Here is a 1153433-nt window from a genome sequence, read left to right as displayed (position 1 = left end):
CAGGGAATCCATTTCATGGTCCAAGTAATGCTAGTGATGATGAATATGTTTGTCATTACGCAAAGGTTCCAAGTCATCTACCATCCTCGATCCAGTGGGCTTGGAGAGAGAATGAATCACACCCTGAAAGGTCACCAAACAACTCAACCTGGAACTTGTCCACATGCTCATAAAAAACTCACCTGACTGTTCAACTGGATTCACCCTGACGTTCTAATTACTGGACACCCCACAAGAGGTATTGAACCCTTAATGGGACTGGACTTGACAGAGTCTGAGGTCAAAGCCCTCTGCCACAAGAAAACTGTGAAAATTCTATTCAAAAAAAGGCTGCACACAAAGCAACAGCCATAGACCAGCAAAAAGGAGAAAGCTGAGTAAGGTGTACCTCAATAGGAAAGTAAACCGGTAGAGTTTGAGGTAGGACAGCAGATAATGTTACAAATTTTCCAGCCATATTTGCTATAAATTCTGTGTCTTGCAACCTTATACTGCACACCCACCTGATGAAGGAGCAACACTCCGAAAGCTAGTGTGCTTCCAAACAAACCTGTTAGACTATAATCTGATGCTGTGTGATTCTTAACTTTGTACACCCCAGTCCAACACTAGCACCTCCACATCATGATTTCCAGCCAGGAACATTCCTGCCCCCACTCAGTGATAGACAAGGCCAGTCCGTCCATATACAAAACTTTTCTAAATACAGGAGAGACTGAGTGATAACATGCTCATCAATTAAAGGCTTATGGAGCACAAAGCAACACCCTTCAACTCCATGTGCTTCCAGGGGAACTGGGGGAAGCGGCCCCTAAACCGATCCTCCTTCAGACCCAGATTAGTCATTGACCCTGAAGGTGGATACCAATGGGAACATCCTCCACCCACCCTCCAGCTTGGTGATTGGAGGGAGCAGAGATTACCTGATGTATGCAGGGCAGTCTAGAGTGCACTGAGCCTAAAGGAGGGCAGGGCATATGGCAGAGGACTGTAAAGGAACTACAAACAGGAGGGTCACCTGACCAAGGATTACAAGGAGTCCAAAAGATTCAACCTATGTGAGGAAGCAAGAGACATGTACAAGGGCCACCCAAAATTGGGGAGGGGGGCACTTATACTCAGATGGCCAGAGGTGGCAACATGAGCCAAACTTTGGGAAAGGCTCACAGAGGTGTTTTTAATAAGGAATATTTTGTTAATAAGATTGAATTAAACCACAAACCGAATTCTGTGTCCCTTTGTCCTTCTCACCAACAACAGCTCTTGTGTGAAGTGTTTTTAATAGATAAACTGGTTGATGTCCTAGACATGGACAACGATTATGATTACTTGGCCTTGTCATTTAGAAGGTGTGATTTCATAGGGGTTTCATGAAACACGTTTTACTTTTATTTCTTAAGATGCTTCCTGTCATTTTCCAAATGCTTTGATATGGAGCTGTTTCATGCCTAAGAATTTTCAATGCAGGAATTCTTGAATCTTTGCATTGTGATCAGCTGATAATATGCTTGCGTGTGAGAAGGGAATATTGTAAAGTGGTTCTTAAACAGTACTGGGAGTGGCATGTGAGCAGAGTCGAAGAGTGTGATGCTAGAAAAGCACAGCAGGTCAGGCAACATCCAAGCAGCAGGAGAGTCGACGTTTCAGGCATGAGCCCTTCATCAGGAATGAGGCTTGTTGGCCAAGGGGGCTGAGAGATAAATGGGAGGAGGCTGGGGCTGGCGGGGGGAAGGTAGCTGGGAATGCAGGAGGTGGATGAAGATGGGGGTGAAAGTGATAGATTGGAGAGCAGGGTGGAGCAGATAGGTGGGAAGGAAGATAAACAGGTAGAACCGTTCAAGAGGGCAGTGCCGAGTTGGAAGGTTGGAACTGGGATAAGATGGGGGGAGGGGAAATGGGGAAACTGGTGAAATCCACATTGATCCCATGTGGTTAGAGGGTCCCAAGGTGGAAGATGAGGTGTTCTTCCTCCAGGTGTGGGTGGTTAGGGTTTGGTAATGGAGAAGGTCCAGGACCTGCATGTCCTTGGCAGAATGGGAGGGGGAGTTAAAGTGTTCAGCCATGGGGCAGTGGGGTTGGTCAGTGTGAGTGTCCCAGAGATGTTCTCTGAAACCATTTGCAAGTTGGTGTCCTGTCTCCCCAATGTAAAGGAGACCACATTGGGTGCAACAGATACAGTAGATGAAGTGTGTTGAAGCACAGGTAAATTTCTGTTGGATGTGGAAGGATCCTTTGAGGCCTTGGACAGGGGTGAGGGGGGAGGTGTAGGCGCAGGTTTTGCACTTCTTGCAATGGCAGGGGAAGGTGCGAGAAGGGGAGAGTGTGTTAGTGGGAGGCATGGATCTAACAAGTGAATCACAGAGGGAATGGTCTCTCTGAAATGCAGATAGGGGTGGGAAGGGAAATATATCTCTGGTGGTGGGGTCTGTTTGTAGGTGGTGGAAATGGTGAATGATGATGCAGTGTCTCTGGAGGTTGGTGTGGTGGAAGGCGAGGACCAGGGCGCTTCTGTCCTTGTTGCAATTGGAGAGGTCGGGTTCAAGGACGGAAGTGCGGGAAGTGGAGGAGCTGTGTTGAAGGGCATTTTCAACAACATGGGAAGGGAAATTACGGTCTTTGAAGAAGGAGGTCTTCTGGAATGTTCCAGGGTTGAATTGGTCCTCCTGGGAGCACATGCGGTGGAGGTAGAGGAATTTTACAGGAGGCAGGGTGGGAAGAGGTGCAGTCCAGGTAGCTGTGGGAGTCAGTAGGTTTGTACTGCATGTCTGTGTTGAGTCAGTCGCTGGAAATGGAGATGGAGAGGTCCAGGTAGGAGAAGGAAGTGTCTGAGATGGTCCAGGTGAACTTGAGGTCAGAATGGAAGGTGTTGGTGAAGTTGATGAACTATTCAAACTCCTCGTGGGAGCATGGGGTAGTGCCCATACAGTCATCGGTGTAACGGAGGAAAAGCTGTGGAATGGTGCTGGTGTAGCTGTGGAAGATGGGCTGTTCCATGTACCCAACCAAAAGGCAGGTGTAGCTGGGTCGCATGCAGATGCCCACGGCTACGTCTTTGGTGTGGAGGAAGTTTCTCTGAGTAGCATGTGAACAGCCAACTTTCCAAATCATGATTGTGGAACTAAGGAAGGTATAAACTGTGAACAAAGAAACAGAATATTCAGTTGCTTAGACCAGATTTGGAATATTGCTTTCAATTTTAGGACCAGGACCCCAGGAAGTATTTATTTTATCTTGGATAAAATGTGTATATTCACCAGAATTATACTGGGGTTAAGAGGATTAAAGTGTGATGGTAGAAAATATAAAGTTGGCATACATTCCAATGAAAGGAGACGATGGAGGGGTAATCTTATTCAAGAATTTGAAATGTGAGAAGTATTTGAGAAGGTAAACAAAGAAAGAAAAGGAAATTAGAATCCCTACAGTGTGGAAGCAGGCCATTCAGCCCATTGAGTCTATACCAACCCTCTAAAGAGCATCCGACTCAGACCCACACCCCTATAATCCTACATTTCCCATGGCTAATCCACCTAACCTGCACATCCCTGGACACTATGGGCAATTTAGCATGGCCAATCCATTTAGTGTGCACGTGTTTGGACTGTATGTGGAAACTGGAGCATTCAGAGGAAACCCACACAAGCACAGGGAGAATGTACAAACTCCACCCAAGGGTGGAATCGAAGCCAGTTCCTGGGGTCCTCCCTACAGGTTCAGTGTGTCCCTCCTTTCTGGGCATCGATAGAGTATCACATAGAGGGGGCAATCGTTGACCACAACCATAAAGGGACCATCATGCACCATAAAACTCTTCTCCGCTCCACCAACTGATTGAAAGGGTTTACTTGCCACATACTAGCAACTCAACTAACTGCTTTCAAGGGTGCTCGGACGTGAAGGTATCCTATCCTGGAGATAGTAACCTCAGCTGTGGCTACCATTGGTGCTACAGGAAGTATTCAATTAGTCAATCAGCGTCTGTGGAGACAGAAGCAGAGTTAAGTTAGATAGAGGAAAAAGAGAGATAAATTCTGTTCTCTACACAGGTTGAGAATTTCCTTTTACTCTTTTACCTTTTTCCATGGTTGAAACAATCTAAAGAATTGTAAACTGCCATTTTCCTGCAGCCATGCCAACTTGAGTGATTACTGGGAGGATACAAAAGAATGTTTGATAGTTAGGAATTCATACTATGGGAAATTAACCTATGGGTAGGGAAGGTTTTCTCATTCTAATATAAATCAGGTGGACAGCCAAAAAGGCATGTGCTGCTTGGCTTGAAGAAGTCAGTACTTATGGAAGCCATACCATTGTCGTGGAGGGACTTCACTCAGTGAGCAGCCAATGCCTATCAATCGTATGTCAGCATGAAGTTGGAGAACCAAGCAGGGTGGTCAATTTTAAAGCTGTAGGTGCTGTAAGTGAAGGAAGCAGAAGTTGTGAGGAACATAAGAAAAAACTTTGCAGTACCTATAACAAAGACATTCATTGTAAAAATCTGTAAGCAGCAAACCCACAATGAGCTGCAGAACAAAAAGCAGGAAGATGAAAACAGTGCTGGGGGTCACAGTTATGCCATCTGACTCCAATTAACATTTATCCATGAGTTCTCATTTGCCTCCAGTGAGCACTCCAGCTGTCCAGATTGAAGTGTGTCTGAAAATCAGAATGGGAAGAGGATGTTGGGTGGGGGGTTGGGAGAAGTTGAAGAAAGGAGGATACCATGGTTGGAATCTAGTCATGAATCATGACTCCTGTGTTCCTGTTTTTCAGTGCAATAAAGGCCGTAAGGACAGGGAATTCGTCGTTATGTATATATAAGCTGGAAGGCTCATGTTTCAACTTCACAGAACATTTTAAGTTAATTTTTTGTTCAGAAATTCAAATTGAAGAAAAGATTCTAATCGCAGGCTATCTAACCCGTAGCATTTTGTTGCATCAGTCTATATGATTAGCTCCATATGTTCTTCCTAAACATTAGGTAGAGAACTGTTTCCAGATGAGTTTTCCAGTCCTTTCCCCCAAATTCTTCATATTCTAATCTTAAATTAAAAACCATTCATTTGTGTTGCTCATCAGGGAGTGTCAATCTCTAAGTGCATGCGCAACTAAAGAGTAGATAGAAAAGCTTATTTTTTGCAACAGTTCTACTATGAAGACAAGGAACTTCCAGATGAGAAAGAAAAATAAAAACAAAAACTCAGAGTTTCAAGTTTGTTCCCACATGTAAACTACCAACAATGTTCTAAATGTTTCTAATCATTTTTCTTCATGAGGCAATGGATATTTGAAAATTGTATGTTCTTGCCCCCTGCTGATCAGACTTGGATAAGACTATAAAATACATATTGGAAGACATTATAATCTGACTGAGATCAGTAGTGCTTTTCTAGCTGGTAAACTGCATTAGGTCTATAAAAGTGTAAAGATGCAACAGTCTAATCAGTTGCAGGCATTAAACTCCCATGTAACTGGAAGCTGTGGCAAATTCTTCATGAATGTGAAGCATTATAATCAAACAGAGCAAATGATATGAAGCATTAATGTTGTCACTTACATAAACTCAAGAATGCTTGGCGTTTGCTAATACAAGTGGCTATTCAATTTAAAGGATGGATTTCCCTGTTGCTTCATTGGGAAAGGAACCATGCACTTACTCATTCTGACAGAAAATTCCAGCTTTGATTCCTGAGTTATGTTGACTTAACTAATCTTAGCTAAGGCTGTAGTTTCAATGTTACACTGCCAGTGCACTAAAGAAAAGAATTGAAGCAGCAACAGATTGTGATGCTAGTTAAAATTCAGCAAACACTAATGGAATATGTGGACTGGACTAAATCATAATTAGTTCATTCGTGAAGGAAAGCCATTGAGGCAGGTTATCTGTGAAAATGTACCCATGCCAGATGTTAATAAAGTGGCTTGAGGAGTAAGTGCATTTGCAAAAAAGGATTATTAACACAGCTTGAACAGTTGGGGGGAAAAGAACTTTAAAAATGAATAGCTAAAAGATAGACACATTCAGTCTTACTATTGCAGACATGGTCAAGTCTGTATTGAAACAAATTAATAAAATTAATTAAGTTTCACCCTTAAATCTGTGATGGCATTCAGCTGGTCCAACTTGCTTTTAAAGCATAGAATGCAGACTAAACAATATAGACAGATCTAAATTATTTAACCTTAAGATTCTCTCCTTTTCTGACATTTTAACAATTATTTATTTTTACCTTAACTTTGGCAGAAAAAAGTGTCTGTGGTCTCTGTTTACTATGGGTCTACTTGCAATACAGATTACTCATAGTTCCTGAAATAACAGAGTATAAAACAGGCATTTTGGTTTTGATTTTTTTTTCATAATTATATAAAAGCATGTTCAAACAAGACTGAGGAAATACATTCATTTGACAACTCTTCATCTTAGGATGTGGGTACACACATTCCCACACCCAGTTTCCTCTGAAATTTTCCTCTACAATTTTATGGCTCACAAATTCCAAAATGTTCCAAATATTTTTAAATGTCTCAATGATTTTCTGATTTCCAACACTTTTGAGAAGAATTCATAAAGTATAACAAATCATAACAGACTGTTTATGTTCAGTCAGAGCTAATTTTAATAAAGCAGAGAAAGGGATTGCTGTTGAAATTGTGTAGGCTTCGGCTATGATCAGAACTTCTGCAAAGAGGTGAAGGGCGACATATGGCAAAGAGCTTCACTGACAAATAAAATGCTTGTCTATAGTACCACGCACTTTAAGAAGTAGCATCAAGAAGCATATAGTTCCAAGTCAGGATGTTGTATGACTTAGACGGTAACTTGCAGTTTATGATTTCCCATGAAATGTTGGAGGTCATGAGGCTGGAAAGTACATATTGCCACCACTATGGCAGGAAGAGTGAATTATTAATGTAGTAAAGTAACATCAGTACATTTAATTTGTGTTTGTGTCAATGTGAAATATTCAATCATTATCAAAATAAGTTGAAGTAAATATGAACACCAGCAATTTGTTGCTTCTTCTATTAGTCCTAGTTGCCTGTAGGGCACCCAGCCATGTAAGGGATCATTGCCAAGAATGATTCTTATCTGCATGACTCATGCAGAAGTTGGAATGGGGGGGGTTGGGGGGTTAAATTTAATTAATAAGATCTAGAATCAAAGCCAGTCTTGGTAATGGTGACCATGAAACTATTTGTGATTGATCCTACTTCACTGTAACTGTACACAGAGAGAAACTTGTTTTCTGTATAAGTAGCATTTACGTATTCCTGATTATGGTAGACCTGAAACGAAAGCAGGGCAAAATGGCACTGTGGTTCAGATTGTTTGCTTTTGACTCCCAGAGATTATATTTGTTCTGGTAAGATTCTGGTAAGTGGTAAGCATGTAGGACTTGTTGAATGCTAAATGCGACTGTTGGAGAAAATGTTAAGTGACTCATAAGTGTTCCAGACATTTAAAAGATTGTTGTTCTGTAAGTAGATTGGGAAGGAGAGAAGCTGGGTTTTGAATACACAGGGACCACAGTGGCTAAGGATAAAGCAAAGTCATAAATAAGTTCCAGATAACATAACCTAAAGTAGACCCAGGTTCAATTGTGTGTGTGTGTGTGTGTGTGTGTGTGTGTGTGTGTGTGTGTGTGTGTGTGTGTGTGTGTGTGTGTGTGTCTCCCACAGTCCAAACATGTGCAGGTTAGGTGGACTGGCCATGGTAAATTGTCCATAGTGTCCAGGATTGTGCAGGCTAAGTGGATTAGTCATAGGAAATGCATGGTTATAGGGATGGGGGGGGGGGGGGGGGGCAGAAGTCCTGAGATACCTTGATCCAGCATTTTCCTTTCATTTGTGGGATGTGCACATTGCTGATAAAGCTAGCATTTTTTTTTGTCAAACTACTTGCCTTTGAAACAGCAGAGGTTACAATATTCTTGATCTTGTGCTGCTAAAGAATATTTTTGTGCTGCTCAAGCATATTTACAGCAGTCCTTCTCACACTTGCCTCTAGCAAGAAGATCCTTGGTATATCTAGGCCTTCCAGACACAAGTGCCCCCAGGATCATCCAATTAAACCATCAGGGATTATTGGCTTTGTTGTTCCCTCCACCCCAACTGTGGAACCAGGGACTATACTAAGAGGGTAAGTATTGGGGGGGGGCAGGAGGAACAAACTCATCGAGTGCACTTTGGTATGAGTAACCCTGCACTGTATGTTGTTTGGTATGTTTTATAAATTTACTATTTTGACCATATATACAGTTGTTTGCATTTCTGTGAAGCCCTGAATGTCATGATGCCGACTTTCATAGGCAGCCAGGATGCACCATGGACTGATTTTTGTGCTGAGAGCCCGCTGCAGCATCTGTAAGTTAGATGAACAAGGTGTCAACATGGCAGTGGTTCTGATGATGGTATTTTAGCTAATCCAACATTTATGGGTGGCACGGTGGCACAGTGGTTAGCACTGCTGCCTCACAGCGCCTGAGACCCGGGTTCAATTCCCGACTCAGGCGACTGACTGTGTGGAGTTTGCACGTTCTCCCCGTGTCTGCGTGGGTTTCCTCCGGGTGCTCCGGTTTCCTCCCACAGTCTAAAGATGTGCAGGTCAGGTGAATTGGCCATGCTAAATTGCCCGTAGTGTTAGGTAAGGGGTAAATGTAGGGGTATGGGTGGGTTGCGCTTCGGCGGGTCGGTGTGGACTTGTTGGGCCGAAGGGCCTGTTTCCACACTGTAAGTAATCTAAGTAATCTAATCTAATCTAATCTAATCTAATCCAACAGCATGCCTTGTATTTCCTGTCCTGTCCTCTCTGAGCGATATTAGAGTCATAGAGTCATAGAGATGTACAGCTTGTAAACAGACCCTTCGGTCCAACCCGTCCATGCCGACCAGATATCCCAACCCAATCTAGTCCCACCTGCCAGCACTTGGCCCATATCTCTCCAAATCCTTCCTATTCATATACCCATCCAAATGCCTCTAAAATGTTGCAGTTGTACCAGCCTCCACCACATCCTCTGGCAGCTCATTCCATACACGTACCATCCTCTGCATGAAAATGTTGCTCCTTAGGTCTCTTTTATATCTTTCCCTTCTCACCCTAAACCCATGCCCTTTAGTTCTGGACCCCCCCCCCCCCATTCCCAGGGAAAAGACTTTGTCTATTTACACTATCCAAGCACCTCATAATTTTGTAAACCTCTATAAGGTCACCCCTCAGCCTCCGACACTCCAGAGAAAACAGCCCCAGCCTGTTCAGCCTCTCCCTGTAGCTCAATCCACTAACCCTGGCAACATCCTTGTAAATCCTTCCAAGTTTCACAACATCTTTCCGATAGGAAGAAGACCAGAATTGCATGCAAAATTCCAACAGTGGCCTGATCAATGTCCTGACAGCTGCAACATGACCTCCCAACTCCTATACTCAATACTCTGATCAATAAAGGAAAGCATAGCAAACGCATTCTTCACTAAACTATCTACCTGCAAATCCACTTTCAAGGAGCTATGAACCTGCACTCCAAGGTCTTTTTGTTCTGCAACGCTCCCTAGGACCTTACCATTAAGTGTATAAGTCCTGCTAGATTTGCTTTCCCAAAATGCAGCACCTCACATTTATCTGAATTAAACTCCATCTGCCACTTCTCAGCCCATTGGCCCATCTGGTCCAGATCCTGTTGTAATCTGAGGTAATCCCCTTCTCTGTCCACTACACCTCCAATTTTATTGTCATCTGCAAACTTACTAACTGTACCTCTTATGCTCGCATCCAAATAATTTATGTAAATGACAAAATGTAGAGGGCCCAGCAACGATCCTTGTGGCTCCACTGGTCACAGGCCTCCAGTCTGAAAAACAACCCTCCACCACCACCCTCTTTCTTCTACCTTTGAGCCAGTTCTGTATCCAAATGACTAGTTCTCTCTGTATTCCATGAGATCTAACCTTGCTAATCAGTTTCCTATGGGGAACCCTGTCGAACGTCTTTCTGAAGTCCATATAGATCACATCTACTGCTCTGCCCTCATCAATCTTCTTTGTTATTTCTTCAAAAAACTCAATCAAGTTTATGAGATATGATTTCCCACGCACAAAGCCATGTTGACTATCCCAAATCAGTCCTTGCCTTTCCAAATACATGTACATTCTGTCCCTCAGGATTCCCTCCAACAACTTGCCCACCACCGAGGTCAGGCTCACCGGTCTATGGTTTCCTGGCTTGTCTTTACCGCCCTTCTTAAACAGTGGCACCACGTTAGCCAACCTCCAGTCTTCTGGCACCTCACCTGTGACTATCAATGATACAAATATCTCAGCAAGAGGCCCAGCAATCACTTCTCTAGCTTCCCACAGAGTTCTCGGGTACACCTGATCAGGTGCTGGGGATTTAGATTAGATTAGATTAGATTAGACTTACAGTGTGGAAACAGGCCCTTCGGCCCAACAAGTCCACACCGACCCGCCGAAGCGCAACCCACCCATACCCCTACATTTACCTCTTACCTAACACTACGGGCAATTTAGCTTGGCCAATTCACCTGACCCGCACATCTTTGGACTGTGGGAGGAAACCGGAGCACCCGGAGGAAACCCACGCAGACACGGGGAGAACGTGCAAACTCCACACAGTCAGTCGCCTGAGTCGGGAATTGAACCCGGGTCTACAGGCGCTGTGAGGCAGCAGTGCTAACCACTGTGCCACCGTGCTGCCCACACACTTTTAACCGTTTCGAGACATCCAGCACTTTCCTCCTCTGTAATCTGGACATTTTGCAAGATGTCACCATCTATTTCCCTACAGTCTATGTCTTCCATATCCTTTTCCACAGTAAATACTGATGCAAAATATTCATTTAGTATCTCCCCCATTTTCTGTGGCTCCATACAAAGGCCCCCTTGCTAATCTTTGAGGGGCCTTATTCTCTCCCTAGTTATCCTTTTGTCCTTAACATATTTGTAAAAACCCTTTGGATTCTCCTTAATTCCATTTGCCAAAGCTATCTCATGTCCCCGTTTTGCCTTCCTGATCTCCCTCTTAAGTATACTCCTACTTTCTTTATATTCTTTTAAGGATTCACTTGATCTATCCTGTCTATACCTGACATATGCTTCCTTCTTTTTCTTAACCAAACCCTCAATTTCTTTAGTTAGCCAGCATTCCCTTTACCTACCAGCCTTCCCTTTCACCCTGACAGGAATATACTTTCTCTGGATTCTTGTTATCTAATTTCTGAAGTCTTCCATTTTCCAGCCATCCCTTTACCTGTGAACATCTGCCTCCAATCAGCTTTCGAAAGTTCTTGCCTAATACTGTCAAAATTGGCCTTTCTCCAATTTAGAACTTCAACTTTTAGTTCTGATCTATCCCTTTCCATCACTATTTTAAAAACGATAGAATTATAGCCGCTGGACCCAAAGTGCTCCCCCACTGACACCTCAGTCACCTGCCCTGCCTTATTTCCCAAGAGTAGGTCAAGTTTTGCACCTTCTCTAGTAGGTACATCCACATACTGAATCAGAAAATTGTCTTGTACACACTTAAGAAATTCCTCTCCATCTAAACCTTTAACACTATGGCAGTCCCAGTCGATGTTTGGAAAGTTAAAATCCCCTACCATAACTACCCTATTATTCTTACAGATAGCTGAGATCTCCTTACAAGTTTGTTTCTCAATTTCCCTCTGACTATTGGAGGGTCTATAATGCAATCCCAATAAGGTGATCATCCCTTTCTTATTTCTCAGTTCTACCCAAATAACTTCCCTGGATGTATTTCCAGGAATATCCTCCCTCAGCACAGCTGTAATGCTATCCCTTATCAAAAATGCCACTCCCCCTCCTCTCTTGCCCCCCTTTGTATCCTTCCTGTAGCATCTGTATCCTGGAACATTAAGCTGCCAGTCCTGCCCATCCCTGAGCCATGTTTCCGTAATTGCTATGATATCCCAGTCCCATGTTCCTAACCATGCCCTGAGTTCACCTGCCTTCCTTTTTAGGCTCCTTGCATTGAAATAGATGCAGTTTAATTTATTAGTCCTACCTTGTCCCTGCTTGCCCTGACTGCTTGACTCACTTCTGTTCTCAGCTCTACCCATCTCAGATCGATCTCTTTCCTCACTATCTCCCTGGGTCCCACCGCAACTCCACCCCCCCTCCCCCCACCACCACCACCTTATTAGTTTAAATCCTCCCAAGCACTTCTTGATGCAAATGACGTGGTCAGCAATGTTTGGGGCAGGGAATTTCATAGCAAACAGAGATCAATGCATTAAGATGGCCAGTGTTTAGGGACTCCATAGGTCTGAGTCAAATGGACAGTTGACGGAGCTTTATGTAATATTGTTTCCCTTAAAGGGCTTCACATCGGATGATCTTGCAGCCCCTTTGCTCTCAGGTTGATTTACTTACCCCTCCCACTCTATGTGGTTACAGACATTTCCTTTTCCAAGTCCATTTTTGATATCTAGCAGGATAGAAGACCACAGTGAGAGCATTTTGACTAGTGGCTTCTCATCTCCCTCTACATGTTGGTGACCCTGAACATCTAGACCCCCTTCCTGATAACCCTTCCCTTGAAACCTATAGGCTTCACACCTCCCAAGGTCCCCATCCAACCCATCTACATGAGCATGCATTTCCCATCTTTCCCCTCAGCTTGTGGCAAAAGAAGTGCCCATGCTAATGTTGGTCATATCCTGTTCAGCCCTTGCCATCCATGCCTTACTGTACCCCCATCCCTTGCAGATACTGTTGTTCCCTTTCACAACTGTCATCCCCCATTCCCCAGCATGCAACTCCCAACATGGTCCAGTCTCTGGACTTTATGGGCTTGAACCTCTGACTGAGAATACCTTGGCTGGATGCCTCACTGTGACAAAATGCCTGGACTGGTATCAGAAGCTATCTTTTACTTACTGTGCCACGGCCCCCTGACTGATGGGTTCCTTCATATACTTTGTGATGACTACTTCAGTAAGACCTTGAGATGTAGCTGCTTGTTTGCTGCACATGTAAAGTATCTGCCATAAATATGATCGTGACTGAGGATTACTGGAATGCAAGGTAAGCTGAGCAAGAAAAGATTTACGAGGATGTTGTCAGGGTTTGAGGGTTTGAGCTATAGGGAGAGGCTAAATAGGCTGGGACAGTTTTCCCTGCAGTGTTCAAGACTGAGGGTTCACCTTAGAAAGGCTTATAAAATCATGAGGGGCATGGATGGGGAAAATAGATAAGGTCTTTTCCCTGGGTTTGGAAAGTCCAGAATGAGAGGGCATAGGTTCAAGGTGAGAGAGGAAAGATTTTAAAAGAACCTACGGGGCAATTTTTCACACTGAGGGTGGTGTGTGTATGGAATGAGCTGCCAGAGAAAGTGATGGAGGCTGGTACAATTACAGCATTTAAAAGGCACCTGGATGGGTATATGAATAGGAAGGGTTTAGAGGGATATGGGCCAAGTGCTGGCAAAAAGGACTAGATTAATTTAGGATATCTGTTCCACATGGATGAGTTGGACCGAAGAATCTGTTTCCGTGCTATATGTCTCTATGACTTTGTGACTAGCTGTGTGATTGCATGAATTGGCAAACCAAGACAGGGCAAGACAGGGTGCCTGAGCGTCAATATAAAGTATCCTTGCAGCAGCTGTTCAATGCTAGTTTCTGGTGTGTTTTACAAAACAAGTCTGCTTCATGAGCACCATGCAAGTGCATCAGCGATGTGAGGTTGTGAAGTACTGCCAAATCCCAGAACCAATGCCCATGAATAAATGGTGCATGAGCATGGAGCCCATGGTTTGTGCCATGACATGTTATTCGGTCCTGAGCAACATGTTGGCTCTTCACAGTGAGTGGTGAGCTGAGTTCAGCAGGTACTAGCTCTGATTTCCATGTGAGATTCCTGGACATCTAACTCACACAGCATATGGCATAATGAGAAGCTGATTGTTTATGAGGTGGGTTGGGCCATTAATACAGCAGCTATCAATTAATGGCAATTTTCCACAGCCTAGTGAGAAACTCGCCTTGACACCCCAGAAGAGCACGAAAGATAGAGTGAATGTTCTCGATGTCAAGATGGGCCTAGCCAGATTACTTGTCCAATTCTGCCACAATCTTTGCCACATTGCTCAGACCTCTATGAGATTCCGCCAATTGAAACGTTTGATAATAAATAGGTCATGACTTGGACTGAAAATATTAATGCTTGGTTTTCAAAATAAAATACATTTGTTTAAGGCAAAAATTATGATCATTTTTCAAGTTCTGCTAACTCTGCAATGGCACCTGCAGATTTTCAAGATGGTGATGGAGTAGCAGGGCTGCTTGTGGGCTCTTGTGTGGGGCTTATACACTCCCATCTGCTTTGTGTTTTTTTTGCTTCTACTCTTATCCTCTTGCTTTTATTCTCTTTTATTCTCTCTTCCGTGGCAGATTGGGGATGGCACGGTGGCACAGAGGTTAGCACTGCTGCCTCATGGCGCCAGAGACCCAGGTTCAATTCCCACCTTGGGCAACTGTCTGTGTGGAGTTTGCACATTCTCCCCGTGTCTGTAAGGGTTTCCTCCAGGTGCTCCGGTTTCCTCCCACAGTCCAAAGATGTGCAGGTTAGGTGAATTGGCCATGCTAAATTGCCCGTAGTGTTAGGTGAAGGGGGTAAATGTAGGGGAATGGATCTGGGTGGGTTGCTCTTCGGAGTGTCGGTGTGGACTTGTTGGACCAAAGGACCTGTTTCCACACTGTAAGTAATCTAAGTAATTGGTCGGTAGCATCGGTGCGGCTTTTCCTGGTGATTGGAGGCAGTGGCAGCAGAAGAAAGATGTCGTCCTAGTGTTTGGGGCCAATGGCAGTAGCAACAAAGCTCCTCCAGAAATCGGGGGCAAGGGCAGTGGCGCTGGCAGTACCAGTAGCAGGGGACTTTTCAATATGGTGGCACCAGCAAGGCACCAACTGCAGTCGAAACAGGATTTTTGACACAGCAGTGGGCCTGGCCTGGTAGAAGAGCCTGGGACTCCTGAGTACTGTGGATCCAGAGCAGGGACTCCCACTGCTGGTGTGGCAGCTTGGCAGTGTGTCATGCTTGGAGGGGGGAAATCTCGTGGCATATTCGAGGCAGCAGTGGAACCAGGGACACTTGGTTGCAGGGCAAGTGTGAGTTCAGCGGCATCAGCAAAGTGGGCCCAGCAGTGAAGATATGGCATGTAAAGTGTGGTGCCTCCGATGTTGGTGGGTGTGGTGCAGGCAGTGGCGAGGCAATGGAGATCTCTCTTTCAGTCACTGGAGACTGGGTGCCGGCATGGACTGGGTTGAAAAGACTGTTATTCTGAACTTTTTATTTCTTGATTTTTAAAACTTATTCCTATGGCCTGCAATGGGCTTTTTATTTCCTCACTTTTCTAAGTTTTCTCCCTAAGAATTTGTTCTTCAGAATCTGTTCGTAGGTACCTTCATACCAAAGATGGCTCTATAATGTGGTGACTTGTAAACTTTTCACCGCACTTATTTGAGTTGGTGACAATAAAGTTAATTCAATTCAATTCAAATCAAATCAATTCAGATTGGAATGTCATAAATGTAACCCCACTCTTTAAGAAAGGAGGGAGAGGGAAATCAGAGAGCCCTGTGTCAGATGTGGGGAATGGACGTGGATGTATTTTAAAAGATGTGACTACTAAATACTATCTATTTAGAAAATAATTGCACGACTGGGCAGGGTCATCATGGAGTTGTGAAAGGGAAATGATGTTTGCTGAACCTGATTGATTTTTTTTGAGATTGTTACGAGCAGAGTGAATAATGATGAAACAGTGTATTTGGATTTTCAAGAAAATCATAGTTCTAGAACTCGTGGATACAGCCCAGAATGAAAGGCACGCCATTTGGGACAAAAATCGGGGGGAACTCTTCACTCAGAGGGTGGTAAATCCTTCGAGTGTTCTACTGAAGACGTCTTTGGGAGCTTAATTGTGAAATACGTTCATGACAGAGATTGATAGATTTCTATTCACTAATGACATCAAGAGAAATGAAAATAGCTCAAGAATATGGTGTTGAGATTGATCATCATGATCTAGAATGGCAGAGCTGGCTTAAGGAGCTGGATGGCCTATTCCTATCCCTTTATTCTTCAGAGAAATCCAACAAATTGGTTAAACATGTTTTCCCTTTTACAAATCCATGTTGACTTGAAATGTTATAAGTACTCTGGGTATAATATCTTTAATAATAACTGCATTATCTGCCCTGCAATAAATATGAAGCTAACTGATTTCTCGTTTCCTTTTTTCTGTCTCCTGCCCTGCATAAAAAAAAACATTCACTATTTTCTAATTTAGTAGAACCTTCACTGAATCTAGGGAATTTTGGATAGAATCAACGTATCAGCTATTTCACTGGCCATTTCTTTTCAGACACTATAATGAGGTCTATCAGAACTTTCAGATTTGTCAGAATGTAACTCCAAACATGTGGCCAATCCCACTTCCCTGGGAACTGAAGTTTTTTTAAACTCCTCTCTCCTTTCCATTCCCTGATTTACAACTATTTCAGGTATGTTATTTATATCACTACAGTGAAAATTAATACAAAAAAATCTGTTCAATTTATCCGCTGGGGTGTCTCTATATTTTCCATTATTAATTCCCCAGATTTATTTTCTCCAGGACCAAACTTCTTTTGCTTTTAAAATATCCATAGAAATTCTTCATATTTTTATATTTCTAGCCAGCTTTCATTAAACTCCACCCTCTATTAATCTTTTAATCAATCTTTACTATTTGTGATATTCTGTCAAATTATCTGACCTGTCACCCATCTGTGTGCAATTTTATGTTTTTTTCTTTCAGTTTGATATTACAGTCATAGTCGCAGAGTCATTCAGAAACAGACCCTTTGGTCCAACAAGTCCATATTGAGCCTAATCCCAATCTAAATTTGTCCCACCTGCTCCTTACAAACCTTTCCTACTCATGTATTTATCTGTGTCTTTTAAACATTATAACTGTACCCACATCCATCAATTCCTCAGGAAGTTCATTCCACACGCGAACCACCCTTTGTGTAAACAATTTGCTTCTCATTTCTTTTTTAAATCTCTCTCCTCTCCCTTTAAAATATGTTTCCCCGGTCTTGAAATATTATCTTTAACTTTTAGAGTTAACCATGAATGATGGCTCCTCTTCTTGGAATTTTGTATTTCTCATTGGAATGTATCTACTTCATGTATTCTGAAATATTCCAATAACAGTCTGCTTATTTTGCCAAATCACTTCAGCTATCTTTGCTTTCATGCCCGATTATTTACCTTTTTTTAAGATTAAAAACTTGTACCGATGCCTCACTCAATCATTACATAGAACATAGAACAGCACAGGACAGACTCTTCCACCCTCAAAGTTGAGCCAACCTTTTATCCTACTTTAAGATCAAATGACCGACACACCCTTCATTTTACTATCATCCATGTGTCTATCCAAGTGTTACTTAAAGGTCCCTATGTATCTGATTGGATTACCTCGCTGGCATTGCATTCCACACACCCACCACTCTGTATAAAGAACCCTACCTCTGACATCCCCCTAAACCTTGCCCCAATCATGCCCCCTGTGATAGCCATTTCCACCCTGGGAAAAAGTCTCTAGCTATCCATTCTGTCTATGCCTCTGATCATCTTGTACATCTCTATCAAGTCACATCTCATTCTTCTTCATTCCAATGAGAAAAACCATTGTTTCCTCAACCTTTCTTCATATGACCTGCCTGTCAGTCCAGGCAGCATCCTGGTAAATCTCTTTTGCACCCTCTCTAAAGCTTCTACATCCTTCCTGTAATGAGGCAGCCAGAACTGAATATAATTTTCCAAGTGTGATGTGGTCCAACCAGGGCTTGATAGAGCTGCAGCATAACCTCACAGCTTTTAAACTCAATCTCCCTGCTAATGAAAGCCAACACACCATACGTCTTCTTAACCCTATCAGCTTGGGTAGCAGCTTTGAGGGATCTATGGATGCAGATTAAGTATTAATCCTATTGGGCAGTGCACAGTTGCTGGCCTGTTTTTGGCAGTCAGCCACCAAGGAGGGATGTAGATTTCTGTTCCCAAGGTCCTTAACTAAGATATATTGTTCTTGATCTCTTTATTTAATTCATTGTTTTAGGCTGTAAACAGCTAAGGCCCCTATCGTGATCCGTGCAGCACTCCACTCATAACAGTCTGGCAAATTTAAGATATTCCATTTATATTTAAGCTTTACTTCCTGTTCGTTAATCAACCTTCTAAGAACTCCATGCATCCTTATCTTCCATCTTTTACTATTTAGGACTCTAAATGCACCACATCCAATGGTTTCCCTTTGGCATTACATTGCCAAAAGCTCAAATAAATTTATCAAACATGAGGTTCCTTTTATAAAACCATGTAATCTTTAGAATCATGGAGTCATAAAGTTTTTACAGCATGGGAAAAAAGCCCTTTGGCCTATTGTGTCTGTGCTTGTCATCCAGCATCTATCCATTCTAATCCCATTTCCCAGCACTTGGCCCCTAGCCTTGAATGCTTTGGTGTTCCAATTGCTCATCTAAATGCTGAATGTCTTAAGGGCATCATGATATGATTTTCTATGCACATTAAGACTTCCATAAATAATATATTCCAGAACTATCCTGACATTAATGTCAGCCTAGTAGGTCTGTAAATAAAAGTATTCTTTCATACACTCATAAACTGATAGACATTCACATGAAACAGGCTATTCAGCTCATCATGTCTACACAGGTCAACAAAGACCATTTTCCAGCTTATAGCCAAAAGCCTTGGAGGCCAAGGCAACATCAATAAATATCTAAATACTGTTTAAATGATGCAACCAACATTTCAGGAAGTGAGTTCCAGACTCCCATTGCCCTCCGAGTGGAAAACATTCTCCTCAACTCTCCTGTTAACGTTCTGTGTCTTACTTTAAATCTATGCTCCCTGGCTTATGACCCCTCTATTAATGGAAAAAAGCAATGCTTTCTTATCCTCCCTATCTGTTCTCCTCATACTCTTATACGTCTTCTATCAGGTCTCTTCTCAACTTTTACTGGTCTAAAGAAAACAATCCCAACATTCAAATCTTTCCTTGTAGGTCAGACCCTCTATCCCAGGCAATTCTCCTCTGGACCCTTTCTTGTGGAATGACATTCTTCCTGTAATATGGTGACCAGAATTGCACACAATACTTCAGTCATGGCCTAATCTGCAGTTTATACTGTTCCAGCATAACCTTCTAGCTCTGTATTCTATGCCTTAGTTTATCAAAGCTAGTATCCCATATGCCTTCTTAACCACCTTATCTAGCTGCCCCATTACCTTTAGGAATCTTTGGATATGGACACCAAGCTCCCTCTAACTTTCAATACTTGCATTCATAGTATAATCCCTTGCCTTGTTATCCCTCCAGATATTACCTCACATTTTTTAGGTTGACTTCTATCTATCACTGTTCCACTCTGCCCACCAGTCTGTTGGTAGTCTCCTGCAGTTTATGGCAATCCTCCTCACCCTCCCAACTTTCATGTCACCTGTGAACTTCTTGATCTTACCTCTTACAGTCAAATCATTAACATACACCCCACAAATAGTAATTACCCTAACACCAAGCCCCACACAACCCGATTAGAAATAGACTTTTATTTACAAAACATCCCTCTATCATCATCCTCTAAGTTCTGCCTCTGAGCTAATTTTGGATCCAATGTGCCACTTTGCCTTGGATCCCACAGACTCTTCCTTGACCAGTCTGCCATGAGGGATGTTATCAAAACCCTTGCTAAAGTCCATGTAGTCCATGTTAAATACATTACCTTTCAACATTCCTGGTTACCTACCTTATAAAATGTATCAAATTTGTCAAACACAACTTTCCTTTAACAAATCCACCCCGGATTAAATCATATCTTTCCATTTGTAGATAATATTCTATCCTTCAGAATTTTTTCCAATAACATCCCCATCATTGACATTAGACTGACTGGCCTATAAATTTCTGGTCAATATTTTCTTACTTTTTTTCAATAATAGGGTACGGTTAGTAGTCCTCCAGTCCTTTGGCACCTCACTGTGGAGAGACAAGGTTGTTGCCAGGGTCCCTGATTATCTCCTCCCTTACTTCCCTCAACGGCCTGAGACACATCTCATCTGGGCCAGTGAACTATCTCTTTTTAAGGCTGATAATTCTGCTAGTACTTCCTTTCCATCTATTTTAATTTATTCTAATATTTCACAAACCCTCACCTTTCCCTTCTTGAAAAATGCTAAATTTTTGAAGAATCCTAGGTTGTAGGTCATTACGTACTTCTTGTTTGTCAAATTTTACCCCCCTAGGTTTTTCTATCTGTTCTCTGCTGATGTTAGCTAGCTTAATTCTCACATTCCTTTTAGCTCTGAGATGATTCTTGGTTTTGAACTGTAACTTGGGTCTTCTAAGATGAAGAAAGACACAAAACATTTGCTCAAAATCTTTGCCACTTCCTCATTCCCAAATAATTTTTCCTGTTGCTTCCAATGGAACAATGTTTACATCAGCAACTTTTTTTAATATACTTACAATTACAATTGTATTGTATTTATTTAGATTATTCTTATTTCCATTTTTTCTCTCTTAATCAAGTTTGATGGTTGTTATGAAACTCTTTCCAAAATGAAACTAAACAAACCTAAATCCCATAATAAGCCACAGGTTAATCTTTATTGCTGAGTTTTTAATCTCCCAATGGAGTATACTTGTATTGAATACCTTGAGTGGTTTCTTCAAATGTTTACCACTATTTATTTACCTCCATACTTTTAGTCTGTTTTCCGAAACAACTTCAGCCAGTTCTCCCCTCACACCTATGTTATCAGCTTTGTTATACTTCAGTTTAGTAAGTCTCAGGATGTTAATGGGGGATTTTGGCATGATGATGCTGCTGAAATGTCAAGCAGACTTGGTTAAATTATTTCTGGATGGAGATGGTCATTGTCTGATACTTGTGTGGTACAAACATTACGTACCACTATCAACTTAAGCCTGAATGTTATCGAAATCTTGTTTCAGGATGGACAGTTTTACCATAAGAAGAGTTATGAGTAATTCCATTCCTTCTATAAATCTGGATCCATTAAGAATTGCCTCGCAAACATGCGTTTAGCATTTACCAACTGTCCTCTAATCATTTTATATATACTATCTACAATATATATACACACCTGGCTGGTTAAAGCCCTACATAAAAATAACTTTTCTGTTTTCATGTATCCTCAAGAACTACAGTATAACATTTCATGTTACAGATGTCTAGAGCATTATGTAATGCTCTAGCTCACATGCAATCAGTTTTAAAAAAATGTTTCTACAGTCCTTCACCAATGGGTTTGTTGACTTTTTCTGCCACCATTAAGATCTCTGTTTCTGTTTTTTTCTCGACATATCATCCAATTGATCATAGAATCCCTACAGTGTGGAAACAGGTCATTTGGCCCTCTGAGTCCTCATGGACCCTCCAAAGAGCATTCCAGCCTGACCCATCCCCCTACCCTGTCCCATAACCATCCACTCCCCATGGCCAATCCACCTAATCTGCACATCTTTGGCCTGTGGGAGGAAACCAGAGTACCATGAGGAAACCCACACAAACACAGGGAGAATGTGCAAACTCCACACAGACTGTTGCCCAAGGGTGAAATTGAATCCAGGTCCGTGGTACTGCAAAGCAGCAGTGCCAATCACTGAGCTGCCCATAGTTCTTTAACCTATGGTCCGCTGACAAATTTGGCTCTTATTTGATCCCCAATGTTTGCTGATAAGCTGGTTATCTGACTTCTACCTATTTCATTGAGTTATCGTGTTCAGACCTGCTTTTTCTCTATCTTATATTCAACAATCAGTGATCTTTCAAATTTAGTTTATTCTAGCCTCTGCCTTTCTTTTAATTATCTTGGTTAAATAATTATTTATAGATGTTCTTATTTACTATTGTTCAATTCTAATTTCTTTGTTTTTCATTCTTCTCCTCTTTCCTCCCTTTCAAAACACTGAGTCATGTTGGACTGTTTTCCAAAGATCTTGACATTCTTCCATGATCTCACTCTAAGAAGCTGTGAACTGAAAAAAATGTGTGAATATTGAATGTCAGCAGGCTGTTCAACTGCAGGGACCTGCGAAACTAAATCCATCCTTTCTCCCATTTAACATCCACACAGAGGTGTGTTCCAACAGAGGTCATTCAAGAGAAATCGGGAAGGGAGATTTTGTTTCCTTTCTCAACTATGAGGCTAACTACCTTCACGACTGTGGGATGAGATCAGCTAAATATGTTACTATATTAGAATACAAATCAATCAGAAATAATTCACTATGGTGCACATAATGATGTGGAACCTATTTCCCATTCTTCTCTCGAACACCTCCCCCCACCACCTTGCCAACTCCAATTTCTTGCCAGTCCTGGCTAAGTGTCAAGAGTTGCCACAAGTGGCTGTACAAAACTTTCTGTGGTTACTAGGTCACTTTAGGATGTACCCTTTTGAAAGGAAAAACTGATGAATTGAAATTGTGATTTGCACAAAATGGAGTGATGACACAAGAGTTCTTACACTTACATCCAGACTGGGAACAATGATGTTATAAATTTTTTCCAAAAGCAATTTTATTTGCTCATAAACTCTAAGCAGTCTATTGCCAAAACCGACATCTGGGGAAAAAAAAACGAGGAAAATTGGCTTCCCTGAAAGGCATTGTTCCCTGTTGTATTCAGCAGCTACTGTTCTCCAAATATCTCTGACGACATAATAAACTGAACCATGTAAACAAAACAGCCTTTGATATTCAGCTTAGAATAGGGAGCACCATAGAATTAGCTTAGCTTTGTTTCAACTAACAAAATGTTGTTTACAAAATATGTAAGAAAAAGAATATTCAAATTAAATTGCAATCGATTTCATCTCCTCAAAAATAAAGGCAATGGTTTTTAACAGGTTGGCCTAGAATTTCCTTTTGTCCTGCTCTGATCCTATTGAATACAGTGAGGTAGAATTGTTCAACCACCATTATTTGTGCTGTGACCCTACAAACTTCACTGTATCTACAATTTTATAAGAAGTACCTTCATACAAAGAAACAACATTGTTTGCTTTCTGAATCATTTGGATGTAGGAAAGACAACTACAAACTTTGGGGGTAAAAAACATGCAAGTGTAAAACAGGGAAGTTGCCATAACTAACTGAGTTGGGATTTGAAATTTCACATTTAATGCTGGGTTCAAATTTAGAGGTTTAATCAACAGTGTGTTTGTGGCAAATCAGTCCTCAAGCTGTCCTGTGGGAAGTTCCTAACTAGTAATACATTTACATATCACAAATATTCATTATAATTACATTCTATCTTCATTATTAATTCAGCCAAGAATCTCGTCGCACCTGATTCATATTTGCTAAAAAAAAATGTGCAACAGTTGGTTTTGTGTATCTGTGTCAGAAGTCAGCAATTTTGAGTTTGCATTGAGTCTCAGGACTGGCAGAAGAAAACCAGGTGTGATAGGGGTGTGTGGAGTGAGGTTGACGGTATGGAAGAGTGGAAGAGAGGTTCAAGAGTGGAAGAGAGGTTCTCAGGCACGCCAAGCTATTTGATTCTGGATTAAATTCAGTACATACCTTTTTGGAATAATCTCATAGCCCAAGAATTTACTATTAAATCCAAAATCTGGTGGTTCACCAGTACCTTAGCTGATCCATTAAAATATTGTTGGTATTACTGAAGAGTCATGTGAAGGAGTATCAATGGTGGGAATTTTAACCATGGATTGCCATTCTAATGGAAGAACAGAAAGTAGGTTCTAGTCCACTTTCTTGTTTCTTATTGGTTCCCATGCAATTCAGAAGAACATAAGAACTCGGAGCTGGAGGAGACCCTCTGGCCCTTGGAGCCTGCTCCGCCACTCAATAAGATCATGGCTGATCTTTTCACGGACTCAGCTCCACTTACCCACGCTGTCATCATATCCCTTAATTTCTTCATTGTTTAAAAAAAATCTATCTTAGCTTTAAAAATATTTACTGAAGTAGCATCAACCACTTCATTGAACAAGGAATTCATTGATTTACAATTCTCTGAGTGAAGAAGTTCCTTCTCAATTCAGTCCTAAAACTGCTCCCCCTCATTTTGAGGCTATTCCCTCTTGTCCCAGTTTCACCTGCCAGTGGAAACATCCTCTCTGCTTCTATCTTATTTATTTCCTTCATAATTTTATATGTTTCTATAAGATCCCCCCTCATTCTTCAAAATTTCAATAAATATAACCCCAGTCTGCTCAGTCTCTCCTCATTAGCCAACCCCCTCAACTCCAGAATCAACCTAGTGAACTTCCTGCACCCCCTCTAGTGCCAGTACATCCTTTCTCAAGTAACGAGACCAAACTGCACACAGTACTCCAAGTGTGGCCTCACCATCACCCTATACAGCTGCAACATAACCTTCCTGCTTTTAAACTTAATCCCTTTAGCAATGAAGGATGAAATTCCATTTGCCTTCCTAATTACCTATTGCCTCTGCAGACCAGAATTTTGTGATTCATGCACAAGGACACCCAGGTCCCTCTGCACAGCAGCATGCTACAACTTATTACCATCCAAGTAATAATCCTTTTTACTATTACTCCTACCAAAATGGATGACATCACATTTATAAATTTCAAATAACATTGTAAGTGCTGACTGTTTGCAAAGGAGAGAGATAGTGAGAAACCATTGTTGCAACACAGCAGATTTGGATGAGTTATTGAAGAGCCTTATGCCAAAAGGATGGCTTTCCATCATGATCACAACTTTTCTACTCAACTCCATTGTGAATAACATATGACTTATTGAGAGCACAGGCGTTTTTCAAATTCAAATTTCCTTTGTAAGTATTTCAAATTACATTGGTTACACTTTATTCACATGTGCCTCATCAGTATTTGTCAGAGCTTAGTCAGAGAGCTAAATGTACTCATACCTCATTGTTGACACACATTGGTGGTTACAGGAGAGTTAAGGGTTACAGGAGAATAAAGGATAACATTTGAGACCACTCTGAAGTGAGATGAGTGAACTCAAGCCCTATAAAGGCTCTTCCAGACCCTAAAGACTCTGAGATGGGCTTACATTAGGACAGTACTGATATCATCCTTTAGGCCCCTAATTTTCTCACCTTGATTGACTCTCCCCACATTCAAAATATCAAGTCCACTTCAATCTGCTCACACTGATCATAATCCCAAACTCAGCTAGGTCATTACAACATCCCTATAACAATATCTTTGTTAATAGTTTCTAACATTCCCCCTTTAACAGATATTAAGCTAACTGGTTGAGAGTTTATTGCTTTCTGCCTCCCTCACTTTTAGAATAAAAAGTTACTTGCACTATTTTCCATTCTAACGGAACCTTCCCTGAATCTAGAAAACTTTAGAAAATTATAACCAATGCATCAACTATCTCTCTCGTCAGTTTTTTTAATGATACTACAATGAAGTTCGTCAAGAAATTGGAATTTGTTAGCATGTAACTTTAACAATTTACCTCACTTCTCTGGTGATTGTAATTTTCTTTAGTTCCTCCCTTTCTTCTATTTTCTGATTTACAGTTATTTGTGTCCACTACAAAGAATCCTGATGCAAAATATCTGTTCAGTCATCTGCCATTTCTTTACTTTCTGTTATTAATTCCTTAGACTCACTTTTTTTATATGACCATACAACAATATAGATGTAGTTATTGCATGATAACAGGCACATTGGTATTTTGAAATTGTTCTTAAGACTGAGGGAGATCGAGATAGAACATAGAACATAGAAGGATACAGCGCAGTACAGGCCCTTCGGCCCTCGATGTTGCGCCGACCGAATCCTACCTAACCTATACTAGCCCAATAACTTCCAAATGCCTATCCAATGCCCGCTTAAATGACCATAAAGAAGGAGAGTTCACCACTGATACGGGCAGGGCATTCCATGAACTCACAACCCGCTGTGTGAAGAATCTACCCCTAACATCTGTCCTATACCTACCACCCCTTAATTTAAAGCTATGTCCCCTAGTAACACCTGACTCCATTAGCGGTAAAAGGTTCTTAGTATCTACCCTATCTAAACCCCTAATCATCTTATACACTTCTATCAGATCTCCCCTAAACCTTCTCTTCTCCAATGAGAACAGCCCCAAGTGCCTCAGCCTTTCCTCATAAGATTTTCCTACCATTCCAGGCAACATCCTGGTAAACCTCCTCTGCACTCGTTCTAAAGCTTCCACATCCTTCCTATAGTATGGCGACCAAAACTGCACACAATACTCCAGATGAGGCCTCACCAGAGTCTTATACAACTGCAACATGACCTCAGGACTCCGGAACTCAATTCCTCTGCCAATAAAGCCCAGTACACCATATGCCTTCCTCACAGCACTATTTACCTGGGTGGCAACTTTCAGAGATCTGTGTACATAGACACCAAGATCCCTCTGCTCATCCACACTACCAAGTAGCCTACCATTAGCCCAGTAATCCATCATCTTGTTATTCCTACCAAGATGTTAGATTTTACTCCTTCGAGGTTTAAGGTTGTTCTCCCTTCTGAGTTTACATATCTTCATCTTTACTTCACTGTTCCCACAGACTGGTGGGGAAAAATAGTAGACTCACATTACTTCGGCTTGTGAAAACCACAAAAACATGATTTCTCAAAAAGTTTCAATCTCTGTTGAAATCCCCAGTGACCATAGTCAAACTAGATTCTGGCTTTTCACTCAGTGATCCATAAGTGTTCCTGCTGACTCTTGTCTTGTCCTGCAGTGAATCTGGAACACCCAGCCTTTCACTATACATCAATAGGTCATCTATGACTGGGAAATGCTGTTGCTGCCCAAAATAGGTTTCATGCCCAACCCTCTGAGACTTTGGTCTGTCCAATCTGCAGCACAATACTGACAAACAATGAAGCATTCTTGGTCTGTCTTCCATTCCTGTCGTATTTACAGGACGTTATTTTGGCTCATTGGCCACTGTGCCAACATCATTTTATCTGGTAATGCTGTTAACTGCCACACAGGAGAGTGCATCATATTTAGTCTCCCTAGTACATTTCATAGTTAAATTTGAGTTGAAATTCTTTTAACTGTAGAGGCGTACTTTCCAAAGTTTTGCATTCAGTAGAGAGACTAGTGGTTTGTGGTCTGTCCCTGAGTACTTTCAGGACAAGAAAGTAGTCTATAAATGTTTTTCAAGCCCATATATCTGAAAGAACGTCCTCCTCTGTGACTGCACATTGTGTCCCTGAGAATGTTCGTGAAGCATTGTACAGTCGGTTCTATTATAATGTGCATTTCCTTAACGTGAATTGGCTATAATGCCATTGAAGAATTTAGGTCATTATTTGTAGAACACAAAATTTCCTTACCTGTGTTGGCTATAATGTGATTCCGGTCCCATTGGTTTAAATGGTGCTGCTATTATACGATTTTCTTATGATGCAGGGTCACATGGGAACAGGACTATTGTGTTGCTCCTGGCAAAACAAAGATCTGAAGCTTATAGCTGAAACATCAACAGCTATTTTGGGTGGAGAACATGGAAATTAGTGAGCCACAATATTCAAGGAAGTCAGCATGATCTCAATGTTTTGGAAAATCATCCTCAGGATTATCCTTATGTCTCCGTAATGCCTTGTCACAAGGGTCTTATTCAGCAAATGTTTTGCCAATTGGTTTACCTGAAAAACCTTAGCAGGTCATGAATTGATTTTAGAGTGGGAAGTTTTTTCATGGCTTTTGTTTTCTGTGGCTCTGTCATTATCCTATCATTGTTGACACTGTGTCCCAATAAGTGAATAGATTCTTTGGAGAATTCACACTTTCCATTAAGGATAACATTTAGCCTGACAGTGCTTTAAGACTGCATGCAGCTCTGATCTTGTTTAGCATCTGGTTTGTCATGTATTACTATGTCATCTTTGTGGCATATGATGCCAGTAGAATGTTGGACATAGTCTGATGAAAATCTTTGGGACTGAAGAGTTTCTAAATTGGAGTACATTGAAGCCAATCTCCCAAACGGAGTTATAAATACAATTGGAATGTTGAATCTTGCCCAATGGAACCTGCCAGAACCTATTATTCATGTCCAGCATAGTGAAATCTTTACTTTTGGATAATTTGGCTAAACTCTCATTAACCAGAGAAATAAGGTTGCTTTCTTTGCCTTGTTGACCTGTGTAAGGTCAACTCCAAATTTGAATGGACAATGGGTACAGTATCTATACAAACATCACTTGTTACCAGGAAAATTCATCCCATTCTAGTCAAATCTCCTCAAGCTTTTCATTAAAGATTGTAGAATATTTCTGGGTGTAAAAGATGATGGCTTTGTATCATTCTGCACTGTGATGCTGAATTCAGTACTGATCTTCTCTCATCCTTTAAACAATTAAACTTTCTTCTGTTAAAAACAGAAACTCTTAATTTTACTGTTTAACCACTTTGACCTTTCAAAGAAGATTGAGCTCAAGTCATGCACTCCTAGTCAAGATGCGGAAGTGCCGGTATTGGAGTGGGGTGGACAAAGTCAAAAATCACACAACACCAGGTTATAGTCCAACAGGTTTACAGGTCGTTCTGGTATAACACATGTTTCATCAGCACGAATTGGCTATAACACAATTTATGAATTGTGGACACTGTTTGCATAACACAAACTTTCTGCTGAACAAGTATAATGATTTTCTACAGTAACTTTTTACAGTGTGATTTTCATAGCATGATTTTCTATAGCGTGACAATGCAGAGGAACATAACAGTCACGTTATACCAGAACATCCTTTATTTGAAATCACAGGCTTTTGGAGTGACATTCCTTCATCAGGTGCAGTGAGAGAGGGCACTCTGACACAGAGTTTATAGTAAAGATATCAAAGGATCACTAAATTGGTGTAAGTGCAGTGAACAAACCTAAAATGGCTGATGGAGAACTCTGTTAGAAAGGAGATGCATGTTTTGATTGATTAAGATGCAAATTCAGAATCATTTTGAAGTCACTTCCCCAAGATAGAGTCATAGAGTCATGGAATCCAACAGAATGAAGACAGACCCTTCAGCCCAAACTGATCCATGCTGACCAAAATGTCCATCAATGCTAACCTCATTTCCCTGCATTTGGCCCATATCCTTCTAAACTTTTCCTATCCATGTATTTGTCCAAGTGCCTTTTAAATATTGTTAATATATTTGCCTCAACCACTTTCCCTAGCAGCTCATTCCATATGTGTACCACCCTCTGTGTAAAAGAGTTGCCCCCAGGTTCCCTTTTATTCTTTCCCCTCTAACCTTAAATTGATGCCCTCGAGTCCTTGATTCCCCAACCCTGAGGAAAAGACTGAATGTATTCACCCTATCCATGCCTCTCATGATCTTATATATTTCTATAAGGTACCCTCTCAGTCTCCTACACTCTGAAGAAAAAAGTCCTAGCTTGCCTAATCTGTCCCTATAACTCAAACCATTGAGTCCTGGCAACATCCTTGTTAATTTATTCTGCACTCTTTCCAGTTTGATAATATCCTTCCTATACAAAGTGACCAAGCTGAAGACAAAGATCCTCTTTGGATTCACCCTAATCTTCTCAGACATGGCTATCTTGTGCCCCCTCTTTGTCCTCCTGATTTCCTTCTTTAGTAAACCCCTATATCCCCTGTACACCTTCAGGGATTCCCTTGATCCCAGCTGCCTGCACTGAGTCATACCTCCACCGTTCTTCTGGTCAAAGCCTCGTGTCATCCAGGGTTTTACATTATATTACTTATAGTGTGGAAACAGGCCCTTCGGCCTAACAAGTCCACACTGACCCGCCGAAGCGCACCCAACCAGACCCATTCCCCTACATTTAGCCCTGCACCTAGCACTACAGGCAATTTAGCATGGTCAATTCACCTAACCTGCACATTTTTGGACTGTGGGAGGAAACCGGAGCACCTGGAGGAAACCCAAGCAGACACGGGGAGAATGTGCAAACTCCACACGGTCAGTCGTCTGAGGCAGGAATTGAACCTGGGTCTCTGGCGCTGTGAGGCAGCAGTGCTAGCCACTGTGCCACCCACAATTCTCTATTCCTGTCTGCCTTGCCTTTCACCCTCACAGGAACATATGGACGTTGAACTCTAGCTATCTCGCTTTTAAAGGCCTCCCACTTGCTGGGAGTCCCTTTGCCTGAAAACAAACTACTCCAATCAACCCCTGCAAGCACCTGTCTGATTCCATCAAAATTCACCTTGCCCCAATTTAGCACTTGAACCGGTGGACCAGTTTTGTTCCCCTTCATAACAATTTGAAAATTAATAGCACTATGGTCATTGGTCCCCAAGTGCTCCCCTACTGTCACCTCCACACCTGTCCTGCCCTATTTTCCGAGAATAGGTTGAGTTTTGCCCCTTCCCGAGTAGGATCCTCTATATACTGCTTGACGAAACTTTCCTGAACGCACTTAATAAATTCCATCCATCTAAGCTCTTAACGTTCTGGCAGTCCCAGTCAATGTTAGGAAAATTAAAATCCCCTATTATGACAACCTTATTGCTCCTGCATGTTTCCCTAGTCTCCCTACATATTTGTTCCTCTAATTCCTATTGACTATTTGGGGGCCTACAGTACAACCCCAATAATGTCATCATTCCCTTCTTATTTCTTAGCACTATCCACAAATCCTCATTGGATGATCCTTCAGTTATTTTATCTCTGACTACTGCTGTAATACTCACCTTTATCAAAAATGCAACTCCCCCTCCTCTCCTTCCCCCACCTCGGTCCTGCTTAAAGCACCTGTATCCTGGTACATTAAGCGAATAAATTTTTATCAATGTCAGTCTAACTTTCCAAACTTCAATCAGGCAGAGATACAAAAGTGGCACCTCAGTTCAGACACTGGATTGTAGGTGTGGGCCTTGTTTTAAATCAGGCTGGTGTTGTTCTGAAAGCAGGAGTTTCTATGTTGCCACATTGACTGAGTGTGATTACAAATTGTGTGCTTTTGGAACAAAATAGAACATATCTGCAAATAAAGAAACATCTTGGATAAAATGATTCTCCTTTTAGGGTGTGTGTGTGTGTGTGTGAAAGAATGTGAGAGAGGGTTTGTGTGTGAGAGTGGGTTTGTGTGGATGTGTGAGTGTGATTTTTGACTTGGTCCTTTCCTAGTCAAGAGTGAGAATTCTTACTTGTGAAGCACATATAAGTTGTGTGAAGTCTGACAGCTCTTGTGTTGCTGAGTTGGTTATAGCATACTTCTAATCTAAAGATCGACGTCTCATGGACCATGTAGTTCCACTGCTGTAGGTTATAAACTGCATTTCTTCAACCATTGTACACTATCTGATAACATCATGACACTCTCCATATCAAACTTAAAATTGTTGGCATGTCTATTGGCACAAATATCTTCTTACCACAAAGCTTTTTTAATTGTTCACTCCCAGGATGTGGGTGTCACTGGCTGGCCAGCATCTTTTGCTCATCCTAAGTTACCATTGAGAAGATAATAGTGCGCTACCTTCTTGAACCTCTACAATCCATGTGCTGTAGATTGGCCCACAATGCCCTCACGGAGGGAATTCTAGGATTTTACCCCAGTGACAGTGAAGGAATGGTGACATATTTCCAAGTCAGGATGGTGCATGACTTGGAAGGGAACCTGCAGGTAGTGCTGTTCTCTTGTATCTGTTGCCCTTGTCTTTCTATTCGAAGTGATTACGGGTTTGGAAGGTGCTGTCTCAGGATCTTTGACGATGGTATCTTGTAGATGGTAAACATTGCTGTTTCTGAGCATCGTTGGTGAAGGGAATGGATGCTTGTTAATCTGGTGGCAATCAAGTGGGTTTCTTTGTCCTGGATGGTGTCAAACCTCTTGAGCTAGTTGGAGATGCATCCATCTAGGGAAGTAGGGAGTATTCCATCACATTCCGGGCATGTGCATTTAGATAGTGGACAGGCTTTGGGGAGTCAGAAGGTGAGTTACTCGCCACAGTTTTTCCAGCCTCTGACCTATTCTCATAGCTAGTATTCATGTAGCGAGATCAGGTAGTTTCTGGTCAATGCTAACCCCCAGGATGTTAATAGTTGGGGATTCAGTGATAGTACCACAATTGAATGTCAAGGACCAGTGGTTAAACTGTCTCTTCTTGAAGATGGACATTGCCTTGCATTTGTATGGTGTGAATGGTACTTCCCACTTGTCAACCCAAACCTGGATATTTTCCAGGACTTGTGATATTTGAGCATGGACTACTGAGTCACAAATGGTATTAAAAACTGTGCAATCATTGGTGAATATCCATGTTTCTGATCTTATGCTGGAAGGAAGGTCACTGCTGAAGTAGCCAAAATGGTTGGGCCTGGAGACACAACCTTGAGGAACTCCTGCAGAGATGATCTGGAGGTGAGATGACTGACCTCCAACAGGGTTCCTTGATGCCACACTTGGTCAAACGTGGCCTTGATAGCAAGAGCTATCACTCTCACCTCTTCTCTGGAATTCAGCTCTTTTGTCCATGTTTGAACCAAGACTACAATGAGCTCAGGAGCTGTGTGCCCCTACTGGAACCCAAACTTTGCATCATTGTGCAGGGTTATTTTAAAAAAGTTCAGCTTGATAGTACAGTTGATGACACCTCCCATCATTCTACTGATGATCGAGAGTAGACTGATGAGATAATTGGCTAGGTTGCATTTGTCCTGCTTTTTGTGAATAGGGTATACCTGGGCAATTTTCCACTCTTTTGGGTAAATATCAGTGTTGTAACTATACTGGAAGAGCTTGACTATGGGAGTGGCAAATTCTGGAGCATAGGTCTTCAGTAGTATTGACAACGTGTTGTCAGGGCCCATAGTCTGTGCAATATCCAGTACCTCTAACTGTTTCTTGATATCATGCAGAATGAATTGGGTGCAGACTGCCATCTGTGATGTTGGGGACCACTGGAGGAGGGTGGCATGGATCATTCACTTGACACTTCTAGCTAAAGATTGCTGCAAATGCTTCAACCCTAACATTGGCACTGATGTGTTTGTCTCTCCCATTATTGAGGATGGGGATATTTGTGGAGCAGCCTCCTCCAGTGAGTTGTGTAATTGTTCACCACCATTCAGAACCAGATCTGGAAGGACTGCAGAGCTTGGATCTGATCTGTCGGTTGTGGGATTGCATAACTCTGTTCACTTCTTGCTGCTTATGCTGTTTGGTATGCAAGTAGTCCTGTTTGATGGCTTCATCAAGTTGACACCTCATCTTCAGGTATGCCTGATGCTGCTCCTGGCATGCCCTCTTGCACTCTCCATTGAACCAGGGTTGATCCCCTGGCGTGATGGTAATGGTTGAGTGGGGGATATGCTGGGTCATGAGGTTACCGATTGTGCTGGAGTACAATTCTGCTGCTGTTGATGACCCACAGCACCTCATTAATGCCCAGTCTTGAGCTGCTGAAAGCTAGTTCTGGATAGCCTCTGTCTTTTTGGAATGCCTTTGGGTTTTCTTCTATTATCGGTTTTTCCAATCATTCATTTCTTTCTGTCAGCAGTTATTTGTCTTCTTTCTGTTCTGTGACTGGATACTACTTTGGTATATCTTCTGGAAGTGACCTAGTGGTTTACAGTTAAAACATTTTATTTTAGTAGCTAGATACTGCTTATGTCTGTATGGTTTCTTCTCCATTGCACTGACACTGACCTTTCTAGTGTCTGTCCTACATTGATGTACATGACTTCAGAAAATGTGTACATTATTGACTGAATGGATGTTACTCATCTCCTGTAATAAGTTTGATCTTCTCCATTTGGGATTGATTTGTTTTGTTTGCAGATTACTGCATCATCTGAACAACTTTTCTTTGAGTCAAACGTTCCTTTGATTCATGAATCTGAAAAGTTCTATAAGCAATTCCAACAACAATTCTAGATCTTATGAATTCTGATTTTAATGCTTCATAATCACATTTACCACTAATCTTGTTAATTAAAATATCTATGGATTCTCTGGAAGGTGAATTCTTCTTTTAAATCTAGTTGTGAAAATTGAAACAATTACATTTTTATGTCACAATACTTTACTAAAATGCCATTTGGTAATACCCTGTTAGTGTCACTCACTTTTAAATTACTTTTGTTAGCTCAATTACATTTAGCATGTCAATTTAGAGTTATGGTTAGGGTCAATGCAAAAAATGCTAAATGTGATGACAATGACATTTTTAAATTGTGTGAAGAGTGTCTCCTGTGTTTTCCCTGATTTACCTCATCATTTTCAACAATCTGAGTCCTACCAACTCAATGATCGTCTGTTGTAAACATTATTTAAGTCCTTTAGCTCAGACTTTTGGAAATGTACATTTCCAGTAGGACTCTCTTCTAGAATAACTCAGGCAAAGTTGTAGTCAGTATCTCAACCATCACTTCATTCACCATGAGAAAACTTGCTTTTTCATTTTAATCAGCCCTACATTTTCTTTAATTTTTTCATGTGTATTTGTAAAATCTTTACTATTTCCTTTCATGTTACCTTCCTGTGTCTTCATAACACGTCTTCACCTTCCTAATTTGTTTTGTTTTTCCTTATAGCTTCTACATTCAACTTTTTTTTTGCATTAGTATATCTGGATACTTACATTTTCTTAACAATATAATTGTAATTTCTTGACTTGTCCAAGTAAAATAGCTTTTGCAGTTTTACTTACTGTAGGGAATATTTTGTCTGTAACTTAATTGTTAATGCAAGGAGTAGTCAGTCGAGTGAAATGACGTTTGTGCTTTTTTTTCCAAAGTATTAGTGTCAAGTATAATAAAATACATTACAGCTGGGGTTAGCCCTAAGCCTAGGAAAGTGAGTGTGGTGTATGGCAATAGGATGGGGTTAACCATAAGCCTAGGAATGGTAAGTGTGGTGTAATGGTGATACGGGTCTTCTGGCCTTTGCTCCTCTTTTAATAAACATTTTCAAAATATGAAAATGTAGGAAATTCAGTACAGATTAAGACATCAATATTATCCAACATCAGTTGCCAAATTTTACACATCTGAGTTAATTAAAACTTTTTTAAAATTTTAAAATGGAGTTTAAGTCAAGCATATTATTCCGGTGCTAAGAAGGGTTTCGTGACTTCAGTTATGTAATGTCTATTTGTATATGTGACTCTGCCTTGAGAATGTTCCACACAGCAACAGTGTCTGGCCATATGCTTCGTGGTTAACACAGGAAGTTCACTACCACAAGTAGGCCAATGAGCCAAATCCTGGCAAATCAATAGTCAATGAAAATAGTTACTATATGATGAAGATGGAAGACAAAGAATCTCCTTAACCCAACTGGGCAAGCTACTACAGGAAAATTAAGTCTGATGGCCAAAGCAAACTAGTTGAAAAGGGAGGGAAAAACTCCAAAGACAGAAGATTCAAACACACAGCAGTCATTCTGGATTTATAAAGCGTAGTTGTATTTGGGGTGTCATGCTAATTCTATAAGAAAAGTGGCAGAAGTCCAAACTCAAACATGTTCCCACTAACTTGTACCTCCCCACTAACTCACACACCCATCCCTAGTCCCTTTCACAAAATCCCCAGTCACCAGGCACCATGCACAGTCCCACACGCCACCTCAATTCACTCACTACACGATCTCCATATTCACACTCACTCATTCACTCACCAGCCCTCAGCATCCTTTATTTTATTTTATTTTATTGCCCTCCCCCATTAGTAGCTTGCCTCTCATTCAGAAGGTGTGTGAGAGAGAGCACGCACAACGTACATTCTCACTGAGTTTATATTGTGAGCAAGCTTGAATAAATTACTCTCCGTTTCTTCATCTAAGTCATTCATCTGTAAAAGGTAAAATCATCATAATCTTACCAGGTCAGAAGGCAGCTCTCCTGTTGGAGAGAGAGAGATAATTGGTGGTGGTCTCATCTGATGGCCACCATATCTCAGGCGAGTGGAGATGCTGACTAGGAAAGTATTTCATGGTAACCTCAGCTGAATCCATTCTCTTGGTTCATTCTGCAGCACTAACCAGTTTTGATTTGATTTGATTTATTATTGTCACATATACCTGGGTACAATGAATACTTTTGTTTTGCACGCAGTACAGGCAGATCATACTATACTTAAAGCAAAAGGATAATAGAACAGAGTGAAGAATACAATGGTACAGCTGCTGAGAAAGTGTACAAATAGCGATAAAAATCACACAACATCAGGTTATAATCCAACAGATTTAATTGGAAGCACACTAGCTTTCGGAGCGCCGCTCCTTCATCAGGTGATAGTGGAGGACACCATTCTAAGGCACAGAATTTATAGCAAAAATTTACAGTGCGATGTAACTGAAATTATACTTGGAAAAATACCTTGATTGTCTCTTGAGTCTTTCATCTGTTTGAATATCAGGATAGTTTCACTTCTTTCATGTGTAAATCACAAAGTCCTTTTTTAAAAAAGTTGCATTCTCAAGATAGCTGTAACAATGAGTGTTAGCTAGGCAATATGTTGAAGGTGTTAGCCCCCTGTGTTCTCTGTCTATGCCATGATGTTTAGATTAATTCTAATCTGAAAAGTGAGATAACAGAGTTTTACATGAATTCATGCAGTTTTTGAGCAAAGTACAATGTAACTCTGCAAATAGAAATTCACCCCACAAAATATATGTGTGCATGTGGGTCTTTGTCTGTTTGTATGTGTGTGTGACTGCCTGGGTTGGGGGTTGTGATTGTGAGAGAGATTGTATATGTGTGTGTAGTGAGTGTAGAGTGTTTTAAGTCTGTGAGGGTACACAAAGCCAACACACCAGGACGTCCCACTGTATCGGACAATGGGACCCTGTGTGAGAATCTCTCTGGCTACGTTGAAGGCATCTTGAAACCTATTGTACTGGGGATCCCCAGCTTCGGTCGCGACACTATGGATTTCTTCCAGAAACTCAGCACCCACAGACCAGTCAAAAGAGGAACATTCCTCATCACAATGGATGTGTCAGCACTCTACACCAACATCCCCCACAATGATGGCATTTTAGCAACAGCCTCAGTACTCAACATCAACAACTGCCAGTCTCCAAACACCATCCTACTACTCATCAGCTTTATCCTCGCTCACAACATCTTCACCTTTGACAACCAGTTCTTCATCCAGACACATGGAACAGCCATGGGACCAAATTTGTACCCCAATATGCCAACATTTTTATGCACAGGCTCGAACAAGACTTCTTCTCTATGCAGGATCTCCAATCAACATTATACACCGGGTACATTGACGACACTTTCTTCCTTTGGACTCATGGTGAGGAGTCACTGATAAAACTACACAGTGCCATCAACAAGTTTCATCCCACTATCAAACTCACCATGGACTACTCTTGACTACCTGTCTCATTCTTGGACACATGCATCTCCATCAAGGATGGACACCTCAGCACCACACTCCACAGACAACCTCACAATGCTACACTTCTCCAGATTCCACCCAAAACATATTAAAACAGCCATCCCCTATGGACAAGCCCTATGCATACACTGAATCTATCTGACGTAACGGGTACCTGGAAGTACTCAAGGATGGCTTCGTTGTTCAGTACTTCCCAGGAGCTGAAAAACCACGCCATATTCTTCGTGACCTGCAACACATTATCAATGAGGATGAGCACCTCGCCAAGACCTTCCCCTCACCTCCACTACTTGCTTTTAAACAACCACCAAACCTCAAACAAATCATTGCTCGTAGCAAGCTTCCCAGCTCTCAGGACAACTCCATACAACCCTGCACAGTAGGGGCTGCAAGACATGTCAGAGTGTGTACATAAATACCACCATTACACGTGGGGACACCTCCCACCTGGTACGTGGCAGGTACTCATGTGACTCAGCCAACGTTGTCTATCTAATATGTTGCAGGCAAGGATGCCCAGAGGCATGGTACATTGGGGAAACCAAGCAAAGGCTACGACAATGGAAGAATGGGCACCACACAACAATCAACAGACAGGAGTGTTCCCTCCCAGTTGGGGAACACTTCAGTGGTCCAGGACATTCTGTCTCAGACCTTTGGGTGACCATCCTCCAAGGCGGACTTTGGGACAGGCAGCAGCGAAAAGTGACCGAGCAGAGACTGATAGCTGAGGAGGGCCTCAACCGGAACCTTTGGTTCATGTCACATTACATATGACCACCATTGCACTATACACACACACAGACACTCTTACACATACACATAGGGGCACTCCTGTACACACACATACACACGGACACATATGTACACAGACACACACACAGACACTCACGCACACCATTACAGTCACACACACTCCCATACTCACACAGGCATCCTCTCAAAGACTTAGACCACTCTAGACTAATGCACACACACATATACAGTCTCTTTCACAGACACTCACAACCTCCCACCCCAGACATGCACACATACTCCCACACTCACACATGCACCCCCTCACAGACTTAAGACACTCTACACTCACTACACACACGTATACACTCTCTCTCACACTCACAACCTCCAACCCAGACAGAAAGACACACACACACACACACGCACATTTGTACTTGCAGAGTTACATTGTACTTTGCTCAAAAACTGCATGAATTAATGTAAAATTCTGTTATCTCGCTTTTCAGATTAGAATCAATCTAAACATCATGGTGTAGACAGAGAACACACGGGGCTAACACCTTCAACATATTGTCTAGCTAACACTCATTGTTACAGCTAACCTGAGAATGCAATTTTTTAAAAAAAGGGCATTGTGATTTACACATGAAAGAAGTGAAACTATCATGGTATTCAAACAGATGAAAGACTCAAGAGACAATCAAGGTATTTTTCCAAGTATAATTTCAGTTACATCACACTGTAAATCTTTGCTATAAATTCTGTGCCTTAGAATTGTGTCCTCCACAATCGCCTGATGGAGGAGTGGCGCTCCGAAAGTTAGTGTGCTTCCAATTAAACCTGTTGGAATATAACCTGATGTTGTGTGATTTTTAACTTTGTACACCCCAGTCCAACACCAGCATCTCCAAATCACAAATAGTGGGATCAACATTAAATTTAAAATTTGAGAGGTCCATTCAGAAGTCTAATAATGGTTGTCCAGCCAGCTGAGTTAACTCATTCAGATAGATTGTAAGCAATTGAGGCCACAGCGGTGATCCTTGTAACACTCCTTGAGTTGCAGCTTGCTGATTTGAAAATGCTCCATTTATCCATATACTTTGCTTTCTGTTTGTTAAACAAGCCTCTATGTGGCCAATGTATTACTTTGAATTCCATGAGCCCTTATCTTGCATTTTAACTTTTTTATCTGGTACATTATTTCAATAACCTTTGGAAATCCATTCATTTTGTCTGATACAGATTGGATCACTGCTTTGAAAAACACCTCCACTCCATCCATTAGAATGACCTTGACCTGTACTGACTTGCCATTTCAATAAATTCTCTTGGTCTCATGATAACATTTCCATGGAACTGCTGCAGTGCTCCAACAAAATTCAATGTAAGCTGGAGGAGGAACACCTTCTGCTTGGGCAGTTTACCGGCTCAGGACTCAATATTGAGTTCAACAACTTCAGTGCATGAATACAATCCTTCATCTTGATTAAACAAACACCTCCACCATGGCTTGTTGGCTTTGTTTCCAGCAGAGGTAACTTTTTTTTTCATTTTTGCAGGTATGATTTACATTAACTTTATTTCTCTACCTCTCCTTTATAACCATAAGCACTCCTTTTGTCTTTTAATCTGGGCATCCTCACCATCTGTTCCACATAATCCATCTCTGTCAATAACTAAGACATCTCCTTTCAGTTCTGGAGAAGGCATATCGGACTGGATAGGTTAACTTTGTTTTTGATTCTCCACGGATGCTGCCAGACCTGCTAGGTTTCTCTAGCATTTTCTATTTTGATTTCAGATTTTTATCATTGACAACTTTTATTTACTTTAACTACTTCTCTCCCTTTTGTGTACTTCCATAAGTTCTTACAATCTATTTTTATTCCTGGTTAGTTTACTTTCATGTACTACTTCATTTTTGTCAACTTTTTCATCACCCTGATTTCTAAAACATCCTAAACCTTTGACTCATTCCTAATCTTTGGAATATTATAAACCTCTTCTTTTAAACTGATACTTTTCTTAACTTCCCTAGTAACCCAGCCTTTGCTGGGTTAATAAAACAAAGAAATGTGGATGCTGGAAATCTGAAACAAAAACAGAAATACCTAGAGAAGCTAAGCTGGTCTGGTGTTGAGTCTCTGGAGACAATGCAGTTCTGAATAAAATTCATTGGACCCACAATGTTAACTCTGTTTTCTTTCCTTGCTGAGTATTTTTTTTCTCAATGAAATGTAGTTTTGTTGAAAAATTTGTATAATTTATGTAAATATTTACCATTGTACATTTTAACATATTTAACCAAACAAGCTCAGTTTACTCTCCTCTCATATCGACGTAATTAGATTATTTTAGTTTGTTTTAGTTTAAGATACTTGTTGTGAACTTGAGTATAAGAGTGTCCAACAGGAGTGATTCTTCGATGGACAGAAAGAGTTAGTGTGCTTCCTGCTTTTTCTGTGTTTGTCTACTTCTTATGTTCAAACATTGAGCATGCTAATTCCATCATACGCTCAAGCCTACTAAACCAGCTACATTCACTGGATAGATGGTGATCATAAACCCAAAAACACACAATGTTGAGTTGTACTGTAAAGAAAAGATAGTCACTGAGGAATATCTTTGTCTGGACATCATTGAATGCCTGCTTGCTATGAAGTAGCTGTATAGCAAACTAACAGTGGAGATTAGCAAAGTCATTGATTCTCTTATTACTTGCAAAGCTCACATTAATGATGTCAGAACACCTGAACTTATCTAGCACAGGAAACCAGACCTACTGAAGGATTTGCACTAACTGCTCTGTCTGTTCTGGAGGAAGGGACTGTGTCTCAGTACATACATAATGCGATGATTTTGATCTTGTATTGGATCAAGGTTGACCTGAGCAAATCAATAATTATTGGAGTATCCTTTGTGGAATCTCCCTGCTGTCTGCCACAGGGAAGATCATTGTAAAGATCCTCCACGCTCAATACTCCCAGTGAGCGAATAGCTCCTTTCAGAGTCACAGTGTGGTTTCTGCCTCACAGAAACATTTGGTTCAGTCAACTGTGAAGGCTAATAGAGTGTCCTTCTCAAATTTTATTGCATTCAGAAACTTGGTTCCATCTCCCGCCTATTCCATGATGATATGTAAACCAAGATCCTCATCAATGGAACCAACAGAGACTCTATTGTAGTTATACTGTTGACAAACAAGACTGTATCATTGTACTAATGCCAATTCTATCTTTCTTATTGCAATACAGGTCATTCTGCGATAACATGATTGAAGAATTGAGGATGCTATTTCTAAAGCACAAATTTTTAAAACATGTGTTGGCTGTTATGTGATTACATAGCCAACACTTTAAGCATTGTTTCTAAAGCGCTGTTTTCTATAATGCAGGGTTGCACAAGAACAATTACTTTCAGAGTTCAGAGGTACTGAAGTCAAGGCTGGTAACAGTGACTACCACACTCTAATTTCAACTCCAGATGCATTATTCATTGCTCATGTACTAGGAATTCACCCCAAAATAACAACAGCAGTCTCGCAAACAGTTGCAAATTGTCCAGACAATGTTTCCACTGTGGTAGTGCTTACCCACACCAGACAGAGTGTCCTGCTTCTAGTAAACAGTACGAGGCTTGTGGGAAGCCCAATCATTTTGCTTGTATTTTTCACTCACCAACAAAACCATCCAAGACTAAGGTCCAAGCAGGAGGCTGAAAGCACACAGGCAGCATCAGGTGGTAGAGAAGTCAATGTTTTGGGTGTAATCCTTCTTCAGTACCCGTGTACAGAAGGGCCCATCTACATGTATCACAGGAAAAGGGTAAAAGTAGAGGCAGATGCTCTCTTTTAAACAAGGCAAACAGTCACATGTGACAGTGACCTTTTGGCTGTTTGGACATAGATGTTTTTATGATGCAACACATCTGTCACTGTCATGGGAGACAATGTACAAGAAACTCCAGGATTGCCCTGTTCCCTGCAAACAAGGAAATGTGTAGTTTTCATTTTACAATGATAAGCCATTGAAAATTCATAGGATGTTTGAATCATCAATCTTATTCAAGGACACCTGAAGGCTGCACATCAGGAGAATGTGACATGTTTATCAGTTTACACACATCTCCAGATCAGCACATGATTTTCATCACATATGTCATTCCTATGCATAAACAACATTCCCACATTGCATGCTCATTGTTTCATTGGTCTGGGCAAACTGAAAGATGGTATGTTTGCATTATGTTTAGATATCAATGTACTCCCATTACTGCATCAGAGATGGCAAATACTAGTTGCCATGTCAGGAAACAGAATGAAAAGGAACTCCAGTGTGCAATTGAGCTTGACATTATTGAAAATTTGGGATAAGCCTACCTTTTGTCTTACTGATACAAGTTTGTCAAGAATCCCAAAAGTGATAGACAGTTTAGAATTTGCATTGATATGTGGTCCACAAACCAAGTCATATAATGAGAAAGACAGGTGGCCCTGACAATTAAAGATATCAGAGAGAAAGTGCACGGTGCTAAACATTTTGCTAAACTTGACCTCAATACAGGATACCATCAAATCAAGCCCACAGAAGTATCAAGGTATCTTATAGTATCCCATGTTCACACTTGACCTCTTCAGTACAACAAACTTAACTCTTGAGTCAATTCACCAGGTGAGGTATTTCAGCATAAGATTCAACCTGCGCTTTAAGGATACAAAAGTTTACCGAACATCAGTGATGATGGCCTCATCTACCATGCAGTCAAATCGAATTCAAGATCCATTTACTTGCATCTCTATGACGTCTTGAAGAATTTGAAGTCAAGCGCTGTTCAATAAAAGCAGAATTTTTTGGTCACATGTTCAGTGGTGAAGGAACATCACCTGATCCATGGAAAGTTGAAGCCATTACAAATGTTGTGGACCCTACAAACATGTAGAAAGCCAGAATCTGTAAGAAATCATAATGTACTGCAATGGGATTTCTGACCCCACCACGCTTTATTTTCCTATACCTGATATGACAGCAGTGACCACTAAATGGGAGTGGACTACATCATGTAAAGAGGTGTATACCAGATCAAACAATGGTTGCCAGCGAGTTGCATTAATACACATTTTGACCCTGAGAAAAACATATAGGCGGGCTTGGATGCAGTTGCCTTAGGTGTTGTTCTCATACAAAAAGAAACTTAGCAATTATGATGGCAAGCAAATCACAAACATTGTTAGAGCAAAGTAATTCACATAGAAACACTCTCAATCATGTCAGATTTATAGACCATTAGCAAGCATGTTCAACATCCCCATAGAAAATTATTAACTTAAATAGAGTGTTTGATACTCAAATAACTAGAGTATGAGTTCCATGTCAAGTATCAGTAAGGCAGGCTCAACCTAACTGACCATCTTTTGTAATATCCTTTGTCAATAGTCTGTGCTATTTGCCATGTGAAACAGTTGTTAATCCACATCTTACAACATCATAAGCCAAATAATGTGCCAAAGTCACCAAATTAGCTGACTTCAAAACAAGGGTTACAAACACATGTGAGGACTATTGAATCATGAAACTAGAAAGACAGGATCGAACAGCATCATTAAAAAAATTGCTCACTTTGCAAAATTTGTCACAATATTTGACATGAGGATCCCGTTTCAACTGCATCTGATTTCATGTGATGAAACAATGGCATCATTGTTCCACAGTCATTTGAGGAAATGTGTTTTGATTTAGCCAAAATAAAGCAATTCCATAGGTTAAAGTATGGTTCGCAGGAATTGATCATATTGTTGAACATAAAATCAGTCAATGGCTCTCAAGTGACCACAACATCAAATCTTTGTGAGGCCCTCAAAATGTCCAAACTATGTTCAGGCCTACAGATTGAGGTTATCATTGATTTCACAGATTTGCCTCCCAGTGAACACCTACTTATCACTGATAATTACAGCAGGTTCCCAGTTGTGGAAATAGTTATATTAACTTCAACAAAAGTATTCATCCTAAAGCTTGACCAAATATTTGCTTTGTTTGAATCCCTCAAACAGCGAGAAATGATAATGGAACCCCATGGTAAACAATTATGAACTGTCAGCATATTACTCAACAAATTAAACTTTAATCCTCTTTCTAAACATCCCTTTATACACACACACACAGATTGGGAAAGGAATTTAGTGACATAAGAGTAGCAGAGATTATCTTAAAATTCTTGTGCTTGTCAGAACCCTGCTTCTCAGTAATCCTTCTCCAGATGTTTACACTGGTTTGCAAGAGGCACAGAGTGGCTGATTTATTTATAAAATGTCTCTGATTTCTTAATTAAAAGTTACAGTTTGCAGCAACTGCTGAAGGTTAAATAAACTAGTTTTCTTCAGGCTTAAAGTAACTTTCACTGCAGACAACATAGAGATCAGCTAAGCTGGTTGGACGTTTGATGTCTTTTCATTATCTTGTTCAGGCCCAAGCTGTTCAGTTACCTCAGAACAATCACATAGATGTTGACAAGTTGTCATTCAAAACTCATTACTAGTCCACAGACCAATCAGCTATTTGTACCAACCAAAGCACTATCTGTCCATAATCCCTTGGCTCTAGTTCATCTGGAACCACACCTTAATCACTACCTGAACAAGCAGCTGTGAAACTGGTGCTTACAATGAGTGCCAGCTTACTTGCTTTCAAAACAGTATCTTTCTCATTTCAGGCCACAATTAAAAATGATCTTTACAATTTCAACAACAGGAATGGGTTCTGTTTCATACCTGGGTAGATTATATGCAATTGACAGAGAAAGTTTCAAATGCTTTGATATATACTGTTGTGATCTACATAGCAACTAACCGCTCTGAAAACAAGATTAATTTTCCAACAACTCATGGAAATAACCAAAGAATAAGATTTTATGTCTTAAGATTTTCACTGTATCAAACTAATTTAAATATTGATCAAACATTCCTTTGTAGGAAATTAGCACATCATGTTAAAGAAATGATGCTTCCATGTTCGATAACTAACACACTTGGCATAGGTTTCACAACTTCTTTCACTGTATTGTGTACTTCTGGCAGATGCACAGAATAACAAGAACAAATTACTTTCTCACTTTAGGTCAAAATATCCAGAGCTCTTTGAAAATTGTTCCATTCAACCAAAGTATTCCAGATCTAACTTTCACCAGGAAAACCCATTTTGATGATTCCCTGTTCTGTATATTTCCAAAAGCTCCATTAGCTCTGTGTCCTTAATTTTGACCAGTGATCTATACTTACAGTTATTCTGCTTGGTTATTAACACCAAACATTATTTACTCTGCTCCTACAACACTGGGCTCTATCTCATTCTCTGAGTCTTGAAAAACAGGTGTTCACTTATTGTAGGTTAGTGTATCGAGGGGTTAGAACTGTCACTTAATTACAATATATTTCTGTTTAAGTTTCTTCCCCTTGGAAATCAGTCACATGAGCCTCTGCCCAAGTGGGCCTTTTTGGTATGATCTCGCCATTTCCTTTCTTTCACCTTCAGTTATAACAGGCATTTTTAAAACACAATTGCCTTATAACATTTAGCGTTCATAGCACTGTTATAAAAATCTGAAACATGAAAGTGCTTTCAAGACAAGATACCAATTTTCTCAACAGTCAATCACCGAAGTGAAACTTGCAGTTTATGTTGGTGTATCTTTTAAAATTAAATACTCTATGATTTTAATGGGTTTGTTACCCTCTCTTTATTTTTAATCATTCGTTTATTAATAATATTTGCACAATAGTAATAGTTCTAACTCATTTGATCTTTGGGTTCAGAAAACAATTATATATTCCAGAAGTTTATACTATCATGTAAATCTTGACATAGAATAGCTGCTTATGTTCAATCCTTGATACACATTATCCTACGGATTCTCATGAGTATGTGCAGCAAGACTGAGCTGATTTATTCTTGGACAACAAAACTTCTTCAAAACTTGAACTATTTTACAGCACTTATATATGAATTGCATTTTCTCAGTCTTGTAATGTAATAAATACCTCCAAACAAATATACCATATCTGCTCGAGCAAAATTAGACAGTCAAACATTGTGTTACCCTGCAAGGTTGCTTCGAACTCATGTTAGCTTTGATTTAGCACCCCCTTCTGTCAAAATTTAGTATTAAATGATAAATACTCAAGAAAGTGAAATGTACATCAATGCATAAAAATATGAAACATAACTTCAAACAAAATTGCACAAATCTTTCCATTCTTTCAGATTTTATAGATTGGTGGGGGTGGGGTGGGATCCTCAAAAGCAGGGAGGAAAGTGCGAGGCTTGAATGATAAATAGTAATCAGAAATAACAAGTTAAAGAGACAGGTCAGGCTGGAACACAACAGGGAGCAAGGAATACCTGTTGGATTAAACTACATTTAGATTAGACTTACAGTGTGGAAACAGGCCCTTCGGCCCAACAAGTCCACACCGACCCGCAACCCACCCATACATTTTACCCCTTACCTAACACTACGGGCAATTTGGCTTGGCCAATTCACCTGACCCGCACATCTTTGTGACTGTGGGAGGAAACCGGAGCACCCGGAGGAAATCCACACAGACACGGGGAGAACGTGCAAACTCCACACAGTCAGTCGCCTGAGTCGGGAATTGAACCTGGGTCTACAGGCGCTGTGAGGCAGCAGTGCTAACCACTGTGCCACCGTGCCACCCTATAATTATTTATTTCAATGCAAAAGGGCTGACAGGTAAGATCGATGAACTCAGTATGTGGTTAGGTATGTGGAACTGGGATATTATAGCCATTACAGAAACATGTCTAAGGGAGAGACAGGACAGCCAGTTTAATGTGTCAAGATACAATTGCTTTAGGCAGGACAGAAGTGGTGGTAGGAGAGGAGGAGAGTTGCATTTTTGGTGAAGGCGAGTATTACAGTAGTAGTCAGAGATGAAATAACAGGAAGATCATCCAGTGAGGTTTTGTGGGTGGAGCTAAGAAATAAGAAGGGGATGGTGATGTTATTAGGGTTGTACTGTAGGCCCTCAAATAGTCAACAGAAATTAGAGGAATAAATATACTGGGAGATTGGGGAGACTTGCAGGAGTAATAGGGTTGTCATAGCAGGGGATTTTAATTTTCCTAACGTGGACTGGGACTGCTAGAATATTAAGGGCTTAGATGGGGTAGAATTTGTTAACTGGTTCAGGAGAGTTTCCTCAAGCAGTATATAGAGGATCCTACTCGGGAAGGGGCAAAACTCAACCTATAGAGCAGGACAAGTGACAGAGGTGACAGTAGAGGAGCACTTTGGGACCAGTGACTATGGTTCTATTAATTTTTAAATTGTAATGGAGAGGGACAGAAATGGTCCACTGGTTCAAGTTCTAAATTGGGGCAAGGTGAATTTTGATGGAATTAAACAGGAGCTTGCAGGGGTTGATTGGAGTAGTTTGTTTGCAGGCAAAGGGGCCTCCAGCAAGTGGGAAGCCTTTAATAGTGAGATAGCTAGAGTTCAACGTCCATATGTTTCTGTGACGATGAAAGGCAAGGCAGACAGGAATAGGGAACCCTGGATGACATGAGGCTTTGACCAGAAGAAAGGTGGAGGTATGGCTCAGGTACAGGCAGCTGGGATCAAGGGAATCCCTGAAAGTGTACAGGGGATACAGGAGCTTACTGAAAAAGGAAATCAGGAGGGTGAAATGGAGTCATGAGATAGACATGGCTGAGAAGATTAGGGTGAATCTAAAGAGGTGTTTTAAATTTATTAAAGGAAAAAGAATAACTAGAGAGACCAAAGTGGATATGTATGTGTAGAGCCACAGGAGATGGGCGAGGTACTCAGTGAATATTTCTCCTCTGTGTTTACTGTGGAGAAAGACTTGAAGACTTGGAAACCTTGGAAAGTTGGTAATCATATCTTGGGGCCAGTCCATATCACAGTAGAGGAGGTGTTGGATGTATTAGAATGTATGAAGGTGGATTAAGGCGCCTCGGACCTTTGGGTGACCATCCTCCAAGGTGGACTTCGGGACAGGCAGCAGAGAAAAGTGGCTGAGCAGAGGCTGATAGCTAAGTTCAGTACCCATAGGGAGGGCTTCAACCGGGACCTTGGCTTCATGTCACATTACAGGTGACCACCATTGCACTACACACACACACAGATACTCCTACACACACACTCTCACACACACACAGGCACTCCTATACACACATACACACAGACACACATACACACAGACGCGCACACAGACACCCACACACACCCTTACAGACACCCACACTCACACATGCACCCCCTCACAGACTTAAGACACTCTGCACTCACTACACACTCACATACGCTTTGTCACACTCACAATCCCCAACCCAGACATACAGACACACACAGACAAAGACCCACATGCACATGTATATTTTGTGGGGTGAATTTGTACTTGTAGGGTTACATTGCACTTTGCTGAAAAACTGCATGCATTCATGTAGAACTCTGAGCTCAAAAACTGCATGAATTTATGTAAATCTCCGTTATCTCACTTTTTAGATTCGAATCAATCTAAACATCATGGCATGTTTAGGGGGCCAACACTTTCAACATATTGTCTAGCTATCACCATTGTTAACAGCTAACCCGAGAATGCCACTTTTTAAAAAAAAGGTTTTGTGATTTACACATGAAAGAAGTGAAACTGTCACTGTATTCTAGTCTTAACAGATAATTAATTTTTCAATGTATAATTTCAGTTACATCACACTGTAAATTTTTGCTGTAAATTCTGTGTGTTAGGATTAAGCCCTCCACTATCACCTGATGAAGGAGTGTTGCTCCAAAAGCTAGTGTACTTCCAATTAAACTTGTTGGACTATAACCTGGTGTTGTGTGATTTTTAACTTTGTACACCCCAGTCCAACACCAGCATCTCCAAATCATGAGTAATCTGGTACTGACCAGAAAAATCCAAGAACACTGCAAGAAGCTAGAGAAGAAATTGTGGGGGCCCTGGTTGATATTTTTGTATCAATATTAGCAATGGGTGAGATCCTGAAAAACTGGAGGTAGCACATATTGCGCCATTATTCAAGAAAGGTCGCAAATAAAATTATGGGAACTATAAATCAGTAAACTTAACATCTTTGGTGGGTAAGTGTCACAATGTTGGTCTTTATACAAGGTTACTATGCCCTTGAGTTTTTTTTCCAGAGAGGGGCTCCAACTAGGCTGGGTTTGAAAAATTTATTGGAGCTTCTTTTGTTTACCTGTAACAGGTAGTGCATCCGGCCTATGGCTTTTATGTCTTTAAAATGTAGTCAGTATAATCAAAGGGGAGTGGCCAGCTAGCTGTGTAGCTAGCCTTCATTTAAATTAGAGTTTTTGATTCAACTCAGCAGCAGTGTGTGTGAAGAAAGGCTGCAGGGACAAGTCCAGCCGAGTACTCTTTCTCTCTAACCGCAAGCCTGTAAGCTCTGGTTTATTTCACTTTTACTGTTGGTGCTAAGGGATGTATTTATTGGGACTGTTGCATGTATTTTCAGAACATCATCATTAAATTGGGATAGTCTGTCGGATGTTTGGATAGGATAAGTTATCCGATATTCTATTTGCTGTTCTTCATATTTCATTCCTTAGTTTTGTAAATAAATTCTGTTTGTTTAAAACTTGGCAGTCAGATCAGCTAATTCACTTCGGGAATATCCATGGTATACTAACTAAAACAAATAGCAAGGTTACAGTCTGGGCTACCTGCTTAAAAATGTTTTAAGGTGTCGTGCCTGGTCCATGACAGGCTGGGGGCTCTTTGCGAGATTTAAACTGTGAGTGGTAGGTGTTAGTGTCTTTTACTTCAGATGTTGACTTGGTTGTATTAAACAGCGCTCGGAAAGCAATTGCACTTTCAGTCACCAAGAAGGTTCTGAGGGTTGAAGAAGTGACCTTGGGTGTTTTACAAAAGATAAATAAGACCAACTTGTGGGAATTAATAGACAAGCTTGAGTTGAATTTACCTCCTAATGTAAGGAAAGATGAGATGATTGAAGCAGTGGCTCCGCATTTAAATTTGCTGGAAACCTCCTCAGGATCTGTAGAGATAGCTAAACTTCAATTGCAAATGAAGAAGCTTCAGTAAGAAACAGAAATGAAAAAAGTTTGAGTTACATTTAAAAGCAGAAGAGAAAGAAAAAGAGAGAGTTTGAACTTCAGAAAATGACACTTAGAAAGGAAAGTCAGCTTGAAAGGATGGAGATGAAGGCTGAGGGTAGGTTTAGTGAGGGAGGGAGTGAGAATGAGCAAGCCCCTGCTAGTCAAAGGTCTGGTGAGAAACTGTTTAAGTATGTTCAAGCATTGCTGAAATTTGATGAGAAGGATGTGGAAGCCTTTTCCATCTCATTTGAAAAAGTGGCTAAACAAATGCAGTGGCCAGTGACCATGTAGGTTTTGTTGATTCAAACCACAATTGTAGGTAGGGCTAGTGAAGTATTTGCCTCACTATCAGAGGAGGTACCTGGGGAGTATGAGGAGGTGAAAAAAGCCATCTTAAGTGCAAATGAGCTTGTACTTATAGATAATGTTTCAAGAATCTAAGGCGGGACCCTGCTCAAATCTATATTGAGTTTGAAAGGATCAAACAAAGTAACTTTGATAGATGGACAAGAGCTTTAAAAATATAGCAAACTTACGATGCTCTTAGACAATTATTTTGGAGGAGTTCAAAAATCCATTGCAAACTCATGTGGAAGAGCAAACAGTTAAAACAGCAATGTTAGCAGCTGAAGTGGCAGATGATTATGAGATTAGATTAGATTACTTACAGTGTGGAAACAGGCCCTTCGGCCCAACAAGTCTACACCGACCCGCCAAAGCGCAACCCACCCATACCCTTATATTTACCCCTTACCTAACACTACGGGCAATTTAGCATGGCCAATTCACCTAACCTGCATATTTTTGGACTGTGGGAGGAAACCGGAGCACCCGGAGGAAACCCACGCAGACACGGGGAGAACGTGCAAACTCCACACAGTCAGTCGCCTGAGTCGGGAATTGAACCCGGGTCTCAGGCGCTGTGAGGCAGAACTTTTTCTGGTACATATAACATGGTTTGGTTTCCAGAATCAATTTCAGTCCATGAAGGATAGAAGTTGGGGCAAAGAGAAATCCTCACGTGCAATGGGAAAGGTAGATCTCAGTGAAGATCATAAGGAGAACTCACCACAGGGTGAAAAGGAAATCCTTGAAGGGAATAAAGAGGTAAAAAGTTCTGGTGTTTTCATTGAAATAAAGAGGCCAAATGAAATCACAGTGTTGGTGGGCTAGGAAAAAACCTGATGTAGGAAAATAGGACAAGTCTGGGAATTTTGTTTGAATCGTAGCAGAAAGCACAGTGGAAGATAGAAAACTGCTTCAGAGTCCACAAGCTGATCGAAGGTTGGTTAAGGAGGAAGTGCTAGATCTGCTTGGTAAATATACCAGCAAAGGTAAAGTTTATTCATACAGGCAGGAGTAACAGGTAAAGAGATTGCAATATTAAGGGATACAGGATCCTCTCTGTCTGTGATGCTGAAGGATGAGGAGATATGTACTCCTGAAGGACTATTACCAGAAAAAGTACTGGTAATGGGAATTCATGGTGAGACAAAAAGTGCTCAACTATGTAAAGTGAGGCTAGAGAGCCCAGAGGAGAGTGGATAATTTGTTATAGGAGCATTGAAAAAACTCTCAGCTCCAGGAATACAATTTGTCCTTGTAAACGATATAGCTGATTCACCGGTAGGCGTGCTGCCTTTTGTGGTTGAAAAGCTAGTGGAGACTCAGGCAACTGAAGCAATACAGGATTTTTACCTGGGAATCTTCCCTGATCGTGTAGTAACAAGATCACAGAGTCACCAGTTGAAACAGGAGAGATTAAAATGTACAGATAAGGAAGCTGAAGTGGCATTAGCAGAGACTGTGCTCGATCAGGTAGTTGAAACAAAACAGGAGCAAATAGGTAATCATGCTAATATCTTTAGCTCTACAAAACTTATCGAGTTACAGCGGAAGGATGAAAATTTAAAGCAGTTGTACCAAAAGGCATATAGAGAGAAGGAATCTGAATGGGTGTTATTACCTGAAAAATTATGTCTTAGTGAGGAAATGGAGACTATCACATTTTCAAATAGATGAGAAATAGGCAGAAATTCATCAAATTGTCTTGCTAGTGCAGTACAGAAGGGAGATGTTGTGAGTGGTGGATGATCTACCACTTGGAGGTCATTTAGGAGTGAGGAAAACACAGGCTAAATTTCAAAGACATTTCTACTGGCCTGGACTGCACAAGGATATGGTTGAATTTTGTCGGATGTGCCATTGGAAAACCACAGGCGGTAATAAAACCTGCACCTGTGTGTGTGAAGAAAGGCTGCTAGGATAAGTCCAGCCGGGTACTGTCTCTCTCTCTCTCTCTCTCTCTAACTGCAAGCCAGTAAGCCCTGGTTTGTTTTATTTTAACTCTTTGTGCTAAGGGATGTGTTTATTTGGACTGTTGCAAGTATTTTTGGAACAGCATCATTAAGTCTGGATAGTCTGTTGGGTCTTTGGATAGGATAAGTTATCTGGTATTTTATTTTCTGTTCTTTGTGTTTCATTCTGTAATTTTGTGAATAAATTCTGTTTGTTTAAAACTTGGCAGTCAGATGAGCTAATTCACTCCAGGAATATCCACAGTACACTTACCTAAAGCACATAGCAAATTTACGGTCTGGGCTACCTACATAAAAATATTTTGAAGGGTTGGGCCTGGTCCAGTACATAAGTTACTTGAGAAGATTCTGACGGATAAGATATACACATGCATTTGAAAAGACAGGGTTTGATTGGGAGTAGTGTCAAGATTAGAGTGGTGCTGGAAAAGCACAGCAGGTCAGGCACCATTCAAGGAGCAGGAATATCAACATTTTGGGCTAAAGTCCTTTATCAGGAATCCTCACTTTTGCCTTTGACTGGGAGATCATGCCTCAAACATTTGCTTCACAAAATGTTATTTGATGAGGAGACCAGGAAGGTTGATGAGGGCAGGGCAATAGATATAGCCAAAGTGAGGACTGCAGATACTGGAAATCAGAGTCTAAATTAGAATAGTGCTGGAAAAGCACAGCAGGTCAGGCAGCATCCAAGGAGCAGGAAAATCGACGTTTCAGGCAAAAGCCCTTCATCAGGACTGGTAGGCCTTGAAAAAGGACTTTGATAAGGTTCCACATGGTAAGCTGCTCTGGGTGGATGGGAAATTGCGGTCTCTGAAGAAAGAGGCCATCTGGTGTGTTCTGTGGTGGAACTGGCCAACCTTCGCATAGGTGCTCACCTTCCATCCTACCAACCTTCGCATAAACCAAATCATCCGACAACATTTCCGCCACCTATCACCTCCATCCCCACCCCCATTCACCCATTGTACTCTTTGCTACCTTCCCCCCATCTCCTCTCTGACCTATCACCTTCAACCACCCCCCCCCCCCCCCCATTCACCCAATGTACTCTTTGCTACCTTCCTCCAATCTCTTCTCTGACCTATCACCTCCATCCCCACCCCCATTCACCCACTGTACTCTTTGGTACCCTTCCCCACCCACACCCTCCTCTTATTTATCTCTCCACCCTGCAAGCACTCTGCCTCTATTCCTGATGAAGGGCTTTTGCCCGAAAGTCGATTTTCCTGCTCCTCGGATGCTGCCTGAACTGCTGTGCTTTTCTAGCACCACTCTAATCCAGAACTTAATTTACTGTGCCTGGTGCTCCCAATATGGTCTTCTCTACATCGGGGACACCAAATGTAAACTCAGGGCAGATTTTGCTGCACATCTCAGCCGGGCACGCAGTGACCAACCTGACCTCCCATTTTAGTTCTCCTTCCCACTCTCTTTCCAACATAACCATCCTCGACCTCCTCCATTGCCACAACGAATCAGACCGCAAGTTGGAGGAACAACACCTCATCTTCCACCTAGGCAGCATTGAGTTCTCCAATTTCAAATAACCTCCCTCAAAGTTTGTGAGAAGATTTGTAGCTCGGGTGCTCTGTTCGCTGAGCTGGGAATTTTTGTTGCAAACGTTTCGTCTCCTTTCTAGGTGACATCTTCAGTGCTTGGGAGCCTCCTGTGAAGCACTTCTGTGCTGATTCCTCCGGCATTTATACTGGTTTGAATCTGCCACTTCCGGTTGTCAGTTGCTGTCCGCTGCAGTGGCCGGTATATAGGGTCTAGGTCGATGTGTCTGTTGATAGAATTTGTGGATGAGTGCCATGCCTCTAGGAATTCCCTGGCTGTTCTCTGTTTGGCCTGCCCTATAATAGTGGTGTTGTCCCAATCGAATTCATGTTGTTTGACATCTGAGTGAATGGCTACTAGGGATAGCTGGTCGTGTCGTTGCGTGGCTAGTTGGTGTTCATGGATGCGGGTTGTTAGCTGTCTTCCTGTTTGTCCTATGTAGTGTTTTGTGCAGTCCTTGCATGGGATTTTGTACACTACATTGGTTTTGCTCATGCTGGGTATCGGGTCCTTTGTCCTGGTGAGTTGTTGTCTGAGGGTGGCTGTTGGTTTGTGTGCTGTTATGAGTCCTAGTGGTCACAGCAGTCTGGCTGTCAGTTCAGAAATGCTCCTGATGTGTGGGAGTGTGGCCAATCCTTTGGGTTGTGGCATGTCCTCATTTCGTTTTCTTTTCCTAAGGCATCTGTTTATGAAATTGCGCGGGTATCTGTTCTTGGTGAATACCTTGTATAGGTGTTCTTCTTCCTCTTTTTGTAGTTCAGGTGTGCTGCAGTGTGTTGTGGCCCTTTTGAATAATGTCCTGATGCAACTTCGTTTGTGTGTGTTGGGGTGGTTGCCTTCATAGTTCAGGACTTGGTCTGTATGTGTGGCTTTTCTGTATACCTTCGTGGTGAATTCTCCATTCGGTGTTCTTTGTACCATCACGTCTAGGAATGGGAGCTCGTTGTCCTTTTCTTCCTCTCGCGTGAATCAGATTCCTCTGAGTGTGGCATTGATGATCCGGTGTGTGTTCTCTATTTCTGTGTTTTTAATGATTACAAAGGTGTTGTCCATGTATCTGACCCAGAGTTTGGGTTGTAATTGCGTTAGAACTGTTTTTTCTAACCTTTGCATTACTGCTTCTGCTATGAGTCCAGAGATCGGTGAGCCCATGGGTGTTCTGTTGATTTGTTCATATATCTGGTTGTTGAATGTGAAGTGTGTTGTGAGGCATAGGTCCAGTAGTTTAAGTGTGCTGTCTTTGTTAATAGGTTCAGCGTCTTGTTGTCTGTTGTGTATGTCCAGCAGGTTGGATATTGTTTCTCTGGCTAGGGTTTTGTCAATAGAAGTGAACAGTGCCATTACATCAAATGAGACCATGGTTTCTTCCTTGTCTATGTGTATATTTCTGATGATGTCCAGGAATTCTTGTGTTGACTGTATAGAGTGCCTGGATCCGCTGATCAGGTGTTTCAGTTTCTGTTGTAGCTCTTTAGCCAGTTTGTGTGATGGTGTCCCTGGTAGTGATACTATGGGTCTGAGTGGGATGTCTGGTTTGTGTACTTTAGGTAGTCCATAGAATCTGGGGGTGTTGTTGCTTTCCGGTTTCATTCTTTGTAGGTCAGTCCTGGTTATCTGTCCGTTTTTTTGTAGATTTCTCAGTGTGTTGTTTATCCTATTGGTGAGCTGTGGAGTGGGGTCAAACTCCCTCTTTTGGTAGGTGTTGGTGTCTGCAAGTAGCATTTCTGAACTGACAGCCAGACTGCTGCGACCACTAGGACTCATAACAGCACACAAACCAACAGCCACCCTCAGACAACAACTCACCAGGACAAAGGACCCGATACCCAGCATGAGCAAAACCAATGTAGTGTACAAAATCCCATGCAAGGACTGCACAAAAAACTGCAGAGGACAAACAGGAAGACAGCTAACAACCTGCATCCATGAACACCAACTAGCCACGAAATGACACGACCAGCTATCCCTAGTAGCCATTCACTCAGATGACAAACAACACAAATTCGATTGGGACAACACCACTATTATAGGGCAGGCCAAACAGAGAACAGCCAGGGAATTCCTGGAGGCATGGCACTCATCCACAAATTCTATCAACAGACACATCGACCTAGACCCTATATACTGGCCACTGCAGCGGACAGCAACTGACAACCGGAAGTGGCAGATTCAAACCAGTATAAATGCCGGAGGAATCAGCACAGAAGCGCATCACAGGAGGCTCCCAAGCACTAAAGATGTCACCTAGAAAGGGGACGAAACGTTTGCAACAAAAACTCCCAGCTCGGCGAACAGAACCACAACAAATAACCTCCCTTCCCATCCCCTGACTTTCTTCCCAACCCTTCTTCCATTCCTCTGATTGATCCTTCCTTCCAGCGACCAACCGGATTCATTCCTCCCATCAACCTACCAGGTCATACCCTCTACCTGTGTTCACCTATCACTACCTCCCCACCCTGCAACCCCACACTCCCCCACCCCCGTATCTGCAGCTTGAGAAGATTGAGAAGAGACTTAATATGGGTGTTCAAAAGTTTATGCAGTATAGGCAGTGAGAAGCTATTCCCACTGAAGAAAGAACTGAGAACAAGAGCGTGCAGATGTAAGTAATTCAGACAAGAAGCTATGATTGACACGAGAAAAAAACATTTCTATGCAGTCGGAGAGTGGGTAAATTGACACTTCCAAATTTGGGTCATCACCTGAAAATGAAGAATTTCTAGACCTGAAAAGATGGAGGCAGTGTCAATCAGTGAATTTATCCTTTAGGGGTTGGAAGGGATGTTGGTCTCTGAAATGGTGCTGAATCAGATCATTCTTGAATTCTAAAGATGGTCATGCTCCGAGAGTTCTTACCTAGAGTGAAATTTGGGATCTTATTGTTGTGGTTCTGTTCGCCAAGCTGGAAGTTTTTGTTGCAAACGTTTTGTCCCCTGGCTAGGCGACATCATCAGTACTCTGGAGCCTCCTGCGAAGCGCTTCTTTGATGTTTCTTCCGGTATTTATAGTGGTCTGTCCTTGCGGCTTCCGGGTGTCAGTTTCAGCTGTCCGCTGTAGTGGTTGGTATATTGGGTCCAGGTCGATGTGTTTGTTGATGGCGTTTGTGGATGAATGCCATGCCTCTAGGAATTCCCTGGCTGTTCTCTGTCTGGCTTGCCCTATGATAGTAGTGTTTTCCCAGTCGAATTCATGTTGCTTGTTGTCTGCGTGTGTGGCTACTAGGGATAGCTGGTCGTGTCGTTTCATGGCTAGTTGATGTTCATGTATGCGGATTGTTAGCTGTCTTCCTGTTTGTCCTATATAGTGTTTTGTGCAACAAATCTTCGCACAAACCTTGAACATTTGGGATCTTAGTTATGTTCTAAAACCACAATTTCCATTTTAAATATAGTTCCTGCCTGAAATAACTTGGCACTGACAGCCCAGAGGTTTTAAAATGGCACTGACTGCACGTGTTAACAAGATGGATAGAGATTGACATCTGTATCTTCTTTGCAGGTTCAATGTCAATTTTTAGATTTTTCAATTTTAAATACTTTAGAATGTTTTCCCACATTATTTGAGGAACATTAATGATATTAGTAACAAGGGATGTAAAGTACTTCATATTAGCAAAGAAATACTGGAGAAATGAATGGACTAAAGCCCAACAAATCTCGACCTGATGGCCGATATCTAAGGGTTTAGAAAAGATGGCTCAGAGATAATATATGAACACATTGTGATCATCCAAAAATCTGTAGGTTATGGCATGGTCCCAAGTTTGTTAATATTACCGAGCTATGTGGGTACTCACGCTGTGTGGAGGAATAAAAAGTCTATGTGTGATTGAACAAAAAAGTGACAGCTGGAGTATAATTTTGTAAAATGTGATTACTTTGGTAGGAAAAATATAATTAAAACAAAAGCTTTTTTTTTCCAAAGAAAACTATTATGTCTTTACGTTCAGGCAGATTTGGGTGTGCGTGGACAAGAAGCACATGTAGGAATGGCAACCAATTAGAAAGGTGAATCTTTATTTTACAATAGGCTGAAGTACAAAAGTATAGAAGTCTTGATGTTCTTGTGCAACACTTTGATAAATCACCATTGGGTCTCTGTGCTGGATAAAAGATCAAATAGAATGTATCATTAAAATTTAGAAGGATGACTGGTGGTCTAACTGAAAGATATAAGATTCTGATAGAGTCTGACAGAGTAGATGCTATGACATGATTCCCTCCAGTTGGAGAGTCGAGAACTCAAGGGACATATGCTCAGGATAGCCATTGGGAATAAGAAGAAATTTCTTCATTCTGAGGTTTACAAATCTCTGGAATTCTCAAGTTCTGGATTTTAAAAGATCCAAGGATTAGGCAGAAAGTTAGACGTCATAGATCAGGTACAGTTTTATTGTTCAGCTTAACAGAGTAGAAAGTCAGCATAACCTACTCTTGGGTTTTGTTTGTCTGAAAAAGATGCTTATATAAGTTAAAATGATTGTAAACAGTGTATTGTACTCATTGATAAGATAGATATACAAGTAGCATTCTGAACATTTTAACATTGGAATTCTGTGTGTGCCCAACAAAAAAGTAAATATTTTAGGTTAGTGATGTAATTTAGTTTGATAGTTCTTAATCACAGAAACCAAAGACCTATGGCTCAGTAGTTAGTACTCCTGCCTCACAGCACCAGAGACCAGGAGTCAATCCCACCCTTGGGTGACTGTGTGGAGTTTGCACATTTTCCTGATCTCTGTGTGGCTTCTACCGGGTATTTCAGTTTCCTCCCACAGTCCAAAACATGTGCAGGTTAGGCGCATTAACCATGGGAAGTGTAGGGTTTCAGGGACAGGGTAGGGGAATGGATTGTTGTGGACCCATTGGACTGAATGGCCTGTTTCCATATTGTATTGACTCCATGACTTGCCTATCACAATTTGGTACCAAAGAGCTTATTTACAATTATCAATCCAAAGCAATTATAAGAAAAATATTATATTCTTTCACATAACATATTCATTTTCCAATTATATGACAGCTTGTACATTGTGGAAAAGTGAGCTTTCATACATAAAATGGCATTTTCGCATCCAAATTTATTATTCCATTTAGAATTAGGAAGTGAACTAATCATTTTCAAAAGTCAGAATAAAATGTCAGCTTGTGATCATCTGGACTTGTAAATAAATCAGTTGAATAAAATAAGTTTACTTAATGTTCATTATTTTATTTTTTAAAAAACTCAAATCTTACAAGGTTTGGTTTTCTGAGTTTGCATCTTCTAAATGATGGAGTAAATCACTTAATAATGTACTATCTACTTCCTTTAAGGAAACTCCATCAAAAGAACATTCAAATGTTTGGCCAGAATCCTCTGCACATTGAAGATAATAAAAGGTCAGGTACATTTCTGGGAGCTGATCCCACTTCAGTGAGATGTATGCTAACTTGAAGAGTTTTCCAGGAGATAGCTAATTAAGGGGAAACCACTGCCATCCAATTCAGGGTTTCAGATGAAGATCAGAGGCTGGAGCACATGATATCTTGGCAGCTACAATCCCCTCACACTACAGAACCCACTGCTATTGTGAAGACAGTAGAGGCATTTCTGTTAGTAAGGGCCAGATACATGGAGCAATAGGGATGTATGGCAGCAACCATCAGTGCTCATGAAGCAAATTGAAGCTTGGCTGCATATGGCAATTGGAGACATCCATTTCAACAATTTTATTTGTCAGTGGCAAGGTTGCGATTTGAACAAATGTCTGCTATTTGGTGCCAGTGAGCTCCCTAGTAGGAGCATGGGATTCTGATCTTTGAAGCCATCTCCTCGCTCGACAGGAACTGACACAATTAGAGATAGCGGTATTTTTGATTGTCATAACTGGAGTATCCTCGTAGTCCACCTCCAGCAAATATGCACAGGGTTACTCAATCTGACTTGTAACTGTATAGATTACTGCACAGCCTGCACAACTTTATAATCCAGTCACCAAAGGAGCGGGAAGATTCTGATCTATGTGTGATACTTACTACTATAATGGCTAACATTAATATTTTCTAATCAACTTATTTAGAGATGTTATTACACACTCTGCTGTGGGTGGAACTTGAACCTGAGCCTCTTGAGACATTTGCACTTATTGGTTAGTACAACATACTTTGCAAAATAAATTCCAGCTGTCTATATTTTATTGTACCAATTTGCTAATTTGTGTTCTATAACAAGAAATAGAAGTAGCGGCAATCCAACAAGTAAACCTTTTTTCAGTAAATTTAGAAGGTCCAAAACCTCCTGTAATGGGCTGAGTACCTCTGGTGGCAGCTTAAATATCTTGCTGTCCACATTCACGACTAGATTAAACTTTCAATCTGTACACATATGCGTGTCTTCTTTTGTTTTAAGCTTATCTCTTCTAGCACCCATGTGGTGTGCGTGCAGTGAAGAACGAGTGCAGAAACCTTTATGCTTGACTTCTATTTTGGAAACTGCATACTTGCTGATCTTGTTATTCATGCTATAGGAATGTTCCCTCTCTTATTTGGTCTTCACTAACTGTACAGGCTTTAGCGTTGGTGCCAGTGATAATTTCAGCATCTGCCCGCAGTACCAGTAGCACTAGATTCAAAGCCCTTCGCCAAGCTTCTAGCTTAACTGTTACATTGTCATAGACTTCATAATCAAAGCAGTCATCACTCAGACTGCTACAGGAACTTCTACATGGTATACCGACTTTCACATGTTGCTCCGATAACTCTGAAATGATAGGAAATGTTCCATCACTATCGTGAAGGCACTTTTGCACTTCTGACAAAGCATCTAGTGGTGTTTCATACATGCCAGTATTAAACATAGCAGTCACTAGATACTCAGTCAAGCCACCAGCCAAGGCTTGCAAGACCTGTGATTTAAACAATACTGCAGTTTCTGCAAACCCTGAAGAACGATGCGTTCCACTGCAACTCATTTCATTAATTCCAAGGGTGCAAGGAGAGTTTTTAAGTATTTGCTGCTTTAGATGGCATAGGCAGGCAAGTTCAGTGGCCCCTGCACCAGGAAAGATGCGTCTTTCACTAAGGGCATGTTTTAGACGGTATGCACAAGTCCAGAATTGGTCCACTAATGTCTGCAGCTTACACCTTAAGGGGCTACAAAGCACTACTGTGATCACAGCAGTTTTATATGTATTTATCTGAACAGCAAATCTTTCTCCTGAATTTGGTATATTTCCATGTCCCATTTTCCATAAACATAGATGTGCTCCAGTTCCAATGCAATTCTCTTTTACTTGCGTAATATAAGTTACATGGATACCTTCCATAGCCTTTGTTAATCTTTGAAATACAGGTTCTTTAACTTCTTGAATAACTAAAATCTTTTCTTGCAGACATTTATTCATTAAATATGGAGAGGTTAGTCCTTTCACCAGAATCAAATTAATATGAAATTTATGAAGTACATCCATTGTTCTACATAACCATTCTTCTTCTAAATTTTTGGAAATGTCCTCAACAGTCTGAGTGACCACTTTTATATCTGAAATTCTGTTGAATCCTGGATGACGGTACTTATCAGTCAAATCTCCACTTATAAATATAGTATGAAGAGGCAAAGTTGCCAAATCCTGGACAATTTTAGACTGATCTTCTGAAATTAATGTGACAAAACCAGGACTAACACAGGACTCATACTCAGGTGGCCCTGGTAAGAAATACGTAACCAATTTATCAATGTTAAATTCTGGGAGAGTTCTTTTCTTAATAGTTTCTTGCAAAATACTTTGAGTCTGAATTTTGTAAGCCTCTATTGCTAATTTCATCATCCTATGGTTTCCGTGGCTCAATGATAAAGCCAGGGCAGCAAAGCGAGTAGAATCAGCTGAAGTGGAAAAGGAATCCTGTTGAAAACTGTTTGACAAATCTGGCAACGCTTCTTCTTGTCTGTTTATATTTGAATTCACAAAGTGTCGGCTCATGTTTATTCTTGCTTTTGCTTGTTTGCGTGTATAACTTGGGTGACCTTGGTCAGGAGGGGGATGAGTAATTATATTACTTGAAATAGACAACATAGAGGAGCCATTCTCATTGCTAATGCTGTAGTTGTTTCTGGAATTCATTTTTATTGATATATTTGACTGAAAGTGAGCATGTTCCTTTACAACTGATTGCATTTCATTTGTTGGATGGGTGGGAAAGCTAGTTAAAGTACATGATAATCTCTCAGCTTTAATTGTTTGCGACCTTTGTTTACACTGTGAGTTTTCCAAAATGCTGTCTATGGATATCTGACGTGATATTAGTACTTCAAAGCAAAGTTCTAGCCCTCCATACATCTCAGATACTATGATCGGAATGGGAACCCCTTGGTTTAAACAATTTAAAACTGCTTTACTCCATGCTCCTGCAAGGAATAGGAGAGTGGATGTTCCAGTTTTGTATTGTTTGTGGTGTGCTTGTATTGCTTCATTCAATAACTGTCCTACTGGACAATCCAACTGCAGATTCTCCAGAAGTCTGAAGGCAGAGCAGATCACGATAGTTTCACTAGTGTCATCATCTACAATGAACTTGTACTTTTTTGAGCCAAGCAATGAACTTCCTGATGCAGCCACTGCAGAAATCTGCTCCAGGCCTAGGTGAGATTTCCGGTTTAGTAAGCTGCACTGTATTCCAACATACTGTAAAGAGAAGAGGAAACCAGAAGTACAATTAGACAGTCAGAATTTTGTAAATTTAACCCTTTTCCTCACCCTTGGTTCAATGAAATGGTGGTAACCTGCATCATGGGTATTTGTTGTTGTGATATCAATATATTGTAAGAATGATCACAGTACAATGTCTTGGAGATGCAAATTGTGGGCAATGATAGATGAAGTTGCCTTTACAGCAAAGTACAAAGCATTCAAAACAAAGTTGGGGAAACTGAAGCAAGGAATTTTTAGCGAAGACCTAAAAAAAGTATGGTTAACCAAAACACGACGAAATAAAGAACGAGACATATGTAAATAAAGTCAAGGAACTAAACATATCGATTAAAGATTGATATGGGAGGAATGGGTTTCAGTGCATAGAGATTGTCACTGAGTACTGCGATAGAAGGGAGCTGTTCCAGGCAGACAGGCTTCATGGGAACCATGCAGGTACCAGTGTCCTGCTTAATTAAATAACTAGAGCTGTGGACAGGGCTTTAACCTGATTGGAAGGGGCAGGAGAGGACTAGGGTGGAAGAAGGATACACAGAATCATAGAACCTGCCCCTATCCAGCTTTGCTTGTTCTTGCCTCCCTGACCACATAGGTGTTTTTCATGGTGGTGGAAATATTGAATAAAATTATTTGCACAATGGTGTTTTCACTGAGTCCTTGCACTTAAACACAAAAACACCCTAAGGGATTCAGAATCCCTTCAGTTCAGGGGACACAACCAGTAAAGAAAAGAAAAATAGAATCATAGAACCCTTACAGTGTAGAGGGACGTCATTTGGCCCATTGAGTCTCCACCAATCCCTCGAACAACATCTCACCCAGACCCAGCACCGTACCATATCCCATAACCCTGCATTTTCCATGGCTAATCCACACAGCCTGCGCATCCCTAGACACTGTGGGCAATTTAGCATGGCATATCCATCAAACCTGCACATCTTTGGACTGTAGGAGGAAACCAGAGCACCCAGAGGAAACCCATGCAGACACAGGGAGAACATGCAAACTCCACACAGTCACCCAAGGGTGGAATTGAACCTGTGTCCCTGGTATTGTAAGGCAGTGTTAACCAGTGAGCTACTGTGCTGCCCTAACAACACAGAAACAGATGAAAAGGCAGGTAGAGAGGATGACACAACAAATTTACAGAGGGATATGAACGGACTAAGTGAATGAGCAAAAACTAGGCAGATGGAATATAATGTGGAAAATGTACAGTAAGCACATGGCAGGAAGGATAGAAAACCAAAATCTGAACATTATTTAAATTGAGAAAGGCTGTAGAAACAAAGCTGAAAAATGTGTTGCTGGAAAAGCGCAGCAGGACAGGCAACATCCAAAGAGCACGAAAATCGACGTTTCGGGCATAAGCCTTTCTTCAGGAATGAGGAGGGTGTGCCAAGCAGGCTAAGATAAAAGGTAGGGAGGAGGGACTTGGGGGAGGGGCGTTGGAAATGCGATTGGTGGAAGGAGGTTAAGGTGAGGGTGATAGGCTGGAGAGGTTGGGAAGAAGATTGCAGGTCAAGAAGGCAGTGCTGAGTCTGAGGGTTGGGACTGAGAAAAGGTTGGGGGGAGGGGAAATGAGGAAGCTGGAGAAATTTGCATTCATCCCTTGTGGTTGGAGGGTTCCTAGATGGAAGATGAGGCGCTCTTCCTCCAGGCGTCGTGTTGCAATGGTCTGATGATGGAGGAGGCCAGGACCTGAATGTCCTTGGCACAGTGGGAGGGGGAGTTAAAGTGTTGAGCCACGGGGTGGTTGAGTTGGTTGGTGCGGGTGTCCCAGAGGTGTTCTCTGAAACGTTCCGCAAGTAGGCGGCCTGTCTCCCCAACGTAGAGGAGGCCACATTGCATGCAGCGGATGCAGTAAATGATGTGTGTGGAGGTGCAGGTGAATTTGTGACGGATATGGAAGGATCCCTTGGGACCTTGGAGGGAAGTGAGGGGGGAGGTGTGGGCGCAAGTTTTGCATCTCTTGCGGTTGCAGGGGAAGGTGCTGGGAGTGGAGGGTGGGTTGATGGGGGGGTGTGGACCTGATGAGGGAGTCGCAGAGGGAGTGGTCTTTCCGAAATGCTGATAGGGGAGGGGAGGGAAATATATCCTTGGTGGGGGGGGGTCTGTTTGGAGGTGATGGAAATGACGAAGGATGATATGATGTATCTGGAGGTTGGTGGGGTGGTAGGTGAGGACCAGTTGGGTTCTGTCCTGCTGGCGATTGGAGGGGCGGGGTTCAAGGGCGGAGGAGCAGGAAGTAGAGGAGATGCAGTGGAGCGCATCATCAACCACGTCTGAGGGGAAATTGCAGTCTTTGAAGGAGGCGGCCATCTGGGTTGTTCAGTATTGGAATTGGTTTTTCTGGGAGCAGATGTCAGTGGGGGCGAAGGAATTGGAAATATGGAATGGAGTTTTTACAGGGGCAGGGTGGGAGGAGGTGTAACCTAGGTAGTTGTGGGAGTCCGTCTGTTTATAGTAAATGTCTGTGTTGAGTCGGTCGCCCGAGATAGAAATGGAAAGGTCTAGGAAGGGGAGGGAGGAGTCTTGAGACGGCCCAGGTAAATTTGAGGTCAGGGTGGAAGGTGTTAGTAAAGTGGATGAACTGTTCAACCTCTTTGTGGGAGCACGAGGTAGCGCCAATAGAGTCATCGATGTAGCGGAGGAAAAGGTGGGGGGTGGTGCCAGTGTAGCTGTGGAAGATGGACTATTCCACATATCCGACGAAGACGCAGGCACAGCTGGGGCCCATGCGTGTGCCCAGGGCTACTCCTCTGTTTTGGAGGAAATGGAAGGATTGGAAAGAGAAGTTGTTCAGAGTGAGGACCAGTTCAGTCAGTCGAAGGAGGGTGTCAGTGGAAGGGTACTGGTTGGTTCAGCGGGAAAGGAAGAAGCTGAGGGCTTTGAGGCTTTCGTGATGGGGGATGGAGGTGTATAGGGACTGGATGTCCATGGTGAAGATAAGGCGTTGGGGGCCGAGGAAGTGAAAATCATGGAGGAGGTGGAGGGCATGGGTGGTGTCCCGAACGTAGGTGGGGAGTTCTTGGACTAAGGCGGACAGGACCGTGTCGAGGTATGCAGAGATGAGTTCGGTAGGGCAGGAGCAGGCTGAGACAATGGGTCAGCCGAGGCAGTCAGGTTTGTGGATTTTGGGCAGGAGGTAGAAACGGGCGGTGCGGGGTTGTGGGACTATGAGGTTGGAGGCGGTGGATGGGAGATCCCCAGAGGTGATGAGGTTATGGATGGTCTGGGAGATGATGGTTTGGTGGTGGGACGTGGGGTTATGGTCAAGGGGGCAGTAGGAGGAGGTGTTCACGAGCTGGCGTTTAGCCTCAGCAATGTAAAGATCGGTGCGCCAAACTACCACCGCGCCTCCCTTACCTAAGATAAGGTGTTGGGGACCGGGGAAGCGAAAATCATGGAGGAGGTGGAGGGCGTGGGTGGTGTCCCGAATGTAGGTGGAGAGTTCTTGGACTAAGGGGGACAGAACCGTGCCGAGGTATGCGGAGATGAGTTCGGTGGGAACTCAGATTTCTCCAGTTTCCTCATTTCCCCTCCCCCAACCTTGTCTCAGTCGATTCCCTCGAACTCAGCACCGCCCTCCTAACCTGCAATCTTCTTCCTGACCTCTCCGCCCCCACCCAATTCCAGCCTATCACCCTCACCTTGACCTCCTTCTACCTATCTCCATCGCCCCTCCCCCAAGTCCCTCCTCTCTACCTTTTATCTTAGCCTGCTGAACACACTTTCCTCATTCCTGTTGAAGGGCTTATGCCCGAAACATCGAATTTCCTGTTCCTTGGATGCAGCCTGACCTGCTGCGCTTTTCCAGCAACACATTTTCAGCTCTGATCTCCAGCATCTGCAGACCTCACTTTCTCCTCAAGAGGGATATGGGCCAAATGTTGACAAATGGGACTCGATTAATTTAGGATATATGGTCGACCTGGATTATCTGAACCAAAAGGTGTGTTTTCCTGCTGTAAATCTCTGTGATCTAAGTGGTCCAATGTCCACTCTTGCCTCTCTCTTATCTTTTATATATTTGAAAGAAATATTTTATATTACTAGCTAGTTTACCATCATATTTCAACTTCTTCCCCTCTTATTGCTTTTTTAAAGTTGTCCTCTGCTGGTTTTTAAAGGTTTCCCAATCGTTTGGCTTCCCACTAATCTTCACTACATTATACCCTTTTTGTCTTGCTTTAATGCTGTCTCTGTCTTTCCTCATCTACCATGGTTGTCTCATCCTTTTTTAGGATGTTTCTTTTTCCTTGGGATGAATTGCTGCCGTGCCCTCTGATTTATCCCCAGAAACTCCTATCAATGTTGACCAACTATCTTCCTTTCAGTTGTGAGGAAGGGTCACTGGACCCGAAACATTAACTCTGATTTCTGATCACAGATACTGCCAGATCTCCTGAGCTTTTCCAGCTACATTATTTTTGTTCCACCATCTTCCTTGCTCAGCTCCCCTTCCAATCAACTCCGGTTAGGTGTCCTCATGTCTTTGTAGTTAACTTTACTCAATTGTCATACTTTTAGATCTAATTTCAGCTTCTTCCTCTCAAACTACAGGGTAAATTTGATAATGCTATGGTTACTGCTCCCTAGGAGCTCTTTTGTCTTAAGCTTTCCAATCAAGTTTGCCTCATTACTCTCCTCATAAGATAAGCCCTCCAGTCCAGGCAGCATCCTGGTAAACCTCCTCTGAACCCTCTCTATAGCATCCACATCTTTCTTATAATAGGGCGACCAGAACTGGATGGACAACATCGTGGGCTGAAGGGCCTGTTTTGTGCTGTACTGTTCTATGTTCTATTACACATGACCAAATTCAGAATTGCCTGTTCTCTAGTAGATTCTATCACAAGGTGATCCAAACAAAAAAATTTGTACACGTTCCACAATTGTTTTTGGGATCTGCTACTAACCTCATTTTCCTAGTTTACCCACATATTGAAGTCCCCATGATTATTGTAATAGCACCTTTCTTACATGCCTTCATTTATCTCCTGATTAATTTTCTGCTTCAAATCCTGACTATTGCTAAGAGGGCTGTACATACACCATTCAGGGTCTTTTCTCCTTTGTGGTTCCTCAATTTTACACTTAGATTCTATGCCTTTTGACCCTATATTGTTCTTTGTCGATTTAATTTAACTTATGATTGACAAGGCAACCATCTCCCCCGCAACTATTGTGCATCTGCCTCTCCCCTCAAGATCCCAACCCTGATCCCCTTGTAGCCATGTCTCTGTGGTGCCCACATTGTACCAGCCAATTTCAATCTGTGCTAGAAGTTTGTTTACCTTTCTTTGTTTACTGTAAGCATTTAAGTACAACATCCTCTGTCCGCTATTGACTATCGCCCTTCTTATTGTCCCTTTCACTTGTCCCCTATCTGCTACACCTGAAGTTAAATTCCTTACCCCTTGCAAATGCTCTGTCCTTTTATTTGTTCTGGACACTTTTATAACCTCTCCTGAGTCTAAACAATTAGGAATGCAAATGATAGTCCTCTGTTCTCAATCATCACAAAATAAATTGTCATCCTGCAAAGATGATGACCATTGCTTGGGAGGTGTACCCGCGGACAGCAGTTCACAAAATCCTGCTGGTGTCATCAAAAGGTCCGTGTAAGCAATTAGAGATGAGGAACTTCAGGAGTGTGGCAACCTTGAGGTCCACTGGCATTGCATGTCCACCTTGCCAACTGGGAACAAGATCTTGCTCCAAAAGGATGCCGATGTCAGCAGTGAGCTGCTCAGAAGGCTTGAACCTTCTGTTGCTCTTTTCAATTAGAGTAAACCAATATGCTATCTATGAAGTAAATGAGGGGAGCAAAGCTTCCTTTAAGGTGAAATTATGCCAATCTCCTTGTCTTATGAGGTGGAACATGTTTGAGAATCATAAGAAAGAGCAGGAGTAGGCAATTTGACCTCCCAAACTGCCTTCCCATTCTATCAAGGTTGACCCCATTTGTTTGACAGCACCTCATAAATATCGATTTCGCAGTAAATCTAAGTCAGCCTTGAATACAACGACAAAGCTTCTGCTGCTCTTTGGACAACTGAATTTTAAAAGAAATAAATACTCTGACAGAAGAAATTTCTCCTCATCTGGGTCTTAAATGGAAGTCTTCTTATTTTGACTCCTCTTTATAGATTCCCTCAAAAGGGGAAATATCTTCGCAGCATCTACCCTCTTATTCAAGACATTATCTCTTGTACAAGCTCAATATCCTTAACCTTTCCTCATAAAATAATCCCTTCATCACAGAAGTCTGCCTATTGAATTTTCTGAGCCTAAGCACGACTTACTCACTTTTATCTTAAGCTCTGTTGCAATAAAGGCCAATCACTTTTCTACTTATTTACTGTATCTCCATCTCATGCATAAGGTCACCCAGATACCTTTTCAGCATTTTGCAGTGAACCTCCACTAAATGCTCTGTTGGCTTAGCTAAAGTGTACAGCCTAACATTTTTCCACATTTCACCTCTACATTTGCCATTTTATCTCTAACTCATTAATCCTACTTACATATTCCTTTGCAGACTCTTTGCACCAGTTTGTAGAGCTGTAGCTTAGAACCTTTGAAACAAGAATGGCAGTAGTAGTAGACAATATCACCAGTTGCACAGAAGCAAATTGTATCAAAACAATTTCAGATAACAGAGTTGAATGCATGCTTAGAATAAATAGATTTCATTCCTGGGACTCTGGCACCAGTACTGGAGAAAGAGAGAGCTCTGCCATTTGGTCAGTTTTCATCTGAATCACTGGCAAATTGTATAACTGAGACTGTAGAAAAGACTTTCAACCTTCCATGAGGGGAAGGTTTGAGAAGATAAACAGAAAGAACAAGACAAGTGTCTTGATTGCATGATGGGAATACATCAACGATAACCAGAGTGTGGCAGGAAAGAATGAGTGTACAAACATAAGAATGCACCAGCAAATAAGGTCAATTGGTATAAGCTGTAAAGAGACAGAAGTAAAGGCTCTTTAGCATAAATAAAAATAAATCATTATGATACAGCACAACTGTAGCAACCATTCATTTGGTTTCCTCATTCAAATCATTGGTTTAGATTGAGACCTTAGCACTCTGAGGATGTAAAAGCAGAAAAGGGAAGTCAGTATTTGATTTTCTAAAAGGCATTTAATCGGGCTGCCATCCATAGGATTATTACTAGATAAGAGCTTATGGTGTTGGGGGTATTTGGCTAACCAACGGAAAACAGAATAAGGATATATGAGTCAATTTGAACTTGGCAAACTAATTGATGAATGATCGCTCTAGGACATATACTGTCTCCAGCAATCATCAATGCCACTGTACTATTTGCTGAACGCCTGTTTTCAGGAATACTTGGTATCCAGTCACGTCCTTTTCATAGCCAGATCTCTGGTTCATATTCTCCCTCAGCTATGCCCGTCTGAAACTCCCCAACATTCTTCACCACACTGCGTGTCTAAGCTACATGCACAGTAAACCTGATTTAGATCTATTGCATCCTCTCTCTGTATGACCCATTTGGTACCTTACTATGTATTACTCTAGTACACGGTGAGTCTTCCAATTCATTGACCACCTTGTTTCCATTCCATAGAACGTAGCTTAAACTTTCCCCAGTTGTCCTTACAATGCACCTTGCAAGGAAATTGATCTGTTCAGGTACAGCCCATCTGGCCTGTATAGACTGCACTTATCCAAATCAGTCCAGAAAGTTCAACTTCCTGCACATTTTCGCCAGTCATGCACTCACCTGCTCTATCTTCCTTTTATCTCAAAGAAATACCACTCACATGCCTACATATCTCACACCCAACCAAGATGGTAGCAGAGTAGCAGGGCTGTATGTGGGGTCTTGCCTAGACCTCATCCACTCTCAATCTGCTTTCTGTCTTTTTCTTTTGTTTTTCTTTTCTTTGATGGGTTAATTGGCTGCATTGGCGCAGAGCGAAAGTGGGCTGTGCACAAATGGCAGCAATCTCCCAGCAGTCAGAATGGCGGTAGTTGATGCGACTCCTCCCATTATTTTGAAGTTGTGGCAGTAGCAGTAAGGACATCCTCCCAGCAGCCAGAGCTGGCAGCAACCTCTTCAAAATGGAGACACCAATAAGACGATATCTTGGATAGGGGTGCCTGGAACTAGACTCTTAGCATGGTGGCAGCCTGGCCTGGCCAGACAATGAAATCAGGGACCCCTGTTTGCAGTAGGCCCAGAGACGGGATCTCCTGGCGCTAAGAAAGTGGCAGCTGCAACATGGTAAGCCTGGAGTGGGGTCTCCTAATGTTGGCAAGGTGGCAGCATCATGGTATGCCCAGAGCAGGGACTTATGGTATAATCGAGGCAGTAGAGCCAGGGACTCCTGATTGCAGCCAGTGTAGGCCGGGTTATCAGCTAGGCGGTGGCAGCCAAGGACTCCTGGTTGTAGGGCAAGTGTGGATTCAGTATGGGACTCTGCCTTGGCGAGGTGGTCCCAGCGGCAAAGAGATGGCACCGAAAGAGTTGCGACTCATACATTCGTGGGTCCTGCACAGCTGGCAGTGAAGCAGTCGAGTAGAGTGGCAGCACTGGTGTTGCTGGTGAACTGGCTCAGAATTCATGGTGCAGGTGCCAGAATGGAGATACACTCTCTTTCAGATATATATTTTTAAAAGCCTATTCAAAATGATGCCAGATTGTGGCAACGCTTGAAGCTTTTCACTGTATTCTAAAATATTACTCACTGTAAAATACAAGTGACAAAGAAACCACTCAATTCAATTAAGTTCCAAAATTTTAGCCCCCAGTTCTAACCTTTGGTTATCTATTGCAGAAAGATGAGGTAAACCTTTTTAAATAGGTTTACTTTGAGAACCATTTGTAAGTCTGGGATGAATATAGAGTAATTCACCTGGTGGGCTAACTGCCTCTCTATCATTTGTCAGTGCTCATGTGACCCAAAAGAGGGAAAGTATGAAATAAAAACAGAAAATACAAGAAATACTCAGCAGTTCTAGCAGTATCAATGACAAGGAAACAGACTTAAGAGGCTTGATTTTCAATATTTGACTGAGGGTAGAATGCTGGAATGGTTAGCTCAATTGACTGGATAGCTCATTTGCAATATAAAAGGATGCCAATAATATAGGTTCAATTCTGGCATTAACTGAATTCTTCTCAACCTCTCCTGTTGCCTGAGGCATGATGGCCCTCAGGGTAAATAACCACCAGTCACCTTTTGCTATGGTCTGGCATAACTGTGGCAAATTTACCTTTTATTTGTGGGGTAAGAGGTTGGATGTTGGCATGCTTTGAAAAAGTGCTCCCAGACAGAGTTTTAAATTTTCAATGCCCCTTCAAAGTGGTTTCTTTATAGAGATTTTAGGGTGCAGGTTGAGGGATAACACTGAAGAGCATGTTGATGAACTGAAAGGACTGGTGAGTTGAATAACAATATTACCAACATGGTATGCTTTAAGCAGTTTGCCCCTACAACTCATCACTTTCCACATGCTCCTTCCTCCACACCCCACCAGCCAAACAACTGACCCAACTCTCCCCTCAGGCAGTCAATCGGCTTTATTCTCTCACCAACTGTGCCATTTCCACTCATTCAATCCTCTTTTGTACTTTCCCACAGTGCGAGATTCTCCAATCTACACAGTCCAGATTTGGTACCACTTCTTTCCCCCAACCCACTCAACCAAGTACCAAACAAGGTAGCTTTGAGAATTTGACTTTCTCGGAGACTCAGGTGCAGACCATAGCCAACAGTCCTACTGCTGAGGAGTCAGTATGTATGGATGCTATATGCTTGCATGAACATCAAAGATATAAGCATAGTGGAAAATGGAAAGTCCCAAGCAATATCCCAGCAGTTGCTCGAAATGGTGAACAAAGTTAAAAATCTCACAACGCCAAGTTATAGTCCAACAGATTTAATTGGAAGCACACTAGCTTTCGCAGCGTCGCTCCTTCATTAGGTGGTAGTGGCTAGTGTGCTTCCAATTAAACCTGTTGAACCAGAAACCTGGTGTTGTGTGATTTTTAACTTTGTACACCTCACTCCAACACGAACATCTCCAAATCTCAAAATGGTGATCCGAGAGGTCAACGTACAATTATAGTAAAATTATAGTATGCTCCCTAGGCCAGATGGCGTTCTTGCAATCCCGATCAAAGAGTAAACTCAACATTTCTGCTCTAAGACTTTCACCAGAACACAATAATGAGCATATTAACATGGCCAGGTTTGGTAAACTTTCATCGATCGCAATTAGATTTTCTATTGGGGTATGATCGGATTGGTGACTCCTCACGAAGTGACTTGCAGGTGGAGTTTCTTTCTCATGATGATGCGTCAACTTTCATAGGTCAATTAATACAAAGCGGACCCACAGCTTCGGGCACCGGGCTGAAGGTCGGTCATTACCTGTGAATAGCCGGCCACCTGCTCCATTCGCCGCGCAGCCGCCTCCTGATCCCAGCTAGTTATCGGGCCAAAATCTCCGTACTAAACAACGGAAATGACACATCTAGTTTTTAACCCTCCAGTTAACCACCCAAGTGTCGGTCAAAAAACATATAAATCATTGAACAAAAACCGCCACTAAGACCTGTACAGTTATTGATGTTTGGTAACCGTCCGCGCGCCTGCGGCCTGTTTGAGTGGGTTGCTGCGATACCAAGCGCGCGCCTTCCCCGCCAAAATTGACGTGAGTGGTTACGCCCACTCCCGGAGATCATTGGTTCGTTAATTGCGTCATCACGCAGTCGGCCTGACGCCAGTTTGTTAATGGTCAGCCGGGGTGCCGGTTAAGGTGACGTCAGCTCGCTCGCCTCGATTGTTGACGATTGAGTGTCCGTGTGTCTGGGAAACGAAGTGAGGTGTTCGAGAGTTTGTTTACGTTGGAAAGATAAAACGGTCGGCGCAAGATATCAGCTTCGGGTTTTGTTTTATATAGTTTAACTGCTTGCTTCGGACAATGGTAAGGTTGGGTTGATTATTTATTCAGTAATTTACTGAATGATTAGTTTTCACTTTCCTCCACTTTATATAACGTGTCAGAGGTGCTCACTGAAAGCTCCTGCACCAGTTAACTATTCTTTACCCAGAAGGATTTATTGATTTCAATAAGTGGACCCTTGTTTCTTGGTGTGTAATTCTTATTAAATCTACTACGGCAAGTTTCGGCTAAGTCAGTTCAAATCAAATTTAGCCTATGTTGTTAATAGGCTTTAAAACTGAATTTTACTTTACAGGAAAATAAGTTATACTTTCAGTTAAATATTTGTAGATCCAAAATATTGATTATGATTCACTTGATCAAATGGGCATGGCAAATTTCAGTCTCTCGAATGATCCCTTTTCTGAAAGTTGAGGCCAAAGCAACCATGTCACATAAGTCCCAGCTTTAAACTTTCAAACGCCTTAATGTGCAGATTGTCATTTTATACGAAACAGCTCTACTTACAACTTCAGAAAAACGGCTGTTTTTTTTTGGACAACAGTTGGTATAAGGTGTTCTGCTGGATTATAAACTTTTGGCCTAGTAACATGGAGAATGTGGTAGTTTGAGAAATTTGTAGTTATTATGTAATTTGAAGATTTGGAAATAAATTGCTTGTTTGTAAGAACATAACTAGTTCATTAATATGGTTTTGGGGAAAAAAAACCTGCCCTCCCTGTAAGGCCTATATGTCTTTTGAAGCTGTTGTGTTTGGTGTCCATCAGCTTCTGGAATTTTAAAAAAATTGACCAAATTCCAAAGTAAAGATGGATTTGTATCTAACCAGAACAATGTACTGTATACATGATTTGGATTCTTCAGGAAACCTTAAATCAAATGCAGAGTAAATGAGACAAAGCTACCCCAAGGAGTATCCCTGCAAATCACTCAGTCGCTTCAGTTGCAAAGCAAAATAAGCGCCAAACCAAACTTGACATGAACTCAGAACATTCCAAAGGCATACCTAGCCAGTTAATTTTTAAAAAATTGCCCGCAGTAACATCTGGGGACTGGTGCCAGAGTTGGGAGACTACTCTCATAGATTAGTCACGCATTCACAGAACAGCCTGATTATGATAACCACCAGAAATTTGTGTACAGTAGCTAGTACTCATTGACATCCTCAACTTAACTCCATAAGTCTGTGGTGTTGAACCAAGTTTGGGCAAGGAAACATTGTGCTGATTTGCACTCACTGCCTTCCCATAGCTCATAAATCAATATGTTAAACACATTGAAGTGCTGTCTCCAAGATCCTCCTCAGCCAATTCTTGGCATTTCCATCCCATCACACAATAGATACTGATATTTATTCAAGAGTGCGGTGCTCGAAAAGCATAGCAGGTCAGGCAGCATCTGAGAAGCAAGAGAATCAAAGTTTCGTTTGATTCAAAATGCAGAACTAGGCCAGTTAGTGCCTGAAGCATGTTTCTCATGTAGTTAGATCATGATTTGAGATAAACAAGCTGCAGATGTTGGAATCCAAAGTAGACAAGCAGAAGGCTGGAAGAACACAGCAAGCCAGGCAGCATCAGGAAGTGGAGAAGTCAACATTTTGGGTATAACTCTTCAGGAATGGAGGTGGGGATAGGAGGAGCTGCAGATAAAGTGCTTTGGGATGGGTAGAGGGGTGGAATGGTGGCTTAGAGATAGGTGAACACAGGTAGTGCATATGACCTGGTTGGTCAATGGGAGGAATGAATCCAGTTAGTAGCTGGAAGGAAGGGTTGGTACATGGAATGGAAGGGAGGAGGCAGGGCTCCTAATGATCCCCCAACTCTCTTCCCAGTGCCCTCTTTCAAACATACTCCAGAAATTCATTACCTTGTTTGTCCATCTTTTCAAATCATATTAAAGGTAAAATCCTCCATTAATAATATCGGATACAGCTGAGAACAGAAGTGAGTCAAAGCGTCAGGGCAGACAGGGTAGGACTAATAAACTAACCTGCATTTATTTCAATGCAAGGGACCTAACAGGGAAGGCAGATGAACTCAGAGCATGGTTAGCAACATGGGACTGGGATATCATAGCAATTACGGAAACATGGCTCAGGGATGAGCAGGACTGGCAGCTTAATGTTCCAGGATACAGATGCTACAGGAAGGATACAAAGGGGGGCAAGAGAGGAGGGGGAGTAGCATTTTTGATAAGGGATAGCATTACAGCTGTGCTGAGGGAGGATATTCCTGGCATTTCCATCCCATCACACAATAGATACTGATATTTATTCAAGAGTGCGGTGCTCAAAAAGCATAGCAGGATGAGAACATCCAGAGAAGTTATTTGGGTGGAACTGAGAAATAAGAAAGGGATGATCACCTTATTGGGATTGTATTATAGACCCCCCCACCCCAATAGTCAGAGGGAAATTGAGAAACAAACTTGCAAGGAAATCTCAGCTATCTGTAAGAATAATAGGGTAGTTATGGTCAGGGATTTTAACTTACCAAACATAGACTGGGACTGCCATAGTGTTAAAGGTTTAGGTGGAGAGGAATTTCTTAAGTGTATACAAGACAATTTTCTGATTCAGTATATGGATGTACCTACTGGAGAAGTTGCAAAACTAGACCTACTCTTGGGAAATAAGGCAGGGCAGATGACTGAGGTGTCAGTGGGGGAGCACTTTGGGGCCAGCGACCATAATTCTATTCTTTTTAAAATAGTGATGGAAAAGGATAGACCAGATCTAAAAGTTCTAAATTGGAGAAAGGCCAATTTTGATGGTATTAGGCAAGAGCTTTGAAAAGCTGATTGGGGGCAGATGTTCACAGGTAAAGGGACGGCTGGAAAATAGGAAGCCTTTAGGAATAAGATAATGAGAATCCAGAGAAAGTATATTCCTGTCAGGGTGAAAGGGAAGGCTGGTAGGTATAGGAAATGCTGGATGACTAAAGAAATTGAGGGTTTGGTTAAGAAAAAGAAGGAAACATATGTCAGGTATAGACAGAATAGATTGAGTGAATCCTTAAAAGAGTATAAAGAAAGTAGGAATATACTTAAGAGGGAAATCAGGAGGGCAAAACGGGGACATGAGATAGCTTTGGCAAATATAATTAAGGAGAATCCAAAGGGTTTTTACAAATATATTAAGGACAAAAGGGTAACCAGGTAGAGAATAGGCCCTCTCAAAGATCAGCAAGGCAACCTTTGTGTGATTAGATTAGACTTAGTGTGGAAACACGCCCTTCGACCCAACAAGTCCACACCGACCCGCCGAAGTGCAACCCACCCATACCCCTACATTTATCCCTTACCTAACACTACGGGTAATTTAGTATAGCCAATTCACCTGGCCCGCACATCTTTGGACTGTGGGAGGAAACCGGAGCACCCGGAGGAAACCCACGCAGACATGGGGAGAACGTGCAAACTCCACACAGTCAGTCGCCTGAGTCGGGAAATGAACCCGGGTCTCAGGCGCTGTGAGGCAGCAGTGCTAACCACTGTGCCACTGTGCCGACCACGGTGTGGTGCTACAGAAAATGGGGGAGATACTAAATGAATATTTTGCATCAGTATTTACTGTGGAAAAGGAAATGGAAGACATAGACTGTAGAGAAATAGATGGTGACATCTTGCAAAATGTCCAGATTACAGAGGAGGAAGTGCTGGATATCTTGAAATGGTTAAAAGTGGATAAATCCCCAGCACCTGATCAGGTGTACCCGAGAACTCTGTTGGAAGCTAGAGAAGTGATTGCTGGGCCTCTTGCTGAGATATTTGTATCATCGATAGTCACAGGTGAGGTGTCTGAAGACTGGAGGTTGGCAAACATGGTGCCACTGTTTAAGAAGGGCGGTAAAGACAAGCCAGGGAACTATAGACCAATGAGCCTGAGCTTGGTGGTGGGCAAGTTGTTGGAGGGAATCCTGAGGGACAGGATGTACATGTATTTGGAAAGGCAAGGACTGATTCGGAATAGTAAACATGACTTTGTGCGTGGGAAATCATGTCTCGCAAAGTCGATTGAGTTTTTTGAAGAAGTAACAAAGAAGATTGATGAGGGCAGAGCAGTGGATGTGATCTATATGGACTTCAGTAAGGCGTTCGACAAGAGTTCCCCCTTGATTAGCAAGGTTAGATCTAATGGAATACAGGGAGAACTAGCCATTTGGATACAGAACTGGCTCAAAGGTAGAAGACAGAATGTGGTGGTGGAGAGTTGTTTTTCAGACTGGAGACCTGTGACCAGTGGAGTGCCACAAGGATTGTTGCTGGACCCTCTACTTTTTGTCATTTACATAAATGATTTGGATGCGAGCATAAGGGGTACAGTTAGTAAGTTTGCAGATGACACCAAAATTGGAGGTGTAGTGGACAGTGAAGAAGGTTACCTCAGATTACAACAGGATTTGGACCAGATGGGCCAATGGACTGAGAAGTGGCAGATGGAGTTTAATTTGGATAAATGCGTGGTGCTGTATTTTGGGAAAGCAAATCTTAGCAGGACTTATACACTTTATGGTAAGGTCCTAGGGAGTGTTGCTGAACAAAGAGACCTTGGAGTGCAGGTTCATAGCTCCTTGAAAGTGGAGTCGCAGGTAGATAGGATAGTGAAGAAAGTGTTTGGTATGCTTTCCTTTATTGGTCAGAGCATTGAGTACAGGAGTTGGGAGGTCATGTTGCTGCTGTACAGGTCATTGGTTAGGCCACTGTTGGAATATTGCGTGCAATTCTGGTCTCCTTCCTATCGGAAATATGTTACGAAACTTGAAAGGGTTCAGAAAAGATTTACAAGGATGTTGCTAGGGTTGGAGGATTTGAGCTATAGGGAGAGGCTAAGCAGGCTGGGGCTGTTCTCCCTGGAGCGTCGGAGGCTGAGGGGTGACCTTTTGGAGGTTTACAAAATTATGAGGGGCATGGATAGGGTAAATAGGCAGAGTCTTTTCCCTGGTGTCAGGGAAAACTAGAGAGCATAGGTTTAGGATGAGAGGGGAAAGATATGAAAGAGACCTAAGAGGCAACATTTTCGTGCAGAGGGTGATATGTGTATGGAATGAGCTGCCAGAGGATGTGGTGGAGGCTGGTACAATTGCAACATTTAAAGGGCATTTGGATGGCTATATGAATAGGAAGGGTTTGGAGGGATATGGGCTGGGTGCTGGCAGGTGAGACTAGATTGGGTTGGGATATCTGGTCGGCATGGACGGGTTGGACGGAAGGGTCTGTTTCCATGCTGTACATCTCTATGACTCTAAAATTACTCTGACGTTGCTACACACTTGCCGAATTACTGAAATTATACAATATAGCATTTCAGAGCTGCTTCATAATACCTATTCCAGTTTAAAATCCTTTATTGTTCCTCAGTGCCGTCCATATGATCTCCACTGAATGCTGTGCCTTCGTTAGATCCTCCCTCTTCATTTGAAATAAGTCCATGCGAATTCTGTCTGATCCTGTTTCTGCATTCTGCTTTGCTATTAAATCTTTTTATAATGAACATTTTCCCTGTGACCAATGTCATGCTAAGTGGCCTATAATTCCCTATTTTTCTCTATTTTAAACAGTGGGGTTACATGAGCTTTCCTACAATCCAAAGGAACTGTTTCAGAGTTCATAGAGTCTTGAAAAATGATCAATATGCATCCAGTATTTCTAGGGCCACTTCCTTAAGTACTCTAAGTAGATTAAGTACTCCTTAAGTATATTGTCAGACTATCGGGATTAGTCAGCCTCTCATCCCATCAATTTCAGCAACACCAAATTCTTAATAAAATGGAATTCCTACTGATGCTGTGTCTCACTGGACCATTGATTGTAAATCACTCGAGACTACCATTAATTCAGCTACTTATTAAGAAATCTCAAAGACAAGCAAGTACTGAAACAGTGGTTTAAACTTTATTACATGTAACAACCAAAATTTGACATGTTAAGCAGGTTAGGTCTCAACTCAATTTGGATATTGCCCGCTTAATAGTGGAATTTAGCTACGATTCAACCAACAGTGTCCATTTCTGGAACTGTCCAGAGTTCAATCCTTGTGCAGTGTCGTTCTTCGGAGTTCGGCTGCTGAATTGTTCTGGCGTTAGACTCTTATAGAATTTTCTTGCTTTCAAGTTTGTGGTGTGACATTAGTGAAAATGCTTTCATCCCCAATGTTGTTTATACTTTTGGAGACCTCAAGTCTGTAGCTAACCGCCTTATGAGAAATAGCTTCCCTGTTCCTTGTTACATTCAGGGTTTTGAGTCCATTTGTTACTGCCTGTCCTGCAATTAACCCTTTACTTCAGAGCATTCCTTCTTACAGACGGTCTTAAAAGCCAGGCGCCAACTCAAAGACACTTCTCCTAGCGGCCCTTTGACCAGGATTCCACCCCCCATCACCAAACCATCATCTCCCAGACCATACACAACCTCATCACCTTAGGAGAGCCCCCACCCACAGCTTCCAACCTCCTAGTCCAGGAACCCCGCACTGCCCGATTCTATCTCCTTCCCAAGATCCACAAGCCTTACCACCCCAGCCGACCCATTGTCTCAGCCTGCTCCTGCCCCATCAAACACATCTCTACCTTCCTCAATACTGTCCTATCCCCCTTGTCCAGGAACTCCTCACATATGTTCAGGACACCACCCACGCCCTCCACCCCCTCCAAGACTTCTGTTTCCCTGGCCCCCAAAGCCTCATCTTCACCATGAACATCGAATCCCTCCAAACGTCCATCCGCCATCACCAGGGCCTCCAAGTCCTCCATTTCTTCCTGTCCCAACCAGTACCCTTCCACTGACACTCTCATTCGTTTGGCTGAACTGGTCCTCACCATTAATAGTTTCTCCTTTGAATCCTCTCACTTCCTCCAGACAAAAGGGGTAACCATGGGCACCCGCATGGGCCCCAGCTATGCTTGTCTCTTTGTTGGCTACATAGAACAGTCATCTTACTTAGTTACACCAGCACTACTCCCCACTCTTCCTCCGCTACATTGATGACTGCATTGGCGCCGCCTCTTGCTCCCGCGAGGAGGTTGAGCAGTTCAACAACTTTACCAGGCCATTATACATCCAGATAGCATGCTTTGTATGGTGCATCTGTAAAAGTTGATAAAGATCCTTATGGGCATGCCAAATTTCCTGAGCCACCTGTGCTGTATGTCTCCTTGGCTATATTAAAAGAGTGCAAGTAGGTTCTGTTTGTGCAAATCATCGGCATTTAAAAACACATATCAATCACAATTTTTTTTTCAAAAATTGTCTTTAGGCATCAAGTTTTAGGAAAACTGGCATTGGATCATCACAACGCAAAAGGCCTGGGCCAAGACCTGATCTAACAGAGGAACAAAAGCAAGAAATTCGTGAGGCTTTTGATTTGTTTGATACTGATGGTTCTGGAACTATTGATGTAAAGGAAATCAAGGTACTTTCAAATAATACAATCATCATTGTTATGCAATATTTAGTAATCATTTGAAAACACACAACGCATATGACATTAAAAATGGCAGAGCAGGTGGAGCAAACAGTTAATAAAACATATGGTGTCTATTAATATGGACAAGTCAGATTCCGGAATGAAATATGCCAGCATAGATTATATGTTAACCCGACGGTTATTTGGCAAGCTTTGAGAAGATTTATAGCTCAGTTGAGGCTCTCAATGTAGGTATGCTCACTGAGCTAGAAGGTTTGTTTTCAGATGTTTCATCACCATACAAGGTAACATCTTCAGTGAGCTTCAGGATGAAGCACTGGTGGTATAGCCTTCTTTCTATTTATGTGTTTGGGTTTCCTTGGGTTGGTGATGTCACTTCCTATGGTGATGTCATTTCCTGTTCTTTTTCTCAGGGATTAGTAAATGCATGGTATTCCAATCAGAACTCTATTAACAAACACATTGACAAGGATCCCATTTACCACTTCCTGTGAAAAAGAACAGGCAATGACATCACCATAGGAAATGACATCACCAACCCAAGGAAACCCAAACACATAAATAGTAAATGAACTATACCACCAGTGCTTCATCTGGGGGCTCACTGAAGATGTTACCTAGTATGGTGATGAAATGTCTGAAAACAAACCTTCCAGCTCAGCTGCCAAACTTACATCCAGTGGTCATTTGTTGAAACATAGTCGGAGTTTATTGAGTCACAGAACAGATATTTATTCCACAAACGATGAAAAACAAATAATCTAGACACAGTTTGAAATATTTTATATGAAACACAATAAAACAAACTCTCGTGTATTCTCCAAAATCATCAACTTAGTGTGATTCAAATCGAGATAAATTACACCTCTATATGTTTAGTGTTTAAGTTTGAAATCGCTGATTGTCTTCTAGCTCTTTGCTATGAACTGTAAACTCTTCTTACATGAACACTCTTAAACTGAAAGCTTAGACTTTCTCAGCTTTTTAATAGACTGTAGATTTCTAACCAAACACTCCAGGTCTGGAAGCATTCTCCTGTCCAAAGGCAGCAGTACCAACTTTGCTAATCTAACTTCATAACTGAAGGTTCTCATCCCTGGAGCCATTCTTGCAAACCTCTTCTGTCTCTGGTGTGTTCACATTCTTCATGAAGAACTGTACATAATATTCACCTGAACATATTAAAATCATTCTTAGATTTTGAATTTTAGAATAGTATCATATGGGGTTGACTACTTGCCTGACTGGTGATTTCTTTTAAAAAGAAACTATGAGACAGTCCTCGCGGAGCAGTGATCTAGTCCAATATATTTTAGAGAGCAGGGGCTCCTGAGTGTTGATGGGAGATTTGTTTTTACTATGGTGGTTTATAGCCAGTAGGATAAATATTCAGAGCCATTAGGTTGTTTTGGGTTTAGGATAATCAAGGATTGACTTTAAGTTAGAAAGCCCAGAGATTAAAAGATTTTGGGAAGCTCACAGGAGATTTGACTATAAACAGAAGCAAATATAATTGTTGTCCTAAAGAAGGAGTACAGAACAGTTCAGGGAAAACACAGCTACTTCAGTAGAAAGGTTTTGTTTGTGCAAACTATACAAGAACAATGATGTTTGCTTCTGAGTTGACTTTATGATGCATCTTATTGCATCTTAAGATGAAATGGGATTTTTAAGATCTATTATTATCTTAATGTTTGAATAGCATTTTGATAATGCAGCCTCTCAATATTATACTATAATGTAAATTGAAATTATATGCTCAACTTTGAGGTTAGTTTTGTGCCCAACATTTCCTTGAACCTCACTAGTACCTGCGTACGATTATAGTACTTTTTAAATTAAATGATTTTGATCATTTTTTAAAATAAAATTTGACAACTTTTAGTTAAATGTAATTATTGACAGTTATTTGACCTTCATGGTAATGCATCATGTTGATGCTGCCAATGTAACTAATTCATCACTGCAATCTATACATTTAGTACAAAAAAAAGACTTGGAGTGTGATTTTTCTTAAAAATTGACATTATGTGCTGGATGGTACTGGTGAAGAAAGGTACTCAGCATGCATAGTCAATGCTGAAGCTTAAAATATCTCCTTGCACCTAAATGTTTTCACTGATCTTCTCTCACAGTGAAGATTGAACAATCATTGCTCCTTAAACTATGCTAGTTACTATGGTTCAAAAGCATGTCATGGTATGTAAAATGCGTTTGGACTTCTGGAGATTCTGAAAAGAGCTGTATAAACTCAAAACTGGTTACTGAGCCAAAATACTAGATTGGGTGTCTCCTGTTTAACATTCAAAATTGTAAAGTAGGATTAACAACATCATTCCTGGATTAGATAAAAACCAGAATGCCTTTCAGTTGGTTTCTAGAACGTGGAATATTACAGCGCAGTTCAGGCCCTTCAGCCCTCTATGTTATGCCGATCTGTGAAACCAATCTGAAGCCCATCTAACCTACACTTTTCCATTATCATCCATATGTTTATCCAATGACCATGTAAATGCCCTTTACGCTGGCGAGTCTACTACTCTTGCAGGCAGGGCATTCCACGCTCTAACTACTCTTTTTGAGTAAAGAATCTTACCTCTGTCCTATATCTGTCACCCCTCAATTTAAAGCTATGTCCCTTCTTGCTAGTCATCACCATCAAAGGAAAAAGGCTCTCACTGTCCACCCTATCAATCCTCTGATCATGTTGTATGACTTGATTATGTCACCTCTTAATCTTCTTCTCTCTAACAAAAACAGCCTCCAGTCTCTCAGCCTTTCCTCATAAGACCTTCCCTCTATACCAGGCAACATCTTGGTAAATCTTCTTTGCACCCTTTCCAATGCTTCCATATCCTTCCTATAATGCAGCGACCAGAACTGTATGCAGTAGGGCTGCACCAGAGTTTTGTTCAGCTGCAGCGTGACTACATGGCTCCGAAACTCAATGCCTCAACCAAAAAAAACACACCGTATATCATGTTAAAAAACCTATCATCCTGGATGGCAGCTTTTAGGGATCTATGCACGTGCACATGGACACCAAGATCTCTCTGCTCATCCACACTACCAAGAATCTTGCCATTAGCCCAGCAGTCTATTCCTGTTACTCCTCCCTAAGTGAATCACCTCACACTTCTTGGCATTAAACTCCATCTGCCACATCTTAGCCCAGCTCTGTAGCTTATCTATGTCTCTCTGTAACCTGCAACATCATCCGCGCTGTCCATAGCTCCACCAACGCTTGTGTCATGTGCAAATTTTCTGTGCCCTCATCCATGACATTTATAAAAATGACAAATAGTGGCCCCAAAACAGATCCTTGCTGTACACCACTAGTCACTGGACTCTAGGATGAATATTTCACATCAACCACCATGCTCTGTCATCTTACAACTGGCCAATTTCTGATCAAAACTGCTAAACCACCCTCAAACCCAAGCCTCTGTATTTTCTGCAATAGCCTACCATGACGAACTAATCAAATGCTTTACTGAAATCCATATATACCACAACCACCACATTACCCTCATCTATCTGTTTGGTCACCTTCTCAAAGAACGCAACATGGTTTGTGAGGCATGACCTATCCCTAATCAACTTAGTCCTTTCTATATTATTATAAATTCTATCTCTTATAACGTTTTCCAACACTTTACCCACAACCGAAGGAAGGCTCACTGGTCTACATTTACCATGGTTGTCTCTACTTAACTTCTTGAACAAGGGGACAACACTTGCTTTTCTTCAGTCTTCTGGCACTACTTCTGTAGACAGTGACGACATAAAAATACAAAGCCAAAGGCTTTGCAGTCTCCTCCCTGGATTTCCAGAGAATTCTAGGATAAATCCCATCCGGCCCAGGAAACCTACCTATTTTCACACTTTCCAGAATTGCTTACACCTCCTTTATAAACCTCAATCCCAGTTCATTTAACAGTCTGTACCTCAGTATTCTCCTCGACAACATTGACTTTTTCTTGTGTGAATACTGATTGAAAAATATTCATTTAGCGCCTTGCCTATCTCTTCAGACTCCACGCAGAACTTCCCACTGCTGTTCTTGACTGGCCCTAACCTTACTCTCGGCATTCTTTTATTCCTGACACACCTGTAGAAAGGTTTAGAGTTTTCCTTGATCCTACCTGCCAACAATTTCTCATGTCCCCAACATCCCCCACCCAGGATATTGGTACCCCTCTAGTTCAGGTGTAGACCATCCTGTTTGTACAGTTCCCACCTACCCTTGAACGACCCCCAATTATCCAGGTATCTGAATCCATCTCTTCTGCACCAACCCTGTAGCCATATGTTCAATTGCTCTTTCTCCCTATTCCTCACTTTGCTAACACGTAGCATGGGTAACAAACCAGAGATAACAACTGTTTGTGTTAGCTCTAAGCTTCTACCTTAGCTCCTTGAATTTTTGCCTTACATCCCCATCGCTATGTTATGTCGTTAGTGTCTATGCGGACCATAACTTGGGGTTGCTCCCCATCCCCCTTAACGATCCCAGTCACAGAATCCGAGACACCACGAATCCTGGCACCTGGGAAGCTACACACCAACCATGAGTCTCTTGTTGGCACAGAATCTCCTTTCTGTCCCCCTAATATGGAATCCCCAATGACTAATGTTCTATTCTGCTCCCCCGTTCCCTTCTGAGCAACAGGGACAGATTCTGTGCCAGTATCCCATGGCTTGCGTCTAGTATGTCATTCTCCCTCTTCCCCAACAGTATCCAAAACTGTATACTTGCTATTGAGGGGAACAGCCACAAGGGATCTCTGTCTGTTCCCTTTCCGTCTCCTGACTATAACCAAGCTACCTTTCTTCTGTACCTGAGGTGTGACTACCTCCCTGTAACACCTCTCAATTATCTCCTCAGCCTCCCAAATGATCTGAAGTTCATCCTGCTCCAGCTCCAGTTCCCTAACGTGGTCTCCAAGGAGCTGGAGTTAGGTGCATTTACCACCAATGAAGTCAGTAGGAATACTAGTGGTGACCCTTACCTCCCACATTCTACAGGCAACTGCCCTAACATCCATTCCCACTGCTCTGAATTCCCAGAGAGACTATTGGAAAAAAAAGCTAGTAACCTTACCAAATTGGCGCACGGCACCTTTTACTGATTAGAGGAGGAGGATGGGTGGGAGACACTACTGAAGTAGTGTTTCGTGTAAAGCAACTGCTTAAATATTGTGGGCGGCACGGTGGCACAGTGGTTAGCACTGCTGCCTCACAGCGCCTGAAGACCCGGGTTCAATTCCCGACTCAGGCGACTGACTGTGTGGAGTTTGCACGTTCTCCCCGTGTCTGCGTGGGTTTCCTCCGGGTGCTCCGGTTTCCTCCCACAGTCCAAAGATGTGCGGGTCAGGTGAATTGGCCATGCTAAATTGCCCGTAGTGTTAGGTAAGGGGTAATGTAGGGGTATGGGTGGGTTTCGCTTCGGCGGGTCGGTGTGGACTTGTTGGGCCGAAGGGCCTGTTTCCACACTGTAAGTCTAATCTAAAAAAAATAATATACTACCTCACTTACTCAGCCGTCCCGTATCCACTCCTGCTCAGCGCATGTCCCACCTATTCACGAGCTAAGTTTTTAAAGGATTAATTTACCTTCCCAGCAGTCTCTTGTCCTCACTCTCACCACTCCCAACTGTTGAGGCATGAAATGCTTCAATCATATTGCACTTTGCCGTTTAAAACATACTTGTGCCACCTTCACCTGAATTCCACAAATTTGGGTCAGAAGGTCTGGCCAATTGCATCAGTATTATAAAGTTGAATGATAACTTGTGATAATTTTTGATAACTTTATTTTTAGGTTGCCATGCGTGCATTGGGATTTGAACCTAAAAAAGAAGAAATAAGAAAGATGATTTCAGATATTGACAAAGAAGGATCTGGTAGCATTGATTTCAACGACTTCTTAGCTATGATGACTCAGAAAATGGTGAGGTGTTATATACGTTTATATACAATCAGAATTATTGTTCAGATCTTACTAGTAATGAGAGGTTAATCAAGAATCTGATTAAACTAGTTTATCACTTCATTTATCTCAGAGTGAGAAAGATTCCAAAGAAGAGATTTTGAAAGCATTTCGGTTGTTTGATGATGATGGCACTGGCAAAATATCATTCAAGAATCTTAAGAGAGTTGCGAAAGAATTAGGTGAAAATCTAACTGATGAGGAATTGCAGGTAATTTTAAAAAATATTTTATCTGGGTAGTAAGCTATTACTTGTATTAGCCACATGGATGTAGTATTTAAGACATTATCAAGGCTCAAAATTCAGTCTTAAATTTTTATTCACTTGCAGCACATACTGGCTGACGATTACTTGGCTGGAAGAATGGCCAACTGACTTATAAATTAAGAGATGTAGCAAATGCGTGAACCAAAATATGTCACTGCTTTACTTTTCACAGTCAGTGTCATATTAAAAATCCTGCTGTTCAATCTGGAGTGGCCCTGCACAGTTGCTAACTTTTTCCCTGGACATGCCAGAAGGGAACTTGCTTTGCAGACAGGGTCCTGGACTGGTATAGGTGTTTAAGTGCGATTTCCTTCATCTCAGGACCAGCAGTAGGACACCAGTCTGCTTGCTTGGTCCAAGATGCCACACTGGTTAAAGTAGTTTCAGTGTGGGCGGTACGGTGGCACAGTGGTTAGCATTGCTGCCTCACAGCGCCAGAGACCAGGGTTCAATTCCCGTCTCAGGCAACTGACTGTGTGGAGTTTGCACGTTCTCCCCGTGTCTGTGTGGGTTTCCTCTGGGTGCTCCGGTTTCCTCCCACAGTCCAAAGATGTGCGGGTCAGGTGAATTGGCCATGCTAAATTGCCCGTAGTGTTAGGTAAGAGATGTGGGGATGGGTGCGTTGCGCTTCGGCGGGTCGGTGTGGACTTGTTGGGCTGAAGGGCCTGTTTCCACAATGTAAGTAATCTAATTTAATAGCTCTGTGAGAAGAAGAGCAAGTCCTCCTCTATTCCATTGGGGTAAGGTTTACCATCTCTCCGACCAAAGTTCATGCTCTATAACTGTCACTATTTTCTGCTACATCTTCCCTGATCACTCTCACCCAACCAATCCCCGTCAGCACTCACCCTGCATGCCTCTATACACTGGCTCGGGATCTCTCTCCACCTGCACAGAAAATAAGTGCTGTGCCACTCGATCTCATCATCTGTAATACCTGCCTCTTTCATTCCAGAAGTAAAACTGTCCATAACAGAGCACAATAGTCTGAATTGTAGTTTGCTGCCAGTCGTTTGGTTTGCTCTTTATGAGGAGAGGATCCAGGCTGACTGCCCAGAGCAGAGTCTGCTGTCCTTGATATTGTGTTGAGACTCCCTATGTGAATAAGGCAAAACACTAAACATATGAAGTTGTTATCTGAGGGAGTAAAGCACAAAAAGGCAAGGAAATTCAAGGCAGGGAAGTTTTGGGATCAAGGTGGTCTCAGTGTGAATAAGTGCGATGACAGCAAGGGAGGGGCCTGGAAATGCAGCCTGGTCCAGTCCATTAGCTGGGTGCATATAACCAAGCTTGGAGTGTCCTTGTTGCAGTATTATGATGATAGCTGCCAGGGCATCCTGTGATTATAGCATTGAAGTGCAAAAGGTGCTTGTAAGTGAATTGGATATCTGCCATGAGGTTCTTCAAGACTGGGCTATGTCAGATGATGGTTAGTTGTCGTGGTGTATTTATGGCTGCTGCCTATGGATCGTGCCTGGTTGCCAATGTGAAAGTTATTTAGAGCAAGCAGTGAGCTGTATCCATCAGCTACATTTCCTTGACGACTGTCCTGACTTCTTGCTGTTTGTTGAATTTGCTAAGTGGGTATCTGCACATTAAATGATTTAAGTTGTGGTATTTTTAAGGTGTTTAACAAGTAGTAATGACCATCAGTAGGTATGTTACTGTTGCTAAGCAAGAATGTTGCCACACTGCTTGTGAAAAGCATAAAAGATGGAGCAAAATGATCTTGACATCAAGCTGGACCTTGCTCTCCTTGTTGCCTGATATGCTGCACATCTCACCAATGGTCATGTTAATCAGACCACTAAAGGATTCTGCCCGTGTTTGATGTATCATTGTTTCCCAATTTGTACTTTGCTTATTCTTATGAAACATTTTTCTTTTTGTCACACTTCTTTCCTTACACCATATGTTCTTTCCATTTGTTTCTTCGTACCTTAATATCTTAGACGTTTTCACTCTTACTGCTTGATTTTGCTGATTATTCTAATTTATTTTACAGTCACTCTTTCTTTGTTACACACTAACAACGTTGTGAAGGGCAAGCATTGAGTTTTCTGGAGCAAATTTCTCTTCGTGTGAGTGCCTCCTACACCACTAGCTTTTACAATTGCAGGCGTCATTGTTAGATGGTGACGTTTACTTTCTTTTAATTTCCTGCTCCACCCTCCCTGCTCCCCAATCATGATTTGGTTAGTTAGCTACTGGTAATCTAAAGTTCATAATTTGGGGAATTGTGGTTGATAACCCACATCCTGCCGTTTTATGCTGAGTGCACCTACAGGCTGCACTATAATTCTATTTTAGCTTCATGTTTTGTATTCACTCTTTCAAAGTTGGTGTCATCATGAAATCATAGAACAGTGCAGTACAGAATAAGTCCATTTGGTCTTTTGTGCTAGTTCTTTTGTAGAACCATCCCGTTAATGCAATTTCCCTGCTTTCTCTTTCCCCATGTCTCTGCAGCAATTTCTTTCCTTCAGGTGTGTATCCGATTCCTTCTTGAGGCTACGATTGAATACGTAACCACCATCCTATTAACAGCACGTTCCAAATCCTAACCCCTCTTCTAAATAAGACTTTTCCTTGTGAAGCCTTTGATTTTTTTGCTAACTACCTTAAAATTTTATGCCTTCTTGTTATTAATGCATTAGCTATTAGAAAACCATCCTTTGCTTATTCTGTAAACTCTTCTCATTTCTAAAGTCTTTAACTCTTTGTGCTCTAAAGAGAGCAAGTCCAAATTTTCCAACCTATCCACCCAATTGCAGTCCCTTGTATATTATACTAAATAATTTCTGTAGTGTCTCTAAATCTATCACATCCTTCCTAGAATGTGATGGACACATTTAAATAGTAGTCAAAAAGTGTGGTGCTGGAAAAGCACAGCCAGTCAGGCAGCATCTGAGGAGCAGGAGAGTTAACATTTCAAGCATAAACTCTTCATCAAGAATGATGAAGAGCTTATGCTCTAAACATCGACTCTCCTGCTCCTTGGATGCTGCCTAACCGGCTGTGCTTTTCCACACCACACTTCTTGATTCTGATCTCCAGCATCTGCAGTCCTCCCTTTCTCCCAGATTTAAACAGTATTATAGCTGAGTCCAAACTAGCATTTTCCTTGCTGTTGTACTTAGGACTTTGGGCTACATGAGGAGACATATCTGTTTTAATAGTTCTTTGTCCATCTGTCCATCTTCAAAGATTCATGCAAATCCTTAAATTTCTTGTCCTGCACCTTTGATGTGTATCTACTGGGAACTACTTATGTGTGAGGCTGAAGGATTCCTTGAATATGTTTCCAGGAGGTAGGCTGAGTGAACAATTGAGAAAAATAACTCAATTTGTGTAATCTGGAGGTAATATAGAGATCCCTTGAGAATGTTGAACTGACAGTTAAGTAGGAGTTCTGAATGATTGCATAAGTTGTGATCATTTGAAGGAAATGAGCAATGAGCAATGCCTGCACACCATAGTATTCATAGTTGTTAATACAAGCAGCAGGTATGAAATACCATGACATTAGCAATTGAGGATTCCATAGTGAGCGTCACAGACAAATAATTGTTTTGCAGAATGTCCTTTAGGGTTGAGATCTCCAAGTCGCATGTAAGTACTGTAATTGAGCAAATTATTTTGAGAAAGAAAAGTAAAATAGCAAGACATTCATGGTTGTAGTGAAGCCAGCTGGGGTCCTGGAATTAGGAGATAAAATTAAAAAACCTCAGGATGAGTGATCTCAGGATTTCTTCCGAGTTTCCTTTATTAATAAGTTGAAGAATAATTGTGTGATTGGTAAATGTAAAAAGGAAAAGTTCAAATTTCTGGGTATTGGGACTGTTTCTCTGACCAACGGAGCAGTGTTCAGAATAGATATGCTTCACCTGAACAGTGTTACCAACTCTGGAGGTCTGATCATGTGATGTCTCAATGTTATGATGTTTGTCTACTTAAGATCAGCTCCTCTGCATTTAAGAAAAAAATAAGGAATTGCAGATACTGGAAATCAGAGACAAAATTAGAAATTGCTGGAAAAATTCAGCAGGTAAGGCAGCATCTGTGGAGAGAAAGCAGAGATAATGGTCTGCATCCAGTAACCCTCCTTCAGAGCACTGTATCTTTGTACCTTACTGTGTACCTGTGGCTGTTTTATATAGAATTTTAAGCAATAGGAAATCACTCTACAGCAAGGGTGGCACGGTCGCTCAGTGGTTAGCACTGCTGCCTCACAGTGTCAAGGACCTGGGTTCAATTCCTACCTTGGGCAACTGTCTGTGTGGAGTTTGCACATTCTCCCCATGTCTGCGTAGGTTTCCTCCAGGTGCTCCGGTTTCCTCCCACAGTCCAAAGATGTGCAGGTTAGGTGAATTGGCCATGCTAAATTGCACATAGTGGGAGGTGTATTAGTCAAGGGTGAAGTAGGGGAATGGGTCTGGGCGGGTTGCTCTCCTGAGGGTCGGTGTGGACTTGTTGGGCCAAAGGGCCTGTTTCCACACTGTAGGGAATCTAATATAATCTAATTTAAGTGAGAAAAAAACCCAAAAATGACAGAAAGGCAATTACTTTAAGAACTCGGAGAAATTTGTGATGTGGAGATGAATCAGAGATGCAGGAACTTTGATTTCCTCAGTAACTCTCTTAAATTCACTGATAACCAATAATGGGTTCTTCTCAATAGTGTAATCATACAATAGTTCACTATAAAACACTGGGATTTACCAGATATTGTGAAAAATTTCCAAACTTTATTTTGTCTACAAACAAGTAACACAAATGTATCTGGCGAATCACCATCTCATTTGGTAATACATTTGGAATTAAAATTGGGTCTTAGGTAGAGTCATAGGCTCCCTACAGTGCAGAAAGAGGCTATCCAGCCATTGAATCTACATTGACTCTCTGAAGAAAATCCCACCCCATCACCACAGCCTCTCATTTGGTTTTTACCATAGCTAACCCACTTAACCTGCACAACCCTAGGCACTAGGGGTCAATTGTTTTTAAGCGTGGCACATCTACTTAGAGTCATAGAGATGTACAGTACAGAAGAAGACCCTTTGGTCCAACATGTTCATGCTGTCCAGATATCCTAACCTAATCTAGTCCCATTTGCCAGCAGTTGGCCCATATCCCTCTGAGCCATTCCTATTCATATAACCTATCCAGATGCCTTGTAAATATAGAAATTATACCAGCCTCCACCCCTTCCTCTGCCAGTTCATTTCATACATGAATCATTCTCTGTCTGAAAAAGTTGCCCCTTGGGTCCCTTTTAAAATTATCCCCCTCTCAACCTAAACTTATGCCCTCCAATTCTGGACTGCCCGACCCCAGATAAAAGACCTTTGTCTATTTACCCTTACCATGCCCCTCATGCTTTTATAAACGTCTATAAGGTCACCCCTCAACCTGTGATGCTCCACAGGGAAAACAGCCCCAGCCTTTTCAGCCTCTCCCTATAGCTCGGATCCTCCAACCCTGGAAACATGCTTGTAAATCTTCTCTGAACCCTTTCAAGTTTCACAGCATCCTTTGAATAGGAAGGAGAGCAGGATTGCACACAATATTCCATAAGTGGCCTAACCAATGTCTTGTGCAGCTGCAACAACCTCCCAACTCCTATATTTAATGCTCTGACCAATAAAGGAAAGCATATCAAATGATTTCTTCACTATCCTATCTACCTGTAACTTCACTTTCATGGAACTGTGAACCTGCACTCCAAGGTCTTTGTTCAGCAACACTCTGCAGAACCGTACCATTAAATGTAAAAGTCCTGCTCTGTTTTACCATGCCAAAATGCAGCATTTCACATTGATTTATATTAAACTCCATCTGTCACTCCTCAGGCCATTGGCCCAAGATCCCATTGTACTCTGAGGTAATCTTCTTCGTTCTTCACTACATCTCCAATTTTGATGTCATCTGTAAGCTTACTAACTACACCTCCTATGTTCACATCCAAGTCATTTATATGAATGACGAAAAGCAGTGGACCCAGCACTTATCCTTGTGGCACTCCACTGGTCACAGACCTCCAGTCTGAAAGGAAACCCTCACCACCACCCTCTGTCTCCTACCTTTGAGCCAGTTCTGTATTCAAATGGCTAATTCTGCCTGTATTCCATGATGTCTAACTTTGTTAACCAAAGCTGCGCTTTTCCAGCAACACATTTTTCAGCTCTGATCTCCAGCATCTGCAGTCCTCACTTTCTCCTAACTTTGTTAACCAGTCTACCATGAGGAACCTTGTTGAATGCCTTACTAAAGTCCATATAGATCACGTCCACCACTCTTTCCTTCTCGATCCTCTTTGTTATTTCTTCAAAAAACTCAATCAAATTGGTCAGACATGATTTCCCACGCACAAAGCCATGTCGACTATCCCTAATCAGTCCTTGCCTTTCCAGATACATGTAAATCCTGTCCCTCAGGATTTCCTCCAACACCGATGTCAGGCTCACCGGTCTATAGTTCCCTGGCTTTTCCTTACCACCTTTCTTAAATAGTGACACCACTTTAGCCAATTTCCAGTCTTTCGGCACCTCACCCGTGACTATAGATGATACAAGTATCTAAGCATGGGGCCCAGTAATCACTTCCCTAGCTTCCCACAGACTTCTAAGTGCACCTGATCAGGTACTGGATACACCTTTATGCATTTTAAGTTATCCAGCACCACTTTCTCTGTAATATGGACATTTTTCAAGATGTCACCATCTATTTCCCCATATTCTATATCTTCCATGTCGTTTTCCACAGTAAATACTGATGCAAAATATTTATTTAGTGTCTCCCCCATTTCATGCAGTTCCACACATTGGCTGTCTTCCTGATCTTTGAGGGGCCTATTCTCTCCCTAGTTATAATATTGAAGGTGCAGCAGGGGGACATTGCATAAACAGCATTTTGATAATAATTGGATAATCTTATTTTTAGGAGTCAGTAGAGATTGGTCAAACCAAATGGACAATTACTGTGCTGTTTACATTCACCCACAACAGCCTTGTTTTATTGTCTCATCGGACAATAAGAAGAATGACACTGAAAGAATGGTGCACTGTACTCGCATATTGGTTTAAATTCTGTGTCTCCAAGTTCCTGGAGTGAAACTGGAACACACAACCTTTTTGTTCAGAGTCAAAAGAGACACCACGATACAGAGGATTTAATGGCAATGAAGACAGAAATAAAACAAAATGAGGGAGCACAAAGTAAAATAAAAATAGAAAAGCTAAAAAAGAAAAATTACTGGAAAGTCCAGAAAATAGAGTATGGTTGCCAAATGGACAGCAGCAGGTTTATATCTGAAGCATTGAAGTTTTAAAATAGAACTGATTAGTTGATGCCAAAAATTGCAATGGGCATATGGCATTAAGAAACATGGCATACAATAAGGTTAGAATAGAAAATGAACATTATTATTCCTTTTCAATATTTTGTAAATAGGATAGGAGAAAACAGGTCATCAGTGTTAATCAAAAATTCTATTGCAGCAGCAGAATGTAAGGGTTAGAGGTAATACTAAACCAGACTGGATATATTTGGTTAGAAGTTTGTGCGAAGATTTGTAGCTCGGGTGCTTGTTGTAGTGGTTCTGTTCGCCGAGCTGGAAGTTTTAGTTGCAAACGTTTCGTCCCCTGGCTAGGAGACATCATATTTGGTTAGAGATTTGGGAATAAGATAGAACAGTTAGGCTATTGGTAGTTTATTGTAGACTATCAAACAATATTACTATTTATTGTCTATTATTGAACTCATGAAGGAAATATAAGACATTTATGGAAATATATGAAAACGAATTTAGAAATAAGAAAACTGAAAAATGCATCAATAATTATCCAAAGATATATGGGGCCGAAAGTAGGAAAAGTGTTGAGATATCACTACGATGATGTAAGTTTTGCAAGAGCAGTAGCAGGGCCACTGACTATATATTCAATATTCATTGAATGTTGGTGAAGTCTGAGTGGCTGTACATTAATCAAAAGTTTATCACTGTTTCTGGGTTTGCTTCCTAGATCTTTAATTTTGTCCAGTAGTAGAAAAGAGACTGTTGAATCTAATTCTAGATAATGAAATGGGGCAAGTACATAATTACATTGCATTTTCAGTACAAAACACTATTTGGCCCAATAAGTCTACACCAATGTTTATGCTCAATACAAATGTCCTCCCTCCTTTATTTCATTTTACTCTATTAAACAATAAAGGGTAAAGTTGCTGAAGTCACAGAAAACAATAGGGCTTCTCTCCCATTAGAGTTTAATTATGCATCAGCCTATCTAATAGCTGCTTTTTAAATATGGTATATGTCAATTAAAATTGAACCCAACATTATTATGTGCAAATAGATGAGTATATTCAGGGGATTAAGAAATGCACTGTGAGTTGCAAATTTCTGGAGTTTTCTAATTAACTAACATCTCTCCATCATTTGCTTTGCACACAAGCAAACTTGCTCTTGCTGTCCCTGTTTTTAAGATCTTGCTGGGTTTGCACAATGATTTCCAATCAAACTTCTCACAAAAGTTAAGAATGAAATTTATCAGCAATTACATTTTTAACAATGGCATTGCAATATCAACTATCACAATCAAATTCTCAGATCCATAAAGGAAACAATTAAGATTATTCAGTATATTTCTCCTGCAGACAGACTATTGTTCGAGATTTTTTTAAAAATTCTTGATTTTCCTTTTGTTTTCTCTCAATCCAGTTGCTTAAATTCCTCTCCTAATCCAATTTGTTGTGTTCCAATTAAATTTTACTTTTGGTTCTTCATTTGATTTCAATTAACCCAATTTAGTTTTCCTTCCTTCTCCCTTATTTCCATGTTTCTTTCTTAATCCATAAATCTCATTGTCTAGTCAGAAATATTTATAACTACTGTTCATTCAGGTCCCAAATCTCTCATTGGCCTTGCAATGTCTTTACGAGCTTGTATTTTCAACAAGTGACATAAAGCACATAAACAGTTTGAACTGAGGGATGCAGGAAAAAGTCTGAACAGCGTATGTCACAGGAAACCAAAGACCTGGCCCACCGTGTTATCTCCCATAAAGCAATGAGTCTCCATGTTCATTGTAAAAAGTGACACTGGTGATCTGCAAGTACGTTAGTCAAATTGGAAGAAATGCTACTTTAAATAATGTTTTAAAAATTTGTTTCAATTCATAAACAGGAAATGATTGATGAAGCTGACCGTGATGGTGATGGTGAGATAAATGAACAAGAATTTTTGCGGATCATGAAAAAAACAAGCCTCTATTGATTTTATATTGTTCTACAGTCCTAGAGTAGTACTATTTGTGACTTGTTTTTATTTAAGTAATAAAGAATGAAGAAAAGCTGTTGAGTTTTGGTATATTTGAATTCGTAATCAGTTATTTAATTTTAATGCAGGAAATGCAAATTTTAACAACTAATACACATTTCACTATTATTGATCGTTTACTCATTTTCATAGAAGAGGTCTAAAAATTACATTCTGCTCATTTTTTAAACTCTCTGTTGCTCCACGATGTATTGCACAATTCAGTTTCTGTAGTATTCTGAAATAGCAGTTAATAATGACCTTTTCATTTCTGATCATTACATTCCACTTTATAAAAACAAGTGTCTTCAAGTGTCACAGAAGTGCAAATGTCACAATTAAAATTTCTGGCAGTGCACAGTCAACGGGTCATGTAATTTAAAAAATGTAAGCATTCTGATAAAACTGTGTGATGCTCTTAAGTGAAATATTAACGCTATGTTTTGTAACTATATAAAGGATATTCTTGCCAGTGGTGTTGTTCAAACCACTTCTGTTTATCGGTTGTTTTTAAAACAAGTTATTGGAAATGGTCAGGATTTGTCTAATTGTTATTCAGATAACATTAATTTAACAGTTCATCTGGTGGAATCAGTGGATAATGGGGAACTATGGTTTGAAGTAAGTGTATTAAGTGTAGTAGGATTTTTAAAACAATTATTCTCATTTTATACATTTTGAATTCTGAAAAATAATAAACATTATTTTTATAAAATCAAAATGATTTGAATGGTGGAAGTCTAAAATAAGAACGGAAGAAGCTGTAAAACCACAAGATCTTTGGACAAAAAAAGATTCTAAACAACTTCTATTTAAATTCCACTCACTTTCCACAGATAAACTAAGTTGCACGAGGTACCTACATGGGTCACTGTTATGCCTGCCTTTGTTGCCTATGTCAAACATTAATTATTCTAGTCCTACTCTGGCCCTCAACTCATCTCTTCTTTTTTCCAATACATTGATGACCAATGCTACCTCTTACACTTGCCATGAATTGGAAAATTCCCTGGATAATTCAATCCTGTAAGTAGAATGGACTGAATCTGAGGACGTGTTCCTTCAATTGCAGACTTGTTTTCCTTCATTGTTGTTGATAGGATTATCTATCACTGGCAGCTGTGGGAAAGAAGCAGCCTGTGACTGGAGGAGCAGCAAGAACATATGAGCAAATATATAAGTTAGGAGTCAACCATTCAGTCCCTGAAGCCTACACCATCATTTAATAAGATTGTGGCTGATCACTACACAACATTAACTTCCCATTTCACCTCTTTCACCATTCACCATTCCATTGCCCGTTGAGGAAAGGTGTTCCAAAGTGTCATGACTGTCTAAAAGAGAGATTGAATCCTCTTTACTATTGCTTAAAGTAAACAGTCATCTATTTAAGACAATAACCCCTAGTTCCTGTACTCAATACTCTGACCAGTAAAGGAAAGCATACCAAACGCCTTCTTCACTATCCTATCTACCTGCGACTCCACTTTCAAAGAGCTATGAACCTACACTCCAAGGTCTCTTTGTTCAGCAACACTCCCTATGACCTTACCATTAAGTGTACAAGTCCTGCTAAGATTTGCTTTCCCAAAATGCAACACCTCGCATTTATCCAAATTAAACTTCATCTGCCACTTCTCAGCCGATTGACCCATCTGGTCCAGATCCTGTTGTAATCTGAGGTAACCTTCTTTGCTGTCTCTATACCTCCAATTTTGGTGTCATCTGCAAACTTACGTCCAAATCATTGATATAAATGATGAAAAGTAGTGGACCCAGCACCGATCCTTGTGGCACTCCCAGAAAAGGAAACATACTTTCCACATCCAATCAGTCAAACCTCTTCACAATCTTACTTGTTTTGCTGGCAGTCAGTAAGACTGCTGAGGCTGGGGTGTGTGGACAGCTTGGGATGGTGGGGAACGAGATGCAACACTTACCAGACCAAAGCCTGGAGATCAAGTGCTGGGACTTTGGGTGTAAACATTTATGATGTCTCATCTCAAAATGTCTCACATAACATGAATTACTTAAGCTGTATTTGACTGTGTTAGAGAGATGAAAATTTAGCTTTGAAAGTATGTTCTTGGTCATAGCTTTTGAGTGTAGAAGTGTGTGTCAGTTTTTTTTAAACTTCTGCTGTTGATGTATGATTTCCAATTTAAGTACTATAATGTCTGGGAAATTAATACTTCCCTTGCATGCTCTGATTTGAAATATAATGTAGCAGTGATGATTGTTGAGGATTTGGCTGAATTTTTCTAAACCTACTTCTGTTTCAGTCCACATACTAAAATATTAATGCATATGCAGAAAATGATGTTGCTACTGAATTCATAATCCATTAAAGGAGTTAGTGAGTGTTTAAAAAAGAGGCACAAAAACCAAAATATAACCCCTGAAAATGAGAAAGGTAGCTGGCGAGAAAGCGTCATGTTGCAGCTGTACAGGACATTGGTTAGGCCACTGTTGGAATATTGTCTGCACTTCTGGTCTCCTTCCCATCGGAAAGATGTTGTGAAACTTGAAAGGGTTCAGAAAAGATTTACAAGGATGTTGCCAGGGTTGGAGGATCTGAGCTACAGAGAGAGGCTGAACAGGCTGGGGCTGTTTTCTCTAGAGCGTTGGAGGCTGAGGGGTGACCTGATGGAGGTTTACAAAATTATGAGGGGCATGGATAGGATAAATAGGCAGTCTTTTCTCTGGTGTTGGGGAGTCCAGAACTAGAGGGCATAGGTTTAGGGTGAGAGGGGAAAGATGTAAAAGAGACCTAAGGGGCAACTTTTTCATGCAGAGAGTGGTATGTGTATGGAATGAGCTGCCAGAGGAAGTGGTGGAGGCTGGTATGCAACATTTAAAGGGCATTTGGATGGGTATATGAATAGGAAGGGTTTGGAGGGATATGAGCCGGGTGCTGGCAGGTGGGACTAGATTGGGTTGGGATATCTGGTCGGCATGGATGGGTTGGACCGAAGGGTCTGTCTCCACGTTGTACATCTCTATGGCTCTTAAGTGGCCTCAAATTTGTTGCGTCATATTATATATGATGCAATGTTTTAGTGTACAGGGTAAAAAATGGGAAAGCATTCCATTTCAAATATCTAAAATCTTTGCAGAAAGAAGACAGTTATTACACAGGCAAATATATTCCTGTTATTCCTTGTTGTAACTAAATGAAAACAGAAAATACTTTTCGCACTCAGCAGGTGGATAAAGGCTGTCCAGCAAGTACAAGACTAAAATCAGGAATACCTGAATGAGTGTAGCTGTAACGTAACTCAAGAAGTTTGACACCATCAAAGACAAAGAAGCCTGTTTGGAACATAGAATATAACATTTTACATTCACTCTGATGCAGAGTGGCATCAGTATGTGCCATCCACAACACTGCAACAACTCACCAAAGGCGTCCTTCGACAGCACCTTCCAAACCTTCAACTTTCACTACCTAAAGGAAAAGGGCAGCAGATACATGAGAAAACCACCAACTATGAGTTTTCCTTCAAGCCCATGAACCATCCTGGCTTGGAACTATATCGCCATTCCTTCAATGTTGCTGGTACAAAATCCTGGAACTCCCTCCCCAGTAGGACTGTGGTAGCATCTGAGAGAGAAGAAATGAGATTAACATTTCACTCTTCATCAGTACTGTAGAAATGTACCGACTTTTAAGCAAGGCAGGGAAAGGTGGGAGGAGAAGAATTAAAAAACTATGATGGAAAGGAATGCAGGGGAAAGGTGAAACAAAGTTAAAAGGGCAAGAAACAAAGGATCTCTGCAGAGAGATCACCCAATTATTGATTTGCCTTCCCAGCATAGAGGAAGTTAGATTGTGAGCAGCAAATAAAGTACACCCAACTGAAAAGTACAAGTTAATCGCTATTGTTCCTGGAATGACTTTGTGAAAATGGAAGAAGTAAAAGGAGATGTCCTGTGCTTCTGTCAGAAAGGAAGTGGGTGTTGGGGATGATAGAAGAATGGACCACTCTGAAGAAGGGTTGTTAGACTTGAAATGTTAACTACATTTCTCTCTGCACAAATGCTGCTAGATATGCTGAATTTCTCCAGCAATTTCTGTTTTTGTTAGTGGACCACAATATTGTGACAGACCTTTTGAAATGCAGGAAAGGGACGTAAGGTAGGAATGACAGAGGGTGGTGTTTTGAATGTGGATGTTGTTGGGTTGGAAGATGCAAACCAGGGAAACCTATCATTGTACTGCGACTGTAACGGGAGTGGAAGCAGATGTTCAGGAAATGGAACAGACATTGTTGAGAGCCGTGCCAAGAAAGGTTGATACAATATTACTGGTATGAAGGATTTCATTGTTAGAACTGATGAATCTGAAGAATGAAATAGAGTCTCTTCCAAGAAATAGGGATGTGAGGTAGTCTAGTTAAGGTAGCTAACTGCGTTGATGAGCTTATTGTGAATATTGAGAGGCAATCCATCCTTGTAAGTGGGAACCGAAAAATCATGTGAGGTGGTAGAAATGGAATATGAGGAAATCGTCACTAAAATATCTTGTTCAAATTGAGATCTAGGACGTCATCAATAAATTCATCAAAGTACTTACAAGAGGAAAGGAAGAGGTCCTATGCGGTTGATACATTCTACATACTTCAGTTTTATGCAGGAGCTCATACTCATCAGGATCTCACTTAGATTCACCTTACAAAGCTTTTAAACTGAGGTGACGAGACTGAAAAGATAATGGACTTAGTGCCACCCTGTTGACAATAAATGATCTTGAATGATTTACACAGTCTTCTGTTGTTACCACGTGTTTTATTTGCTTTCTTCCTTAAATTAGAAATGCATTTTTGGTGGTCTGGATAGTGGTTGCGATATTAAGCCATACTGATGAGATTCAGTCTTTGAGTTAGCTGTTCTCAACGAGTAGCAAAGGCTTCAAAATCTCCCTCAGGATTCCTAGGATATGTGGCGAAAAAATGCTCAAGTTATGTGTTCCAGCAATTAACAGTAGCACGTATAGATGTATATAGAATAGATACGAACTCCAGGTAAGCATAGCTTCATTATGTCGTTTCTCCCTCCCCAATGCTTAAGTTCATCATTGCTTAAACTTGTTTAAGCTTGAACACTTTTGGAAAAAAAAATGTTTGGATGAGGTATGGGGATTTGCCAGAACTCATGGGAATTCACCCAACTGTTGAGTCAGTGCCTTCAGGGGAATGAGAAAAAGGAATCACCTATGATGAAAAGGTAAGTCTCATTAATGATATGGATGGAACTTTCCCTTACTTTATAGTGGTGGGGAAAAAGTCTGTATCTTGGAAGTTCAAATCATTGTCTGTATTGAACTAATTGCCAAAGGAGGAAACTGGTTTACTAAATCTAAAGTAGTTTCAGGTATGAAATCTTTGAAGATATCATCTCATTTACACTTCTTAATGTTTCATGTCAGTTATCTAAAGGGAAGACCTTAAAAAGTGCTCAGTATAACTCTCAAGATTGTAAAATGGCAATGCAAATTTTTAACCATAACATGAACCCTGAACTAATCATTTGATTGCTTCTTAATCCAGCGAAGTGGAGAATAGTGACATTTGCAGACTGATACTTTTTGTTTTGTGTCACAGGAGACAATAAAATGCTTAAATTGTATTTGCCACAGGTCTGTTCACAGCTTCTTATTGAATTTTGTGTGGGTGGATGGTTGGGTTTTTTTTTGCGGTCAGGTTTTTTTTTGAGTTGAAATGCTTTGTATTATTAAGAACAGTAGATAAAGAGGTTTCACAAATGAAGTTGCATCAGAGAAAATAGCATTTGCCCAGCTGATTGCCCCAGTTCTAGGAAACCTGCGCAGAATTGCTTTTAGGTTGAGAAACTCACTGCTAAAATAGTGCTTTCTACACTGCGGTTCTGACCATCACTATGTACTGAAGCTGACTTTCAAACATTGATTGGGTAGTGCCTACCTTTGATAATATGGAAAAGTGGGCGGCACGGTGGCACAGTGGTTAGCACTGCTGTCTCACAGCGCCTGAGACCCGGGTTCAATTCCCGACTCAGGCGACTGACTGTGTGGAGTTTGCACGTTCTCCCCATGTCTGCGTGGGTTTCCTCAGGGTGCTCCGGTTTCCTCCCACAGTCCAAAGATGTGCGGGTCAGGTGAATTGGCCATGCTAAATTGCCCGTAGTGTTAGGCAAGGGGTAAATGTAGGGGTATGGGTGGGTTGCGGGTCGGTGTGGACTTGTTGGGCCGAAGGGCCTGTTTCCACACTGTAGTAATCTAATCTAAATTAAAGCCTTACCAATTGGAGTAAATTATGTAAACTCAACAAGTAATTTCTAGTTAACATCTGCCTGATCTCAGACGGGTTGCTGCTCAGTATGGGGAGCATCGCAGCCGGATTCATGGTAAGTGCTGGACTTCGAGACTCAAGTGGCCAAGTGTAGAACCCCAAAGCCTCCAGAGAAATAACAAGAGCTAAGCAGGACAAAAGCAAAGTCGAACACTGTCGGGCCTTGACTTATGTTAAGCACAGGCTGAGAAGAAGGGGAGCACACTACACCAACAGTTCTTTCTGTGGCCAAAAAAAGGTAGCAACCTTAGAACTTTGGGTTTAGTTGTAAGATCTACATTGATTATAATTATAGTCTGAGACAGTCATTTGCAATACAAATGTAACTATGCTGGTAATCCAGCTAATTTTCTGAATATGAGTTCAAACTCCACCAAGGTACTTGGTGAAATTTAAATTCAATAAAAATCTGGAATTAAAAATTCATCAAATGGGTGACAACTATCAGTTGTCATAAAAGCCCATTTGGTTCACAGATGTCTTTTTACCTGCTCTGGCCTATATTTTATTCCAGACACATAGCAATGTGGTTGATTCTTAACTACCCTTCCAGCAATAAATGCTGGCTAACCTTTGATGCCTACATCCCATGACTGAGTCACACAAAACATCTGAAAGTTTGCTATTCTTGACTAGTTACACGACCCAATCCAGGTAAGAATATGTTTTCACAAAATTTTACAAAACGTATAAAGTTTATCACAGTAATCTTTTTCTTTAGTACTTGTAATCAAAGCAGTGGTTTTACAGTCTATCCACTTTAGTATACCAGTTCACAATACTGACTGGGTACAGGTCTCCTGTACTGTTCTATTGACTGAATTTCATCTTCAGTTATTGATCTTTCATCTTGTGTAATGAAACACTAAAACTCAGGGCTTTTTATCTCTTACTGGCCAATATCCGTGTGCATGATCAGAGCTATAATGAACTCTGATTGGTTTAATCGTGTATCATCAATCTAAGATTTGCTGAACAAAAATGCCCAATTCCTGATTAGAGTCAGAGATGTACAGCATGGAAACAGACCCTTCAGTCAACTCATTCATGCTGACCAGATATCTTAATCTAATCTAGTCCCATATGCCAACACTTGGCCCATATCCCTGTAAACCCTTCCTATTCATATACCCGTCAAGATGCCTTTTAAATGTTGTAATTGTACCAGCCTCCACCACTTCCTTTGGCAGCTCATTCCACACATGCACCAACTTCTGTTTGAAAATGTTGCCCTTTCGGTCCCTTTTAAGTTTTTCCCCTCTGACCTTAGACCTATGCCTTCTAGACCCCCTCCCTCCAGGAAATGACCGTGTCTATTTACCCTATCCATGCCCCTCATGATTTTCTAAATCTCTAAGGTCACCCCTCATCCTCCAGTGCTCCAGGGAAAACAGCCCCAGCCTATTCAGCCACTCCCTGTAGCTCAAATCCTCTAATTTTGGCAACGTCCTCGTAAATCTTTTCTGAACCCTCTCAAGTTGCACAACATCCTTCCGATCAGAGAAAGACCAGAATTGCACACAATATTCCAAAAGTGTTTTTTTAATGTAATTTGTTCAAGACTCCACCGCCTCTGGCAATATTCCAAAAATGGCCTGACCAATGTTCTGTACAGCCGCAATGTGACCCTCCCAACTCCTGTACTCAATACTCTTGTCCAATAAAGGAAAGCATACCAAACACCACCTTCATTATCCTATTTACCTGTGACTCTACTTGCAAGGAATTATGAACCTGCACTCCTAGGTCTCTTTGTTCAGCAATACACTCCCTAGGACCTCACCATTAAGTCCTGCTCTGATTTGCCTTTCCAAAATGCAGCACATTTATCTAAATTAAACTCTATCTGCCACTCCTCAGCCCATTGGCCCATCTGATCAAGATCTCTGTGTTCTGAGGTAACCTTTTTCGCAGTTCATTACACCTCCAATTTTGGTGTATCTGCAAACTTACTAACTATACTTCCAATGTTCATAGCCAAATTATTTATATAAGTGATGAAAAGCACCTAGCACCTTGGTGTTCACATGTTAATCATTTTGTAAGTTTACGTTTTCTCTGACAGCTTCTCTATCTTACTTTATCAACTCCATTACCAAGATATGCAACACATATGTGCCAACACAGAGAATTTAGTGTCACCACTTTGTATTAACTATCATCCCAAATATTACTGAAAAGTTCTAAACAACAAGATTACAAAGCTCACTATAGTAGTTACTTCCAAAGTAATAAACAGACACAAATATCCATACCCATATTCCTTGGTTTCCTGAGAGAAAAAAACATCTGTTTAACTTAACCTTAAATATATTAATATACTCAACGATGAAGCATCAACAACCATCTGGGGTACACAGTTTCAAAGATTCACAATTCTTTGAGCAAAGAAATTTTGTATCACAATCCTAAATGATCATCCCCTGCCCCTTGTGTTCTAGATTCCCCAGCTGGAAGAACAGAATTCTGTGTTTAATTTGTTTACCTGGTTCTTCAGAAACTTAAAAAAACCAGATCTGCTATTCTTCCTGAACTGTTACTTCCCCTCCAGAATCATGTAGGTCTTGTTGAGATCAATTCCCCCCACCCCACACGTCTCTTGCAAAATTCAGAGACAGTAAGCCCAACTTGGTCAGTCTGTTATCATAGGATAACCTAATTTCCCAAGAATTATTCTATTGAATATTTGAATTAAAAATCCAACGTTAGTATATCTTTATTTAGATATGGGGCCCTGGGAATGGAATTTGACTATTCAATGAAGGTGCAAATCGAGTCACAAAACACAACTATGGAAAAAGAAAACTTTCTCTGCCTTTCTGACACCATGCTGTTACATTTGGCCTTTTCATGAGTTGAGAAAGCCTTTGTTCAAAGCACACATGCATGTCTGAACTACCATCAACAGATATCAATTTTAGCTCCAGACTCTTAAGGTGTCAGGTTCCCCTTCATTTTGTTCATCTTTATTTTGACACAGGTGCAACACCAGGCTCCCTTCAGGACATAGAGGCAAAGATGCAGTAGCCTGAAATACTTTGTTTGTCTCACACCCAGGGATAGGGCAGGAGCTATTACAGCACTCCCATAACTAGTGATATTCTGATACAATTCTGCTTCCGGGAGTCCAGAACTAGAGGGCATAGGTTTAGGGTGAGAGGGGAAAGATATAAAAGAGACCTAAGGGGCAACTTTTTCACACGGGTGGTACGAGGAGGGAATGAGCTGCCAGAGGAAGTGGTGGAGGCTGGTGTAATTGCAACATTTAAGAGGCATTTGGATGGGTATATGAATAGGAAGGGTTTGGAGGGATATGGAACGGGTGCTGGCAGGTAGGACTAGATTGGTCGGCATGGATGGGTTGGACCGAAGAGTCTGTTTCCATGCTGTGCATCTCTATGACTCTGTGAACCTTCCATGAGTGTAAAGGTTAAACTGAAAGCCAGAAGAAGGTGTTGAGATGCCAAGGGCAGGGCATTGAAGGCATCCTGCAAACAAAGGCTGTTGAGGATTGCTACAATAACTACATATTAGCAGCATGAAATATTTCATTTCGCTAGGTTGGTTTAAAAAAAACCTTCCCTTTCCAGGGTAATGGGCACTGGAACTAAGGTAAATTAATTTACTGAGGTAACCGGTGCTCTGCTCAGAGCTGAGTTTTGGCTGTAGGAGCTTTCATCAGTTTTCATGACATTTAACAAGTGATGATTTGATCAGGGTATCTGTCATCGTGCAGAATAGTTTTCATATACTTTATCTCAGCATGAAGTCAGAAGATGGCTACTTTCCTCTACTTGCCTTCTTCAGTTGAGTTTTTTCAATAGCTGAATACTTTCATGTCTGGGAATTGCTTCTAGCAATGTTTATATCCCTGGGTGGGAAATAAACCAAAGGTTGTGTACCTTTAACAAAGTGTACTTAGAAGAAGCAGTAAAGATATGATGTTGTACAGGCTATCTTATGCTCATTGCTGCTCAACTCACATCTGTATAAAATAGTTTTTTTTTAACTTGTTCAAAAGATTGGACTTTGCTGCAGGCCAAGCATTTATTGTGTATCCCTAACTGCCTTAAGATGTTGGCGGTGAGCTGCCTCCTTGAACTGATGCAGTGCATTTGCTATAGATTAACCCACGATGTTGTTAGGGCAGAAGTTCCAAATGGCGGTCCATCTTAAACTTCGATTTTAGTATTAAATTGTTTAACTATTTAAATAAAAGGTATACCTAAAAATGAGGTGTCAACCTGGTAAAACTATCAACCAGGACTATGTGTGCCAAACAGTATAAGCGGCAAGTGAGAGATATGGCTAAGTGATCTCCCATTCCTGAAGGAGGGCTTATGCCCGAAACATCGATTCTCCTGCTCCTTGGATGCTGCCTGACCTGCTGCACTTTTCCAGCAACACATTTTTCAGCTCTGATCTCCAGCATCTGCAGTCCTCACTTTCTCCTAAGCGATCTCCCAACCATTAGATTAGATTTAAGCTCTGCAGTCCTGCCACATACAGTTCTGAATGGTGGTAAACAATTAGATAGCTCACTGGAGGAGAAGGCTCCACACTCAATTATGGAAGAGACCAACATATCAGTGCAAAGCATTAGGCTAAAGCATCTGAACAATCTTCAGGCAGAAGTGCCAAGTGGAGGTTCACCTCGGCCTCCTTACAGATATCAGTTTTCAGCCAATTCAATTCATTCTACATAATATCAAAAAAACAGCTTGGAGGCACTTATACTGCAAAGGCTATGGGCCCTGGCAACATTCTGGCAATAGTACTGAAGACGGGCTCCAAAGCTTGCTGATCTCCAATCCAATCTTTTCCAGTGCAGTTATACAGTACAGCAGCATCTATCTGACAATGTGGAAAGTTACCCAGATGTGTCCTGTACATAAGAAGCAGGACAAATCTAATCTGGCCAATTACTACCCCATCAGTCTGCTCTCAATCATAAGTAAAGTGATAGAAAGTGTCATCAAAGTATGATCATGCAGCATCTGCTTAGTGACAACATACTCACTGATTCTCAATTTGGGTTCTGCCAGGGCCTCTCTACTCCTGACTTACAGCCTTTGTTCAAATATGGACAAAATTGTTGAATTCCAAAGGTGAGCTGAGAGTGACAACCCTTGACATCAAGGCTGCATTCAAATGAGTATGGCATCAAGGAGCCTGAGCAAAACTGGAATCATTGCAAATTGTGGAGCAAATTCTCTGCTGGTTGGAGTTATATTTGGCACATAGGAAGATGGTTGTGATTGTTGGAGGTCAGTCATCCCAGCTCCAGGACACCTCCGCAGGAGTTCCTGAGGGCAAGATCCGAGGCCCAGTCATCTCCACCTGCTTCATCAATGATCTTCTCTCCACTATAAGGTCAGAAATGGGGATGTAGACTGACAAATGCACAATATTCAATGCCATTTGACTCCTCGGGTAGTGAAGCAGTCTACTTGATTGGAATTACATCAGCAAACATCCATTCCCTCTACCACTGACATTCAGCAGCAACAGTGTGTACTATCTACAAGATGCATACAGGCATTCACCAAAACCCCTTATACCCATGACCACTTAGATCTCGAAGGACAAGGGCAGCAAACACTTGGAAGCATAACCACCTGCAAGTTCCCCTCCAAGTCATTCATCATCCTGACTTGGAAATATATTGCTGTTCCTCTAGTGTTGCTGGGTCAAAATCCTGGAATTCTTTCCCTTAACAGTATTATGGTATACAAATTATGAAGAAAATAGATTTTGGTCAGTTTTTTTTTGTCTAGTAATGGTGAAATTAAAGCCATTCTGCTTTTCCTGGTTGTGATGATCACGTAAGTTCAACACTGCATGACTGAAGAGTTTATTTGCATTGCACATACTCTGCAATTCACTCAACTTCTCAATGACACATGAAGCAATTTTAGAACCCAACTGGATTGCAATATCACCTTCTGCTTGTTTTTTTAAAATAAATTATTTCCTTAGCTTTTGTGTTTATCTCTCTTGCTGTCACTATTTTCACATGCTATTCTATTTCTCTTCCTGACTTTTAAGTCTAATTTACTCAATTTATTTGTAAGTCATTTGCTCCAGTTTGATTTCTTTCTTTGTTTAATTTGTTTGAGGAAATAGAGCATAGGATAGAATTATTCATGAATTCTCAAATGCAATCTGGATATCGTAGTATTTGGTTTGCATTCCTAGCAATGTGTAGCACGAAATTATTTCTCAGGCCCCCTGGAGGCAGAGTTTCATGGCTGGGGTATAAATACGGATGCAGAATGACTCCCTGACACTTTCCCATCCTTTTAAGTGTTAATGAGATGTGGATTTCATTGGCTAGGTTGGTATTTATTGCCCATCTCTAATTGCCAGGAGGCAGTGATGAGTCAAACACATTGTTGTTGGTCTGGAGTTACATGTAGTAGGAATAGCAGAACTCCTTCCAGAAAGGAAATTATGAGCCAGGTAATTTATCACCCTATATCGAAGTGTGTGTTGAATACATGTCCTTAGAACATTAGCCTGAGTTTTTGGCTTACTTGCCCGCTGACATTGCCATCGCACCACCACCATCACCTCACCAACTGCAGGGGAATGTCCAAAGGACAGGTGAGGGGAAAAAGTTGGTACTCCAAAGAGATAGTTGGCCAATTATGTCACCTAAGAGGCTATTTAAGGGTCATTTTCCTACAGCGAGGTGATATTCCTGACTTTGGATTGGTTCACCCGCCTGGTGAAAGCAAACCCTGCAGGCTCTCCAGCAGCAGGCTACAGGTCCTGGTGAGTTCTTTAAATCCAAACCACTCCCAGACCAGCAGAGGCTAGATGACCACCACCTCTGCCAGGAGACTGCCTATGATAGGTAGGGTCTCCCATTGAAAAAAAGATTTTTAACCAGCCGGTTTGGCCATGTTTTGACATACCTCTGGGGCAGGTAGGACTTGATGCCTGAGGAGGGGGCACTACAAGTGCACCACAAGGCTCTCCTCCCCTAATTTAGCAATGAATGTCCACGTCTTTTGATAGAACCCCTGTTATCTGCAATCTAGTTAGTTTGGGCTCTCACAGGAGACCTATTAGAGTCATAGAGATGTACAGCATGGAAACAGACCCTTTGGTCCAACTCGTCTATGCCAACCAGATATTCTAACCTAATCTAATTCCATTTGCCAGCACTTAGCCCATATATCTCTCAACCCTTCCATTCATATACCCATGCAGATATCTTTTAATGTTGTAATTGTACTATCCTGCAGAACTTCCTCTGACAGCTGATTCCATACATGCACCACCCTCTGCGTGAAAAAGTTGCCCCTTAGGTCCCTTTTAAATTTTTCCCCTCTCACCCTAAACCTATGCATTTTAGTTCTGGACTCCCCTACCTCAGGAAAAAGACCTTGTCTATTTACCCTATCCGTGCCCCTCATGATTTTATAAACCTCTACAAGGTCATCCCTCAGCCTTCAACGCTCCAGGGAAAACAGCCCCAGCCTATTCAGCCCCTCTCTATTGCTCAAATCCTCCAACCTTGGCAACATGCTTGTAAATCTTCTTTGAACCCTTTCAAATTTCACAGGATCCTTCTGATAAAAAGGAGACCAGAATTGCATGCAATATTCCAAAAGTGGCCTAACCAATGTCCTATACAGCTGCAACATGATCTCCCAACTCTTCGACTTAATGCTCTGACCAAGGAAGGAAAGCATACCAAACGCTGCCTTCACTGTCCTATCTACTTGCAATTCCACTTTCAAGGAACTGATTGATTACCTCAAGGAAGAGAGTGCAGATGCGTGGTGTTAATATTGTTTAGGTCTGAAGTTGAGATTAAGAATTCTGTGAGAAGTACTCTTTTGGTAACTTTTGAGATGGCATGATCAGTTTGGCTGTCATAATCCTTACTTCTGAATGACTGGAAGATCCGAATTTTAATGATTAAGGCAGATACAACAGTATAGTGTAAGCTTTGTTCATGGACAAAGCTACTGTGTTGCTTTATGATACTAAAAGGAATTGGGTAAAAGAAGAATTGCACATTTTCATTAAAATAAATTGAAATGTAAGTTTGTTTATTAATTAGAAACACAAGGAAGAAGAAAGTAGTTACAATAGTCATTGGACAATGTCTACGTGTTTAGAGTCATAGAGATGTACAGCATGGAAACAGACCCTTCGGTCCAACCCGTCCATCTGACCAGATATCCCAACCCAATCTAGTCCCACCTGCCAGCACCTGGCCCATATCCCTCCAAATCCTTCCTATTCATATACCCATCCAAATACCTCTTAAATGTTGCAATTGTACCAGCCTCCACCACATCCTCTGGCAGCTCATTCCATTCGCATACCACTCTCTGCGTGAAAAAGTTGCCCCTTAGGTCTCTTTTATATCTTTCCCCTCTCACCCTAAACTTATGCCCTCTAGTTCTGGACTCCCCAACCCCAGGGAAAAGACTTTGCCTATTTATCCTATCCATGCCCTTCATAATTTTATAAACCTCTATAAGGTCACCCCTCAGCCTCCGACGCTCCAGGGAAAACAGCCCCAGCCTGTTCAGCCTCTCTCTGTAACTCAGATCCTCCAACCCTGGCAACATCCTTGTAAATCTTTTCTGAGCCTTTTCAAGTTTCACAACATCTTTCCGATGGGAAGGAGACCAGAATTTTATGCAATATTCCAACAGTGGTCTAACCAATGTCCTGTACAGCAGCAGCATGACCTCCCAACTCCTGTACTCAATACTCTGACCAATAAAGGAAAGCATACCAAACGCCTTCTTCACTATCCTATCTATCTGCGACTCCACTTTCAAGGAGCTATGAACCTGCACTCCAAGGTTTGTGGGTTTGGGGATGGTGAGATAGTTAGTGACAGATCCTTAGAGAAGTACAGTCACAGCACTTATGCAAGATTGTGCACTGGTTCAATTACTTACATTTTGGTGAATTCAGGGAAGCTGATGATTGGGTTTTCACTTGGTCACTCCCATTTCACAAAGTGATCAAGAGAAGTTTCAGTGATGCTGAGATAAAAGGAGAGTTCATGACAGGTAGTGTAATCCACTCCAAATTCTGCTTAGCCTGCCACCAGGGGGCTGGAAATAAAAAGAGGAGCCATTAAAGTAACAGCTGAATGCAATATTTTGGCAAACCTCCCAAGCAGTCTCAGCTTGACTACAGAGAAAATGTAGAAATTGGCCTCGACAATGAGTTGTTTTGTGTAATAGGCTGATAAGCTGAAATGTTTCCTTTGGCCAGCAACATCAAACACCAGATATTCCAATCAAATGAAACCTAACCAACATCGGGCCATCTCAGGAAGCCAGTGTGTCTGTCACCTTAAATAGGTTGGCTACAAAACTGCAACTATCTAGACTAAAGTGTTTCCAATTCAACAGTAGGAGTGAAGTACAATTGTGCTACATGAGGGAGAGTAGCTACTGGGTATGATAATGAGTGCTCCATGTGCACTTCTTACTTCAGACTCGTGCCTTGTGCCACGGTCTATAACTGACTTCCTAAAGATATAAATATTCTCACCAACTGATAGTGGTCCATGGAACGCAATGAGAGATTTCAGTGCAGCATTATAGGTGATGTCAAGATGTTGGAGAGAATGCATAAACCTCCAAGCATCTCGTTTGCTTGACCATTCAAGAACTACCTGCCCTCAAGTGACAGCAAGTGCAGATGCCCATGTGTCTGCAGCTGATGCTACACAGTTTCCGAGAAAAGCCAGCTGAAGCCACATGCTCACTATAATGAATATCATCTCACGTCAGTTAATACCATCACTGGCTTGGACAAGCTATCAGCCAACCCCTTGTTTTATGTGGACCGAAGGGTCTGTTTCCATGCTGTACATCTCTATGACTCTATGTACACGCATACCACAAACTGGACAATTTTGGATATACCAAATGTGCAAATCACTGGAAGAATCCAGTCAAAAAGGTTAAAGATGGTGACTTTGATAGTCCTGGGTAATGCATAAGCATCAGATCCATAGGGAGAATTTCTTCTTTCAAAGATATGCAGATGCCTGCAACCACTTGACACAATTCGATATCTCCTGACTCCTGAGACACTGCTTGAACAGACTGTTTGACAGAAATGTTTCCTGTGAATGGCACGACTCAGCTGGCTCCATTCCTGATGCAGCTTTCTGAGATGGACAGTTACATTTGTGTGGCTAGCAGGCTGCTTTGTCATGTTGCTCCTCAACTGAGGTCTGGACTGTAGGCTGTAGGAAGACTATAACGTTTATCATTTTGTTTTATTTATTTATTTTCCTAATTTAGAACTTTTAGGTATTTTTCTTTATCTCTCTATTTTTGTAACTAAGATTTGTAAAAGTCTAGAACGAGTTTCCAAAGTATTGAATAAACTTCCAAAGTGTAGAAAGTTGCCACAGCAAAAATGAAACCAGTTGACAAATGGCAAGTAACATTTCTGCCACACAATGACCACAAATATTCACCAACAAGTGAAAGATTAAATACTCCCAGGCATCAATGGTATCACCATCATTGAATCCCACACAGTCAAAACCCTGAGGGCTGCCTCTGACCAGATGTATAACTCATAAAAATTCTGTGGTTATAAGAGAGAGGCAATATATCCTGCAGCAAGTAACTCTCATCCTGACTCAACAAAGCCTTTCTACCATCTGCAAGACAGAAGTCAGAAGTGTGATCAAAATGCTGTTCACTTACCTGGATGATTGCAGTTTAAGAAATTCAAAGCAACCCACTTGATCAACACGGCAAACACGAGCTTAAACCTTCACTCCCTGAGAGATTGGAGTGAAACTATTCACCCAAGGATATTCAAATTCCTTTTTTGAAAAAGTCATATTAGACTGAGTTATAACAGCTCTGATAACTTCTGCTTCTTTTTATCCATTTTTTCTTTCCTGGGAGACAAACTAACTGGCCAAGCCATTGGATTGAATTTATTTTTATTGCAGATGGATAACAAGCCAAACAGGGAGGGGGGTCTTCAAATATTATAGCATTAACTTTGTTAATAACCACATTATTCTTTGAATTACATTTATCTATTGACCGCAGTTTTTCTGGTTCTGAGTAGAAGAATTCAAACTTTCTAAGTTTGGAGAGGTTTGATGTTGTTTTGCATAGGCAAATCTAGAAAGGGTAAGCACCTGTACTCAGCTTTATAAAACTTTAGTTCAGGCCACAGAGAATTCAAGAGCTGAAGGAAATAGTGAATTATTTGTATTCTCATTTCTTGTTCAGTAAATCCAGGTGTCTGATCAGAGAAAATAGAATGATCCAGACTAACGCATATTTGCAGAAACTGTTTCTGTCATTTCCTCGCTATCATAGTGATAAGCAATTAATTTACAAAAGTTAAGAATGGTTATGTATGTCATTTCCTTTTTTCCTGTTCTAATGAAAGTCAAACCTCTCCAAATGTTTAAGATTATTTACCTCTACTCTGAAAAGATGCAATATGATTAATGAAAATGTACTTAGGAGATTAACAATTAATTTTGCTCTGTGACATTGATGGCAAATAAAATTTTAAAGAAAAAATCATTTTGCATAATGTATCTTTTATTTATATAATTTACCGTTACAGTTTAAACTCGTTGTTGGTGCCTTCACATAATGGCAATATATTGTATATGTAACAAGTCAATATATATTAGTAGATATGATTGAATTTAGTTTCTATACATGAAGGCCAACTTATGAGTTATGCACAAATAGAAATTGCTAGAAAAGTTCAGCAGGTCTGACAGCATCTGTGAACTGAAATCTGAATTAACCTTTCGGGTTGAAATCAGAACTTTGTTTCTGATTTACAGCATCCACAGTTCTTTTAGTTTTTATTTATGATTTATACAATTTGCCTTTGCCAGGGAGGGGATAATTTCCCCTTCTCGATTTCTGAAAAGATAAGGAAATTTTTCAGAATTATTCTTTTCCTCCTATCTTACTTTATAAATCTATCAGAAATATTATTCAGGATGCATTTCCAATAAAAACATTGAAATGTTTAGATTTATGAATGAAATACTGAATAAGATAACTAAACTGCTATGCTGCACAATGAACACTAGAGATCTCTATTACTGTGTTAGTAAAGAACACATCACTCATAAGCACACTTTAGAATTGGAATCAAATGTATTCAAAGAAATGATGAAACACTGGAAAAGCTCAACAGCTCTGGCAGCATCTGAGGAGAGAGAAACCGAGTTAACATTTTGTGTTCAATATGATTTATCTTTAGTTCTGACTTTGTCTTGAAACATTAGCTCTGTTTCTCTCTTTGCAGATGCTTTCAGATCTATTCAGTTTCTCCAGGAATTTCTGTTTTTATTTCAGATTTCCAGCATCTGCTGCACATCAGCTTCTATTCAAGGAAGGCTTGCCACATGAAACTGGCTGCAGATGAAGTCTGAACATAGAGGGAGTCATATTTTAACATGTAACGGACTTATTCAAGGCATCAATTATCATTTTTCACAAATTTCTTTATTTTCACAGGATTTTAATTCTTTTATCAAATTTATTTTTGTTGAGTGCTTGCTGCATATCACATTTTAATGGTAAAAGATTTGGATAGGTGCTGTTTTGTAAATTTAGAGTTACTTAAAAAACACAGTGGAACACCTACAGTTATCCGTCACAGATCAGCTGACTATTTTCTAGTTATTAATATGGTCATTGGTTTCTGTGGGTGAAAGTAGGTCTCCCAGCTCCACTCATACCTGTACAAGACTGAATAAAGCTGGATCAACCAGTGAAACCTTTCTCTTGACATTTAGTCAAAATGGCAGTACTTCTGCTACTTTCATATTTATCCATATACTGTATCTCTCTATACACCTTCATGAATCATAGAATTTTACAGCATAGAAAAAAGTGATTCATTGAGGTTAGTCTGCTCTCTGAAATAGATACTCACTATGTTGCATACTCTTTTCTTTTTCACTTGTACCATTTCATTTTTATCTCTTTCAAAAGTTTTAATGGATTCAAATCAGTCATTTTGTTGGGACATTTCATATCTAAATGGTCCATTGCATAAATAGATTGTTTTTCTTTATTTTTCCATAGAGTCTGGTATCTGTTACCTTTATAAATGTCCTTCAACCTATTGGCTTACTAAGCAATTTCAGAGAACATTTGACATTCATTCATAGCTGTGGATATGGAGGCAGGGCATGGCCAGACTGGGTAAAGGCAGCAGATTTCCTTCCATGCAGGACATGAGTGAACCAGACTGGGGTCTTTACAAGAAATTACCAAGGCTAGCTTTTTGTTCCAGATTTTCATTCATTTAAATCTAAATACCACTAGTTGCTGTTGTGGGACTTGAACCCATGTCCTCAAATTAGCCAAAACTCTGAACTACTGGCCTAGTCATGTTCCCTGTATGGTATTACTGCCTATTAGCTAGAATTTTAGGCATTCATGAACCTAAACACCTGCTGTATTGAGCACCTGCTGTACTTACTTTAAAGTTTTAATTTTCCACAAACGCACCACCTTTTATTTATTTGCAGTGCAGCAGATATATTTGCATAATTTTTGAATCTGCATGTCTCATATTTTGACAATAGGTTCAAACACTGAGGTTTAAAACAATAACAAAAGTAGATAATGCTGAAATACTCAGCAGGAAAGAGCAACGTTATGGAGACTGAAACAGAGTTAACATTTCAGGTCAAAGACCTTTCATATGAGCTAGAAAAAGTTCAGTTTTTGAGCAAGAATCATAGAATCTCTATAGTATGGAAGCAGGCCATTTAGCCCATCAAGTCTGCACCCACCTTCCGAAGAGCCTCCCACCAAGACCGATGACCACCTCCCCATTCTCAAATTTCCCATGGTTAATCCATGAGCCAGTACATCCCTGGACACCTTAGCATAGCCAATCCACCCAACCTGCACTTCGTTAGACTGTGGAAGGAGCCGGAGCACCCAGAGGAAACCTACGCAGATACAGGGAGAACATGCAAACTCCACACAGATAGTCACTTGAAGGTGGAATTGAACCCAGGTCCCCAGCCCTGTGAGGCAGCAGTACTAAGTGACTGTGCCACTCTAAGAGGTGGACCAAAGTCAAAAGGGCGGTCTGTGATAGTGTGGAAAATAGGAGAGATTGAGTGACAGAAAGGTTAGCTTGATCAGGCAAGAAAAGAAATAAATATACCTAGAGCAGATGTGCTATTATCTGGACGCAAAAATAAGAGAAAAGAAGCAAAAAATGGAAACACAGAAAGAAAAGGAAACAATGTTGTATTAATGTCTGAACCTAAATTAATCTCAGTGTTAAATCTGGAATGTATAAAGTGTCTAATCGAAAGATGAGGGTTCTGTTCTTCAAGCTTCTACAGAGCTTCAGCCTCCTATTACATTTCCCAGTTCATACAAAAAAAGTCTTTGATCTCAGCCATTAACTTTGCTTCAAAATCCTGGAACTCCCTCTCGAACAGCTTTGTGACTGTTCCTACACCAAGTGGGCTGCAGCAGTTCAAGAAGACAACTCATTGCCACTTTCTCATGGACAACTAGGGCTGGGCAATAACTTCTAGCTCAGTCAACAAATCTTACACCCTTGAGTAAATAAAGAGTAGGAAATTGCTGTCAAATCAATTGTTACTGATATTGATAGATTTTTGTTAACCAAAGGTATTGTGGGATGTGGGACAAAGACAGGCATGTGGGTTGAGATTGCTGATCAGTCGTCATTTTATTGGATCCACTTGAGGGGCTGTATGATCTGTTTCTATTCCTATGTCCCTAACGTTGTGACTCAAAAAGCAGTGTCATGCATCCATGTGTATAACCTCATGGGAAGATGGAAATAATGGGGCTTGTCATTCACTGCAGCAGTATTTTAAATTTACACAGTGAGTTAAATTACCGTCACTTAAATAAAAATGTAACTTTATAGGTGAAGATCTTACATAAGATATCAAAATGCTATCAAAGTTTTTAAAAGGTTTTTAAAGTTAGCATAAATCAGTAATTGGGGGCTGAATCTTAATTTGTTTTAGCTAAGCGTGATTTATGCTATGAGTTAGGCTCAGAGCAAGTAAGCAGTATGACAGCAAATGAGCAAAGACATAGTCTTTTCCAGTTCATGAACTGGATACATATTCCTGTGTCCTTACAGCAACATTGTGATGATTGTTGCTAGTGCAGCATTAAAATGTAGAAGTGGGTCATAGAGTCGCCATGAAGATTTTTGGAATCTGGCACATGTTGGATGCTAGTGTCTATGGAAATGGTGCCCATGGGGTATGCTGTAAGATGTCGGTGCCTGGTGTCCAACATGAAGGTACTTTGGAGCATGGTGTAAGCTGACGTCACCAAGGGCCCGCTCCAAAATGTCAAGAATTCTCAACGTCTTGTTTGCTTGGCTTATTTGGCAGGATAGGAAGCTAAATAGTAATAAACATTGTTCTGCTATTAATAAGACAATTAACAAGCTATAATCCCCCTGAATCGGCAAGTCACTGCTGCGTAGAAAGGAAGTCACTTTTCCACTTGGCAAAAGTGTAAAAAGTGCTACGGATTGCTCCAGACATTGACAAAGGCCTGTTGGAATTCCTACGTGATTCTTCCAACAATCTCATCATAGGCCACAGCATTCAGGCCTTATAAGATCCTGCTATGCGAGTCAGATCTTAATCTGGAGTGAATTTTAATGTGATTTCTTGGGAAGTTTTATTCCAACTAATTTGAGTCAGATTAGTCCCATCTTTAGATTTCCAGGCCAGTTCCTTATGTTACAACATAATGGAATACTGGTTCATGCAAATACCACAAATGCGGCAATGGAGCAATGACTACAATATAACTACATGTCTTAGATATGAGTTGATAACTTGTAGCTGTACAGAGCATAAAGCAGAGTATACAATTAATTCCTCATCTGCCCTGATATTTCAGTATTGCTGTCTTGTCGCTTATTGTCTTCTACGGCTTCTACTGTTCTTCCCTTCTGCTTCTCTACTTAATGCCTGGAGTTTCCTAGAAAAATTCCCCAGCAAAACGACACATCTCTGACTTCGAGTCTGTTTTCCAGACTAAAAGTTACAGAAAACGTTTGGCCCAATTAGTGTTGCCATGATTCATGTTGTGCCACAACGTCTTGAAAATATAAAAACACCAATGGTGTGATGAAAGGCAGTTTATCATAACTCATCCATGTTTAAGTTAATTTTGATCACGTTTAAGCTGGATCTATTGTAAAGTTGTTACTGCAGCCACTTGTACTGAAAGATCATCACAGAGATGCTATCAATGTAGTTTAAATGATTCCCACATAATCCTCAGTCTCAATGGAGCAAAAAAGCCTCATTACTGCAGTTTGAAATCATTTGAATTGACTGTTATTTAAAGTAATGAAATTAACTTGAAATGTCACCACAAAACAATTATCATATGCAATCTGAAGTAGATCTCTCAGAGTTAACGCAAAATTATTTAAGCAACTTTATTGATCTGCATGTATTTATTTACATACTCATGTTAAGGGAACCATTTTAAATAAAATCTCAGTTTATGATACATTGTTAAGCTAAAACCCATTAAAATATTTGTTTTGTCTGTATGTTTTAGGCAGAGTATATATTGTCTTGACTCTCAACTTTTATTTAGCTTGGTCTTAGTCCTGTATTTCCCTCCCTAAATTTCTTCATCACAGTCGCGCTCACTGCTTCTTTAAGACACCAAGTTATTTCTTTAGCCACCTGTCCTAATATATCTTTATGCATTTTGGTGGCAAATTTTGTTTGATAATCTTTCCTGTGAAGCACCTTTATGACATTTTATCACAGTCAGGGTACAATATTGAAATTGGTGTGTGTGTGTGTGTGTGTGTGTGTGTGTGTGTGTGTGTGTGTGTGTGTGTGTGTGTGTGTGTGTGTGTGTGTGTAGCAATTGGCAGAACTGGGGCGCCTAAATTAAGAAGAGATGTTCTCAGGAAAATGTGTAACAGAAATGTGGAAGTTGTTTAGGGAGCAGTTGGTGATAGTGCAAGACAGGTTTGTCCCACTGAGGCAATGAACGGATGGTTGGGTGGAGGAACCTTGGGTGACAAGAGATGCATCTAGTCAAGAGGAAAAAGGAATCTTACTTAAGGTTGAGGAGGCAAGGATCAGAAAGGGCTCTCGAGGGTTATTAGGTAGCCAGGAAGGAACTGAAGAGTGGACATAGGAGAGCTCGAAGGAGGCATGAAAAAGCTTTAGCAAGTAGGATTAAGGAAAACACTAAGGCATTCTACACTTATGTGAGCAACAAGCAGATGGCCAGACTGAGGGTAGGGTTAATCAGGGACGGTTGAGGGAACTTGTGCATGGAGTCAGAGGAGGTAGGAGAAGTTCTTAATGAATACTTTGCTTCAGTACTCACTACTGAGAGGGAACTTGTCATTTGTGAGGACAGTGTGAAACAGACTGATATACTCGAACAGGTTGATGTTAAGAAGAAGGATGTGCTGAAAAGTTTGAAAAACATAAAGATAGATAAATCCTCTGGGCCAGATGGAATATATCCTAGGTTACTACAGCAAGTGAAGGAAAAGACAACTGTGATTGGAGGGTGACAAATGTTATTCCCTTGTTCAAGAAAGGGAATAGGGATAATCCTAGGAATTACAGACCAGTCACTCATATATCTGTGGTGGGCAAATTATTGGAGAGGACTCTGAGAGACAGGGTTTATGATTACTTGGAAAGCCATAGTTTGATAAGAGATATCAGCATGATAGGATAAATAGACAAAGTCTTTTCCCTGGGGTCGGGGAGTCCAGAACTAGAGGGCATAGGTTTAGGGTGAGAGGGGAAAGATATAAAAGAGACCTAAGGGGCAACTTTTTCACGCAGAAGGTGGTATGTGTATGGAATGAGCTGCCAGAGGATGTGGTGGAGGCTGGTACAATTGCAACATTTAAAAGGCATTTGGATGCGTATATGAATAGGAAGGGTTTGGAGAGATATGGGCCGGGTGCTGGCAGGTTGGACTAGATTGGATTGGGATATCTGGTCGGCAAGGACGGGTTGGACCAAAGCAAAGAGTCTGTTTCCATGCTATACATCTCTATGACTCTATCCAGCCTCTTCTTATAACTCAAACCCTCGATTCCCAGCAACATCTTGGTAAATCTATTCTGAACCATCTCCAGTTTAATAGTAACCTTTCTGTAACAGGCCACTAGAACTGGGCACAATACTCCAGAAGAGACCTTGCCAATGCACTGTATAACCTCAACATAACAGCCCAACTCCTATATTCAGAGGTCTGAACAATGAAGGCAAGCATGCTAAATGCCTTCTTATCTACCTTATCTATATATGATAAGGTAAACTTCAAAAACTTCAAAGAATGTACTTGATCTCCTAGGTCTCTCAGTTTTATAACATCATCCAAGGTCCTATTTTTAATTGTATAAATTCAAATATGATATGATATGATTCGTAAAGTAAATCAAAAATTTACTGATTCTAAAAGTGGTGTAATTTATAGTATATGACATCTGTTATGCCTTTCAAGTAATTCTGGGGTTTACCTTCATTCCTTTTGGTGGGTGGAATTTGGTGTGATGGCTCATTATGGTAAGGAAAGAAGCCATCCGTAGATGGAGGCTGAATTTTGGGTGTGGGAAAATATGGCTTTTGGTGATTCTGCTCCCTATTCACTATTTGTATGTCCCGATCCCAATCTGTTTACCTTTCCATTATCCACTGTCCTTTGTACGAGGCTCTCACACTCACCTATTACTCTGTCTTATTCCCATCATCCAAAAGACAAACAAGAAGCCCGTGGTTAACAAACTTAGATCAGCATCCATGTTTCCCTCCCTCTTTTCTTCTGCTCCCCCTGTATAATCATTGCTTTAAAACTCAATAAAATCAAACAATAACAAAAAGTAAAGGACCTGTGTGCCTTTCTATTTGTAGGAGGAGAAATTACTTTGTGTCACTTCCATTTCTTGGAAATTTAATAGCAGTTGGGAGCACTAATTGCTGGGCATTATTGCCAGGACTCACAGTTCTCTGGGTGAGAAACCGTAGACACTGGAACACTCACGACTAATTTCTCGACAACTTGAAGTTATCGAAATACACCTTGAGCAAAAGTGCTACACATGCTTCCCTCAGTTTTCTAGATTTGGAGATGCTGGTGTTGGACTGGGGTGTACAAAGTTAAAAATCACACAATACCAAGTTATAGTCCAAAAGGTTTAATTGGAAGCACACAAGCTTTCAATTTCAGTTTTCTAGGACTTTTATAGTCTAACCAGTTGGCTTTATAGGACTTACAGGATATCAGTGATTGCTAGCTTTTGCTTGTTAGGATTATTCAGAGTTCTGGAACCAAGATGGAATTGAGAGACAGAGTGGCCAATATCTGATTGAATAGTGGAACAATCTGAGGAACTTCTCCTGTTCCTGTCAGTTATTCAGCAAAGTCATTAACATCCAAAGACAGAAAAAAACACATTCATGTTTGGGATAGAGAGCTGCATTCAAACCTTGCCAAAGCAGCACAAGCTGCTCTATATTACATATTACACAAGAGAGTCTATTTACTTATTGAAAGACTCAATTTAATATTAACATTGAACAACTCTTTTTTTAAATGTTATCATCCCAGTAGGCGGCATAGTCTTATTCTGAACATTTGGTTCGATTTAGTAATGTGGCCCTCAGTATTTGTGCAAACCTGATAGTATCAATACCTGATTTACAACCTAAAACTTGATTTCAAGTTGAAAAACATGATCGGATGGAAGAATGCGGTTATTATTCATAACACGGAATTAGTAATAGACAAGTCAAACCTGTTCATGCCTCAAATGTCAAGATCGTGCATCAGGATATGAGCATGTCACTGTAGACACATTTTTAGTGTTTATTTTATTTTTCCATTGTAAATGTGGGTATAATGGCAAAAAAGTTTGAAAACTCAAAAGATAATGGAATGAGAACAGAGGAAACTTAAGGTATATCATCAGTTTATGACAAGCTATCCTTTGTGACATAGTCAATGTTGATGCATAGGAAAGGATTTTCTTTCTGATTATGAACAGCCAGGGCTGACTTTTCAGTACAGAGATGGGAAAAAGGAATCAGGTTTGTTCACAGGTCAGAAATCCAGCCCAGATGGGAACCTGATTAAAATTCAGATCTTTGTACGGGTAATCACTTACTCCTAATGGAGCATGTTTTCTTGTGAACTTATGATATGGTTAATGTAATTTCTGCAGTTTCATGCATACACACACACACACACACACACAAAACACACAACACACACACACACACCTCACACATAACCCACACACATACACACACCTACACACACACTCACTCACACACATACACTCACTCACACACACACACACACATACACACACACACACACACACACACTCACTCACACACCTACACACACACTCACTGTACTAAAACTGAGGTTTAATGAATAAAAGCTAAATTATGAAACTAATGATCGACTAGGCCATAATGAAGCATGAACTAGAAGTCACCTCTGTTATGCCAGGAACATGGTAACCTTGGGCAAGAAACCAGGGAATGCTTCAGTTAGACACAGAGGGCAAAATACAATGAAAGCTCTTTTCATGACATCAATAAATGTTATAACTAGTAGCAGAAATTGTAAAATAATATAACATTTTAATTAAAGAAATTGGCAGAGAAAAGCGTGAAATGCTTTAACCAATGGAATTGTCATTAATGATTTTTAATGTAAGAAAAATCCATAGCGTGAGATGTTTAAACCAATGAAATTATCACCAATGTATTTGAATGGAAAAATAATGTATCAGTATTAGTGCTGTAAAATCTCCCGTTGCGATTTCCGAAGTCCTTTTTGGAACTTCCCCAATCTTCGAAGATTGAATAAACATCTGTTGCTCCGTTTGTGTGTGTCTCGCAGTATTTCGATTTGCCACGGGAAAAGTGACAGCCGGTGGGGATAAGGGCTGATACCAGTCAACTTGGAGTTCGCCTTTTTGAACTTAACCTTGCGGACAGTCTCCCTTGACACAAGGGTTAAAGGACAGTCCGCGGTTGGCAGAGTTTGGAGGCAGGACCCGGTTGTTCTGAATCAGATCCCTAGAGTTAGAATAGTTAGCCAAGTGTCAGGAACTATTCTCCGGAGATTCAGAAAGCCTAGACAGAAATCACTTATAACAAATTTGGGGGCTCGTGTCCGGGATCCTAAACAGAACTCTCACGGGAGGCTCTGAATGATTCTGGGACACTGTGACACACACAGGTGTTTGAGCAAACGATGAAAATAGGTGGCGCTTGCAATAAAGTAAAAAGGTTGAAGCTTCGAAAAGTAAAAAGGTGATTTTTTACTTTGAGTCGGACAACTCCGTGCACAGGATCAAGGTAAGAACCTTCTCTGGTATTTTGGGGCTTTCACAGTTGAGAAGGGTACACTGCCTTGTCGACTCGGTGGTTGTGACAGGTAACCGGGGTTAATTGAGTAACCAGAGTGTAGGTTAGCCTGAAGACCAACCATGGGTGGCTGAGGTTCCAGGTCTAAAAAGGAACGGGAAAACGAAACCCCGCAGATTCCCCTTAATAGTCCGCTGGGACGAAAATTGGGGAATTGGAGTCCCTACGAAAGTCGGGGCTTAAAGAAAAAGGAAATGATAAAATACTGTTGTTTTGTTTGGGTAAAAGAACCCATCCGTCCGCCATCAGTGATCTGGCCAAAATTTGGATCGGACGAGGTTTGTCAAATTTTAAATGATTATGTAAAGAATAAACAGTATCCAGGTTTAAAAGAGAGCGAGTATGCTGCATGTTGGGTAGGGAACCTGACAGCAACTGCTCCAACCCCAGTACCCTTATATCCTTTAACCCCACTGAATGAGAGTAAGTGGGCCCACTGAATGAGAGTAAGTGGGAAGTGTTAGAGAACTTACCCCCGCCTGTGGCACCCCCGCCATATGCTCTTCAGGAGGAACAACGGCAGCGGCCGTTGGAGAATCGGGAGCGGGATCCAGGGGATCTGGCGAAGGGGACGTGGAAGCCACAGCAGCAGGGGCTGAGGGGGTAAGGAGATCTGCACGACTAAAGGAGAGAGAGATGAGGGGAAAAGGTGATAAAGAAGTAGTGAGACTGTGTCCCCTACGGGAGGTCCCGTCTGGGGAACGGACCACAGGATTTGTTGTAGCCCCATTAAACTCAAATTATATAAGACAACTGAAGTTTATTTTTTACCAGCAGCTTGCAGTAAGACCGACAGAGAGAGAGAGAGTGCGAGAACTGCTCGCAAAACATTTAACCCTCTGTGATTCGGTTTGAATGCACATTGGTTTGTTGGTGATTGAATGAGGAAGTTTTATTCACTGGAGCTTGAGTTCCAGGATTGTTTTAAATGTGATCTTTATGTAAACTTAACATGATTTATTTTCAATATGTGAAGGACAGTTGTAGTTTCAGTTCAACAGTAGACTGTCGGGAAAAAAAAGACGATAACTTCCATGGTTATTATCTGAGACCTTGGATTCGGCCATTAGAATTTTTTTTTAAACATGAATTGACAAATTATTGTAAGACAGCTCTGATTATTATACGATCTAAAGTATTGTAATTGAGAAATAATTGGTCAGGAGTACATAAGAAAACTAATTTTGGATCTAAATTAGAGTACTAAATCTGGGTGATTACAGTGGATTTCAAAATTGGGAACTGTATGCATTTTACATTTTAAATATTAAATACTGAATAAATGGACGCAAATATATAAATATGTTTACAAGTTAGGAACAGGCTTTAAAGTTAGCCAAGCATGAATTAATAAATTGTTGTTTGAGGATATGAGAAGCTAGGAACATTGCAATATTTCTTAAAAAAAGGAAGAACGTATCGACTAAAGTGCCGATAGGGGACAAGGAGATTGGGTTTGTGTGTGACCCCCTCACCAGTGGGGAGGTCGGAACATTTAAAAGGAAATGACGGTCCTGGATGAGAATCCGATAGGATTGTCAGAACAAATTAATTTTTGAGGCCCAGTCTGTATATGTGGGCTGAGTTAATGTCTATTTTTGAATATACTATTTACTGGGGGAGAAAGGAGACTTATATGGGGATACTGGATAGGGAAAGTGTTAATTGAGATTAAAAAAACTAGTAGCAGTGCCGGTATTAAGCTTGCCGGACAATTTGGCATGAGAGGGGGATGGTTAGGGGTGAAGACAAATATCCCCTTCAGAACCCTAACTGGGACCACCACAATATAGAAGGGTGGAATAATATGTTAGACATGCAAAATTTGATAATCCAAGGGATACAAACTTGCATCCCCAAACAACAAAATTTAGCCAAGGTTTTCGACCTGAGGCAGGGAAAGGACGAGTCTCCCTGTGCATTCTTACACAGATTAAGGGAGTCGGTTAGGAAATGTTCGGGTATAGACCCAGATGGGGAAATAGGATGACGGATGGTAAAGGTTCACTTCGTGAAGGGAGGACTGTATGAAAGACAAAAGGAGTCGGATAAATAAGGTGGTTATCTAAATCTGAATATTTATATCTTTGTGGGCCGGCCCCCGATAGGAATTTTGTGTTGGTGAAGATTTATGTGTGTCTTTGTGTGTGTAAATTTGATTGTAAAAAGTCTCTGTGGATGTGAGAATTTGTGTTTGTGTATGGATTTTTTAAAAAAAGGCTTCTCAGCTAACAAGCAGTTTAACACTTTGTGCTCTGGCTTGAATTCATCTGTTTGTTAATGGTTTTATGTGTGAAACTTGTTGTTTGTCATTTGATTCAGTGTGCTATTTTTGATTGTAATTTTATGAATGCTCAACGTTATTTTTTTTCTCATGATATGATTTTATTAGAACTTAAGGAGGACCCTGATACTGGGAGAAAACAGCAGTATAGGTGGACTGTCTTAGCTGAAGGTTTTACCGAGTCACCAAACTTGTTTGGACAGATCCTAGAACAAGTTCTTGAGGGCTTGACTTTAAGACCAACTTTAAAGTTAATTCAGTATATGGACGACCTCCTGTTGTCCGGTCCCACCCAAATTGACACACAGCAGGGAACCAATGATTTATTAAACTACCTTGCAGTGAAGGGATTGCGAGTTAGTCAGAACAAACTACAGTATGTGGAACGGGAAGTAAGATATTTAGGGCATTTGATCAGTCAAGGGCAGAAGAGAATAAGCCCTGAAAGAGTAAAGGGAATTGTAGAATTAGGACTACCCCGAACTAAGAGGGAACTCCGAAAGTTCCTGGGTTTGCTGGGTTATTGCAGACTCTGGATAGATGACTATGCTATTCTTACAAAAAAAGCTATATCTACAGCTAACAGAAGAAGCTCCGGACAGGGTTAAATGGGACCCAGAAGGAAAAATGCTGATTGAAACTTTAAAAGAAAAATTAGTTACAGCACCCGTTTTGAGCTTGCCAAATTTTAATAAAGATTTTAGACTATTTGTTAATGCCAAAAGCGGGACAGCTTTTGGGGTCTTAACTCAAGAATGGGGGGGGGCATAGAAAACCTGTAGCTTTCCTCTCCAAAATTCTAGACCCTGTCTCACGGGGTTGGCCTGAATGCATTCAAGCAGTAGCAGCCACTGCTAAGCTAGTGGAAGAAAGCCAGAAACTGACGTTTGGAGCACCACTGACTGTGGTTACTCCTCACCAAGTCCGCACTATTCTGAATCAAAAAGCGGGACGATGGCTCACAGACTCCCGAATCCTGAAATATGAGGCAGTGCTCTTAGATAGAGAGGACCTTAAGATAGAGGTGGGAGCATGTTCAAATCCGGCTGACTTCTTATGGAAAGGAGGACCATTCATGAGATTGAGTGCAAAGTAGTAATAAGTTAGAACAATTCCAAATTCACACGACATGAGGGGTGGTATCCACCTTCAGGAAAATGAGGCAGGGGAGCAGTGGCTCCGGAACAGATGTACAAAGAAAAAGGCTGCTGATAAGGCAGGGGGGAACAGAAACTCTGAGGGTAGATGCGAATTAATATGGGTAACTTGAGAGTGAGTTTCAGGACGTTGAGACAGTAAGTAGACTGTATTGCGCTGAGATTGTTCGTGGGGGCTATACGGCGCGTAGGGCCGCATTGAAAAACGGTAGGTAGGGAGCGGGAGCTCCGGGGGCGGATGCGCCCAGACACAAGGAAAACATTACATTTGACAACTGCGATGTGCTTGAAAGAATTAAAATGTTACTGACAACCGACCCTGAACAGTTCCATATGTAGAGCAGTGACCTCCGGGAAAAAGGGGGGGAAGATCTGCCACATGGGGACTGCCCAGCAGTACTGGAGACTGCGAGTGGAGATAGTTGGGGAAAAGAATTAGCACTTGAAGACCTGGTGGTCGAGGGGAGGTCGCTATGAGCTCCGATGCGCAGACACAGGAGACAGTGACAGGCAGACATAGACAGAGAGACCAACACCGTATGAGAGAGAGAGAGAGAGAGAGAGAGAACGGAAGCTATTACATTTTGTTGTGTTTCTGGCTGAAAGTCATCTGTTCGTTAGTGCATGAATGTTTGAGTGTTTATCACCTAGAGCTTGAGTCACGAGATATGTGTATCTGTAAATATGTTGAGACCCTGGGCTTCGCTGTTTCTCGTTTACTTCACCAGGGACTCCTGACTCAGACACCACCTCTGGATTTCGCTGTGCACACTATTGAACCCGGTGAAGGGGTTTTGATCAAACATTGACAACAGTTAACTCTCGAACTTGTGTGGGACGGCCCGTTCCTAGTACTCCTCACCACTGAACGGTGGAGAAAGGCTGGCAAATGGCCAGTCACCTCTCCAGTTAAGAAAGGAGTCTGGACAGCCGAATCAACACGTGACCCACTATAACTCAGACTGAACAGACTTTGATTAACTGACTATACTATGGCGACGTGAGTGCGGGGACTGTTTCTTCAGAATTGTATGTTAATCTTGTTTTGTGCTTTGATATATTGTTTAAGTTCTTAGCACTAGTCAGAATTATGCTGCTATTCCTGTTACTTCTGAGTTTTGCTCATATATCTTTTTCAGATGTTGTGTTAATGATTTCTGTTTCGGAATTTCCACAAGTTGTAAAAATTGATGCTTGCAGCCTAAGTAGAATGCCCAGATGTAGAGTTTCAAAGGGAATATCTTTCCTCCAAGATATTTCTTCACACCCTACCGAACCGCAAAAGCCACCGCCTAGCATCACTATCCATAGAGCCCCCTTTAGCCCAGCCCTAAACTGTTTTGACAGGAAGTTCTAAACTGCAACCTTTAACCCCTTACGCTGATCCAAAGTCACTGCAGGTTATAGAGGTTAAAGACCTGAGACAGACTCTTGAAATAGAAACAGGATATGGAGAAACAAATGCCTGGATTGAATGGGTTAAATATACTGTAAAAAGTCTGAACAAAAGCAATTGCTATGCATGTGCCTCCGGTAGGACAGTGTCTCAGATAGTTCCCTTTCCGCTCGGGTGGGAGCGAAACAAACTGGGCATGGAATGCATGATAGCCCTATATCAAGATGAGACTGCATGGAAAAATCCGAATTGTGCTTCTTTGTCTTTGATGTTCTCTTCCTTAAAAGGACATAAGAGGCAAGCTCCCCCTGTGTTTTCTGCCGCTGTTGGGAATCACACATCGTGTGTTTATAGACAGGGTGGATCTATTGATTTGGGAGAGCTGAGATTGTGTTCGGTGATTAAAAACGTTACTGAAGCAGTGGAAGGAAGAAATTACTCATCTTTAAACGTTCCCCGAGCGGATCTGTGGTGGTATTGTGGAGGAAAACTACTGAGACCCACCCTGCCCCCTGATTGGAAGGGGATATGTGCAATTGTACAATTGGCAATACCATTCACCTTGGCATTTGAAAGAGAACAATTAGTTGGGAGAAAATGAAGAGATAAGAGATCACTGCTACCCACTTCTGTTGATGAAAGGATTTATCTTGATTCAATAGGGGTCCCTAGGGGGGGTGCCTGATGAGTTCAAAGCTCGTAACCAGACTTCAGCAGGCTTTGAATCATCCCTATTCTGGTGGGTTACTATTAATAAGAATGTGGATTGGATAAACTACATTTATTATAACCAAGCACGGTTTATTAACCATACTAGAGATGCAGTAAAGGGTTTGGCCGAATAACTGGATGCCACCAGTCGTATGGCTTGGGAAAATAGACTGGCCTTGGACATGCTCTTAGCTGAAAAGGGGGGCGTTTGTGTCATGATAGGCTCTCAATGTTGTACTTTTATTTCCAACAATACGGCCCCTGATGGCTCGGTGACCCGTGCCCTGGAAGGTCTCCAGGCACTGGCTGATGAGATAGCTGAGAATTCAGGTGTAAATACTAATTGGACTGGCTGGCTAGAGCGGTGGTTCGGTAAATGGAAGGGGGTGATGGTCTCAGTGGTGATTACACTTCTGTTGGTAATCGGGATTTTAGTTGCTTTGGGCTGTTGTATAATTCCATGTCTGCGTGGTCTAATTACCCGCCTTATTGAGACTACTTTGATTAAGAGTGACCCGCATACAGTTGTGGGCATTCACCTTCAAGCTGATGCAAATGATCCTGAGGCTGCTTGGAATAGACAGGCCATGAGAATGTTGCAGAAATTACAGACTGTATAAAAAGACAGGGGGGATTGATATGGTTAATGTAATTTCTGCAGTTTCATGCATACACACACACACACACACACACACAACACACACACACACACACACACCTCACACATAACCCACACACATACACACACCTACACACACACTCACTCACACACATACACTCACTCACACACACACACATACACACACACACACACACACACATACACACACACCCACACACACACTCACTCACACACCTACACACACACTCACTGTACTAAAACTGAGGTTTAATGAATAAAAGCTAAATTATGAAACTAATGATCGACTAGGCCATAATGAAGCATGAACTAGAAGTCACCTCTGTTATGCCAGGAACATGGTAACCTTGGGCAAGAAACCAGGGAATGCTTCAGTTAGACACAGAGGGCAAAATACAATGAAAGCTCTTTTCATGACATCAATAAATGTTATAACTAGTAGCAGAAATTGTAAAATAATATAACATTTTAATTAAAGAAATTGGCAGAGAAAAGCGTGAAATGCTTTAACCAATGGAATTGTCATTAATGATTTTTAATGTAAGAAAAATCCATAGCGTGAGATGTTTAAACCAATGAAATTATCACCAATGTATTTGAATGGAAAAATAATGTATCAGTATTAGTGCTGTAAAATCTCCCGTTGCGATTTCCGAAGTCCTTTTGGAACTCGCCCAATCTTCGAAGATTGAATAAACATCTGTTGCTCCGTTTGTGTGTGTCTCGCAGTATTTCGATTTGCCACGGGAAAAGTGACAGCCGGTGGGGATAAGGGCTGATACCAGTCAACTTGGAGTTCGCCTTTTTGAACTTAACCTTGCGGACAGTCTCCCTTGACACAAGGGTTAAAGGACAGTCCGCGGTTGGCAGAATTCGGAGGCAGGACCCGGTTGTTCTGAATCAGATCCCTAGAGTTAGAATAGTTAGCCAAGTGTCAGGAACTATTCTCCAGAGATTCAGAAAGCCTAGACAGAAATCACTTATAACACTTAGAGTCAGTAGAAGCAGGGACAGAGGTGGTCGGACAAAGTGTGAGGCTCATTTGGATTGCCCATGGCAGCCATCGCTGGTTTTTTTTTTGATTAGATTAGATTAGACTTACAGTGTGGAAACAGGCCCTTCGGCCCAACAGGTCCACACCGACCCGCCGAAGCGCAACCCACCCATACCCCTACATTTACCCCTTACCTAACACTACGGGCAATTTAGCATGGCCAATTCACCTGACGCGCACATCTTTGTGACTGTGGGAGGAAACCGGAGCACCCGGAGGAAACCCACGCAGACACGGGGAGAATGTGCAAACTCCACACAGTCAGTCGCCTGAGTCGGGAATTGAACCCAGGTCTACAGGCGCTGTGAGGCAGCAGTGCTAACCACTGTGCCACCGTGCCGCCCATAACTGCTGCTGGTTGTCCTGAGCAACAGTTCTCTTGTTTGAACAAAGGCTAACCATGACACGAGAGGAGTGTGATAAGTCACAAAGGAAGACTGAAGGCTTAGCTCATGACATTGGCCACCCAATCTTATCTCACTACTTTCCAAACTTTATTTACAGGATAAACTCTTGCTTAATTGATGCAAAAGTGGCCAAAATGCTGGTGGTTATGTAGGAGAGGAGGGAGATTCCCTTGTTCGCTGATATCTCCCTCTGCCTCCTCTTCTTCTTTCTCACTTACCTTCAATCCCCAGTTCTCTGCTGACTATCCATCTCCTTCCAGGGCTTCACCATTCTCAAGTTCAAGGTCAGAGTGACTTTGGCATCTGATAGAATGTGGTAGCAAATGTTGCAAGGCATAAGGTTCTCAGTGACAAGCACATGGAGGTTTTGTGGCCATTTACCTGGAGAGTCACAGTCTGCTTTGACACAGGGTCTCAGTCATCCTATAGTGAGAGTACAAGTTCTGTTGACTTTCCATCCCCTTTTCTTTCTCTGATCTTTCTGCTCCTCAGAGCTCCACTTTTCCTGCAGTGATTCATTGTGCAAAATCTAACCGTCATGTCTCAATGGCCATCTGCAGCCTTTCCTCAAACTATATTGCTACCCAGTTGTGATTAGCAGCCTTTCCCTGTCCTTTTTTGTCTCTATGACATTCATGGTACTAATTCAATTCAATGTCTAGATGTTGAGTTTGCCTACATGCTGGTACCTGCACAGTAACAAGCGAACTATCTTATCAAATTTCCAGTTCCCATTGCCCAGCAGGTAAGGCATCACTGATTAACTTCCATTTCTAACTCAGCTGATTGAAACTAACAACTCCTAAACCCTTTGCATCCTTTCAAATATTTGTCTACCCCCTCCAAGTATTTTTTTATATCAACTTTTATGGATATGTGATGACACACCTCCATGATCAGCAAAACCTGAAGTATGACATTATCGTGGACCTTCTGGTCTAGATATAAAGACACAATATTGTGCCACAAAATCAACTCAGTAGAAGTGCCATAAACTGTATTCTGTAACTGACAAGAGACCAATATTGGCATTTCCAGGCCACCAAGCCTATGTTCCCAAATTCAGAATCCCCAGTGTTAGTCTCAAGCACTCTCAGGTCAGCTGTAGAGATTGGAAATTCTGTCAAACTCCCTATACACCAGCTAGGAGACAAGAGTTTCTTTGGTTTGCTATTGGTCATAAATTTATAAACAGAGATATAACTCATCTCACTGCACTATTAATATAATGTTTTTCTACTTACAGTCAATCTATCATCTTTGTGGTCACTTTGAGTCATATAACTTATTCCCTGCAGATGTCAATGTAGACTTGCGTGAGCAATGCTCACTTGAAAGTTTATTCAAAATGCTTGTAATTATTATGGGTATAGACTTTGCATCCAGAAAGAAAGAGGAAATTCAATTGTATAAGTGTGGGTAAAATGCAAATCCAGGGACATAAGCTTCAAGTCCAATATTGACACAGAGTTTAAGTTACTGATGAAGGGCTTTTGCCCGAAACATCGATTTCACTGCTCGTTGGATGCTGCCTGAACTGCTGTGCTCTTCCAGCACCACTGATCCAGAACAGAGTTTAAGTTAGCAGATGTCAAGACCTCGGAACCCCCAAGAATATGAAAGCCTTCTGTTGCTGGTGTTTAACTTGCTAAAACCATGCAGCTAAGCAGGACAAAGCTTCCCACTGAACCAAGTAGAGAATGCCAGAGAAACTCAGCAGGTCTGGCAGCATCTGTGGAGAAGGAAACAGAGATAACATTTCAAGTCTGGTATGACTCTTCTTCCCACTGCTTAATCTTCTAGCTCGATGGCCTGGGGTTAAGGGGGATGAATTCCAAACCCTCAGTAACAGGTCTAGCCATCCAGAAGTTGTTAATCAGCCTGACATGTGAGCCCAAGTATAGTCAACTACTGGCATCAATGGATGCTTACGTGATAAGGCATCAGATTTCAGAGTCTGTTACAGAAGATAGATTCAGTTCCAGTCTTAAAATGTCGGAGATGCCTTGTCTCCAAAGTGATTTGTTTTAATGTAAGTAAAATGCAATTCTAGGGAATGGTAGCACAGTGATTTAAAATAGACAATGCTGGAAATACCCAGCAACTGCAAAAAGAAACCAAATTAACACTGCAGATTGGTGACCTTTCTTTAGAGTCTGAAAAAAGTTAGAGATGTTACAGGGTAAAAGCAATTACCGAGGCAGGGAGTAGGGCAGAGGAAGGTACGAACAAAAACAAACTCCATGAAAATGTGGAAGATAAAAGAGATTAAATGGCATAGGAGGTGATGGTGCAGACTAATGGGGCAAGTAAAAAAACTAAAGCTGTGTCTAGAGCCATCCAAAAGTAAAAAAAAGAGGGAGCAATTGTTATGATCTGAAGTTGTTGTACTGAATGCTGAGTCTGGAAGGCAGTGAACAGCTTAATTGAAGGTCAGGGTGTTGATCTGAGTTTCACTGGAGCAATGTAGGAGGCTGAAGATATTGAGGTCAGAGTGGAGTGGAGAATTAAGGTGAAAGCACACCTGACGGAGGTGTTCTGCAAAGCTGGCACTCTAAACCAACACTTAATCTCCCTAGTGGAGAGAAGCCTCTTTCTGAGCAGCAAATAGAGAGTATTAAATTGAAAGAAGTAAAACATTGCTTCGACTAGATAGTTTTGGAACTTTGATGGTGAGAAGGGCAGGAATAAAAGGGCTGGTGTAGCACCTCCTCTGATTGTTTGGGAAAGGAAGGAGAGGATCCAGGTATCTTAGAAGGAATGATCCTTTTGGAAGGCTGAAAAGGGAAGGAAGAGAAAGATGCTCTTGGTTTAAAACTACTCCTTGAAATGGCCAGCAGGCCACTCAGTTAAGGGCAAGTAGGAATGAACAATCATTACTGCCCTCGATGCCCAGATCCTGTGAATGAACAGAAAACTATAAAATTGTTTTACTAATTCACTGATTTACTCTGAAGCTGCTGGCAACATTTAGAATCTTAGGACAGGGTAAGGTATAAGGGTAATGCATTTGGAGTCCTTACTACCTGATTTTCCTCATTTCCGTCCATACTATTCACTTTAGAGTGGATAGCATAATGATTGCACATTCTTTGCAATCCATAAAAGCTTCCCCTGTGAAGAATAATCAACTTCACAAATCACACAAACAAAATCAGATACTGACTTCTAGCAACGCACAAATAAGTGCTCCATATACTCATTCTAACCAATTGGCATTGTTGGTTGGGAGTGGAACAGTTTTTAATTAAATAGGTCATCTCCTATCATTTAGTGTGGAGGAACTTCGATAAAAATATTGAGTGCCTTACCTGTAACTGACGTAATGGCTAATTTCATTTTCTAAGACTTAATAAGATCCACAACAAGAAGTATTTAAATCCAAGAGTGTCACTTTTCACTCAGTAGTTACTTTGATCTACTACCACTGATAATGAGACATAGTGCAGACAAAGGAGGACTGGTGGCAGCACACTACGTCAACAATCCCTACTCTGTGCCTCATACTGGCAACAAAAGTGGCAGTTCGTATGAAGGCCAGCAGTGGCAACCAAATACCCTGAAAACAACATGTTAAATGTGACATTTTCTGTATTATTGTAACAGGGGTTAGAATAGCAAGTTCTAAAGGGGAGGAACAGAGCACATGACCAGAAAACAATTGCAATGAATGTAAAAAGTGAGCATAGCTCATCCATGGCCTCCTTACTGAAGTGAAGGTTCAAACATTGTTACTTCAAGAAGTTAATGTAAGACAAGTGCTTACAGAATATTACTGTGCATATGGAGTGCTGTTCTCCACCTATCATTGGATGTGTTGTACCTTGCCCTGGCACCTGTCTATCTGCTCCAGCCAAATGCAACATCCCAGGATTTGAGAGAGTAGCCCTTGTCACTGACCAAACAAAAGGGTACCTGTGACTGTTCCAGAATGTAGGAGTTGTGACAGCTCCTTGATAAGTATGTGTAGACCTGCATAATCTGGCTGGTGTGGTCACAGATGACCTGCATATTCATGGAGTGTAAGCCTGTACTATTTGCCAGCAATGCTGTTTGCTGATAGGGTGCTCTCATGGCTACATGGCTATAATTGATTATACCCTGCACTAGCAGATATCCTGCAGTGCCAAAAACCAACACTGCCCAAGCTGCCTGATCCATAACTTCCAACAAGGAAATCAATAAATAAGCTAACCTCAGTAAACAGAGCATCACTGACCACACAGATCTATTCATGAATGAATGCTTGTGGGACTGTGCAGAGGTACCTAGTGGAGCCCTGAATTAGATTACTTACAGTGTGGAAACAGGCCCTTCGGCCCAACAAGTCCACACCGACCCGCCGAAGCGTAACTCACCCAGACCCATTCTCCTACATTTACCCCTTCACCTAACACTACGGGTAATTTAGCATGGACAAATCACTTAACCTGCACATTTTTGGATTGTGGGAGGAAACCGTAGCACCCGGAGGAAACCCACGCAGACACGGGGAGAATGTGCAAACTCCACACAGAGAGTCACCTGAGGCAGGAATTGAACCCGGGTCTCTGGCGCTGTGAAGCAGCAGTGCTAGCCGCTGTGCCACCGTGCCGCCCACTCACACAGAAATTGAGGATCACTGTTACCTTCAAGGCAACTGGAATGAGATCTCCTCCTACTCTGAGAACAACAATGCTTATCCAGCAGCTAACAGATGGAGGTGACGGCTTCCCAAAAAAGCATAAGATATTGTTGACACTAATTATTTGTCTTTTGTAGATACAGTCAGTTCTGCTGTAATGCAGTCGTTCCATTCTCGTACAATCCCATGTTAAAAGAAAATCTTGTAATAGCAGCACCATTTCATCCACTAGAGCCAGAATTGTGTAATAACCAATACACACTTTAAAAGGTCGCACTATAGAAACATTGTCCCCAATTCGTCAATCTTGTTATAGAGAATTTGTATTAACAAAATACACCTTATAGCAGAACGTCCTGTACCTGCATCACACCCTGCTTCATTCAACTGTCCCCATTTGTCTGACCCTTCTTTCTCTTTCACCAGTCCCCAGACTGAGCCCCAGACATTAGCTGAGTGCATTATTGATTATGTCCTGGACAGACCCTTTAGCAGCTCGGACTGACTACAGGCCCACAACAGCCAGATATACTGCAGCACACCCCGAGACTGACTGAAACAAATCCCCTGGCCTGATTGGAGGACACATTGGACAAGGCAACTCCCTCTTCATTGCTTTTGTGATTCCCGTGGTTCAGCCATAAGCAGCCCCTATTTGCAGTGTGGTGTGTTAAAGCAGGCCCTTTGATTTGATTTGATTTGATTTGAACATAAACCATTACAGCGCAGTACAGGCCCTTCGGTCCTTGATGTTGTGCCGACCTGTCATACCAATCTGAAGCCCATCTAAGCTACACTATTCCATGTACATCCATATGCTTGTCCAATGACAACTTAAATGTACTTAAAGTTGGCAAATCTACTACCATTGCAGGCAAAGCATTCCATACCCATACTACTCTCTGAGTAAAGAAACTACCTCTGATGTCTGTACTATATCCAACATCTATATCCTATATCCAATTTAATGCTATGCCCCCTCGTGCTTGCCATCACCATACTTGGAAAAAGGCTCTCCCTGTCCACCCTATCTAACCCTCTGATTATCTTATATGTCAATATTAAGTCACCTCTCAACCTTCTTCTCAATAGCTTCAAGTCCCTCAGCCTTTCCTCGTAAGACCTTCCCTTCATACCAGGCAACATCCTAGTAAATCTCTTCTGCACCCTTTCCAAAGCTTCCACGTCCTTCCTATAATGTGGTGACCAGAACTGTACACAATACTCCAAGTGTGGCCGCACCAGAGTTTTGTACAGCTGCAGCATAACCTCATGGTTCCGGAACTCGATCCCTCTATTAATAAAAGCTAAAACACTGTATGCCTTCTTAACAACCCTGTCAACCTGGGTGGCAACTTTCAAGGATCTGTGTACATGGACACCGAGATCTCTCTGCTCATCTACACTACCAAGAATCTTACCATTAGCCCAGTACTTTGCATTCCAGTTACTCCAACCAAAGTGAATCACCGCACACTTGTCCGCATTAAACTCCATTTTCCACCTCTCAGCTCAGCTCTGCAGCTTATCAATGTCTCTCTGTAACCTACAACATCCTTCGTCATTATCCACAACTCCAACGACCTTAGTGTTGTCTGCAAATTTACTAACCCACCCTTCTACGCCCTCATCCAGGTCATTTATAAAAATGACAAATGTCGAACAACACCGACCCTTGCAGTACACCACTAGTAATTGGACTCCAGGATGAACATTTTCCATCAACCACCACCCTCTGTCTTCTTTCAGCAAGCCAATTACTGATCCAAGCTGCTATATCTCCCACAATCCCATTCCTCCGCATTTTGTACAATAGCCTACTGTGGGGAACCTTATCGAATGCCTTGCTGAAATCCATGTACACCGCATCAACTGGTTTACTCTCATCTACCTGTTTGGTCACCTTCTCAAAGAATTCAGTAAAGTTTGTGAGGCACCGACCTACTCTTCACAAAACCGTGCTGACTATCCCTAATCAAATTATTATTTTCTAGATGATTATAAATCCTATCTCTTATAACCTTTTCCAACACTTTACCAACAACTGAAGTAAAGCTCACTGGTCTATAATTACTAAGGTTGTCTCTACTCCCCTTCTTGATCAGGGGAACCACCTTTGCTATTCTCCAGTCTTCTGGCACTATTCCTGTAGACAATGACGATTTAAGGATCAATGCCAAAGGCTCGGCAATCTCTTCCCTGGCTTCCCAGAGGATCCTAGGATAAATCCCGTCAGGCCCAGGGGACTTACCTATTTTCACACTCTGCAGGGTTTCTAATACCCCTTCCTTGTGAACCTCAATCCCATCTAGTCTAGTAGCCTGTATCTCAGTATTCTCCTTGACAACAATGTCATTTTTTAGAGTGAATACTGTCAAAAAATATTCATTTAATGCTTCCCCTATCTCTTCTGACTCCACACATAACTTCCCACTACTATGCTTGATTGTGCTAATCTTACTCTCATCATTCTTTTATTCCTTAAATACCTATAGAAAGCCTTGGAGTTTACCCTGATCCTATCTGCCAACAACTTCTCATGTCTCCTCCTGGCTCTTCTGAGCTCTCTCTTTAGATCTTTCCTGGCTACCTTGTAACCCTCAGGCGCCCTAACTGAGCCTTCACATCTCATCCTAACATAAGCCTTTTTCTTCCTCTTGACCAGAGATTCCACTTCCTTCGTAAACCACAGCTCCCGCACTCTACAGTTTCCTCCCTGCCTGACAGGTACATACTTATCTAGGACACACAGGAGCTTTTCCTTGAATAAGCTCCACATTTCTAATGCGCCCATCCCCTGCAGCTTCTTTCCCGATCCTATGCTTCTTAAATCTTGCCTAATCTCATCGTAATTGCCTTTCCCCCAGCTGTAACTCTTGCCCAGAGGTATACACCTATCCCTTTCTATCATTAAAGTAAACATAACAGAACTGTGATCGCTATCACCAAAGTGCTCACCTACTTCCAAGTCTAACACCTGGCCGGGCTCATTACCCAGTACAAAATCTAATGTGGCTTCGCCCTTGTTGGCATGTCTACATTCAATGTCAGGACACGCTCCTGCACACACTGGACAAAAACTGACCCATCTGTAGTACTTGTACTATAGTGTTCCCAGTCAATATTTGGAAAGTTGAAGTCTCCCATGACAACTGCCCTGTCTCTCTCACTCCTATCGAGAATCATCTTTGCTATCCTTTCCTCTACATCTCTGGAACTATTCAGAGGCCTATAGAAACCTCCCAACAGGGTGACCTCTCCTTTCCTGTTTCTAACCTCAGCCCATACTACCTCAGTTGACGAGTCCCCAAACATCCTTTCTGCAACTGTAATACTGTTCTTGACCTACAATGCCACACCTCCCCCTCTTTTACCATCTTCTCTGTCCTTACTGAAACATCTAAAACCTGGAACCTGCAACAGCCATTCCTGTCCCAGCTCTATCCAGGTCTCATTATTTATTTATTGTAGTCACATTACCTAAATTCAGTGAAAACCTTTGTTTTGCGAGAAATAAACAAATAGATCATAGTACTCAAGAGCACATAGATCATAGGATGCTTAGAGCGAGGCATACAAAGTTATAGCTGTGCAGGAGCTATAAGGTTCCCCCGTTTGCTGATTTGCCATGTGCCAGTTGGGCTTGGGAATGGCCCAGGAAGTCAGCATGCCTGAGACGTCTTAAATGCTTCTCGATTGGTGAGGAGTTCATCGGGAAGGCCAATTAATTCTGCTGAATTATAGTATTAATAAGATGCAAATATGTGCAGTTAGGGTTTTGCCATCTGCTGGTGACATAATCAACTGTCACTCAAAGGACAAGAACTTAATTGCTGAAGTTTATCTCTACAGTGAGTATTTGTTTTTTTTTTAAAATGATCATGGCTGATCATCCAGCTCAGTGCCCTGTTTTCACGGTTCTCCCCATATCCTTTGGTTCCCTTTAGCCTTAAGAACTATATCTAACTCCTTCTTAAAAACATTCAACAAACTGGCTTCAGTTGCTTTCTGTGGCAGAGAATTCCACAGGCTCACTATTCTCTGGGTGAAGAGATTTCTCCTCATCTCAGTCCTAAATGGCCAACTCTGTATCTTTAAACTGTGACCCCTGGTTTAGGAGACCCCTGCCATTGGGAATATCTTTTACCCTATCTAGTCCAGTTAGAATTCTCTGAGAGGTTTCTAAGAAATTCCCTTCATATTTCTAAACTCTAATGAATATAATACTAAATGTATTCCTCTCTGAGTGAAAAAGTTACGCCTTAGGTCTCTTTTATATTTTTCGCCCTAAACCTATGCCCTCTAGTTCTGGACTCCCCACTCCAGGAAAAAGACTTTGTCTATTTATCCTATCCATTCCCCTCATGATTTTATAAACCTTTATAAGGTCACCCCTCAGCCTCCGACACTCCAGGGAAAACAGCCCCTAGCCTATTCAATAGCTCTCCCTATAGCTCAAATCCTCCAACCCTGGCAACATCCTTGTAAATCTTTTCTGAACCCTTTCAAGTTTCACAACATCTTTCCGATAGGAAGGAGATCAGAATTGCATGCAATATTCCAACAGTGGCCTAACCAATGTCCTGTACAGCCACAACATGAGCTCCCAACTCCTGTATCAATACTCTGACCAATAAAGGAAAGCATACCAAACACCTTCTTCACTATCCTATCTACCTGTGACTCCACTCTCAAGGAGCTATGAACCTGCACTTTGTTCAGCAACACGCCCTAGGACCTTACCATGAAGTGTATAAGTCCTGCTAAGATTTGCTTTCCCAAAATGCAGCACCTTGCATTTGTCTAAATTAAACTCCATCTGCCACTCCTCAGCACACTGGCCCATCTGATCAAGATCCATCTTCGTACATCAATCCTGTTGCCCCAAGAATCAGTCTGGTAAACTTTTGTTCCACTCCGTCCAAATCCTGAACATCTTTCTTCAGATAAAGAAGCCAAAAGTGCACACAATTGCATATGCAGTCTCATCAAGGCCCTATACACTTGCAGCAAGACATACCTTCTATGCTCAAATTCTCACTATAAAGGCTGTTACGACAGAGCATTTGTCTTCTTTGCTTCCTGCTGTACCAGCATGCTTACTTCCAGTGACTGGTGTACAAGAACACTCAGGTCTTGTTACATTTACCCCGATTACAACTCAGATAATAGTTTGCCTTCCTGTTCTTGCTACCAAAGTGAGTAATCTCATATTTGTCCGTATTAAACTTCACCTCCTATACGTTTGCCCATTCACTCAACTTGTTTAAATTATATTGAAGTATCTCTGCTCACAGCTTACCCTCTCACCCAGCTTTGTATTACCTGAAAACTTGGAAAAATTACATTTAGTTCCCTCATTAGCATTTATTATGAACAGTTGGGGCCCAAGAACTGAACCTTACGATATCCACTAATCACTGCCTGCCATTTGAAAAAAAAATGTTTATTACTACTCAGATAATGGGCTCCCCGCATTCCTAATGAAGAGCTTGTGGACCTTGATGATGTAATTGAAGGCTAATCTGCCTATTTCAAGGGTGACCTGTCCAGTTTCTGACATGTGCTATTGTTGCCTGCTGTGAAGAACAGGTTAAAATCATAACTTGAAGAAGATAGCAGGACCTCAATGGTTCTATTCTGCCAAGCCAGTCAGGTTAAAATCATTGCTTCAGGCTCTTGATCACCAGATCTCTTAGATTTACTGTTCTTCCAATTCTCAGTCCTGCAACTATTGGAAACTGTTTCCTTTTATCCACTAAGTTCCATAATTCTGTCAGTTAAAATACCTCAATTTCTCGGAGAACAGTTGAGAAACTGAAGCAGCATCAAATGTGAATCATGCTAACCAAGTAATGCTATGAATGTGTACATAAACTCAACATGTTTAATGACAAATACAGGGATTGAAAGGGAAGCTGACAGTTGTAAACTGTTCTCCCTTTGTCCACCGAGGTGTGAAGACTGTTAACATGTTGACATTTTAACTGTTTCAAAACGGTGGTTTTATATCAAAAGTGTTCCACAGATAAATACGTTTGATTAATACACTTCTGTTGTCCTTAATCTTTGGTAAAAGTATGCATTAGATATTCTGCAAGTCATTTCTCAAGGTGGAAAATTGTGGACTGTGCAGTTGGGAAAGACTCAACTGATTCTGACAGCGTTTTATTTCAAGAAAGTGTAAAATAACTGCCCTCTGAAAATATTATCTTAACTCCTTGAGCTTGAGATGTATTTAAGTTTATTTGGTCTTAAATAAAACCGGAATAGCTGTTTAAAATCTTGGGAATTAAATTGCCTTGCTCCTGAAAGTGGTGCAGGGACTGCAATATTTGATTAATATGTGGCCATTGCTTTCTGTACAGGCAACATATCAACTTCATATTGCTTGCAAAACTCTATGCCTGCTACTCTATCACAGGATCAACATATGGTGAGTTGCTGCATGCCTAGTTAGGGGAGTCCATGTTTGTTCAAAATCAGCACCATTAATCCCAGCCTTCACTTTGTTGAGAAGAGCTAACATTCTGACTGAAGCAGATGGTCCTTTATGGAAGAGAGTCTGAGCTGGAAGAAGAGTGAATTATGATACTATGAGGAGATAGGCCTTTTTCATAGTGCACTGAATACTCTGGTGGAGAAGACCATCAGGTGGAAAGAAGAATACCCAAAGATGCCCAGGCATGCCTCCAATTGAACTTCATGAAGGTAATGGGAAAGGTTACTGTAGCTCTCAATTTGAGGAGTCAGGTCCCGATAATCCAGTTATGTTGTCATAAGAAGATCATTGAACCACACAACTGATCAAAGTAAGTGAATGTATCCTAAGATGCCATGTACCATCAACTGCACTACTAACCTCTCACATTGCTTGATGCACTAACACTTCATCACTCACCTACCAACAATTTATATTGATCACACCTCCAAATGAGGTTTCCGTAAGACTATAAGATGCAAGAACAGAATTAAGTTATTCGACCCATCGAGTCTGCCATTCAATCATGGCTGATGTGTTTCTCAATCCCATTCTCCTGCCATCTCCCCATAGCCCTTGATCCCCTTACTCATCAAGACCCTCTCTATCTTTGTCTTAAATACACTCAGGTCTCAGATACTCTGTCTTAAACAGACCCAGGTCAGAGTTATTGATGCTCATAAATGTGTTTACTGTACTTGGATTTCCAGAAAACATCTGATAAGGTGCTACATCAAAAGTTCATGGCATATGGGGTAGCATGTTGGTTCAAGTAGAAGATCTGACTAGCTAACAGGAGATAGAGAGTAGGCTCATATAGGACACAATATCTATCTATCTCTGTCTTAACTGCACTCAACGACTTGGTCTCCACACCCTCTAGTGGATCATACCTGAGGCCTCCTCCAGAGATGCTTTGCATCAAAGATGCCAGCCTTCAACCAATTCAATTCTGCTATGAGATATCAAGAGACAGCTGGGGGTTACTGGATACTGCAAAGGTGATGGGCACTGACTAATATTGAAGATACGTATTCCAAATTTAACCTTACCCCGAGCCAAGCTGTCCCAGTACAGATACAATATGGACATCTATCAGGTGATGGAGAAAGTTGCCCAGATTGCCCTTTCCACAAAACCCAAGAGAGATCACTCCGTAGTCTAGTTTCGATCATCAACAAAGAAATGAAAGGGAAAATGAACTAAAGAGCTTAACTCCTGATAGTGAGGTGAGAATTTTGCCTTTGTTGTCAAGGCAGCATTAGACAAAGTGTGGCATCAAGGAGTTTCAATCAGATTCAGGAGAAAAATCACAGCTGGTTGGTGTTGTACCTGGCATACAGGACGATGGATGTTGCAGATTAATCATCAAGTCTGAGGATGTCGCTGTAGGAGTTCCTCAGGGTAGTAACTTACATTCAACCATCTTCAGCCGCTTGATTGATGATGTTCACTCCACTATAAAGTCAGGGGTGGAAATTTCATTAGTGCTTCAACCATGTTCAGCACCATTTGCGTCTCCTCAGATACTGAAGCAGTCAGTTTTCATAGGCAGCAATACCTGGGCAATAGCCAAGCGAGGGCTGATAAGTAGCAAGTAACATCTGTGCCTCACAAGTGCCAAGTAATAACTCCAACAAAAGATAATCTAGCATTACCCCTTGATATTCAATAACATTGAATTAACCTATCAACATCCTACTGGTTACCATTGACCAGAAACTGAAATGGTGCTACAAAGAGACAGTGGGTGGATGGGAATTCTGAAACAAGTAAATTTGCCTCCTGTCTTCCAAATACCTGTTTGTTATTTAAAAGTACAAGTGAGGAGTATGATGGAATACTCTCTACTTGCCTGCATGGTGCAGCTTCAACAGCACTCAAGCCATTTGACACTATTCACGACCTTGGGGGGAAAAAACGTTCCATTGGTTGGAATATATCAAGCAGAAAGAAGATAGTTGTGGTTGTTGGAAGTCAATTATCTCAGTCACAGGACATGCCTAGCACCTTTCTCAATTCTGGCTATTAAAGCAGTATGTATCCATGTGCAACAAGACTTGGACTGCAACCAGGCTTTGGTATATAGCACAAATATTAATTGTCTTTGATGGGATAGGAAATGACAATCTCCAACAACAGAGAATCTAACCATTTCTCCTTGTCATTGATCAGAGGGAAGTAACATTGATACATTAAGTGGATGGCAAAACTGTGGCAAATGCAGTTCAATGGATGGAAATATGAGGTAGCCAAAGAACTGGGGATACTGGAAATCAGAAACAATCTCAGAAATTTCTGGAAAAACTCAACAGATACTGATTACAATAAACCAGATTGAGTGAAATACAGATAAATCTCCATTTTACCTGGAAGGTGTGTCTGAGGCCTTGGATAGTGAAGGGGAAGAAAGTAAACAGGCAGGTGTGACATCTTCTGTGATTGCAGGGGAAGGTGCCATGGGGCTAAGGGGTGGTGTTGGGAATGGAGGAAGAGTGGACTAAAGTGTCCCAGAAGGATTGTTCTGTGCAAACAGCTGACGAGGGAAGGAGAATATGTGTCCAGTGCTGGCATTCTGCTGGAGTTGGAGTTGGCAGAAATGGTAGCTAGTGATCTTCTGGATGTGGATGCTGGTGGGATGGTAGATGAGGAAGAGGATGACCCCATTGCTGTTGTGGGTAGGGAGTGAGGGCTGAGGTGCTGGAGATGACTTGGGCACTGGCTGAGGGCCCTGTCAATCACAGTGTTGGGAAACCTTGTTGAGGAAGGAGGTGAATATTTGGGAGGCCCCTTTGTCAAAATTAGCATCATTGAAACACATATGATAGAGACAGAGGAACTTAGAGAATGGAATAGATTGCAGGAAGCAAGATGGCACAATGGCTCAGTGATTAGCATTGCTGCCTCACATTGTGAGGGGCCAAGGTTCAATGTCAACTCTCTCCCCTTATCTGCATGGGTTCCTGTGAGTGCTCTAGTTTCCTGCCACAGTCCAAAGATGTGCAGGTTAGGTGGATTGGCCATGCGATGTAGGATTGGGGGGAGGTGGTGGGTCAGGGTGGGATGCTCTTCAGAGGGTCAGTATGGACTTGGTACGCTGAATGGTCTGCATCCACACTGTAGGGATTCTACGATTCTACCCTATTCTATTCTAGAGTGTGAGAAAGTACAGTTGAGGTAACTGTGGGAGTCAGTGGGTTTGTAGTGAATATTGGTGGCTAGCCTATCCCCAGAAATGGAAACAGAGATGTCGAGGAAGGGAAGGGAGGAGACAGAGATAGACCAGGAGAAGGTGAGAGTAGGATCGAAATTGGAAATTCAACAGTTTATTCTACTTTATTCACTACTCACAACTGTTTAAAAATTCATTCATGGGATGTCATCACTGGCTAGGTCAGCATTTAGTAAGAGTCAACCACATTGCTGTGAATCTGGAGTCACATGTAGGTCAGACCAGGTAAAGATGGCAGTTTTCTTTCGTAAAGGATGTTAGTGAATGAGATAGGTTTTTCCTGATAATTGACAACAGTTTCATGGTCATCATTAGATTTTAAATTTAAGATTTTTATTGAATTCAAACTTTGCAATCTGTCATAGTAGGATTTGAACTTGGTTCCCCAGAGTATTATCTGGATCGCTGGATTCACAATCTAGTGATAATGCCACTAGGCTGCCTGCCTTCCTCTACAGTGGGGAGATGAAGTGCATGTTGAGTGACCACTTTGCAGTTAACCTACATTTTGTCTGTAAAAATGACCCTGAGCTTCCGGTTGTCTGCCACTTCAGCACACCAATGTGTTCCCTGACCAACGTCCCTGTCTCAGGCTTGCTACAGGCTGGAAGAGCAACATATCATTTGCCACTTGGGGAGCCTGCAGCCTTCGGGACTCAAGATCAACTTCAATAATTTTAGAGCCTGAGACCTCCCATGTCCTTACCCCAACCCCCACCAGGACATGTGCTGCTCCCACAAACAACACCTTGTAAATCACTAAGGATCCCCACTGGCAGCTATTGATTCTCCCACACTGACCTTTACCCACTCCTTTGTCTGCTTAACTGTCTCTCTCTTTCTCTGTCTGGGCTCCATTTCCACCCATCATTTACACTTGCCTCCACCCACCACCCCTTCTCTAATATATCTGAAGGACTCAGGGGAGAGTATTTCATTCAGTTAATCGAATGTCAGATAACATAGTTTTGCCAAGTATCAGGCCTTGCGATCTTGACAAATAATCCGATGTTCGGATAATCGAATGCCGGATGATCAAGGTTCCTCTGTATACCAACCTTTCTGAGCTACAATCAGTTCTGAAGGAGGACCCAAAACGCTAACTCTGCTTTCTCTGCACAGATGCTGCCAGGGTTTTTCCAGCAGTTTCTGATTTTGTTGTTGTTGACTTTGAACTGCAGATGGACTAATCTGGTGACAAACCAGTAACTCAATGCCAAGAACAAAAGATTTCAAGATGGAAGTAAAGAAATTATGAAAGCGAGTGGATAGATAGAAAAGAAATTAAAGAAGCCAATGAAAAGTTGACCTTCAACACAAACAGGCTGGAATACAAATGATAGACCTTATGCCACTGTGCTTTAAAGCTCTGATTAAACTCTGTGCAGAGATTCTGAGCACTTTACCTCAGGAAAGGTGTAATGGTCACATGATATTGTCACCAGAATGACAATGGGGTCAAAATGATTAAATCAGAACCAAGCTTCTTCAACTAGGCCTGTATTTCTTTGAGTATAGAAGATTAAAATCTGATTGAGTTAAGCTGTTTAAGGAGTTGAAGATAGGGAGAAATGACTTCCTCTGGTGGGGGAACCCTAAGGACAAGAAGCATAACCTTTAAGCCATTCAGAAATGAAGTGAAGAAATTTTGAGTCACCCAAATAAAGTATAATGGAAATCATGAACTCTTGTTGTTAAATCATTGTGGATTCTGTGTAAACTGAAGCTTTCAAGATTAAGATTGTCAGATTTTTATTAGTTAAGGATATAAATCCATCTTATAGGCATCATAAACTGTGAGGAGGACAACATAGAACTTCAAAAGGACATAGACAAGAGAGGGTATATAAGTGACAGATGAAGTTCAATACAAGGATGTGTGAGGTGATGTGTTTTGGTAGGAAGAACATGGATAGACAATCTAAAATGAGGGTACAATTCTAAAAGTAGTGCAGAAGAAGATGGCAGGACAGGTGGAAAAAACAGTTAACAAAGCAAACAGTAGGCTTTATTAATAGAGTACAAACACAAGGGGCTGATGTCGAATTTATATAAGGTGGGTGTTCAACCTCCACTGGAATATTGAATACAGTTCTGGGTGCCACACTATAGGAATGCATTGGAGAGAGTGTAGATGAGATTTACAAGAATTGTTCCAGGGATAAAAAAATTCAATTATGAGGGTAGATTGGAAAAGTTGGTACTGTTATCCGTGTAGAGAAGAAGGAAAGAGGAGATCTGATAGAAGATTTCAAATTCATGTGGGATCTGGATAGATAAATTAGGGATAAATTTTTCCATATGTAGAAGGATATGGCACAAATTTGACAAGAGAAACTTTGACAGGAGTGGTTCAGGTCTAGAATAGACTATCTGGAAGTGTGGTAGAGATAAATTCAATTGAGGCATTCAAGAGGGCATTGGATAATTATTTAAATCAAAACAATATGTAAGGATATGGAGAAAAGGCAGGAAATGGCACCAAGTCATGATGCTTATTTGCACAGCCAGTTGTAGACACGATGGGCTGAATGGCCTCCTTCTCTGCTGTAACCCTTTCGTGATTCTGTAATTGTGGTGCCAGGGCACGTAAATGGATATGGTTTTCAATCATGACCTGACTGAGGGGTGAAACAGGATTGTGGGGCTAGATATTTTATTCTTGTTCCAATCTTTCTGCATTTTGAATGCTTAGATCAAATATTCTCTTAGCCTTCAGTGTGCTAAGAGAATGACCCCAGCTTCTCAAAGTTCTCCAGTCTTCATACTTGGTATCATTCATGCAATTTCCTTCTACAGGCATCTCCAAGACATAAAGTGTGGTTCTCAGAATTTATCATAATCTTTTGGCAAGGCCTAACCAATATTTTAGAAAGGTTTTGTGTAAATTTATTGCTTTTGTATTCTATTCCAAAATCTAAGAATTCATTTTTTCTTAACAGCCTAGTCAACATGTGCTGCAACCTTCAAGGATTTGAGTACAGTACATAAATCCCCAAGACTCTCTGTTCCTGTACATCCTTTAAATGTGTCCTATTGTGGATAGTAAAAGCAAACAGACTCAACCAGTTTTGTCCTACTAGCCTTTTGACCACAACAGAATTGTTTTAATTTTTTGAAAGGTCAAAAATTCATTCATGAGTATCTCTGGCTAGGCCAGCATTTATTGCCTATTATTGATGAGTCATCAATATTTAATCATTATTGCCTTATCCTGAATATAGAAGGTCAATTACTAAAATGATTCACTGCAGATTCCCTTTAAGGTTTAGTTATTTATTGTCATATTCAATCCGCAGAGTGGTTGTACGTGACTTCACACACTCACACACATGCACACTAAAGAGATTAAGTTCAAAACAGGGGCTTCAATTCTAAGAATATTAAAAAGAAAATAGCATAAATATCAAGTCAATTGAATATGAGAGTTCACATGGCACAAAGTTTCTTTAGAGACACATCAGCAGTTTCTGGCAATGTTTGCAATCAGTCTACCAATTGCTTTTTTTTCAGTAAAATTTTTTCCTTCTAGAAAGCAGAATTCAAGGAAGTTTCTAACTTTACAAGTCTTAGTTGTTAACCTGAAGTTTTCTGTTGCTTCAATTGGCTGGTGTTAACAGCCACATTAATTCAAAAGTTTGGAATGTATGTTTAAAATTTTTGAGGATTTCAAAGAAATTTCAATCACAAGACAATGAGTGAACCAGCCAAACATGTCCCTCTTCAATGTCCTGATAGAAACTTCCAGAAATGTAATTAACTGGCATGTTGGCCAAGAATAGCCATCTTAAAGAATCAAGCAAAGTTAAAGCAATTTGAAATAATAATTTGTAATATTCTTTATGTTCCTATGGAAATTATATTTCTCAACCCCTCTAGAAAATAAAGAATTATATTTCTTTGTTTAAACACAATCTCTTAGCCTTGAAAGCTAGTTGGACTACACCTGGTGTTGAGTGATTTTTACCTTTACCTGGAAGGAGGAGAGCATCCTGGGAGAGCTCCAAGGCACCATGGTTGTGTGTATTTTCATAAAAGGGAACAAGTTCAACTGTGGTAACTCCAGGGGAAATTCCATGCTGTTGAGTGTTGGAAAAGTCATCACCAAAGTCCTCGTCAACTGTCTCCTCTCTGGGGCTGAGGAGCTCCTTCCAGAATCACTGTGTGGCTTTCGGCCTTGGACGGGCACAACTGACATGATTTTCACCAGGAGAAATGCAGAGGAAAGAACCTACCCACCCACCCCCCTCCTCCCCCCAACCCCCATACATGGCTTTCTTCACACTTACAAAGGTCTTTGACACCGTCAGTCAGGAAGCATTATGAAGCTTCCTTCTCTGCTTTGCCTACACCTTGACTTTTGCCACCTGCTCCATGATGATACGCATGGTAATGACAAATGGCTCCATCACAGACCCATTCCCCATTTGGATTGGTGTCAAGCAGGGCTGCATCATCACCCCAACACTGTTTTACATCTACCTTGCTGTAATGCTTCATCTCACCAGTGACATCTCCCTGTTGGAGTGGAACTAACTTACAGAACATATGGGAAATTATTCAACCTCTGCTGCCTTCAAACCATAATCAAAATCACTCCAACCAGTGTCATCAAGTTGCAATGTGCAGGTGATGCTTGCGTATGTACAATCTCAGAGGATGTATTCCAATCATCATTAGCACCTTTACGGAGGCACACGAGAGCTTGGGTCTCACCCTGAACATCCACAGGACAAAGATCCTCCACCAACCTGGCCTATCATTGTGGAGTGAAACCACGATCATCAAGGTCCAGAGAATGTCGACCACTTCCAATACCTCGGGACTGTCTTGTTGACCAAAGCTGTTATTGATGAAGAAATCCAGCACTGCTTCCTGAGTGCTAGGCCAGCCTTTGGCAGCCTGAGGAAAGGGGTGTTCGAGAACAACAACATCATATCCCACTCCAAGATCATTGTTTGCAGAACTGCCTTCCTATATGGCTCTGAGGTGTGGACTATCTACAGCAGACACCTCAAGGCACTGGAGCAATGCCACCAATTGCTGCTTGTGCAAGATCCTGCAAATCTTCTGGAAAGAAGGATGCACCAACACCAGTGTCCTCGACCAGGCAAACATCCCCAGCATCGAGGCACTGACTACCTTCGATCGGCTATGATGGGTTGGGCACATTATCCACATGACAAACACAAGACTCCCCAAGCAGTTACTCCACTCAAAATAGCAAGCGAGCCCCACTTGGATAGAGGAAGGGCTTAAGAGGTACCCTGAAGGCCTCGCTGGTGAAGTGCAGCATTCCCACAGACACCTGGGAATTACTGGCTCAAGACCATCCAAAGCGGAGGAAGAGCATCCGATAAGGGTTTAAGCACCTCGAGAACTGCTGTCAGGGAAAAGTGGAAGTCAAGCCAAAGCAGCATAAGGAGCATGCTGCTACGCCAATGCCTGACCCATCCCTTCCCGTGACCACCTTCTGCCCCATGTGTAATAGAGCCTGCGATAGCCTTACTGGTCTGTACAGCCATGTAATAGATTCACCTTGAGAGTGGAAGAGTCAACCTCATGTGCAAGGGACCGCCAATAACAATGATATATTTGACTCTTTCACATACAAAACTGACAGGTAAACTTCTGTCTCATTTCACCTCACACTGTTTCAGTGACTATTCTTGATATTAAGCAGCTTCACCTGAATATGGCATCAGGGTGCTGGCAAAACTTGAGTTACTGTGAACCAGAGGGAAATCTCTTTGCTGGTTGGAGTCAGATCCAGTAGGGAGGAATGATTGGAGGCTAGTCATCCCAGCTCCAGGATATCACTGCAAGAGTTCTACTGAGTAGATATGTTCAAAGCAACTTGTTCAGAGATGTTATGACTCACATCTAGAACAGTTGGACTTGAACCCAACTCAGAGATAGGGACAACACTGTGCTACAAAAGCCTTCAGTTCCAAAGGGTAATGTTTTAGGCCCAATCATCTTCAGTTGCTTCATCAATGATATTCCTTCCATCATGAGGTCAGAAGTGAGGATGTTTGCTGATGTCTGCTGGTGCTGATGCATCCCATGTCCAAATCCAGCAACATCTGGACAATATCCAGGTTTGGGATAACCAGAGGCAAGTCACATTTCGGCCACATAGATATGAAGGATAGATCATCTTCAACAAGAGAGAATCTCATTGTTGCCCTTGGAATTTAATGGCCTTACCATTCACTATCAAAATCCTGGGGGTTACCATTGACTAAAACTGAATGGGACTGGTCATATAATTACTGTGCTACAAGAGGAGATCAGAGGCTAGAAATCCCACACTGAGTAACTCACCTCCCGACTCCTCAAAGCCTGTCCACCATCTGTGAGATATAAGCTGGGAATAAGATGGAATAATGTTCACTTTCCTGGATGAGCGCAGCTCCAACAATGCTCAAGAGGCTTGATATCATTCAGGACAAAATAGCCTATTTGATTAGCACTACATCTACAAACATTTCTTCCATCCACCTACAATGTACAGTTTCACCAGTGCATACTATCAACAAGATACAATTCAGAAATTCACCAAGGCTCCTTAGATAGCACCTTCTAATCCCACAAACACTATCATCTAGAAGGAACAAGGCAGCATGGGAACATCCCCCATCTCGAAGCTCAACTCATTCACCATTCACCATTCTGAAATGAAAATATATTACCATTGCTTCAGAATCATTGAGTCAAAGTCCAGGAATACTCTTCTTAATAGCATTGTGGGTTTATTTACAATAAGTATTCAGTGGTTCAAGGAGGCAACTCACCACAAACTTTTCTAGGCAAGGACAATAAATGGCAACTCAGAAAGGACAATAAATTTAATCTAGCCAGCAAAGCCCACATCCTCAAATGAATTAATGAGGTTAATGTTATCAAGTAGATCATCTCTGCTGACAGTGCACAAAGGCACAGATTAGAAACATTTTCAGTCACCAAATTTTTAAAGTAGTTACCACTGGAAGGAAATTTAAAATTCACATTGGGTCCTAGAGATAACTTATGTTTTACTGAGCAGTCATGGATATGAGATTCTCTTGATCGGCATTTTGGAGAGAGGAGTTTTACTCCTTTTTAGATTACTTACAGTGTGGAAACTGGAAACAGGCCCTTTGGCCCAACAAGCCCACACCGACCTGCCAAAGCACGACATTTACCCCTTCACCTAAAACTACAGACAATTTAGCACAACCAAGTCAACTAACCTGCACGTTTCTGGACTGTGGGAGGAAACCCACGCAGACAATGTGCAAACTCCACACAGTTAGTCACCTGAGGCAGGAATTGAACCCATTGTCTCTAGGCACTGTGAGGCAGCAGTGCTGACCACTGTTCCACCGTGCCACCCTTGTGTGACTGTATTCAAAATCCAGGAGCTTTTTGACAGATCACTGAAGACTTGAATCTCTAGGATAATGGAATGGACAATCTAAGTTCCAGACCCTTGGGAGGTGGTGTTCTGGATTAAGGGGTAATGATATTATTAGTTCAGTTGTTATGGAATCAGCTGGACCTCAATCAGTTTCATGTCTTTTGGACCATCCACGCTCACTGGTGGCTGGCTAGCTTACAGATTCATGGAATCATAGAATTGTACGGTATGGAAACAGACTTTTCAGTACAACTCATCCATGCTGAGCAGATACCTTAAATTAATTTGGTCCCATTTGCTAGTACTCATTTGCATATCCCTATGATTTTGGATTAGTGGTGCTGGAAGAGCACAGCAGTTCAGGCAGCAAAATTGACATTTCGGGCAAAAGCCCTTCCTGATGAAGGGCTTTTGCCCGAAACATCAATTCCTGATGAAGGGCTTTTGCCCGAAACGTCGATTTTGCTGCTCCTCGGATGCTGCCTGAACGGCTGTGCTCTTCCAGCACCACTAATCCAAAATCTGGTTTCCAGCATCTGCAGTCATTGTTTTTACCCTTCCCTCTGAACCCTTCCTATTTATATACCCATCCAGATGCCTTTTAAATGTTGTAATTGTACCAGTCTTCACCACTTCCTTTGACAGCTCATTCTGTACGCACACCACCCTCTGCATGAAAAACTTGCCCCTTAGGTCTCTTATAAAACTTTCTCCTCTCACCTTAAACCTATACACTTAATGGTAAGGTCCTGGGGAGTGTTGCTGAAGAAAAAGACCTTAGAGTGCAGGTTCATAGTTCCTTGAAAGTGGAGTCACAGGTAGATTGGATAGTGAAGAAGGCATTTGGTATGCTTTTCTTTATTGGTCAGAGCAGGTCATGTTGCAGCTGTATGGGACATTGGTTAGGCCACTTTTGGAATATTGCATGCAATTCTGGTCTCCCTGCTATAGGAAGGATGTTGTGAAACTTGAAAAAGTCCAGAAAAGATTTACAAGGGTGTTGCCATGGTTGCAGGATTTAAGTTATCGAGAGAAGAGGAACAGGCTGGGGCTGTTTTCCCTGGAGCGTCGGAGGCTGACCTTATAGAGGTTTTTAAAATCATGTAGGACTTGGATAGGGTAAATAGACAAGGTCTTTTCCCTGGGATGGGGGGCTCCAGAACTAGAGGGCATAGGTTTAGGGTGAGAGGGGAAATATTTAAAACGGGCTTAAGGGGCAACATTTTCACACAGAGGGTGGTGCATGTATGGAATGAGTTGCCAGAGGAAGTGATGGAGGTTGGTATAATTACAACATTTAAAATGTAACTGGATGGGTATATGAATAGGAAGGGTTTAGATGGTTATGGGCCAAGTCCTTGCAAATGGGACTAGATTAGGTTAGGACAAGTTGGACTGAAGAGTCTCTATGACTATGACTCTATGTCCTCTAGTTTTAGACTTTCTGACCTTGGAAAAATGATCCTGGCTATTCTCCCCATCCGTGCCCCTCACGATTTTGCAAGCTTCTATAAAGTCACTCCTCAGCCTCCGACACTCCAGGGAAAATAACCAAAGCCTATTCACACTCTCCCTATAGCTTAAACCCTCCAACCCCGGCAACATCCTTGTAAATCTTTTCTGCACCCTTTCAAGTTTAACAACGTAATTCCCATAACAGGGAGACCAGCATTGAATACAGCATTCCAAATGTAACCTAACCAATGTCCTGTACAGCTGCAGAATGCCATCCCAACCCCACCAAGGGGAATACGGACCACAATTACTTAATGTAGGCGGTCAACCACTTGTAAAGATTTTCTAGTTTATTAATTTGTTAAGCGGCAGTACCCTCGAAATGTTACATTCGTTAATTAGACAGAAAACTATGTAATCTGTAACAACGAAACTGAAAGCCTTCCCTCTTGGTCCATCTTCTATCTAAATGTGGCAGCTGTTGAATGAACACTGACCCTCTGAAGAGCACTGATCTCTAATAGAATCTTAGAATCCTTACAGGTGACATGATCGAATTTGTTAATATACCCAGTTTCTAGGGCTGGTAGATTATGTTATGTTAATCATCAATTTGAATCCTTGGAGCCAATGGACACAGGACAATTTCTAAATCCATCAGGAAAACTGCTGCTCCTTTGTCCACCTTCATCAAAAGATTCTTTTTAAATTTTTTCTGGGAAAAAAAACTTTAATTTTCCTAAACACTATATGATAGCCGGGTACATATGGCAGCAGATAGTACTTTGACGTCAGCTTATGGAACATTGTGGCCTTGATGACCTTTATTATCACCTTATTTCTGTCTTTGCTTTTTTTGTGTGTTTTGAGAAAGAGGACAGCACTGTAGCAGCAATTAGATGAGATCTCATTCTGTACAGGAAATACTAGAAAACTTCAGTTTCAGTAGGATCCCAATTTCTAACACTTCTCAAAAGTAGTTTTAAAAAAATGAATGCATTTGAGATAGTTAAGGGCTTCAGACGTTGTTTCTAGTTAGGGAAATGTATATGATTACAGTCAGATTTTCCTTAGCAACTACAAGTATATGATCTCCCCATACATGCCTGAACAATATTTGGAGCTGGGAAGCCTTTCTTTTCTCTCGAGCTTCCCTCACTTTTTCCCTTTTTCTTTCCCACTTTTGGGTTTCTTGTTCCTCACTTTTTTTCTGAAACTCTAGCTCTATTCTCAGCTATTCCAGCTGGATTTTAACAAGGGCTGGCCAATCTGTTGGGGTCCTAACTTATGTACTACCCTTTCTGGGTTTGCATTGAGGTCAAAATCATTGACCAGCATCATGAGTAATTCAGATCACTTTGTCTCATTGGTTACTTTTATCTGTTTTACCTTAAAGGCCACTTTCAATCATTCTATGTTTCAGCATGCTAATGAATTGCATTTTTAAAAATTCATTCATGTGTTGAGAGTTTGATTTATTGCCCATTGCAGAGAGCAGTTAGGAGTTAATCACATTGATGTGTCTGGATTTACATGTAGTCCAGACCAAGTAAGCATTGCAGTTTCCTTCCCAAAAGGACATTAGTAAACCAGATGGGTTTTTTTTTTCTGACAATCAGCAAACAGTTTCATGGTCATTATGAGACTCTGAATTGCAGATTTTTAATTGAATTCAAATTCCATCATCTGCCATGCTAGGATTCAAATTCAAATCCCAGAACATGACCTGGGTCTCTGGATTAATATACCAGCAATAATAATACTAGGTCATCACCTCTTCAGTTCGCTTCTTCCGAACACATCTTTGCATTGTAGTCTGCTATTTTATTTGAGTGTCAGTATAAGAAAATCTACTGCTTTTAATGTCAGATTCAACTCATTCTTCAAAAAATTATAATAAATTGCTTAACCATGATTTCCCTTTCACAAAATCATCTTGACTCTGTCTGATTGCCTTAAAGTTCTCTGAAGTGCCTTGCTATAATTTCTTTAATGCCAGCTTCTAAAATCTTCTCTTTGACAGATGTTAAGCTATCTGGCCTGTAATTTCCTCCTTACTGTCTCCCTCCTTTCCTGAATAAAAGAGTTACATTTACAATTTTCCAATCTAATGGAGGCTTCTCCAGATCCAGTGATTTTCGGAAAATTAGAAACAATGCATCAACCAGTTAAACAAAACAAAGAACTGAGGATGCTGGAAATCTAGAACAAAAACAGGAATTGTTAAGAGAAACTCAAATGGTCTGGCAGCATCATTGGAGGGAAATCAAAGTTAACGTTAGGATCCAGTGACCCTTCTTCAGAGGACTACTAGACTTTCTGAGTTTCTCCAGGAATTTTTGTTTTTGCATCAATTGGTGCCTTCTTTTAAAACTTTGTTATGAAGTTTATCAGGACCTGGTGACTCATCATCACACAACTCCAGCAATTTACTCAGTCCCGTTTTCCTGAGGATTGTAATTTTCTTTTTGCCTTTATTTTGTCCATTTGCCATTTGTTTCCTGACACTTCTTTCTTCGATCTCTCTTAACCTTTAACTGACTTGCCCTTCTGTTCCACGTGCCCCTCCCCACTGTTCAGAGTATAAAACCAATGACTTTTCCATATCTCTTCAGTTCCACGGAAGAGTAATTAGACCTGAAACATAAACTCTGTCTCCCCACAGTTTCTGCTAGACCAGCTGAGTTTCTTCAGTGCTTTCTGTTTTTATTTCAAATCGACAGCACTTTCATTTTAGTTCATCATAGAACGCTCAGTTCAATTGAATATTTAGAGTTAAAGTGGTTAGAATTCAGAGTTGTAAAGATTATAAAGTTGGATGGATAGCTGGTGGTGTTTGTAGATAGACAGTTGGCTCTTTGGGGTGACTTCAAGTTCTTTCAGAAGTAGGTTGGCCAACATTTTTAACTTTAGACAGGCCTGGTTATTAACCTTGAGCCCATGGGTACTTATATTAGCTGGTGTAAACAAATTGGAACATATATTTAAAATATTCCAGATTTCCAAAGGAGTTTCAATCATAATACACTGGGTATCATCAGACAATATGTGAACAGTTCAGCCATGTTCCTTTGCACTTTACTAATAGAAGCTTCCAGAACTTTGGCCAACTTGTACATCAATTGATCCAGACAGATATCTTATAACAATTGTTATTTTAAAACACAAATAAAGATAGCTACTTGTAATGTCCTCCCTGTCCCCATGGATATGACATCACCAATTAATTCGCACCTCTGCTCCCTTGTGCTTCAATGTGCAACCCTCACACTTAATGGGTGGCACGGTGGCACAGTGGTTAACACTGCTGCCTCACAGTGCCAAGAGACCTGGGTTCAATTCCTACCTCAGTTGACTGACTGTGTGGAGTTTGCACGTTCTCCCTGTGTCTGTGTGGGTTTCCTCCGGGTGCTCTGGTTTCCTCCCACAGTCCAAAGATGTGTGGGTCAGGTGAATTGGCCATGCTAAATTGCCCATAGTGTTAGGTAAGGGGTATGGGTGGGTTGCGCTTTGGTGGGTCGGTGTGGACTTGTTGGCCCAAAGGGCCTGTTTTCACACTGTCAGTAATCTAATCTTAATCTGCATTAAATTTCACTTGTCAGATGGATTTGACTCAGTCTGTCTTTGACCTCCTGATTCTGTTACTATGGTCCTCTTTGATTGCTACATTTCTGAGGTTATGCCCTGTTTATCCAAGTCAAGGTCACTAGTTCATATTCAAACAAGTATTGGGCCTAATATCCTGTTCCTTGGGGAATATCAAAAATAAAAACCCATGCTGTGAATCAGAAACAAAAACAGAAGTTGCTGAAAAAGCTCAGCAGGTCTGGCAGCATCTGTGAAGAGAAATCAAAGTTGACTTTTTGGGTCCAGTGACCCTTCCTCAGAATCAATATACATTTCCCTCTAGTTGAAAAAAAAACTGATTAACCATATTATTTTGTTTTCTTCCTTGGCCAATTTATATTTATACTGCCATTGTTCTTTTAACTTCATGGAATTAAATTTTGCTAATAAGTCTATCTACTTTGTCAAATGCCTGTTGAAAGTTCATATATGATTCCTCAGGAACCTTCTTTGTCACTTTATCAAAGAATTTGGTGAAGTCAGTCATGTGCAATTTGCCTTTTAACAAATCCAGACTGACTTCCATTTATTAGCCCATATCTTTTCAAATGCCAAAAAAAGTTATTCCAGGTTTATTGTCTTTAAAAGGTTCACCACTATTGACACTACGTTGACTACAGCCTGTTGTTGCTAAACACGCAATATACCCCTCTTGTTATTTTTTATACAGAGCTGCAACTTTTGCAATCCTGCCAGCATGTGAGGTGGCATGGTGGCTGATTGGTTACCACTGCTGCCTCACAGCGCTGGGGACCCGGGTTTGAGTCCAGCCTCAGGCGACTGCCTGTGTGGGGTTTGCACCCTCTCCCCATGTTTGTGTGGGATTCCTCCGGGTGCTCCAGTTTCCTCACACTATCCAAAGAGGTGCAGGTTAGGTGAATTGGCCATGCTAAATTGCCCAAAGTGTCCAGGGATGTGTAGATTAAGTACATTAGTCAGGGGACACATAGAGTAACAGGGTAAGAGAATGGGTTACTCTTTGGAGAGTCAGTGTGGACATGTTAGGCCAAATGGCCTGTTTCCACATTGTAGGGAATCTATGAAACCCAGTTTGTCATCAGAGCCTCTGCAATTTCCCTATTTCCCTCAGTAAAATAGGATATGCCCCATTCAGATTTTTCTACTTGAGGACTCAAACCTTTTTAATAACAGATGGCCTGTAACCAAAAAACAGATCATAAAATTATGGAATAGTACCACATAGATAATGATCCTTTCATCTCAGGTGACTGGCATAGAACTGAAGGGAAGAGAGTGAGTTGTTTTGGTCTAGAATCCAAAGCCTTTAGGAATGGGAGAACAAATTCAGCAGCAGTACCATTCAAAGCTGCAAAAATACTTGAAGGGAAGACAAATTACTGATCTATCAAACAGGAAAAAGGTGAATTTTTTTTGTTTTTATCAAAGACCATACTTGTGTCAGCTGGCTTCCTTGTTGTACTGTATCAATCTACATTTTCATAAAAACAATTACAAATGCTCTCAAATTTTAACAAGTTGAAAACCCCTCTGCTCAGCAACAGCCACTGAAATAACTATTCCCAGCTTAGAATGCTAAGATGGAGCCAAAGAAAAGTTGACACAACTTTTGCCCACATTTGGCCCAGTTCACGAAGACGCAATAAAAATTGCATTTCTGCAAACAATGATTTTTTTCTGACCTTGGAACACAAATAGAAAGCATTGGCTCCACATAAGGTGCTCTTCTTTTAGCCTTTTCCCCTTCCACGCATGGAAATGTGAATTAATACTAGTTCATGATTCCTCAACTCTTCATCCTGTAATCACATGAAACACACCAGAGTGAGCATGTGACTCCTATGTGTTTTCATTGAGAGTTTATTACTGCAACCAAAAGATGGAGAGAATAGAGATTGGAGTGGAGCAGGAGCTGTGAAAGTAGAGAATGAGTGAGCAGGCTGTGTGAGTATGGGGAGCCAGGATAGTGTTTATGAGAGTGGGGAATTGGTGTTCAATTGAGAGTGGGAAGTTGTGCAGTCAGGGAAGGACGCTGTGGCGGATGGGGTTGGGGACATGGAATCATGATGGTGGTGGGGAGTTGGGTGGTGCAGGGTTGTGAGTCTGGCTATTTTAGGGGATGCGCTGTGACAGTTGGCATTTGGGCAGGGGACAGGGATGTGGTGAGGAGCTAAAAATCTTTTTAAAAACACAGATAAGACAATGAATATAACACTGAAAAGGATGACGAAAAATTAGTATTAGTCCATGCTGAAAAGTTTTGAAAACTACTGGTGCCAGATTTCTGACAAACGAAATGACGAGTCTCATGGCTATCTCCAGTAGAAATTTAGATCCAATGAGATAAAACCAGAATATGCCAGTAATCTTATTCAGTTTCACATGGGCTTTATACTAGTCTATCAGGGTTTATTACACTGGGCTGGAGGAATAATAGATCAAAAGAGCTTTATCTGAGAATCGCTTTTACCTGAGAAAAGATTTGCCTAAAAGCAGCTTTTCCTGACTGTGGCTTTACATAATACTAACTTTACCAAAAAGCAACTTCACCAAAGAGTTCTTTTATGTAAGAGTGGCTTTATGTGAGACTGGATTCACCTGAGAACGACTTTACCTAAGAATGCCTTTATCTAGGAGTGGCTTTACCTAACCGCAACTTTACCTAAATGTGGCTTTAACTAAGAGTGACTTTACCTAAGAGTGACTTTATCTAAGAGCAGCTCTACCTGACTGCAACTTTAGCTTAAAGCAGCTTTATTCCAACTTTACCTTGAAGGAGCTTTACCCAAGAGCAGTTTTACCTAAGAGAGACTTTACCTTTTTATATTTACTCACAGGATGTGGGATTTGCATAGTTGGGCCAGCAGTCATTAATTTATCATTAGTTGTCCTCGAGAAGGTGGTGGTGAACTGCCTTCTTGAACTGTTTGAGGCCATGTGCTGTATTCGCATCCACAAAGCCATTAGGGAGGAATTGTGATCCAATGACATTAAAGGAATGGCAATCTCCTTGTCAGGATGATGAATTTTTGGAGTGGTGCTTGCCAGGCATTGGTATTCCCAGGTAACTGCTGCCCTTAGAACATAGAACATAGAAGGATACAGCGCAGTACAGGCCCTTCGGCCCTCGATGTTGCGCCGACCGAATCCTACCTAACCTATACTAGCCCAATAACTTCCAAATGCCTATCCAATGCCCGCTTAAATGACCATAAAGAAGGAGAGTTCACCACTGATACGGGCAGGGCATTCCATGAACTCACAACCCGCTGTGTGAAGAATCTACCCCTAACATCTGTCCTATACCTACCACCCCTTAATTTAAAGCTATGTCCCCTAGTAACACCTGACTCCATTAGCGGTAAAGGGTTCTTAGTATCTACCCTATCTAAACCCCTAATCATCTTATACACTTCTATCAGATCTCCCCTAAACCTTCTCTTCTCCAATGAGAACAGCCCCAAGTGCCTCAGCCTTTCCTCATAAGATTTTCCTACCATTCCAGGCAACATCCTGGTAAACCTCCTCTGCACTCGTTCTAAAGCTTCCACATCCTTCCTATAGTATGGCGACCAAAACTGCACACAATACTCCAGATGAGGCCGCACCAGAGTCTTATACAACTGCAACATGACCTCAGGACTCCGGAACTCAATTCCTCTGCCAATAAAGCCCAGTACACCATATGCCTTCCTCACAGCACTATTTACCTGGGTGGCAACTTTCAGAGATCTGTGTACATGGACACCAAGATCCCTCTGCTCATCCACACTACCAAGTAGCCTACCATTAGCCCAGTAATCCATCATCTTGTTATTCCTACCAAAGTGAACGACTTCGCACTTAGCTACATTGAATTCCATTTGCCACATTTCCGCCCAGCTCTGCAACTTATCTATATCCCGCTGTAACCTACCACTTCCTTCCTCACTATCCACAACTCCACCGACTTTTGTGTCATCCGCAAACTTGCTTACCCAGCTTTCAAGTCCTTCCTCTAGATCATTTATAAAGATAACAAAAAGCAATGGTCCCAAAACAGATCCTTGTGGTACACCGCTAGTAACTGCGCTCCAAGATGAACATAATCCATCAACTACTACCCTCTGTCTCCTTCCAGCCAGCCAATTCCTAATCCAAACCTCTAATGTATCCTCAATGCCATACCTCCGAAGTTTTAGCATTAGCCTACCATGGGGAACCTTATCGAACGCCTTACTAAAATCCATATACACAACATCTACTGCTTTACCCTCATCCACTTCCTTGGTCACCTTCTCAAAGAACTCAATAAGGTTTGTGAGGCACGACCTGCCCTTCACAAAACCATGCTGGCTATCCCTGATCACGTTATTCCTACCCAGATGTTCATAAATCTTATCCCTTACCATTCTCTCTAAGACTTTGCCCACCACTGAAGTCAGACTCACTGGCCTATAGTTACTAGGGCTATCCCTACTCCCTTTCTTGAACAATGGGACCACATTCGCTATCCTCCAGTCCTCTGGTACTATTCCCGTTGACAACGACGACATAAAAATCCAGGCCAATGGCTCTGCTATCTCCTCCCTAGCTTCCCATAGGATCCTGGGGTAAATGCCATCAGGCCCAGGAGACTTATCTATATTCATCCTTTCCAATATTCCCAAAACCTCTTCCCTGCATATTTCCAGGGCATCCATTCTAATTATTTGTGATTCCATATTCACATCAGCAACAGTGTCCTGTTCCTGAGTGAATACTGATGAAAAGTACTGATTTAATGTCTCTCCAATCTCCTCCGCCTCCACACACAACTTCCCACTACTATCCTTGACTGGACCGATACCTACCCTAGTCATCCTTTTATTCTTGACATACCTATAGAAAGCCTTTGGGTTTTCCCTAATCCTACCAGCTAAAGACTTTTCATGTCCCCTTCTCGCTTCTCTTAGCTCCCTCTTTAGCTCCTTCCTGGCTACCTTATAACTCTCAATCGCCCCTACTGAACCTTCACGCCTCATCTTTACATATGCCGCCTTCTTCCCTTTCACAAGGGACTCCAATTCCTTACTAAACCACGGCTGCCTCACAAGGCCCTTTACACCATGCCTGACTGGTACATACCTATCGAGGACACGCAGTAGCTGCTCCTTGAACACTCCCCACATCTCATTAGTGTTCTTCTCTTGAAGCCTGTTTTTCCCATCCACACATCCTAAGTCATGCCTCACTGCATCATAATTTCCCTGCCCCCAGCTATAGCTCTTGCCCTGCGGCGCACGATTATCCCTCTCCATCACTAAAGTAAAAGTCACCGAGTTGTGGTCACTGTCCCCGAAGTGCTCACCTACCTCCAAGTCTAACACCTGGCCTGGTTCATTACCTAGAACCAAATCCAATATAGCCTCCCCTCTTGTTGGCCTGTCGACATATTGTGTCAGGAAACCATCCTGCACACATTGTACAAACACCGACCCATCTAATGAACTCGAGCTATAGCTCTCCCAGTCAATATCTGGGAAGTTAAAGTCCCCCATAACAACCACCCTGCTACCTTCACTCTTTTCCTGAATCATCCTCGCAATATTATCCTCTACTTCTCTAGGACTATTAGGAGGCCTGTAGAAAACACCTAACAGGGTGACCTCACCTTTCCTATTTCTAACCTCAGCCCAAACTACCTCAGATGGCAAGTCCTCTTCCATCGTCCATTCCACTGCTGTGATACTGTCTTTGACAAGTAATGCCACGCCTTATCTTTCCATATTAGCGTGGTCATCAGTTTATTGGTTAAGAAACCTGAGTACATTTCTGTTAGGCTTCGTGCAGATGGTACATGCTGCATTACGTGTTTGAATGTCAATGGTAGATGGACTGAATGTTTTTGGATGTGGTGCAAATCAAGTGGGCTGCTTTGTCCTGGATGGTGTCAAGCTATTTGAGTATTGTTGGAACTGCACCCATCCAGCCGAATGGAGAGGATTCCCACACACTGCTGACTTGTGCCTCATTAATTCAATGATGCACAAGGGCAGAACTTATCCAGTTAATGGTAGGCCCCTGGTGAGTGTTGTCAAACAGGCAGACCTAGGCATTCAGATACATAGTTCTTTGAACATTACGTCACAGGTGGACAGGCTGGTAAAGAAGGCATTTAGCATGATTGCCTTTATTTCTCAGACCATTGAGTGTAAGGGTTGGGACTTCATATTGTGGTTGTACACAATGTTGATGTGGTCACTTTTGGAGAACTGTATACAGTTCTGGCCATCCTGCTTTCGGAAGGATATTATTAAATTGAGGAGGGTGCAGAAAGGATTTACAAGGGTTTTACCAGGCCTGGATTGTTTGAGTTATAAGGAGAGGGTTGCTTGGCTGGGACTTTTTTCACTGCAGCATAGGAGGCTGAGCAGTGACCTTATAGAACTTTATAAAATCATGAGGGGCCTAGATACCGTAAATAGCAAAGGTCTTTACCCTAGGGCAGGGAATTCAAAGCTAGGGAACATACTTTTAAGGTTCGAGGAGAAAGATTTAGAATGGAACAGAGGGAAATGGTTTTCATACAGTGGGTGGTTTTTCTGTGCAATGAACTGCCAGATGAAGTAGTAGATACAGATACAATTACAGCATTTAAAAGATATTTGGACAGGTATAAGAATATTAAAGCTTTGGACGGATATGGGCCAAAGAAGGGCAAATGGGATTCGTTTAGTTTGGGAAACTTGGTTGACATGTACGAGTTGGATCGAAGGGTCTGTTTCCATGCTCTATCACTCTATGACTCTTGTAGCCTATTTGTTTTAGCTACAGATTCTCTGTATTGGTTATAAGCACTTTGTAATCTCTCTGCACAATAAAATATAGCTAGATGTTTTTCTTTGGCAACCACTGTCAATATTATTCCCTGTTCATGATAAGTTACCACAATACATTTATTAATGTTAGCGAGTTTTGAGAAGATTTGTAGCTCAGGTTGAGGTTCTGGATGTAAGTTCACTCGCTGAGCTGCAAGGTTTGTTTTCAGATGTTTCATCTCCATACCAGGTAACATTATCAGTGAGCCTCCGGTAAAGCACTGGTGGTATGACCTGCTTTTTATTTATGTGTTTAGTTTCCTTGGGTTGGTGATATCATTTCCGGTGGTAATGTCATTTCCTGTGGTTATGTCATTTCCAGTTCTTTTTCTCTGGGGGTGGTAAATGGGATCCAAATCAATGTGTTTGTTGGTAGCGTTCCGGTTGGAATGCCATGCATGTCTCTGTGTGGCTTGTCCTAGGCTGGATGTATTGTCCCAGGCGAAGTGGTGTCCTTCCTCATCTGTATGTAAAGATCCTAGTGAGAGAGAGGTCATGTCTTTTTGTTGAGGTTCTTAAAGTTCTTACAACAGCATGCAAAACTAATGTCATTTATGAAATACCTTGCAAGAGCTGTAACAAACACTACAGTGGGCAAACTGGCAAAAAACTAGCCGCCAGGATACATGAATATCAACTAGCCACAAAAAGACAAACCTCCTTTCACTAGTATCTTTACATACAGATGAAGAAGGACACTACTTCGACTGGGATAACACATCCATCTTAGGACAAGCCAAACAGAGACAGGAAATGATGTCACCAACCCAATGAAACCTAAACACACACATAAAAAGCAGGCCATACCACAAGTGCTTTGCTGGAGGCTCACTGATGATATTACCTAGCATGGTAACAAGATTTCTGAAAACAAACCTTCCTGCTCAGTGAGCAAACGTACATCCATTTATCTAGGTTTTTACCATTTTATGGCTTATTCTCCAAGGATTGCACCCTACATATCCCAAAATGGGTGCAAATAATTTTCTGAATATCTATTGCAGCAATACAACATATTGCTTTGTAAGATTATATTATATTAACAGTATTTTGCATCCTTACATTCTCTACTATTGAGAAGGATCAGGGTAACTTATCTGCAGCAAAGCCATCATCTCCAAGTTCCTTCCAAATATGTTCCATCCTGACATTAACTCACTTTTCATTGTTACTGGATCAATACTTTGAAATTTCCTACAGACCACCTTCCTAAGACATTACCACCGGAAATGATGTCACCAACCCAAGGAAACCTAAACACATAAATAAAAAACAGGTCATACCACCAGTGCTTCACCGGAGACTCACTGATGATGTTACCTGGAATGGAGATGAAACACCTGAAAACAAACCTTTCAGCTGAGCAAGTGAACTTACATCCAGAACAAAGGTATCGCACTGCTACCTTCTTAGGGCAACTAGAAATTCATCACATGTTTGAAGCCTTGCCTTATCATGGAACAAAACAATATTATCTGATCATTTTTATTTTCCTGAAGTATTTTACACATATTAGGATGTTACCCTTTATTGATTAAATTAGTTGTTGTGTTTTCTGTTTATTTAGATGAAATAAGGAAATCTGTTATGTTATTTAGCATATCCTGGATCTAAGCCTTATCTTGTTTTGAGTAGCTGTTTCTTCAGTTGGAGAGTTTACCAAAGGTCAATGCTGTGGTGAGTAACAGGATAACAGGGAAACAGATCAATGAACTCTGTCTAAATTGAAGTATTAAAGTTCCTCTTTAGTGTGCAGATCAGTACTACTCTTCATAGCTTGTCACTTTGATAATCCCATTTCATGGATTCTGCGTTCTACTTTGTAATACAGTATTCATGCTTTTATATTTTCAATATAAATATGTACATCTTATATTAATGCTACATAATTTCGCAGAAGTAAATTTTTCATTGTCAATCAAATTCTATTTTGAAGCATAGAATTTTTGTCACAGTAACATGTTAATGAAAGGACAGATAAACACTTTCAAAGAGAATTTTCCTGTGGAATATTAAGAGCTTTTAATAGCAGCTATTTATTTGTAGTATTCTTCTTCTTGTATCGGGAGAGGAAATATCTGCCCCCTCACAAAAAAAAATGCCATTTATTAAAACACAACATGTTACACTGCAGAATGATTACGTGTGATCTTCAACAGAATATCTGCTTCCGCCCAACACTCTCATTTTTACATCCTGGTTGCTCACTAACATTTGTAGTCCTTTCTATGACTGGCATCTAAGACAAAGCTATCACAAACACTAGTGGGTGGACTAATGTACAGGTGCAGATCTGGAAGGATGAAGTAGAGAGAATGCGCTTACAAAAGCAAAATTAGCAAATATTGTGTGGTACTACTATATTTGCAAGTACCACTTAGTACATCTGTGGTAAATGGCCTACTACATTTGTAGGCAGTTTTCATTAAGTGTGCGGTTAATTCATGTGCAGTTCTACTTTGTTTTCGCGGTTACAAATGCCTATCATGTCTGCAGTCAATGGATGCTAACTGCTATTTATATGTTAAGTACTTAAGATTAATTTCTTTGCACATGCACTTAAAATGATTTGCATTTACAGTGATTACCTACAATGATAAACTTGATTTCCATTTTAAACACAAATTACAATGACAATGAATGTTGACATTTTGTACCTTATGTGGCTAATAGACAGTCCCAGTATTTTAGGTTAGCTGGCAGCATTTCACATCCGATATATGAGCTGATAAAACCCGGTGCAGTATATGAATAGAGTCGGCTACTTCAAAAGTTCTATAGGAAGCAAAATTCTTCATTTTATGTTCATAAAACTGAAATCTTAAAAATACGCACTGTTGCTGTATGACTCTGTAGTTTGCAGCAATGAGCATCAATGGAATTGATCTGTCAAATTTCTCATAATGTTTTATCTGGTGTCCTGCCTCTTTCTCTCTTTCTAAAACATCCACCTCTCACTCTCATAGTTTTTTCTCTGTTATTTGCTCTCTCTCTCTCTGGCTGTGTTTTATTTGGTGTTTGTCTCTCAATCGCATTGTTTTGGCGCCTGCCCTCTCTCACCATGTTTTATTTGCTGTCTGTTCTGTCTCACAATGTTTTATTTAGGGCTGCTCTTTTTCTCAGTCACATTGTTTTATCTAGTATCCATTCTCTTTCTCACTGTCTCTTGCAGTGGATGCATATACTCTTCTCAAACTATTTCGTACTTTGAATATGGTAAACAATCATGGTATGACTGCTAAGGAAATAAAGCTTCATAGACCTGCAGAGCAGTCTGTTAACATGACTTTCCTTCACTATGCTGGTACAATTAGGGCAAACCCAAACTTAGTCCAAGAGGGTCCACAGTACAAAAGAGACAAAAATGAACAGAAAATTGGTCAACTCAATTGGAGATGGTGATCCCAAATGTTTAAGCATTCTAGAAACCCGAAAAGGTACTGAGGTACTTAATTCAAGGTCGATTAACAACCTAGATGTACTAAGTTTTTTTTCCATTTCCACTTTTCTAATTAGCTTTTTTTAGAATATTAAAGGCAGGTTGCAAGCATTGTGAAAGGTATTTGCATTTCATGATCACTCATTGAAAGGCCAGCTCACCAGTTGCCTTCCCAGTTTGTGAGAAATACTTGTTGGACTTTAGAATATGTAACTGCTACTTAGGTATCTTTGGGAAACATTCTTCTCTGCCATTCCATGGTGGAGTGTGAGTGAAATTAATCACAGGGAATGGAGGATGACCAAAGGAGTGAGGCTGAATGGTGTCAGTTTCCTTGTGTGTAGTTGGAGCTAGACTCATCCAGGCAAGGGAACAGCATTCCAATACAATCCTGACTGCCCTTATTGACAATAAAGTGAGTTACCTCTGCAAATACTAAGCCTCTGATCTGCTGTTGTAGCCACAGTACATATATGGCTAGTCCATTTCCGTTTTAGTTGAATGGTAACCACAGGATTATGGTAGGTAGTGATAATGCCTCTACATATAAAGAGAAGATGGTTAGATTGTCTGTTTTTGGAAATGGTTATTGCTTGGTACTTGTGTGAGTGAACATTTCACTGGAATGTAGGAGGTTGGAAGGTGACCCTTATAGAGGTTTCATGCCATTTATCAGCTCAAGGGTTCAGAGGGATATGGGCCATGTACTAGCAAATGGGACCAAATTAATTTAAGGTATCTGCTCAGCATGGATGAGTTGTACTGAAAAGTCTGTTTCCATACCGTACAATTCTATGACTCCATGAATCTGTAAGCTAGCCAGCCACCAGTGGGCGTGGATGATCCAAAAGACATGAAACTGATTGGTGTCCAGCTGATCCCATAACAACTGAACTAATAATATCATTACCCCTTAATCCAGAACACCACCTCCCAAGGGTCTGGAACTTAGATTGCCCATTCCATTATCCTAGAGATTCAAGTCTTCAGTGATCTGTCAAAAAGCTCCTGGATTTTGAATACAGTCACACAAGGGCGGCACAGTGGCACAGTGGTTAGCACTGCTGCCTCACAGCGCCAGAGACCCGGGTTCAATTCCTGCCTCAGATGACTGACTGTGTGGAGTTTGCACATTCTCCCCGTGTCTGCGTGGATTTCCTCCGGGTGCTCTGGTTTCCTCCCACAGTCCAAAAATGTGCAGGTTAGGTGAATTGGCTATGCTAAATTGCCCGTAGTGTTAGGTAAAGGGGTAAATGTAGGTCTGGGTGGGTTGCTCTTCAGAGGGTTAGTGTGGACTTGTTGGGCCAAAGGGCCTGTTTCCACTCTGTAAGTAATCTAATCTTATTCAAGCCTTGGTGCATTTGAAGATGATCATCTTTAGTATCAGAGCTGCCACTAATTGTGCCATTATCAAGTTCCAATCTTATGACATTATACTGTAACCGACCTTATGCAGTGAAGATCTGGAGCTAAGATGATTAAACTCCAAGAACCATAACCATCTTTGTTTGAGCTAGGTATGTTTCCAAGAGAATTTTCCTCCTGATTCCCATTGACTCCAATTTTGATTGGAGTCTTTGAGACCATAGTCAGTCAAACACTGCTTTGATGTTGAAGGCAGTCCTCTCACCCCATGTCTGGAGTTCAGCTCTTTTTTCCATATTTAGTCCACATAGTGAGGTCAATAACTCAAATAACTCAAACCGAGTATCAGTAAGTAGGTTATTCCTTTGCAAGTCTGCTTCCTAGCAGTTGATGAACCCTTCCGTCACTCTCCTGATAGAGTCATACAGCATGGAAGTAGACCCTTTGGTCCAACCAGTCCATGCCAAACATAATCCAAACTAAACTAGTCCCAATTGCCTGTTCCTGGCCTATATCCCGCCAAACCTTTCCTATTCATGTACGTATCTAGGTGTCTTTTAAATGTTGTAACTGTGCCTGCATCCACCACTCCCTCAAGATGTTCATTCCACATGTGAACCACCCCCTGTGTAAAATATTTGCCCTTCATTTGTTTTTTAAATCTCTCTCATCTCACCTTAAAAATATATGCTCCATAGTCTTGAAATTCCCCCCCTAGGGAAAAGACACCTACTATTAATCCTATCTATATCCCTCATGATTTTACAAAACTCTGTGAGGGCCACCTTCCAACCTCCTACACTCCAGTGAAAGAATTCCCAGCCTATGCAGTCTTTCGTTATTTGCAAACGTTCCGGCAACATCCTGGTAAATCTCTTCTGTACCCTCTTTAGCTTAATAATATCCTTCCTATAACAGGAAGACCAGAATTGGACACAATATTCCAGAAGAGGTCTCACCAATGTCCTGTACAACCTCAACATAACTTACCAATGCCTATACTTAAAGGACTGAACAATGAAGGCAAGCATGCTAAATGCTTTTTCGGCCACTCTGTCTATATGTGATGCAAACTTCAAAGCATTATGTACCTGAACCTTTCCGTCCCTACCATTAATTTGATCAAGATGATAATACCTCAGTAATTTTCCATGAGGTCAGGTAAATACTAGTGTTATAGTTTAACTGGAACAACTTAGCTAGAGGCATGGCTAGTTCTAGGACTATTGTCAGAATGTTGTCAGGGCCCATAGCCTTTGTGGTACCCTTTGCTTTCATGTGTTCCTTCATATCATAGATTCATAGAATTTCCAGTGTGGAAAGAGGCTATTCAGCCCATCAAGTCTGCGCTGACCCTCTGAAGTACATCCTCCCAGATCCCTCCATGCCACATATCACCTTGATTTGGAAATGTATTGCTGTTCCTTCACTGTCATCATGTCAAAATCTTTGAGCTCCCTCCCTAACAGGTCCCTGGGTGTCCAACAACTCAAGGATGACAATAGATAAAATGGCAGCCCACCTTCTTTCGGGCAATTAGGGATGTAAATAAACACTGGTCTAATCAACATCACCCACATCTCATGACTGAATTTTAAAAAATCAACTGGACTCAGTATTGTACAAATTCAGTTCAATCTCTTTGAGTTGAACAAAAGATTGTCCTTTGAACTTCACTGTTCGTACCACACTATGTTTCTATTTACCATTGTTAGTGAGAAGTACAGTACTGCATAATAATGTTCAATAGAGATTAACTTTGAGCGCATTTATATTTTAACTGTAGTTCTGAGAGGTGGCAGATGGCGTTCAACCTGGATAAATGCAAGGTGATGCATTTTGGAAGGTCGAATTTGAAAGCTGAGTACAGGATTAAGGATAGGATTCTTGGCAGTGTGGAGGAACAGAGGGATCTTGGGTGTGCAGGTACATAGATCCCTTAAAATGGCCACCCAAGTGGACAGGGTTGTTAAGAAAGCATATGGTGTTTTGGCTTTCATTAACAGGGGGGATTGAGTTTAAGAGTCGTGAAATCTTGTTGCAGCTCTATAAAACTTTGGTTAGACCGCACTTGAAATATTGCGTCCAGTTCTGGTCGCCCTATTATAGCAGAGATGTGGATGCTTTGGAGAGGGTTCAGAGGAGGTTTAGCAGGATGCTGCCTGGACTAGAGGGCTTATCTTATGAGGAGAGGTTGACTGAGCTCGGACCTTTTTCATTGAAGAAAAGGAGAGGAGAGGGGACCTAATTGAGGTATACAAGATAATGAGAGGCATAGATAGAGTCGATAGCCAGAGACTATTTCCCAGGGCAGAAATGACTAACACGAGGGGTCATAGTTTTAAACTGGTTGGAGGCAAATATAGAAGGGATGTCAGAGGCGGGTTCTTTACACAGAGAGTTGTGAGAGCATGGAATGCGTTGCCAGCAGCAGTTGTGGAGGCAGGGCCATTGGGGACATTTAAGAGACTCCTGGACATGCATATGGTCACAGAAATTTGAGGGTGCATACATGAGGATCAGTGGTCGGCACAGCATTGTGGGCTGAAGGGCCTGTTCTGTGCTGTACTGTTCTATGTTCTATGTTCTGTGCAGTTACTGTAAATGCAGTCTGAAGTGTTAAATATAGTTCTTAGGCTAAAGATATCAAAGGGTATGAGGAGAAAATGGAAACAGGATACTGAGTTGGATCATCAGCTGTGATTATGTTGAAGGCTGGAGCAAGCTTGAAGAGCCAAATAGCCTAGCCCTGCTCCTATTCTCTATGTTTCTATTTTAGGGTGCACTCTTACACTGCAGTGAAAGCAATAACATTCACTGCTTGAGGTAATCTTCAGCTATGTTTTACAGCCAGCACACATCTTGACCCCTAACCCCCATTTGAAAACTTAACTTTTTGTTGCACCAACAAAGCTTCACACCACACCATCCTTTAATTTTGAAAGCATCACATGTAGAATCTTGTGTTTATTTTACTTTCAGTGGAAGATTGAGTCAATTACAAGTTGGGAGAGCAGATTTGAAAGGGCATTCCAGTTTAGACTGGTTACTAACCATACAGGTACAATGGTGTTTTCAGTGTTTCACAGACTTTGAATTTTCCATGAGTAAGTCCAGAAATGTGATACTTATCAAAAGATAATCGTAAGCAGTCAAATTCATGGTGAAAATCTTCAGTTGACTTGGCTCATCTCTTATCAAGTCAATCTTCTGTCTTCTTTTCTTGATGATGCACATTTACCACTTTACAAATCCTTACTTTGTACATTACCACCATTTGGTCTTTGTGCGTATTAAGTAAAACTCTGTTTCTGATTGGTCAGTCATGACCTAACTGCCCTTTGCTGATAGTACTTCGAGCCTGGTTTAGGTCATCGTCATTGTCAATTCATGAGGGCTCCAAATTTAAACTTCCTTGTTGTTTCTTCATTAACCATGGCCACCTTAATGTGATTATTATGCACTTGTCTTAATTCACAGCAATCTGGCAAAACATGTTTACAATCAGTGCTAGCCAAAAGGCTAACATCTTCCCTGAGATTGTCCACATTCTATTGACTTTTGAATAAATAATTTGAATTGAACCTTTCCGTTGCCTCTTAAAATGTCATGACTTGCAAGAACTTTAACTAAGATTCAACGAGCTGATCCATCTAGTTTTGTGGCCATGTTACATACAAAATACAAATTGAACTAATGTACTTAAGGATATGACAACTAAGTTCCAACATTACTATAATAAAATAACTTTTTCTGACAGTATCCCCACCTTGAGGATGAACAAATTGTATCCCTAATAACAAGGCTTGAACGGTTTCCTTAATACATTGCATTCTTCTAACTGCAGTTGAATTTTCCTATCACTGATTGCACTAATTTTCCAATTTTTTTGTAGTTTCAATGACGTTCATTCTCCTTCTCAGGTTCATCATCATACCTCTTTGTATACCTGAGGCTGATCATCAATACCACTAAAAAAAAACTCATTGAATACATGCTTGCAGATGTGATGTTAATCCTGTCTGAGAGGGCACATAAATGTTTGAACCTATGTCCCACAAACTCCTATCATCAAAAGTGCTGTTAGTTCCTTCTCCATTGCTTGATTATATTGTCTCAAACTTAGCATCGCTAGGACAAAAGGATTATTCTTGGGACATAATTGTCAGGACCACCATGGAACTTTCAGAAGGGCAAGTGAGGTGATTTAATTGGGAGGGAGGCAAAGGTTTTGTCTCTGGACAGTGGATTAAACTTTTGGAATGAAGTTCTCAGAATCTTTCAGACTGCTCAGCAGTTGGGAACCTGTTTTGCATTCATTAACATGTTATAAATACTCATTAACACACCAGCCCATCAGAATTGTGTTCATAGAGGCAAATGTGTTAGTTGAAAATGAGAAGCAATTGTGTCCTTAAACTGAATTATGTCTACAAGGCATGGTAGACATCTTCCTTCAAACTCTGGTCAATAAAGCGTTAATCTGTAACTTTACTCTTTCAGAAACAATGTATTTCATTATATAAGTTATTTCAGTGTTAAAGAAGACTCTGCATGTTAACCAACTCATGAATAGGCAGTCTTAGAAACCCCACAGTATGAAAACAGGCATCGAGTCCATACCAACCCTCCAACAGCATCCCATCCAGACATATCCCCCTAACCAAATCTTTGTAACCCTGCACATCCCACAGCTATCCAGCCAGCCTACACGTCCCTGCACACTACAGGGCAATTTTGCATGGCAGAGACATCTAACCTGCACATCTTTGAAGTGTGGGAGGAAACCCATGCAGACACAGGGCAAATGTGCAAACTCTACACAGACAGTTGCCCATGGCTGGAATCAGAGTTGAAAAATGTGATGCTGGAAAAACACAGCAGGCCAGGCAGCATCCGAGGAGCAGTAAAATCGATGTTTCAGGCATAAGCCCTTCTTCAGGAATCCTTGTAGAGGGAGGAGGAGAGCTTTTTCAAGGTAGGCGTCCTTGCAAGAGGATTCGCAATAGGTTAAGATCAACTAGGGGAGAGTGAGGACTGCAGATGCTGGAGACCAGAGTTGAAAAATGTGATGCTGGAAAAACACAGCAGCTCAGGCAGCATCTGAGGAGCAGGAGAACCGAAGTTTCAGGCATAAGCCCTTCTTCAGGTTTCACTAAAGCTTATGCCCAAAACATCAATTCTCCTGCTCCTCGGATGCTGCCTGGCCTACTGTGTTTTTCCAGCATCACATTTTTCAGCTCTGGTCTCCAGCATCTGCAGTCCTCACTTTCCCCATGGCTGGAATCAAACATGGTCCCCGGTGCTGTGAGGCAGCAGTACTAACCACTGAGCCATGATGCTGTCTATGCAATGCCTCTTGCATTTAAACATTTCCATTTTGAGGAATGAATGCTGACTGGGTCCACTACTCTGTTTAATCAAGACAGCCACTCTAGCTCACTAAAGCAAACTTAATCAACATAAATGGGATCTAAATGGGGCTACAAGTTAAAATGGGTACCAACAAGAAAAAAGTTGACAAAAAGGCAACTCAGTGCAAAGAAAGAAAGTGTTTGGAACTTAAAGGGCACTGAAGGGATCCTAAGGAATAGAAGCAGCAAACAAAGTTGTCAAGGTGAGAGTCAATGTAAAAGACGCTACAGGACAATGAAAGGTGGGAGCTGGACATTAAGGGTGGGGTAAGTTGGTAACTGAGGGAGTAGTAAAATAGTAAAAAGGCTGACAGTAACAAGGGGAGATTGAAGAAGGACAGAGAGGAAATCTAGGAAAGGATGAAGCATTAACAATAATAAGGAGGAATATATACTCAAAATGGAGAGGATTAAAGGGTGGAAGAAGCAAAGAAAAGTTCTTCACCTCTCTCAATGTATTTTCCCCAAATGACGTTTTGGAAAATGCACAGTGCAGGATGATGGGGCACAGTTCTGTTTGCACATGTTTAAGGACAGTAATTTCAAAGCCAAAAGAAGCTTTCACAACAGAACCTAGTTAAAGCTAGTGCATGAACTCTCCATCAATCACATTCAAGATGAATAAGGTGCAACATCTACAAATAGTTACTTCCCAACAATGTCTGATCAGTTATTAATCTTCCAAATGAACGGCACTGAAGATTCATGAGCTGATGGTGATTGAGGGTGTGGCAAGGATATTGAAGTTGAAGGACTATTCACAGGCCACAAGGTAGTGACATGGGAATAAATGAATGAATGAATAAATAAATAAATAAATAGACTTTCCAAAGTGTAAGGACTGCATCATGGGGAATACACATATTGTGTTATTTGCCGGGTAAGCTTCTGCACAGCATAGAAAGCACAAGTGTCTCGGACATAACAGTGGATACAGAAATAATTGCTAACTGTAAAGTGGAGGCTCCCAGCCCTTGAAGGCATGCTTGCTTTAAAACTGTATGTTCAGCAAACAGTCTACATTACTTTGATCCCTTTGTACCGATAAACTCCTGTTCAGCCAGAGCATATGAAATTCTGCAGTTTGTATAACACAAATCTTACTTTAAAAGGGGAGTTCATCTATCATAGAGAAGTAGAGAGGCTCCACTCTGCTCAATGATTCCCAAAACCCAATAGCTGACTTATGGTCCCACTTCCCAAAGTTATGAATCTCCCAGATGACAGCCTCAGAGCTCTTTGCAGTGTTTCACCTGGAGCAGAGATGAGCATTTAGAAACATCATTTGCTCTTCAAGGTAGTCTATAAGGAAACAATAACATTTAGAAATCTCAATAAATTGAATGAGAACCCAGATATGGAGATAAAAGTGCTGCTGTGTTTTCCAGTGTAGTTCCAAACAGAAGATTGAGCCCTATACATTCAAAACTATTTCAATATTCATTAATCTCTCTCTTCCAAACATTACATCTTGATGTCACTTCAGCAGCTTCAGCTAACGCTGCTGTCTACTTGCTACAGGTAACATGGAGGCATTTGGGTTCCTGGCAAAGGGGAGATGGTGAGGCAGGGCTCCTCTGGAGTGTTCAGAAAGAATGGTATCCAGCTGCCTACCTGTTGCTCCCCATTCTAGTCACTGTCCAAAGTATATCCCTCAACCTTTGAGGGAATGGGGCACCTGGAGGGACATCATAGACCCCTCTCACTGAAACACTGAATGAATGTAGCCATGAGTCGACCAATGAAATGAAGGCCTGAGTACATACTCATCAGGTACTAAATATCCTGCTGGAGCTGGCTCATCGCCCATTCCATAAAAACAGACTTGAACTCCTGTTGTGAAGCCACATCATCAGATAGAACTTGTGCACACTCTTCAGCCTTTTGCTCCAGTCTTCACATGATCTCTGGCACCTCTGCCAGATGCTCCACTCTGCATCTCCAGCAGCTCAGTTCAGGCCAGCTCTAGAGGCTCCTCATTTCTACTGCACTTTCCAATAGAGTCCCGTTGTCCAGAGTCCTCTGAGTGTCAGAAATTGTAGTTAGCTACTCCTTCTCTGACTATGGGCCCATACCAACTCTGTGCTCACTAGCATATGACCCGAAGCATACTCTAGATATAATCCTCACCGAGGTGGATGAAGAGCATGGTGGAATGGTGCTTCCTCTGTGGGTCCCAGCTTTTGTTCCTTTGAAATATGCACCGTGCATCTGGGAGAGATGGTCCTGAGAGGGTTTGTATCTGTGATCTTGAGGCTGCAGAAAAAAATACATATAAAGTTTTGTTAGTGTAGAGACACCAAGCTTACCCATGATTTCATTAAGATATTGCTGCTGGAAGGGTAAACGCGAGTAGCTGCTTGGAGACTTGAAAGCTGAACATGTCTGATCTCCCCTTCAGCACATGCATGCTCTCCATTCTTGCCTTGGACTTTGCTGCCTCACAACTGATGAGGACTCTTGATTAGATTTGATTCCCTACAGTGTGGAAACAGGCCCTTCGGCCCAACCAGTCCACACCAATCCTCCCAGACCCATTTCCATTTGACTAATGCACCTAACACAACAGGCAATTTAGCAAAGTCAATTCACCTGGCCTGTGGGAGGAAACCAGAGCACGCAGAGGAAACCCAGGCAGACACAGGGAGAATGTGCAAACTTCACACAGACAGTCACCTGAGGCTGGAATTGAACCTGGGACCCTGGTGCCATGAGGCAGCAGTGCTAACCACTGAGCCACTGTGCCACCTCTTATTTCAGGCATTCCCACCACCATCAACTCCCCCCCCACCACCACTCCCAACCTGCTATCTAAAGATATCTGCACTGGCTGTGCACGTTCTTCTCTTGTAGAAGGGGAACAGCATAAAGAGGCAGGAAGCAGTGCTGGCCCCTGTTAGGCCTCTCCAACTTCAATTTTTCAGGTGCCATATTTAAAAAGCATCCCAGCAGCACTTTAATCTCTGCATTGGACCTCAATTCATCACCAGACTTACCCTTGGAGATGTTGGAAAGAAGAATGACCTATTTTTTAGCAATGCATCCTCAGGAATGCTTCTGCAAGGTGCCTGCAAAAGAAGGGAAGCATTGTTTCCCAGGGTGGCGCAGTGGATCAGTGGGTTAGCACTGCTGCCTCAGCACCAGGGACCTGGGTTTGATTCCACTCTCGCGTGATTGGCTGTATGGAGTTTGCACATTCTCCTTGTATCTGCATGGGTTTCCTCCAAGTGTTCTGGTTTCCTCCCACAGTCCAAAGATGTGCAGGTTAGGTGGATTAGCCATGGGAGATGCAGGATTACTGAGGTGGGAGTGATTTGGGGGGTGGGGGGATGCTTTTTGAAGGGGCGGTGTGGATCCAATGGGCTGAATGGCCTGCTGCCGCACTGCGGTACTATGATTCTATAATAGGCCATCTCAAATCAACAAGGCAGCCAGGACTGCAGTGGTGAGCCCCTTAGTAACCAGGGGCAAAACTGGATATAAGAAAGTGAATGATCTTTAGAGTGCTACCAGGCAGGGTAAATATCAAAGTGTGTTCATTGCTTCGTGGCCCTATGAGTGTGACATAGCATTGTAAAATTGGCACTGCACGGGACTTTTGCACACAAGCGCATTTTGTTCTGGTTAACTTTATCTTCTATCATAGTGAACCCCAGAATTGTGATCCTAGCTAATGGTCATAACTCCAGATAATTTATTTTTCAAAGTAATTGAAAACATTTGTTTAAATAATTGAAAAAAACGTATTTAAATTACATTTATTTTTTCACTCCAGTTCTCAATTATCATTAAAGTGCTAAGAAAAGCAAAATCACAATTTGGGGAGGTAGACATATGTTATGTGCACATTTTCTTTCGACTGGAATCTTTCCACATCTGCAGCAGAATTCAGCCAGCAACCATCCATAACCCTGGGGGAGAAAAGATTGTCAAAGTGACAAAGCATGGATTGTCTCTGTCCTAGACTATCATTATTCGTTATCCCTCATGTGAAGCCTTTTCTTCCCTTTCTTTTAATCAACACAAATACGTCAATTTTTAACACTCCTGCCATAACTGTTATCCTAGCTTAGTTTTCTCACTCTCACCAATTTAAAACTCAATCATATGCATCTGTTAAACAAACAACTATTTTAAGCTGACATGCAGATACCATAGAAGGGTAACCGACTCATTCCAGACATTTTCTGTCTTTATTCATTCATAGGATGAGGATTTCACTGATGAGACAGCATCTCTTGCCCACCCCTAATTGCTCAGAGTCAACCACATTGATGTGTATCTGGAGTCACATGTAGGCCAGACCAGCTAAGGATGATAGTTTCCTTCCTTAAAGGACATTAGTGAACTTTGGGTTTTTCATGACAATGGATTCATGGTCATCACTAGACTTCTCATTCCAGATATTTTTATTGAATTTAAATTCCACCATCTGCTGTGACAGGATTCAAACCTAGATACTCGGACATTATCTGGGTCTCTGGGTTGACAGTCTCATGAAAATGCCACAATGCAATTTCCTCCCCGATTAAATAAAAAGTGAGTCTGGATTGGTTTTGGTCTGATAAATGCAAATATCCCCATGTGGGTCAGTCATTTTGTAGATATAAAATGAGATCAAGCATGAAACCTCAGTAAGATATGCAAACAGAAACTGTCATAGCAGAAGCTGGTCCTGATGATGGATCAGTTGGGGGTGGTGTAGGAGGGTCAGAGTAAGAGGAGGGCATTGAAGTGGGGAGTGGGGTAGGTTACAAATTATACTGAGGAGACGCTAGGATGTGGGAAGGAGTAGGGCATGAAATGCAAGGGCTGGCTTTGGGGTTGGAGGAGTGGAAACATAGGGGACTGCATCGATGCAAAATTGGGTGAAAGGAAGAATACATAGGTAACTGGAAGCAAGCAGCAGGTGGGGAACATGATCCAGGGGGTTGCAGGAGTAGATGGGAAGTATGGAATGGCTGCAATGCGATATCGGTATTAATAGTAAGGGACAGGATGAAGATTAAAGAAGTACACACTTCTGAAGATATTAACTTCATTGCAGTATTACCAATAACTTCAATTTTATGGAAGGAAGCATGTTCCCCTATAAGAAATATCTTATTTTACATGTCACCAAAAATATTTCAAGGCAACAAATTACTTGAGAAATACATTAACTCCTGTTATGTAGCAAACATAGCACCCAGTTGTGGACAGAACGATCTCACAAAAAAACAAATGAGATGATTGTCCAGTAAATCTATTTTTAATATTTGTTGAGGGAAGAATGTTTAATAAAATCATGTCTGCACTTAGGTAATTAAACATAAGCAGGCATTATTCAACCTTACACTGCAGAAATAGAGAGGGTAGGAGAGGGCATGTCTGAGACACTACAATCATGGGTTGGAAGGTACTGTCAAAGGACGCTGGGCGAGGTGCTGCACTGTACTTGTGCATGGTGTACACAACTCCAACTGTGTATCAGTAGTGGTAGATCGAGTGCCTATCAAATAGCTGCTTTATTCTGGATGTGTCAAACCTCTTGAATGTTATTGGAGTTGCATTCATTGGGACAAGTGAAGAGTATTCTATCACCCGCTTGACTTGAGCCTTATTGATTTAGACAGGTTTCGGGGAGGTGGGCTACCCACTACAAAAATCTTTATGTTTCATCTATTCTTGAAACTACTTCATTTATCTGGTTGGTCTAGTTATAGTTCCACTGAATGGTAACACTAAAGATGCTGATGAAGGTGAATTTAGCAATGGCAATGCCATTGAATATCAAAGGGTAGATGCTGTCTTATTGGAGGTAGTAATCACCTGATACCTGCATTGTGCTAATGTTACTTACCTTCTTATCAGTTCAAGTTTGAAGTTTGTTCAGGTCTTGCTGCATGGAGATATTGGCTGCTGCAGATTCTATGGAATTACAAATGATTCTGAACACTGTACAATCATTAGCAAACTTTCCACTTTGACTCTGATGGAGGAAATGTCATTGAGAAGCACCTCAAGATGGTTCGGTCCAAACATCTTATGCTTCTAATATATCATCCAGCAACCATGGGATTTTCAGCTTCCTGAACTTTCAGTGGCCCAGCTATTATTTTAATGCTAATACCCTGAGAGGAATGCAGCCGCTTTATGCAAAACAGCAGCCCATTTCAAGGTATTGGTCATTGTTGAGGTCTGAACCATGAGGGAGATGATCATTATTTTTAGAATCCATTTTATAGCCTTTACACACATATTTGTGGTTAACTTAGAAAATCTGTCATTTGCCAAGCACATTTAAAATCATCAACATAACAGTAACTTATCAGGGTAGGATATCATCAAAAGCATTAATCACTCTTTTTTGACATTTCCTAGTAATTTTCATTTTTAATTTTAGTGGCTTTCTTTCTGCTCCTGAATAAATAAAATATTGCAGTTCACACTAACCTGTGATTATTCTTGTTGGTTACTGTCCCATAAACTTTGAAATTAAGCTTGCTAGACTAGGTTTCCAGTATATTTACAACCCTTGCCCAGACTAGAACAGGCTGGAAGAAATAGCAGGAGACTCTGTTAATATTCTTTGATTTAGGTCAGACATTGTCATGGAAGATTCTTGCCAAAATAGTTAAGAGTTTTACTATAATGACATCCTATAAGAATCTGCCAGTTTGGATTCTAATTATGAACTTAGTCTTGTGGAGTCTAAGCTTGACTCAGTGCTTGTCAGCAGATCTGTAAGACACTAACTGAAAGGGATTTTCCACGCATTTTCCGCTCAATGGTAACGTCAAGGATATTGATGAAGGTGAATTCAGTGAGTAAGTAAACTGGAGAATAATGAATGAAAGTCATGTTTGGAACTAGCCATGACCTAAGGAGAGACCACAGATCTCACGTTCCTTCATTCAATCATTTGCCTCCAAGTTCACAATCTATAAGATTTTCTCTTCATCAGAGATCAAAAATCTTACCCCAACTGTGCTGATACCATTTGAGAGTTACTGCCAAATGTTCCTTACGATTGAGGAAGTGAAATGATAGGAGACGTGTTGTGGATTAATGAAGATAAGAATATGTTTACCACCCACTTGTACAGCTAACTTCTGCATTCTGTAATTCTCTAAAGGTGTAGCTAAAGTTGCCCATGAACTTCTGCTATACTTTGTCACAAATCACATGTCAAGGACAGTAATAATGACATGGCTATAATAAAAACAAGAAGCAGCAACATTACATTTAACAATTAGTGAACACACACTTCTGTGATACTGCATCTATCTTATAAAGTATAATCACAGAATTTCACTGTAAGGCAACAGTGTGATATTTGGACAACTGTGAAGACATTCACCTTGACAAACTTTCAGACATGTGGGAATATCTTGTGCCCTTGCTTCCAACCCTTGAGTGAGTATGATATGGGTGTTCCACCATCTTCAACTGTAATGTACTTGTGCTTCTTTTCACAGCATTGACACCATCTGACAACATATTTTCTTTATAACCTTCAAAGCTGCATCTTGAAGCTGGTACTGTTTTATCATTACTTGTGTTTGTTCCTCTCCTCAGTATTAGTATAGCTTTCAAAGAACTAACAGTCCCTTGATGATTTCAGCTAATCATGAACAAGGATCCTAGAACACCAAAACAGAATGTTAATAAAGTAATCTCACCCTTATGGCAGGGATTTTAACTCCCCCTGGGACCAGGAAGATAGGTGGGGAGTGTAAAATCAGGTAACCTGACTGATGGTAGCACACTCAACCTTCACTGGCAATTATTGGCCACCTATAAACCTTGTCCTACTGCTGCTAGTATTTCAACAATGCACGGGTATGCATACCATGTCACAGGCTCATCATGTAAATCTTGATAATATGGCTGCATCTGGAAGGTAGAAGTGGCCCATACTGGCATTCTCTACCCAGTGGAGGTATCTCCCAACAATGATTCTCCATCTCCATGTGTAGCCTTTCTCCCTGGCCACTTGGTCGTGGGTCTCCTCCCCAACCACAGTCCCCAACATCCTGCATTCCTGTAGCTTGTCTGACTTAATCAGGTAAAACTGACCTAGTTATCTCTGTGTCCAGACTCCATTATTTGTAAGGTGCACATCTCAGAAGTGAGAGTTAGAGACATAGAGGCATAGAGATGTACAGCATGGACACAGACCCTTCCATCCAACTCGTCCATGTCGACCAAATATCCTAAATTAATCTAGTCACATTTGCCAGCACTTCACCTATATCCCTCTAAACACTTTCTATTCATGTCCCCATCCAGATGTCTTTTAAATATTGTAATTGTACCAGCCTCCACCACTTCCTCTGGCAGCTCATTCTATGCCCGCACCAGCCTTTGCATGAAATAGTTGCCTCTTAGGTCCGTTATAACTCTTCTCCCCTCTTACCCTAAGGTTATGCCCTCTAGTTCTGGACTACCCCAACTCAGGGAAAAGCACTTGTCTATTTACCCTTTCCATGCTCCTCATAATTTTATAAACCTCTACAAGGTCACCCCTCAGCCTCCAATGCTCCAGGGAAAACAGCCTCTGCCTATTCAGCCTCTCCCTATAGCTCAAACCCTCCAACCCTGGCAACATCCTTGTAAATCTTTTCTGAACCCTTTCAACTTTCACAACATCCTTCCTTTAAGAGGGAGACCAAAATTGCACAAAATATTCCAAAAGTGATCTAACCAGTGTCTTGTACAGCTGCAAAATGACCTCCCAACTCCTGTACTCGATACTCTGACTAATCAAGGAAAACATAACAAATGCCTTTTTCACTATCTTATGACTCCACTTTCAAGGAACTGTGAACCTGCATTCCAAGGCCTCTTTGTTCAGCAACACTCCCCAGGACCTTACCATCCTGCCCTGATTTGCCTTTCCAAGATGCAGCACTTCATATTTATCTAAAGTAAATGGCGCCTGCCACGTCTCAGGCCATTTACACCTCTGATCAAGATTCAGTTGTACTCCAAGGTAACCTTCTTCATTGTCCACTGCGCATCCAATTTTAGTGCCATCTGCAAACTTACTAACTACACCTCCTATGTTCACATCCAAATCATTTATGTAAATGACGAAAAGCAGTGGACCTATCACTGATCCTTGTGGCACTCCACTGGTCACAGGCCTCCAGTCTGAAAGGCAACCCTCACCACTACCCTCTGTCTTCTACCTTTGAACCAGATTTGTATCCAAACTTTGTTAGATAGTTCTCCCTGTATTCCATAAGATCTAATCTTGCTAGCCAATGAGAAACATTGCCGAATGCAATGAAGTCCATATAGATCATGTCCACCACTCTTCCCTCCTCGATCCTCTTTGTTATTTCTTCAAAAAACTCAATCAAATTTGTCAGACATGATTTCCCACGCACAAAGCCATGTCGACTATCCCTAATCAGTCCTTGCCTTTCCAGATACATGTAAATCCTGTCCCTTAGGATTCCCTCCAACACCGATGTCAGGCTCACCGGTCTATAGTTCCCTGGCTTTTTCTTACCACCTTTCTTAAATAGTGACACCACTTTAGCCAATTTCCAGTCTTTCGGCACCTCACCCGTGACTATAGATGATATAAGTATCTAAGCATGGAGCCCAGTAATCACTTCCCTAGCTTCCCACAGACTTCTAAGTACACCTGATCAGGTACTGGATACACCTTTATGCATTTTAAGTTATCCAGCACCACTTTCTCTGTAATATGGACATTTTTCAAGATGTCACCATCTATCTCCCCACATTCTATATCTTCCATGTCGTTTTCCACAGTAAATACTGATGCAAAATATTTATTTAGTGTCTCCCCCATTTCATGCAGTTCCACATATTGGCTGTCTTGCTGATCTTTGAGGGGCCTATTCTCTCCCTAGTTATAATATTGAAGGTGCAGCAGGGGGACATTTATATAAACCGCATTTTGATAATAATTGGATAATCTTATTTTTAGGAGTCAGTAGAGATTGGTCAAACCAAATGGACAATTACTGTGCTGTTTACATTCACCCACAACAGCCTTGTTTTATTGTCTCATCGGACTAAAAGAATGGTGCACTGTACTCGCATATTGGTTTAAATTCTGTGTCTCCAAGTTCCTGGAGTGAAACTGGAACACACAACCTTTTTGTTCAGAGTCAAAAGAGACACCACGATACAGAGGATTTAATGGCAATGAAGACAGAAATAAAACAAAATGAGGGAGCAGAAAGTAAAATAAAAATAGAAAAGCTAAAAAAGAAAAAAATTACTGGAAAGTCCCGAAAATAGAGTATGGTTGCCAAATGGACAGCAGCCGGGTTATATCCGAAGCATTGAAGTTTTAAAATAGAACTGATTAGTTGATGCCAAAAATTGCTTCATCAATTCTATTTGTTACTTTTTCAAAAAACTCAACCAAGTTCGTGAGATATGATTTCCCACACACAAAGCAATGTTGACTATCCCTAATCAATTCTTGCCTTTCCAAATACATATAAATCCTATCCGTCAGGATTCCCTCCAATGACCTGTTTACTGGTGAGGGCTGAAGCCATGATTGAAGCCAATTAACAATTCAGTGGTTGATAAATCAGGGAGGGGGTTCTCAGAAAAAACACAAAGAGCTGTGGACACTAGAAATCAGAAGCAAGAACAAAACTTGCCAGAGAAACTCAGCAGGTCTGGCAACATCTGTGGAGAGAAAGCAGAGTTAATGTTTCTGGTCCAATGACCCTTCTTCAGAACTGATTGCAGCTAGGACAAGGTTTGTATATATACTGAAGATTGGGGTGGGGGCAGGGAGAACCCAGAGAGAGAGAGAGAGAGAGAGAGGACAATAGTTGGTCAGACAAGGGAGTGGATTAGGGTCAGCCTGGGAGAATGAATATCTGCTTATTGAGATCATTAGTGGCTGACAATGGATTGTTTATGGTAGCAGCCCATGTGATGACAAGGCCTGGTATGTGAGGGTTGGGGTACAGACCTGGGAGGAAGTGCTGAACTCAATATTGAGTCCAGAAGGCTGCAGAGACCCTAAGCCGAAAATGAGATACTGTCCTTCCAGCTTGTGCTGAGCTTCGCTGGAACACTGCAGCAGGCCTGAGGCAGAGATGCTGGCCAGGGAACATGGTGATGTGTTCAAATGATAGGAATCTCAGGGTCATTTTTGTAATCAGAATGTAGGTGTTCTGCAAAGCGGTCACTTTGTCTGCACTTTGTTTTCCTAGTTTAGAACAGACCATTGTGAACAGTGACTACAACAGACTAGGTTGATTGAAATGCAAGTACACCACTGCTTCACTTTTGTGTTTGGGGTCTTGGATAGTGAGGAGGGAGGAGGTAAATGGGCAAGTGATTGCATGGGAAGGTGCTGTGGTAGTGTAGGCAGTTGTTGAGAGTGGAGGAGGAATAGATCAAGTTGTCCCTGAAGGAACTGTCCCTACGGAAGGTTGATGAGGAAGGGGAGAGGAATATGTGTTTAGTGATGGCATCCAGTTGGAGGCAGTAAACAGGGCCGCTTATGATCCCTTGGATGTGGATGCTGATGGAGTGGTAAGTAAAGATGAGGGGATCCTATCGCTTTTGAGAGAGGGAAGAGAAGGGGTGGGGGAAAAAGTGCAGGAGGTGGGTCAGACATGGCTGAGGACTCTGTCAACCATGGGGTTGGGGAGTCCTTGGTTGAGAAAGAAGGACAGATGTTAGGGGTAGATTCTTTACTCAGCGGGTTGTGAGTTCATGGAATGCACTGCCAGTATCAGTGGTGGACTCTCCCTCTTTATGGTCATTCAAGCAGGCATTGGATAAGCATATGGAGGTTATTGGGCTAGTATGAGGAAAGGCTGAGGCACTTGGGGCTGTTCTTATTGGAGAAAAGAAGGTTTAGGGGAGATTTGATAGAGGTGTAAAAGATGATTAGGGGTTTAGATAGGGTTGACAGTGAGAACCTTTTTCCGCGTATGGAGTCAGCTGTTACTAGGGGACACAACTTTAAATTAAGGGGGGGGTTGGTATAGGACAGATGTTAGGGGTAGATTCTTTACTCAGCGGGTTGTGAGTTCATGGAATGCACTGCCAGTATCAGTGGTGGACTCTCCCTCTTTATGGTCATTCAAGCGGGCATTGGATAAGCATATGGAGGTTATTGGGCTAGTGTAGGTTAGGTAGGCTTTGGTCGGCGCAACATCAAGGGCCGAAGGGTCTGTACTGCGCTGTATTTTTCTATGTTCTATATTCTATGTTCTATTTGGGGACCCCCTTGTCAAAGTTGGCATCGTCAGAACAGATGTGAGAGAGACAGGGAAACAATGATTTTTTACAGGAAGCAGGCTATGAGGATGCAAACTAAAGGTAACTGTGGGATTCGGTGGGCTTTTGATGGATATTGGTGGCCAGCATATCCCTAGAAATGGAAACAGTCAAGGGACATAAGGGAAGGGTCAGAGATGGACCTAGTGAAAATGAGAGGGAAGTGGAAAGTGGGAGTGAAAATGATAATTTTTTCCAATTCGAGACGAGAGAGGAATGCAGCATTGATGAGGTCACCGATGTTTCAAGAAAAGAGTCATGGAAAGGGACCTAAGTAGAAATACAATAAGGAATAGCAGGGGGAAAGACTATTATGATGTGATGAGGCAAGATTTAGGATGCAGAGGATGGGGAAGGAAAATGCAGAGGACGGGCACTACTGAAATGTGGAGCTTATTCAATGACCAGCTACTGCTGGTCAGGCAGGGAGGAAGTTATCAAGCGTGGGAACCATGGTTTACTAAGGAAGTTGAATCTCTTGTCAAGAGGAAGAAGAAGGCTTATGTTAGGATGAGATGCGATGGCTCAGTTCAAGCGCTGGAGAATCACAAGTTCGCCAAGAAAGACCTAGAGAGGGATTTAAGACGAGCCAGAAGGGGACATAGGAAGCTGTTGATGGATAGGATCAAGGAAAATCCTCAAGCTTTCTACAGTCACATCAGGAATAAAAAATGACTAGAGTAAGCTTAAAGCCAATCAAGGATAGTAGTGGAAAGTTAAGCATGGAGTCAGAAGAGATAGGGGAAGGGCTAAATGAACATGTTTCGTCAGTATTCACACTAGAAAAAGACAGCGTGGTTGAGAATACTAAGATACAGGTTACTAGACTAGATGGGATTGATGTTCATAAGGAGGAAGTGCTAGCAATTCTGGAAAGTGTAAAAATATATAAGTCCCCTGGACCGGGTGGGATTTATCCTCGGATTCTCTGGGAAATCAGGGAGGAGATTACAGAACCTTTGGTTTTGATCTTTATGTCATCATTGTCTACAGGAATAGTGCCAGAAGACTGAAGAATAGCAAATGTTGTCCCCTTGTGCAAGAAGAGGAATAGAGACAACCTTGGAAATTATAGACCTGCGAGCCTTACTTCAGTTGTTGGTAAAATGTTGGAAAGGGCGAAAAGAGAGAGGATTTATAATCATCTACAAAGAAATAAGTTGATTAGGGATAGTCAACACGGTTTTGTGAAGGGTAGGTCATGCCTCACAAACCTTATTGAGTTCTTTGAGAAGGTGACCAAACAGTGGATGAGGGTAAAGCGGTTGATGTGGTGTATATGGATTTCAGTAAGGTGTTTGATAAGGTTCCCCATGGTAGGCTATTGTACAAAATACAGAGGCATGGGCTTGAGGGTGATTTAGCAGTTTGGATCAGAAACTGACTAACTGAAAGAAGACAGAGGGTGGTGGTTGATGGGAAATATTCATCCTGGAGTTCAGTTACTAGTGGGGTACCACAAGGATCTGTTTTGGGTCCACTGTTGTTTGTCATTTTTATAAGTGACCTGGGTGAGGGCATAGAAGGCTGGGTTAGTAAATTTGCGAATGATACTAAGGTCAGTAGAGTTGTGAATAGTGCTGAAGGATGTTATAGGTTACAAAGGGATATAGATAAGCTGCAGAGCTGAGGCTGAGAAGTGGCAAACAGAGTTTAAAGCGGAAAAGTGTGAAGTGATTCACTTTGGAAGGAGTAACAGGAATGCAGAATACTGATAAAATTCTTGGTAGTGTAGGTGGACAGAGAGATCTCAGTGTCCAGGTACATAAATCCTTGAAAGTTGCCACTCAGATTGATAGGGTTGTTAAGAAGGCATACAGTATGTTAGCTCTTATTGGTAGAAAATGAGTTTTGGAGCCATGAGATCATGCTACAGCTGTACAAAACTCTGGTATGGCCACACTTGGAGTATTGCGTACAGTTCTGGCCAGCATATTATATGAAGGATGTGGAAGCTTTGGAAAGGGTTCAGAGGACATTTACTAGAATGTTGCCTGGTATGGAGGGAAGGTCTTATGAAGAAAGACTGGGGGACTTGAGGCTGTTTTTATTCGAGAGGAAAAGGTTGAGAGGTGACTTAATTGAGATATATAAGATAATCAGAGGGTTAGATAGGGTGGACAGTGAGAGCCTTTTTCCTCAGATGGTGATGGTTAGCAAGAGGAGGCATAGTTTTAAGTTGAGAGGTGATAGATATCAGAGGTAGTTTCTTTACTCAGAGAGTAGCAGGGACGTGGAACGCACTGCCTGAAACAGTAGTAGACTCGCCAACTTTAAGGGCATTTAAATGGTCATTGGATAGGCATATGGATGAGAATGGAAGAGGATAGGTTAGATGGACTTCAGGTTGGTTTCATAGGTCAGCACAACATCGAGGGCTGAAGGGTCTGTACTGCGCTGTAATGTTCTATGTTCTATGAATATTCCATGTATTCCACAGGCATAACTACTGGGGCCAATGTTGGTATCCGTGGCCATGACCTGAAGAACATGACCGGAGTTAAAGAAGAAGTTGTTCAAAGGGGGACTTCAGTCCTGAAGACATGGACTTACCCTGATATACCAACCAGTCAGTTGGAGACAGAAACTGCATGAAAACTAAGGCCAGTTCAGTAAGCACCATGCAGGTGCAGTGTTCAAGGAATAGGGAAATAAGCAACACTAATGAATATAAAAATTGGAGTGACCATTGAACCCCTGAGCACGCTTCACCATTCAATGGCTGATCAGTGACATCATTCCAGATACTTACTTCGGATAACTTAAATTTATCAATCTGAGATCTAAAGCAAACTTTGATTTAGTATCAAATGCCATTTGCAGAAGAAAGTTATAAACTTTTACAATCCTTTTCATCCCTATAAAGCCTGGCCCTAATTTTTAGACAATGAATCTCATTTCCACTCCCCAACCTTTCTATTTATTCTAATTGTTCTTCTTCTTACTATCTTGAATATCGCAAACAAATCAGCCTTGTCTAAAATCTATCAAATATAACCCACATTTGTGCAATCTGTTTACATAAGTTAAACATTGAAAGCTGGGTATCATTATGGCTCACTAATTCTGCATTCCCTCCAAGACCAAGGTTGGAGTGGCCTTCACCATTTGAATAGGACTCTCCAGTGCTCTCCCTGTCTCCAATACCTCTTGCTCTTGCTCACTTGTGATGTGTGGCTCAACATGTGATAATACGACCCGCTGTCTTGGAGGCCTTAGCAAGCTGCGTGGATCTCCTCTGTCATTTCCTCAGCCTGCTCCTACGCCAGCTCCTGTGTGTTACATGACAGATCTCTAGCTGCTGATTAATTTAGCATGGTCAATTTTCTGTCAGGCCTGATTTCTCCAGTGGGTTGGTGATGAGGCTCCTAAATGAGGCTCCATTAATCATTCAACAAAAGGGCACCCACTTAATACCTCCCCCACAGGTTGGTGGCCGACATGTCAGTGGCAGGAAGGCCATACACTGAACTTTGCATCCCCCCACCTTCAAACACACCAGCAGAGGATTCTAGCTCCAAATGTCTGCGAGACCATTCTGCTAATCTCCATTATCTCTTGTTCCTCCATGAGTCAGGGTAATGATTGCCAAAAGTCACCCCTTCCCTCTCCTTAGCAGAGAAAGCAGAGAATTATGAGCATGAGAAATAGAATCTTTCAAGGGGATTGAAGGACAGCATTAGAGGAAAGTGATTATGAGGGACAGGTGCCTGGTAGCAGTAAGATGGGGGTATTGGCTGCTCAGAGGAGGCTGTGAGAAAATGCACAGAGAGAAGGAGTAGTTGAAGCTGCAAGCTTCATTTATCCTGAGGAAGAAGAGGCTCAGAAGGTCAGACTAAGAGGTTTGATACTTTAATCTGTGATGCCATTCACCTTTCTGAAGCTGATGAGATAATTGAACCTCTTTTGCTGTCTTCACCTCAGTGACTTTGAGCCACACCACTTGGGCTCAGAGATTGGCTTTCATCTTGCTCGCTGGAAAAAATGTTTCATTGTGAATGTGTACAGCATTAACTACAAGTTTACCTTTAAGAACCATAATGCACAGCTTTCCCAAGTTGACATTCCATCAGTCCATGCTGCCTTGGTCCTGACAATTATAGAGTAGATCCATTCTGACCCCTTCAAATCCCCTCTGAGTATTAAACTGTTAATGTTGGTTGAAAGCACATCTTCCTGCTCTGATTGACCAGGAAAGCTGTGAGCAGAATGCTATAATACTGTGACTGGATAGGACAAATAGACAAGGTCTTTTCTCTGAGTTGGGGGAGTCCAGAATGAGAGGGCATAGGTTTAGAATGAGCGGGGAAAGATTTAAAAAGGATCTAAAGGGCAATTTTTTTTTATACAGAGGGATATGGGCCATGTGCTGGCAAATGGGACGAGATTAATTTATGATATTTGGTTGGCATGGGCAAGTTGGATGGAAGGGTTTGTTTCCGTGCTGTGCATCTCTATGACTCTATGACTGAGTTAAAACTTCACAACAAATTTCACTCCATACTTATTTATGTTCCCAAGCCACAGCGTTGCAAAGGTTAAAGTTGTCTTCAAAAATTTCTGCCACTGACTTTACCTAACTGACTCATAGTTTCCAGGTTTACACTGAGAATAAAGTGCAACAAGATGAGCCTATTCAGCCTGAACTAACTCCATAACATCCCCTCACCAACATCCTGTACAACCTCAACATAATGTCCCACCTCCAATACCCAAAGATCTGAGCAATGAAGGCAAGCGTGCTAAACACCTTCCTCAACATCCAATCTATATGTGATGCAAACTTCAAAGAATTATATACTTGAATCCCTCGGTCTCCCTGTTCTACAACACTACCCAAGGCCTTACTTTTAACTGTATAAGTCTTGCCTTTGTTTGTTTCACCATAATGCATTTTGACGTAATGTTCCTTATCTAAATGCATCAATTCTTGAAAGGATTTCATATCATATGGCTCAGAGAAAGTAAGGCCCCAAATGATAGAAAGAGCTGCAGTTCCTCAGACTCTCCGGAGAATTGCTCCTTGTCTTTCATCTGTCACCATGTCATTTTCCCAGAAAATAATAATGCATTCTTTCCAATTTTGGGTCCAGTCTTCAATGGCAGACTCAATCAAGGCAAGCTTCCCAAATAATGGCTTATCCCAACTCAAAAATGGATATTGTGAGCAAGTTTCTTCAGGAATGTGCTTTACTCACGTCGCCACTGAAATAACTGCACTGAGGCTGGTATCCTGTCACCAGGTCACCCTTTATTTACACATGAACGGTCCTTGACATTAGTACTGCCTCTTCATAGTCAGCTATCGGAGTGCCAAAATTTCTGGCACGCCTCTTTTTATCCGTCAGCCAGGGCTCCCTGATTGAACCAGATTAACAGCCCCAATCAGGAAACTCATACTTTATAAGATTCAGCTGGCTGACCTTGTTACAATCACTACACAGCTCATTGAACCTATGACACCATGCAATAAGATTATGTTTATGGCCATAACAACACTGTCTTGTCTGCTTCCCCAATGCATGAATCTATTGTCAGTCAAAAATTTGTCGAAATTCAAAAGATGTCATCTTATGCAACAGTCTGCACAGCTGTAACAAGTTGTTCTTACCTTTGTACTCCTTTGCAATAAAGAGCAGCATTCTATTGGCCTTTTGAATTACCTTCTATGTGGACATTAATCTTTTGTGATTCACGTTCAAAGACATCCAGATACATAATTCTGCATAAATAAGAACAAATATCTGCGGATCTGAAACAAACTCAAAATACTGGAGAAATTCAGCAGGTCTGGTACCTATTTGGAGAGAGAGAAAAACAATGAATGTTTCGAGTTTGTCATGAATTGAAAGTGATAAACCACGAAATAGAGATGTAAAATATGTATAATACTTTTTTTTCCACCCCAATTAGCATTCCTTTGTCTTTTGTACTGGGCCTCCACACCATTTGTTCCTCTTACCCCTGGTCCTACCTCTGCCATTTTCCAACTCCTTACATTTCTGAAAAAGTCATATTGGATTTGAACCATTAACTCTGTTTCTCTCTCTCTGAAGATGCTTCCTGATCTGCTGAGTTTCTCCAATGTTTTCTGTGTTTGTTCTAGATTTTCCTGCAGTTTCTTTCCAGTTAAATGATCTGTTTGTCCATCCTTCCCTGACCAAATGATCAACCTGACATTTTCTCATATTTGACTCCATCTGCCAAATTTTTGTTCACTTTCTTGTCCCTTTCAAGACTCTTTGTAATCTCCTCACAACTTGTTTGTCTTTCCAATTTTGTATCATCTTTAAACTTGCCTATAATATAGTCAGTTTCTTCGCCCAAGTCATTAATGTGAATGTTTAATGGTGGAGACCCCAGCACTTAGCCCTAGAGTATTCCACTAGATACATTGGTCAATGCAAAAATAACCCATTTATCCTGGCTATCATTTTCTTGTTAGCGAGCCAATCTCTGTTCATCTTACGGTTTTGAAGCAGTCTATGACCATACGCAACAAGAACTAGATGACTTTTAGGCTTGGGCTGTTAAGTGACAAAGTAACATTGTGTCTCAGAATAGCAAGTCAATGACCATCTTCAGCAAAAGAGAATTTAACAATCTCCCCTTGTCATTCAATGGCATCGCCATCATTGAATCCTCCACCATCAACACTCAGGCTGTTATCACTGAAAAGAAATTTAGCTAAACCATTTATATAAATACTATGGCTGCAACAGCAGATCAGTAGTTGAGAATTCTGTGATGAGTAATTTATTTGCTGACTCCCCAAAGCCTGCTTACCGCCTACAAGCCATGAGTTCAGAGCATGACAGAATAATATCCACTCTCCTGAATGTGTACATCTCCACCAACACTCAAGAGGCTTGACATCATCTAAGACAAAGCAGCTTGTTAATTGACTGTCCCCCTTCAATGTCACTAGGTCAGAGTCTTAGACTTCCCTTGCTAGCAGCATTGTGGACACACAAATCTGAGGTGATTCAAGAAGGTGGCTGACTAACATCTTCTCCAGATTAGCAATAAAAGCTGAACTTGCCATTGATGGTCACATCTCAAAAATGAATTTGAAAGAAATCTTAACATCCAAGGAGGATCAAAATATTTTCTCCAGATCTTTACAATTTCTACCTTTCCTCAGTATTTTAGGATGCATTGCATCTGTACTGAATGACATTTTCTACTTTAATGATTGCCAACTTTCTGAGCCTCACCTTGTTATCCACTTTGATCCTCTCCAATATTGTACCTTAATATCCAAACATCCAGCTGAGGTACAAAATGACGAGATCACATTAGATTTCGGTGCAGGAAAAGATTTTGCCAACATATTAGTAAAGGAGGAAATGGTGGAGATATTGGATAAGATAAAGAGTGATACATAGAAAGTTGACAATCATTAAAATAGGAAAGTCTCCCAAACAGAAAGAATTATATATCTTTTTGATTCATAATTGCTACTATCCTTCTTTTGACTCAACCTTTACTATTTATGTATTTGTAAAGTACTTTTGGATTAATATAAACTATTAATTTATTCTCATACTCTTCATTGTTCCTCTTATTCTCTATTTTAAATCTTCTCAATCTATATAGAAGTTCACACTTTACTTTTTAATAAACCTTAAAATTGAGATAAGCCTCTTTTATTAGTCCCATTTCATACACAATTATTTGTTAATCAGGACAGTATAGTATTGCATGTCTTTCCCTTCTCTTTCTATACTTGAACCATCTCTTCTTTGAAGTTCTCACATTATTGAAGTACAGTGGTTTGTCTATGGTTTTTGATTTCAATCTACCTAGACCAGATTTTTTTTTAACTGATTGAAGTTATCTCTCATCTAGTTATCCACTTGATTGTAACTTGTCCTTTTATATAATAACCTTGGTCATATTGTGATCACTGTTTCCCAAATGCTCTTCCACTGAAACATGCTCCATTGTGGCTCTCCAGTCCCCAGAATCATAACTTCCTTTGAAGGGTTTGCAAGTAAAGATTTTTGTCTGGCCATATGTACATAATTTAATCCCCTTGTTGTAGATCAGTTAGTCCTGGCTTTGGAGAGATTAGTAAATCAATGATACGTTCAAACATTTCATATTAAGGAACTATATCCACTTTGTATAAATATGTCTTACTCTGCATTAGCCATGAACATTCTGCCTTCAAATGTCTCTATGTGTTTTCTTAAATCATCGATATGGGATGTGCTATTCACACAATCAGAGTTATTAACCTTTACATCCCCAATATTAAATTCTGTCTTTGCCCATATCTTAAATATTAACGTACCACATCTAACCACACATCTCTGACATCACATATTAAGTATATAAAGAGTCCTCAAAACTCTCCCTGATTGTGTTTTTTACAGACTTCAACAATAAATCAGCCATTCAAGTCTGCTCCAACCTTCATGCGATCTCAATAATTTTCAACTTCACTTTCCTGCATTTGGCCCATGAACTTTGATTTCCTTACTGATTAAAAATCTTCTGAATGGACTACGGAAGTTCATGAGGCACGTTGACTTCTCATCCAAAGATGCTTGCCAAAAGCAACATGGTACTTATGAACAACTCACCAACCTTTGGACATTGGATGAATTCTCAGCCTTGAATATACTTAATGGTCTAGTCTCCACAAAAGAATTCCAAACATTTATTATCCTCCCAGAGAAGAGATTCATCCTCATCTCTATCTTAATATGTGATCCCTTATTCTGAGATATGCCCTCTCATTCTAGATTCTCCCACAAGAGGAAGCAAGCTCTCTGCATTACCTTTGTCATGTCCCCTGAGAATATTATATGCTTCAAAAAGCTTGCCTCTCATTATACTATATTCCAACAACTATAAGCCCAAACTGCTCAACCTCTCTTCATCAGACAATCCCTCCATTCCTGGTATCAGGCAGGTGAACCTTTTTAGATTAGACTTACAGTGTGGAAACAGGCCCTTCGGCCCAACAAGTCCACACCGACCCGCCGAAGCGCAACCCACCCATACCTAACACTACAGGCAATTTAGCATGACCAATTCACCTAACCTGCACATCTTTGGACTGTGGGAGGAAACCGGAGCACCCGGAGGAAACCCACGCAGACACGGGGAGAACGTGCAAACTCCACACAGTCAGTCGCCTGAGTCGGGAATTGAACCCGGGTCTACAGGCGCTGTGAGGCAGCAGTGCTAACCACTGTGCCACCGTGCCGTGACTGCCTCCAATATCAGTATAGTTTTCTTTAGATAAGAGACTCAAAGGTTTTCACAGTATTCCAGCTGTGGTCTGATTAATGTTTTATATAGTTTTAGCAAAACCTCCCAATTGTTATACTCCATACCCTTTGGAATTAAGGTCAACATTCAATTGCCTTCCCTTTGGCCTGGATATTATTTGGATGGTAGCATTTTGTGATTTATGCACAAGGACTCCCAAATCTCTTTTTACTGTTTCTTCCTGCAGTTTTTCTCCATTTAAATAATATTCTACTCTGTTGTTCTTCCTCTCAAAGTGCATGAATTAAAATTTTTGCACATAATAATCTATCTATCAAGTCTTTGCCCATTTACTTAACCCATCTGTATCCCTCTGCAAACTCTTGTATCATCCTCACTATCTGCCTTCTCACTTACTTTTGAGTCTTCCACAAACTTGGCTACAGTACTTGCATTTTCTTCATCCAAGTCATTAATATACATTGTAAATAATTGTGGCCCCATCACTGATCCCTGTGACAATCTACTCATTACAGGCTGAAAATTCAACCCCACTCCAACCTTATATCAAATGTCATAGAATCCCTATAGTGTGGAAACAGACCATTTGGCCCAACAAGTCCACACCGACTCTCCAAAGAGCAACCCACCAAGACCCATTCCCCTACCCTTCTATTTTACATTTACCCCTGGCTAATGCATCTAACCTACACATCCCTGAATACTAGGGGCAATTTAGTATGGCCAATTCACCTAACTTGCACATCTTTGGACTGTCAGAGGAAACTGGAGCAGCCGAAGGAAACCCACACAGACACAGGGAGAATGTGCAGACTCCACACAGACAGTCACCTGAGGCTGGAATCGCACCCAGGTCCCTGCTGCTGAGACAGCAGTGCTAACCACTGAGTCACCATACTGCCCATTTCTTTCCTATTAGTTAGCGAATCTTCTATCTATACCAGCATACTACCTCCAATACCATAGGCTCATATTGAATAGCTTAATGTTTGGTACCTTATCAAATGACTTCTGAAAATCCCAATATGTTTCATCCATTTTTTTTTCCTTGATCAATTCTACTTGTTATTTCCTCAAAGAATTGTAGTAAGTTTATCAGGTATTATTTATCCTCCATAAAGCAATGCTGGCCCTGTTAGATCATATTATAGATCTATATAATAGACCTTTATAATAGACTCCAACATTTTCCCAATAATTGCTGTAGATAACTGGCCTGTAACTTGATTTATCTCCTTGCTGTTTTCGACTAAAGGTATTATATTGTCAGTTTTCCAAACCTTTGGAACTTTTCCAGAACTTAAGGATTCCTGGAAGATCACTGCCAGTGTGTCAATTCTCTCCATAGCTACTTACTTTAGTGTTCTAGGATGCACTCCGACAGGTCCAGGGGACTTAGTGGCCATTAGTCCCAATAGTTTTCCTAACACCTTTAGTCTAGTGATGGTTATTTTATGTATTTCCTCTCCTTTTCCTCCTTGATTATTTAGTAATTTTGCAATGGTATTTGCATCTTCTATGGTGAAGATTGACACAAAGCATTTATTCAATTCATCTGCAATTTCTTGGTTCCCCATTATTATTTCCTGAGCCACTTTCTCTAAGGGGCTAATGTTCACCTTGGCTTCTGCCTTTATTTTTTGATAAGAAATAACTTGTTTTTGTTCAATCGTGGGACATGCATGTCGGTGACTGGCCAGTATTTATCGCCTGTACCCAGCGACAACTTGCTCAGTGATCATCAGCTTCAATTCCTCTAAGGCCACTCAGCTCCTGACCTTGCTACAGCCTTGGTTTAAACATGGACAAAAGAGCTGAACTCCAGAAGTGAGATGAGTCAACACCTTGACATCAAGCGATGCCATTCAACTAAACATGGTATCAAGGAGCCGAGCAATACTGGAATCAATGGGAATCAGTGAAAAAGATTTCCGTTGGTTGGAGTCATACTGACACATAGGAAGATGGTCACAGTAGTTGGAGGTTAGTTATCTCAGCTCCAGGATATCTCTGCAGGAGTTCCTCAGGGTAGTGTCCTTGCCCTTAAGAAGGTGGTGATTAGCTGCTTCCTTGAACTGCTGTAGGTTGACCCACAATGCCCTTAGGGAGACAACTCCATGATTTTGACCCACAAGAAGGAAGGTGCAGCAATGTATTTCCAAGTCTGGATGATGAGTAGCTTGGAGGAGGGCTTGCAGTTGGTGGTGTTCCTGTTTATCTACTGCCCTTGACCTTCTGTGACTTTCACCTTGGTTATGGAGAGAGATAGGTGCGCACAACAGGGTAGATTTTACAATTGGGGGAAGGGAAATTACGATGCTGTAAGACAGGATTTGAGGAGCATAAGTTGGGAGCATAGGCTGCCAGGGAAGGGTGTGATGGAAATGTGGAACTTTTTCAAGGAACAGATACGACGTGTCCTTGATATGTATGTACCTATCAGGCAGGAAAGAAATGGTCGTGTGAGGGAGCCTTGGTTGACAAGGGAAGTTGAATGTCTAGTAAAGAGGAAGAAGGAGGCTTACATAAGGTTGAGGAAACAGGGTTCAGACAGAGCAGTGGTGGGATACAGGATAGCCAGAAGGGACCTGAAGAAAGGGATTAGGAGAGCTAAGAGAGGGCATGAAAAATCCTTGGCGGATAAGATCAAGGATTTTATGCGTATGTGAGAAACATGAGAATGACGAGAGCGAGGGTAGGTCCGATCAAGGACAGTAGTGGGAGATTGTGTATTGAGTTGAAAGAGATAGGAGAGGTCTTGAATGAGTACTTTTCTTCAGTATTTATGAACGAGAGGGACCGTATTGTTGAAGAGGAGAGTGTGAAATGGACTGGTAACCTAGAAGAGATACTTGTTAGGAAGGAAGATGTGTTGGACATTTTGAACAACGTGAGGATAAGTCCCTCGGGCCTGACGGGATATATCCTAGGATTATGTGGGAAGCAAGAAAGGAAATTGCAGTACCGTTGGCAATGATCTTTTCGTCTTCACTGTCAACGGGGGTGGTACCAGGGGACTGGAGAGTGGCAAATGTTGTGCCCCTGTTCAAAAAAGGGAATAGGGATAACCCCGGGAATTACAGGCCAGTTAGTCTTACTTCTGTGGTAGGCAAAGTAATGGAAAGGGTACTGAGGGATAGGATTTATGAGTATCTGGAAAGACACTGCTTGATTAGGGACAGCCAGCATGGATTTGTGAAGGGTAGGTCTTGCCTTACAAGTCTTATTGAATTCTTTGAGGAGGTGACCAAGCATGTGGATGAGGGTAGAGCAGTGGATGTAGTGTACATGGATTTTAGTAAGGCATGTGATAAGGTTCCCCATGGTAGGCTTATGCGGAAAGTCAGGAGGCATGGGATAGAGGGAAATTTGGCCAATTGGATAGAAAACTGGCTAACCGGTCGAAGTCAGAGAGTGGTGGTAGATGGTAAATATTCAGCCTGGAGCCCAGTTACAAGTGGAGTTCCGCAGGGATCAGTTCTGGGTCCTCTGCTGTTTGTAATTTTTATTAATGACTTGGATGAGGGAGTCGAAGGGTGGGTCAGTAAATTTGCAGATGATACGAAGATTGGTGGAGTTGTGGACAGTGAGGAGGGCTGTTGTCGGCTGCAAAGGGACTTAGATATGATGCAGAGCAGGGCTGAGGAGTGGCAGATGGAGTTCAACCCTGCCAAGTGTGAGGTTGTCCATTTTGGAAGAACAAATAAGAATGCGGAATACAGGGTTAACGGTAGGGTTCTTAGTCAGGTGGAGGAACAGAGGGATCTTGGGGTCTATGTACATAGATCTTTGAAAATTGCCACTCAGGTGGATAGAGCTTGTAAGAAGGCCTATGGTGTATTAGCGTTCATTAGCAGAGGGATTGAATTCAAGAGTCATGAAGTGATGCTGCAGCTGTACAGGACTTTGGTTAGGCTACATTTGGAGTACTGTGTGCAGTTCTGGTCGCCTCACTTTAGGAAAGATGTGGAAGCTTTGGAGAGGGTGCAGAGAAGATTTACCAGGATGCTGCCTGGAATGGAGAATAGGTCGTACAAGGATAGGTTGAGAGTTCTTTGCCTTTTCTCGTTGGAACGGCGAAGGATGAGGGGTGACTTGATAGAGGTTTATAAGATGATCAGAGGAATAGATAGAGTAGACAGTCAGAAACTTTTTCCCCGGGTACAACAGAGTGTTACAAGGGGACATAAATTTAAGGTGAAGGGTGGAAGGTATAGGGGAGATGTCAGGGGTGGGTTCTTTACCCAGAGAGTGGTGGGGGCATGGAATGCGCTGCCTGTGGGAGTGGTAGAGTCAGAATCATTGGCGACCTTTAAGCGGCAATTGGTAGATACATGGATGGGTGCTTAATCTAGGATAGATGTTCGGCACAACATCGTGGGCCGAAAGGCCTGTTCTGTGTTGTATTGTTCTATGTTCTATGTTCTATATAAATATTCATGGGTTTGGAAGGTGTTGTCTAAGGATCTTTGGTGAATTTTTGCTATGCATGCTATCTAGATTATAAACTGTTCACACTGATGCTGTAGAGAGTCAGTGGTGGAGAAACAGGATGAGTGTGGATGTGGTGCCAATCAGGGGGGCTGCTTTGTCATGAATGGTGTCAAGATTTTTGAGTGCTTTTGGAGCTGTACCCATCCAGGCAAGTAGAGAATATTCCATCATACTCCTAACTTGTGCCTTGTGGGTGGTAGACAGGTTTTGGGGCATCGGGAGGTGAGTTACTACAGTATTCCTAGTTTCTATCCTGCTGCTGTAGCCGGTGTATTTATTTGGTGAGTCCAGTTGAGCTTCTGGTCAACGATTTCCCCAAGGATGTTGATAGTGGGGGATTCAATGATGGTAACGCCATTGAATATCAAGTGTTGGTGGTTAGACTGTCTCTTACTGGGGATAGTCTTTACTTAGCATTTGTGTTGCATAAATGCTACTTGCTACTCCCTAATGACCCAGTGCCTGGAAGAAGAATGCTTCATTTCCCGCCTCAGGACCTTCCAACCCCATGGCATCAATGTGGATTTCACCAATTTCCTCATTTCCCCTCCCCTCACCTTATCCTAGTTCCAACCTTCCAACTTGGCACCGCCCTCATGAACTGTCCCACCTGTCCATCTTCCTTCCCACCTACCCGCTCCACCCTCCACTCTGACCTATCACCATTATCCCACCTTTGTCTATCTTACTCTTCCCCCCAGGCCCACCTCCCTCCCATTAATCTTACCACCTCCTCGGCTCACAGCCTCATTCCTGATGAAGGGCTTTTGCCCACACTGTCGATTCTCCTGTTCCTCAGATGCTGCATGACCTGCTGTGCTTTTCCAGCACCACACTCTTGACTCTGATCTCCAGCATCTGCAGTCCTCAATTGCGCCTGTTACTTCCTACTTGTTAGCCCCAAGCCTGGATATTGTCCAGGTCTTATTGCTTTTGAACATGGACTGCTTTAGTATTTGAGGAGTCGAAAGTAGCGGTGGACATTGTGCAATCATCGGTGAACTCCCCCACCCCCGACTTCTGAACGAAAATGGAAGGAAGATCATTGATGAAGCAACTGAAGATGTTTGGGCCAAGGACACTACCCTGAGGAACTCCTGCAGAGACATCCTGGAGCTGAGATAACTAATCTCCAACAATTGTAACCATCTTTTTCACTGATTCCCATTGATTCCAGTTTTGCTCGGCTCCTTGATGCCATGTTGAGTTGAATGAGGTCTTGATGTCAAGGTGTTGACCTATCTCACTTCTGGAGTTCAGCTCTTTTGTCCATGTTTAAACCAAGGCTGTAACAAGGTCAGGAGCTGAGAGGCCTTAGAGGAATTGAAGCTGATAGTCACTGAGCAAGTTGTTGCTGAGCAGGTGCTGCTTGATACCATCATTGACAACACCTTCCATCACTTTACTGATGATTGATAATAGACTACTGAGGTAGTAATTGGCCAGGTTGGCTTTTTGTGTACAAGATGTACCTGGACTATTTTTCATATTGTAGGGTAGATGCCAGTGTTGTAACCAGCGGGTTTTGAGAAGATTTGTTGCTCAGGTTGAGGTTCTGGATGTAGGTTTGCTCACTGACCTGGAAGGTTCATTTTCAGACGTTTTGTCACCACACTAGGTAACATCTTCAGTGAGCCTCCGGCCTGGTGACAAAACGTCTGAAAATGAACCTTCCAGCTCAGCGAGTAACTGCACTGGAAGAGTTTGCCAAGGAGACCTGCAAGTTCTGGAGCTCAAGATTTCATTTCTTTAACACCAGCATTTTACAGCATTGCTGCACATTTTGAAAAGAAAGTAACCTGACACTGAGATCAGGCATCATTTGTATAGAGGCTTGAGCAAACAATAATTGATTAATTTGCAGCCAAAGGATTGTCAGATGGGGCATTGGTTGGCAATATGAAATGGATTGGTCTATGCACTAATGATCAGTTATCAATGATAAAGATTGGTTCTCACGTAACTGAACAGCTGGGGCTGAATCAAAATACAGAGAAGTGATCAAAATTCCATCAGCTCAGGAGCTTTGTCTCTGTTGTCTGCAGCCAAACTATTTTAAATCTGAAGAAAATCAGGTTATCTTTACTTCAGCACTTGATGTGTGCTGTGACTTTTAATTGATAAGTCACAAACTTATAAGTTTACCAGCCACCCTGTTTCTCTTGCAAACTTTAGTCGAATCATAGAATTCTTACAGTATGTAGAAGCAGGTCATTCAGCCTATCGAGTCCACATAGTCCCTTCGAAAAGCATCCCACCTTGACCAATTCTCCTGACCTATCCCTGTAACCCTGCATTTCCCATAGGTAATCCACCTAACCCACACATCCTTGGACTCCAAGGACAATTTCGCATGGTCAACCCACCTAACTAGCACATCGTTGGACTGTGGGAGGAAACCGGGGCACCAGGAGGAAACCCACATAAGACACGGGAGAATGTGTAAACTCCACACAGTCACCCGACGTGAAATCAAACCTGGGTCCCTGGTGCTGTGAGGCAGCTGAGTCACTGTGCTGCCCTAAACCTGTGGAAGCATTTGGAAAAGGAAAGCTGAGAATAAACTTTTTGATCATTAAGAACCAATTCAAAAAGGTAACCATGATCTCACATGATGATTCTAATGCATCAAATGTATACAGTGAGAAAATGGTTCAGGGCCTGTTTATGAGATCTCTTGTAAGGCCAATCTTAAATTGCATAGAACACAACATGTATACTGACCAGTGAACCGAGGGTTTGTGGTGGACAGCAATAGAGAACACTCTGGCTGATCTCTCAACTGGGACGTTGAGGAAAGGGAGTTCATTTCATTGTTCCATTTCAAAATTGGTGGTACAAAGCGTGGTGGTAAAATAATTCAAGATAGGCCACATTACTGAGTTGAATTAGCTTTATTGTCACATGTACTCAAATGTGTACAATGAAAGGTTCACCAGTCACCACTTATGGTGCCATCTTATGTATAAAGGTACCTCGATACAGGTTCTACAGTACAAGTTCTGAGGAGAAAAAATTAGAAAAACAAAGAAATAAAAGGTCCGACATTGCAGATTGTAGGAATAAATTAGAAAATAGAGAAATAAAAAGTTCACAACACCCTTCCAACCCAGTCCATGCTGTCACCCAGCTTCCTTGACTCCAGACTGAGCTGGGCTTCACCTCGCAGTTTCAAGTCTAGGAGAGAACTTGAGACTGCAAATCCATACTGAGGCTATGCTGGATCACTGAAAGACCACCACGCTGGGTTGAGTAGACACCATGCTAGGCCAGGAGGCTGCCATGCCAGGCCAGGAGGCTGCCATACCAGACTGAGAGGACACCTCGCAGCTCTGTGCTGAGTCCGGGAGTCTCAGGTCAAAAGAAAGAATAGAGAAGAAAAACAAACACAAAATAGAAAAAAAGATGAAGTGGACGGAGGGACAAGCTACTCAGCTGCCATCTTAGATATGAAGCTTATCGATCTGTCTAATGTACCAGTGATCAATGATTAATTTATTTCCTTAGTCCTCATCATATTTTTCTATGATTACCTATTGTCAAAAACTCAGTTATGCATCAAAGTGTCTCCTTGAACACATGAAAAAAACCACAATCTGCTAGTCTTCAAGGATACCTTACTTCTCATTATCAATACAAGGTGTGCCTGTGTTGAACAAAAGCAAATTCTTTAACATTGCCTTCTGCCCGGTGGCTCAGTGGTTAGCACTGCTGCCTTACAGCACAGGGTCCCAGGTTTGATTCCAGCCTTGGGCAACTGTCTGTGTGGAGTTTGCACATTCTCCCTGTGCCTGCGTGGGTGTCCTCCCACAGTCCAAAGATGTGCAGGTCAGGTGAATTGGCCATGCTAAATTGCTCATAATGTTAGGTGCATTAGTCAGAGGGAAATGGGACTGGGTAGGTTACTCTTTGGAGGGTCGGTGTTAACTTGTTGGGCCGAAAGGCCTGTTTCCATGCTGTAGGGAATCTAATCTAAAAAAAGGTGAATTAACGAGGTTTCCAACGATCTCCCTTTGTGATCAATTGAAGCAATCTCCAAAGAAATCTGTTCTCAAATTTAGTTCCGACATTTTAAAAGCTGCTTGGAAATAATATTTTTCTCTATTTAGCATATTGGTCTCATTGAACAGTGAATAATAGAGCATATCTTCTCAAAATTCCAATTTTGCAGGAAGCAGCAACAAGAAACTTCCCATAAGAGACATTCCATTTTTATGGCAGTAGCTGCCTTATTTATGTAAGTAAACCCCATTTGAAGGTCCCAAAGGCTATTTTAGAAACTGTGAAGTTAAGTGTGTAAGGTGACCGTATAAAGGGGTAGAGTGGCAGATAGGTGAGGAGAAACATTGGCAGTTGGGCAAGGGGTAGGGTGGCGAGTGGATGATTAGACACTACAAGTGGCAATGGAAGGCAAGGGAAGCCAGGTTGGTGTGTAAGCAGGTTGTAGAGTTGAGTCAGGTCTAGTTGGTGATCTGTAGGTAGGCATATTGGTTTGATCGGGGCGGAGGTGAGTGGTGGTTCAGGAATTCAGGAATAGAAGTTTGGCATTGAGTTGGCAAGGCTTTTGGTTGGGGATCAAGAAGGTAATTGGGTCAGGGAAGTTGGTTCATGGTATGGGAATGTCAAATCAGGAGATTGGGGGCTTGATAGAGATATCCTGAGGGGGCTGTTGTCAGTTTTATAGTTACCCAAGTTTGAACTTTTTTCATCAGTTATTAGTTCCTCGGCAACTATCCAATATCGCTGACTCTAACTCAGAGTTGGAGACTTTTTTTTAAAGGGATTGTATGTAGGGTTGGATTTTTAAACTGTCTAGGTATTTCTCTTGTAGTCAGTGCATCAGGATTTCTGAGGGGTTATGACATGTATTTTTAGGGGTATGTCTGGACTACGAGTTTCCAGACACCGGAAGATCTGGGTCATTGTGTGTTTGAAATGTGATCTGAAATCACTGGGCAATTAAGTCTAGCTCTAACTCCGGCTAGTTCAAGAAACAAAAAACCCTACCAGAAAATCTTTCATCAGAATTTAAAATTCTGCTGAATTCTTGTTTTAACCACTTGGAAAAACAAACCACACAAAACATATTTAAATGGAACAAAACTGAAGAAACTTGTCAGTTGAACCGAAGAGGAACTATTTCCTATAAATAAAAAAAACTGCATTTTTGTAAATGCTTTTAACTGCAAACTTTCAGGTTTCAAAGAGGCTTTAGATAAGAATCTGTTGTAGTTCATTGAGTAATAAAACGTCCTTCACTGCATTTTGTCTGACTCATCAAGTTAAGATGTAGCCACTGAAAGTCATCAGGTATGGAGTTTTCAATTCCTCTATTAGATTGTGTAGGTGTGCTTATTACCAGAAATGACCACCCCATGCAAATCAGCTTTTGACTAAAGAACTGCAGAAATGACTGAACAAGTAAGATGAAAGTGTTCAAAGAGTCTGAATCAACAAAAGCTCACCTTACTTACTAGTTAACAAATAACACACAGCTTTTTAAGTCAACCTTAAAGAACATTGAATCAGATTTTCATTTCTCTAGTGTGGTTTTTAGATAAATGCACCCATCTAACACCATTAACAACTTTGGAGTTCTCATGTATAAAATGCATCATATAATAAGTACGTATTTAACTTTATAATTTCAAAAGGAAACATTTGACCACATTCTCTCCCCCAGTTTTCCTTGTAAGCCTCCCAATATTGTCTTTTTCTTCTGGGGAGTGGGAGGCAGTGAAAGTAATCTTTACTCTGGTGTTGTCAACATCTGTTTGACAGGATGTATATCTAACAGTCTAAAGAGATGAAGCATCTTGGCAATGAAGCATCTTATCAATAGAATTTGACTGATGCACTTGAGTAATGGGATGTTGTTCCAAACCAAAGCAAACAACTTTTACTTCCAACTGTTAACAATGTTTTGCACAAGTTAATTGCAATACAGGCAGCATTGCCTGCACATCAAGGAACACATATCTATTTCTTTACTAAATTGGACTCTCTTTTCTTCAGGATGCACTTCCAGATATTCCAGGATTAATGCTTGCTGCAAATAAATATTTTAATTACAATCAAATCCTAGCCCATTTTCAAAGTAGATCCAAAAGTTCTAAACTTTTGTGAAATCTGTTGCTTTTAATGTGAATTTGTCATGAGTTGCTGATATTTCCACTAGAATTTCAGAAAGGCATTGTAGAAATTCCCAATTCTGAGTTTTCAGAAGGGTCATCAGCAGTTACATTTTTTTGCATTATGTCAATACATAGACAACACTTAATTAATTTCAAGTTAAAGTAGTTCATATTTGGCATGCCTCTCCCCTTACTTTCTGAAGATAGATTCACACAGAATTCTGATAACTCCAAACCTGAATTTTTGCACTGAAATATCCTCAAGAAAATAGATTTATGCCTACCATTAGAACAGGTGGAGCCAGGGGATCAGTAGCAGAACTGATAGCAAGTTGAATACAAGCCAAAAAGCAGAGAAATAGCATGAAAGGGAGTGGCCTCAGAAGCCTGAAAGTAGAAAATGAAATTTCAAATGGATCAGTGCTGGACTATTGTTGATTGCAATTGACATAAATAATTTGGCTTGCAAATTAGACACCTGGATTCACAGTTTCTGGAGGGTAAGAAATTATAATACTGAGGAGGACTGATGCAGATTCACAATCATGAAAAGTAGCAATTCGGGTTAACAGTCAGAATAAAAACAAAGCTTTTGCAGTTCATTCTAGAAGAGTAGAATTGCAAAGAAGAAAAGTTTTGCTAAAATTGTATAGAATTTTGGTTAGACCACATTTGTGCACATCTCTAGCTTCTGTATTTCAAAAAGCATATAGTGTCTGATCTCGATTTTATCCTGCTCTGGTTGTGAAATTTTCAGTGAATAGTCCTTTGCAGTTTTTGTTGAAAGGATGTTTACATTGTGAATGTAAGTGTTTGAAAGTATTTTACAACTGCCTTCAATGTTCTTCCTACCCACGTTCAGTTTCTTTCAGCTGGAGCAGTTAGTGGAGCCTTCCGTCAAAAACATGCTGTGAACAGCTGAGAAGTGGTTCAGCTTCAGGTTTAAGTTCCACGAACATACGTTAAACACTTTATCGATCTTAGGAATAACAAGTTTCTACTGATTATATACAGCATATTTTGGATTAATCCAAACTAAACTTTGAAAATTATACTCTCCCCAAATTAGTCTTCTTTACACAATACACTCTTAATTTATCATTGATCTGCAGAGGGAACTAAAATACAAATTAGTTTGTCTAACAATTGAAAATTAACTTACTTTTCATGACTCCAAATGATAGACCCATATATCAGACCTACTCCACAAAATCCCTCAAATCAAATGCAGCTAAAGCAATAAATGAAAAATGTATTTATTTATGAGTTATACCTGAGAACCCATTGTCGACAAATAAAGACATAATGAATTGCGTTAGGTTCGATGCAAAAAACTGATACTGTCAGTAATAGAAATACGAGACATCTTTTTTAAAATAAAGCACAAGATGCATCAAAGAAAAGCAAGAAAAACAACAAAGAAAAAGCACCTTTCGTAATTCAATGGCCATAAGACTAAAAATATAGGAACAAAATTAAGCCATTCAACCCATCGAGTCGGCTCCGCCATTCGTTAATGGCTGATATGCTTTTCAACCCCATTTTCCTGCCTTCCCCCTGTAAATCTTGATCCCCTTAATAATCAAGAATCAATCTACCTCAGTCTTAAATATACTTAATGGCTTTGCCTCCGCAGCCCTCTTTGGCAATAACTTACACAGATTTCCACTACTCTTTTGCTGAAGAAATTCCTCCTCATCTCAGTTCTAAAGGGTCATCACTTCACTCTGAGGCTGTGCCTTCAGGTCCTCGTCTCTCCTATTAGTGGAAACAACTTCTCCACATGCAGTCTATCCAGGCCTCTGTCAGTAAGATCCTCCCATCCTTCTAAATTCCATTGAGAACAGGCCCATAGTTGTCAGCCACTCCTCAAATGACAAGAACCTAATTCCCGGGAATCATTCTTGTCGACCTCCTCTGGACCACCTCCAAGGCTAGCACACCCATCCTTAATATGGGCCCAAAATTGATCATGGTGTAGTCTGACCAGAGCCTTGTACAGCCTCGGCATTACATTTTTGCTCTTGGAGAGGCTGAACAGGCTGGGCCTGTTATCCCTGGAGCATCGGAGGCTGAGGGGTGACCTTATAGAAGTCTACAAAATTATGAGGGGCATGCATAGGGTAAATAGGCAAAATCTTTTCCCTGGGGTCAGGGAGTCCAGAACTAGAGGGCATAGGTTTAGGGTGAGAGGGGAAAGATATAAAAGAGACCTAAGGGGCAACGTTTTCACAGAGGATGGTACGTGTATGGAATGAGCTGCCAGAGGAAGTGGTGGAGGCTGGTACAATTGCAACATTTAAGAGGCATTTGGATGGGTATATGAATAGGAAGGGTTTGGAGGGATATGGGCTGGATGCTGGCAGGTGGGACTATCTCGGATTGGGATATCTGGTCTGCATGGATAGGTTGGTCCAAAGGGTCTGTTTCCATGCTGTACATCTCTATTATTCTATGACTCTTTTGAAATGAATGCTGATAGTGCACTTTCCTGTCTAACTGACAACTGAACTGTCACGTTAACCTGACAAGAATCCTGAACCTAAGTTCCTTTGTGCTCAAAGGCTGAAGAGTCAATCAATTACCTTTTGAAAAAAACCAGTTTCATGTAGAGATAACTGGAAAGATCAGCTAACGCAGAAGAGTGGAGTTGAGCCATGATCTGTCAAATGGTGGAGCAGGCTTGAGGGGCTGAATTACCTACTTCTGCTCCTAGTTCTTCTGTTATTATGTTTTTAACTTGCACTTAGTTCTCACAAACAGTGTTTGGAATCACCATTGAAACTGAGGGCACCAGGAACTCCTTGCTTTTCTTGGTAGCATTTTTTTAAAATTTCAGATAAGGGATCAATTTAACTTCAAATCCAAAAGACACCAATGTGTCCAATAGCCTGCTTTAAAGAGTCTACCCAGATTTTGCAATCATCTCTAAAGTGGAGCTTGAAACTACAAGCTTAGACTCAAAGGCAAGATTGCATTTCATTGAATTTATTTAGTGTTTACGACATTTGAAATGCTATGATCATTTGTACAACATAGTCATTCCTTTATCAGGTTTTAGCAACAGAAATTAGAGACATTATTAAAAACATTCATTGCTATCATTGGTAAACACTCTCTAACAGTTGCGATTGTCCATCTGTTATGAACTGAATTATAAAAGCTGTTCTCTGAAATGGGAATAAACTAGTGAAGTTGAAACACATTAATTGCAGGACACCCCACAGTAATTCCCCATGCTGTTTCAGACAGCAACGTCTTCAGGGCCTTGCAGAGTGGATCCTGAAAAGGGCTACTCAGTCGTGGAGAAAGCTGCCAAAACACTTTCTATTCCTATTCCCAGAGTGAAATGACTGAGCCCACCACCTACATTTAGTTCCAAAGTTGTGAACTTTTAGATCTTACAATTCTGTCCCCCTTCCCTCCTGCAATCACATCGGGGCTTATGTTGTATGTGTGGGGCTTTGAATTCCTCTAGGCATACACCTTATGTGGGACACCTTTTAATATGGGAAGGCTTTTGTACATCAGCAGAGACACCGTCCTCAACGGAAGGTGGATCCAGTTTCAGTGGTAAGAAAACCTCTATGATTTGGGATTTCCTTAGTGCTGCAGGCTTTACCTGCCGTCTCAGCCATTGATGTCTTCTGTCCAGTTTGCCATTGACGACTTGCTTTGGACTGTGCTTTGTCTGGTTCCTCCCTTCCAACCTTACTGCCTTGAATGGCCCTGCCAGGAGTTGAGAACTCCCAATGGCATTGCTCTTAGGATCAACGGAACACTCAAGCCTCTCCTCCACAGCAAAGTGGCAACCCACGGAATGGTAGAAACCTTTGATATCGATATTATTGTGTTATACTGTGCTGACTTACTTTTACTATTGACACAAAATAAATCTCAGTCCTTCTCCTGTGACATATTGATCAAACTGTTCACCAAACTCCATCCTTAAATTGTTTTCTGAATAATAAATCCTGAACTAAAGACAACGGATCTACTTGCAGCAGTAGCAGTATATAATTTTGAATGTCTCAGCTTGTGGTCACATCAACTTCAGCGTTAAAATGCCAAAATTATCCAGCAACATAAAGTGATCGGAATTTGTATCCTGGTGTCATGGAATGGTTGAAAGACTAGATGTGTATCCCTGTTGACCTTGTCCAAACATCCATTGCAGGAGAAAGGTTGGATGCATTAAGTACATCACTGTAATTAAATTCCATATCTGTGCCATTTGAAATATTTTGCTTAGGAAGTAAATACATGTGCAGAATGGACCATCTAGAGAGAAGTAAGAAAAATACAGCAGAAAACTTTAATGGGGAATTGGATAAATTTTAAAAAATGTATTCTTTCATGCTATTGTTAACAGGAGAGGTAATTGCTGTTCAACCTTAATTGTCCATGATGTAAATGTGTTGGTAAGCATTTCAGAAGGCAGCTATGAATTAGTCACATTACTGTGGGTCTGGAGTCACATGTAGGTCAGACAAAGTAAGAATGTCAGATTTCTTTTCTAAAGGTCATTATTGAAAAAGATGGGTTAATATCATCAGGAGTGAGTGATTGAAAGCTGTTCTTTGTCATGACAAATCTAATATATTACAAGTTATTATTAATTATTCCCTATGTCCCTGTAGGTTCAGCTTTGCTTATACTACAAAAAGCTTTCCCAAAATAGGACAAAACTTAGAAAACGTTTACTTTACAGCTAGACACACTCATTTGTCAGAGACAAATGGAAAGTTTCCAGTGTCTGTATCTGCCAATGGGCAGAGATTGGTTATGTTAGTCAATCAGGGACTATTGAGGTCTTTCACAGGGGTTGTGGAATCAATTACTAAAATGAAAATATTAGAAATAGAAATTTATTGTCAGATGTACTTTTACATGAAAATTACAGTGAAAAGTTTTGTAAGTTGCCTCACCACAGTGCTTACATTAATGACAGAGGTCATACATAGTAATAAAAAGAAAGTAAAATTAAGACAAGGTTCATCACAGTTCTGTCCACAGCTCCTGGGCTCAGGGAGAGCTGACTGAGGAAGGATGGAATACCTTGAAGAAGCAGCCAAGCCGAGACCACCATGCTGGGCCACTGGATTCTACACCTGAAGCCTCCGCTGATAAAGAATGCCATGCCTGGGCCGAGACTGCCTACTATACCTACATGGATGCAGATGAAGAAGACCTCCGCAGGGGGACGAGACCTCCATGATGGGGCAAGACTGCCACACAGGGAGACCACCACACAGGGAGACCGCCTCACCAGGCCGAAAGCGCCTTTCTCCTCCTTCAGGTGCCTGGGCCGAGCTGTGGACCTGGAGCTTCAGACTAATCTGCATGTCTGCTCTGTGGAGTCAGCCAGCACCTGTTCCTTACTCACCAGGAGACCTGGACCTAAGATGGAGCCGTTTCTGGCTTGACCTGGTATTGCTGCTGCTGTTGTCGCTGGAAGCTTCCTCCTTTACCTGCCAATTTCCAGGCTTAAAAGAAAAGAAAACAAAGAAAAAATAAAAAGAGCTGAAGTAAAATGAAAAAAAATAAAGGGAAAGAAAACTGACAGGAAAGGATCAGCCCCAGGGTCAGCTCCCCTACTCCACAGCCATCTTGAAAAGACCATGCTACATTTTCCATGTACCCACCATTTGTTTAATATCAAATTCTGATGGGGAGTGAGAGAGGATAAGGGTTCTGCTACATCATGCAGCAGCACACAGTAACCTAACACTCATCTTTTCATACAAGTCTTTCCAATCGTTAGATAAACAGCAGTTTCAAGAAAATCTGATTGGCATTTATTTCTGATAGGGGAATCTCCTATGCCAAGGTGAATAACAACACCTACTGGTCTGGCTGATACCAGGTCACATATACTCATCCAACAAAACAACCCAGCGCCCACAGGAAAGATTGCGTAGTTTGGACGTTATAATAAATCACAAGCCGCAGCTAAGTCTGTCTTTCTTTTTTTGTCATACCTGAATCTGTTCCCATTATGTAATATTTTATCGTACACTTGATCAAAATTAAACATAACCCAAGCAAAAATGCTGATATATACAAAGTTAGTTTTCCCATGGTGTGCATGTTTATCCAGTGAGTAACTTAGTTGTACAGATATTCAATATACCAAATTTAATTTCTGGTACTGTCAGTGGATCTGAGCTAGGTGTACTATCTCTCACTGTGGTATTGCTGGGTTTGGGAGGGAACATTGACTAACATTCCTTGTGATTGCTATCCAATATTTTCATTTCTTGTCATTCTACAACAGAGTACAATTATGTTAAGATATGATGGGTAAGTAAATAGCCTGCCACCATTCATTGTCAAGCCACATTGGGGCGGACAGTGGCTCAGTGGATAACACTGCTGCCTCACAGTGTCAGGGACCTGGGTTTGATTCCAGCCTCAGGTGACTATCTGTGTCAAGTTTGCACGTTCTCCCTGTGTCTATGTAGATTTCCTCTGGGTGCTCGGGTTTCCTTCTACAATCCTAAAGATGCGCAGGTTGGATGAATTAGCTATGCTAAATTACCCATCGTGTTCAGGGATGTTTAGGTTGGTACATTAGTTAGGAGTAAATATAGGATGATAGGTGGGGAAATGGGTCTGGGTGGGTTACTCTTCAGTGGCTTATTGGGCCGAAGAGCCTATTTCCACATTGTAAGGATTCTATGATTCTACATATCTGGGTGTCATAAGAACTGAATATTGCCATGCAAGCTCTTGTATAAGCAATCATGCCACTACGTTACTAAAACTTGCCTTTCCAGTTTACTGTTTCATCTTGGTTCTCATTCAATGCATCTGTATTAAAAATGTTAATCCTTATGAGGGTCAGTTTGTGTTTATTGGAGTACATGACTGTTGTTGCTTTACCATATTTACTTCAAAGATTAAACTTATGAATATGTGGATGGATCAGGGATTTGTAAAAAAATTAGTTTCTGAAGGAGCTGAGATAATCTTATTTCCAACATACAGAATTTCAGTCTCATTATAGAAACATGGGAAAATAGGAGCAGGAGTAGGCCATTTGGCCATTCGAACCTGCATCACCTTTCAATATGGTCATGGCTGATCATGCAATTTAATGTTAATTTATTATCAAGGCTGGATCTTTACTCAGTAAAACATATTGCAATAAATAAAAAAAGCACCATAACTTAATACTTAATGCTGTTTAAGTCAATGCAACGTGTTGCGAAGTGAGTAAGGCCATAACTGATCATTCCACTAAGTTCTAAGCAACTGTTTCCTCAACAATTTCACTTTTGCTTATTTCTTAATATCCTTCATATTTCTTGATATCATGTTCTTAAAGACAACCTTCACCATCCAAAATAAAGAAAAGCTTCCAAATATCACAGTAGCATAGTGGTTAGCACTAGCTACCTCATAATACCAGGGCCCTTGGGTGACAGTGTGGGTCACCAAACTTGGGTGACAGTGTGGAGTTTGCATGTGTGACAATGCTCCTCTCTTAACAAGGTTATGTTATCCTTGGCTTCTTTAAAAAGGAGTTGTAAAAAGCAGAGGTTCCGAATTGACTGGGATTAGGCCACTTTGATGATGGAGAACAGATACTGCCTCAGGCAACAATCAGTTGTACAATGAGAGGGGAGTGGCCAATTCTCCCCGTTCATAGGTGTTTCTAGTTTGGTTTAATTTTTAGCTGGGGACTTGGAAAAACAGCTACAATGAAAAGAGATTCCATGCTGATTCTCTCTCTGACATCTCTCTTGAAAGAACCTGTGTTTGAATTTACCTTTTTGCCAAGGGATATGTTTATGGGAATGTTGCAGGAAATTGGATCAGCGTCATTAAGTTGTGATAGAGTCAGTTGCATTTTCATATAGGTTAAGCTATTCTATATTCTGTTCTCTTTTGTTCGTGTTTCATTCGGTAATCTGAAAATAAATCCTGTTTTGTTTAAAGCTGAGCGGTTTGACCAATTGCATCACTCCTGGAATATCCACATTACATTTGCTTAAAACAACCAGAAAAGTTAGGGTCTGGCCTAACTTCTTGAAATGTTTTGAGGGGGTCTGGGCTGATCCATAACACATGTTCTCCCTGTGTCTGTGTGGGCTTCCATTGGAAGCTCTGGTTTCTGCTCAAAGTCCGAAGGTGTACAACTTAGGTGGATTGGCCATGCTAGTTTTCCATAGGCTATACGATTGCAACGTTTAAAAGGCATCTGAATGGGTATACGAATAGGAAGGGTTTGGAGGGACATGGGCCAGGTACTGGCAGGTGGGACTAGATTGGGTTGGGATATCTGGTCGGCATAGACGTGTTGGACCGAAGGGTCTGTTTCCGTGCTGTACATCTCTATGACTCTATGTCCAGGGATGTGTCGACTATGTTGGTTAGCCATAGTTAATGTCGGGACAGGGTGGGGGACCGGGTTTGAGTGTGCTGCTCTTCACAGAGTCAGTGCAGAATTATTCTACATCGTAGGGACTCCATGACTCCTTAACACCCAGCTAATTGGCCAATTGATTTTGGTGCCTCAGGTAATATCTCATTCTCTGTCCGTTTCCTTAAGACTTTGTGAAACAAATAGGAAACTCTTTCAGCATTCAAGTATGATATGAATGTATATTGTAGCACCTGCAAACACAGTTCAGTATGCACACCTCTTTATTTCTGAACTGAGATTTTAACTAATTCAAAACCCAATCAATGATGCCGTTAAAATCAGACCCAAAATTACTTTAAGTTCAATGATAGTAATTCATATTTCTCTAAAAATATTTAATGCGAACTTGTTACATTGGATTAATATTTTGTCTTCATCAGGTGCTTCGTTGAATGAAGCAGCAAGTGGCTTTTGCGTCATCTGCTCAAACAGGTCAGGTGATCTTCACTCTTTATAAAATGAGGATCAAGCCTGCTTCCTGAACATCCCAGGGACTATTTTTCACTTCTGCTTTAAACAGATAGAAGGTTGGTGCCTATGTCCATTCTAATTTGTCACTTATTAAGACTCTTTTGAAATAAATGTTCGTTTTTGAGGAACCATTTTTTTTAATGCATGAACAAATGAATTCTAATTACATGATGCCTGACAGCCAAATATCCCCGACAGACTTACATCTTGGTCCACACTTTTGTTTGGATTTGGAAAGTTATAGTGTTTACAGCATAACCCTTGACATCAAGGCCTTGACAATGTCTTGGCTTCGGATGACACATTACAAGTGATATTCATTCCTCACAATGACCATCTCCAACAAGAGGGAATCTAACAATTACCCTTGACATCCTTTTTTATTTGTTCAAAGGATTTAGGCAACACTGGCTAAGCCAACATTCATTTACCATCCCTAATGACTCAGAGGGCAGTTGAGAGTCAACCACATTGCTGTGAGTCTGGGGTCATATGTAGGCCAGACCAGGTAAGGATAGACAAGCAGGAGGCTGAAAGAGCACAGCAAGCCAGGCAGCATCAGGAGCTGGAGAAATCAATGTTTCAAATGCAACCCTTCTTCAGGAAGGGTTACACCTGAAATGTTGACTTCACCACCTCCTGATGCTGCCTGGCTTGCTGCGTTCTTCCAGCCTCCTGCTTGTCTATCTTGGATTCCAACATCTGCAGTTTCTTTGTCTCTGACCAGGTAAGGAGGGCAGATTTCCTTCCCTGAAGGTCATTAATGGACCAAAAGTGTTTTTATAATTATTCATGGTCATTAACAGATTCTTAATTCAAGCTTTATTTCATGGAGTTCAAAGTCCAACATCTGCTTTGGTAGAATTTCAATTTGAGTTGCCAGAACATTAGCTGAGTTTCTGAATCAATAGTCAAAAGGTGTGGCACTGGAAAAGCACAGAAGGTCAGGCAGCATCCGAGGAGCAGGAGAACCATTGTTTCAGGCATAAGCCCTTCATCAGGAATGTGGGGGTGAGGAAGGGGTCTGGGAGATAAATAGGATGTTGGGGGTGGGGGTGGGATAGCTGAGAAGGCGATAGGAAAATGAAGGTGGGAGGTGATGATGATAGGTCGGAGGAGAGAGTGGAGCGGATTGGTGGGAAGGAAGATGTTCAGGTGGGGCAGTTCAAGGGAGCAGTGTCGAGTTGGAGGGTTGGATCTGGGATGAGGTGAGGGAAGGGGAGATGAGGAAACTGGTGACATTGGCATTGATGCCCAGTAGTTGGAGGGTCCCAAGTCAGAAGATGAGGCATTCTTCCTCCAGGTGTCAGATGGCTAGAATTTGGCGATGGAGGAGGCCCAGGACTTGCATGTCCTTGGGGGAATGGGAGGGGGACTTGAAATGTTCAGCCACAGGGTGGTGGGGTTGTTTGGTGCGGGTGTCCCAGAGATGTTCCCTGAAACATTTCACGAGTTGGCGTCTGGCCTCCCCAGTGTAGAGGCGACCACATCATGAGCAATGGACACAGACGAGGTGTTTAGATGTGCAGGAAAGTATCAGCCAGATGTATCAGCCTTTTGGTACCTTGGATGGAGGTGAGGGCGCAGGTTTTACATCACTTGCAGTGACAGGGGAAGGTGTGGGTGTGGAGAATAGGTTGGTGGGGGGCATGGACCTAATGAGGGAGTTGTGGAGAGAATATTCTCTGCAGAATGCCGATTGGGATGGGGTGGGGAATATATCTTTGGTGGTGGGGTCTGATTGTAGATGGCAGAAATAGCGGAGGATAATGTGCTATATCTGGAGATTAGTGGGGTGGAAGGTGAGGATTGGGGGGCTCTATCCTTCTTGTGGTGGGAGGGGTGGGATTCAAGGGCGGAGGTGCGGGAAGTGGAGGAGATGTACCGGAGGGCATTGTTGATCACGTGTGAAGGGAAATTGCGGTCTTGAGGGGAGGGGGGGCAGCATGGTGGCTCAGTGGTTAGCATCGCTGCCTCATAGCACCATGGTCCCAAGTTCAATTCCAGCCTTGGGAGACTGTGTGGAGATTGCACATTCTCCCCGTGTCTGTGTGGATTTCCTCCGGGTGCTCCAATTTCCTCCCACAGCCCAAATATGTGCAGGTCAGGTGAATTGGCCATGTTAAATTGCCCATAGTGTTAGGTGCATTAGTCAGATTGTGGGTTACTCTTCAGAGGGTCAGTGTGGACTGGTTTGGCCGAAGGGCCTGTTTCCACACTGTATGGAATCTAATCTAATCTAACCTTTGAAGTAGGAGACCATCTGGGATATCCAGGAGTGGAATTGCTCCTCCTGGGAGCAGATGCGGCAGAGGAGTTGGGACTAAGGGATCGTGTTTTTACAAGGGGGTGGGTGGGAGGAGATGCAGTCCAGGTAGCTGTGGGAGTTGGGGGGTATGAAATTGTTGTCCATGTTGAGTAGATCACTGCAGATGGAGATGAAGAAGTGGAGGGAGGTGCCGAGATGGTCTATGTGAACTTGAGGTTAGAGTTGAAGGTGTTTGTGAAATTGATGCACTGTTCAATCTCCTTGTAACTGCAGAAGATGGAATGTTCCATGCATCTGATGAAGAGGCAAGCATCACTGGGGCCCATGCGGGTGCCCAGGAACCTCTGGTCTGAAAGAAATGGGAGGATTCAAAGGAGAAGTTGTTGAGGGTGATCATCTCCCCCGGCTTAACACCATCAGGCCCCACCTGCATCTACCTATCGCCTTCCCAGCTACCTCATCCCCACCCCACCCTCCTATTTATCTCCCAGCCTCCTTTCCCACCCCCACTTTCCTGATGAAGGGCTTATGTCTGAAACGTCAATTCTCCTGCTCCTCAGATGCTGCTTGACCTGCTGCGCTTTTCCAGTGCCACACTCTTTCACTCTAATCTCCAGTATCTGCAGCCCTCACTTTCTCCTTTCTGGATTAATAGTCCAGTGATAATCCCTTTAAGCCTTTGCCTCCCCTAAATTATTCAATAACTTCACCATTTCTGAATTTCCCACTATCAACATATTGAAGATCATCATTGACTACAAATGGTACTGGACTACCCATACAAATACTATCACTACAATAACCAGTCAGAGACTAGGAATGCTGCAGTGAGTAATTCTCCTCCTAACTCCCCAAAGCTTGCCCACCATCTACAAGGTTCTAGTTGGAAATTTGATAGAATACTTCCTAGTTTCCTGGATGATAGCAATTTCGATAGCACTCATGATGCTTGACACCATGCAGAATAAAATAGTCTACTTAACTGGCACCACATCCCCAAACATGCACTTCCTCCATCGCTGATGCACACTGATATCGCTGATATACGATCTATGAAATGCCCTGCCGAAGTTCATCAAGGGTCCTTCAACAAGCATGTTTCAAATACCCAATCGCTATCATTTAGACAGACAAGGCCAGTAGGTATATGGGACCACTACCACCTAAATATTCCTCTCAATCACTATCCTGACATGGAAATGTATCGCCATTCCTTCAGTATCCCTGGATCAAAAGCCTGGAATTCCCTTCCTAAGGGGATTGTGGGTGAGCCTATAGCATGTGGACTGAAGTGGTTCAAGAAGGCAGCTCATCACTGCCTTCTGAAGGGCAATTAGGGACGGGCAATAAATGCTGGCCAGCCAGCAACTTCGAAATCCCAAGTGAATAAAAAAAGACCTTAAATTGATGTAATACTGCATATTACTTTTTAACAGCAAAAACCGATACAAGTTTTTCAATTGTGCTTTCCCCTCCTAGGAAGAAGTTCTTTCAGTAGCTACTTACATGCTGTGGAAATTCTTCATAAATGCTCTGCATTTTGTTCACTTCTGGTTGACTAAATAGTATTTCAGGGAAAAACAATCTCTGATCCGTTGTCTCGTGAAGGAAATCATGTGAACATATTCATAAGACAATACCTTACTAACTGCTCAATTTTCCTCTTAATGGGAGTTCTATGTTAAAGTCATAATTCCTTGGTGATACTGCCAACTTTTGATTATTATTTAAGCAACTAAACTGTATTCACAAGGCTAAAATCTTCAGAAGCTAAAAGACAACGTTTGGTCCTCTGTATCACTTGCATTCGGTAGTGCCTTTCATAATCACTGATGTGTCAAGGTGCTTTACTGACACTGCTGATAAAGTCACTGTTGTAGTATAGAAAATGCAGCAGTTAATTTAGATGCATTAGGCTCCTAAAATAGCCATGTGATAATGGACAATTTGTTGTTGTGATGGCAACTGAGGGATAAAAACCAGGATATCAGGAATAATTCCCCAACAGATCTTTGCTCCTAGGTATATAAAATAATGAGAGGAATGGATGAGGTGGATGATCAGAGTTTTTTTCCCAGGACAGAAATGTCAAACACTAGGGGGCACAGGTTTCAGGTGAGACAGGGCAAGTTTAAAGATTATGTTCGAGGCACATTATTTACACAAAGGCGCTTTGAACACACGGCCAGGGGAGATGGTAGAAGCAGATATGATAGCAACATTTAAGAGGCATTTAGACAGACCCATAAACAGGCAGGGAATAGAAGGATTTGGGTCGTGTGCAGGCAGATAAGATTAGTTTAGAATGGCATCATGGTTGGCACAGACTTGGTGGTCTGAAGAGCCTGTTCCTGTGCTGTTTTGTTCTACATTCTATAATACTTCTTCTGGGGCTCAACTAATAATTTATACAGATTTAGCACAATTTCCTGTCTTTTCTGCTCTGTGCTTCTATCTTTAAAGCTCAGAATCTGAAATGATTTATTAATTGTTTCATTAACCTTCCCTGTCACCTTTTAAGATATATGCTGAACCACTTCCAGGGCTCGCTCTCTTCTTGAAGACCTTTTTAAAGATGGACCATTTAGCATGTATCACCTCTCTTAGGGCGGCACGGTGGCACAGTCGTTAGCACTGCTGCCTCACAGCGCCAGGGACCTGGGTTCAATTCCCACCTCAGGCGACTGACTGTGTGGAGTTTGCACGTTCTCCCCGTGTCTGCGTGGGTTTCCTCCGGGTGCTCCGGTTTCCTCCCACAATCCAAAGATGTGCGGGTCAGGTGAATTGGCCATGCTAAATTGCCCATAGTGTTAGGTAAGGGGTATATGTAGGGGTAGGGGTGGGTGGCGGGTCGGTGTGGACTTGTTGGGCCGAAGGGCCTGTTTCCACACTGTAAGTAATCTAATCATCATTTTTCCGATAAAAAAACCACATCTCATGTGGGCGGCACGGTGGCACAGTGGTTAGCACTGCTGTCTCACAGCACTTGAGACCCGGGTTCAATTCCCGCCTCAGGCGACTGACTGTGTGGAGTTTGCACGTTCTTCCCGTGTCTGCGTGGGTCTCCTCCAGGGGGCTCCGGTTTCCTCCCACAGTCCAAAGATGTGCGGGTCAGGTGAATTGGCCATGCTAAATTGCCCATAGTGTTAGGTAAGGGGTAAATGTAAGGGTATGGGTGGGTTGCGCTTCGGCGGGTCGGTGTGGACTTATTGGGCCGAAGGGCCTGTTTCTACACTGTAAGTAATCTAATCTAATCTAAAAAGCCATTTCACAACGAATTCCATCTGCTACTCGACAACCCATTCCACTGGCCTATTTCTTCTGAAGTCTTCTCCACACATTACTCAATTTAGAAGTACCATGTCAACTGTAAAGTTCAAAATAGTGCCCAAACTCCCCAACTTTAGTCATTCATGTCTATCAACAACAGTAGTCCCAGTGTTGAACTCTGAGACATTATGGTATACTTTCCTCCAGTCAAATAAACTGAATGGCATAGCCAATGCTGAAGAAGGTGGGAAAACACGACAAGAATTTAAAAATGCACTTCTTGACATGAAGAAGTCTGATTTTCTTTTAATATTTTAACAGATAGTTGAGAATCTCACTCATGTGAGGTGAAGTGTCTATTTGTGTGCATTAGCATCTCATTATTGTCTCATCTCAGCTTGTTTATTTGCTGGTTGTTATTTTCCCAAGTAGTGGACAGAAAGTAGATGCCACCAATTCCTAACTCGAAAGTTAGCTCGGTAATCTGCTCTAATCATCTTCTTCTCCATTGTCAGCATTTTCCAACACCTCAGGACATGCTTCATTTGCAGTAACTGCCTGCGCATTCCACCCATGGAGGTTGACATCATCAAAGCGCCAGGCTTACCACATTGTCTTGGCACATCTCGGACTAACTTATAGTAACTTCAGCAGCTCAGTACTGCAGATTGGAACTCCCACAATGCTGCTGGTAGACTATATAGGTTATGCTATTTCCTATTCCCAAATCCCTCCGCTTCCACCTTATCTGCTCCCAGGAGGAATAGTTCCACCACAGAACACACCAGATGGCCTCCTTCTTTAAAAACTGCAACATTATACCCCACCCAACCACCCTGCCAACATGCTTGAAGATGGTCCAATGCATCTTATTCATGTCCTGCACCTCTGCCCTCAAAACCCACCCTTCCAACCGCAACAAGAACAGAACCCTCCCTGGTCCTCACCTCCCACCCCACCAACCTCTGTAAACATCACATCATCTGCCGACATTTCCACCACCTACAAACAGACCTCACCACCAGGGATATATTTCCCTCCCCATCCCTATCTGCTTTGCGCAAAGACCGCTCCCTCCGCGACTACCTGGTCAAGTCCACGCCCTCTAACAGCCCAACCTCCCCTCCCAGCAACTTCCCCTGCCACCGCAGGAATTGCCAAACCTGCGCCCACACCTCCCCCCTCACCTCTGTGCAAGGCCCCAAAGGAGCCTTCCACATCCATCAAAGTTCCATCTGCACTTCCACACATGTCATTTACTGTATCCATTGCTCCCAGTGCAGTCTCCCTTATATTGGGGAGACCAGATGCCTACTCACAGAGCACTTCAGAGACCATCTCAGAGAAACCGCACAAATCAACCCCACCACCCCATGGCCCAACATTTCAACTTGCCCTCCAACTCTGCTGAGGACATGCAGGTCCTGGGCCTCCTCCATCGCCACTCCTTTACCACCTGATGCCTGGAGGAAGAATGCCTCATCTTCTGCCTCCAGACCCTTCAACCCCAGGGCATCAATGTGGATTTCACCAGTTTCCTCATTTCCCCTTCCCCCACCTTACCCCAATTCCAACCTTCCAGCTCAGCACTGCCCTCATGACCTGTCCCACCTGTCCATCTTCCTTCCCACCTATCCGCTCCAACCTCCTGTCCGACCTATCACCTTTACCCCACCTGCATGCAACTATTGCACTCTCAGCTGCCTTCTCCCCAGCCCCACCCCTCTCCCATTTATCTCTCCATCCCTAGGGCTCCCAGCCTCATTCCTGATGAAGGACTTTTGCCCGAAACATTGATTTTTCTGCTCCTCAGATGCTGCCTGACCTGCTGTGCTTTTCCAGCACTACTCTAATCTTGACTCTAATCTCCACCATCTGCAGTACCCACTTTCATCTATAAGTTATAAGGGTAGAATTAGGTTAACAATCACACAGCACCAGGTTATAGTCCAACAGGTTTAATTGGAAGTACTAATGTTTGGAGTGTTGCTCCTTTATGAGGTGGTTGTGGACACAATCATCTGATCAGGGAGAAATTAGTGCTTCCAATTAAACCTGTTGGACTATAACCTGGTGTTGTGTGATTGTTAACTTTGTACACCCCAGTCCAACACCGGCATCTCCAAATCAAGCAGAATTAGGCCATTCAGCCCATTGAGTCTGCTCTGCCATTCGATCATGGTTGATATGCTTCTTAACCCCATTCTCCTGCTTTCTCCCTATTAATCTTGATCCCTTTGCTAAGCAGGAACCTATCTATCTCTGTCTTAAATACATTCAATAACTTGTCCTCCACTGCCCTCTGTGGCAATGATTAACCACCCACTGGTTGAAGAAATGCTTTCTCATCTCAGTCCTAAAGGGACACCGCGTCACTCTGAGACTGCCCTTGAGTCCTAGTCTCTCATATATGTGGAAACACCTTCTCCACATCCACTTTATATAGGTTTCTCAGTATTCTATAAGTTTCACTCAGATCCCCCTATACCACCTTGTACACTATCAACTAGAGACCCAATGTTACTTTGCAAGTAGGAAACAGCCACAATCTTATGCATTGGAACAGGGTGCATCTCAGGGCTGTTATTTTTTTCTCTGAGCTCTCACTCTCTTTGTGCTTACCTGGATGCCTACATAATATCTGTCCAGCTTCTCCTGCTAGTGTACTACCCACTCCATTATGAAGTGACAGGCTGATAGTAGTACCATTTTGCCCTGACCATTACCATGTACAGAAAATCAGGCAGTTTGTCACGTTTGCCAGCAATGATTAGACAAGAGAGTGAGCATGCTGGTGTATGGTCTGTGCTATATCAATATCACACCTACAGCATACAGCATCAGCTAATATGCATGTGCTTCAGCCAAGTGTGTACCATCTACAAGATGCACTTCGGAAATTCACCAAAAATCTGTAGACAGAAACTTACAAACCCACAATTACTACAATCTAGAAGGACAAGGGCAGCAGACACATAGGAGAACCACCTGCAAATTCCCCTCCAAGCTACTCACCATCCTGATTTGAAAATAGATCGCCATTTCTTCTCAAAATCCTGAATTCCCTCCCTAAAATTGTGGAATTAACTATAGTAAGTGGGCTTCAATCAGATTAGATTCCCTACAGTGTGGAAACACGCCCTTCAGCCCAACCTGACCCTTTGAAGAGTAACTCACCCAGGCCCATTTCCCTCTGACTAGCATCTAGCACTACGGGCAATTTAGCATGTCTAATTCACCTAACCTGCACATTTTTGGACTGTGGGAGGAAACTGGAGCACCTGGAGGAAACCCACACAGACACGGGGAGAATGTGCAAACTCCACACAGGCAGTCTCCTGAGGTGGGAGTTGAACCCAGGTCTCTGGCGCTGTGAGGCAGCAGTGCTAACCACTGTACCGCCCATGAAAGGGTGTTTAGATGGAATGTAGCTAAGGACATAGTGCTTAAACAGCAACTGGCGTGACATAATATGGTTGCATGGGAGAGGGAGTGTTCACTATGCTAGCTATGTGCTGTGGGCAATGCGACATTGTGGCTGCTGTGCTGTTGTCAGTGAAGAACAACACTGGATTATCTATGCTAGTCTTGGTGCATAATGGCCTTGCAAAGATAGCATGGGTACAAGGGATGGCAGAACTTTTGGCAGATATCCAGAGGGGCAAATTATTCTAGGAACAATGCTTGGTAAGATGTAAACAGAATCAGATGTAAGAGGAATGAATGGGTACTAAATGAAACAATTTGGTAATATATGGCAAAAAGCCTTGAAGCAAGAAACCCTCCAAAAACTCGAAGTAACTTGGGGGGAGAAAAGGTTAAATCCTGTGTATTTTTAAAATAGTAATTATTAAATGGTCATGTTCAGAGGTATCTGAATGTACTTATTTATTAAGACACAGGTACAGAAAGAAATTAGGAGAGCAAATGGTTGCTTGCAAGAGGGTTGGATATAAGAGAAAGGAAGTCTTGTTGGAGTTGGAAACGCCTTCAGTCAAACGGCAGATGAGACACTGTGAACAATTTTAGTCTCTAAACCGACGGAAGGATATGTTTGTCTCAGAGGAGTGTAAAGAGCTTCACATTGATCTTGGGAATAGAGATTGTCTCATAAGGACAGATTGTGTAGAATGTGCCTTAGCTTTACAGAGTTCAGAAAAATGAAACTTGAAACACATAAAATTCTGACGTAGCATGACAGGGAAGATGAAAAGAGGCTGTTTCCTCGGCTGCCGAGTCTACAATTGGATTCATAGTCTCAGGTTAAGCAATCAGCCATTTAGGAATGAAATAGGACAAATAACTACACTCGCAAGTATGAATTTATGGAGTTCTCTAGCTCAAACGACTATGGATGTTTAGTCATTGAGTAAGTTCAAGATTCAGATCAAATATTTTGGGATTCCAAGGTGGGAATTGACTGGAAAGTTGGAGTTGAGGTTACCTGATCATATTGGATATGATCTAAATAAGGGGCTTGGTGACATCAAGACAACATTCAACTGAGTTTGACATCATGGAGCCCTAGTAGAATCAATAGGCAGAAAATTATGGGAGAGGGGGCAAATTCTTCCCAAACATCCACCACCCTTGAAAGGACAGCTGGTGATAAGCTGATGTAGCATGTAGCAGACGTGCTACATCACCAAATCGTGTGACTGCCAACTCTCATTTGGGGAGAAATCCAGGCTTACAAAGCCACTGGTCAAACAGGGTTGGTCAACAGCACCATCACTCCCACCGGTACCAGGGCTCAGTGTTTGGATGTACTAGGCCTGCAGGAAGAGATCTGCCCCAAGAAGGTAACTCCTGGAGTTTTGGGATGGGAGGGAGATCCTACTGGCTTGTGATGAGGGAGAGGGGTGACAGGAGGCAAAGTTATGTAGAACAGACAGTGTAAAAAAGAAGGTGGTGTGGCATCTGAGGGAGAGGAACCCCCGATGCTTGCAACATTTCATGTTAAATCATCTCTTCCGTGACATTGTGATGTTCCTTTGCGGTTAAAAGGTGTTCATAAAATCTACCTGTGGAATATGGTAATTCCTTCAAAAATTGATGATCAGCATGCAGGTTACCAATGACAAAATATTGTTACAAGTATTATAATAATTGACAGCAATTGATTAAAATGCTACTGTACAAATTTTGTCTGAGTGGTATGTACTAAATACTGTACAACATTTCCCCAAATTCTGTAGATTCATGGAGGTAGAAATAGTAGCCTGAATTAGTCTTTAATCTCACCAAGTTCAATTCTGGAACCTAGAAACTTAATAATATTATGGACTGAAAGCTGTAAAGATCATCTGTTCCCAAACAATTGAATCAATTAGCTCCATTTAGCAACATATTCTACTCAAATGTTTAAACAATAACTCCGCTAAATGAGATCCACTGGATTCTTCTGCATTGTGTTTCAGTCTAGGACTCATATGGGGGAAGTCAGTGGTGTTATGATGTCATTATTGGACGAGTAATCCAGGGGAGCAGGCTCATGAACCGGGGGCGTGGGATTGTGAAACTTGCATTTATTAAAATCTGAGAGCTACAGTGATAGGTGAAATGACACATTTGAGCAAAGCTTTTGAAGGTTGCACAATGAAAGTGTTTTTTTACATTCTTGAACATAGATTTACCTGTTGGGCATATGCTTGATTACACATGAAGCAGTCCGGAGATCATAGCTGCCTAATTTATACTGAATTAACTCCATCCATTCCAAACAGTTTTACAGCAATTTAAGATGACATAGCTGGTTTTTTTTCACATTGAAACACAGTTTTTTCTTTCTTTTAAAAAAAACAGTTGCTGGGGATTTCCAGAATATGTGTCTTTTCATTGACCACTGTAACTTCAATATAAACCATAGAAAGATGTGTAAGTAAACCATCCACTGAAGACTGAAAGATCACCAAGAAAATTCCGGTCGAACTTTGAGGAGTGCAGCAGGCCACAGAACAACCTGTTTCTCTAATTAGTCCAAAGGTATCACCATGGAGAAAGGGAAAGAGGGAATTTGGCTCCTTTACAACGTCAAACATCTCAAGATCTCAAGAGAGACCTAATTGAAACGTGATGACTATCATTATGAATGCTGCCTCCTCCATTCTGTATAGCTAACAGCTATGCAAGTGAACACTCATTTTATCAAGTCAGTCAATATGGAAGAACACATTGTCTGGTCTCAGAACTAGCATTTCTGTAATATCCAAGATAGATCTTCATTTGGTCTTTTTACATTTTTCTCAGGGATTGTCCTCATAACCCTACTATTTTAAATAATAACCATAGTGCAAAAGATTGAAGTTTGTCTACACAGTGTGTAAGAAGGTTATTGAGTCATAGAATCATAGAGTCATACAGCACAGGAATAGACCTTTCGGTCCAACTTGACCATGCCGACCAAGTTTCTTAAACTAATCTAGTCTCACTTGCCTGCATATGACTGTAAACCTTTCCAAATGTCTTTTAATTGTTGTAACTATACCTGTATGTACCACTTCCTCTGGCAGTTCATTCCATATACATACCACGCTCTGTGAAAAACTTTCCCCTCAGATCCCTTTTAAATCTTTCTCCTCCCAACTTAAAAGTATGCCCCCTAGGTTTGAACTCACCCATTTGAGGGAAAAGACCCTTGATATTCACCTTATCAATACCTCTCATGATTTTATAAACCTCTATGAAATCACCCCTCAACCTCCTTTGCTCTAGTGAATAAAGACCCAGCCTATCCTTATAACACAAACCCAGCAACATCCTAGTAAATATTTTCTGAACCTTCTCCAATTTAATAATATCCTTCCTATAGGAGGTTGACCAGAACTACACATGGTACTCAAAAAGTGGTTTCACCAATGTCTTTTACAACTTCAACATGATGTTCCAATTCCTATACTCAATGGTCTGAGCAATGAAGGCAAGCGTGCTAACTGCCTTTTTAAACATCCTGTCAACCTATGATGCAACTTTCAAATAAATATGTACCTGAACACCTTGGTCTCTCTGTTCTACAACACTACCCAGGGCCCTACCATTAACTGTATAAGACCTGCCCTTGTTTGTTTTCCCAAAATGCAATACCTCGCATTTATCCAAATTAAACTTCATCTGCCACTTCTCAGCCCATGGCCCAGTTGATCAAGATTCTTTTGTAATCTTTGATGCCCTTCTTTACTATCAACTATACAAACAATTTTGGTGTCATCTGCAAATTTATTAACCATGCCTCCTAAATTCTCATCTGAATCCTTTATATAAATGACAAACAAAAGTGGAACCAGCACCGATCCCTGCTGAATATTGCTGGTCACAGACCTCCAGCCAGAAAAACAACTCTCCACCACCACCCTCTGTCTCCTACCATCAAGCCAATTTTGTATCTAATTGGCAAGCTCTTCCTGAATCCCATGTGATCCAACTTTACGAATTAATCTACCATACAGAAGCCTGTTAAAGGCTTTACCAAAATCCATGTCGACAATGTTCACATCAATCTTTTATGGTTATGTCCTCAAAAGACTGATTTCCCACGCACAAAGCCCTGCTGACTATCCTAATCTGTCCTTGCCTGTCCAAATGTATGCAAAGGAGAAAGTGAGGACTGCAGATGCTGGAGATCAGAGCTGAGAATGTGTTGCTGGAAAAGCGCAGCAGGTCAGGTAGCATCCAAGGAACAGGAGAATCGACGTTTCGGGCATGATCCCTTCTTCAGGAATGACTGAAGAAGGGCTCATGCCTGAAACGTCGATTCTCCTGCTCCTTGGATGCTGCCTGACCTGCTGTGCTTTTCCAGCAACACATTTTCAGCAAATGTATGCAAATCCTATCTCACAAAATCCTCTCTCACAATTTATTCACCACTGATGTCAGACTCATGGGTCTATAGTTCCCAGGCTACTCCTTTTAGCCTTTCTTAAATGAAATTAGCCTACCGCCAGTCATCTGGCACCTCACCCTCGGATGTGGATGATAAATATATATCTGTAAGGGCCCCACAATTTCTTCCCTAACTTCCTAAGATATACTATTTTTAATTATAGAATCCCTACACTGTGAAAACAGGCCATTTGACCCAATAAGTCTACACCAACCCTCCAAAGAGTAACCCACCCTGACCCATTTCCCTATTACTCTGCACTTTACCTCTAACTGAACACTATGGGCACTTTTAACGTAGCCAATTCACCCAGCACCTCTTTGGGTTGTGACTGGAAACCAGAGCACCCATGGGAAGCCCAGACAGTCACCCAAGGCTGGAATTAAACCCAGGTCCCTGGCACCGTGAGGTAGCAGTGTTAACCACTGTGCCACCATGCTGCCCTTGATCAGGTCCTGGAGATTTATCCACCTTAATGCTTTTTTAAGGCCTCCAGCTCTTCCTATTCTGTAATGTGGACTATTTTCAAGACATAAACATTTATTTCCCCCGAGTTCCCAGCCTCCATTTTTTCTTTCACAGTAAAATCTGATGCAAAATATTCATTTCATCTTCTCCCATACCCTGTGGTTCCATAAATTGATGACCTCATTGATCCTTAAGGGGCCCTATTCTCTCCTTAGTTGTCCTTTTGCTCTTAATATACTAGTGGAATCTCTTTGGATTATCCTTAAGCTTATCCTCCAAAGCTATCTCATTTTGCTTTTTGCCCTCCTGATTTCCCTCTAAAGAATGCCCCTACAGCTTTTATACTCTTCAAGAGATTGACATGATCCTAATTATCTATACTTTATATATGACACCTTCTTATTCTTGACTGAAGCCTCAATAATCTTATCCATCCATTGTTCTCCACTGGGAATGCAATGTCTCTGAACTCTCATTATCTCACTTTTGAAAACCTCCCACTTGCCTGATGTCCGTATACCTGCAAACAGTCTTGAAAGTATCTGTCTCACACCTTCAAAATTTGCCTTCCTCCAATTTAAGTGTTTCAGCCCAGTCGCCCCACAGACAAAATACTTCAATGACTCATCGGTGCAGAGCCCACTGCTGAGTTGTACAGGTCACGAGGCTTTTACATCAGTTTGTTGTTTGTGTGGAACTCAATGTTTTTGACAAGAATCATGAGGAGCGTTGACCTCAATGACCCTTGATCACATTGAACCTCCTGGCACGCTGGGCACTGAAGTGTCATCCCTGGATCAGACAACCATTTCTCATGAGTTTACCAAGCGTAAGGTAATATGATGATGCAATATTCCCACCTCTGTGTTTATAACTGCATTGAGGTGATTCATTGGACCTGGATATGCTGAAGTAGATCTGAAGTAGATGTGTGCCAGTGGAGGCTGGGAATAACAGAGAGATGGGGTGGGTGGCTGCAGACAAGAGCGGAAGTTGGTTCCTCATGTGAGAACTGAAGGTTGGGAAGGTGACAAATGGGGAGGTGTGGGATGAAAAGAAACAAAGAACTTGAGGTTATCCTCAAAAGATCAATATGTGAGGACGGTATTGGTGTGTGGGTGGAAGATGGTCTATTCTGAATGAATTGTCGGCTGTTGTAAGAATCAGGTTGTGTATCAATACTGGGAAAGTGAGGACTGCAGATGCTGAAGATTAGAGGCGAGAGTGTGGTACTGGAAAAGCACAGCATCCGAGGAGCAGGAAAATCGGCGTTTTGGGCAAAATACATCCTTTGTTTAGAAACCTTTCCTGGACACGCCTTGCAAGCATGGTGAGGAGTGTTCAGGATTTCTCCAAAGCTTGTATTGTAGTGTACTTAATAAAATATTGCTTGTTCACAAAACTTGGTGAGTTGCAGTCGTATCAGGTGTGTAAGAACCTCAGAAAAAAAACCAAACTTAACAGAGGGAGATTTTGAGATGGGGGTATATTTTTTAAGGTAAGGGGAGAGAGGTCTAAAAAAAGACAGAAGAAGCATCCTTTTTACACAGAAGGTGGTTAATGTGTGGAATGAACCTTCTAATGAAGTGGAGGGTGCAGGCACAGTTACAACGTTTAAAAGACACTTGGATAAGTACTTGAATAGGAAAGATTTGGAGGGATATGGGCCACAGGCAGGCAGGTGGGACTAGTTTAGTTTGGGATTATGTTCAGCATGGACTCTGGTTGGACTGGAGGGACTATTTCTGTGCTGTATGACTCTATGACTGTGACTAATTAAGGCCATAAGACGTAGGAGCAGAAATTAAGCCATTTTGCCCATCGAGTTCGTTCTGTCATTCAATCATGGCAGATAAGTTTCACAACTCCCATTCTCCTGCCTTCTCACTGTAATCTTTGATCCCCTTAATAATCAAGAATATATCTATCTCTGTCTTAAACATACTCAATGACCTGATCTCCACAGCCGTCTGTGGCAATGAATTCCATGGATATACCACTTTCTGGCTGAAGAAGTTTCTTCTCATCTCCATTCTAAAGGGTCTTCTCTTTACTCTGAGGCGGTGCCCTTGCCTCCTAGTCTCTCCTGCTAATGGAAACATCTTCCCAATGTCCGCTGTACCCAGGCCTTTAAGTATTCTATGAGTTTCAATTAGATCCCTCCTCATCCTTCCAAATTCGATCGAGTAAAGACCCAGAGCCTTCAAACTCATACAGTAAACCTTCTCATGAACATCCTCCTGACCCACTCGAGAGCCAGTACATTCTTCCTGAGAAATGGGGCCCAAAATTGCTCACAATATTCTAAATGTGGTCTGACTAGAGTCTTATAAAGCCTCAGAAGTACATCACTGCTTTTATATTCTAGTCCTCTCAAAATAAACACCAACATTGTATTTGTCTCCGTAAGTACTGATTCAACCTGCAAGGTAAGAGAATTCAGGACTAGGACTCCTAAATTCCTTTGCACTTCAACTGTCTAAATTTTCTCCCCATTTAGAAAATAATCTATGCCTGTATTCTTCCTACCATGACTTCACACTGTCTAAATCTTTCTGCAACCTCCTACCTCCTCAATACTACTTGTCCCTCCACCTATCTTTGTATCATCTGCAAACCTGGCCAGAATGCTCTCAGTTCCTTCATCTAGATCATCAATGTATAAAGTGTAAAATTGTGGTCCCAATACCGAACTCTTACGGAATACCACTAGTCATTGGCTACTATTCTGAGAAGGATCCATTAATCCCCACTCTCTGCCTCCTGCCAGACAGCCAATCTCCTGTCTATGCTAGTACCTTGCCTCCATCACCAGAACCATAAAAACACAGATGATAGTGCAGGAGGAGGCCATGTGGCCCTTTGACCCTGCTCCACCATTTATCACAATCATGGCTGATCATCCAACTCAATAGCCCAATCTTACTTTCTCCCCATAACTTTTGATCCCATTTCGCCCTCCCCTCCCCCCCCCCACCTCCCTCCCAAGTGCTATATCTAGCTGCCTCTTGAATACATTCAATGTTTTGGCAACAACTCAACAACTGCTTCCTGTGGTAACGAATCCACAGGCTCACCACTCTTGGAGAGAAGAAATGTATCCTCACCTCTGTTCTAAATGGTCTACTCCGAATCCTCAGACTTTAACCCCTGGTTCTGGACACACCCACCATTGGGAGCATCCTCCCCACATCTACCTTGTCTAGTCCAGTTAGAATTTTACAAGTCTCTGTGAGATCCCTCGTCATTTGTCTGAACTCCAGGGAAACAATTCTAGCCTAGTCAATCTCTCCACATACATCCGCTGAGATCGTGAGTTACTTGCAAATTTGATGCAGAGTGGACAACAACACTACAGTCGTCAGCAACCTTGAATTGAATTGAATTTGTCGTCACGTGTACCGAGACACAGTGAAAGCTTTGTTTTGCAATCAATACAGGGAGATCACAGAGTTAAGTAGCATAGATAGTAAATAATAGGTAAACAGAGGCAAAAACAAAAACACAGGTACAGGCGAATGTTAAGAATTTGTGAGTCCATTCGGTATTCTAACAACAGTAAGGGGGAAACTGTTACAAAACCAGCTGGTGCGTGTGTTCAGGCTTTTGTACCTTCTCCCCGATGGTAGAGGTTGTAGAAAAATATTGCCAGGGTGGGATGGATCTTTGAGAATGCTGGCAGCCTTTCCTTGACAGTGGGCCTGCTAGATGAATTCTATAGATGGGAGGTTGGCTTTTGTGATTGTCTGGGCTGAGTTCACCACTTTCTGTAACTGTTTCTGATCTAGAATGGTACAGTTGCCATACCAGGTAGTGATACATCCAGACAGAATGCTCTTGATGACGCACCTATAAAAGTTGGCAAGGGAATTTGCCATCATGCCAAATTTCCTCAGCTGTCTGAGGAAGAAGAGACATTGTTGGGCCTTTGTAACCAGTGCGTCCACATGAAGAGTCCAAGAAAGGTTGTTGCGGATGACCACTCCCAGGAGATTGACACTCTCCACTTGTTCCACCTATTAATGTGTAGGGGGGCATGAGTAACAGCCTGTTGAAAGTCATTATGAGTTCCTTGATTTTGCCATCATTGAGAGCTAGGTTGTTCTCAGTGCACCATTTTTCCAGGTCTTCCACCTCCCATCTGCAGTCTATTTTGTTGCCATCTGAGATTTGACTGACTGTGGTGGTGTCATCAGCGAATTTGTAAATTTCATTAGTCTGGTATTTGGTGATACAGTCATTGGTACACACTGAGTACAGCAGGGGGCTGAGTACGCACCCCTGGGGAGCCCCAGTGTTGAGTGTTAGTGAGGGTGAAACATTGTCCTCAATCTTCACTGATTGTGGTCTGTGGGTCAGGAAACTGTGGATCCAGTTGCAGGTTACTAAGTTTAGTAATCAGTCTTAAGGGGATAATAGTGTTGAAGGCTGATCTGTAGTCAATGAGTAGGATTCTTACGTTGCTGTTCTTGGTGCCAAGATGTTATAGGAAGGAGTGCAGGGCAAGTAATATGGCATCTGATGTGGTTCTGTTGGTCAGATAAGCAAACTGGAGTGAGTCAAGAGTAGTGGAGAGGCTGGGGTTGATTAATGCCATGACCAGCCTTTCAAAGCACTTCGTGACCACTGACATTAGGGCCACAGGGTAGTAGTCATTGAGACATACTGCATGAGCCTTGTTACACACAGGGATGATGTTGGCCTTCTTGAAACAGTCAGGGACAGTGGTCAGCTGCAGGGAGAGGTTGAAGATGTCCGAGAAGACTTCTACCAGTTGATCTGCGCATGCCCCGAGTGCACGGCCTGGTACTCCGTCTGGTCCCATCATTTTCCTTGGATTCACATGAAGGAAAACTGATCTGACCTCTGATGTTGTGGCTGTTGGGATAGGTTCATCAGGACTTGTCGGAATAGGTGTAACCTCTCTGCCGAAATTCTGCTCAAAGTGAGCATAGAAGGTGTCGAGACGATGGGAGGGATGTGTCATCGTCTGCTATCTTGCACTGTCTCTTTTTAGAGCTTGTGATGTGATTCAGTTACTGTCATAGTCACCAGGTGTCTGTTTGGGTTTCTAATTTGGATCGGTATTGGTCCTTGGCTGTCTTAATGGCTCTGCGAAAGTCATACTTGGAAGCCTTATATTTGAGTGAGGCCTGATCTGAAGGCCTGACGCCTGGTTTTTAGCAGGTTCTGTACGTCCTGAGTCATCCATGTTGGGGAATATCCGGATTGACTTCCTCAGAATGCTTCCACACACTTGCTGATAAAGTCTGTGATGGTGGTGGCGTACTCGTCCAAGGTACCTGTGGACTGCTTGATCCTGTGGATCATGTTTGGCTAGAGCTAAACAGGCTGAAGAGTTTTCCATCCAGACAATATTTAATGCTCATACCAGAGGGTGGTTTATCTTTGATGAGGTGAATAAATACTATCAGATAGATTGTAAATAGTGTAGGAAGGGGCATCATGCAACTTGCTGGACATCAGCTAGGATTTTGGAAATTTATGTTTCAGATCTCCCATTCAAGACAATTGCAGTCATATCAACATGAAATTGCAGGGTTATGGTGAAGTTTCTTGTACCTCTTAAATATAATCCACAGAGTTTCAATATTTACCGAATCAAATGTTTTGATCTTGTCAATGAATGCATTGGAGAGTTCCTCGTATTGTTTTCTTGGAATTTTTCTTGGATTTGTCTCCAAAACAAAGTATATGTGACGTAAGGTCAGATGATGTAGAATCTGTGTGGGTAGCGTTGAGGAACTGCAAAGATGCAAAAAACCATAATGGGACATATATACAGGCCTCCAAACAGTAATCAAGATGTGGGGCACAAGATACACCAGGAGATAGAGAAGGCATATAAGAAAGGCAAGGTTACAGTGATCAATATGCAGGTGGGCTGGGAAAATCAGGTTGGTAGGGGATCGCAAGAAAAGGAATTTGTGGAATGTCTAAGAGATGGCTTTTTGGAACAGCTTGTGGTGAGGCCCACCAGGGAACAGGCAATACTGGATTTATTATTGTGCAATGAGGCAGACTTGATAAAGGTGCTTAAGGTGAAGGAACCCTTCAGAGGCAGTGATCATAAGATGATTGAATTTATTCTGCAGTTTGAGAGGGAGAAGCTGGAATCAGATGTAATGGTATTGTAGTTGGATAAAGGCAACTACACAGGCATAAGGGAGGAGCTGGGTAAAATTGACTGGGAGAGGACCCTAGCAGGAAAGACAGTGGAACAGCAAAGGCAGGAATTTCTGGGAATAATTTGAGAGACACAGCAGAAATTCATCCCGAGGAAAAAGAAGCAAACTGAAAGGAGGATGAGGCAAGCATGGCTGACAAGGGAAGTCAGGGACAGCATAAAAACAAAAGATGAGCTGCATAAAGTCCCATGGCAGCCACAGCAATGCATGCAAATTCATAAGAAATCCAGGACGCTACAAAAAATAGATTACCTGATTCAATCAGAAAAGTATTGCCTGGTCCAGAAATCCAGCATGTTATAAAGGAAGTGAGTGTTTCCACAGAGGAGCTGGTTTCGATGATAGACATTCACAGATTAAAGGTCCACCAGGTGATGTCATGGGGCAATGGAGTGAGGATACAGGGAAGAGCTCCTCTGTGATGGGGTTTCAGGACAGTTTAAAATCTGATTGAAGATTTGTAGCTCGGGTATCCGTTGTTGTGGTTCTGCTCGCCGAGCTGGAAGTTTTTGCTGCAAACGTTTCGTTCCCTGGCTAGGGAACATCATCAGTGCTGTTGGAGCCTCGTGTGAAGCGCTGCTTTGATGTTTGATACCGGAAGAAACATCAAAGCAGCGCTTCACACGAGGCTCCAACAGCACTGATGATGTTCCCTAGCCAGGGAACGAAACGTTTGCAGCAAAAACTTCCATTTCAGGACAGTGTTGCTTGTCCCAGTGGAGAAACGTTCTGCAGATCAGAAACAGTAGCAATAATCCTCAAGCAGAAGACTTAACATTCTTCCAGGTTTAAAGAGAGTGTGTTCTGAAAAAAAGTGTAAAACTCCAGACCACCCACATTTCTGAAGTTAAGAGATTTAGAAGGAGTTGGGATATGGGAAAATGTAGCATAGCTATGAATATAAAAGTATAATGGTTAACTGTGCAGAAATGGGGTGAAAGCAATAGCTCCACCTAATCTGATGATTTTAGACCGGGGTGGGCAATTAATTTTCCAAGGGGTCACATGAGAAACCTAAATTGTGTAGGAGGGCTGAACCAACAATAAGTTGAATATAATTCTGCTCAGTATTAATTTTCTCCCATTGTAAAAAGTACTAAATTATATAGTTTTGCACTGAAACTTATATTCAAAAGAATAAGGATATTCTGTTACAATAAAGATATGAAATTGTGGAGAAGGTCAAATATAGAAGAAATATACCGTAAAAACAATAATTTCAGTATTTCATTTTATTTTTAATATGTTAATCTCACAAACCAATAATGAAAAGTTGTTTCATTATTGTGCAGTATTACAAACAGCAAACAACTCTATACAAAAAGCAATAAGTGCTTTTGATGTTTTTCAGCACATTTTACTTGCTTAGGTGAGAAAAATATAGTCTGTTTTGGGCTTGAACAAGTACCCTGAAATCTGGTTGAATGTCTGAGATGGATATGTGAAGCTTAGCTGAGAGGTGATCATCAGTGATAGAGGATCTATATTTGGATTTGTTGAACCTCATCACTGAGAATGTCTGTTCGCATATATAGGTAGATCTAAAGAGGACTAGAATCTTCTGAGCATGCCTCCTCATGTGTGGAAAGTTCTCCTCTTTGAGGGAAGAGTAAAAATCAAGCAGTGAGACTGACCTAAAGTACTCTGCCAGAAGTGTGTCAGACTGCAGGTCAATGAGTTCAAGCTGAACATCATTAGGTGCATTTTCCACATTGCATGTAAATGGGGAAAAAATCATGTGCATTTCATTCTCAACCATTTTAAAGTCTTGAAATCACCTTGAATATTCACCATGCAGTACTTCTAACATAGATGAGTACCTGTGGAGGTGATCAACTGAAGGTGTTGGCAAGTGGGTGAGAATGTTGTCCTCCATTTGGCTTGAGAGAAGCTGCAACTTTCTCATCAAAGTCTTCATCAAGTTGTACATTTCGTGCACAAAAAGGCCCTTGCACTGCAGTTTCACATTTAGTTCATTCATAAGTGCAGTCACATCAACAGCAAAACCAAGGTCTGTAATCCAGTCTGCATCTGAAAGCTGTGGAATGCCATTCCTTTTCTTCACCCAGAAATCTTGGATCTTTTCTCCCAGGTCCCATACACCTTTCAGTATTTTGCTCAGGCTGAGCCACCTGACAGCTATGTGGTAGCCTATGTCACGATGTTCAGTCTCATTTTCCTCCAAAAGTGCAACAAACTGCCTGTGATTCAAAGCTCTTGCCCTGAAGTTAACTATTTTAGTTACAACATCAACCACATGGTTAATTTTTAACCCTGACTTACACAACACTTCCTGATGTATAATACAATGCACAAATACCAACTTCTGTTCAAGGTCAATTCCTGTCACTTTATCCTGCATTCTCTTTAAGAGTCCAACACGTTTTCCTGTCAGATTTGGACAACCATCCATTGTCACACCCAGCTTGTCCATTTTTGTCCCAAAGTGTCCAAACATGCATTTACCTCCGTGAACAAATCATTACCAGTTGTTGTTCCTTTTATTGACTGCATGGCTGCCAGCTCCTCCGTGATTTTAAAGTCCGTAGTTATCCCACATACGAAGATGAGTAGCTGGGCTGTGTCACATACATCGCAGCTCTCATCCAAAGCCAAGGAAAAAAAGTCAAAGTTGACCATTCTGTGCTGCAGCTGAAGCTCCAGATTTCTCACGATGTCCCCAATCCTTCTTGTTACAGTGCACCAGGAGAGGGGCACATTTTCAAATGCCTCCTTTTTCTCCGGGCATATTGGTTCTGCAGAGTCCAACAAGCACTCCTTAATAAACTCTCCATCAGAAAACAGTTTACTGTTTCTGGCGATTTTGTGGGATATGGCATAACTTGTCTTGGCGTGAGCTGACATGTTGAGGACTAGCCAGCAAGCATCACTTTTAGCTCTTCACGCATGCACACACACAAATATACGCGCATGTGCATCCATACGTAAATAAAAAAAACATCCTTTTCAAAAAACAAAAGCAACACAGCTGTATTGCGTGCATGGTGTAAATACTTTTTCATTTATGTTCTAATTTAAGATTGACCTCATGCGGGCCGGACAGGAACGATCAAAGGGCCGGATATGGCCCGCGGGCTGTAAAATGTCCAGGTCTGTTTTAGACAGCTTTTGAATGGAGTAAAAAGTGAGGTCTGCAGATGCTGGAGATCAGAGCTGAAAATGTGTTGCTGGTTAAAGCACAGCAGGTCAGGCAGCATCCAAGGAACAGGAAATTCGACGTTTCAGGCCAGAGCCCTTCATCAGGAATGAGGAGAATGTGCCAGGCAGGCTAAGATAAAAGGTAGGGAGGAGGGACTTGGGGGATTGCCAGGCAAGCTCCCTACCTTTTATCTTAGCCTGCCTGGCAATCCCCCAAGTCCCTCCTCCCTACCTTTTATCTTAGCCTGCCTGGCACATTCTCCTCATTCCTGATGAAGGGCTTTGGCCCGAAACATCGAATTTCCTGTTCCTTGGATGCTGCCTGACCTGCTGTGCTTTAACCAGCAACACATTTTCAGCTTTTGAATGGAGGCAGTTCAGTTCAACCCAAATACCTGCATAGAGCAAATGTATCTGGTATTGCACCAGAGAGTCCTTAGTAATGATGTCCAACTGGTTATGTAAACTGGAATTATTACTACATGCAATAAACCATTTTGTTAACTAAGACATGTACTTCTTCTGTTTAGATTCTTCAGTGCTCTATCTTTTACCACTGATAACTAGATAGGCCCAAGGCACTATGTAGAGAACTCTCAAACAACCACTAGCTCAGTACCACGTATCGGCAGTAATGGTAAATACCAAAGTTACCTGCACCAAATCATTTCTGAATTTTATCTTCACCAAGAAAAACAGTCCTAACCTCTCAAATGTATCCACATAAAATTTTATTCTTTCATGGGATGTGGGTATCAGTGGCAGGGACAGCATTAGTTAACCATCTTTAATTTCCCTAGAACTGGATAAGCTGTTGGGTCATATCAGATGTTAACTACCTTACTGTGAATTTGGAGTCATATAAAGTCACTGAAATTTCTTGTTGCTGGAAACATGTCAATGTGTTCTGACTCTAAATTGTGTTGAAAACTATGGATAATTTCAAAGAGTTACATGATAGTTGTTTAGTAAATGTTAGACAACTTAAAACTTACTTTATCTTCTACGTCACTTCACAACTTACCCCTAAATCAACACTCTCTGACAACAGCCCTCTAATTTTTTTTCCCCTGCATCATCTCTAATGTCTTTCTTAAAATGTGTCAGTTAGTACTAGAATCAATATTCCAGCTGAGGTTGAACCAGTGTTCTATGCAAGTTGACCATAAGTTATTTGCTATTGTATCCAATTAATAAAGACAAGGATTCAGGGTGCTTTATTAATGGCTCACTCAACTTGTCCTGCTACATTCAGTGCTTGATGCGCATATAGACCCAACTTTCTCTGCTCTTGTACCTCATTTGAGAGTTGTATGCTTAATAACAGCAAATTCTGGATCCTTGGACCTATGTGGGAATTACCTGTAGTGTTTATACTTCTGATGGGCAATTCCCCTGCTTCCTGGACCCCTGTGAACCGTTCTGACTCTAAATTGTGTTGAAAACTATGGATAATTTCAAAGAGTTACATGATAGTTGTTTAGTAAATGTTAGACAACTTAAAACTTACTTTATCTTCTACGTCACTTCACAACTTACCCCTAAATCAACACTCTCTGACAACAGCCCTCTAATTTTGCCCCCAGTCTAACCCAATCACCCTGACCCAACTATTCCTTGACAACCAGACTATGTCTCCAAGCCAACCTGACTTCTCCAATCCACTCAAATACACCCCTGTCCTAACCTGACTAAGCTCTGTCCACTCATCTAGCATCTTAACCCACCACAATTACTCGCCTGACTACCTCCAAACAGTACTCCCTGACTTGTCCACCCCAGAATCTGACCCAATCACCCTCCCAACCTGACTGCTACCCTCGAATCTCCCTCTTTCATCTGCCTTACTCAACCTACCCAGCTAAGCACCCTACCTACCCAGCCTGCATAGCCACCTCAACCACTCACCTACCTTACTCATTCAATCATTTAGCCATTCATCGACAGTCCCAAGTCTGAACATTTAAACTTATCACATGATACCTATATGGAGGGGCCTCTTTCCTTTAGTCCGCACTCAGGCCGGTGTCTGGGTTTACTGATTACTGTGGTAGTCTCTCTCCAGTAGGCTCTGAAACTTCAAAGACCCGAAATGCCGCACTAGGCAACTCTGCTGGAGAGAGAGTGTTGAACCAAACTTACTGTTTATAGCCTGACCAGTAAGTCAGAACTTATCACCACACAGTAATCGTGACTGCCACCAATGTCTGGGCGATTCCCTCTCTTGTTGGTAGGACAACAGCCATCTGGTACCTCCTCACTCAGGCAGTACCCGAAAAAGAGAGATCACACTGCTTATCCTGGGCAGCAATCCCCCTTGAGTAAACAGTTCAAATCACCCAGCTCACCCTTGGGTCTGACTTTCAATTAGATTGGAATGGTTTCTACAGTGTGGAAACAGGCCCTTCAGCCCAACAAGTCCACACCAACTCTCTGAAGAGTAACCCACCCAGACCCATTTCCCTCTGAATGATGCACCAAACACTATGGACAATTCGCCTGGCCTGCACATCTTTGGACTGTGGGAGGAAACCCACACAGACATGGGGAGAATGTGCAAACTCCACACAGACAGTCATCTGAGGCTGGAATCGAACCTGGGCCCCTGGTGCTGTGGGGAAGCAACACTTACCACTGAGCCACCGTGCCGCACCTTGACACTGGAATTACAGTCTGGAATCTGCTGGGAACTCAACCAGAATTAATGTACCCAGAAGGAACACAGATGGACTCTAATATGAGTTCAAAATTACCAGTGAACTCTATGACAGAAAAAAAAATTCAACTTGCCCAATCCATACAATACTTCGATGAAACATATACCCTATACTATGATATAAAATATAAGGAAACTGGAGCAGACGCAATGTAAATCTTTAACCTTACACAAGTTACAGGGCACTTACACATTAAAACTTAGACAACCACCCTCCCCCCATGCCTAACCAACTACTCCAGAGTGCGAGTGTCCCAGGCCTGAAAACGGTTCTAACGGTCTCAGCGGGACTTGTTGCTTGTCCAGTGGGGCTCCCTCTCTGCCTCGGGTGTTATTGCAGACTTCCAAAGTCTGAGGTCGCAGAGACAGGATCGATGCCTTCAGCCCCAAAGGGTTGGTGCCCAGAGACGCAGCGAGCTCAGAGCGAGGAGAGTGAAAAGGAGACGAGCCCCGATAGCTGGTCCCGCTGCCCCCTTTACCCGTGTGATTCCAAAGGGCCGGTCGGCTCCGCCCCTCAGGCAATTCCATTTCACAAAACATCTCATCATTCAGGGAAACAAAAGGGTCGATACCGTCACAAATTTACTTCACTGAAATTTCGATGACTTCATGGAGCCTCACAAACTGTTTTCAGATTAGAGTAAATCGTTGTCCCATTAACTAGATATGTTCCATTGTTCGCATTTTGGGGTTCATTACTGTTTCTATGCCTGTCCCTTGATATGATGTCTGGCGGGTGCCATTTTGTTGGTCCAAGTTGTCCTTAACTCTGAGGATCCCTGTCCCCAGGAACAGGTGTGTCCTTATTCTGACAGGCCTGCTGGGAAATCCTACCCGCACAAATGCCAGGTTGACCAGTTTTTCACAAAAGGCCATTTTCTTTTCGTCTTTCCTTTTAAAAATGGGGATTGCCCTGCAACTGCTACACCTAGTGTGACGTAAAGAGGGTGTATTCTGTGCTGATCCTTGTTTAAGTCTCTGCTCGGATGCACTGAGGGAGCTCTTTAGGATTATGCAAAAAATGTCTGACACTAAAACTAAATAGATATGTGCATGGCTTTCTGATTAATCATGGTGGGACTCAATGCCTCTGGTGCTGCTCACAAGGTTTGTGCTATTGTCTCCTCATTCTTCTCTTCCAATCCATTTGAAGTAGGCTTCTGCACTTCCATACCGCAATGGGCGGCACGGTGGCACAGTGGTTAGCACTGCTGCCTCACAGCGCCTGAGACCCAGGTTCAATTCCCGACTCAGGCGACTGACTGTGTGGAGTTTGCACGTTCTCCCCGTGTCTGCGTGGGTTTCCTCCGGGTACTCCGGTTTCCTCCCACAGTCCAAAGATGTGCGGGTCAGGTGATTGGCCATGCTAAATTGCCCGTAGTGTTAGGTAAGGGATAAATGTAAGGGTGTGGGTGGGTTGCGCTTCGGCGGGTCGGTGTGGACTTGTTGGGCCGAAGGGCCTGTTTCCACACTGTAAGTAATCTAATCTAATCTAATTCGGTGTGCAATAATACCAATTACTGCAGTGCTGCTGCAAGGAAACTGTGGACAGGCACCCAGCTCACAGATGGACCAGGCAGCATCTCAAGGCAGCTCATTCACCTCTCTTAGCATTTGCTTATTTTGAGCCTGTTTGAGCCTTTCCATGCCATTTTGCTTTTTATCGCAGACAGAAAGCCAGCCAGCCAGCCAATTGTCATGGTGGTCAGCAGTTATCAGGTTAGGGGTGTGGACATAGTGCACTCTGCCCTGTCAATCTCACACCTGCATCATGTGTCAATGGTTTATGCAGCAAACACATTAAATGGCCAGGTCTCAATATCTAAAGAGAATAGTTCTCAGTCAAATCATGGAGGACCCCTTCAGTCAGGGGGCACAGTAACTCAAGGGCAGGCTCCAGGAGCAGTCTGAGTTTACGAGCACAGTCAGTCAGCCACATGGGTGGTCACAGTCAGGATCTGCTCCTTGTATGGGGTGAGAAACGTCATCTTCGGACTTGGCTGATTGTGCCTATCCTGGTCAGTTTTCCTCCTTGAAAATAGGAGAAAGGGAGGGATGAAGTGGGATGAAAGTAAGTGGCACAGCTGTCAGTGTTGGTCTCTCTCTCTCTCTCTCTCTCACTCACACACACACACACACACACACACGCACACACATGCACACACACATGCACACATACACACACACATACACCACACACACACATACACGCATATACTCACATGCGCACACTCACACACACATATACACACACACATGCACACACACTCTCACACACACACACTCACATATACACACTCTCACACACACATACACAAATACACATACTCACACACACACACTCTCGCACATACATAAGCGCACTCATTCACACACTCACTCACATATACACACACACACACATACACACACACACATACATGCACACACACATGCACACATACACACACTCACACATACACACACACACACATACACATACTCACACATACACACACACCACACACATACACGCACATACTCACATGCACACACTCACACACACATATACACACACATGCACACACACTCTCACACACACTCACACACACACCCACACATACACACACACACACTCTCACATATACACACTCTCACACACACATACACAAATACACATACTCACACACACACACTCTCGCACACGCATACGCGCACTCATTCACACACTCACTCACATATACACACTCACACATACATACACACACACACATTCTCATACACACACATATCACACATCATACACATACATACACACACACACACACACGACATGATATGTCTCTTTCTTTCCCCACTTTCTACACATTATGTCCCAACGAACTCCCTCCTCCTGGTATAATATCAGCAAAAGGATGTAGCTGTCCCAGTAGAAAACAGCAAAAAATCATTGATCTCTTTTTCCTTTTTTGCCTACTTTATCTATGATTGCCTTTGCAAGATATGAATTGGCCAAATTGTTGAGCAAACTGCTGGAACCAGTTTTAAGCAAGTTTTCCCACTTATACTGTAGCCAATTCCTTCACTTTTGTGAAGATCGTGTAATATCTACATATCAATAGCCATTTGTTCTTTCAACATTGCAAGTCTGTTCACTAACATGAAGATACTGACACTTCCATTTGGTCACAATGTCACGGCAATCGAAATATGTCATTGATCTCTGAAACTATTTTCAATGAACTCTTAACCTTAGCAGTGCATGCAGTCATATGCAGTATCAATGACATCACGTATGCCCAATTCAGTGACGACATTGTTCTTGTTTGCATTTTTATTGGTTTTCCTGAGAACGTCTTCAATGGAAGGCCCACTAACCTCCAGTCCCTGAGAAATAAATGACCCATGTTTGCTATTTTAGAATCAGTAGCTGTTCATAAGCAACTTATTATAGCTATTCATAGACTGAGTCCTTTGAATGGAACAGTAAATCAGCATTCTTTCCTCGATGACTAAGTTGAGACATTTGCCAATGGAATTTCTCGTATCATCTTGCTGAACAAAATATTGATCCCAGAGATGAGGGGTTTGTCATATGAAGAGAGATTAAACAGTTTAGGCCTATACTCTCTGGAATTTAGAAGAATAAGGAGGGATCAAATTGAGGTATTTAAGATGATAAAAGATGTGGATAAAAGATGTGGAGCAGATGCTTCCTCTTACGGGGCATTCTGGGATGAGTGGTCATAGTCTTAGGATAAAAGGTAGCAAATTTAAAACAAAATTGAGGAGGAACCATCGCTCCTAAAAGTTTGTGAATCTGTGGAATTCACTCCCCCAAAGTGCAGTGATGCTGGGACAGTGAGTAAATTTAAAGAGGAGTTAGACAGATGTTTAATTGGTAGTGGGTTAAAGGGATATGGAGAGAAGGCAGGAAAATGGGGGTGAGGAGCATATCAGCCACGATCAAATAGCACAGCAGACTCAATGGGCCAAATAGCCTAATTCTGCTCCTATATCATGAACTGCTGAACTTATAAAACACCAGCAAGGGGAATTTTGCAGTTCCACACAATAAATCTACAACCTTATCAACAATCACATGAGTAAGGCCCAAGCCACCTGTCCATTATGTAAGCTTAATGCTGAGCTGAGGCATATCAAAACCATCCTCACAATAATTGATACCCTAATTGCATCATAGCCTGTTATGTATTGCAGTAACTTGTGCAAGGGTCTAGTATCAGTGCATTTGGTCCTTTCTGTCATTTTTAGCAGCTTAACTTTAAACAACTATGCAAAGCAACGTAGACCAAGAGAATCGAAACAACAGCTAAGTGATAAAAAAAGATTTGCGTATATATAATGTTTTTCAGCCAATGAAGCATTTTTGAAATATGGTCATTGGTTAATGTGGGTAATGCAAAAGGTAATTCATGCATGACAAATTCTCATAAATAGCAAAGTGACAATGACAATTACATTATGATGTTGACTGAGGGAAAGAAAAAGATCTGTTCTTAGTCCCATGGAATCTTTTGAATCCTGTGTTTAATGTCTCATCCAAAAGACAGCACATGCAATTACACAGCACTCAACTCTCAGTCTTGTTTCTTTTTCTCAAGTCAATTTAAATCTGGTCCCTTCTGACTCAGAGGTGAGGTTACTCTTTCCACTGCTCAAAATTAAGGAAGCAGCTGTCAGGAAACTTAAGTGGTATTTGGTTTTGTCTACGATATGCCAGGATCCAGGAACTCTACTTCCCAGGGAGCTAGTGCAGTGACATCAGCAGGAGCTTATTCTGCACCTCTAAAAAGGACATTTTAGAAGTGCAGAATACCATTTTGCAACCTGCAGACATTTCTGAGCTTCAAGTATCCTCATGAGAAACTAACAAGGTTGGGGGGGGGTTTCGAGTGAAGGTTCAGGTAGAAAAGTCCTTAAGGGATCTGCAAGTTTGACAAATTTTTCATTTTGTTTCTTAATTTACGAACACTGAACCCTGGTTACTATTTTTACTGACAGTTAGGTGAAACAAGCTTATTTGAATTGAGGCAGTGGGCAGTTTCACCTTTAGAGATTAACTGGAGACCAATCTGCAAAACAGTCCTGATTTTGGAGGGAAGTGGTGTGAAACTCCTATTTATGCCAGGCCTGTCCTGACAGTCTGTTCAGCATGAGAATTGGCTGATTCCAAGTCCGATCACAAATTTTACGGAGAGCTGTCATAGAGTGCCCAATACTTTGCCAAGTTCAAACCAGTTTGGACTAGAAGACAAGAATTACTTCACATCACCTCTAGTCATTGATAACCTGATTTGGGCACTGCCTCTTCTTCATCAATTCAGGTGAAAAATGGAGAATATTTTAACATTGTGAGAGATGTCAACTTAAGATTTAACATTCATAAAGGTTGGATTTCATTTGATGATTACAACTATACTTTTTGCCTCTGCCACATCTTTCAGCTTTTGCATGTTAAGCAATTTTGACAAAAAATATACCCTAATCTTTCTCTGTCAAGTATTAACTGCATTTCACATTATTTCTGTGGTAAATAGTCTATTTTTATCAGTTGAACTCTTTCCACTTTAGCTGCAATTTTTTTTGTGACTAGATCACAATAAACATCCCTGCAAAGGACAGCAGCCTTTTCTCATGGCTTCGACCAAAGTAAATGGCAGAGGGTGACAACTGATTGCCATACATAAAGATGTTATTACAGATATAAAGTTCCACCACAATGACATCCTGGAATAGTAACATAATTTTGTAAAGACAATTTTGACAGATTTAGCGCATTTTCAAATGAAAAACATATGACAGACTTAGACTTGTGGATCTCTAACTGGTGTGGGGTGCTCAGATCAGCAGCAAAGGGGCACTCCAGTAGGATAGAGACAATGAGCAGAGTGACATTGAGTAGTACTACCTGCTGGGAGGTAGCACTTCTTTGGCTGAGACAGTCCCTTAATCCTGAGGATGAATTACCTCGAGATGTTCTTGTTGTTTGAGCTTGGCTTCTGCCTGGATTAGTCAGAGTTTGGCACCTTTACGGTTGATTCTTTACCAGTTTGTGCAATCTTGGGCAAGCTATACCTCCAGATTGCTGAGAATGTTGCATCTTTCAGGCGTCCTTGAAATATTTTCTATGTCCTTCAAGTACCCACTCGCTGTGACAGAGCTCAGAGTAATGGGCTTGTTTTGAGAGTCAGTGTCATCATGCAGATGAGGGGAAAGTGAGGACTGCAGGTGCTGGAGGTCTGAGTCGAAAAGTGTGGCACTGGAAAAGCACAGCAGGTCAGGCAGCATCCGAGGAGCAGGAAAATCAATGTATTGGGCATTGGTCTTTCATCAGGAATGTGCTGGGGGGGGGGGGCTGAGAGATAAATAGGAAGGGGGGTGGGGCTGGGGAGAAGGTAGCTAGGAAGACGATAGGTGGATGCAGGTGGGGGTGGTGATGGTGATAGGTCGGAATGGAGGGTGGAGCAGATAGGTAGGAATCAAGATGGATAGGTGGGACAGTTCAAGAGGGTGATACTGAGTTGGAGGGCTAGATGTGGGATGAGATGGTGGAGGGGAGATGAGGGAACTGGTGAAATCGACATTGACGTCGTATGGTTGGAGGGTCCCGAGGCGGAAGATGAGGTGTTCTTCCTCCAGGTGTTGAGTGGCTAGGATTTGGTGGTGGAGGAAGCCCAGGACTTGCATGTCCTTGGCAGAGTGGAAGGGGGGTGATGAAGTGGTCGGCCACAGGGCATTGGGGGTGTTTGGTGCGTGTGTCCCAGAAATGTTCCCTGAAACATTCCACGAGTTGGCGTCTTGTCCCCCCAATCTAGAAGAGACCACATCGAGAGCAACGGACACAGTAGATGAGGTGGTACAAAAAAGGAGATTGAGGGGGAACCTGATTAAGGTCTACAAAATCATAAAGGGTATAGACAGGGTAGATGGAGATAAGTTTTTTCACAGGGTGAGGGATTCAATAATGAGAGGTCACGCATTCAAGATGAAAGATGAAAGGTTTAAGGAGGTTACACACGGAAAGTACTTTTCACAGAGGGTGGTAGGTGCCTGGAACGCATTGCCAGCCGAGGTAGTAGAGGCAGACGCATTAGATTCATTTAAGGTATGTCTCGACAAATGCATGAGTAGGTGGGAAGCAGAGTGATACAGATGCTTAGGAATTGGGCGACAGGTTTAGACAGTGGATTGAATCAGCTTAGGCTTGGTAGGCCGAACAGCCTGTTCCTGGGCTGTACATTGTTCTTTGTTTGGATGTGCAGGAAAATCTCCACCAGATGCCCCCAGTCGCAACAAGGACAGAAACCTCACCAATTTCCAGACACAGCACATCATGGGGTAGCATGGTGGCACAGTGGTTAGCACTGCTGCCTCACAGTACCAGGGACCTGGGTTCAATTCCTGCCTTGGGCAACTGTCTGAGTTTGCACATTCTCCCCATTTCCTCCCACAATCCAAAAATATACAGGTCAGGTGAATTGGCCATGCTAAATTTCCCATAGTGTTCGGTGAAGGGGTAAATGTAGGGGAATGGGTCTGGGTAGGTTGCTCTCCAGAGGGTCGGTGTGGACTTGTTGGGATGAAGGGCTAGTTTCCACACTGTAAGTAATCTAATTATCCTTCCCATTTCTGCCACCTACAAACAGACCCCACCATCAGAGGTATATTTCCTTCCCCTTCCCTATCAGCATTCCGCAGAGACCATTCCCATCACAAATCCCTCATTAGGCCCATGCTCCCCCTTCACTAAGCCATCCTCCAAGCCTAGCACCTTCCTTTGCCACCGCAGGAGGTATAAAACCTGTGTCCATACCTCCCTTCACCTCCATCCATGGCCCCTTCCACATCCAGCAGGGCTTTTCCTGCACTTGCAAACACCTCATCTACTGTGTGCTTTGCTCTTAATATGGTCTCCTCTACACTGGGGAGAAAGAGACGCCAACTCATGGAACATTTCAGAGAACATCTCTGGGACACACACACCAAACAACCGCCCTGTGGCCCACCATTTCTACTCCCCCTCCCACTCTACCCAGGACTTGCAAGTCCTGGGCCTCCTCCACCACCAAATCCTAGCCACCCGATGCCTGGAGGAAGGACACCTCCTGTTCCACCTTGGGACCCTCCAACCACATGGCATCAACGTTAATTTCACCAGTTTCCTCATCTCCTGTCTCCCCACCTCATCCCAGATCCAACCCTCCAACCTGGCACCACCCTCTTGAACTGTCCCACTTGTCTATCTTTCTTCCCACCTATCTGCTCCACCACCTGCTCTTACCTATCACCATCACCCCCCACCTGCATCCACCTATCGCCTTCCCAGCTACCTTGCTCCAGCTCCTCCCCCCTCTTATTTATCTCTCAGCCCCCTCCCACATTCCTGATGAAGGGCTAATGCCCGAAATGTTGATTCTCCTGCTCCTTGGATGCTGCCTGGTCTGCTGTGCTTTTCCAGCATCACCACACGTTTCGACTCATCATTCAGATGATGTGACTAACCCAAAAGATCTGATTGACAGCAAGCAGTGTTTAGATGTGGGAATTCTGATTTGGGAGATGAAACTTAAAAAGGAATGCCTCTTCTGCCAGTGGATTGGCAGGAATTGGCAGAGGGCATCACTGGTGATCCTTTTTTTCCAGTCCTTTATGGAATGTAAGTGTCGTTGACAAGGCCAACATTTGTAGCCCATTCTATGTCCTGCCAAAAGGCCCAACTGGGAAAAGTAAGGTAATGTTAAAGTAAGATACATAGAGTAAAACATGAGGTCTGCAGATGCTGGAGATCACAGCTGCAAATGTGTTGCTGGTCAAAGCACAGCAGGTCAGGCAGCATCTCAGGAATAGAGAATTCGACGTTTCGAGCATAAGCCCTAAGATACATAGAGCCAGACTATGTCAGATTGCAATGAGATAGTGTGAGTGTATGACAATTTATTTCAACGTGATAGTTCAGTCCATGGAGGAAAGATGTGCTTTAAATGTGGTTTATTGCAAAAAATTAAGTTTGCTGAGTGGAAAGTTTAGTGAAGGTATGTAGAATGTGTTCCTTTATAAGTAGTTTCTGTTAGGGACTTGGTTTCAAAGTCATGAAATTTTGAAAATTATACCAACCTGGCACAAGACAAATAAGTTTATATTAAATAGTAAGTTTAAGGTATGACAGAATAGCTCAGCCACGTGAAATGGTCTTTTGATGGCATGGGGAAAGTCTCAGACACACTTCATGTCTCTTATATGAGGACACATGCTGGAAATTTTACCAGGATGACAAGCCTCAGCTGTGAATTTCAGAACTCCAGTGACTGGAGTCACTCTGGTGCATCCATAGGGTAGAGAGATACATAGCTTGCACTTGTGGTGATGTTGTCACACAGGTAGGTTCACACAAGCAGATTTGGAATGGGTGACTCCAATGCAATGGAAGGGAGAAATGGTAATGCAGTTGGTCCTGCTAACTAATTGGTTTCTTGTTCCAGATACTGATGAATGTGACGGTTCCACAAGACAGATGCAGTGAGGGTTAAGCCCAAAAGACTATAGGTAGCGCAGCTACACAACAGGGAAGGAAGTTGAGTGAGAAAGCAGGAGGCAGAGATGACTCATTGGTTAGGGGAGCAGACACATATTTCTGTGATTGTCCCCAAGGTGTCAGAGTCAAAGGTATCACAGAGCAGCTGCAGGGTATTCTTGAGGAGGAATGTGAATGGTCAGGGGTCATAGTCCACATTGATACCAGTGACATAGGTAGCAAGGGTGAGGCGATCCTGCAGTAGGAATATAAGCAGCTTTGTGGAAAATGAGCAAGCAGGTCCTCAAATGCAGTATTCCCCAGATTAAACCGAGTGCCATGTACAAGTGAGTACAGAAATAGTTTGATAAATGGCTGAATGTGTAGCTGGAAAAATGGTGCAGGAGAGAGGTCCTTAAATTCCTGAGATAACAAAACTGGCTCTGTGTCGCAATGGCACCTGTAGAAACCCATATACAGGGTGCACCTGAACAGAGTCTGGACCAATACTCCCTTTAATTTATTTCCTGGTCAGTGACTGGTATGCAGAGAATCTTTGAGGTATCTCTGAATAGCAGCTTAGAGGGAATACTGGTCAGGCCTAATTGCCTTGTGGGGTATGATGTTAAAAGGGGTTTAAACTAACATGGTGGAGATGTGGGAACCAAGAGAGTATATCAGACAGTAATACCAGGGTAGCATCAGAATGGGGAATAGTAAATTAATAGGAGCTGATGCGGCAAGGAAGAAAGAAATGAAGACCAATCAGGCTTACACTGAATGAACATGAATGCACAGAGTATAGTCAATCAGAATGTGGAAGTTTGTTTGTTTAAGTCACATCTAGCCGACTCATAATGAAATGCCAAGTCTAATTTATGTTAGACCTTTTTGGGGAGGTGGGTTGGGTGGGGTAACTGTGAAAAGAGTTTACAGTTGTCTCTGTAGGATGGTGTTTCCAACACTTTAGTGTAAACTCAAGTGGCTCAGTGATGTACTGCTGATTTCCTGCAGTGTTGATTGATCATAGGTGTCAGCCTGGTGAAGCTACTAAACAGGATTACTTGCATCCCAAACAGCATAAGCAAAATGTGATTGATGGAGCTAATCCATCCCACAAATAAAAGATCAGATCTAAGCTCTGCAGTACTGCCAAACCTGGTCATGTTTACATGGACAATTCAACAACTTGCTGAAGGAGGGATCTCCACGAATATCCCCATCCTCAGTGATAGAAGAACACAACACATGAGTGCAAAAGATAAGACTGAAGCATTTGCAACAATCTTCAGCCAGAGGTGCTGAGTGAATGATCCATCTCGGCCTCCTCCAGTGGTCCTCAAAAACACAGATGCTAGTCTTTAGCCAATTTGATTCACTCCATGTGTAATCAGTTGAAGGATTGCATACTACAAAGGCTATAGGTCCTGACAATATTCTTGCATTAGTACTGAAGACTTGTGCTCTAGAACTCATTGCATCCCTTAGACAAGCTCAGTTCTTTGAGAAGGTGACTAAGAAAGTGGATGAGGGTAAAGCAGTAGATGTTGTGTATATGGATTTTAGTAAGGCGTTCGATAAGGTTCCCCATGGTAGGCTAATGCTAAAACTTCAGAGGTATGGCATTGAGGATACATTAGAGGTTTGGATTAGGAATTGGCTGGCTGGAAGGAGACAGAAGGTAGTAGTTGATGGATTATGTTCATCTTGGAGCGCAGTTACTAGCGGTGTACCACAAGGATCTGTTTTGGGACCATTGCTTTTTGTTATCTTTATAAATGATCTAGAGGAAGGACTTGAAAGCTGGGTAAGCAAGTTTGCGGATGACACGAAAGTCGGTGGAGTTGTGGATAGTGAGGAAGGAAGTGGTAGGTTACAGCGGGATATAGATAAGTTGCAGAGCTGGGCGGAAATGTGGCAAATGGAATTCAATGTAGCTAAGTGCGAAGTCGTTCACTTTGGTAGGAATAACAAGATGATGGATTACTGGGCTAATGGTAGGCTACTTGGTAGTGTGGATGAGCAGAGGGATCTTGGTGTCTATGTACACAGATCTCTGAAAGTTGCCACCCAGGTAAATAGTGCTGTGAGGAAGGCATATGGTGTACTGGGCTTTATTGGCAGAGGAATAATGGATTGTGGGCGGCACGGTGGCACAGTGGTTAGCACTGCTGCCTCACAGCACCTGTAGACCCGGGTTCAATTCCCGACTCAGGTGACTGACTGTGTGGAGTTTGCACGTTCTCCCCGTGTCTGCGTGGGTTTCCTCCGGGTGCTCCGGTTTCCTCCCACAGTCCAAAGATGTGCAGGTCAGGTGAATTGGCCAAGCTAAATTGCCCGTAGTGTTAGGTAAGGGGTAAATGTAGGGGTATGGGTGGGTTGCGCTTCGGCGGGTTGGTGTGGACTTGTTGGGCCGAAGGGCCTGTTTCCACACTGTAAGTCTAATCTAAGTCTAATCAAAGTCTAATCTAAATCTAAGGAATTGAGTTCCGGAGTCCTGAGGTCATGTTGCAGTTGTATAAGACTCTGGTGAGGCCTCATTTGGAGTATTGTGTGCAGTTTTGGTCGCCATACTATAGGAAGGATGTGGAAGCTTTAGAACGAGTGCAGAGGAGGTTTACCAGGATGTTGCCTGGAATGGTAGGAAGATCGTATGAGGAAAGGCTGAGGCACTTGGGGCTGTTCTCATTGGAGAAGAGAAGGTTTAGGGGAGATCTGATAGAAGTGTATAAGATGATTAGGGGTTTAGATAGGGTAGATACTAAGAACCTTTTACCGCTAATGGAGTCAGGTGTTACTAGGGGACATAGCTTTAAATTAAGGGGTGGTAGGTATAGGACAGATGTTAGGGGTAGATTCTTCACACAGCGGGTTGTGAGTTCATGGAATGCCCTGCCCGTATCAGTGGTGAACTCTCCTTCTTTATGTTCATTTAAGCGGGCATTGGATAGGCATTTGGAAGTTATTGGGCTAGTATAGGTTAGGTAGGACTCGGTCGGCGCAACATCGAGGGCCGAAGGGCCTGTACTGCGCTGTATCCTTCTATGTTCTATGTTCTATAAGCTGTTCCAGCACAGCCATAACACTGGTAGTAATGTGGACAGTTGCCCAGGTATGTCCTGTACACAAAAAGCAGGATAAATCTAACCTGGCCAATTAGTGTGAAGAGAAGGGGTGAGGGCGGAGGTGCAGGAAATGTGTTGAACATGACTGAGGGCCCTGTCAACCATGTATTGGAGAATCTGCAGTTGAGGATAAAGGTGGACATTTCTGAGGCCCTCTTGGAGGAGATGGCACATTCAGAACAGATGTGAGAGAGATGGAGTAACTGGAAAAATGGAATGGAATATTTATGGGAGGCAGATAACTGTGGGAGTTCTCTTCCCTCTCACAACACCGATAACGTCCACCCGATCCTCACATTCCACCTCACCAACATCTGCATCCAAAGGATCATAAACCACTATTTCCGCCACCTCCAGTGGATGCCACCACCAGACACATATTCCCCTTTCCTTCCTTCCACAGGGACCATTCCCTCTGGGATGCACTCATCCACTCCTCCTCCACTCCCAACACCTCCCTCCACCCCCATGGCATCTTCCCATGCAATCCCAATGGATGTAACACCGGCCTGTTTACCTTCCTCTCCTCACGATCCACAAGTTCCAGGTGAAGCAACGATTTACCTGCACTTCACTCAATCTAGTCTACTGTTTTCACTGTTCAAAATATTATCGCCCCTACTTTGGGGAGATGAAATACAGACAGGGCGACTGTTTTATGGAACGCCTACGTTCTATCTACAAAAAAATTTTCCTGAGCTTCCCACTTCAACACTCCACCATGTTTTCTGTCCAGGCTTGCTGCATATGGTTAGGAATTTGATCGCCTTACACTACACTCGTTTTATTGTTTTGTGATATTCTTAGTTTGGTTAAATTTATTTTTGAATGTTTGTTCTTGTGAAGGTTGTTGTCGTAGCAGTAACATTGAAAGGTGTTGAAGTTTCAGCTGTTTCAAATGTTGTTTTCAAACCAGTGAAATAATAGAGATTTTACTAACTTCACCATTAAGGTTCTATGATTTTTAGATGGTTAGATGAGTTACAAGGAATAATTTAAATTAATATGGGAGAGATGAAGAGGACAGAGTGGGGGTGCAGTGAAGTTGAGATGAAGTGTGGGAGTGTTATCCAATTGGCAATTTGGAGTGTGGGTCAAAGAGGCTGCAAGATGTTATGCCGGGCAGGGTAGTATTCTGAAGATGTGAAATCCAAATATTTACTTGTCATGACATCGACTGGACCCACATTAACATGGACCTTGAATTTCTGAAAAGGACACTTTGCAAGGGCAGGCCATTGGCTACAATAGTAGCAATGTTACATCTACAAGGAACAAGGTGCAGATGGAGACACTCAGTCTGCAAGTCCTTTAGAGAGACATCATAAAGTGCAGTTGGGGAGGAATAAGGCTATTACATTTTGAACCCAAGATGGACAAACGGAAATTAAGATAACTTGCCTGAGGATCAAGATCCCTTTCCACACTCTCTCTCTCACACTTTCTATGGAGCTCCTCTTAACAGATGTGTGAGCTGAAAATCTATCGTTAAGTCATCACTTGCTGTAGATTCTTTAAGTGGATTTCAGAATCTGTCTCACCATCTCCAGCAAAGAAAGGTCTGCCAGCCACAAGTGTTCCAGCACGCCACCATGCCACTTTGTAAGCAGTGGTTAGCACTGCTGCCTCACAGCGCCAGGGACCCGGGTACAATCCCAGCCTCAGGTGACTGTGCGGAGTTTGCACATTCTCCCTGTGTCTGCATGGGTTTCCTCCCACATTCCAAAGATGTGCAGGTCAGGTGAATTGGGCTATTCTAAATTGCCCCTGGAGTTAGGGGAAAGGGTCTGGGTGGGTCACTCTTTTGAGGGTCGGTGTGGACTAGTTGGGCCGAAGGGCCTGTTTCCACGCTGTAGGGAATGTAATCTAATCCAAATACCTTGTGTCTGTGTAAAGCATCTTCCACTATGGAAGACCATTAGGTACAATCTATACTTAATCATCTTCTCCTGAGTTTATCTGTCATTTGGCCAAACAACGTTTTGATCTATTACTCAGCAGAGTTTTTATATTCATGTTTCCTATGATTTGTGTGTGTGTGCCAGCTTTCCAGAATTATAGCTGTAAATGTTTGCACAGGCTCTTAATAATCTTTGTTGAGTCATTTTCATTTGTGATAAACTAGCTACTGTTTGTTAACTAAAGAAATCTGGATGACTTGCTTCTAATAGTAAACTAGATACAGCCTGCAACATATATAATTGGGCATATCACCAACTGATTTACGTTATGACCAGTGGAGGAGTGAGTTTAGGAAAGGAAGGCAGTTCACCACCCCCCCAACATCAGTCTTAACAATAGCAAGGAATCAGAACGGTGGAAAGTGAGGAAGAGAATAAATTTCCAATCTGAAGGAATTCATATTGTAACTGACAAGAGTTATGTTCGGTCTGCTGTTATTTGACACATAAAGGAGTGATCTCGAGTTTAGGATTGAGAACCTTATCAATATTTGTTGAATGACTATCTGTAGTGATTGTAATGAGGTCAAAGCAGGAGGACCTCATAGAATAAGAGTTTCCTGATTGGGGCTGATAATCTGGTCCAATCAGAGAGCTCTGGCTGACAGATTAAAAAGGGGAGTGTCTGGGACTCGCCTGAGGCCCCTTCCCACAACCTCTACCACTGGTGTGACCTGAGGCCCACCTCCACCGCCGCTGCCTGGGACTTGCCTGGGAGTCCCTCCCCAACAGGTCTGCCTGCACCGCCGAGACCGAGGGCCTGCCTGGGACTCGACAGAGGCCTGCCTCAACTGCTGCTGCCGCCTGAGGCCTGCCTCCACCACCACTGCCTGGGACTTGCCTGGGAGTCCCTCCCAGAAGAAAAAATCAAATACCTGGAAGTTTTTCAGGAAGGTCTAGGGACTATCAAAGGAGCCAAGGTTACCTTGCATGTTGACCAGGAAGCAATTCCAGGATTCTGTAAGGCCCACCCAGTGCCATTTGCCTTACAGGTGAAAGTAGAGGCAGAAATCAGGAGGCTAGAAAGTGAAGGAATCATCAAACTAGTGCAGATTGCAGAACTGGCAGCACCAGTTGGACCAATTGTGAAGCCTGATGGGTCCTTTTGTGGGGATTTTAAACAAATGGTAAGCAGCTTCTCATAGCTGGATAAATATCCAATCCCTTGCAAAGAGTTCATTAGTTCATAAGGCTTAGGAACAGAATTAGGCCATTTAGCCCATCGAGTCTGCTCCGCCATTTGATCATGGCTGACATGCTCCTTACCCCCATTTTCCTGCCTTCTCCTCATTACCCTTCAACTCAGTCCAATTAAAAATCTGTCTACTCCTCCTAAATTTACTCCCTCAGAGGACTTATACACAAAGCTGACAGAGGGTCTGTCCTTCACAAAGTTGCACTGAAGTCATGCATACCTGCAATGGCAGTTAGATGAGGATTCCCAGAAGTATATTACAATTAATACCCAGAAGAGTTTGTCACAATGTATGGGATTGCTATTTGGGGTATCATAAGAAAAAAAAGAAAATAAAAAGGGGAGTGTCAGAGGTTCTGTTCATGCTGAGAGCTGGCTCTGGTAGACTCTATGTGTAAATAAAGGGTGATTGGTGTTGGGATACCGGCTTGCTTGGAGTGATTGCACTATCAAACTGGACAGTCTCGTAAATTGTGCAATATCATAAACAATGGTTGCTTGAAAAAAGGACTGGCAATGTATGCAATGACAAGTTTGATGGGCTGAATGGTTTATTGCCATGCTATTATAGTTCCTGATTTGAAGTAAATGAGCAAAACCAGGAGACGATGCAGTGGATGGAATTGAATCCACCAGTAGAGGAATAATCATGACTGTGCAGTTCTGATGTTACAGGATTTTAAGAAATAACTGTCAAACAATCTTTCTTCAAAATCTGTAACATGTAAAGCAAATATGTAAGCTTTAAAAGCCCTTTCAAGATGTATGTCACAACATCTGTTACACTGGGCTAGTTCAAAGCCAAGAGCACTGTGTTATCTCAGCAACAATCACAAAAGGAGACGTTTGCATTTTTGATTAACACAGCGGGTCCTTCCAAAGGTGCAAGAATTCACAGCTTCTGGGAGAGAAAAACACAGCGAAGGACTTCAACATGAGTAACTGCTTTGTGTGATGGAACAATGTCACATTTGAAACTAGCCTAGTTGTCAGTTTATTTTGATTGTGATAAAGACAAATTGCAAAAGGCATTCTGTGCAGAGGCCAAGAGAGAAACCTCTTGTTTCTCAAGAGGGACAAAGGGAAGGTATCTGACGTACTGAACCAGGTTATTGAGAGCAAGGAAAAGAGACCCTTCACTCAGTCCCAGGAATTGTTCTACTTGGTAAACTTGCGAAAACAATGCCCAACTCTTCAACTGCAGAAGCCATCACAACAGCAGAATCTGACTTCACATTTTGGTCCCTTCAATTTAAAAAGCAAAGCTTCAATCGAAACAGGTCTGCAGCGATAATAGAGACTGATCTCATTTTAATCTTCATGTGTATCCTTATTCTTAATTTAAATCTTAACTCTAATGACTTTACCACTTTTTAATTAAATAACTTTCAGCAATATTTGTGTAATACATAAAACTTTTATCATTGTTGACACATAAAGCTGCGCCGCATATCAGATTTAAAGTAAAACATTCAAAAAGCTACAAACAAACTTTTAGTTCGCATTCTGAGGACTGGTCTGGCGTTGATATGAGAACTATCCTAATGACAGGTTGTGACAGAATTATAAGAAGGATATAAGAAATTGAGGCAGAAATAGGTCATTCGGTCCTTAAGAGCACAATGCTATTCAATAAAATCATTGATGAATTGTTACATCAACTTCATTGATTGAACTACCCCATATTCCTTGATTCCCTGAATATCCTGCTGTGATGACTTCTGTAGTCAAATAGTTGGGCATTATTCTCACAGGTTTACCAAGTGTAAGGACTGAGTGAAGACTCTCTTTTCCTTGTTTTTAGGGCATAGCAGGTTGTGGATCTCGGTAACCTGGTTCAGTCCACCAGGCTTCCCCCGTGTCCCTCTTGAGAAACAGTGATCACTTCAAGACGTTTCTCTCTTGGTCTCTGCACAGAATGCCTTTTGCAATATATTCATTGACTAAGCCTTCACAGCTATCTAGGGTGGAGATTCCCAATGATTCTCACCCTGTGAGTGGAAGCATTTACTCTCCTCTCAGTCACAATTGGCACTCTTTGATCTGAGGCTGGCATTTAATACTAGTCAAGGAAAACATTCTCACAGCATCTACGCTACCAAAAACCCACAAAATGTTGTGTTTCAATGAATAACTCCTCCTTATTCTAAACTGCTAGTCAACTCAACTTTTCCTTGTCAGTAATCTCCTTATTCCAGGAATAAGTCCAGTGAACCTCCATTGTAAAAGGTAAAGTTGCCATTTTCATAATGGACCATAGGGCTGCACTCAGGTTACAAAGAGATGACTGATGGTGGTTTAACCAGGAGGTCACCTCAGATGAGGGGAGATATAACCTCATCTGGTGGGGAATGGAATCCACACTGTTGACAAATTGGCTGAGCTAACTGATTCCCACCTACATAGTGCTCTCTACAAGGCAAGTATATTCGGGCTCACCCTGACTCAGTGGTTAGCACTGCTGCCTCACTGCACCAGAGAACCAGGTTTGATTCCAGTCCTGGGTGATTGTCTGTGTGGAGTTTCCTCTGAGTGCTCTGGTTTCCTCCCACAGTCCAAAGATGTGCAGGTTAGGTGACTTGGCCATGTTAAATTGCCTATAGTGTCCAGTGATGTGCAGACTAGGTGTATTAGCAATGGGAAATGCAGGATTACAGGGATAGGGTAGGGACATTAGTCTGGCGGGATGCTCTTCAGAGGGTCAGTACACATTCAATGGACCAAATGGCCGGCTTCCACACTGTAGGGAGTCTATGATACCCTCCCTCATACTTTCTCATCAACCTTTTCAGAGATGTCATTACACACCTCTAGACCAGGTGGGACATGTATGATATGTGTCTCAGATGGTAGCACTCATGCCCCTAAACCAAAATTCAAGTGCAATTCCTGTATTTGAGCATAACAATTTAGGATGATACTTCAGTGCAGTATTGGGGAAGTACAGTTGCTACCTCTCAGATAAGATGCTGTCTTTCTTACCTGGAACATGACACATAACCACATTACTCATAAAGCCTCCTGTGCATGGTTCAGATTGATTTTCAGTTTTAAAAAATGAGAACCTGAATTCAGCAGTTGTCTACAAACATAAGCTAGGTATTTTATTGCAATCACAACAAAACAAATTTGACACATAAGCAAAATATTGCAGTTGCTGGAAATCTGAAATAAGAAAACACAAAGTACAGGAAATATTTAGCTGATCAGGCAGCATCTGAAACGAGAGAAACACTTAACATTGCAGGTCAGTGAGCTTTCAACAAAATTGCAAACGAGTTAGAGATCTCACAGGATTTGAACAAAAACAAACACAGGCAAGTGGGGAGGGCCCCAAAAACAAAGGCAAAACTCTGCTAAACAGTGAAATGGAGGAAGATTAAATGAGAATGGGGATGATGGTGCACATGACAGAAACAAACGTCACATCTAGAGCATTTGTAAATTCGCCAACAACTACAAAATATGTGGCCATGTGTTATTGTTGAACTCAAAGTCGAATCTGAAAGATTAGAGGGTAGAACTGAAAGATGGGTTGCTGTTCCTCAAACATTTATTGGACTTCATTAGAAAGCAGAGGCAGAAGTGTTCCGCAAAACAATCAACCAATCACCATTTGGTCTCCTCAATTACGTGAGAGTACATCATGAGCAGTGCATGCAATCATTAAATTGAGAGGAGTGTGTGTAAATCATTGTATTTTCCTCAAAGGAGTGTTTAGAGCTGTAAACAACAGGGAGTGTGGAAGTTCAAATGTGCAGGTGGAGTATCTGCTTTTGCATATGAAGCTGTTGAGGGAAGAGAAGTGATGTTGGGTGTGTTAACCCTGGGCTCTTCTCACCATTTACATTCTAACTGTTCTTTCCCCATAGCAACTGATAGTAAATCTCACTACAAACTCAAAGATCTTTTATCAGTAATTATTGTGTTGGCCTTTAATTTGTCATTAATTTGTAATAAATTATAAGCAATTGGAATGTAAATAACTTGATGTAATGCAATAACATTAATATATTTTTAATTATAGGCCAAAAGATGAGGTAGTGATTTTAGACTAGCATCAACAGGAACATAAGATCGAATCCCACTGCAGCATCTTACAGAAATTCAATTCAATTCTTTGAGTGCAGCTATAGTTATCAAACTGTGGATAAACTCTGGGTTGGCAAACATCAAGGCTTGGATTTTAGTCATGGTTGGAAAACCTCTCCATCCTTGCGAAAGTGGTGGAAGAGGCTGTAAATCAAAGAAGGTTTACTGGAATGAGGTGAATTGCCTCAGAAGGAAAGGCGAGACCTGCATTCTGTGGAGTTCAGAAGAGTCAGAGGTGACTTTATTGAAACCTGTAAGATCCTGAGGGGACTTGATCAGATGGATGTTAAAACGAACATTCCTCTTGTGGGAGAATCCAGAACTACAGGCCATGGTTTAAAAAAGGTGGAAAGCATTTAAAACAGAAACAAGGAAACATTTTTTTTCCTCAGAGGGTTGTAAATCTTTGGAATTCTTTTCCTCAAAAAGCAGTGGGTTCAGCATCTTTAAATATCTTTAAGGAAGACTTCAATACTTTCTTGATTACCATGATCTTACTGCTATTTGTAACTCACATCCCAAGCATTGTCTATTCCACTTTCACAGGGTGGGATTGGGCCAGGTTACATTTTGCTCATGCACATTCAGCCCATCAGGTCCACACCAATCCTCCAAAGAGGACCTTACCCTATCCCTGTAACCCAATATTTCCCATTGCTAATCCACCTAGCCTGCACATCTCTGGACACTATGGGCAATTTAGCATGGCCAATCCACCTAACCTGCACATCTTTGGACTGTGGGAGGAAACTGAAGCACTCGGAGGAAACCCACGCAGACATGGGGAGAATGTACAAACTCCAAACAGTCACCCAAGGCTGGAATCGAATCTGGGTCCCTAGCACTGTGAGGCAGCAGTGCTAACCACTGAGCCAAGCCCTCCATGCTAACCACAAAGGATCCAGGAATTGAACCCACGCTGTTGGCTTCATTTTGCATCACACAACTGCTGTCCAACTAACTGAGTTAACCCTCTTCCCCTTGACTGACTGTGATTATGGTTGACATAATAGGTGTAAAGACTGACTGACTGTTGCAGACTGGCACATCCCAACACCAGGCCTACATGCTTAGGGTCACACTAAAGTTTGGGATAGTTGCTGCAAAAGGGGAACCTACCATCAAAGACTTCCCAGCCAAAGTACATTGAGGGGTTGAAAACCCTTGTTTGTAAATCTTGTAAATATGTTCCTTTTTTTGGAAATCGAGGGTGGCATCATTCCTCTGGGGGAGGGGTTTCTGCTGTGGCTGAATCATCCAATCCTGAAGCCACAGACTCTGCCTGTAAAATATTTTGTTCAGACACTTTGACCAGTTTATTACTCATGATCCATGTTTACCCAGTGTATGAGATAAACAAAGGACTGTGGTTCAAACTTAATTTTATTAAAACGCTCACAAGCTATAGAAACAACTCTTACACAAAATTTAACTTTTCCCCAAACTAGGCTAGCTGCCTGGAAAGTACATACACTACCCACTCTGGTGAACTTAATTGAGCTGCTGGATTCAATTCATTGAGCACCATCGATGGGGGCACTCAGGGTCTTCTCAATAAAAGGTGAGTGAGTCTCACTTGGAGTTCTCACCAGCTGAGGCTTCACTGAGGGAATGCCCACCAGGGTCACTTCTAAACCTCCTTTCTGAGCCCCCCACCTTTGAAATTTCTCTGATTTCAGCCATGAAATAGGGTGCCTTGGCAGAAGTCACAGCGGCCAATGAGGTGAGGCCAGGTTTTCCGAGGTGTACTCATCCCCTTTCCAAGATATGATGAATCCATGGTGTCAAGGGGTCTGGTCAAAACTGTGGAATACACAAACATAATTTCTGTCCCAATTGCTCTGGCTGAGTACTTCTTAATCTATTAAGAAGTTCAATATCCAAGACAGATCTGGAGTGGTCCTTGTTTGCTTTTGACTTGTGGTAAACTTGGCCTCTCTGCATTCATCAGACCTTGCTTACAGAAATTAATTAATTTTATGTTGGGCCTCTTTGTTAAGGCAGTTGGCCACTTGGCCACAGCCGGGTGTGTGGGACGCTCTGGATTTGAAGGGCTCTTTCTATCTGCTTGCACTTGGCCTCCAAATGTCCTACTCATGATGCTCAAAGTTGGTTGAAGTGGGCAAAGTAGGTGTCTTTGTAGAGGCTTCTTCTCCAGGTTAGTTGTTCTAGTGCAAATGATATTCATGTTAGCAGGGATGTTGTACTTACTTAGGGAGGTTTTCACGGTCTCCTTGTAGCATTTCCTCTGCCTTTCTTTTGATCATTTAGTATTATGGAGCTCAGGAGTAGAACACTTGATTAAGGAGTCTTGTGTAAGGAATATGGTCAATGTGGTCCAACCAGTACAAAGCCTTGGTAGTGGGGATATTGGCCTGGGAGAGGATGCTCATGTTAGTACACTTATCCTGCCAATGGATTTGTATGATTTTGTAAAGATGGCACTGGTGAGAACTGTGCAGGGATTTTAGCTATCTGCTGTACATGGTGCATGTTTATGATACATACAGGAAGGTGGGGACCATGCCTGCTCTGTAGACCATGAACTTGGTGCTGGATTTGTGGTCTTGGACTTCAAATGCTCTGTTCCCCAAATGTCCAAAGGATTTATATTGGAGTAGATGTTGGGTTCCATCATCAATATCTTCTCACACTGAGGAGGGTCTCAAGGTATGGAAAATGAGCTGCATTGGTCCAATGGCTCAGTGTGGATTTTCATGATTGGGGTAGTGTTGTTTCACAGGAGCAGGATGATAGACAACTTTGTGTTCTGGATGCTTAGTCTGAGGCCCATTCTCTCAAATGCCTCAGTGAATGGGCTGAAATGATTTTAGCTGGGCCTCTGAATATGTGTTGATACAGGTAGATGGGGCGGTCCTGGTTCTGCCCTGGAGGTGTCGAAGGTTGAAGAGTTTCTCACTTGCCCTACAGGTAAGCTCCACTTTGGCGGGGAGCTTCATTGGGACGAGATGGAATGTTGAGCGAAGAAGATGAAGAAGCACATTGGTGCAATGATGCAGGCCTGCTTGACCCCACTTTGAACTCATATTGGATCAATGGTGGATCTATTGGTGAGGATTACAATTTGCAAGTCACCGTGCAGCAGGCAGAGAATGGTGATGAATTTCTGTGGGTAGCCAAATTTGGGGAAGTTATTCCACAATCCCTCATGCTTGACAAAGTCAAAGGTCGTTGAGATCCAAGAAGGTGATATACAGAGATTAGTGCTGTTCCCCACACTTTCCATGGATTTGTTGTGGACTGAAAATTATGTCCATTGTGCTCCTTGACCGAAGGAAGTGGAGAGCAGCTCTTCAGCTTCCAGGAGGCAGCAGTGAGAGAATAGTATCGTGATGAACTTTCCAATTTCTTGGACCTTGAACTTGTAAATATTAACTATATTTGTAAATGTAAGTGTTGGAAGAAGTTGATTTGGTTTGAACAGTCATTGAGCATGCTCTTGCAAATTTTTTTGAACAAGGAATGTTTTTGGAAAATAAAATAGTAGTTCAGTTGATGAATCTGAATTGAAAACTAGCTTTAGTATGGCTGTGAATCTACCCCCAATTGTTGTAAAAACCCATCTGGTTTACTCATGTTTTTCAGGGAAGTAAACCTTTTATCCTTTGCTCAAAGTCCAAAAAGAATAGAACACGGTTGAACTCGACAACAAATGCTGGACTTGCCAGTGAGACACATATCCCATGAAAGAATAAAGAAAGCATTTAAAATAACTGTATTTGCTTCATCTTGTGTTTAAAATAAAATTTGCACTTACTTTCATTCTCCAATCAATATTAAGGAATTTATATCTGAGTCTGGAAATCCAAGAGGGTTTTGAGGTGACGGTAGCAGTAAACTTTAAGACACAACTGTGACGCACTGAAACTTACTATAGCCGCAAACCGCCCTAGTATCTTTTGTTCATCCACACTGTACAAAGCTGCAAAAATGCTTGGAAGTCATTCACACAAATAAATTGGTGTGAAGATAAATATTCAATTGCACTGAGATGGTTTTGATAAAAATAGTGTAAGCACATTTTCTGACATTGATTGTTATAAATTAAATCTAACATTGTCGAAACAGTATAAACAGGAAATTTGCTTGGGAACAAACCACAGTGAATATCTTCCTTAGCATCTGTGATATTTTATCAATTTTACACATATATTATAATAAATTAATTTATAATTATACTTTATAACCACAATTATTTTCGACAGTTGAATTGCACTTATTCATTCAAGGGATTATTGTACTTAAAAGAATGAATATTCATTTAACAGCAGTCCAATTTTTGCATTGTTTACAAGTTTTGAAGAGTTCACATTGAAAATCACTCTATTCTCACAGTAAGTGACAAAACAAAAAATATATATCAATCGAAACTCACAGTAGCAATGCAGATTCGGGCTACCACATTATTAAGCAGGTTGATCAATTTTAAACAATAAAACTTATGTCAAGAAAATGAATTTGTTGTTTTATTCTTTCATTGGATGCTGGCTAGCTCAGCATTTATTGCCATACTTAACAGTTGGTTGGCACTGCTGCCTCACAGCGCAAGGGACCCGGGTTTGATTCCAGCCTTGGGTGACTGTCTGTGTGGAGTTTACACATTCTCCCTGTGTCTGCGTGGGCTTCCTCCGGGGGCTCCGGTTTCCTCCCACAATCCAGAGATGTGCAGGTTAGGTGAATTAGCCATGCTAAATTGTCCATAGTGTTCAGGGACATGTAGGTTGAGTGCATTAGTCAGGGGTTAAATGTAAGGGAATGGGTCTGGGTGGGTCTCTCTTCGGAGGTTCGGTGTGGACTTGATGGGCTGAAGGACCTGCTTCCCCACTGTAGGGATTCTGTGATTAACCGTCTCCTGGAGAGGATAGTGAGCCTCCTTTGTGAACTGCTGCAGTTCATGTGGTGCAGATACATCCACCATATAGATAGGAAGGGAGCTCCTGGCTTTGGACCACTTGTGGTGAAGTAATGGTGATACAGTTCCAAGATAGGATGGTAACTGTTATGAAGCAGAACTTGCAGTTGATGGTGTTGTCATGTATCTTCAACCTTTATTTTTCTAGGTGTTAAGAGATCAGAGATTTAGAAGGTACTGTCAATGAAGCCTTGGTGAGTTGCTGTAGTGCATCTTGAAGGTGGCACATACTGCTACAACTGTGCATCAACGGTAGAGGGAGAGAATATTTTAGCCAGTGGATGGAGTGTTAATCAAGTGGTCTGCATTGCCCTTGATGGTGGCAAGCTTCTTGAGTGTTAATGGAACTGTACTCACCCAGGAAAGTGTACCACTCCTGATTTGTGCCTTGTAGATGGTGGGCAGGCTTTAAGGAGACAGGAGGTAAATTTCTGACCACAATATTCCTAGCTTCTGACCTACTCTGGAAGCCACAGTATTTATATGTCCTCTTACGTTCTGGACGACCCCCCTCAGGATGTTGATAGTGAGGGATTCAGTTATATTAATGCCATTGAATGTCACAGAGAAATTGTTAAACTCTCAGTTGTCAAAAATAGTCATTGCCCAGCACTTGGGTGGTACAAATGTTACTAAACACTTGTCCATCCAAACCTGAAGTGTACAATCATCAGTAAACAATGATGAAAGGAAGGTCATGATTGAATTAGCTGAAGGTAGGTCCTGATGAAGAGCTTTTGCCCGAAACGTCGATTTTACTGCTCCTCGGATGCTGTCTGAACTGCTGTGCTTTTCCAGCACCACTAATCCAGAAATTGAATTAGCTGAAGACAAATGGGCTGAGGACATTATCCGAAATAACTCCCGCAGCGATGTCCCAGGAAAGAAAGGATTAACTCCAACTAGCCAAGCCACCTTTCTTTGTGTTGGATATATGACACCAAATAGAGGAGACCTTTCCCTATGATTTCCATTGACTCCATTTCTGCTTGGGCTCCTTGTTGCCAAACTAGATCAAATGCTGCCTTGATTACAGCCTCACCTAATCTCTTCAATTGAACACTTTTGTCTGTACTTGATCCATTAATGTGGCTTGCTAGCCCAATTCAAAGTCATTTAAGGGTCAACCACACTGCTATGGGTCTGAAGTCACATGTAGGCTAGACCAGATAAGCAAAGCTGCTATCTTTCTGTGAAGGAAATTAGTGAACAAGTTGGGCTTTTACATCCATTATCACAGGTAGACAGGTAAAGGAGGTGTTGGTCATGCTTGCCTTCATTGCTCAAACCATTGAGTATTGGAGCTGGGACATGATGTTGCAGTTGGTGAGGTCTTTTCTGGAGTACTGTTCTGCTTGCCCTTCTATAGGAAGGATATTATTAAATTGGGGAGGGTGCAGAAAGATTTATAAGGGCTTTACTGAGACTGGAGGGTTTGAGTTCAAAATAGAGGATGGATATGCTTCGACATCTTTCCCTAAAGTGCATAAATTTGAGGGGGGATCTTATAATGATTTATAAAATAATGAGGGACATAGATAAGGTGAATAGCAAAGGTCTTTTTCCTAAAGTTGGTGATTTCAAAACTAGGGAGCATAAGTTTAAGGTGAGAGGAGGAAGATTTAAAAGGGACCTGAGAGGCAACTTTTTTACCCAGAGGGTGGTTCACATGTGGAGTGAACCGCAGGTACAGTTACATCATTAAAAAGACATTTGGATAGGTACATGAATAGGAAAGGTTTAGAGAGATATGGGCCAATCGCAGGCAAGTGCGACCAGTTTAGCTTGGGAAACTTGGTCAGCGTGGATTCTAATTATTTCATGGTCACTAATACTGATACTAGCTTTAATTTTAAATTTATTAATTGAATTCGATTCTAACAGCTGCCACAGTGGGATTCATACTCATGACCCTGGCGTATTCATATTCATGACCCCGGCCTATTCAAACTCATGACCCTGTCCTATTAAATTGAGCCCCGGCCTTTGGATTACTAGCACAGTGACATTATCCCTAATCATGATTCCAAAAGGCACCCTTTTTAATCTCCCCAAAGTGATTGATTAGTAAATTACTTCCCCAACATATTTATAATAGTATTGCACGAAGATGAATTCTTTATGATTAACATAATTACACAAAACCACACAGAAAACACAAACTGCCAACATCGACACTGGCTAGTATTGGCACAAAAAATGCAAAACTTTAAAAGAAGGACTTGGTTTTAAAATTGTAATCAAATCTCTCTGTGGTCACAGCATTACTTATCCTGGTAATCTCCTCCAGCTCTGCACCTCTCCAAGTTTTCTGTCTGCTCCTCCAATTCTGGTGTCCTGTGAGTCCCTGATTTCCTTCACTAAACAACAAGCAGTTCTTTCGATTCTAGTCCTAGGATACCACCTAAATATCTCTGTTTCTCTTTCATAGTTCATGTTTCTCATTAAATCCAATCTCTTTGACAGATCCTTTAGTTACTGGTTTTAATATTTCTTTACAGTGCTCTGTGTTAAATCTTGTCTGATAACATTCTTATGAGTGCTGGGTTAGCAGCATTATGGTAATATTCTGAACTGCTCATCTTGTGTTCTTCCAGCCTTCTGCCTGTTTACTTTGGATTCCAGCATCTGCAGTTTTTTTGCCTCCATCCAGGGGCCCAAGCTAGTGCTCAGGGCACTGAGATTCTATTCCTGTCTGCTGGTAGAATTTGAATTCAGTTAATGCAAACTTTTAGATTAAAAAGCCAGCATCAGTGACGTGGACCACAACACTGTCATCAATTCTTGTAAAAACCTCACTGTTTCACTAGTGTGATTTAGGGAAGGAAATTTGGTGTATTAATCTGGCCCCTTTATGACTCTAGAACCACAGCAATGTGATTGACTCTTAACTGCCTTCTGAAATAGCCTAGAATGGTGGCAACATGTTTTTATTTAACTTATGAAAATGATATCCTCAATTGTGTTTGATCCAACAAGGTACAAATCATAGAAACACAGCAGTATGGAAACAGGCCACTTGACTGACCCTCTGAAGAGTAACCCACCCAGACCCATTCCCTTACCCTACAACTCCACATTTACCCCTGACTAATGCACCTAACCTACACATCCCTGAACACTACGGGAAATTTAGCATGACCAATTCACTTAACCTGTGCATCTTTGGATTGTGGGAGGAGTCTGGGGCACCTTACGAAAACCCACACAGACACGGGGAGAATGTGCAAACTCCACACAAGCAGTCACCCGAGGCTGGAATTGAACCCAGGTCCCTGGCGCTGTGAGGCAGCAGTGCTAACCACTGAGCACTGTGCTGTCTTAAATGATGAGCATTTATGAATCGAGCAGAATTTCCTAAACACAACAAAAGGCAATGAAGACAACTCGAGAGTTTTACATATTGCAAGACTCAGGATTCCTTGGCTGTTGCCATCTCAAGTAATGCCTTTCTTCTTCTGTTTCTGAAGTGATGTTTCATTGAACTGGGTGTTATCATCATACCCTGAGCAAGATTCCCCAATTTGTGATGGCGTTGAGGGATGCATCATGGTTTGGTATGGCAACTCCTCTGCCCAGGACCATAAAAAACTACAGGAAGTTGTGAACAGACCATCATGCAAGCCAACCTTCCATCGACTGACTCAATTTACACATCTCACTTCCTTGCAAAGGCAGCCATCATCATCAAAGACCGTTATAATCTCTGACACCTTCTTCCTTTCGGTAGAAGATACACATACCAACAGATTCAAGAATAGCTTCTTCCCTACTGTTATTAGATTTCTGAATGGACTTCTCAAAGTTTAAATTTAATGTTGATCTCACTCTTTGTGTACTTTCTCTGCAGCCATTACATTGTATTCTTTGCTCTGTTCTATTACCCTAATGAACTTTGTATGTTATGATCTGTCTATACTGCACTAAAACTAAACTTTTCACTGTATATGTGACAATAATAAATCAAATCAAATCACATTGTCAACTTCTCAGGAGAGGAAGGATAAACTGTCTCCCCTTCTTTACTCACCTGTCACGTTGGCTGGTTACAAAAATGTTAAATGAAGAAGGATTCCTTCCCTTGCAAATGCCTTTCTCTCAGGCCAAATTAATGCTTTTTTTTAATAAGGAGTCAATCTAACAAGGTTTTCACAAGTTTGTAAAAGAGTGAGTTTATTAGTTTACCAAACACAACAAGAAATAACCATGTAACAAATTTATACAAGGTTAGAAAAGGGAGGGGAGTCCAAAAAACATAAAAGTTAAAGAAGATATCCGGATCAATCTCTGAGTTCCTTAGGCAATGGGACGTTATGGCTCTTATGTAGATTGTTAGCTGTAGCAATGATGTTGGCAGGCAGACAGTTGATTTCAAGATGCTTGGTTGTGCAGGTCAGCTGAAAGGCCTTTGTCCTGTTTCCTTTCAAATACTTGTTTTCTACCTTCAAGAAAGAGAGATAGAGAGAGAGACTTCCTTTTTTTTAATCAGCAATGCATGGGTGAAGAGGAGTTTTCTCAGCTCTGACGCTCACAGCACACTTTGTCCACAAGCACACACAGACCAGGAGCTGTAGTTGGTTCTTTTAAACCTCTGTTTTGTACCTTCCTGGTAACTTGGTTTTTGACTCATGTCCCCAGTCTGTAACATAACCCACAGGGTTTTTTTTTCCTGGTAAGTAGATTTCCTTACAAGTCTTGCTCTTTGAAGCTTTCTTACCACCTCTACAAAATGTGACTTTCCAGACGTTCACAGAGTGAATCTTGTAGCACTCAGTGCACCCCATGTTCAGAAGTTACATTATCACGCAGAAATGACTTGTAGTCTTTGTTCAAAAACACTTATGTCTTCTCCAATTGTTTGAAATGTCTATAAGTATTTCAGGGTTCTAATCTGTCATGATACCATGTCACAGAAGAACTATACCACAAAATCAATTGCAAAACTGTGCCAAATAACACTCTTGAGTTTTCAACTTTTATTCCTAAACCTGAGAGTTTTGTCTTTTTTAGAAATGGTCTGCTTGAGCCCCTTTCATTGACTTCAGACAAGGGTCATCTGTAACTACAGCCTAAAATTAATGTTGATCTCTTTTTTCTCTTAGGTCCCAAAAGTTACATTCAATTGTGGTACAGAATGACAAATCCGGAAAGATAGAGAGTGGTTGTAAAAGCAATGCTACATTTTTCTTTTGATTACGTAAATTATCTTTAAAGATTCATCCAAATATTCCCACAAGGCAGCCAAGATCACATGTTTCCAGCAGAGTAACAGGAAATAGTGGGCTGAATTTTCCCATTTTTTGGCAAAGTGTTTTTCGAGTGAGATGCAAGATCGCTGGTCCATCGTGGCCCATTTCATCTCATTAATTCTGCAACTGGTATCTGTGGCAAAAATGGCACAAGTGCTTGTCATTGCAGTGACCGGCGATCTTCATACAGCTGGTATGGTATTTAAACCCAGATCCACACCACTTCAAAGACTGCAAGGCAGGAATTGCACTACACACTGCAGTGGGCCGTCATTATTACCAACGGCATGGTCCAGAAATGGGAGACTGCATCCCAGATAGGGACCTGTGAGCTCTTTAGGATGTAGCAGCTTCAAGGATATCTGGGAAATACCTCCAAAGTCCAGGGTCAATGGTCACAAATAAGTTGGAGATTGATAGAATCAAAGCCTTTACTATTAATAAATTCTACAGGTCAATGATAAGGCACGCTCAAAGCATTGTGGATACAGACTATTGCCCCCTGGATCTGGGGAAGCTCAGCAATGTTCGAGAATCCCATTATTTGGGTTGCTCGACCCTCCTCATCATGGGAGAGCATTATAAGCTGGTATAATGCGGAGAAAATATCAGTAATGATATCCTGCATGCACTTGTGGTCTGAGGATTGGGAAATAACATACCGATGCTTAGTTGCAACCTGAAATGAACTTTTGGCATAAAAATTCAAGAGGTGGTCTTGCCACCCATGCCTTTTGAATGCAGGTCTGCACTAACAGAGGACACAGTTTGGTGATGATTGTCATGCACATCCTTGGTCTGCACCTGCACTGTGTTTCCCAGAACTGTCAAACGTGATGGCGAAGCCAGTGGGTGTGGTCTGGTCATTCTCCTGTGCCTCCCTGGAGGCTGTTTAACTACCGTTTCCCCTCTGGGAGGCTGAACAACAGCAGCAGCTGCTGTAGGGTATTGTCATTGCTGGGTTTGGCGTGTTGTAATAGCTCTCTCCCTCAGCATTGCATTTGCCTGAGAAGCAACGCTACAAAGAATTCACCAACTGTCATGCCCATATTAGATGCATGAACCAGTAATTTATATGCAATGTTGGTTATAGAACAGTATTTCAGTAACTAGATTCCTAAGCCTTCACATCAATCACGATGATGTTACACTTTGACACTGTGCTATGGAGTGTTCACAAAGAAGCAAATGTTGTGTCTTAATAAGGAGCTCCAAGATATGTAACTTTTGACCTTATGTATATTACAAAATGGATGAAATTACAGATGATAATGGAATAATGTAGGTTAGATAGGCTTCAAATTGATTTCACAGGTCGGTGCAACATCAAGGGCCAAAGGGCCTGTACTGTGCTGTAATGTTCTATGTTCTAAAATACTAATGTTCCAATAGGGGTTTGAAATTCTGCTCCCCAAAAGATCCAACCTTGAACATCACGATTTCTTGCATACTTAGTTCAGTTTGCGAATATAATTGCTCTGAAGCATTGTTTTCCAATATTGGGTTTGATTTTGGAGTAGTGCATATATAATACCAGATGTCTCCATATCTCTATTTTGAGGATGCTGTTCAAATTTGTTTGTGTATGCTGTGACTGCTGAATGATCACACTACTGAATAGCTGCTTTGTTTCTGATACTGTCCATATAGGCTTATTAGAACTGTTGACAATTGATCCAGTCACAGAAACTGATTTTGTCTCTGTGGCAACTGCATAACAGCATCCAAATGAATAAATGAATGAGCAGCAAATAAAACTGGAATGCCTTTAAGCAGAAGTGGAGAATCCACCTAAATGTACAGCTTCCAGCCAAAATTGTCCTCATGTTGTGGCGAAAATGGACAGTGGCTTGTTGTCTTCCATGAAACGCTGTGCTGATGAGAAAGGGAGGCACTGCTTAGAGTTGGTGGTCAGAATGCCATGCTATGTTGCCCAGCATTTCTGTAATGTGACATTCTTTTCCACTTGGGCCAATGAGAGCCATGAGATATCTCCTCCATATCAGGTTCCACGCTGGTCATGTCTGGGGACTTCATTGCTGTACTGTACAGTCAAAGAGCATGTTTAATCTGTGGATGCTTTCTTCCCGACAACTGAAAGATGAAGCAAAGTCATGTGATGGACAATAAAGATTCACAAGAACTATGGCATTGTGCTGAGCATGAAATTAATATGTGCTTTAAAAGAAACAGTACCTTCAGCATCATACAGCACAGTAGTGCTGGTCAAAGCAATACAAAGGGACCACTTTGAATGGAACTGAATTGCATAGAATCATCTTTCATTGATTGTAAATGTTTTGATGCTTCTGAAGCCACCATCCCCTGTCTATTTCCAATCTGTGATTGCAGATTACCAGTCTGATTTTTTTCAAAAAACTTTTTCCGTTGTTATTTTTCAAAACTGATGGAATCCTTCAGAACATCTGATGCTCCTTAAATTAATGTGTCATGCTGGTTTGGGAGCTATGGAAAGACTAGTTATCACTCAGACAAAGTTAGGACATCAGATACTCAAGATGGTTGCCTCTGTACATTCATTCTTGTAAAGTGCAGCAAAAATGACAGTGTTCAGAGAGCTGATCATAAGATGTGTACATATGTTTACAAATCTGGTAATGTATTTACAATGAAGTATCAACTGTGTTACCTATATGCCCTCATAAGGTTTTCTTTTGCTTTTTCCTGCCTTAATAGGGGTGAAGGGAACCTGCCCTGTAGTGGAGCCTGTTGGCTATGGAGTTTTGGACATATGATCCAGGTGGCCTAGAAGGCCTGGATAAGCTGAGAGTGTCCTTCCCAGATGCAGTTTCACCTCCCCAGCTTGAACTCAGTCAGAGAGTGAGAAAGCATGGAAACAGACCCTTCTATCCAACTTGGCTGCGCTGACTAGAGATCCCAATCTGACCTAGTTCTTTTGCTAGCATTTGGCTCATATTCCTCGTAAACCCTTCCTATTCATATATCCATGCAGATGGGTTTGGAGATTGCAGGCAGAGTGGGGTGGAGTGGCCAGGCCACTAGGGAGTCTCCAGAGATCTTTGTCATTCCTCTTATGGGTGGGTCCAACTGTCACTACCCTGTCTCCTTGGGAGTAAGAGGAACTCAGAATGAAGTCAAGATCCCACATTCCTCAATCATCTTGCTGTCGAAACTCCAGGGGCATACATAATGAAATGAGCAGTGTATAATTTAATGAGATAACTCACTGAAGTTCATTGTGAGAATTTCTGCATGAAACTCCTTGAAATTGACTCTTGGCTGATCATAAGACCATAAGACATAGGAGTGGAAGTAAGGCCATTCAGCCCATCGAGTCCACTCCGCCATTCAACCATGGCTTGATGGGCATTTCAACTCCACTTACCAGCATTCTCCCCGTAGCCCTTAATTCCTCGTGACTTCAAGAATCTATCAATCTCTACCTTGAAGACATTTAGCGTCCCGGCCTCCACTGCACTCTGCGGCAATGAATTCCACAGGCCCACCACTCTCTGGCTGAAGAAATGTCTCCGCATTTCTGTTCTGAATTGACCCCCTCTAATTCCAAGGCTGTGTCCACGGGTCCTAGTCTCCTCGCCTAATGGAAACAATTTCCTAGCGTCCACCCTTTCCAAGCCATGTATTATCTTGTAAGTTTCTATTAAGTCTCCCCTTAATCTTCTAAACTCTAATGAATACAATCCCAGGATCCTCAGCCGTTCCTCATATATTATCCTCGGTAAGATATCATATTCGATCAAATAACCAAGTTTTTGAACTATGATGACTAATAAAAATGAAGAAAATGCTACAACCTTTCAGAAAGCATCAGGTAGTCTTCATCATTACAATGTGGCTTTTTTGGAGGAGACAGACTGACACCTATACTGCTCCTGGGATATTTGCCAGCTTACTTTAAACTGATCAATAGCTCACTAGCAAATGGAAATTCAGATTAGAATGCTCAAAAAGATTGCAAAGTAAAATTTGAACATTACATCCAATTAATATAGAGTCCTAAAAATGAACAGCATTGTCAAAATCTTACAAACACTACCACCTGTAAGTTTCCCTCCATGTCATTCACCATTCTGACTTGGAAATATATTGCTGTTCGTTATTGTCATTGGGTCAAATCCTGGAATTCCCTCACTAATGGTATTGTGGGTCTACCTACAGCACATGGACTGCTGTGGTTCAAGAAGCCAGTTCACCGCCACCTTCTCAAAAGAAATTAGGGACGGGCAATAAATGCTGGCCAGTCAATAATGCCCACATCTCATGAGTGAATAAAAAATAAAAAATAGTAGAAACATTTGCCAAATATGTCCAAAGGGAAAGAATTTTAAAAGGCATGTGGTCACTGAAATGGGCACTCAATAACCCAATTGTTATTGAGTCATTGAGTCATAGGGTTATACAGCATGGAAATAGATCCTTCAGTCCAACTCATCCATGCCAACTAGATATCCTAAATTAATCTAGACACATTTGCTAGTATTTGGATCATATCCCTCATGTGCACATCCAGATGTCTTTTAAATGCTGTTCCACACCAGCTTCCATCAATTCCTCTGGCAGCTCATTCCATACCTTCTGAGTGAAAAAGTTGCCCCTTAGATCCCTTTTAAATCTTGCCCCTCACACCCTAAATGCACGCTCACTTTTATTTAAAAAGGGCAGGAGACAAACAAAAGATAACAAAAGGCGAGTTAGCTTAATGTTTGCTATTGAGAACACGTCAGAGTTTATTATATTATAAAGGATGAAATAGCAGAGCACTTAGAATTAAAAATATCAAGCAGAGTCAGCATGGCTTCAGGAAGGGGAATTCATGCCTGACAAATTTCCTTTAATTCTTTGAGGAGGTAATGAGCAAGAGAGATAAAGGGGAAGCAGCAGATCTAACAAATTTAGATTTTCAGAAGACATTTGATAAGATACCAATTAGGCTACTTAATAGGATAAGACCTACTGGTGTTGGAAGTGGTATATTAGCATGGATAAAGGATTGAATAACTATTAGAAGACAAAGAATTGGGATAAGGTAGACATTTTCAGGATGTCGACCTGTAACTCAGAGAGCTCCACTGGATTCAATGCAGAGTCCACAATTATTTGCAACCTATATTAAAAACTTGGATAACAAAGATTAATATTTGTGGATGGCACAAAAATAGATGGCAAGACAAACAATGAGGATGACACAAAAAGTCTTCAGAGAATTATAGACAGGTTAAGAGTGTAGGCAAAAATTTGGCAGATGAGAAGTAACATGAGGAAATGAGGTTATCCAATTTGGTCAGGAGCTGAATATTATTTAAATGGAGAAAGACAACAGAAAACAACAGAATAAGGGGATTTGGGAATCCTTGAACATGAATCACATAATACTTGCATCCAAGTTCAGGGGTAATAGAGATGTTAAATGACCTTTATATCAAATGGAGTTTAAAAGTAGGGGAGGCTTGCTAAAACTATACAGGGCACTGGTCAGATTACAGATCGAATACAGTGAACAGTGCTGTGTCTCTTATCTAGAGGAAAATATACAGGCTGTAGAGGTAGTCGAGTCAAGGTTCACAAAGTTGATACTGGGAATGGAGGAACTGTCCTATGCAGACAAGTTGAGTCAGTTGAATGGGCCTGTATTCATTGGAATGTAGAAGAATGAGAGGCGATTTTATGAAAAGTACAATATTCTTAGTGGATTTGACAGTGTGGTTGCTGAAACGTTGTTTCCAATTCTGTTGAAGCCCAGGACCAGAGGGCATAATCTCAGAACAAGGGGTTACATATTGAAGACAGAGATGAGGAGGAATTTTCTTCTCTCAGATGGTAGTGAAACTGTTGAATTCTTTACCACAAAGGGCTGTTAAAGCTGGGTCACTCAAGGCTCAGAAAGATAGATTTTTAATCAGTAAGGGAATCAAGGGTAATGGGAAAAAAGCAGGAAAGTAGAGTTGAGGATTATCAAATCAACCACAATCTCATTGAATGGCTAACATTTTCAATGGGCTGAATGGTCTATTTCTGCTCTTATATCTTATTGTCTTATAATTTGATTTTGTAATTAAGAGAATGAGAAGAAAAGTTAAGACAAAATTCTGTGGAAGCATGGAATGTTTTCCCATTTATTTGAGCAGTTCCTACTTTCGAGAGGAAATTGACAATATTTTGAAGCAGAACAAGTTTGGAAGGCTATGGACTTTCGAGATATATTTTTTAATTGTTCAGGTAAAGAGCTAGCACACACACAAATAGCCTCCCTGCATACTGTAAACCACCATGATTTTATGAATGATGTGAGTTTTTCTGCTGCATCATACTTTACCTTCTGATTCCACTTTAATCAGACCACTGCCTTGGAATAATTCCTGTATTCCTAATTCACTATAATTTGCACCGATGCTATTGGATGTGACACAGTAAGTACAGTCAGTACATCAAAGTATTGTTACACTGAACACCACAAACTTCAATGATGCTCAGTTCTTTTAACACTAAGTGAAGGCACACACCCAGGAGCTAAACGCATAAGGATTGGAGACTGGGTCACATTGTCACAATAACATCCCTACCATAGTCCCTAACCGGTTAAATCCCCTTAGGAGGCAAAGTTGCAGAGTTATCTCTGCTGAATGTCCTTTGCCATTTTCGTAATAAGTATTTTCAATTCCTAAACATTTTCGTCAACCGCAGAGTTAAAGAAACAAACTTTAAACAAGCACAGTTGGTGCATGACTTTAAGTCATGAAAAATTAAATAAAAACATTACTGAAAAGTCACATTTTTAATACCATAATTGACAAGAATGACAACGCTCATTTCCAGACAATCGCCCACTCACAAAACTCTTTTCTAATCACTTACAGTCAATTGTCAGCTCTCCAAACAGGCTAGCTTACCATATCATTTAGTTGTCCTAATTTCACTGATTTCTGAGCATATCCAGTCTCATGTTGCTAGGGGACATGTTTTATTTTCAGGTTTCTACAACAATTACACTGGATGGAATATTGCATTTAAAGGATGGGGAAAGATATATTTGTGTTTTAAATAAAATTAATATTCCTCATCTTTTTAATTTTCCAACTATCATTCTCAAAAATCGCTATCATGCCTTAATTAATTGTGAAGCAATCAACAAATCCTTGATGCTTGCTTTCCTTTATAATTTTAAATACATTTCTGAATGTTCATTGTACTTTGCCGCCTTCATGTATTTCCATTTGCATGGAAATCCACTGTTGGAACCAGAGGCAGGGCTACGGTATAATTCTCCAGTAAAACATTTTCCTTGCTGTAAACATGAGTACCTACCTACAAATCCCATTGCATCACTATACGTTGAGTCTGACTTACATACGGAAGTCAGGACAACCCCACCTCAATATACAGGAAGTCTGTGCAACAAAGTGTAGAAAGTTCAAAAATATTATTTGCATGAGTCATGAGCTTAATTTACTAATTTCCAACTTTGAGAGTAGGATATGAGATATTTAAGGGAAGTTTTTATTCCTCCATTTCGTTATAATCTATGACTTTTCAGTCTTGGAGTCATAGCAGCTCAATTCCAATTGCTGCTCTAAATAAACAAAAATACAGGCCAAAATGTTAAATTTGGAAGGATAGTTACAGTTAAAGTCCATTTTTCTCCATTATAATCTTTTGAAATGGTTAATTCAGATTACTCAAAATGACTTTTTAATTTCTCTGCTTTGTAGTTAAAGCTAAGACTGTTGGGACAAGGTTTTTGCAATGTTGACTGACCTTTGTTAACCCCAACCAACTCATTGACTTGATAATCAAAAGTAATTGTTTGCAAGGAAGTAATTGTTGGTAATGAAAGGACTTTAGGACTTAGAAATAAAATGTATTTTATACATTACAATTAAATGTAATAGCAGTAAAGTAATAAACGAAAGTAATGCTCAAGTTCAGCAACTTTGCACCAGCTTATCAATGACATAAAAATCATTTGCTTTTTATATATATATATATATATATATATATAGTACATAACTGCAGTGGATAGCAACTCTGGGGCTGCGACCAATGACAAGACAGTAGAACAAATTCTGTAGTAGTTAGCAATTTGATATGGTACTTTTCTGACAATTTCTAAAATGTTGCTGAGGAGGATGGGTCAGTACAAGTCTTGCCCCACAACGCATGCAAATATTCATGAGCTAGTTACTTGGTTAACCTTCAATTACCTTTTATGAAGACTTTCCAAAGGATTGGAAGAATTAAATTTGCTGTACTCATGAGTACAAAATTTTGAAAAGTTAAACTGCACTGGTTGTCAGGGAAATGATGACGTTACTGAACCACATGGTCAGAGTGAGGGAGACCTCACTGGAGTGAGTGTGAGACAGTGGGAAACTGGGAATTTAGATCAAAGCAGGAATTCGGCATAGAGGGGAGGAAGAGACAATTTAATTATGTTGATAACAACAGTGAGAGGTGAGAGGAAAATGAAATAAGGCATGGATCAAGAGGCCTACCTATACTGAGGCCAACAGCATATGATGTCATAAGTACAAGAAAAGCTCCTGATGGTGAGTTGGTTTGATCAGAATTTTCAGTCTTTAAAGTGAAGGTTGAGTTTATGTTTGTAGACTTTTTTTATCCTTTTGTTTAGAAATAGCTTGTTATGTTTTCAGAGCTGAAAATGTGTTGCTGGTTAAAGCACAGCAGGTCAGGCAGCATCCAAGGAATAGGAAATTCGACGTTTCGGGCATAAGCCCTTCATCAGGAATGAGGAGAGTGTGCCAAGCAGGCTAAGATAAAAGGTAGGGAGGAGGGACTTGGGGGAGGGGCGATGGAGATGTGATAGGTGGAAGGAGGTCAAGGTGAGGGTGATAGGCCGGAGTGGGGTGGTGGCGGAGAGGTCAGGAAGAAGATTGCAGGTTAGGAGGGCGGTGCTGAGTTGAGGGAACCGACTGAGACAAGGTGGGGGGAGGGGAAATGAGGAAACTGGAGAAATCTGAGTTCATTCCTTGTGGTTGGAGGGTTCCCAGGCGGAAGATGAGGCGCTCCTCCTCCAGCCGTCGTGTTGTTATATTCTGCCGGTGGAGGAGTCCAAGGACCTGCATGTCCTCGGTGGAGTGGGAGGGAGAGTTAAAGTGTTGAGCCACGGGGTGGTTGGGTTAGTTGGTCCGGGCGTCCCTGAGGTGTTCTCTGAAGTGTTCCGCAAGTAAGCGGCCTGTCTCCCCAATATAGAGGAGGCCACACCGGGTGCAACGGATGCAATAGATGATGTGTGTGGAGGTACAGGTGAACTTGTGGCGGATATGGAAGCATCCCTTGGGGCCTTGGAGGGAAGTGAGGGAGGAGGTGTGGGCGCAAGTTTTACATTTCCTGCGGTTGCAGGGGAAGGTGCCGGGAGCGGAGGTTGGGTTGGTGGGGGGTGTGGACCTGACGAGGGAGTCACGAAGGGAGTGGTCTTTGCGGAACGCTGATAGGGGAGGGGAGGGAAATATATCCCTGGTGGTGGGGTCCGTTTGGAGGTGGCGGAAATGAGGGCGGATGATACGTTGTATACGAATGTTGGTGGGGTGGTAGGTGAGAACCAGTGGGGTTCTGTCTTGGTGGCGGTTGGAGGAGCAGGGCTCAAGGGCGGAGGAGCGGGAAGTGGAGGAGATGCGGTGGAGGGCATCGTCGATCACGTCTGGGGGGAGTCTGCGGTCCTTGAAGAAGGAGGCCATCTGGGCTGTGCAGTGTTGGAACTGGTCCTCCTGGGAGCAGATGCAGCGGAGACGAAGGAATTGGGAATATGGGATGGAGTTTTACAGGGGGGAGGGTGGGAGGAGGTGTAGTCCAGGTAGCTGTGGGAGTCAGTGTCTACTTATTCTGAGGGTATCAAATAATTTTAGAGTTATGAGATGGCAGGTCTGGAGGGCTAAATGAATTATTCATCATATGGTATTCATGAAGTCACAGACGGAGCTTGTGACAAACACATTTGTAGGAAGTGTTATCGGCTGCACAAGCTTCAGGAACTTGAGCAGTGCCTGAAGTCTGCAAGGCAGGCAACAGTATGTATAGGGCAGTGCTCACACCACAGATGCAGACAGGGAATGGGTGACTAACAGGTAGTCTAAGAAAAATAATCAGGTAGTGCAAGAGTTCCCTGAGGGTATTATGTTTCCTAACTAGTGTTCTATTTTGGAAACCATAGTTCCTCAGGAGAGTGCAGACAAAACCAAGCCCATGGTACCAGAGGCGACTCAACTCTGCACAGGAGGAGGAAGAAGAGCAATAGTTTTAGGGGATTTCACAGTCAGGGGACCAGACAGGCATTTCTGGGGCAGTAAACATGATCATAGAATCCCCAGAGGGCAGAAAGAAGCCATTTAGCCTAAGACATCTGCACCAACCCTTCAAAGAGCATGCCACCTAGACCCACCCCACCCCCAGAACCCCACATGGGGTTTTTACCACAACCAATCCACCTAGCCTACACTTAACGAGACACTGTGGGCAATTTAGCATGACTAGTCCACCTAACCTGCACAACCTTGGATTAGAGAAGGAAGCCAGAGCACCCAAAGGAAACCCACACAGACACAGGGCAAGCTCCACACAGACAGGCGTCCAAGGCTGGAATCAAACTCAGGACCCTGGTGCAGAGAGACAGCAGTACTAACCACTGAGCTAGCATGCCAATTCCAGGATGGTGCAGTGCTTTTCTGGCACCAGGGTCAGGATGTTATTGAGCAGTTGCAGGACATCCTTCTGGTACACAGCATTCGCACAACATCGATGATCTAAAAGAAGAAATGGAGAAAAATGGGTATGATCTAATTGCCATCAGAGAAACATGACTGCATTGAGACCAGCGCTGGGAACTGAATATTTGAATATATTCAACACTTAGGAAGGACAGACAAGAAGAAAAATGTGGGAAAGTTGCGCTGATCAAAAGGGATGGCATCAATACATTAGTAAGGGAAGATCTCAGATCGAAAGAGTAACGTGTGGAAACAGCTTGGGTGGAGTTAAGAAACAGCAAGGGGCAGCAGACATTGGCTGGGATTAATTAAAGGCCAGTAAATATAGGACACAGTATTAATCAGGAGATGAGAGAAGCAAGAGGCATGTGTAACACAGTTCTCAAGGTTAAAAATCACACAACACCAGGTTAACTTTGTACACCCCAGTCCAACACCGGCATCTCCAAATCAGAACAGTTCTCAAGGGTGATTTCAATCTGCGTATGGACTGGGTAAATTAATTGACCACTAAAGCTGTGGAAGATGAGTTTCTGGAGTATGTAGGGATGGTTTGCAGAGCAATATATTGAAGAGACATGTGGAGGAGATGCTAAGACAAACATAGTTGTAATTGGGGATAGTATAGTCAGGGGAATAGACACTTTTCTGTGGCCAGGATCAAGAGTCCTGAAAGCTATGTTGTTTTCCTGGTGCCCGGGTTCATGAGAGGAACATGAATTGGCAGAGGAAAGGTCCAGTTGCCGTGGTCCACGTAGATAGCAATGATTTCGGTAGAAAGAGGAAAGAGGTACTGCTGAAGGAATATGAACACCTAGGGGCGAAATGAAAAAGCAGAACTATAAAGGTAATAATCTCTGGATTACTACCTGAGCCAGAGCCAATTGGCACAAGATCAACAAGTTTAAAGAGGTAAATGTGTGGCTCAAGGATTGGTTTGGGAGAAATAGATTTGGTATCATGGGACATTGGCACCCCAGTACTGTTGAAGGAGGCAACGGTTCTGATGGGACAGGCTTCGCCAGAATCATGCTAGTACCAGAGTCCTGGAAAATCACAGAACTAGATGCATGGATAGTGATTTAAACTAAATAGGATGGGAGGGAGGCGAGGAGGGGTGGAGGGTTCAGTCATCTGGAAAACTATGGAAAACGTTAAAAGTGAGGGGAAGGGCTCAGCAGAATATTTCAGAACAAGTGATAGGACAGAAAGTATGGAGAGGGTCAGGAATCTAACTTCATGCACAGCAGATAAAGGAGCAATTATGAGAAGGGGGCAGTCATGCAGGATTGAGGGTGTTGTACTTAAGTGCACACAGTATATTGGGCAAAGTAAATGAGCTTGTCGTGCAGATTGAATTTGGCAGGTACAATGTTGTGGTTATCAGAGTTGTGCCTGCACGGGTATCAGGACTGGGCAGTAAATATCCAAGGATACACATCCTACTGAAAGGACAGGCAGGTGGGCAGAAGGATGGAGTTGCCTTGTTAGTAAAAAATGAAATTAAGTCGATAGACTCAGAATCTGTGTGGATAGAGTTGAGGAAACTCAAAGGAGAAAAGACCATGATGGGAGTTATGTACAGACCTCCTAGCAGTCATCAGGATGTGGGGAAAAAATAAATCAGGAGACAGAAAAGGTTTGTAAGAAAGGCACTACTGCAATAAACCTGTGTGACTTCAATGTACAGGTAGGCTAGGAAAATCAGGTTGGCAGTGGATCTTAAGAAAAGGAATATATGGAACGTCAATACGATGGCTTTTGTGGTACAGCCCACCAGGAAACAGGCATTTGTGGATTTGATAATCTGTAATTAGGGAGTTTAGGGTGAAGGAATTATGTATGTGGTTCACTAGAACCATAAATAGAACATGAGGTATGCAGAAGATAAACTAGGTCTCTCAGCTCCACAGTCTGTTTTCAATTACCTCCACTAGCTCCTGACTAAGGGTGACCTGACCCACTCTCTTAATGGGAAGCACACAACTAACTACATACATAACACCCCTCCCCTTATTTCAATACCTCCTTTAACCACACACATAACTACAGGTTATTATAACACACATTTCATTAACGCAAGTTCGCTGTAATGTGATCGATGAATTGGAGACACTGTTTCTAAAGCGCGAACTTTTAAAACATGTGTTGGCTTTAATGCAGTTACATCGTCAACACTTTAAGCACTGTTTCTCAAGCATGATTTTTCTATAATGTGGTGTTGCACAAGAACGCAACCATCATCTTATAGATGAACGACCTGCATTATACAGGCATTATAGCAAACACATACACTTCATCAGGAATATTTACAAAAAAAGCATGGACAAAGAAAATGACTGTTCCTTGGTTTACATTGACATGATCAATGGTGAAAACTAGGAGACTGTGTCCTCATCACAGGAACCTTTTCTAGTGCAGTTTCCTGGGCATCTGGAAGCTCCTGTTGCTCAACAAATAGGTCCCAATCTGAGTGGCTGTTGTTGCCATGTGATGCTATTGTTGTCACCGCCCTGGGTAGGCCAACCCTGACTTGAAGACGAATAACTCAGTCGACATTGATTCCAACCGGACAGGCTTGGTGTTCTGAGGAACCCCCCCCCCCCCTCCATTGGTGCAATGCAGCACTTGTCTCCTCCAGACCAGATAATCCCTAGTCTGCATCCTATGTGATAAAGGCCCTGTTTGAGCCATCACCTCTACTTGGATCCATTTTTCCCTAGACATTTAAATCTGGGCCAACATGATCTCTCCTCTTTGGAATACCCTCGACCATGAGCTTCCTGTCCTTCTGGTCATCTGTCCATCTTGATTTCACACTTTGATCTATCTGGTCTCTTCCAACTGCAGTAAGTCAAACAGGGGGTTGAACATTAAAGATGCCAGCAAGTACTGGGTCATCACATGTGGCATGTTCCTGTACATGGTGAGGAATTTGGAGTGCACGTGGTGTGTTTCTGTACATGCTGAGGAACTTAATCTCACTTGTCCCTCAATCTGGGAGTACACATTCAGTCCCCATAAGTAGCTCCTGGCTATTTCTGTCATTGTTAGAGTGCCCTTGATGTGCTTGTTCCAGCACTTTTCCTCTTAAAGGGGGAAGAATAACAACTCTCATCCCCCACATTAAACACCCATCCTATATGGACAACTCCCACCTCCTAGACAGCTAAGGGTGTAATTCTGGGCAATTTATAAGACTAGCCCTCTATCACAGGACTAAGTCCACCACTAGGCTCAAGGCCAGATCATTCTGGGTAGCATCCCTCATCTGGCTCACTGACACTGGTATCTTGTCTATCTGGGAAAATACATAATTTTTCAAATTCCAGGCAGGAAAATCCTTATGTTCTGGGTAACTGCAATCTTGACATAGCGTCTGCAACGATGTGCTTCTCCACCTGTTGACATGTGGTCCCATATGAATAGACTGGCAGAGCCAGTGCCCAGCTCAGCAGACATTCAACCTCCATTAATGGGTCAAAATGGAGGTTAGCGGCCTGTGGTCTACCAGCAGCATGAAGTGTTGAAATCAGTTAACACCTCCGACCTGTTTAGGGCTCGTTTTACCTCCTATAAGCCTCCTTACATTTCTGGGATCATTTTCATAGACGCCGTTTTCCCAGCAGAACAACTCCCCAACATTTTGTATAGTTCTTAGTATGTCTTCTCTGCAATATCTCTGGTTGCACCAAACGCTGTAGAACTGCAAATGTCCTACTCCCAACTGTACTGAAAAAAAAGTTTCATAATATCTTCAGCCATTTTGTTCACATTTAAATGTGCATTAAAATGTTCAGTGTATAGAATCCAACTTTATGTCTCTTCACCAAATGGGCCCATCGCTCTAAATTGGCCTGCCATTTTGTTTTCCCATGAGCAGGAATTTTTCCCACCATTTGAGTCTAGCTGCAGTTCACAGCCCTAATCCTCTCAGTGAATGCTCTCTGCACTGGCCCCACTGGCTGTGTTAGCATTTGGTTCATCTCTGGCATCGCCCGCAGCGTGAGTCCCCTCACGGCTACTCTCCTCAACATTACCTCCTGGCTCCCACATCTTTTTCAAAGTCCAGGTGACGTCCTTCCTCCCAACAAAATAAAAATGACGTTTGCACACAATATGTGGACTGGATCCCACTCTCATCACTCATTATTATGTTTGTGATTCACTTGTGGTAGACGAGGGGTAAACTTCAACAGGAAATACTTTATTGTAGTTTTCCCCAGACTGCTTTCCCCAGCTACTGCCTCCGGGCCACCTGACCCCTTCTCTTAAAGGGGCAACACACACAAAATAGATTCACAACACTCTAGGAGACGGTGCCTATAATTTGGGTTGAGACATTATCCATTCAGACCCCTGTTTAAGAAGGGAGGGAGGCAGAAGACAGGAAACTATAGGTTGGTTAGCCTCACCTTGGTCATTGGTAAAATTGTACAGTCCATTATTAAGGATGAGATAGTGGATTACTTGGAAGTGCATGGTAAGATAGGATTGAATTAGTATGGCTTTGTCATGTCTGAGAAATCTTTTAGAATTCTTTGAGGATGTAACAAGTAATTTAGACAAAGGAGAACCAGTGGATGTGATCTGTTCGGAATTCAAAAAGACATTTGACGAGGTGCTACACAGGAGGTTGTTAAACAAGAAAAGAACCCATGGCATTGGGGGAAGGTATTAGTATGGATAGAAGATTTGCAGAAGACTGGCTGAAGGCAGAGATGGGGATATAGGGTATTTTTCAGGATGGCAGCTGAAATCCACAGGATTCCATTTTGGGACGACATGCGTTAATAATCTGGATGAAGGAACTGAGGGCATCGGTTTTCAGATGACACAACGATAGCTGGAGGGTCAAGACATGTTGAGTAATCAAGGAGGCTGCAGAAGGACTTGGACCGGCTGGGAGAGTGGGCAAAAAAGTAGCAGATAGAATACAATGTGTGAAAGTGTGAAATTATGCACTTTGCTAGAAAGAAGTGCATGTCTTTGTTTCACCAGTCCTAGGATGTGTGTGTTGTCCCACTCAAAGTGGTGTCCTTCTTTGTCTGTATGTATGGAAACTAGTGATAGTGGGTCATGTCTTTTGGTGGCTATTTGGTGTTCATATATCCTGGTGGCACGTTTCCTGCTAGTTTGTCCAATGTACTGTATTTTACAGTTCTTGCATGGTATCTTGTAAATGATATTAGTTTTGCTGATAGTATTTAATGGATCCTTTAGGTTCATTAGTCACTGTTTAAGTGTGTTGGTAGGTTTGTGGGCTACCATGATGCCAAGGCGTCTGAGTAATCTGGAAGTCATTTCTGAGATATTTTTGAGGTAAGGTAATGTAGCTATAGTTTTTGGTTGCATTATGTCTGCTTGTTTGGGTTTGTTTCTGAGGAATTGGTGGACTGTGTTTATTGGGTATCCATTTTTTTTGAAAACATTGTATAGATATTTTTCTTCTGCTTTTTGTAGTTCTTGGGTGCTGCAGTGTGAGGTAGCTCATTGAAATAATGTCTTGATGCAGCTCCATTTGTGGGTGTTGGGATGATTGCTTCTGAAGTTAAGCATTTGGTCTGTGTTTGTGGTTTTAGAATTCTCATAAGGTTAGCATGCAGATTCAGTTAGCAGTTAGAAAGGCAAATGCAATGTAAGCATTTCAAGAGGGCTAGAATATAACAGCAGGCATGTAATGCTGAGACAGTATAAGGTTCTGGCCAGATCTCATTTGGAATATTATGAGCAGTTTTAGGCCTTGTACCTAGGAAGGCTGTGCTGGTATTGGAGGTGATCTAGAGGAGGATTACAAGAATGATCCCAGGGATGAAAGTCTTGGCATATGAGGACTAGTTGAGGACTCTGGGTCTGTACTCAATAGAGTTTAAAATGATATGGTGGAGATCTGATTTAAACTTATAGAATAGTGAGAGATCTGGATAGAGTGAATATGTCGAAGTTGTTTCCACTAGTAGGAGAGACTAGAACCCAAGAGCACAGTCTTAGAGTGAAGGGGCGACCCTTTAGAACTGAGATGAAGAGGAATTTCTTCAGGCTGGGAATGGCTAATCTGTGGAATTCATTGCTGCAGAGAGCTGTGGAGGCCAAGTCATTGAATATATTTAAGACAGAGATAGGTTCTTGTTATGAAGCTGAGGGTGTGCCTTTAAAAGAGAGAGAATGCTGTTCTGAACTGAGAGCTTACAAGCACCTGTGTATACGACTAGATGGCAGTCCCAGAGTGTATTGGAAAATTGAAAATATGTAACATTTGGCTGTGAAATGGTTACCTGAGTTTTGGTTGCTTTTGACAACAATTTAAATTGAATCAGTATAAATTATGCCCCAGAATTCTAAAACCCAGTCTCGTTTGAATTTATTGTTTTATCGACATCGAACCAGTGAGATGACCCGATGTTGGGGACATAAAAATGTGGACATTTTGAAAATTGGTTAGAGAGTAATTGCCGTAGAGAGAGAGAGCAAATTACCCATTCAACATCATTCAAGAAATTAGGAAAACTCTCTATCAAAGGTACCTTTTTTGTGTGAAACAAATTCAAAGTAAAAAGAAAGAAGATGACCCAGGGAGATCCTCAGCCGGAACAGTGAAGACACAGAAGAAGACAGCCACAGTGTGGATTTGAAATTAATTGGATGTAATTTTAATAAGTGTTTTATTGGAACAGCATATTGTTATAGAGTTGGAGGCATATAGTAAGCAACGAAGAGAAAAGGGGGCTTAGAGTTGTGATTAGTTGTTGCTTAATGTTCACTTTTAGAGTTAAAAAAATAAATTGATGTTATTTTCTTTAAATAGCGCAATTTGGGAGTTCTCTGTCACTCCTTGTTTAACAGATTACACAATGAGCTTTTTTGGGTGTTTGATTTAATTAGTGGGCGGGGAGGTTTATCTTCATGTCGTAACATTCTTGATGAGTAAGGGGATCAAGGGCTATGGGGAGAAGGCAGGACAATCGACTTGAGAAACATATCAGCCATGATCGAATGGCAGAACAGACTCAATGAATTGAATGGCCTAATTCTGCTCCTATATCTTATGGGCTTATTTGCAATTTACTAATTAAATAAGGGAAATTATGAAGGCATTGGATACAAAATGGCTGAGCTGGATATGGAAAATACATTAAGAGGCATCAAAATGATAGTTGGAGAAGAACAATTACATGACTTACAGCAAATACACATTTCTTTAAGTCGTAGAAACTCAAAAAAGACCAATTGACTTTACCTCACAAAGGAAGTGCAGGATGATATAAAAATAAATGGCCTATAAAGTTGCCAAAATAGCAGTAATTTTGAGGATTGGGAGGTTTATGGAATGCAACAAAAAAGGACCAAAAAATTGATAACGAGCGGCAAAATAGAATATGAATGCAATCTTGTAAAAGTCTTAAAAATGAACTGGAAAAGCTTAAATAGGTACCTGAACAAAAAACATTTGGCTAAAACGAATGTAGGTCCATTATAGTCACAGGCAGCAAAATTTGGAAACTAGAAAAAGGCAAGAAGTTACTTTGTGTCTATTTCACTGAGAAAGATATCTGAAATCTCCCAAAATTAAAAATCTAAGTAACTTGGGAGAATGATGAGTTGAAGGAAATTAACATTAGTGGGAAGATTGCACTCAAGAAATTAACAAGGCTGTAAGGTGATGAATTGCAAATGCTGGAAACCAGAGTTGAGATCAGCGTGGTGCTGGAAAAGCACAGCAAGTCAGGCAGCATCCGAGGAGCAGGAAAATCAACGTTTCAGGCAAAAGCCCGCCAGGATTCCTGATGAAGGGCTTTTGCCCGAGACATTGATTTTCCTGCTCCTCAGATGATGCCTGACCGGGTGTGCTTTTCCAGCACCATGTTGATCTCAACTCTGGTTTCCAGCATCTGCAGTCCTCACTTTTGCCTAGTTGATTTTAACCTTACTGTGAATCCTCTTGCAAGGATGCCTACCTTGAAGAAGTTCTCCTCCTCTCTCCATAAGAATCTCAGTGAGTCTCTCTCTCTCTCTCTCTCTCTCACTGCAACCCCCAGATCATTCCTGATGAAGGGATTTTGCTTGAAACGTCGATTTTCCTGCTCTTCGGATGTTGCTTGACCTGCTGTGCTTTTCCAGCACCATGCTGATCTAAAAAATGTAAGGTGATCAATCCCAGGACATGATAGACTACGTTAAAAAGTGTTAAAGGATGTGTCTATAGAAATCATCAATGCATTAGTGATTAACTTCCAAAATTCTATAGATTATAGAATCAGAGTCTTACTGCATGGAAACAGGCCCTTCAGCCCAAAAATCATCCACGCTGACTGGGTTTCCTACTGAACTAGCCCCAATTTCCTGCATTTGGGCCAAATCCCTCTAAATCATTCCTATCTATATACCTGTCCATATGTCTTTTAAATATTGTAATTGAACCTGCCTCTACCAATTTCTCTGGCAACTCATTCCATATACGCACAACTGACTGTTATTGGTCCTCAGATCCCTTTACATTTTTCCCCTCTCACCTGAAACCTATGCCCTCTAATTTTGAACTCCCCTACCCTGAGGAAAAGGCCTTGGCTCTTCACCTTATCTATGCCTCTCATGGTTTTATAAACCTCTATAAGATTCTGGAGTGATATCTGCAGGTGAGGAGGAAGCAAATGTCACCACACTAATTAAGAAGAGAATGAGAGAGAAAAGGGAATGATAACAGTTATCAGCTTTACATCAGTATTAAGGAAAGTGCTCAAATCTATTATGAAGGATAGGAGAAATAGACATTTGATTGAAAATGATCTGATTAGGCTTCGTTAGCATGGACTTGTGATTGGGAAATTGTGTTTGACAACCTTGCTTGAGGTTTTTGATGTTGTTAACAAAATTGTTAAAGAAGAGTTGATGGATGTATTCTACTTAGATATTCAGAAGACCTTTGATAAAATTCCCCACAGGAAGTTGGTTAGAAAAATTAAAGTATGCATGTAATGTACTGGCTTGGTTGATGATGACCACAGTCAAAAAAAGTGCAAGGTAGTAGAAACAAAATAATCAAAAATGTTAATTGTGTATATTCATATGCTTCTGCCATTGGTTTGTATTTTCTATTAGCAATTTTAATGAATCTATCAATTGTTTTTCACTCAAAACACACTGGCATTCTTGACCTTCTTTGATGGTATCCCCATGAAGCTTCTATAATAAACATCTATTTTCCCCTCAGGAGGACCAAGTAAGGACAATCCTATCAGGTTAAATTAAAAATCACACAACGCCGGGTTATAGTCCAACAAGTTTAATTGGAAGCACACTAGCTTTCGGAGCGATGCTCCTTCATCAGGTGATAATGAAGCTCCTCTATCACCTGATGAAGGAGTGACACTCCGAAAGCTTGTGTACTTCAAATTAAACCTGTTGGACTATAACATGGTGTTGTGTGATTTTTAACTTTGTACGCCAGTCCAACACCGGCATCTCCAAATCATATTAGGTTAAGGGTATTGCTTGTATAATGTGAAAGAAACTTCCAGCTTCTGTCTCACATTGCTGGATAGAATATAAGGAAGTGCTTATTCTGTCATGTGCAATAGTTCCCTCATCACTAGCCTCCAATCTCATTCTTTTCATAGCAACCTTTTTTCTCTGTTGAGTTCACTACTCCTCTGAAACTTCCCTTCTTATAACTTTCAAATACACTGCTCAAATAATTTTTTTCTGCCCAGAGCCATGATTAACTATAATGATTGTACTCATGCCCAACCTCTAATTCATTCTTTCCTCAGGATCTCAAAACTCTGGATCACTTGAGCATCTTTGGATTTGCCTTTATCCTGTATTCTTCAAATACTTGAAACCCAGGTTTTCACTCAGCAAATCATTAACTTGTCCTTTCCTTTACCTGTCAGCTCCTGTTTCCATTGCATTGGCTGATCTATTCATTTCTAACTCTGTTTAAAAAATGCTTATTAAAAACATTCATAAGATAACAATCATATAACTCTAACACAAAAGCAAAATTCTGCAGATGCTATAAATCTGGCATAAAAACAGACAATGCTAGAAATACTCAACAGGTCAGGCAGCATCTGTGCAGAGAGAATCAGAGTTAACATTTCAGTCAAAGTAAAATTTCATTAGAACTGGGAGAAGTTAGAAATATTACATGTTTTAAGACACGATATGGGTGAGATTGAAAAGATAACAAAAGGTAAGGTCTGTGTTAGGGTGGAAGACAAAATATTTTCTTTTGCTTCTGTTTTCAGACAGCAACTGTTCATCATTGGTATTCACACCTCCCCTAGGCATATCTCATTTCTTTACTTTCAATGTTTCTCTTTGGGGGAGCATTGGTTGGTACAATTCTGGTTCAACATCCTTGGTAAGCAACCCAGGTCATTTTAATAGGGTTTCTTCGGTTCAATGTGACTGGAAAGCTGTGAGTGATGAATCAGTGCACAGGGTCATCTTATGGTATTGGAGCAGAGGGAGTGCAAGAGATTAGAAATCTCTAGAAATTTCTTCTACCACTGATCCATAACAAAAGTAATGAGTTATAGATGGGGGAGGCAAAATTAGAGGCAGTACATAGAGATAGCGACAGTGGGTGTGAATGTTTGTGGCTTCTAGCCGCACAACAATTCATTAAAAAACATTATTCATTTTCCTGAGCAACCTGTCATGGTCCCTAGTTATGTGCACTTTGTGTTAAGTACTAGGCAGTAACATGTGCATTGCTCATATCTATCCTGTCTAAAATAGCAAGAGATCATATGAGGATCACAGGGTTGAATGATCTGAGTTGCATCCAGTTTTTTGGATGGATATTTATGATGAGGCCTAGCAAGTCCTCTTGCTGTATCTTACCAAACCTACCTCATTAATTGAGCAATGGTGACCCTTTGGCATTTCTCACGTCTGATTTTGACCCTACCTCACCTTGAGTTGTTCCTGGAATAACCCGCCACTCACCGGAAAGCAGCGAGACACCAGCATCTCTTGCACCTGCGCCATTTTAAAAAATCTTCTGTCCACTCGGACAAGGATTGCCAGTTCAGAGCTGCCCTGCACAGGTCGTGACACTTGCCACAAACATGGCAGACAGAGGCATAGAGGCCTTGCTGCACATTGCGGGATGTCCTCATCAGTGGAGGCCACAACACCAGGAACATGCCAGTGCAGTTTGAGTTTGTCATCTGGGTTAAAGTAGTCTCAGCAGTTTGGCGGAATACCTAAAATAGATGGACTCCTGGATCACCAATGTGATTATCCACTCCAAAATCAGAAGTAAAGCTCCAATGCCACAATTTCTGGAGCATATTTGCTTGTTCCTGTCTGGTGGAGATTGAGAAAATCTGTGCTATTTTTGGTTCTAGCTCAGTTGTTTTTATTTTGGTCCTTGCTGTGAGGGTGTGCCATAAAATAAATACTATTGCCCTGAAAATCATGCATAAAACTTACATTATTGCAAATTTTATGACTCACGGTTCTGGTCCACACAACAATATTGGGCTTAAATGGTCTTCTTCATTCTTTGAAAATGCCTTTGTCAGTTATCGTGTCTGCTTTATATAATGCTTTCATGTCAATTTTGGCCTGTTTAATTTTGCCTTAAGAGTACAGTTTTTACAAATTTACAGCCCAAAATACTGCTGCTGTAATATTATAATCACAGGCCTTCCAAATAAAGATTTGACAATGCAGAGAAATTTGCAGTCAAAGAGAGCAAACCCATAGGAATAGGAGGCTTAACGTAACTGCTGTAGATATCAAGGGATGAATATTGATGAATTCATAGTATTTTATTTTCACTACTTTAACACTGGCATTGACCCACTCATGTTAAATTAGTTGATGTTTCCATTAAGTAGATGACCAGGAATGTTACATGTTAAATATCTATACACTAGTACTGTGAAGACTAACTTTGGAGACAAAAATATAAAACAATCATTTTAGCTTAACAACTTTTCAAACAAAAATGAACGAACAAGTCTTTACCTAATTTATTTATGTGTCTGTTTACTCAATACATTTGCATTGTTCTCTGTCATTCATAGAATCGCTACAGCACGGAAGTAGGCCTTTCGGAACATTGAGTCCACACCAATCCTCCGAAGGACATCCCACCCAGACCACCCTCCCTTTCGTGCATTTCCCATGGCTAATCCACCTAAGCCTACACATCTTTAGTCTATGGGAGGGAACCAGAACACCTGTGGTAATGCACAAACAGGGAGAATGTACAAACTCCACACAGTTACCTGAGAGTGAAATCAAACTCGGATCCCTGGTTTTGTGAGGCAGCAGTGCTAACCACCGAGCAACCATACTGCTCATCTTTTTTTTAAACCAAAATATTGTTTATTACAGGAGTGCGTTTAGTTTTGAAAGGGAGATCAAGAGGTTGGCCCCAAGCAAGTCCCTCTACTTCCTGATGTTGAGTCCCTGGATCAGACAATGAGTGCCTTTGACCCAGGAACTAACAGGCAGCTATGAATGCTATGCATGTTATGAATGGAGCACTTGAAGGCCTCAACTTGTGCTGGGATGGAAAGTGCAAACATGGGCCTGACAAACCTGACTGAATTCTGCTGGAGACAGCAAGGTGGCAGAGTTTAAGCACATCAATCTCCCACCTAATTAAACACTCTCCTGCCTCCAATTTCATCATGGGGAAGGGGTGGGGGGAGAGGGGGGCATAGAAAATGTTTTTTGCATTGTATCTGTTTCTCTGGAATGAAAAGGTATAAAAGTAAATATTTTTTAAAAGACGTAGGATTTAAGTGGCTTCCGTCTTGATGAGGAAGCCATCACTGTGTGAGTTGTCGAAGAGGTCATGGTAACCAGGAGTGAATGTTGTTTGTTTATTTCTCACTTTAAAATCGATGTCAATGTTATACGAACAATCTGAAATGAGTAATCCAAAGATTTTGACAACCACATACCCACCGGCTGGGCCCCATACTTCAGGTTCCCATATGACTAAACGCTTACCCTTTAATAACGTCACGGATTCTCAGTTTAGTTTTGACAGCTCTGCTGTCACCGCTAGGAGGTTCTTTGTAGATAATGCCAGCTTTTCCAATGCGCAAACAACTCTTTAACACTTTTTAATTTCAACTACAATGAACTATATATAACTTTTCTATTTATGTGCAGTTCAGAAATTTCACGTTCAATACAACTGTAAATTGCTGTTCGCCATTGTTCTGTTCACTGATAACAAAATATATCCTATAAGATTGAAGTTCATACTTATTCATTCTTTTTATTTTAATCTCACAAATATAAGGATGTGACTTGTTACTTGTGTTATTTTACATCACTGGGAACTAAAGAAGATGCTTAAGAACAGTGCTGTGACACCTTTTGAGGAGGAATTAATGGTGAAGTTTTTTAATAGATGATGAACACAAACTTCGAAGTGCATTGTTCTCTTAATCATCTTGCATATGTTTAATCAGATTTCAAAACTTAAATAAAGCATTTTTGTTCTTATTTGCTTAGTAGTTTACTGAAACACAGCAGACGTTGTATGCATGACTTAGATTAGCACGCATTTTATCAAACTACTCAGCAATTTTTTTTTGATTGTACAGGCCAGCATTTTCCCTTTTGACGTTAAAGAATGTTGGAGAATGGGTTTTATGGAGTCATTTTCACCATGGTCTAGGATGAGTTACCTTGTACAGTCACAACATTCTCACCTCATTTTTTATGCGTTTAAGATGTTGAACCTTTCATTGGTGAATCATTTAACAGAAGTAAGGGAAGTGCTCATTACTGATGGGATCTTCTGGCTTGTAAGAATCTGGCACCATTTTTAAAGCCTAGCTGGAGACTACTTCAGACACTGGGAGTTAGAAAGTATCCCTCACACTGTGGTGCTCATTTCTAAAGCCTCACTGCATGGCATAGAAGGAAAATAAGCGATCCTTTGATTTTGATTTTTGGATTTAAGCTGTTTTGTCATGTGTACTCGAGTACAGATGTACAATGCCAGCACAGACATGCACCATCTTTGGTGCAAAGGTACCGAGGTACAAATTTGAGGTACAAATAGTAACAAAGTCAAAAGTAAACCATTACCATGATTATTACAAGTAGAAAAATGAAAAAAAGTAAAGTTGAATGGTAATATTCTTCTTCCTAATATTAAGAGGAAAAATTGGGAATAAAGTTAACGTTCAACAGTCTGCGGCTTCCTGCTATCTTCCTGCTTTATGGTGAAAAATCTCAAGGTGCTGGTGGAGAGGAGATCACTCCACTTCCTGGTTGAAAACAAGAAACCATTGCACCACATGGTTCCAGCATGGGCAGAGATCACAGTACTGATCAGTTCTGACTCCACTATCTAAAGGATAGTGTCACGAGAAGGTCGTTGACCTCCTACATTCTAGTAGCATTATTTTCTTTCTCTCACCTGACACTCACAGTACCATTACTTACTTGAACTTTACTACTCTGCATGCATCTCACCCAGACTCATGGACTACAACCTTCAACATGGTTTGATAGGCAGATGTGTATCAGGCGGTAGAGTACTTTACAAGATTCACCACAGTTTTATCATTAAACTATATTTCAGTTAACTTCTATTTCCCTTTCCCCTACCTTACCCTCATAACCAGAATGCCCAGCTATTGTTTTGAAGACTGAACACCAAGTCACCTAATTATTCAACTCTCCAGGTAACAATTAACAAACACCACCTATCAGGGACAGTGCCACAGTAGCAAAAGAACAGTAAGGGTAGGCAAACAAAGCAAGGAACAAAATCAAAATGGAGTTGGTGGCAGAAATAATGCATTCAGCCCCCACTGAAAACATATCTTTTTTGGTAACCCACTACCAAATTGCCTGTTTGATGAATTAAACAAATAAGTTTTAAACCTACCCACTGAAGGCAGTGCAACAATAACAAAAAAGGAAGGGTAGGGAATGAGGGAGGGGCTAAATCAAAATGGAGTTGGAAGGGGAAATAATGCACTCTAGCCCCCATGGTACCCACTTCTCTCAAAGGGCTTTGAGGATGTTGGTGGACACTGCCTGCCCCCTTTTGAAGAACATGAACCTAACTGTGGAAGAGACAGGCAGACAAGACAAAAAACAGCTCTTCTTTAGCTGAAAACCCATTACCAAGTAAGCCATTTGAAAAATTGAACAATTAATAAATTGCAAGTACTGCCTACTGAGCATTTCAAAAACAACATAAACAAGTAAGGGTCAGGAAAGACTAAATCAAATGGTATGGGATAAGAGTTGATAAGAATTCAGGAGAGGTACACTCCTGCGAGAATGAAGGATAGGTCTGGCAAGTTACATAAACCTTGGATGACCAGGGATGTCCAACCACACAGGATCAATGTGGTGCTGGAAAAACACAGCAGGCCAGGCAGCATCCGAGAAGCAGGAGAATCGGCGTTTCAGGCATAAGCCCTTCTTCAGGAATCATCGATTCTCCTGCTCCTCAGATGCTGCCTGGCCTGCTGTGTTTTACCAGCACCACATTTTTCAACTCTGGTCTCCAGCATCTGCAGTCCTCACTTTCTCCACACAGGATCAATGTGGATTTCACTAGTTCCTCATTCCCCCTCCACCACCTTATTCCAGATCCAACCTTCCAACTCGGTACTGCCCTCTTTACCTGTCCTACTTGTCCATCTTCCTTCCGACCTATCTGTTCCACTCTCCTCTCCGACCTATCACATTCTCAGCTACCTTCCCCCAAGCCCCACACCCCTCTCCCATTTATCACTCAGTCCCCTTGGCCCACCAACCTTATCCCTGATGAAGAGCTTATGCTTGAAACGTCGATTCTGCTGCTCTTCAGATGCTGGCTGACCGGCTGTGCTTTACCAGCACCACACTCTCGACTCTAACCTCCAGCACCTTCTCCCATGTTATGAACTTGGTTAGAAAGGCAAGGCCAGAGCAGATAGTGGAAGCACACACAATAACAGCATTCAAGAAGCACTTGGATGAAAACATGAATAGGAAAGGTAGAGGGATATGAATCGTTAAGTGAAGACAGTTTTAGTATGAAAGGGCAAAATGTGGTGGCGCAGGCTTGTTCAGCCAAAGGGGCTGTTCCTGTGCTGTATTTTTATTTTTCCTTTGTTGTTGGGAGGAGGAGATAAAGCATGCTAGCCCCCAGGTTGCCTGCCTCTATGTAAAGGCTTCAAGGATGTTCATAGACGCTGTCTGCTCCCTATCTAAGCATACTCAAACACAAATGTCATTGTAGAAAAAGGCATACAGTCGCAAAAAACTAACTAATGTTTCCTAAAGCGGACATATTGAAACAATTCTGCAGCATGTGATATGAACCTGGGTCTGCTGGATCAGAGGTAGGAACACTGCCATTGCACCACAGGAACCTTGTTTAAACAATGGCAGATATTCTTGCTTAAAATGTAGTTGTGAACCATTTGGGTCTTTAACAAAAACCTTATAGCTTTGTGGTCACCATTACTGAGGGAAAGCTTCAATTCCAAATATTATCAATTGAATTTAAATTCTACCAGCCACCTTGGTGGGATTTGATCCTGTACCGCAAATGGCTTGTTGGAGGGTTATCTAAATTACTAATCTGTGTCACTGACACCATACCATCATCTCCCTTCACAATTTAACATATGCACCTATCACTACAATGCAACATGGAATATTTTCTTAAGAACAACTGCCTGGATATTACTAACCAGTTTCTCCTTTCCTCTCTTTAGTACATCTCTCATTTTCTTTATATACCATTTTTAAAATAACTCCTCAAAAGCCAGTATCCCATTACCCTTTATTACATGTGGAGAGTCCTTGATACTGGTCCGGCTTCCTCAGAGCCAGCTTTCAAGAGTAAACAGAACCTCTGACACTCCTGTTTATATCTGTCAGCCAGGGCTCCCTGATTGGACTAGATTAACCACACTAATGAGGGAACACATATTCTATGAAGTCCACTTGGCTGACCTTGTTACAATCACTACATCTCTGAGTCTGATGACATAGGCTGGTTCTTTTTGTCGTACCTCCTCCTGCACCATTTTAGCAGTGGGTCAGATTCCTCTAAGCTTGTCTCTGATACAGGTGGCATGTAGTGCACAGTAGCTCGCCTCTTGCACCCAGAATATCTCAGAAGAAATATATTCTCCTCTTCAGCGGTAAAGGTATCGAGGCAACAATCCGAGGTATCTTCAACACTTGACGGGGAGGGAGAACCCATGGGTTTTGGAACAGTGGGAAAGGAAGATGAGGAACAGGGCATGTTTTGCGCCCTCGCTGTTTTCAAGTTTGCAGCTTTAATATGGTCCATATGCTTGGTGAGGACAGTCGCACCTACTGAACTTTATACATCCTGACCTTGTATTGACCATTTCTCTTACTCATGCAGGGGCTATTCCCATGGTTTTGGCACCAAACTTTACCCCTGGAAGAAACTGTCTCTCTCACTGAGTGGAGTTTGTGTCCGGCATTGGCACTCTTGATGCCATTTCATCCACTCCTTCCCAGGTCTGGGAAAATAATCTTCCCACATCAGCACCTCTGCTGGAGCTATCTCTGTAGTTGCATAAAGGATGGTCCTTTAGTCAAATAAGAACCTAGACAATTTGCTACCTAGCAAAGCTGGAAGCTGCTGCATTTAGCCTGCCCTCAACATCTGGGCAACTCTTTCTGCCAGACCATCAGACGATGAATGGCATGGAACTATCTTTACATGACAAATACCATTTGAATTTAGGAAATACTCAAATTCCCTGCTGGTAAACAATGGCCCGTTATCTGTGACTAACACTTCCTGGAGTCCGTATTTTGCAAAACAGACATGCAGTTTTTCTGTCATACTCGGTGTGTCTACCAAATAAACTCTGTGTACTTCCAGCCATTTTGAGTGAGCACCTACAATGACTAAGAACATTGAGTTCATGAAAAGACCTGTATCATCCACATGTAACCAAGTCCAGGGTTTATCCGGCCATTCCCATGAATGTGGGGGAGCAACCAGCAGTAATTTTGGTCCTTGTTGGCACTTTGGGCACTGCCTACTAACACACCAATGTCTGCATCCAGTACTGGCCGGCAGACATAGCTTCTTGACAGCATCTTTGTCTTAGACACTCCGGATGACCCTGGTGGAGTTCAGCCATATCTGGCAGTGATCTTTGTGAGGGACAATCACTCCTCCTCCCCATAATAATATGCCATCCTCTACTGTGATCTGGTCTCCCTGGGTCCAAAAAGGGTTCAATTCTGGTTGTGATGGCCCTTTAGTTTCCCCTATCACCACCAACTGTATCAATTTTGCCAGGACTGGACTTGTCTGCATCCAAAGTCTGATATTGTTAGCGATGAATGGAACTGTGTGTAGAAAATTTAAAACCATTATGGAGTCTTCCAGATGCCAGTGGGAGGTGGCTCAATGCATCCGCATTTGCTACTTGGCCTCCAACTTGTAGTATACACACTGAGTATGAGAGCCCACCACTGAATTTGGCCTAAAGCCATGGACAGCACCGCCTTGTAGACTCACCAGGGGCTTGTGGTCTGTTACAATTACAAATTTACATCCATAGAAGTATGGGTTTGTACTTCCTGTCTCTCAATATGACCGCCAAATCTTCCTTCTCTATCTGGGGATAGTTATGCAGTGCATTAGCCAAAGTCCTGGATGTTCACATTATTGGGCATTCCTTCCATTTGTCCACCCATGAGCTAATACTATCCTGATGCCATATGGGAAAGCATCATGTTAATACCAGAACTCACATGGGATCACAATGGGCTAATTCCTTAGAGCATCAGAGCTGATTCTTCACTTTCCTAAAGGCTATGGCTTGGCTATGTGACCATTTAAAAGGATGACCCTTTTTTAAAAGTTGATGCAAAAGTGCCAGGATGGAGGCCCAGTTATGTATGAATTTTCTGTATTAGTTCACCAGCACAAGGAAAGACCGAAGCTCTGGTACTGACGTGGGAGCTGGGGCACCTTTGATTGCCCTTACTTTATCTTCTGATGGGTATAACCTAGTCTTGTTGACTCTGCAACCTATGTAAGGGGTCAAAGGCAACCAGCAGATTGCTTGATCCACAGTAAATCCACAGCGGGTTGTCAAATGTTCTCTTGCTGCAGGATGTGGTCATCGCTGTGATCATTAAATTTCATCATAGGTTTAAGCAAGGAGATATTAGGTGCCATCTATTAGATGATAAATGTGAATCTAAATTCACAGGTTAACTTCCAAAAGGCATATTGGTAGTCCCAAAGTGGATGATAGCCTTGAATTCTATTCATATGGTTCTTTTCAGGTAGATTTGGTGATATCTGCAACATTACCCAGGGTGATATGAGGGCCAATGTTCAACTTACATATTCCACAAGGCATCTGATCTCATTAAGTATGCCATGTTCTAAATGTAGCAAAGGGATAAGAGGTTTATTGGTTTCCATGTAAGTAATTGTTGCCTCGCTCAATATGCAGGAAGCTCAGATGCCAACAAAGATACCTCCTGTAAGAATCAAATGATAAAAAGGGGATGTATCATCTTGACTTCATTCTTTGTCAATCCAGGATGCACAATTTGTTCTCACAGTCCAAAAGAAAGATCGGAGAGTGTATGGGTTTCCAAGTGAAATTATGTTTTTAGTGGAGCCATGTTTCTCCATCACCAGCACTGCAACACTGACAGGGGGCTCGTGGGGTTGTGCCAAGTGATTGCAAGGACAATTGGCATGGTGAAATCACACTTCCATGAGATGACCTCAGTGGTAAGGGCATTGTGAAGGGGGAACAGAGATTTAAAATATTCATCGGGTAAAGTAGTGAAGATTGAGGTGGTCACATGTGAACTTTACAATTTTGTCCTGTGAAGACAGCCGACTCCTAATATGGAAGATGAAATGCCAGTAAATCTGATGGATTAGGGCCAATGATGGCAACTCATCCTAAGAAAGACACAGCGGCAGAAAGCAAGTCATCGGGTAGTGAGAGGGCATATGGTGACTTGGGTATTCAGCAATCATAACTGACAGATCCCTTTCTATTCCCCAACCAGGATTCCAATAGTGGCTTTCTGGTGCTTTGGCATTTCCCATTATTGCACGAACATAAGATGAGAAAGGCAAGATTTAAAATGAAATAAAATTTTATTGAGTGCAATAGTTTAAAATGTAAATTCATGCATGCAGATTGCAAATGAACAAAGTAGCAATACATATGTTTATGTAAATGTAAGTGATGAGGCTTTATTAGCAGGGGCCAGTCAATATTCTACAGTGGATGTGTATATATTGTGACCTTTTGACTGAGAAGCAGTAGGAACACTGTATTGTTGGGGTCAGTTGAAAACTAGTGGCTTCACTCAAAAGCACTGCTTGATGTTTCCTGTAGCAATACCTTCCCTGTGGCCAAAAAAACCCGTACAAATCATAATTTTGGAAGGGCCTGCCGTCGACCATGGAAACCGACTTCATTATCTTTGGGTTCTGCCTTTAGCAAACAATGACCAGCCATGTTCTGCAACCATTCTAAAGTAGCAGAAACCCTTTGTACAATTATTAGAGGGCGGAGATACTGAGGGGCTGTTTTCAGTGGAGCATCAGAGGCTGAGGGGTGACCTTACAGAGGTTTATAAAATCATGAGGGGCATGGGTAGGGTAAATACACAAGGCCTTTTTCCTGGGGTGGGGGAGTCCAGAACTAGAGGGCATAGGTTTAAGGTGAGAGGGGAAAGATATAAAAGAGACCTAGGGGGCAACTTTTTCACGCAAAGGGTGGTACGTGTATAGAATGAGCTGCCAGAGGAAGTGGTGCAGGCTGGTACAATTGCAACATTTAAAAGCCATCTGGATGGGAATATGAATTGGAAGGGTTTGGAGGGAAATGGGATTGGTACTGGCAAGTGGGACTAAATTAGGTTGGGATATCTGGTCGGCATGGACGAGTTGGACCAAAGGGTCTGTTTTCATGCTTTACATCTCTCTGACTCTATGACTCTAAATACCATGCCTACCCTTGGCAATGTTGTTCTGTTTTTTCAGGTATTGATCCCCTGATTGTGGGGTTATGGATAGTGTACGGAGGATTTCCATCACCTCACTCTGTGCCACCATTCTGCTTCTTGGTCATCTCACCCTTCTAGTTTTCAACAACAACTCACGCTCTCCATCCAAAAGGACTCCCAGATCACTTATCCAAAGCTCAACAAACATTTCTTATTTTTTACTGGAGGCATTATTCTCTGTGGAAAAGAGTTGACTAATAGACTGGATATCACTTCTCAGGGGACTGTAAATTTCTATTTAATGTTACTTTTAAAATCCAGTAGCTTTTGCAACATTGTGGGTGACTCATAGAGTCCAAAACGGTGCAGATAGAGGGCTGATCTTCCGAAGAGCATCTCACCCAGACCCAGTCACCGAGGCTGGAATTGAATCCAAGTTACTATTGCTGTGAGGCAGCAGTATGAACCTCAGTTCCACCATGTTGTCCTCACTTATCACATATGAATTACAGTGATTGTTTTCAGCTTTTTAAAGTACTTTGAGGATGATAACTCATTGGACATGATATCCAACATCACTAATGTGAACATATCATCACTGCACTGTCACTGGAATGATGCCAGAATAATATGTGGCTTAAATATATATGTTACCAATACTGAGCATTGCCATTTGCTGTGAAATCCAACATTGCAAAAATTCCCAGTCAATTAATTCCAGGAAACTATAGACAGAACAATGCTGGATATTGCCAGTATCTATCATCAAATGTACAACACTTCCATATCGACATGACAGAAATGGAAGTCTTAATTTTTTCAAGTTTGCCGAGAAGAAAGCAGTTTCCAAATACAAATAAAGGATTGGAATTGTCAGCTCCCTGCCCCTTCAATATACCAGCATTTCTTGATGTTCTGGACAATGAATTACACTTGCCACAGGCAAACATGCATCTGCAGCTAATATTTAAATGAGAATGCCTAATTTATGCCTTATTTTCTATTGTGTATGCTAACTGGGAACTCTAAGCCAGTAATGCCCGAAACTCCTGATGTAAGAACTAGCTCAAGAACCACTCCCCTCCCACCAAACTAAGGAGATTTAAGGTCAAGGACAGACCCTAGACAGCACAGCAATACACTTTTATCTTGTAATATCTCAGCCCTGGGTATTAGTATCTAACCAGAACCCTCATGCTGCCAAACTAATGGCTAGAAACTCTTAATTTCAACCTAATATTCCTGCATCTTCAAATATTAGACCAAGGTGAGTTGTGTCAGCACTGACTCAGTCCATGTAACTACAGGCCTAATTCCGATACATTGCTCCTATTCAATAGGACTCTGGGAATGAGGATGAAAGAGGTAATCATTGGAATATTGTTCAACATATTAACTGCTGACAACTCAGCAAGGCTCCCAAACCTGTGTCCACTTTTACCTGAATTGAAATGAATTGAATTGAATTAGCTTTATTGTCACATGTACTCAAATGAGTATGATGAAGTACATATAGAAGTGAAAGGGCAGCAGATGCATGAGATTACCATTTGCAGATGTCTCTCCAAGGCACACACCATCTTGACTTAGATCTGTATCACTGGATAAATGCGAGGTGATGCATTTTGGAAGGTTGAATTTGAAAGCTGAGTACAGGATTAAGGATAGGATTCTTGGCAGTGTGGAGGAACAGAGGGATCTTGGTGTGCAGGTACATAGATCCCTTAAAATGGCCACCCAAGTGGACAGGGTTGTTAAGAAAGCATATGGTGTTTTAGCTTTCATTCACAGGGGGATTGAGTTTAAGAACCGTGAGATCTTGTTGCAGCTCTATAAAACTTTGGTTAGACCGCACTTGGAATACTGCGTCCAATTCTGGTCGCCCTATTATAGGAAAGATGTGGATGCTTTGGAGAGGGTTCAGAGGAGGTTTACCAGGATGCTGCCTGGACTGGAGGGCTTATCTTATGAAGAGAGGTTGACTGAGCTCGGACATTTTTCATTGGAGAAAAAGAGGAGGAGAGGGGACCTAATTGAGGTATACAAGATAATAACAGGCATAGATAGAGTCAATAGCCAGAGACTATTTCCCAGGGCAGAAATGACTAACACGAGGGGTCATAGTTTTAAGCTGGTTGGAGGAAAGTATAGAGGGGGTGTCAGAGGTGGGTTCTTTACACAGAGAGTTGTGAGAGCATGGAATGCGTTGCCAGCAGCAGTTGTGGAAGCAAGTCATTGGGGACATATAAGAGACTCCTGGACATGCATATGGTCACAGAAATTTGAGGGTGCATACATGAGGATCAGTGGTCGGCACAACATCGTGGGCTGAAGGGCCTGTTCTGTGCTGTACTGTTTTATGTTCTATGTTCTATTCACTGTCACTGGGTCAAAATCCTGGAATCTCAATGGACTGCAGTGGTTCAAGAAGGCAACTCACCACTGCCTTCTCAGGGACAATTAGTGATGGGCAAGAAATGCTGTCCCAGCCAGCAATGTCCACATCCTGTGAACAAATATTCAGAAAAAATGTTTGTATGATATTTCAAACCAATTTTTATACAGAAATGTGAAACACCCTCAATGGAAGAAGGCACCAGGGTAGATCTAGAAGAACCAGAAACAGCTATTTTGATTGTCACTCCCATAGGAGACATTCTAGTCTAATCCAATTTCCTTTCTCTTTCCCTGTACCATTCAATAACTCTTCTTCTTCCAATGGCAGCATCCTAAGCTACTTCCATGGCCAGGATCAAAAGTGGGCACACACTAACATGAGCGTTGAGAATTGGTGTGCTATTTTCCCAACTCTATCCCGCTGCATTTCTGATTGGGCCACTTTTCTGGAGGTGGGAGAGCTTCCCACCTACAAGTGTTTGGGAGCCAATTAAACTTACTGGTGGCTGACTGGGGGTCAGTTTCTGTTTCTGGAAGCAACTCCCTGAAGACAGATCAGAGGAAAGAGCTCTCGGTGGTCTTCCTGGATACAGAAACAGCCAATGCTTTCCTGGTAGAGGGACCCAACCTTCTTTACCCCACCTGACTTCCCCTCTATTCCACAGTGGGTGGCCTGGCTGAAAAGTTAGATTTGAATATAAACTCTGGGAATTGTCTCCCTCACTTGCCTACCATTGCACCCATCTGCTGCTTTCAAGGTGCAAGGTCTCTGATTGACGGTCCAGATTCGAGAGCCTGCCAAACCTCTGACCGTTAATTGACCTTTCCGGGGAAGATCGCAATGAGTAACTGTCTCCCACAAACTGAACGCTTCTGATTCCAGTTGAGCATAATGGCAGAATTCAGAAACCTATAGGGAAAAAATAATCAGCCTGTGATATCTATCTAATCTCTTCAAATTCCACAATTAGTTCACTCTCCACTTGTGATAAAATGCTCCCGATCCTAAAAACCACTTGCATGAAAAAATTCCTCTTGGCCTCCCACAAATTCTTCTAGTTTTACACTGTCTGCATACACAGTTTTAGGTAATGGAAATCAGGTTGGTCTGCTCTAAAGTATAAAGGAAATTAAATATATGCTGAGGTTTAAGTGGGGAATTTTGCAAGAAATGTGAATGCACATCACAGTTTCAGTTGTCTCTACAACTTGCTGCCTTGCTTATATTTTTGCAATATTGTTAATTGTCATAAAATATCATAGCTATAGCGGGCCAAGGGGCCTGTGTTTTGATGCTGTATGACTCTCTACCTTTTTTTAACACTCCTTCTGGTTGCAAAAATGTTTGCCCCTCATTCACTGAAGGTATTGATTTTTGGTGGGTACAGCTCCATGCAAGAATGATGGACTGCTTCATTTAGCAGACAATTGCCCTTGTGTCAGCAAAGCACATACTGAGATTGGGGAGAAGGGAATCACATCTGAGCATGTTCTTTCTCTCATTTGATACCTCCGTATCCTTAACTTTCACAAAGAATTAGTGTCAGAATCAGTGGGGGCTAACACCTTTGCCCGAACCACCTCCAACCTAATTCGGGGAGCCAAAGGTTTCTGAAATAATCCTGTCACCGAATCAATAAGATCAGAACAACTACCTCAACACAATTCAGGATAATGCTTGCCTTTCCTTTGTTAATGTACCACTTAGTATCAAACCGCACAGTGCCTTTGCTGTGTATTATCTGGGGAGGCCCCCTTGCTCACTTCAATAGAAGATTAATTTCCTTTGATAGATTAGTCACATAGAAAATGCATTATTTAGATGTAGCTCACAATAAAGAATGTAATTGTCTACAGTCAGAGTCTATCACTAAGATTATTGCAGCCATACAATAATACATTAAAATGGGAAAGCATGCCTGATACATAGCTGCAGTTTTCTATCATTAAGTGGATTACAATCTAGGACACAATTTGATATGAAATGAAAATATACTGGGTTGGATCTTGACTTTGCCGATGGAAGTCTTAGAAGTGAAAATCAGAAAGAAATGTAAAAGAGACTGCAAACTCATTGTGTTGCATTGCTACAAAAATCATTTTACCACACACTCCCATATTAACACTGAAACTTGTTTTCAAGCAAGTTGAATTCAACAGATAAAAGAATTATGGGGGTGGCAGAATTGGCTGTAAATTTGCTACTTGAATGTAATGTGCTAATGGCGTACAATAATTTCAGCTCCAGTGAGGATGATCTGAAACAAAGTCAGGAAGTAAAACAGAAATTGCCAGAGAAACTCAGCAGAAACCAGAGGCCCAAAACACTAACTCTGTTTTCTCTCCACAGATGCTGCTAGACTTGATGAATTTCTCCAGCAATTACTGTTTTTGTTTCAGATCACCAGCGTCTACAGTTCTTTGTTTTATTTTAATGCTAAAACAAAGTCCTGTCTGCTTTCTGAGGTAGATGTAAATGTTCCTCAGAACTTCAAAGAAGTACAGGAATTCCTATAGACGGTATTCAGCTGTATAAGGCAGCTGGCGAAAAAATATCGGGAAATCAACAATGGGAAATCGGTACAGAAACAGGACATCCTGAAGCTACAGATATGAATGCACAATGATATGTTACCTCCATAGTGCCAGGGTCAAGGGTATGAAAGAATGGCTGCAGAACACTCTGAGAGAGAAGGTTGAAAAGCCAGAGGCACAGGGCCATATCAGTACCAATAACACAGATTAAAAAAAGGGATAAGTCCCTACAGTTAGATTTTAGGAAGCTAGGAAATAGATTAACAAGCAGGGCTTCAAGAGTAAATATTCTCCTGCGGCTCCATGTTAAAAAAAATATTGAAATAGGTGGATAGAGTGAATAAATATGTGATAGTATAGGTCATATGTGTTGTACCCTAATAGAACTCACACCAATTTCATTCCAAGGGGATATACTCATGCTGTCAAGGAGAATTTAAACTATACAGCAGTAGGGTGAGCACCCGGGGGAATATTGAAGTGGATGTACACAATGTACATAATAAAATGGTCCTCTTGTGGTACAGTGGTAGTGTCCCTATCCCTGGACTGAGAGGCCTGGGTTCAAGTTCTACCTGCTTCAAAGGTGTGTAGTAACATCTCTGAACAGGTTGATTAGAAAAATAGGTTAAATATTGTCAAAAATGTACACCATAAATTGGGAGAGACGGCTGTCACATGAGTAAGAAATAGGTCAAAATGAGAGAGAATTCAGTGAGACCTAAGTCAGGTTTACCACATATGTAGGTAAGCACAAAGTGGGATAAATCATGTCAGTGAGCTGTAGGTGCAGATAACCAAGTGTGAATATGATGCTGTGGCAATAATAGTGACCAGGCTCAAAAAGGGTAGGATTGGACACTGAATATTCCTGATTCCAAGATGTTCAGGAAAGACAGCAAAGGAAGTGAAGCAGGAGGGGTGACAGTATTAATTAAGTAGAATATCATAGTGTTGGAGATAGACAATATCCTAAAGAACTCAAGGACAGAACATATTTGAATCTAGCATGTACATTCTACAGATCATCAACTTATAGGGGAAGATATTGAGGAACAAATTTGCAATAAAAGGTAATGATGCAAAGTTTTAGAATAGTAATGATGGGTATTTAATTATGCTGAAATAGACTGTGACAATGATGGCATGGAGAGCAAACAGAAGACAGAATTTCTGAAGTGTGTCCAGGAGAGTCTTCTTGATTAGTCTGATTCTGGTGCAATGAACAAAGAGAATCCGTTTTTTGGGAAAGAGGTGGGTCAAGTGGATCGAGCATTGCTAAAGAAACTTTGGGGGAACAATGATCAAAGAATCATAAGATTTCGGTCAGTTATGGAAAAGGAGAAGTGCTCAGGAGCAAATAAACTTAACAAGAAGAGAGCCAATTTTGAATGGGTGGGCTTAAGCTGAGTGATGAGCTCAACTTGCAGATGCAGTACACAATTTCACAAATTGCAAATTATACAAAATTTGGAAGCACTGTGAGGTGTGTGGAGGATAGTCACTGTATTCAACAAGGGGCATAGCCAGGTTGATGGAAAGGACTGCCACATGGCAGATATAATTCAGTCCTTAGAAGTATGAAGTGATGTATTTTGCAGGGGCGGGGGGGGAAATGAGGCAAAGAAACTTAAAAACAATGACACAATTCTAAAGGGGACTGCACCAGCACAGGCAACCTTGGGGTTTCTGAACACAACTTGCAGGGCAGGTTGAGAAAGTGGTTAAAAATGTTTTAAGGGATTCCAGGCTTTGTAAATAGCACGGATCACAAAGGCAAGAACGTTGTGGTGTACTTTTAAAAAAGGATTTCCCTCCACTGGATTATTGTGTAAAATTCTGAGAATTAACTTTTGATGGATGTGGAAGCAATACAGGAGTGTAGAAAATATTTACAAGAATGTTTCAGGGGTCAGAGATTTCCTGGAAACAGACAGGTTAGAGAAAGTAGGTTCTTATTAGAGATAAGAAACTAAGTGAGAAGTTTGATAGAAGTGTTCAAAATCATGATAAATAAAATTGAAAGAATTATGGATGCTGTAAGTCAGAAACAAAAACCGAAAAACCTCTGTTCTGAGGAAGGGTCACTGAACACAAAATGTTAACTCAGATTTCTCTTCACAAATGCTGCCAGACTTGCTAAGCTTTTCCAGCAATTTCTGTTTTGTTCAAATTCATGGGTGGCCTGATGGGCAGAAATTATTTTCATTGAAGGAAGGGCCAAGAACAAAATACCATCAATTTAAGGCTAATAACAAAAGAAATAAATGTTACATTAGGAAAGACAACTTTACACTGAGGCAGGGAGAGTTAGAATTTGCAAAGCACTGGCTAAGTGTGTTATGGGCTGTCTGAAGAGAATTAGATTGTTACTGAAAAGTAAACAATTTCAGAATTATGCGAATAACTGAGTTACTCTTGTAGCCAACTATTGCAGACAGAACAGGTTAGAATTGTGTGTTGGACTGTGAGGAAAATAGTCTACAAAGGTTGAGCTCACTTGGCTACAGTACGGAAAGAGACCATTTGGCTCATTTAGCCCACACTAGAGCATCTCACCCAGATCCAGCACCCCCATGTCTGCATTTCCCATGACTAATCCACCTACCCTGCATATCCCTGGACACCATGTGCAATTTAGCATGGCTAATCCACCTAACCTACACATCTTTGATCATTACTCCATAAAACTTAGGTTGCAAATGGAAAAGGACAACACATAATCAGAGAATGAATAATTAATTGATGGAATCCAACTTCAAGGGGGCAAGAATAGGTATGGTCAGATAAGTCATCATTAATAATGAGCAACCAAAGGTTAACTGAGCAGTGGACAGGCTTTAAAAAAAGATAGAGTATTGTTCAGCTATATCCCCACAAAGAGGGAAGGAGGGCAGTAATGTCCAATACTCCCCAAATGATGGAAGAGGCACAGATTACAATGCAGCAGAAAATGGTTCTGAGAGATATCAGGTGAATAACAAACTGAGAACCAGGCTGAATAGAGAAGGTTCAGAGGAGAACTGAACAAAAGATAAGTGAAGAAAAGAGAGGATTGTGGTAAGAGACATAAAAGAGAGGATCCAGAAGTCTTTGATTAGCAAATAAATATTGAAAGAGAAGTGAAGACAAGTAGGGACTAAAAGCTGTGCCAAGTGAGCTGAACCTTTGTAGGCTATTTTCCTCACAGCCCAACGCACAAACAACTGAGCTGCTCAAAACCCAAAATCCTGAATGTAATCCTTCTCTCTCCATCCAACTTGCAGATTTTGAACCTGCCTGCTGTTTGACTGTATGCGTGCTGCATGCATAAGAATTAACAGTTGCTATCTCCTGAAGAAGATATAAGTTGACAGTAGGATGAACAGGAGAGCGTAGAAAAGTAGAATCAGTTGCTCTTGAAAGAACATATAGACATGAAGCCAGTTAACTCATCAACCTTCGAGATCCATTCAATATCCTTTTAAATGTATTAGACTTTAATATACTTATCTTCCTGTTCAGTAGTATACTTGAGAGTTAGGAATTTTGAAAGTGTGTGTGTGGATGTACGTTGTAACATTTTTAAATTGTTTTACTTAGTCTGGGTTGAGTACAACAAATATTATCCATCTGTCTTTTTAAATAATATTCAAGGAAACCTGTCTCAGCACATGAGCAGTTAAATGTTAATTGAATTGACAAGCATATGCTTTTATCAAAAAGCCTGTTGCAGTCAAACAAGCGTTGGGAAAAGAAGGAAGCTGACCGAACCTTCCTCATTAGATTAGATTAGATTGCTTACAGTGTGGAAACAGGCCCAACAAGTCCACACCGACCTGCCGAAGCGCAACCCACCCATACCCCTACATATTCCCCTTACCTAACACTACGGGCAATTTAGCATGGCCAATTCACCTGACCCGCACATCTTTGGACTGTGGGAGGAAACCGGAGCACCCGGAGGAAACCCACGCAGACACGGGGAGAACGTGCAAACTCCACACAGTCAGTCACCTGAGGTGGGAATTGAACCCAGGTCCCTGGCGCTGTGAGGCAGCAGTCATAACAGTAGTCTTTCGGAAGTCATTCAAGACTTTGGCATTATCTGTTTAAGAAAAAGAATCTAAATAAGAAAAAAGTAATTGGGAAGAAGTTTACTTTCAGTAATCATACTCAGTAAAGAGATTTGAAATCATTTACTTTGCATGAATAACGTTTGATCAGAAATTCTTAGATGGGAATGAATGGATGGCTTTATTAGAATGTTAGAATGTACACATGAGAATTTTTTTTATGATGTTAATGACTGGCAAGTAAGTTGACATCTTGAAGTTCTATTGTTTAATCATAATAATGTTTAGAATATAAAGAGGAATGATGATAACAAGGCTTGTTATCCTGAAATCCTTTAATAGGCATGCAAATAAAGCAAGCTGCTTAATTACCTCAAGTTCATCATAGAAATCAAATGAGGTTACAATATCATTTTGATCCCAAACTCCAAAATATCGCAAAATGTAGTCACCTTTACTTAAAAATTCAAAAATAACTGCAATTTTCATCTGATTTCTCTCATTCCTATTTATCAGTTATCAGTAATTTAAAAGATTATTTTGTTAATTGTACATTTTGAAAATTAAAACATATCTTGATTTTGAGAACGTTGAAAAAACTGAGAAAGACAAATTGAAAATTATCAGCTAACTGCAAGTATATGTTCATTTTAATAAACTCCTGTATTCTAATTGAATCTACCATACTAAAAATATTGAATGAAGATAACAGTGGTTTGTGACATTAATGCTGAGTTGTGGGCAGAGATGAGATGTGGTTGATTAAAGAAAAATGTGGTCAGTTACATGGAACTCGTAGTAAAGGGATGGATTTGGCCATTTTATCATTCACTCAATACGTCAGTGATCAAAATGTGAAGTTACCCACCCGATAAGAGAAAAAAAAAATCTTTTCCTACTTATATCACTGTACACTACAAGTCAGAATACTTATATGACTCATCAAATCACCTGAAGCGAGTTCCTTTGACAATGCTTTTGTCAAATGAGGGCAGACGGATATTTCTACAGCGGAAGTACCAATATTACATTCAATTCAATCCAGAACCATGGGGAACAATGCTTGGGCTTTTCCTTTAGATGACACCATGGGTAAAAAAAGGGAGGCTCTCTTCCACACCTACAGATTCCTTTATCTCCCACTGACTGCAGCCTCATTCATGATTGTTTCTTTTCCTAGTTGCTAGTCATTACAGGAGTAGAATATGCCTGATAACAATTATTCATTCATTGGATTGCTTTCAAAGAATTTTTCTGAAACCTGAGAGGGATTTCACCCATGTCTTTTACTATTGTACTATTCCTGTACTGTGTTTAAGACAGCATTTCATTTTCTATATTTAAAAGATAGCTGTCATAAATGACATTTCCATTTGTTAGATTAATTAGAGTTTTCCTCCATGACTTATTTATAACTAACTCATAAATCAAACAGAACGTGTTTATCATTAGCTAAGCAAATCTTCTACCCTTACATTGAATTCTAGTTTAACAATAAACATTTTTTGGCAATAAGTCGTGTTCACAATGCTTTCTATGGAAATATGGTGCAATTTCACTTCTTGTGAGACATTTTGACCTCAATAGTAATCAAGAGACAAGGAGGACTTGGGGAGTGCAGAAATCATAGCATGCCCATGGTCATGGAGGTGCTGGTGACCTTCAGACCAGAATTAATTTGAATATAAAATTGAAGCCTGGTTGCCTGTGGAAACGGAATTTGCATCAGGAGGCTGCAACCACGGAGCTGTGGGAATGTTAGTGCAGCTTAACCAGCTGCTAGTGAAGGTTCCAGCCATGATTGTGAAGTCATGGAAATCTACAGCATGGAAGTAGCCCATCGGCCCAACTTACCCATGTGCCCAGTTTTCACAATTAAACCAGTCCCATTTGCCTATAGTTTGTCTCTGTCCCTCATACCTATCCCTCATACATATACCAATCCAAATGTTTCTTAAATGATGAAATTGTACTTGCTTTCCACATAGCACCCCCCCACCCCCACCCCCACTCCACCCTCCATACCTCTGGTAGCCCATCCCAGGCATCCACCATCCTCTGTGTGAAAAAAACAGTCCCTCAGGACGATTTTGTATGTCTTTCCTCTTACCTTAAACCTACGTTATCTATACCCCTTTATGTCTTTATAGACCTCTATGTGGTCACTCCTTGGTCTCCTACGCTCCAGGGGAAAAAGTTCCAGCCTATCCAACCTCACCTTATAATTCAAACCTTACACACCAGGTAGCATCCTAGTAAACCGTTTCTGAACTCTTTCTAGTTTAATAATCCCCTTTCTCTCGTAGGATGACCAGAACTGCATGCAGTACCCCAAGTGTGGCCTCACTAATACTTGGGGAGGAGAATAGTGCTTGCTCATAATCTGGGGCAAGTGGAAGAATTTGGTAGTTCTGGCAGTATTTTGGGGGGGGGGGGGGGGGGGGGGGGAGTGGGAAAGGAGAAACATTGTTCCACTAAAGGGAAAGCTTATGAATGGCCACAATGGATGGAAGAAGATGGGTAGCTTGACTTCAGATAGACCAAAATTAGGGCCAGGAGATACATTTGATCAAAGAGACATCTAACTTTAAAATTCACCTCTTTAGGCCCAGGATGTGAACTGCAGCAGATTTGACCTGACTGGAAAGTGACAGTCATCCTCAAATCCATTCAGGCTTCTTGTTCAGGTTCAGATGACATGATTGGACTTAATTTGCTTATGTTAAATAAGACCTCATTTCCTTCCCCCAGTGTCCTGCTTAATATGGGTTCACAAAGTCTTATTCCTGATGAAGGGCTTATGCTCGAAACGTCGAATTCTCTATTCCTGAGATGCTGCCTGACCTGCTGTGCTTTGACCAGCAACACATTTGCAGCTAATATGGGTTCACAGCAGGAAACTAGTGCTACAGGTGGAGATAAGTAACTCCTATTACTTTAGCTTCTCCCATGCACAATGTCTATAAAGTGGGACAGAAAAAGTCACATCATTCGTATTTGTCTTATAACTTCAGCAGAAACAAACTCCATCATACTTTCACCTCATGTTCTGGTTTATCTGATAAAAGAGTAAGACCATGTTACTCATCCATGTTTTGTCCAGCCATTAAGATCGGAATGAGCTTTCAGTGTAATGGCCACACAATTCTAAGAAGTGGTCACTCTTGAGGTAGCATTTCAAAGATTAAAAGATGCATTGTATGAAATTAAGGAGTTATCTTTAATCCTCCAGATCACTAAGACCCTCCACCTCCATTGACATGTTACCATGACTTTTCCCTAACTCTGTTTCCTACTCATCCTCTCAGTTCATCCAGTTGAAGCTGCCATTCATCTCTTCACTGTCTCTATTCACTACTATTCCAAACCTATCCTGGCCAGCCTGTCACCTCCATAAACCCGAGTTTAACCGGACAAAAGCCAAAAGAATTGCTGATGCTGGAAATTAGAGATAAAAACAAAAATTGCTGAAAAAGCTCAGCAGGTCAGGCAGTATCAGTGAACGGAAATCAGTGTTAATTTTTTGGGTCAAATGACCATTCTCAGTTCAGCTAGGAAAAAGTTGTTTTTTTATGCAGAAGATAGGATGTGGGAAGGGGTAAAGCCCAAGAAGAGAGAAGAATGGTTGGACAGACAAAGGAATGGCTAACGGTTAGCCTAGTAGAATGAACAGGTACTAATGGGGACAATTAATGACTAACAATTGGTTGTGTTTAATAGCAGACCATGTAATAACAAGGCCTGGTGTGTGGGGGTTGGGTAAGGACATGACAGAGGTGCATTAAACCCTAAAATTGTTGAACTCGATATTGAGCCCACACAGCTATAGAGTTCCCAAGTGGAAAATGAGGTGCAGATTTCAAATCATACCAAGCCCCATTCACTAGATACAAAACTTTTTAACTTTAACTTACAATCTTTCCCTTATTTCTCTGTAACTTCCTCCAATGTGCAACTCCCTGAGTTATCCACACTGCTCCAATTCTGGCCTTTTACACACCCCAATCTTCATTGTTCCATCTAGCTACCTATGTCATAAACTCTGGAATTACATCCATCAAACATTCCCTCTCTATGCCTTCTTCCTCTTTTAAGGCACTCCTTCAAGCTAATTCTTTGACCAAGCTTGTGGTCATCTGTCTTAAAATCTCCTTATGCAGCACAATGACAAATTCCTTTCGATAATCACAGATTTAAATGCCTTGAGACATTTTACTATTTTAAAGACACTACATAAATGCTTGCCACAGAGAGGTAAATGGGTTTAAGAAGAGTGGTGCAGCAACCATTTTCATTATGTTAAGATAATACTCAAAACTACATTTCCACCAATGGGAAAATCCAATCAAATATGACACAGTTTATTGAATGAATCCCCAGAATCAGCCTCGGATTGGCTTCTGGACCTTTACAGAGGTAGGACAATAGCAGGATAGAGAGCACAATTATAAATGTCAAAACTAGACAGATATTTAAAAACGGAGAAGGAGCTGAAACCTTTAATTAAGGATCTCCTTATCAAAAAAAATCCATTGTTTTGCAACAACAAAGAAATCTTGTATTCCATGTTTAAATGCAGGAGTTCAGTACAATAAACATAATATAGGTCCAATCAATTAAATTAATCCATAGCAAAACAATGGTGTTAAACAAATTAATAAATAATTGCAAGAGCAGAGGGTGACCACAGTGCCTCAAAACATTCTTAAGGGTAGGTTTGATAAAACTCTAATTATTCCCTCAATAATGTCACGGTGTGGGGAAGCATGACTGTGAGTCTATTGGGTCAAATTGTTGCTAATTTTCTGTGCATCCATTATTCAACTTACGCACTTACATTTTCTAAAATTGTAATTTGCACATTATGCTTGAAAAAAGCAAAATGCCTGCACTGGGGACATGTCTATTAGCCACTCAAATGTCAAAAAGCAGATGTGTATACAGATGAAATAAGTTAAAAAAAGTGAAAGAGAAATATAAAGATCTGAGATAATTAAACTCAGCAATGAAAAAGCATGTTCAATCACGTGGATTCCAAAAGTGAGTATCCAAGCAGTTACTGTGAATGACCTCAGGGAGAACACTTTTCTTGAATATCTTTCTTTTATTGAGCTTGGATTCTGTTTCTTTGCCTCTCCTGGTGATCGCATGACCTTGACAAAGGTGCTGAGAAGTGTTTATTTATGATGCTCCAGCCATTAATTGCTTTCTTTCATCTGAAGATGTGCGTGAAAGCTCTGGCTTACCTATTGCCAAGAGTTGTCTGCACCATCGAAAATGGCAACATTGGGAGGCCACAGTGGCTCAGTGGTTAGCACTGCAGCCTTACAGTGCCCAGGGACCTGGGTTCAATTCCAGCCTTGGGTGACTGTCTGTGTGGAGTTTGCACATTCTATGTCTGTGTTGGTTTCCTCGGGGTTCTCCAGTTGCCTCTCACAGTGCAAAGATGTGCAGGTTAGATGAATTGGCCACAGAAAATGCAGGGTAATAGAGTAGGAGGGTTGGGTCTAGGTAGGACGGTCTTCAGAGGGTCGGTGTGGACTGAATGGGATGAATGGCCTACTTCCACACTATAGGGATTCTATGATATAGGAGTGACAGGTGGGATTATTAAAAATGGCCAGTTTTGCAAAGACATTTGCTTATCACAGGAGGAGTAACAGCCATTAGACCTTTGTTGCAGTTTAGGGGTATACTGTAGACCTGTTCTTCAACTTGAAAAGATGGCAATCATGTTGAACGGACTAGTGTGTCTACTGGAACAAAGTGGCACTCGTGCCATATATCTGTCTTTCACCATGTCAAGCTTAAGCCCTGAATATACATAAAGATTTTGAATGGTTATGGAGTTGTCCTTGCTAATCAATTTCTGCAGAGTGCCAGTTCATCCACTGTCTGTTCATCAGAAAGTGAATATCTAGCTTTGATGTAACTCCTTCCTTAACTGTTAATTTTGGACTGCTGTGCATTCATTAAAAATGTGTTTTACAATTATGACAGTCAAAACAATAGTTACACAAACATCAGGGTGCATGGGTTTTAAGTTTTTTAAAAAATCTGTGCTCTTCGTCAACACTGCAAATTGGATTTAAAATCTTGTATTTGCACCTGTCATTTCTAAGACCTTAGAATAAACAAAGTAAATGGAATGGATCAAAGAACTAATCAACTTTGATTAATAAGAAATTTTCTATTTTGGCTTCCTTTATTAAATGTGAAAAACTTAATCTCATTGAACTATTAGTTTTCTGGGCACCTTTGTATATGTGGGTATTCACACTGCTCTGTCCGGAGTCACTAAAATACTAAATCACTTCAAGAATACAACAAAAAAAACCCTCCATTTAAATAGCATGTTATTGTAACAACAAGTTCCATGGTGCTTAACAAAGGATTATAAAACAAAGTATGACACTGAGCCTTCAAAAGAGATATTAGGTCAGATGGCTAAAATCTTGGTCAAAGAGGTAAGAAGTGTTAGGGAGTATCTTACAGATTAGATTCCCTCAGTATGGAAACAGGCCCTTCAGCCCAACAAAACCACACCAACCCTCCTACGAGTAACCCACCTAGACCCATTCCCATACCCTACATTTACCCCTGTCTGGCAATTTAGCATGGTCAATTCACCTGACCTGCATGTCTTTGGATTGTGGAGGAAATGGAGCACCCGGTGGAAACCCACGCAGACACAGAGAGAATGTGCAGTCGCCCATGGCAGGAAGCAAACCTGGATCCCTGGCACTGTGAAGCAGCAGTGTTGACCACTGTGCCAATGTTCCACCCCTTGAAATGAGGGCTTGTCCGGGATGGTACAGGTCAAAAGTTAGAGAGGTTCAGGGAGGGTATTCCAGAGATTGGTACCTCTGGATCTGAAGGCACCACTATCAATGTTGGTGCAGTAAAATTCGGCCGTTTTAAGGCCAGAATTAAATGAAGAGAGATACTTTTGCAGCAGATGATTGTGGGACAAGGGGAGTTAACAGAGTTCGGGGGGTGGGGGAAGGAATAAGAGATTATTGTTAGTTAAGATGAGGGAAACAGAGTTTTGGATGATCTCAAATTTATGGAGGAAAGATTGATGAAGCCACTCAACAGTGTGCTGGAAAAGTTGAATCCAGAGGCAGAAATGACATGAAGGAAGATTTTTAGCAGTAGATTAGCTGAGGGAATTCTGAAAACTTTAAAATTCTCCAGTAATTCTTTGAACTATGTTTCACTAAATTGTCGAACCTTGTTAAATAATGAATGGATTGATCTGTTTCTTCCCTACCAGCCAAAGATTTATTTTGCTTAACAAAAGGGCTATATAGACCAATCTGATAATTTTAAAAAAACGCTAATATCTTTCACCAGCTAATTTACTTATATGTGCAATCTCTGGAAGTTGCAATGTTTTGGGCTTTTGAAAAGTTAACTATACGGACATATTTGAAACACCTTATTGATACCTGCAATCTGTTTAAGAATGCACTTAATACAGTAGAGCTTCTTGCTGACTTGACTCTTGCTATTTTGCTTTGACTTAAATATGAATAAATATTTCCATAAGTTTATCAATCCTTTTTAAGTTTACTTGATTACTATGTAACCACCAATACTGGAATTATGGGATTAATTTTACGATATGTTGGCTAAGTGTAATTTTTGTCAATTTTCTTGGAGGGCTTCTCTCTGAGAGGTCCAGTGAGGCTTCTTCCGCGATTGTCTGCAACTCACCTCATTAACTACCTACCACGCTGCTTTCACCCAAATGCTGGCCCAATTCTCCCTCTCACTGTAGATGAAATAATTCACTACTATTCAGAACAGATTGTCAATCCAAGCACCATCTTGGAACCTCAGTAGAACACCTGGTCAACCATTTGTGCTCCAGTAGCCCCTCACTGATAACCTGGTAGCCCAGCATCTTATTATTGTGACTTGGAGAGGGGCAAGTCATACACATTCCAACAACGCACAAAATGATATTTCATTTAAAATCACCAAAAGCATACTGAACCAAGATGAACAGATCATGATTTGGAGAGGCCGGTGTTGGACTGGGGTGTACAAAGTTAGAAATCACACAACACCAGGTTATAGTCCAACAGGTTTAATTGGACACACACTACCTTTTGGAACACTGCTCCTTCACCTGATGAAGGAGCGTCTCACCGAAAGCTAGTGTGCTTCCAATTAAACCTGTTGGACTATAACCTGGTGTTGTGTGATTTTTAACAAGATGAACAGAAGCTGTGTTCCTCATTCACAATGCAAATAAATTGCTTATTTGTTGACAATTTCACAGTCAAAGATTGTCTACTGCCCCAGCTCTCCTCCACTGGAATAGAGTGTCAATTAAATTCTGTCTGGCTTGCAGCACCTGACATAACTAAACTAACTTTAACAAGGTAAGTTCCTCCTCCTCAATGTCCTCAGCCTCCTTTTCCTTGGAAGATTACTCCTCTTCTCCCAGTTGCTCAGCATTTATCACATTGCCTGCTCTAGTCGGACAAAGCTAGGATGCTAGAATGATGTAACACAGTCTGTTCAGAGCACAATGCAGGGATAACCAGACACCCAGGCGGAGAACTGCATATTCAGCACCTCTTATCATCTGTTCCACTGCGGTCCTGTTTGGAGAATGGACTATATTATATTTATGCTCCACATCAGTCAGGGGTTGCAGTGGAGAGCTCTTAGCTCCCCTATACACTGCATCTGGAGTATGAAACGATGCAGATACACAGCAGTGCTCTAGAACCTAGGAGCCGGGGACGCATCCAGGGCATGTCCAATAAGTGAAAAACCAATGATCACAGATCGCTTGCATATTGATAGAATTGAATCCCTTCCTATTGATGCACTCAACAGAGTTGAGTTAAAGCACTCTCAATGTAATATGCGTGCAGTTGACGTCACCCTGCACCTGGGAGAAGCCAACTACATCACTTAATCGTATTGACTGGGCTGAGCACTGAACATGTCATCAAGAAACAAGAAACAACGCAACCTTGTGCAAATGGTATTGATCACTCTCTTGATGTATATGTGAATGGATGCCTGAGAAATCCCACACAGATCCCCTGTCGCTCCCTGGAAGGGGCCAGCCATATAGAAGTTCAATGCAGTTGTCACCCTCATGACCACTTGGGGAGGATGGCCCTCTCACACCTTCAGTCTGCAGGATCCAATCCAGCAGCTACGACAGTTCAGTCATAGTATGTCAGGACATTCATGATGTGTTTGATACTCATTCACTTGGAGGAAATGGTATCTAGAACAGAGTTACTATTGTTTCTGCTGCACCCCCGAAACATCCTGAGAGTCTTGCAGTTGTGACCTTTTCCTGTGCTGGAGGCTCTTCAGCCCCATGGAAGCTTGATGCTGCTCCTAGACTTGCTAGCACATCCACTGTTGGGTGGAACAATGGCTCAGCGGTTAGCACTGCTACTTCACGGTGCCAAGGGTCTGGGTTTGATTCCAGCCTCCTGTGACTGTCAGTGTAGAGCTTGCACATTCTCCCTGTGTCTGCGTGGGTTTCCTTCAGGTGCTTTGATTTTCTCCCACAGTGCCAGGGATGTGCAAGGCTACATGGATTCGCGGTGGGAAATGCAGGGTTACAGGGAAAAGGTAAGGGTGTGGGTCGGGGTGGGATTCTCTTCAGAGAGCCCAATGGGCCAAATGGCCACAGACATGGGGAGAATGTGCAAACTCCACCCAGACAGTCATTCGAGGGTGGAATCGAACCCAGGTTTCTGCCACTGTGAAGCCACTGAGACACCATGCTGCCCTGGATTAGATTATAATTAGTAACAGATTATTTTCTTATTCAGCAGTACTACATACTTCTTGCAGCTACATTGAAAGATACAAATATGGATGTTTACATATTCCAAATATGTGCTAATCAACAGACTGGGGTTTTCAGAGCTTAATCACATCACTACTTGACACCACCATTTGAGTCCTAGACCAGAGAAATTACCCATAGGTTCAACACATATTTTTACTTCCATACATGTTCAGTATTCCTCCCAAATATATTCACAATTAGAGGATGAATCGATCATTTTTAGATCATAAACATTTGCCACAACACACATGCATTACAGTTTGTATGTTTTTGTTGAAATAGATCATGAGATTGGCATTATGTACTTGATGTGTGTGTGAATGTGTGTATGTGTGTGTTTGTGTGCGCATGTGTGTGAGAGAGAAATCTTCACGTAAAAATATCTTGCCACCAGCTGCTGTTATTTTATGGGGAAATTAATCAGACATGAATAATGCACAATGGAGTCACATCTTTCATGTAAAGAAACTGTTAAACTGAATTTTTGGCTGACTTTGTTCTTTCGCAGGACCCAGCTTAAGAAAAACTATGGCACTGCACCTTTGTTAGCATTTAAAATTCTGAAGGTTGCTTTGTGGCTTTCACGATTTATTGTATGAACATTTCACTCCACAGACATTATCTTGCGGATCAATGAACAACAACCAAACTGTACAACACATTTGATTTTGTATTAATGCCACAATAAACTGGAAGAATTTAAAAATATAAATAGAGGCTGCTGTGCCCACCAAAGAGTTTATAACATTTTATTTTCTTTTATATTGATTTTTTTTATTCGTCAATTCTATTATGCAAATATATAGCTTTTGTGGTTCGCACTAAACACTGATATTTGCATTAACTTATATTTTTTGTTGAAACTGGTTTATGATCTGCCCTTCTAGCTACAGTCCAAATCTAAGATATATGTTTCCTCTTTTGCAATTGCTTATGCTCTCCTTGCTTTTTATGCTATAATTACTGATCTGCTGTTTTGCCACTTGCTTGCTTCTAATCTCCTCTTCATCTAATTTACCCACAATGTTCATGAGTACTTCTCCTATACCTATCCAATCCCATTATTTTAACAGTCCTGTATCCTTTTTTTATAGACCTGCATCCTCTCATCGATGACCTTTGTAACATCTCAGCGCATTACGATTCATTATCCAGACCCCCAGTCTTCGTTATTGGCTTATCCATTAATTTATTTATTCACTTCCAGTCCCCCCACCTTCTCTCTACTTTTCTAACTTAACTAAATTGTTTGTTTATTTTTAGTGTTTAATTCAGATTAAGGGTTTGAATATTAAACATATTTCTTTTCTCAGGTGTGATTGATCAATTGCATATTTCCAGTATATTTTGTTTCTTTTTCAGAGATCTATTGTTTGACGATATTTATTTTCCAAGATTTATATCTTGTTTGTTCTATATAATGTTTCCTTTCTTTCTCTTTCTTTCCTCTCTCTCATTGTGTTTCTTTCCTTCTTTCTTCTCCTGGCCTCGGTGTGGACCCATGAGGCAGCTTCCCAGCATGGGGTGGCAGCCTTCCAGTGCAGGGTGGGAGTCTTTCGGCGGTCTGTGGCAGTCTCTCACCTGACCATGGCAATCTTTTGGCTCAGTGTACGAAGCAGCCAGCAGCGAGAGAAGGGCCCAGCGCACACCCGCCAATTGGAGATTGCCAGCAGATCCTTCCTGGACATGTTCCAGAGGCAGCAGGAGATGATCGGAGGTGGCAGCCTCAGTGGCAGCGATAGTATTGTGGCCTAATGCCAGAAACATGAATGCCCCCGCGCTCCCCCCACCCCCACCTCCACCGCCACCCTCGCCGGTATCTCCTGGCGACAGGATTGAGAACAGGCAGCTGAGATCTCCAGGACAGCAAGCTAAGCACATGAGATTGGGGCCCCAGTAAGCACTCATCAAATTTTGTTGAACTTTTGACTTTATTTCTTTAATTTTCTAGGTGGATTTTAATGTTAACAGTTGCTGTTTTTTTTTAGTTTCTACTTATTCTATGAAAGTAATGCTTACTTTGTTCCTGTTATTACTTTGTACCTGAGATTTTTGTACCTAGGTACCTTTGTACACAAGATGACCCTGTGTGGCAACATTAGATACTTTTCACTGCACTTCTTGTACTTGAGTGCACGTCACAATAAAATCTAAATCTAAATCTAAACCTAAATCTAGAGGGTGAAGATTTAATCAGGTTCATTTACAGCCTTTCCTCCAGGTTCACTGTAATAAATTGACCTAATTTGTATTTGTGTGAAATTATTAACTTGTCCATGACGTGAAAAGAGAGAAATCACAGAGAGTTGGTTAACAAACTAAATTGCTTCCAAAAGTAACTTAGAAAAAGCCCAATTTCCTGCCAAATCATTACAGTACAGTATGGCACAATGTAACAAGCAGAAAGAATGATGGAAGAAAGACGTAAAACAAAGTATAGCACCCTCTTTAAACAGTTTAAAAGTTCCAAAAAATTAATAACTTGTTACTTAATGTACATTTTATACCCTGTGTGTAAAGTAAAAGGTTCATGTGTGGAAATTATGTTGTAATTTATGTACGGGACAATAATATTCCTGCACCTCTCATCTCAAATAATTATTCCTATCAATTCCCCTGGGTTTGAAATATCTTAATTTAACTAATATTCATTCATGAGTGTTGAACTCTTTCATTTTTTTCCACTGAAAAGATACATTTTTAAATGCGGGGCGATTCTTACCACAGTTATGCCTTATTTGGTCATAGTTCCAGATGCCAGCAGTTAACTGATCAAAGGTTTCTTCTTTTTAAGTTGTTAGTTATTTTCTCTACTAAATTCATGAATTGTAATATCATCATTAATCTTCTCCTAAAAATCTGATTGAAACAATCTTGTGGTTTGTCGTAAGGAGAATAAATTAGAAAACTAGAATAATAATTTCAAAACAAAGATAAAATGAATTATCAAAAAGTTTCAATGTATTTTGAAAATCTTTAAATGATCTCTTAAGATTTCCCATGCAATTTGACAGGAATACTTTCTATGAATGATTTTAACTGAAATATGTTTAGAAGATAAAGATGGGAATATATGTTTACATGTATATCTGAAAACAAAGGAGGAGAAAGTGAGGACTGCAGATGCTGGAGATCAGAGCTGAAAATGTGTTGCTGGAAAAGTGCAGCAGGTCAGGCAGCATCCAAGGAACAGGAAATTTGACGTTTCGGGCATAAGCCCTTCATCAGGAAAGGGCATAAGTCCTTCCTGATGAAGGGCTTATGCCCGAAATGTCGAATTTCCTGTTCCTTGGATGCTGCCTGACCTGCTGCGTTTTTCGTATCTGAAAACAAAGAACTGTGTACATGATGTGACATGATGTGCAACATTGCAGTGGATTGATGGTCAGCTACACAGGGATACAATCTTATAGCACAAACGCTTGTGTTATGTCTGAAAACCATGAAATGGTACTGATGCCAATCCAGACCAAGATGTACAACATAAGGTCCGCCTTGATGGAGGAAAATAATACAGTAGCATGAAGGCTTCAATAGTAGAAGATGAAAGAGTTAATAATTTTTTGAAACAGAAATTGGGACAATGGGTTTAAAGAAAATGTATACTCCTTCACTATTTGCATAAAATCAAATCTTGGTGGGTTTCGCACCGTGGCAGAAGTGGTGCATAAAAGTGACAGGCAGTGGTTAAACTTCATTCAGTGGTCTTCACCACGTTGTCTCTGATTCAGAGTGTGTAAATGAGATTTCACAAGACACATTGGACATTAAGTCATAGATTTCAATTCAATATGACTCACGAGCAAATTATTTTTTAAATTGTATAGCATTTAGCCAAAACATTCCCTTAATGCCTTTCCAAAGTCATTTTCACTTTTTGAATCAACATGAATAAACAATCAACAAAACATATATTTCCTGTTTGCTTTTAAACTTTAACTTCAGTTAGTTAAAATATCTGTTTAGTAGTCTTCCTATTTCTTCCTCTGAACAGGTTTCTGCACAACTGTAAAATTAAAAAAAAACCTGCACATGACATGCATATAGCATTACTCATTACATTAGTTAAGATATGACTGTATGTTGGCCACTGAGACAGGTAATGCGATATGGAAAATCAAAAAGAAAACATAATTGTCATTTTCCAGATAGGAGTGAAGTGATGTTATGCTTGAGTTTATCATGCTCCTCTATTGGTTTATACTGACATGGGAATTTACCACTTTCGCTTGTTTCCTTAACCAACATGGAGATCAACTTTAGTTTGGTTGCGCCTCCTATCTCCCACCCCCTACTTGCACACGCGCTTACAGAGATATACATACATGCACGCACGTACGTGCACCTTGCCACTGGAAAAGGATTACTCATCAGTTGCTTCAAAACATTTCCAACATGTTAAATGGGAGGGTCTTACCTTTCCCTACAAGAATATATACATGTCATCCACCTGTTGTAGGTACTATTCATTTTTCAACCAAGTCCTCTTTAGAAGCACTTACACCAAACTTCAGTGTATCTTCGATCCATCGTTGCCACAATGATCAGGATAATTTTCTACAGTTTCATCCTGGCTGCTTTCAGTACCGGTCTTCATCATCATAAAATATACCGTGAGATGATAAAAGATGTAGACAATTTGTTATTAAGGCTCCAGGTAAGGCAATTCAGTATTATTTAAGAGTTTTCTTTTTGACTGACTTCATCTTCAATTTCAAATGAGACATAACAGTTTGAATTATCTCTTTGTTTTCTCAGGATGGTGTTCCTCAGTTGTCTGTCCCTCCAGTAAATGATTCGGTAGGCAAAATCTTTTAAATTTAACACAAACATTGCAGGCTTTGCAGTTGGCATTGTAGGCGTATATTGCATTTACTTTTTGACTGTTCTACCAGCTATGAGTATGTTTCTAGACAGTGCTGAATAGGTGCCAGCTAATTAAAACTTGCATTTCGCTGTTTTGTCAACTTACTTTCTAATTTTTAGTCATAATTTCTTTATAACTTTACTGTTATAAAAATGCATTAGTAATTACAGAAATATAAATTACATTTTGGGACATTGCAAAGAAAGCAATTGATGATGTCTGCTCAGCATTAAACTTTCTAAATGGTTAAAGTGAAAGGCTAAAGATCAGTATTTGCATTTTGAAAGTGCATGAGTCAGAACCTCAGTCACCCCCATACATCACATCTAATTGCAATCTAGTGATACATAACATTGCAAAATTACTAACATTTTATTATTAAGTTAACTTTTAAAGTGAAATAAACATAAAACTGTTAGTGATTAATTTAATCTGCTGGAATATACCATGCAATTGCACACATGCTGGAGACTAAATTCCTCCACTTAAAACTAAATATTTTGGCACTTTGCAAAATTTGAGAGGTTATTTTGCTCAATTTATTTGTTTAGTTTTGATTTCAAGGCACAATCCCAGATTACAAAACAAAATCCTTTCGAATATAAATAGGCCCTAACATGAATCTAATAACCAGAAGTTGCAAATGTTATAATGGACTTTAATCTAGAAATAAAAATTGGGGCAGATTTTGGACAAAGATAATTCATATGAATAATTCAGGTAGGGGTTGAAAGGCAATATATAGAATCATAGAATCCCTATAGTGTGGAAACAGGCCCTTCAGCCCAACAAGTCCACACTGATCCTCTGAAGAGTAATCCACCCAGACCCATTCCCCTTCCCTATATTTACACCGGACTAATGCACCTAGCCTACACATCCCTGACCACTATGGGCAATACACCTAAACTGCATATCTTTGGACATGATAGACAACTTATTATTTTTTTCCCTTTGTAGTCATTAATGTGGAATTTGAACCCTTAAAAAACACTTTTTGACCAAAATATAGCTTTTCTTATTTTACAACTTGTTGACTAATCCTTTGAACTGGTTGTATTTCTGCTATATCAACCAAATGTATTCACAGGAAGGAAGTTAGTGTTTCCTTTGCATTTGCTGATGGGGTCATATTTACATCTGATTGCACTTAAAGCGCATAAAAAAAACAATTTTGTTTATCTCTGTATCATTTGACTGTCAATGAAACTGAAATTGTAACTATTAGCAATTGAAAGAGCTTGGAGCTTAATATGCTTTTAATAATGAGGAAAAAAGGTTTCTTAATTAAAATAATTTAATACCTTATTCTGTAAAACCAAATGCAAATTTCACATAGTTATTACTGAAATGTTAATTTGAAATAATAAACCTCTTAACAAATCATAACCTAATCCAAATATGGTATAAACAAAAACACACAAAAAATACTGCAAAATGGCAAATATAAGGAAACAGTTTATTTACTTGTCACTTACAGTTTTTGTTGAATTGTTCCAGAATTACACTTAGCTCCTTTTAATTTGGTTTGGCATGGAGTTAGACAGTTGATTGCGCTAAGTATTTGAAGTAGCATGTCTACAGAGACTTTATTCAAACTCAATTTTTTTTAGTTTCAAACAAAAGTGAGATTTTAACATATTTAAAACCAGTCCAATTGTATAGACTTGCAATCAAGCGCCTGGCATTTTTGAAAGACTACTACCACTTCAATAAAGCAAACTAATCCAAATTAACATTCAGTTATTAAGGTATTTAAATGATAACCATAGTCATTTATATAACAACAATAGCTCTAAACAATTCAACTCTTTAGTCTAAAGTGCTTTACAGTAGTCAGGGAGAGTTATGATTCCTCCTGTTCTTGCTTAATGTGATAAAAATCTGCCCTAGTGATTAAACAGATGTAGGTTTAAGGATTATAAATGAAATATCAAAAATAGTTGATGTGAACTGCTTAACATCAATAGCCAAGATAGAAGAAAGTGAAACAAGTTCTAGAAAAAGTTGAGAATGTCAGTGCAAGTCAAAACAGATGAAATAAATCATTGTGTTTTTGCATGACCACTGAATCTGGTGGGAGGTTTAAATAAATTCATCATTCCCCATGTGATTTTCGTTCTGGTAAATTCTCAGCTTCAACTCTGAGAAAAAGGGAATGAAGGTACTGAAATGATAACCTATAATGCTCTTGCTCATCTCCTAGTGGTCATTTATGAAATGTACTCCGTTGTTCAGTCACAAGTTGCCTCACTGTTCTCTCACAAAGATAATGGAAATGATAACCTTAGCAGCCAATAAACTGATCAGAGTTGCCTTTTCAGTTTTGTTTGAGAAGTTAGTGAAACCAAAAGGGGAGGGTGCAGAGAAAATTTCCAAAAATGGTGTAAGGAATTCAGGACTTTGGTGATGTGGTGAGGCAAGAAAAGCTGGGATATTCTATTCAAACCAGAGAATTTTAAGGGGAAAAATTCATAAATGGAGTCAAAGGCTTGAAGGGCTTTTATTTGAATACTGTTTTAAGTGAGAGACAGGTTGGTGAACAGAAGAATGTGACTGTAAAATAAATGATAACAATATCTGAGGTGACAAGAGGGCAAAAAAAAAGTAGGATATTATGGTCTGGAATTCGTTATCAAATTCTGGGCAACTAGGGAAATAAATATATGCTCCAAAGAAAACAGTTTGCTGACCTATGGGAAAATAGAAAGGGAGAGAAAGTAATTGAATAGTTCTGTGAACTGTGTTAGACTAAATGACATCCTGCTTATCTATGCTGTTGAAATTGACCTTTGGCAATTAAAACAGGAAGTGTTGGATATTCTCAATAGGTCTAAATGTAACTCTGAAGGAAAAGAGTTAAAGTTTTATGTCTGATATGACGGTTCTGCAGAACTTCTAAAAGTAGTCATATCAGGCTCAAAATGTTAACTCTGTTTCTCTTTCCATAGCTGCTGCTAGACCCTCAGTTTCTCCAACATTTTCTGTTTTTATTTCAGCTTTCCAGCTTCTGCAGTATTTTGTTTTTATTTAATATTAACACAGAATAATGAGTTGCCAGCCTGTTTTATGTATCAGCATATCAAATGAGGTAGTACATTGCTTATGTTGCTGGACTGGAAATTCAGAAGCCTGCACCAATAATAGAGCAGTGTGCATTTAAATTCCAACATGTTAATTTGATCTCAATTCATTAGTAACGTCTCAAATGGTGCGCTAGTATCTGCGGTGGCAGCAATGAAACAATGGGATTCTTGGGAAAATGTAACTGGGTCACCAATGTCCTTAACAAGAAAGAAAATCTGCTGCCATTACCTGGATCCTTTGCAATGTGGTTGACTTTTCCTGAAATTGCTCAACAAATCACTCAATTGCCCCATGTTTTCTCATGGATAATTAGAGATGAGCAATAAATGCACTGAATTGAAGCAATGGTCACATGCTGTGAATCAAATAAAAAGTATTTCCCCATTGAAATCAAGGGTAAGGAAAATTACGTGCAGTTTAAAGTGGACTTCCAGTTGGCAATGTACTGATATCATGCTTACTGGCAAAGATCAACTTTGTGACATTACATCTGCCATTTCGAATTTAAATTCAATGTTCAATGTTCTATCTCTTTAGATTGGTCTTTAACCAAAAGGTTGCATTAGTCAAATATGCATTAATCATTGAAAAAACATTTCAAGAACTAAATTATTATGAGAAAGAATAGGTTATCCTTCCTCTCAATTTGCTAGGTTGGAGATCAAATTAGATAAACATACTGAGAGCTACAATCAATCCTCTCTCTTAACATCACAGATTACAGAACCTTTATTAATTGAGGAAACAAGAAACAATGGGTGAGAAATTTAACTGACCAGCCCCTGTAAAGTGCGCAGCAAGTCTTTATCAGAATTGGGAGCTGTTTCAATTCTCACAGCCCACCTAGTACAATATGTTTATCCTGGTGAACCTAAAGATGGGCAAGTAGCCACTTGTCTACAATGAGTGCAAATTTGCAAATCAGAATTGTAAGTTTTTTGTTGAACTTCAATTGCAAAGTTCAGACATACACTCCCAAAAATTGTACTACACAGTGAGTGGCATAAGCCCCCACTTCTAACACACTTCAGCAAGGCACCTGTTTGGCAAATATACCTTGCTAGCAACAATGAAGCTTTAATTTAAATTGCACTCAGGCCTCAGGTGGACAGCACTTGCCTCTATTTTGTATTTAAGTTGAATTTATCTGCAACGTGTGCCACATCTAGAATTACAATGTGATAAGGTATGATATTTGTATGTCACTAAATTTAATGATGTGTTTGCATTGTACTAAATTGTACAGCTAAAAAAATATTATTATGTAAATAAAGCAGGAAACTTTTTTTGTCAGGGGATTCCCCACTTCCTGGCAAGCAAGGCCAAAAACTTTCCTTTCTAACACATTTTATGATCATAAATAAACTGCCAAAACATGAGAACAATATCATGCTAAAGGACGTAATCATAGTTACTTGAGATTATCACTTAGTCAGAATTTCCTGTCCTGCTCAGTAGTTTGAACGAATGACTACAATGCAGGAAGAAAATCAAAGAGTTAACTTAATGCAAGCTTCAATCTAACAGCTATTGGTAAATACGAAGGCTGCATTTGATCATTTATAATCTGACATTTCTGATAAAGTGGTTGGGAGCTTTTGATAAGATATTTTTATAGCTTTTGAGTTGGCAAAATTGAATGAAGTTCAACAAAAGGGCAGCATGTACACACCATCAGTGAAAATGTCTCCCTCATATGCAATGTATGAACCTGCATGGAAGTTACAATCTTACATTTTATTTACATTAACCACCCATTCCCCATAGCAACCAAGCCTCTTTCATATTTTCATGATGACTTGAAAACACAGTAACATTTCAATATGCTTTTAAAGTATAAACATGTTTTCTTTCCTCAATCACCTCAAACCCCTTCCTGCTTACCTGCAACCTGGACAGACAAATTGACCATGTTTAGCCCATATCCTACCACCTTCAATTTTTAACATGTTTTATTTTCTGAGCAGATGGAATGAACAGACATCTGAAACTAATAGGTCAGCAAAATCAGATCAAATTTTGTAATCAGTTTCCAATACTTTGGCTTCATGAAGCAATTGTGAATCTTTCTGGATATACTAAACAGTTTCTGGGAAACAGCTGGCCATTTACCACTTGAAAATGTATTGAGCTGTTCTGTGAAATATTTTTCTCTTCCCTACAGTATGACCTTTCCTGCTATGTGGCAGAACTAGAAAGATTCTCAAAAATAAAGGACATTGATTTCACTGTCAGACGTATCATCACAAAACTGTTCAAAAAGACACGCCATATGAACATCTCTCGCGTAAGTTTTAACTATTTTTTAAAGTAGGCTTATTAATGGTGTCTGGAACAGTAATCCTTTCAGAACAGGCCAGAACATCTCCAATTTGTTCCAGATCATCCTCTACAGTCCTAACAGATGGCTGTCAGTTGCACAACACGGAGATGATTAATTTTGTTTTTGTTGATAAACTATGAGCTATACTAAGATTTTTGCTCATTAAGCTCTAACAAAACTGTCCAAGTTTTTAATTTTGTAAGTTTTAGCTGTTGGTATCCAGCCAATAAGCTGCCTGAGTTTAAGTGTGTGGCGCTTCTTCAAGGGAAGACTGTACAAAAAGCATTGGACGCACAAACTTCTAACATCTTAATTCCTCATCAGCTTGAGTTAGAAACAATGCCTTCCATCACAGATATTTATGTTTGTTCAAAACCTTGCTAAATTGTCATGTCAAGCTGATTCAAAATTAGGCCTTGTGTTCCTCTCGGATTACTGACTCATAGAATGTGGCCAATTATTTATTGTCCTTTGAAGCAACTTTTCCTAATATTGAACCTCTTCTCATTTGCCAGGCTACAATTTATATGTTTTATCAAGGGAGGCAATGGCCTGGTGGTCTTGTATTGAATTGTTAACCAAGAGACCCCCAGATAATGTTCTGGGATCATAGATTCAAATGCCACCATGGTAGATGGTGGTATTTGAATTCAATAAAGTATCGAGAATTAAGAGGCAATGATGACTATAAATCCATTACCAATTGTTGGAAAAAAAAACCCATCGGGTTCACTGATGGTCTTTAGGAAGGAAACTGCCATCCTTACCTGGTTGGGTCTGCATGTGACTCCAGACCCGACCCACAGCAATGTGGTTGACTCTTAACTGTCCTCTGGGTAATTAGGGATGTGCAATAAGTGCTATCTAGCCAGCAATGCCTTCATCTTGTGAATAATTTTTTTAAAAATCCATTTTAGGCATCATTACTTGTTGTTTTATCCACTTTGCTCTATTTTAAACAATCTGTTAACATCATTTTGTTATAAATGTAGTGCATATAAACGTGTTGAAGTTAGTTAATTTTCACTCATATTGTAAAAGTAATAGCAACCCACATATTTACAGAGAATGAATTAGAAATGAGACATCCAGACTGTCAAGACTAGCAGTGTAGAAGCTAAACTATCAGGAGGATAGCTTCAGATTTGAGTGAAGAACTGACAATACCTATGAAAGATTGTAGGACAGTGAAGTGTGGGAATTGAAATATGCATGCTCTAAGCTGTATCAAGCTTGAAGTCATTTTGTAGTCCATCAAAGAGACCTTTAATCTTCATGGTGTTAAAGCTTCCTCTCCACACATAGAATGAAACACAAAATATTGTGTTTCCTGAAGCACTCTTATCAATTTGTTGAGTTGTCTGATATCACATCCTTGAAAAAGGGCCTCAAACCCACTTTGTTTATTCCACAGGACAACTGTGTTTCTTACACAAACACAACTGTGAACAATGAAAAGTTCCTACAACAAATGCGCACTATTCTACAATATAAGTTCAGGAAATCACAGGTAAGATGAATAGCTAATGTGTTATAACCAATTTGTAGTAGCTCTTTAATTATGCCCTTAAGTTTGGGAAAATAATGCCTGTGTTAAAATATTATAAGTACTAACTATAAGACATTTGCCACCATGTCCTCAGTGACTGGGTAAACAATAAATTGGCTCAATGAACCTTGCTGACTTATTAGTATTTCCTAGTAATATGATAATTTTATTATAGCAATTCTAAATTGGTCACCTAATTTGGGGCAGCACAGTAGTTAGCACTGCTACCTCACAGCACCAGGGACCCGGGTTTGATTTCTGCCACAGGCGGACTGTCTGTGTGGAGTTTGCACATTTTCCCTGTGTCTGTGACGGTTTCCTCTGGGTGCTCCAGTTTCCTCTCACAGTCCAAAGATGTGCAAGCCAGGTGAACTGGCCTTGCTAAATTGCCCATAGTTTTAGGTACATTAGTCAGAGGTAAATATAGGGTCGGGGAATGAGTGTGTGTGGGTTACTTTTTGGAGGGTCGCTGTGGACTTGTTAGGCTGAAGGGCCTGTTTCCATACTGTAGAGAACCTAATCTAAGTTAATTGCAGAATTTGGTTGCTTATTCCTAAAATTCCAGCATGTAAATTGGCAAGTCTCACATCAGTCATCATTGGTTTCAAAATAACTTTTAATAACTGTTATTTCTATCCTAATAATAATTAATTTTAATTGTCTTTTACAGTGATACAATGTCTTTTACATGAGGCAAGATATTTCAAAAATATCACTGAATAACCCTTTCTTGAATGGAGATCTCAAGCCACTGTGATTTATTTTGATGGAAGAATTTAATTTTTCAATTCACATGAGTATGAATTATTAATATTATATATTATTATTTATTATCTATTTGGATAGGAACTCTTCTAATAGAATAATATTTCTGAAAAAGTTTGCATAAATATTACTTGTACTGTGCAGCCATACATTCTACCAAAGGAATGATTGCATTCAACACATAAATAATATGTTTAGAGCAGATATCATATATCTGTACAATTTTTCAGACATTATATGTCTCGAAGATTAAGATGATATATCAATGATGATTGTTCAACAAAGTTTCACAAGGAGAACTTTCTCATTTTAACAGGACTCTCTCATTTTGACTAGTCATGCCTACAATGCAAAGATGCCTCACAGGGCACTTCTTTATGTCCTATTCAATGTTTGCTGTGAAAACGATCCCATCCAGCCTAATGCACTGCAGTAATTGAGCTGGCTTATTTTTAGAAGGCTTATTTGATCAATAAGAAAGTCATACCGCAAGTGTGTGACTGTGTGCCCTCAAAATGGACATCGTGACTTCTGATCATGTTACTCTGTATCTGATCTCAAGACCATTCATATATCAAACTTTGGATGTGACAAATACATAAGTGTCCCTTATTAATCTTAGGTTCTCATGATCAGATATTTTGTTAATTATATCCTAACACTAGTCTCTCAATGCAAGAGATTTATTTCATTTATTTATTTTTCTTTAAGCAATTAACTACTACTGCTCAGGCAAACAAAAATCATTATGGTGGCTAGTCAAACTTAAATTTCTTTTGAAGCATCTGCAGAACTTACGGACATGTATTTATTATTCTGTAAATCTATCATGATCTTTGTGCCAGGTCTTAACTGTTCTGGGGTGGGGGGGGGACGAGGAGAAGGATGCAATGATTGTATGATTGTGGATATTATTTCAGCTGCCAGTTTTTGTAAACATGTGGTTCATTAATCCTTAAAAAGAATGAGAATAGTCTAACTTTTTAAAAAAAACGAATCGACTTCACAAATCTGTAGATGAATGGCGCGAACATTAATGTGACGACGCGAGTCGTTAGCGTCTGGTCACGTTGTGGGTACCTGGAAGGAACCTTTTTTCCACTAAATATTCCCTTCATCCTTTATTAGTACTTTTCCCAAGTTTTTACTTAGAAGGCATCTCATTTTTTTTTTAACCATAATTTTCGTTATCAAGAATTGCGCTCATTTTTTCCATAATTCGGTCACCATAACAACTCATTAAAACAAACATACAAAGAAATCCCCTGCAGAATCAAGAGAATTTTAGGTGGAGGTGACAGTAATGTTTCCTACAATCTTTGCAACCTTTTACAAAAATAAGCTTGTTATGACAATGAATGTGCTATGCCAAGGTATTAAGCTGATGTGTTATGGACTGTAATGTGAACAAATGTCAAAGTGCTATTGTAAACATCGCCCTGCACAAGTCCGCCACTGATATCCAAGGCTTCCTATCTCAGATTGGACAGTCTAAACTGATCCTGTCTGGATGCCAGAAATTAAATGGGAACAGTCGTTTTTAAATTTTTTTTTTAAATAATCAAATTATGTTTTACTATACGAAAATATCCCGAGTCAAAAATTAATTTAATTGATAGCAACATTCGATTCCAGCCGCTGGTGCTCCCTGTGTCTTGGCCACCTCGCTGAAGGTCAGGAGGATACTTCCAGCGAGCGGTGCTTAGCTCAAGACCACTTAGCAGGTCTAAACCATCAATGATTTAAATTTAACAGATTGCAGCCCTACCTTTGTTTGGGGCACGGATGACGAACTTGTGCATTGCATGTTGGTGTGGTCTCTCGGTTGACATTTGCGTTATTTTCAGCTGGATCAAGTTAATAATAAAAAATAGTTTGATGCTTTCGACGATGCGCGGTGATTAGTAAAAACGTGCTGCTGTTAAATGTCGGTAACATTCATACTTTCTCTAAATCAGCGTCATATTAACAACTACTAAATTGCAAAGTAAAATCAAGACAGCACAAAAATAATGCAACTGAAACTGTCTCAGAGTTGACTCCAAAGAATCTTTGTTACCCCTGATAAAAAAAATGTATTTTGCCCATCATGTTTAATATTAAGTGCCACCATTGGGGGATATGAACCGACATGTGCAATTTGAAAGTTGCATTGTCATTGTCCGGTGAATGTAGGATTTCGCTTTGGCATGCATTCTGGAATAAGCTATTTGAGGTAGACGCAGTTTTTCCCTGTAAATTGCTTTAAATTTATCTGCAGTATTTAATTTTTATTATTTAAGTACAAAGCTGAAATGAAATACTATCATTAATTTTTAAAATAAAAATATTTTGATAATACAACGTGGTTTCAAATCATTTTTTTAAAACGTGGAAGACATTACTCTGTCGGTTTTCTGTGCAGTTACCAAGAATAATTTCAATACACTGTAACATGTAAGTCCATTTATAAAATGGTAACTCCTCCCAAGGCATCTAACACTACTTGGGGCTTTACAAAATGTCTAGTTGAGCGTTGATGGGATTTCAACACAAGAGACAGTCTCTAATAGACATTAAAGTTCTGCACCCAGAGTATATTCTGTGACATTTCCCCCCCCCTCGGTGTGTCTTGTTCAACATGAATTATGAAATCTGCATGTTGATTATCCACATTATCCACATACCAAGTCATGTGTCAAGTTAATTGTGCACTCATCTGTGTTCCTGGATGTTAACCATAGGCTGTCGAGGAGGCTTCCCAATGCACCAAGTAGATCTACCAGCCTTCTTCTGTGGTCTGCTCCATTGAAGTACTCATGAAATATTGTGCAGCAATACTAATGTGAGATAGAGTCATGGAGGTGTACAGCATGGAAACAGACCTCCTGGTCCAAATCATCCATGCCGACCAGATATCAACCTAATTTAGTCCCATTTGCCAGCACTTGGCTCATATACCTCTAAAACCTTCCTATTCATATACCCATCAAGATGCCTTTTAAATGCTGTAATGGTACCAGCCTCCACCACTTCCTTTGGCAACTTATTCCATACACGCACCATCCTCTGTGTGAAAAAGTTGCCCCTTAGGTCTATTTTATATCTTTTCTCTCTCACCCTAAACCTATGCCCTCTAGATCTGGACTCCCCTAATGGAGGGAAAAGACTTTGTCTAGTTATCCTATCCATGCTTCTCATGATTTTATAAACCACTTTAAGGTTACCCTCAGCCTCCAACACTCCAGGGAAAACAACCCCAGATATCTTAACCTAATTTAGTCCCATTTGCAGATGATAAACTCCAGCCAATTCTGCATCTCCCTACAGCTCAAATCCTCCAACCCTGGCAACATCCTTGTAAATCTTTTCTGAACCTTTTCAAGTTGGAAGGAGACCAGAATTGCATGCAAAGTTCCAAAAATGGCCTAACCAATGTCCTGTACAGCCTAAACATGACCTCCCAACTCCTATACTCAATGCTGTGACTAATAAAGGAAAGAATACCAAATGTCTTCTTCACTATTCTATCTATCTGCAACTCTGCTTTCAAGGAACTATGAACCTGCAATCCAAGATCTCTTTGCTCAACAACACCATCCAGGACTTTACCAGTAAGTGTATAAGTCCTCCTCTGATTTGCTTTTCCAAAATGCAGCACCTTGTATTTATCTAAATTAAACTCCACCTGCCACTTATCAGCCCATTGGCCCATCTGATCAAGATCGCATTGTACTCTGAGGTAACCTTCTTCACTGTCCACTACACTTCCAATTTTGTGTCATTTGCAAACTTACTAACTATTAGTGAGTTTTGAGAAGATTTGTAGCTAACTATACCTCCTACATTCACATCCAAATAATTTATATAAATGATGAAAAGCAGTGGACCCAGCACCAAGCCTTGTGGTACACTATTCGTCACAGACTTCCAGTCTGAAAAGCAGCCCTCCACCATCACCCTCTGTCTTCTACCTTTGAGCTAGTCCTGTATCCACATGGCTAGTTCTTCTTGTATTCCATGAGATCTAACTTTGCTAACCAGTCTACCATGAGAAACCTGTCGAACACCTTACTGAAGTGCATTTTGATCACATCTACCACTCTGCCCTCATCAATCTTCTTTGTTAATTCTTCAAAAAACTCAATCAAGTTCAGGAGACATAATTTCCCAGCACAAAACCATACTGACTATCCCTAATCAGTCCTCGCCTTTCCAAATACATGTAAATCCTGTCCCTCAGGATTCCCTCCAACAACTTGCCCACCACCGATGTCAGGCTCACCGGTCTATATTTCTCTGGCTTTTCCTTACCACCTTTCCCCTTCAATGGTTCACCATGTAGTGTTATCCTTCCCCTGGTTATCCTACCTGGTGTCTCAACTTACACAGATCCTGCTTCTTTGCTATCTGCTTCCCCACATGATGTTTACTGTGAGTATCAGAGCTATTTTTGAGAGTGTGAGATTGATGATAAACCTTCTGCCATATTGTTAAGCCAGTCCCTGGCAAACATGCAATTCTTGGCTATGTGAAATGAGAAAAGAACAAAAGAGTATGTTGTGGTGAGGGGAGAGGCAGGAAAGCAAAAGAACATCTGCAGCATGGTGTGAGGATACCCTCACCTTCAACTAACTCAATCCTATTGCAGGCCGGGTTTTAAAGAAATTAGCATTCCAATGTATGCTCAGTACAATTTTTACTTGAAGGTTAGCTACCCTTGAACCAGCTCCTTCTGCTTTTACCTGAGCATCTTGTAATGCAAGAATCAGAACATAAACAGAAATTGCTGGAAAAGTTCAGCAGTTCTGGCAGCAAATGTGGAAAGCAATCAGAGTTAACATTTCAGGTCCAGTGATCCTCCTTCAGAACACAGAACAGAACCAACTTTCCACAGGTGCTGCCAGACCTGTTGAGCTTTTCCAGCAATTTCTGCTTTTGATTCTGATTTCCAGCATCTGCAGTTCTTTGAGTTTTTACTTAACGAAGAGGGAAGTGTGTAAATTAATGTGGTGCAATCTGTTTTTGGCGCTGTGGCTATCACAGCTGAGTAGCTGACAGTGAGAACAATGTGGGAATGGGGAGGGTGGAGATGGGGACAAGAACTTTCAAGGAGAGAGAGTAGGATTTTGTAAGCAGGGCATAGAGCAGATGGTCACAACAGATCTGGAGGTGTAACAGATGACACCTGAGAAGAAGGAATTGTTAGTGTCAGTTAACATGGACACCAGGAAAAGAGTGTTCACTAGTTTGATGGGAATTAAAGGTTAAGGAGCATGAGGTGATTTTGGAGTGGGTGACAGGAGACAGGATAGAAATTAGAGATGTGAGCTCAGGGAAATGGCAGGGGATACTTTAGAAGGAATTTAGCTCATGGCAGAGCCAACTGAATGAAAAGTCTCAGACTTTGTGACAAAGGAAATCCTTGCACTTATTTACAATGATGATGGAAGTGGTTTAAAAGAGTAGTTTTTAATAATGAAAAAAAATAAGCTGGGGGTTATCTTCACATTTCATAACGACTATGAAATCATGATTTGTTTTGGCCTATGAAAGCAGGTTCCACAACGCATCATCAGGATGGTCACAATACTACAGATGGTGTAAATCTAAACTAAAAGCAGAAAATGTTGGAAATGCTCAGGTACCGCCTGTAGAATAAAAAACAAAGCTAATACTTCAATTCAGCAACCTTATCAAAAACTGGAAAATTTTGCAGATGAAACTGTTTTTAAACAAAAACAGACACAAGGAAAGTGGGTGTGAGAAAGAAAATAATAAAGGGAAGGTCTGCGATAGGGTAGAAAGGAGCACAGATAAATAAACAGCAGACTCATTAGAAGCAGCACATTCTCATTTCAATGGCAATATTGGTTAAGATCTAAAATTATTGGACCTATTGTTGACTATGGACGATTGTGAAGCACTGATGAGCTGCTCTCCTTGAGCATTCATTCAGTTTCATTGGAAGCGTAGGAGTTTGAGGATAGAGAGGTCAGTGTGGGAATGAAGTGAAAATTAAAAAAACAAAGGTCCAAAGGCTACTGGATCATGGTTACAAATTGAGTGAGAATGTTCAACAAAGCAACTCCCAATCTGTATTTTGTTTTCCCAATTTAAAAGAGTTTGCATTGTAAGAGATGTGAATCCAGTACAGTAAATTGAGAAATGTGTAAGTAAATCATTACTTCATCTAAAAGAGCATTCAGAGTCCTGGATGATTAGAACAACGACATGAAAGAATGGTTATTGTATCTCCTTGAAAGAGAAGTGCTATGTAATGAGGAATGCTTATTAGAACACCAGAAAAGTGGAACAAGGTGTTGCAGAGGGGACAGTTCCTTCAGAATGCTAAAATGCAAAGGGTGGAAGTATTGCGTAGTGTCATTGTATAAGAACTGAGTGCATGATGCTGTGTGTTAGTGAGGATAAAGAGAATTGTATCATGGTTCTGTGAGGGTAGGGGCTTGAATGTAGATGAGCAGGAAATGAGATAAGCAAGGTTCCTGTCAATCATTTTGGAGGGAAATCCTCAGATGAGGGGAAAAAGAAGACATATTGGAAATATTATTTTGTCAGAACAAATGAAGGTAGGTGGAGAAACTGGAATAGCTTCCTTCAAGAAACAAGATGGGAGGGAAATGTATTGTGGTGGTGGGAGTCAGTGAGGAATTGCTCTGCAGTCTATTTTCAGAAATGAAGACAGAAAAATTAAGGAAAGCAAGATTCAGTGATGGATAATTGAAAACAAAGTTTTTGAATCTTGTTACATGGGCCGAGATATGAAGTGGCTAAAAACTGGCATCAATGCAGCAGAGAAGGGGGAGAGGGATGGCACCTGATTATGACTGGGATCAAGAATGTTACACATATCCCACGAAAAGATAAACACAGTCAAAACCAATATGTGAACCCTTTACAGCTTTGTTTGAAGGAGGTGTGAGGGATCAAGAAATATTTTGCTTAAGAACAAGTTAATTATTGAAGGAAGGTGATAGTAGATGGGATTTCCATTCCAGGGAGAAACAGAGAACAACGAGGCCATATAGTAGATGATGAAAGTGCAGAGGGATAGGATGTCTGGGTGAAAAGGGACATTTAGGGTCAAGAAACTGGAAACTGTTGAAGGTAGTATCTAAGGACTTGAGGCTGTAGCTCAGGAGGGATATAGAAAGATATATACATATGCAGGAGAGACTAGTCAATGGGAGCAAAAAGGGTTGTAATTGGAAAAAATAGTTTTTGTGTAGCAAGGCCAGGCTAGAACAATGAGTATGCTGGAATTGATCTATTTGTGTATCTGGGTAAGAGGTGGAAAGGGCTGCAGATGTTTGGGGAACTTTGTTGTTTGGAACAGATGGTGCAAAGCCAATCAGCAGAGCATATGAGCTCGATAGCAGTCTGACAAATAGCAGTCTGACAAATAGCAGTCTGACAAATAGCAGTCTGACAAATAGCAGTCTGACAAATAGCAGTCTGACAAATAGCAGAATGACAAATAGCAGTCTGACAAATAGCAGAATGACAAAAGGAACCATTGGGGAGATGCAATTTCTTTTTAAAGTAACACATTTTTATGAAGTGGAATGCATTTGCCTGAAAGAATAGTAGGAACAGGTTCAATACTGATTTTCAAAAGAATATTAGCTATGTTCTTGAAAAGGAGAAAAGATAAAACTGCAGGGCTTTGGGAAAATCTGAGCAGTAAATCTTTCAGAGACCAGGCAGAGAAACATTGGGCTAAATGGCCTCCTTTTTTATTGGTTTCAGAGATACCAAGGGATGAGTACTACTGTTAAGCAACACCACAATTTGTTAGGAAGGATGCAAGTATATGAGATTGAAGGCAACCTTTTGACATAGATGATGAATTGGTTAGGAAGTAGGCCAAAGGGAGTAAGGGTAATTGATGTGTATTCAATTAGCAGGATTTGACTTGCAATATTCATCTAGTTGAACCTCATGTTCCCTTATAATTATAAATTATTTGTCTTAATTAATAAAGAGACATTTGACCAGGTTTACAGGGGAGAACAGGTTAGGATGTATTGGTCTTTGAAGTGTTCATCTTCACTGAAGATTTAGAATAGGGATAACACAATTAAAGAGTCAAATTATGAGGACAGGTTTCATACCTAAGCCTGTACTCCCTTGAATACAAAAGATTAAAAGGTGATCTAATTGAAATGTGTAAAATGATTAAAGGAATTTATTGGGTGATAGAGAGAAATTATTTATTGAGTTATTAAGAAGCATGGAAACAGATCCTTCAGTCCAACTCATCCATGCTGACCAGATATTCTAAATTAATCTAGTCCCATTTGCCAGCATTTGGCCCATATCCCTCTAACCCCTTCCTATTCATATATCCATCCAGACGTCTTTTAAATATTGTAACTGCATCAGCCTCCACCACTTCCTCTGCTAGCTTATTCCATACAAATCAAGAACTGGGGGAGACATCATTTTAAATTAAAGTAAGTTTGATGTCAGGAAACACTTCTACAAAAAGAGTTGGAAACATGAAATTGTCTGTCGGCAAACTGCTGAGACAAGCCCAATAGAAATTTGAAAACTGAGTGATACAAAGTTATACAGTCATAGGGTTGTACAGCGCGGAAACAAACCCTTAAGTTGAACAGGGCCATGCCAACCAGCTATCCAAAATTAAAATAGATCCATCTGGCAGCATTCGGCTCATATCCTTCTCAACCCTTCCTATTCATATACTTGTCAAGAGGTCTTTTAATTGCTGTAATTGTACCAGCCTTCACCACTTCCTCTGGCAGCTCAGGTTTATGCCTATCAACCCAGCTGAAAGGCATAACATTTAAAGTATTTATAATCATGATGGATGAGAAACAGCCATGGTTCAATTGAATGCTAGATCAATCTTGAGTGACTGAATGACTGATTCATGTTCCAAAGCTTCTCAGATTTTTAAAAATGATCAATTTCATGCAGTAACCATCCATCCAGCTTACTGCTATATAGACAATGCTTTTATGGATATATAATTAGATTACTTACAGTGTGGAAACAGGCCCTTCGGCCCAGCAAGTCCACACCAACCCGCTGAAGCACAACCCACCCATACCCCTACATTTACCTAACACTACAGACAATTTAGCATAGCCAATTCACCTGACCCGCACATCTTTGGACTGTGGGAGGAAACCAGAGCACCTGGAGGAAACCCACGCAGACAATGTGCAAACTCCACACAGTCAGTCACCTGAGGCGGGAATTGAACCCGGGTCTTTAGCGCTGTGAGGCAGCAGTGCTAACCAGTGTGCCACCGTGCCGCCCACCAAAGATATGTTGGGCTATCTTTGCAAAGTGCTGGTAACACACCAGGTGCTGTGTTGTGTTAAGGAGCAACTTAATTTTTATCTGTATGTGGGAAAAACATGAATTTGAAAAATGCCAGACTGTAGTCATTTAAAGAACAGCAGGTATATCTGTTCTCACTCTGAACCACCTCTTCAACTGTCTGAGTGGCAAATGCACTAATCATTTCCATAGAATTTTGCACAATGGCTAATGTTGCTGGCCCAAAATTGCAGCTGAGATCTGGGCTGTATCCACTTAATTCTTCCAGCTCTATTTAAAAAAAACCTACCTGAGGTATTTTTCACAAACTCACACCAATGAGCCGTTTTCCATACATCTCGTATGGAAAGATTTCCACCCACTCAAAATCTTAATTCCTGAGAAGCACCTCTAAAGTATGTGTACTTTTTTGTGAATAATCATGTACTCATCTTTCTTCTCTTTCAAAGGTTTCAAGCAAAATGGAAAGTAATGCTTAAACGTGTTTATGAAGAGTAGGACTTTAGTTGTATCAGGTAAAGTATTTCATCAATAGTTCATTGAGTGAAATAGACCAATGGATAAGAATTTGATTAGGCTCTTTTTTGGGTGAGGTATTGATAGACAAACTCCATACTACCTTTTCATTTAAATTATTGCGGTGTTCAGAAGAAGTGACTTGTCTTGCTGGTGATTGAGTTTTCGTCAGGAGACCCAGGGGTGTGCATTGGTAACACACATGCAGTTAGCCTGTGTTGGGGAGAATAACCACTAGATTGCCTAAGAGTGGGGCTAGGGAGGGTAGCACTATTGCTACACCAGGCATTACCAGCTCCAGTCCCCAAATAGCTAATCGCAGCCATGGGGGAGAACCTGGCAACTGCAGGGCTACCTGTCTGAAGTAACATTCCTCGCTGATTAGATCATGTCAGCCAGTATCAGACTGCCCCATTGAGAACTCATGACTAATAAAGGAACCGGTAACTGTCGAACGGTGTGAATTGCGCTGTCGGAGTACATGATTACTAAAGCATCTGTTAATGTACCTATCAGAATAGATTCCCATCGAAACCCATGATAAATGATAATGTTTGTTAATTCGCTTGCGGAAGACCATTGACTCTGTCAGATGCATAGTAATGAGATCAATACTCTGAACAATGGATCATTGATTACAGGGTCGGAACTGCCGACCCCAGGATGGCTGTACCATTGTCCGGCCCAGCAGGAGCTGGACAGGCACCTCGATACGGCCAATGGAGGCGCAGACCCCCTAGCTCTCAGGTGTACCAACCAATGAGGGGGACGAACGAGGGAGAACTGACCGGGAACTCCTGGCGGCGCGAAGTATAATTGAGCCAGGTCCGAAGGGGAAGTCAGAACGCCTTCTCCAACGAATTGCATGCTGTAGAATTCGTTGTATAGTTTGCCAGTCGTGATTCTGTAAAATAAACGGTGCTCTGCTCCTAACTAAAGAAGCTGGTGCGGTCTCTCCTTCCAAAGAACTCGCGAAGACCGGAATCCCGAGATTCCGGCCTAACACCTGTTTCTCTTAAAGGCAGACCATCCTTCTTAAAGATGGGCTACAGTCTTGGAATAACGCTGCTGTTGATTGCTTGTATTTATATTGACTGCAAGTTGGAGCTGCACCAGGCAAGAGGCTAAACCATTACAGTAGGCCCACAGATGCATTGTTGGAAACCTTAGTGTTGGACGATAACAATAGGAGAGAGGACATGTTTCCATAGAGTACCTGGCCACTTCAAGGATTGAGGGGATGGAAATTTCAAAGGTCCTAAATTTGATCTCGAGAGCTTGGTTGCAGTATCCGAAGAAATTCAACAACCTGACAGAGGTGGCCATGGCCAGTAAATGCATTTCAATGGCACCACTTAGCCTCTGCACTAGTATTATCTCAAATTGCTCAATGGACCATAACTTACCTAGTCTCTTGCAATCAAGATTCAGGCCTAACATTCAGATATTTAATCTCACCTTCACACAATTTCCAATGATATTAACTTCATGTCTACCTCTTGTAGATGGCAAATATCGCAAAACATTCAATTGTAGCCAACTACCCAAATAGAGTTCAACACAAATCACTGACATTCAATGCTATCACTTGCTAGACAAGGTTGCCTATAACAAGAAAGCAGAGCAGAACTGCTGGAGGACAAGGGTACTTGCATCTCCTGAGCCCTACAGAAGACATCGTTCTGCATATTATAGGGTCAGCAGCATCAGCGTTTGCAATATCTACCATCACAAAGAACGTTTATGCCTTCTGCCCCTTCTCCCACCTCATCCTCATCCCGTTGTCTGGGATGATGAGCAGATTGCTGATGATGCGGCCACGGTTCCCTTGCTTTCCTACCTATTCCCCTTTCCTTATTCCAATCTTTCACTTTTAAATTTCAGCTTTTAAACACCCAGGAGCAGCCATGGGCTTAGACTGCTTCGCAGAAGCAAGGGTAAGAGCCAAACAGACAGAAAAACATCATCACTTGGCCTGTGACCCATAGCCAGCTCAGCTATTACCACGTTGTGTACCTTAGTAGGTAGCATGGGATCAGGATCTGTAGGTGAACAATGGTACCGTGCACAAAATGGGCTTTAATGGCTTGGGGAGGAATAATCATCTTGGGGAGGTGAGGTTGTCCATTTTGGAAGGACAAATAAGAATGCGGAATACAGGGTTAACTGTAGGGTTCTTAGTAAGGTGGAGGAGCAGAGGGATCTTGGGGTCTATGTTCATAGCTCTTTGAAAGTTGCCACTCAGGTGGATAGAGCTTGTAAGAGGTCTATGGTGTATTAGTGCTCATTAGCAGAGGGATTGAATTCAAGAGTCGTGTGGTGATATTGCAGCTGTGCAGGACCTTGGTAAGGCCACATTTGGAGTACTGTGTGCAGTTCTGGTTGCCTCACTTTAGGAATGATGTGGAAGCTTTGGAGATGGTGCAGAGGAGATTTACCAGGATGTTGGCTGGAATGGAGAATAGGTCGTACGAGGATAGGTTGAGAGTGCTAGGCCTTTTCTCATTGGAACGGCAAAGGATGAAGGGTGATTTGATAGAGGTTTATACGCTGATCAGGGGAATAGTTAGAGTCAGAGACTTTTTCCCCAGATACAACAGAGTGTTACAAGGGGACATAAATTTAAGGTGAAGGGTGGAAGGTATAAGGGGGGATGTCAGGGGTAGGTTCTTTACCCAGAGAGTGGTGGGGGCATGGAATGCGCTGCCTGTAGGAGTGGCAGAGTCAGGATCATTGGTGACCTTTAAGCGGCAATTGGATAGGTATATGGATAGGTGCTTAAGCTAGGACGAATGTTCGGCACAACATTGTGGGCCGAAGGGCCTGTTCTGTGCTGTATTGTTCTATGTTCTATGTTCTAATTAGCTTGTATGTGAGCTCACCAGAAGGCAACTTCATAGACAAGTTCCACTGTAGAAGACTCAGGTAAGGATTTTGATGAACAGCTTACAAGAGAGTGTTGGTGATCATGTACTGTTATGTTTATGCTTATACCAAAAGCACATGAAGATAATGGACATTTTTACTTTTAAAATAAAGGCATGGCATGGCACCTGGACAATTTCCCTTGAGTGAAGATGACTACTGAGGTTTAGGTGACCTGCTGTGATTACTGCACAAACAAAAGATTAATTCAGGTCTACATATCTTTTCAGAAAATGTAAATGACAATGGTGGAGCCCAATGGTGGGCGGCACGGTGGCACAGTGGTTAGCACTGCTACCATCACAGCGCCAGAGACCCGGGTTCAATTCCTGCCTCAGGCGAGTGACTATGTGGAGTTTGCGCATTCTCCCTGTGTCTGCGTAGGTTCCCTCCCACAGTCCAAAATGTGCAGGTTAAGTGAATTGGCCAAGCTAAATTGCCCGTAGTGTTAGGTGCAGGGGTAAATGTAGAGGAATGGGCCTGGGTGGGTTCGCGTCGGTGTGGACTTGTTGGGCCGAAGGGCCTGTTTCCACACTGTAAGTAATCTAATCTTATCTTTCTCTTTTGAGTGGATATACCAAGATCTGTGAAATTCACACCTTCTGTTGTTTGTGAGTTAGTCCAAAACTCCAATCCAGATTTCATGTCTCCAAGCTCAAATGTACCAAACTGATTTGTCCAGGCAGCAGTTCATCCCAAAGTAGATGTGAATAAACCATCTACTGCGTTTTCCTGTTGTACGGTAATGGCTTCAGATTTGCAAAGCATATTCTGTGTGCACATTAGGTGTATTCATTTATGTGACCAAAAACTGGCAATAACAAACCTTTAATCCCCCTCCCAAAACATGGGAGAAACCAGTCACAGTAGGTCTGGAGACCAACAGGACAAAACACACAATTCCTTCAGGCAAAAGAACACAACTAACAACTAACATCCAGTTGCAGTGTGAGGAGGAAAAGTTTGTTTCCACCTGAAAAGGTTCATCTTTATAGAAATTCATCCATGAACATGCGCTCAGCTGGAAATCAAACTCTTCAAACTACTTGAGGGGACCGACCTGGGTGGACCACGTGTACACTTTAAAGGACTCAATATAAACATGATTTGCTTCTTATATTGTGATAACAATCTAGATGTATGCTTTGTTTTCTAGAAACCATCGTTATTTGTGTGTATAAATATGTGCCTCTCTCTGTGCATGAGGGAATGAATATATTCATTGTATTTGCATTTCTGGGTTTTGTGTGAAAAAATGTTTATCATTCTTTCTGATTTAGACTTACCTGAAAGCCTGTTTTATGTTTATTACGGAGAAGTACAACACTCCAAAGGGTTTAAAGCATTTCCTCTCAAACACATCTTGTTGTGGACAGCAGGAGGTGAGGAGGAAGGGGAAGAGTTATCCTGCCATCCCACGTCAGAGATACCACTTCAACATACCACAATGTTCCCTGGCCAACAACTATATCTCCAGGTTGCTGCAATGCTTCAGTGAAGTTCAGCGCAAGCTGGAAGAACAACAGCTCATTTTTCAGCTTGGGAACTCTACAGTTTTGTGGACTCAGTACTGAATTCAACAATTTTAGGGTTTCAGGCACCTTCTCTCATGTCTTTACCCCAACACTCACACACCAGGCCTTGTTATCACATTCTCTGCCATTTCACACAACCCATTGTTAGCCACTAATTATCCCAATTAGTAGCTGTTCATTCTCCCAGGCTGACTTCTATCTACTTGCATCAAATGCATAAAAAACAACTTTTTCCTAGCTACCATCAGTTCTGAGGAAGTGTCACTAGACCTAAAATGTCAACTCTGATTTCTCTCCACATACGCTGCCTGACCTGCTGAGCTTTTTCCCACAATTCCTTTTTTTTTGGTTTCCAGCATCCACAGTTCTTTCAGTTTTTAATTTTGAGATGCTTGGTGTATTGGGACACAGCTGCTTAACACTTTCGAGAAGAGTGGTGGAGGTTTGCTCCAACTGGGCAAAGAGATGGGAACCCATCCTTCTCTTTAAGAAAATAGTGGCTGATTCCATGCTATGCTTGTAAACCAACCTGTGATGCACATCTGGTAGCACTTTACAGATTTCATTGTAGCACAACTAGAAGTCACTGCATGTTGCAAAAAGAGATGCCACAAGGTTTGTGCTCAATGTCCTCCAGGCTGAGATGGTGGCCATCATGGTTGTAAACAGTAGTGCTCAAAGGGACATCCAGGCTCTAATTAGATTGATGAGCTACCATGTAGGAGTGGTAATAACAGATGGAAGTGCCATTGTACCTACTTCAATCTGTCAGACAGCCAGTTCATACTGAGTGGTGTCATCTGACCCAAAAACAGTGAAAAAATGGTGACATAGTTTCAAATCAGGATGACATGTGACTAGAAAGGATATGTTGCAACCATTTTGTGGACAAGACAAAAGATCCTCTGATCTCCCTTTGATGATTCAGAACACTTGCTGCCCAAGTCTAGGAACTCACCATGTCACCTCCAAATAAAACACTCCTATATAACCTTTAGGGTCTTTCCAACACCTGAAGGTTAGTCAAAGTTCCTTTAGCTGTGCTTCAAACAGCACAAGAGGGGGTGGTCCCTCTTTCAACTGAATTGGCTACAATCCTCTCATTTTGGATTCTTCCAAGGTATGTACTGCATACACATGTTAGTTACCCTTCCCAGTCTGGGGTGCAGTGAAAGACAAAGTGCCAACTGAGAACCTCCATAACACCCATTTCAGCAACACCACTAAGCCATATTTCTAGCCCTTTATGTTTCCTCTGGGTTTGGAAGAGAGAATGGCATTCAGGTTCCCAGGAAATGAGGAAAATGACAAATGTAAATTATTGTTAAATTATTGTTAAAATGTAAGTTATTGTTAAATTATTAACATTTTGTAAGAATGTCCTTTTTTCCAATTCATCAACTTAAGACAATATATAATTTATAGTAAAGACAGGAATAATAAGTGATTCTGGGGAGGGCATGGGGGCCCTCGAGTAGAACAGAATTTCAAGAATATCACCCCAATTGTGCAAGGTAGCAGCCAAGTAGAATAACTTGCTCAGAAGCTTCCCAGGCCCCCAAACAACATGGGCATTGAGGAATTAGTTGGGAAAATATGGTGAGATCAGCTGTAATGAGATTCTCAATATTGTGAGTGAAAAGCCCAATTCTGAGACTGAGTATTGAATGGGGAGGTGTGAAACTCACTAGTGACCTTCTGTTATCAAATGTGGGTGTACTGTATCTTTAAGAGAGTTATTAGCTAGTAGAACTACCTGACAGCATCAAGTGTTCTGAAAAAATATATGATGTAACATTTGGTCAAAAAACTCGATTAGCTGGTTGTCTGGAGACAAAAACAAATTTGACTTTGACCAATCAGTTTAAATTATATCCCAAAATATCAACCTCCAATCAAGTTTGAATTGAATATATTGACAATCTTAAAAGCCAATGACACAATCCGATGCTTGGGGGGAATAAGACCAGGGAAAATTGAACAGTTGGGAGGAGAACTACCAAGCCACCAGCATGAAAAGGCTACCTGAAAAATAGCTTTCTTAAAGGTACCTTTATTTATTAGTAATCTGTAAAGCAGAATCCCAAGAAGAAGTTAAGAAGACAGGAATACAGAGAAGAACCAAAAGCTACCTGGGTTTGAGATAAGAAGTTATGTTTTGTTAATCTTAATAGGGGTGGTGGGGAGTGTGGGGGAGTTATAAGACTAGTGTTATAGAAGGGGAGATAAAAGATGGGTTAGAGGAGGAATTGTAAAGAGTTATTAGTTAATTATTCTCTGTTATACTTTAGGAAATAAAGTTGTTAATTTTTACTTTAAATAGTTCTTGGCATCTCAAATTTTCACAGATTACTGCATAGGATAAATTTGTTCTGTGTTGGTGATTTAAGTTAAGCTGAAGGGTGTTGTAACACCATCAAAAAAAACTCTTTGCATTCAGTTGCATGGATTAGCATGCTATTATTGCCTAATCTTGATTTGCAGTTTTACCTGTTGGAGAGAAACAAGATGGTGATGTTTCCCAACATAAAGATCAGAGCAGTTGTTGTCAGAGTTGGAAGGCTTGAGCTATAAGGAGAGGATGAATAGGCTTGGGGCTATTTTCCCTGGAGGGTCAGAGGCTGAGTGGTGACCTTATATAGGTTCATAAAATCATGAGGAACGTGGATTGGGTGAATAGCCAAGGTATTCTCCGCAGGGTAGAGGAGTACAGAACTAGATGGTGTAGATTTAAGGTGAGAGGTGAAAGATTTGAAAAGGACCTAAAGGGCAACATTTTCATGCAGAGGGTGGTGCATGCACTGAATGAGCTACCAGAAGAAGTGATGGAAGCTGGTATAATGACAACATTTAAAACGCATCTGGATGGGAAGGGTTTAGAGGGGACAAAACAGAAATTGCTGGAAAAGTTCAGCAGGTCTGGCAGCATCTGTGCAGATATATCAGAGTTAACATTTTGAATCTGGTGACCCTCAGAACAAAAGGCCTGAAATGTTAACTCTGATTTCTCTTCACAGATGCTGCCAGATCAGCTGAACATTTTGAGTAATTTCTGTTTTGTTTCTGATTTACAGCATCTACAGCTCTTTTATTTAGGTTTTAGAGTTGGTATGGGCCAAATGCTGACAATTGAGCTAGATTAATTTAGGATATCTGGGTGACATGGACGAGTTGGACCGAAGGGTCTGTTTCCATGCTATATAACTCTATGACTCTCTGGATCTAGCCTGGTGCTTGCTTCTAATCTATACCTTGGACACCAGACATTAAGATCTCAAGGCACATTCCATGGACAGTGAATGCTCGCGCCTCATCCAAGAACTTTGGAACAGGCACATACCAGGCTTCCACAAGGCACATTTCCGATCAACCTACAAAATAGTTCTGCACCTTAATGCTGAACTTTGGAGCACATCATCAACTATCAGCACCTATCATTCAATGTTCTGTCAGGACACTTTACAAGGTCAGGAACAGGCACCACATTCTGTCTCAGACCATAAGCCACCAGTATAAGTGGCAAACACAATGAATGTACCTCAATAAAATGGTTATGTCTCAAAGTCTACGGGGATTAGTCCTTAGGCAGGACAAAGAAGGCACTATTTAGGTTGGGGTTTCAGGACACAAAGTCAAGGGCAGTTCGTGGAGTTGGACTTGGTCATTCTGCTGCTTGCTGTGGTCAGTCATGTGGTGGATATCACTCCCGTCTAAGATATGGGCCACAGTCAGTCCTGCAGGTCAATTGGATGAGCCATAGTCAATACTGGGAGTCAGCTCAATGAAAGTTCAGTAGGATTATCAGGAGCACATGCTGTGCTCAGAAGTTGGGGAAATGATTCTGCAGCTGGAGACAGCAGAAGAGGCAGTCATTGTGAAGAGGGAAAACAACATACAAGAAGGGTGAGATGGCAGTACATGAGGGGATATGGGTTTCTGCAGGGTGGGAGGATATTAACAGTTACCATCAGCCCCACTTCAATGGGAGGAGGGAGAGAAGTACAAATACTGTAGGAGATCAATTTTGATGGGCTCAACAAGGAAGAAAGGATCATGGAAGTTGGGAAAGGTGGAGAGAGCTTGATTCCCAGGCTGAACCTGCAGCGCACCCTGCCAAGTGCAACTTGTGTATCTTCCACACTCATGTGAATCACAAATACACACAGAAATGGAAAATGGATGTAAGCACACCCAGAGTGAGTGGAGTAAGTGCACCTTTGCTGCTTGAGTTCACAGGCTCAACTGTGATGTAAGGAATGATGTAAGGTCCTTCAAAGGGAATTTGCATCAATCTGAGATTTTCATAGCAGAGGTTGAAGTTATCACAGAGTCCTGCATGTGATCTGCATGGAGTGCCCAGTGTGTGCCAAATCCTGGTTCCAATCAATCTTGACCATGCCATTAGCCTTTGCAGATTGAAGATTGTCATCACTGCAAAGTAATTGCAAATGTCTTTAAATGTGCCACCATTTCCAAATACCTCATAGGCTGCACAAGGACACGAAACTAATTTCCTTTCACCTCAGATTGTCAAGTATTCACGAATATGCTCTTATACGAAATGTTGTCTTTTTGAGTATTGTGGTGGGTGGGATGACAAAGTATCAATGCATACAGCTTTTACAATCTCCTACTAAACTTGCATGTTATAGCATGTGCTGCACGCATCAGAATAAGATCCCTATACCAGACGCATCCCATGTCCCTTCTTGTTGGATTTCTCTATGTCCCCTTGTATAGAGGATTTTCTAAACTGTTAAAGGCCAGATGTTTTTCAAGGATGGTTAACAGGAGACAAAATCTACCTGCTGAACCCACTATTGAAGACTCCATTATGCAACCCCCTGACTGAGGCTGAGCATAATGCAGCCCATTCTTCCATCAGGGCCATAGTTGAGCAGATAATAAGGTCTACTAAAGATAAAGTTCCAATCACTGAGTCAGTTGCAGGAGGACCTTGCAGTACACTTCAGACAGAATATCTTATATAATCCCAACATGCTATGATCCACAGAACTACAGCAGGAAAAGAGGAGATATAATGAACTCTGAAGAGGTAGGAGAGTGTCAGCTCTCTTCCAGGGACAGTGATGAGGATATTGAGCAGGAGAATGACCTACTCTTGGGAAATAAGACAGGGCAGGTGAATGAAGTGTCAGTGGGGAAGCAACGACCATAATTCTATTTTTAATATTTTAGTTTTAAAATGCTGATGGAAAAGGATTGACCAGATCTAAAAGTTAAAGTTCTAAATTGGAAAAAGGTCAATTTTGATGGTATTAGGCAAAAACCTTCAAAAGCTGATTGGGACAGATGTTCACAGGTAAAGGGATGGCTGGAAAATGGGAAGCCTTCAGAAATGAGATAGCAAGAGTCCAGAAACAGTATATTCCTGTCAGGGTGAAAGGAAAGGCTGGTAAGTATAGGGAATGCTGGATGGCTAAAGAAATTGAGGGTTTGGTGAAGAAAAAGAAGGAAGCATGTGTCACTTACAGACAGGATAGATCGAGTGAATCCTTAGAAGAGTACAAAGGAAGTAGGAGTATACTTAAGAGGGAAATCAGGAAGGCAAAGCGGGGACATGATATAGTTTTGGCAAATAGAGTTAAGGAGAATCCAAAGAATTTTTACAAGTACATTAAGGATAAAAGGGTAACTAGGGAGTAAATCGGGCCCTTCAAAGATCAGCAAGGCTGCCTTTTTATGGAGCCACAGGAAATGGGGGAGATAGTAAATGAATATTTGCATCAGTATTTACTGTGGAAAAGGATATGGAAAATATAGAATGTAGGGAAATAGATGGTGAAACCTTGAAAAATGTCCATATTACAGAGGAGGAAGTGCTGGATATCTTGAAACACATTAAAGTGGATAAATCCCCAGGAGTTGATCAGGTGTACCCGAGAACTCTGTGGGAAGCTAGAGAAGTGATTGCTGGGCCTCTTGCTGAGATATTTGTATCATTGATAGTCACAGGTGAAGCGCTGGAAGACTGGAGGTTGGCTAACGTGGTGCCATTGTTTAAGAAAGGTGGTAAGGACAAGCCAGGGAACTATAGACCAGTGAGCCTGACCTTGGTGGTGGGCAAGGTGTTGGAGGGCATCCTGAGGTACAAGATTTGGAAAGGCAAGAACCGGCTAGGGATGGTCAACATGGCTTTGTGAGTAGGAAATCATGTCTCATAAACTTGATTGAGTTTTTTGAAGAAGGAACAAAGAGGATTGATAAGGGCATAGCAGTACACGTGATCTATATGGACTTCAGTTAGGCATTCGACAAGGTTCCCCATGGCAGACTGGTTAGCAAGGTTAGATCTCACAGAGTACAGGAACTAGCCATTTGGATACAGAACTGGCTCAAAGGTAGAAGACAAAGTGTGGTGGTGGAGGGTTGTTTTTCAGACTGGAGGCCTGTGACCAATGGAGTGCCACAAGAATCAGTGTTCTTTCCACTACTTTTCATCATTTATATAATTGTTTGGATGTGAGCAGAAGAGGTATACTTAGTAAGTTTGTAGATGATACCAAAATTGGAGGTGCAGTGGACAGCGAAGAAGGTTACCTCAGAGTACAACGGGATCTTGATCAGATGAGCCAATGGACTGAGAAGTGGCAGATGGAGTTTAATTCAGATAAATGCGAGGTGCTGCATTTTGGGAAAGCAAATCTTAGCAGGACTTGTACACTTAATGGTAAGGTCCTGGGGAGTGTTGCTGAACAAAGAGACCTTGGAGTGCAGGTTCATAGCTCCTTGAAAGTGGAGTCGCAGATAGATAGGATAGTGAAGAAGACATTTGGTTTGCTTTCCTTTATTGGTCAGAGTATTGAGTACAGGAGTTGGGAGGTCATGTTGTGGCTGTACAGGACATTGGTAAGGGCACTGATATAATATTGCGTGCAGTTCTGGTCTCCATCCTATCAGAAAGATGTTGTGAAACTTGAAGGAGTTCAGAAAAGATTTACAAGGACGTTGCCAGGGTTGGAGGATTTGAGCTATAGGGAGAGGTGAATAGGTTAGGATTGTTTTCTCTGGAAAGTCAGAGGCTGAGGGATGACCTCATTTAGGTTTATAAAATCATGAGGGGCATGGATAGGATAAATAGACAAAGTCTTTTTCCTGGGGTGGGTGAGTCCAGAACTAGGGAGCATAGGTTTAGGGTGAGAGGGGAAACATATAAAAGGAACCTAAGGAGCAATTTTTTCACACACAGGATGGTATGTGTATGGAATGAGCTGCCAGAGGAAGTGGTGAAGTCTAGTACAATTGCAACATTTAAAAAGCATCTGCATGGGTATGTGAATAGGAAGAGTTTGGAGGGACATGGGCTGGGCGCTGGTAGGTGGGACTAGATTGGTTTGGGAAATCTGGTCGGCATGGACAAGTTGGACCGAAGGGTCTGTTCCCATGCTGTACATCTTGATGACTCTATGACTCTAAGAACCATCACTTTCAACAATACACAGCAATGCAGGGTAAGATTCCATAAGACATAAAATGCAGGAGCAGAATTAGTCCGTTTGGCCCATCAAGTCACTCCATTATTCGATCATGGCTGATATGTTTCTCAACCACATTCTCTTGTCTTCTCGTTTACCTCTTTAATCTCTTGACCCTGTGCCAATTGGCTCATGACTCAGCTGTCCTCATAACGCATCAATAGCTGAATAATATGCAGCACACCATCCACCTTGACTGTTTCCACCCTTTGGGGGGGGCCTGTTTTCAGCATGAAATGAGAAAAAGAGAGGCAGGCATTAAGGGCAATGAAACTGAGTGGCACTGCTGTTCGTTATGGTGCAGATGGATGGTGTCCCTATAAGTGACTAGTTAACACAGAGGCTATGTGGGGTTAGCGGTATCGTGGGTCAGGGTTTGTGACAGCGGGTGAGGGAAGGTGTTGCAGGCGGTACAGCACAAACATTGGTGAGAGATAGCAGCAAGACTGAATGTGATGTATCAGAAAGAAGATGGTGGCATTTATGCAGGAGAAATGGAGAAGGAGAATGATCTTCTTCCTATGCACAGCTGAGACTGCTTTAATACAGGTAGCACCCTCAGACTAGGCTGGAAGTACCTGGTAATATGGCCTCCACCAATGGTCCTGAGTAAAGAGAAAGTTCCATTTCTCATCACCCTATTCAGCAGGATCTCCACAACTATGTCCACATAGTCTGGAGCCAATTTTCCCCGTCTTCCATGTCAGGAACCATGCAGGGCAGTTCTGGACTGGCACAGCTCATTCAAGTGTACTGAAGTGTTGGGCCACTAGGGATGTTAGTAGATGTTTGTGGATATGGTGGATGAGTGGTGAGGGTGTTCTGGGTATGCACCTTGGTAAGATGTGGATGGAATTGGATGTGAGTGATGCAGCAGGCGTGTAGAAAATAATTAATGCATTTGAGAAGATATGGCGAGTAAATGTGCAGGCCTAGTGGCAAATAACCCTCCAAAACAACTTGGCGCCAAAGCAATGGTAAGATTCAGCCCATAGATTTTCTTTTTATATGTGGTGTTCCCTCAAAGCTGTTCAGGTTCCCACCAGGTTCTGCACATGCCAATCAGTATTTACTTCTGGTTTGGGTTGGTTCTGCCATGCATGGACCATGGTGGTCTGTGTACCAATGACCAAATGCTGGAGGAAGTATCATTTATGTGCTGCATACGTAATGTCTTATATACCCCATATATCCAAAAACATTTTAATTGTAATAAGTTATACTGAATGCTACAATGCTGGTTTCTCGCTGTTTTATTTTTATTGATTTTTTTGCTGAAGTTATGCCAATTTTCAACTGATAAACTTGAGTCATATTGGAAAATAGTCACGGAAACACTGCTATAAGTTATAGACAATGCTCCCTTAACCAAAACTCCCCAAGCTACAGCAATATTTTCTATCTACTCTATTTATCGTATTATTTGACAGTAGCTATTTAGCTCCTCAAAGATCTGCTGCCCTCTAGTGTGAGTATTAAGTACTATCCAGATGCCTCAGTTGCCTCCATGCTCAAACTGACCACCGTATATATATGGATAATATATATGATCAGTGCCCACTCTGGATCTGATTTGCAAACCCCTTTTTGATTTTTTGAGAAGTGTGTGCAAGAGTATTTGCATATCATTGTGTTGTATTGAAACAGAACTCCTACATCAATCTAGAGATGGTCTGTCCAATTTTCCATCTCCTATATACTTTGAAGTAGGAATATGTTGAGCACTTCCCAAATCTCGGCAGCCAGCTCTCTCAAATGGTCAGCATTGACAAGGAAATCTAACACTTTTATTGACTGGACCAACTCAGCTTTCTAAAAACTGTGGAAATGTCACCACTTGCCTGTCCACAGTGAAACCTGGACTGCATATGAGTGATGCAGAAGAGAGCTAGGAAAATTCTACCTCCAAGGCCTCTACCATGTGAGTAGAGTGGGTTTCTTTTTTGTTATATGTTTTATTGAAATCTATTTCTTGATTAAAATTTAAAAATATAAAACATAGGTACTGTGATAGCCTGGAGCAGTGTTTTTTAGAGCAGTTAGACTGTGCAATTTCCTGTAATTGTTAAGGCGCAAAGATGGCCTTCAGTAGAGTGATAAGTTCTTCCTGTTGGATGTGGGAGATTAGGGAGAATTTGTATGTTACTGGGGTGATTATGTCTGCACTAAATGTGTTTGGTTGCGAATCCTATCAGATCACATGGAATAGTTAGAGTGGCAGTTAGAGGCCCAGCAATCACTTCCCTAGGCTCCCACAGAGTTCTAGGGTACACCTGATTAGGATTTATCTGCTTTTATGCATTTCAAAACATCCAGCACTTCCTCCTCATATTATGGACATTTTTCAAGTTGTCACCATCTATTTCCCTACATTCTATATCTTCCATGTCCCTTTCCACAGTTAATACTGATGCAAAATACTCATTTACTCTCTCCCCATCTCCTGCGATTCCACACAAAGGTCGCCTTGCTGATCTTTGAAAGGCCCTATTTTCTCCCTAGTTACCCTTTTGCCCTTAATGTATTTGTAAAAACCTTTGAATTCGTCTTAACTCTTTTTGCCAAAGCTATCTTATGTCCCCTTTTTGCCCTCCTGATTTCTTTCTTAATTATACTCCTACTGCCTTTATACTCTTCTAAGGATTCACTCGATCAATCCTATCTATACCTGAGATATGCTTCCTTCTTTTTCTTAACCAAAACCTCAATTTCTTTAGTCATCCAGCATTCCCTACACCTACCAGCCTTTCTTTTCACCCTAACAGGAATATATTTTCTCTGGACTCTCGTTATCTTATTTCTGAAGGCTTCCCATTTTCCAGCTGTTCCTTTACCTGCAAACATCTGCCCCCAATCAGCTTTTGAACATTCTTGCAGAATACCATCAAAATTGGCCTTCCTCCAAATTTAGAACTTCAACTTTTAGATCTGGTCTGCCCTTCTCCATCACTATTCTAAACTGATAGATTATGGTCGCTGGACCCAAAGTGCTCCTCGACTGACAACTCAGTCACCTGCCCTGCCTTATTTTCCAAGAATAAGTCAAGTTTTGCACTTTCTCCAGTATGTACATCCACATACTGAATCAGAAAATTTTCTTGTACACACTTAACGAATTCCTCTCTGTCTAAACCCTTAACACTATGACAGTCCCAGTCTATATTTGGAAAGTTAAAATCCCCTACCATAACCACCCTATTATTTTTATAGAGAACTGAGATCTCCTCACAAATTTGTTTCTCTATTTTCCGCTGATCATTAGAGGGTCTATAATACATTCCCAATAAGATGATCATGCCTTTCTTATTTCTCTGTTCCACCCAAATGACTTCCCTGGATGTGTTTCTGGGAATGTTCTCCCTCAGTACAGCTGTAATGCTATCCTTTATCAAAATTACCTCTCCCCCTCCTCTCTTGCGTCCCTTTCTATCCTTCCTGTAGCATTTATATCCTGGAACATTAAGCTGCCAGTCCTGTCCATCCCTGAGCCATGTTTCTGTAATTGCTATGACAGCCCAGTCCCATATTCCTAACCATGCCCTGAGTTCATCCGCATTCCCTGTTTGGCCTCTAGCATTTAAATAAACGCAGTTTAATTTATCAGTCCTATCTTGTTCTCTACTTTGTCCTTGCCTGCCCAGACTATTTGACTCACCTTTGTTCTCAATTGCACCAGTCACAGACTGAAATATTTCCTCAATATCTTCCTGAGCCCCACCCCATCAACCTTATTGGTTTAAATCCCCCCGAGCAGCTCGAGCAAATCTCCCTGCCAGTATATTAGTCTCCTTCCAATTTTGGTGCAATCCGTCCTTTTTGTACAAGTCATGTCTATCCCAAAACAGCTTCCAATGATCCAAAAATGTGAATCCTTCTCCCTTACACCAGCTCCTCAGTCATGCATTCATTTGCTCTATCCTCCTATTCCTGCCCTCTCTAGCTCATAGTACCAGGAGTAATCCAGATATTACTACTCTCGAGGATGTCCTTTTTAAATTCCTGCCTAACTCTCTGTAATCTCCCTTCACAATCTCAACCTTTTCCCTTCCTGTATTGTTGGTTCCAATATGGACAATGACCTCTTGCTGGCCCCTCTCTCCCGTGAGAACATTCTGCACCCTCTCTGAGACATCCTTGATCCTGGCACCAGAGAAACAACACACCATTCTGATTTTTCGCTGCTGGCCACAGAAACGTCTCTCTGCACCTCAGACTAGAGAATCCCCTAACACAATCGATCGCTTGGAACCCAACGTACCTCTCATTACATTAGAGCCAGTCTCAATACCAGAAACTTGGCTATTCCTGCTACGTTTCCCTGAGAATCCATCACCCTCTACATTTTTCAAAACAGCATGCATGTTTGAAATGAGTATAGCCACAGACAACATCTGCACTAGCTGCTCTACCTCTCTTATCTTTCCTGGAGTTAACCCATCTACGTGACTGAATCTGAGACTTTCCCCCCTTCCTATAACTGTCATCCATCATACCCCCTTGGTCTTGTAAATTCTTCATTGCCTCTAACTGCTCTCCAACCATTCCATTTAATCTGATCAGATTTGCAACCAACGACATTTATTGCAGATATAATCCTCAGTACAGTTAAACTCTCCTTAATCTCCCATATCCGACAAGAACAGCATATCACTTTACTAAGGACCATTTTTGCTTCTTTCAATCTACAGACACAGAAATTAGCACTCTCTTATTCCTCTACAAAGCACTGCTCCAGGTTAAATTAATACTTTTGGCTTATATTTTAAGCTTAATCAAGAGACATAGCTCAATAAAACACATAATCAGAAAAGAATCCACTCTACTCACTATTGCAGACTTATTTTAAGGCCACGCTTAAAACATCCACTTATCTGTTTCTGTGCTGTGACTGCTCCCAGACACGTTTCTCCAAGATCAGTTGTGAATTTCACTGTTTTTTAATTTTCCCACATGCACTCTGATGTCCAGCGATACCTGAATTCAACAGCAAACGCAATAACTGCTACCTCTGTCAGTTAGCAATGGGGGTTTCTTTCTCTCTCTCGCTTTCTGTCTCACTCTCTCTCTCCTGCACTGACCTCACCATGTGCTTCATTTGTCTGTTCCTCTCCCTTTTAAAAGTGCTGTTGTTTTAACTTTTTTTTCCTCTGAAATTCCAAAACAATGCAACAGCATATCAAACAGTAATTGCTGCTGCTGGAATCTGAGGAAATCACCTCCAACACCTAAAATACCTCAAAAACGGAGCAGCTGTTACAGCCAGAAATTTTTCCCATCCTCTGTCTTGGATTACCCAGAATCCTTTTATTTTGATGGGTTGGATGTTGAAAGGATATTCCCTCTTGTGTAAGAATCAAGAACTAGGGGCATTGTTTAAAAATATGGGGTAACCTGTTTAAGATAGAGATGAAGAAACAAAATCTTTGAGGTGTGAGCCTTTGGAATTTCCTTCCTGCAAAGCCTGTGGATGTAGGATCTTTAAATATTTTTAAGGCAGAGACCAATTGATCCTTGATTACCAAAGGAGTGAAGGATTATTAGGAATATACAGTTGAAGCTAAAATCAGATAAGCCATGTTCTTATTGAAAGGCAGGGTAGGCTTGAAGATGATATATTCTTCTCCTTTGTATGTTCATCAGACTTCGATTGATACTGGTGATCATTTTTGCTTATACAAATGAATTATCATTGCAGGGAATCTAGAGTAATTAACATATAAATTAACCTGAATATGATGGAGATGGCAGCATGCTGATGTGTTGTTGCTCTAACATGTGGATGTTGCTGGACAACCAATTGATCCAGAGTGAGCACATCTGTCGTAAGTGGTTACAGCTTGAAACGTTGGATGCGAGGTTCAGACATTGTGCCACGCTGGGGAAGGGAAGAGCTACCCGTACACTTTGCTCCAGAGGATGATCACACCCCTCAGACTAGACAATGTAAATTGGTTTGTGATCAGGGACAGATTTGAGGACCCAGGGGTTACAATTCAGGAAGCTTTGGCCCTGTAATTAGTCATATCGTCATAGAGTCCTATAGCAGGGAAACAGACCCTTCAGTCCAACTCATTCATGCTGACCAGACATCCCAATCTGATCTAGTCCCATTTTCCAGCACTTGGCTCCAATTCCTCTAAACGCTTCTTGTTCATATACCCACCCAGATGCCTTTTAAATGTTGTAATTGTACCAGCCTCCACCACTTTCTCTGGCAGCTCATTCCATATATACACACACACACACACACACACACACACACACACACACACACACACACACACACACACACACCACATTCTATGTGAAAAAGTTGCCCCTCAGCTCACTTTTAAATCTTTCCCCTCTCACTTTAAACCTATTCGCCTTGTTTTGGACTTCCCCATCCTGTAAAAAAGACCTTGTCTATTCACTCTATCCATGTCCCTCATGATTTTATAAACCTCTATAAGGTCACCCCTCAGCTTCTGATGCACATGTTTAAAAAACCCCAGCCTATTCAGCCCCTCCATATCCTAATAAATCTCTTCTGCACCCTCTCAAGTTGAATGATATCTTTCCTATAGAAGGGCAACCAGAATTGTATGCAGTATTCTAAAAGTGGCCTCACCAATGTCCTATACCGTCACAACATGACGTCCAAACTCCTATACTCAATGTTCTGACCTATAAATTCTTCAACAGTTATGAAGTTCTAGGAAGTAGTGTAGATGAAAGTAGGGATTGCAGGGAGGATTATTAGCAAACTGAACATGGCATCTTAGTAGATGCTGCCATTCAAGCAGGGGAAGAAAATAGGAATGTTTTGGTTGGGGACGTCATAATTAAAGGAATAGATACTGTTCCCAATAGCCATGAAAGTGAATCCTCATGGCTATGTTGCCTGCCCAGAGCAGGGTTAAGGATAACTCCTCAGGGCTGGGGACGAACTTGGAAGGGAAGGGCAGGGATCCAGTAGTTGCCTTTGGTACCAACAGAACACATAAAAACAGAAATTGCTGGAGAAACTCAACAGCTCTGGTGGCATCTGCAGGACATATTCTGTTTTTGTGTGTTTCAGATCTCCAATGTCCACAGTTCTTTGTTTAATTTTGGTACCAATGACGTTGGCAGGATGAGAAATGAAGTTCTGCAGGAAGATTTTGAACAGTTTGGAGCTAAATTTAAAATCAGAACCTCTAAGTTAATAACTTCATATTTATGTGTGGGATGTGGGTGTTGCTGACTAGCCATCGTTTATTACCCATCCCGAGTTGCCTTGAGAAGGTGGTAGTGAGCTGTTCACCTGCTGTGCGTTGACTCACAATATTATTAGGGATAGAATTCCAGGATCTTGACCCAGCGATAGTGAATGAATGGAGATATGTTTCCAAGTCAGGGTGGTGAGTGGTTTGGAGGGGAACATGAAGGTGGTGATGTTCCCATTTATCTGCTGTCCTTATCCTTCTAGATGGAAGTGGTCATGGGGTTGGAAGGTGCTGTCTCAGGATGACTATGTCACAATGTTGCTTGACTAGTCTGTGAGACAGCTCTACCAGTTTTGGCACGAGCTCTCAGATGTTAGTAAGGAGGACTCTGCAGAGTTGACAGGCTGCTTCAGCCATTGTCTTTTCCAGTGCCTTGGTGATCTGTCTGGTTGCATTCCTTTGAGACTTTGTAGCAATTGGTGCAACTGAATGACTTGCAAGGCCATTTCAGAGGCAGTCGAGAGTCAACCACATTGTTTGGGTTGGGAGTCACATGTAGGCCAGACCAGGTGAGGATGGCAGATTTCCTTCCCTGAAGGACATTAGTGGACTTGATTAATCTCTAGATTACTACCTCAGACATCAGCAGATTGGCAAAGGGTAAGTAAAGTCAAGGAGTTAAGTACATGCTTCAGAAATTGATATGGAGGAATGGTGTACCCCATCAGTATTGGTTAGAAGGGAGCTGTTCTGGTGGGATGGACTTCAATTGAACTGTGCAGGGGCCAATATCCTGCAAATTGAATAGCTACAACTGTAGAGGGTGTTTTAATCTAATTAGAAGGGAAGTGGGGGGTGGTTTGGGAGAGGGGAAAGGTAAGAGGATATGACAGTATTACAGGCAGCTAATTGGATAATGAGAGCCAGGGTGAGAGAAGAAGGGACAGAGGATACATAAGAAAAACAGCAGTAAGTCGGGTCAAAGGTAGAAAACATGGCAGAAAACCAAATTTAATGGCACTTTATTTGAATGCATGTAATATTCAGGACAATGTGAATGAATGAGGTCTGAGATGTTTGGAGTGCTCTGGGAAAAGAGTTTAGATGTAAAGGAAATTAAGGAACAATGGCAGACATTTTGGAAAATGCTTTGTGGCTCCCAACAAAGATATAACCCAGAGAAGAAAGATTCTAGGAAAGGTATAAGCAATCCAAGGTTAACCAGAGAAGTTAAGGATCACATCAAATTGAAACAAAAAAAAACTTGCTAAGGAATGTTCTCTTGGGCTGTAGGCTATTATCTCTCAAAACACTAGAACTGCTCAGGGAGGTTGAGCAGCTGAATCGATTTGGATGGAAGCTGCAAAATTGTCGACCAGTTGAAAATGCTATAGAAAACTTTACAGGTGATGATACATCCATGAATGTTGAAATGGTTTACCTAAAGTCCACTGGACTAAACAGGGACCAGGGAAATTCCCAGGCAAGCCAAGCAAAAATTGAAGGAAATATCCTATTCAATTGAACAGCCTGATGGAAGTCAGGTTGTCAATAAAGTGACCGAAACCAAGCCTACTGAATGAAAGGAGGCAAACCACACCTGTCAGTTCTAAACCTCTGAATCAAGCTGCAGAAAATGAGGCAACTGGGCTCATTTCATTATCCAATTACAACTTCCTCATTATTAGAATGAACAGCTAAAAGGCATGTGAAATAAGTCAAAAGTTTAAACCACTCACTCAGCAATTGATATTGCTAGAAACAACAATGAATGAATAATAACTGAAAGAACCATGAATGCTGTAAATCAGAAACAAAATCAGAAATTGCTGGAAAAGCTCAGCAGTCCTGGAAGCATCTGTGGAGAGAAATCAGGGTTAAAGTTTCAGGTTGAGGTCCCTTGAATGAATAGCAACGTAGGACCAATTCAGGATGGTGTTGGTGTGGAGGAGAAATTGGTGATCCCACATGCCATTCTTCCTTTCCTTCTAGATGGTAGAGGCCACAGGTTTGGAAGTTGTTGTTGAAGGAAACTTTGTAAGTTGAGGCAGTTATGACTTTTGGCTCTTAGCATTCTCACTATACACTTTAAGTTACTGGATAGGGAATCAATCATGTGGCCTATTTTGTCCTGAATAGTGCCAAACTTATTTTAGTTTTGTTGGAGTTGCATGCATCAAGGTGAATGATGAGTATCATCACACTATGACTTGTGCCTTGTAGATGGTGAACAGGTCTGGGAAGGTGAATTTCTCAATGTAGACTTCCTGAACTTTGTCCATAATCAACCTTAGCCAGGTTATTGTCCAGATCTTGTTGCATATGGACATGGACTGCTTCATATTTGAGGGGTCACAACTAGTGTTGGACATGGTGCTATCATCAGGGAATATTCCCCCCCTTCTGACCTTATGATAGAGCAATGGTCATTGTTGAAAAAAATTAAGATGGTTGGATCAAGAAACCTAGGAACTTCTGATGAGATTTCCTTTAATTGAGATGATTTGCCTCTAACAACAACAACCACCCTCCAATATGTTATCTAAGTCTACAACAAGTGGAGATTTTTCTCTGATTCCCAATGATTTAAATTTTGCTACGTTGCCTTGATGTCACATTTGGTCAAATTCTGCCTTAAGGTCAAGGACAGAAACATTCTGCAGTTCAGCTGTTTTTCCCATGATCACTTTATAGTACAGTTGACAACACCTTCCATCGCGTTGCTCCCGGTTGACAGCAAATTGATGGACTTGTAAATGGCTTCATTTGATTTGTCCTGCTTTTGGTGAATAGGATGTACCTGAGCAATATTCTACATGGTCAGGTAGATGGCAGTGTTGTAGTTACACTGGAACATCGAGGCTCAGGGAAGTTAGTTGTGGAGCATTGATATTTAGTGCAATTGTAGGAATACAGTCATAGCCTTTTTTAAACATCTGATGTGTTCAATTGTCTTTTGATATCATGTGGAGCGAATATTCAAATATCTGGACTGCTACTGTTACTAGCTTTTTATAATTTTAAGAAAAAGTAATCTACACTTTTCTTTTTAGATTCAATGAAAATGATCTCACATTTGCCTTCATTGAAATCTACTTTGCCAATTCATTTAATCTATCAATACCTCTTTAAAATTGTATGCATTTATTTATACTTCTCACGTGTAAATTTGGACATGAGACTTTCTATCCCATAAACTAAGCCATTAATAGATATGGTAAATGTTAATGTTATTTTTATTCCCCTGTCATCTCAGTACTTCTTATTCAGATTTACTTTTTCATTGATAACTCAGTAACTAAGCATCAGCAATACTAGTCTAATGCACCTCCTCTGAACTGCCTCAATGCATTTGCACCGTTTCTTAATTAAGGATACCAAAACTACTCATAATGTTTGTGATGTGGTCTCATCAATTCCGTGAAGCATGACATCATTGCTTTCGTGCTCAATTCCTCTCCTAATAAAGGGTAGCATTCCATTAGCCTACTTAATCACTTGTTGTACCTACATATTAACATTTTATGACACATCCACCAGAATATCTCAATTACTCTGCGTCTCTACTGTCATCCATTCTACATTTCAATACCTTTTTAAAAACGTTTCTTTCAAATTGGATAACTCCATCTTTCCTCACATTATATTGATCTGCCAGATTTTTGTCCACTTAATCTGTCTACATCAGTCTAGATTGTGATCTCTGACGTAGCCCATTTGCCTATAATTCCATATCTTTTAAAAGTGACCTGTTAATAACACTATAAAAACTAGAGTATAGCATCAATTATGGAGAAATAAACTACAGGCTGTATCTTTTCCATTGACTTAGCACAGAACCTGAAAATCATGTTCACAACTAATTCAGGAAGAAAATCTTTTACCTGGACACATTGATATATGTATTGATTTAGATAAATGCAATTCTTTTTTTAAAACACACTGTTATAAAATGACATATCTAACATCACCACATTGCTCTAAAATGAAGTTATATTGATCCTTTTATGGTTTCTTAATATTACATTAAGACATGCCACTTTAATTATAAATCCTTGTAATATACAGAGAAAAAGACTGCCATCTAGAGGCTCTTTCTCCAATAGCTTTCTTTTAATTGAACACTTGTTGAATTGTCATTGTTTGTGGTAATAGAATGGACCTTCACTGGGGCAGAAAGTTCAGAAGGGAACCCAAACTACAGGTGTCTGTTCATCAGATTGTGTCAATACACTTCTGGGGAGGGGTTCAAGGAGGGATAGGATCTACTTATATTTAGAAACGAATGGGCTCATCAGTGATAGGCAACATGGTTTTGTGCAGGAGAAATCGTGCATTACCACCTTAATAGAGTTCTTTGAGGAAGTGACCAAGTTGATAGATGAAGGAAGGGCTGTTGATGTCATATACATGGACTTTAGTAAGGCATTTGATAAGGTTCCCCATGGTAAACTAATAGAGAAAGTGACGTCACATGGTGTGCAGGGTGTTCTAGCTAGGTGGATAAAGAACTGGTTGGGCAAAAGGAGACAGAGAGAAGTAGTTGAAGGAAGTTTCTCAAAATGGAGAAAGGTGACCAGTGGTGTTCCACAGGGATCAGTGCTGGGGCCACTGTTGTTTGTGATATACATAAATTATCTGGAAGAGGGCACTGTTGGTATGATCAGCAGGTTTGCAGATAACGCGAAGATTGGTGGAGGAGCAGAAAGCATAGGGGACTGTTAAAGAATACCGGGGAATATAGATAGACTGGAAAGTTGGGCAGAGAAGTGGCAGATGGAGTTCAATCCAGACAAATGTGAGGTGATGCATTTTGGGAAGTCTAATTCTAGAGCAAATTATACAGTGAACAGAAGAACCTTGTGAAAAGTTGATGAGCAGAGAGATCTGGGAGTTCAGGTCCAATATACCCTGAAGGTGCCTGCACAGGTGGATAGAGTTGTCAAGAAGGCATATGGTATGCTTGCTTTCAGCGGATGGGGCATTGAGTTTAAGAGCTGGCAGGTCATATGAAAATTGTACAAGACATTGATTCAACCTCATTTAGAATATTGTGTACAGTTCTGGTCGCCACATTACCAAAAGGATGTGGACACTTTGGAGAGGGTGCAGAGAAGGTTTACGAGGATGTTGCCTGGTATGGAAGGTGCGAGCTATGGAGAGACGTTGAGTAGGTTAGGTTTGTTTTCATTAGAAAAAAGGAGATTGGGGGGGACCTGATTGAGGTTTACAAAATCATGAAGGGTATAGACTGGGTGGATAGAGATAAGCTTTTTCCCAGGGTGAAAGATTCAGTAAAAATAGGTCACGCTTTCAAAGTGAGAGGTGAAAAGTTTAAGGGGGATACTCACGGCAAGTACTTTACACAGAGGGTGGTGGGTATCTGGAATGCTTTGCAGCAATGGTGGTAGAGGCAGGCATGGTAGATTCATTTAAGATACGTCTGGACATATGCATGAGTAGGTGGGGAGCAGAGGGATACAGATGCTTAGGAATTGGGCTATATGTTTAGACAGTAGATTTGGATCGGCTCAGGCTTGGAGGACTGAAGGGCCTGTTCCTGGGCTATAAATTTTCTTTGTTCTTTGTTCTATGAGCTGTGATGAAGAAGTTTGCATTGATAAGAGGCTGTTTTACCATAAGTCAAGCTTATTGTAGGTAAAGATCAACACATGCAGTTTCTCACAATCTCATCAGTGTTTCTCTGGGTGAGTCCTGCCATCTAAATTGGAACTCACAAGAATGAGTTGGCATTGATGAGGCATCAGCACTTAAAAGGAGACTCTTGATTCCTCACTGCGGCCCTCTGAAGTTTGTAATTTAATGAGAGATTTATGTTTCTTGTTTCTGCAAGGTCAGTCTTTTTCTAGCATTTTTAATAATATTTTTGTTGAGAATTTCATTTTGATCATCCAGAACTTCAGCACGACAGTGGAGAAATCTACTGGATTTAGAATCTCTACCGTCTTTGGAAGCCTCCATTCACTGGTCAATAAATAATTATGGAGCTCCATGCAGGTTGGTCTTATCATCTAAATAGTGCCTGAGACATTTGTTCACCATACAACAGGACAGCAAAATATACTCAAGAGGATAATAGCTATCTGATTAAATCATTGCTCTTTGTGTATCATGCAAATTTATAAATGTGTCTGAGGCCACCAATTGTAAACCTGAAAAGAACTCAACTTATCCTGGAAATGTCAGGTACCCCAAACATTTGAGTTACAGCTGATGTTAGTTATTTAGGGTGTTTTAATAGGTCATACAGATCAGCTAAAGTGTTAATGCGCAATTGTCAAGGCATTAGCATGGAACAAAGGAAGAATAATGTTGCCAGTTCAACACAGCTGAAGTACTAATGTTAGTTTGAGGAGCAGGGGACTCAGTGAAGCTCTGTGAGCCATTTGGTAGCTGCCCTTGGATTTGGGGCTTAAAGAAGTTGATCAGGAGCTGAGATGACACTGGCTTTGTGATAATTGGGCTGCTCGGGCTTGGGGAAGTATTGACACAATGATGAACAGACACCTGTAGTTTGGGTTCCCTTCTGAAGGTAAAAGAGAGCTGTCAGCCAGACAACAGGAAGTGAGCACCTAAAAACCTGTAAGCAGCAGTTGGGTGTTTGTAAAGCTGGCAATCAGGGCAAAGAAGTGTCTGTAAGTGGGGAGGGGGGTCCTGCTCAGAGCAGCTACAGAACTGCAATTGTGCCAGTCATTAGATGCTGAACTGCTGTCCTGTATATCCAGTAGGACACTGTCTCAGGAGAAAACATTGAGCAGCTGAGAGGCAAGGTGTTGTTGAGGCAGTCTGTGGACTGGCTTTTGAGGTTGGATCTTAAATGAGAGTTTTTTTGTGATCCACTTTTATCTGAGTGGTCGCTGAGAAATGTTTGATATCTGCTTTCATTGTACACACCAAGGAATTTGTAGTTTGTTGTGTATTTAACCACTGTTTGCCTGTTAATTCATGTTAGCTTCATGTTAATTCAAGATGTCAGAATATCAGGTAGGTATGGTTGATCATTTACTTGATTAATATGGAATGGTAAAATACTTTTGTTTATTTAATATCGTGGAATCTTGTGGATTTATTCTCAATGATTAGTCAACAGTACATTAATTATACTAGTAGATAAGTTGAAGATGAAATTTAAAAATCAAGGCTAAAATAGCAGGAATAATTGAGTTGGTGACACCATGTGAAAGATAAAGCCACTAAGCCAGGTAGATCCAAGCTTGACTTGGATTGGCAATCAGCTGCAAAGGAAGCAGCTTAAAATATGAGGAGAAATAAAAAAAACTTGACGTCAAAGAGAAAGAGAAATGACTTGCACTTGAACTCCAGTTTGAGAAGTTAGCAAGGAAGGTGAGAAATCAGTGAAAAGAATTTCAAAGAGAGAAATAAGCTGCAAATGTGTTGCTGGTCAAAGCACAGCAGGTTAGGCAGCATCTCACCTAACCTGCTGTGCTTTGACCAGCAACACATTTGCAGCTGTGATCTCCAGCATCTGCAGACCTCATTTTTTACAAAGAGAGAAATAAAACAATATGAAGTGACTAAGAAAAAGCTTATGTTACAGGATTTAGGAAAAGTTGTTCCAGTCAATAGAAATGATAGTATAGAGAACAAAAGTGATATAAAGTATGTTGTAGGGCATGTGATTTTAACATAATTTTATATCACTTATTTTAGTGTTTGGAATTGAACTAGTGCCATGAGAGTGTTGGCCTGTGTCTGCAGGGTTCAGTTATTCATTTGTAGATGTTACTGTAGCCATAGTGATTTATTTTAAAATATTGCTTTAGAGATATTACTCTCCAGGAAGTCTAAGGTTTTGTTTTCATTGAGGTTGTTTATGAGAGAACAAAAAATGCAATTTAGTACATTAAATATTCAGATAGGAGATTCTTGGATTGTTTTGGGGCTTCAGGGAACCACCCATAACTGGAAAGGTGGTTTTTGCATTTCAGTTTGGCAGGCTTTGCAGAAGGTGGTGGGTAAGTTGTTGGAGGCAATTCTGAAAGATAAGGTTTACATGCGTTTGGAAAGGCAAAACGATGGATTAGCGATAATCAGCATGGTGGAGTTGTTGATAGTGCTGATGATTGTGAAAAGATGCAACAGGATATAGAGATTGAGAACAGAAATGGCAGATGGAGCTCAATCCAAACAAATGCAAGGTGATACATTTTTGGAGGATAAAATTTAGGTGTGAATTATACTGTAAATGGCAGAAACTTCAGGAACTTTAACATACAGACAGATCTGGGTGTGTAGTTCTACAGTTCCTAAAACTGTAGACATAGGTGGCCAAGGTGATTAAGAAAGTACATGGCATGCTTGCCTTCATTGGCTGAGTCATGGAGTGCAAGAGTTGGCAAACTATGTTACAGCTATATAAAACCCTTGTTAGGCTGCATTTGGAGTATTGGGTGCAGTTTGGTTACCACATTACCAGAGGACTTGGAAGCTTCTCTCAGGATTCATCAGAATTTTACCTGATCTCGAGGGCCTCGGCTTTGAGGAAATGTTAAAAAGCCTAGGATTGTTTTCACTGGAAAGACAATGACTGGGAGGAGACCTGATGGTGATTATGAGAGGCATAGATAGGGTGGATAGTCAGAGCTTTTTCCTAGGACTGAAACTTCAATTACAAGGAGACACTGGTTCAAAGTGAGGGGGGGAATGTTTAAGGAAGATGTGTAAGGTTAGTTTTTCACAGAGTGGTAGCAGCCTGGAATGCACTGCTAGAAGAGGTGGTGGAAGCAGGCACATTAAGAGACGTCTGGATGAATAGGAAGGGAATAAAGGGATACGGACCGAATAGAAACAGAAGGTATGTTTTTTAGTTTAGTTAGTTCATGATTATCAGCATAAGTTTGGAAGACCAAAGGGCTTGTTCCTGTGCTGTACTTCTCTTCAGTTCTTCTTTGTTCTTTTGTGTCTCTCAAACCTGATCGAGCTTTTTCAGGATTGATGAGGATAGAGCGATCAGATGTTGTTTACAGGAACTTTAGTGAAGCCTTTGACAAGGTCTGACATGGTAGACTAATTAGTAAAGTTAGATTATATGGGATTCAGGGTGAGCTTGTCAATTGGATACAAAATTGGCTTGACGGTAGGAGACAGAGGGTGCTGGTGGGGAGTTGTTGTTTTGGACTCAAGGCCTGTAACCAGGAGTGTTCCACAGGGATTTATACTGGGTCCACTTTTATTTGTCATTTATATAAACGATTTTAGATAAGAATATAGAAGGCATGGTTAGTAAGTTTGTGGACGACACCAAAATTGGTGACATCATGATCAGTGAAGACGATTATCTAAGATTACAAAGAGATCTTGATCAATTGAGGCAATGGGCTGAAGAATAGTAGATAGAGTTTAATTTGGATAAATGCAAGGTATTGCATTTTGGTAAAACCAACAAGGGCAGGACCTGTACAGTTAATGGTAGGGCCCTGGGAGGTGTTGTAGAACAGAGAGAGACTTCGGGGCTCAGGTCCATAATTATGTGAAATATGTGGCTCAGCTAGACAAGGTGGTTAAGAAGGCATTTAGCATACTTGCCTTCATTGTTCAGATCTTTGAGTATAAGGGTTGGGACATCACGTTGAGGTTATTACATAACATTGATGAGGCCTCTTCTAGAGTACTGTATGTAGTTCTGGGCACACTGCTATTGGAAAGATATTATTAAATTGGAGAGGGTTGAGAAAAGATTTACCAGAATGTTGCTAGAAGTGGAGAATTTGAGTTTATAGATTAGGACTTTCTTTCGCCAGAGCAGAGGAGGTTGCAGGATGACCTTATGGAGGTTTATAAAATCATGAGGGGTGTAGATAAGGTGAAAAGCAAGGAGGTTTTTCCCTGGGGTGGAAAAGTTATAGGGAAACTACTTCTAAAGTTAGAGGAGAAAATGTTTTAAAAAGGATACGAGAGGCAACTTTTTGACAGTGATTTGTATGTGGAATGAACAGCAAGTGAAAATGATGGATGCAAGTATAATTATAATGTTTAAAAGACATTTTTCCTATTCATGTACCTGGCCAAGTTTGGAGGGATATGGGCCAAATGCAGGCAAGTGGGACTAGTTTAGTTTGGGAACATGGTGAGCATGGACAAGTTGGACTCAAGAGTCTGTTTCCATGTTATATGACTCTGTGACTCTATGACTCTAATGTCAGCTGCAGCTGGATGTATAAACAGTTGGTCCTGACCAAAGGGAGACAGTTTAAAGCTGTTAGCAGTTATCTCAAAATAAGGAATTTAGTTTTGACATTCCAGACAAGGTATTTGTTTTAAACCCTGAAGAGGTTATTTAAAGCTGAGAAAGTCTAAGTTCAGTTATATGAAGACTTCCAGAAAGAGACTGTTGGATTCTCATTGAAACCGCAGTTAAATTAAGCCTCATTGATATGACGGAGAACGGATTTATTTCTGGTGTGAGTACTGGTTCCCAGTTTGCGAACATCCAATATACAAACCTTATACCTACGAATGCCATCTCGTACACTGGTGTAATTTCATAGACCCAACATATGAACATTTCCTGTATTCACAAAAGCTCCTTTATATTGCCTAGCATTGTATTCCGACTTGTGTAGACTTGCAAACAGACTTGCAAACAGACTTCAAAATAGAACCTGTTCCCAACCCTGGAACTGCTTGCATATATAAATAGTTTGGCAAATTTTATTTTATCTTTATTCTGATTTATTAATAATATTGTGTTTTATTATCAGAACCGAATCTGTACCATTGTGTGTTTATATTTCAGGAAAAGATCATCTCCTCAAAATCAAGGATAACCAAATTATGATCTATCAAGCCAAAGCAAGTTGTTGAAAACTGAACTGTAAATTAGTGGTAACAATAGGGACACCTAAAGAGTCTTTGGAAAATAATGCACTAACAAACAAGAGAGTAATAAAACAGTAACAATGTACAGGTGTGAAATGTTTCCTCAAAATCCTTCTAGAATAGGGATATCATTGAATATTGTGATGGGGATTCTTTCTTGAATACTGCTAACAGGAGTCAGGCTCCTCGAAGGAAAGTATGTCATTTCTTGCCTAACAATACAAGTAAACAATTTGATAGTTTGAGTGAACCTGGGCAGTTCCGTTATTAATGGGGTTTATAATGTGCTTTGTATTTCAGATGCTTTGCTGGAAGGAAAAATTAGTATTAATGGGAGTATTTAGAGAAAGTATGGACCTGTTTGCTTCTGTAGAATTAGTCTATTAGCAAATGGAATTCTTTCTGTGGGAAATGGTTCTATTTACCTCTGGATCAGATATAGCTTTTACACTGGTTAATGATTGGCAGGGTTAAAGTTCTTATAATCACTGAAATAAACAAAAATAATTGAAAAAAAACAATTGTATTCTTTATTATTACACCTTAGCCATTGCACCAAAATATTATAGAAACACTCCAATGTTATGAAAACAAGTATGTATATGTAAAATATATTCAATTAGAGTAGAAAATAAGACTACCACTAAGTGTCATTATATCATTTGATTCGCTAAATGCATCTTGATCAACATTTATTTCTCAACCAATCCCTAAAACACATGATCTAACCATTCATTTAATTAATAATTGTTGAAGCAATGTGTGCATATATTGACTGTTCTATTCTTTATGTTACAACAATAACTGCATCGCAAAAGTGTTATAGCACTGATTGTTTTGGGACATTGAACTTATGAAAGCTGCCATTGTTATCCAAATCATTGTCTTTTTTTTTCATTTAGCTTGAATTAGGCAAATTTTGCATAAAAAAAAGGAATACTTAATGGAACTAGATCAGTTTAGGATATCTGGTCAGTGCAGGATGAGTTGGACCAAAGGGTCTGTTTCCATGCCCTATAACTCTATAACCTGTCAGTTTTATCATAAAATGGACCAAATTACTTGCGATTAACCTATCAAATGTATAGAAAGCCTACCCATTTTTCTCAATTCTTCCATTTTTCTGATTTTTAATTGCTACACCATTAATCATCATGTCTTCAGCTCCTAGGTCTTAAACTCTAGAATTCCCTCCTCCCTAAATCTCTCACCACTTGACGTCTCTTTCTCTTCCTTCTTTAAACCTGCCTCTTGTCCCAAACTTTGTCTCACCTCACCCAATATCTCTTTATGTGGCAAAGTGTCATATTTTGTGTGAAAATGTTCATGTAAAGTTGTAAAACAGTCACAACGTATTACTGCATTAGAGGAACTATGTACATACAACTTGCTGTTGTTGTCAATACGCCAGAACTGATATCTGTCAATATCCTGTCCTATCTGTTAATGGGATCATTCCCGTACTAAGTTATATAAGAACAGGCTTGGGAATAATGTTAGTCTTAGATATTTGCATGGTTTTAGATTAGATTACGTACAGTGTGGAAACAGGCCCTTCGGCCCAACAAGTCCACACCGACCCGCCGAAGCGCAACCCACCCATACCCCTACATTTACCCCTTTACCTAACACTACGGGCAATATAGCATGGCCAATTCACCTGACCCGCACATCTTTGTGACTGTGGGAGGAAACCGGAGCACCCGGAGGAAACCCACGCAGACACGGGGAGAACGTGCAAACTCCACACAGTCAGTCGCCTGAGTCGGGAATTGAACCCGGATCTCAGGCGCTGTGAGGCAGCAGTGCTAACCACCGTGCCACCGTGCTGCCCACAAATGCTTTCTTGGTGGAATGGATAACTTCATTCCATAAAAATCAGTCATGTGTGATTCTGTCATAACATAGGGTCTTAACCTCAGTTACCGATTGACATACTGAACTTTTAATTGCAGCATATGATTTTTTTTATATAAAAAAGAGATGCAGCCAAAAGTTAACAGCAGATGCAAATTCAGTGGCTATGTCACACTTGTATAGAATCAGCGAAACTTCAAACAGAAAGACGAAAAAGGAAGAGATAACAAGAGACTGGTTACTATACCCTTCTCAGCAAGTAACTGTACGCTGCAGAAATGTTTGTCTACCGTTTCAGGGATACACAGCAAAAATGAGTTTAAAGAAGTGAGCTCTAATTCTGATCTGTATGTGTTAATGTTTGATGTGTAATGATGTAAACATATGTTCTGTGCAGTTAACAGCTTGGACCAACCAATAAACACCCCTGCACTGCAGATAAAGAAGAATTACAAATCAGATCTCCATCTGATTACTGCCAGCCAAATATTGGTGGGAGGAGCCAGGACAAAATAATTTCAATCAACATGCAATTGTCAAGAAACTCACAATTAACTGTCAATTAACAATGTCCATGTCACTGGTAACATCCACTATTAGAGCTGCAACTTTTACTATCAACTTCTTCACAAATGACTCTGACACTGATCTGTATGTCTTTTTCAACTTCTATGTTTTTTTGGATTCAAATCTTATTCCTAATTTCTGTGTATGCATGTTGCATAATTTCTTTTTCACAAATTTAGTAACTGGTAAAGATTATTTGGGTAACTCAAGAAAACCTGGTGAAATTGGCACCTTTTAAAACAAATAAATTTGATTTGGGAAAAAGGTATCCATAAGGGGAAGGGTTCTTTTTTAAATTCATACTGTTGTGAACAATCAAGGGTGCAGGCGAATAACAAAGAGTATCCCCCTTTACCTGAAAGTTTAATCAAAGTGGGGATAACCCATCTCAAACCTTAGCAAACTGGGGAACTGGACATAATAACTTCTGATATAGTTACCAGAACTCATTCCTTGAGGTACTGTCTGCTTAAAGTCAAATCACATTCTTTTAATTGGACACTGTGGAATATCAAGTTCCTCACAAACAAATGTGCTGGATGCTAATGTCTTTTAGGTAATAAAGAACTGGCAACCTCATTTGTGCAGGCCTTCCTGTGACTCCAGATTCAAAGAATGTGGCTAAGTCTTCAATGCTGACTCAAATGGCCTAGTCAGCATCTCACTTGTATTAAAATCACTGCACAATCTGATAAATGGAGTGAAATCACACGGACCGTGTGGCATTGACCAAAGCAGTGGAAATGACAATGTCACACAGCCCTGTTAACCCTGCAAAGTCCTCTCTACAAACATCTCAGGACTTGTGCTTAAATTGGGAATGTTTGGCCTTCGACTAGTCAGCCTGACATCTTCGTTCTCACTAACTCATAATGGACAGATGTTGTCCCCCGGCAAATTCCACGCTATCTCTGGATATGTTTGTCCCACTGATTACATTACATCAGATCAAACATGGGCATAGAAATGTCCTATTGATTACCATCTACCGTAATGCCCCCCAAGAGGTGAATCAATAATCCATGTTGAAAATAACTTGGAGCATGCAGTTATGAGAACAAGGACACAGGATGTACGTTAGGTGGAGGATATCAATGTCTGACATCAAGAATGACTCAGTAGCACCACTATTGACCAAGATGGCTGAGTACTAAAGGACACAGCTACTATGTTTGGACTGGAAGTGGGACACATGATGAGAGAACCAATGGGAGGGGAAAACCTACTTTACCTAATCACCATCAATCTAGCTGTCACCAGTGCATCAGTCTATAACAGTATCAGTAAGGATGATCACTGCACAATCCTTGTGGAGACAAAGATCCCTCTTCACATTAAGAATACTGTCCAACTTGTTGGTTGACACTATACAGTGCTGAATGTGATAGATTTCAACAGATCAACAATTCAAAACTGGAGAATCATTAAATCCTGTAAGCAATCAACAGATTTAGATTCAATGACAATCTGTATCCACGTGGGCCCAGTCGATCCCCTACACTACTTTTGTCACCAAGTCAGGGATCACCTGGTTCAACTAAAAGTCAAGGAGGGTTTGTCAGCATACCCAAACATGACGTATCAACCTGGTGAAGCCAGAAAACAGCTTGATACCTAACAATGGAGGTATGTACGATAGACAATGCTAAGGAATCTAAAAACTGACAGCTCTGCAGACCTGCCACATCCTGTTGTGAATGATGATGGACTATTAAATTACCTACTGGAAAATGAGATTCCTCAAATGTCCCCATCTTCAATAATTGGGGAGACCAGTACATCAGTGCAGAAGATAAGGTTGAAGACTGCAAACAACTTCAGCCAGAAATGCTAATTGGACAATCCGTTTTGAATTCCTTCTGAGGTCCCCAGTATTACAGATGCCAGCTTTCAGTCAATTGGACTCACTCCACATTGTATTAAGAATGAAGTCAGAAATCACACAACACCAAGTAATAGTCCAACAGGTTTATTTGAAATCACAAATTTTTAGAGCACTGTTCCTTTATCGCTTCAGCTGACAAAGGAGTTGCGCTCCAAACACTTATGATTTCAAATAAACATGGTGGACTATAACCTGGTGTCATGTGACTTCTGACTTTGCCAACACCAGCACTTCCACATCATGAAGAATGGAGGGACTTGATGCTGTAAAGGCTACAGGCAATTGTATGGAAGATCTGTGCTCCAGATGTAGCCATAACACTAGTCAAGCTGTTTCATTATAGCTACAACACTGGCATCTACCCAGAAACATGGACCATTTCCAAGTTGTGGCCTCTGCTCAAATAGCAGAACAAATCCAAATAATTCAATTTATGTAAGTTAGCTCGCTGAGGTGGAAGGTTTGTTTTCAGACATTTTGTCACCATATTATGTAACATCATCAATAAGAGTCTCCAGTGAAGCACTGGTGCTATGTTCCACCATTCTATTTATAGGTCTTGGTTTCTTAAAGTGAGTGACATCATTTCCAATTCTTTCTTTTCAAGGGAAGGTACATAGGATCTAAATCGATGTGTTTATTGATGGAGTTCTTGTTAGAATGCCAGGCCTCTAAGAATTCTTATGCATGTTTTTGTTTCACCTGTCCTAGGATGTGTGTGCTGTCCCAGTCAAAGTGGTGTCCTTCTTTGTCTGTATGTATAGAAACTAGTGATAGTGGGTCATGTCTTTTGGTGGCCAGTTGGTATTCATGTATCCTGGTGGTGAGTTTCCTGCTGGTTTATCCAATGTGGTGTTTGTTACAGTTCTTGCATGGTATCTTGTAAATTATGTTAGTTTGCTGGTAACATCTAATGGACCCTTTCGGTTCATTAGTCACTGTTTAAATGTTTTGGTAGGTTTATGGGCTACCATGATGCCAAGGGGTCTGAGTAGTCTGGAAGTCATTTCTGATATGCCTTTATTGTAAGGTAATGTGGCTATAGTTTTTGGTTGCATTGTGTCTGCTTGTTTGGGTTTGTTTCTAAGGAATCAGCAGATTGTGTTTATTGGGTATCCGGTTTTCTTGAAAACGTCGTACAGATATTTTTCTTCTGTTTTTGTAGTTCTTGGGTGGTGCAGTGTGAGGTAGATCATTGAAATAATGTCTTGATGCAGCTCCATTTGTGGGTGTTGGGATGATTGCTTTTTAAGTTAAGTATTTGGTCTGTGTTTGTGGTTTTTCTGTAGACGCTGGTTTAAAGCTTTCCGTTAACTGTACATTCAACTGTCACGTCTAGGAATGGGAGTCTGTTGTCATTCTCCTCCACTTTTGTGAATTTCAGGCCTATCAGGATATTGTGGATAGTGTTGCATGATTCCTCTAATTTGTTCCATTTTGGGATGACAAAGGTGTCATCTACATAGCGGACCCAAAGTTTAGGTTGAATAGATGGGAGGGCACCTTGTTCAAATCACTGCATTACTGCTTCCACTATGAGCCATGATATTGGTAATCCCATTGGTGCTCCATTGACTTGTGAGTGTGAGGTGCAGGTCCACTAGCTTGAGGATGTTTCTCTTTGCTGATGAAGTTGGTGCTGTCTGGTGTTTGTGGTCCTAGTTTTCCCAGTAGTGATGCCAGTGGTTCTCTGGCCAGGTTGATGTTAACTGATGTGAAAAAGGCTGTAACGTCAAGGGAGTCTGTCTACTCTCAACATCAGCGCAATAATGAAAGCTGTTGCCAACCGTACTGTTAAATGTAGCTTATTCAACAATAATATGATCGCTGATGCACACTTTGTATTCTTCTAGGCTCACTCAGCTCTTGGCCTCATCACAGCATTGATCCAAAAATGGATAAAAAGAGTTGAACTCAAGTGTAGCTGAAAATGTGTTGCTGGAAAAGCGCAGCAGGTGAGGCAGCATCCAAGGAACAGGAAATGTCGCATTTCCTGTTCCTTGGATGCTGCCTGACCTGCTGCGCTTTTCCAGCAATACATTTTCAGCTCTGATCTCCAGCATCTGCAGACCTCATTTTCTCCTCGAAGACTTTGAACTCAAGTGTAACTGACTACCCTTGACATTAAAGTAACATCTGACTGAGATCAACAAACTCAAGCAAAACTGGAATCAAGGGGGTGTCAGGAGAAACTCTCCTCTGGTTAGAATCATATTTACCTCAAAAGAAGGTGGCTCTTATTGTTAGAGGTCAATCATCTCAGCCACAGGAAATTCCTTCAGGAGTTTCTCAGGATAGTGTCCTGGGCTCAACCATCTACAGATACTTCATCAATGACATTCCTTCCAACCGTTTAACAGTAGAGATGTTTTTTGATGATTGAAACTTCTACAACTCCTCAGATGCTGATGCAGTCTATGTCCAAATGCAGCAAAACCTGGCGAATACACAGATCTGGTAAGTGGCAAGCTGATAATGTCAAGCAGTGCCCATCTCCAGCAAGAGAAAATCAATTCAACAGCTCCTTCCAAACCCGCAACGCATTATTCCTTAGAAGGACAAGGGCAGTAGATACTTGGGAACACCACCACCTGCAATTTCCCATCTAAGCCACGCAACATCTCGACTTGGAATTATATTGCTGTTGCTTCATATTCACTGGGTCAAAAGCATTGAGCACCCTCCCAAACAGCAATGCTGGTATATCTACAGCACAAGGATTGGAATGGATCGAGAAGGCAGCTCAATAACTGCTTCTCTGGGGCAATTTATAATGTGGAATAAATGCTGGACAGCCAGTGTTGCTTACATCTGGAGAATGAATATAGAAAGGGTACAATTTATCAGCAATACCAGCAAGTAAAATGAGAAACTAGCACCTGAATAATCCCAATCATAACAGAAGCCACAAATAGAAATAGAAAACAAAATGGCAGTCATGCGTCTATAGTGTTCAACCAAGTATACAAAGTCAAAGCAGTAATGGAGAGATAAATAATGGAAACTGTCAATTAATCAACTGTTTTACATAACATAGAAGAGATATGAGTTTCTATGCAATTTGACAGTTTGAGTTATTGTGGGTCCGAGATAGTAAGTGTCACACAGTGGGTGAGCAAGTGTAGTTCCTGGAGGGGGTAAACCAATGGTTGAGTAGACCAGTGAGTGAGTGAATGCATTGGAGGCAGTTCAGAGAAGATGCACTAGATTAATTTCAGAGATGAAAGGAATGTCTTTTGAGGAGAAATTGAGCAGCTTAGGCCGATACTGGCTGGTGTTTAGAAGGATGAGAGGACCTCTAACATCACAACAGTAATTTTTTCAAGAGTACTTTGCTGCTACAAAATGCTTTTGAATATCTTGACGCTGTATAAGTGTCACCACACTTCAAGACTTACCTTTATTTTGAAAAGATTGAGATTTAGTATAATCCTACAAAACATTTAATGTTCCATTAACAACTCCCGAAATCACACTGTGATGTCAAACATGTACAAGAGCCTACAGATATTCCCAATAGTTATGCTGTCAATAGTCAAGCACTGATAATTTGTTAATGTCCTAAATTATGACATTAATGTTCTTAATTTGTGCTTTTACTATAAATCAAACACACATTATATTTCAGATGTCAGTCATGGCTCAGTGCGTATCACTGTCGTCTCACTGCATATTTGTGGTACCATGTCTTACAATGTCCTAAAATACTTTAAGCCAGTGCTTTACAACTGTAGAGGCTTTATAAGACAGTCATAGCATCTCAGTGGTATTATGGACAAACAGGTTGATTATCAGTATCTAAATATGCCTGATGGTGAGTGGGAGATTCTACTGATCGGTCATCCTGGAGAAGGTAATGTCAAATCTCTATCTATAGTTTGTCAATAAATGTGAACCAATCCAATGGAAGTCCATGATTCAGTTCTTGGAAGTTACGGCGGGAGAACCATTAGGGACAAGCAGTTGATTTTGTTTTGAAGTGCACTTGGGGAAAACATCAGTCTGAGTGGTCTTTACACATTCGTTGGTGAAGGATTTCTGTGCACATTAATGTTGTTATATGGATAGTCATGGTAAATCCTGTGATTGCTAAATGCTTGACAAATGTTGTCATCTATAATGTTGTTTAAGATACCTTCTGTCTAAAACCAACTTACTTTGTCATTTTTATTATTATGCGTGCATGTCATCGAAAAAATGCATCAGCTGAAAAATGCTGAATCATGAGTTAGAAAGGAACAAATTAAGTTCTGCATAGACTCAGGTCTTGCATGTTACAATTTAATCAGCCGTATCAGCAATTGCCTTACATTATGAGTGCAGAAACCCAGTGGGGAATTTTAACTTGACTAAGTGGGTGGGTTTCTGTGCAGGCAGCAGGTTAAGAGACCACAAACTGCCAGTGCGTCAGGAAGGCAGCAGGAACCCACCAATTTCCGCTGTTAGCCTGAGTACGTTCTTCTGAGCAAGGAAAAATCCCCTAGAACAAGTGGGCCTGACATTTAAATACAATGAAATGGTCAATCGCTGCAATTTTAACCAAGAATTCTAAGTGAATAGGCTGCAAGTTATCTGGTCAAAATGGTGACAGCACAACAGAGCCTGATGGCTTTGTAAAATTGACAGGTTGAAAATATTAAGAAATAGGATTAGTTTCCTTGTCGACATGAAAGACATTTGCTCAGCGGATTTGTTCTGCAAATGTGCGTTTCCAGCTTTGCTCTTGTCTTGGAGTTTTATTTTTACCTCTGATCAGCACTTAGAGTCATAGAGATGTACAGCACAGAAACAGACCCTTCAGTCCAACTCATCCATACCGACCAGGTATCCCAACCTAATCTAGTCCCACCTGCCAGCATTCGGCTCTAAACCCTTCCTATTCATATACCTATCCAGATGCCTTTTAAATGTTGCAATTGTACTTTCCTCCACAACTTCCTCTGGCAGCTCATTCCACATACACACCACCCTCTGTGTGAAAAGGTTGTCCCTTAGATCTTTTTTACATCTTTCCCCTCTCACATTAAACCTATGCCCTCTCGTTCTGGACTCTCCCACCCCAGGAAAAAGACTTTGTCTATTTACCCAATCCAAGTCCCTCATGATTTTATAAACCTCTCTAAGGTCACCCCTCAGCCTCTGATGCTGCAGGGAAAGCAGCTCCAGCCTATTCAACATCTTTCTATAGCTCAAATCCTCCAACCCTAGCAACATCCTTGTAAATCTTTTCTGAACCCTTTCAAGTTTCACAAGTGAAACTTGTTTCACGACAGGAAGGAGAGCAGAATTGCACGCAATATTCCAACAGTGGCCTGACCAATGTCCTGTACAATCACAACACGACCTCCCAACGCCTATACTCAATACTCTGACCAATAAAGGAAAGCATACCTAACGCCTTCTTCAGTATCCTACCTACCTGCGACTCCACTTTCAAGGTGCTATGAACCTGCATTTCAAGGTCTCTTTGTTCAGCAACACTCCCCAGGACCTTACCATTAAGTATAAGTCCTGCTAAAATTTGCTTTCCCAAAATACAGCACCTCGCATTTATCTAAATTAAACTCCATCTGCCAATCCTCAGCTCCTTGGCTCATCTGATTAAGATCCCGTTGTGATCCAAGATAACCTTTTTCGCTGTCCACTACACCTCCAATTTTGGTGTCATCTGCAAACTTACTAACTATACCTCTTATGCTCACATCCAAATCATTTATATGAATGATGAAAAGTAGTGGACCCAGCACCAGTCCTTTTGGCACTCCACTGGTCACACTCCAGTCTGAAAAACAACCTTCCATCACCACCCTCTGTCTTCTACCTTTGAGCCAGTTCTGTATCCAAATGGCTAGTTCTCCCTGTATTCCATGAAATCTAACCTTGCTAACCAGTCTCCCATGGGGAACCTTGTCGAATGCCTTACTGAAGTCCATATAGATCACGTCTACCACGTTGCGCAAACAATCCAATCCTGGGATTACACATGTAAATTTTTTTCTGAACCCTTTCAAGTTTAAAAGCATTTTTCCCACACCAGTGAGACCAGAATTTAACACAGTATTATAAAAAAAGGCTTCACCAATGTCCTATATAGCCACAACATGACTTCCCAACTCTTATACTCAACGCACTAACCAATGAATGCAAGTGTGCCTCGTGCCTTCTTCGCACCCTGCCTACTTACAACTCCACTTTTCTTTAGATAGTGGCATTAATAAAGATTGCATCTGGTTGTCATCATGGCTATCCACATTAACTGGTCAGAAAACCTGGAAGCCAACTGCCAAATGCAATGTTTTAGTTAAAAAGTCAATGACAAATAAATTTCGGAAAATTTTCAATTCCTAGTGTGCTACCATCTTGTACTACTGCAAGTTGAGTCTGAAAGTTAAAACTCAGCCCATTGATTAACATCACAACAAAAAGAAATCAAAGAAAAATGAATAAGTGGTATCTGAAAAATCCCATTTACAACTGAGGCTGCAAATAGAAATAAAGGACAAAAAGTCGTCACAGAGCTACAATGTTCAATCAAGCACCATGAAGTCAAACCACTAAGGGAAAGATAAACACTTGTAACCATCAATCAGTGACTCCTTTTATACAATGGGAAGTGAAAATGAGTTCCTTTCCACTTTGATTTTGAACTATTGCGCTTGAGAGCCCAAGACAGTATCTGGAACATTTGCTGATAATCGCACTTTAGATACACTGAAGATTGCAGAATTTTCACATCCACTTGCAGTGCACATAAACGCATTCTAAGTTATTTCTACACAAAGGTGTTGTGTTGCATCCAGTGGAGTCTTCTTTTTTAGCTTATATGTAATATAGATGTGTGTAGTTCTGGTGTTAGTCCAACATATTTTGTTATGGACTACATAGCAAATTAATATTAAGACAAAGCGAAATATATACTCTTACTCCAACCGTTTGATCAGCCAAAAGAGATGAGTCATCACCAGCATCACAGTTTTCAGTCAGTTCATTCACTTTGCATAATGTCAAGAAACAGGTAAAGGCACTCGATACCTCAAAGGCCACGGGCCTTGACAACATCCCAGCAATAGTGTTGAAAAATTATGCACCAGAACTAACTGCACACTTAGGCTATTCCAATGGTTACAATACGTCCATCCATCTGGCAGTGTGTAAAATTGCCCAGGGATATTCTATTCAGAAAAAATTTTGGACAAATCCAACCCCAACAGCCTTTTCTTGATCATCAGCAAGCTGATGGAAGGTGTCATTGACGGTGCTATCAGGCAGTACTTTATCAGCAATAATCTACTCACTGTCAGTAGACACACATCCCATCAAAAAACTTTTAAAGACTCATCTCTGTCACAGAATTTCTTGTTCTAAGCATCACTGAAGAAAGTGCTAAAAATGCTGAGTAGATGAATCTGTATCTGGAAGATAATAAGATAAAGATGGATCAAGAAGCTCATTCTGTCCCATTTGAGCAAAAGTGTTGAGTCCACCACATCTTCACCTTCTACAACTTCTCCTTCAATTAATAAATATAAGTTATGTTTTGCTGAAAATAAAGTACATTTTGTTGCAGTCTTTAGACTTGAATCGATCAGGATTCAATTAGTAAGAATACTAAGGTAAGGGATGACCAAAATTTATGTTGTATGTGAGGAAAATAGACTCTGATTGGTGGCATGTTATCATACAGAATGTATGAGTTAATAGCTGACAGTTGACTGCCAAGCCTTGTTTACATTTCAAACCAGGCAGTTTGACTCTTACTCGTCAAACCACTGGCCTGAGAAATTAGCCAGAGGATTGCTGTCACCTATTTTTTGAGTAAAAATAGACACGGGGTGTGTACATTTTTTCTGTACACACATGTGTAACTTTAGAAGCCAAACTGACAATCCTAAACTTAAGTTAATTTCCCAGAGGGAGCTTTCATCATCTTCTGGCCAAATGGTTTCTGGTGAAAGGCTGCTTCTGAAATAGGTTTCTTTCCAATTCTGACTATGCATTAAAATGTTTGTGAGGCTGGAAGCTATAAATTAATGTGGATTGAGGACTACTTAACAGGCATAAGTGGAACTAAGGGGAAGGCTTTTGAATGAACAGGGTGTGGCTGTGATGGGGTGTCACAAAAATTAATTTGTGGACCTCACCTTAGTAATTGAATGATTTAATTGAGAGAATTGAGTGTTATCTAAGTTCGCTGATGATGTAAGGTTTGATATGACAGTAATCTGTAAGGAAGACCCAAAGAGGCTGAAAAGGGATTTGTACAGGCTAAGTGAGTATGCAAAAATGTAGCAGGTGAAATATAATGTGGAAAAATGTAAAATAAATCCATTTTGCATAAGAGAAATGGAAAAGTGGAAAATTCTGTACCAGTGAAACAATGGGAAATGTTGGCATTCAGAGAAATCTGCATATTTTGCACATAAATCACAGAAATTAAAAAGCAAGCAATTAGAAAAAAAAGTCTTAATTACAAAGTGTTAATACTGCTGTATGTTCTCAGACAGTTATGTTTTAAACTACCTCTTTCAATTCATGGTAAAATTGAACAATGGAAAGTGTCATGTGGCCTCATATGAAAGCTGCACAGAGTCAAGCCCCTATAATGCAGGGGCCAGGGGAAAGGAAATTTATCCAAAAAAACTGCTACATTTCTTAACCTAAACAAAAAAAGAGACAACAGTTGAAATTGTTGCTTGCAGACAAGTCAAACCAAGAGTTTTTAGATAAAAGACATGCGTTGGTGATGACATGCAGGTAGAAGAAATAAATTGTTTTGTCATTGATCGTAAAACAGAGGCTGGTGAGAACAGAAACTGTGTTTGAGGAAGCTAGGATTGTCAAGAGTTAAAGACCAGAGGGTGTTGCAATTGAAAATCCACTTGACTAAGTTCAGAGGGTTGAGTAAGGGGGGCTTTATTGAAAAGGCAATTGGAAGATTCACCTTGGTGAAGCAGGGAGATGAGAGCTTGTTAATGCTTTAATCACAAGACTACAATTCTGCAGAGAATGCGACATAATCAATAAACACAGCCTGTTTTCAGTTATGTTAAGGGGTTAATTGGGAATACCTTTTCTCTAGTTTATTGTTTAGCCCACTGTATAATGTTTAGTTAATACTGGTTTTAGTTTGTTTGCTACAGTAGAAAATTAGAAATCGCACTGGGCCAAAGCTTCCACACTCCAGATTATTGGACACAACTGAAGATACGCAATGCAATCCTCTGAAATTCCTGATGTGTTGAATGCATGGGAATTGCCCAGGAAGTTCCAACTTCTGATAAACAGCTCCCTTAGTCCCCAGGATTCTCCTTGACAATTTCTAAGCGTGATCTATAGTTGGAAAGTTTAGACAGTTCCACTGTACTTACCTAGATAGTTACCCAGGAAATATTAGGTGGATTTAAACCCTGTCTAAAATCTATAACTATAAAACTGACCACCCCCGACTCATTTTTACTCCTGACCACCCAGTCTGACTATCCTCCTGACCTGACCTATCACCCTGACCGGATTCGACTGGGCTACCCCAACTGCTACCAACCTATAGCAATCCTAACCCCAACCAATTTACGCATCTCACCAACTACCTCATTCACCCACACTGTACCCACTTAATAACTCACCCATTCAAAGTGGGTGTTTAAACCTAACATACAGCAACTAGTTCTGTAACAAGGGGCTTGTCTTGTCTTGTCTTGCCCTGCATTGAAAAGTGTGGTGTTGGAAAAGCGCAGCAGACCAGGCAGCATCCGAGGAGCAGGAGAATCAACATTTCGGGCATAAGCTTATGCCCAAAACGTCAATTCTCCTGCTCCTCGGATGCTGCCTGGCCTACTGCGCTTTTCCAGCACCACACTTTTCAACTCAGGTCTCCAGCATCCGCAGTCCTCACTTTCTCCTGTCTTGCCCTGACTCCTCTTAGCTCCAGGAATGTTCCTAAGTGGATGCTGCACTGAGCATTTCTGTGAAAACTGGGCTGAATGACCCGGGTAGAAAAGCGTAATAGCATTGTTGGGGAATTTATGAACACAGCGGCAATATGAATATACCAACGTACAAGAGTAGGACACTCAGCCTTTTTATCTGATTTTTCAATGCTGCATTCCTTAATAATCTTTCATCCCCTTGGCAATCACGAGTCTATCTACCTCTGCCTTAAGAATATTTAATCCCAGGATCCTTACTGCTGTTTGGGAAATCCTTTCTGAGGTTTTATTGTGGCCAATTCATATCCCTTTTCGAATGTTATTGGACCCATTGATGATCATTATAAAAGGGGGATCACGGCTTTCCTCTTCCATGACCATGGTTTCCCACCCACAGTGGGATAGGGCCTTCAACTGCATCTGACCTCTCACCTGTGCTTCTGCCCTTGCCCCTTCCCATCACCAACGACAGTGTGATCGAGTACCCTTTGCCCTCACTTTTCATCCCACCAGCCCCTGTGTTCAAAGGATCATTCTCCTCCATTTCTTACAACTCCAACAGAATGCCATCAGCAAACAAATCTTGCCCTCACTCCTCCGTCTGCATTTCGCTGGGATCATTCCGTCCGGGGCACCCTAGTCCATTCCACAACCATCGATACCACAGCCCCTCTCCACTGCACCTTCCCACATAACCACAGACGCTGTAACACCTGTACCTACACCTCCTCCCGATTCACCTAAACAGCCTTTCCAGGTGAAGCAGCATTTCACCTACACTGCTTCCAATCTTCTTGCATTGTATTCACTGTATCCAATGTGACCAACTTTACATTGGAGAAACCAGACACAGACAGGGTAACTGCTTTGCAGAACACCTCTGGTCTGTGCTATACTAGGACCTCAACCTTCCCGTAGCCGTCATTTTAACACAACTCTCATGCCCACGTGTCTGCCCTCGGCATGCTACAGTATTTCAGTGAATCACAACACAAACTGAAGGAGCAATATCTCATCTTCAGACAGGCACTTTACAGCCTTCTGGACTTAATATTGAGTCCAAAATCTTTAAATTGTGAGCCATTTCTTCCCCTTCTTTTAGTTTGTTATCATGTCCTCTCCTCCCTCCATTCCAGTTACTGTCCTTTCAAATATGGTAGGAGACATATCATTGTTCTGCTATTCTCACATTCCGAACACTTAATCTGAACTACCAACATCTTTTCTTTAAAAGTACTCCATACCCTCTACCCCCACACCTGGACGCCCTCCCCCTCAAACTGTAGTATAAATGCTGTCCACTTGACACTTCACTCCATCTCTGATGAAGAATCATCTAGACTTGAAACATTAGCTGGCATTCTCTCCATAGATGCTGTCTGACCTGTTGTGATCTCCAGCATTTATTGCTTTCAGTACAAAAGCAACTGGATTATAGAATCTTAGAATTATAGCAAATGACAGCATAGACTGAGGTTTTTCGGCCCAGTTTTATTACTTGTTCAAGAGGCCTGGCCTTCACTGGCTAGGCCAGCTTTTATTGCTCATCCCTAACTGACCTAGAGTCGATGATGGTTAAATGGGTCCTCGAACTATTGTAATCTCTGTAATGTAGGAGTATCCATACATGCTGTTTGGAAGGATATTTTAGGATTTAATAAAGAAACATAGAAAGTAGGTATTGGAGTAAGCCAACTGGTTCTTTGAACCTGCTCCATTATTCTATATGATCATAGCTGATCATCCTACTCTGTACATTGTTCCTGCTTTCACCCATATCCTTTGATAGTTCACCTTTAAGAACTATATTTAATTCCATCTTGAAAACGTTCAATGTTTTGGCTTCAATTACTTTCAGTGACAGACAATGTCACAGGCTCACCAGGGTGAAGAAATTTCTCCTCATCTCATCCTACATGGGCTATTCTGTGCCCTTAGACTATGATTCCTGGCTCTGGACTTCCTGGTAATCAAGAATATCTTCCCTGCATTTACTCTGTTCGCTCCTGTTAGAATTTTATATATTTCTATGAGATCTTCCCTATTATTCTAAATTCCAGTGAATATAGTCCTAATCAGAGGGCATCATCTCAGAACAAGAGGCCACATATTTAAGACAGGGATAAGGAGTTTCTTCTCTGATGGTATTGAATCTGTGGAATTCCTTACTGCAGACGGCTGTCGTGTTTGGGGTGTTAAGTGCGTTCAGGGCTGAGATAGCCAGATTTTTTATTCTATAAGGGAATCAAGGGTTATGGGGAAAAGGCAAGAAAGTGGACTTGAAAATTGTCAGATCAATATTGCTAATCTATGCCTCAGTTCAGTAAAATTAATCTTTCACCAGATGAGGTATTACTTCTGGTCTACTTCAATTGTTTTCCATAACTAGTATTTCTGCACTACCAAAAAATATGCTGACAAATTTGCTCATCTATCTCCCTCTGAATCTCTGAAGTCAATTGTAAATTCCCAGCAGTGTTAATGTGCTCTTCTTGTTCTTCAGTTCAACTTTTATTGCCATGTATCTTCTTTCCTCACAGATTCCTCACCAGTATTGTTTCTTTAACAGATATTGTGTTTTTTTTAAAATCACATTCTCTAACTCTCTGAAAACATTCCTACCCTTCTGTCAGCCACATAACTTTGATATCATTCTCCTTCAGCCACACCCTCAGTTCAGCTTAATTCTTTTTCACTAGATTCTTCATGAGGCATTACTTTAGCACTGCTGCCTCACAGCATCAAGGTCCCAGGTTTAATTCCAGCCTCAGGTGACTGTCTGTGTGGAGTTGGCACATTCTCCCTCTGTCTGCATGGGTTTCCTCCCACGGTCCAAAGACCTGCAGGTAAGGTGAATTGGCCATGCTAAATTGCCCATAGTGTTAGGTGCATTAGTTATAGGGAAATGGGTCTGGGTGGGTTACTCTTTGGAGGGTCGTTGTGGACTAGTTGGGCAGAAGGGCCTGTTTCCACACTGTAGGGAATCTAATCTAAAGTAAGCGCAGTTAAACTGCTTTGTCAGCTGTTTAATATATGTTGTTTCCCTTTCCTTCCACGATTACTTACAAGTTATATTCCTTCGAGAAGAATGTTGAAAAAAAATTCACATCCTCTTCACAACTCCACATTTCAACATAACTCCCCTCCACCTTCAGTGGCAATTCACCATTGACATTCCTCGCAGAGGAATGAGTCTTTTGCTTTATTTTGCTCTTTCACAGGATGTGGGTATTCATTGCTGGCTGGGTCAGCACTTATTGCTAATCTTTAATTGCCCTTGAGGAGGTGCCGGTGAGCTGCATTCTTGAAATGCTGCAAATGCAGTCATTGTGTGCTGGGAAGGGCTTTCTAAGATTTTGATCCAGAAAGGTAAAGCAATGGTGATATAATTCCATGTCAGTATGATGTGTGAATTGAGGAAATACTTGCAGGCGATGGTATTTTTATATAAACACTCCCGTTGTTTTTCTAGCGGTTGCAGGTTTGGAAAGTGCTGTCCAGGAAGCCTTGAAGCGTTATTGCAGTGCATCAAGTAGATGGCACATACTGTTACCCATATGCGTTGGTGGTGGAGGAGTGAATTGCACATCACAGCATTCCTAAATCGTGATCTACTCTTATAGCAATAGTACCTATATGACTAACCCAGTTCTGTTTCTGGTCAATGGCAGCCACAAGCACTAGTAATGCTGTTGAATATTTAGGTGCAATGGTTAAATTCACTCTTGTTAGAGATGGTCACAGTCTGGCATTTGTGTGCCATGAATATCACTTGCCACTTATCAGTTCAAGCCTGAATACTGTTCAGACCTTACTGCATATTGGCAAAGACAGCTTCAATATCTAAGGAATTATGAATAGACTAGACATTATGCCACCGTCAGTGAACACCCCCTTTCTGATGTTATGGTGGAAAGAAAGATGCGGCAGCTGCAGTTGGGTCACAGAGACACTACCCTGAGGAACACCTGCAGTACTGCCCTGAAACAGAGACATGTGGCCTCCAATGGCCAAAGCCATCTTCCTTTGTGTTAGGTAGGACTCAGACCAATGGAATGTTATCACTACTTCCCATTAACTTCAATTTTGTCAGATCTCCTTTATGCCATGCAGTCAAAAGCAGTCATTCTCACTTCTGTTCGGGTTCAGTTCGTTTATCCATGTTTGGATCAAGAGTGTAATGAGATCAGGAGGTGAGTGAATCTGACCGATCCCAAACTGAGCAGCAGTGAGCAGGATGATACTGTGTGAATACCACTCAGATGGTGTCATCAACGATGCTACTATAACTTAGTAGATAATAAAGAGAAGGCTGTCTGGACAACAATTGGCTAGATTGAATTTGACATGCTGTTTGTGAACAAGAATTATCTGGACAATTTTGTAAATTGTCCCCTCAAATCTGTAGGTATACTGGAATAGCTTTGTGAGAGGTATCACTAACTGGAGGATTGTGGACAATTCTGGGCACCACAGATATGGTGTAAATGGCCTCATAGAGTCCAAGAAAGCATTTGCCAGGATGTTGCCAATGATGAGAGATTTTAGTTGTAAGAAAAGGTTGTAAAAGTTAGGATTATTCTCTTTGGAGCAGAGCAGTTTTGGAAATAAGTTTATGAAGGTTTTCAAGACAATGAGAAACCTTGGTGGCAAAAGGCTAATCCCTTTGTCATTCAGGTCAGTACTAGTTGTCATGGATTCAAGTCACTGGGTGAAAGATTTAGAGGTGATATAAGGAGAATTTTTGTTTCAAAGGTGGTGGAAGCTGATTCTATAAATAATTTTGAAAATAAGTTGGACATTTACATGAGGATGAATAACATTGAGGGTTACAAGCAATAAAATGATGATTTCACTGTTCTTCCTAGGAGCTAGGACTCTATGCGTTGTAAGTTACTATGAATCTATGATTAATCCTATAAATGCCCTGCATAATTTAATGAACTCAATTAAATCTCTAGGCTTTCTCAACTGCAGTAAAATAATCCCAGTTTCTCTAAATCTCTTTTTATAAATATAGTTTCTCATCCCCAAGTAGTGATTGAATACTATGCAATTTCTATAGCTTTAATCTCCTTGTTATTAACTAGGCCCCAAACTGTGCACAGTACATTAACAAAGAGCACAATCTGAGAATCTGAAACAGTAGCACATTGTAGAAATGGAGACCAACTCAAGTCACAGTTTTGGAAAGATCAATGTCTTAAGTGCGTAAATCAGAAACTAACAACTGTGATTTAATTGCTGCCTTGCAAAAATGTATTTTTAACTTTTGCATTTCATGTTACTATTTTTAAAACCCTAAATGCTATTGACACTTGTAAATCATTATCTACCTTCAATCACACTTCCACAGAATTTTGTGCTTGCATTTTAGATCTCCCTATAATTCCAAATTCTTCAGCAACTCTCCATTCAATGTGTACTTTCTACTCTTCATTTTTCTGAACAAATTCCATTACTTCACATTTTGTTGCATTTACGTCATCTGCTAATATTGTACTGGATCTACTCTCATACATAATTCCTGAGTAACTATTCAACAGACATCATGTTTACCTCACACATCCCCTGTCCCAGATCCCTTTACACACCCCAGACCATGACTTGAAACACTTCCCCTCAACACACACCCAACAGCCCTAAGAACTGATATCCACCCAACCCACACTTCCACCACACCCGATTTCTCCCACCTATCCTGACCAACCTCCACCATCATTTCACCTACTAACCCTCTCATCTCCTTGCAAATTGACACCCTACCCTCTCCCCAACTGGCGTCGACTAAGCTGACACCCAACTCCCAAACTGTCTGATACTCAAACCTCTGATGGACGACACCTATGCTACCTATCTGGCATTATACTTACCTGGGACCCACTTATCTGGCGCCATATGTCCCTACCCATCTGCCATTCTACCTTTCCACCACTTAAAGTTACAGTTACCTTGATGTACTTACCAAGTGACAGCAGCTGTTAAAGTAGTTATCTGGACTGCTGTGAAAAGGGCCCTATGATTCGAAAGAGCTGTCAGAATGGAAGTATATCTCTGGATTTCTGAGGAAGTTCTGAGTAGAACTCTGTCTTAGAAATGCAATCTGCATGAGATTATCTCTTCCGCGAAAATCCAGTCCAATGTTTCAAGTCCAATATGTCCCTTCATCTGAACTGTGGATCCTTCTCTGGCAGCAGCATCTAGTTTAAGTGATCTGTTGAAATCTGGTTAGGGCCATGATACAACATGGGAACATTGGAATTAGGAGTGGGAGTAGGCAATTCAGCCATAGAGTCATAGAGATGTACAGCACAGAAACAGACCCTTCAGTCCAACTCATCCATGCAGACCAGATATCCTCACCTAATCTAATCCCATTTGCTAGCACTAGTCCCAAATCCCTCTAAACCCTTCCTATTCATATACCCATTCATATGCCTTTCAGAACCTGTAATTGTACCAGCCTCCACCATATCCTCTGGCAGTTCTTTGAGCCTGTTCCACCATTTAACAACATCATAGCTGATCTAGTCCTGGTTTCAACTCCATTTTCCTGTCTGTTCCCCATAGCCCTTATCCTACTGATGAATCTATTGATTGATTCTGCCTCCACTGCACTCTGGGGCAGTGAGTTCCACAGATTCACAACCTTCTTACAGAAGTAGTTTCTCCTCATCTCAGCCTTGAACCTACCCCCTTTCACTCTATATCCATACCCTTTTGTTTGAGACTGTCCCACAAGGGGGAGCATCTGTTCAACGTCCACCTCATCAATCCCCTTTAGCATTTTATATTCTTTAATCAGATCCCTTCTCATTCTTCTGAACTTTAGTGAGTACAAGCCCAAGTTATTCAACTACTCCTCATCCGATAGCCCTTTCATCCCTGAAATCAAACTGGTGAACCTCCTCTGAACTGCCTCCAGTGCCACTACACCCTTGTAACAACACTTCTTTATTTTTATAATCCATTCCTTTGTAATAAACACTGGGATTCCATGTGCCTTTCTTATTGTATTCTGCATATCCACGTTCTGCGATTCATGTACAAGAACACCCAGATTCCTTTGCACTGATGCACTTTGAATCTGCTTCCCATTTAAATAATAATTTGGCCTCTTATTTTTCTGACCAAACGTTGCACTGTTCTGGCCCACTCTCCTCGTCGATCAATATCCATCTGTAAACTCTTTACCTCCTCATCACAGCTTGTTATCTTACTTATTTTAGTATCATCAATGAATGTTGCTATGTTACACTCTGTCCCTGCCAGCAGATCACTTATATAGATTGTAAATAGTTAAGGTTTGTGAACTGAACCCTGCTGCAGCCCACTCATTATAGTTGGTCATCCAGAAGAGGACCCATTGATCCCTACTCTCTGCTTTCTGTCAGTCAGCCAATCCTCTATCCAAGCCAATATTCTATGCTTAATGCCCTGAGATCTAACCTTCTAGGTCAGTCTTTTATGTGGGCCCTTGTCAAATGCCTTGTGTAAGTCTAGATATACCACATCCACCAGATCCCTATTATCCACCTTGCTGTTTACATCCTCGAAGAACTCCAGCAGGTTTGTCAAGCATGACTTGCCCTTTATGAAACTGTGCTGGTGAATTGAACTTTGTTTTTCCAAGTGTTCAGTTATCTCCTTCTTTATGTTTCACTCCAGCAATTTCCCTGCTACAGAGATCAAACCAACTGGTCTGCAGTTTCCTAATTTTCGCCAATTCCTGTTTTGAATATGAATGTCACATTAGTGTGTTTCCAATCCGTTGGTACTTTTTCAGAATCTGGAAATTTTGGAAATCAGAACTAATGCCTTCATTATCTCAGCTACCATCTCCTTTAATACCAAGATGGAGGCCATCCCGCTCTGGGGACTTACCTGTCTTTAATCCCATCAATTTAATTCATATTTTCTCCTTAGTTATACTAATTTCACCAAGTTCCTCTGTAGTGACTCAGTTTTTGGCAAGAAATTATTATCCTCCACTGTGAAAAAAAAACAAACTTTTGGTTTAGTACCTCTGCCTTTTCTGAGTTTCCTATTTTTACCTTGCCATTTTCAGCCTTTAAGGATTTACTTTCACTATTCTCTTCCTTTTTATATACTTAAACAAATGTTCAATATCAGTGCTTATGTTTTCAGCTAGGTTCCTTTCATAGTTCATCTTAGCTCTTTTAATTTTGTTTTTAGTAACCCTTTGTTTACATCTAAAGTTCTCCCAATCCTCTGGCATGCCACTAACTTATGCAGTATGATATACGCTAGCTTTTGCCTCTATGTTATCCTTGACTTCCTTGTATTCCTTGATTTTTCACCTTTTTTACAATTCCTTTTTCTCTCAGAAACAAACTTTAATTGAGAGGCATTTAATATCTTCTGAAGCATTTGTCACAATGGTTCAGTAGAATCACATACAAAAGTTGGTTGCAGTGCAAAGAGCAAAATTATAGGTCATTAAATACTCTGTGAAGGGTGCAACTACATTTACTACAAAACAAAACACCATTAATACCATACCAGCAGACCACAAGTACCATGATTTTCAATTTGCCAAATTTACTTGAACTTTCTAAACATCATCATTAAACTATTTAATTATATTTTAGTACATGAAAACGTGTGCCTCTAGCATGGAAGCCTTGGATACCCTGATAATTCAAGCATTGCAGTTGACTTCAAACCACAAACTCCTGCAGAGTTGTAGATTTGACTTAGTTTTTAATTCTGTATTTGGCCACTAGGTGGGGAAACCACAGAAGGGCTGAATCAAGAGACTCCTATCAGGGCTCTTGTTGAGCAGCAGTAGTACCCTTGTTGTTAATCCAGGAAAATCTGAGTTCAAGTCACACCTACTCCAGAGGTGTGTAATAGTATCTCTGAAAAGGTGGATTAGAAAATATATGCAGCTCATATTGCATTGAATAGTCTAGGTGGAAGTGGGTACTGCAGATGCTGGAGATCAGAGTAAAGATTAGAGTGGTGTTGGAAAAGCACAGCAGGTCAGGCTGCATCCGAGGAGCAGGAAAAATTGACATTTCGGGCAAAATCCCTTCATCAAAAGCCCTGATGAAGGGTTTTTGACCAAAATGTCGATTTTTCCTGCTCCTCAGATGCTGTCTGACCTGCTGTGCTTTTCCAGCACCACTCTAATCTTGTATTGAATAATACCTAACCCCATTTTTCTGGTGATTCATGGGTAAGATTACAGATAAAAGAATCTTAATATTGTAATTCAACCATGGCATGTAGGGCTTAGTTGCTTATAAAGAGACAAAAATATAACTTACAAATTTTCCATTTCTGATTAACATTTTCATGGGCTACTGTTAAATGCTTAAAGAGTTCCAATGCTTAAAAAGTTCCAATGCTTTGATCAAGCGATCACTGTATACTTGAGAATGAGTCCTGACAGACTATTTAGCTACCAGAGTTTCAAAGTTCATCTATTTCTCTTCTCACAGTATCTCCTAAAGCATTCTACCAGCAAGGGTACTTAACCCTCCCTAATCATGGGGAAAGGAATTGACCATTCAACCCATTGGGCTTGCTATACATTCAATAAATTGACAGCTAATCTATATCTTAATCCTATCCACCCACTTTGGCTTCATATATTTTTGAATCTCAAGTGAAAATCTGTTAGATGTAAACTTATTAATAGAGATAGCAATTACCCTGACATTCACCACAGTTTTTGTTCCAGGAAAAAGGACCTGACTGGCAGAAGGAAAGGGCAACAGTTTGAGATCAGTCCCTTTTAGGAGATCGTGCACACGGTAACTGGGAGAGGAGTACTTGAAATGAGGCCATAGGGACAACCAGGGACATATTCCTTCAAAAAATGTGTCCATTCCGGCTTTTTTAGATTTTTGCAATTGTGGTTAGTAATTAGATTTTATTTGGTACCTCAACCATGTCTTCTGCCTCTATGTATTGATATCCTCTTACCTCTCTCATTGACCCCATTCCTCCATTATGGATATAGAAAATATTTGAATTTGCTTTTATTATGGTTTCCTATTGTTTCTCATATTTTCTTTGCCTCTCTTGTTTTGACTTTCACTTTGTTTCTGAACTTTCTACATTCGACCTGATTATGATTTATTTTATTAACAAGACATTGTTCATACGTGGTCTCTCACTGCTTCAACTTACACTCCATCTCTTGCGCCACCGAGGGGCTATGCTTGTAAAATAAGTTGATTGTACCTAACTATCTTCTCTTGAAAGGCTGGCCATTATACCGTTACAATGTTGCCTGTAATTCTTCACTGTAAGTTTATCTGAGTGAGCTTTGTTCCCATTCTATGAAATTCACTCACCTCCAATCAAGCATTTTTACTCAAGATTGTTCCTTGTCCATTTCATATTTAATGTAAATCTTATAATACTAGCATTATTGCTCCCTTAAAGTTCTCCTAATAACACCTGATCCACTTCACCCACCTCATATTGTCAGAACCAGATCCAACAATACCTCCTCCCTCACTGGAAAGAAACTAATCAAAACAATTCTCCTGAACACACTTTAGAAAGTCTTTCCCCATCCTATATTTTGTGATGTTACTATTCCAATTCTGGATAACTTAAGAACCCTTTCCATACTTTAAAGATTGTATACCTTTTTGTAATTTTCCTGGAAATTTGCTCCATAACGGGTAGTGGCAGCATGGAAATGCTATTGGCTAAAAAAGGAAAGAGAGAGTAATGGCAAATTTTTTTTAAACTAGTGGAAAATTTATAGTGGTGTTCCCCAGGGATTGGTGTGAGAATTGTTACTTTTGTGATACATAGTCATGACTTGGACATGAGTGTAAATGGTAGAAGTTGAAAACTTACAGCAGCCACAAAATTTGGAAGTGTAGTGAGCAGTGTAAGGCCAGAAGTCCACCACAAGAGGAAATAGAAAGGTTTGTGGAATAATTAGATACGTGGGTGATGAAAATGTGAATGGAATATAAACTATTGATTAAGGTTTTAAAGGAATGTGGGAATAGATCAACCTGGGAGTATCTGCAGAATCATTGTTGGTGATGGGGAGGTTTAAATAACATATGGGATGCTTGACTTTATAAATACAGGAAATAGGACAAAATAAAGAAATTATGGTGAAATTTATATATAACATCAGATCGGCCACATCTAAATATGCCCTTTTGGAAGAATGTAACGTCATGGTGAAATTACAGAAAGTAAGTGGTAAATTTGTTTCAGGAGTGAAGGATATATGGATGGATTATAGAAAATGGAGTTGTTCTCCTTGAGAGGATATTTGCGAGAGTTATTCAAAATCTTGAGGGATCCAGATGGAATAGATTTATTGAATTTTTTCCCATTGGTGGGAGGATTGAAAACCAAAGGGCATTGATTTAAAATGATTGCTAAATGAACTGATGGTGATAGCTGGATTGCACTTGCAGGGAGTCAGAATGGGTAAAATGGGCTAAATGGTATCCTTTTGCACTTTAATTAAATCCAAATTTGCCAATGACAGAAAGGTAAGCAGTATAGACTGAAGTAGAAAATTACGAAGAGCTATCAATAGACTAAAATTGTTGAAATAATTAATTGGAATTCAATGTAGGTAAAGATAGAACAGGGTACTTTCTAAATGACGCATTTATCTTAAGATTACATCTTGGAGAGTCCTAGTTCATCTCTGAATGATGAGAATAATTGTATTAACTTACATACCCATTGGATGTAATAAGGCGGCTTGTTGATGATCTTCTTGAACTGTAGTTGGTCATAACCTGATGTAGTTTGCTGAATCTTCTCTGGCACTGACCAACATGTATGAGATTGGCCTTCCTACACTTTTTATCTCAATGTCCTCTTGTGGAACATAGCTTGCATACATCATAAAATGCTTAACATCCTCTTGGTGTGAGACAGATATCGCAAAGCTAGTCTTTTTTTTTCTAAAAGATGTTCCTTGTCTCAAGGAGACTCTGTCCTTGCTTTTTTCAGAGGGGTAATAAACTGGGCTGGGCTCCAATCATTCTGGTTTGGTACAGAGATGAAAAGGATTTTGAGAGGCCTTTTGTTTATATGTAAACAGATGAGACTTCAGGCCAAAGTGGTCATGCTTTAGAAGTGACCTGTATAATGAAAGGGGAGTGGTCAGCTTTCTAGCTGAGTTGAGCGGCTTTAGCTCAGTCTTGAACTGGGAAGTTGAAAAGGGAACTGTGTGAAAATTCTCTCTCTTTTTTCTGCCCTTCAACTTCCACCTGTAAGCACGTGTTCCATTTATACTGGTTTTTAAAGTGAGTTTGTTTAGTTGGACTGTTGTGTATATTCGGAACAGCATAATTAAGTCGAGTTAGATAGGTTGAATTCTGTAAGGGTTCTTTATTCTGTTCTTTGTGTTACATTGTGTAATTTTGTGAATAAAGTTTTGTCTGTTTTAAAATCTAATAGCTAATTTAATCTGGGTAATTTTCACGGTACACTTACCAAAACAAATTGCGAAGTTATGGTCTGGGTTGCCTGCTTAAGAACGTTTTGAGTGGTCTGGCCTCGTCCATAACACAAGCTACAGCTCACATCAGATTTGGATTTTCCACTGAATCTCTGGATGGTTATGATAGTTGTTCCAGAGTCAAGCACTGGTAGTCACTACTGGCATTCTGGATCAGTGGTGCTGGAAGAGCACAGCAGTCCAGGCAGCATCCAACGAGCAGCGAAATCGACATTTCGGGCAAAAGCCCTTTATCAGGAATAAGGCCTTTATTCCTGATGAAGGGCTTTTGCCCGAAACGTCGATTTTGCTGCTTGTTGGATGCTGCCTGAACTGCTGTGCTCTTCCAGCACCACTGATCCAGAATCTGGTTTCCAGCATCTGCAGTCATTGTTTTTACGTCACTACTGGCAACCTACAATTGCTTTAAACTTGCACCTTTCTTCTACCAAAGTGACACTGGTATAACCTTTAGGTTTCTTAAAGTGCTTTTCTGAAGGTTTTGATGGGTATAGAGACAATGACTACTCCGTAAGCCTTTCACCTAGTTTCAGTGGGATCAAAATTTATACTTCTTCATTGACATCTGCATACGAATTGATTGATTGTTTCATCTGGCAATTGTCAGTATGACATGATCTCACACCTGCATTTCCTGACATTAACACAAACTGGAAGTTGATCTTCTAAAATTGTAAACATTTTGTCAGACTGTTTGATGTTTTCAAAAATCTTGCACATTATACTCTCATTAGCAATTCAGTGCCCAAAATGAGAAGCTGTTTGACAGTCTGTTGTTCTTTATCAGTAATCTGTTGAGCTTAAAGAATTTTTTTCTTTAAATAGCTGAATTTTTGACAGAATGTCAATGGAGTGTCAGTTCATGGTGAGATATTTGCTTGCCATCCTTTTTGCTCCTTAAAATACCAGAGTAGGTTTCTGTATTGCAGTGTAGTGTGTTTTGTGTTTTTTAAATTAGTTTCTCACTTCTTTTCTGTTATTGTAGCGTTAAGAGTTGCTGCTCCTTTAAAAATTGCTGCATACTTGTGCCTTTTCAAGATGTTAGTACCGAAAAAAAATCAGGCCCATTGCTACGTGCCTGCTTCCACCCCCTCCACTGGCAGTGAATTCCAGACCCACACCATCTTCTGGGTGAAAAGCTTTCCCCCTCTAAACTTGTCCCCTCTCATCTTGAACCTGTCCCCTTTCGTCATTGAACTTTCTACCCTAGGAAAAGCCTCTGACTATCCACTCTATCAAGGCCTCCTGTACTTTTGTAGACTTCTATCAGGCCTCCTTCTTTCCAGTTAAACAACTTGTGTCTATTCAATCTCTCCTCATAACTAAAATCCTCCAGACCAGACAGCTCCCCAGTAGTCTTCCACAAACGCTTTCCTACCTGTAATGCTAACAGGGTAAGGAGTAAAATCAAAGCCCTCCTAACTTATGACAACAACATCCTTGTTTTTTTCACTTTGTGTAGGTATTTAACTGCCTTTAGATGGTGCTATTTTCTACATTGTTAAATGAACCGACAGTGGTGGAAGCTGAAATGGGCATGAATAATGAATAGTTTGGAACTTTCCTTTTGGTTTCTCCAGTACTTTGTCTCAGTCACCCAGTACGCTCATCAGCTACCTAGGTCAAATACATGAGACATTACTTTGTGTTACAGTTCTGTTTGATCCAAACCATTGTAATGTAATGAACTGCGCAATCCATCTGTACAGTTCAAAGTTTTCTGTTTACATTAAGATCCAATTCACTAACGCGCATCAAAGAGAGGAGTTGTCCTAAGACCAAACAGTGAGGGATCCTATTCTATTCTTCACCATATAGAACACTTTTTTGTTTTTTTGTCCCTTAGTCAATTTCGTATGCAATAATCACACAGAAATCAAATGTGCTAATTCATCAAATCTTTGATTCTGTTTCCAGTATTTTTCGAAAAGTCGTGAAAAAAACATTAACTAACCATCTTCATCAACTCTATCCATTATATTATTAAAGAATTCCATGAAGTTAGTCAATCACAACTAGTTTTAATAAATACTTGCCGGCTTCCATTTATTAATCCAAATGTTTCCAAACATGATTTTGTTCCAGATTATTATGTCTAAAAGTTTTCCCAACATTGTCATTGGGCCAACTGGCCTGGAGTGACTCAGTTTGTTTCTCTGTCCATGTTTGAGCAGGGACATAATATTTGAAAGACTCCAGTGCATTCTACCATGAGGAGAACCCTAAAGTAAGAAAGGAAGGTGGAGGGGCTGATGTATACTTTGTTGTCCCACCTTGATCCAGTCTTACCAGTGGCAGAAAGATGGCTTTTCCATCCTGAGCCGAATGGCCTCTTCCCATTTCCAATAGTACTTATCCAGCAATGACGAGGTCATCTGCCTCATGGGGAGACCACCAGCTAACCCTTGGCCAAGTCCCAGTGAAGGGCTAGAGTGCAGTCTCTTGCTTGGGCATCTTTTGGCATATGTGATGTAGAGGTGTCGGACTGGTATTGGACAAAATCAGAAGTCACATGACACCAAATTATAGTCCAACTATATTATTTGAAATCACAAGCTTTTGGAGCACTGCTCCTTCCTGTGGTGATGTGCAAGATGCAAACCTCGCATTTATCCAGGGTAACATCACCTGACAAAGGAGTTTGTGATTTCAAATAAACCTGTTGGAGTATGACCTAATGCTGTGTGACCTCTGACTTTTTGGCATATGAAGAGCATTACTGAGGGTTACCTGTGCATTCAGTGCAATATTGTGATCAGCCCACGTAAAATACCAGAGCAGAGCCTACCTAACTGGCTCAGTGCCTCAGAATCTACTTAACAGACTTTGTGTGTTCATGTCCATCACTGCATCCTCCTTCTTTTCCAGGTGTAACCTCAGCAGTGGTCACCACTACTCCCAGGGATGATTTTGAGGTGGCTGAGCCCTCTGATAGATGTTCAAGATCAGAAACTGTCCTTCATAAGGACGGATACTTCGGGAGCAGTTAATTCCTGTGCTGATAAAATGCTGCCCCAGGTCCCACTGACTGTCAAAGCAGGATCACTCCCACTTTCAGAATTACAGAATTCTTATGATGCAGAGTGAGGTTATTTTGGGCCATTCTATCTTCACTGGCTCTCTGAGCATTGTGGCTTAGTGTCAACCTCCTGACTTTTCTTTGTAATACTACATGTTGTTTCTATTCAATTAATCATCGAATGCCCTCTTGAATCCTCAGTGGAACCTATCTCCAACATACTTCCAGATAGTGCATTCCGGACCCTAATTACTCAATGTGTACGCTTTTTTTCCTCATCTGATATTTGGCCTTTCTACAGAGTGCAGCCAACAATATTGCACAGGACTCACAGGTAGCCCTCAGTCATGCCCTCCATAATGCCAAAGAACGCTCTAAACACTTTAAACCTGTGCCAGATGGTTTTCAATCCTCTTACAAGTGAGAACAGTTTCTCCCTATTAACTCTGTCCAAGCCTCTCGTGATTATGAAACCTTCTACCAGATGTTCTCTTATCTTCCCTTGGTCTTCTCTTCTCCTAGCAACACAGTGCAAAACTTTATCCTCATGGCTGAAGCTTCTCATCGCTGGAAATATTCTTGAAAATTTCTTCTGTATTCTCTCCAATGCATCCTTCCAAAGGTATGTCACCCAGAACTATACATTATAACTCTAGCTGAGGCCTAACCAATATCCCATGTAAATTCGACTCAACCACCTGATGAAGGAGCAGCACTCCGAAAGCTAGAGCTTCCAAACACACTTGGACTATAACCTGGTGTTGTATGATTTTTGACTTTGTACACCCCAGTCCAACACTGGCACATCCCCATCATATATCATCTTACATTTCTTCAGATTGAACTTCATCTGCCACCATCCTGCCCAGTCCATCTACTTGGTCAATGTCCTTGCAAAGTTCTGCAATGTCCTTTTCACAATGCACCCTTGTTTTGTATCATCCAAACTTTGAAATTATCCCCTGCACACCATGATCTAGATCACTGATTCACAAGGGAATTCTATCACAAATGTTCCTCCAACCTGAAAAATACTCATTGATCATTACTCGCTATATCTTATCCCCCAGCTAATTTTATATTCACATGCTACTGTACTGTTTTCTTTCTCACAAGTATAATATGAAACCAGATCAAAAGTTTTTGGAATATCGACATCAATTGCCTCATCAACCCTCTCTGTTACCTCTTCAAAAAGCTTCATCAGTTGAGTTAGACACAATTTTCCTTGAACAAATCCATGCTAGCTCTTCTGATTTATCCAATATTGCTCGATGTGACTATTAATTCTTTCCTGAATAATTGTTTGTACAATCTTCTACTCACAACATTAAATTGATTGGTGTGCAATTACTGGGTTTAGCTTTACAAATATCTTTAAACAAGAGCGTAAGTGTTTTAATCCTCCAGTCCTCCTGCACCAGCCTGAGTCTAGGGAAGATTGAAAGGTTATTGTCAAAAGCTCTACAATGTCCATTCTGAGTTCCTTCAATATTCTCAGATGCATATCTTCCAATCCCAATGCCGAACAACTTTAAGTGTGAACAGCTTTTCCTTCTTGACCTTTCTAGTCACTGAGTTTTCTCCTCTGTCACAATGACCTGAGTAACATTTGCCTCAGAGGTAAAGATAGATACCAAATCTTCATTTAACACCTCTGCCAATCCATTTACCTCTATGGTTTAGCAATGTCCCCTTACCGGATTAAATATGATGTGGAGGTACTGATGTTGGACTGGGGTGGACAAAGTCAAAAATCACATGACACCAGGCCATAGTCCAACAGGTTTATTTGAAACTGCAAGCTTTCAGAGCCCCCACTCCTTCCTCAGCTAGTGAGATAATATAGCCAGTGAGAACAAAGATGTTCTTAAAGTTCTAATACTCCACAATTACGGTTTTAATTTGTAGATATTCAGATAAAGCAGGGATTCAGGCTAATAAATCTGACAGAATCCAGGAGAAAATACTTAGACATAGACTAATTAGATCATGAAACTACCATATGGATAGTTCTGGCAAATGGTATAAGATGTATTTGAGGGGAAACTAAGCAAGTACATGTGAGAGAAAAGAATAGGAGACTTTGTTGATAGCAGGAAATAAAGTAAATGAGATTTTTTTATTGGCATTAACACAGCATGATCTGTTGGATCAAATGTGGGTAGAATCCTCCCAGTGCCTGAATGACATAGGCTATGGCAAAAAAAAAGATTAATCACATGAGGTAAAAAGCAAAGCCTTTCTCAATGTCAAGACTGATAAATTGCATTTTTCATCAAGTCCAGCACACTGAGGTGAGATTCTTGCTAGTGAGCCGTGATAATCCTACTGAGGAGGATTATCACACATTATCACCCTTATTATTGCATAATCTCATTTCATTAATAAGCACTCTGCTACTCTGCCACTCATTGGATAGGAACTAGAAACTGTGAATTCCCAACAATAAAATCAGAGCAAGTACCAGGTGACTCCAGCTCGCTGCTTACTCCTCTGGAGCTGCATAATTTCTGAAAATGAAAAAGGGAATCATGAGGGGAGGGGTAAAAATCTACTTTACTTTCAATTCAAACATAGTAACAATTTCAATACCATGGTGGAGAAACTGAACATCATGTGTGATTAAGAGCAGGACACTCAGTACCTTATCCTTTCGACAAGACATTTTAAAAAATTAAATACTTGTCATCTTTAATCTACAAAGTTAACAATCATTTCTTTAAGAAATCAAAATGTCAATAATGTCACATGCAGTACCATGGTACAGTCTGTAGTAATGTGGCTACATTCCAATGACTATGGCATCCAACACATGCCTGCCTTTCCACATCATGATGATACATTTCGGATAAACAGTATGATTTCCCACTTCGATGCTGGAGCACATGGCACCAACCATCAGAAACTGCTGCAAGGATATTTTGCATGCAGGTGCAGGCACTAACCTCATTGGTTGGACCGGGCTGCAACCCAGTGCTGCTCATTTGATCTCTTAGCATTCATTCACTTTGCGTTGAGAGTGTGGTGCTGGTGAGGCCTCATTCCTGATGAAGGGTTTTTGCCCAAAAAGTTAATTCTCCTGATCCGTGGATGTTGCCTGACCTGCTGTGCTTTTCCAGCACCACATTCTCAACTCCAATCTCCAGCATCTGCAGTCCTCACTTTCACCTACTTCATTCGCTTTGCACCTAGTATCATGCTCATAGCACTTTGCCCCTCAGATACACTTTAAAGGCTCACAGTACTTTCATCGTGCCTTGCAGTTTATTGCAGACACAAAGACAGATAGCATGTCATGGTTGTCAGCAGTCACCAGTCAAGGGGTGGATATATTGCTGTACAACATAGTATGTATGAGTTTCGAACCTAAAGCACATGCCAGCAGTGTTTGCAGCAAATACACTGAATGTACCTCAACCAAATTACCAGGTACCAAAGATGAAAGAGAGGAATTCTTTGTTTGGTATCGTGGGGGCTGTCACCGGGTGCTCTGGTACAATCACAGGCAGCATTCACATTTAGTCTTTGGTCCTTGCAGATAGACATCTCTGTGAAACAGGAATTAGTTATAGACCACCTTAAAGTACACAGCTAATGTAAGATCTCTTGGGTGCACAGGGGCATGAAACTTCCTTCGTGTGCATTTATGCCTTACTTGGATGATATGAAGTTGGGAGTCAATATTCATGCAGCACTTATACTCTAATTTCTCTTTGCCCCATCACTCACAGTGTATTCATTGGAAAAAGGTTTAATGTCAAATTTTCAAAATAGAGGAGGTGATTGCCTCATCGTATTATTACTGGACTTTTAACACACAGACCCGGGCCACGTTCTTGGGATCTGGTTTGAATCTCGCTTCAGCTAATGGTGGAACTTGTATTCAATTTTTAAGAAGGCAGGAATTAAGAGTCAAATGGTGACCATAAAACCGATTGTCAGAAAAACCCATCTGGTTCACTAATATCCTTTAGGGAAGGAAATCTGCCATCCATACCTGGTCTGGCTTACAGGTGCCTCCAGACCCACAGCAATGTGGTTGACTCTTAATTGCCCAGAGGGTAGTAAGGGATGGGCAATAAATGAGACACCCACGTTCCATGAATTAATTTTAAAAAGTCACTCCCATTCCTTGTTGGACCACCCCATGTCCCATTGTAGGAAGGAATATGGATGGCACAGTGGCTGAGTGGTTAGCACTGCTGCCTCACGGTGCCAGAGACCCAGGTTCAATTCCACCCTTGGGCAACTGTCTGTGTGGAATTTGCACATTCTCCCTGTGTCTGTGTGGGTTTGGCCCAGTTTCCTCCCACAGTCCAACAATGTGCAGGTTAGGTGGATCATCGATGCCAAATTGCACATGGTGTCCAAGAATACGTAAATTAGGTGGATTAGCTATGGGGAAATGCAGGGTTTAAGTGATAGGATAGGGAGTGAGTCTGGGTGGGATACTCTTCAGAGAATGGGTGTGGGGCTGAATGGCCTAACCTGTTTCCACACTGTAGGGATTTTACGGAGCATATGATCCCATAATTTGTGAATGATGAGAATGCTGCCTGCTCACATTGACAAAGATCTGTTCTGTTTCTTCTGCTGCCCAACACGGGTTCACCACAAATGTGGATGATAGATTCAGCCACGGAAGGGGCTAATGTTGCTGTGATGCAACATAGATGTAAAGAAAGAGATGAGGATCAGAAAGTGTGATTAATCATACAAGGGAGTGTCAGCCGCTCCACCCATGTGCTGTGAGAAGCAATGATTTGTGGCTGCTGTGCCACAGTGTTGAAGAGCGACTCTGGTTTGTCACTGAGTGACTAGGTGCACAGTCGCATTTCCAAGAAGGCTCCAGTGGCAGGAGTAATGGGATAACCTGGGATACTCCAACCTTGGTCAATACTTCCAGCCATGTGGAGTGGGAGAATTAGGATAGTATTAGATGAGGGGGCATGTGAGGGGAGTGGTGGGCAGTTAATAATGCAAGCTTGGAATGATAGCACAAGTAAATACATTCAGCATCGCAGAGCGAAACCATTTGTGAAATTCAGCATTTAACCAAAATATGGGCTGATTCAGCTCTGTGCTGTCTGTAACCAAGTGGATCATTTGATTAATTTATGCAATTTTATTCTGAAAGTTAAAAAAACTAGATTCCCCTTTATGCGTCTGTTTGCAATTGAGTATTTAATACTAACAAGCAGTATGAAATGATCAAGCATCGAGGCTTATTAAAATTCTAGTCACTGAAATTATCATCCTTTCGAGGCAATCATTTGCCAATCATTGCATGTAACTAATATCAGAATGTGAATCTTGAACAGGTGTAAAATACTGCAGATGCAGGAAATCTGAAAAAAAGCGAAGTATGCTGGAGACACTCTGCAGGACTGGCAGCATCTCGTGAAGAGAAAAACAGTCTTAAGGTTTCGAGTTTGGTATGACTTTTCTTCAGAAATGAAAGGTTTCGAAAAATAGTATTTTTATACTCTTGAGCAAGATAGAGGAAGAGCAAAAGGGCAGATGGTTTCAACATCCAGTACAAAACATAAAAGAGTTGTTGATAGTGGAGAAAACAGATGTAAAAGGGTGAAAGGAAGGTGTGAAAGGGAGAGAATTGATCCTTTCTACTAAGTGCAAAGTTAACAACACACAGACATGACTTGGAATGGGGGTGTGGTGAATGTGGTGAAGAGGTTGTAAGAAAAACAGAGGGCAGACATAACACAGTCAGTTTTGAAGTGAAGGAATTCACTGCTGAGATCTCAAGGATGTAGAGTGCCTCAGCAGAAAAGGAAGTGTTGTTCCTTCAGCTTGAGTTGTATTCATTGGAAGATTGCAGCAGGGCCAGGGCAGTAATCTTCACATGAGAGAAAGGTGATTGACTGAAATGGCAAGTAATTTGGAGGTCAGAACAGAGGTGTTCCTCAAAACAGTCACCCAATTTGCTCTGACCAATGTAAAGCAGGCAGCAATGTGATAGACTAGATTGGAAGGAGTACAAGAAAAATGTTGCTTCACCAGGAAGTGTTCGTGGCCTTATCACTGAGGAGGGAGGAGGTGATTAGGCAAGTGCTGCCCTGTTGTGATTACATGAACAAAAAGCCACAGGGGAATGAGGGAGCATTAGAAAAATGCAAGAGCAGACTAGGGTGTCATGGAGGGAACAATCCCTATAGAATGCTGACAGTGGAGAGGAGGGCAAAATATGTTTGATGGCTTCCTGCTGAAGGTGGTGGAAATAATGGAGGATGATCATTTACATGTGGCAACTTGTGGGGTGGAAAGTAAAGACAAGGTGAACACTGTAGTTATTCTGGGGAGAAAAGAAGGAGTGATGGCAGGAGTATGGGACATGGCTGACAGCCTGTCAGCTACATTCGATGGGGAAAAATTCCTCAGTTCAGGAAAAAGGAGGTCATGTCAGAGGTCATGCCTGGTAGAAGATGACATCATCAGAACCGATGCAACAGAAACAGAGGAACTGAAATAAAGGAATAGAATCCTCATAGAAAGCAAGGTGTGAGGAAGTGTTGTCAATGTAATTTTAGGAATTGGAGAACTTGTTATGGATATTGGTGGACAGCATTTCCTCAGAAATAAAAAGAGTGAAGTCAAATTAAGGAAGGGAAGAGCCAGAGAGGTACCAGGTAAAGGTGAGAGAAAGATGGAAACTGGAAACAAAATGGATGATTCTTTCCAATTCTGGACAAGAACAAGAAGAAGCGCCAAGACATTCTTGATGTATCAGAGAAAGAGCTGTAAGTAGGGACCCAAGCCTGATTTCTTGGTGGAGTGTTGAGCATTGTCCAATGGAGAGCAGCAATTAAGCCCTCAATAACTCATGATGGAGAGAAAGGTCTTCTCTCTCACCAAACAGACTCAGTAACTGCAGGACAGTCAAGGTGGGGAAGAACGTACTTAAACTCTTCCTTAGGGCTCTTGCAACCCTTTAAATAATCTTGTTATCTCTTCTAATGCTTGGAATTTAGCCCTAACCATAATCTTCTACTCAGCCTCATATTTCACGCTGAAATCCACTCTCAATTGTTGGAGGGGCATTCGGTTGGGGTTAGAGAGGCAAGACATCCCCACTCTACTTTGCCAGTGTTTAAAAGAAAAAGGTACAATCAGTTTATATTGTATTGAAATCATGTTGATGATTTATTATTCAACCAATAATAAACTTACTGACCAAAGTTTCAAGGGTCAATTTTAACCTTGGACAAGTTGTATAGTGCATGGGTTATCCGCAGTTAGTGACACACAGGAAGTAATGAAGGAAATGAGACCTGGGAAATTTTTGTAATTGTACCCTATTTAAATGTTGTAAATTTGCTTCCCTACTAGAACTATCTTGAAAAACATGAATGAAAACAACAAAGTTGTATCGGTGCTGGGCCTGCTACTTTTTGTCATTTACATAAACGATTTGGATGCGAGCATAGGAGGTACAGTTAGTAAGTTTGCAGATAACACCAAATTGGAGGTGTAGTGGACAGCGAAGAGGGTTACCTCAGATTACAACAGGATCTGGACCAGATGGGCCAATGGGCTGAGAAGTGGCAGATGGAGTTTAATTCAGATAAATGCAAGGTGCTGCATTTTGGAAAGGCAAATCTTAGCAGGACTTATACACTTAATGGTAAGGTCATGGGGAATGTTGCTGAACAAAGAGACATTGGAGTGCAGGTTCATTGCTCCATGAAAGTGGAGTCGCAGGTAGATAGGATAGTGAAGAAGGTGTTTGGTATGTTTTCCTTTATTGGTCAGAGTATTGAGTACAGGAGTTGGGAGGTCATGTTGCAGCTGTACAGGACATTGGTTAGGCCACTGTTGGAATATTGCATGCAATTCTGGTCTCCTTCCTATCGGAAAGATGTTGTGAAACTTGAAAGGGTTCAGAAAAGATTTACAAGGATGTTGCCAGGGTTGGAGGATTTGAGCTACAGATCCTTCATCCTTCTAAACTCCATGAAGTATAAACCTAGATTCCTCAAATGTTCCTCATATGTTAAACTTTTCATTGTTATGAACCTCCTCTGAACATACTTTAGGGCCAGTACATCCTTCCTGAGATATGGTGCCCAAAACTGCGAACAATTTTCCAAATGCAGTCTGACCAAAGTCTTACAGAGCCTCAGAAATACGTTACTGCTTTTATATTCAAATCCGCTCAAAATAAATGCCATCATTGCGTTTGCCTTTTAGATTAGATTAGATTAGACTTACAGTGTGGAAACAGGCCCTTCGGCCCAACAAGTCCACACCGACCCGCCGAAGCGCAACCCACCCATACCCCTACATTTACCCCTTACCTAACACTACGGGCAATTTAGCTTGGCCAATTCACCTGACCTGCACATCTTTGTGACTGTGGGAGGAAACCGGAGGACCCGGAGGAAACCCTTCCTAATCACTGAGTCAACCTGTAGGTTTACCTTGAGAGAACTTCCAAGTCTCTTTGCACTTCAGAGTTCTGAAGTTTCTCCCCATTTAGAAAATAGTCCATGCCTCTAATCTTCCTACCAAGGAGCATGACCTCACACTTTCCCACGTTGTACTCCATATTCTTGATGACTATTTTCAATGATATTTCCCAAGGTACCATTGTAACTTCAACTTTTATTTTCCACTTTCACCTTGGAGAGCACTTTCAATTTACAATACATTTTTTATCAGTCTGCAAAAATAAACTGTAAAAAGGAAATGAGCTGGAGTTGTAAGAAGTATGTAACTACATCCAGTGCACAATAGTTGTACATTAAAACTTGTTTTCTAAACTGTAATACTGGGGATGTAACTTAGTAAAATATCCTTGAATTCACATGCATTTTGGTTTATGTCAGAATGACACTGTGTTGCCTCTTTGGAATTGCCCATATCCCTGATTTCCTTGGGACAGTTTCTTTCTTTAAAAATGTACTGATTGCATTTGCCGACAGGAGACTAGATTGAAAGAGTTATACTGGCGTGAAAGGGTACCATGGGACGATTCAACACATCATTTATCGCCAGTTCTCCTAATTCAGCATGATGCCACCACCAAAAGCATCTTCCCAATATGAACAGATCATTTCCTCCGCAATAATCTTGTCCACTCCTCAGTCACCCTATCCCACTCCGACATTTCCGTGCAAGTACAGGAGATGTAGGATCTTCCTTTTTCATCTCTGCACTCCTCATCATTCAAAGCCCCTGTAACTACATCCAACCTCTTTCTCACATCGGCTGGCCCAACTGTAGCCTACCACTAAACTCCTTATAATTAAAATTAGATTACTTACAGTGTGGAAACAGGCCCTTCGGCTCAAAAAGTCCACACAGACCCTCCGAACAGCAACCCACCCAGACCCATTTCCCCTTTGACTAATGCACCTAACACTACGGGCAATTTAGCATGGCCAATTCACCTGACCTGCACATCTTTGGACTGTGGGAGGAAACTGGAGCACCCGGAGGAAACCCACGCAGACACGGGGAGAACATGCAAACTCCACACAGCCTGAGGCAGGAATTGAACTCGGGTCTCTGGAGTTGTGAGGCAGCAGTGCTAACCACTGTGCCGCCCACTAAAATTGTACCTCCAGAGCCATTATTTTCTGAGGCAAATGAGCTAATAATTTTGTCAAATCCTGCTACTGACCTTTGTAGACCTCTCTCTACATTAATGCTACCTAACCTGCTGATTCCTTTCAGAGTCTTGTAAATTTCACTGAGATTACTTCACATCCTTCCCAGTATCCTGAATCCATTGTCATAACCCTCTCAACTCAGGAACCAATTCAGTGACCCTTTGCTCTACTGCCTCCAATGCACATACATTCTTCCTTAAATGTGATGACCAATGCTTCGACATATCAGGCCACAATGGGTATTGGTCATCCCATCCAACATGTGCCAGCCTCTAACAATCCACATGGCACTTCATCCACTTACAGGATGCTTCTGCACTTCAATATTGCACCTCGGGTTGTGTTAGCAGTAAACTGTCTTGAAAATGTCATTCATAATAATCCCATTACATATGGAAACATGTGACCTGGTCTTTTTGCCTTTTCTTGTCCAAGTCTTCCTTACTTTGTAAATCATCTGTAGCAGTTCCTGAATGGAGCAGTTTGGCAATAAAATGGAGGGATTCTGGGAGATGTAGATTAGCCTCCACTTCTTGCCTAAACTCTGGAATTACTCCTTCCTCTGTGACTGTGTTTGTCTTGTAGCTAGTTACTGTAGGTCAGTGCTTATTGCTCTCCGGTCTCCAGGTTGTTTTTTTTTAGCCTTCTTCTCTTTCTACAGTGTTCTCTGACGTCCTGGTTGTGATATATGGGTCTGAAATTAACAATTAAATGCCATAGATACCACCCACTGTGATGAAGTCTTTCAAATATGTGGGAGAATAACTAAGGAATTTTAAGGAATCTGTCATTGAACCAGGTCCTGTTCACAGTTTCTGTAATAATGTATAGCATATCCTTTCACCTGTAAGTGCTTACAGAGATGCAATATACCTCTCTCACCTTAAACCTATGCTCTCTAGTTTTAGATTCACCTGCCCTTGGAAAAAGACCTTGGCTATTCACCCTATCCATGCCGCTCATGATTTTATAAACTTTTTTAAGGTCACTCCTCAGCCTCCGAAGCTCCAGAGAAAAAGTGCTGGAGGTGAGAGACCTTCCTTGGCTGGAACTTCTAGTGGTCTAAAGGTCCAAGCAGGGTGGAGGTGGATGACCCAGCCACCGCCACAGTCTCCTGAGTGTGCTTCCTCTTCTGGCTGGATTCCTCATGACATTGTATTGTCTCCTTCTGAGGAGGAAGCATTTAGACTCTTGAGGCTCTCTATCTCACTCTTGCCCTGTCTTTGGTCCTGAGGTCCAATAGACTGTAGGTGGTGGCAAATCTCCAACAGCCGCTGAGGCTACTGGGGATCTCTATCAATGGCAGCCAGCAACCTGTCCACAGAAGCAGACAGATGATTGCAAGACTGGCTGCACTGTTGCAGAGTTAAAGGTGATATTAGGCAGTGAATCCATGGATTGATTGCAATGCTCCAGCAACTGAACAATGACGGTCAGTGAATCAATGCACTGGCCGTATTCTCCAGCTTCTCAGCAATGGGGCCTAGTAAGTGCTGTATGCCTGCCTGCTGTTACTGCTCACGTTTGAGACCACAGGGTCATCCCTGACAGGGATTTAGCAGCTGTCTGCTCTCTGCCAGTGTGCTGCAAGTGGTTTGAGACATTCCTCCCTTGCCCACCAATGTGTGAAGCTTCAGTCGGGTGATCTCACAGAGCCTAATGAGGTAGCATCATCACTAGGTTGCTGGGGGCTCCAAGAGGCAGTGCAGACAATGGCCCCTCAAATGCTTGTACAAGATGATCGGTGGGATTTGCGGAACTCTCCTCCATGGGAAACTGGCTGGTCTTTGGGAGGAAAGATGTATTTGCAAGATGTAAAAGGCAGAAAGTGTTGCCACCTCTAATTTGTAATGGCAGTGTTTGATGCCTAGTTATTAGTAGTCATGGCAGTGTAATGATAAGTGTTCCTTATTCAGGAATCAGGGCAGTGATATCTCCACACCCCTAAAGGTGCAGGCCCTGTTTTCTCATGCTGCGACAAGTATTCTTTCTTTGTTGGGGTTGAGGCATGTGGGGGAAAGGTGACAAGGTGTTTCGAGGAGTAAAGAAGGCAGTTTGGAGGGTTTGCAGAGTTAGTGGTGTGGGAGGATGGGGAATAATGAGAATGAGTGAGGGAAAGTGTTGCATGCTATAAAAAGTGTGTTAGAGTATAAGCATCGGTTGCAGGTGGGTGCAGCAACACAGACAAGTGTGAGGGAGCAGACAGCAGTCTTACACTTACCCTGCTTTACGGATCCGTTGATAAGACATCGGGCACAGCTTGCAGTTGGCTGCACTCCAGAAGGCATACTGTGGGCTTTGAAAGGTGGACTGGTCCCAAGGGATGCTGGTCTTATGGAGGCCCTTCACTAAGCATGAACTCCTCTGTAAACAGCACAAGACAAGATGGCATGGAAATCAGACATGATTCTCATCAGAAGGGCTCGAGCAGCAATTAATGTGACAAGTCCAGTAAGATATGACAAGAAAAGCCACTCACCCCCACAGTGAGAATCACTCCATCAAACTTGCAAAGGCTCAGCACAAAATGTTTCTTCATGTTTCTGCCAAATCCACAGTACCTACAATAATGTAAAATAAAGAACTGCAGATGCAGGAAATCTGAAACAAAAATAGAAATTGCTGGAGAAACTTAGCAAGTCTGTCAGCATCTGTGGAGAGAGAAACAGAGTTAGTGTTTCAAGTCCAGTGACCCTTCTTCAGAATTACAATAAACATAATAATTATGTCTTCTTTCTGCCTCCAAAGGACCAATACTTATCGTACCTACCCTCCTCCTTATTTAATACTTGCAAAAGCTTTTACAATCTGTTCTTTTTTCATATTCTTGGCTGGTTTACTCTCAGATTTTATTTTTTACCCAATATCGTTGGTGATCCTGTCACAGCTGTTATCCAATAGTCAGCCCTCATGGGGTCATCAAACAAACCTGAAGATGCAACATGGATTGCTGCAGGCTGAAAATATCATGGCACATTCAGAAATTCCCTTTTCTTAGTATCAGGCATCCACTGAACACTGATGGACTAGAATACCTTGCCATCAATAATCTAACAGTGCTCAGAATGTCACCTTGATGTTGCTTTGCATCTGTAGGAAGCCCAGGAATGTGCAGACCCAATATGATTAATGTCTCCTGTTGACATGTTTTCCAACCCAGTCTTCTTGCTGAGTTAACTGTTGCTGATTACACCAAACAATTCCAAAACATCCCAGCTGCAACCTCCTATTGCTGACATTTTCATCTGCCAACAACTGGGCTGTTCATTTGCTCGACTGCAAGGTGAGAAACGGATGCAAGAAATTAAAATATATCAAATTCAGCAGGTCTTCCAGCCTCACTCTGTTTTCCCTGAATGATCACACTACCAAGCTGCCTCCTCATACATGTCGGCATCTGACACCCTGTTTAGAAATTTAAATGAAAATTGTCAAATTCATTCAATGTCAGTGTTTTTGACAGTTTATGAAAGACACCCCCTTATCAACCAGACATGGTTCACAAATTAACAACTGGTGAACAAAGTGATCCCTCCTGTACCCACTTGATCCCCACATTCATGTCACCTTCCCACGCATCAACATTTTCCCAATCTGAATTGGATGATAGGTGTGGGTGGACAAGAATCACACTCATAAATAAAGGGAAAATGCTGACTCTAATACAGCTTCAAGCTGTTTTTATGCATGTGCACCGCTGCTTCTCTCACTGGATTGTAATGCTTTCTGCTGCTTTGCACAGTAACCATTGCAGCTAAATGGAAACCAGCGCAGGCGGGGAAGAGGAAGTCAAAGGAGAATCAGAATGAAAGCTGAGGTTGATCCGTGCCAGTTTGGATTTTGAGATTTGTGACTTCAGTTTATAAATGGTGAATAATATTGGGTAGAATTTTCATATGAGCATCTTCACTTTGATTAGATAAACTGTGCCATGTCTGACAACCCGGAAAAGAAAGTGATAACATTGTAAATTTTATAATACTCTGTAGCACACGATTAAAAAAGAATAATGTTGACACCACAATATACTTCCAATTCTATCAGAGCCTGCATTTTATGAAACCGCCAAACAAGTCAATATAACCTCCTCCTACATATTTCCTATATTTGTTCAAATTAGCTCCTGAAAGACTTCTCTGAAAAAACACCTGTGCATTGATTTGCACCAATATAAATGCCTTTGATCAGGCAAGGTTAGATTGTTCATTTCTAAGTGTAGTAATTATTGGCTTTTGAATGATGTTCATACTCAACAGCGTGCATGCAAACTGTTGTAAATAGGAAATCAAAGTGGTGTGTGTCTCACGGGAAGGATCTGATCTTCAGTAAGAAGGCTGCAAAGTATCTTATAACTCATGACAAGGAACAAAGAATTTCACCTGCTGCAACACAGTCTACCCAATCATATTTAATATTACTTACAGTGTGGAAACAGGCCCTTCGGCTCAACAAGTCCACACCGACCCACCGAAGCACAACCCACCCATACCCCTACATTTGTCCTTTACCTAACACTACGGGCAATTTAGCATGGCCAATTCACCTGACCCGCACATCTTTGGACTGTGGGAGGAAACTGGAGCACCCGGAGGAAACCCACGCAGACACGGGGAGAATGTGCAAACTCCACACTGTCTGTCGCCTGAGTCGGGAATTGAACCCGGGTCTCCGGCGTTGTGAGGCAGCAGTACTAACCACTGTGCCACCGTGCCGCCCACCTGCCACTGTACTGCCCACTGTGCCACCTTGCCACCCACTGTGCCACCTTGCTGCCCACAAGTGAAACAAATTTTGCTGAAAATTCATAGGACCTAATGCAGATGATTAAGTTGGTATCACGGCAATAGATTGTCTCCAGGTATGACCCTCCCAACACTTACAGGATGAGTAGGAGCTAGCAAATGGGTCGGTGGGTACTCAGGACATAGAGGACATATTTGCTTTTTCCGTTTATTCCCACCCAGATCTTGCAAGTGGTACAATCATATAGGATCATTGAATGGTTACAGTACAGAAAGAGGTCATTCTCTCTGTGACAGCTTTCTGCAAAAGCAACTGCTAGCTCCATCTTTAACCAACTCATTTGAAAGCCATGATCAAATCTGTTTCCATCTTGGTTAAAAATCACACAACACCAGGTTATCATCCAACAGGTTTAATTGGAAGCACGCTAGCTTTCGGAGCAACGCTCCTTCATCAGGTGATAGACTATCACCTGATGAAGGAATGTCGCTCCGAAAGCTAGTGTGCTTCCAATTAAACCTGTTGGACGATAACCTGGTGTTGTGTGATTTTAAACTTTGTACACCCCAATCCAACACCAGCATCTCCAAATCATGTCTCCATCATGGGCAGAATATTCCAGAATCCTAGCTAACTGCTGCATAAAGAAAGATTTTTCTCATGCTATTGTGATTTCATTTTGTCAATCACTCCTTCTACTATCTAAAGAATGTCTCACTACCTGTTCTGCCCAGATCCCTTATGACCTTGAACACCACTGTCATATTTCCCTGATCCTTCACTTCAGTCGATCAGCTGCATCTTCTCTAATCTAACCTAAATTAAAGTTCCATATCCCTGAAATCATTCTTGTGGTGGTGAATTTCATGATGTGTCAATACTGCTCCCTCATCGTCCCATCCCAGCAGAAACATACCTTGGAAAGACCACCCTGCAGCAAAATTATGGTGTGCTGCTTTATCAAACTGAAGGTAAATTCCACCCTCAAGTACAGCCATCCTATCTGATTGGCCATTTAACTCCACTGGTAATTGTCTATTTAGTTATTTCAGTCATGGCATATGGGCTTTGCTGGCTAGGCTGGCATATATTGTTCTTCTCTATCATTAAATACCAGTATTTAACTGTATTGGAACAGCTTGACTAAGGACACGATGTATTTTGAAACACAAACTAGGAAATTGAAGGAATCCATTGCCTTTAGTATTTTGCGTGTCTTAAACGATTTCTTGAGTGAATAATATTCACTGAAAACTAGCATTCATAATCCTGGACACCTCAGGAAGATGGATGGGATTTGAACTCCTGACCCAAAAGTACCTGGGCCTCTGGGTTAGTGGTCCAGTAAAATTATCACTGTATCACTGTCATTGTAAATGTCAATTAGCAGCCTTAGCAGTGATATGACATCTTGAGAATGGCATTTGGGCCCCTTGTGGTGTCAGGCCTCTGGAAGTGAGAACAGACAGCCTTGCAGCAAGATGCGAGACTTTTGTTACTTTGGAGACTTTTGAAGAAGCTTACCAGCAGTAAATAGCAAGACTACCGACTATCCATGTCACAACCTTATCATTGAGCGAAGACATCGTGGGGCTTGATGTCTCCAATGGGTATTCGGAGTTAAACTTCTACCTCTTCAGGGTGCCATTAGCAGCTACAGTGCCTCCCTGCCACTCCCTCAGTTCACTTTCAGCAGCACCCCCATCTGTCTCACACATGAAACTGCCAGATGTATTCGAGTGGGCTGCAACTTTCTATGCCGCAAATCCTAGAATTCCAACTCTCTTGTTAATCAGATGGCAAACATGGAGTCATTCTCTTAAATGGACATCTCCTGGAAGACTCACCCTTTAGTGCACCTGTGGTATGTGTGTTGTCAGAGCCTGGTATTTGTTCCAAAACCGACAAAAAGTCTTTCAGGGAAAGGTTCTGCCATTTCTTCTGACGGCTGAGAATATTTTTTGTTGGGCTATTTTTGGACTAGAACCTGGTGTTGTGTGATTTTTTAACTTAATGTTGCAAGTACCTCTTCTTCACGTGGAGTAATATGACTCAGCTATATCTCCAATATCACACTGGTGGGCCATGGGCACTGCCACATATCTAGATCATTGCAGCCCCTTAAATTTCATGCCATAGACACCATCCAGTTTATACATAGGTAAACATCAGGGATTTATTGTCTAGTTTGTAATCGATTGCTATGAGGCTTTCTACACCAAGGAACATTTACATCGCTTTCCCCAAATACAGAGTGATAGACATGAGAGCTTTGTATTGTCAAATACTCTTGCTTGATTTAGCCTATCACGCAAACTCAAACTTACCCGCAAAGTATCACAAATGCGTTAGCTTCTAGTAAGGCTGTGAGGGAGTGGAGAAAAAACGCATAGTTGAGGCATGAAACAAACTTTGTAGCGAAAGCAACCCTCTCTTTAATAGCTGAAAAAAAGGGTATTGTAAGGGAGGCTTTGGGCCAATGGACATCTGGGTAAAGGTGAGGCAAAACAAGATTTAACTAGCACAGAATCTGTGTAACCTCTGAGCTTGGGGAACATCCAGCACCATGCTGTCCCATTAACACTCACACCCAATCAGGTCTATTGAACAGCAGTGAAGGAATTGAAAGTTATGGGTACTTTACCAGTTATGATATAATCCCTCCTGTAGAATTGAAGAGAAGAATATGAGAATGAGTTTAGCACCTTTTGTCTGGTTAGTAAAATGAAGCAGGTTAGGGGGTGGGAATTAACCATGTTAAAACACAAGAATACAACAATAAGAAGACAAGGGGGTCTTTGGCTCTTGTCCTGCAGTAAGGTTCTGACTGATCAGATTGTAGCTTAACTCCATGTTTCCTGCCTGTTTCCCACAACCCAGTTTGTCCACATGTTCCCATGAAGGTCTATTTAAAATTATAGGCAACTCTCTGAAAGATACTGGGATATCTTTAACTATGCAATTTTAACCTGCTATGCAATAGAGAGCAATGACACATTCTCCAACAGACAAACCCTGATGGCAGCACCAGTCAGAATTGGTGAGTGCTTTAAACATTTTTTTAAAGGTTTCAAGGCTCCACAAACAAACTTTGCACATTTTTCCTCTGTGAGATTTCCCCTTACCGAATTCCCTTTGCAGAACACTCAACTTAGTCTCAGGATTTATCCTGGGGTCCCTGGGTTCAGCCTCTTACAGCCAGAATTTCACAGTCCAGCCAGCTGCTTACTACTGATTACGGTGTCCTTTTTTGGAGATAGGGTTAACAAATATGGAGATGAGCCTCAGAGGTAAACTATCACCTCAGTACTCATCTGCTAATATTCTTCTAAAAGGTTTGAACTTGAACAGCTCAGAACCTGTTACTGTGAAGTGCTATCATTATGGACAGATTACCAATAGATGATGCTTAAAAATAACCAGGACATCTGGCTTCAGCTTGTCTGAAGAATGGAAGAACCGAGACTGAACCGTTTTTGATCGAAACTTAGTGAGTGCCACATTGCGGAGAAGCAGCTTAAAACATTGACCAAGCCTGCCTCCTGTTGTTCTTTGTTTTTGTTCTTTCATGGGATGCAGAAATCCCTGGCAAGGCCACCATTTATCCCTAATTGTCCTTGAACTGAATGGTGTGCTAACTCATTCCAGAGAGCATCTAAATCTATGGAGTCACATGTTGGTTATGAACAGCTTGCCCCAAGTTTAAACATTTGGTTTCCATTTTCTTCCGAGGCTGCATGTTTTTTAATTTCAAAACTCACAAATAGATATTCTCGATAGACAACATCCCAGCTATGTTTCTCCTGTTTAGACGCTAGTCTATGATCCTCCATAAGTCACATTGATGATCAATCACAAAATCTTGGTATCCATTTTTAGTCTAGTCTTGTAGAACTTTGAATTCCTTTACACAATTAATATCATGTTTGATCAACTGCTCCTTTACAAAAACACATGGTTTTATCCTTCTGAAGTTTCAATTTACTTTTCAAAATGTGTGGTTCCAAACTAACAGCGAGTGCCAAATTCAATCTTGGGCAGCACGGTGGCACAGTGGTTAGCACCGCTGCCTCACAGCGCCTGAGACCCGGGTTCAATTCCTGCCTCAGGCGATTGGCTGTGTGGAGTTTGCAAGTTCTCCCCGTGTCTGCGTGGGTTTCCTCCGGGTGCTCCGGTTTCCTCCCACAGTCCAAAGATGTGCGGGTCATGTGAATTGGTCATGCTAAATTGCCCGTAGTGTGAGGTAAGGGGCAAACATAGGGGTATGGGTGGGTTGCGCTTCGGCGGGTCGATGTGGACTTGTTGGGCCGAAGGGCCTGTTTCCACACTGTAATCTAATCTAATCTTTTTTGGTTTACCACAATGTCTCTGTTTCTTGCTTACCAGACTGGAATTCTGCTGCTGTATTTGTTTTGATGCATGTGGTTTAAGATCTGCAGGTAAATTCTGAACTGATAGATTAAATTTTACTGTAATTTAATTTTAAATCTTTGCTGCCAGTCAAATGTAACAGGTTCCTCTTTGTCACAAAGAATACTGTCATTGAGCTATGTCGCTTGCAGTGAAAGGTTTGAAAGTTATGGTTACCTCACCAGTTGTAATCTAGTTCCTTCTGTTTATTTGAAGAAAAGAGCACCAGAACAACTTTATTTCCCCTTGTCTGGTTATTAAAATGAAGTAGGCGCCTCATAGGAATATAAAGGTAGGGCCATGTGTGGACCATTTAGCCCCTTGATTCTGCTCCAACATTCAATAAGATCACTGCTGGTTTGATAGTGGTTTAACTCCACCTTCCTGCCAATCCCCCGTAACTCAATTTACCCACATTTTACCACAAAGATCTATTGAATTTCAATTTTAAATTACCCAAAGGATCTTCTTGGATGGCATGGTGGCTCAGTGGTAAGCTTTGTTGCCTCACAGTGCCAGGGACCTGGGTTTGATTCCAGCATCTGTGTGGAGTTTGCACATTCTCCCTGTGCCTGTGTCAGTTTCCACTGGGTGCACTGGTTTCCTCTCACTATTCAAAGATGTGCAGGTCAGGTGGATTGGCCATGCTAAATTGACCATAGTGTGCAGATGGCTGGGTAGCAACGGGAGATGCAGGGTTACAGATGTAGGGCGTAGGTCTGGGTAGGATGCTCTTCAGAGGGTCTGTGTGGAATCAATCGGCTGAGTGGCCTACTTCCACACTGTAGGGATTCTATGATATGATGAACTATGCTATTTTGACCTAATATATCAGTTTGTTACTCTCAGAAACTTAATCTCTTAATCCTCTGGACACAAGATTCTGATACCATTCTTGCAATAGTATTGAAGATGTGCTCTGCAACTCGCCACATCCCTGGCCAAACTGTTCCAGTACTTCTTCAACACCAGCATCCACCTGAGACTATGGAATTTTGCCCAGGTATATCCTGAACACCAGAGCAGATCAAATACAACCCAGCCCAACAGTCTACTCTCAATCATCAGTAAATTGAAGGAAAGTGTAATCAACAGTGCTATCAGTTTGGGTTCCATCGGGATCATTCAGTTCCTGATCTCATTACTGACTTGGTTCAAGCATTGGCAGAAGGAAATGCCAAATCTAAGTAAGATGAGGGCCCATGGTGTTCAAGGTGAGCTGCTGGCATGGACTGAGGATTAGCTGTCTGACAGAAGGCAGAGAGTTGGGATAAATGGTTATTTTTCAGAATGGCAACCAGCGACAAGTGGTGTACCACAGGGTTCAGTTTTGGGGCTGCAGCTGTTCACTTTATATATTAATGATCTGGATGGAGGGACTGAGGGCATTCTGGTGAAGTTTACCAATGATACCAAGTTAGGTGGATAGGCAGGTTCTACTGAGGAGATGGGAGGCTGCAGAAAGACTTAAGACAGTTCAGGAGAGTGGTCCAGGAAATGGCTGATGAAATTCAACATGAGAAAATGCGAGGTCTTGCACTGTGGAAAAAAGAAAACAGGCGTGGACTATTTTCTAAACAGTGAGAAAATTCATAAAGCTAAAGTACAAAGGGATCTGGGAGTGCTTGTCTGGATTCTCTCAGGGTTAACTTGCAGGTTGAGTCCGTGATTAAGAAAGCAAATGTATTGTTGTCATTTATCTCTAGGGTTAGAATATAAAAGCAGCAATATGCTTCTAAGACTTTATAAAGCTCTAACTAGGCCCCATTTAGAATACTGTGTCCAATTTTGGGCCCCACACCTCAGGAAGGACATACTGGCACTGGAGCATGTCCAGCAGAGATTCATACAGATAATCCCTAGAATGGTAGGCCTAACATATGATGATTGGCTCAGGATCCTGGGATTGTATTCATTAGAGTTTAGAAGGTTGAGGGGAGATCTAATAGAAACTTACAAGATAATGCATGGCTTAGAAATGGTGGACGCTGGGAAGTTGTTTCCATTAGACGGGAAGACTAAGACCCGTGGGCACAGCTTTAGAATTAGGGGGGGTCAATTTAGAACGGAAATGAGGTGATATTTCTTCAGCCAGAGAGTGGTGGGCCTGTGGAATTCATTGCCTTGGAGTGCAATGGAGGCTGGGATGTTAAATGTCTTCAAGGCAGAGATTGATAAATTCTTGATCTCGCAAGGAATTAAGGGATATGGGGAGACTGCGGGTAAGTGGAGTTGAAATGCCGATCAGCCATGATTAAATGGTGGAGTGGACTCGATGGGCTGAATGGCCTTCCTTCCACTCCTATGTCTTATGGTCTTGTGGTCTGACTTCCAGAGGTGCGGGTGAGAGTTCCTGCTCTTGAAATCACGACTGCATTTGACTGAGTGTGGCATCAAGAAGCCACACAAAATTTCTAGGTAGGACCTAATTCCTAAATTGAATATTGCATTTAAATTCTTCCAGGAACAATGCTTTTTTTTTACAAAATTTTGATCCAGATTTGTCAACTGATACCACCAATTAAAGAGCACCTCTTTTCCTCTTGCAAATTCAACAAAATTCTGATTTTGCCTCTTCCTTAAGTTCCTTGAAGTGATTCTTAAACTACTGTACTGAACATAGCAGCATTAACACTGTTCATCAGAAAATGGTGAATAAGTCTACAAAACTTTTCCGACCAAAATACTTTGTCATTGAATTTTCCACATTTTTGTGACTGCTTTAATGTTGTAGCAATCTCCGTAAAGGAGACAAAGTACAATACATTTCAACTAGATTAATTCTAGTGCTACGAATAAGTGAGGGCAGGAAGAGGAAGATAGAGCAGATGAATGTGTGGCTGAGGAGCTGGTGTATGGAAAGAAGGATTCATGTTTTAGGATCATTGGAATCTCTTTTGGGGTAGAAGTGACCTGTACAAGAAGGATGGATTGCACCTGAATTGAAAGGGGACTAATATACTGGCCGGGAGATTTGTTAGAGCTGCTTGGGAGGATTTAAACTTGTAAGGTGGGGGGGGGGGGGGGACCCAGAAAGAGTGTGAGGAAAGAGATCAATCTGAGACTGGTACAGTTGAGAACATTCAGGGCAGGCAGGGGCAAGGTAGGACTAATAACTTAAACTGCATTTATTTCAATGCAAGGGGCCTAACAGGGAAGGCAGATGAACTCAGGGCATGGTTAGGAACATGGGACTAGGATATCATAGCAATTACAGAAACATGGCTCAGGGATGGGCAGGACTGACAGCTTAATGTTCCAGGATACAAATGCTACAGGAAGGATAGAAAGGGAGGCAAGAGAGGAGGGGGAGTGGCATTCTTGATAAGGGATAGCATTACAGCTGTACTGAGGGAATATATTCCCGGAAATACATCCAGGGAAGTTATTTGGGTGGAACTGAGAAATAAGAAATCAATGATCACCTTATTGGGATTGTATTATAGATCCCCCAATAGTCAGAGGGAAATTGAGAAACAAACTTGTAAGGAGATCTCAGCTACCTGTAAGAATAATAGGGTAGTTATGGTAGGGGATTTTAACTTTCCAAACATCGACTGGGACTGCCATGGTGTTAAGGGTTTAGATGGAGAGGAATTTGTTAAATGTGTGCAAGAAAACTTTCTGATTCAGTCTGTGGATGTACCTACCTACCTACTTGACCTACTCTTGGGAAATAAGGCAGGGCAGGTGACTGAGGTGTCAGTGGGGGAGCACTTTGAGGCCTGCTACCATAATTCTATTAGATTTAAAATAGTGATGAAGAAGGGTCGAACAGATCTAAAAGTTGAAGTTCTAAATTGGAGAAAGGCCAATTTTGACAGTATTAGGCAAGAATGTTCAAAAGCTGAGTAGGGGCAAATGTTCGCAGGTAAAGGGGCGGCTGGAAAATAGGAAGCCTTCAGAAATTAGATAACGAGAGTCCAGAGAAAGTATATTCCTGTCAGGGTGAAAGGGAAGGCTGGTAGGTATAGGGAATGCTGGATGACCAAAGAAATTGAGGGTTTGGTTAAGAAGAAGAAGGAAGCATATGTCAGGTACAGACAGGTTAGATCGAGTGAATCCTGAGAAGAATATATAGGTTGTAGGAGTATAATTAAGCGGGAAATCAGGAGGGCAAAAAGGGGACATGAGATAGCTTTGGAAAATAGAATTGAGGAGATTCCAAAGGGTTTTTACAAATCCATTAAGGACAAAAGGGTAACTAGGGAGAGAATAGGATCCCTCAAAGATTAGCAAAGTGGCCTTTGTATGGAGCCGCAGAAATTGAGGGAGATAGTAAACGAGTATTTTGCATCAGTATTTACTGTGGAAAAGGACATGGAAGACATAGACTGTAGGGAAATAGATGATGACATCTTGAAAAACGTCCATATTACAGAGGAGGAAGTGCTGGATGTCTTGAAATGCATAAAGGTAGATAAATCCCCAGGACCTGATCAGGTGTACCCTAGAACTCTGTGGGAAGCTAGTGAAGTGATTGCTGGGTCTCTTACTGAGATATTTGTATCATCAATAGTCACAGGTGAGATATTTGTATCATAGATAGTCACAGGTGAGGAAGACTGGAGGTTGGCTAATGTGGTGCCACTGTTTAAGAAGGGCGGTAAAGACAAGCCAGGGAACTATAGACTGGTGAGCCTGATGTCGGCGATGGGCAAGTTATTGGAGGGGATCCTGAGGGACAGGATGTGCATGTGTTTGGAAAGGCAAGGACTGATTAGGGATAGTCAACATGGCCTCGTGCATAGGAAATCATGTCTTACAAACTTGACTGAGTTTTTTGAAGAAGTAATGAAGAGGATTGATGAGGGCAGAGTGGTAGATGTAATCTATATGGACTTCAGTAAGGTGTTCGACAAGGTTCCCCTTGGGAGACTGGTTAGCATGGTTAGATCTCACGGAACACAGGGAGAACTAGCCTTTTGGATACAGAACTGGCTCAAAGGTAGAAGTCAGAGGGTGGTGGTGGAGGGTTGTTTTTCAGACTGGAGGTCTGTTACCAGTGGAGTGCCACAGGATCGGTGCTGGGTCCACTACTTTTCATCATTTACATTAATGATTTGGATGTGAGCATAAGAGGTATAGTTAATAATTTTGCAGATGGCACCAAAATTGGAGGTTACCTCAGATTACAACAGGATCTTGATCAGATGGTCCAATGGGCTGAGAAGTGGCAGATGGAGTTGAATTCAGATAAATGCAAGGTGCTGCATTTTGGGAAAGCAAATCTTAGCAGGACTTATGCATTTAATGGTAAGGTCCTAGGGAGTGTTGCTGAACAAAGAGACCTTGGAGTGTAAGTTGATCGCTCCTTGAAAGTGAAGTCACAGGTAGATAGGATAGTGAAGAAGGCGCTTGGTATGCTTTCCTTTATCAGTCAGAGTATTGAGTACAGGAGTTGGGAGGTAATGTTGTGGCTGTACAGGTCATTGGTTAGACCACTGTTGGAATATTGCATGCAATTTTGGTCTCCTTCCCATTGGCAAATGTTGTGAAACCTGAAAGGGTTCAGAAAAGATTTACAAGGATGTTGCCAGGATCGGAGGATTAGAGCTATAGGGAGAGGTTGAACAGGCTGGGGCTGTTTTCCCTGGAGTGTCGGAGCCTGAGGGGTGACCTTCTCGAGTTTCACAAAATTATGAGGGGCATGGAGAGGATAAATAGACAAAGTCTTTTTCCTAGGATGGGGGAGGCCAAAACTAGAGGGCATAGGTTTAGGGTGAGAGGGGAAAGATATAAAAGAGACCTAAGGGGCAATGCAGAGGGTAGTATGTGTATGGAATGAGCTGCCAGAGGAAGTGGTGGAGGCTGGTACAATTGCAACATTTAAAAAACATCTGGATGGGTATATGAATAGGAAGGGTTTGGAGGGATATGGGTCGGGTGCTGGCAGGTGGGACTAGATTGTGTTAGGATATCTGGTCGGCATGGACAGTTTGAACTGAAGGGTCTGTACATCTCTATAATTCTGTGACTCTATAACTCCTTCCACACTGAATTTAGATGTTGGATGAGTGCTAAGTCACTGGGATCAAGGAATATAAGGAGAAAGAGCAATATGGCATTGAGATGGGAGATCAGCCATGATTAAATTTAAAAGCAGAGCAGGCTCAAAGGGCTGAATGACCTCCTCCAGCTCTTAGTTTCTGTATTTTTGTATTCCTTGCTAAATCAAAACCAGGAATTAATTCCGATGGATCATCAAAGCTGCCCTGTTGTCCTCTGCCCATGTCATTGAAATATTTTTCTGTTTGTTCAAATTTCCTTGCTTTCCTTATTCTGAGAAAGTCTGACTCGAGTTTTCATATTTCTGTTTCTTTTGTTCCCTTTCCAGTTCAACTCTTTTTATATTTCTTTTTCTTTTTTGAAATCAAGTTGCTTCATTAGTAATTGAACCTTGGCTAGCTCTAGCTGTCTTTTATCTTACTTTGCATTTGTACCTTTAACCTTAGAAACATTTCCCTTCAGTTTTATGCTCTCCACAAGCTTACTGTCTTACTCTATGTTCCCTTTCTTAATCAATTCCTTTATTCTCATTTTCTGCATTCCGAACTGCTCCTAATCATCAGGTCTTTTTTTTGGCCGATTTGTATTACTCTTCCTTGGATCCAATACTAGCTGTCATTTCCCTTGTAACCATAGTTTGACCCTCTTCCTGTTTTCCTTTAGCACCAGACAGGAATGAACATGAGGGGTTCTGTCATGAATGTTTGCCATTGTCTTTCTGCAGTCATCCGTTTAAGTAATATTTCCCAATTTTTCACAGCCAACTCGGGCCTCATATCATCATTACTTCCTTTCTTTCGGCTTAGGTTTCAGAATCAACTACATCACTCACCATCTTGATGAACAGTTCTATCATATTATGGTCACTCCTTCCCAAGAGGCCTTGCACAACTAAATTGCCCATCATTCCTTTCTCATTTGGGGTAGCATGGTGGCTTAGTGGTTAGCACTACTGCCTCACAGTACCAGGGACCTGGTTTCGATTCCAGCCTTGGGCAACTGTATAGAGTTTATACATTTTCCCTTTATCTGCGTGGGTTCCCATGGGTGCTCTGATTTCCTCGCACAGTCCAAAGATGTACAGGTTAAGTGAATTGGTCATGCTAAATTGCCGTAGAGTTAGGTGCATTAGTTAGGGGGAATGAGTCTGGGTGGGTTACTTTTTGAATGGTTGGTATGGGCTAGTTGGGCCAAAGGGCCTGTTTCCACACTGTAGGGAATCTAATCATTACACAATGGCCCGCTCTCTAGCTGCTTCCTCACCATATTGATCCAGAAAGCCATCCTGTACATACTCCAGGGATTTCTCCTCTACAGTATCATCACCAATATTAATTTGCCAAATCCATACACAGAATAAAGTCACCTATAATTGCAGATGTTCTTTTATTGTGTGCACCTCTAATTTCATGTTTAATGCCATTCACAATATCACCCCTACAGTTTGGGGTTCTGTATACAATTCCCATTAATATTTGTTGGCCCTTGGTATTCTCAGCTCCGCCCATACAAGTTCCACATCAACTGAGTCAATATCCTTCCTCATGATTGTGTTAATTTCCTCTTTAACCAGCAATACAATTCCACCTTTTTGTCTATCTTTTTTAAATACTGAGTACCCCTGGATATTCAGTTCCCATCCATGGTCACCCTGCAGCCATGTCTCTGATGTCCCAGTTGTATCATACTTGTTTTCATCCACTTGCATGATTGATTCACCCACTTTATTGTGAATGCACAAAGCCTTAAGGCTTATCTTTCTAACATGACTTATCCCATTCCCATTATTTTTCATTATGTTCCTGTTTGACCTTGATTTCCTTGCCTATCATCTTTCCCTTTTCCCTTTGTTCCTGACCTTAAATCCCCTTCCATTGTGTAGATTCCATCCCACTATCATTTTAGACTGGCATGGATGCAAAGACCCCTGGAATCCAAACAGCAGGCTGTCACTTAAATAAAATTTTCTGAACTCCTAATCAATACTAGATCAGGTTAAGCAGCTTGACCAGCAGTTGGGAGTAGAAATTTGGCTAAGGCAATAATTGGTTGGAGATTTTCTCAACAATTGTCTCAAAACGTGGGTTCAGTATTATTTTCAACAACTGCACGGGGGTAGGAGAGATTGGAGATTCCATTTACCTGGTTGGGAATGCTTTTGTAGAAGGGAAGAGACTAAGAATGTGGTCCAGTGACTCCTGCTTCCTTCTCATGCATACACAACTCAAAGAGAAGGATTTTTTTATTCTGGCTTGGGATGTGGGCATCCTTGGCAAGGCCAATGTTCGCACTGCATCCCTAGTTACCCTTAGTCTGAGTGGAGGTCCAGGCCATTTCGGGGGTAGTTGAGAGAGAAACACATAGTTATGGACATGAAATCACATATCACCCAAATGAGGTAAGGATGGCAGATTTCCTTCTCTCAAGAATAGTAGTGTATCTGATAGGTTTTTACTATTAATCAATAATAGTTTCACAGTTGCCATCACTAATATTAGCTTCAGGCCACAGCTCTATTGCTGAATTCAAATTCCACCAGCTACCATCATGCGATTTCTACTTGTGTCCCCAGAGAATTAACCTGGGTATGTGGAATACTAGTTCAATGATATTAACACTATACAGGTATGTATTCCTTTATCTGAAAAGCTCAAGACCAGCTGCTTTGCGGAAATCGGAATTTTGTGGTTTTCGGAACTAATGTAGCGCCCCCTGTAGGATGCAGGGCAGCAACCCATAAGCAAACATAAATACTGTACTGTGGCAAAAACGTATTAAAACTCACACTAAGCGGGATAAATAAAGACTAGAAATACTACCATACTTCATTTATAGAGTAGAGTACTAATAAAAGAAACACATCAACCACAAATTTTCAACAATATTTTATTTCCAGAAGAAACATTACAAGAGAAACATTTGGGAAAATGTAAACATACAAAGCTTAATTATAGAGTAATATATACAAATTCATGAAATACATCAATTATAAATATTCAACAACATTTTATTTCCATAAAAAAATTCCACTTAAAATATTCGGTAAAACTTAAACATACACAGCTTCAGCACTATGGCAGGCAGTGGTTTTAAAGGATTCTTCAAGTGTCATCTGTCTCATTAACATAGGTTTTTGTCTAAGCAATCTCTCTTTAATTGAGTAAATTGCCATAATCTCTTGCTCACTGATAAATGAACATTGATCAAGGCCAGCAATTAACTGATCACACATTTTCACCATATCGTCAATGAGGACCTTTTCAACTGTGTTCACTAACTACTCCTCCTCCTCCTCCTCCTCCTCCTCCTCATCATCATCATGACTATCCTCACAGTTATCTGTACAGGAAGCTGTATTTAAAACCATTTCAGCAATGTTCCCACCGCTCAAGGAATCCACAACAGGCACATCATTGTCAATGTTCAGCACTTCTTCGATGTCAGCTTCATGTAATTAATTTACCTTGTCTGATAAACTTTGTGTGTAAGTAACAAGGCTTGCTATCATCTTTTTCTCTTCAGTGACATGAAATCCTTCAAATTGTTCATCTGCAGGTTCATTTACAAGAAACATCATTGTAGGCCAGAGTCTGTGCCAAGCATTTATTAATGTTGCTCTATCAACATCATTCCAAGCATTAGCAACTGTGTAAATGACACCCTTAAGACTAAACTCTCTCAAAAAGTCTTGAATTCCTATCTCGCTGTTGACTGCAGCAAGCATGCTGTTTAAAAAATAGTCTTTATACTTGCTCTTCATGGAGCTTAAAATTCCTTGGTCACAAGGCTATAATACAGATGTCACATTAGGGGGCAAGTAAATGCCAAAACCATTATTTTTCACAAGCTGTTTGGCAGGGGGGTGTGCGGAGCAGTTGTCAAGGAACAATAAAATTTTGCACTTTTCTTCCAGTCCCGCTTGTCTGCAATGAGCTCGCGCCGCTGGTGCAAAGTGTTTACTGAACCAGTCGGAAAAAATTTCTCGGGTTACCCATGCTTTCTTGTTTTCATAATAATGCACAGGTAAATTGTATATACCTTTCAGACATCTCAGATGTTTGCTTTTCCCAATCACTGTCAATGTCACCTTGTGTGTGCCTGCAGCATTGACACACCTAAGAATAGTTAATCTGTCCTTAGTTTCCTTAAAACCTGCTGGTGTTCTCCCATCAGCCGTTGCTAATGTTTTTCTCGGGACATCACGCCAGTAGAGAGCTGTTTCTTCAGCATTGTAAATTTGTTCAGGACTAAGGCTTTCATCAGATATCAGCTTGGCAAATTTACCAACATAATTCTCAGCTGCTTCATGGTCAGCAGAAGCCTTTTCGCCACAAATTTTCAGATATTTCACACCGTTACACTTCTTGAATTTCTGCATCCAACCTTCTGAATATTGACATTTGCCTTTAATGTTCAGTTCTTTAAGATATTTTCTACCTTGTTTCATGACCATCAAACCAGTCAGTGGCATACATTCACTTCTTTGTTGACTAATCTATTCCATCAACATACGGTTAAGATCTCCATTTTTTGCCCTATGCGGTGTTTTCCTATTTTTCATTAGTTGATGGTCATCACTGTCATCATAAAACTTCAGTAACTCGTCTTTCTGTTTCTTTAAATCATAGACAGTGGTAGTTCCGACACCATATTCATCAGTAAGACACCGCACAGACCCACAACAATCAAGCTTCTGCAATAACTCTACTTCCTGCATTATTGATATTGACAGATGTTTCCATTTCTTTCTATTATTGTTAGCCATGGGTGTACCTGCACCTATTTTGACATTTTCACTCTAAAATTAAACAATTAAACACAGTGAAACCAATACACAACTGACGCCTCTGAGTGCTGGGCCACACTGCCACGTGGGTCGAGTGAGTGCGGCCTTCACCTGCCAAGAAAACCCCGTTTTGTTACACAGACATGACTGACACTGCACGCTCCATGAAAACCTTTGGTTTGCGGAGCCTTTCGGTTTTTGGAAGCTCGGATAAAGGGATATGTACCTGTACTACGAAACCCCCAAGTTAACTTAGCCTGGTCTAGACTGTTGGCTTGTCCTGTCATGTTTTCACTGCAAGGTTTGGACTTCATTGCTTTAATGCTGATTCCTATGCTATGGAAGCAGCATAGTCATTGAACTACTTCTATATCTTTTTGCTGGAGTGGCATCAATGCTCCAAATAGTGTGTACATGCGTGTGTGTGTATTTATAGTTTGGAGGCTTTGTAAATATTCAAAGTTTCATTATCATGTAACATCGCTTCAAGAATATTAGAAGGCAAACAGAGCCTGGTAATTTCTGCTCGACCAGCTCTGATGTTCTTATATACCAATCCAGGTGTAATACCACATCTAACCTCATAAACCTAACAAATGTGACAATATTTCTTGTGTTTTGCAGTTAGGTTAACTTGTTAATTCAATGTGGTGTCACACTGGGACCAGTGTGATATCCTTTTCATATTGTATCTCAGTTAAGTGAATATCATCTTATGAGAAATAGTCACAAATTTTTATTCACTATTAGGTTTTGGCTGTACAGTCTATGATTAATACACATTGATTTACTTCACACAAGGCAAAAAGTCCCATTTTGTCCACACCTATTTGATGATAAAGATTGATGAAAAGGACATGAGCATTTATAGAATATAATTTTCACCCTATTGTGTTAACTGCTTTCACAGAATTGACAGTACTGTCAACATTTGATGAAAAACTGACTGTTAATTATTTAGGGACCACAATAGGTAAACAATCTGTTCTGATCAAACAATGGCATTTTTTTTTGCCATTTGACAAGCATCAAAGCATCAAAAGCTAAGCCTACCCAACAACCACAAAAAATAAAGCCACAATAACGCAAAAGTATCAGATTCCAGATGACAACTGAAACTGTTTTGCAAATGGCATTTACACCTGGGGCTCCCCAAGAGTTTGAGTTTCATCTGCATGAATAAGTTATGTGCAGGAGGAAACAGAAACAATTGATGGGGAATCCCCATTGCCCCTGTAGAATTGTTCATGTGTATTTTTAACAGGTATGTCAAAGGATGGGATCAAAGCTATGCTTTACATGGATTGTGATTTCTGCCACTTCACTAAACTTCAATGTGAGGATAAGCAAATAATTGAAGCACTGGTGAAGAAAGCTAAGATTTTCACCCACAGTGGGAAGATATCAGAAATATCATGGCAGAAAAATATCAGGATCAGCCTTGTTCGCATTTCTTGGCATCTGTTTGAAGGACCTTTGACTACGTTTGGACATTTTTACTGGCCAGAGGGTATAACAACACAGGAAAAGGAGTTGATTGCTGTGTGAGAAAATGTTTCAAATTTCTACTTGTGTGTGCAGTAGAATTTCCTGGAAGATTTGGCGTGAATTTTTATATAACTTTTCCTTGTCCCAAACACCTCAACAAGTGGAAATAGTTTTTATCCTCGCCTTTAATCTTGAAATTTCTACCAATTCACCCTTTGGCCTATAAATTCCAGGGAGTACAAATCTAGTTTGTGTAATCTCTTCTTATCACTTCATTTTGTCTTTACCTTGGAGTTTAGATATAATGATGAATTTATGCATTGCTCTCTCATGCTGCCATTATTCAAATCTATTTGCCATAGTTTTTTTTTCCTACTCATCAATGTCTCTTTGTAATTTTGTGCTTTCATCTATCATACCTGCAAATCTACCTATCACTCAGCCAATTTCTTAATTATCCTAGCCGTCAATAATTTGCTTTTAATATCACGAGTTTCAACTTTAGCCAATAGCTGCTCATGTGGGATATTATCAACAGTCTTCTGAGAGTCTTTCTGAATATATCCATTGACATTTTCTTGCCCACTACCTTTGTCACTTCTCCCAAACAGTCCAATGGGTTTGTCAGACACAATCCTTTACAAATCCACAATGGATCTCCCAGATTAGCTGACAGATTTTACAATGTTCAGTTGCCCTATCCTTAACTATAGACTTTATTAATCCCCTGACAACAGATGTTAGGTTGATCTTTCTATAATTGCTTGGCTTCCACTTCTCGCTTTACTTAGATGGAAGAGGGACATGTGCAATTTTGGAGTCTAAAGGTACAAGTTTCTCGATCAAGAGAACTTTCTAGGGAATCATGTGCCTTTGGAATTGTCACAAGTGAGAAAGCTTGTGTTTACATAAAAACGTAAGAATGAGGAGCAGGAGTAGACCATCTCACCCTTTGAGCCTGCTCCACCATTCAATAAGATCATGGCTGATCTTTTTGTGGCCTCAGCTCCACTTATCAGCCCTCCTACTATGACCCATAACTCATTTACGTTCAAAAAATTATCTATTTTAACTTTGAAAGCATTTACTGAGGAAGCCTCAACCACTTCACTGGGCAGGGAATTCCACAGATTCACAATTCCCTGGGTGAAGACATTCCTTCTCAATTCGATCCTAAATATGCTCCCCCTAATTTTGAGGCTTTGCCTTCTTGTCCTAGTTTCACCCGTCAATGGAAATATCTTCTCTACTTCTATCTTATCTACTCTTTTCATAATTGTATATGTTTCTATAAGATCCCACCCTCATTCTTCAACATTCCAGTCTACTCAGTCTCTCCTCATAAATCAACTCCTTCAACTCCAAATCAACCTAGTGAACTTCCCCTGCACCCCCTCTAGTACCAGTACATCCTTTCTCAAGTAAGGAGACCAAACTGCACACAGTACTCCAAGTGTGGTCTCACCAATACTCTATACAGCTGCAACACAACCTCCGTGCTTTTAAACTTAATCCCTTTGGCAATGAAGGACAAAATTCCATTTGCCTTCTTAATTACCTGTTGCCCCTGCATACCAACCATCTGCAATTCATGCACAAGGACACCCAGGTCCATCTGTACAACAGCATGCTGCAATTTTTTACCATTCAAGTAATAGACGTTGGTGGTGGGCAAGTTGTTGGAAGGAATCCTGAGGGACAGGATGTACATCTATTTGGAAAGGCAAGGACTGATTAGGGATAGTCAGCATGGCCTCATGCATGGGAAATCATGTCTCACAAACTTGATTGCATTTTTTGAAGAAGTAACAAAGAGGATTATGAGGGCAGAGTGGTAGATTGATCTATATGGACTTCAGTAAGGTGTTTGACAAGGTTCCCTGTGGGAGACTGGTTAGGAAGGTTGGATTTCATGGAATACAGGGAGAACTTGCCATTTGGATACAGAACTGGCTCAAAGTTAGAAGAAGACAGAGACTGATGGTGGAGGGTTGTTTTTTCAGACTGGGGGCCTGTGACCAGTGGAGTGCCACCAGGATTGGTGCTGGGTCCACTATTTTCATCATTTATATAAATGATTTGGATGTGAGCATAAAAGGTACAGTTAGTAAGTTTGCAGATGGCACCAAAACTGGAGGTGTAGTGGACAGCGAAGAAAGTTACCTCAGATTACAACGGGATCTTGATCAGATGGGCCAATGGCTGAGAAGTGGCAAATGGAGTTTAATTAAGATAAATGCGATGTACTGCATTTTGGGAAAGCAAATTTAGCAGGACTTATGCACTTAATGGTAAGATCCTGGAGAGTGTTTCTGAACAAAGAGACTTTGGAGTGCAGGCTCATAGCTTCTTGAAAGTGGTGTCATAGGTACATAAGATAGCGAAGAAGGCATTTGGTATGCTTTCCTTAATTGGTCAGAGTATTGAGTATAGGAGTTGGGAGGTCATGTTGGTTATGCCACTGTTGGAATATTGCATGCAATTCTGGTTGGCTTCCTCTCAGAAGGAAGTTGTAAAACTTGAAAAGGTTCAGGAAAGATTTACAAGGATGTTGCCAGGGTTGGACTATTTGAGCTATAGGGAGAGACTGAATATGCTAGGGATGTTTTCCCTGGACCGTTGAAGGCTGAGGGGTGACCTTATTGAGGTTTATAAAATCAGGAAGGGCATGGATAGCATAAAGAGACAAAGTCTTTTCCCTGGGGTGGGGAATAGAACTAGAGGGTATAGGTTTAGGGTGAGAGGGAAAAGATATGAAAGAGACCTAAGGGACAATGTCTTCATGCAGAAGGTGGTGCGTGTATGGAATGAGATGCCAGAGGAAGTGGTGGAGGCTGGTACAATTGCAACATTTTGGGCCAGATGCTAGCAGGTGTGACTAGATTGGATTGGGATATCTGTAGGCGTTGATGAATAGGACCAAAGGATCTGTTTCTGTACTGTACATCTCCATGACTCTAATAGTCCTTTTTACTGTTAGTCCTAAAGAAATGGATGACTTCAAATTTATTAGCAATGTACTCCATCTGCAGGACCATTGCCTACTCACTTAAACTACCTATGTCCCTTTGCAAAGTTTCACAGTCCTCTGCACACCTTACTGTAATTGCTGAAATGTATACAAACCCATTAGAACTATGAAACAATCATTAAAAAGAACTTTGAATGCAAATGTTTCTTTTGATAAGAGCTTTGTTGAAAGAATTTCAAAGCATTGTGTCCTTTATCAGTTTTATAAACTTTCATCAATAGATTTATACTTTTATTTTTGTCAGCTTGACTCCTGAGGTTTATTCATGGTAAATATTAGATGAGTTCTCATGTAAAGGGAGGACAAAGGATAGTGGATGTGTACAATGGATTGCCATGTTGTTGCTAAGTTGGTATAAAGACTACAAAAGGCCAAGGGTATGAGTGAGACTTGGGTTGACATTGAGGGTAAGCAGGAGCTTAGGAGACAAACATAGAGAATGCTGGAGAAATTCAGCAAATCTTCCTTTCTGAAGAAGAGTCATTAGACTTGAAACCTTAACAGCCCCAGACCAGCAGCAGCAGTGCAAATGAGAGGAGTGGTGAGAGATGGAACTATAAAGGACAAATGCAGGAGCAGTTGAAGTGGGAGGTGGTGTTATGAAGGAATGGCAAAGGAGGGAGGAGAGGGTGGGCAACTGAAAGAATGGTGAGAGCAGAAGCAAAAGGAAAGACTGGAATAAGAGAGACTGGAGAGAAGATGGGTGAGAAATGGGGATATGAAGGTACATTGTAGAGAAATCTACAAAGTGAAAAGATTAAAGAGTGGCAGCTGGCCACCCCTGGTCACCTGACCTGTCCACCCTCGCAGTGGAAAATCTTTCTGTGACCAAATGGAAAAGTAAATAAGCTCATCAACATTCATTGAGAACATTTTTGACTTTTACTCAAACAGTCCTTTTTCCATCTCTTAAATTACTCATGATTAAAGAAAAAAAGAAAAATTCCTTAAACTCAATATGACTTTTCTTCAGAGTTTGCTCATAGCAATATTTTGGCGATTACTTTTCAATTCCTCCTGATTTCAGACCAATTCTAGAAGGGTGGCAAACTCTATATCACAACAAAAAAAATCATTTGAGCTATGGTAAGACTATATAATTCCAAGAGTTATACACACAAAATTTAGTCATTGAGGCAGTTCCCAACTTCCCAACTCCCACTGTGGGCAACATGGTGGCTCAGTGGTTAACACTGCTACCTCACAGTGCCAAGGACCTGGGTTCGATTCCAAACTGTGGTGACTGTGTGGAGTTTGCACATTCTCCACACACTGGTCTCCTCCCACAGTCCAAAGATGTGTGGGTTAAGAGGATTAGCCATGCTAAATTGCCCATAGTATCCAGAAATGTACAGGCTAGGTGAATTAGCCAAGGGAAAAACAGGGTTACTGGAATAGGGTAGGGGGATGTGGGCCCAGGTGAGATGTTCCTCAGAGGGTCAGCACAAACCAGGTGGAACAAATGGTTTTTATGTGCACACTAGGGATTCTTTGATTCTACCCTCTACATATCTTGGGTGAGAAAAACAACCTTATTAGCATGTATTCACAAAGTTCCCTATTCCAGTCACCCAGATGATGGTTTGACCAAGATTCAAAGTGGAATGTACCAAAGTAGTGTTTTACCAGTCATGCTATTTTTATAATTATCCTTCCATTTGTGTGTGTGACAGGGTGGGTGAGGAACATGGTAAATTCTGGATTGTTTTTGGCACATCCTAATTGCTAGTGTTTCTGGAATATCTTTAGATTCTCTTTTTCAAATTAATAATTGTATACATTAATAAAGGAAATAAAATGCTAGAATAAAATGTAACATTTTATAAGCCTGACAGAGAAGCTATGCACTTATAAGGCTGAGCTTTTTGGGTTATGGCAGCTGAGTAAAAGGACATAAACATGTCCCATCTGCTACTCTCTTCATCAACCAACCCCTCCCTACCTCCCTCAACTTTCAGCAATGAGCCCCCTTAAATTGCCCCCTCTTCATAAACACATTAATCTTGCTCAGCCTTCACCAATAACTCCATCTGCCCTTTCACCAGTGACCAATCTTCACCAAACCCTGCCTCTCCTTCCCTTCACCAAACTCCCATCTCTCCTTCCCTTTGTCAATTCCCCACCATCTCTCCCTCCTTCATCAATTTCCCACCATCTCTCCCTATCTTCATTACCTCTCCACCATCTCTCCTTCAGTACACCAATGTTCCACTATTTGTCCTTCCCTTCACCAGTTCCAGCCTCTTCCCATCTCCCTCATGGACAGTTGATGAAAAGGCAGGTAAAGTGAACACCTGCCTGTCACAGAACAGGAATTGAACGTCCGAGAGTTGTTGATTAAGCCACGGTGTCCAGTGGGAAAAAAAATCTTTAAAGGGGCCACAGAGCTGTCAGGGTTCACTTGGAGCTTCAAGGCCCCCATTGCTGCGTTGGCGTGCGCAATCTCAAAATCATGTGTGACCAGTCTAAATGGGGTTGGGGGGGTTGGGGCTTCATCTAAACCTTGATGTAGAGGGAACGGTTTCAAGGTGCGTGGGTGAGACAAAACCTGGAAACATTGTAAACAGTGAAAGGGATAGTATAGAACCTCAGAAGGATATTGACACCCTGGTGGAGGGAGGCAGATAGGTGGCAGAAGTTCAATATGGAGAAGTGCAATGTGATACGTTATGGTAGAAGGAAAATAAAGAGACAGTATAAAACACAGGTTACTATTCTAAAGGGGGTGCAGGTGTAGATACGTTTGGGTGCAAATGTGCATGTGGGGTAATAGGATAGATGGAAAGAACAGATATTAAGGCACACTTGGCTTTATTATTCTTGGCTTTATTAATGGCATAGAGTAGAAGAGCAGTCTTGAATATGTTTAAGATGTTAGGTAGACCTCAGCTGGAGTATTGTGTACAATTCTGGTGGCACACTTTTGAAGGGATATGAATACATTGGATAGTGTCATTTATAAGAATAGTATGATACATTTCAGTGATGTGGATAGGCTAGAGAAATTGGACTATTTTCCATAGCAGAGCAAATGTTTAAATAGAGAATTGACTAGAGCTTTTAAAATCATAAGGTGCCTGGATAGAGTAGGCATGGAGAAACTCATAAAAGGATCAAACATAAGGGGGAACAGATTTAAAGCAATTTGCAATAGAAGCAGATGTGACATAGGAAAAATATTTTTCACACAGGACCACATGGGAATTTCCTGGAGACAAGTTCACTTGAGGGATTCAACATTAGATAAATGTTGTAATAGAAATGTGCAAGGTTCCAGGAAAAAGATAGGAGAGTTGCATTAAGTCATAAAGAAAACCTATGCTGCCATGATGGGCTGAATAGTGTTGAAAAATGTGGTGCTGGAAAAACACAGCAGGCCAGGCAGCATCCGAGGAGCAGGAGAATCGACGTTTCGGGCATAAGTCCTTCTTCATTCCTGGCCTGCTGTGTTTATCCAGCACCACATTTTTCAACTCTGGTACTCCAGCATCTGCAGTCCTCACTTCCTCCATGATGGGCCGAATAGCCTCATTCTGCTTCATAGTGAATCAATGATTCGGGGATTTTGTAACTCTTCTGTTGATGTCTTTTCCAACTTCAGCCTAAGGTCTCAATTCTCTCCCAAACTTGTTTCACTTGTACATCTGACTGCTCTTTCCTGTGGTTTCAAATGTTATTTGGGCAGCACGGTGGCTTAGTGGTTAGCACTGCTGCCTCACGGCACCAGGGATCCAGGTTCAACCTCTGCCTCGGGTGATTGTCTGTGTGGAGTTTGCACATTCTGCCCGTGTCTGCGTGAGTTTCCTCCGGGTGCTCCAGTTTCTTCCCACAATGCAAAGATGTGTAGGTCAGGTGTATTGGCCATGCTAAATTGCCCACAGTGTTAGGTGCATTAGTCAGGAGTACATATAGGGTAGAAGAATGGGTCTGGGTGGGTTACTCTTCAGAGGGTTGGTGTGGATTTGATGGGCCAAATGACCTGTTTCCATACTGTAGGAGATCTATTCTAATTCTAAAGAAGCTAGTTCACTCCCAAGCTGTTGGAAACATATGACAGCAAATTTCAAACATCATTAATTTTTACTGTGTTTCTTAAGATCCACAATCCTGCTGGTCATTGGTGATTTCAAAGGTAAAAATCACTCAACACCAGGTTATCGTCAAACAGGTTTATTTGGAAGCACTAGCTTTCACGTAACTACTGGTTACCTGATGAAAGAAAGCTAGTACTTCCGAATAAACTTGTTGGACTTTAATTTGGCGCTGTGTGATTTTTAACTTTGTCCATCCTGGTCCAACACTGGCACCTCCACACCATGGATTTTAAAGGAACAGGGCATCATCAGTATTGTTAACTATTGATTTAATTGCTACTGCCTCTAGGTACTTTTATGACAATCGAGTAGGTTTTCTCCCTGTTTCCAGCTTTTACAGTGAAGCCTGAAGGCTTGTCCCTCATGTTTCATGCTTCCATTTTGACTTTTTAGAGGTGTGTTGGATTGAAATCCATTACCCTGTCTATCATTCTGATTTAACTGTAAATGAATGGCTCAAGTTTTGTTCTTTTATTATGTTTAATTCTCCCTTATTTTAAAGCTCTGACTACATGGTAAATTGTCTTGCAAGATGGAGTTAAATATCTAGAATTCAATATCATCAGAAATAAGACAAAACTGTCCACGATCATGTTGTGACTCACACCCTGCCATAAATTGCAGGATACTTTATGCATACAGAGACATGCAAGTTATAGAAATTCAGCAAATGGGGAAAGCAAATTCTAGCAAAATTTATACACTTAATGGTAAGGTCCTAGGGAGTGTTGCTGAACAAAGAAACCTTGGAATGCAGGTTCATAGTTCCTTGAAAGTGGAGTCACAGGTAGATAGGATAGTGAAGGAGGCATTGGTATGCTTTCCTTTATTGGTCAGAGTATTGAGTACAGGAGCCGGGAGGTCAAGTTGTGTCTGTACAGGACATTGGTTATTCTGGTCTCCTTCCTATAGGAAAGATGTTGTGAAACTTGAAAGTGTTCAGAAAAGATTTACAAGGATGTTGCCAGGATTGAAAGATTTGAGCTGTAGGGAAAGGTTGAATAGGCTAGGACTGGTTTCCCTGGAACGTCGGAGGCTGAGGGGTGACCTTATAGAGGTTTGTACAATCATGAGATGCATGGATAGGATAAATAGACAAAGTCTTTTCCCGGGGGTGGGGGAGTCCAGCACTAGAGGGCATAGGTTTAGGGTTAGAGGGGAAAGATAGAAAAGAGACCTAAGGGGCAACGTTTTCACGCAGAGGATGGTGCATGTATGGAATGAGCTGCCAGAGGATGTAGTGGAGGCTGGTACAATTGCAACATTTAAGAGGCATTTGGATGGGTATATGAATAGGAAGTGTTTGGACGGATATGAGTCGGGTGCTGGCAGGTAGGACTAGATTGGGTTGGGATATTTGGTCGGCATGGACAGGTTGGACTGAAGAGTCTGTTTCTGTGCTGTACATCTCTATGTTTATGTCTCTATGTAAAAGGTAATGATTACAAAACAGTTAAATGTTGAGCTGAGATGAAGGAGTCTGATATATAACACACCACTGGGTGAAGCATCAGACAGACTAAGCAGAAAGAGATTTGGCTCGGACTCCTTATGGATGGTTACCCTGGAAACCAAAGGTAATAACAAACCGAAAATAAAATATACTATTTGGCAAAGATTAATGGTAAGTCGGAGGATTGGGAAAGTTTTAAAAGCTGACAAAAGATGACAATAAAAAAGGTAGAGAATAAAATACGAAGGCAAGCTAGAAAGGACTTCTTTAAATGTATAAAAAGGAAGAGAGCACGCCACTTAAGAACCCATTTCAGAAACTCCAGCCAATGTCAAGTGGCAGTTCGAGGAGCAGTGGAGGAGGAGCAAGAGGAAGCGAAAAGATGAACTCTGTTGCAGTAAAATCTTGCATTACATTCAGTGTTTCAAGATGACACGGAAGCATGGAACACTGCGTATAACACACACAAAAATTTTCACTGTGCTTTTTAAGTGTGGCGATAAATCAAAATCGTAATCAAAGTGAGCCACAGGTCATTTTAGAGAACAAATGAGGGAAATAATATTGAGGAACCAGGAAATAGCACAGGAGCTGATCAAAGATTTTGCATCAATCTTCATGGTTAGAATCAAGAATCATACAGTCCCTACAGCCCATTCAACCAGTTGAGTTAACACCAACCCTCTGAAGATCATCCCACCCAGATCTGAACCCTCTACCCTATATCTGTAACCTTGCCTTTCCCATGGCTAATTCACCTAGCCTGCACATCCACCTAACTTGCACATCTTTTGACTGTGGGAGGAAACCGGAGCACCTGGAGGAATCGCATGCAGACACAGGGAGAATGTGCAAACTCCACACGGGCAGTAATCCAAGGGTGGAATCGAACCTGGATCCTGAGTTCTTTGAAGCAGCAGTGCTCACCAAAAATATTACTTAGTTAAGGGGCTAAAGTGTGTGTGGGGGGGGGGGGGGGATGAGCGGGGATTAGGGGGAGGAGAGTTAGGAATAAATATAATAATTGTCACAAGAGGAACAAGCACTAGCAAAACTAATTAGGATAAAGGATAAATCCCCCTGAACCTGATGAGTTGCTTCCTAAGATTTTAAAGCACCAATCAACTGAAGAGGGGCAGATGGAGTTTAATTTAGGTAAATGTGAGGTGCTGTATTTTGAAAAAGCAAATTTTAGCAGGATTCATGCACTTAAAGATAAGGTCCTAGGGATTATTGCTGAACAAAGAGGTCTTGGAGTGCAGGTTCATAGTTCCTTGAAAGTAGAATCGCAGATATAGATAGGATAGTGAAGAAGGCATTTGGTATGCTTTCCTTTGTTGGTCAGCATATTGAGTAGAAGAGTTGGGAGGTCACGTTGCGGCTGAACAGGATGTTGGTTAAGCCACATTTGGAATATTATGTGCAATTCTGGTCTCCTTCCTATCAGAAGGATGTTGTGAAACTTGACAGGATTCAAAAAAGGTTTCCAAGGATGTTGCCAGGGATGGATGGTTTGAGCTACAGTGAAAGGCTGAATAGGCTGGAGCTGTTTTCTCTGGAGCATTGGAGGCTGAGAGGTGACCTTATAGAGGTTTATAAAATCATGAGGGGCATGCATAGAATAAATAGGGAAAGTATTTTTTCCTGAGGTTGCGGGAGTCCAGGACTAGAGGGGATAAACTTAGGGTGAGAGGGGGAAGATATAAAAGGGACTTAAGGGGCAACTTTTTTACAAGCAGAGGGTTGTGCGTGTATGGGATGAGCTGCCAGAGGAAGTGGTAGAGGCGAGTACAATTGCAGCATTTAAAACGCATCTGGATGGGTATATGAATAGGAAGAGTTGAGGGTTATGAGCAAGTTCTGGCAACTAGGACTAGATTGGATTCGGATATCAGGTCAGTATCAACGAGTTGGACTGAAGGGATTGTTTCCGTGTTGTATATCTCCATGACCAAACCTTAAGCGACTTGAAAGAAATTCTGGGATTTACATATTAATCAATCGAAGCCTGCATCTCCATTCATACTGATTAAAGACTTAATAGCCATCTAGGTTTTTACAATACATTTGTATAAGTTGTATGAACCTTTGATCTTTTATTTATAAATTCTGTGTCCAATGTATTCTCTCTCACTAGCTGCCTGAGGAAGGAGTGGGGGCTCCGAAAGCTTGCAGTTTCAAATAAACTTGTTGGACTATAACCCGGTGTCATGTGATTTTTGACTTTGTCCACCCCAGTCCAACACCAGCACTTCCACATCCTGCAAATAATCCTGAAAGTATCTGGAGAAGAGAGACCTAGAAGTAGTATCCTGGTCATCAAAAGGTTCATCTCAGCAATATCTGTGGTCAGGAACAGTCCATCCCTTCGCCCATCAAAAAACCTCAACACAAGATTTTGATGATAGGCATTTGGAAACTAATTGCATACCAACTGGACAACAGTGAGTTCAGATAATCAACAGCATCAGTGTCTGTGAGTGTAGTATCCATGTCCAGAATTTTTATGTTACGAGCAATATCCTAAATGTTGCTGGATCAGGAAAAATATCCTGCTGGAGGCAAATTCAAAGCAGAGAAGAAATGGAAAAATTCAATCTTGGATACAGATGGCAGGAAATCCTTTTAAGAAGTGGTTAAATACCCTTTTGATTGTTAAAGTAGGAGGCGAAACCCTGATAAAGTCAGAGAAGTCTCGTAAGCTATATAGAGATTCACTACTATAATGAAACAGATATTAAAAATTTGAAAGCAATCAATTACTATAGGAGAGCCAGTGATACAATTTAAGTTTTATTGAAAGCAAATACAGAAATGCAGCATTAAAAAGACTGGCAAATAAAAACAAAGTACAATATCGCGGTGCAGCAATGCTATAGCAAGTGTTAATACTTCAAGCTTATAGACAGCAGGTCATAAACAGCAGCTACTATGAGACAGTGTTCATGCTCTGTGTCAGAAAAGCCTCACAGGCACAAATAATGCCAGTCCAGGACAAAATATTGCTAGTGCTGTAGAATTAACAGCTGCAAATGTGTTGCTGGTCAAAGCACAGCAGGCCAGGCAGCATCTCAAGAATAGAGAATTCGACGTTTCGAGCATAAGCCCTTCATCAGGAATAAGAGAGAGAGAGCCAAGCAGGCTAAGATAAAAGGTAGGGAGGAGGGACTAGGGGGAGGGGCGATGGAGGTGGGATAGGTGGAAGGAGGTCAAGGTGAGGGTGATAGGCCGGAGTGGGGTGGGGGCGGAGAGGTCAGGAAGAGGATTGCAGGTTAGGAGGGCGGTGTGAGTTGAGGGAACCGACTGAGACAAGGTGGAGGGAGGGGAAATGAGGAAGCTGGAGAAATCTGAATTCAACTCAGCACCGCCCTCCTAACCTGCAATCCTCTTCCTGACCTCTCCGCCCCCACCCCACTCCGGCCTATCACCCTCACCTTGACCTCCTTCCACCTATCCCACCTCCATCGCCCCTCCCCCTAGTCCCTCCTCCCTACCTTTTATCTTAGCCTGCTTGGCTCTCTCTCTCTTATTCCTGATGAAGGGCTTATGCTCGAAACGTCGAATTCTCTATTCCTGAGATGCTGCCTGGCCTGCTGTGCTTTGACCAGCAACACATTTGCAGCTGTGATCTCCAGCATCTGCAGACCTCATTTTTTACTGTAGAATTAACAGTCACTTCCACAGAATGTGCAGAAGCAGTGCACAGTTCCAGAACAGGAATAAGTCAAAGGAGTACTCATGTAAAGATTAAAGCTTTTAGCAACTATATCTCAGGTATTCCAAAGGGAAATTGATTTTCTAAGTTTTACAAATTCCATAAAACCTGTTCATGTAAATGGGCATCCTGTTAGATTTACGGTTGAAAAATAATGCGTATTGCGATCCTTTTAGATCAAATTCCAGGGTTGAAGTAACAGAGATTACAATTTACAGATATGATGTGGATGTGAGGTAGGTGGCATGGTCCCCATCATTAAACATATGCTACCGAAACAAAAATAAAGAGCAGCAGGTAGAAGAGAAAGCATTTACTTTCAAAGTTATGGAGCCTCACCCCTTGTACAGGAAGGCTCACGCAGAGTCAGAGAATCATAGAAATGTATAGCGTAGAAACAGACCCTCCAATCCCAGTCCCCCATGCCGACCAGATATCTTAAAGTAATTTAGTCCCATTTGCTCAGACTTGGCCCATATCCCTCTCAACCCTTCCTATTCATATACCCATCTGAATGCCTTTTAAATGTTGTAATTGTGTCTCCACCACTTCCTCTGGCAATATTCCAATATTCTATACAGTTGCAACGTGACCCCCACCCCACCCCCACTCCTGTACTCAGTGCTCTGACTAGTAAAAGAAAGCATACCCAGGCACCTTCTTCACTATCCTATCTATCTGCGACCCTATTTTCAAGGAACACTTTACTCCAAAAGTCAAAGTGTTGCAACAATATCACGGTAAAAGTTCTTTTGAATTAGGATATCCTAAATTGTTTGCAGGATTAACAAATGTTATATTGAAAATATGTCACTGTTTAACTCCACATACCCCAAAACTTTTTATATCAGGTCATGAGTCATGTTCAGAAACAACTTGAGGAAATGAACAGAATAGGGTATCATTTCTCTGATGACCAAAGTGATGGTTAGATGTTGCTACTGTACCCAAACCTGCTGGGCCCATCATAGTATATATTAACCTGACACATCTCAACAAGGTGTCAGCAGGAGAAATCCAAACTTGATGCCAATGGTGTCATTAGAGGTGCAATCAAGATTGTTCAGCATTTTACTACTCCATTTAAATTATTGTTTCAACGGACCGACATTTGTGATTGACTCACCCCCTCGAAATTTTCTAATGGACTATGTCCAATATTTTGAAGCAGCAATTTGCTATATGGATGACCTATTGATACATGGTCATGGCCTAGGCAGTGTTAAAATGCCTACAAGCTGAAGGACTCCTCCCAATGAAAAGTGCAAGTTTTCTGAGGAATCTATTCACTTCTTGGGGCACATTATTTACAAAGATGGGATAAGGCGATATCCACAAACACTGAAGGCTGTTAAGGAATACAAGTCCTAAGGAAGTTTCTAGGCATGGTAAAGCAGTTGGTGAAAACTTTGCCTGACTTGGTGTCTATGACTGAATCCTTAAGACAACTACTCAAGATGTCGCTGCAATGGTGTTGGAATCTCCATCAGCATAATGTTTTCCAAAAGATAAAGTGCATGTTTCTGTATCCACAAATATCCTGACTAACTGAATTCCATTTTCTTGCCAACAACTATAGCTGTGGATGCTTCAGCTACAGGCAGAGGAGAAATTCTCTTTGAGGAACAACAGATTAGTATTAGAAATTCCAGAGAATTGACAGGTGTCTTAGTTACATGGGGAAAAACAATGACTGTAGATGCTGGAAACCAGATTCTGGAGTAGAGTGGTGCTGGAAAAGCACAGCAGTTCAGGCAGTATCTGAGGGGCAGGAAAATCGACGGTTCGGGCAAAAGCCCTTCATTAGGAATACAGACAGAGTGCCTGAAGGGTGGAGAGATAAATGGGAGGAGGGTGGGGAGAAAGTAGCATAGAGTACAATAGGTGAATGGGGGTGGGGATGAAGGTGATAGGTCAGAGAGGAGGGTGGAGTGGATAGGTGGAAAGGAAGATAAGCAGGTAGGACAAGTCATGGGGACAGTGCGGAGCTGGAAGTTTGGAACTGGGGTGAGGTGGGGGAAGGAGAAATGAGGAAACTGGTGAAGTCCACATTGATGCCCTGGGTTTAAAGTGTTCCGAGGTGGAAGATGAGGTGTTCTTCCTCCAAGCGTCTGGTGGTGAGGGAGCAGCGGTGAAGGAGGCCCAGGACCTCCATGTCTTTGGCTGAGTGGGAGGGGGAGTTGAAATGTTGAGACCACAGGGCAGTATGGTTGATTGGTGCGGGTGTCCCAGAGATGTTCCCTAAAGTGGTCTGCTAGGAGGCGTCCAGTCTCCCCAATCCAGAGGAGACCGCATCGGGAGCAACGGATACAATAAGTGATATTGATGGATGTGCAGATAAAACTTTGATGGGTGTGGAAGGCTCCTTTAGGGCCTTGGATGGAGGTGAGGGAGGAGGTGTTGGTGCAGGTTTTGCAATTCCTGTGGTGGCAGGGGAAGGTGCCAGGACGGGAAGGTGGGTTGTTGGGGGGCATGGACCTGACCAGGTAGTCACGGAGGGAACGGTCTTTGCGGAAGGTGGAAAGGGGTGGGGAGGGAAATATATCCCTGGTGGTGGGATCTGTTTGGAGGTGGCGGAAATGTCGGCGGATGATTTGGTTTATGCGAAGGTTGTTAGGGTAGAAGGTGAGCACCAGGGAGGTTCTGTCCTTGTTACAGTTGGAGGGGTGGGGTTTGATGGCGGAGGGGCGGGATGTAGACGAGATGCATTGGAGGGTATCTTTAACCACGTGGGAAGGCCAATTGCAGTCTCTAAAGAAGGAGACCATCTGGTGTGTTCTGTGATGGAACTGATCCTCCTGGGAGCAGATATGGCAGAGGCGGAGGAATTGGGAATACGGGATGGCATTTTTGCAGGAGGTAGGGTGGGAAGAGGTGTAATCCAGGTAGCTGTGTGAGTCGGTGGGTTCGTAAAAAATGTCGGTGTCAACTCGGTCATCATTAATGGAAATGGAGAGGTCCAGGAAGGGGAGGGAGGTGTCAGAGATAGTCCAGGTAAATTTAAGGTCAGGATGGAATGTGTTGGTGAAGTTGATGAATTGCTCAACCTCCTTGCGGGAGCACGAGGTGGCGCCAATGCAATCATCAACGTAGCGGAGGAAGAGGTGGGGAGTGGTGCCGGTGTAATTACGGAAGATCGACCATTCTACGCAGCCAACAAAGAGACAGTCATAGCTGGGGTCCATACAGGGCCCATGGCTACCCCTTTGGTCTGGAGGAAGTGGGAGGATTCGAAGGAGAAATTGTTAAGGGTGAGGACAAGTTCAGCCAAACGAATGAGAGTGTCAGTGGAAGGGTACTGTTTGGGGATGTCGGGAGAGGAAGAAATGGAGGGTTTGGAGGCCCAGGTCATGGAGGATGGAGGTGTAGAGGGATTGGATATCCATGGTGAAGATGAGGTATTGAGGGCTGGGGAAACGGAAGACTTGGTGGAGGGCATGTGTGATGTCTCGAACATATGTGGGGAGTTCCTGGACTAGGGGGGATAGGACAGTGTCGAAGTAGGTGGAGATGAGTTCAGTGGGTCAGGAGCATGAACATGCAAGAGACTTTCAGACTATGTCCATACCCTGAAAGTGCTCATAAAGGTAGACTGTAGATCATTGGTCTCCCCATTAGATGAGAAAGAGTTGGCAAGGAGGTCTCCACAGAAACAGGGATTCAGACTCTCCCTTATCTGGTTTGCCTATGAGATGAAATCTGTGTAGAGGACGGAGCAAATGTATTTGTACTAGTTCCCGAGTAATTATGCAAGACCAAACGTAATATTTTTATAGAGCCATACAGCATGGAAACAGACCCTACAGTCCAATTAGTCCATACCAACCATGTTCCTAAGCTAGACTAGTCTCACCTGCCTGTGCTTGGTCCATATCCCTCCAAGCTTTTGTACTCATGTACTTATCCAAATTCATGTACGTTGTGACTGCACCTACATCCACCACTTACTCTGGCAGCTAATTTTACAAACAAAACTACTCTCTGTTCAAAACACATGTCTCTAGTGTCCTTTTGAAATCCTTCTCCTTTCACCTGAATAATATGCCCTTGAGTTTTGAACATCCTCACCTTGTGGAAAAGACCCTTGTCATTTACCTTATCTATGCCTCTTATGATTTTATAAATCTCAATAAGGTCACCCCTCGACCTGCACTCCAAAGACAAAAGTCCCACTATTTCCTTTGTATTTTTATATTTCAAGCCTTCCATTCCCAGCAGCATCCTTACGGCTATAATGCAACAAATGTTGTTAGCTGGCAGTAATGCCTCTTCTGCAGGTACTCTACGGTGGTGTATCAACTACTACTGATAACTGGAATGACCCAGGACAAAGACAGATTGCTTCGAAATTGGTGTTCCTTCAAAATAACTTTTTCTCTCATATTCCCTATATAACATGAGAACTCATGTGATGGCTGCTTACAGCAGTTCCTTTAATTGCCAAAGATAAAGAATTTCTTAAACCAATACAAAAGGCAAGTTTGACGGTAATGGTTATGAAGATCAATGATTCTTAGTGTAAAAAATGAGGTCTGCAGATGCTGGAGATCACAGTTGCAAATGTGTTGCTGGTCAAAGCACAGCAGGCCAGGCAGCATCTCAGGAAGAGATGCTGCCTGGCCTGCTGTGCTTTGACCAGCAACACATTTGCAGCAATGATTCTTAGTGGCCCAGATTGTTTAGGAGAAACAGAATGGTTTCATATTAGAAAAAAAATTATGCAGGTGGGCAAGCAGGTCAATGGTCATAAATGTTTGTCCTATGGTCAAGAGTTTGGAAAAGTGATTGCCAGCCCCCAAAACAGGTTTATCAACAAGCATTCAGAGTCAGAGAGCAGTACATACTTGCCAAGGACCTGTCTTCTTCAAGTGAGCCAGGAAAGAAGACCCAGGAAAGAGATCCCTCACATTTCTGCTTGAGAGCAGAATTCCGACTTCACAACTTTATTAAGATGGTCACCGACTGCCTTGGCATCATCAAACCATCCACAATGGCCATGGGTCATACACTATTTCTGCCTAATTAACTAATGCGTTATATTTAAACTGCTGTCTTTTAAAACATTTAATACCATATCTGAAAATTTCTTACGAATGGTCGACTAATTGTTTGGTTATCTGTGGTCCAGATCTCCCAAGATCTAAAAGTTAAATTTCTCTGTGAATCCCACTGCTAAAACCGCTGTTACAATAGATATGATGCATTAGTTAAATGCAAATTACCTCAAGCAGTAGTACATAATATAGAGATGGTAAATGATAGCAAAAAGTGTCAGCTGTGGCCATCTGGAAAACACCACTCTACTCTTCTCACAATACATAAAGGTAATAATAATATTCTGATTAGAAGTCCTCCAAAGTCCCTGGGCTCAGAATTTTCTCCAGGAATTTGACTTTACATCTGAACCTTTCAAACAACTAGAATAGAAAGATTTTGTTTCCAAAAGATATAATGAAAGCAAAATTACAGATCCAAATGTGGATAATGTTAGTCCTCAGATCTTGTCTATGTATAGGATGCGTTGCCGGCATCAGCCACACCTCTACAGACAGTCAGAAAACATCAGGAAGTGTTTACCTTTCTAAGGCTTGCTTTCAGCTATCAAGAAACCATGCTTTGGACAAAAAAAATCCAATTCAAAACAAACTCATTGAGTTATGGACCCTTTGGTTTAACTCGTCCATGAGACCAGCATGGTAGACGGATTAGCAAGGTTAGATCACATGGAATACAGGGAAAAGTAGCCATTTGGACTAGCTCAAAGGTAGAAGACAGAGGGCGGTGGTGGAGGGTTGTGTTTCAGACTGGAGGCCTGTGACTAGTAATGTGTCACAAGGATCGGTGGTGGGTCCATTGCTTTTCGTCATTTCTATAAATGATTTGGATGTGAACATAGGAGGTATGGTTAGTAAGTTTGCAGATGAAATCAGAATTGGAGGTGTAGTGGACAGCGAAGAAGGTTACTTTGATGTACAACAGGACCTTGATGAGATGGGCCAATGTGCCAAGGAGTAGCAGATGGAATTTAATTTAGATAAATGCGAAGTGCTGCATATTGGAAAGGCTACATTTAATGGTAAGGTCCTAGCTGAACAAAAAGATCTTAGAGTGCAGGTTCATAGTTCCTTGAAAGTGGAGTAGCAGGTAGATAGGATAGTGAAGGTGTTTAGTATGCTTTCCTTTATTCGACAAAGCATTGCGTATAGGAGTTGGGAGGTCATGTTACGGCTGTACAGAACATCGGTTAGGCCACTTTTAGAAGATTGTGTGCAATTCTGGCATCTCTCCTACAGTGAAATTTAAAAGGGTTCAGAAAAGATTTACAAGGATGTTGCCCGGGTTGGAAGGTTTGAACTATAGGTAGAGGGTGAATAGGCTGGGGCTGTTTTCCCTAGAGCATTGGAGCCTGAGGGGTAACCTTATTGAGGTTTATAAAATCGTGGGAGGCATGGATAGGATAAATATACAAAATCTTTTCCCTGGAGTGGGGGAAATCCAGAACTAGAGGGCATAGGTTTAGGGTAAGAGATTTAAAAAAGACCTAAGGGTCAACCTTTTCATGCAAAGGGTAGTGTGTGTATGGAATGAGATGCCAGAGGAAGTGGTGGAGACTGATACAATTATAATATTTAAAAGGCATCAGGTTGGCTATATGACTAGGAAGTGTTTAGAGGGCTATGGGCCGAGTGCTGGCAAATGGGACTGATTTCTGTTCGGCATAGACACGTTGGACCGAAGGGTCTGTTTTCGTGTTGTATATCTCTATGATTTTATGACTCTAAAGTCTAGAGCCATCAAGTAAAAACTTTAATAAAATTAAATATGTAGCATGCTAAAAAAATCTTTTTAAATTGATCAGGGCATGTAGGCATTGCTGTCTAGACCAGCAGATATTGCCCATATCTAATTGCTCTGAAGAACATAGTGGTGAGTTGCCTTTTGGAACTACTGCAATCCATTTAGTGTGAGGCTTTGCTGGAGATGAACTTCCAGGATTTTGACTGAGTGACAGAGAAGGAATGTCAGTGCAATTTAAAGTCTGGAATGTGTGTAGCTTGGAGGGAAACTTGGAGATGGTGCCGTTCCCATATATCTGTTACGCTTGTTTTTCTAGGCACTAGGGGTCACAGAGGAGCAATTGAAGGAGACTGGGGGTGTATTGCAATGCATCTTTCAGATGCTGCTGTGGTGCATCAATGCAGGAGAGGGGAAATGCTGAAGGTGGTGAGTGGAGTGCTAATTAAGCCGTCTGCTCAGTTCTGGATAATTTTGATATCAATGAAAACTTTGATATTAGAAGTTTCAATTAGCAACAAAAATACTTTAATTGAGTATTTGAGATCCTCAAAAGTGAAAGTTGATATGGGTAAATCTAATAAGAAATTTTGACAACAAATTTAAAATAGGAATAACTAAGACAGAATTGTAACCAAACAGTATGGCACTGGGAAATAACACAGAGTTATAGAGTTTTATAGCATGGAAACAGACCCTTTGGCCCAACTCGTCCACACTGACCAGAAATCCTAAACTAATCTAGTCTCATTGGCCAGCATTTGGCCCATATCCCTCTCAAACCTTTCTATTCATGTATCCATTCAGATGCTATTTAAATATTGTAATTGTACTCACCTCCACCACTTTCTCTGACAGCTCATTTCATATACACACCATCCTCTGCATGAAAAAGTTGCCCCTCAGATCCCTTTTAAATCTTTCCCTTCTCACCTTAAACCTATGCCCTCTAGTTTTGGACTCCCCTACCCTGGGAAAAGACCTTGTCTATTCACCCTATCCATGCCCCTTATGATTTTATAAACTTCTATCGGGTCACCCTGCAACCTCCACCGCTGCAGGGAATAAAGCTCCAACCTGGAGCTTTATTTTCAAGTCTCTCCTTGTAGCTCAAACTCTTGTAAATCTTTTCTGAATCCTTTCAAGTTTCACAACAACTTTCCAATAGCAGGCAGACTGGAAGTGAACACCGAATTCCAAAAGTGGCCTCACCAATGTCCTGTACAGCTGCAAAATGATGTCCCACATCCTATACTCAATGCACTCAAAAGGCAAGCGTGCCAAATGCCATCTTCACTACCCTGTCTACGTGCAACTCTACTTTCAAGGATAATGCTGCCCTGGTTTGCCTTACCAGAATGCAATAGCTCACATTTATATAAATCAAACTCCATCTGCCACTACCCAGCCCATCTGATCAAGGTCCCATTGAGAGAACGTTAATCGTTGCACCACCATTTTTGGTGTCATCTGCAAACTTGCTAACCATACCTCCTATATTCACATCCAAAGCATTTACATAAATGATGAAAAGTAGTGGACCCAGCACCGATCCCTGCGGCACACTGCTAGTCACAGGCCTCCAGTCCGAAAAACATCCCTCTACTACCACCCTCTGTCTCCTGCCTTCAAGCCAATTTTGTATCAATTTGGCTAGCTCTCCCTGTATCCCATCTGATCTAACCTTGCTAATCAGTCCACCATGTGAAACCTTGTTTAACACTTTACTGAAATCTATATAGACAACATCTACCACTCTGCTTTCATCAATCCTCTTTATCACTTCTTCAAATACGCTCAATCAAGTTAGTAAGGCACAGTTTCCCACATATAACTCAATGTAATCAGTCTTTGCCTTTCAAATTCTTGTCCCTCAGAAACCTCTCCAACAATTTACCCACCACTGACATCAGGCTCACTGGCCTATAGTTCCCTGGCTTTAGACTACCACCTTTCTTAAATAATGGCACTACATTAGCTATTTCTAGTTTTCTAGCACCTCACCTGTTAATGATTAAAAATATCTCAGCAAGGGGCCCAGCAATCTCTTCCCTAGCTTCCCACAAAGTTCTGTACCTAATCTCCCAGGAATTTGTCTACCTGTATGCATTTTAAGATATCCAGCACTTCCTCTTGTGTAACATGGATACTTTTCAAGATATCACTATTTATTTCCCCAGGTTCGTTAGCTTCCATGTCCTTCTCCACAGTAGCTGTGATGTGAAGGTACCGGTATTGGACTGAGGTGGACAAAATCAGAAGTCACATGACATCAGGTTAAAGTCCAACAGGTTTATTTGAAATCACTAGCTTTCGGAACGATGCTCCATTAACAGGTGAAGTCTTCACCTGACAAAGGAGCAGTGCTCCAAAAGCTTGTCATTTCAAATAAACCTATTGGACTCTAACCTGGTGTCATGTGACTTCTGACATTCACCACAGTAAACACTGACGTGAATTTTTTTTTGTTATCTCACCCATCTCCTATGGTTCCACACGTGACAACCCCATTGATCTTTAAGGTACCCTATTCTCTTCCTGGTTACTTTTTTGCTCTTCATGTTTTGTAGAATCTCTTTAGATTCTCTTTAACTGTATTTGCCAAAGCTATCTCATGTCCCCTTTTTGCCCTCCTGATTTGTCTCTTAATTATACGCCTACTCTTCTAGAGATTCACTTGATCCCAGCTGTTTATACCTGACTTATGCCTCCAAACAAGTTAATTCAGTGAATATTAATGTCTCCCTCTGGAAATGTACTACTACATCCAATATACTTGGCATTGAAAAGCAATCTGTGTAATCTCTAGCTCTGCATGAATCTTGTTAACTTGCCCTTTCAATCTTCCATTCTGTTATCTCCATCCACACTAATTAATTACATTTATGTAAAATTAGCTTTGCCAATCAACATGATAACAGTTTGGTTCATTGATCAATGTTCTAGCTCCTCATCACCACCTTGTGTAGATCTTGTCCCAGCAACAGCACAGGCTGAGGTAGACAGTGTGATAGCTAATTGACCAATCTGTTAAATGTCACTTGTATTGTCCATCTGCATGCTATTTGGAGAAGAACTCCCTGGCATTCAAACTGCATTTATCTGCAAACGTATCACTACTGTCACATGACAACTTTGTGCTGGTCATGCTGAGGCTTTTTTTTGTCTTTATTCATTCACAGGATGAGGGCGTTGCTGTCTAGGTAGCATTATTGCCCATCCCTAATTGCCCAGAGGGCAGTTAAAAGTCAACTACATTGCTGTGGGTCTGGAGTCACATGTAGGCGTGACCAGGTAAGGATGGCAGTTTCTTCCCTTAAAGGGCATTGGTGAACCGAATGGGTTTTTCCAATAATAGTCATCATTAGATTCGTAATTCTAGAAATTTATTGAATTCAAATTCCACCATCTACCGTGGCGAGCTTCGAATCCGGGTCCCCTGAACATTGTCTGGATCTTTGGATTAATGGTCCAGTGATAATTCCACTAGGTTTTCGCCTCCCCTGTAACTACTCACTACTTCTGTCACCTCCAGTCACACCTTCTTGATTATGACTTGTGGCTTGTTCTTTCTGTCATCCAGAAACAGTGTAAGTTTGATTGATCATTGTCACATGTACAGTAAAGATACAGTGAAAAGTGTTTTGCACACTATACAGGCAGATTGTATGTACAGAGTGCAGAATACAGTGTTGCAGCTGCAGAGAAAGTGCAGAGAGAGATCAACATTAACACTTGAGAGGTCAGTTCAAAAGTCTGATAACAGCGGGGTATATGGATGGGTGGATGAGACCATGGTCAGGTTAGGAAGGGTCTTTGATTATGTTGGCTGCTTTCTCAAGTAGCAGGAAGTATAGATGGAGTAAGTGGATGATGGACTGGGGCTATGTTAACGACTCTCTGGAGTTTCTTGCAGTTTGGGGCAAAGCAGTTGTCATTCCAAGTTGTGATGCATTCATAGGATTGTTTCTGGGGTGCATCTATGAGAATTGGCAAGAATCTTTGTTGACATGCCAAATTTCCTTAGCCTCCTGAGGAAGTAGAAGCATTGTTGTGCCCTCTTGACCATTGTGTCAACTTGGGTGGACCAGGATGGATTGTTGACCATCATCACTCTTAAGAGCATTGACGCTGTCAACCATCACCATCTCAGCACCATTGATGCAGACAGGGGTGTACCTTACCTTTTTCTGCAGCCTACTCGCAAAAAGGGTCACAATGGAGGCTTGATGAGATGCAGAGTAATTGTTCATTCCCTTGATGTCATTTCAGCAGTTTTTCAGCTGTACAGCTCTTCCAGATGGTTTCTAAACCAAACAGTTGTCTGAATCCTCCACAGGCACCTTAGGAAATTGCAGCAGTGTGCAGGCTGCGGGCACTGGGAATTACCCGGTAGCTTTTCTTGGGTTGTTCCCTCACCAGAAGCCCCTTAATTGGCCGCTGATATCCCACTGTCTTCTGGTGAATGGAGGCGATATGCATTTTCCCCTGAATGTCAGCCTCATCTGATCTCGAGGTAGTGAGAACAGATTTTCTCTCTTTATCAAAATCATTGCAGTGTTGGACGGGGGCAGATGGGGGAGCAGTGTTGGACGGGGTTAGGGGGCAGATGGGGGAGCAGTGTTGGACGGGGTTAGGGGGCAGACGGGGAGCGGTGTTGGATGGGGGCCACACAGGAACGGGTGGGGGGGCGGTATTGGACGGGATTGGGGAGCGGGCGGAGGGGCAGTGTTGGACAGGGCACACCAGGGGCCGATGGGAGGTGGGGGGGAGGGTGGATGGGCTTGGGGGCCAGATGGGTGGCGGGGGCTCGGTGTGCTGCTGCCTAGCCTCCTGAATGGGGAGGGGACTTTACAGAAAACTTTGAGCCCCAGAGGAAAGACATTGAATCAATTAACCAAATGATCAATTATCCAAACAGAATATGCCCGTCCATCTCATTCAGATAATCAAGGTTCCTCTGTATTCCAAAAGTGACCTAACCAAAGTTTTGTACAGCCGCAACATGACCTCCCAATTCTTACCTCAATGCTTTGATCAAAAAAGGAAAGCACACCAAATGTCTTCTTCACTATCCTATTTACCTGAGACTCTATTTTCAAGGAGCTTATTACCCAGTACAGTTATTGCAGCATGAAATTGGCTTAGCTCCTGCAGACATTCTACAGCTCCTCTTGACCTGAGTATTTCTGCTCTCTCAGCCTTACACTTATCATATTTCTTCTGTGTCAATCAATTGTCTGAATCCTTTCGGCTCATGGCATTGGGGCAGCCAATCCTGACATCAGATGATCCTTGTCCCCACCACCTACCATTATCAAAAGGTTAATTTTCATGGCTTCTAGGTTCATTTTTGAAAGCAATACACTGAAAATTGGGCAGGTTTGGTGCCTGATAAATTGTTGACGAGTTAAATGCAAATCATAACCTCTTCATTCTTCGCCTTGTTTTTATATGCTCGAATTTTGGAAAGTTAATAACTGTTAAATGAAACCTCATGCTACACAGTAAATGCTAGGAAAATTAAGTATTTAAGGGACTCCAATATTCAACAATATTAATTCAGAAAGTTGTATTTTGTAGGTGTCAGAAATCTCTCTCCTTTAATTATCTTGGTCCAATTTCTTTCTCAGGCCATATCTGGGTAACTAAAATTTGCAAACAAATTCCACTTTTCACTGTTTAGAGCTTGATTTTTTTTCAAGAAACTACCAGCAAGGTAACATCTCCCCCTCTGTTCTTTAATTCAAAGCAAATAATCTAGTAATTCATTGCTATTTGGGATTTGGACATATTGGACTGGGGTGTACAAAGTGAAAAAATCACTCAACGCCAGCTTATAGTCCACCTGATGAAGAAGCAGTGTTCCAAAAACTAGTGCTTCCAAATAAATCTGTCGGACTGTAACCTGGTGTTGTGTGATTTTTAACTTTGCTATTTAGAATTTTAACATCAGACATAAATCAATATGATCCACCCTTTTTTGTTTTTTTCTATAATTCCTTCAATATTTAGTAAGAAACTAAATTAATAACCTCGAAATAAAAGCTACTTACTAACTGCAAAGTCTATTCTTACTTTACTACCAGGATCAAAGTTTTGTTCTTTATAAATATTGTAATGATGCTTCACTCAGATGAGTGTTCATAGACTAGTTCATTTCCTAAAATGTGAAATAATTCCAGAAAATATTTCAGTAGTTAGAGACACTTTTTCTCACCATCTATCTTGATGAACAATAGCAGTTTGTAAAATAATTATAACGCCACAGAGAAGACTATCTAGTTCACAGTAAGTTGCCTTTCACACCCCATGATTTCCACCCAAGTTGTATGACATATTTTTTGCCTAAAATGGAAAATACTTCACATTTTCTTTGCACTAACTCGATCCTTTTCTCCCCCACCTCCACATTCCTGTGGAAGGCAATTGGCCAGAACTCAAGAAAGTTCATTATAGGTTACTTTCTCCATTGCTGTGTGTGCATGCGGTCACACTGAAAACCTTTACGCAGGTATAACTTTCCTAACTTATCCCTCATCCTCCTCCAGGTTGGAGACATTTTCCCCTAAACGAAGCATTTTTATTTTGTGTCAATCATTTGCATAGGAAGTCACATTGTGGTAAGAAGTTTTTTAGTTTCACTTTGTGAAGGCTGTTAAAGTTTAAAGAGAAACACTTACACTCCAAGTACATTTGACCTCTGGTTTGTACCAAACCTTCTCACTCTCTCTTAGACAGAGGTACAGGTTGGTTCAGTTACAGTTCATGGGTGGCTTTTTTATTTTGTGTCAGTATATTTGAGTTAAGTTAACTGGCATTTCAACCCCAACATTTTACAGTAACCTACAGTTAGTCCACTGTGTTATCCATTAATGATGAGCTGCACTCATACTGAGGAAAGAGAAAGTTCAAACATGTTGATATTCTTAAGTATAAGCTAACTTGACACCTCAAAATGTCAGGTTTTCACAAAGTAACATGAAAGCATCAGCCACCACATAAAATAGGGGCTCTTGTGGAACAGCATTTGACCTCGATGTTCTATTTTGAGATAAGTTAGTAAGAGGGGAAAATAAATTCCTGACAAGTGTAAATTATGTTGAAGCACATTTGCGAAATGACTGCAAGATTTTCTTGTATTCCTTACTTGCTCACCCTCACCCTCATGCAAGTGCCACCACAAAGACTCCAAATAAAATATATTTTCTTATTATTTTGCGTGTTATGGGCTCTGGTCAGTGGTAGAATAATAGTTCGTATTTTCTGCTTGATAATAAGTGAGTTGTAGCCAATTTTCTGTCCCTTGTGAACTGTATTATCAAAATGCCTCACCTTGGGTTTGAAAAGTATATTAATCCTTTAAAGCCCTTTAAACTGTTGGAGAAGCTAGGTTTTAACAGCAATCATCCAACAGTTTATGGAGGATAGTCTTCATTTCAGGCTGTTACATGATCTTCAAGGAAAATTCCCTTGTCATTAAGGCTGTGAACACCAATACTTGGCAATTAAATCTTAAACACCACATGAACCAGAATCTGACAATGTTTTCCTGTCAAGCACCTTGGAATGTGAAATTATGTTACAAGGTCATATATAAATATGCACAAGGTGGAATCTTATAAAGGCATGAGTAATGGGGACTAAGGCGAGTAGAGTGGCACAATTGTGCAATGAGTCATTGAGGCCAATTTCTACATTGACAGCACCTCACTGCAACTCTCACACTGAGCAACGAGGTAAGATTCTCACTCAGCAGAGATTAGAGCTTGTTAAACATTGCAATTCACCTCATTAATACTCGGTGTTCTACCTTACCAAATGTGCCAAGCAAAACAGATGTGGAAAACATTTGACATGGAAATCAGAGCAGGTGTACCTGGGAAATTCAACTCGCAGTTGCGACCAGTCTCCATGTTACTCTGAACTAAACCATCAGTTCAGGGCATGATCCATTGGCACCGGTTGTCCATTGGTGACATCTTGTAAACTCTTCACGACCATCATGGCACTTCTACAATCCACCGGCAGGCTGTTTAGGAATTGCACACGTGCATAACAACTGGTATTAGAAGGTTGCAGCAAGGACACTTTGCAGGAACAGGGACCCAGTACCTGGCAACTCAGAGCTGCTTGCTTACTGTCTCACCACTCAGTCACTTATCTCACGGTATGTTCACAGTGTCCTTGTCAGGTCATGTCACTTAGCATCATCATACAGTCAGCAGCTTGCCTTGCTGGTCAGCAATCCTTAGTATAGGGATGTAGCGTGTTACATTGATCTCACAAGTGCACCACGTGCCAGCATCTTTCACGACAAACACACATGTTTGACACACCCTTGACTCAAAGTCTTCACGGAGTAATCCTCATCAAAGTCCACGGAGCCACCTATTAGATTAGGTACCCTACAGTATGAAAACAGGTCCTTCGGCCCAACACGTTCACACCAACCCTCTGAAGAATAACCCACTCAGACCCATTCCCCTACCCTACCCTATCCCTGACTAATGCACCCAACACTATGGGCAAGTTAGCATGACCAATTCACCTGGTCTGCACATCTTTGGACTGCAGGAGGAAACCAGAGCACCCAGAGAAATCCACGCAGACATGGGGAGAATGTACAAACTCCACATAGACAGTCACACGAGGCGGGAATCGAACCCTGGTCTCTGGTGCTGTGAGGCAGCAGTACTAACCACTGAGCCACCATATCTGTCAGAGGGTGGCAGCACTGTAAGTTTAAGGGAAGCCTCCAATACTAATCCAGGACGTAGCAGCCTCCTGGCTGCTAACACACAGATAGATTACTAACTTACCCAAACAGCAAGGGATGCTGGGTACATTGGCCAAGTAATACTCTGAAATCACAAAAACCCACACACTAGACACAGTGCAAACACAGCAGCCAGGTGCGAACGATATTACAATAATGTCAAAGGCAACAGTTATCCCGGATAGAAAAACCCCAATAACTTACTTATTAAACAAAGGTGGGCCCAGACAGAAAGGTATCAGGTTCTGCAAGGCATCCAAATTCTTGATTTTTCAAACTATTAAGTAAATCTTTTTGATAGGTCAGAATTGTAGAAGGTTCCAGAAAAGATATAAAAACAGGCTACACCTCCAGACCGCTTTCTTGGAAGCTCTCAAACCTTTTGGAGACCTTCTGAGGAGACCATCATTACAAGAGTTAGAGATCAGCTGACCATCCAGAGAGAGAGAGAGAGGGAAGACAGAAAGCAGCTTCACAGACCCAGAGCCAGAGAGAGAGCGAATGCATAAACCTAGAAGTATTGTAAGCTTTAAGAGGCTGAATAGGATTAGAGAGAAATTGCTTGGTATTCGAGATTATTGTAGCTTGTTTCCTAATAAAGTTGGGACTGTTTTGCATTGGTACTAGTTTGTGTGGGACAGCTGTGCAAATTCATTCATAACATTCTGGTTGGAGTTGCCTAACTTGTTTTAAGGAGGAACTTAACAGCAAGGGAATTGGCCATTGTCAGAGTCAGGGTGGTCTTACTTAGGGGTCTGTACCTCTGCAGGCCAGGGAGTGTGTAATGGTTTGTTCAGTGGCACAATAACAGCCAATACTGGCGTTAAGGATAATGAAACAGAGAGATCAGCAAGCATCAGTCAGTGGGCATGTCTTGTCTGCTGTAAAACAAAGAAGTACAGGCACTGGAAATCAGAAGAAAAACAGAAATTAGTGGAGGAACTCTGCAGGTCTGGCAGCATCTGTGGAGAGAAAGCAGACTTAATGTTTCGAGTCCAGTGACACTTCTTTTGAATTGCTTGCAGCTAGGAATATTTGATATTTATATTGAAGACAGGGGGTGGGGGAGGAAAAAGAGTTAGTTGGTAGGGAGATAGAGTCCAGAGAGAGAGCATGCCAATTAGGGAGACAGAAGGATGGATAATGCTATGCTCAGGAGAAAGTAAAGCTGATAATGGGGACATTAAGGAGGTGAAAATGGCGTTGCCTTTGCTAAAAGCAACCCATGGCATGACAGGGCTTAGGGTATGGGGGTTAGGTAAAGGACGCGGAAGAAAGTGTTCAGGTTCTAAAATTATTGAACTTGAGATTGAGTCCTGAAGGCTGCCAGGCCCCCAAACAGAAATGGGCCTTGGATAGTGAGGAGGAAGGAGATAAATGTGCAGGTATTACGCCTTCTGCAATTACAGGGGAAGGTGCCATGGAGATGAAAGAAGAGTGGACCAAGGTGTCTCAGAGAGAATTTTCCCTGCAAAAGGCTGACAAGGGATGGAAGTGGAATATGTGTCTGGTGATGGTTTGTGCTGAACCATGCTGGAGCACTGCAGCAGGACCGAGGCTGAGATGTTGGTCAGAGAACACAGTGGAGTGTTGAAGCTGCAGATAGCTGGAAGCTCATGGTCATATTTACTGACAGAAGCTAGTTGTTTCACAAAGCGGTTATCCAGTCTCCATTTCATCTCCCCAATGTAGAAGAGACCACATTATGAGCAGTGAGTACAGTAGACCAGATTGACTGATGTGCAGGTAAATCGCTGCTTTACTTGGAAAGTATGTCTGGGGGCTTGGATAATGAGGAGGGAGGAAGTAAATGGTCAAGCCTTACACCTTCTGTGATTGCACATGAAGGTGCCATGGGGTTGAGTGAAGGAGTAGACCATGGTGTCCTGGAGAGGAGATTCCCTGCGGAAGGCTGACAAGGGAAAGGAGGAGTCGATGTGTCTGGTGATGGCATCTCACTGGAACTGGCAGAAATTGTGGCTTATGATCCTTTGGATGCGTATGGTGGTGGGGTGGAATGTGAGGAACAGGGAGCCATTATTGATGTAGTTGGAAGGAAGAGACGGGGTGAGGACTGAAGTGCAGGAAATAAGTCAAACACAGCAGAGAGTCTGTCAATCACAATGATGGGGAATTCCTTGGTTGAGGAAAATGGTGAACATTTATGAAGTCCCCTGTGGAAGGTGGTATCATCAGAATAGGTGCGATGGAGATGGAGAAACAGGGAGAAGGGTGTGAGAATGTATAGCCCAGGTAACTGTGGGAGTCCGTGGGTTTGTAGTGGATATTGGTGGCCAGCCTAAAGCCAGAAATAGAAACAAAGATGTCAAGGAAGGATAGGGAGGACTCAGAGATGGACGAGGTGAAGGTGAGAGCAGGATGGGAAATGAAAGAGAAATTGATGGATATTTTTTCTTCCAGTGGAGAGACTCAATAACATTGGAAGAATGAATGTCCCTGCAAAGGGACAGGAATAACTGGGGCCTATGTGGTAGCTGTGGCCACACCTTTGATTTGAAGAAAGTGAGAGGAGTTGAAGGGAAGTTGTTCAAAGTAAGGACAAGCTTGGTCATGCGGATGGGGGGGATGGGGGAATATGGACGGATCAGGTCTTCATCCCAGGAAAATGCAGAGAGCATTGAGACCATCCAGATAAGTGATGAATGTGTAAAGGAATTGGACTAGCTTGGTAAAGAGGAGGCAGCTGGAGCCTGCAAACTGGAAATTCTCAAACTGACATAAAGTGTCAGATGAATCAAGGATGTAAGTAGGAAGAGCCGGGACAAGGGGAGATAAACTGAAGCCAAGGTAGGAAGAGATAGATCCCGAGGGAGAGGAGAAGTTGGGAAGAATTGGTCTGCCCAATTAGTTCTGTTCGTGGATTTTGGGAAGAAAGTAAACATGGGTTGTGACCTTGTCAACTATGGCGTGGAAATCCCCAAATAAGATGACATTAGTGACCGCCATGGACTCAGTAGCCTGATGTTTGATGGTGGAGTCATGGTCCAATGTGAGATAGGAGAAGGTGTCCAAGATCCAAGGTGGGCGGCACGGTGGCAGTGGGCGGCACGGTGGCACAGTGGTTAGCACTGCTGCCTCACAGCGCCTGAGACCCGGGTTCAATTCCTGCCTGAGGCGACAGACTGTGTGGAGTTTGTACATTCTCCCCGTGTCTGCATGGGTTTCCTCCGGGTGCTCCAGTTTCCTCCCACAGTCCAAAGATGTGCAGGTCAGGTGAATTGTCCACGCTAAATTGCCCGTAGTGTTAGGTAAGGGGCAAATGTAGGGGTATGGGTGGGTTGCGCTTCGGCGGTTCGGTGTGGACTTGTAGGGCCAAAGGGCCTGTTTCCACACTGTAAGTAATCTAATCTAATCTGGTGCTCAGCCTCTGCAATGTACAGGTCAGTACACCAGAGTTTCTTCAGCAATTTCCTTTTTTAAATTCAGATTTCCAGCAACCCAGTCCTTTGTATTATTTTAGTGTTTAACTCACTACTACATCTTTTCCAGGCATGCTCACCTCGAAGAAGTTCTGCTCCTCTCTCCAACAGGATTTCCATTCTAATATCTTGGTTTGTTATCAATATTCCTTCCATTGTTGTTCCTAGCTTTTAACAAGTTATTTGCCATAACACACTTCTACAGACAAATTTCATTCCATTGTGACTGCCTATGAATTACATTCGTCCCAGATGCCAGTTTCATCCTTTGTGTTTTGAATCCACCAGGATCTCCATGATGTAAAATGTTCCTCAGACAGCAGTACTTGTCACATCCTGAGATTCACCGTATGCACACTCTTGTCCTGTCTCTCCATCAGCCCTGCTTCACACTAGCTCAGAGTTGTCCTGCCCCATGTTCCACTTCATGCTCCGGCTTGGTTCTAACAAGAAGCTTTCTCTCTCCCTGTCAGACTGTAAGGAATGCAATTACAACAACTCAGAGGTACCAACACTCCTCTGGAATGTAGCACTCCTTCCCTTCCCTCAGTCATCATCCCTTCTCCTAATCTCATTTCTTGTCAGTTATTTACTTAACCCCTGGATCTTTCACTCTCTGATGCTGAACGTTCTGTATTCAGCAAAGGTCGTAGTTTTATCACTCATGTCTCCACCTCAATGAAGTTTGGGCACAACAATACGTTGAGCTCTTTTTCCATCACCTTCGCCTTCCTGCCCATTTCTTTGGACAAGAGGCCTCTCCCCGTTCCACAGACCCCTCCTTCTGACCTTTTACTTGCACTCGATCTATTCATTGAGAACTGTCAATGTGACATTGGTCCCCTCAATTTTTCTGCCACCCTCATCCATTCAAACCTGCATCCCTCTGAACTGACTGTGTGCTGTACTCGCAGATCCAAACCTGACTCTGTAATGAAGCCTGGAGATAAGGGTGGTGCTATTGTTGTCTGGCAGACTGACCTCTATATTGAAGAAGGTGAAAGTGAGGACTGCAGATGCTGGAGATCAGAGTCAAGGTTACAGTGGTGCTGGAAAAGCACAGAAGGTCAGGCAGCATCCGAGGAACAGGAAAATCAACATTTCGGGCAGGAGTCTGATGAAGGGTTTTTGTCCAAAACATCGATTTTCCTGCTGCTTGGATGCTGTCTGAACTGTTGTGCTTTTCCAGCAGCAATCTATCCTTGACTCTATATTGCAGAAGCTGAGAACAAACTCTTAGATACCTCCTCCTATCTACCTCTGGATCATGACCCCACCATGAAACATTAGGCCTTTGTGTCCACTATGGTTGCCAACATCATTTCATCTGGTGATCTCCCCTCCACTGCTTCCAAGCTCATAGTCTCCCAACCCCATATACCTCGCTTCTACCTCCTTCCCAAAGTCCATAAACAAGACAGCCTAGGCAGAGTTATTGTTTCTATCTGCTCATGTCCCAAAGAAATGATTTCTTCCTCCTTAATTTTATGTCCCCTTGTCCAGTCCTTTTCCACTTACATCTGCAATTGTTGCATCACTTTATACCAGTTTCACAAATTCCAGTTTGCGGACTCCAGTGGCTTCCTCTTCACCATGGACATCAATCTCTTTACACGTCCATGACCTATCAAGATGGTCTCAGGGCTTTCCATTCCTTCCTTGAATGAAGGCCTGAACCGTCCCCATTTACCACCACCGTCCTTCACCTGACTGAGCTCATCTTCACCCTGAACAATTTCTCCTTTAACTCCACTCGCTTTCTTCAGATCAAAGGTGTGGCCATGGATACCTGCATGGATCCCACCTATACCCGTTTCCATGTGAGGTATGTGGAACACACCTTGTTCCAATCTTACTCGGGTCTCCCCCACAATTTTCCCCCAGTATGTCGCCAACATCATTAGTGCTACTTCCCTCTCTTGTTCAGATTTGGAATAGACGTTTTGAAATCAGTTTCACTTCCAATTCCCACCCTGCTCTCAACTTCATCCGGTCCATCTCTGACTCCTTCCTACCCTTCCCTGACATTTCAGTTCATCTCTGCAGATAGGTTGGCCACCAATATCCACTATAAACTCACTGACTCCCACAGTTACCTAGACTAGACATCATCACACTCTGCCTCCTCTAAAGAATCTATTCCACTCTTTCAGTTTCTCCATCTCCACCGCATGTGTTCTGTTGATACCATTTCCACAGAAGGGCCTCAGAATATCTATCTTTTTCCTCTACCAAGGATTCCACACTTTGACCCTTACCCTTTCTCTTCTCTCCCACAACACCAATAATGTCCACCTTGTGCTCATTTTCCACCTGCCAGCATATGCATCCAAATGATCATAAGCCACCTTTTCTGTCACCTCCAATGGGATGCCACCACCAGACACATAGCCCCTTCCTCTCCCTTGACAGCCTTCCGCAGGGAGTAGTGTCTCTGGGACACGGTGGTCCATTTCTTTTCACATTCCCATAGCACCTTCCCATGACATCGCAAAGGTGTAACACCTCCCTGTTTACATCCTCTCTCCTCACGATCCAAGGCCCCGGATATACCTTCCAGTGAAGCAGTGATTTACCTACACTTCACTCAATTTAGTCTACTGTATTCACTGCTCATAATGTGGTCTCCTCTACAATGGGGAGATGAAATGGTGGTCACTTCTTGAAATCCACCTACATTCTATCCGTAAAAGTGATCCAAATCTTCCAGTTTCTTCCAAGTTCAACACACCATTGTTATCTCATTGTTAGCCAACATTTCCATTTTTGGACCCTGCAGCCTTCAAGACTCAATATATGAACACCTTCTTCTATGTCCTTTACCCACCCACACACACACCCCTCCCCCCAGGCCCTTCTATTTCTTCCAGTTTATTATTATCCATCCTTTTGTCTCCATAACTGTTGTTCTTGATCTCTGAGTCCAATCCCTGCCTGTCAGCTCATTCCTTTACCCCTCCCCACCCTCTGTCTTCAGCATTAGTACCACCTTTTCCTAGCTACTATCAGTTTGGAATAAAGGTCACTGGACTCAAAACATTAACTCTGCTTTCTCTCCATGGATACTCCCAGACCTACTGTGTTTCTCCATCAATTCATGTCTTGTCTGCAGCAAGGGAGGTTGCTGAAGGGAGCACAGGCCACAGGCAGTCCGTCATGTGTATCCACAGAAATGATTGGGGATGAGGGTGAGAACAAAATGGTCCCAATGCAAAGGAGTTAGAGGACAGAAGAATTAGGAACCTATTCATGGTGACCAGGGAGAGGCTGCCTGGGGGTGTGTGATTGGCAATTATGAATTGGTGGTGATGAATGGTGCAACAGTTGTTGGAAATGGTGAAGGACAGAGATGAAGGGAGCCACGTGTGGGGGTTTTTGCTTACAATCAGGAGCACTTTGTCGTCAATGGCAGGAAAGGTGGGAAAGGTGGTATCATGGAGAGGTGGGAAACCTATGGACTTCATGGAAATGGGGATCAAGAAAGGGATCTAGATTTTTCTGAGCTCACTCACACATCAAGGCGTGAGCTAAATGTCACTGGATGAAATATTAAACAGAAATTATATAGTGAATGGCAGGACCCTTAGGAGTATTGATATGCAGAGGCATTTGGGTGTGTAGATCCACAGATCACTGAAGGTGGCAGCGCAGGGAGGTAAGATAGGAAAAAAGGATGACAGCACAGATACCTTCATTAGAAGGGGCACTGAGTATAAGGATAGGTAAGCTATGCTGCAACTTTAGTTAGGCCACACTTGAATATGGCATATAGTTCTGATCACCACACTATCAGAAGGATGTGGATGCTTTGGAGAGGATATAGAAAAGATTTACCAGGCTGTTACCTGGTATAGGGAAATTTAGCTATGAAGAAAGGTTGGAGAGACTGGGTTTGTTTTTGCTGGGATGCAGGAGGTTAAGGAGCAACCTGATAAAAGTTTATAAGATTGTGAATGGCATGGGTGGAATAGGAAGCATGAGGCTTTTTCTCAGGGTGGAGGGGTCAATTACAAGGTTCAAAGTGCAAGGAGGGACACTTAAAAGAGATGTGCAAGGCAAGGTTTTCACACAGAGGGTGGTGAGTGCCTGGAATGCGTTGCCAGAGGAGGCGGTGAAAGCAGAAACAATAGCAGCCTTCAAGAAGCATGTGGTTGAATATATGAATAGGAAGGGAATAGAGGGATACAGATCCTGTAAGTGAAGATCGTTTCAGTATGGAAGGGCAGGCACAGGCTTGGAGGGCTGAAGGGCCTATTCCTGTGCTGTATTGTTCTTTGATGCCCTGTTTGCTCTCGCAGGTGAAATTAAAATAAAATCAATGAAATTATTTTGAAGAGGAGCAGGAGAGCTATACACAGTGACATTTTTACTTCTCGTAGTTATCTATTGACAAAATTAAGTATCAGCACTACACATGTTTTATAACAATCTGTCATTTTGACACAAGTCAAGGAGCAAGTGAAAAATGATTGTTTTGGTTGGAGCGTAGGAACAAGTGTAGCCATTCAGCCCATCAAGCCTGCTGAATCTTCAATACAATCCCAGCTGTTTAAACACTTCAATACCACCGCTGTAGTTCTGTACACCACTGGCATTCAGAAATCTATCAATCATTACCTTAAACATACTCAAAGACAGAGCTTCCATAGCCCTCAGTGATAGAATGAATGAAATGAGCTGCCAGAGGAAATAGCGGAGGCTAGTACAATTATAACATTTAAAAGGTAACTGGATGAGTACATGAATAGAAAGAGTTTAAGGGATATGGGCCAAATGGGACGAGATTAATTTAGGATATCTGATCGGCGTGGTCAGTTGGACTGTAAGATCTGTTTCCATGCTGTACATCTCAATGACTTTATTAGATTGCTGACAGTGTGGAAGCAGGCCCAACAAGTCCACACCAACCCTCCAAAGAGCAACCCACCCCTTCACCTAACACTACGTGCAATTTAGCACAGCCAGTTCACCTAATCTGCACATCTTTGGACTGTAGGCGGAAACTGGAGCACCCGGAGGAAACTCACGCAGACACGGGGAGAATGTGCAAACTCCACACAGACGGTTACCTGAGGTGAGAATTGAACCCTGGTCTCTGGTGCTGTGAGGCAGCAGTGCTAACCACCGTGCCACCCTTGTAGTGCACCATGTCCCTGTTGCTCATCTCTGAGGCAACCTCAGTCATACTACCTTAATGGCAGTAGCAGGTTTATTTCAAACCAGTGCTGCGGGAGACAGAAGCGCCTGGCAATACTCAGAAGATTAATCAGCAGATGTGGAGAATGAAACAGGAAATAAGATTTCAGGTTCATGATCTATCAACTGATTGAAGTGTAGCAGATGAACATTGTAAAGGGCGACACGGTGGCTCAGTGGTTAGCACCGCTGCCTCACAGCGCCAGAGACCTGCGTTCAATTCCTGCCTTGGACAACTGTCCATGCGGAGTTTGCACATACTCCCCGTGTCTGCGTCGGTTTCCTCCGGGTGCTCTGGTTTACTCCCACAGTCCAAAGATGTGCAAGTTAGGTAAATTGCCCATCGTGTTAGGTGAAGGGGTAAATGTAGGGGAATGGATCTGGGTGGGTTGCTCTTTGGAGGGTCGGTGTGGACTTGTTGGGCCGAAGGGCCTGCTTCCACACTGTGAGTAACCTAATCTAGATTAGATTGTTGTACTCAGCAGCCAAATTTACTCAGACTGCAATTTGTCCAATAGTAAAATCAAAACCATTGCTTTCTTCTTGAGTGCCATAGCCATGGATTGTCTTTGTAGCTACATTCCACTTAACAGTCCCTCAATGCTTTCATTGTAGCACTTTTTTTTATCAGAAGTGTAAAACGTTCCACTTTGGCAGAGCAACATTTGCACAATGTGCATCTATGTGGTTTGAATCTTATCTCTGATCAATTCTAAAAATGTTGATTTTGCTGGAAATTCATCAAGATTAAGAACAGTTTCAGTCGACAAACCACAAAGTTCTAATTTTGGCAACTTGATTTTTTAAAATTTGAGATGTATTAGCAGTTGCTGTATGGTAGCTGTCCACATGTGGATATCACTTAGTAGTGATTCACACTGATAATACAATGACTAAAGACATCCGTTGCTCCCTAGTGGTCTCCTCTACATCAGACAGACTGATTGCAAACTTGGGAACCGTTTTAGGGACCATCTGTGATCCGTATGCTCCAATCAATCCCACCTTCCGAGTGTCAACCATTTCAACACCCCCTCCCAGTCCCCTGGTGACATATCTATTCTGGGCCTCCTCCACCAAGCACACAAAGCCACATGCAAACTGGAGGAAGAACACCTCATCTTCCACCTCGGAAGCTTGGAACCATATGGCCTTAAAACAGAATTTACCAATTTCCAAATCTCCCCATTCCCCCCCCTCAACCTCTTCACAGACCCAGCCCTCCCTCTCCACCCTACTCCCTTAACTTGACCCTACCTGTCCATCTTCCTTCCCACCTAGCTGCTCCACCCTTCCCACTGAACAATCACAGCGACCTCCTACCTGCATCCACCTATTATCATCACACTCACCTTTCCCCCAATCCCACCCCTCCATTTATTTCACAGTTCCTTTCCTCTCCCCCAGTTCTGATGAAAGGTTTCGACCTGAAACATCAACTGCGCTTCTCCTCTGATGTTGCCTGACCTGCTGTGCTTTTTCCAACTCCACTATTTATGTTTCACTCCTGTACTCAGATTGTATAAATGGGATAGAGGTTGACATACCACTTGTCTTCTGAATTGCTTGCTACACCTGTGTGTTAACTCTTAGTGACTTATGAACAAGGGCACACAGGTCACTTTGGACATCAACACTTTTGAATCTGTTACCAATCAAAATTTGCTTTGCACCTCTCCTACTCCTGCCATATTTATCAAATGCTATTCCATTTGCCATGCTCTTTCCCACTCATTCAGTCTGTGTACTTTTCCTTTGAGTGTCTTAGCATTCTCCTAACAACTTATGTTCTCACCAAGATCTGAATCATCTGCAAACTTGGAAATATTACAATTGGTCCCCACATCCAAATCATTGTTATGGATTATGAAAAACTGTGGGCCAATCACTGATCCATGCAGCACTCTCCCTTGACAGCACCCTCCAACTCCCAAAACTGCTACAATCTGGAAGGATAACTCACCTAGTTGGATACAATTACAACATTTAAAAGACATTTAGACAGGTATAGGGATAGAAAAGATTCAGAGGGATATGTACCAGATGAAGGCAAATGGACAAGTTAAGTTTGGGATACCTGGTCAGCATGAATGAGTTGGACTGAAGGGTTTGTTTTCATGCTATATGACACAATGACTCCATAATCCCAATCTTCCAATCTGAGAAGGACCAATTTATTAATGTTATCCTCCATTTTCTGCCTGAATTCATGTGAGCATATTAACTCCTAATTCCATACACTTTAGTGCTACTTACTAATGTTCTGAATGGAACCTTATCAAAAGCTTTCTGAAAATTCAACATACACCATCTGTTGGCTTCCTCCTATCAACCTTATGGGTATTATCCTAATAGAAGTTTTGTCGAACATGATCTCCCTTTCAAAAATCCACTTTGACTGTGACCAATCAGACAATTATTTCACTGATCATCCAGTAAATACATTATTTATGATAGTTTCAGGTATTTTCCTGACTACCGACATCAGGCTAACAGGGTTGTAGTCCCTCTTTTGTCATTACTTTCAGTCTAAAGCAAGTGGGGATACATTTGCAACTTTCCAACCTGGAGGCGACATTGCAGAATTAATAGAATTTTTAAACTTGATGATGAATGCATCCATTATCTTTGTAGCAATCCCTTTTAACATTCTAGGATGAAGATCATCATATCCTGGGTATTTGTCAACTTTCAGTCACATTAACTTCTATAAAACTATGTGCTATTGATTTGTTTTATTGCCATAATCTCACTAAACCCTTGGATCTTAATTAGTTCAGACAGATTTCTTGTGTCTAACTCTCTGAAAATAGCCACGAAGTACTTACTGAATTTTTCTATCATTTCTCTATTTCCTACTATAAGTTCTCCTACTTCTGCAATGTGCCCACATTTGTCTATGCTAGTCTTTTCAATTTTACACGTGTATAGAAGCTTTTACAGTTGATTATTATGGGATTTTTTTTCCCAATTTTACATTTGTACTATATTTTTGTTTTCTTTATCAGTTTCTTTGGTCCCCTTTTGCTGACTTGTAAAATTGTCCCAACCCTTAGGCTTCGAACCTTTTAGGCAACTTCACAAGTCTCCTTTTTAAATCTGTACTATCTGTAACTTCCCTTGCTAACTAAGGCTCTCTCACAATTCCCATTGAGCATTTTTGCCTTATAGGATACATGTTTTTTGAAACTCTCACATTAAATATTTAATTAGCAGCTATTGCCTATCTACCAGAAAATATATTATTGTAACTTTCCAATCCACCATATCTAACGTCTTCTTCAGTCCTTCACAAATTGCACTTGTTCAGATTTGAGAGCCTAGTTTCACATTGAACTACATCTTTTTCAAACTTAATGGAAAATTTTATCATACTATAGTCACTATTTTTTAACAACTAGATTTTTATTTTGTTCTTCTTAATTGCACACTGCTACATCTAAAATAGCCTGTGCCCAAGTTAGCTCCTCAACATGATGGTCCAGAAATGATCTCAAACATATTCCAGAACTTCATTGCCCACAACAATGGTGTCAATGAGATGAATCAAGTCTCTATGTGAATTGAAGTCACCCATGATTACTATATTCCCTTGCTATACACATCTGTAATTTTCTAATCTATGTCATGCTTTACATTACCTCTATGGTTTGGTACCTACATACCATTCTACTAATGTTTTCTATCCATTGCTGTTCCTTAACTCCATCAAAATAGATTCTACATCGTGTTTTTCATTAATGCACTGATATGATCCCTTATTATACCACTGTACTACTTTTTTTTTGCTATCCTTCCTAAACATTGAAAATCCTGTTTTAATCATTTCCAAGTCCTGGAACCCTGCTGCCACATCTAGGTAATAGTAATGAAGTCAGACTTTTAAAATTTCTATTCGCACCTATTTAGATAGATTACATAAACTAATATTTACAAATTTATGCTTTAGGTAGATGAGTGCAAACATTTTAGAAAAAATATCACTAAATTAAATAATGTAGAGGAATGACAAAGCTGAAACTTATATCAAACATCATCCTATACCCAACTTTCTTATAATCAGAAGTTTACACAAAGTGTAAACACTGTTCATGAAAAATGTACACCATTTATCCAAATTTCATACAATCACATGAGAAGTTCTATTGGTTGCTGGAAATTCAGTGGAGGGTTGGTGTTTCTGTACACGGGATTTTAAGACAGCCAGCTCATTAAACTGATTCCCAGTTTTACCTCCAGGTTTGAATTCATAGAATCCCTACAGTCTGGAAGCAGGTCATTTGGCCCTTTGAGTTCACACCAACCCACCGAGGAGCATCTAAACCCACTCCCCTACCCTATCCTATCCTTGGACACTATTGGCAATTTAGCATGGTCAATCCACCTGACCACCTTTGGACTGTGGAAGGAAACAGGAGCAAATCCATAGACATGGGGAGAATATACAAACTTCACACAGTCACCCAAGTGGAGGAATCAAACCCAGGTTTCTGGTGCCATGAGGCAGCAGTGCTAATCACTGAGCTGCCTTGTTACCCAATTCAATTATATAGCAACCAATGAAGTAAAAATCTGATTTATACAAACTCAACTGCTGTATTAAAAGAACAATCAAAGATATAATTTGGATGACATATGAGTTTAAAAAAAATGGGGAGAAATTTCAAGGTGAACTCAGAATGTTTATGGACTGTTTCTTAATTTAGTGATAAATTGCTTGATTCATTGTTTAGAGTTGTCCATTTCTGCATCAGTATTTCTGAGATATCTTCCTTTCTCCTCAAAGTTCTTTGCAAGTTGCATCACAGGTAGACAGGATGGTTAAGAAGGGATTTGGCATGCTCTCCTTCATTGCTTAGACCATCAGGAGTTGGGACATTGTGTTGACATTGTACAAGACTTTGGTAAGGCCATTTTTGGAGTACAGTGTACAGTGCTGGTGACCCTGAGATAGGAAGGATATTATTAAATTGGAGAGGGCTCTAAAAAGACTTACTAGGATGTTGCGGGGACTGGACGTCTTAAGTTATAAGGAGAGGTTGGTTATGCTGGGGCTTTTTTTTTCACTGGAGTATAGGAGGTTGAGGGGTGATCTTATAGAGATTTATAAAATCATGAGGGTCATAGGTAAAGTGAATAGCAAAAGTCTTTTCCCTAGGTAAGGGATGGCCAAAACTAGGGGGCATATTTTTAAGATACAAGGAGAAAGACTTAAAAGGGACCTGTGGGGCAATGTTTTCATATTGAGGGTGGTTCATATGTGAAATGAACTGCCAGAGGAAATGGTAAATGCAAGTGACTGTTACAGCATTTAAAAGACATTTGGACAGATACATGAAAGAAAAGGTTTAGAGGTATATGGGCCAAATCCAGGCAAATGGATCCAGTTTAGTTTAGGAAATTTGGTCATCATGGCTGAGTTGGACCAAAGGTTCTGTTTCTGTGCTGTATGACTTTATAAGAGAGCATCTCCCTCCACCATAGTTGACAGAACACGCAGTCATTTCCATTTTTGACAGTCTTAATTTTACACCTTCCCCTCCTTCCCGGAATGATGATGGGTTTTCCTTGTTCTTACTCTCTATCCCACCAGCCTCGTATTCAAAGGATCTATTTTTAGTATTTCACCACCTCCAACCATGAAATAAATCTTCCCCTCTCCTTCTGTTTTACCTTCCAAAGGCATTGTTCCTTTTGCAACACCCTGCTCCACTTACTCATGCCCATTGACAACTACCATCTTATGACATCTTCAAATACAGATGCAATGTAGGAGATGCATTGCCTATCTATTTATCTCTCTCCTTCATATTATTCAAGGCTCCAAGCACACCATTTCAGTGAAACATCACATAATATCTAGGCATCTTAGGACCTAAGATGGTGCTGGAAATGGCAATTTTGTACACTTTTCACTCTACTCATGTATCCCTGTACTTGAATACATATGACAATAAAACCCTAATTCCAATTATAATTCTGATTCTAATTCCTTTTAAGTTAGTATATGGTAATCACTGCACTTCACATGATCTTCTCCACGTTGTGGAGACCAAATGCAAATTAGAGTGATTGCTTTGCAATACACCCTTCTTCTGTCTGCAAACAATGCAAGTCTTTACCATTCTCCCATTCTGATCTACCTGTCTTTGTTCTCCTACACTGTTCTAATAAAATTGTCTCTTGATTAGCCATAAGCCAACCCAACATAGCATTAAGTTCAACAATTTCAGATCAGAATCACTGCTCCCATTATTTTTGGATGGAAGTTGCTGCTAATGATTCTGTAATTGACAATTTCAGCTCCCCAAGGTTCATGTTTTTGTACTTCTATAGTTCCATTACCACTCCTTCTTGTTTTATACCATCATGTCTTGTCATGCTTTCCTTATCATAAGCCCTGCCTTCACCTTCTTTCCCTCCCTCTTCTCCTGACTCAATTGAGGCTCATAACATTCCCTGAGTGGCCTTCCTGCTGTAACCTTGCCTAGCCCAACATGCTTTCAACTTGGGTTTGGGAAAGTCCTGGGGTGGCCCACCTACCTTTGCTCCAATTTGAGGCTAGAAAGCATAATTTAGTGATGTGGGAGGGCGTCTGTCGCCTTGCTGAGTTGTGGGAAGGGAGGATTGCACCTCCATTACTGACCACCTTTCCACATCGCCACTTTCACCTCAAGATTAGATTAGATTACTTACAGTGTGGAAACAGGCCCTTCGGCCCAACAAGTCCACACCGACCCGCCGAAGCGCAACCCACCCATGCCCCTACATTTACCCCTTACCTAACACTACGGGCAATTTAGCATAGCCAATTCACCTGACCCGCACATCTTTGGACTGTGGGAGGAAACAGGAGCACCCGGAGGAAACCCACGCAGACACGGGGAGAACGTGCAAACTCCACACAGTCAGTAGCCTGAGTCGGGAATTGAACCCGGGTCTCAGGCGCTGTGAGACAGCAGTGCTAACCACTGTGCCACCGTGCCGCCCACGATATTCCCCCTCCACAGTCAGGTGCCCTTTCCACAGGTTCTCTCCATTGAAAAGCCCCATTTGCCTTTCCGTTCCCTTGAGACCTTTGAGGTTTAGAATCTAGGGATTGCCAGTCGGAATGCCCAGCAACTCTCTGGGGTGGAACTTACTCACCTCAAATCCTGCCACGCATTCAATTCTACACATTAACCACATCTTTTCTCTATAGATGCTGCCTGACTCAGAGAGTGCTTTGTTATTGTATTCCTGAACATTACAAACCTTTTTAAATCAATAGTTAAGCCCTGGCTAGAGCACTGTGAACAAATCTTGACACCACATTAAAGGTGGAAAAGCCAGTATGGAATTGCCAAAGGCAAATTGCTTTTGACTGACTTGTTTTAGCTTTTTGTTGAGGCCACAGAGAATATTCATGAAGGTATTACTGTTGCTGTGGTGTACCTGGACTTCCCAAAGGATTTTGAGCAAGTCACATGAAAAGGCATTGTCCGAAAAAAAAGGCAATTCTCATGGGCCCCATTCTTTCGATATGGCCAACACTTTTAGCAGCACACCCTGCCATGACAGGGTGTCTTATAGACTCAAGGAGATGTACAACATGGAAACAGATCCTTCGGTCCAACTCACACATGCCAACCAGATATCCCAACCCAATCTAGTCCCACCTGCCAGGACCAAACCCATATCCCTCCAAACCCTTCCTATTCATATACCCATCCAGATGCCTTTTAAATGTTGCAATTATACTAGCCTCTACCACTTCCTCTGGCAGCCCATTCCACACACACACACCACCCTCTGCGTGAAAAAGTTGCCCCTTAGGTCTCTTTTATATCTTTCCCCCCTCACCCTAAACCTATTGCCTTTAGTTCTGGACTACCCCACCCCAGGGAAAGGACTTTGTCTAATTACGCTATCCATGTCTCTCATAATTTTATAAACCTCTATAAGGTCACCCCTCAGCCTCCGACGCTCCAGGGAAAACACCCCTAGCCTATTCAACCACTCCCTATAGCTCAAACCTTCCAACCCTGGCAACATCCTTGTAGATCTTTTCTGAACTCTTTCAGGTTTCACAACATCCTTCTGATAGGAAGGAGACCAGAATTGCACGCAATATTCCAAAAGATCCAAAAGATGTGTACAGCTGCAACATGACCTCCCAACTCCTGTACTCAGTACTCTGATCAATAAAGTAAAGCACACTAAACGCCTTCTTCAGTATCCTATCTACCTGCGACTCTACTTATCACAAATCTGGCAACATCCTTTACAGCACAACTGTTGTAAGGAGTTTCCAGAGTGCCACATCACTCCAGGAGTCTATTCTCAAGCCAAACACTATCTACTGTATCTGAACCTTTCCCTATTTTAGTTACCTCTTGCAAATCAGCATATAACCTTCCAGAAGAACAACCCTAGTTTCTCTTAACTAGTCAATAATTGATCTTCCCCTTTCCATGGTCATTCCAAAAATCCTTTCCTATAAGGTCTTGCGGTCTCTGCAAAGTCTGTGATGGCCAGTATTACATACAATGCTCCGGTAATGATTTAGTGAGTACAAAATAAAGATAGTTAAAAATCCAGTGCATTAATTGTGGTCAATTCTTTGTGAAGAGATTTCTGTAAAAGATAAACACAGAGACATCACAGACTGCACATGTGGTTTTTAATCTTGAACGCGTGTTTCTACTACTGGTAGATGTTCACACAATCTGAAAAGATATACAAAGATATACAAAGTTTACAAAGATATACAAAGAGAATGTGAGACTGTGTGATTAATTAGATTCACTGCTAGTATCTTTTAAATAAGGACAAGATATTAGCCTAAACTTTACCTGGAGGTACCCATTGAATTAAGTGTTTGTCTTGAGAACATCCAATTGTTATGAAAAGGAAGTATATCTCTAATTAGCTTGTATAGTACATGAAACCCACAGCTAGAATATGTAAGCTGTTTAAAGAACTGCAACTGGAGAAATAGCCTAAAGGGATAAATTAAACCTGAAGTTAAGAAAGTAGCAGGGCTTCTTGAAAGAGTGGATGAGGGAAGTCAGAGAAGTGCTTCCACACATATTTTTGCACAAACGTCCCAAACCAAATGTTCAAAGTTTAATTGCATCACATGCTTTTTCTAAGTTGTATTTTTATTTGGTGTTATATCGTTGTTCTATTCCAAAATCACCACTGGGATTGCAGTTCTCCCAGTTATTATTTAACAATGTGTCTGCCACATGCATTTCTGACTTCAACTTCTGCTGCTTTAGGCCTCAGAAATGCACCCACCCTCACCACCCGACGTCTGGAGGAAGAACGCCTCATCTTTCGCCTCGGAACACTTCAACTTCAGGGCATCAATGTGGACTTCACCAGTTTCCTCATTTCCCCTTCCCCCACCTCACCCCAGTTCCAAACTTTCAGCTCAGCACTGTCCCCAAGACTTGTCCTACCTGCCTATCTGCTTTTCTATCTATCCACTCCACTCTCCCCTCACCCCCGACCTATCACCTTCATCCCCTCCCCCACTCACCTATTGTACTCTATGTTACTTTCTCCCCACCCCACCCTCCTCTCACTTATCTCTCCACCCTTCAGGCTCTCTGCCTGTATTCCTGATGAAGGATTTTTGCCCAAAACGTCGATTTTACTGCTCCTCGGATGCTGCCTGAACTGCTGTGCTCTTCCAGCACCACTAATCCAGAATCTGGTTTCCAGCATCTGCAGTCATTGTTTTTACCTCAGAAATGCACCGTCAACTTTTAATGCAGCTGAATCCAAATAGTGTAAGACTGTTAGGAGAAGCCTGAATTGTACGACAGTAATTGCTGTATTATGTTAAACTGGTTCATTTCCTAACAAACTGAATGGCCCTTGGGCAGTTAAGCATTTTTCCAGTGTGTCAGTGAATGGTTTGCAAATCAGGTAAGTGGGTCAAGGACTGGTGAGACAAGTGGGTATAGAGGCTGGTGGCATTGCGGATAGAGCCAAGGTGGTTCGGTAAGTAAGGTAGCAAAGTGGATAGGGTGGGTAAGGTGGAAACATAATTAGGGTAGTTAAGTTAACAAGTTGAGTAGACTAACAGGCTTGGTAGAGCAATAAGAAGGTTGGATGGCGTGGTGGTTAGGGTGACAAAGGGGCAAATTGGTAAGTGAGTTGAGGGCTAGCCAAATTGAATTGGAAGGTAGAAATAGGCACCTGGGGAGACAGGTCAGGTCTTGGGTCAGAGGAATTATTGGAGCCAGGTCAATTGGGCACATCGCTGGTGGAGGCAGCTGGTCTGCAGCATCCAGAGTTGATATGTTTTTGTGTGTGTGTGTGTTGTCAGGTGAGTTCGGAGTTTGGTATATTGAAGGGAGACTCCCAATGTACATCTTTCTGGGGACATTCAGTCTCTGACTATCTAGACACTGGAAGATCTGGGTTCATTTTAAGTGTGATGGAAACCTAAATCCTCCTACAAAATCTGACCAAAAATAAAACACGGGAGGGGAAAACAATGGCCCTATATCAGACAAAAGGTCACACAAAGCAACTCTTTTTCCCTCAATTGCCTTCACAGAAGCAGCTATTTCAATCAGCTAGTTGAACCTCATTTTTAAATCAATCCCACTTGCAATGTGGATATCAAGGATATCTTTCTTACCTTTCTACGTATCTTCCAGTCTTGGCCCAAAGCTCCACCAAGTTTCCTGTCTTATCGTTAAATGGGAAGGCTGTCATCTGCAGATCTCCAGTCAACATTGAAGTTGGGCTCTCAAGACAAAATCCAAGCTTCTGATGCATGCCCCTCTCAGCTACTTCAAAGAGCAGATCTTTTAAAGTGTGAACCCAAAAGATCTGATTCCACTGATTCAAAGTTATTGGTTCCTAATAGAACCTTGCCTTTGGCTTCAAATGGGATGGTGGAACATTTTCACTCAGCCACCACTTCTTTGGTTCCCTCTTACTTTCCACTGCTATGGGCCAATTCACACTATCTATTATTTGTTCAGAGATTTCTATTCCTCAGTATCACCATCCTTGGCATAGACATATGGAACACAAAGTTCAGTTTGGAATTATTGGACAGAATACATTTCAATGTAATCTTGATAGTCTATGAACTTGAATTTCCTCTGAAATCAGACATAGGTATAAGGATTTGAGTACAAGTAATTGTTGTAAAGGAAGGCAGAAACACATATTGTAAGATTCTGAATCAATGGTGTTTTGACTGAGTGCACATTTCACTAGTGGCATTGATGTTTTGTTGTAGGATAGAGTGTACTACATAGAACGACTTCTACATGCATTGCTAGTTTAATTCAACCACTTTATGAACTGATCTCCAGCTCTTTAGCAGAGAATGTCTGCTCTCAATGTCAGTGTCAGCTCAGTCCACCTGAAAGAAGACACTTTTTCTGCAGTTTCCACAATCAAGGTTCAGAACTTGTACTTTCCTTTGCTCAGTCAGATCCAGGTAGATTTGAAGATCACTCTCATTAAACTTGTTTGCTTTTATTTTGATCCTTTTTGCATCATCCTTTGTTGTCTGTTCCAATTCCTCAAGTGTCAACAAACTCATCCAAGAACTTTTGCATTTATTTGCAGCTGCCCCAGTCTGCTGTTGAAATCTTTAACCAGACTTCAGCTTTTCAAGTGGGCATAAGAAGTACAGTTACTAAGTTTGCGGATGACACCAAAATTGGAAGTCTAGTGGACAGCGAAGAAGGTTACCTCAGACTACAATGGGATCTTGATCAAATGGGCCAATGGGCTGAGAAGTGGCAGATAGAGTTTAATTTAGATAAATGTGAGGTACTGCATTTTGGGAAAACAAATCTTAGCAGGACTTATACACTTAATGGTAAGACGGTGGCACAGTGGTTAGCACTGCTGCCTCACAGCGCCTGTAGACCCGGGTCAATTCCCGACTCAGGCGACTGACTGTGTGGAGTTTGCACGTTCTCCCCGTGTCTGCGTGGGTTTCCTCCGGGTGCTCCGGTTTCCTCCCACAGTCACAAAGATGTGTGGGTTAGGTGAATTGGCCAAGCTAAATTGCCCGTAGTGTTAGGTAGGGGTAAATGTAGGGGTATGGGTGGGTTGCGCTTCGGCGGGTCGGTGTGGACTTGTTGGGCCGAAGGGCCTGTTTCCACACTGTAAGTCTAATCCTAGGGAGTGTCGCTGAACAAAGAGACCTTGGGGTGCAGATTCATAGCTCCTTGAAAGTGGAGTTGCAAGTAGATAGGATAGTGAAGAAGGCGTTTGGTATGCTTTCCTTTATGGTCAGAGTATTGAGTACAGGAATTGGGAGGTCATGCTGTGGCTGTACAGGACATTGGTTAGGGCCACTTTTGGAATATGGTATGTAATTCTGGTCTCCCTCGTACTGGAACAATACTGTGAAACTTGAAAGGGTTCAGAAAAGATTTACAAGGATGTTGCCAGGGTTGGAGGATTTGAGCTATAGGGAGAGGCTGAACAGGCTGGGGATGTTTTCCCTGGACCATCAGAGGCTGAGGGGTGACCTTATAGAGGTTTATAAAATCATGAGGGGCATGGATAGGATAAGTAGACAAAGTTTCTTCCCTGGGGTGGGGGAGTCCAGAACTAGAGGGCATAGGTTTAGGGTGAGAGGGGAAAGATATAAAAGAGACGTAAAGGACGTTTTCATGCAGAGGGTGATATGTGCATGGAATGAGCTGCCAGAGGATGTGGTGGAGGCTAGTACAATTGCAACATTTAAAAGGCATCTGAATAGGTATATGAATAGGAAGGGTTTGGAGGGACATGGGCTGGGTGCTGGAAGGTGGGACTAGATTGGGTTGGGCTATCTGGTCGACATGGACTAGTTGGACTGAAGGGTATGTTTCCCTGCTGTACATTTCTATGACTCTATGACTTTAAGTAAAAACTGAAAGAACTGTGGATGCTGTAAACCAGGAACAAAAACAGAAGTTACTGGAAAAGTTCAGCAGGTCTGGCAGCATTTGTGAAGAGAAATCAGTGATAAAATTTCAGCTCCAGTGACCCTTCCTCAGAACTGAGTTTAGACAAAGAGTGACCACACCCAAAACGTGAAATCTGACTTTTCTTTGCAGACCTGCTGAGCTTTTCCAGCAACTTCTGTTTATGTTCGCCTTTTTGAAGCTGCACTCTAACACCCGAGCATCCTGAAACATTAATGGAAGTGCAGACGAGTCAATGTATATTCAGTAGCAGCTTTGAAAAAGTGAAGTGCAATCCAGCAAATTTTGGCAGGTTCAGTTCTGAAGTGGATAGAATTCTGAACTCCTTGGAATAACTCCAACTCAGCTCACCATGTGAGATTATGGGATTGTTGGATTGTTCCTGTATAAGGGCTTTGGTGATCCCATCTGGATTACATAGGGACAAAAATAAATATCAGTCGTAGGCCATGTAGTTCATCAGGCCTGCTCTGTTATTTTGTGCAGTCTGAAACACCCAATTACAGAAGGAACACTATTGAATTTGCAAACATATAGATGTGACCAATTCAGATGATTCTATCTTTTGGAAATGTATATTGTGAATTAAATAGGAAGATTAACTCAACCGAAACAGACAAAATGTCTTGGCAGAAATTTGGACTTTTATTTACAAATATTTAAAACAAAAGGGGTAATTTGAACCCAACTTGCTCAGGAACAAACTGACAGCAGCATTTTACACTAAAACCTACTTCCAATTGAAAAATAGGACGATGTAAAATGGCAGCTGGTTCAAACCTGTCAGTCTCCTGGTTATCATTATCCCAAATGTAAAAATATGCATTGCTTAAGACTAAATAGTGAAAGGAATAGAATAGTTAACAATAAATGAGACAGAGAGAGACGTCTTAGTATCACAGTGCAATAGGGCTCAGAATGAAACACAGAACTCTGTCTTTCATGTGAGTTGTTAATACACTTCAAGTTGACAATAAAGTTCTCTTGACAGTATTCAAAGAAGACTATGATGTCTCTCCAGGTTCTTTGACCAACGTTCTTCTGTCAATCCATGTCACCCTAATCTGATTAACTGGTCACTGATCTGGTTCATTGATTTGAGGGACTTGTGCATATTGTGTGTTGCATTTGTCTCCATAACAATCCTGACTTTTCCATAAGTAATTCATTAATCGCAATGTTCTTTAACAATACAAAAGACACAATACAAATGAAAGTTCCTTCATTTAAAAAAAAACTGAATTGTAAGAAAAGAAGTTTTAATATGATTGTGTTATGTTCTACAAATTTAGAAGTGCTGACATTAAATGTGTTATCTTTGCTGGTGACACTGTGGGTTTGAGCTAACACAGGATGGGGCAACTTTCAGTGTAGGTGAGAAGTGCTCATCATTTAAAAAGCAAGATAAGAAACTGCTTGGAATTTCTTAAACTTCAGTACTGTACTTGAAAACATATAAACTCAGCAATTAGTTCAGAGTTTGGGTAATTTTATTGAAGGTGCATTTGTTTTAATGTGGCTATACAGAAGGGTTCCCCTGTGAGTTTTTTTTTGTTGTTTATATCCTAGGTGGCCCTTTAGTTATCTTGTTTTGGCGGGAACCCAATGAGCATTTGGTGTTTTTTTTGCACAGGTTTACTGGGTCATTTTTCACAATGCTGCAGGAAGGTATTTTTCACAAATGGCTTAACTTCCTCAGTTGTATGGGGGGGTTCCATTGGCATAGGTAAGTCTGTGACCATCAAAGAAAGCTTTGCCAGGCAGAGTATGAGAGCTTGGTATACTTATCATTAGTCAATTCCGTTTTCCATACATATGGTGTTTACATATCAAAGAGTCTCTATCGATATAAAACCTGTGCAGAAGCATTTGATAGAAAAGACTAGGAACAAAGATGAGGCAATATTGAAGGCAATTGTGATAGAGAATAGGCCGAATGAGAATGTCACATTCTTGTCACATCAATGTTCTCTCGGGTCTGTACTCAAGTGCCAGCTTTTCATCACATGACTTGGATGAAGGAAAATAGGACTAAAAACTGGATATGCAGGGCTTGCGATTCAGGATCTGCTCGTTTCAGAGTGAGCGTAGCGTCCCATAAAACTGGTCCAAGTACTTCATTTCAACTTGTACTTCAGTGGATTCTACGCTGACATGCTGGCAGTTCTTCTTGTTAGTACGATGTACTGCAGGCAGTCAGTTGTGAAGATTATGAGCTTAAGGCAGCCTTCCACTTTTAAAGATTCTGCCCTTAAAATGCAGAATGCTACACTGCAGTGCTGCTAGATGTTTTTTGCCTTTGTGAGGTCTGTGTCCCCTTATTCCCTGAGTATTGAATTGAATTGAATTTATCGAATTGAATTAAATTTATTGTCACGTGTACCGAGGCACAGTGAAAAGCTTTGTTTTGCGAGCAACACAGGCAGATCACAGAGTTAAGTAGCATAGATAGTAAATAATAGGTAAACAGAGGCAAAAACAAAAACGCAGGTACAGGTGAATGTTAAGACTTTGAGAGTCCATTCAGTATTCTAACAACAGTAAGGTAGAAACTATTGCGAATCAGCTGGTGCATATCTTCAGGCTTCTGTACCTTCTCCCCGATGGTAGATTGTAATAAAATATTGCCAGGGTGGGATGGATCTTTGAGAATGCTGGCAGCCTTTCCTTGACAGCGGGCCTGGTAGATGGATTCTATAGCTGGGAGATTGGCCCTTGTGATTGTCCGGGCGGGGTTAACCACTCTCTGTAACTGTACTCTGAATGGTACAGTTGCCATACCAGGTAGTGATGCATCTAGACAGAATGCTCTCGATGGGATGGCGCACGTATAATGATTTGCAAGGGTATTCGCTGTCATGCCAAGTTTTCTCAGCTGCTGAGGAAGAAGAGACGTTAATTGGCCTTTGTAACCAGTGCGTCCACATGAAGAGTCCAAGAAAGCTTGCTGTGAATGACCACTTCCACAAGCTTGACACTTTCCACTCGTTCCACCTCTGTGCTGTTAACGTGTAGGGGGGCATGAGTGACATCCCACCAAAAGTCAATAATGAGTTCCTTGGTTTTGCTGGCATTGAGAGCTAGGTTGTTCTCAGTGCACCATTTTTCCAGGTCTTCCACCTCCCATCTGTAGTCTGTTTCTTCGCCATCTGAGATTCGACCGACTATGTCATCAGCTAACTTGTAAGTGGCATTAGTCTGGTATTTGGTGATGCAGTAGCGGGTATACAGTGAGTACAGTAAGGGGCTGAGTACGCACACTTGGGGGCTCCAGTGTTGAGTGTTAGCCAGGATGAAATATTGTCCCCAGTGTTCATTGATTGTGGTCTGTGGGTCAGGAAACTGAGGATCCAGTTGCAGAGAGTGGGGCTTAGCACAAGATCACTAAATTTAGTAATCATTCTCAAGGGGATAATAGTGTTGAAGGCTGAACTGTAGTCAATGAGTAGGATTCTTATGTTGCTGTTCTTGGTGCCAAGATGTTCTAGGATGGAGTGCAGGGCAAGTAATATGGCATCTGATGTGGTTCTGTTGGTCAGATAAGAAAACTGGAGTGGGTCAAGAGTAAAGAAGAGGCTGAAGTTGATTAATGCCATGACCAGTCTTTCAAAGCACTTCATGACCACTGACGTTAGGGCCACTGGGTGGTAGTCATTGAGACATGCTGCATGAGCCTTGTTAGGCACAGGGACGATGTTGGCCCTCTTGAAACAATCAGGGACAATGATCAGCTGCAGGGAGAGGTTAAAGATGTCCGAGAAGACCTCTGCCAATTGATCTTCACATGCCCCAAGTGCCTGGTACTCCGTCTGGTCCCATCACTTTCCTTGGATTCACATGAAGGAAAACTGATCTGACTTCTGATGCAGTGACTGTTGGGATAGGTTCGTCAGGACATGTCAGAATAGGTGTAATCTCTCCACCAAAATTCTGCTCAAAGCGAGCATAGAAGGTGTTGAGATGATCATCATCGTCTGCTATCGTGCACTGTCTCTTTTTAGAACTTGTGATGTCATTCAATTACTGCCATAGTCACTGAATGTCTGTCTGAGTCTCTAGTTTGGATTGGTATTGCTCTTTGGCTGTCTTAATGGCTCTGTGAAGGTCATACTTGGATTTCTTATGTTTGAGTGGGTCTTCTGATCTGAAGGCCTGGTTTATATCAGGTTCTGTATGTCCTGATTCATCCAGGGTTTCCTGTTGGGGAACACCTGGATTGACTTCCTCCGTATGCAGTCCTCCAAACACTTGTTGATAAAACATTCATATATTTACCATAATGCCCCTTAAAAGTTGCTATTGTATCAGCCTCCACACTTGCTCTGGCAGTGCATTCCAGGCACTTACCACCCTTTGTGCCAAAAAAACTTGCCTCTCACATCGCCTTCAAATTTGCCTCCTTTTATCTTAAACCTATGTACCCTAGTAATTGATAGCTCTACCTTGGGAAAAAAGTCTCTGATTATCCATTCCTTTTCATAATTATGTAGACTTCTATCAGGCTGCCATTCATCCTTTGACATTCAGTTATAAATAAACCAAGTTTGCCCAATCTTTCCTCATAGCCCCTATCCTCTAAACCAAGCAAGATGCTGGTGAACCATTTTGGTACCTTTTTGTTGAAATTGTGAAACACTTATTCATTTCCTTGAGCAAACATGTTGTACAGCACCAGTTTTTAATTCACAGCTCTGTATAAAGAGGTATACATGACTTGAAACAATCCTACAAAAAGTAAAGAAAAATATATCAATTTCCACTTTATTTTCTTGATAGCCTAAAACCATGGGATGATCCTGAATTCCTGATGAAGGGCTTTTGCCCGAAATGTCGGTTTTCCTCCTCCTCAGATGCTACCTGACCTGCTGTGCTTTTCCAGCACCACTCTAATCTTGATTAAGGTAAAAGGAGGCAAGTTTAAGGGAGCTGCAATTTGCTTACACAGAGGGTTTTAAATGCTTGGAATGCATTGCCAGAAGTGGTGGAGGTGGATACAATGGTGATGTTTAAGAGTCATCCTGACAAGTTCATGAATAGGCAGGAAATAGAGAGATATTGACCATGTCGAGGTAAAGCATTAGAAAGCTTGGTGGGCTGAAGGGCCAGTTCCTCTGCTGTACTGTTACTTGTTCCTTTTCTGCACATATCCTAAGTTAACAAATCTCTCAGATAACGTTTGAAGAATTATTAGGGATGACATTGGGTTGAACATTACCAACAGACATTTCACCAAATCAATGACATCCTAATTTTGCTTGAGGTTTTTGCGCATTATGATCCTGGACCTCCAGATGTACTGTAATAGTATTGGGTGCATCATCCACTAATGTGGGAGCAGCCTTATTTCTGTTCCAACATAATGGTATCTAATACAGTAATCAGTTTGCTATGTGTCAGATTGGTTACTGATACAGAAAATAAAACTATGTTATCAGGGAAAAAATGGTGCTCGCAGAACTCACTATATGAGAAATGCACAGACCATATTTTAGGGCTACTGGTCTAATTTGAAGCTGATCAGAAGCGATTTGGGGCAGACAATGGCCTAGTGGTATTTTCTAGATTATTAATCTAGAAATTCAGCTAATGCTATGGGGATCTGAGTTCAAATTTTGCTGCAACAGATGATGGAATTTGAATTCAATAAAAACAGTCTAGAACTAAGAATTACTGCTCAAGAACAATTACAACGCTGGTACCTGCCCAATAATGTGGAAAATTGCCCAGGTATGTCCTATTCACAATTAGCAGGACAAATCCAACTTTGCCAATTACTCTCGATCATTAGGAATATGGTGGAAGGTGTCACCAACAGTGCTCTGCTCAGCAACAAGCTGCTCACTGCCACTCAGTTTGGGTTCCACTGGAGACACTCACTCCTGACTTCATGACAGCCTCAGTTCAAACATGGACTAAATAGTTAAATTCCAGACATGAAGTGAGAGGAACAGCCCTTGACATCAAGGCCATATTCAAATCCTCTCTAAATATATGCCTTCCACCTTAAATGTATATCCCCTTCTAATTAACCCTTCATTTAAGGGAAACAGCTGTGGTCCATTCACCCTGTCCATATCCCTCATAACCTTATACACCCCAATCAGGTCCACTCTCAGCCTTCTCAGCGGATACCAATCCAAGCCTTTCCAGTTTCTTTTCATACCTAGACTAGTCCATCCCAGACAACATCCTGGTGAATCTTCTTTGCAATCACATCCTCCCTGTTGTGTAAAGTCCAATTATGGACTCCACAGAGTGTTACAGTTATGGCCTAATCAAAGTTCTGCGCAGCCTCCCTGCAATTATAGTCTATATTACAACTGAAAAAGACAAATGTCCTGTATACCTTCTTTCCCACTGTAACTTGCCATGCTGTCTTCAGGGATCTGTAGACAAGATCTCTCTATTCCTCTGAGATTCGTCTCGTTGTGCCATTCATCGAGTTGTCTCTTGTCTTGTTACTTCTTACAAAGTGTATCACCTCACACCTTCCAGGATGTGGAATGATATTTTGTAAATTTTATCAGCTAACATTTCTCTGAAACATTTTGGAACATTTTACCTGCCAGAATTGCTGTATTAATGCAATTTGATATTTTTGCCTGTCAAAGCTGAATACTAAAGAGGCATTGGAAGTGAAATTCAATCTCTATGGGATAGCAAACTACTCAGAATGAATATATATACATCCTGATTTTCATTTCTATTAACCACAATGGAAAGGGAATGGCTTAGAGAATCAAACAGGCAGCTATGATTGCCAAACAGACAAGGTGACATTACTTCTCAGCCCAATTAATGTTGAATTTTCACCCCAATCCTACCTCTTCCAAGATAAAACAAATTGATCAACTCTAGTTATTTTGATTGCGGTATCACGTGTGCATGAAAATGGCATAATGATTTTTTTTACATTCAAATCTTGTTTTAGTTGAAAAATGTGATCAGCACAAGGTCCTGGTTCTGTAATGAAGTATGTTTACTTTTGTTTTCTGGGACAGCTTGTGAATGGAAATGTATATATTTCAGGGAATTAATTTTAGACTAAAGACCACAAAAATTGTGACTGGAGTTGCTGCTTCTTGAACTGGAAGCCTTCAGAATGATGAATGCAGTACTTCCAGCTGCTCCTGCTGTTACCTATGAGATGCCCCAGGTCATTGGAAATCGTAGATCCACTGCCCTGGGCCTTTCTGCTGCTTACTTGTGGGATTAGTGTATAGGAGGATGCTGCCACCATCCATGTTTACTTGACTGGATCTAAGGGCCTATTTGATCTACAGTGGGAGAGGAACAACCACTAGTGAGTCTTCAAAAGATGAAGATCTCACCTTAATATAATATAGTTTGTTGCATGACAGCAGTTAGATTAGCTAGTTAGGCATTGTTACTTAGAATATGAGAATACCTATGGAAATAGGTTGCTACTCCACAAGATTCTATGTCATTTTGATTTATCCCCATCCAAGTCATTCTGAATCATCAAAATAGATGGAATTTCAAGCTAGCTTCACTATTAACCCTTTCCGAACCATTACTTATGAAAACTACTCATGTATATCTCTATGAGGTCAGAAAGTGAGTGACTCCTGTGGAACCTAAACTGCATTTCACTGAGCAGATGTATGTCTAGTGTCATGTGTTCTGTCTTTGCCTCTAAGACACTCACAATGTCAGTATCTGAGTTGATAGCTACAAGGAGAGTTGGTGACATAGCAGTAATACCATTAGTCTAGTGATCCAGAACCTAAGGCTACGAATTGGGCACTGCCTAATTATAGCCAGCTCTGCTCCCCCAGTGGCTTCAAACAAATGTGTCATCATCTGGCTCTAGATTGCACCCAATGCTATGCGATACGTCACTCAACAAGATAGAGGGGGAACAATTTGTTGTATTGTATTTGGACGATGATGCCTGACACAATTGGAAATCTGGAGATATTAGAAGCGGTAAATGCTGCTTATGGGATCAGCATTATTGAAAGGTGTGTGAAGGTGAAATAGATTCACTAAATGTCACGTAGTGGCGAATTTAGCTGACTTGGAATTATAAATTTAATGGACATAAGCAGGAACAAACAACCAGTCAAGGGCATTCACAGTAAACCAGGGGCTATTGTTACCTTTATTTTCAATTTTGTTTTTATTCACTTGTGGGATGTGGGCAGGCTAACATTCATTGCCTGTCCCTAATTGCCCTTGAGAAGGGAAGAAACAGCAATATATTTCCAAGTCAGGATGGTAGATGACTTAGAAAGGAACTTACTGTTAGTGGGGTTTCCATGCATCTGCTGCAGTTGAGTTTCTAGACGGAAGTGGTCATGGGTTTGGAAGATGCTGTCTGAAGATCTTCGGTGAATTTCTGCAGTGCATTCTGTAAATAGTACGCACTGTTGTGACTGAGAGTTGATGGTTGAAAGAGTGGGTGTTTGTGGATGTGGTGCTAATTAAGCAGGCTGCTTTGTCCTAGATGTTGTCAAGCTTTTTGAGTTTTACTGTAGTTGCACCCATCCAAGCAAGTGGGGAGTATTCCAGCACTGTCCTTGTAGATGGTGGACAGGCACTGGAGAGTCAGGAAGTAAGTTATTTTCCAGAGTATTCCTAGTCTCAAACCTGCACTTGTAGCCATTGTGTTTCCATGCTGAGTCCAATTGAGGTTCTGGTCAATGGTAATTCCAAAGATGTTGTTAGTTGGGAATTTGTGATGGTAACACCATTGAATATCAAGAGGTAGTGGTTAGATTGTCACTTAGTGGAAATAGTCTTTGCCTGGCATTTGTGTGGTGTGAATGTTACTTGCCACTTGTCAACCCCAGTCTAGATATTGTCCAAATATTGTTGCATTTGAACATGAACTGCTTCAATATCTGAGAAATCATGAATGGTGCTAAATGCTATTCAATCATTAGCGAACATCCACACTTCTCATCTTATGATGGAGGGAAGGATGAAGCAGCTGAAGATGGTTGGGTGTAGTACACTATGCAAAGGATTCCTATAGAGGTAACCTGGAGCTGAGATGATTGACGATCTTCCTATGTACCAGGTATGACTCCAACCAGCAGAGAGTTTGCCACTGGTACCCATTGAATCCAGTTTTGCTAGGCTCCTTGAGGCCACACTCAGTTGAATGCAGCCTTAATGTCAAGGGCTGTCACTCACACCTCCCCTGTGGAATTCAGCTTGTTTGTTCATGTTTGAACCAAGGTCAGGAACTGAGTGACTCCTATGGAACCTAAACTGCATTTCACTGAGCAGATTATTGCTGAGCAGGTGCTACTTGATAGCACTGTTGATGACACCTTCCATCCCTTTACTGATGACTGAGAGTAAACTGATGGGGTGGTAATTGGCTGGGTCGGATTTGTCCTGCATGTTGTGTACAGGACACCTGGGCAATTTTCCAATTGTTGGGTAGATGTCAGTGTTACACCTGTACTGGCAGAGCTTGGCTAGGGGAGTGGAAAGTTCTGGAGCACAAACTGATGCCAGAATGTTCTCAGGAACTGTAGCCTTTGCAGTATCAAGTGCCTCCAAGTGTTTTTTGATATCACGTGAAGTGAATCAAATTGGCTGAAAGCTGGATCTTTGATGCTGGAAGACATTGGAGGAGGCCAAGATGAATCATCCACTTGTCACTTCTGGCTGAAGATTGTTGGAAATGCTTCAGCCTTATCTTTTGTATTGATGTGCTTGTGTCTTCCATCATTGAGGATCAGAGTACTAGTGGAGCCTCCTTCTCTGGTGATTTGTTTAATTGTCCACCACCATTAATGGCCGGATGTGGCAGCACTGCAGAACTTAGACCTGACCCTCGGCTTGATGGTAATGGGATAAACAAAGAGTTAAAAATTTCCCTCCAATAACTCATTACATTACCATTTTTTAATTGAAATATTACTGCATGATTTAGACTTTACTGCATGATCAGGGGAGGTGATGGATAATGGTATTATCGCTAGACTGTTAATTCAGAGACCCAAGCAATATTCTAGGGACATGGGTTCAAATCCCACCACACCAGATGGTAGAATTTGAATTCATCAAAAGTCTAATGATGGCCATGAAGCCATTGTTGGAAAAACCCATCTGGTTCATTGTTCTCTTTTAGGGGAGGAAACTGTCATCCCTACTTAGTCTGGCCTACATGTAACTCCAGACCCACAGCAATGTAGAATATGTTTCTGTCCACATGGCCCAGTGAGTTTTCTTACTCTATTTTACTAATCTTGCCTCATTAGTTACTAATCCCACACCTCTGGCAATAAATATTGACCTACCCAGAAATACCCTCATCCTGTGAATGAATTTTTAAAAAATGTTGTTCATCAACCTGCTCAGACAAGTTATTACACAATACTGCAGCCAGGGCCTTCTGGCTCATAGGTAGAGATACTACAAGAATCCTTTAATGTGTAAATTTTAACCTTTTGCAGACACAAAGCTGTCAGCTGTTGATATAATTTAGTGTATGTCAAATCATATAAAACTAAAAACAAAAAAACTCATCAATTTTTCTAATCCGCTGAAGATATTGGTTCCTTTTTTGTGAAATAGTCCAAAGGTTCCAAACATAACCTTCAGGTTTGTGCCTCCATAGTTATGTGCAAACAAACAGTATGAGCAGGCTATTCAATTTGGGGGGGGGGGGCATCACTCTGCACATTACCTGCAAATCTTCTGCTCCTAACCCTAAAACTGTGCCCCCTCATTACTGACTCCTCAACCAAAAGGAACAACTGCTCCCTACTTACCCTATCCATACCCTTCATGATCTTCTATACCTCAAGCAGGTTCTGCCTCAACTCTGCTGTATGTAAAATATAGCAGTGATGTGTGTATCCCCTGCATTGTGTTTCTTTTACTTCTTCTGCATTTTTACGTTAATTACGTGAATCTTTTGATCAACCAGAATATTTTATCAACCAGCATACTCCTCATCCCATAGGTGTTGGTTCATAGAATGCTTGCTGTATTACTGTTTCAAAGATCCCTTCATATTGTGTAAACTACATGTAACAAGGTGTTAGCAATACCTTGTCTGTGTGTTGTTCAAAACTTCCAGTTTACTTACAAATAGCTGCTGAAAGAAGCATTAGCGTTTACATTGCACTCTGTTTCATGCCAAACTATTTTTGAATCTGTATTCAATCAATTTGTCAACTTGTAATTTTGAATTCATATTCAATAACACAACAAATCCCCAAATATATGGTGTAGCAATAGAATGCCCTCTAGATCCAGTTACCTCTAGATTCAACATTTTCACCAGCTTCCATGGGAAATGCATTATAATGTAATGAGCCCTCACCTTCCGTCCTGTGCAAATTGCTAATGTGTAGAAGATACACTCATGATACAGCTTTGTGACAGAGTTTGCTTATGCACTTTAATATGTTCCATCCTGAGCTCATTCACTTTTTTGAGGGAGCAGTTTAACTCACACTCTTTCCACAATGTGATAGGTGGAGATCTGATTATGGATTCACCACTGTTATCTGCTGCAAGGCTGTATAAAGATTGGAAACAGTAATCTCTATGCACCATAAGATTAACTTTATCAGCAATCATGAAAATAGGGGTCTGGCCATTATGTCACATTACAAACTTGCTGTAGGAATAAAGCATATCAAGCCATCATGCAGGTCGATCCTGATCAGATCATTGTTCACTATATACTCTGCAAAGTTGCACGTGGGAAATAAACTGCCATCTAAGTGCCTAAGTTACCTCAAATTACTCCCAAAAAGCAAAATTTTTCAATAATTTGAACAACGTCTTAAACAAGCCATTTCAAACTGCAGTATTCTTCATTAAAATCAACCCAAAAAGACATTCTGCTTCCCACACACTTAAAGAACATTGACATGAATTTTAAAGTGCTTTTATGTTAGTTTCACTAGTTTCATGATATGTTTCTGTTCACCATGGCCCAGTGCATTGTCTTACCATATCTTACTAATCTTGCCTCATTAGTTACTAATCCCACACCTATGGCATCTCTCTCACCTGATCCTAGCCCCATTTTAACACTCACCATTCCCAGAATGATGCCCCACTACTGGGGATGTCCCAGAATTGAGTGGCATCCCTGGCACAGGCATCATCTGTAAAAGGTCATTATGCACCAGACAAGCATTGATTGTCCTGAACTGCCCTGCATGGTTCCTGACGTTTGCCCTGGTCATGGCAGACAAAGAAAATTGGTGCCTTGCTTTGCGAACGGGAACCTGAAGGGCCTTGCGGATGGGTAGGTGCATATACGGGGCTTCCTCTTCTTCCAGGAGCACCAGAGGACATCGTGACACCAGATCATGCCAGCCTGGTCAGAGGTTGTCCCCTGGTTTGGTGCAGTCATGGCCATCTGGAGGAATGCCCAGAAAGAAGGTAATGCAACTTCTCCATCCCACCATCCGAAGTGCCATCATTTTCTTTCTTAATAGCTCACATTCAGTCTACCTCTGCTGCTGCACCCACCTCTGGCCAAGGTTCATCCTCTTTCACTCTCACTATTGCCTGCAACATCTTCCCTCACTCACTGTCACCCACGCCAACCTCTGATACCATGAAGCCTGCATGCCCATTGCATTGCTTACTCACTCACTCACAATACCTGTCCATCTGTGCCAAAAGTAATAGCTGTGCCACTCACATTCATCTACCTTAGTACCTGCCTCTCTTTCTCTCTCTCTCTCTTTCTTTCGCTCTCTCAAATTAATGCACAATAATGCAGAAGGGGAAGACTGGTATTGCGCTGTCCGTCATTCAGCTTCTCACCCTTTATGAAGAGAGGATACTGAATCTGACTGACGCCGCAGGTAAATGACTGCATCCAAACCTTTGGGCTAGTATTGACTATAACTATGCTGAGACCCCCAAATGAAGTATATTTCTTTTAACTTGACCACTGACAACTTGGTATCATGCCTGCAATAAACAGCAAGGTAAGACAGAGGCCTGATATCTCTAGCTAAGGGCAAGTCACAAAACTACAAGACAAGGCATGAATATTGAGAACATCTAGGTAGACTCAAGGTGAGTGAGATACAGCCTGCTCCAGTCCATGAGCTGGGTGCATGTCCCTGGGTGTACTATAACCTTGCTACAGCATTACAGTAATAGTTGCCAGTGCAGTCACAGGTGAAGCCCAGAAGTGTATTGTAACTGAGGTATAGACAAAATGGATAGCCAACTGCTTTCCCCATGGTTGTGGTGTCTAAAACTAGAGGGCATAAGTTTAAGGTGGTAGGGAAGAGATGCTAAAGGGTCCAAAGAGGTTATTTGTTTTCACACAGAGAGTGGTGAGCGTCTGGAACGAACTGCTAGAGGTAGTGGTGGAGGCGAGGACAATTTTTATCATTTAAGAAATATTTGGACAGGTACATGGATGGGATTAATATTGAGGGATATGGACCAAACACAGGCAAATGGGACTTGATTAATTATGAAAACTAGGCATCAGGGGCATCTTGCCGAAGGGCCTGTTTCCAGGCTGTAAACCTCTATGACAATATGGTTTGGAGATGTGCCGTGAGGATTCTTAGAGATTGACACATGTTGGATGCCAATATCATGGGCATGGGATGCATGTGACTGATCCCATGAAGCAAATCCTGAGATGCTGGTTTCTCTTGTCCAACAGAGAGATCCTTTGGAGCAATCTGCAGTCTGAAGTTGCCAGGCACCTGCTCGAATCTCCATGTTGGGAATTCTCTGTATTTAGTTTGTTCAATGAATTTTGTGTGAAAGGAAGCAGTATATTAATGAGGTGAGCTCCATGTGCAGTTAATAATGTTGCTAATAAATAATCATTCTCCTCCCCCCTCCAAGTAAACGATAGACCTCTGTTTAGCAAGAATCTTCGTTCCACACCTGGGAAGTTGCGTAAAAGATTTGAAGAGTTGCAGACAGCAGCTTCCAAGTCAAGATAGGCCTCATTGGATTTCTCACACAATATTGACAAGCTTTTCATCATAGCCCACACTGTTCAGATCCTTATAAGATTCCTCTTATTTTGTGTGAATTCCAGAGCTGGTGTGATGCCATATATTCTAAAATTTAGTTGATCAAATCAAACATCAGGTCCCTTCAGTTGCTCATCCTAGGCAGAATACAGAGCAGAATATTCAACCCCCACACTTTAGAAATCCAAAACAAAATGTCTGCTACAGCTATAATAGAAGTTCCTGCAGTAACTGTGAGGAGAGAGCAGAGTTAATGTTTTGAGTCCAGTGACCCTTCTTCCTCACTCGAAGTGCAATACATTTATAAAGATCTGGAGGCTGCAAACAAAAAGAATACATTTAAGCCTCCTGCTTTTATGAATAACCCAGATTTTTGGGAGGTGTATATATGACAATGCTTTGGCCATTCAGAATCAATATGCCAATCGGTAAGTTTTCTCATGTTGTTGTGATCAAATTGTTAGGATCATCTCAAATTTGGCATTTTTGTTTTTGTTCTGATGAGTGCAAGACAAAACTCATCAAAACTCAATGTTTACTTTGGTTAGACTGCTCACACTTTCTCTCTGGATAGATATGAATAATGAATAAAAGGGCACATGAAATATATCTATGGGTTTCAATCAAAGTTTATGGGGAAGATTGTCAACTGCGAGGTAGTCCCTTGCTGCTCTAAAACAGGTGGTCCAAGGAAAAGCAGCTCCCTGGTTACCACAGCTGCACCTAGGCTGTCCAATAAATATGCAATTTTCTAGCAGGAATGTAAAAGGTATGCAATATACCTCACAGTTTAGGGGCAGGAGGAGTTTAAGCTTGCAGATTGGAGATTTGGGCTGTTACAATCTCATTTGCTATTTTGAAGTACAAATGGCCAGAGTGTGCTGGAAGTACATTAGATTGAGTTGCTGCTGAACAAATTTTTACTTTTGTTTTCTTCAATCCAGAAAATAAAACTAGAATATTCTATCGAGCAGTATGATTATACCATCCCACTCTCCCTGGCCTCCCAGGTTGGACCAATGTATGACCGTTGTTGTGGTTCTGCTCGCCGAGCTGGAAGTTTTTGCTGCAAACGTTTCATTCCCTGGCTAGGGAACATCATCAGTGCGGTGGGAGCCTCGTGTGAAGCGCTGCTTTGATGTTTCTTCCGGTATTTATATTGGTTTGTTCTTGCCTCTTCCGGGTGTCAGTTTCAGCTGCAGTGATTTGTATCTGGGGTCCAGGTCGATGTGTCCAGATACAAATCACTGCAGCTGAAACTGACACCCGGAAGCGGCAAGAACAAACCAATATAAATACCGGAAGAAACATCAAAGCAGCGCTTCACACGAGGCTCCCACCGCACTGATGATGTTCCCTAGCCAGGGAACGAAACGTTTGCAGCAAAAACTTCCAGCTCGGCGAGCAGAACCACAACAACGGATACCCGAGCTACAAATCTTCAATCAGATTTTAAACAATGTATGACCACAACCAATGAGCTGTAACAGTCTGTCTGTTTACATTCATCACTCACACGTTACATTCAGATGAGCGTGAAAATGGTTTAAGCCTCTCAATGACATCTTCAGATGGCCCCTCTGCTGATTCTGCTCACACTTCACGTGGAATGTGTAGGTTTATTCCCTCTCTTCCTCTTAGGCAGTCACTTGTGGCCGAGAATTTCATTCCAACTATGGGCCTTTAGGTGACAATACAGTCCAGTGCTGGAGTCCCACACCATGTTGCAGTTGGAGCTGGTGGTGTTTAAAGATGTGGGTGGGTGGGTGTGATGCCTGGGCTTTCACATACTCCACCTGTTGTTTTCACTTGGTCTCCACCTGGGTCTTTCAGAGATGATTTGTGGATGCTTCCTCTTCAGTTTAGCAAGAGAGTTCCATCTGGGGAGACTCAGTGGTTAGTATTGCTGCCTCACCCTTGGGTGACTGTGTGTGGAGTTTGCACATTCTCCCTGGGTCTGTATGGGTGCCTTCTGGGTGCTCCTGTTTCCTCCCTCCAAAGATCTGTAGGTTAGGTGGATTTGCCAGAGGGACTGCAGGAAAAGTAGTGTCCAGGGGAATGTGCAGACCAGATGGATTAGCCAGAGGGAATGCAGGGTTACAGCGATAGGCTTGAGGGGTTTGGGTCGAGGTGGGGGGGGGATGTTCTTCAGAGGGTCAGTGTGGACTCATTGGGCCAAATGGTCTGCTTCTACACTTTAGAAATTTCTAGAAATCAGTGGAGCTGTTGTATCTTTCCATCAAGTGTTTACTCTTGAAGTGTTCTCTTTGACGTAGTCTTGCCGCGATGCAGTTAGGAATAGAGACCCTGTGGTTGAAAGTCCTTTGTCAGGCAAAGTGTGGCCAACCCAACACAGTTCATTGTCAGGAATCAGTGTTTTAATGTTGAGGATGGTGGCTTGAGAAAGGACACTGATGGTGGAGCACCTATCCTGCCAGTACATTTGCGGTGTTTTGTGAAGCTATCATTGGTGGCATTTCTCTGAAGAATTGAGATGCTTGGCATACATTGTACATGTCTCTGATATAATGGAAGGGCAGGTAACAATACTGCCTTGTAGACCATGGGCTTGATTTAAGCTCTTTGCAATCAAACACTTTGTTCCTCAGAAGACTGCACTGGAACAGTAGAGGACATTGTCAATGTCTGACCTCATTGAGAGGGTGCTTTCATGATATAAGAATCGATCCTCATTGACCAAAGGCTCACCATGACTCCTGATAGTCAAATGAAAGTATTGCATGGTGAAACGGGCTTGTAGTGGACCTTTGCTTTCTCAAAGTTTAAACTAAGTCTAATTGTCTCAGACATCTCTGCGAATGCATCGACAATGGTTTGGAGCCTGGTCGCTAAATATGCACAGATGCAAGCATCATCTATGTTTTAGATTAGATTACTTACAGTGTGGAAACAGGCCCTTCGGCCCAACAAGTCCACACCGACCCGCCGAAGTGCAACCCACCCATACCCCTACATTTACCCCTTACCTAACACTACGGGCAATTTAGCATGGCCAATTCACCTGACCCGCACATCTTTGGACTGTAGGAGGAAACCGGAGCACCCGGAGGAAGCCCACGCAGACACGGGGAGAACGTGCAAACTCCACACAGTCAGTCGCCTGAGTCGGGAATTGAACCCGGGTCTCAGGCGTTGTGAGACAGCAGTGCTAACCACTGTGCCACCGTGCCGCTCAAGGCTGAGTTGGGGTGGTGTTAGTTCAAGAGGGTAGTGTCACATGCTGAATAGTTTCCCACATGTCCTGTAGGTCTTTTCAACTCCAGTAGCAGGCTTCATGAACATGGTGTGGGGTGTAACATCAATCAAGATGAAGAAAAGTGTTCATATGATAGTAAGGCCTTGCTTGACCCCAGTCTGAAAATGTATTGGGTTTGTAATAGGTCTGTTGGTGAGGATCATGGCTTGTACATTATTGTGCAGCAGGTGGGGAACAGTCACAAATTTCTCTGGGCAGTCAATTTTGAGGAGGACTCTCTGTAATTTCTCCCAATTAACAGAATCAAAGAGCTTTGTAAGGTCAAACAATCACCGTGTCTCAAGGGTACTGCTACTTTCTGCATTTTTCCCAGATTTAGCTTGCTTTAATGATCATGTCCACTGTACGTCTTGATTGAAAAATTATGTATTGTGACTCTTTTAGGAGGTCTTCAATAACTGGAAAGAGCAATTGAGAAAAACGTATGCTATGCTCATCCTGAGGTGGACAGAAATGAGACTCCTTTGCAGTTCCTGCAATCAGTAACTATCATGTAGTGACGACTTCAAGAAAGGAGCTTTACCTCCCATCTTTGCTATGTATTCGCAGAGCAAGGAAAACAAATGCAGGTACTGCATTGAATTAGGTGGAGCCTGGTGGTTGCAACGGCAGTTTCCTTTCCTAAACCTCAAAAGATCATCAGATGTTAAGTCTTTACATAATGCCACAAAGATATGCAATGATGTTAATGATCTACAACACAGTAATTGTTCTATTTCCAGCTTCAATAAAATGGTTTTTGCAGTTGATTTTCTTTCAATGATTTAACTGTCTGAATACCATGCCCTTAATCTAAATATTATGTTTTTAAATTACTTGCTATATTTAAATTTTGTTCATCCTTAAAATCTAGATTACGGTTAGTTATTTATCAATCTAGCTACACAAATTTGACAGTTGTATACTTCAAACATGATTTTAAGAAATGCTCTGTCAGACTGATAAGAATCTTAAAATGATGCGAAAGTAGATGATGGAAACATGATCATTCATTGCAAATTTGCAATGAAAACCTGAAAAGGTATTTTCTAAATAGCGGGTACTGCCCTTATATATACAAGAAATTCCAATCACCTTTTCCCCTACTTCCACTCTTCTTTCCACAACCATTTTCTAGTGTATTCCCTCCAGAGTCATTATCTAAAAATATATCCAGCCATTTTCTTTTCAGTGACTGTACTGACAAACCAGAATGTACCCTTCTACTTTGAATCATCTGTATTGTTGAACAAGAAAATTTATTCTTATTACTTTTTGGTCTCACTTTTTCCCCTCTCAATCTTTAATATTTTTTAATAGTGTTATAAATTTGACGGATGTTTGGATAGTTTGTTGTGCTCAGTGTTTTCAGTCACTTCCATTTGTAGTTTGATTGCCTTGCCTTTACAGAAATTGACTTGTTCTGCCTTTATCTATGTGAACGGAAGGACAACATAGGAAATGTCTCTCTTCACAGAATCTTTATGCCTTATATACACATATATATTCAATTGTTCTAGCAGTGCACCAAATGAACACCAGATGTTAGGTTCATGTCATAAGCTGCTTTGTATGACAATAAGGAAAAATTAGATAAGCAATCTGATATAATCAGAACTGTTTAACTCCATCAGTAAAATTTGCATTCATTTAATGATACACCATAAGAAACATATAATGACACCTCAACTCGACTACATCATCGTATTTAAACTGAAGTCTGAGATGAAAAATAAATGCAACAAATGCCCAGTGGGTCAGGTGGCACCTGCACAAAATGATAGTTAATATCACCAGCAAGATTAATTATCCCCATTGATTTTGATCTCTTTGCATTCTGCCAATGGCCCTGGGCATTGTTCAACCTTCCTGTACCATTTTGCTACTTAACTAGCTGTAGGTCATTCCAAAACCAAGATTGATGTGCATTCTGCCTGTGTTCAACTTAATTGTTGTCTAATATTATTCAGAGCAAAGTTTCTCCAATAAATGGAATGAAAACAATTATTGTCTTATGGAGCCAAGCTGTTTAGCTGACAACTCAAACAAAATAATTTTAGATTACTGTTCCAATTGCCCTTCACCTGAATGTGAATATTCCTTTATTGCGTTTAAGTGTTGTAGACAACAACCTAGGATATTCAAGTTGATTTGATCTCAGGATTTGGAGCAGGGCATCTAGTAGGCAGCTGATGTGGTGTGGTCTATGTTAGGTCCAAATCCTTTCAAGACATTTTCGTTACTGAGTACAGCTGATACATAAATAACTTTGCTGACCCTTGCAGTGTATTGAAATATATCCGTGTGCGTAATATGCTATTGGATAAGCAACCCCTGAAACATAATCACTTCAGTTGTTCTTCTTTTTAAAATGACCTCAAGCCAATCCTTGTCGAGCTACTGATATATATGAAGTCAACTCACGGTTACCTTTCCACGTCCGCTATTGTTTGTTTGGGTTTTAAATGCTATCGCTCTCTTGGTGTTTTCTATTCTTGGACTGCACAATGGGATGTCTAGTTTTCTTAAAATGAATTTGCATTGTGTTATGGACGAGACCAGATCCCCTTTTGGCCATGTCCATAATACAATGCAGATTAATTTTAAGCAGGTAGCCTAGACCCTAACGTTTTCTCATTTTAAAGGTAGATGTGATATGCCATGTTCTAGATGCAATGCAACTGGTCAAACTACTTGACGTTAAGCAAACACAATTTACTTATGATTTGGAGATGCCGGTGTTGGACTGGGGTGTACTAAGTTAAAAAATTACACAACACCAGGTTATAGTTCAACACTAGCTTTCAGACCACTGCTCCTTCATCAGATGATTGTGGAGAGTAAGATTGTTTATTGGGAACTTTTGCTATAAATTCTATGTCTTACAATCTTACCCTCCACAACCACCTGATGAAGGAGCAGAGCTCCGAAACCTAGTGCTTCCAATTAAACCTGTTGGACTATAACCTGGCGTTGTGTGATTTTTAACAATTTACTTAAATACTATAGTTAAATACAATCAAATGAAAGAGACATTTAGAATATCTTAACTATTGGAAAACTTAACCAAATAATAGACATAGTACCAATTACTAAATAAATGTTCCAATATAGTAACAGCTCTCAAACACACCTCTTGGCCGAAAGGTAAATTCAAACACAAATTTTCACATGCAGTTCTCTAATCCAGGCAGAGAAAAAAAAGTCAAGAGATAATTCAGAGAAAGTAGCAGCTAGGAATCATTCACTGGAGCTCCAACTCTTTTGAGACCCCAAAGGCTTCTGTTTAAAACTAAACCCAAAAATCTAAAAAAAAAGCACTAGAAGGTCTGGTCTGTGAGAGCTGGCCACACCCAGGGCTGCTTCCATTGTTCCAACTTCAAAAGAAACCCTTATGGCCTCATAATGTTTACGTTCTTAGAGACAGCTCCATACCTCTGCCTGAGAATCTTTTTCCAAGAAAAAGGACAAAGTATCTTCTTTAAGTGGCAGCATCATCACATTTAGAATCAGTGAGAAAAGTATGGCATAAATTCTCTATTGAGAGTAACACTAGTGTATTCTGGATGTTTTGTTCCAAGAATGCCTGGACAAAGTTGCACTTATATTCTAGCAGTTTTTAGACTTTAGATCGTTTTGTCTTTAGTGATCTCCCAACAAAACTGGAATAACTCCACTTGCATGTCTCCACCACAAGTCTCCTATAGAATGTTTGTTGGATCTTATTTAAGTATATAAGGTTTGAAACTGTCATCTCTCTCCCTTTCCCCATGGGGATCATCACTACTGGAAACAGTGTTAATTGAGAACTATGACATTTAAAATCCTGCTGTCATTGGAAGAGGTTCGGGCATCTCCTGAGGGTTGGAAATGGACTATGCTTCATTATCCATAAAATAATTTTTTTAAGGTTCCATACAAAAGGTTATTGCACGATTTAAGTGCTCAAGAAGTTGGGGAAAATATCTTAGCATGGGTGGAGGATTGGTTAATGGGAACAGAGAGTAGGGATAAATAAGACACTTTCAAGTTGGCAGTCTTTGACCAGTTGAGTGTCGCAGGAATCGGTGCTGGGGCTTCCGCTATGTATAATTTATATTAACGACTTAGATGAAAGGACAAAGAAGGGATAGACATATCTCAGTTTGCTGATGATACAAAGCTCAGTGTATCAGCTGTACTCAGTAATGAAAATGTCTTGGAAGGATTTGGACCTAACATAGACCATACCACATCAACAGCCTACTAGATGCCCTGCTCCAAATCCTGAGATCAAATCAACTTGAATATCCTAGGTTGTTATCTACAACACTTAAATGCAATAAAGGAATATTTACAATCAGGTGAAGGGTAATTGATGATGATACAAGGAGGCTGCAAAGAGATAGAGAAAACATAAATGAATTGGCAAGAGGATGGCACATGAAATATAATCTGTGGAAGTGTGAGGTTGTTTGACTTGGATGCTAGAATAGAAAAGCTGACATTTTTTAATGTGTGAATTCAATTAAATTCAAAGAAATGTATACAAAGACCACAGAAAGCTAGCATGCATAGGTATTAAACAATTAGAAAGGCAAATGGCATATTGGCTTTTATGACAAAGATGTTTGAGTACAAGAAGATTTAAATATTGGGACAATTTTGGAAAGGCAAATCAGGGCTTTGTAAGGTTCTGGGAAGTGTTAATGAACAAAGGGACCTCGGAGTGCAGGTTCATAGTTCTTTGAAAGTAGAATCGCAGATGTACAGGATTGCCTATATTCTTCAGTGCATTGAGTACAGGAGTTGGGAGGTCATGTTGCAGCCATGCAGGACATTGTTAGGCCACTATTGGAATACTGCATGCAATTCTGATCTCCCTGCTATAGGAAAAGTGTTGTGAAACTTGTAAGGGTTCAGAAAAGATTTACAAGGATATTGCCAGGTTTGAAGGGTTTGAGCTACAGGGAGAAGCGGATTAGGCTGGGGCTGTTTTTCCTGGAGTGTCGGAGGCTGAGGGGTGACCTTATAGAGGTTTATAAAATTATGAGGACAATGGATAGGGTGAATAGCCAAGTCTTTTACCAAAACTAGAGGACATAGATTCAAGGTGAGAGGGGAAATATTTAAAAGGGACCAAAGGGACAATTTTTTTCACACAGAGGGTGGTGCATGTATGGAATGAACTGCCAGAGGGAGTGGTGGAGGCTGGTAGAATTGCAGCATTTAGTAGACATCTGGATGAGTATGTGATTAGGAAGGGTTTAGAAGGACATGTGCCAAATGCTGGCAAATGGGACTAGATTAATTTAGGATATCTGCTCAGCATGGATGAGTTGGACTGAAAGATTTGCTTGCATGCTGTATATCTCTACGATTCTATGACTCTAATTGTGCAGGGCTTTGGGGAAATCATTTGTGGAAATCTGTATGCAGTTTTGGTTTCCACATTTAAGAAAGGATGTCCTTATATTGGAGTCAGTACAGGTAAGGGACACTAGATAGTTCCCTGAATTGAGAAATTTTGTCTGTATTGTTTGGAGTTTCGTAAAATGAGTAGTGATCTCATTGAAACATATAGGATTTCTGAAGACGGTTAAAAAAGCAGATACTATGAGGCTATTTCCACTAGCTAGGGAATCTAAAACACATCGGGATAAGGATGTGATCATTTAGGACTGACATCAGGAGAAATTCACTTACTAAAAGAGTTGTGGATCTTTGGACTTTTTTATCCCAGCAGGCTGTGGATGTTCCATCATTAAGTACACCTAAGGCTGACATAGACAGAATTTTGGTCTCTTATGGAATCAAAGGAAATGAGCCTGTAATTGGAAAGTGGAGTGGAATGCAAAGCTGAGGCATCATCATATTGAACAATCTGGTTTGGTTTGCTAAATTATTGTAACATGTAGTGAGATACAGTGAAAAGTTTTATTTTGCATGCTATCCAGACAAATTATACCTTACAGAAATACGTCTGGGTAATAGAACAGAATGCAAAATGTTGTGTCATTAGATTAGATTAGATTACTTACAGTGTGGAAACAGGCCCTTCGGCCCAACAAGTCCACACTGGCCCGCCGAAGCGCAACCCACCCATACCCCTACATTTACCCCTTACCTAACACTACGGACAATTTAGCATGGCCAATTCACCTGACCCGCACATCTTTGGACTGTGGGAGGAAACCGGAGCACCCGGAGGAAACCCACGCAGACACGGGGAGAATGTGCAAACTCCACACAGTCAGTCACCTGAGGCGGGAATTGAACCCGGGTCTCTGGCGCTGTGAGGCAGCAGTGCTAACCACTGTGCCACCGTGCCGCCCACCACTGTGCCACCGTGCTGCCCAACCACTGTGCCACCGTGCCACCCAACCACTGTGCCATCGTGCCGCCCAGCCACTGTGCCACCGTGCCGCCCAACCACTGTGCCACCGTGCCGCCCACCACTGTGCCACCGTGCCGCCCAACCACTGTGCCACCGTGCCGCCCAACCACTGTGCCACCGTGCCGTTGTGTTACAGCTATAGAGGAGGTGCAGAGAAAATTATGCAGGTTAGCTATTTAATGAAGCTGCTTTGTATTATGAGAGCTTCAGAAAGTGTTTGACAGTGTAACACCTTAGGAATGCCAGTTGGTAGATTCCAGGGACTCCTAGAGAATTGGATTAATTCACGGAAGTCTCCTTACCATAAATGAAAGAGTATTAAAGATTTGAATATTCGGAAGGCACATTTTTGTGCCCAAAAGAAGGCCAACAATGCCCCACTGCTGGTGCTAGTGTTGGACTGGGGTGGACCAGGTCAGAAGTCAAACAACACTAGGTTATAGTCCAACAGATTTGTTTGAAATCACAAGTTTTTGGAGCACTGCTCGTTCGTCAGGTCACCTGACAAAGGAGCAGCACTCTGAAAGCTTGTGATTCTAAATAACCCTGTTGGACTATAACCTAATGTCATGTGACTTCTAACAATGCTCTAAAGTGAAGGTCAGAGCTCAGGATAGCCAAGAAATGGGTCTCTTGTCTCATTAACATTAAATTCAAAGGGAGATGCTTGAGCTTCCTCTGACAACAGCCTTATTTCTCAAAAATAAACATGTGGCTCCTTGTCTCACCAACAAGGGATAAGATCCAGGAACTGGATGAAGGAGGGTGTTGGGGTTGGGGCGCGTTTCATGGGAATGAAGATTGGGTTTCTATGTTCGGGGAGCATACTTGCTCGTCCTACATGTAGAATAATTACTTAAAATGGTTTTTCCCAAAGCATATCTTTTGGGCTACCTTAAATTTAGGCTAGATTGACCATGCTACACTAAATCTACACCAATCTCTGCAAGTTAACGTGTATAATGGACTAACAACTCATAAAGTCATAGAGTCATAGAGAAGTACAGCATGAAAACAGACCCTTCGGTCCAACCTGTCCACGCCGACCAGATATCCCAACCCAATCTAGTCCCACCTGCCCATATCCCTCCAAACCCTTCCTATTCATATACCCATCCAAATGCCTCCTAAATATTGCAATTGTACCAGCCTCCACCACTTCCTCTGGCAGCTCATTCCATATACGTACCACCCTCTGCGTGAAAACATTGCCCCTTAGGTCTCTTTCATATCTTTCCCCTCTTGAGTTAAACTTCTGGCTTGATGCTTCAGACTTGCTTTTACAGAACAGCAACAACTATAGCACAGATTTAAATCAGGCACAGGATATTCCAGCATAACCTTGATCCTTCACTATTAGTTTTAATATGAGGACTAATTTCTACTCAAGGACTGTACAAAGAGCATAGAAGTCCCATAAGAAGTTGGATCAAACTGTATGAAGAGACTTGGCAGAAGCAGTCATTATACTCACAGCGCCTGACTGTGTTTGCACGTTCTCCCCATGTCTGCGTGGTTTCCTCCCACAGTCCAAAGATGTGCGGGTCAGGTGAATTGGCCATGCTAAATTGCCCGTAGTGTTAGGTAAGGGGTAAATGTAGGGGTATGGGTGGGTTGCGCTTCAGCGGGTCGGTATGGACTTGTTGGGCCGAAGGGCCTGTTTCCACACTGTAAATAATCTAATCTAATCTAATCTAAGTAATCTAATCTAAAAAAAAACTTCCATATAGTTCTGTAAGTAGTTCCATAATCTCAAAAAAGATAATAAGGTAAATCTAGGTCCTGGTTCCAATACACAGCCATTATCAGTCATATAGTCTTCAACCACCTTCATTTTGATTGTACTTTTTCACGTATCACACCTTGATATTAGCAAAAATAAATTAGGTGCAACCACAAAAGTATTATCAAAACCCAGTGCCCTAGTTGTTTTGTTTTGGAATGCCTCATCAATTTCATGCAGCCCTCTTCCATGTCTTTGCACAGTTACACATGTGATAACTGACTTCCATGGTGACTTTCAGGTTTTTGTATGGCTGCAGCCTGCGGGACATTTCCAACAATTATTCAGCGAAGCCACTGCCTGGAACAAGGATTTCAACTTGTCTTCAAGGATGCAACTTTCAAAGGAATATTGCTTCTCTTATCATTATAGGCTGCATGTGCTTACATGAAGTGTGTACATAGCTTTCATGTGACTTTAACATTATCATCTCTGCTTCCAAATCACAAACTCAGCCACAACTATTGTCAGAGCCAATCAGATTTTTGGATCTTTCTGTCAAATCCTTAAGCTAAAGTTTCACCTGCTTTTCAAAGATGAACATAAAATATAGCTTATTCCTGATGAAGGGCTTATGCTCGAAACGTCGAATTCTCTATTCCTGAGATGCTGCCTGGCCTGCTGTGCTTTGACCAGCAACACATTTGCAGCTGTGATCTCCAGCATCTGCAGACCTCATTTTTTACTATAAAATATTTAGTGACTCTATTGCAAGGAAGAGCAGGGAGATTATCCTCGGTGTTCTGACTGATATCAACCTTACAATAACTCAATGCCTAAAAGACTGGTAGCGACAGAAACCATCAAGATACTTAAGAAGTATTTATGATATGGAGATACTGGTGTTGGACTGGAGTGTACAATGTTAAAACTCACACAACGCCAGGTTATAGTCCAACAGGTTTAATTAGAAGCACTAGCTTTCAGAGTGCTGTTCCTTCATCAGGTGGTGGGATAACCACCTGATGAAGGAGCGGTGCTCCACAAGCTAGTGCTTCCAATTAAACCTGTTGGACTATAACCTGGTGTTGTGTGAGTTTTAAAGAAGTATTTAGATAAGCACTTGAAGTGCCATAGCGTACAAAGCTATATACCAAGAGGCAGACAATGGGATTAGGATAATCGCTTAATCACCAGCACAAACACAATGTGTTGAAGGACATTTTCTATGCTGTAAAAACTCTGTAACGCCATTAGTATGTGACAACTACAATGGATTATTTGGCCATTATGACAATGCTGTTTGTGGGAACGTGTGTGTAAACTGACTATCATATTTCAAAGTAACAATACATAAAGAAAAGAACTTTGTTGACTATAAAGCACATTCTCATGTCCTAAGATAGTGAAAGATGCTCTACAGTTACAGACTATTTTTTCTTTCTAATAGTGAAACACGCCCCAGAGGTGGGCCATCAATGAAAACACAAAGAATGTAAAGACTTTATAATCATAAAGAGACAAATGTGACAGACAGTGGGAGGTAACAAACACTTGGCAGAGGTTCATCATGTGCCGTCTTAATTTCCTTTGTTTTCTCAGAATATTTCAATTCGCTTACTCTGACAAACTCTTTCCTCAAGAGGACTGTACATATCAACACAAAGTTTCTGGGTTTTAAACCTTGCAGGAGAAGGTCAACTGCTCAGGCAAACTGTTTCAAAACTGATATCTCCTGCCTCTTTTTCACTAACTGTGAACTAAGTTGCTCTGCTTTGCATTCAGAAAAGTGGGCTTTGCCCTGTCTTTAAAGTGGGACAATGTTTTCTTTTTCCCCCAAAGGTATTAATTCAATTCAGTTTCTTTTTGCAACAATTCGAGGCAATAACTTTCAAAAGCCCAGTTTCCTCTGTTTAATATGCTGATATAGGCACAAATGCAGTGGAAAGCTCAGATAAAAGTTTTCTACATAATTAAAGATTTTCATTGCACTGAGTGAATACCTTCTGCGGCAATCATCATGATTCAATGTCTTACTCATCTCAGAAGAGAACAGGACTGGCAGAAACAATTAGTGTAACAATGGCAGCTTTAATCCAATACTGAACACTTAGCTAAATAAAAATGAAAAATAATGGTGAAAAGTGGATGGATTTAATTAATTTCCTTGAAATGGGCAGCTGTTTACTCACTAGTTACTTTTGATTGCTCATCTACAAACGTAACTCAAGAGCATTTATAATGCATTAGCCTTTCTCTAAGCAAGGAACACTATAATGCTGTTGAAACCTTTCTGCATTAGAGTGTGCTATAGTAGCAGATGATTTTCAAGTGCGTGGTGATGAATATCGACTTTGGTTTTCTGGCAGTTATTGCTCTTTAGCAGTTGGAAAGAATGGGACAGATGCTGATGTTACTAATGCCGAATGAGAATGTTCAGTTGAAGTTCTCATCAATGAATTTCTAACAAACAGTTGGATCCCATCAACTTCCTTGTCACCTTACACCTTATCAGTGTCATCCCCTCAATGTGTTGAAGGTTCAGCTCTAAGAGATGTGCCACCACCTTTATCTCACTTAATCTTTCCATTTCTCTCATTTCAAGAGAAAACAGAGCACTACAGGGAATAAAGAGTCAAGTTGGTCATGGGATGCCCAACAGTCATCTCCTTAACCTCATGATTAGATGTTGACCTACCCAACTATGCCTTAGCCCTGGACTGACATTGGAGGTTACCATTGACTTACTGTTGGGCTCCTGTGATGGAATGGTGTCTCCCTTGAGTCAGCTGAGTAACCCCTCTTAGATTTTGAGACATAGCCATTTGCTTGAAGGACATGCCATATGTTTGCCGTTTAAACATGCTGCTGACAGGCGATGCAAGTTTGAGGCTGACATAGTATCATGCTGTACATCATGATGCCCACTTCCTTGATGACGGCTGACAGGAAAGACAAACTGCCTAGCTTAATGTCTGTGCAAAAAGGCAGACCAAGACGTTCTTAGCTCTGGCTGAGTAGGAAAATTGTTAAAAGGCAAGGCAAGATAAGACAGGGATGCTATGAGTATCCAGATTGACACTAGAAACGCAAGTGAGCAGCGCTGAGAGCCTGGTCCAGTACATGAGCTGGAAGTACACAGTTCTTACATATATTCAAATTCCATTACTATGGTATTATATTATCTTATCTATTGTACACAAAGATTTAAGAGGCTCTGTCCTGGGAGACAGGAGATGGGCTAAAACACATGGTAAATGCTGGCTGCTGCTCCTGATAGGATTAAGTGTGACTGTCCTGACTGCTTGTATAATTAAGAGGTGTTATTTCTTTTCTCTTTTAAGTTAGCAAATGTTAGTAAAAAAACCTAGGCCTGTATGCTATAAATAAGTTAGAAATTGTACCTGTACTTAATAAAAGAATAAAGGTTAATAAACTGATGACTGCAGCTGGGTTGTGAGATTTATTTACTATTTGCCAGCATGAGTTTCATTCATTCATGCAATTTTACTTAAGCGCTGTTTTGCCAGTTAGTTTCTTAAAAGAATAACAGCCCAGTTAAAAGGTTCTTAATAAATACAAACTAATTGGGAAAAATATTTGGTATTCTATAATCTATTCAGGTCCGAGAGATGGTTGGTGAGGGCTGATGAATATTATAATCTTTTACAAAGACATGATGGCAATGATGGTATTGTTCTGAATATGCCACAGTAATTCAGAGGTAAAAGGTATTAACACTGCTTGTAGCAAAGGCTGAGAAGAATTGAAGGTGTGAAAAAGCAGTAATGGTTGAAAGGATTGATTTAACTAGAAAGGGTTGTTTTAATTTGATAGTACAATATATGACAGAACCATAGTTTGATGAATGAATGAAGCCATGTTATAGTAAATAACAGGTTGAAACCCAGTTTGAACAAATATAGCGAGCTGGTGAGTTAATTGAGATAATCTATAACACAATGTCCCACATTCCTGTCATCTAAGAACAGTACCTCTTCTACAGATGTGTACGACAGCATATCCTTAAACAATAATCATTAGATAGGTCCAAGACTACCTCAAACAACCCTTACACCGTACAATACACTAGCAGAGGTGGCAAATACCACGTGGTACTGAGTGGTCACCAGAGAAAATATCACAGTTTCTCAAAATGCAATGTAGTAGCTCCTCAACCCAAAATGCAGGAAGGGGTCTTCATCACTAGGTGGATAAGTATAATGTATAATTGGGTATCTGGATACATGGTGCTCACTTGCAGGGAACTTGTATGGGGGAGGGGAGATATGTGTCTCTGGTGTCATTCAGCTCCAAGAGCGAGCCGACCTAGCATACATGCTAGTTTCTGCCATCTGGCTGAACCATGGCAAAATGTAAATGGCAAGGAGTGGAATGGAGTACTATAAATGGATTGCTGGAAAAGCGCAGTAGGTCAGGCAGCATCCAAGGAGCAGGAGAATCGACGTTTTGGGCATGAGCCCTTCTTCAGGAATGAGGAAAGTGTGTCCAGCAGGCTAAGATAAAAGGTAGAGAGGAGGGGCATGGGTGGGGGTGTTGGAAATGTGATAGGTGGAAGGAGGTCAAGGTGAGGGTGATAGGCCGAAGTGGGGGTGGGGGCGGAGAGGGACCATAGTAACACGACGGCTGGAGGAAAAGCGCCCCATCTTCCACCTAGGAACCCTCCAACCACAAGGGATGAACTCAGATTTCTCCAATTTCCTCATTTCCCCTCCCCCCACCTTGTCTCAGTCAAATCCCTCGAACTCAGCACCGCCTTCCTAACCTGCAATCTTCTTCCTGACCTCTCCGCCCCCACCCCCACTCCGGCCTATCACCCTCACCTTGACCTCCTTCCACCTATCGCATTTCCAACGCCCCTCCCCCAAGTCCCTCCTCCCTACCTTTTATCTTAGCCGGCTGGACACACTTTCCTTATTCCTGAAGAAGGGCACATGACCGAAATGTCGATTCTTTTAGATTAGTGTGGTTAGTGTGGAAACAGGCCCTTTGGCCCAACAAGTCCACACCGACCCGCAACCCACCCATACCCCTACATTTACCTCTTAACTAAGGAGCACTAACACTACAGGCAATTTAGCATGGCCAATTCACCTGACCCACACATCTTTGGACTGTGGGAGGAAACCGGAGCACCCGGAGGAAACCCACGCAGACACAGGGAGAACGTGCAAACTCCACACAATCAGCCTGAGTCAGGAATTGAACCTGGGTCTCAGGCGCTGTGAGGCAGCAGTGCAAACCACTGTGCCACCATGCCGCCCACGGGCCAAGGATTCTCCTGCTCCTTGGATGCTGCCTGACTTGCTGTGCTTTTCCAGCAACACATTTTCAGCTCTGATCTCCAGCATCTGCAGTTCTCACTTTCTCCTACTATAAATGGATTGACTTTTAAATGCATATACTGAATATAAATGGGAGATAAAAGGTATCATGATTTCACAGCGCAAGGAGACAAGATCTAAGCTTGCAAGCGAGCATTTCATTTCATTCAATTTAATTTAAATTGCCCTTATCACATCAACAAATTAAGTAAATCTAAACCACCTCTAATATTTTCTACTATTAGAACTAAGTCAGTGATTGAACAGCACTTGCTGCACAATCTTGGGTGTGGATTAATAGCCACACAAAGCACCAATTTAAGATAACTGGCAAGCTCATAATGTGTTTCATTAACACTTGCTAAAAGTAAATTATATTCTTTTTGGAGGGTCCTGCTGTCTGCAAATAACATGCATCTCTTTTGGGAGTTTATAGTTCTGAATTGCTTTCTCCACAGCAATACTTTGACTATTCTGTGTCAAATTGCCAACCAGTCAGCATTCTTTCTCCCTGTTGCTGTGTTAGTGTAAAATCTTGTCTTCTTGAGTTTGTTCTGATGAACACAGTATGGAAAATATTGATAACAGGTCTCCCCCTTCATCAGCAAATTAAGTCAATCAATAACATAAAAGGAAAATAAATATACCATTTTAACTTATCACTTGTACTTTTTATATGAGATAATTTATAAAATAAGATTAATTGATAAATATTAAGTTAGCTCGCTGTTTTTAGATGTTTGGTCACCATTCTAGGTAACATCATCAGCGAGAATCTCCAGTGAGCGCTGGTGGTATACCCCATCTCTCTATTTATAGGTCTTGGTTTCTTAAGGTGGGTGATGTCATTTCCATTTTTCTTTTCTTTTCAAAGGAAGGTAGATAGGTCACCAAAAGACACGACCCACTATCACTAGTTTCTATACATACAGACAAAGAAGGACATCACTTTGACTGGGACAGCACACACATCCTAGGACAGGTGAAACAAAGACATGCATAAGAATTCTTAGAAGCCTGGCATTCCAACCAGAACTCCATCAATAAACACATTGATTTAGATCCTATATACCTTCCCGGGAAAGAAAAAAAAATGAACCAGAAATGACATCACCCACCTTAAGAAACCAGGATCTATAAATAGAGAGGCAGGACATACCATCAGCCCTTCACCGGAAACTCTCACTGACGACTTTACCTAGCATTTTGACAAAACATCTGAAATCAAATTGTCAAGCTTAGTGAGCTAACTTACATACTTACCATAAATCTGTGCTACAAGTCTTCTCAAAAATTGCTAAGATTAATCAACATTTCAATAATCAGATTTAAGAATTCAAAGTTTGTGAGAAGATTTGTATCTCGTTGTTGTGGTTCTGTTCGCCAAGCTGGGAATTTTTTTAGATTAGATTAGATTACTTACAGTGTGGAAACAGGCCCTTCAGCCTAACAAGCCCACACCAACCCGCCGAAGCGCAACCCACCCATACCCCTACATTTACCCCTTACCTAACACTACGGGCAATTTAGCATGGCCAATTCACCTGATCTGCACATCTTTGGACTGTGGGCAGACACAGGGAGAACGTGCGAACTCCACACAGTCAGTCGCCTGAGGCGGGAATTGAACCCGGGTCTCTGGCGTTGTGAGGCAGCAGTGCTAACCACTGTGCCACCGTGCCGCCCACTGTGCCACCGTGCCGCCCACTTGTGTTGCAGACGTTTCGTCCCTTGTCTAGGTGACATCCTCAGTGCTTGGGAGCCTCCTGTGAAGCGCTTCTGTGATCTTTCCTCCGGCATTTATAGTGGTTTGAATCTGCCGCTTCCGGTTGTCAGTTCCAGCTGTCCGCTGCAGTGGCCAGTATATTGGGTCCAGGTCGATGTGCTTATTGATTGAATCTGTGGATGAGTGCCATGTCTATAGGAATTCCCATGCGAGGACTGCACAAAACACAACAGGACAAACATACTCAAACTACTGGACCTGTGCCTCACAACACACTTCACATTCAACAACCAAATATATGAACAAATCAATGGCACATCCATGGGTGTCTGGCCATTGACTCTATCCATGCCTCTCATTACCTTGTACACCTCGATCAGGTCACCTCTCTTCCTCCTTCTCTCCAGAAAGAAAAGTCTGAGCTCCGTCAACCTCTCCTCATAAGACAAGCCCTCCAGATCAGGCAGCATCGTGGTAAACCTCCTTTGCACCCTCTCCAAAGCCTCCGTATCTTACCTATATTAGGGCAATCAGAACTGGACACAATATTCCAAGTGTGATCTTACTAGGACTTTGGAGATCTGCAGCAAAACCTTGCAGCTCTTAAAATCGATCCCCCGTTAATGAAAGCCAAAACACTGTATGCTTTCTTAACAACCCTATCCACTTGTGTGGCAACTTGGAGGGATCTATGCATTTGAACATCAAGATCCTACTGTTCCTCCACACTGCCAAGAATCCTGTCAAAATTTTATTTTAAGCATTTGAAGTTCGACCTTCCAAAATGCATCATTTCACATTTATCTAGGTTGAACTCCATCTGCTTTTTCTCAGCCCAGCTCTGCATCCTGTCTATGTCACACTGCAGCCTGCAATAGCCTTCAATAACATCGACGGCACCTCCAACCTCCAAACTTGCTAACCCATCCCTCAACTTCTTCATCCAAGTCATTTATAAAAACTACAAAGAGCAGGGGCCCGAGGACAGAGCCCTGCAGGATGTCACTCACCACTGACAACCACTCTCTGCCTTTTGTCAGCCAACCAATTCTGAATCCAGACAGCCAAATCTCCCTGTATCCCATACTTCCTGACTTTATGAATGATGCTACTGTGGGGAATCTTATCAAATGCCTGGCTGAAGTCCATGTATACCACATCCACTGCTCAACGTTGATCAACCTGTCTCGTCACCTCCTCAAAGGACTCAATAAGATTTGTGAGCCTTTAATCACACTATGCTTTTCCAAATAGTCATAAATCCTATCCTTCAGAATTCTTTCCAAAGCTTTGCTGACCACAGATGTAAGAATGACTGGTCTGTAATTGCCAGGAATTTCCCTATTCCCTTCTTGAAAAGAGGAACAACATTCGCCTCTCTCCAATCCTCCAGTACGACTCCCATAGAGAGTGAGGAGGCAAAGATCTTGCCAGCGGCTTAGCAACCATCATTCTTGCTTCCCAGAGCAACCTAGGATAAATTTGCTCTGGCCCTGGGGACTTATCAATCTTAATGTTTGCCAAAGTTTCCTGCACATCAACTTCCTCAATCTTGATCTGTTCAAGCCTGTATCCCAGCCTCTCAAAGTTCTTATTCACAACAAGGTCCCTTTCCTTAGTGAAAACCAAAGCAAAATACTCATTCAGGGTTTCCCCTATCTGCTCAAGACTCCTACGCTATCCCTGATTGGCCCTACCTTCTCCCTGATCATTCGCTTATTCCTCACGTATGAGTAAAATGCCTTTGGGTTCACCCTGACCCTTCCCACCAAGCCTTTTTCATGCCTCCTCCTGGATCTCCACAGTCCATTTTTAAGCTCCTTCCTAGTAAGCCTGTAGTCCTATAATGCTGTGCGAGACCCTTGCTTCCTCCACCTTACATAAGCTGCCTTCTTCCTTTTGACAAGAGACTCCTCTCAGACTCCTTAATCTTATCCCTTCTTGCCTGTCTCAGAGGAACAAATGTATGCATGACTCGCAACAACTGCTCCTTAAACAGTCTTCACGTGTCTGTTGTGCCCTTTCTGTGGAACAATTGCTCCCAATCTGTACTTCCCAACTCCTGTTTGATAGCGTCATAATTTCCTTTTCCCCATTAAATATTTTCCCATGGTAACTGCTCCTTACCCTCTCCAAGGCTATGGTAACTGTGAGGCAGTTGTGATCACTGAAACCAAAGTGTTCTGCCACTGCGAGAACTGACACCTGTCCTGGCTCATTGCCGAGCACCAAATCCAAAATGGCCTCTCCCCTCGTCGGCCTGCCGACATATTGAGAAAGGAAACACTCCTGAACACACCTGACAAAAACGACTCCATCCAAACGTTTGTACCAAGGAGGTTCCAATCAATATTAGGAAAGTTGAAGTCACCAATAACAACAGCCCTTCTACACATGCACTTTTCCAAAATCTGCTGGCCTATGAATTCTTCAATCTCCCTACTGCTATTAGAGGGTCTGTAAAAAAACCCCAATGAGGTGACTGCTCCCTTGCTGTTTCTAATTCCACCCATACTGACTCAGTAGATAAACCTTCCTCGACAACCTTTATTTCTGTAGTTCTGATGCACTCTCTGATTAGCAATGCTACATTGCCCTCCTCCTTCTCTCCTTCCCTGTTCTTTTTAAACGTTCTAAACCCTGGAACATCTAGCAACCATTCCTGCCCCTGTGAAACCCATGTCTCTGTTCTGGCCAAAAATCATAGTCCCAAGTACTGATGCATGCTCTAAGTCCATCACTCTTATTTCTGACACTCCGAGTGTTAAAGCAAACACACTTTAACCAATCCCTTTGTCCCATCACATGAAAAACATTCCTGATAGATTCACTACATTCTGTCACTGCCTCATCTACAACTATGTCCCACCTCAGATGTGTAGCTCTGATTCCCACCCACCCCACCACCACCCCGCCAATCTAGTCACTTACCTTCCCAACAGAACCCACTTCTTCCGCTCTCCTCTCCCAAACTCCAAAAGGTCGCTGGTACGCGAAGGTAGGTCCCTTTATAGAAACCTTTACCTTCCAAGCAGGCTCTGCTTCTTCCACTCTCTGCTCCTGCTGCCTGATCTCGAAAATAAATACCTTATTGCCAGATCAACTCAAGCACTGTCTATCTATAAATGATCATGGCATGTTTAGCAAATATTTTTGACACCAGAAAATGAAAGAGAAAACATCCTCAACAGGAGAATCAGTGGAGAGGATGAGGAGCATTCTGGAAGACACGTTCTGTGCGAACTTTGAGAGACTAAAATTTTGATTAGATTAGTTTCCCTACAGTATGGAAACAGGCCATTTGGCTCACAAGTCCACACTAACCCTCCGAAGAGTAAACCACCCAGACCCATTCCCCTACCCTATATTTACCCCTGACTAATGCACCTAACACTACGGGCAATTTAGCATGGCCAATTCACCTAACCTGTGCATCTTTGGACTGTAGGAGGAAACTGGAGCACCCAGAGGAAACCCACGCAGATACAGGGAGGATGGGCAAACTCCACACGGACAGTTGCCCAAGGTGGGAATTGAACCCAGGTCCCTGGCGCTGTGAGGCAGCAGTGCTAACCACTGAGCTACCATGCTGCCCCTAATTTATTGCCTTCTTATTATCTGGACTTATATAAGTGGGACCTATGTTATTGAAACAGCATACCAGTAGAATCTTGTTGTATTCGGGAATAGGTAGTTATGGAGAGATTGTTCTGTTCTTTAGTTGTTCTGATAATTTGTTCACTGTTGGAGTTAGATAATTACAGGTAAATGGTTACTTGTTAATAGGTGTCGACCTCTGTTTCGTAACAATATCATCTGTAAATATTGAAATGGCTCCCTGTACACCAAGTTTTAGTTTATGAATGTATGTCAGAAAAGGCAAGCTCCCAATGTTGACTCCTGGGAAACCCTATTGCAAACCTTTCTCCTGCTTGAAAAGTATCAATTGTCACAGTTTCTTATCTCTTGGCCAATGTTTACCCTATGTTGCTACTGTTCCTTTTATTCCTTTGAATACCAAAAACCTTTTGCAACCCGATAAGCACTACATTAGCCTTCATTAACCCCTCTCTTACTGCTCCCAAAGAAACTCCATCAGTTTGTTAGACATGATTTTTCCTTAAATAATCAAAACTATCACTCCATAATAAACCCACAATCATGCATGAATTCTAATACAAATTGTTTTTTCTAGAATTTCCCTACAGTCAAATTAAATGGAGTGGTATGTAAATGCTGGGATTAACCTTACATAATTTTTTGAACTTGAGTGTAACTTTTGCAATTCTCCAGTCCTTCACCACATCTGAGTCTGAAAAGACTGAAAAGCTATGGCCAGACCTTTGCAATTTCCTTAAATATCCTTTAATGTATCTTTCTCTCTGTAGCTTAGCAACTGTGCCAGAGACCTCAGTTCAATTCTACCCTAGGGCAACTCTTTGTGTGGAAGCTGTAAATGTCTTCGTGGGTTTCCTCCCACAGTCCAAACATCTGGTGATTAAATGGACTGGCCAGGCTAAATTGCCCATAGATTTCAGGAATGGGTAGGTTAGGTGGGTTAGCCATAGGAAATGCAGGGTTAGTGAGACAGGGTGGGTCTGGGCAGGATGCTCTTTGAAAGGTTGGTGTGACTTGTTGGGCTGAATGGCCTGCTTGCACACTGTAAGGGTTCTATCTTACTGACTGCCTAACCTATATTGCCTCTTTATCAAGTTTGAACTTTTCCAGTGACTGAATTTCTTCCTCCAAGTTTGTGGCCTAGACAGCATTTGCTTCCTTGGTAAAGACAGATGCAAAGTAGTTGCAGTATATCGCAGCTATACTCGTATTTACAAATGTAAATTCTCTTTTTGGTCTTGAATCAACCCTATACCTCTTTCCACCACTCTGATGATTGATATGCCTTCAGAAGACTGGGATTTCTTTGTCTGTTTGCTGCCAATCTTTTTCATAAACCCCCTTTTTCTGTTATTTGTTTTTTTTTCACTAACATAATGGCATTTCTGCATTCAGCTTGGTATCTTCTATCTAACATAAGCACATTTCTTCTTTAATTTCAGTCTCCTTTGTCATCCCAGGAGCTCTGGATTTGTTTGCCACTTACCCTTTGAGGGATCATTTCTTGGTTGTGTTGAGTTTTTCTTTGGAAGAGACAAAACAAACTGCAGATGCTGAAATCCAAAGTAGACAAACAGGAGGCTGGAGGAGCAGAGCAAGTCAGGCAGCATCAGGAGGTTGAGAAGTCAATGTTTCAGGTTAAACGCAAAACGGCAGACTTCTCCAACTCTTGATGCTGCCTGGCTTGCTGTGCTCATCCATCCTCCTGCTCTTTCTCCACTAGCTATTCTTTGAAGGCAAAGAATGATGATGGGCTGATGAAGGGCTTTTGCCCGAAACGTCGATTTTCCTGCTCCTCGGATGCTGCCTGACCTGCTGTGCTTGTTCAGCACCACTCTGATCTTGATTCTTCGAAGACAGCCCACTGATCAGCCACAATTTCTCCTGTCAACCTTTAACTCCAAACTATCCAGCACAGCTTAACCTTGACTCATTGAAATCAGCTCTTCCCCCGAAATTAATTATTCTTGCTTTGGGTTGTTCATTGTTTACACTTCAAAGGACTTACTCCATGGTATCATGTAGGGAATTTTCCCTGCTCTGTATTTTATGTACAATTTTCAATAAACAGTTCTGATTACCAATAACTGCTCCATGCCCATCTTTAAACAAACTTGCAACAGCATAAAGGGAATGTGCAAGTGTCAATACCTTTGTGTTTCTTTTTACATTATTGATGTTTCTGAATACTGTTGTTTTGTGAAGACGTTTGGTATTGGCTTTTAGTGATTGATGTAGGCTAAGAGGACTTTTGATGAGGAATCTTAAGTGCATTAATGTAGGGGAGTGATGGATCTATGTTAATTTATTCAAGTTTCTTGTAGGCAAAGTGTCATAGGCAACACTGTCAAATTTATTGTGTTCAATTGCACATGGAGGATGTAGTGTCTTCCCTTTACTTTTCCTCTCCATCTTCCAAGTGGTAAACCTGAGCCTCAGAGTGAAAGATATAGCAAATTAAAACAAACTTAGATACTGTCTCAGGTCTTAATCTTAGAGATCTACTGCGCCCCAGCAGTCAAGTCCGGGATAAATGCATTGTGGGTGTTTCCAGGATCGTAAACATTCACTAAGTCTCTTAGTGATTCCACATCAACTGAACATTCGGAGAGATGGGCATTAGAGTTCCGTGTATCATTCACTACTGTCACTGAGCCAGGATCCTGCAGTCAATGGTGTCTTGTCACATCAGGTCCACATACCCTTTCATCTTGCTTTCTCCTCTTCAAGCAGAATGGAGTGAAGTCCCCAGTCCTCATGCATCTGGGAGTGCCACTGATGTATCTGTGAACTCCAAATTGCCAAATATTGCTGATGTTTCTTGCTGCCACCTGGAACTGTCTACTGGTGTAGAAAGTGAAGGAGGTAGTAGCCTTCACAGTTTGAGGAATGCCTTTGCCCTGCTTTGAGTCTGAATTGTCAATGAAGCAACAGAATGTTACATCAACATCCTTGGTGAAGTGTAGCGTCAGTAGGCACTGCTTCTGACTCATAGTTCAGCAGAAATTGTGTTATGTATAAATGGCTGATTTTGTGATATATATCCTCCATAAATCGATGTTATCAAACAGCTGGATCTATAACTAGAGAAGGGGCTGCTTTTGCCTTTCTTTCTTTGTGCAAATATTTCTGAATTATTGCAACAATTCAAAATATGTAATTTTTAAAAGCTTTACCTCAGAAAGAGTCAAAAACACATAGAGTCAAAGCTGTACGGTCCAAATCATCCATGCCAAGTTTCCCAAACTAAGCCAGTTCCATTTGCCTGACTTTAACCCGTATTCTTCTAACTCTTTCCTATTCATGTATCTGTCCAAATGTCTTTTAAATGCTGTAACTGTGCCTACATTGACCATTTCCTCTGGCATAGGAACCACCCTCTGTGTGAAAATATTGCTCTTCAGGTCCCTTTTAAATCTTTCTCCTCTCACTTTCAGAATACGTCCCCTAGTTCTGAACTCCCCAACCCCAGGGGAAAAAAACCTTTGCTATTTACCTTATCTCTGCTCCTCATGATTCTAAATGTTTAGTGAGTTTTTAAATAGACCCAAGACAGAATTACAAAAGACCACAGCTGGAATAATGTGAACAGTTTTGGGCCCCTTACTGAAGTCATGATATTCTGGCATTAGAGGCATTGGAGGAAGGTCACTAGAATGATATCAAGTCCGGAGAGACTGTCTTATGAAAGGAGGCTGAGTGGATTGAAATGTATAAGAATGAGAGGTGAACATACAAGATTATTCAGGGACTTTACTGGATAGATGTGGAGAGGCTATTTCCTGGTTTGGGAGAGTCTAGGACCAATGGGTGCAATCTCAAAATACGCAAAATGGAGGCAGAGATGAGGAGGTATTTGTTCTCTCAAAGGCTACTTTATCTGTGAAATTCTTTATGACAAGAGGGTTGTTAGGGCTGGGTTATTAAGTACAGTAAAGGCGGGGATAGACAGATTTTTTAATTAGTAAGGGAACAAAGGTGATGTGGAATTGGCTGCAAAGCACAGTGGAGCAACATAGAGCCATAGAGTCATAGAGATGTACAGCAGGGAAACAGACCCTTCGGTCCACACATCCATGCCGATCAGATATCCTAACCCAATCTAGTCTCACCTGCCAGCACCTGGCCCATATCCCTCCAAACCCTTCCTATTCATACATCCATCCAGATGCCTTTTAAATGTTGCAATTGTACCAGCCTCCACTACTTCCTCTGGCAGCTCATTCCATACACATACCACCCTCTGTGTAAAAAAGATGCCCCTTAGGTCTCTTTTATATCTTATCCCTCTCACCTTAAACCTATGCCCTCTAGTTCTGAACTCCCCCACCCCAGGGAAAAGACCTTGTCTATTTATCCTATCCATGCTCCTCATGATTTCATAAACCTTTATAAGGTCACCCCTCAGTCTCCAACGGTCCAGGGAAAACAGCCCCAGCCTATTTAAACTTTCCCTATAGCTCAAATCGTCCAACCCTGGCAACATCCTGTAAATTTTTTCTGAATTCTTTCAAGTTTCACAACATCTTTCTGATTGGAAGGAGATCAGAAATGCATGCAATATTCTAAATGTGGCCTAACCAATGTCCTGCACAGCTGCAACATGACCTCCCAACTCCTGTACATAATAGAGTCTAGATTAGAGTGGTGCTGGAAAAACACAGCAGGTCAGGCAGCATCCGAGAAGCAGGAAAGTCGACGTTTCAGGCAAAAGCCTTTAATCAGGAATAGAGGTAGGGACCCTGCAGGGTGGAGAGATAAATGATACTCTGACCAAAAAAAGGAAGCATACCAAACACCTTTTCCACTATCCTATCTACCTGCCACTCCACTTTCAAGAAGCTATGAACCTGCACTCCAAGGTCTCTTTGTCCAGCAACACTCCCTAGGACCTTACCATTAAGTGTACAAGTCCTGTTAAGATTTGCTTTCCCAAAATGCAGCACCTCGCATTTATCTAAGTTAAACTCCACCTGCCACTCCTCAGCCCATTGGCCCATCTGATCAAGATCCAGTTGTAACCTGAGGTAACTTTCTTCGCTGTCCACTAGACCTCTCATGCTCCCATCCAAATCATTTATAAAAATGACAAAAAGTAGTGGACTCAGCAACGGTCCCTGTGGGACTCCACTGGTCACAGGCCTCCAGTCTGAAAAACAACTCTCTTCCACCACCCTCTGACTTCTACTTTTGAGCCAGTTCTGTATCTAAATGGCTAGTTCTCACTGTATTTCATGAGATCTAACCTTGATAACCAGTTTCCCATGGGGGACTTTGTTGAATGCCTTACTGAAGTCTATATAGGTCACATCTACCGCTCTGCTCTCATCAACCCTCTTTGTTACTTCTTTGAAATCAAGTTTGTGAGACATGATTTCCCGAGCACAGAGTCCTTGCCTTTCCAAATACATGTCCACTGGTCTGTAGCTCCCTGGCTTGTCCTCACCACCTTTCTTAAACAGTGGCACCACGTTAGCCAACCTCCATCATATCAGACAGGTTTTTATTGAATGGTGGAGCAGATTCAATGGGCTGAATGGCCTACTGCTACTCTTATTTCTTATGGGCTTGTGGTTGTGGTGTAAAAGGAGGCCTTTCACTCCATCATGTCTGCAATAGCTCATTAAATAAGCATCATTGCCTGATGCCATACCCCACCCCGTCCACATTATCTTTTTCCAAATTCAACTGCCTCAATTGAACCTGCCTCCACTACACCTCCAGGCAGTGCATTCCAAATCCTAACAATTCACTGAGTGAAAAGGATTTTCCTCACTTCACCTTTGAATCTTTTGCACCATTTTAAATCTATGCCCTCTCATTCTTGTTTCTTTTATAGTTTTTCCTTACTTCCTCTGTCCAGCCTGCTTATGATATTGACAATCTCTATTAGATCTCCTCTTAGCCTTCACCTCTCCAAGAAGAATAGTTCCAACTTCTTCCATCTACCTTCATAATTGAAGTTCCTCATTCCTGGAACCATTCTGGTAAACAGCTTCCGTACTTTCTCCAATGCATTCACAATTTCCTATAATACGATTCCCAGAACTGTACATAATATTCCAGATGACGTGTAACAACGTCAACATCACCTCCTTGCTATTGTACTTTATAGTCTATTAATAAAGCTGAGGATAGTGTGTGCTTTACTCACCATGTTTTCTATCTGCCCTTCCACTTCAAATTGAATGAATATAATCTACATCTCTCTGCTTCTCTTACAATTGTGCTCCCTATTTTATTTTGTCTTACAATGTTTTTCCTGCCAAAATTCATCACTTCACACTTCTCTGCATTTAATCTCATCTGCCACTTTTCTGGCCACTTCCACCATTTTGTCCATTTCCTTCTGGAGCTCTATGTGTCCTCTTCACAATTTGTAATTCTTCCAAGTTTTATGTTTTCTGCAATTGGTGAAATTGAACCCTGCACACAGGATTTGGATCATTAATATATATCAGGAAAAGCAAAAGTCCCGATACCAACTCTGAGGCAATTTCACCACAAACATTTCTCCAGTCTCCAATTATGCATTGACTTATTACTTTCCATTTCCTATCACTCCACTAATTTAGATTTCATGTTGCTACTGACCCTTTTGTTCCATGACTTATAACTTTTACCACATCTGTTCTGTGACACTGCATTAAACGCCTTTTGAAAGTCCACATACACCACACCAACAATGTTACCGTCATCAAGTCTCTCTGTTACTTCTTCAAAAAGACTCAGCAAGTTAGTTAACCATGACTTTCCCTTTAGAAATCCAGGTTGACTCTCACTAATCAACCCAACTACCTACTAATTCTATCCCAAATAATGGATCCTAGAAGCTTTCCCAGCACTGAAACCACCTCAGCCCCATTTTGCTTCAGGAATGATTCTTTATAAGGATGCAAATTGACCAAACTTAGCATTCTGGCATTGCGCCAGCCTATGCAGGTGAGTCGTTGTGGCAGTGTCTAATCAGGTCTCCTGGTGCACGCACAGATATTCTTGTATGCTCTCTTCTAATTCCCATGTCATGTAGGTTTTGCAAGTACCAGCAAGTAATGCATTGCACACAAAGAAATCTGCAGTAGGCTAGAGTATTTTGCACCCTATCCACACAGTGTAATGTCCTGTTCCTTGACCTGTGTTAGTTTCCTCTCAAACTGGGCTGTGGTGGTCCCTTAAATAGTGAGATGAAAGCCCTAGTAACATAACATTAAAACAAATAAAATATTAAAAACGGATGGTGTTTCTGGTTACATTTTTTTTTCTACAATTCTCAAAGCCTAAAGAACAAAAGTGCATTTACTTATGTAGCCAGTGAGCAGTTAGCTGTAGCTGGAGAAAGTTTCACCAGTAAGCTCACCTATTCCATTATGTTTTTGGAAGATATGAATCTGCTGTGACACAAAAACAAGCCTCATTTCTTGTAACTTTCCCACAACATTTTAATATGCCCACACAGCATTGTGAAAAACACCTGACTCTAATGACCCAAAAACTTTGCATAAATTTAGGAAGACCCCTTCACCACCAGTAACCAGCTCCCATCACATCGGCCCATGTAGAGCACCCTTAGCTTCACATTCATGACAATACTTTTTTTTCCGTATAACCACTTTACACCAATCAGCCGACTCAAAAAGCCCTTGTGGTGATGCTGTTCCCCAGAGTTTCACTGCAACACAGCCAATTCACTGACCTCATTTCCACGGCCACCCTTTTCCATTTTGCTGACATTACACATGCAAACAAAGGAAGCCTGGCTCGGGTTCATGTGCTTCAAAGCTGCAAAATACTGTCTAAGAATTCTCCAAAAGCATTGATCAAACACTGATGTGCAACAACTAAAATCGCCAACTTCAGCCATCAAATTAACAAACAAAGCAACAGTATTTATTTTCACATCAGTCTCAATGGAGAAAATTACAACTGCAACTCAGTTCTGAGAATTGGGCTGGCTTAAACTTGGGCCTTAGACCTAAAATGAGTAAGATACTTCAAAAATCTTGTCCCAGACCACATGAAGAATAAGAGTTCGGAAACTATAAATCAGCTGCAATTGACTCATATTAGTGCCTGACCATTTCAGGAGTCAGACGTACAGACAATTTGCAGCAGTGACTACACAGCTGGCTCGTGGCATTGTAGAAATGGCCAGGTATCTGGTACCTCTGACATCACATGGTTAACACCACTCAAACGCCAGGTTCATTCTGACTGCAGACATGAATTAACACATCATAGAATCTCAACATTGTAGAAGCAGGCCAGTTAGCCCATCGAGTCACACCGACTCTCCAAAGAGCATCCCACCCAAATCTAACCCTCTATCTTATCCTTATAACCCTGCATTTCCCATGGCAAATCCACCTAACCTGCACATCTTTGGGCATGAAAGAAATAAGCTAAACAAAAGATGCTTTTATAACAATCTCCTGATCTGGTACTGAGGTTTCCTCATGGTTTCTTGGAGGCGGTGGTGCTGACGATGACAGAAGGAAGGGAGATTGACTTCTTCCAAGGACTATGTTTATTCCAGGTATCTGTTCTGTCACCAATGGGAGAACATTCTAAAGCCAGTGTTTAGCTGGAACACTGCATCCAGGACAGAGTTATATTGCCGGAAGAATTCAATGATATGCTCTTTGCTCACTAATCAAATGAGCCACAGCACTGTGCCACAAACCATCTATGATCCCACAAGCTTCTCATCAATATATTCTTTTTGCAACAGTTTTTTGACAGTACCTCCTGACTAACAGTGGTCTCCCTCAAGCCAATTAACTGCTGCTACCCTCTGACTTTCACACATGACTAATTGTTCGAAACACAACCAGCATGTTTGCTGAGTAAACTGTTGGCACATGTTGCAGGTATGATGTAGCCTGCTACTACACAGGGACATAACCACCACCATGACTGCTAATTTCATCCCAATGTCACAGGCTGCTGGCTTCTCCCTCTGCTGTAAAAAGCAGTACAAGCCAAGGAGGCTGGCAGTCTGTAAAACTGAGTAGCGAAGGTCTGATGCAGCAAGAAAGCACTATGAGCCACAAGAAACTAGCAGCATGTAAATCAGTGCAGAAATCAGTGAGTGCGTGCTAAGGAAGACATGCAAAGCACATGGGCTGACAGCTTCTAAGTAAACACAAAGTAAGTGGACATTAAGAAAGCAAGCTAAGAGGCATTCTGTGCAAATGCATCAGATATATGTGTGTGTCTCTGCAAGAGTGTGTATATTCGATTTGTCCTGAGCTCCATAAATAAATTCCTGAAGGGTTGAAGTGCCATGCGAATTAGTAGGCATAATGATATAACAGGGCTGCTTTGTGTGGACAAAGGGTGGATGAAGATGGTGGTCAAGGAGCATTGTGAAGAAGCAGGTGCAACCACCAGGTACCTGCACTGATTTACATGGCAGCAATTTGTGCTGTCTAGTTTTGTAGGGAAGGGAGGAAAGTTGGAACTGGTCTATAAATAAGGTAAATTGCAACTGTAATGAAATGTAAATGCAGGCAAATAGCTGCTTTGTAAATGTCAGTTTCTGAACTTACCATTTAAGTTTGCAGGGGAAAGTCTAGAAAATATTTTTCGAAACCAATAAGCTGATTTTTTTCATTTCATAACTGAAATGCCTTATCCCTGCAGTCCCTGTAAACCTCTTTAACATGATTTCACATCCCTCTCAATATGTGGTGCTCAAAACTATACATTGTAGTCCAGCTGAGGCCAACCTCCTACCTTATTCATTCAACATAACCTCCTTGTTCTTGACTGTATGCCCCCATGAATAAACCCTACAATATGGTAAGTTTTAACTGTTGTCTCAACTTGTCCTTCCACCTTTAATGACTCATGCACATATGCACTCAGATCCCTCTGTTCCTACACTTGTTTAAAGTTGTATCCTTTATTTTATACTCTCTCTCCATGTTCTTCCTTCCAAAATGTCTCACTTCTCACTGCTGCATATTAAACCTCATCTACTCTCTATCCACCCACTCCACCAACTTGTCTATGGCTTTTGAAGTTTTGCACTCTCTTCCTCACAGTTTACAATTCCTCCAATTTTTTTTCTCTCAGCACTGATGCTACCTGGCCTAGTGAGCATTTCCAGCATTTGCTGTTTCTAATGTGTATTTGTTGTTTTGAATCACTACTCAGATAGTCCTATTTACATAAGCCATCCTTTATCTTTATAAAGTCAACAATGAACTGATATGATTCAACACAATTCATCTTATCATTCAACACAATCTATCATTCACCATCTATCTGTAATACAATGGTAATAAAATACTGAGTACATTGGATGATTATCATAAAGTAAGTTATAATTTTTTGATTGCAACCCCAATCCACTAAAAGTAAATGCGAAGACATTATTGTCCCTACATTGCCTAACACTGCATCAACTGAGCTGCTGTGGAAAAGGGTCTTCTTGCTGCTTTGATCCGACTGAAACCTCACTACATCATTCCACTCACACCACTGGTTAAAATCAAAATCAGATCCTGATGGCCTCTTTGGAAGCCAACATGCCTCACACACCAGAAAAAAAACCTCTACAAGGTCCTCAAATCCTTGAGTAACCATATGTTTGTAATTACCTAGGAGTCTGTTAGCAAACTGAATCGGTACATTAAACCATATGAGTACAATCTGAAATTACTTTGTTATATTCATTTCTGGTATCACTTTCATGTTACATTTTATTGCTAACACCCAATGAGGATATTATGCAGCCTTGAAATCTCCATGAGCAATGTCGCAGGAAATTTGCTATCAAAATAATAAATGGAATAAGACAGATTAAAGCTGTTTCATGTTCACAATTTTAATTTTCCAGGGATACGCATGCTTTACATGTTCCAAAATAAGTGTATTCCTGGAATTCATAATTATTACAGTCTGTGTTGAAAGGGTGGCCGAGGGAACAGTTTTTTGCCTGGCAGGTCAAAGCTATTGCATTGGTCTTTGAGTTTGCTGCCTCTTTCTGCATCAGCAAGTCAGTGCAAAACTACAAGAGTTGTGAGTAATTTAACTTTAAATTTTATACACGTCAGCAAAACAAAATTCAGTTCTGACGATATTTTTAGTTGCATATTCAGTCAACAGCTTAGCATACAGGTTAAACTGAGGAAATGTTGTGTTTTATTCACTACAGCAGACCACCTAGTAACAGGAAGCCAACACTTCCTGTTGTTTGAAAGGACAAACAAGTACAAAGCACTTATTCTGCTTTTAAACCTCAAAGTGAACTCCTGCTACCTGTGCATTTTAAGAATCTTTCTTGCATGGTTAAATTGTGAAGTGTAATAAGTGGGTTTTTCTTTCAGAAAATATGGTTCATGAATAAAAGTGTGAGATTTTTTAAAAGCAGGAAAATTGTACTCATGCACATACATGAAAGTGTGCAATTTTATGGGTTTTAGTGGTTTTAGTCAGAGGTTAGCCAAAAAAGGGATTTTACCAGCATCCTCTACTACTATTAGGCTTGAAGAAATTCCAGAAAGTCATCAGAGAGGAAAATTTAATATTATTCATCAATCATAAATGGTACAGAAAAGTAAACTAATGACTATTGAACACTCCCACGATTTCCCCCAAGAAGGGTATAAATTTAGATACCTTCTACTCTGGTTTACATTTGCATTCTGAAATTTTGTCAGTCTCCTGTCTTCAGAACAATTGCCTGCTGTGACAATGAAGAGTTTACTGTGCTCAATGTTTGTTGTGGTAACTTACATCGTTTTAGTAGGTGCCTCAAACGGCAGGTATGCTGTCCTGTCAGAAATGATCAAGCATGCTAATCATCTCAACGAATTTTGGAAGAAACAGGTATGGTTTAGCCTTTAAGTATGTGATGATTCCTTTAATATTACAAATGTTATTTATTTATTTGCACGTATTAAAGATTAATTGTTTTGTATAATTTCAGGACACAGGGTACTCTTTACTCACACCTGTAAACGTAAAGGTAAGCATGATTAAAACAGAAGTAAACAAGTTTTAATTTAAATCAATTTACTTGAAAATATAAAGAAAAATGCAAAGTGTTATACAATGGAACGTAATGTGAATGAGTGATCTTAATATATTTATTTCTTGATTGTTAAGTGTAACTTTTGGACTAGTTATTTGAAGAGTACCAAGTTAATTTGGAAAGACACTGTATACGAAATGATGACTTTCATCAAGTGAAAGAATAAAGAATGTAGTAATATTGGAAAATAAACATACCTGTGACAAATGCAATAAGATTTAATGATAAGATAATCTAATTGAATCATAAGTGTAGACATTTATTCTGTGGCTCGGGGATGCTAAATTCAATCAGCAGATATTTTTGAGTTTGAAAACACTTTTTAATAGTTTAGAATATTTCATTGTTATTTCATCACTTTGAATTATATTTGCAAAAGAGATAGAAAAATATTGAAGTACAGTACCTAAGCATAATCTAGGTTACAATAGCAAACAATAAGCATTTGAAAGCACATCCAGAATTCATTTGAGCAATATAGTATCTCTGATTAATGAAATAGTGTCTATTTTGAAGTCAATTGAGAGCCACAGTGGTAAACTGTTGCCTTCATGATACAGGCTAGTTGAATTTGAAAATTAAACATGAATTTACACTCAGTCACTTTAATTATTCAAAAACTAGTCATAATTTTTCAAGTTATACTTTTATACCAATAGCAGTTTCTGAAATTGACAATATTTCCATTTTCCCATCCTTGTGTATTAGGATGTTGTACCTCCATGAGTGATGCATCATGTAAAATATGTTCTTCTATCCTAACCGTAATCTCTTTTTTATGTGCAGTCTGATTGCTCCATCCACTATTTCGCAAAAGGATTGAATAAAATGAAACGGAATTGTCGCAATATTGATTCACAAGATTGTTTAATGTCTCTATTTGTCATAAAAAGGAATATGAAAAATTGGCAAAAGGTAAGTAACAGTGGTTGTCAGATGTAAAATGTGATTTCAACAAAAATGTATTTCTTTCACAATATTTACCTTTTTAAAACAATTGCCTAACTCAAAAACCAAAACAATACCTATAAGAGGGAAACTACAAGAATTAACAGTAGGTGGCAGTATACTGAACTGGAGGACACCTTGATCATGATGTCAATGCTGGTAGTTTAAAAGAAAGTAAGAATTGTGATCTTATTTCCAGAGAGAATGTCCAGAATGCAACTATGAAAAGAAGAGCATCCCTGAATTCATGTCTGACCTGATTACATTCTTACAGAGAAGAATCAAAGAATACAATGCAAATCTGCCTGATGTTCATGCAACAAAGTAAGACACTCGAGCTCTGGATGCTATCAATAAAGCTGACACCAAGTAACTTGAAAATTAAGATTGGAAAATTGTACTTCACTATATAATTTATTGTATTTTTATAATCTTATGAAGGCTGCTCTGAAAATTATAAAATTACTAATTGATCACTAGTGCTGAATGTAAACTGTTGCACTAGCCTTTTTTGTATGTACCTGAATTTAGCCTTGTTTATCATAATTAAGTAATAGTGATTTGTAAACAAAGCTATTTTTATATGGATAACTGTGATGTCAATATTTATAACTTATTCAAAATGTCATGTTAGGAACACATTGTATTTAACTAGTCTTATTTATGTATGATGTATTTTTACTGTAAGTTATTGAAGTTTCTGCTGTGTATTTAAAATTTACAGTGTTCTCATTCAAGCTACAAATAAAAGTAAAAGTGGTTTGCAATGCTTTGTTGTGTGTCATTAAGGCTGATGGGTTTACAAGAAATGGAGGAACTGAGACTTGCCTCATTGCAACGGAAAAGATGTTTCAATGGTGGGCTGGTTAAGGGTATCACATCATTCACAACTTTTAGTAACTTTTCACTCAGTTACTGTCATCAGGCTGACAAAGGGCCATTTCAGGAGGAAATGGAGAAAGGGAAGGAGGAGACAGAGAGAGATATTCAGGACTGAGTGTCAGTAAACACTGACTGAGGCTCTGATTCCCTCATGCCATCACGCACCAATGCATCACAGCTCCAACATTCATATTTACCAGCAACGTGCTATCAAAGCAGCCCTATAACCTGCAAGTAAAATCAATCAAGAAAACCTTTCCATATCAATTTTAACCAACAACATATTCAATTATGCAAGGAAATTAACTACGTATCTTTGTGCATTTGCTTAGTGCCTGTCTTTTCGGGCATGTTGTGCTCCTACACAGGGCTGCAGTGTGGTTAGTGAAAATCTGTTGACTTTCAATGGGGGAGACTGCAGATGGCCTTGACAGGATGGCATTGAGCAGATCTGGGCCTTGAGAACCTGGCTTCAGACTGCTCTATCGGTCTGGACAAGCTGGCTGACAGACAACAGCAACGGCAATGATGGGAATATAAACTCAGTCAGCAAAGGCAACAGGCTTATGTTTCACAGAGTCAGTAACAATCCCATGAGGGAGCACCCCATCAATCACACTGGAAAGGATGGGTTCTTCATATCCCCTTTGCCACAGTGGAGTCAGATTTCTTTGTGTTACTTATCATTGACAAAGAGCCCAGAAAATTTGCCAAGCTTCTAAGTGTGCACGCTCACCAGAACTTCATCACGCGCCCCCCCCCCCCCACCCCACTCTTTCCCCCTGCCCCCACCGCCAACTGTAGACCATCCATCAAAGTTTTTACCTGGATCTGCTCTACCAGATCTCACCTGTGGTTATACCCTTTACAGAGTTAGCACATGACTTGCATCACCTCCCTAGACGGGCTGCAACCCAGATGTAAATGACTTATCTTACATTTTCCTGAGGATGTATAGTATGCTGTGGCTTGGCAGAGAATCAAAAGTGTTATGATCATTGAATACTGATACTGCCATTATTGTGAACATCTCTGAAGCCAATTGCATTGCATGAAAAAATACCTCGCTTTCCAAATTATTATACAAATTGACACAAAGTCATATTTAAGTTAAAAGGTTTCAAAACCACAAAATGCTGAAGCCTCAGCAGACCTGGCAGGATTTGCACACAGAAAAATAACATTAACATTTCAAGTCCAATATTACTTTTCTTCAGAACTTCTACAAAGGGATGCAAAGTACATATTGTTCTTAAAATATATATTGTTCCGAGGAGTGGCAGATGGAGTTCAACCCTGTCAAGTGTGAGGTTGTCCATTTTGGAATGTGGAATACAGGGTTAATGGTAGGGTTCTTAGTAAGTGGAGGAGCAGAGGGATCTTGGGGTCTATGTTCATAGCTCTTTGAAAGTTGCCACTCAGGTGTATTCGCGTTCATTAGCAGAGGGAATGAATTCAAGAGTCGTGAGGTGATGTTGCAGCTCTACAGGACCTTGGTAAGGCCACATTTGGAGTACTGTGTGCAGTTCTGGTCGCCTCACTTTAGGAAAGATGTGGAAGCTTTGGAGATGGTGCAGAGAAGATTTACCAGGATGTTGCCTGGAATGGAGAATAGATCGTACGAGGATAGGTTGAGAGTGCTAGGACTTTTCTCATTGGAACGGCAAAGGATGAGGGGTGACTTGATAGAGGTTTATAAGATGATCAGGGGAATAGATAGAGTAGACAGTCTGAGACTTTTTCCCCGGGTACAACAGAGTGTTACAAGAGGACGTAAATTTAAGGTGAAGGGTGGAAGGTATAGGGGGGATGTCAGGGGTAGGTTCTTTACCCAGAGAGTGGTGGGGGCATGGAATGCTCTGCCTGTGGGAGTAGCAGATTCAGAATCATTGGTGATCTTTAAGCAGCAATTGGATGGGTACATGGATAGGTACTTAGGCTAGGACAAATGTTCGGCACAACATTGTGGACTGAAGGGCCTGTTCTGTGCTGTATTGTTCTATGTTTGTTTTATGTTCTAAAATGCTTTTATCCTCTGTCCACAGATGCTGCCAGACCTGCTGAGCTTCTCTAACATTCCCTGTTTTAAAGTTAGATTTCCAGCATCTGCTGGATTTGATTTCATTCATGTGGATTTAGAGGCAACTTACTTTACAAGCAGCATTTAAAAGTACATGACAGATATAACACAGCTCTGATAATCGAGCAGCTGGTAATGGCTTTTTTTTTGGCAGAAGCTCTCACTTGTTTGATGGTAAACTGGATCGTTAGCAACAGCTTTCCAACATCTCAGAACCTCATCCTCAATCGCGTTAACAGTCAGTGAAGTCCTGCAACTGATTACTTGCTGAATGACTGACAATTTCCAAAACTCATGAAGTAATCTGGAGACCTGCTTTGATGAATCTTATCAGAAATCTTTCCACTTCCTATATTGATTCAGTACTTGCATGGAACAGTAAAACAAATTTGAACTTTGATTTCTTTATCATGACATTATTTGGTGGTGAATGGGGTTAAAAAATAAAGAAATATGAAACCTCTTATATAATTCTTAACTTAATAGTAATAACAAATCAAAGTGAGGAAGAGGGAAACCCTTTTTTAAGAATCTCTCCCATACTTTCACTTGTTCTAATATCAGATATAAAGCCATCTGGGATCAGTTGGGAAACAGAACAGAGTTTTTGACCCTTTAATTAAATTGAATTTAAACAGGATTTTTCATTTTATAAAGTAAGACAATGTTTGAAAAGATTTTTGTATTTGGAATGTTCAAAAGCAATCATCAATCTAGGGGTGAATTGCCGCATCCATGATTGACAATGGTAAAGTTTTTAATTGACTTATTACCTGGGACCAGGTGTATTGCTGGTGGAGGGAGTGAATGCTTATGTATTTGATGCCTTTTGGGCTGCTTGATCAAGTGCCACTTGAAATCACTTGTTGATGACCCTTTCTATCACTTCTTTGGTGATCAAGAGTAGATCAATAGGGTGGCCATTGGCTTAATTAGATTCGTCTTTCTTTAGTGAATCAGACATTTTTCCACATTGTTGAGGATATGCCAGTGTCTTATCTGCTGATCCAGCTTGGCTAGGGCCATAGTTAGTTCCAAAGCACTAGTCTTTGATGCTATTGCTGGAATATTATCAGTGTACAGTGCGTTAGGGCATTTCTTGGTAACATGCAGAGTGAATCGAATTAATTAAAACCTGACATCTGTTACGCTGATGACTTCAGGTGGAGGCTGAGATGAATCATCCATTCAACACTTCTGGCTTCAGCTTTGTCTTTTGCTGTGAGGTGCTGGACTCCCCATCACTGAGGATGAGGATATTTGAGGAATGCCTTCTTCCTGTTAATTGTTTAATAGTCCACCACCATCCACAACTGGAACATAGAACATAGAAAATTACAGTGCAGTACAAGCCCTTCGGCACTCGATGTTGCACTGACCTGTGGAACCAATGTGAAGCCCATCTAACCTACACTCTTCCATTCTCGTCCATATGCCTATCCAATGTCCATTTAAATGCCGTCAAACTTGCGAAATCTACTACTGTTGCAAGCAGTGCATTCCACACTCCTACTACTCTCTGAGTAAAGAAACTATCTCTGACATCTGTCCTATATCTATCTGCTCAATTTAAAGCTATGCCCCTTCGTGCTAACCATCGCCATTTGAGGAAAAAGGCTCTCACCGTCCAACCGATCTAACCCTCTGATTATCTTATATGTCGCAATTAAGTCACCTCTCAACCTTCTCCTCTCTAACAAAAACATTCTCAATTCCCCCAGCTTTTCCTCATAAGACCTTCCCTCCATACCAGGCAACATCCTGGTAAATCTCTTCTGAACGTTTTCCAAAGCTTCCACATCCTTCCTATCATGCAGTGACCAGAGCTGTATGTAATACTCCAAATGTGACTGCACCAGAGTGTTGTACAACTGCAGCATTATCCCTTGGCTCTGAAACTCAATCCCTTGACCAATAAAAGCTAACACGCTGCATGCCTTCTTAACAACCCTATCAAGCTGGATGGCAACTTTCAAGGGTCGATGTACCTGGACACTGAGATCACTCTGCTCATCTACACTACCGAGAATCTTACCATTAGCCTAGTACTCTGTATTCCTGTTACTCCTTCCAAAGTGAATCACCTCACACTTTTCCACATTAAACTCCATTTGCCACCTCTCAGCTTAGCTCTGCAACTTATCTATGTCTCTCTGTAGCCTACAATATCCTTCATCACTTTCCACAACTCTAACGACTTTACTGATATCTGCAAATTTAGTAACCTATTCTTCCATGCCCTTATCCAGGTCATTTATAAAAATGACAAAAAACAGTGGACCCAAACAGATCCTTGCGGTACCCCACTAGTAACTGAACTCCAAGATGAATAATCCCCATCAACCCCCACCCTTTGTCTTCTTTCAGCAAGCCAATTTCTGATCCAAACCACTAAATCACCCTCAGTCCCATGCCTCTGTATTTTATGCAATAGCCTACAGTGGGAAACCTTATCAAATGCCTCACTCAAATCCATATACACCACATCAACTGCTTTACCTCATCCACCTGTTTGGTCATCTTCTCAAAGAACTCAATAAGTATTAGGCACGACTACCCTTCACAAAACTGCGTTGACTATCCCTACTGCACTTATTCCTTTCTAGATGATTATAAATCCTATGTCTTATAACCCTCTGTATGTAGGCTTGCTGGCTGAGCTGGAAGGTTCATTTTCAGATGTTTCGGGACCCTACCAGGTAACATCTTCAGTGAGCCTCTGGGTGAAGCACTGTTGATAGTTCCTGCTTTCTATTTATATGTTTGGATTTCTTTGTGTTTGTTCATAGTGTTCTGGTTGGAATGCTATGCTTCTAGGAATTCTCGTCTGTGTCTCTGTTTGGCTTGTCCTAGAATGGATGTCCCAATCGAAGTGGTGTCCTTCCTCATCTGTATGTAAGGATACTATTAAGAGAGGGTCATGTCGTTTTGTAGCTAGTTGATGTTCATGTGTCCTGGTGGCTAGTTTTCTGCCTGTTTGTCCAATATAGTGTTTGTTACAGTCCTTGCAAGGTATTTTGAAAGTAACAAATAACAACATGCAAAACTAATGTTATTTACAAAATACCGTGCAAGGACTGCAACAAACACTACATTGGACAAACAGACAGAAAACTAGCCACAAGGATACATGAACATCAACTAGCCACAAAACAACATGACCCTCTCTCATTAGTATCCTCATGTACAGATAAGGAAGGACACCACTTCGATTGGGCCAATACATCCATCTTAGGGCAAGCCAAAAAGAGACACGCACAAGAATTCCTAGAAGCATGGCATTCAAGCAGAACTCTATTATCAAACACATCGACTTCGACCCCATCTACCACTCCCTGAGAAACAGAACCGGAAATGACATCACCACATGAAATGACATCACCACAGGAAATGATATCACCAACCCAAAGAAACCCAAACATGTAAATAGAGGCCCACTGAAGATGTTATCTAGTATGGTGATGAAACGTCTGGAAATGAACCTTCCAGCTCAGTGAGCAAACCTACATCCAGAACCTCAACCTGAGCTACAAATCTTCTCAAAACTCTTATAACCCTTCCCAACACTTTACCCACAACTAAAATAAGGCTCACAGGTCAATAATTTCCAGGGTTGTCTCTACTCCCCTTCTTGAACAAGGGACAACATTTGCTATCCTCCAGTTTTCTGGCACTATTCATGTGGACAATGATGACATCAAGATCAAAGCCAAAGGCTCGGCAATCTCCCCCCGGCTTCCCAGTAATCCTAAGATAAATCTCATCTGGCCCAGGGGTCATATCTATTTTTATACTTACCAGAATTGCTAACGTCTCCTCCTTATGCACCTCAATCCCATCTAGTCTAGTAGCCTGTATCTCAGTGTGCTCCTCGATCACATTGTCTTTTTCTCATGTGAATACTGATGAAAAGTATTAATTTAGTGCTTCCCCTATCTCCTCTGACTCCATGCACAACTTCCCACCACTATGTTTGATTGGTCCTGATCTTACTCTCATCATTCTTTTATTACTGATGTACCTATAGAAAGCCTGAGGATCTTCCTTGATCCTATCCACCAATGACTTCTCATGACCCCTCCTGGCTCTGCTTAGCTCTCTCTTTAGCTCTTTCCTGGCTAACCTGTAACTCTCAAGCGCTCTAACTGAGGATTAACATCTCAACCTAACATAAGCCATCTTCTTCCTCTTACAAGAGATTTAATCTCCTTAGTAGACCATGGCTCCCTCACTGGACAACTTTCTCCCTGCCTGATAGGTACATATTTATCAAGGACACGAAGCAGCTGGTCCTTGAATAAGCTTCATATTTCAATTGTGCCCATCGCCTGCAGTTTCGTTCCCCATCCTAAATCTTGTCTAAGCGCATTGTTACTGCCTTTCCCCCAGCTATACCTTTTGCCCTGTGGTATATACTTATCCATTTCCATCACTAAAGTAAACATAACTGAATTGTGGTCACTATCACCAAAGTGCTCACCTACCTCCAAATCTAACACCTGGCCGGGTTCATCACCCAGTACCAAATCCAATGTGGCCTTGCCCCTTGTTGGCTTGTCTACATATTGTGTTAGGAAACCCTCCTGCACATATTGGACAAAAACTGACCCATCTAAAGTACTTGAACTATAGTATTCCCAGTCAATATTTGGAAAGTTAAAGTCCCTCATAACAACTACTCTGTCACTCTCGCTCCTATCGAGAATCATCTTTGTTATCCTATCCTCTACATCTCTGGAACTATTTGGAGGCCTATAGAAAATTCCCAACAGGGTGATCTCTCCTTTCCTGCTTCTAATCTCAGCCCATACTATCTCAGTGGACAAGTCCTCAAAAGTCCTTCCTGCATCTGTAATACTGTCCTTGACTAACAGTACCACACACCACCCCCTCTCTTACTATTTTCTCTGTTCTTACTGAAACATTTAAATCCCAGAACCTGCAACAACCATTCCTGTCCCTGCTCTACCCAGGTCTCTGAAATGGCCACACCATCAAAGTCCCAGGTACCAACCCATGCTGCAAGTTCACCCACCTTATTCCGGATGCTCCTGGTATTGAAGTAGACACACTTCAAACCAACTTCCTTGCCAGTTCCTTCTTGCGATCTTGAAATCTTAGTTCTGAATTCAACACTCTCAACCTCCAGTTGAACTACAATTTTGGTTTCCATTCCCCTGCTGAATTAGTTTAAACCTACCATCGAGTATTAGCAAATATTCCCCCTAGGAAATTGGTACTCCTCTGGTTCAGGTGAAGACCATCCTGTTTGTAGAGGTTCCAGCTACTGCAGAATGAGCCCCAATTATCCAGGAATCCAAATCTCTTCTTCCTGCACCATCATTGTAGCCATGTGTTCAACCCCTGCCTCTCCCTCTTCTTTGCCTTGCTAGCACATGGCACGGGCAACAAACCAGAGACAACAACTCTGTTTGCTCTAGCTCTAAGCTTCCACCTGAATTTCTGCCTTAACTCCCCATCTCTCTTCCTACCTATGTCATTGGTGCCTATGTGGACCACGACTTGGGGCTGCTCTCCCTCCTCCTCAAGAATCCTGAAAACACAACCCTGGCACCTAGGAGGCAACACAACAACCATGAGTCTCTCTTGTTCCCACAGAACCTCCTATCTGTCCCCCTAACTATGGAGTCCCCAATGACTAATGCTCTGCTCCTCTTCCTCCTTCCCTCTGAGCAATAGGGATAGACTCTGTGCCAGACATCTATGCCCCATTGCTTACCCCTGGTAAGTTGTCTCCCCTAACAGTATCCAAAACAGTATACTTGTTGACTACCTCCCTGTAACTCTTCCCAATAACTCCCTCTGCCTCCCAAATGATCCGAAGTTCATCCAGTCCAGCTTCAGTTCCCTAACACAGTTTTTGAGGAGCTGGAGTTGGGTGCAGTTCCCATAGATGCAGTCATCAGGGCCACTACTGGTGACTCTTACTTCCCACATTCTGACGGAGGAACATTCAACTGCCCTAACCTCCATTCCTACTATTCTAAATTCCCAGCAAAACCACTAAGAAACTTAAAATAAATTGAGCTAGACACCTTACCAATTCGGCACACATAATCTTTTTGTTTCGTTAGAGGAGGTGGATGGGTGGGAGACACTACTACCCATGTAATGTTTTGGGTAAAGCAACACCCAAATATAAAGCCTCACTTACCCAGCAGTGCTGTTTCTCTCACTTCAACTGCTGTCGAGAAAATGAAGGACGCTGAACTGCTGGGGAAACATTTTATATCTTTTAAAATATGGGAAGGAGCGCAGAGTTTAGATTTGATTTGTTTGTGTGGTCTCACCTAGCCCTGTCTGTTTCACTGCTTAGAATACAGGTAGGCCTGTCTTGCATCTTCACAAAGTTAACATTCATTTTTAGGATTGTTCTGGTGCTGGTCTTGGCATGTCTACTGCACTCTTATTGAGCCAGAGTTGAACTCCTGGCTTCACATTGATTGGATAGTATGGGATATGCTAGTTCATGAGAGGATAGATTGGTTTTGAAAGCAATTCTGCTGCTTCTGATCATACTCAATCCTCCCCTAGTATTGAGTTGCTGCGTCTGTTTGATGTCTAACCCACTTAGCATGGTGATAGTGCTACACAACATAATGGAGGATATTGTCAAAGTAAAATCTCCACAAAGACTGTGCAACGGTACCTCATAGTGATACTGTCATCAATGAAGGCATTTGCAATGAGCAGATTAGTGAGGGTGAAGTCAAGTAGATTTCTTCCTCTTGTTGGTTCCCTCACCACCTGCCACAGAGCCAGTTCAGCAGCTATGTCCTTTAGTATTCAGTTAACCCCTTCAGTGGTGGTATTTCTGAGCCACTCTTGGTGACAGACATTGAAGACTCCAACCAAAGCGCATTTTGTGTCCTTGACTCCCTTGGTGCTTTTCCCAAGTGGTGGCCAGCGTGCAGGGATTCTGAATCATCGGGCAGGAAGGAGTTAGTCAAGAGGAGGTTTCCTTGCCCATATTTGACCTGACGTCATGAAACTTCATAGGATCTACCATCAATGTTGAGATCTCTGAAGGCAGTTCCTTCTTAACTATATACTACAGTGCCATCACCAGTGGTGGTTTTAAATTGATGGTGGAACAGAACATTACCAAGTATGGAGAGGGTGGGTCCTGGGACATTGTAAAGTAAGATTCTGAGAGTAGAACTATGTTACATAGTTGTGGGACAGCTCTCTCAGTGTTTAGGGGTGGCACGGTGGCACAGTGGTTAGCACTGCTGCCTCACAGCGCCAGGGACCTGGGTTCAATTCCCGCCTCAGGCGACTGACTGTGTAGAGTTTGCACGTTCTCCCCGTGTCTGCGTGGGTTTCCTCCGGGTGCTCCGGTTTCCTCCCACAGTCCAAAGATGTGCGGGTCAGGTGAATTGGCCATGCTAAATTGCCCCTAGTGTTAGGTAAGCGGTATATGTAGGGGTATGGGTGGGTTGCGCTTCGGCGGGTCGGTGTGGACTTGTTGGGCCGAAGGGCCTGTTTCCACACTGGAAGTAATCTAATCTAATCTCAATTTTGTCACAAGAATTGCCAAGCGCCCCCAAATATTAGTAAGGAGAAGTGAGCAGGGCTCTGTTTGCTCTTGTCATTTCCACTGTGTAGGTCAATGCTAGATGGTTTGTCCAGGTCCATTCCTTTGTTTAGATTTTATGGCAGTTTCATACACAAGTGGCTTGCTAGGTTATTTCAGAGGATGGTTGTGTTCCTCACATTGCTGTGGGTCTAAAGTCACATGTAGAACAAATCAGGACAAAACTCTCCCACATAGGAAGAAGCCAATTGTGGTTAAGGTCTATTCTATTCCTGAAATTTAAAGCAAGACAGGAACAAGTGAATGGATTAACAAAATGTACGAAAAGGAAAGGAGAACAAATAACTGAATGAATTAAGTAGTAAACTAAGAAAATCATATTAAAATGGCAGGACAAGAAATGTGGCATAGCTGCAGCATTCCAAAAACTCAAATAAATTGGATAAGCGTGCTCTCCATTCTGCAAACTATGAGAACACTTCCAGAGTGCCTTGAGTTTTCTAAGTGGCCAGCTAAAAACATTCTGCCACCTTCTCCACAACAAACATAAGAGCTAACTGGTTATAGTTTCCCCTTCTGGCTCACTCCCCTCTTCAGAAGATGAGTTATCTGCCATTTTCCAGTCTGATGAGTATTCTATAGAGTGTAATAAATTTTGGAAAATTAACACAGATGCATTGACTGCTGAACCATATTTTAAGATCCGAGGATAACGTCCATCAGGACGAAGAGCTTGCCATTCTGCAATCTCGTCAGTTTGCTCAGTACTGTCTCTCTAGTGATTGTAATTTCACCAAGACCTTCTCTCCCCTCCACCTGTTGATTTATAACAATTGCTGGAATGATTGTATCGTCTATAATGAAGACAGAAGTGAAATATTTGCTCCTTTCATGTGCCACTTCCTTATTATGTACTATTAGTTCCCCAGTCTCACTCTCTAGAGGACCAAGACTCATTTTATTCACTCTTTACATGTCGAAGTACCTGTAGAAATTCTTGCCAACCATTTTTATATCATCAAAATTCTCCTGATAAATCTTTTAGTCATTCTCTGTTATCCTTTAAGTTCTATCCAATCATCTGGCCTGCCACTCACTTTTGTGCAATTACTCCCTTAAGTTTGATGTTTTCTTCAGTTAACCATGGAAGTTAGATCTTCCCCTTAGAAGGAACAAACTTATCATGTCCTGAACTATACCCCTAAATGTCTGCCCCTTAGTTTCTCAATTTATTTCAGCTTTCATTTCCACTTGGTTGTTATTACTTAAATTTAAAATCTGGTCTTATTTCAAACTGATAGTAAAAGTCAACTATATTGTGGCTGCTTCTTCCTAGGTGTGTCTTTACTCTGAGTCATTAATTAATTAGTCAGTCACATTACCAAGTCTAGCATATAAAAAAATAAAAGAGCTATGAATGCTGGGAATCAGGAACAAAACGGAAATTGTTGGGAAAACCCGGCAGGCTAGGCAGCATCTGTAGAGAGAAATTAGAGTTACCACTTCAGATTCAGGGACCTTTGTTCAGAACTTCAGAAACGTTAACTCTCCACAGATGCTGCCAGACCTGCTGAGATTTTCCAGCAATCTCTGTTTTTATTTCAAATCTCTAGCATCCCTAGTTTTTTCAGCTTTTTTTTAAAAATCAGTATATCTGTTCTCTGACTGGTTGCAGAATATGGTGCTATAAAAAGATTAACTCTGAACTCCTCATCCAGGCTACTACTGCCAACCCGAGTTTTCCAGATTATACATCAATTAAATTCATCCTGATTATCATCTGTCACAAGCACCCAAAATTTCTTCTATACTTTCCCTTTAATTGTGGTTACAGGACTTGTAGACCACACTTTCTAATGACTTATTTCCCCTACTATTCCTCGTCTGCACTCAGACTGATTCCACATCCTGAACATTTAATGCAAAGACATCTCTATTATGTCAATGTCATCCTTAGTTAAAAGTGACAAATCTCCACCTTTATCAAGCTTCCTTTCATCTTGAGTGTTATATTTCCCTCATTATTCAGGATCCAGTCCTTGACACTCACATGTCTGTAGCAGCTATCATATTATATTTATTTAGTTCGGTTCTGGATGTAAGTTTGTTCGCTGGCTGGAAGGTTCATTTTCAGAAGTTTCATCACCATACTAGGTAACAAAATCAGTGAACCTCAGGTGAAGCACTGGTGTTATGTTTCACTTTCTTTTTATGTTTAGGATTTAGTTGGTGATATCATTTCAAGTTCTTTTTCTCAGAGGATGGTAAATGGAGTCCAAATCACTGTGTTTGTTGATAGACTTCTGTTTGGAGTGCCATGCTTCTAGAAATGTTCATGCATGTCTCTGTTTTGCTTGTCCTAGGATGGATGTGTTGTCCCAGTCAAAGTGGTGTCCTTTCTCACCTGTATGTAAGGATACTAGTGAGAGTGGTTCATGTCTTTTTGTGGCTGGTTGATGTTCATGTATCCTTGTGGCTAGCTCTCTGCTTGGTTGGTTATCTGGAACACCAATGTACAGATTAGCTAAGGAACTACACAAAAGCCTAAAACACTTAGTAGAAGACTCGCATTCCAGTCATTCGGCCCAAGAATTCCTGAAGACCATCAAAGATGCCAAAATAGAAAAGGATGAAATAATGGTCTCCTTTGACATAACAGCCCTATTTACATCCACCAACATCAACCTGGCCAAAGAAACATTGGCTACACTATTGGAAGATCCAAAGACATACACCAGACACCATCAATTTCATCAGCAAAAACAACATTATCAAATGATTGGACCTATGCCTTACCGTCCACTTGACTTTCAACAACAAAACCTACAGACAAACCAATGGAACACCCATGGGATCTCCAACACTGGGGCTCTTAGCAGAGGCAGTAAGGCAGAGATTCGAACAAACAGCTCTGCCAACCATCCAACCCCAACTTTGGGTCTACTATGTGGGTGACACCTCTGCCATCACTAAATGAAACAAACTAGAAGAAACATTCAAGACCATCAACAATACCCTTACTGGCATTAAATTCACAAAAGAGGAGGAAAACTACAACAAACTACCATTCCTAAGTGTCACAGTAGAATGAACAATAAATGAGATCTTCAAACCAGCATCTACAGAAAAACAATACATACGGACCAAATACTGAACTACAGAAGAAATTATCCCAACATCCACAAACAAAGCCACATTAGAACATTATTTCAATGAGTCACCACACACTGCAGCACAGGGGAACTATGAAGAGCAAAGGTAAACCATCTATACAATGTATTCAGAAAGAATAGGTACTCAATGAACACAATCCCCGCCGAATTCTCAGCAACAAACCCAAACAAACAGACAAAACACACCCAGAAACCCTAGCCACATTCCTCAACGTCAAAAACATCTTGGAAATGACTGCATGACTACTCACATCTCTGGGCATCATGGTAGCCCATAAACCCACCAACACACTAAAACAGCAGCTAATGAACTTAAAAGATCTATAGACAACAAGCAAAACAAACATCATCTACAAAATACCTTGCAAGAACTGTAACAAACACTACATTGGATAAACAGGCAGAAAGGTAGCCTCCAGGATACATGGACCTCAACTATGCCCTAAGACATGACACTATCACTATCAGAGAACATTTAGGTTTTTTTTATATCTGTATAACATCTAATCTTGACTCAAGAATCTTAGGTTTATTCTCTGTATATGTTCCTGCAATTTATTAACCAAGAAAATTCTCTCTAACTCTTAGCCCTATCTAACCTTTCCTGTATTAAAATTCCTGTTGATATAAAAATAATTGAAATACTTCTAATTCTTCTTCTAAGTAGATATTGAGCTTGATCCTCCAGAACATCCTCTCTCATGTGCTGTAAGATTCTCCTTTCACTTCATCCTCCCTAACCTTCCTGAACACATTGCATCTGAGAACATTTAGTATCCACTCCTGCCCTTTTTTTCTGCAGATTCCTATAATCACTGCATCATACTCCCATGTGACTAGCTGCACAAGATGCTAAATTACAAATGTGATACATTGATTGTAAACCTAACTTAGATCTTACTGAACTATGCTCTCATCTGACCCCACCAAATACCTTGCTATTTCTTACGCTGCTACTATCTGGCTCTTCAAATTCTTTCTGCATTTTATGTCTCCTCTTCAGTGCTACGTTCTGGCTCCCATTTCCTTGGTCTTATTAGTTAAAACCTTCCCAGGAACAACAGCAATCCACCTGCAAAACATTGGTTCCAGTTCTGTTGCAATGCAACCTATCTAAACTGGAAAGGTATCACCTCTCCCAGGAAATGTTGGCTCTCTCTCCTGAATAAACTCTCCAGCCACACTGGTCATGCTAATATTAGCATTCATTATGATCACCAAAATACTAACACGAATAAATAGTGCCTACGAAAACCCCCATCTTTGAGGTTCTATTTTGAATCAGGCAATGGACACCTATCCGAACATATACCATTTTTCAGACGAGCAAGTTGAACACTGTGTCATCGTATAATCTCTCTTTCACAGTCCTACAATTTCTTTTAAGGATACCTGTAATAGCTAATCTAAGCTAATTCTTTATGATGACCTCCACCAGACTGAATAGAACATGACAATTCCTCCCCCTCCCACTCCAAGGATATGCAAGTCTTGAGCCTTCTCCACCACCAAATCCAAGCCACCCAATGACTGGAGGAAGAACGCCTCATCTTCTGCCTTAGGACCCTTCAACCACTTAGCATCAACATTGACTTCACTAGTTTCCAAATCTTTCCTCCCCCCAGCACATCCCAGATCCAACCCTCCACCTCGGCAGGTTGACGTGTCCCACCTATTCATCTTCCTTCCCACCTATCTGCTCCACCGTCCTGACCAACCCATCTCAATCATCCCTCCTCTTATATCCACCTATCACCTTCCCAGCTATCTTCCCCCAGCCCCACCCCCACACTATTTATCTCTCAGCGCTGTTTTCCACTGCCCTACATTCCTGATTAAAGGCTTATGCCTGAAATATTAACCCTTCTGCTCATTGGATGCTGCCTGACCCACTGAGCTTTTCTAGGCCAAACATTTCAACTATGACAATTCAGAGCCTTACTTCAATCCTTTTGAATGCCTGGTTTAGTGAGTAGTCCAATTACCCAACTCCGTTTTTTAAATTTGTGATTTAATTTTATACTTGTAATCAAATCTGAAATCCAAAGTATCAGGTAAGTGTATGGCAACTCAAGCAACCAGAACAGCTGCACCATCAACTAAGATATAATGGCCATATTCAGTCCAAGTTGCATCTTTCTATGGATACATGCACAACTGCATATTGAGCAACTCAAGCAAACCTTTATTCATCTGTCTCAAATGCCATAAGATGTAGAAGCAGAATTAGGCCATTTAGCCCATCAAGTCTGCACTACCATTCAATCATGGCTGATGAGTTTTTTTTCTCACCTTGAAAAGAATTTAGGCCAAATAGTGTTTACTATTTGGAAAAAGAATGAATGGAGTGCTTTAAGCTAAAATCTTTCTCCAGATCTTTCTTCATTATTGGTCTCTTAAACTGAGAAATTTTGTGCTCAATAACGAGGAAACATACAAAACAAAGCTAATACAATTGGATGTTAACTTGGGAGCCACATAATTGAACAGGGCAGTGCAGCAAGGAATCCAGAATAAAGAAAAAAAAATCACAAAATATTTCTCGGATCGTATCTTTGGGATCCTGAAGGGAGAGGGTGCCCAGCCTCAAGTCGTTGCCCATGTAGGTACCAACACAGGTAGAAAGAGGGACATGGATGTAAGGCAGGATTTCAGGGAGCTAGGGTGGAAGCTGAGAACAAACAGTTGTTATCTCTGGTTTGTTACCCGCGCCACGTGATAGCGAGGCAAGGAATAGGGAGAGATATCAGCTGAACACATGGCTGCAAGGATGGTGCAGGAGGGAGGGTTTCAAGTTCTCAGATAAATGGGCTTCATTCTGGTGAAGGTGGGACTTGTACAAACAGGACGGTCTTCACTTGAACCAGAGGGGTACTAATATCCTGGGTGGGAAATGTGCTGGTGCTATTCGGGTGGGTTTAAACTAGCTCAGCAGGGGGATGGGAACCGGAGGTGAAGGTGCAGTGCACAGGAGGACAAGAGTAGGAAGGACAGGGACAGGATTTCAGGGTCACAGGAATGTGCTGGCAGACAGCAAACTGGCTTGAAGTGTGTCTACTTCAACGCCAGAAGTATCCGAAATAAGGTAGGTGAGCTTGCAGCATAGATAGGTACCTGGGACTTTGACGTTGTGGCCATTTCGGAGACATGGATAGAGCAGGGTGAGGAATGGATGTTGCTGGTTCCAGGGTTTAGATCTTTCATTAAGAACAGGCAAGGTGTAAAAGAGGGGGAGGCGTGACCTTGTTAGTCTAGAATAATATAACGGTGGCTGAGAGAATTTTTGATGAGGACTTGTCTACTGAGGTGTGTGGGCTGAGGTTAGAAACAGGAGAGGAGAGATCACACTGCTTGGAGTCTTTTATAGACCTCTGCAGAGTTGCAGGGAGGTGGAAGAGAGGATTAGCAAAATTATTCTGGGTAGGAGTGAAAGGAACAGGGTGGTCATTATGGGGGGGCTTTAAATTCCCTAACATTGACTGGAAATTCTATAACTCTAGTACATTGGATGGATCAGTTCTTGTCCAATGTGTACAGGAGGGTTTCCCGACACAGTATGTCAAAGGGCCAACAAGAAGGGAGCCACACTGAATCCGGTGCTTGGTAATGAACCAGGCCAAGTGTTTGATTTAGTTGGAGGTGAGCACTTTGGAGAGAGTGACCATAATTCAGTTACATTTAGTTTAGCAATGGAAAGGGATAGGTATATGCCACAGGTCAAGAGTTAACAATGGGGCAAGGGCAATTATAATGTGATTAGGCAAGAATTAGGATGCATAGAATGGAGTAGCAAAATGCAGGGGATGCAGACAATGGAAATGTGGGGCTGGTTTAAGGAACAGATATTGCGTGTCCTTGATAGTATGTCCCTATCAGGCAGGGAGGAAGTGATAAGGTCAGGGAAACGTGGTTTACTACAGAAATTGCATCTCTTGTTAAGAAGAAGAAGGCTTATGTGTTGATGAGGCAAGCTGGTTCAGATGAGGTAATGGAGAGTTACAGATCAGCTAGGAAGCATTTAAAGAGAGAGTTAAGAAGAACAAATAGAGGACACGAGCAGCCTTTAGCAAATAGAATAAAGGAGAACCCTAAAGCTTTCTGTAGGAATGTGAGGAATAAAAGGATGATTTGGTAGGAATAGGACCAGACAAAGACAGAAGTGGGGAGTTGAGTGTGGAACCTGTGGAGATCGGAGAGGTGCTAAAGGAACATTTCTCATCGGTTTTCACTCAGAAAAGGAGAATATTGCAAAGGAGAAGAATGGAGTACAAGATATTAGACTAGAAAGGCTAGTTACAAACTTGGTGTTATCAATTCTAGGAGTGAAAGTAGACAAGTCCCCTGGGCCAGATGGGATTTATCCAAGGATTCTCTGGGAAGCTAGGGAGGAGATAGCAGAGCCATTAGATTTGATATTTGAGTTGTCATTGCCTACAGATTTAGTACCAGAGGACTGGACGATTGCAAATGTTGTGCCCTTGTTCAAGAAGGGCAATAGAGATGACTCAGGTAATTATAGACCAATGAGCCTTACTTCTGTTGTAGGAAAGGTTTTGGAAAGGATGATAAGAGATAAGATTTATAATCATCCAGCAAGCAACAATTTGATTTCCGATAGTCAACATGGTTTTGTCAAGGGCAGGTCATGTCTGACAAACCTCATTGAGTTTTTTGAGAAGGTGACCAAACATGTAGATGAGGCTAGGGCAATTGACGTGGTATACATGGACTTCAGTAAAGCCTTTGATAAGGTTCCACCTGTTGGGGAAAATGCAGAGACATGGAATGGAGGGTGATTGAGCAGTTTGGATTAGAAACTGGCTTTCTGAAAGAAGGCAGTGAGTGGTGGTTGATGGAAAATATTCAGCCTGGAGTACAGTTACTAGTGATGTGCCACACGGATCTGTTTTGGGACCAATGCTGTTTGTCATTTTTAAAAATGACTTAGACGCAGGCATAGGTGGATGGATTAGTAAATTTGCAGATGACACTAAAGTCGGTGGAGTAGTGGGCAGTTTGGAAGAATGTTACAGGTTGCAGGGGGCCTTGGATAAACTGCAGAATTGGGCTGACAGGTGGCAAATGGAGTTCAATACAGCTAAATGTGAGGTGATGCACTTTTGGAAGAATAACAGGAAGGCAGAGTACTGGGTCAACGGAAAGATTCTTGATAGTGTGGGCGTGAAGAGAGATCTTGGAGTCCATGTACATAGATCCCTGAAGGTTGCCGCCCAGATGGATACAGCTGTTAAAAAGGCATACGGTGTGTGTTAGGTTTCATTTGTAGAGGGATTGAGTTCCGAAGCCACAATATCACGCTGCAACCATACAAAATGCAGCTTGAACTTGAAACGTTGACCCTCCTGCTCCTCAGATACTGCCTGACCGGCTGTGCTTTTCCAGCACCACAGAGTCTTCAACTCTGGTCTCCTTTATCTGCAGTCCTCATTTACTCCTCCTTGATACCTTCCTTGTATGGCAAATATTATTCAACACTTTAAAAAAGTGGCCAATAAAAAAAAGCCATGTGCAACTTAATTTTGTGTTCTGCAAGAAATAACATATTCATAGAAATTTAATACACAAGAGGCAATCTGGTCTTTTTGTAACTCCTGGTGGTCAGTTCAGAATGTTTCATGTCAGTATTGCACATCAATCAAAATAGAATCCAAATCCCTTAGACTGTGTTAATTTACAATACAGACTAATACATAAATGCTGAGAAAAATAATGTAAAACTGACACAGAATGAAATGTTGTCAACTGTTTATTTTTTAAACTAACAAAGCAAACTCTAACAAATTACTAGAATAAACAAACTCCTCCATTTACCATCTCATCCCTCTCTCTATCTGAGGTAGGACAATAAGAGGGCAGAATTATTTCGGTCACTGATTGCAAAACTGATAAATTCACAGAAGTGCTGCATACACATTTTAGAGGCTCACAAATGTATTTGTGAATTTAACTTAGTTACTGCAAGTTGTTCATGTTAGACCTCAAGCTCCTTGAATAAATTAAGTGACTATGACGAAATCGAACCATAGTCTTACAGTAATGAAGTATTCAAATGTGAGAAACACCTTTAGCTTAACAGAAAATCTATGTAACAAAAATATTAAAGATTTACATTTTAATTTCTACTTACAAACCCCAATCCTAATGTTCCTTCATTTTATTTCTCTTCAATACTCGCTATTTCAATATCGTCTTGTAGTGACTACTTATCATACAAACACTGAGCTCTGCAGGTCACTACTGAGTTTAGTGACCCAGTGGCAACTATGCCTAATTGGATGCATTTTTCAACATGCAAAGGATAAATCTGGTTGGGTTAATCAATGTGACTATATTTTACACATTGGACGTTCACTCGCCTTTTAGAAAGAAACTTGATGGCCAGTGTTGAGTTAATTATACTTTTTTTGGAAGATGTCTTACAGAACCCTATGAGGCAGAAAACACAAGAGAAAAAGGTGTTTTGAGAAAGACTTATTCTTGTTTTGGTGCAGGACTGGGGAGCAAGATTAGAATAAATTTAAATAAAAGTCAAAGAAATAGTAGGAAAGAGCAAGTGGACAATAAAGAAAGAGGTCAAGTACACACAGTATCTATTAAGTTTGTAGTTATAGCCTTAACTTTCAAGTGTGCAAACAGCCAAAAGAATTGCTGGTCCAGACAGAATCAGATTTCTTGGGAAATGTGGTCTGCATGAAGGAAAATACATTCCCAGCTATCATCCAAATCATGAAGCCAACTGGGCAAGCTTTGATGTGGTATTTCAGCGTTAAACTTGCAAGTGCAAGTACTGGATGTTGTGGCAATATTGTCATCAAAAAAGTGTTTGAAATAATTTAGTCACAGATCATGAAGACATAATTGCACTTCAGGTCACCACTCAATTCCTTTCCTGCACACTTGTGCAATCCTGCTGTTTAGTTTTAGAGTTCTATTATACTCAAGCTTATTATTGCAACATGCAAGATTTTGAGCTACATCTCCCTTACAACTCAAAGATCTTGTTTTTTCTTCCTAGCATTAGGTTCTCCACTAATTAAAAGCATGCATTTATGGGCAACTGTTCACTTTTATAAGCCCTGTGTAGACATTCTGAAGATCCAGAGGAGTCAGTTTTTGTCTGACAGCAACGCGAATATTGCTCTGTGCCACCAAAAAGTGAAGTTTCTTCAGATTTTCCTCATCTTCAATTGGTGTGAAAATTTCAGAGTAGGGGTCAAAGCGAGAGATAGAATTTAACTGGCAATTAGAAATCAGGCCAGCACATCAACCTGTCTACTGCTGCCCACATTTTGCAATTTTTACACCAGGCTTTAGTTAAAAAAATCTAACTGAAATAGATGAAGGTTGCTTAAACCTAGAATTCTTTTCATTGATATGATAAATGGGCTGTACAGATTTCCTCCACTCCTTCCTACCGCCAACCATTTCAGTGTGATAACTGATATCCCACCCTCTAAGATCTAGTAGTAGCAATGGTACATTCGTTCACTGCCGTTTTGACATTTCTTCAGTGTGGAACAGTTGAGATCATGGATTCAACAGAACCTTCACATTATGTATCTATATTCAATAGCTGAAATAGTCTGATGCTCAATTTCACAACAAGTGATCTAATTCATTTCCTAGTTGGACTACCTGGCAGAAAGGCAGGGATGGTGGAAACTGCATGTTTCTTTTTTTTTAAAAAAAAATCAAGAGCATTACTATTTGGCTAACTTGTACTCACTAGTAACCAAGAACAAGTACAGAAATGGTTTGACTTCAGAGTTGGCTGCACTCGCAAGATAGGGAAATGGTGGCTTGTACATTAATTTTTCAAGGAAGACTGGATGGGTAAGAGGATTCTGTGCCAAGTTGAGGGATCAAAACCCTTATAACAAATGTTTAAGACACTGTATTAAGGCCACAAATATGATGAAAAGCTAAATGGTCTCCATATTGCATCGCAATGTCTCATATTCTAAACATTACATTTTAATAGTACACAACATAATGTAGTGATTTAAATCTGATTCATCAAATTAGCGCAAGGTGCTCTACATCAACCAGTTTGATTTGTTGCTTTCAATTTTGAAAATATCTCAACAATGTATGATGGTTACAGCAGTTCCAACAGCCTAACAAAGCATGAACTAGCATTTTCCTAGCATTAATGATTTCTGGAACCTTTTTCTATATCATTACCTAGGGATCAAATAAGATCTGTTAAAAAAAAGTGGATTTTTTTTTTAAAAAGTGAAAGCCTACTCCAATGTTCTACCTAAATTGAATATACCAGTACAATTTGTAATAGTACTCAGTAATTTGTACAATGAGAAATGTATCTTGAACATATAACCATGAGAAGTATCTGGTGAAACGTAGGCACTTCCCTACAGGAAAGCATAACTAATTAGCCACTAGATTTTTGTGTACAGTAAGAAGTTGGATAAATCTAATCATTTGTGTATTTTTGAAGGATACAATATTCTTGTTTTGGAGGTCAAAATAGTTGTGTTACATCATGGAAAAATTAGCTTCATGTCTAACTCTGACATAAGTTTCCCATCTACTTCATGTCATATATATTTTCAATCAGGCTTATTTTCAAGAACAGAATTATTTCCACTGCAAACAGTGTAAAAACAGGGTAACCAAATACTTAGGTGCTTTTTTAATCAGAAAGCTTTCTGTGTAGTATTAACTACTTCAATGCTGTACCAAAGAACTAAATATAACACTGCAAAATAATTTTTTCACAATAAAGTAGTTTGAATTTAGCCAATGTTATCCAGTATGCTGTTATTTTTCAGCCAAAAAACCTTTACAGCAAACATCAGTAACAAACTGCTAATCATCATCACAGTGTTTTTGTAGAGCGATGAGTGAACAAGGGGTTCTTTACATTTTAAAAAAAATTGAATCTGAAGAGATTTATTGAGGTACAAACATTTCTATGGTAGAATGGATGATTTAGAATGAATTAAAACAAGAGACATTCTAAACTTTAATTTGCACTTTGCCTATTATCCACACCAATATACAGCAGCCTTTAGATATAAAGAAACGAAGCGCATGTGATTGAGTTTACAGTTCAAGATTTTCTCGATTTGGAGATGCCGGTGTTGTGTGATGTTTAATCAAGGTTTTCTCAGTATTCTTCCTCATTGCATTTGGAATACTTCAGCATTTGGATTCTTGACCAACCAGGAACCAAAACCATGATGTACCAGTGATGATTTCAGCAAAACCTTTGCTTCTTGATATGACTTTGCCATCATCTGAAAGGAATGACAAATTGAAGAGCTATAAAATATGAGTGCTGGAAATTTGAAGTAAAAACAAAATGGTGAAAATGTGCAGCAAATCATTTAGCAATTGATATGAAGACTTTTTCCATCACAATTAATTAAGCATTATACTGATTGGAAAAGTGAAATCCTAATTATTACCTTGGCTTTGTTTTTTTTTAAACACAGCTGAAAATGTGTTGCTGGAAAAGCGCAGCAGGTCAGGCAGCATCCAAGGAACAGGAGATTCGACGTTTCGGGCATAAGCCCTTCTTCAGCCTTTTTTTTTAAACACACACAATGTATTTTTAAATTCACTTGTGGGATGTGGCTGGTCAACTCTTATTGCCTGCCCCTAGATGCATTTGAGATGGTGGTGGTTAGCTGCCTTCTTGAACAGCTCTAGTTCATTTGGTGTAGGTAGACCCTCAATGGTGTTAGGGAGGAAATTCCAGGATTTTGACCCAGGGACATGGAAGTATTGCAACCAATTTCTAAGTCATTTATGAAATAATTGAACCAGGTATGACCCCAACATTGGAGACAGTGTTTCCCTGACTTCCACTGACTCCAGTTTTGCTTGGGCTCTTTGATACTACAGTTGGTAAATGTGGCCTTGATGTCAAGAAGTGTGACTCTCACCTCACTTGTGGAATTTATTTATTTTCATGTTAGAACAAAGGGTCTAATCAGATCAGGAACTGATTGTCCTTAAAATCAAAGAATCTCTACAGCTGAAGGGGGATAGAACAAAGAACAAAACATTTATAGCCCAGGAACAGGCCCTTCAGCCCTCCAAGCCTGAGCTGATCCAAATCTACTGTCTAAACCTATAGCCCAATTCCTAAGTATCTGTATTCCTCTGGTCCCAACCTACTCATGCATCTGTCCAGAGGCATCTTAAATGAATCTACCATTCTTGCCTCTACTACCTCTGCTGGCAACACATTCCAGTCACCTACCACCCTCTGTGCAAAGTATTTGCCGCATGTATGCCCCTTAAACCTTTCACATCTCACTTTAGAAGTGTGACCTCTTGTTACTGAGTTCTTCACCCTGAGAAAAAGCTTATCTCTATCTACCCAGTCTATACCCTTCATGATTTTGTAGACCTCAATCAGGTCCCTCCCCAATCTTCTTATTTCTAATGAAAACAATCCTAACCTACTCAACCTCTCTTCATAGCTCGCATCTTCCATACCAGGCAACATCCTCGTAAACCTTCTTTGCAGCCTCTCCAAAGTGTCCACATCCTTTTGGTAATGTGACGACCAGAACTGTACACAGTATTCTAAATGCGGCCGAAACAACGTCTTGTACAACTTTAACATGACCTGCCAGCTCATATACTCAATACCCCATCCGATGAAGGCATGCATACCATATGCCTTCTTGACCACTCTATCCTTCTGTGCAGCAACCTTCAGGGTATATTGGACCTGAACTCCCAGATCTCTCTGCTCATCAACTTTTCCCAAGGCTGTTTACTTTATAATTTGCTCTAGAATTAGACTTCCCAAACGCATCACCTCATATTTGCCTGGATTGAACTCCATCTGCCACTTCCCTGCCCAACTTTCCAGTCTATCTATATTCTCCTGTATTCTTTGACAGTCCTCTATGCTTTCTGCTACTCCACCAACCTTTGTCATTTTCAAACTTGCTGATCATACGAACAGTGCCCTCTTCCAAATGATTTATGTATATCACAAACAACAGTGGCTCCAGCACTGATCCCTGTCAAACACCACAAGAAACCTCCTTCAACTACTACTCTGTCTCCTGTTACCCAACCAATTCTTTATCCACCTAGCTAGAACACCCTGCACAACATGTGACTTTATTTTCTCCATTAGTTTACCATGGGAAACCTTATCAAATGCCTTACTAAAGTCCATGTATATGGCATCTACAGACCTTCCTTCATCTATCAACTTGGTCGCTTCCTCAAAGAACCCTATTAAGTTGGTAAAGCATGATCTCCCCGCACAAAACCATGTTGCCTATCACTGATAAGCCCATTCTTTTCCAAATCTAAGTAGATTTTATCTCAGTACTTTTGCCAGCAACTTTCCCATCATTGACATAAGGCTCACTGGTCTATAGTTACCCAGAATATCCCTACTACCCTTCCAGTACACAGGGACAACATGAGCAACCCTCCAGTCCTCCGGCACCTCACATGTTTAAGGATGCTACAAAGATATCTGTCAGGGCCCCAGCTATTTCCTCTCTCGTCTCCCTCAGCAACCTGGGATAGATCCCATCCAGTCCTGGGGATTTGCCATCTTAATAACCTCTCACCTGCCTAACGCATCTTCCCTACTTATGTCAATGTGATCCAGAGTAATCAAACTTCTATCTCTAATCTCAACATTCATCATGTCCCTCTCCTCAGTGAACACTGATGCAAAGTAATCATTCAGAATCTTACCTATTCTCTCAGGTTTGACACAAGTCTTCCTTCCTTATCCTTTAGTGGACCAATCTTTTCTCTAGTTACCCGCTTGCTTTTAATTTAAGAATAAAAGACTGGAATGTGGAAATCAGCAGGACCTTTCTTCGCCCAAGTTTTGCTTGCTGCTGTAGGACTTCATGACGTCTAAAGTCAATGTTGCGGTCTCCAAGGGCAACTCCCTGCCAAGCATACCATAGAAACTGTGGGGCTGTCCTGACGATGGGACAGGACATATCCAGGATCATAGTGGTGTCTGTTAGTAAGGCAGACTTTGACAGGGCTGTTTTTACCTTTAAAATTTCCAGTGTGTCGGTTGATGATAGATGGTTCATGTAATTTCAGTCTTTTGTTTTGAGACTTTCTAGTGATTGATGAAATGGAGTGGTTTGCTGGAACATTTGAGACAGCTAATGACAGTCAACCATATTGCTGTGGGTCTGGAGTCTCATATAAAAGGCTAGACTAGTGAGGATGGCAGATTTTCTCCCCTGATAGTTTTTTCAACAATTGACAGTGATTCATGGTCATTATCAAATTCTTAATTCCAGATATTTATTGAATTCTAATTCCATGCTGGAATTCAAACTTGTGTCCCCAGGACATTTCTCGAATTTCTGGATTAACAGTCCAGTGATATTATCATTAGGCCATTGCCTCCTTGTTGTTTATTCCTAATATTATTGATGAAAAATGGACAAATGCATAGTAGCTTTTATTAAGCAATTAAACATTCTAAAATTAAAGAAATGCAGATTCTAATAATGTTAAAGATCCAGCAAAATGTACTGTTAACAAATCTGCAATGAAATCCATATGAATGGACAGTCCTCCTCCCCCTAAAAAAAGGAAATCAGTAAAAATCAGACACTTATTGACCATCCCAAATAATTTGCATTTAATGGATGCAAAATTAAACTGAAAACAGAGAAATGGAAGCCAAGCAAACTAGAACTTATGGATAATGTTTAACTGTATCAAGCATGCATTGACTGCAAGATGGCACTAGATGTGGAAAAAATTTTGTGTAATGGACACATCTTCAGCCAACATGACGGTAGCATAAAAAATACTTTTTTTCAGAACTGAACAGACCAAGGCTGTGAACTGTCAGTCACAGGCATTGAAACAGTATCAAAGAGGATGAGGTGGAAATAGGCTGTGTTATAGCAGGAATGAGGTGGAAGCTCATCTCATGGTCAAATATGACACTAGGTTTTGAACAAACTGTTGCCAGGAAGATGAAGGCTAAAGTGATGATTTTAATCAATGTAATAAAATGATTAGATTAGATTTACAGTGTGGAAACAGGCCCTTCGGCCCAACAAGTCCACACCGACCCGCCAAAGCGAAACCCACCCATACCCCAACATTTACCCCTTACCTAACACTACGGGCAATTTAGCATGGCCAATTCACCTGACCCGCACATCTTTGGACTGTGGGAGGAAACCGGAGCACCCGGAGGAAACCCACGCTGACACGGGGAGAACGTGCAAACTCCACACAGTCAGTCGCCTGAGTCGGGAATTGAACCCGGGTCTTCAGGCGCTGTGAGGCAGCAGTGCTAACCACTGTGCCACCGTGAACATAGATTATAGCTACTAGGAATTTTACTGTGAGTTGATTCTTAAAGCTGGAAGTAACTTTACCTTTGCTGCATGATATGTTGGAACCATAGATAAATCTTCTCTATTTGCTTCTTTTGCAACAAGATAGAAACGACTCAGCATGGCAGCTTTGCACAAGCGACTAGTCATGGAGGTACCACTTTTAAATGGTGAGCTTAAATAAAAACAAATATCAGTTTTGAAAAGGGCAATAAGAAGCAATTCCAAATTCAGTATTCAAACAGGTTTATTTCAGGAGATATACTCGTCACAAAAGAAGTTAATCATATTTGTATAAATTCCTCAAATTAAAATCTTCAAATAATGGCCCAAACTGCTGGAATGGTGAATTTCAGTGAACAAGGTGAACTGAAGTTTTTAACCTTGTTGTTTAGAAGACACTGCAAACGGTAGTAAATGTAATTTTTTGGCAGTATATCGGGAATGTCTTAAACGTTACACCCAATGATCCATGGTCAATGAAACAACAAAAGAAAACAAATGAATGGGAAAGAAGAAAGATGAAATTAGAATCAAATTGTAGCCAAGAGAGAAAAGGGAGAGAGGGGGAAATAAATGGAGAGAAAATGACAAGGAAAAAAAGTAACTAAAAATTGATAAGAACAAGATGACGACAATGTCGGAAATCAGATTAGTCTAGAAATTTCTAAATTCATCTTAAAAAAAAATGTATAAAAATGATTACCTTCCTAACATTAACAGGGATGTTTTCTGAGATAATTTGAGGAGTCAAGATCAAATTAGAATGCAGAATCTTAAAGGCTTTGGATTGGCAGTTTTTTGATACTGACCAAATGTTATAGATTTGAGAATTAAACAAATGGCACAGGTTAGGAAGGAAAGGGGTTTTTCAATACATAAAATGCTATTATGAAAACTATGTTGATTGTAAAGATCCATCTATTATACTTTAGGGAAGCAAAGCTCCTGTCTTTACCTGGTCAGCCTAAGTGTCACTCCAGACCAAACCGCAATGTGGCTGACTCTCAGCTGCCCTCAAAACTGGCCGAGCATGCCACTCATTTCAGTTGTATCAAAACTACTAAAATGTCTCTATTGAATGCAACTTAGAGAAGCCACGCATCAACCTCGGCATCAGAAATGATAACAATATCCAAGTTTGGGTAGTAAGTAATATGCAACATTGTCTGACACTTATGAGGTGTCAATGATCAGCTCAAGCAAATGAGAACCTAACCATCATCCCTTGACATTCAATGGCTTTTCCACCACTGAATCATCCATTGCTGACATCACTTTATTGATGATTAAGAGTAGATTAAAGGGGCGGTTATTGGTTAGGTTGGATTCGTCCTGCCTTTTGTGCTGGACAAACTGGGTAATTTTCTTCATTCTTGGGTAAATGCCAGCATTGTAGTTGTACTACAACAGCTTGGTTAGGAGAATGGCAAGTTCTGGAACACAAGTCTTCTGTACTTTGCCAGAATGCTATCAGGACCATAGTCTTTGCAACATGCAATGCATCTAACTGTTTCTTGATATCACAGAGTGAAATGAATTGGCTGAAAAGTGGCATCTGTGATGCCAGGGACTATTGAGGGAGGCCAAAATGGATCATCCACTTGGTACTTCTGGCTGAAGATTGCTGCATCCTCATCTTTTGGATACACCTGTTTCCTCCAACACTTCAGTGTCTATGTCTTGTCTTTTTCAGTCAGAGTTAAACTTTATTCTGCTTTTGGCATCTACTCTATTAACACTCTGGGTCTTTTGTTCTATAACACTTTTAATCTCTGATTTCCTGCCCAGATCTTGTGTCATTTCTCACGACCCACTTTTCAACAGTAAAATTCATAACTTTTGTACCTCGCTACAGTTTCAAAGAGCCATTGGACTGAAATGTTAATGGTTTCTTATTCTATAGTTGCTACTGGATTTGTTGTCTTTATCAAACATCATGTTTCAAATCCAGTTTTCGAACATAGGCAGCATTTTGCTTTTGTTTTAAAGAAGTAGAGACATATAAATGCAGTTAGAAATAACAAATGGGTCAGAAAAGACTGGATTATGCCTGGGTCATTCCACTTCATATAGGTTATCAATCTCCTCAAAAAAAAATCCTTGACTCCACCCCCTTGCAAATTATTGTCCCATGTCCAACATCGCCCTCATGCTCAAGTCACTGAATATGTTATTGCCTCGTGAATCAATGCTCATTTTCCCTCGAACTTCTTGTTTGAGTCCATCTAATTCAGTTTAAGTAGAATTCTATATGACCGTAATAAACATAAACTATTCTCACTCTCATCACTCTGTTGTTCTCTCAGGATCTGTGCTTGATATCATCCTATTGTTCATTTACATGTTGTGTCTCATTCAAAAACACTATTTTCCTCCAAAATATGCCCTGGCGACATCTAGCTTAACAACTCTTCTGTCTTTTGCAATTCTTCCAGTGTTGTGAAAATATCAAATTGCTTTCCTGATAACTAATAGTGGACAAACAGAAATTTTCACCAATTAAATATTTGGATTATAAAGGCCGTTGCCTTCCATCACCACTCCAAACTCTTACCACTGACTCCATTTCTCATTCTAGTTTCCAACTCTCTCTATGGTCTCATCTCATTTTTCTGTAATCTAATTGGGTCTGACAATCCCAAAATATCTGCACTCATCTAATTTTGGCCTTTACAGCAATTTTAATTGCACCTGACGATTATGTCTTCAGTTACTTAGAACCAAGCTCTGGAATTCTCTCCTTAAACCTCTCCACCTTTGCCCCTTTTTCCTATTTTAAGGCACTCTTTAAAATCTACTCTTTGACCAAGATGTGAAATTCTGGTCTAAACAGCACTCAAAGAACCTTTGTCATTTTATCTTAAAGACACCATATAATATAGACCATCGTCCTAAAAATCAATCTATTCTTCACTTATCATGACCAAAAACATTAGTCATTTAATCGTATAAACACATATACATTTCAAAGAAAAGTAAAATGCTGTTGAACCTTTTTACCTTGAATTTATTTGGACACGTGTAAGAACACCAAATTTCAATGAGTAACAATTCATACTGAATGAGAAAAATGATGATAATTGTTTAGCAACCAATTTCTGAATGGTTGATGTATTGCCTTGGAGAAAGCACCAAGAAACACTTAGTGCCTAAGTTTCTTTTTTAAAAATGGTAAAATGGCAGGTCAATTCTGATTGCTCACTGTTTGCCATGAGGAAAACACCATGGAATACAAAGTTCCAAGCTTTTGTTTAATTGAAACAGATGAAATGTTTAGATATTTCTCCTGATGGCAGAGATCGTCATTTATATAAATGATTTGGATGTGAACATAGGAGGATAGTTCGTAAGTTTGCAAATGACACCAAAATCAGAGGTATAGTGGATAGTGGAGAAGGTTACTTCAGAGTACAAAGGGATCTTGATCGGGTGGGCCAATGGACCAAGGAATGGCAAATAGAATTTAGTTTAGATAAATGTGAGGTGCTGCATTTTGGAAAGGCAAATCAGAGCAGGACTTATACACCTAATGGGAAAGTCTTGGGGAGTGTTGTTGAACAGAGAAACCTTTGAATGTAGGTACATAGTTCCTTGAAAGTGGAGTCACAGGTAGATAAGATAGTGAAGAAGGCATTTGTTTTGCTTTCCCTTATTGGTCATAGCATTGAGTATAGGAGTTGGGCATGTTGCGCCTATACGGAACATTAGTTAGAACACTTTTGGAATGTTGTGTGTAATTCTGGTCTCCCTCCTATCGGGAGGAACTTAAAAGGTTCAGAAAAGATTTACAAGGATGTTGCCAGGGTTGGAGGATTTGAGCCACATAGAGAGGCTGAATAGGCTGGAACTGTTTTCCCTGGGGCATAACAGGCTGAGGGGATGACCTTATAGAGTTTTATAAAATCATGAGAAGCATGGATAGGTAAATAGACAAGGTCTTTTCCCTGGGGTGTGGGAGTCTAGAACTAGAAGGCATAGGTTTAGGGTGAGAGGGGAAAAATTTAAAAGGGACCTAAGGGGCAATGCTTTCACGCACAGGGTGGTGCATGTATGGAATGAGCTGCCAGAGGAAGTGGTGGAGGCTGGTACAATTACAACATTTAAAAGGCATCTGGATGGGTACATGAATAGGAAGGGTTTAGAGGGATATGGGCCATGTGCTGGCACATGGGACTAGATTAAGTTATGTGGACAGCATGGATGATTTGGACTGAAGGATTTGTTTCCATGCTGTATATCGCTATGACTCTATGTGTATCCTGTGAATAAATATATCTAGCTTCAAGCAAGCATAGCCTTTTGGATAAAGAACTGGCTCGAATGTAGAAGACAGAGGGTGGTGGTGACTGGAAGCCTGTGACCAGTGGTATGCCACAAGGCATCAGTGCTGGCCCCACTACTTTTTGTTGTTTAAATAAATGCTTTGGGTGCGATCATAGGAATTAAGTTTGCAGATGACACCAAAAATTGGAGGTGTAGTGGACAGCGGCTACCTCAGAATACAATCGGATCTTGATCAGATGGGCCAATGGACTGAGGAGTGGCAGATGGAGTTTAATTTAGATAAGGCAAATTACAGCAGGACTTATACACTTAATGGTGAGGTCCTGGGTGTGTTGCTGAACAAAGAGACCTTGGAGTGCAGGTTCATATTTCCTTGAAAGTGGATAAATAGGATAGTGAAGAAGGTGTTTGGTATGCTTCCCTTTATTGGTCAGAATATTGAGTATAGGAGTTGGCAGGTCATGCTGCAGCCATACAAGACATTGGTGAGGCCACTTTTGGAAAACTGCATACAATTCTGGTTTGCCTGCTATAGGAAGGATATTGTTAAACCAGAAAGGGTGCAGAAAAAAAAATTACAAGGATGTTGCTGGGACTGGAGGGTTTGAATTATAAGGGGAGGGTTTGAATTATAAGGAGAGGCTGAATAGGCTGGGATTTTTTTTACTAGAGTGTAGAAGGTTGAGAGGTGACTTTATAGAGGTTTATAAAATCATGAGAGGCATGAGGTGAATAGCTAAGATCTTTTTTCCACGTGTAGTGGAGTCCAAAACTAAAGAGCATAGGTTTAAGATCAGAGGGGGAAAATTTAAAAGGAACCCCAGGGACAACTTTTTCACACTGAGGATGGTGCATGTATAGAATGAGCTGCCAGAGGAAGTGGTAGAAGCGGATACAATTGCAATATTTAAAACATAGTTGGACAGGTACATGAATAGGAAAGAACTTGAGCGATATGGTCCAAATGCAGGTAAGTGGAACTAGTTAAGTTTGGGATACTGGTCGGCATGGACCAGTTAGACCGAACGGTCTGTTTCCGTGCGATGACTCGATGCTGCTGCACCAATCTACACAAGTGAAGAGTATTACAACACACTGCTTGTAAATGTAGGATAATAGGGAGATGTATTCGTTGTAATTTTTCTAAAATTCTCTAGGTCATGGAAACACCCCACCAGACTGGAAAATAGTGAATGTAATTCCCCTATCCAAGAAAGGAGGGAGACAGAAAGCAGGAAATGATAAATCTGTTATAGGGAAAATTGTGATATTTCATGTGGTAAAATATAAATTTAGCTGCTTTAGCTGGACGAATAAAATAATGCATGCTATTTGAATGGAATGCAATGGAAAGCAGATTACTGTAGTGCAGATGGTTTTGGACAGTCTTATACATGAATCATGAAAAGTTAGTAAACAGGCAAATGGAACGTTGCTGATAGCTCTAAGGAGAACCAAGTATAAAAATAGGAAAGTTTTGATATTAATGTACAGAGCCTCATACCAAAAGATGCATGAACAATAATTGGGTCCATCGAGTCTATTTCACCATTCAAATAGGATCATTGATGATCTGATACCCTTCAAATCTGCTTTTCCGCCTTTTCACTACACTTCTAAATTCGCTTACTGATTAAGAATCTATCTCAGCTTTTAATATTCTTAGCAACCCAACCTCAACAGCTCTTTGTAGTAAATAATGCAACTCCAAAAAAAAAAATCATCTCTGTACCAAAATGACAACTTCTTACTCTATGCTTTCTGGTTCTGGACACTCCCCACAAGGAGAAACAATCTCTCTATATTCACCCTGTTAAGCTTCCTGAGACTTTTATATGTTTCAATAAGTTCTCCTCTCCATGTACAGCCTTAACTGACTCAACCTCTGCTCATAAAATCCTTCCATTCCTGAAGTCAATCTCATGAACCTTATCTGGAATTCCTCCAATGTCAGCATATCTTTCCTTAGATAAGAGGACCAAAACTGTTCACAGTATTATAGATGTGGTATGTGTAATACTTTTTTACAGTTTTAGGCCATATTTGAAACGTTATGGATAGTTTGGTTCTCCTTACTCAAGGAAGGATACATCTGCATTAGAAGTTCACTCAACTGATTCCAGAAACCAACTTATGAGGAAAGGGGCATGTTGGGACTGTAAGGAGCTCAGGAGAACAAAAGATGATCTTGTGAAATGGTAAAATAACTTGGCAGGATGGATGCTGATAGGATGTTTTCCCCTCTGAACGAGAGGATGCAATTTTAAAGACATGGTCTCCCATTTAGGACTGCAGTGAGCAGAAATTGTTTTCTTTCAGAAGTTTGTTAGTATGTGGAATGATCTTCCCATTCAACATTTTTAATACAAAGCTTAAGACAAGGATCAATCTATTTTTGATGAAGAAAGTAAGTTGACGGCAAAGTCTGGCAATGCCACAAACAGTTCTGCTATGACCACATACAGAGCAGTCTGAAAAGGGGCAAAACACATACTCCGTCATTTTTATTGCTATGTTTGTAACCTGTTGGTATTATAGAGTGTACCAAAATGTTGCTAATGCATTAATCTAGAAATTGCATAAAACTGCTTAGAAAATCATCAAAATAGCTACCAATGGTATTTTCCTGTATGTTCCGATAGGCATTTATCCTTCATATTGTTATGAAGTTGAAGGCGTGTATTGTAACTTTAAGAGAGTGAAAGCTAGTAAACACCTGTCATGTCACAGTGTCCTGGAGAATTTAAAAATGTAATATTTGGCTGTGAAACAAATAGCTGAGTTTAGTTGCTATGTTTCACAACAATTCAAATTCAACCAACCAGTTTAAATTATGCCACAAGGTACAAAAACCCAATTAAATTTGAATTTTACTGTTTTGACAACACTGAATCAATGAGACGATCTGATGCATTTGGATATAAAAACAGTCATTTTGGACAGTTAGCCAGAGAGACAAAAAACAGCTACTGCCATACAGACTGCCCATAACCCTTCTCTCTGAAAGGTACCTTGTCATATGAAACAGCTTTGCAGCAGAAGACTGAAGATGACCCAGGGAAATCTGCAAAGGAGGATTGACAACACTGGCTATTTCTGATAATTGATTTACTGCATATTTAACAGGGGCTATATCGGATCAGTATATTGTTATAGAGTAGGAGGTGGATAACAAATTTAAGAGAAAGGAGGCTTACAGTTGTAACTAGTTGTTGTTTAATGTTCTCTTTCAGAGTTAAATAATAAAATTGTTTTTATTTCGTTAAATAGTGGAATTTGGGTAGTTCTCCATCACTCATACTTTAATAGATTATAAGGCGTGGTGAGCTTTTCTGTGTGCTTGGTTTAAGTAGCAGAAGGATTTACCCTGCATCTTAACAATATACGTACAGGAAATGAAGTCCAGTCAGAACTTTGGCTGGAGTTTCATCTCCTTGGCAGAGATCGTGAGTCAGGAACATTCCCAAAATAACAATCACACTTCTTGGTTAGCAATGTCACCCAACAGTCAGTGCCATCATTTCTGAAGGTGGCCCAAAGCCAGATGGTTAAAAGATGCACTTTCATTTCCTGCAACATTAGCCTAGTTCTGTGGAAGTTAGCATGAATATCACTTCTCCAAAACCCCTAAAATACTAACTATGTATCCACTATGGACAGAACAGCTATGTTAGAATACATGGGAATGAACAGAGAGCCACCTCCTCCAATGTTTTAAAGGATTAATGGTTGGCTGAATTGCTAAAATAAAGCAAAACTCAAACACAATTGGCACTATTAAAAAAAGAATTGTTCATGAAATTTAGTCATTTAGGAAATTACAAAAGACAACGGCTTCACTCACACTATTAGACAAACTTAATCCCAGGTTAATTAGAGTCATAGAGATGTACAGCACGAAAACAGACCCTTCGGTCCAACTCGTCCATGCCGACCAGACATACCAACCTAATCTAATCCCATTTGCCAGCATTTGGCCATATCCCTAAAAAGTCTTCCCATTCATATACCCATCCACATGCCTTTTAAAATGTTGTAATTGTACCAGCCTCCACCACTTCCTCTGGTAGCTAATTCCACACATGCACCACCCTCTGCATGAAAAAGTTGCCTTTTAAATTTTCCTTTCTCACCCTAAACCTATGTCCTCTAGTTCTGGACTCCCACATCTCAGGGAAAAGACCTTATCTATTTACCTTATCCATTGCCCCACATGATTTTATTAATCTTTCTAAAGTCACCCATCAGCTTCTGATGCTCCAGGAAAACAGCCCAGCCTATTCAGTCTCTTCTTATAGCCCAAATTCTCCAACCCTAGCAACGTCCTTGTAAATCTTTTTTTGCACTCTTTTAAATTTTACAACATTTTTCCTACAGGGTGGAGGCTAGAACTGCATACAATAATTCAAAAGTGGCTTAGCCAATGTCCTGTACAGCCCAACTCCTATACTCAATGCTCTGACCAATAAAGGAAAGCATACCAAACGCCTTCTTCACTATCCTAGCTAACTGCGACTCTACTTTCAAGGTACTATGAACCTACACTCCAAAGTCTCTTTGTTCAGTAACACTCCCCAAGACCTTACCATTAAGTGTATAACTCCTGCTCTGATTTGCTTTCCAAAATGCAGCACCTCACATTTATCTAAATTAAACTCCATCTGCCACTCCTCAGTCCATTGGCCCATCTGATCAAGGTCCCATTGTACTGAGGTTACCTTCTTCGCTGTCCACCTCCAATTTTGGTGTGACTTGCAAACTTATGAACCATACCTCTATGTTCAGATCTAAAAGATTTATATAAATGACAAAAAACAGTGGACCCAGCACCGATCCTTGTGGCACACAATTTGTCACAGGCCTCCAGTCTGAAAGGCAAACCTCCATCACCACCCACTGTCTTCTATGTGCGAGCCAGTTCTGTATCCAAATATCCTGTATTCCATGAGATCTAACCTTGCTAACCAGCTTTAAATGTAACTGGAAGAATTCACACTTTGTATCTGTAAAAGTCCTCCAAGGGCTATTCCTACGACTAGAAGAGATGATTTTGATGCGGTTTCAAATATAACTAAAACAAAATCTTACAACCTAAACAGTGTTACTCAAAGTTTGTAAAGCTTATAGCACCAGTAGGTACAGAAAAGAGTAACCTTCATCAAAACCAATTTCAACACCTGAAGGTTTTAAAGGATGTGTGATACCAGGATGCAGTTAATGAGAAATTGGAATTGAAGAAATTGAAGGGTACAGAAATGCATTCATCATAAATGATAGTTTATCACTATCCTTTTATAATGCTGCCAACGAATGGGAAAAAAGAAATGGTACAAGAAACATGTCCAGTATGAGAATATAATATATATGGTATTACATGTTTTAGGTAGCAAGCAGTACTACTTTTATTCCACTATTAGATAATCTATGCTGAAATTAAAAGTTACTCAAATAACATAGCTTGTAACAGCTTTTTACCTTTCAGCGATTCTTCCAGTTGTACCATTCACCACTTCTACCAAAGAATCTGACTGAGACCAGTTCAGACTGAGGGTTTTATGAACAGAATTTGTTAGACAGGGAAAGGCAGTTTCTGTAAGACATATTTGTGGTTTGCTGACAATGTAGAAATTTGGGAGCTTTGAAGTCAGTGAGTCATCTACACGCTGTTTAATTGCAACCTCTACTCCACGTGTATCTGTGCAGTTGGTGTCACCTGGAGGACCAAATCAAAGATGATGTTATAAGCATTTGAACTGATTGGTTTCATTCTTAATTTAGTTTTACAAGGAGGAAGTTAGAGGCATGATGCACAATACAGATAAGAGTTGATACAAATTGAAGGGCAAATAGTAAGGAAGACTTTTAACAGTGTGAAACATATAGAAATTGCTGGAAAAACTCAGCAAGTCTGGCAAAACCAGTGGAGAGAAATTAGAGTTAACGTATCATGTCCAGTGATCTTTCTTCTGAATCCTTTTCCCATTTGTGGAGAGAGAAAAAATCATTACATTTAAACAATAAAAATTCAAGTAGTTATGTTTCTAAAGTTTATTAAGTAGCAGAGGATCTTCTAATAAACGTTTTACTTTGCAAGCAATTTAATCACCACAACCAGCTTCATGGATAGAAGATTACTGTTTGTAATTTTTATTAATGACTTGGATGAGGGAGTCGAAGGGTGGGTCAGTAAATTTGCAGATGATACGAAGATTGGTGGAGTTGTGGACAGTGAGGAGGGCTGTTGTCAGCTGCAAAGGGACTTAGATATGATGCAGAGCTGGGCTGAGGAGTGGCAGATGGAGTTCAACCCTGCCAAGTGTGAGGTTGTCCATTTTGGAAGAACAAATAAGAATGCGGAATACAGGGTTAACGGTAGAGTTCTTAGTCAGGTGGAGGAACAGAGGGATCTTGGGGTCTATGTACATAGATCTTTGAAAGTTGCCACTCAGGTGGATAGAGCTTGTAAGAAGGCCTATGGTGTATTAGCGTTCATTAGCAGAGGGATTGAATTCAAGAGTCGTGAAGTGATGTTGCAGCTGTACAGGACTTTGGTTAGGCCACATTTGGAGTACTGTGTGCAGTTCTGGTCGCCTCACTTTAGGAAAGATGTGGAATCTTTGGAGAGGGTGCAGAGAAGATTTACCAGGATGTTGCCTGGAATGGAGAATAGGTCGTAAGAGGACTTTTCTCGTTGGAACGGCGAAGGATGAGGGGTGACTTGATAGAGGTTTATAAGATGATCAGAGGAATAGATAGAGTAGACAGTCAGAAACTTTTTCCCTGGGTACAATAGAGTATTACAAGGGGACATAAATTTAAGGTGAAGGGTGGAAGGTATAGGGGAGATGTCAGGGGTGGGTTTTTTATCCAGAGAGTGGTGGGGGCATGGAATGCGCTGCCCGTGGCAGTGGTAGAGTCAGAATCATTGACGACCTTTAAGCGGCAATTGGATAAGTACATGGATGGGTGCTTAATCTAGGATAGATGTTCGGCACAACATCGTGGGCCGAAGGGCCTGTTCTGTGCTGTATTGTTCTATGTTCTAAGACTACAAACCTAACCATTTCAAAGCTTTTGCCTCAAGTATCCTATATTTTCTTGAGTAATTTTCATTTAAAATTGAAAAAGATAATTTGCACTTACATAACACTTACCTAAACATGATTAAAAGCTGAAGAGGTCGAAAGTGGCCTGGGAGTTCAGAGGACTTTGGGGCTAACTATCATTGTCTATTGGTTCAGAATCATGAATAGAAATTAAAATTGGGTGAGGCATCAAATTAACTTTGTCAACTGATTGGCTAGTTGAGCATTGTTAGTTAGGGAGACTCTGTCAACAATTAGCAGATTTAAAAAGTAACAGAATTATCCCCCAATTCTACATTAATTAAAAATTAATACTAAGATTATGGACTAAACCTGATATATAGTGTTAGGTAATACCCTCAATCTCACTGAAAATAGTGGCTAAATGGTCTGCTCATGTTCCTTCATTCTCGCAGTCACTGTTTGCTGCTGATACTCAAGGGCTTTAAAGTTGTTATAAATCAGGATGCCAATATTAAGTAAAACAGATTAACCCCACTGTTTTTAACATTGTTCCTTGGAATGCTCTCTTAGAATGATAGAGGTCTACAGCACAGAAACAGGCCCTGTGGCCCAACTTGCCCATGCCACCCAGTCTTCACGATTTAAACAAGTCCCATTTGCCTGTGTCTGGCCCATATCCCTCCAAAACTTTCCCATCCATGTACCTATCTAAATATTTCTTAAGTGATAAAATTGTATTCATTTCCACCATTAACTCTGGCAGCCCAATCCAGACACTCACCTTCCTTTGTGAAAAAACTGCCCCTCTGGACTCTTTTGTATCTCTCCCCTTAAACCTATGCCCTCGTTTTAGATTCCCCTACCATAGGGGAAAACTGTCAGCTATCTATCTTATCTATGCCTCTCATGATTTTATATACCTCGATGAGGTCACCCCTCAGCCTTCTGTGCTCCTGTAAAAAAACAGCGTATCTGCTCTCCTATTAGCCCAAACCTTCCAGTTCAGATAGCATCCTAGTAAATCTTTTCTGCACTCTTTCTAGCTTAATAACATCCTTTCTGTAGGGCAATTAGAACTGTACGCAGTACTCTAAAATCCCTAGGACCTGATCGGATGTACCCTAGAACTCTGTGGGAAGCTCGGGAAGTGATTGCCGGGCCTCTTATTGAGATATTTGTATCATCGATAGTCGCAGTTGAGGTGCCAGAAGACTGGAGATTGGGTAACATGTCCCTTATTTAAGAAAGGTGGTAAGGACAAGCCAGGAAACTATAGACTAGTGAACCTGACGTCGGTGTTTGGCACGTTGTTGGAGGGAATCCTGAGGGTCAGGATGTACATGTATTTGGAAAGGCAAGGACTGATTAGGGAGAGTCAACATGGCTTTGTGTGTGGGAAATCATGTCTCACAAACTTAATTGAGTTTTTTGAAGAAGTAACAAAGATGATTGATGAGGGCAGAGCGGTAAGTGGGATGCATATGGACTTCAATAAGGTCTCTGACAAGGTTGCCCATGGGAGACTAGTGAGAAAGGTTAGTTCTCATGGAATACAGGGAGAACTCACCATTTGGATACAGAACTGGCTGTAGGCTGGTGGTGGAGGATTGTTTTTCAGACTGGAGGCCTGTGACCAGTGGAGTGCCACAAGGATCAGTGCTGGGTCCACTACTTTTCATCATTTATATAAACGATTTGGATGTGAATATAAGAGGTATTGTTAGTAAGCTTGCAGATGACACCAACATTGGAGGTGTAGTGGACAGGGAAAAAGGTTACCTCAGATTACAACAGGATCTGGAACAGATGGATCAATGCGCTGAGAAGTGGCAGATGGAGTTTAATTCAGATAAATGGGAGGTGCCGCATTTTGGGAAAGCAAATCTTAGCAGGACTTATACACTTAATGGTAAGGTCCTGGGAGTGTTGCTGAACAAAGAGACCTTGGAGTACAGGTTCACAGCTCCTTGAAAGTGGAGTTGCACGTAGGTAGGATAGTGAAGAAGGGGTTTGATATGCTTTCATTTATTGGTCAGAGTTTTGAGTACAGGAGTTGGGAGGTCATGTTGCAACTGTACAGGACATTTGTTAGGAATTGTGTGTAATTCTGGTCTCCTTCCTATCGGAAAGATGTTGTGAAACTTGAAAGGGTTCAGAAAAGATTTACAAAGATGTTGCCAGGGTTGGAAGATTTGAGCTATAAGGAGAGGTTGAATAGGCTAGGGCTGCTTTCCCTGGAGTGTCGGAGGCTGAGGGGTGATCTTATAGAGGTTTATAAAATCATGAGGAGCATGGATAGGATAAGCAGACAGTCTTTTCCCTGGGGTGGAGGAGTCCAGAACTAGAGGGCATAGGTTTAGGGTGAGAAGGGAAAAATATAAAAGAGACCTTAGGGGCAACCTTTTCACTCAGATAGTGATATGTGTATGGAATGAGCTGCCAGAGGAAGTGGTGGAGGCTAGTACAATTGCAACATTTAAAAGGCATCTGGATGGGAATATGACTAGAGAGGGTTTGGAGGGATATGGGCCAGGTACTGGCAGGTGGAACTAGATTGGTTTGGGAAATCTTGTCAGCATGGACGAGTTGGACTGAAGGGTCTGTTTCCATGCTGTACATCTTGATGACTCTCTATGACTCTAAATGTGGCCTCACCAACATCTTGTACATCTGCAATAAGACATCCCAACTCCTATACTCAATGCTCTGACCAATGAAAGCTAGCATGCTGAAAGCCTTCTTCACCAGTCTTATTCCTCATCAATATTTTTTCTCATGGTCACAGCTAGAACAGCTCAAATTGAACCCTACAGGCTGATTTTTTTTTTCAGGAATTTTGTGGAGAGTTTCTTTCTGTAAGGTCTAGTGGATCATCTTATGAAATTTTCTAGTTCTCACTCCATTCTGTATGCAACATGACTCTATGGTTCCGTGCACTGATGATCTACCAATCAACACTGGTAGAGCTACTTGCCAGGTCTTTCGCTGTCTAGGCAATATTTAAATCCCAGCCATGCACCAGCTTAAATGCTGCAAGTCAGGAACTGTTCTTTACCATACACACAATGGGAAGAATTACCATAGAGATGGCAGAAAGAAGTAAATTGGCATTCACTTTGTTGAGAGGGATATGGATTTTTTGGTGGATGGTGTAGTGGAAAGGAGGGGCTTTTCCCCCAGGACTGCTTGAGGAAACAATGGCATCAGACCCTGCCAGCCAGGTCTGAAGTAGCTATCTAGGTCAGTGCACTGTCCACTGTCCGGAGGTCATAAGGCATTGATTGGAGCTGAAGTAGCTCATTTGGCCTTTCAAGACAGATATGGGCCAAAAACAGGGAAATGGGACTAGTTTAGTTTGGGAAATGTGGCTGGATGAGCAAATTGGACAGAAGGGTCTACTTCCATGCTATATGACTTTATGACTAAATCTGTTTTGTTATTGAATGAGATCATTGCTAAGAAAGAGGGCAATAGATGATTATTCAGATAGAACTAGTGTGCAGTGATACAGGGAAAAGGTAGAAGGTACTATGTGATAGAACTAGTGCAGGCACAACGGGCTGAATAGCTGTGGGAGAAGGGGAATCATTTTGACTGTGGAAGCCATTTTTCCTGCTTAGAGGAGACATGCTAAATTGCTGAACCTATTCACAGGAATTGGCTATGACAGCCATTTCCCTGACTGGAGGAAACATGTTCGTTAAATGGCCTGCTAATTGAATTCTCTCACTGACAATGCTGCTGTGCCTCCGCACCCACTGCCAAGTTCCCCAAGGGGTCTCTGTTCATGGGAACTCCAGTTAAAACAATGCCCCTGCAGACAAGATATCACCAAACTGTTTAATACTAATAGGCACTAACCACTATGAACAGGATGGTATTTGATCAGTGTCAATTGTTCAACTAATAAATGTTCTTAGACAAGTAATACTGTCAGCCTATTGAACCATTGTTCAATTAACACGTTTGTTTATTTCATGATATGGCGGGAAGAGGTCCAACACGTCAATTTCACAAGGTTTGCATACGTCGTTTATTGGTAACAGGACAATATCTGTCTTCTGCATCATAATAAATTGTGGTTCTATGATAATCCTCACCACCTTCTGTGTCAAAAACTTTCCCCTCTGGACTCTTCTGTATCTCTCCTCTTAAATCTATGCACTCTAGTTTTAGATTCCCCTGCCATATGGAGAAGCTTTCAACTATCTATGATGTGGAGGTGCCAGTGTTGGACTGGGGTGAACAAAGTTAAAAGCCACACAACATCAGGTTATAGTCCAACAGGTTTATCTGAAAGTATTAGCTTTTAGACCACTGCTCCCTCATCAGGTAACTAGTGGAAGGAGCAGCGCTCTGAAAGCTAGTACTTCCAAATAAACCTGTTGGACTATAACCTGGTATTGTGTGATTTTTAACTTTACCCTTATCTATGCCTCTCAATGTCATTTTCCTGCCTTTTCCTTATTACCTTTGACTTCCTTACAGATAAAAATCTGTGAAGGGCTGACACCATTAACTTCCATTCTGTCAACTTGACTTCAAATTCCATGTTGTAAATGACATGATACTTGTTCAATTTGTTCAGTATCTTGACCTCAAAAGAAGGTCAAAACATACATTTCACTAGAGGGGCTTATAAAATGGCAGAACAATTGAGTGAAGCAACCAATGATAGCCAGTTACAACAAAGAAAGACCTATTTGATCAGGTATGTTGTTTTGAAAAAGCAGTTATAACTGACTGATTAGTTGCACCAGTGTAAACATTAGAAAGTAAAATTTGCCCCATTATGACCCATGTTTTGCCTTCCGTAACCATCTAAATAGTCTGTTCTTTGCAACCTATCACAGCCATCTCTTTTTCTTTGCTCTGCCTTTGCATTTGTTCTCAACCTGTTGCATGTGACATTTCTATTTCTAATGCAGGACTTCAATTCTCATTCATTCAGGCAGAGCTACTTTGTGCTTTTACACGTGTATGTTTATGCCCCATGAATATTTGGTCAATGCTATCTTTATAACAGGCACCAGCCACTCAGTGGCTTGACTGAGATGTAGTGCTCTGTGCTACTATTTCTGCAGAAGTGCACTTGGTGTTCTACCCAACTAGCGGCGCTCCGAAAGCTAGTGCTTCCAATTAAACCTGTTGGACTATAACCTAGTGTTGTGTGATTTTTAACATTGTACACCCCAGTCCAATACCGGCATCTCCAAATCATGACTACCCAACTACAGCATTGCCCCTAAACACACCCATCAAACCAAATTGCTTTCAGTGTTGCTCTAAGTTATATCTGTTCTCAACATCCACAAGAGGATGTGACAAAAATAGAAATTGCTAGAAAAACTCAGCAGACGTGGCAGCATCTGTGGAGAGAAATCAGTGATAACATTTTGGGTCAAGTGACCCTTAAAACTATTCTGAGGAAGGGTCACTCAACCTAAAACGTTGACTGATTTCTTTCCACAAATGTTGTAAAACACCTGTCGGGCTTTTCCGGCAATTTCTATTTTTGTCTCTGAAGATAACATCCACAGTTTTTGGTTTTTATCTGTAAGGGGATGATTATTTTTGACTGTTCAAACACTCCAACTGATCTGTAACTTTGATTCTATTCATGGCACTTGTTGACCGAGTTGTTGAAACAATACCTTTAAGCTGTGCATCTGATTATTGTACAGCATACAAATATGCCTTCTCCTTCAAAGCCCTTTAAGTGCTCATTTTAATCTAGGTAAAATGATAAGCTTTACCTGATTCTCAGGCGTGAAATTAAAGCCATTTAAACTTGTTGGTCTGATTAATATACTCCATGAATAACTTCCACTCATTCTGACAGAAAATGAAAATGATGTGATTTGGAGTAGAACAAACATGACGACAGACAGCATTTGTACATATGAGAATGTATAATAAATTTCTTGAACATGGGTAATTTAAGTAAAATCAAAAATATTCATTACCTTTTGACAAGCTACAAAATACCTAATTGGACCTAAATGCTAAAACACTATAATTAAAAAATGCATTATTATTTTAATAATGATGGCTAGAGGTAATGTACTTTAGCAGACTATTAATTTTCTTGGTATGGAAATATCACACTTACCAATAAGAATGCTGGTGATGTAGATAGGTTCAATGAAGTGACTAAGAAGAGCACCTTGAACTCCAAGCACTTCCCAACGAGTAAGCTTATCACTGGCTGACATGCTGCACACTCTAGAAGCAGTTACTTCAGGGCTGCAATGACTAATTGCGAACACCTTCCCATCCAAAATAACATGAAGTTCCATCTCTTTATTAGTATGAAAGGTAGATATTGAGTGAGGAGCCAGGTGCCTGTATAAGGAAAGGTTACACATTGCTCTTACAAGTTATAAATAGAGGTGGAAAAACAAATATGTCAATAAGCAACCTTAAAGCAAATAGCTAAGTTAACATGTTGACTTTAATCTTACGAAGTTTAAAAAAAATTCCTTAAAAGGGTTCAGGGGAAACTACAAAAACTCAAGTCACAGAAAGTAACTTAGTGGTTTGAATAGTTGCAATTTTCTAATTGGAAAATTATTAAGATGTAACAAGTTTGACTTAATTTAAATCATAATTTAACATGTTTCTGAGTATCCACATGTACAGTAGTGGTGAGGCTCCTTACCAGCCATGAGATATCAGAAAACAACCTTAACATGTTAACTTGTTGTTTTCTCTTTGCACTTTCCATAAGTTTTGATGCTTGTTTATAGCAATCTATTAATTTCATTTGTAACAATTTATTTTGGGTACCAGATTACTAGTAGACAATGTTAAGTACTTCCTTGAGTTTTTTTTTTAAAAAGACTCATGGAAATATCATTTTGGAATAAATACATGCTGGTTATGTCCAAGATGAGTGATCAGGGTGAGCTAATGGCTCTAGTGATATTGTGTTAAACTTTTGATTTTAATCTTACATTTTCTACCAGAGTACAGAACCACTGGCTAATCCTGAAAACTAACTTTGCACTCCATTATATCAGAGTAATAATCATTCAGTTGAAGGAGTTATAGAGTGAAGGTTCAAGGAACAAACTTAAGTATAGAGCTAAGATCACCTGACTTCCTTTTTGTCCATTCTATTGGATGAGGTGCAGCCAGGTTTATGGTCGCAATGAATGGAATAAGAGGCCTTGCATGCTCTGAAGTATCATATAATTAATTAGATAATAGTTATTTACTTCTTAACAGGCCAGCTCCACTTGACAAAAAAAGGAAGGTACCAGTGCGCTTCAATTCCAATGACAAAGGACCAAATGGCCAGCTAGCCGTTTCTGTAGTGTAGTTGAGGGTTGTTCATTGGAATCCTGCAAAATCCCATATATAGCACACTTGGGAGAGAACTGAGTAAAAAGTGAGGTCTGCAGATGCTGGAGATCAGAGCTGAAAATGTGTTGCTGGTTAAAGCACAGCAGGTCAGGCAGCATCCAAGGAACAAGAAATTCGACGTTTCGGGCCAGAGCCCTTCATCAGGATGCTGCCTGACCTACTGTGCTTTAACCAGCAACACATTTTCAGCTTGGGAGAGAACTGCACAGGAAAATGAACATTTCAATGGGCAGTACCCCTGCACCTGCAACCTTCTGAAAATATCCATTTAAGAAAGTTCCACACCTAATAATAGTTATCAAGGAGAAGTTAGAAGAGTAATAATCTAATCTAACTCCTGGGTAACTGCTAAATTGACCCTAACTTACCACACATCCCCAACTACACCTCAATACAACTCTTTTGCCACCTGCACCCAAAGCCCCACTTTGCCCATTAGAAAAGCTAACAGATCACTCCTGTTTCCCCATGGCTCAACTACCCTCTTCCCTCTACTACAGGATCCACCTGGTCTCTCTTTCTCCCTCCCTCTCTCACCCACTACCCAACTTGCTGTATTCAACACACCCTCTCCACTGCTGGATCTAATATCAACCCTAAATATTACACTTGTGGCATCCTACCCCTACATAAAAAAACCATAGATGCTGGATACCTGCAATCAAAACAGCAAGATTTGGAGAAACTCAGCAGGTCTAGTAACATCTGGAAATAAGGTTAACAATGTCAGTCCAATATGAAGGGTTATATTAGATTCAAATATTTACTTTGTTTCACTATCCACAGATACTGCCAGATATGGAATGAAGGGTTATGGAGATAAGGCAGGAACAGGATACTGATTAAGGATGATCAGCCATGATCATGTTGAATGGTGGTGCAGGCTCGAAGGGCAGAATGGCCTACTCCTGCACCTATTGTCTATTGATAATTTCTTGCAGCACTTTTTTTGTACCTGATTGCTATACTTGTATTACACACTTACCCTGTCACCAAGAGCTGCCAAAGTAACTGTTCTACTGGGCATTTAAAACACAAAATATGGCAACCATGACTGTGGGAACACTAAGCATGGTTTGACTTCTGGGAGAAAGTGAGGACTGAACTACAAACACAATACTAGATTTAAGGGAAGCACAATATTTCTGAAGCAGCTGTGATTTGAATGTTTTGCTAGAACTGCAGAGCTTTGTCTTAAAGCAAAACAAGTAGGAGTGGAGTGACGGTTTAACTATAATTGTTAGTCATTAGAAAGTGTAGCTTATTATATTCTACTAGGAGGAGAAAGTGAGGACTGCAGATGCTGGAGAGCTATTATATTCTACTGTCAGGATAGATAATGTTATCAAATTAAAAGAAAACAATTGGTTGGGGTCACTAACTTAAGGTAGAGTAACACAGAGCACTAATGTATAACTATAGGCAACTTTTAGAGTTCTTTACTAACAACAGGAATTACACACAATCTGAAGTTGGCAAGTGATTCTAACATCAATGCCTATCATCAATTGATTAATTCAAGCTTTTGTCAATGGAAACATGCTTGTGAGCTTTTAAGTTCTTATATTTATATTCCAGCAGTAGAAGAATGCAGCTAAAGGCATAGCTAGGGAATTATGACACAGCTTCTCATTTAATAATGGAAATAATATTGCAGTATGCGCTGAATGTGTGACAGAATTGTGGCCAGGTCCACATGAAGCATGAAAAGCAAGTTTAATGAATCTGTATTGAAGACAGTCTAATTTGTTGTCAGATTTGAAAACTATATATCCTGAAATTATCAGCACCTCAATATTAGAAAGAGAATACAAAGAATGTAAAATATTCAAAATATTTACACATTTTTCACATCCATTGGACATTCTCTAAAAGTGGGCAAATATATTTTTTATGGTGTTTCGGGACAATGACTCCCAAGCAAGTCACTGTTTAGAACCTAGGCTTCAACAAAATGAATACCATTCTTATAAAATATGCATTACTTTATGCATGTATTCATACCAGCTCAACATTAGACTAACTCAAAACACCGACTTGTTAACTTACAACTGTTTTATCTGTGCAGCTCCTTTTGGTAGTTGATTCAGGTAAAGGTGAAAGTTAATACGATCCTTTACAGTAATAACATTCCTTCCAGTGTCGATACAAAAAATAGACTGGTTCACCACATCAGGATTTTTGTTGTAGAACATGAGAAGATGCCTGTAAAGATACCTGGAAAGCACATGGATGCACATAAATAGCTTTTTCACTTGTAAAAAATTCCAATGCAACAAAGTCTGTCTGTACCTAGGTCACTAAAAATAACAAATGAAAATGAATGTGTATTAGAAGCTATGTGATAATGTTTAATAATAATCTGTTGCAGAGAAATCTAGTGTGCTGCAAAAGTACAAGTACATTTGCTACAAAAACAAGTGACGTGTGTTATAATAATTTGTATTGTATCAAGGGGAACATGACACATCTTCCAAGGTACTCTTCTGAGGATCATCTTTCACACACTGGAATACACCAATTTAGGGGTACCAGAGGAAGCAACATAGAGAAAATTCATCTCTAACAGAAGAATTCCTCATTTGATCAAGTACATTTCTGCATCATACATTAGCAAGAGCCCTGCTTTGGGATCAAAATGCAGAACACAGTAGATATCAGAAATTTTAAATATAAACAGAAAATTTTGGGCAAACTCAGGTCAGGTGGCTTCTGTTGGGAGAGAAGCAGAATTAATACTTCAGGTTTGTGAGTAACCTTTTCACAAGACCAGGACAAGTTAGAGAAAGAACAGTTTTTAAATAAGGGATGGCTGAAAAAAAGTTCTATTTTAGGATGGAAGATGTGAGAAATTGAATGATAGAAAAGTTAATGTTACAGGGTCAAAGGAATTTGTGATGGAGTTGAAATAAAGGATGTAGATGTGCTGCTGACTAAAAGCAAAAATAAAGGAAAACTGTGAAACATGCAATCGGAAGATGATGTACTATATTATATTGGTGTTTCACTGGTACAATAGGCCAAGGAGAGCGGATGTCAGCAATGGATAGCAAGGAGATTGAAGTTCGAAGACACATTTGTGGACAGAAGCTCTGCAAAGGTGATTGCCTATTTGATATTCAAAGGCACAGAGCAGCACATTTTGATGCAGCGAATAAAGCAGAAAACCTTGGAAGTTGCGTAAGTAAACCACTATATGTTTGGGGCTTGGTCAGCAGGGAGTGCGCTTCTCACAGTACTTGAAATAAAGATTGCATTGGTGCTTCTGAGAGGTCTTCATTTTTCTTTGAACCGATGCCTGGCAGGGTCCTCAGCTTTCACATTTCCAACATTATGCTCTCTCTCTGCCCCATCTCCAAGTCATAGAAACAGACTCTGCAGTCCAAACAGTCCATACTAAACATATTCCCTAAATGAACTAGTCCCACCTGCCTGCTCCTAGCCCATATCCATCTAAACTTTTCCTATTCATGTACTTATCAAAGGGTTTTTAAACATTTTGTAATTGTACCCATATCCACTACTTCCTCAGTAAGTTCTTTCCATGCGCAAACCACCCTCTGTTTAGAACAATCTAACCTTCATGCATTTTTAAAATCTCTCCTTTCACCTTAAAAAATGTGCCTACTAGTCTTGAAATCCCCCATCCTAGGGAAAAGACAACTACAAGTAACCCTGTCTATAACCCTCATTATTTTATAAACTTTTATCAGGTTGCCTCTCAACCTCAATGCTTTAGTAAAGGTCCCAGCCTATCCAGCCTTTCTTTATACCTCAAATTTTCCATACCTAGCAACATCCTGGTAAATCTTTTTTGAATGTTTTTCAGTTTAATATGTCCTTCCTATAACTGAGTAATCAGAATTAGACACAGTATTGTAGAAGAGGCCTCATCTGTACAATGTCAACATGACTTCCCAACTCCTGTACTCAACAGACTCAGAAATGAAGGCAAGTGTGCCAAGTGCCTTCTTAACCATCCTGTCTACATGTGATGCAAACTTCAAAGAATTATCTATCTCTACTCCTAGGTCCCTCTGTTCTACAACACTACCATTAATTGTATAAGACCTACCCTTATTTGTTGCACTAAAACATAATAACTCAAATTTATCCAGATTGAACTCTATCTGCCATTTTTCAGCTCACCGAGCCATTTTATCAAGATCCTTGTGTAATCTTAGAAAACCTTCTTCACTGTCTACTTTGTCACCAACTTTGGTGTCATCGGAAAACTTACTAGATTTCCATATTCTCATTAAAATCATTGATATTAATGACAAACGATAAACGACCCAGAATCCCTGTGGAACACTACTGGTGACAGGCCTCCGGTGCACAAAGCCAACTTCCACCACAGGTCTCTGTCTTCTGCCATTAAGCTACACAGGACACCTCCTCTTCTCACTGATCAATAAATCAAAGTTTTTTGACTCCCAACAGATCTTCCACTCTTCTTCTAGCATTCTGAAGGGGCCACTCCACCCATAATAGACAATAGACAATAGGTGCAGGAGTAGGCCATTCTGCCCTTCGAGCCTGCACCACTATTCAATATGATCATGGCTGATCATCCTTAATCAGTATCCTGTTCCTGCCTTATCTCCATAACCCTTGATTCCACTATCCTTGAGAACTCTATCCAACTCTTTCTTAAATGAATCCAGAGACTGGGCCTCTACTGCCCTTTGGGGAAGAGCATTCCACACAGCCACCACTTTCAAGAATACCCAGTTTCAGTCTTCCTTTATGCCAAAACAACACTGAAATCCCAAAGCACCTTTCTGTACCAAAGCAGGAGGCGAAAATTTAGTTTACTGTATTTGCTGTTTTCTTCAATGTGGTCTCCTCTATATTACAGCGCTCAAATGCAGAATGAATTACTACTTTGTGAAACAGCTCCATTCAGTCGACAAGCATGGAACTCTGTGGCCTGTCTACTTTGCTGACATCTTTGCCCTTGGCCTGCTGCATGGTTCAAATAAAGTTCAATATAAGCTTGAGGAACAACATCTCATTAATTGCACAATTTACAACCTTCTGGATTTAACATTGTGTTCAAGAATTTCAGACTCTAACTCAGCCCTCTAGTTTGTTTCCTTTTCTTCACATGTTTTAGTTCTCTTATTTTCACTTTCAGATAGCAGCACACCTGCTCTCAGCATATTTGTTGTTTCTTTTCCTGCACTATCACCATTTTATGTGGCACTGTAGGAGTTTCCTGTGTTCAAACTCTCCTGTCTATCACTGTATCACAGACTTTCCTGTCACTCTGTGCACTCCACTATTATATCTCTAACTTTTCTCAGGTCTGCTGAAAGGGCATTGAGCTAAAATGTTTCTCTCCCCAGAGGCTGTCAGATCTGCTGAATACTTCCCATTTAGGGACATTGGTGCTACAAAGCATTTGCAACAAGTTTATCACTCACACTCCCCTTAAGGAAATGAGATGAGTGATAGATGCTCAAAATTAAGGAAACCCTGCAAGTGGATCTGATACATTATGTTCAATTGCTGATAGTATAAGAAACAAGAGCAAGAATAGACCATATGGCAATTGTACGTATTTGACCACCTCTGTATTAACTACACATTTCTGCCTAATCCCAAGAACACAAGTAATAAGAGCAAGAGTAGATGATACAGCTCATCAAGTCTGGTCTGTCATTCAAATAGACTGGGTTAAACTATGGCTTCCATTCCATTTTTCTGGCCAGTCCCCTTATCACTTAATTCCTGGAGGTGCCAAACATTTCTTTCATTGACCCTTAAATATATTAGAGAATGGATTATCCAGAAATTCAACAAGATGCATTTGACTAAACCTTCTAAACTTTGAGATTTAACACTTAGATAGACAAGGACAATAGGTGTTCAAAATGCTACCTCCTCAAGTCGTCCCCCCAAGCTGCACACAATCCTGATTTGGAACAATATCACCATCCTTTAATGTCGCTGAGTCAAAATCCTTGAACCCACTTCCTGACAGCATTGTTGGTGCCCCACTTCACCACCACCTGTCTCATGGACAACTGTGGATGGACAGTGAATGCTGGCTTGTGTAGCAACACCCACATCCCCCAAAAGAATGAGAGGAAGAAAAAGTCTCTGGGATAAAGGATTGCAAAGACCTACAACCTTTTAAAAAAGGCAATTTTTCCTCACTTCAGTTTTAAAGGTTCATTATCCTGAGATTCTGTCCTTATGATTTAAATTCACTGACCAGTGCAAATAATCTCTGAGAATCTACCCTGATTTTTTCAAGCTTCAATGAATAAAGACCCAATTTTATTGAGCCTCTCAACATAGGACAACATCCTCACTACAGGGACCAATCATGCAAATCTTTGTTTTGGCATCTTCCATGAAAAACTTTATTAAAATAGGGAGATTGAAACTGAACACAGTATTCCATATATGTATTTTTAAAATTCAATCACTGGATATGGGCTTCACTCGCTAGGCTAGCATTTATGGTCCATTCCAAAACAAGTGGGAAATTAGACTGCTGTGGGACTGGAGTCACATACAGACCACACCAGGTGAGGACGGTAGTTTCCTTCCCTAAAGAACAATAGGGAACCAGATGGGTTTTCTGGCAATCGACAATCATGGTCATCATTAGTCTCTTAATTCCAGACTTTGTGGAATACGAATTGCACAATATGCCATGGCGGGATTCGAACCCAGGACATTACCTGGGTCTCTGGATTAATAGTTCAGTAGTAACACTAAGAAGCCATATATTTCAAAAGGTGTTACCAAGACCGTATATAATTGCAGCAAGACATTTTTATTCTGGTAATCTAAAGTCCCTCCAGTAAAGGCCAACATGCCTTTTATCTTCCCAATTGTTTTACTATTCTTTCCATTCTTTGTACTAATATAATCAAATCTCTTCAGAACATCACACTTCTTTTAAAAAAATCTGCTTTTCTAATCCACTGACAAAATGATTGATCTCACTTACCCAGAATATACTTCATCTCATGACTTGTTGTTTATTTGTTTTATTGTCTACATCTCCTCACAGCCTGTGCCTTCTTCACAGTTTACATTATCACCTAGCTTTGTGTTATCAAAGTGGGTCGAAATAAAAAGAGTATTGTGTCGAAGTTATTTATGTAAGCCATAATTAGCTGAAACTCCAGCACTTCAGTCATCTCAGCCTATTAACTTGAATATGTCTTGTTTTACATACTCCTTGTTTCCGGACTATCACCATGGATAAGCGATTGTTTAATATAATATCTCTAACTCTATATCTTGCTTAAATCATCTTTTGTGTGGCCCCTCAGCAAAAACATTTGGACATCTAGGTATAATACTTCCACTGATTCTTTTATCTATCCTACTAGTTACATTCTCAAAAAACTCTGATTTTCCTTTTGTAAAACCATGTTAACTTAGAAAGATACTGCATAATTCAAATAAGTGCAGAGTTAAAACTTCCCGATTAATAGATTTCAGCATTTCCCAATGCCCGAAGTCAGGCTAACTCGCCTGTTGTCCTGTGTTTGCTATCCCTCCTTGAAAAGCACATCCACAATCTCTTTTAGATCTCTATGACAAGGTCATTAGGACCCTGGGATTTGTCAGATTTTAGTTCCTTAAAATTTCTCTGACCTTTTTCTCTGCTTATACGAATTAATTTTCTCAACTTTTAAGTCTCTCGGTTATCTTCTATTTCTGGCATGCAACTTATTCTGTCTTCAGTAAGGGCAGACACAAAGGCTACTTCCACGATGTTGCATTTGGAGGCAGAGATTGTATTTAGTCATGCAGGACGGTGGTATGTAAGGAGTCCTTCACATTCCCACCTCGACCTCCAAGTTTATGTATGGCCTTCACTGTTAAGGGGTCTGACATGGAGTTCTCTGGGAGATGAGGGGATTATGGGAGATGAGGGGATTATGAGAGATGAGGGTGCAGGGCTTATATTGATCTGCAGAACTAAGCAGATGTATCTGCAACAGAGAACGGTTTTCTAACCTGGATGCTTCAGTAACAGAGCGCCTGGCAGTAGGTGCGACTCCAGACTGAACAAAAGTCATGCCACTCCCTCCATGCCAAGAAGGGAGTAGGAAATGCATGGTCAGAAATATGTCTGACTCTCACTTCCATGATGAAAATCCAGCTACATAAATCACATTATTATGACATGAATGACCAGCCCTAAATGACTGGGGAGAGGTTGATTCATATTAACAAAGACAATGCAGCATTATCAGGATGGTAACTGGTGACTAGCTGTGTGCCATAGGGGCCCATGTTAGGACCACAATTATTCACGTTATCCATTAATGATCTAGGCAAAGGAACTGCGGGCATTTCTGCTAGGTTTACAGATAAAATAAAGATAGTTAGAGGGGCAGGTAATGTTGAGGAGGCAGGAGGCGACTGAAGGCATTGGACAAGCTACGAGAATGGGCAAAGAAGTGGTAAATGGAATATAATGTGGGGAAAGAGTGAGTTTATGCACTTTGGTAGGAAGAAGAGACATTTACTATTTTTAATCAGGGAAAAGCTTCACAAATCTGAAGTGCAAAAGGACTTTGGGGAGTCTTAGTGAAGAATTCTGCTAAGGTTACCATGCAGGTTCAATTCACAGCTAGGAAGGCAAATGCAATGTTAGCATTCTTTTCAAGACAGCTAGAATACAAGAGCAGAAATGTACTGCTGAAGCTGTATAAGGCTCTGGTCAGACTGCAGTATTCAGAGCAGTTTTGGGCTCCATATCTAAGGAAGGATATGCTAGCCTTAGAGGGGGTCCAAAGGTGGTTTACAAGAATGATTCCAGGTTGAAGGTCTTGTCATATGAGAAGTAGTTGAGGATTCTGGGTCTACATGCAATGGAGTTTAGAAGGATGAGGGGAAATCTGGTTGAAACTTACAAAATACTAAGAATCCTGGATATGGTGGACATGGAGAAAATGTTTCTACCAGAAAGGCTAAGATCTAAGGGCACAGCCTCAGAGTGGAGGGATGATGCTTTAGAACTGAGATGGAGGAATCTCTTCAGCAAAAGTTGATGATTCTGTGGAACTCATTGCCGCAGAGGGTTGCAGAGGTCAAGTCATTGAATCTAATTAAGACAGAGATAGATAGGTTCTGAATTGGCAAGGGGATCAAGAGTTATGAGAAGAAGGCAGGAGAATGGGATTGAGAAATATATCAGACGTGGTCAAATAGCAGAGCAGACTCGATGGAGCAAATAGCTTAACACTGTTCCAATGTCTTATGGTCTTTATGACACAAAATGAACTTTAAAAGGAATACTCAAAGCAAGCTTGAAAATTTTAATAATTTGGCAAGAAAGAGAGGTAAAAATTATAATTTTGTTTGTAGAATTGGAAATCATGCTGTATCCCTTTTCAGCACTTTTGTTTTAGACCCTGAAGGGTAGGGAGGAAGAAAGGTAGGAGCTGCTGTACTAATCAGAGAGGCAACATTACAGCAGTAGATTTATAAGGGACAAAATTAGAACATAATGGTGCTTAAGATAGAAACTGAATTCATGTAGATTAGATAGAGAATAAGATGTGATTGCTCATGCCTTTCCATGTATATAACAGATCATTTATTGAGGTAGTAAGAGACAAATATTGAAGCAAATCTATGAAGTGAACATAAGACAACAGTCAATAGCAATCAGAGATTGTAAATGTTCTCAAATAAATCTTCAAGACACAAGGAGACAAAGGATAAAGAGAATGGAAATTTTAATTTGTTACAGGAGAGAGGAATGACAACAGACAAGAGAAGTAGCTGCAATATAAAATGGTTAAGGATAACAGTTGAAACGGTCAAGTAAAATAAAGACTAAGGTAATATACTGAATAAAAATCTATTATGAGACAATAATGGAGCTAGGAAAGACACTGGTAAACAAAACATAATAAGTATAATTGATGAAGCAGCATGAAATTTTAAGAAGGATGAGCAGTAAGAGTTAAGAAATATATTATGCTGAGACAAGAACAAATGAGAAAGTAGAGGCCACATGAAAAAATATTAAGAATAAGACTGAAATTAAATAAATTAAAACAGACAAGGGATCCATGAAGAAACAGAAAATGTTGAAAAGCTTCCTGGAGATGGTTGAAAAATCAAGAGTGAAGATAGGGAGAAACAAAGAACGAAAACAGTAAAGGTGCTGGAAAAATTATTAGACCTAGTCTAATTAGACTCCTTGCTAGTGCTGTTCTCTTCCTCTTCTGCCCTTCCCAAAAACACAACCAAAATAAATTGTTCTCATGACATCCACCATGTCAAATACCTTCAGGATCTAATTTGTTGCAGTAAAATCACCTCTCATTCAACAAAAGCAATAAAGCAGAGATTGGCAAGAAAAAAAATGATGCAGTTAGAGAAGCAGTCAAAAAAGCGAAAGAAATAGATTAGGTTAGATTAGATTCCCTACAGTGTGGAAACAGGCCCTTCGGCCCAACTAGTCCACACCGACCCTCCGAAGACTAACCCATCCAGACCCATTCCCCTAACTATATGGGCAATTTAGCATGACCAATTCACCTAACCTGCACATCTTTGGACTGCGGGAAGAAACCGGAGCACCTAGAGAAAACCCATGAAGACATGGGGAGAACATGCAAACTCCACACAGATAGCTGCCCGAGGCTGGAATCAAACCCCAGTCCCTGGCGCTGTGAGGCAGCAGTGCTAAGCATTGAGCCACCGTGGCACCTTTACAAAATAAAATAAATAAAAAGAAACATTAAATGATTCTGAGATTAACATAAGGAAAGGGACACTGAGATGCACAAGATAAACTCAGGTAGTGACAGCAAAATAAAAAATTTGAATAGCAACTTGGCTCAGTTTTTGGATAACAGGTGAAGATCAACAAGGTGAAGATGGCATTAGAGCACAAGAAATATTAGGAGTAGGCTGTATGGCCTGTTGAGCTTGCTCTGCCATTCAACAAATTTATGGTTGATCTTGAGCCACTTTTTCACCTGCTCTCCAAATTCCTCCATTTCCTGAGGTTAAGGCACTCCATATATGGTTGATAAATTTACTGATCACATCAAGATATAGTAGGTAGGAAAATGAATTGCCAAGAGAAAGTAAAGATTATACATGGAATTTTGATAGGGCTAAGTAAGTGGGAAAAGCCTTGCAGATTAATGTGGAAAAATGTGAAACGTGCTCATTTTTGGCCAGAAGAACAGAAAGTCAGTACACTACTTAAATGGACAGAGACTGTGATAGAGAGATGAGTTGAAAGTGTGATGCCGGAAAAGCACATCAGGTCAGGCAACATCCGAGGAATAGGACAATTGACGTTTCGGGCATAAGTCCTTCATCAGAAATGGAGAGATGTTGGAGTGCTCTGGTACATTAATCACAAAACATTAGAATGCAGATACAAATGTCTTAGGAAGGCAAATCAAATTCTGATGTTTATTGCAAGGGTGATGAAACATAAATGCAGAGAGATTTTACTGAAGCTGTATAGGGACTTACTGAAGTCACATCAGGACTACTTTGTACAATTTTTGTCTCCTTAACTGAAGGAGGACATAATTGTATTGCAAATAGTTTAGAGAAGGTCCATTTGACCCATTCCAGGGATGAAGCATTTTTATCAAGAAAGGATGAACAGGTTTTGATTGTTTATAACAATGAGGGATCATCTTATTGCAAATACAAAATTCTGATGGGATTTGACAAGGTGGACATCAGAAGGATATCTTTTATTTTTTATTGCAGAGGACAGAAGGGCAAGCGAATGAGGCTAGTTGTTTTTTAAGGTCTAACTGATTTTCCAGCACCTTTTCCATAATGTTTACTGCTTCATGTTTCTCCTTTTCTTTAATTCTTCATTTTTCAGATATCTCAAAAGTTTCTTAAATCTTTGACAGTGAACAAACAAAATAATTGACAAAACACATTCACCATAATTTGTTTTTCAATATCTGTTTGTGTGACTCACTTCAAGAGCATTGACACTAGCGTTAGTTATTCATTCCTTATTTAACTACTTGTAGTTTTTATCAGTTTTTATATTACTAGACAGCTAGCTTGGGTAAGAACAATCCAGGGAAGGAACAAAATGGATTCCTGACTCAGTATCATCTGTTTACATTATCAGATTGGATCAAGGTCTACCCCAAATGGGAGCTACACATTGCCTGGTAAGTCAGAAAACAGTCCAGCAAGTCTTTTAATAGTAGTACGGTAAGAATTTAGGGCTAGTGTCTTCCTCTAAGAACGAAGGGCAAGGGCAGCAAATCCAGCGAAGCCTGGATGTCAACAAATATCAAGACTTTGATAAAGAAAAAGAAGAAAACATACGTCAGGTATAGCACATTAAAAATAGGGGAGGCCCTTCAAAAGTACAGAGCATTCAGGAGGTAGTTTATAAAGGAAATTAGTTGGAGAAAGAGGGGCAACAAAAAATATTTGGCAGATGGGATCATGGAAAACTCCAAGGTTTTTAATAAGAGTATTGCAAAATAAATAGTAGGACATATTACACACAAAAGGGGCAACCTATGAATGGAGCCAAGGGATGTGGTGAGGTCTCAATTGAATATTTCTCATCTGCGTTCACAAAGGAGAAAGATATTGTGGCTGGGGATTTCGGCTGGGATGGTGAGGTTCTAGTACATGTTAAGATTAATGAGGAGGAGGTATTCAATGTTTAGCAGGCATATAAGTGCATATATACCCTGATCCTGAGGCGTATTCCAGACTGCTTTAGGAGGTAAGGCGGGGGGGCGGGGAAGAGTGCTGAGACCTGGGGAATATATTTAATAATTTGCTAACCACATGTGAAGTGCCAGATGATGAGCAAATACGGTTCCTTTGTTTGGGAAAGGCAGCAGGGATAGGCCAGATAATCGTATATCAGTTAGTCGGATGTCAGTGATAGGGAAATTATTGGAAAAAATTCTGAAGGACAGGATTAATCAATACTTGGAAAGGCAGGGATTGATCAGAGATAGTCAGCATGGATTTGTTAGAGGGAGATCCTGCCTGACTAGTTTTTTGAAAAGGTGACTAAATATATTGCTGTCAGTAGTGCAGTTATTGTGGTTTACATGGAATTTGGTTCGATTTTGTGAAAGTCCCACATGGAAGGGTGGTCCAAAAGGTAAGACCCTTTGGAATCCAAGGCAAGTTAGATCAGTCCAGCCTAGGAACGGGCTCTTTGGCCCACAATGTTGGTAAGTGGATCCAAAATTGGCTTACAAATCCTGTTCAGCAGGCAAGATGGCTTATTGCTTATAAAAGGAATGGAAATGTTGGAGAGAAGTGTCAGAAAAAATTATGCAAGTTACACCTCAGTTGCACAAATAATCTTGACCAAATAGTTCTAGAGCTAATGAGCTAAATTTGAAGATCAGGGAGCAGGAGACAGAAGGCTTCAAAACCTCAGATGGGCAAAAACAAGGAACTTAGATCTGAATAATCATTCAATCAAATCATGGCTAATTGTCAACCTAAAACCTTTCCTTATCTCTTAGCACCAGTATTTGAATTTTCAGGAGGGTCATGATTTAGCGTTACAATATGTAATGAGAGCATGGGGGTAGATGTAGTCTATATGGATTTCAGTAAAGCCTTTGATAAGGTTCCACATGACAGGCTGCTCTGGAAGGTTAGATCGCACAGAATCCAGGGCGAGTTGGCATATTGGATACAAAATTGGCTTGATGGTAGGAAGCAGAGGGCAACAATGGAAGGATGTTTGTCAGACTGGACACCTGTGACGAGTGGAGTGCCTCAGAGGTCAGTGCTGGGCCCCCATTACTGCTCATTATTAGATTAGATTCCCTACAGTGTGGAAACAAGCCCTTCGGCCCAACAAATCTATACCGACCCTCCTAAGAGTAACCCACCCAGACCCGTTTTCCTCTGACTAGTGCACCTAACACTATGGGTAATTTTGCATGGCCAATTCACCTGACCTGCACATCTTTGGACTGTGGGAGGAAACTGCAGCACTTGGAGGAAATCCATGCAGACACAAGGAGAATGTGCAAATTCCACACAGTCACCTGAGGCTGAAATCGAACCTGGGACCCTGGTGCTGGACCAGAGGGCTACAGATCCTTTGAAAATAGGTGGCAGGTTTAGAAAGAGGATCTGGATCGGTGTAGGCTTGGAGGCCCAAAGAGCATGTTCCTGTGCTGCAATTTTCTTTGTTCTTTTTTGTTTGACTTTATTGCCGTACTTATTGGCTCTCCTTTATTTACACTAAAAGCAACAGTAAACCAACACCAAATAATCTGTCAAATACAATTTTTCCTTCATCAATCCATGTTGCCGCAGCCCAATTTCACCATTATTTTCGAAGTGTCCAGTTTATTACATCCTTCATAACATATTTTGACATTTCCTCGACTAAGAGTCCCAGGGTTCTCCATTCCTTCTCTTTTTCTGAACAGTGGGAATATATTTTCTACTTTTCAGTATACTGAAACCTGTCTCGAACCTACATTTTGAAAGAAAGGTCACTAACAAATCTAATATCTCTAGTCACCAGCTTCACTCAGATGTAGTTTATCTGATCCAGAGAATTCATTCAGCTTTTCAAGTGCAACCTCTTTACTAATACTAATCTATTTCAATTGCAGAGTCTCTTGGTTGCCTCGTATCTCTGAGAAGTTTTCTGTACCTTCTTTCATGAAGAGAAAAACCAAGTGATGGTTCAATTTCTCTGCCAGTTCTTTCCTCCCCATTATAAATTATCCAGTTTCCACCTGTTGTGGGTGCATATTTGCCTTATCTAATCTTTTATTTTTCACATACCTAAAGCAGCTTTTACACACTGCCTTCAGTTTGCATTCATGTTCTCTTTTCATTTTCTTTTTCAGGTTCTTGGTCAATCTTTGCTGGGTTTTAAATTGCTCTGAAACCTCAGGTAAATAATTTTTCTGACATCCTAAGCCACTAATGTGACTTAATGCAGTCTTACTTGTGTAATCCATTGCTGGTTTACCTTTCTCAGTGAGTGTTGCAGCCTTACAGAAATGCATATCTGCTGTCAATCACATAATACCTCTTTACATGGAATACATCTTCCATTGCCTGACTACTTTCAAAAATTTATTTATACTTTCCCAATTCATCTTAGCTTACTTGACCTTCATAGTTTCTTCCGTTCCAATTCAAGACCAACATTTCCAAATGAATAATATTTTGAATGAATTAATGGGAAATGTTATCCTGTTATGGTCACAATTTCCCAAAGCCTCCTTTACAGTAAGGTTATTAATTAGTCTTTTCTCATTACATATTATAACACTATCTGAACTAGGCAATCCCTAGTTGGTTCTTCAATTCTAAAAATTCATACTGCACAACATTGGTGCTAATTAGATTTACCCAGTCCATCTGCAAATCGATGTCACCAATTATTTCTATAACTACAACATACACTTCTAACTGCTTGGTTTTTAACCAACTCAACATCACCATTACTGCTGACGGCCTATAAACATCTCCACTAATGTTTATTGCCCCTTTCTGTTTTTTTACCTCTACCCAAATGACACAACATCTTGATTCTTTGAACAAAGATCCTCTCTCACTAATGTAATGATCTCGTCCCTCACTAAGAGCACTGCCCCATTTCCTTCTCCTTAAAGTCATAGAGATGTACAGCATGGAAACAGACCCTTCAGTCCAACCTGTCCATGCCAACCAGATATCCTAACCCAAAGCACAAAGTCAAGAAGAAACTTTGTATAATGCCACCAGTCACAGAATGATTCAAAGCAGTCATTACTCTGTTCTACTTGCCATATGGTTAGCATAAGTGGATGAGGATGTGCAGACAGACGACTTATTCTCTGCTGGCAGATTCTGCTGCAGATAAGGAAGGAAGGAAATTTGTTAGTGACAATTCTGTAAGGGAGTTTAAAGAATGCATATTTGATCATACAAGCGTGTGTGTCAGATGAGAGATATGGAGAAGTGATGATTGGGGGAGAGGTAATGTATCAGGAAGTTCTGTACAAAAGTATGGCATAGCATTTGCTGGAGATTGAGAAAAAAAAGACAGTCGGAGTATGAAGTAGCATAGTTGTCAGCAATTAGTTTTTATTCATTTGGGATGTGGAAATAGTTTACTGAGTCAGCATTTATTGCCCATATCTTCTCAAAGGCCCCTGTCTTGCAAGTGAATTTTAAAAATAAATCTTATTATCTTGACAACAGTGGTTAGATTATTCAGCTTTTTGGAGTATGAAAAATAAACTGAGGACATTCACATTGTTTGCCAACTTATCCTGTGATTGGAAGTTGATGCCTGGGAGGATGTGAATGGTAATGGAATCTGACTCTTCGATTCAATTCCACAACAGAATCTGAGAACACATGAGTACAATCTGCTCTTCCAGCACCAATTCCTTTGCTCAAAGTATTCCTTTGCTTCCTGTTGAACCAAATTCTATCTTTTGTAACAAAAGCAGCATGATATCTTTAAAAGGTGGCCAGACAGCTGATAGTCATTGAATGCTGTGCATGCACTAGGTATTGCAGGTAGTAATCGGTATTTCTGGGAATATCCTCTCTCAGCACAGCTTTCCCTCGTCAAAAACGTCACTCCCCGTCCTCCCTTTCTATCCTTCCTGTAGCATTTGTATCCTGTAACATTAAGCTGCCAGTCCTGCCCATCCCTAAGCCATGTTTCTTTAATTGCTATGATATCCCAGTCCCATGTTCCTAACCATGCCCTGAGTTCACCTGCCTTCCCTGTTAGGCCCCTTGCATTGAAATAAATGCAGTTAATTTATTAGTCCTACCTTGTCCCTGCCTGCCCTGACTGTTTGACTCACTTCTTTCTCAACTGTACCAGTCTCAGATTGATCTCTTTCCTCACTATTTTCCTCGGTTCCCCTCCACCTCCCCCCCACCCCCCACCTTCTGCATGTATTTCCTAAATGTTAAAAAATCTTAAATCTTCAAGTCCCAATTTCACTCAGCCTGTAGCCAAATCATTGTAAAGGCAAGGAAATCAGAACCTTTATCTCAAATTGAGTGAAAAAAAGAACTGCATTTGTATAACTATCAGGACCCCAAGATATTCCAAAATAATTTGCAGCCAATCAAGTACTACTTTTTAAACTGCAGTCACATATAGAAAAAATAGTAGCTAATAATAGCAAGACCTCACAAATGGTGATGATTTAATAACCAGAACATCCATTTCGTAATGTCAGTTGAGGGAAAAACATTAAATTATGCATCGGGGAGAATTCTTTGCACATTCAAAAAACATACCATTGGCTCTTTTAACTCAAGTTGAATAGGGTGATTGGCCACTGTTCAAGGACTATTCAAAAATCAGTAGCTCCAAAGGTATGGCAGTTGTTCAGTATTGTGTATAAGCACTCTTTTAGGAGTGTGACTCAAGGCTGTGGAAGTTGTAATGAAAATACAAGCCTCTTCTTGATATTGTCAATGACCACCAGATTGACTGTTTTATAATCTCTTATGACCATTAGACACTAAAAGATAGTAATTTTAATTTTTACGTTCTTCTGCCAACAATAAAATAGTCCACATTCAAATTTCTGAATTTAGAAAGACAAATACTGTACCTCAATAATGAGCGCCTTGCAGTAACTACAGCATGGGAATCATGCATGATTCGTCCTTCAGAATACAAGGGATCATTGCAGTTCATCTCTCCTGTTCCAATTGCAACAACTTCATAAGGTTGTCCATCTAATTATTAAAAAGTTATTGTTAGTCTCAGCAAAATATTACACAAAATTTACAGCACACAAAAAAAAGCCATTTGTCCGAACAGATATATGGCACTGTTTATGCTTCATAAAGATCATCCCGTATACATCATCATCTAATCCCAATAATATAACATATTTCTTTCTCCTTATTGTATTCATCTTGCTACCTCTATTCATTTATGCTATTCGCCTCATCCACTCATTCTAATAGTAAATTCTATAGTCTAACCATTCTTCAGGCAGAGGTTTCTCCTTAATTCCTCACTACTTTTGTTAGTAACTATATTGTATTTGCAGCTTCTGGTTTTGGTCTTATCTCCATTTTCTCAAGCAAAACTTTAATAATATTAAAATCACCAGAGATCACCCCTCATCCATACAACTTTTAGATGAAAGTAAAAATCTGCTCAATCCCTCTTGGTAGTTAACACCTTAGTTCTAGCATCATATTTTAAAAGTAGATATTATATGTTCTTCATTGTCTTTATGTCCTTTTAAATCATGTAAACACCAAAATGCTTCATTCAAAATCTAAATATATACAAACTAGGTTCTATAATATAACATATATTTTCTGCTTTTCAATTCTCTCTCCAGAAATGAACCCAAATTATCTACATGGCTTTGTTAACAGGAATCCATAATTTGAGTGATTTATCAATCCTTTGACAATTTTTGACCTGGAAGCAGTACAGCAAGAAAAACTTGCAATTTCTTTAAAAGGTTTGTAAATCTAATGGTTTTCAAGAATATTTCCAAATGAATCTAAAAGTTTGCATTAACTGTAAAGAGCTCAACTGTAAAACTTTTCATTCTGAAGTGAGTTTATTGACTTGCTCAGTCCTATAGTTCTCAAACCACAGCCTGCAATGTTCCAACTGTTTAATATTCATATACTGTATACATAAAGGCAATCAGTACCCACCATCTGTGTACCTTTAACCTTAATTGTAATAAATCACAACAATGTGACTTACAAGGCATTAACACATGACCTGGTGACCCTGATCTGGAAGCAGTATCAACAGGATGGAAATTAAGAAAAATGCCAAATGCCAGAGTAAACAAACAGAGATGGAAAGAGGATCTTGTCAAACTCCTGAAGACAAGAAGTCAATCACTTTCAGGCAGAAGTCAGTATTGTTAGAAAAGATGACAGGAACTCTTGGAAATACCATGTGATTTGAACGAAGAGATCTTACACATGGGAAACTGTGTGAATAGTTCAAAATCACTAAAGAGTCCGATGTTTTCCCAGAAATAGCCGAACTATGAACCAAACAATTATTTGTTGGCAATTTAAAAAGCTACACCATCAGAACTATCATGTTTCGGAGGAGGGAGGATTTGTGGAAGTGTATCTCAGTGATGACAATTGTTCCTGTGATACTCAGATATATGTTCATGTTGGATAAGACTCATGACCTACCCTGCATGAATAAACAAAAAAAACATATGGTGAAACTAGTAACTACATAATGCCATATGTGCTGAAGGGCAATGCTTGTTATTACTGTACGTATCCAAGGAACAGTCAATCGCACTTAAAAGTCAACCCTCCACAAGTTTTGGCTAAAAACAAATCTAACTTTATGACACTTACCATCTATTCACTGTTGAAATTAAAACTGCCATGGTGCAAACCCATTCATTGACAGAATCTTAACACAGCACATACTTGAAGACAACTGTTCACCTCCTTGTTGTTATGCACTTCAACATCTCACAGCAAGGACACCACCTCATTAGCATGCTGCATTCTTGCACTCTTTAATATAGCAACATGGTACCAAGAAGGAATGACAGATACACACCTCAGTTCAAAATTAAAAATCATTAAGACTGAAGAGTAGACATAATTGTGCAGTAGTCAGAGAATTCAAGATATCAAAGAAGAATATTGTAGTTTAGAGGAAAGTCTCTAAATATCTTAAGAAAGATGCTCAAGAAAAAACAGACAAACTTCGAAAATCCTAGCACTTAGCCTGCAATTGGAAGGTTAAGTTTCAAAATACAAGAATGAATGTAGCTTCTTGAGGATCAATCCAAATCTTCACCCTTAAACATGGAGGATAATTAGGCATTGAAGATCCATCTCTACCAGCAGGAACATGATACCAGACTAGTCAAATTTTGAAGTTTTTAGTCAAACATCAATAAAAGAGCAAATGCAGATCAGCCTGTACTTGAACACACAAGACCCTCCATGAATTTGTACATGCAAGTCAGTCAAATGGTTAGCAAGTTACAGTGTTAGTGCTGACAATTGGTAATATGTAGCAGAATCTTCACTGTACTGTTGTAGATGTCTGACTGGACAAAATTTAAATCAATACTCATTGAATTTGGTTAGTGGGATCAAGAAAGAAACTTGAGTCTTCTCATCTGAAAGATATTCAGATCACAACTTGTCGGTGATGTTGAAATTTGATTGCAAAACAGTGTTACTGCAGACATTTCTAGTGCTCTAACAATACTGGGTGACCCTTGGGGGTCCATTCAGTTACCTAATGCCTCAAATGCAGGTAAATATAGTCTTCTATGTGTAAGGGATATCTTTGGTTGGTTTGGATAGATCCTCAAAAAGCTAAATCCATAAAGTCAAACACCAATGTTTGCTTGTTTCCTTGATACACTACTGTACAGAACCAAATTGCGTATCCTTTCCGCATCGACTGTGTCAGATCTTCTCAGGGTTGTGAATGTTTCAATCAAGTCACCTCTTACTCTTCTAAAGTCCAATAATGAAAGACTAGTCTGTCCAGCCTCAACTCAAAACAAAACATCCATTACCGGTATACATCTAATAAACCCTCTCTAAACTGCCTCTGACATATTTACAATTTTCCTTGAATAGGAAGACTAATACTATACATAGCATTCCAGATATGGTCTCACTAACACCCAATTTAACAACACCATAACTTCTCTACTTTTGTGTTTGACTCCTCTCACAATAAACAATAACATTGCATTTGATTTGAATTACACACTGAATTATTAAAATAAGGGTTGCCTCCCTAATCATCCTTCTAAAACACACCCTTATATTTGTCTGTACAGAAGTCAATTTGACAACTGCATTGCCATTTTGCAAGCTTGTTGATGTATCACTGAATTTTGTTACATACCTCTTCTGCATGAACTGTATTCAATTTGGTATCATTCATAGGCATTGGTGTCACACTTGTGAAGAGACACCAAATAAATGGTGAACAGTGGTTCAAGCAATACTTCCTGTGGAACAGGATGTCCAACCAGGAACAGCATCTGACTTCATTCATGCCCTATTTTGTAACCCATTATGAGTCAGAGCCATACAGCATGGTTTCCAAAACTGATTTATTTTCATTTGCCTGTGTTGGCCCATATCCCTCTAAACCCTTCCTATCCATCATTATTAATGAAATGACTTGTCTTGACCTCTCATGCTCTGACTTTAACAAGTCTACATAATAAAAAAGATATTTGGAAAATCCAGAAATGTTACATTGATTATATTACCTTTGTCATTTCAAACCTTTTCAAGACTGCAAGTGGTTACTCAAAAATTACTTTCTGCAATCCACACCATTCTTTATTATACCATGTCCCATTATTTTTCCTACACCAGAGAATGAATTGACCTATGGTTCCTTGACTTTGTTTAATCTCCCTTTCAAAATTATGAAACCCATTAGCTGTCTTGTAGTCTTGACACCATATGCATTTCTAGTAATTTTTTTAGCCGTAATGGTGCCTGCCATGTCTTCCCTAACTACTATCAATATGCTACAATGCAATTCATCCAGACTGGAGTCTTTATCTTCACTATATTTGACAATATATTTTGATCTCTTATTCTAGTGTCACACCTGTATTGTTAAGGTGCAAAACTACAAAGGGGAGAAAGTGAGAACTGCAGATGTTGGAAATCAGAGTCGAGAATGTGTTGCTGGAAAAGCACAGCCAGTCAGGCAGCATCCGAGGAGCAGGAGAATTGATGTTTCAATCATAATCCTGCATTCCTGATGAAGAAGCAGTGTTTCGAAAGCTAGTAATCCCAAACAAACCTGTTGCACTATAACTTGGGTGTTGTGAGACTTTTAACTTTGTTCACCCCATAGCATAGCATACCTTAGTATCATCAGTTTGCTTCACCAACATCTAGTCTTGGATGAGATTCAATATCCTCTAAATCAAACACTATGATAATCAAATCACCCATCTGCAACACTTGCCAATATAACTCTATATCCTTAACATCGATTTCCCCCACCATCCACATCATGAGGCTAAGCAAAAACTACCATTTGCAACTTTGGCATTCTTTTCAACATCAAATTTGTTGCCTCTCTAGAATTAGAATCTCTCACCTCTTGGTCTATTTTCAGTCTATTGTTGAAACCACCACTTTGATTCTTTATCTTTTCTGTTCTTTAACTATTTTAATTTTCACCCAGCCATCTCCAACCTCCATAAACCTTGCCTAATCTGCTGCCTACATCAAGTACTGCTTCATTACCATAATCCCATAGATTTAAATGTCTCATCTCTCATTTGCATGTTTGATTGCCACATATACCTCCCTCTCTCCCTAATTTTCTCATGTATCCCTAAGCACAATCTGCAAAATCTTCCCTCCTGTGACTCAAGCCACTGGAAACTTCTCCACTTCACTGCACTACAAGCAATCAAGCTTTCAACTTTTTGGTTCTAAGCAGCAGCACTCTTCCACCCCCACCCCCGCAACTTTCCTACAAGTATTGATCAAACATCTTTACTCTTGTTATTAGGGTTTTTTTTTGTTCAGCACCTGTTTCCGTAATACTTGTTTTAAGCATTAGGTGACTCTTTTTTCATTAAAAGAGTTTTGCTCCTTGTGTGGATAAGAATGGGGACCGCAGGCAGGGTGAGCCGACTGACTGCACAACTGTGGTACAGGGAGCCATCCAAGCAGGGGGAGTGAAGAGGAATGTTGTTATAATTGGGGATAGTATAGTTAGAGGCATAGACACGATTCTCTGTGACCAGGATCGCAAGTCCCAAAGGTTGTGTTATCAGCCTGGTTCTCGGGTTCGGGATATCTCATCTGGGCCGCAGATGAACTTGGAGGGCTGGGGGATGGGGTGTGGGGGAAAGAGGGTAAGATCCAGTGGCCGCGTTCCACATGGGTAAAACTATGGCAGAGGTCCTGGTAAGGGAGTATGAACAGCTAGGAGCTAAATTAAAAAGCAGAATCGAAAAGGTAATAATCTTTGGATTAATACTTGAGCCACAAGCTAATTAGTGCAGGGTCAATAAGATTTTGCAAGTAAATGCATGGCTCAAAGATTGGTGTGAATTCATGGTACACTGGCACCAGTGTGGGGGAAAAAGGGATCTGTTCCAATGCGACAGTTTTTATCTGAACCATGCGTGAATCACATAACCAGGGCTGCAGATACGGCTTTACACTAAACAGTGGGAGAGGTTCACTTATAGAGGAAATTAGAAAATCTGAATTAAAGGAGGATGTAACAGAGCAGAACTCAGGAGAGGTTACTAAAATCTCTATCACCTATATAAATAGGACAGAATGTTTGGAAAGGATTAGCAATCAGACTTTGCACACTGGACAAATGAATGACAATAAGAAGAGTTACGGTTAACACAGGATTGAAGGTGTTACATCTGAATGTAAACAGTATGAGTAATAAGGTAAATGAGCTTGTGCTGCTGATCAAAATTGACAGGTATGATATGGTAGGTATCACGGAGACATGGCTGCAAGGGGATCAGAGTTGGAGCTGAATTTTCAAGGATAGGCATCCTACCGAAAAGATAGGCATGTGGACAGAGGGAGTGGGGTTTCCTTATTAGTAAGAAATGAAATTAATAAACAATAATAATAAACAAAGTAAGGTCCGTTTGTGTAGAATCTGTGTGGGTAGAACTGAGGAACCACAAAGGTGAAAAAAACAATAGTTGGAATTATGTACAGGCCTCCAAAAGTAGTCAGGAGCTGGGGCGCAAGATACACCAGGAGATAGAAAAGCAAGGAAAAGTTACAGTGATCAAAGTGGATTTCAATATGCAAGGGGGCTGGGAAAATCAGGTTGGTAGTGGATTGCGAGGAAAGGAATTTGTGGAATGTCTACAAAAATGGCTTTTCAGAGCAGCTTGTGGTGGAGTCCACTAGAGAACACGCAGTACTGGATTTAGTGTTGTGCAATGAGGCAGACTTCAGAAGAGAACTTCAGGTGAAGGAATCCTAAGGAGGCAGTGATCATAGTATGATTGAATGTACTCTGCAGTTTGAGAGGGAGAAGAGAGAATCAGAGGTAACGGTATTACAGCTGAATAAAGGCAACTACACAGGCATAAGGGAGGAGCTGGTTAGAATTGACTGGGAGAGGAGCATAGGAGGAAAGACAGTGGGACAGCAATGGCACATGTTTCCAGGAGTAATTCGGGAGACGCAGCAGAGATTCAACCCATGGAAAAAGAAGCTTGGTACAGGGAAGATGAAGCAACCGTGGCTGACTAGAGAAGTCGGGGTTGCATAAAAGCAAAAGAGAAAACATACAATGTGGCGAGGGGCAGTGGGAAACCAGAGGGTTGGAAAGCTTACAAAGATCAAAACAGGGCAACCAGAAATGAAATAAGGAGGGAGAAGATTACATGGGAGGGTAAGCTAGTCAATAATATAAAGGAAGAGTGTCAGAGTTTCTCTGGATATATAAAGGGCAAAAGAGAGGCAAAAGTGGATGTTGGACTGCTGAAAAATGATGCTGGAGAGATAGTAGTAGGGAACAAAGAAATGGCTAAGGAACTGAATAATTACTTTGCATCAGTCTTCACTGTAGAAGACACGGATAATATCCCAAAATTTCGAGAGATTGAAGGGTCAGAGCTGAGTATGGTGGCCATCACCAAGGAGAACATTTAAAAGGCATTTAGACAAATACATGGATAGGAAAGGATGAGAAGGATATGGGCAAGGGGAAGGATAAGGGGTTAGTGTGGACGGACATTTTGGTTGGCATGGGCCATTTTGGGCCAAAGGGCCTGTCTCCATGCTGTAGGACTCTATGACTCTAAAAGCAGAGACAAAGTCAGTTTGAGCACATTTCTGGGAATTTGGAGACAATGGGAATTGAGCTAGTAAGTCTCTTTTTAAAATAAAAGATCAATATCCTAGTTACAAGATTAATAATACTCAGATGACTGGGTGACAGTTAACTGTCAATCATCTGAAGCCTGAATAGGGCCTCAATCGATGTTGCGTGAGAGACAGCAGACCGAGAACATGTTTATCTGGGATTTTGGAGCACAGTGGGAATTTTGTGTAGAGGTTTCTTTTTGGTTCTTTTGTTCATAGTTTGGAAGTTCTTTTTTTTACATTTGATAGTCGGTAAGGACTGTGTTGTACAGTAATGAGGGCCCTAGAGTAACTGATAAGTTTGATGTTAAACTTCTTCCAAAAGGTTCAATTTAAAAGTGTAAGTCATTGCAGGAGAGCTCAAAGCTGTCGTACGTTCTGTTCTCTGTGGAAATCTGGGAAGGTTTCCAGTGCCCAAGCCTAGCATGTGTCTCCAGCTACAGTCCCTGACAGCCCAGATTTTGGAGGTGGAGAAGTGTGGAGCATTGGCAATATGGAGAGTATTATGAATAGACAGATAGAGAGATGATCATACTGCGCGATAAGGCTCCACAAGCAAGAAGGGAATGGGTGACCACCAGGAATAACAAGATGGTCAGCAGTGCAAGACTCTCCCATAAAACAGATATACCACTTTGGATACAGTTGAGGGGAATGATCTTTTGGGGAAAGCAGCAACATCCAAATTTGTTGCTTCACTTTAGCTCTGCTATACAGGAGAGGAAGAGGAAATGTAGGAATGCAATAGTTAAGGGGTATTCAACTGACAAAAGAATAGACAGGTATTTCTGTGACCATTAACAAGACTCCATAAACAAGAAGGTATGTTGCCTCCCTAGGTTCAAGGATGTCTTACAGTGGCTACTGGATTTTATGGAAGGAATGGGTCAACAACCAGTAGTCGTGGTGCACACTAGTACAAATGACATAGATTTTAAAAAAGGATGAGGTCCTAAAAGCAGAATATAGCGTGATTGTTTTTTAGATTACTTAGTGTGGAAACAGGCCCTTTGGCCCAACCAGTCCACACCGACCCACCCATTCCCCTACATTTACTCATTTACCTAACACTACGGGCAATTTAGCATGGCCAATTCACCTGACCAGCTTTGGATTGTGGGAGGAAACCGGAGCACCCAGAGGAAGCCCACGCAGACACGGGGAGAATGTGCAAACTCCACACAGTCAGTCGCCTGAGTCGGGAACTGAACCCGGAACCCGATATAGTCAGGATCATAGAGCTAGCAAGTAAGTTGAGATGCAAGGCCTCAAAGGTAATGATCACAGGATTACTACCAGCACCATGTCCTTGTCAGAGTAGAAATAGCAAGAGGTATCAAATGACTATGCAGCTGAAGAGTTGAGAGAGGGTAAGAGTTTCAGATTTCTGGACGTTGGGGTGGAGGAGTGGGATCAGTACAGACTGAACAGATTACACTTGGGCAGGGCATACATCCTACGGACAGTATTTGCGAGAGTGTTTTGATGGGCTTTAAACTAAAATGGCAGGAGAATGGGAACCTATGCATGAAGTCAGAAGAAGACAGAAAGCGAATGAGAAAAGTGATACAGACGGAGGAATTAAGGGACAGGATCAAACAGGGGCCAGTGAAAAATAATGGGAACAAGACAGGTAAGGTTAAAAAGACAGGCCTTAAGGTTGTGTGCCTTAATGTGTGGAGCATTCACAATAAAGTGCATGAATTAGTTGCACAATAGATGAAAACAGTTAAGATATAGTCAGGATCATGGAGATATGGCTGCAGGATGACCAGGGATTGGAAATGAACATCTAGGGTGTTCAGCATCAAGGATTGTCACCAAAAAAAGGCAAGATGTATTGCTAGTTAAATACAAAATTAATACAATAATCAGAAAGGAAATTAGCTCCAACAATGTGAAATCTGTATGGATAGAAGTGAAAAATACAAAGGGAAAAAAATCAGTAGAGGCTGGTGGTATATAGATGCCAAAACTGTAAGGGCAATCTAGTTGAGAGGCTCCTTGGGGGATGAGTGATCATAACCTGATGGAATTCTTCATTAAGATGGTAAGTGACATAGTTAGTTCTGAGACAAGGGTCCTCAGTTTAAATAGAGGAAACAATAATGGTGAGAGGCACAAGTTGGCTATGATAGATTAAGGGAACATTATTAAAAGGGATGATGGTGAAAATGGCAAATATTCAAAGACTGCATGTGTAAACTACAACAATTGCATATTAGTACCTGGTGAGACAGTAAAATGGGAGAAGATACCAACGATGGCTTACAAAAGAAATTTGGGATAGTATTAGATCCAAGAGAAATATATAAACTGGCCAGATAAACAACAGACCTAAAGAATGGGAACAATTTAGAAATCAGCAAAGGAGAGTAACTGGATGGTAAGAAAGAGAAAATAGAGTATGCTTCAGGGAGCATATAAACAGACTGTAGAAGTTTCTGAAAGTATATAAAGTGAAAAAGACTGGAGATTTTATAATGGGGTACAAGGAAATTATAGACCCATAAATACACACTTTGATTCTGCGTTCACAAAGATGGACACACTAACATACAAGAAGTTTTGGGGAACACAGGATTTAGACATAGGGAGGAACTGAAGGAAATCAACATTAGTAGGGAAATGGTGCTGGGAAATTGATGGAATTAAAGATTGATAAATCTCTACAGCCTGATAGTCTACATCCCAGAGTAATTAAGGAAGTAGTCCTTGAAATAGTGGATGCATTGGTAGTCATCGTCCAAGGTTATATAGACTCTTGTATAGTTCCTACAGTTTGAAGAATAGCTGATGTACCCCCTCTCTTTAAAAAAAAGCAGGGGGGAGTATAGACTAGTGAATTTGACATTGGTAGTGGGAAAACTACAAGAGTCCACTGTAAGATTTAATAGCACTTGGAAAACAGTAGCGTGATCAGGCAGCATCAGCAGGAATTTATGAAAGGGAAATTACCTTTGACAATTCTGCTAGAATTCTTTTGAGTATGTATCAGAACTTTCAGAAGAGTTTTAAAGAAGTCCCATGTAAAATTAAAGTACATGGGGAAATGTAAAGAGATGGATAGAAATGTGTGGTTACTCACTTTAGGAGCAAAACAGGAAGGCAGATTATTACAAGTCCTGGTTTTGTTGTACACCTGTCATTGAAAGTAAGCATGCACATACAGCAGGTGAAGGCGACAGTTTGGTATGTTGGGGGGATGATTGTGATAGGTTGGTGGGGAGGATAGAGCAGATAGAGGAGAAGAAAGGTGGACAAGTGGGACAGGTCAACCGGGTAGTGCTGAGTTGAAGGGTTGGATTTGGGATGAGATGTGGGGATGGGAGATTTGGAAACTAGTGAAGTCGACATTGATAGTACGTGGTTGAAATGTCCCAAGGTGGAAGGTGAAGCTTTCTTCCTCCTGTCATCGGGTGGCTTGGATTTGGCAGTGGAGGCGGCCCAGACTTGCATATCCATGGTGGAATGGGAGGAGAGTTGAAGTGGTCAGTCACAGGGTGGTGGGCTTGTTGGGAATGTGTCTCAAAAATGTTCCCTGAAATGCTCCACGAGTTGGTGTTCTCCCTCCCTGATATCAGGAGACCACATCGAGAGCAATGGACAAGTTTAAACATATTCAAGTGAAATGAAAGAAACAAGAGTCAGATTGAATTACAACAGGACAGTACAACGAGATAGACAGACTGGTAGCTGGTGAAAACACCTGTTGTTTATTATGCAGTTTTTAAGAGCTAGACAGAAGTAGTAATAACACAAAAAGCACAAAGTCAAGAAGAAACTTTGTATAATGCCACCAGTCACAGAATCATTCAAAGCAACCATTACGTACTGTACAAAAGTATGGCATAGCATTTGCTGGAGATTGAGAAAAAAAAGGCAGTCGGAGTATGAAGTAGCATAGCTGTCAGCAATTATTTTTTATTCATTTGGGATGTGGAAATAGTTTACTGAGTCAGCATTTATTGCCCATATCTTCTCAAAGGCCCCTGTCTTGCAAGTGAATTTTAAAAATAAGTCTTATTATCTTGACAACTGTGGTTAGATTTTTCAGCTTTTTGGAGTATGAAAAATAAACTGAGGACATTCACATTGTTTGCCAGCTTATCCTGTGATTGGAAGTTGATGCCTGGAAGGATGTGAATGGTAATGGAATCTGACTCTTCGATTCAATTCCACAACAGAATCTGAGAACATATGGGTACAACCTGCTCTTCCAGCACCAATTCCTTTGCTCAAAGTACTCCTTTGCTTCCTGTTGAACCAAATTCTATCTTTTGTTACAAAAGCAGCATGATATCTTTAAAAGGTGGCCAGACAGCTGATATTCATTGAATTCTGTGCATGCACTAGGTATTGCAGGTAGTAATGGTTGCACACTTAGAATCATAGAGATGTACAGCACAGAAACAGAACCTTTGGTCCAACTCGTCCATGTTGATCAGATATCCCAAACCAATCTAGTCCCACCTGCCAGCACCTGGCCCATATCCCTCCAAATTCTTCCTATTCATTTACCCATCCAGATGTCTTTTAAATGTTGCACATGTACTAGCTCCACCACTTCCTCTGGCAGCTCATTCCACACATGTACTGCCCCTGCGTGAAAAGGCTGCCCCTTAGGTCTCTTTTACATCTTTCCCCTCTCACCAGAATTAGAGGACTCCCACAACCTCCAGAAAAGACTTTGTTTAATAATCCTATCCATGCCCCTCATGACTTTATAAATCTCTATAAGGTCACCCCGCAGCCTCCAACACTCCACAGCAAACAGCCCCAGCTTGTTCAGCCTCTCCCTATAGCTCAAATCTTCCAATCCTGGCAATGTCCTTGTAAATCTTTTCTGAACCCTTTCAAGTTTCACAACATCTTTCCAATAGGAAGGAGACCAGAATTGCATAAAATATTCCAAAAGTGGCCTAACCAATGTCCTGTACAGCCGCAACATGACCTCCCAACTCCTGTACTCAATACTCTGACCAATAAAGAAAAGCATACCAAACACCTTCTTCACTAACCTATCCACCTGTGACTCTGCTTAAAGGAGCTATGAACCTGCACTACAAGGTCTCTTTGCTCAGCAACACTACTTAGGACCTTACCATTAAGTGTATAAGTCCTGCTAAGACTTGCTTTTTCAAAATGCAGCACTTCGTATTAATCTAAATTAAACGCCATCTGTCCCTCCTCAGCTCATTGGCTCATCTGATCAAAATCCCATTGTAATCTGAGGTAACCTTCTTCGCTGTCCACTACACTTCCAATTTTGGTCTCATCTGCAAAGTTACTAACTACACCCCTTATGCCCATATTCAAATCATTTATATAAATGATGAAAAGTAGTGGACCCAGCATTGATGCTTATTCAAAGTTTGTGAGAAGGTTTGTAGCTCGGGTGCTCGTTGTTGTGGTTCTGTTCGCTGAGCTGGGAATTTATGTTGCAGACGTTTCGTCCCCTGTCTGGGTGACATCCTCAGTGCTTGGGAGCCTCTAGTGAAGCGCTTCTGTGATGTTTCCTCCAGCATTTATAGTGGTTTGAATCTGCCGCTTCCGGTTGTCAGTTCCAGCTGTCCGTTGCAGTGGTCGGTATATTGGGTCCAGGTCGATGTGCTTATTGATTGAATCTGTGGATGAGTGTCATGCCTCTAGAAATTCTCTGGCTGTTCTCTGTTTGGCTTGTCCTATAATAGTAGTGTTGTCCCAGTTGAATTCATGTTGCTTGTCATCTGAGTGTGTGGCTACTAAGGATAGCTGGTCTTGTCAGTTCGTGGCTAGTTGGTGTTCATGGATGCGGCTCATGGGCTCACCCATCTCTGGACTCATAGCAAAAGCGATAATGCAAAGAGTAGAACAAATAGTCTTACTGCAAATTCAACCCAAACTCTGGGTCAGATATGTGGATGACACCTTTGTAATCATTAAAAACACAGAAATAGAGAACTCACACCAGATCATCAATGCCACACTCACAGGAATCCGATTCACTAGAGAGGAAGAAAAGGACAACCAACTCCTATTCCTAGACGTGATGGTAGAGAACACCGAGTGGAGAATTCACCACAAAGGTATACAGAAAAGTCACACACACAGACCAAGTTCTGAACTACGAAATCAACCACCCCAACACACACAAAAGAAGTTGCATCAGGACACTATTCAAAAGGGCCACAACACACTGCAGTACACCAGAACTGCAAAAAGAGGAAGAAGAACAATGTATTTGCCAAAAACGGATACTCGCGCAATTTCATCAACAGATGCCTAAGGGAAAGACAACGGAACGATGACATGCCGCAACCCAAAGGACTAGCCACACAACCATACATCATGAGCACTTCCGGACTGACAGCCAGACTACTGTGACCACTAGGACTCATAACAGCACACAAACCAACAGCCACTCTTAGACAACAACTCACCAGAACGAAGGACCTGATACCCAGCATGAGTAAAACTAATGTCCTGATGAAGGGCTTATGCTCGAAACGTCGAATTCTCTATTCCTGAGATGCTGCCTAACCTGCTGTGCTTTGACCAGCAACACATTTGCAGCTACAAAATCCCAGGTAAGGACTGCACAAAACACTACAAAGGACAAACAGGAAGACAGCTAACGATCCGCATCCATGAACACCAACTAGCCACGAAACGATACGATCAGCTATCCTTAGTAGCCACACACTCAGATGACAAGCAACATGAATTCGACTGGGACAACACTACTATTATAGCACAAACCAAACAGAGAACAGCCAGGGAATTCCTAGAGGCATGGCACTCATCTACAGATTCAATCAATAAGCACATCGACCTGGACCCAATATACTGATCACTGCAACGGACAGCTGGAACTGACAACCGGAAGCGGCAGATTCAAACCACAATAAATGCCAGAGGAAACATCACAGAAGCGCTTCACTGGAGGCTCCCAAGCACTGAGGATATCACATGGACAGGGGACAAAACATCTGCAACATAAATTCCAGCTCGGCGAACAGAACCACAACAACTGATGCTTGTGGCACTCCACTGATCACCGGTCAAAAACAACCTTCCACCATCATTTCTGTCTTCTACCCTTGAGCCAGTTGTGTATCCAATTGGCTAGTTCACCCTGTATTCCATGAGGTCTAACCTTGCTAAACAGTCTTCCATGGGGAACCTTGTTGAACGCTTTACTGAAGTCCATATAGATCGCGTCTGCTGCTCTGCCTGCATAAATCCTCTTTGTTACTTCTTCAAAAAACTCAATCAAGTTTGTGACACATGATTCCCCACACACAAAACCATGTTGACCATTCCTAATCAATCCTTGACTTTTCCAAATATGTGTACATCCTGTCCCTCAGGATTCCCTCCAACAATCGTGGACGGCACGGTGGCACAGTGGTTAGCACTGCTGCCTCACAGCGCCTGAGACCCGGGTTCAATTCCCGACTCAGGCGACTGACTGTGTGGAGTTTGCACATTCTCCCCGTGTCTGCGTGGGTTTCCTCCGGGTGCTCCGGTTTCCTCCCACAATCCAAAGATGTGCGGGCCAGGTGAATTGGCAATGCTAAATTTCCCGTAGTGTTAGGTAAGGAGTAAATGTAGGGATATGGGTGGGTTGCGCTTTGGCGGGTCGGTGTGGACTTGTTGGGCCGAAGGGCCTGTTTCCACACTGTAAGTAATCTAATCTAAAAACCTGCCCACCACAGACATCAGGCTCACCGGTCTATAGTTTCCTGGTTTTTCCTGACCACCTTTCTTAAATAGTGGTACCACGTTAGCCGAACCTTAGTCTTCTGGCACCTCACCTGTGACTATCGATGATACAATTTAGATTACAATTAGATTAGATTACTTACAGTGTGGAAAAAGACTCTTCGGCCAAACAAGTCCACACCAAACCTCCGAAGAGCAACCCACCCAGACCCATTCCTCTACATTTACCCCTTCACCTAACACTATGGGCAATTTAGCATGGCCAATTCACCTAACCTACACATTTTTAGATTGTGGAGGAAACCGGAGCACCCTGAGTAAACCCATTCAGACACAGGGAGAATGTGCAAACTCCACACAGACATTTACCTGAGGCGGGAATATCCCAACAAGGAGCCCAGCAATCACTTCCCTAGCTTCCCATAGAGTTCTTAGGTACACCTGATCAGGTCCTGGGAATTTATCCAATTTTATGCATTTCAAGACATCCAGCAATAAGCCCCACTCTCTGCAAATTGATCCTCAATTTCCTGACGCACAGGCAACAATCAGTGAAGACTGGGGACAATATTTCATCCTCACTAATACTCAACACTGGAGCTCCCCAGGGGTGTATACTCAGCCCCCAGCTATACTCACCGTATACCCATGACTGTGTTGCCAAATACCAGACTAATGCCAATTACAAGTTCGATGATGACATCACCATAGTCAGTCAAATCTCAGATGGCGATGAAACAGACTACAGACGGAAGATGGAAGATCTGAAAAAATGGTGCACGGAGAACAACCTAGCTCTCAATGCCAGCAAAACCAAGGAACTCATTATTGACTTTCGGCGGGATGTTACTCATGCCCCCCACACATTAACAGCACAGAGGTGGAACGAGCGGAGAGTGTCAAGCTCCTGGGAGTGGTCACCCACAACAAGATTTCTTGGACTCTTCATGTTGATGCACTGGTTACAAATGCCCAACAATATCTCTTCTTCCTCAGGCAGCTGGGAAAAGTTGGCAAATATCCTTGCAAATTTTTATAGGTGCGCCATCAAGAGCATTCTGTCTGGATGTATCACTACCTGGTATGGCAACTGTACTATTCAAGATTGGAGACGGTTACAGAGAGTGGTGAACTTGAACCGGACAATCACAAACACCAACCTCCCATCCACAGAATCTATCTACCAGGCCCGCTGTCAAGAAAAGGCCACCAGCATTCTTAAAGATCCATCCCACCCCGATGTTTTTCCACAATCTCTACCATTGGGGAGAAGGTACAGAAGCTTGAACACACGCACCAGCTGGTTTTGCAACAGTTTCTATTCTACTGTTGTTAGAATACCGAATGGACTCACAAACTCTTAACATTTGCCTGTACCTGTGTTATGTTTTTGACGCTGTTTACCTATTATTTATTATCCAAGCTATTTAACCACGTGATCTGCCAGTATTGCTCGCAAGATTTTTCACTGTGCCTCGGTACACGTGACAATAAATTAAATTAAATTTACTTCTTCCTCTGTAAAATGGACGTTTTTCAAGATGTCACCATCTATTTCCCTACATTCTATACCTTCCATGTTCTTTTCTACAGTAAACACAGATACAAAATACTCATTTAATATCCCCCCCCCCCCCCCAATCTCCTGTGGCTCCACACAAAGGCCGCCTTGCACTTAAGTGATCATAATATTATGCTATCCAGTATTAACATTATACTATCCTCCTCCATCTACATCTTGTGGAATCCAATTTATGGGGCTTTTGAGTTACAGACTCTATTGAAATTCTACTTACACCTTTCAACTACAAAAGCAGCCAAGGAGCTGCTACAATTTTGGAGCTCAGGTAGGTTAGCAGTCAACTTGTTGAAAACATCTCTGCAGGCTACAGAAACAGCTTTATAATATGAATTCCTTCCTTCTGTAAAAAAGAGTAGTAAAATTATTTATATATAAACAATGGGTAAGCACTTTATATCAGTGTTATTAAGCTATAATGAAACATTAAAATACAAGACGAGGTATAGCAGGAAAATAACTAAGGTTAAAAACATTACAGCATATAAATTACCAAAGCAAAATGAAGTGTAAATAAATTATATTCCATAAACAATTGCTCAAGACCAAGGCTGAAATATGTAGATTAGATTAGATTAGATTACTTACAGTGTGGAAACAGGCCCTTCAGCCCAACAAGTCCACACTGACCCACCGAAGTGCAACCCACCCAGACCCATTCCCCTACACCTAACACTACAATTTAGTGTGAATTGCATGGCCAATTCACCTGACCTGCACATTTTTGGACTGTGGAAGGAAACCGGAGCACCCGGAGGAAACCCATGCAGACATGGGAAGAATGTGCAAATTCCACACAGTCAATCGCCTTGAATTGAACCCGGGTCTCTGGCACTGTGAGGCAGCAGTGCTAACCACTGTGCCACCGTGCTGCCCACTTAGCTTTTGTTCCTTAGAAAAATGGTTGAGGTACTAAAGAGGATTCTAAAATGGCAAATAGTTTTGTTAGTTCTTAACAGTGAAGTTTCTTGGATATTTTTCAATACTCCTCAATCTGTTTGGAAACCAGATGAAAGGGAAACATGGTCAAGATTGTTAAATCATGAACTACTTAAAACAAATCTTTGATGAAATGAGAAAGATAACATAGAAAGATAGAAATTAAGGTAAAGAAAAATATGTTTATGATAGGTGTAGATAGAATATACAATTGAGAACCAAAAAGAATACATAAGGTTTATAGGAAGGTGAAAAATCACATGAGACAAAGGGGAAATATGAGAAATAACTGGTAGCCAAAATAAAGAGATGACTCAAAGGCTTGTGGTATATAATTATGGTATATAATTGGTAAAGGGAGAAGTTGGGCTAAATAGGGTTTAAAATTGATAAGGAGGAAGTGTCGGATATACCACTGGTACTTAAATTTGAAAAGGTACAGGATAGATGCATCCAAGGATATTGAAGGAATCAAAAATGGAAATTGCATGGGCAGTGGCCATAATTCCTGAGACTCAGGGGAGATGCCAAACAGCTGGAGAATTGTAAATCACACCCTTGTTCAAAAAGTGGTAAGCCCAATCACAGATCAGTCTGTTTGACTTCATGGTGGGAAAGCTTCTAGAAACAATTATTCAGGATAGAAATAGTGGTCACATGATTAAAAACTGGACTGACAGAGTGATGAGTTGAAAAGTGGAGCCCTTCATCAAGGGCTTTTGCCCGAAACATTGACTCTCCTGCGCCTTGGATGCTGCCTGGCCTCCTGTGCTTTTCCAGAGCCTCACTTTTCGACTCTGATATCCAGCATCTGCAGTCCTCACTTACTCCTGATAGTGTGATGAGGATAAAGAACCTGCAGGGGATATAGATAGGCCTAGTGAATAAGCAAATACTTGGCAGAGTTTAATACAGCATAGTGAGAGGTTGTGCACTTTGATGGGAAGTATCAAATGGCAGACTATCATTTAAATGGAGGGGGAACTCCAAAAACAGGCAACAGCGGGATCTGAGTGCTCTGATGCATGAAACAAATCATTAGTATGCAGGTGCAGCAATTAATTAAGGGTGCAAATGGGATTTTAGCCTTTCTTTATTGGGTTGGAGTTTGAAAGTCTTGTTACAAGGTGTAGATGACAGGACATGTAGACTACTGTGTACAGTTTTGGTCACAGCATTTAAGAAAAGATATACTGGCATTGGAGGTAGTTCAAAGAAAGAATCACTAGGCGAATTCCTGGGATGAAGGAGCTGACTTATCAAGAAAGGCTGAATAGATTAAACCATTATTCATTAGAGTTAAAACGAGGGGTGATCTTAATGAAACATATAGGATTTTGAGAAGGATTGACAGGGTAGATGTTGAAAAGATGTTTCCATTAGTGGAGGAATCTTGAACTAAGGGACGTAGCTAAAGAAAAAGGGAGCACACACTTAACACTGAGATGCAAAGGAATTTCTTTCTCCTTAAAGGTAGTGAATGCCTGCAGCTCTCTACCTCGGTGCTGGAGGCTAAATCACTAAGTATTTAAAGAGAATGAAGGCTGATTTTTGAAATAGAGGAGTTCAGGGTCGAAAGAAGCTGAGGCCTGGGGCAAACCAGCCATGCTCATATATAGAAAGGTAGGGCAGACTTGAGGGTTTGAATGGCCTACTCCAGTTGCACTTCTTATGTTCTTGTACTGTTCTTCCCAAAGGAAATGCAAGAGGTTTTAAAAGCCATGACAGAAATGGATAGTGCACAGTGGTGTACACGGTCTTCTAGAAGGCATCTACTGCCTTGCCACACAACAGATTTGTGAAAAAAAGTTATGGAATATAAGGGGCAGTAGCAACATTAAGACAAATATTTGCTGAATAACAAGAAACAGAAATGGCCAGAGTCATAAAGATCTACAGCACTGAAAAAGGCCCTTCAGCCTATCATGTCTGCACCAGCCTAAAACATCTACCAAACTATAGTAATCTCTATTCTTCAGGTTGGAGTAAGGCTTACAGTGAAGTTTCAAGAGGGTTTGATATTGGGACCCTTGCTTTTCCTGAAATGTAATAATGAGCTAGATCTTGGAGTACAGGGAAAAATTACCAGGTTACCAGTCCATATGAATCTTGGAAGCACTAGAAATTCTGAGGACAGAGGAAAACTTCAAAAATGACACAGACATGTTGAAGAGTGTATGGATAGGTGGCAAATGAGTTTCAATACAACGAAGTGTGAATAATAAATTTTGGTAGAAAGAACTCAAGTGGATAACAGAAAATAAGGGGTACAATTTTCAACATGATGCAGGAGCAGAAGGACCTGGTTATGTCTGTGCACATCAGTGGTGTCAGGACAGGTGGATACAGCAGTTGATGGAGTACATAAGGCACAGGAGTACAAAAATAATCAGGTTATTCTTAACTTATACAAGACACAAGTCAGATGGAGTATTTTGTATAGTCTGGGCACTATATTTTAGGAAGAATGTGAACACACTGGAGAGTATACAGAAGAAATTGTCAAGAATGGTTCCATGCATGAGAAACTTTAGTTACGAGGACAGATTGGACAAGTTGAGACTATTGTTCTTGGACCAGTAGCTGAAAGGAAACCGGATAGAAATTTTCAACATCATAATGGGGCTGAATAAAGTTTGGAAAAATTAGTCCTGTTTGTAAAGAGATCATGAATGAGAGGGCACAAAATTAAAGCGATTTTCAGATCAAGCAAATGTGAAGTGAGTTTAAACAATTTCAAGAAAGATTTCATTTCTGGAATGCACTTTCTGACGTCTGGTGGAAGCAGATTTAACTGAGGGCAAGAATGCATTATGATTGTTTAAATAGAAATAATGTGCAAGGCACTGGGAAAATGCAGGAAAACAGCGTCAAGTCACAATTTCAGTTGGAGAGCCTGCGCAGAGAGCGGCCTCCTTCTGCACTCTGATGTTTGTGAAGCAAATTTTCTCCAAAGTCATTCCACCATTTACTGTCACAAGTCAGGATTGTGAGGGTGGCATGGTGGCTCAGTGGTTAGTATTGCTACCTCCCAGCGCCAGGACCCAGATGCGATTTCAGTCTTGGGCAACTATTTGTGGAGTTCTTCCCTGTGTCTGCATGTGTTTCCTCCAGGTGGTCTGGTTTCCTCCCACAGTCCAAAGATGTGCACGGTAGGTGAATTAGCTATGCTAACTACAGGGTTAACTACGGTAAATATGGGAGTGGTGTGGATGCTCTCTGGAGGGTTGATGCAAACTTGTTGGATAGAATTACCTCTATCTGCACTGTGGGATTCTATAAATACTCTTCATTTGCGTGGAAAAGTACAACTCCAGTATAATTCAAGCAGCTCAAAATCATCCAGGACATCTAGGATTGAATGCTATCCCATCCATCACTTAAACAATCATACAGTTTACTGCTGATGCAACATAACTGCAGCGATTTCCATTCACAAGATGCAAATCAGCAGCTCATCTACCAAACCACTGTGACTTTGACTACCTAGAAAGGACAAGGTGTATGGAAATACCATTACCTCGAAAATCAGTCATACATCACCACGTCTTGGAAATATATTGTCATTCAATCATTTGCATTAGGTCAAATCCTGAAACTCCACTTCCTTGAACCAACTTCTCAAGAGCAATGTGGGATGATAATAAATGCTGGTCTTGTCAGCTACATTCATATCCCATTTATATAAAAAAGATTTTCAAAAGGTTTTTGCCCCAGCTCCATTTTAAGAAATATGATGAGTTTCTCTTTGACTGTGGGTAAACACAGTTGTTGTAACTACACTTACACTAGAAGACAAAAAGGTTTTCTCTGAACGAGATAGGTTGGGTCAATTTAGCATTCTGGCCCAAACCTGATGCTTTACCAGCCCCTTTTATAATTTCCCTGTCATTCTCTTGAAATGCTGCCAATTCTAGTTCACAAGTTTTTTTTAAAACTATCTCCCCTATTTAATCTGAACTATTTGCCAGCTTGTGGACAGTAGACATAGCTGAGGCCTGGCAAACTGGCAATTTGCCCTTATTTGTACCAAAACGGTTAAAATAGCTGCTGCTAAAAGTAGCACCACTGAAAAACAAAAATTGACATTTTTACTTCATCTTTACTTCCACAGAATGTAATGGAGGCACACCTATGGACCATAATACTATACATTAACATGTTAATAATTATTTCAATAGATCTTTCAGCATAAAAATATAAAAAAAAATTTCAAATAATAGGTGACAATTTTTCTTGGAGGAACATTTAATCAAAGTTTCCCTTTCAGAGGTAAAAAGAATGTGAAAAACATGTTAGCAACAACTTGCAATGCAATTTTTAATGAAAAACAGTTCTTCATTAGTGACTGATGTATTAAGTGTAGATTGCATGAGGGTGAAATTTACTGGATTTTGTTTTAAAAATGTCAAAATTCAATTTCAAAATGAAACCTATAGTTATAAACATAGAACCATTTTTTTGCAAACAGATCTATTCAAATGATATTCAACGTAAACAATGAATCTTTGCTCACCATATCCTAACTTTGACGGTTGGGTTCTTGAAGGCAAACACGGTGAAGATATTACTCTTCGTTCAGCAGGTATTGGTGCAGGACCTGTAGCTGAAATTAAACACAGAATACAAGCGTGAACAATTACATTTATCTTTGAATGAACAGCACTATCACAACTAAAATAGCATGATCTTTTAAATACAACTTGTCTTTATTACAGCTATGACACAAACCTAAAGGATGTGTTCCTTTGAAGATGCTACAGAAGTTGGCATTAGTTATTTCCCAAGGTTCTACTCGAAACTATTCAAGTTTTTCATTCTGATTTGACCCACCAAAACGCATATACTTCTATGCAACAAAAAATGTGTTTTGTAATGGTGGCTAAAATTAAACTACAAAAGATAAGGAATAGTCACAGTGTGCAGTGGGAGACTCATACAATAGTCGTAATACCCATGGTGCAGTAACATATTAAAACTCTGAAATATTGAAGAATTCTATTTTTAAACAGAAAAAGGCTTTTTTTGGCCATTGTATCTGTTCCAATCATCAAACTTCTATCTATTCTAATCTCATTTCCTACCACTTGGCCATAGCCTTGCATGCTGTAGCATTTCAAGTGCTTACTTCAATACTTTTTTCAACTGTTTTGTAGGTACTTGTCTCTACCTTAGGTGGTGAGTTCAAAATAGCCCAGCCCTCTAGGTGAAACAAATTCTTCAAATCCTCTCTAAACTGCTCGCTCCTGACCTTAAAACTGTGCTCATTGATTACTCATCCCTCTGTTCAAGAGTTAGGTTTCTCCATCTCTACCTTGTCTATGCCTCTCATAACTTTGTACGCCTCAACCAAATATCTGCTCTCATGAAATCAGCCCCAGCCTATCTAGCATCTCCTCATAGCTAACTTGCTCCAGCCCAGGTAATACTCTGGTTAATCTCCTCTACATAGGAAATCACAACTTTCCCATAGTGCAGCGACTGGAACGGCACACAGCACTCCAGGTGCTTTCTAACAAAATATGTAGCTCCATTAGAACATCCTTGCCCTTGTACTCAATGCTTTGGCTAAAAAGAGCAAGTATCCCATAGGCTTTTTTAAACACTATGTTATTTACCTGTCCTGCTGTCTCCAAAGATCAATGGGAATGCACACAAAGGTCCCACTGATCCCCTGTGTTTCCTTGGGTCCTACGATTCAACACATACTTCCTTGCCTGGTTACTCTTCCCAAAATGCATCACCTCACACTTTTCAGAATTAAATTCCATTTGCCACTGTTTAGCTCATCTGACCAAACCATCTATACTACCTTGTATTCTCAGGGTTTCCTCATGGTTATGACACTAATTTTCTTGATCACACCTCCAGGTGTCTTGGTCATTAATATACACAACAGTAAAAAGACACAACACTAAATGCTGCGGTATGCCACTGGATTTGAGTTTCCAGTATGAAAACATCTGCTGACCATCAGCATCTGCTTCCTGCCACTAAGTGAATTGTAGTTGCAATTTGTTGAAAATGTGTTGCTGGTTAAAGCACAGCAGGTTAGGCAGCATCCAAGGAATAGGAAATTCGACGTTTTGGGCCAGAGCCCTTCATCAAGATTCCTGATGAAGGGCTCTGGCCCGAAACGTCGAATTTCCTGTTCCTTGGATGCTGCCTAACCTGCTGTGCTTTAACCAGCAACACATTTTCAACTGTGATCTCCAGCATCTGCAGACCTCACTTTTTACTTGTAGTTGCAATTTGTCAAATTGTCCTACTCTTAGTTTCTTAACAGTCTGCCATGTGAGACCTTGGCAAAAGCTTTACTGAAATCCATGTAGACTACATCAATCACAATACCCTCAAGTACACACTTAGTCACCTCCTCAAAGAAAATTCAGTCAAATTTATTTGATTTTCCACTCTCAAAGTCATGCTGGCCATCCTTGATTAATTCTCGATTCTTCAGATTAATTCTGTCCCTCAAAATGTTTTCCAAATTTTTTCCTAGCACAGATGTTAAATTCACTTGTCTGTAATTTCCTGGTTTATATACCACTTTTCTTGAATATTAGCTCTCCATCAGTCCTCTGACAACCTTTTTGCAACCATAGAGTCTTTGAAAATTAATGTCAGGGGCTCTGCAATCACATCCATTGCCTCCCATTGCACTATACTTTGCTATTTTATTCAACAAAGGGGTGGGTGATAGCATGCAAATCAGAGGTAAAAGTAAAGAGTATCTGCGTAGAAGCCATATCCTCTTCATACAGCACTAGTAACTGTGTTATCTTATGTATTTATTTAACAATGGACTGAAATGCTTTGGGATCTTCAAATTGCTTCTCAGCAGGTTTGTAAGAGACGGTGGGTTGGGAAACATGGAACGGGAATTGGTCGAGAGATGTCTGAGGAATTTAAGAATCTGGGGTTCAAAGCCTTGTGTGATGCACACAAATTAGACACTGTTTTAACCCAACATTTAAGACCATAAGACATAGGAGTGGAAGTAAAGCTATTCAGCCCATCGAGTCCACTCCACCATTTAATCATGGCTGATGGGCATTTTCAACTCCATTTACCCGCACTCTCCCTGTAGCCTTTAATTCCTTGCGAGATCATGAATTTATCAATCTCTGCCTTGAAGACATTTGACGCCCCGGCCTTCACTGCGGTCTGTGGCAATGAATTCCACAGGCCCATCACTCTCTTTCTGAAGAATTGTCTCCTCATTTCCGTTCTAAATTGACCCCCTCTAATTCTAAGGCTGAGCCCACGAGTCCTAGTCTCCTCGCCTAACGGAAACAAATTCCCAATGTCCACCCTTTCTAAGCCATGCATTATCTTGTAAGTTTCTATTAGATCTCCCCCAACCTTCTAAACTCTAATGAATACAATCCCAGGATCGTCAGCCGTTCATTGTATGTTAGGCCTACCATTCCAGGGATCATCTGTGTGAATCTCCGCTGGACCCGCTCCAGTGCCAGTATGACCTTCCTGAGGTGTGGGACCCAAAATTGGACACAGAATTCTAAATGGGGCCTAATTGGAGCTTTATAAAGTGTGAACTTTCTGGTGTAACTATCCAGGTAAGTTAATCTGATCTCTCCAGAGTTCAGTTCTGTGTATAACATCTCTCATCACCATATTTTCTGGCCAAAACAAGAAAAGATATCGCTTAAAGATTTTTTTCTCAAAAAAAAACTTACTTGAAGTTTTGCTCAGTTCGGTGTCCAAAAGTTCATCAAGAGCTAATTGTGCAGCATTAGCTTTTGCTTCCTTCTTGTTTTGACCCATTCCTGTTTTATATTCAACCCCATCAATCACAGCACAGAATGCAAAATATTGTCCAAAAATATTACCTAAAAAACAAAATTTTAACATTCTCAGCTAAAAGAATACTAAACAATTGCTAATAGGGCATCTGCTGTAGAAAAATAAATTCCACTTACCTGTTGCTACAGTTTCTTTTAAAATTAGTTGCATTCGCAACATTTGTGCATACTGATGCAAGGCTGAAACTGGGTTGATCTCACCACGTCTGTATTTATCAATAAATTCCCTGGAAACTTTCTTTGGTGGTAGTGCACTGTTTGAGAGTGGTTTAGTATATTCAACAAATTGTGACTTTGGGTATTGACCTAAAAAAGAAAGTGCAAAACACTATGCAATTAGTTATAAAAACAGCCTTGGTGAAAACAGAGTACATTTGGTGAGGCAATTAAAGATGGTGCACTAGAATATGGTAAATAAACACAAACTTGCGTTTATGTATCATTTATTTAAAATAGAAAAAAAATCCCAAAGTGCTTCAACAAAAACATTATTGACAAAAATATTTTTCACACCAAACAACATCATGATATAATACTGCGGATGCCCAAAAGCTTGCTCAAAGAGTTTAGTTTTATGGAGTGTCTTAAAGGTGTAAAGGAAGACACTGGTACAGATAGTATGGAACAAATTCCATAGGTTGGGGTCTCAGCATATGAAATTGTTGTCACTGGTACATCAGATAAGATTGGAAATGTTCAGCATGCCAGAATTGAGCCAAGACAAAAGCATTGAATATTTATAAGGCCAGAAAAGGTTAAAGAGATCGAGAGGGACAAAGCCACTGAAGAAGGATCACTGGACCTAAAACGCTTTCTTTCCATTGATGTTACCAAACCTGTGAGTTTCTCCAGAAATTTTGTGCTTGTTTAAGATTTCCAGGATCTGTTGTTCAATGTTTTTTGTTTAGGATATAGGCAGAAGTTCTGCATCAACACAAGTTATACAGGATGAAAAGGTTCAAAGATTATGAGAAGATTTGTAGCTCGGGTGCTCGTTGACGTGGTTCTGTTCGCTGAGCTGGGAATTTGTTTTGCAGATGTTTCCTCCCCTGTCTAGGTGACATCCTCAGTGCTTGGGAGCCTCCTGTGAAGCGCTTCTGTGATGTTTCCTCCGGCATTTATTGTGGTTTGAATCTGCCGCTTCCGGTTGTCAGTTCCAGCTGTCCGTTGCAGTGGTCAGTATATTGGGTCCGGGTCGATGTGCTTATTGATTGAATCCGTGGATGAGTGCCATGCCTCTAGGAATTCCCTGGCTGTTCTATCATCGTAGTGTTGTCCCAGTCGAACTCATGTTGCTTGTCATCTGAGTGTGTGACTACTAAGGGTAGCTGGTCGTGTCGTTTCGTGGCTAGTTGGTGTTCACGGATGCGGATCATTAGCTGTCTTCCTGTTTGTCCTATGTAGTGTTTTGTGCAGTCCTTGCATGGGATTTTGTACACTACTTTGGTTTTGCTCATGCTGGGTATCGGGTCCTTCGTCCTGGTGAGTTGTTGTCTGAGAGTGGCTGTTGGTTTGTGTGCTGTTATGAGTCCTAGTGGTCACAGTAATCTGGCTGTCAGTTCGAAAATGCTCGTGATGTATGGTTGTGTGGCTAGTCCTTTGGGTTGCGGCATGTCCTCGTTCCGTTGTCTTTCCCTTATGCATCTGTTGTTGAAATTGTGAGAGTATCCGTTTTTGGCGAATACATTGTATAGGTGTTCTTCTTCCTCTTTTTGCAGTTCTGGTGTACTGCAGTGTTCATGAATTATGAAAGCAACCACCCCAACACACACAAAAGAAGTTGCATCAAGACACTATTCAAAAGGGAATGATATCTAACAATCATCTGGAATTGACAGCAGTACCGGTGACAACAATCGACAAATACAGACCTATTGACTCTGCAACGTCTTCCACACTAACATTGGGAAGCTATTGCCACAATTGGGAGAGATTGATTGCAACTAAATAAACAATAGTCTGTCAGTCACACTCTCAGAAACATATCTTACAATGTCCTTGAAACCAACACCATTACCACCCTTGTCTATGTCGTGTCCAAAGGCAAGGATCAGATTCAGAAGAGGTTGTAGCACGGTAATATACAGTTGGGAGGGAGTTGTCTTCAGCACTGAGCCCAGACCACCTGAAATCTCATGGAATCAGGTGAAACATCGCTAAAGAAACTTCATGTGATTTTTCTCTCCACAAATCGAAAAATCAGCATTCTTTCATGCTGAATACCACGTGGAAGAAGCACTGAGGAGGTTATTAAGGGTGCAAAATGTACATCCATGGTGGATTTCAATGTCCATTACCAAAAATGGCCTGGTAGCAGCACTACTGATTGAGAGTGTCGAATTCTAAAGGACATTCCTGCAACAGTTGGCAAGGGATCAAAGGAGTGCAAATCATATTTGGCCTCATCCCCACCAATCAGCATTTGCATCTATTCATGATGGCACTTGCAAGAGTGACCATCATAGTCTTGAGGAAACAAAACTCTGTACTCACATTCAGAATACCGTGCTTTACATTATCATGCAAAATGGGACAGATTTTGAACAGATTTAGCAACTCAAGACTGGGCATCTTTGAGGTGCTCGTGGGCCATCATCACCAATAAGAATCATGCTTGAAGACAATTTACAACCTCATTCCCTACTCTACCATTATCAACAAGCCAGGGGATTAACAACACAAACGGAAGTTGTTGGAAAAGCTTAGTTCATCTTGCAGTATTTCTGAACAGAAATCAAAGTTAATGTTTTGGGTCCTGAGACCCTTCCTCAGAACCGATAGTGGCTTGGAAAATATCGGTTTATATGCAGAAGATAGGTTGGTGGAAGGGAGTAAGGAGCAAACAATCTGGTTAGGAGAGTGAATAGCTGTTAATGGATACTGTTAGTGGCTAACAATAGGGAATGTATACTGTGTGGGGGAGGGGAAGAAGTGACATGGGGGAGGTCAGGACCTAAAATTATTAAGCTCGATATTGAATCCAGAGGGCTGCAGGGTCTTCAAGCGGAGAATGAGGTGTTGTTCTTCTAGCTTGTACTGAGCTTTACTGGAACACTGCAGTAACCCGGAGACAGAGATGTTGGCCAGGGTACTGGGTGGTGTGTTGAAGTGGCTGGCAACTGGGAGCTCAGGGTCTTTTTTGCAGGCAGAACGCAGATGTTCTGCAAAGCGGTCACCCAATCTACGTTTCATTTTCCCAATGTAGAGACGATCACATTGTGAACAACGAATGCAGTAGACTAGATCATGAAAAGTAAAGAAGTGCTGCTTCACCTGGAAGGTACGTTTGGGCTTTTAGATACTGAGGAGGAAGGTAAATGGGCAGGTGCTACACCTTCGGCCGTTGCAGGGAAAGGTGCCATTGGGTTGCGGGTGGGTGTTAGAAATGAAGGAAGAGTGAACCAGGATGTCCCAGAGGGAATGGTTCCTGTGGAAAGCTGACAAGAGAGAGGAGGGGAATATGTGGCTAGTGATGGCATCTCCCTGGAGGAAATGGATGCTGCTGATCTTCTGGATGTGGATGCTGGTGAGATGGTAGGCAGAAGAAAGTGAGGACTGCAGATGCTGGAGATCAGAGCTGAAAAATATGTTGCTGGAAAAGTGCAGCAGGTCAGGCAGCATCCAAGGAGCAGGAGAATCAACGTTTCGGGCATAAGCCCTTCTTCAGGAAAGAGGAAGGTGTGCCAAGCAGGCTAAGGTAAAAGGTACGGAGGAGGGACTTGGGGGAGGGGCGTTGGAAATGCGATAGATGGAAGGAGGTTATGGTGAGGGTGATAGGCCAGAGAGGGGTGGGGGCGGAGTGGTCGGGAAGAAGATTGCAGGTCAAGAAGGCGGTGCTGAGTCCAAGGGTTGGGACTGAGATAAGGTGGGGGGGAGGGGAAATGAGGAAGCTGGAGAAATCTGTGGGTTCCTAGGTGCACCAACCAACCTAACCTCCCCGTGGCTGAACACTTTAACACTCGCGGACACCTCCTCCTACTGCCCCCTTGACCATGACCTCACTGCCCACCTCCAAACCATCATCTCCCAGACCATCCATAACCTCATCACCTCAGGGGATCTCCCATCCACCGCCTCCAACCTCATAGTCCCACAACCCTGCACCATCCATTTCTATCTCCTGCCCAAACTCCACAAACCTGACTGCCCTGGCCGACCCATTATCTCAGCCTGCTCCTGCCCCACCAAACTCATCTCTGCACACCTCGACACGGTCCTGTCCCCCTTAGTCCAAGAACTCCCCACCTACGTTCGGGACACCACTGCCACCCTCTACCTCCTCCATGATTTTCGCTTCCCCGGCCCCCAATGCCTTATCTTCACCGTGGACATCGAGTCCCTAAACACCTCCATCCCCCATCACGAAGGCCTCAAAGCCCTCCGCTTCTTCCTTTCCCGCCGAACCAATCAGTACCCTTCCACTGACACCCTCCTTCGACTGACTGAACTGGTTCTCACTCTGAACAACATCTCTTTCCAATCCTCCCATTTCCTCCAAACCAAAGGAGTAGCCATGGGCACCCACATGGACCCCAGCTTAGCCTGCCTCTTCATCTGATATGTGGAACAGTCCATCTTCAGCAGCTACACTGGCACCAACCCCCACCTTTTCTTCACCCGATGTGGCCTCCTCTACATTGGGGAGAGGGGCTGCCTACTTGTGGAACGTTTCAGAGAACACCTCTGGGACACCCGCACCAACCAACCCAACGGCCCTGTGGCTGAACACTTTAACTCCCCCTCCCACTCCGCCAAGGATATGCAGGTCCTTGGCCTCCTCCATCGCCAGACCATGGCAACACGACGCCTGGAGGAAGGGTGCCTCATCTTCCACCTTGGAACCCTCCAATCACAAGGGATGAATGCAGATTTCTCCAGCTTCCTCATTTCCCCTCCCCCCACCTTATCTCAGTCCCAACCCTCGGACATAGCACCACCTTCTTGACCTGCAATCTTCTTTCCGACCTCTCCGCCCCCAACCCCTCTCCAGCCTATCACCATCACCTTAATCTCCTTCCACCTATCGCATTCCCAATGCCTGTCCCCCAAGTCCCTCCTCCCTACCTTTTATCTTTGCCTGCTTGGCACACCTTCCTCATTTCTGAAGAAGGGCTTATGCCCGAACCGTCGATTTTTCTGCTCAGGGATGGTAGGCAGGACAAGTTAACCCTATCACTATTGTGGGAAAGAAGAAAGAGAGTCAGGGCAGAAGCGCAAGAGATGGGTTGGACCCGGTTGATGGTCTGGTTGATAATGGTACTGGGGAATCTCAGGTTGAGAAAGAAGGTGGACATGTTGGAAGCTCCCTTGTCGAAGTTGGCTTCATCGGAACATATGCAACAGAAACAGAGGAACTGGGAGAATGGAATGGAGTCTTTATAGGAAATAGGGTACAAGGGTGATAGTCCAGGTAGCTGTGGGAGTTGGTGGGTTTACACTATATATTAATGGCCAGAAATGGTAACAGAGATGAAAGAGGGAAGCAGCACCGATGAGATCATCGATACATCAGAGAAAGAGTTGTGAATGGGGGCCAGCATAAGACTGGGACAAGGAATGTTCCACATGAAGAGACAATCATTAACTGGGGCCCGTGCAAATATCCATGGCCACCCTCTCTGACCTAAAGAAAATGAGAAGAGTTAAAAAAGAAGTTGTTGAGAGTGAGGACACGCTCAATCAAGCAGAGGAGGGTAGTGGTGAGTGGGGATTGTTCAGGTCCTTGTTCCAGAAAGAAACAGAGGGCCCTCAGACCATCTTGGTGGGGAATGGACATGTAAAGGGATTGCACGTCCATGGTAAAGAGGCGGCAGTTCGAGCCTGCAAACTGGAAATTCTGAAACCAGGGTAAAGTGTCAGAGGAATCACAGATGTACATGGTCAGGGACTGGAATGGGGAGAAAAGACTGAGTCCAGGTAGGAAGAGAAGGGTTCTGTGGGGCAAGAAACAATGGGTCTGCCCAGGCAGTCCTGTTTGTGGATTTTTGGAAGGGGATAGAAGTGAGTGTTGGGGGTGGCCACATGAATGAGGTCAATGAATGTTATTGATACAATGCCCTGATGTACCATGGTGGGGTTATGGACCAGGTGAAGATAGGAGGAAGTATCTGAGATGGCACTCAGCCTCTGCAAATTAGAGGTCGGTGTATCAGACAAAAACAGCACCACCCTTATTGGCAGGCTTAATAACAAAGTCAGGGTTGGATCTAAGCATCCAGAGTGCAGTCAGTTTGGAGGGAGACAGATTGGATTGGATGAGGGGGTCAGAGAAATTGAGGCAACCAATATCATGTTGACAGTTCTCAGTGAACAGATCGAGTGCAGGTAAAATGCTAGAGGGAGGGGACCAGGTGAGAGGGAGAGTGTTAGATCGGGACAAAGGGCTCTGTGGGAGGGGACAGGACTCTTGTCCAAAGAAATAAAGATGGTGGAAGAAGAGTTCAACATCACTTCATGCCCAAAATTCATTCAGGTGGGGATGCAGGGGGATAAAGCAAAGACCTTTATTGAGTACAGAAAGTTCTGCATTGACAGCGGAAGGTTAGGAGGAATGATGAATACCCGACAGGAGATGAGGTTGGGGGACAGAATAGAGTCAGACAGAAGGGGAGGGCAGGAAGGTTCCAGAAGGCCATGGGTATCCTCAAATTATTGCATCGTGCAGGCCTTGATTCCTGAAAAAAAAAGTTTCTTGTCAGCACGGCAAATGAGCTGGAGGTTGAAGTGGAACTGCGGAGTGGTGCAGTTTTGTGCCAGCGTTTTGCGATGAACCTGAAGAGGAAGATCGAGAATGTGCATGCGACACCGATGGCAGAGTCTGAATCTGAGAATACGGCAAGAGCAGCTGTCTGTGGAACAAGAACATCATGGAGATACCTGTGATCCTGAGTAGTTTCAAAGCACAAGGGATGAAACTTCAGTTGGAAGCCATGTGGGGGGAGCGCCTTACTGAAGTCCATATAGATCACATCCAGTGCTCTGCCCTTATCAATCCTCTTTGTTACTTCTTCAGAAAACTCAATCACGTTTGTGAGACATGATTTCCCATGCACAAAGCCATGCTGACTATCCGTTATCAGTCCCTGCCATTCCAAATATATGTAAATCCTGTCCCTCAGGATTCCCTCCAACAACTTGCCCTCCACTGATGTCAGACTCATTGGTCTATAGGTCCCCCAATTTAGAACTTCTACTTTTAGATTCAGTCTATCCTTTTCCATCACTATTTTAAAACTAATAGAATTATAATCGCTGGCCCCAAAGTGTACCCCACTGACACCTCAGCCATTTGCCCTGCCTTATTTCCTAAGAATAGGTGAGGTTTTGCATCTTCTCCAGTAGGTACTTCCACATACTGAATCAAAAAAGGTTCTTGTACACACTTAACAAATTCCTCTTCATCTAAGTCCTTAACTCTATGGCAGTCTCAGTCTATGTTTGGAAAGTTAAAATCTATGATCACCCTGTTATTCTTACAGACAACGGAAATATCCTTACAAGTTTGCTTCTCAATTTCCTGCTGACTATTGGGGGGGTGGGGTGATCTAAAATATAATCCCAATAAGGTGATCATCCTTTCTTAATTCTCAATTCCACCAAATAACTTCCCTGGATGTATTCCCAGAAATATCTTCCCTAAGTACAGCAGTAATGCTATCCCTTATCAAAAACGCTTCCCCCCCACCCCCATCCCAATAGCATTTGTACGCTGGAACATTAAGCTGCCAGTCCTGTCCATCCTTGAGTCACATTTCTGTAATTGCTAGGATAACCTAGTCTCGTGTTCTTAACCAAGTACATCTACCTGCCATGTTTGGCCTCGCATTGAAATCAATACAGTTTAATTTATCAGTCCTACCCTGTTCTCTTCTCTATTCCTGCCTGCCCTGACTGTTTGATTCACTCCCTTTCCCGACTTTATCAGTCTCCGATTGATCTCTTTCATCACCATTTTCCTGGTGTCCCCCACATCCCCCAACTTCACTAGTTTAAATCCTCCTCAGCAGCTCTAGCAAGTCTTCCTGCCAGTATATTACTCCCCTTCCAATTCAGGTGTAATCCGTCCTTCTTGTTCAAGTCACTGCTACCCCAGAAGATAGACAGATGAAAGGCAGCAAGCATATGGTCAGTGAGGGAGAGAGAGAAACAAACCTACACTGCTAACTGACACAGCAGTGAATCTGCACAGTTACTAACTTTGCTGTCCATGTTCATGCATCACTGGACATCAGAGTGCATCTAGGAAAAATTAACAAACAGCGAAATTCACAGCTGACCTTGGAAGAACCTGTGTAGGAGATCTCACAGCACAGGAACAGATAAGTGCATAGTTGTTAATGTGCAACCTTGACCTATATGGACTTCAATAAGGCATTTGACAAAGTTCCTTGTGGGAGACTGGTTAACAAGGTCAGATCTCATGGAACACAGGGAGAACTAGTCATTTAGAATCAGAACTGGCTCGAGGGTAGAAAACAAAGGGTGGTGGTGAAAGGGTGCCTTTCAGACTGGAGGCCTGTGACCAGTGGTGTGCCACATGGATCGGTGCTGGGTCCACTACTTTTTGTCATTTATAAAAAATGATTTAGAGGTGAACATAGGAGATATAGGTAGTAAGTTTGCAGATGACATCAAAATTGGAGGCATTGTGGACAGCGAAGAATGTTACCCCAGAGTACGACAGGATCTTGATCAGATGGGCCAACGGACTGAGGAGTGACAGATGGAGCTTAATTTAGGTAAACGCAAGGCTTTGCATTTTGGAAAAGCAAATCAGAGCAGATTTGACACTTAATGGTAAGGTCTTGGGGAGTGTTGCGGAACAAAGAGACCTTGGAGTGCAGATTCATAGTTCATTGAAAGTAAAGTCGCAGGTAAACAGAATAGTGAGGCAACGTTTGGTATGCTGTCCATTATTGGTCAGAGCATTGAGTTTAGGAGTTGGGAGGTCATATTGTGGCTGTACAGGACATTTGTTAAGTCACTTTTGAAATAAAGCATTGCAATTCTGGTCTCATTCCATCTGGAGGATGTTGTGAAACTTGAAAGGGTTCAGAAAAGGTTTATAAGGATGTTGCCAGGGTTGGAGGATTTGAGCTGTAAGGAGAGGCTGAAAAGGTTGGGGTCGGTTTCTCTGGAGCGTCGGAGGCTAAGGGGTGACCTTATAGAGGTTTATAAAATCATGAAGGGCACGGATAGTGTAAAGAGACAAGGTCTTTTCCCTGGGGTGGGGGAGTCCAGAACTAGAGGGCATAGGTTTAGGGTGAGAGTGGAAAGCTATAAAAGGGACCTAATGAGCTGCTTCCGGTTGTCAGTTCCAGCTGTCCGCTGTGGCCTGTATTTTGGGTCCAGGTCGATGTGCTTATTGATTGAATCTGTGGATGAGTGCCATGCCTCTAGGAATTCCCCACCTAGACAGGGGATGAAACATCTGCAACACAAATTCCCAGTTTGGCGAACAGAACCACAACAACGAGCACCCGAGCTACAAATCTTCTCCCAAACTTTGAGCATGAGCAATACACAAATCAGGAATGGAATGGAATAGTTTCTACTTATTCTGGCAAGTGCAGCTGCAACATTCAAGGGATTTGAACCACCTAGGACAGGCTGGATTGTTAGCCCACTTAGATGCAAAAATCTATAGAATTTTTTTCAACAAGTCACCAAGTACCCACTGACCGCACCTTGCAAATCTAGTATCTCCACAACATAGGTGGTCAACAGCAACAAGCACATGGAAAGATCTCCTTCCAATTACAATGACTTGAACGCTTAACTGCCATTCTATCACTGAGACAAAAACCATGAATTCCCTAACCAATAGCATTGTGTGTCCCATTGCCACAGTTACTGTACTTATTCGAGGAAAACGGATGACTGACCTTTAAAGGCAGCAAGAATAGGTATAAATACGATCTTGCTGGTTACAGATATAGTGAAGGATGATTTCTTTTCCCCCAGAAAATAAACGCTTAGATGAAATATCTAATTGATAGAGAATAGCAGCTGGTGTTCAGGTGAATTAAGACCATAAGGCCATAAGACATAGGAGTGGAAGTAAGGCCATTCAGCCCATCGAGTCCACTCCGCCATTCAATCATAGCTGATGGGCATTTCAACTCCACTTACCCGCATTCTCCCTGTAGCCCTTAATTCCTCGAGACATTAAGAATCTATCAATCTTTGCCTTGAAGACATTTAGCGTCCCGGCCTCCACTGCACTCTGTGGCAATGACTTCCACAGGCCCACCACTCTCTGCTGAAGAAATGTCTCCACATTTCTGTTCTGAATTGATCCCCTCTAATTTTAAGGCTGTGTCCACGGGTCCTGGTCTCCTCACCTAATGGAAAAAATTTCCTAGCGTCCACCCTTTCCAAGCCATGTATTATCTTATAAGTTTCTATTAAGTCTCCCCACGTATGTAGTATTATGATTTCCCCATGCCTCGCTTAGTCAAAAATAAATAAATTGAAAACAATACACTGGAAATAAAGAATGACTTTTCCAGGCTTGAAGCATAACAGTTCTTCTATTCTTTCCCTCAGATTGCCCTAGAACCTTCACTTTGGTTAGATTAGATTACTTACAGTGTGGAAACAGGCCCTTCGGCCCAACAAGTCCACACCGACCCGCCGAAGCAAACCCCACCCATACCCCTAAATATACTCCTTACCTAACACTACGGGCAATTTAGCATGGCCAATTCACCTGACCCGCACATCTTTGGACTGTGGGAGGAAACCGGAGCACCCGGAGGAAACCCACGCAGACACGGGGAGAACGTGCAAACTCCACACAGTCAGTCGCCTGAGGCGGGAATTGAACCCAGGTCCCTGGCGCTGTGAGGCAGCAGTGCTAACCACTGTGCCACCGTGCCGCCCGTTACTTTAAAAAAACACCCTTCAAAATTTCCTTAACACAAGAGCAAGAAACCTTTTAGATGGTGCGCTGGTATACAAAAAAGATTAATGATTTCCCTTTAATTTGAAGGCAAAACTGTACACAAGAAAATGAAAACTAATTATTTTACCACACCTGAAATTTGAATTACTCTGGATACACCAGAGTCTAAATCTTCTGCAGTTCCGCCCTGTGGTGTAAAAGTCACATTTAGTGTTTGCTGTGATGGTTTTGGAGGAATATTCTTTTTCAAAATTTGAGCAAAACTAGGTTCTCCTGAACCCTTACGCCACGCGCTGTCACTGGACATTCTGAAATAAAAGAAAACAGCATGAATTAAATAAATAGCAACATTTGTGAACAGTGTTTGCACATAACTTACTGAAAAGGAAACCAAAGTATACAACCTTTCATCATTTGTGCATGCTTATATTATCATCTGTGTTGGAAACATTTAAGCTTGCTGGGTGTATTTAGCCCAAGGAAGCATATTGACAATAGTGATGTTTGAGAATTTAACAAGAGCTTCTCTGATGTCTCAACAAGCTTATTCCCCAAATTGGGAATGCTGTTATTTCAAAGATAAGCTCAACTTTTTAATGTCCAAATGCAATGGCTTGTAACAGTAGATTACATGTTGAGAAATTAGGCAACTTTCATAGTAGATAAAATGGAAAATTTAAAAATTGCTCCTCTCCCATTCCATGCTGGAACGCACATTCTGTACAATCATGAAAACACAACTTTACAGCAATGAGGAAGAAATTTAGCTTTTGTTCTTGTGCTTGCTCTTTCAAGTTATGGTCCAATTTAATTCCGCAGCCCAGATTTTTCCAAAACCCTTGCAAATTAATTCTTAGGTGCATGTTTTGACTGTTTTCTGGAAGTTACGATGACACCTAACTCCACTACGCTTTGAAGTACTGCCTCCAAATCTTGAAGAATGTTTCATATCCCCTCAAATTCATTTGGCAATAAGTTTAAATTAATGCCCTCTGTTAGTCTTACCATTTGCCAGAGAAAATAGTTTCTTTATTAAAGCCCTCAATTTTGAATAACGTTATTAGAAACCCTGTTTTAATCTCTGCTCCAAGGAGAATTCAGGTCGTTCTGCTATAATGCGACATTTGTGTTCCTCTGCAACTCGTGCTATAGAAAATTGGGCTGTAAAAGATAGCTAATAGAAAATTGCTTTACTCATCCAGTAGAAAGTTAACATTATCCACACAACATCCAATTCCCTTTGAAGAAATGTGTATTATTGCATAACAACCTGTAGTGCCACTTTGTCCAATTCTGCTCATGACTGAACAGTTTTTTTTCTGGCTGTAATCCTTATAAACCTCCTTTGACCCACCTCAGGGTCTTGATAACTTTATTGAAATGTGGCTCCCAGAACTTTGAACAGTCAAGTCCAAACCAGGTGACAGTTAAGGCCTAAGGTGTAAACATTTTGCACGTCTTCTTTATTTTTGATTTGGAGTCGCCAGTGTTGGACTGGGGTGTACAAAGTTAAAAACCACACAACATCAGGTTATAATCCAACAGGTTTATTTGGAAGCACTAGCTTTCGGAGCACTGCTCTTTCACCAGTAGATTATACCACCTTCACATATGTCATCAGTTAAGGCACATCACTTTACACTTTACCATGTGCATTACCCTTTCTATATAATCAATAAACTTTGAAATTGTACTTCATGTAATCGGGCCTACATTATTTAAATATTCCAGGAAAATGAATGGTCCTAATACTGATTCTTGCATTTTTCAGATGGAAAAAAAAGTTCATTTCTATTCTTTTGGTTATTATTCTTTTCATCTACCCTGATGCATTTTGTATGGTGCAATCTGCCTGTAGCATGCAAAGCAACAATTTTCGCGGCAACTCAGTACATGTAGCAGCAATAAAATCAACTAGTAGCCAATTTCACATACAGGTCATATAAAGATGACGGTGCCAGCAATGTAGGGAGTGTTGAGGCTCCTTAGCCTGAATGCTCCAGTCTGACTGCACACTTTGTTTCTCTCTCCTTTTTCATTGTTTTCTCTCTTTTTGCTTATTTCATCTTCTGATGTTGTGGGGCAGCTGGAACAGTGTCAGAGAGTTGCCAGCAACAGCAGCGATAGTGGGATCAAAGACACCTGGCTTCAGTAGGCACAGAGCCTGGACTCAGGAACTTGGTGGGGGCTGTCAGCTGTGGTGGAGCTTGGTGCCTGGAAGTGTTGTGGAAGTGATGTCCCGGTGCAACTGCAGTCTGCTTGAGGGACTATAATACTGAGCTGTTTATTTTCTTTATTTTTCTAAGTTATTTCTAAGATCCTGTACCCTAGGTACCTTTGTACCTAAGATGATGCCTTAAATGACAACTTTGCAAAGTTATCACTGCATCCAGGTGAGTGTGTGATACTAAACCCAATTCTAACTTCACTGTTTATATCATGTGTTTCCAGTTCAAAAAGAAAAAGAAGTTTTTTTGTGATAGCAAATGCCATACTTTATTACTTTTGTAAGTCAGTTACTTCAGAAAATTCAATTAGCTTAATCACCATTTACCTATAACAGGCACATCTTGGTTATCTTTTACTTCCTATGCAACTCCATGCCACTTAACTTTAAACTTGATAATCAACAATTTTTCTCCCACCACTAATGTTACATTAATTAATGTGTGGTTATTATTCTTCTCCTGTCTGTGAAGAGAACACACTATCTACAGTCTGGGGTAGCATTTGGCATTGATGCCGGATTTGTAATCCAGAGAGCTGCGAATAAAGTTCCCAGCACAGTAGATGGTGGAATTCAAATATTTGGAAACAAATGTCTGATGGTGGCGACAATCATGAAACTAGTTTAGATTGTCACAAAACACCACCTGATTCATCCATACTTGGTCTAGCCTATATGTGATTCCAAATCACAGCAATGAGGTTGATTCTTAACTGCCCTCTGAGATGGCAGTTGTAAACAGTGGTCTCGGGCACCAATCAACAGCTTTAAGTAATTCCATATTCACGGAATTATACCTTACTCTCAATATCCCAGGCAACACCGTCACCTTCCTGTCAGCAGTGTAGACTCAGCAGAGGTGATGGCACAGAGATATACAGTTGGATGGGAGCTGCCTTAGAATTCCCCAACATTGATTTCAAACGTCTCCCATTATACTGGGACCCAATAAGAGGGATCTGGATGACAACGTAGGATGCATGGTTATTAAGCTTGGGGATGACACAAAATTAGTTGTATAGCTGACAGTGAAGAAAATTATCTAAGGTTACAAAGGGACCTTGATCAATTGGGTCAATGGGCTGAAGAGAGGCAGATGGATTTCAATTTGGATAAATTTCAGGTATTGAAGTTTGGTAAAGTGAACAAGGGTAGGACTTATACAGTTAAAGGTATGTTCTTCGGTGATATTGTTGTTCAGACAGACCTTGGGGTTAAGGTATGTAATTCTTTGAATGTTGCATTACCACAGACAGGGTGGTTAAGAAGGCTTTTAGAATGCTTGCCTTTATTGCTCAAACCATCAAGTATAGAAGTTGGGACATCATGTTGAGGTCATACAGGATGTTCGTGAGACCACTTTTGGAGTATTGTGTACAATTCTGGTTGCTCTGCTATAGGAACAATGTTATTAAATTGGATAGGATTCAGAAAAGATTTACCAAGTGGTTGCCAGGACTGGAGAATTTTCCCCAGCGTGGGATAGTTCAAAACTAGAGGCATATATTTAAGCTAAGAGAAGAAATATTTAAAAGTCACACGGAGAGTGGTTCATGTGGAATAAACTGCTACAGGACGTGATGGATGCAGGTACAGTCATCACATTTAAGACACATTTGGACAGGTACATGAATAGGAAAGATCTAGAGGGATTTGGGTCAAATGCAGCAAACGAGACTTGTTTAGTTTGGGAAACTTGGCCAGCATTGATGAGTTGGATTAAAAGGTCTGCTGTAAGACCCTAAGGGGGGAAATCATATTTGACATCATTGCACCAATCTGTCTTCCGTAGATGCATCTGTTCATAATAGTGTTGGTAGGAGTGATCAATGCATAATCCTTCTGGAGACAAAGTCCCATCTTCGTATTGAGAAAATACTCAACGTTGTGTGGCACTGTCACTGTACTAAAAGGAATTGACTGAATAGATCTAGTAACTCATTGGCTGGCATAACCCCCTTCTCCACCATTACAAAAGAACCAGAGGATTCTGGCTCAACAAGGAGAGAAGGATGGTATGTCAGGAACAGCACTGGGTATACCTAAAAATTAGGTGACAACATTGTGAAGTTACAAACAGGACTATTTGCATGCCAAACAAAAGCAGCAAGCCTTGGACAGAGCTAAATAATGTTACAACTGCTGGATCAGATTCAAGTTCTTAAGTTCTACTACATCTAGTTATAAATGGTTGAGGACAACTAAAGAACACACTAGAGAGGGCAACTCCTCAAACATCCTTAATAATGGCAGAGCCCAGCAGATCAGTGCAAAACATAAGGCTCAGCAACAATCACAGATGGTTGTGGTAGTTGGAGGTCAATCATCTCAGCTCCAGGACATCTTTACAGGAGCTCTGCAGTATAGTGCCCTTTGTCCAAGCATCTACAGCTGCTTCTATGGTCTTCTCTCCAATCAGATTAAAAGTGGGATGTTGTTGATGAATGCATAATGTTCAGCACCATTTGCAGCTCCTCAGACACCAAAGCAGTCCACGCATAAGGCCTGATAGCTTAACACCATCCAGAACAAAGCAACTTGTTCAATTAGTATCACACCCACAAACATTCACTCCTGCATAATCACCATTCAATGGCAGCAGTGTGCAACATCTACAAGGTGCATTGAAGAAGTTCACCAAGGGTCCTTAGACAGCACATTTCCAAACCAACAACCATTGCCAACTAGGACAATAGCAGCTAAAGCATGGGAAGACCTGCATGTCCCCCTCCAGGAAACTCACCACACTGACTTGTAAATATAATCACTATTCCTTCAGTGTCACTGGGTCAAAATCTCAGAATTTCCTCTATTAACAGCATTGAGAATGCACCTACATCTGCTAGACTGCAGCAAGAAGGTAGCTCATGCCAGTACCTCAAGGATAACTAGGAGAAGCAATAAATGTTGGCCTGGTCAGTGATGCCCACATCTTGTGAATGAATTTTAAAAGAATCCTCCAGTCCTTCATCAAGATCCTGCATCCAAGGGGAATTGAAAGATCATATTAAGAGCTCTGCTGCCTTTATCCTAGCTCCTGTCAATGATCTAGTATAATTTTCATCTAGGCAACATGACTCAGTTCAGTTATTTTTTAAACTGAAAATCTTCTTTTGAAACAACTTCTTAGATTTTCTAGTGATAGCTGCGATTATGCAATGCAGTGGCTAACGTGGTGCCACTGTTAAAGAAAGGTGGTAAAGACGAGTCAGACAACTATAGATCAGTGAGCCTGATGTCGGTGGTGGGCAAATTGTTGGAGGGAATTGTGAGGGACAGGATGTACATGTATTTGGAAAGGCAAGGACTGATTAGGGATAGTCAACATGGCTTTGTGTGTGGGTAATCATGTCTCACAAATTTGATTGAGTTTTATGAAGACGTAACAAAGAGGATTGATGAGGGCAGAGCGGTAGATGTGATCTATAAGGACTTCAGTAAAGCGTTTGACAAGGCTCCCCGTGGCAGATTGGTTAAAAGGTTAGACTTCATGGAATACAGGGAGAACTAGCCATTTGGATACAGAACTGGCTCAAAGGTAGAAGACAGAGGGTGGTGGTGGGGGGTTGTTTTTCAGACTGGAGGCCTGTGACCAGTGGAGTGCTACAGGGATCGGTGCTGGGTCCACTACATTTCATCATTTACATTAAAGGTTTGGATGTGAGCATAACAGGTACAGTTAGTAAGTTTGCAGATGACACCAAAATTGGAGATGTAGTGGACAGCGAAGAAGGTTACCTCAGATTACAACAGGATCTTGATCAGATTTGAAAATGGTCTGAGAAGTGGCAGATGGAGTTTAATTCAGATAAATGGGAGGTGCTGCATTTTGGGAAAGCAAATCTTAGCAGGACTTGTACACTTAATGGTAAGGTACTAGGGAGCGTTGCTGAACAAAGAGACCTTGGAGTGCAGGTTCATAGCTCCTTGAAAGTGGAGTCGCAGGTAGATAGGATAGTGAAGAAGGTGTTTGGTGTGCTTTCCTTTATTGGTCAGAGTATTGAGTACAAGAGTTGGGAGGTCATGTTGCGGCTGTACAGGACATTGGTTAGGCCACTGTTGGAATATTGTATGCAACTTTGGTCTCCTTCCTATTAGAAGATGTTGTGAAACTTGAAAGGGTTCAAAAAAGATATACAAGGATATTGCCAGGGTTGGAGTATTTGAGCTATAGGGGGAGGCTGAACAGGCTGCAGCTGATTTCCCTGGAGCATTGGAGGCTGAGGGGTGACCTTATAGAGGTTTACAAAATCATGAGGGGCATGGATAGCACAAATAGACAAAGTATTTTCCCTGGGGTGGGGGAGTCCAGAACTAGAGGGCATAGGCTTAGGGTGAAAGGGGAAAGATATAAAAGACACCTAAGGGGCAGCTCTTTCATGCAGAGGGTGATATGTGTATGGAATGAGCTGCCAGAGAAAATGGTGGAGGCTAGTACAATTGCAACATTTAAAAGGCATCAGGATGGGTATATGAATAGGAAGGGGTTGGAGGGATATGGGCCGAGCGCTGGCAGGTGGGACTAGATTGGGTTAGGATACTTGGTTGGCATGGACGGGTTAGACCGAAAGGTCTGTTTCCGTGCTGTACATCTCTATGACTGTATTTCTACTTACAAGTATTTGCTGAATTTATCCTTGCCTAAATTTTGTTCCAATATTTTAACAATGTGTTGGCAAAGAGGTGATGGTTCTTTCAGATAATTAAGAAAATCATTTTTTTCCCTCCTAGTGATTAAGGTTTAACATGTCAAATGTAAAATACAATAACTTGATCAAACTAAACAGAACTAGAATTCTTGACTTAATGAACTGCAAGTCCTAAAAAAGGCAAAAGCTAACAAATAAAACCTCAAGGAAGAATAACACTACTCCCAATTAATACGGGAAAATTGATAAGATCTAAGATAGTTCTCAATACGATGGACTCAGTACATTTTGTTAGTGTCACGCAGTGAAACATGACAAATCAACATGCAAAACTAAATAAGCTAGTGAATAGCTTCAACATGGATTTCAAAGTTTTCTCAATAAACCTTTTATTAAAAGCTGCCCCAGCTATTCTAAGTGTTTTATAATAATCTAGTATGGTATACCCAAATATTCAAACATTTGACAACAGTCTATATAGAAGAGTTGGCACTGAAGTACAAATACTTGATGTATAATTTATTGTAAGCAAGGAGACTTGTTTGATATCTGCTGGAGTGTGTTACTTCTGTCCCTGAGATTGGTCGGAACCTCTACAGCTTTTAATTTACATGAACTTACTTTTAATCAGAGTTCAACGCAAATTGACCACGAAGCTAAAGAAACATCAGATACAAGTACACCATGAATGCTACTAAGGTTTGATCGTCAATTATTGCTAAATGTCAGTAAATAAAACAAACCAAATGCCGAATGTATAGCCAAAGCAATGAAAACAAGCTAGTCATAATTATGCCTAATCTCCACAGTGATTTGGTCAGATCAGTACTAGTCATCACAATACAGAAAAGGCATTCAAGTCCTGGAAAGGCAGAATCAATTAAGACTCCTCCTGTCATTCCTACATACTTGCTGAATTTATGCTGGCCTAAATTTTGTCACAATATTTTAACAATAGGGTGGTAACGAGATGGTAATTCATTCAGATAATTAAGAAAAATTAATTTCTTTCCTCCAGATAATTACAATTTAACATGTCAAAATGTAAAACACATAACTTGATTAAACTAAACTGAACTTCTTGACTTAATGAGGTGCAGGTCCTTAAAAATGGCAAAAGCTAACAAATAAAACCTCAAAGAACCTGTATGTTTCAAAAGTTGATTTAAGAGGTGGAAAAAGTAAGTAGTGTATTACATTTGAATGCAAATCCACAAAAGTTAAGCTCAGGTCTGATTTCAACATATTTTCAAAGCATAATCAGTAAATAAAGTGTACTCTACAAATGAAAACACTAGAATTTAAAGGGGCATTGGTTAGGCTGGGAATTTCATAGCTTTCTTGATAGATTAATTAATATTCGCAAAATGGCGACCCTTTGATTGCTACACTGCTTACAACATTGAAGCTATTTACCCTATCATCAATTTTGTACATTCTCTCTTCCACTAAAACAAACAACTATTGTGGGTTAGGTCAACCAAAATTTGTTTATAAAGAATTCGTAATTCTTGACTTTCAAAAGGAATATTTTAAGAGTGCAGATTTTCAAAAAGCTGATACCAGAAGGAAAACGTGTTACAAAAGTTAAAAGTGCGAGCCGGTGAAAATAAGAAAGCCAGGAGTCAGGACCATTAGATATTTTTAATTGGTCAGGGCATATTTTAGTTATTTAATTGTGTAGTGCATTTTAGGGAAAAACGGTTTTATATACTTCATAAATTGCTTTGGATACTGAAAACTTGAGTGCAAACGAATTTCCCAAAAGTGTACCAAATTTAGTGCCAAAAATGTTTTGATTTTCACGAAGAGCATATGTCCTTAAAGAACGAGAATCTAGTTTGCGATGTCTGTCATAGCTGTTTCTAAACGTGACATGAGATGACCAGTTTACTGATTTTATTTCTAACCATGATATCCCCTGGATTCCGACCATAAGACGCAGCTTGCCAGCCTCGCGGTGTAAATTGCAGATTGAGAACGTGGTAAAAAGGTCATAATTTTTGCCCTAACCTTGGACTACACCATAACGGTATCTCCACAAAACACTCCCTCAAAGTTTCAAAGACAGAAAGGTTTTGCACCAAAGGTGCAGTGTACCTGACATGCGATTAAGACTACCGTGCTCAGAATGCACATGTCACACTCACGCAAGCAGCTGCACTACAATAATCATTTCCAAAAAGCTGATTAGTCACTCACTTAGCCGTTAGTCTCGCGCACCCACCGTTACAAAAGGCCGTTATCCCCAAAGGCTCGAGGGATTGACCCGCATGCGCTGTTCATATCCAGCGCCTTCATAGCCGCTTCCATAACTCTCTGATTGATAACTGGAGTGCGACTGTGTTGCTGGAGTGACGAGAACATTTTTAGTCTGACTTCAGAAAAGAGAGAATTTGTATGCTGGAAAAGGAGTGTAATTCAGATTCAAATAAGATGAGCAATTTGAGACAAAGTATGGAAAAATTCAACTATAATCTAATAAATATCTATCGCATCAATATGATGGTTTGAGACGCGATAACTACAGATTAGTGGATGGTTCTGTGTATGATTTTGCAAACTTTCCTAGATGCTGGCGAGGTCCCAACGGATTGGAGGTGTGGAATTGTTGATTGAAGAAATGGGGAGAGATATAGTTAGACACCAGTTAGTCTAACATAAGTCATCAGGAAAGAGTTGAAATTTACTAACATTAACTGATGTTAGTAGTGCAGGTTTCAGTTACATCCCCCTTATAAACAGGCAATGTAACACAACCGGTGCCTTGGGTTCATGTCACACTACAGATGACCCCCCCTTCCCCGCCACCGCACTAGACACTCTCTCTCTCTCACACACACACACACACACACTTAGATACACACTCACACAGACCTTCTCTTGTACACAAGTTCTCTCTCTCTCACACACACACACACACACACAACACTCACATCCTTGCACACCCCCTCTCACAAGCTTATACCCCATCACACAGCCACACTTTACCAAACTTGCACAGATGCAAACCAACTCTCATGTGCACCCACGCGCGCAAACTCACCCTGTGTCTCTGTCTCCTGCACGTGCACACACACAAATTTGTGGAGTGAATTTGTATTTGCAGAATTATATTTGCAGATACATTCTATTTTGCTCAAAAAAATGTAGAACCTGAAGGCAGTCAATGCAAACAGTCAATCAGTGTAATATTTTGTAAATTTCACTTTGGAAGTAGAACCAGTCTGACTCAAGATTGGGATACAGATAAGCGAACCTCACACTTTAAGGCATTGTCTGAGCTGAGATGTCACTTTTTGTTATAAAACCTTAAGTTATCTTGAGAATGTGCCTTAAAAGAAGTTCTGAAACTTACATATTAAAGAACTGAAACCAGCAAACCCATTCTAAAAGCTGAAAGATTTAACAATCTAGGTTTGTTCAATATTATTTCAGCTGCAGGACACTAACCTTTTGCGATAGATTGTGTCTTACGATTCTGTTTCACAACCACCTGATGAGGAAGCAGCATTTTGAAAGCATGTGCTTTCAAACAAACCTGTTGGATTATAAACTGGTGTTGTGTGATTTTTATCACTATTACTAAGTTATGTGTAGTACACTCTTAATTCTGAAACCAATCCCTTGCGGTGGCTAAGGTTTGGCCAAGCTCCCTAATAGATGCCACATTAAATTTACATTATTTCTCTTTCTTTCACTTTGACATTTTATGTCAAAATGGAAATACCTCCCAATCAGAATTGGTCTGTTATTGAACTTTGTTACTGTGCTGCTCCTTTAACAAGGTTATGTTGTCCTCGGGTTTTTTTCAGAGAGGTCGGAAAAGACACAGACTCTGAAAAGTCTAAGTTGAAGGGTTTTCGGAGCCAATGTGATTATAGCTAACATACTGCCTCAGGCAAAAGTATTTTAAGCTTAAAAAAAACTTGCACATGAAAGGGAAGTGGCCACTTCTCCCCATTCAGGTTTTCTGTGCTTTGGTGAGGTTTTAATACAGGAGAGGTGAAAAAGCTACTGGACCCTAAAGAGGCAGGTCCAGGCTGATTCTCCTCTCTCTGGCTTCTCTCCTGTAGGACCCTGGGTTTGATTTTACCTTTTGTGTCAAGGGGTATTTATGGGGATTGTTGCAAGTATTGGGAATAGCATCATTAAATTAGGATGATCTGTTGGTTTTTGGATAGGTGTGGTTATTCTGTATTCTGTGCTCTTTTGTTTGTGTTTCATTCAGTAATCTTGCAAATAAATTCTGTTTTGTTTAAAATTAAGTGGGTAGACCAGCTGCATCCCTTCTGGTGTTACATCTGCTTAAAACAACTGACAAAGTTAGGGCCTGGCCTGGTCCAGAACAACCTCATGTCAAAATTAGTCTGAACAAAATGAAGAAATTGTCCAAGACCATGCAAACATTTAGCTCCACAAGCCTATTCCACTGTGTCAATGCTGTGGTTTTAAGATGTTGTATTGTCCTAGTTTTTTTTAAGAAAAGGTTTTAAGGCAGAAGCGCTGACAGTTTAATAGAGCCACTCAAGTAAACAGCTCTTTTTTTTAAAAGGTTGGAATAATAGAAACAGCCTGAATGGGTGTGGTTCTCACACAACCAAGATATTAAGTTTAGCTTTCAGCAGTTGCTGTTGGGCTCTTGAAGAAGTAGAGGCTAATTTTCCTTCTCTTGGTTCCAGCCAGAAAGGGGTTCATAGAATCCCTACAGTGTGGAAACAGGTCATTTGGCCCAACAAGTCCATATTGACTGTCCAAAAAGTATCCCACTCAGACCAATTACTCTACATTTGTCTAACTAATGCACTTAACCTACACACCCCTGAATAGTATGGGCAATTTAGCATGGCATGTTCACTTAACCTGCACATCTTTGGATTGTGGAGGAAATCAGAGCACTGGGAAGAAACCCATGCAGAAATAGGGAGAATGTGCAAACTCCACGCAGATAGTCGCCCAAGGCTGGAATTAAACTTGGGTCCCTGGTGCTGTGAGGCAGCAGTGCTAACCACTGAACCACCGTGCTGCTGCAGGAGTTCCCAATGTGATAATTTGTGTTCTGAATTTGCCTTTTGCCAAGGGTGTGTTTATGATATATTACTAGATTGGAACAGTTTAATTAGTAATAGTTATTGTATCTATTATTCTTTTAAGTTTTCCAATAGAGTTAAGTTATTCCAATTCCTTTATTTTGTTGTATTTTAACTACAGTGGATGAATAAAGTGTGTTGTGCTTTACAACTGGTAGTTTGACCAATCAAATTATATCTGGAATCAACACCTTACATTTACCTTTAAAATAAGAAAAAGTTATGGTCTAGACCCTACCTTCTGAATATTTTGAGGGGATACAGTCTGGTCCATAATATCCACCATTCAGTGAGTTTATGGCTAATAAGTGGTCTAACACCATATACATGTCTTTAACTATAGTCCCTTAATACTTGGCTTAACAAAAATTTACTTCTCTCAGATTGAAAATTAACAAGTAGTCTAGCATCCATTGCCATTGATGGAAGAGAATGTGTAGAAGGACTTTCTAACATCTATCTTGATTGGTCTTGTCCAATTTTTAGACAATGCACCCTAGTTCTAGAATCACCAACCAGAGGAAATAATTTATCCACCTTGTCTTTTCCAGAATCACCCAGATCACCCCTTAACTTCTAAGTTCAAGAGAAAAAAGGACTACAATATCTCTGAAGTGCAGGTATAATTTTGTAAATCTACATTGTAATTCCTTCAACACTGACATACCTTATCCATTATCTTAGTCACCTCTTCAAAGAATTTGATTAGTTTTTTCAGTCTTAACCTATCTTTCATGAATCCTTGTCGGCTCTCTGCACTGAAGATTTTTGAGGTGTTCAGTTACTCCATCCTTGATAACAGACAGATGGATTACTGTTTGAGGTACTTCTCACAGAGTCATGAACCTGAACTCAGTTTTACACAAACCTTTCTAAGTAACTCATTCTCCTTCCAGTTTGCCCATTTTTAATTCCTTTTCTCACTAAGTTCCCACCTTATGATCCTTATTACCTTGCACCCCTGTTTTCCCAATTCTCTTAGTCTCCATGTCTCTCAAATCCCTTGTTTTAAATAGGGGAAGTGGCAGGAAACTTTCAGGTCATTTAAAATGTGTTAATTTGTCATGATGGAAGGTTTTGTGGCTCAATGGAGTAGATGCTATGCCTCTAAATTAGATGTTCTGTGTTAAAGTTCCAGTTCAGGACCTAATTGCCAAGGGATATGTAAAAATAGAAAACACTGCAGATGCTGGAAATCAGAAGCCAAAACAGAAATTGATGTAAAAGCTCAACAGGTATGGCATCTGTGTAGAGAAATCAGAGTTAACATCATTCTCACACCCTGTTTCCTGTAAAGATTCTATTCCATTCATTAAGTTTCTCCATCGCATCTGTTCCGCATCATGTCAACTTTGACAAGGGGGCCTCTGAAATGTCAACCTTCTTTCTCAATCAAGGATTCCTCAGCAGTATAGTTGACATGACCCTTAGTCAGGTCTGACCCATCTCCCACATTGGAGCCCACTCTTGTCTTCACTCCCACAACTGCAATATTGACCCCTTTGTCCTCACCGATCATCCCACCAGTATCCACATCAAGAGGATCATTAGTCACCATTTCCACCGCCTTCAGTGTGATGCCACCACCAGATACATTCTCCTTCCCTGTCAGTCTTCCATAAGGACCATTCCCTCCAATACACCCAGTTCACACCCACTTTACCACCCCGACAACCCCAACACAGGTGTAACACTGTTTACTTCCTCCCTCCTCAGTATACAAGGGCACAAACACATCTTCCACAAAGACCCTGAACTTCTAGTTGCCAGCCACTTCACACCACTGTGTTCCCTGGCTGATTTCTGCGTCTCTGGCTTGCTGCAGTGCTTCACTGAAGCTCAGTGCAAGCTAGAAGAACAGCCCCTCATTTTCTGTTTGAGAACTCTACAGTCTTCTGGACTCAGTATCGCGTTCAACAGTTTTAAGATTTGAGGCACCTTCTCCCAATCCCCACACACCAGGCCTTATTAACACATGGTCTCCTATTACATATGACAACACATTGTTAGCTGCTAATTGTCCCCATTAGTAGCTATTCATTCTCCTCGGCTGATTGTCACCCACTCTTTTATCCAACTATACTTCTCTCTCATTGGGCTCTACGTCCACCTATCATTCACTCCTTACCCCCTTCCCTCACCTTTACTTCTGCATAAAAAATAAACATTTTCCTACCTATCATCAGTTCTGAGGAAAAGTCACTGAAATGTTAACTATGGTTTTGATCTGTAGATATTGCCGTATCTGCTGAATATTTTCAGAAATTTCTGTTTTTGTTGCCAAGGCATATATGTTCCTTAAACAGCCAAAACTAGAATCTTTTCTACTCAGCACTCATCACTGGCATATGTTGGAAGGATTTCTAGAGTATCAACTAGAAATTCTTCCAACATATTTCTGTGAAGAGTGCTAATTGGTAAAGATTTTGATGGGACATATGATTGAAAAGCATGATCCCATCCCATCATATGCCAAAGGCAATACCGAGCCATGATAATATCTTGCCAAGCATAACCATAGACCACAGTGGTTGCTCACACCCTCTTAGGGAAAGGTACCCGAAAAGTGTCAGACTACAAGATGCTAGGAATTGCTGGTTTCTGCAAGCAAAAGCCTGGAGGGTTGGCAAAGCAACACATCAGCTGTCCGCAGGAGTGTGAGTGCTTTCAAATTCCTTTTGTCAGTTGGAGGTATTCTTCTTTGTCCAAAGTTTGCAATTTTGGTCTTCTAAGGAAGGATGTTCTCACAGTGGAATGAGTGCGCAAAGGTTTTACCAGATTGATTCCTGGGATGATAGAACTATTGTACCATGAACACTAGATCAGTTAAGACTATATTGATTGAGGTTTGGAAGAATGAGGGGGTATTTCATAGAAACCTGTAAAATCTGACAGGATTAGATAGGATAAATGCAGGGAGAATATTCGTATTGGCAGTTGAGTCCAGAATCAGGGGGTCACAGTTTAAGGGTACAGGCTAGGCTGTGTAAAACTGAAATGAGGAGAAATACCTTCACCCAGAGACTGGTGAGCATGTGAAATTCTCAGCCACAGAATGCTTTTAAAGCCAAAACATTGCATGTTTTCAAGGAGGATAAAGGGGTCAGTGAGTATGGGACAAAACCATGAACAGGATACTAAGATAGATGATCAGGCGTGATCATATTGAATAGTGATGCATGCTCAAAAGGCTAAATGGCCTATTCCTGCTATTTTCTATGTTTTTATGTTTAGAGTATTGGATGATTTTTCAGGTAAGTGACTCAATTTTATCCCATCAAAATGCAGCATAAAGGTACATATTTATTAGCAGTTCAAGTGCAAACAATTATGCTGTAGTCTTAAATTTTTTGATTTATTATGGACAGCATCTCCTTGTAGTCCTCTCTACTCCTGAGGGTACTTATTACTCAAAGAATTAAATGGTTGTCTGCATACTTGGAGCTTCCCATCAACCACACTTTCGCAGCTGAGGATGGGGCAGATGTATGATTGTGCAATGGAAGGCAAAAGAATGGATGTTGGTAGCATAAGTACTGAGTATAAATTGCTGCAAGCATTCAAAGAGGACAGAACATGTTCATAGCTGTCACTAACTGTGTAGAAATATAATTGTGACCTGCTTGTCACCATTTTCTGGAACTTGTTTGATCAGTTTTGTGAATTGGAAGTAAATGTTCCTGAGCTTTTTTTCTGACATTTGTTATTGGTGTTGCCATCTTTCCAAGGATGTTGTATGGCTGATGGATTATTGTGCAGGTGAGGCATTTGGTGAATTAGTCCATGGTGAATTGGACTAATTGGTCTTGACCTGTCTTTTCCTTTTGCAAATTGAGGGTAAAGTATGCTACAAATACTAAGTTTTTTTATTTGTTCAAAGGATGTAGGCATCACTGGCTAGGCCAGTATTTATTGCCCACTCCTAAAAGCCTGCGAGAGAGTGCCAGTGAATTGTTTTTTTGAACAACTGCTGCTCACTGTGGGTTAAATAACCCACAGGACTTTTAGGAAGTGAGTTCCAAAGTTTTTGCCTAGCAATAGTGAAGGAACTGTTTTATAATTCCAAATCAGAAAACTGACTGCCTTGAGGGTAGCTCCCATTATTTTGAAGATGATGATAATGTTGCAGGACTGGCAATCTAGAGGTCCAGGTTAGGCTTCTGGGGATATAAAGTCACATCACACTTTTGCAGCAAATGTAATTTAAAACAGAATTAGTAAAATCTAGAAATTATATTTTATCAATTAGTAAAATCTAAAATTGGAGACTAATTTCAGTCATAGTGATCATGAAACTATCATCAAATGTCATAAAATTCCATCTGCTTCATTACCAATCTTTGGAGAAGAATATCGTCATCTCACATGGTAAACAGGTGCCTCCAGACTCCCAGCAATGTGTTTCAAGTGGCAACATTGCCAATCAAGCCACTCATTTCCAGGGTAGTTAAGAATGGGTAATAAATGCTGGATCTGAAAGAAGAGAATGCATTTGCTGCCCATGTCTTCTCAGAGGATTTGGAAGGTACAATCATGCATTGCTGCAATGCATATTAAGAATTGTACACACAGCTTTCACTATCAATGTTGAAGTAGTGGGTAAGGTGCCAATTAAGTGGGCTGTTTTATATTAGATGATATCGAACTACTTAGTGATTGTAGCCTCTGACCTGCTCTGGTACCCACAGTATTTGTTTGTCTCATTCAGTTCACTTCCTGGTGAATGGTAACCCCTAGAATGTTGACATGGGAAATTCCAAGATGGTAATACAATTGAATGTCAAAGAGAGTTGGTTGAATTCTGTTGAGGTAGTCAAGACCTGCCACTTGTTTGACCTGGGTGATACTTGCCACTTGTCAGCCCAATCCTTGATTCTGAAAAGGTCTTACTGAAAAAGGTTATGGCCAATTACAGCATCTGGGGAGTGGCAATAGTGCTGAACATTGTGCACTTATCAGACAACATTCCCATCTTATGATGGAAAGAAGGTCAATGATGAAGCAGCCATATGTGGTTGGATCTTGTAGTTATTTTGATCAATCTATTCGGACATGTTATGATACATCTTCTGCACAGGTAGAACTTGAATCTGAACCTTTCAGCTCAGCGGCAGTGTCCATGCCATTGCACCACAAGAACCCTTTAAATTTTACCAACTGCCATGGTGGGTATCAAACCTGTGGTCAGGTGGCCAGCAGCAGAAATGGCAATGAAACTGGTTAAGAGCTACAAATATGCTGGGAACTTCGGTCAAGCAAGTTTAAGTTCTGACCTATGTTAAAACTGCAGTCAGAACGTGTTGTGACCTGTTGTGTACCTGTGACCTGCAGTTTCCTGTGTTGCTAGAGAAGGGAGGTGTCATAGTGGACTGTTAGATATCTAGGCACCACAATTGTACGCAGCATTGTATGTGACTGCTTGTAACTTGGAATAAGCATGTGGGAGTTGTTTACCAAGTAAACCCAGTTGACTGGATTCAAGCATTGTTATCATAGAGTCATAGAGATGTACAGCATGGAAACAGACCCTTCGGTCCAACCCATCCATGCTGACCAGATATCCCAATCCAATCTAGTCCCACCTGCCAGCACCCGGCCCATATCCCTCCAAACCCTTCCTATTCATATACCCATCCAAATGCCTCTTAAATGTTGCAATTGTACAAGCCTCCACTACATCCTCTGGCAGCTCATTCCATACACGTACCACCCTCTACATGAAAAAGTTGCCCCTTAGATCTCTTTTATATCTTTTCCCTCTCACCCTAAACCTATGCCCTCTAGTTCTGGACTCCCCGATCCCAGGGAAAAGACTTTGTCTATTTATCCTATCCATGTCCCTCATAATTTTGCAACAGGTTTTGATTAATTTATTGGTTGAGCGCCAGAGAGGTTTTTGGAGGAATGAGCATGCTTTGGGATTCAACCAGCAGCATAAAGGATTTTTCTGGACCGAGCCTCTAGAGAATTACATTCACAATGTATGAGCGATGAGGTTAACTTCAGAGAGACAAAGAACCACAAGGCAAGATCTACACTGAGAGCAAAAGTTGGTAGCTTCATTTGAATCAGGGTGGTATTTGTTTCAAGCCAAACTTATAGCGTTAGTGATAAATGCAAATTAAATTAAAGTGAAGTCAAATGATGTGAGTAAAAGTTGTAGTTGTTTGTTGAAGTATAAAGCAAATGTTGCAATGAATATATGTTTTATATTGATCCCTAAAGAGTTAAACATAGAACATAGCACACAGAATGTAGAAGAGTACAGCACAGGACAGACCCTTCAGCCCTCGATCTGTACCAACCTTTCATCTGACTCTAAAATCAAACTAACCCACATACCCTTCATTTTACTATCATCCATGTGCCTATCCAAGAGTTGCTTAAATGTCCCTTATGTATCACTACCACCACTGGCAGTGCATTCCATGTACCCACCACTCTCTGTGTAAAGGACTGATCTCTGACGTATCTCCTAAGCCTTTCTTCAACCACCTTAAAATTATGCCCCTTTGTGATAGCCACTTCTGCCCTGGGAGAAAGTCTCTGACTATCCACTCTATGCCTCTCATCATCTTGTACACCTCTATCAAGTCACATCTCATCCTTCTTCGCTCCAATGAGAAAAGCTCTAGGTCCCTCCCTCAACATTCTTCATAAGACATGTCCTCCAGTCTAGGCAGCATCCTGATAACTCTTGTCTGCACTTGCTCTAAAGCTTTCATATCCTTCCTATAATGAGGTGATCAAAACTGAACACAATATTCCAAGTGTGGTCTAACCAGAGCTCGAAAGAGCTACAGCATAACCTTGCGGCTCTTAAGATCAAACCCCATGCTAATGAAAGCCTTCTTAACAACCCTGTCGATTTGGATGGCAACTTTGAGGGATCTATGAACATGGACCCCAAGATCCCTCTGTTCCTCAACACTGCCAATAATCCTGCCTTTAACCATTTATTCTGTATTCAAATTTGACCTTCCAAAATGAATGACTTGACACTTTTCCAGGTTGAACTCCATTTGCCAATTATCAGTTCTGCATCTTGTCAATGTCCTGTTTCAACCTAAAACAGCATCCACGCAATCCACTCCACCAAACTTTGAGTCATTAGCAAACTTACTAACCTACCCTTCCACTTCCTCATCCAAGTCATTTAGTAAAATCACAAAGAGCAGAGGTGCCAGAACCGATCCCTGTGATACACCACTGGTCACCAAGCTCCAAGCTGAACATTTTCCATGTACTACCACTGTCTGTCTTCTATGAGCCAGTGAATTCTATGCCCAGACAGCCAGATTTCCCTGTATACCATGTCTCCTTACTTTCTGAATGAGCTTATCATGAGTAACTTTATCAAACGCCTTGCTAAAATCCATGTATACCACATCTTTTAGATCCTCATATCCACTACTCTATCTTCATCAATGTGTTTTGTCACATCCTCAAAGAATTCAATAAGACTTGTGAGACCCTCACAAAGCCATGTTGACTATTTCCAATCAAGCTATTCTTTTTCAAGTAAATATAAATCCTGTCTCTCAGAATCCTCTCCAATAATTGGTCCACCACAGATGTAAGACTGACTGGTCTACAATTCCCAGGATTATCCCAATTCCCTTTCTTGAGTAAGGGAATAACATTTGCAACCCTTCAATCATCTGGCACTACTCCAATGGACAGAAAGGATGCAAAGATTATCGCCAAAGGCGCAGCAATCTTTTCTTCACTTTTTGTAATAATCTTGGGTATATCCTATCTGGTCTGGGGACTTACCTATCCTTTATGTTTTTCAAAATTTTCAGCACATCATCACATCGACCTGTTTGAGCATATCAGCCTGTTTTATGCTGTCCTCACAAACATCAAGGTACCTCTCAGTAGTGAATACTGAAGCAAAGTAATCATTAAGGATCTCCTCCAACTTGAGGGACATATTCCCTCCACTATCCCTTATTAGCTCTACCCTCGTTCTGGCCACCTTTTTGTTCCTCACATAAGTGTAGAATGCCTTAGTGTTTTTCTTAATCCTACCCACTAAAGCTTTTTCATGCCCCCTTATAGCTCTCATAAATCCATTGTTCAGTTCCTTCCTGGCTACCTTATAACCCTCTAGAGCCCTGTGTGATCATTGCCTCCTCAACCTTAAGTAAGGTGAGGGGCAGGTAATGCCTCACAAGCCTTATTAAATTATTTGAGGATGTGACAAAATAAATTGATGAAGGTAGAGCAATGGGTGTGCTGTACATGGATTTTAGCAAGGCTTTTGATAATGTTCCCCTTGGTAGGCTCATTCAGAAAGTAAGGATACCTTCTGGGGAAGGTGGGACATGTACAAGAAAGCCAGGTACACCTGCACTGGAGGAACACCAATATCCTGGCTAGAGCTCTTCGGGAGGGTTTGAACTAGATTGGTGGGGTGGAGGGAGGTTGGTGCTGAGAACCAGAGCTACGGATCAGTGAACAGCCAGATACAGCATGTAGAGAGTCTCTGAGGACTCTGGACAATTGATAGGGCAAAGGTGCAGTCAGTATGATGGGTTGAAGTGTGTCTATTTTAACGCAGTCATGATTTGGAGATGCCGGTGTTGGACTGGGGTGTACACAGTTAAAAATCACACAACACCAGGTTATAGTCCAACAGGTTTAATTGGAAGCACACTAGCTTTCGGAGCGACGTTCCTTATCAGGTGATTGTGATCACCTATTTAACTATTTTAACGCAAGAAGTGTCAGGAATATGGGTGATGAACTTAGAGCATGGATCAGTACTTGGAACTATGATAATTAAGGACTTTTGCCTGAAACGTCGACTTTCTTGCTCCTCAGCTGCTGCCTGACATGCTATGTTTTTCCAAACTCGCGACTCTAATCTCCAGTAGCTGTAATCCTCACTTTCGTCTTGGAACTATGATGTTGAGGCCATTATGGAGACTTAGATATCACAAGATAGGGATGGTTGTTGGATTTTCCAGGATTTAGATATTTCAAAAGGAATAGAGGGTGCAGGCAAAAGGGGTGGGGGAGTGGCATTGCTAATCAGGGATAGTATCACTGATAGTATCCCTGCAGAAAGGGAGGTCACCGAGGAGGGTCTGTCTACAGAGTCAGTATGGGTCGAAGGTACAGTCACTTTGTTGGGAGTTTTCTACAGAACCCCCAACAGCAACAGAGATACAGAGGAGCAGATTGGGAGGAAGATTTTGGAAAGGTGCAGAAGTAACAGGGTTGTTGTCATGATGACTTCAACTTTCCTAATATCGATTGGAACCTCCTGAATTCAAAAAGTTTGGATGGAGCAATTTTTGTCAAGTGTGTCCAGGAAGGGTTCCTGACTCAATATGTAGATAGGCTCACTAGAGGGGAGGTCATATTGGATTTGGTGCTTAGCAACGAACCAGGCCAGGTGTCCAATCTCTTGATAGAAGAACATTTTAGAGACAGTGATCTCCCTTTACTATAGTCATGGAGAGGATAGGAGCCGATGTTATGGAAAAGTATTTACTTGGGGAAGGGGGAATTACAATGCTATCAGGTGTAAGGGGGCCACTTGAATTGGGAACAGATGTTCTCAAAGAAATGCACAATAGAAATGTAGAGGTTGTTTAGGGAGTATTTGTTGATAGTGCAGGACAGATTTGTCACACCGAGGTAGGGAAGGGATGGTAAGATGAAAGAACCTTAGGTGACAAGGGATGTAGAACATCTAGTCAAGGTTGAGGAGGCAATGATTAGCCAGGGCTCTAGAGGGTTACAAGGTAGCCAGGATGGAACTGAAGAATGGACTCATGAAAGCTATAAGGGGCATGAAAAAGATCTGGCTGGTAGGATTAAGGAAAACTCTAAGGCATTTCACACTTATGTGAGAAACAAGAAGATGGCCAAAGAGAAGGTAGGGCCACTCAGGGGAAGTAGAGGGAATTTGTGCCTGGAGTCAGAGGAGGTAGGGGAGGTCCTTAATGATTACCTTGTTTTAGTTTTCACTACTGAGAGGAACCTTGATGTTTGTGAAGATAGTGTTAAACAGATTGATATGCATGAACAGGTCAATGTGAGGATGGATGATGTGCTGAAACTTAAAAAACATAAGGATAGATAAGTCCCCTGGGCCAGATGGGATATAATCAAGATTATTACAGAACATGAGGGAAGAGATTGCTGTGCCTTTGGCAATGATATTTGTATCCTCACTGTCCACTGGAGTAGTGCCAGATGATTGAAGGGGGGCAAATGTTATTCCCTTGTTTAAGAAAGAGAATAGGGATAATCCTAGGAGCTATGGACCAATCAGTCTTACATCTTTGGTGAGCAAATTATTGGAGAAACGTTTGAGAGACAGGATTTATGATTACTTGGAAAACAATAGCTTGATTAGAGGTAGTCACCATGGCTTTGTGAGGGGAAGGTCATGTCATACAAGTCTTATTGAATTCTTTGATGATGTGACAAAACACATTGAAGGTAGGGCAGAGGATGTGGTGTACATGGGTTTTAGCAAGGAATTGATAGGGTTACTCATGGTAGGCTCATTCAGAAAGTAAGGAGACATGGTATACAGGGAAATCTGGCTGTTTGGATACAGAATTCACTGGCTCATAGAAGACAGAGGGTGGTAGTAGATGGAAAGTATTCTGCTGGAGCTCAGTGACCAATGGTGTGCCACAGGGATCGGTTCTAGGACCTCAAATCTTTGTGAGTTTTATAAATGACTGAGATGAAGAAGTGGAAGGGTAGGTTAGTAAGTTTGCTGATGACACGAAGGGTGGTAGATAGTGTGGAGGACTGTTTAAGGTTGTAGTGGGACATTGACAAGATGCAGAACTGGGCTGATAATTGGCAGATAGAGTTCAACCTGGAAAAGTGTGAAGTCATTGACTTTGTGAGGTCAAATTTGAAAGCAGAATAAAGGGTTAAAGGCAGCATTATTGGCAGTGTGGAGGAACAGAGGGATCTTGGGATCCATGTCCATAGATCTCTCAAAGTTACCACCCAAGTTGATAGGGTTTCTAAGAAGGTGTATGGTGTGTTGGCCTTCATTCACAGGAGGAATTGAGTTTAAGAGCTGTGAGGTATTGCTGCAGCTCTGTGAAGCTCTGGTTAGATCACACTTGGAATATTGTGTTAAGGTCTGGTGGCCTAATTATAGGAAGGATATAGAAGCTTTACAGAAGGTGCAGAGGAGATTTACCAGGATGTTGCCTAGACTGGAGGGTATGTCTTATGAAGAAAGGTTGAGGGAGCTAGGGCTTTTCTCATTGGGATGAAGAAGGATGAGAGGTGACTTGATAGAGATGTACAAGATGATGAGAGGCATAGTTAAAGTGGATAGCCAGAGACTGTTCCTAGGGTGGAAATGACTATCATGAGGGGGCGAAATTTTAAGGTGATTGGAGGAAGGTTGAGGGGCAATGTCAGAGGTCTGTTCTTTACACAGAGAGTGGTGGGTGTTTGGAATGCGCTACCAGCAGTGGTAGTAGATTTAGATACATTAGGGCCATTTAAGCGACTCTTGGACAGGCATAAAGAAGATAGTGCAGCGAAGGGTACGTAGATTAGTTTGGATTTAGAGTAGGATTAAAGGTCGGCACAGCATCGAGGGCTGAAGGGCCCGTGCTGTGCTGTCCTCTTTTATGTTCTAAGCTACCTTCTTCCTCTTGACTAGATGTTCCACAACCCTTGTCACCCAAGGTTCCTTCGCCCTACCATCCCTTCCTTGTCTCAGTGGGACAAACCCATCCAGCAAGTGCTCCTGAAACAACCTCCACGTTTTCTGTTGTGCATTTCCCTGAGAACATCTGTTCCCAATTTAGGTGGCTCAGTTCCTGCCTAATAGCATTGTAGTTTCCCTTCCCCCAACTAAATACTTTCCCATAAAGTTAAATAAAGAAGGTTTTGTTTAATTAAATTATGAATCGACTCCTTATATTTTGTCTGTAGCACGAGGAAAGAACTTCTGGGAGAAGTTTGAAGTACTCCTTTCGGTAACTTTGTCAGTGTCTCTGGATGGGCTTCAATCAGCAGTGACCTTAAGTTGGTCCTAAGTCGAACCCACCAGGCTTATGTTCTCAAAAATCCAACCTGAGCCTGAGAGTAGCTGCCCCTTGTCAACCAGAATTCAAGTGGCTGTCTGAGGATAGAGGCAGAGTAACCAGTAATTGAAAGTAAATTGGGTGTTTTCTGAGTGTGACAAACAGCAGAATTTGTGAAGTGAATCTATGTCAGTCGAGGGAGCAAGGGTAAACTCTGCACCCAGCCATGAGAAGGGTTAAAACCTTTTGCCTGGAACATCAGATAGTGTAATATGCTTTCTGATACATTTTCACTTTAGAGGCGACTGGGTTGGAAATTAGCAAAAGCTGCAAATTAAACCCACTTGTTTTCCATATCCTTTAGGCAGCACCTAAGAGTTAAGAGTAGAGAATGGCAGATTGCCAAGAATGGGAAGAGAAACTAAAAAAGTATCTAAATTAGAAGTGGCCCAGTGGGTTGAACAGGCAGTAAGTTAATGCCGGGTCTGGGACTAGTAGGTCAGAAATGTTGAGAAGAAGCTCCCAGAGAGCAAGGAAAGTGTGCTTCTTAGCTTAGTAAGTCTACAGCAATAGTCAGTTGTTTGGAGCAGTTAAGGGGAAAAGAGTTAAAAAATGAGAAGTTACTTCAAGAGATGGAAAGGCTACGTTGAAAAGTGGTAGATCAGGAGCAAAGGAGTCAGATAAATGTGTTGCACAAGGGTCAGTTTCAGACTCAATTTGCGGAGGCTTACCAAGAAGTAGAGCAAGCAAAAGTGAATGAGATGTGGCCCAACAGGCTGGGACTGTACTGAATGAAAAATGTACAAGTTTGCAGCTGTTACTAAAGTTCTGTATAAAGTAAGCAGAGAAAGTAGAATTTCCATGGCTGATAACTCAAAGTGCTCTGTGGGAGATTGATAAACTACATTCCTAGCTGTAGATACAAAAAGTAATGATGTGTGCATTTGGGACAGTTGAGTCTGAGGTGATTATGGAGTAGACTGGGGTGGCTACAAGAGAATGTCTGGTAGTATACTGCACATGGTGATGACTGGGTTCGTCACCTCCCTTTCTGAAGGCATCTAATCCCCCAGATTGTACCCAGTCTCAGTGAATCCTGTGACTACTAGTTGCATGGAAGGTGACAACCCACAGGCAGTCACCTATACAATCTTGTATATGGTAGCGCAGTTAGAGGAAATCACTATAAGCATCTCCACTTTTGAATTCACTGCAGATCTTTGTGTATTTTGAAAGCATTTGATAGCAGATCTTTACATGGGCTTGATGATAGAGAAGTAAAATTAGTACTAATGTGTGAATCTGTGATTCGGTCTGTTGTACCCACTCCTCGGCGTGAAGGGGAAGGGGAATTGGAAGATATAAGAATATTATAACAGAGGGGATCCAATAGAAAGTTGAAATAGGTGTAGACAAACAAATAGATTACCAGATTACCTGATTACCAATAGATGTTAGTTGTGGATTCATTTTACTCAAGTTTTTTAGAGATCATACCAGATTAACTGGCCATGATTTTTCTAATTGGTTAAGAATCTTAGTAGTGCAGATTTCACCAGGAGAAAGAAGGCATGTGAAATTTTTTACCCTACAGATGATGTACATGATGATGCAAATGGTTGGAGTTTGAGAAAAGGAAATTCAAGAAGTAGCTAAAGGCAAAGGAGTAAGTTTGGGAAAACGTTTCCCATAAAATGTCCTAATGCTGGTCCGGTGTGGAGAAATGGAGAAGGTAGAGGAAGAAGTGGTCGTGTTAATCCTTGGGGTTTTCCATCTCCATATAGAGTGCCTGTGGGTGGACATAGAGGCCAGCTGCTAGACCTCCGGAGAAGTGTTATAATTGCAACCAACTGATTCACTTCATTCAGGATTTAGAACATCTTGCCAGTACCAGGACAGCAGCAGGGGTCAGGACAGGGATGCAGAGATCTGCCATTAGGGGGACCGTGCTCCAGTAAGGGAATTGGAGGAGGCGGCTTCTTTTTATCCACCATTATGGAATGCGAATCAGAGGGCATAAGTTCAAAGATTTATAAGGATGTGTTGCCAGGGTTGGATGATTTGAGCTATAGGGAGAGGCTGAACAGGCTGGGGCTGTTTTCCCTGGAGCATGGAGGCTGAGGGGTGACCTTATAAAGGTTTACAAAATTATGAGGGGCATGGATAGGATAAATAGGCAAATCTTTTCCCTGGGGTCAATACATAAGCTGAGATGAGAAAGATTTACAAGGGACCTGAGAAACAATCTTTTCACACACAGCATGGTTCATATGTTGAGTGAATTACCAGAGGAAGTGGTAGATGCAGGTATTATTGCAAGATTTAAAAAAACATTTGTACAGTTATATGAATAAGAAGGATGTAGAGGGATAAATGATAGGGTTAGGGTTAGTGACTAGTTTAGTTTGGAAGCCTGTCCAGCATGGACAAATTGGACCAAAGGGTCTGTATCCATGCTGTATGATTCTATCACTCTTTGACTTAACCATACCAGGCCTATCTGGTGTGGGTGTGTAATGCTAGGTGGGATAGTGTAAGTGAACCATGGTAGAAGGCAAGTTAGAAAGCCACTCCATTAAATCGCTATGAGACTTAGGGTGTTCCCACACTACCCTTAACACATAGAGTCATAGAGATGTACAGCATGGAAACTGACCCTTCGGTCCAACCTGTCCATGCCAACCAGATATCCCAATCCAATCTAGTCCCACCTGCTAGCACCCGGCCCATATCCCTCCAAACCCTTCCTATCCATATACCCATCCAAATGTCTCTTAAATGTTGCAATTGTACCAGCCTCCACCACATCCTCTGGCAGCTCATTCCATACACGTACCACTCTTTGCGTGAAAAAGTTGCCCTTTAGGTCTCTTTTATATCTTTCCCCTCTCACCCTAAACCTATGCCCTCTAGCTCTGGACTCCCTGACCCCAGGGAAAAGACTTTGCCTATTTATCCTATCCATGCCCCTCATAATTTTGTAAACCTCTATAAGGTCACCCCTCAGCCTCCGACGCTCCAGGGAAAACAGCCCCAGCCTGTTCAGCCTCTCTCTATAGCTTAAATCGTCCAACCCTGGCAACATGCTTGTAAATCTTTTCTGAGCCTTTTCAAGTTTCACAACATCTTCCGATAGGAAGGAGACCAGAATTGCATGCAATATTCCAACAGTAGCCTAACCAATGTCCTGTACAGCCGCAACATGACCTCCCAACTCCTGTACTCAATACTCTGACCAATAAAGGAAAACATACCAAACGCCTTCTTCACTATCCTATCTACCTGCAACTCCACTTTCAAGAAGCTATGAACCTGCACTCCAAGGTCTCTTTGTTCAGCACCACTCCCTCGGACCTTATATCCAGAGATATTTGTTTATTTTGGGGCAAGAAAGAGACAATTATTTGCCAAACATTTACCATGAAATAGATCTGATTGAGTTTAAGTAGGGCAATGTGGTTTGTTATCATCCAGGCATATTAGTACAGCTTCCCCAAACAGTACAGCGTATTTTGTCTTTCAATGTTATGAATAGATGTAAATTGTCTTTTGTTACATCTGGCTGATAGCTGATATAAATGAGGCACCAATACTGTTATGCCCAGCAACCTATGCAGACAAGGTCTGTACAGTTGGAGAATTCTAGCTCAAACCTACAGATACGTCCATTACTTGAATCATACAAGAGTTTATTGCTAAACATACAGATGAATTTGCAATGTATCTAAATATCAGGGAAAGTATTGCAAACAGCTCTGACCCTCAAAAACAGTATGATTTCCTTAAACAAGCTGAAGGAGAAGCAACAGAGGTAATTACAAACCTGCTATAATAGAGAGCTTTATAACTTGTAGCTTCTACAAATAATTCTTCCATTTGGCCACTTAGAAAACCAGATGGTTCTTGGTGACTGATGATTGGTTATAGAGAGTTAAATAAAAAGATTCTGTTTACAGCTCTAACAGTAGAAACTATACCTAGGACAATAATGAAGCAAGTTCCAGAAGCAAAATATTTTACTATGCTTGACATTAGAGTTAGTTTATTCCCTTAAAATTGCAGTGCCAATGTTAATTTGCGTTTAAGTTTCAAGATCAGCAATATACATGGACCTGTTTAGCCTAAAGGTTCCCCAACTCCCAATCCATTTTCCATAAAATAAGACCATAAGACATAGGAGCAAAAATTAGGCCATTCAGCCCATCAAGTCTACTCCACCGTTCAATCATGACTGATATGTTTCTCAACCCCATTCTCCCACTTTCTCCCTATAACCCTTGATCCCCTTGATACTCAAGAACCTATCTATCTCCATCTTAAATATACTCAATGACCTGGCCTCCACAGCCTTCTGTGGCAATGAATTCCATAGATTCACCTCTATGGCTGAAGAAGTTTCTCCTTATCTCCATTCTAAAAGGTCTTCCTTTTAAGTCTGTGCCCTCAGGTCCTAGTCTCTCCTACCAATGGAAACATTTTTCCAACATCCACGCTGTCTAGGCCATTCAGTATTCTGTAAATTTCAGTTAGATCTCCCCTCATCCTTCTGAACTCCATCGAGTATAGACCCAGAGTCCTTAAATGTTACTCATATATCAAGCTTTTCATTCTTGGGGCGGTTCTCGTGAACTTCCTCTGAATCCAGTCCAGCGCCAGTACACCCTTCCTGACATATGGGGCGCAAAACTGTGCACAATATTCCAAATGTGGTCTGACTAGAGCCTCAGAAGTATATCCCTGATTTTATATTTAAGTCCTCTCAAAGTAAATGCCAATATTGCATTTGCCTTCTTAACTACTGACTTAACCTGCAAGTTTACCTGGATTAAAACTCCCATCTCTTTCTATTTCACACTTCTGAATTTTCTTCCCATTTAGAAAATAGTCCATGTTCGAATTCTTCTTAACAAAGTGCATGACCTTACACTTTCCCACGTTGTACTCTATCTGACACATCTTTGCCCACTCTCATAACCTGTCCAAACCGTTCTGCAGCCTCTCAATTCTACCTGTTCCTCTACCTAATCTTTGTATTGTCTGCAAACTTAGACAGAGTGCCCTCAGTTCCTTCATCTGAATCATTAATGTATAAAGTGAAAAATTGCTGTCCCAATACTGACCCTTGCACCACTCATCACCAACTGCAATCTGAGAAGGGCCCTTGTATCCAATCTCTGCTTTCTGCCAGACAGCAAATCTTCCATCCATGCTAGTGCCTTGCCTCTGACATCATGGGCCCTTATTTTACTTAGTAGCCTTCTGTGTGACCCCTTGTCGAAGGCCTTCTTGAAGTCATAGATTCTTAGAGATATACAGTATGGAGACAGACCTCTCGGTCCAACTCGTCCATGCCAACTAGATATCCCAACCCAATCTAGTCCTACCTGCTAGCACCTGGCCCATATCCATGCAAACCCTTTCCTATTCATATAACCATCCAAATGCCTTTTAAATGTTGCAATTGTACCAGCCTCCACCACATTTTCTGGCAGGTCATTCCACGCATGCACCACCCTCTGTGTGAAAACGTTGCCCCTTAAGTTTCTTTTATATCTTTTCCCTCTCACCCTAAACCTATGCCCTCTAGTTCAGGAGTCCCCACCCCAGGGAAAAGACCTTGTCTATTTACCTTATCCATGCCTGTCATGATTTTATAAACCTCTATAAGGTCACCCCCCAGCCTCTGACGCTGCAGAGAAAACAGCCCTGGCCTATTCAACCTCTCCCCACAGCTCAAATCCTCCAACCCTGGCAACATCCTTGTAAATCTTTTCTGAACCCTTTCAAGATTCACAATGTCCTTCCAACAGGAAGAAGACCAGAATTGCACGCAATATTCCAAAAGTGGCCTAACCAATGTCCTGTACAGCTGCAACATGACCTCCTAGCTCCTGTACTCAATTCTCTCTGATCAATAAAAGAAAGTATACCAAATGCTGCCTTCATTATCCTATCTACCTGTGACTCTACTTTCAAGGAGCTATGAATCTGCACTCCAAGGTCTCTTTGTTCAGCAGCGCTCCCTAGGACTTTACCATTAAGTGTATAAGTCCTGCTAAGATTTGCTTTCCCAAAATACAGCATCTCGCTTTTATCGAAATTAAATTCCATCTGCCACTCCTCAGCCCATTGGCTCATCTGATCAAGATCCCGTTGTAATCCAAGGTAACCTTCATCACTGTCCACTACACCTCCAATTTTGGTGTCATCTGCAAACTTACTAACTATACCTCTTATGCTCATGTCCAAGTCATTTATATAAATGACGAAAAGTAGTGGATTCAGCATCCTCCTTGACTCTATCGATTCCCGAAAGATCACCACTAACAATAGCATTATCTCTTCAGCTATCTCCTTTAGAAGTCTGGGATGTAGTCCATCTGGTCCAGGTGATTTATCCACCTTCAGGCCATTCAGTTTTTCTTGCACCTTCTCCTTGGCTATGGTCACCATACTCTGCTCTGCCCGCTCAATCTTGGATTTTTGGGATATTACTCGTGTCTTCCACTGTGAAGACTGATGTGAAGTAATTATTCGTTCCTCAGCTATTTCCTTGTTCCCCACACTGCCTTTTCAGCGTCATTTCCCAGTCGTCCAATGTCCATTTTTGCCCTTTATAAGAAACTCTTCGTTTTCCTTTATATTAGTTGCTAGCTTACCATCTCATTTAATCTTCTCCCTCCATATTTCTATTTTTATTGCCCTCTGTTGGTCTTTGTAAGCTTCCCAATCCTCTGGTTTCCCATTGCCCTTCGCCACATTCCATACTTTCTCTTTTGCTTTTATGTTATCCCTGACTTCCCTAGTGAGCCACGGTTGCTTCATCCTCCCTGTATTTTGCTTCTTTTTCCTCGGGATGAGTCTCTGCTGTGTCTCCTGAATTACTCTCAGAGGCTCGTGCCATTGCTGTTCCACTGTCTTTCCTGCTAGGATCCACTCCCAGTTAAATCTACCCAGCTCCTCCCGTATGCCTCTGTAATTGCCTTTATTCAACTGTAATACCGTTACCTCTGATTCTATTTTCCCCCTCTCAAATTGCAAAGTAAATTCAATCATATTATGACCACTGCCTCCTTAGGATTCCTTCATCTTAAGCTCCCTTATCAAGTCTGCCTCATTGCACAACACTAAATCCAGTACTGCCTGTTCTCTAGTGGGCTCCACCACAAGCTGTTCTAAAAAGCCATTTAATAGACATTCCACAAATTCCTTTTTCCAATCTACTACCAACCTGATTTTCCACCTCCATATTGAAATCCTCCATGATCACTGTACATAGAACATAGAACATAGAACATAGAAAGATACAGCGCAGTACAGGCCCTTCGGCCCTCGATGTTGCGCCGACCGAATCCTACCTAACCTACACTAGCCCAATAACTTCCAAATGCCTATCCAATGCCCGCTTAAATGACCATAAAGAAGGAGAGTTCACCAATGCTACTGGCAGGGCATTCCATGAACTCACAACCCGCTGTGTAAAGAATCTACCCCTAACATCTGTCCTATACCTACCACCCCTTAATTTAAAGCTGTGTCCCCTAGTAACACCTGACTCCATTAGCGGTAAAAGGTTCTCAGTGTCGACCCTATCTAAACCCCTAATCATCTTATACACCTCTATCAAATCTCCCCTAAACCTTCTCTTCTCCAATGAGAACAGCCCCAAGTGCCTCAGCCTTTCCTCATAAGATTTTCCTACCATTCCAGGCAACATCCTGGTAAACCTCCTCTGCACTCGTTCCAATGCCTCCACATCCTTCCTATAGTATGGCGACCAAAACTGCACACAATACTCCAGATGAGGCCGCACCAGAGTCTTATACAGTTGCAACATGACCTCAGGACTCCGGAACTCAATTCCTCTACCAATAAAGCCCAGTACACCATATGCCTTCCTCACAGCACTATTTACCTGGGTGGCAACTTTCAGAGATCTGTGTACATGGACACCAAGATCCCTCTGCACATCCACACTCCCAAGTAGCCTACCATTAGCCCAGTAATCCATCTTCTTGTTACTCCTACCAAAGTGAATGACTTCAAACTTAGCTACATTGAATTCCATTTGCCACATTTCTGCCCAGCTCTGCAACTTATCTATATCCCGCTGTAACCTACCACTTCCTTCCTCACTATCCACAACTCCACCGACTTTTGTGTCATCCGCAAACTTGCTTACCCAGCTTTCAAGCCCTTCCTCTAGATCATTTATAAAGATAACAAAAAGCAATGGTCCCAAAACAGATCCTTGTGGTACACCGCTAGTAACTGCACTCCAAGATGAACATAGTCCATCAACACTACCCTCTGTCTCCTTCCAGCCAGCCAATTCCTAATCCAAACCTCTAATGTATCCTCAATGCCATACCTCCATAGTTTTAGCATTAGCCTACCATGGGGAACCTTATCGAACGCCTTACTAAAATCCATATACACAACATCTACTGCTTTACCCTCGTCCACTTCCTTAGTCACCTTCTCAAAGAACTCAATAAGGTTTGTGAGGCACGACCTGCCCTTCACAAAACCATGCTGGCTATCCTTGATCACGTTATTCCTATCCAGATGTTCATAAATCTTATCCCTTACCATTCTCTCTAAGACTTTGCCCACCACTGAAGTCAGACTCACTGGCCTATAGTTACTAGGGCTATCCCTACTCCCTTTGTTGAACAAGGGGACCACATTCGCTATCCTCCAGTCCTCTGGTACTATTCCCGTTGACAATGACGACATAAAAATCCAGGCCAATGGCTCTGCTATCTCCTCCCTAGCTTCCCATAGGATCCTAGGGTAAATGCCATCAGGCCCAGGAGACTTATCTATTTTCATCCTCTCCAATATTCCCAGAACCTCTTCCCTGCATATTTCCAGGCCATCCATTCTAATCATTTGTGACTCCATATTCACATCAGCAACAGTGTCCTGTTCCTGAGTGAATACTGATGAAAAGTATTGATTTAGTGTCTCTCCAATCTCCTCCGCCTCCACACACAACTTCCCACTACTATCCTTGACTGGACCGATACCTACCCTAGTCATCCTTTTATTCCTGACATACCTATAGAAAGCCTTTGGGTTTTCCCTAATCCTACCAGTAAAGTCTTTTCATGTCCCCTTCTCGCTTCTCTTAGCTCTCTCTTTAGATCCTTCCTGGCTACCTTATAACTCTCTATCGCGCCAACTGAACCTTCACGCCTCATCTTTACATATGCCGCCTTCTTCCCTTTCACAAGGGATTCCAATTCCTTACTAAACCACGGCTGCCTCACAAGGCCCTTTACACCATGCCTGACTGGTACATACTTATCGAGGACACGTAGTAGCTGCTCCTTGAACAATCCCCACATCTCATTAGTGTTCTTCTCTTGAAGCCTGTTTTTCCAATCCACACATCCTAAGTCATGCCTCACTGCATCATAATTTCCCTGCCCCCAGCTATAACTCTTGCCCTGCGGCGCACACTTATCCCTCTCCATCACTAAAGTAAAAGTCACCGAGTTGTGGTCACTGTCCCCGAAGTGCTCACCTACCTCCAAGTCTAACACCTGGCCTGGTTCATTACCTAGAACCAAATCCAGTATAGCCTCACCTCTTGTTGGCCTGTCTACATATTGTGTCAGGAAACCCTCCTGCACACATTGGACAAACACCGACCCATCTAATGAACTCGAGCTATAGCTCTCCCAGTCAATATCTGGGAAGTTAAAGTCCCCCATAACAACCACCCTGCTACCTTCACTCTTTTCCTGAATCATCCTCGCAATATTATCCTCTACTTCTCTAGGACTATTAGGAGGCCTGTAGAAAACACCTAACAGGGTGACCTCACCTTTCCTATTTCTAACCTCAGCCCAAACTACCTCAGATGGCAAGTCCTCTTCCATCGTCCATTCCACTGCTGTAATACTATCTTTGACAAGTAATGCCACACCTCCCCCTTTTTTACCCCCATGTCTGATCCTACTAAAACATTTAAACCCTGGAACCTGCAACAGCCATTCTTGTCCCTGTTCTACCCACGTCTCTGTAATGGCCACAACATCGACGTCGCAGGTACCAACCCACGCTGCAAGTTCACCTACCTTATTTCTTATACTTCTGGCATTGAAGTATACACACTTCAATCCACCCTTCTGTTTAGAGGCACCCTCCTTCGAGATCGCTGCATTATTCATAACCTCCCTACACTCAAGGTCCTGTACCCTAAAGCTACAGTCCAGGTTCCCATGCCCCGGCGGAGTTAGTTTAAACCCTCCCAAAGAGCACTAGCAAACCTCCCCCCAAGGATACTGGTGCCCCTCAGGTTCAGGTGTAGACCATCCTTTTTATAGAGGTCCCACCTTCCCCAGAAAGAACCCCAGTTGTCCAGAAACCCGAATCCCTCCCTCCTGCACCATCCCTGTAGCCACGCATTTAACTGCTCTCTCCCTATTCCTCGACTCTCTATCACATGGCACGGATAACAAACCAGAGACTACAACTCTGTTCTAACTCTGAGCTTCCAACCTAGCTCCCTGAAAGCCTGTCTGACATCCTCAGCCCTCTTCCTACCTATATCGTTGGTGCCAACGTGGACCACGATCTGGGGCTGCTCCCCCTCCCCCTTAAGGACCCGGAAAACACGATCAGCGACATCACGTACCCTTGCACCTGGGAGGCAACATACCAAACGTGAGTCACTGTCGCCCCCACAAAACCGTCTGTCTGTACCCCTCACTATCGAGTCCCCAAGAACTATCGCTCTACCTTTCTCCACCCTTCCCTTCTGAGCAACGGGGCCAGGCTCCGTGCCAAAGGCCTGAACCTCGTTGCTTGCCCCTGGTAAGTCATCCCCCCCACAAATATCCAAAACGGTATACTTGTTCTTGAGGGGAATGACCGCAGGGGGTCCCTGCACTGGCTTCCTCCTCCCACTCCCCCTCACTGTCACCCATCTATCTTGAACTTTCGGAGTAACTACTTCCCTAAAGCTCTGATCTATGACCCTCTCTGCCTCCCGAATGATCCGCAGTTCATCCAAATCCAGCTCCAGTTCCCTAACACAGGCTTGGAGGAGCTGGAGATGGGTGCACTTCTTGCAAGTGTACTCAGCAGGGACGCTAATGGCTTCCCTCACCTCATACATGTTGCAAGAGGAACATTGCACTGCCTGCACTGCCATCCCTCTAAAAAACTAGCTTTCTTTAAAAAAAAACTAAATGTAAAGAAACCAAACAAGCAAAACGCAGCACTTACCTGCTTGCCGCAACGGGTCTTATTATTTAGGTTAGAGGAGGAGGGCGGGTGGGAGGCTCTTCTGCCGAAGTGCCTCGGGTTACTCGCCTGCGCGTTTAAATAGAGAAAAAACCCTACCCAGGTAACCTAGCAACACAAGCCTTCGGGTCTACCCGGCGTTTTTTTAAAAAAAACTTTTTAAATTTTTAGTTTAAAAAAGTTTAAAAAAAGTTAAGTACTGGAACTTACAACTTAAATTTTTAGTTTTTAAAACAAAATAAGAAAAACTAAGAACTGGAACTCACCCTGGACTTCAAACCGGACAAACAGCCGTCACGTGATCCTCCGAGTAACTTTGCCTTTTTTACACATCTTTGCTATTTCCTGGTGTATCTTGTGTCCCAACTCCTGGCTACAGTTTGGAAGCCTGTACATTACTTCAGCTATGTTTTTTTTTCCCTTTGCAGTTCCTCAATTCTACCCACACAGATTTTATACCATCTGATCCTACTTTGTTTCTTACTATCGATTTAATTTCATTTCTTACTAATGAGGCAACCCCACCCTCTCTGCTCACCTGTCTATTTTTCAATATATCCTTGAATATTCAGCTCCCAATCCTGATCCCCTTCAGCCATGTCTCCGTGATGCCCATCACATCATACGTGTCAATTTTGATCTGCACCACAAGCTCATTTGTCCTTTTCTTGTGTACATTCAGATATAGCACCTTCAGTCCTGTATTAAGCATTCCTCTTCTCATTGTTATTCATCTGTCCAGTGTGTTTGAAGTTTGATTGCTAACCCTTTCCAAACACTCTGTCCTATTGGTATCTGTGCTGGAGACTTTAATAACCTACCCTGAATTCTCCTTCTCTGTAATTTCTTTCCTATTTTTCCAAGCATTTGAATCTATCCCTACAGATGTTAACCTGCTGCTTTGTCCCTGATGCAGTTAGGGGGTTATTGTGGTTGCCTATCTGCTCCATCTTTCCTACTAACCAATCACACTTAAAACACTTGCTGCAGTGCTTTTGGAGGAACACCAAAGGAGAATGGAACCAATGTCTTATGTTTCTAAACTTTTAATCCCAGTACAGCAAGGGTTTACAATGTGTGAAAAGCAATTTCTTCTTGCAATTTTCTGCGAAGTATGTTATTTTTCCGACATAATTGGGCTTAATCCATTGACTTTCCTTTCAGAACAGATCCCTAATCAACTGTTTTTAAATGGACGCATTAAAGATGGTTCAGTCAGTCAAATCCACATTTTGTGTTGGATGTTAAGACTTCAAGATCGAGATATCACAGTTAATCGGGTCAAATTGCCAGCATTTTTAGCTGACAATTTAAATTAAAGTGGTGAACCACACGAGTAACAAATTGTGGCAACAAGAGATCCCAAACAAAAGTGGGGAGGACTCATGAAGTCTGCAAGATCTGAATTTACATCTGGCATAACTGAACAGAGAGAAGCCATAAAATGGCTTTTGAATATTTTTGTTGCTGGCTCCTCTGTGGTGGAAGATGACGTTAGAAAGATGGCATTAGAGATGTTGAATATATGTAGAGGATGACAAAAATACACTGCTCTTAAATTACCTATGGAATGAGTGCTTAAGCAGCTGAATTGGCAGTTGTGGCTCATGTAGTGGCTTATAAGTTCCCAACACTAATAATGTATATTCTGACAGATTTATGTCTGCAACTGACTTCCTGCCATTGTGGAAAGCCAGAGTTTTTGTTTCAGAAGATGGAAAGTCTCCATTGTCTGTGTCTTTGTTAAAACATATTTTTCAAATTACCCAAGGGAAGTGGGATTATTAAATCACATCATAGATCCTGACCAATTTGGAATTCTTGAGCAGATGAGTTGGCAAAACAGGTTACTTGAGAGGAAGAACCATGTGAAAAGACAGATGCTGTTACTATTATTCAGGTTAAAGTGGGAGATCTCAAATAGGATCAGCACAGCGACAATGATTTAAAACAGTTACAGGACAAAACATATCCTATCCTGCTTCCTATGACAAATGGCAAGTTAATTTACAACTCCAGGATGGGCTCGTTCTCAACAATAGATTGTAGATGGTGCCAACCCATTACTATAATCCAGTCACGTATTAATGTCATGACGTTCAGGGGCATCAGTTAGCAAAACAACTGCTAGTTTAATTAAATGGCCATGTTGGTAGCCTAATTTGAATAAGGATATGAAGCATTATGTGGACATGATGGGTATGCAAGTAAAGGGGAATTGAGGCACACAAGACCAGTAATGCCCATAGACTAATTTGCAGATAGAGCATGTTGGTCCTTTGCCACCATGTGAAGGAGGATATCGATATATCTTGGTGGTAATTGATACATGCAGTAAATGGTTTGAGTCATTCCCTACTGAAAGCAACACAGCAAAAGCAACAGCTAATAATGTACATGTCTGTACATACAACAAATATTTACTAGTTGCGGACTCCCACGTAGTACTCAATCAGGTCAGGCCACTCATTTTACTGCTCAATAATGCAATTCTACATGAATATAGTACTACTGTTTGTTCTAATAATAGTTTGAAACACAGTCTGTAGTTCAATTATATATACTCCCCATGTTTTCATGACAGGACATCCCTTGAGAGGAATTGCATCTCTTTTAGGTTGAACGTTTTCTGAACCTGAAATTGCTGTTCTTAGTCATGACAGAACTATACAGCAATTGCTAGGCAATATTCAAACAGTTCAGAGGTTAGCAGCTTTTAAATTGGGAGGCAAAAGGGAACAGAGCAAGGCTTATTTTGATGGTAAAGTTAATACTGCAGAGTATGAGGTGGGACAATGGATTATGCTTTGATGTAGTGGTTCTGTTCACCGAGCTGGAAGTTTTTGTTGCAAACGTTTCGTCCCCTGGCTAGGAGACATCATCAGTGCTGTGGAGCCTCCTGCGAAGCGCTTCTTTGATGTTTCTTCCGGCATTTATAGTGGTCTGTCCTTGCCGCTTCCGGGTGTCAGTTTCAGCTCACCGCTGTAGTGATTGGTATATTGAGTCCAGGTCGATGTGTCTGTTGATGGAATTTGTGGATGAATGCCATGCCTCTAGGAATTCCCTGGCTGTTCTCTGTCTGGCTTGCCCTATGATAGTAGTGTTTTCCCAGTCGAATTCATGTTGCTTGTTGTCTGAGTGTGTGGCTACTAGGGATAGTTGGTCGTGTCGTTTCGTGGCTAGTTGGTGTTCATGTATGCGGATTGTTAGCTGTCTTCCTGTTTGTCCTATATAGTGTTTTGTGCAGTCCTTGCATGGTATTTTATAAACTACATTAGTTTTGCTCATGTTGGGTATTGGCTCCTTTGTTCTAGTAAGTTGTTGTCTGAGCGTGGCTGTTGGTTTGTGTGCCGTTATGAGTCCTAGGGGTCGCAGTAGTCTGGCTGTCAGTTCTGAAACGCTCCTGATGTATGGTAGTGTGGCTAGTCCTTTTGGTTGTGGCATGTCCTCGTTCCGTGGTCTATCGCTTAGGCATCTGTTGATAAAGTTGCGCGGGTATCCGTTTTTGGCGAATACCTTGTATAGGTGTTCCTCTTCCTCTTTTCGCAGTTCTGGTGTACTGCAGTGTGTTGTAGCTCTTTTGAATAGTGTCCTGATGCAGCTTCATTTGTGTGTGTTGGGGTGGTTACTTTCATAGTTTAGGACTTGGTCTGTGTGTGTTGTTTTCCTGTGTACCCTTGTGGTGAATTCTCCGTTCGGTGTTCTCTGTACTATCACGTCTAGAAATGGGAGTTGGCTATCCTTTTCTACTTCTCTCGTGAATCGGATGCCTGTGAGTGTGGCGTTGATGATCCGGTGTGTTTTTTCTATTTCCGTGTTTTTGATGATTACGAAAGTGTCATCGACATATCTGACCCAGAGTTTGGGTTGAATTTGTGGTAGGGCTGTTTGTTCTAACCTTTGCATAACTGCCTCTGCTATGAGTCCCGAGATTGGTGATCCCATGGGTGTTCCGTTGATTTGTTCGTATATCTGATTGTTGAATGTAAAGTGTGTAGTGAGGCATAAGTCCAGTAGTTTAAGTATGCCGTCTTTGTTGATAGGTTCGGCCTCCTGTTTTCTGTTATGTATGTCCAGTAGGTTGGCTATTGTTTCTCTGGCTAGGGTTTTGTCAATCGAAGTGAACAGTGCCGTCACGTCGAATGAGATCATGGTTTCTTCTTTGTCTATGTGTGTATTCCTGATGGCGTCCAAGAATTCCTGTGTTGATTGTATGGAGTGTTTGGATCCGCTGACCAGGTGTTTCAGTTTCTGTTGTAGTTCTTTGGCCAGTTTGTATGCTGGTGTCCCTGGTAGTGATACTATGGGTCTGAGTGGGATGTCTGGTTTGTGTACTTTGGGTAGTCCATAGAATCTGGGGGTGTTGTTGCTTTCCGGTTTCATTCTTCGTAGGTCCGCTTTGGTTATCTGTCCATTTTTTTGTAGATTCCTTAGAGTGTTATTTATTCTATTGGTGAGTTGTGGTGTGGGGTCCGAATCCTTCATTTGGTAGGTGTTGGTGTCTGCTAGTAGGTGTTGTGCTTTTTTGATGTAGTCTGATTTATCTAGGATGACAGTCATTCTGCCTTTATCTGCTGGTAGTATGATTATGTTCTTATCATTTCTTAGTGCTTTCAGTGCTTCCCTCTCCTTGGTGTTGAGGTTATGTGTTTGTCTTTTTCTTATCATCATAGGTACGACCGTTTGTCTCACTGTTTGTTGTGTCTCTTCAGTCAGTCCATTGTTCCTGAGTGTGCATTCCAGTGCTGCTAGGAAGTATGCTGTCTTGGCGTCCCTGTGGTTGTAGTTGAGTCCCTTGGTCAGTATAGTTCTTTCCATGTCTGTGAGCTGTCTGTGGGAGAGGTTTTTAACCCAGGTGTGTGTTGTAGTGTCCTCTTTTTTGTGTGTTAGTTTGGCCAGTTTTTCTTTTAGTGCCGTTTTTTTTGCGATGTGTTGTCCTGTTCTGTCCTATAGTGACAGCCTGTTCTATCGTCCGGGTCCATTCATGATTAGCGGTCTTTGAAATTAACGACTTTTGGCGCGCAATTTCTTGTTTGTATTTGTGCAGTCGGTTGTGAGCGTCTGTGATCATTACCTGGATCATCCTGAGTCCGTTCTGCTTGGCTGTTTCCCTGGCTTGTGGATTGTTGACTGGTGGTCTGTACCTGACACATTGTGGAAGGATTTGATTCTTTCGGCATTCGTGTAGAAACCGGAGTTGTTCATATGTTGCGCTTAGGCGGTTAGCGCAGGATTCCCATTTCCTGGCTTGTCTCAGCGTCTCTCGCCCGTAAGTGTTCAAAGTTTGTGCGAAGATTTGTAGCTCGGGTGTTTGTTGTAGTGGTTCTGTTCGCCGAGCTGGAAGTTTTTGTTGCAAACGTTTCGTCCCCTGGCTAGGAGACATCATCAGTGCTGTGGAGCCTCCTGCGAAGCGCTTCTTTGATGTTTCTTCCGGCATTTATAGTGGTCTGTCCTTGCCGCTTCCGGGTGTCAGTTTCAGCTCTCCGCTGTAGTGATTGGTATATTGAGTCCAGGTTGATGTGTCTGTTGATGGAATTTGATGAAAAAACACACCAGATCATCAACGCCACACTCACAGGCATCCGATTCATGAGAGAAGTAGAAAAGGATAGCCAACTCCCATTTCTAGACGTGATAGTACAGAGAACACCGAACGGAGAATTCACCACAAGGGTACACAGGAAAACAACACACACAGACCAAGTCCTAAACTATGAAAGTAACCACCCCAACACACACAAACGAAGCTGCATCAGGACACTTTTCAAAAGAGCTACAACACACTGCAGTACACCAGAACTGCGAAAAGAGGAAGAGGAACACCTATACAAGGTATTCGCCAAAAACGGATACCCGCGCAACTTTATCAACAGATGCCTAAGAGATAGACCACGGAACGAGGACATGCCACAACCAAAAGGACTAGCCACACTACCATACATCAGGAGTGTTTCAGAACTGACAGCCAGACTACTGCGACCCCTAGGACTCATAACGGCACACAAACCAACAGCCACGCTCAGACAACAACTTACTAGAACAAAGGAGCCAATACCCAACATGAGCAAAACTAATGTAGTTTATAAAATACCATGCAAGGACTGCACAAAACACTATATAGGACAAACAGGAAGACAGCTAACAATCCGCATACATGAACACCAACTAGCCACGAAACGACACGACCAACTATCCCTAGTAGCCACACACTCAGACAACAAGCAACATGAATTCGACTGGGAAAACACTACTATCATAGGGCAAGCCAGACAGAGAACAGCCAGGGAATTCCTAGAGGCATGGCATTCATCCACAAATTCCATCAACAGACACATTGACCTGGACTCAATATACCAATCACTACAGCGGAGAGCTGAAACTGACACCCGGAAGCGGCAAGGACAGACCACTATAAATGCCGGAAGAAACATCAAAGAAGCGCTTCGCAGGAGGCTCCACAGCACTGATGATGTCTCCTAGCCAGGGGACGAAACGTTTGCAACAAAAACTTCCAGCTCGGCAAACAGAACCACTACATCAAACACCCAAGCTACAAATCTTCGCACAAACTTTGAATTATGCTTTGAGTTCCTCAACCAGGTATATTTTGTCACATAGAGATTACAGAACTCATTCTATTGTACGTAAAGAAAGTCCTTCAATGTATAAGGTGTTATTTGATTCTGGCAAAATGGAATGCTTTCATATAAATCAAATGAAGGCATATGGTGTTGTGTATTCATCAGTACAGTATCATGTTATGTTAGAAATATGTGATCCCAAACTCCCAGTTCAAATTCCCACCTTGATTTTCTTTATCCAGTTCTTTGACACTGACTATTTATCTGACTTTCTCTCCGTAAAGTCAATCAGAAGCTTCTATAAATGGTCAGTCAGGTCATTCATCTGATACTTTGTTAACTCAAAGGTCTAGGAAAACATTTTGGTTGTGAAATGATCAAAATTGTTTCCTAGAGGTGAATTTGAGAACAGGTGATGAATTGATAATGACCATGTTGTAGAAGACGGAAGTTTGGGAAAGAATGAGATGATTGAACAGTTTGCTGTACAAGTTGTTGGGCAAATTCCACGAGACAATTCCTATTCAGCAAAAAATACTCCAGATTAATTGTTTCTGATGCATGCCTCTACATACGACTGATATTTATGTTAGCACTTGATAATGGCTATTTTGATGCTTTTATGACTAGTAACCATCATCTTCATAGAAGTATTTTCAGTGGTTTTATGTTAATTTAGTTTCTGCCACCAATCGATATCCATCCTGAGGATACAAGAGTTTCAGTTTGATGCTTTGTCAATGCTGTTATTGTTGATATTTGTTAGTTTTGATATATCTTCTGTATGTGGATCTTGCAAGCTATGAGCTTAATCATTTGTGTGTGTAGTCAGAGTTTAGTCTTTTCAGGTTTAGTTCAAGGTTTTTTTAAAAATACAGCAGCAGCTAAGTCACAAACAAGGTCTGATCAACAGCAACTCCACACAGCTGACCCAGCCAGCTCAAAGCCATTCCCTAGACTGAGGAGATCTTCTCAATCTCCTGTTTATTTATTTCATTTTTAATCTCCTGCTTTTTTTTCTTTCTTCCCACACGACCACTGCACCCAAAACGGGCTCAGCCGTGGTGCTTATATTTTCCCCACATCTTCCGCAGCTGTGTGAACGTGTAGTGACATAGTAAAAAACCACCACAGTGCAAAAACATTATTCTAGAATTTCCACCACCAGGAAAGCATTAATTTGGCTTGTGGAACATTCAAGATTTGGTCTTCTAGTGTCATTAAGAACATTGTTATCCTAATCCCATTCATCATCATTCTCATTCTTTAACAATACCAGGAAAACTCTACAATCACTCATTTAAACTAATTTTCAAACAGTACTGAATAAAGGGTCATTGTGTCTGTGAATAAAAACGTATAACCAAAAAAGTTATTAAAAAAAAGGCTAAATTATACACATTTCTGGTAAAAGCCAGACCAAACAAAACTAATAAATTGGACTGTCACTAGAGAAAAAAAAATCAGCTGAGTTTTGCATCAACATAGTATTTTCAGTCTGTGATGGCATGGAAACATTTCTCTACTGAGGATTTGTAAAGGTATGGTACAAGTTTTTAAAGTTATTGTAACATTTGTATGTTTGTTCTAAAATATTGCAGTAAGTGTCATGTTCTATGGTTGATAAAGCAAACTGCAGCAATTTTATTTCATCAAGCAAATGCGCAGTTTTTATCGCAGTGTACTCACTGTATTTACACTACTTATGGTTTTTTTTTGCAGATTTACTTAGAAGATCTAGTTCTGAGAGACTTTGACATGTTCTTCATCCTTCTTTGAACAGCGTGCAATCATTGGAAATGGTGTTTCAAGATGGGGATCTACACTTTACTCCATGTGTGGGACATTGCGAAGGTGGGTATTTATGGATTGAACTTTGTGTCAATAATAATCAAGTATGAATATAATTTGCAGATTTGTTTTGTTAGGTAATACAATAGATCATATGGTAATGTAGTTAAATTTTAATCTGACCCAGATCAGAGTTGTTTTACCTTAATGGCTTCATCTTTTGTACGTTGAGATTGTGTGTAAAACATATATATTTCAAGATGGGAAAGGTGATTTTAAACAAATAATTCAAGATAGTCCTTATAGAGCATATCTCCATGGGGCAATCTCCATCCTTATAAGGTAAGGAGAAAACCTGACCATTCCACCCCTAAACCTGGAATTATCAGAATGATGCCTTTCCCAAATTAGGGATCTGTCCCTTCATTTAACTCAGATTATTGGATCAAGAAACAGCGAATAGTGGAAGGGAAGGAAGTTTCAATTGAATCATAGAGGTTAAGGCTTTGTGTCCAGTGACCCTTTTTCAGCACAATGAACTGTTCTGATCACCGGACCCGAAATATGAACTTTACTTGCTCTCCACAGATACTGCCAGACCTGCTGTGTTTTTCAAGCAATTTCTGTTTTTGTTTCTGATGTTCCTTTCCAGTCAGGATTCTTGAGTTATTATAGTCTTCAAGATTTTCCACAATTTTACTTTGGTTTTAAAATTCAGCAGTATTTTATTTGTGACAAATTCAGATGAACTCATGACCATTTTTTTCATTTACAATAAAACTGATCAAGTTTTAGCCAAAATCACAGCACACTTGTTCTCAAAATAATGCAGTCACATAGCATAAAGATCAACAAATGCATAACAACAGGTATTTAATTCTGATCAATGAAATGTAAGACAATTCTGTTGCTATTTATTTTAGTAATTATAATACAAAAACATTAAATGCATTGCACATAATCACAATAAAAATCAGAATGCCAAACAGCACTTGACACTTCACTGTACTTTCACTCTGTATCTATACAAACATACATACATCACAGTAATTGTGCAATAATTAGTTAACCAGTTTAGAATGGTACCATGTTCCACAGTAAAACAACTTTACTTGTTGAGAAAGCAGTAGTGCAGAGTTTAATTGACAACATATAAATAATTTCCAGTTAAAGTTTGCTTAACAATAACTTAGCAAAAATAAAATTTGAAGTACTAGTGAAATGCATATTTGGAATACTACAAGACCTGCAAATGAAATTTACAGCAATAGCAAATGTTGCTGTACTCTTGTAATACACTTATTTTTGATGTTCCTCCTTGTCTTTTCCTTTCTTTTCTTTCTCATCCTGCAGTGCCACTCCAAGCTTTTTAATAAGAACTGAGAGCACCTTATCTAGTGGATCCATGACACCTCGCTGCACCCATTTTGGAATGGTTATTCTGGCATGATGGAATCCCAGTTTTTGAAGAATATAGTCTACACCTACTGGGTCAATCTTCCTTCCAGTCCAGGAAATTAATCTGGAAGAAAAATAAACCAAAGTCAATCATTGCCAAAGATCACATTTTAAAAATGAGTTATAATCTTTAGGTACAGGTTGTGCAGAAGCTTCAATGCTGAGAAAAGTATATCAGTGCTACCATGACCCATAGAAATGTTTGATCATCAAAAATATTTTATATTGTTACAAAACGCCTATGTTCTTGTGGTAGGTGGAATCATAAAGTGTGTAGTAGTGCTTTTCTGTTTGCATATCATTCCAAGTTTAAAGACTCATTGTTTCCCATAACACATTTTCAGCCATGGTCAATATATAACTTCAGCAATGTTGAAAATATCATTAGAAAATTCCTCATAATTAGCTATGAAGAGAAAATTTGACTTTTGATACTAGTACTCAAGTTGCAATGATGTTTTTTCACCATTTCTAGGGAAAATGAATATTATTAAGTTATTGAAGTTCTAAAGAACACAGGTATTTCAGAAGGCGAGTACTGGTTGAAAGAATCAACTACTCCATGTATTTCTTCATGCATTCCTTGAAGATACTTATATACTTGGGGCATCCTTTTTATTACTTTCTACAAGTCTGTTGTTCATGTAAAGGAAAACAGGCAAGCTCTTTAAGCTAAGGTAAGGTCAAAGGGCAGGATTGTTAGTGGTCAAGAATCATAACCAAATAGCAGCTTGAATATTGACTGAAACCTTCCATCCACTCAGATCCTTAGTAACCCAGAAAGATAGAAACCAATTGCCCTTACTGCCAGTGCAGTTAAGACTAACCACCTCAAGATATACAAGATAAAACCTTCTGGCTGCAAACCTACTGTCCATGCCTGCTGCATCAGGAAGATTTATGAATTTGGTCGATAGGCAAAAAGAAGACAATCATACATTGAAAGGCCAAAGGAAAACACAGTAATCTTGTGCCAAAAGATTGTAACTGGGAAAAAGTGTAAACTGAAATAATTTAATTTTAATTTTTAAAGATCTAGGTTATTAAGAGATAGCAATACAGTTGGAAACTACAGATCAATCAGCAATTTTGTCTGGATGCTACCTTAATGTGGGTTCCAGATGCCAGGTATTACAAACAAACTCTCTCCAGTCCACAGTTGTATAGATCACCTCCTCTTTACTTTTATTTGTAGAGCTGTCATCATGAGCCATAACAGGACTTTTTTGGCCTGGGCGAATGGCAAGCACTCGAGGAGGAAATATAGCTAGGAATAGACAAAATAAACATGCGTCAAAAGAACATTTGCCTCCTTCAATTATTCAATAAATCTTAATAGCTGTTATTACATGCTACCAGAAAACATTAATGTTTGATGACAAATTTGAATGCCCAGTGAGTAACTGAAAGAACTATGCCATATATTTAGATAAATCAAGTTTCACAATGTGTGTATATGTACATACATACACACACATACACATGAGTATTATTAAATTAACACTACAGCTTATCGAGTTCTACTTTTTATTTCTTTAACACAGCTCTCTGGAATTCACTTTAAGTCTCATTATTCCAGCCATTCTCTAAGCTTTTTGGGGTTTCCTTAAATAAGCTTTGCCTAAGTGACTCTTCAGTTTTCATTTAAGACCACAAAACTTCTGGATTCAACCAAAGCTCATAAGAAGCAGATGCAGAATTAGGCCATTTAGCCCATTACATCAGTGTGCCATTCAATGAGGTCATGCCATATCTGATAATCCACAACTCTACTTTCATGCCATATTCCTATGCCTTTTGATTCTCTTACTGATTAAAAATCTATTTCAACTAAATTGTGCTTACCAATCCAGCCACAATTGCCCTTTGCATAAAGAGTTCTAGATTTACCACCCTCAAAGTAAAGAAAATTCCTCCACCTTACTTCCCTTTAAGACAGAGATGAGGATCAGTGGATAGCACTGCTGCCTCACAGAACCAGAGTTTGATTTCACCCTCAGGCGACTGCCTGTGTGGAGTTTGCACATTCTCCTTGTGTCTACATGTTAAAGTGCCCAATGTCCAGGGAAACGCAGCCCAAGTCGATTAGCCATGGGAAATGCAGGGTTACAGGGATAGGGTAGGGAGTGTGAGGCACTCTTTTTTTTTGGGAGGGGGGGGAAGAGGGAGTGTGATGTGATGGGCAAATGGCCTGTTTCCACACTTTAGGGATTCTATGATTCTAAATGGGTAACCCCTTAGTCAGATTATGCCCTTTGGAATCATTGTAAACATTATTGCTCCATCCAAAACTCACTATCAATACTGACTTGGTTAATAAAATAAAGCTTTTTTAATCATAATTAACCGAAGCTTGTTTAATTTGGACTTGGTTCAGGGGTTGTTTATTAGTTTTTAAATCACACGTTTCTACTTTAACACTAATTTTGAAAACTGAGTCATCTTTTAAAATATGTGAATTATGTTACAAAGAATTGCAACATTGCATATGCAGAGAAATAATGGCAGCAAAATCTTAGCCCATAATGAAAAATCTTCACCGAGTCTGAAAGGAGGCTGAACAACATGGTCCATGGCAAGAAATACGGCAGAACTATGTGAGGGATCCAGCAGCAACTCTTTGTTAAAACATGCAATGTTCTAGACAATAGGGTAAGATTCTCACAATGCAGCAATGAGTTGCCTTTTATGGGGAATTATTGATTATTAATAACTTTGTTAAGATACAGTTCCCCAGCCTATCACCTGGTGTGAGCAAGGTGGATGCCACAAACTCTCTGAGCAGGTACCTGGGCCCCTTCAGATCTCCAGTGACTGTCAAGAGGTTCCACATTGTTTACATGCAACAGCAACTCAGGGCACAATCCACGGATACCAACTGCACACACCACTCACCCAAAGAAATTGGCATCTGATATTTGCTAACTCCTCAGGATCCTCATGGCACATCTCTGTTTCAGGACTTTAGCAAGTACAGACCTGCATTCTAGGGTACACCAGCAACTATCATTTAAAGGCTACCACAAGGACACTTGGTATGCAGGACTGACGTATGAAAAGAATAGTAAGCCTCTGGAATTTTCTGCCACAGAAACTGATTGAGACAAAAACACAACATTTTCAAGAAAAACTTAGTCTTTAGGACTAAAGAGATCAATGAGTATGGGGAGACAAGGGGAAACAGGATATGATTTGGATGATCAACCATAATCAAAGTAAATGACCTACTCAAGGTTTGTATGAAGATTTGTAGCTCGGGTGCTCGTTGTTGTGGTTCTGTTTGCCGAGCTGGAAGTTTTTGTTGCAAACGTTTCGTCCCCTGGCTAAGCGACATCATCAGTGCTCTGGAGCCTCCTGTGAAGCGCTTCTTTGATGTTTCTTCCGGTATTTATAGTGGTCTGTCCTTGCCGCTTCCGGGTGTCATTTTCAGCTGTCCGCTGTAGTGGTTGGTATAGAGCGCTGATGGTGTTGCCTAGCCAGGGGACGAAACGTTTGCAACAAAAACTTCCAGCTCGATGAACCATAAATGACCTACTCCTGAAGGTATATCCCATGCTTCTAAGTACTGAATGCTGAGAAACTGGGGAAATGGGATGAGGAGGAGGATATGGAGGAAGATGAAGTTGCCCCTGTGTACAGCTCAGATGTCAGGCACTGCAAGCCAAAAAGGCCCTGACTGACACTTGAGTTCAGTCAACGAATGTTGAGTGCAGCAGACAATCATGGAATACAAAATAGTCATTGGTCAGTTTCTACCCATTTTGTTTGTATTCACTTTTGTTGGTTCTAAGTACAACCTCATTTTGGAGTTGTCTAATTCCTAGCTTGTATGTGACGTTCCCCCATTGGACAATGACAACACGCGGATCTACAATGGGCATGGGGACACAGTAGCAGTGACGTAGGGTATTTAGGTGGAATGTAGCTAAAGACAGGTAACGAGGGGCCCGGTAGTTAAACAGTGACTAGAGTAAGGGAATGGGGTTGTATGTATGAGATAGTGTCAGCCTGTTCCATGAGTAGCATTGATCTGTGGTTGCTGTGCCATTAGATTGCTGATGACGGCATTGTTTAATAGAACGTGCATGTATTTAGAAGAGACTGATAATCCTTGCAAAAACTTTTAAATGATTGACTGTATTAAAAATAAAAAATGATACTCTATGACATACTTCAAGAACCCCAAGATGACATTGTTGAATTTAAAAATTGTAGAGGTCCTGCCAGGACATGGCAATGGACCAGGAATTATTTAGAACATGGAAGTAACAGAGTATTCATAAAAATGTAGTACTAAAACTGGTGGGGGAAGGTGCAAAGAGGTATATATTGGGTTCAGTACACAGCCCTCGTTGCAATATATATAAGCCAGCTTGGCTACATTTATCTCATTTCAAAGTCTAAAGGTTTTGATTTGTCCTCCTCTTCAGCATATAATTCAGGCTGACACTTTAGAATATGAGATGATGGGATGTGATATTATTAGACCCTCTATTCTTTGGTTAGTTATCTGACAATTTCAGTGTTGTAATCAAATGTAAAGATGCCAGAACATTTTTCAAAGAACAGTACATTTTCCATGTGGCTTAATTAATATCACTTCCTTATCACCAAACACAGATAAACTAATCCCCTCACTGTTGGAAATGATAGATTTCTCTACATATTAACCATGTTACATGAAAAGTAATTAATTTTACATGAAACACAGATGGGTTAAGGCATGATGAGGTGCTTTCAAATGTAAACCTTTGTTGGATTAAGAAATTAAGTATAGGCTTTGTGGCCTACCTAATACAGTACTAAGATTAGATGTCAAGGAAGTAGTCTGACAGGAAATACAGTGTATAAACTATAGATATGCTGAGTTTTTCTTTAAATGTACTGGTTAGATCATACTTAAAGTAAAGTATTATGAACAATTTTTGCCATTGTGGTTGAAAAGTCAGATTTGCTCTGACATGTATGAAACAATGGCAAGATTAATCCTAAATTAAAAGGAAAAGAGGGATGGAAAACGTTAGAGGGAGACAGCAGCTTTTCAACGTAGAAAGAATGTGTATTAAATGGTCTTGATAAGATAAACAAAAAATGTTGCTTTATTCCAAGGTGAGGCAGTGAGACTAAAGAACTGATATTAATACTGAGTGTAAAGTAGATTGGCCAATGGGCTGAATAGTATCTCCAACATGTGTCTCATCTAGATCCTTGATGTGTCATGCAGATGTAATTCAATGATCATTGTTCAACAATCTCTTATTTACACATTCAGTTTTCCCTAGTTTAGGGAAAGTGGCTCTCCTTTTCTCAGCAATTCTGAAATCAATCTGTACGAGTTCAAAAATATAATAGACTTCAGAAATATCACTTGTCCTGTCATTCTAAACACCATGTAAAAACAATTTCGTGTTTCTGAATTGAAATGGCAAATAGAGTTAAGAGGTAGGTTAAAAAAGGTGTAGTGGCAGACATAATTACAGAATACATAGTATACATAAATACCAGTGAGAGAAAACAAAATGTCTAGTGGAGGGCCTACCATTCATGGATAACTAAAAAGGTTAGAAGTAGTAGGAAATGAAGAAAAGCATGTAATTACACAAAGATGGCTATACGATATATAACCAAAAACAGCAAAAAAACCTAAAAGAATAAGATGAGGAGAGAATTAAAGTAGAAAACTAGCTAGAAATATAAAAGCAGATTGTCAGAATTGCTGTACATAGTTAAAAACAAAAATAATTAAACTAAGTGTTGGTCCTATAGAAAGTAAGTCTTGAGAATTATTAGTGAAAAATAAGGAGATGTCACATGTATTCAATAGGTACTTTTGCAATGGTCTTCACTATAAAGGAAAAGAGTAACCACATCCCAGAAATAGCAATAAATAAAGAAATAGAAAGGAGGATCTCAAAGACATTAGAATGATCAGGGAAGTAATTGAAAAATTATTGAATCTCTGGAGTGGTAAGTATCTAGACCCTAATGGACTTCATATTAGGGTTTTAAAACTCATAGTAGTGATGGTAGTTCTAACTTTACTAAAATTTCCTAAATTTGGGTAAGGTTCCATCAAGTTGGAAAACAGCAAATGTAACTCCTCTTTTCAAAAATTGAGATAGAAGCAGGAAACCAAGGGCCAGTTTGTCAAATACCTGTAACAGGTAAAATGCCAGAAGCTTTTATTAGAAATCTAACTTGAAACATTCAAGATAATCAGGCATAGTTTTATGAAAAGGAAATCATCTCTGACAGATTTATTGAAGTTCTTCTAAAGTAGTAACATGTTCTATAGATACAGGGGAACTTGGATTTGTTGTACTTGGATTTCTAGAATGTATTTGCAAAGGTGCTGTGATAAAAGTTATTCTAGAAAATAAAAGCTATAAGTAGGGGACAACATATTGGCATGCACAGAATACTGGTTCTCTAATAGGAAACAGCGAGTAAGCATAATTGTGCCATATTCTGGCTGACAGGATGAATCAGTCATGTGCCACAGTGATCAGTGCTGGGCCTCAAAGTTTTACAATTACACAAGTACAATTTTATAATCATCCAATAAACTAGCCTGTTTATTGTAAACTCCCATCTGACTCATTAATATTCTTTTGGAAAAGAAATTTATCATCCTTACCTGTTCTGGCCTACATGTGATTTCAGATCCATATACCAATGTGATTAACTGAACTACCCTTTAGGCAATTAAGGATGTACAATAAATGTCAACTGAGCTAGTGATGCCCACATCCCATGAATAAATTATTTAAAAAGCTTCAGTTATATTCATGAGATCGCATGTGAAGTGCTGTGTACAGTATTGCTTAGTGCAAGTTTAAGTCCCACCTGCTCCAGAATATACAAGACAGCTTGATTAGAACAAGAGCTCTTGTGGTACAGTGGTAATATCTCAGAAGACCTGAGCTCAAGTTCATCCTACCCAGTAGGTGTGTCACAACGTGGCCGAACAGCTTGATTAAAATAACTACATTATTAATGACTACCACTGGGACATAACATCTCAGTATTCCAGAATTCAAGGATTCTTTTGGTACAGTAGTAGCGTCCCTACTTCAGAGTCAGGAGGCCTGAGTTCGAATCTCACCTGCTTGAGGTGTGTAATAACATCTTTGAAGAAGCCAATTATAGTATATCGAAATGGAAATGGGGTATGGTGTAGTGGTAGTGTCCCTATCTCTGAGCAGGCTGATTAGAAAAACAACTAGACTCAAGGGACCTTGTGACAAAATGGTAGTGTTTCTACATCTGAGTCAGGAGACTGGGTTCAAATTTCACCTGTTCCAGAGGTGTGTCACAACCACCCTGATCAGGTTGATTAAAATAAAGCAAACCCATATGACCTTTCTGGCAGAGTGGTGGTTTCCCTACCTCTGTGCCGTGGAAAAGTGGGTTCAAGTTCCCAAACAGGTTGATTAGAAAAATATCTCAATGGATATGGGGTTTGCAGTTCAACTCAATAAAAGAACAATTAACTTGTGCACCATCACATTCTATTTGCACAGATAACTGCAGCAAAAATATGATATTTGTGATAACTTATATCAGATATTGAGCAACAACATCCTAGTTTATTTATAAATTGATTTTTGGTGGTCCAGAGAAATTACAGTCTTATCTCAAATCTTAGATTTCTACTTAAGTGACTCCTTTCAGATTCTTTGCTATGGATTGTAGAGATAGTCATGCAGTCCTTGTAGGGCAGACATTAACATTTCACAATCTGAGAGCTTAGGATTTCTCAGTTCTAACAACCTGCAAATTTTTAATCCAACACTCCTTGTTTGAAAGTTTCACAAACCACACTTTTCTAACGTGGCTTTGAACTGTTCTGAACTCCGAAGAGAGAAGCTAAACTTACTTTTATACACAATCGTGGTATCTTCTGGATCAAATTGAAAAAAAAACTTGTGTAATCAGAGATCTGCTGAACTGGAAACAAACCTAACATGTATACGCTAAGTTTTATAACCTCAATAATATAAATATCTTTCCACTCATACCACAGAATTTGCAGTCATCAGCTTTTTAACAAATTGCTGGATTTAATCATTGTTCCAACAGAATTCTCTGACTTTGTTTATTTTGAAAAGCAAACACTTCACAGACAAAATTAACATCCATCACCTCCATCTTAAGATCCGTATTCCAAAATTCAAGGTATAAAAAGATCAGAACTGAGGAGCCATGTATCAATTTTTCAGCAAAACATAACAATCCATGAGATTGTTTTTTTTAAAATCAGCAGACCCTGAATTATTATTAAGTTTATCTTACCTTTCTCTTTTTCTTTGAGGTAAGCAGATACAAGGTCATGCAAGAACATAATCAGTTCAGCATCCATGGTCACACAAATATGATCAGTGAACTCTGTCACAACACTACATTCTACCTTTGGCTTACTGTTCGGATCTAATGGACAGGAAAAAAAAAACTCAATGCAGTTCTCCGGAATTGTGTATAAATTTATTTATGTATGTTGTTCATGTTTAAAAACAAAAAGTTGAATAGTAATTTTAACAAATTATTTAAAAAATCAATTTCAACAACAATTTATGAATGTTATAATAATGTATTATAATAGATTATGCATAACTACTTAATACTGAAAATTTATGATTGAACTTCTCCTGATTAGCAACGAGAAAAGGTTTCTAAATTGAAGGATCACCAAATATCCATAATGGATTCTATTGTAACAACTTTCCAGAGGAAAAGAGAAAGTACTGCAAAATATCGACTACAAAAAAAGATTCTACAGAAAATACCAGGGTAATAAATATATTTTTAAATTATAAGAATTCGACATTGAGCAGTAAAGCATCAGAAAAGCTGTACTAAAACCCTTAAACAAGGCATTAATTGAGACAAACAAGTTTGACATTTCAGGTCAATGACTCTTCAAAATTTATTTCTGATTAAAAATCACCTGACCTGAAATATTGATTGTTTCTCTCTGAAGTTGCTGCCTGACTTGCTCAATATTTCCATCAACTTTATTTTTTTTAAATTAAACAGTAAAGGGATTTATTATATACTTTCTCAAAAATTTTACCTTGCAGTGAAGGTTCTTGAGGTTCCTGCATGTGTATTGATTTAAAATCCAGCTGCATCCTTGGCAAAGCAAAGATCGTTTCTGTCTCATGATTGTAGTTGGCAGTTCCACGGAAGCCACTCAGAAGATTGGAACTTTTAATAGTTGCTTTACTGTCTCGGGTGTTAGCATCAACATTTCGAAGAAGGTTTAGCTCTAGATGAAAATACGTACAAGTCATTTTACAAGTTTTTGATTTAAGAGGATTTATTCAGATCTTTCTCTGGTTTTAAAGAAAAATTATGCACAAGATGCTCATGAAATTGCAATAAATAAGATACTGGCATGGAAAGAGGATTAGCTGACTGGCAGAAGGCAGAGAGTGGGTAGAAAGGGGTCTTTTTCAGGATGGCAGTCTTGGGACCACAACTACTCAGTTATACATTAACGGATGAAGGAATTGAGGATATTGCATCATCTGCAAATGAAGCATCAAAGACAGGTAGAGAGACAGGTAATGTTGGGAGACAGAAGGACTGCCAGGAGAGTGGGTAAAGAAGTGGCAGATTGAGTACAACGTGGGAGTGTGAGAGCTTATGCACTTTGGTCAGAAGAATATGGGGAAAGACTTCGAAAACCTGAAACACAAAGGGATTTGGAATCCTTGGTCAGGATTCTCTTAAGGTTAATATGCAGGTTCGGTTGGCAGTTAGGAAAGCAAATGCATTGTTAGCATTCATTTTGAGAGTGCTGGAATCGAAGAGCAGAGATTTACAGCTGAGGCTGTACAAAACTGTGGTCTGAGTGTATGTGGAATATTGTTCAGAGGAGAAAGTGAGGTCTGCAGATGCTGGAGATCAGAGCTGGAAATGTGTTGCTGGAAAAGCACAGCAGGTCAGGCAGCATCCAAGGAACAGGAAATTCGATGTTTCGGTTATGCTCGAAATGTCGAATTTCCTGTTCCTTGAATATTGTTTAGACCAAAGTATCAGACTGCACTATGTATCAGACCAAAGTGCAGTCAATGAAAAAAATTACACAGAACAGTTTGGCAATGCACAGCTTAAAGCAGTGCTTAAAACATAATCTTAAAAGGAACAGTCTTCTGCTATGAGTATTTGAAAGTAAATTGATGGAATATGAAGAACTAAAAGTGAAAGGAGTAAGTTATTAAACTTTCTTACCTTCATTTCGCATGGCAGTAACATAGTTGAACCATTCCTGAACAGTTGCAACACCATGTGGTGGGTTTTCATGACGGCGTCTCGTTATTTTTGTAATTGTTGCCATGGGACTTTCTAAAGCACCACCAGGCTTTGTAACCATTGTATTGTGTCCCAAATGAAAATCCAGTGTTTGTACAATGTACGTTGAATGATCACTAGCACCTTTAAGTAGATTAAAATAATGATAGTGGCTAAGTAGAGTTCAGAGGAACAAGCTTAGGTTTTAGAATTAACAGAAATTCTGGTTAATAACTTACATTCTCAAGAAATTAACATGTCAATATATTTAGACCAGTTGATAAAATACACAGGCAGCTTTACTTTATGCACTGTATATTACTTTTGTTCCTCGTGGAAATAATAAATAGCATTTTTCTGTGTATAAAATTGTTTAGTTAGCATTTTCCTCTACACTTATTAAGTAAAATTAAATGAGTATTTGCACGGGAACATAGGAAATAGTAGCAGCAGTACGCTATTCAGCCCCATGAGCCCCTCTCTTCAACCAGACCATGGCTGAGCTTGTACCTCAATATTATTTTCATGCTCTATTCCTGCACGTTTTAATGTCTTTAATAGCTAGGAACCTTTTGATCTCTGACTTGAACATACTCAATGATTAAATGTCTGACACCAAATCAAAAACCTCAATCCTAAATGGCCTATCATCATTCTGTGATTGTGTCCCCTTGTCCCCGATTCTAAACTTTAGGGAAAACATTCTACATCTTTCCTATCAATCCCAAAACATTTGCATGCCTCCTGCATGTTAACCTTTTTTGTTACTTTTTTTTGTTAGAAAAGTGCAAACTCCAGGTCGCTAAAAGGTGAATTCTAGTCAAGAAGGAGCTTTGCTGGGTTAATTTGAAAGAAAATGCCATTAGATCTTCAGGACATCTAAGACATTTTTGATCGTGTAGTCAGGATTTGCTTGTTTGATATGAAGTAAAAACTGGAGGTTTTACTCATGGCTAGCAAGTAATCGGATAAAGTTGCGTCAGGAATAGTCGGTCGACTAGTGGACTGTGATCACTACAACAGCTGATTAGTTGAGGACAGTGACCTGTGATCCAACTAGAAAAAGGAGACAATCGCACAAAAATTACCTAAAGTCTGGTTGAAGGTTTGTAACTCAGGTGTCCGTTGTTGTGGTTCTGTTCGCCGAGCTGGAAGTTTTTGCTGCAAACATTTCGTTCCCTGGCTAGGGAACATCATCAGTGCTATTGGAGCCTCCTGTGAAGCGCTGCTTTGATGTTTCTTCCAGCATTTATAGTGGTTTGTTCTTGCCGCTTCCGGGTGTCAGTTTCAGCTGTAGTAGTTTGTATGTGGGGTCCAGGTCGATGTGTCTGTTGATGGATGTTCTTGCCGCTTCCGGGTGTCAGTTTCAGCTGTAGTGGTTTGTATATGGGGTCCAGGTCCATGTGTCTGTTAATGGAGTTTGTGGATGAATGCCATGCCTCTAGGAATTCCCTGGCTGTTCTCTGTCTGGCTTGTCCTATGATGGTAGTGTTTTCCCAGTCAAATTCATGTTCCTGGTTGTCTGAGTGTATGGCTACTAGGGATAGCTGGTCGTGTCGTTTTGTGACTAGCTGATGTTCATGGATGCGGATCGTTAGCTGTCTTCCTGTTTGTCCTATATAGTGTTTTGTGCAGTCCTTGCATGGTATTTTGTAAATTACGTTAGTTTGGCTCGTGCTGGCTATTGGGTCCTTTGTTCTAGTGAGTTGTTGTCCGAGTGTGGAAGTTGGCTTGTGTGCTGTTATGAGTCCTAAGGGTCGCAGTAGTCTGGCTGTCAGTTCTGAGATGCTCCTGACGTATGGTAGTGTGGCTAGTCCTTTTGGTTGTGGCATGTCCTCATTCCGTGGTCTATCTCTTAGGCATCTGGTGATAAAGTTGCGTGGGTATCCGTTTTTGGCGAATACCTTGTATAGGTGTTCCTCTTCCTCTTTTCGCAGTTCTGGTGTACTGCAGTGTGTTGTGGCTCTTTTGAATAGTGTCCTGATGCAGCTTCGTTTGTGTGTGTTGGGGTGGTTACTTTCATAGTTTAGGACTTGGTCTGTGTGTGTTGGTTTCCTGTGTACCCTTGTGGTGAATTCTCCGTTGGGTGTTCTCTCTACTAACACGTCTAGGAATGGGAGTTGGCTATCCTTTTCCTCTTCTCTCATGAATCGTATTCCTGTGAGTGTGGCGTTGATGATTCGGTGTGTTTTTTCTATGTCTGTGTTTTTGATGATTACAAAGGTGTCATCGACGTATCTGATCCAGAGTTTGGGTTGGATTTGTGGTAGGGCTGTATGTTCTAACCTTTGCATAACTGCCTCTGCTATGAGTCCCGAGATTGGTGATCCCATGGGTGTTCCATTGATTTGTTCGTATATCTGATTGTTGAATGTAAAGTGTGTGGTGAGGCACAGGTCTAGTAGTTTAAGTATGCCATCCTTGTTGATAGGTTCGGCCTCCTGTGTTCTGTTATGTATGTCCAGTAGGTTGGCTATTGTTTCTCTGGCTAGGGTTTTGTCAATTGATGTGAACAGTGCCGTCACGTCGAATGATACCATGGTTTCTTCTTTGTCTATGTGTGTATTTCTGATGATGTCCAAGAATTCCTGTGTTGATTGTATGGAGTGTTTGGATCCGCTGACTAGGTGTTTCAGTTTTTGTTGTAGTTCTTCGGCCAGTTTGTATGCTGGTGTCCCTGGTAGTGATACTATGGGTCTGAGTGGGATGTCTGGTTTGTGTACTTTGGGTAGTCCGTAGAATCTGGGGGTGTTGTTGCTTTCAGGTTTCATTCTTTGCTGGTCCGCTTTGGTTATCTGTCCGTTTTTTTGTAGATTTCTTAGTGTGTTGATTATTCTATTGGTGAGTTGTGGTGTGGGGTCGGAATCCTTCATTTGGTAGGTGTTGGTGTCTGCGAGTAGTTGTTGTGCTTTATTGATGTAGTCTGATTTATCTAAGATGACCGTCATTCTGCCTTTATCTGCCGGTATCACGAGAGAAGAGGAAAAGGATAGCCAACTCCCATTCCTAGACGTGTTAGTAGAGAGAACACCCAACGGAGAATTCACCACAAGGGTACACAGGAAACCAACACACACAGACCAAGTCCTGAACTATGAAAGTAACCACCCCAACACACACAAACGAAGCTGCATCAGGACACTATTCAAAAGAGCCACAACACACTGCAGTACACCAGAACTGCGAAAAGATGAAGAGGAACACCTATACAAGGTATTCGCCAAAAACGGATACCCACGCAACTTTATCACCAGATGCCTAAGAGATAGACCACGGAACGAGGACATGCCACAACCAAAAGGACTAGCCACACTACCATACGTCAGGAGCGTCTCAGAACTGACAGCCAGACTACTGCGACCCTTAGGACTCATAACAAGCCAACTTCCACACTCAGACAACAACTCACTAGAACAAAGGACCCAATAGCCAGCACGAGCCAAACTAACGTAGTTTACAAAATACCATGCAAGGACTGCACAAAACACTATATAGGACAAACAGGAAGACAGCTAACAATCCGCATACATGAACATCAGCTAGCCACAAAACGACACGACCAGCTATCCCTAGTAGCCATACACTCAGACAACCAGGAACATGAATTTGACTGGGAAAACACTACCATCATAGGACAAGCCAGACAGAGAACAGCCAGGGAATTCCTAGAGGCATGGCATTCATCCACAAACTCCATTAACAGACACATGGACCTGGACCCCATATACAAACCACTACAGCTGAAACTGACACCCGGAAGCGGCAAGAACATCCATCAACAGACACATCGACCTGGACCCCACATACAAACTACTACAGCTGAAACTGACACCTGGAAGCGGCAAGAACAAACCACTATAAATACCGGAAGAAACATCAAAGCAGCGCTTCACAGGAGGCTCCAATAGCACTGATGATATTCCCTAGCCAGGGAACGAAACGTTTGCAGCAAAAACTTCCAGCTCGGCGAACAGAACCACAACAACAAAAATTACCATCAAATTAGTGAATGTGATTAATTATGAGATATGAAAGACTGGGGATTACAAAGAAATATCACTCAAATTCTAACTAATATTGGGATCAAGGTGTGCATAGATCATAGAATAGTGTAGACCCTTCAGCCCTCATTGTTGTGCCAGTCTGTTATCCTACTCTAACATCAGACTAACCTACATGCCTTCCATAGTACTATCTTTCATGTGCCTATCCAACAGTCGCTTAGATGTCTCTAATGTATCTGACTCTACTACCACCGCTGTCAGCGCCTTCTCCACACCCACGACTCTGTAACGAGCTGACCTCTGACATCTCCCCTAAAACTTCCTCCAATCACCTTAAAATTATGTCCCCTCGTGATAGACATTTCCACGATATCGCTATTCACTCTCGCTATCCACTCTATCTATGCCTCTCAACATCTTGTACATCTCTATCAAGTCACCTCTCATCCTTCTTCACTCCAATGAGAAAAGCCCTAGCTCCCTCAACCTTTCTTCATAAGACATGCCCTCCAGTCCAGGCAGCATCCTGGTAAATCTCCTCTGCATCCTCTCTAAAACTCACACATATTTTCTATAATGAGGTGACCAAAACTGAACACAATATTCCAGTGTGGCCTAACCAGAGCTCTATAGAGCTGCAGCATAATCTCGCGCCTGTTAAATTCAATTCCCCTGCTAATGAAAGCCATCACACCATACACCTTCTTAACAACCCTATCAACTTAGGTGGCACCTTCGAGGATCTATGGACATGGACCCCAAGATCCCTCTGTTCCTCCACACTGCCAAGAATTCTTAATCCTGAATTCTGCATTCAAATTCAACTTTCAAAAGCGAACGACTTCACAATTTTCCAGGTTGAACTGCATCTGCTACTTATCAGCCTAGTTCTGCATCCTGGAACAGCCTTCCACATTATCCACAACTCCACCAACCTTTATATCAATTATACTAAGTGACATAGCTTTGCTAAATTAAATCAGTTTAGTTTAACAGCCTTACTTTCACACTGAAAATGTCAAGTAGTGATATATTTTATTAAACTGCACAGTACATCTTGGACTACAGTTAATCTGAATTATTGAAGAGATGAATTTTCCTGTCGTTTTAACAGACAAATGTTGAGCAAGGATTGGATACAAAAATGTATAGTAATACTTCCAAAAATCATTCAATGGGCAGTAAAAGATTGAAAAAAACTATTTTCACACATTAACAAAAAATCCTAAGAGTGGAAACAATGGGCTAAACTCTGAGAATTGATCACACAAATTGCCACTTGGTTGCTTTCTTTTGTGAAAGAAGAGCACATCACATTCCTGACAGGAAATTCCTATCAGGGCTCCTAATACTTCCATTCTGACTGTTCTCTCACAGTGCAAGCCATTTTCACCGCACTCAGCTGCCACGTTCTGAAATTTAAAGGTCCAGAATGACAGACAGCAACTTTGACAGCTGCACTTAAACAGTAAATCCATAAGAAAAGTCAGAGGCTTTGGTGGTGGGATGGTATGGTACCATCAGATGGTACTAACAGATGGGTGGGCGGATAAGGTACCAGCTGGGTAGAGTGCCATGTGGGTAGAAGGTAATTACTATCTGCCATTGAAAAATTCTGGACCAACATTTGTGGTATTAAAATAATTGTATTCTCATCATGCAAATTTAGCAATACAGTATAATAAACATTTGTCATTTTGACATATGTTTAATAAGTTAATACCGTACAATCTCTTCAAAATACAAAGGGATACTTCAGACCAGTAGATTTCTGTGTTATGGGAATAATCGTCCAACCTGGTGCAAAGATCAGGAAATTTTAAATGTGACTTACATCTAAAATACTTATATTTGTTTGTTCCATGGTGTTTTAAACTGATTTATGATTCAATTTTCTGGATTATTTTCCATTAAGCCACTCAAGTGCCTGATTCTTTAAAAAATGTCAATGTATGGTTATGCAAAAGTTGTGAACTTAAACTGTACCCTAACTAGCATAATTAAAACCAAAAGAGAAAATGCTGGAAAATCTCAGCAGGTCTGGCAGCATCGGTAAGCTCTTGTGGGCTTTGACAAAGGGTCAGTTAGACTCGAAAGGTCAGGCCTTTTCTCTCCTTAAAGATGCTGCCAGACCTGAAAATTTTCAGCATTTTCTCTTTTGGTTTCAGATTCCAGCATCCGCAGTAATTTGCTTTTATATAGCATAATTAAAACATCATTTTAAATGCCAGTGCCCAATTATGCACATAACAGAAATTCCAGCCCCAATCAATTTATTGTGCTTCTTGTAATTTACTTCTAGATGATAAGACACATCTGATACTATAGTAGTAAAGTAATATATGGCTATATTTTGCAACACTAATTTTCCTTGGCACCTTGATTTTTAAAAAGATTTCATTCAACCCATCATGTGATCACAATCAAATGGCAATCTAAACTGCAGTGTAGCTACCAGTTTGGGTCAAAAACAGAAATTCAGTAAGTGTAGCAGCATTTGTGGGAAGAAAGCAAGTTAATGTTTTGAAATGTTAACTCTGCTTTCTTCCCCTAGATATTGCCAGACCTGCTGAGTTTTGTCAACAACTTGTGGTTTTCTTTCAGATCTCCAGCATCGATGTGCAGGTCAAGTGAATTGGCCATGCTAAATTGCCCAAAGTGATAGGTGCATTAGTAGGGGAATGGGTCATGGGTGGGTTACTCTTCGGGCGGTCGGTGTGGACTTGTTGGGCCGAAGGGCCTGTTTCCACACTGTAGAGAATCTAATCTAATCTACTGTTCTTTGTTTTATAACCAGTTTTGTGCTTCTACTGCAGTCCAGTTGTGCTGTTTCTCTGGTCTGGGTGGCACAGTGGCTCAATGGTTAGCACTGCTGCCTCACAGTACTAGGGACCCAGGTTTGATTCCAGCTTTGGGTGACAGTCCGTGTGGAGTTTGCACATTCTCCCTGTGTCTGCATGGGTTTCTTCCCACAGTCCAAAGATGTCCAAGTTAGGGGAACTGGCCAAGCTAAATTGCCCATAGTGTTCAGTGGTTTGTAGGTTAGGTGCATTAGTCAGGGGAAATGTAGAGTAAGAGGGTAGGGAAATGGGCCTGGGTAGGTTAGCCTTCTGAGGATCGGTGTGGACTTGTTGGGCCGAAGGGCCTGTTTCCACACTGTAGGGATTCTAATTCTAAAAAAAAACTAATATAAAAGATCTTGTTCCCTAGAAGATATACTTCAGTTTTGGTGACGGAGCTGTTCTATGGTATTCAAGGATTCAATACTAATTTTACAAGAGAACAGGCGACCTGAGAGCAAAACATTTTTCAAACTCAACTCCACAATTGATGGAATTAAACTCAAATTTTGAATTGTCCTTTTTTGGTAGGGGCTTACATTACTTGTCTTTAGTGTACTCAGAAGTTAGACTGCGATCTTACTATTCAACTTGCGTGTCAACCATCATCTAAATCCATTTTGCTTTAATAGGAAAATACAATTTAACTGCAGGTTAAAATGCATACACAGATCTGGAATATTATTATAATAATAGATGAAAATTCTTCTTACAACCATTACAAAATGCATGCATTTCTGACCCATAGTTATTTCTTATTTACCGTCTTCCCAGATTTTCTGAGCTTCGGTCCAGAAAGCAATGTTGGGCTCCTCAAGGTGAAATAATGCCCAAGACTTTGACCGGAAATTTGGTCCATGAAAGCATGCCAGAGTCATATGATTTCCATGCAAACTCATAGATCCACCTAGCTGTACTGCATCTTCGGGCAAAGGCATCTGGAAGAGGGAGATCTGGCATCCAGCAATCACTTTTAGCACTTCTGGCCAATGCCGATGATGTGCTGCATCTAGCACTGCCAACAGCAAGGAAATGTTCATTATAGCTTAACCATTGTTCATATTTTTACATTCATAAATTTATTTGAAGAAAGTTCATATTCTAACATTCGTAAATTTACTTGAAAAAAATTAAATTAGTAATTCTCACAATGTTCACTGGAACTCCGCTCTACATTTATTACTGGTGTTTTTGGAGGTAGGTACTGGACAGGTCCCCAGGTAGAAAGGGCTCTTTTGCTAGTATCAAATTGCTGAGTGAAAAATTCCTGCAGTTTCATTCCAATTTTAATTAGGTCTGGTGTGGTTGATCGTGAGATCATGACCTGGAAGATGTCCCATTGTAGATCTCCATGAACAAAGACTTCACTAGAGAGAAATCACAACATGTAAATACAAATAAAATGAACAATGTGGATAATTCTATATGTTAATTATTGCCAAAAGAAAACTTTTTGTCAAAGCTTTTAATCTTTCACTCATCAGGACAATTGGCAAGAGTACCAATTTAACGGAAATACCAACTGTTTATACAGTATGAGAGGAATATGCTCTTTGCCTACCAATTGGACGCTGATTGGTAGAAGCATTGCTATGGAGAATGCAATGAAGACAGACAATTAACTTTGTTTAATTTCGAACCAGGGAAGGTTGACACTGATTGCCCTGAAAAATCAAGATTTGGAGATGCTGGTGTTAGACTGGGGTGTACAAATTTAAAAATCTCACAACACCAAGTTATAGTCCAACAGGTTTAATTGGAAGCACGCTAACTTTTGGAGCGACGTTCCTTCATCAGGTGATAGATTATCACCTGATGAAGGAGCGTCGCTCCGAAAGCTAACGTGCTTCCAATTAAACCTGTTGGATTATAATCTAGTTGTGTGAGATTTTTAACTGAAAAATCAAGGTAGGGGAATGGCTGTCACCAATTTTATTGAGTTGAAACATGCATGTACATGTTTTGTCTGTCTGCAAAGTTTCAAATTAAGAATGCACTTAAATGTTTATAGGATATTCACACAAACTGGGTTGCTTCAAATATCCCAGCTAACTCTACATTTTTATTGGCTTAGTCAACAGTTAAAATATCCAATGCCCCAAAATCTATGCGTGTCATGTTCAAAGAGGTTACAAAATACCTTGTTGCGCAGGAACATCATATGAATGAAATGGAATTGTAATGTAGCTCAAATCATTTTCAAAAGTAGGACAAATCATAGTTGAAAAGCCTTCCCATATTCAACTACAGCATGTATGATTGTCCCCATAACAAAGAAGTTCATGTACCTTTTCTCAGTCATACTTAAGTCCACTGTATTATGAAGATTCACTTTCCATTCATCTTGTAGTTGCAAATCTGCATTGCTGAAAATTCCCATCAAGATACTGGATCCCATATAATCAACTCGTGCATCAGTAGAGCCCAGTGTAATCTGGATTTTGTGGCTGGGTTGGTGATTTGGGTGTTCGGAGATATGAGCTTCAAATAAAAAAGGTAGCTTGTTTTCACTAATTTTAAGAAATCAGTATCAACAACATTGCAAATTCCTTCTGAGGTACAAATGGTTATATTGCATTAGAAAACATCAATTTACTACTTTTGCTACCTCTCCACACTTTCTTTCACAATGTTATATATAATTGCTTGGCCAAATTGGAACAGCTGAACAATTAACATAAGCTGAGCTTTAAAAATTAGCATTTACCAAATTGCTTTGAAGATCACTCAAAAACCACAAATATAACTTTATCCCCAAGTTTTGTTTTGTGATTTTAAACTTTGTTACACCTTTATTATATGAAAAGTGCCAAATATCACAAGTCGTCATGATAGTTTAAAACAGAAATTGTCAACTTAAAAACAATGCATAAAAAATGACTAATTCAAAAGAACAGACCAAGGTTTAACGTTGATACTTTGTTCCACAAGTCTAATAACTATGCTATGTAAACAAAAGAACATATACTATGTTAAGAACTCAATACAATCAGACTTCTAATTTGTACTTGGGAAATAATGCAATTGCCAATTTAAGAGGACCTAGTTTTCATATTTTGCAATACAATAAACTGCCTTAAATATTTAATCCAGTCTGTAACCTTTTTTGATGAGTGTTGAGTTGAAGCAGCAACTGAGTATAATCATATAATCTTAAATTTCCTGTTTATTATTTTTAACATATCATTAACCAACACAATACTCCTGCATCAATAATTTGATTTGCAGCATGTTGACGGCTGGCAGAAACTTGCTTTGCAAATAAATAATATATTAAGCTATTTGGGTGAGGGGGAGTGGGAAAGAAAACAAAGTTAAATGGGGCCAAATTTTGCTGTCAAAATTGGTGGAGTTAGAACTCACTGATATTTTTACATTAAGTGTACAACAATATCCAAAAGTCACCAATGGAGTTGCCTTGCTCCACTATAAACTTTATGAAAATTTCATTTCATTTTTGCATTGGCATCACTAATTTTCATTGAATATCATGAGTTTGTGTATCAATGCAGCAGATATGAACTAAACCCATGGGAATTTAGGGCTCGTCATATTTAACACATTTAAATGGCAATTAACTTCTCTGTTAGTAGAAAATCATAATTGTATAGCCTTATTACTCAAATCTTTTGTTTTTGTAAGCTTTAAAGATATCAATCTTAAAATTTAGCTTTATTTTTACTTTTCCTTTATGATGTTTTAAAATCTTTCCTATTTCATTTTTTTGCCTGACTTGACAATAAATGATCCCACCTTCAGTTATCTACTGTGCTATTTCTCAATCCTTAATTCTCACGGGTGAAGAGCTGACCCTGTTGGTTACTCTATTCACTCAGACCCACGATGCCCTTGCTGTGCACCCCAACTCACACTTTCAAAATGGTTGAAGTATTTTCATCTGAAGAATGTGGGGGAACATACAACAGTAGATGTTGTCTGATGTTGTGCACAGCAAATTTTGGACCACTGAGACCAATGGTCTAGAAGGATGCACCAGAATAATTTAAAATGTTCCTGGATTATTCTAGGCAATTGCAAGTTATTAATGTTGTGAAACTTACAAACCATCTCCAACGTGTTTACATCAATAGTACCACCAACCACTCCTCCCTTTGAATCTAGTTGAGATCTCCCCAGACCAACAGACATTGATATTTCTCGGTCTCTGTTGCTACCCACTGATAATCGCCCCTGGCTTTTTAATCCACTAGTCGTCCACCTAAAACAGAATAAAGCAGTAATAGTAAATGTTGGGAAATGTATGAGCTGCACTGAGAATGAGATATTTATGTAAATTACATTGCACAGAAACAGTTCAGTACAAGTATAATATCAAAGTATAGCCTTTTTAGAAAATTGGTGCAACAAGCACTGCCTACAAACTTTCACACTCCTGGGATAAATGCAATGTCTTTCCCTATAGAGTTTTCCACAAAGCAGGTTTTGAGGGAAAGAGTGAGTCAATTAACACTAAGTGCTCAGACAGCAAACAACGCAACTAAACGGCTGAAGTTATTGATGCCAGACTTGAAATTTGTGTAAAATCGCTACAGAAACTCAGCAGTTCTGGCAGCATCGATGGAGAGAAAGCAGAATTAATGTCGAATCCAGTAACCCTTCTTCAGTCCATTTACTTCCTCCCTCATTAGCCAAGATGCCAGACACAGCTTCCTGGTGAAGCAGTGGTTCAACTTCACTTCACTCAATCGAGTCTACTGTATTTGTTGCTCACAATGTGGTCTCCTCTGTGCTGCAGAAATCATTTTGAAGAACACTTATCTTCTGTCTGTCGGAATAACCCTGAACTTCCAGTTGCCTGTCACTTCAATGTGTTCTCTAGCCAACATTTCTGTCTTGTCTTGCTACAGTGCTGTAGTGAGGCTCGGCGCAAGTAGAAAGAGCAGCGTCTTGTTTTCAGCTTGGGACCCTGCAGCTGTTAGGGTTGACTATTGAGTTTATAATTTCAGATCTGAACACCTCTTTCCATGTCCTTTAACCACCCCCACACCCCAGGCCCTGCCAATGACATGAGCTGCTTTCAGCACAGCCAATGTATTTTCATTTACTCACGGTGCCCATTACTCATTTTCATCCTTTCCTGGCTTATTATCAACTTTCCCTTCTCTGCCCAGATCTGAAGAAGGGCCACTGGACTCGAAACATTAACTTTGCTTTCTCTCCACAGATGCTGTTAGACCGGCTGAGTTTCTCCAGCAATCTTTGTTTGCTTTTCAGATCTTCAGTACCTGCAGTTCTTTGTTTTATTTTAGTGTTCACACACAATATTTTAACACATTCTCAAATATTTATTATTGCAGAATAAAATTTACTGTAGATTTATAATACAGACAGCCCTAGAAAAATTAACGAGAATTGGAAGCATAATGTAAAATTCTGAAACTTACGTGGTATTCCCCATGACATTACTCATATTCATTTGAACATTTAGCTGCTTCAGGTTAATTGCAAAAACAACCAATGTCTCCCAGGGTGCTGTTTGTTGGTTTGCTGCCTTTCCATTCTTATTGAATGACGGTGTACTGAGCTTAGTAATGGAATCTAACAACAACAGGAGAATACTGCATAACTAATAGAAGGGTAAAGGATAATGAAAACATGCAATGTATTTGCTTTATTCCTTTAAGTGGAATATAGAAACAAATGTGTTGTTGCTTACTCTGGTTTAGGCTAAATTAAATATAGAATTAAAGTAAGTCCAGCTTTTCTAGTGTGCCACCAGTACTGTTCCTGCTTCTGTTTGTACCACCCATGCTTGCTTTGTGTCTGTGCCTTTGTGGATACCGAGCGGAGGCAGTATTGGAACACTGGTGAACTGACAGCAGTGATGGGCATTGTGACATGGTTGAAAGATCAACACCGATGAATTTATGCATGAAGCTGTTAAGCATGGAAGAATACATCTTCAACTTGTAATCTGCATTTTTGGAGACTAGAATTTATTCTGTTCAAAGCAGATCGAGTTTTCAGCTCCATTAATTGGAATAGAGGTGCCCACCTACTGAGTTTGCCCTGAGAGCTTTCAAAGCTCCCACAGCAGCTCAAATAGCTCTCAGCTTGGTTTGAGAAGACACAGTTGAGAGGGGCTCGTATAGCAACACCACTTAAGCAATCTACTCTCACACAAAAGAACATGAACATTGAAGAGTATTGCCAATATATGCATGATATTGTCTTGGTGGTCAGGCAATCCGCTGTTCTCCACACGGTGGCTCACAGCACCAGGAATCCAGGTTCAATTTCAGCCTTGGGTGACTGTCTGCGTGGAGTTTGCACATAACGTGCGAGATAAGAATTCTGGGACATGATGTATTGAGGATGGTTTAGATAAAGTGCTTCCTGAGAATATTAGCAGCTCTGGACACGAGGTGGTCAATGCCTTGCCTGCTCTTCCTCCTTTTCATGTCTCTTTTGCTCCTGAGGCACATCTACATCATAAGAATGAGGCTTCCATGATATCAAAGTTCAAGACAATACAACTGTTAACAACAAACTAGGAAAAAAACTGATTCAGTATGTGACAATGTTGTTCCTTTAACAAGGTTATGCTGTCCTTGGTTTTCTTTATGCACAGAGGTTGTAAAAGACATAGACTCTGAAAAGTCTTAAGTTGAAGGGTTTTTGGGCCAGTTTGATTATAGCCAACAGATACTGCCTCAGCAATATGCATTCGAGCTTTTAAAAAAAACCCTTGTACAATGAAAGGGGAATGGCCAGTTCTCCCAGCTCAGCTTTTCTCTGGTTTAGTTTGGTTTTCGCACAGTAGTGTTGAAAAGCTGCTGGACCCAAAGAAGCAGGTCCGTGCTGGTACTCTCTCTGACATCTCTTCTATAAGACCGCGTTTGATTTTTCCTGTTGTGTCAAGGAGTGTTCATGGGGGTTGTTGAAAGTATTTGGAACAGCATCATTAAACTGGGATAATATATTGGGTTTTCAGAGAGCTTAAGCTATTCTGTATTCTGTTCTTTGTGGTTTGTGTTTCATTCAGTAATCTTGTAAATAAATTCTGTTCTGTTTAAAACTTAGTGGTTTGACAAACTGCATCCATCCTGCACTATCTGCATTACACTCGCTTAAAATAGCTAGCAAAGTTAGGGTTTGGGCTGCTGTCTTTAAATATTCTGAGGGGCTCTGGTCTAGTCCAAAACACATAATCTAATTGGTTAAAATTGTAGTTTTTCAAAGGATTCTTTGTTAATCTACAGTTCAGAAATCAGATAAATTAGGATGTACTTATCTGAACCAATGAATGAGCTTCAAGTACTGTGGCAGGTAAATGCAATGTACCATTTGATCATTTAATACAAGATGCACTGTACAGGATTGTTTATAATCATGTTGATTATTTATATTCTTACTTTAAAATTTACTATTTGGCAGACAAAGCATAATACTACCTCTACTTCCATATCACACAAGCAGCATAGTTTCCAATCAATGCAACAAATTTTGTTTGCATGTCTGCTTCATAATATATATGCTAAATTTGCCATATATACTAGTGACTATAGTTTTGCAATAGTTATATAACATAAGATCACACAGCATTTGACATCACTATAAACCTTGTTTATACCTCTTCTTGGAGTAGATGAATCTGAAATCGTTCTAGCTCGGACAGCTGAAGGAGATTTCACACTATGAATCAGGCCAGCTGGCGATGTACTATTAGTTGCTGCTGAAGACATGTCATTGAAGACATTTGATGTCTGAGTTAAGTGTGAATAATTAGAAGACTGTGCTGATTGCTCCCAGGTACGCCAATAAGCCTTGCGTGTTGATTCAGGTGAAAGCTGCTGGTTTTCAATGGAATCTGGAGTCACAGGTCCAGAAACTAAAAATTCCAATATTAAAAAAAATTAGATAGTTTAATTGAAAGTTTATAATTTGCAGTCTGAATTTTTGCCAAGTGTAAAGTAAGAGTTGGTACAATTCCTGAGTTTACAAGCCCACCCTGAAATAAAGTAGCCCAGAACTCTGAACTTTAGTTGTTTAGGGAGGATGGGTGTTATGGGAATCATGGCAGGTAACCCCTGAATGAGTGCAGAGGCAAGCCGACAAAAGGACTGCCTCTCTGCACCAGCACTACATCAAAGCAACTAAAATAAAAAGGTCTCCAGCCCTCAATCCCACCCAGACACTCCCTTACTACCACAGAATCCCAACAGTGCTGAAGAGGCCATTCAGCCTATTAAGACTGTACTGACCCTCCAAAGAGCATCTACCCAGACCAAGTCCCCTATGCTATCCCTGTTACCCCAATTTTACCATAGCTGGTCCGCCTAGCCTGCACAACTCTGGACACTATGGACAATTTAGCATGGCCAATCCACCTAACCTGCACACCTTTGGACTGTAAGAGGAAACCAGAGCACCCTGAAGAAACTCACACAAACAATGAGAGAATATACAAACTCCGCACTGACAGTTGCCACAGGCTGGAATCAAACATAAGTGCCTAGTGCTTAGAAGCAGCTGTACTAAACACTGAGCCACCATGCTACCTACAACCCATGCCAAGCCATGTCCTGCTACCCGTGACTTTTTATAGCCTCTATGCTAAGTTAGTTCCAACCCACATAAAACCAAATGCAACCTCCAGTATTTGACTCCCCTTTCCCCTAACATCTATCATGTCCACTCACCCAATATTCATTATGGGCAGATTTCAGGATCAAAGAATCATTGTTAACTTATAATATAAAAGCACAACGGCCCATCATGCTAGTTTTACTTTCAGAGTCATAGAGCTGTACAGCACAGAAACAGACCCTTCGGTCCAATTCGCCCATGCCGACCAGATACCCTAAATTTATCTAGTCCCATTTGCCAGTACTTGCCACATAGCCCTCTAATCCCTTCCTATTCATATATCCATCCAGATGTCTTTAAAATGTAATTGTACGAGCCTCCACCACTTCCTCTGGCAGCTCATTCCATACATGCATCACCCTCTGTGTGAAAACGCTGCCCTACAGGTCCCTTTTAAATCTTTTTCCTCTCAACTTTAATCTATGTCTTCTAATTATGGACTCCCCCACCACCTTGTCTATTTTTCCCAACCATGCCCCTCATGATTTTATAAACCTCTTAAGGTCATCACTCAGCCTCTGACTCTCTAGGGAAAACACTCCCAGCTTACTTGGCCTCTCCCTGCAACCCTCCAACCCTGGCTGCATCTTTGTAAATCTTTTAAAGCAACTGAAAATTAACCCTATGCCCTGCACATTTTTTTCAAACATAATCATTCTAATATTTTTAAGTAGGTGTGCAATTGTCCTGAAAGTTCAGCATAATTTCTTTTTAAACCGAGTTCCGCAATTGATCAAGTCATTTCTATAGTATGCTGTACACAAGACTCCAAGTATGGTGATACTTTGAGACAGTTACTAATAAATCCAATAAGAAATTCAGAAAAGCTTCCTGAACCAAAATGTGGGATTTTCTATTTCATAGAGTACTTTGGTTGAACAGCAGTGGTGCATTTCAAATAATATTAGTATGTAAGTGAAGGAGGGAAGGAGGAAACGAGGATATAGTTACATTTTTAACAAATGGCTGTAGCCAAAGAGTCACCTTACATGGCTTCTACTCCTGTTCCTACAGTATGGAGTCAAGAATCTATCCGTCACCTGCTCCTAATTCTCATCCCCACTTTGCCTTGAAATCATCCACAAACACGTAAATTGATGATAACCAGCTATAAAAAGCATTTCTGCTTTTGTTTCCACCCTCCAGGTTGTTTGTTGTATACGACTAACATGAAGCCAGAAAACAGAATTCACTTTGGGAGGGGGCCTTCAATGTCTACCAATTGTAGTTTAATACTTCCATCAATGCAAACGCCGGAAGGTTGGAATGAGTGATAAAGTAGTAATTGAATTTATTTTTATATCCTAGTCTGCTAAATCCTATTCATTTATTATGAATATTATCCTATTCATTTAGAATTTATAAATCCTAAATCCTATTATCTTAGTCATAAAGTCATAGAGCCATAAAGCATGGAAACAGACCCTTCAGCCCAACGCAACCATGCTGACCGGGTTTCCTAAACTGAACTAGTTCCACTTACCCACATCTGGCCCATATTCCTCTAAACCTTTCCTATCCATGTACCTTTCAAATGTTGTAATTGTATTCTCCTCTACCACTTCCTCTGGCAGCACATTCCAAATACACACCACCCTCCATAAATTCAATTATATCTTTATCACTCATTTATCCTTTATTCCATCTACAACTAAAACAGTTCCTAATTTAGATCTTCTAATTGCCCCCCATAACCGTTCTGATGTTCATATGTTGGATTAAAGAGCTTTGATTTGATCAACTGGTTAAAGAATGTCATAGCTCTGTTAAAGTCATGTGTTTAGAATGCAAGTTGCCAATATTGAAGGCACTTCCAATGCACAATGAGAATGAGAAGGGGGATTTAATAATGGAAAATGAGGAAATAGCCGAGGCATTGAACAAGTATTTTGTGTCGGTGTACACAGTGGAGGACATGAATAACATGCCAGTAATTGACAATGAGACTAAAGTAAGTGAGGACCGATAAACGATCATTATCATGAAAGTAGAAGTGTTGGGCAAGCTAATGAAGCTAAAGGTAGACAAGTTTCCTGGCCCATCACAGGGTATCAAAAGATATGGCGGGAAGGCTTGAGTCCACGATCTGGACAGCTCAAGTGCAAGATTTGGCTGATTCAAGAACATGATCTGAACAGATCTTGACAGATTTAAACAGATGCAGAGATTAGTGTCCTAGATCTTTAAATAAAACCTAGGGGAGAAGTGAAAAATCTGTTTAATTTTGGTTACTTGTGATTGGTTAAATTAAAAGCGTGGGAAATGGCTCTTAACATTGCTAAATAGGTTTTGGGATTTAAGATGCTTCCCCAAATTTGCCAAGTATACAATGAAAGAGGAAGGATATACGTTTAGAATTAGCAAACTGAGTAGAACTGGGTTTATTTAGGAATAATAAGAATGCAGCATTGAAGATATATGGAGAATCAGCCAAGTGCAGTGGAGTTGGAGAAAATTAACTTGAAAATTAGACAATTGGAGTTAGAAGATAAAGAAAAGGAAAAAGCAAGCCAACTGCCAAGAGATGATAACTTCCAGCTCTCAGAAAAAGCATCATCTATCCATAAAAGGTAGCTTGGCACATTAAGCTACAATTCCAGACAGCAAAATTCACAGAGAGAACTGTCCTATCACAAAAAGTCGATGGAGAGAGATGCTTTGGAAAGATGATCAGCGGAGACGGCAGGAGCAATCTGAAAGACAAATTCTGTGTGAACTTCAAGAAACTAAGTGTTAATTTATTGATTTCTTACTACTTGGGATTTATATCAGTGGGACTGTGCTATTAAAACAGCATACCAGTAGAATTTAGTTCAGTTTAGAGAGTAGTTAGGGAGAAATTCTTTGGTTTGTTCGTAATTCTGTTAATTTGTTCAATATTGGAGTTAGATAAATAAATTGTTACTTGTTGATTGTAGACTTGGAGGTGCTGGTGTTGGACTGGGATGGACAAAGTTAAAAATCACACAACACCAGGTTATAATCCAACAGGTTTATATGGAAGCACTAACTTTCGGAGCGCCCCTCCTTCATCAGGTGGTTGTCACATTAAGCTAAATTCCAGACAGCAAAATTCACTGAGAGAACTGTCTTATCATAAGAGGTCAATAGAGAGAAATGCATTGGAACCAACTGAAGAAGGAGCAGTACTCCAAAGGCTAATGCTTCCAAATAAATCTGTTGGACTATAACCTGGTAATGTGTGATTTTTAACATTGATTGTAGAGTGAAAGGATTTCAGTTCATTTAACCATCCCTTTATAACAGATTGGGGGTTGACTATTAGGTTATGCCACTCGTCACAGTTCCTTATCAGATTACGAAGCAAGGCAAACTTCCCTGCTCGTTTCAGTTTTAATTATCAGAAGAGTGTCGAAAAATGCACTCGTAATTTTCCAAAATTCGCTGGGCTTCGCGGCAGTTCCAGCAGATTGGAAAACAGCAAATGTGATGCCACTGTATAAGAAAGGAGGTAGACAAAAGATGGGGAACTATAGACTGGTTAGCTTCTTGCATGGGGAAAATACTTGAATCGATCAAGGCAGAAGTAGCAAGACATTAAAATAGAAATTGTCCCATTGGGCAGATGCAGTATGGGTTCATGAAAGGCAGATCGTGTTTAATTAATTTACTTGAATTCTATGAAGACATTAAGAGCGCGGTGGACAATGGGGACCCAGTAGACGTGGTGTATCTAGATTTCCAAAAGGCATTCGACAAGGGGCCAAACAAAAAGCTGCTGCATAAGATAAAGGTGTACAATGTTACGAAAGTGAGGACTGCAGATGCTGGAGATTAGAGTGGTGCCAGAAAAGCACAGCAGGTCAGGCAGCATCTGAGGAGCAGGAAAAGCGACATTTCGGGCAAAAGCCCTTCATCAGGGATGAGGAATTGTACAACGTTACAGGCAATGCATTGGATAGAGGATTGGTTAACCAACAGGAAGCAAAGAGTGGGGATAAATGAGCACTCTTCTGGTTGGAAATCCATCAGTGACTAGTGGAGTGTCTCAGAGATCAGTGTTGGGACTGCAATTGTTTACAATTTACATAGATGATTTGGAGTTGGGGACCACGTGTAATGTGTCAAAGTTTGCAGATGACACGAAGATGAGTAATGGAGCAAAGTTTGTAGAGGGATATAGATAAGTTAAATGAGTGGGCAAAGGTCTGGCAGATGGAGTACAATGTTGATAAATGTGAAGTCATCCACTTTGGTAGGAATAACAGTAAAAAGGACTATTATTTAAATGGTAATAAATTGTAGCATGAATCACAGAAGGTTGGTTTGCAATGCAATAGGTAATTAAGAAGGCAAATGAAATATTGTCCTTCATTGCCAGAGGGATTGAGTTTAAAAGCAGTAAGGTTATGTTACAGCTGTATATGGTGCTAGTGTGGCCATGCCTGGAGTACTGTGTACAGTTTTGGTCTCCTTACTTGAGAAAGGATGTATTGGCACTGCAGGAGGTGCAGAGGAGATTTATTAGGTTGATTCTGAAGTTGAGAGGGTTGGCTTATGAATAGCCTGCAAAATATATTCACTGGAATTTAAGAAGAATGAGGAGGAATCTTATAGATACACATAAAATTATGAAGGGAACAAATAAGGTAGAAGCAGGAAGCATGTTTCCACTGGTGGGTGAAATTAGAACAAGAAGATATAGCCTCAAAATTAGAGGGAGCAGATTTAGGACTGAATTGAGGAGGAATATCTTCAGCCAAATGTTGTGAATCTGTGAAATTCCCCACTCCATGATGTCGTTGAGGCTTCATCTGAATGGTTTTAAGATAGATAATTCCTTTACTCTTCAAAAAATTAAGAGTTATGATGAGAGCTGGGTAAATAGAATTGAGGCTACGAAAAGATCAGCCATTATTTTATTGAATGGCAGAGCTGGCTCAAAGGGCCAGATGGCCTACTCCTGGTTCTTATAATAGTGCTGTTCCTTTTGAAATATCCATTTAATGTCCAGCTTTGACCTCTAGGTTTACTTGTGAAGAAGGAATGCTGTGTATATTGACTCATGATGTTGGTGGTATATAATTCTATTGACGGCTTACGGCACCTACTGAAGGCCAGTTTCTTCCTCCCAGTACGGTACTGCTACATTACATGATGAAAGGTATCCTCATAACGGAGACAAGGTCTCTACTAAGGTTAATATAGTCTGTAACAGTTAGGTTGGTGTTGGTTCCTTTACTTTGCCACAAAGACTTTGGCAGCAATATTTCCTGCAAGATAAAACAACTGAAGCCTTGTCATCTTCATTCCATACTCAACAACACAATAACAAGGCAAAATGGCTGCTACGACATGCGGAGTAAATTAATGTTTTTAATCAGGGTTGGGGGGGGGGGGGGGGGGGGGGGGGAGTCAGTGTATAATTCTTTGAATGTGAGACGCTGTTGCAGACAATTATACTAATCACACATTGCTGATGGACTCATAACACCCAACTGGCATCAAATTCAATTCCAATGACAAATCATGCTTTTTGCATACATACATTATAATTTATAACCTCAAGCAATTATAATCAGTACATATTTCACATCAATTTGCCTCCTGTCATGCTAGATATACACAGATTTGCATTTGGGTTTTACTTGGGTTTGCCATGTCTGCACTGCCTTTTATACCTGATACTGGAAGACCATGCTTTACAGCTGCCACATTCTCACACTGAACTTTAAGTATACAAGGTCGTGGTCTGTATTGTTCAAGGATTTTTTTTTGTTTGGGAGGGGGTGCTATCACCATTTTGTCATTTGGGAGAAACCAGTAGTCGTTGAGATTGAGTAGTATTGTGACAGGCATTAAAGCTAGGTTTTTTTTAAACAGTTCAGTCAGCCTATGATATCCAAATGTTGTGCAGTTCATTTCCTAACAATGGGCAGTCCTGAAACACCTTTTCACACTTCCATCATTGATTACTTTCAACATTTCTGAGCTTGCATAGACTGTTAAATTGTCCTGAAAAGCATCAGTATCTTGTAGGCCCCTAAGAAAATGAATCCAGGGAGAAGGTTATGGTCAGCAGGAAAATCACAGAGGAAGTAAACAGATATTTTGCATCAGTCCTTACGGTGGAACAACTGTACAACCATTAATACCAAAGAATATAATGGAGGAACTAAGTGCCTTCATCATCACTAAAGAAATGATTGTTGGATTCTTAACTATGGACTTGGCAGATGTACTGGCTGTAATTTTCCAAAAATCCTTATATTATGGAGAAGTAACAAAGGACTGGAAAACTACTCATGTGACACCTCTATTCAAAAAGGGAGGTAGGCCAAAAGCAGATAACTATAAACCAATTAGCCTGTTATCTATTGCTGGATAAGTATTGGAATCAGTTATTAAAGTAATAGTAGAACACTTGGAAAGTCATAATTTAATCAAGCAGAGTCAGCATGGTTTCTTGAAAGGGAAATTATGTCTGACTATTTTGCTAGAGTTTTTCAAGGAAGTCCCAACCAGAGTGGATAGAGGGGAACCAGCAGCTGGACTTCCACAAGGCAGTTGACAAAGCTCCTCACAAAAGGTTAAGTCATAAAACAAAGCCCTAGCTATTGGAGGTAGAATATTGGCATGGATAGAGAATTAGCTCACGGACACGAAACAGCGAGTAAGGATGTCAGGTTCTTTTTCAGGTTGGTGACCTGTGATCAGTAGAGTGCCATAAGGATCCGTACTGGGACTGCAACTGCTTACAATATATATTAATGTGGGAAGAAACTTGGTGGAAGGAAGTGAATGCCTGTCACCAAATTTGCAGATGACATTAAAATAGGTGAAAGGCAGGTTGCGAGAGGGATACAGAAAAGTTTACAAAGAGGCACTGATAATTTAAGTAAATGGACAAAAGGTTGGCATTTGGAGTATTATATGGAAAACATGAAATTGCTGTTTTGGAAGGGAAATCAAAAGAACAGAATATTACTTAAATGGAGAAAAATTGCAGAAAGCTGTAACATAAAGGGAATTGGGGACACTTGTACACAGTAGGTTTTCTCTCTCACAAACTTGGTTGGCATGGATGAGTTGGATCAAAGAGTCTGTTTCCATGCTATATGACTATGACAATATCTAAATGGAGACCTGAATTCCACTGCTGGGTTGCAGGAAGCCTTCTCTGTAGTTGCCCTGGAAGATTTGCTTGTCCTCTGGGGCGGTTGAGCCCAGGTCTTGGCAGTCACCACCTGTGGGGTGATGAATGGACTGGGCATCTCTGGGGTGACTTGAGAGAAAGCATCTTAGTGTTCTGAGTGTCCCTCCTCCTCCCAATGAGTTTGTGCCAGCACAACTTCATTTCCCAGACAGGAAGTGGTAACTCGAGTGAGATCCAAGTCTTTTGTCCCTGTCTTGCCATTTCAATGATAGTAGTTATTGGTGCGCACTGTGATTGAGTGCAGGTCTATAAGCATATCTGGCAGACACTAAATGTGCCAGACCTAGTTCTCCATGGAGGCAGCCATAGCATGCATTCGCAATACTTATAATTTGGTGGGCTCCTCCACCTTTCAATCCAACCGACTGAATGCCTCTGACAATCCTGTTCATCTTGACAATATAATTAATGTTCAAGACTATGGGAACGTCTTCTGTCTGAGGCTTAGCAAGCACCTGATCTCTGGCAGTCCTCTGTGGCACATAGAAGTGGGGCAGTTCTTCCATATCCAGCTGTGGAGATGTGTCAATGATGTGCTCGTGAGACTGTGGCCCTGAGTCTAATCCAGAAATAGAAGTTACAAGTGAAAGGCTCCAAGCTCTGGAGTTTTGAAAAGTCAGAGGCAATTTAACTGAAACACAAAAGATCCTGAGGGGACTTGGCTGGATGAATGTGAAAAGAATGTTGCTTCTTGTGAGAGAATGTATAACTGTGTGACAATGCTTTCATTTTAAGAGGTAATTGTGTCCTGGTTTTTGTTTTGAAGAGAGGTTATGAGGCAGGGGGAGCGAGCTGCCTAGTTAAGAACACTGGAGTAAACAGTTTGGGAGGCCTTAGATTTTTTGTAAAAATACCTGAATGTATGTGGATTTCAGGGTTTTGATTTGTTAGTAGCATCCGAAGCAATTGATGTCTCAAGAGAGTTGGAAGCTTCAGTGAATCTCCTGGTTGTTACTTTCCTTGAATTTTCTTTTCATGTGTTTTTCCTTGTAGATTGGAGAATTGCATGTGAGAATTTTTTTTTGCTGAGGGATGTGTTTACAGGACATTACTCTATTGGAACAGTTAATTGGTATTAGTTACTGTATCTATTACTCTGTTAAGTTGTCCAGTAGCGTTGTTACTCTTTAGTTATATTTTAACTGTTTAAATAAAGTGTGTTTTGTTTAACATTGAGTAGTTTGACCAGTCTCATTGTATCGACAACAGACACTTTAAATTTGCCTTTAAAATAAGAAAAAAAAATGGGTCTAGGCTATCTGCTTAAAATACTTTGAGGGGGGTCTGGTCTAGTCCATAACAATAAATTTAAGAAAAAAGGGGTCGCTCATTTAAGACAGAGATGAGGAATAAAACTTTCCCTCCCAGAGGGTGGAGTGCCTTTGGACATCCTTTCTCCAAAAGATAGTGAATGCAGAATTTTAAAATAAAGGCCGAGGTAGATGGATTCTTGATTACAAAGGGGATAAAGGTTTATCAGGCTCATTCAGGGGTATAGAGTTGAGGCTAAAATCACATCACCCATGATCTTATTGCCTGAAGTTCTGTGGGATCATAGAATCTCTACAGAGTGGAAGCAGACCATTCAGCCCATCGAGTCCGCAGACCCACCAAAGAACAGTCCACTTTATCACTGGAACTCTGCATTTCCCATGACTCATCCACCTAGCCTGCACATCCCTGAACACTATGAGCAATTTAGCATGGTCAATCCACCTAACGCACAATCTTTAAACTGTGGGAAGAAACTGCAGCACTCGGAGAAAATCCACGTAGACATTCACCTGAAGGTGCAATCAAACCCTGGCGCTGAGGGGCAGTAGTGTTAACCACTGAGCTACCATGGAGTTGGGTTTAAAATACACCACCCTGACATGAACAAAGAATCTGGCGGCAGGAAGCACTTCATAGTTCCTTGAGATGGTGCTCTAGAGCTGACTTGCATAATTAAATAATGAAAGATTGCTCAAGAGCATCTAACATGGGCCATGGTGGAATGCCTGCCAGAAATCTTTGCCAAAGAAACCTTTTGTCAAAGAATGGGAAAATTCAGCCTTTTTTTGTGTTTTGCGATTAAGTAATTTATTAAGGTTATTTACTATAATAATTATTTCATTGCAATTGTATATAGCTTTAACTAGACCATCTCTAGGGAATGACATCGCAAGATCGGCTCAAATGAAGAAAGCTTAATGGCTCATTCAATCAAAATGATCTTAGCATTTTCTAATCATAGCATTCGACTGCTTCTGAAAGAACTTAATGTTTATCTCCCAATTTTCCAGACTAGAAAGCATTTGCCATTGGTCTTGTCACATGAAGAACTATATGACATCTATCTTCAGTTTATGTTGTAACAATTTGACTCATGTTGCTTCAGTTAACCATTGTGGTTCATTTGCATTGCAGACAAATTACTTGTAAATATACCTTCAAACATTCTCATAATTATATCACAGTTGAAAAGTATGATATTCTAGTCTTTCTTAATAATTCAGTCTCTGACATGAGTGAATCTATATTGTTTCCATGGTCTTGATGATAATAGCTGATCAGATACAACATGATCAGGATAAGCCATTGTACAATTCCTCCAACATCATCTCGAATATTTTGGTTGTATCATTCAGCACGCTGCATTTACTACTTGGTAGTGACTGAATATTTTCAGTTGACTAGAATGGATTGTCTCAGTCAGTCACATAATGTTGATGATGTACTGTATTGCCCATTTATTCTCAACAGATTAAAGGTTCTGCCATTCCTACACTTTCCTTTCCCCTCTTGTGCGTTCACAAAAAAAAGGCAATTGTTTGAGTGAACAGATAACACTAAAGAGTGAAGCAAAATGTTGGCTAACTTCGTAATAGAAAAGAGAGATAAAATTTGAACAAAATAAATCCAATAAAAACAAAGACAAAAGTAATTAATCTTTACAATTAAGATCTGCATTAATACAAGAATGAACATTAACTGATGACAGTTAATCATCAATGTGAAGTTTCTAAATCAATTTTCCTTCAAGTATTTTAAATTTACATTCACTTTGGCATAATCTTACCTGGTAAGTTAATTGTCTGATCACCAAGGAAGAGGCGCCGAGCAATACTTCTCCTGTACCAGGCTCTTGGGAATGCTAGAATTTCACTAAGTCTGCGCATATCATACTTGAAGGAAGCAGATCCAATGTCACAAACAGCTGCAGACAAACAAGTGTGTACTTCTTAAAATCACAAACTTAGATTGACTTACTACTGAAAACATGCTAACTTTGAGAAAGATAACTTTTCTTCATTGTAGACTAAAGAGGTAAATTGCTTTTCAATTAAAAAACTATTTCACTCTGGAGCAATTGCTCAAATACCTCCAATTCCTTGTATGTTTTGAAATATTAAAATAAACTTTGATGAACCAAAGTTTAGGTCAGTCAGAAAATTAAAACCATGCATAAACATCCTTGTACTACCTTCCCATGTGTGCACTACATTCAACTGCATTGTCACTTTATGATATTTTATAAGCAAGAAGCTATTTCCACAAAAATAATTATGTATCTTGATAGCATCGAAACTATATTTGCCCCTTTCTCCACTACAGAAACTAGCCATCATAGGTAGCCTAGCATGCAGAAGAGTTAAGATCTGAATTTCTTAGATCATCCAAATCCATAAATGCCAATAAATTAAGTTTATTGATTTTTAATGTGCAAAATAATTTTTTTAAAAAACTAGCTTAATGATTCACTTGTGGGTAAAACCGTACGTAAATTTAGTGTTCATAATTCAAGAATTTAACAATAGTAAACTGCATGTGAAAAAAAGAACAATTCATTTCATAAAATGATAGGATTAAAGCACATTTCTAATAATTTTCATTTGATACTCAACGTTAAATATAACTATCTTCAAATTTTTAGAAAATCCAATGACGCTCACTGAAGCATTCCAATTGGTCTATCCCAAGTTCCATTAGAATCTCCATTACAATTTTTAAAATTATTTGAAATAAATGCATAACTGCATTCCTTAAATGATTTGTTGAATATCTCTATACTTAATAATTCATAAATTCATAAAAGACATTTAAAATTATTCTATTGAACAGAAACTTGTTTTTCATACCAGAGATATTAATTAAGGTGGTTTCCATTTTGTTATTAATTTTGATTGGTATTTGATTATCAAACAATGTACCCCCTCCAGACCGTCTCATTCTAGACAAGCTGACTTTCACAAATTCAAGATTAATACTCAGAGAATCCTTACGACCGGTGACAGAACTGGCTTCTTCATCAACAGCACCTACAGAATGAGAAATTAATCAACAGGACTATTCAATGTATTCTTTCTACTTGTTAAAAAAATGTTATTCACTTTTGCTACTTTAGGTTGTCATAGTAGTCTAACCTGGCTCATCGTATATTAGGGTTGTCATAGAGTAATAGAGATGTACAGCATGGAAACAGACCCTTCGGTCCAACCTATCCATGCCGACATCATTATTCTTTGCTCTTTTATAACCTTAGCCAGAATTATTTTGCTAAAATCGGCAACATAATGTGTGAAAAATCATAGATGAGAGTTCAAGCTGTTACATCAAAATATTCAGTGTGCATCAACTCACTACAGCCTATTATAATAAAAAGAAATTAATAAAAATGTTGATTTCAATTTCTACATTGTGTGTTTGGATTCCACAGCACTCCATCTTTAGATTAGATTCAGATTCTGATAGTTTGCAGATAACAAATGTACACATTTGACAAATTGTTAAGTTGATAACAAGTATTTACATAAACCATCTCATAATTATATCATAATATATCAAATTATACCACTTGGGTATTTCTTTCAATAATAGCATAAACATAGAGAAGTATTAATTGTAACGAAAACCCATTTAGAATTAGAATGAAATTTACATAACGAGTTAAAAAAACTGAAAACTTTTACAAAGTACAGCAAAAAAGATATTTTCATTAGTAATATATCACACAGCAAAAATAAAACAATCTTGGATTCTTTTACCAGGGGCACTTGATCCAGGAGTCAGGCCAGTAACTGTTTTCTGTTTACCAGTTCCATATGGGTGGAATACATACAGGGAGAAATCGGACATGCAAGCTGTAAAACTCAAGCCTGATGCAGTAGTGCTGGAGTAAGAGAGATCAGACTGACTGCTGTTATGTCGGCTTCTTCCAAGAGGGCTTCCAAATCCAGTTGGTGTACCTTCAAAAGAGAAATTAATTGGTTAACACAAGAATGTAAATAATAATCAGATTACAGTCAAGTGGAGTGTATTTATTACATTCATGACCTGTATATGGTGATAGGTTTCATGGAGTTGGGTCGTTTGTTATTCATTATAGGATTCTGAGCCTTTAAGATGTTCTTGTGACCACGATACTTATACGGTTGATAAATTTATGTTTTTAGTCAATGTCAATAATGGGGAATTTAGTAATAGTAATGCCATTAAACACCAAAGGCAAATGATCAGGAACTCTCACTCGAGATAGCGTTGCCTGGTTCTTGTACGGCATGAAATGTTACTTGCCACTCCAATTCAAACCTGAATGTTGCTCAGATCCTGCATTAATGTCCTGCAGCTAAGATTAGTTTCCAATGACCACAACTTTATTTTGATTCCTTTGACCACAAGATTCCTGATGAAGGGCTTATGGCCAAAACGTCGACTCTCCTGCTCAATCTGCTGTGCTTTTCCAGCACCACACTTTTTGACTGACTCTCCAGCATCTGCAATCCTCACATTCTCCTAGAACCTTCCTTTGAGTCAGGTATGACACCAATAAGTAGCAAGATTTCTCTTCAAGCTTTGACTTGGGACTGTTTCCAGTTGTGCAAACTTTATTTTAAAAGAAAATTCATTGAACAGGATGATACTAATTTTTGCTGTACAGTCAGTTATTTTATAGCATGATGGTTATGTTCTTGTGTAACCCCATGTTATAGAAAAATTGCACTTTAGAAACAGTGTTTAGAATGTTGGCGATGTAATCGTGTTACAGTCAACACGTTTTAAAAGTTTGCACTTTAGAGACAGAGACTCCAATTCGTCAATCATGTTACAGCAAATTCACGTTGACGAAACACACGTTATAGCCAAACGCCCTTTACTATGAAAAGGGCATATATTTATATCGCTAAGTTTGAAGTAGCTATAGATCATGCTGATTCAGTGAAAGCATTACAGCCTATCAGAAGGTCAGAGGGTCGAGAGCCACTGTAGGTAGGCTCAGCAAATAGAGATGAAAGTTCTAGTTATTGAATCCTGGGTTAACCCCCTTTATATACTTGTGTCTGATAAAGGCAATTGCTCCGCATAGCTCCAGCAGGCAGGAGGCCAGAGTTCTTCTTCCTGAATATTGGATTATCACCTATTGGGGTGGAATGGAAAGTACCAATCACATCTGGTCACCTCTGCTAACAAGAGTAAAGGTTAATGAATGATCTGTTATAAAGAATCTAGTTGCAGAACTAACCCTGACCTCAAACTGTAGGATGTATCACAGTGGAAGAAATGAATTTCAATGGACACAGTAGATAATATATAGGTCAAAGAATTGAATTTCATGGTTCACAGCGTCTTGCTTTGCTTTTGAAAATTTGGAGTGTAGTTATAGAGTCATACAACATGGAAACAAACACTTCAGTTCAACATGTCTGTGCTGACCAGTCATCCTAATCTGATCTAGTCCCATTTGCCTTATTTGACCTATATCCCTCTAAACCCTTCCTATTTATATATCCAACCAGAAGTCTTTTAAATGCTGTAATTCTACTCACCTCTCATTCATCTAAAGTCCAGTGATTAGAGTTTCACTTTCCTCATAACACAGTTCCCTAAATGAGGGATCATCCTTGTGAACCTTCTCCAGGCAGCCCCTTTTGAAATAATATCTTAAATAACGGGACTAAAACTGCTCATAGTACTCCAGATGTGGTCTCACTAGCACACTGTACAGTTACGGTAAGACTTCCTTGTTTTTACACTCCAACCACCTTGAAATAAGGGCCAACATTCAATTTATCTTTCTGATTACCTGTTGCACCTGTGTGCTAGATTTGTGTTTTGTGCAAAGTATCTCTCGAGTCTGTTTGTGTTGTAGCTTTCTGCAGGTTTTCTCCATTTAAATAGCATTCTGTTCTTTTGTTCTCCCTTCCAATCTGAACAGCTTTGCATTTTTTCATAATATACTCCAGTTGCCAACTCATTGCCCATTTACTTAACCGGCCAATATCTCTCTCTCTGTAAACAGTTTATGTCCCTCTCAATCTGCCTTTCCAGCTATTTTAGTGTCATCTGCAAATCTGACAGATTACTTCCTCCAAGTCATTAGTTTGTATGGTTAACAGTTCCAGTTCCAGCACTAATCCCTGTTGTTGCTATTTCCTGCCTATTAGTTAATGTTCTATCTATACCAATACGTTACCTCCAACACCATGTGCTCTTATGACTTAAGGGTACTTGTGAGTTACCCTTTTGAACACCTTGTGGCAGTCCAAATACAATACTTCTTCTGTTTTCTCTATATCCACTCTGGTTGAGACTTCCTCAACAAACTCTCAAATTTATCAGACACAATTTCTTTTTCATGAAGGCATGGTGACTCTGCTTGATTGGATTACGACTTTCCAAATCTTATGCTATTATTTCGTTATGACTAATTCCAATACTTTTCCAACAACAGATATTAGGCTAATCAGCTGATAGTTCTGTTTTTTGCCTCCGTCTTTTTTTGAATAGAGGTATCACATTAGTAGTTTTCCAACCCTTTGTTACTTTTCCAGAAGTCAAAGGTCTTTAGAAAATTACAACTAATCCATCCACTATCTTTGTAGCTACCACTTTTAGGATCCCAAGATGCAAAGGATCAGGGCAAGGGAACTTACATGCCTTTAGCCCCATTAGTTTGTCTCATACTACTTCCTTAGTGATAGCAATGGTATGACAGCATAAATCATACATATGCTATCTGTCCATGCTTTATATGGATGAACTCTGAATCAGTGTCTCTTTCTGGCATGTTATTTGGGTTCCATTGGTCACACAATAGTTTTGTCACTATTGGAGGACAGGAACATTTTGGCTCAATAAATACTGGATGCTAGCCTAAAAGTCTGATAAGTCATTGTCATGGAAGAGCTGAAAGATTTGATGGTAAAGGTACAGATGGATATTGTCAGGTACTTGTGAAACACAGTACCCTGTTTCAGATTATGTTCATGGAGTATTGAGAGCGTAGCTCATCATAAAATTGGACAAATTACAGAGTGAAGGTGGTGAAGGATAGATTGTTGATGGACTCTAGAGCTGACAGCGTGACACCAAGACGTAGTTCTTTGAACTAAGCTAGTGTAATGAAAAAGGATGGTGTGATAAACAATGTCAAAGATTGCAGACTAGTTGGGAAGGATGAGGAATGATTATTTACTATGGTCACAGTTATGAGAATGCTATTCATGACGATGAGAAAGGCTTTTTCAGTATTGTAGTAGAGGTCGTCATTTGATTAATATTGTGGATGTATTCTATCTAAACTAGACATGCCTACCGGCTTTTCTATTATGTTATGGAGTAACGTATGATCAATTATTCTACTTAAATAAATTTAAAGCTCCAAGGTTTGGAATCAACTGCAAACCTGCTTTCCCAGTTTTCTTGTGACTCCAAAACATTCAAGTTAAAATACAAAATTATGTTCACCTCAGAGAAAAAAACTTCTAATTCCATCACATCATCCATTTTCAGAGGTCCAGGCCTCCTATAGTATTCAAGTAAAAAGTGAGGTCGGCAGATGCTGGAGATCAGAGCTGAAAACGTGTTGCTGGTTAAAGCGCAGCAGGTCAGGCAGCATCCAAGGAACAGAAAATTCGACGTTTTGGGCACAAGCCCTTCATCAGGCTTATGCCCGAAACGTCGAATTTCCTGTTCCTTGGATGCTGCCTGACCTGCTGCGCTTTAACCAGCAACACATTTTCAGCTCCTATAGTATTCAATCTCATTCATTATAAAGTGTGGTTTTGAAGCCCAACCAACCCAGCCCAAGTCTTGATTCTACAAAATGAATCATATCCAATATAGTTTTGGCCACAATTCTCTCAGTTCATACGGAGTTCTGACAAAGGAGCATAGTTCTGTCCCTCAATCTCATCAGTTAAGAAATAATAATGATAACTTACACTTTTTAAATAATTAGGCTAAATAACTGTGGATACTAAACAAATGAGTTACTGTACTATCTTAATCATAGCATGCAATTTAAAAAAACTCAAAGCATATAGGGGAGATTCTTATTATACAATGTCTGTATCCCAGGTTCAAGTCCAAGTCCAAAATGCTCCAAAGGTCTGAGATAATATCTCTGAACAGGTTCATCCTGGATATCCAGAATGAAAGCATCTCGTATTTGGTGATGGGAAAGAACAACTTATTTGTAAGAACACTTCTGAATATAAAACTAAAAAGAAAACACTTGTAAGGGGTTCTTGTGATGCAATGGTAGTGTCCCTGATTCTGCACAGGAGGCCAGGGTTCAAGTATCAAGTTCAAGTGACATGACATCAGTGAACAGGTTGATTAAAAATAAATCTAAGCACGTACCTGTCCAAACTCCATTTTAGCTTAGCCCTCTTCCTCTCTCCCTACATTTCCTCACATTTGATTGTTTGCAATGTTCTCAATGGGCTTATTGTATGTTAAATTAATTAACTGGAAAACACAGGTGATTTGCTGGTGGCAGTTAATAGATGAAAAAGTACCACGGGTGATTTGGTGATGAAAAATAAAGCTCAGTTGTGTGAAAGAACACTTTTGGATATAGAAAAAAAAAGTCAATATATCAAAGGATGCAAGGATTCTTGTGGCACATTGATAATGTCCATACCTCTGCACCAGGTGATCCTTGGTCTCACTTGATCCATAGGTATGTGATAGCATCTTTGAACAGGTTGATTAGAAGTTAAAAAGAAAATCAAAGCATGTACATGAATAGTTACAATCAGTTACCTATGATGATGTCACTATCACAGAATGAGGATGGTCAAAAGCAATGCATGACGGAAGACATTTTGTACATTAGATGACACAATCATCCCTGTCCTAAATGGATTCATCAGCAAGTTGTGAGAGAGATAGAAATTATTTACAGTGAGATATTGATAACTTAAGTAAATGGACAAAATGTTGACAGATGGAGCATTATGTGGAAAAATTGTAAGTTGTACATTTTGGAAGGGAGAACAAAAGAACAGAATATTATCTAAATGGAGAAAAGTGGGAAAAAGCTGCAAAACAAAGGGAATTGGGACTTCTTATGCATGAAACATAGAAGCTAGCATACACATTCAGAAAGTAATCAGGAAGGCTAATAGAATGCTTGCTGGCCCTTATTTCAAGGTGATTAACCATAACAGAAGGGATGTCTTACTGCAACTGTAAAATAGGCTGATGAGACATCTGGAGGGCTGTGAGCTGTTTTGGTTCTCTTATTTAAGGAAAGGTATTATTTCTTTGGAGGCTGATCAGAAAATATTCACGTGGATGATTTCTGATTTGGAGGAATTGTCTTGGAAGCAAAGGCTAAACAGTTTGGAGTTTAGAAGAAAGAAAGGTGATCTCATTGAAACACAAGATTCTTAAGGTGCTTGACTGGGTAAACGCTAAAAAGATGTTCCCCTCTCATTGGAGTCTCGGATGAGCGGGCATTGTCTCAGAATAAAGGGGTGCCAATTTCAGACTGAGATGAGGAGAAATTTCTTCTCTCACAGGGTAGAGTCTATTGAATTCCTTGCCACAGAGAGCGGCTCAGTGGTTAGCACTGCTGCCTCACAGCGCCAGGGACCCGGGGTTTGATTCCAGCCTCGGGCAACTGTGCGGAGTTTGCACATTCTCCCAGTGTTCAGGGATGTGTAGGGTAGTTGCATTAGTCAAGGGTAAATCTAAACCAATAGGGTAGGGGAATGGATCTGATTACTCTTTGGAGGGGCAGTGTGGACTTATTGGGCCAAATGGCCTGTTTCCATGCTGTAGGGTTTCTACGATTTCTATTGTTCCCATGAGCTGCGACAATAGACACTTGTGCATGCTTAAGGCGGAGATAGATTCTTGATCAGTAGGGGAATCAAGGTGATGGGGAAAGGGCAGGAAAGCAGACATGAGGAATATTGGATCAGACTTGTTCTTATTGAATGATAGATTAGGCTGGAAGGGCCCAATGGTCCACTTCTTTTCCTATTTCTTATGATCTTATGAAGTAATAACTCATTAGTTACTAACCGAATACTGGAGCTGATTTGGTGTGCTCAATGAAACCCACCATCAAATCTGACCTAAACTAAAATCATATAATCAAGCAGCATAAATTGAGATAGGAGCTTTGGCTAATGCTACAAGTTGTGACGTTGGCAAAAAGATAACTACCTCAGCTACAGATGAAGATTGCAACAACTGGTTTGAAATTTTGTGCATAAATAATTCTGGAATTGGTCAATTATTTAATACTGGAAAATAGTGACTGTCATTTAGCTTGAAAAGAATTAGCAAACTATCTCATAACTTTGTCAACAGCCTTGACAAAGGCTCAGTTAGACTCTAAACATCAGCTCTTTCCCTCCTTACAGATGCTGCCAGACCTGCTGTGATTTTCCAGCATTTTCTCTTTTGATGGCATAACTTAAACTAGTTATTGAAGCAAAACTCGGACTAAAATATAAAGGAACATGAGAAAATTCTGTTGGTATGCTTTTTTGAATATAAAAGTGAAAAGGAAAATAAACACAAAAATGTGCTGAGGCTGTAGAAAAATATTTGCTTTGTAATACAGGACATTCAAAGATGCCAGCAAGAGATCTTGGACCAGCCTGGACTGTCATAAGTTTAAATTCACTACTTAAGTGTGAAATAAAACCATCTGCTTTTGATAATCTTGAAGCAAACAGCAGTTAGCCTGCCATGGGAGATCCTTGATCAGGACTGTGCAGAGTTTGACAGCTTCATGAATTATAAGAATACAGGTCCCTCTACATAGAGAACGATTTATATGTATCATTATTAACCACAACAAGGACTTTGTGATGTGAAGTATGTAATCCACCTTACTGATATCTGCAAATAAACTGTTCTCTTCATAAAAGTGTTAGCAAATCACATTGTACTTGCAATACTTTCAGATTATGAGTATATATCATGAGTTATGTATATCACAAGTTTGAAAATATATACATTTTGTTGTTGAATTATAATGTCACATTCTCAAAAAGTAGTAAAAGCAAACAATATCAACAGTAGAAGAAACAACACCGTAAACAACCAAAGTATGAGGTCCTCTTTTGTATAAAGAAAATAAGGAAAAGTCTCAAAATGTGAACTAAGGATGTCATATAGTTTCTTCATTTCTGACTTCCTCTAAAAAAATGCAGAGTTGAAATAAAGAGGAGTACTCATTCTTGTGCTACTTTACCTACATACCTGTTTTGTTAGCAGCAGTTTTTAATACGGTTTGAGCGAGTAGTGATGTGGCAGTGGCAGACATTTGAGATCCGTCGAAAGCATGTGAGAAACCCAAACTTTCTAGATCGCTTCGATTTGATGAGAACACCAAGTCCAGTGAAGGTAGCTTTAACATACATTCAACTCTTGATACAGGTAAACAACTGAACTTAATCTGTGAAGGCTGCAGAATACAAGAAAATGTTTTGGAGCGTATGAATCAATGTTAAAGCAATTCAATTCATACAGAGTAAGACTAGAACATAAATCTCTCCAAATTATACTATTAAAGATAAATATACTGATTAATTTATAGGGTCCAAGTGGTGCTGCTTATGGATAATTCAGAATCTGAAGTATATTCCCTGATACTCAGCATAGTAGTGCAGCAACCAAAAGCAAAAGTGGTTCACCGATTATTGCAACAAACGAACTGATTATAACAAATATAGTTTGTGGCTTCTAATGTAATTGTCAGCATCAAAAGACCACATATTTCAGAACTTTGCAGTCAGTAAGAGAACAAAATATATAGTGATTTCTAGAGGGTAGAATTCCCTTTTCCTGACATCAGTTAAACATGACACTCAACCAAGGGATATCCAAGTGTCTAGTAACAATATCATCAAGCAGGATAAGTAGCCAGGCATATTGATGTATTCTCACTGTGAACAAGATAGCAGGCCAAAAACCACTGTGAATCATTTGACTTATAAATTTTACAGTGAAATAAATAAATGGGACATATTGAATGAAGCTAGAATATTGAACTTTAAAATAATTACAAGTGTGGCATTTATTCTAATATGGAAATTTGACAAATTATTTCCATAAGACATAGGAGCAGAAGTAGGCCATTTAGCCCATGAAATCTGCTCTGTCATTTAATGAGGTCATGGCTGATCTGATAATCCTCAACTCCACTTGTCTACCTTACCCCAATATTCCTTGCTGCACTTACTGATCATAAATATGTCTATCTCAGCCTTAATAGACTTAAGCATAATGCTTCTTCTGCCCTCTATACTAAAGAATTCCATAGACTGACTAATGTCTGATAAAAGAAATTCCTTCTCATTTCTGTCCTAACCAAGCAAACTCCTGACTGTCAGATTATGCCTTCTGGTGCTAGACTTGCCTGCAAGGGGAAACAATCTCTCTGCACTTAACCTTTCAAGCTGGATACTAATCTTCTATAAGGTCTCCTCTGATTCTTCTAACCTCTAGTGAATACAAGCCTAACCCTCTATAATCTTACCTCTATAGCTAGGACCAATATAGAGAATCTTCTCTGGACAATATCAATGCCAGCATATCTATCCTTATATATAGTGTCTAAGATTTTCACAGTATTTCAGGTGTGGTCTAACTAGTGCCTTACAAGGTTTTAGCAAGACCTGTCTATTCTTATACTATTTTCCCTTTGAAATAAAGTCCACTTACCATCCCCATTCCTTGCTGAACTTGTATGGTAGCATTTTGTAGTGTACTGTATGCAAAATGACTGTGCTGCAGCTTTCTGCAGTTTGTATCCATGTAACACCATTCTGCGCCTCTATTCTTCCTGCTAAAGTACATAACCTCACATTTCCACATTATGTCCATCAGCCAAATCATTGCCCATTTGTTAATTTGTCTATATCCCTCTGCAGACACATTGTGTTATCCTCACCACTTGCCTTTCCACCTGCTTGCATTTCATCCTTAACATGTGCATAGTATTTTCACTCCTTTAATCCTGGTCATGAATGTACATTGTAAATAATTGTGGTCTCTCATTGATCCTTGTGGCACTCCACTAGTTATAGGTTGCCACCCTGGAAATGCCCTACTGTCTCCTAACAGTTGGCCAATCCTTTATCCTACTACCATCATTATGTTGGGCTCTTAACTTATTAAGTAGCCTAACCTCATCAAACGTCTTCTGAAAATTCAAGTTGTTTACATCCACTGCTTCATGTGGACTCTGCTTGATTATATTATGTATGTTTAAATGCTCTGTTATTACATTCTTCGCAATTGACTTAAACATTTTTCTAATATGGATGTTAAGCTAATTGCCCTATAGTTACTATTTATTGTCATCTTCCCTTTTTGAACAGAACGGTTATATTGGTAATTTTTGGGTAATCTTTCGTTGGTGTTTAAAACTTTCTTAATCCTCAATTACCAATAATCTTTTCCACATCATGTGCTTTTTCTTTCAATGTTATGCTAGCCTTAACTTCGCTGGTTAACCACGGCTGTCCTATCCGCTTCCCAGAATACTTCTTTCTTACTAGGATATATCTTTATTGTAAGTCAGTAACTACGTTCTTAAACATCTGCCTCAACCATCCAGCTTGCTCTGCCCTAATTCCTTTGTAATTACCCTTATTTAAGTTCAGTTGTTAGTGACCAAGCTTCTCTCTCTCTCACTGAATTCTACTATGTTATGGTCACTGGGGATCTTTTATTCTGAAATTATTGATTAAACTATCTTATTACACATCATCAGATCCAAAATAATGTGATCCCTAGATGGATTCATAGCATACTGTTCTAGGAAACCGCCCTTTAAATTCTCTCTTATGGTTACCTTGATCGATTGCTTTGACTTTCCTAATCTACGTGAAGGTTAAAGTCATGCATAATTATTGCACTGCCTTATTCACGTGTGCATGTTATCTCCTGATTTATTCCCTCCCCGACTGAATAGAGTAAGTTAAACTGCAGGACTGACCTTGAAACAGTCAGTCAAATGGCAATTCAGAGGGACACACTAATGCTCTGATGATACTGGTTCAAATCCAAACACAGTGATAGTGGAATTTAAATTCAATTAATTAGTCTTAGTAACAGTGACCAAAGAACTATTGATGATTGTTGCAAAAACTAATCTAGTTAATTAATATCCTTTAAGGCAGTAAACTGCCATTTTTACCTAGTCTGGCCTACAGTCCACAGTAATGTGATTAGCTTCGAACTGCCTTCTGGATTGACTGAATAAGCCATTTGGTTCAAGAGTAATTAGATAGGGACAACAAAGTCTAGCCTTGCTAGCAATGCCCACATCCCATGAAGGCAATAAAAATGGCAGTTTGAGCATAGTATACCATTAAAAAGGCAGTTACATCTCATGTACCAAAGTGGAAACTTCAAGGAGCAAAACCAAGTACATAAGATCTGATCAGTTCAAAGACTTCCCACTGATTATATTCTGGGTACATGGGAGCTGGGAATCTCAACAGAGTACCCTCTAGAGAAGCATAAAATAATTGACAATCACTTCAAGATTTTCAGGTTTAACTGCATCTATATGGGTTCCAAAAATTGCTCTCATATTCATATGAATAATGATGGCAAATACTGACAGCTCCACCATCATTATTACAACATGGGGTCAAACATGCAGGTTATTATTCATCAGGCTATATGGTTTGTGCTCAGCAAAGTGCTTCCTAACTATCCCATAGAAACAGCTACACACCCCCTAACTTCAGCACAAATCAGTCCTCTTATTATACATCCTCAGCTCACTCAACATCGAATTCAGCATTTAAATTGAATGCCAAAAAAAAGTGAAAATAAAATTAAGTTATTCCAGTTCTTTAAAGCTCACCATAATTCATAAATTTGATATTGGATTGTTTAAACAGTACCACAGATACTAACTCCTAAGAACTTGGTGAAGAAGCCAAGGGGTTAAGTTATACAAGGTGCAGTGGTCACTGCCCCTAACCCCTACCCTGTCTAAAATGCCTGCTAGGAGCTTACCCAGTGGGAGAACCAGTCACTTATAACAGATGGGATTTCCATCCCTCATGGCAGTTCTCAAACACAGATCCGGCCTATCACCTTCACCTTGACCTCCTTCCACCTATCACATCTCCATCGCCCCTCCCCCAAGTCCCTCCTCCCTCCCTTTTATTTTAGCCTCTGGACACACTTTCCTCATTCCTAAAGAAGGGCTTATGCCCGAAATGTCGAATCTCCTGTTTCTTAGATGCTGCCTGACCTGCTGCGCTTTTCCAGCAACACATTTTCACCACAAAAGTGATACCAAGGCTTGAGGGGTAGATAGACATTAAAGTAGAAGGATGAAAGACTGGAAAGACTTCCAGGGTTTAAGTCAAAGCATAATCATCCTTAGAATCAGGGATAGCATTTTGACAAGAGGGCAGCTAAGGACAGATCCTTATTATTACCATAAATAAGGTTGATAGACTAGAACATAGAACATAGAAAAATACAGCGTAGTACAGGCCCTTTGACCCTTGACGTTGCGCCGACCCAAACCCACCTAACCTACACTAGCCCACTATCCTCCATATGCCTATCCAATGCCCATTTAAATGCCCATAAAGAGGGAGAGTCTACCACTGCTACTGGCAGGGCATTCCATGAACTCATGACTCGCTGAGTAAAGAATCTACCCCTAACAACTGTCCTATACCTACATCCCCTTAATTTAAAGCTATGTCCCTTGTAATAGGTGACTCCATACGTGGGAAAAGATTCTCATTGTTTACGAAATAAGGTAGGTGAACTTGCAGCGTGGGTTGGTACCTGGGATTTCAATGTTGTGGCTATTACAGAGATATGGGTAGAACAGGGAAAAGATTGGCTGTTGCAGGTTCCAGGGTTTAAATGTTTTAGTAGGGTCCGAGGTGGGGGTAAAAGAGGGGGAGGTGTGGCATTGCTTGTCAAAGATAATATTACAGCAGTGGAAAGGACGATGGATGAAGACTCATCATCTGAGGTAGTTTGGGCTGAGGCTAGAAATAGGAAAGGTGAGGTCACCCTGTTAGGAGTTTTCTATAGGCCTCCTAATAGGTCCTAGAGACATAGAAGAAAGGATTGCGAGGGTGATTCAGGAGAAGAGTGAAAGTAATAGGGTGGTTGTTATAGAGGACTTTAACTTTCCAGATATTGACTGGGAAAGCTATAGCTCGAGTATATTAGACGGGTCGGTGTTTGTCCAATGTGTGCAGGAGGGTTTCCTGACACAATATGTAGACACGCCAACAAGAGGTGAGGCCACACTGGATTTGGCTTTGGGTAACGAACCAGGCCAAGTGTTAGAGAATTGGAGGTAGGTGAGCACTTTGGGGACAGTGACCACAATTCGGTGACTTTTACTCTAGTGATGGAGAGGGATAAGTGTGCACTGCAGGGCAAGAGTTATAACTGGGGGCAGGGAAATTATGATGTGGTGAGGCATGGCTTAGGATGCGTGGCTTGGAAAAGTAGGCTTCAAGGGAAGGGCACAGTCAATATGTGGTGCTTGTTCAAGGAGCAACTATTGAGTGTCCTTGATAAGTATGCACCTGTCAGGCAGGGAGGAAAGGGTCGTGTGAGGGAGCCATGGTTTAATAAGGAATTAGAATCCCTTGTTTAAAGGAAGAGGGTGGCCTATGTACAGATGAGGCGTGAAGGTTCAATTGGGGCGATTGAGAGTTATAAGGTAGCCAGGAAGGATCTAAAGAAAGAGCAGCAAGGAGGGGACATGAAAAGTCCTTGGTTGGTAGGATTAGGGAAAACCCAAAGGCTTTCTATAGGTATGTCAGGAATAAAAGAATGACTAGGGTAGGAATAGGTCCAGTCAAGGATATTAGTGGGAAATTGTGCGTGGAGGCTGAAGAGATTGGAGAGACACTGAATGAATACTTTTCGTCAGTATTCACTCAGGAATAGGACATTGTTGCCGATGTGAATATTGAGTCACAATTAATTAGAATGGATGGCTTTGAGATATGTAGGGAAGAGGTGTTGGAAATTCTGGAAAAGGTGAAAATAGATAAGTCCCCTGGGCCTGATGGCATTTATCCCAGGATTCTCTGGGAAGCAAGGGAGGAGATTGCAGAGCCATTGGCCTTGATTTTTATGTCCTCGTTGTCTACAAGAATAGTGCCAAAAGACTGGAGGATAGCAAATGTGGTTCCCTTGTTCAAGAAGGGGAGTAGGGATAACTCTAGTAACTATAGGCCGGTGAGTCTTACCTCTGTTGTTGGCAAAGTATTAGAGAGAATTGTAAGGGATAGGATTTATGAACATCTGGATAGGAATAATGTGATCATGGATATTCAGCATGGTTTTGTGAAGGGCAGGTCGTGCCTCACAAACCTTATTGAATTCTTTGAGAAGGTGACTAAGGAGGTGGACGAGGGTAAAGCAATAGATGTGGTGTATATGGATTTTAGTAAGGCATTTGATAAGGTTCCCCATGGCAGGCTACTGCAAAAAATATGGAGGTATGGCATTGAGGGTGCATTAGAAGTTTGGATTAGGAATTGGCTGGCTGGAAGAAGACAGAGGGTAGTAGTTGATGGTAAAGGTTCATCTTGGAGTGCAGTTACTAGCGGTGTTCTGCAAGGATCTGTTTTGGGACCATTGCTGTTTGTCATTTTTATAAATGACCTGGAGGAGGGGCTAGAAGGTTGGGTGAGCAAGTTTGCGGATGATACGAAAGTCGGTGGAGTTGTTGACAGTGAGGAAGGATGGGGCAGGTTACAGCGGGATATAGATAAGCTGCAGAACTGGGCAGAAAGGTGGCAAATGGAGTTCAATGTAGGTAAGTGTGAAGTGATTCACTTTGGTAAGAGTAACAAGAAGATGGAGTACTGGGCTAATGGTTGGATGCTTGGTAGTGTGGATGAGCAGGGGGATCTTGGGGTCCATGTACACAGATCTCTGAAAGTTGCCACCCAGGTAAATAGTGCTGTGAAGGAGGCATATGGCGTACTGGCTTTTATTGGTAGAGGAATTGAGTTCCGGAGTCATGTTGCAGTTGTATAAGACTCTGGTGCGGCCGCATCTGGAGTATTGTGTGCAGTTTTGGTCGCCATACTATAGGAAGGATGTGGAGGCACTGGAACGGGTGCAGAGGAGGTTTACCAGGATGTTGCCTGGTATGGTAGGAAAATCGTATGAGGAAAGGCTGAGGCACTTGGGGCTGTTTTCATTGGAGTAAAGAAGAGAAGCCATTGAAAGTGATACTCTGGCTGCAATTAAATAGCTAAAAATGGTTCTGTGAGATTGTAGCCTCACCCATCCATACAGTGGAAAGGAAAATGTAGTCAACTGCAGACATGGCGAGAAAACGTTTATTTTTGTCGCTATCATAGAATATCGCATTGTCATAAAATAATTTTATCCTCATATTGTACAATATTAATTCCAGTTGAGTTATAAATAAAAATGGCATCTGGAACAAGTTTTAAAAAAAATTAAATTCTTATGAAATGCCTTAATTGAAGCCATTGGTGCTTATATGATCTTTGGCAATCTTTATTTTAATAACACAATATACTTACATGCTTCCTTGAGCCAATGATTTGATTTACTTTGGCCAAGGTGTTTACTTACAGATTACAAATTCACCTATAGTCTATTATCTTCTGCTATTAAAGTACAATTTAATAGTCAGATTTAATTTTACCAAATTTTTAAATCATGATCAATCTTTAGAGTCATTCCAAGTGAAAGCGATTGGTTGCTTACCTGCACCCTCACATAAACTACAACATCTACTGGAAAAGAAGAATACGATGAGGTAGATGATGATACTAAAGATGTTGTTGATTCTTCCAATGGTTCAGGAACGTCAAACTGACCCACATCTTCATCTTGGGAGCTGAGGGCTGTAATAGGGAATTTAATTAGTCAGCAGTAAAGACGATATTACTGTTTTGAATCTTACCTTGGGAGAAATTATTATTTCAACAGTAAAGAACTTGAACATTTCTGAAAAGAGGCATGCTTTCTCTATGTTAAAGTCTCAACTAATCAGAGTTGATTTGCCAGTTTTTCTCATTTAGTATAAATTGTTACAATCTTTTCAAATTGTGTGTACCCTAATGATGCAACATGAAAAACATTAGCAATAACATCCCTCTCTTTTCAACAAACCCATGTAATGTGATGGACCCATTGTCAGCAATGGACTATAGAAATATCTCTCCAATTGAGAAAAATAATTCATTATGAATAACTTGAGGATAACAATTCCAAGTATGGGCAAGGAGGCAGAGACTCTAGGAACTACCACAGCCAGAATGGGTGCACTGTTTGTTTTATTCTAGTCATCATGCCAACTGAGATAACTGACCTCTATAATTTATTTGATCACAGAATACCAATTTAAAATGTTGGTTTCTTTTGATCTTTCATGTAAAATACAAAGAAATTAGGTACAATATTGATGAAAAATTACAATTTATTATAAATTGTTGCTATGTACTATGTTATTTATATTAGATGGTACAATAGATGTCATAAATAATCCTCAGCATATCAATCCAGATCTCAAGTGCAGAAATAAAACAATGATGGAAGAACAACGATGCAGAAAGAGTCAGTTTATTAATGAAGTCTACTGAATTATTGCATGCTGTGAGTATGAAGAAAGAAAGGAGTTTTTCAGGATGGAAGGACTGTCCACCATTAAACAAAATGCCCTGCATGCAAGGCAGCAATAGATGGTTCATTGTGAATTTTAATATCCATAAGGAAAATATAATGATAAATAATAATGATCACTGTGAATCATAGGAAATCAGACTGGTTATCTTGGACTTTATTAATTTTCATTTGCATTTCCCTCTGTCAGCTTTCACTGCAGTATGGTAGCAGTTTTTGAAATTCTATCTTGGACATTTTGATGAGGGACATAAAGTGATTCCAGGAACAACAACACCAGAAATACCAACAGAACTACAGAAGTGTAAGCAACACTAACAAGCAGCAGTGGCTTATTCCTCAGCTGCCTGCCATTTCACAGGCCAGAAGGGCTGCACACAAAGTTCCAGTTGTAGAGGCAGTACCCACAGGTATCGCCAGAAGATTGGTTTTCTTGACATGGCTAAACAACAACTTTATGTTGTTTTATGTCGAGTGATCACTGATTCCTTCCCAATGGATCAGGTTGGCCTACATTGTCAGTGGCTGCCAACCACTGCGACCCTGAATTTCGTTGCCTCTAGCTCATTCATATCCGCTGATAAAATGTGTTCAATTTCATAATCTGCTGCCCATAAATATATCCCCCATCTAAATGATGCCAAGTTTTTCAGAACTACCATGTACGCTTACTTTGCTACTAATGATGTCAGTCAGAATGAACACCCTCAGGTTTCTTTGGGCATTCTAGTCAATCAATGTTAAGTTGTATGTGACCAGAGGAAAACTTTTATCCAACCTTGAAAAATTTGTCTTACAAATAGGGTGGCTATAAAAGTAGGTTAGAGGCTAGGAATACAGAGGAACCTTGAAGATCCAGCATTAGATTATCCAAACAAAATATTCCCCGCCCGTGTTATTCGGATAATTAAGGTTCCTCTGTTCTGCAGGAAATAATTCACCTCCAGACTCCATGAAGCCTTTCCACCAGCAACAGGAGTGTGATGGCCTTCAAGTGTTTAAGGAGTAATAATCCCCATTAATTGGTGACTCACTGCTGCCTACCAGGAAACCCATACGACTTGTGAATAGCATAAAAAATGGTGTGAATTACTCCCAACAATTTGGGCCTTGCAGGCTTCTTGTCAGATTCAGTCACCTATTTTGCCATAGCCCACATTGCTCAAGGATACCTGGCTTGTGACACAGAGTTAAGCCAATAGTGTGGATTCAATTCCACCATTGACTGGTTTACTATGAAGGACTCTTCCTTCTCAAACTGTCCTCTCACCTGAGGTGGGTTAGACCACCACTACTCATCTCTCTCTCATGAGCAAGCAGCTCTATAGTCTGGTTAACTATAATGACCTCTACTATAAGATTCTGTCCATTAATTGTTTCTCGCCACAGATGCTGCCTGACTTCTAAGTTATTCCAGGACTCTTTGTTCTTATTTCAGATTTCTGGCAATCAGTTTTTTGCACAAAGTCACAATGGGCACTCCTCTAAGTTCTGTGGACTGCTACTGTTATGCAATTATTTTTCCAAATTATCCATGACTGAGAGATCTTATTTAATGCTACAGAATTAACCATAACACTCATTTGTTAGCTTGATAAGCTACTGTGCCTACTCATCGGAAATTTGTCAACTCTCTCCAAAGGAATTGTTACATGGTAGAAATTAACATGTTGAAAGGGATTAAAGCTTGAATGAATTTTAATGCTCCACCTGAACTGCTGAGTAATAAGCAGCTAGGCTTAAAACACAGCTATTCCAGGACAAACCCTAAACAGGTTATGGACAAAATATTTACTCAAGAATACGCTTATTAGCAGAGACAAACAGATGCTCATAACATGTCAACACTAACAACATTTTTACCCTTTAATGTGTACTAGCACTTACAAATAGAGCAAAATAAACCCTCAAATGAAGGAAGAAGGAAAAGGATGGTAAATTAATTTTTGCTCCTGTTTCCTATATTTCATAACTGTAGCCTGAGTGCACACTTGATTTCTACCAATCCAAAGTAGTTCAAATATTAGGATGACCTCGCTTTGAGATACTATATCTGTACCAATGCTCGGAAAGATACCCATACATGCTGGTAATGTCCTTCATATTTACATTCTACCAAGCTACTTTGGAATAGATGATTGAAAAGCAATGATAATGATCACCCTTCAGTTTTCAGGTGGCTACTTTAAAATTCCAATTAAAACAAAATGAACCTCTACTTTCAAATACGTAAATATTATCAGAACATATTCCAATGTTTGGTGTAAAGTAATTTTTAGATGTCAGGTTAATTTGATAATTCAGTCGACTACTTTCTTATCCAGCTGATAGTGGAGAAATGTTTATCTGTGTACATGGATTTAAGAAACTCAAGGCGCATATTCCATATTCGGATGCCTGTTAAAAACAATTTTGGGGTGACCCTTGACTAGTCACCAAGATTTATAAGTAAAGCTTATGATCAGAAAGAAATGGTACCCTGAAACTATTTCATGATCAACAGGGTGCAGACTTGAGTTAAGAGAGGTTGAGTAGGTTAGGATTGTTTTCATTAGAAAAAAGGAGATTGAGGCAGGGGCCTGATTGAGGTCTACAAAATCATGAAGGGTATAGACAAGGTAGATAGAGATCGGCTTTTTCCCAGGGTAAGGAAATCAATAATGAAAGGTCACGTGTTCATGGTGAGAGGTGAAAAGTATAAGGGGGACATACGTGGCAAGTACTTTACACAGAGGGTGGTAAGTGCCTGAAACATATTGCCAGCAGAGAAAATAGAGGCAGGCACGGTAGATTCATTTAAGATGGGTCTGGACAGATGCATGAGTAGGTGGGGAGCAGAGGGATACAGATGCTTAGGAATTAAGCAACACATTTAGACAGTCAGTTTGGATTGGCTCAGGCTTGGACAACCAAAGGGCCTGTTCCTGGGCTGTAAATTTTCTTTGTTCTTTGTTCTAAAGCATTTTAACAGTAGAAACCTTCTAGAAGTTAATAAAATCATGAGAGGCATAGATAAGGTGAATTGCAAAGGTCTTTTCCAGAGGATAAGGGAGTTCAGAACTAAAGGGCATATTTTTAAGAGAAAGATTTAAGAGACCTGTGGGTCAACATGAGGTAGTAGGAGATACAGGTACAGTTACAACATTTAAAAGACATCTGGACAGGTACGTAAATACGAAGGTTTAGTGGAATATGGGCCAAATGCAGGCATATGGGACTAGTTTAGTTTGGGAACCTTTTTGGCATGAATGAGTTGGACCAAAGGGTCTGTTTCCATACCACATGACTCTAGAGAACATAAATACAAATAGCTAAAATTCAAGTTAGATGTCAGACAGACTCATTGGACTGTTCATTAATATTAACATGTGCCAAGAGAGAAGAAAGTTTCTCGAATTATGAGATACCTGTATAATGTCTTTCAATTGGAGTTATAGGAATTGTTTCCAGAGCTTTTTCTAGGAAGTCCAGCAGGCCAGGACTGATCACCATTTCTTCAGGAAGAGATTGTAAAGCAACCCAAGCATACAGTTTCGCTGTTTTCACACCTCCACTTCCTTTTCCTTTGGCTGCAAGAATTATGCATTATTGTAAAGATAACCTGAAATATGATTTTCTTTCATTTGAGACACAAAAAATTAATTAGAATTCCGATAATAGCAGTGAATTTGGAAACCACTAGTGAAAAAAATCTAATTTTGCTCTTTGATAGTTTAGACCAAGTAAGATACAAATTAAAATTTAAAATATTGTCCACTATTATAATTAAAGAAATACTTGATCCAGTCACCACATGTTAACTGTGGAATATTTGAGATAATGTGAGAAACGCAAGTTGTAACAAATCATCACTTTAACTGGAACTATATTTTGATAGAAATTGAAAGGGACTGGAATTCACACGGAGCGTGGGCTCCCTGCAGACAAATCCTGCTTCACTTAGCTAGTTGCCCTGCTTGACAATGGTCCATTAATTAGTACGAGGCATCAATAGGAGGATGACCCATCTCACAGAGCTGCTGGTCAATTGGAGTCCTGGAGCATAGTGGCATCATCATGCCAAAGCAATGATTACTGCCAGTGTTGCAGATAGGCCAAGGAGTTGGAGTTCAGCAACAATCTTAGTTATTCAAGAACATTCAAGATCCCACTTGGGTCATGATGACAGAGTTAGAATGGACATGGCAAATCAAAACGGCAGTATCAGAGCCCAGTAAATGACATAGGGGGCTCAAGGAAAGATGCAATATTGGCCACTGATCAGCAAAACACAGGTTTAAAGATGTCAAGCTACATGAGAGATGAAGGCCATTCCTGCAGCCAACTATATAAAAATGGTGATATGATAAGGCCTTTAATCGGGCAGTGTGTTTGGGCCTCAATTGGGCCAAAGACTGGCAACCCATATGATGGCTCTCATGTTGCCTGCAAAAACATGAACTGGGCAGCATAGATGGACTGGGTGTGGATTTACTGGTGAGGGCACAGCATTCTACCCTCTGCCCACAGTATCCAAAAAATTCAGTGCGCATGATGTGAGAAATTAACCACGTATCATAAAATTTTGAAAAATTAGATGAGATTAGTTTACAGCATTCTAAAACAAAACAATTTAAATACAATTGCTTGAAACTTATTTATTATTACAACTTTAGCAAGTCTTTTGCACTCTTTATTCTCCTCATCCTGCTGTCCATACAATCTGCAGCATAAATAAATGTTGCTAAACTTTGGAGAACAAATCACAAATAAGAACATTATAATTATATCTCATTACCAAAATGAAAAAAAAGCTCAGAAAAGGCTGAATTAACATTTAAACATCAACGCATTTCATTATATAGAAGCACAGATGTTGGTAAGCTTCTTGAAGGTTACTTCGATGATATTTGTGTTGTTTGATAAACAATTTAAATTGTAAAACAAGGCAAATTAGCTACAATATTGATTGCATTCTGTTCTCCTGAAATTAAATATCCTCAACACATTATATGCTGTTCTATGCAAAACATAAAATTGTAAGGTTCTATTTCTACAAAAACAGAAATCCATAAATTGTATACCTGATGGTAATGGTGGGGGAGGGGGAGGAAGCAGGAAGTTAGCCTTGCTGTAATTAGTAGTGGATGCAGGGGGAGGACCGCTATCTTTCATACCATACAGTTTGGATTCTTTAGACAGAGTTCTTGGCAAAGATGATCCTCTGGAGGTATTTGGAGAATCTGCCTTCAGTGTTTTGGAGTTGTAATGCAACTGTTAAAATAAAATGATCACTTATGACTTTTTAATCAAACTAAATTTTTCAGTAATCGTTTACTGAGACCCAGTCAAAAAATTGTCAATGTTTTCTTATAAATATCAACTAGAAAAGGAATCGAACAGATATGCTAGGACAATCCATGTAGCTGTTTCTCTTTTTTTTTATTCCCTGCAGGAAATAGGATGGCAAACTGCAACTACAGCCTACCAACCCTCTTCAGTCCAGGTTAATACCAATTTATAACCCTTGCTCATCCCCATGGCCCCTGAGAACCCCTACATGAACTTAGTGCCCCAGTCACCTACTACCTTTGCATTTCCAACTACCATAACAAAGTGGCTAGTCATAATTTGGAGATGCTGGTATTGGACTGCAGTGTACAAAGTTAAAAATTACACAACACCAGGTTCTCGTCCAACAGGTTTATTTGGAAGCACTAGCTTTCGGTGCGCTGTTCCTTCATCAGTTCAAAGCGGCTAGTAACCAGTTCAGTCAGACCTCAGGAACCATGCTGAGATGAAAAACATTCTAAGCATCTATTATAAATTTCACTACAGAAAAACAGTCTCATTCATGAAAGACCATTCAACTTGTGTAAATCCCCTCAAGATTATCTCTGAAAATCATTTGTCCTCAGAAGCGCACATCAATTCCCTGTCAATTAATTTGCAACAACACCTCCTGTTTCCTAATCCCCAAACTTTAATGATGTTAGACTGTAGAAAAGCCAAGCATCATTGTTATGAAAATCTGTCTGACATTGAAGTTTGACCTCCAGGTCAGTATCCCACCCACTATTTGTAAAGGAGCCTTCATGGCTCTGAAATTCCAGCCCATTTTCTGACTGCATTCCAATCCTCTCTAAACCTGGAAAATGGCATAAGAAATTATAGGCTCAATAAAGCCAGCATAATGCAAGTGCATTAAAAAAAAACCTGCATTAAAAGTAGAGTTGTTTGAAAACCTTTAACTGTGTTTGAAGTAAATAATTAGCTGCATCTTAAATGAACAATAAATCCAGCTTGCTCTCAAAGAAAAAAAGGTTTTAAACAGATTGCCTTCCTCACCAATGTTACCTACATACGAAGTAAAATAATGGAGATGTAATATCAACAACAATGATTTTGTATTGCAAATCTTAAAAGTAATATTAATATCAAATAACCTTTTTTTTAAAAAATGCAGAGCAAATCATTATTACTTCTTTTAAACACAGTTTATAAGCTTCCTCTTATTACCTTTACATCTACTCCTGGAATGTAAAATACTGTGTTCTCGAACTCCGTCGTTTTAGTTTGTAGAGTATGCGGCACTTTTTTTCCACCTATTAAGTGTGAAGTTGATTGATAATTCTGATGTGTTTTTCTCCTTTTTGCTGGAGTATCTTGATCCAAATTTTTTAAACTCTTCTCAATACTCCTGCACAGTAATACAATTTATTTTAACATTGCCAATTTCAGAGCTCTAAACTACATAAATATGCACATCCAAATAAACATTATATTGTAATGAAACAAATTCTACAGTAACATTAAAGTAACTGTCCATTTGATTTGAACAGTGTTAGCATAGAGTACCCAAAAGAAAATCAATCTATTGTTTTCTGATTTTTCAAGGTTCCAGAAACAAAAGTTTGTTCGTAAAGAAAGTGTAGTATTCAATCATCTGAAATTACTGCAACAATTACATTTCATTATTTCCTTAAAATCATCCATCTGCACTACAGCCACAATATCCTGAACTTATTGTTGTATACATTGAGTTATTTGGACTTCCTCTTTAAGTTCATAAATTGCACTGCATAATAGAACATCTGTGTCAAATGTAAGAATAAAAGAAAGAGGTGTAAGCCATTTGAATCTTTGACTCTGTAGCCTGCACACCCCGCCCCCACAATTCAACAAAATAACAGTTGATCCAATTGTTGTGCAAACTCCAATTTCCTGATCAAACAATCTCTCCAACCAAAACTCCACAGCTCTCTGAAGTAAAGAATTCCAAAGAAAAAACATGCTAAGAGAGAAGATATTCCAACTCACAACTTTCTTAAATGGGAGACAACTTACTTTGAAAGTGCATTCTCTAATTCTATATGTTTCCCACGATGAGAAACATCCTCTTAGCATATACCCTGTTAAAGTGTTAAACCCTCTCATTGTGTTGTAGGTTTCAATACAATTACTTCTCATCCTTCTAAATTCCAATGAGCATAGGCCCAACGTATTTAATCTTTCCTCATAAGACAGCCCCTTTATCCCAAGGAGTGTTCTTTGAACTGCTTCCAATGCAAGTACAACCATCTTTATAATAAGACAAAAACTGAAGGAAATAAAAAGACGTGTTCTAGATAACTTGTCTTGAGCCATCTTCCGACATTCACTGAAACTTATCCACAACCGCTCTGGGACATCCACCATTCAACAGTGCCGAGGTTGACATTACCTTCTGCTGCTCTCTGCTTTGCCCTCTAGAAGAGGCCTCTGTAGGTTTTCAGTTCAAATCAATTGGCCGAAATACTGACATATTCTTCCTTTCTGGATGCCACTGTAGAGTTCATTTTGCTCTTACAATTTCAAATACTGTTTCCTTTGCCTTACAGCCTATACATTGAAATTTTAGCACATGTCTGAGATCCACAATTTAAAGGCCTCTATTTTTTTCCAAGAGATTTATAGTTATTTTCTGGGTTTTTGACTTATACTGGAAGGTGTACAGAATGTAGCATCTTATGTGTGGTTTCTATGTTACAAATCTGAGCTTTCATGTTGTTCATGCTAGAACTCATGCTTGCAGCTGACATCTTATTGTAAATGGTAAGTGTGCTAGATGTTAACCTCAAAGGTTTTTGGGTTGAAAGCTGCAACCAATCCAAATTCTAGTACAATATAAGGCTTATTCAGTCATAGAGTTACACAGCATGGAAACAGCCCTTTTGGCCCATCTCATCCATACTGACCAGGTTTCCTAAATTGAACTAGTGCCATTTGCTGGCATTTGGCCCATCTCCTATCCATGCGCTCGACAACTTGGCTTTTAAATGTTGTAATTGTACCCATCTCCACCACTTCCTCTGGCAGCTCGTTCCATATATGTACCAACTGTAAGAAAAAGTTGCCCCTCAGGTCCCTTTTAAATCTTTCCACTCTCACCTTCATACTATGCCCTCTAGCTTTGGATCCCTAACTTGGGGAAAAAAATTGGTTATTCATTTAACAATGACTCTCGTGATTTTAGCAGGGAAACTGATGCGAAATATTCACTTAGGATCTCCCTCATCTCCTGTGGTCCAACATATAGATAGCCTTGTTGATCTTTAAGGGGTCCTATTCTCTTCCTCGTTGCTCTTTTGCCCCTTAATGTACTTGCAGAATTTCTTGGGAATTTTCTCAAACTTATTTATTGAAGCAAATAAGCTTAAGTAGAATGTTCACTTTTTACCCCGTTAGTTTCCCTCTTAAGTGTACCCCTGCCTGCACTCCCTATGCTCCTCAAGGGATTCACTTGATTCTAGTTATCTGACAATATGACTCCTTTTTTGGACCAAACTCTCAATACCTCTGGTCATTCAGTGTCCCCTACTCCTGCCAGCCTTGCCTTTCACAATTAACTGGAACATGCTGTCCCTGAACTCTTGTTATCAGTTTTGAAAGCTTTCTACTTGCCAGATGTCCCTCTACTTGCAAACAGCCTCCCCCTAACAACTTTTGAAAGTTCCTGTCTAGTACCATCAAAATTGGCCATGTCCCAATTTACAATGTTAACTTGTGGACCAGGCATATTCTTTTCCATAACTATTTTAAAACTAATAGAACTAGTCACTTGTTCCAAACTGTTCCACTCCAAACACCTCAGTGCCCTGCCTTATTTCCCAAGGGTCAAGTTTTGCCCCTTCTCTGGTAGGGCCATCTACATTTTTTTTGAACACACAAATTCCTCCCCATCCAACCCCTTATTACTATATTAGTTCCAGTCTGTGTTTAGAAAATTAAAATCCCTTACTATTACAACCCTATTATTCTGACAGCTATTTGCGATCTCCCTGCATATTTGCTCCTTAATTTCCTGCTGACTAAACAGTAAAGGGTAACCATGTGGAAGCCTTGGCCGAAAAGATATATTCTTGGAGTAACAAAAAGGTTTGTTATCCATTTGTGAAAAAGCAAGTTACAGGAGAATAAGACTAGATATCTATGTTGTGACACAGTGGTAGTATCCCTACCACTGAGCCAGGAAACCTGGGGCAAGTCTCACCTTAATAATATCTCTGAACAGGTTTACCAGAAAATAGTTTGTATCTCCTACAAATAGTAATTCAGTCTAAGCTACATGATTATGGACTACACAGTCTATCCCACTCCAGGATTTGAGCATAAACATCAACACTCCAGCACAGTACCAAATGAGTGGTGCTCTGTTGGAAGTGTATTCTTTTGGATAAGATCTTAAATTAAAACACTTCAATCTCCCAGGTCAGCATGAAAAATCCTACAGTAGAGAAAAGGCAAGTTATGCTTGGAACATTAGATATTTATCGCTCAAATAAAGCGCAAATCAGAATATTTAGTCAATATCACTGATATTTTTGGGAACTTAATATGCTCAAATTGGCAGTACTGTTCCCAGTTACTGCATTTCAAGACTACTTAATTGGCTGTAAAACAATTTGGAACCACAGTAACCATGGAAGGCATTTCTCTCTAAGTCATAATCGTGACTTGGAAAGTAACTTGCAGACAATAGAGTTGCAATGTGTCTGCTACCTGGGGTGAGGAGGTGGGAGCTTAAAGTATTTCTTGGCTTGCATCTTTGTGGATGGCAAACAGGCTTTGTGGAGTCAGGTGGTGAATTGCTGTGGAATTCCCAGTCTTTGACTTGCTTTTTCCAATGCTTTTTCCAACAACAGCTGCCCCAGTTGAACGTGCAATCAATGGCAACCTCCGGGACGTTGACAGTGAAAAGCCATTGAATGACCATGAGGAAGTGCTCAGACATTTTTTTTGTTGAAGATATTCATTGCCTGGCAATTGTGTGGCATGACTGATACTTGCTATATAATGTCCAAGTTCTGAATACTGTTCAGGTTATGTTATATGCAAGCAGGACTGCTCCATTATCAATGCACATTCACAGTCTCATCTTCAGTGGGCACATCCACTTTGGACCTTATGATGAAGGAAAATTATTGAGAAAACAACTGAAGATGGTTTGATGGGACACTGGCCTAAAGGAACGTTATAGTGATATGCAGGGGATGAGGTGATTGGCTTTCAACAACCACAACCATCTTGCTAACCATGACTTTACCCCATGAAAATTGTATCCCAGATTACCACTGACTTCAATTTTATGAGGAGTCCTTGATGCCACACACTGTCAAATTATGCCAACATTGTCACTCTCACCTCACCTCTGGAACTTAGCTGTTTGTTCGTATTTTGACCAAAGCGTGAATGTGATCAGGAGACAAATGGCCCTAGTAAACCCAACACAAGTAGCAACGAGCAGGTTATTGCTATTAGGAGCTGCTTAAAGCAACTGTCAACAACCTGCGCCACTTGGTTGACCACTGAAAATACAGTAATGGGACGGTAATTCAACAAATTGCACTCCTCCTGCTTTTTGTGGACAGGGCACATCTGGTAATTTTTCACATTGTCCGGTAGCAGCCAATGTTTAGATGTATTGGACCTGGCTAGCAGCAAAGCTAGTGCTGTAGAACAAGTCTTCAAGCCTAAATCCAATAGCCCTTGCTTCTCCCAACTGCGTTCGGGTGGTTCTTGGTATCACAAGCAGTGAAATAAGTCAACTGATGCTGATATACAAGATGGCCACGGATCTTAGATGGAGGCCAAGATGAATCACCCACTTGCCATTGCCGACTAATAATCATTTGAAGCAGCTTTAACCTTGTATTTAAAATTCATGTGTTGGGCTCTGCCCTGACTGAAGATGGGAATTTTTGTGGAATCTCATTCTCAATTACTTCTTCAATTGCAAAAACATTGCCATAAAAACACAACAAGTCATTAAAACCCTTCCAAGAACACATTGTGGTTCTTCTACAAATACTACAACAAGTCTGACAAAAGCATCACACCTGCAAATTGGATGGCTAAATAATGTAGGTTGAGCACATTATTATGATAAAAGGATGTTAACTTGATCTATCTAAATTGGTATGTCAAATTACCCTTAGACTCTTCAAGCATGGGTTGCCACGTGGATAAGCAATGCTGCCACAATGTTCAGCTGTTCCAATTTCTGTTTCTTGTGGCACTATTGAAACAAATTTGCGGCCAGTGTTTATCCTACTCTGGCCTCTTGTCCTCTTCTGTCACCCTTTAAGTGGTAGTTTTGCCTTTAGTTTTCCAGATTCTAAGGTGTGGAATTTGCTCAATGAACCTTTCCACGTCCTCTCCGTTTTAACGCCTTCCCTAAAATACAGCCCTTTGACTAAGGCTTTGGCCCACTGACCCCATATCTCCTTTGGCTCAAGGTCAAATTTTGGCTGATTTGGATATGAACCATTAAAGGTGTTATCGCAATTGAAATGCAGTTGTCGTACTTGTTAATCAGAATATTGTCCAGTTGGAACATCATATGATTAGATTGTCACCTGACAAAACTTCCAGTGATGCAGCTAATCAGATTTCGCAACTCCATGTGAGTTTACAAAATGGGGATTTATTTTTGTTCACTGGTGTGTCTTCATAGAAGGCGTGGAATCTGGAAACTAATGCAGGTATACAACTGAAAAATTGTTTTGGAGTTGCTCAATTGTGTGCTGATAGTCTGACTTGAATACACCTACGATTGCATTATTAACTGCAAATTCTTCTTAGTCTAATTCTAAGTAATATGTCAGGGAATACAAATAGGCAACAGAGTAAATAAATTTAAGAGTAATTATTTATTTTATAACCAAGGAGGAATCAAGAGGCCATAAATATTTCTGTTTAAGTCCTCAGAAATCATCTACTTTTTCACATCGTATTATGTTAGAGTTTGGGAGTATTTTTAATCCTCAAATATTGAACTGAATTTTGTAAACAAAAAAATGGATATTGGCGCAGAATTGCTTGGAGAGTAAGTAAATTTAATACACAATTTAATCTTAGGGAATAAATCATCTAGCAAGTTGCAGTGAGGACAAGATATCCCATCAGTTAAGAATCACTACAAATTACTGGACACCTTACTCTATTCCACTGTTAATTTTCAAGAAAACAATTGATCGCTGTTAATGTCCTGGTGATTTTGAAGTAATTATTGAATTTCTCAATTAATTCCCAATTAAATGTGCTCCTAAAAGTTAAAGCTTGGGAACCAAAACCATGGACATGCCTGCATGACATAAATTGCTCCTGCGATCTTTTAAAATTTAATTTGTTTTGATTTTTCTTTGCCTCTTTGTCTGACTGCATTCTTTCTTTCCTGTTGTTTATTTAACTTGTTTCTGATTCAACTCTATTCTATGATTTCCTACACTGTCATTCCTCAGAACTGTTACTTACTAATGAAACAGACCATCAGCCCTGTCATTCACTAAGTTACCAGATTTTCCATTGTCACTTGTTACAATTTTCAGTCAAAACATGACAGAACTGAAAGGTGACGGAGAAATGTCTAATTAACTTAAGTGCATATTCTTGAAGCCAAGTATTATATTTGTAGTGCAAGTATTTACACACAAAGACAAGAACAGCAAATAAAGGATTTTCATACCTTTTAATGTTGAATTCATCATGTTCTGCTTGCTGCAGCTGCTGTGTAGTTGGATGTAGTACACATTTTCCACTCTCAATCTCCACACGAACATCAAGCTCGAAATCAATGTTCCGTTCTGTTGCAGTATTTAGGGAATTTCTATTTATTGATGTTGAAGGCCAACGATCAGTAAAAAGTTGTTGGACTGCAGCAAGCCCTGCATTTTTTTTACGTATGTTATGTCTGCAGGATAGATAACGCAAATAGTCTCAGAAACACAGCACACACAATATTGACCTTTAGTAACTGTTCTCACTTATCCCTCTCGGCATTCTGAACTTCTGTAAAGAAAGAAGCTGTAAAAAGGGTTGGAAAGGGGAAGAAAATGACGGCAAGGGGAGTGGGGTGGCAAAGAAAGAAAATCTGAGAATGGCAGACTGAGGTGAAAGAAAAAGCTGCAAGAGGGATGATGGTTGATGGGGTGGGGTGGGATGGGGTGGGGTGGGATGGGGTGGGGTGGGTTGGGGTGGGGAGGTCAGGTGAAGAAAAAGGCTCCATGGCGGGTGGAGGGAAGAATCAGACACTGCGGACAAAGGGTGAGGGAGGCAGATGTGGGTGGGAGAAGTGGACCAGAAAAAAATGACAATCCTATTGTGTAGTTCACATGAAATTTTACAGTTTGACATCACGCTTTCAAATTTTATTTTCAATATATCTTGGAGACAATTATTCAAGAATTTTGGAAAGAAAAAGACAAAGTGTACTCACGGTGTCCTCCTGATGTATTGAGGTTTTTCTTTCTCATATTCTTCATCGCGGTCAGACTCTTCACTAGAAGATGACAAACTGTCGTCTCGCTTTGCATCATCAAGCTGGAAGGCAATTCTTTGTTGAACGACATGTGGGGTTCTGGGTGAACTAAACACTGAACGTTCACTGATGGGTGAGTAATGAGATGGACTATCGGCAGTGATTGATAACAGATCCAATTCTGTCTCCTCAGGGAACTGATGCCATAAAAAATTGAGAAGTTCAAAATTACTTTTACTCCTATGTATGCGGTAGCAATCTCAGGTTAGTTTAAATTAGAACCCAATCTCAATCCATGCTTTACTTGAGCAGACAGAATGGTTTTGTAATATGGAATGAGCATTGATACATTTGACAATTTATTCACCGGCCTAGATATTTTCTAAAATCTGTAACAGAGACTGGGTGAAATCTTATGTGGGTTATTCTTCTGCGAATCTAAATTACCTCTACAAAGTTGGTGTAAGTTTAAATCTTTTATCAACATTATTGTCCTTATTACTTCATTAGTCACTGCTTATTGTTGGACAATCAACAAATTCTATTTTGCAAACAGCAATGCTATCAGTCAAAATTTATTTTCTGACTCAACACTTCAGATTATAAAATCCTCTTGCTCAGTTTGTTTTTCAGCAAGGTAGAAAGTGTCACATTATCTAGAATGGGGGTACTTACTCATATGATTATTCTTTCAAAAAAGTCACATATAACAAGCTTGAGTGAAATGAATTTGAGCAGTTTCATTGCAAATGTGCCTTACCATCAGTCTAAATCAGAAAGTTGTTTATAATTCCTTACTAAATACTAATTTTACTCAGAGGTCACATAATAATAAGTACACAAATCAAGTAAAATGTAACATAAAAGAAATGCATATCTAAGGCATGATTTAGAGATGCTAATGTTAGACTGATGAAGGAGGGGCACTCCAAAAGCTAGTACTTCCAATTAAACCTGTTGGACTATAACCCGGTGTTGTGTGATTTTTAACTTTGTACATCTAAGGTAGGTTGTGCAGGAGGGAAGAGAAAACCTTGCTCTGATTCAGAAGAAACATGTTGCGTTCCACAGCACAAACTCCCTTTTCATGATGGGCAAAGCTGTTAACAAGAAAAAGTTCAATTTCGCTGAAAAACTAAATATCAACAACAGCAAATGATGGTTGGGGAAAAAATAAGTCATTTAAGCATTTGACTTCTAAAGGTAACCTTTGGGAGGCTGCATTATCCTCTTGGTGGTATTAACCTGATTTCCACTACTGATATCCCATGGTGTGCGCTACTATTGCCTGTTTGTGGTTATGAGTAAGGTTTGTTTGAGGTAGAGTGGTTGCCATCATCCTTTGTACATATTTTGTCTAATGATCAGTGGTAGTTGAATCGCCGAGTCCTTACAGGGGAGTACTCTTCTTAATTAACAAGCTAATTTATTAGATGATGGCAGTAACTACAACTACACTACTCAGGCTTAATTACTAGAATTTGCAGGAGCTGTACAAAATACATCTAGTCCTAATGAAAGCTAGTGTAAAACTTCATGCCTTCACTCACATACTGTGCGTGACATCACCAGCATGGGTGGAGTTTAGTGTAACAAGACCATCAAAGCCTTCAGATCTATTACCATTTACAAAATTCTTTGTCAGGTAATCTCTAATCTTTCATAGCTAATTAGCAAAATAACTTTTAGTTTCTTGACCAGATAAAACAACATTAAGAGCAAGTATACAAAACCAAAAGATTGCTCCAAGTTGTAAAAGTTGATTCAAGTTGAATCACATTGGAGAAAATATCAAAAGGTTAGTTGAGTGGTGTTTTTAAGAGATAAATACTGAACCAACAGTATGTAAAGAAGTATTCCAATTTCTTTTCTACATCCCCATATTCAAAAAGTAGTATGCCAGTAAAATACAGGAATTGGCATTGTGGTAACAAGGAACTGCAAATTTACTTGGTGCTCTTTGCAACATTGAAGCATTTGCGGTTCAAAACCTTGGATTTAACATAAAATGAATTTATGTATGCATATGGATCCAAGACAAGAGATAATCGAGCAGTAGAACACAGTCTGCACTGCCGAGATATGTACTTCTCGTTGGGAAACATCTTGGAAAAACATTCTACAGATCATTTGAGCATTGAAAGTGTATGATTATTTCCCACAGAATTAATGCCTCAACAAAGTTCCTTACAGTGCAAGTAGCATAATGTAGGAAATAAAAGCTTTGATTTATTTTTGAAGTTGAAAATGTACTCTCATTCAAATGGGATACACCCAATGTTGCTGAGGAAAAGTAATCATGAAAATTCTGGCTACAACTTCTTCCTTCATTATAGGGATGGTGCAGAGAAGTAAACAAATGAAATGGTATATCCCCATTCAAACAATACGCGAGAAGGCATAAACCTGGCACTACTGGTTAGTCAAACCAGGGTTGCTCATGGAGAAACTCTCAGAGACATCGACCGGAGATAAAATTAATTGATACTTGGTCAAAGAGAGAAAAGGATAGAAGGTTGATCAGCATCATGGAATTGAAGTTATGTATAAGGAGTTTTAAAAGAGATTTGGCAAATTACTACATAACAGATTCAGAACAGAAAAATTGAAGCTAATGGGATTTAATGAACAATACCTTCAAGAATATCAACTCAGCTTTTGACTGAAAGCAGAGAATAAGAAATACCTCTTTTCGACATTGGAGGGAAGTATACAGTGGTGTCCACAAATAAATCAGGGATAGGATTAGTTTTTTTAATTAATATATTTTAAAACACAAATTAGGCTGTTACTAATTCTGGAAACCATTATTTAGGAAGAATGTCAAACCCTTAGTCAAATGATAGAGATGATAGAGAATGATCCCATGCTTGAAAGACTTCAGTTATCTGAAGGCCAGAGAAAATGGGATTGCTATTCAAATGTTTATAATTGCATTGATGTTCAATAAATAACTCCCAACAAGTAAAAAGATTTTGAGCATATAATGATAGCAAAGAAATGTCAACAAGATGAAAAGAGCTACAGGTTCATTTAAGAAAAAAGTTCTTCCTTCCCTATAGTGCCTGTAACTGTCCTACAAGCATGGAAGTTGAATAAAGACAACATCAATATTTTGCTTATTAAGCTAATGAGGGACTTAAGAACAAGGTGAAAAATGTGAATAATTGCATATTTTAAGGTACAATTTGATCAACGCAAAATATTCCTCCTGTTTTAAAAAGGACGATATATTAGGTTAAAATTCTTTGGGTAATGGCAAACATCCTGTTGGGCAAATCAACAGATGTAAAAGCAATTTTTGAGAAGATTTGTAGCTCAGGTTGATGGTAAGTATGTAAGTTAGCTTTATGAGCTTGAAGATTTATTTTCAGACGTTTTGTCACCATTCTAGGTAATATCATCAGTGAATGTGTCTGATGAAGTGCTGGTGGTGTTTATTGATGGGAGTTCTGGTTAGAATGCCATGCCTCTAAGAATTCTTGTGCATGGCATTCTAACCAGAACCAACAATAAACACTTTGATTTAGATTCTATCCACCTTCCCTTGAAAAAAAGAACCGGAAATGACATCACCCACCTTAAGAAACCAAGACCTATAAATAGAGAGACGGGACATACCACAAGCGCTTCACCAGAGACTCTCACTGATGTTACCTAGTATGGTGACGAAACATCTGAAAACAAAGCTCAACTTACATACTCAGCATACGTATCGGTGCTGAAAAAATTAAATTTGCTGCGTGATGATCATGTATGGATAGGCCAGTTTTAGGTTTTGTCTAATCTGCGAAATGTAAACACTATTCAGTAAGGATCAATCAATACGGGATCCACAACTCATTCTTTCTTCCTCTGTACTTTACACATTGAGGACAACTACAGAAACCCCACCATCACTAAAGATATGCACTGGATTCTGATTCCAGTAGAAATGCAGAACAGCACTTTGTTTACAAACAGCATTAACAATTATTTGAGTGGACAGATATTTATGATCCCAGCTGATAGTAATATTTGACAAGTAATACCTCAGAGTGAAAACTGGCTTCATAAACCATTTCTTATTATTTACTAGTGAAATCATTGACTGAGTTACGGTCACAAGAGGCGACCAATATTCTTTTAACAAAAGAACATAAAGATGTACTACACAAGGAAAAATCACAACTATATCAGATGACTAGAATACTCTCATTGCAAATGTCAAAAAAAAATTCAGGCCTTTTACCTTAGCAACAGCTTTACAGGTACTTCAGTGAATAGTCATCCCTATGTCCATGCTCTGCTGCAACTGATTTTCTTTTGGTAAATTTCTGCTGTGCATTCATTAAGTGCTATTTTCTTTATTTAATGTCTCTCTCAGAGACCCTCAAAGCAAACTACAAATGCAGCACACATATTGGTGAACAAGGATTCCCTACACTTGTCTTCAATAGCTTTCTAAGATGTATTTCTTTCTGACACTTGCACATCCTCTGCTTCTGGAACTTCACTGACATCTGAACAACTCACTACTTCTGCCCAGCCCCCTCTGATTGGAGACTGGTACTAACAGCATCTCTGCAAACACAAATACATTTCAATTATCTCCCAAGAGGCTTGCTGGGCATTCAGCTTAAATCAAATGACTTTCTCTAAATGCTGTTTTGAACTCACTTTTCAAAATGATTTTCTGACCTGTTTAAAAAAAAGTTAGACCTTCACAGAACTGAAAACTAAATCCATTTTCCTCCAATATAGAACCTAAGATCTCAAGTAACAATAATATACAAAGAATCTTCATCAGACAATAATATAAGAAAATGGTGTTAGCATACAATGAAAGCAAAGCATTAAGTGAAATACATTTCCTAACCATTACTATGTTTATAGTTCTCAACTTTGATTATAAAGAGAGAGTTAGGAATTTTGCCTTTACTCTATATAGACCATGGAGGATGGAGATTAAGATTAAATTCAGTAATAATCAAAATTGCCTGTAGAGCAAAAGAGTTAATTAATAAGCAAGTTACATGCAAGTTCATGAGCATTTATGAAGCATGAAATATTTCACTTCTAAATGGAATGATACTATCAATATTTCACTAAAACTTTAGTCTCATTTACAGTTGAAGTGGTTCCCTTGCAACTGCATTTTAAAGACTATATACCCTTTTAAAGTATGAGCGGTTTTCTAACAATAGCATGACAAAGTTTTCAGAGACTTGCACACTATATTTGCAACATATTTGTTACGATGCAAAAGCAATATGTGTTACTGTATATGTTGATTATCCAATAAAAAATTACATTCAGTGTAAAACTTTGAAATCACACCACATAAATGCTATTATATTAAACTTGCATAGTTTAAAAGTTGATAGAATGTGAAGATGATTTTCCCATGAAGCAATTAATTTTGTTGCAGAGCAAATTTTTAACCAGTACCTGAAAATACCCTTCTTTTGGAGTGCTGACTTGTTTTGTAAGGCCCAAAGCTGTATCATTCAACTTTAATGAAGTAAAAAGGAAAATGTAATTATATAATAATAGCTTATAGGAAGCAACATTCCCATTAGATAACTATAACACTACTAAAAAAATTGCAAGGCATGTTACACTAACGGCCCTTGCTGTCACACATAAATAATACAAGGGCCTTTTAACATTATTGGAAAACAATGTGCAATAATTTTTTTTCTCTGTACTCAGAACATGATCAACTAAAAGTTTCAATTAATGATAACCAGTCAGTAAAATTTGGTCATCATGATTCTAAACTTTTAGCGTCAATACAAGACAGACGGTGATAAGTTAATTTGCAACTACAGTTCAGTACAAAAGTGCTAATATCAAATCAATTACAACATGCATGTGTTGAGTCAAATGCACAGGGTGTCTTCAGTAACACAGTAAGAGCCACATTCCTCTTGTGCAGCTCCTTGCAGACAATCAAAAGGAAAATTAGCTAAGGCCTAGGAATCTGTTCTTGGCTTGTAAAAGAGAGAGAGAGAGAAAAAAAGTGTACTGTTCCTTCACAGGGAGGAAAAGAATTATAGCAAAATAATAATAAAATTGCCTAACAAAAAATTAACTTTTTAAATCTCACATTTCTCTAATAACATTTTTCAACACAAATAAAAGCAAACAACACAAATATTCTTAAAATAGAAATGATAAATAATACAATTTGCATTTTCTTTAGTTTTAGCTTACATTCCTAGAACTAATTGTGAAGTTTTTTGGGAGGCAACTGGCATTTCATTTTTGAAAGTGCATGAAGACAGCGAAATACCTGCTCATACTTTCATTTGGAAAATTAATAGCTTTACAAGAGATTGCTTTGGTATAGCATCTTATAACCAATACAATGCCTTGAGATGATCAATGACGAGAAAAAAGGCACGAGAAATTCAGAAACTGGACCTCCAAGCATGATCAAAGAAAAAAGGCTTTGAAACATTTTAGAGTGCATGGCAATTACTTAAACTTGGTTTAACATGGGAATGCATTTACATTTCTTCCTTGGAGATCGCCACACTATTTAGCTACAATATGACCGAGGAATCAGATCATCTAACTGTCTTTAGTTATCTTGCCATCTTCACATTGATTCATTTCAAAATTACTTTGGAACACTTGAAAGCTCAAATAAAGACAGGCCTTTTTGGTCAATACTAGTGGGCGGCACGGTGGCACAGTGGTTAGCACTGCTGCCTCACAGCGCCAGAGACCCGGGTTCAATTCCTGCCTCAGGCGTCTGACTGTGTGGAGTTTGTACATTCTCCCCGTGTCTGCGTGGGTTTCCTCCGGGTGCTCCGGTTTCCTCCCACAGTCCAAAGATGTGCGGGTTAGGTGAATTGGCCATGCTAAATTGCCCGTAGTGTTAGGTAAGGGGTATATGTAGGGGTATGGGTGGGTTGCGCTTCGGCGGGTCGGTGTGGACTTGTTGGGCCTGTTTCCACACTGTAAGTAATCTAATCTAATCTAATCTTAACTTGCATCTATGAAGTCAACAGATATCGTTGTTAAGAAATGGAAGCTCTGTCACGTATTAAGCAACTCCAGAGAGCTTAAGGAAAGATGGGCAATATTAATAACACTAATCTCGCCTATATTGTTTAATGAGAAAGTGAGGACTGCAGATGCTGGAGATCAGAGCTGAAAATGTGTTGCTGGAAAAGTGCAGCAGGTCAGGCAGTATCCAAGGGGCAGGTCAGGAAGAAGGGCTCATGCCCGAAACATCGATTCTCCTGTTCCTTGGATGCTGCCTGACCTGCTGCGTTTTTCCAGCAACACATTTTCAGCTCTATATTGTTTAATCCCAATCTCAAATAAAGCACTGTACGAAATCTCACAGAACATAAGAAATAGGAGGCATCCATCATATAAAATTTCAAATCTGCTCTACTATTCAATACAACCTTGGCTGATGATCAGCGTCAACTTCTCTTTTCTACCACTCCATTTTTCCCTAGGTTCCCTGAGGAACAAATATCTATTTTAGCCTTAAATATATTCAATGATGAAACATCCACAGCTTTCAGGAATATATAGTTCTGAAGATTCACAACCCTTTGAGTGAAGAGGTTTCCCTATATTTCAGTCTGAAATCACTGGCCTCTTATTGAGGCACCATGGCCCAGCCATTTAGATTCCCCACCCAGAAAAATACAACCTTTCAATATCTAGACCAGGGGATTTCAAATCATTGGGAGGGTTGTAACCTCATCAGTTGAGTCACAAGCTTAGGTTAGCATTGGTGACTGTATTGGAGGTTCTGGCAGGACAGCCTTAGGACCAATTCAAGTGCCCATGACTTGCCCACATTTTTATCCTGCTGTTGTTTGGACATGTGAATACAGAGATCTCGTCTATGCCTCTATGGGGCATTTACACGTCTTTCCCAAGCAATCCAAAACTCCACAAAACCTCCCTCATCTTAATCTATGGTTGAGTGCATGAAAATGGAATTGCAATGGGGGAAATGGTTTGTAAAGCACTGGTCTACCCTCTCAAGTTCCTTCAGAATCTTGTTTCAATGGGACCTTCTCTCAGTCCTTCAAACATCACAGAGTACTGTATAAGCCCAATTCACTCAGTCTCTCATCAGTGGGCATCCCACCTCATGAGTGAATCTTCTCTGTACAACATTCAATGCAATTTCTTATAATCGTTGCAATGCTATTCCTAAATATGAAGACCAAAATTCCACACCCTATTTCAGATGTTGCCTCAATGCTCTGTACAATTATAACAAGGTTTGTATATTCCTGTACTCTGCTGTAATAAAGACAAGCATGCAAGTTTCCTGTATAATTGCTTGCTGCTTCAGCATGTTGTTTTTGTGCATTCCATGTCTGAGAATACTAGAGTGTTTCTGAACATCAACATTCACAGGTTTCACAGCTTTCAAGAAATATTCCATTTTTCTATTCTTACTGAGAAAGTGAATAACTTCACACTTACCCTTATTATACCTAATTGTTCACTTGATTAGCTTTTCTATATCTACGTATCACATCCTCTCTTTCCCACTTGGGCTTTGTATCAACAACAAGCTTAGACTTATTGCCTTTAGCTGCTATACCACTTTTATTCCTATCATTTCCTTCCTGTTTGTTATCAAATCTTCTATCTATGCTAATTCATTAAACTCAACTCCATAAGTTGAAACATTTGTGTGGAACCTTTCAAAAGTCTTTTGGAAGTCCAAGTATATCATATTTCTGGCTTCTCTTTACTTACCCTACAAGTGTACATCCTCAAGAAACTCTAACACATTTATCAAACATTATTACTCTTCCTTAAAACTATATTGATTTTGTGTTGCCATACCACAAATTTTAATTTGCTAAGTTTCAGGTTGTTGGGATCATTCCAGAATATATAGAATTTTGAAAATTAAAACCAGTTCATTCACTATCTCTGCAGCCATTTCTTTCAGAACCCGAGAACATAGATCATCAGGACCTTAGGATTTCCAGACCCTTGTCTGTAAGTTTCTCTAATATGGTTTCGCTCCTGATATTATTATTTGATGTCATGGCTGATGGTTAATTTTTATGAGACTCTTACCGTTTCTTGTACCTTGAAAGTCACTCTTGTTCCAGTGCCTGATCCATGTATAGGTTGTTCTGAAGTTTGGATTTCATTCGGCTCTTCTGGCTCACCTACTCTGGAACTGAAGAAAAACTCCCGTGAACATGACCAATGATGTAGTGAATGCAGACATTACATGTTCAAATTGAAAATAATTTAAAATAAGGATAATAAGTATTTTCCATAAATCAATACAAATTCATCAATTTTTCAGAAATTATTGAACAGATTAACACAAAATTAGAGTTTATATTTTTAAACAAAGAATATTTCAATCTTAAACCAGGCCAGAACCTTCATACACCCAGGGCTATGCCGCTAGACATTCTGCATTAGGATTTCTAATTACATTATTTTGAAGTACAGGTTTTGAAATTACAGTATGCAACATTTACACATAAGTACTTAACAAGCTGTCATAAAATTTCTTTCTATACTATTACAATAGACACAATAAAGTTATTATTTCAAAGTTACAATCTAATAAGCTTTAAGTACTTCTCCAAAAGGAGCATTTCAGCTTTTGATAAGACTTTTGCTGACCTTTTCAAATGTGAGAGATAATGCTGTGCAGTGGTTCATTTGAGGGTCACTAAGAGAAACACATTACTATGCAACTGTCCACTTTTAAGTTAATAAGAATGTGCTTTTCCTTCAATCAGTGTTATTTCAGTCAGCACAGTGGCTCAGTGGTTAGCACTGCTGTCTCTCAGCACCAGGGACCCAGGTTCGATTCCCATCTCTGGTGACTGTGTGGAGTTTTCACATTCCCTCAGTGTTTATGTGGGTTTCCTCTGGGTGCTCAAGTTTCCTCCCACAATCCAAAGATGTGCAGGTCAGGTGAACTGGCCATACTAAATTGCCCCTACTGTTAGATGCATTAGTCAGGGGTAAACATTAGGTAGGGGATTGGATCTGGGTGGGTTACTCTTTGGAGGGTCGGTGTGGACTTGTTGGGCCAAAGGGCTTGTTTCCATATGTAGGAAATCTAACCTAATCTCAAATCTAATCAGTCCATCATGGTTCAGATCTGGCAGTTTGTGAATCCAAGATGTTCCACTGACCTGAAAGAGCATATCTGTGGCAGACCATATTTAAAGGATGCTTATGTTATAAATAACCCCAGATTATATTAATAGCATCAGTGAATTAATGAATATCAGTTTAATGTGGGCAAAGCTACTGTTTTAATTATAAATCTTTAAAGAAATACATTATTCTTGTAAGTACAATAGAGGCATATTTTGTTTAGTTGGAAACAACCTTGGTTCCCAGTCAGAATGTGGTGAGGTCAAGGCCCTGCTACATTACCTGACTGCAATATTTTCAAAGCAGCAATTTATTGTCAACTATTGTGTTTCAGATGTTAAAAATATGCCTTCCCTGGCAGGTAAATCACAATAAACAGACTAAAGTATTAGTTGGAAATTAGGGATATACCTCAATTTCCTAGCTACATTGTTTCTTGAGGAATGAGCAGTCCAACCATACCAACAAATATCCACCAATAATCGTTTAACAGTACAGAACTTGAGTATTGCTGAAGAAAGAACCATTTTGCCAAAGCTTTTTTGTCTTGCATTCATCAGGAAAATTCACAAGAATAATAATTTAGGGAGGTAAAACAAAATTGACTCTGTATGACAGTGAAGTGCTGATTGTTTGACAAATGGATTTTGATTGGTACAGGTGCTATCATGGGAAAGTAGCAGTTAATGATGATCGACAGTTTGACAGCCAAGCTTTTATATTTTAAACCAGCCAGATTGACTGTGATTGGTCAATGCACTGCCCTGAGAAATAAACACAATGTCTGGTACCTGTTTTATTGAGTTGAAACAGATGCAGTGTATGTATATGTTCTTTCTTGCATGTAAATAATTTAGAATTGCATTTACACACACTGAAAGCTATGTATATTAATACACAGGGCCTCGTTCTTCATCTGGCTTAAAATTTAAACAAAACTTGCCAGTAAACTGTCAATCAGCATTAATTGGTACATTTGCCATGTCAATGCCAATAGCAATCATTATCTACCTGCCAATCAATCAGCACTCTCCTCTCAAAGACAAATATTGGGATTCTTGTGTATTTCTGAATAATTAAGAGATAAAAACTTTTGACAAAGTGTGTGTTTTCTTTCAGCTCATTCATCAAACTGTTGTTTGTGGGGTATAACATGTTCTGCTTACCTGCCAAAGCCAGTGATTGCATTTTGAGGTAGAATTGGATAGGATAGAAGGTACTACATAAATATCATAGTCCTTCTTAAATTTTACAATTGTATAAATACCACAACTGTAATAGTAAAACATGTTTCACCTTGTCCTTTCCAGTCTTCTCAAAGGTGGTCTTCCAGAGGCAGAAATACTTTTTGATCTGTTGTAGCTAGGCTTATAGCCTAGACCCCATTTATCTTTAAGGGATGCAGCCTGTACAAACCACACATTCACTTAGACGTTGGAGTTGGAATAAAATGAAAGCTATATGCAACATTGTACAAAGTCAAGCTTTAGCAACATATTGCAATGACTTTCTATAAACAAACTGTGTTCCACATTTCTAATATACTTGTCCTTTACATGGAGCAACATAACTAACTCAGTCCAAATTTTTTTCAAATGTTAATACTGTTCTTGATAAAAGTTTAAAATGTGCAACACAATAAATGCACAGATAATGCCATTTAAAGCACGGATACATTATACAAATAGACAGAATACAGCATTTAATGAATTTCACGAGGGACCATATCGCTCATTCTCTTCTTTGCTTTAAATTTTTCTGTACACATATATCATTTTCCATTTGACATTTGCCTCCCTGTTTAAATCTGTCCAGTCCACATTAGCCCTTTTTCTGTACTTAAGGCAATCTTGCATGGTTCCATTCACAGCTTTGTTTCAATGTGTTCATGCAATGTTATCAAGGTCACACTTATTGTCTATCCCTAGCTATCATCAAGAAAGTGGTGGTGGGCTACTTTCTTGAACCTCTGTGGTTCATGCACTGCACTGTGCTCACAATATACTGTTAGGCTGGCAGCCAAGAATTAGGAGTTGGAGCAGACCACACAGTGGCTTATGTCTACTCTGCATACAATACATAGTTTGATAGATTTACAAGGGAACAGAAATAAGCTATTCAGGTCAAGCAAGCCATGCTGCTATTTATGCTCCTCTCAAGCCTCCTCCCAACCTTTCTCAATTAAATCTATAACTTTACCTTTATTTTGTAACTTTTTATGCTTGTTTAATTTCTCTTTAAATCCTTCCATATTACTCACGTCAATCACATGGTAGCAAGTTTCAAATTCTCATCACTCTGGCTGAACATGTTTCTTCTGAATTTTTTTTGGATTTCCTGATGACCATCTTATGTTATTAATATCTAATCTTACGTTATGCTCTCTCATAACTGGAAAGTGTCTTTTTGCACTATATTAAAACTTTTTATAATTTTAAAGGGGTTCATTGCGTCAGCTCTCAGCCTTTTTCTTTCCCCCACCAGGAGAGACCGAATTTGTTCATCCTTTTCCGATATACATACCCACATATTTCTAGTATTAGGAGAAAGTGAGGACTGCAGATGCTGGAGATCAGAGCTGAAAAACGTGTTGCTGGAAAAGCGCAGCAGGTCAGGCAGCATCCAAGGAGCAGGAGAATCGACATTTTGGGCATAAGCCCTTCTTCAGGAATGAGGAAGGTGTGCCAAGCAGGCTAAGATAAAAGGGATGAATGCAGATTTCTCCAGCTTCCTCATTTCCCCTCTCCCCACCTCATCTCAGTCCCAACCCTCGGACTCAGCACTGCCTTCTTGACCTGCAATCTTCTTCCCGACCTCTCTGCCCCCACCCCCTCACCTTAACTTCCTTCCACCTATCGCATTCCCAACACCCCTCCCCCCCCCAAGTCCCTCCTCCCTACCTTTTATCTTAGCCTGCTTGGCACACCTTCCTCATTCCTGAAGAAGGGCTTATGCCCGAAATGTCGATTCCCCTGCTCCTTTATTTCTAGTATTAGCCTTGTAAATTTTCTCTGCCACTTTCTCGTGGTCCCCTATCCTTTTTACAGTATGGTGACCAGAACTGTATGCATCACTCCGAGAAAGATCTAATCTTATACAAGTTTCACATAATCTGCCTATTTTTCAATTCTATCCCCTTTGGTCATCTGTTTTGGAACTTTAATGATAGGTGCATTGTACTCCAAGATATCTTTGTTAGTGTCCTGTCTCATACACACATCTTCCAAGTAATGTGACCCCTCTAATCTACCAACCAATATGTACTTTTTCTTTATTCATTCAAGCGCTGTGGGCATTGCTGGCTGGGCCAGCATTTATTGCACATCCCTAGATGCTCTTGAGAAGACACTGGTGAGCTGATTTCTTGAATTGCTGCAATCCATTTGGTGCATGCATCATTATTCATTTATCATTCCGGAGGGAATCCCAGGTACTTGAGCCAGTGACACTGAAGGAGCAGCCAAGTCAAGATAGTAACTGTCTTGGAAAGGAACTTGAGGTGGTAGTATTCTCACGCACGTGCAGCCTCAGTCAGTCATTCTAGAGGATTGTGATTATGGCATTGAAAGTTGGGTCAAAGGAGCCTTGGTGAATTTCTATAGTGCATTTTGTCATTGGTACACGTTGCTGCTATTTGGAGATATTGAGTATTTATGGATGTGGTGCTAATCAAACAGACTGTTTTGGCTTAGATCGTGTGTTGCTGGTTAAAGCACAGCAGGTTAGGCAGCATCCAAGGAATAGGAAATTCGACGTTTCGGGCACAAGCCCTTCATCAGGAATGTCCTAATGAAGGGCTTGTGCCCGAAACGTCGAATTTCCTGTTCCTTGGATGCTGCCTGACCTGCTGTGCTTTAACCAGCAACACATTTTCAGCTGTGATCTCCAGCACCTGCAGACCTCATTTTTTACCCTTGGCTTAGATCGTTTCAAGCTTCAGTGTGTTTTTGAGCCTGAGGTAGGAAAACAACCCCTCAGTGCCGACACGGCTGAACCCTTTCAAAATCTTAAATGTTTCATTTAAATCACTCTGATGCATCTAAACTCCAGAGAACACAGGCCCAATTCAGTCAGTTTCTCAACACAGGGCAACACACTCAGGTCAATGACAGCATCCCATTCAAGTCTATCCCATCCTTAAATGCAGAGCCTAAAACTGTGCACGCCACCTCTGGCACGGTTTCACCGAAGTCCTGCACAACAGAAACAATATTTCCTTATTCTTGTACTGCAATCCCTTGCAATAAAGGCCACACTGTTATTTGCCTATAGTTGCTGTAACTGTATGCTAACTTTCTGCGTTCTTTCTATGAGTACATTCAGTCTTCCTGAAAACCAACATTTATAAGTTTCACACTTTTTAAAATACACTCTATTTTGTTTTGCTATCAAAGTGAATAATCTTATACTTCCCGACATTAACACTCCATCTTATAATTAGTTGGTCACTCATTGCATTGCTGAAAGATTTATTTTAAAAATCAGCTGATTTTTAAAAAAAGTAATTATTTGTAAACCTTCATGCGTTGCAATGGGTCCTAACATTTTTGCACTCATCTTCCAATTTACTTTATTTGACAAAAATGCATTGCATTATGTCTGGTCCTGTCTGATACTGGTTCTCAACACAGTTTTCAGCTTGCTCCGTTTCATTTTCTAATGTCACCTAGATAATTAATGACTGCCAAGTCGTTCTCTGTCCCAATAATTTTGATAATTGGTTCTGCTGACGACAACCATCAGTCGCAAGGACACAATTACAACAGACCTGTTTGTACAGTTAATGGCCAACACAATCTTCAAACCACAAAATATAATTCCCAATTTCTGATGATACCAAAATGTATTATTTTTATATCCTTTCACACTTGTCTTTCATATCATCAAGCAGAACACCTGAAAATTGCATTTTTCACTTATCTTATACATTTTCACCTATGGGATGTTTGTTCCCTCACATTGTTGGGCATTATTCAGAATGGGGAATATTCCCATACCTTTCCTTTAGTTGACTGGGGGTTGGGAGGGGGGGGGGGGGGGGGGGGGGGGGGCGAAGAAATCAAGTAAACAAAGTTCTGGAGTATTAACAAGGGCTTATTGAGAACTCTAAGCTTGGAGATCTTGAACAACTTCTTCATTAATAGTCTTTGTAGCAACTCAGAGTTCTTATAGAATTCTTCAATTATCTGATGTGTAGCAATATCTGTTAAGCAAACTGTGGTGCATCTTCATTCTCTAGATGTTCTTATTAAACTCTCAATAGGATGCAATTCTATTATGATATGTGTGAAAACTAATATGGAATGAAACAAATTCTGAATGCAAAACTGCTCCAAATTATTTTTTTGAAAGTATAATACCAGCCTTACACAACTCCAAAGTACAGACTTACGTTTGAGGCAATGCTAGATCTACATCAAGTTCATTCATATCCAGCAAAGTAGAGACGACAACCTTATTTGTAACCTTTACAACAGGAGGATACATTATCACAGTTATCTCTCACAGGCAACAGCAACAAGTCCATGGAGCACTGAATCCCAGAGATTACAATTCAAAGCCAAGTCAAGAATACAAAATACAATAAGCACACAGTGCTGGTATCCCCACCTCTGCTGCAGATGGGATTTAAACTTGGGCCCCTGAATATCACCTACTTGAATAATTGATTAAAAATACCTAAAGTTTTATTACAAACATAGCAAAACAAGATTTATTAAAAACATTCACAGAAAGATTATGCTACTTTTGAGGGAAAGGATCATGAATTTACATCAACAAATAATTTGCTCACCCTCATACTGGATCGTTGTAATTTTTTCCGAACATCCCGACGGATGTCATTAACAGCAACAGATTCTAGTTGTTGATAACGCTGTATCTCTTGGTTTATTGTTCCTTCACTTGCACCAAGTTTTCTAGAAAAACCCAAATGTTTTATTAACTGAGTTAAGCTAATCAACATTTAGATTGTATTTAGTTTTCTCAATTTTTCAAGACAAACTCCAAATTAATCCAAACACAAAAGCAAAATACTGTACATGTTCAAAATTCAAAATAAAACAAGTCTGGGTAATGCTCATCACAGGAGACAGCATCTGTGAAGTGAAAAACAGTGTTAACATTGCAGGTTGAAGGCTTTTCATCAGACTAATTATTTCCAGACTGTTCTGTTTTGATGTGATCAATTATCTATTGAATGTCATAAGATTGCACCTCCAAGAAAATATCAAACAACAGTTGACAACCTCAGAGAACAATTTGCTTCATCTGCTGATTGCCCAGGCAACAAATCAGGAAAATTCTCAAACTGTCTCACCATAGAGTTTTGAGCTTTTGCATGTCCAATTAAAGATTGCACAATATCGTAAATAAGTTAAATCCCTCATACTAATTTTTTAAAAATCAATTACATAAGGAGAAGATTCAAACACTAAGTGATTTTATTTTTTGTTCCTTTTATAAATTTAAGAACAAATAATATAATGATAAGCTTTGTCTCAACACGTTTGATAATAAAACTGCCATCGGATAATTGAGAGTTTCTTTCAACACTCTATTGATGTGTTGTTATTAAGATAAAGGTGCTTTGGTACATTTATTTTTGAAATTAGATTTAGTTACTCAACAACCTTCATAACTTAGGAGGTCAATTCTAAATTTGGTGATGTGATGAACTTCTCTTTAAATAAACATATCTGTTTAGAATGAAATACAACCACATGACAGCATCCCATTCAAGTCTATCCCATCCTTAAATGCAGAGCCTAAAACTGTGCACGCCACCTCTGGCACGGTTTCACCAAAGTCCTGCACAACAGAAACAATATTTCCTTATTCTTGTACTGCAATCCCTTGCAATAAAGGCCACACTGTTATTTGCCTATAGTTGCTGTAACTATATGCTAACTTTCTGCGTTCTTTCTATGAGTACATTCAGTCTTCCTGAAAATCAACATTTATAAGTTTCACACTTTTTAAAATACACTCTATTTTGTTTTGCTATCAAAGTGAATAATCTTATACTTCCTGACATTAACACTCCATCTTATAATTAGTTGGTCACTCTATGTAGGTCATTTATGCATTGCTGAAAGATTTTTTTAAAAAATCAGCTGATTTTTAAATAAAGTAATTATTTGTAAACCTTCATGCATTGCAATGGGTCCTAACATTTTTGCACTCATCTTCCAATTTACTTTATTTGACAAAATTGTCAAATGCATTTGATTAACACAATTGCATTATGTCTGGTCCTGCCTGATACTGGTTCTCAATCCAGTTTTCGGCTTGCTCCGTTTCATTTTCTAATGTCACCTAGACAATTAACGACTGCCAAGTCGTTCTCAGTCCCAATAATTTTGATAATTGGTTCTGCTGACAACAACCATCAGTCACAAGGACACAATTACAACAGACCTGCTTGTACAGTCAATTCTAAATTTGGTGATGTGATGAACTTCTCTTTAAATAAACATATCTGTTTAGAATGAAATACAACCACATTAACAATTTTCATGATCACCTCACACTTACCCAAAATGTTCTGCAAGTAATACAAGTAAATAAAACAAAAGAATGACTAATTCCATCGCCTATTCACATTCCTAAAGCCGAGCTTCAGGGTTGTGATGCTCAGTCCACAAAATGAAGCATCATAGCTGTCTGACCCTCATAATAAAATAGACGAGACAATAACTTTATAATCACAAGTCAACATAAGCCTTACCTCACTACAGATTCTCCCCCAGTTAGTGTTTCGCCCTCTCCACCTTATTCTTTCATGGCATATTTCTCTTTCACCCTCTTCCCCATTTTGTGTCTCTCTTCTTTGTTCAGCCAGTTTGTCTTCTGCTCCTTCTCCCAGATTTTTTTTGTATGGAGTCAGCGAGAAAATGGGTGAGATTCTTCATGAGTACTTTGTATCGGTATTCACCAAGGAGAGGGACATGACAGATGTTGTGGTTAGGGATAGATATTTGATTAGTCGCCATAAGGAGGGAGGAAGTATTGGATATTCTAAAAGGCATTAAGGTGGACAAGTCCCCAGCTCTGGATGGGATCTATCCCAGGTTACTGAGGGAAGCGAGAGGAAATAGCTGGGGCCTTAACAGATATCTTTGCAGTATCCTTGAACATGGGTGAGGTCCCAGAGGACTGGAGAATTGCTCTTGTTGTCCCCTTCTTGAAGGAGGGTAGCAGGGATAATCCAGGTAATTATATACCGGTGAGCCTGAAGTCAGTGGTAGGGAAACAGCTGGAAAAGACACTGAGGGATAGGATCTATTCCCATGTGAAAGAAAATGGGCTTATCAGTGATAGGCAGCATGGTTTTGTGCAGGGTAGGTCATGTCTTACCAACTTAATAGAATGCTATAATGAAGTGACAAAGTTGACTGATGAGGGAAGGACTTTAGATGTCATATACATGGACTTCAGTAAGGTGTTTGATAAGGTTCCCCGTGGTAGGCTGATGGAGAAAGGGGGAGAAAGTGAGGACTGCAGATGCTGGAGATCAGAGCTTAAAAGTGTGTTGCTGGAAAAGCGCAGCAGGTCAGGCAGCATCAAAGGAACAGGAGAATCGATGTTTTGGGCATTAAGCCCTTCTTCAGGAAGGAGGAGGGTGTGCCAAGCAGGATAAGATAAAAGGTAGGGAGGAGGGTCTTGGGGGACGGGCGCTGGGAATACGAAAGGTGGAAGGAGGTTAAGGTGAGTGTGATAGGCTGGACAGGGGGTGGGGGCGGAGAGGTCGGGAAGAAGATTGCAGGTCAAGAAGGCGGTGCTGAGTCTGAGGGTTGGGACTGAGAAAAGGTGGGGCGAGGGGAAATGAGAAAGCTGGAGAAATCTGCATTCATCCCTTGCGGTTGGAGGGTTCCCAGGCGGAAGATGCCTGGAGGAAGAGCGCCTCATCTTCTGGAAGAGCGCCTCAACAACTGGAACACCACATCTATCCTGGGACAGGGCTAAGCAAAGACATGCCAGAGAATTCCTAGAGGCCTGACACTCCAACCATAACGCCATAAACAAACACATAGATCTAGATACCATCTATCAACCCCTCAGAAAACGAACAGGAAATGACATCACCACAAACTCCAGGAACCCCATCCAGGACAAACATACAAATAGAAAGCAGGAGACAACAGCTTCACTTCACTTGGAGGTCGCCACTGATGATGTTACCTAGCCAGGTAATGAAACGTCTGGATATCAAACCTACAGCTCAGCGAGCAAACCTACATCCTAACCCTCAACCTGAGCTACAAACCTTCACAAAACTTGCAAAAAAGATTGGATTAACCGTCACCTAGAATCACATGGACTAGACAAGGGATAGTCAGCATAGCTTTGTTAAGAGGTCATGTCTTACAAATTTGATTGAATTCTTTGGAAACTGATAAGGATGATTGATGAGGATGGTACAGTGGATCATGTCTATTTGGATTTTAGTGAGGGTAATGTGTCAAACTGGATCTGAAGTTGTCTTAGTAACAGGAAACAAAAGGCAATGGTTAATGGCTTCCCTTGCGAATAGAAAGTTCTTTCAAGGGATGTTCTACAGGGATCAGTTTTGGGACCATTGCTGTATGTTTTGTACATTAATGATTTAGATTTGAAAGTCAGTGACACAATTAGGAAATGTGCAGATGACAAGAATTGGCTCCACACAGGATAACTGTAAGCTCCAAAACACTGTTGACAGGTTGGAGGAGTGGGCAGGGAAATGGCAGGTAAAATTCAACTTTGATAAGTGTGAGTTAACGTATTTCGGGAGATGAAACAGTAAATGTGAATAAACAATAAATGGGAATGGACTGAGAGGAGTAGATGAAGTGAGCAATCTTGGCGTGCAAGTGCACAGGTCGCTATAGGTAGCAGTATAGGTAGATAAGGTTGTAAAGAAGGCATATGAAATGCTTTCCTTCACTGACAGAGCTACAGAATAAAGAGTTAAGGATGTAATGATGAAACTATGTAAGACAATGGTGAGGTCACAACTGGAGTTTTGTGTGTAGTTCTTGTCACCACATTCTCGGAAAAAAAATTACTCTGGAGATATACTACAATGTTGCCGGAGTTGGGGAATTACAGCTATGAGGAGATAGTGGAGGGGTTGGGGTTGTTTTCCTTGAAGGCTGAGCAGTGACAGGACAGGTATACAAAATTTTGAGGGGTAGGTACATATTAATTAGGAGAACCTGCTTCCCTTGGCAGAGAGTTCAAAAATCAAGGAAAACAGATTCAAGATAAATAGCAGAAGGATTGGAGGGGATGTGAAGGACAATTTCTTTTTACAAAGAGGATGGTGTGTGTCTGGAATTTATTGCCTGAGTTGGTGGTGCAGGTGGAGAACCTAAACTCTTTCAAAAAGTACCTGGATCTACAACTTAAGTGCTGTAAACTGCAGGGTTATGGGTCAGGTGCAAGGAGATGGGGTTAGAAAGAGTATCTGGGTATCTTTGGGTCAGCATGGACAAGATGGGCCAAATAGCCCCCTTCTGCGCTGTACTATTTCTATGGTTCTAACTAACAGTGAAGCTGTGCATGAAAAATGTCAAGCCTAAGACTTGAATTAAAAACTACTATCAAGGTGTTAATTCAGTGGATAACATTTAATGGATTATTTTGTTGAAATGTTTTTGGATTTTAGAAATGAATTAGAGGGAAAAGTGGTAAATGACTGAATTGTAGAAAACAATTTGACCTATTGCTGGGAATCAGTAGCTTGATTGTACAAATCCTATTGATGAGTTTGTGGAGTGAAGGTCCTTTGTTAAAATGGATTTGAGAACTTTATTGACAGTAGATTGGTTCAGAGAGAAACATACTTTAGGTCATCGATGACTTTGGCTTGTTCATTCAATTCCCTGATGTCCACTAAACGTTTTATAAACTTTCTTCCTCTTGAATCTGCAGTCTGGCTTCCAATCGAACCCTGTCTTCGATAGTCAGTATTTTCCTGTATAGAAAACACTTGAGTTATGCATTTCAACAAGTCAAACAAAGGTTAAAAAATGTCAAAAAATTTCATAATTTGGTTGACCCCCAAGTGATTTACAATTTCACCACAAAAGATAAAGCATGCAAAAAGATAAAGAAATGAAGAGTTTAATTGAATGGTTTTAAGTATAAATTAGTGACGTGCAACTGACCTAAAGCATAAATCATAGTTTAGTTGATTTTTTTAAAATTTGGAGAGAGAGAGACATGTTACATACACTATGCCAAGAGTGAGAACGGGATGCTTTTGAATGTAAACATTTAGATTTTGCTTGGTTGCGACTCTCAGGACTAGACAGAGTTTCTGCTGTAAAACAGTATTCCTGGTGCATAGTACCCAGACCAAGGAACTGGTTTACAAGTCGTTGCCCAAAAGAAAGTTTCATAGAGTTGCGTTTTATTGCGCTTCCACCTGTATTCTGAATAATAAGTGAGGGTAGTTTGAGTTAGCAATTTCTAAATTTTAGTTCGATGAATAGATTTTAATTAACCAGTTGCTACAGTTTTCAGCTGAGATTATCATGTAAGAAATATACGGTGAACGATCCCATCTGTTTTTGCTCACTATTCAAAAGTTATGAAAAGCTCTGTACAACTGCAGCAAGACATCTCTGCTCCTGTACACCAATACTCTCTTTATGGAGGTCAACATACCTTTTTTACCACCTGCTGCACCTGCATGGTTATTTTTAGTGACTGGCGCTCAGGTCACATTGCACCTCCTCTTTTCTCAATACATTGTTCAGATAATAATCTGCCTTTCTATTTTTGCTACCAAAGTGGATAACTTCAAATTTATCCACAATGTGCTACATCTGCTATGTATTTGCCCACTCACTCAACTTGCTCTTCTTACATTGAAATGTCTTTGCACCCTTCTCACAGTTCACCCTCCCACTGAGCTTTGTCATCTGCAAATTTAAAGATATTACATTTAATTCCCTTATCTAAATGATTAACATATGTTACAGATATATATACAACTTGTCAGAAATCAGACTGCAAAAGGTAAAAACTGAGTCAGATTGAAATAAGTTCACTGCAACTTTCCAGCAGTTGCTTTATTTTACCAAGAAATTGAAATGAATGAATATCTTTGAGGTCTGAAGTCATTGCTGAAAAGGAGGAAGAGAAGTAGTTTTGCTATGGCAATTGAAACAGTGATTTGATTTATAGTAAAGGAAACACTTGTTTACAAGAGTGTTGCGACTTGAGCTATTCATGCAGTTAGACTTGAACTCTGAATTGCTAGAGGTTAAGCTTATAGTGTTTCCAAAATAGAATGTTTCATAATGAAATGTGATAAATAGTGGGGAGAGGTATTACACAAACCACAACTGGCAGTGATCCTCAAAGTGCAAAACCTGAAGCCAAAGACTTTTTTGATGGAACCAACATTACAACCTTTTACACCAAAAAATTGTCTATGCTGCTGCCTGAAGCAAAGGGATTCAGATGCCCTGGAGGGTTAAAAGTACAGGGAATAATAACAATGCCTTAAAGACAGGTGAATGTACTTTTTTTCATATAAGACTGTAAAATGAAATGGTATGTTTGTAATGAAGCTTATTTTTAAATACAAACTGTTATTATTTCCTGTGTAATAGGTATAATTTTATTCACAGAACATGGGCATTACCGGTTTGGCCAGCATTTATTGCCCATTCTAAATGCCCAGAGAAGGGAGTGCTGAGATGCATTCTTGAAGTGTTTCAGTCCCTGTGCAGAAGAGGCATCCAAAGTGCTGTCTGTCATGTTTTTTGTCGAAGTGTTTGATGGTAAGAACTTTGTGTTTCCAAAGGATCTCCAAGGGGGTCATAACAGGCCACAACCATTGGCCAGGGCCCAAACAAAAAGATAAATGTTTTATTCAGTAAGTGACCTTTGAGGCTGAGTATTTCAAATGTACCAGTGCAGAAAAATATGATGCATAACCTGGAGATGAAACTGGGCCAATAAAGAAGATTTTTTTTCTTTTCATGGTTTTGGTCAATGCCAAGGGAGTCAAGATTTGAAACAGAAAATTCTTAAGTGATGGGAAAGTGGGATGTGCTGCTCTTTGGTAATCTGTTAAAAACATAACTATACTAAAAAGGAGTAAAGTTTCTTTGGCCACTCACTCCTGCAGTCCCAAGTAAGTTATGCCAAGAGTGAGAATGGGATGGTTATGAGTTTTGATGCAGTTAGATTTTGCTGGGTTGCAAGACTAGATAGAGTCAACATTGCCAACATCACACAACTACAACTAAAACTTTGTATGAAACATAGATATGCTTAACATAAGCTTACGTACCAATAAAACTTTTGCTGAATTGAATATTTAAGTAATTTTAATTATAAAGTAGTTTACAGTCTTATTGATTTACTTACAGCCATTACAGTAGGAGACATACTGTCAGTTTCATCCTCATCTGTTAAGTCAACTGCGTTGATCGAGTTCAGGTCAGCGATGTCATCAATTTCTTCCTCACCTGTCAGAGTTGTCATTGTGTTACCCAAGGCATTGAGTCTTTTTCCTATATTGGGATCCATGTGCACATCAATACCGCACATTTTCCATAAGATATTCAATGTCCAGGTTCCCGCACTACTGCTGTCTAGAAAAGAAAATGGTAAACTGAAAATCCATGAAATATTTTCTGAAGTGGATTTTTTTCAAAGAGGTTTCTAATTTTAACACTACAAGCTTGTATTGCTCTGTAATTACACTGGCAAAGTCATAATTAGTTCAGATATATATGCATCCATTATCCTTTGGTACTATTTTTCCAAATTCAGGTTAGCATTTGTTTACAGATATTAATTCTTTAAAATACTGAAGGCCACTGCTCCAGAGCTTGAAAATGTATTCAGTGCATTGATTGCTAACGACCTTAATAAAGTTTTACTTTGTATTTCTCATCCTTACCATTATTCATTGTTGCTCAGTACATTGAGCAATCATCAGATTGCTAATTGTGACATTTCTGATATTATTCAAAATGAGTAATGGGTACTGTTCTTGGGCATGCTGTATCAATACAAATAGTCACACAGCATATATGTGTACTGCAAATTATTTATGCATTTGCTGACACAACAGTAAGATGAAAAAATATTTTTTATTGATTCAAGACAATAATTTCCTTTTCTGCTGCTTACTTAGTTTCTGGTAGAATAATGACGTGAAACACAGGTGAAAACACCAAAATACAGCATCATTAAACATTAGCAATATCATACAGAGGTGACAGTTGTCATGGAATCAACCTGGAAATCTGAATACCTGTTCTGGACCAGCAAAACAAAATAATGGGCAGCAACACAGCATATTATACATTTTAGCAAAATTCCAGCAGGACTAAAACAGGAGATCAAGGAAATGAACCTGGAAGATTAAGTACTAAATAATTTTGATGAAGAAGTATCCTCAGATTTGAAGAATTGTGGGCTAGACCCAAAAAGAGAACTTGGATTCATAAAGATTTAAATCAGAGAATGTGAAGGGACTTTTAAGTTGCATCAAGAATCAGATTAAGTAAAGAACTGTAAATAAGAACAGTTGTTATCTTGACATTTTCAGATAAATAAGCATAAGATGACAAGTTTTGTAATGGTTTACAATCCTGACAAGCTTCAACCTATTTGCAGCAGGGAAGGTGAAAACCACTTGATGGGAAACAAGAGAACGGAGAATTAAGACTGCACCTGAACTGAAAGGTTTCGATTCGCAAACTTTTAGTCATGTTGTTAATATTACTGTAATTGGGCAAATAAATCAGAATGGATAAGGAAAGCATGGAAATGTTTTAAAATGCAAATTAGGAGCTCAAGTAGTGGAAACATACTCTTTTTCAAAATGGCACAATCCTGAATATATTGGGGACATAAATAGACAACATGGTGGTGAGGGTGTATATTGCTGTTTTATGGAAAAGATTATTGTCAAATACAGGAGAGAAGTGAAAGACAGCATATTTTCTGGTAAGTTATGAGAATTATGACTATAAGAAGAAAGATACTTCCACTGACTGCTGCAAATACAGTCATTACCACAACAACTGAAACACCATGCCCAGAAATGAAACTCTTTTCAGAAAATAGATTGGTATTGCTTGAGTTTAGACTAGAGTGGTGTTGGAAAAGCACAGCAGGTCAGGTAGCATCAAAGGAGCAGGAAAATCGACGTTTCATGCAAAAGCTTCCTGATGAAGGGCTTTTGCCTGAAACATCGATTTTCCTGCTTCCCGGATGTTGCCTGACCTGCTGTGCTTTTCCAGCACACACTAATTTAAACTCTGGTTTCCAGCATCTGCAGTCCTCACTTTTGCCTGGTATTGCTTGAGGGCAATGGGATTTTGTATAATAATGTACACATTGAAGTGGTTCTAGTTACGTTAAACTTAATAGGAATCAGGTCATCTGCACAGTATTCTGATGTAACCTAACAACTGTACAGGGAATTACAAACAAATAACAAAAGAACAAAGAATAGTACAGTGCAGAAACAGGTCCTTCGACCCATCAAACCTGTGCCAAATCCATCTACCTCTATTCTCTGCCTATTTATGTGTGTGTCAAGATGCCTCTTAGGTGTTGCAATTGTATCAGATTCTATTGCTTCTGTAAAATGCACCTGCCATCCTTTGTGTAAAAAGCTAACATCGCTCAGAATCCCTATAGCGTTAAAACAGGTCATTCGGCCCATCGAGTACACAATGACTCTTTGAGGAGCATCCCACCCAGACCTTTCCGTGACCAATTCACCTTGCCTCTACATCCCTGGACACTCTGGGCAATTTGGCATGGCAAATCCACCTAACCTGCACATCTTTGATCTGTGGGAGGAAACTGGAACCCTGGAGGAAACCCATGCAGACATGGGGAAAGATGAAAACTACACAGTTACCAAGGGTGGCATTGAACTTGGGTCCTTAGTAGTGTAAGGCAGCAGTGCTATCCACTGGGCCACTGTGCCACTCATCTCTTTTGGCATGGTGGCTCACTGGTTAACTCACAGCGCCAGGAACCCAAGTTCAATTTGAACCTCAGACTGTCTGAGTGGAGTATGCACGTTCTCCCCATGCCTGCATGGACATCTGCTGGGTGCTCTGGTTTCATCCTACAGCCTAAGGATGTGCAAGTTAGATGGATTGGCCATACTAAATTACCCAGTGTTCAGGGATGTGTAAATTAGGTGCATTAGCCAAGGGAAATGCAGGTTTATAGGGTTAAATTGGGCGGGGTTCTGGGTGGGATGCTCTTCAGAGAGTTAGAGTGAACTTGCCGGTCTGATTGGCCTGTTTCAATGCTATGGGGATTCTATTAAAATGAAATTCTATAAACTTTCCCCCAATTACCTTAAGCCTATGACTCCTAGTTATTGACATTTCTATCCTGGGAAAAAGACTCAGACTGTTCAATTTTGTAAACTTCTATCAAGATTAAACAGGTATTTGAACAAGGGGCACAGTCATAACCTTTACAAGATAAGGCTCCAACATAGTAAAAGAAGATGGGAAAAGAGGAAAGTTTAATTTGAAGAAGAAAGAGGAGTTTAGTGAATGATATGACAATAGGATTTGACAAAGGAACTGGAGCAGTAAATTCATAGATGGATTGAACCAAAAGATAAAGATTTCAACAGGCAGCTGAAAAATCAATTCGCTACAGGACAATCAGAAATTAACAAGTACAATAAGGTTATTGGTATCCAATATTGAGAATTAAGGTAAGGCTATCAACTGACTGGGAAAAGAACATGTCAGTCATCAGAAAAGATTACCCTGTCATGTATCACAGTACACATTAGAATGATCTCAGTGGAATGTGGAGTTGGCTGAGTGGAGTAGAACTCTGATGTAAGGTTGTGAATTACTGATTGCCTTCATTACTTATCCATTAAAGCTGAGCCAGAGACCAACATGAAGTTACAAATCCTGAAACAAAGACAAGTGATAGTAAAAATGTGGGACCTACACTCACATAAGGAGTCCAGAGTCAGGGTCCTGGCGATGGAACAAAGATCACTTTGTGTTTAAAAGGGTCATATTCTGTACAAGTTAAAAGTACTTGTATTTTGTTATTTAATGATTAATCTTACCATAAACTACATTTAATTTATTTAATCCTTCGTCAACTGCCCATATCTTGTTAGTTGTACAAGTTAAGGATTAGAAAAAAGGGTAAGTGCAACAGATGCTGATGTGAATAAAATCCAGAGAGAAAATAAATTACCTGCTGCAGCCTGCCCAGTAGTCCGTGAACATACTTCATATGTTCCATCTGGTACAACACCTGTGAGAACATTCGGAAATATCAAAATCAATTTAATCATTATAGCAATTGCCCTAACGTGATTGAATAACATTCTCCAAGTCAATTGGCTTGCTATTTAGAGTGATCTATAACTAAAAGGAAAGAAAACTTGGTTTAAGAAAACTACTTCACTCCTGATCAGAGCCACAGTGGACATTTGAAGTACAGGTCATTCGCCTATAATGCGCATTTCATCAGCGTGATTTGGCTAATACATGATTGATGAATTGGGGAATGATTCTTTTAAAAAATGCGAACTCCTGTTGGCTATTACACGATTCCATCCACGGTTACCTTATGTGCACCCTAGGCGTTTACTTCAGTCAAGGAAAAGAGGTTGGATGACAGAGCAAATTTTTCTGACATTACTGTTGATGTTTTTGAGAATGTTTTTAGAAATTATTGCAGGAGAAGCTGCAAAAAATGAGATGCCTTTTATAAGCTAAGCCCCAAGGACAATAAACTACGGCCATCTACTTCTGGACTAAATATTTTCTTTTGTTGCAACCCTACATCCAGAACTGCATCTGAAAGTAATGATGATGCTGATGATGACCCTCAGCCATCTTCAAAACAGTACTGTAACTCAGCAAACTCAGAAAACCCTTAAAGTGTTATATTTATTGTATTATTTCAATAAAATACACAATATTAACATTTACTTAGACTGTGCTATTGTTTATGTTAGGCTAACTACTACTTTTGTTTCGTGTTTTACTGTATTTTTGGTGGTTCGCCCTTAACCCTGTTTTTCCCATAGGCCCCATTATTTCTATAGCGTGATTTTCTATAACGAGGTCACACAAGAACACAACTACCATGTTATAGCAGAACAGACTCTATTTGATTACAATCATGCATGGTGGGTTAACACTCTGTTTTTAATAGAAATGCAATACAGAAATGCCTTAAGTGCTTCAGATACCCAGCTAAACCACAGAATTACATAAAATGTACAGTAGAGAAACAGGTCAGTTTCAGGCAGGTGATTATGCTCCACAAAAGCCTCCTTCCATTATTGTTATCTTCTATTTGAACATTCTCTTTAAAGCATCTATGCTACTGGTTGCAAACACTTCATGTGGATTTCATATTCGCAATACACACCGAGTAAGATATTTCTCCACAATTTGAAATTGCACCTTATAATGTAGGGTAACTATGTATCAGGATGATCTCAACTCCATCTTGTATTTACAGCTTATGGCTTTGGATTTTCCAATAAGTAAACTCACCTTCTACCCATAAAATCTATCAAAACTCTATATTTTGAGTGATCTTTCTCAGATCACTGGTCTCTATTTCCAAGAAAAGAATCCTAGTCAGTTCCCACACACTCAGTTCTCTTAGCATCTTGAAAACTTCTAACTTTTTTTAAACTGCACTATTAGCTGTATGCCCATTCGGCTAAACTATCCATGACTTTCTACTTTTGCGTTCCAACATGTGCCCCACAAACAAATGTAAATTATTAAATACACAGACAACAAAAATGGATCCAACACTGACCTCTGCTGGTGCATAACTTCCAATTTTTCTCCAGTTCATGCATCACCCATGTATTGTAACATTTTGATTCTAAGTATCAACCATTTTCTATCGATGCTGACATGTTTCCATCTGTCAAATTAGCCAGACTGCCAAGTGGAATTCTGGACTCTGGAGTGGGTTAATAGCATGGTAGGAGTTTCACCTTCTTTTCCCTTGTTATATTGCTGAACTTTTTTCCATAGCACCCAACTTTGGATTCCTCATTTCTCACACTGAACTCAACAATAATTTTGTGATCATTGTTTAGCTACTTGTAAATCAGGTATTTGCCCATACTTAATCTCCCTGAACTATATCTCACAATGCTTTTTTCCCTTCTTGTATTGGAAACATTCAGTTCTTAATGTCGCATAACGTTGCAGCACAGTGGAGCTCTGGAGTTCTTTCTGGTGATTTGACTAACACTTATTTATCAACAACTACCACAAAAATATATTATCTGGTTATTACGTTTCTGTTAATGACCAATAAAGAACCAAATAGTATACCACAGGAAATGACATCACCAACCCAAGGAAACGTAAACACATAAATAAAAAGTGGGCTATGCCATTAGTGCTTCATCTGGAGGCTCACTGATGTAACCTAGTATGGTGATGAAATGTCCGAAAACGAACCTTCCAACTCAGTGAGCAAACCTCCATCCAGAACCTCAACCTGAGCTACAAATCTTCTCAAAACTCGCTAACACCCATGGGCACAATATGCTAAAACTGGCCCAATAATGGGAAACCAATGCCATCCGACAGCGCCACCCGTGAACAGCTGTCCTTCCTGCACGAATGCCTAAGGAAAGAGATACTATCCAAATGTCTTAAATACAAACATCCCCTTAATACCCTGCTAGCCAAAAGACAGCAGAGCAAAACAGCTGCAGAATGCTTAGAGAAATAATTAATGATGTCCACAACAGACACCGTAAATACAACCAGGAAATTTTGCATCAGACATCTTTACTCACTAATGCATTAGACCATGAATGGACAGACACAGGACAACAAGCCATAGACATTAGACACTTGCTTAAAAATGTGTTGCTGGAAAAGCGCAGCAGGTCAGGCAGCATCAAAGGAGCAGGATAATCGACGTTTCGGGCATAACCCCTTCTTCAGGAATCTTCCTGAAGAAGGGCTTATGCCCGAAACATCGATTCTCCTGCTCCTTTGGTGCTGCCTGACCTGCTCCACCTTTCCAGCAACACATTTTTAAGCTCTGTTCTCCAGCAACTGCAATCCTCACTTTCCCATAGACATTAGACAGCAACAAACACAGAAAATGAAAAAAACTAGACACGTGGAAAAAAACTAGGCAAACTTACACGAAATAACAACACTGACAACATAGAAGCATGGATTAAAAAAAAACTTATCAGACTGACCCTTAACAGACACTGAAAAAGCCAAACCCAGCAAACCATCGAACAGACAGTTGCACCAACATTAAGCAGGAAAAAGGAAGGAAACACACAATACACGAGCAAGGAAAGTCCTACCTACAGACAAAGGACACTTGACAGTCACTTTAAATCAAAGAGAAAACGAACACACTGCAGATGCCAACACTTACCAACAAGTGGCAATTTACCTGAGCCCACAACTAGAGAACTGAATCACATCCCTACTCAAAAGAACCTCAGAAATCTGGAGAAATAAATAAGACCAACTTCCAAAAAAATGAAACCAGTCAGATCCAATATACCACACTTCTACAGATTACCCAAAATTCACAAACCAGGAGCACCCCCCCCCCCCCCCCCATAGTCTTGCTACCTGGAACACCAACTTACAGATTGGCCAAGGTGTTACACCAAAGACTAAAACACTTAGTAAAAGGCTCACGCCACTCCACCCAAGAATTCCTGAAGACCATCAAAGACACCAAGATAGAAGAGGATGAAATAATGGTCTCCTTGTACGCAACAGCCCTGTTCACATCCATCAACATCAACCTGGCCAAGAAAGCATTGACTACACTATTAGAAGACCCAAAGACACACACACACACACACCAAACACCACCAACTTCATCAGCAAGGAGAATATAATCACACTAGCGGACCTATGCCTTACCACCCACTTCACCTTCAACAACAAAACCTACAGTCAAACCAACGGAAAACCCATGGGATCTCTGCTATCAGGGTTCTTGGCAGAGGCAGTAATGCAGAGACTTGAACAAATAGCTCTACCAACCGTCCAACCCAAACTTTGGGTCCGCTACGTGGATAATACCTTTGTCATCACTAAACGCAACAAATTAGCAGAACCCTTCAAGACCATCAATAATACACTTACTGGCATAAAATTCACTAAAGAGAAGGAAAACAACAAACTGCCATTCCTAGATGTCACGGTACAGCGAACAGTCAATTGGGAAATTCAATCCAACGTCTACAGGAAAACAACATATATGGACCAAATACTGAACTACAGAAGCGATCATCCTAATATTCACAAACTAAGCTGCATGAGAACATTATTTCAATCAGCCACCACACACTGCAGCACAGAGAAACTATGCAGAGAAGAGAAAAACCATCTATACAACGTATTCAAAAAGAACGGGTACCCAACGAACACTGTCTGCCAATTTCTCAGCAACAAACCTAAACAAGCAGACAAAATACCACCAGAAACCGTAGCCAGTTTCCCCTAAATCAAAGACATCTCTGAAATGACTGCCAGACTACTCAGACCCTTGGCATCATGGTAGCCAACAAACCCATCAACACACAAAAGCAGCAGCTATCCAAACAATGAGCAAAATACTGTGCAAGGACTGTGACAAACACTACATTGGACAAACAGGCAAAAAAACTAGCCACCAGGATACATGAACATCAACTAGCCACAAAAGGACATGACACACTCTCCCTAGTATATTTACATACAAATGGGGAAGGACATGCGTAAGAATTCCTAGAAGCATTGCATTCCAACCGGAACTCTATCAACAAACACATTGACTTGGATCCCATTTACCAACCCCTGAGCAAAAGAACAGGAAATGACATCACCAATCCAAGGAAACCTAAACACACAAATCTAAAATGGGCCATACCACCAGTGCTTCATGCGATGATGTTACCTAATATGGTGATGGAACGTCTGAACCAGAACCTTTCAGCTCAGCAAGCAAACCTACATCGATAACAGTATACTTGCATTAATCCTGCTTCTCACTAGCCTTTCTTTTTCATTATGCAAATGTCTCTGATTTACAAGCTACACATATTCTAAGCACTCACCTTGTGTTGCCCCTGCCCTATAAACCTGTCCTTGAGCCTATCTGTTTCAGATTCACAAGGACTGCAACCTGACCAGACACTGATGCAAAATAAAGAAATTGAGAAAGAAAAGGAAATTGATCACAAAGAAACACCCCGTCACCAGAGTACAAGAATTAAGTTTATTTTAACAGATAGTTTAAAGGTGGAACATACTAGGCAGTACACAGATGTATGCCGAGTGAGTGAATAAACAGCACATAGGGTTGACAGGGTTAGTAGTTTCAGGCAATGTTGCAGGCAATAGTGAGAGCAATAGAGGAGAATGACCCTTGGTGGGAGGTAGGTACAGTAGCAGAGAAAGAATAAGTGTGAGGTATTGGAAAAACAATTGTGGCAATTAGACTGGCTGAGTGGAGAAACACATTCACCTTCTTTCTATATTGCTAAGTATTTCTTCAGACAACCGAGTGTGCTTTAAGTGAGGTAGCCAACCTTGTCATGGTTTCCGATGCTGGTGCTAGGGGATGAAGAAATCCTGTGTCGGCACATACCATCCAGCATAACCTCCAGCACTCTGTCCCAAACAGACGTGTCGATTTACTCATGTCTACCATGTCCAGGGCAAATATCAGCAACCATGCAGGGCAGTGCCAGATTGGCTGTTTGCCTGGGTGCACAATGGACCTCCCCAGTGAATTCTGGATATCTGTCGAGTAGTGAATTGTTCTGGGACTAGCATGCAGTTATTGAACATGAGTCACATTATATGGGTATACTAGGTAATCAGTGAGGTACATTTGCTAAGATACAGCAGAAGAACTTGCTAAGCCTCATGGCAACAATGCTCCAAAAATCTCAACAATTCAGATTTAGCCAATCATATCTAAGATGCAGCCCAATGAAAGTTTACAGGAGTTAAGTCTTAACAGAGGTCTTGAAATGAGAACTAAGACCTTTACTAGGTGCCAAACCGTCCCTATGGTTTTCAGCAAATTTAAATAGCAGTCCAAACCTCCAAACTCATCTACTACTTCAGTAACTGACAGCTACAGGTTATCAGCAACTAACCTAAGCATGGTCACTGATCCCTTTAAAATAATGCAGATGAGCGTACTTTCTGAATTCATGTCCAACTGTATGATTTTAAGAGTGTTTGTCGGCTGGAATGCTGACATGAAAATTGCACCATTGACATCAAATAGGCTTTATATGCTGACTGTTGTTTCATGACTGATGTTACTTCTTATTTATTCCTTCATGCGATGTGGATGGCGCTGGCTGGACCAGCATGCATTGTTCATCCCTAATTGCCCTTGAACTAACTGGCTTGTTAGGCAGAGTGCAGTTAAGAGCCAACTACATTGCTGTGAGTCTGGACTCTCATGATGGATTTTCTTCCATAACAGACAGGTAAACCAGATGGGTATTTATGACAATTAACAATTGTTACATGGTTGCCATTTAGTTCCATATTTTAAATGAATTTAAATTTCACTGAGCCAGACAGGGATGTTCTTCCCAGTCAGGGAACGTTCAGCAGTCAAGGATATTTGGCCTCGGATCTTCTGGTGACCTTCCTCCAAGGCAGAATTCGGGATACAGAACAACGCAGAGTTGCTGAGCCAAGGCTGATAGCCAAATTAGGTACCCATGAAGAAGGCTTCAAGTCACACTACAGGTGACTCCACCACACTACACACACGCACTCTTACACACGATCACACTCATGCACACCCGCGCTCTCAGACACACACTCACATGCACACTCTCTTACAGGCATATAACTCTGTCACACTTGTGCACACACTCTAACAAGCACACACACACAAACAAACACTCTCACACATGTACGCGCACACACACAAGTCTATGGGGTGATTTTGCAGATTTGTATTTTCAGTTACATTCTGTTTTGTTCAAAAGGCACACAATTTGCAGGAAGTCAGTCCACATGACATTTTATAAATTCCCACTTTGGAAATAGAATCAGTCTGACTCAAGGTTGGAATACAGACAGATTCTAATCTCACACCATTAACGCATTGTCTGAGCTGAGATTTCACTTTTTTATAAAACCTTAAGTTATCTTGGGAATGTGACTTGAAACAAATTCTGGGATTTACATAATAATGAATCGAAACCTGCAATCCATTCTAAGTGCAAATCTAGGTTTGTTCAATACATTGCATCAGTTGTAAGTCAGTTTGATCTTTTATTATAAATTCTGCGTCCTATGGTTCTGCCTCACTAGCTATCTGACAAAGGAGCAGCGCTCTGAAAGCTTGTACTTCGAAATAAACCTGTTGGACTATAACCTGGTGTTGTGTGATTTTTAACTTAAATCTCACTGACTGCCATGCTGGGATTCAAACCCATGTCTCCAGAACAGGCTGGCCTCTGGATCACTATTTCAATGATATTACCAGTATGCCACCACCTCCCCAGTTGCCTACTCTGCATACGTCTGCATAAACTCCTATCCCCAGCACTAACAACCTAATTGAAATGATTATCTGCACAGTTTGCATTGGAAATGTACATATATCTCTGTTTTGGGTTTGACAGGACTTCTAGAACATCAAAATTTTGCAGTCTCTTTGTCCATTCTTTTTAATACAGTTTGCAATGGGGATAGGGCTTGGAGTGAGAAAGAAAGAAAGCAAGACAAGTTGTAAGTAGAAACTCACAAGCATTCATTACTATATCACCCTGTAGTTCTGGTTTCCAGTCATCCCAACTAGTTTCAAATCCATCAGCAAACCGTATGCAGAAATTTTTGAAGTGACCCTTGCTGACGAGGGATTCAGATGAACAAGCGGTGATCAAAGTGCTCTCAATCGTAAGAACCATAGCTGACCCAGGATCAAAATCAATATTGTGATTACCCTGCCAAAACCAATCAAAATTCATTGTCAAATAAAAGTTTCCATTGTCCAACATAAAATATATTTATGTATCTCCTTTCACAGAATGAAATGTCCCAAGACACCTCACAGTGGCACTATAAAAAATAAATTATAAGCCAGAAATGATGATATTAGATCAGATGAAAGCTGGGTCAAAAAGACAGATTTTAAGTGCCTTAAAGGAGGAAAATGAGGTACAGAGAGAGACAGAGGTTTAAACAAGGAATTTCAAAGCTTGAAGTTGAAACAATGGGAGACATGACTGCCAATACTGTAGGAATTAAAAGTGGAGTTGCAGAGGTCAGAATTTAATGAGTGTAACTATCTCAGACGGTTATATAGCTGGAGGACCTTAGAGTGATAGGAAAGGGCAGAGCCATGAAGAGATTTGAAATCAAGAATGAGAATTTCAAGACATAATAGTGGCCAGGTCAATGCAGGCCATCAAGTACACAAATGAAAAGGAGAACAGGAGTGTTACGGCAGGGACAGTTGAGGTTTGGATGGCCTCAGGCACACAAGGGGTAAAGTGTGGGAGACCAGCCAGGAATAATATGGAATCGTTGAGTCAAGCGGTAACAAAAGGTATGAATGAGGGTTTCAGCAGCAGATGAGCTACTACAACAGATGTAAAAATCAGATGATCTTATAGAGGTAAAAGCAGATGGTCTTAGTGATGTAATTAGTTTGAAGGCAGAAGGTTACCTTGGGATCAATCATGACACTAAAGTTACAAACTGACTTAATCACAAGTTATTGCCAAGGAGTTGTAGCTAAGGAATGGAGTTTGGTGCAGGGACTGCAAGCAAAGGTTTGAACTTCCCAATTTTAATAAACAGAATAAAAGGTCTTTCAGCTATTCACAATAAGGTAACATTTTGTATTTGCTGTAATATGAATACATTTTTATTGTAAATAAGCCTGGAATTAACTGATTACTTCATCATTATTTCAATGGAGATTGGAACTCTTGCTTTTAATGGTAGCAGAAGAATAGCACAACAATGTTAATACTGTCAATATCAATAATAATAATTAAGTTTTAACTTAAAAATGTTAAATTGATAACAGCAACACCAAAGTAATAGCCTATTTCTTTTAGGTTTATGACAAAACAAATCACAAGCTAGATTTTGTGAATTCAAATCCAAAGTTTCAAGCTAAACTGGGACAATTTGATCCAGTTTTAATTCTAATGAATTTGTTATTCAATGTTGCATATCAATATGTTACCTTCAAAAATGGTTAAACTAAAAATGTTACACAATGTATCAGTTTTTGTCATTCCTTGCTGACTAAATAGTTTTAAGCTTCCTTTGACAGTGTTTACAGATGGCCGAGATACCAAATCAAATATATGAATAGAGGAAGGAGAGTGGACCAAATGTAGAAGAAATGTGACATGGGGAAATATGACAGCTGGAACACAGGCAGTAGCATACTAACACAAATTTAAAGTCAAATCATTTGGGATCAGTTTATCAGTATTTGGCAACGTAAAGCAGTAAAGTTGAAGGCATGAATACAGGTGAGATTTGCTGGACCTGCTTGTTATGAGCCATTGCACAGTCTGCTTTCTGGTTGATTCTATTCATGCAGAGTAATTGAAAGTTGGTAGTGAAAAGTCTCAGGCTTTCAAGGAGCTGGGCCCAAGATACACCGGGAGATAGAAAAGATGTAGGAAAGGCCAAGTTACAGTGATCATGGGCGATTTCAATATGCAGATGGGCTGGGAAAATCAGGTTGATAATGGATTGCAAAAAAAGGAATTTGTGGAATGTCTACAAAATAGCTTTTTGGCACAGCTTGTGGTGGAGCCCACTAGAGAACAGGCAGTACTGGATTTAGTGTTGTGCAATGAGGTAGACTTGATAAGGGAGCTTAAGATGAAGGAATCCTAAGGAGGCAGTGATCATAATATGATTGAATGTACTCTGCGGTTTGACAGGGAGAAGGTGGAATCAGATGTAACAGTTTTACAGCTGAATAAAGGCAACTGCAAAGGCATGAGGGAGGAGCTGGATAGAATTGACTGGGAGAGGAGCATAGCAGGAAAGACAGTGGGACAGCAATGGTGGAGGCCTCTCAAAGTAATTCAGGAGACACAGTAGAGATTCATCCTGAGGAAAAAGAAGCATGCTACAGGGAGGATGAGGCAACCATGGATGACTAGGTTCAAAGAGAGGTAGCTGAAGAGATAGCGGAGGCATTAGTCATGATCTTTCAAGCATCACTAGAGTCAGGGAGGGTGCCAGAGAACTGGAAAATCACTAACATCACACCCGTGTTTAAAAAGGGAAAAGGGCAAAAGACAGAAAATTACAGACCAATTAGACTAACCTTGGTCATGGATAAGATCCTGGAATCCATTGCGAAGGATGAGATTTCTGAATACTTGGAAGTGCATAGCAAAATAGGGCAAAGTCAGCATCATTTCATTCAGGGGAGGTCATGCCTGACAAATCTGCCAGAATTCTTTGAGGAAGTAACGGGCAAGCTAGACCAAGGATGTTATCTACCTGGATTTCATGAAGGCCTTTGTCAAGGTGCCACACAGGAGGCTACTGAGTGAGATAAGGGTCAGAGGTAAGGTGCCAGCATGAATAGAAGCTTGGCTGTCTGGCAGAAAGCAGAGTGGGGATAAAAGGATTCTTCTCAGGATGGCAGCCGGTGACAAGTGGTATTCCGCAAGGCTTAGTGTTGGGACAATTTTTCACTTTATACATTAATGATCTAGATGAAGGAACTGAGAGCATTCTGGCTAAGTTTGCAGACAATACAAAGATAGGTAGAGGGATAGGTAGCATTGAGAAGGTGGGGAAACTGCAGAAGGATTTGGACAGGCTAGGAAAGTGGTAAAGGAGTGGTGGATGGAGAAATGTGGGAAAGTATGAGGTCATGCACTTTGGTGGGAAGAAATAGAGGAATGGACTATTTTCTATATGGGGAGAAAATTCATAAGTCTGAAGTGCAAAGAGACTTGGGAGTTCTAGTCCAGGATTCTCTCAAGGTTGACGTTGGGTCAATAGTTCGGAAGGCAAATGCAATGATGGAATTTATTTTCAAAAGACTTGAATATAAAAGCAGGGATATACTTCTGAGGCTCTAAAAAGGCTCTAGCAGAGCACATTTGGAGTATTGCGAGCAGTTTTGGACCCCATATCTCAGGATGGATGTACTGGCCCTGGACTGAGGAAGTTCATGAGAATGATCCCAGGAATGAAAAACTTAGCATATGAGGATAGTTTGAGGACTCTGGGTCTATACTCAATGGATTTTAGAAGGGTGAGGGGGGATCTAATTGAAACTTACAGAATATTGAATGGCCTGGAGACAACAGATGTTGGGTAGATGTTTCCATTGATGGAGAGACTCGGACGCGAGGATACAGTCTTAGAGTAAAGGGGAGACCTTTTAGAATGGAGAAAAGGAGAAACTTCTTCAGCTAGAGAATGGTGAATCCATGGAATTCATCACCACAGAAGGCTGTGGAGGCCAGATCATTAAGTATGTTTAAGACTGAGGTAGGCTCTTGAGTATGAGGGGGATCAAGGGTTTAGGGGAGAGAGCAGGAGAATGGGATTGAGGAACTTATCAGCTATGATTGAATGGTGGAGCAGACTCGATGAGTTGAATGGCCTAATTTCTGCTAAGTCTTATGGTCTTATGAACTCAAGTCCCTTGCATATGAAATTCAGAAAAGATTTTTGAAGCAAAATGGAACATTATTTTTGAGTATGGCACTTCAGATGCAATGGATACATACTGGTGCCAAGACATTTTCTCCAATATATGAAAAAAAGGAACAAAAATAGGGGTGTGAAGAGAAGAGAGTGCCAATTGAACTGTTTACAAAATCTGAAAGTTCTGCCAACAGGTAAATTTCAATCAAGTACAAATGAACTTCAATGATGACCAAGATATTGAAATCAGTGAGTAGCTGAACCATTACAGCAAGGTCTCAGAACTGAGCTCTGATATTTGCATTCTAGCTGCAGCAAGACTTTAGCAATTATAATAACAATTAAAAAATAGCATCATGGCAACTGCAGTTGAGAAAGCAAACTTATCGAAAAGCATGGCTATTTGGATTACTCGAGGGAGATTCTGGCCCTTAAAAAACTGTTTCAACAAGGAATCAGTATTCATGCAAGAAAATCACTCAAAAGGAAGAAAAACTGTTGTGCTGCAACTGAACACTCATAATATTCAACTGCTTATTATCTTAAATTATCCTATTCTTTTTTTGGTATGTTATGAGTGTTCAGTTGCAGCATGACAGTAATAGCAAATAGCAGTTGAGTTGACTGTTTCTGCTGCAGCGTATTAGTATGCTACCTGTATAGTGCTGGTGATAGGTAAGCAGATGCCCAAATCATTCACAGTTAGCTGCAAAAAGAGTGTGCCAAATGCTTGGGCAGAGGTCTGCTGGATTCCAGGCAGTTTGTCAACAACTTCTTTTGTAGCCACATGGATGTCCTTGTGCAGTGCCATCCGCTGTTCATTCCAATTGTCATAAGCTGCTTTGTAGTTCAGCCAGAAAAGGACAGCTTCAAAATGAAAAGTGATGAATAAATTAATAATCAAATTTAAGCATTCATATAATCATATTTTTTTTGCATGCTTAAATAGACTTTTCAATCCTTCATGGATTTTTGTGTATCGAACATATAACTCATTTGCAATATAACGTAAGAACCTAAAAATCAGTGTTTAGATTACTGTGTGAATCTCAATTCTAAGATAAGGCCACGATGAGATACATACATTTTACCTTATTATACAGCACCAGCTTGAGTGCAAAATGATCGTTAAAAATCTTCACTCAAGAAGTTGCAGTCAAAATTCAATGTCAAAACATTCTGTCTGGAATTGAAAGCTGCAACTACTATTTCAAATTCCAAAATTTGCACTGGTGCATTCCCAATTCTGTATTAATTTAGAAATACCTGTATATAATTCAACCTACTCTTATGGACATAAGTTTGAAATGTTGATTTCCACTTATGATAAGGTGTGGTGTTGCATCTGGTGAATAAGCAAATGTTATTATGCTATGTAATCCACCTTGTTTTATCAAGGCCAATGGTTGAAATGAGTCATATACTTTTATGAATTAGTATGGAATTTTTAATTCAAGTTTTGAGAATCAAATTCTGCAACTTTGACAGTTTGCCAAAAGAAAAAACTGTATATCCTTTATTGTGACATATTCTATACCATATCTTTTTTTAAAGCCTTGAATGCACAAGTTGTAGGTTTCAGGATAGCGAGAAACTGAGGCTTACTATGCTTAGTTAGAGGAATGCTAATGTTCAACAGAATTAGGATAGAGATAATGAGTTTCAGCAACACTTTGGAGGAAAGAAGCTTACTAACAGAGTAAAATTGACTCAGTGGCAAATTTCATCTCACTGATGGATCTTTAAATATTGTAGGGTTTGATGTTTGCTGCTTTTGCAGCAGCGGAAAGTAAAACCTCTGCCAGAACTGTGTGGTGGAATGCCAACACAAAATCTGATGGCACTGAATAATTCATGCAGTGTCTGAAAGTATAGAAGAACAGAAGCTGGAATTTGATGGCAATGGCTCAAAAACCCTTGAGTGTGAAATCACCAATTGGAGAGATATGGGGATTGACAAAGGTTTCAGAATTCCACACAACTGAAATTGCTGGACAATCTGGCAATTGTGACACCCAGAGAAGGATCCCGGAGAGTGCGGCAGCACTGAGGAAGAGTTTGGTTGAGCTAGCTTGCTTGGTTAGGTCAGTGGGTTTTGGCATTGGGTAACAGAAGTTGGTTATATTTCTATTGACTGAAAAAGCATACCTCTGTCAAAAGCCACAGGTTGTGCATATATTATTGGTCGACTAAGTGTGATGAGAACAGCTTCCCTATCAAAAGCACCACTGATCTCTTCTTGAAGCGCATTCCTCAATCCAATCCGTGTTTTGAAATATGCTACTTGATGAAAATCTGAACCAGCTTCTTCATAGACCTAAAGTAGGACATAAGCAATAGGAATAAAACATCTTCAATAATCAAGACTGTGGTAAAAAAAATTAAACCGAGGGCAAACAAAGTAAGACATAATGAAAATTATTAAACTAGAACATATGAAGGCAGAAGAATGTTGGGTGCTCGAGTACAATGGGGATAAAACCACAAGTGAATAGACTAACTTAACCTTCAACATTTCCACTCAATAATTTAAAAGAAAAGCTTAGCTGATGTAAGACTTTTGATCCTAAAAGAAAAATCAATGGTCTTACAAATGCCACGGAGTCTCCAATAACAAAGAACTGTGGATGCTTCCTGACTCAAAGAAGGGTCACTGGCCTTAAAACGTTAACTCTTTCCATTCACAAATACTGCCAGACCTGCTGAGTTTCTCCAGAATTTCTGTTTTTGTTTCAATACTACAATGCTGTTGATTGAAGAATTAATTTACAATATGCACTGCTTTGCATTGAGAGAAATAATAAATAAATAACTTTTTATTGAAGATAAATTGAAAAATGTGAAGTTCATGAAACTTAGAAATTAGATGGAGATGAAATACACATTTGTATCACAATACATTACACTAAGGTAAAGAAAAATGGTGCCAAATTGGGCTGGCAGCTCTCAGGTGAAGGCAGTCATCCTGCTCAGGACGACAATATCAGTAATTAGGTTGTTAATGAACTTCCCTTTGCATGGAAGAATTCCAGCAGTTGACCATGTGTGTTGCCAACTGGCATTTCCAGCCACAGTAAGTGAAGATTTTTTGGGAAAAGTCTGCCTGATATTGGAGTCTGATCAAGGGTAATCCTGCTGCCAGCTTCTAAGAAGGGGCAAAAGGTGATTTTAAGATTTATAGGCTAGTAAACCTATAAATCTGTAGAAAATAAACATGAAAAGGTAACATGGAGAACAAGAAACACATAAGTAACAATGCTAAGAACAATTTTATAGGAGGAAGATCAAGCTGTTGAACTTCAAAAGATAATTGATCTTGTGGCAAAATGAATTTGAGTAATATTGCACAGCCACATATTTAACTTCAGCTAGATTTTTGACATGGTATCATAGAAAAGAGAAGCCCTAAATTTCAGAAGCTATGAGGTAGGGAGTTCCTCTTGCAGCAGACCAGAAATCTACTCAGTCAGAGGAGACGACATATCACATGAATATAGAAGTGTTGTTGAACATCAGAATAGAGAAAACTTAATTAAAGAGGTACAGTGGGTATTAATATGGGGATCATTTTGTTTCTCAATGATTTCTCAACATGATAAAATTAAATATTCTTCAAAGGGTGAAAGAAAAAAGGATTAGAAATGACAGGAGATAAAATACAAAAAGGCAACTAAACAAACTGTCAAATGACACATTTAAAATGAACACATGTAAGGTCACAAGAATAGGAAAGGGGAAGAAGTGCAAGATCAAAAAAAAACTAATCAGACCATTCACTGATTAGTTCATTGATTTCACCAGCAGAGTCAAAGCAAAGCAAAATAAATCTTAAATAATTAAAAGGAGTAGAGGTATTAATGAATTGGTATAGGCTCACTGCATGTGCATAGTTCATTTTATCAATGCATAGTGGGAATACCAGTATGTGTGCAAAGGGGTAAATTAATATACCGACACCAAGGTTATAAGCAGAGATGAGCAAAGCAAAGAATATATGCATCAGATAGAAGATTGCAATGTGTGAAAAATCAAAGATTCAAAAGGGTACAGATAAAATGAATGCTAATTAAACATTTTACATAATTTCAAAATTGTGTGGGTATTAAAAGCTAAGAGACTGGATAGACAAGCAATGGAGAGTTGTGGAATATGCTGCCTGAGGTGACCATGTGTAATAATATTAGCAACTGAAGACTACTGAAGTAGCTTTCTGCTATTAGATATAGTCTAGTAGAATATTATTTAACCTCTGAATTAGGTTGTTGAATAACAATTATAATTGCTGTAAAACGTAAATCAATTATGCTCAATTGTATTTTGACCTTTTTTCACCATTTTGTGGAGAACCGCATTTTAATTTTTTTCCAAATGCAGTAACCATGATTATGTAGTCATGCTGCACCCAATATTCCTTTAAATTGCAATGGAGTGGAGGACCAACTGGTTTACATAAGCTTCCCCCACATTCAGTCATGGGCTATAGATGCTGTTGGCAAGACCAGCAGTTTTTTTTTTGATCCCCAATTAATTTTAAGATGATGTAGTGAAAAACCTTCTTAAACCACTGCAGTTTGTAATGAATGCGCACCCATAGTAGTTTTGGCTAGGTAATTCTTGGATTTTGACTGAGCGACAATGAAGGAATGGCAATTTTGTTTTCAAATAAGAATTCAGTGCTCCCATACAATTGCTCTTTTTGTTATCCTCAATGCTGGAGTTCAAGAATTCGGTGGATGCTGTCCAAGAAGCCTGGAGAAATGCTGAATATTGCGCAGATGGTACATATTGCAAATATGCTGGGTTAGTGATGGAAAGAGTAAATATTCAGGGTTGCAATGAATGCCAATCAAGATGTTTTGAAACTGACCTCAATAATTCTGGCATTTTGTGTGCTGGCAGCAGGCTGAAATGCCACTATGTTTTATTATTTATCAACAACAAACAAAAAAATGAAAATAAATGTATATAATGCACAACAGGTCATGCAGCTTCTGAGGAGCAAGACAGTCAATGTTTCAGGTTTATCCCTTCATCTGATCTGTTGGTTTTGCAGTACTTTGACCTGCTGATGGCCTATTCCATTTCTCGAACCAAATCGACTCTGACTTCTCCAGCATCTGCAATCCTCACTATTTCTGAAATGTATATAAACCCAAAGAGCTCATGAATATCATTTGAAGAAAGTATTCTTTAAAGACCTTTCACCCATAACTAATATCACGGGATTAACATCTGCATGCAAATCCTACCACCTTCTCAGGCCAAATTACTGATGGTAATAAATAAGACTGTGATGTCCACGTTTCAAGAATAAGTGTAAAGAATTAAGCAATTTAGAAAACCTTTATAGTTTTAAAAAAAGGATGGGCGGAATAATACATTTTATATGTTCACGATTCATGATCAAAACAATTTATTTTCTAATGTCAATACATTTGCACTATAATATAATGCAATATATTGTAATACAGTTAACATTCTGAATGTGGTAAAATATACCTGATGCTTGACAATCTGTCCTAATGCCAGGTTCAAGTCAACCTGACATTTACCAAACAATTTCAGATAGCTGCTGTTACGACCTGCACCAGGCTGAGCTTTCGTTTGGATGCGATTTGAAAGTTCCAGTTCAATTAATCCAGTCTCTAGTCTTACAGCTCTCATTGAAGGGGTAGTTGCTGTAACCTGGATGCCCTAAATAAGAAATGAACACAGTACACACAGATTTTAGAATTCACAACATAGTTGCCATTTTCTGGCTCTCAATTTTCATTTATTTAAATTTATAGTATTGGCTTAAATACTTTCTTGATGAATTTTAACACTGCCAAAGTTTGATCGAAATGGAATATGCAGGTCATAAATTCACCTTTACATGCAACATCAATTAAAGTATTTGCTCTATAACTCCAAAAATGCAAAATCAATCAAAAAGCAATGCAGCATATATATTTTTCAACAAGAAGCAGCTCAAGAAACAAACTAGATGCATCACAGAATATTATTTCCAGTACCTAGTAAATATTCTACTAATCACTGCTTTTTACCATGTAAATTCAAGTTGAAAAATATTGAAAAAGCTGATATGGAGTCCAACTGGGATTTGGGACTTGCAAAAGAGTCTAGTGGAGACCCTGATACGATCACAAAATGCTATGTGCTACTCTAAGGAGTCAGAGAGAAATTTTTGAAGAAGCTAACATTACACTTACACATTGGTTATTAAAATGAAAGGCTCATTATGAAAGCCTGATTTGTTAAATATTCCAAAAAAAGTTATTAAGTACCATTATACTGTACTCTCTCAAGTTTTTGACCCAACATCTTTATATGGATTCATTTTCCACAACAAAGACAAGATTTCAAATCACTTACAGCTTGGAGCTGCTGCCTTCACAAGCATGTTTCCTTTTCACTCCAGAAATGAATAAGGCCATATTCAGGACAAAGTGACCCCAGAACCAAAGGATCAGGTCTAAACTCTGCAGTCCTGCTGCATCCAGTTGTGATCAATGATGGACAAGTAATAACAACTAACTAATAACAGGAGGTGGTGGTTCTAAGATATGTCTCCCATCTGCAAATATGGGGAAGTCCAGCATTTAATGTAAAGACAAGGCTGAAGCATTTGTATCTGTCTTCAGCTAAAAATGCCGATCCACAACAGCTTCCTCCTGAGTTCCTCAGCATTACAGATGGCATTCTTCAAACAATTTGATGCACTCCAAGTAGAAAGGCAGTGGCATAGTGCTAATGGTACTGGACTAGTAATTCAGAACGCTAGGTTCTGGGAAACATGTTTTGAATCCCAGCACAGCAGTTAATAAAATCTGTATTTAATAAACATCTGGAGATAAAAAAAAACAGGCCTATCAACTGTCATAAAACCCATCTGGTTCACTAATGTCCTTCAGGAAAGGAAATCCGGCTTCCTTACCTAGTCTGCCCTACACGTGACTCCACACCCACAGCAAAATGCCCCCTCAGGAATTAGAAATAGGCAATAAATGCGAGTGTAGTCAGCAACGGCCACATCCATGAAAGAATACAAAACAGAAATCAAGAAAACAGGCGAGGGCACAGGATACGACAAAGGCTATTAGCTCCAACAACATCTCTGACAAAGGTAGAAAAGAATGGCTCTGTTTCATTGAGTTGTAACAGGTACAAAGTTCATAAATTGTTTTTTATAAAGAACAAAGCTCTGCATAATAATCTATCTTCCAGAAAATGCAAATGCAAATATATTAAACTCGGAATCTGAGTGACAACCCTAAACTGGTTACTAGTGTAATTCTAAGCACATTTGGGTGTTCACTAAATCCTTGTCAATTACAAAATCACATCTTATGTTGGATACCATGTTTTGAGTTTTGCAGGTGTTGGTTGGTAGTGTATGGTCAGTACTTAGCTTATTGCAAACAGCCGCAAGGACATACTAATTCACGATTCACTAGTCTTTGGGATGCATGGCTACATATGTTACAGATTCTGTTGCATCAACGTTCAAAAGATCTTATCCATGCTCCCATGCCAAAGTACGTTTTTCTACCCAATACCGCATTGCCCCTCAAACTCCATGACAAGCCACCTACCCATTTTGCATGGTTCTCATATTCTCCCATACCCAGCTACTACACCTTTGTGCCTGGTCACCCACTATTTAGAAAACTATAGCAACTGTAATTAGTTTTTAAAAAAGTAATTCTTATCTTTCCATTTTCTTAAAAGAAAGTCTTCACCACAGGACAATAATATTGTCAATCACCTAAGCCACTGAAAATATCAACAGCAGAAACTGTATACACTTGAAACCTCTACCTTGTGTAAATAAACAAAATGCAATTGGCAGAAGAGATCAGAATGCCTGAGCTGACAACAAAGCAATGCTTACCCTGTTGCTCAGTTATTTCTAATCAATGTCTGGGCTGAGTCACTAGTCATTGTTACTAAGGCTTCACTGATTCTCTACAGTGGCTGAATGGGCTTGGAAATGCCAAAGCATGGGCTGGAGGTTTCCCAAGCCAAACCTTTTAAGCAATTCACACCAGCATCCATTAGCCCATTACTGCCTCTAAACTCTTTTCCAGCTGGCATGACTGTTGCCTGCACTTGCATCCCTCACCCCCACATGATGAAAATCCAAGCACACTGTGCACTGCCAACTGAAGCAGGCGGGTCAAGCTAAGTCTTCTAATTCTTGCTATCCAGCCCAATACGAATGTGTTAAAAGAATGAATGAATGAATTAATTAATTAATTGAAATTTACTTACAGAAGGTGATATATTTTCAAAAGGATTGCAAAGTGGTTACATAATAGGTTGTAGGTGAAGGTTCTGGATGTGGGTTTGCTCGCTTAGCTAGAAGGTTCATTGCTCAGCGAGCAAACCTACATCCAGAACCTCAACCAGCGCTACAAATCTTCGCAAAACTCGTTATCACATAATAGCTTCCATGACTTTCTCTGAATTTTATTGTAATTAAAGTTATTACCTTAAATTGCAGATTCAAAGAATACAACAGAATTTTTGGCTTTTCTCCATCCATTAATGTATCATGTTCATTCCATAGTGGGATAGGTTGCTCCCCTCCTGCAAATAAACACATTTTATAACTATGCTTTCTAAATGTTAATTTTTAACATTGCTTATAAAGGGATGCACGTGAAACAAAGTTTTCATTTCAAATATACTAATTCAAGGTACGGCTGATGGGCTGATGAAATCATGGAAGAGAAAGCCATGGCTAAAGGAATATTCATGAATAGATCCCATCTTTCAGTAACTCAACATGTTAACTAGTGCTGCTTGCTTCCCCATATGACTCCACTGTGCTGGGTAATTGAGCCATCCACTGCAATAGCAGTGCAAATATCTTTAAAACAATTACCTGCCCTGGATCAAGCATTACTAAATAGTTTTGCAGTATTATATTTGACTTTGAATCAGCTGTGATTTAAAAAGACAGAGTTAAACAAAGACTATTAAAGCACAATAGCACAGAGCAAATATCTCAAGACTATTTCCCAGTGAGTTTTGGTGTAATTCATAAAAATAATTTTTTAAAAATCATCAATGTCAGTTAATTATCCAGTTCTTAGTCATCTGATAAGGACAACACAGAAATTAAAAGGAAACAGAAAATAACAAAATAGTTTAAATGCCTGAATTCATTTCCCCTTAAAGGCCAAATTAAAAACACTAATTTTGGAACTTTCATAATATTCATGGCAAACAACATGCCCTTACATCCTGCTTTTAAAACAGCCAGAATGTCTCAAGGTTCTTAACAGAGGAAAAAAAATACAGACCTTTTATGATTATATTCAAAAGGATGAGAACATCTTCATGAGCAGCAAGTCAAATTGTTTTCAAAGCTAATTTCAAATTGAAAATTTTTTTTAAAACATACCAGAAACTTTCTGAATAACTTCATTAACCTCCTTCATGAAAACTTTCTGCAAAAAGACCAATTGATTCAAAAGATCTGTTGTCAAGTTGTGCTCAAAAGAACCAACCTACGAAAAACAGGAAAACCATTAAAATTATTTTTTTTTCTAATTCTCCATGCAGTTTACTAATCTGGTATCAGCTGTATTTGCCGACTTCTACTGTACCTCAGCAACACAGCGTAAATAGTTCCCCTGCAGATAATTGCCTTGTTTCAATGGAAACTCATCTCCATTCCAGGATTTGTCTGGGTAACTCTCATGTTCCTCCATGATGTATTCTCCGGACATGGTGACCTGTGGTAGGTTAAGGCTGGCTGACGGAGGTAACGCTGCCATATCAACAGGTGTCACTTTGGACTGGAAACGTAGCTTGTGATTGGGCAGCTCAAATGTGAATCTAGTTTGGGCTCCTAATGATTGGAAGAGCACATTTAACAACAGAATTCTTCAAACATCATCCACCACAACTTGTAACAAACTCTCCCTGATAAATACATGGAATCTATGGCACACCATTTAGACAACAATTTTCTTATCAGAGAGCAACAAGGACCACCTTCATTCCAATTGTCTTGGTAATCACAAACCTTTTCATACATTTCCTTCATTCCTCAGCTCATACAGCTTTACATTTCAACCATTCTCAAGCAACAAAAAGATAATGAATAAATATACAGCCATGTTGAAGTAAATGAAATCAAAAATAGCCCCTTAAAGCAAAATTTTGAAATCAGAACTTGTACATTTATAATTACTGAACATGTCAGCATTCATTTATGCCAGTGCCAAGAATCTGGATAAATTTTACAAAATTAAGTTAAAAAATCAAACCGATTTAGGATTCCCATTTATTTAATGCAAAACTTTAACAATTTTCATAGTTCACAGTGACTGTAGCCATTCACTTTGTGCTAATTTACACACTAGTACCTGTCATTCCATGACTTTTCATTCTGCCCATTTTGTACTCTGCTTTGAGAGATGGCAGTAGTGCTGCACCAATGGTAATTCCATCCAATAAGGCACTAAATTTAAGTACAATTGGCTTCTTTTCCAAACCTTCTGGCAGCTGAGGAAATTCATTTGTTTCAACAGGTGTTTGATTGACACTTGAAACAGGTTTCTCACATGTTTGTGGAGTGGAGAGATCGTCCTTTGTCATCGGTACACTACACAAAAAGAAAATTATACTTGAATATTGTCTAAATATTAACATTTAATGATTTTGTTCTTGAACAGAAGTGACTGCTAAAATAGACTAATATAGAAGAATTATTTTTGAATTGCTATTCACATATTGATTCTTTCTACACTATCAGTATCATTGTGAAACCATTTAAGCAAGTTTTCAAATTCTGACCTTAAGTGATCAAAATTATATACGAACCAGTGGATCATTGTTATTATACGTAGGGTAATTTTACTTCAGAAAATAGTTGGAAGAATGTTGCACCATTTTCTTACACTTCAGATGCAAATTCAAAAAATTACTATTAAGGCTTTCAGACTGGAAACAGTTCTTCTCTCTCTCATCTGATCAGCCATTATGGCCACAAAAGCCTCAACAAATATTATCTAGAAATTCAATGGTGGTCACAGTCATATGACTTTTATCTGCAGCTTTTAAAAAAATTTTGGCCATCAGTTAGTATTGTGATTAATGTATGACAAAATATATATTTTCTATTCCTTTTACATTATATGATGTTTCAGCATACAACTTTAGCCAAAGGTGCCTGTGGAAAGATCCTTTTCTGCTGTGATTGCGCAAGTGCACAAACTTTAATAGTACATGCTATCCCAAATGTGGGTCCTAAATAGATTTTCCCTGCTTGGCACTGTTCAGAAACAACTGTGATAACTGCACGGCAAAATAAATATTTTCTGCTCTTTCTATTTTCTGTGGCGTTTTAGCACACAACTTTAGCCAACTGTTTCTGTGGAACGATCTTATTTTCCTGTGTGCATACGAGAGCACAAACTTGATAAAACATGCCATGGGAATGTGTGTTCTAAATAGATTTTTTCCTTCTTGATTTTGTTCAGGAAGTAACCAAATAAAAAGTTATTTGTTTACCATTTTGAAATGGTTAACAAACAATAATAATTAAATGGAAGGAGGAAAAGACAAAGCATCGACACAGTTTATCAAGGTGATAGTTTTGATCAACACTCAGGTCTATTTTGTTATGTCAAAGAAATGTCTACAACTTGAACAACGTCCCATGGCACAAATCATAGCTTTGACTGTCTAGCTTTATAACTTCAGTGATAAACATATCTTCAAAATATTTCCACAAGAACAGAAGCTAAATTTGAAGATGACAGAAACAAATGCACAAAAGGCAGAACAGGGAAGCTACAGGAAGATTTAAATACCATGGGAAACTGGATGCCTAGCTGGCAAACGGATTTCAGCGTAGATAAACGAAAAATGTTTTACATGCATTTGACAAGGTCATTCATATTTGGCTGATGCAAAAGATTAAATCAAATGGGGTCCACTGTGAGTTGATAAATTGGACACAAAATTGGCTTGCTCACGGAAAACAGAAGGTAACTGTGGATGGAGTGGTTTGCTGACTGGAGGTCTGTGATCAAAGGTGCTCCACAAGGAACAGTACTGGGACTTCTGCTGCCTACAACATATATCTGGATAAAAGTGTGGATGGTCTGACTAGTAAGTTTTCTGATGACACGAAAATTGGTTGAGCTGTGGATAGTGAGGACGGTTGTCAAATAGATATAGATCAGTTGAAAAGTTAGGCAGAGAAATGGTAGGTGGTGTTTTATCTGAACAGGTATGAGGTGATGCATTTTGGTGGGTCAAATGCAAGAGGAAAATGCACAGTAAGTGGCAGGATTTTTAGGAGCACTTAAAATTCTTGGGATGAAAGTCCACAGCTCCCTGAAAGTGGCAACGCAAGTGGGTAGGTAGTAAAGAAAGCAGACAGCATGCCTGCCTTCATCAGTTGGGCAACGAGTATATGAGTTGGCAAGGCATGTTGCGGCTGTATAACCCCTTTAGTTGGACCACATTGAGGACTGTGTGCAGTTCTGGTCACGACACCGCAGGAAGTTTGCAGAGAGCCTACAAAGGAGGTAACCAAGATGTTGATTGGATTGGTATTAGCTATAAGGGTTTGTACAATAAGGTTGGACAAACTTGGATTGCTTTTGCTAGAGTATCAGAGCCAAGAAGCACCACGAAAGTAGTAAAATCACGAGAGGGAGCGATAGGGGGGATAGTTGGTATCATTTTCCTCAGAAGGAAATGTCAAATACAAGGGGCCATGGTTTTAAGATGAATCATAGAATCCTTATAGTGTGGAAGTAGGCCATTCAGCCCATCAAGTCCATACCAATCCTCCCAAACCCAGGTGAGAGAAGGAAAGTTTTAAGATGTTCAACGCAAGTTTTTTTCCCACAAAGGATGGCACATGCCTGGAATGCGTTGCCTGGGAAGGTGGTAAAAGCAGATACAACAGTAATGTTTCAGAGGCATTTAGACAAACACATAACAAGTGTTAGAGAGGTACGGACCACATGCAGGCAGAAAGGATTAGTTTAGAATGGTATTGTGTTGGTGCAGACATGGTGGGCTGAAGGGCCTGTTACTGTGCTATACTGTTCTATGTCAATAAAACAAAAAATCTCAGAAGAGTCAACTGTATATGGGAAATGTAAGATTTGTAGATTTTGATTAATTATAAATTGATGTTAGCACAATTGTGCTCGACAGACATTGAGTACATAATTCAGATGTTGCTATTATGAAAAGAACAATATCGATCCAAATAGTGAGGCAACCTTGCTATCTATAGATTATTGATGTGACTGCCTTTGGAATTCTATATTCAGTTCGATTTCCCACAGGCCAACAATGGAAATCACAGCTACTGAGAACAACCTATAACATTGAGGAGATAAAGGTATTGAAATACAATGAGCAAAATAAAAGAACTGGGAAAATTATCAGTGGAAAAGAGAAAGTTGGGAGGTGATAGATTTGCGTTTTTTTTAATGATTTGAAAGGAACTAGATAACGTAAATCAAGACAATCCACTTTTTTTTTGTATAGAACTGCAAGCAGCAAATTCAAAAGTAATTTACAAGAAAGGAATGTGAAACTGGGAAATCTTGAAACAAGTTCCCATAGGAGATAGCAAGGGCCACTGAGTGCTGTCTCATTCAAATTAAATCAACTCTTTCCTAAAAATAACATGAATATATTTCAGAAAGTTTACATACATCTGGTAAATAAAACAAACTCAAGAGAAAAAGATGACTTTGACCTTTGGTCTGTTGTAGAATAAATGAAGAGATTGATTATAACGTTGGAAAAAAGTGTCACGATTCATGTTTTTAGGATGTTGGTAAATTGGACATTGTGTATCATGCCAAGCTGTTATATTCCTGAACTTGAACTACAGATGATACAACCTATGCTGAGCATGGCCAAGTACAGAGTGTTGCACATAGCGCTAAATCACTGGGCTCCGTTGTTCAATTGTGCTGGGCTTGGGCAGAATTGCTCCATTCCATGACCAGAATGAGATCATCCCCATATGCGAAATAGAGAGATTCTGAGGGGTTGCTCCTCCAATCTCAGGTTTTTCTCTATCCTGTGTGCTATTCGTAAATCTGCCAGGAAGCAGTAGGGATAAGGTGAGGAAAGTAGGAAACTGCAAGGGTGTGGGGGTATAGGAAGAAGATGGAAGAACTGGATGTGCAGGGGAAGGAGGAGACTCCATGAGACGGCAGAATAAAGGAGGAGACTGCGAATGGTGGGAGGCAATAAGAAGGTTGCACGGGGTGAGGAATTGAGGAGACAGAAAGTGCTAGGGTAATGAGGAAACTGCAAGTGGTTATGATGGGGTAATGAGGAGGTTACAAAGGATTGAGGGGAAGGAAGCAGTGTCAAGCGACTGGGTGAAGTAGGAGTCTCGATTGGTTGGGGGAAGAAGTTTAAAAAAAAGTGAGGGACCAGGAAGAAAGCTGTATTGGGATGAAAGGGAGGAAGCTGATTGAGAGGGGACAATGGCAAGGTGGGGACACAGGAAGTTGGAAAGGAGAGGGAACCATTTTAAAATTGTCAACAACAGAATACTCAATAACAAGGGTACCTGGATAATTTGACATTAAATGTGGGATTTCTATCTTAATGGTGCATAAAATCAGGAGCTACTGTTTGGGATGAAATGCAGTAGATGCTACTGAGATCAACACTTCCAACTGTTAGATCTCACTTACAGACTTGAATTTAAGATGTTATAAATAGTGCAGCAACTGCCTGGTTAAAATGTTCCAGGTTTTTAGAAACGCGAAGGAAACACTAACTGTGACTTAATCAATCAATTAGTCTTCAGAATATGTTCAGGGAGATCGCTTTTTTTGTGTAGAACTGTTAGTTATTTTGAAAAACCAAACTTCTGTTGCCTGTGGTCTTGAACCAATTTAAATACTGTTTTGTGTAGGAAGTTAATGCTTACCTTTTGAAGCATTAACACGCTTTGACTTTATCGAGGGTTGATAATTAAGGAAATTGATTAGTTCCTCTGATTCTGTTCGAGTCCAAATATCTAATGTTAACTCAAGTATAGGAGGAATTGCTGTTATGTGACTGCATTAGCTAATAAATAAGTTAGTCAGAATGTAAAAAAGAGCTCCAGAAACCAAAAAGTGGCATCTGAAAATTATGAAGCAGCCCTCAAGAAAGTTTCAAGAGCCCTCAAAAAAAAAAACAATTAGTATTACCTAAGAAGGGGTGGCACGGTGGCTCAGTGATTAGCATTGCTGCCTCACAGTGCCAGGGACCCAGGTTCGATTCCAGCCTCGGGCGACTGTCTGTGTGGGAGTTTGCACATTCTCCCCGTGTCTGCGTGGGTTTCCTCCCACACTCCAAAAGATGTGCAGGTTAGGTGAATTGGCCATGCTAAATTGCTCATAGTGTTAGGTGCATTAGTCCAGGGTAAACGTAGTGAAATGAATCTCGGGGGTTACGCTTCGGTGGGTTGGTGTGGACTTGTTAGGTCGAAGGGCCTGTTTCCATACTGGAGGGAATCTAATCTTAATCTAATCTAAAGCAGAGTTGGTTGCACAATATAGACAGGTGGAGTAAGGGGCCTGTAAAAGGGAGAAGCACCAGAGTCCATTATTTTCTTCCCTGGCCCTGGTGCTGGGCAATTAAATTTAAAATCCAATCTGCAGGAACAATATTTCATTCAGCAAAAGGTCAATCTATGGAACAGGGTCCAAGGGAGAGCGTGCAAGCAGTTTATATTGATTAATTCAAAATTAGCTAGAACTCTTTCAGAAAGGAATAGCCTATTATCTTTGGGTCTCCAGATCAAAGAGATGGGACAAACAACCTAAGATGCACTTTGGAACCCTGTGGAAACACAAACTCACTGAGAATTGCCTGCAAAGATTCAACCTTGTTCCCCTTGTTAACACTCTTGTTCCCCAAGGCTTTCTAAGAAAGTTTTTGACTCTGAGTTACTAACTGAATAGTTACCCAGGAAATGTCAGACAGAAAAATCCTAACTTAATTCCTTGGAAAATCTGCAACTTATCCATTTGTCAGTCATACACTGGCACTGCACTCTCCATACTGCCACCCTCTTCCTCCTGACCTGCCCACCAACTCCCTGACTGAAACTGACTAGCCTCAAATCTGACAACCTCTCACAATATGACCCAACTACCTAGTGACTCAACTTGACCTCAGCACCCTCACTAGCTGCAGTCTTACCTACCCATCACCAAACCCAGTTGTCAAGCTACCCACCGGTGTACCTACATAGCCACCCACTCATTCCCTCATAACTCATTCACTAAAATATCAAAACTGCTTACATGTCACAAACATTTTCAGTGTGTCAAAATACTTACCAGGATAAGGCAGCTGATGCCTTAAAAAAGCAAGTTTGTCTCTGTATCGTGTAAATGATCAGCAGGACATGAAGAGTTTATCCTAATCCTAATGCAGGAAGAACATTCTGAAGATGCTGAGACCAGAAAATCTGACCCAAAATGCAAATCTTTGTTGGGGCACAGGAAAACAGAAGCAGAGTGGTATTCAGACAGGGATCGCTGCTCCTTTGAAGAACTAAGTCTACATTTTGGATGCATATAAATAAATTCACATATGTGTTAAGTTTAACTCATTTGTATGAAGCTGCTGGTTTTCAGCCATGGTTTCCAAACCTCTCCATCAGTTTACAATCATAAAATAACCTTATGGTTTTCTTTGTGAAATGCTTACTTTGTTGATGGTTGACGAATGAGATCAGAAATTTGCTTGGAGAGCTGATGAGAACTGCGAACCATCATACTGTGCAATGTGGCAGGATGCTGTGGGATATTGATACTAATGGCTCCTACTTTTATAACCATTGTGTTGTTCGTCTTCAATCCTCTCTGGGCACTATAAAGAGCCTGAGATTTGGCAATACTGCATTTAACTACCGTTCTAGAAAGAGAAACACAACTCATCAAAATTCACCTGCCAACAATATTGAAAATGTCAAACATGAAGAAACAAAATGCTTCAGCACAGAAACAGATCATTCATTTATCACGTCAAGCTATTGATAAATTAAACACCCAATCTAATCAAATTTTCCTGCTTTATCCCAACATATTTCAATATTACTCTTTTCAACAATGACCACTTTTTTAAAATTAATGAACTTTGCTTGAGCAACAAATTGGCAATGTGTCAGAATTCCACATTCTGACCATCCTCTATGAAAATTAGTTCTTTCCCACTTCCCCATTAATTAGCAACTTTAAACGTTTGGACTCTTGTTGTTGGTCTTCTGAACAGTAAAATTAATCAATTACCATTCACATTATAAACTTTCTTAAACAGTATTTGAAAATTTGGAAGATTTCTCTCAGCTATAGGAAACAAAACAGCAAGTCTGAGCAATTGTAACTCAGAGTACCCTAGTGTTTCTACATCTTCCTAACTTTATTTATTGCAGAATCTTCCTCTATAATGGGATTTCTGAAACTATACATCATAGCTTTGACTTCCAGTCAATATTTCTCATGTTGAACTATAATTCTATTTATTTCTAATATTATAGAATGATACTAAACCAAAGCAGTTTACTATTCATGACCCAAAATCAGAAACTAAGTCGGAAATTCAAAACATTTAAAAGAAACACAACATTTAAATATGAGAACAGCAATATCCTGTGATGTTTAAATACTATCTGCATTCAATTTATTTTGGATTTACATATTTCTAAGTTCACCAGTTCAATCAAATAATTCCTGTCTTCAGTTAAAAGTAAACTGTAGCATCAAACCAAAGGTTTTCTAAGTATACAAAAATATACATGGTAGAAAAATTAAATGTTTAAATTTGCAAAGCTACAAGTTAATTAATTCAGCATTATGGAAGCTATGAAGACCACAAAAGCTTTTGTAATTATTCATTAATCATGAATTTGTCTGTTTTCTTATTTAAGATAAATGAACAGTAGGCATTAAAATATACATGCACAAATTAAAAGTAAAATATTTATTCTTTTGAGGAAATTAATACATCCTTAGAACTGTTCTAACATAATCTTATGACGTAATACTGGGCTAAATTAGAAAGGGTTCTGTTAGTGTTTCCACCAAGTCAAAAATGCAAACTGAAATCATGCTAGGTTGACATACAGAAATTCTTGTTTGACTGTACTTGTAGGTGAAGTTGGAAAATCCTCCAGCCTAAGCAAGATGGTTGTAGAGAAAGCAAGAAAATAAAAAGAGAGCAAATGAAATATAGACATTCATGCACAAACGTCTATTCAAACAGTGGACCCCTTAGTGTGCAGATCTATACATTTTGTAACATTTCATTAATTTGTTCAAAATACTCAAACTCATCAGCTGAATTTCAGTAAAATACTTTTTTCTCATTATTAAACATGATTAATTACTTGACCATAATACAACACACACTAAGGGTAACCACATCAATAATAAAAAGAACTGTAAATCTATGAAGACGTACTGTATTAGTAAACAATCATTGTGAAATTCATCAACTTGTGGACTACAGTTTGTAGGAATATTCAGAAACTTAAAAGTCATAATGCGTTTAACAGATTTAAAAGAAAATATGCAAGAAAAGCACTGCAATTTCAAATAATCTGGGCTCATCAAGTTATACATTTCCAGTGATATCCAATATTATTTGCCAAGTAAAAGGACTAGTGTTAAAGAAAAGAAGCAGTCAGTTATGGACCACCACTACCAGAAGTCAGACGTTATCTTTCACTATTTCAACAGTTCAAATGTCACCAATTATCAGGTTCCAACAATTGTCACCGGACCATATGTATGAACATACAAATTAGTAGACTGCTCACTCCCTTGATGGATCAATACACCTTTGCTAAGCAGATTACTCCACATTATTGCCTGCCCTTGATGACCTCTTCCTCCCTCTACTTATCAAGAGCGTATCTACCTCTATCCATCTCAAAAATATTCAAAGACATTGCTCCACCATCTTTTGAAGAGGAGTTCCAAAAACAATGTGAAAACATCTTTCCTCATCTATCTTACATGATGACCTCTTATTTTGAAGCAATGACTCCTAGTTCTAGATTCTAGTGTATGAGAAAACATCCATTTCTCATTCATAGTGCTCTGACTCATCCAGATCTTACATGTTTTAATCAACTTGTTTCTCATCTTTCTAAACTCCAGAGGGTACAAGTCTAGTTTGTCCAACCTCTAATCATAAGACAACCTACCTATTTCAAATATTCATGAACTTTCCTTGGACTATTGCCAACATATCTACTTCCTTCCAAACGACCAATAGTTTACAAAGCACGCTAGTTGTTATCTCACCAACGTCCTATATAAATGACACATTACCTCTCTTTCTTTTGTATTTGATTCCCCTTCTAATAAACAATAACTTTCTATCATCTTTCCAAATTACTAGCTGTAAATTCATATTAAATATTTGTGATTCACATACAAAAACATCAGATCCTTGTGCATCTCCTTGCTCTGCAATCTCTCCTGATTTAGATAGGTTATTCCTACAATATGAACAATTTCAAATTTTCCCTCCATTTACCAGATCTTTACCCACTCACTTATCTATACTCTTTATAACCTTCTGTCCTATTCACTACTTATTTTCCAGCCTATTTTTGTGTAATCAACAAATTGAACAACCATACCTTCAATCCCTTCATCCAAGTCATTTATATAACAGTTGAGCTTTTCTAATGTTATTCTACAATCCATAAAATTCCAAAATCCAGTAATAACTTGGTTACAAGCATTCTGGACTCCATAAATTACAGTGTACAATGAAAGGTAACCATAATGGTACAACAAAACAATGGGACCTTTTTTTGCTTATTGTGTGTAGCTGTATTTGCAATTATGAGTACTACTTTGCATAACTTTGCATTAAAAAGTGCCAAGGGCAGGACATTCAATGCATGTTTGAATGGGTTTGACTGATAATATATCGCACTCTATAACATAATTGTGATTGCACCGTCCTCAGGACCATACGTGATTCCTCAGATACTGAAGCAGTCTGTGCTCAAATGCAACAAGATCTGGACAACATCCTGGCTCGGGCTGACAAGTGGCAAGTAACATTTGCGCCACATAAATGCCAGACAATGACCACCACTAACAGAGATGACTAACCACTGCCCCTTGACATTCAACAGTATGACCATCACTGAATCCTCCGTTGTCAACATCCTTTCAGTTACCATTGACCAGAAACTCAACCGGACTCACCACATAAACACAGAGGCTACAAGAGCAGGTCAGACACTAGGGATACTGCGGCAAGTAACTCACCTCCTGACACCCTAAAGTCTGTCCAAGTCAGGAATGTAATGGAATACTCTCCACTTACATGGTGATTGCAACTGCAACAACACTCAAGAAGCTTGATACCATCCAGAACAAAGCAACCCGCTTGACTGGCACATCTACAAACATCCAATCCCTCCACCACCGGCACGCAGTAGTAGCAGTGTGTATTATCTACAAGAGGCACTGCAGAAATTCACCAAAGATCCTTAGACAGCACCTTCCAAACCTGCAGCCACTTCCATTTGGAAGGACAAGGGCAGTAGGTGCTTGGGAACACCACCACCTGCAAGTTCCCTTCAAAGCCACTCACCACCCTGACTTGGAAATATACCGCCATCCCTTCACAGTCGTTGGGTCAAACTGCTGGAATCCTCTCCCTACCGGCATTGTGGGTAAACCCACAAGTGCACTGCAGCGATTCAAGAAGGCAGCTCACCACCACCATTTCAAGGGTAAATAGGGATGGGCTATCAATGTTGGCCAGCTAGCGATGCCACAAATGAATTTTAAAAATTGAGTCGTGAGATACAAGAGCTGATTATACCCAAGATTCCCAGGTGATATATTTAATAATTACCCATTATCAAATTCTATCCAAAACAATAATAAAAGCAAAATATTGCAGAGAGAGTCATAGAGATGTACAATACGGAAACAGATCCTTCAGTCCAATCTGTCCATGCTGACCAGATATCCCAACCCAATCTAGTCCCACCTGCCAGCACCCAGTCCATATCCCTCCAACCCCTTCCTATTCATATACCCACACATATGCCTTTTAAATATTACAATTGTACCAGCCTCCACCACTTCCTCTGGCAGCTCATTCCATACACGTACCACCCTCTGCGTGAACACGTTGCCCATTAGGTCTCATATATCTTTCCCCTCTCACCCTAAACCTATGCCCTCTAGTTCTGGACTCCCCCACCCCAGGGAAAATACTTTGTCTATTTATCTTATCCATGCCCCTCATGATCTCATAGACTTCTATAAGGTCATCCCCAGCCACGCGCTCCAGGGAAAACAGCCCCAGCCTATTCAATCTTTCCCTATAGCTCAAATTCTCCAACCCTGGCAATATCCTTGTAAATCTTTTCTGAACCCTTTCATGTTTCACAACATCTTTCCAATAGGAAGACCACCAGAATTGCACGCAATATTCCAAAAGTGGCCAAACCAATGTCCTGTACAGCCGCAACATGACATCCCAACTCCTGTATTCAACACTCTGACCAATAAAGGAAAGCATACCAAACGCCTTCTTCATTATCCTATCTACCTGTGACTCCATTTTCAAGGAGCTATGAACCTGCACTCCAAGGTCTCTCCAGTTCTGATAGTAAGTTAAATCGGACTTGAAATGCTAACTGTTTCTCTCTCCACAGATACTTCTACACCTGCTAAACTACTCCAGCACTTATTGTCCTTAGCCAGAGAAATTGTTTTTATGATTTGCTTTGCTGAAGTTTGCTATGGTATAGTGTGAGTCATAGCAACATGTCATAGTTGCTATGCATCATTCAAACTCACTTTGAGCCTCTGTTGAACAAAAAAAATACAATGGGAACATAAGATACAGAAAATCTGATACATTTTTCTAAGACTTGTCTTCACACCAGGGATTTTTCCATATTAAATAGAGTTGACCAGCTTCAGCCACTCCAAACAGAAACAGTAATTCTGGCCATCAACAACAGTACATATGAAAGCCCTGAATGCAATGTTTCAGTCTAGATTACATGAAAATATGGATCAACTAAGAAAAACGTGCTTCAAGGTTAACATGGCAAGAATGGTTGATATGAAGAATACGGTAAACAATTTTACCAACTTTATTTTTAAAAATTGCATTATTTTTAAACTTCAACTTAACATTATAGGTTTTTCACCTTCTGTAACATGGTATTAAACATCACTATTGCTGGCTGTTTGAATTTCCTGTTGACAATGCAAAATAACATTAGAAGTTAAGTCTACAGCACAGAGACCATTAGACCTTTGTGGATAGATTTCTTTCAGATCAACATCAAATCCTGTCACCTTACCAGTGAACAGAGAATTTTCACCAATATCTTTGTCTCTTCTACAGAAAATGGCAACATGTTTGATTGCCCACCTTCCTGTAATAAAAAACATTGAGATGTGTCCCCAGCTGGCATGGTCTGCATTTATTCCCCATCACTAATTGCCCTTGAGATGGTGGTGGAGAAGCACCTCCTTGAACTGCTGCAAACCAGGGATGCAGGTACACACATAGGGGTGGGTGGTTCTAAGACTTTAAAACTGTGATAAGTGAAGGAACAATAAAAATGTTCTAAGTCAGAGAAGTATATGACTTGGACAGGAAGTTGAAGATAGAGTTCCACAACTATGTTGCCCTTAATTTGCTGAAATGCATGATAAAGATTTACAACATATCATCACTTCAAATTTTGGATTCTGAAGTACATTAAAATAGTAGATAGATATTTAGTATAGTTCTGTGAAGAGGATCTGTTTTCTTTTTTAACAGTTCAGAAAATTGGTTTTGATTAGTGAATTCAACTATCACTTCTAATAAAACTTGTGACTTGAACTAAATAATTTGATTAGCTACCGAAGAAATATCTGCTGAATGTTTATAAAGGTGAGATTTTAAAATCTACAGAAACAGATGGGCACTGATCACTGGCATGTTACCTTAGACGAGAAGTCATAATAGCAAAAAGGCTGTTTTGAACTTTGTAGAACTATCTTGGCTGAAAATGTTTATTTTGTGGATGTCTTTAGGCTGGAAAGAAGTCTTCAGTTTGTTTTTAGTCCAAGGAGAAAGGATAGGAAAGACTCAAAGTTTCTTTTAAGGTTCAGTGACAAAAGTCAATTGGTTACCTATACTTTTGCATCTGAGGGAGAGAGAGAGAATCAAATCTGGCCAATGTACTTAAAGCCCAAATGGAAAAGATTGCAAATGTGCAAGTGAAATAGCACATTTGAAAGTCATGATAGGAGTGATACTTCAGTGGGAATTGAGCGCCTGTAGAGATTATGGCTGGGGAAAAGGCCTGAATTTCTTTTGCCGAATAAGATTTTTTCCAAAATATCTTACAGGCATAAAAAAGAATTTACATTTTGTTTGATGCTCTTCTATTAAAATACATTAGCAGTCTCATTGAAATACATTCAGTGATTGACCACCAGTGACCAAATTGCAAAAATAATATGTCTGTAAAACCAGTTCTCTCTTTGGGACTGAACTTGTTCAGTATTGCCATCTGCCAGAAATATAGCAGGTGTTAGAGGTCACAGGTCTAGACAGTGCTGTTGAAGGTACTGCCATTGATGTCTCAGCAAAATGCTGCAGGGCATCTTGTTGATGATACACAAAGCTACCATTATGCATAGATAGTGAAGGGGTGGAGGTGGTGACAAACAAGCAGACAGCTTTGTCCCATCTAGCTTCAAACTGTTTTTGTTATTGGAGTGGCACTCATTTAAGTGGAGAATATTGACATGTGCATCATACATGATGGGCAAGCATTGGGGACTCAGGTGGTGAATTTCTTGCCATAGAACAATCAGCCTGAATTTTCACACAGCCAGAATACCTATATAGCTGGTCCTGTTAACTTTCTGATCAAATGCAACTTACTGGATAGTGACAGTGGCGGATGGTAGTATTGTTAAGGAGAGTCAGTTAGATTCTCCCTTGGTCATTGTTTGGCACGAATATTACTTGTCACTAATCAATCCAATCAATCAATCAATTCCTGAAGAAGGGCTCATGCCCGAAACGTTGATTCTCCTGCTCCTTGGATGCTGCCTGACCTGCTGCGCTTTTCCAGCAACACATTTTCAGCACTAATCAATCCAAGCCTACATATTGCCCAGGTCTTGCTGCATGTCTGTAAATGCAGTTTCATTATGTAGGAGGTTGTGAATGGAACTGAACACTGTTGCAAATTTCTTTTTTTAAAAAAACAGCAACTAGAATGAGAGGTAAATGTCTAAAACACAAATGCAAAACAAACAGACATGGGTTAATTCCATTTCAAAAGGTAACGTGCTTATTTTATAAAGGTCAGAGTTCGAAGTTGAGAAATCCTAAAGAAGAGATGACCCATGTCTGTGCTCTCAGTAGGAGTAGAATGTCCACAGTTACTTCTAAGGAATCTAAATTATTAATCACGAAGTCAAAAACACCTTGAAAACAAGGGATTCTAGAGTACAGCAAATAACAGTGGAAACAGAATTGTTATCTCAATTAGAGATTTAATTTATTAATGAGGCCCACAGTATTAAAGGTCTGTTTTGAAAGTTAATTAGTTTGATTTCCATTTGGAACATCCCAACATATGTTATATTTCTTTGGAGACATGTTATATAGGAGTAACTTGACAAGGAAGTATTCAATGAACTGCATGACACTGTAACAAAAGGAACCTTGGAGTGTTTGCCTATAGATCCGTGATAACGGAAGGCATATTAGTAGGATGGTGAAAAAGGTATATGGTGCACTGGCCCTTTATCAAATGAATTATAGATTACAAAAGCATGAAAGGCATTTTAGGAGTATATAGAACTTGGTGAGATCACAGCTAGAATATTGCATGTAGTTCTGATCTGCACATTTCAAGAAGGATGTGATTGCATTGGAAGGAGTGAAGAGGAAGAGAAAAATGTAAGTTATGAAGAAAGGTTGGATAGGTTTAGGTTACTTTCGTTGGAGCAGAGAATACTGAGGGGTGATCTGATTTGTATGTGCAAAATTAGACGATAGTGGATAAAGAACTGCTGTTCCTTTAGTTGAATGGTCAGTCATGAGCTGACACAGGTTCAAGGTGAGGGGCAGGTGATTTGGGGGAAATGAAAGGAAAAGCTTTATTAACCAGAGGATGGTGACAGTCTGGAACGTGCTGCCTGGGAGGGTGGTAGAGCAAATTGCCTCACATCCTTTTAAAGCACTTGGCACATCATTACATTCAAGGCTGGTAAATGGGATTAGGTTGAAGATCAGGTGATTCTCATGTGTCAGTGCAAACTCAATGGGCCTCTTCTACACTATCTGATTTAATGAATCTCTGAGATTTTCCTTTATTTGGGAGTGCATCAGTATGTTGGTTGTGACACATACTTGTGTAAGACAAATCTTCCTGAACACTATTTGGTGGTATGCAGACTACATTATGTAGCACAACAGCACCATTCTTGTTCTTTAGTTCTGGCCAAATCAATCTTTGGAATGCTCTGGGACATTCTAAGTCATTCTCTCTCTCAAATACTGGAGACTACTCTCCAATGTTATACTTCGTGCTTTTACAAACAGAAAATATATGAATTACAATGTATCTTTTTTCCCTTACTCGGACTCCATCTATTAACTTATTAGATTAGATTCCTCACAGTGTGGAAACAGGCCCTTCGGCCCAACCAGTCCACACCAAACCTCCGAAGAGTAATCCACTCAGACCCATTTCCCTCTGACTAATGGGCGGCATGGTGGCACAGTGGTTAGCACTGCTGCCTCACAGCACCAGAGACCCGGGTTCAGTTCCCGCCTCAGGCAACTGTCTGTGTGGAGTTTGCACATTCTCCCCGTGTCTGCGTGGGTTTCCTCCAGGTGCTCCAGTTTCCTCCCACATTCCAAACATGTGCAGGTTAGGTGAATTGGCCATGCTAAATTGCCCGTAGTGTTAGGTGAAGGAGTAAATGTAAGGGAATGGGTCTAGGTGGGTTGCTCTTCGGAGGGTTGCTCTGCGGAGGGTCAGTGTGGATTTGTTGGGTCAAAGGGCCTGTTTCCACACTGTAAGTAATCTAATCTAATCTAATGCATCTAACACGATGGGCAATTTACTTGACCTGCACATCTTTGGACTGTGTGGGGATACAGCCCCCAGTGCTTTGTGCACCCTAATACTATTCTCTGATTCTCTAACTCAACTTATCAACTTACTGTTCTTCATTCCAGCACGATCAGTGGTTTGTGCACCCTGATTCCCATGTCCATTCAATTTAGTCTAAAGCCTCACCAACAGCATTATCACAACTCCCCACAAAGAACTTAGTCTTAAGTCTGTTCAGGTGCAGCCGGTTCAGCTTGTAAGGGATATAATCAATCCCAGAACCAGTCCCAATGCCCCAGTAATTTGAAACTCTCCATCCCACACCATCTTATTCGCCACAAATTCTTATCCTATTTCTTTACTCACTGGCACACAGTACTGGGAGTAAGCTAATTAATTAAACCATTAAGACTACTGCTATCCCACTCTTTTCCAATCTGTCCTGTACAGTTAGCTGACTAGTGGTGATGGCTGAGAAACCATCTCCCCCACCAGTATCCAGAATGGACCACGATTGTTGAAAATGTTGCCACGGTATGACATTTACACCACCCCTCTGAACACACGACCCATTCAACTTTCAGCCTGACAAATGCCACCACAGTGACTCCATCTGTTGCTCTCTGTCTGAAACCCTGAGCTCTATGTTCTGCAACTGTCTTCTTGCTAAACATAGCATTTCTCATTTCTTACTTTTTTGCTGCACTTTCAATCTGCAGATATGATGTTCACTAAATATTTGAATTCTTGCATCTGTTGTTCTTTTTTTCCATCTAAGAGTGAGAGGTATCTTTGAATCAGACAATGTACCTCCTTCCATTTATGACCTTTGAACACTTAACACGGAGAAATGCAACAAAGGCCAGGCATCCAAAAATCAGTGGTGGGTATCTCCAGTTTATCCAGGTAGGCACAGCCTGTGAAAGCAGTCTTGCAGAGGCTTGAGAAGTGGGATGATATTTTTCTAAATCTAGCTTTGCAAGCTGCCTGCATTTCTATATAGCAGCATTTAAGCTGTGAAGGTCTGCTGCAGATCAAGTCAGCTCTTAATTTGGCAGGATTGCCCACAGGTACTGCTTTCTATCCATAAATAACCCCAAAGGAGAAAGGTCTACTAAGCTTAGGGGTTCCCCACTGTGGTCAAAAGATCTGCCTGAAACCGCATCTCCAGTAACAGAAGATGAGAAACTTTACAGAAGCAAAAACTCTGGGTGCTGGAAATCTCAAATGAAAACAAAGTGCTGCAGAAACACAAGATATCTGGCAATATCCATGCAGAAAAACACTCCATTGTGATTCTTCTAAGAGGAGGGAGAAAGAAGAGAGAAATAAAGAGAAACTAAGTTAATGTTTCAAATTCAAATATGATTCCTATTGCAATGTTTGTGAAGGTTTGGAGCTCAGGTTGAGGTTTACAGTGTAGCTTTGCTCACTGAGCTGTAGGTTTGATATCCAGACGTTTCATTACCTGGCTAGGTAACATCAGTGGTGACCTCCAAGTGAAGCGAAGCTGTTGTCTCCTGCTTTCTATTTATATGTTTGTCCTGGATGGGGTTTCTGGAGTTTGTGATTATGTCATTTCCTGTTCGTTTTCTGAGGGGTTGAAAGATGGTATCTCGATCTGTGTTTGTTTATGGTGTTGTGGTTGGAGTGTCAGACCCCTAGGAATTGTTGGCCATGTCTTTGCTTAGCCTGTCCCAGGATAGATGTGTTGTCCCAGTTGAAATGGTAGTTTTTTTCATCCGTGTGTAGGGCGACTAGAGAGAGAGGGTCGTGTATTTTTGTGGCTAGCTGGTGTCCGTGTATCCTGGTGGCTAAATTTCTTCCTGTTTGTCTGACGTAGTGTTTGTGGCAGTCCTTGCATGGAATTTTGTAAATGATGTTGGTTTGTCCATAGGTTGTACTGGGTCTTTTAAGTTTGTTAGTTTTTGTTTGAGAGTGTTGGTGGGTTTGTGTGCTACTAGGATTCCAAGGGGTCTTAGTAGTCTGGCTGTCATTTCTGAGACTTCTTTGATGTATGGTAACCCCATCCAGGACAAACATATAAATAGAAAGCAGGAGACAATAGCTTCGCTTCACTTGGAGGTCGCCACTGATGATGTTACCTAGCCAGGTAATGAAACGTCTGGATATCAAACCTACAGCTCACTGAGCAAACCTACACCCTAAGTGATTCCTATTCTTCAAGTCTCATCAGGTTTGGTAAAGAAAAATGATATTAGACTTGAAACATTAACTATTTCTCTCACCACTGATGCTGCCAGATGTGCTGACTTTCTGCAGCACTTTTTGCTTTTATTCTATTTTTATCATCCCTGGTAATGGTAAAGTCACCATCATGGGCGGCACAGTAGCTCAGTGGTTAGTACACCTTCTGGCAACTGTCTGATTGGAGTTTGCACATTCTCCCTATGTCTGCATGGGTTTGCTCTGGGTACTTCAGTTTCCTCCCACAATCCAAAGATGTGCAGGTCAGGTGAATTGGCCGTGCTAAATTGTCTGTAGTGTTAGGTGCATTTGTCAGAGGTAAATATAGGGTTGGGGGATGAGTCTGGGTGGGTTACTCTTCGAAGGGTTGGTGTGGACTTGTTGGACCAAATGGCCTGTTTCCATACTGTAAGGAATCTAATCATGCCAGAGGACCGTAGAGCTACTCTCGCATTAGAAACTGATGGTGAATTTAACGTGAGGGCTACAATGCCTCAGGTGAAGGGTAAGGTTGAGAAGTCTGGACTTTCAAGGTAAACTCTGCTCGTGTGGCAACTGAACCCACACTGTTGGTGTCACTCTGATTCGTAAACCAGCAGTCCAGCGAACTGAGCTAACTAACTTTGCCCATTACTATTAATTGTTAAACTAAGGGAATAACATTCATTTAAATAATAATACCTCATAAATACAAAAAAAATCGCAAATTAAAGGTAAAGATGCCGGAGGTCTACCAGGTCATATGGCTGCTCTCTCATTACAGTTATGACTGGTGATGGTTTAATTGAAGGGTCACCACATCTTAGTGAAGGGAAAGGTGAAGAAGTTGAGTCCTTTATGGTAACTTCAGCCAGTACAGAAATTGATCCCAAGTTGTTGGCATCACAGTGCATCCCAGAACAGCTTTCCAGCAAATTGAGCTAACAGACCCCTACTCCAACAATTTGTTGTGCATTTTCAGTTTGCTGAAACTGGAAATGAGAGAAACTAAACCAGGAATAGAATGTAACAATGTAACATTTGTAACAATGCCAAGTATGCATCCAGTGTATATTTTAGAATAATTTTAAGCAATCCCAAGTGCATCTGTTGACTTTTGCCAAAATGATCTCGGAAATATTACCCTTTATCTTGAAATTAACAAGTAACACATGCAACTCTGAATCCATTACATTGAGCTAATTTCCAAACAGCTTATTTGTACTTTGTAGTCTCACCATTCAGATCAGAAGGTTATCAGCTCAAGTTTCACTCAAGATTTGAGTACAGAAACAGAACTGACATTTCAGTGCAGCAGTATAGCTTTGCTGATTAAAAATTAAACCATCTTCTTAGGTGTTGTTAAAGATCCTGTGGTACTATTTGAAATAACAGGTGAAGAATTCTCCCCAGTGACCTAATCAATACTTGATCCTCAACCAACCTCACTGAAATAGATTAATGTGTCAATTGCACATTTTATGCGTTAACAAGCCTGCTCCTTTTCCTACAATAGCACTGACACTTCAGAAAGTATTTACCATATGTATTTTCGTAAAAGTCAGTATTGTGAGACTTTTCTTTCAGGCAGAAACGTGAATAACTTGACATTTAAAAGGGTTGTGTTTTCAAGGAGCTTGGATCAAATGATAAAAGACCTGCTCAGCACAACTTGCATAGATCTCAAAAGAATCCACAAGGTTATGAGGACCAGCCCTTTAACATGCCTCTCTTTCTTTCACCCTGTGATTTATTGAGGAATTTCCCAGCACCCCTCCACACCCTGGAAGAGGAAATGTCAATTTCAACGGGGTAAGAGAAGAAAAAGGGAGGGCTATGTTGTTAGAAAATATCACAGTATGGGACAATCCCTCCCCACGTGCAGGGGGTTACACTGAGTCTACAATTGCATGAGCTTGATTGGTAAGCTCTCTTTCCCTGTTCCAGGAAGATTGAGGACAATAGTTGAGTACAAGGCCCATGCGTACATTTATTTAATACTCACCTGAAAGCTGCCCTCTGCAACCAGTTTCCACATCCATATTTTTATACTCCAGACAGTTTCTGTCCCCAAAGATCAAATTCGAATTACATTTTTATTGTACTAACTGACAATAAAAACTGAATGCAATATGGTAATGAATACTGAATTCAAATTTTTGATGATTGTAGAAACCATTCTTTGTTTTGTTTAGTCTTTGATTGTTGAAAAAACAAGTTTACTTTTACTTGAGGATATAGTAAGTTCCTTTCCTTTTAAGGGTAAAGATCATGGAGATAACTCTTACATGATATCAATTCTGATATGAGTATATTCAGCAACTGGCTGTAAAAATTTTTGGACATTCTAAAGTCATGAAAGGCTCTTTATAAATTATTGTTTCCTCTGTTATATACATCACTCGGGAGTGCCAAATCAGTTCAAATGATGCACTGTCCTAGCCAATCAAAAAACTAATATAGCAGAAATAAAGCCAGGCAACATGTTAGCATAATACTACACCAATGCTGCGTGTGACAGAGAAACAACTGAAGATAGATGGCCATCTATTTCATTTCCCACAATTGTATTCATCAGACATAATCAGATAGAAAACAAGAGAACTAGCCAAACAAGACCTAGCAAAATATTTTAAAGAGGACCTTCAGGAAGTGGATACCACCTCAGCTGCAACAAAAGGGATTGTGATGCACCAGGGCGGAATCTAGCTGCCCCGGTACCTCTAGTACCTTTTGGGACAAAATCTAAATAAATAAGTCAGTCAACAATCACCATCAAAAAAAGAATAAATCAAAATAAGAGTACTCTCACTTACCTCATCTTGCATTCTCTATTTCATTCACCTTGCCTCATTCTTTTCTGCATTTTTAAGACTAATTTAAATGTTTTATATTTCTAACTGAAACTTCCTGCCTCATAAAGTAAATATCTACTGTTGAGATATTAAATCTCAATTATTACACTATTCAATTTGCAAGAATAACTGGTAATATTCAGAATTGATCTCAATTAGCTCAAATTCATTTATAAAATCAATGTTCAGCCAGACAGAGATTCAGGACTTGAAAACAAACCTGATAATAATGTTTTGTCAAATGTAAAATTTAAAACCCTGCCAGATAGAAAAACTTAATATCAATTCCTCATCAAATGAGGAATGCATTTCTCAATTTCTTATGCAAAGTCTTCTAATCATTATTCTACAGTCATGCAATAAGACTATTGCTTAATGTGCTGTATATACGAAGTCAGGTAATGCAAAAGATTAACATGCAGCTGTACCTTTAAACAATTTGGGTATTCATTTCTCGTAATCAGTGAAGCATACAACTAAAAGATGGTGAAAATGCAGAAAAAAATTACAGAAACAATTCTATGTTTTCATGCATTACATTTACACAGAAAATTAATATTCTTTAATTACACCTTGTGAAGTTCTTAAAGAAATTAACTTTTACTCACTGAATATTTGGAGTAATGCCTTCCAACAGGACTATATTTACACCACCTATATGAGCAGTTGCACAAGTTTCAGTCATCTTTTGGTGTAAAACATCTGAAGTAAAACCACAATAAGTTAAGAACATTTGTTCAGCACACAAGTTAAAAGCTTATAAATCAATGTATTAATTTTGAAATATACAATTCAAGTATGAAGGTTTAGGAAAGTTTTACACAAATTTTTAGATCTTTCCAACATTAAATATTTACAATTTTTAAACAATAAGACAGGAGGAAAAAGAAGTAGACAAGCTGTGTTTGCTATTCCCTCCCATTTAACATCTTTGCATTGAGGTTTCTTCCACTTTCCTTGTTGACTTAACTGTCTCCAAGTCTGAAAATGAGCAGTTATCTGCATGTTGGCAGATGTGTTTTGTATTTCCAGCATTTGGTTTTCATTTTGATTTCCTGCATACAGCTCATTCTGCTATAACACACATTTCATTAACGCAAATTTGATGTAAAGCAATTGACAAATTAGGGACACTGTTTCTAAAGCACAAGCTGTTAAGCTGTGTGTTGGCTGTAACATGATTACATCGCTAACACTTTAACTGCTGTTTCTAAAGTGCGATATTTCTATAATGCGGGAATGCACAAGAACACACCATTGCTTTATAGAAGAACTACCTGTACATTGTTTCCCCAGCACACGCTGTAAACAATTCAACTTTGTCAAAGATTCATACTGTGGAGTACCAGTGTTGGCCTAGAGTGGACAAAGTCAGGAATCACAACACCAGGATATAGTCCAACAGATTAATTTAAAATCACAAGCTTCTGGAGTTTGGCTCCTTCGTCAGGTGAAGTGAGGGGGAAGTACACAGGACATAGAATTTATAGGCAGAGAGATCAAAAGATCACATAATGGCGTGAGTGGAGTGTCAAATACTAAGTCTCTGCAGGTGACCAAGGGTGTTAGACAGTGTGAGTAAAGTGTCCATAGCTGAATAACAACTGAAGGGATGACCTATAATCGATTAAATGATAGAGAGATAATTACAAAAAATTAAAAATAAGGTGGTGCTGGAGAAATCCAAATGACTGAAATAGCATGGAACAAAAACAGAAGCTGCCAGAAAAGCCCAGCAGGTCCGACAGCATCTGTGAAGAAAAGTCAGAGAAAGGGTGACCAGACCCGAAAAATTAACTTGGGTTTTTCTTCACAGATGCTGTCAGATGCACTGTGCCCTTTCGGCAACCTCTGCCCTTGCTCCTGATTTAAAGCATCCGCAGTTCTTTCGTTTTTTATTTGCCTGGAATAACATGATAGGCATAACAATCGCATACCAAGGGTCTAACCAAAGTAATAAGTAATCCAAAATTGTACAAATTAATTAAGGTAAAGAGATCATAACAATTTATCAAGGTGATGGTGTCAAAACAGGACTATAAGGAAGATTTTACAGATAAGAACAGTGTGGTGGGGTCACATGTAGCGTAACATGAACCTAACATCACAGTTGAGGCCTTCTTCATTGGTATGGAACTTGGTTATCAGTTTCTGCTTGGTGATTCTGTGTTGTTATGTATCACAAAGGCTGCCTTGGAGGACACTTAGCAGAAGATTGGAAGTTGAATGCCTTGACTGCTGAAGTATTCCCCGACTCAGAGGGAACATTCACGTCCGGTAATTATTGAGTGGTGTCCATTCATCCATTATTCATAGAACATGGAAACAAATGCTTTGGTCCAACTAGTCCAGGGGACCACATTCCTAAACTAAACTAGCTCCACTTGCCTGCGTATGGCACACATCCTTCTAAACCTTTCCTATTCATGTACTTATCCAAATGTTTTTTAAAACTGTACCTGCATCCATCACTTCCTCTGGCAGATCACTCCACTCATGAACCAGCATGTTTAAAAAAAAATGTCTCATGTCCTTTTTAAAACTTTCGCCTCTCACCTTAAAAATATGTCCCTTAGTTTTGAACTCGCCCATCATTGGGAAAATACCCTTGCTATTCACCTTACCTAGGGCCCTCACGATTTTATAAACCTCAATCACCTATGCTCCAGTGCAAAAAGTCCCAGTCTATTCATCCTACTTTTATAACTGAAACTCCCCATGCCCATTAAAATCCTGGTAAATCTTTTCTGAATCCTCTCCAATTTAATGATATCATTCCTTACAGCAAGGCAACCAGAACTGCACACAGTATTCCAGAAGAGGCCTCACCAGCATCCTGTACAACCTCAATATGATGTCCCAACTCCTACCCTCAAAAGCCACAAAATACTTGAAACAGCTCAACTTCTGCTCAAAAGCTATGCAGGTTTCAAAGCCTTTGAGTTTTCAGTTTTCATAACATTTTACAATGCTAAAATCTATGTATGTATGATTGCAAAACGAAGATATAGTGGAATTAAAAATATTGATGATAAGAATTAAATATAAATTGAATATCAGGTCAATAATATTCTAAAAGGAATTACTTTTACTGAAGCTAATCTTAATATTATAAACTATTTATAAAATGGGAGCTGATTGTTTTAGGATTACAATAGAGAAGATCTGATTTCATGAATAATCTGCTCAACCAGACACTTGTTTATCATAGTATCCCCAATTTCTAATAAGTGTAATCTTATTTGATTTTAATTGATCATCTATTTTAATATAATTACCTTTCATTTTCTCCTTTACTGTAAAGCTTCCATGAATCTTCTTAAGCTCTGCTTCCATTGTTAAGCCTCCGATGTCTGCTTCTAGATGAGTGCGGTTCACCATACCAACTCCAAACACTATTAGTGTGACATGGTGGGGTTCAGCACTTACTAAGCTGCGCTTCCTCGACAGTCTGTTCGGACTTGAGCAATCCTGTTCATTTTCAAAAACTACTCTGCAGCCAGGTTCAGTGGGACTTCTTCCACCTGTATCTACAGATAAAACTTAATTAGAAAATTCATCTCAGTTCCTACAAAACTCACACATGGCATAATCAGGCCTCAAGTTATGAATTATCTTCGCTACTCATCCCCTTTCTCTTCCTTTCTTTAAACCCACTTCTTTAGCATCTTTTTTTTCTCGATTTTCTGGTTCATTCATTTTTTCCTTCTGAACAGCCTAGTTTTTTTCCCCGAAATTAAAGGTGCAATGGGACAAATAGGACACATTAACCAATTTAAAGTTTAAAATTGACAATTTATTGAAGGCAGTTGAAAAGCCAATCGAGGTTTTCACTTTCATGCAATGTCTGTATTTAAATTAATACACAATTGTTTTACCTATTCCCATGACACATTGATTTTTCTTTCATCATCCCTCACTATGAAGGACAAAAAGTTGTTTTTAAATTTACTCTGCAAATGTTTACTCATAACTTCGTCCATCAGGAATGAAGGACCTCTGCTTGAAATGTCAATTTTCCTGTTCCTCGGATGCTGCCTGACCAGTTGTGCTTTTCCAGCACCACACGTTTTGACTCTAAGCCTATGGAGATGCCAACATAAAAACACTGGAAGAATACTTTGAAGTTATTCTTGTAATCAATGGCTGCAAGATTGATGGAAGTGATCGCCAAATTAAAAAAGATAGTCCAAAAATACAATAGTGTAACATTCACTTAGTGAACTAGGCTCCTCAAAACATCTTCCACCTATCCAAAATCATCCAATACTACTGGCAACATTCAAAACAGAAAGGGCCTTCTCCATCCAAGAAAATCAAGAAGGGCAATCCTCTTCCACAGACCAACTTCATGATAACCTCCCCAGAAGGTCCCCTCAGATGATTATTTCAATGTAAAATCAGCTAAACCATGTGGCACAAAACAGGTAAACAAAAGATAATATGCTTATCTGTACAGTTGGAATTGACAATCATTATCTATTTCATCTAAAGTGTTTCAGGATGCTATATGTACAATGCTCCCATCTCTAGTTGTTCTGCTGAGACTTGTCATACCCAAGGATTGTGATGAAGAAGTCTGTGACATTTTTGAAAGGTGTATGTTCTTAGTATGATCATATCAAACCATTATTTGACTGGTCAGGGACATGGCTCTCACAATTTGGAACAAATCCAGAGACATTAGTAAGGACTACATGCAGTGTCAATTGAAATGGGATATGCTTTTGCTGTGTCAGTTGGTGTGATCAGATTTATTTTTATTAAAATTTTTGGAGTAGTTTGATGGACTTTTATGATTTGTTAGGCTATCCCAGAAGACATTCATAACTGAATCAGTCACATTTCTGTGGATGTGGGATCATGTGTAGCTCAGATCAAGTAAGGCCAGCAGATTTGTCTACAAATTGCTATAAAGGGAATTAGCAAATTAAACTGGATTTACAACAATCCAGTAGATAAAGGCCATTTTTACTGATATTAATGTACTCCATATTTACAGGATAAGCAAATTGAAATTACCCAGATGCCATGATGGGACTTAAAATCATATCTCTGGATAACTGTTCCAATAATGGAATTATTACGTTGCCAGACCTATTTTCAGAAATTTATCACAGCATCCAAGATATCCAATAGACTGACTTCAAAGTCGGATTTCACACTTTATATAATATAGAAGAATTATCCTACCTGTAGGACCTAACACATCGGGGGAAGATTTTTCAAGAATGCCCGTTGGATCAGATATTAATGAATAAAAGTTAAGCAGCTTGTACATATTCTGCCAACACTCTGCAGATGGTTCACTTTGCTCAGACACCGTGATCGAGTCAGAATCATCCATTTGAATAGTCACATGATCTACAACATCCTTCGATCCCTTCCTAGAAACCTTTGAGGTTCTTCTTTGTGTTGGCCCAGATGAATTTTTATTGCGTGACTCTCTTTTACTGTTCTCATTCCCAAGTCTTTTATTTACTTTAGTGCTATTTCCTCTGACACCTCCATTAAGACTGCCTCGAGAACTGCGACTGAAATCTGATGACCGAAAATCTCGATGTTTGCGTGTTTTGAATGTTGGTGTGGGGGACACAGACCCAGCTGTGTATCTGCTAAGTTTAATGTCTGTCTGAGTGGCCTTTATATCATCAACCATTGTGCTAAATTGGTGAATGAGACGAACCAATGCCATGTCCACATGCTGGCTGATAGACTGACAGGAGATAGTGAAGTTAACATGAAAGGTGTTTTGGTGATGCCTACTAAGTTCGTGGAAAGTAAGAGCATTAGTTGAGCTTTGGTTGCTAGTCGGTCTATCCATCACAACTGCATTTATGCTGAATGTATCAAACATCAATGCTGGTTTGAAATCAAGAGGTGGTAGGTTTATCATGCCCTGTCTGAAAAATCACAAAAGATGAAAATGAAATAAGTTTTGCATTCAAGCTGAAATATATAAATAAAACGTTATTTTTATTACTAATAAGAAACTGATTCATTAACTGTAGGTCAAGGAAGATCTGCTGGGTAAAACATATAAAAATTAGGATAGAACCAAAGTAGATGATTTTTGTAAGCCACGTTAATTAAGATGTAGGTACAACAAGATGGGAAAGGGTTCACCCTTACACTTCCAATGTTGGCAGTGTAATCTCAATGCCTTTTCAATATGGTCTCTGGTGCTGAAACAGGTATGATTGAAGCAAATAGAAGGAAGCAGGCAGTCTGGGTTTATGGATCAGGATAAATTGAAGCCCAGATTGAGATCCACACAAGATCAAGCTGACAGTGTTTGGCAAAGTGAAGTGACGGTCAAAATAAAGAAACACAAACATAATAACTGGTTTAAAGAAGCAACCAAGAAGAAAATGTTAACAGGGAGCAATGGCCAATAAAAATAAATCTCAGAATCAATGACGTGAGCTTTTAAAATCTCCACATCAGGGTAATGCTCTGTTTTTAAGTATATAAGAATGTTTATACAATATCACAGTTTTCCTGATATTGCCAATATTCAAACAGAAACTGCTGGAAAATCTCAGCATGTGTAGAGAAAAATCAGTGTTAACATTTCATTTCCAGTGAGCCTTCTTCCGAACCAGCAAATACCTTGTCAGGCACCAGGAGTGACAGTGAAATAAATGACAGTGAACAAGAAGAAAACAAAATGGAATGGAAATCCTGTCAAAGCGAGGAGCACAACTTGCAGGTCACAGAGCTTGAAATGTCAACTCTGATTTCTCTCCACAAATGCTGCCAGACCTGCTGAGATTTGCCAGCATTTTCTGGTTTTATTTCTTTGCTTTTGCTTTTTTTCCAATATTCAAACTTTGAAATTTTAGTAACGCATTCATTTTTATGAACCTTGTGAATTATAGGTGCATATATCAATCGTGGTTATTGCTCTGATTTTCTTACAATAGTTTCCGTTGCAAGAACAAAAGCGAATTAGTCATTATATACCTTCTTTTTTTTCTGATCTTTCTCTCTTTGGATGTGTCAGAATCAACAATATCTGCCCTGAGACAGTCCAGGCTCCCAGAGAATGACAAGTGTTCCCCAAAGTACATTCCATAAGTTAAAGGTGCAATATCTTGTGACTGAACTCCTGTATTACTCAGCAAAGGCTTAAAAACAACCTGAAAAGAATTAATGAGTTATACTTCAATCTTATAAATTATTTCAAATAATAATACTTCCAGTTTTTCTATGAACATAAAAAGAGGTTCTGCAACACATGCAACTTGAAATAATTATTGCAAAAAAAAACACAACATATTAAAAAATGTACTGAATCATTAAATGATAAAGCAGCAGAGATTAAGAAAAGCCCCTCAATGTCTGAGTTCTGGTGGATGCATATTCCTAACCAGCAATGAAAAAAACAATTGCAGATGTACAAAATATATTCTAGTTTTAAGAAAATTGTACGTAAAAGTTATGCTTTCACATTTGGAAATAAAAATGACTGGCATGTTACTGAATGCAATTAGAAGGCAAACTATAGGGCTCTCTAATTACCTGTGCATCAGCCAACTGAACAGCAGGAGGGCCTTGGTTACCCTCCTCAATGCCAACAATTTCGTCCTGACTAGTGCTGTTCTGAGACTGTGTGCCATCCAGCGTGTTCTGATCACTTGACAGCACTGTATTAAAGTCAGATGCAGATTGTATTGTTGGAAGATTATATGTCAAACCTATGCAAAATAGCAACACACATTTAAACCATGGTATAAAATGCTTATTCGGCAGGCATGAAGTATCATGACAAGAATACCTTATTTTAATCCAACTTCAACATTTATAATTGTTTCAGACTTCTACAGCTATTGATTAGCAAAGTCATAAGTTAATAGTCCAACATTTTGTAAAGCACCAGAAGATATCTAGATTGCAACTTTTTTTAATGATCATACACGGAATAAAACTGAATACATTACTTAAATAATATGATTCCTAATTGCCATCATTTGTAATGGTTTGCAGGTGACACCGTGTTTAAAGTCGCAATGAACAAAAATAATGTTTTTCTAGTTTTGCAGCTTTTTTTTAAAACTACAAAGAGGGAAATATCTTACTATTCACTTCTCTTTTAGAATTCCTGACCCACTGGAACTCAAATAATTAGCACATAATCAGAAAAATCCAACAGCTAGGTATTTCATAACATGTTGAAGAGATGAATTCAGTAATTTTAAAAAATGACAAAACATAAGCAGTGCTGCCTTCTCTCGGAGAGGAGGCTGACCTCTCACCTTGCACCCACCTTCATCTACCTATTGCATTCTCAGCTACCTTCCCCTCCCATTTTTCTCAGTCCTCTGGCCCACAAGCCTCATTCCTGATGAAGGGCTTGTGCCCGAAACATCGATTCTCCTGCTCCTTGGGTGCTGCCTGACCTGCTGTGCTTTTCCAGTACCACATTCTCAACTGTGATCTCCAGCATCTGCAGTCCTCACTTTCTCCTGCCTTCTCTAGGACAATGGCAAACTTTGAGGGAGAATGCAGGACAATTTAGAAATATGCAGACTTGATACTAAACGTTAAACGTAATTTTACATGGATAAACACCAGTTGGGAAAAACAGAAAAATGATGTACATAGTAGAAACTAAGAAATCTAGGTCAAAGAACAAAGAAATCCAAGGATACAGGTGAATAAATCATTATTAGCAACATCATAAGTCTGCAAAGCACTTAAAATGTCATAGCTCAGAAATTAACTTGTGTGTGTACAGGATTCAAAAGTAATACAGATATGTAAAACTGTATAGGACCCTAATCATGCCAAACCTCAACAAAACATGCACTGCTCTAATTGAGCTATTATAAAAAGGATGGAGAAACTGTAAGAAAGCAGAATAGAGATTGACAAGAATGGAAATACTACAGAGAAACTACAGCTATTAGAAAAGATGGAACATTATTTTCTTTTTTCCAGACAAAATTATGAGGAAACCCAAATAGAGGTCCATAAACTTATGCAAGTTGCCACTTATTGCAGAACATTAAGCTAAGGGCCATCACTTCAAGGTAGTTTTTAATAAATCAAATCTAGAAATCAAGGTAAGTTATTTTACCTAGAGTGTGATTAAAATGTAGAACACATTATTACAGGAGGTGGCTATAGCTAATAGCTTTAATACTTTCAGAAGAAAATTTGACAAGTACAGGAGAGCAAACAGAATAGAAAGACTGATAAAAGGCTTAAAGGATGTATTTAAAATACAAGGAATGTGTATGGATAATAAACTAACAGTCAATATAGTATATATGGTCCTTTTCAGCACTGTATATTCTATGTATTTCATTAATAGAAACAAGAAAAAAATCACACACATTGGGTAATATATCTGTTATGTACTAACTTAAAGAAACAAGACCAATATTCAATCCTAGCCAACTGACTCCTGCAAATGATTCTTGTTAGAACCACTGGGCTCTTGGAGCATTCAGCTCCATTGCTATAATCAATAGTCATTCATAGTAGAAGAAAACAAACAGTGCCATTCAATGCACTGGCCTCCAGATACAGAGTTTCTTTCCATTTTGTACTCGTTCTTCAGTTTACCTGTTGGAAGGCTGTTATGTCCAGATCTAGGAACTGGCGACTCTTGAGTAATACTTCCTCGGTTACTCACAGCATTTGACATCCAATTATAAAAACTAACTGATGATGGCTCAGATAGGAGAGGGTGTTCTGATAACATCTCTGCAGTGCCAGTATTCCCTGTTTTGTTGCAAAATGAAGGGAGAATGATATCCATGGTTGAAGTTAAGACTGTAAATAGAAATCTGTTGAAACTTCTGAAGTGTGTTATCTATCTATGTGACACAACAGTAACATAATCCCTTTGAATACAAAACAACTTTTGAAAGAGAAATTGTACGTTCACAGAAGTTTCAATTTTAATACAGTGGAAATTGCTTATTAACAGTTATTTGTCAAATAAACTGCAACATAAAATTTAGCTATTTGTTTTCTGAACTAATTAATACAATTTAACAACAGTTATTGTTATCATGACGATTTGTATTTATATAATGTCTCAAATGTATTAAAAGGTTCAAAGCCTTCATTAAAGCGTTATCAAACAGAGTTTGACACTAACAAAAGAAATATTAAGCAGGTAATCAAAGTCACAGATTCTAAAGAGCAACTTAAAGTCAGGAGGAGAGGCATCTTTCAAAAGGTAGTTAGAAAAGTGCAATGTGAAGGCAATACTTATGGTTTACTATTTACTGAAATTTAATTCATAAAATTAGCCTATCTATAAGAAAATCCTGAGGTAACATTAAATCTGAAGTAATATAAGGTTTATATGTTTACATGAAGTCAATCTTCTATTACTGAAAGATAGCCACCAGAACTTATTCAAGATTTTAAAACCTTCACACAGACTCTATTGTCACTAAATTACCTGACAATATACAAACTCAATTGTTTACATTGACTAAAGGTAATCAACTGCTTTTGAAATACTGAGACAATTTCTAAACAGATCCAACCACCAATAGAACACAATCTTAACAACTTATACATCAGGCTCAAAAAACTTTGTAAATGCTGATATTTTTAAAGAGGTGATATGCTAAATTTCCATTCAAATGTCAAAAGAAAAAAATCATCCTATCCCAAGTTATAAAATATCACCATTCCTGCACAATACTGAATGGGAAGCATTCCAATGAAGGAACAATAATTTAAGCAAAACAGCATTATATCAATTAGTTTTAAGGACATGAAGAATGATTGGCCACCCCTCTGCTGGACAAACCCAAACACTTTTGTTTCCTATCTCCCGTGATTCAACCGGTTTGAAGTTTGCACTGTTAAAACATGCACCAACAGCAATTCAACAGGATTTCCCTGAAAATGTTTTCTCATTCTAAAATGGAACTGGGCTACTTACACAGTCACAACCACAGAATATCAGTATTCCATTTCAGTTTGAGAGGAGAGTTTAATTGTGGAAGGGACTAGGTATTCAAACTAGTAAAAGATAAAGATTTAACTAAGAAGGATGTTGTATATCTTGTATCCTCCTCTAATTTCTGCATTTATCACGAAGATGTGTTTTCACATAAGATTTTGGGAAGTATGATATAAAGTTCCATGTCTTGTGGAAAGTATTTCAATTCTGGTAGATGGAAGCAACTTTGCAACCTCTGTAGTCTTCCAATATTATTTTAGCAAAGTAAAGCAAAGGAAGCATCGCCCTTTTCGAATAGCCACTTGGTACTACAGAACGGCTAGTTCATGGGCGGCACGGTGGCACAGTGGTTAGCACTGCTGCCTCACAGCGCCTGTAGACCTGGGTTCAATTCCCGACTCAGGCGACTGACTGTGTGGAGTTTGCACGTTCTCCCCGTGTCTGCGTGGGTTTCCTCCGGGTGCTCCGGTTTCCTCCCACAGTCACAAAGATGTGCGGGTCAGGTGAATTGGCCAAGCTAAATTGCCCGTAGTGTTAGGTAAGGGGTAAATGTAGGGGTATGGGTGGGTTGCGCTTCAGCGGGTCGGTGTGGACTTGTTGGGCCGAAGGGCCTGTTTCCACACTAAGTCTAATCTAGTCTAATCTAATCTAAAAAAAAACGTGGTACAGCTAATGAAAGGACAAATTTTATTGAAGGTCTTGCACTTACAGAACAATTTGCAATAAATATCAAACAGTTTTCTGCACAAGAAGAGAGATTGGCAAATAGTCTTTTGGAAAAATAAAATGTTTTGGAAGCCAGCATGAAGAATGGAGTAGCTTGAGATGTAAAAATTTAGTACTGTTAATAGCTAGTAAGCAAGAAATTGCAGCATAAACAAGCAGACATCTTTTGGCCAGGATCCATTGGAAAGCAGACTGTGTGGGGAAGACAGGCAGTCCCAGTGAACTGCACCAATATTCACTTCATATCAGTCAGGCCCGTTTCGCCATTTTGTACTTCATGCTTGCTAAATAGTCAGGTAGAGATTTTCCCATGTTTGTGTAATAAGACGACTGTATTTTGAATCACTTGTTGGAGTTGTTACCTATATTGTGAATAGATACTTTTTCTTGGGGAAGATTAAGATTGGTTTGCACAAAGGAATCATTTGTCTGACTGTTGTTTTGGATTGGTAAAAGACTTTAACAGACTCTTACCAACTTACTAAACATTTATCAAATTGAATCTGGCAGTATCACCATATCCTTTGCTTTCATTTGAAATCTAAAAGTCTATCTTGAGTGTACTCAATGACTAAATCTTCAAAGCACTGTAGGGTAGAGAATTCAAAGATTCGCCATTCTCCAAGGAAAGAAGTTTTTCCTCATCAAATAGCATTAGGTTGCACGGGGGAAACAAAGAAAATGTTTCAGTAATCCAAATGTCTTGTCGCAAAGACATCAACCGCCGAAGTGGACTTATGCAAATAATGTGAGTTGTACCTGGCCGTGAAAGTGAACTGCTTTTAATTCCTGATGCACCACGTTGTGGAGTTCCTTCAAGGAGATTGTGAAGACTAGGGAAGCTCCCAGTCAGGTAGCTCAGTAGACTTTCCTTTCTCGGACTGTCTCTTGTTGGTAATCCTGCACGACTGACATGGGCTGGTGAATCTGCTACTGTATCGCCGCTGGTGTAGCTGAGGGACTGGTAAGGGTGGACACCCTGCAAAGAAAACAAGAAGTCGTCTCAATATTTTGAGTCTGTTATGGACCAGACCCCTTAAAATATATTTAGGAGGTGGTACTGTGGGAGGTGTTATGCTCCAGATACAGTTTGATTGGGTAGCTACTCGACGTTAAGCAAACACCATTCTTAAAATACAAAAGAAACAGGAATTTGGAACAACAACTCTATTGAAAAACGTAACAGAATAATAGAATATTTTGCTACTAAACAGTAACTGAGCCTATATAGTAACGACCCAGGCACACATCCTTGGCATAAGGCAAATTCAGAAAACAGAATTGTCTCACATGCAATTCCAGCAACCCGGAAGGAAAAGCATCCAGAGAAAACTTAGAGACAGAGTGTAGCAGCCAGGAGAGATTAATTACCTTCCAATAGTGCTAAGACCCCGGAGCCAACAGCTGTTGGAAAAATTAAAAATCCTGGTTCTGTGACACCTCAACCTCATCCATTCAGACTGCCTCTATTGTTCCAACTTGAAAAAAAAACCCACAGCCTTCACAAGTGTTCACTCTAGTGATTTTGGTGGAATGCTCAGCTCCTCTACTTTACAATCTTTCATCAAACAATAGAACAGCCAAAATAACCTCAAAGCCACAGCATTGTCACAAGTGCCTAAGGATTTAAATCAAACTGTCAACTTCAGTTTTTAAGTCGGAAAGCACAATTTCCAAAAAGTATGAATTTTATAGTCAGTAGTAAAATGATGATATGGAATTGCCGGTGTTGGACTGGAGTGGACAAAGTTAAAAATTACAACACCAGGTTATATTATTGGTTTATTTGGAAGTACTAGCTTTTGGAGCGCTGCTCCTTCATCAGGTAGCTGTGCAGCAGAGTCATAAGACACAGAATTCATCACAAAATGAACTTCACCATGAAGCTGTAGAGTCCGGACTCTTGGCAGCAGTGGGGCCTCCTGGTGGTGGTACGCCCAGAGTCTAGATGTTTGGTGGTGGTGCCTGGAACAGAGACGCCTGGCAGCGGAAGGTCCGGAACTTGGACTCTGCCAGCATCAGGCGGCAGCAGAGCCGGGTCTCCTAGGCCATCAGTGTCATTTTTGCTGTTCCTGGAGTGGGACTCCCCAAAGCCCAGAACATCTTCCAGTGACCCTGCAGAAGCCTAAAAGCCATGCTTGAGATCCAATTTGAGCAGAAGATTAACTCTCATTCTATAATTAATTATTATACTTTTCGTAGTTCAAAATAGTGCCAGATTGTGATGACAAAACACTTTTCACTGTATCCTCAAGATATATATGACAATAAAATCATTTTAAAACAAAATAAAGGAAGGTGCTGACAACGATCTAGTAATCTGTGATATAGTTTACCTCTTTCCTGATGGCAATTTAAATCTGATGTCAAATCAAATGAATGCCTTTACAGTGATGCCAGCATGCAAGCGAGCAGCCAATTACATTAAAGAATAGAACAAGCAAGGAAATAAATTCCACTTAATAGCTTTGACTTTGAATTAATATACCCAGCTAGTGAAACAAATGATTCTGATTGGATTAATGTACAAATTAGAGAATAAATTTAGATAAATGTTTACATTTTTTTCAAAATGTGCACTTTTCAATACATACGAATTGGACAGTGCTCAAATATAAAGTCAGTTCCTTAGGGGCGGCACGGTGGCACGGTGGTGAGCACTGCTGCCTCACAGCGCCAGAGACCCGGGTTCAATTCCTGCCTCAGGCGACTGACTGTGTGGAGTTTGTACCTTCTCCCCACGTCTGCGTGGGTTTCCTCCCACAGTCCAAAGATGTGCGGGTCAGGTGAATTGGCCATGCTAAATTGCCCATAGTGTTAGGTTAGGGTTGTGGGTCGGTGTGGACTTGTTGGGCCAAAGGGCCTGTTTCCACACTGTAAGTAATCTAAATAAGATTTTGTCTAGCAGTAACTTTGAAAATAGTGTGCAATTCTTTCAAGACTTCTTACAGTAAATACCAAAGCGTTGAGGTGCATGTTATTTAATAACATTTCCCATTGTCTGCAATCTGGGTGCCTCAGCTCTCTGGAGATGTATAACAACCACAGCAATTTTTGGATTTCACCCCATTCATGTTAATTTCAAAGGTTGCTTCTAGTTTCACTGGAGTAACCATGGCAAATGCTGATTGTTTTGTCACTATCATTACAGCAAAATCAGTGTTAATATTTCTACAGACATTGCAGACCATAACATTTTCAAACAAATCTTATTACGCGCAGTGTAAGAGTGGTTATGTTGCTCATGAGACGTATGATCAACTCATAGATTATGTATTATATTGCTTGAGCATTAGTACTGATCCCTAAAACCTAATCCTTACAGCATTGTATAACTCTGCACCATTGTATATTGCAACAATTTCTTCTGGTCAGAAGTAGAACATTGAAATGTGAGAACCAGAGAACTGTGGACTAAAGGCAGGTTGCTTGTGAGATATTTAAAAAAATAGAAATCTGGCTTTTCTTCAAATTTAGTGCCTTCCATTTATAATCTAACTTCTAAGAGTGGAAGAAAGCCTTCCAATCTAGACAAAATACCTGCAACCAAAATCAATTTGCAAACTGCAGATTTGTCCTCGATTCTTAACCTAATTGTAGTCTTATAAATGTATAAATGACAGAAAATTAGGAAAATAATAGAAAACGTTCAAAATTAGTGTACAGGTACAATTATCAAATTGTATGCAGAACTTCAAAATAATTAATGCAGACTATTTCTCATTTATTAAGCAGCACTGAAACACTATTTTAGGCAGCTTTTATAATATATTAGCTATTGATAAGGTACAGTATTCCAATCTGATGAAAATATTCACAATACGTCTGTAAAATTGCAGGCAAATAATTTAAGAGGTCATCACAAGTCACAACAGATAAATAAATCTGTATGGCGTCCACATACAAGTTATGATTTCACAAGTGTTTTGTTTTCACCTACTTTAATTTTAAGTGTGGATTCGTGTGCATGAGCATTTGTTTTGGATAACTTTCTCATGATGTCAGAGCCGGTTACTGGTCCAGAGGAAATTCCACCCGCTGGTGGACGACTACTCTCTAAGAGCATGGTGTGTTCACTTACTGTGGCTACAATAAAGGACAAGAATCAATGATAAAACATTCAATTTAAAAAGTGTAACTATCCAACATACATCAAGTTAAATGGTCAGGCTATAATGAAAAATAGAGGCATTTTATTTGCAAGCATGCATTTTATTCTCTGAGCACTGACGTTTTTTACTCTGATATGACAACAAAAACACTAATCCTGACAACATTGTATAACTCTGCGCCACTGTATTTTGCAACAATTTCTTTTAGTCAGAAGTAAAACATTTAAATGGAATAGTAACTGTCTGAGAACCAGAGAACTGTAGACTAAAAGCAGGTTGGTTGAGAGATATTAAATGAAAACATACAAATCTTGCTTTCCTCCAAATTTAATGCCCTCCAATTGTAATTAACTACTAAGAGCAGGAAGGGCTGAAACTTTTGCGTTTTCTCGGCTGAGTTCAAGTTGCACTGAACTTTTGAAAAGTTTTGCACTGCAAGGTCTAATGAATTCTTTCACCATATCTCATCAAATACATGACATAAATTACCTACCATGCCCCTACAGCACCTGTTAGGCCCAATTCTGACCCCACTATGTCATGAGCTATTTGCAGAACAACCTACCACTCAATGCAGACCCCAGACCTCACCAGAACACCTTGTACCCAGGCCATCTTTACAAATCCATGGTGCATTGCCCGTCTGGAGCTGCTATACATGGTATTTTACACTTGTCCTGAAAGTGGCAAATAGGGAAAGATTGGTGCCTGCTTTTCAGGCAGAAATCCAGACCGCACACTGGATGAAATGATGTAGAGGTGGGATTTTCTCTTTCCCAGGACTAGAAGAGGAGGCCAAGATACAGGCCATGTCAGCCTGATCAAAGATTGGAACCTAGGTTAGAACAGTCTGTACATTTTTTATGCTTTCCTCCCCATCTTAGCACATTAGGCATAGTAGCCATTCAGCCCATTGAGTCTGTTCCATCTTTTAATGAGATCATGGCTAATCTGATTATCCTTAACTCAATTTTCCTGCCTTTTGTCCATAACCCTCATTCCTTTACTGATTAAAAATCTATCTCAGTCAGAATGTCTGCAAGAATGTCCAGCACTGTAGTCAGCATAAGTACCAACATCTTTTCTCTGATATCTCAAACTCACTATCTCTGCTACTGTACCCACTTCCCACCAAGGTTACATTACTCTCACCAGCTTGAAACCTATGTTAGCCCGACTGCTCTTTTAAGACTTAGTTGGAATCACAATACATTCAGGATTCAAACCCCCACTCCAGAACTTGAGGCAGTATATTTCTTACAATGTAGGACTGAGGGAGGACTGCACTATTGGAGATGCTGTCTTTCAGATGAAACACTAAACAGAAACTCTATGTCTGGTCAGGGGGAGATAAAGATCCTATGGGTACTATTTCAAAGAACAGGAAAGTCATCCCTCATGCAACAGTTCAAAAACTAAATATCTGCCATTACCGCACTGCTGTTTGTACGAATTTGTTACATGAAATTAGTTGCAGTATTTCCTACATTCCAATAGCAACTACAACTTAACTGGCTACTTCTGGAGACCTGACGGCTAGGAAAATTATTTTAAACTTCAAGTTTCGCCCACACATTCTCCTTTTCCTTATAAATCTTTTGGAATATAAAATGTCTGAACTGTACTCAATATTTTAAAGTTTTATCTCCACAGTTATCTCTAAATAGAACAGCTTATTTCAGTTTCTAGTCCAATATCTTTGAAATCTAACCCAATGTGGAACTTCAAAACTTACTCCTGATCCTATCTGCAAATGTCCTATTTGAGTCTATTCCAATAGTTCAAAGTTATTTTCTACTCTAAATATTCACAAGAAGTCTGTGGGTGGCACGGTGGCGCAGTGGTTAGCACTGCTGCCTCACAGCGCCTGAGACCTGGGTTCAATTCCCGACTCAGGCGACTGACTGTGTGGAGTTTGCACGTTCTCCTCGTGTCTGCGTGGGTTTCCTCCGGGTGCTCCGGTTTCCTCCCACAGTCCAAAGATGTGCGGGTTAGGTGAATTGGCCATGCTAAATTGCCCGTAGTAAGGGGTATATGTAGGGGTATGGGTGGGTTGCGCTTCGGCGGGTCGGTGTGGACTTGTTGGGCCGTAGGGCCTGTTTCCACACTGTAAGTAATCTAATCTAATCTATATGTCGAAACCCATGTTCATTTAAAATAATATACTATTCGTCAAAGTATCAATCAGGAACACAGGTACTCAAAGGTTGTTGTTTATTGCTGGATGGCTATTTTATTTCAAAGGAATACATGATGGTGAAAGATGCACCCACTTGCATGTCAAATTATGATATTTCATGACAATATGACCAACCTCAAACGCTCAGAATGGGTCATTATGCATATTCACAGTTGAGATATACAAAATTTTCAGTGAAAGGAACCAAAGACTTTGGGAAAAAGGCGTAAGTGTTGAGTTGAGGATAATCAGAGCAGCTATGATCTTATTGAAAGTGAACGTTGATGGACTAAATGCTTCTTATGCCTGATGTACTAAGATGGGAAGAAAGCATAAAAAAATTTAAGGCAGGGAATTGGTCTTGCATCTGCTGTCCACACATCAGTCACGCTGCCTGAGTGCCCATCTAAGGAAGAGGGACGTCTAAGTTTATATCAGGTACCTGCAGTATAAGTGTTGATAATTAACAGCTTTTCTTTCCATAGGTACAGTCTAATTTGTTGAGTATTTCCAGAACTTCTTGTTTTTAATTTAAGATTTCTAGCATCCACAAAACTTTGCTTTTGTGCTAAAGGGCAGGTGATTTAAATAATTGTCACAGTTTTCTTGGACTTAGGAAAGAAGTAGCAAAGGGTTGCTTTGAACTGCTGGCTTTGGAAGGTAAACATACTTTGACAGTATTTTCTATGTGGTTAGAACAGCGGGAATACTGTAGGCTCGCCAAGGAAGCTTGCAGCTTTGACTTGCCAATCTCTCTCTATTCCTTTGTAGACCTCTTAACACTGATCCTGATCTCATGCATTCTTCTCTCTTGGAATGAAGTTTTTTTCTCTGTCCCTACTTCAGCATGCAGGTTCTTGCTCCCTCATTGCTCTTGATTACCAGTAATCATCCCAAGATTTTCTAGTGACGGCCTGTGGCCACTGCTATGCCTATGCATTTGTAAAACAAAATTAGATAAGTCATCCTATTGTGAAATTTGACTGGACCTCAGAGTCCCCAACCCTGCCTAGTTTTTTTGATCCTTCTCCGGGCTCAAATATCTTCCTGCTCAACCACTTCCATTTTAATCTCTTGTCTTTCAATTGATAACTGCTTGCCTGACCATTTGGATAAAATAATTTTTAAGAACACATTCCCTTCATCAATGGGAAATGGATTGTGAAAAGAGCATTTATTAGATCAAAATGCATTTCTGATTACCAGCATCAAATTCAAATTCTGCTCCGTCAGCACTTGTATCACTTTGGATGGCTCCTCCATTGTCCAAGCCACCAACATGTGATGCTGGTTGCAGTTTTGGAAGTTGCGCTGGTTTAAGTTGTAAACTAACTCCTTTGAAAGCTGGACTGACCACTATAAACTTCATCCACTGTCTTGCTAATGCCACCAAACCCTTCTTTAGAGTGACAAGGGCAGGAAGACCATTGTTCTGTAAAAAATAAACACAATTATTTGTAATTATACACAGTTTTTATTTGAATTATGCATATAAATGGATCTTCCCTTGGTATTTTTAAAATCCCAATAGCAAGCCTTGGAGAGGGTGCAGAGGAGTTATTAGAATGGTACACAGAATAAAAAAAATTCTTTACCTGAAGAGACTAGACAAGCTTGGGCTTTTTATTTTGGAGCAAGGAAGGGATAAGCATAAATTTAACAGAGGTGTTTTAAATTAAGAGGAGTTTTGAGAAGATCAGTTGGGCAAAACTGTCTCACTAATCAGAGGGCAAAGATTTAAGATAGTGGATTTTAAATTAGCAAGTTTTATGATCTGAATAAATTACATGAAAATGCAGCCAAGCAAATTCAACAGTAATTTTTAAGAGAGGCCTGGACAAATACTTAAGGGGGAAGATAATCGAAAAACAATGAGGAAAGCACAGGGAGTGGCTCTAACTATTCTATTTATTTAACTAGCACATGGAAATAGACCATCTGTCTGACATCTGTGCAACATGATGGCACAATTCTATAATTGTTTACTTAATCCATTTTACTGAAAGGTTGCTTGTAAACACTCTATTTATCTCCCACACACACACACACACTTCAATCCACCTGTAGCAACGCCATTGTGGTCATTTCTGAGAACCCACAATGGACACATGGTTAGAAAGCCCCTCCCACATTAACCTAATAGACCTGTAACCCCCAACCCTAAGCCTGCAAGGAAGCTCCAGGGCACGCCAGGTGGCCTGCTCAATGTGGTATAGCATCTCCTCTGAACTGCTGATAGAATTGAAATTAATTGGATACATGCAACGGCTTGTATTAATATAGCAGCTTTCTTGTAATAAATCATCCAAGGGTGTATTACAATAGTAAAACAAAATACATCAAGTCACATTAGATCAGATGGCAAAATCATGGTTAAGAAAAACTTTAAAAGTGAAAAGGAAGATAGAGAGGCAAAGAGATGGAAGGAGGAAAATCCAGAACTTTGCGCCGAGACAAATGAAAGCACAGCCACCAACAGTGCAATAATTATGATTGAGAATAAACAAATAGTAAGAACACAAGGAACACATTTCTTTGTTGGATGTTGGATTGAAGGAGATTACAGTGATATAGAGAGATGAGCCATAGAAGGATCTGAAAACAAGAATGAGCATATTGAAGTTGAGATGCTGCTTGACTGAAATATGGTAGGTCAGTGAGAAAACAAGTGGTAAGGGAACAGAACTTGATTTTTTGACCTCATGTGTACAGAGGATATAAGGTAGGAGAGCAGCCAAAAGTGTGATTTAAAAATCGCATCTAGAGACAATGAAAACATGCGTTAGAGTTTCAGCAGCAGCAGAACTGTAAATTAGTAGTCTTACAGATGGCAAGAATGAGACGTGGAAGCTTATCGTATGATCAAATGTGACACCAAGGTCGTACAGAATCTGGCTTATGTAGCCGAAAAGAGGACATGCAGTAAAAGAATAGAATGACTGGGCTTTATTAGATGGCTTTCAACTGTTGAGTAGGCATAATGGGCCAACGGCCTTCTCTATGATGAATGATTTTTTTTCACATATTTCATGATTAAGCCCATACTCGTGGTAGCAAAAGAACAAAAGAACCACAAGTGTTCAGAAAGATCTAAGCACTGTGCATAAAGTTACTTTTGTTAATAAAGTAATTTCAACAACCAATAATAAGTGTATTTTGTAATTATTTAGTCAGGCAATTGCCACACACTTAATGCTGAGTTGCTCGTCACATATGTTGAAAATAATTACCATTGTGGCATCCTCAATGACAGAATAGTCAGCCTGCTGCAAGTACCGATGGAGTATATTGCACAATAAACAGGAAGGGTTTTCCTGTAGATACCGAGCTAATTTGGTCACTCTATTGTACTTGCTCTTCAATGGAAAGTGCACGCTCTTCCTCTGGAAGTAAATAAATCAATAAGGAAATAGAAGACTTAGGTGATCAGAGGAAATAAAGTATCCAAAACAATCCTAGATTGATAGTTTAATCAAGACTGGTGTGTATGCTCAATCTAATGGACAGCATTCTTTAGTATTTCCTTATCAAACAATAACAGTTTGATTTTTGCCATATCTCATCAGAAAAAAATAATATAGAGTGGTCATATTGAGTAACAAAATAATCTGCACAACAGACATGGCTGCAAATAAGACTAATTCTGGCTCAATGAAATCCATGGAAATTTTACAGTAAGACATAATAAATTCTGTGGATGAAGAGATGATCGAAAGGGACACTGAGGTAACAGCAGATGCATTTCAATATGGAGAAATGAGAAGTCAGCCACACTGAATCTGAGAATGACAGATTCAAATATTTTCTCATGGTGTTGCAGTAACAACTCACAAAGCTGTAACACAGATATAAAAGCCAATCACAATGAAATGCTGTCATTTGTCTGAAGGATACTAGAACTCAAAAGTCCGGAAATGATGCTTCAGTCACAAAGAGGCTTAATCAGATCCCATGTGAAATGCAACGTCAAGTTTTGCTCATCGAAGTTGGGTAAAGTACAGAGCAGATTCATGAAAATATTATCCATCACAATCTTAGTTAATGCAGCAAAGTCACAAATCACAGTGCTGCCACTAAAAATAAAACCAGTGAATTTCTAACTTTAGCATGCTTTAGGAGCAGTTAACTGCCAAAAAGCTTAATTCTATTTATACCTCAACAGTCTCGTTTTCCATCAGTTAGATGAATCAAAATAAATATCAATCCTTTATCCAACTGGCAGAAACAGACTTCAACTCATCAAGCTTGTTCCACCATTTAATATGGTCATGATTGACCTTGAGCTTCAAAATTACTTTCCTGCTTGTTCACCTATCTCCTCATTTTCCAAGAAACCAAATTCTGCCTCTTAGCCTTACAGGTATTCAATTCTGAAGCATCCCCAGCTCTTAGCAGCAGAAAATTCCAGAGATTTACCACAATTTCAGTGGACACGTCATCTCATTTTCTAAATTTTCACTTGTCTTTGTCCAGCCAGCAAAAACAACCTTTCAGTATCTGTCCTGTTGATGCCCTTCATATTCTAATGAAATCACCTCTCATCATTTTAAGCTCCAAGAATGCAGAACCAATTTAGTCAGCTTATCAGGAACCAATCTAGTGAACCACGGACAATTCCCTAAATGTAGAAAGCAACATTGTGTACAGTAGTCCAGATATATTATCACCAAAGCCCTGTACAACTGAAAAAATACTTATTTTTTCTTGGATTATAATTGTCTTGCATTAAAGGCAATAAGCTATTTGTTTTCCCACTTATTTGCTTTACTTGCAGGCTACCTTTGGATTTCACATGCAAACACATCACAGTCTCTCTGAACATCAACACCAAGTTTTATACCTTTTAAAAAAAATGTTCTGCTCTGAAGACAAAAGAGAATAACTCCATATTTTCCCACATTATCCCATCTGCTATTTTGTTGCCCACTCACTTCACCTGTCCACATCTCGCTACAGCATGCGAGTCCTCCCTATAGTTTATATTTCCATCTAGCTTAATGTTGATTGAAAGCTTACATGCATTCCCACCTACCACCAGTGATTAATATAGATTGTAAAAAGCAATCTACCAGTACATAAGAACATAACATTGCAACTAGCTTGTTTCAAAGAAGCACTCCTGGTGTATTTTTGCCTATAATTAGCTTGGACCAAGTTCAGTGCCATGTTGAAGATGTAAATGAAAGTTACTTTACTTATTGAGGAAGAACACATCTTATTATTACCTCTAGAGCTTCTGTCATGATGCAGCCCATTACAGCACATACACGCAGGGTTCGTTCCATTTCCAATTTATTCACGGAGGATTTCAGCTGATCAACTGGAATAAGCCAGGCACTAATAGCTGGAGTAGCTGTGCTTAAAAGGTTAAGTTGCCTGCAACAGAGTAATTTTTAAGACTCATTTCAGTCAAACCAGTTACATTTTCACTTTTATTACAGAATTTTATCATAAAAGGGATGCTCGCTTATGGAATGATAGAGTGTCCAGATAATACATAGAAATTCGGTTAAAATCCTGATGAAGGGCTTATGCTCGAAACGTCGAATTCTCTATTCCTGAGATGCTGCCTAACCTGCTGTGCTTTGACCAGCAACACATTTGCAGCATAGAAATTCGGTTGACTGACAAAATACATTCTAAGATAAAGAAAAAGGACAAATTTTTAGTCATAATGTAATACATGAAAATTGCATCTACTTTGAGCAACATTGTGATTAAACATTTGCTTAAGCCTCTCATACAACTTATCAAAAAGAAATACCAATATACCCCCAACCCTAAAATTATTCTGATTTGCAGTCAGGTGTATTAGATTCAATTTTGCGCTTATTTGAATACACAGTACTTTCTAAGCAAATAGTGTAAGATCCAATGTGTTACTCACAAAACTCATACAAATTCAATAGTAATCAATAGCAGTTTGCAATTCAATATTAGATAAAATGCAAATTTTATTCCATAGTCATAGTTAACAAACTGATAGAATGTGACCATAAATTTTCCATACAAGTGTCTAGTTATGTTTTTAGTAAGTACTTTGTGGTCACAGAAGCATAGAATCACTACAGTATGGAAGCAGGCCATTTGGTCCAACACGCCCAACCTGAGCTTCTGAAGAGTAGCCCACCCAGACCCATTTCTCTACCCTATTACTCTACTTGGTTAATGCACCTAACCTAGGTATCCCTGAACACTATGGGCAATTTGGCCTGCCCAATTCACTTAACCTGCACATCTCTGGATTTTGAATGAAACTGGAGCACCTGGAGGAAAGCCATGCAGACATGGGGAGAACATGCGAACCCTCCACAGTTTCCAGAGGTTGGAATCGAACCCAGGTCCTTGGCACTGAGGCAGCAATGCTAATGACTGAGCCACCATACCACCCTGGTCTTTTATAAATATTTCATATGATTCAAGGGCTGAAGCATAAATGTAAAAGTAACAGTAATTGCATTTCAATCTACAGTATGTTAGTTTGGAATCAGGACACTACATTAGCACCAATCAATACATTCTATTTCTCTTACTTTTTGGAAATGGCATGTAAAGCAGGTGAGGAACAAGGGACTTGCCTGGCAATGTCGAAGTGTATCCCGGATGACTAAACTGATCTGATCTTAGCTACTTAAGTTTAGACAAAATGGTTCATACTTTTAAGGGTCAGTTATGCCACTTACGTAAAAATGAAATAAAAACAGAATTCTAGCAAACATTAACAGCATGTCACACAACATATCTGTGAAGAGGAAGTGCACATCATTTCAGATACAGAACTCCTCAGAATTTAAAGTGATCTAACTTTACCACACAGAAGTATGGAGTAATTTGTTTGGCCAGAAAATTGAGAACATGGAATAAAAAAATTAAGTGTACAATTAAAAAGTGGGTACAGGAAAGAGACCTGGGGCATATGTGCATAAAACATTGAAGGTGGCAGGACAAAGTGAAAAAGTTGTTTAAAAGATGTGCAGAATTATTGATTTTACAGTGACAAGGAGTGCAAAAGCAAAGATGTTTTATGCATGTTCATTGAAACTATGATTCAGCCTCAGCTGCAATATTCTTTATTCTTGGCGTCATGAAAAAAGCACTTTAAAGTGCGTTAAAGACGTTTTAAAATTTGCAGGAAAGTTTGAAGAAGTGGGATGAGCAGAGTTTCCCTAGCACAAAGCCAGAATGGACACAACAACTCAAATGGCTTTCTTCTGACTTGTAATCACTCCATGATGACAGATGAGCAGCATTAAAAATAACACAAAAACTGAACACAATGAAGGGTGAAGGAAATCCTCACACAAGGAAACAAAGAGAATGTCTTGCAGTTATGAAATGCAGAGCAGGAAATGGTTAAATAACAGAATTTATATTAACAAGACAAAACAGAAATGAAAGGCATTTATGAAATAAAAGGCATAAAAAGTAGAGAGCAGGTAGAAAGGAAAGCACAAAAAAACTAACCAAACAAACAGGCCTTAGGATCCTAGGATTCTCAGGATTCAGACTACATCAAGGATACAAACCATTTCAGTCACATTCTTATTGAATCCCTTCCAAAACACTCATCTACTTTGTCCTCGAAGTCCTAAAAAGGCTTGGACAGATCCCATACACTTAACAATGCAAACAATAAAATAGTAAAAATAGAAATTGCTAGAAATGTTTAGGAGGTCTAGCAGCAACTGTGGAAAGAAGTCAGAGTTAACATTTCAGGTCGAGTGACCCTTCTTCAGAACAGAAACGGTAAATTAAGATTTATACTTATTAACATCAACTTTAAGGCTAGGCAACCATAATATGCCTCGAGATTACACAGTTTCCTGAGATTGTATTTTTTGGAACAGTGTGACAAATGAAAGCATACAAAATTAGACAATATCAATTTACGGTAAAAAGAGAAAATGCTCGAAGAATTCAGTAGTTCCAGCGGCACCCCTAGAGTAAGAAATAGAGCTAAAGCTTCAAGCTGATGATCTTTCAATAAAGCTTAATTTAGGCTTCTGCCCACTATGGTTTAAAAGGAATCTTAGAGGAAGACAGAATGAAAGATAGCATCATGACATCTGGTGAAATGAATAACTAGGCCTATGGAGAAGGCGTTAAACTAAAGATAGTAGGTCAGAAGTCAGAAGATGGGTAACTTAGTTAACAAATCAAAGGATACATGGCTGTATTGCAAGGCAGCTTTTTAAATAACAAACCCTAGAATGAGACAGGAAGGCATTAAGAATATAAAGACAGTAGCAAATAGGAATGTAATGGGGGAAAAAATGGTCTACAAAAGCAAAATTAATGGCTCTTTATTTAAATGTGTATAGTATTTGGAACAAAATAAATAAATAGCACAAATTGACGTTAATGGGTATGACCTTATAGCTATCAGAAAGGCATGGTTAAATGGACACCAAAGCTGGGAATTAAACATTCAAGGGTATGCAATGTTTGGAAGGACAGGCACAAAGGGAAAGGTGGTGGGCTAGCTTTGTTAAGATAGGGAGAAGTGATGAACTAGTATTGTCACTAGATCAACAATCCAGAGACACAGGTTCTGGGGACATAGGTTCAAATCTCACAATAGCAGATGGTAAAACATTAATTTAATACAAGTCTAGAATTAGCAATCCAATGACAACCATGAAAACATTACTGAGAGTCAGATTGGTCCACTACTGTCATTTCGGAAGGAAACTGCCATCCTTACTTCATCTGTCTTACATGTGACTCCAGACTCACAGCAATGTGGTCAACTCTTAACAGCTCTCTGGGCAATTAATGCTGATATAGCCAGCAGTACTGAAATCCCACAATTGAGTTAAAAAATACGATAAAAATCTCCAATCCTTTAGAAATACAGGTAAAAATTCCATTTACCTTCTTGAATACCTGCTGCACCTGCATCTAAATTCCTGCGTTTTATGCACAAGAACACCCAGATCCCTTTGCACTGCACATTTTTGGGCTCTCTTCCATTGAAATAATAGCCTGCCATTGATTCTTCTCAGCAGAGAGCATGAATGCTTACTTTCCTATATCAAACTCCATCTGTCAGATTTTTGCCCATTAATTCAAACTTTTTACATGCCCTTGCAGACTTCTTACATCCTCATCACAACATGCCCACCCACCTATTATTATACTATTAGCAAATTTGAAAACATAACCCTCTGCCCCCTTCTTCAAGTCATAATACAGGTCATAAATAACTACTGTTCTAGGACTGATCCTTGTGGCACTCCACGTGTTACTCCTTTCCAAACTGAAAAAGATATATTAATCCCAACACTCTGTCTTCTGTATGTTAACCAACCCTTGATCCATGCTAATATTTTATCCCAATACCATGAGCTAATTTATGCAATGTACTTTTATTTGGCATCTTACCAAATGCCTTCAGTGAATTCAAATACACCACATCCGCACCTTTATTAACTCTGCCTTTTATATCTTCAAAAAACTGCAGTAAATTTGTCAATCGTGCATTTCTTTTCACAAAATCACATTGACATCCCTTGGTTGAGTTAAGCTCTTCTAAATGTCCTGCTATTACTTCCTTATAATGGACTACAGCATTTTCCCAATGATAGAAGTTAGGCGATAATTTCTTGCTTTCTGTCTCCGAAAGTTTGTACTTTCAAATAAACTTGCTGGACTATAACCTGGTGCAGTGCGATTTTCAACTTTGTTCTTCCTTCTTAAACAAGGCTGTTATATTACATTTCTTCCAATCCACTGGAAACCAGAGTGCCCTGGAATATTTCAACCAATGCCTCCATTATTTCTGTAGACACTTCCTTTAAAACACTTGGATGCAGACCACCAGATCCTGGCAACCTGTCTACCTTTAGCTTGTTAAATACTTTATTCCCCATGATAGATCAACAAGATTCCCCATTCCCCAACAAGATCTTTCCTCTTAGAACATCACTTAGCTGTTATCTTTGGAAAATTTATCTCATCCTCCACCATGAAACCAAAGCAAAGTATTTAAGTTATCTGCCATTTTCCTAACCCATTATTAATTCCCAGCTGCATCCTCCAAAGGTTCAATACAAATAAACTCTCTTCCACACTCTTCTGTCAGGCAGAAGATTTAGAAGTTTGAATACACATACAGATTAAAGAGCGGCTTTTTCCCAGCTACTGAAACTTTTGAATGAACTACTTAAATATTCATGCTGATCTCTCTCGCTTTGCACCTTTCTTGTGGCTGGAACAGTCTGTTCTGCTACCTAATGCACTTTGTATGGTACAACCTGCCGGTAGAGCATGCAAAACACTATATTTCGGTAGACGTGACAATAAATCAAATCAAACTTATGAATAAACCTCTCATATTAGAGTAAATCTTTCTCTGCACCTTCCCTGTAGCTGTTAATATTCTTCTGCATTCTGTTGTATTATCTTGATTTACTTATGTAAGGTATGATTTGCATGGATAGCACAAAATAAACAATACTTTTCACTGTCTCAGTACATGTGACAATAATAAATCATATGTATTTCAGCTAATCTCTTTTTATATAACCATAGAAGCTCTTACTGTTTTGGTTTTGTATTTGTCAATTTACATTCATTTTTTTTCCCCCTTTTCTATAGCTTTTCAGTTATTCCAGCTGGTTCCTAAAAATTTGCAAGTCCTCCGGCCTACCACTGTTTGTTGCTGCTTTATAATCCTTCGTTTTTGATTGAATACTCTCCTTGACCACCTTTGTTAGTCACAGTCATCTTTCTCATCAAGTTATTCATTTTGATTGGATTTATTCAAACATGTAAGGCTTGTAGGCACTTAACAGAATAGGTGCAAACAAGTTGTTTCCCTTTGTAGGAGACTCAAAGATCAGACTCCAAAATCTTAGAGTAAGGGTTCACCTATTTAAGATAGAGATCAGGAGGAATTTCTTCTTTCAGTGGGTTGTGATTTTGTAGAATTCTTTACCACAGAGGGCTGTCAAGGCTCAATCTTTGCATATTATCAAGGCTAAAACAGACAGAACTTTAATCAATAAAGAAATCAAGGGTTATGGGGTCAAGGCAAGCAAGTGGAGTTGAGGATTGCCAGATCTGCTATGATCTCATTGAATGACACAGCAGACTTAATTAGCTGAATGGTCTATTCAGTATTTATGTCATATGGCCTCATCATTGCGTGAATCACATCAATCAGTATTTCTGGTATGGCTTGAATCATGAAACACTTGTCCAGCAGACACTACATGTCCCCAATTCATACATAATTTTGTTAATTATTTTTTAAATAGCAAAGTCAATGCCAAGATTTACAAGTTAATATATTACTTCTCAACAATATCACCAAGGAGGAGTCAGCAGAGCATTGAAAAGGCAAATTAAAAATATTTTTGTTTGCACATAATATTCTCTAAAGGGGGAGGTATGCTGAAGAACTCATGTATTCTGCTGAACTCATATCAATGTATCTGACATAAGAATACGCAAAATATTACTTGATGAATAGCTGATTTTTTTTTTGATTTGGAAATGCTGGTTTTGGACTGGGGTGTACAAAGTTAAAAATCACAACACCAGGTTATAGTCCAACAGGTTTAATTAGAAGCACTAGCTTTCAGAGCGTCGCTCCTTATTTCACAACCACCTGATTAAGGAGCAGCACTCTGAAAACTAGTGCTTCCAATTAAACCTGTTGGATTATAACCTGGTGTTGTGTGATTTTTAACTCTGATTTTTTTTTAATTGCATCTTTCTTCCAATGAAGAATTGTGCCTTATTTCACCCAAACTTCACAAATCAAGACAGACAAAGTACACTGAATTTGCACAGGCCACCACATGCTATGCTTGATTGGCAACACAGAAGATAAATGAAAGGAACCAGTGCAGGCTATCTGGATGATACTTCTTTTGTTCCATTGGAAATAACTGACTTTGACTCAGTGCTTCCCTGCAGGCATTTGTTTGGAGGCCGAGATGGATACTGTGCCCCTTTACTATGTTGCACTAAATTGTAGTGCTCCAACACAGTATCTGGATGATGAAATCAATTAAGGGGGATGATATACAAGTAAGCATCATAATGTGAAGATTGTTAGATTAATATAAAATTTATATTAATGCTATGGGATTTTACATAATCCAAAATGGAGGATGGAAAAAAACTGTGGCTATAAGAACGGTTCCTTTTTTGAGGTATTTTTAGTGTTGGAGTGGATTTCCTCAAATTCTAGGAACAGTAATTACTGTTTTATAAGCTGTTGTTTTGGTTTGGAACTTTGGGGGGAAAAATATCAAAACAATGACACTTTAAAAAAAAGAGCAAGATTGACAAAGGTAATGACCACATGTTAAGTGGTTCAAATGGGGTAAGAAACCTACACTGCTGTCTGACAAAGCAATGAATTTGCACAGCTGCCGATTTTCAAGTATCTCTGACATGGGAGATTGTCTAAGAAAAACTAACAAACAGCAAAATTTAACCTATGTGGGAGAGCTCACAGCAGGGAGCAGCTAAGTGGCTTTTTTTAAATTATATGTTTTACTGAGATACAATTACAACATTTAAAAGGCATCGGAATGGGTATATGATTATGAAGGGTTTAGAGCGATATGGGCCAAATGCTAGCAAATGAAACTAGATTTATCTCGGATATCTGGTCAACATGGACAAGCTGGATCAAAGGGTCTGTTGCTGTGCTGTACATCTCTATAACTAGTATACTCTATATTCAAATGCAATTAAATCTATGTCAATAAAGATTGTTTTTAAACCTGACTAAATGCAAAACTTAATTATTGAAACCGTTTTACACAAAATAATACGTCATTTCTATTTATGGCATAATTTTTTTAGCAGAATGCATATCATATTATAAATATTTCACAGCTTCAAATTTAACACTAACAAAATTGATATCACCAAAATATGTCACCTATCTCAGTATTACTGGTCTTAATTAAACTTTATTCACTCCAACATTACTCATCAGCAAATATATACTGAGCTACTTATAATTAACTGTTCAATTGTTAGAAGTACAATATTCAGCTACATCAGAAAAATAAAGGATAATTAAATTTCTGTGTTTAAAGACAAAGAAACAGATAACCTTCTTGTTAAGCTTGTTAAGGGATTAAAAGGTTATTAGGAGTTGGCAGGAATGCAGATGAGTTTATAATCAGATCAATCATGATTTTATTCATTGGCAGATCAATCTCGAGGGTTAATTCATATGCAGCAAATGGGGTATAATATGTAAAAATATTGTTTATTATGGCAGGAAAAAGAAATTAAAGCATACTATCTAAATTATGAGAGACTGCAGTTCATGGAGATGTAGAAGGATTTAGTTGTCCTTGCGTATGAATCACAAATGTTTGGTATGCAGGTACAGCAAGTAATGAAGAAAGCTAATAGAATGTTATCATTTATTGCAAGAGGAATTGAATGCAAAAAAAAAAGATTGGCACAGTTATACAGGACACTTAAAACCGCATCTGGAAATATTGTATTGGTCACCTGATTGAATGTAAATGCATTGAAGACAGAGAAGGTTTACAAAATTAGTAGCTGGAATAGGGGAAACATATAAAAACCTAAAGGATCAGGACAGGGTAGATGTGGACAGAATCTTTCCTCTATTCGGACAATTTAGAACTGGAGTTCATTAAAAATCAGTGGTCACCCATTTAAGACAGAGATCAGGCAAAATTTATTCTTTGAGGATCACAGGTTTCTGGGACTTTGCTTCCTTCTCAGGAATATAATCCTCAAATATTTTTAAGGCAGAAATGGACACATTCTTGTTAAACAAAGTTATCAGGTTCGGGCAGGCAAGGGCATATGAAGTTACAATCAGATCGAGCATAATCGCAAAGCAAGCTCTGGGGACTGAATGGCCGATGCCAGTTCTGAATTCATAAATTCTTAAGCATAGGAATAGTTAGGAGGTCAGAGAGAAAAGTCAGGGGCACGCAATTGAGTGGAGGTTGACCTTGCTGAAACTAAGGGTGTGTGTGGACAGCACAAGAGAGAATAAAGAGAGGCAAAAGTAATAGAAATGTCTCAATGGAGGAAAGCCAAGCTTCTCTTCCCCCACATCAAGGGCAGATTTTTTTCGTCTGTCTGAAAGGTGAGGGAATTACTTTATTCTACGTCTCTTCTCCAAGATTTATCCTGATTATTAATACTGAAGATCGTTGACAAGCATCCAGACAATCCACACAATGTTAGAGTGATAGAGAGCTGGGGGTCTCTGGCTGAAAAGATTTATTGATAATCAGGGGCACAGGAGAAGAGGGAATAATGAAGAACAAATGTGGGCATCAGCTGGAAAAGACATTGTCCAGTGATCAATGGTCTAGTTGATCAGTAGGTACACTAAAATGGTCAGGAATTTACAAGTGCCATCAACCAGGGCAAGAGACAGATCAACTGAGTTGGAGAGGTGTGGTTTGGGAAGTGGTTAGCAAACATAATCTGTGGGCATGAAACTTTTCCATAAATGCTGACCCAAAGATTGGTTAATGGACAAAAACCAAATTATAGGTATTATTAGGGCATTTTCAAATTAGCAGACTAGTGTAATGCAGCAAGCAGAGTGCTGGCCCAATCTATATTAAGAACAGATATGATTCTTTCAGTCTTTTTTGTTCCAGTTTGTGATGATACAAAGTTAGCTGGAAACACAGATGTAAATAGATATACAGATGTTGCAGAAAATAAGGGATAATTTTTTTTACATGGAGGGCCAGCGAGGGAGAGAAGAGAACTAAGTTGAACACTGTTACTGCTTTGGGCATTTAACAGCCAAATGGCCTGGAGGTTGGGCGTTCACCCATTAGGATCAGACACCAGCAGATCTCCAGAACTTTAGCCATGTGGCACCGATTTGAGAGATACAATAAGAGATTTTATCAAGTGCCAACCTGGCAAATAGTGGCAAGAAAAGCCATCACTAGCCCATATGGGATACAAGACTTACTGGTTGGTATAGGCCTCCCTCACCAGCAGTTTAATCCTGGTATTGGTGGGATGAGGTTTTTAACTGCACATTAATTGGCCACTTAGCCTCAATTGGCCCACTGATAGGTAGGACACCCATGCCATTATCCACACTGGTAATAACTGCAGTGAGGGAATGAACAGAAGGCAGGCAGTATGCAAGCTACTTTCTGCATTTAATTAAGTCCCTGCCTTCAGATCTGTCAGTGTTAATCCAATCCAAAGACAATTAAGTGAATGATCAAAACCAAGTCAGATGTATTGCAGCCTGGGGATCTAATGAGATTCTGGCCTTCAAATCCATCAGAACTAGGTCCAATCTATATACAGGCTAAATAAAATGGCAACAAGGTGCAGATACTGTACAATGTAGAAAGGTGAAGGTTATTGAATTAATCTAAGAATAAAAACAGAACTTTTTTTCAAAAAGGCAAGGAGAGATGACGATCAAATTTGCAAGATTCAGACGGGTTGGACAGCATCGCCATTGGGAAGTTGTTTCGACTGAGTGGGCAATCTAAAAAAATTAGGGCGCAGTCTCAGGATAAGGAAGCAATCATCTAAGAAGCAGGGTAACAAGAAATTACTGACTCAGGGACGGGGAATCTTGGAATTCCCTACCCGAGGATTCGGGATGCTCCATCATTGAATTTATTTAAGGCCATGATAGACAGATTTTAGCCTCTTAAAGGAATCAAGAGAATTGGGAAATGGGGAGATAACTGGAGCTGTAAGCTATGGTCACAATAAATAGTGAATTAGACTCTGAAGGCCATTTGATCTTCTCTTACTCCTATACTTTGTGTTTTCTGTAGCACTTTGCTGGAGCACCTATCAAAAGCACTGCAGAGGTTTAAGGAGAAAGCACATCTCATCTTGTCAGGGAAACTAGGTAAGATCAGCAGATATAACTTTATTCACGATGCTGATATGCTAACAACAAATAATATGAAAAACAATCAACTAAGAAAGAGCCAATTCGACCTCTTCAAGTGAGTAAGGGACACAAGCTATTACATTTAAAACTTCATAATTCTTCAAGCTTATCTAAGTATTGTAATACATACTGCCTGAGCTAATACATCTTTCCTAGCAAAATACACGGGAAGAAGGCTGTGTAATCGATTTGTGCATGAGCTCTCAGGGGTCATTTCATAAAGGTTTTCTAATTAGCAAAACCACTGGGTTTAAAAAAAAAACTGCGGCAGCATAGACAAAATTGCTTAAGAAATACAATGCAAAAAGTAGCATTGAATGATTTTTTTGGACTAGGGAGGCAAGTGCCCACTGGTGCACCCTGTCAACATTACAGACCAGTTATTGATATTTTATGCTATTTTGATACAAGAGATATATCTAATATTGAAATGTAGCAAACATGGAGGAGGGTAATACCAGATGTCAGACAGACATGATAGACTTGTGGAAAAGGTTGATTTTCTGTTAAATAAATTTCAATCAAGTTTCAAAAAGAAGTTGAATAAATATTATATACAAGAATGATTGTTTGAACATCTTACTTATGCTGTATTATTCTAAACGTTCCTATGAAATACTAAAGCCATTTCTTCAACAGCTCTCAGATCAAATCATTAGCATGCATTATTTTGCAATTTGTAGAAGTCAGGTTCCTAACTTATCAAAAAATTTAGTTTACAGTACGCAAGTTGACAAGTCTACTGCAGACTCAATTATCCAAAATGAATATTTTTAATAATATTAATAATAAATATTTGTTCCACTTGGAAAGGCAATAAGGAAAGAATTAAATCACATCCACAAATCAACGCGAATCCTGAGTATAAGGAGAAATGAAAATATAACACTAGTAACAAATTTGCTAAGTAAAAACTTTTCAGGTAACTATTTTTGATTATTGTAGTGCTGGAAAAGCACAGCAGGTCAGGCTGCATCCAAGGAGCAGGAAAATCAACGTTTCGGGCAAAAGCCCTTCATCAGGAATTCCTGAAGGGCTTTTGCCTGAAACGGCGATTTTTCTGCTCCTTGGATGCTGCCTGACCTGCTGTGCTTTTCCAGCAACTCTCTAATCTTGTCTCTAATCTCCAGCATCTGCAGTACACATTTTCACCTATTTTTGATTATTTTGATACACATTCTGATGTATTGGTTTCTCCTTTACATTGAAACTAGACAGTTTTTTTAATTTATCCCTTAACTGTGTTTGTTTGTCCGTCTGTCTTTTGCATGAATGGGGCTGAAAACGAAGGTTATTGGGTTTAAATCACAGATGTCAATTAGGTTACTTTATTGTTAAAATTTGCTCTGCTGAAGTTACTGCATTAAGAAATAATTAAGTTTTTTTTGTAAGCTACAAAACCAGTATCTAGAACTGATTATTTCGAGCCTTGGCTTGGTTATTCAAAAGGTCTGGTTGGGAACCACTGGGGTCAATTTTGAAAGTACTTGAAGGTTTTGATTTTACTGTGTTACGAATACAGAGGCAGGGAAGCTTGATTCAGCTGTCTGTTCTCTGAGTTGTAAGTACAGTTTAAATGAGAGAAATTGTCATCTTGCAAGCGGTTATCTTGATTAAGTAGAAGTAAATACTTCAGATTTAGTATTATTTATGAAGGGCATTTAAAGACACAGAAACCTTCTATTGATTTATGTAAGATAGTTCCACAAATACACTGAAAGACAGTTACCTGGAATAAGTCTGGACACGTGAATGTAAATTGGTTGGTGCTGCAAAGCTAAACCAAATTTCACTAATCGTAAGTTTCATGCTGCTGGAATCTGGCGGTGGTGGCATCAGAGGAAGATCCTTTTTAAGATCATCAGACTCTACCCCTTCATCCTGAACAAAATCATTTTAAAAAACAAAGCATGAGTTAAAAAGTCATTTTATATTATCACCATTTCTGTACAAGCTCAAACATGATATTCTGAAGATAATGGCAAACTACCAGCTTCATAATAATGTTTCTCAGCTAATACAACGTAGTCATATGTCACTTGATTAGGTTTGTCCAGTCCTGTAAACATGGCAACAAATTAAAATACAAAGAAAGAAAAAGCATACCAGAAGTAACTGTTTAGAATCTACACTGCTGGAGAATCAAAAAAATGGATGGTGCAGCCACATTGCCCACTTTTCTCAGGTGAGTTTTGCTCCAAAATTAAACTTGTGGATTAATTTCAGAATAAAATTTTTGGGTGGAGTACAGTTTAATATAGAACATTCAAAACATTATTTGATTAGTGATACTAAATGATTTGCTATGAAGCGATAATTACAATTTTTAAAAAGTAGCTCAGAAGAAGTTTAAACTAGCTATTTCAAGCTGAATCTAGGAGATAAGCAACAAGTATAGGTTCCACTAAATGTCAGCTGATTATAATTAAATATAAAGTGCATTTGTTCATTAAAATTATACTGAAATAATGTATTTAGTGGCCAATGAATATAAAGAAAATTCATAAGATTCTGCAAATGGTTTCTACAATGGATTGCAGGATGCCACAGCCTCAAGTGGAGTCCTGATCTTTCAAAATATAAATACTTTAAGATGATGTATGGAATTTTAATCCGAAACATTTACAATATTTAAAGGATCAGCTGCACCACCAAATTTCCAGATGCATTTTCCAGATCCAGCTTCCCATTTAGGTGGTGAATGTTAATGCCAAGGAATAGAATATTGTATTCCCTAACAGAGTCCAGCACTTTTAAGTTATGAATTATATACTATTGTAACCAAATATTCCAACTCAAACCATGTTACTGCCAGCTACCCATTTGTTGACTGAATTGTGCTGAACTTGAATGAGGACAAAGCTGGCTGGAGTGACCTGGGGAAAAAAATTTGCAGCAAAGATAGTTGACGAACAATGACAGGTCTGGAGGAAATTAATTCATGGTTCATAATAAAGACATATGCGAGTAAGAAAGAAGGATCTTAGGAAAGAAATAAGCCAACAAGGAAGTTCGAGTTAGCTTTAAACTGAAAAAATTTAATACCCGAATATAATATGACAAAGATTAGTTGTAAGCCAGAGGAAACAGGAGTTTTAAGAGCCAACAAAACAAAAAGCAACAGCATAGAGGGACTTTGGGTCTATCATGTATAAATCAGAAAAGGCTTGCATACAAGTTCAGGAAGTAACAGGGACTGAAATGGAGTGTTGACACATAATACAAAGGGAATGGAGTATTAAAACAGAAAATTCTTACTATAACTATTCAAGGCACTAGTTAGACCACACTTGGAATACAGTGAAGAGCTTTGATCCCTTATCTAAGGAACGATATACTGGGATTGGAGGCAGTCCAGGGAAGATTCATTGAGCTGATACCAGATATGAAGGAACTATCTTATTATTATTGAAACATATAAAATTGATAGGGTAGATTCGGAAAGGTTGTCTCCCCTTGTGGGAAAGTCCAGGACCAGAGGGCATAATCTCAGAATAAAGGAGTCACAAATTTAAGGCAGATGAGGAGGAATGTGTTTGCTTAGCGGGCGATCAATCCATAGAATTCTTTACAGAGTGGTTGAATCGTTGAGTGTATGTAGGTCTGCTATATCCTATGGAATTATTGTACAATGTGTCATCTGACCCATTAAGTAAGTAAACACTTTCTATGCCTGTAGGGAACATGCAGAAGCAGCTACCAGAGGCAATGGGAGCTCAGACATATCCACTCCAGTCACCCTGAAGGTAATGGAAATGGTGACTTCAAATTATACAATCATACAGTGCAGTCCGCATTATTATGGAAGTGGTGAGAATGAGAACTTTGGCGGTCAGCCAAATTTCCCCAAGTCTTTTAGTGTGCTGACCTGCTGACAGTACTGAATGCTTTACTAAGATCTACAAAAGGAAAGAGGTATATTCTTCTCCTAACACTTCTATTTTACATGGGGTCAGTTAGTTCAGTTGACCAGACAGCTGGTTTGCAACGGAGAAAGTGAGGTCTGCAGATGGTGGAGATCAGAGTCTAAAAGTGTGGCGCTGCAAAAATACAGCAGGTCAGGCAGCATCCGAGAAGCAGGAATGATGAAGAGTTTGTGCTTGAAACATCGACTCTCCTGCTTCTTGGATGCTGCCTGACCTGCTTGTGCTTTTCAAGCACCACACTTTTAGACAGATAGCTGGTCTGCAATGCAGAGTGATGCCAACAATGTAGGTTCAATTTCTATACCAGTTGAGGCCACCCTGAAAGCTCCACCTTTTCAATCTCACCCCTCACGTAAATTAAACTGTCTGCCAATTACCTGTCCTGCACTCTCTAACTTGCATGCACCTGATGGTCCTCTGTGGCTATGGCGATTTTCACTTTCATGGAAAAAATCATGTTCACCATATATCGGCCAGCATAGAGACCACATTTTAATTCTGGATAGTGGGTCTAGTAGTAAAGTAAATATTTTAACTGTGACATTAGCAATTGCCTTCCCACTGATACTAAGGCGGAAGTTGCAGTCTCACTGATGCGTATGTGCTGTCACCTTTTTGTGTAACATGACCATTGTTGCACCATGCAAAATGTCAAACAGTTCATATCTTGAAGGAGATCATGAAAGCATGACAGTAGTTGGGACTTTCTATGCTTGAGTAGCTCACCTGGAATTTCATTGTTTAGTGTTTTATTGCTATTCTATGTTCTACCTCTAGCTTGACCATGTTGGAAAGCTGCAGGAGAGTGTCAAACACAGACTAGGGAATGTCAGTTTCATTGGAGGAAAGTTCTGTTCAACCCAGAAGCACTTTCATTGAATTTTTGACCATCTGTTGATTTTAAGGTAAGCAATTTTGCTGATGGACTTAATGCCATCATAAACAACATAGATTTACATTGTCACAGTTAAAATTTCCAGAAAAGCAGAATTGCTTGAAATAACAGCAATTGCTGGGGAAATAATATTCAGCAGACTCAGCAGAATCTGTGGAGTAAAAATAAAAGTAATATTTCATGTCTGATAGTTTTATTCCACCATTTTGTTTTTTATTTAGATTTCTTAATATAGGTTTATCCAATATCTATTTACAAAGTATATGCTTGTTTTTGGCATGCCTATCTTGCTTACAGGTGCCACCTGAGCAGAGGAGATCTCAAAACAACTGCAGTTTACATATTTTAGAAATGTTACTGCTGCTATTTCATGAATGATTAAACTTTTAGCAAATTCCAAGCTTCATTAATATCAACAGTGGCATTTCATGATAAGAGGATAGCAATCAAATGCCAATGGGAAGTGCTGGCATCTGGCACCATCTTTTGTACTTGACCACAGGCCAATCTGCTGCAGTAATAGGGTGGGCAATTCATGTCTGCTGGTGATAATCCATTCAAGATTATGCTAACAGATAAACCGGAGTCCTGTTCTGAAGGAGGGTTACTGGACATAAAAAGTTAACTATGCTTTCTCTCTACAGATACTGCCAAACCTGCTGAATTTTTCCAGCAATTTTTGATCTTGCTTCTGATTTCCAGGAACCGCAATTCTTTGTTTTTTTTTGTTCAGGAAATGTTGGCGTATTTTTGGACACAAGTTCTGAAACATACAAAATTTTGTGCAGAGAAGATGCTTCTACTGATGGGAGAAACCCTGAACTCAGAGGCATAGTTACTGAATAAGGGATGCTAACTGAACATTGAGATGCAAATGAATTTCTTCTCCCAGAAGGTAATGCCTGTCTGGAACTCCTCACCCCAGAGATGTGAAGACTAGGTCACCATTGAGAAGGGAGGTGGATTTTTGAAAGATCAGGGAGCTGAGGGCTGAGGAGCTGACAGAAGAGGAATTGAGGCCAGGGGACAATCAACAGTGATCTTATCGAATGGTGGGGCTTGAGGGGCTGAATGACCTTCTTGATCTCCTGTTTCATACGTTCTTATTTCCTTTTTTTTTGCAGCAGACTTTCTTTTTTCAAAGATAAAAGACTGAGTAGACAGTTGTTGTTTTCCTTGCTGTTTATTGAATAATACACTTTGCAGTAAACATCTTGCTACAAGTCCTCTCATAAGACCAGCCCTACCTTCAATTCACTAAATGGCACAGCAGTGTCAATGTTTTCAGCAGTCAGATTTTTACACTGACTGCCAGTGTCTAAGGTGCAGATCATTATGGTCCAGTTAAGGTCTATAATTATGTTTGCAGAATCAAAACTCAAAATACTTGCCAATAGATTTATTATGCATTATGAACTGCTATAGTTCTTCTTAGCGACAGATACGTACCAGAAATAATCAAAAATTAAAACCACTAGCAGTTTGAATGGTATTACATTTTAATAAAATTTATAACGCATTTATCAAGTGGTGTTAATTTTTTACCTGATCATCAGATGCTGAATTCCCATTGATCCCTGATGTTGGACTCTTTTCATCACGAGGGAGATTATCCTCTGATACATCAGTGCTATAGCCACTGCCAGTTGGAGAACCAGTAGAATCACCTGATTTTAGCATTCCATTTCTTTCAACTGTATTTGATTTACCCAGAACACCCAAAACATCGTACAGAATAGCCCCTGACTGTCTTCCTCCTAAGAATCCAAACAGAGTAACAACAGTTGACAGATCATATATTCCAACCAGTTTGCAGATGTCACTTAAGTATTATATTATATGATGAAGAGGTGTTTTTGTAAGCGACTTCCCCATTTCGAATGTATTTCCATTCTTTTTTTGTGACACCTCCTCGATCATTCCTCAAAAACGCAAAGCAATGGCTAGCAGTGAAGAAACCCTTTCTCAGCTTGCAACCCCCATGAAAAACAAAATTCATCATAACTCAGTACCTGATGAGGAGCACAATAAATAGCCAATATATATATGATGCAGTTGCTGAATTTTTGGCTAGCTATAAATGGAAATAAAGATTATTTAAACAGGATCACCTTCAGCCCTTCTGACATAAGGAACACCTGAATTTTAATTCTTGCAAAATTGAAATGCAAGAAAAAACCCAACCTGACCCATGATGATTTTGATATCAGCACAAAATGATATTTTACAGCTTTACGCAGACCACTGGCCATCAGAATACCAAAGTTTCAAAACGTGAGGCCTTTTTTTTTACTTGTTATTTTACAAGAGCACTAAGAATAAAAAGATAACAAGGGAAAGTGTAAGGCCCATTAAGGACCATAGTGCTTTGAGCAGGAGGATGTAGCTAGGGTTCTAAATGAGTCACTCAGAAGGTGAGTGATAACCGGGGAAAGGGGCTGCTAGGCCAAAGTTGGGGAAAGATAAAGACAGGACTGGGAAGAAATGAAGCAGTCAAGCTATGATGGGTGGAGAAAGGCTATGGTGAGTGAAGAGGAGCTACAGGGTGAGTTGGGGTGTGGGGTGGGAGACAGTTCCAAAGGGGAAAAAGGCTTGAGAAAGAAGGAAGAGGAGCTGCAAAGTAGGTAAAGAGGGAACAAAGAGGAGGAGCAGTTTTAAGCATTTCAAAGGAAAAGCAAATGATATTGTAAAAACATCATGCCACAATTTAAGACTCAACAGTTTTATTTCATGAAGGTTTATATCATGTGTTACCATATCTATAAGTTTATAGTGATGGATTTTTGTGTATAGAAGTGAGCCCGTTATTAAGAATGTACTTCTCCCTATTGTCTTGTGCCAATTTAATTAGTAAGAGAAAGTGAGGACTGCACATGATGGAGATCAGAGCTGAAAATGTGTTGCTGGAAAAGCACAGCCGGTCAAGCAGCATCCAAGGAACAGGAGAATTGACATTGCGGGCATGAGCCTGAAGAAGGGCTCATGCCCGAAACGTCGATTCTCCTGCTCCTTGGATGCTGCCTGACCTGCTGCGCTTTTCCAGCAACATATTTTCAGCAATTTAATTAGTATGATGGCTAGGAATTTAATGATTTCCTTCTATTTTGTAACTAAGACAAATGATATAGCAATACCTATTAAGCTTTTTGGTGAATTTTTAAATTTTGATTCTGTGTTAGTCTAAATATTCCATGTGTCAATACAAACACTGAAGATAATGTTATTACTAGACTACATCATCTCTCAGGGAGTTAGTGAGAATTAATAAAGGAGCATCTGAAAACAAAAATGTTATCCTGAAAATCAACAAGTAGCCCAAGAAAATCTGAAGAAGAGACCTTGAAAGTAAAGAAAATGTGGACTCCTGGTACAGCAACATTTTGGATTCCTTCAGTTTTCTTTTCTGATCATGTACTCTTCATGCATGTAAGCACTGCTGCCAAAGCCAGCATTCATTGCCCACCCCAATCGACATTGAGATGATGAGGATCCCGCTTCTTGATTTACTGAAGTCCATTTAATGCAGGTAAAGCTTTAGTGCTGGAAGTGGCGAGCTCCAGGAATTTCAGTCATCAGCAGTGAAGGAATGGCAACACAGTTCAAAGGAGGCGATTTGGCTTAGAAAGGAAATTTTAGTTGGTGTTGTTCACATGTGGGTACTAGAGGTTGAAGGCTAGGGAGGTGGAGTTGAAAAAGTCTTCGTGAATTGCAATGATACGCACTGCTAATTTTGAGGTAGTCGTGGAGGGATGAATTAAAATGGTGGATGAGATGACAATCAACCAGGCTGTTTTGACGTAGACGATGTCAGGCTTCTAGAGTTCCCTTAAATCCAGAAAGCTACCAGCAGATTTGAAAATCACAAATGTAGCACTTTTATTCAAGAAAGCAGAAGCACAGAAAGGAGGAAACTGCAGGCCAGTTGGCTGAACATTTATCATCAGGAAAATAATAGAATTATTAAAAAGGTAGGAGAAGGAAAGTAGAAAATCATAGCACAATCAGGCATAGGACTGATTAACTAACAGTAAATATAGTTGGGGAAAAAAATCATTTTTCAGGTTGGCAAACTGTAACTAGAGGAGTGGTATTCTTGAACCATCTATATTCATGATTTGCCTAGATTCCCTACAGTGTGGAAACAGGCCCTTCGGCCCCACAAGTCCACACCGACCCTCCAAAGAGTGTCCCACCCAGACCCATTTCCTGCTGACTAATGCACCTAACAATCCGCCTACCCTAAACATCTTTGAACTGTGGAGGGAACGGGAGCACCCAAAAGAAATCCAAACAAACACAAAAGCTGCAGTTGCCCGAGGCTGAAATCGAATCTGGGTCCCTGGTGCTGTGAGGCAGCAGTGCTAACCACTGAGCCACCATGCCGCCCATTTAAATGCAGGGATTTTTGTTTCACATTCAGGGATGTGAACTTTGCTGGTTGGGTCAACATCAATTGTCCATCCATAGCTGCCCTTGAAAAGGTGGTGGTGTGCTGCCTTCTTAAAGGCAGAACTTGTACATGATCATTGCTCCCATGTATGTGCTGCTGATAGTGGACGGATGTTTGGAAGGTGTTGTCCATTTGGTGTAGGTAGACTCACAATGCCATTGTACAGGACTGAATCCCTAGTGTGGAAACAGGCTATTTGGTCCAACAGTGCACACCAAGCCTCCAAAGAGTAACCCAGCCAGACCTATTCCCCTACATTTCCCCTGACTAATACACGTAACTTACACATCCCTGAACACTATGGGCAATTTAGCTTGGCTAAATCCACCTAACCTGCACATCTTTGGACTGTGAAGGGAACTGGAACACCCAGAGGAAACCCACACAAACACTGCAGTCACCCAACGCTGGAATTAAACCTGGGTCTCTGGCGCTGTGAGACAGCAGTGCTAACCACAGAGCCACCATGCCACCCTAATAGTAAGATAATTCCAGGTAATTAAGAGTGCCACAAAGTGGTGTAAGTGGAGTAATGACAAGCTGAAAAGCACGTCTTTGCAGGTGATCAAAACTGTCAAATAGATGTGAGTAAAGTGTTAACAGCTTGACCTCACCATACTGTTGTATGTAAAATCTTCAATACAGTTCTGTTTTGACACCATTACCTGCATAACTTGTTATTATCGCTCTACCTTACTTATTTTGTACAGTTTTGGATTACTTGCTACTTTGGTTAGGCCCTCATCATGAAACTCTTATACCATTCATGTTATTCCAGCCATTTAGTTTGTCTCTAGCACCATCCTATTTTTGATTTTTTTGTAATCATTAATCAGATCATAGATCATCCCTTCACTTGCTATTCAGCTGTTGACACTTTACTCACACCTTGGACTGTGTGACAGAAGACTTTGTCCACCCCAGTCCAACACCAGCATTGCCACATCACAGTTACCATTCAACAAGATCATGTCAGATATTTTTTGTGGACTCAGTTCCATTTAACCACGCAGGAGGAAGTGAGGCCTGCAGATGCTGGAAATCAGAGTCGAGAGTGTGGTGTTGGAAAAGCACATCAGGTCAGGCAGCATCCGAGAAGCAGGAGAAGTGATGTTTCAGGCAAGAACCCTTCATCAAGAATTCCTGATGAAGGGCTCTTGCCTGAAATGTCGATTTTCCTGCTTCTCGGATGCTGTCTAACCTGCTGTATGCTTTTTCAGTATCACATTCTCGACTTCACTTTACCACCCACTCACCATAACCCTTAATTCCTTCACTTTTCAAATATCTTTGTCTCAAAGTCATTCAATGAGATAGCCTCAACTGTTTCACAGGGCAGGGAATTCCACAGATTCACAACCCTTTGGGTGAAGAAGTTCTTTCTCAACTCAGTCCTAAATCTACTCTCCCTTATTTTGAGACTCTCTCTCCTAGTTAGTTTCATCCACCAATAGAAGCTTCTATGTTATTTATTACCTCCATAATTTTATATGTTTGTATAAGATTTCCCCCTTCATTCTTCTAAACTGCAATTATTATAGTCCCAGTTTACTCAAATCCCTCCTCGTGAGGCAACTTTCTCAATTCTGAAATCAAACTAGTGAACGTCCTTTGCACCCCTTCCAGTGCCAATATATCCTTTCTCAAGTAAGAATACTAAACTACAATTTTACCCAGAAACAATGAAGGAATGGCATCAATATGTCTAGAAGTCAAGATGGTAAGTGGCTTGGAGCAGAACTTGTACATGATCATTGCTCCCATGTATGTGCTGCTGATAGTGGATGGAGGTTTGGAAGGTGTTGTCTAAGAAGCATTGGTGAACTTTTGCAGTGCAATGTGCTGTTACTGTGTACCAGCAGCAGAGGGAGTAAATGTTTGGTATGAGATAATAATCAAATGGATTGCTTTGCCCTCAACAGTATTCAAGCTACAGTCATCCAGAGAAGTGAGGTGTATTCCATCACACTCCTGACCTGTGGACAGACTTCAGGAAGTCAGGAGGTGATTTTCCCATTGCCTTCCTAGCTTCTGACCTGTCTTTGGAGGCACAGCAGTTATGTTTCTGGTCAATGGTAATTCCCAGGAGGTTGAAAATGAAGGATTCAGTAATGGCAATGCTACTGAATGTCAAGGCATGATGGGCAGATTCTTTCTTCTTAGAGATGGTCACTGCATTGCACTTGTGTGGCACAAATGTTACTTGCAACTTGTCAGCCAAGCATGGATATTGTCCAGGATTTGTTGCACATGAATATGGACTTCTTCAGTATCTGAGGTATAAAAAATGCTGCTGAACATAAGGCAACCATCAATGAACTGACCTAATGATAGAGGGAAGATCACTGAGAAGCAGCTGAAGATGGTTAAGCCAATGACACTACACTGAGGAACTCAGTGTTCTAGAGTTGAACTGACTAAACTCCAACAACCACAAACACCTTCCTTTCTGCTAGTTATGATTCCAACCCTAGCAGAGTGCTTTCCCCAATTCCTATCGACTCCAGTTTTGCTAGGGTTCCATGATGCCACACTCCATCAAATGTGGCCTTGCTATCAGTTATGCTCACCTCCCCTCTGGAATTTAGTTTTTGACCATGTTTGAGTCTGTAATGAGGACAGCAGCTCACGGACCTAGTGGAACCCAAACTGATCTTCAATTAGTTTATTACCAAGCAAATGCAGCTTGATGGCATTGCCGATAACCTCTTGCATCACTTTACTGATTTCCAAGAATATAGTGATGGGTTGACAAATGGATTAGATCAGTTCTGTTTGGCTATACAGGACATACCCAGGCAAGTTTCCATACTGCCAATGTAGTAGCTGTACTGGAACAGCTCAGCTCGGGTGGAGTTCTAGAGCACTAATCTCCAATGTTATCACTGGAACACTGTCATAGCCCACAGACTTTGCCATATCCAGTGCCTTAAGCCATTTCTTGATATTACCTGCAGTGAACTGAATTGGTTGAAGACTTGCAACTGTGACGGGAGGACCTGCGGAGCAGTACAAGATGGATCATTCGCTTGGCACTTCTGGCTAAAGATGGAGGCAAATTCTTCAAACTCATCTTTTTCAGTGATGCGCTGGGTTCTCCATCATTGAATTGGCGATACTTGTAGAGCCTCCTCCTCTAGTCAGATGCTTAACTGTCCACCACCCATCACAACTGGATGTGGCAGGACAGCAGAACCTGATCAGTTGGTTGTGGAATCACTTAGTTCTGAGTGAATGGCAGCCAGTTGCTCATTAGACAAAAAGAGATACGAAAGCAAGTTTTGAGTACCGAGTTTGCAAAGGGTTCTAAAATAGATTAAGTGAATCGACAAGAAATTAGTAGATAGAGTATAATGTGGGGAAATGTGAGATTCTCCATTTTGAAAGAAATAGAATAATATATAAATGGAGACAGAGTACAGGGGTATCTGGATGTCCTTGCTCATGAATCACAAAAGCTTAATATGCAGATATAACAAGTAATTCGACAAGGAAATGAAATGTTGGCCTTTCCTGCACAATGGATGTTGTATAAAAATATGGAAGTCTTGCTATTATTTACCTTTGCAGCATGAAGCACTGGTGAAATCACACCTAGAATGCTGCATATAGATTTAATCTCCTTATTTAAAGGAGTAACTACTTGCACTGGAGATTGCTTCTTGGAATGTAGCAGTTCTCTTGGAAGGCAAGTTTGAGCAAGCCTTTATCTATTGGAGTTTAGAACAACTCCAATAAGAGGGCACTTGAATGAAACCTGGGATTCTGAGGGGTCTAGACTAGGGGACACTATTCAAAATATAAAGTCTTCCAATTAAGATGGAGATATGATGGAGTACCTTCTCTCTGATGACTATTAATCTTCATGATGTTTTTGTTAAATCCGGGAGAGGGTTGGGTGAAACAAAACATTTCAGCAATGATATTGCTAAATGTTAGATAAATCTCAAGTGACAAAATGGTCTACTCTTGGTCTTATTTCCGATATTGTACAATAATTTCATTTATAGCAACTGTTATAGCATAATGTGGCCAAATGCATTAACTATTACATTTGTTGTGAACTATACAGAAAAGATAAATAAAATTCTACCTTTTACAGTCAAATTTTCAATGCCACACTCAAACATGATCCATCCCCACTTTTCCATATTCTGTGACGCTTTGGTCGTGTCTGCAGTTTTAAGTGGCTCAGTTTCATCCACGAAAGTAAAATCTTCCAGTTCCTCCAAAGTGAAAAGAACTTTTGACTTCTCAAAAGGAATTGCAGTAATAGAACAAATTCCTAAATCTAAATAAAAGCATTAAATCAATATCAGGATTCTCATTCTTAAATATTATCAGAACAATTTTAATACACAGCAGGCCATTTAGCTCTGTAGATTTGTGTTTTATATAGCATTTTTTTTGAATGAACAAAACATAAATTTCAAACACCATTACTTCTGTGCAAAAGTTCTGTAAATAATATTATAGTACTCTTCTGTAGATAAAGTCCTCGGAGATAAACCCACTCCATCAAGTCTAATTCTTTGGGCATCTACGACTTAAACTGCTCCACTTCTGGCCATCATAGCTTCATCGATTTAGGCCCAAAACTTTGGAATTCTCTCCCTCTACCTGCTGCCCTCTGCAAACTGTCTTCTTCCAGACACCTTTGAGCAGACACATTTAAGAAGGAAACAGGGTGAGTACAAGGTCAGCGTGTTCCAGTAAAGACAAAAAATGGGACCATCAAATCCTGTGAATCCTGGATATCAAGGGATATACAGGTTTGGATAAAGAGAAAAATGGAGGCTTTTGGTAGATACCTAGAGTTCAAAACAGCAGAATCCCTAGAGGAGGACAGAATATGTAAGGGGAAACTTAAAAAGGAAATCAGAAGAACAAAACAGGCCATGAAAGAATAATAGCAGACAAAATAAAAGAAAATCCTAAGTTATTTTACAAGTACATAAAAGATAAAAGGATAATTAGGTAAAGTGTAGGCCCATTAAGGACCACAGCGTATTGAGGAATAGGACATAGCTAGGTTTCTAAATGAACACTTTGTGTGGGTGCTCACTAGTGAGAGGAACAATGCGCATATAGAAATCTGGGAGAATACAAATGTAGACAGTGACGAGGTTCTGAGTGGTTTAGCAGGTTTAGAAGTGGATAACTCTCCAGGGTTGGATGAACCGTACTTCATTTGTGCAAATGAGGCGAGGCAAGACATAGCAGGGACATTAGCAACAATTTTCAACTCATCTCTGGCCACAGGGGAGCTGCAAAAGGACTGGAGGACAGCCAATGTGGTACTGCTATTTAAGTTGAAAGCAAGATAAACAAGGAAACAAAGAGTAGTGATAAACGGCTCCATTTCGGAATGGCAGGCAGTGACCAGTGGGGTACCGCAGGGATCAGTACTGGGACCACAGCTTTTTACAATATATGTTAATGATATAGAAGATGGTATTAGTAATAACATTAGCAAATTTGCTGATGATACTAAGCTGGTGGCAGGGTGAAATGTGATGAGGATGTTAGGAGAGATTACAGGGTGACCTGGACAAGTTAGGTGAGTGGTCAGATGCATGGCAGATGCAGTTTAATGTGGATAAATGTATGATTATCCACTTTGGTGGCAAAAACAGGAAGGTAGATTACTACCTAAATGGAATCAATTTAGGTAAAGGGGCAGTACAAATAGATCTGGGTGTTCTTGTACACCAGTCAATGAAGGTAAGCATGCAGATACAGCAGGTAGTGAAGAAGGCTAATAGCATGCTGGCCTTCAAAACAAGAGGGATTGAGTATAGAAGCAAAGAGGTCCTTCTGCAGCTTACAGGCCCTGGTGAGACCACACCTGGAGTCTGTGTGCAGTTCTGGTCTCCAAATTTGAGGAAAGACATTCTGGCTATTGAGGGAGTGCAGTGTAGGTTCACGAGGTCAATTCCTGGAATGACGGGATTACCTTACACTGAAAGACTGGAGCGACTGGGCTTGTATACCCTTGAGTTTAGAAGACTGAGAGGGGATCTGATTGAGACATATAAGATTATTAAAGGATTGGACACTCTGGAGGCAGGAAACATGTTTCTGCTGATGATTGAGTGCCGAACCAGAGAATACAGCTTAAAAATAAGGGGTAGACCATTTAGGACAGAGATGAGGAGAAACTTCTTCACCCAGAGAGTGGTGGCTGTGTGGAATGCTCTGCCCCAGAGGGCAGTGGAGGCCCAGTCTCTGGATTCATTTTAGAGAGAGTTGAATAGAGTTCTCAAGGATAGTGGAATCAAGGGTTATGGAGATAAGGCAGGAACAGGATACTGATTAAGGATAATCAGCCATGATCATATTCAATGGTGGTGCAGGCTCGAAGGGCAGAATGGCCTACTCCTGCACCTATTGTCTAAACCAGGAAAATACAGGTCAGTCAGTTAAACACAGGTGGTGGGGAAACAATTGGAAGCAATTATAGAATTGCTACAATATGAAAGCAGGCCATTCAACCCATGGAGTCCACAACAATCATCTGAAGAGCATCCTACCCAAAAGTATCCCCTTTCCTATTCCTGTAACCATGCATTCCCCATCGCTAGTCCCCGAACCTACAAATTCCTGGACACAATAGGCAGCTTAGCATGGCCAATCCACCTAACCTACATATCTTTGGACTGTCGAACCATACAGAGGAAATCCATACAGACATGGTTCTTAGGAACAGACTTAATTTGTACTTGGCGAAAGTGAGGACTGCAGATGCTGGAAACCAGAGTTTAGATCAGAGTGGTGCTGGAAAAGCACAGTAGGTCAGGCAGCATCTTGGTGTTTCAGGTGAAAGCCCTTCATCAGGAATAGAGCAGGAAGCTTCCAGGTGGAGAGATAAAATCTTAATTTGTACTTGGAGAGGAGGGATTAATCTAGAACAGTCAGCATGGTTTCGGTAATGGGAAGATTTACAAGAAATGAGTAGAAAAATCTTTTCACTCAGAGGGTTGCATGAATCTGGAACTCACCGCCTCTCAGGACAGTAGAGCCAGAAATCTTCATTACATTTAAGAGATATTTGAGATGGAGACATGTGTTGGCAAGGCATACGAAGCTACGGGCCAAGTAAAACTTGGTTAGAATAGCTAGATGGTTGTTTCTGAGTAGCATAGATTTGATGGATTAAATGGCCTTTTTCAGTGCTGTAGTCTTCTATGAGTCTGACACTTTTTCAAACTTATCAATTTCAACCAAATTTTGGGATTATGTCCAAATATTTTCTTCTTTAATCTGATGACCAACTTTGTTTGATAATTATTCAGTGAAGTGCCTTGGGATAGTCAATCAAATCAAAAGTGCTACTTAAATGCAACATAGTGTTACTGTAATGTTGAAATAACTAAGAAAAGGATTTAAAAGTGAAAAGGCTAGACGATGCTTCAGCTTTGGTCTCCAATGGTTTTGATTTTGAGCACACAGGGACGTCTAACCTTCTAAAAGCTCCTGTCTAACTTGTGAATTCAAATGTGCGAAATTAAATCTCATATTGTACACTCTTAAAAAAACGGTTCCTACTCCAGCTATTGTTTGGTTCAGTAACTTTTTGACCATTCTGCTGTCGGCACTCTCGGTCTCATCATTTGAACTATTTATTTTACATCACCAAGGTTTATCCAAGAATCTCTGCCACTTGTACCAAGAACAATGATTGCATGCTTTTGTAATTAGCAGCTAGAGTTTCAGAAGGGAAAAATAACATGGTTTAATGATCAGCCAACAATCAATCTATCAAAGTCAGATTTTTCAAAAAGGTTTCTTGTTAGTAGTTGCACCTTCTAATACATTAACAGCAATGGAATTACCCCCAGAGGTCTTGTTGATATTTATCCTTCAATGAACAATGCAAAAAACAGTCTGCAGTAAAATGCTGAGCACATATTAACTGTAACTATGACGCCAAAAAGTATTTATTGATTGTAAAGTGACTTAACACTATAGATGACTCTAAAAAGCACTTCAAAAAAAACCAAGAGTTTTTTCTTTTATATAATGCCTGATGAAACAATTATTTGAAATAATTTTTGTATTTTGTAGTGGATTTACAAGTTAATACCAGTAGTGATAAACCGTGGGGGGGGGGGGGGGGGAAGGGAGCTGAGAATGCAGTAGGTAGTTGAAGTTGATAGGTTGGAGAGGAGGGTGGAGCGGATAGATGGGAAAGGTGATGGACAGGTCAAGATGGCAGTGCCGAGTTGGGGGCTTGGCACCGGGATAATGTGGGGGTGTGAGGAATGAGGAAACTGGTGAAATCTACATTGATCCCGTGTGGTTGCAGGGCCCCAAGGCTGAATAGGAGGCATTCTTCCTCCAGGCATCATGTGGTAAACATTTGGCAAAGGAGGCAGACCAGGACCTGCATGTCCTTGGCAGAATGGGAGGGAGAGTTGAATGTTCAGCCATGGGATAGTGGGGTTGGTTGGAGCGGGTATCCCAGAGATCTTCTCTGAAATGATCCGCAAGTTGACGTCCTGAGGACATGGCTGAACACTTCTACTCCCACTCCCACTCCACCAAGGACATGCAGGTCCGGGGCCTCCTCCAACATCAAACCCTTACCACCCAACGCTTGGAGGAAGAATGTTTCATATTCCACCTTGGGACCCTGCAGCCACATGGGATCAATGTGGATTTCACCAGTTTCCTCAGTCCCTCTCCCCCCACATTATCCCAGTCCCAAGCCTCCAACTCGGCACCACTCTCTTGACCTGTCCATCACCTTTCCCACCTAACCGCTCCATCCTCCTCTCTGACCTATCATTTTCTCCACTGCATTCGTCTACCTATCTCATCCTCAACTAACTTCACCCCACCCCACCCCCATCTCCCACATAACTCTCAGACCCCCTTCCACCCACACCCCCACACCCCTCCCATAGGCCTGCTGAAGGGCTTACACCTGAAACATCGATTCTCCTGCTCCTGGGATACTGCCTGACCTGCTGTACTTTTCCGGCACCACACTCTTGGCCATTTTTTATGCACAAGTTCAGGAAATCAGGCTCACTGATATGAGCAAATCCAGTTAGATCAACATCTATTACCCATTCCTAATTGTTCCTCGAGATGATGGTGGTGAGCTGCCTTCTTGAACTGTTGTAAATCCCTATGTCCCAAGGATTGCAGAGTGTTAGGAAGGGAGTTCCAAGATTTCAACCCAGTAAAAGGAACATAAACTTAGAAAGGTTTGTGGCTTGGAGGAGAATTTACAGATGGTGTTCCCACGTTCTACTGCTTTTGTCCTTCCACGTGGCAGAGATCACAAATTTGAAAGGTGCTGTTGGAATAGGTTTGAGTGTAACTGCAGTGCATCTTATAGCTAGTACAGACTGATACCAGAGAAAGGGTAAGTGATTTATTTAATGTAGTTATATTTTCAGAAAGTATTTGATAGGATGCCACATAAAGATAGGAGCTCACGGAATTCTGAACAATGTATTAACATGAATTGAGGATTGGTTAACACACTGAAGACAGAGTGTCAGGACAAATGTGTCTTTTTCAAAATCAAATGACGTAACTAGTGTAGTGCCACAAAGATCAGCCCTGGGACCTCAATTACTTACTATTTATATTAGTGACTTGGAGAAGGGGTAGGAATACAATGTATCAAAATTTGCTGATGTCACAAAAATAGGTGTGTGAGCATGTTGTGATGAGTATGTAGGGAATCTGCAAGGGGACACAGACAGGCTAGAGTCAGTGTGCAAAAATATGGTAGATAGTATTTAATGTAGGAAAGAGAGCGATTCATGCACTTGTAGGAATAAAGAAAAGGCAAACTTAAATGGAGAGGCATTCCCCAAAATACTTGTAGCACAGAAAGATCTGAATGTTCTTGTGCATGAAACATGAAATATTTGTACGCAGCTAATTCAGAAGTCAAATGGAGTTTTGTCCTTTATTGCCAGGGGTTTAGGGTCAAAAATTTATCTTGTTGCAACAATGCAGGGTGGTGGCGAGGCCACACCCAAAGAACTTTCTCCAGTTTCGGTCCCCTTATTTAAAAGGATATACTGGCATTGGAGGCAATTCAAAGAGATTCACTAGTCTGATTCCTAGGATGAAGGGTTTGATTTATCATGAAAAGGTTACGCCTTTATTCATGACAATTTGGAAAAATGAGGGGTGATCTTATAAGTCATAAAGCCATAGAGATGTACAGCATGGAAAGAGTCCTTTTGGTCCAATTTGTCCATGCAGACTAGATATTCTCCATTAATCTAGTGCCATTTGCCAGCATTTGGCCTGCATTCTTCTAAACCCTTCTCATTCATATACCAATCCTGATGCCTTTTAAATGATGCAATTTTAGCTTCCAGAATCTCCTCTAGCAGCTCATTCCATAAATGCAGCACCATCTGCATGAAAAAGGTTGGCCCTAAGTTCCTTTCAAATCCTTCCTTTCTCACTTTAAACCTAGCCCTCCAGTTTTGGACTCCCCTACTCTGGGGAAACAGCCTTGAATATTCATATGAGCCCCTCATGATTTTATAAACCTCAATATGGTCACCCATCAGCCTCCAATACTCTAGGAAAAATAGCCCCAGCCAATTCAGCCTCTTCCTGTAGCTCAAACCCTCCAACCCTGTCCACATCCTTGTAGATCTTTTCTGAATCCTTTCAAGTTTCATAATAAGTTTCCTGTAGCAGGGAGACCAGAATTGGACACAGTATTCCAAAAGTGGCCGAGCCAATGATCTTACTGAAACATACAAGATTCTGAGGGGGCTTGATGGCATAGATGTAGAGCAGATGTTTCCACAAATGAGGAAATCTCTAACCAGAGCTCAGAGCTACAGAATAAGGAGGCACTTACTTAAAAGTAAAATGCAAAAGTACTTCTCCCAGAGGACAGCAAATATCTGGAATTCTCCACGCCAGAGAGTTGTGGCAAGCAAATACCGAAAATATTTAAAAAGAGGTACATTGATTTTTGAAATAGTGGAGCATCGAGGATTATGAAAAGCTGGAAAATAATTGTCAGGGCCTGGAGCAGATCAGCCATAATCTAATTCAATGGTGGGTCAAGCTCAAGGGGCTGAATGGCCGACACCTACTCCTTTATGGTCTTAGGTCAGCAACTCCAACGTTTCTTTCATCTGCTACGATGCTGGTAACCAATACAAACACCAACTGATACCTTTCAACATATAACTAGATTACTCTTGACTGTCATAATTTTAAAATACAGACAAGTATACAATGCATGTCCAACTTAGTTTTTTTTGTAAAATTTTATATTATTAGTATAGTAATAAATGGTCATTTACCTTTTGAAACAGAAATGTCGAAGGATAAATATGAGTCATTACTATTATTAGTTATACATCTTACCTGCTGTATTAAGACCTCGTAACTGACCATGTATGCGATGGACATTGAGTTTGGCTGCCAACTCTTTTCCCCTCTCTGCTCCAGAATTTGACCTCAAGGAGCCAGATGACTGTGGCTGCATCTTACTAGTATTTATATATTTATCAAACACAACAGATGCTTTGCCTGCATCGAGGTTGCTGCTTCCATCTTCTACTATACCCCTATGAACATGAGTTGAAAAAAATAAAATTCAGACTAATTACAAACACAACACTCATGGCATATGTATTTCCAGCTCAAATAGGAAATGTCCTCCTAAACTCTAAGATAAACCACGTTTTAAAATATAATGCACCGCATCAAAATTATTTTTCCAGATCTCAGTAAGCAAATGGTTCTTGTGAGGTAATCTTTTAGCCACTTGAGGATAAGGTTTTCTTTTGTAAAAAATGTCGAATGCCATGCATAATTGAACTGTGAAGAGTGAAAATCCACCATAGTTTCTAACAAAGTCAGACTTAAACTGTCCATTTTATAGCAAACTATTTTTTACTTGAGTAACAAAAGCAATTCATAAATTTTTTAAATCAAACTTAATAAACTGTAACACCCAGTGATACAAATTTATTTCAAAAATTGATATGTTCTAACACAATAAACTACCTTTTCCAAAACTGAATACTATAGCAGAGTGATGTGATTAGTAGTTTGAAATATTTACATTTACATCCTTAAAACCACATGCCGCAAGGACAGCATTCTGAAATTTGAAGCAGTCTTTTTTTAATAAAAAATGGCATTGTTAACAGTATTAATACTCTTATAGCAGGAAGCAACAAATTTACTGGTGCAATTGGCCTTAATTATGTACCCTGAATACCTAAAACTGTGCCAACCAAATCAAAGGTTTATTAATTTACCTGTTCATCAGAATCTGTGTAGAAATTCTGTCAAAACACAGTGCAACCAGAGAAACCTGAGTGACATTCTTGTTTGTACTGGACGTTGGAGGTTTTTCCACTGATGCTTGCAAAAGACATAAATTAACCTGTAGGGTTTCAATAAGAAGCTTAATATAGGTTCTTGGTATTACAGATTTTTAAAATGAGATACGAAAGACAATGACTCTGAGGAACTAATTGTCCATTCCTAGCTGCCACATGTTATGAATTAACCACTTAATGTGAGACTGGAGTCACAGCTAGGTCACAATGAATATGGAATACCAATTTTCTTCATTCAAAGCACAAATTAACCAACTGAATTTTTCCAATTATCGTCATGGCTGATTTACCGGGTACCAGCCCACAAATCAGATCTAATTTTGCATCTCACCTTGAGCTCTGCCTTGCGAATCCAATACTGTAATCACTGTGTTGCTAAACTATATTAACTATTTTAACCTAAGACAAAAATAATGACAATTTTTTTTAATGGAAAGACAGAAAGTTATCAGGTCTACAAGTACTTCACACTGAAACACAAACAGTGGATACAAAAGGAACTTTAAGATGAGAAGTCATGCAATGATTTGTCAAGAAAGTTATCAAACAAGGCCCCTATCGCATCATGAATTTGCAATGCCAAGGGAGTGCTTCAACTAAAACTGTTTTTTCAGAAGGAATGATGTATAAAAAGCCATTTCGAATTTTTTTTTTCTAAAGAACACTTCACTACCCAAACTCCACCAGCTCTACTATAAAAACTAGCATCCTCCTCCCAATGCTGATGGGAGTGCCTGATACACCTGGCAGCCCTTCAATACTTAATGCCACCACAGCATATTGTCATGCTGTTCCTACTTCATCATACAAAGATACCAAACAAAATTAAATGTATTTTACTGTACTAAAATCAATCATTAAAATCTTTGGTCATCAAATAATTAGTGAGTTTAACCCAATGTGCACAAGCATGTGCACGCGTCAAATTATTTGTCCATAAGCAATTGTAAATTTTCTTCAAAATAAGAACATTGTACAAATTCATTACCTCCAATTTATTCACATACATCAAATATTAAAACCTAAAATCTTCAGATAATTATGAGATTTCTACATACTTCTAGGGCCAATCCTCACTTGGGTTTCGGAGAATGCAAGGAAATCTGTAACTGACTTTGTAAGCAAATATCAATGATAACCCACTACCATCGGACCAGCCAACTTTTGCAGCTCAGAAATTATGACTTCACATACCTTTAATGCCTTTCACACCTGGAGTGGAGTTTGTAGTGCTGTTTATGAACTGTGCTATAGGACATGAGGAGTGTGGATGTGGAGGTGTTTAAAGCCTCCCTCAGCATCACCCTTCATCTCCCACATGTTCTACCTACCGTCTCATATCAAACCATGTAACTTCCAATTACCCATACTATCTCTATATATCCTCCATACCCTGTCAGATTAACCCTGTCATCTCTATGTTCTCCAGGTATATTTCATAGATGCATATCCAGTATGGACTACATACAATGTTCAGTTGCCACTTGAAATAAATCAAACATGTTCTACATTCCTTGGACATTTTCATCCTGTAGCACCAATTCTGTTTACCAAAAGTGGCCCAGTGGGCACTCACACTCTCCACCCGGCTCCAAGCCAGCAAGTTGGGCTTCTTACTCATGTAAGGTTTGAGAATAGGTTGACAATGCTTCGACCCAAAGACGTTTGAAAGGTCTAAAATCTCTACAAACCTCTCGCCATAAAAAGAAAAAGCCACCAGACCACTGATGCTACCATGAGGAAAACTCTTATTACATGTAAGTGAAGAACGTGACCTCAGGTAGGTCAGGTGTGCGTTTTCTATACTCTATATTTGTGAACCACAAAAAGGTAAAGCCAGGAATACAGAGGAAAATCAGATTCCCTCCTCAAAATAATTAAGCCTGATCACTCGTATTCAAACTTGCCTCCAAATCCACACAAAAGATCAGCTCCTAACTTAAAAAAAAAGACGCAATTCCATACACACCATTTTCAAATGGAACGTAAATTTGGATGAGTGCATGTTAATACCTTTGGTATGGAAACATTAGCTTGAAGACCCTTTATCTTCACATTATCTTGTTTACTTGCTGGATTTGACTGTGTCTGGCCGGTTTTGGTCATACCAGTTGCCCCATTTTCTATTTTGGAAACTCGACCTTCATGTCTTGAAGTTGCCTGCCAAGGGAATGGTTGCACAATAAGCAATTATGAAGTCTAAATGAGTTTACATTACCAATAACTGCTATTAATAGAGAGAATAAACAATTACAACTATATAATAAAGTGTCTTCTGCTTATAATCCTTCCTGAGAAAAATCCAGGTGGCTTTTCCAAATTTCTTTGCATTCAGGCTTTGAAATATTTGAGGCAATTAAGTTCACACGTCCATAGCTACATGATTAGAGACATGTAATTCCCTGTGAAAGTCCAATAACGGAGAAAAAAATCCATTGTGAAGGGGCAGCTTCTTGTGGCCCAGTTTTACAGATGGTTGAAGAGACCAAGCTAAGAGGAGCAGGCTTTTCCACAAATGTTGCAAGTATCGTTGTAGGCTTTTTTTTAGTGTTGCCAGCTGTTGCGAAGCCATTGTAGCGCGCACTGACTCACAGGTGATGTGTCCATCTGTGAATGGCTCGTGACTTCCAGATGCAAGACCTTCATGTCAGATAAGGAAGCATCCTTGAAATTGAGTTTTTGGCTTCTTGCTGCCTTCTGGTTGCACTACCTCACCATACAAGAAATCCACAGATACAGACAAATAGAAATCAGAACAGGAGAAGGTCATTCAGTCTTTCAAGCCTGCTCTACCATTCAATACAATAAATGGTTTACCATTCAACTCAGGGAGAAATTGAGGTCTGCAGATGCTGGAGATCAGAGCTGAAAAGGTGTTGCTGGAAAAACGCAGCACGTCAGGCAGCATCCAAGGAACAGGAAATTCGATGTTTCAGGCATAAGCCCTTCTTCAGATTCCTGATGAAGGGCTTATGCCCGAAACGTCGAATTTCCTGTTCCTTGGATGCTGCCTGACGTGCTGCACTTTTCCAGCAACACATTTTCAGTACCATTCAACTCAGTATTGATCCCTTTAGTCCTATGAACTAGATCTAACACCTGCTGATAATATTCAATTGTTTGGCCACAACTGCTTTCTATTTGACAATTGCACAGACACTCTAAGTGAAAGCAGTAGTCTTCACCTCATTCTGATATGACCAACCCTGTCACCCTGGCCCTGGACTCTCAGTTATCAGGAATGTCCTTCTTGCATTTACTGTAGTCCCGTTAGATGTTTACCGCTTTCTATGAGATCTCTCTCATTCTTCTAAATTCGAGTGAATATATAGACCTAACCAATCCATTCTCTTTTCCTAGAACAGTTCTACCATCCCAAGAATCAGTCTAGTAAACCTTTATTGTATTCCTTCAACAGCCAGAACATCCTTTCTCAGACAAAGAGACAAAAACTATATGTAATATTCTATGTGTGGTCTCATCAAGGCAGTTCTCAATTGCAACAAGACATCCTTACTCTTGTACTCTAATCCTCTCACTATGAAGGCCAACATACCATTTCCCTTCTTTACCACCTGTCGCATCTGCCTGTTTACTTTCAGTGACTGGTATACAAGGGCTTCCAGGATTGTCACACCTCCATACTTTCCAATCATCATTCAGATAATAATCTGCTGTCCTGTTTGTTGGTATTAAAATGGACAACCTCACAATTAACCAAATTTTCCTTCATCTGTTTTGCATTTCCCACTCATTTAACCTGTCCAAATTATAATGAAATATATCTGCATCATCCTCCTAGCTCACCCTCAAACCCAGCTTTGTGTCATCTGCAAAGCTGGAGATATCACTTTTGTATAACCGTCTCCCATCCTGCAAGAGTGTCCAAACCAGTTATGTCATTTCTACTTGATGAACAGTTCAATACTTTGGAGATTTGTATTTCAGAGGTCTGCTATATTCCTAATTTTGTTCCTCTATAAAATGCTGAGAATGTGTAACAAACGATGAAGCTGAAAGTCGAATGTGATACACTCAAACTTGAGCATGACTTAATAAATACATTTATTAAAAAAAAACTTTTCAGTTTGCAATTATCAGGACGTCACTAGAAATACCAAAGCAAAGGAAAAAATACATTTATGTTATACAGGAGGAGACTGCTGATTGTTTGAAAGTGGATCTGCTTGGTAAAGGTATTGTCATGGAGAATGCATTAGTTAATGATAATGGATATTTAGCTAGCAAGCTTTGTTTGAATTTTGACATAGGCAGATTGACATAGCTTGGTCAAGACTCTGTACCGTAAAATTAATCAGAAAATGGTTGTCAACCACTTTTATGTTGAAATAGGCAGTCCATACACATTCTTCTATCTGTAAAGAACAACACCTTGCATGTTAATATATGCAGCTTCTAATACATACAAGTGTGCCATAGGATTGTTAGTCAGGCTCACCTAAGTTGGCTGTCAGCATAATTTTCTGTGCACTCAAGATTATTTAACAAATGATGTCCAATTGCAGAGACTGATATAAGGGATTGTGCTGTGAATTTTCTAACTTAACTCAATATGGATGACAGCCATTCTTGGTTTCATTTCTCATAGCAATGTCTTAGCCAAAATAAACCTGCTTGGTTTAAAAATGTGAGTAAAGCTTGCTACTTAAATGTCTGTCATCATTAACTGGTACATTATTTATTGCAATACCTCTACCATAGTCAACCCTCAAATAGCAAACCTGTTCTGTAAGGAATCAGCTTGATAAACATTTGTTGCACTCCCTCTATGGCAAGTACATATTTTCTAAGGTAAAAATTTTACCAGATATGAAGGAATTCAGGGCCGAAGAGAGGCTGGCGAAGTTTTTGCACAGTTCTGTTTATGACAGAAAAGATTGAGACATCTGAATAGAACATGTGAAGATAATGCAAAGGGATGACAATAGATAGAAAAACACCATACCCTCTGGAGAACAAAGATCAAATGGGAGATGAGGGTAAGTTTATCACATTCAGAATTGTCAGGATGTGGAATACACTACCTGGAAGGGTAATTGATTCAAACTCCATCAATAATTTTGAAAGGGAATTTGGGAGTTTGAGAGTAGGGAACTCACAAAGTAACAGTAAAAAGCCAGAGTTATGGGACTAAGTATAACTACTATTTCAAAAAGCAGTCATTGATCTGACTGGTCAAATGGCATCCTTCTGTGCTATGGGGCTCTTATGATTCTGTCACCTTGATTAAAGCTTATTAAAAAGCTACAATAAACAGCATCTTAAGAAATAAGGTAATGAGGCAGGAGAGGTTCGGGGAGGACATAACAGAACTTAAGAACTATTGGTAACTAAACATCAGATCTATAAGGGACAGAATTTGGAGGAAGGCAAAGATATTAGAGGGTTGTCGGGGTGGAGGAGGTTAATTGAATTTGAAAGAGGTGAAGTCTTAAACTGATTTAAAAACTACAGATGAAGGTTTTGAATCCAACACACTGTTGAATCAGGAGCGAACCTTAAAAGTCAGCACAGGAATGAAGAAACAATGCAACTTGTTGCAAGTTCAGATAGCATAGCATCATTTTAAATAAAATCCAAATAGGGTGGAAGATGGAAGTCTAGTCTGGAGACCATTAAAAAGTCAAGTCAAGCAATAACGTGTTCCAAGATAAATTCACTGATGGATGAGCTGAGATGGGGCAAAGTAAGGCAATGATACAGAGGTGGAAGCCAGTTATCTTGATAACAGAGTAAACATCGTTAGCTGCTCATCTGGGGTCAAATATAAATGCAGCATCCTGGAAAAAAATTGTATTGTATCTAAGTTTAAATAATTTTCAATACATGTAATAAAAATTACAAAAACAGCAATTAACCAGAAGTGCTTAGACTTAGCAAATGGAACACATTGATCAAAGCTGTTTTCTGACAACAATTAGCTATTTTGAGACAGAGTAATGGAACATTGCATCTCATTTCTTATTGTTATCCCCAAATCCCAATCTGCTCTTACCAATTCCGAACTAGCTGACTTGCTGTTCAGATACGCCTCCTTCAGCACTTTAGCATGTAGATCATCCACAATCGCAGCAGGATGCCAAATACTAGAAAAGTGAACCATTGCTTCAAAATATCTATAAATGAGAATATCAATTATTCGTTTCTCAGATGGAAAGAATACGTACAACAGATAATGCAAAGGGACGACAATGGATAGAAAACATGCTACCCTCTGGAGAATGAATTTATAAGCTTTGCTTATTGACCCAAAGATCATATGGGAAGTTTATTATGCTGAGAATTGTCAGGATGTGGAATACACTACCTGGAAGCGTAGTTGATCCGAACTCCAACAATAATTTTGAAAGGGAATTTGGGAGATACTGGAGAATAAAGAACTCACAAAGTAACAGTAAAAAGATATGGGACTAAGTATAACCGCTCTTTTAAAAAGCACTGACTGATCTGACTGGCCAAATGGCATCGTTCTTATGATTCTATCACCTTGATTAAAGCTTTATTCAAAAGCTACATTAAACAGTATCTTAAGAAAGAAAGTAGTGAGGGAGGAGAGATTCGGGGAGGGTATAACAGAGTTTAAGATCGACGCATGAACAAATAAGACAGCAATGCCTATGCCACTGTGTCAGAAAGGGTTCACCAAATTGTTTTGTATAAATTCCTTGTAAAAGTTTACAAGACCCTGAACTATCTACATATCTTGACATAGTAGGTTATGTAAAATGAGTAGCATCCTTCTAAGTATAAGATTAGCATCCACATGTACCAGACAGTGCTTCCACATATAGGATAACATTGAGAGGAGGTGGAAGTCACTTTGGGATGTTGTAATTTTAAATATTAATGTGTTAGTAACTAACTCTATAAGCCCCACTGAACCAGTGATCCTGTATTGTAAATGAAGGAGCTACGTATAATATATGTGAAATTAAATTCATGTGAAAGAATTAGGACAGGCAGAATCTTAGTATAAATATTTAAAATATCAAACTTAAGACTGATACAACTCTACATTTTCTTTAATTAATTGTCAGACATTGCAAAATATTTTGAACGCATCGAGCTGTGTTATAATAGGACGGAGAAGGATGGGGTCGTTAATTTGTGGACGACAATAAGGTCAGTGGAGTTGTGGATAGTGCTGAAGCATGTTGCAGGTTACAGAGGGACATAGATAAGCTGCAGAGCTAGGCTGAGAGGTGGCAAATGGAGTTCAATGCATAAGAATGTGAAGTGATTCACTTTGGAAGGAGCAACAGGAGTAAGGAATACTGGGCTAAAGGTAAGATTCTTGGTTGTGTAGATGAGTTAAGGCACATGGTGTGTTTGCTCTTATTGGGAGAGGGATTGGGTTTCGAAACCACGATGTCATACTGCAGCTGTACAAAACTCTGGTGTGGCCACACTTGAAGTATTGCGTACAGTTCTGGTCACTACATTATAGGAAGGCTGTGGAAGCTTTGGAAAGGGTCCGGAGGAGACTTACTAGCATGTTGCCTGGTATGGAAGGAAGGTCTTACAAGGAAAAGCTGAGGGATTTGAGGCTGTTTTTGTTAGAGACAAGGTTGCGAGGTGACTTGAGACATTACAGGATAATCAGAGATTAGATTGGGTGGGCAGTAAGAGCCTTTTTCCTCGGATAGTAATGGCTAGCACTAGAGGACATAGCTTTAAATTGAGGGGTGATAGATATAGGACAGATGTCAGAGGTAGTTTCTTTACTCAGACAGTAGTAGGGGCATGGAATGCACTGCCTTCAAAGTAGTAGACTTGCCAACTTTAAGGGCATTCAAATGGATAAACATATGGATGAAAATGGATTAGTGTAGGATTGATGGGCTTCAGATTGGTTCTACAGGTCAGCGCAACATCAAGGGCCGAAGGTCCTGTACTGCACTGTAATGTTCTATGTTCTAAGGTCACAATGAAAGACATTACGAATAAGTGTGACTAAGTGTTCAACTTTTTAATTGGATGTAAAATAAAAAAGATAATAAAAGAAAACTTTTAAGTGGGAAGAGGCAAAATAACTTAATTTAGCTCCCAAATTTTTTTTATATATTGTGGGATAAAAATTATAATGCTGAAACATGCTGTATTAACAACTCAAAATGATGTCAATTCCATGATTTCTTACTGGCAATGCACGATTACATCAGTTACATTAGCAATACAAAAGAAGAAAAAAATTGTAAGTTTAATCCGAAAGACAAACAAGTAGTATCTTAAAATAAAAATGATAATAAATGCTTCTTTTCATTGTAATCCTTCTTACTTCATCTCGCATGTCCTTAAATTGATGCAATGCAGATATCCGAGTTGCTGTTTTCCAAAACATGATGAAGCACTCACCTGTCAAAGGCTTCGGTCACAAGTGGGGTAAGGACAATATCCACTGTTCCTTTTACTTCTACTATGGCAGTGGTCCTGGTTTGAGAGACTGGCTGATCAAGGCTCCACTGTTCAGTAACTGTGTCATCTGTACTTTCCATTATTGTTCTTTCCAGTGGAGTGTAAGGAGTACTGGAATTGTGATTTCAAAATCATTGAAATTTTAATTCAGTGCTGATCCATACATTCATATAAATAATTCTGCTGAACACAGGCATTCAGTTGGTTTATGAGTGTTATTTATGATACTGTGTATATACAATTAATAAGCACATTTCCATTAATAATGGCAGAGTTAATTCCATCTTTCAAACTGTTAAGTTGAACAGGTTTCTCGACAGGTCATTATTTGCACAAAGCCCATGACACAAAAAAACTGCAAAACGTGGTTGTAGAAAAATACAATCTATTTTTTAAATGCTAATCAAATTTTAATGTTTTGGCAAACAATACTAAAAGAAAAAAATACCTCGAATTTGATCCCATGAGTTGAGCACCTCTGTCGAGTAATGCATTTGCTGCAAGACCTTGTTTGATGATCTAGAAATAAATCAATACAGAACAATTAATATCTTTAAGGACATGAAACTTTTTAAAATATTTCCATATTTGCTGATGTGTGTTTCAATAAATTTGCTTTTGTGATCAGATCCAATATTGCAATCTGAAAAGTTTACTGAAAAAAGATGTATTTTACTGATTTGCATTCTTCAGTACAATTTGCAAAAATACCAATTTAAGCAGAAAACTGACATTTATACTTTGAGAGAGACAGGCTAATAGATTGGCAATTAGATTCTGATTGCTGAAAGATTTGTCATGGAGAATGCACCAGTTAATGGTGATTGACTGTTAACTGCCAGACATGGTTAACATTTTAATCAGATATGTTGAGCGTACTTTCAATGTGAATTCCAGTAGCAGTGTGATGCTGGATATATAGGCCACACATGCCAAAGATTGCCAGATCATATCAAACAGAATAGCCTTTACCTACTTGCAACAAGACTCTAAATTGTTACCAACTAACCTGCAATTGTGTAAAAATTTAAAGTGATTTTTCAATTTGGCAAATAGTCCTGTGTGCAAGAAGAATTACATTGACAACCAATTTAGGATCATAAAATTGGACTCGCAGTGTAATGCACTGAAATGTACTGAAAGCCATACATGTATTAACACACAAAGTATTATTCTTACTGCTGTAAAGAACATTTACATGCACTGTGCTTATTTAAATTCAACAAAATAGGTGATAGCCAATCCCTGGTTCATTTCTCTGAGCAATGTCTTGATCAAACAAAGTCAAATTGCCTCATTTAAAGAAAGTTTAGGTACTAACTGTCAATTATCGTTAACTGATACATTCACTATAGCAATCTTCTTAACAATCAAAGCCCATTTGACAACTTAATAGTACTTTCCTCCCATACAATATAAATATTGACTGTTCCCTTGAATTGGTATTCTTGCAAATTTTTCTCAACTGTCAAAAAATGTGTCTTTTTTCAGCAATCCTCAAGTTCTGTATCACCAGACTATTACTAAATATCTGACTCCACTGGACCAGAATTGGCAGTGCAATAAGGTCAAAAGGTATGTGGATGAATGATGGAACTAATGAGATTTAAAGATCAAGAAATAAACAATGAGTGACAGAAAGAAAAGAGGAATGAAAGTCAGATTAGATACAGAAAGAGTAATAAAACAGGCAAAAAAGGATGAAAGAAGAGAAAGAGAAAAGATTGCATATTAAATAGTCTCAAGGCATATTTACTACCTGCAGAAGTAAGGTTGTACAATTTAAACTGTTCCCTTCCTCTGAGGTTGAGTGGCACTGCAAAGTGTAGTGAAATAACAGCCCTTTTATTATGGAATGGCTAACTAGTATATATGGTGAATATTGATCAATTTCTGAAAAATTGTAAAAAAAAATTTGATGCTGCTTCAAAGTCATAGAGATATACACCATGGAAACAGATCCTTCGGTCCAACCCATCCATGCCGACCAGATATCCCAACCCAATCTAGTCCCACCTGCCAGCACCCAACCCATATCCCTCTAACCTTCCCTATTCAGATACCCATCCAAATGCCTTTTAAATATTAGCCTCCACCACTTCCTCTGGCAGCTCATTCTATACACGTACCACCCTCTGCGTGAAAACGTTGCTCCTTAGGTCTCTTTTATAAGTTTCCCCTCTTACCCTAAACCTATGCTCTCTCATTCTGGACTCCCCCACCCCAGGGAAAAAACTTTGTCTATTTATCTTATCCATGCCCCTCATGATTTTATAAACCTCTGTAAGGTCACCCCTCAGCCTCCGATGCTTCAGGGAAAACAGCCCCAGCCTATTCAACCTCTCCCTATAGCTCAAAGCCTCCAATCCTGGCAACATCCTTGTAAATCTTTCCTGAACCCTTTCAAGTTTCACATTAGTGTCACCTGTGCTGACACTAATGTAGAGCAGTGAAAATTATTCAGTAATTTTTGTTGGTTTGTAACTCAGTGTAAATATTCATCAAGACAAATTTTAAGGTTTTGTTTGTTTCATATACTAATAAAAGAGGGAGTTCTTAACTTGCTATTATGCCAGCAAATTCCAGCCCAATTTCTTTGTGCTGTCCTAAAGAAGCAAATTATTCTATACCAAAATCATTAAAATACAGCATGTCAGGAAAAGTGCAGAGAGTTATGAAAATACTCCAAATCTCAATAATGTCGACAATATCGCCACTAAGAGGCAGTCCTAGGGAGTGTGAGACATGTATATTGCATAAAGATACAATCTGTAATGACAGCAGAAGACGACAGAAATAATATATCAGGAAAATCAAATTGCTCAGTGTTAGTTATGAGGTAACAGTAATATGAGAAAGATCAGGTGAGCAATTTATAGAAATATGAAACAATGGATATCAAACAGAATGAGAACAAAGTGTGGTGTATTACGTATTTTCTATCAGGGCAAAAAAATTATTTTTGCATTCATTACGATCCAGATATTGCATTTCATCCCTTGCACCAGAGTAAAAGAAATCATTGTGGAAAAGTAATGGCAAACCCTGCGTTTGGTGATGAAACAAATTACATAGTCACAATTATGTTTGAGACATTTTACAAGGTGTTTCATGAACTAGCCACCAGGTTAAGCAAAACAGGAACTGAAAGGGTGTGATATCCTGATTTTGGCAAGTACATAGGCTGAATGGAATGAGCAGAGAAAGAGTAGAAGGATTAATGTGTGGTTGTAGGATTGATACAGGAAAGGTACACATTGCTCAGTACTATATGGATATCTGAAACTAGGAAAGGATTACATATATTCCAGTTTTGACCATATCACAGCTTTATAGGATCTATCGCAAAAAAACACTATTTTGTCTAGCTGACTCTTGCTGGTATTCATTGCTCACGTATGCCTTTACCCACTCTAATGAGTTCTCCCACCCCTCTGCTATATCCCTTTATTCCTTTCTCCCTTATGTACGCATAAATGTTATCTACTTCAATCATTTCACACTGCAATGTGTTCCACACTCTCACCACTGTGTTAAGAAAAACAATGAAGAAAATCATACATTTTACAAGTTCTCAAACAACCAGCAACCAACTTCATGATTTACCATACTTCCAACCTAGCTATCCTGCAGTTTAACAATTGCATTGGCATCAAACATTTCATCTTAGGACTAATCAAACAAAGCCCTTGTGTACAAAGCTCTAACAAAGTATTAAGTACAGTCATTATTTTAATTCATTTTATTCATTCGTGGATTGTGGGCAAAAAAAAAGCATCTGGTTCACTGATGTCCTTTAGTGAAGGAAGCTGTCCCTATCTGGTCTACATGTGACTCCAGAAGCAACAATGTAGTTGACTCTTAACTGGGATGAGCAATAAATGCTGGCCTCGCCAGTGACAGCTGTATCACATGAATGAATAAAAAAAACACTGGCCAGCCTAACTCCATCAGTGGGGAAACTATTGGAAGCAATTCAGAGAGACAGAATTAGTGTGCACGAGAAGAGGCAAAGGAGAACTGATAGCGAAGGGAAGAGCCAATGGGAATCCAAGAAAATTTGGCTAATTGGATTCAGAATTGGTTAAGTGGCAAGAAGCAGAGCGTAATAGTGGAGGGCAGTTGTTGTTTGTGGTATTTGTAAATGATTTTGACTTCAATGTAGGAGGGGAAATCAGTAAGTTTGTAGATAATATGAACCACTCACTTCACTTTCAACAACATAGTCTACAAACAAACCAACGGCACACCCATGGGATCTCCATTATCAGGAATCATAGCAGAAGCAGGAATGCAAAGACTAGAACAAACAGCCCTACCAACCATCAAACCAAAAATTTGGGTCTGCTACGTAGATGACACCTTTGTCATCACAAAACGAAACAAGATAGAAGAGACATTTAACATCATCAACAACACCTTCACAGGCACAAAGCTCACCAAGGAGGAAGAAACCGACAACAAACTCGCATTCCTGGACGTCACAGTTGAAAGAAAGGACAACAGAGAACTACAAATCTGCGTATACAGAAAACCGACAAACACTGACCAAATACTTAACTACACCAGCAACCATCCCAACACACACACAAACTAAGCTGTATCAGAACACTATTCCAACGAGCCACCACACACTCCAGCACAGACGAACTTCAGAAAACAGAGGAGAACCACTTATACAACGTATTCAAGAAGAACGGATACTCAAAAAATACAGTGCGCAGATTCCTCAAGAACAAACCACGACAAGCAGACCAAACACAGCCAGAAACCCTAACCACCTTACCATATATCAAAGAGGTTTTAGAAACAACAGCCAGACTACTAAAACCCGCCGAATGCTAGTAGCACACAAACTCACCAACACTCTCAAACAAAAACTAACAAACTCAAAAGACCCAGTACAACCCATGGACAAAACCAACGTCATCTACAAAATTCCATGCAAGGACTGCCACAAACAGTACGAAGGACAAACAGGAAGAAAGTTAGCCATCAGGATACACGAACACCAGCTAGCCACAAAAAGATACTTCCCTCTCTCCCTCGTAGCCCTACACACGGATGAAAAAAAAGCACCATTTCGACTGGGACAACACATCTATCCTGGAACAGGCTAAGCAAAGACATGCCAGAGAATTCCTAGAGGCCTAGCACTCCAACCACAACGCCATAAACAAACACATAGATCTATCCACCCCTCAGAAAACGAACAGGAAATGACATCACCACAAACCCCAGGAACCCCATCCAGGAGAAAGATATAAATAGAAAGCAGGAGACAACAGCTTCGCTTCACTTGGAGTCGCCACTGATGTTACCTAGCCAGGTAATGAAACGTCTAGATATCAAACCTACAGCTCAGCGAGCAAACCTACACCCTAAACCTCAACCTTCACAAACCTTGCATAATATGAAAAATGATGAGGTGTTAAATAATGAGGAGGATAGTCTTCAATTACTGAAGGATACAGACAGGCTAATCATATGGACTAATCAGAGGCAAATGAAATTCAATCTGGATAAATTGAAGTTATGCACTTGGACACAAATAAGGCAAGGGAAAACATGACAAATGGTAGGACATTGGGAAGCACTGAGGATCAGAGACACATTGGTGTACATATCACCAGTTCCCTCAGACAGTGGGACAGATAGATAAAATGGTTCAGGCGCCATATGCGATACTTGCTTTAATTAGGTGAGCCAGAGTTTAAGAGGAGGAAGGTTATGCTGGAACCACATAAAATGCTGGTGAAGCCACAGTTACACAGTTGTAGAGAGGAGATTGAGGACAGACATGATTGAGCTATATAAAATTATGAAAGGTGTAGACAGGAAGGATCTTTTCCCTTTGTTAGATGGATCAATGACCAGAGGGCATAGATTTAAGGATTAAAGTAAAAGGAGATTTAGAGGAGATGCAAGGAAACTTGGGATCCTGAAACTCACTGCTTGTAAGGGTAATAGAGGCAGAAACTCTCATTACATTTTAGTATTTAGATGTGGACTTACGATGCCAAGGCATACAAGGCTATAGGACAAGTGCTTGTCAGGACCAGCACAAACTTGATGGGCCTTTTTCTTTGCTGTAGAAGTCTGTGACTCCATCATTGGAGAGAATCAAAAATATTATAGATTCAAAGGTGAATCATCAAACAACAGGATAATCAAAGACTAACATCAGATCGCACTGGGTAGATGATTGGGATTGCAGTTTCGTCAGTTTTATTAAAGAAACGTTAGGGAGGTGCATCAAATTGAGCCCTGGGAAGCTGCACTTTATTATATAAACTAATAAATCAAAAGAACCAAAATAACTGAACAATAATCTTCAGTGATTAAACATGTAAACAGTTTGAACAGATATTCCCAAGCTGGTGGTGTACTTAGCAATAACTGCAGCATGTCAGAATTTCTGGATAGCACTATGATCCCAAATAATCAGATCTGCAATGCAAGCTGTGACTTGAGGAACTTTGGTTCAGAGTTTTTAGGCTGGAACCTCAGTTGCAGTTATTGCAATGCACTGGGGAGAGGGGGGAGTTCCAGAAAGCCTCGTTCACTTATCATTCTTTAGTTAAGCAATTCTTGAGAGGAAATCAATGGTTAAGGGTAGGGGACATCATTGCAAGACTGGGAATATAAGTTATAGTATTAAAACATTCTTAGTTCTCATCTTAAAATCAACAAGGCATTAGTTACTTATTTGAATGTCAAGGAATACAGGAAGGGAAAACTGATGATAGCACCATGTTAGAGGAGGTTACTCAAGTCGAAGAGTAAAAGAGAATATAATTAGTGGTAGAACACATTCGGGAGAATAGACATTTGTTCTATATGGTGGAAGCAAAGCTTTACCAAGGTTATGTTGCCTGTCCAGTACAAAGATTTTGAGATATCATCTGAAGGCTGGTGAAGAATTTGGGAGTGAGAAGAGAGGGATCCAGATAAGACATCTATATAAGAAGCAACAACATATGTAAAACTAGGAATGAGGTTGCACAGAGGAAGCTTAAGAATTGGATTTTTAAATAAATAAGTAGAAACTCAAGAATAATAGTGCCCGTATTACTTCCAGACCATGCGCAAATCAATACAGCATCAAACATAACTCAAAGATTAGTGTGAGAAGAAGGAACTTTGATTTAAGAGGCAATGACACCAATACAGGAGGGAAGAGTGAGCTCCACAATTTGCACAGATACCTCTCAAACTGGACTGCAATCGGTATTCTGGTGAATCAAATAATTAAGGCTATGGACAGGGTTTAAACTGAGATTGTGACAGGTGGTGTCAGGTAATATTAAATTTAGAAATCTAATGGGAAATGTCAAGGTAACAGAGTCATGTAGTACTTTGGACACTTGGGTGTTCTTACACAATACGTCAGAAATTTAATATGCTGATATAGCAATCACCTTTTTTTTGGGGGGGGGGCGGGGTTTAACGCATATGAAGGAGGACTAGAAAAATTGGGCCTTTTTGCTCCGGATTTGAGAAAAATGAAAAGTTAACTCATTCACAAAGGTAGTTTGTTGAAACACACAAGATTATAAAAGGGCTTGACATGGTAGCCACTGAGATGCCTGAGAAATATAGAACATGTGACATCAACTTCAAATGTGTGGTTCATCTTTCAGAATGGAGGTGAGAGGTTAAGAACTGTGAATTTTTAAAAATGTCTACTCCAAAGAGTTTTGGATACACCAACAAAAATATACAACACTCCAGTTGTAATGAAATGATCTAAAGCATTTCACAGGAGCATTATGAAACAAAATACATCACCACGTTGATTAAAGAGATGCAAAATCAGATGACCAAAATCCTAGTCAAAGAGTTTGAGAATATTCCAGGGCTTTAGGCCAAGCAACCCAAGATGTGGCCACCAATGGTGGCGCAATTATAATTTTGGAATGCACAGCAGGTCATAATAGAGGAGGGAAGATAACTTGGAGATTGGTTTGCTGAAGAATACAGAAACATGTAAGGGTAAGGTCACGGCAGAATCTTAAAACAAGGATAAGACTTTTAAAAAGTTTTTTTTAATTTTTTTTAAAATCGGGATCCAAAGAAGATAATCAAGCATAGAAATAATAGCAGAATTGGACTTTAGAGTTAAGATACAGCTAGCAGAGTTTTGGATAAGTTTATAGAGTGTAGAATGTTGAACACAGTCAGTAATGTGTTAAAATAATCAAGTTTAGGACGTAACAAATATATGAATGAGAGTTTGCAGATGAGATGAGATAGGTGGAAAGTTAGGGAATATTACAAAGGAACATTCACCTTTGTTCCAATTACAACAATGGGTGAGGCAAGACAAAATATTGCAGAAAGAGGATTTGAATCTTAAATTGAGTTCCTGTCTGTCCTCTCAGGCAAAGAAGCCATGTCACTAATTAGAAAAAAAAGAGAGCTCTCCCAGGTGCCCTGACATCATTAAGCACAACTCAGGCGGCATGGAGGCTCAGTGGTGAGCACTGCCATCTCAGAGCCAGGGACCCAGGTTCAATTCCAGCATTGGCCGACTATTTGTGTGGAGTTTGTACATTCTCCCCACATCTGCACAGGTTCCCTCTGTGTGCTCTGGTTTCCTCCTACAGTCCAAAAATATGCTAGTTAGGTGGATTGGACATGCTAAATTTCCCATAATCTCCAAGGATGCGTAGGTAAGGTGGATTCGTCATGGAAAATGCAGGGTTACAGGGACAAGATAGGGGAGTGAATCTGGCCGGGATACTCTTCAGAGAATCAGTGTGGACATGTTGGGCCGAATGGCCTGTTTGCACACTGTAGGGATTCTATGAGATGAACATGTATTTGGTCTTTCAGGGGATCAAGAGAAATAGTAGAGAAGTGGAAGTGATCTGACAGTATCATTTGATAAGGCAGAGGCGGCTTTTAGTGGCTGCACAATCTACTGTTATTTCTCACTTGCTTAAACTTATGTGGATAAAAGTCCTCAAACATCTGAAAATGTTTATCTCACTTTTGGCCAAAAATATACTAAAATTAGCTGATCAATACTGATAAGAAGTGGTAGAGGGAGTGAGGGTGGTTGAGCAGTAAGTATTATCCAGGACATCAGGGTAACCCCCCTTGCTCTTCTTCAAAATAGTGTCAGGGCCCTTTTATGCTCACCTTCAGTACAGACAGAGCCTCAAAATGAAAATTCTAGTCCTTTTAATTAAATTTCCTCATGACTTCAATCACACATACTGATGAATTCCCTCCAGTCCTACAACACCCCATCTCTACAGCTCCATCTGTATTAGTGCCCAACTAACCATCCAATCCATTCACCTTTCCTTTTCATGTTTCCTTATTCCTTCAAATCATCACGGGAACCCATATTTTCACGTGTTTAGATATTGCCCTCTTAACTCCTCCACCTGTCTGGGCTCTTTAAAGATCCCCATGACCACATCTTTCTTTCAATATTCATTTTTGTCAGATTATGCCTCCATAAAATACTTTGGATTATTTTCTGTGCCAGGAGCCAGGGTTGGAGGATTTGAGCTACAGGGAGAGGGTGAATAGGTTGGGCTCTTTTCCCTGGAGCAATGAAGGCTGAGGGGGTGACCTTATAGAGGTTTATAAAATCATGAGGGTATGGATAGGATAAATAGACAAGGTCTTTTCCCTGGGGTCAGGGAGCCCAAACCTAGAGGGCATAGGTTTAGGGTGAGAGGGCAAAGATATAAAAGAGACCTAAGGGGCAACTTTTTCACACAGAGGGTGGTATGTGTATGGCTTGAGCTGCCAGAGGAAGTGGAGGCTGGAACAATTGCAACATTTAAAAGGCATCTGGATGGGTATCTGAATAGGAAGGCTTTGGAGGGATATGGGTCAGGTGCTGGCAGGTGGGACTAGATTGGGTTGGGATATCTAGTCATGGATGAGTTGGACTGAAAGTTCTATTTCTGTGCTTACATCTCTATGACTCTATATGTTATATGAATGCCAAATATGATTGGTCAATCCACCTTGGGCTTCAATTTCTCAGAAGTTAATTTCCCTAATAGAAAACAATAATTCCTATCTGTATGTGGAAGTTCAACAAGTCAGAAGAATACTCATTACTGGACAAAAACGTTGCCAACCTTAAACATGGGGATAGAAAGCTGGTCAAACGAAGAAGAGTTCTCTTCACTGGTTGGTGTATCAAGGTCTAGAGGCCTGTGCAGCGAAGATTTTGATGTTCTCTTGTTTGTTGGCTGTTTTACTGACCAGTTGGATACCTGCAGTTGTGTAAGGTAATTTAAGTAACAAGACATCACAATTTGTTGACATGACATCTGTTTGTTATCTACAGCTTTTTCACCTTCAGCAGTGTATATATGATCAGCTGATTCTTCATCTCCTTCAAGAGCTGATACAAAAGAGGCCTGAGAGGCATGAGCTTGCATAGGATAGTTTTTCAGTTCCTGGCTTTCTCCGCTAACAGAACTATTTAATGGCCCCTCTACACTACGATAAATTGTATTCCTGGTCGAATCAATTCCTTGGGTACGACGTCTTTTCTTTCTTCCTGGGTAGGTACCTGGGCCTTCATCGCTACTGACTGGATCAAAGTCCTCAGCTGCTGAAAAGTATGCCTCACTTTCAGCCACAGATATGCTTGAATCAATTGATCGATACTGATGGAAAGTATTAGAATCTGATGATGGAGTAAAGGGAAAGGATCCAAAGCTCCTCCGCTGACGAGGAGAATCCAGAACATTCTCGTCACTGCGTGACACTTCGCTGGTGAATTGTACACCCATTGCTGCAGTCTGCCGCTCACCAAAAATAGCTGCTGATAAACTCTTTGTACTCCCAAGCCGTGTAGAAGAGACAGAAGCTTGTCGCTTCAAAGGAGAGCGAACTAATGTTCTGTCTTGATTATTGGGAGAAACTGGTGTGCTTCCTGAAACATTTGTTGGACCGCTAAAAAGAAAAAGAAAGTTTTAAACAAAACTGCTTGTTTTCTTTATTCAGTAATTCGCCAACAACAAAAAATAGGAAAGCAGCATCTCACAAAGAAACAGTGTTTATAGCCAGTATTTTAAATTTTGTATTTTCATTTATGAAGTACAGTGGTTAACACCTTGGTGAATACTTAGTCAATCCACTAGCATATTGGTATCAGAAGGCTGCCATATCAAGATTAAGAAACATTTAACCGTATTCATGTCATAATAGAACAGTTATCCAAATATTCAATATGTTACAATTGCTCAGCTTTTAAAAATGCACATCTTTTATAACCACAATGAACTTACTTTCCAACTGTTTCCTCAGTGTTTGTACTTGAAACAGGAATATGCATCTGTGGAATACTATCATCAGCATTAGAGGATGGACTGTTTCTTTCACTTGCCAACAAAGGGAGTGCAGCAGTAGAACTACTATTTTCTTCAGAAGAGGATGTTGAACTGTGAGATCGTAAAGGCACTTGCAAATTTTGGTACTGGCTCTTTTTCTCTGAATTTGTTCCCAACGATCTCGAGTCCCATTCTTTCCTTTTTGTCCCATTTGTTTTACCTAAATTACCAAAATATAGGTATTGTCAACACAAATAGTTTCCGCCAGCACTTAAGCAAAATACTGCAGATGCTGCAAATCAGAAGTAAAAACAAAACAATTGCTAGAAATACTTTGCCAGTCTACCAGCATTTGAAGAGAAATAAACAGATTGAGCCTTTCAGGTGGATTACCTTTCATCAGAACAGATGAGAGATCACTGACCCAAAATTCCAACTCCTTTTCTGTTTCTCCACAGGAATTACTTGCTGAGTATTTAAAATTTTCTGTATGAGTTTCTTTCATTACCTACCATCAGATATTTCAACTTTATACTTAATGTAAATAAAAACCTTGTGAAAATTTGTAAAATGCACATATGCAAGTAGTTACATTGCTCAAACTATGGTATCTTGATATTATAATAGAAGGCAAAATAAGAAACTTAAAGACAAACATTCCTGAAATCATAAAACATTATATATAAAAGAAATTACCATCTGCAGTCTTTGAAGTATCTTTAGTGACAATCCATTCATTTGGATGCAGCAGTGACTGCCCGTAGAACATATCAGTTTCTGTCGATGTATTAGAGAAAGCAGAACTGGTGGATGGGGTAATTTCATCCAATTTGAAGAAGTCCATCCCTGATGCCATGCCTGCATAGAACTTACAACCACTCAGACACCCACACTTATTCTTCATTCGCTTGGTTTTGATCTCATCATCTGACCAGAGAAACCACAGTCTACACAAAAGAAGGTACAATGTCAGCTGTAGACAACAAAACAACAAAGGCTACAATCAAATCATTAGATACTAAACCATTCAACTTCGTTTATCTCTCTTTTAATTTCTGCCCAAGATTCTGCCTCCTCATAAGGGATTAAATCATTCAAGCAATCTATTCCCATAAGTGTTGAAAAGCTTTCAGTACCTCATCAACACGGCCATGTCTTTGCATGAGCATCAGCCGCAAATACTGAAGTGCAATTTAACAAGGGGAAGGCCTCATCAGATGTTCACAAACATATTTCCAACAGACAGCAAATAGCAGCAGGAATCAAAGCTGATTTTGCAGCACTCTTAAACCCCAAGGAATGGAACACAATTATTACCTTAAACTACAATGTTACAGAACAAGAGCTGAATTCAGTGAACAGAATAAGATTTTAATCCTCTTCACTTTTATCACATTCTCAGAAGGAGATTTTGCGCTAACCTTCTGCTAACCATAATCATTTATGAAATACTGAGTATAGTAGCACATCATGATAAACCAAAACTTCTACTTATCAAGTAGAGGTCAGAATCTTTAATCACATTTTCATAACAATGTGAAATTAACAACAAAAGTGTAGAAAAATTAAACAAAAGAGACCATTCAGCACTTTGCACCTCTGCCAGATAAAGAAAGACCTAGCCAAGCTATTCACAGTTTCCAGATCTTGCTCTTTTGCTCTGTAGTTTAAGGCAATTGAAATGCATGTATTTTTAAATGTGATGAGGGCTTCTCTACCATTCATTCAGGCAGTGAGTTCCAGATCACCACCATCCTGTAGGCAGAGGTATTTCTCCTAAACTCTCCATTAATTCTTCGGCCAAATACACTGAATCCATGTCTCTGGGTTTTTGAACAAAGTGCAGCATCACAGATACCAGTCTTTGGTTTCTTGATTCATTTCACATTTTAGAGGCTAAAGGCACTGGACACTGCAAAGGTCATAGGCCCCCCAATATCCTGATACCTGTGTTCTAGAACTAGCCAAGATGCTCAACCACAGCTATAACAATGGAACATTTCCCAGTATGTTCAAACATGGACAAAAAAGCTGAATCTAAGATGGAAGTGGAGGTAGTGGGTTGACGTGACTAGCCGTAACATATAGGCAGAATCTGACTAGAGAACATTAAGGCCCTCTAGAAAGACTGAATTCAATGAGAATCTCCACTGTTTGGACTCACACCTAGCATAAAAATAGATGTTGTGGTTACTGGATGCCAACTGCCTCAATCTTAGGACAGGCTGTAAATATTCCTCAGAGTAATGCCCTAGGTCCTACCATCTTCAGCAGCTACACAATGCCTTCACTCCACTACATGGTTAGAAGTGGGGATATATTTGTGTATGGGAGAGTGCGGATGAGAGAGAATCTGCGTGAGTGTGAGAGTATGTAAGAAAGTGTGCGTGCGTGAGAGTGTATAGCGTACTGGGGTCACCTGTAGTGTGACACGAACCCAAGGACTCGGTTGAGGCCATCCTCATGGTTACCAAACCTAGTTATCAACCTCTGCTCGGCCACTCTACATTGTTGTGTATCCCAAAGTCCACCTTGGAGAACAGTAACCTAAAGATCTGCGGCTGAACATCCGTGACCACTGAAGTGTTCCCCGACAGGGAGGGAATATCTCTGTCTGGTGATTGTTGCGCGGTGTCTATTCATCCATTATCACTGCGTCTGCTTGGTCTTACCAATGTACCATGCCTCGGGGCATCCTTGCCTGCAGCGTATGAAATAGACAACATTGGCTGAGTCACATGAGTACCTATTGCACACATGGTGGGTGATGTCTGTACGTGTAATGGTGGCATCCCTGTCAACACTCTGACATATCTTGCAGTTGTTGACATGACAGGGTTGTACAGTGTTATGGTTTATGTTGTCCTCAAGACTGAGTAATTTGCTGCAAACAAGGATCTGCTAAGGTTTGGCGGTTGTTTAAAGGCGAGAAGTGGAGGCATAGGAACGGTCTCGGCAAGGTGCTGATCCTCATCGACAATGTGCTGCTGGCTGTGAAGAACACGGTGTAGTTTCTCCGCACTCAGGAAGTACTGGACAATGAAGGATGCCCTATCAGTTGTATCCCGTGTCTATCTCCTGAGGAGGTCATTACGGTTTCTTGCTGTGACACGTCAGAACTAGTGATTGATGAGTTGAGCATGGTACACTGTTCTTTTGGGGGTGCCCTTCAGGTGTACACCATGTTCCTCTTCATCTGAACAGATACTGTGTGCACGCCGTTCGTAGGGAATGGCTGTTTTAATATGCTTAGGGTGGAAGCTACAGAAGTACAGCAGCGTAAGGTTATCAGTGGGAATGCGGTAGAGTGAGGTACTGAGGTGTCTGTCCTTGATGCAGATGCATAAGATTTACATATTAATGACCAAAACCTGCAACACATTCTAAAAGATGAAAGACTTAACAGCAATCTAGGTTTTTTTCCATAAATTGTTTCAGTTGCATAACAATTCTGTGTCTTATGATCTTGCTCCACAGCTACCTGAAGGAGCAGTGCTCTGAAAGCTGGTACTTCCAAATAAACCTGGTGTTGCATGATTTTTAACTTTGTCCACTCCAGTCCAACACTAGCACCTCCAAATCATGGCTCCCACACGACAGTCATTGCTCAGCACTTGTGAAGCACTAATGCCACCAATCTCTTATCAGTCAAACCTGATTTTGTGCGCACAGGCTACTTTACTGTCGGATAGTTGAAAATGAAAAGCAACATTTCCATTACCAGTGAAAATCCCTACTTTTAACCAAATGCTGGAGGAAACACCACTGATCTGATAGCTAGAAATAGTTGGGCCCATGACATTGCCTTCAGAAAATCCAGAAGTGATGCCATGTGTTGAAATGATTGGTTTCCAATAATCACAATCTTCTTGCTGTGTATAACTCTATCCATCCAAGAGAGCTCCACATTCCCAAACTTTATTCCCTTAGACTCCTTGATGTTACGCTTGATCAAAAGGTTGTCTTAACAAGGCCAGTCACACTCACCACTTTCACTTGAGTTCAGCTCTTCGTCCATCCTTGGATCAAGGCTGTAATGAGGTCAGGAGCTCAGTAGTCCTTGGAGAAATCAAACCAGCTCACGCTGTGTAACTTTTGATTATTTTAACTTTCAGGCCACTTTGATGATAATTAAGACAAAACATGTGGGGCAGATTTGATCTGTTTTTTGTGGCTAGGGCATTCCTGGGTCAGTTTTCCACTTTGTCATGAAGATGCCAGTGTTGTAACGTTAATGAATCAGCTAGGCTAGGGGCATGGTTAATTCTGGAGTACAATTCTTCATCTCTACAATGCAATATTGTCAAGATTTTTGCTGTATACATGGCAGAGACAATCTCATACAAAATGAACCAAAATAGCTGAACATTGTCAGCGGTGTTGCTGGAGTGTTTTGGAGATAGATAGCTAGACTATTCACTCTGCACATCTGGCTGAAGACTACTTGAAATCTTGAACTGAGCTACCATCAGTCAGGATGCAGATGCTTGCAGACCCTTCTCATCTAATAGTCATTTAATGATTTTGTAGAAGACTGTATGTGGGGAAACTGCAGAAATTTGTTCTGGGATCAGTTGGGTCTGTTTAACATAAGCGGCTTCCAGTGTTGAGCATGCTTGTAGTCTCTGTCGCCAACTCCGATCATGCCTTATCCAATATGCAGGAGAGATCCATCAGTGGTGGAGCCATAAAAGGTGGCAATTGGATGGGAGAGGCCCTGAGAGTTTTTACATTGATTCCACATGCCATGAGTTCTAATGTGGCCATATATTGGTGCAAACCTCTTAACATTAAGCAATCTTGCTATAAATGAGCAACAGTTATAATCTGGATTCCAAAAGCTTGCAGACCGTCAATTGCTACAGTCATAATGAAAATCAGATATAAAGCTCCCATATAAAGGCTACTGTTTACCACTAAGCTAGAAAATTATTCTGCATGATTAAATTAGCTTATAACAGTGTTTTTCACAAAGGTCAAACATTACCAAAATTCTTTATGCTGTTGATGTCAATTACTTTACCCGATCATATTTGACATGAGAGATCAACGTAGGAAGGTAAATTAATACATGCCAATTTTACACACGATAAGATAATATGAAGTGTTATGAGTAAGTTTAGCATATCAAATATCTAGATAAGCTAGGAAGAAAATGTTAGTATACTCCGACCATCATTGAGATTTATTTCCCTTGTTGGTACATCATTGCTTCTACTTACAAATATAACTACGCAGTACCTTTTAGTTCGGTAATCATGAGTTTCCAAGAATTGTCTTTGTGCTTCATGTTTTACAGGATGATCTGCAGCCAAAGCCACATCTGCTGTGATTAATCCAAAATTTACTGAACCAGTTTCTAGCCAACATGATCGACGGAGTATGGTGGGTTGAATTCCAAGCCTACAATTTTCAAATTGTTCAATATATTGTCTCAGTTGAACATCTTGTACAACAGCACTCACACCCTCTCCAACTGCTTGGTTATGAAGATTACAAGTAGCAATGCGAATGACCCCTATCTACAATATAAAATGAGTTGTAAATTAGAAACGTCTATGCAAGCACCATATCTTATACAGTACAATAATTATTATGAATAAACATAACAAAAAATATTTATCTTTTTAAATCAGCAACCTAGCTGCCAGCAATGCTTTATTTGATATTCAAAACTTACACATTTATCATGTTTGTCCTCTCCAGCTCCTGTGAGAAAATAAATTCTGTGACAGAAAAGCTAAAAGCCTGGAGCACTTGTAACACAAGTTACAAGAATATAAAACAAATTCTCATTACAGTTATTATTAGTGCAACAGCAAACGTTTGCAGTAATAATCCTGTGTATCTTGATTACAGCTGTGCCAGGCTTTTTAAACTGTAAACAAAAGTTAGTATCAGTGAGAATGATTAACCCAATTGAAGACATACGGCTACTAAGAGCTGATTTTAGAAAGTCAACTGCAAGGGCAAAAAATCTCCACTGCCAGTCAGGGATGGTAGATGGTGAGAAGAAAAAGGAACAGAATTTCAGGAAATTAATCAATCAATTAATTCTACAAGATGAATTCGAAGTACATGCAAAAGTCAGAAACAGCAGTACAATATTTTGCTGATGGGAAATTTGCTGCAACTGCTCTTCATAACAATCTATATCTTCGACATACAAAGTAGAGGCACGTCTCAATCCTGGAACTGACTTGTAAGCTTAAAGTCAACATTGACTTTTATTGTTGGCCTATAGATGTCCAAAACCAAGAAGAATCAAACTAATGTGCCAGAAAAGGGAGGAAGAGTTTTAATTCTCCACAAAATGGGCAAGATTGAGTTGGGGTTAAATTGTTAGAAATAAGAAACCTAACCCAAAATCATCAATAGTCTAACTTCATGTTTAATTGTGCCAAGTTGTTGGGAGACAGGTCAGCCAAGTAACTCATACAGGAGGGCTGGCTTGACAATTGCTACATTTAAATGAGGCCCATGCTTCTGATCTTGTGGTGAGTTAAAATGAACTTCTTCAGCATTAGCCTATCTAGGCTAGGAACACAGGCTTCCTCTGGATAGAAACTAAGAACCTAAAACAACCACCAGTTCAGCAGAAATATATTTTTCGAGCAATGGTTTGCAATCCAAGAATATCAGGAATTTATAGTTTCCCAAAAATAAATTATTTATCTAGTTCCACTGACATAGACAATTCACATTTATATCTGTATTTTTGTTTCAAAAGTCAATTTAAAATACCTATATGTATTTCTCTTTGTTTTCATTTGACATTATTCAACCAATTACCTTAATACTGGCTGCACAACCATGCTCTACAACAAAGAGATCTGCGCCATCAACTGCTATCCGAGTCATAACGTATTTCAGTTCTTCTGATCGTTGACATGGTCCATGCACATTTTTCAGCTAAGTATATTGAAAAGGAAACAGAAATAAACAGGTGCTGAGATATCAACAAAGAATGCAAACATACAAAATTTGGAAATTTAGGTTAAGACTAAAATGATAATTTTTTTTAAACTTAGCTTTCTTTCTCCATTAACACCTATCAGCCAATCTGAAACATTATTTCCTGAGGTTAGTCGACATGAAAAGTTTATCAGATCTGCCTAAAATCTTAACCTATTCCATTTTCTGCCCTTTCTCTTCTGTTTGCAATGCAGTTACTCAACGACATACAAATTGTATCATAGCTTTTAGCAGCTTAACCATCAGATGGCAGGTTAGTATTGTATCAAACACAGAAAACAGAAATTGCTTCAGAAATTCAGTAGATCTGGCAGAATCTGTGAAGAGAAAACAGTATTAACAGTTCTGAGGTAGGGTCACTGCATCCAAAACATTAATTTCCTCTTCATAGACGCTGCCAGACCTGCGGAGCTTTCCCAGCCACTTCTGTTTTTGCTTCTGATTTCAAGTATCTGCAGTTCTTTTGGCTTTATTGACTTTTCAAATCCAATCATCTTTTGAACAGTTATGAAAAAGGGTCACTGGACTTGAAACAATAACACTGTTTTTCTCTCCACAGTTGCTACCAGACCTGGTGGGCTTCTCCAGCAATTTCTGTTTTTGCTTCAGATCTTCAGCTTCTGCAGTTCTTTGTTTTATTAAACATTGATTTATACCAGGGAACTCAAATTCAATTTACATGGTTTGATCCAGCATTCTTGCACTTACAGCGTGGGCTGGATTCAAAGTTATTTATGCACACAGGGATAAAACCAGCCTGATTCTCACCTTTTTTTTCACAACCCCTAATTTTGACAATCTGCACCTAGATTGTCCTACAAGAAAAAACCCTTCCGCATATACCCTGTCAATTCCCCTAAGAATGTTGTATATTTTAACATGGTCACCTCTCATTCTCTCAAATTCCAATGAATACAGGCACTGTGTTCTCAACCTCTCCTTCAGAAGATAGCTCCTCCAGAGTGAGCCGAGTGAATCTCCTCTGATCTGCCTCTAATGTCAGTATATCTTTCCTTTAATAAAATTGTCCAAACCTTTTCACAGTATTCCAGCTATGTTCTGACAAATGCCTTAGGGAGGTTTTGCTAAAACTACACACTTTAATACTCAATTCTCTATGAAATAAAGGCCAGCGTTCCATTTATTCCCAATTACCCACAGAATATGGAGCTAGTTTTTTGTGATTCATGGTTGAAGAGTGCCAAATTCTCTGTTCTATAGTTTTCTGCAATCTTTCTCCACTTAACAAACATTCAGTTCCTGAATTCTTCCTGCTAATGTGCATAACCTATTATCTCCCCACAGATGGCATGGTGGCTCAGTGGTTAGCACTGCTGCCTCACAGCACCAGGGTCCCAGGTTCAATTCCTGCCTCAGGCGATTGTGTTAAGTTTGCACATTCTCCCAGTGTCTATGTGAGTTTCCTCCGGGTGCTTTGGTTTCCTCCCACAGTCCAAAGATGTGCCAGTCAGGTGAATTGGCCATGCTAAACTGCCCGTAGTGTTAGAGGGAAATGGGCTATCTTTGGAGGCTCCATGTGGACTTGTTGGGCCGAAAGGCCTGTTTCCATACCGTAGGGGATCTAATCATTATACTTCATCCATCATACTTTACCCACTCATTTAATCTGTCTACATCCTTCTGCAGACTGTGCTATCCTCATCACATGCCTTCTCATCTACTTTTGTGTCATCCACAAACTTAACCATAGTGCATTCACTTTCCTAATCAAAGTCATTAATATTTCTTGCATACAATTGTGGCCCCAGAACTGACCCTTGTGGCACACCTATGATACAGGACAACAAGCCAAACTAAATCATACTCACTGTCACTGTGTTTGTAACATACAGTGAAATTAAAGTAACAACCCTCAAAATTACTCAATTGTTCCTAACCAGACATTATCAACAACAGATCTTTGACACTAAATTTATCATTTAAACAAATGTAACTAGCAGAACACAATGAATCACAAGTGAATTTAATTAATATCCATGACTTAAGCCTAACCTTCTTTGAATACAAATCCCCAACTCTCACTGACAGACTGACACAGTTAAGAAATAAATGAAAGAAAGTAAAAGTATCATAACTTGCTTGCCTAATAACCACTTTAATAAGAAACACCAGGTCTTCATGAAATCCTTTGATGATTGTTCGTATATCAGGCACAAGAAATTGTCTATCTCACCTGAATTCTGAAGACACCAGTCAATATCAACAACTTCCACACCCCTCTGGTGATTATTACTCATTTCTTATAGAGTTCTTTTCTCAGAACTTTCAACAAGTTTGAAAACTGGAGAATAACTAGAATGCATTACCAAGAAACAACTTCCTAGTTTGGCAGCTTCCAAAGAAAAACTACCTCCTGCCCAAAAGTCCACTAAGAATGTGCTCACTTTCTTTTTGTTTTTTCTTTCTTTTTCAACATCTGCGGTGGCTCATCAACATCAGCCCTCCCTAGATTGATCAATTCAATATCTAACCAGCTGCCAATCCCTGAGCATAACAACTTCTTGGTGCCAAAACATCTACAGCATTCTTGTAGCTGGATTATCTTTCTAGGCAGTTCCCAATAGCAAACATGCTGTCTTTTTTTTCTTATTTTTAACATAAGCTGCTGTTCAAAATTCAATTCTTAACTTGAACTCTCAGTTCCAAACTAAAAATAAGAAACATTAAGAATAGTGATCTCAAAAACACTAGTTGTAGGTAGCCATTTGAAAAATGCACCTGTTTCCCAATTCTCCATCTTCTATTAATTAACCAATCTTCTATCCAAATTATCATTCTACCTCAAACAACATTGGCTACTTAACAACGCAACAAAAGCCTAAGTGGTATCTTATCAAACACCTTGTGAAAACCAATTACATCTATCACTTCCCCTTTATCTTGCCTGTTTTGTGACATTAAAGAATTCAAATAAATTTTTCAGTCATGAGTTTCCCTTCATGAAGCCATATTGATTTCTTTGATTATATTACGCATCTCGAAATGCACTGCTATTACATCCTTTATAATAGACTGAATTATTTTCTCAATTATAGATATTAAGCTAACTGACTTGCAGTTTCTTGATTTTTGTCTCCAACTCTTATTAAAAAGGCTGGTACATTGGCAGTTTTCCAACCATCTGAAACTCTTCAGAATCTAAGGATTATTGAAAGATTTTTACCAGTGCATCCACAATCTCTGTAGCTACTTCGTTTAACATCCTAAGATGCATCCCACCAGGTTCAGGCCACTTATTGGACTTTATCATCAACTTCCTTAGCACTTTTCCTCTTGTGATAGCTATTGTATTTATTTAATCTCTCGTTTTGCCCTTTCAACATTAACTGATTTACAAATATTATTAGGGTCTTTGACTGTGAAGAGTGATGCAAGGTATTTATTCAGCTCTTACGCTATTTCCTCATTCCCCACTATATTTCACAAGCTTCATTCTCTCAGAGGCAGATCTTCACTTTGGCTTCTTTCTTCCTTTTTATATTTAAAAAAAAAACTCTTGCTGTCCATCTTAATATTATCTGCCAGTTACCCTCAAAGTTTATTTTCTCCTTTTTTTGGTCTTTTGCTGACTTTTGAAACCTTTCCAATGCTCTTGCTTACCACTTACCTTTGTCATATAGCAGGTTTTTCCTTTCTCTCTGATGCTATTCTCAACTTCCCTGATTAACCATAGTTGGTTTATTCCCTTCCTAGAATCCTTCATCCTCACTGCAATACATCTTTACTATGAACCAGGAACTATTTTTGTAAACATCGATCATTACTCAATTACTTTTGCTGCTAAAGATTAGCAACAACATCCAACTGGTTAATTGAAAGTTAAACTACTCGATTTCATTTCATGTCTCTCTGAACACTTGAAGATGTGGGATCGCTTGTCAATTTAGAACTCTAAGCTCAAGTGTCTAGAGAGTTTGTAATAATTGCCAATTAATTTTCCTCATTTATAGGTATGCCATTAAGGAAAGGTTATAGTGGAGGTAACAATTGAAGATCAGAAACAATACCTTCATTAAAAGTTCATTACTCACTTGGATTTAAAAAGTCTATTTCAGTAATTCTTAGTAGACAATATTCTTTAAAGCATTGGGTATGTTAAATTGAGTTACTTGATTTGAGGTCAAGTCACAAGAGTGTCTTTTCCTCAATTGCAACAATTCACAAAGCTAAAGATAATCATACAAACTATTGGCTATATTTAATGTCATTGGGAGTTTAACCTACTTATTTGTCATCTAACAACATTTGATTTGCTTTTTTTAAATTAGCACCATGGAAGGACAATCAAACTAACTTCTAAGGAATAGATTTTAAAGTCACGTATACCAATTTCAAAATATTTTGAAAAACATCTCGAAACAAACATAAAAAATATAAAAACACATGACAGTTCTCACCATGATTTTGTTCTTACTTGTGTACAAATTCAACAAAACTGACAAAAATTGAGGAACATGATTGAGTGCTAAGACATAGTGTTGGTACATTGATTCATCATACAGTTTCTGATCTGTCAGGTTATAATGGAGAGCAAAGGCCATTAACCTTTCTCCAAAGTGAATCAAATTGAAAAGATGGTAACACTGACATTCTTACACAATTCTCAAATCACTAATTTTCTATCTGCATAAGGAAAAAAAATCTCCAACTCATCCTCTTTCCTAAGAGAATAAATTGGCACAGACATACATCAGGTCGAAAAGGAGGAATAGGAGAACATTGCCAACTCACAGGCTGTACACTTTTACCAATTAACTGATCTGAAGTTATAATAGTGGCCTTTATAAACAACTGAAAACAATCCATTCATGCTCTCATAGGTCTTCCCTTTCCTTGGGCAACCCCCACCATGCTCTCCAACGTTTACCAATTGTAATCATCAAGCCTGAAATGAGCACAGACACAGGGAAAAGTCTGTGAAGCACTGTAAAAGGTGGCCTTTCTGAAAAAAAATACTGGAGTGAATATGTTGACTCAACCAAGCCTTTCTTTGTGTCTAGGTCAAGTAGCATAAGTGACCTAGAGGAGACTTTTTCTAAGCACCACTCATTGACGAAGAAACTGAAGTGGCTTATAAGAAGCAACAATGTTTCAGCATTCTTTTGTACTTTTATATATAAAAGATCAATTGTCAACATTATATTTGCTATTAATTCTCATACCAACATAATATTAACACCTATCAATTCAATACAACAGGGGTGGCAAAGACTGAGCTTTATTTGTCTCTATATTCAAATACTGTTTGATGGAAATTTTAAGACTTATAACAGACTTCTTCACATCTATCGCTCTACTGAAATTAGATTTCTGAGTGTATGGAAGTCCAGCTTTTTTTAAAAAAGCTGATGTAGTAGCATGTGTTAATGAATTATACAGCTTAATGAGATTTGAGTTTCCTTACCTTCAAATCACAGAAGCGCTGATCAACACCGTGTTGACATAAAACAACAGATTTGGGCCTTTCCAATTCATATTCTTGGCACATCACATGAAAGATGAATGTTTGGCCCCACTCTAGCAGAGTTGCCAGCTACAAAAAATAAACCATCACCAATTTTGTGGGAGCATATATTAATGAATAGAAATTCAAATAATGTGAAGAGAGAATGTATCAATGTAGAACAATCAATTCCATACTGCCTTCTTGAGTAAATGGAAAATAAAACATTAATGATTCTCTCACAGCATGACACTAGCCCTTTTCAACAGTGCGCTAGTTTACACACAGTCAAAGAATGACTACAACACAGAATGTGGTTCACATTTCATGCCAATTACCTGCAATAGCAATTCTCATAATATCAATCCTTTCCCCAAACTCTGAAAAACTCCCTTTCAGGTATTCATCCAATTATTTTTTGAAAGCAACAATTAATTCTAGCATGGAGAATAGCTTCATGGACTAGTGCTTTGACGATGTAATAAACTCGGGAATTTAGCGATTAAGGAATACGAAGCAAGTTAAAGTGTAGGTTTTTTCCTAAAATATAGTTAGGTCATATATCACTTGTCCTTAATGTTGTAGTTCCTTTCAGTCTTAGCCACTGGTTAAAATAAAACTGCCTGCTGATGGCAGCCACACAGTTAGTTAGTTAGTAAAACAGGTGATTAGTTGGCACTCATACTAGTCAGTAGGGCCTGGTTTGGAACTCTGCAGTTTTAGCCGGTGTAAATGCAGGAGATTTTTGTTTGTGGAGTAAGTAGCATGGACATCATCTTCACATAGTAAATACTTGAATTCAGCACTAAGTCTTAAAGTTTTTCAATGAGAGAAAGGAAGCTTTTATAGAACAGAAAGTGGTCTAGGATACAGATCAGTGTATGCACAGATCTGAAGTCCAGAGGTAGTAATTAGGCAAACAAATAGGTGAATTCTAAGGTTTCTTTTTGTTCAAACTGGGACAATAGCTTAAATTAGTACCATGGAGATGCAAGCACTGTATAAAATTTATTGTTTAAATTTACATACTTAATATACTTGTTGTAGTTCATCATTTGCATTCACAAGCTAGTCAAACTCACCAGGTCTGGTAATTTGGTTCAATTTATTTAACAATGTGTTACAAGATTGGTTAGCAAACAAACTTGATTGGTATAGAGGTTCATATGTTACTACTGTTACAGGAAAATACAGTTACACTCCCTTGCATTTTAGGCTGCTAGCTGAATATGTAATAGTTGCTAGACATATGTTTTACATCCTGGTTATGTGTTCATTAGCATGATCTCTCAAAGTGATATCATACCAATACCGACAAATAATCATTTGGAGACATTTCTAAACTTTTAAAAACAATTAGTTAAACAAAATATAATACAGTTGACATTGCAGATAAAATGTTTCGGGGCAGCAAACTGAAGTTGATTGACTCTGTAATCACATCAACCATATATGATGCAAATTTGTGCAGTATGAGAAGGTAGTGAGGACTCCAGATGCTGGAGATCAGAGCTGAAAACGTGTTGTAGGATAAGCGCAGCAGGAGAATCGACGTTTCGGGCATAAGCCCTTCTTCAGGACTCTGAAGAAGGGCTTATGCCTGAAACGTCGAATGTCCTGCTCCTTGGATGCTGCCTGACCTGCTGTGCTTTTCCAGCAATACATTTTCAATATGAGAAGATTCTGATCAGACTAAATGAGCAAGGTGGGAGGATTCAACTATTGCAGTTCCATCAATAAATTAGCTCGGATGAAGAGAGTAGTTCTGCTGATCAAGTTTGAATGGCTAGTAATCAAAATTAAAAAGCAAAGATAATAAATTCAATTACTGCATGCTTCATAAGTAAATTGATGTAGGGGAGACCTTAAAGGAGTGCTGAATAGAAGTTCAGTGAGGAGAAATACATTTAAATTCATGCAGAATAGCACCAGCACTAAGGGAAGAGATGACTGTACAGATAAGACATGCTCCCTGAACTCTGCTAAGACTAGTACCCTGCATTTGTGTTCTGAGGAAGGGTCACTGAATCCAAAACATCAGCACTGATTTCTCTTCACAGATGATACCAGACCTGCAGAGCTTTCACAGTAATGTCTGTTCCTGATCCTGCCACGTTGTAAAACCAACTGTAAAGCTGCGGGGAAGGGACCTCATCAGGAGAAATTTAAGGAGAAAGTTATTAGGAAGGACAAAGCAACACGGCATGTTAGCAATAGAGGTAATATTAACCAGAGGAGTGTGACAGAAAGCTACAGAATGCACAAACCTAAGAGTACACCAGTTAACAAAGTCAGAGCAGAGGAAAATGCTAAAAAAAGACAGAATTAAAGATTTTATATGAATGCACATAGTGTTTGACATTTCAGAAGAATGAGAAAGAAGAAAAGTGGTGATGTAGCTCTCTTAATGATAGATGATACCAGTACAATAGTGAGATATGATCACGGCTCAGAAAATCAAAATGTAGAATCAGCGTGGGGTGGAAATAGGGAACAGCAAAAGTGAAGTAGTGTGGAACCTATATTCCATGGGCACGTTAACAGTAGTTCTACTGTAGGACAATGTATAAATCAGGGTAGAATGAGGGCTTGTAACAAAAGGAGCTGCAATGATTTAATGGTCATATATGATTGGAAAAATCAAATTGGCAAAGTAGCAATAAGGATGAGCTCAAACACGTATTTGCTGCAATAATTTAATACTCTACATCTTGTCTTCATATCTCCAGATGCCTTCAAGTTTAGGACACTCATATTAGACCCAAGTTTTTCACCTTAAAACGGGATATAAAATTCCACTCTGTTATTATCACACTTGCTTAGAGAATCTGTATCACAAGATTAATAAGTCCTCAATCATTATGTATTACATTATATAAAATAGATTAATTGAATTGGCAAAGTAACTTTAAGGATGATTTCATAAATGTATTTGGGCAAGTTTCTTGGAACAATACATTCGATAACCAACTAAAGAACAGCATCTTTCACACTTGGTTGCACATAACCAGAGGGAAATAATCAATCCTCTCGGCAAGTGTGGTCATAGCACCAGGCAAGCTCATATTGAGCTTTCAGGTGATAAAACTTAGATCTAATACTAGTATCTTTAACTTAAAGGCATTTACAAGTTTATGAAGATTTGGCTGAAGTGGCATTTATGAAAGGAAAATCATGATTGATAAACCTTCAGGAATTTTGAGGAGATGTACTAGCAGAGTAGAGCAAGAGAAACTAGTATGTGTGGTGTTCATTGAATGTTCACAAGGCTTTTGATAAGATGCTGTTCAAGAAGTTAGTAAACAAAATTGGAGCACATGGGGCTAATATACTAGCACAGATTGAAGATTAGTTAATGGAAAGAAAACAAAGAATGGAATAGATTAATTATTCTCAAGTTGGTAAGTTGCAATTAATGATTTGGACATCAGGACAAAACGCAATACTTCAACGTTTATGGATGGCACAACGCTATGTAGGAATATGCATTGTACAGAGAATACAAAAAGGTTTCAAGAGGAATCTGACAGGCTGAGTTCTGGGCAAGGACATGGCTAATGGAATATAATGTGGATAAGTGAGAGGTATCATTTTAGTAGAAGGAATGGATGTGCAGTGCATTTCTTAAAAGCTGAAAAATTGTAAAGAATTGATTTCCTTAAACCACTGAAAGCTAACATACAGGAGCAGAACACATAACGAGGGCAAACATTAGACTGATCTTTATTGCAAGAGAATTGAACTAGAAACGCAGGAAAGTAACAGAGCCCCAGTGAAACCACACCTGGAGTATTCTGTTCATGTTTTAGTCCCTTACCAAAGGAATAATATATTTGCCAGAGAGGAAGGTGAACCACATTAATTCCTGGAATACTGAGATTATCCTGAGGAAAGATTAAGGAGTTTGGGTCACTGTGTATTCTCTGGTGTTAAGAAGAATTAGAGGGGATCTCATTAAAAGTTATAAAATTCTTAAATTCAAATCAGGGTGCTGCAGAAAAAAAGGTTTTGTTTGGCTGTGAGGAAGGGTCCAGAAAACAACCAAGTGTGAGTTTACAGATCCTTCGCTCTTTTTTGGTTCCTTATTTGACCCACAGCCTTCTCTTCTTGACAATAGACAATAGGTGCAGGAGTAGGCCATTCTGCCCTTCGAGCCTGCACCACCATGGCTGATCATCCTCAATCAGTATCCTGTTCCTGCCTTATCTCCATAATCCTTGATTCCATTATCCTTGAGAGATCTATCCAACTCTTTCTTAAACGAATCCAGAGACTGGGCCTCCACTGGAGCAGAGACTGGGGCAGAGCATTCCACACAGCCACCACTCTCTGGGTGAAGAAGTTTCTCCTCATCTCTGTCCTAAATGGCTTACACCCCTTATTGTAGCTGTGTCCTCTGGTTTGGGACTCACCCATCAGCGGAAACATATTTCCTGCCTCCAGTGTGTCCAATCTTTTAATAATCTTATACGTCTCAATCAGATCCCCTCTCAAGTGTTCTAAACTCAAGGGTATACAAGCCCAGTCGCTCCAATCTTTCAACATAAGATAGTCCCGCCATTCCAGGAATTGACCTCTTGACCTGACATCCCTTCTATCATTTCATTATTCCTATTTCCCATTGTATTGCTGACATTTTCTTCTGTACCCGCTTAAATTTCTGAGCTCTTCCGATTTTGATCATAGGTCACCAGCCTAAAACATTTGCCCTGTTCTTCTTGCTCAACAGGCCTGTTGAACATTGCCAACACTTACTGTTGCACCTCTATAACTTGCTTATTTTAAAATTGCAACAGTCTGAATTACTTGTTAAATCACTTGACAGGCAATATGCTTCACCCAAATCACTGCATTCTTCATCAGATAAAGATATAGAGCAAACAGCGAGCAACCTACCTGCTTCAACCTGCTGCTATTTAATAAGAACTAAAGCAACACGTTGCAGCAATTATCATGAGAGACCACCTACAAGCAATCTAAATTGTAGTACACCAACAGTGTTCATTAATCTGTTACACTTCACTTCCAATTTGGAGTAAAATTGACTGTGACAGATATATCAATGACACAAGCCAACTAGCCAGTTCTTGCTGTGAAACTTTTTATAAATCAGATTAGTTAAGCAAATTAAACTTTTATATCTAAAAACTGAAGTTGCAGCAAACATAAATTAATTTGTTTTCTTTGAATTTTGTCCATGTTTGACTTTCCTCTCAAAGGTCTCTCCAGAAACATTAATCTTTTTCAAGATCAAACAAATATCGGAATTAGAATTGAACAGAAGAAGCAACATGTATAATTTTTCTTTAGAATTTCAGTCTGAGTTCCTTTCTAGCCCTACTACTTTGTTTCTCTTCCATAGCACTCTTCTCACAATTCTATATTGCAGAACAGGACTAATCAAATCTCCTCCTAGCTGTCAGCAACTGGCAGCCAACTGATGACAAAATAATCCACAGAATCAAAGAGATGTACAGCACATAAACAGATCCTTCGGTCCAACTCGTCCATGCTGAACAGATATCCTAAATTAATCTTGTCCCATTTGCTGTCACTTGGCCCATATCCCTCTAAACCCATCCTATTCATGTACCCAACCAGATGCCTTTTAAATGTAGTAATTGTACCAGCCTCTACCACTTCCTCTAGCAGCTCATTCCATACACATACCACCCTTTGCGTGAAAAAGGTGCCTCTTACGTCCCTTTTAAATCTTCCCCTTCTCACCCTAAACATATGCCCTCTAGTTCTGGACTCCCCCCAACCCAGGGAAAAGACCTCGTCTATTTACCCTACCTATGCACCTTATGATTTTATAAACTTATATAAGATCACTCCTCAGCCTCTGACGCTCCAGAGAAATTCAAGGTGACAAATTTTACACACGTACACACAAGAACAGGACTATTCAGGAAGTTTCAAATATGAAAACAACAGATTACACATTGTTTTATAAATAATGAACAGATCAGCTTTTGCAAATGAATGGGCTGCACACTGTAAAATTTACAATTTGTAATTGACATAGCACCACTGAACACACCGTTTGGAAAAAGTTTGCCAACAAAAAAGACACACTACATATTTCTGTACATACCTACAACCACACACAAGAGAATTTGACAGTGACGAAATAATAGGTTTTAAAAGATGAATTTTTATGAGAATGAAAATCAAGTTTCAAAGCTAATTGAAATACGATTTGTGAAGCATACTGGCAAAATAATTTAAACCAATTCTGAATGAACTAACAACATTAGCAGGAAGCTTTGAATCATTCAAAACTGAGAAGCACTGAATTGAGTAAAATGTAAGGAGAAAAAGTAACTATAACTCTTGATAAAATCTTAAACTAACAAAATATTGTTCAAAATATATATGCAGTGAACAGAAAGAATTTGGTAACTTAAGATGCCCAAATGAAGTTAGATTTCTAAAAGAAAGGAATAGCAGTAAACAGGTTATTATTTTACATTTTTCTAAGAAGAAGCATAAGTTAGTAAGGTTAGAAATCAGATTACCAGGAATTTCAGAAGAGTTAGATAAATAGCAGTGATGTTCTTAGGATACACAAAAGCACTTGATCTAGACTATTTCTGGCATTAAAAGTAACTAATGCTTTAACACTAATTAACAATCCATTTTTAGTGCAATTTTATGCATCAGACTCACTGTAAATGCTATTAGCGTAGAGACCAACATATAATTGTGTGTGTGTACACGCATGTATGCACACATGGAGGCAGACAGAGCCATTGAGAGAAACATAGAACAATACAGTCTCGATGTTGTGTCGGCCTTTTATCCTACTCTAAGATCAGACTAACCTACATAACCTTCATTGTACTATCTTCCATGTGCCTATCCAAGAGTCCCTTGAATGTCCCTCATGTACCTGACTTTACTACCACCATTGACAGTGCGTTCCACACACCCACCACTCTCTGTGTAAAGAACCTGGCTCTGACATCTGCGCTAAACCTTCCTCCAATTACCTTAAAATTATGTCCCCTCATGATAGACATTTCCACCATGGAAAGTCATCTCTGGCTATCCACTCTATCGATGCTTCTCAACATCTTGCACACCTCTATCAAGTCACCTCTCATCCTTCTTCGCTCCAGTGAGAAAAGCTCTAGCACCCTCAACCTTTCTTCATAAAACATGCCCTCCAGGGCAGGCAGCATCCTGGTAAATCTCCTCTGCACCCACTGTAAAGCTTCCACATCTTTCTATAATTGAGGGGACCAGAACTGAACACAATATTCCAAGTGTGGTCTAATCAGGGCTCTATACAGCTGCAGCATAAACTCACGGCTTTTAAACTCAATCCCCCTGCAAAAGAAAGCCAACACACCATATGTCTTCTTCTCCCTCTGTCTTCTATGGGCCAGCCAATTATCTATCCAGATAGCCAGGTTTCCCTGCATCTTATGCCTCCTTACTTTCAGATTGAGCCTACATGGGGAACCTTGCTAAAATGCATATATACCACATCCACTGCTCTACCTTCAACAGTGTGTTTAGTCACATCCTCAAAGAAATCAATAAGATTTGTGAGGCATGACCTGCCCCTCACAAAGCCATACTGACTACGTCTAATCAAACTATGGTTTTCCAAGTAATCATAAATCCTGCCTCTCAGAATCCTCAACATTTTGCACACCACAGACGTAATACTGACTGGTCTGTAATTGCCAAGGTCATCCCTTTTCCCTTTCTTGAACAAGGAAATAACAATTGCCACTCTCCAATCATTTGGCACTACTCCAGTGGACAGTGAGGATGCAAAGATCATAGCCAAATGCTCAGCAATCTCTTCCCTCGCTTCTGGTAAAAACCTTGGTATATCCTGTTCGGCCTGGGGATTTACCCATCCTTATGTTTTTCAAAGTTTTCAGCACACCCTCCTTCCTAACATCAAACTGTTCCAGCATACCTGTCTGTTTCACGCTGTCCTCACAAACGTCAAGGTCCCTCTCAGTAGTGAATACTTAAGCAATCCTACTTCCTCCGACTCCAGGCCCAAGTTGCCTCCACCTTCCCTAATTGGCCCTACCCTCAGTCTGGACATCCTCTTGTTCCTCACCTAAGTGTTGAATGCCTGAGGGTTTTCCCTTTATCCTACCCGCTAAAACTTTTTTATTCCCCCTTCTAGCTCTCAAGTCCGTTCTTCAGTTCCTTCCTGGCTACCTTGTAACCCTCTAAAGGCCTGCCTGATCCTTGCCCCCTCAACCTTAAGTAAGCTTCCTTAAGTAAGCTACCTTGGCCTTCCACACATTTGACATATTACCTGTGGCAAGGTTACTTTAGAAGTAAGCAGGCCCGCTTGGACATCAATCAGCCAAGAATATTCTAGTGTTGCGCTGCCCAAAGGTAGCCCCTCTGCTGAGAACATGGCATGGGCTCGTAACTGCAATCCAGAAAGGCTGATATGACCTTCACGAAGTAGTCCATCCACAGATGGCCTCTGTAGACAAAAAAAGATCAAAATCACTACCGTTTGTGTCACGATATTAAAATCTACATTTAGTTTATTTTGCACAAAATTGAAAACTTAATCAAGTATCAGAACTGCCCAACTCAAATATCTCAAACGACAAACAAAATCACCCAGCCAAATTAATATAGGAGCTCAGAATATTTTAATTTTTAAAATATATTAAAAACAAAGGTCAACATGCCAAAAACAATCTGGCTATAAAGGCAGAATCATCAGGTAAAACATGCAATAGATTAGATTAGACTTACAGTGTGGAAACAGGCCCTTCGGCCCAACAAGTCCACACCGACCCGCCGAAGCGCAACCCACCCATACCCCTACATTTACCCCTTTTCCTAACACTATGGGCAATTTAGCATGGCCAATTCACCTGACCCACACATCTTTGTGACTGTGGGAGGAAACCGGAGCACCCGGAGGAAACCCACGCAGACACGGGGAGAACGTGCAAACTCCACACAGTCAGTCGCCTGAGTCGGGAATTGAACCCGGGTCTACAGGCGCTGTGAGGCAGCAGTGCTAACCACTGTGCCACCGTGCCGCCCAAAATACTATATTGTTATCATACAATTTTTTAAAAGTTACATTGGATCAAGCTTTAAAATAACATGAGCAAAACATTTCTTAGGAGTTTCTTCTACTTAACTTCCTATCAGCAAAAAGATAGTCTGTAAATAATGATCACATGTTGATTGGACTGTAATTACATTCAATGCTTTCAACTTGAATGATTGTCTAGAATTCCTTCTTGTTGTTTCTTGTCCAAGATACCAAAAACTGTTAGTTCAGAAGAGAGCTTCAGAATTTCTATATATCCAAATTTGTGTTATTTTAAAAAACTGTGGCTTGAAAATCTAAGTCCCAACCAAAGTCTTCTGTTCGATCATTAAGAAGTATGACAACTTTTGCAAGAAGAGATTGATGAGGCTCTTACTTAATTGTTTGATGTTATCAAAGGCCAATTTTCAAAATTACAAATTCAAATTCAAACAAAAAACATAAGGGCTGTCCTGCTATTTATTTGCTATAGATCAATAAAGAAAGAGTGATTAAAACACCATAATCACTTCATTGTTTCAAATTTGTTCATTCTACAAGATGGTACCAGTACAACTTTCAATAAAACTGACAGCCACTAAGAGAATGAATGTGCCGTGGAAACAAAAAACTAAAAATTCACTGATCCTTTTTTGGTGATTCATAACTTATATTCATAAGTTATTCATAACTTCATTCATAACATAACTGGTCACAGTGAAGATGTACACCATGTAAATTCAATATTCTAATTTCATGACTGTAATTTGTATCAGAGAGGACTTCTCATTTCAGGCGTCTTCTCCACTGACACCTTGTGTTTCTCAACTCAGCAGACATCTAACATTGTGCTTAGAACACTGATGCAACCAGCATGTTGCCTTTAAAAATACAGTTTAGGTGGAAGTTGCAGTAAAGTATATAAACCCAGAATCCTTCCAGTTTCAAAGGAAACTAAAACTAAAACAGATTGAAAACCAAAACTTCAAGGGGACTGAAGTTGGTTTAAAACATATAAAAGATACAAATCAATCTAAGCTTAATATTGAACAATTCCAGCAGTGCGGTACTGACAGGCTGAAGAGGACAGAGACTAGATACAGAAGTTGACAATAACCAAAGACATAGATTTCACAGCTATTTGGAAGATAACAGGTAAATGTGAACCATCTAAATTGAACTGGCAAGATCCTGCAACCATGTGCCATTACTGAAGAAGTGGAATGCAGGTTGATTGTGCACTGCTGTTAGTTGGGAATCAGATTTGTTCCTAAAAAGAGAAGAGCTGAAATACGTCATTAGGAAGATAGTATTTGGTATTTGCTATGTTTGGCTCTTGTATAGGAATAAAAGTCTAAATTAAACCATGAAATTTCATGCTTGTAAATAATTGATGTCATAGATTTCCTTTCTTTCAAAATGGATGGTACTGGTCTTTACCAAAATTGCAACAATATATGAATTTAAAACTACATTCTTGCTTATGTAATCAAACCCTCTAGGAACCTTGGTAATTTGAAAATTTAAATGGATATGCCACCATATACAGTTAGCCAAACAAAAAGTGCATGCTTATTTTATAGTGAAGGACATTTGTACTCATTTCACACTAATTCTTCATGCAGTTGGTTTGCATATTTCCAGAAACCACAGAACACACATTTCTGCTAATGCTTGGTTATGAGAAAGTATAGCTGAGAGTTGGTGCTGGAAAAGCACAGCCGGTCAGGCAGCATCAGAGGAGCAGGAGAATCAACGTTTCAGGCATGAGAAAGTACAGTAAAAGTCCATGTAGATATACATGCCATCTTTCTAACATTGAGCTGGAAACAACCAGCTCTGTTTTGTGCAGATAAAACTTATTTCAATTTTGAAGAGAAAGTCTTTGCAGAAAATAAATGCATCAAGCACAAAATGCTAGGAATTCCTAATGCTCAGCAATAAACAATAAATTTAATTCTCATTGTTGTCTGTCCCTCAATTGGAGAATGAAACTACTCAGGGATTAAGCTTCTTTCATGGGTCGCCTCGCTGTAGTTGAGCAGTCCAATTCTTTACACAAGGATCTTTGGGATTTGACATCCAAATAAGAGGTTGGATCTAGATTGCAGAGTTTGCTTCTTTTTCCTTCTTTCTTTACCATTACTCTTCCTCACCATTAAGACAACCAAGCATGATGCATAGTCAAGTAGACATTATTCTGAAGATTAGCAGCTAGCTCCTCCCAGGGAGTAATATCAGCATTACAGAGTTTCAAGGGGAACATCAGAGGAATCATACAATTCCTCCTCCCCTAAATTCAAGGCCATTTGAGAACTGCGAAAACAGGATCTGAAGATGAAAAGGCTGTTTTCAGCCTTCAGAAAATAGTGCCCAATTCAGGATTTTTCATGAGTTAGTGAGTTTTGAGAAGATTTGTAGCTCAGGTTGAAGTTCTGGATGTAGGTTTGCTCAGTGAGCTGGAAGGTTCATTTTCAGACGTTTCATCACCATACTAGGTAACAGCATCAGTGAGCCTCCGGATGAAGCACTGGTGGCATGGCCCATTTTCTATTTATCTGTTTAGGTTTCCTTGGGTTGCTGATGTCATTTCCTGATTTGTTTTTCCTCAGGGATGGTAAATGGGATCCAAGTCAATGTGTTTGTAGATAGAGTTCCAGTTGGAATGCCATGCTTCTAGGAATTCTCATGTGTCTCCCCATTTGGCTTGTCCTTGGATGGATGTGTTCTCCCAGTCGAAGTGGTGTCCTTCCTCATTTGTATGTAAGGATACTGGTGAGAGTGGGCCATGTTTTTTTTGAGGCAAGTTGATGGTCATGCATCCTGGTGGCTAGTTTTCTGCCTGTGTATCCAATGTAGTGCTTGTTACAGTTCTTGCAAAGTATTTTTTTAAACATATTAGTTTTGCTTGTCGTCTCTGTAGGGTCTTTCACGTTCGTTAGCTGCTGTTTTATTGTGTTGGTGGGTTTGTGGACTACCATGATGCCAACGAGGGTCTGAGTAATCTGGCAGTCATTTCGGAGATGTCTTTGATGTAGGTGAGACGGGCTGGGGTTGCTGGACGTGTTTTGTCCTTTTGTTGGGGCCTGTTGCTGAGAAAAACGGCAGACTGTTTATTGGGTACCATTCTTTTTGAATACACTATATAGGCGATTTTCCTCTGCTCTGCGTAGTTCCTCTGTGCTGCAGTGTGTGGTGGCTCGTTGAAATAATGTTCTAATGCAGCTTCATTTGTGGATGTTGGGATGATTGCTTCAGGAGTTTTGCATGAATGCTTTTGGATTTAGCTTCAAAGAGGGACATTACTATTGTTCAGTGGTCCTCGCAAGGAATCCAGAAGATAGGCCATGCACAAATTGGATTTTCAAATGATCTTTTGTGTCCCAAATACACAGATTTCACTGCAATACAGAAGTATGGTGATGACAATTGCTCTATACAATGAGGTTTTGTTGTCAAACACTCATGCCATAGTTTGTAGAAGGCTATATTGATTCAACTGATCCCACGTATAATCATAGAATAATGCAGTAATACAGCATGGGAAATAGGCCCTTTGGCCCAAATTAGTCCACGCTGATCGTGGTGCCCACTCAGCGAGTTCCATCTCCCTCTAAATCCTTCCCATCCGTGTACCTATCCAAATGTTTTTAAAATGTTACTATTATATCTGCCTCAAACACACTCTCTGGCAGCACATTCCATATACATATCACTCTCTGCGTAGAAAAGTTGCTTCTCGGGTTCTTCTTAAATCTTTCCCCTCTAGTTTTCAATTCCCTATCCCTGAGAAAAAGATGCTATGCAATCATTCTAGCTATGCCCCTCCTGATTTTATACATCTCAATATAGTCACTCCTCAGTCTCCAGTGTTCCAAGGAATAAAGTCCTATCCTGGCTAACCTAGTCTTTGCAACATCCTTGTAAATCTTCTTTGCATTCTTTTTAGTTTAACTATGTCTTTCCTATAACAGGGTGACCAAAACTGTGCACAATACTCCAAGTGCAGCCTCACCAGTGACTTATACAATTGTAACCTAGCATCCCAACTCCGATATTCAATGCCTCGATCAATGAAGGCCAGCATGTTAAATATCTTCTTCACAACCCTGTCTCTACTTGTGATGCTACTTTCAAAGAGCTATGCACTGGTACTCCTACGTCCCTCTGTTCCACAACACTCCATAGGACCTTACCATTTACTGTATAAGCCCAACATTGGTTTGACTTTCCACAATGCAGCACCACATACTTATCCATATTGAATTGCATTTTCCAATCCTCAGCCCATTTCCCCATCTGATTAAGATCCCTCTGTAATTTTTGATAACCTTCCTCACTATCATGATACGTCCTAATTTTGTATCATCCGCAAACGTACTAATCATGCCTTGCACATTCACATCCAGATCACTTATGTGAATAACAAATAATAAAGATTCCAGCACTGGCCTCTGTGGCACACCACTAATCACAGGCATCCAGTCTAAGAAACACACTCTGCTTTCCAACCATCAAGCCAATTTTGAATCCAATTAGCTAGCTCCCCCTGGATCCGAGGTGGCCTTCATGATGAGCCTGCCATGCACGACCTTGTCAAACGCCTTACTAAAGTCCATAGAGAAAATAACATCAATTTATTTTATAACTCTAAAAGTGAACATTAAACAACAACTATTCACAACTCTAAGTGACTCTTTCTTTTAACTGCTTACCAAGTACCTCCAACTCTATAACAATATGCTGTTTCAATAAGACACTTATTGAAATTACATCAACTTCATTTCAAATCATGCAGCTGCTGTCTTCTTCTGTGACTTCACTCTTCTGGCTGAAGATCTCCCTGGGTTGTCATCTTTCCTTTTACTGCAAGTATGTTCCATATGAAAAGGTGCCTTTGATAGACAGTACTTCCTTATTTCTTGGACAGCAATATGTTAGATGGGTAAGTAGTTCTCCAGTTTCTATTTCTACAGCAGTTGCCTTCTGACCAATTTTCAAAATGTCCACTTCTTATACACCCGCCTAATATCAGATCGTGTCATTGGTTTGATGTTGGCAAAACAATAAATTCAAACCCGATTGGTTTAAGAATCCTGGGGCATAATTTTAAGCGGATTAGTTAAATTCGAATTGTTGTCAGAACAGCAACCAAAACTCAGGTATCCATTTTACAGCTAAATGTTACAAATTTTCAATTTTCCAGTACGCTCTGGGACTACCACCTAGTCATGTACACAGGTGCTTGTAATCTCTCAGTTCAGAATAGCATTCTCTCTCTCTTAAAAGTACAGTACATGCCTTCAACTTTATAACCCAAGAGTCGTTTGCAAATCTGGTGTGGAATATGCACAACATTGCAGTCACTTGCAAACTGTGGATCATGTAGATTTATGGTGATTAGTTTAATCTTGGCACTGATGTAACTGGTGAAAGAGTTTGCCATCTAGAGTTGCTGACACCAGAGGGCAGGTGATCTTTGATGGGTTGAATATCTGCCATCAGGTAGATTGGAAATTGAATAGGGACTATCGTACAGTTTTGTTTGATCCTTGTCCTAACATTGAAGCTTACTTTTTCAGATCTTCCACTCAGAATATTTGCAGTCATCCTTATAAGCAGCTGTGATGTGACTGTGATACAGTTTCTTGGAATCCAAATCTTTGGAATCTTGATATGTGCAAAGGTCGATTAGCTTTACCAATGAGCTACAGTCATTTCAAATTGTATTCTTTTAGTTCTTACATTCAAAAACAGAGTTACCAAAAGTAAACTACATAAAATGAAAACATATCACTAAGGGGAAAAGGCAGGAGATAGTACTTGGCAATGATGTTTGAGAACTGGTGCAGGCATAATGGGACATGCGTCACAACAAAACTGTAATTCTGTTGTTAGAATCTAGCTACTTAATAAACAGCCACAAAGCTTAAAATATGCTTCCTGTTGGAATGAAACACATGCATATAAGCATAAAACTAAATGAAAGCTCCCTTAATCATATGAATAATCCAAGACACAGAAAGCTAAATAATACTGAGGAAGATATTTTTGTCCACTGCAAGCAGCAAAGAATTATGGATAACTTCACACCATTGATCATTGCTACATGTTTTCTCAAAAAATACAATTTTAAAACCTCAACTGGTATCATTTTAAGAGTTTTAAACTGAGTTGTTCTATTGTACAAAGAACATTTTGAGCTCATCGCAGCAAATAGACATTACTGAGATAGAAATAGATAATGTTTTAAGGATACGTGAAGGAAAAACCGTTCACACATTCAAATTCTCCCATCAATAAGTTTATGCCCTGACAGTACAGGATAAAAATAGTCAAAATATCATCATTTATCAAAACAAAAGCTCTGATTGAGCAAGGACATAAGGTACAACAAAAGAATACTTTATCACTGCAGAAGGGTACTTGCCAATCAAAAGCAGTACAATTGTTACTTGCAACAATGGTTACACAAGTTAACCTAATTAAAACCAGAAAATGCTGGAGAAACTCAACAGGTCTATCAGTACATGTCAATTCTGACTGTTCAGATTCTGAATAAATCATATTGGACTCAAAATGTTAACTCTTCTCTTTCTGCACAGATGCTGCCAGATCTTTGGAGCTTCTCCAGAATCTTCTGTGTTTGTTTCAGATTATCAGCATCCACAGTATTCTAATTTTATTCCATACAATTAAAGTGTCTGATCATTGTACTTAAACAGAATTTGAAGATGAAGTGCTGCAAAACCAGACATTTGCTAATGTTTGTATAATATTTAGTACTATTTCTGCCAACTCAGAAACTGAAGCAGTCTATATCCAAATCCAGCAAGACAGAGACAATATCCAAGTGTGAACTTATAAGTGACTGGTAACACTGGTACCAGAAAGGGAGCAAACAATGACATCTCTTACAAGAGGCACAAACCATCGCTCCTTGACATTCAATAGTGTTATCATCGCTGAATCACCTACTAAAATGCTGGGGGTTACCTCTGACTAGAAACTGAACTTGGCTAGTCATGTGAATACAGTGGCTACAAGACCAGGTCAGAGGAAAGGAATACTGCAATAGTCAGACAAATCCCCTAAGCCTGTAACCATAATTAAAGGAACAAATCAGAAGTGTGATGAAATACTTTCCACCCGCCTGGATGAGTGCAGTTCCAACAGCACTCAAGAAGCTTGACACATTTCAGGTCAAAGTAACCCATGTGATTGGTACCACATTCACAAACATTCACTCCCTCAATCGCCAATAAACTTAGGAGCAGTTCCAACTACTAGATTCAAAGCAGAAACTCACTAAGGTCCTGAGATATCTTCCACTACCATCCAGGTGGACACGTGCAGTAGATGTATGGGAATATCACCACCTGCAAGTTATCCTCCAAGCAAATCAGTCTGAATTGGGACTATTTCACCATTCCTCAGTCACTGAGTCATATTCTGGATTTTTCCTCTTCCTCCCTATATTTTGGATATAATTGCACCAAATAGAGTGGTTCAAAAAGATAGCTCACTAACACATTCTCAAAGGCAACTGAAGAAGAACAATAAATTGGGGCCCAGCCAGTGAAACCTCATCTCTGATGAAATTTTAAAAGGAGAAAGTGAGGACTGCAGATGCTGGAGATGCATTCCTGAAGAAGGGCTCATGCCCGAAATGTCGATTCTCCTGCTCCTTAGCTGCTGCCTGACCTGCTGCGCTTTTCCAGCAACACATTTTCAGCTCTGAATTTTTAAAAGCTAAGGAAAGGCAGCTTTTAAATGTGGCTTATTCCTAAATTATTAAAATTTTTGCAAATAATACCAATTAAAATAAAGATCCCAAGACTGAACATATAGAAAAAACTCAGAAGCACAGGGAAAGTCAAATTACTCAATAGTGCTGTGAAAAACAGCTTCCATTTACATATGAAGTAGTTGTAATGTCCTTTCTCCAACATTATTCATTATGAATTTTATACATCACACCACAACATGTACTCAGGATAAGTGATCAATCTCTTGATAATTCTTGGTTATTCTTTTTATCTTTCTAAAAAGAATTTTTAAATTGTCAATCGATCAAACACAAGATGAAAAATCCAAAATCCACACGCTGATGCGTCCATTTAAAGTTTCTAATGCTCACAAGCTAAGCCAGCCAAAGTTGACACCATTAAAAGGAAACTCTTACTTTCTCACACCACTAGAAGTGCATCAGTTTATATCAGGAAGCTGGGAACCTCAGCTGAAGCAAGCCAACTTTTTTGAAAGAGATCTTGAAAGGAGAAAAGTGATGCAGAACAAAACTTCTGATAAATAAATTAGTGAGTAAAAATCCAACAGTGCACCCAAGAAAAGTGTTTCAATTACAATTAGTGGGGCTAGATTTCTAGTTACCCTGGTCAGCTTTTCAACATCATGAGTCAAGCTGCTTACCACAGCTCATTTTGTATGAACAATCTAGTAAGAGCTGCAAGTGGGTATTTTAAAAGACATAAATGTGAGGCTAAGTAAATCTATGTATCAGCCTATAGTGCATCCTTCTCCCAAAGTTACAGTAGGCGAACTGAAGATTTTCAACTTTATTGTTTTATATTTTGTATCTTGATAAGTCTTGCAGGAATGATAAAAATTATACCTTATTCTAATTGCACAATAGTTACAGACATAACTACGTAGCTACATTCAGTCAGCCTTGCCTTTTCATTTTAACATAAGTAGCTAAAATAAAAAAAAATGTTTTTCACCTATGGTTATCCACAAAGTATGAATGTTATTATTCAATTGCTTTGAACTCCTTACCGGGTAGCTGTCGCTCACAAAAATGTAAATAGGAGACAAAATAAGCTGTAGCATTGTCTCTTTGTATCCCTTCTTCATTTCAAAACAAAGTCTCTCCAGAAATGCTGTTGGGCATTCTGCACCATCACTGCTGCAATGCTGAAACAAATCACATATGAAATCTTTTCAGATAGACTACTGAATAAATCCATAATATAATTTCTTACACTTTACAATATTAAAGTATTTGTTGAACTTAAAATATTACAGCAATTAGTTAACTAGCTAATCTAGCTCTATAAAACTATAAATAGAAATGTTAGCATAAACCCCCCCAATAATGAGAGATTACCTTAGAGGTTAAACATGCTTACACTGAGCTAAGACACAGTAGCAGTTAGGTTGATTCATATTGACTGTAGACTAAATTCAATTTTGTTTCATAGAAAGGTAGTGATGTATTCTACTAATTTATAAAATGATTAGTTCAGTAAGGCATATTGTTCAGTCATTCCAAGTCAGTGTTCTAATCCCTTGAGTGAGAAAATGTACAATGTAATATGATACTGAATATCCATACTAAGGTTTTTCTGATTAATTGGGGGCATCACAATTGCCCATCGTGGCTCAGAACTAGGAGAGGGAAGAAATGGAAGTGAAAGATGAAAAAATACAGTAAGATTACTTTTGGCTAGAACATCGGTACAATTTCTGAGCTACAAGACAAGAGGCTGAATATGAAATAACTCATACAAGAAAGATCCTAGCAACATTAATCTTTCCATATTTTTGAAGCACATCTCACAGGAGAACTGACAATCATTGAAAGATTAGATTCATGCATCATTTAGCAAGAAAACATGATTGGAAGACTGGAGATGGGAAGAAAAATTACACATACATTGTAAGCATTAGATGTAATGGTATAGTTAAAAAGTATTTTTGTTGAAGAAAACTTATTATCCCAGAATTAGCTGATGAAATACAGAAAGTTTTGTTTCCTATTAGGCAAAACAAGCATTTTCAGGTAATTGAACAACTACCAGAGAACAGACATCAAAATAATTATGACTACATTATAAAAAAAATTTGAAAGCATACATTAAAATGCACTCGAGTGTCAGCATAACTACAACTCCATACCATCCGATGAGTCCACAATCCTAACTGGGGTTTAAGTAGTATGGAGTGGCAGAAAACTGTGGGTAGCCAAGATCTACACTACAGCTCTTGTCTCTCAGTTCTTGTGTCACATACAAATATGAGATTTAAATGGAAAGCAAAACTGACATTCAAATAACTCAGGTTAATTCTTCATAGTTTCTAGTGGTATGTTCAGCTGCCTGACTGCAATGATTAAAAACGGATGGAAGAATCTAAAAGAGATGATAAAATCCAAGAGAAAACTTAGCAAAAATAGACTGTTAAAAAAAAAATCACTCCTCAACAAGGTCTAAAGTCCAGGTGACAATGTAATGATCTAAAGATCTATATGAGCACTGATTTTGACATGCCTTTAATGCCTCTCGTCCCAAATCTGCTATGAAGACAAAAACAACTATTATAATATAGAGAGTCAGGATAAATATCAGACTGTTCTTTCACTCGAAAAGGTGTTCCTATTATCCTACCATTTCATTAAAGAGAAACTGTTCCAGTGTAAGATACTTATAAACATATTCTTACATGTTGCAGATCAAGCACTGGAAATAAAAGTTTTTGGAGATACTCAGGAACTATATAGCTAGCATGTAATATGTTGACATTATCCCAACATTAACCATAAAGTTATACATAGGGCATTTAAACTACACATTCACACTCATTAAATTGTTTTCTATTCATAAACATTGGTTCAAAATATCAGGTGTGTTATAATAAACAATGCATTTGAGAACACTATAAGGCAATAAAGACGGCTTAGGTTAGGTCATAAGCCATGTCAGTGAATGTTGAGCAGTTCAATCAACTGAAAGATCATCTACAAGATTACAGATGCACTGCTGAAGGTGTATAAAGCTCTGTTTGTCAACATTTGGAATACTGTAAGCAGTTTTGGGTCCCATATCTACAGAAAGATGTGCTGATGTTGAGGAGATCATTCTTGTAATGATCTCAGGGATGAAGGTCTCTCCACTCTCGAGGCTTCCAGACTCATTCCTGGCCATGTTAAATTGCCCATAGCATCTAGGGATGCTATTCAGGGGAAATGCAGGATTTTAGGGTTGGGGGTGGGTCTGGGTGGAATGCTCTTTGGAGGGTTAGTGTGGACTCGATGGGCCAAGTGGCCAGCTCCCACATTGTAGGGATTCTATGATGATTATCAGATCAGCCAAGATCTTACTGAATGGCAAACATGCTCAAAAGGATGAACAGCCTACTTCTGCTCCTAAATCTTGCAGTTATCACCTCAAATTGTATACACAACAATCTACTACAGTAATCTTACGCAAAACAAAACCTGACACCTCACATCACATTGCAGATCTGCTATCAATACAATTCAAATCACAGTTCATAAGAGGTATAAAATTATACATTTATTATCACCACTTAGTCCAGGGGAAGAAAGCCAACCTGAAAAATGTTAATACTCCATGGGTTCTACCTTGCATATATCAACACAGAAAGCAAACTTCAGGATGTATTTCAGAAAGCAAAAATTTCAAACTTAATTTGTGTTATTAAATCTATGTGAATGTAACAATTATTAATCATTACATCACCTCAATCTGAATGATGTACTATTTAGTGACATGTATGTGCTATGCACTCTTACCCATGTTATTCTCTTAATCATTATACAGACTGGTTGATAACATATTTTCTTAAACTAAATACAAACTAGATACTCAGAGTCAAACACAGCGATACAAAAAAATAGAGATTCAGTAACAGCTTGTTTTAAATTACAAGGTGAACATATTTCCTTTGTAATTCACTCACCACTGGAAGTTTTCCATGCACCTTGCACAAATTAATGAGGACAGAGATGTCCCAGGGACGGAGTGTAAGTGGATGAATTTGCTTGCCTCCACGCTCAGCTTCTATCTTCTCATTTTCTTCAACTCCAACTGCTGCCCATCCAGAACTAGAAGATGTTGACAATGACAGCACAGGGCTTGTAGCCATTTCTTCAAAATCAGTATACATGTCATCTTCTCCAAAGTAATTTTCCTTTAAAAGAATGGGAGATGTGAGACAGTGCCAGTATAGTTGTCAATTATACTCCACAGACAAAAGAATAATCTTACAGTAATTGTTCAACACATAAATCTGTATATGCCTTTTTGGTCCAGAATAGGACAATTTTGTTAAGTGGTTAATACATTGTTACCTACTTATTTGTTTTAAGAACTACCAACCCCTTTCGTAAAGTATTTGGGGACCAAGGGCACAAGATTCTCTATAGCTGACTGTCTAGTTTCAAAGTGAATTAAATCAATTAAATAAATCTGAATGTGCTGAAATAGTCAACAGGTCTTGCAGCATTTATAGAAAGACAAGCAGATTTAATGTTTCAAATTAACAGGATTCTTCTTTATAACTCAGAGGTAAATTTAACTAAAACATTAATTCTGGTTCTTTTTCCACAAACACTGTCAGATCTTCTGAGTATATCCAGTGCTTCTTGCTTTCATTTCAGATTTCCAGTATCGCTTTTATCAATCAAAGGGCTGTTTCCCCAGTCACTAACGCTTTCCACTTATGCTTCAGAAAACAATATCGAGCATGTGTGTAACTTTATTTTGGAGCAACTGGAAAAACAAAACATGATCACTTTAATTCTCTGTCTTATCACTGAGAATGTAGATTTATTTACTTGAAACATAAGACTACATTTTGTTTAACTAGCATGAAAGTCACTTTCACTTCTCAGAAAAATCAAAAATCCTGAGTTGGTGGCAGGCATGGACCTAACAAGGGAGTTGCAGAGGGAATGATCTCTGCGGAACGCAGATAGGAGTGCAGAGGGAAATATATCTCTGGTGGTGGGGTCTGTTTGTCGGTGGCGGAAATGGCAAAGGAGGATGCATTTCATTTTTGAGAGATAAATGGGAGGTGGGTGGGGATAAGTCCCCTTGGGCCTCCTCCACATTCCTGATGAAGAGCTTATGCTCAAAATGTCAACTCTCCTGCTCCTTGAATGCTGCCTGACAGGCTGTGCTTTTCCAGCAACACACCTTTTGACTCTAATTAATGTTAAGTTTTAAATTATTCCTGAAATGGGATGTCCATTATTGTATATAATAGATAGTAGTTTCAAAGCACAACACGGTTGCTACTTAGTCATTTTGTTTCTCTATATCTTCATATGATATGGGCATTGCTGACAAGGCCAGCATTGGTCATCCATCACTAATTGCTTTTGAACTGAACACTCTGTCAGATGACAATTTGGAAGCAATATCAAGCACACTGTGAAGGACTTGGAGTCACACAATGCCCAAACTTGGTAAGGATGGTAGATTCAACTTCCCTGAAAAAAAGTTAACTGAATGGTTTAATGGTTTAGTGATGGCAATCATTCTGAGGCTAGCTTTACATTCCAATTTTATCGATGCTCTTCAGGACATTAGTCTGTTCCTCTGGAATGCTAAACCAGTAACATTATTATTCCACCATCTTCTCATAGAAGGATAATTGCTAACGTAGACCAAAAATGAAAATAAGTAAGAATTGCCAAACAAGCTTTCTTTCAAATCAGTGCTGGTAATACATATAGTTGAAAAATGTGGTGCTGGAAAAACACAGCAGGCCAGGCAGCATCAGAGGAGCAGGAGAATCGACGTTTCGGGCATAAGCCCTTCTTCAGGGATGCGTACAGCCTGCTTCCCATGGTAAATCATACTGTAATGATACTGCTATGCAATTACTTCTGTAGTTGCAATTTAGAACATAGAACATACAAAAGTACAACACAGAACAGGTCCTTCGGCCCACGATGTTGTGCTGAGGATTATTCCTAATCTAAAATAAACCCCTGAAGAAGGGCTTTTGCCCGAAATGTCAATTTTTCTGCTCCTCCGATGCTGCTTGACCTGCTATGATTTTCCAGCATACTCTGATCTAAACTCTAGTTTCCAGCATCTGCAGTCCTCACTTTTGCCTAAAATAAAGTTACCTAATCTATGCACCCCTCAATTCAGTGATGTCCACGTGCATGTCCAGCAGTTCCTTAAATGTCCCCAATGACTCTGCTTCCACCACCACCGCTGACAACACATTCCATGCATTCACAACTCTCTGCGTAAAGAACCTACCTCAGACATCTCCTCTATACCTTCCTCCTAATATCTTAAAACTATGACCCCTCGTAGCAGTCAATCCTGTCCTGGGGAAAAGTCTCTGGCTATTGACTCTATCCACACCTCTCATTACCTTGTATACCTCGATCTGGTCACCAGTCTTCCTCCTTCTCTCCAGTAAGAAAAGTCTGAAGTTAGTCAACCACTCTTCGTAAGACAAGCCCTCCAGTCCAGGCACCATCCTGGCAAACATTCTTTGCACCCTCCCCAAAGCCTCCGTATCTTTCCTATAATAGGCCGACCAGAATTGGACACAATATTCCAAGTGTGGTCTCACCAGGGTCTTGTAGAACTGCAGCAAAACCTCACAGCTCTTTAACTCGATCCCCCTGTTCATGAAAGCCAAAACATCATATGCTTTCTTAACAACCCTATCCACTTGGGGTGGCAACTTTGAAGGATCTATGCACTTGAACTCCAAGATCCTTCTATTCCTCCACACTGCCAAGAATCATGTCTTGAATGCTGAATATAGGATTAATGTTCTACCTTCCAAAATGCATCACTTTGCATTTATCCAGGTTGAACTCCATCTGCCATTTCTCAGCCCAGTTCTGCATACTGTCACGCTGCAGCCTGCAACAGCGCTCAATACTACCAACGACACCTCCAACCTTTGTGCCATCGGCAAACTTGCTAACCCACCCCTCAACCTCCTCATCCAAGTCATTTATAAAAACTACAAAGAGTAGAAGCCCAAGAACAGAGGCCTGCGGGATGCCACTCACCACTGACCCCCAGGCAGAATTCTTTCCATTTATAACCACTCTCTACCTTCTGTCAGCTAATCAATTCTGAATCCAGACAGCTAAATCTCCCTGTATTCCATACCTCCAGACTTTATGAATCAGCCTACCATGGGGAACCTTAACAAATGCCTTGCTAAAGTCCATATACACCACATCTACTGCTCAACCTGTCTTCCACTACTCAAAGAACTCAATAAGATTTGTGAGGTATGACCTGCCCCTCACAAAGCCAAGCTGACTGCCTTTAATTACGCTATGCTTTTTCAAATAGTCATAAATCCTATCCCTCAGAATTCTTTCTAAAACCTTGCTGACCACAGACGTAGGACTGACTGGTCTGGAATTGCCAGGGATATCCCTATTCCTCTTCTTGAAAAGGGTAACAACATTCGCCTCATTCCAATCCCCCAGTACAATTCCCAAGGAGAGTGAGTAAGCAAAGATCTTTGCCAGCGGCTTAGCAACCTGCTTTTTCCCTTCCTGGAGCAACCTAGAATAAATCTGGTCTGGCCCTGGGGACTTCTCAATCTTGATGTTTGTCAAACTTTCCAGCACATCAACTTCAAGAATCTTGATCTGTTCAAACCTGTTTCTGAGCTCCTCAAAGTTTTCGTTCACAACAAGGTCCATTTCCTTAGTGAAAACCAAAGCAAAAAACTCATTTAGGGCTTCCCCTATCTGCTCAGACTCCACACACAAGTTCCCTATGCTATCTCTGATCGGCCCTACCTTCTCCTTGATCATTCTCTTATTCCTCGCGTATGAGTAAAATGCCTTTGGGTTCTCCCTAAAGCTTCCTGCCAAGGCTTTTTCGTGCTCCCTTCTGGCCTGCCTCAGTCCGTTTCTGAGCTCCTTTCTAGTAAGCATGTGATCCTCAAAAGCTGTGCTAGATCCTTGCTTCCTCCACCTTACATAAGCTGCATTCTTTCTTTTGACAAGAAGCCCCTTTAGAAATTTCACTGTTGTAAATGTAATTTGTAACAGCAATGCTCAACTAGGTTATTTAAGAGATTAATCTAATTTAACAGTTTTGCCTTACATTTAAAAACTGACACTGGGAACATGAAAGTGGCAACTAATGAACAATATTCCTAGGATATGGAGGGTAGGACCCAAAGGGATAGAAGGAAAACAGCAAGCAGAGAGGAAACGTTCTTCTTGTTGCTTACCACCGAGCAACATAGCTGTAACTACTGAAATGGACTGACAACAAAACAATCACAATTAAAAAGAATGCAGACACTTGTTATTAAGTCTCACTATAATGGACAATGACCAGTGCTCATGTAATTCCAATATAATCACAATATTTCAGAGGGCAAGGGACTAAACAGATTAACAGGGAATATTACATTTTTTTCATGGCTAATGGATATTCTTGTACTGCAACAGTTGAAGATCCTTTGAGGTAGAAGACTGGCGCAAAGGCCATACAATAATATAAAAGTAAGTTCCAAATAAACTTGAAGCAGATTTTCAAAGTTAAAAGATTTTTGATGTGGTGTGAGAAATTAAAAGTCTGTACCTTGATAGATAACAATGCTTTAAGAAGTGGCCCATACAAAATGATTTGTGAATCAGGAGACATTTCTAGCTCAACATGTAGTTTATCAGGTGCAAGTTCAGAAGGATCGATACGCTGTCGCTGTGAAACTGAAGGAGAATGCAGAGTTCGTTCAGAGGACTTCTGTGATGATCTTGATGTCGACTGCTGCATTTCAAATACTTTAAAAAGAAAGGTTGTACATTTTTTTAAAAAAGCATTTTCTCACACAGACGTAGGTTAGCTGTTGAAACTAAACTTAAATTTGAGAATACATAACCTCAGTTATTCCTACTGATTTTAATAATTTCTAAAATTCCACTACTCTCATTAAACAACTTGCAAAATGTTGCATGATACATATTCAACATAACACTTAAAAATAAGTTGAAGCCACTTTTATTAATTTGTGCCATAGCATGCTGAAATACAAAAAAGTTGTTTTTTGGTATAAGTCTGTTTGGACATTCGTTTGCAGAAACCGCTTTATCCAATCCCACTCTCGTGTTTCCTCACCATCACCTTCATTATAGTTCTTCTAGCAAGCATATAACTTTTTTTTTAAAAAAAAGGACTTTATTCAAATTATTGCAATAGAAAAATCCACATTTTATCAATATATTGTGAAGAGCATTCTTCTAATCCCCATTTTATTTCACATTTTGACTTCTCACTACAATCTCACTGACTGTCTACCAGTTAGGCCACATCTAGAGTATTACGAGCAACTCTAGGCAAAATAAGTTTCTTCATTTCGCTACAAGGCCCAGGACCTGATCAGGTGTGCCCCAGAACTCTGTGGGAAGCTCGGGAAGCGATTACTAGGCCCCTTGGTAAGATATTTGGATGATCGATAGTCACAGATGAGGTGCTGGAAGACTGGGGGCTTGGCTAACATGGTGGCAGTATTTAAGGAAGGTGTTAAGGAAAAGCCAGGAAATTTTAGACCAGTGAGCCTGACATCGGTGGTGGGCAACTTGTTGGAGAGAATCCTGAGGGACAGGGTTTACAAAGGCAACAACTGATTAAGGATAGTCAACATGGCTTTGTGCATGGAAAATCATGTCTCACAAACTTGATTGAGATTTTGAAGTAGCAGCAAAGAGGACCGATGAGGACAGACCAGTAGATACGACCTATATAGACTTCAGCAAGGCATTTGACAGGATTCCTCGATAGACTGTTAGCAAGGTTAGATCTCATGGAATACAGGGAGAACTAGCCATTTGAATGCAGAACTGGCTTTAGGGTAGAAGATAGAGGGTGGTGGTGGAGGGTTGCTTTTCAGACTGGAGGCCTGTGACCAGTGGTGTGCCACTAGGTCCACTGCTTTTTGTCATTTACATAAATGATTTGGATGTGAACATAAGAGGTATGGTTAGTAAGTTGGCAGATGACACCAAAATTGGAGGTGCAGTGGACAGTGAAGAAGGTTACCTCAGAGTACAACAAGATCTTGATCAGATGGGCCAATGGGCTGAGGAGTGGCAGATGCAGTTTAATTTAGATAAGTGTGAGGTGCTGCATTTTGGAAAAATAAATCAGGGCAGAACTTATATACTTAATCGTAAGGTCCTGGGAGTGTTGCTGAAAAAAAAAAGACACCTTGGAGTGCAGGTTCAAACCTCCTTGAAAGTAGAGTCGCAGGTAGGTAGGTATGATAGTAAAGGCGGCATTTGGTATGCTTTCCTTTATTGGTCAGAGCATTGAGTATAGGAGTTGGGAAATCATGTTGCAGCTGTACAGGTCCTTGGTTAAGTCACTTGTGGGATATTGCGTGCAATTCTGGTCTCTTTCCTATTGGAAAGATGTTGTGAAATTTGAAAGGGTTCAGAAAAGATTTGCAAGGATGTTGCCAGGGTTGGAAGATTTGAGCTATAGGGAGAGGCTGAATAGGCTGGCGCTATTTTTCCTGGAGCATCGGAGGATGAGGGGTGACCTTATATCATGAGGGGCATGGATAGGGTAAATATACAAAGTCTTTTCCCTGGGCTCCGGGAGGCCAGAACTAGAGGGCTTAAATTTAGAGTGAAAAGGAAACAATATGAAAGCAACCTAAGGGTCAATGTTTTCACATGGAAGGTAGTGCATGTATAGAATGAGCTGCCAGCGAAAGCGGTGGAGGCTGGTACAACCACAACATTTAAAAGGCATCTGGATGGGTATAGGAATGGGAAGGCTTTAGAAGGGATATGGACTAAGTCGTGGCAAATGGGACTAAACTAGGTTAGGATATCTTGGTAGGCATGGATGAGTTGGACTGAAAAGTCTGTTTCTGGGTTGTAAATCTCTATGACTCTATGGCAGGGTAAATAAACGGGGATGTTATTCCCTGGAAATTAAAAGTTTAGAGCTTGACTCGGTAAAAACATTCAAGAAAATTTAGGGAATAAATAGGGTAGATTTAGTTTGCATGTTTAAAACTAGGGAGCCCAGTCCACAGTTTAGAGACAGATCTTACAAATTAAATTAGAAAATATTTCATTAAACAAAACATGGTGGAAATTTGGAATTCTATCTTTCTCAACTGATGCCACATCAATTGTTATTTGTAAAACTGAAATTGACAGATTTTAAATTAGCCAAAGGTATTAAGGAATAGAGAGTAAAAAGAATATAGAGTGGAAACACGTATATAGTTCTGTCACATCAGTCATGATTTCATTGAATGTTGAAACAGACCGAAGGAGCCAAATGGCTTACCCCTGTTCCCAAGTGAGAACAATTTACTGCTATATACAACATTGAGGATTTCAAGATTATGCAAGACTAGAATGATGTCACACCTTAATCGTCTGTAATCTATTGAAGAAAGGTTAACTATGAAACTCTTTCATAAATTGCCCCTAAGAAATGTATACAAATCGCAGGACTTTGACATACTGAGAGTCACAGATGTATAGCACAGTAAAGACCCTTTGGTAACTCATCCATGGTGACCTGATATCCTAAATTAATCTAGGCCCATTTGCCAGCACCTGGCACATCCGTCTAAACCCTTTCTATTAATATACCCATCCAAATGCCTTTTAAATGCTGTGGTTGTACCAGCCACTATTACTTCCTCTGACAGCTCATAAGGGCATAAGAAATAGGAGCATGAGGAGGCCATCTGGCCCTTCGAGTCCAGTCCGCCATTTAATAAGACTATGGCTGATCTTTTTGTGCCCTCAGCACCACTTCTCCAACATAACTCCTACTTTTTTTAACTGTTCAATAAATCTCAGCTTTAAAAAAATTCAATGAGGAAGACTCAACTACTTCACTGGGCAGGGAATTCCACAGATTCACCCAGAGGCATTCCTCCTCATTTCGGTCCTACATTTGCTACCTCTAATCTTGAGGGTATGCCCTCTTGTCCTAGTTCACTGCTAGTGGAAACATCCTCTCTACTTCTTCCTTATCTAATCCCTTTTGGATGTAGGTTTGCTCGCTGAGCTTGAAGTTTCATTTCCAGACGTTTTGTTACCCTACCAGGTAACATCTTCAATGGGCCTCAGGCGAAGCACTGCTGAAAATTCCTGGCTTTCTATTTATATGTTTGGCTTTCTTTGGGTTGGTGATGTTATTTCCTGTGGTGAAGTCACTGCCTGTTACTTTTCTCAGGGGGTGGTAGATGGAGTCTAACTCGATGTGTTTGATGATGGAGTTCCAGTTGGAATGCCATGCTTCTAGGAATTCTCGTGTGTGTCTTTGTTTGTCTTGTCCTAGGATGGATGTGTCTTTGTTTGGCTTGTCCCAGTCAAATCACAGCACCTTGACATACTGGTGCGAATCACAGAAACAGGCCATTCACTTTGTCATATCTTGTTTTGTTTTTTAAAAGATTAGTTTAAATTATTCTACACCTTCCTCTATTTGTCCATAATCTAATAGGTTGCTCCTACTCAAACTGATGTTCTACTACCTTACAATTTTATAATTAATACAATCAGTTTCCATCATCTCTTCAGATCAAGTTTTCCAGATCCTGACAACTCTGTTTTTCTTTTGAAAAAAGGCTTCTGATCTTCCCTCAACATCTTTCGCCATTGATTTTAAATCTTTGACACACAGGCCAAAGGATACAGTTTTTACTCATCTATTCTATCAAAACCCTTTGCCTTAAAACCTCCAACGGGTCAGCTCCTAAATTTCTGTCTTTGATAGAGAATAATCCTACCTTTTCCAACCTCCCGAAAAAGCCAAGATGTGCCATTCTTGAAAGCATTCTGGCACATGCACATTGAACATGCAGCACAGAAATTGCCGTTTTGCTCCAAACTGTCCAAGTTGGTGTTTCTGCTCCATTCAGTATCTTCCTGCACTTCCTCATTTAACTGTCAGCTCTACTCTTTCATCCCTCAGATGCCTGTATAACTGCCCCTAAATATTTTCCGTACTACTTTCTAAATTACTCCCAGTTGTACAAAGTTCTATATGCTCTTTGGTAAATAAGAATCGTTGAATTCCCAAATCAATTTCTTGCTGATTAAGTTGTCTGAACAGACTCTGGTTTTGCTCTTCCCCAAAAGTGGGTAGGTTCTTTGCATCAACTCTAGCAAAACATTTGATCATTTTAAAGGCCTCTATGAGATCACTCTTCAGCCTTCTCTTTTCAAGTGAAAGGCAACACAAGTTATTCACCTTTTCTTGATAAATCCAACCTCTTAGCTCAGACATCAACAAAATAAATCTGTTTTGCATTCTCTCGAGTGCATTTATATCTTGTCATCTGGCTCTGCATTTTCTGATCATATTATTTAATCCACAGTATTTTATCAAAAACTGTTTGACAATAGAAACTCATTTTGTTACACTTTCTTATTCACTTCATTACCTTTTGAAAGGGGACTTTCTGCCTGAATGGTGACTTCATCATTATGCTTTTAGTTTCTTCACTTTATTTTTATATTCTCCTTTGGAGTCCATTATTTTCCGTATGTACCAGTGGTCTATAGTTGCTGGGACATGTTCTATTGCCCTTCTTAAATACAGCTACAATGATAGAAATATGCTAGCCGTCTGCTGAAATATGTTTTTCTAATTAATTATTCAGCATCTGCGATGATACCTTTGTCATTTCTTACTTTTTTTTGTTAAGAAGTTGCGGATGCAATCTGTCCAGCCCAGGAGATTTATCTTCTTAGAGTTAGTTGTTGGTTTATTTACTATTATTTGTCTATGTAATTTTATTATTTCCACTGTCTTCCCTACTCAGCCAGCCTCCTTAAAAACTACTGAAGCCAAATAATTACTTAATAAACTTGACTTTACAGTCAACAATGAAAAAGGGCATTCATCATTAACCTTGAAGCAAGGCTCACCTTGCTATCCAGCCCTCAGGGTGGCAAGAACCTTACTTTGCTTGCTGTGCAAGTGACTATAGGATTCTCTAATGGTATTTCCAGTGTAGAGGTAAGATGTAATCTCACCAAGCTATCCAAGCAGCAAAATCATAGAGTCCTCATGGTTACCCAATTAGAAAATCAAAAGCAAAAACGTTTTGAATGAAGTGAACTAAAAACTGGGGCACATGCATGAGGTAAATTTAAAAACTGAAATATCCCAACAAAAGCTTTTTCTAAAGAAAGAGATCATAAATAGTTCATTACTGCTGAATAAATAAATTCACATGAAGCATCTCAAAAGTGACCTTGAATGGATTGAGATAAATAGCACATATGCATGTAAGGGAGAAGTAGATACATAGAAGAGGCAAAGAGGAATAAAAGGATATATTCATCAGATGTGATGAAAAACTAGGGTCAGAAGAGGTATTTATGGACCATTAGCACACAACGGCCTGTTTCTTTGCTGTTTCTGTTGTAATTACATCTAGTTTATTTAAAAATGAAAACTCTGAAAAGCTGTAGAGAAAGGCACAGTAGCTCAGTGGTTAGCACTGCTGCCTCACAGCGTCAGGGACCCGGATTCGATTCCAGCCTCGGGCAAGTGGCTGTGTGGAGTTTGCATATTCTCCGTGTCTGCGTGGGTTTCCTCTGGGTGCTTCGATTTCCTCCCACAATCCAAACATGTGCAGGTTAGGTGAATTGGCCATGCTAAATTGCCCATAGTGTTCAAGGATGTGTAGGTTTGGTGTATTTGTCAGGGGTAAATGTAGGGTTATAGGGTAGTGGAATGGGTCTGGGTGGGTTACTCTTCGGGGGGTTGGTGTGGACTTGTTGGGCAAATGGCCTGTTTTCACACTATAGGGGTTCTATGAAATTCTATAGATAAATATATGGGACCAAATTTCTTCTCCTTCTGTTCTATATGCTTGTTCAGCATCTCACCTATGCAAAAAATCAGGGTTGCTGCCACAGCATTTATTTCTGATGATAGCTGAAATTTCCTTGTAGATTGAAATTTACATAAATTTGTAATTTTCCATAGAATTACTCACCATTAAACTTACATTGCATGTATACATCTTCAGGGAGAAATCAGGCGTCAACTTGAAAAGGTCAACCAGTAAATTAATTACAAATAATTTGGACAGACTGATGTGTCAAAAGATTGACACAATGTTTTTGCATTAATAGCCAAAATAAAAAAATTAATTACTTATCAACATAAAAATACTCAACATTTGAATGCTAGCAGAAAACTTCAAAACAGAGTTATATAATATTTTTATTCGGCAAACGTATTTAGGGATATAGAACCAGAGTGGATATAATGAAATTCAGATGCAAATCAGCCACAACCCAATTGAATGAGCAAAAAGGCCTAAGGTGCTGAATGGCTTGATCATGGTCCTATATTCCTTATACCTTTGTAAGAAACAAATGAATGAATAATAGAAAGAATGGCTTCTTACAGCTTTGCTTCAACTGTTCATCAGCTTTCTGAGGGTAGATGGGATGCCAAGTATAGTCAATGCAGAGTAGGATATTTGGAACAGACCAGCACTCAATCCAGTCGGTCCTATAAATTATGAAAACAAGCCAAATTTCAAATTAGAAACAAATATCAAATTAAGTTTTTTTTAAGAAGTAGCTGCTCACATTTTCAAAACTATTATGCATTTCTTACAATTACACCATGGAAACAGGAACTTTGGCCCAACTCATCCATGCCAACCAGGTTTCCTAAACTGAACTAGTCCTATTTGCCTGCACTTGACCCACATCCCTTTAAACCTTCCCTATTTATGAACCTGTCCAAATGTCTTTTAAATGGTCCAATTGTACCCAGCTCTACCACTTCCTCTGACAGCTTGTTTCATACACGCACCACCCTCTATGAAAAAGTTGTCCCTCAGGTCCATTTAAAATCTTTCCCCTCTCACCTTAAACCTGGGTCCTCTGGTTTTGGGGGACAGACCTTGGCTATTCCTCTTATCTATGCCCCTTATGATTTTATAAACCTCTAAGGTCACCCCTAAACCTTCAAAACTCTAGGGGAAAAAGTCCTAGCCTATTCTTACAGCTCAGCTCTCCTGAGTCTCAGTAACATCCTTGTAAATCCTTTTCACATGCTTTTCAGTTTAATAACATCCTTTCTACAGCAGGACAACCATAACTGTATGCAGTACTCCAAATGTGGCCTTACCAAAGTCTTGTACATAAATAATAGTGTCTCAACACTTACACTCAATGTTCTGACCGATTAAAGCAAGCATGCCAAACGCTTTCTTCACCACCCTGTCTACCTGTGATGCCACTTTCAAAGAACTATGTACCTGCACCCCCTAGGTCTCTGGCAACACTCCACAGGACCTACCATTGACTGTGTAAGTCCTGCCCTTTCTGGTCTTACCAAAATGAAACACCTCACATTTATCTAAATTAAACTTCATTTGCCACTCGTTGGCTCAGCTGATCAAGGTCCCATTACAAACTTAGATTAAATGTCTCCACTGTCCACGAGACGACCAATCCTGAGCTGAGAATACAGTCAAATGAAGAGATGGCCTTGTATTCTATGGAGTTTAAGACGACTGAGAAATGATCTCAGTAAAATATACAGAACTTAAGGAAGGTGAGACAAGAAAGATCGTTTCCACTGACTGGGATAGACACAAACTAGGAGTCATAGTTCTGGAATAAGCAATCAGCTCTTAGGAGCTGAACCATTGATTCTACTTGAGATTTGATTGGTGGGTTATTCAGCGGTCAGGGAATCAAGGTATGTACGATAGGATAGATAGGTTTTGCTGGTATAATAAACTTCAACTAAAACCTTAATGAACACATGAGCAGGCTGGGGGAACTTGCTGGTCCTACTTCTGCGTCCACTTCTTAGTTGTGGTAAATTCATATGTGACTGAGCAGTACTCCTTCAGAATTCATTGCAGCACTAGACCCAAACCAAGTGTTGTATTGTGATGTTTAATTCTGTACAGACATTACAAATTTCAGACATGTCTTTGAAATTCTCTCGAGTGAAGAGGCACCTGCCAATCCTCATGTATTTTCCCTTCAGTACTTTCCCTGTACAACCCAAAATCTAACCCAACGTTGACTGTAACAAACAATTCTTTGTAATTTGTACCAAGTATTGTGTTCTTTGCACATTTTACTAAAAGACAGCACCACCTGGGGCAAGGTCTGGAAAAGCATATGCCCTACATCATAAGTAAAATATACAGAGAGCAGGAGTCTAAGAAAATTCTCTTTATTAAGTGAATTTCAGTTGTTGCTTAAAAATGTCTAAGTACAGAATGCATTATTAGCTTTGCCATAATTTCCCCAAAATTAACTGAAATTCCTGACTGCAATTCTTGCTGCAGCTCCAGGTCAGAGAGAGTCATAGTCATACAGCACATCTTAAACAGCCTTTATTCAAACCAAGAATGCATTTTCCGAATCTTTTTGATAACTTCAGTCACATTCAGCTGAGGACAATATCTTGGTCACATTTCTGTGCAGGGATTCACCAGCAGTCCTGTCAATCAAACTGACAACGTTCTTGCCCCGTAAGTATATTCACATTCTTATATTTCATACTGTGCCCACAAAGTAAAATTAACCCGTCCATGATAAGTGTGAGCATTAATTGGACACCTGCATCAAGAAGACATACAGTCATAGAGATGTACAGCATGGAAACAGAACCCACGGTCCAACCCGTCCAAGCTGACCACATATCCCAATCCAATCTAGTCCCACCTGCCTCTTAAATGTTGCAATTGTACCAGCCTCCACCACATCCTCTGGCAGCTCATTCCATACACGTACCACCCTCTATGTGAAAAAGTTGCCCCTTAGGTCTCTTTTATATCTTTCCCCTCTCACCCTAAACCCACGCCCTCTAGATCTGGACACCCCCACCCCAGGGAAAAGACTTTGTCTATTTATCCTATCCAGGCCCCTCAATTTTGTAAACCTCTAAAAGGTCACCCCTCAGCCTCCAATGCTTTAGGGAAAACAGCCCCAGCCTGTTCAGCCTCTCCCTATAGCTCAAATCCTCCATCCCTGGCATCATCCTTGTAAATCTTTTCTGAACCCTTTCAAGTTTCACAACATCTTTCTGATAGGAAGGAGGCCAGAATTGCACGCATTATTAGAATAGTGGTCTAACTAATGACCTGTACAGCCGCAACATGACTTCCCACCTTCTGTACTCAATACTCTGAGCAATAAAGGAAAGCATACCAAACGCTTTCTTCATTATCCCATCTGCCTGTGACTCTACTTTCAAGGAGCTAAGGACCTGCCCTCCTATATTGCTATTATTCCTCATCATCCTGGCTAATGGGTCAAAAGAAGTGAAAACAGAAAGACTTCAAGTTTGTTTAAAATAAACTGCAAAATATGACATTGTGCAAACTGTTAACTTCAATGCATATTTGTTAATGTCTGCAGTTTATGGCTTTTCTTCTTAACACACCTGTGAATTCAGTGTTTAAAACATAACATTTAAATGTAAGTGAATTCAATGAATGTAAAGGAAAACGCTTCCAAAGCACTTGTTTGGTTAGCGCACAATGCTGGTCTTATCATAATTTGTTGGGAAGTTGCTTAGGTATGTCCTGAATAATTTAGAGCCAATTGCTATTGCCAGAAGTTTCCCTAGATTGTTTGGTTCCTCCAACTGGGAAAAGGTCAGGTTATCTGAAAGTCAAAGTGACAGTGGGAAATGGCTTTCTTTTTTAAAATAGTTCTAACTATAAAATACCTTTTAAAAATAAATCACTACTGAACAAAATGCCACCCTTTATTCTAAACACAAGAATGTACGCATAGAAGTAACATTTCATCATACTCAATAGACACTTGTTCAAAAAGACAGTATCATTATGTAATGTCACAGTGTATTTTGCTTTTAAACTGTGGGTGCACTTCCCTAATTCAGCTGCGAAATGTAACGAAGTAAGATATCTCAATTGTGGCAGGATGTCAGCACTTAAAGGTTATCTGTCACAGACAGATAGATTAAAAATATGTCACTCCAGTGATTCAATGATATAGAAACAAATCTATTTTATACGTAATCTAAATTGTACAGTTTAGGATTACACAAATTGGGGAGTCTCACAGCATCAAGTCAAATATGGGCAAAGAAACTTACTATTACCACTCAAAACACACCATTTCCACTCAAGGTGATGAATCAACATTCCTGTATGCGGAAAAAAACTGAAAGAAACACCGAGGACTTCAATGTTCATGACCAGAATTATCTTGACACCAAGATTACTGACTGAGTTGACTGAATCGTAAAGGACACTGCTGCAAAACTGGCTCTGCAGCAGCTGATAAGGGTAACAGCAAGAGGGAAAACCCTACCTCAACATGTCCTCATCAATCTACCTGACACCATCAGGAGGGATGACCATTGCATCGTTGTGGAGCCAAAGACTGATCTTCATGTTGTTGGGACCCTCTCCGAAATGTCATTATTTGGTTGTTTTATCAACTTTAATTTGGAGCTGTGAACTGTCAGCTAAAGGTGACATTTACATTTTTTTAAAAATCGATCTGTTCAGGGATATTATTACACATGGCTAGAGCAGGTGGGACTTGAACTTGAGCATCCTGGCTCAGAGGTAGAGACATTACCACTGCACCATCAGAGTCCCTTGACATTTCCTAACTAATACTCAATAACTGTTTACCATGTTACATTTACCACCTCTTTAGTGGACTATGAACATAATCAGATGTTAACACCAGTAGCAGGACCTATGCTTTCAGCATGGTGAAGCTACAGTGCAAAACTACCTGAATAAGGCTCAGTGAAAGCAACATGCCACATACAGAGCCAAGAGATCCTACGACCAATGGATCAGATCTGAGCTCTGCCGTCTGGCCACATTCAATCACGAATGCTGGTGAATAAATAAACAACCAACTGAGAAGAGAAACTTCACAAACATCCTCATTTTTAATAATGGGGGAGCCCAGCACATCAGAGTACAAGACAAAGTTGAAGCATTTGCAAGTAAAGGGATGAAAAGTGTCTTTGTAAAGGAATAGTTTTCAATCAGTGTGCTGCAACAAGGTGAGAAGAGTGCCGCAAAACTTTCAGGAAGCAGCGCCATTTTACCCAAGTACTGAAGCTATGCCCACGCTTCCAATTTCATCTGAACACTGCCACTTACAAGTTCAATTCCAAACCCACACAGCATTCTGACTTTGAAATATGTTCAAAACTGTTCCTTCACATGGTGAAATCAAAATCCTGAAATTCCCTTAGAGCATTATGGGTGCTCTTAAACCAAATAGACTGCAGCAGTTCAAGGTGGCAGAAATGCTGGTCTAGCCAATAACACATGCAACCAGTGAGTGAGCAGAAAAAAACTTCAGCAAAATTTCAAGTGCATGAACCAACTTAGCATCTTCCTGACATCCCTAAGTTCACAGATGCCAGTGTTCAGTCAATTTAACTTATTCCACACAGCATCAAAAAATAGCTGATCTTTGCTCATGTCTTCATGATCTTCAGCACCATTCATAATTTCTAACATACTGAAGTAGTCCATATCCACACACTGCAAGAGTTGGACAACATTCAGGCTTGGGTTAACAAGTAATGTTACATCTGATTACACAAGTGCCAGGCAATGATCAACAAGAGGAAACCCACCAACTCCCCTTGACATTCAATAGGATTACCATTGTTGAGTTTCCCCAGTTATTAACATCTGAAGGTTATCATTATCCGGAAACTGAATTTGGCCAGTACCTATAAAGCACAAATGGGGAGTGTAAGAAATAATAGTTCCCATTTGTCTAAATTAGTGCAGGTCCAACAACACTCAAGAAGCACAATACTATCCAGGGCAAAGCTTGGATACCCAGCCCCACTGAAACACAGTGAAAGCCGTGTATAACACTCACTGGACGTACTGCCAAAATTCACCATATCTCCTCTACCATTTTCTTCTACACCTACAAGAGTAATGGCAGCAAATGCATGGAAACATCACTACCTTCAAGTTCTCCTTTAAGCCACACTCCACCTTACTGTTCCTTCATTGTCATCATCACTTTCAACTTAGAGATTGTATAAACTGTAATAAATATCCAAACAGCTTATGTTGAGACCAATGCAATGCACCAGAGAGGAGGATAAATCTGTTTCCATCACATATTTTCAAAGGCATGCACTTATTTAGGAAATACACAAACAAAACAAAATAGGTTATGATTAGTAGGCAGATACCTCTGCTGATAGAGTGTGTCTAGAAATATCTAATAATGATCTGCTTTGGCTAATCAACTATTAAACATATTTAGATTTAGAAAAACACACCTGAATTTGTGATCACAGAAAAGTAGGCATTATTAGTATAGATGGAAACAAAATTACTAAGGGAAATTAATAAAGCAAGTGAATCACAAAATTTTTAACATTTGGAATTCACATGAAAGCAAGTACAAGTTCATCTACAGCAATACAACAGGTCAGAGTACCCTCAAAATGTTGAAACCCCTATTCCCGATGAAGGGCTTTTGCCCGAAACGTCAATTTTCCTGCTCTTTGGATGCTGCCTGACTTGCTGCGCTTTTCCAGCACCACTCTAATCTAGACCATGGACAAATATGTAGTGCAACAAACACATTCATCAATAAATGTAGGTCAGAAAAATGATATGTGGGGTTGCACTCACAGAAGCTGGAGGGATATTTTAAATGTGGTACCTCAATAAAAATGCTATGGTAAGGAATAAGGAATACTACCAAAAAAAAACTGCAACATATCCAGGAAATAATCAAAAGTAAATTAGAGATGTCAAATTGCCTTGAGGGGCATTACAGCATGTGCAATGATATTGCAGTCCCAAGTATTCCAATTCAAATTTTTTTGGGAGAAGGGGGCACAGAGAGAAGAGACAGTGGTGTAGTGGTGATGTCACTTGACTTGTAATCCCAAGGCACAGGCTTATATTCGGGGGGAGTGTCATAGACTCAATCTTCCACGGCCGCTATAATCAAACTGGAATATAAAACTAGGCTGAGCGATGTTGACCATGAAAACTACTTTAAATTTTTGCCAGAACCTATCTTGATTTATTTTTAGCAGGAAATCTGCAGACCTGTCCTGGCCTCTACTCCATACCCACAGTAATTTTGTTGACACTTAACTGCCCTCTGAAATGGTCAGCAATCACTCAGTTCAAGGACAATTAAGGATGGGCAACAAATGCTATGCAATAGGACGTATGATATGTACCATCATCATTAGGGAATTTTGAATTTTTAGAGTAAAGCATGAAGGATTTTGATTTCAATTTTGTGAAAATAACTTTTTTACAACAATAAAATCAAACTGTTATTTGTAAAAGTGACCTAAATACATAATCCCAAGGACTGTGACTTAGTAAGTACCTAGACAGATGACTAAGGTGCTAACTGATGAAATGTTTGCACTTCTGAGTTTATAACATACAGAAGAAACAGATGATTAAGGTACAGTGTAGCTTAGCTTGAGTTCAGTTCAGAAGAATATGGTTTCAGTTCAGGAGAATAGTTTTATCCTTGCAAAAGGACAGGTTAGTTTACAAAGTCTTCAAACTGAGAGAATTTATGTAAAAGCTTTCAAGCCATCAGAATTGAAATAAAACAATTTAGGCGAGCAGAACTGAAAGGAGGTTCAGGCCATCTGAACTAGAAAGTCACATTAAAACAATTCAGCAATCCAACAAGGAAATTTGGGAAGAGTCTGTTAAATAAAAAGATGAAAGAATTAAGATAGGAATGATGTGGGCGACAAGGTGGCACAGTGGTGTCTCACGGCGCCTGAGACCCGGGTTCAATTCCTGACTCGGGCGTCTGTGTGGAGTTTGCACATTCTTCCCGTGTCTGCGTGGGTTTCCTCCGGGTGCTCCGGTTTCCTCCCACAGTCCAAAGATGTGCAGGGTAGGTGAATTGGCCATGCTAAATTGCCCGTAGTGTTAGGTAAAGGGGTAAATGTAGGGGAATGGGTCTGGGTGGGTTGCGCTTCAGCGGGTCGGTGTGGAGCTTTTAGAATCTGTTTGATATTCAAGGATATTTTCGTCTCTGGTTCTGTTTATTTTTTTCTACAAACAATTTGGCTGCTTTCTGCTGGTTTCCAAAATCCTCCCAACCATCAAACTTACTATCCTTTGCAAACTGTAGATTTTTATTTCAGAACTACCATCCTTAACTTCCTTAATTAGCCACAGATGGACTTTCCTTGCTGAGTTTTTGTATTTTTGCTAGAGACTTTGAATGGATTTTTGAGATGTTCTTCCTACTTATTTACCGCCATAAAGTTTTGTCTATTTACACAAATATATATTTCTTCTCATTCATATATACATGACCTTCTTTAAATTCTTTGAGATCATAATAGGTGACCTTCATTTGAAATTTAATTCTATTATGATCTCCTTGTCCCAAATGATCTTTTATTATAAGATTACTAATTTATCCTACTTTATTGCACAATTCTTGATCTAAGATAATTTTATCCTGAGTTCACTCCACAATGTATTGTCCCAGAAACTGTGGAAAAAGCATTCTACTAATTCGTGCTACAGAATAGCTGTGCCATTACAGTGTCAAAATGATTGCATTATCCTTGCTACAAGCTCCAATTATTTTTCAGTTAATGTTCTGTTCTACTAATAGCATACCTATAAACAATCTTGTACAATGATTTTCTGAATCTTAATATTCCTAAATTCCACCATATTCATTCTATTTCCAAAATTCTTTCTCATCAGTGTCCTTATGTAAATCTTCATTATCAGGGGTATTTTTCTTCATTACCAGGGCTAATTTTCTTCATTACCCATTCGCACTGTCTTTTTGAAACACTGAATTACTGGGAAATATTTATTCATTGGTCACTTTCTAATTATGTCTGTAATGGCGACTAAATGCAAATCATTTATCTCTATTTGTGTCACTTATTTACCTTCCTCATTATGAACGTGTGCGCATTCAACTGAATAGCTTTTAATTTTGCTTTTGCTTTACAATGGTACTCTGCATGAACCCCATTCACCAATAAGCTTTGCACTTTTTGTCCTGTTTTACTCATCCTTCCTCTTTAGATTTATAAACCTCCCTTCACCTGAACCTTTTTAGTTTAAGTATAATTCATAGCCCTGTTTATTTGATTCCCCAAGATACTGCTTCATAGCGACACTGCACTTTAAGCACAGTCCATCCCAATTAGAATAGCTCTCGCTCTCCCTAGTACTAGTAGCAGTGCCCCAGTAATGAAAAAGCTTTCCGTGCAGTCCACTCTAAACCACACAATGAATTCCTTAATCTGAGCTAAAAATAGAAATTGTTCAAAAAGCTCAGCAGGTCAGGCAGCATCTGTGGAGAGAAATCAGAGTTAACATTTCGGGTCAGGTGACTTTTCCTCAGAACTGATGGTAGCTAAGAAAATGTTGACTTATATGCAGAGGGGGTAAGGAGTAAATGATAAGTGGGGGTAGAGCCCAAAGAAAGAGAAGAGCAGTTGGACATATGAAGGAGTGGGCAATGATCTGGCTGGGACAGTGAATAGCTGTTAATGGGGACTGTTAGTGGCTAAGAATGGTGGTGTGTAATGGTCACTTTATTTTGATACCTGAGCCCAAGCACTGACCATCCACTTTTCACTCTGAAAACAACCCCTATAATCTTAGTCTCTTACACCTGCTAGCCAAATTGTTTTCAATTACTAATTCTCCTGTTTTGTACTGCAAGGCACCTATATTTAAATGTACAGCACTTCCTTTTTGCATACTTCAAAAGCTCTTACAATCTGCTTTTATATTCTTTTCAAGTTTACCCGTTCCATTTTCTCCCTCTTAATCAACCTTTTCGTCTTCCTTTGCTGAATCCAGTCCTCAGATTTGCTACTTTTTATGAGCAACCTTCTATGATTCTCTTTGAATCTTAATACAATTCTTACTTTCTTTAGTTAGCCATGGTTAGGTCTCTCCTCTTGTTGTGTTTTTTCATCTGAAAGGAAGATACAACTGCTGCAATGCAAGCATTTATTCCTTAGATATTAACCATTGTCCATCTGCTATCATGCTTTTAATAAAACTACCCAGTTTATTGTGGCTTGCCTAACATTCAGACTTTCAACATTTCCTTTGTTTAGATTTAGGACCAAGTTTTGGATTGGTACTTAATTCTTTATCCATATAGAGAAATGTATCATGTAATAGGCACTTTTTCCTGAAGAACATTTGAGAACAAAGGTCATTAATTAACACTCTTCTCATTTAACAAAACCAAATTTAGGAAAGCCTGTTCCCTAGTTGTTGATCATTGCACAGTTCTGAAAAACAAAAATGTATTCATGCTCCAGGGCCTCTTCTACCACAGCATTATTGCTAATTCAATTTGCCCAGGCTGTATGTAGACACAAGTCACCCACAAATACTATGGCATCACTATTACATGCATCTAAATTTCCTGTTTATAGCCATCAGCTAACTTACCACTACTGTTTGGAGGCCCATAAACAACTCCCACTAAGGTTTTGCCTCTTATTATTTCTTAGCTCTATCCAGACAGATTGCACATCTAGATTTCCTGTACCAATTTTCTTTCTCACTCCTATACAGACTTCAACATTCACTAACAATACCACCCACTTCATTTTGTTTTTGTCCATCCTTCCTAAAAGATGACTACCCTTGGATGTTCAGTTCCCAGCTTGGTCACCCCACAATCTCTATAGTTGTAATCGTTTTGTAGCCCTTAACAGCTATTTGCATTGTTAATTCAGGAACCTTATTTGAATGCACGGAGCATTTGCAATAAAGTTTCTTTAGACTCACCATTTAGACGCTTTAGATTTTTTTGGCACTATGGCTTATCATTGTTTTCATTTCCATTTTTCTTTGCTTCACTCACCTTCCTGCCACTCTAATTTAAAGCCGTCCAAACAGAACTAGCAAACAGCCCTGAGAGGATATTTATCCCGGTTCTTCTGCAATCCAATCCACACATATTTCAGTTTCTACAGAATTGTTCCCAATGCTTCTCTGGCACCATCTCTCCAGCCACACATTCAACTGGTCTATTCTCCTATTCCCCATCTTGCTAGCAGATGGCACCTGACAGTGATCCTGAGACCACTACCATTGAGACATAGATTTTATTTCCTAGCTCTCTTTAATCTGCCAGTAAGAATGCATCCTGCTTTTCACCTATGTCATTAGTACCACCATGGATCAGGATCTCTGGCTTTTTTCATTCCCCCTTCAGAATGTCCTAGAGGCTTTCAATGACAACCCTGAGCCTGGCACCAGCAAAGCAACATACCATCCTGGTGTTGTGTCTGCAGTCACAGAAATGTCGACCTGTTCCCCCTTTCACTATTGCTTCTCTGCCTTTTTTCTCCTCCCTTCCTTTACAGCTAAACAGCTCCTGATGCCACAAACTTGGCTCATGCTACAGTCCATAACAAACCATCTAGCCCAACAGTATCCAAAATGAAAAATCTTTCAGAAAAGGTGGTAGCCACAGGGCAGGCATGTGACCAGATTCCTTATTACTGCAAAAGTTAACTTTCCCGATTACCACCAAGGAATATGTTACTGTTTTATTCTGTATTGGCATTCTTGCTTAGCAATAACATCCTTTCTTCCCACGGTTCTGTTTTGAAAATTTTGCACATTTGGATACCAGTGCCTGAATTTTCACTCAATCCTGAATCCAATTTTCCATAAACAATTTAAACTTCTGACAATGATCTTATACATTCTACACTTTTAATTGTTTTCCTGCACCTTTGTACTTGAGTACATGCAACATTAATATCAAAATCAAATCTAATGATCGCTTACAACAGTAAAAAAGAAGCTTTATCATTAAAACAATACTGGTACAAATTCCCAAATTCTAAACCACAGTACATTAATACTGGACAGAATCATTATAATATGGTAAAGTTGAAAAAGAAAAGCAATATTTTAATTATTTTCCAGATTTGTAAAATCAAACACAAACAGCAGAAATAAAAGTAAAATAAAGAAAATGAAAGCGGTTTTCAAATAATAATCAAATGACAGAAGTCCTGAAAGTATTAGTTTATTTGCCATAAAAGTCGACAGGACACTAAACAAAAATAGTTATAAAATGAATACTTACTCTGGCTGAGTAACATTGCGCCATTTTAGTTTTCCCATTTTAAGTGTAGCTTGTGTCTCAGATGAAGAGGAGGTTTGAGGAGTTAACTTGTTAGCCTGGGAATCATTTACTAATGTAAATGTGGAGTATCTACTGGGATGGCAGTCTGGTAGAAATAAGCGTAAATCCAGATTTTCTGCCTGCAAATGTAAAATAATTATGCAAAATGTTGTTTGGTGGTAGAGAACATGAGTATTTCTAAAAAAAATCAAGAGTAAAACACAAGTGGTGTTAGCAATTTAAAAGATGTCCTTCCTATCACACAAGTTATGTGCTGTCTGAACTTCAGGCGCAGTAGGCCAAATATCCCAAAAACTAGCAGACTGCACCAAACAGCACATCCCTTCAGTATTCACAAGCAATGCACTGGCTACACTGAACAGCCCCACTGAATGTTACACAGGATTCTACAACTGGTCAACTTTTTATAGGATAACCTTGAAAAAGTGAGAAACTATACTTATAATCAATTTAAGATTGTCAGTTGGGCTTGCAGCATGGTGCCTGTGGTTGTAATGGAAGCTACGTATATAAATACGTAGGGCCCTGTTCTTTGCATGTGTACACACCTATTTCAATTCAACTAAAATAGGTGATAGCCATTCACTGGTTCATTTCTCAGCACAATACCCTGCAAACAGTCAACATACCTAGTTTAAAATTTTAAAAAGCCCAGCTGTTAAGTGCCAACCAACATTAATGGGTACAATTTCAATGGCAATACCTCTGTTAATGAGCATTCACTTTAGTAACCAATCTGTATTCTCCTCTCATGCATATGTTGTATTCCACCTCCATCCCACAAACACACCGCCCCCATTAATACCCCCTCAAACTGCATTCTTGCAAAGTACACTGACTAAATATCATTTTTAGTGGAGACCACGGTTACATAATAAACACAAAAGAATGGCACAAATAACAGCAAGTTAAATAATTAATTGAGCCATTTTGAATTGTAGCGGTTAGGAGAAAAATGCAGGCTACCAAGCCATGAAAAAACATTTATTAGATATTGCCAAAAAATTCTAACATACCCCAAACTGTTAGTGTAGATAAACAATTCCTTCACTTAGCATTTTATCTAAAGAGTAGCATCACTCCTGAATACCTTTCTGAAATTGTCAAAGTCATTGGGTCATACACCATTGAAATAGGCCCTTCAGTTAGGTCAAATTAATTACTCAAACCCTGAAGTGTAGAGGGATGTACAAATATTGCATTCCAGTTGAATAGTGCTACCAGTTGAGCCAACAAAGCAAACAATCCGATTATAATGCCTACTGACTTTACTTTGGTGAAACACAAAGCAAAACAGAGTGATACTGCATTAAAGTCAGGAAAGAAAATGTTTTGTTATGTTTTAATTGATGTCAATCATGTCAGAGTCGAGAGTGTGGTGCTGGAAAAGCACAGCAGGTCAGGCAGCATCCAAGGAGCAGAAATGAAGGGCTTATGCCCAAAACATCGATTCTCCTGCTCTTTGGACATTGCCTGACCTCCTGGGTTTTTCTAGCACCACACTCTCGACTCTGATCTCCAGCATCTATAGTCTTCATTTTCTCCTCAATCACGTAAGATGTTATTTGTGACTAAAATTCCATCTCACCCTTGTTGACAGCAGCCCTTGACACATCACCTACCAATACCTCATCAATGTAGTCCAGCTGGGTGAGACTGCTCTCACCCGATCAGATTCTTACCTATCCAATCCTAATACAGTATCCCTAACAATGCTTTCTCTTTCTACTCCTGCATAATCATGCTTCGTGTATCTCAAGGATCTATCCTCAGCCTCTAATTTTCATCTGCAACTCCTTCATAATAGCCAGAGTGCAAAACATTACTTTCCACATGTAGTCATGATTTGGAGATGACTGGGGTGTACAAAGTTAAAAATCACACAACCCCAGATTATAGTCCAACAGGTTTAATTGGAAGCACTAGATTTCGGAGCGCCGCTCCTTCATCAGGAGCTAACACCTCCAGCATCTTATTTGGCTGACACCAATTGTTACAGTTAACTTGAGAATGTAACTTTTAAAAAAAAGTTTTGTGATTTACATATGAAAGAAGCGAAACTATCACCTTAAGAGAAACTTAAGGTCAATGTAATAAGATAATAGAAATGACATCAGGGAAGTCAAGTTAAGACTTAAAGTAAGGCCTCAAAAAACATAAGACAAGGACTTTTCAATGCAGCAGGACTATGTATAGTGAAATAAAGGTCTGCACTTTTAATGTTCCTGGTAATCACATGTACAGCCATCGGCCTAACGACATTTCAGAGCTGAGCAGTATGTGAACTTGCTGTGAAGCATGTGAAATGCTGAGACTGTTGTCGACATGTTCAGTGAGGTGGTCACACTGCACACTTCAGCTGAAAGCTGAACAGAGAGAAAGGGTGATCATGAGGCAGAGTAAAGAAAGGCAGGTAATGCAGGAACCCCTGTGGCCTTCCTCATCTCTGAAAGATATACCATTTTGAAAGCAAAAACAGAAATTACTGGAAAAGCTCACAGGTCTGGCAGCATCTGTGGAGAGAAATGAGAATTAATGTTTCGGTCCAATGACTCTTTCTCAGAACTGGCTAAGTAGCAAATGCAGATAAACCACTCGTGATATCACCAATGGAATAGTCTATAATCGTTTCAAAATTTTCTGAGTACACTTCCAGTCACAGCTGACAAAAGCAGACTTTGAACACAGAAAGATCGAGTCCTGATAAAACCAAAACAGCTGATGAGGGAGACCAAACGGCTGTCACAACCAGAATGGAAACCTTTTTGGACTCGGATAGACCAATTCACAGTAGAGGATGGCACATTAATACGGGGAGCAAGAATGATTGCCCTGAGCAAAGACTGCTGTCAGATACTGGCTGAACTCTACCAGGTTCATTCAGGGATTTCCAAAATGAAGATGTTGACAAGAAGTTGTCTGGTGGCCAGGATTGGATGCAGACATAGCTGCATGGGGAGGCAATGTTACTTGACATGAAATATCAAATCTGCCTTGTCCACAGATGCTGCAAGACCTGCTAAGACTCTCCACTAATTTCTGTCTTTGTTTCAAAACATAATAGGGAAGAGGTGTTTGAGGTGGGAGTGGGACTGCAGTTTAGTGATGGCAAGTACAAACATCATTCATTTTAAGTTTGTTAGGGAAAAAGGGAGAAATGGTCTGTAAAAAGGATTTTGGATTAGGGAAAGCAGGATCTGGCCAAATTACACTGGGAACAACTATTTCTGGGTAAATCTACAGCAGAGACAGTGAGGGCATTTAAAATGGAATTGATGATATTACAAACCCAAATGTTCACTTTAGGGTGAAATATAGGAGCAGCAAACCCAGCGACCTCAAAATATCTTAGGAATATTCAGGACTGGATAAGAAGGAAATGGCAAAAGAGTTGAACACATAATTCTGTTCTGTGTCACAAAATAACGAAGAAATATTAGGAAACCAAGGATCCAGTAAGAGTAGAATTGAAGTAAGCAGCACTACCAGCAGATATATGGTGTGTTTGGATTTTCCAAAGGTTTATGATTAAGTTCTCTCATAACATATTATTAGGCAAAGCTAAAGCACATTGGTTGGAGGTAATTATTGGCATGGACATTTGGTTGACAGACAAGAAACAAAGAGTGGGAATAAATGGGTCTTGTTCGGAGTGGCAGGCAGCTACTCTAAAAATCAATGCTTGGGTTCTGGCTATTCATAATGCAAATAAATAGCCCCAGTGGAGGAACCAAATGCAGTATTTCCAAGCTTGTTGATGACAAAACTGGACAGGAAAGGAATTTGTGAGCAGATAGCAAGGAGGCTTCGAGGTGATTTAGACAAGTTGAGTGAGTGACTAAACACATAACAGATGCAGTACAATGTGATTAAATATGAAGATGTATACTTTAGAGTGAAAAACAAAGAGCGAGCACTATTTAAATGGCAGTATATTGGGAAATGAGGATGTACAAAGGGATCTGTGTGTTCCTGTACATCCACGAAAGTAGACAGGCAGGGGCAGCAATCAATTAGGAAGGAAAATGCTTTATTGGTCGTCATAGCAAGGGCTTTTGAGCTCAAAAATAGGTATGTCTTATACAGGGCCTTAAGGAGACCACAGTTTTTGTCCTCCAAAATAAGAAAGGAAGTACTGGCCTGAGAGGGAGCACAGCTGAGGTTCACTAGACTGATACTGGGAATGGTAGAGATTGGTTCAACTGAACAGTATTCACTGTAGGAATTTTGGGGGATGAGAGGGGATCTGATTGAAACATATAAAATTCTAACAGAGTTGGACAGGCTAGATGAAGGAGTAATGATTTTCCTGTTTGGGGAGTCAAGAACCAGGCAGGGCAGATGAGGAAAGCTTTCTTCACTCAAAAGATAGTGAACCTGTGGAATTCTCTACACAGAGGCTGAAAGGGCCAAATCACTGAATATATTGAAGCAAAAGAGAGTCTTTTTTTAAAAATAGACTTTAAAGGCATTAAGAAGTATGAAGAGAAAGCAAGAATATGGCATTGAGATAGAAGATCAGCCATGATCATAGTAAATGACAGAGTAGGCTCGAAGGGCTGAATAGCCGACTTCAGCTCCTAGTTTCTATGTTTCTATTCACAACTCTGAATGATCCTTCACTGGACCAGAACAAGATTAACGTTGATTAGGTACTTATTTTTCATTCATTCATGGGATGTATGCATTGCAGACTAACTGGCATTTATTGCCTGTCAGGTGGTGCAGGAGGTAGAGTATCTTCCTGAACTAGCTAGTCTTCAAGGTTTACTTACACAGTGCTGTTATAAAGGGAGCTTCAGGATTTTGACCGCAGTAATGAAGGAACAGCGATATTGTTCAAAGTCATGACGGCATACAGCTTGGAGGGGAACTCGAAGATGATGGCATTCTCATTTACCTGCATTTTTTTTCTTCAAAAGATTGGAGATGTTACTGATGCTGGCTAAAGAACCTTAGTGTGTTACTTCAATGTATCTTGCAGATAGCAAACACTGCTACTGCAACAACGAGAATATAGGATTTGTTCAGTATATGGTCAATGGTAACCCCCAAGAATATTGATAATGGGCATTCAGTGATGGTAATTCCGTTGAACGTCCAGGAGTAATGGTTAGATTCACTTTTGTCAGAGATAATCATTGCCTGATACTGGTGTGATACAAATGTTACTTGCCACTTATCAGCTCAAACCAGAGCGCTACCTTGCATCATATGAACACAGGCTCTTTCAGTGTCTGAGGAAATCAAATGGCACTGAATATTATATAATCATCAACAAGCATCCCACTCCTAAGTTTTGGTGTATAGAAAGCATTATGTTGCAGCTAAAGCTGCTGTAGAAACTTAGCAGGTCTGGCAGCATCTGTGGAGAGAAAAGAGAGTGAACATTTTAAGTCCTGGTTCTGAACAAGGGTCACAGGACTCAAAACATTGACTATTTTCTCTCTACAGATGCTGAAAAATCCACTACGTTTCCCAAAGCAATTTAAGTTTTTGTTTGTTTCAGATCTCCAGCAGTTTTTTGGCTGAATGTAACAGCTGAAGGTAGTTGGGCCTACAACATCACCCTGAGGAACTCCAACAATGATGTTCGAAGACTGAGATCATTAACACGCAAAAAGCTCGACCATCTTCTTTTGCATTAGGTATGACTCTAACCCGGACAGAGATATCCCCTCCACATTTCCTACTGACCGTAGTTTTGATTGGGCACTTTGATGCCATCGTTGATCAAATGCTATGTTAATCTTAAAAGGCCATGGAATTACCCGTAAAACCCCATGCAAGGACTGCACAAAACACTACATAGGACAAACAGGAAGACAGCTAACGATCCGCATCCATTAACACCAACTAGCTACGAAACGACATGACCAGCTATCCTTAGTAGCCACGCACGCAGATGACAAGCAACATGAATTCGACTGGGACAACACTACTATTATAGGACAAGCCAAACAGAGAACAGCCAGGGAATTCCTAGAGGCATGGCACTCATCTACAGATTCTATCAACAAACACATCGACCTGGAACCCGATATACCGGCCACTGCAGGGGGCAGCAAGAACTGACAACCGGAAGCAGCAGAGACAAGCCACTATAAATGTCGGAGGAAACATCACAGAAACGCTTCACAGGAGGCTCCCAAGCACTGAGGATGTCACCTAGAAAGGGGACGAAACATTTGCAACACAAACTCCCAGCTCGGCGAACAGAACCACAACTGCAATGTTATATGTTGTCACATTGACAGTAATACTAAACAATTGTTACAGAGTCACTATTTAAAATAAAGTGAAACATACCTTCAAACAAAATTTTGTGCTGCAAGTTTCAGGCACAAAGTCATTGAAAGGTAATGAGAAGTCAATATTCAGTGTTTCTCCACATGCTGCTAAATATACTGCAATAGAATAACAACAGCATTTAAATTAGAAATCCCTGAAAATTGTTCAATATCTTAATGATGTCTGAGTTTTATTGAAGTTTTTTAATAAGTAAACATGATTTTCGGCATACAACTGAACGTTTATCCCACAACATAGAAATTTGAACAGAATTCACAAAGTAGAAACAGACTACTTGGACATCAAATTTCAAACTTTGCACCCTTTACTGATACTTCTGGTTTTGATTCGTCAAACAATATCAAATCAAATTAAACTGGTAAAGAGACTTCTTTAAACTGACCTGTTTACAGTTGTAGACAATGGCCATACCCAGTTTAAGTTAATGAAATATGCACATTCGAGACAGCAAATGAAAAGTTTGAGTAGAACACATTTGACTATTTCTTTGTCAAACTGCATTCCGTATAAACCAAAACCAAAGGAATGCTCATAGCACAGATTGCATTCCAGGCAGTTAAACGACTGAGTGTTTAACCTAGCTTCTCAAATAGCTCAGACACAAAACTATATCCATCCCTTATTTCTCCCATCCATACACACCAACAGTGATATAAATACTTAATTTACTTAAAATTATTGGGTCTCAACTGAGCAAAGTCAGATCAAAACCTTAGAACTTTATTTAAAAGTAAATTCAAGCCTTGTTAATTTTTGATCACTACTACATGTCTTTTACTACTGTCTTCTCAGAATTTGATTGATTAAAAAAAAACTTCAGAATCAACCATTATTATTTGAGCATTTTATTTATAGGGGGCCATCTAAATTCAAGGTGAGAGATGAAAAGATTTATTGCTGAACAATACAAAAATATTGAAAGATCTGTAACATTTCTTCTCTGTCCTAGAACTGACCTGTTTAATTAATTGTATTGGAAATGTGCCAGTGAAGAAAAATCCTTAAGGAATAGTACAGTATAAAATGGAACTGTTTGTTTAACACATTAACTGGATTATCTGACTCTGGAGACATTCCCTGTGCTGTACTTGATGGCTACTACTGAATTTCAACAGCTTACTTATTGTATATCAGAAGGTGGAGAAGTCAATATCTCGGCTGCAACCTTTCTTTAGGACTGGGGCGGGTTTAAGGGGAGCTGCAGATAAAGGGGTTGAGGGGGCAGGGTGATGAGATAGAAATAGGTGAACACAGGTAGAGGGTACAACCTGGTTGGTCGATGGGTGGAATGAATCCAGTTGGTGGTTAGAATGAAGGGTCCATCAGAGGAAGGGAGGGGGAGGGCCTGGGAAGGGAGGTTATTTGAAATTGGAGAACTCAATGTCGAGTCCTCCAGGCTGTAGGCTGCCCAGGAAGATGAGGTGTTGTTCCTCCACTTTGTGGCTTCTTTCATTGTGGCAATGGAGGAAGCCCCATCGACCAACCAGGTTGTACCCTCTACCTGTGTTCACCTATCCCCACCTCACCACCCTCAGACCTAAAAGAAGGGGGACATCTGAAACATGACTTCTCCAATTCCTGATGCTGCCTGTGTTATCCCAGTCTCCGGCTCGTCTACTTGGATTCCGGCATCTGCAGTTTTTTATGACTCTACTTATTGTACATGCCAAAATTCTGAACATTTTAATATTTTTAAATATCAGGAAATACATTTTTATATTCATTTGCTGTCAAAGAAAGACTATCCATCTACTTAATGTGGCTATGATGGGCATTCAGGATGGAACCTCAAGTACTTGGTGTCCTCACAAAGTCACAGTTGCATTCTTGAAAACTGTGATTTCATTGAAAAGACTAAGTGAAGCACTGATCTCCATAGGAATCCATGTTAAAGTTGGAGTTAAGTTTCATAACGACTTAACAAGCAGAAAAAAATTAACTGTACACCTGCACCCACTAAGCTGAAATATAACATCATCTGTACTTAAATTAGCTATGTCCCTACACTAGCAAATTAAATAACTTAAAATGAGCAAGTTTTGAGAAGACTTGTAGCTCAGGTTGAGGTTTTGGATGTAGGTTTGCTCGCTGAGTTGCAAGGTTCATTTCCATGCTCAGCGAGCAAACCTACATCCAAAACTTAAAATGAAATACACCAACAGAACCAGAGAAAGTTATGGCACAAAAACAAGTGATTCGGCCCATCTTGTCTAAACATCTGAAAAAACAATTAGCTGCCCATTCTAAATCCTGATCAGCACCTGATCCATAGTGTTGATTTAAAAAATATAAATGAAAAATCTAATACTCAACTTACAATATTTCCTGAATGTGGAGTTGGGGGAAGGGGAGGGGTGTTTGCTCACTGTGCTTTGCGACACCTGCTGAAGCTGTCCTTTGATCTTGCCTGCATTCTGGCCAATGTCTGGTGGCATGTATTTGGGGCAATGCCACTAGTTGCTGTCATCAGCTTCAGGACCTATTCAGGTCACCACTTAATGCAGCTGTGTTTGTTAGCTAGCTGTGGGACCTTAGGATTCCTTTCCTCTCCACCTGACTGGACAAATGTCAGCTGGGGTTTTGCCTGATGTCGTTTCCTCCCTTCTGTATGGCACTTGCCAGTAGCATGGCTTCCCTACAGTGCACTATCACTTACAGATGATGGGGAAACATGTGTGACCCAAGGGATTTTGTCCAGCTGAGGTGATAGCCACTCTGTTCCAAATGTAGTTCAATGGCTTTCTTTGCTTTTCCACCCAGTTGCACTGCAGTCTCCCATGGGGGCCCTCCATTCTGACATCTGCCTCCAGGGAAGTGATTCCCATCAAGATTAGAAAAGTCAGTGGGGCTTTTTTTTTGTCTAGAAGTGCTGCCAATAGTCTGGGCTTGGCGAAAACCTAAGACAGCAAGGCAGCAGAGAAGTTGGAAGACGCCTAGGGTCTAAAAGAAGGCAAGGTCACTCCAATCAGATTAGGTATGATAAATGCTCATATATACCTGAGCAACATTAGAACAAAACAACATTAAAAGGGGCAGTGTTTAATGTGAACTCCCTATATTTTCTTGACACAGTTAGTAGGATTTTAAAATAAAAACTCTGCTCAAGTAGAATGCACAACCTGAGGCCTTACATATCTATAGGTCTGAACGTAACGATAGCTCAGAGACACCCTAATACAACTCCATGTGCAAATAAGAAACAGACCACTTCAAACCAATTTGGGTATTGATGTGAGAATTTGTTTATATTTTGGAACAGATTGTTTAATTAATAATATCTCAAAGGCTTACCATTAAATATTTTGCAATTCAGAAGACTTGAAGCTCAAACGTTTCATTTTCATGTTAGAACAGGTTTTAAAATGTTAAGAGTGCATTTTCCTCTAATTAGATTAGATTACTTACAGTGTGGTAACGGGCCCTTCGGCCCAACAAGTCCACACCGACCCTTCGAAGAGCAACCCACCCAGGCCCATTCCCCTACACCTAACACTATGGTCAATTTAGCATTGCCAATTCACCTAACCTGCACATTTTTGGACTGTGGGAGGAAACCTGAGCACCTGGAGGAAACCCGCGCAGACACAGGGAGAATGTGCAAACTCCACACAGTCAGTTGCCTGAGGGGGGAATTGAACCCGGGTCTCTGGCGCTGTGAGGCAGCAGTGCTAACTACTGTGCCACCGTGCCGCCCACAATGTATAAGTTATGGACAAGTTTAGTGCAGTATGTGAAAATAATTCAGTAATCAAACACATAGTTGAAGAAGCCAGTAACTGAAGAAAGACTGAATGAAGTGACAAGTATCCATTCATCCCATCATGCTTGTTCCAATCTTGGAACAAGCTTCCAGTTATGCTCAGTCATCCACATTTTCCCAATAATATGGCACTGTTTCCCCATTTTCTGTAGAAATCCATACGAGCAAAGAAAAAGACTAGACTAACATCCCTTTGAGTCTGTCCATCCTTCAATAAAATTATGGCTGATCTGGTTTTAAACCTCAACTCTACATTTCTGCATATCCCTGATGACTTCTTGAAAGATCATCTCCTCTGCCTTAAAATATCTAAAGATTCTGTATTGACTGCCTTTTGAAAAAAGGAATTCCAAAACTTCGAAACACTGTGGGGGAAAAAAAAAGCAGTCTTATCTCTGTTCTACAACTTCTTTTGAAACAATGATCCCTGGTTTTAGATTTTCCCACAACTCGAAACATCCTTTCAACATCTCCACAGTCAAATTCCCTCAGGATCTTCTATATTGCACCTCTGACTCTTCAAACCTCCAGAGGATCCAGCCTAGCCTAACTAGCTTTCTTCATTGGCAATCTGCGAATTCCAAGTATTAGTGTAGTAAACTTTCACTGAACTGCTTCCAGTGCATTAACATCCTTCTGTAAGTAAATAACCAGTACTATACAGAATACTCCCAATGTGGTTTCACTAATGCCCTGTATAACAGAAGCATAACCTCACCACTCTTGCACTCAATTTTCCTTTCAATAAACTATAGTACTGTGTCAGCTCTCCACATCACTTGCTATACCTGCATATTAACCATCTCTAATTCATGCACTAGGACACCCATATCGCTCTGCATATCAGTTGTGCAGCCTCTCTTCATGTAGATAATACGCTATGTTTTCTGTCAAAATGTACAATTTCACACTTTCCCACATTATATCCAGCTTGCTAGATCTTACTTAACCTATCCATATCCTTTTCGTTTTTGCTCAACAAACTATGATGACCAGGAATGCTTTCCTCGAAATGTTGCTGGAAACAGATTCAAAAGCAATTTTCAGAAAGAGACTCTGGAGTTGCACATAGGCCGGATCAGGTAAGGACAGTAAAATTCCTTCCCTAAAGGACATAAGGGAATTGACAATATTGAATACCTCTCTTAAACCCTTTCAAAGTTCTCTGATTCAAAAAAAAACCAATGTCAATTTATCTCTCCACAAAACAAAGTTCTCTCACCCTGGCACTAATAAACGTCTACAGCAACTTCAAGGCAATTATACCCTTTTTTAAGTGTGACATTCATAATTGGAAACTACATTCCAGTTAAGGACTCACCAGTGACTTCTAAGTATTAAACATAACTATCACACTTGAGTTTTATGCTTTCATTGATAAAGTCAAAGATTTTTGCTTAAAACAGCAAGTTTAACTAACACAAGGTTAAATATTTTTATAGGAGAAAGTGAGGTCTGCAGATGCTGGAGATCAGAGCTGAAAATGTGTTGCTGGAAAAGCGCAGCAGGTCAGGCAGCATCCAAGGAACAGGAGATTCGACATTTCAGGCATAAGCCCTTCTTCAGGAATGAGGAAAGTGTGTCCAGCAGGCTAAGATAAAAGGTAGGGAGGCTACCTTTAAATATTTTTGGTGTGATGTATAATTATTTTTATACATCACACCAACACAGGTGCCCCATCCTTGCACCACCCTCAAATTCTATTCAATGTTATCCTCTCTCTCGTAATTTGCCCTCCCAAAGTCCACTTCCCACTCCTCTGCATTAAATTTCACTTCTCCCATTTCACCAGTCTGCAGGTCCTCCTGAACACTGCCGCTATCTTCCCACGTGCGAGCACATTTTGAAACACTCTCACCTTAATTTTAAAATTTTATGACCCTATATTCAAGTGTAGGTAATTATAATACATCAGAAGAGCAAGAATCTTGATACCAATCACGATGAAGCACCAATTTTATCCTCTTCTCCAATCTAAACACAACCATTCATTATTATTTGCCTTCCCTTTTACCACCAATTACACGCCCACAAATACTTGCAAAGTGGGAGGAGGACTAGAAATGCAAAGCACCTTGGTCTAGCAGCTATGTCCTTTAGGATCTGACTAGCACCATCAGTTGTGCTGCTGCCGAGTGATGCTGAGATGGTCAGTGCAGACTTGATGGGCCAAATGGCCTCTTTCTGCACTGTAGGGATTGTATGATTCCATGACTCCCAGGCAACTTCCTCCCATTGTATAGCCCTTTGCCGCCACCACTGTTGTGTTTGGCCTGTTGCTGGGACAGGACATATTCATAGACGGTGATGGTGGTATCTGTGAGATTGTCTGTAGAATATGATTCTGAAAGTATGACTATGTCAGGCTGTTGTTTGATTAGTCGGTGAGATAACCCTCACAATTTTTGCAGTAGCCTCCCAATAATACCAGCAAAAGGAGGAGTTTGCAGGGTTCATAGGGTTGTTTTTGCCCTTGTCATTTCTGGTATTCGGTCAATGAAAGGTGGCTCATTCGGTTTCATTTCTTTGTTGCAATGTAGTCATTGATACAACGATGTGGCTTGCTAAGCCATTTCAGAGGGAAGTTGAGAGTTAACCACACTACTGTGGTTCTGGAGACACATGTAAGGCTAGATCACATGAGCTGAAAAACGTGTTGCTGGAAAAGCGCAGCAGGTCAGGCAGCATCCAAGGAGCAGGAGAATCGACGTTTCGGGCATAAACCCTTCTTCAGGAATGAGGAAGGTGCGCCAAGCAGGCTAAGATAAAAGGTAGAGAGGAGGAACTTGGGGGAGGGGCGTTGAGAATGCGATAGATGGAAGGAGGTTAAGATGAGGGTGATAGGCTGGAGGGGCGGTGGGGGTGGAGAGGTCGGGAAGAAGATTGCAGGTCAAGAAGGCGGTGCTGAGTCTGAGGGTTGGGACTGAGATAAGTGGGGGGAGGGGAAATGAGGAAGCTGAGGAAATCTGCATTCATTCCTTGTGGTTGGAGGGTTCCAAGGCGGAAGATGAGGCGCTCTTCCTCCAGGCATCATGTTGCCATGGTCTGGCGATGGAGAAGGCCAAGGACCTGCATGTCCTTGGCAGAGTGGGAGGGGGAGTTAAAGTGTTCAGCTACGGGGTGGTTGGGTTGGTTGGTGCAGGTGTCCCAGAGGTGTTCTCTGAAACGTTCCGCATGTAGGCGGCCTGTCTCCCCAATGTAGAGGAGACCACATCGGGTGCAACAGATGCAATAAATGATGTGTGTGGAGGTGCAGATATGTGACGGATATGGAAGGAAGCCTTGGCGACTTGGAGGAAAGCGAGGGGGGGAGGTGTGGGCGCAAGTTTTGCATTTCTTGCGGTAGCTGTGGAAGGTGCCAGGAGTGGAGGTTGGGTTGGTGGGGGGTGTGGACCTGACGAGGTAGTCACAGAGGGAGTGGTCTTTCCAGAACGCTGATGGGGAGGGGAGGGAAATATATCCTTGGTGGTGGGGTCTGTTTGGAGGTGGCGGAAACGACAAAGGATGATACGATGTATCTAGAGGTTGGAGGAGTGGTAGGTGAGGACCAGTGAGGTTCTGTCCTGGTGGCGATTGGAGGGGCGGGGTTCAAGGGCGGAAGAGCGGGAAGTGGAGGAGATGCGATGGAGAGCATCAACCACGTCTGAGGGGAAATTGTGGTCTTTGAAGGAGAAGTCATGGATGGTACTAAACAATGTGCAGTCACTGTCAAACATCTCCACTTCTGACGTTATGATAGAAAGAAGGTCACCGATGATGCATCTGAAGACAATTTGCCCTAGGACACTGCCCTGAGGATCTTCTGCAGAAATAATTGAAGCACCATAACCAACTTCTGTTTTGCTAGGTATATCTTCAGTCACAAGTTTTGCCCCCAGTTCCTGTTGACTTTACTTTTGTTTCCTATACCAAACTTGATTAAATGCAGCTTTCACAACAAAGGGCAGTCACTCTGAAAATTCAGCTCTTTTGTCCATGTTTGAATGAAATCTATATTAAGATCAAGATTTGAGTGGCTCTGGCAAAACTGGAGGATCAGTGAACTGGTTATTGCTAAACAAGGGCTGTTTGGCAGCACTGTTAATTACTCCTTCCATCGCCTTACTGAAGATCAAAAATAGACTAAAAGTCGTTGTGTGTTTCGGGCATAAGCCCTTCCTCAGGGCTTATGCCCGAAACGTCGAATCTCCTGTTCCTTGGATGCTGCCTGACCTGCTGCACCTTTCCAGCAACACATTTTCAGCTCTGATCTCCAGCATCTGCAGACTTCACTTTCTCCCCCTAAAAGTCGTTATGTGACTAGTTTGAATTTGACCTCGTTTGTTGTGTGCAGAACGTAGCTGGGTAATTTTCCATACATATGTACTGGTGTTGTAGCTTTTGAAAGATGAATGCAATATTAATTTTCTCCTGTTACTTTTTGGTAATGGTCTAGTATTCCTTAATGGTTGCTGTGTAACGGTGAGCTTCAGTTATGGGATCACAAAACTCCACCTATTGCATATTACTTCTTCTGTTTAGCATGTAAATCGCCCTGTGGTAGAGTTTCACTAGGTTGACACCACTTTTGTAAGTATGCCTCATGTGCTTTTGGCACATGTTTCTCTACTCTTCATTGAACCAGAGTCGATTTTCAACTTGTTAGTAACAACAGAGTGGCGGTTTTGCTGGGCCATGATGTTATGGATTATTACTCATGACAATTCTACTGCAGCTGATGGTCATCAGTTCCTCATGGATGCCCAATTTTGAGGTCTAGATTCATTTGAAGTCTGGTCCATTTAGTACAACACAATGAAAGGGATCCTCAATATGAGGGTGGGACTTGGTCACTCCAACCAATAATGTCATGGTCAGCCACATCAGCAGCAGGTTGATTGGTAAAGATGAAAGTCAAATAGATTTTTCTCTCTGTTTCTTCACTACCTGCCACAGATTCAGTCTGGCAGTTATGTGCTTTAGGATATGGCTAGTTCGGTTAGCTGTGGTGCTACCAAGTCACTCTTGATGATGGACATTCAAGTCCTCCACAAAAACATTTTGTGCCATTGCCACACTAACACTTCCTCCAAATTGCGTTCAACATGGAGCTGTACTGGCTGTACTGATTCATCGGTCCAAGGAATTATTAGAGGTAGGGTGGCAATGCTTGCTAACTGTATTGTGGATGTACTTACACTAAATGGATTGCAGCTGTTCAAGAAAACACCTCACAACCACCTTCAGAAGGGATGGACAATAAACACTGGCCCAGCCAGTGTTCTCATGAGTGTTTCAAAAAGCACAAATAAAGGAAACACTGGCTTGCATTCAGCAGACCCATCAAGTACCTAATACAAATAAATCCATACAGTATGAGAAAACATGTCTAATCATCATCTTGATCATATTGCTGAGTGTCAAATTTTATAACAAGGTTATGTTTTCCTTGCTTTAAAAAAAGTTCAACTTCACACTGAATTTTTATGTATTGTCTAACTTCCAAACAACCTTTTGTACTTTTTGAATGGTCAATCTTAAGAACTTGTCTAATGTGATAAATCTATCGATAAACTTTCGATTCTCTGAGAATCCTGTGTTTAGGGAAGTTAAAAAGTTGAGGTTATTCAAACGTGATACATAATTTCAAGTGCTCGAAGGAATAAAATTTGCAAGGTAAAAATATCAGTATCTATAGATCACTGCAAAATCTAATTATTAATCTCCCTACAGACCTATTGGTCAAGTATATACAAAATTATAACGAAGATTCAAAATTTTTTTTTGAGAAGGATTAATATTTTCTTACCATTTTCTTGCTGTTTGGTAGAGCAGTCTATCCAGTTATGTTGGTTTGCTGCCCATATCATCTCAAACTGATGGAACATCACTTTCAACTTCCAAGTGTATGGAACAAATGAGTAGATGTCAGGGGCATTATCACTAGCCCAATCCTGGATTAAATCTGTCAAAAGACACAATATGGTACTAAAATGTTAAAACCATTAATAATTACCCAAGAAAACCATGGATTTCTTTCAGGCCACATACAAGTCAGCTGCCTAAGTTTCCACACATGCATGACTGTCAAAAAAAAACTTAGAAGGACGTACGGACTACAAAACATTTGAGTGTACATCAATTCGCGGCAGGAGAATGCAACATTTGCATATAATATTGATTAAAATAACAGTAATTTGTATTTTCAACTGCAGGTAACCCCAAGGCATTTACAACCAACAAAACATGATCTGCAGTAGACAAAGAGGAGGTTGCAAGAACACAGCAAGCCAGGCAGCTTTATGTGGTGGTGAACATTTTGAGTTTAACCCTTCTTCAGGAATTCTCCACCTCCTGATGTGCTTGCTGTTATGGGGTTGAAGGCATGTACTGTACCATTAAGAGAATGTGAATGCTGTTCTGAACTGAGAGATTACAAGCACCTATGATATGACTAGACGACAGTCTCAGAGCATAATGGAAAATTGAAAATATTTAACATTTGGCTGTGAAATGGATAGTTGAGTTGTTTGCTGTTTTGACAACAATTCAAATTTTACCAGTTCAAATGATGCCCCAGGATGCCAAAACCCAATCAAAATTGAATATATTGTGCTGCCAACATCAAACCAATTAGTCGATCCAATGTTGGAGACACAAAATTTCGAAAATTGGAGATAAAGCAACTGTCATCGAAAGAGACGCAAGAAATTAGGAAACATTCTCTATCAAAGGTACTATTCATATGAAACATATTCACAGTAAAAAGAAAGACTACAACCCAGGAGATCTTCAGCTAAAAAGAAAGACACTGAAGACGATAGTGACAGTGTATTTTTGATATTAAATTGATGTATTTTTAATAATTATCTTATTGTAAAACATACTGTTAAAGAGTTGGAGGCAGTAACAAGCAGTTAATAGAAAGGGGTGCTTAGATTGTGATTAGATGCTGTTTAATGTTCATTTTTTGTGTTAAAAAATAAATTGAAGTTATTTTCTTTGAACAGTGGAATCTATTACTCGTATTTTAACAGATAATGAGGTGAAGTTAGCTTTCCTATTTAAATTAACAGGGGGGTTCGCTGCCGTGTCATAACACTGGCTTGTTGTGTTCTTCCAGCCACCTCTTTGTCTACTTTGGATTCAAGCATCTGCAGTTTTTGCATCTCTAACCGTATTCTGGTCTGTAATAGCTGGTTACTGTTGCTTCCACAACAACAATTTACATACAATTGCAACACTAAGATACTTATTTTTAAGGCTTAATAGTTTTAAAATGACAGAATGAACACTAGATCCCCTACAATGTGGAAACAGGCCCTTCGGCCCAACAAGTCCACACTGACCTTCCGAAAAGTAACCCACCCAGACCCATTTCCCTCTAACTAATGCACCTAACACTATGGGCAATTTAACGTGGCCAATTCACCTAACCTGCACATCTTTGGACTGTGGAATAAAACTGGAGCACCCGGAGGAAACCCATGCAGACACGGGGAGAACGTGCAAACTCCACACAAACAGTCAACCGAGACTGGGATTGAACCCAGGTTCTTAGCGCTGTGAGGCTGCAGTGCTAACCACTGAACCACCGTGCCACTAATAATACCAAAAAGGATTTAACACACAACCTCTTAAGGGAATATTGGGCTGGATGGCCAAAGCTTATTTAAAATTTTAATAAATCTTAAAAGTGGAAAAAAATGATAAAGAAATAAATGTTTGATAATTTTAGAGAATTCCAGAACTTTAGGCCTTGGTAGCTAAAGGCACACGATCAAACATTGAGGAATTAAAATCAGGAACATTCAAGAGGGAAGAATTAGACGAACACCACGAGGTGTGGGATTAGATGAAATCAATGACGTAGGCAAAGATGAGGGAATACAATAATTTGAAAACATGGGTAAGAATTTTAAAATCAAGACAGTTAATATAAGCTAGCAAGTACAGGCAGGATGGATGAATAGCACTCTAAGTTCAAGCACAGCACAGGGTTAGATGACCTCAAGCTTAGAAATCATCAAATTTGGGATACCAGCCAGGTCTCTCGACTGATGTCAAGTCGAGAAATAACAAAGTCAAAGATGATGCTTTAAGATCTTTTAATAATCTGTTGCTACAATTGAATGGACCCATATGGTAACTGCCCAGAAGTGACTGAAATATAATTCTGGTAGCTTCAGCATGTTTTCTAAACCATGTAGATACTGATCTCACACAGATTGCTACTCCACAGTTTTGTTAAACATTCAGAAAGAATCGCAGATTTCCGACAGGAGATTTCAATTGGGGCTCCTTCAGAAATGCAGAACGTATTTTAATTCTAACACATCACTCAGTAGAATAATTGGAGGAAACCAAACCATATCCATTTCTTCACAGTATGCAGTTGCTGTATTCTGTATTTTAAGTGCCCACCTTAAGAGACAGCCCATTTGATAACTCCTGAGAAAGGATACAAATGTCAAGTTAGGGTGTCAACAGTGTAGTGGGTGCCAAGGTGCCAGGTGGGTAGAAAGCCAGAATGCAAGACGGGAAAAGGATTGTAAGAGTAGTAGAGTGACGAGGGTAGGTCATGATGGGAGGGAGATATTGGATGTGGAGAATTGGACCCAACAGCAGTGAGAGGTGGATGCTGGGACAACTGGAGACAGCACTTCAGGTACGGCGGGAGGCAGGGGTACGTCAGATCCCCAAGGAGGCTAGACTCAGGGTGGCTTGTCCAATGGGAGGCAGATGGTGTTGGGTCTTGGAGGAAGGTGATGGTAGTGTCAGTTGGTGAGAGGAATTGGGTAATTAACAAAGGGAGTGTTTTATGAGTCATTGGGAGGAAGCAGGTACTGACAGATCCAGAGGGAGTATGGTAACACAGGTGCCATGTCCCAGATAGAGAAGTAGGTGTCAGAAAAGTGAAAGCTGGCAGGTCTAAGGGTTTGGGGGGGGGTCATCCAGTGGCAGCAGGATTCAGATACAAGGGGGAAGGGGATTATGGTGTCCAGTGGTGGAGATCAGGGTCTGGGGAGGTATGCTAAGTTTATTAACTACCCAGGACTTAGACTAGGTTTTTAATAGTCTAACTTTCCAAGACAAGCTATTTATTTAACTGTAGCAGAACACTATAAATTCTCCAATTTGAATGGACACGTTTTAAGGATACCAGGCATATGAGAATTACAAATCAAAATCTTCAGTTTCCTGGGCAATCTTCTCCATCTTCTATATCAAGGATCCCACAGGGTCCCCATGCTCAATTTTTATTCACACAGCAGAAAGGACTATCTGATCACTGAAAATATGGGCCATTATTAATAGATTAGAGAAAGAGACTATATTTTAGAAACATCTATTTTAATTAATAATGGATAGCTGAGTCAGCATATATTTATGAACAGAAACCATGCTTGACAAATCTACCGGAACTTTTCAAAGGATATAATTAGCTGAGCTGATAAAGTGGAGCCAGTAGATATGGTTCACTTGGACATTCAGAAGTCTATCGCAAAGAGACTACCATGTAAAATTAAGGCGTAGGCTTTGAGTCATGCACTGATGTGGATAAAGAACTAGTTCGCAGAGAAAAAGCAAAGACTCTTTTTCCAAGTTTCAAATGTTGACTAGTGAGGTACTGCAGGGATCATTGCCTGGACCCCAGCTATTCACAATACATACATCAATGATTTAGATGAGGGATCTAAACATAATATCTACAAGTTTACAGACAATCTCGTTTGTAAGTAGATCCTGGACTTCCTGACTAGACCTCAGTCAGTCCAGCTTGGGAACAGCAACTCCAACACCATTACACTGAGTATGCCCCATCACCCACTCCCACCAGGGCTGTGTACTCAGTCTACTGTTGTTCACCCTGCTGACACATTGTTGTGCAGCGATACACAGGTCGAATCACATCATCAATTTCTCTGATGATGTGACTTTAGCACGAACGACAAGTCAGCATACAGAGAGGAGGTGGAGCGGCTGGTGCACAGCCAACAACCTGTCTCCGAACATGGACAAACCAAAAGAGATGGTTCTTAACTTCAGGAGGGCACGGAGTGACCACTCTCCACTGGACATCAACGGCTCCCCCGTGAAGATTGTGAGAGCGCCAAATTTCTTGGCGTACACCTGGCAAAAAATCTCACCTGGATCCTCGGCACCAGCTCCATAGTCAAGAAAGCCCAGCAACTCCTCTACTTTCTGCGCAGGCTGAGGAAAGCCAACCTCCCACCACCCCTATCCTCATCATATTCTAGAGGGTTCATTGAGAGTATCCTGACCTGCTGTATCACTGTCTGGTTTCAGAATTGCACTATCATGGATCGTAACACCCTGTAACGGATAGTGAGGACAGCTGAGAGGAAAATCAGGGTCTCCCTTCCCTCCATTACTGACATTTACACCACAGGCTGCATCCGAAAGGCTAAGAGCACTGTTGAAGACCCCAAACATTCCTCACTCAAACTGTTCGTCCTCCTGCCATCTGGCGGAAAATACCAGAGCATTCGGTCAATCACGGCCAGACAGTGCAACAGTTTTTTCCCCAAAACCATCAGGCTCCTTAACACAATATGATCAGGCTCTTTCCATCTGAAATTCTTTGCACGACTTTGAATTGTTGCTAGAAAAATGTCTATTATTTATCATTTTTCTATTACGCTGTAACTTACGTGTGTTGTACTTCTTATTCACTTTCTGTTGTGAACAAGTGTGTAGTCTGTGCTATCCATGTAACACCCTCGATCCTAGAGGAATGTTGTCTTGTTTTACTGCATCTGTTGTATATGGTGGAAATGACATATACAAAGCTACTCTAGTCTCTCTCTATTCTACAAAGTTGGGTGGGAAGGTGAGCTGCAATTAGATGCTTCAGTGTGATTTGCAGAATTTGAGTGAGTAGACAAATGTATGGCAGATGAAGTATAGAATGGATAAATGTGAGGTTTGCCCTTTGGTAGCAAAATCAGGAAGCAAAATCTGAATGGTGAAACATTAGGAAAGGGGGAGGTGCAACAATACACACTAAAGTACACTTAGTCGCTGAAACTAAGTACACACATAAAGCAGGCAATGAAGCAGCAAATGCTATGTTAACCTCCGTAGCAAGAAGATTCAAATACAGGAGCAGGTATGTCTTTCTGCAATTGAGCATGGTTTTGGCAAGACTTCACCTGGCATACTGGTTGCAGTTTGGGTCTTCTTATCTGAGGAAGAATGTTCTGGCTATGGAAGGAGTGGGACAAAGGTTTACCAGACTGATTCTTGGGACGACAGAGTCAATATGAAAAGTGACTTATTTCATTGGAGTTTAGAACAATTGGTGGGGGGGGGCAACAATAGCAAGATGTAGAAGTGGATGATCAGCTATGATGATAGCCTACTCCTGCTACTTTTTATATGCTTCAGTGTCTATGTTAATTGGCAGTGAGAATTCAATGAGGATGTTCTCTTTGCAAAGTAGGTAACCACAAGAAACTGCAACTCTGCTAAATTATACTTTTTAAGAATAGGTTTAGAATTACTTATTCAAAATAGATAGGCATTATAACACTGCAGCACAGAAAATGTTTCTTTTCTTTCTGTCTAGAAATGCACATAATGCCAGGGCATACTGCCATTTTGTACCACTGCTGGAGCAAGTAAATCTTAAGCTGATGAATGCAATGTCAATTAAAGGGCAGCTTTGTCCTCGAAGGTGGTGGCAATTTTGAGCATTACTGGACTCTAGTCATCCAGGAAAATGAAAAGTGATAAGTATTTCATCAAAATCTGTCTTGTGCTTTTTAAATCGGGCAGAGTTTTGGGAGTCAAGCAGTGAGTTATTCAGCACTAACTTCCCAGTCTCTGTCGAAATAAACAATATGAGAAAAGGTCAAGGTTAGATATTAGGGGGACAACAGTGTTACTGGCATAAAAGTGGGAAGAGAGGTCATTGTAGGTACTCTGGCAACAATTAAATCAAATTCTGACCAGGTGCTTAGAATTCTAACCAACTGGATAATGGTGCATAGAAAAAGAGGAGACTCATGCTGTCAACCATATCAAAGACTGCAGAATATATAAACACAGGAATGAGGAGGAGTCATTCAATACTTTAAGCCTGTTCTACCATTTTATAAGATCACGGTTGATTGGATTGTGGCCTCTACTTTCTTGTCTACACTTACGCCTTTGGTCTCCTTATTAGAAAATAACATAACGCAACTTTCTCGGAAAGAAAACACATTAACAAAACTGAGAGAGAAAACACATGTAATATCCATCTTAGTAGGTGATCCTTACTTTTAAAACGAGGTCTCTCATTCTAGCTTCCCACAAACATAGATAGTCTCAAAGGTAAAATGTCCCTGCTTGAACTGTCATTTGTAAGTTTGGTGAGAGTGATTTCAATCTCATAGAATCCCTACAGTGTGGAAACAGGCCTTTCAGCCCGACAATTGAAAATGTGTTGCTGGTTAAAGCACAACAGGTTAGGCAGCATCCAAGGAATAGGAAATTCGACGCTTCGGGCATAAGCTTATGCCCGAAACGTCGAATTTCCTATTCCTTGGATGCTACCTAACCTGCTGTGCTTTAACCAGCAACACATTTTCAACTGTGATCTCCAGCATCTGCAGACCTCATTTTTTACCTTTCAGCCCAACAAGTCCACTCTGACTCTCCAAAGAGTAGCCCAACAGACCCATTTCCCCTACCCTATTACTCTACATTTACACCTGCTAATGTACCTAAGCTACACATCCCTGAACACTATGAACAATTTAGCATGGCTGAGATTCACCTCACCTGCACATCTTTGGATTGTGGGAGGAAACCAAAGCAACCAGAAGAAACCCACACAGAAACGGGGGGAATGTGCCAACTCCGCACAGTCACCCAAGGCTGGAATCGATCCTGAATGCCTGACGCTGTGAGGCAACAGTGCTAACTACCAAGCCACAGGGCCAAGTTTAGAAAGAAAGGCACAAATTTGCAAAGCAACAAAACAGTCATATAATCTCATCTGCAAATGTACATACTTAATATTAAAGAGACTAATATGGACAACGTATTCAAATTAATCAAAGAAAACAGATGAAGGCATTAATACTGAAAAATGTCTGCATGCGTGACAGGGTGAACATTTATTTTTAACAAACATGTAGTTGTTAATGAGATGAAGGAAAAACTGGCCAAACATCCTTTCCTGCACTGTTCAGACACACCTAACAACTCTAACAATTTCAAGAGAATTGGTTAATGCCTAAGTCAGCAGTACTAATCAAGATAAGAGTTAAATATTTTTCAAAAGGGAGGAGCTGGAAAAGGAAGGTAATGTTACTGGAAAAAGAAATGACAATACGTTCAATTGCTTGTTTAATTTGGTTCAAAGATTAAAGTGATTCATTTCCTGATTTAATTAACAGCACAGCGCTGATCCTTTGATGCGAAAGGCTAGTATCTTCTATTATAAATATTTCTGTATATTCTATAGACATGCAAAACAGTGATACTTTCTGGAATATGCAGCAAGCAATATGTCACATTGGTACATAATTTGCAAATGTGTATTAAGTCCTACTAGGGCTTTTACATCAAGGAATTTGCATAATTATTGGTGGAGTTAAAGGCAGCTGGCTAATCAGAATAAAAGTAGAATAAAAGCAGTTTCCATCCTGTAATATGTCAGACAGCATTCAAGATGGCTAAAATGAAAGCAAGTCCTTCCTCACCAAATTCAACTTGAAGGACTCATAAATTGGCTATTTCACGTCAAGTCCCAGTGATTTCTGGGTTCACAAATCATTTACATGAACGTTGACAAAAATCATGTTTGTTCAATGTAAACTAACTCCAATTCAAACCAATCAAACCTTTGATTTGTGTTAGTTATCACTAATCAACAAGGTCAAAAATCACACAACACCAAGTTAGAATCTAACAGGTTTATCTGAAAATACACGCTTTTGGAGCCCAGCTCCTTCTTCAGTAGGAGCAGTGAGCATACATTTCCAAAGGGAAAGCCAGAGTGGAGGGGTGGGGTAGAGCTGGTTGTGGAATCTAGGAGTGTGCTGTATCCAGTTGTATCAAATTGAGTGTGTCAGATCATGTGAGTTGTAATTGGCAGACTCAGTGATGATTCTGGGTTCAGGTCAGCAGTTACAACAGCTTTTCAATTTTTATTTTTTTCTGGGTGACTTATAAGCTTAAATAAGTCAACACTCTCAAAAATCTCAGAACGTAAGGAATCTTTTTGGAGGGTTCCAGATGCAAGATAATTCCCATCATATTTCTGAACTTCCTAGTAAATTCCCTCAGAGTCAGCTTTATCAGGTTTACCACATGGCGACCCAAGTCCAATTCCAGTCTACACTGCTGCAACAGCTATCTGGCCAACAGAATTTCTGATCCATTACGTTTGGATCTTCAAAACAAAAAGACTTCATAAAAAAGTCGCTAATAGTAAATTCTTGAGTAAATTCAGAACATGGAGAGTCAGGGGATAATATAAGAATAGATAGCCAGCTGGCTACAGAAGAATAAAACAGGATTAGGGTGTCAAAGACCACAGAGCAGTCAGGTCCAAACTGTGGGGAAGCAGTGTTTCACAAGGAACAGTGCTGTTCATGCAATATTTACAGAAATGATTTGGAATAAGTAATAATTTCACAACTTGTGGATGACACTAAATTGGATGGGCACAGTCAATACAAAGAAGGGCTGCCACAAAACACAGAAGATATTAATAAATATGTAGAATGCCTGTGTAATTAGAAATGAAATTAGTACAGATGATTGTGAAGTGTTTGCTTTTAACAGGAAAAGTAAGGAGAATGTAGGTTCTTATCCCTTATTTGATTTACCTATGAACCTCTGGTCATTTTTACTTTGTTAAAAAATTAATATAGCACATGAACAATTTACTTTGAATTCAAGGGTCAGGTGACCTTTTGGGTGAATTCTGTTCAGACATGGACCAACTTAGGTCTCGGGAAAATAATACATCCATGGGTAGAGGATCTTCTCTTAAAAGTATTTCAAATAACAAGATCAATGGTGGAACTTGCAGCTCCTATTGGATGGTTATTTATGGAAACTCAAACATAATGGTTCATAGATGCTCAATGAATGTGAAACCTGACCAAGACTGCTATGAAGACAGCAGTTTATTACAATCAGGTACGAACAGTTTCATTCTCCATGATCTAGCAACAGAGACTTACATTGTATCACATGTGGATAATTGTGGATTGATTGTGGTCACATGATCAAAACTGACTTGAGATAACACATCTTATTGCAGCGAAGGGCAAGGCAGATTAGAAACTAAGAAGGCACGAGAGGGACAATCCTCACAAGAAGAAAGGAAGCCTAGCTTATACAAAAAGTCATCTCAGGTAGTGATAGAGGCCAAATTTGTCTTCACCTGCAAGATTTGTCTCCACAGAAGCACAGCCAGAACATCATGTGAAAACTCCACTTATCATCAGAGAACCAAGAGAATTCTGGGTAACAATCCTGGATAATCTGCGATGCTACCCATCTTAAAGTTTAAACATACGATTTGTTATGTTACTCTGTTAACAACTGAAGTACATGTTTCATATCGAGCAACCCTTCTTTTCTTGTGTGCATGTCTGTGCATTTGAAGGAAAATAACATATTTGTTGCACATGTGTTTCTGGTGGATTTGTTGAAGTTGTGTAAAAATGTAAATATTTTGACTTAAACTTTACAATAAAATGCTTATTTTGTCTCTAAAGGCATCACACTTTAAAAAAGGTTCAGTGACACCCGTTCAAACTAAGGTTTTGTTGTGGTTAACAAGGAGTAAACAAAAAGGGGGTAATTTATCCCATGTTCCTTCTGTAACACTTAAGTTGCTAGCAGTAGTAAACAAGTTAACAAAGCCAAACAGAGCACTGAGACTCACCTCTAGAGAGCAGGTTTGAAAAGCAGAGATGTTGCAGAATGGTAACAGCACAGAACATTAGCCTCGCATGTCCAGTCTAAACCACTCATTAGTCTTTTGTTTCTACAGCCCTGGAATTTTTTCTCTCTCAATAATTGTTCAATCCCCCTTTAAAACTCACTACTGAATCTGCCTCTGCTACGTTCTCGGGTGTTGCATTCCAGATCCTAAACATACACTATATTTAAAACAAGACATCCATTATTGGTTCTGCCATTTATCAGTGTTGTTTAGTTTCTGACTAGAAACAGTTGCTCTCTTTGTACTTTGTGCAGACCTTTCATGATTTTGCACACCTGCATTAATTTTTTTTTCAACCTTCTCAAAGGAAACTAATCCCAGCTTCTCCAATTTATTCACAGAGTCATTGAGTCAAACAGCAGGGAAAGAGACCCTTCGGTCCAACCAGTCCATAATTCCAAACTAAACTAAACTAATCCGACCTGCCTGCTCCTGGCCCATATCCATCCAAATTGTTCCTATTCATATATCTATCCAAACATTTTTTAAATGATGTAATATACCCACATCCACCACTTTCTCAGGAGGTTCATTCCACACATGAACCATCCTTTGTGTAAAGAATTTGCCTCATTTCTTTTTTAAATCTCTCTCCTCTCACCTGAACAATATGCCCCCAATCTTGAAATCTCCCATCCTAGGGAAAAAAGACAACAATCATTAATTCTATCAATACCTCTCATTATTTTTTAAAATTCTTTCAGATCGCCTCTCAACCTCCTACGCTCCAGTGAAAGGAGTCACAAATTAATCAGCTTTTCTTTATAACTCAAACCTTCCATACCTGCAACATCCTCGTAAATCGCTTCTGAACCCTCCCTCTCCAGCTAGATAATATCCTTCCTATAACTGGGCGACCAGAACTGGACACACATTCCAGAACAGGCCTCACCAACATCCTGTACAACCTCAACATGACTGTCCAACTCCTATACTTAAAAGACTGAGCAATGAAGGTAAGTGCGCCAAGTACCTTTTTAACCACTTTGTCTATGTGTCGCAGACTTCAAAGCATTGTGTATCTGCACCTCTAGGGCCCTCTGTTCTACAACACTACCCAAGTCCTACTATTCTGAAGGCTCTCATCCCCAGAATGATTTTTACCAATGTCTTATTATTCTTCTTAAAATATGACAGAAAACAGAAAATAGTTCAATTGGAGCTAAAACAGTTGTTTTTGTACTCCTTACCTCAATGGATAAAGGCCAGAATCCCATACGCATTTATTAACCACTTTCTTAACAGCCACCTGCCACTTTCAACAATTTGAGTACATAAAACCCCAGGTTTCTCTGCTTGGGCACCCACATTACAATTGTATGTTTTATTTTATATGGGTTTTCTTCATTTCTCCATATTCACACTTGGCTATACGATATTTCATCTACCATGTGTCCACTCATCTCATCAGCCTATCTCTGTGTGACCTCTTACAATTGATCATTATTTCCTTTATAGTACCCAATCCGATCCAGTTGATGCATGCAACATGCCCAAATCTAGGTCATAAATGTATGTTAATAAAAGCAGTTATTCTAATACTGACCCCCTGAGGAACTTCACTACATACATTCCTATAGTTGGGAAAGTAACTGCACATCAGTACTACGATGCTTCCTGTTACTGAGCAAAGTTTGTATCCATTTTAACACTGTCCCTTTTATTCCAGGGCCCTCAGCTTTGCTGACAATCCTATTTTGTGAACCTTCATCAAACAGATTTCTGAAAGTCCACGTATACCACCTCAATTCTGCTACCCTCATTAACTGTCTCTTTTGCCTCAGTGAAAATCTCAACCAAATCTTTTAAACACTATTTTTCCTTTAAATCCATTCAGCTTTTCCTTAATTGATTCACTTTCGTCCAACTGCCTATCAATTTTGTCTAAGATCATCACTCCTCAACATGTTCTCACCATAGAGGTTAAATTGACTGGCTGTAGGGCCTAGCTTGTTTTTTAAAACAACATTCCTTCAGTAACTAACACCATGCCTGGAACAAAGGAGAACTGGAGTTTTATGATTAATGTTTCTCAATTTGCACCAACCTATGCTAAGTATCCTCAGATGTAATTGATCCATAGTTTAACAAACCCGGAGTATAGCCAATCATCCCAATTCATCATCCTGATCATTTTTAGCCCATTGAGTGACTCAGCTACCTCCTTGTTCACAAAGAACCATGGTTGGACTACATGTGGAGTACAATGAACTGCTCTGGTCTTCCTTTATTTAAAAATAGTCAAGATACTGTAAATTCTGCAAAAAATATACAATGAAGTCAAAACTGAGAGGTTATTCTTATCAGAAAACATTGGACAGCCTGGTGTTACTGTTTCTAGAAAAGAGAAAATCAAGGGATAATTCAATAGAAATCTTTTAAATTGTTAAAAGACCCAATAGAACAGACACAGAAGATGTTTCCATTTATGAGAGAAGCCCTGTCAACTGCTGTAAATATAAGATAGTCATAAATAAAATCTAATACAAAACTCAGAGGAAGTTAATTTGTCCAGATTGTTTAGAATGCGGAACTACCCAATATGATTGAGACACTGATGTTCTGAGGGGAAAGTAGGAGAAACACATGAATGAAAAGGTAATAGATGGTACATTGATCACACAAGTGAGCAAGAGTGAGACAACATGAACCAGTTAAATCGAATGGTCTGTTCAGCCTGAAAGATATTTTCTAATCAACTAGTTCAGTGAAGTTATTACACACCTCTGGAACAGGTGGGACTTGAACCCAGACCTTTTAACTCAGTGGTAGGAACACTACCATTTGTAGAAGAGCACCTAATTGTCATGACCTGACAGGGAAGTGAACCTGGCCAGCAATAGTGATAGTACCAAAACCTAACCATTAGTCAAATAGGACTGTTGCTCAATCTTTCTGTAAATATTAAGTTACAACACGGGGTAAACCCCTCTGCTAATTTAAACTACCAACACAGATAAGATTCACACCGTGCAGTAATCTGTTAAAATTCAATAGGCAAAGACCCATCCCAAAAGTCACTATTTTTAAAAAAAAGTTGTCAATTTTAATTTAAGTCTAACAGAGAATATTAACTAACAACTATTAACAACTCCTTTCTCTGAAAGCTTTTACCACCCCCTCTACAATATTAGCCCGATAAAAGAAAATCCCTATTACAATTTACAAACAAAAAATCACATTTCAAAACCAGTTAGAGGACACGCTGCAAAGCTAAGCTTTCCTCTGTAGATGCTCTCTCCAGGTCAGTTTCGATGTTTCTTTTTCTGTACAAACTCTTTCTCCAGACAGGTACCTCTCAGGAACCTCCACTAGCAGCCGACACCTGTTGGTCTTTTGACAGTTCTCTTTGCCACTCTGGCTAACTGTTCAAAATGGTGGATATTTAGATCCCAAAATATTGGATTGTTTCATTGGTTTTAATATTGTCAAAATACAAAATTCAAACTTGATTGGAGTTTGGTATCTTGGGGCACAATTTAAAATGACTGGCTAAATTTGAAACTTGTTTTTGTCTAGCAACCTAGCTACTGCTAACTGTTTAACTAAATATTACAATGTTACCTTGTTCAGAACACTGTGCACTGTGTTAGCTAGTTCTGCTAGCTTTTCAACTCTCTTAAAGGTACAGTACACCTCTACACTTTCGTAACAACTACGTCCTACCTAAAATATTAATACCAACTCAAATGCTGCATCAACTGATTGCTGCTTTTCCCTTTTACTTCTTTCTATGCATTCTTTTTAATTTAACCTTACTTATCTTCTTAAGGAGAGCAATGTGGTTTCCAGCACATCAGAGTCAAGATTTGTCTTGGTGGAGGGAGTCAAGTTGTGCTCTGTCAGCAGTAGTGGAAGCCCAGTATGAGACCAAGCATCTTGAACAAAGAATAAATTAGAGACTGGCACAATGCAGTTTCATGGCCTCAGTAGAGAGGCAAGATGACGCCGAAGAATGGTGGCATGTTTCTGCAGTGGTGGCACAGTGAAGGGAATCAGGGATGACCAACTGCTTTGTGATGTTGGTCTCAGCATCTGGGTGGATGAGTCAGGATCCAAGCTGACAGGTAAGCACTTAAGAGGGTCTGTGCTTTTTTTTTTATTTTTCTACCTTTCTACTCTTATGTCTGGTTTATTTGTATTTTATGATGATGCTGCAGAGTGGCAACATTATACAACACTTCTAACAATTTGTAAAAAATAAATGTAACAAATACTCATAACAATAAGTCAAAGGATGATTTTCTGAAGTATTATACTCTCAGCATCTCAATTTTTTCGATGTTATGTTCAAAGTATGAATGTATTAATTTTAACTTGTATGCCTTGATATTTTTGTACAAAAGAACCTGAAGTGATCATCATGGAATCATAGAATTTTACAGTACATGAAGAGATCATTTGACCCATTGTGTCTAATACTCGATAGAAAGATAGAGGCTAATGAATTACAGGTTTCCAAATGTTTGACATACATGGATACTTTTGCGTTCCAGGTGAAGTTAAAATACAAAAGATAACCAAAAGAATGGGTGAAAGTAGAAACTACTTAATAGAAATGTTAAGCATCTGCTTAACCCCATTAAAGTTATTCGGCTGAGTACGAATTAAAATTTTAAAAGTGAATATACATAGGGGTTCTTTAATATTTCTGCAGGAAATCTGCCAAAACCTGGAGAAATAGTTCTTTTATAAATACTGATCAACCAGAACATGCATCAAATTAATTCTTCCCATCTGTCTTTACAAATTAAGGCTGTCAGCAATTTCCAACCTTGATCAGATTGGCTTAGGAATGCAACATATGTAGAGGTCAGTAAACCATATGCTGCAAGGTAATGCAAAACAGTAACAAGTAATACAAAGGATTAATGCATCAGCTCAGTGAAGTGCAACATTTGAGAATTTATCAAGATTAAGAGTGAATCTTTTACTATTAGATGTCCACCACCCAGCTGATTAGGTCTTTTTCTTCAGTGCTATTTCAGGGTTGTAATACAGTCCATTATCAACATGCTCACAAAGACGTTAAAAGCCAAAGACTCTTTTTGTCATTAGCACCATCTGACCTTCCTTTTGAGTGACAATACACCTTAGTCTCTGATCTCTGAAAAACATGACACCTCTTGATAACCATGATATTCTTTCTTATTATTTTATTTACTTGACTTGGTGTCAACAAACCTAATTCCCTGATCCATCAACATTTACCCCTAAATAATATTCTCCTAACAGAGTCCATGAAATAGCATCACTTTAAATTCTCTTATTGGGACCATGAAATTCCCCAAGAGAGACCAAATGAATGACATGGCATAATGGTCATCAATTCAGATCTAAATAAAGGCTAATGTACCCTCTTGCAGAAAGAGCTGGACAAGTCTGGCGTCAACTACTGAAGAAGGGTTACACCCAAAACGTTGACTTCTCCACCTCCTGATGCTGCCTGGCTTGCTGTGTTCTTCCAGCCTCCTGCCTATTCACTGTGAATTACATGATAATACCGTAGTACTAGGAGAAAAACAACCAAGTGTGCCCATCAAGCAGCAACCTATCACCAAGAAACAAAGTCACCCATTTAAAAGCAAAATACAGTACTGCGGATGCTAGAAATCTGAAGTAAGAAGAGAGTGAAGAAATATATGGCTGGTCTGGCAGCATACGTGGAGACACAAACAGAGTTAATGCTTCAAGTCTAGTTTGCTGATGTGGACCCAGAAGCTATAATTTTTAAGCAATAATTATGTGTTAACATTGATTGACAGGGTAATTTATTTTAAACCACCTTCCCGGTTATTTTATTTAGAATGTCATAGATTATTAACTTATACAAATTTGCTATCGTGGAATGACTACATCTTGTTTAAGACAAAAGTCTCCTCTCATTAGTCTAGCAAGCCATTTTCCATGACCAAACTGCATCAAACAGATCCTGTAAATCTCCAGCAGGAAAGAAGGTGGCAGCAAATCTACTGGACAGGTCATACAGTGTGATAAGTAGCAAGAGTTTCTCTCATAGCATGGTGGCAAGGAGTACAGACTTTATTCAGCTGCCTCCTATATCCTGGCAGTGGTGGAGGTCTGGAGATTTCGCCAGACACAATTTTACAAAGGCTTATCTTGCAGACAGTAAGAAGCCGGGAGAGCTGAACTTTGGAGAATCCTACAAAACTGAACCCTTGAGGAAATATGTACCAGGCAGAATTGACAGTTAATGGTATAAAGAACATATCAGATTTGGTAAGAGATGCGAAGCAGCAAGAGTGAACTAGAATTACATAGCCAAAAATAGAAAGTATTGGAGGAATTCAGAAGGTCTGGGTCCAGTGACCTTTCATCTGAATTGAAAGCAGCTGGGAGAGGGAGGGGTGGGGATGGGGGGGAACAGAGATAGGCAAACAGATCCCCCCCAAAGGGAAGGAGGCAATAGAATTGTGGACAGTAAGATGGGTGTGAAATAAATGTTGATTGGCTACTAATGGGAAGTATGAATAGTTGAAAATGGATTAGCTGTACTGCGAACAGTCCATAGAGACCATGGGGCTGTGGAGGTGGGTAAAATCGCGTTAAATTCAATTTTGAGTACGATAAGATGCAGAAAACTATGTGCTGTTCCTCTAGCTTGTATTGAGCTGCACTGGAACATAATGACAAGCCTGGCAGAAAGACTGGCAGTTGAACATGTTGTTTTGAACGGCAGGCAACTGGAAGCTTAAAGTTGTTTTTACGAAAAGAGCAAATGTGTTCCACAAAACAGCCACCCAGTCTGTGTTGCATCTCCTCAATGTAGAGGGCAGCATTTGTGAGCAGCAAATGCTGTTGATGGGACTGAATGAAGTGGAGGTGCGACTTAACCTGGATGTTGTGTGTGGGGCCTTGCATTGTGAGGAGGGAGGAGGCAAACAGGTAAATGGCGCACCTTCTGCGATTGCATAATTGCAACAATGCTGAGTTAGCATAACCGTGAAGTTGTATGTAGATAAAAACAAGGACTGCAGATGCTGGAAACCAGAGTCTAGATTAGAGTGCTGCTGGAAAAGCACAGCAGGTCAGGCAACATCCAAAGAGCAGGAAAATCAACGTTTTGGGCATAAGTCCTTCATCAGGAATAGAGGCAGGGTGCCTGCAGAGTGGCGAGATAAATGAGAGGGAGATGGGGATGGGGAGAAAGTAGCATAGAGTACAATATGTGATTCATGGTGGGGATGAAGATGATAGGTCAGAGAGGAGGGTGGGGGAAGGTAGCAAAGAGTACAATGAGTGAATGGGGGTGGGGATGAAGGTGATAGGTCAGAGAGGAGGGTGGAATGGATAGGTGGAAAGGAAGATAGGCAGGTAGAACAGGTCATGAGGGCAGTGCTGAGCTGGAAGGTTGGAGCTGGGTTGAGGTGGGGGAAGTGGAAATGAGGAAACTGGTGAAATCCACATTGATGCCATGGTTGAAGGGTTCTGAGGCGGAGGATGAGACATTCTTCCTCCAGGCATCAGGTGGTGAGGGGACGGTGGTGGAGGAGGCCCAGGACCTGCATGTCCTTGGCAGAGTGGGAGGGGGAGTTGAAATGTTGGGCCACAGGGCGGTGGGGTTAATTGGTGTGGGTGTCCCAGAGATGTTCCCTAAAGTGCTATGCTAGGAGGCGTCCTGTCTCCCCAATGTAGAGGAGACTGCATCGGGAGCAATGGATACAATAAATGATATTGGTGGATGTGCAGGTGAAACTTTGGATGTGGAAGGTTCCTTTGGGGCCTTGGATGGAGGTGAGGAAAGAAGTGTGGGCGCAGGTTTTGCAATTTCTGCAGTGGCGGGGAAGGGTGGGTTGTTGGGAGGCGTGGACCTGACCATGTAGTCACGGAGGGAACGGTCTTTGCGGAAAGCGGAAATGGGTGGGGAGGGAAATATATCCCTTGTGGTGGGGTCCGTTTGGAAGTGGCACAAATGTCATAGGGCGATGCGGTTTATGCAAAGGTTGGTAGGGTGGAAGGTGAGCACCACGGGGGTTCTCTCCTTGTTACAGTTGGAGGGGTGGGGTTTGAGGGCGGAGAGGCGGGATGTGGATGAGATGCGTCGGAGGGCATCTTTAACCATGTGGGAAGGGAAATTGCAGTCTCTAAAGGAGGCGGCCATCTGGTGTGTTCTGTGGTGGAACTGATCCTCTTGGGAGCAGGTACGGCGAAGGCGGAGGAGTTGGGAATACAGGATGGCATTTTTGCAGGAGGTAGGGTGGGAAGAGATGTAATCCAGGTAGCTGTGGGAGTCGGTGGGTTTGTTAAAAAATGTCGGTGTCAAGTCGGTCGTCATTAATGGAGATGGAGAGGTCCAGGAAGGGGAGGGAGGTGACAGAGATGATCCAGGTAAATTTAAGGTCAGGATGGAATGTGTTGGTGAAGTTGATGAATTGCTCAACCTTCTCGCGGGAGCATGAGGTGACGCCAATGCAGTCATCAATGTAGCGGAGGAAGAGGTGGGGAGTGGTACTGGTGTAACTACAGAAGATGGACTGTTCTACGTAGCCAACAAAGTGACAGGCATAGCTGGGGCCCATACGTGTGCCCATGGCTACCCCTTTGGTCCAGAGTAAGTGGGAAGATTCGAATGCAGAGTATTGCCAACAGAGTGGGTTCAATTCCCGCACCAGGGGTTACCATGAAGGGCACTCCATTTGAACCTCTCCCCTTGCCTGAGACATGACGACCCTCAGGATAAACTCGACCACCTGTTAATATCTTACTAATGAGACAGGAGACCAGTGGCCCATTAAGACTATGGCAACTACCTTTACAGACAGTGTGTACTACTTTAAAAATAGATACAAGTATACCTTTGCACTCAGCTGAAATGTTGTTTCACCCTCCAACTCACCTTAACTTGATTCAACATGTGCAATGCCAGAAGAAATCGCATATTTCTGTAAATCTGTTAAGGGTATATGCATTTCAAATCTTGCTTCACCCGAAAATTGCACATGATCTTCCATATCCAATATGTGCAATAATGAACAGTGTGTATGTTTGTAGAATAAACATGTCCCCAACAGATGTCAGTTAAAGTAATACAAATTACAAATTATGTATTTTTAGCCAATTCAAATTCACTTACCAGTAAAAAAGTTCTTCTGGGCAAAAATAAAATGATAGGTTGCTTTGTACACTTCAATTTCACACTGCCACTCTTGAGGCATGTTCCATATCCTTTGGTAAAAGGCATTGAGATGAAACTAAGAAGAAAGATAGTTAAGGTAGAACAGACATTAATGTTGAATAGAAAAAGTCCAAATACAAACTGAACTAATATGTCTGCAGTTCAAATAATATTTGCTTTAATTAACAAAGCTAATTTGTAATGTGCTAAACTAAAAAAGGTACTCACACGTAATATCAAATTATTTTTTACGTTAATTTTGTAATTTAAGTCATGGACAGCAGATTTGGATGACCTCAAGTAAGCAGAATTTGGGAAATCAGCCAGTGCAATATTGAAGTCCAGATGTGAAAAAAAACATACATGGAGTTTCAGCAGCTGATGACTGAGACAGGATGAAATGAAGCAATGTTACAGAACTGGCTTAACCTCAGAATATTGCTAGGGAGAGGAATGGAGTCACTAAGATAAGAAATGGTGTTTTGAGTAGGAACCAACGTTTATGGGTTCAGTCTTCCCAATATTTAGTTTGGAGGAAATTTCTATTCAACCAGTACTGATATTGGACTAGCAGTCTGACGTTGCAGAAACTGTGAAAGAATGAAGAATACTAGTGAAGTAGAGCTAGATGTCATCTGTAATTATGTGAAAGCTAACTCTGCTTCTGCATGATGTTAATAAAGAATACCGGCGAGTTGAGAAATGGAACATATCCTTGGGAAACACCAGGTGTAACACTGTGGAAGGAGCAGAAGAAGCCATTATCTGGTTTCGATGAGAATAGAACCAGGTTAGACTGGTGCACAACAATGGAGAAGCATTGGAGGAGGAGGAGGATGTGAACTGCCAAAAAGGTGGCAGACAAGTTGAGAAGGACAAGGAAGAAACATTTAATTAACTTTGTCTCAATCAGCTTAGTTAAAAATCACACACCACCAGGTTATAGTCCAACAGGTTTATTTGAAAGTACTAGCTTTCAGAGCACAGCTACCTGATGGAGGAACAGCGCTCCAAAAACTAATACTTCCAAATAAACGTGTTGGACTATAACCTGACGGTTTGTGATTTTTAAACTTTGTCCACCTCAGTCTCCACATCCTGGCTTCAATCAGTTTCGTATCATGTGAGATATTGATAGGAGTTGTTTCAATACTGACAAAGACTGAATCCTCAATGGAAGGATTGAAACATGGAGCTCCAAGGAAGATGAGCATTGATTTGGAAGGCAACAATGTGTTCAAAGATTTTGGATAGGCAATGGGGATCTTTGTATTCATTCAATCATGGGATGTAGACATTGCTGGTACAGTAGCATTTATTGCCCATTCCTAGTTGTGTTTCAGAAGATGGCAGTGAGCTGTCTTTTTCAACCTTGCAGTCCATTTGGTGTAGGCACACCCACAATGCCATTAGGAAGGAAGCACTTAGTGGTGAGTATCTGGAACTGGCTGCCAGAAGTAATGGTGGAAGAGAGTACAATTTTATCATTTAAGAAACATTTAGAAAGGTATATGGATGCGATAAATATGGAGGGATTATGGACCAAATACAAGCAAATGGGACCAGTTTAAATAGCGAGAACTGAATGGAATGGGCAAGATGAGCCAAAAGCCCTATTTTTATCTATGAATCCAGGAAGTTCCAAGATTTTGAACCAAAGACACTGCAATATTTCCAAGCCTAGATAGAGAACATTCCCACTTCTGACCTTATGATGGAGGGAGGGTCAGTTATGAAGCAGCTGAAGATGGTTGGATTACAGCATTTCTTACAGGATTATCCTCAAGCTAAGATCTCCGACAACCACAACTATCATCATTTGACTCAATGACTCCAACCAGTGGAGAGTTTTATCTATGATTTCTATTATATTCCAGTTTTGTTAGAATCTTTTGATGCCACACTTGTTCAAATGCAAACTTGATGTCAAGGATAATGATCCTCATCTCACTTCTGGAATTCAGCCCTTTTGGTTTTAACCAGGGCCAAAATGAGGCGAGAAGCTGAGTAGCCTGGCAGAACCCAAACTGAGTGCCAATGAACAGACTATTGAGAAGCAAGTACTGTTTTGTTCGCACTGTTGATCGCACCTTTCATCACTTGGGAAATGTCGGTGTTGGACTGGGGTGTACAAAGTTAAAAATCACACAACACCAGGTTATAGTCCAACAGGTTTAATTGGAAGCACACTAGCTTTCGGAGCGACGCTCCTTCATCAGGTGATTGTCACCTGATGAAGGACAATCACCCAATGAAGGAACGTTGCTCCGAAAGCTAGTGTGCTTCCAATTAAACCTGTTGGACTATAACCTGGTGTTGTGTGATTTTTAACCTTTCATCACGTTAGTGATGATCAAGCATAGGCTGTTGTGGTAGTAATCAGCCAGGTTGGATTTGTCCTGCTTTGTGCGTACTGGACATAACCAGACAATTTTCCATATGATCCAACAAATGCCAATGTTATAACTATATTGAAACAGCTTGGCTGGGCGCCGCAGGTTCTAGAGCAGGTCTTCAGTTCAAATGCCAAAATGTTTTCAGAATCCATAGCCTTTTCAACATTACCTCCAACCATTTATCAATATCACGTGTCATGAATCAAATTGGCTAAAGTCTGGCATATGTCATGCTGGGAACATCGATGTTCTTGAGAACGCATCAGCATCATCTCTTACACTGTTGCACTGGGATGTGTTTGCAAACCCCACCCCCCAATCTGATCCACTTGTTATGGAATTGCTTAGCCCTATGTATTACTTGCTCCTTTTGTTGGTTGGTATGCAAGTAGCCCTGTTTTGTAGCTTCACTAGGTTGGCATCACATTTTTAAGCATGCCTGGTGCTGCTCCTGGCATACTCGCCTGACTCTCCATTGAATCAGGATTGATTCCCTGACTAGATGTTAATGTTACAGTGGGGGATATGCTGGGCCATGATGTTGCAGATTGCGTGACATTACAATTCAGCTGTTGATGGCCCACAGTATCTCATGGATGCCCAGTCTTGCATTGCTAGATGCGTTCAAAGGCAGATTGGTGAGAATGAGGTTAAGTATGTTCACCCCTCTTTTTGGTTTTCCCACCATCTGCCACAGACCAGTCTAGTAGCTATGTCTAGGACCCAGTAGTGGTGTCAAACTACTCTTGATGGTGGATATTGAAATCCCCTGCCCAGAGTACATTTTGTTTCACTAATGGTGCTTCTTCCAAGAAGTGTTCAACATAAAACAGCACTGATTAACAGAGGTTTCGTGGTACATGGTAATCAGTAGAAGGTTTCCTTGCCCATATTTGACATGTTATGACTTCATTAGATCTAGTGTCAATGTCAATGGGAAAGGATATACCCAGCGATGCTGATGCTGCTGCCTGGGGCATGGTAATTAAGCTGTGATGACATGAGTATGACTAGGTCAGGCTGTTGCTGGACTAATTGGTGAGACAACACTCCCAGTTTTGGCATTAACCTCAGATGTTAGAGAGGGGGGCTTTGCAGGGTTGTCAGGGCTGTGTTTGTTGTTGTTATTACCAGTGACTTATTCAATAACAGATGGTCCACCTGGCTTTATTTCTTGTTTCATTTATAGCAATTGATATATTTGAATGGCTTGCAAGGCCATTTCAGAGGGCATGTAATAGTCATCACATTGTTGTGGATCTGAAGTCACATGTAGGCCAGTGGTAAATGATGTATTAATTTCCAAAGTCTATGGGATCATGGGATTTTTTAAAGAGGGGTAATGATAGTAAATGAGAAAGAACTTCTCGAGAGAAAGAGCTATTTACAACATTGACTAACAATGGGAGCCAGAAAGGCGATTCGATGATCAGCAGTTTACTAAGAATAGGATTGAGGGAAAAGGAGATCAGGCAGCATCCAAGGAGCAGGAAAATTGACGTTTCGGGCAAAAGCCCTCATCAGGAATAGAAGCAGGAATAGAGGCATTCACCCTGCCTCAATTCCTGCTGAAGGGCTTTTACCCGAAACGTCGATTTTCCTGTTCCTCAGATGTTGCCTGACCTGCTGTGCTTTTCCAGCACCACTCTAATCTAGACTCTGGTTTCCAGCATCTGCAGTCCTTGTTTTTACCTTGAGGGAACAGGAGTTGAGTGTCAATGCCAGGAGCTCAGAAAGGGCATAACAGGAGATGGAGAGAAACTACAGAAATACATGGGCTCAGAGTTAGGATCCATAACATAAGATCGGCCAACTGGAGTTGTGGTGGAAGGAATGGACTGATCAGTTGGTTCTGATTTTAGATGACAAAGCTCCTTAAACTTGATGCCATGAGATCTGGGTAGGAGTAAAAAGGGGGATGTGCTATTTGCCATCTTCTCATCTCTGGGACTGTTCTAGAACTGAAGAAATTTTTAAAAGTTGAAGCCAGTAAAGTACAATTGAAGCAAATCTCGTCCACATTTGGGATTGGATGCTAATCACATCTTAAAACTTGCACCCATTAATTATAATTTGCAAGAGTTATAGTATAACTGCAATCTCAAGTAAATTTTACAAACTTGAATTGCTAAGGCAGTCGTCAGGCAATTATTTAAACATTTCTTAAAGCCTTTGTTTGAAAAGACCAGTGGAGAAATTTAAACTTTTCAGACTTTTCACTGGCATCCATTCATCAATAAAGCATTCATATGAAATCAAGCATGCAGATTGTGCTCTGATCCACTGAATTCACACAGAAATGCACCAACTCAAAATGCTCTCAAGTTCGCGTAACATTCAACTCTCATGAAATAAAAACATACACATTAAATAAAAACATAATCATTTATGGACGCTATAGATTGTATCTTCATGGCTGAATGATAAAACCTGGCTTGGTTTCATTAATTAATACTATTTGTGGACAACAGAAGGCACTTATAGAGTCTGTGCAATTTAATTTCTTCCCCGGTGCGAGGGGTCAACCCAAGTGCATCAAACTCTACAAAGCGAGCCAAAGAAAGCACCGGGATAGAAAATATTAATTCTGGAATTATCAAATTTTCCAACACCATCTGCCCCCTGCACTGAATAATAGCTCAAAGTAATATTGTTTGAATATTAAGGTTATAAGTACAGAAGAGGAAAAGGTGTGAATGTGCTCTCACCTCAGAAAAATTCACTACCTCAATTATCTGACAGAATCTACACTAACAGCCCTACAGACTTGAGTTTTCCCAGATTTTTTTTTCATTTCAGATCAGCATCTGTGGTATTATACTTATTCTGTTGATTTTTCAAATTTTTGTCTATTCTGATTTCTTGTAGCAATGCTATGGGCTGAATTCCTAATAGGGTAAGGTGGGTACAAATATAGGCATGTCCACAATAGCTCTCCACTGACTAGTGTGCCAGTTTGCCAGCATGATCCTGTTACTGGGCATTTCAATATATGTCATTTCAGGGGGACATGCTACCCACCTATATCTGATGAGTAACCAAATATATATTATTAAGGGTCAATTAAGGTACTTTGCCGAATCTTAATCGCACAGAGGTCCCTAGCTGAGATTGAAACATTGCAGACTGAAAGGGCTGTTCGAGTGGTGGGGGGTCAGTGCTCCATCAGCTATTTTTTACCCCATGGTTGCAACTAGAACATGACCACAGTAGTAGAGTGCTGATCTGAATGCTAGAGGATTTCCTATTCGACCTCCAACTGCAGGAGCATGTCTACTATCCTTAAGATGGAAAATCTGCAGTGGACACTAATTGGCCAACTCATCAAACATTTCCATCGTACATCACGGATTTGGTGTTGAGACATTGATAGATGCCTGTCATTGTGTCCTGGACTCAGAGCTAAAATAGAGCTCAATGGCTCATACATTTTGTTACAGTGTACTCACCATACATGATGTGATGTCTCTTTCTGCCATTATGGTGATGATGATTACTAGTTCAACTATATGGATACAGTTCTCATTACTGTATTAGCCCAAATATAGACAAAAGAGTTGAATCCCAAAGGTTAACTGACAATGACTGCCCTTGTCATTAATGCAACATATGACTGAGTGTGGCACCATAACAAAATTGAAATCATTGAGAATGCAGGAAAACTTTCCAATAGATAACATTAAGCACAAAGGAAAATCACTACTTGAGGCTAGTTGTGTTTATTTGTATGCAAGTAGTAAAAGTTAGTTGATGATTCATTTAAGCTACTCTAAATTGGAGACTGAATCTATGGTTACTGGGTTAGTCAGTGCATTCTTATAAGGTGCAACTCTGCAAACAAATGTTTATAAAAGTCTGCAAAAATAACTCTAATTCAATCTTTCACAAACTAGATTTCTGGAATACAATATGCAGTTCCATTTGCAATTCCTCAGATAACAAGGTGATCCACATTCACATGGAACAGGACCTGGACAACTTTCAGGCTTCATCTAATAAGCATTGAGTCAGGTTAGCGCAAAACAAATGCCAGGTAATGACTGACCCCAATGAGACTGTCTAACCACTTCACCATCACAAAATTCTACATTATTAATGTTCAAGTTGGGGAGGATTTTTCCCTTTGTCCACGACCTTCTTTGGAACAGGTAAAGATTATATCAATAGCTCACCTACTGACATCCTTATATACTTGATCACCTACAACGCATGAACAGGATGGATTAGAATAATTTCCAATTACTTGAATGAATGCATTGAACAATTTCAGCATCATCCAAATGATTAAGAATAGGGAAGCATGTGTAGAAAATCATGAGGTGTGGCAACCAGGTATGATAAGAACAAGTGAGAGTGATCAGTTTAAGGAAGGAAGGTCGCATTCCTGATTCACATGCCAGTTAATTAAATGTCAAATACTCAAGATGTCAGATACCTTTCATGCAGAAAATAGTCCAAAGGCATGTTTTAAATTAGTCCAAATTTTGCCAGCCGCCTTTGAAAAAATTCAATTTCAAGACTAATACCTCAACCTGGTATTAGGACTACCATTTACAAATACATCAATGCTGTTGATACCTTTCTCAGCTGCTATACCTTTCTGTAGGAAAGGAAATATGCCTCTTAATTTCCAGATCTGGGACTCAATCAGCCAGTTAGTGCATGAATAACAGGTACTGCATAACCAAATCTATAGCCTATGGCTTCTCCCTATTCTGTATTTCTAATTGATAAATTTAACATCCGATTTCAATGAAACATTGAGGTCATAACATTATGCCTCTAAAGCAAAAGGCAGACAATATTTTCAGAGGATTGAGTGAAGCAATATTCTTTGCCACCCACTAAATGGCCTTACCGATTTAATCAAAACTCAAAGCAATAAAATCCTGACAACTAGGCATTTTATTCTTCGTTATGAAATGATGAATGAAGAGCAAATAGAGAATAAACATTCTGTTTAGATTTAAATGAAGAGTTTAATGAAAACTGCAACAGAAAATGCCGGGAACTCAGACCAATCAATATCAAAGAACGGCTAAGCTCACATTTTGGGGCAAACTCTTCTTCAGAACCAAAGCACTTTCTTTCCAACATTCCGTCTTTTTTAAACAAATTTCAAGAATCTCTGATATCCTATTTTTTAATATCTAGATTAAGCTGTCAACAAAGACGTTACAAATTTGTAGATCACAATTAGGAGAAGGCAAAGAGACTGGGAGGTCACATCTCAAGAGATAACAAATGGTAAGAGATGTTATGTAGAGAAGATGTTAAAGAAAAAGATGAAAATGAAGAGAAGTAAATAACAATATTAGAAGACCTTGAGAAAAGTTCTTGGAAACAAAAAGACTGACATTGAACAGTGAGACATGAAAAAGACTGAACCAAGGACCTGTTTTTGAGAAGACCACAGAAAACATAAATAGATCAGTTTCTGTTTGGCAATATGTAATAAATGTGAGCTACCAGAAGAAGTGATGGAGATGGGTACAACTACTACATTTTAAAAACATTTCAACAAGTACATGGATTGGAAAAATTTAGAGGGATATGGGCCAAACACCAGCAAATAGGCCTAGTTAAATTTATGAAATCTGATTGGCATGGACGAGTTGAGCCAAAGGGCCTGTTTGTATTCTGCTTGATGCTATGAGTGATGTACTATAAGGATCAATGCAGAGGACTCAATTATATGGAAATAACTTGGATAAAAGGACTGAAGGCATGATTGCTAAACTTGCTAAAGATACAAACATAGGGGACGCAAGGAGGCTACAAAGAAATATATGGATAAAATGAGTGAACAAAGATCTGGCAAATCTGGAAAAATGTAAAATGTCAATTTTGATAGGAAGGATAAAAAAGAAGCATATCATCTCAATGTGACAAGTTGCAAATGGTAGCTGGGGGTCTCATGCGCGAATTGGGAAAGAATAATCTATAGGTACAGCAGAAAACTAGGAAAATTCACAGAATGTTAGCAGTTACTGCAAAGGGAACTTAATGCCCAAGGAATGTGGTTATTCTTCCATTTTAGATGGCATTGGTGAGATCAGATCTACCTTGTATAGTGTTAACTTTGTTTAAAGAATTTAAATGCATTTCTAGCAGATCAAAGATGATTTACTAAATAAACGTAAAACAAAGAACTGCAGTCGCTGGAAATCTGAAACCAAAACAAAAATTGATGGAGGAACTCAAGTCTGGCAGTCAGTGGACGTGACACAGTAACTCTGCTTTTGTTCCAGAGTTGCTGCCAGACCTGCTGAGCTTCTATGTGTAAAAAGTGAGGTCTGCAGATGCTGGAGATCAGAGCTGAAAATGTGTTGCTGGTTAAAGCACAGCAGGTCAGGCAGCATCCAAGGAACAGGAAATTCGACGTTTCGGGCCAGAGCCCTTCATCAGGAATTCGACGTTTCGGGCCAGAGCCCTTCACCATTCCTGATGGAGGGCTCTGGCCCGAAACATCGAATTTCCTGTTCCTTGGATGCTGCCTGACCTGCTGTGCTTTAACCAGCAACACATTTTCAGCTGCTGAGCTTCTATGGCAATTTCTGTTTTCATTTACTGATGAATATTTGGGCAGGTTGTCTTACAGAGAAAAGTTGGATAGGCACTGAAGTTTAGAATAGTAAAAGGCAACTTGACTGAAACACCTAGTATCTAAGTGGGCTTAACTGCAAAATTAGGCATTTCTTGTGGCAGAAGTGATCACTGTTTAAAAATAAGGTGTTGCCATTTAAGATAAAGATGAGAAGACATTAATATTCTCAAAGGGTCATGAGACTTTGGAACTCTTCTCCCCAAAAGATGGTGGAAGAAGAGATGTTCAATATTTTTAAGAGAGACGTAAACAGCTTCTTCATAAGCAAGGAGAAAAGTTTGGGGATTGGCAAGAATGTGGAGTAATCTGATAACCATTATCTTATTAAGTGGCAGAACAAGTTTAAGGGATTGAGTGACAATGTTGCTAATTCATACTTTCTTTTCTGCTTTATTCCTTCATAGACACATGCATACATAGTAAGAAATGTTCTGCTCTTAGTTATGAAAGATGATCTACATAGAGTGAATAATCAGAGACTTTTTTTTCCCAGGGCAGAAATTACTACCATGAGGGGGCATCATTTTAAAAGTGATTGGAGGAAGGTGTAAGGGAGATGTCAGGTTCTGCATGCAGAGAGTGGTGGGTGTGTGGAATGGACTGCCAGTGGTGGTAGTAGAGTCAGATACATTAGGGACATTCAAGCGACTCTTGGATAGGCATATGGATGACTGTAAAATGAAGGGAGTGTCAGTTAGTTTGATCTTAGAGTAGGATAAATGGTTGGCACAACTTTAAGGGCTGAGGGGCCTTTTCTGTACTGTACTGTTCTATGTTCTATATTTATGTTCTAAGTAGCAAGGATCACTGCCAGATGTCGATGACTGCAGATTCCTACTACCAAACCCAGCAGAGACAGGAAACTCAACAAGAATCAGACGCATCAATTGCTTTGCATTCTTAGATTCTGTATAATTCATTGATTAGCAATGTAATCCAGTCAACCAAACAAATTCTGGTTTATTAGAATATAACACGGCTGTTTAACGTCTTATCAGTTTCACAATGGAACAATGAATTTACATCAATTTTATAGCTAGCAACAGAACAAGTGAAAGACATATTGAAACAAGAAAACTATAAATTCAAACTTTAACTATGACATTCAGATATGTAAAAATAGAATTTATTTATCCATTATAAATGTTCAACTAATTTTACTACAGTACCTCTAAACTCCAAATCAATTTCAAACAAAAACTCACAGCCAACATTTCTGCCTCCAAAAGGGTTCGATACAGCATGCTACTAGTTGCATCCACATGGAGAAGCTGACCTTTAATAGTTGGTGAAAAGCCTATTGAATCAAAAATTCACACAACGGAATCAGTAGTGTAAACAGTACAAAAGGATGAAGTAATTATTCATATCTTCTTCCTAGATCTGTTTTGAAATGGTTTTCAACTACAATACTTTAAAATTAATTTTTGCAATCTAAATGGACACTGTCTTAACACAGTCTTTCAGAATAAAAAAGCATGTTTCAAAATATGAACAATGCTCACCATTTTCACTTACAGTCATAGGGACATTAACTTCCAAATATGACCCTGCTCCAACATTTACATGTATGGCATTGGTCTCCTGAAATAAACATATTGAGCAATATAAATTTTAAATCTGATACTGTATTCACATCCAGAATCAATGTTATATTAGATTATAGAAAAGTTTACATCTACTCGTCAAAAAGCAATCACCCCACCTACCCTGCAAGATTTATTTTGTGCTCTGCTCAGTTTATCCTATAAACAGGGAGAACAGTGTAAAATTGTAACACAAATCATGGTTCCACATCCCTTTACAAAGTGTTTAATCTTATTGGATACCTTGCTTAAGTGACTGATATCTATATGAGAGTCTTGACAGAGATTGGTGAATTAATGATCAGAAGCAGAAACCTGAACTAATTCCAGTCGTCCCATAAATAGTATCATAATGTAATGATACATCCCTTACAGTAGCTCTTGTGGTACATTGGCATTTCCCCTACCTCTGGGCCAGAAGACCTGGGTTCAAGTACTTCCTGCTTCAAAGATATGTTACAATATATCTTCACAAGTTGTTTAAAATATCTGCATGCCTTACTTTCATTCTGACAAAAATCAGCATAGCTCAGCTACAAAATACTGCAGAGATTTCAAAGAACCCTCTATACAAGGATTCAGATTTTAAAGACATCCTAATAGTGCAGGCTCCAAGTAACATACAAATCAACCAGCAATTTGTGCAAGGTAATGATACCCATTTAATTGTGAACTGTTGAAACGTGTTAGTCAATTTGCAATGTCTAATATTTAGTTTCATGAAAAACAGCACCTTACCTTTAACTTTTGTGTACGTTTTCCTGAAATTGCTGCGTTTGCCAATTAAATAGACATTAAATTCACCATAGGATGTATTTTTCCTATTTATCACAGCCTAACCACCTCAATACCCCTGGGTATTGATGGTATCTTTCCTTCACTCAAGCATTGTGCTGCCTGAGGTAACTAATAGTTCAATTTCCTGATGAAGGGCTTATGCCCGAAACGTCGAATTTCCTATTCCTTGGATGCTGCCTAACCTGCTGTGCTTTAATCAGCAACACATTTTCAACTGGTTTGTCAAACCCTGTCATCAGTTAAAATCAATGGGTAGGATGCTCAGGTTTTCATGATTTAGATGTGAATATTGGAGGTATGGTTAGTATGGTTTGCTCAGTAACACTTCCCAGGGCCCTACCATTAATTGTACAAGTCCTGCCCTGGTTTGCCTTACCTCTCATTTATCTAATCAAAACTCCACCTGCCACTCCTCGGGTCCTATTCGATTAAACTTCCGTTATAGTCAGATAATCATCTTCATCATCCACTACATCACCAATTTTGGGGTCATTTGCCATACTAACCATACCTCCAATATTCACTTATATAAATGATTTAGATGTGATGAAAAATAGTTGACCCAGCATCAATCCTTGTGGCATGCTGTTGGTCACAGGCCTCAAGTCTGAAAAGCAAACCCCTCCCACTACCCTTTGTCTCCTACCTTCAAGCCAATCTTGAATCCAATTGGCTAGCTGCACCGAATCCCATGGAATCTCACCTTACTAACCAGTCTAGCATGCGGAACCTTGTTCAAGTTTTGCTGAAGTCAACGTTGCCTCACTGGGACTAAACTGCAAGTCTTGAAACATTGCCTGTTGACACGGTAACTCAGCAGAGACACTATTTCGATCAGGACAGGCTTCTAAAACACTATACTTGTAAACGCCCTGAACAATTCTTGATCATAAAAAAAGGAAGTAAAATTAAATTGCTGTTTGACCACACCAGTCAAGGAGTGGTTACCACACAGTGACTGCTAAAACAAGCATACTATTTTTTCCTTAAGTGTAGAACCAAGCAGCTGGCGACGGCAATTAAATTTTGAGTCAAGCACATTTTAAAAATATCCTCTCATGTTCAAAGTTCATTCCCTCCACAAGGAGTGCACTGGGTTGTGATTGGGTAGTTTTCACTGACCAGTTTCCCACAACCTCATCACCTCAGGGGATCTCCCACCACAGCCTCCAATCTCATAGTTCAGAAACTCCGTACTGCCCGATTCTACCTCCTACCCAAAATCCACAAATGTGACTGCCCCGGTTGACCCATTGTCTCAGCCTGCTCCTGCTCCACTGAACTTATATCTACATACCTTGACTCCGTCCTGTTCCCCTTTGTCTAAGAGCTGCCCACCTACGTTCGGGACACCACCCACACCTCCACCTCCTCCATGATTTTTGTTTCCCCGACAACCAACATCTTATCTTCACCATGGACATCCAGTCCCTGTACACATCTATCCGCCATAACAAAGGCCTCCAAGCCCTCCGTTTCTTTCTCTCATGCCAACCCAACCAGTACCCCTCCACTGACACTCCCATTTGATGGACCCAACTGGTCCTCACCCTCAACAACTTCTCCTTCCAACCCTCCCACTTCCTCCAGATGAAAGGGGTAGCTATGGGCATGCACATGGGCCCCAGCTATGCCTGATTCTTCGTCGGTTACATGGAAGTCATTCTTCCACAGCTACACCGGCACAATTCCCCATCTTTTCCTCTGCTACATCAGTGACTGTATTGGCATCACCTCATGCTCCTATGAGGAGGTTGAACTGTTCATCAACTTTACCGACAGCTTCCACCCTGACCTCAAGTTCACCTGGACCATCTCAGATACCTCCCTCACTTTCCTGGACCTCTCCATTTCCAGCAACCGACTCAACAGACATCTACTACAAACCCACCGACTCCCACAGCCACCTGGACTACACCTCCTCCCACACTGCTTCCTGTAAAAACGTTATCCCTTTTCCCCAATTCCTCGACCTCCGCCCGCATCTGCTCCTAGGAGGACCAATTCCACCACAGAACATCCCAGATGGCCTCCTTCTTCAAAGGCCGCAATTTCCCCTCCCATGTGGTTGACGATGCCCTCCAGCATATTTCCACCACTTCCCGTACCTTCTTCCTTGACCCCACCCCTCCAACCGCAATAAGCACAGAACACCCCTGGTCCCCACCTTCCACACCACCAACCTCTGGATACACTGCATCATCCTCTGCCATGTCCGCCACCTACAAATAGACCCCACCACTAGAGAGACATTTCCGTCCGCACCCCTTTCTGTCTTTCGGAGAGACCACTCCCTCCACGACTCCCTTGGCAGGTCCACACCTCCCACCAATCCACTCTCCCCTCCTTGCACCTTCCCCAACTACCACAGAGTGCGCAAAGCAAACACCTTTAATACCTTACCTGGGCCGACATGAATCCAATTGCTAAAGTGCACTTGAGAATGTAACTTCTAAAAAACGTTTTGCGATTTACATATGAAAGAACTGAAACCAACATGGTCATTCTAAAAGATGAGAGACTTAATAAACAATCCGGGTCTTTTTCAATATATAATTTCAGTTACATCACACTGTATACTCTTGCTATAAATTTTGTGTCTTACAATCTTATTCTCCACAATCACCTTATGAAGGAGCAGAGCTCCGAAAGCTAGTGCTTCCAAATAAACTTGTTGGACAATAACCTGGTGCTATGTAATTTTTAACTTAAAATACTAGGGCATGGTAAGCTATGGATCAAGTGCAGGTAAACAAGATTAGTGTATTTTGGTGTTTGCTCGTTGGCATAGATATGGTATGCAAAGGGACTGTTTTTATGAGAAGAAAGCATAAAAACTAGATCCCCAACATATCAAAAAAGGGTCTCTCTCTGTCCTTCACACACACACACCCCCACTCACACGCGGAATTTATCAAGAAGAGTTTTCGAAGCAGTTAGTGCTGGTAAGTTTAAAGGGCAGGCTGGAGGTATACATGAGGAGGAAGAATCTTGTGACAATGTGAATGCATTCGGAGACCATCAGTCTAAAAGGCTCTGTTTTGGGCTACACATGCTCCATAATATTAAACTGTGATCTGCAAGTATACTTCGACCAAACAGCAGGTGCCACAGAATACCATGCATAGGGGTAGGGAGAGAGACACAAGGAAGTGAGGAAGGAGTTTCTACTGCAACAAATACAAGTACATGGTTGTGCTACCTGGATAAATTGGCAATGGTTGCCAAACAAGTCTTCGCCTATTTTAGATAAATAATTCAAGTATGAAATCTAATCCCTTCAGGCCATGAACTGTTATTCAAGTTTTTTTTGAACTGACATTAAATTTAAACTGGCCATCTTCATTTTTGTCTATTTCACTCCATTTTCAATCCAATTTTTCTTGTGACTATTCTGATATTAAATTCACCACTCAAACCTGTCAATCCTTCCAGTTTGAAGGGCCATATTGGACTCAAAAAGATTAACTGTTTCTCTCTCCATCGATGCTGCAATACCTAGGAGCTTCTCCAGCATGGTTTTATTTCAGAGTTATAGCATCCACAGCTTTTATCACTCTCCTTTGCTTATTTCTCAGACTATTGTTCCAACTATCCTGTTGCACTGTTGAATAAAAATTTTTAAAACAAAGCATGCAAAAATAAATCTAATTGAAAGCTTGCACTATGAGATGCCTTCCTTCAGCAAACTTTATACGACAAATGTTTCTATATTAATGTATCCAAGGTTCAAAGTTATGTAACACAACTTCAAATATCTAAAATTTTAAAGCACCTTTCAATTCAACATTGCTTATTTTTGCTCAGCAGGTCACTTCTGTGAAGAAAGCAACAGCATATTCCATCAGGGCTGTGACCTTTTCACAATAAGTATTGTTAAGTTTGTTTCTCCATCCATAGATGCTGTCAGAGCTGCTGTATCTATCCAGCATTTTCAGATTTTACTTCAGACTTCCAGTGTCTTTCTTTTGCCTTTATTCTGCTGACTTCTTTTTATAAAAAATTGTTTTATCCCTCCATTTGAGGCTGCAATTGGATTATATGCCTTGAGCAGAATGTTTCTCTGGAGCAATCAGAAGGACGGTAAAGTACTTTCCATCGTATAAATTAAGCTACATAATCTTGGCTTCCTATTGCATATAAATTGCTAATTAACAAGAAATGGAATGATAAAGGTCTTACAAAAGCATATCAAATCAGGCTTTAGAACACAAAGAAAACAATAGGCCTGCCAGTGTTTAATGAGGAGGATGCCCACCAGCCAGCAATAATAGCCAGGAGGAATGCACTAAAGTATGAAAATTCTATATTAACAGCCGATCCTGGAAATCTGAATTCTAAACAGAAAGAACTAGAATATTCAACAGGTTTGGCAACATTTGTGCACAGAGAAACAAGAGTAAACATTTGAGTCAAGTATGACTCCTCCCCTTGAGTTGAGGATTAAATATTGGACTTGAAATGTAAAGTTTTTCTCTCTTCAAAAACACTGCCAGACCTACTGAGTACTTTCAGCACTACCTCTGGGAAAAAAAAAATTAAAGTAATGTTTTGTAGACACTGGAAATCAAGTAAATTACACAGTCACATAACTTGTGAATCAAAACAAAAAAAAATGCTATAAACACGCCAATTCAAGATGAAAATACCTGTAAAGGATACAAAAATGCCATATTCCAGTGTTAATTCTTCTGCATAATAATTACCCCCAAGTATTAATATTTCTCTTCACAGATACTGCCAACCACATTAATGTTTTGTTGCTTTTTAAGTTCTTTGTACAAACATTTGTCTGTATTCAAATTCACATACACAAATTCAGATAGAAATACAATGGCACGGATAGGGTAAATAGGCAAAGTATTTTCCCTGGGGTCGGGAAGTCCAGAACTAGAGGGCATAGGTTTAGGGTGAGAGTAGAAAGATACGAAAGAGACCTACATTGCAACTTTTTCACAGTGGTAAGTGTATGAAATGAGCTGCCAGAGGAAGTGGTGGAGGCTGGTACAATTGCAACATTTAAGAGGCAATTGGATGGGTATATGAATAGGAAGGGTTTGGAGGGATATGGGCCAGCTGCTGAAAGGTGGAACTAGATTGAAATGGGATATCTGGTCGGCATGGATGAGTTGGACCGAAGGGTCCGTTTCCATGACGTACATCACTATGACTGCTAATTCAAGACAAAGTTCAGATTGTCAAAAACTATTTGCGAAAGGAAATGCATGGCTTTTAAATTGTGAAATTTCTGTGCTCCAATTGTATGTGTACAAGTTTTAGTCCCTTTTTACGTTTTAGTCAGTCTTCATAACCCAACATCTCTTGATGACTGTAACCTTTATAGGTTTTTAATTCTTAAGTTATCAAACAAGCTGTCATGTCATATCGCTCTACATTAATGCCTCACGATTTTACAATGATCCAGCAATAACATCCAATTTACCCCAACACTTTGGACTCCCTGACCATCAAGCCATCTGTCCTCAATAAACTGGTGACATAACAGGTGTTAGAAATCCTACAGACTTTACTACCTGCTATGCTTTCTAATTAGCTGCCTGTCTTAGTTCTGACATATGACATAACCTATAAAGTTATTGTTGATGATGTGCAATTAAGTTGATTGCACTTACCCGATTCTTTGTGAAAAGTAAATCGATGGTGGCATCTGCAATGATATTCATGCGTAGTTCAAATGCAAGAATTTGCCTTGGCTTTCTGGGCTTTGCTAATTCAGTGACCTTCAATGTCTGATAGTCAGCTGGAAAGAAAAACTTCCATAAACATTCCCTGCAACAAGAAAGCAAAGTATTTGAAGTGAGTTTTATTTGAGGATAGGATTGAAAGCAATTTACTGTACACAGGCTGGGATTTTGTAGCAGAATGGTACCTCTTTCCATGCTGTTCCAACTTTTTGCACATGCTGCAAGTCTCAGACAAAACAAATGCGTGTAATGTGTATTTCAATAAACTTCAAACAGCATAATACCCAGGAATATTTTAACATTCTCTTCAAATTAATTTTTGGGTAGTTTGTTGTGAATTAATTACCTTAATATCTAATCAAGTAATAGTACTAACTGTAAAATACAAAATCAAAACAAAGAAAATACTTTGAGAAACAATAACTTATATACTATGCATAAATGCACCTGTGTAAATACACCTATTATGCATAAATACCTTCATAATATCAGGATCAAAAGCTTTTCTTCCTCACATTACAACAAGAGAAAACATTCCTCTGCAGAACCTATACCCCACAGTCTTCTTGAATGAAATCTTCATTTGTTTATTTTTATTTTCAGAAGATTGGAATCATCAATAAAATGCATTCAAATCTCCAAACATAACTCTCAAATACTTACAAAAACAAAAGGTAACGGAATTACTGCAGCCAACTATTTACTAAACTGCATTTTTACAGATCTCAACAACAGATGATATGAAATTGATACTGATGCAATATTAAAAAATTGCAAAATACCGCAAATGCTGGAAATACAAAATAAAAAAAACAATAAAAGGAAAATACTTGTCAGTTCAGGCAGCTTACATAGGCAGAAAGAGAAGTAGAGTTAAGTGACGAAATAAAATTATGATGCCAGGCCAAATGGAGATGGCAAGGCAACGATTAAAGAAAGTACAGATAGGTCAGGATGAAGTGTAAATGGGAAAAACAGAATCACCACCATTGACCATCTAAAACCATTATCCTAAAAACTTGGACAGAGATTATAAAATGATTAGAAGGTTAATATAAGCTGATTTTTCATCACTTAATTTTGTTTAAACAAAAATACTGCCATCAGTGGAAGTATTTTTGTCAGCGCTCAGAAATCTAGAGAATATCAAATCATGCTCTGTGCAAGGTTGTCTGAACATGGGCAGAGTTCTGCCCTTGCCATTTCACACTAAACTGTGTAATTGTAGGAGGTGGCATGTCCCTTTGTGACTGGTGTAACACAGTATCAAAAAGCAATAGTGGAAGCACAATGTAAGAGTTTTGTTGTATTTAAAGGAAATAAATGAACACACATCTTAAATAGGCACACAAATACGTAGCACAATTGACAATAGCTGGTTGTATTATATGGCTTCTTTAATGTTGGGAAGTTGTTCAATATGTTTCACATATTGAAGAAGAACAAAATGAAGGCTGATTTCAATAAGGTAGCCACAAAAATTTATTTACTCAGGTGGGGGAGATCCAGAACATCAAAGTACTGTATAATCTTAAAGTTACAGCAAAGCTAGTTATAACTGAAATCAGGAACCACTTATTCACACAAAGGGTAATGGAAACTTGTTACCCAATATCCTGGCTTTACATAACTGCAGTCACGTCAACAACAGTTTTGTAAATCGAGACGGACATTTTTACCAAGTATTGCAAACTAGAGGACTACAAAAACATGCATAAGTTAAGTTGAGGTACATATCAGCCATGACATATTTGAATGTTAGAACAGGTTCAAGAGGTTGAACTTGATTATTTTATTCCCATATTAAATTAATTATTAGGAGGGCTGAACAGATATGGAGTCAAAGAGGTGGGTTTTAAAGAGTGAAGGACGGATTCAAAAACATTGACATGGAGCAAATTCGATAGCGTAGGAATTCAATTTGGGATAGAATGAGTTACAAATGATCTGGTTCGGAATGAGATATTAACTGTGCAAAGAGAGGATATAGAATTTATGACAAGAAACAAATGATGTCAATACAACTGCAGCTCATCCAGGATTGTATTTCAGTATCCTTGAGCATATTGCTCCTTGATAATTGCATTTATATTCTGAACAAATGGTAAAGAATTAAGGAAAGCATCAAACTTAAGGAAAAGATATAGAACTGCACAAAGATGCATGGCAGGTCAGATGAGTGGTCAGAACAGAAAGAATGGCAGAGGTTGAATAAAGGGTTCATAAGGAAGAAGAAATTGCAGAGAGTTCTTACAGTTTTGTAAAAATGAAAAAAAAACGAACAAGTGGAACACTGGCCCTCTACACAGAAAGAATGGGATCTAATAGAGAATAATAAAGAAATGAATAAAGATTTGCTTCTGCATTTGCCACAAAGGACACAAGAAACAGGGTTGTGGTGCAAACTGAACAAGTTGCGGGCTGAGAGGTTTCAGAGTTCAGTTGGGCTTTATACCAGGGTTTTTAAAGGAAAGTTAAGACATAGTAGATACATTGGTGTTTATTTTCTGAAATGCGCTACATTCTTGAAAGATTTATCAAAGACAAAAAGCAGGAAACTATAGGTCGGTTAGCTTGACGCCTGTCATGCAGAAGGCATTAGAATTTATCATAAAGCAGCTTACAGCTGGGCACTCAAAAAACTAAGCTAACTACAAAGTCAGCACCGTTTTATGAAAAACAAATCATATTTTAAACAATTTACTGGAGTCTTTGAACAAGTAACATACACTGTGGATAAAAGAGGGCCTGTTAATTTACTGTAGTTTGACTCCCAGAAGGCAGCACACAGAAAGTACTGAGCAAAATAGAAGCAAATGGTGTAGAATATAACATACTAGCACGGATATAAGATCGGCCAGGTGACAGAAAACATAGTGGACAGAAAACAGAATATGCATAAATGTGCCTTTTTGATAGGCAGGATATATTAAGTAAAGTCTTGCAGGGATCTTCGCCATTTCTATCAATGATTAAGATGAGGGCAGTGAAGGGATGATGGCTAAATTTTCAGGTAATACAAGGATATTTAAGAAAGCATATTGTGAAGTTGACAGAACATGTATGTAGACAAGCTAACTGCATAGGCAAAAATCAATCAGTTGAAGTCTAATGTGGAGAAATGTGCAATTGTTCACTTTGGCAGGAAGAAATGTTTTAAAATGCAAATCATCTAAACAGTGAATTCCAAAGTACAGAGGGTTCTAGGTGTTCAAATAAATGACATTAAGTTAATATGCAGTCACAAAGTAATTAAGGAGGCTAGCTACCTTTTATTTTGAGAAGAATTGATCATAAAAGGATATAATGCACTGGTGAGACAACTTCTTAAATATTGCAGGTCCTAGTCTCGACACCTAAAGGAAACAACTTCCCAGCATTCACCCTTTCTAAGCCATGCATTATCTTGTAAGTTTCTATTAGATCACTCCTCAACCTTCTAAACTCATATGAATACAATCCCAGGATCCTCAGCCGTTCATCATACATTAGACCTACCATCCCAAAAATCATTTGTGAGAGTCTCCGCTGGACACGCTCCAGTGCCAGTATGTCCTTCCTGAGGCATGGAGCCCAAAATTGGACACAAATAGGGTCCAACTACAGCTTTATAAAGTCTCAGAAGCCCATCGCTGTTTTTACATTCCAACCCTCTTGAGAAAAATTACAACATTACATTTGCTTTCTTAACCACAGACTCAACCTGCAAATCAACCTTGAGAGAATCCTGAACTAGCACTCCCAGATCCCTTTGTACTTCGGCTTTATGAATTTTCTCAACAAAATAGTCCGTGCCTGTATTCTTTTTCCCAAAATGCAAGACCTCACATATGCTCACGTTCATCAGCCATTTCCTGGACCACTCCCCCAAACTATCTAAATCTTTCTGTAGCCTCCCCATCTCCTCTGAACTACCTGCCTATCCACCTAACTTTGTATCACCAGCAAACTTTACCAGAATGCCCTCAGTCCCCTCATTCAGATCATTAATATATAAAGTGAACAGCTGCGGCCCAAACACTGAACCCTGCGGGAACCATTTGTCACCAGCTGCCATTCCAAAAAAGAATCTTTTATGTCAACTTTCTGCCTTCTGTCAAGATAGCCAAACTTCAATCCACGTCAGTAGCTCACCTTGAACACCATGTGCCCTCACCTTACTGAGCAGCCTCCTGTGAGGCACCTTATCAAAGGTCTTTTGGAAGTCTAGGTAGATAACATCCATTGGATTTCCCTGGTCTAATTTACTTGTTACCTCTTCAAAGCAATCTAACAGGTTTGTCAAGCACGATCTCCCCTTACTAAATCCATGCTGACTTGTTATAATCCGACCCTGCACTTCCAAGAATTTAGAAATGTCACCCTTAACGATGGATTCTAGAATTTTACCAACAACCGAGGTTAGACTAATCAGCCTATAATTTTCCATCTTGGGTCTTGGTCCTTTCTTGAACAATCTGGTTACATCAGTGATTTTCCAATCATCTGGGACTTTCCCAGACTCCAGTTACTTTCGAGAGATCACACCTGCTGAGTACCTGCAGTATTCTTTGCACTTGTTTGAGGAATGAACTTGTTTATTGTGATTAATTGTTAACAGCTTCAGCAGGGGAAAAATACATAGCTTAGGTGAAAATATGATTTATGATTTTATTACTTTATTATAGCTCAAGCCAAAGTAGTCTCAGGTACACACATGAGATTCTTTAAAGTGCAGGAAAGCAGTGAAGAGTGCAGGAGAGTATGCCAGTAGCTACATCAGGCAGACTTAAAAATGAAGTGCTAACCTGATAAAGCTATAACTTAGGGGCACTTGCAAGCCAAATAATGCAAGCAGTATGAGAGAGACAGGATTAAGCAATTCCACAATCGACAAATCAGATCAAAGTTCTGCGACTATGTCGCATTTAGTCACATTTGGCAACAATTAAACAACGAACAGGTGGTGAATGGAAGTGTTAAGTGGATGATCAAACTGATCTCCTCAAGTTCCCATCAAGTTGTCTTCAAACAACTTGATTCACTCTATGTAAAATCAAGAAATTACTAACACCCTGGCAACAGTGCTGAAGACGTGTGCTCCAGAACTAGCTGCACACCTAGCCAAGCTGTTCCAGTAGTGGCATTTTCCCGAAAATCTGGGAAATTTCCTAGATATATTCTGTGCACAAAAAATAAGACAAATCCACAGGTATTTTTAAAAATTTTATTTGTTCAAGGAATGTGGCCTTCCCAGGATGGGCTGCCATTTATGTCCTGTGCCCAATTGCCCTTGAGGTGGTGGTGAACTGCCATCTTGAAGCTCTGTAATGCTTTTTGGTGTTCTGAAGCTCTTACATATTTTTCATAACTTTCTACAATGGGATGTCCAAACATATACCTTTTACTCCAAATGCAACATAACCAAGGTTTTGTGAAAGATCTCTTCCTCACTAGAACCTTCCTTTTACCATTCAAAAATGTCATAACTTCTTCAACAACCTCATCTTCAACATATCTCCCTTATTCTTATTGTTCCATAAACACCTTTAAAATATCTTAAATCAAGCTTCCAAGCTGTTCACTATGTCAATATATCCCTGGTCAAAACCCCAAATCTTTTTTTTAATGCAACTGTGACCATGGTTCATTGGTTCCAGGTTATTTTTCATGTCCTCTCTGCAACATTTTATATGACTAACTAGTGGTTTCTCAACTATCCTACACTCTTCAGCTGAAAACTTGCCTTACATGATTCAAAAAGTGAAAAAAAGGCAGTCTTGCATGTGAAAAATTCATTGCTTGCTAATTTTCCTCTTTAGCTCTAATTGTACCTTGCAAATAAAAATGCCCACATTAAATTAATGTAATTATTTATAAGCCAAATTTTCTGTCAAGCTTTGTGTTTTGCCCTCACGATGCAAATTTGTGATCAACATTATTTAAACACATTGGTCCAAAACAACTGCACTTAAACTCCTGAACAAATATCTGAAATTGCCTCTGCTACAATCACCACCATTATTTCAAACCAGCTCAAACTATTGTCCATTCACAATCCAGACTTGAAAGAACAAAATTTGTGTTTACGGTACTGCTGGCCATTTTCACAGTTCAATAGGAATAACCAAACATGTCACACACCAACTGCTGAATTTTACTAAAACTCCTGCAAAGTCATAGCTGCTAAATACTAAAGAGCTTGAACTCAACTGTTCGCTTTTATTTATTCCACAAAGGATATCCTTAAAAGGACACATCAAGGAAAGAACTTTGCAATTTCACTGTGTGACATTTTCAAATGAATTTTATGTGCACTATTTGTCTGGCACATTGATAAGCCTGAATTAATCAGCACTTGAAGCAAAGCATCCATCTCTGTCACTATGCCACAACCGCAGAGAGCAAAGCAATACACACAAAAGGCACAGAATGTGCTGTTGTAGCAGCTATCCTATGAATCATCTTGCAGACCCATCCAACATAGTAAATTATTAGCTAAGAGAATCTGAAACCAATGCTACGAAACACGAACATTACACTATGTAGCATGCCCTGATGTTGGCAAATCAATTAATGCAATATTTTTAAACTCAGTATGTAAGCATTATAAACATTTTATATTACTTGTCAAAAGCTGCTATTCCATGACTTTTAAAGATAAACAGAAGTGCCTCTTCATGAAGATTATAGTCCTCAATTAAACTAAATCAAGGATTCAAATCAAATTGAATTTAAAAAGTTTAGAGTTTTTCTGTTCACTACACAAAGTATTTTATGTCAAAACTAATATTTGAGCACAAATCTGTATCTCCAAAAACTTTTCAACAATCAAAAAGAAGATGCACATGCAGTCAACAAAGCATAACGTAACAGTGCTCTCACTCTGAGGCAATATTATAACAAACAGGAAAGATGGACAAACTGCCATTTGAGAGTCACTGTCCATGTTTCCAGGACATCCTAAAACATTCAACAATGAGTTTCTTTAAAGCACGATTGCTGTGTTGGCAAGCATGATGGCTTATTTTAGCAAATTATTACCAATGCCAGAAAGATCAATCTTCAAGTAAACTGCTCTGATGGTGTAGGTTGAGGGATAAATATTAACCAGCACACTATAAAAATGTCCCTGATTATCTTTGAGAAGTGCTGTAGATTTTTTCTGCAAGCTCCTAGTATTACATCTCCATTTAATATCTTCTCCAAGAGACAGCATCTCTGACAAATGTTCCTTCTGCATTGCATTAAAGTAATAAATGGAATTACTGCATCATGTTACAAACTGTAACCAACAACTTTCGCATTTTGTAATGAGACATTCCAATTGATTAATTCAAACTGTTATAATCTTGAAATTTAGGTTTGCAGAAGTTGACATATTGGTGGGGTATCTCAGGCGTGAGGGAAATGACATTTTCAAATCAAAATAAAAGCATTTTAAATGTTAGTTTAAATGAATAGCTTAAAATCTTTAAAAAATCTTCTTACAGTACAGTAAAAGCATTGATTATACGCTTCAGATCATTCAAAGTGATTTGAATACAGCTACATAGCAAAAATGATAACAATATTGTGCAAATATTACACTACCCACCAGCCCACCTCAAACTTCCTACTCTTTCCAATGTCAGTAGGAACCAATCATAAACAATGGAATAGGTGAGTCAAAAGTCTGATTGGGAACCACTGGGTCAATTTTGAGGTCTTTAAAAGATTAAACTTACTGTGTAGTGAATGCAGAGGTAGAAAGACTGATTTAGTTCAGCTGACTGTCTCCAAGTTGCAACACAGAAAAAACCTTTATTTGATATGTGCATCAAAAATTACATATCAATTAAAAAAGGCACAATCTGATGCTGGGGTAATGAATGTCCAAAATAATTTCTCACTAGATGTTTATAATTTAGTGTAATAATGCATACCTCTGTCTATCTGCCCATGGTCCATAGTTGAAATCTGTTCCTTTACCACAAACAATGTCCAGTCCCCAGCATGGTGGCAAGTCTTGTAATTTTGTGCTTTCACTGCCTGGACTGTCTTCAACATTTTCATCGCTTTCTTCAGGTACAACACCTACACAAAATGATAATCATTACAAATGTATGTAGCCATGTCTTTTAATAGCAGACAGATAAACAAAAGAACATATAGCATCTGAAATAGTACAAAAAAATTGATTATTTGGGCTGCTGCACCAGGCCCTTGAGCTATCGAATTGATTGTAGTCCCCTATTCTTCCACTTCACCTTGAAAATGTACAAGGTTTAAGAGAGTATATACACTGACTACTATTGACCTTGCATGATGAATAGTTTAAAGTTTGGTTATTGCAAGTACAATGTTAAAAAGCTGCAATGACTCTAAACTGTAGGTTATAGTACATAGGAAGGCAGTAATAAAATACAAGTAGTTATAAACTTGCAAAACAGATAAACATCAAATTAATTTTTTATATTTTCAACAGAGGTTTAGAGAGAAACAAACAGATCACATATCATTTAGAGAACAAGAGTCTACACAGGATCAGACACTAAAGGTGCCTTACAAAGGAATCTTGAGGTACCATTTCACAAATTCTATAAGTCGCAGTACAGACTAACAAGATCATTACAAATTTACACGGAGGATACTAGTTCATTTCAAAATGAGTACACTTGAAAGACAGATGTTACGTCAAACTTGTGCAGAACCTTGGTTAATTTACATAGTAGTATGCATAGATCACATGCGGTCATAACCAAATGGACACAGAAACACTGGAAAAAACAATTTATAGTTATGATATGTCTTATTCTCGGAAAAAAAACAACTTGAGGCTCCTTTTTCTAGGGAAAAAAATGATATAGGAATCACCTATAAGGAAATTGGTAAATATAAAGAGCTGTTTCCTCTGGGTAAAGCTCTGAAAATGGGTTGTAAAAATAAGATGTCACAAACAAATCCAATTAGGAAAGCAGCTGAATCTTCTTTTAAGTATGGTTAGGACATGGAGTAATTGAGGTGAATATCATAGGTGTTTCAAAGAAGTTAGATAGGAAGAAGTAGTAGCACATTAGGATGATCAGAAGAAAGCTTGAAAAGAGGTTCACCTAGAGTATAAACATCTGCATAGACTGGTTCCTGTGTCACATAATCAATGAAACCAAAATGTAAATGTAAATTCTGTAGCAATAGATATTTTCATGGTCACTCAAGCCAACACTGGCATCTCCCCATCTAAGGAAGATGATGGCTATCTAACAAAAAAAATCTATTTCAGATGGGGCATTCTCATATGGAGCATCTTTGCTAATGATTGAGGTGTCATTCCTTGCAAGGCAGATTCTGCCACAAACACACATGAAGCTACCAAATTTGCCATGGTTCATTATTTTTAGTGCCAATATCTAAGTGTTGCAGGGGTACAAGTCAGCCCACTATTCACCACCACTTTTCAAGGACAATTCAGAATGGGAAATAAATATCGGCCTAGCCAGTGACATCACAAGTGAATGAAAATAAAAAGTCATTCATGATTCCGAGACTTGGATATTCAATGTCACACTTGAAATCAACTTTGCAGCATAGATTTGGGTGCCATGTTGGTCATCTAATTATGGAAAGTGCTAGAACAAATGCATGTTACCACCTTACATCTTGAGGATATTCCCACGTCAACATTTTTCTTAACGTAATAGTTGTGCTTTAGGTCTGAACTCAGTTAAGAAAAGATAATTAATTCAATATGCTGAATTCTTGGGGGGAAATGAAGAGAAAACTAAATTCAGCAGGATACCCAGCTCTTGATCAGCATCAGTTCACCAGCAGAAAGTATGAATTTACCGTCATGATCAAGCTTGACATCGATATCTTTCAGTCAAACAACAAATTCTGCATGCATTTACCATCTAAGCTCATGAAATAAGAATATCCACATAGCCAAGTAGCAGAGGACATCCATAATTTATACCTCAACATGATTTGAAAGAGATAGGGAAAATCCATTTTTTCTTAAAAACATAAAGAAAACAGCTTTCATCTAGGAATCTACAGCAATTGAAAGAAAACAAAGCTAAAGTGTATATTTATGCAGACCTGGTTCATCCATGTAATAATAAATATCAACATCATTTGACTGCATTACGACAAAACCTTCTCCCATCAAACGAGGTGGCCTAGAGTACAGAGAAAACAAAATGAAAACACAAATTACATGAATATTCAAGGCAAATGTCATGAACTACAATATACTGCTGCAAATATTTTGTACTGTAATTACTATATTAATACCAACCATTTGATTTACACATTATTAACTACATATTTTCACTTAAAATCAAACACAAACTGAGGGACTAGTCATTTCCCCTCAATGAACAGTTGATAAAATTCTACATATGTTCAGCTTCTAAAAGTTATTGATGCACAAATCTAAACTACCTAATTTGAATGTCACCTAGAGAACCTGAAACAGTGGTTGAAATGCAAAAGTTACACGTGAATGGTCCAGAAAAGATTTATGAATACATTGCTGGGAATGGAGGGTTTGAGTTATAAAAATAAGTTGAGACTTTTTTTTTCCCCCAACAGATGGTTGAGGAATGACTTTATAGAGGTTTATAAAGTCATAAGGGGTATCAATAAGGTGACTAGCAAGGTTCTTTTCCCTCGGGGGGGGGGGGTGGGTTCAAAACTTGGGGCATAGTTTTCAGGTGAAAGGAGAAAATTTTAAAGTGACATGAGGGGCAACTACTTTTTTTTTAACGCACCGAGTGGTTCATATGTGGAATGAACTGCCAGAAGAAGTGGTGGATGCAGGTACAATTACAAAATTTAAAAGACATTTAGATAAGTACATGAGTAGGAAAGGTTTAGAGGGATATGGGACTAGTTTAGTTTCGAAACATGGTCAGCATGAACTAGTTGGACTATTTCCATGCTGTATGATTCTATGAATGAGGTAATGTTTTGAAGCCAGGCAAAGATATTTTATTGAAACAAAACAACAAAGTTTTATTTTGAATCTGGCTCTAGATACAAGGTCAAAAATAGAAATGGATATGTTTTATTTCTTATAGTGGATATCCTGGACCATACTGGGCAAAAAATTTATTATTTTTTTAAATCACATAGGCCTCAATGGTTGTAATAAAAATGCATTTCATGGGTTTGATGAACTTAATGTTGACTAAACAATCTGTTGGATAAACATTCCACACAGAATGATGCAAATTGGAATTTGAAACATGTTTAAAGAAATAATTCAAAACGCTCAACAAATATTCCATTTAAACAAGTCAGCAAGATCTTCCATGACTTACTAAAGAGGTAGGATTCCATAACTTAGTAAGGAAGAATAGTATTTGATTAAAATATGAAGTATCTAAGACCGCAAAAGTAGCAGTAAGCCCGAGGAATGGAATTGTTTAGAAACCAGAAAAAGACAAACAAAATGTTGACCATATTTTGTACCTATTTTCGCAGTGGACAATAAATAATTCACCGTAAATAGAGTAACCAAGAGTTTAATAATGGCGAAGAAATGGAGGTATTAAGATCAGAGAAAAGGTAATAGATACACTCAGGAACAAAAATCTAACACTTCACTAAGGCTTAATAAACCACATCCTAGTCTTCTAAAGAGATAACTGCAGAGATATACTGGATGCTCTTGTTACAATTTTCCAAAATTCTCTACATCCTAAAACAGACGCAGGAGTTTGCTAATTAACAAAGATAGCACAGTTATTGAAGAAAAGAAGAAAACAGGGAACTACTGGTATCACATCATGGGAATATGCTGGAATCTCTTAACAAGTATTAATAATGTGTTTAGAGAATCACTGTAAGATCAGACAAAATCAAAATGGCCTTACAAAAGTGAAATCATGTTCAATAAATGCATTAAAGTTTTTGAGTACAGAACATAGGGTAGAAAGGAGCAACTAGCAGCTGTTGCATACTTGGATTTCCGAAAATTATTTTATAAGGTGCCACACATGCCCCAGAGAGGACAGTTCACCAGGAAAAAAAACAGCACCCCGGACTATTTATAATCCTGAGCTCTGAAGCACCAAACAAACATGACTAACCTAGCAAAATTCAATCTGTCCCTTGAAAGAAGATTGCAAAGCTTATTGCATTTTAACAGTTTCTTACATGTTCTGGACAATGTTGTATTTCTCTCAAACATTTTAATAGCTCCTGTATTTAAGTTAAATATGCTGTACACCAGAAACATTAGTTTGCTGAGAAATTAGAGAATAATTAAAATAAATTATATGCATTACTAATGTACATCTGAACCAAAATAAATGTCCTATTTACTGTGACATGACAAAAAAATTGTATTTTTGTATGCATAGCACTGCTGTACATGTATATAATTTATTGCACTGGTCTACTGTTTCAAACATCAGATTCAAGAAGTTGGCATCCACAAAAACACTGAATTTATTCTTGTGATCTTTGGTGGTTAGTGATCTATGTACAACTGGAGTTGCAATACAAATGTGTGCATAATAATCAGAGAATTGGAATATTTCAGAACTATAAATATGGACAAAATCTCAGTCCTTTACAATTAAATATTGATAATTGAGTACCAGCTCTATAGTTTATTGCATTTAATATCTTAAATTCCATATAAAACAAATTGTTCATACTCATCGTTTTGCATAGAAACGTGTCTTGGACTCGGAACCAGCATGACTCTAACGTTTTCCAATTTCCCCTTCACAATGTGCATAAATTGATCAAGATGGCTGGAAGGTGGTTTTGTAGTATATGTCAGGAAAGCATCATCAAAATTTATGCACAGCGTCTGGGGCAGAAAGCGGTTTCCAAATGCCAAACGACCCTAGTAACGTAATATTTAATTAGTAGTGAAGAGTGATCTGTACTATTCATAACAGTGCCTTTAGCATTGTACAGAAATTCAAATATGCAAGACAAACGAGAAAACCAAGCCACTAAATTCTCAAATTTTCTCAAACAAGTTCAAAAGCCTAACAATATCTGCTACACAATACCTTATACATTTAAAAACAGACCTTCTATTTGGCAATAGTTCCACACTTCGGGAAGGACGTAAAAGCTTTGAAGGAGGTGGAGAGAATATTTACATGGATGACAGACTTCAGTTTTGTGGACAGTTTGGCAAAGTTTGTTTTTCTGACAGAAGATTGAAAGGAAACTTCAACGAGGCAATCAATATCAAGAAAGATCCAGACAGACAGGAAGAAACTATCCCCTTTGGCAGAGGGTTGAGAACCAGATGGGACAACTTTAAAAAAGTGATTGGCAAAGGAAACAATGGGAACATGAGAAAAAGAAAATGGTAAACCAAATCTGAGTCACAGCTAAGTACAGAAGCAAAGGTTCAACCACAGAGTGGCACTTTTGAATCTCTGATGTAACTGCTGTCTGATAAATCACTACATAGTAACAAAAAATAATTCTGAAATCTCAACAGAATGCAATGAAAGAAAACAGAAAATAGTTTGCTTACTGTACTGATGTCAACTTTAATAACTGGAATAAGTGATCGCCAGGATGATGAAGGGTCTTGTGTTTCAGTTTTAATGCTGTAAAAATATTAGCACAGAACACAGTTAGCACATAAATATGTACAACCTCAAAGTCATGGAGCGATTACAGAACACAACAAAAACATGTGACCTGAGCAAAGTGGGCTATGGTGAGAAGTCCAATGGGCCAATCTCGACATCAGCTCGCTGAATCTTTTACAACTTTGCTGAGTGGCAGCAGCAGCGAATACCAAATTGTAGGGGGCTTATAGTTTGTTAAATGCGATATTAATGCCTCAAATTGACTCATTAATATTCTGCCTTCTATGTTATTGAATTGAAAGTATTGTCACGCGTACAAAGCACAGTGAAAAGCTTTGTCTTGAGAGCAATACAAGCAGATCAGAGTTAAGTAGCATAGTTAAGTAAATAATAGGTAAACAGCAGCAAAAAATAAAAACACAGGTACAGGCAAATATCAAGAGTTTGAGAGTCCATTCAGTGTTCCAACAATAGAGTAGAAACTGTTGCAAAACCAGCTGGTGCGTGTGTTCAGGCTTCTGTACCTTCTACCCAATGGTAGAGGTAGAGGTTGTAGAAAAACATTGCCAGGGTGGGATGGATCTTTGAGAATGCTGGCAGCCTTTCCTTGACAGCGGGCCTGGTAGATGGATTCTATCAATGGGAGGTTGGCCTTTGTGATTGTCCGGGCCAAGTTCACCACTTCCTGTGACCGTCTCCGATCTTGAATGGTACAGTTGCCATACCACGTGATACATCCAGACAGAATGCTCTTGATGGCTCACTTATAAAAATTGGCAACAGTATTCACCGTCATGCTAGATTTTCTCAGCTGCCTGAGGAAGAGAGGTTGGTGGACCTTTGAAACCAGTGAGTCTACAAGAAGAATCCAAGAAAGCATGTTGTGGATGACATTCCCATGACCTTGACACTCTCCACCTCTGTGCAGTTAATGTGTAGGGGGGGGCATGAGTAACATCCTGCCAAAAATCAATAATGAGTTCCTTAGTTTTGCCGGCATTAAGAGCTAGGTTGTTCTCAGTGCACCATTTTTCCAGATCCCACACCTCCTATCTGTGATCTGTAGTTTTATCACCATCTGCGATTCTACCGACTATGGTGGAGTCATCAGCTAACTTATAAATGGCATTAGTCTGGTGTTTGGCTACGCAGTCATGGGTATACAGTGAGAACAGTAGCGGGCTGAGTACGCACCCCTAGGGCCGGGGGGTGTTAGTGAAGATGAAATATTGCCCCCAGTCTTCACTGATTGTGGCCTGTGGAAACTGAGGATCCAGTTGCAGAGAGTGGGGCTTAGTCTGAGATCACTAAGTTTAGTAATCAATTTTGAGGGGATAATAATGTTGAAGGCTGAACTGTAGTCAATGAGTAGCATTCTTACATAACTGTTCTTGGTGTCAAGATGTTCCAGGGAGGAGTGAAGGGCAAGAGATATGGCATCTGACGTGGTTCTGTTGGTCGGATAAGCAAACTGGAGTGGGTCAAGAGTAGTGGAGACGCTGGAGTTGATTAATGCCATGACCAGTCTTTCAAAGACTTCATGACCACCAAAGTTAGGGCCACTGGGTAGTAGTCATTGAGACATGCTACATGAGCCTTTTTAGGCACAGGGATGATGTTGGCCCTCTTGAAACAAACAGTCAAGACAGTGGTCAGCTGCAGGGAGAAGTTGAAGATGTCTGAGAAGACCTCTGCCAGTTGATCTGCACATGCCTCGAGTACACAGCCTGGTACTCCATCTGGTCCCATCACTTTCCTTGGATTCACATGAAGGAAAACTGCCTGACTTCTGATGCAGTGACTGTTGGGATAGTTTCGTTAGGACTTGTCGGAATAGGTGTTACCTCTCCGCCGAAATTCTGCTTAAAGCTAGAATCGAAGGTGTTGAGATGATCTGGGAGGGACGCTTCATTGTCTGTTATCTTGCACTGTCTCTTTTTAGAACCTGTGATGTCGTTCAGTCCTTGCCATAGTTGCCGGGTGCCTGCCAGGGTCTCTAGTTTGGATCAGTATTGGTCCTTGGCTGTCTTAATAGCTCTGTGAAGGTCATAGTTGGATTCCTTATATTTCAGTGGGTCTCCTCATCTGAAAGCCTCACGCCTGTTTTTTAGCAGGTTCTGTACGTCCTGATTCATCCCGGGATTCCTGTTGGGGAACACCCAGATTGACTTCCTCGGAATGCAGTCCTCCACACAATTGCTGATAAAGTCCGTGACAGCGGTGGTGTACTTGTCCAAGGCATCTGTGGACTGTTTGAACATGGCCCAATCAGCCGATTCCAGACAACACCGGAGTTGATCCTCTGCCTCCTCCGACCAGCACTGGACCTATATCTGCGAGGGGGTCTCCTGCTTGAGCTTTTGCCTCTAAACCAGGAGAAGAAACACGGTATTGTGGTCAGAGTTCCCAAAATGAGGGTGTGGGATAGAGCGGTATGCATTTTTCACAGTGATCTAAAATGTTCAGGCCCTAGTGGGACAGGTAATGTTCTTATGATACTTGGGCACCACCTTCCTTAGATTCAAGTTGCCAGTTACAATAAACAGGGCCTCAGGGTGTTCAGTCTCCAGGGTGTTAGTGGTTAGTACAGCACATCAAGCTTCCTTGATCTTTGCTTATGGCGGTATGTACACAGCAGTTAGTACAGAAGCGGTAAATTCCTGTGGTAGACAGAAGGGGTGCTATTTGATGGTGAGGAATTCAAGGTTTGGGAAACAATGGCTGCCCATGGTTCCAACGTCCATGCACTACAAGTTGTTGATTAAAAGGCAAACCTCTCCACACCCTTTGTCTTACCCGAGGACGCTGCACGGTCCATACAATGGATAGAAAATCCATCGGCCTGAAGTGAGCAGTTGGGAATGGATAGGTTGAGCCAGGTTTCTGTGAAGCAGAGTGCGCAGCAGTCCTGCAGTTTACACTGGAAGCTGAACCACGATCTGAGTTTGTCCATCTTGTTCTCCAGAGATACTAAATTTGCTCAGAGTAAGTAGGAAAGGGGGGTCTTGAAACCACATAGTCTCAGTCCTACTAGCAGGCCGGCACGCTTACCCTGCTTCCTCGCAGGTTTCTCACATTGAAGTAGTCAGGTGGTCTAGCGGAGTGGATTCTGACTGCTTCCAGTTAAGTGACCCTACCTAGGGCCCTGCGGAGCAGGTAGGTTGCAGTTTAGTGTATTTTTGCAGAGGGTCTGTTTAGGACCCAGTGTAGCAGGCAATTCACTGCGTGGCTTTTTACCAGACAGAGTGTGCTGAGGACCCAGTGGAGAGATTTCTGCTTGCGTTCCAATTTGTCCAGTTAGTTCCTGGTTTCAGTTGCTGCCAATTCGCTGCTCCAGGTTCAGGCACATTTTTTGCAGAAGTGTTTGCGCTGCTGTCCAGGTAAGTTCTGATAGATTTCATGACAGCCAGGCACCTTATGGGGCCAGGAGCATTTCGTCCATAATTCCCTAATTCCAGTCATTGGCATAGTTCAGGAAATATTATTTTAAGGCGTGGTGGCATTTTTTCAATACCCTCTAATACTATCGGCGTTATCAAAATGACTTATTCGGCTTCACTCCTAAAGTACCCATCCTCCCAGAAAACGCACTGCATGACATTTGATCCCTAATCAGAATGAACCTCTGGGGAAGCCACACATGGTGAAAAACTGAATTCATCCTTCAACTGCTATCCTTGCAGTAATTTTCTTAAAGGGTAGCATCTGGAAGTTGACTAGACAAATCCATGATCGTTAAAAGATATTGACAGCTTATTTATAGATTTTGGGTAAGTTCACACACGATCCACTAGAACATACTAAATGCTTTATCTAAAGTGGGTGTTATGATCAATGGCATTGATTTAACTAACAGCTAAGGTTTCCAAACCAGCTGACGTGGGTGACAAGTCTTACAGAATTTAACCAAATCTCCACACAATCCTGAACAATAAAAGTGTCTCAATGCCTTTAGCCAGAGTCTTTCTTTTTCCTAAATAATCTGTCATCAGAAACTCAAATAAACTCTTAAAACTCCCTGTGGTAAACAATTTGATGGACTAATATCTACTCCTCATCTAATGGACCCTGAATAGATTTCCACTTCCTTATCAAGACACAGAAATTATAGCAAAAGATTAGTGTCATGCAACTGAATATTGGACAAACCTAGATTGCTGGTCAATATATCATTTCAGGTACATGACACTAATCTTTTGCTATAAATTCTGTGTCTTATGGTCTTGTTCCACAGCTATCTGAAAAAGGAGCAGCTCTTCTTCCAAATAAACCTGTCGGACTATAACCTGGTGTTGTGTGATTTTTAACTTTGTCCACCCCAGTTCAACACTGGCTCCTCCACATCATGCTTTAGATAATAAGCTACAGGGACCCATCCTGAATCCCCAGCACACATAATCTGAGACAATCCCCACAAACCAAGGTCTGCCTTCGAGTTAAATCAAGGACTTTCAACTAAACAAGTAAACATTGGCCAGGATGTGGGGGGGTCTGGGAGAGGTTCCTTACTCTCCGAAAATTATGTAGGATTTTATTTTACATTTGCCCAAGAATGCAAAATCTGGAATCTGTTTTCTGTGGAAAATCTGTTTGATATCTGAAAGTCAACACCTCTGGCAGTGTAGCACTGATCCAGAACTGCACCTTTTTTTTAAAGAATATATATTTGCCTATTCAACAAGGTTCTAACTGTTTAAGGATTGCGCCTGTACAAATAACACGGGTTTTGTTGTAAATATTTATTGCATTTAACATCTGATCTAAATTAAAATAATGAAAATATGTCCATTCTCTCACTCACCCGCAAATGAAATACAGTAGAAAGTCAGATTCAATTGATTTAAAAGTTAAAAAAGACAGCTAAATCTTGGTCAATCATTGCCTTGGCTTGTTTCATATTGGGCTCAGGGGTCTTTGTGGTTTCTTTGTTGTGATGTTTTAAATCTTTTTGCGTCAGTCGCAGTTGCTAGGTTGATGCTTGGTAGTGCAAATGGTCAAATGACTGGCAAGTTTTAAGCTTGCAGATGGATGGAGAATGAGGGTATCTCAAGTCAGCAATCTTCTTCTTTGGCACCTTTTCTACTATTGTATGAGTTGCAGGATAACAGATGCTTAAACAATAAAAAGCTCATCACACGATCCCCTTTTGCCAACTGACCATTTACCCAAAGGTAGCTATACAACTTGATTCTGGGCCCATGCTTTAGACATGATTCAATAATGATCTGAAGCATTACCTTCTTGTGGTCTGCTATCCAAACCGGTTGCATCTAAAGACTTTGTTCCACATTCACCTGAGTACACATGTACGGTCATCTCAGTATTTTGTGAAGAGGTTGAGAGATATTGTGAGATATAGTGTTAAAGGTTCTCTTTACTAACCCACTATTAATGAATATAGTGAGTTGATAACTGAATTCCCATTCATTCATTCATCACCTTTTACTAACTCGTTGTTTACTATTACATGGTTTCTTTCATTTACATTCATAAAACTGCATTTTGTAGAATATTTGATTATTACAATAGACTAAAATTAAAACATCCCTTTCAACCCATTCACCTTAAACCCTTATCAAGCCTATTTCTACATCAAAAGCTACCTCTGAATAGGTGCCAGTAGTGTAAACAATACAAGCCTCATCAAGTCTCCACGAAACATTATAATATTCATCAGCTGTCTCTCAGAACTGAAAAGATTACAGAACACCAAACTGCTTCCCAAATTAGTATGTCCTTGTTGAATACCTTTTAACAGGGCCTCTATTCCCTTACCTGACACAACAGTGCTTCCGTTAATCTGCACGGATGAATGAAACTCTCATTGGCAATTAGTAAACAAATCCTTCAACTCAGCACAGTTTAACATCCTTTATTCTTTCGTGAAGTAGAAGTATAATTTCTAGCTAATTTAGAGCATATAAGGCCCTTCATTAACATTTACTCACTTCAAAGACAAAAGGACTAACATTTCTTAATTATTATAGAATCCCTGCAGAGTGGAAACAAGCCCTTCAACCCAACAAGTCCACACCGACCCTCCAAACAGTAACCCACCCACAGCCATTCTCCTACTTTACTGTCCTATATTTACCCCTGACTAATGCACCTAGCCTTACAATTCCCTGAACACTATGGACAATTTAGCACGGCCAGTTCACCTAGCCTGCACATCTTTGGATACTGAGAGGAAACCAGACCATTCAGAGGAAACCCACACAGGCACAGGGAGAATGTGCAAACTCCATACAGACAGTCGCCCAAGGCTGGAATCGAATGCAGGTCCCTGGTGTTGTGAGGCAGCAGTGCTAACCACTGAGCCATTATGCCACCCTGGTGCAAGCAGCCATCATTGAGGAAATGTTTAGGCCATCTCCTGCTTCCTCAAAGCTTTGTGTACACCATAGTGATGGAATTTTACTATGTGTAAGAGCTGTGTATAAAGGGTTCTTGTAAGAATTGTATTTCAGAATTCTATTGCCACCTCAAACTTGTCCTACTGTGGTTGCTGAATAAAGAGGCTATTTTCACCACTCACCAATTTCGGTCGTTATTTGAACACGATCCCACAAGGTCAAGCGATGAGGTAACTTGCATACCTCAAATATTATCTCTGGGTTCTTCCAGTCAACCGATCTCATTTTAATGGCTTTAGAATTTGTTGGGAATGTTCATGCAGGGGTTGGTCATTTTGGAAGCTGCTGTTTTAAGTAATTGAAATGCTGTTTTTCAGGGTTTTGTTGCTAGTTTTAGGCATGATTTGTTATTGTTGATTTTCGTTTAACAGATAAGATATAGATGCCTCCAGAAGATTATCGTGATTTTACATTACATCAGAATATTTCAAATAAATATATCATCCTACTTTTCTTTCAATGAAAATGCCTATACAGGGTATTTTAATTTTTGGCATGAATTAATTCACTAATGATGTCAAATAAATAAACACAATAGTGAAAAAGTAGAAAGCATTTATGGTTTCTATGAGTTCCCATTAATTCTGATCTGTTTTCTTAAAATGGGAAGTGGATGGGGGTAGGGTAGGGACATAGGTAGTCCGCTGGATCTTTTGTTCCACACAAGTGTTTCATGGATTGAAATGTTCAACAACTTACAAGGATGTTGTCAGGATTGGATGATTTGAGCCTTAGGGAGAGGCTAAATAGGCTGGTGCTGCTTTCACTGGAGCATCAGAGGCTGAGGGGTGACCTTACAAAAGTTTATAAAATCATGAGGGGCATGGATAGGATAAATAGACAAAGTATTTTCCCTGGGGTGGGGGAGTCCATAACTAGAGATCATAGGTTTAGGGTGAGAGGAGAAAGATTTAAAAGGGACCTAAAGGGCAACGTTTTCACACAGAGGGTGGTGCAGGTATGGAATGAACTGCCAGAGGAACTGTTGGACGCCAGTACAATTACAACATTTAAAAGACATCTGGATGGGTATAAGAATAGCAAGGGTTGAGAGAGATATGGACCACATGCTGGCAAATGGAACTAGATTATGTTAGGATATCTGGTCGGCACAGACGAGTTGGACCGAAGGGTCCGTTTCCATGCTGTACATCTCTATGACAACCGCACCATAAATGAGTACAACCCTTGCAAATTATCTACTGCATTTGTCCATCTAAAAGCAATTGCACTTCAAATGCAGACCTATTTTCTGCAAAGCACCTTTGGGATATAATAAAACCATACATAAACACATTTACTATCTGCATCTTTAATTTCACGTAACTCTGAGCTACCATTCTGAATTATCTCTGCGTACTAAAATTACACAACAATTTAACTCCAGAATACGTTAGAGCAAAACTTCAATATATTCAACAGCTAACTACAAATACAAAATGAAAAATGCAAAATCCAGAAAAACAATTTTGGCAACACCTTACAGACAAGCACTGAGCTCAAGAAGAAAGTTTTACATATTACTCACCCACAGAAATAGACTATTCACATACATTTCACACAGTTTGGATTTATGAAAGAAAAAAAAATCACATGCAAAAGGACAAGACTAGACAAATTATTACCCATTCATCCTCCCTCCCTGCCCAGATGTGCAGGGCTTAGTTTTCTCTATAGAAGAGTTAGAAATGGGCTCCATTTTACCTCTAAATCAAATGTTGATGATTTTGCAAAGAATTATGTTTCAATTGCTCCATTCTATTCAATTCAATAGGAATCACGCTTTATCACCACATTCTGCTTAGTGCTCCAACGAGACCTGATGACATCAGTCTTCACTCCCACAATTCTCAAGAATTGTAATTCTGAATTTTACCACACCATACAATGTCCTTTCAATCTCTATTTAACTGTTATTACATCCTTTGCTCCTTCAACCTGTCTTCTCTAATCCTTTCTCAGCCTCCAACATATGCTGCTCCAGCATCTCATTTGACAGAAATGATGTTATATTGGAAAATTTCCAATGATCAGTTCTTCTCCAGAATTTTAAAACTTGGAGATTTCAATATTACTGTTAGGTTGCCTTCCTCCTACATTTAAACAACTTTTAAAACTCAACTGTGAGCCAACTAATACTTATTATCTGATTGACTTATTCTTCTTTCCAATTTGTTAAACCCAGGATTTGTCTGCAGAACAGGTTTTAACTCTTGAAAAGTTTCTCAACAAAGAAAAAGAAAGATAAACTAAATATTTTAAAATGGAGAAAGAGAAAAAATATCATTTTTGTGGTATGCAATCTTAGTACCCTTCTCAAAAAAGCTAATACTTAATTACAAACAATTCAGAAAATAATACAAGAGAATCAGCGCAAACACAATCAGAATGTGGATTTGCACATTGATTTTCTTCTTATTAGCAATAAAATTTTTAAAAGATACTCAAATGTTTTCCTAAAGAATATTTATGGCATTGTTGTAGCTCAGGTTGCACTATTGTAAGCTTTTTAATTGTAGAACTGTAGATCCAAATGTTTGATTTGGTAATCGATGTTAAGCAATTGATTATAGCTGTGTATAAACAAGGCGTTGGTTTCGGAACATGGCTTTAAGCAACTCAAGCTAATTAACTATCAAATACTAAAGCCAAGTTTAGTTGCCATACCTCTCAAGTTTAGACTTTGTTTTCTCACGGCTTTTCTTCATTTTTGTATTTGCTCTTTTCGGGATAATCGTTGGTTCCAATCCAAACAGTTCTTGTAAATGTGCATATAGGTCATAACGATTATAAACATGGAATTCGAAGCCATTGACTGTTATATACAATCTAGTTTCTGCTTTTGGATCTAAATAAAAACAGTGATACAATCTTCGTTAAATATAAGACATGAGGTGTCATGGCCAAAATTGACAAGTTGCACAGTAATCTGGAATATGTCACTTCTGAAGCAATTCTTTTATTAAAAAAAGAAATGGTAGCTTAGCTCAACATTAATTGTAACAAAATTACCAATATCTGAATTCTTAATTCTTGATCCAAATTCCTGATATAGAGTCATAGTCATGGAGATGTACAGCACAGAAACAGACCCTTAGGTTCAACTCATCTATGCCGACCAGATATCCGAAATTAATCTAGTCTCATTTGCCAGCATTTGGCCCATATCCGTCTCAATCCTTCCTATTTATGTACCCATCCAATGCCTTTTTAAATTGTACCAGCCTCCACCTCTTCTTCTGGCAGTTAATTCCATACACGCACCATCCCCTGCATGAAAACGTTGCCCCTTAGGTCCCTTTCAAATCTAAAAATTACTGGAAGTAATCTAATCTAAATCTTTCCCCTCTCACCCCAATCACCCAATGGAAGTAATCTAATCTAAATCTTTCCCCTCTCACCCCAAATCCATGTACTCTAGTTCTTACTCCCCCATTCCAGGGAAAAGACTTTGTCTATTTACCCTATCCATGCCCTCTCCCTCATGATTTTATAAACCTCTATAACGTCACCCTAAATAACATTTTATTTATGGTCAGCCTCAGCACAGTAGTTGCACTCTTTCTTATGTTAGAAGTTCATGGATTCGTGCCACGAAAGGCCTTCAGCACACATCCAAAGTTGACAGTTTTGTGCAATACCAAAGGAATGTTACATCGTCAGAGGTGTAATCTCTCATGAAAAGGTATCTTTCACAAACTAAAACAAAGGTGTACATACAGATTCAATGATGTAAGAGCAATTCCTGACTTGAAGGTACTGTTGTATTCCTAAAAATGTAACCCCAAGTGCGATAACTTTCAGCAAAATCAGATTTCTATAATTATACAAATAATGATCTAGCTACATAGGATATTTCTAGGCAGCATAAAACATTAAATATTATACCAAGTTGAAATACTGTACATCCCCAAATTCTTGTATTCATAAATGAAAAAAAGCTATTAAAACACAAAGACATAAAAGAAATATGTCTTTAAGATTGAGTTCCACCCTGCCTCTCCCACAAGCCACCCTCTTCTGTTTTCTACTTCCACTCACTCCTCCTTCCCCTGAACCCACGCCATCAGAGAGGAAAGGGACAGAGAGTTGAGGGAGCGAGAAGACTTCTCATGGGTGGTGGTATGTGGGAGAATCAGGCAGGAAAGTGATAAGTAGAAGACAGACTGGCCACACATACCCAGTTTGCCCTGGCACTGAAGCAAAAGTCTTGAAACTGTGTGCATGCACTGGTCCAACTACTTCCATGATCCTAAAGCTAAATTACACTATATAAAGCAGCTGAAAACTAGGACTTAATGCACTCAAAAAAGAGTAAGAGCATTCTCCTGGGCAACATTTATCTCCCAATCAACACCTCCAAAAGACTGATTAAAAGTCATTTATCTCTCTGTTGCCCAAGCCCTTGATTCATGCAAATCAGCCATCTGTATTTTGCTTTCAAAACAGCGACCATACTTCATAAAAAATCATCAGTGAAGCACTTTGGAACATTGTGAAGTGAAAGGCTTTATACTTCTTCAAGTGGTTATGATCTCACATTATTTTCCAACAGGTGTAAATGCATAAATATTACTGTTGTAAAAACATAATTTACTTCTCTTAGCTCTGAATAAAGGTTTCCAATTATGACTATAACTTCATGTTAAAATTAGATGTTTCATGCATTCCTAAAGATTCTATCATTAATCATATCCAAGTTTTTTTTTAAATCAGAAAATATTTCTTCGAATGTGAGTAAGAATTTATACAATTCTAAATTCATTTTTGGGGTAAAATTAGCACTACAAAAAAAAGGAAATAAAGAGCAAACACAGAATTCACGAGAAACTCAACAGGTCTGGTAGCATCTGTGGAGACAGAAACGGTGTTAAAATTTCAAGTCCAGTATAACTTTTCAGAACTTCAGTCCTCCACCACGAGGACCAATGCAAAACATTTCCCTGTTTTTCATTATCAATTCTTAAGTTACAGAATTCATGTGTGAAATGACAACTGGTTCAAATAAGTTTTAAACATTGGATATTACTGGTCTGAAATGAGAAAAAGTAATATTAATAAAAAATGTGCAAAAATCGCCTGAAAAAAGTAAACAATCCTGAAAGGTAGAAATTAAAAAGGTACTGCAAAAAGTTAAGTTATAAAATAAGAGCCTACGCTATTGGAGCTTTCACAGCCCTTTGCTTAAGTTAGCTCAGATAGTGTCTTGACTATAAAGGTACAACTTGAAATTAATTTAAGTTATGTGAACTCAATTCCTGATGAATAATGCTCCAAAGCATAAAATGTATCCAGTGTGGCACCAATCTGAATAATCATTCAAAAAGGCCACAGCCTTCTGGCATGATGACTCAGTGGTTAGCATTGCTGTCTCATGGCACCACTGATTTGGATTTAATTCCACCCTCTGACAAATCCCCGTGTGAAGTTTACAGTTTCTCCCTGACTACATGGGTTTCCTCCAATTGCTCCAGTTTCCTCCCACAATCCAGAGATGTGCAGGTTAGTCGATCGGCCAGGCTAAATTGCCCAAATAGTGTCCACGCTAGATGGTTTAGCCATTGGAAATACTTGGTTACAGGGATAGAGTAGAGGGGGTGGGTCAGGGTTGGTGGGGGGAATACTGTTTGGAGGGCCAGTGTGGACTCGAACCTACTGGCCTGATTCCACAGTGTAGGGATTCTATGAATCCTGGTGTGATGAAATGTGAGAAATGCAGGACAAGATGCTCTTGAGGTCAAAGTTGATATATTTTGTAAGTAAACAACAACTAGAGGTTTACTTCAAATTTAAAATGGCATACTTGATTCCACTGTTTAGTACAACCATCTTCATCTTGTACAAGCACAAAACAGAAACAAATAGAGAAAAGGTATTCTGAATAAGTGAAGTCTAGAAATTTCTTTATAAGAATTGTGACTGCATTGAATGTTAAATCAAAATGCATTCATCACTGTGGTGCCTTAATCAAGTGATTCAATGTTATACAGTTTTTTAAAACAGTTATATCAATAAATTAAAATACCTAGATTCCCAGCAACCAAAACTAAAGGAACGGGATACTGTGCTCTCTGGCTCTAGACTCTCCCAGCAAAGGAAACATCTCCTCAGCACTTATCCTGTCACGCCTCTTCGAATCATCTAGATTTCAATGAAATAACCTCTTATTTTTCTAAACTCCAGTCAGTAGAGTCCCAAACTGTTTAACCTTTGCTCATAAGGCAATTCCTTCATATTGGAGCTTCTCTGAACTGCCCCCACAAAATAATATATTTTCTTAAATAAGGGCGCCACAACTGTTCACAGTAATGCAGATGTGGTTTCACCAGCACCTTACACAGTTGCAGTAAGACTTTCTTACTCTTACATTCCAAACCCTTTGAAATTATTACCTATGCACCTGAGTGCCAGCATTCTGTGTTTCATGCACAAATACCTGCAAATTCTTCGTGTTGCAGCTTTTTGCAGTTTTTTCTCCAATTAAATAAAAATGTTCTTTTGCTCTCCCTTTCAAAATGAAGGACTTCACATTTTCCCACATAATACTCCACCTGACAACTTTTTGTCAAATCTCTGTATAAACTGTTTTAATCTCTCTTGCAACCTGCCTTTCCACCTATTTTTGCGTTATCTGCAATTTGGCTAAAGTACATTCACTTCCTTCCTCCAAGTCATTTATATTCCCAGCACTGATCCCAAGTCACTTTATCCCCACTTGCTTTGTACTGCCCATGAGCCAAATCTCTATCCATACCAATAGCGTAGGCTCTTATCTTATTACTTAACTTTTAAAGTACCTTGTCAAACACTTTCTGGAAGTCGTGATACAATGTATCTACTGGTTCCACTCTACTCAGTCTGGTTGAGACTTCCTCTAAAACTCTTAATAAGTTAGTCAGACACAATTTCACTTTCATGAAACCATGCTGATTTGCTTAAGGAGATTATGATGTTCCAAATGTTCTGCTATTGCCTTCTTCATAATTCCAATACATTTCAAACAATACATGCTTGGCTAAATGGCCTAGAGTTTACTGTTTTTTATTTCCTTCCCTTTTTGAATAGGGGTATCAGATTGGTAGTTTTCCAATCCTCTGATACTTTGCCAGAATCTAAGGACTTTTGAAAAATTTGCAACTCACGCATCCACTATTTTTGTAGCTATTTCTTTTAAGATCCGAGAATGCAAGCCATCGGGGCCTGGGGACTTATCTGCCCTTAGCCCCATTAGTTTATCTAATACTACTTCTCTAGTGATGGGGATAATACTGGATTCCTCCTCCATATTCTTCAGTATTAATGTAAAGCTCAAAGTACCTTCTACAGTTAAAAACTAAGGCAAAGTGCCTGTTTAACTTCTCTGCCAGTTCCTTGTTTCCAGAACCATCTCCCCATATCATTTTTTAAGCAGCCTACATTCATTTTGATCACACTCCCCCTTTTTTATTTATTTAAAGAAGCTCTCATTCTCATTTTTTATATTCCTCATTAGCTTGTCCTCGTGATTTATGTTCTCTCTCTTATCTTTTCAGTCCAATTTTACTGGGTTCTGAATTTATTCCAATCTTCGGGGCTGTCACTGACTTTTGCCTCCTTATATCCTTTATGTTTCAACTTAATACTGTCCTTAATACAAAGGACCGCGTGTTCAAATTCCGTCAGCTCTAGGTGTGTCATAACATCTCTGAACAGGTTGATTAGAAAACTAGGTTAAAGTTTTTTTAAAAATGCAGATGCTAGAAATCTGTTAAAAAAAAACAAAAATTGCTGGATAAACTCAATAGTCTGGCAGCATCTGTGGAGAGAAAGCAGAGTTAACTTTTCAAGTGCATTCATCTCCTTCGCTAGCCATGATTGCTTTATCCCTTTCTTAGAATTGTTCTTTGTTACAGGAATATAATTTTGCTGAGAGTCACAACTTACTTCCTTAGATGTCTGCCACTATTTCCCTACTGTCATGCCTGCTCAGTTCACTTTAGCTAACTCTGTTCTCATTTTATTGTAATTCCCTTTATTTAAAAGTTAAACATAGTTATTTCCAAACCCAAGTTTCTCACACACAAACTGAATATTAATTTTACCATGTTATGTTCACCACTTTCTATGAGATCATTTACTGGGAGGTGATTTATTAATCCTGCCTCAATACTAATTACCAGATCCAAGGTATCCTCCACCATATTTGGTTCCATGACATATTGCTCTAGGAAATTATCCGTACTGTATCTTTGAATTTGTTGTCATAACTACCCTTTCCATGCTGATTAACCCCCTAACAAGATTAAAATGTCACCCATAACTAACGCTTGATACTTTTTACATTCTCCTACTATTTGCTGTTTTAAAGCCTTTCCCGACTGAGCAGTTACTGTTTGGGGGTCTGTGCGTACTCCCATCAGCATCTTCTTTCCCTTCCTGTTTTAACCTCTGCCCAAATGGACTCTACATCAGCAGAACCAAGATAGTCCCTCACAACTGCCCTCAATTCATCTATTAACAGTGCTACCCTACCACCTTTTCCATCTCTCTCGATTCTTTCCAGAAATACCAAATATCCCTGAATGTTAAGTTCTCTGGTTTGATCTCCTTCTAACTATGTTTCCCAAATGACATGAACACATTCATTTACCTTAATCTGTGCCGTCAGTTTGTCTTAGCTAATATAACACTAAAACAACTACTGTTACAGTATAACCACTCCATTGTCAGTAACTTTATTTTCATCCTCAACTTTTTTAAATCAAGTTGCTTGTTCTAACAAATCCCTTTGTCATTTTGTTCCAAGTTTCTTGTTCCGGTCGTTAATTTTACCATCCAAGCTAACTTAATTTAGTACTTTCTTAAATACGTTTCATCCCTGCTTTCTTGCGAATTTAATCTTCCTATCAAAGACCCATTTAAAAACCTCGTTTGACCACACTCTCAAACAGTGCTTTTCAGGTCCTATCGACTTGCTTTATAAAACCATTTTTTAACCACACTCTGATTCCCTCATGATTTTGAACACTTCTATCGAACCTCCTCCCAATCCTTCTTTACAAAGGCCAGCCTAACCTTCTCCAATCTATTTACATTACTGAAATTATTTAACACCTAAACTAATTTTTAGAATTCTTTTCTACAGCATCGCTAAACAGTTGACATCCTTCTCGAAATGTGGTGCCCTGAATAGGACATGATAGCCCACTTTAAAACAAGCTAGTGATTTAGTATTCATCATAACTTTTTTGCTTTTGTATTCAATGCTTTTATACATAAAGTCCAGAATCACCATTTGCTTTATGAGTTGTTTCACAGATTCATGGAATTGTTATTGTTTAGGAGGAGGCCACTGAGCCCACTTTGACAGCACCATCTCACAGGTAGCATCTTAATTGCAGCCATTGTCCTCCTTTCTCCCCATAACCTAGCACATGGTTATTTAAAAAGGAACAGTCTAGTTCTGCTATGAATGCCTTGATTAGACACGCTTCCACCATTAAACAGGTCTTTCAACTCACACTCTTGCAATGTATTCCAAACCCTAACTACCTGTACTATGAAAAAGATTTTCCTCTAACTTTCGTTTCTTTGACTAATTACTTTAAATCTGTGGCTTCTCATTCTTGATCCTTTCACAAGTGGTATATTTTCTCCTTATTTACTTTGTCCACTTCGATCACATCTCTGCTCAGCCTTCTCTTCCAAAGAGGGCAGTCGCAGCATGCTCATTCAATCTGCATAACTAAAATCCATTATTTTTAGAACCATTGACATAAACACCTTCTGTACTTTTTCTAATACCTTCACATTCCTTAAAGCACGAGACACAATATTCTAGCAAAACCCAAACTAGGTGCCTCACATAAGTTCAACATAACCTCTTTGCTCTTGTGCTTTATTCTATTAATAAAACCTAGAATATTGTATGCTTTACTAATGTTATTAATCACTATACACATATCTAAGGCCCTCTCACTCTCTCTCAAGTACCTTCAGTTATTTATGCACATATTCCCACCCAGGTGTCTGTCTTCCTGTACTCCCTTTAGAATTGCATTTTTTTTTGTATATTGTTTCTCTTCATCCTTTCTACCAAAATACATGAAAGTGTATGCTTGCCAATGGCTTACCAATGCTATTACAATTTAAATATTTAACATGCATCAAAAGAATTTCAGTTTCACCTCCAAAACATGCACCTGTACCATATATTGTATTTAAACCTAACAAACAGGCAACCAATTCCCAGGCATTTATCAATGCCATATATAGCTTGGCACTGCAATATTGCAAATATGATTAGCTGCTCAGTTACAATGAATCTTTAACCAATAAAAAAACTCATGTCATATGACATTTATTCACTAAATCACGAAGAATACAAAACTGAGGAAGCTAAAATGTCTCGTTATTAGGGTCAATTTTGCATTGTTCAGCTAATGAATGCTGATGAGGTTTCACATCATCCAATAAATATCTGAACCTAACTACAGGAACAGAAATTTAAAAAAACACTGAAGATATTGGAAATCTGAAATAAAAATATAAGTGCAAGGGAAACTCAGCAGTTCCGGCAGGTCTGAAAAATGAGTCATAACAAACTCAAAACATCAACTCTGTTTTTCTCTCTCCACAGATGCCATCAGACCTGAATTTCTCCAGCACTTTTTGTTTTGAATATTTAAGATAAAGAAAATTTGACTAATTTATGACATTAGTCTGAAATGCTTGGTGACCAGAATTTTCTTCACTTTAGTTTCTAACTACACTCAGTTACGAAATTAAAAAGGTGATGGTATGGGCATTTAAAATTAAGTTGAAGGAAAGGGAATGCTCTTCATGTGATTTTATTACAAATAAAAACATTATTTAACTCCGCTACAAGCTATTAAATCAAGTGTTTTTAAATTTCTCATAGCTTGGTTTGACCTACCATTCAAATAATGAAGCAGCCAACCAGCAACAAAAACAAATGAATCCATTAATACAACAGTTGTTAGCATTCTTTTAAAGATTCAAGGCCTTTCAACATAGGTTAAGTAGTGCTGTGGATGGGCTGGAAAGAATTTCTAAAGCTGTCGAACTTGAGGATAACAGCTTGCATTTATAGAACACCTTTAACATAGGTGAACATCCTAAGACACTTCACGGATGCGGATCAACACGGAGTCAAAGATGACATTAGCGGTGACTAAAGCATTTTAAATTTGTTTAAATTTATTCCTATGGATGGATATTCCAGGCAAGGGCAGCATTTGTTACCCAATAATGAATGCCCCATAACAGAGTGTTCATAGGCCATTTCAGAGTCAACTATATGGCCCAGTGGGTTTGGTGCCACTTGTAGACCCAGGCAAGAATGATGGATTTTATTTGCAACAGGACATTAGTGAACCGGATGGCTTTTAGACAATGATAACTCATGATTACGATCAATGTTTAAGACTGGCTTTCAAATCCAGATTTATCAACTAAATTTAAAATTTCTTCAACTGTAATGATGGATATTTAACCCAGGTCACCAGAGTAATAGCCTCTAAATTATTAGTCCAGTGATGTTACTAAGTTATCAGGATGTTCTTAAAAGACAGAGAAAAAGGTTGAGAAGCTAGAATTTGACCAAGGCACTTCCAGAGCTTGAGGTCCAGATAGCTGAAGGCAGCAGCACAAAAATGTGGGGTAGTAGTAGTAGTCAGAGATGCACTGAAAGTCAGACATTGAGCAATACAGAGTTATAGAGTCACAGAATCAGAGAGATGCACAGAACGGGAACAGACCCTTCAGTCCAACCCATCCATGCCAACCAGATATTCCAACCCGATCTAGTCCCACCTGCCAGCACCCGGCCCATGTCCCTTCAAACCCTTCCTATTCATATACACATCCAGATGCCTTTTAAATGTTGTAATTGTAACAGCCTCCACTACTTCCTCTGGCAGGTTATTCCATACACGTACTCCCTCTGCATAAAAAAGTTGCCTCTTAGGTCTCTTTTATTATTTTCAACTCTCACCCTAAACCTATGCCCTCTAGTTCTCGACTCCCCCACCCCAAGGAAAAGACTTTGTCTATTTATTCTATCGATGCTCCTCATAATTTTGTAAACCTCTATAAGATCACCCCTTTCAGCCAGGGAAACAGCCCCAGCCTGTTCAGCCTCTCCCTATAGCTCAAATCACCCAATCCTGACAACATCCTTGTAAATCTTTTCTGAACCCTTTCAAGTTTCACAACATCTTTCCGATAGGAAGGAGACCAGAATTGCACGCAATATTCCAACAGTGGTCTAACCAATGTCCTGCACAGCCGCAACATGACCCCCCCAACTCCTGTACTCAATACTCTGACCAATAAAGGAAAGCATACCAAATGCCTTCTTCACTATCCTATCTACCCATGACTCTACTTTCAAGGCGCTATGAACCTGCACTCCAAGGTCTCTTTGTTCAGCAACACTCCCTAGGACCTCATCATTAAGTCTATAAGTCTTGCTAAGATTTGCTTTCGCAAAATGCAGTGTCTTGCATTTATTTAAATTAAACTCCATCTGCCACTTCTCAGCCCATTGGCCAATCTGATCAAGATCCTGTTGTAATCTGAGGTAACCTTTTCGCTGTCCGCTACATCTCCAATTTTGGTGTCATCTGCAAACTCACTAACTGTGTATCTCTTATGCTCGCAACCAAATCATTAATGTAAATGACAAAAAGCAGAGGACCCAGCACCGATCCTTGTGGCACTCCACCGGACACAGGTCTCCAGCCTTAAAAACAACCTTCCACCACCACCCTCTGTCTTCTACCTTTGAGCCAGTTCTGTATCCACATGGCTAGTTCTCCCTGTATTCCGTGAGGTCTAACCTTGCTAACCAGCCTCCCAGGGGGAACTTGTCGAATGCCTTACTGAAGTCCAGATAGATCACATTTACCATTCTACCCTCATCAATCCTCTTTGTTACTTCTTCAAAAAACTCAACCAAGTTTGTGAGACATGATTTCCCCCACACAAAGCCATGTTGACTATCCCCAATAGGTCCTTGCCTTTCCAAATACATGTACATCCTGTCCCTCAGGATTCCCTCCAACAACTTGCCCACCACCGACATCAGGCTCACTGGTCTGTAGTTCCCTGACTTGTCCTTACCACCTTTCTTAAATAGTGGCACCACGTTAGCCAACCTCCAAGTCTTCCAGCACCTCACCTGTGACTATCGATGACACAAAACTCTCAGCAAGTGGCGCAGCAATCACTTCTCTAACTTAGAAGACTGAACTGTAGAGATTTGCAGAATATAGGCAGCAGGGTTTGATGTATTCATAGTCATGGAGGTGGAAAATGGGACGACAGCAATGGGATAGAAAAAGGTTGGTAAAATTCATTAATAAGCTGTTTTTCACTTCTCAGATAAGATTCCAAGCTCACACAAAGAATAGCATTCAAGTCAAGTGTTGGAGTGAATCAGTCACTGCCTATAAAATCTTATACCAAGGAATTAATCCCTTTTCAAGTTCAGGTTAGGAAAATGTAGAAGAAGAAAATGGTTGATAAAGCTTTGCCATAATCACGGCTATTAGTTAACATTGCAGGAGATATAGGATGCAACTGCCTGTAATCACTTAGTTTCAATAGTAAACTGATTCGAGCTGCTATCTCATTGATGCATTTTTGCTCAAATCAACATTACTTTGCTATCGAAACTGCAACTTAAGCTGCACAGCAAGTGGAATGACATGTACAATGGATGTATATACCATGTAAGATGTACTGTATTATTGTGTGAACAACTGTCTTTCCATAACTTTTCACACAACCTTGGAAGTGTGGATATCAACACTGTTAATGTTCATGCACCTATACATGAATAACAATGTGTCTTTTTCAATTTTAGGAATGGAGATGTGTCAATAGGCGGCTGTTGTGAAGAAGCTAAGCTGAGGAAGTGTCAATGTGATAATGAAACAATAGCGTGTTCATAATCAAAACAATAAAATCACAACATTATCTATGTAGCTGATTAACAGACGAAATTGACTATTTTGCAATCATATATCATAAATGACTAAACACCTATGAAGACGGAAATCTGAATGATAATCCATATCTAGGAACTGGACAAGGATTCCGGGTACTCCAAGATGGAGGATAGAAAAAATTTCTGGCTGTAACAGCTGCTCCTTTTTTGAGGTATTTTAGGTGCTGGAAGTGATTCCCTTGAATTCCAGGAGCAGTAAATACCGCTGTATATGCTGTTACATTGTTTCGGAACTTTGGAGAAAAAAAGTAAAAACAACAGCAGTTTTAAAAGGGAGAAGCACAGACAAAGGAAGCACATGACAGGAGACAGAGAGAGAGAGAAAGAAACTGACACTGCCTTTGCTGTTTAAATTCATGTATCACTGGACATCGGAGTGCATCTGGGGAAATTAACAAACAGTGAAATTCATAACTAACCTTGGAGGAACTGTTGAGCGAAGTTCACAGCACAGAATCAGATAAGTTAATTGTTGTTTTAAGTGTGGCCTACAGAAAGTCTGCAGTAGTGAGTAGAATGGGTTCTTTCTTGATTATGTGTTTTTGGAGATCGGTATCTTTATTAAACTTAAAATATAACCAATAACTATTAATTTAACCTGGGCCAGTGTTTGTAGAGGAATAAGGCGGTGTTATTTTCTGGGTCTGTAGATTGTGAAGGAGCAAAAATAGCCTTTAGTAGAGTGATACGTGCTTCTTGTCAGATGTGGGAGTTTAAAGAGAGTTAAGGGTTACTGCGGATTATATCTGCCTTAAATGCTGTTGGTTGCGAATCTTATCAGATCGAATGGACCGGTTGGAGAGACAGTTAGAAGCAATGAGAAATTTGCAACTGCAACAGTATGTGATGGATGACAGTTATAGGAAGGATGGATACAGTCACATAAATGGGTTAATTCTAAGAAGGGTAAGAGAGGTAAGCACCTAGTGCAGGAGTATTTTGTAGTTATACCCATTTCAAACAGGTATGCTGTTTTGGAAAATGTAGGGGTGATGGATTCTCAGGGGAACATAACACGAACAGTCAAGTTTCTGGTTTTGAGACTGGGGCTCTAATGCAACGAGGGGTACGTCGGCTTCTCGGGCTTCCAGAGATCAATTGTGTTAGGGGATTCTGTAGTCCGAGGTACAGACAGACATTTCTGTGGTCAGCAGCAAAAAAAGCAGAATGGTGTGGTGGTTCCCTGGTGCCAGAATCGAGGATGTCTCAAGGAGAACGCTGTCACGGGGGAGAAGGGCCAGCAAGAGGTCATTATCCACATTGAAACCAACGACAAAGGAAAATGGAAAAGGTTGAGATTCTAAAGGGAGATTACAGAGAGATAGGCAGGAATTTAAAAAGGAGGTCCTCAAGAGTAGTAATATCTGGATTATTCCCGGTGCTACGAGCTAGTGAGGGCAGGAATAAGAGGATAGAGCAGATGAATGCATGGCTGAGGAGCTAGTGTATGGGAAAAGGATTCACATTTTTGGATCATTGGAATTTCTTTTGGGGTAGAAGTGACCTGTACAATAAAGATGGATGGCACTTAAATTGGAAGGGGACTAATATACTGGCAGGGAAATTTGCTAGAGCTGCTCGGGAGGATTTAAACCAGTGGCGGGGTGGGACCCAGAGAGATAGTGAGGAAAGAGATCAATCTGAGACTGGTACAGTTGAGAACAGAAGCGAGTCAAACAGTCAGGGCAAGCAGGGACAAGGTAGAACTAATAAAATAAACTGCACTAATTTCAATGCAAGGGGCCTAACAGGGAAGGCAAATGAACTCAGGGCATGGTTACAAATATGGGACTGGGATATCATAGCAATTACAGAAACATGGCTCAGGGATGGGCAGGATTAGCAGCTTAATGTTCCAGGATACAAATGCTACAGGAAGGATAGAAAGGGAGGCAAGAGAGGAGGGGAAGTGGCATTCTTGATGAGGGACAGCATGACAGCTGTGCTGAGGGAGGATATTCCCAGAAATACATCCAGGGAAGTTATTTGGGTGGAACTGAGAAAGGCATGATCACCTTATTGGGATTGTATTCTGGACCTCTTAATAGTCAGAGTGAAATTGAGAAACAAATTTGTAAGGAGATCTCAGCTATCTGTGAGAATAATAGGGTGGTTATGGCAGGGGATTTTAACTTTCCAAACATAGACTGGGTCTGCCACAGAGTTAAAGGTTTAGAATGGAGAGGAATTTGTTAAGTGCGTACAAGACAATATTCTGATTCAGTATGTGGATGTATCTACTAGAAAAGGTGCAAAACATGACCTACTCTTGGGAAATAAGACAGGGCAGGTGACTGAGGTGTCAGTGGGAGAGCACTTTGGGGCCAGCAACTGTAATTCTATTAGATTTAAAATAGTGATGGAAAAGGATAGGCCAGATTTAAAAATTGAAGTTTTACGTTAGAGAAAGGCCAATTTTGACGGTATTAGGCAAGAACTTTTGAAAGCTGATTGAGGACAGATATTCACAGGTAAAGGACAGTTAGAAAATGGGAAGCCTTCAGAAATGGGATAACAAGAATCCAGAAAAAGTATATTCCTGTCAGGGTGAAAGGAAAGTCTGGTAGGTACAGGGAATGCTGGATGACTAAAGAAATTGAGGGTTTGGTTAAGAAAAAGAAGGAAGCATATGTAAGGAATAGACAGGATAGATTGAGTGAATCCTTAGAAGAGTATAAAAGAAGTAGGAGTATACTTAAGAGGAAAATCAGGAGGGCAAAAAGGGGACACGAGATAGCTTTGGCAAATAGAATTAAGGAGAATTCAAAGGGTTTTTAAAAATACATTAAGGACAAAAGGGTAATAAGGGAGAGAATAGGGCCCCTCAAAAGATCAGAAGGGGGCCTTTGTGTGGAACCGCAGAAAATGGGGGAGAACAGAAATGCAGAGACATTTCTTCAGCCAGAGAGTGGTGGGCCTGTGGAATTCATTGCCACAGAGTGCAGTGGAGGCCGGGACGCTAAATGTCTTCAAGGCAGAGATTGATAAATTCTTGATGTCACAAGGAATTAAGGGCTACGGGAAGAATGCAGGTAAGTGTAGTTGAAATGCCCATCAGCCATGATTGAATGGCGGAGTGGACTCGATGGGCCGAATGGCCTTACTTCCACTCCTATGTCTTATGGTCTTATACCAAATTGGTACTTTGCATCAGTATTTACTGTGGAAAAGATATGGAAGATATAGACTGTAGAGAAATAGATGGTGACGTTTTGCAAAATGTCAAGATTACAGAGGAGGATATGCTAGATGTCTTGAACGGGTAAAGGTGGATAAATCCACAGGACCTGATCAGGTGTACCCGAGAACTCGGTGAGAAGCTACAGAAGTGATTGCTGGGCCTCTTGCTTAGATATTTGTATCATCGATAGTCACAGGTGAGGTGCCAGAAGACTGGAGCTAACTTGGTGCCACTGTTTAAGAAGGGCGGTAAAGACAAGCCAGGGAACTATAGACCAGTGAGCCTGATGTCAGTGGTGGGCAAGTTGTTGGAGGGAACCCTGAGGGACAGGATGTATATGCATTTGGAAAGGCAAGGACTGATTAGAGATAGTCAACATGGTTTTGTGCATGGGAAGTCATGTCTCACAAACTTGATTGAGCTTTTTGAAGAAGTAACAAAGAGGATTGATGAGGGCAGAGCGGTAGATGTGAACGAGACAGACTTCAGTAAGGCGTTCGACAAGGTTCCCCATGGGAAACTGGCTAGCAACGTTAGATCTCACAGAATACAGGGAGAACTAGCCATTTGGATCCAGAACTAGCTCAAAGGTAGAAGACAGAGGATGATGGTGGAGTGTTGTTTTTCAGACTGGAGGCCTGTGACCAGTGGAGTACCACAAGGATCGGTGCTGGGTTCTCTATTTATTGTCATTTACATAAATGATTTGGATGCAAACATAAGAGGTACACAGTTAGTAAGTTTGCAGATGACACGAAAATTAGAGATGTAGTGGACAGCGAAGAGGGTTACCTCAGATTACAACAGGATCTGGGACCAGATGGGCCAATGGGCTGAGAAGTGGCAGATGGAGTTTAATTTAAATAAATGCACGATGCTGCATTTTGGGAAAGCAAATCATAGCAGGACTTATACACTTAATGGTAAGGTCCTAGGGAGTGTTGCTGAACAAAGAGACCTTGGAGTGCAGGTTCATAGCTCCTTGAAAGTGGAGTCACAGGTGCATAAGATAGTGAAGAAGGCGTTTAGTATGCTTTCTTTTATTGGTCAGAGTACTGAGTACAGGAGTTGGGAGGTCATGTTGCGGCTGTACAGGACATTGGTTAAGCCACTGCTGGAATATTGCGTGCAATTCTGGTCTCCTTCCTATCGGAAAGATGTTGTGAAACTTGAAAGGGTTCAGAAAAGATTTACAAGGATGTTGCTAGGGTTGGATGATTTGAGCTATAGGGACAGGCTGAACAGGCTGGGGCTGTTTTCCCTGGAGCGTCGGAGGCTGAGAGGGGTGAACTTATAGGAGTTTTCAAAATTATGAGGGGCATGATAGGGTAAATCTTTTCCCCGGGGAGTCCAGAAATAGAGGGCATAGGTTTAAGGTGAGAGGGAAAAGATATAAAAGAGACCTAAGGGGCAACTTTTTCACACAGGGGGTTGCATGTGTATGGAATGAGTTGCCAGAGGAAGTGGTAGAGGCTGGTACAACTGCAACGTTTAAGAGGCATTTGTATGGGTATATGTAGAGGCAGGGTTTGGAGGGACATGGGCCGGGGGATGGCAGGTGGGACTAGATTGGGTTGGGATATCTGGTTGGCATGGACCGAAGGATCTGTTTCCATGCTGTACATCTCTATGACTCTGAATAGATCAGTGTCAAATAACTACTAGACTATTAAGCTTACTATGCAACACTATGGTTTTCACTTAAGCACCAAGTAAGTTATAAACACTAAAACAAAATTACAGAAGTAAAAAACTCACCATGCTGTTTCTGTTTCGGATTGTACATCTTCCACCACCTGAATATGAGAAATCCATCCTGGATTCTGACGAAGTAAATACACATATATAATGAAAACTGAGAAAGTTAATACCGTTAAAATTGCAGTTCAAACTATAATTATGTGTAACTTTTGCATATTGCATAAAAATAATTATCTTGTAATTTCAACATATGGTTTCAGTTACTTCAATAAGCTTATTACAGCTAATGTACAAGCAGCAAGTTTCAACAAGCAATTTCAGAAATTAAGTCTGAAAAACAATAGGACATCAATAAGTGACAGTGATACTAACAATAATAAATCAAACTTTTAAAAATCCATTTTATTTCATTGATGGAAGCAGATTATTTGCCTCCCAAGTGCAATAAAAGACTAAATTATGTCTCATGCAGATTTCAAACATCTCCTGGTGAACAGCACAGAGTGTCACGATCAGAGATTTGGGAAAGATTCAGTTACTCTGTCAAATTGAGTCTGTATAGGAATCAAGAAATAATGAAAAACTAAACAAAAACTGGCATATTTGTCACATAAAATCAAAATTAAAAGTCAAATTCCATCAGGTACCAATTGTTATCTATAAATCCCAAACACTAGCCATCAAATACAGGATTATACTATACTTAGTATCATCACTACCTGTCATTGCAAACCCGCAACCAGTTAGATATTATCATTTACCACAAATACCGGTCACAAACTTTTAACATCCCATTTCAGGCTTTATTAAGACATTATGACCAATGCTATACACTATCATAATTTAATACAGAAAGTTACAAATCTCAATATATCAATGAAGTAACAGTCATCCTAATTATCACTACCTTAAGACAATACCAATGTGATTTTCAAAAGACCATTTTTTTAAAATTCACTTTTGGAACATGGGCATCACTGTCAGTCAGCATTTATTGCTTTCTTGAACTGCTTCAGTTCATGATTAGATTTATTGTACTCACGTATACTTCAGTACATTGAAAAGCTTAATTTTGCAAGCAGTACAAGCAGATCATAGCAAATAAGGAGATACAGATCTTAGGGTGTGCAAACAGAGCAAAGCATACCAGTTTATGGCTGCATAGGAGAAGGAAAAGCAAGATCAACATTAGCAAGATCAACACTATTTGAAGTTAGAGAGGTCCATTCAGCAGTCTAATAACAGCAGGGAAGAAGCTGTTCCTGGACCTGTCGGTGTGTTCAAGCTTTTGTATCTTCTTCCTGATGAAAGAGAGCATTGGGAGGAGTCTTTGACAATGTTGGCAGCTTTTCTATTGTAACGAGAAGTATAAATGGCATCCATGAATGGGAAGTTGGTTTCCATGATGCTCTGGGCTGGGCACACAACTTTCTGCAGTTTCTTCCAGTCTTGGGCAGAGCAGTTGCCGTACCAGGCTGTTATGCACCCGGACAGAACGCTTTGAATGGTGCATCTGTAAAAACTGGTGAGGGGCCCTTATGGACATCCAAATTTACGTAGCCATCTGGGGAAGAAGCATTGTTGTGCCTTCTTGATCGCCGCATCCATGTAGGAGATCCCACAGATCGCTGGTTATCATCACTGCAAAGAACTTGGCACTCTCGACCCTCTCCACCTCAGCTCCATTGATGTAGGTAGGAGCGTATCCATTCCTTTCTTCCTGAAAGGAATGATCAGTTCTTGTGTTTTGCTGACATTGAGAGAAAGCTTGTTATCAGTGCACCATGACACAAAGTCCTCTATCTCCTTCCTTGCATTCTGACTCATCACTGCTTGATATCAGTCTTACCACACAAACTTGTAGATGGCACACAGTTGGAATTTGGCTACACAGTTGAGTGTACAGGGAGTACAGTAGGATGCTGAGAACATATCCTTGCGAGGCACCAGGGTTGTGGATTATCGTGGGAGGAGTTGCTATTGTCTACCTTCAGTGATTGCTGTCTGTGGGTCGGGAAACTGAGGACCCAACTGCAGAGGGCAGAGCTAAGGCTGAGGTCTCAGAGTTTTGAGATTTGTCTGAAAGGGATTATGGTGTTAAAGATATACCCTTGTTATCCAGATGATCCAGGGATGAATGTAGAGCTAGAGAAATGGCGTCCGCTGTGGACCTGTTTTGCTGGTAGTGAAACTGCAGGGGATCAAGGCAGGCTGGGAGGCCAGAGTTGATGTTGGCCATGACCTGCCTTTTGAAGCAGGTCGTGGTTATGGAGATCAGGGCCACTAGGCCGTAGTTATTCAAGCACATTGCATGTGTTTTCCTTGGCACTGAGATGATGGCCATCTCCTTAAAGCAGGTGAGGACTTCGACATGTAGCAAGGAGGGGTTGGAGACTTCAGCAAATACCTCCACCAGCTGGTCTGCGCAGGATCTAAGTGCATGGACGGGGACATTGTCTGGGCCCGCTGCTTTCCGAAGATTGACCAGTCTGACATCTCCAGTGGTAGGAGGGAGGGAACGGGTGTGTCTGGGACTGTTGGGGCAAGTGACACTGCGCAGCTGGCATTCTACTCAAAGCAAGCATAGAAAGCATTGAGCGCATCAGGGAGGGATGTGTTTTTGTCCACTATCATGCTCTGCTTCACTTTGCATCCAGTTAGGGTGTACAGGCCTTGCCACAGGTAACGGGGATCTGTTTAATTGGTTTGGGCCTCTAACTTGGTCAGGTACTGCCTCTTGGCATTTCTGATGCGTTTGTGGAGGTCATATCTGGATTTTCTGCATAGATCCGGGTGGCCCCAATTTGAATGCCATATACTTGATCTTCTAGGTAGTAGATTTCCCAGTTCATCCAAAATTTCCAGTTGGAGAACATATGGATTTACTTCTTTGGCACCCAGTCCTCCAAGCACTTGTTAATGAAGTCTGTGACAGTGGTGAACGTTCTCGCTTGGTTTATAGATATGGTCTCGTCCACCAACTTGAAGCAGTTCTGAAGCAGCTCTTTCTGCTACCTCAGAGCATTATTGTACTATTTTCTGTGAAGGAGAAGTGTGTTTTTTTTTTATCTTCTCTGTGATAGATTGGTCAGCAGAACTAGCACAGCAGTGAGAGCAGGCCACATGTGGAATGGTGGATTTGGCTTCTCCAGGCCATTGGAGGCAGTGGCAGCGGCAGTGAGGATCCTGGCGATCAGGGCCAGTAGGAGCAAGGTCGTTCTCCCAGTTTTCGGGGCTAACGGCAGCAGTAGAGACTGCATTCGGGGGTCTGTGGCAGCTGCAGCAGGATTGTTCTCCCAGCATTCAGGGCCAGGAATAAAAATCCTCTGACAGCGGCAGTGGACTCTTCAAGATGGTGCTCCCACCAAGGTCATATCTGCAGCCAAAGCAGGACTCATGGCCTGGTGGCAGCCTGGCCTGGCAGCAGAGCGAGTAGACTTGGTTGCAGGGCTAGAGTGGATTCAGTGGCTTCAGCGAAGTAAGCCCAGCGTTGAAGAGATGGTACCTGAAATGGGGCGATTCCTATGTTGGTGGTTGCCAGCGCAGACTAGGTCAAAAAGACTGATATTCTAAACTTTGTACTTTTTATTTTACTGACTTATTCCTATGACCTGTAATGTTAGAATGCTTATTTCTTAATGTTCTAATTTTTTTTTTGTTTCCTAAGAATTTGATCTTAAGTATCTGCACCTAAGTACCATTTTACCGAAGACGGTGCTGCAATGCGGTGACAGCAAATTTTTCACTGTACTTTGGAGTACAGTGACAATTGGGGCGGCACAGTAGCTCAGTGGTTAGCACTGCTATTCTCCCCATATCTGCGTGGGTTTCCTCTGGGTGGTCCAGTTTCTTCTCTCAGTCCAACGATATGCAGGTCAGGTGAACTGGTCATGCTAAATTGCCCATAGTGTTAGGTGCATTAGTCAGAGGGGAATGGGTCCAGGTGGGTTACTCTGCAGAGGGTTGGTGTGGACTTGCTGGGCCAAATGGCCTGTTTCCACACTGTTTCCATCTAACCTAATCTAATTAGATTACTTACAGTGTGGAAACAGGCCCATCAGCCCAACAAGTCCACACCGACCCGCCGAAGCGCAACCCACCCAGACCCCTACTTTTACCCCTTACCCCTATGGGCAATTTAGCATGACCAATTCACCTGACCCGCACATCTTTGGATTGTGGGAGGAAACCGGAGCACCCGGAGGAAACCCACACAGACACAGGGAGAATGTGCAAATTCCACACAGTCAGTCGCCTGAGACGGGAATTGAACTTGGGTCTCTGGCGCTGTGAGGCAGCAGTGCTGACCACTGTGCCACCGTGCCGCCCACAAATAAAACTCATTCAATTCCATTCGACTATTTCCAACTCAGGATGGTGTGGGGCTTGAAGGAATCTTATTATTGGTGGTGTTCCCATGTGTCTGCTGCCCTTGTCCTTCTCAATTAGATTAGATTAGATTACTTACAGTGTGGAAACAGGCCCTTCGGCCCAACAAGTCCACACCGACCCGCCGAAGCGCAACCCACCAATACCCCTACATTTACCCCTTACCTAACACTACGGGCAATTTAGCATGGCCAATTCACCTGACCCGCACATCTTTGGACTGTGGGAGGAAACCGGAGCACCCGGAGGAAACCCACGCAGACACGGGGAGAACGTGCAAACTCCACACAGTCAGTCGCCTGAGGTGGGAATTGAACCCAGGTCCCTGGCGCTGTGAGGCAGCAGAGCTAACCACTGTGCCACCGTGCCGCCCGGAAGTGGTTAAGCAGCATTTGGTCAAAAGCAGCCTTGATGTCAAGGGTAATTACTCTCACCTCATCTCTGGAATTCAGGTCGTTTATCCATGCTTGAATCACTACTGTAATGAGGTCAGGGGCTAAATGGCCCTGGTGGAATTCAAACCAGGCACCAGTGAGCAGGTTGTTGCAAAGCAGACGCTGCTTGATAGCACTGTTGCTGACATTTTCCATTACTTTATTGATGATTCAGAATCGTCTATTAGGGTTGTAATGTGACTGGGTTGGAGATGTCCTGATCTTCAGGACATATCACATTGTCATACCACCATATTATTGCTGTAATACTGTCAGGGCCCATTGCCTTTGCAGTCTCCAACCAGTTCTTAATACTACATGGAATGAACTGAACTGGCTGAAGACTGGCACCTATGATGCTGAGGACCTTTAGAGGAGGCTATCTACAGTATGGCCACATGGAAATTGCAAAAACAGAAAATTAAGAACTCAATTCTATCTTTTCTAAAGAAAAGAAACCTACATCATAAGCATTTTGCAGTATTTCCTAATTTGCATTCTGTACATGTAAATTTCTGTAAACAATGTCAAGGCACTTAATGGTAAGGTCCTGGGGACTATTGTTGAACAAAGAGACCTTAGAGTGCAGCTTCATAGCTCCTTGAAAGTGGAGTCGCAGGTAGATAGGATAGTGAAGAAAGCATTTGGTATGCTTTCCTTTGTTGGTCAGAGTATTGAGTACAGGAATTGGGAGGTCATGTTACAGCTGTACAAGATATTGATTTGGCCACATTTGGAATATTGCGTGCAATTCTGATCGCTTTCCTCTCTGGAGGATGTTGTGAAACTTCAAAGGGTTCAGAAAAGATTTACAAGGATATTGCCAGGGTTGGAGGATTTGAGCTATAGGGAGAGGCTGACTTGGCAGGGGCTGTTTTCCCTGGAGCGTCAGAACCTGAGGGGTAACCTTATAGAGGTTTATAAAATCATGAGGAGCATGGATAGGACTATTGGACAAAGTCTTTTCCCTGGGGTGGAGGAGTTTAGAACTAGAGGGCATAGGTTTAGGGTGAAAAGGTAAAGATATAAAAGAGACCTGAGGAGTAGCTTTTTCACGCAGAGGGTGATACATGTATGGAATGAGCTGCCAGAGGGAGTGGTGGAGGCTCGTACGATTGCAACATTTTTAGATAAGATCACCTACAGTGTGGAAACAGGCCCTTCAGCCCAACAAGTCCACACCGACCCGCCAAAGCGCAACCCACCTAACACTACGGGCAATTTAGCATGGCCAATTCACCTGACCTGCACATCTTTGGACTGTGGGAGGAAACCTGCGCAAACACGGGGAGAATGTGCAAACCCTACACAGTCAGTCGCCTGAGTTGGGAATTGAACCTGGGTCTCTGGCGCTGTGAGGCAGCAGTGCTAACCACTGTGCCACCGTGCCGCCCATCTGGATGGATATATGAATAGGAAGGGTTTGGAGGGATATGGGCCAGGTGCTGGCAGGTAGGACTAGATTGGGTTGGGATGTCAGGTTGGCATGGACGAGTTGGACCGAAGAGTCTGTTTCTGTTTGGTACATCTCTATGACTTTTAACTTAAGTTTTTTAAATTCACACTGGCAAAATTGAAAAGGAATTTATGCTAAAATTGCTCAACTTTCAGTTCCGTATGAATCAGTTCCTACCTGATCGACACATCTTCATTAATATAATATATTTCACGAAACATGACCTTTCCGGATAGTACAGAGAATGAAAATGAACCTATTAAAAAGGTAGATAATTAATCAGCTTATCTGATACAAGAGCATCAAAAGATTTGTTAAAACGAATATGAAGAAACAAGGTTTTATTCAATAGCTGAGCGCAGAGGCTATATGGCTCATGCTTGAATAACAATGCTTAATTGAAAATGTTTTCATACTGTACAGTTCAGTTGCATACGGTTTCATAAATAGAAATTGATTAGAAAGCAGTTTTGAATACATGTAAATTCATATTCTGAAAATGCTTTTTATGTTCTTTTGCATTTTATTAGCTTTTGTAAAATACAGGAAAACAGATTATTTTCAAATGAAATAAAAATCGATTTGTCCTGACTCTGAAATGGAACAAACAAAATATTAATTTTTCTTCCGAATAAATCCTCAAAAGGTGTCTCAATGCTGATGATAAACGAAATTTATTTTAAAAACTTACCAATGTGAACATATCCATTTTTATACAGCCTGTTCAGAACCAAAGTCAGTATCAATCCTAAATTACGGGAATTGTAGTAAGTTAGATAAATGATCCATCCACATGACAGGATTGTGGCTGTAAAGAAAGAGCTTGCATTAATCGAGTACCTCAGCAAAACACTCAATTTTTTTTATCCAATGAATTACAGCTTGAAGTGTGTGAACACAGGAGATAACTATACACGTAAATTAAAGAATGGCCTCAGATGCCATGCAACAGTCCCTTAAAACTGCCATCTAAAACATGAATAATTCTGTGCCCAGATGATTGAATGGCATAAAAGTTCTTAAAACTGATATATCAGCAATCAATTTGCTCTTTTCCTAAGTAAAAAACGACCAAGAAAACAAACAGATTACAATAATACACATATTAAAAAGTAGGGGGTTACTTAACTTAGTTGGCTGTGCAACTCGTTTGCAATGCAAACTATTGCAAATGGCCTGGGTTCAATTTGGCACCAGCAGAAGTTACCATTAAGGACTCTCCTCTTCAACCTTTCCTGTCACCTAAGGCATGATGACCCTCTCGTTAAAACACCACCACCTCATCCCTCTCTCTCCAATGAGAGCAGCCCTATGATCTGATAAGACTATAGGTAACTTTACCTTGTACATAAGATATATACAATCGTTTTGACATGCAAACTTAGAGAACCTTAATAATTTCCTACAGAGATTATTTTTATCATCAAATCTCAATTCTTTCTAAAATTTATAACTTAATCCAACCTTACAAGATGACTATCAAGTTTAGAAACCAGGAAAAGAAAGTCAGACTCTGTGTTAGTCATGATCCATTATTGATAGCTAGAAGCATTCACATCCTTTCCGAAAGCAAAAAACCTAAAGCTCAGACACATCCTTCCTGTTGAGAGATGTTACTTCTAGAATGAAAAACTTATTAAATAGCTTGAAACATTGGGGAAGGCAGAATATTAGAACAGTGGGAAGGGAAATTCAGCAACTGCAGTGTACAAAATATGGGCAACATAAGAAAAAGGAAGAGGAAAAGATAAAAACATAACTGAATCACTATTCACGCTACAATTTACTTCATTAAACTGGTATTGCCACCAGACAAGCAAGTAGTATTGCATTCACACCTTTCTGAAAACACCAACTTGCCCAGTGACCTGCAAACCCTTGTAACTCAGCCTGTCAAGACTCCACTATCTGTATTCATCTTTTGACATTATTAATTACCTGGAATTATCTTGCCAATATCTCTTTGCATATAAATTCTGCACCTGTGCACTTTCTTCCATTTCATCTGACAAAGGAGTAGCACTCCGAAAGCAATTTCAAATAAACCTGTTGTACTATCACCTGGTGTTGTGTAACTTCTGACTTTGCCCATCCCAGTCCAACACCAGCACCTCCACATTATTCAAACAGTTACTCTAACAAAGGTCACCAACTTCCAGTAACTGTTTTTCTCACCCTAAATGCTGTTGGACCTGCTGAATCTATCCATTTTTTTTAAATCTTAGTTGCTCTTTATTTGATATTCAGAACCAAGTCCTGACAGGATAATTTATTATTAGCCCAATTCTATCATTACACTACACACCACCCCTACATTGTCTTTTGCATCCTGCCCTCCATTGACCCACCACATCAAAGCATCCATCTAGTTCTTGGAGTATGGAAAGGGATCAAAAATAAAAGTGGACAAAAACAATAAGACAGCACTAGTTTTGAAAACACAAAAAGAAATTTTGCTCATTCATAAAATTATCTCAATCTGAAATCAAACCAACAGTATTGATCAAATATGCTCCATTTATTAATGAAGAGACTTCCAGAAGGCAACTGCAATGCAATAAAACATGAATATATTGTATGCATATTTCAATGCAGCCGTAAATTTAAACAGTAACCTCAGGAACATCACAATGCAGAAGCATGTTTTAGTTCTGAACCTAGATGGCTGCTAGATAACATTCAGATGTTTGAAGTTCAAAATAAAGTTAATCCTCACAACTGAATTACATATACAAATCCTTTAAAGCAACAGGTTTGGATTATTCCACAGAACTGTTAAATGACTAATTTAGTAATCCAAATCATCAAGAAAATCTGGAGGGAAAAGAACACTGAGTCCAGTTTTCACTATCATTCTTCACTCTTATTTTCAGATAGCCAAGTAATGAGTCAAGAATTCCTAGCTGTAATAATGGGTGGTACCTTACCATGAGTAGCAATCTGCATGCTTTTGATTTTAAATCCCATATTTACACATGAAGATGCCAAAGTCTCAGTTGGGTCAGACTGTGCTAAAGTTTCTACATCCCAAGGAGATGGTCTAATTGAAAGTCTTGGCCACTTGGGCAGTTATTTGGGCATACAGAGTCCAAATTCACAAGAGTCTCACTAATTTTTCCATTTCTTCTTTGGGCAAAGGCTAAAATGCACGCTCAAACAGATTCAACATGCAGCAATTCCTCGATGCAACATCTTGAACCCAATCATTATTTTTGTCATCCTGGTGATTACCTAAAATCAGTCTTCGTTCAATTTAAATATGCAAATAAGGCTCTTTATTTTAGGACCATTCAACGAAATACACCCAAAACATATCATCCCGGTTCAACAGCAGTTAACCACTGATCATTAACAAACAGAAAACAGCTGAAGTGGCAGATCAAGTTTTTTGCTTCCCCTTCTGTGTCAAGTGGAGTGTGGAAGAGCAGAACTCCTCCTCCAAAGTTGATTAGCAAGATTGAAAACAACCCATACTCAGCCCTCCTGCATTACACTTTCTATGCATTGGAATTTATGATTCTCCGAGAAAACAGCGAGAACCCTCATTCTCCATTTCCATGCTTTCCACAGTACAATCTCCAGATTTCACTCAACTGTTTACTGGTTCTTCGAAACTATATTTTTCTGACACTGCTTGGCTCCGGAGGAAATCAGAGGCCCCATGTCCATGTTGTCTCTCTCTCTCTCTAATTATCTACATTTTTTCACCCAGTTCTTCTTCACCTCCCAAAGCACCATCTCCCTTTCACTAACTCAAATTTTCTCAAACTTAAGCCACCTACATGTTCCTTCCCCCTGTCCTCTTCACCACCAGGTTACTGCTAAGTGGGTTCTGGTTCTCTGTGGCTGCAGGAGGCAGTCGCAAGAGAGTGAAGGTGAATCCTACAGTGGCCCAAAGTTTGAAAGCTGCTTTCCACAGCCTGGGAGGGTTAAAACAGAGGGTCACCACGCCTCTGACAAGGGGAGAGGTTGAGAAAGAGAGTCCTTCATGGTAACCTCAGCTGATGTGGGAATTGAACCCACCACTGTTGCTGTCATCATTATTCTGCATCACATATCAGCCAGAACTAACCAACCAACTATAAAATAAACTCCCGAGGATAATAGTATGACAAATACCATACTCTTCTCCTACTACCCAAATAAACACACAAGGGAAAAATTCAGAAAAGGTATCTATCTAATTACCATAAAAAGCAGACAACCACGTAACAAAAAATATTTCACTAGTGGCAGAAACAATAAATTAACTTGCAAACTATTGCATTTAAACAGATAAGACAAACCTATAAAAAGATTAAAAACATATTTTCCAATAAATGTAAGCACTCACCAACAAACAACCAAACAACGTTAGAATTGTGCTCTGTCAGAAAACCTTCCAAATCAGTAAGGGATGGGACAATGCTTTCGTTTTCTCTTGAATGGTGATCCATTATAAAATAAACTAGAGCTGTAGGTGAAAAAAAAGAATGAATGAAACAATTACGTACCAGTTTTGTTGAGTTGAATTCCATTAAGAAACCGTTCAAGAAATGAGGACCTGATTAATTTACTTATGAGACGAGGAAATAAAGTGTTCATTTAAAAATACCTGAATACATCATTACAATACAGAAATTCCTATTGTTTCAAATATTGCAGAGGAGTCAGGGTTAAGTCGCTTTACTAAAGATTTTAAATTATCAACTGGTAATCCCACATAAGTCCCAAGATCCTCCCAGTTGTAACAAGATCTCTTTACTTTGCCCCACCAAGGGGAATCTTCCAATGTCCTTTTAAACAAAGTGCACTTCACCCAATCTCCTGTATCGACTCAAATATAATTCCTCTGACAATGCATCGGTCATTATTAGAACTTTACAACCTTCATTTCAGCAAAACAATCCTCACCTGCATTCTAGTGGCTAAACAAGAATAGTTCTTTCCTCCCTGCCTGGCATAGCAGAACTGTTTGAGAGTCTTCTTTCCCAAATCTCTCTGACAGAATCTAAGAATTTGGGCACAGCAAAGCCAACTGTCTCCTTTGTGTCCAGGTATTAACATTTGGACCTTACTTGAAGTTTGAGTTTATACTTCAATACAAGCAGGTCATAAGACCACAAGATATAGGAGCAGAATTAGGTCAATCAGCCCTTTGAATCTGCTCCACCGTTTAATCTGCTCTCTATTCACCTTGTCTATACCCCTCAATTAGGTCCCCTCCACTGTAAAGAAAAAAAATCAAGCCTACCTAGTGTCTTTCATTATAGGTCAATTTCTCCATTCCAGCTAACAGCCTGGTGACCCTCCTCAGTAACGCTTCCAGAGCTACCACATCCTTCCCATAGTGAGATGACCAGAACTGCACACATGACTACAGTTGTGGTCTGACCAACACTCTGTACAGCTCCAACATTACCTCCTTGCTCTTATACGCTATGCCCCAACTGATATGCCTTAACTATCCTATTCACGTGTTCTGCCAACTTCAGGGATCAGTGAATAATTACTCTCAGATCCCTCTGATCCTCTATAACCTACCCAGTATGCTGCATTCCTTTTATACTCCTTCATCTTCTTTCTGTTTCCAAAGCGCATCACTTTGCACTTATCAGAGTTAAATACCATCTGCCTAACTGATTAAACCATCTGTATCTTGCTGTATCTTACAACAATCTTATTCACTATTAACCACTCCACCAACTATGTGTTGTCTGCAAATTTGCTTAACATGCCCCCCACATTTTCATCTATATCATTTATTTATGTAACAAGGTATAAGGGTTCCAGTACTGATCCTCATGGTGCACCACTGGACACCAGCCTCCATCAACTCAAACAGCCTTCTACCCTTTGTGTCCTATTAAAAAGCCATTTTCTGGCATTTCATTGCAGATTAACGTCCTCAAATTAGAGTCCCAAATGGTACCTTGTCAAAAACTTTGCTAAACTTCATATAAACTGGACTTCCCCATCTACATACTTCATCACATATTCAAAGAATTCTAACAGAATTGTTAAGCATGACCTTTTTCTGACAAAGCCATGTTGACTATCCCTAATTAACCCATGCTTTTTAAAGTATTATCCAAGTGGGTATTATGCTCCTTCAGAATTTTCTCCAATACTTTTCCTACCACTGACATGAGACTCACTGGTCTAATTTCCTGGCTTAATTTTACCACTCTTCTTAAAAGTGGAACCACATTTGCTGTCCTCCAGTCCTTTGGTACTTCCCTGTGGCCACAGAGGAATTAAAAATTTGTGTCAGGGCTCCTGCAATTTCCTGCCTCAGCTCCCACAGCAGCCTGGGATAGAATACATCTGGGCCAAGGTGCCCAGTACATCTCTATTTCCTATGTCAAACTGCAGCAAGAAAGAGCCAATTACAAGATTTTCTTGAGTGAAGAAAATATTAATTGTATTACCTGCTAACCCCGAGAAAAACAACAAACACACAACCTCATTTATATAGCCTGGAGGTAATCCCATACATTCAGGTACAAAATTAAAAAGGAATCATATCCAGCAAAAAAAGTAAATGCAATTTCAAGTCCAAAAGCTGTCCTTCAGGTGCAAAGTTTCAACCTGAGACTACACCCTCCTGTCTTGGATCATCAACATTATTGGTTCCTTTAGTTATCTTTTATGTTGTGGATGTTTTGTTTTTTTTGTCACTGGGCATTTTTTTCTTCGAGAGGCAGAAAGGGCAAAATCTCCAGCTGGTTCTAGCTCTGCAGTCAAAATCCAACTTGGCTTCTATCATCAGCAGCTGCTTGAAATACAACTTTGCTTGTGTATTTGTGTTGTCTGAATGGTCTCCTTGCTTCATAATTGCAAGGGATCTTTTCATTCCCAACATTTGAGCATTCTCAAAAGGTGTAAACAAAAATACATGATGAAGGCCTTTTTGTGCCTAAGTTGGGGGCAGGGCAGGAGAGTTTTCTGGCTGCTTTCACTGCTAATGGATCAACTTCAGTTTGATTTGCAGCTGCCTAATCCAAGTTGAAACTTGGTCACTTATGGACAAGTGATGCTATCAGTCATTTAAAGTCGTATTTTTGGTTCCTTTTTTAAAACCATTTCATTCCATGAAAGTACCAGGTGCTAAATCACGTAATGATTTTTTTAGAACATCAACAGACCATATTTTATACCATAATAGAACATACAGAAGCCTCAACATTAGAGAATGACAGATTTCAACAGCACAAGTTATATGGTTAACCAGCACTTCAGAAATTTTTAAACACAGAAGATTTCCCAGTAAAAATAAACTTCTACAGGTCTCAGGTTTCTTTTCCCTCTAACTGCCCAGGTTCCAACACTGCTTCCCTTCAACAATCTGAGCAGAGGACTTCACATACTGTAACAGAGTATTTGTAGTCTACATATTCCCTGTACTTCCAACACTTTAAAATGTGGTTTGTATAAAAATAGTTTTTATTATGTCTCAAGTTGAGTCAATACTGACAAACACCAGCCCTTAACTTTTCTTGCACACTTTGGTGGGTGGTGAAAGGCAGATGTTAATGATTGCATGATATAAGTGCTGAGAATGATTAAGAGGCACATGAGCATGCAGTTGAGTAGAAAGGAATTCAATTCACCTACTGGGAAGTATATACCTGAAAGATTTAATTTGCAAATCTGCTTTGTTCACTGTAATGTCAGAGGCTAAATTTAGAAGCGTGAAAATTGGCTCTCACCCGTCTTTTTCTGTTTCCAATATTATTCATAACATACTGCAGGATTCAATGCTTGAATTTGGCATGACTAATCCTAACTTCACCAATGATGCAGCAGATATTTTCATTATTAGATTTAGAATTATAATTGATTTTTGATGGTAAAACTTAACAGCAAGTACTTTTACACTTCAATGTGTACTTTGTTTGACCACACACATACATCAGAAGAAGATTATTATTTTAAAAAATCTACTGATAGAATACTTATCCAACAATTGGAACCAAACAAATAACAAAAGCGTTGAAGTCCTTAATTTTCTGGGTGCTGTATTGTTAAAAAGTGCATTGCATAATTGTTCTAAGCCAGGAACAGCTTTAAAATAAGTACATAGAAATTATTACAGGTTACAGTCAAAAAGTATAAAAGTGTGAATGCTGTGTATCTGAAATTAAAACAAAATGCTGGAAAATCCCATCAAGTTTGATAACATCTCTGGAGACACAAAAATGAACAGTTTGGGTGGATGGCCTATCATCATAACCTTTTTTTTAAGTAATATGGCAAAATAACAATAAGATCACACAGGATGCCAGTACAACTAAAAGCAACAAGAAAGGTTCAGTCCTTGTTACTAAGAGGTATAAGAGAATGTCATTAACAGGATTGCTGGGAAACTAATGCTGTTGAGCACCAACATATCCTCTAATAACTGAATCAGCTAAGCACTCTGAAAAGGTAAGTATGCAGGCCTTTTTTTTGCAGGGATGGTACAGTATATTCTATGTTCTATGTTCTAAAAAGGGCCAATTAAAACTACACAAGAATTTTCAGGTTATATCACAATCTCACAACTTAGAGAACACAGCCTTAGCACTGGATTTTGTAGAATGCATCAACACAAGGTAAAACAGAAAATCATTACATTTGTCTCCATTTATCACTGAACCATAATATTGTTTCATTTTTAACTTAACTTCAGATATTTAGACAGACTGGTATTCACATTTAGCATTGAGAGCTTAGTGTTAATGTTGTTTCATGCAGGTCTGAAACCCCAATCAGAAGTAGGTTCTCTCACTTCCTAAATCACCCACTTGCTGTCAGCCCTCTCAGAGATGTGGCCTCATCTATTCCTAACCCAGCCTCTTGCTGGCAAATCTCTGGCTTCCACTTTACCTTGCTCCCTTCTCCCAATCTTTACTCTTACCAAACCTATTCCCAAACACACACACTTGCTAATTCAATCTCCTGAAACCTCATTATGAGTAACGGTGAGAGAGACTAGCACAGACATACAAGAGGACGCAGCTCAGTTGGAGTCAGGAAGCAGGAAGTTTGATGAGCATAATGATGGGTAAGAGGTTGAATCAGCAACACAAAGAGACCATAAGTTAGATGACAGTAAGAGGATGATTTAGGGATTGGCAGAAGTGGGAAATTGAAGGGTAGACAACAAAAAGGTGGGTTAGGAGCAGAAGAGACTGCAAACCAAAAGGGTGGAAAGAGGAAAGGATCTACAGTAACCATAAGTGCCACAGGGCAGAAGGTGTGGCAATTGAGGAACTCAGGAATCAGGATCAGCAGCAACTGGGAGGCTAACTGAAAGCTACCACACTGTACTACTTTCATATTCTTAAAAATGCTAATTTAGAAAAGTTATATCATTTACTAATACGTTTAGCGAAGTATTTCAATTTAGAGTATGATGTTTTCATGTTTATTTATTTCTGAAGCATAAAGTCCTACAGAACCTAACAACAGCTTTCACATTGGTTTTAGTGGGAACATTTTTGTTCTGTTTAAAACAATTTCATTTAAAATTGCAGGATACCAACTTGTGGATCGTTTCAGAGAACATCTCTGGGACACCTGCACCAACTTACCCCACTGCCCCGTGGCTAAACACTTCAACTCGCCTTCCCACTCCGCTAAGGACATGTATGTCTTGGGCCTCGTCCATCGCCAAGCCCTTACCACCTGACGCCTGAAGGAAGAATGCTTCATATATCGCCTTAGGACCCTACAACCACACGGGGTAAATGTGGATTTCATCAGTTTCCTCGTATCCCCTCCCCCCATTTTATCCCAGTCCCAAGCCTCCAACTCAGCACTACCCTCTTGACTTGTTCATCACCTTTCCCATCTATCTGCTCCACGCTCCTCTCCAACCTATCACCTTCTCCCCCCACCTTCATCTACCTATCACATTCTCAGCTACCTTCTCCCCAACTCCACCCCCCTCCCACTTATCTCTCAGCCCCCCCCCCCACCCCACAGCCCACAAGCCTCATTCTTGATTAAGGGCTTACACCTGAAGCATCCATTCTCCTACTCCTCAGATGCTGTCTGACCTGCCATGCTTTTCCAGCACTACACTCCCAACTAAAGATGTTGAAAGTCAAGATGGATTCTGCAATAGTAAAAAAAAGCTTCCAGTGTTTTTTCAATGACAGAGTAGTCAATAAGCAGATGACACAAATTTAAAATAACTGTCCAACAGAACCAGCTATGAGATTAGAGACTTTCTAAATTGCAGCAAGCATTCAGTCCTAAACAAGGACTCAAGATATATTAACTCTTTTCTCTTCATAGAAGCTGCTACACTTGCTGATTTTTTCCAGCAATTTCTCTTTTTACTTCCTGAGAGGGTGATGGTACAGATGAAAATATTATGTTTTTCAAAAGCTCTTCTTTAGATAGCAGAGTACAATACTACAGCTATATCACAGAGTTGTATATTAGCACGGAGGTTACAGAGGGGAGCAGCATAGCCAGGAAAGAACCTGGCAATAAGGATGGACAAGTATAAAATTGATGCATTATTCAAAGAGGAGTAAATGTAGGCTGAGAGAATGGATGATGAACAACATACAGGGCATCCCATCGAATTCCTACCTCGGACACTATAGTAATTTATCAGCAGGTTCTTTTCAGCCATGTTTATTGAGTCTCTGTGAGCAAAATACTTACTATTCATTGGTATGTAAAAGGAAGGTTGCCTCTAGATATTTTGAGCAACCAAAAGTAAAGACAAAAATAAAACATGCTGCATTTCATCTTAGTAGCGAGAAATGGCTTCTCAGCTTTGAAATTAGAATTCTCATAAGGCACTTGTGGATCAACACAAGGAACTCAAGATAGAGAAAACACTGTACAAAGAATACTTCCAGCTAGGCCAGTGTTGTATACCAAGAACATGCAGGCTCATGGGTGAAAGGTAAGGTTTGGACATAAGTTAGGGAATACACTTTTTTAAAATCAACAGTTAAAACAAACGAGCACAGTTTAACGTAAGGACATTTAAAGTACAGCGCAATACAAATACAGAAGGTGGAATACAAAAACTGGGAAAAAAACACAAAATGAAAAGAAATGAAATTGCCCCTCTGAACCTCCCCTGTGACTTCCCTCTGCCTTCAACAGCTGTTTCAAAGTAAGAACTTGGAAGAGATCATTTAAACTGACTTGCTTGCAGCGTGCGCTAAGAAACCAGGGGAAGAAAGAAAATAGCTGGAAAAGGGAAAGTTTTCAGTTTTTGTAATTAACAACAGAATTAAAAGTTCAATATCTATTGTAATATTAGTAAAGCTTTGTTCACAAAAAGTAACACATTCAAAATAACAGATGGTTTGCATCAATTAGGAAAGCTAATGTAACATAAAAGATTATGCAGTAGTACGCAGAAAAGGGCAATTCACCATTCAAATTTCAGTTATTTATACTTTTGAAATCATTTTGAATATTGCTAAAAATACTCTTATGGAACTAGATAATCTAAAATACACACCTACATTGCAGTTACATTTTATTGGCTTTCCACACTGCTGCCAACAGAATTTTACAAATCATTCTCTGGTACCAAAATACATTAAAAATATGCTGCCCTCAAACTCAACCTGAAAATGAACATGATAAAACATTTAATGTGTCTGTTCCATCCTCTGAATGTTTGAAAGCAAACTCTGGAAATCCTTCATCATATCAAAGATTGCTCCAATATATGCAAACAGGAGGTTTTAACTCAAAACAAACATTGAACTCCAAAACATTAACAGGTATACAAAAACAAAATATAAAAGCATGAATGTGAAGTGCAGATAGAATCATAGAGATGTACAGAACTGAAACAGGCCTTTCGGTCCAACTCGTCCATGCCAACCAGATATCCCAACCCAATCTAGTCCCACCTGCCAGCAGCCGGCCCATATCCCTCCAAACCCTTCCTATTCACATACCCATTCAGATGCTTTTTTAAATGTTGCAATTCTACTAGCCTTCACCACTTCCTCTGGCAGTTCACTCCATACACGTATCACCTTCTGCATGAAAAAGTTGCCCCTTAGGTCTCTTTTATATGTTTCCCCTCTCACCTTAAACCTATGTTCTCTAGTTCTGGACTCCCCAACCCCAAGGAAAAGACCTTGTCCATGCCCCTCATGATTTTATAAACTTCTATAAGGTCACTCCTCAGCCTCCAACACTCCAGGGAAAACAGCCCTAGCCTATTCAGCCTCTCCCTATAGCTCAAATCCTCCAACCCTGGCAACATCCATGTAAATCATTTCAGAAGCCTTTCAAGTTTCACAACATTCTTCCAAAGGAGACCAGAATTGCACGCAATATTCCAAAGGTGGCCAAACCAATCTCCTGTACAGCCGCAACATGGCCTCCCAACACCTGTGTTCAATACTCTGGCCAATAAAAGAAAGCAATATAAATTGGGAATTGTCAGTATTCAGAAGGACCTGGCTGCCCCTGAACATTAAGGTCAGAAAGCTGGCATGCAAGCATTTAAGAATTTAATACAAAGGGATTTACAAATACAACAATAAAGAAGTCTTATTATAATTGTATAATGTCATGGAGACAACAGATTTAATATAATTTGAGAATGTCATCTTGAAATTCATATTGTGGATACTTTGTTCGAGTTTTCGAAAAGGTTAATGAAAGAACACAAACTAATTTTAACAAACCATTTTTTGGTAGATTTAAGTCTTGTGATAACAGCTTGCTTACCGGAAACATCCTGCCAGATTAGAGTTTCTACTTTAGATGTCGTTTGGAGGAGTTGGGGAGAGGTCTGCTGAAAAAAGGTTCCCAGTTCAGCTTTCCTTTTTTCTGGAAAAAGGAACCTTTTTGTGGGTCCAGTGTGGTGACTGTAGCTCTAATCAAACTGCTTTTGCAGGAGAATCCTCTAGAAGAGTTTGCTGATATTTCTCAAAAGGCAGCACTTGCAAAGTCCCCAAAGCCACTATATCTTCATGTTAGCATTTTTTGATAAAATCTGTACATATCTTCATGTACCAGAATGTCCAACTGACTACCACCTGGGCACCTCAAACCTTATCTTTTTGCCTTCACACCCAAAGTGTTGTTTAAAATGAATCTTTGCAAATTTTTTTTTTGCTTTTGCATATACTTTGGGCCACAGAGGATTAAACATTTATATATCACATTACAGTGTATTAACCATAGAGTTTTATTATTTTAAGTCTAATGTAGACAAGGCATACAATTGGTAATAACAGGAATTGGGTAAAACAATTACATTTACATCTACACCTATGCTGTAGTGTCAGTAGAGAAAACCTCCCAGCCTCAAGCATCTGAAATACATTGTAATGTTTCCTTAAAAGGGAAGGAAAAACCTAACCTGTTCCTATTTAAGTTTTCAAAATGTTATGTCAACAGTAAATCATATGATCACACAACAATAATACCTAAATTAAGAATTCCCAAAGTGATTCAGCAATGTTTGCAAAAGAATGCACTATATTTCAAAAGCAGAACTACTAGGTGGGACCAGAAAGAAAACTGCAAGGGAATAAAGAGTTCAAGGAAGGAGCTGTGATCAGCACAATTTAAAAAAGTTGGATGGGAGAATGAGATTTAATGCACGGTTAAATAGATGTACACGAACAGAGGAACCTGGGACTTATGGGCAAAGTTCTCTGAAGGTAGTATGATATAATAATAATAGTTAATAAATAATCAAGAACTGAAATGGTTTTATCTATCCATTCATGGGACATGGGGATCACTGACTTGGTCAGCATTTATTACCCATTCCCAACTGTCATGGAGGTGGTGGTGGTGATGAGCTGCCACTGCAATCCATTTGGCTTTGATACACCAACAATGTTACTATGGAGGGGGTTCCAGGATCTTGATCCAGCAACACTGACAGAAAAGCCATACATTTGCAAGTCAGGATCATTGTTGGTTTTGAGGGAACGTAGAAGTCGTCGTGTTCCCATGCATTTGCTACCCTTTTATGCGATAGGCATAGTGAGATTGCAAAATGATATCTAAGCAGTGCCGGTGACTTGTTGCAGTGCATTTTGTAAATGATACACATCACTGCTACTGTACATCCATGGTGGATAGAGTGAATGTTAAAGGTAGGGTGTAACAACATGCAGCAAGATGGCAGCAAAGAAATACGCTCCTGCCAGAGCTCCTCTGCTCCACCTGTTCTCTTTTTCTCTCTTTTTAACTTTGTCTCTCCCCTTAACCTGGAGCAGCAGCAGAGTCCCAGGACAGTGCACGGGGGAGCAGCTCCAGATCAGCATGCGGGAGGCGTGAAAATTACCTAGCAGCAGCTGGTGCCAGTACAGAGCAGACTGGATCTCCGAATGGAGCAGGGATAGCTGTTGGAGTGGGTCTGACTGCCTACATCTGACCCATGTGCTGAGGCTCTGAGCTGAGCTGCTACAATGTAATGTGTATTGGAAAATTTTTAACCTGATTGTAATGTCAGTCCTCTAATGATGCCTTCTTTCTAACTTATTTTTTAAACTCTGTAAAGTAATGCAACTACTTTTTATTTCTCTTTAGTATCCAAGTTTTGTACCTTGGTACTCATACCTAGAATTAGACATTGTAAAAGTTTTTCATTATACTTTTAAATGAAGCACGTGGTACTAAAGGATATTTTATTCTATTCAAACAAGATGTTGGCTTGTTCTATATTGTGAAGCCTCTTGATATTATTGAAACTGCACCCATCCAAGCAGTAATGCAACAAAATTCCAACCTTTGACCTGACCATAAGACCACAGTATTTATACGGTTGGCCCAGTTCAGTTTCTGGTCAACTGTAATCCTCTGGAGGGATTCGACCAAGGCAACGGCATTGAATATCAATTGACAATAGTTGTATTCCCTCTTGCTGGAGACAACTATTGCCTGACAATTGTATAACACAAATGTAATATACCACTCAACAGCCCAAAGCAGACAGTTCTCCAGGTCTAGCGGCATTTGGACATGGACAGTTTCAGTACCTGAGTCGTCATGAATGGTACTGAACATTACTGAATGCACAATAAACCTTCCTATCGCACACCTTAATGGAGGGACGGTCATTGATGAAGCTCAACATGGTTGGGCCTAGAACACTATTCTGATGAACCCGCATAGTTATGTCATGTGGCTGGGATGAACTCCAATAACCAAAACTATCTTCCTTTATTCTAGGTATGTCTCAAACTAATGGCCAGCTTTCTCCCTATTCCCATTAACTCTTGTTTTGTTCAGGTATCTTGAGAGTCAATTAGAATAACTCTGTCAAGTATGGAACTAGTGTCAAGTGCAGCTACACTTACCTCACTTTTGGAGTTCAGCTCTTTTGCCCATATTTAAACTAAGGCTGTAAACCAAGTCAGGAACAAGTTAGTCCTGGGTACCCAAATGTGAAAACAAAAAAGTTATGTTGAATCTTTAGAAAGCTCTGGTTAGGTCACAATTAGAATTCTGCATCCAGTTCTTGTCACCAAACTTTATGAAGAACATGAGAATCCTTGAAAGGGTACACATGAGTTGACCAGATGATTACAGGCGTGCAGGATTTAAGCGAGTTTTGAGAAGATTTGTAGCTCAAGTTGCAGTTCTGGTTGCAAGTTTGCTTGCTGAGCTGGAAGGTTTGTTTTCAGACGTATCACCACCATAGCAGGTAACCCCTCTGAGAAAAAGAACAGGAAATGACATCACCAACACAAGGAAACCTAAACATAAATAAAGAGAGCCATAACACTAGTGCTTCATTGGAGGTTCACTGATGATGTTACCTAATATGGTGGCAAAACATCTGAAAACAAACCTTTCAGCTCAGTGAGCAAAATCCATGAGGGATTTTATTTACAAGTTAGGGTGGGAGATGCTGGGTCTCCTTTGAGTTTGGGTATTATATCAAGTTGGACAAGATTATGATAGGCTGAAACAAGATAGAAGTAAACCTTTTTTTAAAATTAGCCAAAAGGGCTAAAGACAAAGATTTTTAGTCTAGTCAAGAGATGCAAGGTGATAAAAGGAATAATATTTTGAAGCACCAAATTGTATTGACCTTGAATTCACTGTCAGAGGACCATGGAAGCAAAGATGAACAATTATTTTGAAAAGAAATTGGATGGGCACTAAAAGAAAATGAGTTTCCAAGGTCACAAGGATAGAACAGATAAGTGATACAAAGGGAATTACTCTATAGGGAACTGGAATGAGCTCAATAGGCGAAATAGCATTTTCTGTGCCATAATTTCTCAATGCTTATAAAACAAACAAGAAGAAACAATCACATTGTAGAAGAAAATACGAAAATAGGACAGCATGGTGGCACAGTGGTTAGTACTGCTGCCTCACAGCACCAGGGACCCAGGTTTAATTTCAGCCTTGGGCAAATGCTGGTGTGGGGTTTGCATATTCTGCACAGGTTTCCACTGGTTGCTCTGGTTTCCTACCAGAGTCCAAAAATGTGCAGGTTAGGTGGACTGGCCATGCTACATTGCCTAGAGTGGCCAGGGATGGGCAGGTTAGGTGGATTAGCCATGGGAAATGGCCTGCTTTTACACTGTTTGGATTCTATGATTTTATAAGAGGTTCGTTAGATGCTACTGTGCTTCCATGGAAAATTGACTGCAGATGGTTTTCCGCGCAAGCAACTTGAGGATGGTACCACTTTCTACAAAGCTCTTGCAGAAAATAACACTCCACAGTTATAGCAGCTATTATGGCATTGCTTTATGGTTGATTTAATATTGGGTTAGATTTGTTCACAAAGCATTCTCACAGCGAATGTTAACTGGACTGTTCATTTCAATTTTACATCTCACTGCCCACATCATATTAATTTAAACTAACAAATGTGAGAATGTTTTCAGGTAAAACGTTTATTTAAGCAAGAATGTTTAAATACTTTATACGGCGAACACTTGGGGTTCTAAGCACCGGTCGCAGCCTTGGGCGGTCCAGAGAATCTTGCTATCGGTCTGGTCAGGCCGATGTTGGGTATCCACAAGGTTAGATGGGGCGTCGAGTCCACATTGGGTCCACTCTTACTGCGTAGGGTTACCAATCGGCATTTGGGTCAGCCTTCGAGAAACGAACAAGCAACTGGTTACTTAGTTGACATGGCCACAGTTCCAGCACCTGCAATCAAAAATCTGTTGATTCACGCAGTCAGGTGCTCCAGGAAATCCTGGTCTTCGTCGGGTCAGATCCAGTCAGTTGTTTCCGGAGGTCAAGAGATCATCAGACCTGTAAGTAGATTTAAATTGCTGCTTCACCTGGAAGGTGTATTTTGGCCTTGGATAATGAGGAGGGAGAAGGTAAACAGGCAGATTAACCTTCTTTCTGTGTGATTGTATGGGAAGGTGTGGTTGAGGTATGGGGAGGTGTTGGAAGTGAACCAGAGTATTCAGGAAGAACAGTCCCTGTGCAAGGATAACATTCTCATTCAAATACTGAAAGGCTCTTTACAATTTGCATATTAATACGTCAAAACAGCTTTGTATTCTGAAAACAACTACCTTCAAGACCAAGGGGAGTGTAAATAACAAATGTCACAAAAGTCAAGATTTTTTTTTGTCAAAAGTTAATGGCAGAGCAACACATCAGGAATTTATTTTTATATAGCATTTTTAGCAAATACCAAGACATTTCTCAGGAATGTTAGCAAACAAAATTTGAAACAGATTACTTATGGAGATATTAAAACAAATAATCAAAGATATCATCAGGACAATACTTTTCAAGGGAAATAATAAAAGAGAAAAGAGAAAGAAATAAATAAAGAGGGAATTCCAAATTTGAGTCTTGACAGCTGAAGGCACTATTCTTGACGGCAGAAAGACCAAAATAAGGTAACCTCATTCTCACCAATCTAGATATTGCATCTGCTGTAACAGTATTGACAAGAGTTACAGCTATGTCCTAATGAATATCAAGTACTGTTTCCACAGAAAGGACAACCTCAAGCAAGCAGTGATAAGACTTGGAACAGATCCAGCAAGCCAAATCTGCATTTGCGGTGTTGAGGGCCATCACAGCAACAGAGTTGTACAACTACCATCTGCAACCTCATGACACAATACTTCCTTTACTTTATCATTGCCATCAAACCAGAGGACCAAGCTAATGAAGAATATGGGTAGGCATCGTAGGTCCAGAACCAGTCATATATAGAAATGAGGTACCAAACTGGTGAAGTTACAATGCAAGGCTGTGATCAAAAGCAGAAACCGTAAATGACAGAAAAACGAAGCTTGACAAATCTAATGAATCAGATCAAAACCCTGAAATCCTGTCACATTCAGTTGTGAATACTGGTGGACAAACAAAGTAACTGGAGAAGATAGGTCCAAAAATACCTTCATCCATAAATGAAGTTTGCAGCACATCTGTGCAAAAGACAAAGACATTTGAAAACTCACCTGCCAAGGGGTTGAGTGTGTAATCCTGACATTCCCAGCATCAGATTCCAAATCTTTAAACAATAAATTCACTCCATGCAATATGAAGAAATATAAATGCATACCAAGTGGAGGACACAATATTGCAATGGCTATGGGTCCCAACAACATTGCAATTAGAGCACAGAAGACCTGTGCTCCAGAATAAGATATGCATGTATTCAAGCCAGTCCATCACCAGCTACTGCACAATGTGGCAACTGCCTAGTCACATCTGACCAATCAATTCTGACCAATTACAGCCCATTGTCTCATCAGCAAATGACTCTTAACAACACTATGAATGTACCTACAGGATACATACTGCAACAGGGGAAGAAGGTAGCTCATCATCTTTGTATAAAGGAGGTTAGTATCTGAAAAGTTAACTTGCACCACGAGTTAGGGTCTGCCCATCAGGTTATAAAATGACACTTCCTGAGGAGCTAACCAGCTGTTTCTAAATTGTGTACTAGAATATTTCTTTTGAACAGCGTATTGTATCCTCACTGGTCATGCAGGACACCCAGATTCAATTCTCTAGTAGGGGGTTTACAACTTTCATCACTGCCATGGCCTGGACTCAATCCCCAGTCAGAGAATAGGAGTTCTGCTTTGCTCATTAATCATGGTGTCATGAGTTTCTGATCGATCAGTAGTGAGCACTGCTGCCTCACAGCACCAGGGACCTGGGTTTGATTCTAGCTTCAGGCTGTGGAGTTTGCATGGGTTTCCTCTAATTTCCTCCCACAGTCCAAAGATGTGCAGGTTAAGTGGATTGGCCATACTAGGTTGCCTATAGTGTTCAGTGATGTGTAGGTTAGGTGCATTAATCAGGGATAAATGTAGAGTAATAGGACCAGGGAATGGGTCTAGGTGGGTTACTCTTCTGAGTGTCAGTATGGACTTGTTGGGCCAAATGGCCTGTTTCCATACTGTAGGATTCTATGATTCTATAATATTTCAGTTTCTGTACTGTGCAAGTATATCTTAAGGAAATGTTTACCAAACCGAAATTGCTGGAAATGAAAAACGGAAATTGCTGGTGAAACACGGCAGGTTTGGCAGCACCCGCAGAGAGTAAACAGAGTTAATGTTGAGCTCAATGATCCTTCTTTAGACCCATCTGATTAGTGGAGTGATCTGATTACAATAGTAATCCTATGTAGTGATCTGATTACAATACTCCTGACTCATGCTTTGTGGACAGGTATTGTGGAAAAGGTGGGTGAATTACTTAAAACAGAATTTCCAACCTCTGATCTGCTCATGGTCACAGTATTCCTACGGCTGTTGCAATTCAGATCTGATTAATGGTAACCCTCAGGATGCTGACAGTGGAAAATTCAGTTATGACAATGCTATTGAATGTCAAGGAGCAATGGTTTAGATTCCCTCTCTTCTTATAGGTGGCTTTGCCAGCCATTTCTGTTATTTTATACTTATGGCACTACTTTGAGATATTTCAACAATGATGTCCTAGGGGTGGTGTACTGATCTCCAACATGCACAACCACAACACTTTCCTTTGTGTAAGGAAAGATTCCAACAGTGGAGAGGTTTGTCCTGATTGTCATTGACTCCAGTTTTGCCAGATCTCATAGATTCTAGACTTGATTTAATGTTGCCGCAGTGTCAACAGCAATCACTCAACTCATTATGGAGTTCAGCTCTTTTGTCCGGATTGAAACTATGGTTGTAATAAGGTCAGGAACCACGTGGCTGTGGTGGAACACAAACAGAGTGTCAGAACGCAGATTAGTCTTTTGCACATGCTGCCTGACAGCACTGTCAATAACTTCTTCCATCATTTTGATGACAATAAGGGGCGTGCTGCCACACCAACACTCCATCCACCCCTTTCTATGACCACCTTTTGCTCCAAGTGTAGCAGAGTCCACAGAAGTTGCATCAGACTGTTCAGCCACCTATGGATTCACCTTGAGAATGGAAGAGAATTCTGCAAGGGACCGTCAATGATGATCAGGCTGGGTGAATCGAATTGGCTGAATACTGGTACCTGTAATACTGAAAACCTCAGGGGAAGTTAGATATGGTCATTCACTTGGCTCTTCTGGCTGAATTTGGATGCAAGTGCTTCAACCTTTTGCACTGATATGTTGGGCTCCCCCATCATTGAGGATAAGGATATTTCAGGAGCATACTCCAACTGTTAGTTGTTTAATTGTGCACCACTATCCTCACCGGATGTGGCAGGACTGCAAAACTTAGATCCAATTCATTGGTTATGGAATGACTTAGCCCTCTCTACTGCATGCTGCTTCTACTTTTTACATACAAGTCATTCCATGTCATAGGCTCACCGTGTTAACATGTCTTTTTAAGTATGTTGGTGCTGCTCTTGGCATGCCTCCTATATTTTTGATTGAACCATAGTTGATCTTCCAGGTTGATGGGAATGCTAGAAGGGAGGCTTAAACACGAGATTATAGATTGTGGTTGAATACAATTTTGCTGCAACTGATGGCTGACAACACCTCATGGGCAATCAGTTTTGAACTGCTGGATTTTTGTTTAAGTCTATTATTAACCATAAAAGACTAATTCATCTGCAGTAGGTAGACTGGTAAGGACAAGTTCAAGTATAATTTTCCCTCTGCACCTGCTGCAAGCCTGCTCTAAAGTGGCTGTGGTGGAACACAGAGTGTCAGAGCACAGGATAATCTTTTGCACATGCTGCCTGACTTGACCGAGTCAGTCGGTAGTGGTGCTAACGAGCCACTCTTAGTGATAGACACTGAAGTCCCCTACCTACAGCACATTCTATGCAACTCTCAAAGGTTTCTTCAAGTGATGTCCAACATGGAACAGTACTGAGGAGGAAGGGTAGTAGATGTTAAATCAACAGCAAGTTTCCTTGTCTATGCTTTGCCTGATGCCATGAGACTTCATGAGTTCTGGAGTCAATGTTGAGAACTCCCAGAGAACTCATTCCTGACTCTACAGTGTTGCTACTTCTTAAGGCTCTGTCCGCCCAGTGGACACAGCAGAGCAAAGAAAGGTGATGACATCTGATACATTGAGAGACTGACTGACAGATGTTGCTTGACTAGTCTATGGGTTGGCTCTCCAAATTTGGTGCTTTTGGAAACTGCAGTCTCTTGAAAATTTAAATTGTTCTAGTACTTTCTATGTAGCATGTGACCTCACACAGTAGTTGCTAGAGCAATTACTTCCTTTTTCTAGATATAAAAAATTCCTAATCCGAAGATGAAAGTAAGACGACAAAGAATACCACCAACACCACTCAATTGCATAAGCTGAAACAAATAATTATCTGGCACCATTATCAATACATTGTTTAAGAAATGGTGTGTTTTTTCCCACTCAAACAGAATGAAAACTGACTTTTAGATGAAAGTGGGCAAGGGGAGACGGTTACTCTGACATCATGAGTAATTGTCCCATGCTCATAGGCTAAAGGTGCACAGCATAGATTGCCATCCCAAACTTAGACACACATCAACAAGTATTCAGAGTCAAATGGTAGTCCTTGCAGAGGACAATCTTTGCCAGGAAGATGCTGTTTCCGTCAGGTGAACGATAACTAGATGAGACTCAGGGAAGACCTAGTGAACAATTCCTTGACATTTTGGTTAGACAGTAAGATATTGCCTTCATGGCTTTACATCAACACAGACCATACCAACTGTTATTCATCCTCTGGCATCACTGATTTGTCACAGGTTGCATAACTTCTTTTTACTCATTCCGAAAGAATTTTCAGAGAGTTTATTAAATTTGTTGAGAAGCAGCAGTTTGGATATAATGCATATTTCAATTAAAGGCTGCTCTACCTCTCAGGTCTGCTTCGCCAGTTAATAACAGCATGGCTGATTTGATTTTGGCCTCAATTCTGCACTCTAACCTTCCCTAAATAAACCTTAGCTCCCTTGCTAAGTCAAGGATCAATCAATCTACCCTCATCTTAAAATTATTCAATGACTGCAATTGTCTACAGTGTGGTAGAAACAAAGACCTTCAACCCTCTGAAGAAAGACGACAAAAGATTCATAGATTCAGGAAAGAGGTTGGCTATGTTCATATCAGGTGCTAAGTGCAATTGGATAATCAGGGTTGATACAAATTATTCTGGTCACAACCTGTGCCTCACTGAGTGTGTGGTCAACACTGAAATTACTGAAGGTAGAGCACAAAAGATGACATTTGCTAATGTGGGATACAGAAAAGACAGGAGGGACAATGCTGGGATGGGGGCATTTAGAGTCAGAGTCATAGAGATGTATAGCATGGAAACAGACCCTTCGGTCCAACCCGTCCATGCCAACCAGATATCCCAACCCAATCTAGTCCCACCTATCAGCACCCGGCCCATATCCCTCAAAACTCTTCCTATTCATATACCCATCGAAATGCCTCTTAAATATTGCAATTGTACCAGCCTCCATCACTTCCCCTGGCAGCTCATTCCATACACGTACCACCCTCTGCGTGAAAAAGTTGCCCCTTGGGTCACTTTTATATCTTTCCCCTCTCACCCTAAACCCATGCCCTCTAGTGCTGGACTCCCCAACCCCACGGAAAAGACTTTGTCTATTTATCCTATTCACGCCCCTCATAATAAGGTCACCCCCTCAGCCTCCAACGCTCCAGGGAAAACAATCCCAGCCTATTCAGCCTCTCCCTATAGCTCAAGTTTTTTGGGAATAATAGTTGTTTGTAGTTATAAGAGAGTAGTTTTTGTATACATAATTCTTCAACTCTGAGTCTTTATTTACTTGTGCTCGGTGCTTTGTAAGCAGGGTTCTCCCACCCAGGGGTTCAAGGGTCTCTGAAAGGGGATATGGCTAAGTGTCTTATTAAATTTTAGATTAGACTTACAGTGTGGAAACAGGCCCTTCGGCCCAACAAGTCCACACCGACCCGCCGAAGCGCAACCCACCCATACCCCTACATTTACCCCTTACCTAACACTACGGGCAATTTAGCATGGCCAATTCACCTGACCCGCACATCTTTGGACTGTGGGAGGAAACCGGAGCACCCGGAGGAAACCCACGCAGACACGGGGAGAATGTGCAAACTCCACACAGTCGGTCGCCCGAGTTGGGAATTGAACCCGGGTCTCAGGCACTGTGAGGCAGCAGTGCTAACCACTGTGCCACCGTGCCGCCCACTGAATGGTGCACCTGAAACATCAAGGGAAGTCATTCGTCTGTTAAAAGGATAAAAGTGCTTTCTAGCCTTAAGAGGGAAAGGGTTGATATCGCTTTATTGCTGGAAACCCATCTTAATGATGGGGAATCACCTGAAATTACAACAGAGAGGATTGTGACCGGGTATTCTTTTCATCCTTTACGACTAAAAGTAGGGAGTGGCATTACTTATCCAGAAAAATCTTCCGATCACATTATTAGAGCAGGTGAAAGGTGAGCAGGGTCGGCTTGTAATACTTAAAGCCCTGATACATGGGGAGGAATATGGCATTCTAAATGTCTACTATCCTCTGGCACATCCCCTCAAATTTTTGATTAGTGCTTTCTCTAAGCTGAGTGCCCTTGGAACACGGCACATTATTATTGAGGGGAGTGGGGGTGGATTTTAATTTCTTTTGGATCCAATGGTGGACAGGATGCCTAGTGTGCCCCCAATTATTTCTTCGCAGGCCAAGCAGGTGGCTGCGAGGAGTTGGGGGTTGGTGGACATTTGGAGATGTCTTCACCCTACCAGCAGGGACTTCACCATTTTTTCCAAACCAACATAAATGTCACATGAGGATTGATCTTTTTCTGGCTCCCTCGGCCCTTTTGGAATTAATTATGGGCTGTAAAATTGGAAATATAGTTGTCGCTGATCACACGGCAGTATATTTGGAGGTTAAGGCTAAGAGTGAGGGGCTAGGTTTGCGGCACTGGCATTTGGACCCTTTTCTCCTTAAGGATTCCAAATTTGTGGAATATGTTTTGAAGGAGTTTCAGGAATTCTTGACTATCAACTCAGGCATGGCTCGTAGTCTGTATATGCCATGGGAGATCGCTAAGGCCTTTGCTAGGGGATTAGCTACTTCCTATTCGGCTAGCCGGAAATAACAGGTGGGAGAACAGCAGCATCTACTTGAGACATAGTTAAAGCCGCCGAGGTGGCACATTTTGCACAGCTTTCAGTGACTAAGTTACAGCGGATCATGGCCCTCCGAGCTGCCTTAAAATCAATACTTACACAAAATACAAAGAAAGGACTTGCTTTTGCCACACAAAGGCTGTTCGAATATGGGAATAGGCCAAGGAAGTATTAGTATACCTGACTAGGAAAAAGCGTGCTCCCAATCCATTACAGTAGCACCTCGACTTACAAACTTAATCTGTTCCGGGACCCGGTTCGCGAACCGAAAAGTTCGCGAACTGAATCAATTTTCCCATTGTTCGGATATTCAAAGCGCGCGTAGCAAAGCAGAACAATGACAATGAAACCACAGGCTTTATGCGTTCGTACCTTCGATCGTACCTTAAATTTCGTACATACGTTGAAGCAGAATTTTACATACAATCCTGTTCGTAAACCAATTTGTTCATGAACGGAGTCGTTCGTATGTTGAGACAGCGCCGGGGTCCTTATCAAAAGGATTAATGAGGTTTTTCAGAGTTTTTACTCTGAATTGTATCGGTTTGAAAGTTGCGAGGACAGTAGGGCTAAAATGGAGGCCTTATTTAATAACCTGGACCACTTGAAACAGGCTTCACTCCTTAATGCCCCCTTGACAGTTCAGGAAATTCAGAAGGCAGCTAGGCAACTTCAGAGTGGGAAGGTACCTGACCCTGATGGTCTCCCAGATGAGCTTTATAAGGAGTTTATAAGTATTCTGTCAGGGCCAATGTTGGAGATGTACAATCACTCCTATATGTATGAATGCTTACCATCATCTTTGAGAGAAGCTAGTATTTCCTGAATTCTTAAGAAGGGGAAGGTTCCTGAGGATTGAGTCTCTACAGGCCCATCTCTATTAAATTCAGATTTCAAGATTCTGTCCAAGATCCTGGCGCTGAAATTGGAGAAGGTGTTGCCCCATATTGTTAAAGAGGATCAGACAGGCTTTATAAAAAGGTTGCTGAATATGATCCAAGTTTGTCAGCAACGATCGATTCAGGGGTTGGTGATTTCACTAGATGCACAGAAAGCATTTGGCCGGGTGGAATGGCCGTATCTTTATGTCTTAGAACGGTTTGGGTTGGGTAAGGTCTTTGCAAGGTGGGTGGAGGTTTTATATCGTCATCCCCTGGCTGCAATCCTCACCAACAGGGTGAAGTCTGGGATTGGTAGGGGTAATCATCAAGACTGTCTCCTTTCACTGTTGTTGATAGAACCGTTGGCAGAGGCCATTCATCAGAATGTCCACATAACCGTGCCAGAAGTGGGATCGAGGGCACACAAGATTACGCTGTATGCGGGTGAATGTCCACCTGTTTTTATCGAACCCGATGACCTCCGTATCCCATTTGGTACAACGTATTAATTCATTTGGGGCTATTTCAGGATATAAGATCAACTTTGCAAAATCGGAGGCTATGCATTTGGGGAACCTCAAGGATGTGGCAGAAGTTGAAGGTGGCCTAAGTTCTCTTTTAAGTGGTAACGGGCAGGGTTCCGATACCTAGGAATTTTAACTCCCAAGTTTGACCTGTCACTTCGGACTAACTTTGCTCACTTGTTCGACAATATTAGGTGGAATCTCCAGAGATGGGAGGCTCTTCCAATTTCATGGTTGGGCCGAATATCTCTCGTTAAGATGAATGTTCTTCCTCTTTTGCTTTATCCCATGCGTATGCTCCCTGTAATGTTTCCCAGGTCAACGCTGCGGAAACTTATGGGATGGTTTGGTTCCTATGTTTGGCGTCGTGGGCGGCCCTCATCAAACTTACAAAATTGCAGTTGCCTCAAGGAGGGGGAGAAGTTGATTTCTCAGACATCAGGAGGTATCAATTGAGTTCCCTGCTGTCCTTTGTCTGTGACTGGGTAGGTAACGATCCAAACTCAATATGGCTAGATATCGAGACCTCCCAGGCAAAGTGCCCTCTCGTTAACCTGTTGTTCATGGATAAGATGAGCACAGTTATGGACAACTGCCGGAATTCCATTGTCATTAGTATGGTCAAGGCATGGACGGATGTGTCAGAGTGGGGGTTGCTTATCCAAGACTTCGCCACTTACACCCAAAGTTGGTATGCCAGAGTTCCGGCCAGGGATGATGGAGTCGGGGTTCAAACTATGGACAGCGAGAGAAGTTTCCAGTTTGGGAGACTTGTTTGAGGGGGAGTTTATGATGTCTTTTGAGCAACTGAGCTGCAAATACAGGCTGCCCATTAATTTCAGGTAATGAATTTCATCCAGAAGATGCTTCTCACTAAGCGCTATAAGCCTGATACAAAGCGGTTGTTACTACGTTCCAGAAGCACCCTTGCGGTTAGTGCCCTCTATTGCCTATTGGGTGGCAGGGCCTGGCAGGATATTAACCGGTTATGTAAGGTCTGGGAGCAAGAGCTTGGAATGAAGATCTCTTCTGAAACATGGGAGAACATATGGCTCATCTGGCATCGAACCGTCTGGAGAAGTTTTAAAAAGGGGCATCTCAATGTGCCCCAAATGTAAAATAAGTGTAGGTACTCTTACCCATTGCTTCTGGACATGCCACAGGCTCTGTGTTTATTGGAGTGCTGCAGCAGAAGAGATAGGGAGAGTATTGAGGACTGAAGTTAAAGTAGACACGATATCTCTCCTCTTAGGTCTACCGAATTTACTATCTTTGGATGGGCATGGGAATAAACTATTTAATATTCTTGCATACGGAAGAATATTATGAACTGGGTGTCTGAGAATCTGCTGGGCTTGCTGGGATGGCGGAAATTAATTATGTAGCACATTCCCTTGGATCTTTTTTACAAACATGGTGCACCACACAACAGACCATTTTTATATAACATGGCAGACCTACTTGAGTTATTTGGATATAGATTTGACAGCTATCTTAACTAGGGCATTTGTTTAAGCAGGATGGTTAGGTTTCTTGAGCCCTGGGCCCTGGAGGGGGGACTCCTGAGTTAATACAGGTATATATACAATGCTTCTGTTCTTTTGTTTGGGAGCTTTGTGCTGAGCATAGCTCTTTTGTATTTTGTGGGGTTTTTTGTGTTTTCTTTTGCTTTACTTTCTTTTCTTTGATCTATTAGTTATTTACTTATTTATTAGTGTTGCTTTGCACAGTGTTAGGGTTTGTTTTGTATTATACGGCAGGTCAGTAGTTAATAGACAGTTGTATTGTAATTTGTGGTCTTTTTTCCTCTTTGTTATACTGATATTTGTTATTGATTCTATTTTTCAATAATTTTATGTTTGCAATGTTAAAAAAATTTGCGAATAAATATATTTGCAAAAAAGACACACAAAAAAAGAGGAAATGGCTTGGATTCGGAGGATCATCCAAAATGCATTTATTGGAAATTTAAATGAATAGGAAGGGTTTAGAGAGATATCAGCCAAATGCTGGCAAATGGGACTAAATCAATTTCGGATATCTGGTCGGCATGGATAGTTGGACCGAAGGGTCTATTTCCATGTTGTACAGCTGTATGACTCTATGCTGCATAGGCATGATCATGGCCAAATCAAGGTGGTTACATGTTGAAGCGTATCAGGAGATAAATAATAACATGAGAAAAAGTTAGATTGAACAGAGTTACGATAAGATTTATATAAGTTGAATTGAATCAGGACTAAACTGATGTCCAAGCAAGAGACAGGCAAGTGAAATCAGAGGTTATTAATCAGGCAGTGTATTTATTTATTTATTTTCAACATTTTAGAACTTTTCTAATGTCATATTGGAACTGCTAGCATGGTGTCTAATTTTCACATAGACCATCTACTGATGAGTCCCATGTGAATAACTATTGATAGACTTGTATCAAACAGGCAAAAGACCATTAAAATTGAAAACCATTTTGCATGAAAATAAGTTTTATTGTTTCAAATTAATTAAACATTAACTTCAAAGACTAGCAAGCTATACAAGAGAAAGTTAATTAATTCTCCAGCTATCAATGCCAGTAGATCAAAAGCAGTAGCAAGAAATCAGCATTCAGTTTCCAACCATCAATAAGATAAAGCCCTTGAGATGCTCTGATAGGTGAGGCAGCTTAAGATTGTGGAGTACTGTATATCCTTTAGTGACAGTATCTACTGGCTTTCACATGAATAATAATGATGGCTTATTAAATTGGGAATTTGATCAATGTTAATATCAATATCACTTGGGCTCGTTAATCAGTGTACAAGTTGAAGTGGGTTTGATGAAGAAAGCACCAAGCAAAAAACCAAAAGAACAATTTTGGTTCAATAAAGTTGTCATCAGCAAGTCAGCCCCTCTTCTGAGTTCTGATAGCAGGCCCACACATTAAACCAACTCCAGCTCTGCTAATAGACCTGCAATTCCTGCAATGCCACATGATAAATATCACACAAATCACTGCTCTGGCTGCCACATTCTAAGCTCATTCGCTTTTACAAAGAATTGGAATTTGTGGCTCATCTCACGTTCACAGGAAATGTTTGGATCTTGTGCAAACTAAACTGCAAACACCATGAACTTGCTATTATTTTTCCAGAAATATTTGTTCCATTATAAAAATGAAACACTTCGAATGAAAATTTTCAAAAAAATTCCATCTGCTATAACATAAAGCTTCAATTGCAAATGAGTTAAAAACTGAGATTTTTATTTGACAGTGATTTGTAATTGCATGAAACAGACCAAAAGTAATTTTAAATTAAAACTAGATTTTGCTATAGCAAAACCATGAGGTAATAATCAGTCTTTTTTTTACAAATATGCTGCTAATATATTCAGATTGCAGTTTCTAAAAGCAATTTCAGTTATACTTGACAATAAACAGGTGTGAAAAGATTGCATGTTAGCATGTGTAAAAGTCTCCATTAATGCTGAACAGATGAACAAAAAAGCTCAACTTTCCAATGGTAACATTAATATCAACATCAACTATGTGAGAACGTTGCATGCTTGACTCTAGAAAAGATTTTGTCAGTTCTTAAAGCTTCCAATGAATTTTAAGTGAACTTGTTTTAAAAGAAATAATGATAAAATGATGCAACACATAGTGGAACAATTCAATCCATCATTCCTGCGCTGACTCAGAGATATCTTACCATTCCAGCCTCCAGCTGTTTATCCAGAATTATTTTATTCCTGCTTAAATATTTATTCAATTCTGTTTTGAATGTAACTTATGCATTTGCTTTTACCTCCCTTCTTGCAATGCATTCCAGATTAAAAAGAACTTGTCGCTCTCTCTGGATCTTCAGTCAACCATTATTAAAAGCAGTGAAAAGAAGATTCTGATTAAATTCAACATCAGTCTGCAAACAACCCTGTGCCAAAAATAAAATATCAAATGAAATTGAAAGAAATCAAAAGAAACAACTTATCAAAACCTGTGGTCCAGATTGGTGCTAACAAACTGTGTTTCCTTGATATTTCTCCCAGCTTTGACTGGGATTGCATCCCAGTCCTTCTGTTTGTGAAGGTGGAATTTAGGAAGGGCTAGAGTTTTGAATTTAATGCTATTGGCTAACCATTAGGATGGACAGAAGTCCATTCATATAGCAGATAAAGAATGTTGGGACTTGTACACTAACCAGATTAATTGAAGGTTTTGTGGGGTAAAGTGGTCATGTTCCTAACTCTGAACCAAGATGTCCAGGATCAAGTACCACCTGCTCCAAAAGTGTGTAATCACATCTCTGAGCAGGCTGACTGGAAAATATCTTATCAGAAGAACTCCGTTAGTGATGTACTGGGATTGAGGTGATTGAACTCCAACTACCACAATTATCTTCCTTAGTACAAAACACGAATCCAACCAGCAGTGTCCCTGCAATTCCCATTGACTTCAATCAAATCTCCTGTCCTCTTTTGAGCAAAGAAGGTGATCATGCTGGCAGGTGGGACTAGATTGGGTTGGGATATCTGGTCAGCATGGACGGGTTGGACCAAAAGCTCTATTTCCATACTGTACATCTCTATGACTCTCCAAGCTTTCCAAATATCTGCAATTCCTTATTCCTTGTACCATTCTGTTCAATTCCTTCTACACCTTTGCTCATTCCTTAAAATCCTTCCTATTGTGATGCCCAAAACTGAACACAAAATGCCAGTTGAGGCCAAATCAGAGTGTAATAAACTTTTGGCAGAACTGCTTTCCATCTGTATTTTCTCTCTTCAAAGCCAAAGATCTCATATTAATTTTAAAACTGCTTTCTCAAACTGTTCTGCTAACAAAGATTTGTGTAAGTACACAACCAGTTCTTTGCGTTCATGCATCACCTTCAAAATTGTCCAATTCACTTGGTTTTGCCTCTCACAATCTTATCAAAATATAACACTTCACATTTTTCTGCATCCAATTTCGTCTGAGATGCGTCAGCGGATTTCACCAGTCTGTCTACATCTTCCCAGAATCTGCGATGTATCACCTTTTTAAAGGATCAACAAAGAGGCCAATTCAATTGCAGAAAATTCCAAAATATTTATATGCTTAAACACAGTTGTTCAGAACTGTAAACTAGATTATTTTTTAAAGAAAGATTTTCCTAACAAAATAAATTTGACTAAAATCAGTGTTTTTTAAGATTAGATTATTTACAGCGTGGAAACAGGCCCTTCGGCCCAACAAGTCCACACTTGACAATTCTCTTCTACAGAAGTCCTTCAATCAAAAGTAGGTCCAGGATATCGCACATGACTGCAAAAACTTCTAACAGACTTCCCCATTTTGACATAAAACCTAAAATATATGATTTAAAATAGAAATGAATCCAGAGTACGCAGGATCAAATAAAATATGTTCGTAATTAAGTTTCAGGTATTACTAAATGTCAATACACTAATAAAAGGCAATTTAAAATCTGATTTAAAAGATTCAGCAATAAACTTTGTAAAAATCACACCTTTTTACTTACTTTTCTGGAACTGGGACTAAAAAAGGAAGTCCCTGCTATAAACTAGAGTCTACTGCAGTTTTAAAAATCTTGGTTACTAGACCACATTGAAAGCTGTACATAATATTGCATTTTCCTGGAATGGTAGGAGCAGAAGCCGACACCACAAGAACTGATGGATTCTGAACTCGAGGAAAACTGCTTGGCAGTTCTGATTTACCCCTGATGAGGTGATCATGGTTTCTGTCTGTGTGTTGGCAGGGGATGGGGGCAGGGGTGCAAGAGTTACTGAGCCCACAAAGAGAAAGTGCTGAAAACTGTCTGTCTCTCTCTCTCACACACACACACATGTGGAAGTACCAGAAGATTTCTAGTAATAAATGGGTGTCTTCCACTCAATTTTGCCCCCACTGCAAATGCCAAGATGAAGAAGAAAGAAAACACCATTAAAAACAGTGGTAAGAATAATTCTGAACCAATGATTTAAAGAGAGCATCAGTTTGCAAACAATCCTGTGCCAATAATAAAGCACTAAAAAAAAGAAGAAACTGAGAGAAATAACTCATCAAATTTTGTGGTCGTGTCTAGTGCTATCGAACTGCACTTCCCTGATAATTTGCCAGTTTTGTCTGTGGTTCTGTCTCTGTCCATTTGGGAAGGTGGAATTTACAAAAGGCTAATATTATAACTTAGCAATTTATATTTCCGGATTGCTATTATTTAAAGTCAACCTGTCCATAATAAAATTAATTTTCCATTATGTGGTGAGAGCTTTATTTTAACCAGAACGCATAAGGCTGGGGACTTTGGATAGCTTGACTAAATCTTTCTATATCATAAGTACGAGTCGTCATGAGGCATGATTGCCATTTCAACACCTTAATGGGTCATGCTAAGTTTAAAAAAGAATCAGTTAAATAATGCCAAATCCTGGAGAAAATTATTGGTGCTCAAATTCTCCAGTGATTTCAACTGTAAATATGACCACAGTACAGATCTAATTATCTAAATGAGTCAGCCAGTAACCAATGAATTCAAGTTACGCTCCAGAGTGATTGGTATAGAGATGTAAGCATGGAAACAGACGCTTCGGTCCAACTCATCCATGCCAACCAGGTATTCTAACCTAATCTAGTCCCATTTGCTAGCACGTGGCCCATATGCCTCCAAATCCTTCCTATTCATATACCTATCCAAATGCTTTTAAATGTTGTAACTGTACCCTACCACTTCCTCTGGCAGGTCATTCCATACACATACTACCCTCTGCATGAAAAAGTTGCCTTTTAGGTCTCTTTGAAATCTTTCCCCTCGAACCCTAAACCTATGCCCTCTAGTTCTGGACTCCCCCAGCCCAGGGAAAAGACTTTGTCTATTTATCCTATCCATGCCCCTCATGATTTTGTAATCCTCTATAAGGTCAACCCTCAGCCTGTGATGCTCCAGCGACAACAGCCCCAGCCTATTCAGCCTCGCCCTAAGGCTCAAATCGTCCAATCCTGGCAACATCCGTGTAAGTTGTTAAACATTTCAATCCATGAAATACTGTGTGGAGCAAAAGATCCAGCGGACTACCTACATCCCTATCCTACCTCCATCCACTTCCCACTTTAAGAAAACTCAGAATTAATGGGAACTCATAGAAACCATAAATCTTTGCTGCTTTTTCACTATCGTGTTCAACTTGTGTATATTTATTTGATATTATTAGTGAATTAATTCATGCCAAAAATTATAGGCATTTTGATTGGAAAAAAGTAGAATGTTTATTTGAAATATTCTGATGTAACGTAAAATCATGATAATCTTCTGGAGGCACCTATATCTTATCTATCAAGCAAAAATCAACAAAACTGGTCTAAAGCGAGCAACAAAATCCTGAAAAACAGCATTTCAATGATTTAAAACAGCAGCTTCCAAAATGGCCAACCCCTGCATGAGCGTTCCCAACAAATTCCAAAGCCATTAAAATGGACTTAGGTTGACTAGAAGAATCCAGAGTAATAAAATTAGAGGTATGTAAATTATCCAGTCTCTTGACCTTGTGGGATCATGTTCAAATAATGATTGAAATTGGTGAGTGGTGAAAATAGCCTCTTTATTCAGCAATCACAGTCGTACAAGTTTGAGGCAGCAATAGAATCCTGAAATACAATTCTTACAAGAGCCGTTTATACACTGTTCTTACATATAGTAAAATTCCATCACTATAGTGTGCACAAAGCTTTGAGGAAACAGGAGATGTCGTAAATATTTGCTAAGTGCTGGCTACTGATAGGATTAAGAGTGTCTGGTCTGCTTGCATAATTAAGGGGTGTTAGTCCATATGTCTTTCAAGTTAGTAAATGTTACTAAAGGTACTGGGCCTATATGCTCTCAATAAGCTAGAAATTATGCCTGTACTTAACAAAAGATATTAAACTGATTACCATAGCTAAATTGTCAGATTTGTTCCTGGATTAGTGCTATGGGAAGAGCGCAGCAGTTCAGGCAGCAGTTCAGGAGCAGTAAAATTGACGTTTCGGGCAAAAGCTCTTCATCAGGAATACAGCAATTAGATTTGTTTACTATTTGCTTGTGAGAGTTTCATTCATTCACGCAGTTTCACGGAAGCACCATTACAAACACACACACACTCTTACATCTCATACTTGCACAGATCCTCTCTCTCACACACACTCTCTCTCAGACACACAAAAACACCACTCACATTCTCACTCTCTGACAGGCTTATACTCCATCACACTCATCTTACAAAGCACACGCACTCTCACATACATTCATACGTACACACTTTCTCTCATGCACGCACACACACAAGTCTATGGGGTGAATTTGCATTCACAGAATTATATTTGCAGATACATTCTTATTGCTCAAAAAATGCACAATCTGCAGGCAATGTAGATATTCCATCCATGTATTATTTTATAAATTCCTACTTTGGAAAGAGAGCCAGTCTAACTCAATATTGGGATACAGACAGACTCTAACCTCACATCTTTAATGCACTGAGCTGAGATATCACCTTTGTCTTATAAAACTAAGTTATCTCAAGAATGTGACTGAAAAGAAGTTCTGGGATTTACATATTAATGAACCAAAACCAGCAACCAATTCTAAAAGATAAAAGACTTTCAGCAATCTCGGTTTGTTCAATATATCATTTCAGTTGCATGGCATTGTAAGCTTTTGTTATAAATTCTATGTCATATGATCCTATTCCACAGCTACCTGATGCAGGAGCAGCACTCCAATAGCTAGAGTTGCCAAATACACCTGTTGGACTATAACCTGGTGTTGTGTGATTTTAAACTTTGTCCACCCCAGTCCAACACCGGCACCTCCACATCTTATCAGTTAAGGAGATAGCAGCCCTGTTAAAAGATATTCAACAAGTTCATACGAATCGGGGAAACTGTTTAGTGTTCTGTAATCTCTTCAGGTCTGAGACAGTTGCTAAGCACTGATTAACATCAATGTTTCATGGAGACTTGATGGGGATGGTATTGTTCACGATATGGAGTTTAATTCAGATAAGTGCGAGGTGTTGCATTTTGGGAAAGCAAATATTAGCAGGACTTATACAATTAATGGTAAGGTCCTAGGGAATGTTGCTGAACAAAGAGACCTTAGAGTGCAGGTTCATAACTTCTTGAAAGTGGAGTCGCAGGTAGAGTCACAGAGATGTACAGCATGGAAACAGACACTACGGTCCAATCCGTCCATGCCGACCAGAATATCCCAACCCAATCTAGTCCCACCTGCCAGCACCTGGCCCATATCCCTCCAAACCCTTCCTATTCATATACCCATCCAAATACCTCTTAAATGTTGCAATTGTACAAGCCTCCACCACATCCTCTGGCAGCTCATTCCATACACATACTGCGTGAAAAAGTTGCCCCTTAGGTATCTTTTATATCTTTCCCCTCTCACCCTCAACCTATGCCCTCTAGTTCTGGACTCCCCACCCAAGGGAAAATACTTTGCCTATTTATCCTATTCATATTCCTCATAATTTTGTAAACCTCTATAAAGGTCACCCCTCAGCCTCCGACGCTCCAGGGAAAACAGCCCCAGGCCTTTTCAGCCTCACCCTGTAGCTCAGATCATCCAACCCTGGCAACATCCTTATAAATCTTTTCTGAACCCCTTCAAGTTTCACAACATCTTTCTGATAGGAAGGAGACCAGAATTGCACGCAATATTCCAACAGTGGCCTAACCAATGTCCTGTACTGCCGCAACATGACCTCCCAACTCCTGTACTCAGTACGCTAAACAATAAAGGAAAACATACCAGTTCTTCACTATCCTATCTACCTGTGACTCCACTTTCAAGGAGCTATGAACCTGCACTTCAAGGTCTCTTTGTTCACCAACACTCCCTAGGACCTTACCATTAAGTGTATAAGTCCTGCTAAGATTTGCTTTCCCAAAATGCAGCACCTCGCATTTATCTGAATTAAACTCCATCTGCCACTTCTCAGCCCATTGGCCAATCTGGTCCAGATCCTGTTGTAATCTGAGGTAACCCTCTTCACTGTCCACTACACCTCCAATTTTGGTGTCATCTGCAAACTTACTAACTGTACCTCCTATACTTGCATCCAAATTATTTATGGAAATGACAAAAAGTAGAGGGACCAGCACCGATCCTTGTGGCACTCCACTGGTCACAGGCCTCCAGTCTGAAAAAAAACCCTCCACCATCACCCTCTGTCTTCTACTTTTGAGCCAGTTCTGTATCCAAATGGCTAGTTCTCCCTGTATTCCATGAGATCTAATCTTGCTAATCAGTCTCCCATGGGGAACCTTGTCGATCGCCTTACTGAAGTCCACATAGATCACATCTACTGCTCTGTCCTCAATCATCTATGTTACTTCTTCAAAAAACCCAATCAATTTTGTGAGAAGTGATCTCCCACGCACAAAGCTATGCTGACTATCCCGAATAGGTCCTTGCTTTTCCAAATACATGTACATCCTGTCCCTCAGGATTCCCTCCAACAACTTGCCCACCACTGACGTCAGGCTCACTGGTCTATAGTTCCCTGGCTTGTCTTTACCGCCCTTCTTAAACAGTGGCACCACATTTGCCAACCTCCAGTCTTCCAGCACCTCACCTGTGACTATCGATGATACAAATATCTAAGCAAGAGGCCCAGCAATCACTTCTCTAGCTTCCCACAGAGTTCTCGGGTACACCTGATCAGGTCCTGGGGATTTATCCACCTTTAACCGTTTCAAGACATCCAGCATGTCCTCCTCTGTAATCTTGACATTTTGCAAGATGTCACCATCTATTTGCCTACAGTCTATATCTTCCATATCTTTTCCACAGTAAATACTGATGCAAAATATTCATTTAGTATCTCCCCCATTTACTGTGGCTCCACACAAAGGACGCCTTGCTGATCTTTGAGGGGCCCTGTTCTCTCCCTAGTTACCTTTTTGTCCTTAATATATTTGTAAAAACTCTTTGGATTCTCTTTAAATTCTATTTGCCAAAGCTATCTCATATCCCCATTTTGTCCTCCTGATTTCCTTCTTAAGTATATTCCTACTTTATTTATACTCTTCTCAGGATTCACTCGATCTATCCTGTCTATACCTGACACATGCTTCCTTCTTTTTCTTAACCAATCCCTCAATTTCTTTAGTCATCCAACATTCCCTATATCTACCAGCCTTCCCTTTCACCCTGACAGGAATATATTTTCTCTGGATTCTTGTTATCTCATTTCTGAAGGCTTCCCATTTTCCAGCCGTCCCCTCACCTGTGAACATCTGCCTCCAATCAGCTTTCAAAAGTTCTTGCCTAATACCGTCAAAATTGGCCTTTCTCCAATTTAGAACTTAACTTTTAGATCTGGTCTATCCTTTTCTATCACTATTTTAAAATAAATAGAATTACGGTCGCTGGCCCCAAAGTGCTTCCCCACTGACACCTCAGTTACCTGTCCTGCCTTATTTCCCAAGAGTAGGTCAAGTTTTGCACCTTCTCTAGTAGATACATCCACAAACTGAATCAGAAAATTGTCTTGTACACACTTAAGAAATTCCTCTCCACCTAAACCTTTAACACTATGGCAGTCCCAGTCGATGTTTGGAAAGTTAAAATCCACAACCATAATTACCCTAATATTCTTAAAGATAGCTGAGATCTCCTTACAAGTTTGTTTCTCAATTTCCCTCTGACTATTGGGGGGTCTATAATACAATCCCAATAATGTGATCATCCCTTTCTTATTTCTCAGTTCCACCCAAATAACTTCTCTGGATGTATTTCTGGGAATATCCTCCCTCAGCACAGCTGTAATGCTATCCCTTATCAAAAATGCCACTCCCCTTCCTCTCTTGCCTCCCTTTCTATACTTCCTGCAGCATTTGTATCCTGGAATGTTAAGCTGCCAGTCCTGCCCTTCCCTGAGCCATGTTTCTGTAATTGCTATGATATTCCATTTCCATGTTCCTAACCATGCCCGGAGTTCATCTGCCTTCCCTGTTAGGCCCCTTGCATTGAAATAAATGCAGTTTAATTTATTAGTCTTACCTTGTCCCTGTCTGCTTGACTCACTTCTGTTCGCAGCTGTACCTGTCTCAGATCGATCTCTTTCCTCACTATCTCCCTGGGGTCCCCTCCCCACCTTACTAGTTTAAATCCTCCCAAGCAGTTCTAGCAAATTTCTCTGCCAGTATATTAGTCCCCTTCCAATTTAGGTGCAATCATCCTTCTTGTACAGGTCACTTCTACCCCAAAAGAGATTCCAATAATCCAAAAATGTGAATCCTTCTCCCATACACCAGCTCCTCAGGCATGCATTCATCTGCTCTATCCTCCTATTCCTGCCCTCACTAGCTCATAGCACTGGGAGTAATCCAGATATTACTACCCTTGAGGACCTCCTTTTCAAATTTCTGCCTAACTCTCTAATCTCCCTTCAGAATCTCAACTTTTTCCCTTCCAATGTCATTAATTCCAATGTGGACAATGACCTCCTGCTGGCCCCTCTCCCCCATGAGAACATTCTGCACCCGCTCTGAGACATCCTTGATCCTGGCACCAGGGAAACAACACACCATTCTGCTTTTTCGCTGCTGGCCACAGAAACGTCTGTCTGTACTTCGGACTAAAAATCCCCTAACACAATTGATCTCTTGGAAGGTGATGTACTCCTCATTGCATTAGAGCCAGTCTCAATACCAGAAACTTGGCTGTTCGTGCTGCGTTCCCCTCAGAATCCATCGCCCCCTACATTTTCCAAAACAGCATACCTGTTTGAAATGGGTTTATCCACAAAAGACTCCTGCACTAGCTGCCTACTTCTCTTACCTTTCCTGGAGTTAACCCATCTATGTGACTGTATCTGAGACTTTCCCTCCTTCCTGTAACTGCCATCCGCCACATGCTGTTGCAAATTCCTCATCACTTCTACTTGTCTCTCCAACCAATCCACTCGATCTGCTAAGAGTTGCATCCAACAGCATTTATAGCAGACATAATCCGCAGTAACCCTTAAACTCTTTTTAAACTCTCACATCTGACAAGTACATATCGCTGCATTTTTGCTCCTTCACGATCTACACACCCAGAAAATAACACCGTCTTATTCCTCTACAAACACTGCCCCAGGTTAAATTAATAGCTATGGCTTATATTTTAAGTTTAATCAAGAGACTTAGCTCCAAAAACATATAATCAAGAAAGAATCCACTATACTCACTACTGCAGCTTTTCTCTTCACCAGCTCCTCATTGTCCACTGCTCTCAATGTCCTCAAAGAATACCAATAAATTAGTTAAACTTGACCTGCCTTTCCATGTCCCCACACTCTGTCTGCCCAATGGGACAATTTCTATCTCAATATCTTGCTATTTCTTCCTTAATGATAGATTCAAACATTTTCCTCACTATTTGCTATTTTCCAATCTGTCAGAACCACTCCAGAGTCCAGCAAATTTTGATAAATCATCACAAGCACATTTGCTATTTTCCTCATCATCCTCTTTAATACCCTGGGAGGCATTCCATCAGGGCAAGGATACTACCTTTAGCCTCATTAACTTACCTAACACTACCTCTTCACTTCCCTGTACATATAAACGCAAATTATCAAGAAGAATATGCAGAAATTTACGAACAAATCTATTTAATTAGATCAAATCTAAAACACCATTTAGCAATTAAGTGAAATAACAACATAACATTCAATGATTAACACAAACATATTTGTGACAAAACTTAAAATGTTAACATTTTAGACAAAATCTGTTTAACCTCAAAACAAACTTCCGTTCATCAGCGAACGTAAAATTTAACCCGCTCTACCCTACCCTTACAATCAATGCTCTTATAAAAACAGCATAGACTTATCCAAGAATGAACAATTATTCTGCGTCAGGGAGGGCAAATAATTCAGCAACAAAGCAGATCTCATAGTACGCATGCGCAAACCAAGCAGTATAATGGCTGCCGGGATATGTAGTCTCCCTGAATCATTTTGAACTCTTCCAATTTCAACAACCGCTAGCTCCGTGGGCACAGGGTGCTGCATCTATCTATCGTGCCCTTCAATGGTTTCAAACAGAAGTGGGTACGTTCTGTTGTTATCCGGTGTGTCCTTCCGGATTTTGTCTGATGAAGATTACCTTTTTTCCTTTCAGCCCGCAACCCCTCCCTTCATCTCCCTGGCAAAGAAACGTACAGCTCTTCACCCTCCTCCCTCGATCTCGCCCGTAACCGAGTTGTCCTCCTTACCGTTCCCTCATCCTGCAGAGGCCTCCTGCTCCATCGGGGCCCAGCCGTCCAGGACGAGAGCGTTAGCAGCAACTCGCGAGGGAGCGCGAGCGGCACGGGATGTCGCGAGACAGCTGTGGGCGAGCAATGCTCATGCGCGCGCAGGCGGCTGTCGGTTAATCCTGACGTTCACCAGCAGCTGCGAGTGCCTGCGGCTTACTCCTGGACTTGTGCAGGCAAGGCTCAAAATAACAATAACAAAAACTGTAGGAAAAGCTCAACAGGTCTGGCAGGATCTGTGGGGAGAAACCAGAGCTAACATTTCCCGTCCCGCAACCTTTCCTCAGAACAAGCCCATTTTAATGTTTCATTTCAACATATGACTATTTATTCTTTGAAAGTAATAGGGGTTTGGGGGCAAATGGTAATGTAACCTGGTGAAAACACACAAATGAAAGCAAATGTTGGAGATTTTGAAATTCTGAACCTGAGTTTCGAGTCCAGAGGTGACCTCGATATGTTCGCTCCTTTCGATTTCCTTAGTTGTTGCCACATCTGATTATTTTTTAATTTCAAAATTTACTTTATTCCGACTTCCTCTTGCCTTGTTTTTTATTTTTACTGAAAGCAGCAACTGTGGGGAGAGAAATGGTTGACGAGACAATCTTATCAAGTTATTTTTCGACGACTGTTGAATTTCAAAATTGTTAAAAATCACACACCAGATTATAGTCCAAAACTTTATTTGCAAGTACAAGCTTGGCAGTCCAAATAAAACCTGTTGAACTATAATCTGGTGTTGTGTGATTTTAAACTTTGTCCACCCCAGTCCAACACCATCACCTTCACTTCAAAATTGTTGGACTTGAGCGGGCTTGTAACTACAAAGAAGTGGGAAGTCATTTATGATGCGCAAAGGCAATAAAACAGAAGTTGCTCATAAAGCTCAGCAGGTCTGGCAGTATCTGTGAAGCAAAGTCAGACTTCAGATGCTGGAAATCAAGAGTCTAGATTAGAGTGGTGCTGGAATATCACAGCAGGTCAGGCAGCATCCGAGGAGCTGGGATGCTGCTTGACCTGCTGTGTTTTTCCAACACCACTCTTATCTAGTTTTGGATCCGGTGACCATTTTTCAGAACTCCCTGAGGTGCGAGGAAGGGTCACCAGACCCAAAATGTTAACTCTAATTTAGCCTCATAAATACTGCCAGACCTGCTAAGCTTTTCCAGCAACCTCCATTTTTGTTTCTGATATACAGCGTCCGCAGTTCTTTTGGATTTTATATATAAAGGCCCTATTAAGGACTACTTTACAAGGCCGTCAAAATATCGATGATTGACCTATCCTCCAAATAGTTTGTGAAAGGTTACCAGCTGAATCGAGGCGGCAACATAGGGTGTGATTTTTTAAAATTAAAATTCAGGCAGTTGGCACGGAAGGCAACATCTTCAAAGATTTCTTTAGATGGTTAGCACAAACAGATTTATTAGTGTTTAAAAATTTTTCTGCCAACCTGTTGTAGGCTGTGTAGAATATGTGGTTTGTAGCTTTATGCGAAGAGCCATACTGCAGTTTTAGCAGATTGCGTAGACTGGGACATGAGAAAATATTCGAGTGAAAGCCTGAAGTATGGCTCTGCGCAGAGTGCAAATAATTAGTAAATGTTCAACCATTCACATTATTGTGGTATCCAGTCTTTGTCTCTCTCTAAAGGCTTCCAGGACCTCCTTTTCATATTAATATTGGCTATTTGGCCCCTGACTTCCTCAGCATTGGCCACTTCCAAGTGGTGATCTGGAGCTGTTCTCAGTGGTGCGTGGAAGCAACTCCATTAATTGTCACCATTATAGTTCAGGGGTAAGTCCCACCAACCAACCATACAAGTGCCATCACGCATTTCTGACTATTGCTGGGATGTCTACTGATATGAAAAAATCCTGCCCGACATTTGAATCCAATTGATTTTCAACAAACTCCCAACTTCATACATCTGAGCCATTAATTTTGCATCTCTAGATGTTGTGTGTTTCTTGCTTTTATTACCATAGTAAAATAGACTGAGAGTATTCACTTCTCTCCATATTCAACATTTGATTTCAGTACATGAGATTTCGCTAAACTAAACAGATTTTTAAAGAACACTAAAATGCTGTGATCATCTGAAAAGCCAGAGAAACCTACATGGAAAATACAAAACCAGCTGCACCAGAATTACAATTCAGACCATAAAATGTAGAAGCAGAAGTAAGCAATTCGGCCCTTTTAGTCTGCTATGCGGGCCTACCAATCCCCAACTCCACTTTCCTACCTTTTCCTTAATAACTCTTGAATTGCTTAAAAATATAGATCAGCCTTGAAAATACTTCATGACACAGTCTCTGCAGTCCTCTGTGGTAAAGAATTCCACAAATTATTGTCTGAGAGAAGAAATTGTCTTAAACGAGTGACCCCTTACTCTAACATTATGCCTTCTGGTCATAGGCTCCCCACAAGGAGAAACAACTTACAATCCTAGAATCTCTACAGTATGGAAACGGGCTATTTGGCCTATCAAGTCCACTCTAGAGGGATTCTAGGTACTCCAAGATGGAGGATGGGAGAAACCTGTGGTTGTAAGCGCTGCACCTTTTTTGAGGTTTTTTTTCGATGTTGGTGTTGATTTCCTCGAATTCTTGGAACAGAAATTATGTTTAATAAGCTGTTTTGGACAAAACACAGTTACTTTTAAAATAGAAAGAATTGAGAGTGCAGGTACCACATGGGAGGTGAAAAAGGAACTTGCACAGCTGACTGCTTGTGCTGTTTAATAAGAAGTAACTGTGGGCATGGGAGTTCAGTCTAAGAAAAATAAACAGTGAGATTCACAGATGACCTTGGAGGGACCTTTGGAGAACCGTTCAAGACATGGGAAGAACTAAGTTTTCTTTTTAAAGACGAACCTTACTTTGTAAATCTACAATAGTTTTGTTTGAATGTTTAGTGAGATCTGTCTCATTATTAAACTTTCTTAAAGTAGAAAACATAGGTATAAAGTTAACTGAGAGCAGTGCTTTTTAGAGCAGTAAGACTGTGCTATTTTCTGGGTCTGTAGATTGTTAAGGTGCAAAGATGGCCTTTAGTAGAGTGATGTGCCCTTCCTGTTGGATATGGGAGATTAGGGAGAATTTTAGTGTTACTGATAATAATATCTGCAGGAAGTGCTTCACTTGGAGGTCGCCACTGATGATGTTACCTAGCCAGGTAATGAAACGTCTGGATATCAAGCCTACAGCTCAGCCAGCAAACCTACACCCTAAATCTGCAGGTTGAGAATCCTATCGGATCACATCAATCGGTTGAGGCAGCAGATAGCAGTAATAAGGAAGTTACAGCCACTGGGGTGTGATGGAAGGTACAAAAACAACAGATACAGCCAGGTAGATGGGTTACCTCAAGGAAAGGTAGGATAGATAGACAGGTAGTCCTGTGGCTATCCCCACCTCAAACATTATAGAAGTTAGGGAGGATATTCCTGGGGATATGCCTAGGGAAGTTATTTTGATGGAAAGGAGAAATGAGAAAGGGATGATCACCTTATTGGGATTGCACTATAGACACCACCACATAGTCAGTGGGAAATTAAGAAGGAAATTTGTAACGTATCTGTTAGAAAAATAAGGTGTTAATGTTGGGGATTTGAACTTTCCAAACATACACTGGGACTACCTTAGTGTTAAGGATTTGGATGGAGAGGAATTTTATTAAGTGTGTACAAGAAAGTTTTCTGATTCAGTATATGGACATACCTATTTGAGAAGGTGCAGAACCTGATCTTCTCTTGGGAAACAAGGCAGGGCAAATGACTGAGATGTCAGGGAAGCAGTTTGGGGCCAGTGATCATAATGCTATCAGTTTTCAAATAGGAATGGAAAAGGATAGATCTGATCTAAAAATTAAAATTCTAATTTGGAGAAAGGTCGATTTTGACAGTATTAGGCAAGAACTTTCAAAAGTTGATTGGGGGCAGTTATTCACAAGTAAATGGATGGCTGAAAAATGGGAAGCCTTCAAAAATGAGATAATGAGAGTCCAGAGACATTATGTTCCTGTTAGGGTGAAGGGTAAGGATGGTAGGTTTGGGGACGGATGGATGACTAGAAAAATTGAGGTCCTGGTTAAGAAAAAGAAAGAAGCATATGTCAGGGATCATGTGAATCCCTGGAAAAGTAAAAGGGCAGTAGGAGTATACTCAGGAAGGAAATCAGGATGGGAAAAATGGGACATAAGATAGCTTTTATAAATAGGAGAATCCAACAGAATTCTACATATATTAAGGACAAAAGAGTAATTAAAGGGAGGATAGGGCCCCTTATATATCAGCAAGGTAGCCTACGTGTGGAAATGTAGTAGATGGGTGAGATACTAAATGAGCATTTTGCATTAGTGTTGACTACGGAGAAAGATATGTAAGCGAGAGAATTGGGGGAATAAAAGCGATATCTTAAAAAGTGTCAATATTGCAAAGCAGGAGCTGCTGGACTTTTTAAACCATATAAAAGTGGATAAATCCTGGAAACCTGATTAAGTGCACCCCAGAACTTTATAGGAAGCTAGGGAAGTGATTGCTGGGCTCCTTGCTGAGATATTTGTATCATTGACAGCCACAGGTGAGATTCTAGAACACTGGAGGTTAACTACCATAGTGCCACAAGTTGAGAAAGGTGGTAAGGAAAAGGCAGGGAACAATAGAACAGTGAACCTGACGTCAGTGGTGGGCAAGTGTTAGATGGGTTTCTGAAGGATAGGATTTACATATATTTGGAAAGGCAGGGACTGATAAGGGATAAACAGCAGGGCTTTGTGCATAGGAAATCATGTCTCACTGACTTGATTGAGTTTTTTTGAGGAAGTGATGAAGAAGATTGACAAAGGCAGAGTGGTGGACTTACTCTATATGGACTTCAATATGGCATTTGATAAGGTTCTGCATGGTATGCTGGTTAGTTAGGTTAGATCATGTGGAATAGAGGGAAACTAGCCATTTAGATGTATAATTGGTTCGAAGAGTAGTGCTGCAGGATTGTTTTGCAGACTGGAGGCATGTGACCAGTGGTGTGTCACAAGGATCAGTGCTGGGTCCATTGCTTTTTATCATTTACATCGATGGTTTGGATATGAATATAGGAGACAGGATTAATAAGTTTGCACATGACGCCAAAATTGATCGTGTAATGGACAGTAAGGAAGGTTACCTCAGATACAATGGGACCTTGATCAGATGGGTTGAGGAGTGGCAGATGGAGTTTGATTTAGACAAATGTAACATGTTGCGTTTTGGTAAGGCAAATCAGGGCACAATGTTACACTTAATGGTAAGGTTCTTTGCAGTGTTGCTGAACATTATGTGTCATCAGCAATTTGTTAAATTGCTTATCTTGGTCATTGTGTGTTATGTTCCTTAATTTTATTGCTCAGGTTTAATTCCTCAGTGGCTTGCATGGTTGTTCTTAAATATCTCTTCTGCTAACTCCTTAGGGCTATTGATTCTTATTTCCCTTATGCAAGATGTCACCTTGGGCTGACAATTCATCTCTGAGAGCAGTAAATGCATTCTTGATGATTCCATCATCACTACTTCTTGCAACATTTGGAGAGTTATATTTCGTTGAATAGTTTGTTTCAGTTGAGCAAGGTGCTTGTCTGTTCGATTCAAGACCATGTTTTTGACATCATATGCATGTATTGAAGTACTGCTTCAAATTTCATGCATGCATGTTCATTAGTTCTGAAGCACATTTAAACAAGGGTCTGTTGCCAATATCAAAATTGGCGGCAATGAAATAAGCGTAATGACCAAAACAAAGCAGTGAGGCTTAAGGTTTGGCATGATTATGTCTGAGATGCAAACAATAATGAGGGAAAGGAGGTGTGTAATAGAAGAGATAGGGTCGATGATTTTAGAGGAGGGAGCTCAGTGATGGGACGGGGGCATTTTGATGGGGGAGAGAGGAAGTTGTGCACTGTCTCCTCTTTCCCCATTGGCTTTCCCACATCATAGTCCCGCTCCTCCAATTAGCCTCTCATTTCCCCCATCACTGATCCCCAGCCTGCCACAACACTCTCCATTCCCCTCACCATCTCAGTCCCCTTCCATCCTTCCCTTTCTACTTCCTCCTCTCTCCCCTTCTCCATCTCTCCTTCTCCTCTCTCTCACATTTTCCTTTCTTTCACTCCCTTCATCAATCCTTTGTGCTTTCCCTTTCCCTCACCTTATCCCACCTGCAAAGTAAGTACCCCTTGCCCTCCCCTGAAGATTCTATAACCTGCTTCATCATATAAAGCTGAACTCTGTTTAAATTGTGCACTTCTTTTCTGTGGAAACCAAGTTCCTTTGTATATAAATCATTGTAATTCTATTTGATGACATAGGGCCTAAACAGTGCATGCGCAAATTTGATACTAGCAAAGTCTTGCAATTAAGAGCATGTGAATAGAACAGCACCAGCACAAAGTGTATTAATGTGCGTATGCAGTTCAGATTTTCTACTTGTTAAATTCAATGTGTTGCAAGGTTTGTGAAGGTTTGTAGTTCAGGTTGAGGTTTAGGGTGTAGGTTTGCTTGCTGAGCTGTAGGTTTGATATCCAGACGTTTCATTACCTGGCTAGGTAACATCATCAGTGGCAACCTCCAAGTGAAGCAAAGCTGTTATCTCCTGCTTTCTATTTATATAACATATAAATAGAAAGCAGGAGATAACAGCTTCGCTTCACTTGAAGGTCGCCACTGATGATGTTACCTAGCCAGGTAATGAAACGTCTGGATATCAAACCTACAGCTCAGCAAGCAAACCTACACCCTAAATTCAGTATCTCTGTTAGTTTGATGACTTACAGAGAATATCAAGGTTCTGCATCTGGTTGAATCTAGAATATTTCACACTGTGTCGTAGCATCCCTTATTTCTGTACAGGGAATGATGCTCTCAACAATGTGTCGTCATTATTCATTTATTCCTCTTGTTTGTATGTTAGTTACAGACTATTTCTGTAACTAAGTAACATTCTTTGTAGGTGTGTTTAGAGCAGCTTAAGGAAAATACTTCAAAATAGCTTTTAGTTGAACTCAATTGTCATTTTTTTCTCTTCCAAACAGAAAGTGATGAAAGTGCTCACAGGTAAATACAATAGCTTAACTTAATCCAAACGTCATTCAGTTTGTTATTCAAATGCTACGAGTTGTCCATGGTACTTGAGCATTGCTCCAAGTCCTGTCTCACTGATATTATGCTGCAGGGTGCCTTCTTCACTTACATTGTCCTTTTATAGTACTCGGACTTCCATCAACACTTGCTTGATTTAGTTGAATGCTGCTCCATCTTCTGTGCCCAAATGTCACTTGGTTGTGTATTGGGTTAATGGTTCATACTCCAATGACAAATTAGTCAAGAATTTTACTAAATCGCTGATGAATCCAGCAAATTATTGCATTTGTTTTACATCTTTAGTTGTTGCATTGCTGCTCTACCTCATCTTTTTTAAGCCCCAGGACATTTTGACCTATCTGTTTGACTTCAGCTATCATTAATTACATTTTCTTTGTTGTTCAGCTTCAGAAAGGGACAACTTCTGCAGAATGGAATATGCCGCATAGTATTAGTGAAACAACCTGGAGAGCTGAGAGTATGCATTGACCCAAAAGACCTAAATAAAACTTTGAAAAGGTCTCAGTACCCTATGCCAACCTTTGTAGGTATTTTGCCATAACTTATAAAGGCAAAAATCTTCACTACTCTAAATGTGAGTGATGGTTACTGTTAAGTGAAGTTGGATGAATAACAGATTTTGGACCACTAAAATTAAACAAAGAACTGTGAATGTTGGAAATCTGAAACAAAAATAGAAATTGTTCGAAAAACCCAGCGGTTCTGGTAGCATCTGTGGAAAGAAAGACGAGTTAACATTTCAAGGCCAGAGAATGGAAAAGGCAGTGTATATGCTAAAGATATGAATGGTGGGGGGGGGAGTAAAGGAATGAGCAGGTGGTACGGTAGCTAAAGAGAGAGAATGACAGTTAGATAAAGAAAAGAATGATAATATGCCAGAGAGAAAGAAAAGTTGATAATGTTGATAAGTAGGTGAAAATGTGTTGGTTGTGCTGAAAGCAGTTCACATAGTGTCAGGGACTGGGATGTGAGGTTGGGTGAAAGACATAAAAGAAAGAAGCTGTCAAAAGCTCTTGCCTAAAACCATCAAAATTGGCCTTTCTCCAATTTAGAACCTTAACTTTTAGATCTGGTCTATCCTTTTCCATCACTATTTTAAATCTAATAGAATTATAGTCGCTGGCCCCAAAGTGCTCCCCCACTGACTCCTCAGTCAGCTGCCCTGCCTTATTTCCCAAGAGTAGGTCAAGTTTTGCACCGTCTCTAGTTGATGCATCCACATATTGAATCAGAAAATTGTCTTGTACGCACTTAACAAATTCCTCTCCATTCTAAACCTTTAACTCTATGGCAGACCCAGTCTAAAATCCCCGACCATAACCACCCTATTATTCTTACTGAGAACTCCTTACAAGTTTGTTTCTCAATTTCCCTCTGACTATTAGGAGGTCTATATTACAATCCCAATAATGTGATCATGCCTTTCTTATTTCTCAGTTCCACCCAAATAATTTCACTGGATGTATTTCCAGGAATATCCTCCCTCAGCACAGCTGTAATGCTATCCCTTATCAAAAATGCCAGTCCCCCTTTCTATCCTTCCTGTAGCATTTGTATCCTGGAACATTAAGCTGCCAATCCTGCCCATCCCTGAGCCACGTTTCTATAATTGCTATGATATTCCAGTCCCATGTTTCTAACCATGCCCTGAGTTCATCTGCCTTCCCTGTTAGGCATCTTGCATTGAAATAAATGCAGTTTATTTTATTAGTCCTATTTTGTCCCTGCTTGCCCTGACTGTTTGACTCGCTTCTGTTCTCAATTGTACAAGTCTCAGATTGATCTCTTTCCTCACTATCTCCCTGGGTCCCACCACCCCCAGGTCCCCTCCCCCCAAACTGTACTAGTTTAAATCCTGTTGAGCAGCTCTAGCAAATTTCCTTGCCAGTATATTAGCCCCCTTCCAATTTAGTTGCAATCCGTCCTTCTTGTACAGGTCACTTCTACCCCAAAAGAAATTCCAATGATCCAAAAATGTGAATCCTTCTCCCACACACCAGCTCCTCAGCCATGCATTTATCTGCTCTACCCTCCTATTGCTGCCCTCACCAGCTCGTAGCACTGGGAGTAATCCAGATAAATACTACTCTCGAGGACCTCCTTTTCAAATTTCTGCCCAACTCTCTGTAATCTCCCTTTAGAATCTCAACCTTTTCCCTTCCTATGTTATTGGTTCCAACGTGGACAATGACCTCTTGCTGGCTCCTCTTCCCCCTTGAGAACATTCTGCACCCTTTCTGAGACATCTTTGATCCTGGCACCAGGGAAGCAACACACCATTCTGCTTTTTCACTGCTGGCTACAGAAACGTCTGTCTACCTTGGACTACAGAATCCCCTAACACAATTGATCTCTTAGAACCCGACATACCCCTCGTTGCATTAGAGCCAGTCTCAAAACCAGAAACTTGGCTGTTCGTGCTACATTCCCCTGAGAATCCATCACCCCCTACATTTTCCAAAACAGCATACCTGTTTGAAATGGGTTTATCCACAAAACATTCCTGCACTAGCTGCCTACCTCTCTTACCTTTCCTGGAGTTAACCCATCTATGTGACTGTATCTCAGACTTTCCCCCCTTCCTATAACTGCCATCCATCACATACTGTTGCTGTTGCAAATTCCTCATTGCTTCTAACTGCCTCTCCAACTGATCCATTTGATCTGATAAGATTCGCAGCAAACGGCATTTGTGGCAGATATAATCTGCAGTAACCCTTAAACTCTCTTTATAATCCCACATCTGACAAGAAGTACATATCACTGCAAAGGCCATTTTTGTTCCTTCACAATCTACAGACCCAGAAAATAACACCGTCTTATTCCTCTACAAAGCACTGCCCCAGGTTAAATTAATAGTTATGGCTTATATTTTAAGTTTAATCAAGAGATATATCTCCAAAAACATATAATCAAGAAAGAACCCACTCTACTCACTACTGCAGCCTTTCTGTTGGACACACTTAAAGCAATGATTAACTTATCTGATTCTGTGCTGTGAACTTTGCCCAAATAGATTCCTCCAAGATTAGTTGTGAATTTTACTGTTTGTTAATTTTCCCAGATGCACTCCGATGTCCAGCGATACATGAATTCAAACAGCAAAGGCAGTAACTGTGTAGGTTCTCTCTCTCTCTCTCTCTCTCTTTCTCTTTCTCTCTCTCTCTCCTTCACTGTCCTCACCATGTGCTTCCTTTGTCTGTTCTTCTCCCTTTTAAAACTGCTATTGTTTTGATTTTTTTTTCCAATGTTCCAAAACAATGCAACAACATATGAAACAATAATTGCTGCTCCTGGAATTCAAGGAAATCACCTCCAGCACCTAAATTACCTCAAAAAAAGAGCAGCTGTTACAGCCAGAAATTTTTTCCATCCTCCATCTTGGATTACCCAGAATCCTCTCATTATTGTCTTTGGTTGATACCCTTTCAGTGGCCACCTGAACCAGATTGTTGCACTTCCTTCTCTCAAAATGTTCCAGCTCCTTGCATTGGGAACACTGCTTTCCTGATTCTGGACATCCTTCTTTTAATTTGTTTGGTGTCTTTTGCATATTTGTATTCTGCACTTTATCTATGATCATCCTGTACTTTTGATCTGGAATGTCTATTAGCGTTATGTAAAGCATTGACTAGTCTGCTGCGAATAGCTAATGATTTACCAGCTCAATACTTCAATCCATGTTGATCACATTGCTAAGAGTGAGTTTCTCCTCTCTCAGTAGATGTACTCTCACTGCAGAATCTCTCATACCTAATATCAGAATATTTTAGTCATTTACCATTATTATATATTTTGTTTGTGAAATATCACAAGATACTATTAGTTCTATTATGCCATCACGTAGTAATCAATCGATATTTAAGCACATTGAGCCTTAAAAGTGAACATTGACTAGTCATAATTTACATGCATTTGGGATTCAAAGCATATGTTCCATGCTTTCAAAATTTTTGCTTCTTCAGTTTCTCAGAGATTTATGATGGAATTTACTTTTAAACAATGTCTCCCCATTATTTCTTCGGTAAGAATGCAGATATTCTTAGCTACTCTAGCTTGTCAAGTAGTATGATTAACATGTATAATATGTTATCAGTTTTAGAATTTGCATTTTTAAACTAGATGCAAATGTATGATTTCAGTTCCATGAAGGTGAGTTTTATTTACATGGTCACGAGGTTGTTCAGAACAGTGAACTTTCGACAAGAAGGTATGTGACTTCAGTGAAAGGCCTAGTCAGATACCTATAGTGTTAATTAGTTGAATTTTTATATTGATGAATTTAAAACAGAGAAATAAATGAGAGATGCTATTTTTTAATTTTGACTTTAGAGCACAAAAGTCAAGTGTTCAACTCAATTTTAGTTTCTTCTTAACAGAAAAGGTTTAGTTTGTAGAATCTCCAGGTTATGAGAATTAGTAGAAATTAACAAGCTCTCAGAACTGAAAGACCTTTAGGCCATCAGAATCAAATCAAGGTTCATGTCAGTAGACTGGTAAATAAGTCATAAAACTGTTTTAGTACTCCGAGACGGAGACCTGAAAAGAGTCAGTTAAGAAATTAAAGGCTTGAGATTATTCTGAGATTGGGTATCCATAAAAGGCTGGAATTCTATTTTGCTGTTTCTGTTAAAATCTTCCTGTACTACCTTTGTTTATCATTTCTTATTTTGTGTAATAAATGTGCGTTATTTTGTTAAAGAACATTTGCAACTTTGTGTGTAAATGTTCAGAAATTAACCACCACAGTAATCTACAGCAAAAATTAAACTTATAGTCTATCAACCCAGGTTTCACTCTGGGGTCTCACTTCCAATGTTAAGATCAGCTGAAATCACAGCAGTACGTGTGTAATTTTGGTATTGCACATAGGAAAACTTCCAATTCAATAGCGGGAGAAAGGAAAAGTTTCAATCAGTGTGTCTAACCCAGTGTTTCAGCTGTGGCTCAATTCTTTCTTCTTTTCCAGTTCCTTTTGTTGCTTGTAGCAGCTGTCACAACTTTTAACATTTATGGGTCTCTCTGTCAGTAGCCGTGTTTCTATATGGCTGTTCAACACTCAAACATAGCTACACTTCTCACATATGGGTGGACCTTGTTAGGAGCCTAAACAACTTGGGCAATGGTGAGAATTGTGCAAGAAGTCCAGGTATCAAGATGGGCCTCACCACATCTTTTAACTAAGTTATAAGTGTCGAGATAAGATTCTGGCTCTGCAGTGATGAATTGCCTATTTGGGAGGATTATTGCTTGTCAGTCATCTGATTGACCCTCTTCTGACATTTCTGTGTGTTCTTCCATACAGCTAAGACTGCACTAACTGGGGTTATAATCTTGAATAGGCTGGCATAGCCTGATGTCATGACCACTCTGCTAGTTCTGGAGAAAGTGGACATCCCGCCTGTATATCAACAGGGCCTCCAAGTCATGCTCACAAAACAAGGAAGCAAATTTCCATACTCTTCCATGTCTGGGTTAACGTCAGGAATTGTGCATGGCACCTCCAGAGAAACAGTGCTTATCGGCTGCATAATAGCATTGTAAGTGGTACTGGTGCCAGGGTTGTCAGTACATTCCAGGATATCCTCGCAATGGTGAATTGTTCTGTTGTATGTTGAGTGGTATGTTAGAACCAGACAAGACGTTTGCCATAGGGTCAGAGAAAGTGTTTAATGAGGCAGGTTCTGTAAGATTCAGCAAGAGATCTCGCTAGATTTTGTGGAGAGAAACACTCCATGAATCTTAATTAAACTAGCAGCCCAAAAGTAAGATTCAGCCCTATGTTAGGACCTCTCATGATAACAGTCTGACCTGTACTGTACTGAAACTGGCTGCAAGACGGATGATCCCATTGTTGTCTCATTGTAGAGGTCACAAGAACACATTGGTACAGTAGTGCATTTTATCCCAAACACTATGGACATTAGTTATGAGCTGATAAGTCCATGATACATAAGGTGCCCTATAGGATATAATCCTGTTCTTGCATGCGGCCCAGTATTGGCACATGTAGCTCTACATGAGACTGACTTCTCTCTCATGGGAGGTGCTCAAGTGCTTCAAATCTGAGATGGAACCTATTTGCTTCATTGACTGTGATTGGATAATCAATGTGCACACATATCCTCAGAGCATTTTAACATGTGGCCACATCTGTGTTTCTGCTGATCAGAGTATAGAGTACCAGACTGGGGCACCTGAGACCTCATACACTGCAGTCAAGCATCGTTGCGTCTGATCCTAGTGGTACCCAACCCCGCCCTCCAAAGGAGCCGATCTACAGATTCCTGTGACTCAGACATGTCCTCCTGTTCTCTTTTCCCATGTTCCCCATTTAGCGCCATTATCCCGATGTCTGCTATGTTGGTGCTTTGGGCATCTCCTGCTGTTGCTGTGTTGAGGCATTCTTTAGGGAGCAGGATGGACTCGGACTGCTAGTGCATGGCTGAGACGTAAGAGTATGTGATGGGTGTTTGTCTTGAGGTCTGCAGTGCAGAGGCCCTTCTCATTACTCAGTGGTCAGCATGCTTTCCTCTGAGGCATCACTATATGAGCACCTTTAGCAACTATGTGCATCTGGACTGTGGGATATCTCCTTTTCAGTTGTTCTGGATCTCATCATTGGGATCCTGCTTCCAGATCAGGATGTTGTGTGTCTATTTCTTCTGCAAGACCAAGAAGGAGAGAAAGATGAGGCACTCCACTCTTTTTTTTAAGGGCAACTCCTCCAGGTGGATTGGGGTGGCATATTGATATTATTCCCATAAGCATTAAGCTGCAATATGTTTTCAAAGCCAAATGAATGTCCTGGGTACATACTCCTTCAAAACTGAGGAGCAACACGTCACCTTGGATTGCATAATTTCTGTGAGGTCAGACTTATCCTGCTACACCACAAAATATCAAAGAATGGCTTGCAGCCATGAAGCTATTGGCAGTGATGCTGTGTCATGCTGCCAACAATCTCCACAATTGTGATCCACATCCTTTTTGATTATAGATGTTAGGAGTTTTCAACTCTCAAATAAAATGATATGCACACCTTCATGAAATGGATTCCTTCTGTCTGTCTGAGAGGTGGTCAGATGTGGCTAAAGCAAAATGCACATAATTTCAGGGATGTACATGGAAAGCAGATCCTGAAATGGTGTACTTGTAGGACCTGCTTTAGTTGCATAGGGCAATATTTTAAAATTGGAGTAGTACAGATTAGGTCATCAAGATAATTGATGGGTGCACTGAAACAGTTGATTAAAAGGCTCCAAAAAGTCTGTAATGGGTTTGAGTATTTCAGAAGGGATAACCATGCTGGACCATCTTTCAGAGTGACATTTACAAATTGCATTTGAACAAAAGAAGTAGCACGAAAGTCAGTACTCACATTCAGAGTTGCATGCATTGATTTTGCACCTTGATAGCTGCCAGCATTGACTTTGAATAAGCTTCTCTCTTTAAACTAAGGTGGCAAATAAGGCAAAGCTTGCTCAGCACCACACAAAATCACCTCACTTTCAGTTTTGGGTTGGATCTACTAATGTGGGTAAAAGACCTGCTTCTAGGTCAATTAAAGAAGCAGAGAGTACACAATTATACACATTGGAGCCTGGAGATGGAAGCTGGAAAGGAATTTGAGTTCACTCCTGACTCTCAATTCTCTGTTGGAAAATTCTGACCGTATACTGCCCACAGAAGTTGCTTTCACTGAATATGACTGCAAATCTTCGAAAGCATTGCCATGTATCAAATGGTGTATCATACGATTGAGAAGTGGTACGCTGGCTGCAATTATCCATCCAATATGCCATAAATCTTTCCAGTCAATAGGAATCATTTCAGTGGTAGATCATACAGCAAAACTGGCTACCGAATTTATTGAATTTAATGGAAGGAAAACAAATTTGTCAAAGAGAATAGTGATAAAAAGCTAAAATTCTCATTAATTCTTTTCTGCCTGACTTATGATGCCAGAAACAATGACATGCCAGTGAACCTTTTACATCTTGAAATTTCCCAGCAGAGACACAGAAATGATCCTCCAAAAACAGCCCTCCAAAATACAAATGAACCAGGTTAATTTAAATTCAGTATCAGAAAGGGTGGTGGTTGATGGGAAATGTTCATCCTGGAATTCAGTTAGTAGTGGTGTACTGCAAAGATCTGTTTTGGGGCCAGTGCTGTTTGTCATTTTTATAAATGACCTGGATGAGGTCTTAGAAAGATGGGTTAGTAAATTTGCGGATGACATAAAGGTTGGTGGAGTTGTGGATAGTGCCAAAGGATGTTGTAGGTTACAGAGGGACATAGATAAGCTTTAGATCTGGGCAAATGGAGTTTAATGTTAAAAAGTGTGAGTGATTCACTTTGGAAGGAGCAGCAGGAATAAAAAGTACTGGGCTAACGGTAAAATTCTTGGTGGTGTAGATGAACAGAGAGATCTCGGTGTCTATGTATGTAGATCCCTCAAAGTTGCCACCCAGGTTGATAGGATTGTTAAGAAGGCATACGGTGTGTTAGCTTTTATTAGTTGAGGGATGGGGCTTCAGAGCCATGAGGTCATGCTGCAGCTGTCCAAAGCTCTGGCGACTGCACTTGAAGTATTGCATACAGTTCTGTTCACCGCATTATAGGAAGGATGTGGAAGCTTATGCAAGGGTTCGGAGGAGATCTACTAGGATGTTGCCTGGTATGGAGGGAAGGTGTTAGGAGGAAACACCGAGGGTGATGGAGGGTGGGTTTCAGACTGAAGGCCTGTGATCAGTGGAGTGCCACAAGGATTGGTGCTGGGCCCTCTACTTTTTGTCATTTACGTAAATGATTAGGATGCGAGCATAAGAAGTACAGTTAGTAAGTTTGCAAATGACACCAAAATTGGAGGTGTAGTGGACAGCGAAGAGGGTTACCTCAGATTACAACAGGATCTGGACCAGATGGGCCAGAGGGCTGAGAAGTTGCAGATGGAGTTTAATTCAGATAAATGCGAGGTGCTGCATTTTGGGAAAGCAAATCTTAGCAGGACTTATACCCTTAATGGTAAGGTCCTAGGGAGTGTTGCTGAACACAGGCCTCCAGTTTGAAAAACAACCTTCCACCACCACCTTATGTCTTCTACCTTTGAACCAGTTCTGTATCCAAATGGCTAGTTCTCCCTGTATTCCATGAGATATAACCTTGCTAACCAGTCTCCCATGAGGAACCTTATCAAACGCCTTACTGAAGTCCATATCGATCACGTCTACCACTCTGCCTCCTCAATTCTCTTTGTTACTTCTTCAAAAAACTCAATCAAGTTTGTGAGACATGATTTCCCACACACAAAGCCATGTTGACTATACCTAATCGGTCCTTGCCTTTCCAAATACATGTACATCCTGTCCCTCAGGATTCCCTCCAATAACTCGCCCACCACCAATGTCAAGCTCACTGGTCTATAGTTCCGTGGCTTGTCCTTACCACCTTTCTTAAATAATGGCACCGCGTTAGCCAACCTTCAGTCTTCCAGCGCTTCACCTGTGACTATCGATGTTACAAATATCTCAGCAAGGAGCCCAGCAATCACTTCTCTAGCTTCCCACAGAGTTCTAGGGTATACCTGATCATAATCTGGGGATTTTTCCACTTTTATGTATCTGAAGACATCCAGCACTTCCTTTTCTGTAATATGGACATCTTTCAAGATGTCACTACCTATCTCCCTACATTCTGTATCTTCCATGCCCTTTTCCACAGTAAATACTGATGCAAAGTACTCATTTAGTATCTCCTCCATCTCCTGCAGCTCCACACAAAGGCTGCCTTGCTGTTCTTTGAGGGGCCCTATTCTCTCCCTAGTTGCCCTTTTGTCCTTAACATATTTGTAAAAACCCTTTGGATTCTCCTTAACTCTATTTGCCAAAGCTATCTCATGTCCCCTTTTTGCCTTCCTGATTTCTCTCAAGTATAGTCCTACTGCCTTTATACTCTTCCAAGGATTCACTCGATTTATCCTGTGTATACCTTACAGATGCTTCCTTCTTTTTCTTAACAAAACCCTCAATTTCTTTAGTCATCCAGCATTCTCTATACCTACCAGCCTTTCCTTTCACCCTAACAGGAATATCCTGTCTCTGGACTCTCAATACCCATTTCTGAAGGCTTCCCATTTTCCAGCCGTCCCTTTACTGCAAACATCTGCCCCAATCAGCTTTTGAAAATTCTTGCCTAATACCCTCATAATTAGCCTTCAGTATAGAACTTCAACTTTTAGATCTGGTCTATCCTTTTCCATTACTATTTTAAAACTAATAGAATTATGGTCACTGGCCCCAAAGTGCTCCTCCACTGACACCTCTGTCACCTGCTCTGCCTTCTTTCCCAAGAGTAGGTCAAGTTTTGCACCTTCTCTCATTGGTACATCCACATACTGAATCAGAAAATTTTCCTGTAGACATATAAGATAATCAGAGGGTTAGATAGGGTGGACAGTGAAGAGCCTTTTTCCTCAGATGGTAATGGCCAACACAAAGGGACATAGCTTTAAATTGAGGGATGATGGATATAGGACAGATGTCAGAGTTGTTTCTTGACTCAGGGAGTAGTAGGGGCATGTAACAGCCTGCCTGCAATGCTAATAAACTCACCAACTTTAAGGGCATTTAAATAGTCATTGGATAGACATATGGATGAAAATGGAATAGTGGGGGTTAGATGGGCTTCACATTGGTTTCACACGGCGGCACGGTGGGCGGCACGGTGGCACAGTGGTTAGCACTGCTGCCTCACAGCGCCTGTAGACCCGGGTTCAATTCCCGACTCAGGCGACTGACTGTGTGGAGTTTGCATGTTCTCCCCGTGTCTGCGTGGGTTTCCTCCGGGTGCTCCGGTTTCCTCCCACAGTCACAAAGATGTGCGAGTCAGGTGAATTGGCCATGCTAAATTGCCCATAGTGTTAGGTAAGGGGTAAATGTAGGGGTATGGGTGGGTTGCGCTTCGGCGGGTCGGTGTGGACTTGTTGGGCCGAAGGGCCTGTTTCCACACTGTAAGTCTAATCTAAGTCTAATCTAATCTAAGTCTAATCTAACAGTTCGGCGCAATATCGAGGGCCAAAGGGCCTGTACTGCCCTGTAATGTTCTATAAAGATTAGGCAACTTCTGGTTACAGCAGAATCAAAGTAAGAACAGTGAGATGTTAATGAACATTCATTAAGAAATTCTACCGCCAATCATGACAATGAATCAGAACCTGGAAGATCTCAAAGTTTTAATATCAATTTATTTTATGAAAAGGATGAACTGCCAAAAGATGACTGAGAATGTTAATTCAGTGGCTGTCTAAATAAGATGCCTGGAATCTGACACCTGAAGGTAACAAAAGAACTTCAAACAGGATAGAGATAAGTCAGACAAAGTGGGCTGTCATCTACTGTAGCTACAAAAATGACAACGGACTGACTATGTCACTTCCGTTCCCCATACCCACCCCACCCCTCCTTAATAGAAAGCCATCTCCTGCAGATTATGTATTTTAGCCTTCCTGAAAAATACAAAACAGAGGTTAAAAACCCTGGTCTAGGTTTGTTCACAGACTGATGTGTTAGTATGCTATGAATGTCACAGTTTGAGGATAGCCATTTAACACATCTGTGCTGTAGGTAAAAAAAAGCAAAGACAAAGACAATCTCTTGCTCTGAGTGCTGCAGGCCAGCCACCATCAAATAAAAACAGGACAAAATAATCTCGGATAACCTGCAAATCCAAGACTCTTCAACTACCAATGTCAATGCAACCGGTATTACCCAAAGTAATAAACATAACAGTCCATTATCTACTCTTCACGAACAACCTTGAGACTGATCGCTGTATCTCGTATTTAGTAATGAATACATTTCTTTAACGAGAAAGCCAGATTAAATTGGCACCTTTTGGAACATTTGTTGTCTGAGAAAGGCATCCACAATTGAACTAATACTTCTTAAATTATCCTTGTTGTGAACAACCAAAATGGGGGAGTGAATAAAGAAGAGAGCCAGTTTGTCACGCTCCTGAGTGAGATGGGATAATTTGGGGTATCTTGTCTGTAGCAGTAATAAATTGTGCAACTTTACCCGGGACTGGTGCATCACAAACAGAGCTCTTAAATGAATAAGAGATAAAACATGCATTCTTTATAAAAAGGATCTTATAATCCTGTTTGAATATCACAGATGTTGAAAGTCAGGTATTCTTCTCTCTCCAAAGTTGAAGAGGCAATTGCTATCTAGTTTAATCAATCAGCGGTCTCTCCGTTTCAAATCCTTATCATCCACAGCAATTTTCTAGATAAAATTCTGTTTAAATCATCCACCTCACATCAGGAACTTCCTCAGCCAATAAAAGAAACACTGCTTTGAATGCCAATTGTAATGAAAACAATGGTGGCAAAATTCAAGGCTTGGATACAGAATTGTTTAGGTTCATTTAATTTTTATGAACATTTGCTTCTTTAGCAAAAGGAAAACTCAGCCAGTGAGGGAATCAGAAAATACAAAGTTCAGACTACTGCTGAGAAAGGCAGAAAAGGGTGCACTGTAATAGCAGCAAATTACAATATTTTTGTCTACCGCTGCTAAGAAAAAAATACAGAATAGGAAAAGGTCACAACTTGGACATCCTAACAAAAAAAGAATGGAGGTTTCCTTCATAGAAATCATAAAACTGGATGTGCAATATCAAAACAGTATAAAAAGGGAAACGACTGCTATCAGATGAGGCAACATTGAGGAAGTCAAGGAAGAATTGCTCAATGGACAGTTCAGTTCCAAAACAAGTGTCTCAACCATCCACATCCTGAAACACATTCTCATCTGTGACCATTATTTAGACTATTGCTTTTATTGTTTCACAATAAAATAAGCAGTTTAGAAACTTCAGTATTATTTTCTTTATTTGTTGCCTCCACTCAGCTTTTAAAAACACCAAAAGGGATATTCCTCTAAGCATGGGCACAAATTATATCATGATTACACAGAAGGCATCTGTCCATTAATTCTCAATCCAAACTATGGGCTATAAATATCATTTCCACCACGAGTGTTTTACTAAGAACCATGTCGAGATTCTTAGAATTGCATCACAAATTCTAACATGGAATCAGATGTTTATACAAAAACATGAGCAGGAAGAAGCCATTTAGCCTCTTGAGTCTGATCCAAATACTTAACTCTGATTTCCTACAAGCCCACCATAACCCTTGATTATTTTATAGGTCCGCAATCCATGTAACTCGGCCTTGAAAATATTTGGTGACCCCAACCTTCACTGCTGCATGTGAAAGCAAAAAAATCAAAAGCTTAACACCCCCCCCCCCCCCCCCCCACCCCCACCATGAAGAAATTCATCCATCTTAAATGGGAGATGCCTTATTTTGTAACCCTAGTTTATAACTCCTAGATTCATCCATATGACGGAATGTACTCCTAATAGCTATATTATCAAGCTCCCTCAGAATGTTTTGTATTTTAATGAGATCACCTTATTCTTCTAATGTCCAATGATTATTGCTGTAACCTGATCATATTTGAGAAGTGGCAGATGGGAAAGCAAATCTTAGCTGGACTTATATACTTAGTGGGAATCTCCTCGGGAGAGTTGCTGAACAAAGAGACCTTGAAGTGCAGGTTCATAACTCCTTGAAAGTGGAGTCGCAGGTAGATAGGATAGTGAAGCAGGCGTTTGGTATGCTTTCCTTTACTGGTCAGAGTATTGAGTACAGGAGTTGGGAGGTCATGTTGCGGCTGTACATGACATTGGTTAGGCCACTGTTGGAATATTGCATGCTCTTCTGATCTCCTTCCTGTCGGAAGAATGTTGTGAAACTTGAAAGGGTTCAGAAACAATTTACAAGAATGATGCCAGAGTTGGAGGATTTGAGCTATAGGGAGAGGCTGAATAGACTAGGGCTGTTTTCCCTGGAGCTTTGGAGGCTGAATAGTGATCTTATAGAGGTTTATAAGATCATGAGAGACATGGATTGGATAAATAGACAACGTCTTTTCCCTGGGGTGGGGAGTCCAGAACTAGAGGGCATAGGTTTAGGGTGAGAGGGGAAAGATATAATAGAGACCTAAGGGACAACTTTTTCACGCAGAGGGTGGTGCATGTATGGAATGAGCTGCCAGAGGAAGTGGTGAAGTCTGGTACAATTGCAATATTTAAAAGGCATCTGGATGGGAATATGAACTAGAAGGGTTTGCAGGGATATGGGCTGGGTGCTGGCAGGTGGGACTAGATTGGGTTGGGATAATTTGGTCAGCATAGACGAGTTGGATTGAAGGGTCTGTTTCTGTTCTGTGCACCTCTATGACTCTATGACATTTTTTTATTTGTCGCCTCTTCATCCCAGCTTAGTTTAGCCCAATCAACCTATTTTGATGAGACCCTTAACGATCTATCCTTGCTTCATCTTCTTCCACTGGCAACCTCTTGACAACATTATCCTACACGAGTTAATTTTCACTTGTGTGCTGAGGACACATAGTCTTTCCTCTCCTCAATCATCCTTGGCACTTCTATGAATTCTGTGTTGTCATTTTATTTGTCAATCTTTGAATATTTAGTAATGAATCAGTGACAAATTCTTCCAGTCAAATGCTACTTGAACCAAATCCTCTAATGCAATGTCCATGCCTCTGTCCCCAATTCACACTCCATTTTTTGTATTATATCAAACCAATTGGTTCCAGAGTGTTTGATTCAGATTTGAGTTTTTGACCCTTTCCAACCAAAATCAGTCTGCTTTCACGTCAGCAACATTAGCTGTCTCTGCATTTGTCTCAGCTATTTATTGCTGAAAACTTCCAGACTGGATCATTCTAATGCTTTCCTGCTGGTCTGTCATCTACCATCCTCAAGAAACCTCAACTTGCTCGAAAATATGTTCATCTTATGCTATCATACTCAAATCCCTTTCATCCATTAAACCTTTTCATGTGGGCCAAGCTTTCCATTCCCAAAAACCCTAAAATTTAAAATTCTTCAGCTGGAATTTAGGGTTACGGTTAACTTGCACTTCATGACCTTGTTCTCTGTATCTGGACCTATATCTGTAATCTCTAGACTTGCCACCATCCAACCCCAGAACGTTCCATTCCCATCCATTGGCAAATGTGTCTTTGGGAATTTTAGTTCCTCACTTCTAGAATTTTCTCCCTAAATGCTCTTTCCACCTGCTTTATTAACCTACTTAACATGCACATTTTAATCAAATATTTGCGTACCTTTTCTGTTCCACTTTGGTTCAGTATCTATTTCTGTCTGACCGAACTTCCATGAAGTACATTGAAACTTTGTATATTCACTCTAAAGTGGTTTATAAAAGGATATAGTATTGTTAGCCTTCACTCAAAGAGCAGTTATAATCCCATGTGAATGAATGCCTTGTTCCATACCCTCTATTTTCCCCCCTTCAATTAACTGTCGAACCTATTCTGAAAATTCAACAAAGTTTCTTGTTAAATCACTGCCAGACTTGAAATGTTAATTCCTTTCTTCCCACAGATATTGTCAGACCTGCTCAGTGTCACCAGCAATTTCTGTTTTGTCTCAGGTCTCCCTCATACACAGTTTTGATTATCATCATTTTAAACATCTCTATCAATCAACCTGTCATCACCTTTGTTCTAATAAGATGACTCAAGAATTAAAATTTTCATATTCAGATATTAGCTCTTCTTGATGAGGAACCTATTGGTCATCTTGACTGGATGATAAAACAGCTGAAAATGTGTTGCTGGTTAAAGCACAGCAGGTCAGACAGCATCCAAGGAACAGGAAATTTGACGTTTCGGGCCAGAGCCCTTCATCAGGAAAGCTCTGGCCCGAAACGTCGAATTTCCTGTTCCTTGGATGCTGCCTGACCTGCTGTGCTTTAACCAGCAACACATTTTCAGCTGTGATCTCCAGCATCTGCAGACCTCACTTTTTACTGGATGATAAAACAACTCAGCTGCAAATAGCAAAGTAGCAACAAAAGATATATCTTGCAATCATCTGTTTTCATGGTTTATATTGTTATTTTAGATGGTGCTTTTTAATTTTTTGGGAATTTAAATTTGTAAATGTAACACAATTAAAAATTCTGGACCTTAGAAATTACCAAACCATCTGAAGTATTTATACATCAAATATTTTTCTTTCCTGAGTTCAACAATGCGAATTAGGATGCCTCCTAACTGCGTGCATTGGGAAAACACAATTGAATAGCAGGATCCTCCTATGTTTGGTGCTGAATGGAGTTACACCTGCTGTCCCCAGACATTGATCAAAGATAGCCCCAAGTGCTAGCAATTGCCAGTGTGCTAAAGATCTGTTTTGGTTCTCTTGGACTTTGCCTCAGCTATTGTATTAAATATTAAGCCCCTCCACCCTGACAAACCCCCTCATCCCCCTGAACACCATGCTAAATATAGCCAACCCATCCATTAGCCATTTCCTTGACCCATGCCAGCTCACTCTGTATCACTATAGCCAGGTCTCAGGAGTCATATTGAGATGAAATAAAATGAAGCTAAGTACTATTACAATCTTTACTATGTTAAAAAAAACACTGCCATTCATGAAAACACATTGGAATAAATTAAATCCTCTCAAGTACTTTCTTTCTTATAATACAAACAGTTGTATATGTAATCCCACATCAAGGACAGCTAATGCTTTAATAATGTATGGAACACTGAAAGGCTGTGGAAATCACTAAGTACTAATAACGATCCAATGTTAACTCATCAGGTAATGAGAACGGAGATTTATTAGATTACTTACAGGTGGAAACAGGCCCTTCTGCCCGACAAGTCCACACCGACCCGCCAAAGCGCAACTCACCCATACCTCTATGTTTACCCCTTCACCTAACACTACGGGAAATTTAGCATAGCCAATTCACCTGACCTGCACATCTTTGGACTGTGGGCAGGAAACCGGAGCACCCAGAGGAAACCCACGCAGACACGGGGAGAATGTGCAAACTCCACACAGTCAATCGCCTGAGGCGGGAATTGAATCGGGGTCTCTGGCGCTGTGAGGCAGCAGTGCTAACCACTGTGCCACCGTGCTGTCCTTTTTGCAAGGAGAAATGTGGGAACTGTAATTACATGATCATTAATTACAGTGTGGAAACAGACCCTTCGTCCCAACAAGTCCACACCGACCCTCCGTAAAGCAACCCACCCAGACCATTCCCCTACATTTACCTCTTCACCTAACACTACAGGCAATTTAGCATGGCCAATTCACCTAACCTGCACATTTTTGGACTGTGGGAGGAAACCGGAGCACCCGGAAGAAACCCACGCAGACACGGGGAGAATGTGCAAACTCCACACAGACAGTTGCCTGTGATGGGAATTGAACCCGGGTCTCTGGCGCTGTGAGGCAACAGTGCTAACCACTGTGCCGAGATATTTGTATGAAGTTTAGGGTTAGAACTCTTGAAGCAACAAAATTGTAGTTTATTAGACTCCAGATTCAAAAAGCAGAGATAGAATTTCCTAAGAGTTGTACAGCAGCTGTAGAACAGGAGCAATGCAGAAGGATTAGTTTTTAAACTTTTTTTTGCCATGATGCAGAAAGTGTGTGTGGCTTCACATTGAACTACAAAGTCCAGAATCTTATCAGTTGTCGAAAATGTTGAAAGTTGTACCAAGAAAGTGGATAATCTTCAAGATCCAGACAATCTGCCAAAATCTTTCTATTGGGAGTCAAAGTGGAAAAGGGAATACTCTGTTGAGGATTTTGTTGATTATGTGTTTTCCTTTTAACTTGAATTACTTCAGATAGCATTTAGTTAGTCACATTTGCTTCACTTGACCCTTACATAGTAAAATTAACTTGTCTTAAGCTATCAAATCTTATGACTTCATCTTTTCAGCAATTAACTGGGATTTTGGATTTCTGTTTTGGACCGCACCACGTATTTTAGACTAAATTGTAATAGGCAAACACTCCATAATGGAATGACAATAACTTTCCAAAGAAAATTATGGGAAAAGTGGCAAAAACAATCACCTGGAGATGAAACTAAACAAGTAATATCAGTTACAACTTCAAAAACAACATGGTAACAGTCTCAGTGGACCAATGGTCTTTTCCAAACTGGAGATGGTCTATATTGGAAATCAGACATGATTAACAGGACTCAAACACAACTCTGGGATGTGCTGAAGTGTTCACCATTAATGATGCCCCTGCCAGCCTTCGGATTGCAGTTCATAAGATATTGATCAAGCTTGTCAGTCAGCTTCTCAATGGAATTTCCATTCAGATCAGGGGTGGGCACCCACAACACTTTACCTGAATGGTCAGGGACTGCAGTGCCCTGTTAAAACCAATATATTGGGGGGATCCAAGATGGCGGCAACCCAGCAAGACTGAGTCCACAGTGCTCTACCCAAAACTTGGGAAAAGTGGGCTATCCACCCCCACCACACTCACTAAACCATTTATAATAGTTGTTAACCTTAAATAGTTACCTATTAGTACATTTAAATAGTCTAATACTAGCTGGAAAATGAGTAAAGGGAAGGGAACAGCGGCTCTAAGAAAGCAGGGACCCCTCCCCCACCCTCTCCCTCTTCAGCTGCAACAAAGGTGTCTTCAGCTACTTCAGGAGATTTACCAATGAAGATGAGCTTTGAGGAGATGTTTGCCAGGTGGGAGGCGAAGATTGATGCTTTTATCGATGAGTCTCGGCAGAGCAGAGAAGCACTATCAGCCGAGCTGCAGAAGCAGGGCAGAGACATTCAGGAATTGGAGTGCCGAGTCAGAGAGGTGGAGTCGAAGGCCGCAGCCTCAGAGACTGGGATAAAATCAACAGCCGACCACATCCGTTTTCTCGAGAATCGAGTCCAGAACCTAGAAAACCACATTGATGACCTCGAAAATCGATGTCGTAGAAAAAATATTCGGTTGTTGGGCCTGCCCCAGCAGGAAGAGGGAGGTCAGCTGACAGCATTCTTAGAGCATTGGCTGCCACAACTTTTAAATCTGCATAATGGATCAGGCCAGGTAAGGGTAGAATGGGCCTACCGGGTCACAGTACGTGGGCCCGGCTCAACCCAGCGCCCACGCCCAGTCCTGTTCCAGCTGCAGAGCTATAGGGAGAGGCAGATGCTCCTGGAAGCCTCAAGAAATCTGGGAAAAGATCCCCAAGCTATGACCCACAAAGGATCCAGGATCATGCTGTTCCAGGACTTCTCCCCAGCTTTGGTCCGAAAGAGGAAGGCATTCGATGAGGCGAAGAAGCATTTAAGGGACTTAAATATCCAGTACTCCTTACGATATCCAGTGACGCTACGCCTTAGCCACGAAGGATCCATATATAACTTCGGATCACCGGAGAAGGCTAAGGAATTCTTGGACTCTCTTAAATAAACTGTAAGAGATTGTGGACGCTGGTCTGCCTTTCCCATTATTTTGGTTTACATCCCTTCATCTTTTCTTATCTTTCCCCCTATGTGTGTATGTATATATATATATATGTTGGGGCGTTTGGTTAATGTTGATGGGGAGAGGTGGTTACCTTATTCTATTTTACTTCTGTTTTTAGGAGCGGGTTTGTTTTTCTTTCCCCTGTTATTTTGTGGTATTATATTTAAGTATTACATGTTGAGATTGTAATCTTATAATTATATATGGTATTAATATTCCCAAATATATTTAGATGTAGGTGTGGGTGGGGGTGGGGTGTTCACTGTTAACTCTAGCTTTATATTATCTTTGAATTCTCCTCATTTTATTGAGGAACACCTGGGTCAAGGGTGGGGCACTGGTTGGAAGAGGGTAAGATGGACTGTGGGAGAGGAAGTGACGCTCCCTGGGAACAAGGGAGAAAATCTCCAATTCGGAATGTTTTATATTTTTTATACTTAGAAAGAGTTTTTTGTTATATTGTTTTGAGTGTATCAGAGAATCTTTACTTTTGTAAATCTTGTATGCTCCATGCTCGGGATGTTCTAGATAGGGTTTCCCCTCCCGAGGGGTCTCGGATCTGTCCAGATGATTATGGCTGAACAGTCGGTTAAGTGGTGCACCTGGAATGTCAGGGGGAGTAATTCGCCAGTTAAAAGGAAGAAAATATTATCAAATCTTAAGAAGGAGAGAGTTGATATAGCTCTCCTACAGGAGACACACCTGTCGGATAAAGAACACTTAAAATTACGACAGGGCGGATTTGATCAGGCCTTTTTTTCCTCTTTTAATTCAAAAAGCAGGGGAGTCGTTATCCTTGTCCGGAAGAACTTCCCTTTGAAAATTCTAAATCAGATAAAAGACGAATCTGGACGATATATTTTGATTAAAGCCCTCATAAATGGAGAGGAATATGGGATCTTAAATGTATACTGCCCCCCGGCACACCCCTTTAAATTCATAACGGAAGCTTTTTCAAAACTGATGGCCTTTGGTGCCTGTCATACAATTATAGGGGGAGACTTTAATTGTATTATGGATCCGGAAATAGACAGGATTCCCAAGAGTGCCGCTGGAGTATCTCCCAGATCTAGACAACTGGCGGACCTGAATAAAGAATTAGGATTGGTAGATGTATGGAGATGTCTCCATCCACAGGGTAGAGATTTTTCTTTCTACTCTAATCCACATAGATGTCACACAAGAATTGATATGTTTTTTGCCCCATCGATTTTTCTAAACTCTATAGCAACCTGTAAAATAGGTACTATAGCAATCTCTGACCATGCCGCTGTATACGTGGAAACTAAGGTAAAGAACAATGGGACATCTGCTCGGCATTGGCGTATGGACCCCTTCCTGATAAAAGATAGCAAATTTTTAAAGTACTTCTCCCAAGGACTTAAAACTTTTTTAGAAATTAATACTGGTACGGCTAGCAATCCGTCAATGATGTGGGAGACCATCAAAGCTTATGCACGAGGTTTGATCATCTCCTATTCAGCGACCCAGAGGAAAATGAAGAGGGAGCAACAGCGTCTGCTCAAAGCTCGCCTAAAAGCAGCCGAAACAGCATACGCTGATAGACCTTCTATCACAAAATTGCAGAGGATTACAGCTCTTAGGACAGCTTTAAACACCGCGCTTACTCAAACGGCTAAAAGGGAAATATTATTTGCGAAACAAAGATTATATGAATATGGCGACAAACCGGGTAGATACTTAGCATTTCTTGCAAAGAAAAAGAAAGCCCCTCAAACTATTCCGACCATCAAGGAAAGTACAGGTACCCTGACTCATGATCATAAAAAGATCAATGCGACCTTTAAAGAATTTTATTCTGAACTATATAGATCGCAGGATTGTGAAGATAGGATTAGGAGGATGCAGTCATTTTTTAAAAATTTGACCTTCCCGGGCCTGACTCCGGAACAGGTGTCGGCCCTAAATACCCCTTTAACAGTCCAAGAAATACTTGAGGCAATTAGGCAACTTCAGAGCGGAAAAGCACCGGGCCCGGATGGTTTTCAAGCTGAATTCTATAAAGAATTTACAGGAATATTGGTTGACCCACTTATGGATATGTATAATTTTGCGCATAGTCAGGTCTGTCTCCCGACCACGCTGAAAGAAGCAAATATTTCTCTTATCCTCAAAAAAGGAAAAGACCCAGAAGATTGTGCATCTTACAGACCAATATCCTTACTAAATGTAGACTTTAAAATTCTCTCAAAAATGTTAGCACTAAGACTAGAAAGGGTACTGCCATATATTATAAAGGAGGACCAGACGGGATTTATTAAGGGCCGCAGATCATCCAATAATATCAGAAGGGTCTTGAATATGATCCAAGCCTGTCATCAGGGAAAGATACCAGAAGTAGTAATTTCATTGGATGCGGAAAAGGCATTTGATAGGGTTGAATGGTCATATTTATTTTACACATTGGAAAGGTTTGGCGTTGGACAGGTGTTTACCAAATGGGTTTCAATATTGTATAATGACCCCAAAGCAGCTGTTACTACTAATGGGTTAAGATCGGATGGCTTCAGTGTGGGTAGGGGCTGCCGTCAAGGATGTCCTCTCTCACCATTGTTGTTTACACTGATAATCGAACCATTAGCAGAAGCCATCCGGACTGATCCTAATATAACGGCCCCGAGGATTGGTACAGGTAAACACAAAATTACCCTCTATGCAGATGACGTTCTCTTATTCCTCAGTAATCCTTTAATGTCAGTGCCTCGTCTAATTCAAGTTATTAATACATTTAGTGCATTCTCAGGCTATAAAATTAATTTTTCAAAATCGGAAGCCATGCCAATGGGTGGTCTGGCTATGATACCCCACTTAATGGACGGATCCCCTTTTCCCTTCCGTTGGTCCCTGGAGGGCTTCTTATATTTAGGTATTTTTATCACGCCAGTATTTGATCAGCTGTATAGGGCTAATTTTGTACAATTAATGGAAAGGATAAGGCAGGACCTCCAGCGATGGAGAGACCTTCCGATTTCCTGGCTAGGGAGAATAGCATTAATTAAAATGAATGTTCTGCCCCGTCTCTTATATCCTATGAGAATGCTCCCGCTGATGCTGCCAAGGCTAGCCCTACGTAAATTATATGGCTGGTTGGGCTCCTTTATTTGGAACCATAGACGGCCCCTTATTAAGCTGAAGAAGCTACAGCTTCCACAGGCAAGGGGAGGACTGGACTTCCCAGACTTTAGGAAATATCAGTTAAGCTCCCTACTAAGTTACATAGCTGATTGGGTTTCATCTGATCCACAATCAATTTGGCTGGATATCGAAGCCTCCCAAGTAAAATACCCACTTATTAACCTTTTATTTTCAGATAAGAGGAAAATCATTACAGACCACTGTAAAAATCCCATAATATTAAACACAATTAAGGCCTGGAATATAATGCGGCAAAATGAGGGTAACTCACATAAAACATCCCCCCATGCACCAATAGTAGGCGCATGGGGATTCCAACCGGGGATTACAGATGCCACCTTTAAACTCTGGAGATCCAGGGGCATCTCATGCTTAGGGGACCTATTTAAAGATGGGATCCTGATGTCCTTTGAGCAGCTGCGTCTGAAATTCGGAATACCTAATGGGGATCTCTTTCGATACTTCCAAGTTCGAGATTATATACAGAGGAAGACTACATTAATAGATAGTCTTTATAAATCAGACAGAGAACGTAATGTCTTACGACCAGCGGGGGCATCCTCCGTTAGTACTATATACCATTTGCTACATGATGGAGTCTCAGGAGACATGGATGACCTGCTTAAAACATGGGAGCAGGACTTGGGGCTAGAAATCTCTGAGGATATGTGGAATGACATTTGGGAAAATGCTAGAAGAATTGCTATCTGTAACAGAACTCAGGCTATCCAACTAAAGATACTTCATAGGGCCCATATAGCTCTGGCTCGACTGGCAAAATTTAAGGCAGGAGCATCTCCAATGTGTCCTAAATGCAAAATAGAGGTGGGTACTCTTGTACATTGTCTGTGGACTTGTCAGAAAATCCGCAGATACTGGACTAAAGTGGCAAATACCCTCTCAGAAATTTTAGGAACGGAAATTAGGGTGGACCCTGTATCTCTCCTTTTGGGCTTTTCGAACCTCTCATTTCTGGATATGCATGGGAAGAGACTATTTTCTATTCTCTCTTTCTGTGCAAGGAAAAATATTTTGGTGAACTGGGTGGCTGAGGGCCCCCCTGGACTTTCAAATTGGCACAGATTAATTATGGAATATATCCCCCTTGACTTCCTCACAAATATGGTGCACCGAAAGACTGAATTATTTTATAAAATATGGCAGCCCTTTTTGAATTATATAAATGCAGATATTTCGGCTATCCTAACAAGGGCTTTTATTTAGTGAAGATTTCAGACCGGGCTGCTCCGGGGCCCCTTGGGAGAGGAATCCTGCGCGAATACGGGTTTTATTATATTTGATGTTTATACATTCCGAGCATGTAAGAGACTTAGGTATACACTCTGGTTAGTTATAGGTTAGATTAGTAGAAAGTTGAGTTTTTTTTTCTTTCTTTTTTCGTTTCTTTTTTTTCTTTTTTTGTTTTCTTTCTTTCTCTTTTCTTTGTTAAATTATGACTATTGTATATATGATTTAATTGTACATCAATGTTTGTATTTGAGAGTTTTGTTTATTTTTGTAAATTTGCAAAAATGTTAAATTTCAATAAAAATATCTACAAAAAAAAAACCAATATATTGTGTTTGGTCTTTCTTCTCAATCCAGATGAAAGAAAGCATGACAGAATAGAGTCGTGAAAATTTATACATCTTACATTGGCTACAAGCAATGGTGAAAATTAAATGCTCATTGACAGCCACTCTCTTTGTCCACATATTAAAATAACTTGGTCTAAAGGCATTGTGAAGAAAATTTATGTAAAGTTTCCCAATTTACCCAGGTTAACAAAAAGGATGGACCAGGTTTTCCTACTTAACAAGAATTTTTATTACTGCGGTATATGTAATTAGACTCCATCTATAGATAAAAAATTGTGAAATGTCAGCATATGGCACTAGTAGTTACAACTCTAATCTCCTTATAAACTCCCCTTATTGACATGCATCTGCATATTGCAGACACAAGGGGAAAAATCATGGGTGGAGGAAAGACTGGGAAAGCATTTTAATGGTTCCTGTGTAGAGGGATACAGAACTGAATTCCTTTACTAATCAGAATGCTGTTTCTTGATTTTCCTTCTCCAGTTGCTTTCAGGAGGCATAGAATGACTGTTTCACATTTAGAAAAGGTCTCTAACGTCTTAATTTAAAATCAGAATGAGCAGCAATTGCTGAAGTTAAAATACAGAGAACAGAGACAGCTCTTAGACTCGTGGAGGTCTAATTGCTTCTCCCTTCTTGTTCACAGTCCCAAGTTCTTCAGAAACCTGAGAACCAATCAACTGTTGTCAGAAGGTAGAAGGCCTTTGCCATCGATAGCTGATCAGTAGTCCAGAGACCAATCAGCTACTTGTTTCCAGCTGAATCTCCATTTCTACACACCTTGGGCTCAGCTTGCCTGTGCCTTCTTTTGCTATTACTTCAACCAGTATCTAATTTACACTGTATTACAGTAGGTCTAAGGTTTCTTGCTTTCAGAAACTCGCTATAATCCTTCTGCAATCCTTTGTTTTGAAACAATTAATTTCCAATTTTATCCACAATTAAAAATACTGAAAAAGTAAAAGGACATTGTCATTACAGTAACCAATGTAACATGTATTCATCGATATCATGCAATAAACTACATCTTGTTGTTAAAACAAATGCCTCTTCGTGTTAAGACCCATCAGTGGTTTACACCCAACCACCATTAATCAGGCACAAGGAGGATTAATTGCAGCTCTCGACCCCCAACTATTCACTGGTAGTGGTTTGTTCTCAACAATATGGCATATCCTAGAGAATCTAAAGGCCAGAGAAAGAGAAAAATTGCTGAATGATCCATCAGTGATACGTGTGATTCCGTCATCCTAATTCAGAAAATGGGTTCCAGATTTAATTATCTGTATACAATAGACAATATTTATGATACAATAAATAATTTGATCTTCATTGAAAACTGGATATATTCTAGTTTTGATGGTTGTTATTATAATACATTTATTATAAATCTTTCAAGAACATAATAAAGGAAGGCCGTTTTTCATCATTAATTTGACATATTGCTGTGTTCTGCTGTCTGCTAACAACTGTAGAAGGTATATTTCTTCCATAAACAGAACATATTTTATTTGGTAGGATGAGAGCAAATGTTTATTATTATGGGTGTTTCATTTGTCTAGTTTCATTAATTTACGTTGGGAATAGTATCCATTACAATCTAAATGAATTCATGACTACAGTGTAGCAGAAGATTTGCTGTCAAGGGTCATTTTTTTTTTGCATGCTTCAGTGATGTGGAAGCTTACTGGAGGCAGAGACATAGAGCAAAAAAGCCAAATCTCCCAAAACACTTGCTCACGTAGTTTTCAACAAGTGCTATAAGAAAATTGAAAAGTCTTCTCATAAATTTTTGTTAAATATCTGTTTTGAATTATTTTTAATCATTCTTAGGATGTGAACATTTGAACAGTCAACATATTTTGTTCCTTCCTAATTGTCCTTATGGTATTGATGATTCATTTGAAGTAGGCAGACCAAAGTGCTGTTAAGGAGACCATTCCAGGATTCTGACCCAGTTATAGCAATGGTGGTATAGGGCTGGACATTATGGGATACATTATTCCCTGGTTCATCCCAGTGTTGTTCCATCCCCCCCAACAACTGAGATGTCAGCATGAACTCTCCCACCTAAAACTTATTATGTGGACAGCAGTCTTAATTCATTCAGAGTGGGACTTCTGATTCCTTCTGGGAGTAAGTCCCACCACCAGGATTAGTCAGCTACTCTGTAATCCCAGCAGTGCCAGAATTGAGCAGTCACCAAACCTGGGACTACAGGCATTCTCTAAGCAGAAGACTGATGGAATACGGACTTACAGGTAAGTCTAGGATTTTAGATGAACCCAGTGATAGATCATTGTAAGATGGGTGGAGGGGGAGAAGGATGGCGAGGAAGGGAATGGTATGAAGGCTTGGGTCTGACAGAGATGCGTCAAAGAGGGGTATAATCTTGAGGAAAATGTCCAGGGCACAAGGGAACTCTTCCCCTCTTTCCCACTTCTCCTTCCCACTTCTTTTCTTCCTATATCTGCTTGTAAAGCTCATAAACACAGCTTTTCACTGTACCTCGGCACATATGACAATAAATCAATCAACCAATCAGTGTTCATTGTAATTTGTAATTTCTCAGGTGATGAAGCAGTCTGTGCCAGCTTGCAGCAGCACCTGGGCAAAGTTCAAGCTTAGCCTGATCAGTGGCAAATAGCGTTAATTCTATGGAAGTGCTGGTAATGGCTATCTCTAGTAAAACAGAATCTAACTGTTGCCCTTTGACATTAGCAACACTGAATTCTCCACTATTAAAGTTCTGGGGATTACTGATGACCAGAAATGGAACCAAACCAGGCACATAGATACTACGGCTACAAGAACAGGTCAGAGGCTGGGAATCTCATCTCCTGATTCCTGGTCAGGAGGCCATGTTGCAAAAACTGCTGGACTGCCTGTCTTGACCCTGCTTTCACTGTTAGACATAAAATATCATTGGAGGTGGAATGAGGCCCTTACGTGGCCAGTTAAGGTCCTCACTAGGACAAAGGGCAGGCAGATTGTCTGTGCCTTCTCCACCTATTGCACAATGGGAGACAGGTATGGGTGGGCATGAAGACAGTGGGAAGACAATGCATTTTGTTTTATGAGATCTCCCACCTTCAATAATGCCAGCAGGACGTAACTGTGAAATCTGACCTGTACTTCCAAATCAGGATCATGTGTGACTTAGAAGGAAATTTGTATTACAGTGTTTCCATAGGTCTCCTGTCACATTTTACATAATAGTAGTTTCAGTTATGGAAGGTACTGCTGGAGAACACTCTGAGAGTGATAGCAGTGTGCCCTGTAAATTGTCTACACTGCTGCCATAGCACAAAAGCGCTGGAGGGAGTGAACGTCCAATGTGCTGGACAATATGTCAGTCAAGTGGGTTGCTTTGTCCTGGATGTCAAGAATTGTTGTTGGAATTCCATACATTTGGGCAAATGGTGAGTATTCAATCATACTTCTTATATGTTATTTTTAACTTGTGGCTAGACCAGGAATCAGGAGATGAGATTCCCAGCCTCTGACCTGTTCTTGTAGCCGTAGTATCTATGTGCCTGGTTTGGTTCCATTTCTGGTCATCAATAATCCCCAGAACTTTAATAGTGGAGAATTCAGTGTTGGTAATGTCAAAGGGCAACAGTTAGATTCTGTTTTACTAGAGATAGCCATTACCAGCACTTCCATAGAATTAACGCTATTTGCCACTGATCAGGCTAAGCTTGAACTTTGCCCAGGTGCTGCTGCAAGCTGGCACAGACTGCTTCATCACCTGAGAAATTACAAATTACAATGAACACTGATTGGTTGATTGATTTATTGTCATATGTGCCAAGGTACAGTGCAAAGCTGTGTTTATGAGCTTTACAAGCAGATATAGGAAGAAAAGATGTATGGATCACAAACATTTAGAGAGAGGCATACAGGTTACATTGCACAGAGTGTGCGCTAGGCAAGATCAGTGTTAGGAAGATTATTATTTAAAACTAGGGAGTCCAATCATCAGTTTAATAATAGCTAGGAAGAAACAGTTCCTGAACCTGGTGATTAATGTGTTCAGGCTTCTGTACTTTTATGGAACAGGTTGTAGGAGATCATTATCAGGGTGTAAAGGATCTTTGATTATGTTGGCAGCCTTTCCACAGCAGTGAGCTGTGTAAAATGGAGACCATGAATGGAAGGTTGGCTTCAGTGATGGTCTGGGAAACTGACGGTGGACATGCCTGCTTCTCATTTTATAATGAAGGGAAATTCAGGCAATTGATGTTGGTTGGGTTTAGGAAAGGACTTTGGAGAACTCCTGCAATGATGCCTTGGAGTTGAAATGATTGTCTTTCAACAACCACAAGCATCTCTCTTTATGCTAAGTATGACCACAACCAGTGAAGAGTTTCTCCCAATTTGCATTGACTTCAGTTTGCTAAGGCTTTTTGATGCCACACTTGATCTAAAGCTGCTTTGATGTGAAAGGCAGTCACACTCTTCTCACCATTTGAGTTCAGCTCTTTTGTCCATGTTTGAACCAAAGCAAGACTGTGATCTTGAACTGAGTAGATCTGGTGGAACCCAAATTGAGCATGAATGAGCATATTACAGCTGATAAAAGATGTCCAGATAGAGTTTGTGTATCCAGTGCCATAGATTTACACATTTATACTGGATACTACCCCATGTTTAAGCAGCAGTAATAAATAAACATTCTTACTATTGTACTTATTTCCTCTCAGTGGACTAAGTAACTTAGCAGAATAGCCAAATCCATCTTATTATCATTTTTCCTCTTTGTTTAAGCACCAATATTTCTTCCGATGAAAGCTCATGCATTCCTAAAGACCTCTAAATTAATAAGACAAAATATAAGCATGTAATATATGTGTAAGATGTAGATTTATTTCAATTTTAAAATTTATTTAAAAATTTAACAATGAAGTTACCTCCCATCCAAGTGTTACTTTAGTTTTATTTACAACTACTTTATTTACATGCCTCTGGAATTGAATTAAAGTGAAATACTGCAGATAATGAAAATCCAAAACAAACACAGCAAATGCTGGAGAAACTCAACCGGTCTGGCAGAATCTGTAGAGAGAAACATAGTTCATGTATCATATCAAATATGATTCTTCCTTAGAACACAAAGGTCAAACCGGACTCGAAACATTAACTCTGTTTCTCACTTCACAGATACTGCTAAATCTGCTGAGTTACTCTGACATTCTCTGTTTGTTTCTGGAACTGAATGCTTGTCTCTGTTATGATAACCATGAACAATCATTAATTGTTATAAAAATCGCATGTTTCACTAATATCCTTTAAGGAAGGAAATCTTCCATTCCTACCTCGTCAGGCCTACACATGACTCTGATCCAAGATGATATAGTTCATGTTTGACTGCTGTCAGGAGCAATTAGAACATAGTATATAGAATAGTACAGCACAGTACAGGCTCTTCACCCTTGATGTTGTGCCGACCTTTTATCCCACTCTAAGATTAAACTAATCTACACATCTTTCATTTTATGATCATCCATATGCCTATCCAAGAGTCACTTAAATGTCCCTAATGTATCTGTCTCTACTATCATTGCTGGCAGTGCATTCCACGTACCCACCATTCTCTGTGTAAAGAACTGATCTGTGACATCTTCCCTCCATCTTCCTCCATTTACCTTAAAATTATGCCCCCTTGTCAGAGCCATATCCACCCTGGGAAAACGTCTCAGGCTATCCACTCTAACTATATCTCTCATCATCTTGTACTCCTCTATCAAGTCATCTCTCACCCTTCTTTGCTCCAATGAGAAAAGCCCTAGCTTTCTCAAGCTCTCTTCATAAGACATGCCCTCCAGTCCAGGCAGCATCTTGGTAAATCTCGTCTGCGTCCTTTCTAAAGCTTCCACATCCTTCCTATAATGAGGCAACCAGAACTGAACACAATATTCCAAATGTGATCTAACCAGGGCTTTATAGAGCTGCACCATAACCTTGCGGCTCTTAAACTCAATCCCCCCTGCCAATGAAAGCCAACACACGATAAGCCTTCTTAACAACTCTATCAACTTGGGTGGCAACTTTGAGGGATATATGGACATGGACCCTAAGATCCCTCTGTTCCTTCACAATGCCAAGAACCTTGTCTTTAATCTGCTTTCACATTCAAACTTACAAAATGAATCACTTCACATTTTTACACGTCGAATTCCATCTACCACTTCTCAGCCTAACTCTGCATCATGTCAATGTCCCATTGCAACTATAACAGCCCTCCACGCTATCCACAACTCCACCAACTTTTGTGTCATCGGCAAACTTACTAACCTACACTTCCACCTCCTCATCCAAGTCATTTATAAAAATCACAAAGAGCAGAGTTCCCAGAACAGATCCCTGCAAAACACCACTGGTCAACGAGCTCCAGGGTGAATACTTTTTCCATCTACTACCACCCTATGTCTTCTATGGGCTAGCTGATATTGTGTCCAGACAGCCACATTTCCATATAACCCATATCTTTTTACTTTCTGAATGAGCCTACCATGGGGAACCTTATCAAACGCCTTGCTAAAACCCGTATACATCACATCCCCTGCTCTACCTTCATCAATGTGTTTTGTCACATCCTCAAAATAATTCAATGAGACTTGTGAGGCATGACCTGCCCCTCACAAAGCCATGCTGACGATCTCTAATCAAGCTATGCTTTTCCAAATAATCATAAGTTCTATCTCTCAGAATCCTCTCCAATAATTTGCCCACCACTGATGTAAAACCGATTGGTCTGTAATTCCCAGGGTTATCCCTATTCCCTTTCTTAAATAAGGGAATAACATTTGCCACCCTCCAATCATGTGGTACTACTCCAGTGTACAGTGAGGACGCAAAGATCATCACCAAAGGTGCACCAATCTCTTCACTCACTTCCCATAATAACGCAGGGTTGTCCCGTCTGGCCCAGGGGATGTATATCCTCGTGTTTTTCAAAATTTCCAGTACACGATCCTCCTTTTCATCAACCTGTTTAAGCATCTCAGCCTGTTTCATGCCATCCAAATGAAAAGGTCTTTCTCACTAATGTATACTGAAGCATGGGGTGGCACGGTGGATCAGTGGTTAGCACTATAGTCTCGCAGCACCAAGGACCTAGGTTCGATTCCAGCCTTGGGTGACTGTCTGTGTGGAGTTTGCACATTCTCACCGTGTCTGCATGGGTTTCTTTCGGGTGCTCTGGTTTCCTCCCATAGTTCAAAGATGTGCAGGTCAGGTGGATTGACCATACTAAATTGCCCATAGTGTCAGGTGCATTAGTCAGAGGAGAGTGGGTCTGGGTAGGTTACTCTTCGGCGGGTCAGTGTGGTCTGTTTCCACACTGTAGGGAATCTAATCAAAAGCAAAGTATTCATTAAGGACCTCCCCACCTCCTCCAATTCCAGGCACAAGTTCCCTCCAATGTCCCTGATTGGCCCTACTCTCACTCTGGCCTTCCCCTTGTACCTCGCGTAAGTGTAGAATGCCCTGGGGTTTTCCTTAGTCCTACTCACTAAAGCTTTTTCATGCCCTCTTCTAACTCTCCTAAATCCATTCTTCAGTTCCTTCCTGGCTACCTTGTAACCCCCTAGAGCACTGTCTGATCCTTGCTTCCTCAACCTTAAGTAAACTTCCTTCTTCCTCTTGACTAGATGTTCCATATCTCTTGTCATCCAAGGTTCCTTCACCCTACCATCCCTTCCTTGCCTTAGTGCGACAAACACCTGGCTCATAGCAGAAGCAGTGATGCAAAGACAAACAAATAGCCCTTCCACATATCTGACCCAAACTCTGGACCAGATACACGGGTGACACTTTTGTAATTATTAAGAGAACACAAATCAAAAACACACACTGCATTATCAACACCCTGCTCACAGATAGACTTATGAGAGAGGTCGAAACCAACAATCAACTCCTAACCTGCATGTGATGGTTGAAAAAGCACAGAACAGTGAATGCACCACAAAAGTGTACAGAAAAGCGACATATGGATTAGATCCTTAACTACAACAGTAGCCACCCAAACACATATAAGAGAAGCTACAGTAGGACTACAACACACTGCAGCACTTCCGACCTGCGAAGAGAAGAAGAACTCCTCGACAGAGTCTTCGCCAAGAATGGAAAAGCCTGCAACTACAACTTCAAGCTCCTAACAGACAAATACCGCGACGAGGACATGCCACGACCCAACACACTAACCACTCTGCATTATATAAAAAAAGTCTCAGAACTGACAGCCAGACTTCTCCAACCACTCGGATTCATGACAGCCCATAAACCGACAGCCACACTCAGACAACTCACTAGGACAAAAGACCCTATAACCATCACGTGCATGATAAACATAATTTACACGATTCCATGCAAACACTGCATGAAACACTATATAGGACAAACAGGCAGACAACTAGCAATCCACATCCATGAACATCAACTAGCCACTAAACACCAGGACCAGCTATCCCTAGTAGCAATTCATACAGATGACAGGGACCACAAATTTGACTGGGACAGCACAACGATCATAGGACAAGCTAAACAGAGGACAGCCAGAGAATTTCTAGAAGCATGGCACTCATCCATTGACTGCATCAACAAACACATGGACCTAGACCCAATATATCAGCTTCTATCAGAACCAGCAACTGGAAGCAACAAGAACAGAACCAAATAAATTCCAGAAGATGTAATACAGCAGCGCTTTGCAAGAGGCTCCAAAGCCCTGAGGGGGGCACCTAGACAGGGGATGAAACATCTGCATGTCAACTTCCCAGGTCAGTGAACATACCCACAACTACAGCAACTGAGAGCCAAGCTACAAATCTTTGCACAAACCTTGAAAAGAAAAAGTTGTAGGAACCACAGGGGATCCCAGTCCATTCATACTCATTTGGTAAAAGCCAAGCTAAAGTGAATTTCTATTATCCTAATAGTAGGCACAGTATCTTCGTTCTGAGGCATCTGCTAATATATCATCTTCAAATCACCACAAAGAACCAGAAGCTGGCTGTTCAGAGATAATGGCTACCTTTCTCCGCTTGGCTGATGGTACATGTCTGCCACTTGATGATATGAGAACAACACATGCACAATAAGAAACAAGCTATCATCAGAAATATCATGGAACTAACCACTGACATTCTTAAGAAACATGCAATCTCAATACCCTATTGACTAGCTATCTCAGTCCTTGCCTCAGAAATTGACATCTTGACAACAAAATCAAAATAAAGGTAACTACAAAACAAACCAAATTTAGAAATCAAACTGTGTCAGCCAACAAAAGTCAGCTAATCACTATTGTTCTTTCCCTTAGTGCCCATTTGCCTCTGTCTGTACTAGTGTATGCAGTGCAGCCTTGGTCAATGAAGCATGACTGATAGAATGCTGCTGAATTCAGTGGTGGAAACACATTACAAGAAAAAGGCATCAGCCTGAAATGGTAACTCTTCCAAAGATGCTGCTTGAGTGTATTCCAGTATTTTCTAATTTAAGTCCAGTAATCTGCGTTTGAATTTTAACAGCAAAAGATTTTACACTGACTAGTAGTTTTGCTAAATTATCTGCTACTACACTAAACATTCCCACTGCAATATATCCTTTCTACCAGTGCTGGACTCTTCACATCAACATTTAAAAGACACCTACATTCCAGGTCATAATTTGGCCAGTGTTATATGTGCCGAGAAACCAAAAATAGTTGGGATACAATGCCGCCATAATCCTCCTTTTTAACTAACTTGCTTGGAGATGTTAAGATATGACATGTATCTGGTACAGGTAGAACCTAAACCTGGGCCTTTCAGGTTCTGAGGCAGCAAAACCACCATTGTACATCAAGAGCCTCCATTCTTCCTTTTAGATGTTTTACATCAACCTGTCTAGACATGTTATGACAGACCACTGTTGCAGGTGGATTTAAACCCTGGCCTTCTGGCTCAGAGGTAGGGGAATTACCACTGCACCACAAGAGCCCAATCTCATCATTCTTTTTATTTTACTTTTAGTTTTATTTTTGTCCTTCCTTTCAACACTGTGTCCAAGGGCCTACTTGGTTAACAGTGGACGAACCACTATCGAGTATTAACACGAAAAGGCAATTTACATAACAAAATATAGTTTATTGCAGGATAACAATAATTAGACAAGAGACTATGATAACACATCTCAACTTTGATTCCTCATCTCTCCACTCAGCCCTGGAGGACGTCATTATACTGAGTGGAGCTTAATGCAGTCTCCAAAATTAAACCTTTCAGCACCTTACACTACACCCCAATGACTGCAGTTTTCTTTAAATTCAGTTCTATATTTTGTTTTTGTCATTTCTAATTTTAATTTGTGGTCTTGTAAATTCTGTACACAAAATAAAAATTCATCAACAACTTTGGAGCAAGAACCAAGAGGCTAAAAGATAGACTTGAATACATTGTTACAATGATTAATAGGTAACAGTTCAGAATCAGAGAAAATTCAGTCCACTGAGACACTCCAATGCTTTCTGGTTAGACAACAGTATTTTCTCCAACTGCTTCATATGTGGCTTATTCTTTTGTTTAATTAAGTAATTGTTCTTTAATGTTTCATTATTTATACATTAGCATTTCAGGTTATTTGTTGAGTGGGCAAACCAAAACAAATTATATATGCAATCAAGAAAATGTTCTAAAGCATTAGGAAGCACAGTTATTTATTTCATACATCAAGATTGTACTTAGTGGAAATGTAAACAACAAATTAGATATGAAAAGATAATTTCATTCTCTTCTCCCATAAAAAGTAATTAAACAGATATGATGATACAGATGCATCACCCTACCTTAATTTGCATCACTTTACTTTCCTTGCTCCAGTATCTAATAGAGTACACCTGCGAATAAATAGCTATTAATTATCATGGCTTTTTGTGGTAGCTGCAGATAAGAATTTTTACAATGAAAATATTTGTGTGAAATGATGAATGAATATTTACAGATTAAGAATTTTTCATCTTATGGTCTTAGAGAATCAGAGAGTACAGAAGAAGCAGTTCTGTATTGCCAAAAATGTCTACACTAGCCCCACTTTCCCACACTAGGCCTGGAGTTTTGAATGTTATGACACTTCAAATGCTTATCGAAGTACATTTTAACGGTTGTCCATTTTCCCACCTCAAGTACCCTCCCAAGCAAACCAACACCATCCTAAGTGAAAACGGTTTTCCTCAACTACCCTGTAAACCTCCTGCCTTTCACTTTAAAATTATGCTCCTTAATATTGAAACTTAAACTAAGGGGAACAGGTGCTTTCTATTTACCTTGTCCATGCTCCAAATAATCTGCACACCTCTATCAGGTCCCCACTCAATCTTCCCTGTTCAAAAGAAAACAAAATGTGCTTATCCAGCTTCACTCCATCCCAGGCAAAATCCTGATGAATTTCCTTTGCACCCCCTTCAGTGCAATTTGATTCTTCCTATAACGTGATGACCAGAACTGCACATATTATTGCATGTGTGGTCTAACCAAAGTTCTGTACAGCTCCAACATGACTGTCCCATTCTTACAATCTTTGTCACAATAAATAAAGGTTAGCATCCCGTATGCCTTCTTATCCACCCGATTAACCTGTCCTTCAGGGATCTACGGACAAGCACCACAAAATCCCACTGTTCCTCTGAGCCTCCTAGTAAATTGCCATTTATTGAGGACTCCCTTATTTTTCAAAATGCATCACCTCATACTTATCATGGGTAAATTTTATCAGCCATTAATTTGCCCAACTGGCCAATCAGTTGATAGCCCCCTATAACATTATACCTTCCTCCTCACTGTGAATCACCCAGCTAATATGTGTGTCATCTTAAATTTTGCATGTTAACCCTTCCACATTCTTACCTACATGAATATTACAAATAAGGAACCTGAAGTAATTCCACAAAGGACAGTATCTCATCAGCAAGTCACCCTTTATATCTACATGTATAGTACACAACACTGACCCAGATAGGTCAGACCCAGCTCCTTGAGTGAGCAGAACCCCTGACACTCCTGTTTATAGACGGGACATTCTCATTGGACCAGGTTAACAGCCCCAATCAGGGATCTCATATTCTATGAGCTCCACCTAGCTGCCCTCAAATTCAATCACTACAGAACCTAGTGCTATTAGCTGTGGTGCATGACTCCACACCAGGCACCAGTCACACAAACAACTTTCTACCACCATTCTCAGTTTCCTAACACTAAACCATTTTTGGATCAATCTTGCTAAGTAACCTTGGTTCCATGAGCTAACACCATCTATATCAGTTTCCCATGTGGGACCTTGTCAAAGGCCTTTCTGAAATTCATGTGAATGGTATTAACTGCCCTACCCACTTTCAAAAATTGGTCACCTCCTTGAAAAATTCCACCAAATTTGTTAGGCATGGCCTCCCCTTGACAAAACCATACTGACTATCTCTGATCAAACCTTGCCTCTCTAAATAGAAGTTTTCTCAAATCGTTTCCCAAAGTTAGACTCATTGGACTATAATTCCTTGGTCTATCTTTATTACCCTTCTGTAAAGTTAGCTGTCCTTCAGTCCTCAGGCACCTCCCCTTTGGCCAGAGATGATGTAACGATTTGGAGGATCACTGTAATTTTGTTCCTTCTCTCCCAAAACAGCCTGGGATACAATGGTCTGGCACTTGGGAATTTCTCCAGTTTCAAATCTCCAAAACCTCCAATACCTTGATGCTTCTTTAATCTATCTGATTATAGCCAAATTCTATAGGTTTACTCCCTTGATTGTTTCTAAAAATCAAAATGATATAATTTATATGATTTTAAAAGAATGGTACAATCTAAGAGCGATCTGAGAGAAAAGATAAAGGAGCTAGAATTTCAACAAGGAAGCCATTGAATGAAAATCGGTATAATGAAATGGGGAACTAAAGCAAAGGCAGCTGAATGTTTTTCTAAGATACCAGAGATAAATTTACAAGCAAGTGACATATCTAGAATGTTATTGCATACACCGCATTGCAGCAAATATGTAGCAGAACTTTTATATCACTTGCATTGGCTGAATTAACTGTTGATATATTTGGGTCTGTAATATGAATTCATCCACAAAATATCTCGCAATATGTAAGGAAGAATAACATTTAATTTAGTCATCAGAGATAAGAGTTTACAATGTTATTCCACTGACAGTATAAATGTCTCATTGTTATAAAATATCCTTTTGGTAACTCCTAGGGAGTATTGCTGAACAAAGAGACCGTGGAGTGCAGGTTCATAGCTCCTTGAAAGTGGAGTCGCAAGTAGATAGGATAGTGAAGAAGGTGTTTGGTATGCTTCCTTTATTGGTCAGAGTATTGAGTACAGGAGTTTTGAGGACATTGGTTCTGCCACTGTTGGAATATTGCGTGCAATTCTGGTCTCCTTCCTATCAGAAAGATGTTGTGAAACTTGAAAGGGTTCAGAAAAGATTTACAAGGATGTGGCAGGGTTGGAGGATTTGAGATATAGGGGGAGGCTGAACAGGCTGGGGCTGGTTTCCCTGGAGCGTCGGAGGCTGAGGGGTGACCTTATTGAGGTTTACAAAATTTATGAGGGGCATGGATAGGGTAAATAGGCAAAGTCTTTTCCCTGGGGTTGGGGAGTCCAGAACTAGAGGGCATAGGTAGGAATAGAGGGGAAAGATATAAAAGAGACCTAAGGGACAACTTTTTCACACAGAGAGTGGTACGGGTTATGGAATGAGCTGTCAGAGAAAGTGGTGGAGGCTGGTACAATTGCAATATTTAAGAGGCATTTGGATGGGTATATGAATAGGAAGAGTTTTGAGGGTATGGACCAGGTGCTGGCAGGTGGGACTGGATTTGGTTGGGATATCTGGTCGGCATGGACAGGTTGGACCGAAGGGTCTGTTTCCATGCTGTACATCTCTATGACTTACTGTAAATTATGCATCAAGAAATCAATCTATATGATATAAACTATTGCCCATCTTTAATTGCCTTTGAGAAGGTTATAGAAAACTATCTCCTTGAATGACTAAATAAAAGCTAAAAGAACTACAGATGCTGTAAATCAGAGACAAAAATAGAAATTGCTGAAAAAGCTCAGCAGGTCTGGCAGCACCTGTGGAGAGAAATTGCCAGAGTTGACACTTCAGATTGAGTGATTAATCTTCAGAATGCAGTTCTCTGATTTCTCTCCGCAGATGCTCCGAGACCTGCTGAGCTTTTCCAGCAATTTCTATTTTTGGTCTTGAATGGCTGCTGTCCATGGGGCAGATACACCCTATTGCGCAGAAGATCCAGGAAATTGATCCAGTGACAGTGAAGAAATGGTGATATATTTCCAGGTTAGATGGTATGTGACTTGGAAGGGAACATGCAGCTAGTAGTATTGTTATGCACCTCCTTTGTTGATTATCTGGCTGATAGAAGATGTAGTTTTGAACGATGCTAAAGGAGCCTACAAGTCAAACATCCAATATGTCTTCTTGTCTACCCTAGGTGAGGTTCTTCTTGAGATTGTGTCTTGACATTTATTAACAACAGTATTTGCATTGCTGTAATATTAAATGTTATACATAATATGTGTTCTGTGCTTACTGGTACTACTGCACATTGTGCAGATGTATCTGACTGATCCAGCATACTGTACTATACTGACTTCATTACACTAAAACAGTGACTGAAAGTGAGGCAAAGTATTGTTTTAGTGGTGTGCCACATGTTGAGTATCATGTCATTGTTTTAAATATGCACTGACTGTCTGAGCTAGAATCTATACAATAATACAACAATAGGTTAATTGAAGGTATGCAGGAGGAAAGAATATAGAACCTGTTCTTTGTATTATTTCTTGTTAAATGATACCTTTGTTAAGCACATCTGGTGTTCAGGAAGCTTTTTTTTACATGTAAATTCCTTGTTACAATCTCAAACAGCAAGAGAAAATTGCATCAGTTCTGTTATTAATGAAATTTCCCTTCTCAAAAGATTGATGAAAGTGTACTGAGAAAGGGTGCTGTCATGAAAACAATAAATTAAAATATTTGGGATGGATTTTATCTGTCTTTAAATGTGATTGAAAAAGAAATTTTCAATTAAAAGACAGGATGAGGGAGAAATCTACACTAAGTGAATCAGGACAATTTGTATTTTTGATCTAAAGGTATTTGCAGAAATATGGGGAATGAATACATTGGAACAAAACTTGTATTTTTGTTTAAAATTGTTGAATATGTATTTTCATTTTTAAAGGAAAATTTTGTGCAGAAATTAACCATTGTGGACACATAGTGAGCAAATGGGAATTTCCACAGGAAAGGAATTAAAAGTCAGTGGTGAGCAAATCGAGCAATTGATAATGTAAAGTTTCAAAGTAAATCTTGAAATTGCTTTCTCGGCGAATGTTAACATTTGTTTTATTTTTCATTTGTGGGGGTGAGGGCTTCTCTGCCAAGGCCAGCATTTATTGCCCATCCCTAATTGGCAGCTGGTATGTTGTCTCCTAGGTGCCAGGGTGAGGGAAGTCTTGGATCAAGCCTATAGTATTCCTGTAGAGGATGGTGAATAGCCAGAGGTCGTGTTACACATCGGTACCAATTACACAGCTAGGAAAAGGGATGAGGACCTAAAAAGTGAATTTTGTAAGTTGGAAGGTAAAAGACAGGGTGAGCAGACTAGTAATCACAGGATTGCTACCGGTGCCACCAGCTAGTGAGGCTGGGAATAGATAGTGAGTGCAGCTGAACACATGGCTGCAGAACTGGTTGAGGAGAGAGGGCTTCAAATGTATGGATCATTGGGATACCTTCTGGGGAAGGTGGGAGCTGTACAAGGAGAATGGGTTGCACCTGAACTGGAGGGGTACTAATATCCTGGGGGGAGATTTGCTAGAGCTCTTCGGGAGGGTTTAAACTAATTTGGCAGGCAAATGGAAACCACAGCTACGAATCAGTGGATAGGGTAGCTGTTGAAGAGGCAGATACAGCATGCAGAGAGTCTGTGATGAAGGACAGACCGTTGATAGGGCAAAGTTTCAGTCAATGTGATGGGTGAGGTGTGTCTATTTTAACGCAAGAAGGGGCGGCACAGTGGCTCAGTGGTTAACATTGCTGCCTCACAGCGCCAGTGACCCAGGTTCAATTCTCACCTCGGGTGACTGTCTGTGTGGAATTTGCACATTCTCACCGTGTCTGCGTGGGTTTCCTCCGGGTGCTACGGTTTCCTCCCACAATCCAAAGATGTGCAGATTAGGTGAATTGGCATGCTAAATTGCCCATAGTGTTAGGTACATGAGTCATGGGTTAATATAGGGGAATAGATCTGGGTGGGTTGCTCTTTGGATGGTCGGTGTGGACTTGTTGGGCCAAAGGGCCTGTTTCCATACTGTAGGAGAACTAATCTAATCTAAAGTGTCAGGAATAAGGGTGATGAACTGAGAGCGTGGATCAGTACTTGGAGCTACGATGTTGTGGCCATTACAAAGACTGAGCTATCACAAGGGCAGGAATGGTTGTTGGATGTTCAGAGGTTTAGACGTTTCAAAAGTAATAGGGAGGGAGGCAAAAGTGGTGGGGGAGTGACATTACTAATCAGAGATAGTATCAGAGTTACAGAAAAGGAGGTCAGCAAAGACGATTTGTCTACTGAGTTAGTATGGGTGGAAGTCTGAAACAGGAGAGGAGCAGTCACTTTATTGGAAATTTTCTATAAACGCCCCCAATAGCAACAGAGACATGGAATAGTAGATTGGGAGACAGATTTTGGAAGTATGCAGAAGTAACAGGGTTGTTGTCATGGGTCAACTTTGCTAATATTGATTGGAATAGAGTCATAGAGTCATAGAGATGTACAGCATGGAAACAGACCCTTCGGTCCAACCTATCCATGCCGACCAGATATCCCAACCCAATCTAGTCCCACCTGCCAGCACCTGGCCTATATCCCTCCAAACCCTTCCTATTCATATACCCATCCAAATGCCTCTTAAATGTTGCAATTGTACCAGCCTCCACCAGATCCTCTGGCAGCTCATTCCATACACATACCACCCTCTGTGTGAAAAAGTTGCCCCTTAGGTCTCTTTTCTATCGTTCCCCTCTCACCCTAAACCTATGCTCTCTAGTTCTGGACTCCCCAACGCCAGGAAAAGACTTTGCCTATTTACCCTATCCATGCCCCTCATAATTTTGTAAACCTCCATAAGGTCACCCCTCAGCCTCCGACGCTCCAGGAAAAACAGCTCCAGCCTGTTCAGCCTCTCCCTGTAGCTCAGATCCTCCAACCCTGGCAACATCCTTGTGAATCTTTTCTGAACCCTTTCAAGTCTCACAACATCTTTCTGATAGGAAGGAGACCAGAATTGCACGCAATATTCCAACAGTGGCCTAACCAATGTCCTGTACAGCCGCAACATGACCTCCCAATTCCTGTACTCAATACTCTGACCAATAAAGGAAAGCATACCAAACGCCTTCTTCACTATCCTATCTACCTGTGACTCCACTTTCAAGGAGCTATGAACCTGCACTCCAAGGTCTCTTTGTTCAGTAACACTCCCTAGGAACTTACCATTAAGTGTATAAGTCCTGCTAAGATTTGCTTTCCCAAAACGCAGCACCTCGCATTTATCTGAATTAAACTCCATCTGCCACTTCTTAGCCCATTGGCCCATCTGGTCAAGATCCTGTTGTAATCTGAGGTAACCCTCTTTGCTGTCCAGTACACCTCCAATTTTGGTGTCATCTACAAACTTACTAACTGTACCTCTTATGCTCGCATCCAAATCATTTATGTAAATGACAAAAAGTAGAGGGCCCAGCACTGATCCTTGTGGCACTTTACTGGTCACAGGCCTCCAGTCTGAAAAACAACCCTCCACCACCACCCTGTCTTCTACCTTTGTGCCAGTTCTGTATCCAAATGGCTAGTTCTCCCTGTATTCCATGAGATCGAACCTTGCTAATCAGTCTCCCATGGGGAACCTTGTTGAACGCCTTACTGAAGTCCATATAGATCACATCTACTGCTCTGCCCTCATCAATCTTCTTTGTTACTTCATCAAAAACAATCAAGTTTGTGAGACATGATTTCCCACGCACAAAGCCATGTTGACTATCCCAAATCAGTCCTTGCCTTTCCAAATACATGTACATCCTGTCCCTCAAGATTCCCTCCAACAACTTGCCCACCACCGAGGTCAGGCTCACTGGTCTATAGTTCCCTGGCTTGTCTTTACCGCCCTTCTTAAACAGTGGCACCACGTTTGCCAACCTCCAGTCTTCCGGCACCTCACCTGTGACTATCGATGATACAGATATCTCAGCAAGAGGCCCAGCAATCACTTCTCTTGCTTCCCACAGAGCTCTCAAGTACACCTGATTAGGTCCTGTGGATGTATCCACCTTTAACCGTTTCAAGACATCCAGCACTTCCTCCTCTGTAATCTTGACATTTTGCAAGATGTCACCATCTATTTGCCTACAGTCTATATCTTCCATATCTTTTCCACAGTAAATACTGATGCAAAATATTCATTTAGTATCTATCTCCTTAATGCAAATAGTTTGAATGGAACAAATTTTGGCAGGTGCGTCCAGGAAGGATTCCTGACTCTGTGTCGATAGACTGACTAGAGGGGAGGCCATATTGGATTTGAAGCTTGGCAACAAAACAGGTCAGGTGTCAGATCTCTTGTTGGGAGAGCATTTCAGTAATTGTGATCACAACTGCTAATCATTACTATCGTCATAGAAAGGGATAGGAGCAGACAATATGGGTAAGTATTTAATTGAGGGAGGGGGAATTATAAAGCTGGAACTGTGGAGCATAAATTGGGAACAGATATTCTCAGGGAAATGCATGACAGAAATGCGGAGGTTGTTTAGTGAGCACTTGCTGTGAGTGCTGGAGCTAGGAATCCTGGTGTGGGAAGCCATTCTAGCCAAGGCACCCAACTACAACCACAGGGACGCAAAAACAATTAACTTCCTAGCTGCACTAGAATGTACGCTCAGAATTAACTGAGTAAGCGAGGAGATATAGTAAGCTGTCAGACAAACCATTGTAAAGCTTACTTACAAAGAAAAGACAAATGAACAACTTCAACACCAAAGACAGAGAAGCCCTAAACATACTCAAAAATGACAAGAGCATAATCATAATACCAGGGGATAAAGGCAGAATGACGACTATTATGAACAAGACCGAAAAAAATTCAAAAAGCAGAGAAACTTCTTGAGGATACCGACACCTACCTGGAGAGTGAGTGTGACTCTCAGCTAACCAATTGAATAAACAATACACTACGGAACCTCCGAAAAAATGGACTGATAACCAGAATTTACCTGTAATGGATGAGACCAGAAAGCAACAACGTTCCAAGATTTTACAGATTACCCAAGATACGCAAACCAGATATACCACTTAGATCCATTGTTGCACTTCCAGGAACTCCATCACATAACCTGGCAAAAGAACTTCAACAAAAACTGAAACATCTTATCAGCAGATCCAAACACTCCATACAATCTTTACAGGAATTCCCAGACAACATCAAGAACATAAACATAGACAAGGATAAAGCAATGGTCTCATTTGATGTAACAGCACTGTTCACTTCAATTGACAAAACTTTAGCCAAAGAGACAATAACCAACCTCCTAGACAAACAAAACAGATGACATGACAGGGAACCTATCAATAAAGACTGCTTATTCAAACTACTAAAACTGTGCTTGACAACACACTTCAACTTCAACAACTAAATATATGAACAGATCAGTAGGACACCTATGGGCCGACCCATCTCCAGGCTCATTGCAGAAGCATGATGCAAAGACTGGAACAAACAGCCCTCCCACAAATTGGACCCAAACTCCGGACCAGATACGTGGATTTTTGTAATTATTAAGAAAACAGAAATCAAGAATACGTATTGGATTATCAACACCATGCTCACAGGGATCAGATTTCTGAGAGAAAAGGAAACCGACAATCAACTCCCATTCCTGGATGTGAGGGTAGAAAGAATACAGAATTGTGAATGCACCACAAAATTGTACAGAAAAGCCACACACATGGACTAGATCCTGAACTACAAAAGCAACCACCTAAACACATACAAGAGAGACTGCATTAGGACCCTGTTCAAAAGGGCTACAGCACTCCTGAGCTGCAAAGAGAAGCAGAAAAACACCTCGACAGAGGCTTCGCCAAGAATAGATATCCCCGCAACTTTAACCACAGATATCTAACAGACAAACACTGAGGACATGCCCTGACCTAACACACTAATCATTCTACCTTATATAAAAAACATCATGGAACTGACAGGCAACACCTCCAACCACTCTGATTCATGACAGCTCATAAACCAACAGCCATGCTCAGACAACAACTCACCAGAGCAAAAGATCCTGTATCCATCATATACAAGACAAATATAATTTACACGATTCCACGCAAAGATTGCATGAAACGCTATATAGGACAAACAGGCAGACAACTCGCAATCTGCATCCATGAACATCAACTAGCCACCAAAATCCATGACCAGCTGTTCCCAATAGCCACATACACAGATGACAAGGTCCACAAATTCGACTGGAACAACACAACGATCATAGCACAAGCTAAACAGAGGACAGCCAGAGAATTTCTAAAAGCATGGCACTTATCCATGGACTCCATAAACAAATACATGGACCTGGACCCAATATACCAGCCACTACAATGAGGCAACCAGAAGCAACAGGAACAGAAACAAACAAATTCCAGAAGACATAATACAGTAGCACTTCAAAGGAGGCTCCAAAGAACTGAAGATGTCACCGAGACAGGGGTGACATCTGTAAATTAACTTCCCAGGTGAACATGCCCACAACTACAGCAATTTTTTCTGTTTTCATTTGGGACCTACTTCAGGTTTCACCTTTTTGGTACTGCATTGGATGATGTACTGGGATGTATGAACATGGAAGAAGTGTTCCCTGAAATGTGTAGAGTCTTCTGTATAAAGCCTTCTTCATCCTTCCTTTCTGCAGAACTTATGTTCTCTGTAGCCACTGTTCCATTTGCCTGTAATTTGCAAGCTCAGAATTATCATCTCCATACCTGCAAAGTGAAATCAAATCCACTACCCTCTTTGTGACATCCCTGTCAAATCCAGCAATTCACCGCAACATCTGCAAAACACTCCACAAACATATTTCCACAAACTTTGCAGCAATAGAAACATGTCTATGCAGAACAGCACCAGATCAGCAAGTTGGAGTTTTAGCCCTTTAAATAGCTCTGATGGCAGATACAGTGCAGTTGAACACTCTTGCTGTGAGTGATTTGTCTAGAAGTCTAGCGGATCTGCATGGCAAGCTATGAGGGAAGTGGCTGAAAATACCATGCAAATTGACTACTGTAAAAATTAACTGCTGCACACATTCAAAGTAAAAAATGAGGTCTGCAGATGCTGGAGATCACAGCTGCAAATGTGTTGCTGGTCAAAGCACAGCAGGCCAGGCAGCATCTCAGGAATAGAGAATTCGACGTTTCGAGCATAAGCCCTTCATCAGGAATAAGAGAGAGAGAGCCAAGCCGGCTGAGATAAAAGGTAGGGAGGAGGGACGAGGGGGAGGGGCGATGGAGGTGGGATAGGTGGAAGGAGGTCAAGGTGAGGGTGATAGGCTGGAGTGGGGTGGGGGCAGAGAGGTCAGGAAGAGGATCCTAACCTGCAATCCTCTTCCTGACCTCTCCGCCCCCACCCCACTCCGGCCTATCACCCTCACCTTGACCTCCTTCCACCTATCCCACCTCCATCGCCCCTCCCCCTAGTCCCTCCTCTCTACCTTTTATCTCAGCCTGCTTGGCTCTCTCTCTCTTATTCCTGATGAAGGGCTTATGCTCAAAACGTCGAATTCTCTATTCCTGAGATGCTGCCTGGCCTGCTGTGCTTTGACCAGCAACACATTTGCAGCACACATTCAAAGTCAGTCAGATAATCAAAGCTAGAGATGCCAGTGCATGGTATTTTCTGACACTTATGAACTTCCGTTGCACTTGGCATCCCTAGTTTTGATTATCTGACTGACTTTGAATGTTTTCAGCAGTTAATTTTTACAGTATTCGATTTGTTATATTTTCTCTAAATCTTTTTTTGCCATGTTAGTAGAAGCTTTAATTTAGTTAGTGATTGTTTCTATAAAACTAGAAGAAGATTCATTAAAGTTTGCCAAAATAACTGCTAAACTGAAGAGAGATTTTAAAAATCACTGAATGTGAAATATTACAGTAGGTTTCCTTGACAAATTGAAGCTATTATTATTGATCTCAATCACATTATTCTATAGTACATACTTAGACAAAGTTCTTGCTCTGAATTTCAAATGCTATGATTTGGATTTTAAGTTTCTACTTTACAGTTTGGGAGTTATTGAGAAATCTGGAAATATGTGCAGTGCATTTGGCAATGATTTTTTAAGCTGCTGCATTACCATTATCATTTCTGGGTTTCCTGACCCATTAACATGAATGTGGAGGATGACAACTGACACGACATGATTTCAACTTCAGTATCTACACAGGATTAAATAGGATATACGATAATGAAACAGGCCAAACCAGTTTCATGCTGGCTTTTATGCTTCAGTCAAGCATCCTCCACCTTTCCTCATCCAAATTCATCCTGTACCTCTATTCCCTTCTCCTTCACATGATTGTCTAGCTTTCCTCTCAATTCATCAATACAATCTGCTACAATCAATCCCTTTTATAATGAATCCCATATTCTCATCACTCTTTTGTGAAAAAAATTCTTTTGAATTTTCCTTTTGGTTTTCTTGGTTACCATCTTAGATTGATGGCTTCTAAGTTATGTTTGTTCACACAAATGGACATATTCCCATCCTATCAAAATCTAACTTTATTTTAAAGGCTTCTATTTGTTCACCCCTTCAGCAGTTTTTAGTTTTTTGGTTTTTTTAATGGCTTGGCAAATCAAAGAGAGCACTTGAGCTCTGAAATTTGATGGATTCTGGAACTGAAAATAGAACAGAATGAATTGACAGAGTGGAATGTACAGATTCAAAGGCTGCGTCTAGTTTTAGTTATATTCCACTTAGACCAGAGGATATAAACACTGTTAAGAGGTTCTGTTTCCTGCTGATGGAAGGGTGAAGTCTGCAGGAAAACAATAAGGTTGTAACAGAGGTTTCCCAGAAGATCAACAACATGAATATGGTACCATGCTGATGGAGTCAGTTCTAAAGGAAGATTAATGTCATAAGCTTGCTAGGAAAGATAATTACAGTGGCTCATTCACCAAGTCCCTCACACCAACTCCTCACATCTAACTTTTCCAGTCATCTTGCAAAAGAGTAGGAGACATTAGCACAGTCTTATTATGCTTGGTCATTGGAAGTAGAGAAATAGGAGCCATTCAAATAACGGGTGACAGAATTAAATATTACACAAGCAACACATCACACAACATTCACACATGCTGACTTGCTCACAGCATGGATGAAATAAAATCATCTGCATTGTGATCACATAAAGCATTCTTAACTTGACAGTTTTAATACATGTCTTTAATCAATAGATTTCATCTTAATTCTATAGACTCTGGAGTAGCACCTGTGGAGTGGAAGGTCACAAATTATTTAACTATTTAAAGGTCACAAACTATTTAAGATTGGAGAAGAGAGAAAACAGGGAACTACAGATCTTTTAGCCTTTCATTAGTCGCAGGGAAAATGCTACAATCTATTATAAAGATAGGATAAATAGATTCCTGGTTGATGCTGAAAATGTGTTGCTGGTTAAAGCGCAGCAGGTCAGGCAGCATCCAAGGAACAGGAAATTCAACATTTCGGGCAAAAGCCCTTCATCAGGAAGCTTTTGCCCGAAACGTCGAATTTCCTGTTCCTTGGATGCTGCCTGGCCTGCTGCGCTTTAACCAGCAACACATTTTCAGCTCTGATCTCCAGCATCTGCAGACCTCACTTTTTACTCGAAGATTCCTGGTTGATACCTGGATATATTGGCATAGATTTGTGAATTGCAAATTATGTTTGACATAGGATCGTGATTAGACTGTGCTCCTGGAATACTGTTTTAAAATTGTGCTCTCCTTATCTCAGGAAAGATATTATTGCCATAGAGGGAGTGCATCAAATTTCACCAGTCTTATGAAGAGAGATTGAGCAAACTAAGTCTGTATTCTCTGAAGATGCAAAGGAAATGAGGTAATCTCCTTGAAACTTACTAAGTGATAGAAAATGATAGACAGGATAGATGGAATTAAGGTGTTTCCCCTGGTTGGGGAGTACAGAAGAAGGCAGATGAGAAAGCTTGTAGCCTTACATGTGACACATCGGCTACAGGATATGCGGGAAAGCGCTTGTTTGGGGGGCGGTGGTGGGGGGTGCCATTTGTTTAGAAGAATTAAGCACATCTGTTGTTAGTGTCAATGGATTGCTGTAAATAAGGTGAAAACATTTGTTTACTTGTGGAATGCGTGGCAGTACTTCCTTCTCACCCCGGGGGCTGGAGGCTCGCATATTTCACAGTTGGATGTCAAATAACTAACTTTCTGGTTTATATGGAAGACTCTGAACAAAACTCATACTCAATAGGTAATTTAATAAGCTGAGTGGATATGCATGTCATAGAATAATCATGATACATCTTCATGTATACCACACTGAACAGATTTGAATTTATGAAGTTCAGCTCCCTAATCTTGACTGTTCTGAAAGGTGAATGTTTCATTACCCGTACAAGTTAGGAAAACACGAAGGCTGAAACTGAGATAGAAAAAAGTCAAAAGATGTTCATGTGGGAGTGAGAGAGAGAAAACATTCTCCTGTAAATTATATTCACTGACTGAAGGTTTCAAAACACACAGACACACAGACACACACACACACACACACACACACACACGCACACACACACACACAGAAACTGGTGGAAAGATTAACTCTTTGTGGCCTGATTTGCGTGAACACTGGCTTGTCATGAATTGAATGTTTGTGTGTTGTTCCCTGGAGCTTGAGATCCAGGAATGTTATGAATTTAATTTGCATTCTGGGAATCTAAGATGATTTTAAAAGTAAAAGCCTTTTTAGAGGTCAGTGATACTGGGCATGTTAGTCGAGCGAGTTTACTTCATGACCTTTTCCATGTATCTTAGATTGGTCTGTCATGATGTACTAGCCAAAGGAATTGACCATTGGGCCTGGCTCAATCAAGGTTTCCCACTTTAACGTGCATGTAGCTTAATTAGTCAACCCTACTCAGACCTATCAATGAGTTTCTCTTCCATGGCAAACTTTTGCCATTTTATTGCTGCTTATCTGATCAAGGAGATGTGGCATTTTTGTAATTTTAATACCAAATTCTGTATAAAGAAAGTATATTTGCAGCAATAACGAGAATAGCCTGAGAGAGCTCTTAGGGGTAAGAGCGAGTGCTGCTACTCTGTTAATGGTTTTAGAACCTTAGCTCAAGCTTGACTTGTTGGTATCTATGTTATAGTGTTATATTGATGCTATTGGTAAATAAAGGTAATAATTTAAACTAAACTGTCTGTAAGAGTTTTATATTCCAGACGACCACAGAGTACGATTTCCTGGGCAAATCAAGAGAGGCTTACAGGTCGAGTCCCATCAGGGATTCCCTGAGCCGTCTCGAATAGGCACTTTAACACAGAGATCAGCAGAGTTTATTTTTAATTCAGAGGTTTGTGAATCTTTGGAATTGTCTACCACAGAAGTCAGCGAAAGCTCAGTCTTTGAATATATTAAAGGTAGAGATTGATAGATTTTTAAATTATCAATGGCACAAAGTTATAAAGATGGAATAGGTCAAAGACATAAAGTATTTGCTTAGCCATGATCATATTTAAGGGCAGGGCAGACTCAAGAGACTGAATGGCACACTCTGTTCTTCTGTTACTATCTCCAATGGGGATTTCAAAATTTCACATGTGATGGTGCAGGTGATCAAGACATAGAATTTGGGACTCCAGCAAAAAATGCAGCCTTTTCTCAGCCCATTTCTTTTTATCACCTTCCCCAGCATGACACCACAGCACAAGTCATTAACTCATATGCTGCCTCGGGTCCTGATTGGCAGGCCTGCCTCTGGAGATACAGATGGAGTAACCTTTGGCAGAGCCCTCAGAGAAACCAAAACCCACAGAACATCGGCCAAAAGTGCCTCAGTAGACAGAACAGGGTATATGCAACCTACCTTAACCTTTTCTGAAGCCACAGGAGTTGCCGCATGTGAGGCGGAAAAAGCCAAAAGATTGTAGTTACCTGAAAGCTAAGCACATTAATGTGTTACACAGTTAGATTATTAGGTTTTTAAGTTTTACTATTGAAAGGAAATACTATTTATTTCCACTACTTTTTCTTATTTTGCCAATCTTTGGTTGCTGCCTGGCCTTTCACTTCTGATGAATGAAAAGAAATACTTCATTTATGTAGTGTGTTTCACCATGATCACAAAATGCTTTACAACCAATGAAGTACTTTGAAGTGTTGTAATGTAAGGAGTGCATCTACCTCATCCTCAATCTACTCAGAAACACTTGAAGAGGTTCTGTGCTCTATGCCTTATTCGATATGCAAGCCCAAACCTTGCAGCTTTGCAATATTGTTCCAAGTCCAGCACCAGAACCACTCTGGAGACCCTGACTGATGTCTCATGAGGTTTCCGAGAGTGCTGTCGAAGCTATATTCAACATGCTGATGATTTGCTCAGTGACATTTCTGGTTGTCCAATAGCCTTTAATGTATTACTTTTGTACTTCATTGGTGTAATGCGTATCACCAGCCAGATTTGAAGTAGGTATGTTTTGTCTCTGAGCAGCCTAGTGGTAACTCTGCTTCATGCCATGAAGAAATCATAGAGACGGTCTGCTGCAGATGGAAGTATTGAGGCAAATGCCCAGAAATCTGGAGCGTGCCTGTATGAAGATCTTTTTGTTGTTGTATACTAGCTGCACTTGTGTATAGTCAGTGATTTGCTGCATCTGTAGGAAACCAACGAGACCTACAACATCAGTTCCTGTTCTATCTACCCGTGACATCAGTAGCAAAGTTGATATAATTGTGAGTTCTGAGGAATAAGTTATCAATGAGCTAACAACAATCAATCCTGCATATGTCTCTGGTCAGGACTCGGGCACAAAGACTACGAGAAAGGTGATGACCTTGAGAGTCATTGGTAAAATATGGTCATCAGATTCACTTGGCAGCAGTCATGTTCCAACAGGCTGCAAATGTCTGCGGCAAATTGAATCCCCTAGTATTCTGACATATGTTGAAGAGGTTTATCCTTTACCTGCATATCGGCTATTGTAAAAAATGAAAACTGGATCTTCCTACTCATCTCTTCTCCTCTATGGAAGTCCAGATCTGTGAAGTGCAGAATACTGGTGCTCCTGCTGGAGACCCACCAGACCCTGGTGTTCTTGTTGGTGCACTTCCTGACTTTCTTATATCTGTTGATCCTGTTGATGTTGATGGTTCTCATTCAAGGTTTGAAATATAATAACATAGTCCATTCTGATTTGATAATTTTGAACTTCTTGGAGTTTAGGCATCCATCCTCCAAAAGTTTCATTATAACATTCAAAATTATGAAAGTAACCTTTCTCAAAAAGGTGAACGCAAGGACTGCCGATGCTGGAGATCAGAGTCAAGAGTGTGGTGGTGGAAAAAGACAGCTGGTCAGGCAGCATCTGAGCAGCAAGAGAATTGACATTTCAGGCATAAACCCTTCCTGATGAAGGGCTTATGCCTGAAACGTTGATTCTCCTGTTCGTCAGATGTTGCCAGCACCACACTCTCGTCCCATATATTTCGAAAAGCAGATAAAAGAGCAGCTGTGAGGTTTATAGTACATTTGGCATATTTTCCTGTTCCATCTATTTTCAGCCCCCTCAACTGCTGCTATATTCTGTCTTTGATTTCATTGACAAGCCCCAGGAAATCTCTGAGACTCATGGACTCACGATTAAATTTAAAAGTCTTGTTAGCATTGCTGTAATTGGATGATTAACAATCACTCAAGTTGATAACTTACATGCCCTGAGGATATTATTCACACACAGCCTGACACACTGCAGTGTGTTGGAAAATTAGGAATTCGGAAATTGTTGAGTTGGAGCCGGCTTCCTCGTGTCTGTCAATCTTTCCACTTATAATGTCCCAACCATTGCAGACTTGCATGTTAAATTTCAACCCAACCATTCATTTTCGAAAAATGTTTGAATCTGGTCATTTTCAAGTAACCATTCATTAAAAAAAACTGATCAGAAAGTTAATTGAATTATTTACAGAATATAACTTCCAGCTTTTAAACATAGTTTGTAATTGATTGACCTTACAATAATGGGCAATAATGGAAGGAAGAAGTGGAAGTTAGAGCAATGTCTCCCAAATATCATCCATTAATTTCAAAGCACTTTTCTATTTGGTCTCAGAATATATAAATAAAGCTGGTAAAACCATATTTATTGCCTTCTTTAATTGCCCTGAGAAAGTGGTGCTGGACCTTCTGCTTGAAGCATGGTAGTTTGTGGAGGTTTTAGCTTGGAATTTCAATCCTCAACTTATTTAATTAGACACATTTCAGTTGTGGTGTCTGTGCTCCCATTGAGATGAGCTACTCTGCCTTCATAAATTAAAATGATGAAATTGTTTCCTCACCATATTTTATGGTGTTACGTCTTGCTAAAAGTGCTTTTTGTAGAAAATCCATGATTTGGAAGGTGTTTGCAGGGAGTACAAAGCTATCCCTGATTTACTTCCTGGAAATCTTCTGTTATGAAGAGTAGACTGTCATAAATAATATTCATTAAGTCTTATCAGTTAAATGCATAAAGTTTTACAACTAGTTAATCTTTACAGATTTCTAGACTTCATTGAAAGAGTCTTATTGTATAGTTTGTTTTAAAATCTTGATTCAAATCTTATTACAACATTGAAAGGAAATTATAAATCTGCAATACTGATGCTATCAAAGAAGTAATATCTTCCCAGAAATATTATTTGTCGTAGTACTGAAACACAAAGTTTTTTTCCAAATGTTAACTGGTTATTAGACTCTACTTTCAACATGAGGTGCTGCTCTACTGCCTCCAGAAGAGCTAATGAAGAGCTGCAGTTGACCTCCTTTGAAATGTCCATCGTCAGAGGGTATTTGGGCCTGAAGGGAGCCAGACTGCAGAGGCTGAGGGTTGCTGCATTTCAATTTCTGCTGTGCTAGTTATGTCCAGGTAAATTAGTAGATATTGTTTAAAGGGTTGGAGAGGAAATATATGTGCTGATATCCCGAGAGAAGGAAAGACATGACCATCCTGTAGTGCGACCATCTCTCCTGTAGGGCTGGAATGCATTATTTCTTTCATAGGGAAGAATACAGAAGAGAACAGTTACTGAAAAGTAAGGTAATTATTCAAGTAATGCATATGCTGAGAGGGAGAAGAAGCAAAATGCAAACATGATAAAGAGGTAGTGAATGAGAAATAGGTGTCTCGAATTTGAATTGAGGAAAGAGTATTACTGTAGTTGGTGATTTTGCTGAAGCTAATATGTGAGAATAGAATGCTGCCAAAGATTGGTGTGAAGGTTGCAAGTAAGGGTGTCATTGAAATGAAAATGGTGGTCAACTGTGGCCTTGTGCTGAATGGTGAAGGAACTCATGAAGAAGATTGTGAAAATCCAGGAGGAAGTACAGTAGCTACATGTTGTAAAGTGAGAGAGGAACGAATAAAGAGTAGAACTTGATATTGCTACTCTGGAAAGATAATTAAATGCTTCCTGCATTGTATTCCAAATCTGGATATTACCTTTCTAGATCTGACAGTCTCGCTCCATTTTCTGATGAATCAAGTGATTGGCACCCTTCCTGGCACTGTTTAGAAACAGACCTTCCCTCACCATCACTTGCGAGAAAGCTTCTGTGAACATTGGCACCTGTCCTCAACTATCTTTTTAGCAAGTTCTTCCTCCACAACATAGCAAACAAAAAAATGCCATAAGAAGTTCAACCCCATCTCAAGAGATGCTTTCCTATTTAATAAAACCCCTGACTGACAGTCAGAAATTTTAAGCCAGGTGTTGATGTGTTGAACTTCATTGGGAAACCTTTTCAGTCAGAAACCTTTCAATCATATCATAATAAGGTCATGGACTGTTCCCAGAAGCAGCAAGTTAATTTTAATTCCATCCCACCACTTTACCACACAAAAAAAGGTTTCAAGTTAAAATCAAGACACCAGTGCTTGCATCAACCATTTTCTGATAACCAATAGTACATGTGACAAGACAATTAAAATTCAACCTTAATGTCAAAAAGCCACCATATACTGCACTCATGATGTATTGTTTTCTCACAAAGACCAGCCCTTCCCTCAGACACTGGAAAGTCAGTGTGTATTATTGTGGACATATTTGTCATTTTAATCTATTGAAGCCTGATTGAAATTGATTAAGTCCTGAATTAGGATCTTAAAAGCTCCCGATCTAGGAGATGTACATTTATACTCCAATCCCTGAAACAAACTGGTAGTATTTGGTGGTTCAGTGGTTAGAACTGCTACCTCACAGCGCCAGGGAACCTGGTTCGTTCCCGCCCTTTGCAACTATCTATGTGGAGATTACACATTTTCCCTATGTCTATGTGGCTTTCCTCTGGGTGCTTTGGTTTCCTCACATAGTCCAGGTTGGGTGGATTAGCCCTGAGAAATGCAAGGGTACAGGGATAGTGTAGGGGGAGTGGGTCAGGGTGGGATGCTCTTCTGAGGGATGTTGGACTAGATGGTGTGAATGGCCTGGTTCCCCACTGAATGAATTCTATGAGTGTTGTAAGCCCATTGTGCCACTTGGTCTCTCTTTGGTCTATGAAGTTTATACCATTGTGACCTTAGTATGTATTATTGTGTTATTGCATATATTATTTACGTGACCTAGTTCAGAAATGACATGCAATTGATTATAACAGTTCACTGATATCCATCAGCAGTGTATACTCCTTATGGCATGCATGTGTATAACTGTTTTTTTGTTATCTTCAGGCCTCTCATTTGCATATATTGATTCAGTATTGGCAGCTAAGACTACTTTATTACATTTCAATTTGTTGAACTAGATCAGTCACTGCCTAAACAGAATCTTTTAATGCTTTGTCAAGCATTGTCTAAATTTATATTTCTATGATTCACTGACCCTGCAAATATAAATAGCATTTAACTTAGAAGGTAGAGTAGAACTGAAGGAATGTATACAATCTTGTGTCCAGTGATTAAAGGAAAGTATAATGGATAGCCTAATCAAAATGTATTGATATTCCTGGAATAGTTGGAATCCAATGAAGTCAGAGATCTTGTCATTTGGAATGATATTTAGTGAGTTCAGGAGAAGGTACCAGAGAGAGTGGAGCACTGCAGCAAGAAATGTTCTCAAGGAAACAAGTGACAGAGGGCATGGCTAAAGAAGTATAACAAGGAAGATGGAGGCAGAGAAATCATGTGTATGACTGCAAAGTAAGGAGCCTTTGTGTGTCTATAATAGGATGCTGAAGGGAATGTCAGGGAATTATTCATAGCGTTGATGAAATACACATATGGGGGTTTTGAGGAACAATTTTTTTATTCTCAGTAGCACCTTCCAAATTCATGGTCTCTATACACAGGGCAAGTGCATCCATTGCACGGGAATCACTATCACCTGCAAGTTCCCGTTGAACCTACTATAATACTGGGAAATCCTCACCACTGTTCACAATCTTTTGTTCTTGTGTGGATCAGCTATCTGGAATGTCTTAGGTGGTTTGTGCCATTGATTCTTTTTATCAGCATTAGTCTAAACTATTGATAGCAATTAAGGAAGGATACCCAGTGAAAATCTTCAGCAGAATATCGATACGGTCTGGATAAACTTCAAAGGTTTATTACATATTACTCAACCCGTTAAGTAATTGTCTCTTGAAAGACATCATGCTCAAATGAAGAGTAAGTAATCATTACTGCTTCTAGTGCTAATGAGGTATAAATTGTTGATTTGTTGATTTATTGCATGGCAGTGTTATTTCTGTTGCAATCCATTTTCCATACTAATTGACCTTATTCCAGTAATGACAAGGCTTTGGTGTAAAATCATCTGTTGTAGCTAGTTGCTTACTGCTGATTAAATTTCTGGTCTTAAACTCATGGGAGGCAATTATTTTGAAAGGATGGGATGCAGAGATTTTAGTTTCCTCTCCATTAGTAGTTCTGATGGTAAGAAACCGCATTGGAGTGCAATGGAATAGTACTTTTGTAGAGTTGTGAGATGTCACTGTTCTTTTTATTGAGGTTTTTGACTTTTGAACTGCACATTCCGCTTTTAACTGAGTGTACTCATTGGGTTGAACCAGGGAAGTTGGTTGCTGGATAGTTGGTTTGCAATGCAGTGTGACACCAATTGCATGGATTCAATTTCCATATCAGCTAAGCTCAGCATGAAGGTCCTGCCTTCTTGACTATGTCCCTTGCCAGAGGTGTGGTGACCCTCAGGGTAAAGCGATCACCAGTTGTTTTTTTCTGTAATGAGATGTGTTGGAAACTGAAGCATTGTTGTAAATTTTTCTAACATCTCAAAGACAAATTGGGTAATTCTCAATTATAACCACATTTAAGATTCCGTGTGTGGCAAATGTTTCATGTAGGACCTGCTCCTGTGGAATATAATTTCTTTACTTCAATTTATTGAGAGTAGTAGTCAATCACTATTATGATAGAATTCTTAATGAAGATAGAGAGTGAGGTAGTTGATTCTGAAGCTAGGGTCCTGAATCTTATTAAGCAAAACTACAATGATATGAGGCATGAGTTGGCTGTGGTGGATTAGGAAATGTTACTGAAAGGAATGATAATGGAGAGGCAATATAAATATACAAAGAGGGAAAGGGTAAACTACAAAAATTGTTAATTTCTGTGTGGCACAACAGTGCAAAGAGAACAGTAGCCAAACTATGGTTTACAAGAGAAGTTAGAGAGAGTAGGAGATACAAAAAAGACATACAAATTGGCAAGAAAAAGCAATAGATATGAGGACTGGGGACAGTTTAGAAGTTAGCAAAGGATGATCAAGGGATTGATTAAAAATTGTAAAAATAGAGTATGGGAGTAAGTTTGCTGGAACATTAAAACTGACTGTGAAAATTTCTATTGATATGTAAGGAGAAAAAGATTGTTGAAAACTAATGTAGGTCCCTTACAAGCAGAAATGGGTGAGTTTATAATGGGGTCACACAAATGGCTGATAAACTAATGCTATACTTTACTTGGAGAACACAAGCTTTAGTGAGAGGGAGGAATTAAAACAAAGACGTATTTATAGAGAAATGGTATTGGAGAATTTGATGGGATTGAAAGCTGATAAATCCCCAAGACCTGATAGTTTACATCCCAAAGTTCTTAAGGAAGTGAACCTAGAACTACTAGATGCATTTGTTGTCATCTTCCAAGAATCTTTAGACTCAGGACGGTTTCTACAGATTGGGGGATAGTTAACCTAACCCCACAATTTAAATAGGGAGATAGAGAGAAAACATGGAATTATAGACCATTGTCTAATGTAACTAGTGGAAAAGATGTTACAGACCATCATCAAGGAATTTATAACAGAGCACTTAGAAAGCAGTGATAAAATCAGGTACAGTCAACATGGACTTACAAAAGGGCAATCGTGCTTGACAAATCTACTGGGATTCTTTGAAGATGTAACACATAGAATTGATCAGGTGAACCAGTGAATGTGGTTTATTTGAACTTTCAGAACGCTTTTGACAAACGTCCCACATAAGAGAATAATGTGTAAAATTAAAACACATGGAAGTGGGGTTAAGTGTGCCGAGAAGGGTAGGCAATTGGTTATCAGACAGGAAACAAGAAGTAGGTATACATGTGCCTTTTTCTGAATGGTAGGAGATGACTAGTGGGGTACTGCAGAGATTGGTACTAGATGTCTAGCTATTTACAATATATGGTGATGATTTAGATGAGGCAATGAAATGTAATATCTCAAAATTTGCTGATGACAAAAAGCTGGGTGGAAAGGTGAGCTGTGAGGCGAACAGAGATCTTATTTGGACTATAATTTGGACAAGCTACATGAATGCATGGCAGATACAGCACAATATTGGTAAATGTGTGGTTATCCACTTTAGTAGTAAAAACAATCGGCAGATTACTATGGCTATAAATTAAGCAAGAGGTATGTTCAATGAGGTCTGGGTATCCTCTTACACCAGATGCTGAAAGTAAGTGGGTGAGTGCAGAACCAGGGGCCACATTTTAAAGATATAGGGATAAATCCTTTTGAACTGAGATATGAAAAAATTCATCCCGAGAATGATATACCAATGAAATTCACTACCACAGAAAATGTTTGAGGCCAAAATTTTAATGATTTCAAAAAGGAGATAGATATAGCTATTGTGACTAAAAGTGTCAAGGGATGTGGGAAGAGGGTAAAATTAGGGTGTCAAACTCAACGATCAGCCATGTTTATAATGAATGGTGCAGAAGGTTTGAGGGGTCAAATGGCCTACTCTTGCACTTATCTTCTATGTTTCTATATTGAAAACACAGACAGCTTTGTCCTTACATGATCTCATAGTCAGGTGGGAAAAGCAATATGAATAAATGGCCATTTTTTTATGGATATGTTTGGCAAATGTCTGACAGTTTTGAGATCTTCTGTCTTTGGGAATTTCTGACCTCCTGGCAGAAGCACAAGTTCTAGTTCTACAGAGAGTCATAGTATCATAGAGATGTACAGAATGGAAACAGACCCTTCGGTCCAACCCGTCCATGCCGACCAGATATCCCTACCCAATCTAGTCCCACCTGCCAGCACCTGGCCCATATCCCTCCAACCTCTTCCTATTCATATACCCATCCAAATGCCTTTTAAATGTTGCAATTGTACCAGCCTCCACCACTTCCTCTGGCAGCTCATTCCATAAACATACCACCCTCTGTGTGAAAGCGTTGCCCCTTAGGTCTCTTTTATACCTTTCCCCTCTCATCCTAAACCTATGCCCTCTAGTTCTGAGCTCCCCACCCTAGGGAAAAGACTTTGTTTATATATCCTATCCATGCCCTTCAAAATTTTGTAAACCTCTTT

General features: G+C 40.4%; 4 protein-coding genes across 8 annotated transcripts; 1 reads left to right on the top strand and 3 right to left on the bottom strand.

The window, feature by feature from the left end:
* Positions 1 to 59515: 59515 nt before the first annotated feature.
* On the bottom strand, positions 59516 to 73578 carry bbs12 (Bardet-Biedl syndrome 12). Its single transcript, XM_060851444.1, has 3 exons — positions 73321 to 73578; positions 69436 to 69486; positions 59516 to 62875 (listed from the first exon to the last, which is right to left on the bottom strand). The coding sequence occupies exons 1-3, from the start codon at positions 73345 to 73347 to the stop codon at positions 60716 to 60718; spliced, it is 2238 nt and encodes a 745-aa protein (XP_060707427.1). The 5' UTR covers positions 73348 to 73578; the 3' UTR covers positions 59516 to 60715.
* Positions 73579 to 73733: 155 nt separating this feature from the next.
* Positions 73734 to 96890, top strand: cetn4 (centrin 4). Its single transcript, XM_060851328.1, has 5 exons — positions 73734 to 73876; positions 81108 to 81263; positions 87102 to 87230; positions 87343 to 87480; positions 96725 to 96890. Exons 1-5 carry the CDS (start codon positions 73874 to 73876, stop codon positions 96812 to 96814), a joined length of 516 nt encoding a protein of 171 aa, XP_060707311.1. The 5' UTR covers positions 73734 to 73873; the 3' UTR covers positions 96815 to 96890.
* A 461435-nt stretch (positions 96891 to 558325) lies between these two features.
* adad1 (adenosine deaminase domain containing 1 (testis-specific)) lies at positions 558326 to 670324 on the bottom strand. Its single transcript, XM_060851443.1, has 12 exons — positions 670263 to 670324; positions 635159 to 635334; positions 624238 to 624426; positions 623995 to 624147; positions 620811 to 620900; positions 615573 to 615698; positions 598797 to 598923; positions 583270 to 583437; positions 579965 to 580197; positions 572279 to 572516; positions 562559 to 562691; positions 558326 to 558442 (listed from the first exon to the last, which is right to left on the bottom strand). Exons 2-12 carry the CDS (start codon positions 635331 to 635333, stop codon positions 558326 to 558328), a joined length of 1749 nt encoding a protein of 582 aa, XP_060707426.1. The 5' UTR covers position 635334; positions 670263 to 670324.
* Positions 670325 to 679377: 9053 nt separating this feature from the next.
* kiaa1109 (KIAA1109 ortholog) lies at positions 679378 to 1086940 on the bottom strand. 5 transcript variants are annotated; one of them, XM_060851682.1, is made up of 86 exons: positions 1086878 to 1086940; positions 1051060 to 1051179; positions 1047418 to 1047534; positions 1046904 to 1046982; positions 1040505 to 1040569; positions 1024219 to 1024399; positions 1015075 to 1015150; positions 1014230 to 1014423; positions 1011660 to 1011739; positions 1009508 to 1009658; positions 1001532 to 1001688; positions 995020 to 995098; positions 994720 to 994811; positions 984470 to 984587; positions 965206 to 965361; positions 955655 to 955752; positions 949286 to 949464; positions 937585 to 937691; positions 930765 to 930964; positions 926128 to 926358; positions 923203 to 923340; positions 913660 to 913836; positions 905328 to 905456; positions 899720 to 899839; positions 898169 to 898449; positions 893624 to 893874; positions 892886 to 893147; positions 891725 to 892550; positions 882064 to 882134; positions 881556 to 881726; positions 879196 to 879316; positions 875193 to 875339; positions 873096 to 873223; positions 872194 to 872396; positions 864920 to 865117; positions 857922 to 858133; positions 853285 to 853436; positions 840868 to 841018; positions 838873 to 839025; positions 836846 to 837074; positions 833292 to 833437; positions 830111 to 830330; positions 827263 to 827421; positions 825214 to 825389; positions 824656 to 824831; positions 822883 to 823592; positions 820968 to 821219; positions 818298 to 818391; positions 803224 to 803430; positions 796887 to 797125; positions 796122 to 796366; positions 795917 to 796022; positions 794999 to 795096; positions 792004 to 792198; positions 788653 to 788821; positions 787160 to 787371; positions 782603 to 782801; positions 775055 to 775114; positions 771209 to 771435; positions 769057 to 769257; positions 768667 to 768797; positions 763632 to 763755; positions 759134 to 759243; positions 756785 to 756890; positions 753155 to 753217; positions 747683 to 747921; positions 746933 to 747157; positions 740446 to 740626; positions 739011 to 739200; positions 737355 to 737516; positions 733030 to 733169; positions 725527 to 725731; positions 718065 to 718265; positions 717159 to 717338; positions 716099 to 716236; positions 704845 to 705102; positions 702656 to 702809; positions 701312 to 701469; positions 699539 to 699731; positions 698400 to 698617; positions 698014 to 698265; positions 690347 to 690550; positions 689184 to 689378; positions 688406 to 688540; positions 681215 to 681377; positions 679378 to 680174 (listed from the first exon to the last, which is right to left on the bottom strand). In XM_060851682.1, the coding sequence occupies exons 2-86, from the start codon at positions 1051160 to 1051162 to the stop codon at positions 679952 to 679954; spliced, it is 15222 nt and encodes a 5073-aa protein (XP_060707665.1). In that variant the 5' UTR covers positions 1051163 to 1051179; positions 1086878 to 1086940; the 3' UTR covers positions 679378 to 679951. The 5 variants fall into 5 exon arrangements, with proteins under 5 accessions (XP_060707665.1, XP_060707666.1, XP_060707667.1 ...); XM_060851683.1 differs by having other exon boundaries at positions 825214 to 825338; XM_060851684.1 differs by lacking the exon at positions 753155 to 753217.
* Positions 1086941 to 1153433: the final 66493 nt, after the last annotated feature.

Source organism: Hemiscyllium ocellatum, chromosome 36 (assembly GCF_020745735.1).
Source record: "Hemiscyllium ocellatum isolate sHemOce1 chromosome 36, sHemOce1.pat.X.cur, whole genome shotgun sequence".
Taxonomy (NCBI): domain Eukaryota; kingdom Metazoa; phylum Chordata; class Chondrichthyes; order Orectolobiformes; family Hemiscylliidae; genus Hemiscyllium; species Hemiscyllium ocellatum.
Note: the sequence above shows the minus strand (reverse complement) of the source record. Positions and strands in the feature narration are given on the sequence as shown.

Bases quoted from the DNA above. Each gene is read 5' to 3' on its own strand.
- adad1 (XM_060851443.1), bottom strand. From the start codon at position 635,333: ATGTCCAGTGACAGCGCGTGGCGTAAGGGTTCAGGAGAACCTAGTTTT. The intron at 598,924-615,572 runs GTAAGTAGAATT...TTTAATAATTAG, and splicing joins TGCTTTTGTAGTTGAAAGGT to ATGGACAACCTTATGAAGTT. The intron at 558,443-562,558 runs GTAAAGTTACTT...CATTCCTTTCAG, and splicing joins CAACATATCATGCAGCAAAG to ATGATGGCAAAGTCATATCA.
- bbs12 (XM_060851444.1), bottom strand. From the start codon at position 73,347: ATGGAGCAGGTGGCCGGCTATTCACAG. The intron at 69,487-73,320 runs GTAATGACCGAC...CTTGTTTCAAAG, and splicing joins AGGTGGCCGGCTATTCACAG to GTTCTAAGCTACAGCTCTAC. The intron at 62,876-69,435 runs GTAAGTAGGATT...TTCTCTTTACAG, and splicing joins AAGAGTCTGCAAAGGAATAT to TATGTTGGAATACAGTGCAG.
- kiaa1109 (XM_060851682.1), bottom strand. From the start codon at position 1,051,162: ATGGATCACCATTCAAGAGAAAACGAAAGCATTGTCCCATCCCTTACT. The intron at 865,118-872,193 runs GTAAGATGTATA...GCTTTTATTTAG, and splicing joins ACGAGGTCTTAATACAGCAG to ATTTAGGAATTTGTTCTATT. The intron at 756,891-759,133 runs GTGAAACATGTT...GTTTTTCTTCAG, and splicing joins AGAAGACTGGAAAGGACAAG to TTCCAGAGTAGGTGAGCCAG.
- cetn4 (XM_060851328.1), top strand. The intron at 87,231-87,342 runs GTGAGGTGTTAT...CATTTATCTCAG, and splicing joins CTATGATGACTCAGAAAATG to AGTGAGAAAGATTCCAAAGA. The intron at 87,481-96,724 runs GTAATTTTAAAA...ATTCATAAACAG, and splicing joins TAACTGATGAGGAATTGCAG to GAAATGATTGATGAAGCTGA.